General features: G+C 43.4%; 6 protein-coding genes, 3 long non-coding RNA genes and 3 pseudogenes across 35 annotated transcripts; 6 read left to right on the top strand and 6 right to left on the bottom strand.

Moving 5' to 3' along the window:
- Window positions 1-16,973: 16,973 nt before the first annotated feature.
- TXLNG (taxilin gamma) lies at window positions 16,974-69,368 on the top strand. 2 transcript variants are annotated; one of them, XM_045777983.2, is made up of 11 exons: window positions 17,004-17,119; window positions 35,443-35,509; window positions 43,387-43,690; window positions 46,896-46,987; window positions 52,359-52,529; window positions 53,816-54,010; window positions 56,627-56,746; window positions 58,282-58,356; window positions 63,007-63,099; window positions 65,326-65,421; window positions 66,391-69,368. In XM_045777983.2, the coding sequence occupies exons 3-11, from the start codon at window positions 43,402-43,404 to the stop codon at window positions 66,709-66,711; spliced, it is 1,452 nt and encodes a 483-aa protein (XP_045633939.2). In that variant the 5' UTR covers window positions 17,004-17,119; window positions 35,443-35,509; window positions 43,387-43,401; the 3' UTR covers window positions 66,712-69,368. The 2 variants fall into 2 exon arrangements, with proteins under 2 accessions (XP_045633938.2, XP_045633939.2); XM_045777982.2 differs by lacking the exon at window positions 35,443-35,509 and having other exon boundaries at window positions 16,974-17,119.
- A 780-nt stretch (window positions 69,369-70,148) lies between these two features.
- Window positions 70,149-92,224, bottom strand: RBBP7 (RB binding protein 7, chromatin remodeling factor). Of its 2 annotated transcripts, none has more exons than XM_045777985.2 (12): window positions 91,907-92,224; window positions 90,928-91,072; window positions 85,987-86,132; window positions 82,564-82,710; window positions 81,379-81,494; window positions 77,465-77,625; window positions 76,585-76,711; window positions 76,385-76,462; window positions 75,722-75,798; window positions 73,932-73,989; window positions 71,289-71,399; window positions 70,149-70,604 (listed from the first exon to the last, which is right to left on the bottom strand). In XM_045777985.2, exons 1-12 carry the CDS (start codon window positions 91,920-91,922, stop codon window positions 70,536-70,538), a joined length of 1,251 nt encoding a protein of 416 aa, XP_045633941.1. In that variant the 5' UTR covers window positions 91,923-92,224; the 3' UTR covers window positions 70,149-70,535. The 2 variants fall into 2 exon arrangements, with proteins under 2 accessions (XP_045633941.1, XP_045633940.1); XM_045777984.2 differs by having other exon boundaries at window positions 82,564-82,737; window positions 91,907-92,222.
- Window positions 92,225-126,074: 33,850 nt separating this feature from the next.
- Window positions 126,075-523,250, top strand: REPS2 (RALBP1 associated Eps domain containing 2). 16 transcript variants are annotated; one of them, XM_045777996.2, is made up of 23 exons: window positions 126,075-126,112; window positions 128,799-128,839; window positions 134,549-134,718; window positions 159,818-160,084; window positions 217,751-217,874; window positions 228,130-228,278; window positions 230,318-230,444; window positions 236,916-237,013; window positions 259,145-259,283; window positions 266,310-266,373; window positions 269,002-269,144; window positions 274,236-274,330; window positions 282,393-282,462; window positions 283,927-284,022; window positions 288,417-288,462; window positions 291,820-291,956; window positions 314,363-314,424; window positions 316,264-316,356; window positions 326,783-326,839; window positions 340,663-340,746; window positions 341,845-341,990; window positions 351,578-351,683; window positions 369,733-375,237. In XM_045777996.2, exons 6-23 carry the CDS (start codon window positions 228,150-228,152, stop codon window positions 369,799-369,801), a joined length of 1,761 nt encoding a protein of 586 aa, XP_045633952.2. In that variant the 5' UTR covers window positions 126,075-126,112; window positions 128,799-128,839; window positions 134,549-134,718; window positions 159,818-160,084; window positions 217,751-217,874; window positions 228,130-228,149; the 3' UTR covers window positions 369,802-375,237. The 16 variants fall into 16 exon arrangements, 13 of the variants coding, with proteins under 13 accessions (XP_045633952.2, XP_045633954.2, XP_045633953.2 ...); XM_045777998.2 differs by lacking the exons at window positions 126,075-126,112; window positions 128,799-128,839; window positions 134,549-134,718 and adding exons at window positions 141,686-141,840; window positions 143,013-143,160; XR_006776249.2 differs by lacking the exons at window positions 126,075-126,112; window positions 128,799-128,839; window positions 134,549-134,718; window positions 159,818-160,084; window positions 369,733-375,237 and adding exons at window positions 160,462-160,792; window positions 459,041-459,167; window positions 480,686-480,806; window positions 521,424-523,250.
- Window positions 516,904-520,479, bottom strand: LOC123779667 (poly(rC)-binding protein 2 pseudogene; annotated as a pseudogene).
- A 5,642-nt stretch (window positions 523,251-528,892) lies between the features above and the next one.
- LOC123779656 (uncharacterized) lies at window positions 528,893-551,848 on the top strand. Of its 5 annotated transcripts, none has more exons than XR_006776256.2 (6): window positions 528,893-531,550; window positions 533,576-533,678; window positions 535,089-535,554; window positions 543,890-547,711; window positions 548,161-548,237; window positions 549,253-551,848. It is a non-coding gene; the product is annotated as an uncharacterized LOC123779656 (long non-coding RNA). The 5 variants fall into 5 exon arrangements; XR_015723485.1 differs by having other exon boundaries at window positions 528,893-533,678; window positions 535,089-535,117; window positions 535,528-535,554; XR_015723484.1 differs by having other exon boundaries at window positions 528,893-533,678; window positions 543,890-544,086; window positions 546,835-547,711.
- Window positions 551,849-554,946: 3,098 nt separating this feature from the next.
- NHS (NHS actin remodeling regulator) lies at window positions 554,947-893,267 on the top strand. 2 transcript variants are annotated; one of them, XM_045778024.2, is made up of 9 exons: window positions 554,947-556,070; window positions 839,191-839,343; window positions 843,834-843,967; window positions 876,791-876,853; window positions 878,838-879,030; window positions 881,668-881,799; window positions 882,735-885,716; window positions 886,020-886,146; window positions 889,117-893,267. In XM_045778024.2, exons 1-9 carry the CDS (start codon window positions 555,524-555,526, stop codon window positions 889,730-889,732), a joined length of 4,947 nt encoding a protein of 1,648 aa, XP_045633980.2. In that variant the 5' UTR covers window positions 554,947-555,523; the 3' UTR covers window positions 889,733-893,267. The 2 variants fall into 2 exon arrangements, with proteins under 2 accessions (XP_045633980.2, XP_087715986.1); XM_087859860.1 differs by lacking the exon at window positions 554,947-556,070 and adding an exon at window positions 779,162-808,434.
- On the bottom strand, window positions 812,333-894,300 carry LOC123779664 (uncharacterized). The gene is made up of 4 exons (XR_006776258.2): window positions 894,129-894,300; window positions 890,842-890,895; window positions 813,932-814,007; window positions 812,333-813,477 (listed from the first exon to the last, which is right to left on the bottom strand). It is a non-coding gene; the product is annotated as an uncharacterized LOC123779664 (long non-coding RNA).
- LOC123779663 (calcineurin B homologous protein 1 pseudogene) lies at window positions 864,011-865,030 on the bottom strand (annotated as a pseudogene).
- Window positions 894,301-894,449: 149 nt separating the features above from the next.
- Window positions 894,450-908,322, top strand: SCML1 (Scm polycomb group protein like 1). 2 transcript variants are annotated; one of them, XM_045778012.2, is made up of 8 exons: window positions 894,450-894,706; window positions 898,532-898,680; window positions 899,866-899,946; window positions 900,435-900,512; window positions 903,908-904,012; window positions 904,409-904,949; window positions 905,127-905,278; window positions 906,680-908,322. In XM_045778012.2, exons 2-8 carry the CDS (start codon window positions 898,651-898,653, stop codon window positions 906,812-906,814), a joined length of 1,122 nt encoding a protein of 373 aa, XP_045633968.1. In that variant the 5' UTR covers window positions 894,450-894,706; window positions 898,532-898,650; the 3' UTR covers window positions 906,815-908,322. The 2 variants fall into 2 exon arrangements, with proteins under 2 accessions (XP_045633968.1, XP_045633969.1); XM_045778013.2 differs by lacking the exon at window positions 899,866-899,946 and having other exon boundaries at window positions 894,450-898,680.
- A 22,599-nt stretch (window positions 908,323-930,921) lies between these two features.
- RAI2 (retinoic acid induced 2) lies at window positions 930,922-991,920 on the bottom strand. 4 transcript variants are annotated; one of them, XM_045778021.2, is made up of 3 exons: window positions 991,121-991,481; window positions 932,745-932,903; window positions 930,922-932,528 (listed from the first exon to the last, which is right to left on the bottom strand). In XM_045778021.2, the coding sequence occupies exons 2-3, from the start codon at window positions 932,877-932,879 to the stop codon at window positions 931,290-931,292; spliced, it is 1,374 nt and encodes a 457-aa protein (XP_045633977.1). In that variant the 5' UTR covers window positions 932,880-932,903; window positions 991,121-991,481; the 3' UTR covers window positions 930,922-931,289. The 4 variants fall into 4 exon arrangements, with proteins under 4 accessions (XP_045633977.1, XP_045633979.1, XP_045633976.1 ...); XM_045778023.2 differs by having other exon boundaries at window positions 930,922-932,453; XM_045778020.2 differs by lacking the exon at window positions 991,121-991,481 and adding an exon at window positions 991,706-991,920 and having other exon boundaries at window positions 930,922-932,903.
- On the top strand, window positions 991,515-1,019,685 carry LOC123779661 (uncharacterized). Its single transcript, XR_006776257.2, has 3 exons — window positions 991,515-991,639; window positions 1,016,242-1,016,326; window positions 1,019,394-1,019,685. It is a non-coding gene; the product is annotated as an uncharacterized LOC123779661 (long non-coding RNA).
- A 13,594-nt stretch (window positions 1,019,686-1,033,279) lies between these two features.
- Window positions 1,033,280-1,049,053, bottom strand: LOC148107001 (zinc finger protein 831-like; annotated as a pseudogene).
- Between the last annotated feature and the right edge of the window lie 1,407 nt (window positions 1,049,054-1,050,460).

Raw genomic sequence — 1,050,460 nt, 5'->3', positions numbered from 1 at the left:
CCCACATGGGGCTCCCTGCTCAGCGAGGAGTCTGCTTCTCCCTCTGCCCCTCCCCCTGGCTTGTGCTCTCTCTCAAATAAATAAATAGAATCTTTAAAAAAAAAAAGTACATTTCTCAGTGTCCCTAGCCTGTGAGAATGGCCAATGAGGAGTAAGTAAAAGTCTTCGGGGGAACCCCCAGAAAAGCTGAGTCAACGTTGTTCTTTCCTCCTTCCTGCTCTCTGGAATATGGGTGTGATGGCTGGAGCTGCAGGTACCTCCTTCAGACCAAGAAAGAAAAGTCGAAGAATTACAGAGACCTTAACTTGGACAACTGAGTCTCTAAACCAGGGGTCAGTTAAGTATCCTTCTGAATTTAGTGGGTTTAAATACATTTGGTGTGTGTCTATCCATTGCAGTTTTTATCTTTACTGATTTTTAAATTGTCTCATCTCAGTCCAGTGGGAGCTTCTTCAAGGAAGCCCCTGAGATTTTCACTTAACTGGCTTCATTGCTTTGCTGCACACATGCACGTGCGTGCACACACACACACACACACACACACACACACCAAGACAAGGTGTTTCATACTCATCTTTTATTATTTTTAAAGATTTTATTTATTTATTTGACAGAGAGCACAGCAGGGAGAGGGGCACAGGGAGAGGGAGAAGCAGGCTCCCCGCTGAGCAGGGAGCCCGATGCGGGGCCTCCGTCCCAGCACCCTGGGATCATGACCTGAGCCGAAGGCAGACACTTAACCGACCGAGCCACCCAGGCGCCCTCATACTCATCTTTTATATTTCCCGACTCAGACCTAGAATCACACATTTCTCTTGATGAGAGAAAGTATTTATTCTATTGATGAGACAAAGTATTTATTCTTCAGGAATTGTCTTGGCTATTCTTTGCCTTTGCTTACTGTATTCAGGATATAGATGGAGTTTTGAAGAAGAGTCAATGACACAAAGAATTGATGAAGGAAAGTTCTCCTGTATAAAAGAACTCCAGCTAATAAGAGGTACAAAATGCACCAAATGAAGTAAGGATCTAGTTAATAATCACTAGTGATGCTAAAACCATCAGGAGAAAGGTTGATGGGAAACTTCATAATGAACTTAAAACAAACAAAAACTCTAATATCTTGAATGAGATATTAGAAAGCATTCCAGCCATGAAAAATTAACAGTACGCTATACAAAAAAGAACACTCAGAGAACAAGAAATAGATCTAGAGAATTAAAATATGATGGCATAGGTCAAAACTTCATTAAAATATTAGAAGACAAAGTTGAGACCATCTTCTAGGAAGTAGAGCAAAATAGGAGGTAGAAAGGAGAGAAAAGATAAAAATTAGAGGATCATTCCAGAATGTACAACCTCTAGCTAAAGGAAGTCCAGGAAGAGAAAACAAAATGCAAAGAAGAAAATTATGAAAGAATTAAAGAAACTTCCAGCACACCCACATGTACCCATGCACACACACAGCCACGCATACATACATGCTTAGGCATCATCATCCTCCCAATATAGTTATGTTTTAATTTTGTTAATCTGTTTTTTACATTATTTCCATGTGACTATTATTTACAACGTAGTCATATAGTGTCCTATGAATATAGTAGTAGTTTTCTTGTTCAACTCTTTTTGTCTGAGTTAACAATTGCCGTATGTTTTTATGTGTTTTTATACCTTCAATACAGTCTCCTTTCGATACATCAATACACTGTAACACCTCAGGTAGTTTAATCATTTTATCTACTTCCGGAGACATCCCTCCAGGAATCCTATGCCCTTCTGTTCCAATCTGGACTGTTTGCTCTCTTGAATCAGGGCTTTCTTTCTTTCTTTCTTTCTTTCTTTCTTTCTTTCTTTCTTTCTTTCTTTCTTTCTCAGGGCCTCCTTTCTCCTTTTTTCCTCTGTTGGGTCCCTTTTTCTGGATCTCATATTTTTCTTTTTCTCGGTTACCCCTTTGTATGTCACCCAAGGTTAAGTTATGCTTTGGTAACAAATGATCGTAACACCCCGCTGGGGGTGTTCAACAACAAACCTTTCCCAGGTGTGTTCTGCGTCCTTCATGGGTTGGCTGTAGCTCTATGCCTTTTTTCCCCAGGATGAAGGGGATGGAGCAGCCCCGGACTGGGACATCGGTCTCAAACCAGAGGGAAAGAGGGTGTAGCTAACGAGAGATGACCCTTTTAAGCCTCTACTCAGAAGTGATATGTGTCTATTCTGTCTACCTTCCAATAGCCAAAGCAGGTCACGTAGCCACTCTTGAGTTCATTCCGTATCTATACTTTGGCTGGGTATATGATTCTTGGTGGGAAAAAATTTTCTTTCAGGATTTTTTTTTTTCAGTAATCTCTACACCCAATGTGGGGCTTGAACTCACAACCCCAAATCAAGAATCAGATGCTCTTCTGGGAAGCCCGGGTGGCGCAGTTGTTAAGCCTCTGCCTTCGGCTCAGGGCGTGATCCCGGCGTTCTGGGATCGAGCCCCACATCAGGCTCTTCACTATGAGCCTGCTTCTTCCTCTCCCACTACCCCTGCTTGTGTTCCCTCTCTCGCTGGCTGTCTCTCTCTGTCAATTTAATAAATAAAATCTTTAAAAAAAAATAAAAAAGAATCAGATGCTCTTCTGACTGAGCCAGCCTAGTGGCCCATCTTTCAGGATTTTAAGGGTATTGCTATATTGCCTTCTAGTTGTTGGGAAACCAATGCAATTCTGATTCTTGAGTCTTGGTATGTGACCTGTCTTTTTACTCAGGAAGCTTTTAGGATTCTTTTTTTGTCCCCGTGGTGTGATGTAGGAGTGCAGGTGAAAAAGCATTGGATGCTCTTTTCCCCTAGAAGCAAATCTATATGTAATATCTTTCTATGATTCAGGAATAAAGTTGATGGCATGTGACAGAAAACTCAAAATTACAGTGGCCTAAACTGGATGCGTATTTCTATTTCACATCAGTGAAGTCTAGAGGAAAGCGAGTAAGGCTAAGTATGCTCCAAGAAACAGTAAGGGACTCTGGTCCTTCCAGTCCTTGGCTCCCTAAAGGGGTTATCTGGCTTCCCAGCAACTGGTTGGTGGAAAGGGACAACAGGCAATGGCGCCATCTTCAGCCCTGTAAGAAGAAACCAGCCACACATTTCCACTCCTACCCACCTGGCCAGGATTTTGTCACTTGGCCAGCCCAGCTCCAAGGGAGGCCAAGAAATATGGTCTTATTTTCCGTGCCCATGTTCCCAACTAATAATTTGGGTGTGTGTGTGGGGGGAGTTATTACTAAGGAAGAGGAAAGAACTGATCTCAGAGTGGGCAACAAGAAGTCTCTACCATGACCTAAAAGCGAAAATAACACACACACACACACACATACACACGTGTAAATCACGGAACAGCTTTAATCCCTAACAGCTCAGGGCAAGTAAAAGAGACTTTTTCTTTTTTATTTTTTTAAAGGTTTATTTATTTAAGTCAGCTCTGCACCCAATGTGGGGCTTGAACTCACAACCCTGTGATCAAGAGTCACATGCTCTACCAACTCAGCCAGCCAGGCACCCCAAAAGACTTTTTAACGAGGTGAAAATGGTGGCCTCTAGGTAGTGGGAGTTGAGGGATCGGGATGTGTAAAACTAGAAAGTGATATCTCTGTACCTGTTTTTGGAAAATAAAAGTAGAACTTACAAAGAGATGTGCAGCTTAATAAAGTATCTTCACGCAAACACCCTGGTGACCACAACACAGGTCAAGAAATAGAACTTTGCCAGCCGCCCCCGGCATCCCCTCTGAAGGCCTGCCCCCGTCACTGCTCCCTCTCTTGAAAGACCACCAACTCCTATAGTCCTCCTTTCTTTATGGTTCATCCAAACGTGCGTCCCCAGGTACCACAGTTTAATCCTGCCCATTTGTGTCAGTGTCTTTTAAACTGTTTTTATCTGCAGTTTCCCCTCCATCCCTTTTTTTTTTTTCCCTTACTATTTTTCTGTAGAAGAAACTAGGCCCCTGGATCCCAGCGGCTTGAATGTTGCTGATTACAAACTCCAGATGTAGTTTCAGGAGCAACTGTGCCCTGGAAATTTCCTGCAAGCTAGCAGTTGGATGCCCAGGCTTGAGTCCATTCTATTTTGATCACTTTGACATAAGCTTGGGAGACATAAAATGGTGCTGGCTTCTCTGGGTGGGAGCCACTGATATTCAGCGCCTGGTTCATTCATTCACTGGGGGTTGCAAAGTGGTGATATTCTATTTCCAAATGGTTAAAAAGCGAGTTTTATGTATATTTCACCACAATTTTTGAAAAGTTGAAAAAAGATGTGTGTTCATACATGTGTGCTGTCGAGTGAGTCCCGAGTAGTCAGGCTTCTTGCTCCGCGGGGGAGTCAGCTTCTCCTTCTCCCTCTCCCTCCGCCCCTCCCCCTGCTCAAGTTCTCTCTCTCTCTCTCAAATAAATAAAATCTTTAAAATAATAATAATATAAGTCAGGGGCGCCTGGGTGGCACAGCGGTTAAGCGTCTGCCTTCAGCTCAGGGCGTGATCCCGGCGTTATGGGATCGAGCCCCACATCAGGCTCCTCCGCTATGGGCCTGCTTCTTCCTCTCCCACTCCCCCTGCTTGTGTTCCCTCTCTCGCTGGCTGTCTCTATCTCTGTCGAATAAATAAATAAAATCTTTAAAAAAAATAAAAAATAAAATAATAATAATATAAATCATCAAAAAGGTAATTTTATTACAGACCAAAAAAGGAGAAAGAAAAAATAAAAACTTTAGCAGAAATGAATGCATGTAAACCAAGATTAGTCTTGATGAAGAAAAAATATTGATCAGGAAAGAAAAGAGAAAGTTTAGTAATATTAGGAATGATTAGGTGTTACAGTCACTGCTAGCCACCTTTCCAATGTGAATTATACTTTAAAAATGTATACATACATAAAATATTATACTAAGTGAAAGAAGTCAGACACAGAAGGTCACATACTGTATGACTGCATTTATATGAAATATTCAGGATAGGTAAATCCATAGAGACAGAACAAAGATTGGTAGTTGGGGGAGGGAATGGGGAGAAATTGCTTAATGAGTATAGGGTTTTATTTTGGAATTATGGAAATGTTCTGGAATTAGATGGAGATGGGGGTGGTACAACATTGCATATACCAAATGCCACCAAATTGTTCACTTTTTTTATTTTTTATTTTTTTAGAGGCAGGAAGGGACAGAGGGAAAGGGAGAGAGAAAATCTTAAGCAGACTCTACACTCAGCGCAGAGCCCAATGCAGGGCTGGATCTCATGACCCGAGCCGAAATCAAGAGTTGGCATTTAACTGACTGAGCCACCCAGGCGACCTTGAATTGTTCACTTTAAAATGGCTACTTTTGGGCGCCTGGGTGGCTCAGTCAGATAAGCGTCTGCCTTTGGCTCAGGTCATGATCCCAGAGTACTGGGATCGAACCCTGAGTTGGACTCCCTGCTCAGTGGGGAGACTGCTTCTCCCTCTCCCACTCTCCCTTCCCTGTGCTTGTGCTCTCTCTCTCTCTCTCTCTCAAATAAGTAAATAAAATCATAAATAAATAAATAAAATGGCTACTTTTATGTTATGTGAGTTTCACCTCGATAAATTTTAAAAATAGATATTATTAGATATGTATTTTATATCTAACACATGATTTACATATATGTATTATATATCTAAAAATATATTCTAGAGACAGTAGGGTAAATTTGAAAATGGACTGGATATTGGATGATATGAAAAAATTATTGTTAGAAATTAGCAGTGATAATGAGGCTGTGAATACAACCCTGGGCCATTTGGGCCACTCAGACCCCTGGGCCTCCCTCGCCCCCCAAGTCTTCCCCACGATCCAGCCACTGACACCACTGTGGCCCAGCTGAAGCTGAGGGCCTCCAGGACCCCAGTCAGCCAGAAGTTGACAACCTGTGCCAGTCATTAAACTTTCTTTCCTCTCCGAGCTGCACATCTTCCCTCCCAGGTACCCTGGTTCTCCTCGGCCAGCCGCTCCCCGTGAGGCCCTGCCATTGGGAGGCACTAGACTAGGGGAGAGAGCACTTGTTTCTGGGCTTTGCGTGCGTAAGCTTCACCTGGCTGTAGTTAGTTTCAGTGAGAGATGTTAATTCCCATTTGCAGCTTCCCCCAGAACCAACCTGATGGTGCCCTGAGAGACCCCGGCATCGATGCCCCCTCATCACGGCTCTGGACACCCCTCCTCCAAGCTGGTCAACCTCAATAGTTCCTCCAGTCCTAGGGCCGGTTGTTGGAAACAGTTACCTTAGTGGTTCCTTTTTGCCTTTTTGGCTCTTCAATATACGGGCTAATCATCCTCCCCCCACCCCAGTTAATCATCCCTTATATTGAATTTTATCTGTGAAGTAAATGTCTTGTTGAAATTGGGAACCAAATGTGGTGAATGGGTCTAATTGCAGCTGCAGACTAATAAAGCTCAGCTGCAGATTTTTACCCAGACCTTTTTCCATTGCCTTTAAATTTCCCTGACTTTCCTCCGTCAGAGGTGGGTTTGAGGCTTACTCTCCTGTCTCAGTCGTGTGGCTGCCTCTCGAAGAAGACCTTTCCTTGCTGCACGCTCCGTGTCTCAGTGATTGGCTTCGTTGTGCAAAAAGCAAGATGAGCTTAGGCTTGGTTACAAATCTGGCAAACCAGCCAGTTGCTCTTTGCCCGTGGTTCTTTGGGCCCCAGCCGGTAAGAGGAGTCTGGTGGAAGTCCAAGCAGCTGCCTACACGCTTCATCCTAGGCGCCTTCCCCAGGGCCCCACCCCGACTGGGCACTGCTGGCCTTCACCTAATTTAACTCTTGCAGCAAGGAAAGGGTTTGGGGGTTTGGTTTGGACAGACTTCTCTTGGTGAGTACTTCGTGCATGACAGCGCATGAGCTTATTTCTTCCTCCCGTTTGGCTTGGCTCTTAGATTTCTTCCTCTCGCTGGGTTGCCTTTCCCCGAGGTGTTTTGGTTCTCTTAGTCCCCTTTTCTTTTTTTTTTTTTAAGATTTTATTTATTTATTCGACAGAGAGAGACAGCCAGCGAGAGAGGGAACACAAGCAGGGGGAGTGGGAGAGGAAGAAGCAGGCTCACAGCGGAGGAGCCTGATGTGGGGCTCGATCCCATAACGCCGGGATCACGCCCTGAGCCGAAGGCAGACGATTAACCGCTGTGCCACCCAGGCGCCCCTCTTAGTCCCCTTTTCTTGCATGCTTCAAAAAAGGCTGGGGAGGAAGCCATTTGGTTCAGTCAGTGAAGCCCCAACTCCTGGGGAGGAACCAACACTTACAGAGCTACTCTGGGCTTTGTCTGGTTTGCTTGTTGCTATGTCTTTAGGTGTCTTTGAATAAAATCGGCCATGGTGTAATTGGAAAATGGGAAATGAGAATTTGATCCCCGCATGCAGCCCTTTGGGCTGTATTCTCCAAATTGGGCAATCTTTTTCTGCAACACTTCTTGGCTATGATATTTGTTAGACCCCGGAGAAAAATGACCAATTAACAGATCCATAAATTATAATATCATCTTGCAATTAGACTTGTGTAAAAAGGAGTTATTGAGAAATTGGCCCTTTAAAATTTTGCTTGCATCTTGTGTTTTTGTATGTGTGTCCATGTATGTTACAAAAGTGAGCTATCTTCTTTACCCTCTGATGGTATTGCTAAAATTAATTTGTAAGAGAGCTCTATTTAATTGGCTTAAAGTCAAGCACTTGTAAGAATTGGGCATTTTAAAACTCAGAAAGATGGAAACTAACCCAAATGTTCAAGTTCACACGATCTTGGAAAATATTTGGCATTAAAGAGCTAATTTAAGATTGTCAGTTTAATTACAATGGACATGTCTTTAGATTTATGACCATTAAATGTAAAAGTTCATGTATTTCCATTGCAGAATTTGTCAGAAAAGGGTGGTTAAAAACTTAGAACTTTGTCTAATGCTCTATGAAGTTTTATGGGTGATCTAGGGCTGGAAATAATAAGGGTAACAACTCTGTATGCAAGGAAAGTGAGACTGGTTATTTAAAGAGGGAAAAGTTAGAACAAAATCTGACTGTAAAAAAGGACAGTTGTAGAAGGCTTGTTAGAAGGAAAATCTTTGGTAAGGAATTTTGTACATGGTCAGGACTAAGATTATACAGAATGAACATGGAAAAAGCTTTATTAGGGAGTAATCAACACCTGCAGAAGAGAAGGGAGAGTAAAAGAGCAAAATGAGGCTGAAGTTGAACAGTGATAAAATATTAACAGAAGCCTTAGCTGATTCTGAGGAGTTCCGAAGATGGATTACCCTTCAGAACCATCCTAAATTGGGGCAGAAGGGTTGGACTTCCGTAACAGCCATTGGATGTGACCACCTGGGAAGGAGGCATGGCCTTCCCAAGGCAGCTGTCTTCGGTCAAGGCCATCCCTGATGGCCTCAGAGTTGGGAATGGTTGGCAGGCTCCCCGCAGCTGAGAGTCCTTCATTCCTGGTGGAGATTGTAGTTGGTATATCACAGCATCCACAGCAACTCTGATCCAAGCAGTGCCCTGGATGTTCTTGTCAAAATAAGTTTATATCAACATGGGAGATGACAGGAAAAAAGCGACTGCATAAAGTCTTTAAAAATTCTTCTTGTTGCAGGGCACCTGGGTGGCTCAGTTGGTTAAGCATCCAACTCTTGATTTCGGCTCAGGTCATGATCTTAGAGTCATGAGATGGAGTCCCACATCTTAAGATAGGCTCGCTCTTCCTCGCTCGCTCTTCCTCGCTCGCTCTTCCTCGCTCGCTCTTCCTCGCTCGCTCTTCCTCGCTCGCTCTTCCTCGCTCGCTCCCTTCCACTGACCCTCCTCCTTGCTCTTGCATGTGTTCTCTCTCTGTCTCTCTTAAAAATTAATAATAAAACAAAAATATATTCGTCTTGTTGGAGTAAGAGTTTTAATATCAAGTACATGGTATGAGCTTGGGATTTGGTTTTCCTCTGTTAAAATGACCATTCTTTGAGATGATGGGTCTAAATGGTAAGCGAAGGTTTTTATCTTTAATCTCTCTAGAACAACGAAGTTTGTATATTTTGTCTTTATAAGGTCTTTGATTAAGCTAAGGTTTCCAATTTTCTCCCATTTTCCTGACTTGAAACTATTGAGAAGTAAACCTGTCCTTTTTTCCAGAAGCCCTGCAAACTGAAGCTAGACAACTTGAAGGAAACTTAGAGAAAATTGCCACACTGGCCCATGTTTTTCTGTTGCTATATGGGTCAAAGATCACCAGGACAAGTTTATTCCAGCCATACTAATTTGTTGGATCTGCCATTGGAAATTGCAGACCTTGAGATAACCACGGATGGGAACAGTTTTATGGATTAAGGACAACAAAGAGCTAGAAGCAATGGTGACTCATCAGCTATTGTCCAATGCTGAGGACACCCCAAATTGTTTGATTGCTCACAGGAATAATCAGGCAGACCAAGCTGCTAAGCTGGCAACCCTTATGAAGACTGCAAAACTCTTTATAATGGCTTCGGTACTAGATGTAGACTTAAATACCAGCCCCAATATTCCTGGGAGAGCCTCAGAAGAACTAAAGAATGGGATTTGGATAACCTGCTGGCGCTGAAGCCAGCTGGAAATATAATGAATCTTTATCCTGGAACATCTTATGGAAGAAATTGTTGGTTAACTATATTCACCAAAGCACCCATCATGGGTGAGATACTATTCTTCAATGGATCCAGAAGTATTTGGTGGGGCCCAATCCTCAGATAACTATTCAAAAATAAGACGGTTGTAGTAGTAATAATAATACATTTGTGCTAAAAATAATCCTAAGACTGGGACCCTATCAGTTCTAAAAGGTCTGTAACTTAAAGGCACAAAACCTAAAGAAGACTGGCAGGTAGACTAGACCATGATGCCAAAACCAGGTTGGTTTTTCTTTGTTTCATTTTTTTTTATTAAACGGTTTTTTTTTTAAAGATTTTATTTATTTATTTATTTATTTGACAGAGACAGAGACAGCCAGCGAGAGAGGGAACATAAGCAGGGGGAGTGGGAGAGGAAGAAGCAGGCTCACAGCAGAGGAGCCTGATGTGGGGCCTGATCCCATAACGTCGGGACCATGCCCTGAGCCGAAGGCAGATGCTTAACGACAGAGACACCCAGGCGCCCCTTCTTTGTTTCATTTTTGTTCTTGTTTTTTTATTTGAGTAAGTTCTATGCCTGACATGGGATTCGAACTCATGACCCTGAGATCAAGACCTGAGCTAAGATCGAGTCAGCTGCTTAACCAGCTGAGCCACCCTGGTGCCTGTGTGTGTGTGTGTGTGTGTGTGTGTGTGTGTGTGTGTGTGAATAGATCCTAACCCATGACTATTTTGTGTTCTTTACCATTGTCTTTACATACATAGTTTCTATTACCTTGAAAGTATATAATTAAAGCTGAGACTTGGGGAAACAGAACAAAACTCATGAATGCCTATACTCAAATATACAATATATGTATTTGAGATTTGAGGTTTTTGAAATGCATGTACTTTCCCACTATTCCATACTTGACAAGAGCTTTGGATGTATCCCCTTCCTGCTGGAGCTGGCTCCCCAGTGTGCCAGTCTAACAGTACCCTCCATGGCCTGCCGTCAATATGCCTGAGCAATCTGGGTATGAAGTAAAATCGTTTTCTAAATCTTTAAGTGTCTGCCAGAAATGTGGAAGTGTATAGCAAATACTAGAATTGGCCACATTCCTATAAGGACTAAAATCAGGCTTAGCTCAGAAGGATGGTATTGGGTAATCAGATTGAACAATGAGCTCTCTGTTCTATGAAAAGGCAAATACTCCTTCCACTACCTACAACCACAGTAGTATCCAACAAACATGAAATTTAACTCTTGATGAAATAATACTCTTGGCTGCTTTAAAGGTTAGTAGGAGCTTTTCTTTCTTTGAAAATACTGCGGTGGGCTAGTCAAACTAGCATGGTTAACTTAACTCCCATTGCCCCTTCAAGACACAGCTCAGATGTTGCCTTAACCCTTCTTTAAATCTCTCTACTACCAGAAGAAACTAGCCCTCAAGAAGTTACTTTGCAATACCTATACTTACGAATTGTTTGTGCGTGTCACTGTGTCCATGACTGGCCTGGGAGCCCTTATTCTAAATCGTGGTCTGCCCCGTGTCTAAAAATGCTCAGAATATAGTAGGCGCTCAAATGTTTAACTGATGAGTGAAAACCTTCTATTGCCACCAAGTTTATCCTGGGGTGATCTTTGTCCTGTGGCTGGCTGAGGTCTTCTCAGTGTAGCTGGGGGCTGTTGCTACCAGGAAACGCTCCAAGAGGTTGCACAGAGAAATATCACCTTGGGGAATTCAAGGTTTGGCTTTTACCTGTACAGGTTCAGAAAAACGATGAGAACCTTTTATCTAATCAGAGGCTCTTAATAAGTATTGGAAGCTTTCTGAGTGTTACATTCTGCGGGGCAGTGGTAATACAGGAGTTCAGTGGGGACTGTTCTTGCCCTCGCTTCATTTACTACCTGGTTGGGCGAAAGAGTCAATTCAACAAGCCTTTACACTGAAGAGGGGGACTGGCTTGGGATGAGAAGTACAACATGCTACGGATGGATAACATGGTACACCTAAGACACTCTGGACATCAGAGGGACTTCCTGGCGGGACCACTCAGGATATGTGCTCTCCAGAACACAGCCCTCGGGCCTGATTTACAAAGTCAAAATGTCCTTTTATTAACAATAAGCAATGGAAGAGCTTCACTGGAGTGAAAGGTACACATATCTACATTCTCTCTCTCTCTCTCTCTAGTCAGATTCACATAGGGAGGCAGATTATAATGGCAATTTTGTTTGGTAAGAAATTAAAACAATTTTCCCTGCTCAAAGGCATTAGGATGATGGGGCCTCCACTGCCACACTAGGAATTAGGCTGGTGAATAGGGCCATTATTTTTGAAGTTTTCTTTTTCTGACTGAGAGTCTCTCTCCCCCAAACATTGCATGGATGGCTCTGTCAGCCAGGCTTCCCTGACTCTCCCTTTTCTAGGTTTCTAATCTTCTAACAGAAACACTGCTTCTTCATTTTTTAAAAAAGATTTTATTTGCTTATTTGACAGAGACAGCCAGTGAGAGAGGGATCACAAGCAGGGGGAGTGGGAGAGGAAGAAGCAGGCTCATAGCAGAGGAGCCTGATGTGGGGCTCGATCCCATAACGCCGGGATCACACCCTGAGCCGAAGGCAGACGCTTAACGACTGTGCCACCCAGGCGCCCCAGAAAGACTGCTTCTTTAGATTTGTCAATACCTTCGATCGTATTATAGGGTATTGTTGGGGAAGAAAAATTTCCCTCTATCCTTCATTCTTCTAGCTAGTCTGAGAATCAAATTGACAAAGGACAGATTAACGGGAGAAAATAAAATTTAATTACATACATATGACGAATCCACACAGACATGAGAGTCCAAAGACAGGCAAAATGAAGTATAAAGGACCTCCCGAACTAAGAAGAGGGTAGGGGTCTGGGACTTCAAAGGGAAGGAAAGCAACTTTCATGAAGATGAAAAAGTAAATGTTTGGTAAACAGATGTTTGCTGGGCCACTCAAACAATGGGACACAAAGAGGAATTTGATCAAATTGGCTTGCTGTGGTCATTCTTGTCCACCATACCTAGTTCATAGTCTAGTCTAGTTACTTACAGTGCTAGCTCTCTGGAGCAGGTCCTCCATATTCTTTTAGGCAGTTAGGGGGAAGTTCCAGGTTTCTTGCTGAGTGTTTTTGGGCATTGCGTATTTTCAGCTTGAAGTAATCTGCATACTAAAATGGCACATTTTGGAGGGGCCTGCCCTTGGCCCTTGCAGTTTGTTGAGGTCTGTAATTTACTGTCGGCGAAAAGTGTACTAGTAGTAGTAGTAGCCTCTGTGTGTGTTGCATTAAATTAAGGGTTGGCAATGACTCTCCTCAGGACTTTACACACCAGGGGTGGTCAGCTATATTAATCGGGGAGTCCATATTCCATATTACAGCTACAAATGCTTCTGTCAACCATAGCTCAATCAAACCAGCAGCTTTGCTAAGTAGCAAAAGGAAGGTTGGAAATTGGTTTTCGTTGGTGGAATTAGAAGTTTGTTAGCTAGTATAACAGGTGAGAGAAATAGGCTTGAATTGGTAAAATCAGTGATACTCAAGACATGCGTCGTTATAGAATATGTGAGATTCTTCTCACCATTGCATTGACAGGGCATAAGAACCTAGCAAGTTGGAAGCCTGTTCCCTTAGGGATAATGCCGTAGGCTAACCCTCCAAATGGCCCTGTGTCCAGGTATGAACTTTGACGGTTCCAGTTCCCTGATAATGGTTATGAGACCAACAAAATCCTCTCTCTGTAATCATGGTGAGTCTACTTTTTTTTTTTTTAAGATTTTATTTATTTATTTGAAAGAGAATGAGAGAGAGAGAGAGAGCACGAGCTGGGTGAGGGTCCGAGGGAGACGCAGACTCCCCACTGAGCGGGAAGCCCCATGTGGGGATCCTGGGACTCCAGGATCGTGACCTGAGCTGAAGGCAGTCACCTACCGAGCCACCCAGGCGCCCCTGTGGTGAGTCTACTTTGAGTGCCTTGCATTTCCTGCAAAATGATTGTCAGAACACGTGAAACAACAGAGAGCTGGGACATCACTTAACTTACTATTCATAAAAACTATTTTGTGCCTCAGATACACGGCTGCTTAATAAACATCTGAATAAACGGGCCTACATTCAGGTTATGTGCAGGGTACTTAGGGAGCCTGGAGAGAATACTCCCTACCCAATGAGGAGGAACTGTTTATCTCGGGACCTTCACCTTCCTGGCAGGCACAGTTCTTAACAAATGACAATTCCTTGAGCAAATGTGAGAATAATTAAGGAAGACAGAACATGGGGTGCCTTTTAAAGACTCAGAAATAAAAAAATGATAACCCTTGCAAACCTAAAATGCAACCCTAACAATGGATTCCAGCAGAGATAAGCAAAGTGCTTTATAGAGCTTTGGATTAAGTCTTGAGAGTGACCTCTTTGAAGACATTTACGATAAAAATCTAAACAAAGAATGGGTATATAAAAACATCAGGTTAGTCTCACCCAAGGAATAAGGGAATGATCCGAGACCTAAAGGACCAGGCAGAAGCTCTTCTTTCTCTGCCCAGTGTCGGAAGCGGTGCATCACTTCTGTTATGCTATATTCCTTAGAAGCAGACCACTAAGCCTGGCCCACACCCTAGACGAGGGGAATCAGACTCCACCTGGTGGAGGAAGGAGCATCAATGAACTTGTGGTCAGATTTTAAAATCACCAATTGCCTATGGTAAAGATGTTACGGGACCTCCAAAATTCATATTTCTCTCAGGATCAGTAATAGTTATACTTCTCTCGAGCAACCACTTTGGTTTTATTCTAGTGTTGTGAATCACTCTGTAAATTGTGTTTTCCTCTTTTCTCAGCTGTCAAGAAGCGCAAAATAAAAATTTGGCTCACCTCCAGCTTGTGTACAAGACCTCAAGTCATGTGTTTTATGGATTCAACTCACCCATGACTTCATCTTATTTTTCCCATCCTTCTTTCACATTCATTTTTTTTTAAAGATTTTATTTATTTATTCGACAGGATAGAGACAGCCAGCGAGAGGGGGAACACAAGCAGGGGGAGTGGGAGAGGAAGAAGCAGGCTCATAGCGGAGGAGCCTGATGTGGGGCTCGATCCCATAACGCCGGGATCACGCCCTGAGCTGAAGGCAGACGCTTAACCACTGTGCCACCCAGGCGCCCCTCACATTCACTTTCTACTCATTTCCCTCCCCCCATATACACACAGGAATGAATGAATAGCATGATATAGATCTTTATCTCTACATACACACATATACCCAAATCCCTTTTGAAATAAGACCATGTATAAAAATAAATACAATTAAATATTTTCATCTTTTAATACTTGATGTCACATAGTTCTTTTGTTTTCATAATAAAGATAACTACTGATTTTTTTCCATACATACTTAAATAATACAGAAAACCATGAAGTAAAAATACTCCCAAATCTCACTACCCAGGGAAACACATTATTAACATTTTATTAAAATTCTTCTAAATATCTCTTTACAAACATACAGGCAATTCTATATAAATGGATTTTTTATTGAAGTATCATTGACACACAATGTTACATTAGATTCGGGTGTACAACATAGTGGTTTGACAACAACACTATACATTATGCTATGCTCACCACAAATGTAGCTACCATCTGTCACCATACAGTGCTATTACAATACTATTGACTATATTCCCTATGCTGTACCTTTTATCCCTGTGACTTATTCATTCCATGACTGGAAGCCTTTATTTCCCATTCCCCTTCACCCTTTTTGTCCATTCCCTACCAACTTCCCAAATGGAATTTAAAAAAAAAATTTTTTTTAAAGTAAGCTCTACACCCAACATGGGGCTTGAACCCACAACCCAGAGACCAAGAGTCACATCCTCTACCCACTGAGCCAGCCAGGCGCCCCCGGAATTTTTTTCTTTTAAAGTTCACTATGCTGTATGTATGTTTTCTAGGTCAAATTAAAAAAATGTTTATCATTCTTAGTAGCTGCATGGGGTTGCATTGTGCCATTATTTAACTACTGTGTATTTTGACACTCAACTCTCTGAAGAGGATAGAAAAAGCATTACCCCTACATTTATTATGCATCTTGCTGGGAATTTTACCTTTAAGAAGGTGAGGCATGGTGGCTGAGAACATCAACTTTATATAGAATCTGGCTATGGGTTCATTATCTACTGCTCTAGTTTTGAAATCTCAAAGCTGGACTAAGGTGTTCTGCCCATGAGATAAAATACTGGTACTTTCCCCAAATTTACAGAAATAATTAAAATTGATAGATGGAATTTCCACAATCTTGAAATTTACTCTCATGTATATTACATTTTTAGCATCTGCTACCACTGTCTTGTATTTAACTTTAATAAAAAAAATGGTAAAGCATTTACGTAAAATTTCATAATGAGTTATTTAATATATCAGAATTTCATGAGGGTCCGTGACTTTCAGAGGCTCGGTCATTAGAGATCTGGTTCCATCAGATGGAAAGGGAATATTCCTGAGCAAAACTGCATCCCCCGCCCCAATCCTGTCAAGAAAAAAAAATCGATTCAGCAAACCTAATTTGTTTAAAAATTTCAGTAACGAAACAACTAGCGGAGAAAACAGGATAATTCGACATGTATTAAGCGCCGACTAAGTGTGGAGAGCTGTGGTAGAACACCGGGCAGTTCAGCCAAGGTGAATAGGACGCAGCCCCGACCCTGCAGGAGCTCAGGACAGGTAAACGGTGCTGAGAGCTCTGATGGATGGTTAGGACTCGGGGGACTCGGGGCAGGTGTCCCAGCCAGAAACCTCAAATTCTGAAAGCCATTACATCTCTCCCGCCTTGAAAGTCACGATTTCCCCTTATCCCTAATCATTTGGGCTCAGTTCCGAAGAGGAGCAACAGAAACAAAAACACAACAACACGTCCCCACTCCTGCTCCCTCCCAAACACTGGACTATTTCTAAACTTTTCCCTCAGGATAATCGAGAGTACCTTTCGGTACCGGTACATCGCTTACAGAAAACTACAAGTCCCCGTAGGCTGCACGGGCAACCCAGCGGACACTCTTCGCGTTTCAGAACGCCGCCATACGCTCCAATCCTGAGCTGGGCCTGTGAGCCGTGCCCGCGCAGCCTGCTGGGACTTGTAGTCCACCTCAGATTCTTTTTCCCTCTCTGCGCAGACTCGCGCGGCCTGTGTTCGCCCTTCGGCCCTGCAGAAGCCCAGCCCAGACTTCAATGCTCCCCACCCCCATCCCGCTCCATCCCGTTGCGGGCCAACCTCCTCCGGTCACGTGGGAAGCAGTTCATGCGGCGATTGGCCGTGGGGGTTCAGGGGCGGGGCGCGGGGGCCCTGAAAGGTTCCGTGCCCCCTTGTCGGGCCGCTTGTTTGGTTGCTGCCGTCACCTCATGGCGACGCGGGTAGAGGAGGCAGCGCGGGGAAGAGGCGGAGGCGCCGAAGAGGCTATTGAGGCCGGACGGGGCGGACGGCGACGCAGCCCGCGGCAGAAGGTCAGTCTGGGAGGCGTCCGCGTTGTTGCCCGGCCGGGGGAATGCCCGGGCTAGATTTTTCGGGGTCCACATCTTCACTCTCTCCGGTTACCTTTAGCCACGGGACGAACATCCGGCCTTTTTCCTTCCCGGGGGTGACGACAGTGGGAGCAGGTGGAGGAGGATTTGGGACTGGGATGGATGGGGTAGGAGGGAGCGAAGGTTGGGGTTTTGGGGCGCGCGGCAGAGGTGGGGAGAGGGCAGGGGGCGCAGCCCGGTGTGAGGGGGAAGGGGAGCGAGGCGGGGGCGCGCCAGGTGTGACAGCCACGTGTGGCCGGCGCCGGGGAACCCCGGGCGCAAGGTGTTCCTTCTCCCAGCCCCCGCCCTCGGCGTGCTCTTCGTGCTTCCAGCGCGGGGCGCCACGGTCGGAGGGCTGCCTGGGTCAGGGGCTGGCCCTGTTCTTGCAGGGCAGGTGCGCAGGGCGCGCTGCGGGTGAGCCCGGGCGGCGCGGGCGAGGCTGTTGCGCAGCAAGATAACCGCGCGGGAGCCGGGGTTGCACTGCGCCCCCCTTCCCCCGCCCCCCTGCGCTCCCCGCCACTGCGCGGGCGGGCGAGCGCCGCGGGGCTGGAGGGGCCACTTGGCTCCCGGGTCCCAGGGCTCGTCTCTGGGCACTACGGGCCTGGCTACACGTGGGGCCGGCGATGGGAAGATGATGCTGTTGGACCTGGGTCCCACAGAGTTGGGGGCAGCATCGCTTGATAGCCGGTCTTCCCATTTAGTCCTCCCTCCCCTTTCTTGCTCTTTCTTTATTTACCCTCCTTTCCTTTTTTTGGGGGGGCGGTGAGCGGAAACTTGAGCGCCTCCCCCACCATGGCCTTTGGTCTTTCTTAATCTGGGAGACAGGCTGGACCGTTCCCCTTGCCTTACTTGACTCACGTCAAGGAGTTTTCAATGTCTCCCTGGATACGGGAAAATCGAGACCTTCAGAATGGGAGAATTCCACTTGTTCTGGAGTCAGTGGGTGGAGTTCGAAAAAGATTGCACAACAAATGGGGTACAGGGCTTTCAGGGCCCAGGAATGGAAATCCGCAGGGAAAGGCGCTGGAAAGGTGGACACCCCGTCTCTTTTTCCTTACAGTGGAACATATTGAAACATTCAACTTGTTGGACGTCCTGCTTGATCACTCAGCTATTTAATATTACTTAATTATGCATTTGAATACTCTCAAAAATCACTCCTGTGTGAAATTACGAAATAATTTTCTTATGAGATTTATGAGCTTGAAAAAGGAGAACAAAGGTTTGGTTTACATCTGAGAAAAATGTCCAGAATTGGTTTTGGGGGCCTGTTTCTAAGGTCAGGTATTTTCATATCTCCTTGCATAAGGGTGTTAATACTTCTCAGTTACCTCTCTTTCTCTCTTTGTACTCTAAAATAAAGATCCAGTACTTGAAGGACTGAAAAAGAAGCTGTGGACCTAATGTACTCTAGGGTTTCAAAACTGTCACTTTGGACACTTCATTTATTCCCTGAGGGTGGGGAGCCAATCTCAGTGTTTGATTTCATAGATCCCCCAGGGGAGGACTCTGATAAAAAGTCGCTGCAATTGAGGACGTAAGTTCCTGTTTATGCCACTAGGATAAGGACCAAAAGTCTGAATTAGGAACTGAGGTTTAATCAACTAGCATTTTAAACGACTGAGATAAGAGGTAATGACCCTTTGAGGCAGCACTCTGGGTAACAGCTGGATATGAATAGCCATGTGTTTCTGTACTGTCTCATTTTTTTCTTATCTCATGTACCTTTTTTCTTTGCTCATGTTTTTCTGGGCATCTTTTTTCCTTTTGATTTCCAATTGACTATGATCTGGAATCGAAATACATGGTTAAATATTAGTTTTTGAAATTTTTTTTTTAAAGATTTTATTTATTTATTCGACAGAGATAGAGACAGCCAGCGACAGAGGGAACACAAGCAGGGGGAGTGGGAGAGGAAGAAGCAGGCCCATAGTGGAAGAGCCTGATGTGGGGCTCGATCCCACAACGCCAGGATCACGCCCTGAGCCGAAGGCAGGCGCTTAACCGCTGTGCCACCCAGGCGCCCCTAGTTTTTGAATTTTTGTTTAAAAAAAAATTGGGTGACTATCTTGTGTCTGCAAAATTCACTTATTTCTTTATGACCCCTAATTTTTTATTTCCTCTGGGTTACCAACTTGAAAGAATATTCCTAATTCTAACTTGACTTGTACTGTATTTTTTTCAGGAAGCAGAAATAATGTTTAGCTAATTGGAATGTTTTGAAAATACTGAGGGAATTAAAGTGACTGTTTAGTCACTGACTTAAAGTGAAAAGCAACTGGAGATGGGCTTTATTGGCTCCTAGTTGTTTGAACCATCTACTTAGTCATTCTTTGCCAGCTCAGTTAATTGTGGCATTGTTTCATAACTATATCCATTTGAATGGTCTCTTGAAGTAACTCTTTTCTTCTAAAGTTAATATTATAGTACATTTCTAAGGGTCTCTTGAATTGTCTAAAACTGTGCTATCTGATATGATAGCCACTAGCTGCATGTGGCTGTTTAAATGTTAATTGAAATTAAATAAGGGGCGCCTGAGTGGCTCAGTCGGTTAAGCAGTTAAGCGTCTGCCTTCGGCCCCTGTCGTGATCCCAGGATCCCAGAGTCCTGGGTTCGGGCCCCACATCAAGTTCCCTGCTCAGTGGGGATTCTCCTTCTCCCTCTCTCTCTCTCTCAAAATCTTAAAAAAAAGAAATTAAGTAAAATTAAACATTCCATTCTTCTCTCATACTAGCCGCATTTCACGTGTTCAGTAGCCAGTGTGACTAATGGCTACTGTGTTAGAGCAGATCCATATTGCATAAAATTCTGTTGGACAAGGAGTGCCTGGGTGGCTCAGTCGTTAAGCGTCTGCCTTTGGTTCAGGGTGTGATCCCGGCGTTCTGGGATCGAGCCCTGCATCAGGCTCCTCCGCTGGGAGCCTGCTTCTTCCTCTCCCACTCCCCCTGCTAGTGTACCCTCTTTTGCTGGCTGTCTCTCTCTCTGTCGAATAAATAAAAATCTTTAAAAAAAAAATTCTGTTGGACAACATTGGTCTAAAAAGATGGGATGTACACTGTCAGGTATTCGAGGCATTTTTTAGAATACCAAGGTCATTCATTACTCTGTAAATTTCTATGTAGAATTTGTTTCAGGATATTGAATTAAAAAATTAATAGGCACTGTTTTTTGAGCAGTTTTAGGTTACAGAAAAATTGAGTATCAATTACAGAGTTCCCATATATTCCCTCAGACACATCGTTTCCCCTATTATTTATATCTCGTATTAGTGTGTTGCATTTGTTAGAATTGATGAGCCAGTATTGATACATTGCCATTAACAAAAGTCGATAATTTGCATTGGGGTTCATTCTTGGTGTTGTACGTTTAAGAGTTTTGACAAATGTATAATGACCTGCATCCACCATTACAATATCCTATGGAATAGTTTTCACTGCTCTGAAAATCCCCTATTTATCCCTCCTTCTGTTCCCCCGAACCATTGGTAGCCACTGATCTTTTTACTATCTGTATAGTTTTGCCTTTTCCAGAATGTCTAAGGTAGGTTTGTTTTGGTTTTTTATACTAGATTTTTGATGGGGAATGTTAAAAATGATTGAACTACTGTTAAACTTATTTTTAGGGGCGCCTGGGTGGCTCAGTTGGTTGGGCGTCTGCCTTCGGCTCAGGTAATGATCCCAGGGTTCTGCGATCCCTCTCTCTCTCCTCCTCTCCCTGCTTGTGCTTTCTCTTGCTATCTTTCTCTCTCAAATAAAATCTTTAAAAAACAACAACAACAACAACTTATTTTTAGGTGAGTAAACCATTTGGAAGGATAAAGATATGTAACCAAGGCTCAAATTAACAAAATCTTGCATCTGCATAGTACGCCATAAGTTTTACAGCATATTTGCACTTTGTTAACTCTTTAAGAGCAGCATCACTGGATGCCATGGAGAAGGCTGGAGGAATTGTCATTGCCCTCATTTACAGATGACAAACTGCTCAGCAAGGTCAAGTGATTTGCCTAAGGGGTGAAGCCAAGTCTAGAAACCAATACCCTTTCATCTAGACTACAATAATAAGTAGTGTACCGGTGGGTGAATAGTATGGATTTTGGAGTCAAGACTCTTGGCTCTCTGCCACTTACTTTACTAGCTGTGCAACCTTGGATGAGTTTCTCAATCTTTCTGAGCCTCAGTTGCATCATCTGTAGAGTGGCAATGATGCTAACACCTACCACATAGGATTGTTGTGAAGAGTAAATGTTGATGAGAAGCGTTCAGCACAGTGCCAGGCATGTAGAATTTTACTTGATCTGGTAGGGAGAATATATGAAAGATCCATTTCTCTTGCTTTTAGGATGCTATTAATATTGTAAACCTATCTTTGTAGTTTTGTAGTTTTCTCTCTTCCCAGAATCTCTCTGTGATAGATAAAATGAGGAGAAGTCCAGTCAGGGTGTGGCAAGAGTATGGGGTAGGAAGAAACCGTTTCATTATCTTGTTTTTCTCCCCATTTGTGGATTTGAATTTCCACTCTTCTGACACAGAGATTAAATAATAAAGTGACCTTCTCTTTACAACATTGTTTTCTATTTTCAAACTTTGGTCAATTTCATTTTCAAGGGGAACCAAAGAGGCAAAGCAGTAATGAGAGTAGACCAGATATAGCACAGTCCTTTAGTAATTCCATGTTTTTAGATCATGATATGCCCCATTTATTTTTTTCTAATTTATTTTTTAATATGCCACATTTATATACTATGTTACTGGAAGGTGGTTTGTATGTTATGTGCGTCATTTATGTTGTTTTTGACTAGAGAAGTGTTGGGTTTTTTTTTTCTTTCATTTTTTGGTTTGTCTTTGTGTTGTGTTGTTTTTGTTTTGTTTTTAAGTAGGCTCCATGTCCAGCATGGAGCCCAATCCGGGACTTGAACTCATGACCCTGAGATTAAGACCTGACCTGATATCAAGAGTTGGACGCTTAACTGAGCCACCCAGGTGCCCCAAGAAGTTGTTGTTGTTGTTGTTTTTTAAATTGAAGTATAGTTGACACATAAGGTTACATTAGTTTCAGGTATACAGCATAGTGATTCAACAAGTCTATACATTACGGTGAATTATACATTTACTGCAAGTGTAGCTACCATCTGTCACCATATAGTGCTGTTACAATACCTTTGACTATATTCCCTGTGCTGTACCTTTTATTCCTGTGACTTATTCATTCTATAAGTGGAATCCTGTACCTTTCACTCCCCTTCACCCATTTTGCCCATCCTCCCACCACCTTCCCCTCTGACAACCATCAGTTCTCCGTATTTATGGGTCTGTTTGTTCTTTTTGTTTGTTCATTTGTTTCGGTTTTTTAAGATTCCACATACAAATGAAGTATCGTATTTGTCTTTCTCTGACTTCTCTTACCGTAATGCCCTCTAGGTCCATTCAATTGACTAGAGAAGTTTTATGTAGAAATGTATGTGTCAAATCTAGAGGCCATAAAGTAGGCTGTGTGTGATTTGCTTGTGTATGGGATTCTTTACAGAAGGATTCACTATAATAGATTTTTCCATAGATATGCTGTTCAGATTTTATACTTTACAGAGAGCTGTGTTTCAAAGGAAAGAAATTTGAGTCCTCACTGTCTCCTGCAATGTGCTAGGCACTTAAAATGTGCTTCCATTCTAATATCTGCTTACCTTCACAGAGTAGGTGATATCCCCAGGTGGATAGATACAACATCTGAGGCTCAGTCAAGTAACAGAAAACTTGCTTAAATAAGATAGCTCAGAGTTGATGAAGTTGGCCTAGAGTTGGTATATAATTGTGCAACCGATGTACCTACTGCATGGACCGTTTCTGCTTACCTAGCAGAATTTAATATCCCAAAGAAGTTCCTTGGCCTTTTCCTCCCCTACTCACCCCTTCCCCCTCCCTCAATTACTTTTTGTTTGGTTCTAGACTGATTATCAGTAACTTTTAGTTAATATAACAGATGTGACAGTATTTTATTTAATTTTTTATTTTTATTTTTTATTTTTTTTTAAACATTTTATTTATTTATTTGACAGCCAGCAAGAGAGGGAACACAATCAAGGGGAGTGGGAGAGGAAGAAGCAGGCTTCCCGCGGAGGAGCCCGATGTGGGGCTCGATCCCAGAATTCCGGGATCACGCCCTGAGCTGAAGGCAGACGCTTAACGACTGAGCCACCCAGACGCCCCTATTTTTTATTTTTTTTTTAGAAGATTTTATTTATTTATTTGACAGAGAGAGAGAGAGACCCGCGCAAGAGAGGGAACACAAGCAGGGGGAGTGGGAGAGGAGAAGCAGGCTTCCTGCTAAGCAGGAAGCCTGATGCGGGGCTCAATCCCAGGACCCTGGGATCATGACCTGAGCCGAAGGCAGACGTTTAACTGACTGAGCCACCCAGGCACCCCTAGTTAATGTAACAGATGTGACAGTATTTTAAATGTATAAAGTAATGTACAAATTTAATGTAGTATTTGTTAACACTGAGAATTAGCTGTGTTTAAATTTTTCCCAAGTGGAGCATTTCCAGAAGAAAATAAAAATAGTTCAGGTGACCCTTTAAGGATTTGAACCCTGAGAGTATATTTTTATGATTCAATTCATTTCTTAGTTGAAACTCTCTTGGTACTTATAACTACTTAAATTTTATTACTGGATGGAAAAGATATATAAAATAACCAGTGTTATCCTCCCGCGCTATCAAAATAATTTTCCTTAGCATTTATTGCTTAGGGTGTTGATTTGCATTCTGTGTTACATTTCGAAAATGTCCCCCAGAACGACCCCCCATTATCCCCAACTTCCCACTCTGTAGTTGCCGTAAGTAATGTTGCTAAACCAGCACTTCTCCACTCCCTACTTTCAGAAAGGTCAGTGTAGAATGGTTTGGCAAGGAAGATGTGCCAGTGGCTTAGAAGCACATTTTGCTAAGTATTTTATGAATTGGCATGTGGGCCATATTAAAAGTGAGAATGTAGGCATTTTGCATAATTTGCAAATGCATCCTAATTCAGGTATTATTATAACCGTTCTGCATGCTACAGTTGATATTGATCACATCTAATCTTACAACTCTAGAAGGTAGATAATGTACATCCCTGGTTTATAGATAGCAGGAAACTGAGAGGTTGATCTCCCTCCTGGCTGCATAGGAGGCAGTAAGTGGTATGCTTGAAGGTCAGACTTTTGGGGCTCCAAAGTTGTTACTTGTATGCCATGTGTCCTGTGCTCTCTTAACATTTTTCTTGAGAATAGTGAATAAAAACATGCTCCTTGTTGAATGTAAGCAAAACTCAGTGGTAGGTCAAAAGAGTAATCGTTTTTGTTAAATGAAAAGAAATTGTGAAGTGTGGGTTGGATCATTGGGGGTATAGAAAAACTATTATGATCTGGGAAGTTTTGAGGGGAATTTTGAGCCTTACAGGTTTCATACCTTTTGTTTCACTGAGGCCTTGGGTCAACCTTGAGATAAATGAGTTAGGAGGTGTGCTGTGCTTTAATTCTCTGCAAAAGCACTTCCAAGTATAATTTGGATAAATTGAAAGATTGAGGGTTTAGAGAGACCTTTTTGTAAAAACCTGTCTCAAAGTCCACACAACACAGTGTTAACAAAGAGCTAAAGTGGTCTGGGTAAGTAGGACAAGAGAAAAGAGAAAGCTTGATGTTCAGACGTACATCATGGTTGGTCCACGTGGAGCTGGCGAAGTGTGACTTCATAAAATTGGGACGGGGTGTTCCATTTAGGTAACCCATAAAAGTAGAAGACCATTTTACATCTTAGGAGTCTGTGGCTTGAAGATACTAATTGTGTGACCCAGCCCCTGCCCCTCTGCAAAATAGGTCAGGCCCAAGCATATTTTAGTAGCTTTGAGCATTAAAATTTTGGGGTTTCCTGATATTTTTGCTGCCTAGATGGGTGTTTAGGCTAATGCAGGTATCTTTCAGTTTGCAGATTATCATTGAATTACAGTTTTAGAGCTAGAAATGATTTTGCAAATCATGGAGTCCAGCACCCTTTATTTTTATAAAATAGTCATAGAAATTAAATGTGAAATCTAGTGCCATCATCCTTGTTTTAAAAGGCAAATGATGTGCATGGTCTAATGCAGATGTTAGCACCTACCACAGATATTAGTAGTAAGTGTAGTAATACTTAGTACTATAAGAGAAGTTATAAGGCTAAAGAAGCTGTGTCCCAACTAGACCTTTTCTGGACCTCTTTGCTCATTTCTTGGCTTCTTCACCCTCATCCTAACTTCAGCGCTGGTTTCTCTCTTTTTTCCTCATTTACCTATTAATGCCTCTGTGTGCTCCCCGTGCTCATAACATATTGCGACAGCTTATTGGCAGCCTTTTGCTGCCAAGAGTTAGGAGTTGGGACAGCTCCTAGAACTTATTGCTTCCAGTTTATATCCCTCCTCAGAACTCTGTCCCTGCTCTGGTTTTACTCAGGTATTAATTCATTTTTTTGGTTAACAGCTTTATTGAGGTATAATTCACATACCATACAATTCACCCACTTAAAGTGTACAGCTCAAGTGGTTCTCAGTGTATTCACAGAGTTTTGTGACCATCACCACATTTATTTATTTTTTAAAAAGATTTATTTATTTATTTGAGAGAGAAAGAGAGCACAAGAGCAGGGTGGGTCAGAGGGAGAGGCAGACTCCCTGCTGAGCAGGGAGCTGATGAGGGCCTTGATCCTGGACTCCAGGATCATGACCTGAGCTGAAGGCCACAGCTTAACCAACCAAGCCACCCAGGCACCCCACCACATTTATTTTTAACATAACCTTGGAAGAACGTATTCTCTGGAATGATACAGAGAAAGCTAAGAATTCAGTCTCTGCTTTCCAAGCCCTTAGGTTCATGACCGAGGACAAACTACTTTAAATGATATCAGTGAGCCTGTTTGTTCATCATACCTGCCTATAAGATAGTTCTGAGGATTAAATGAGGAAGTATATCAGCTACTGTTGGAGAGGCTTCTGAATGAACCACAGGAAATGGCACTCCTGGCTCGCTGTCTTTGAACTTGGTCCCAGGGCCATATTCCCTAGAGATGGATCTGCTTGGTTAAGGGTGCCGAGGTAAGGACCCCTCTCAGGCCATGGTTTGAGTGAGTTGGCCTTCTAGTCTCTCTATTCCTGTTCCATCACAACCAGGACAGCAGTTCTCAAACTTTTTGGTTTCAGGATCTTTTTGCATAATTTTTAAGTATGCTTTTGTTTTGTGGGTTATATCTAATATTTTATTAGAAATTAAAACATATAGTAAATTATTATTCATTTAAAATGAACTCATATTGTACTAATTATCTATTGCTGTGTAACAAATCACCCCAAAACTTAGTGCTTGAAACAACATTTATGATCTCTTTCTGTAGGTCAGGAATCTGGGTGTGGCTTAGTTGGGTCCTCTGCTTTTCAGGGTCTCATGGACTAGTCATCTGAAGGCTTGATGGGGATGGATCCACTTCCTAGCTCACTCATGTAGTTATTGGAAGGATTCAGTTCTTTATGAGCTGTTGGCTCCAGGGTTCCCTTGGTTCCTTGCCACATGGGCCTTTCCATAGGCATCTCACAACATGGCTGCTGGCTTCATCAGAATGAGCAAGACTGTCAGCAGAAGAGAGAAGGAAGTTGCAGTTTTTTTGTCACAACCATAGAGGTAACAGGCCCTCACTTTTGCCAGATTCTCTCTTCATTAGAAGTCAGTCACTAGGTCTAGCCTGCTTTCAAGGGGAGGGGATTATACAAGGTTGTGAATACCAGGAGGATCACTGGGATCATTGGGGACCATGTCAGAAGCCGTCTGCCACATATCAACATGATGGTTTTTGAAAATTAGATACTGATTTTCCAAAATAACAGACTCCTAAGTAACAGAGAACAAACTGGTGGTTGCCGGAGGGGAGGTGGGTGGGTGAATGGGTGAAATAGATGAAGGGAATTTAAACAAAAATCAAGATGTCTTTATTTATTTATATTTTAAGTGAGAAGAGTGGCATTGTTTTATGTTGTTGTAGATTTCTTTAATGAATGGCTTAATAGAGAGCTGAATTCTCGTATCTGCCTCTGGATTCAGTCGGTGGCAATATGCTGTTGTAGTTGAAGTGTAGGAAGACAGTCTGGCCTTACACATGTATGTAGTTGGAGCAGGGAAGAGTGTTTTAATAGCTTTTTTAGGCAGTTGTGGAAATTCTTTGATATTACACCAAAACTTGGCAAGTAGTAGTTCTTGAAGGTTAGTTGCCAATGTGGGATCTGAAACTCTACTGAACTTTTAGTACTGTTATATTAAAATATAATGCTTTGTTTTGCACTTTGAATGGATGTTTTTTCTCCCATGCATCATTTTGTAATATCATCTGTTAGTCATTTGAAAAGTATGGGTTTACCAAATTGTGTCAATCTTCCAAACGTTGACACATTTTGTTATATAATATCAAAATCATGTTAGTATCACCACTGATGTCATCAGGAGAGTTTTTTTTTTTTAAACAATGTTATTCAGGTGTATAGCATAGTGTTTTAACAATTCTCTTTACATTACTCAGTGCTCACTACCTTAAGTGTAGTCTCCATATGTCACCATACAGTGTTGTTATATTAGTATTGACTGTAGTCCCTGTATTGTACAGAAAAGTCTTAAGTATTGGGAAGCTGTCAAACTCATGGTAGTAGATAGTTTTTTTATTTTTTAAAGATTTTATTTATTTATTTGACAGACAGCCAGTGAGAGAGGGAACACAGGCAGGAGGAGTGGGAGAGGAAGAAGCAGGCTCCCAGCAGAGGAGCCTGATGTGGGGCTTGATCCCAGGACTCCGGGATCACGCCCTGAGCCGAAGGCGGACACTTAACGACTGAGCCACCCAGGTGCCCCAGGTAGCAGATAGTTTTAAAAAATTCTAAATTTTGCTTAAAAATTCGAATTTTGTCATTGGCAACAAATACTATCTGTCGTTTGCCTTGAAGTAACAGGCTCACTATATATATTTTGGAAAATACGTTTGTCAAATACCCAAGTCTGAATAACAAGCACAGTTTATCTTAAAAAAAAAAAAAAAAAAGAAGGTGATCCATGAGAAAAGCTGCTGGTTGGGCTTGTAGTTCAAACAGCTGCATTAGTGGTTTTCTTTAAGATGCCCATCACACTTTGGTGTGCAGTGGAAGTGCTTTATGTGTACTTTTCTATGTCTTCACACAGTTAAAAAGATGTGTACTCATTGGTTGAGATTTAATAATAATTCATAATTGTATTGCTTCCTCAAGGGCATTTGTAAGTAAAAATGCCGCCTCCCCCTCCATTAGAGTACATGGTGGTGAAGAAAACCATGACTTAGAGTTTGGTGCCCCTGCCTTAATTTTGTTCTAAGTAGTCAGCACTGTTACTCTTTACTACTTTTGTACCATTAGTGCAAACGTTAACACCAAAACACAAATAATATCTCTGTATTATTATGAAAATAATGTTTGAGCTTGCAGACTACCTGGAAATGTCCACAGGGACCATATTTTGAGAACCACTGCCCCTGAGTTTTCTCAGAAGTGGGCTCTGCTTTTCCTTGTTTCATGTTTCCCAAGACCATTCTGTCAGAAGAGAATAGGCTTATTTTTCCTGGCCCTATTCCTAAACCTTGTTCTAGGAATGTGGAATCCCAGTTATTACTGACTGAACTGCTTTCTCTTGCTAATGGAGCAATTCAGTAATCCTAGCAACCACAATATTTTTACATTTAATTTCTAATGGCCAGTATAAAGTTAGGTTTTATTTGCTAAAGGCTTGAAGAACATTCTAAACCAAAATACATTCATCATGATTCTTTCGTGTGTGTGTGTGTGTGGGGGGTAAGATATGCATAACATAAAATTTACCATTTTAACCCTTTTCAGGCATATGGTTTAGTGGTATTAATTACATCAATTACGTTAACAGTGTTGTGCAAACAACACAATCATCTGTTTCCAGAACTTTTTCATCTTCCCAAACTGAAACTCTGTACTCCATTCCCCCTTGCCCTGAGCCCCTCGCAACTATTATTCTATTTTCTTTGTCTGTGTATTTGACTGTTACTGGTATTTCCTATAAATGGAATCATACAGTGTTTGTTCTTTTGTGTCTGGCTTTTTTCATTTAACATGATATATATATTTTTTAGGTTTATTTTTTTAAAGACTTTTGAAGATTTTTATTTATTTTTTGAAGATTTATTTATTTTAGAGCATGAGCAGGGCTAGGGGCAGGGAGGAGCAGAGGGGGAGGGACAAGCAGACTTCCCACTGAGCAGATCCTTGTGGGGGGGCCGCCCCCCCCGCCCAGTGTAGGGCTCAAGCCCTGAAATCATGGCTTGAGCCAAAATCAAGAGCTGGGCATTCAACTGAGCCATTCAGACGTCCCTTTTTATTTATTTATTTATTTTTAAAGATTTTATTTATTTATTTGACAGAGAAAGAGGCAGCGAGAGAGGGAACACAAGCAGGGGGAGTGGGAGAGGGAGAAGCAGGCTTCCTGCAGAGCAGGGAGCCCGACATGGGGCTCGATCCCAGAATGCTGGGATGATGACCTGAGCCAAAGGCAGACGTCCAACTGACTGAGCCACCCAGGTGCCCCTTTTTAAAGTTTATTTAAGTAATCTCTATACCCAGTGTGGGGCTCGAACTCATGATCTGGAGATCAAGAGTCACATGCTGTTCTGACTGAGCTAGCCAGGAGCCCCCACTTAAACATGATATTTTCAGGGTTCCTCCATGTTTTAGCATGTGTCAAGATTTTCCTTTTTAAGGATGAATAAGTATTCTAATGTATGTATTATATACCACATTTTGTTTATCTGTCAGTGAACACTTGGGTATTCATCATAATTCTTAACTTCCAGTGCGATTCTTTAGTACATCCCCCATAAAAGCATTACCTCCATACCATGCTCAATAAATGTATGTCTCAAATAATGGACTTTTCCCCCTCTTACTTCCTACTTTGCTCCTTAGTTTATATGATGTAGTGACATTTTTACTATCTTAGAATTGTAAGGCTAAAGTAAGTAATGTATTTAAAATGTCTAGCACATAGCAATTAGTAGATGTTAGGTGTTTTCCTTCCTCCCTTTACTAAGGAGTTAGCCTTATGTATATTGTGTTAACCCTCTTTTGTAAATCCCATGTATCTCAAACAGTAGGCTTTTTTTTTTCAGTTTATTTTAATTGAGGTAAAATGGTAATATCACATTATATTAGTTTCTGATGTACAATATAAGAATTCAGTATTTGCATACACTACGAAGTGATCGCTACAGTAAGTCTATTTACCATCCATCACCTATATGATTGACCTCCTTTACCCTTTAGCCCACCTCCAATCCCCTTCCTCTCTAATAACCACCTATCTATTCCCTGTATCTGTGAGTTTTGTTTTTTAGATTCCACATACAATTGAAATCATACAATATTTGTCTTTCTCTGACTTATTTTGTTTAGCATGATACCCTCTAGGTCCATCCCTGTTGTTGGAAATGGCAAGATTGTGTTCTTTTTTATGGCTGAGTAATACTCCATTGTGTATGTATACCACATCTTCCTTATCCATGCATCCACTGATGATACTTAGATTGTTTCCATATCTTGGCTGTTGTAAATAATGCTGCAGTGAACATAGGGATGCAGATATCTTTTCAAATTTGTATTTTCATTTTCTTCAGATAAATACCCAGAAGTGAAATAGCTGGATCATGTGCTAGTTCTATTTTTAATTTTTTGAGGAACCTCCATACTATTTTTCATAGTAGCTGCACCGTTTTACATTCCCACTGTACACAAGGGTTCCCTTTTTTCTGTAACCTCTCCGACACTTGTTATTTCTTGTCTCTTTTTTTTAAAGATTTTATTTACTTGAGAGAGAGAGAGAGAGAGCAAGCACGAGCAGGGGGAGAGGGACAAGCAGATTCCCCATTGAGCGGGGAGCCCAATGCAGGGCTCAATCCCAGGACCCTGAGATCATGACCTGAGCCAAAGGCAGACGCTTATATGACTGAGCCTATATGAATACATTTTTTAAAAAGATTTTATTTATTTATTTATTTGTTAGAGAGCGTAAGTAGGGGGAGTGGAAGGGAGAGGGAAAAGCAGGCTCCCTGCTGAGCAAGGAGCCCTATCTGGGGCTCCATCCCAGGACCCTGGGATCATGACGCAAGCTGAAGGCAGACGCTTAACTGAGCCACCCAGGCGCCCCTATGAATACATTTTTAATTTATACTGAGACGTTCATCCTGCACCAGATGTTTGTATTTTTCCCTACTTAATTATACCTTGGAGATCTGTCCATATTGACGTGGATCTACATTATTCTTTTGAATAGCTGCAATTTTACCTTGTATGGATGAGCATTATTTATTTAAACAGTTCCTTATTCATAAATATTTAGGTGGTTTTAGGTTGTAACAATCAGTAGTTTGGTGAATAGCCTTTGCCCTTGAGTGAGAATATCTTCAGAATAAACTAGCAGTGGAATTGCTGGATGAAAGTGAATGTGTGTTCAGACATTGATAGATACTGCTAAATACCCCTACAAAACTAATACTCAGACTCCCCAGGACTGTACTGAGGGACCTGTTTACTCATAGTAAGGTTTGTTTTGTTCTTTTTAAATCAACCTTTTTACATCTGGTAGGTTAAAGATGATTTACATTTTTATTTGTATTTCTTTAATTGTGAATGAGGTTAAACATTCTCTATAACTGTGATCTGCTTGTTCACAAACCCTCGCAAATGGGTCTCTGACTCATTTGAAGCCCGTACAAATGTGGCCTTTTGAAGCTGGTCCAAATTGATCATCTTCTCCTTTAAAAAATAGCTTCTGTGCTTCTTGGTTTACTCAGATCTTTCCCATGCTAAGGTTATGAAGAAAATTTTACTTAGGACTTCTAGTTCTTTGTGGTTTTCATTTTCTGTTTTTCCGTCTCGGTACATCTGGAGGGATGCTACAGGGTTTCCCTCTTTTTCTCCCATATGGTTTGGGAGATACCTGAAATCACTTATTTCCTTTACCAATTTGAAATGACACCATTTTTAATATCGTGAATTCCCCTATATGGGTTTACATGGTCTGTTTTGGAAGACAGTGCTATATAATTAAGAAGTCTCTGACAAGTATTTCATGCTTGAAATAAAAATAAGGTTTCATCTGTGGGAGTTTATATTTTGTGATATTAAGAGTTTATTGTAGTAAAGAATATTGGGGGAGGTCACCTGGGTGGCGCAGTCGGTTAAGCATCGACTCTTGGTTTCAGCTCAGGTCGTGATCTCAGGGTCATGAGATAAGCACGGAGGCTGCTTAAGACTCTCTCTCCTTCTACCCCTCCCCAGCCCCCAGAAAAGAATATAGGCATATTGTAGAGATGTACTCCAGAATCTAATTATATTCTAGTGCTCAGTAATATTATCATTTTGTCTGTTAAAAATTAAAACCCTTTAATTTCATTTCATTCTTTTGTTCTAACACAGTGAAACAGACTACTATTTAAGGAGGCATCAAGTTATGTAATATATATTTTAAAGGCTTTGGTCCAGAATGGTTAAAACAGAATTTTGAGATGAATGATTGATGCAGTGTTAACTGTGTGGAAAAGTTTGCTATCCAGAATAATTATTTGAAAGACTAAAATAGCTTTAGTATATAAACTATTTTAAATGATTTATATAAAGCTAAAGTCACTTTTCTGATTTAAAAAGTACATAAAACCCCCACCAACTCCTATTTAAAAAAATTAAAAAGCATGTGAAAATGTAAATGTTATAATAAGTTTGTACAGTTCATATTTGGAAATGTAAAAGCTTCTCAAAATACTGGATACGTTTAGGAGGGAGGTTCATATTTTGAAAATCAACTAAGGCTGATAGCTGATGTCTTGAGAGATACAGAGTATTTTTGGTATCTTCAGTATTTCCTCAGGCGGTTCTTCCTTCACTGCCCCCCCCCCCCGGGCCTGGCCAGCATGCACGCTTGTCCTCATATTCCTGTTTAGTAGTTGACAACTCTTAGGGCAAGTTATTTAGAAACCTAGGATTGAAGGGATTTTTAGAGCTAATTCAGTTTATCCTAAGACACAAAAAAGTAGGGATGCCTGGGTGGCTCAGTCAGTTAAGCATCAGACTCTTGATCTCTGCTCAGGTCTTGATCTCAGGGTTGTGAGTTTAAGCCCCAAGTTGGGCCAAAAAAGTAAAACAACAACAACCTCAGTACCTTAAAAAAAAATCACTTAAATTATTTAAAGATATCCCTACCGCCAAATTTGTCCTTTCTCCCCTCCCTAAATTCCAGAGTTAATCACTGCTAAAAATTTAAAGCTCTTTCCTGATGTTTTCCTAATTTCATCCTTGTATATCTAGCATGCTATATATTTTCAGACATCATTTAATTTCTGAGGTTTATTTTGTAACTGCATGAGAGATCTGTTTGAACTTTTATTTTTCAAGGCTAATGTATGAAGTGTGAAGGGAGTTGTATAATGAAGAAAACCTAGACTCTGGAGTTTGACAGACCTGGTTTTGAATTTTGCAAGTTCCTTTTGTTGACTTTAATATGATCGTGGGCAAGTTACTTCAACTCACTAAGTTTCATTATCTTTAGCTGGGAACAGTAAGACCCACCTCGCAGAGGGGAAGGTTAAATGCGGTAATAAAGGGACCTGCAGGTTCTGAAGGTTTTCTCTACCTACTTGGTAAACTTTTCCAAGATATTTTGGGAACCCAAGGCAAGCTATGGCTCTCTCCTCAGGAAAATGCATAAATGTGCACAGTCTTACCTACCTGCTTCCTCTGAAGGGCTGCCCTAGCCTTCAGTGGCAAGGATTGAGTGACTTTTATTCTTAAGATTTTATTTATTTATTTAAGAGAAAGAGCACAAGCGAGAGAGCAGAAGCAGAAGGAGCAGCAGAAGGAGAGGGAGAAGCAGGCTCCTTGCTGAGCAGGGAGCCCCATGCGGGGCTTGATCCCAGGACGCTGGGATCATGACCTGAGCCAAAGGCAGCCACTTAACCGACTGAGCCACCATTGAGTGATTTCTGCTTTTAACACGTGCTTAGCACTGGTTGAAGACTTTCAATCTCATTTAAGCAGATGGTAGTTGAAATAATTAGGAAGTGAATGTGGTGTTGGCTTTTTTGTTTATTATTTAGAGTGTTAGTAAAAGAACAGTCATTACTAAAAACATTTAAGCCCTTTAAACAAAATAAGCCAAAGAGATATGGTTCTTTAGCTTCAATAATATTTGAAAGAGCATAACTGAAAGTTTTAACTTTAAAATTGTTCATCTTTCTCTTTATCTACAGAGTAGAAGGGAAAGAAACTTATTTAAATACTTTTTTCTTTAGGTTTTTAATTCCTGTGTGATCTCAGTTTCAAATGTATTGATGGAAAAGCTATTACAAGTAGTAGATGAATACAGTGTATTCATGTTTGCCAAAGTTTCTATAATAGTTATTTGCTCTTACAATTAATGGTTGGTGACCTGGTGGCTATCCATTTTGAAGGCCTCTCTCCTTCACTTAAGGAATCATCTTAGCTGCAAGTATTTAGACAATGGGAGTAAGGTTGAGAAATGCATCCTTTGACAGGAGGGGAATGGCTGGGGTGGAGGATTGTTGGGGTTTAGGGCTCTAGTAAACACTGCTGTGGCCTAATGACCTGCTCTCTCTAGTGTCTTTCAAGCTATAAGGGCTGTGTGTGCTGCTCATGACGATAGACTCATAAACAAAATGAAAATATGATAGTTTATTTTACGATTTTCAGGGAAAAGTTCGAATAGAAATTTATCTTGAAACCACTTATTGTTGGTTTCATTTTCATTTGAGATTGGAATTTCAGTAAACATTTCCTCCTCATTTTTCCTAATGATAAGTACTATATTACTCTATTCATCTTGGTATTTAAAAGAAAAAAACTGTTATGAAGGTAACTCATGGTCCATAACTTAAAAGATAAAAACAGGCATGCTGTTAAAGCGTGGTGTCCCCCACCTCCCCCGCCACCTCCAGTTTCTCTCCATTACTGTGTCTCTTTGTATCCTTCCAGAGATTGTATTATGATTCCCACTCATAAACTTATATAACCACCCTCCTCACACACACACACACACACACACACACACACACACCCAAATCATGGCATATAATACATACATAGTATTGGGCATTTTTCTTTATCCCCTTTCAACTTACCCTTACAGATCAGTAATTCTACAACTACCTTATTTTTTAATAGGTGCTATAGTACTCCATTGTATGGATGTACCACAATTGATCTATCCAGTCCATTATTTTCGTCGGGGGTATGTACTTTTTATTATTTATTTTAATTGAAGTATAGTTCATATACAATATTACATTAGTGTCAGCTGTACTACATAGTGATTCAACATTTATGTTCATTACAAAATGCTCACCACAGTTTGTCATCTCTCACCATACAAAGTTATTACCATCCAGTTCATTATTAATGGACATTTAGGGTATTTCTGATTTTTTTTGTTACTATATGTACTGATACATAAATGTCATTATGTGTATAATTTCATAGACATACTGGCTTGTCCATAGAAGAAATTGATAAGAAAGGAGTTTGGTCGGTTGAAGCTATGTGGCAGGACTTTTTTCCCCAACATTTTATTTTGGAAATTTTTAAACAAAGTAAAATTGAAAGAATTTATACTAACATCCATATTGCCACCACCTAGATTCTGCCATTGATAGTTTACTATACCTTTTCATTTATCTATCCATCTGTTGGTCCTTTCGCCCATGAAGCCATGTTAAGTATGTACGTGCTGAGTTTTAACAAATGGATGCAGCTCTGTAACCCAAACCCTAATCAAGTTATAGAGCACTCCCATCACCCTGGAAAGTTCCTTTGTGCCCCTTTCCACACAATCCCTGCCCTGAATTAGACTCCTTAGTGGTTAAAGCAATTTGTTCCTCAACCAGGAATGCTTGAGAGTACCTCACACCCTTTCCCACACTGTGTGGTCGAAGTTTTTGATGTGAACGATGGTATCTGATAGTTTTAAGTTGCACTTCTCTTATTGTGAGTAAAGTTAAGCATATGTTTACTAGCCACTTGTCTTTACTTTTCTGTGATTTCTTGCTTCCTATTTGCCAATTTTTGTTGCGTTGTGGGTCTTAACATTCTTTATTTCATTTGAGTATCCATTTGTGTTAAAATAAATTAATTTCGGGCCTTCTGAGTGGCTCAGTCGATTGAGCATCCTACTCTTGATTTCAGCTTGGATCGTGATCTTGGTGTTGTGGGATGGAGCGCCATGTCTGGCTCTGCTCGGGGCATGGAGCTTGCTTGGGATTCTCTCTCTTCCTCTCTGTCTGCCCACCCGCTGGGTGTTCACTCTCCCTCTCTAAAAAAAAAAATTAAAAATAAAATTAAAAAATTTTTTTATCTTAAATGACTGTGTGTAGAAATCTTAATAAAATTTACATATGTTATATGATGCTTCCATACAGATGTTCTATGATGTTCTGTTATTAGTATGAGTAGTTTTTGAATTTTTTTCAATTCCAAGAGTAATAAAAATTCACTGTAGTTAAACTAGAAGATACAGGGAAGGAAAAAGAAATACCACCCATAATTATACTATTTAAAAATAAACATTATTGGTGTGCTCAGTTGGTTAAGTGACTCTTGATTTCCGCTCCGGTTATGATCTCAGGGTTGTGAGATTGAGCCTTGCATTAGGTTCCATGCTGGGCATGAAGCCTACTTAAGATTCTCTCTCTCCCTCTTGCCCTCCCCACTTTGTGCTCTTTCTCACTCTCTCTCTCAAAAAAAAAAAAAAAAATTTCCCTCTATCCCTCCCCCCTCTAAAAAAATAGTAAAGTAAAAACCTTTGTTAATATGTAGATGTATTTGCTCTCAACTTTTTTTTTTTAAGATTTTTAAGTAATCTCTACACTCAACGGGGGGCTCACACACACAACCCTGAGATCAAGAGTCGCATGCTCTACCGACCGAGCCAGCCAGGTTCACCTTCTCCCAATGCTTTATATGTGTGTGTATATACATGCATAAATATACATGTGTGTATATAAAATACGTGGTGCATACTGTTTTGCAATTTGTTTTTATACATAATATATGGGGAGCATCTCTACCCATTATTAAATAGGTGTCTGTTAGGTGGCTGGGCCAGGACAAGGGTGTTTGTATAGTAGACAAAGGGTAGTCATGAAGTAGTATGTCATTGTGGTTAAAAGTGTGGACTCAGGGAGCGCCTGGGTGTCTCAGTCGTTAGGCGTCTGCCTTCGGCTCAGGGCGTGATCCCGGCGTTCCGGGATCGAGTCCCACATCGGGCTCCTCGGCTGGGAGCCTGCTTCTTCGTCTCCCACTCCCCCTGCTTGTGTTCCCTCTCTCGCTGGCTGTCTCTCTGTCACATAAATAAATAAAAAATCTAAAAAAAAAAAAAAAGTGTGGACCCAGAAACAGACTGCCAGGGTTCAAATCTTTGCTCTGCTATTTACTAATAGTGAGCTTTGGCACGATACTTGACTTTACCCTGTCAGTTTGCTCATCTGTAAAATGGAGATAATGAATAATACCTATCTTGTGACATTGTGAGGATTAAGTTAGTTAGTACAGGAAAGTGCTTACAGTTGTGCCAGGATGTAGTATTTGCTATATAAATACTGCTGCTGTTTATACAGGAGATTATAGCAAGAAAGGCATCCAGAATGGGTATCAGAGCAGAGTAGGAAGTTGTATTGGCCATGTGATGTAGAGGTCTCTGCTTAAGGAGATGAGGGCTGAGAAATAATTTACCATTTAAAGTTGTTGGCCTAAGAATTTGCTTCATATCATGGCCCAGTGCAGAGACTCAAGTAGGTTCTTGAACAGATAGTCCTTACAGTAGAAAAATTGGGGCCTGCTATTTCAAGAGTCCAGCTGGACCTGGGCTTATTCATAAACAAAGATTTTGTAGCGCCAAAGTTAGTCTGTCATTAGCAAGTGTGAAAAATACATAAAAATTAGTTGTACAGGAAAGAAAGGAAATGTAATACTGTATCGCTTCTAAAGATAAAGTAGTAGTAGTGGTATTTTCCTTGAACTTCTATAGTAATGTTTAGGTACTTTCCATGGCTTGTTTTCAGCAACCATTTTGGCCCCTTGTGTGCTCCATCAATTGGCAATTGAGTACCTTTTATGCATAAGCTTTTGCTGTCTAATAGGATACGCGTACCAAATAAGTGATAATGTAATGTGTGTGACAGGAGCTGAGAGGCAAAAGGGGTGTGTCTGGAAAGACAAAAAGTAGTATTAACTAAAAATAGAGAATGATGAAATAGAAGGACAGCATGAGATGTGATGGTTATTCACTCTACACATTAATTCAGTGTCCTTATTTATGCTCAGTGCCACCAGCTACTATTTTGAGTTAGGTAAACATTTTGACCTTTCTAGTCCTTCAACTTTTTCTGTCTATGATAGTTGAAATTGACCTATAGGCCTTTAATCTGAAAGGCAGAGTAACTTTTAATTAAATTTATGACATTTTGAAATAGGTGACCATATTGTGCGTTTTCTCCAAAATTGAGAGAACAGTAATAGAAGATACTCGGAAATCATACATCTGATAAGGGACTTGGATCTGGCATATATAAAGAACTTGTACAACTCAATAAGAAAATTTCAAATAACCCAGTTAAAAAAGGGGCAAAGGATCTGAATAAACTTTTCTCCAAAAGAGGTATACAAATGGCCAATAATAAGCACATGAAAAGATTCTCAACACTATTAGTTATTAGATGAGATCTCTTCACGGTGCAGTGGCTATTATCAAAGGGACAGACAATAACAGGTCTTGGTGAGAATGTATAAATAATGGAACCCTAACACACTGCTGGTGGGAATATAAAATGGTGCAGTTAGAAAAATAGTGTCACAGTTCCTCAAAAGGTTAAACAGTGACCATATGACCCAGCAGTTCCACTCCTAGGTATATACCTTGTAGCAATGTAAACATGAGTCTACATAAAGGCTTGTACATTAATGTTCATAACAGAATTATTCATAGTAGCCAATAGTTGGAAATAATCCAGATGTCCCAACTGATGAATGGATAAGTAAAATATGGTATATCCAAACCATGGAATATTATTTGGCAATAAAGAGAAATGAAGTAATGATACAACTACAACATGGATGAACCTTGAAATCATGCTGTGTGAAAGAAGCCAAACACAAAAGGTCACATATTATCTGATTCTACTTATGTGAACTGTTCAGAACAACCACATCTGTAGAGACATAATACATTAGTTGCCTAGGGCTGGGGGTAATGGAGGGTTTCTTTCTGGGGTGCCCCATAGTATTCTAAGATTGATTGTGGTGAAGGTTGCACAACTCTGGATGTACTAAAAACCAGTCTATTGTACACTTTAAATTGGTGAATTACATGTGAATTATATCTCAATAAAGGTTATGAAAAACACTAATAGAACTGAAAAATGAGAGATTAACAAATTCCATTCCTCAGGTGCCTTTCTTATTAAAATTGACCCTAGGAGAGGCCTCAGGTTTTCCTTGGTGAAAATTACTCATGAAGTAAATGAGGGCTCCCCCTTCTTCCAAAAAATTGCTTGTTCATTATATTTTTGGTGTGGCTTGGCAAAACATTTTCTGGTACGATGTGAATTTTATCATCATTACACTTCTGAGAAATTCTGTCATGTATTAGAGATAGCAATCTTCCATTTTAATTATCTTTTAACAGATTTTCATCAGTGTTTAAAACCAATGTTGTGGTTTTGTGAACCCATTCTTATACTAATGGTTTTCAGGGGATAGGTTTAAAAATTATTTTTTAAGAATTGGGGAAGGGGCACCTGGGTAGCTCAGTCGATTAAACCTCTGCCTTTGGCTGAGGTCAGGATCTTGGGGTCCTGGAATCGAGCCCCACATCAGGCTCCCTGCTCAGTGGGAGAGCCTGCTTCTCCCTCTCCCTCTGCTTCCCCCCTGCTCAACCCCCCCTCAAATAAATAAAAATAAAATCTTTAAAAAATAATAAATAAAAATTGGGAAAGATATTAATAGCACTTATTATTTTTCCTCTGTACAGCTTCTTTATAGAAGGTGTCTGTTAACATTATCCATGTGCCCAATAGTATATGGCAGCTCAGTATTTGATATAGAGTAGAGGTGGGACTAGTAGCTGTATATAAGTGTAGCGATAAATGATCACTTTGCATTTAGTTTGAGATTAATACTTACGTAGTATGTTATTTGGGCATATTCATGGCTTTAAGAAGTTTCTGCAGGAATGGAATTTAATGAAAGATGTTTGTTTTGAAGTTCTTGAAACTTCATCATGAATGTTTTATAAATTTAATACCTATGGATTACACTTGAGAAATCTCATTCCACAGAATGCATTACATGTGGAAGTGAGTTTTTAAAGTTTTTGAAAGAATTTAAGAGTCTTTTCAATATTTCTAATTTTTAGGCTTAGAGTATGGCATCAAACAACTCTGAAAATAGACAGCTGATTTCCCCTTAATGCGTTAATTTTTTTAAGAAACAAAAGTATTGCATGCACATTATTTTAAAAGTGTCATGAAAAGCAACACATTGCTAATCTTTCTGTCCAGAGGAAAATAATTCGTTTTGGTTCTTCATAACTCTTGAATAATGTATAAATTGCAAGTTTTAAAATAAACTTTTCTGAAATGCTTTTACTTCAGTAAAGTACATGAATCGTAAATGTTTAGGCTTAATGAATTTTCATAAAGTGAACATCTATGTTACCCCATCTGGATCAAGAAATAGAATATTACTTGGGGCGCCTGGGTGTCCCAGTCGTTAGGCGTCTGCCTTCAGCTCAGGGTGTGATCCCGGCGTTCTGGGATCGAGCCCCACGTCAGGCTCTTCCGCTGGGAGCCCGCTTCTTCCTCTCCCATTCCCCCTGCTTGTGTTCCCTCTCTCGCTGGCTGTCTCTCTCTGTCAAATAAATAAAAGAAATCTAAAAAAAAAAAAAAAAGAAAAGAAAAGAAATAGAATATTACCAAGCACTCCAGAAGACCCTACCCTAGAAGGTAACCACTTTGTTGCTTTCCAGTACAATTGATTAGCCTTGCCTGTTTTTGAACTTTATATATATATATGGTTTCCGACCGTATGGATTCTCTGGCACCTTCCTCTCAGTGTTTGGTCTATGAGACTCATCTGTGTCCCTGCATCTAGCAGTAGTTAGTTCTTGTTGCTGGGTGGTATGAGCATAGTACAATGTATCCCTTCTTCTATTGTTACAAATTTGGGTTGATTCCATTTTGGGGCAATTACAGATAGCCCTGCTTTAAACATTCTTGGCCTTTGGCTGCACATACGTACACACTTGGGTAAAATCCTAGGAGTAGAATTAACTGGGTTGAAATGTATCTGTATTGGCAAAGAGTTTTTCAAAGTGGCTATACCAATTTGTTCTTCCAGAAGCATAGTACCTGATTTATCAACATTAGACTATAAAAGATAAGGACTTACTTCCCATACTCTCCTTCTCTCCTGCTGCTTTGATACTTTAAATCAGTTTTAGTTCTTCAGTTGGAATTACTCTTGTAACTTGAAATAATGAATCTCTGCTCTCCTATTAACTTTGGACAGTAGCTTTTGTCCACTTGTGATAAGAGAAAGATACTAGACACCTTCCCCCCCAATTGTATTATTCAAAAAGGGATGAGGCCCTCTTTCATACAGAGAGGAAATGTATAGAATGTATAGAATTCAAATTTGTGCCACATCATATGTTAAGGGAGGGGAAAACCCATAAATAAATGGGGTTAACAATATGATAGAAGAAAGAGTAAGGGGTAAATTTTACTGATTTGAGAATAAAACATGAGAATAATGCCTACACTCCCATGGCTACTATCTACATTTGTTCGGGCAGGGATAGTTGCTTAAAACGTTATTCCCAAAGTCTCTGTGGCTTAATGTGAGAGAAATTTATTTTTGTGCTCATCTAATACTCCAGTATGGGTGTTCTTTGTAAGAAGGGCAGCTTTCCTTTGTATGTACATGGGATTTAGGGGCCTAGACTGTTACTTATTTCATCCTGTAGCTGTGCCGTCTCTCAGGGTCTAGGAGACCTCTGCATTCAGCCAGAGTGGGGAAGAGATGGTGGGGAAAGAATGTGTGCTTCTAAGAATGAAAGTCTTATTGAAGAAGGGACAGTCGTTATTTCATCTTATATTCCATTGGTGGGAACTTTACATGGGAGTTCCGCTTAGATACAGGGGGCTGAGAAATGGAGTCCTAGGCTGAGCATTTGTCCAGCAGTGCCCGCCCTAGAGAATATTGCAGGAGCAAGGGTTTTTGCTGGGTAGCTAGTGAGCCATCTCTGCTGTACCATCTCATCAAGGATAAGAACAGGATAATTAATGTTCACTAATTTGGGATAATTTCATTTCTAAGATGTTGATTATTTTAATGGTGAATTTTATAGGGAAAAAGTTTTATTTATTTTTTTTTAAAGGAAATTAGAGTACTTTTTAAAAAGATTTTATTTGAGAGAGAGAGAGAGAGAGAGAGTGAGCGAGAGAGCGAGAGAGAGAGCATAAGCTGGGGGAGAGGCAGAGAGAGAGAGAGAAGCAGACTCCCCGCTGAGCTGGGAGCCCGACGTGGGGATCATGACCTGAGCCAAAGGCAGATGCTTAACTGACCGAGCCACCCAGGTGCCCCTTTTTTAAAAATTTTTTTAAAGATTTTATTTATTTGAAACATGGAGAGAGCAGGAGTGGTAGGGAGTCGCAGAGGGAAGGGGAGAAGCAGACTGTCCGCTGAGCAAGGAGCAAGGAGCCAGACATGGAGCTCGATCCCAGAACCCCGAGATCACGACCCGAGCCAAAGGCAGACATTTAACTGACTCAGCCACCCAGGCACCACTAGGGAAATAAGTTTAGATTTACAGCTAAATGGCATTTCTCACTTCCTTTGGTACCACTTAGTTGTGTGATTTGTTTTAATTTTCTTATACTTTACATTTATGTCCCCCTCTCTGTGAAACTTAGAAATTACCATATTTACATCAATTTTACAAATCACTAAGAAAAAAAAAGCTGTCAGCCTATGGGTGTATCATTGGTTGTAAACGTTGATTACATTTGATATAACCCTTCTTTCCATATTTTTTCTTTTCCTGTTTCTCTCTAGCTTGTGATTGGCACAATGGAAGAAGCTGGAATGTGTGGCTTAGGGGTGAAGGCAGATATGTTGCGCAACTCTCAATCAAATGATATTCTTCAACATCAAGACTCAAATTGTGGTGGCACGAATAACAAGCATTCATTGGAAGAGGATGAAGGCAGTGATTTTATTACAAAGAGCAGGAGTTTGATGAGCCCAGCATACTGCGCCCAAGAGTCAAGAGAGGAGATTCCTAGGCGAGAAGCTCGAATAGATCCGCCTGACGGTCAGCAGGACTCAGAATGCAACAGGAGCAAAGAGAAAACGTTAGGTAATGATCTGTGCTCCGTGCTTGGACGTTTTCACGTGCTGCTCTTTTTACTTCTGTTTTCTGCAGCACAGGTGGTTATGAGCGTGGCCAGTGTGGAGGTGGATGCTGAGCTAATACTCTCTCGTCTTCAGTGGGGTCAGTGTGCGCATCTGCTGCACTTTGTGCAGGAGTCAGACATAGCAGAGGAGGACGTTCTCTGTAAGCAGGAATAGGCTTTCTTGACAAAATTCGGGGCCAGCTTGACAAAGTAGTATTTGACTTGCCTTGTTTGCATCTTTAATGTAGTCTGACTGAAATTTACTGTGAAAACCGTGTATTTATTTGCTTGTTTTATTTAAAATCTAGTCACAACACTATAGAGACAACATAATGTTACCTGTAGTTCATTCAGAAAGTGGGTTAAGACTGGCTTTCAAGGGTGTGTTTTCTTTCTCCTGCTGTGTTTGAGATTTAGAACTAAGAAAGTAATATGTTAAATCTTGTTATGAAATCTGAAATCCCCTTCTATTTTAGCCTTACTCATTGCCTCTAAATTTTTTTTTTTAATTTGTATTTAATTATTTGACAGAGCGAGCACAAGCACGGGGAAAGAGGGAGAGGGACAAGCAGGCTCCCTGCTGAGCAGGGAGCCCGATGCGGGACTCAGTCCCAGGACCCTGGGATCATGACCCAAGCCATGGGCACACGCTTAACTGACTGAGCCACCCAGACGCCCTGCCCCTAAGTTTGTTTGTGTGTGTGTGTGTGTGTGTGTGTGTGTGTGTGTGTGTGTGTTTAAAGATTTTATTTATTTGACAGAGACACAGCCAGCGAGAGAGGGAACACAAGCAGGGGGAGTGGGAGAGGAAGAAGCAGGCTCCCAGTGGAGCAGGGAGCCCGATGCGGGGCTCGATCCCAGGACTCTGGGATCACGCCCTGGGCCGAAAGCAGACGCTTAACGACTGAGCCACCCAGGCACCCCCCCAAGTTTTTTATACTTAGTATACCTAAGATTAATGGTGTTTGATTTGTATGGTTTTCTCTACACAATTATCCTTACTAAATATATTTTTCGCTAACTTGGAAAACCTGAAGATTCTTATAGAAATACAAGAAATAATTTCAATTTCTTACAGACAAATTTCTTCAAAATCAGCAGCACCTATTATATTTGTAAAAGCAGGTATGGAGCTTTAAGAAGTTACACAGAATGGGGCACCTGGCTGTCTCAGTTGGAGGAGCATGTGACTCTTGATCTCGGGGTTGTGTTTGAGCCCCACATTAGGCATAGAGATTACTTAATATTTAAAAAAAAGGTTGCCCATAATGATACCATGTGACCCAGCAACTCTACCTCTAGGTGTGTAATCAGGAGGGTTGAAAGCACATGTCTGTGCAAAAATGTGTACATGAGTATTCATGGCAGCCTCTTTCATAATAGCCAAAAAGTTGAAACAACACAGTTATCCATCAACTGATGAATGGATAAAAAAAGTGTGGTATTATATCTGTACAATGGAATATTATTCAGCTATAAAAAAGAATGAAGTAGTAATAACATCCTACATGGGTGAACCTTGAAAACATGCTAAATGAAAGGAACCAGACACACAAGGCCACATAATGGGAATATATTTTTTATGAAATGTTCAGAATTGGCAAGTCCATGGAGACAGCGGCATAGTGGTTGGCAGGGTCCCAGTGGGGGAGCAAGAGGGAGGGACTGCTAAAGGATATGGGGTTTCTTTTTGGGGTGATGAAAATGTTCTGGAATTAGGCAGTAGTGATTATTGCAAAACTTTGTGAATGTACTCAGTTGTACACTTCTAAATTAAAAGGGTAAATTTTGTGGTATGTGAATTGTGTCTCAAAAAAATCCAGATGGAGGGGCGCCTGGGTGGCGCAGTCATAAGCGTCTGCCTTCGGCTCAGGGCGTGATCCCAGCGTTCTGGGATTGAGCCCCACATCAGGCTCCTCCGCTGGGAGCCTGCTTCTTCCTCTCCCACTCTCCCTGCTTGTGTTCCCTCTCTCGCTGGCTGTCTCTCTCTGTCAAATAAATAAATAAAATATTTAAAAAAAAAACAGATGGAATGTAGGTTTTAAAATCTTGATTAAAAATTGCAGGTTACATAATGGTTACTTCTAATCATATTTAATAATCATGTTTAGTCATCTCTTTTAAAATTCTTACTGGCCTTGGGCTTTGAGAGGTTTTGTTTCTGAAATTTTGTATGGATAGGAAGGTGCTCTATTTTTAAGTCGGCCTGCATTTTTTCTTCATAGCAGTCTGTATACCATATACCAAAGTCCTTTTAATGTATATTTTTAAATGAAATGTCCTACATATAAGAGTAAACATTTTTAGGGGCGTCTGGGTGGCTCAGCCATTAAGTGTCTGCCTTTGGCTCAGGGCATGATCCCAGGGTCCTAGGATCAAGCCCCGCATCGGGCTCCCTGCTCGGCAGGAAGCCTGCTTCTCCCTCTCACACTCCCCTTGCTTGTGTTCCTTCTCTCACTGTCTCTCTCTGTCAAATAAATAAAATCTTTAACAACAACAACAAAGAGTAAACATTTTTAAAAATAAAAATTATTCCTTAAAAAGTAAAATATTATCACTTATTTTGAAAGACCATTTGTCCTCTATCTCAGCCACCTGCTTCTCCCTGCCAAAAAAATTTTTAAATACTGTTGCTAGCTCCTCCTGTGGCGAAAAGAACTTGGTTGACATCCTTTTATTTACACTAAACTTGGTTAACACACAGAATGTGCTTTCTAAATCATCAGAAGTTATTAAAATTGCTTATAGAAATGATAACATGTTATGAGTGATTATCTGCATCTTAGAGAGTACCAACTGAAATTCCCTTTGAACTTGTTTCTATATTTGTACTTGGGTAGGAAGCTTTTAAAAATATTCTGCCCTTTGTAACTTGCCCTTTGTCTTAACTTGGACATCAGTGGTTAAGCAAGGGAATTTTTAAGCCTTCAGCAAGAGTTCTTACAAATAGCTAGCAGTATTAGTGAGTGAAGAAATTTGGGGTGGGGATGGGAAGGGAAGGGTTCCTGCTAATCCAGAATTTAAAAATAACTTTCTTAATTTAGCTGGTAAATTTCTTATGTCTAGATACAGGCACACATTATTTTACTCTGGATGTCAGAACATAGGAAGTGTTATATAGAATTTACAGGTTAGACTTGATCTCATTCTTATCTTGTTAATCATCAGGAAAAGAAGTTTTATTACTGATGCAAGCCCTAAACACCCTTTCAACTCCAGAAGAGAAGCTGGCAGCTCTCTGTAAGAAATACGCTGATCTTGTGAGTATTAAATCAAGGGAGTTAAGGTTCATATGAAATACACACAATGTGTATGTACTTGATAAGCTTTTAAAAATATTTTGATATAGCTTTAGGTGTAAAATTATCTTGTATTCCAAAATTGAAGAGGAGAATGTCCTTTCTTGGGGCTTTTTGTTGCTTGTATGACTTCATTTTATAAGTGATACCTATAGGACATTATAAATGGTAAGATACAGCATAGATTTTCTAAAACTCGGTTTTAGAAATGAAAAGGGTGACTTAGAAATACTCTGTTGTGATGCTGTAGATGCTAGTCTGGGTGTAGTGGTTCCTGTATTGAACTTTTCCCAAGGGAATTCTAGAGATAAAGGTTCTACCCATTGTGATTGAAATTGTGAGTTTGATGAAATAGTTTACTAAAACAATACTGTGTCTCAGGAAGTATTTATTTCACATCTATGTGCCAGGCGTTTCTTTTTCCATCTTCTAAAGAAACTGACCTCATTTGTTCTGGGCCTATGTTATTTCAAGTAACATTAATTCTCTTTTTAAAATTATGAAAGAAGTCTCAACATGGAAACCTGCCATCCTGTTTAGGTTAAAGAATGGGGAAGTCCTAGAACCCTTTGAAGTGTAAGGGTTGTGGGAAACTTAGAATGAGTAAGTGTAATATAAATGCTAAAAGTAATGCCTTTTGTGAAAAGCTTATGTGAATTATTGACGATTTTAATGCATTTTCGTCTGTTGTTGAAGCGGTTATTCCATATCACAAATACTACTTTTTGTCATTGGCCAGCTCTAAAAATTAATTCTGTTTATTATTGAAAGAACTATTACTCTCCCTTGGTTTATAAAGAGATGTGTGCATATGCCCATATAGCTGGCATTCGGCAGCCTAGTACCTTCTATTCAGAGCAGCAGGAAGCCCTGTGCGTCAGTATAAATGGCCTAGAACAGTCACAGATACAAAGATGGAAGAAAACACTGTGGTCAGATTACTGGCTTCAGGAAAGGAACTCTTCCACTTACTGTGGAATACAGTCCCTATTGGTGCCATCCACATGAGTCCTGGGCAAGAAGTGGTAGAAGAAGACAAGAACAATAAAGGGAAAAGAAAAAAGAGAATGAAAGACTGAAAGCAGCGTAGAGGGTTAGCTAGCTACTTGACTCTGTTCTGTGGCGAGGCAGACAGCCATGAATAGATAAGAAGAAAGGGCAAATAGTTGCCTAGGGTAGTCCTGAGATTCGCCCATATCGTTGGGACTTCTGTTAAAAGGCACATTCTGATTAGCTGGGTCTAGGTTGGGGCCTGAGTGTCTGTTTTTTTTTTAACAAGCTCCCAGGTGATGATGTTGATGCTGTTAGCTCTTAGAGCACACTTTAAGTAGCAGGGGTCTAGGCTGTTTTTGTTTGTGGCTTTTATTGCATGTGTGAGTGTGTGTAGGTGGGTATGGTTATTTCTAAGTCCCAGTAATAATTGCTACATTCATTTTAGGGTGTGTGACACATTGAAGACTTCTCTAGTAGTAACCTCTCTTTTTGATTTAGATTTGTGCTGAATGTATGAAGGATGAAATGTGTACCATTTTCAGAAAATGTTCTAAAGCTTTATTTCTTGAAACAACACTCATTTCTTTTAAAAGGTAGAGTGTATAGGTTATGTAGCAGTGAGACCATCAGTGGAGTAGCCTCTTTCTAAGGGTTATTTAGAAAACTTGCCTTTAGCCATCACTGCCCTCCGCCTTTTTTGTGATAGCATCATCTGACATCATTGGTGCTTGTGGCATGGATAAGTAGAAAAGTCCTATAGAGCAGGTGGTACGGCGTGTTGCCCTGTAACTGGGATTGTCCACAGGGAGACCTTGTGGCCTCCATGTTTACCAGAACTCCTCACGTGTCACTTGCCAAGTGTGGATATCTTTAGGTTTATAACACGATTCTTAAGTACTTGTTATAGCGCATTCCTGACTGCATTTGTGTAGATTATTATTTTTATTATTATTTTTAAAGATTTTATTTATTTGTCAGAGAGAGAGAGCGAGCACAAGCAGGGAGAGTGGCAGGTAGAGGGAGAAGCAGGCTCCCTGCTGAGCAAGGATCCTGATGTGGTAATTGATCCCAGGGTCCTGGGATCATGACCTGAGCCAAAGGCAAACACTTAACTGACTGAGCCACCCAGGCATCCCATGTGTAGATTATTATAGTGTAATAATAAATCTTGATATCTGCTGGGGTAGGTGTATATATTCTTCTTATTACTCTTTGTTAGAAGTATGTCTTGGCTATTCTTGGCTCTTTATAAAATTTTAGATTCAACTTACTTGGAAAAATTGGGGGAAAGAAACACCAGTTGGGGATTTTTTAAAGATTTCATGGATTCTATTGGTGCATTTGAGGGAGACTTGCCATCCTCATGAAGTTAATGGAACTTAAAAAGTATATATCCTGGGGCACCTGGCTGTTTAAATTGGTGGAGCATGCAACTCTTGGTCTCGGGGTCGTGAGTTCAAGCCCCATGTTGGGTGTAGAGATTACTTAAATAAATAAATAAATCTTTTCAAAAAAGTATGTATCCTTATGGGAAAGAAATTAGAGTTTTATATACCATACACAATGATTAATTCCAAATGGATTAAGGATTTAAATGTCAAATATTAAGCTTTAAAAATTTCAGATATTTAAATTTATTTAGATATAAATGATATTTGTCTAAGCTTGGGTTAAGGAATTTTTAAAAAATATTTACTTTTTTAAGATTTTATTTATTTATTTATTTGTTTATTTATTAATTTATTTGACAGAGACACACAGCGAGAGAAGGGAACACAAGCAGAGGGGGAGTGGGAGAGGGAGAAGCAGGCTTCCCGCTGAGCAGGGAGCCCAGTACAGAGCTCGATCCCAGGCGCCTGGGATCATGACTTGAGTCGAAGGCAGACGCTTAACGACTGAGCCACCCAGGTGCTCCTATTTATTTTAGAGAGGGGGCGGGAAGGAAGAGGGAGAGAGAACCAGAAGCAGACTCCCCGCCAAGCGCAAAGCGTGATGGCAAAGCGTGATGCGGGGCTCCATATCATGAACCTGAGACTGTGACCTGAGCCGTTATCAAGAGTCAGACGCTTAACCGACTAAGCCACCCAGGTGCCCCAAGGGAACGATTTCTTACAACACAAAAAGCACTTATCAGAGAAAGGATTGCAAAAATTGGCTGTGTTGAAATTAAGTTTCTGTTCACCAAAAGACGCTTCAAAAGACAGTGAGAAGTCACATTAAAAACTGGGAAGAACATATTCCAACAAATACAACCAACAGAATATTTAGTTTCAAGAATATTTAAAGAACACCTACAAATACATACAAAAAGAACAAATAACTCAATGGAAAACTGGGCAAGAGACCTGTAAGAGGCATTTTATAGAAGTGGAAAAACATGAAGATACAAAGACACCTTAACATAAAGGTACATAAACATATCAAGAGATGTTCGACTTTATTAATGATCAGGGAAATGCAAATCTGGACCAGAAGGAGATGCGGTTTTATGTCCATTGTAGTGGCATAAATTAAGAATTCTGATTGTATGTAGTTTGGAGAGGATATACATCTATCTACATGATCTCTTTATAAGTCGCTGATGGAAGAATACATTTGCCAGCCACTCTGGAAAGCAATTTGGCATTGTCATGTGAAATAGACCATTAATCACTGCCTCGCAGTCCCACTCCTAGGTTTGCCCCCAGAGAAATTCTTGCATTGTGCGTACCAGGAAACACATAGGACAGTGTTCATATCGTTGTAAGTAATCAAATCCGGAAAACCCAAATGCCCATTGACTTGAGAATTGATCAGTAAAGTATGTTGTGTGTGGTCTTTTTTTTTTTAAGTGAGATATTATATAACCAGTGGGCCAAATCTGGCAAGGCCTGTTTTTGTGCTGCCCACAAGCTAAGAATGGTTTTACATTTTTAAAGTGTTTAAAAAAAAAAAAAAGAATACAGTGATGCAACAGACTGAGTATGTGGCCCACAAAGCCTGGAACACTTACTTTTTGGCCGTTTACAGAAAAGGTTTGCTGTTCCCTGATCTGTGCAATTTGGATGAGTTCTAGCAATATAATCTACAGCTGTGCTGTCCAAAGTGGTGGCCATTAGCTACATGCGGCTATTTAAGCTCAATTTAAATTGAAGAAAAGATCCAGTTCTTCAGTTGGACTAGCCACAACAAAGTCAAAATAACTGAAACCAAAATGATTCTTTTAGGACGACACACAAAATGAGATAGAAGAGCAAGGAATTGTGAGCCTGGGATTCAGGATTGTGAGGGCAGGGGGTTGCAGCTCTCATGGAGTTACAGATAGTGCGTACGGACTGGAAGCCTCTTGCAACTGTGCTACACCCACAGTCATCATAAGGCTATTTTGCAGAAGTATTATACAGAAACAAAATTATTTTTCCTGTAGGAATTTCTGTAAGGATGTTTTTAATAGCTGTAAGCATATGGCATGTAAGGGTGCTTGGTGTGTTTTGATAGGCCACAAGGTGTCACTCTTGCTCTTGAAATTGACTCTGCATTCTCTCTGTGTAACGTCCGTCCGTAAGGCTGCAGTCTTAATCTGTTAGTGTTGATTTAACCTTGAAATATACTTATTTGCTCCAAACCTAAAATTGCAGCAATTTTCCTCTTGCTCAAAAGAACACTGAGTGCTGCTTATTCTTTTTTTTTTTTTTTTTTTTAAGAGAGTGTGTGCACATGTGCCCGAGCTGAGGAGGGGAGTGTGGGCAGAGGGAGAGGGAGAGAATGTTAAGCAGGTGTTACACTCAGCGTGGAGCCCGTTGTGGGGCTCGATGTCATAGCCCAGAGATCATGACCTGAGCTGAAATCTGGAGTTGGACACTTAACTGACTAAGCCAGCCACGCACCCCAGTGCTGCTTATTCTAATTTAGAGGACCATTTCAGTAGAGTAGCCTGTGTGTGTTTTTCAGAAAAGTAAAACTCGATGGTGTTGATTTCTAAAGTTTTTCCAAAAACATCATTTCAAAATTTGTAATAAGAAAAGATTAAGGGGTACTTGGCTGGCTCAGTCGGTAGGGCATGTGACTCTTGATCTCAGGGCTATGAGTTTTGAGTCCCACTTTTGGGGTAGAGTTTACTTTAAAAAAAAATGGATTCAGATTGTTTTTTTCCCTACCCTAAATTATTTGCTTACTTTCCTGTCACAACTGGAAGAGAGAGAAGGTTAGCAGAGTAATATGGCACGAAATAATTAAAAATATATATAGTCTAATATTTGGTTTTTGAAAACATGTTCCATAGTTCTTAGTATAATTCCTCTAGCCATAACTCAAAGGTGTTCATTGTACTTCCTGATTGTAAAGTGCTTATTAATTTTAGCTGGAGGAAAGCAGGAATGTTCAGAAGCAAATGAAGATTCTGCAGAAGAAACAAGCCCAAATTGTGAAAGAGAAAGTTCACTTGCAGAGTGAACACAGCAAGGCTATCTTGGCAAGAAGCAAACTAGAGTCTCTTTGCAGGGAACTTCAGCGTCACAATAAGACGTTAAAGGTTAGTTGGTTCAGTTTTCTGTTTTTTAGGAGGGACTGACACTGCCTTAGCTTGTTTTATAATCACTGTGTACCTATTTGAAGTAAATCTTTGTCTCTACGTGGAGACAGATAGCAACCACTTTTCTACTATTTTGCTTGGCCTGATGCTTCATAATGAACCTCCTACCTGGTCATGGGGAATCTAATTGAGATTGATATTTAGACCACAGCTTACCTGCCTGGAGCCCTGGCTTAGGAAGCTCAGAGTTGCCAGTTTTCTGCTGAGCACTGAAGTGGTTAATTAGCATGTAGGAGAAGCTGACTTGATGAGAAGCCGAGTAGAAACAGACTTGAGGCAGAGACCGAGTCTGGGGAGGGAAGACCTCGGCTGAGCTCCTTAGGGACTGTTCATCAGCTGCATTGCCAGACCACCCTTGCCTACCCCCCAGTACCCAGTGGCTAAGTACTTTTAGAATAGCACTTAAACCATGGCTGAATGAAGGAAGAGGGAGCAGGTACCCAAAGATGATTGGTGCCAACCGGGGGAGAAGGAAAAAGAGCCGGAGACATGGAGGTGGGCCTGTCCTCATGTACAGGCTTGGTGTGAGTTTGAGCAGTAGCTCTCCTCAGAGTGCCCTAGCCCAGCAGATGCCCGAGGTGCTAGAGTACAGGGATGCTCAGGAAGTGGATCTTGGCCTACTCTGGGAGCTGTTAGTTTTTACTTTGCTTTTGAACGCTTGGGTTTAATTATTCACTAAAGTAGGTGGTATTTTTTTCCTCTAGAAATCAACATTTTGATTGATAGCCATTTAAACATGTAAAAATCTTTTAACACTTGTATCTTTGGCGAGTAATGGAAATAGTCCCTTGCCTTCTAGGTGGTTAGGTGTACCCAGAAAGTAAGCTGCGAGAAGGGTCTCTCTCGTCAGGCTGATTAAGATGCTGCTGTGTAGCTGGAGGGGAGAGTGGGAACATACAGTGGAGGGAGCTGGCCGGGTGGAGAAGCTCCTTACTTGTCTTTCAGTATAGTGAATTAAATTTATTTATTTTCAGTATGGTGAATTTTAGATCGGCACGTCGCACTGATTTTACAGCAGGGCAGTTTGTATCTCTGATTATTTACTCAGGAAAAGCTGCTTGCTTATTAAATGAGCACGTTCTGGTCACAAATAAAGGGAAGGGGAATCATAGTTGAGAAGCAACACTTCAGGGTCACAATACATAAACCCCCGGAGCAGCAGCAGCTTTTATGAGCATCTTCTGTATAGGTCTATACCATTAACAGAAATTATTTTGGATAATAAGGAAGAAAATATGCAGCAGGCACGAGAGGAGGAAGAAAGACGTAAAGAAGCCACTGCACACTTCCAAATCACTTTAAATGAAATCCAAGCACAGCTGGAACAACATGACATACACAACGCCAAACTCCGCCAGGAAAACATTGAACTGGGCGAGAAGCTGAAGAAGCTCATTGAACAGTATGCACTGAGAGAGGAGGTAAAGCCGTTTTATTGGTTTAGACAGCTGCTCATTATCAGCGACAGTTTTTCACCGTTCACTGCCAGAGTAAAAGTACCACCACAGCAGGTTGTGGAACTTTTCTATCTGCATAGTGGACGTTGGGCTTTTCTTAGGAAAACCTCAGCCCCCGTGGGAACAGGAGTCTTAGGGATCATCACTGAGATAGTTGAGGAGTCCATGGAGTTGGATAGGTGAGGCAGTTTCTTAGACACGTGTTAAGTACTACTTGCATTCCATGTGATACTACAAGATTGCGTTTTTAGCATACAAATTTTTCCTCTTATCTAGATTAATAATGAATAAATATTTGGCCTCCAAATATGCTGTAACTCAGACATCTGTGATAACCTGTACAGTCTACATTCCCATTGTATTATACCTGTGTTTTAGATTTTTTCTTTTAATGGGGGTTTTATACTATTCGAGAGGAAAAATAGAACCTATTTCTAAACTTTCATACCCATTGAAGTAAAAAGTTCATTGGAAGGATCCATGCCTGCTGATCTTGGTCATTGGCCTCCAGCTAAGACTTTTTCAGGCTAGTCAGGAAATCCATAGGTGTCAATTAAAACCAAATAGGTGATGGCCTGGTCGTGGTGGTGGTGGGTTTTTGTTTTTTTTTTTTAAGTTTCCTCATTTTTAGAGGCCAAATGGGCAGGATTAGAGGCATCAGGCTTTTTATTTTTTTATTTCAAAATGACATTAATTTGTATCTTTCAAATGTTTATATGCTAAAAAGTTTTTTAATTTTCCATTAGCCAAAGTCATTGATTTTTGATGTAGTGTTCAATGATTCATTAGTTGCGTATAACACCCAGTGCTCATCACAACATGTGCCCTCGTTAATACCTACCCATCACCCATTTACCCCATCCCCCTACCCCCTCTCCCTTCTGTAACCCTCAGTTTGATTCCCAGAGTCCAGGGTCTCTCATGGTTTGTCTCCCTCTCTGATTTCTTCCCAGTTTTCTCTCCCTTCCCCTATGGTCCTCTGTACTATTCCTTATATTCCACGTATGAGTGAGACCATATGATAAATGTCTTTCTCTGCTTGACTTATTTCACTTAGCATAATACCCTGAAGTTCCATCCATGTCGATGCAAATGGTAGGTAGTCATCCTTTCTGATGGCATCAGGCTTTTTATACAGTGCATCCCTGCCTTTGAAGTTAGGGAAATGTGCTTTGATGTGTGTTGTAACCCTACATAAGTAGATTAAAATAGCTGATTAAAGTGGCATCTCCGTGGGTTACTATATCCAGTTTTGAAGGCAAACTTTAGATCATACTAACTTAGAGTCTTACATTCAGCCCTTCAAAAACTGTTTTTGTTTTTGTTTTTTTTAAAGATTGTTTCTTTATTATTGGAGAGACGAGTGCGTGCGGGCGTGGGGGGAGGGGCAGAAGGAGAGGGAGAGAGAATCCCAAGCAGACTCACTGCTGAGCACGGCGCCCAACGTGGGGCTTGATCTCAGGACCCTGAGATCATGACCTGAGCCAAAAATCACAAGTCGAACGCTGAGCCACCCAGGCGCCCCTTAATCATTCTCTCTGCTCTCTGCCTTTTTTTTTTTTAAAGCTATTTGAATCAAGCTGTAAATAAAGTCCATCTGTTTCACTGGTTGATCGGTCTCAAGTCTGTAACATAAAGATCTTCTCTTTACATTTTTTTTTTCTTAGAGTGTTTATTGAAGGAACTTTTTTGTCCTAGAGAATAAATTTTGTATTAGATTACAAAGCCCTCGATTTTCTTAAAATTGTTCTTTAGTTTTAATATGACAGTCTGCCACATGATAGTTGGAGAAGACTTGAGAATTACATATGTTTAAATCACGTTACATGTTAGTCTTATTTTGAATGTTATCAGATGTTCTTTGGTCATGAAGAATTACTCTTTGTATTTCTGATGACTTGGTTGTACATAAATAACCACTTAACAATTTCGTTTGGAAATCGTAATGATGTTTTAGCAAAGGTCTGATATGTGCTGGGCACCAGGCACCTTACAGAGCAGAGCCACCACGTTGGCTTTTAGAGCTCTGCCGCGGTGTGGTTATCTCCGCTTGGAGGAGGGAAGTGAGTCAGCAAGGGGGAAGTCTGCCCCGGGCCACACACCAGCCAGGATTTGACCTGGGGCCACTCCAATTGTCACGGCATGCTGCCTCCAACTGAGAAATTTGGGGAAACTTAAAGGGTAGAAAAGTATCCAGGAGGAAATGTATCTGACGTATGGGTTTAACAGTTGATCTCCTTATCCATCTTTTTCTTGATACACTTTGAGTCTCCTTTTCGTCGTAGGGCAGAATAGGAAGTCTAAGTGTGTGGTTAATGAGCCTCCTTGACAGCCCACCTCCAAAAGGGAAGGGGGCACAGGGCAGTAGTGAGAAGGCTCCTTTCCCGCAAGTGCAGGAGGGCTTGCAGCGCGACGTAAAGCTCATGCTTCTACAAAGTCATGCACCCGATGTCCTCAGCTATGGTGGTATTAGGAGGAAAAGCAGGGAAAGAATAAGCAAGGTATTGTAACTTGTATTGTTTCCTCATCATTGTGTTCCTTTTTCATTAAGTGATGTAAGAAATTTTACTTCTCCCATAGCATATTGATAAAGTGTTCAAACATAAGGAATTACAACAACAGCTTGTGGATGCCAAGCTTCAGCAGACGACACAGCTAATAAAAGAAGCTGATGAAAAACATCAAAGAGAGAGAGAGTTTGTAAGTTTTTTCTTAAAAAAAGAAATTTATTGTCAAAATTGTAATCAAAGCCATTTAAAATATTTAAATTTACTCTTTGTTAGTAGAGCACCTGGGTCATGCTAATTGGTTTTTTTTTTCTAGATTGAGAAGGTCATGTGTGTGTTAGAAAGTATTTGGCTTTTCATTTCTGTTTAACTTTTTCTTATACAGAAGACACACTGGAGAGATTAGACCAAGTTAGTGGAAAGACCTGCACTCATTTGACTTTTTCATGCTTATAATTACTTCACTTCTTTGGTAATGGTCACCAAATTCAAGAATTATACCAGTATTTCGCACATTAAATGTGGCAGTTCAGTTTAATACCAAGCTTACCAAACACTGGTCTCCTATATACTGTGATATTTTGTTTTCAAACAAGTAACTTGAAACTAGGGAAACTATTTGTCTACTTACTCTGGTATAATTTTCTGATAAAATTTTAACAGAATTCTCTATACCTAATCACTCAGCATCGTTCCCAGAGTATATGTTCAGACTATATTGCCTGTCAGTAATTGTGAATACAGTGGAATCTCATTGGGTATGTATATTTAACATATGCATATTCAACTTTATGTGCTTAAACCCACCCCCCCAAATGTGAGAAATGATTATGGCAATGAGGACTGTTCATTCAGCTTTCACTCAAGTAGCACAGGCCTTGAGGCGAGCCTGGTATGAAGACTGTTTGTGAGTGCTCCTCATGATGTGAACTTACCATGTGAGTGTGAGTCTAGGCTTAAGAGAGACCTGTTTTTCATACAGCACCATCTTCTCTGTGAACTGATAATGCTATCCTGTGTGTAAGTGAAGAAACACTTGTTCTTTCCAAAGTTGGGGTATAAATTTCATACATTCACGCACACATACATACATTGCATGTATATACTTCGTAGTTGGTTTAATGACTTTTTAGGGCTTATTTGGACTACGTGTGACCTTTCACTTCAGGGGCTGAATTTCAACAGTTACTTACTATGCAACTTCACTATATAATTTTCTTGAAAATCCAAGTATATAAATTAAAGCTCTCATCCACTTCTCCCCTGCTTTTTAAGAAGTGATTGGAAACTGGTCTCTGATTTCATTGCTTTGCTCCATAGCCTTTCACTCTGCCTCATCTTGACTCTCAAGGAGTAAAGTGGCTTTCTAAGTCTCCTAGATAATGTCAAGATTCCTAGTCATGTTTTCTGCTAATACCAAACTTCTAATTATTTTCACCTGAAACATAATTTAACCCTGAGTTTTTAAAACCTGTTATTAGGCCTCCAGGGTACTCTTTCTGAGCAGTAGAAGATTGTTCCAACATTCCTGAGTGTGTTAACAAGTAGAACAGATTGAAGATAATAGGTAATGAGCAATTGATGTAACTGAAAATTTTATCTATAGACTTCTAGTTCTTGCTAAAATAATGAGTGGAAGGATTAAGCCTAATTCTCTCTGGTCATTTGACATTATAGTCATATTTGTAATTACTATTAGTATTTTGCCAGAATGTTTCTGTTTTCTAGTTATTAAAAGAAGCAACAGAATCGAGGCACAAATATGAACAAATGAAACAGCAAGAAGTACAACTAAAACAGCAGGTAACTCGACAGCAGGGGATAGTAGCATTTGTTTAAAAAAAAAAAAAATCTGTGGTTCATTTGATATATACCTTGAATGTTCTCTAAGATGCTTATGCTTGTTCCCAGCCAGAACTGAGAGTAGATCACGTGTCCCTCTTGGAGTTTTCCTCTTCATTTAGGGTGATCAGCTCATCCTGATTTGCCCAGGACTTTCCTGGTGTTAGTACTCAGAGTCACATGTCCCAGGAAACAGTTAGGTCTCAGGCAGACTGGGACGGTTGGTGATGCTGTCTGCAGTGTCCCCTTTCCAATATCCCAGGTATTTCCTCCCTTTCTCAGTCTGTTTCCACATGTGTCTGCTGATTTCCAACTAAAGAAAAACTGAGAAGCCTTCAGATTGGAGCTCTGTTGTATTAAGTTGAATTATATGAAATTGCTGATACTTCTTTGACCTACAAAAATGGCAGGTTCGTATAGTTGAACCTAAAATCTTCAGAATTTTGTGCTGTGAGCCCATAACCTATTTTAAAAATTGCCTATTAACCACTCCACTCCCAGAGCCATGGAGATGGTGATTTTAATGGGGGCCGCCCTTCCCTACTTTTTATTCTCTTTTTAAGTATATGATACATTATTGTTACGTGTAGTCACCATGCTGTACATTAGATCCTCCAAACGTATTCATCTTATAACTGAAAATTTGTACCCTTTGACCATCGTCTTTGGATTTCCCCCTCCCGTCTGCCCCTGACAACCACCATTCCACTTTCTATTTCTAGGAGTTTGGCTTTTTTAGATTCTGTATGTAAGTGAGATCATACAGTGTCTTTTCTCTGTCTGGCTTATTTCACTTAGCATAATGCCCTAAAGGTCCATCCATATTATCACAAATGGCAAGATTTTTTTTTAATGGCTGAATAATACTGCATTGTGTGTTTATACCACATTTGTTTTATCCATTTGTTTGTTAGTAGGCACTTAGGCTGTTTCCATATCTTGGCTATTTTGAATAATGCTGCAGTGAACACAGGAGTGCATATATATCTCTTTTAGATAGTGATTTCATCTTCTTCAGGTATATACCCAGAAGTAGGATTCCTAGATCATATGCTAGTTCTGTTATTAATTTTGAGAAACCTCCATATTGGTTTTCATAGTAACTGCCGGTTTACCTTCCCACCAACAGTGCACAAGAATTCCCTTTTCTCCACACCCTTGCCAACATTTGTCATCTCTTGTCTTTTATAACAGCCATCCTAACAGGTGTGAGATGACATCTCATTGTGGTTTTGATTTGCATTGTCCCTGAGGAGTAGTGGTGTCAAGCACCTTCTGTTGTTCCTATTGGCCATTTGTATGTCTTTGTTGGAAATCAAGTCTTCTGTCCATTTTTAAATTGGATTGTATTTGGTTTTTTGCTCTTGAATTTTATGAATTCCTTATATATGTTGTATATTAACTGCTTATCAGGTGTATGGTTTGCAGGTACTTTTACCCATTCCATAGTTGCCTTTTCATTTGGTTTCTTTTGCTGTGTAGAAGGTTTTTAGTTCAGTGTAGTCCCACTTGTTGATTTTTGCTTGTGTTGCTGGTGCTTTTGGTATCATAACCAAAATTCCCAAGACCTCTTTCAGGGAGTTTTTTTTATCTATGTTTTCTTTCAGGAGTTTTATGGTTTTAGGTCTTATGTCTAAGTCTTTAATTTTTGTGAATAGTGGTAAGAGAGGGGTCCAATTTTCCCAACACCATTTATTGAAGAGATTGTCCTTTCCCCATTGAGTATTCTTGACTCCCTTGTCAAATATTAGTTGATCGTATTGTACGGGTTTATTTCTGGGCTCTCAACTCTGTTTATGTCTCTGATTTTATGCCAGTAGCATACTGTTCTAATTGCTTTAGCTTTGTAGTATAGTTTGAAATCAGGGAGTATGGTGCCTCCATCCAGCTTTGTTCTTTCCCAAGATTGCTTTGGCTATTCCAGCTCTTTCGTGGTTCCATTCAAATTTTAGGATGTTTTTTCTATTTCTGTAAAAATACCATTGGGGTTTTGATAGGGATTAAATATAGATGGCTTTGGGTAGTATGGACGTTTTAATAATAGTAACTTCTGATCCTTGAACACAGGATATCTTTCCACTTTGTGTTCTTCAAGTTTTTTCATCAGTATCTTAGTTTTCAGTGAGTAGATTATTTATATCCTTGGTTAAATTTATTTCTAAGTATTTTATTGATTTTGATGCTATTATAAATAATAGGATTGGATTTTTAAAATTTCTTTTCCAGATATTTTATTGTTAGTATATAGAAATGCAACTGATTTCTGTAGGTTGGTTTCACATTCTGAAACTTTACTGAATTTGTTTTAACAGTTTTTTGGTGGAGTCTTCAGGATTTTCTATATATAAGATCATGTCATCAGCAAACAGATACAGTTTTACTTTTTCCTTTCTGATTTGGATGTCTTTTATTTTTCTTGCCTACTTGCTCTGGCTAGGAATTCTAGTACTGGGTTAAATAGAAGTGGTGAGGGCGGGCATCCTTGTCTGGTTCTGATCGTAGACGGAAAGCTTTAAACCTTTTACGGTTGAGTACGATGTTGGCTGTGGTTCTGTCATGTATGGTCTTTATTACATTGAAGTGTGTTGCTTCTATACTCAATTTGTTGAGTGTTTACATCATGAATGGATGTTGTATTTCATCAAATGCTTTTTCTGCACCTATTGAGATGATCATGATTTTTCTCTATTACCAATGTGGAATGACATTTATTGATTTGTGTATGTTGAACCATCCTTGCATCACAGGGATGAATCCCATTTGGTCATGGTCTGTGATCTTTTTAATGTGCTATTGAATTTGGTTTGCTAGTATTTAGTTGAGAATTTTTGCAGCTATATTCATCAGGGATGTTGGCCTGTAGTTTTCTAATAGTATCCTTATCTGGCTTTGATATCAGGGTAAAAGCTGACCGTATATAAAATGACTTGGAGAGTGTCCCTTCTCTTCAATTTTTTGGAAGAGTTTAAGAAGAATTGGCATTCATTCCTCTTTAGATGTTTGGTGGCATTCACCCAGGAGACCATCTGGGCTTAGGCTTTTCTTTGTTGCTTCCCTACTTTTCAACCCAAACCCCTTAAGTTTGTCCTAATGCAGTCTTTCTCTGTGTTTGTCTTAATGTGGAGTAAGGGTAGTAGATGGTGCCTCCCTGCTCAAAGAAAAGGCACAGAAAGGACTTCCCATGACTTTATGGACAGGTGAAATTAGGCATTTATCTATAGTCCGCCCTTTTCCAGGTAACTAGATTACATTCTGTTGAAAAAAGTATTATTCCTTTTAAAAGTTTATTATGTAATACATTTATATTTAATGTAAGGTCTTTAAATTAGTTCTGAAATGCACTGATACATTGAGACTGGTCTGAATCTTTATGAGCACCTCTTTTGAATGCTGTTTTGTCTTTGAGCGTGTTTTGTGATATGGTGATGTTCATGTCCTGTAAAGGTAGCCTAACTTTGAAAATTCAAGAAGTTTTTTCGAACTTTCTTAGGATTGTGCTAGATTGCTTTTAGGAAATTTGAACCCCTTATTAGCTCTGTAAACTCAGTTGTCCATACAAATGGAGAAGAGTATTGATATGGAAAAGGTATATAAAGTCCATTTATATATGGCTTTGGAAGATAGACTTCAGTGTGGTAGACATTGCTAAGTCTCCAGTGCAGAGCACCAGAGGACCCTTCTATGAAGCTCCCAGGCAGCTCTGATTCTGTTGGACTGTTACCGTTGAAACTTCTGTTAGTGATCTGTGTCACCCTGGGTCGTGTTATCTGATCATTAGTTTGTTTCCTTTGCTGTCACATCTTCCTTTTCCTAGTCCCTAAACGTGGCTGTCCTTGCCAAGAGTCAGTCTCATTCTATGCTCTTACCATGTTAGTTTCCAGCATTTGTTGAGGATAGAGTCAAATTGGTGTTTGTTGACCCGTTGTTCTGTAATGCAGGCTTATAAGTCCAGGTGTGATGGTAGTTGCCACTTACTAACTACCCAGTGTGGGCCAGCATTGAGCTCTCAGATGGGACAGTCTACCTGGATAGTCCACCTTCAAGAAAAACAGCTATGAACATGCATTTAAAACTTCTGATATTCTGTAACGCACCAGGGATATTATTATGGTTATTATAAGCAGGATCATTTCCAATGTTTGAAATGTACTTTAGAGCCATGGTCCCCAACACCCAAATCAATCAAAATCAAATAAGTCAAAAGACCCCATCCCATTGAATTCTTTCTCCCCACACCCAGCCAGTGCTTCGGCTTCGGTTTCGTTTTCCTGCATATGTTAAGGAGAGCACTGTCCTTGACACGCAGCTAAGAACTGTGCAGGTGGTGTTCCAAATATAAGGAGAGGTAATTGGTGGATTGGAGCTAGTAAATACTTGTACATTTTAAACATTTACGTCTAAAGATGTTTAAGTCAACATTTCCTAAATTTCAGTGGGTTATAGAATTTCAGCTGTCTCTCTGGTAACCAAGGGCTAGGTGTGCATTTGTTCTTATTTCTGTCACTTATAACAATTAATGTGTAACCATATTGTGTCCTTTTAGAAAGCCTTTTGGAATTGTTTTAAATGGTTTACTTGGAACTCAGGATATTGCATACTTTTTTCCTGTAGCTTTCTCTTTATATGGATAAGTTTGAAGAATTCCAGACAACCATGGCAAAAAGCAATGAACTGTTTACAACCTTCCGGCAGGAAATGGAAAAGGTATTTGCATATTTTTAGTAGAATATTACCTAAAAGGGAATTTATATAAGAAGCTGTTTTAAGCACGATCACTACTTGGATGAGTTGATGTTGTTACGGTACAGTCTTCATTTCCTCTTTTCTGATCCTCCAGTGGCATCCCATTTAGAGATTTTGCCCTTGGTGTGTCCCATGTAGCTAGTGATCTCTGCTTATTTTAAATACTAGCTTTATTAAAGTGAACTCCTCTATTAAATACAATTTGTTGTTACACATAAAGTGGTTTCTTTTTTGTTGTGTCTTTTCTTTTATTCACTCAGGTGACACCCCACCCCTCCTTCACAAAGCTCTGTGTTTTTGGAGATTATTTAAAGACGTCCAAGACCAGAACAGTAATTACACATTTTGGTTGGTTGATTTTATATATACATACAGACATGCACGCGTGTGCACGCACACACACACAATTTATGTATATTTATACTTATGTATTTTTATTTATATGTAATCAAAATCTGTCAGTGTTTCCACTTTTTTTTTTTTAAAGTAATCTCCATACCCAACATGGGGCTCGAACTCACAACCCTGAGATCAAGAGTCACGTGCTCCACTGACTGAGCCAGCCAGGCACCCCAGTGTTTCTGCCTTTTTAGCTTTTTTTTTTCTTTTAACTATGCTCCCACTGAATTCTTTCTCCTTCAACCAAACCCATTCTTTCTTTGGCTTCTTTTTAATTTTCCTGCCTATGTTAAGGAAAGCGATACCCTTGATACCAAGCTAAGAACCAGAATATATACATATATATTCATCTGTCTGTCCGTCCATCTGTCCTTATTTTATGAGGCATATTCCGGAACCCTTAAAATAGGGCTTTATAAAGTGGTGGTGGGTTGGGGAGAAGTACAGCAGTGCCTGGCACTTTTTAAGCATTCAGTAGATGTTAGTCACGACTATAACTAGATCTTATATAATGGCTGGGAGTTTGTGCTCTGGGTAATGTCCCAATTGCATCATATGTGTGACCGGGGACAAGTTGTTTAACCTTTCTGGGTCTTCCTCTTTAAAAATAACAAAAATACCTACCCTCCATAAAGTGGAGTATTTCAGACAGTGCTTGGCCATGTTAAGTGCTCAAATTACCACCTTCAGGTATTTTTAGACCCAGTAATCTGGAGAATTTGGTGAGTAGCGGATTAGTTCTGCCTGCCAGTCCTTTCAGCTGAGGCTTCTGTCGAGGGGCGCTCTTGTACAGTGAGCGCCTTAGCAGGGTTGCGGCACGCGTACACTATTGACATTGAACAGTGTTTAAGATGGACTCTCCAGTCGCTATCCTCGCTGCTGGTGGCTCAGAGATCACGGTCAGTCAGCACTCAACTCAGATCTTCCATGAGCTCTTCCCATGGCCTTTGTCCCACTCTGCCTTGTGTTAGTTTTGTGGGTGACTACCCACATCACAGGGCAGCGGCTCTGTCGTACCCTTGTTTCCCTTAACAGCACCTGGCTCAGTGCCCCACCTGGGATCAGAGTTGGGGCACAGTCAACAGTATATGAAGGAATCTTGAAAATGGGGCTCAATGACAGGCACAGATAAGTCTCATTGTGAATTTCTAAAAACTGGGTTCTTGTAGTACAGGTTTAAGACTGTTCCCCTTATTTGGGGGCACATTTTCTCCTGAAGTCAGTCTTGTGAGTTGTGAGGATGCCCAAAGCTAAGGATAAAACTACTTCTATCTTTTTCTTGGTCACTAGAATGTTCCCAAAGTGACACTGCCTATAGTTCTGAAACTGATGTGGTCTTGGAGGTTGTGGTAGATCACCAATTCTGAATCTTTGGGGGGAGCTGGAAACCCCTATCCTTCCAAGAACCAGACGAATTAGTTTAATGACTAGAAAACCCCTAACTTGGACATGTTTTTGTACAGCCCGGGGAAGAGGTGTCTTAACCCCATCTGGAATGAAAGACGCACTCCAGCCTAAGTTAGAGTTCACAGCGTGCTGCTGCCTCTGAAATTGAGGAGATGAGATTTGTTTTTCTCATAATTTGAAACCCCTACTTTGGTTCCGGCTGCTGCCACTGTAGGAGCCCCTGATATCAGCTCTGCGGCGGACAGACAGGCACAGCTGTCAGCTGGGCGAGGCAGGTGCAATGATGGGGGTGGGGTGGAACAAACTTTTTTGTGGTGGGACAGGGTGTAGAGATAAGAAATGGAACTTAGAATTTACATTTGCAACTGTGTTGATTGACAGATGACAAAGAAAATTAAAAAACTGGAAAAAGAAACAATAATATGGCGTACCAAGTGGGAAAACAATAACAAAGCACTTCTGCAAATGGCTGAAGAGGTGAGGTGGTTTCCCATGATTAAGGTGTGTTTGTCATCATGGGGACTCCTGAAGCTGTGCCTAACAGGGCAGGGGGCATGTGGTGACACCACTGGCGTAGCTGAGGGCTCTGGCCAGAGCCGGGGGTGGAGGGATGGCGGTGTAGAACCTGCAAATGTCTCTCGGGCCTGCAGGGGGGGCCCTGAGTGAGGTATCAGGTTTCCTACCGCGCGGCTGACTAGCCCAGGCTGTAGAAGAAAGCAAAATATTGATGCTTTACAGCTGATTTCTCAGACTGGAGCTTGCATTGAACTCCAGCTTGTTATGACCAAGATGGCTAGGTTCCACCCAAAGTTTGATTGGTTCTGGGGTGGGGTCACAGAATCTTTCTGCCAAGTATCCAGGTGGGGCTGATGTCACTGCCAAGGGGGCCACCTCCAGAAATGCTGAGATTGCCCAGGGCAGGAGTGCAGAGAACAACTCTGGTGCCTTTCTTTCTGCTTTGACTGAGTCTTCAAAAAAGGCAGCAAAAGGATTTTTTTTTTGCCAGCTGAAATGTATCGTCTGTAAACACTAAATTTCTCACCTTGAATCTTGTTCTCCCCTAAAAATTGGTAGAACAAGAGAAATTTATGTAGAAAAGAACCCTTTTCTGTTTAATCAGACCCTTAATTTTTTCATCTTTAGCTTTGTGATAAGTATCTTAAAATTTCCTTGAGTTAACCAATACAAAATGCTTTTAAAAGTGGATTTTGGTTATTTCTTTTGTCACCCCAGAACAGTATGGACTGTTAAGGATCATGTGGCACACGTAGATGGGTGTGCAGCGAAGCTAGCTACATGGTTAGGTGGTGTGTGGGGAAGCTGAACGTGTTCAAGAGGTGATTAAATGAATAGTTTCTAATATGGCTCAGGTTTGTTAATTTTTTTGTGTTCTGTAAACTTATTTGTATTCCGTGAGATGATATAAATCATCTTTTTTCCTTCCAGAAAACTGTCCGTGATAAAGAGTACAAGGCCTTTCAAATCAAACTGGACCGGTTAGAGAAGCTGTGCCGGGCTCTTCAAACAGAGAGGAATGAGCTCAACGAGAGGGTGGAAGTCTTGAAGGAGCAGGTCTCGGGGAGAGCTGCAGGCGAGGATCTAGCGCTGCCTGGGACACAGCCCTGCGCTGGCCTGGCGGCCCCCAAGGAGCTGAACACTGCTTCTAAAGGCGCCCTGGGAGGCCCCCTAGAGGCTGCTCCCAGGGCCACGAAGGAGAAACCAGCCGTGTCCACAGGCGCCGTGCCAGGTATCGAGTCCGTTGACTGAAAGGAAGCGTGATCACTGTATCGAGAGCTCTATTTTGTGTATAACTTTCTGTTAGTAGTAACTATTGGTTTTGTGGTGAAAATTTTCTTACTTTTTCTACCATATCTGTATTTTCTTAGAACTACTGGACTTATGTGGTACAGGAGGCTGCTTAGCAGTTTTGAATAGTTTTCCCTTATACATTTTCCTCAGCCGTGTTGCACATCTGCCTCATTTCCCTTCATTGGAATGCACGTGACCATCGCCTTGTCCTATCTTTCCCGTTCCTACACAGAATTACTCAGATTCCACTCAAGACCGGGCCGATCATCACAAGGGAACTGTGTTCTGATAATGGTTCCTTGATGTGAAAACAATATTGATTCAAACATCCTGCCCCCACCCCCATTAATATTTAAAAAAAAAAAAAAGATTAGTTATGTCTCATAGCCCACTTAAATGCCAAGTAAAAATCTAGGATTGGGTCAGAAATAAGCATAGCATCTTTGATTCAAATTAGCTTTTCGATAATATTTATATCACTTAACAAATTGACATGGCTGCAAGCCTCAAATACTCAAAGTTTTGGCAGATTATATACATAAATGTGTCACTTTTAAAGTAGTATATACAGGCAAATCATTGGACAAACAAAACAGGCTTAATGTTTGTGACTGAAAACAATCCTGCTTTGGTTGCAGATTAGAACTAGAACCCATGTTTGACCTTGGACCACCGAGATGTGCACTCTGGATTATGGTGGTTTGTTTGCTTTCAGTTTGGGATTTGGGTTCGCATCCTCCCCTTCCCACAGAAGGCAGCCATCGGTGGTTGTCATTTTAAGACAACGAGGGTTAATTGCACGTGTAGCCTACATTAAGCAGAAGTCCCTCCACTACCGCGCTGCCTTCTGGCTACTTGAAATTTGGTGTTCAACTGTTTCGCAAATCCCGCCAGCAAAGTTCTCCAGGTTTTTAAGAAGGGAATTTTAATTGTGGATCATGCTAACTGAAACGGGTTTTATTTCCAAAACAGAAAGACTGGAACCCACACTTTTAATTTAACTGTAGGGAGACTTGGCAGAGAGTTTTAAGTAGTCAGGATCTATGATGCTTTTGGTCTGGTTCTCACCTTTCCTTAGTGACTGTCTTAAGAAAAAAGCCAGTAGTATTATCAAGGTCTCTATACTTGGACTGGGGGAACTTTCCATATGAAGCACGTCACTTCTGATTTAGTTCTTTAATTTTCCTTTGTTCTTAACGATGTTGACTATGGCTGAGTTTTGCAAATAAGTCAGGTTGCACCATGCAAGTTTGGACTTTGTCCCTGATAAAATTTGCATTGAAATATTAGCACATTCCATGGAGCAAAACTATCAAACTGACACTGAAGTTGCTTACGGGACTGAATCAAGTCTGTTCTGTCCAGTTAAAAGGGTTTTCTCTTTAAAATTGTCTTTGTAAAGTCCTGTCCTATTCATAGTCTAAAGTGGGTTGAAAGAATTGAAAGTTGTCTCATAGAAGCTTCCGCCATTGGTCATAGGAATCAAGGGGCCAGACAGTGGAGGAAAAGACGACCACAGAGCAGGTTCTCTCATTACTCTGTCAAAAATGAGTCGGAAGCAAAAACAAATATCCCCTCCTCCAATGGCCTCGTATAAATACTCCTTTCTGCTACTAGATGAAATGTTGGACTCATTTCCCCTAGAGGAAATGAAGGTATATATCAGAAATATAATCTACTTTAAAATTAGTACTAATGATCATATTTCACAAGAATTTTGCTGGATGTACAGCTCTTACTGTTGAAGCCATTCGTGTAGCCCACCACGTTTCTTTGTGGTGCTTGTCCTGTGTGGAAGATGTAAATCTTGGACGCGTTGCATATTTTCAAGGGCTTTCTAAAGCAATGTGATTAACAGTCCTTGGCCTGCTGCTTTCGGCTTTTACTATGTATTTGTAGCTAGATGCGATCATGGTATTTAAAGGAGCTCGATTCTGTTTGGGATGCATGAGGGGTCCTTTCAGAATCTTTCCTCCCATTACCCTGTGAATAAAAAACAAACGGGCCCCTCTGCAGACACCCTCCTAAAGCAATCACCTCACCAGCCCAGTGTTGTGGCTTTGTAGCACGCCCTGTATCCACCGTATTCTAGAACACTGTAATGCTGTTAGGGGGTCCAGAAAAGGTTTAAATGTTGCATTCACTTCGATTGCATTTGTTGCACCACCATGGAATCTTGCTGTGTATTATTTATAGTGGCGGTAGACTCCGAGGAGTAGAGAATACTTGGGTCTTGGATCATGGACCATTTCATCCTCAGACTTGTTAGGAGTACATTTCTTGGTCTTGAGACCAGTGTTTTTTAGTTATGTATGCAACTGCCTTTATTACACCTGGTTATCACAATTCAATTCTCAGGTGTTGCAGAAAAATCTACCTCTTTCAGACTGTAGATGGAAATAACTGTGAAAAACAAATGATGCAGAGATCTTCTAGTTTGTGCTAAACACACGGCTTTATTTTTACAGCCCACGTCTTTCATGAGGATACGAATTGTTCAGAGGCAGTCTTGTTTTGCTTTTCAAAGACATTTTGTAGAGATTTTTCACTAATGTGAATCTGATTTTATCTACTCAATTCTGTATAGATTAAGTAAATATGTATGATAAATTTAACAGTTTCTGTGTATTTTGTTGCCCATGTGACCTTACCTGTATAATAACCGCAAGGACCGCTGTAGATGGTTGGTTTCTCAGGCCTTAGAAAGGATGGAGCACCAGCTCACCCCTGGGACTGGGTGGCAGAAGACTCATTTTATGTAGCCAGACCTCTGTGCGTACCTTTTTTTTCCTTTAGAAAAAAAGACTAAAAAAAAATCCTGTAGTTTATCTGTCAAACCTTTAAAAAAAAAAAAAAAAAAAACCATGCATTTCCACGAGTCGTACTGCTCCTAGCACATTCCAGGGTGTACCTATTTGAATAGCAAGAGAATTAGGTATATTGTAGAGGCATATAGGGAATGATCTAATTTGAAGTTGAGCAAAACGTATTTAAGTACATAACATCAAATATAAGTAAGAGGGGCCAGCCAACTTTATTTTATACTTAATGGGCTACACGGTCTTTGTTGTCAATTTTTGATCATCTAAAATGAAAAGGCATTCCTATCTGGCAGCTCCTACAAAATAAATAGGTTGAGGGGCCAACCTGGTTGATCCCTTTGGCTGACCCCTGCTGTATAAGCAAACAAGCCTTCAGTGTATATGGGGGTGGGGGGTGTGTAAGTTACGATAGTTCCAGGTTGACCTTCTCCCCATCTTTGGATTAGGACATGCTCATGTACCCTGGAAAGTCAGTTCCACATACACGTGTACCAGCTTTCTCACAAGAAGGGACGCACGTGGACAGCACACATTCATACTCTCCTACCCGGGTTCTAAAAGAATAAAACCGAATTTATTTTAAAACTTTATTTCTGCAAAGCCAATCAACAAGTGTTGGAGGGAAAAAGTGTAAAAGTTATTCTTGCATATTTGGGAACAGCAAGCACTTAGTTTGAGAAAACAAGGACTTAAAATAGTTGAATCAAAGGCAGTACCCTGCTACTTGTATTTTAAAACAACAGTGATGTTCTTTTCTTAAACAACATTCCTTTCTTCCCTAAAAGCTACAATATGATACAGTACGCAATAGCTCACTTGAAAGTGCTAGAATGAGAAGGTAAAGAACGCCATATGCCATCCCACTTACATTTCCTACTATACAGTGCCTTCTCGGCGCTTGATAAACCAAGCATTCGTGTAGCATTACATTCAATAGAAACATTTCTTGTACTTTGGGTTTTAAGATCCTTGCCCCTCCAGTTCCGATGTTGTGACATCTGACTCTTCATCATTGTAAATATTTTCAGCCTGGAGAGGACAACCAAATAAATGCATAGGTAAAACTCCCCAAGGTTTTTACAAAATTTCCTAAAAACCGCATTTAATTCCGTTCAGATTCTAGGATTCACTGGTCAGCATGTTTCTGTATTGGACATTTTTAGAGTAATTTGCTTAGTTTTCCCCCCAGACTTGAATGAGGAAAACCTAGGGCCAGTGTTCTCATTTGGCAGGGTAGCCCACCTGGATACTGAGCTGCCCAAGCTCTACTACTTTCTATTGTAAAAAGCGTTTCCCAAATGCGTTTCCAGCATCCCTGAGAGGAAGCATTGGCCCTCCAGTTAATGACAGGGTTAACACCACCTCAGAAACAAGGTACCTAGTATTCAGCATCTGAGAACTCATGGACACTTTGCTCCCATATAGCCTTCATGCCCATGACCTAGCAGATGCTGGACCTACAGCAGTGACGCCAAGAGCCCAGCTGATGAAGCGTACAACAGTCACGCAAAGCGGAACAGAGGCCGTGTCCCCATCTGTGTGTAGACACAGATTTCTCCTGACCTGACAGGTGCATACTGAACTAAAGACTTGTTAAAATGGAGAAAGGTCTTCAAGATATTACATCAAATTTAGAAAGGCAACAATCTATAACAAAAATTTCAAATGAAGAGTTCGTCCATTCATTTGGGAAAAATAAATACTTTAGCTCACCATTTGCCATATTTGCATGATGTTATCTTCAGACACCGAGCAGATGACCCAAGGCTCATTGGGGTTCCAACTAAAATCTGATATCTTGGCAGTGTGTCCTCCATGAATAAACTGTTAATAAGAATTTTAAAAAGCTTTTGTTTCATATCTTGTTAGAAGTTTTTAGGGCATCAGTCTTGCAACTGAGGTTTAAAGGGAGGGGGTTACAGGCTTAGTAATCTACCCCTTGCTTCTAATTTTGCACATTTCCAAACCCTCAAAAAAGGTGATAGAACAGTACAGTGAATGCCTGGATACCCTTGGCCTATATTCCCTAGATACAAGTATGTTCACAGGTGTGTTTTCTTACACAGACATACCTGCTAAACCACCCCTAAGTACTCCACCCCACATCACCCAAAAGTAACGACCTTTTCCTACACAACCACAATGCCATTTCCATACCTATTATATTTAACATTTGGCCTTATTATTAAATATATGTAGTTCGGTACAAATAGTTAAGGCAATAAATTTCCTTAAAGTTCTGTTACAGACTCTCAAAACCGGCTCACCTGAGGAGTCTCCTGGTTCTTCTGTAGCTTCCGCCTGTTCCCCCTTCTCCCTCTTGCTAAAAGGAAGGCACACCTCCCAGCCACCCTCCATTCTTCCAAGGAGCATCACTCAAGGTGTGGATTCAAAAAACCAAACCAACCCCGGGCTCCAAAAGCAAAAGCCCCACGAAGACCATGCAGAGGGTTTTGCTATGAAATGACGAAGGGGGCAGAGACTCCCTCCCTATAAGACACAGCCTCATGGGAAGGCACCTGACAACTTTCCTTACCTCAGAATTAAGAATCAGAAGAAACCGTTCTCACAGGGACAATATGAATACACGGTTTTGGACTGAGATGTCACACTTCCTGACAAAGTCTGATTTGACTCAGGTTGACAATTAGGTTACATACAAGGTAACTATTTTACCTAATAATTTTTTCAGTTTAAAAATGATAGGAGAAAAACAGCTTTTCAGAATCACGTTAAGGGGGACATAAGAAAAAATATGTTAAGACCACAGGCTTGGAATATATAAGGAGTCCTCATATCAAGACACTGTTATACTAAAATTACAGTTAGCATCCAGTTTACCACAAGTTAAGTGTCCCTTGATTTCAGACTCTCCTGTGAAAGGAGCAAAATCCTAGTGGATTTCCTCAAGGACCACAAAATTGTTAAAGAACCATAAAATACAGGGTACCCCAAAATAGCTGGAAACCTTGAAAACATGCCAAGTACAAGAATCAGTCACAAAAGACCACCTTATATTACATTTCTATGAACTATCTAGAATAGGCAAATCTAGAGATACAAAGTAGATCACTGGTTGCCAGGGGCTGTGGAAAGGAGCAGATTGGGAGGTGATAAAGAGTAGAGTTCCTTTTTGACGGGAACGAAATGTTCTAAAACCGACTTGTGGCGACAATTGTACATTTCTGTGAATAAACTAAAAACCATTGAATTATATCCTTTAAATAGGTATATGATATGTGAGTTATATCTCTAAGTTCTTACCAAAGTAAAATAAGTACAAATAGCTGGATGAAAACAGCTGATTGCAAAACTTCAACTTTAAAACTATGAAGCCATGCATCACAAAACAGACTTTTCAGATTAAGTCACTCAATAGAGAATAAACCATTTAGGTGCTGTCATCTGTCTAGGATAGTTTATTGAGAAATGCTCTTCTTTAATTAGCAGTGCACAGAACATGCTGGCACGTCTGCGTGTCATCACACCCGTGTCACTTTCTGGCCATTGCTGTTGGGCATGGTAACACACTGGACAAGGAGTAAGGGGATCTTGGATGTCTGTGCCACATGGGGTCTAGTGAGCATCTCCTGTATGTAGGGCTCTCCTTCAACGGCCGCCTTTACCTTTTTAAAAGTGGTGGGCAAAGCCCAAGTGTACCAAAAATTAGTACTGGCCTAAGAACCAAAAATATGTTACAGAGGAATGAATGACCATCTGCCAAATAATTGGTGGAGACGAATGTGGATTCTGAGCGAGGAAGAACCACTGCTAAGTCTGACCATGCTCAACAGGAAAGGGACCTGAGGAGTGTACTGAAGAGCTCAGACAGAAAGGATGAGGACTGACAGGACAGACACAGCACAAAAACCTTCAAAGGCCCGAGGAGATGCCGAGTGATTCAATTAGGAGCAGGAGGGAGATGGTAGACATTTGGCACCAACAAGATTGAGAATGCTTTCATTTTCTAGGCAGGGAACTTAAGAATCCGGTCACTAAAACATGTCTGTACTGTTAGATAATGTTAAGTATTGCTAACTGAATATCAATACCTAGCCTCCACCCCCCCCACACACAAAAACCCTCAGAAATATTACAAGTGGGAATCAGTAAGAAATTACACTATTTTCCAGGAGCCCAAATTCTTAGTGAAATATTCATAAAAACCTGTGCTCTATTTACTATTTTCAATAAATGTCAAAACCCAGTCAGAATAACCTTCAAGACCTCCAATTTGAAATCATCTCCAAGAGCTAGCATTTGAAGTTCTGACTCATTTTCCAGATTCATGGATCAATGACAAGTAGTCCAATCTGCATATGACATTTCATCTTGCATAAGAAAGCCAATATATACCAGGAGTTCTGGAGGCCCATCTTCTGCGTCTTCTGCTGATTGTTCTTCTCCAATTTTGCTATCAAGAAAGAACACAATGCTGTCATTACTGAAATTCTTGTAGATGGCATGAACATTCACAAAACCAGCATCAGCCGACAAAGGGCATCTGAAAACATACACACTCTAGCAACAACTTATTTCTATACTACTGTCAATGATAACTTCTATATTAATTACTGGTTGGAGGGTGGGATGTTCACTTTCTGGAAATGATAAGAGCTGTTCATAACTGAGGATGCAGCACAGAAATTGATAATAATAAATATTAAATTCATTATTTAAAAAAATAAAATACATTAGTTTTAACTGTGGCTGTTTACTGCACTGGATTTAAATGGTGAAACATAACATACAAGCCAAGGTTTGTAGAATCTGCCAACAGTCCCAACAGTGAAATCACTCTTAAGTTACACACCAAATATCAGCCTTGATAGCCCCAAGGTGGACTTTGCTAGTAATAACTGCTGAAAAGCAACCAAAACACAAAACCTTCCAAGTGATACTTTCTTTTTCTTCCCATTAAACTCAAACCAAACACATGGGACTGCTAGACAGTGATGTATACCCTCCTGTCAGGACCCTTTTAATCCGTGATTTTATCCAATGTAATGTAATTTTAATAGTACGCAGTCATAAAATAATTAAGAAACTTTACAATGCCTACAAATTTATTATTAGCACCATTAGGGACAATTCAGCTGCCAGGGCATCAGACTTTCAAAGCTTGCTGCTTCACTTCATAAACCACTATAGTTTTCAGTTTCTAATTTTACTACTAAAATTGTTTTCAAATAAAATAATGTACGCTCAAATATCCACTTTTAAAGATTGTCTGCATTTCTAAGATTCTATCATGGCCAGAGGAGTTCGTTCTATATGAACACGGAACATCAGATGTTCAGAAGTTTTACAATACAAGCATTTTATTCCAGTGTTTTATGTTCTATACACTGAAGGGCCGGCCTACGGTCTCTGTGATTAAGGTGGCCTTGGTTTTAATAAACTAAAAACTTAAGTCTACTTCAAAGCAATACATATAAGTATTTTAAATAAGTTATTTCTTGGTAATGATTTAAACTTAAGATAATGACATCTTCAAGGGAAGTATATATAACTGAACATCTTTATTAATGGCTCTAAAGGCTCAGACAAAAAAAAGTAAAGGAATCTGAAATTCTTAGAATGGTAACTCTGAAATCAAGGAAATTTTGCAAAATTGGAAGGAACTCTATATAATGAGCCCAAGAACGTGAGCTCTCTTACAGCATGGCCTGTGCTTATCCCATTCCCAGGTGTATCCCCGGCAGTTACATAGCCCACAGCAGCTCACCTCCTCAAAACAAACCAATGAAAGCACAGAAGAGCAAATGATAGAAACACTCTAAGAGTGCAGGTATCATGTGAGCTCCAATGAGACATGAACGGCTAACATCTATACCCCTTTCTATACCAAGTCTTTTCAATACAATCATTTGTATCGTTAAGACATACACACGCCCCCAACTTCATTCCTGAATATCAACAATAAAAACTCTCTTCCATATAAATTTACTTTGCACTCCATTTGCTGATTCACTTCTATTTTACAGAACAAAGACTCTTCAGGAAGGTACTTGAAAGTTGCTTTAACATTTGACCTATTAAACTGGGGTCACCAGTTTACAGCAGACTACTCTCTACTTTATGAACTACATCACCCGTCAGATTAGCATACTTAAGCAGTTTCTTGTCACCGGATTCGGAGTTACCTTAAATCCCACACATTCAGGCGGCGATCAGTACCACTTGAAGCCAGAATAGTTTCGTTATGTGGAGACCAGTGGACCTAGCAACACAGATTTTAAAGTGTGAAGTATCATCTGTTCCTAGGTTTGTGGGTATTATTCTAATCCTTGAGATTTTCCCATCTTCCGTTCTGTATCCTCTCTTTGTCCCATCCTTTCAAGTGCTCTTAAAGGGCCCATCTCCTCAGCCCGCTCTCCAGGAAGGTCACGCTCTAATACAGGGGAGCTCGGCTAGGAATCCCCATAAAGTTATTCAGCCCCATAACTATCCTAGAAGCTTTTCAACTTTTCAATGAAATGTATCTTAAACCTATGCAACTGAAACCATCTGAAACCACATACAAGGTATTTTTTTTCCCACTAGAAGGACCCACCACGCTGGATACCTTAACTAAAGAACCCTTGAATTTCACTTTTCATATCGATTCTGTTTTGCAAGACTTTTTCTACTTCTAAAGTCATAATCTCACAGAACTCCAAGTTACTTCCCACTAGTTAACTTATACAGAAGAGGAATTTAAAAAAAAAATACATAGCATGCCTGCTATAAAAGCAGAAAGATTTTAAATTTCCCCCATCAAAAAGTTACTAAAAACCTGACAGAGACACCAGAAAACTGCCACATACCTGGAAAATTTCATCTTTATGAGATTCAAAGGTATGGAGTTTTAACTTTAAATTACGCAGATCCCATAAAGCTACAGTCTGAAGAGAAACAACAAATGAAAAGGGTTCATTTCTGCGCTTTACATAAGAATTTTAGAATATCCAACTGTAGCACAAGACAACTGGATTCATAAACACCAAATACACAAAAACTTAGAAACCTTATCTGCAGAGCCAGTGGCGAGAATGAACTCGCTGTAGGGGTTGAACGACAGGCAGTTGACCTCGGCGGTGTGCGCATCCACCAGGTGGCTTGGCTTGGAAGTGGTATTGGACCTGGTGTCCCATCTAAAATACAAAGGCACAAGGCACACAGCACAAGACGAAGCCACCCAACCCTCCCCAGCTTCTCACACCTGTTTCCAGGTCCACACCACTCCATACCCCCCTTATCTCTGCCATGCTCGCTCCTTCATGAACACCCCAACCACATACAAAGCTGCCAATTCAGATTTCCAACCACTGAGTGACATATTCTAAACCTACAGAAAATAAATTAGAGCTATCATTTCCGGTTTCTTGTTTGTTAGATTCCTGTCTTACTACCACCTATTTCGAGCATACACCAACTACTACATAGAGAATAATGTAACAATTTGATACCTACAACCTAGCCTTGTCAAATTTTACTATTTGGCCACATTTGCCTCAGATAGTAGTTTCTTTATGAAATAAAACACACTATAGGTGGCTGAATGCAGCCCTGTGGCCATGACCTGATATAATCATTCTTAGCCCCCATCTTCAAAGTCACTGTGACCCCAATTTTGACATTTAATACTACCAAAAGCATGTTTCTTCATATTTACTTATCTGTTTTCTTTTTTCAAGTAAAAAATGGTGTTCATTCATACAGCATAGTAACTTTTATACAAAAAAACCATTACACATGTATGGTTTCTTGTATGTCAATTATATCTCACTAAAGTGTTTAAGGCCAGTATGTAACTTAAAAAAAATATCAAACCATAGGCCACCACAATCACTGATGGTCATTCAGGATACCCATATAGCCAGACCCCACTGAACCCTCCACCTTACATCATAAGTTTCTGATCATCAGCAACAGATCCAAATAAGGACTCATGTAGCAGATGCCAGGCCACATCCTCTACAACAGCTGAGTGGCCAGTGAAGATGGCTTTAGCATCCACAATCTTGCCTTCCTTTGGTCCTGCATTTATATCCCACAGACAGACAGTCTAAAGAAGGAAAAAAACAAACAACCTTCATTAAAAAATTACTTAACTAGGGGCTCCTGGCTGGCTCAGTCAGAAGAGTGTGTGACTCTTGATCCCAGGGTCATTGAGTTCGAGCCCTGTGCTGGGTGTAGATTACTTAAAATAAACAAACTTAAAAGATGATCTAACTATATAAAAGGTAGGAACAAACACAAGAGAGAAGACACATAAACAAAAGTGAAGCTTCTGAAACAGAAGAGTGTGTGCTTGTAGCGTTCATCATCTGAGATGCAGAGGGCAAGAAAACGATACGATAATGGGGACGGGGAAACCAAGCACGATAGCAGGCAAGAGACAATCAGGTTCGAGTTTCTACTGACATACCTTCAGTCAAATATCTACAATGCATCTAGATTACACAACGCAACACTGAGAGCCCAACATTCGATATCTACTGAACAGATATTTGTGTCCTAAAAATTCACACAGGGTTGGGAGACTGGAAATTAAAACTAAAACATGCTTCCTAAACAGCAAAAATCTTTGGATAAGTCTCTCACTTCATAGCAGAAACCACTACAAACATTAGGAAGTGGGATAACCCAGTGAATAACCCAGAAACCCCAACAAGGCTACTCTGAGAGGCCAAAGCTTAGGGCCTGCGGACAGATCCCCACAGCATGCTCCTCAAAACATCAGCAGAATCCAAGCAGAGGCCATGGGCCTTCCCCAGGCCTCAAAGATCACAGATTAGCAGGGTCTGGGACCGGAGTCTTCAAGTGACAACCATCACAAAGTTAAGAGGAAAGTTTTTATGAAAAAACATTGCAAGCTATAAGGCAATGATTGTCATCCAAATGGTTTAAAATAAAAGATAATTCCATTAAAGTATATTTGCTGCAATAATTCCACTGACACTGGTATGGGGTTCATCTCTTAGAAAATCACTTTCTTTCTTTCTTTTTTTTTTTAAAGATTTTATTTATTTATTTGACAGAGAGACAGCCAGCGAGAGAGGGAACACAAGCAGGGGGAGTGGGAGAGGGAGAAGCAGGCTCCTAGTGGAGGAGCCTGATGTGGGGCTCGATCCCAGAACGCCGGGATCACGCCCTGAGCCAAAGGCAGACGCTTAACGACTGCGCCACCCAGGTGCCCCAGAAAATCACTTTCTTATCTGAGTTTCTGTAACAAAGCTATTTCCCAGTAATAGCTATTTACCCAGTAACAAAAAAAATAGTTTTACATAATACACACACCCTTAGTCTTTGCTGATACACACTCAGACGCACAACTGACAAGCACTGAAGAGAAAGGAACATGTAGAGCTGACCTCCCCTGCTCACTTCAGAAGGATCCTGGGAAGATTAGCAAGATGCCTGGCACAGGCAGAGACCTTGAAAAACATCAGCTATTATTATAACTAGCAACTCCCAGCCTGGTGTCTTCAAAATGCACTAGTAATTAAGTTACTGAGCATAACCCATCCTCCCTGTTCCAGGGACTCAACCACACCACACCCACTATGAGGGAAGTGGAGGAAAGCCTCCTTTTGGAGAACTAAGGGATACCCTTGCTTCCCAGACTCTCTTGTGGTGGGGACACAATTTTGGCTCCATCAGTCTGACCACGATTCTGAATTGTGAACATCAATAGGGAAATCTGTTCTCATGACTGCAAATGTGGAGTGGGGGGGTGCACAGTGGACAGTAACAACCACTGGCCTCTCCTCTCTGTTCTAGGCCATTTTCTAGCCAGCACAGCAATTCTGTGAGCTACCCTGCCCAATGCCCTTCTGATAAATTCCTTTTCTGTTTGCATCAGCCAGAGCTGGTTTTGGTTGCTCGCAGCTAAAGATTCTAAACTGGGCCAATTATCTACTTTCAAAATTTTAAAAAAGCATAACAGAAATTGTGACCAGTAGAAATATAAAGGTCTGTGATGTGATGGGCCCTGTTCTAGGCAGGAGGATATACATACTAAGGAAGAAGGTAAAGAACCTGTGGCCAAGTTACAAGAGCTTTCAAAAGCTCCAGAAGTCTATTCTCAGCTCTGGGCTGGAATTACAGCAAACATGTTTTGCTTACAGTATGGAATCCATGAAGGAAGGTATGGAGCTGTAGGTGGCAAGAATGCCACAAACATTGATCTACAATAAATTAACAAGATCACTTTGCATTTGTGTGGTACTTTTGTTAAAATACTTGTATTAAGGATGCCAAGATAACTCAATAGGGAAAGGTTAGTCTTCTCAACAAATGCTGCTAGAAAAAACTAGATAACCACATGTGAAGAATGAACTTGAACCCCTACGTCACACCATATACAAAAATTAACTCAGAACGAATAATAAGAGCTAAAGGTATGCAATTCTTAGAAAAAAACATAGACGTAAAAATCTTTGTGATGTTGGATTATGTAATGGTTTCTTAGATATGATATCAAAAGCACAAGTGACAAAATAAAAAATACATAAACTGGACTCAAAATTCGACTTTTGTGCTTTGGAGGACATCACCAGAAGAGTGAAAAGACAACCCACAGAGTGGGAGAAAATCTTTTGAAATCCTATCTGATAAAGGACTTGTATCCAGAATATAAAAAAGACTCTTACAACTCAATAAAAAAAAAACCCCAAAATTTAAAAACGGAGAAGGGATTTGAATACATATTTTTCCAAAGAAGATCTATAAATAGCCAATAAGCACATAAAAAGATACTCAACATCATTAGTCAGCATCACCACAAGGAGATACCACTTCACCCCCACCAGGATGGCTATAATAAAAAAGACAGACAACAACAAGTGTTGACGAGGATGTGGAAAAACTGGAAGCCTGGGGTACACATTGCTGGTGGGAACGTGAAGTGGTGCAGCTGCCTTGGAAAAGCTTGGCAGTTTTTCAAAAAGTTAAACATAGAGTTACCATATGACCCAGTATTTCCATTCCTAGGTAATTACCCAAGAGAGATGAAAACCTACATCCACACAAAAACTTAGACAAAAATGTTCATATAGCAACATCATTCAAAATAGCCCCAAAGTGTTTAAAAAAAAAAAGGAAAAGCAAAAAGCCCCAAGTAGAAAGAACCCGAATGTCCATCAACTGACAAATGAATCAATCCTGGTATATCCATACAATAGATTATTCAGCCATAAAAAGGAGGGACATATTGACCTATGCTTCAACATGGATGAGCCTTGAAAAACTTATGCTAAATGAAAAGAAGTCAGACAGAAAAAAAGCACATATGATTCCATTTATATGAATTATCAAGAGCCAAATCTAGAGAGATCAAAAGTAAATTAGTGGTTCCCAGGAGCTGGGGGATGTGGGGAGTGACTGCTTGACGGGTATGGAGTTTCTTTTTGTGACATTTGATGAAAATGTTTCAGGATTCGATAGTAGTGATGATTGCACAGCTTTGTGAATACACTAAAACCCGATGAATTGTACACGTAAAAAATAAAATGTAATTTGTTTACCAGGTCTCACAAACACTTCATAGTTTCCATTACGGAGATACATTTGTAAATAATGGGACACCTTTTGCCCACCTTCCCTCCATTCTAAGACTACTTCAGAAGAGCTCTGTGGAATCCTAAGGCTCCAACAGGGCAGTATGATAACCATTGCTCTGAATCCTGTGAAAATGTTATCACAATAATCAGGAGTATTATCTTAGAAAACCTTTCAACTATACAGCCCTCCTTCAGTACACAGCTCTCCACGACAGTCTTTAAGTACATAAGATTAGAAAGAATAAGTCTCTCACATGATCGTCTGATGCACTTAGGAGATGTCCACTCAAATTCGAATTCCAGGAAAGACCATAGCCTTCCTTTTGGTGGCCTCTTAACCTAAGATCAGGATTACATTCTCCACTTGGGTCTAAAAAAGAAAAGAAATACATTAACTACTAAGTGATTTTCTCTTTATCAGAACTAGTAAAAGCAATCCTCAATCCTCACTCCTCACTCCTCACTGAATGGGCCATAACATTCATTATAATGTTTGAAGAACCATCAAACACCAGCAACGACTTAGGACTTGGTCTGACCCACAACCACCCTGAAAAGCTGTTCTCTGTGCTTCGTTTCAAACACTTAATGCAAACCAAGCCTCAAGACCATAAAGTGACTAGTTTCTTTGCAAAAACTAGTACTAACTCCAATACAGAATACTAAAAACTATAGGTATCCCCTCAAATTTGAGTAGTGGCAAACCACCCCACCCCTGAATCAATTTTTTTCAAACAGGTTTGTGAGGAAAGAGTTAACACAGGTCTGGTTGCTCAGCCCTTGCATGTCTCCAGGGTAGCTCGCAACCATGACTGACCCTTAGCCAACCCCTAGGAATGTGACCCTCACAAAATTCTTCATGTCACCGACTGATGAAGTAGTGTGTGCCCAGAGCAGTGAGGCATGCTGTAGAAAGCTCGTCAGGACTTGCAGGACTGTTTAGCAAGATTCACGATGTATCTGGCTTCACTGTTGGGGTCCTGAACTGCCTTTACCATGGCTGGTCATTGAACAGGATGTTCCTATGTGACCAGACCTCTATAAAAACACCAGATCCTGAGATTCAAACAGCTTCTCTAAGCAGAGACACTGATCACATGCCCCTTTGGTCTGCTGCTAGAGAAAAAGCATGTTCTACGTGGCCGTGGTGGGGAAGGACTCAGAAGCCTATGCCTGACCTCTCTGGACTCTGCCTGATATGTATCTTTTCCTCCTGCTTTTGCTCTGTATCCTCTGCTGTAACAAACCCTAGCCAACAGTATAACCTGCTGGGACGTCCTTCTGTGACATCAACTGAATTTTCAGGGTGGTGATGGGACCCCTGAAACAATTTTTAAACCTTTAAAAATCATAGATTATAGTAGTTTGAATTCCCTCAAAGTAATTATTTCAAATCAAGAAAAATGTTCAAGCAATGGCCTGATTTCATTACTACATACCTGGTTTAGCAGGGTGCTTTGTATAGTCAAAAACCAGCACATCAGAAGATGGTGTTTTCGTAGCAATGATGTGAGGATTCTGCGGCATGTAACGAGCACGGTTTACTTCTCCTTCATGGTTAATTTTAATTTCACATTCAATTTTTCCTGTTACAGAACCAAAGCCACCAAATTCTAATGTGAGAAGAAAGAAATAAACACATACACTTACGATTAAAATTCACAAGTCATTTAGTTTAATCCACCCAACAGATTTTAACCTGACATAGTACAACACAAATTAACTAAAGAACACAAAAATATGGGTTCACTTGCCACTTGAAATTAATTTATTCTCAAATCTCATTTGAATTGGAAAATGTTGATAGCTATTTTATGCGTTAATTGTTTCACCTTGGATTTAGAATAATTAAAAACTGGCCTCTTTCAGTTGTGAAGTGGATGTAATTATCCCCTAAAATCAGAAATCCATGCTAACTAACCCCCACCCAACCCTAAGACACAGACATATTGGCTCCGTCAGCATACCGGATTCAACTGCTAGTGGAGTGCCACAGCTAAAAGGAGGGGGCTCACGTCTCTATCTGCTGTGTGAATAAGACTACAGTGTTGAATAGTTATTAAAAAGGCCTTGGAAAAGTAACAAAGCCACATAAAAAGTATAAGGAACTTCTGAGAAGCAGAAAGATAATAGCAGAAAGAATACAAGTAGAGAACATCTAAGCAGATAACGCCAAAAAGAACATTTTCTTTTTTGTGTTTATAGATTAAGAACTCAAATAGTTGCTGCCGCTTAAAAAGTTCGGAGGTTTCACATTGTAACTGTGTTATTTCTTCCTGACCTATATTGCTGCTTCTCTGCACATTCCTTTTTTGTTCCCCCTGTGTCTCAGGTTAGGGAACACTAACTCAAATGCCTAACAGAGCCAGGCAGGTAACAAGTAAAACAGCCTGGCTGGGTCCTGGAGAAAACCAACTGAAAGCAGCAAACCATTTCTCAGTTTCAGCCAGCTCTTGCTATGTGGGAACGCTTAATGAACACTGGCTCCCATGGTTTAACATCGGCATTCAGCCATTCTTCTCTGTGGCAAACACAGCTTACTATTCTGTGTGGCTGAAAATCATAGACCATTCCATACAGCTACTCCCACACAACCATATACAATCACCTCTTTCCCTCTCAGCACGTTCCCTTTCCATCATGTCAATGGGAGAAATGTAGTCCAATCTTTCTGAGATTGCCACCCATCCTGAGACTCTGCTCCAAACCCGCCCTGACCTTGCTTTTCAACCCACCCCCCACCCCAAAGGGCTCTAACATTTCTAATATAAAGACACTCAAGTTCCCTAATTCCTTTACTTAAGACAAACTGAATAGCTCTCCTCTTAAAAAAAAAAAAAATGATTTCCAGGTAAGATTTACTTTCAACACAGGGCCTTGTTTTCTCAAATTCAAAAGTTTGAAAATAAAAACCACTATTTTAATGATAACAGTATCCATTAAAAAAATACCGTAACTGAAAATAAAAAAAAGGTGTTAACCATGAATTATTTCAGTCACTTATTGGAATGTAATACACTGAACAAGTGACTTCAGTAACTTAACACATCCATAAATTACACAGAGACTAATTCTTAAGCCAAAAGCCCAATAAATACATACTTTAGGATTAAAAGCCACTAAAAATTTCTGATTATAATATTTACAGAAATAATGCATAAAGTTGTAGGGAAAAGGACTGTGAATTGTGGCAGTGGCAAAAGGATTAAATCATTTTGGAAAATAGTTTTATACTATTTTAAGCTGACAATGAATACACCATACGACTCAGCAATTCCACTCCACTAGATAAATTTTCCCACATGTGTACAAGGAGACACGGCAAGGATGTTAACTGAAGCACTGTTTATAAGAGCAAAATACCAAATAGATGCAATCCAACCACGCCCTGGTAGACGAATGAATAAAGTAAGGTTTAATCACGATGGAACACTACACAGCAGTTAAAAGGAGACAGACATCTACATGGTACATGCACATACAAAAAACAGTACCCAAAGTAAAAAGCTGAAAAAAAAAAAACCCTCTCTATATATTTACTACTGTATGAGTAATAAAAATACAGTAAAAAATGGCACACTAATTTCAGGACAGTGAAATTTTCTTCAAAGGAAGGCAAGTTAGGAAAGGGGTATGGGGTGGCAGGACTTTAGCTATAAAGTAATGTTTTATTTTCAATTAGAAAAAAATTAAAAGCAAATTCCTTAAAATGTCAAGATTAAACGTTTTAGGGCTATGCAGACAGCATTAACCCAACAGGTCTGGCTGCTTAGCCCTCACAGCTCTGTGGGACACTGAGACCATGAATGACCCTTGGCCAAGTCCTGGGAACATGGACCTCAGAATGTTCTTAACGTCACTGATAGATTGATGATTTTGTGGTGTACACCTGGAGCAATGGACCATGCTGTACCAGTTTGTCAGGGCTGCTTTGCACAAATACCAAGATTGACGACATGCACCTGGTTTCATTACTGGGGTCCTGAGTTTCAGTTGTCTTAACTGGCTGCCAGCAGGATGTGCCTGTGAAAACCACCCCCCACAAAAACCTCAGATCCTGACACTCAAATGGGTTTCCCTGGGCAGAAGAGAGCCATTCGGCACATGTCCCTGTTGTTTGCTGCCAGAGAGAAAGCACATCGTGTGCGGCCCTGGAAGAGACTTACTTGTGCCAGACCTCCCTAGACTCCCTGATGTGTATCTTTTCCTTGCTGCTTTTGTTCTGTATTCTTTACTGTAACAAACTTCAGCCATGAGTATAATTTGCTATCGGGTCTTGTGAGTCCCTCTAGCACAATGACCAACCTTGGGTGATGGTGGAAAGACCACATCAGGGGAGTGTATGTTTGACAGGGGAAAAAAGGAAGTCAATAGCTTCCATTAAAAAGCCACTATTAACTGCTTGGTACATACGCCTCCTGACTTTTTCCTATGCACACCCCAGACATATTATTACTTTTTACCAAAATTATTACTTTTTACTATAATCACACAAAGGAGTTACTCAATTTATTTTGGACATCTTTCCATACTGGGGCATACAGATTTGCCTCATTGTGAGTCTGTAAAATTTCAGATTTATCACATTCTTTGGAATTGCTGCACAGTATTTCAAACATTCCATAATGTGTTCAACCAATTTCCTACGAACTAACATCTGGGCTGCGAGGCTGATCTTAATTTTTCAATCCTGCAAATAACGCTATTGTGAAATCCTTGTGCACATGTGAGCAAATAGTTCCATAAGATAAACTCCTAAAAGTTAAACTGCTGGGCCAAAGATAGTAATAGAAAACAGTAATAACATAGAAAAAAAGGCACACGCCCTTAAACACCAATACTGGAATATATGGTATACCTACCACCCTTCTCACTGTCACAGTGGGAAGCATCAAACTGTGCATCATCGTTCGGAATATGGACTCGAGCGACCACGAGATGATTCTGCTCATCAGATGTGTGAGTCCCCAGCACTAGCCAATGAAGGGCATAATCCTTTCCTTCCGGTCTGTTTAGGAAAGAAAATAAGTCACACTAACCCTACAACAAATCAGTTGCTAACAAATTCAGTCCATCACCAATCTCCATGCTCATAATCACTGATTTCTCATCTAAAAAATATCTTCCATTTTAATAAACTAGACATTTCTAATTTTCCAGTAACAGGCAACAAGATAGAATGGAAAGTTTAAGCATTGAGCCAGAAAAACTGGGTTCAAATCCTGGCTCAAACTAAAACTATATGCAATTCCTTAAATCACAACTTCCTGGGGTCCCAGTTTCTTCACCTGAAAAACAGGTTATGAATGAATGGCATGAAAACTCTTCATTAATGTTCATGGTGCTTAAAGTTTACGAAATGGGGAGTCTCAATTTTATGGGGGGAGCGGTGTCTTTCTTACCTTGTTCTATGGAACTCATTTTAAGGCTAAAGAACCTACTGATGCTTCTTGGCACCCTAGTCCAAACAGTGATTTTTACATCCGTATCTATTAACGATGTTTTCCCATTTATATTACCTAGAATAGCAATTTTCACCTGTGCTCCGTGGTCCCACCTCAGTGAGGAGGGCCAAGACATAAGGCTCTAGGCCCCAACACCAGACAAGTTAGGCTATTTATCTGTTTCTAAAGCTCAGTTATTTAAGCCTCTGCCTTTGGCTCAGGTCATGATCCCAGTGTCCTGGGATCAAGGCCCACATATGGCTCCTCGCTCAGTGGGAGCCTGCTTCTCCCTCTGCCTGCGCACACACTCACACTCTGTCAAATAAATAAATAAAATATTAAAAAAATAAAGTTCAGTTGTACAAAGGATTCACTGGATTTTTAAAAAGGCTTGAGGGTTGCTTCTACAAATGTAATTTTCTAATAACTTAAAAAAATAGGGGTGCCTGGGTGGCTCAATTAGTTAAGCGTCTGCCTTCGGTTCAGGTCATGATACCAGGGTCCTGGCATCAAGAGCCGCCTCAGGCTCCCTGTTCTGCAGGGAGTCTGCTTCTCCCTCTCCCCGCTGCTCCTTCTGCTTATGCTCTCTCTCTGCCAAATGAATAAATAAAAAATCTTTAAAAAAAAATAAAAGATGAAATTTTACCAAGATTTGGCTTAATGTAAAAAAGAACAATAAATACATATACAACTCCAAGAACAGAATAAGGCAGCCATGGCTAAGCAACGGCAGCTTGTTTGAAAAAAGACATGAGTCTTAGTCAATGTATGTCCAGTGGCCAAAAATAGGATATGGCTATCTAAACAGTTAATTCCATCTTAGATGAACTTATATGGGGAGGGAAGAGGCAATGCATGGGAGCACTCACCCACTTATTTTTTTTTCACCCACTTATTTTTAAATGAAAAAAAAACATACTTAGAAAATTAGGCTCTAAGCAATGTAGTTTAGGAGGATTAGGACAAAACGAAATCTTTGTAGCTCAAAATGAAAGGGAACTTAAACACATCTCATTAGAACCATTTGAAAAGAAATAGGAACGCTTGAGAGAAAAAAGGCACCACAGAGCAATATTAAGGCTAACATAAAAGGAAGGAAGTGACTAATTTTTAGGGAGTTAAACAGAAAAAACAGGACCTTTCTAAGGAGCACAGTCCCAACATGGACTGGTGGATCTGAAAACTTCGACTCTAAAATTAAATTCACGTATCCCCTGACACAATAATGATTTTTTTTTTTTACTGGAAATCCTTTCATCTCCATCATTAAAATACAAACCTATTTTCCTGAACCAATCAATATTACAATGTTTTCCTCCAATACTGAATGCACCTAAAGCTGCAGAAGCACTCATGTTAAAAGACCTTGTCCATTTTCAGTGCCAGCATTCTTTGACCACTTGGACTCCACTGCTAAGAAATTCACCTAACAATCAGATTATCACAAGGTTATTCTCAGTAGCACTGTCTTAGTGGCAAAAGACTGATAACAACCTAAATATCCATCAATAAAGAACTGGTAACATAAATTATATTCATAAATGGAATTCTATGGAGCCCTTAAAAAGAAAGAGCACATCTAAGCATGCTGACAGAAGTCTCCAATATAAACTACCAACTACAAAGTCAAGTGAATAGCTTGATAACATAAAAAAAGATGGAGGGGAGGGTGCCTGGGTGGCTCAGCTGGTTAAGCGACTCTTGGTTTTGACTAGGTCATGATCTCAATGGGTCCTGGGATGGAGCCCCATGTCAGGCCCCAGGGAGTCTGCTTAACTTTCTCTCTCCCCTTCTCCCTTTGCCCCTCCCCCTGCTCACGTGCACGTGTGCGCCCGTGCTCTCTCTCTCTCTTAAAAAAAAAAAGATGGAGGCTAGATATGTGTATGTACTTATTTCTGGAAGGATGGGTAAAAAAAAAAAATGCCAACAATGACTGTCTCTGCTCTGGGTAATAAAATCAGAAGAATAAGGGACATGGAAGGGGAACTTATATTTTACTCCATCCACTTTGTACCACTTGAATTTGAATGATTACAAACATTTTTTAGTAGAGAGTTAGTCTCAATATGTTAATAACAAATTATTTAATAAAAGATATGGAATAATGAAATTACTTCTTAGAAATACCTAAATAAAAATTTTTACAAGGCAAATCCACTATGTGGACAATTATCTAACTCAGTTTAAGGACAAGAGTTCAGAAAGTGCAAGTAATCATTAGGAAGTATGTTGTATGTAGTATGTAGGTAGAAGGCAGGCCTTATGAGGTTGACTAGGATCTAGTTCCTCAAAAACTCAGGGAATAAGAGTAGCCAACATTTCCAGTGTTCCATATAGCAACAAAACACAATCACAGTCCCTTCATACTCCAAACAGAATCCTGCAAAAGCACCACACAGCCATCCTCAACGTCCAAGAATGCAGGCTGGCTGGCATTTTCTTGCATTCCCAGAGCAACTGCACATCCCACAACCAGATCCCACTTCTTTGTATGCAAAGAACACCATGGATACATAATTTGAAGTATTTTCTGCTAAGTTCTTAAGTGTTAATATAAAAGCAGTATGTGGGGGGAGGCTGGCTGGCTCAGTAGGTGGAGCATGCAACTCTTGGATCTCAGGGTTAAGTTTGAGCCCCACGTTGGGTGTACAGATTATTTAAAAATAAAAATCTTTAAAAAAAAAAGCAGTATCTGGGCTAAGAAGATACAGATCTATCATCTTTAAAATTGTTACACAAAACATATTATAGGTAACATTTTCAAAAGACTTGAATAAGCAGTTTTCATTGGAATCCAAATGGAGAAAGTTATTACACTCTAATAAATTATTTCTGAATACAAAGGGGTAGGAAAATTACCATCAGTCACCACTTACTGCGTACTTACTCCATGCCAGCACTTTAACAGTGCATGATCTTATTTAATTCCCTCAAAAGTAGGCAGTCAGAACCGCAAGCACCTCGATTTACAGATCAGACAGCTTAGGGATAGAGACTGACCAATGTGCCCGAATTTAGCTATTAAGAAGCAGGGGGCAGGATTCAAACTCTGGTTTCTAACCTTAGAGTCCCACACAATCCCGCTGTTTTCTACTGTTAAGGTAGGTCAGAAAGATCCAAAAGAATGCAAATTAAGCTCTTAAAGCTTTTAATTTACTTAACAGGAATGGACAAAGAGTCAAAAGTACATGGTGCTCTACATGAGAACCTGAATACCCTTAAGTATTTGATGGTCAAAATTGTTACATCTGTGCTTAGAAGCCTCCATTATTCATTTCTTGAGTACTCTTTCCACATCCGTATATCTACACGGATTTTTGGGAACCCCAATGGAACCCTACCTGTATGGAAGACAATGTTTGCATATGGAGAATCTGGCCATTAAAGGAGTAACCCTATATAAAATTAACTATTTCTTATTGTCATAACTTGTCTCAAAATCCCCTTCCTAGATTAGTTTTGTTAATCTTCATTAAATTATATGCTCACAATACCTAAATTTAATAGTTTTAAACTACATGGCCAAGTTCCTACTAGAAAAAATGCCAGCGCAGGAGAAAGGTGGTCTAATACAGGGCTTGCCTCAACTCTGGGATACTCAGTTTGGGTTCAAAATCCCATTCTACCACTTACAGGCTGTGTGATCTTGGGAATTTTACTTAACATCTCCATTCCAGTTTCCACAACAGTAACATAAGGATAATAAAAAGTAATCACCGTACAGTTCTGAGTATTAAACAATGGGACACAAAACTGTTCAGATGTGCCAGGCCCTATTTTAAGTGTTCAATAACGCCAGCAATTATTACCAGGGAAATTTTAGAAATGGCTGAAAAGAACACTCTTATGAGGACCAACAACAACCTCAAAGTGTATTCCACAGTATTAGCTAATAACATCTTTTCTTTGGTGAACTGTTGCTAAATTCTTTTCCCCTTTGTCAATTAAAACCTACTCATATTGGGGTAGCTGAGTACATGGATGTGCTCACTTCTAAAACTCCATCAAAGCCATATGCTTATGATTTGTGCACTCTTCCATACATACCCTATTTTTCAATAAAGTTTTAAAGAAATCCATTAGTCTGCCCCCCCAAAATGGCGCTCTATATTTAAGCCCAGGAAATGTCGAATATGTTAGGTGCTTCCCACAAATATCATTAATCGCACTTTATCCCCACACTTACATATCAGAAACCATCCCATAAATCACTTGAGTTTTGAAAATATAAATCACCTGCCACCTCATCCAAGGGCTAAACTGATTACACGCTCATGTTCTATATGTGAAATGCCGAAACTAGGAAATTCAGGACAACAGTTAAATCTACGCAAAGTAAAAGTTGCCAGAAACCCTTACTTAGTCACTTCAGGAAGCCACTGAACGGTAAGACTCGGCCACTGAAGAGCATGGGTCATAACCAGGTCATATAGAAACGGTGTATTCTTCTTCCAGATTTTATATTCTTCATTGATGACACGCTCCTCCACAGTATCTTCAAACACTGAAATTTGGAGAAAGCCCATACAATTAAGTGGCTGAGAGAAATCGAAGACAGAATCTGTACACAGATACTGGAGGTCACCTCGAGATGGCCACACCTAATCCACTCAGCTTTACCTCTAATTTGGACATGAACTAACTGCTCTTCCAGAACGTGGAGAGAATATTAACACCAGGAAGCTTATTTTTTGCACTTAGAAATCAATACCGCTTGTGTATACAGAATTGGGTAATTACACAGACAACGATTTTGTTTCGCCAGTTACAGCTGTTCGCACCTGTTCTAAGATGACGACCCGTATGTACAGGGGCTCCACGACCCACCCGGGGAGACGAATCCACGTGTAACAGAAACCCCTCGGCCCGCTCCCTCCATCCCCCACCAGGAGAGGCCTCCGCTCCCACGAAGCCCGCGTCAGCAGCCATAGGCCAGCGTGTTGCGGAATCCCCCGGACAAGGGCCGCGACCCCGAAGAGGTCGACGCGCGCGCGTGGAAGAAACAGCCGTGTCCGCTTTCCGGTGGCGGAGGCCGCCTCCGCCCGAGAGCCAAGGGCGGCGAAGGGAGCGCCGCCGCCGGAGGGGGGGAGGGGGAGTGGGGGGGCGGGGGGGGAAGGGGGCCCAACCCGCGGCCCCGCGCCCGGCTCCGGAAGTGCTCGGAGCCCTCGGCGCCGCGGTCCGTCCCGCGTAGGCCCCTCGAGGCGCGCGCCTAGCCTCGCGCCCGGCCCCGCCCCCTGCTCCTCACGCCAATTCGCGCCTTTCGCCGGCGCGTGCCGCGGCCTCGCGCGCCCGCCGCCCCCCGCGGTCCCGGCGCGCGCCGCCCCGCAGGGCCTCTTACTCTCTTTACTCGCCATCTTGCGTCGGGTCGTTCGCCCCTCGCCGCCGCCTCGGACTCCCCTCGCTAGCCAACGGCAGCCCAACCGCAGGCGTTCCTGCCTCGCCCAGGCGCGTCACACTCTTCTAGCTCTCGAAGCGTGAGCTCCGTCTTACAGCCTGCGTGCTCCCCAAACGCTGCGTCCTTCTCTCCTGCCTCCTCCCCGCTCGCGGGTACCGAGGTCTGAGGCGCTCTTCTCTCTCTCTCCAAACTTGGAACGAGACTTTTCAACCCGCGCCTCCCAGCCCGCCCAGGCAGCTGAGCGCAGGCGCATCCGCCCTGGGAAAAGTGAGAGGCGGCGGAGAGGCGGGCCTGGGAGCCAACGGCTCGGTCGTTTCAACCAATGAGGTGCGGCAGGCAGTTTTCACGCGGCGTTTGGAGGCGGGCTTCTGGGGATGGGCGGGGCGTTCCGCGGCAGGAAGTTGGCGAGGCGCAGGCGCGAGGACTCGCCTAGCGCTCCCAGGGCCGAGCGCGGGGGCGGATGGGGGCGCGCGGGGGTGGGGCGGATGGGGGCGCGGCGTGCGGGCGGCGCGGGGGCCGCGAGCCCCGGGGCCGCGGGGCGTGGCTGCTTGCAGCGGCCCTAGCGGTGGGGTAGGAGGGGGGCAGGGAGACTGCAGCCGCTTAGCCAAGCAAAATCTCAGAGCGAGGGAGGAAAATGGTTTCTAGTCTCGAGAGATTACTGTGCCCTCAAAGTCTCCCCGATAATCCCAGGCATGCAATTCTGTGCACCCTGAAAGGTTTCTCTCCAGCCGACTGGCTTTTCCTGGGGCCCGGTGGAGCTGACGTGGGGTTCGTTGGAGGCGAAGGGAACCTTTTACAGAGGCCTCGGGCGTTTTTTGACCGCTGAAGCCGCCGGGCCTCCCTGTTAGGCTAAACCTGCGGCCTGTACAGGCACGGGCCGCCGCCGACTCAAAACTGACTTGAATTACATTTTCGTTTGTTCGCACATTTGGCTCCTTAAAATGATTTGCGGCCTCCCGAACTGCAGAGAATTTTGTCCCTACCCCAGCGTTCTTGTCTCCGTCCCAGCCCCGGACCCTGCTGAGTCATTCTTGTCACCTGCAGGGGTCCTAGGGCCACCCCACTGAACGATGGCGAAGCTGGGAAGAGCTGCCCTAAGCTGACCCGGGATGACTTGCTTGAGCCTACCTTGGAACTTGGTAGCCCCTTGAGGAGTGGGTGGGGGTGAGGAGAAAGTAGGCTGCTAGGCCAGGAGGACCAGAGGGTACAGGCTAGGGGGAGGTGGCCAAGATGCCTACGTGCAAAGAGAACCTCAGTGTACATCCAGACTCCGAGAGAGGCTCCCCCTGCGAAAGCACCCCAGACATTCGCTGCCAAGCTTGATATTTTCCAAGTGCTTTCACGAGAGTGACCATGGTGATCCTCAGACGAAATTGTTCAGTTGCCGCTGTGATGCCCACTTTTCTGATCAGGAAACAAATCCGGACGTTACTCTAGTCGGTGGAAGAACCAGTAATATTACCTTATATAGAAATTTACTGTCTGGTGTCTCTGCTTTCCAATTCATTATTATAGCACTCTGCCTTCTTGTCAGGCCCAGGAATCTTGTTAGGGACTAAAGCTGGGGCGGGGCAGGGCGGGGCAGAAGGGGGCCTCGGCTGGAGAGGGACGAGTTGGAAGGTGTTTAAATAGCACAGCTCTCATTTCTAGAACACTGGTTGGCAAACGTTTTTCTGAAAGGGGCCAGAGAGTAAATATTTTAGGCATTGGGAGCAACTACTCAGCTCTGCCACCTTACAGTGAGAAAGCAGCCCCAGACAATATGAATGAACCTGGCTGTATTCCAATGAAAGTTTATAGGCACTGAAATTTCATATAAATACTTTTCACTGAATTTTCATATAAATTTAACGTGCCACAAAATATTCTGATTTGTTTTTCAACTACCTTAAAATGGAAAAATCATTCTTAGCTCGTGGGTCATACAAAAACAGGTGGTGGATTATATTTAGCCGGAGGACTCTAGTTTGCCCACCTTGTTCTAGAATAATTGTCTTAATGGCTTTGCTTCAGTGGGAATGTCCTCAAGTGCACAGCAAGACAAGGCTTGGCAGACAATTTCCAGTCTCTCTTTAATCTATTTTACTTATATTTGGTGGGTAGGCATGATTTCCAAAACCTATTATAGGTGTAAAGGGTTGAAAGAAATCTTCCCAGACGTTGTAGCTTTAAAATCTTTATACTGTCCACCTCACTGAGGGTCAGAGACAGAAGTATGAAGCAGATACTTTGGGAGTTTCTGAAAATATTCAGGCACTATCATATACTTACTCCAAAAGTATCATGTACAACATATTTTATTAGCTTTGGATTTTTTTGGTAGAATTTTTGGTCTAATATTTTGGTCTTTTATTTTATTTTTTTTCCCCAGTCAGGTAATTTCATGTCTCAAAAAGGTAATACGTTTTCCTTCAAATTGCTAAACTGTTCGGTTTTGCTTTTGTTTTTCACCCCAACTTTCTAGCTCTGGCCCTAATCTTTTCTCCCACTTTCCCTGTGTTTTTGTTTCTGTTGCACTCAGCTAGGTCTGCTAAATAAGTAAGACACCAACAGGTGCATGCATAAAGTATGTGCTCTCTTACCCAAGGGAGGCCTTGTTTGGGTACTTTTCTCTAAGACTGCTTGCATCAAAGTTGCTATATTGTTAGCCACCACTTTCTCCATGCCTACTGTGTTTAACTTGTATAATAAACTGAAACAAGTTACACTGAACCATGCTGACCTTCAATATGTGTGACGCAATCTGGTATTTTATTTCATTTAAAAAATATGCAGATCACCCTGTACATTGCACTTTTGTGATCACACTTAGTCACAACTTGAAGTTTGAAAAACACAGACACTAGGATATTTTTGAAGCCTCTAGCCAGTCCCTGACCATCTTTTATAAAATAGCAACACACCAGGGCGCCTAGGTGGCTCAATCCGTTAAGTGTCTGACTTCAGCTTCAGTCATGATCTCTGGGTCCTGGGATCAAGGCCAGCGGGCACCGCACCCCGGGCTCCCTGCTCAGCGGGGAGTCGGCTTATCCCTCTGTCCTCCCCACCTCCTGCCTCTCATGCTCACTATTGCTATCTCTCTTTCTCTTTCTCTCTCTCTCTCAAATGAATAAGTAAAATCTTTTTAAAAAATAGCAACACATCCCCCTCCCCCCTCACACACAGGTAATCGCATTCTATTCCCTTTACTCTATTTTCTTTTTTCTTTTTTAAGATTTTATTTATTTATTTGACGGAGACAGACAGCCAGCGAGAGAGAGAACACAAGCAGGGGGAGTGGGAGAGGAAGAAGCAGGCTCCTAGTGGAGGAGCCTGATGTGGGGCTCGATCCCAGAATGCCGGGATGACGCCCTGAGCCAAAGGCAGACGCTTAACGACTGCGCCACCCAGGCACCCCTATTTTCTTTTTTCTCATAGTGCTTTTAGTTTCACCATCTGACAAATGTTTGTTCATAGGTTATTCTCCCTACACTAAAATGTAAATTGCAGGATCTTTGTTTTGTTATATCCCCAATCCCTGGACCAGTGCTTACCACATGAGGAAGCTCAGGCAGTGAATGGTGGTTGCTTGCCAAGGTCACATAGTGAATGTTGGACTTGGAATTTGAATTTGATCGGTCTTATATTAAGACAGCAAAAGTGATCCTATGTGATAGAATGAACTGTTTACCAAAAGAAATGAGAGAGGGAAATAATACCCAGACATTCTGTGTTCGTAAGCAACCCTCACCAGTTTTTGGTGAAAATATTAGCCAACCAAAAAAATTTTGGAGTACCTACTGTGTGCCATGCATTGTTCTGGGAACTGAAGATATCTGGAATGAACAAGACATATTATACATTCCTTTATTTGTACATATATTCCTTCTCTTTTATACATTCCTTTATTGTTTTTTTCTTATTACAAAAACAAAGCTCATTACAGAAAAATCTGAAAATTACACAAGCAAAAAGGAGCATAAAGAGTACTAATTTTGTTTCTGACCGAATTATTTTTGTCCATATTGTTAGGAGTGGAAGAAGGTACAGAAAACATTAATAACTATTGTCTCTTGGTTACTGGTATTATGAATGATGGTTATTTTATTATTCATACATTGCTCTATTTAAAAAAATTCTCCAATGGACAAACATTACTCTTATAAGAAGCAGGGGAAAAAACCCACACGTTTTTGAAAAAGATATAAAGAATGGTAGAAGAGTAGTGCACACAAATGAATTGTCTTGATGTGATAGAATTCCAAGTCATTTCTCTTAAAATATTGTTTAATGCACTTGTGTTAGAGGGAGTTGAAGGAAAATTATTGTAAAATAGAAAACACCGTATTCGTTTGAACTTATACTTTGTTTTCATTTACTATTGTGATATTTTATTAGGTAAAGTGAAGTCATTGTTTTATACTTATATATGTGTTAATATTTAACTTTTGTGTGTGTCCCTCTGGATTTCTGAAAGGCCAACTTTCCCCGTTGTGCTGGCTGTTAATGTTAAGCAACATGAGCTCTGCATTTGACAGTGAATAAAGGAAATGACCTAGACCAGAATCCCTGGGGCTTAGACTTAGAATCACTGGGGCGGAGTAAATAAATATTTGTCAAATGAAAAATATTGAATAGGAAACTCCTCCCGGTCTGTCCCAATCCATAAGTAGTGATAACAAGGCTTCACATGTAGAAACTTCTTTTAGAAAAATTCCTCTGAGCATTCTACTCCAAGATCATTGTTCTTTTATTCAAAGTTTTAGTATACAATGCACTGTAATTTACAAAGGAAGACTGCTTCTGAAGTTCAATATAGTGAAAATTTGTTGTAATTGCTGGCTATCATCCATTCTTCCTTCTCCAGGAAACAGCATGCTAAATTTCTTTTGGTTGAATTCCTCTTTGTTCTTCCAACTTCTTATAGATTGGTAGCATTGTCTATCAAGGTACCTCACCCTCGGGGTGCCTGGGCTGGTTCAGTCCGTGGAGTGTGCAACTCTTTATCTCTTCAGGGTTAGGTTTGAGCCCGACATTGGGTGTAGAGAGAACTTAAAAAAAAATCTTTAAACGAACAAACAAACAAAAGATACCCCACCTTCGACCAGCCAAAGGGTAGGCACTTAACCCCAGTGGGGCCAGTCAGCCACACCCTTCCTGGAATGTGGATTCTGTGGTTTCATGCTGCTAAAGTACCCCAAGGTGCCTTCCATTGGTTCCCACTTTCCTGATCTCTGGAATGGCTCTGGTTCCCACCCTTTAGAAATCGGTTCCTTTGATTTCGTGAGTTGCTCTTATCTTTCAATAGATTCCCTTCCTGAGTCCATTTGTTGCATACAACAGAATCTCTGATAGTACCTAACCCTGCCCCCTTCCAGCTCCAAGTCCTGAATTCAACCACTGATTCTCCTGAATAAGGAACATGACCCTTGTAGTTGGAAAGGAGATAGAAAAGATACCAAAATGTTGGGGGTGGGAAGTTGACAACATTTTGTTTGCAACTGTATAAAAGCTACAGGAAAACAAAGCCATGCTAAGTATCTCCAATAGAGCAGATTCAATACAGAGAATTGGGTACATGGATGTTAGATGAAAGAGGGGACAACAAGGTAACCCAGATATTTGTCATTGCTTCCTGTGCCCCTAGGGCTTGATATTGGTAACTGCAAGCAGTTGCTACAGCTGGGCTGGGAGAACAAAAAGAAAGAAGTGGGGTTACCAGAACCGGGAGTGTGAAGGAGAGTTCTCAAGCTGGCTGGCTCTTGGACCTCTTGGTGGAGGCACTTCACACAGCCCCTGCTCACGTAGCTGAGGGTGTACTACTCAGCCGGAGGTCAGACCACCAAGAAAGGTGTGACCAGTGAGTGTTGGTGCCTCTGGGGATCTGGTGGTGTGCTGGGAAGACTGAAAGAAGCTGGAGACTGGAACTAGGGGGGGAAGCTGTTGATAGAAGCTGGCAACCAGAGGTCCCTTCTTCCTTTCAATCTGCCATCAAAACACTCCACTGACAGAACCTAATAGGGAGGCAATGGGCATGGGAGTTTGGGAAAAGCAGTTTGCAGAATCTCAGCCCTGGCATCACAGAGCAGAGTAAAAAAAAGTGTTAGTTTAGAGCTAAGAGATGGTGGCAGGTAAATAACCATGACAAAAGCATGCTTTGCTTTTAAAAAGATCAGTGGTGGTTTTTGAAAATAGAATTCCCAAGCGAATTGGAAATTTTCAGTATATCTGTGGCTAAATGTCATTATTGTACTTTATGCCGAAAGACCTAAGGGCTCAAATTTCAAACCTGTAACATGTTCTCTGGACCTTAGTGATGGCATATGGATGTATCATTTGGAAAATTTGTCTCCTAATACATATTTATGAGGTGCAGGATGCACGGGAAGATTGTTCTCTTTGATTATTACGAAGAGGAAACCAGCTTTGATGTAGACCTATCTTAGTCATCAAAAGGTCTGTAATTGTAAGGTCATTTACAAATTCCTACTGAGAATTGCTTTTCAAAATATGCTAGGAGAAAAGCCAGTGAAATTCATTATATTATTGAGAAAATACTTTATAATCTCACTTAAGGGAAATTACATACACTTCAAAAGTATAGACTGATTAAGCCAACAGATTTTATTTTAAAAGTTTGCAAAAATTACTAGTCTTCTAAGATTAATGAATAGAAGGGGAAATTACTATAATAGCAGCAAAACAAAACGTTAGATGAAAAATGCATCTGTGAATGTTCATGGCAGCTTTATTTGTAATAGCCAAAAAGTGAAATCAGCCTAGATGTCCCTCAATGGGTGAATAGTTAAATTATGGTACATCCATACCATAGAATTCTACTCAGCAATGAAAGGAAAGAAACTATTGATATACAAAGATTGGATGAATTGCTAGGGAATTATTTTGCATGAAAAAAATCCCAAAAGATTACATACTTAATGATTCCATTCATACAGAATTTTTGAAGTGACAGAATTTTAGAAATTGAGGAGAGATTACTAGTTGCCAGGGTTTAGGGATTGGGGGTGGGGGTTCAAAAATGTGAGTATGGTTATAAAAGGACAAAGTGAGGAATCCTTATGCTTGTGGTATTGGAACTTTCTGGTATCTTGACAGTGGTGGTGGATATACAACCTACATAGGTCATAAAATTGCGTGGCACTTAATGCACAAACATACACAAATGAGTACGAGTAAAACTGGGGGAAATCTGAATAAGATGAGTGCATTATATCAATGCCAGTATCCTGGTTGTAATATTATACTTTAGTTTTGCAAGATGTTACCTTTGGGGGAAACTGGGCAAAGTGTATGCAGGATGAATCAACAATTATCTCAAAAACTATAATCAAAAATTAAACTTAAAAGTAGTGTGCAGGGACAATAAAAAAACCTTAATGCTTTCAGTCTTGGTCCATTTATTAACCGAAGTAAAGAGAGTAATTCCTACATGGGTGATTTTTTGAAAAGATTTTATTGTTAGAGAGAGAAAGCACGCGCATCTGTGGGGGGAGGGGCAGAGGGAGAGGAGGAAGCAGACTCCCTGCGGAGCAGGGAGCCCAACACAGGGCTCAAACTCAGGATGCTGAGATCATGACCTGAACCTAAGGCAGACGCTTAACCGACTGAGCCACCCAGGTGCCACCATGTGTGATTTTTTTAAAAAAGATTTCTTTCTTTATTTTATTTTTAAATATTTTTATTCATCTGAGAGAAAGACAGAGCGGGAGCAGCAGGCAGAGGGAGAAGCAGACTCCCCATTGAGCTGGGAGCCCGACTTGGGACTTGATCCCAGGACCTGGAGATCAAGGCAGAAGCTTAACCATCTGAGCCACCCAGGCTCCTCTTCTTAATTTATTTTAGAGAGAGAGTACCATGGGGAGGAACAAAGGGAAAGAAAGACTTAAGGGGACTCCTCTCTGAGCTTGGAGCCTGGTGTGGGGTTTGAGGCGGGGCTCGATCTCAGGACCCTGAGATTGTGACCTGAGCCGAAACCAAGAGTCGGATGCTTCATTGACGTGTCACCCAGGTGCCCCCTCAACATGTGTGGGTTTTTTTTTAACTTTTAAATTATGGACAATTTCAAACAAATACAAAAGAGAATAGTGAAATGAACCCCCATGTACACACCACCCAGCTTTGATAATTATCAGCTCATGGTCAAGTGTGTTTCTTTCTTTCTTTTTTTTTTTTTTTTACTTTTTTTTTTTTTTTTTTTGGTCAGAGAGAGAGAGCGAGCACAAGCAGGGGGTCAGCAGGCAGAGGGAGAAGCAGGCTTCCCACTGAGCAAGGAGCCCAATTCGGAACTCGATCCCAGGACCCTGGGATCATGACCTGAGCCGAAGGCAGACATGTAACCGACTGAGCCACCCAGGCTCCCAAGTGTGTTTCGTCTATGCCACCCCAAAACTATTAAAATTTTTAAAAAAAGATTTATTTATTTATGTATTTGACAGAGAGAGAGAGAGAGCACACGTGCACAAGCAGGGAGACCAGCAGGCCGAGGGAGAGGGAGAAGCAGAAGCAGGCTCCCTGCTGAGCAGAGAGCTGACGTGGACCTCAATGCCAGGACCCTGGGATCATGACCTGAGCTGAAGGCAGACGTTTAACTGACTGAGCCACCCAGGTGCCCCAAAACTAATTTTTTAAATTTAAATTCAAGTTAATTAACATACAATATATTATTAGTTTCAGGGGTGGAATTTAGTGATTCATCAGTTGCATATAACACCCAGTGTTCATTACATCAAGTGCCTTCCTTAATACCCATCCCCTAATTATCCCATCCACCTCCCCACCTCCCCTCCAGCAACCCTCAGTTTGTAAGAGTGTCATGGCTTGCCTCCCTCTTTGTTTTTATTTTATTTTTCCTTCCCTTCCTCTCTGTTCATCTGTTTTGTTTCTTAAATTCCACATGTGAGTAAAATCATATGGTATTTGTCCTTCTCTGACTGACTGATTTCACTTAGCATAATACCCTCTAGTTCCATCCACATCATTCCAAATATCAAGCTCTCGTTCTTTTTGATGTCTGAGTAATATTCCATTGTGTGTGTGTGTGTGTGTGTGTGTGTGTGTGTGTGTGTGTATATAATGTAACATTTTCTTTATCTGTTCATCTGTTGATGGACATCTGTGCTTTTTTCATATTTTGGCTACTGTGGATAATGCTGCTATAAACATTGGGGTGCATGAGGGCAGCAAAAGTATTTTGTATGATTCCATAATGGTAAATACATGTTGTCATGTGTTTGACAAAAGCCAAAGAATGTACAACCCAAAGAGTGAACCCTAACGTAAACTATGGATTCTAGTTAATGACAATAAGGTACCTATGTTGGCTCATCAATTATAACAAATGTACCGCACTAATTCAAGATTAATGTGTGAAATTGAATCAATAAAGATTAACATGTATGGATTAACAGGGGACACTGTGGATGGGTGGGAGTAGGAGCCACGTGGGAACTCTACTTTCCATTCAATTGTTCTGTAGGCCTAAAATGGCTCAAAAAAAATAACGTCTATTAATTGAAGTCTTATCCTCTGCAAGCCTCAATTTCCTCATCTCAGAAGTGAGGAATTGGACTAGATCACAGAATGAAATTTTGTCCTTAGAAGTAGAGATGAATTGGGGCGCCTGGGTGGCTCAGTCAGTGAAGCATCTGCGTTCAGCTCAGGTCGTGATCCCAGGGTTCTGGGATCGAGTCGCCCGTCGGGCTTCCTGCTCAGCGGGGAGTCGGCTTCTCCGTCTCCTGCTCCCCCTGCTTGTGCTCTCTCTCTCTGTCAGGAATAAATAAAATCTTTAAAAAAAGAAGTAGAGATGAATTATCCGCCCCCCCCCCGCATTTCCCGGAGGGTGTACTCTATGATTGTCATCTATCCCCACCATGTGGCTTTCAGTGAGTGCACCGATCGATCAGCAGAGCGGGCATTCACCTGCCTGTGTGTGTTCTGGCAACAAATAGACTCACACAGAAAAGTTTGCTTTGTCAAGTCTTTTTGGTGATATTTTAAACAGAACATCAGGGAAAATTTGTTTCTATGTCTACCAAATGTTTCTTGTCCGTGTTCGTTTGAAAGCCATTCTGTGTGTCAGCTACAATTTTGGCTTTAGCGACCTTGAAAATAGGATCATTTCAAGTTAGGTTAAATATTCTAACTTTTGGGAGAAATCTTAGTTCTATTAAAATTTCAGTGAAATCCTTTGTTAACCTTGCCTTGTAGCTAAATATCACAATAGTTCAGTCTTAAATGAACATAAAAATGTATATGATAATGTAAAATCGATTGGTGACATGGACCTGGTTGTGTTATCCTGGTATGAAATAAAGATATTCACGAGCATCCTGGTCATATAAACCACCACCCCAGCAGAAGGGAGTAACAGCATTTGTATAACCTACTGTGTCCCGTGTGCCGTACAGATGGTCATAAATGTTTGATAATGATGTCTAGTGATTCAACTGAATGAGGAGAGATGTACCAGAGAACTAGACTGAAAAACATCAGCAACCCTCTTTTTTTTTTTTAAGATTTAATTTATCCGAGAGAGAGAGCACAAGCAGGTGGAGTGGCAGAGGGTGTGGGAGAAGCAGGCTCCCTGCTGATCAGGGAGACAGACAACACGGGCTCTGATCCCAGGACCCAGGGATCATGACCTGAGCCCAAGGCAGACGCTTAACCGACTGAGCCACCCAAGGTCCCCCATCAGCAACCCTTTTCATGTATACGACAATGCTGTTTAAATTGCAAACATATAAAAGCATTATCGGGGCACCTGGCTGACTCAGTTGGTGGAATATGTGACTTTTGATCTCGCGGTTGTGAGTTTGAGCCCCATGTTGGATGCAGAGATTACTTAAAAATAAAATCTTAAAAAAAAAAAAGTAGAAGTGTTGTAGATGATTCTTATTGAATCATTTACTTCCTAAGGAAACTTGAGTTGGTGGAGCCCTAACTCTAAATTTACATTAAACCAGTATTTAGTATGGGAATTAGTGTTGTTACTTTTCTGGGAAGTAACTGTTAATACTAAGTATTTTTGCTTATGTTATATTAATTGTTCTCTTTTAGTCAAGAAAAAACAGGCTTGCCACATCCACCACTTCACTCCCATGTTAAAAAGGAATGTTGAATATATATTTAGATTGCTTAAAGCAGTGGCTTTAAATTTTTTCTTGGCTGCAACCCACAGTAACATGTACATTTTGCATTACCTATCATCTATCTATCTTTCTATGATACCGAAACAAATTTCTCACAAAGTAGTACCTATTCTTACTATGTGGTAATACTCTCTGATCTGATCTATTCTGTTCTGTTTCATTAAAAAAATTACAATCATGACTCTCTAATTTGATTTCACTAATGGTCCAAGACCCACAGTTTCAAAAACATAGCTTAGAAAGCTCCAGATGAAATGGGCAATGAATAGACCGAATCTCGTATGTAATGATTAAAATGCATAGAAAGAGGCTTTTACCACTTCACTTCTGAATAAATATAAAAATTTAAAATTGATTTGCCGTGGACTGTATTTCTGGGGAGTGGGACTGAGAGAAAGAGAGAGAGAGAGAGAGAGAGAGAGCGCCTTTTAATTTTATCTGCCTGTTGTTTGAAAAAATAATTTTAACATGTATAACTTTTATCGTAAAAAAATCTAGCATGATGTACCTGTTTATCTTAAGGAGCTGATTTAATAGATTCTAAAAGTTATGTTTTTTAAAAAGTAGTGGAAATTGAACACAAGAATGTACAATTATAGGGTATTAGTTGCATAAATTATAGATTGTCCATGGATATACTACACCACTATTGAAAATGATTATGTAAGTTCTAGCTCAGTGGTTCTCAACCAGGGGCGATTTTGCCTCCCAAGGGACATTTGCCAATGTCCAGAGACATTTTGGTTTGTCACAACTTGGGGAGAAGAGTGCTACTAACATCTAGTGGGTACAGGCCAGGGATGCTACTGAACATTCTACAATGCACAGGTCAGCCCCCCCCAACAAAGAGAAATCCCCAAATATCAATAGTGCTAAGGTTGAAAGAGCCTAGTCTAACCAAATGACTATATTTATGTGCAAGCTTTACCTCCTTCCTCATTTCTGTAAATAACTTTTTTTTGAAGCTTTTTATCTCTCACTCATACTTGGAATAGAGTTATTTATGTTCATGTCTTATTTTCCTTTCTAGGTAGAAAGCTCCTTTTCACAGATGGGATTCATCTTAGGATAAGCAGCAACCAGACCACTTTGTGTCTTGTAAGTGTTTAATAAATATCTGTTGAATTTATTACATAAGAAAAAATATGACATTCTGTAATTACTGAAATGGAAAGATGCTCTCAATATATTTAACTGGGAAAAAAAAGCAGGTTATGAAACAGTGTGAGTGATCTCCAGATTCAGTGCAAATCCTATCCCAATCTCAGCTAACTTCTTTGTAGAAATTGATAAGCTGACCCTCAAATTCAGATAGAAGGTCAAGGGACCTGCAAAAGCCAAAACAATCTTGAACAAAGTTGAAGGACTCACACTGCAGAACTCGCAGAATAAATTATAGGACTAAATCTTTGTGACCTTGAGCTAGGCAGTTTCTTAGATATGACACCAAATGTACAAACGACGAAAGATTAACTGGGCTTCATCAAAATCAAAACTTCTGTGCTGCTAATGATACCATAAAGACAGCCAAAAGACAACCCACAGAATGTGAAAAAATTGTTGGAAATCATGTATCTGATAAAGGAATGTATCCAGAATATATAAAGGACCCTTACAACTCAATAATAAAAGAAAACCCAATTTAAAAATGGGCAAAAGAGGGGCCCCTGGGTGGCTCAGTTGGTTAAGATTTGACTTCAGTTCAGGTCATGATTCTAGGGTCCTGGAATCAAGCCCTGCATCTGGCTTGGCTCTGGGTGTGGAGCCTGCTTGAGATTCTCTTTCTCCCTCCCCCTCTGCCCCTCCCCCCTCTATAAATAAATAAATAAATAAATAAATAAATAAATTTTTAAAAAGATGTACAAATAGCTGATGTAGGGGAAGAAAAAAAAATTTCCCTCTGCCCTTCCAGATTTTCTACTGGGACCCCTGTAACAAAGGACAGATTAACAAGAGAAAAGCATACAAATTTATTTAATATAGGTTTTACATCACACAAGTGCTTTCATAAAGAAATGAAGATCTGATGAAGCGGTTAAACTGAAGTGCTTTTATGCTAGGTTCAATGAAGAATGAACAGACAGGGGAAAATGTGATAAGACAAAAAGGGTATGAATAAATAAATGGAGGTAGCATGTTCTGAACCCCATCACCAACAAGTACATGAAGAGGAAAATGTAAATAAAACCACAATGAGATGTGACTCCACACCCACAAGAATGCCTGTAATAAAAGAGACAGGTAATAACAAGTATTGGTAAGAACATGGAGAAACTGGAACCCATAAACATTGCTGGTGGGAGTGTAAAATGGTGCAGCAGCTTTGGAAAACAGTTTGGCAGTTCCTCAAAAAGTTAAACATAGAGTTACTATATGACCCAGCAATTCCACTCCTCGATATGCCCCAAAGAGAAAGGAAAAGATATATTCACACAAAGAGTTGTACACAAATATTCATAGCAGCCTTGTTCATACTAGCCAAAAAGTGGAAACAACCCAAATGTCCATCAAATGATGAATGGATATATAAAATGTGGTATAGCCATGCAATAGAATATTATTTGGCAATAAAAACAAACGAAGTATCTCTTTATCTCACACCATGGATGAACCCCCAAAATATTATGCTAAGTGAAAGAAACTAAGCATAAAATCCACATATTATATGATTCTGTTTATGTGAAATGTCTAGATTAGGCAAATCCATTAGACACACAAAGTAGGTTATTGATTGCCTAAATTTGGAAGGTTTGGGGGGAAATGGGAGGATTTTATGAAGTATAAAAATGTTGTAAAATTAGATTGAAGAGGGCCCCTGGCTCTCTCAGTCAGTGGAGCATATACTCTTGATCTCGGGGTTGTAAGTTCAATTCCCATGTTGGGTGTAGAGATTACTTAAAAAATAAAGTCTTTAAAAGTAAGTAAATAAGTAAATATTAGATTGCAGCCAAAATTACACGAACCTGTAGAAATATTAAAAGCCAGTCAATTGTACATTTTAAATGAATCATATAGTATGTAAATTATACCTCAATAAAGCTATTTTAGAAAAAGAAAAACAAAAGCAACACAACGTGTGTTTGCTCCCTAGAATGCAGTGAGCTAAGATAAATGTGGAACATTAGCGGGTCAGCTTGTACCTGGTTTTCAAAAACATTGTTTGTGAAAACCCTGATTGATGAGTTGCAGCTGCAGTAGGAGGGATGTGACTTGGCACTTAGTCTCAGAGACAGTGCACCAAGCACAGTGTACACGTAGCTGCTGAATCGCAGGGGTGGCTGCTGAATCGCAGGGGTGGCTGCTGAATCGCAGGGGTGGCTGCTGAATCGCAGGGGTGGCTGCTGAATCGCAGGGGTGGCTGCTGAATCGCAGGGGTGGCTGCTGAATCGCAGGGGTGGCTGCCCTCAGTTGAAGTATCTGCGCTGGTTCACGCTCTCAGCTGAGCATGCTCAGTGTGGTGGAGCGACCCGGAAGCTGCGCCTAACTGCATGGCCCCACGCCAGGAGGCAGCTGCTTTTTGGCACGTGCATTGCTTGCTGCGTGTCTGTTAAAGCTCTGTAAGTTAGTGTGTGGGGAGAAAAACCACGATGTGTAGTACAATCTTCTATTTAGCTGTATTAGTAAATTATTCACTTCGGGTGTCAAAATTCCAGATGATCTTAATTTTCTTTACACTTCTCTGTATTTTTTTATTTTTTTTAAATCTGTAAGATTTTACTTATTTTTTAAGAAAATGATTTGAAAAACAAAAGTCTTTGCATTCCTTGGCTAAATCCTATGTAGTCGTGGTGAATGATTCTATTAATGTCTTACTGACTTCGATTTGCTATTATTTTATTTATAGTTTTTTCATTTAGCCCCTTCTGTTTTCTTTTTCCCCTACTATATTCTTCAAGATCGGATTTCAGGGTTGCAGTGTTCTCATACAATGAATTAGAGAGTTTGCCATGCTTTTCTATCACCTGGAACTGTTAGTTGAGTATAAAAAAGAATCTGTTATAGATTGCTGCTTTATTATAAAAGGAAACAACTGAGGAACAACCAGATGGAAGAGATGCATAGGGCAAGGTATGGGGGGAAAGGGACATGGGGTTTCCAGTGGATGACCATCACAGCACTTCCTCCCGTTCACCGACCCAGAAGCTCTCTGATTTTGTGTGTGTGTGTGTGTGGAAATTACATATTAATGTTGTCTGCGGAGAAAAACAAACCTTGGGGGTGCCTGGCTGGCTCAGTCATTAGAGCGTGCGACTCAATCTTGGGGTTGTGAGTTGGCGCCCCATATTGGGTCTAGAGATTACTTAAAAAAATCTTTAAAAAAAAAAGAAAAAAGAAATCTTTACAAAGAGTTTAGCTTTTTGTCATCAGGAAATTCACTAGTGAGGCTGGAACCCTGGGCAGAAGAGTCGGTGGCTGCTCAGGCTCTGCCCATTGTGTGTATCCTGTGGAGAGGGTGCTTGGGCGGGGCTGCTGAACTCTGGCATCTACTGCCCCAGGGGAGGCCCCACCCCGCTGCCACCGTTCTCCCTTTTCATGGCGCAAGCGTGAGGACAGTCTGGCATGGCAGATGTGGAGGTGAGGAATAAACTTTTGGGATCAGACACTAAGCAGGCTGAGCCTAGGTGCCAGCCCTGTAAGGGAGTGCGGGGAAGGACCACCTGCCCCACTCGGAGAAACAGGAGTCCCCTTCATCCAGCGGGAAGACAGTCTCAGTTTGGCACCCCCAGTCCCCCACGCACACAGGAGGAGCCTTAGGTTCCAGATTGTTGCCGGCTGCCTCATAGAGAGTTCTTGGGATCATTGATCCAGTAATCCTGCGTGTCATCTCCTCACTTTCAAACAGTTACAGAGCACTGTCCTTTGTTTAAACAGGGAGTGTCTCACAAGTATTCACAAAATACTGAGATTTAAGAATAATATCATTAGGCTATCAGACCTTCTCAAACAGATTTTCTTTCGTAGTCTCTAAAGATTTCAAAATGCATGTAACCGTTTTAAGGGACTTTTCTTTTTAGCGGTCAGATTACTAAAGCTTTCTCAACTATCCCTTTTACAGATGGGCTGCTCCACCTCAAACACAGCCTAGTTTTCATCTCTAGCCACAGGAGGGCGCACAAATACATTAATCAAGTGAAGTTGGGTATAAAAAATTTGGGACGATCGGACTTGGGTTGAGAAAAAAACCATGGGCAGCAATGTACACTTGTTAGTGTAGAGCAGCACAGTCTGCCAGAACTTTCTGTGGTGATGGAAATGTTCTGCATCGGTACTGTCCAGTCCATCAACCGCTAGCCACATGTGGACACTGAACCCTTGAAATGTGGCTGATGTGACTGAGGAAATGAATTTTTAATTTTAATTTAATTATAAATTTAAATAGCCACATGTGACTAGTGGCTACCATATTGGACCACGCAAGTCTAGAGCACTAGACTCCATAGGAATATTGGTTTTTCTGAATGGTTTTATGCGTTGACATTTAAATAATTTTGGATCTAACAACACTGGCTTAAGATGTAGAGGAACTAACATTGATGTTCTCACCATTGGTCAGCTACTGTCCCAGGCATACTTATACACCCACCTCACTTGACTGACTAGGCACCTAAGAGATGGATATTACTATGTCCATTTAATGAACGAAGAAATAGACTCCAGAGAGTTGAAGTAAATGGTCCAAAGTCAGAGATAGTTGTCGAGCCAGATATACCCGTCTAATATTTTTCAAGAGCCTACAATGTGTCAATAAATATATCAGCTAGGCACTATCATAGACAGTAGAAATCTGTAATAGGAACCAACGCTTGATATGGGGGCCTCTTTAGTAAATGCTCTCATTCTGTTCCATATAATATTTTCTGATTTATCTGAGGATGACTTGTATATTTTTACATATCATGTTCTCAGAGTTGGAAGAAACCTCCAGACTAACCTCTGTCTCTTGGTAAGCACTCTGTCTGGTGTATGACATTATCACTATGAGCTCTGAACTAGGCAAAGGGATAACTGGGTTTTCCATGTTCAGTTCTGTCACTAAGTAGGCCTATGACCTTAAGTAGGTAGTTTGCCCTTCCAGGGCTAGAATTTCCTCATTTCTCGAACAACGCTTTTAGCCTAGGAGATCTCCAAGGGCTATTTCGTATTTCACTGATTCAGAGACTCACATTTTTTCATCAGATTTTATCTAATGGTCATTGGAACTTCACAGTATAGTTGGCAGCAATTTTTCTTAGTTAGACCTAAAACAGTGGTGTATCTTATAATCATGACACATTAGACTAGATGAAATACGGTTTGTGTGATTTTAAAATATCGGTAAAAATATTTACCTTTGAATTTATTTTAATATACATTTTTTAAAAAGATTTTATTTATTTATTTGACAGAGAAAGAGGCAGCAAGAGAGGGAACACAAGCAGGGGGAGTGGGAGAGGGAGAAGCAGCCTTCCCACTGAGCAGGGAACCCCATGTGGGGCTCGATCCCAGAACGCTGGGATCATGACCTGAGCTGAAGGCAGACGCTTAACTACTGAGCCACCCAGGCGCCCCTATTTTAATATACATTTGAAATCCCCCCAGAGACAAAGACAATGACATTCTATAGTGATTCTAAGTACAGTTTAGAATATTCAATTGCATATGTCATCATCAGTGCTTCCCCAAGTGACTTAAGACATGGCATGCAACACACAGACTCAAACGTCTCCACTGCAGTGATGACCTGCACCCCATTGAACTGAAGGTCAGCAGGACTGATCCCAGGCAAAGTTGGGAGTCGGTGCCGTTGTGTTTGTCTTGAGGATTTCTAAGCCTTTTCCTTTCTTTTCTCTTCAGGTACTCAAAGCTCTTAAGTACTTCTCTGTGACTCGTTTCCTTTCTTCTGCTCCAACCCCCATCTCTATCAATTACACTTGATGGTAAATTAATTATAGGCCTGTTTTCTCATGAAGATATATGACCAAGGAAATCACTTGGTACCAGTGGTGTATTGGTGTGTGTTTAACAACCAGCTCTCTGGGGGTGGGGCTGGAGGAGAGCCTGATTTGTAGCATTTGCCGATTTCTGTGGATAAATACCCCCACGGTGGCTGCTGCTGATTTTAAGCTATTGAAATGACGTCAACCACTTTGTAAAAATTCTGAAAATCTAACAGCTCTCACGAGCCAATATGACCCTGCTCCAGCATACCACTGCTTGGTACAGATCTGATTATTCCGTTCTTCTGCCATGATCCCGTGATGGTTCCTGATCGCCTCCAGAATGAAAGCTAACTACTCCCGGTTGATATTTAAGAGCAGGGGACGATCCAACGCTCATGGGTCCTGAGGATTATGCAGTTTGGGGGCCCTCTTAAGGAACAATAGTACGAACTTAATAGTATAATATTAGGTACAAAAGTGAATAATTATTTGGAATGAGAAAAGAAATCATAGCAAATTACAGAGGTTAAAAAGCTGACAAATACCAGAAACACCACAAAATCTGAAAAAAGAATGACATGATATGATTGGAAGAACTTACCACAGACATGTTTCTGGCTCTGGATATTTTATCTTTTTTTTTCTTTTTTAAAGTAGTCTCCACACCCAGTATGGGGCTTAAACGCACCACCCTGAAATCAAGAGTCACATGCTCTATTGACTGAGCTAGCTGGAGGCCCTAGGCTCCGGACATTTTAATTAATTAATTTATTTATTTGTGTATTTTTAAAGATTTTATTTTTATTTATTTGACAGAGAGAGACAGCGTGAGAGGGAACACAAGCAGGGGGAGTGTGAGAGGGAGAAGCAGGCCTCCTGCTGAGCAGGGAGCCCGATGCGGGGCTCGATCCCAGGACCCTGGGATCATGACCTGAGCCGAAGGCAGACGCTTAAGGGCTGAGCCACCCAGGCGCCCCCTCCGGACATTTTAAATCTTGTTTCTTATCCACTACCGTGTACTTCTGGTGCCTGGTGCTGTAGCACATGATCATATTGCCGTGTGCCCGCTGGGCCCTCCACAGTAGGCCATGGGAATATTCCTGGGAGCCATTCCCTTGTGGGGTGGCTGTCAATGCCCTAACTATTCATGGAAGCAATTGTAAACCATGTAAGTACACGTCTCTGAATCCTAGCAAAATGTGTCTCCAACTCAACTTCCCCTTAGTTGGGCCCCCAAATGCCTGTGGCCACTCCAGTGCCATTGAGCATGATGGGAAGTGTATCAGTCAGGGTTCATGGAGGAAGCATAACTGCCATGGGTGATACATAGTTAGAGACTCATTACAGTGTCAGATCTTTGGCAGCTGTGCGAGCCAGGGGACAAGGCTGTGTGGGCTGCCGCCGCTGTGTGGTCCATCCCAAAGTCGCTGTAGGTCATAGGGACCAGTGGTTGGGAAGGAGAGCTGAAATGAGGAGGACATCTAGTAGCAGCTGAAGGGGCTGTGGGCCTGAGTGCTGCCCTGTCCCATGTAAGTGTGGGGGATGCCAGGTACCCTGGACTAACCTTCAGAGCTGCAAAAACGTGGCTGCTACTTCACACCTGCCTCCCACAAAATGGCTCTATTGGCTGGTGCTAACTTGGAACCACAGAGGGGAGAGAACATAGTTCCAGCTTAGCTAAGCTGATGCAGGACAAAGCCACCACAGGAAGTATGAGAGAGGGGACACTGGAACGGAAGGAGACAGTGTTTTAAATTGATCTCAGCTTACGCACTTTGGTTTTGCAAACGTAAGCATATGGCCATGGAAACACGTTGCTAGGACCTTAAGCTTCGTAAGCTTCCGGAGAGATCCATCCTGTTAGAGTAGCGCAGAGTTCCAACCTACCTGTCAACCTTATTGGATCTCTTTTCCTTTTCTCTCTCTGTCTCTCTGTCTCTCTGGCACGCACGCACTCACACATAGTCACTGAGTTCTTATGCTCTAGGCACTGTGGATCCAGAAGTGAGCAAAGCTGACAAAAATCTGTACCGTGGTGGAGTTCACATGCTAATGGGCTGAACGAGCTAAAACAAACGCGTTTGCACATCAGACGGTTCTAAATGCTTTGGAGAAAAGTAAAGCTAACCGGGGAGATAGGGAGTGGGAGTGAACAGGGAGGGGCTCTGGGGGTGGTCGGAGAAGGCCTCGCTGAGGAGGTCAAGCAGAAATCTGAATGAGGGGACAGCGGAGCCACATGGCTATCTGGGACACGATGTCCCTGGCCAGGAAACTAATGCAAAGTCCCTGAGGCCAAATGGAGTGAGCTTGCTTTGTTCTAGCAGAGCAGCTCCAGTGAGCTCTGGCAAAGGTGGGAGAAGAGGTCAGAAAGGTGGATGGGGTGTGGATGGAACTAGACGGCAATATTATGCTAAGCGAAATCAGTCAGTCAGAGAAAGACAAATACCATATGATCTCACTCATCTGTGGAATTTAAGAAACAAAACAGATGAACAGAGGGAAGGAAAAATAAAATGGGATAAAAACAGAGAGGGAGACAAACCATGAGAGGCTCTGAACTTGGGGAAACAAACTGAGGGTTGCTGGAGGGGAGGGGGTAACTGGGGGATGGGCGTTAAGGAGGGCACAGGATGGAATGAGCACTGGGTGTGATATGCAGCTGATGAATCACTGAATTCTACCCCTGAAACTAATAATACGCTATATGTTAACTAAATTGAATTTAAATAAAAAATTCAAGAAAAAAGAAAGGTGGATGGGGGCTGCCTGGTGAGCCATTAGGCCCTCAGTCTGAGAGCATGACGATTGACACAGCAGGTTTCTGCATTGAGACAGACTGAAGGGGAACAAGTTGGACTCAGGGAGTCCAGTTAGGAGGCCGGCACAGTAATCCTGAGCCACGCTCACTGCCCTGAGCGCCAGTGACCTTTTGCCCAGCATCGCCTTTCCCACCTGCTTTGCTTTTGTTGTTTTTATCCCCGCCCACCTGGATTGTGCTTCCTGCTTCCTCTTCTCAGGTAGACTAAATTCAATGGCAGAATTTGATCTCAATTTTATTTTTCAAATCTGATAACATGTTGAGTTTGCGAGATTTCCTTCTGAACCTGATAAGAAATGGCAGATGAGTTGCTAAAGTGAGAATACTATTTCTTCATGAAGGGCTGGGCTAGCGCTCACGTGCCCCTGAGAGTGGGTGTCCCCTTACATTTTATGCCCCAAATGCCTCACTCACCTCATCCTAGTCCTGGCCCCGTGAGTCACCCAAAATGACATTAGAAAGCGAAAATTAGTAACTTTACGGTAGAGAAACCTGGCAGACACCTCACCAGCAATGGGACAAGCTGACCTCATGTGGTACCCCAAGAAGGACCCAAGATCTTTTATGTGGCATCCCCATCCAAAAATGCATTAAGTCCATCTAATCATGAGAAAACATCAGACAAACCTAGATTGAGGGAACTTCCATGACATAACTGGCCTATCATCTTTATAAGTGCCAATGTCAAGAAAGGCAAAGAAGGCAGAGGAACTGACAGGAACTGACTGGAGAGAGATGCATAGTACTCCTGGGTTGGGTCCTGGACCGCAAAAGAGTGCTTCAAAGGACATTTTGGGACAGTGGGGAAAATCTGACTATGAACTGTAGTTTAGATAATGGTATATCAACATTTAATTTCCTGATTCTTGTGATTGAACTGTGGTTATATGAGAGAATGTTTTTATCACTGAGAAATAGACTATGAAGTATTTAGGGGGTAAAGGGGCATGATAAACTTATTCTACTAAGGATCAAAATGATCTATCTGTGTCTATATCAACCTACCATCTATCTAATACCATCTATCTATCTATCTATCTATCTATCATCTATCTATCCTTCTATTGATGAGAGAATGATAAAGGAAATGTGGTCAAATGTTAACAATTGGTGAATTTGGGTGAATATGGGATTTCTTTGTACTATTTTTACAACTTTTCTGTAAGTTTGAAATTATTTCACAATAAAACAATTTTTAAAAGGAGGCTCCAATTAATTAAGTTAAGTGTCTGCCTTCAGGAGAGGTCATAATCCCAGGGTCCTGGGATCAAGCCCCAAGCCCCACCCCCAATCGGGCTCCCTGCTCAGCGGGGAGTCTGCTTCTCCTCTCTGCTGTCCGCCCCCGCCTTGTGCTCTCTCTCTCTCTCTCCCTCTCTCAAATAAATAAATAAAATCTTTAAAAAAATAAAAGAAAAAAAAGAAACTTTTAGATGAAGGAAATGGAGATGGGAATCATTCTTTTTAGCAGGTATCAATCCTTTGCTTTTAAAATAAACACAAATGCTATCAAAGAGTCATCTTTCTGCAACAACATGGGGGAGGATAAATCATTAACTTTTTGATAGCTTTGAACTTGCAGTTCCCATTTGCATCTTAAGTCCACTAGTTCTGTTGGAGTGGGCAATTGATAACGTACAAATAGTTATGAGTTCAAATGACTGAAGTGTTTCTCTTTAATTGCTTGAATGGACAGAAATGCACAAGGAAAATTTACTTTATGTAACAATAGCCTGTTATTAAAAAGTGAAGTGCCTTCATATACAGGTATGTATTTTATATTTTTCTACAGCACTGCACAGAATTTGGCATAAGGCTTTGGATACTAGAATAGCCTGTCAGTTCTCAACCTTGGCTGCACATATCATCTGCAGAGATTTTTTAAAATGTTGATGCTTGGGTCTCTCCCTCCAGAATTTGACATGATTGGTTCTGTGGTACAGCTTAAGAGCTTTAGAAGTACCCCAGGTGATTCTAACGTATGGCTAAGGGGAAGAACTGACCTAGAGTCCTTCATTTAGTTTTTGAATAATCATAGTAAAATCTTTTTTTTTAAAGATTTTGTTTATTTAACAGAGAGAGAAATCACAAGCAGGGGGAGCGGCAGGCAGAGGGAGACGGAGAAGCAGGCTCTCCTGCAGAGCAGGGAGCCTGACCCAGGGTTTGATCCCAGGATCCCGGGATCATGACCTGAGCCAAAGGCAGTCACTTAACCAACTGAGCCACCCAGGAGCCCCTCATAGTAACATCTTAAGAGATGCCGGTCACCTCTGGGAAGGCAGCATCATGGGAAGGAGACTTGATCAGTTGAAGGCATCTCTCCTTCCTCTCAACTCCCATATAATTTTCATTCCATGCCACTTAATAATTTTTACATTGAATTATAGTTATTTGTATTTATATTCTCTTCCTTGCTACATTGCAGACTCCTGGATCACAGGGTTCATGGAGAAATGACTGTGTACTATTGTCAAGTTAAGACAAGTATCATTGGGGTACCTGGGTGGCTTGGTTGGTTAAGCGTCCCACTCTTGATTTTGGCTCAGTTCGTGATCTCGGGGTCCTGGGATCGAGCCCCACGTGGGGCTCTGCTCTCAGCAGGGAGTCTGCTTGAGATTCTGTCTCCCTCTGCCCCTCCCCCTGCCCACATGCTCTCTCTCTTTCTCAAATAAATTAATTAATTAAAAAAAAAGACAGCAAGACCACTGTGCTGAGCTCTTAGAGGGCCAGAAACCAGTCTTTAGCCCTTTTTTTTACTGCTACTGGCATGTGGCAGTGTTCATCTTTGTGTTGAAGAAATGCCAAAATATTTGGAATCTACTATGTTAACACCCAGTAAAATTACATGTATAGAAAAAAGACTGAAAGGAAACAAATCAAAATGTTCACAGGAGTTGCTTCTGGTGCATATGATCATGGATGGCTTTCTTCTTTTCTGTATTTTACATGAGTACATATCAACTTGAAAGCTATCAATAGAAACTTAACACATCAAATAGTCATCGATCAATAAATTCATCATAATTACTTGAAAAAATATAATGCCGAGAAGTTCACTGGTCATCTTTGGTGCATGTTAGAAAATCAAATGACTATTTTTAAAGCTGGTAAATAGGGGCTCCTGGCTGGCTCAGGGGGTGGAACATGCAACTCTTGGTCTCGGGGTTGTGAGTTTGAGTCCCCTCCCTTTGGGTGTAGAGATGACATAAAAATAAAATCTTAAATAAGTAAATAAATAAAGCTGGTAAATAAAGGGAAAGAACCATTTATTCAGGTTTCCTCAGTGAACTGTACCTCAGCATGAGCTGTACTGCATTTTGTCTATTTATTCACTGGTTGGTGGACATTTGGGTTATTTCCAGTTTGGGGCTATTATTATAATGCTGCTGTGTGGGTGCCTGGCTGACTCAGTCAGTGGAGCATGCAACTCGTGATCTTGGGGTTGTGAGCTCAAGCCCCATGTGGGGCGTAGAGATTACTTACAAATAAAATCTTTAAAAAATGCTCCTATGAGCAGTTGAATACAAGTCTTAGTATAGATACATTTTAGTTTCTCTTGGATACACACCTAGGAATGGAATTTCTGCTGGATCATATGGTAAATTTATGTTTAACTTTTTAATAAACTGCCAAATTCTTTTCCAAAGCAGCTGCACCATTTTACATTCCCACCAGAATTCTACGAGAGTTCCAATTTCTCCACAATCTCGCCAACACTTGTTATTGTCTGTCTTTTTGATTACAGTCATTCTTATGGGTGTGAAGTGGTATATCCCTGTGGTTTTAATTTCTGTTTCCCTAATGCTGTTAAGCATCTTTTCCTTTTGCTTATTGGTCATTCATTTATCTTCTTTGGTGAAATGTCTATTCAGACCCTCTGCCCATTTTTTATTATTTTTTTAAAGATTTATTTATTTGAGAGAGACAGACAGAGAGCACGAGTGGGAGGGGCAGAGGGAGAATCTCAAGCAGACTCCACCCTGAGTGCGGAGCCCATCATGGGGCTCAACCGCCTGAGATCACGACCGGAAAAGAAACTAAGTCGGACACTTAACCCACTGTGCTACCCAGGTGCCCCACTCATTTTAAAGATTAGATTATTAGGGTTATTACTGAATTACAAGATTTACTTATATATTCTAGATACACATTCTTCATCTGATATATGTTTTGCAAGCATTTTCTCGCAGACTCGTGGCCTGTTCCTGACTGCATCTTGCCTATGGCTGGTACTCCATAAGAGTATATGAAGTGAATGGTTTAGCTAATTAGGTCTGCTCCACCAGGATGATCCATTTCATGCCCACAGGCTGTCCTTCTAACCGTTTTGCTTCTGAGTTTACTAAAATTTTATTTAGGATTTAACATCTGTATTCATAAGGGACATTGGCTGGTAATTTTCATTTTCCAGGTCTGTTTCAACCAGGGTCAGTTAGAAGACAGAAACCACACCAGTTGTTTAAACAAAAGATGGCATGATCTCACTTATATATGCAATCTAAAATAGTCAAACATGTAGAAGTAGAGAGCAAAAGGGTGGTTGCCAGGGGCTAGGAGGAGGGGGAAATGGGGAGGTGTTGGTCAAAGGATACAGAGCCATGATGCAAAATAAGTAAGTTCTGGAGGAAAATAACCAGTCTCCTGGAAGAGGGCTCTCCTTATGTATGGAATCCAAATTGAGTTGTATTCTATCAGTTGGGCAAAAAAAAAGCTTTTATCCAGTACATTTTCTTGAAAACTTGTAATTATCTCTTTAGCTTTAAGGAGGGCACGGGATGTGATGAGCAGTGGGTGTTGTATGCAGCTGATGAATCATTGAAGACTACATCAAGAACTGGAGATGGACTACATGTTGGCTAATTGAATTTAAATTAAAAAGAGAGAGAATCCAGGAAAATCACTGTTAAAGGGACATCCTCTAATTGTGTATTCCATTCTAAAATAAATAATAGGTTATAATTTGAAAAGAGAATTTAACATAAACAAATGTTAACTATGAACGGATAAAGAGAGAACTCTAAGGCATCATGGATGAGTGAACAAAAGGAAGAAGTTGGAATTTTTAAAACTCAGAGGGGCGCCTGCCTGGCTCAGTCTGTGGAGCATGCAACTTTTGATCTCAGGGTCATGATTTCGGGCTCCACCTTGGGTGTAGAGTTTACTTAAAATAAATAAGTAAATAGGGGGCGCCTGGGTGGCTCAGTCGTTAAGCGTCTGCCTTCTGCTCAGGGCTTGATCGTGGATCCCTGGGATCGAGCCCCGCATCAGGCTCCTCCGCTGGGAGCCTGCTTCTTTCTCTCCCACTCCCCCTGCTTGTGTTCCCTCTCTGGCTGGCTGTCTCTCTCTCTCTGTCAAATAAATAAATTAAATATTTAGAAAAATAAATAAGTAAATAAAATTTTTAAAAAACTCAGAAAATTAGAGGAGGGGACTGGGACCCAGATTTCGGGGGAGGGGTGCTTGCCAACTGGGGCTGCTATCTCTGCGGCTGAGATGCAGCAACAATGGCACTAGCTCCGCAAACGTCGGGAGAGCTGCCTGCTGAATTCAGATGCTTCTGTGGGAAGGAACTGCGGCGGCCAAGGTGTAGGGAACAGGTAGGGAGGAGCAGGTCTCTTCCTCCTTTTTCAACTTTGTCTCTCTGTCTCTCTCACTCCCCCTGCTGGCAGACATGTGGGTTACAGAGTCGCAAGCCCAGGCATCGTGAGCCAGATAGGACTGGTTTGGACCTGGGTCCAATAACTTACTGTTTGATACAAGGTCATAGAAAAATAAGGTAATATTTTCCTACATTCACCATAAATTATTACAATTTACACAATCCTAACCCCTCCCCTTATTAGCTGTGTAGTTGGGATGAGTTTTCTTAAGCTTCCATTCCTTTTGTTTATTCATCTACAAGAGAGCAATAAATCTGTACCTGCCTTATAGTGTTATTACTTGAAAGTTTCAGATAAATTCTATAAGAAGCACAAGAGTTCTGCATGATTTTCTTTTCTGAAAATCTTTCACAAATTTCCCTCTTTTTTCCCCCTCTATTAGTTCCCAATTTGTTGTTGTGCCAATTTAAGTCACATATATTTTCACCAAGAACCATCTTGGGCTTACCCTGTCCAGAGTCAAGAAGACTAAGCCCATCTGAAACTTAATGTGTCCAGAACTGAACTTTCAATCCCTGTATACAACCTTTACCTCATGTCCTATTCAGTTGTCTTGATCTCATTAAAAATCGACACCAACCAATTTATTGTCCAACCAGAAACCTTAAAGTCATTCGTGATTGTACTTTCTACATCCATCAGCAATTTAAATGGGGGCACCTGGCTGGCTCAGTCAATAGAGCATGCAACTCTTGATCTCAGGGTTGTGAGTTTGAGTCCTGTGTTGGGGGGGTGGAGTTCACTAACAAACAAAATTTTTTTTTAAGATTATTTATTTATTTATTTGAGAGAGACAGAGAGAGAGAGAGACAGGGAGAGAACAAGCAGGAGGAGAAGCAGGGAGACAGAGACAGAGAAGCAGGCTCCCCACTGAGCAGGGAGCCTGATGTGGGGTTCCATCCCAGGACCCTGGGATCATGACCTGAACCGAAGGCAGAAACTTAACTGACTGAGCCACCCACAGCCCCCCCAAAATATTTTAAATGAAAAAAATGTTTTAAGTGACTAAACATTTAACTGATTTTCTGAGTTATCTGGTTCCTAATTGTAAGTGCCTCAATATAACTTTTTTTCTCATTTCAGATGAATTAGAATGGTATGTTTTTCCAAATCTGATGGCAATTATACAAGGGTTCATACAGATTTCTTTTTTTTTTAAGGGAGATTTCTTTTTTCTTTCTTTTTTTTTTTAAGATTTTATTTATTTGACAGAGAGAGAGACAGTGAGAGAGGAGAACACAAGCAGGAGGAGCGGGAGAGGGAGAAGCAGGCTCCCTGCTGAAAGCCTGATGTGGGGCTCGATCCCAGAACCCTGGGACCATGACCCAAGCTGAAGGCAGATGCTTAATGACTGAGCCACCCAGGCACCCCTTCATATAGATTTCTTTTTTTCTTTTTTTTTTTTTAAAGATTGTATTTATTTATTCGACAGAGATAGAAACAGCCAGCGAGAGAGGGAACACAAGCAGGGGGAGTGGGAGAGGAAGAAGCAGGCTCATAGCGGAAGAGCCTGATGTGGGGCTCGATCCCAGAACGCCGGGATCACACCCTGAGCTGAAGGCAGACGCTTAACCGCTGTGCCACCCAGGCGCCCCTTCATATAGATTTCTTATACCATATTTCATCTAAACCCTTTCATCTAAACCAAATCACAAATAGCAATATAATTTTTCTTTGTAGAAACTTTTTACTTATACTGTTTGCCATTTTTATCTAAGGATATTTCATGGTTTTTATTATTAATGAAACAAATGAAACTATTTGATAAAAGTGGACTTTTTTTGTCATTTTCATTTGATTTGGTTCTACCTCCAAAATATATCTTCAGATCCCTCCAGTTCTTTCCATCTTCATGGCCAGCAGCCTACTCCCAAGCACCATTATCCCTCACCTGACCAGAGTTCCTATCTGGTCTTCCCACTTTTATCCTTAACCATTCTAGTCCACTTCCCACAAACTATCAAGAGATATTTGATTATTTCTCTTTCCTACTTAACTCCTCAATACCTTCCCATCACACCTTGAATAAAATACAAATTTCTTACCATAGTCACTAAGGCCTTGCATAATTGGACTCCTGACTACCTCTCAGGCACATTTCACGCTCAATGTGTACCAAGAACATTCTGCTCTTCTTTCAGTTTACTGAACTTGCCAATTTTTGGTTCCACCTCAGGGGTTTTGAACTTACTGTTCTCTTTCTGCCTCTCCACACACCAACCGCACCCCTCCTTCTCTTCCTTTGAGTTGCAGCTTTTATGTCATGTGCCCAGGGAGACCTTTGCCAACCACTCAATCTAAGTTGGCCCCACCCTATTATTTTCTAATCTAAGATGACACTCTGCTTTCTTCTTAGTGCTTATTGTACTGTGTGAACTTTCTCTTTACTTGTTTATTTACTTGTTTCGTCAGTATCCCTCATTAGAATGTAAGCTCCAGAATACAAGGACCATTTGTGTCTTGTTCACCGTGCTGTCTCTAGTAAGTAGGATAGGACCTGTCTCAAAAAAGACACTCGTGATTTACGGAATAAAAATCAAAATGAAGCATTTCCCCCTCCATCTGGCAGGCTGGAAATCGAGCAAAGAAAGTGGGTGAGACTCCTTAAGGTGGCTGAGACAATGGTCAGGCTGACTTTCCCATCCAGGTATGGGCAAGGCCCAAGTCATACAGGTGGGGAATGGGTCAACTTGAGCTTACGCACTTTTAGGTTCTTTTTTCCCCTTGTTTGGGGCTTGGGAGGACCAAAGGTTGTAAGATGAGGTCAACTAGCATTATCTATGCAAGTTTCCTTGTCTGCCAAATGAATAAAAGGAGCATGAAGATGGTAGGAGACATGTGGAACATAGCCTGTGGAGGAGCATGGGTGGGATCAGGGGAACTAGTCAGCAGAACACTGTGGCAGTCCGGGTGAATGTAATTGTGGTTTGGACTGGGGTGGCAGCAGTAGACATGTGAGAAGTGGTGGCACTTGAAATATACAAGAAAGATTTTGTGATGAGGTATTCACTAGACTTCTCACTATTTCATTTCATTTTTGTTCTATGAACTGTTCTATGAACCCAATTCACCATGCCCTGATATTCTATTTACATTCTCTGATGTTTGTATATCCATGAAACTTTTTTAAAAAGTTTATTTATTTTTTTAATTTATTTAAGTAATCTCTATACCCAATGTGGGGCTTGAACTCACGACCCTGAGATCAAGAGTCACATGCTCTTCCAACTGAGCCAGCCAAGGGCCCCCAATATCCATGAAACTCTTGAGCAAGTTTCCTAAAATCTCCAAGACTTAGGGTACTCATCTGTAAATTGGAACAACGTTGTGGCATAAATTCCCTGGTGATGCTGACAAAGACTTTTCACTAGACCAAACTTTGGTCAGGCTCCTGAAACTTCTAGGCCCATCTGGGGACTTCCTTGTAAAATCCAGTTTTAGCAAGAATCGTAAGTCAGTTGAGCCAGACACTCCATCGTCCACATCTGAACCCCCTCAGCATCTTTTTTAAAAAATTTATTTAAATTCAATTAGTCAACATATAGTACATCATTAGTTTTTGATGAGTGTTCAATGATTCATTAGTTGCATATAACACCCAGTGCTCATCACATCACGTGCCCTCCTTAATGCCCATTACCCAGTTACCCCATCCCTCTACCCACTTCCCCTTCTGCAACCCTTAGTTTGTTTCCCAGAGTTCAGAGTCTCTCATCGTTTGTCTCCATCTCTGATTTCTTCCCATTCAGTTTTCCCTCCCTTCCCATATGGTCCTCCCGCTATTCCTTATATTCCACATATGAGTGAAACCATATGATAATTGTCTTTCTCTGCTTGACTTACTTCACTTAGCATAATACCCTCCTGTTCCATCCATGTCGATGCAAATGTTGGGTAATCATCCTTTCTGATGGCTGAGTAATATTCCATTGTATATATGGACCACATCTTCTTTATCCATTCGTCTTTTGAAGGGCATCTCAGGGGGCGCCTGGGTGGCACAGTCGTTACGCGTCTGCCTTCGACTCAGGGTGTGATCCCGGCGTTCTGGGATTGAGCCCCACGTCAGGCTCCTCCACTGGGAGCCTGCTTCTTCCTCTCCCACTCCCCCTGCTTGTGTTCCCTCTCTTGCTGGCTGTCTCTCTGTCAAATAAATAAATAAAATCTTAAAAAAAAAAATGAAGGGCATCTCAGCTCCTTCCACAGTTTGGCTATTGTGGACATTGCTATTATGAACCTTGGGGTGCAGGTGCCTCTGCTTTTCACTACCTCTGTATCTTTGGCGAACCCCCTCAATATCTAATCAGGTTCCTCATCTTCCACCATCTCCTCCACATGATGTCTGATCACCCTGGCCTGCCTTCAGTAAGAATCCTGTTAGGGTGGTTTAGCCAGAATTCCCCTTACCCCTCATGTTTCCTCTTTGTAATTTTCCATCCCCAGGCCCCCATCCTGACCCTTGGTTAGAAATTCTCACTAGTCCATTCTGTATTTGGAATTAAGCTTGGTTCCATACTTAGGTATCTTTTCCCTATTGCAATAGTCTTGAATAAAATCTATTTTTACCACTTTGCGTACTGCCCTGCTGTTTTTTTCTTTAACAATGCCCAAGGGTCAGGGAGTTTAGCCCTCCCACCGACAATCCCCATTCTTAGATATGGACAACTGGTATCTTCTCAGTATTTGTAAATTGCTGTGCAAACATATATTCACACAGATAGCTACTTCTGGACATTACCTATATAGAAATTTTGAAGCAGGAAAAAAAAAAGAAATTTTGAAGCAGCTGTTGTGTGGATTATTTGAAGAAATCATTTTGAGAAATCAACTATCCCGCTGTTCTGATAGGCACTGAGAAAATGAGACTTTCCAACTCTTCAACTTTATTCATTATTGAAGAAATAATTAAAACAGAAACCAGAATTCACTTCTCACCCAAATTAACAAAGAGAGAAAACGAACAATAACAAAAACCAATGGGCCTTTGAGGCTTTGGTGAAGTGGGTACTCAGTGTTGATGGGTGTGTAAATTGGTATGAAATCGTTTGTGAAAGTTTTCAGTATGTGTTGGTTCTAAAAGATTCATACCCTTCAATCCAATTGCTCTACTTGATGGGAATATTCTAAGGAAAGCGTCCTCAATTTTCAGAGAGCTTTATGCTTATGAAGGTTCATTGCAGCATCTACCTAATTGCCCCCAAGCAGCTAAGAAATTAGGGTTCATTCACTGGATGAAATATTATCTAGCCATTAAATATGGTATTTTTGAAGAGTAAAAAATTTACAAATATGCTTGTTTAATACAATTTAAAGAGCGGGATGCAAAATTGTCCATATATAATTATTATAACCACATAGAAAACAAACTTGTGTAGAGAAAAAGATTGGAAATAAAGATACTAAAAAAGCTTATAATGGTTATATTAGGTGGTACATCTATGGGAGACATGTTTCATTCTATCTTTCTGATTTTCTCTAATGAGCACATATTAATAGGAATTACTGGTCTAGTATGACATCACTCTCATATATGGACTGGGTGCTCATGTTGGCTGGGGTGATGAGGGTGACAGCTCACATATATCCAACAGGCTACCCTGAACTTATTCACCTGGTGATGGCTACATGGTTCCCAGGAATAGGACAAGCACAAACACTTTCCAAATCTTATGTTTATTGTTGTCCCATTGTCCAAAGCAAGTCACATGGCCAACCCCGGAGTCAGAGTGGAAGGGGACCACCAAAGGAATGGATAAAGAGAGGAGAATGATGGCAACCATTCTGCAAACAATCTGTCATAGTGTTTACTTTAAAAATAAAACTGTCAGTTACTTTCCCAGCAAAACTGGGTTTAGTCGGGGATAGCAGAGAATTGCAATTCAGGACAAGCAAGCTATGGCAAAACCATAGGCAAGTCCAAAGAACAAAAGAGAAGAATGTTCTATTATACAGGAAAGGAGGACGTTGGAAAGGCTGTTATAAACAAAAAGTCCATTGCAGTAAACTGGGAGCTGGAAGTATAGTGGCTTCTCATTGACTGAGCTGTGACTGTCTCTCATTGGGTTGGGCTGTTCCTGGGAAAGGAGAACCTTTCTTCCTCCTCCGGGGAGGAAGAAATAGTTAAAGAAATATTAACTTGCAATGTACATCTCTTCCTGTTGAAGTTTGCAATTGACAAGTGTGAGAACTCCTCCTCTGGCCTACTTAGTGAAGTTTTCCTTTATTAATTTTCACAACAGTAGGGGCACCTGGGTGGCTCAGTTGTTAAGTGTCTGCCTTTAGCTCAGGGCATGATCCCGGAGTCCTGGGATCGAGCCCCGCATCAGGCTCCTCCGCTGGGAGCCTGCTTCTTCCTCTCCCACTCCCCCTGCTTGTGTTCCCTCTCTTGCTGGCTGTCTCTCTCTCTCTGTAAAATAAATAAATAAAATCTTTTAAAAAAATTTTCACAACAGTAAACATTGATCATAATAGCCACCCTGAATCAGGATGATCTAAGCTAGGGACGCCTGGGTGACTCAGTTGGTTAAGTGACTACCTTTGGCTCAGGTCACGATCCCAGGGTCCTGGGATGGAGCCCCGCATCAGGGGCTCCCTTTCCCGCTCCCCCTGCTTGTGCTCTCTCTCTCTCTCTCCCTCTGCCATATAAATAAATAAAAATCTTTAAAAGAAAAGGATGATCTAAGCCAGGAAATACATATAAATGACCAGCCATGGTTTATGAGTCCTTGTGAGATAAAGTTCAAAGTCCTTACCTCTGTCGTATTACTGTCTGCCCCACATTATCTCACTCTACTCCTTTCCCCCAACTCACAACCATAGATACCAGGCAACTGAGATTTTTATATCTGAACATACCTTGCTATTCCTCACCCTACATCATGGCTCCCGCTGCTTCAACTGGAATACAGGCACCCACTCTGAGTCTCAGACACTAATCTACCACTGATTTTTGAACATCTTTCAATACAGAACACGGTGTACCACTTTAACAAAGCCCACCTTGCCCTTCAGATAGAACTGAATATTCCTTTCTTTGGAACCCTTAGAGCCACATAAAGATTTCTAATTTTGCACTTATGTAACTTTAGTGTTCATTTGTTAACATGCTTGTCTCCTTTTTTGTAGACTCTAAGATCCTCAAAGCTAGAGATGATACCTTTCTCGTATTTCTATCTCAAGAATCTCTTAACTGGCAATTATTGGATGATAAATGTTGAAAGAAGATTCAAAATGAAGTAAGCATTGCTAAGAGTCATTCAAAAAAGAGTCAAAAAGACATTGAGCAAGTAGGGCCTGTGCACCTCTCCTGTTTCAATTCTCAGAACACTATAAACTTTTGATTTTTAACAATTGCAACTCGACCATCTCCTGAAACACATCCTCCTACCTTGGACTGAAATAGAGATAATGTAACACCTGTTAGCTAAATAGCCAGTCATGTATTAGTTTAAACTCCAGCAGCACAGATCGTAATTCTTTCAAAACATGTTATGTAACCTTGTGACTTTTGCTTTGTGCACCTGCACTCTCTGCTCACAATTCAGAGCACGCTTTCAATGATTCGGGGCCACTCAGTGTCTTCTGGATTACAATCCCTGAGACCTCAAGTTAGTGGTTTGGTTGCTTTACAGCCTCTTCTTCTTGACTGACAAATGTTTGGATAAATTGGGTTTGTTTTGTTTTTAAATATTTTATTTATTTATTTGAGAGAGAGAGAGAGAGTGAGCAAGAATGAGAGAGAGAGCATGAGCAGGGAGGGGCAGAGGGAGAGGGAGAAGCAGACTCCTTGCTGAGCAGGGAGCCCGATGTGGGGTGGGATCCCAGGACCCTGGGATCACGGCCTGAGCTGAAGGCAGATCTTAACCTACTGAGCCACCCAGGCGCCCCAGATAAATTGTTTTAATGTACATTTTTAGGACACATACAAATGGCCAACAAATACATGAAAAGGTGCTCAACATCACTAATCTTCAGGAGAATGCAAACTAAAACCACAATGAGACATCACCTCACACCTCTTAGAATGATTATCACAAAAAGACAAGAGATTATTTATTTTAAAATATTTATTTAAAAGTGTTTATTTTGGGGGCGCCTGGGTGGCTCAGTCGTTGAGCGTCTGCCTTCAGCTCAGGGCGTGATCCCAGTGTTATGGGATCGAGCCCCACATCGGGCTCCTCCGCTAGGAGCCTGCTTCTTCCTCTCCCACTCCCCCTGCTTGTGTTCCCTCTCTTGCTGGCTGTCTCTCTCTCTGCCAAATAAATAAATAAAATCTTTAAAAAAAGTGTTTATTTTGGGGGGCACCTGGGTGGCTCAGTCGGTTAAGCGTCGGACTCTTGATTTCAGCCCAGGTCATGATCTCAAGGTTGTGAGATCAAGCCTCCCGCCCCGTGCATGAGGTTCCGCACTGGGTGTGAAGCCTACTTAAGATTCTCCCTCTCCCTCTGCCTCTGCCCCTCCCTCCCTCCCTCTCTCTCTCTTTCTCTCTAATTAAGAAAAATATATTTATTTTGGGCCACGCGGGTGGCTCAGTCAGTGGAGCGTGTGACTCTTTATCTCGGGGTCATGAGTTCAGGCCCACATTGGGCGTGGAGATTACTTAAAAAAAGAAAAGAAAAGAAAAAATAAAAGTATTTATTTAATATTTAAATATTAAAAATATTTATATTTTATATATAATATTTAAATGTATTATTTAAATATATAGATAGGGGGGCACCTGGCTGGCTCAGTTGGTACAGTGCATGCCTCTTGATCTCAGGGTCATGAGTTTAACCCCATGTTGGGCATAGAGATCACTTAAAAAAATGAAAAAGTACAGCTATAACACTTGGATATATAAGCATAATATTTAAATATAAAATATTTAAATGTTTAAAAGTATTTATTTAAAAATAAAATACAAGTGTTGAGGAGGGTGTGGAGAAAAGGGAACCCTTATGCACTGTTAGGGATGTAAATTGGTGCAGCCACAATGAAAAACAGAATGAAGGTTCCTCCTAAAATTAAAAATAGAACTACCATATGATCCAGCAATCCGACTTCTGGGTACATATCCAAAGGAAGTGAAAACAAGATATTGAGGCGGTATCAGCACTCCCATGTTCTTGCAGCATTATTCGCAATAGCCAAGATATGGAAACAACCTCAGTGTCCATCAATGGATGAATGGATAAAGAAGATGTGGTGTATATACATACAATGGCATATTATTCAGCCACTTGTGACAACATGATCCCCCTTGAGGACATTATGCTGAGTGATATAAGCCAGAGAAAGTGATATCACATGGTATCACTCATATGTGGAATCTTAAAACAAAATTCATACAAACAGAACGTAGAAAAGTGTTGCCAGGGTATATAGGGGAGAGGAAATAGGGAGAGGTTGGTAAATGGTATAAAAACAAAAAAAATGTACATTTTAGAATCATGAGTAAAATCAGGCCTTTTTCATATGTATATATTTATTTATTACCTACACATATTTCTCAAGTGATAATGTGTAATCACAAATAGAATTAACTATTTTTCATATAAATATTTATATTTGCATTTTTTCATGGGATAAAAGTTTACTTTTATTTTGCTGAATTATACACAATTTCAGGACTGTGCATATTAAGAGACTAATTCAAACATGTTTTCAAATTATATATGTTTTGTTTTATTTATTTTGTAAAACAGCAACCTTGAAATTCTAAAAACTTCATAGCAAACTATGTGGGGAAAACCTGCTATTATTCATTCTGAAAACAGAAATAGCTCGGCGGCCCTCACAGAAACAAAAGGCAGGTTGACATGACGTATTAAATGTAGCAATAATTACTTAGGTGAGAAAAAAGAAAACTTTGTCAATTTCCTTTGGCGTGGATACCCATTAAAAGTTATAACAACACTTAAATCCAGAAAATCAATCATCTTGAAAAATTTTAACAGCCTCAATATTTTTCATTCTTGTGTTTCTGAAAGAAATGAGAACGGAGAACCCAGGAAACAGGGTGACACTATTATACTCATTATGATTTCTGTTTTTAATACCCTAAATTGCTTAGCTGTCATTTCATTTTGCATTTCAGCTTGTGGTTGGCTTTGCAAGACTAACATTTTCTTTGGTGACAGTTTTTAAAACAAACCAGAAGAATTTGGCCAGTAACTTCCCTATTTCATAGAACATTTTGGAACTTTAAAAAAAAAGTCATGTGGTTGATCTAAGAAGGTAAAGTAATGTGGTATTTTGGTAGGTGGTTGCTTGTTGTTTTATTTTGTTATGTTCTTTGTTTTTCACTTCTAGACCCATGCTGATGTTTTCCAGGATCCTCAGAACATGTCAAGGTAGCTATTTTTAACCGTTCTTTTGTAACAGAGTGAGTTATTGACATATGAATGTGTGTCCTGATTTGTATCTTTTTTTTTTTTTAAAGATTTTATTTATTTACTCGACAGAGATAGAGACAGCCAGTGAGAGAGGGAACACAAGCAGGGGGAGTGGGAGAGGAAGAAGCAGGCTCATAGCAGAGGAGCCTGACGTGGGGCTCGATCCCATAACACCGGGATCACTCCCTGAGCCGAAGGCAGACGCTTAACCGCTGTGCCACCCAGGCGCCCCTCCTGATTTGTATCTTATCTGATTTTTACGCTGTGGACTCATCAGAAAGATGACTGCTAAGAAACCTTCTCCTTATGTCTATTGTATCGAGCCAGGACTTGCATCCTGAGCTCCAGTCTCTAGGCCTCAGAAAGGAGATGAGAGCTTCTAGATTTCATCCATCTGCCCAGAGGCACAGAGAATAGAAGGGAGAATTTTGATGAATTTGGCCAAACCCAGGGGTATAGTTGGCTTCTTGGAGACTGGGAAACAGGATTGGCTTCATGTGTGAGTGACCCATGTAGTCACACAGGGCCCTGTGCTTGGTTTAATGCCCTACTGTTGTTACTCTTTTGAAATTCTTCATCTTTTTTGAACAGGGGACCCTGTATTTTCATTTTGCACTGGGTTCCACAAATTACATGGCCAGGTCTACTGTGAAGACCAAGGAGTGAGAGTGGCAGTGAGGTGGGGGGGGGGGGGGAGATGTTCTTCCACTGAGAGGGAGACCACAGGGATATTTGAGGACAGGCCATGGTGTGCCTTAAGAGTCACTGTGAAGATCCCCAGAGCTGAGCTTGGCAAGGAATGAATGGATCCACTAGAGGAATCCCCTGCTTTGGTAGGGTCATGAAAACTCGGACAATGACTATGGATTTCCCAAGCCCCAGAGTTCACGTCTAAGCTAAATGAGGGTATCCCTCCAAAAGACAGATTAGGCCTGTGTAGTGAGTTGAATGAGGTCCCTCCAAAAGATATGTCTGCTTGGAGCTTCAGAATGTAACATTATCTGCAGTAAGGGTCTTTGCAGATATAATTAAGGTAATGATCTCAAGAGGATTGTGGATTAGGGTGGGATCTAAACCCAATGACAAGTATCCTTACAAAAGACAGAAAAGGAGAAGACCTAGAGAGAGCCATACAGAGCAGAGGGCCATATGAAGTTGGAGGCAGAGATTGCAGTGATGCATCTTTAAGCCAAGGAATGCCAAGGAATGCCTGCAGCCTCTAGAAGCTAGGAGAGAGAAACCAACCCTGGCAACACATTGATTTTGGACTTTTGGCCTCCAGGCTGTGAGGGAATAAATTCTATTGTTTGAAGCTATCGAGTTTGTGGTAATTTGTTATCTGCAGCCCTAGGAAACTAATACAGCCTGTGTCAGCAAAATGCTTGGTGGTTGAGATTTAATTTTAGAGGGGGAAAACGTTTTTCACTCCTTTCAAGGTCAGGAGATGTAGTGGATACAATCTTTCCCAGAAGCCTTCTAGAAGACTTTTCCCTTCCATCCCAGCAGCCAGTGTTGGGTCACATGGCCATCCTTAGATGCAAGGGACCCTGGGAAAGTGGATATTTAGCAAAGGGAGTAGAACAAGCAAGGTTGAATTACTGCCCCAAAGAAAATGGGAGTTTATTAACAAACAGAATGTGCATGGGGCTGGGGGACAAGAGATGATAGGCAAAGTACATCATCTGACGTAATATGGTATTTGAATAGCTTAACATTTGTAATGCTAAATTACATCTGAATGTGAGTCAGAACACTGACAAGGTGATGATTATTCTGTGGCCTCTTGTTCCTAAAGTGCGATTACTGGGCAAGTGGAAAGGGCATCCCCCGGGAGCTCGTTAGAAATGCAGAATTTTGGGCTCCACCCCAGACCTACTGAGTCAGAGTCTGCACTTTAACGAAATCACTGGGTTTGAGGAGTACTGGCCTAGATGACTCAATATACTTGACTAAACTACTCAAGATAAAGCAAACCGGGAACACATTGGCATCGCTACCCACAAGCACAGCAAATGCCAAGTCCAATAATAAGACTAGTAGACAAAACCCAAAAAACTTTGAAATGTAACGTAAGCATAATGCAATAGGTACACAGGAAAAAAAGAGATTTTGAGGAGCTCAACTTTAAGTGGAACGAGACATAACTGATGACTGTTGTATCATCGCATTTATGATTATACTCAGTAATATTAAGTTTCTTACAGCACATAAAAGTGCCAAATAATGTCTTCACCCACAAGGATGGACTATCAGGCATTCAGACTGATTAATCCTTAAGTAGAAAGATCTGGTGTCACTGGTGAGAGCCAACATTAAATTAAATGAGTGGGGGTAAACCTACCTCAGAAAACCAAGGCTTCCTTTCTGTAAGATTTTGATTCTTTATTGAAACACTTTGTTGTGCGTGAAAATGAAGTTTTCCTCTTCATCCTTTAATGAGACCCTACAGTTTATTTCATGCCAACCATTCCCAAACCTTTTAAGACCCATTGATTACATATATATCTGTGTGTGTGTGTGTGTGTGTGTGTGTGTGTGTATGCTTGTTGCCTCAGCCTCATTTTGTGGGAATAGAAATACTTAAGATTTGCAATGTTCCCCAAGGCCAGAGTTCATTTAAAGCAAATAGACTGGTTTTTTAAAACATAATTTATTTATAATAAACCATCGCTCCAGTTGTCCTGCTTGTGGTGAAGCTGTTTATTTAGAGTACACACATAAGCCCCAGAGTTGGAAATAAAATACTTAAGTCAGCATTTTGCTTTGGAGAGCTCACACCTATTTATTTGAGCAAGGGTATTTGCTTTGTAACAGCGAAACTGGACAGTATGAAAAGCTATAGCGGCTGAATGGACTGCTTGAATTGATCTGTTTCATCACAGAGCGCTCTCAGACGGCCAACTTGGATAACGGTTTCTTTAAAGGGGATGAAGCAGGCAGTAAAAAAAGGCCCACTGAAGGCGTTAAAAACAGACACTTCACCAAAGAAGATAAAAAAATGTCCAAAGAGCACACAAATGGTGCTCAAAATCAGTAGTCATTACAGAAATGGAATTAAAACCTCAGTGAGATATCACCACACTGAGTAAAATAAAAAAGACCAGTAACACCAACTATTGGCAAGGATGTGGACCAACTGAAATCTTCTCAAACTGCTGGTAGGAGTGTAAAATGGTACAACTTTGGAGAACTTTTTGTCAGTTTCTTATAAAGTTAAACATGCATCTACTCTAGGATTCAAGAGTCTCACTCGGTATTTTCTCATGAGTCACAAAAACATTTGTCCACACACACACACACACACACACACACACACACACACAATAACTCCCCAAAAAGCTGTACAAAACGGTGTTTGTAGCAACTTTATTCATAGGAGCTCCAAACTGGAAACAACTCAGATATCCAGCAGCAGGAAAATGGCATATCACGTAATGGTATTCTTGTACGATGGAATACTACTGAGTAATGAAAAGGAAATAAATAGGGCAACAGCAATAGAGATGAACCTCAGAAACATTATGCAGGATGAAAGAAGTCATTCTGTCAGATTCCATGTAAACCAATTCCAGAACCAGCGAAACTGATAGTGGTTAAAAACAGAAAGTGATTGCAGGGGTTTGGGGATTGGATGGGGATGGGCTGGGAAGAGGCACAAGAAAACGTTCCGGATGAGGGATGTATTAGGGTGGTGGTTACACGGGTATATAATTGTGAAAAGCCACTGGGCTGCATACTTAAGATCTATGCATTTTATTTTGTGTCAAGTGTATGTACTTCAGTTTAAAAAATAAAAGCTGGGTCACCTGGCTGGCTCCATTGGAGGAGCGTGTGGCTCTTGATTTTGGGGTTGTGAGTTCAAGCCCCACGTTGGGTGTAGTGATTACTTAAAAATAAAATCTTTAAGGGGCGCCTGGGTGGCTCAGTTGGTTAGGCATCTGCTTTCGGCTTGGCTCGTGGTCCTGGGGTCCTGGGGTCCTGGGACCGAGTCCCGCATCGGGAATCCCTGCTCAGCGGGGAGCCTGCTTCTCCCTCTCCCTCTGCCTGCCTCTCCCCCTGCTTGTACTCTCTTGTTCGCTCTCTCCTTCTCTCTTTGAAATAAATAAATAAATAAATAAATAAATAAATAAATAAATAAATAAATAAACAAATCTTTAAAAATGAAATCTTTAAAACAAACAAATAAATAAAATAAAATAAACAGTAAAAGCCCTTCCCACTTCCATACCATCCAAGAAAACGCCCAGACAACCTACAGAGTAGAAGTTTCTCTTTCAGGCTAGGATCCTCCTGGTAGTACTTTACCAACCCACACTGGAGCTCTAAACTGGTTCCTCTAAATGGAGTACTTATCTGAACGGGATGATCCTGGGGTTTAACTTCAATCTCACTTTGGTGTTTCAGTAAAAGCTACCTTTCTTGCCTCACTTTAATTTCCTTTCTTAGCTTTTCCTTGGTCCTTTGACTACAAGCATTTGTTGGTAAGGCACGATATATATGAATAAAAGAGAAAAAAATGTCTTCTCTTTTGAGTCTTATTCCTCTCTCTGTTTTTTTAAAGGAAGCACAATAGCGTGTTTTGCTTTTCTAACTGCCAGATCTGATGCAATGTAATTACTTCATTAGATCAGATTACTGTTTATATTAAACTCGAATAATGATTAAACTGAAAAATTTCATGACAAGAGCTCGTAGGTGAAGTCAGCCAAAATCAACCAGTGCTTGTCTTAACCTATCCTTTGTGTAGCCCGCCTCAGTCACCAGGAGGTACACGGGCCGAGCGGACAGATGAATGGCCCTTGTTAATGGAATACATCTAGGTCACGGTTAAGCCTACATCCGAAGCAAAACATGTGCAGCAGCACTTCCAGATCTCTCTTTCAACACTGCCATATGGCGGGAACACAGGTGGTGTCCTTGAGAGGTCTCTCTCCCTGATGCTCTATCTCCCTGCTGTACAATCCATCTCCAGCTCCAGAGTTCAAAGCCTCTCCAAATGATTTTTTTTAAAGTTTTTAAAATTGAAGTAGAACATATATACAGTTGTGGTAGCCAGTCCTCCTAAATGGTCCCAGTATTCAAGCCCTGGCTGGTCTTCCCCTCCCACAATGACTCTGGCTGGTCTGTGACTTCAGTCGAACAACAGACTGTAGCAGAAGTGAGTGGCCCTGGGCCACCTCTAGGCCTGGCTTTAGGAACACTGGTGGGTTCTACTTCTTTCCTCCTGGAGTATTTGTTTTTGGGAGCCCTCTCATTTCAGATCTTCTGAGAAGCAAACACCAAAACCAAATTAGAGATGCAAGAGACTGACTGGAGGAAATACTAGTGAAGGAGAAAAGGGGAGAGAGCAGAAGTTGGCTGGGAAAGCTTTCAGATTGTGCTGCAGGTCTGACACTTGTGGAACGAACCACGCAAACAGGAAGATGGGGCAGGAAGCAGTGCAGCTCTGGGAAATTCTTGCCCAAGCTGATGGGGAGCCCCAGAGAAAAGATCACCCGTTAGAGACATTCTGCGATGGGCAGGAAGAGCCCGGCTCCAGTACACTCGCTGCACCCAATCATTGGCTAGGAAAGGCCCAGGGAGCACGGGGCCTCTGTGTGAAGGTTGCGGTAGATCTTCAATGTATAACCCCTAGGGGCTGTTAGCTAACTTTTCTACTCCTCACAGCAGGTTCTCTCTTGAAGGGAGGTCTGAATGGCATGCTCCCATGGCTGCTGTATGTAGCTACCCTACTGGAGAGACCCTGTGGAGAGGCCATGTGAAGAGGAGAGATCCTGAAACCACATGGACAAGGAGCGAGGTCCAGTCACTTCAGTGACCAGATCACCAGATCACAGGTAAGCCTCCGCGTGACTCCAGCCTCAGCCACCGTCTGACTGAAACTCCCATAGGCGAAGCCTCCCAATCAATCCACGGCATTGTGAGTGGTAAGAGGTTGTCATTGTTTTAAGCCACTAAGCATTGGGGTGGTTTGTTATGCAGCAAGAGCTAACCAAAACAATAGTGAAGTGCATAAAATGCGCTAAGCTTATGTATAGAGATCCGTGAATTTTGGCATAAGTAAACCCATATGTAGAGCTCACTCGGATTAATATATAGAATATTTACAGCAACCCAGAAGGTTCCCTCGTGCCCTCTTCCCAGTCAATACCACTCCCCAAACCAGAGATACCACTGTACTGAGTTCTATCACTACCAATTAGTTTTGTATGTTCTTGGCTTTCATTTAGATGGAATTATGCAGCGTGTACTTTTTAGTGTCTGGCTTCTTTCACTTATGATTATGTTGGCAGGAGCCATCCATGTAGTTGGGTGTAACAGGAATCTGCCCTTTTTTATTGCTGTATGAACATACTATACTTCGTTCATCCACTCTCCTATTGCTGGACATTTGGGTTGTTTCCAGTTTTGGGCCATTCTGAGTAAAGCTGCTTTAAACATTCTCGTAGAAGTCTTTTTGGTAGACCTATGCGCCATTTTTCTTGGCTTTATCCAGCAGTGTGATTTTTGAGTCACAGGATGGTATATGCTTAGCTTTAGAGAACAATGCCAAACCAATTGAACATTTTGTAAATAAATTTCTTATTCAGTTTAATAAATAACAAATGGTAATCCGAGACATTTAAATAAGAGACCCTCCTACTTGCTTGTCTTTCTCCCCCACTTGACTTCCGGCTCCATGGGGGCCTGAATCATTTCTATCTTCTTCATATAGTGCAAGGCCCACTATAGAAGGGATGCAGGACCTATTGGTTGGAAAAAAAAACCCAACAATAAATAAGGTGTCATAGTTTAACAATGAGAAATAACATTTTTAAAAAAGATTTTATTTAATCATTTGACAGAGATAGAGACAGCCAGCGAGAGAGGGAACACAAGCAGGGGGAGTGGGAGAGGAAGAAGCAGGCTTCCAGCAGCCTGATGTGGGGCTCGATCCCAGGACTCCGGGATCACGCCCTGAGCCGAAGGCAGACGCCCAACGACCCAGGTGCCCCCGAGAAATAACATTTTTTAAGAGTGGATTTTAGGTACTATGGTAAATCAAGGGAGGAGAAAAAGACTTAATGCTTTTCCGAAACTTCCAAAGGTGTTATTTATAATCACTTGACTATAGGTGTATGGCTAGGGATTTCATAAGCTTTCTACTAGATTTTCAGTGTTGTGTGGACTTAGAATAAAATGGTAAGTTATGAGGTCTTTATAGTCGTGCTTTTTCATCTGGGATTTGTGGATAGATTTTGTGAGGGCCTGAAGTTGAATATAAAATTTTGTGTGCGAATAGGTATCTCACTGAGGGCTCATGGTTCCAAGTGGCAGAAGCTCAACTAAGATTCACTTAGGTAACGAAGGGGATTTGATGTCAGGGTCTTGTTTAACTCATGGAGTCCAAGGAAGACAAGCTCAACCATGGTCCAGAAGGGCACACCCCGGGAAGCTCAGGATCTGGGGCCATGATCCAGGCCTGTGCAGAGATGCCTCACGCCCTGCTGGCCTAAGGACATCTGATTGGCAGAACCCAAAGCACATCTGAAACTATAGTTTCAGGAGAATCTAGAAAATGCAGGATTTTTGTTTTTTGTTTTTGAAAATGTGGTTTTTAACTTAGCAATTTCCACAGAACAGGAAGCCCCCTAATATAATGTTGTAATAGATCACAGGATTCTATCCTTAAGACCCCAGACTCAGCTTGAAAATCCTTCTCCACTTAGCACTGTGCCACCAATGGCACGGAGTTGGACCTACATGTCGTCATCCCTGCACCTTATCACATTGCTCCCAGACTGATGATGCGTAACTCTCACTTTTGTCAAGAAAAACAATATGCAGAAGTTAGAAATAGACAAAATGATGGCTGCACGTCCTTTCAACGTCATTTTGGAACACTGGTTACAGCATCATGTCCTATAATGGATAACATAACTTTCTGTCCCAGAAAGGCAAACCACAAACTTGCAACAAAAACTACTTAAGCTCAAACTGTTTTAACATGAGCCCATTCAAACCCATGTGTTGCAAGGCACTGCAACTTGTGTAGTTTACAAATTTTGACACATGCACAGCTCATTCCTTGTCCAGACCAGCCTTAGAACCACCTGAGCCCAGCCCCCAAAGCCCAATATGTAAGTAGCTTCTCTAACTTCCTTCTTTTAAGTCACTACTGAAACTTTGTGAACTTGGGGCTCTCCCTTACTCAACAAGTTTAAAAAAACCCATTTTATGTGATCAAGGGATGGCTCTGGCAGTCTTGGTGGGAGCTTTGACAAAATCTATGCACTTTATATTGCTGTACAAAAAATGAGGAGTGGGAGAAAAGGACAAAACAAGAACGTCTCCAAATACAATTTGAAGCAGGGTTCTATTAGTACAGATTTCTTGGAATTAGGACTCAATCAACAGGAGTATCCTTCTTCCTTGATTTGAGGAGAATAGGCCGCTGCTCACCTTTGCAGACAAACCTCAGTGGACCCATGGAAACTGCTGGAGAAGGAGAACACCGGGGAAGTGTTAAATCCCAAGTGGCCACAGTCTCTCTCCCAACAGATCACTCCCTACCTGCCAAAAAACACAGGATGACGTTTTTGGTCCCATCTCTCTGCAGTATTTGACAATGTTGATCAATTCTTCCTTAAAATTCTTCTGTGGACTTCCACGATACTGTGCTTTCTGGGTCATCTTTCATCCTCTCTGATAACTTCTTCTCAATTCTTGACTGGGAGATCAAGCAAACAAGATAAGGAATAAGAAATGACCCTTGAGTTAGTAGTTATGACGTCATCCCTCATTTTAGCAGAAGCAGTGCAGGGGAGGAGGCAGAAAACAGATTGAAGGGACAGAGGAAGGCGAGTAGCAGCAGTGATTGTGGATCTCTATTTCAAACTTGGAGACTGTTACTGCTTTTGTTTGGGGGTTTTGTGGGTTTTTTTAAAAAAGATTTTATTTATTTATTTGAGAGAGAGAGAAAGAGCATGAGAGAATTATCTTACTATTATTTTTACTGTTGTAATATGGAGAATGCTTATAATTATTCAAATTGTGGCTTTTCAAAGAGATGTTTATTTCTCTTATCAAGAAGAATTATCCAAGGGACGCCTGGGCGACTCAGTCTGTTAAGCGCCTGCCTTCGGCTCAGGTCATGATCTCAGGGTCCTGGAATCGAACCCCGCCTCGGGCTCCCTGCTCAGTGGGGAGTCTGCTTCTCCCTCTCCCTCTGTCTGCTGCTTGTGCTCTTTCTCTCTCTCTGACAAATAAATAAATAAAATCTTTTAAAAAATGATGTTTAAGAAAAATTCTTCAAAACATATAAACAAGGCAAAAGGAAGACTGAATGTATTTTCTTTTTTCTTTTTTAACATCTCATTTATTTATTTGAGAGAGAGAAAGAGCAAGAGAGAGCGCCAGAGCAGGGGGAAGGGAAGAGAGATAGGAAGAGGGAGAAGCAGACTCCCTGCTGAGCTCAGACCCCAACCAGGGACCATCCCAGGACCCCGAGATCATGACCTGAGCTAAAATCAGACGCTTAACTGACTGAGCCACCCAGACGCCCTTGAATGTATTTTCAATGTCATATGGCAACACTGTCCAACCCATCTGCCCAAGGATAATTGTATTCTCCAGGAGTATGTACCTTTGTTTGCCATAGTAATTTCTATTAATTAGGGTTCATACTCTGTAAACTTACGTATAAGCTTGTAGATTTTTTGTTCAATAGAGATCCTAGCAGAAGTGACAACTCCAAACGTTATGATTTTAATGTCCTATAGGTAATAAGCAGTTTTGTTGCTAAATAAACTTATTTCAGCATGCTTTTCCTGCTTGAGTATATATATTCAATTTCTCAAATGATCTTTGAACCAACTTTGCTATGCCATAGGTTTCTTCATTATAAATTAAGTAAATTATTTACACACACTCATTCTTTCTTTTTCTAAGTTTTTATTTTAATTCCTGTTAGTTAACAGACAGTGTAATAGTTTCAGGTGTATAATACAGTGATTCCAAACTTCCATACATCACCCAGTGCCCATCACAACAGGTGCACTCCTATTTTTTTAATTATGCTGTTAGTCACCATACAGTACATCATTAGTTTTTGATGTAGTGTTCCATGATTCATTGTTTGCACATAACACCCAATGCTCCATGCAATGCGTGCCCTCCTTAATACCCATCACCAGGCTACCCCATCCCCTAACCCCCCTCCCCTCTGAAATCCTCATATTGTTTCCCAGAGTCCATAGTCTCTCATGGTTCATCTCCCCTCTGACATCCCTTCCTTCAGTTTTCCCTTCCTTCCCCTAACGTCCTCCGTGCTATTTCTTATGTTCCACATATGAGTGAAACCGTATGATAATTGTCTTTCTCTGCTTGACTTATTTCACTTAGCATAATACCCTCCGGTTCCATCCATGTCGATGCAAATGTTGGGTAATCATTCTTTCTGATGGCTGAGTAATACTGCGTTGTATATATGGACCACATCTTCTTTATCCATTCATCCGTTGAAGGGCATCTGGGCTCCTTCCACAGCTTGGCTATTGTGGACGTTGCTGCTATAAACATTGGGGTGCTGTGCCCCTTCTTTTCACTACATCTGTATCTTTGGGGTAAATACCCAGTAGTGCAATTGCTGGGTCATAAGGTAGCTGTATTTATAACTTTTTGAGGAACCTGCATCCTGTTTTCCAAAGTGGCTGCACCAACTTGCATTCCCACCAACAGTGTAGGAGGGGTCCCCTTTCTCCACATGCACTCCTTAATCCCCATCACCTATTTCACCCATCTGCCACCCACCTCCCCTCTGGTAACCAGCAGTTTGTTCTCAGTTTGTTCAGTAGTTAAGAGACTGTTTCTTGGTTTGTCTCTCTCTTTTTTTCCCTTTGCTCATTTGTTTTGTTTCTTAAATTCCACATATGCACACATTTATTCTATATTTGGGAATATGCAGGAGTAGAATGAAGATCTGGGATCTAGCTGTTCCTTTAAAACAATTTTCACTCACTCTGTTTTTGGCTTTACCCCACATCCCACCCTCCCAGGGCCTTCTTCTTCTTCTTCTTCTTTTTTAAATTTTATTTATTTATTCGACAGAGATAGAGACAGCCAGCGAGAGAGGGAACACAAGCAGGGGGAGTGGGAGAGGAAGAAGCAGGCTCCCAGCGGAGGAGCCTGATGTGGGGCTCGATCCCACAACGCCGGGATCACACCCTGAGCCGAAGGCAGACACTTAACTGCTGTGCCACCCAGGCGCCCCAGGGCCTTCTTCTTCTTCTAGTTCCTAAGCTTTTCTGTGGATTCTGTGACATGCATCAGCTTACTTGGTATTGGTTTCCCACTTTGTGGCACTTAGCCTTTTCTGCTTCATTATATCATGTGCCATTTGGCCATCCACCTTACAGCTTTCAAAATTTTGTTGTCATGTCAACTATACTTCAATAATAAAAATGTTTTTAAAAATCAGCTATACTTCAACAATAAATGTTCTAAAATTTTTGTCATATCTTTTCTGTTGTTATCGTCTCTATGGCTTTCTGTTTCCTTGTGAGTTTGTATCTTAAAAAATTTCCTTTCAGGGCACCTGGGTGGCTCAGTGGGTTAACCATCCGACTCTTCATCTCAGCTCAGGTCTTGATCTCAGGGTCACGAGTTCAAGCCCCATGTTTGGCTCCACCCTGGGTGTGGAGTCTACTTAAGAAAAAATTCCTTTCAGTCTTTCTAGTGGAGATTCAAGAGGGACCCAAGATATATGTATGAGGTCAATCTGCCTTATTTAACTAGAAATGCATATGATTCTAAAATGTACCCCCAAATACAGCAGTGATTTCTTTTTCCATCAAATGAAGAAACTCATGAAAGGTTGAGAGAGAGTGAAAGCCTTGGTGATTGAGGCTGATTTTTAAAAGTCCAATATTTTAGGGGCTCCTGAGTGGCTCAGTTGGCTGAGCCTCTGATCCTTGGTTGTGGCTCAGGTCGTGATCTCAGGGTCGTGGGATCAGGCCCCATGTTGGGCTCCTGGCTTGGCACGGAGTCTGCTTGGAATTCTCTCTCTCCCTCCCCCTGTATTCCTCCCCTCACGCATGCTCGCTTTATCTCTCAAATAAATAAATAAATAATAAAAAATTCCAATACTTTATGCTAAACCTTAGAAATCATAGTATTTTGGATCTTGAGGGTTAACTTCAGACTAAGGGTGTGAAATTCGTCACTGAATCGCACCTCAGAAAGCAGCAAGCACTGAATATGCAGAAATGGTCTTTAGTAGCTTTATGAGTGTCATGTTTATATGGACATCTTTTTCTTGAAATTTAACGCACTCCAGTATGGAAGAGCTATCTCATACACACTATCTATTATGTTTCCCAGCATACTGAAAACACATGTACTGGGGGTGACAGTTTAGTTAGATTAGTTCCACCCTAAATTAAGACACGTATTGCTGACATTCGGCTGTCCTGAATGAATAAGGAGCATAAGAAAACTGGCATGTTATTCACATACTATAGTTGGCATCTGTTATCACCCCCCATCCTCCATTCAACCTTTGCTTGGTATAATTCCCTGATTTTCTTTTGAAAGACCAGCCTTACTTGCATCTCAGGCCCTGTGCTTTGGTGACAGGAGGAGGAAGAGGAGGAGGGGAAGGAGGAGGAGGAGTTGTTGTTGTTTATCCCTAGTTCCAGGAATGGATGGTAACTCAAGTGTGGCCGGTCAAAGCATTTCACTCCCTTGGCCAAAGACAATGATTCATGAATGGGTGTGTGACCTGGTTAGACTTAGCCAATGAGATTCAAGCAGATGTTAGTTGGGGCTGTTGAAAGAGTGTCCAGCTGAACTTCAACCTGAGATCATGTGCAATGGGGGCAGCTGGGAGACACTGTGGACCCTGGAAATGAAGCTAACAGAGCAGAAGGCCGAAAGGAGGGAGGAGGCAAAACTGCTTGTGATGGATGATATTGCCTGAAGTAAGTGGTGTGAGCCAAATACATGCTCTATGTCTTGAGGCAATTTTGACTATTTTTCTGTCACTTACCACCAATCTGACTCAACCGAGCAAAGCCCCCATTGCTGCTTGGCTAGCTGGTGCTACCCCAGCTCTGGCTTCCACCATGTTTTTTACCTTAATGAAAAATCACTTTTGTAGCTTGGGTGTTCAGAGATAAACAACAACACAAAAAACACTGAGCACTTCTCACTCATGTATGCTCCTTACATATGCCAAGAGCAAATTTCCTGGAGCTGTAATGTGAAATGTCTGCTTGCATAAACACCATAGTAAGTGCTTGTTCGTACAGAATGCCATTGATATTAGGGCTTGTACAACAGCATCATTTGATCAGAGAATTTTGCCAACAGGCCGTTCCATTTTCCTTCCCAGCATAACATTTCCATTAACTTTGTGAGTCGTTTTACAAACTTCTTGGCAGTCGTACAACTTGAACCTTTAGCATCCTGGAAAGCACAATTTTTAGCTTATTCTGGAAAATCTCAGCTGGTTTACCAGAGAGGTCATTGTGCTTTGTTTATGAAAAGTATTCAAGGCTTTCGTGGCTTCCTGCCACTATTTGACAGTTTCATAACAGGCAAAAGCACAGGGATCTAGAGGCAAAATCTGATTTTCATATAATGATTGTATTTCTTTTTCCTATTCTTCTTTGTTTGCCCGTCACACTTACAAATTCTCTTGCCCCAGCAATGCAGTCAGCTCTATATTCATACTGACTTTCTAGGCACTGTTTGCATTTATGAAGTTATTCTGCACTGTGGCATTTCAATAACTTTTTCTTAACTGCTTTCACGCTTCAATGGATCGCTGATTCATTTTTACAAATTGGGAATATGATGAAGCACTGCGGTTACAGCAAAAAATGCAAATTGGACAAATGTGAGTAATGATATGCAAATGACATAAAAATACATTAGCTGAGATCAAGTGCAGCCTGGCAAATGAATGTTAGCTGGTTGATTCAGTGTTTATGGTGAAGGCACAAACTTTAAGATGCTAATGATAATGGAAGTTTCTGTGGATATCATAATTAATCTTAAATTCAAATTTATTAAATGTATGTGGATGCAATTGTTTTATTTTTTCCCTGAGACTCCTGAATTGTGTGTGAACCCCTTTTACGGATTCCAGGCATCACCAATGACCTGAGTACCACACTCAGCCAATACTTCTCAGAGAATATGGCCAAGGAGGTGGTTGGAACAGGAAAGCCTCGACAGTAGGAGGGAGAACCATTGGCATCAACAGCACCATTTACCAGAATATCAGCAGTGCACAGGTTGGAACTTTCAAGATCTACTCTCTTAGTCACTTCTAAGCATACAATATAGTATTATTAACAATAGTCACCATACTGTACATTAGATCCCTAGAACTTATTCATCTTATAACTGAAAGTTTGTATGCTTTGACCAGTATCTCCCCATGTCTCCCTCTCTTCAGCCCCTGGCAATCACCATTCTAATCTGTTTCTATGAGTTTTAATGTTTTTAGATCCCACATACAGGTGAGATCACACAGTATTTGTCTTTCTCTGTCTGACTTATTTTATGGATGACCTACCTATACTGTAGCATATGTCAGGATTTCTTTCCTTTTCATGGCTGAATAATATTCCATTGTATATATATATATTACATTTTGCTTACCCATTCTTCTGTTGATGAAAATTTGGGTAAGATATTAGTTTTAAAATTTTAGTTATCATTTTACGTATTTATACTCTGCCTCATTTTTATATAAATTAATTTGAGAGAGACTTTTCATTTAGTTAAAAAAAGAGAAAGAAATACTGTATGATCTCACTTACATGTGGGTAACATAAAAAAAAGGGGGGCACCTGGGTGGCTCAGTCGGTTAAGCAGCAGACTCTTGATTTTGGCTCAGATCATGATCTCAGGGTCCTGGGATCAAGCCCCACGTCAGGCTTTGCGCTCATTGGAGAGTCTGCTTGAGGATTCTTTCTCTCCCTCTCCCTCTGCCCTTCCCCCCTCTGTGCTCTCTCTCTCTTTCTCTCAAATAAATAAATAAATCTTTAAAAAATAAAGAAAGAAGAAAATAGATGCAGAGAACAGATCGGTGGTTGTTGCTGGAGGTGTGGGGTGGAGGGATAGGTGAAATGGGGGAAGGGGGGGCGCCTGGGTAGCGCAGTCGTTAAAAGCGTCTGCCTTCGGCTCAGGGGTGATCCCGGCGTTCCAGGATCGAGTCCCACATCGGGCTCCTCTGCTGGGAGCCTGCTTCTTCCTCTCTCACTCACCTGCTGTGCTCCCTCTCTCGCTGGCTGTCTCTCTGTCACATAAATAAATAAAATCTTAAAAAAAAAAAAAAAAGAAATGGGGGAAGGGGGTCAAAAGGTACAAATTTCCAGTTATAAAATAAATAAGTCATGGGGATATCATGTACAGCATGGTGACTATAGTTACTAATACTGTCGTGCATATTTGAAAGTTGCTAAGAGAATAGATGTTAGAAGTTCTCATCACAAGAAAAATTTTTTTGTAACTGTATGGTGAAGGATGTTAACTAGACTTATTGTGGTGATCATTTTGCAGTGTATACAAATACTGAGATATGTTGTATACCTGAAACGAATATATTATATGTCAATTATACCTCAATTTAAAAAAGAAATTGGAAAAAAAAAAAAGAAAAAAACCAAACAGCAAAATCCACTTAGAGTTAGCGTAGCTTACTACGTATGTTTTGGATGTGTAGTTTTGAAAGGTTAAAAAAAAGTTTTAAATTAACTTGACTACTTAAGATCTGAACCTAACCATTTTCTGGGTTCAGGAAGCTCTTCTCTGATGAATTATAGGTATAAATATTCAGATATGTGTATCTATAATACGGAATCTTTATATTATATGTCTCCTGTGCTTTAACTAAGCCAGACATATGAAATTCAAGGATGACACAACAAAGAAATGGAGACATTTAGTAAGATGATGCATAGATTTAAAAGAATTAATTAATTAATTAATTTTAGGAATCTCTACACCCGATGTGGGGCTTGAACTCACGACCCTGAGATCAAGAGTTGTGTGCTCCTCCCACTCAGCCAGCCAGGCACCTCATAAATATTTACTTTTTAAGCCTGTGCTGAATTTGTTTAAATTTCATTTATCCTTATGAAAATCTGGTTTTTACAGTTTCAGAAACACTCAAAACATACCCACTGTATCATGTGGGACATGCTTGAGTTATTAAACTGTTGGCCCCCCGCTCCAGGGTGGGAAAGAGAAACTCCTTTCCAGAAGCTTGGAAAAAGGCTGGAGAGCTGCCCCCTCTAACTGGACACCCAGATGGAGCTGCCTCGTGTGGTGCTATTCTCCAGAGCCACAGACTTCTGTTGGGGACTCGGATCTCCTTAAGAGAGAAGCAGTGAGAGGCAAGATTTGGAAAGGGCACCATTTGAGAAGGCTCAGCTCCGCCACTCTCTCTGCCAAGTCTTTCCATTTGCTTTTAACTGACAAGTCCAAGGTGATCATGGAATTTGCATGATGTAATTTAGTGCAAAAAAGCAGTAGCTCCCAGAGTGAAGTGTTGCCTGTTTGAGTCAGTGTGGATTGGTATGGGTGGGGGTTAAATTCCAAGCATGATTTAGGCAAAGGGGAGGAACGAGATTGTCACCTCAGCCACTACACATTGTTCTTCCTTTGCTCCTACAGTGTATGAGGAGCAAATAATCGGGAGGTGGTAGTGCCATGCTATTATTTATAAACAGTTTTTTATTGAGCCATATTTCACATACCGTAACATTCACCCTTTTAAAGTGTATAATTCAGCAGGTTTTAGCATATTCACAAGGTTGTGCAGACATCACTACTAATTCCAGAACATTTTCATCACCCCAAAAAGAAACCCATACCCGCTCACAGTCACTCCCTATTTCCCTGGAACTTGCCCCACCCAGCCCTAGGCAACCACTGTGTCTCTCTCTATTTGCCCATAATAGACATTTCATATAAATAGAATTATATAATACGTGGCCTTTGTGTCTGGCTTCTTTCACTTAGCATAATGTTTTCCAGGTTCATCCATGTTGTAGCATGTGTCAGTACTTCATTCTTTTTTATTATGGAAGAATATCTCATTATGTGCCTATACCACATTTTATTTATCTGTGCATCGGGGGGTTGTTTCCACTTTATGGATATTATGAATCATGCTGCTAGAAACCTTCATGTACAAGTGTTACGGGGACATATGTTTTCATTTCGCTTGGGTATATACCTAGGAGTGGGATTGCTAGGTCCTATGATAATTCTTTTTATTTTTTTAAAGATTTTATTTATTTATTAGAAAGAGAGAGAGACAGAGACAGCACACGAGTGGGGAAGGGGCAGAGGGAGAGGGAGAAGCAGACTCCCCGCTGAGCAGGGAGCCCAAGGACACAGGGCTTGATCCCAGGACCCTGAGATCATGACCTGAGTCAAAGTCAGACGCTTAACCAACTGAGCCACCCAGACGCCCCAGGCCCTATGATAATTCTGTGGTTAATTTTTTGAGGAGCTCAGACTTACTTCCAAAGTGGCTGCTCCATCGTACATTCTCATGAGCAGTGAGTATTCTAGGGTTCCGGTTACTGCATCGTCTCTAACACTTGTTACTGTCTGTCTTTTTGACGATAGCCATCCTAGTGGGTCATGCTATGTATTAGATGCCCTCTCATACGCTTGGCTCAACATATATTTTAAGCCAGTTGTTAAGAACCGTCCTTGAGGATGTAACAGGCTTGTGAAAGTTCTCTAATAGTGCTTTCCTAGAAGATCAGAAGTCTGTTGAGGCTTTGCTAGGTGGAATCTGGCTCCTGAAAGAACAGTTGTGTATTTTTTAAAAATACCCATTGGATTAAATGTAACAGCTGGGGGCGCCTGGGTGGCTCAATCGTTAAGCGTCTGCCTTCGGCTCAAGGCGTGGTCCTGGAGTTCTGGGATCCAGCCCCGCATCGGGCTCCTCTGCTTGGAGCCTGCTTCTTCCTCTCCCACTCCCCCTGTTTGTGTTCCCTCTCTCGCTGGCTGTCTCTCTGTCAAATAAATAAATAAAATCTTAAAAAAAAATAAAAAAATAGATGTAACAGCTGGCTTAGGTCAAAATTGAGAATAAATTTCATGAACTCAAAAATGTTTCCAATTTTTCTGTTGCACAAGGCCATGGATTAAAGCCTCGTTGTGCATTAAGGCCTTTTCCTATCAATTCAAGTACAGTACTCTGGTTCCAACATGGAAATAATTACAGAGGTGATAAGCTCTTTTTTTAAATCCACTGTTGTTGTTTTCATAGTTACTGAGTTGGCATGTGTAGTAATATGGAAACCCTTTGCAAATATGTATTGCCCCAAGAGGTTCCAAAGCTAAAAAAAAAAAAAAATCCAGCTTATTAGTGGGTGCTCCTGTTAATAGCTCCCACTTGAGTTAAGGGTGGGATCTTGTAGAGATAATATACCACATGTGAAATAAACATCCTCTTCAAAATGAACATATCCTTCTATGTTCCAGTGCAGAAGGAAGGCAGGCGCGGTGGGCCAGACATGTTGAACTTCCTCATGCAGTCACATTCTAAAACAACAAGAAAATCTGAGGAGTTGCCAGAAATTTCACTATTTTCAAAGAGAAAAGCATGACCTAATATTGTTATTTTGTTTAACATTTCTGTTTAATGTTAACATTCAAAACCACTTAGATACAAAAAACACACCAAATACTTAGATACAGGAGTCCAGGTGAGAGCTTACATAATGGGATGAAGGATGGGACTGCTGAAAGGTGCTAAAAGGGTTGACATACTTTTATTTTATTTTATTTTTTTGAATGTTTCATTTTTATATCTTTCAATTTTTTTATTTAAAATTTTTTTTAGTAATCTCTACACCCAACGTGGGGGCTCAAACTCATGACCCCGAGACCAACAGTCAGATGTTCTACTGACAGAACCAGCCAGGTGCCCCAGGTTGACATACTTTTAAAATATTTTATTTTGGAAAATTTCAAACATAAAATATTAGAGAGATTGATATCATCCCTCCTCCCCCCTACCCATGGCTCAGCTTAAACACCTGTCAACATATTCCAATTCTTGTTTTAAACTAACCCCTCCCTACTTTTTTCTTTTGTGCCTGAGGATTTTAGTGCAAATTCAAGATATTACGTCGTTTCACCAGAGATAATACAGAATGCATCCATAAATGATAGTGTTGTTTTTTTCCCTCATAACCACTATGCCATTATGTTATCACACTTACAAAATAAACAATATATTTTTTTAAAAAAGATTTTATTTATTTGACAGAGAGAGACACAGCAAGAGAGGGAACACAAGCTGGGGAGTGGGAGAGGGAGAAGCAGGCTTCCCGCGGGGCAGGGAGCCCAAGGCGGGGCTCGACCCCAGGACGCTGGGATCATGACCCAAGCCCAAGGCAGACCCTTAATGACTGAGCCATGCAGGCGTCCCAAACAATATCTTTTAACATCATCAAATACTCAGTTTATATTCAGATTTCCTTTATGGCTGAAAGACTTTGTTTTTAAATTTTTTATTATGGGAAATTTTAGACATAAAGAGGCATAAAGATAATAATAATATGACCCCCATGTACCTATCACCCACTTTCAACAATCACCAACTCTAAATCATTGTTTCTTCCATAATCCCACATACTTTACCCCCTCATAGTTTTATTTTTCATCCATAAATAGTTCAGTGTGTATCTTTAAAAGGTAAGGACTCTTTTTCTTTAAGCATAACACAAGACAATTACCACATCTGAAAATATTAAACAATAATTACTATCACAAAATATCCAGCCTATGGTCAAATTTCCATATGTGTCATAAGTGCTACACATTTGTTTTAGCTTGTTTGAATCAGGATCCATATATGTGTCTTAAATCTCTTTTCACGTAGAGATTCCTCCTCTATCTCCTCCCGACCCTTGCAATTTGTTTGCTGAAGACACTGAACTGCCTTGTAGAGAATCCCACTGTCTGGCTTTGGCAGCTTGCTTCTCGGTGGTGGTGTCTAACGTGTTCCTCTGTCTTCTGAGTTTCCTCCCCATTAGTAGCTCTGTCTAGAGCAGCACTGTCCAATATGGTAGCTACTGGCCATGTGCGGTTATCGAGCACTTGAGATGTGACTAGTGACAAGGACTTTCTGCTTCACCAAACTTGAGTCAGACTCCTCTGAGTCCTCTTTCTGACTGGGTTCCAGCTTTGGGCTTTGTCCTTGGCCTGCTTAGTCCTGTTTTAGCAAGAATCTTATTGGGTGAGTTTCATGAAAATCTCCCACTCTTGTTTTTTTTTTTTTTAAGGTTTTATTTATTTATTTGAGAGAGACAGCGAGAGAGAGCACGGGTAGGGGGAGGGGTAGAGGGAGGGGTAGAGGGGGAAGGAGAAGCAGACTCTCCGCTGAGCAGGAAGCCTGATGTGGGGCTCGATCCCAGGACCTGAGCCGAAGGCAGACGCTTAACCCACTGAGCCACCCAGGTGCTAAAATTTTATTATTTATTTATTAAAAAAAAAAACCTCCCGCTCTGATATCTGATCAAGTTCCTCATCCCCTACCCTCAAAATCTTATCACCATGGCCCACCTTCAACAAGAATCCTGTTGAGTCCATCTTACAAGAATCCCCCTAGCCTTAATATTTCCTCTTTGTAATTTTCCATCCACTGATCCCTGCTCTGCTCCTTGGCTGTAAATCTCTCTTTGTCTTTCTTGCATTTGGAGTTGAGCCCAATTTCTCCCTCTACTGCAAAACCCCATTATAGTAGCCCCTCTTGACGAAGATTTGCCTTACCATCTTTAACAAGTGTCTGAGTTAATATTTTCTTTAACACTAGTCCAAATGGGATGTGCAGTAAGTATAAATTATATACCAGATTTCAAAGATTTAGTGCAAAAAAGAAATGTGAACTATCTCTTTAATAATTTTTATATTGATTTCATGTTGACATAATATTTTGACCATATTGGGTTAAATAAATATGGTTAGCAAACTTAATTTCACTTATCCCTTTTTAGTTGCTTTTATTATTATTTTCCTAATATGGAAAAAGATGTTTAATGCACCATTATTTAAATCATAAACAATTTGGGGAGAAGACTTTTAAATTGAGTAATAATAGAAAATAATCAAATTTAATGATGTGTCTACATAATGGGTTTTTTTTAAATTCTTCATTCCTTTTACTCCCCAGGATTAATTGCTCGCCAGAGTTACTATTGACATACACAGAGTTTTCTTCTTTCAGAAATGGGAATCAAATAATATATATTGTTCTGCCGTCTGCCTCATTCACAGGACATATCTTGGACATATTTCCATTGCATGACTTATTTTGATTGTCAATGTTTACATTAAGCTGTATTTTTCTTTAACTATATTCTTTTCTTAAATTTAAAATCAGTTAGCCACTTTTTAGTTGCTTTTAATGTGGCAACTGGAAGATTTGAGATACATAGTGGCTTGCATTTTATTTCTATTGGAGGGTGCTGAATTAGAGAGACTTGATGAAATTCAGTTTTGCTTTTTTGGCAAGTTGTATGTCATAGGTTATGTTGCGTATGTCTGGCTAGAAGCACATAACATCACACTCTTCTTGTGATGTTAGCAGTTGATGATCAGTGTTTGAATTTAATAATTAGGGGTTGCAAAAAACTGATATTTTAATTTTGTCATTTCTTCTGTAATTCTACCTCATCCACTGGTTCCTAGTGGTACACTTGGTAGGGAAGGCAAGATCAATATTTGATTCTCTCCCTTTATGTATTAATTCTCAAAATTATCAGTTGGCTCACAAGCCATTGATAGACTAAAAATATTTAGCAGTGCTTATTTTAATTTCCTTCTTAGAGCGATTTACAAAGCTTACATAGGAATGAAGATGCAGGTCTGTAAGGAAATTGAATACTATCTGATCCCAAACTGAGATAATAAGTGGAAGTCTTCAAGAATGTCAAGGTCATGAAAGACAAAGACTGAGGAATTGTTCCAGAAGAAAGGAGACCAAAGAGACATGACAGTTAAATGCAACTTGTGATCCTGGACCGGATCCTGGATGAGAAAAAAAATTTTTTTCCCCTTTTATGCTAAAGGACATTAATGGGACACTTGGTGACAATTGAATAAAGTTTGTGGATTAGATGATAGCTACTTTTCTGATTTTGATAATTGTACAGTGGTTATAAAGAGAATATCCTTGTTTTTTAGGAAGTGTACACTGAATTATTCAAGGGTAAAGGGAAATTATATCTGCAAAGAATTCTCAAATTTTAAGAAAATATACATATGGAGAGAGAAATGATAAAGCAAATGTGGAAACATCTGGGGGATTTGAGTGAGATATATACAGGAATTCTTTTTACTATTTTTACAATTTTCTGTGAATCTGAAATTACTGCAAAAAAGTTAATAAACTAAAATAATGCCTATGAATTAAAAAAATTACTGTCTGTTCTCATTGTAAGATTATAAATAGGTTGGTATCAATTTGAACTTAAAACCATATTAAAACACACTTTGAAAATTTGAGAGGAAGTGTGTGAAGAACAAGAGAGTAGTTAAAAACCAGTTCTGAGAAGAGTTGTGTAGTGGTTTAAAATGTGTCCACAAGTTCTTTGACATTCCTTTCAAGAGCTGGAGGTCAATTTCCCTCTTTTTGAGTGAGTTGGATTTAGTGACTTGCTTCTAATAAATAGAACGGAAGAAGTGGTGCATCGCTTCTAAGATCAGGTCATAAAAGACACTGTGCTTGCAGAAATACTCTGTCTTAGATCCCTAGCTCTGGAAGAAGCCAGCCGCCATGTCCTGAACTACTCAGGCAGCCTTGTGGAGATGCCCACATACGTGGAACTGAGGCCTCCTGTCAACAAACGTGTGAACCTGCCATCTTGGAAATGCATCCTCCAGCTCCAGTTCAGCCTTCAGATAACTGCAGCCCTGGCCAACAGCTTGGCTGCAATGTCCTGAGAGACTGTGAGCCAGAACCACTCAGCTAGGTCACTCCTGCATTCCTGATTTGCAGAAACCGTGAGATAATAAATGCTGTTGGTCAAGCTACTGTTATGCAGCAATAGATGACTAATACAATTCCATATCTTTTTAAAAGAGATTTATTTATTTATTTGACAGAGAGAGGGCAGGGGAGGGGCAGAGGGAGAGAGAGAATCCCAAGCAGACTCCCCGATGAGCATGGAGTCGGACACGGGGCTTGATCTCATGACCCTGAGATCATGACCTGAGCTGAAATCGAGAGTCAGATGCTCAACCGACTGAGCCACCCAGGCGCCCTTACAATTCCATCTCTTAAGCACCTTGAAATCAGACTGCCCAGACAGCTGCTTACATATAAAACTGATCTTTTCCACCACAGTCTGATATAATCTGTAAATCAGAGTAGATGTAGAGAGGAACATTTCCAAGACATTACCAAATCTACATTGTTCTTTTGGAAACTATTACTGAGATTATGGTACTTACTCAGAAGTCATGAGGAAATAGCTAAACTAAAATGTAAGTTTTTAGTGACTGACTGAAACTCCTAGAGAAGAGAATTAAAGACATGAGTTAAAATGTAAATAAGACATGAAGTTGAAAATAAAATCATGTTATGAAAGTAGGTTTAAACTAGGAGGAGATTTGCCATTAGGAGTGGCAAAGGAAACATAAGCTTCTCACGAGAGGAAATCTTAGAAGGATACTTTTCCATTGTATTTCTAGTACTTTCTGGGTGGTTCTGATTTCTCCCTTGATTTAAATCAATTATTGGGGTGCCTAGGTGGTTCAGTCAGTTAAGCGTCCAACTCTTGGTTTTGGCTCAGGTCATGATCTCAGTGTCCAGGGATGGAGCTCAGCGCTCAGTGTGGAGTCTGCTTGAGATTCTCTCTGTTTCTCCCTCTTCCTCTGCCCCCTTCCACTCATGCTGTTTCTCCTCTAAAATAAATAAAAAATAAATCAATTATTTATTGAGCACCAGATGGTTAAGAAGTGCTCCTTGTCCTTGAAATGCTACTTGGAAACATCTTTGACAGTGAAAAAGGTTGTTTCAGGCTCATTGTCTTTATTTAGTTCCTTTGTTTGTTTCTATGGTTCTGTATTTGAGAAACAGTTTTCTTATTTAAAATTTATCTCCAGAGAGAAGGGAAGTTAATGTTTCACAGAACAGATATCGCTGTGGACCTAAATCAGTTAATGGGAATTGTGATTTATGTATCTGCTGTCTCCTACGGGTTGCAACACCTCCAACAAAACGTGATAAACACGTTTCTGGCCTTGCAAGGCCGAGACTCAGGTACTAGAAAATCCAGTAGTCACATCAGTTTAGTCAAAGTAGAAAGGGCAGGAAAGAAAAATGAAGAATGAGGCCATAATCCGTATTCACCATAAAAGGATTCTGTTTGCAGTGCAGGAAAAGTGGTCTTTGTTTATGGAGTATAAGACTATACATACTCTACTGAGAGCACTTAAATATTTACAGATTGACTTGTGCTGCTCATGCTTTTTCCATGAGATGTGAGTCATATCATTCTCTGATGTAAAATCCTGGCTCAGGTTGGAATCTCCGGGTGCAGAAACTGAGATTGGGATTCTTGTGTAAGTGCCTCGTTGAGGGAATGCTCTCAGGGAAAGGGGAATGAAGGAAGCAGGGTGGAACAGGAGAAGGAGGTAAGCAAGGAAGCAGTCTCAGCTGAGGACTTGCTTCAGTCTGATCCCACAGGCACTATGAAGCATGATTTGTACCACGGAGGTGGTCTCACCTTAAGGCGAAGGGCTGGCCTTTTATACTTTATTTCAGTCAGCCATTGGCTATGGGTTTGTCCGTGGGGGGTGGGGTGTAGAGGTGTAACCTCCCTGAGGCCGCTCCAGGTTGGTTGAGGGGAAGTCTCCAAAGAAGGGAGCAGCTGTGAACCATTAGCAGACAATACTTCCTGGTGGGTGCATTGCCCAGTGACAGGAATCTTGGCAGTGAACCAACAGTGTCTACAATAGGTTTGAAATTTTTATGTGGTAGTTATGTCAGAATTTGGGTAGATGTTCCCCAAACCCATTTCTTCTTCCTGGCTCTATATGTCGACTACATTTCCCAGACTCCCTTGCAGTTTGCTGCAGCCACATGACTCAGTTCTAACCAATGGAAAGCAGGGAGAAGTGATATATGCCCCCTCTGGCCCTGGGCCATAAAACCCCTGTGTAAGCAATCTTAAATGCTCTCTCTTTCCAGCTCTGTTGAGCTCTCTCTTTCTTTTTATAACTGCCAGATGCAGAGCATGTAGTGGAAGACTGTGAGGTCCCACGGGATGGAGGACCTACTAGCTAGTGTCCTTGAGTGAACACAAAGAGAACCACTCTTCTGCACAGACCCTTGTTGGACTGTGACCGGAGCAAGAAATAAATTGTTGTTATGTTAACCCGCTGAGATTTTTCAAGTTGTTTGTTTCAGTAGTTAGCCTACCATGATTCATTTAGTGAACCCTCTATCTTTCAGAAATCTGAACAGCTTCTGAAAATTTTATTTTCCGAATTCTATCCATCTCATCATTAATAATCCTTGCTCAAATCTGTGGTGACCAAAGGGCTGAAGAACTCAAGTAAGAATTTTTGCTTATTCCTTCAAAACATAGAAGAAAGCTCTGACAGTATGCTTGAGTATTATGGGTGAATTTTTAAAGCACCATGAAAATATATGGCTAGGATAATTATTATTCAAAATCCTGTTCAGGGAGACCAAGCAGGAAGCTGCTTTCTCAAGGTTAGACAGCTTGCTATTGTTAACAAGTGGTGACAGCTGTTGGCTACGGTTTGTCTGACATAACTATTGGGCTTGCCCAGTGCATAGAAAGCTTTTTAATGTTTCTGTTCAGCCATTCCCAGGGCTACCATGGATAGAGGCGAGCTATCTGATACCTTACTTAAGAGGCCAGCAGGGCTACTGAGAACAAACTCTCTGTTCCTTGGGAATAGCCACCTTCTCAATTTGTCAAGCTTTTGCTTCAGAGGATGGAGTTGCTACAGGAAGGAAGAGGGCACATTCTCCCTCTCTCTCTCTCTCTCTCTCACATGCACACACACACACCAGGGTGAATATAGTATATAATTTCATCGATGTTCAAAACTGGTTTATGGGAGACAATAACTTGTAAGATTTCATTGTGGTTAGTGGTTTGCAGAGCTTACAGGGGGCCAAGTACTCCAACTGCTCTCTCACTATGAGTGTAGAATGAATTGGGTGGGTCCATGTGGACCACATCAGCTTTCCTGTTGCTGGAATTGAATTGGAAATTCAGATTGGTTTGTGGCCACAATCAGGCTTTTTCTTACTTTCTCTACCTCTTTCCTTCTCCACCTCAGAGAAAGCCTACAAAGCAGACCTTTACCTGGCAAGCTGCAAGGACACTGCTGTCTTACGCCCATCAAATCCCACAAGTGGGTATGGAGAGTGACCTCAAACTCGGCATGCTTTCTATGTGAAATTGGGTAGAGTGGAGTCCTCTCTGAGGGCAACAGAATTCAAGGGTGTTGGTGGCGGGGAGAGAGGTTAAAAGAGAGAGAGGAGTCAAGAAAGAGAGAAAGAGAAACAGAGAGAGCGAGACAGAAAGAGACAGACATTGTTAAAAATCAGGAATGATCAGTTTCTTCTCCCTTCCATCACTTCTTCCATAGAGAAGAGAAAATGAGAGGAGCTGGGAGAAGTGCCAATGTTACTTCATCATACTCCCTCCTGGGGAGTAGAGAGGAAATTTCTCAAGAAAAAATGCGGCCAGGGGAATAGGATTCCCTCTCACACTGTCAAAGATCTTTCTTCACTTCCAGAAAAAAATCAGTCAAACAAGTGATTATTTAGTGTTTACATTGGTCAGTCCCTCATTAAGTAATTTTTAAAGTTCACAATCTTTGAAATACAATCTCGAGAATCTCAATATCACTCACGAAAATTCTGAAGCTCAGAGAAGCTGAATAGAATTCTGTGTACCTCCCCTGCCTAGGTAACCTATAAATTGGCTGTAGGTATAAGAAAATATTAGGTCTCAAAAAAGAAAAGAAAAGGAAAGAAAAGAAAAGATTAGGTTTCCATACTATAAAACAGGAATCAGTAAATTTTTCCTGTAAATGTCCAGAGACCTTAAACAATGACTCAACTTTGCCATTCTAACGTGAAAACCACCACAGACAACACATAAATGAAGGGGCCTGGCTGTGTTCCAGTAAAACTCTACTTATGAATACTGAAATGTGAACTTCATATAATTTTTACATGTCCTGAAATATTATTCAGTGTACAGAAAGCACTATTTTTCAACCATTAAAAAATGTACCACCGAGAGGGCGCTTGAGTGGCTCAGTCAATTAAGCCTCCGACTCTTTTTCTTTAAAGATTTGTTTATTTATTTTAGGGGAGGAGGGGCAGAGAGAATCTCAAGTAGACTCCCTGCCGAGTGCAGAGCCTGAGCTAGGGCTTGATCCCAGGACCCTGAGATCATGACCTGAGCTGAAATCAAGAGTGAGCCGCTGAACTGAATGAGCCACCCAGGCGCCCCAAGTGTCTGACTCTTGATCTCAGGTCAGGTCTTGATCTCAGGGTCAGTGAGTTCAAGCCCTGAGTTGGGCTCCACGCTCAGCGAGAAACCTACTTAAAAAAAAAAAAAGAAAAAAGTACAACCTGGGTCACCTGGCTGGTCCTATCAGTAGAACGCATGACTCTTAATCGTGGGGTCGTGAATTCAAGCCCCACGTGTGGTGTGGAGTTTACTTAAAAAAAAAGTACAACCCTTTCTTAGCTCATGAGTCATACAAAACCAGATGACTGAGGCGCCTGGGTGGCTCAGCTGGTTAAGCATCTTGATTTCAAGCTGACTCTTGATTTCAGCTCAGGGCTCAGGGCTGTGGGATCAAACCCCGCATCGGGTTCCATGCTGAGCATGGAGCCTGTTTGGGACTCTCTTTCTCTCTCCCCCTGCCCCTCTCCCCACTCTCTCTCTCTCTCCAAAAATAAGATTAAAAAAAAAAACCAGACAACTGGTCCTAGTTTTCCAACCCCTGCTTTAGGAAACTCTTCCCTACAGGTAAACAGGACCTTGTTCTGAGTTTGTTCAGTTGTCATCTTTATGCAGGGCACTGATGCTGGATTTAAAAGGAAGAAGCAGGGGCGCCTGGGTGGCTCAGTCGTTAAGAGTCTGCCTTTGGCTCAGGGCGTGATCCCAGAGTCCTGGGATCGAGCCCCACATCAGGCTCCCCCCCCACCCCCCTCTCGGAGCCTGCTTCTTCCTCTCCCACTTCTCCTGCTTGAGTTCCCTCTCTCGCTGGCTGTCTTTTTTTTTTTTTTTAAGATTTTATTTATTTATTCGACAGAGATAGAGACAGCCAGCGAGAGAGGGAACACAAGCAGGGGGAGTGGGAGAGGAAGAAGCAGGCTCATAGTGGAAGAGCCTGATGTGGGGCTCGATCCCAGAACACCAGGATCACGCCCTGAGCCGAAGGCAGACGCTTAACCGCTGTGCCACCCAGGCGCCCCAAGTCTTTCTCTCTGTCAAATAAATAAATAAAATCTTAAAAAAAAAATAAAAGGAAAAAGCAAAACTTAAAGACTCTGTCTTGGCTATTCCTGAATATACAATTGACCCTTGAACAACACAGGTTTGAACTATGCCGGTCCACTTTCATATGAATTCTTTTCCATAAATATAGTGCAGTATTGTAAATTGCATTTTCTCTTATGATTTTCTTAGTAACACTTTTTTCTATCTTAGTTTATTGTAAGAACATAGTATATAATACATATATAAAACATATGCTAATCAACTGTGTTTGCTATCGATAAGGCTTCTGGTCAACAGTAGGCTATTAGTTAAGTTTCTGGAGAGTCAAAAATTATACGTATATTTTCAAGTGCATGGGTGTCAGTGCCCCTAACCCCTGCCTTGTTTAAAGGTCAACTGTGTTATCATTCTGGCCTCTCTAGCCATGATGGAGCCCAAACGAGTGTGTAAGTTTAGAACTGCAAAAAGTAAAAAGAAATTCTCTTCTAAAACATTCTTGTTTACTGTCAGCCTTAAGGGATATGAGTGTTTCTAGTTATTATATTCTTATCTGTGTTTACTCTGAAGTTTGATAACTATTCTTTTATTCAAAAAACTGTTGTAGAAATAAAGAACAGTACTTGGCATTCCTTAGATATTAAAACATTTTAAAAATGCCATATTTTCCTGGGTGTCCTGGGTGTAATCGTTACTGTTGGTGGGTCCCTTCTGCTTCTTGTCCTCCATTGAGCAGCTTTCCTCTGGCATCCCAGAGCCCCAGAAAGGCTGACCCCTTCCCTCCCACTCCAGCCCGCTGTCCCACACTCACCACTTCCTTGGCACCAAGTCTCTGGGGGCTCCTCCTGTGAGCCCCCCTCTCTGTCCTGTCCTTTTTCCTCCCTCAGTCTCTCCCATTTGTAACATCCATCTGGGTACCTTCTTCATTAAACCTTCCTGGCTGGGCTCCGGCTTGTGGATTTTCTGTCTTCTCTAAACTCCTACAGCACTTAGCCCAGGGTATGCGATTTAGCACTTAATTATATATTGTCTTTTATTGTTTGTTTTTATTTGTTGTGTTAGTTTTGTCTTTTCCAGCGAAGCTGCAGATTCCTTGAAAAGAACACATCTTGTATCTGTTTTAATTCCTCACAGTACTCCAGTAGGGACACAGTTAATACTTCCTGTTCTACCAATAAGTGCTGCTTGATGGATAGGCACAGATGTTAGACTTTCTACGCCTTTCTGCAGTATCTGTGGTGCTGATGAATATCTGTCAAATTTATTAAACTGAGTTGAGTAATGAACAGCAGCTCCGAATCTAGTATTCAGTTGAGTAAGTCACACCATCTCTGTATCCATTTTCTCATCTGCAAAATGAAGATGAAAATGTTTTCCCAACCTACCTCAGAGAGTTGCTGTGAGACTTAAACGAGATAATGTAACTTTGAACTGTATGAATGTCAGGGATTATTACACCTCACATTTCTTTTCCCAGGTGTTACAGGGAAAAGTAGGGTTTGGCTTTTATCACAAAGGGTGGGTCCCTTTCTAACCTCCATTAGAATGGTGGGTCATTCTCAGGGAATCCCGAGTATGACTAAAAAGGTAGGAAGAGAGTAAACATGATATCTTGGCTTCCAGTTTTCCTGAGAAATTATTACGGTTGTGGAAAATACAGTGGGTGGTTAGATTTTGAAATGGAAATTCCCCAGCTAAGATAGTGTTTGCTGCTTCTTACTTCACTACCCTTTCTGTACTCTTGTCTGCAAGCTTATTGCTGTCTTAATTCTCTCCTGGCAGGTCTAAAGCAAAATGTGGAAAATCTTAGGAAATCTTAGTGAAGAGATGAGAACTGCCTGCTTTTGGAGTGGATCCTCTTCTCTATTTCATGTCCTTAGATTCCAAAAGGAAAATCTTACTCTGGCCATCAACTGACATAATTTTTCTTCTTCTTTCTTTTTAAAACCTTTTATTTATTTATTTTAAATAAACTCTATGCCCAACGTGGGGCTTGAACTCACGACCCCAAGATCAAGAGTCCTATGTTCTACCTACTCAACTAGCCGGGCGCCTTCATAATTTTTCTTCTTATGTATTCCTTCCCCCTCTATGGCCTGTTGATTTTTTCCCAGTCTTCCTGTCCTTCCTCCTTATTTTAGTTGACCAAAATACCAAAGTATATTTGTTATCATCAGTGCTATTTCTTGAGATAGTTTCTATTTTTAATTAAAATAAAATTATTTGGGGTGAAAGATTTATGTATCTCTTTAAAATAAAATGTATTTTTATTAGTGCTTGCTTAATCCTGGACTTATTTTTTCTTTGTTAGTGTTTCATATATATATATATTACATATTCTTCTTCCCAGGGCTCCTTTTACTCTTACTACTCTAGTATTTAACACTAACTGATGCTATTCCTTTTAAAGGTTCAACTGCAGGTTTGAGTCAGACCTGAGAAGGTGGCCTAACCTCATTACCCCTGTGAACGCTATGGGCAGTCACTGGGACCTAGTTCGTATGGAGATCACTGTCCTCCAGCTTTTTCAGGACAGAAGCGCTACTGCGACGAAAAAAACGGAAGCTTAATTTCTCGTGCCTCCTCCCTTTTCTGTGAAGGGCGCCGCACCTGCTCCAACGTTCTAGGGAGGAATCACCACAGCTTTCTCCGACCCCTGAAAAGCGCCATACTCCAGGTGGGTCTAGTTGTCTCCCTTCCCAACCAGGGAGGAGAGCCAAAGTCACTCTTCCCGGGCTGGGTGGGCGCGCCAACCGCAGGCCCCCGCCCTCGGGGTCTGGGGATTGAGGGCGGGGCAGGTGACCCGCCGCCGGGTGGGCGGCCCGCGGAGTTAGTTACCTGGCGAGGCGCGGGGCGGGGCGAGGTGGGGCGGGGTATATGGTGGGGGCGGGGCCGGGGTGCGATCCCAGGCTGCCATTGGTCCACTCCGCGCCTGTCTCCATGTGCCGCGCGGCGGAGGCACAACATTCAAGTCCGGGGGCGGGGCCGGCGCGCGCCTGGAGGAAGCGGCAGCGCGGCAGCTGCGGGGCGTGGGGGCGGTGGGGGCGGTGGCGGCGGCGGCCGAGGCCGAGACCGAGGCGGCGGAGGCTGAGGCGAAGGCGGTGGCTCCTCACCCGGTGACGGTGCTCCGCCGGACCCCCTTCTGGGCCCCATGGAGGCGGCGGCGGGCGGGGGCTGCGGCTCCGGGCAGCCGCTGCTGCTGAGCGAGGGCGAGCAGCAGTGCTACTCCGAGCTCTTCGCGCGTTGCGCCGGCGCCGCAGGCGGGGGCCCTGGGTCCGGGCCCCCTGAGGCCGCTAGGGCAGTCCCCGGCGCGGTCTCCGCAGCAGCGGGCCCCGTGGCCGACCTGTTCCGCGCGTCGCAGCTGCCCGCCGAGACGTTGCACCAGGTAGGTCTCCGCGCCCCCCTGCCACAGCAGGTCTCTGGGGACCATTTCTGTGGGGATAAGGGGGCGGGGTGGGGCGATAGGGCTGCCCAAGGACCTGGAGGCCTCGGCCAGGTCGAAGTCGGGGATGGCGGCGACGCCCTTGGCCCCCGGGGAACACCGGCCTCCTCAGCAGCTCAGGAGTGCTGGGTGCGCTCCGCGTCTTCCTCCCCTGAGACAGACTGATACTCGTTCCCCTCCCCCGGCCATTGCTGGGGCTCTGCAGTCGCCCAGACCCAAAGTTTGCCTTGTTCTGGAAGTGGTGTTTGTTTTGGCTGGTGTCTGGTTTAACCTCTGCTCGCCGCTCCTGCCTTTACCTCTCCTGGGTGGGTGGAAAGGGGTAGGCGCTCAGGGTGACTTTCTGGGATTCGAACTTGAAGTGTGCTTGTGTGTGTGTGTGTATATGTATGTATTTGAATGTATATAGAGCCAGGGGCCCAGAGCTGAACGTTGTCCGCCCTATATATATGTAATATATATCTATACTATATGTAATTGCTCTTTAACATATTTCTAGATATTGGTATTAAATTTGAAAGCCTTAATAAGTTGCAGAGCAGGGACAAAGGGCTGCAAGAGGATGTCTGTCAAGGCAAAGCCAAGCTTACTGTTTGGGGCTAGAGATAGACCCCAGACATCCACCATAGGAGACAGCTGTAGTTTCCCATCTTATTACTTGGACTTGAAATAGAACTGAAAAGTAATGTGTGTCATAGCTACCTCCTTTTAGCTGCTCCATACCTGGAAAAGGAGGAGGGAGTGATCCACAGCACATGCTGTTTTTGTTTTGTGCTTTCCTTGGAGCTTGGAGAAAGACTACTTGATAAGCATCGTCTTTTGATGTCACCAGGCTTTCATGTTGATAAGATTCTTAATATCAGGCCCAAAACATGAAGCTTTTTTAAATTAATTTTTTAAGTTTTAATTTTAATTCCAGTTAACATACAGTGTTATATTAGTTTCGGGTGTACAATATAGTAATTTAGTACTTCCATACATCATCCTGTGCTCATCAGGACAAGTGCACTCTTTAATCCCTGTCACCTATTTCCCCCATCCCCCCACCCCCTCCCCTCTGGTAACCGTCAGTTTGTTCTCTGTAATTAGGAGTCTGTTTCTTGATTTCTCTCTCTCTCTTTTCCCTTTGCTTGTTTTATTTCTTAAATTCCACATATGAGTGAAATCATATGGTACTTGTCTTTCTCTGACTGACTTATTTTGCTAAGCATTATACTCTAGCCCCATCCATATCATTGCAAATGGCAAGATTTCGTTCTTTTTGATGGTTGAGTAATATTTCTTTATATATATTATTTATAATAAATATATATATTACTTATAGTAAATATATATGCTATTTATGGTAAATATATATTTACTTGGGCTGCTTCCATATCTTGGCTGTTGTAAAGAATGCTGCTATAAACTATAAACATAGGGGTGCATGGAAATGAAGCTTTTCTTAAAAACAATAGTATGAAAGTTAACATCAATTGAATATTTAGAGTAGGAAGTGGTATTTTAAAATCTAGTTCTAGAGGATTAGTGAGGGTTTTGTGGCTCACTTGCAATGTCACTGTATCTGTAGGTTATTTTTTTTTCTTACCACTAAAGACTGCGCTTTATACTGCTGGAGCATGCATATGCCTATATGTTTGTGAGCATAACTTTAGCCACTCTGTAATCTTTCACCTTTTAAAGAGGATTTCTGAAAATGTAATTAATATTCATAGAACTTAGCATGGTTGTTTAGCCCTTAAGAAGTCCTTTGTATGTAGAAAGTTCTGCAATTGCTGTTCTGTGGTTGAGCTGAACTAGGTAGACAAAAAGTCCGTGTCTTATTTTTTTTTAAGATTTTATTTATTTATTTGACAGACAGCCAGCGAGAGAGGGAACACAAGCAGGGGGAGTGGGAGAGGAAGAAGCAGGCTCCTAGTGGAGAAGCCTGATGTGGGGCTCGATCCCATAACGCCGGGATCACGCCCTGAGCTCACGCCCTGAGCCGAAGGCAAACGCTTAACGACTGTGCCACCCAGGCGCCCTGAAAAAAGTTTTTTTTTTTTTTCGAATTGGGGAGGGGACTTTCCTGGTGTTAGAATCCATGCTCCCTTGAAGTATATATGATTTAGAAAGAACCCAAGGCACAGTGCATTTGCATGAGTGAGTGTATATTCTTGATGTCCAGTTGAAACCTGCTTGTAGAAGACTGCTTCAGATGTTGGCAAAGGGAGACATGCCTAGAAGATTGCTTGTAGTAAATCTCTCAGAGCTGTAAGTTTTCTTATTCAGCCCAGCAAAATAAAATACATCCTTCCCCATTCATCTAATATAATTGTAATAATCCAGTATTCTTCATACGGGTAAAAACATCAGAGGGGTGCCTGGGTGGCTCAGTCATTAAGCGTCTGCCTTCAGCTCAAGTTGTGGTCCCGGGGTCCTGGGATCGAGCCCTGTGTGGGGCTCCCTGCTCAGTGGGGATCCTGCTTCTCCCTCTCCCTCTGCCTGCTGCTCCCTCTGCTTGTGCTTATTCTCTGTCAAATAAATAAATGAAATCTTAAAAAAAAATGAACATCAGAGGCATCCTGGACAGGAAAGTGTAATCAGAAGAGATTCAAACAAAGCTAGCAGTCAGCAGCCACCTAATTTTACCAGCCATTTTAGTGGTGTGTGGTGTGGTGTGTCGTGTCGTATCTTGGTATGTGTGTGCATGCTCCATTTACCTCAATTTGCATTTCCCCATGAGTGTATTAGCCATTCTTTATTTTATTTTTTAAAAATTTTATTTATTTATTTGAGAGAGAGAGGGAAAGCATGAGCAGGGGGAGAGGCAGAGGGAGAAGCAGACTGCCCACTGAGCAGGGAGCCCGATGCGGGGCTAGATCCCAGGACTCTGGGATCATGACCTGATTTAAAGGCAGATGCTTAACTGACTGAGCCACCGAGGTGCCCCTAGCCATTCTTTAAAACAAATGTAGACATTTTTAGCCTTTCCCTGTTAAACAGGAACCTGTAAGTTCAGAATTAAGTGGCCCAACAGGTATAACTGCCCAAATCATGGAGTCACTAACCATCCCTGGTAATTTCTATGGTAACAGCCAGATTTTTTTTTTCGTAAGTATATAATTAAGATTACTATAACATTTCAGGCAAGGCGAAAATCTTACCTGGAGTAAATGTTTTACAAAAATACTTAATTGTGTCTCCTTCTTGCAGTAAAAAAAACCCACTACTATACCTGTTACTTTGTCATGAAAATGAGTTACATTAAGGATTTTTTCCATTGAAATGTATATATATATGTTTTAATAGATTTAATTTTTTCAGAGCAGTTTTATGTTCACAGCAAAATTATGGGGAAGGTGCAGAAAATTCCCATACATCCCCTACCAGTGCACATGCACAGCCTCCCCCATTATCAACATCCCTCACCAGACTGGTACATTTGTTATAGTCGACATTGACATTGACATATTATTATTGCCCAAAGTCCATAGGCTGCATTAGGGTTCACTCTTGGTGTTGTACATTCTACATTTAAAAAAAATATATTTATTAAGACTTAATTTTTTATTTATTTAATTTTATTTGAGAGAGAATGAGAGAGAGAAAGAGAGAGAGAGAGCATGGGGGGGGAGGGTCAGAGGGAGAAGCGGGACTCAGTCCTGGGACTCCAGGATCATGACCTGAGCTGAAGGCAGTTTCTTAACCAACTGAGCCACCCAGGTGCCTAAAACTTAATTTTTTTAGAGCAGTTTTAGGTTAATAGCAAAATTGAGGGAGAGGTGCATAGGGTTCCCATATACCCCCTCGTCACACACATACACAGCCCTCCCCATTAGGAATACTCCCTTCCAGAGTGGTACATTTGTTACAATTGGTGAACCTACATTGACATATCATAATTACCCTGAGCCCATAGTTTATATTATGGTTCACTCTTGGTGTTGAACATTGTATGGGTTTGGACAAATGTATAATGATATGTATTTATCATTAAAATGTCATACAGAATAGTTCCATTGACCTAAAAATCCTCTGTGCGCTGCATAGTCATCCCTTCCACGTAGCTCTAACCCCAGGCAACCACTGATCTTTTTACTGTCTCTATAGTTTTGCCTTTTTAAGAATGTCTTATAGTTAGAAGAACACAGTATGTAATCTTTTTAGATTGGCCTCTTTCATTAATAATATGCATTTAAGATTTCTCCATGTCTTTTCATAGCTTGATGGTTCATTTCTTTTTAGTGCTGAATAATACTTCATTGTCTGGATGTACCAGAGTTTATTTATCCATTCATGAACTGGAGGATATCTTGGTTGCTTTCAAGTGTTGGCAGTTATAGATCAAGTTGCTATAAACATCTGTGTGCAGATTTTTGTGTGGACTCAAGTTTTCAACTCCTTTGTGTAAATACCAGGGAGTGTGATTGCTGGATTTTATAGTAAGAGTGTCTTTAGTTTTCCAGGAAACTGCCAAACTGCCTTCCAGAATGGCTGTATCATTTTGCAGCCCCCTCAGCAATGCATGAGAGTTCATGTTTCTCCATATTCTCACCAGCATTTAATGATATCAGTGTTTTTGATTTTGACCATAGGAACATAGTGGTATCTCGTTGTTTTAATTTGCAGTTCCCTAATGACATGATGTTGAGCATCATGTCATAAGCTTATTTGCCATCTTGAATTATATTTTAATGCATCACAATAGCCTATTTTGAAAAGGTCTTTTGGTCCTATTTTTACAGTATTTATGTTCATTTGCTGATTTATTTTAAAAGCCAGACCAGTACTAGGTGACAATGGTAGAACACAACCCTTTAAAATAGAAAAAAGAAAATATGAATGTCTGAGAAACATAGTTTTTGTTTTAAGACAAAGAACTACAAATGTTAGAATGATTGGTTTCTCAGGTCGTCAAGTATTTTGTTGGTGTTCAAAGGCCAGCATTTTACTAGAAGGCATAGGGTGGTGTGGTGGGAATCAGGTTTGCGTTTGGCATGCATTTGAGTTCCTGTTGCTCAAAATGGACAGTTCTAGGTGCTGAGGTTACAACAATGAATCAAACACAAATCTCTGTCTTCATAGAGTTTACATTCCAATGCATATGTTTTTTATTCTTCAGTTTATTTAAGAAACAATTTGAAATACAACCTCCAGAGGGGCACCTGGCTGGCTCAGTTGGTAGAGCACATGACTCTCTTTTTTTTTTTTTTAAAGATTTTATTTATTTATTCGACAGAAATAGAGACAGCCAGCGAGAGAGGGAACACAAGCAGGGGGAGTGGGAGAGGAAGAAGCAGGCTCACAGCAGAGGAGCCTGATGTGGGGCTCGATCCCATAACGCCGGGATCACGCCCTGAGCCGAAGGCAGACGCTTAACCGCTGTGCCACCCAGGTGCCTGTCTCTCTCTTTTTTTTTATTATTTGACAGAGAGAGAGAGAGCCCAAGCAGGAGGAGGGACAGATGGAGAAGGGAAGCAGGCTCCCCCCCTGAGCAGGAAGCCCCATGGGGGTCTTGATCCCAGGACCCCAGGATCATGACCTGAGCCCAAGGCAGATGCTTAACCACCTGAGCCACCTAGGTGCCCCAGAGCACATGACTCTTGATAAAGGGGTTGTGAGTTCAAGCCCCATGATGGGTGTAGAGCTTACCTTAAAAAAAAAAAGAGGAATATAACCTCTAGAAATAAAATATCTACCTTAAACTAGCAAGTTTTGTATTCGATGTAATGAATTAAAGTATATAGACTGATTTATAATATTTATCTTTTAGGATGGTGTTTTAGTCTCTGGGAATGCTGTGCATATTTGAAGTAGTCATAATTTGTTTTAGTTTTTATGATAGTCAACTCTTTTTTATTTTTAAATAGTCTATTTTTTAATGTTTTTTTATTATATTATGTTAGTCACCATACAGTACATCCCCGATTCTGATGTAAAGTTCGATGATTCATTAGTTGCATATAACACGCAGTGCACCATGCAATACGTGCCCTCCTTACTACCCATCACCGGTCTATCCCATTCCCCCACCCCCCTCCCCTCTGAGGCCCTCAGTTTGTTTCTCATAGTCCATAGTCTCTCATGCTTCATTCCCCCTTCTGATTAGCCCTCTTTCTTTATCCCTTTCTTCCCCTACCGATCTTCCTAGTTCTTATGTTCCATAGATGAGAGAAATCATATGATAATTGTCTTTCTCTGCTTGACTTATTTCACTTAGCATTATCTCCTCCAGTGCCGTCCATGTTGCAGCAAATGTTGAGAACTCGTTCTTTCTGATAGCTGAGTAATATTCCATTGTATATATGGACCACAACTTCTTAATCCAGTCATCTGTTGAAGGGCATCTCGGTTCCTTCCACGATTTAGCTATTGTGGACAATGCTGCTATGAACATTGGGGTGCATAAGGCCCTTCTCTTCACTACGTCTGTATCTTTGGGGTAAATACCCAGTATTGCAACGGCTGGGTCATAGGGTAGCTCAATTTTTAACTTTTTAAGGGACCTCCACACTGTTTTCCAGAGTGGCTGTACCAACTTGCATTCCCACCAACAATGTAGGAGGGATCCCCTTTCTCCACATCCTCTCCAGCAATTGTTGTCTCTTGCCTTGTCAATTTTTGCCGTTCTAACTGGCGTAAGATGGTATCTTAGTGTGGTTTTGATTTGAATTTCCCTGATGGCTAATGATTTTGAACATTTTTTCATGTGTCTGTTAGCCATTTGTATGTCATCATTGGAAAAGTGTCTGTTCATATCTTCCGCCCATTTTTTGATTTGTTTGTTTCTCGTGTATTGAGTTTGAGAAGTTCTTTGTACATCTTGGATACCAGTCTTTTATCTGTAGTGTCATTTGCAAATATATTCTCCCATTCCATGGGCTGCCTCTTAGTTTTTTTGACTGTTTCCTTGGCTGTGCAGAAGCTTTTTATCTTGATGAAGTCCCACAAGTTCATTTTATCTTTTGTTTCTCTTGCCTTTGGAGATGTGTCATGAAAAAGGTTACTTTGGCCGATGTTGTAGAAGTTGCTGCCTATGTTCTCCTCTAGGATTTTGATGGATTCCTGTCTCACATCGAGGTCTTCCATCCGTTTGGAGTTTATCTTTGTGTATGGTGTGAGAGAATGGTCAAGTTTCATTCTTTTGCATGTAGCTGTCCAATTTTCCCAGCACCATTTATTGAAGAGACTGTCTTTTTTCCACTGGATGTTTTTTCCTGCTTTATCAAAGATTAGTTGCCCCAAGAGCCGAGGGTCCATTTCTGGGTTCTCCATTCTGTTCCATTGGTCTATGTGTCTGTTTTTGTGCCAGTACCATGCTGTCTTTGTGATCACAGCTTTGTAGTACAGCTCGAAATCCGGCATTGTGATGCCCCCAGCTTTGTTTGTCCTTTTCAACAGTTCCTTGGAGATTTGGGGCATTTTCTGGTTCCATACAAATTTAAGGACTATTTGTTCCTAAATAGTCTATTTTTTAATTGGGATATAATTAACATGTAACATTATATTAGTTTCAGGTATACAACATAATGATTTGGTATTTGTATATTTTGTGAAATGATCACCTCAGTAAGTCTACATCCGTCACCACAGATAGCTAAACATTTTTTTGTGTGATCAGAACTTTTATGATATACTCTCCTAGCAACTTTCAAATATATAATATAGTATTAACTATAGTCACCATGCCGTACATTAAATCCCCATGACTTTTTTATTTTACATCTGGAAGTTTGTAACTTTTGATCATTTTCACCCATCCTTCCCCCACATATCTGTCCTCTGTATTTATGAGTTCAAGTTTTTTGTTTTTAGATTCCACATGTAAATGAGATCATATGGTGTTTGTCTTTCTCTAACCTGATGGTTAACTCTTAGACATTAAAGGGAATAGCTATAAAACACTGCTGATTCTGTAATAGCAGGGAAAATCATTGAATTGGAAAAAAGCCAATAAATGTCTGATCGTTTAAGCGGCTTTGATTGAGGTAAAGAAGTAAATCAGAGCTGCTAGAAGCAGGGGATATTTTAAAAATTCCTGTGCGCTGAATCAGATTTTTGTTTTTTTAAAAGATTTATTTATTTTAGAGAGAGAGAGCATGCAGGGTGGAAGGAGGGCAGAGAGAATCTCAAGCAGACTCCCCGCTGAGTGCAGAGGGTGTGGGGGCTCCATCCCACGACCCTGAGATCACCACCATAGCCAAAATCAGGAGTCCGACGTGGGTGGCTGGGTGGTGCAGTTGGTTGGGTGTCCAACTCTTGGTTTTGACTCAGGGCATGATGTTGGGGGTCACAAGATCAGTGCCGAGTGGGGCTCTGAATTCAGCGAGGAGTCTGCTGAAGTTCTCTCTCCCTCTCTCTCCACCCCTCCCTGTGCTTGCTTTCTGTCTTTCTCTAAAGTAAATAAGTAAATCTCAAAAAATAAAAAAAGAGTCGGTTGCTCAGGGCGTCTGGGTGGTGCAGTTAAGTGTCCGACTCTTAGTTTTTGGCTCAGGTCCTGATCTCAGGGTTGTGAGATTGAGCCCTGTGTCGGGCTCCCAGCTCAGCATGGAATGTGTTTGAGATTCTCTCTCCCTCTCCTTCTGCCCTTCCTGCTTGTGTGCATGCTCTCTTTCTCTCAAATAAATAAAATCTTTATTTTTTAAAAAGATTTTATTTATTTCTTAGAAAGTGAGAGAGATCACAGAGGGAGAGGGAGAAGCAGACTCACTGCTGAATAAGAGGAGAGCCTAATGCCAGACTTGATCCCAGTTCCCTGAGATCATGACCGGAGCCAAAAGCAGCCGCTTAACTACTGAGCCACCCAGGCGCCCCAGTAAATAAATCTTAAAAAAAAAAAAGTCTGAAGCTCAACTGACTGAGCCACCCAGGTGCCCCATGCATGGACTCACCTTTGGGAAGAAGTCCTATTGAAAGGTTTTCTTGTAATTCATTGAAGCAACTGTTTAATCATTAAAGAAAACTATAGGTGAAAGACAAAATTTTGTGAACTTTATCCATTGTTAGATTATTAGCCAGAACTGTTTTTTAAAAAATGCAAATAAGGCAGTTTTCTGTTTTTACATCTTTATATCATATCCCTTTGTAACATAGACTTTAAGGACATAGAGGCCAGAATACTAAAACAGTAAGAATGTATGCTATTTGAGATAGTGTTCTATTTTTTGTAAAAAAGAAAGAATGCCAGGGGCACCTGGGTGGCTCAGTCGTTAAGTGTCTGCCTTCGGCCCAGGGCATGATCCCAGAGTTCTGGGATCGAGCCCCACATCCGGCTCCCTGCTCTACTGGGAGCCTGCTTCTTCCTGTCCCACTCCCCCTGCTTGTGTTCCCTCTCTCCCTGGCTATCTCTCTCTCTCTCTGTCAAATAAATAAAATCTTAAAAAAAAAAAAAGAAAAAAGAAAGAATGCCAGCAGATATAGGAAGTTCCAGAGCCAAACTATTGTGTGGTTAAAAGAGGGACATTTGTGTAATAGTTGCTTGTTGACTCTTATAAGAAAAATACTTCAGGTGTGCAAAACTTAGAGGACTACCCAACAAATAAGTAAAACAGTTCATTCAGTGTGAAAGTTTCCTGTGGCCTCCTTCTCCGGTCCCATTCTCTTCCCTTCCAACCCCAGAGGTTACTGCTGTCCTGAATTTGGTGTGCATGAATTGAAAAAATGGGACAACTGGGTGGCTCAGTCGGTTAAGCGTCTACCACGGGCTCCAGTCATGATCCAAGGTCCTGGGATCAAGCCCCACATCGGGCTCCTTGCTCAGCAGGGAGTCTGCTTTTCCTTCTGCCTGATGCTTCCCTGCTGTGCTCTCTCTCTCTCACTCTCTGACAAATAAATAACATCTTTACAAAATAAAACAAAAAAATGTTAATACTTTTATTATTCGTGTGGATATTGTGTGTGTATCTGTACAGTGTGTGTGTGTGTGTGTATAGGTCACTAAAACAATATATTGTTTTGTGTGGGTTTTCAACTTTTTTTTTGAAGATTTTATTTATTTAGTTGACACACAGAGAGAGAAAGAGAGAGAGTGTACAAGTAGGTGGAGTGGCAGAAGGAGAAATAGGCTCCCTGCTGAGCAGAGAGCCCAACAGGGGTCTCCATCCCAGGACCCCGGGATCATGACGCAAGCTGAAGGCAGACAGGCGCTTAACTGACTGAGCCACCCAGGCACCCCTGTATGACTTTTCAACTTAAAATTAGGAGTATTGTAGTCTGTAACCTGCGACTTGTTTTTCCTCTCATTATTATGTTTTTGAGATTTGTCTTTGTTGACACATGTAGCTCTAGTTCATTTATGTTTCATTTTTAAAAATCTTCATTACCTGGGGCGCCTGGGTGGCTCAGTCGTTAAGCATCTGCCTTTGGCTCAGGGCGTGATCCCGGGGTCCTGGGATCGAGCCCTATATCGGGCTCTTCTGCAGGGAGCCTGCTTCTTCCTCTCCCACTCCCCCTGCTTGTGTTCCCTCTCTCGCTGGCTGTCTCTCTCTCCGACAAATAAATAAATAAAATCTTTAAAAAAAAATCTTCATTACCTATTTTACAGTGACTCATCATTATGGTGTTGTAGAGGCCTTTATGCCTGAGGGAAGTAGGTGGCATTTTTATTTGTATAGAATGTCACATGACTGGGGGACTGTGCTAAATGTGTATATTAAAAGCTCCTTTATGGGTAGCAGAATGCACACTGATATTCTTCAAGTGTTAGAAGACCTTAGAGTTAATTGATTGGGCTTTCATAGGCTTGCTTTTTTTCTCATCTTTTTTTTTTTAATTTCTGGTGCATCCTGTGAATGAATGTCACCATCTTGACATTTATTTTTGTTACATTTTTTAAAATTTAAATTCAGTTAGCCAACACATAGTACATCATCAGTTTCAGATGTAGTGTTCAACAGTTCATCAGTTGCGCATAACACCCAGTGCTCATCACATCCTGTGCCCTCCTTAATGCCCATCACCCAGTTACCCCTTCCCCCAACCCTCTCATCTTTTTTTAAATGGAAAATCTCAAACAAGTAGATCGAATAATACATTAAACTCCTCTGTGCTTGCCATCCATGCTCAACAACCATCAGTGTACGTGTGGTCAGTTCTGTTCTATGTTCTCACTTTTCTACCCTACCCGCTCTGTTATCCTAAAGCAAGTCTCAGACATCACATGATTCATAGGGTTTATCTTTAAAGAAGGAACATGGGAATGGTCAGAGGAGATGGGAACATGGAAGGGTTTAATATAAGCAGAAAAGGTATCTGGCTTTTGGTCAAATGGCAAGACTGAACGATGGTTCCACATGATCCAGCTATTTGCAGTCTTTAAGATAACGGTATTTGAGACTGATTTAGAACGATTGGGTAAACCAATAGGGAGACTGAAAAGGTAACAAAAGTGAAGACTAGAAATTCAAAATGGGGGTGCATGGCTGGTTCAGTCGGTGGAGCGTCTGACTCTTGATCTTGAGGTCGTGAGTTCAAGCCCTGAGTTGGGTTAGAGATCACTTAAAAAAATGCAAGATGGATTTGAATATTGGCCTAGTTTCACATGCATAACTGGGAACTGTCCTACTTTAAGGCTATGGAAAATTGGTTGTGAGGAAATCTTGAGTTGTTTCACTAATTATCAGTAACTTTTTAAAGAGGGTTTGCTTCCTTTCCAGGTTTTTTTTTTCATATTTTCTCTTTGTTTCGTAAAGGCAAGTATCTAAGATTTTGTATTTGCATCATTCTCTTCTTTAGTACATGTCTTTTGGTGGGCAACTAAGTCCGTTTGGGCTGCTATAACAAATACCACAGACCGGGTGGCTTATAAACCATGGAAATTTACTGCCTGTAATTCTGGGGGTGGTAGTCCAAAATCATGGTACCAGCATGTTTGCCTTCTGGTGAAGGCCCCTTCTTGCTGTGTCCTTAAATGGTGGAAAAGGCTAGGGATCTCTCTGGAGCCTCTTTATAAGGCATTAAATCCCATTCATGAGGGCTCTACCCTCTTCCAAAGGCCCTGCCTCTTAATACCATCACATTGGGCATTAGAATTTCAACATACGTATTTTGTGGGGGACACACATTCAGATCATAGCAGTAACTAACCAGCCTGGGTTGCTCAGGCCTGTGGCGTTTCCTGGGGCATGAGACTCAGTTTTCAAAGCAGGACAGTTGCAGGCAAACTGGGATGGTTGGTCACCCCCCTCTTTGGTTACTACATTAATTATCTATTGCTCTATAATGACTTTGCATAAATTTAAATTGCAGCTTAAAACAACACATTTATTATCTTATTGTTTCTTTGGGTCAGGAGTCCTGACATGGCTTAGCTGGGTCCTCAGGTTGTGGTTTCACAAGGCTGAAATGCTGGGTGGCATTCCTTTGTGGAGCTTGGGGACCTCTTCCAAACTCATGTCATGGTTAGTAGAATTCAGTTGCTCATGAGTTTAGGACTGAAGCTCTCAGCTACTAGAGACCACCTGCAGTTCCCTGCCACATGGCTCTTTCCATAAGCAGTTCATAATATGGCTGTTGGCTGCTGCTTCTTTTTTTTAAGATTTTTTTTATTTGACAGCGAGAGAGAGAGAGAGAGAGAGAGAGAGAGAGAGAGAGAATACAGGTAGGCAGAGCAGCAGGCAGAGGGAAGAGGGGAAGCAGGCTCCCCATGGAGCAGGGAGCCCCATGCGGGGTTCGATCCCAGCACCCTGGGATCATGACCTGAGCCAAAGGCAGTTGCTTAACCAACTGAGCCACCCAGGTGCCCCTGGCTGTTGGCTTCTTTAAGGAGATTCTCTCTCTCCAGTTGGCTTAGAGGAGTGACACCCCATTGCCTTTGCCATATCCATAGAAGCAAGTCACAGGTTTTGTCTGCACTGAAGGGGAGAGGATTATTCAAAAGCAAAGACACCAGGAAGTGAGAATTATTCGTGGTATGTGTTACCTTAGGAACTTTGTACCACTCTTGCCTTCCAGAGTTTTCTGAAGCAGAAAATTACTCTGTTTAGCTTTTTTGGGCCAGATAATATAGATGTTTTTGCTCAACAACGCATTTAAAATTTCTTTATCTTTTTAAAATACATTTTCATGCATAATTCATTTTCTTATGCCAAGTAGAATTGGTAACTATATTATCTTCTTATGTATTATTTTCAATTTTAGTCTTTTGGCAGTTTGTTTTTCCCCTTAACTAGTAGGAGGCAGGAAAAGAAGTGGAAAAGCAGATATGAATGCCCTGCATGTCCCTGTCTGCCCGGAATACTCTAAAGCAGGCCTGGGTGCATTTCAGGGGTCTGTGAATTTAGATGTGGAGAAAGATACATTTTTATTTGCACAGCCACAAACTGAAATCAAACATTTCCTTCTATTGTGCATATAGGCAACAAACCACAGTAGTAGTAGTACCTGTGATTTCATCACCTATAGAAATAGGATTTTTTAAAATCGTATTATAATTATCGCAGGTAGTAATGCATATTCAAACACATGCATTACTACCACAAACTTGCTTTTTAATATTTTTATAGCTATATTTCAGTATGTTTCTTTTATAATCCTGTCTATTTTAAGTGTGTCATGTTATGCATTTAAAAACAGTATTCTGAGAAGAGGTCCATGCAGACTACCAAAGGGTGGGGGGCATAGCGCAAAAATGATTAAGAAGTCCTGCTCTGAAGAGTTGTGAGGTGTCTGGACTAAGAATTTCAGTTCTTCATAGTTGATTGTTTCCAAAGTCAGAATGGCAGCAGCACTGCTGGCAAGTCTGGGTCAGGAATGAGATTCCATAAGGCTGCGATGGTCCCTAACCCTCCTGTCAGCCCTGCGAGGGGGAAGGCAGGCCAGAGAGAATGAATGCTCAGCTGCTTCCACCAGGACTTCACCCTGCAGTCCCTCCAGTCCCTCCAGTCCCTGCTCAACACCTTTCTTTCTTTTTTTTAATTTTTAAATATTTTATTTATTTATTTGACAGAGAGAGACAGCCAGCGAGAGAGGGAACACAAGCAGGGGGAGTGGGAGAGGAAGAAGCAGGCTCATAGCGGAGGAGCCTGATGTGGGGCTTGATCCCAGAACGCCGGGATCACACCCTGAGCCGAAGGCAGACACTTAACCGCTGTGCCACCCAGGCGCCCCTGCTCCTGACCTTTCTATCTGTCCCTCTCTACTCTTCTTCATTCCAGAGAACCCCTGTGGAGCGCATGCCAGCTGGCTTTTGGGCCTGTTTTATTTACCACTATTCTCTCTACTTCAGAGACTGGCTAGACGATGAACCTGAAAGGAAAAGTGATTTTTAACAGACTGGAGAAACTCGGCTCTCCTCATAATTTAATTCAAGACCAGGAGAGGCTATTTAATATTAGGTTAGTAGTAAACGTTTGGTTTGTCTTAATTCATTTGTAACACTTTGCCATTGGTTTACAGAAAAATAGCTTTGTTCGGCCTCCTGGGGGTAATTAAATGTTTCACCTGTGTTAATTTCCTGACTAATTGATGTAAATCCCATAAATACCAGCAATTAAGAATTGTTTTTGCTTTTTTTTTAAAGCAGGCTTTCTTAAATGTGTAATGTTTGCCCTGATGCCGTCAAAAGAACATATTTAATGCAAATAATCTCTTTGTTTATCCCTTAGTTCAGGGTCAGTCTTGTGAAAAACAGATGATTTTACATGAACCAGGTTTTTGACCCTGGAGATGTTTGGTGTGCTTGCTTTTTGAGTTTTTTTTTTCTCCTTTAGGATTCCTTTAAAATTGTTTTAAAATGTTTTAATTTCTCTTCTTTGCATACACTCTGGTAACTTTGAATCATGTTATTGGGAGATGGCACTGGAAGCAAGTGCGTGAAATTTACCATGCGGATGTCTTAGATTCTTTTTTTCTTCCTTATTTTAGAGAGAGAGAGAGAGAGAGAGAGGGAGAGTACAAGCTGGAAGGAGGGGCAAAGGGAGAGTGAGAGAGAGAATCTTTTCTTTTAAAAATACATAGCCATTTTTGTTCTTTTTTAAGAAGATTTATTTGTTTGACAGAGAGAGCGCACGAGAGCACAAGCAGGAGAGGCAGAGGGAGAGGCAGACTCACCTGTTGAGCAGGGAGCCTGATGTGGGGCTTGACCCCAGGACCCTGGGATCGTGACCCAATCTGAAGGCAGATGCTTAACGACTGAGCCACCCAGGTGCCCTGGGAGAGAGAGAATCTTAAGCAGGCTCCAAACGCAGCTTGGAGCCTCACTCAAGGCTGGATCTCAGAGCCCTGAGAGCACAACCTGAGCCAAAATCAAGAGTCAGACACGCAACCAACTGAGCCCCACCCCCCGGGCACCCTTAGATTCTTTTAATTTATTCTTTGTTCTATATCAATTTTCTCTACCTCGGCACTATTAACACTTTGGGCCAGATCATTCTTTGCTGTGGGGGCTGTCCTATGCATTAGAAAATGTCTAGTAGCATCCCTGGTCTCTATCCAGTACATGCCAGTATCTGCCCTTCCCCTAGTTGTTATAACCAAAAATGTTTCCAGATAATTGTCTCTTGGGGAAAAATCTCAGGTTGTAGATATGTGATAACAATCATGCTAACTACTACCATTTATTTACTGATTACCATGTAATTGGCCTTGTCCTATAACTTGTAGAATGCTTATCTCATTTAATTTTCACAACTAACCACAAAGTAGGTATTATTGCCCCCAGTTTGAAGAAGACAAAATGGAGGTACAGAGATTTCACTAACTTGCCCACGGTCACATAGATAAGTGACTTCTGGTAATATTTTTCATAAATATTTGGGTTGAAATTCAGTCTTTGTTGAAGAGACAAACTAAAAAAGAAAGGGGGGGTTTCCTAATGATGTCTCAATGGTGAGGCTATGGCTTTCATAGCAATTCTGTGTAAATGTTGGAATTCTTGCTTTGAAGGGGTGAGTCTATCTATGGGTCTGAGTAAGAGATTTGAACCTACTTCTAAGGAGCTTCAGTGTGGTAAAGCAGAACATGAGACAGTCTAGGGTCAAGGCTGATTAAACTTCAAAGCCAAGGAAGCCATCAGAAATTGGGGTAAGGCTTAGGCACCCCTTCATAATTTATTTTATTCTACCTAATATATCTAAAATATTATTACTTCAGGGCCTCCTGGCTGGCTCTGTTGATGGAGCATGTGACTCTTGATCTAGGGGTTGTGAGTTAGAGCCCCATGTTCAGTGTAGCGATTACTTAAGAATAAAATGCTTAAAAAAATTTAAGCTGGGGATTGAAAAATGTCAAGAAGAGGTTTACATGATGAGAAGAAAAATTAATACATTGGCTTGGTGGGGAAATCAAGGTTTAGTAGAATTTTTGCTCAGTTTAAATTTTAGAAAGCATTTTCAAGATTTTATTTTGATACTAAATATTTATGTTAATGTGGGCTCAGTGGTTCTAGAAATAAACTTGTCTTTTTAAATATTTCTATGTCAATTCTCCCAAATATAATTTGATGATTCAAGTAGAAAAAAAGAAAGAAATGAATGAAATCTTGCCATTTTTAGCAATATGGGTGGATCTAAACGGTATAATGCTAAGTGAAATAAGTCAGTCAGAGAAAGACACGATATGATTTCACTCTTGTGGATTTTAAGAAACAAACAAAGGAAAAAAGATAAATAAAAAACCAGACTCTGGAGAACAAACTGATGGTTACCAGAGGGGGAATGGATGAAATAGGTGATGGGGATTAAGAGTACACTAACCATGATGAGCACTGGGTAACGTAGAGAATTGTCGGATCACTATATTGTACACCTGAGACTAATATACTCTATGTTAATTGTACTGGAATGTGAAGGCTGGTGCTTATGTGGTGGTTTAGAGGTAAAAGGTACATGTTGAGCATGGCAGAACAGCAGAATATGTATATACGGAGAGAGCCTGGGTCCCATACCTTTATAAAGCTGCCTTATTAGTCCAAGACAGTCCAGTTTTGTACTACTTTCACATGAAAGAGAAAATAAATTTCCATCTTATTTTTTATTTTTATTATCCTTTAAAAGATTTTATTTATTTACTTGAGAGAGAGAGAGCACAAGGGGGGGGAGAGGGACAGAGGGAGAAGCAGACTCCCCGCTGAGCGGGGAGCCTGACGTGGGGGTCGATCCCAGGACCCTGGGATCATGACTTGAGCCAAAGGCAGACACTTAACTGACAGAGCCACCCAGGCACCCTTCCATCTTATTTTTTTAAAAAATCAATATATATCAAATTTTTTCTTCCTTTTTTTTTTAAAGATTTTATTTATTTATTTGACAGAGACAGGGACAGCCAGCGAGAGAGGGAACACAAGCAGGGGGAGTGGAAGAGGAAGAAGCAGGCTCCCAGCGGAAGAGCCTGACGTGGGGCTCGATCCCAGAACTCCGGGATCACGCCCTGAGCCAAAGGCAGACGCTTAATGACTGAGCCACCCAGGCGCCCCCCAATTTTTTCTTTCATACAAAATTTACATAAGTATTTACACCTTTTTAGCTAACTTTAAAATGTTTGTTAATCTGTCATATCAGCTGATTTAAAATTCCACATTTGACACATTCTCTTACTGTTTGAAGTTTTAAGTATTTGTTTCATAGAATTTATTTTATTTTTTTATAAAGGGATAAGACTTTAGCTCAGGTGTGATTATGTTTAAAAATACATATTAAATTGATTGTAAACCATTAGAAAAAAGAAATTGGGGTAAGGCTATGTGTTGTTCGGGGCCCCGAAGGAAATGGCACACTCAGAGGGTTTTATTGAAAACAGCGTGGAGGCACGGAGAGATTAGCAGCAGCACGAAGCCATTGCTGCCCCTAGATCTGAAGGGGCCCAGGAAAGGAATGTTGTTGCTGGAGCTGTGAAAGGTGTGATTCCCCCAAAGGAACAGTGGTCTAGAAGAATGCAGTCATTGCCAAAACTGTGGCCAGGGAGGGGCTGGTGAGCTGAGGGACAAATAACCAACTCTGTCTCCTGCTGTCTGATGTGCTACAGTGCCCAACTGGAAGCCAGAGGCAGGAAAGCCTGGGTGTTGAAGCTTAGGGAGACCAGCTTCCTGGGCAGAGTAGATGAAGAAGGGTTGTGGTTCTGGGGGAACAAATGGAGGAAAAGCCAGCACAGGCTACAAGGTGAACTGGGAACCACTGCCCTGGATCCTAGGGAGAATGGGACATGCCTTGTGTAGGGGGCAAGGGAAGTCCATTTGTGCCAAGTTGGGCTTGGGTGGAAATGAGGGACAAGAGAGGGCTGGACTGAGCTGCTGCTTCCCATTTTAGGGAAGTTTTGAAGACTCTGGGGTTGTCTGTTTGCATTTAGATATGGGATGTCTGCATGTGTGTGCTTTTTGATCAGAATGGGACATTTCCATGGGTTGCTGGGTTTATTCTTATTTAGGGCACTGGGAAAAATACAGCAATAGGGTAGCCCTCTTGGAGATTCTGCCAAGAGTAGCTGCACATGGTGGGAAAGGTTGCCCTAGGGACCAGAGATGAACTGAGGGGAGTAGAAAGTATATTATAACATTTGAAGGTATGACCTAGCATTTGTTTGGCATTTTTCTTTCCTTGAAGGATAAGATTCCTGTAGGGATTCTTCCTTACCCCAAAATAGCTGTATATGTATATGCGTCCACTCAGAATTTCTTCGTACATTGCTTAGACTTACTAAGGCCCTATTGAGCAAACCGGGGACTTAAAAAAGAATCTTCCTCATATATTGCAAAGTAAAGGCAAGTGCAAAGAAAGAGCTTTGTTCTCTTTTGCATTCTTCATGGGCTAGCATATCTTCTGGAAAACTTGTTGCCATGGCAATGGGATATTATCTATCTCTGTAGTGTACTACATAACAATAGCCCTTTCTGTTTGAGGGTGATGTTGGTGACAGGTGGTTTGGGTGAATGTATAGCCGGGTGCCTTGTCAGCATTCCATTGTTCAAGGTTGTGAAATCAAAATGAGTATTGATTTGCTTTTTTCTCTCAAAATGCAGTTTTATCTGGAAAAGGCAGGTAGTGGTGCTCTGTTTAATTGTGAATTTTAAGCCTCCCTTTCTAGGTCAGGTGAATATGGTGATTGAAGGCACCTCTCATAGTGATAAGTAAGTGGCTTCTCTACTCTTTCTGTTGGTGCTACAGGGTGTGCAACACAAGATTGGGCTGAGACCAAGTAGTATAATTCTCCTGTTCTTGAACAAATAGTTCTGCTTAAGCGCCTTGTACTTATAAACTGAGAAGTAGCAGCAAGTGGTTAGGTATTGGAATAGGTGAGCTCTGAGCTGTTTATCAAATACTGACTTTTTGTAGGTTCTTTAGCATTGGCCTCACATGTGTAGCCAAGGTTGGAATCTTGACCCTAATCTTAATATTTTCCTTTGAGAAATCCTTTGGGTAATTTTTTAGAGCCATAAGTCTCAAATATTTTTGTCATTCGCTCACCTTTCTTCTAGAAACTTATATGTAAATAACAGCTTCCTGGTGCTGAAATAAAAGTTACTCTAGTCTTAAGAATTTTAGACTTTCTTGAGAAAATACTGTGGCAGGAAATTTTAGAGCTAAAAGTAATCACTCTTTTTTTTTTTAAAGACAGTGTGCAGGAAAGTGGGGGGAGGAGGAGAGGGAGAGAGAGAATCTCAAGCAGGCTCCATGCCACCCAGGCACCCCATAATTCTCATAAATATTCTTAATGGTTTTCGTCACTGTTTTTCAGATGAGGCATGCTTATTAGTATGCCTTTTCGTTTCTGGTAAGTATTGCTGTGCGGCGTAAGACTTGGTTGTTCCTTTTTGTTTATCAGGATGTTGTAGTGTTTCTTTTTTTTTTAAGATTTTATTTATTTATTTGACAGAGAGGCAGCGAGAGAGGGAACACAAGCAGGGGGAGTGGGAGAGGGAGAAGCAGGCTTCCCGTTGAGCAGGGAGCCTGATGCAGAGCTCGATCCCAGAACGCTGGGATCATGACCTGAGCTGAAGGTGGACGCTTAATGACTGAGCCACCTGGGCGCCTCTGTTGTAGTGTTTCTAATACCGAAAAGCATTCTTCTATCAGGGATGGCAAAATATAGTCCATGGCCAAATCTGTTCTGTCATCTTTTTTTTTTTTTTTTGGTATGGCCCGTGAATGGTTTTTACATTTTTTAAATGGTTGGGATGAAAATAAAAAGAATATTTCATGATATGTGAAAATTATATGCAACTCAGATTTCAGCTTCCATAAACAAAGTTTTATTGGCACATAGCCACACTTCTGTTTCTGTATAGTGTATGGCTGCTTTTGCCCTAGAGTGGCCGAGGTGAATAGCTGTAACAGAGACCTTTTATAGCCCACAGAACCTCAGAACCTAAAGTGTTTACAAAGTTTGCCAACCCCTACTTTATATTAGTCTACATCTAGACTTGGAGATTGTACTGAATAATAAAAGCAGGTTAGGTTTATGTACAGGTTCATATGTATTTGGATTCTCTTTGGGTATTATATTTTCCTCTCTTCCACTAAATGTTACTGCTTTCACAAGCCTAGTGTCACGTACTATGGCATATTTCAAATACACTTGATTTCAGCTCTTTCTATATCCATATTGGTTTTTTATCATAACAAATACTCCTAACCCTTCCTAAATTAGGGTAATGAATTTTATCACTTTATTAGTTAATGTGTTTTCTTTGCTAGATCAGTAATTATAATCCCCCCAGTTCTATTTATTTCCAACTATATTATTGCTTTCTGCTTTTGGGCTTTTCAGCCACTGTATAAACATTGATACTTTAATAATCCTAACTAAGCCACCTGAACTGATTGTGCTATTTTAATTTGATAAATCCTATATTAGATAAAGATTATATTTTCTACATTCATCCTGTTGGGTTTAATATACTTAAGATGATCAGCTTTGGAACATTCATGCAGTTATTTTTTTTTATTTGTTTTTTGTCTCTTATTTCCTCACTTTTTAAATTAGCGGCTTTGTTGAGATATAATTCACATACTATACAACTTGCCCATTTAAAGTATACAATTCAGTTTTTAGTATATTCACTATATATTTCCAGAATATTTTCATCACCACAAAAAGAAACCCTAGGCAGGATACCCAATAATAGTCATCCCCAGTCCTACAGTCCCTAGGCAACAACTCTGCTTTCTATCTGTATGGATTTGCCTATTCTGAGCATTTCTTATAGATGGAATTGTACGATATGTGGTCATTTGTGACTAGCTTTTTTTAACATAACGTTTTCAGTGTTCATCTGTGTCGTAACATGCATCAGTACTTTTTATGGCCCAATAATATTTGATTATATATATATACCATATTCTATTTATCCATTCATCAGTTGGTAGACATGGGTTGTTTCTACATTTTGGCTGTTATGAATAATGCTGTTATGAACGTTTGTTTATAAGTTTTTATGTGGACGTATATTTTCATTTCTCTTGGTTAATAACCTAGGAGTGGAATTGCTAGGTTACATATGGTAACTCTGTGTTCAATTTTTAAAAAAGATTTATTTTTGGTAGAGAGTGGGGGGCCCAATCCCAGGACCCCAAGATCATGCCCTGGGCCGAAATCAAGAGCTCCATCAACTGAGCCACCCAGGTGCCCCTCTATGTTCAATTTTTTGAGGAACTGCCAGACTCTTCGAAAGCTGCTGCATCATTTTACATTTCCCACCAGCAATATATAAGGATTCTAATTTCTCCACATCCTCACCAACATTGATTATTGTCCATCTTTTCTATTATAGCCATCCTAGCGGGTAAGAAATGGTATCTTTTGGTGGTTTCAGTTTGTATTCTCTTAGTGACTAATGATGTCGATGATATCATGTGCTTATTTGCCATTTATATGTCTTCTTAGGGAAATGTCTATTTAGATCCTTTGCCCATTTTTAAAAAAGGTTTTATTTATTTATTCGAAAGAGACAGAGATAGCGAGGAGAGAGGGCACGGGCGAGGAGGAGAGGGAGAAGCAGGCTCCCCCATGTGGGGCTTGATTCCAGGACCCTGGGATCATGATCTGAGCCGAAGGCAGACGCTTAACCGACTGAACCACCCTGGCGCCCCTCTTTTTGTCCATTTTTAAATTGGGTTGTTTGTCTTTATAAAGTCTTGAGTTGTAGAAGTTCTTTCTGTATTCTAAACATAAGTCCCCTATCAGATAAATGACTTACAAAATCTTTCTCATTCTGTATGTTGTCTTTTCACTTTCTTGATGGTGTCCTTTGAAGCATACAATATTTTTTCAAGATTTTATTTATTAGAGAGAGAGAGAGCGTGCGCGCACGCGCGTGCCTGAGTGTGGGGGAAGGGCAGAGGAAGAGGGGGAAGCTGACTCCGTGCTGAGCAGACAACCTGGGGCTTAATCCCAGGACTCTGGGATAGTGACTTGAGTCGGAGGCAGACACTTAACTGACTGAGCCACCCAGGCACCTCTGAAGCATACAATTTTTTTTATTTTGATGAGGTAATCTATTTACTCTTTGCTTTTGTCATTTGTGTTTTTGGTGTCATATTTAAGAAACCATTTCCTAATCCAAGATCATGAAGATCTACTCCTGTGTTTTCTTCTAAAAGTTATATAGTTTTAGCTCTTACATTTAGGTCTTTAATCTGTTTTGAGTTAATTTTTGTATGTGGTGTGAGGTAGGGGTTCAGCTCCATTCTTGTGTATATGGATATCCAGTTGTCTTCATATCATCTGTTGCAAAGTTGTCCTAGCATCATTTTTTCCCCATTGAATGGTTTTGGAACACTTGTCCCAAATCAGTTGACCATAAATATAAGGGTTTATGTTTGGACTATTCATTCTATTCCATTGCTCTGTATCTATCATTATGCCAGTACAACATTGTCTTGATTTGTTTTATTTATTTTTGAGGCACATATTCCCCCCTCCCTCACTTAAAATTAGGACATCTCACAATTAATGGTATCTTCCATTGCATCAAAACAGGCCTACTGGGTGTCAGTGGCTTGGAAAAGGATACTGAAATCTGGAGTGGAGCACTGTTAACTCTTAGGATCCAAATAAATAGGAGATGGGGGTAATGACCAAGGTGGTAAATTGGATGCTCCATCAGTGTTTAGCAGCAAACTCAAAGCACTAGTCAAAACTAGTCTAGCTAGGCCAGTGATGGTTATTAAGGAGGGCACATATTGCATGGTGCACTGGGTGTTATATGCAAATAATGAATCATGGAACATTACATCAAAAACTAAGGATGTACTGTATGGTGACTAACATAACATAATAAAAAATTATTATTAAAAAAAAAACAGAAACCCCCCCCCAAATAGTCTAGCTTTACAAAATTTCAAAGCTGAGTACTAGTAGTTCCAGTTTCTTTTTATGGATTTTTTAAAAGAAATGCTGCATCACCAAATGGTGTTGGTAGCACAGAGCACAGCACTATGGAAAAACATGGACATTGACCACTTTTAGTCAAAAAGATTGACAAAAGTTCAATTCTGAATGTGAAGTTTTAGGAAAACCTTTAACAACTAATTTTGCTTATTTTCCTTTCTATGTATATATGAGTGATAAATGAAAAATATAAGTATAAAAGAGCTCCTTTAATAAGTCTAAAATAAACATTAAGTGGTAATACTATTGTGTCATATATTTTTTGGCTGTGTTTTCTTAGTGCTACCTAAATGATGGTGTCTTAGGTTTGAAAAGCTGTTATCTTCCTGCCTCTAGCTCTGTTTACATCTCAGAGGGAGTTGGGTCCTTTCCCAGTCTGTTGTATGAATTGACCTCCTTGATTTCCACTTCCTGCCCTTCACTATATGTCCATCTGTTTTCTAGGCATCATAATTTTGTTTTTTTCCTTTCTCTTGTTCTTGTAGTTTTAAGACTTAAAAAAAACAACCCCGTGTTATCATTCTAGTGCAGTTTTGAATAGGAGTGGAGGTTAACATGTATGTTCAGTCCAGTAGAATATTCATTCATTCAATCACTCAGGAGATGAGCTTACAGAAAATGACTTTTAGAAAAGTTGCAAAAATAGTACAGAGTCCCCTTATATTCCTCACTTTGCTGCCTTAATGTTAACATCTTACATAATCAGTACAGTCATCAAGAACAGGAAATTAACATCGCTACAATATTATTAACTAAACTACAGACCTTATTCTCATTTCATCACTTTTCCACTGGTGGTCTGTTTCTGTTCTAGGATGCCATTCAGGATCCCATATTGCATTTAGTTATTTCTCCTTAGTCTTGTCTAGTCTGTAATAGTTTTTTAATCTTGTCTTTCATGATGCTTTTGAAGAATATTGTAGATCAGTTATTTTGTAGAATGGTCCTTAACTTGGGTTTGTTTCATGTTTTCTTATGATTTGAATAAAGTGGTGCATTTTTGAGCAACATTACTAGGAAAACAGTGATGTATCCTTTCCATTGCACACTATCATGGAGTTCATAATGTTGATAGTCTTATTACAGGTGTTATTTACCTTGATCCCTTAAGTTGGTAGCTGCAGGGGATCCCCCATAGTTAAAGTATCTTGGGGGGAGGTGGTTTGAGACTACGTGAATATCCTATTTCTCCTCAAACTTTTGCCTGTTAATTTTTAACATTCGTTGGTGGATCCATATCCATTTCATTTCATATCATTTCCTAGAGTATTTGTGAAAAATATTTGATTAAGTAAAATAGAGCTCTGTCCTCCAAGAAGCCAAGATCAATTACATTAAAGTCCTATAATAATGGTTAGTGTAACACTAGCAACTGTGTACCCCAACTTACAGAGGCTTAACACAACAGAAGCTTTCCTTCCCATCGTGGGTATTTTTGGTTGTGTAGGTTGTTTTCTGTCATATAATAATTCAAGGACCCAGGTTAAACTTTTTATTTCGAAGTAATTTCAAACTGACAGAAAAGTTGTGAGAATAGTACCGAGAAATCCTATGTACCTTTACCTAGATTTACTTGACATTTGCCACATTTTACCTTATTTTCTTTCTCTTTCTCCATGTATGTATTTTATATCTATTCATCCATCCATCCATTTATCATCTACCTGTACTAAACCATTTGGGATAAAGTTGCATACAGCATGCTCTTATATGGCTTAATAGTTTAAACTTAAATGTTTTCCCATTTGTTTAATTCTAGTATACATGTAAAGTAGTTGTAGAATTGCTACCTCATACCCCTGTGAAAAACACTTTCAGTAACTAGATTACAGCATTTATAAACAGTTCTCTTTTCTTTAGATTTACAGTATCTAGTCATGATACTGTTTTCAACTGAAGTATTAAATTAGAAAACTTTATACAAGCACAGAGTTATTCAAATTCAGGAAATTTTTAAGATTTTATTTATTCATTAGAGAGAAAGAAGGAGAGAGAGAGAACGCGCACACATGCAAGTGGAGGGAGGGGCAGAGGGACAGGGAGAAGCAGGTTCCCTGCTGAGCAAGGAGCCCAATGAGGGGCTCAGGACCCTGAGATCATGACCTGAGTTGAAGGCAGACGCTTAACTGACTGAGCCACAGAGGCGCCCCTCAAATTCAGGAAGTTTAATATCAGTACAGTACTTTAGTCTGCAGTCTATATTCCAATTTCCCCAGTTGTCCCCAAAAAATTCTTCATAGGAGTCTTTCTGTTTTTTTCCTGATGCAGGATCCCACCCAGGAACACATATTGAATTTATCTGTCATGGCTCTTTAGTCTCCTTTGATCTGGGATTGTTCCTGCAGGCCTTTGTCTTTTGTAATGTTGACATTTTGAACAATGACATTTCATGACATTATTTTGTAGAATGTACCAAATTTGGGTTTGGTTGGTAGCCACCAACCAACTCATGTTTATTTTAAGATTATGCATTTTTGTCTGGATACACCATAGGCAATGGGTCCTTCTCAGGTAATGAATGTATTAGGAGGCACATGGTGTCTCCTTGTCCCTCATTGGTGATTTAAATTTTTATCATTTGGTTAAAGTATTGCCTATGGCTGAAGTGTTTTTAGATATGAAATATTAGAGTGATCAATACCAGGAATCATCTTATAGCAGTGTTTAGGTTGAAAAATTATGATTGAAAAGACTTTCAAAAGCATTCAGCTTGACATAGATCTAACACGAAACCAACTTTTCAACTTTTTTTTTCTTGAGTCATCTTCTACCGTTGAAATGTTAATGCAGGATTTACCCATTCATGACTGTTTTTATTTCCTCATGCAGGCAATTTTTTCCTTAAAAATTTTTTTTTGTTGTAGTAAAATACATAAAATTTACTGTTGTAACCATTTTTAAGTGTACAATTCATTGGTATTAAGTACTTTTGCAGTGTTGTACAACCATCATTACTCTCCCTTTCCAGAACTTTTTCATCATCCCAAACAGAAACTCTGCACCTACTAAACAATAATTATCCATTTTCTCTCTCCCCTACCTCCTGGTAACCTTATTTTACATGTTATCACAATATTTTAGTATAAACAGCAGGTTTCTGTTGTATCTGGGATAAGGTCGCTCAACTTTTGCTCCCATATCAAGACTATGATAAAAATATTATTTGCTCTTTCTGCGTTTTGGCATGAATTAATATATAGTATAACTCCAAATTCTGGTAGGGGGAGCAGTTTTATTCTGAAAGTTGACAGAAACAATTATTGGTTTGTAATTTTTACCTCTGGGGTTGGGGTATTTTGGATGGGATAAGGGCAAGGAGAGGTGAAATTACTCCTGCAGGGAAGCTGACCAGAGTTTAAATTGCCTTCTATGTTTTCCATCTTGGCCATCTACTAGTTGGGCATAGGCATTCAGATCATCCATGCTTTTGTACATGGTTTGATAGGTATAAATACATAGAGATTGGGATAAATTCTAGCAGTGTTAGAGGCCCAGGGTTCATAAAGGCACTTTTTCTCACTGCAGTCTTTGTGTGTCCCTGTTCCCTGGTCTGTAAAGTGAACATAACAAAACCAACTTCTCTGCAAAGGCTGCTTTGGGACAGAACTATAAAACACTTTGCAGAGTAAAGGGGGCTCCTTATTCTTAGTAACATTCTTCAGTGTTCTTCAGGGCTTTACTCACAATCATTCTTCTGTGTTGGGAATATTTATTAGAACTAATTTTAATAGCACTGTAGAATATAGATTGCATGGCCACATGTCCTAGTTTGTTGGAACTGAAAAAAAGAGCTATAGATTTAAAAATTCTCATATAATATTGCTCAGATGACCCACCTACTCCTTTGCTGTATGGTGTTGGGTGTCTGTTTCATTTCCTTGACAAATTTGACAAGGCCTTGAGACTGTTGGCAGATTTCTTGGTTCATGTGGACTGTAGATGTAAGAGAGACTCCAGGACTAACCTGTGTCTTACTCTTGAGAGATTAGTGTATTGATAGATAGCATAACCCATTATTAGTTAGGTACCTGCAAACAGTTTAGAGGATTTCTCTGTCGTTCACACAGTTGGGGAGGATTCCTCAAGGCAAGAGGTCATTTTTCTGAAGACTTAGTAGTCTTTAGGGTCCTGCCTCAGCTTCTTACTCATGGGAGATCTTAAATTGAATGAGGTAGCCCCTCACCACTAGAGTCTCTATGGCCTTCATGATTCCTATTGGGATGAGTCAGGCAGAAGTCAGGCAGTCCCTTTCTTGCTGTAGATAACTTCTGCCTGAAGATTAAGGATGAGTGCCTTTGAGGTCTGAGCCAGCTGGAAGGACCCTTGTTCATTTTCTACTCCTGTCTGAAGAATGATCGGGTCACCTCATTGTTATTTCTCTGGTGGTATCAAAGCTCATTCCAAGAGGTGATGACTATCTATTTTGGTTCTATATTGTTGCCTGAAAACCCACTCCAGAACATGGTGGCTTACAGTAACCATTCTCACAGTTTTGTTGGTCAGGGATTTCAGAAGGTCTCATCTGGGCTCTAGATGGCATTGATTGGGTGGCTGGTAGGTTCCACTTCCAAGATTACCTCTTCACTCTTAGGAAAGTCTCCTCAGGAGCGCCTGGGTGGCTCAGTCGTTAAGTGTCTGCCTTCGGCTCAGGGCGTGATCCCAGAGTCCGTCCTGGGATCGAGCCCCACATCAGGCTCCTCCACTGGGAGCCTGCTTCTTCCTCTCCCACTCCCCCTGCCTGTGTTCCCTCTTTTGCTGGCTGTCTCTCTCTCTGTCAAATAAATAAATAAAATCTTTAAAAATAATAAAAAAAGGAAAGTCTCCTCAGTGTCTGTGGCCTGTCTCTCTCCATGTGGTATCTCATTCTCTAGGCACTCTCCACATGGCTCAGCCTTCTCACATCATGGTGGTCCTTGGGTAGTTGTACTTCTCACAGGGTGGTGATGGAATGAAAGGCTGTCTTTTAAATTCAGTTAGATATTGGCAAACATATTTGATATTGGGATTGTGATATTTATTTTGTCATATTTATAACCTAATCAAGGTAGAAACTTGAAGGAAAGAAGGAACATTTTATTTCCTCTGCTCTTTGTGTGGATGTTGGGTTGTCCAAATAGCAGGAGGTTCAACTTTTGGCTTGTTTTGGATTACTGAGCACATCCTTTAGAAGTGATTTCCTAATGCTCTCCTGGCCATCTGGTGTGAGCACAGAAGATCTTTTACGCCATAGAAGTAAGCTGATAATAATACCACGTTGAAACATCTTGATAATAAATATATTTGTACAGCTTTTCTAATCCCAGGTTATTGAAACTCTGTCAGCCTTGGCTGGTATCCATGCTCTCTCTGTGCCCTTGTGTTTTCTTTTTTTTCTTGGGCCACTCATGCTGAGTGAGCACTACGGCATTAGGAGGAGCAGCAGTGTCCCTGGGATGTAGAATTGGTGAAGGTAAGGCTTGGGTTCAATTGCAGTAATCCTAAGTTTTTGGCACAAGAGGGGCGTGACAACCTTACCTCTCTTTTACACATAAGGAAGAAGAGGTATAAAAAGGTAAAATAGCTTTTCTTAATGGCAGCATCTGATTCTCTATCCTCTTCACCCTAGTACTGATTGATAACACAAAACAGATGTGCCTTGGGCAAGAGAATAGTAGAGCTGGATCTTTTTATATCCTGTACTTATTATTTGTAGCACTGTATCTTTTTTTAAAAAAAAGATTTTATTTATTTATTTGACAGAAGAGAGAGAGAGAGTGCACGCATGCATACACAAGCAGGGGGAACAGCAGGCAGAGGGGGAAGCAGAAGCAGGGAGCCTGATGTGGGGCTTTATGCAGGACTCTGGGATCATGACCTGAGCTCAAGGTAGCCGCTTAACTGACTGAGCCACCCAGGTGCCCCTGTAGCCCTTGATCTTTAAAGTAGGAAAAGCGATGTTGATTCTAACTAGAAATTGTGGGCCATTTAATAACATGTGAGGCAGAATTATGAGGAAAGGTAAGAAACCAAGTGGCTCCTAGCTTCTACCACCTTCTCTTCTATTGCCTAAGTTAATAAAAGGTCAGTTTTTTAAAAAAGTAATCTACAACCAACGTGGGGCTTAAATTTACCACCCTGAGATCAAGCATTGGATGCTATACTGACTGTGCCAGCCTGGCGCCCCTAAATGGTCAATTTTTAATGCAGTAAAAAAGGAAATTTCATTCATTCATTCATTCATTTATTCATTTATTGTTGAGAGAGGGAGAGAGGGGGTGAGGGGCAAAGGTGAGGAGAATGTTAAGCAGGCTCCAATGCTTAGTGCAGAGCCCAATGCGGAGCTCTATCTCCCAACCCTGAGATCATGACATGAGCTGAAATCAAGAGTTGGATAATTAACCGACTGAGCCACACAGGCACCCCTAAAAAAGGAAATTTCTGATAAGTTTTGCCTAACTTGAGTGCTGTTTATATTACAGATAAAATGCTAAATTTACTAATACACATCCTACTCAGAGTTTTGAGTGCCCGTAAGCAAGTCCCTAGAATTATTTTGAATGCTCAGATTACAGGTTCCCCCCCATACCATACATGTATTACCTAGCACTGCAAGACTCTTTGTAGGGTGTCAAAATGTGGGAGGATTTAAACAAATTTTCTTAAATGCTTCATGGGATAAGATGATCCAATGGGAACTGAATGTTTTCAATTAGGACGTTTCCATGGATACCATTAAGAGTGCCAAAATTCATCGCCACAGGAGATTTTACTTGCTTCAATATTGATTAAGAAATCTGAGAACAATCTCAAGAAGTGTAGGAGGTAGGCGGAGGATAAATTCTGAGGGTAGTATAAAATTTGCTTTCTCTCCCATGGTGAAGGGCTAGTCCAAATAAAATTCTAGGCAGTCGGCCAAGTCTAACAACAGGATTTCTGTCAAGAGAATGTCCCGAATAAAAGTGAACACGGGTTACTTCTTTTATTCTAGGCTTAGATGTTATTTATTCACATTCACTTTTTTATGTGCTGGGTACAAGGCATTGGTAGTGTAAAACAATCACAAAAATCACAACCCTTTGTAGCTATGTTGTTTATAAAGAAACATTCTAAATGGTGTCTGCATGGATCTTAAAATTTGCATCCCTGTGGGAAGGAGTCACATATTAGGTTATTACTCATTTTTAAACACGGATTCTTTTCCTGGGTTTTTAGATCTCCAAGGGATTTGTGGATAGAATTCAAGGGGACCTTGACCTTGAATGGAGAAAAAAAGTATATCTTTATTTTGACTAATAATGGATATCTAGCATTTTCATCAATTAATGAATGTGGGCAACACATCACAGTGCTATTAGCCTCACCTGTGACTTGGGTCGTCCGTCAGCTTTGTGTAATGTATTACGGCTGTTGCAATTATCTTGCAATATCACTTATGATAATCACTACTTCAAAATTTTGGCAGTTATTAGAGTTTCCCCTTGTTCTTGATACTTAATACCGTAATAAAATAGCATATATATTGCTAAATTACAAATTAGTAGAATATTTTAATAACTCTTTCAATAACTGGCTTCCCTTATAGTCCTATGCTTATTTTTTGCATTTAAAAATATCATTCCTAAAAGGGATCCATAAGGCTTTACCAGACTGGCAGAGTCCGTGGCATAAAAAATGTAGAACCTTTTTCCTAATAGAGCGCGGAGTATGAGTTATCATATCTTAATATTCTGACCACAATTTAAGAAAGCAGTTTCCTAGTTAAGTGCCTTTCATCGAAAATCTTTAAAAAAAGTTAAAGGTCGAAAGGGAATTATTTTCTGTTGGCTCTTGTGTGGGCCCTGCAAAGTAGTTTGCAGGCAACTTCGACTTTCATTTGAGAATTTGCCTTCAGAGGGTAAGATATTACCATGACAAAAGTTTAAGAAGAAAAGGTTTTCTGGTCTATGGTGGGCTGCATTCAGTAGATCACTGTTAAGTCCCTGGGACTTGACCCAGATACATTTGCCTGCAGAGCCCTGTCCTTTACTCAATTCTATACTCTCTCTTTAGCATTGGTTTCAACCTAAAGAAGGGCGGGCAATGCCTGTGTGATAACAGTTTGTGTTGTATTAGCTTTCTATTTGCTGCATAACAAATTACCTAAAAATTTAGCACTTTAAAACAACAAACATTTATTATCTCATATAGTTTTTTTAAAAGATTTTATTTATTTGGCAGAGAGAGAGAGCACAAGCACGGGGAGAGGCAGGCAGAGGGAGAGGGAGAAGCAGGCTCCCCACCGAGCAGGGAGCCCGATGCGGCTCGATCCCAGGACGCTGGAACCATGACCTGAGCCGAAGGCAGTCGCTTAACCAACTGAGCCACCCAGGCACCCCTCTCATATAGTTCTGAGGCTCAGGAATCCAGAAGTTAAGCTGGTGGTTCTGGTTTATGGTCACTCCTGGGGTTGCAGTCAAGTTGTCATCCAGGCCTCAGCCATCCGAAGGCCCAATTGGAATATGGAGGATCTGCTTCTGTGATGGCTCACTTACATGGCTGTTAGCAGGAGGCCTCAGTTTCTCACCACATGTGCTTCTCCTTAGGGCTGCTCAAATGTCTTCATGACATAGCAGATGGCCTCCCCCAGAGTGAGGGATCTGAGAAGACAGCAAGATGGAAGTCACAGTATATGTATGTATCTATATCTATATCAATATTTTTTAAGGTAAGCTCTATGACCAACCTGGGGCTTGAACACACAACCCTGAGATCGGCAGTTGCATGCTCTGCTGACTGAGCCAGCCGAGCGTCCCCCCACTCCTTTTAAGAAGCCATAGTATCTTTTATGTCCTCACTTCAGAGGTAACATATTATCACTTCTGCCCAGTTAGTCACACAGACAGCCCTGAAACAATGTGGGAGAGGGCTATACAAGGGCATCATGAATCCTAGGACATGTACATCATTGGGGGGCCATCTGGGACACTGGATACTACATGTGTAGGATCCTTATTTCCCATAGTTGCAAAATTGTAAGTTGTATTTCCTTTTCATATTTTAAAATTCCAAATCAGAATTTCTAACTTTAAAATACCCAAATCATTCACAGCATAAATGGAAATATAAATTTACTTTTATAAATATTTAATGATTGGGCAAAATCAAATACTATAAAAACTGTGTTGCAAACACTTCATTTGGGGAATTTAAAAAAGTTTTTATTTAAATTCCAGTTACCATACAGTGTAATATTAGTTTCAGGTGTACAATATAGTGATTCAACAATTCCATACAACACCTGGTGCTCATCATGACAAGCACACTCCTTTGGGGGATTTGTTTTTTAATGGGCTGAACTAGCAGCGGCCTCTTGAGTCCTGAGAAGTTCAGATTGCTGGTGTTTTCTTTTTTTCCTGGAAAATCTCCGTGTACCAAACACTGAATTCTTCAATTCAAAGCCTTTCCAACTTCTTTATGTTTTTATTGCTGATTTGGTGTGCTTGAATGACAGCCAAAATAGAAGATAAATGGTAGATGGAAGGACTGGGTGGTTTCCATGGAGACTTCTTGCAGGAGCCTTTCCTTTCTTTATTCATCTATTTCTGGGAAGCACCCCTTCCCAGTTAATGTTTGGTGCCTATCAATCAAGTAGCTGTTGGAAAGGGGATTTGTTGAAACAAATTCAGAACTGAGTTTTTCTGTGCATCTCTGAGGATGAATTAAGTTTTCCTGAAACTTGAAGATGTTAATGGGTCCTCTTCCTGAAGCAGTTTAACTGTACTTTTGTTTATTTCAACTTGGTTTGAGCTTTGGGGAATAGAAGACAGGCCTTGACTGGAAACAGAGGTATATGGATTTACTGTGTCTAATCGTGCAACCATGAAATCAAAAACGTTTCCACCTCAGGAATCAGCCCATCACTTTTAACCACTGTTGATTGCATTGGCTTAGAGCTTTTTGCTTCCTCTAAGTATTTTCCTTTTCCCTTCAAAATTGTGTTCAGTTGGATGTGACCAGTTCTACATGGAGGCTGGCTCACTTTCTATCTTGACTCCTACTGTCCCAATGTCATGCTTCATTTACACAGTGATAGCTTTCCTTGACTTTATCTATTGACTTGACATCCTATGCATCATATTTTCTTTCTTAGACATAGGAAGATTGAAAAAAATTAAGGATTTGAAGAAAATTTGCAAAAGTGAAGAGCACTGTGAAAGGCAGCTTTAATTTTAATTTTCACTGTAGCCAGAATAGGTGGCCACCTGATGGGCAGAACTGCCTTCTCATTGCACACTGCCAGCATAGGTGCCCAGGTCAGTCAAGGTCACGCTGGTCACCAGTGCTACTTTTGGTTCTAAGCATAGCTCTGTACAGGGGATTTTACCGTTATTAACAGAGGTTATAATAAAAATGAGGAATAGTGTCAAATTGTCTGCATGTGTGTGGCATGTTGGTGGAGTAGTTAATATTTGTTTTTTTTTTTAAGAAAGATTTTGTTTATTAGAGATAGAGCGTGCAGTAGAGACAGCACAAGTGGGGTGGAGAGGCAGAGGGAGAGGGAGAAGCAGATTCTGTGCTGAGCAGGGAGCCCGCCACGGGGCTTAATCCCAGGATCGTGACCTGAGGTGAAGGCAAATGCCCAACCGACTGAGCCACCCAGGCAACCCAGTTGTCTAATATTTGAAAGGTGGGAAGCTGGAGGTTTTTTAAATTTTAAGATATCTATTATCAATTTTAAGAATTTTTTGATCATTATAAATGCAGGACTGATGTTATTTTCTGATCCTGAAGTTTTGTGGGCAGTCATTTTGAAAAGGGGCCAAGATGAGAATAAAAACTAATTACAAAAATACATTTGCAAGATTATGTTACGATTCAACAGAAGATTTTGTACAACTTATATATTGTGTATTTTTACTTTTGGGACACACGTTCTTAAGAGCTGACTTCTACTTTGGACTTTGTGATGGAATGTAAATCTTTTATTGGCCTAAATCTGAGTCTAATCCTCTGTATGGCTTTGGTAGAAAATCGATTTCCTTTGCTGTGTCAAGATTTTTCAGGTCAGTGCTCTTTGGAAGTTTCCCAATTCTCTTAGATTAAAATAGATTTTGTTTCTCTGCTGCATACTGGTGTTCTTTAGTAGGACACTGGGATCTAGAAAGTGAGAAAACAGAGCATGATAAAATATCCATGGGTTCTGTTTCCGCTAACTTGTTGACACACTGTACCTTTGAGGAGCCAAGGAGTTTGTGTGCTTTCAAAAACATCATTTGGGGAGCATCTAAAAGGTGGCATTTGTAGGTGAGCCTGTGTGCTTGACTTTAATGAGTTCCACTTGGTGACCTGCTCACTAGAAGTGAGTGGAAAAGAGAGGGGCTACTCATACCCCACTCAGTCCATTTCATGAATATGGGCTGTTGGAGCTGGAAGTAGGGTGACCAACTTGGACTTGCTCAGTTTTAGCACTGGAAGACCCACATCCTGGGATCCCCCTCAGCCCTAGGCAAACCAGGGTGGTTGGTCATCCTGGCAGTGAAAAGCATGGAGATGGATGGTTTGGCACTGGTGAGTACTCTTATAGATGTTTCAAGGAGGGATTTATTAGAGATCTGTAGTATCTTGCCACCCAGTGATGCTAGTGGGTGAATGATCTTACTTTGATTTGATTGAAAAGCAATGAAATGAGGGGAGATGTAGGTTTTTCCACTTTCTGAACCTAAGAGGAGGTGTTTAGGGAATGCTTTGGTAAAAAATTATTACCATTAAGTTTTATTTTCATCTTTCTCCTGGACAATGGAAGGACCTTTAACTCCACCTATCCTTTTTGTCAACTTATGTGTGTGTGTGTGTGTGTGTGTGTGTGTAGTGTGTGTACAACTTACGTTCTTTGTGTGTGTATGTATATATATATGTAGTGTGTGTATATACATATATATGTGTATTTTATACATGTGTATATATTTATATATTAAAAACACAAAGTAGATCACAAACTTAAATATAAAACATAAAACTATAAACTAAAACTATAAACTCTTTAGGACCTAGGGCTAGGCAAAGACTTTTTAGACTTGGCACCAAAGATATGATCCATAAAAGGAAAAAAATGATAAATTAGATTCCATCAAAATTAACAATTTTTACTCTGAGAAAGACTTTAAGAGACAAGCTACAGAGTGGAGAAAATATTTGCATAGCACATATCTGACAAAAGACTCTAATATATAAAGAAAACTCAACAGTAAGAAAACAAATAATCCAGTTAGAAAATGGGCAAAAGACATGAAGAGATATTTAAGTGTAAAGAATATATAGACAGATGACAAATAAGCACATGAAAAAATGTTCAGCATCATTAGCCATTAGGGAAATGTAAATTAGAGCCACAGTGAGAGATCACTACATACCTAGCAGAATGGCTAAAATAAAAAATAGTGGCGTCACCAAATGCTGATGAGGCTGCTGAGAAACGAGATCATTCATAGCTTGCTGATGAGAAGATACAGTGACGTAGCCCCTCTGGAAAATAGTAATATACCAAATGACCCAGCAATTGCATTCCTGGGCATTTATCCCAGAGAAGTGAAGATTTATGTTTATCCAAAAACCTGTGCACAAATATTTTAGCAGCTTGATTCTTAATAGCCCATAACTGGAAATGACACAGATGTCCTTCAGTGGGTAAATGGTTAAACATACTGGTACATCCGTACCATGAAATACTACTCAGCTATAAAAGAGAATGAACTATGCGTATAACAACCTGGATCTCTAGAGAATTCTACTGGGTGAAAAAAAGCCAATCCCAAATGGTCACATACTATGTAGTTCTATTTATATAATGTCTTTTAAAGGAGAAAGTTATAGAAATGGAGAACAGATTAGTGGTTCTTAGGGCCTGAGGGGCACAGGCAGGAGTAAAGTGATTGGCTATGAAAGGACAGCATGAGAGATCCTTGTGGTGAAGGAAATTTTCTGTTCTCTATCTTGACTGTATCAATGTCAGTATGCTGGTTGTGTTCTTATACTGTAGGTTTACAAGATGTTATTATTCAGGGGAAAAAGGATACACAGGATCTTTCCCCTGTCATTTCTTACAACTGCATGTGAATATACAATTATCTCAAAATAGTTTTAATTTTTAAAAAAGCATTTAAGAAAGGAAAAATACAACAGGATCTACAAAGATCAGAGAAGAATCAAAAATAATAAATAATGTAGCACTTTTGTATTTGGTGGTGTTCCAAGGTTCTGGCCCAGTTTTGTTCTGAAATGGATCCATGTGAGTGTCTGTATGTAGGTGTATGATTGACTTTTTTCCTCAAGTGCTTCCAATTTAGGAAGCTATTTTCTGTATGCCCTTTGTGTGCCTTTTGTCTCTGGTTTTCTGCTTAGACACATACTAGTTTCTTCCTTTCATTTTCAAGGTCATTTCCAAGCACCGTTAACTTTTATGATCTCATTTTTGCAGTGTTCTTACCTAAGGGCCAGAGTATCTGGACACTAGACTTGTTTTTCCTGAGTGATTTTTTTCTCTTTGCCTGTGTGATAGAGATTTCCATTTGCTCACTGATGTTCATTCCCTTCTCTTTTGCAGTAGAAACTCCAGTTTTGAGTTGGGCACATGACCGTTCAGAATAAAGGTTGCATTTGCTCAGATTTCAGTTGCTAAGTGCAGCAGTGTGAACAAGTATGAACCTTTTATTTTGATTAAGCCATAAATTAAATGGAGCTATCAATTTGCTTTAACAAACACTTAGTGAATAGGTAAAATCAAATACTTTATATAAAAGCTGTATGTTATGGGTTGAATTGTGTCCCTGCAAAAAGATATGTTGAGGTCCTAACCTTCAGTACCTTGAAATGTGGCCTTATTTGGAAATAGGTCTTTGTAGATATAATCAAGTTAAGATGAGGTCATACTGGAGTAGGGTGGGCTCCTAATCCACATAATGAGAATGCCATGTGATGAAGATTGTGATGTATTTACAAACCAAGGAACCTTTGGGGCTACCAGGTGTTAGAAGAGAGGCACGGAACAGATTTTCCCTGAGAGCTCTCAGAAGGAACCAACCCTGAGTGCCTGGGTGGCTTAGTCGGTTAAGCGTCTTCCTTTGGCTCTGGTCATGATCCCAGGGTGCTGGGATGGAGCCCTGTGTTGGACTCCCTGCTCAGCTGGGAGCCTGCTTTTCTCTCTGCACCCCCCATGCTTGTGCTCTCTCTCTTATGCGCACGCTCTCTGTCTGAGATAAATAAAATCTTTAAAAAAAAGGAACCAACCCTGTCGATACCTTGATTTTGGACTTCCAGCCTTCAAAAATGTGAAACAATGAATTTCTGTTGTTTTAAGCTGTCCTGCTTGCGGTACTTTGTCACAGCCGCCCTAGGGAGACCAGTACACTGTTTTTCAAAACTTCCTAGAGTATTTTTTAAAATGGGTTGGGCATGCAGAGGCTTCTTAATCTGAGTCCTGAGACATTTGGACTGAGTATGCTTTCTTTTTCCTGGAAAATCTCACTGTACCAAACATAGACAATCTTCTTTGCTCCAAAGCCCTTCCAACTTCCTTACATTTTTATTGCTAATTTGATGTGTTTGAATGCCAGCCAAAGAATAAGGTAAATGGTAGATGCAAGGACTGGGTGGTTTCCATGGAGACTTCTCACAGGAGGCTTTCCTGTCTCAGTTCAACAGTTGTCAGGGAAACATCGAGTTTCAATTTGTGAGGTCTGCCAATTTAAGTGGTTGTTGCCAACTTAAGAGGATATGGTTAAACCTCTTCAAGATCCTAATAAACAAATTCAGTGAAGAGGTTTTTTAGATTCTCTTGAAGATATAGTTAAGTTTTTCTGTAACTTAGGGTTATTAATTAGTCCTTTGCTTGAAGTGAGCAAACTACCCATTTGTTTGTATGCAGAAAATGCTGATTGTGAGCTGTGGGGGAAGAAAGCTGAGGTTCTAGAAAGAAAGCCCCATAGCCAGAGAGCTGGTGTCCAATGCCACATGACTTCAGTTCATGATCTTTAGCATGCCCTGCAGGGTGAGAGATCCAAGAGGCCTGCCCTGTATGTTAACTGTTTACAGGCTGTGGAGTTGGCAGTCTCAGTACTGTGTTTATTGCTTCTAGTTAGCTGTTGTTGGTTCAGTGGCTGACATTGGTGGTGGGTTAATGGAAATGGTGGTGAGAGCACAGATTCTGGATATAAGCAGTTGTACTAAATGGGAATCCCTAGGGTTATCGCTGTTGTGACAGCTTCCCCATTGTGCTGTTTATCAAACAGCTATGATAGATTGCAAAATTCCCACAATACTGTGCATCTTTTGTTTTTTTTTAAAGATTTTATTTATTTTAGAGGGGGGTTGTGAGCTGGGGAAGGAACAGGGGGGAGGGGAAAAGAGGGGGAAAGAATCTCAAGCAGACTCCATGCTGAGCATGGTGCCCAAAGTGGGGCTCAGTCTCACGACCCTGAGATCATGACTGAAGCCAAAATCAAGAGTCAGATGCCTAACCGACTGAGCCACCCAGGCACTCCAGCAACATCATCATCATCTTCTTCTTTCTTCTTCTTTTTTCTTTCTTCTTCTTTTAATCCAAGTCTGTGTCTTCATCCTTAGAGTGTTGTCTGGTCTTGTGACTTGCTTTAATCTAGAATATAGAAGTGACCTTGTGCAAGTTTTGAGCCTTGGTCTGAAGAAGCATTTCACCTTCAGTTCTTGCTGCTTTGGGAGCTCCGCCACCAAGTGGAAAAGCCCAGGCTCACCTGCTGGAGGATGAGAGGCTACGTGGAGGAGAATGGAGGCCCCCAGTCAAGCCCATAGTCGACTATGGAAGCATAAGTGAGCCCCACCTGACATCAGCAGAGTCTGGTCCACATCAATAAAATTGCCTAGCTGAGTTCAGCTGAAATTGCTGACCCCAAAATTATGCACTAAATAAATGTTTTAAGGACTAAAGTTTTGGGGTGGTTGGTTATGCAGCAATAGATAATTGATAGAGCTGAGTTTGGATCCTCTGGGCCAATTAAGGCTCACTTTTGACCTGTTCTCTATCAGACCCAGGAGTGGTAACATAATCATGTTAGTAAAAGAAATTACCTGTGGGTAATTTAAGCAGAGAAGGAGTTTATTGGGTAGTTCGGTCTTTTCCTAAGAAAGCTGGGAGAAGGCTTGAAAAGTGCACAAGGGACAGCATTGCTAGAACTACAGCCATATCATGCCATGGATTTGGTCTGGTGAAGATGCTAGAACTGTAGCTACTGAATATTGGATGCCTCCAGGTATACCTCTCTTTGCCTGCGCTGGACCTCAGGTGTGGGGCTTGGCCCCCGTTGCCCCTGGGAACTGACGTTGCTGCTGTTTTCAGAAAACAGTGATCTATTCCTGCTGTTTTGCATAGTTGTTACTGATTCAAGTGCCCTGTGGTGTGTCTGACCAAGCTGAGGGCCTATGCCCATACCCTGATTGAGCTGAAATCAGGAAACTGGGTATCTGACATTTTTAACTTACTTAGCTGAAGGCAGGTAGAAAATTTCATAACATTGGCAAGCAAGATGTTGTGATGCTGGGCAGCCAAAAGAAAAATCACAAAATGTTCATTAGTTTCTGTTGTGTACTCTGGTTAACTCAGTTTTAGCACAGTTATGATGAAACCGGCTTTGAGGCTCATTCCTTGGTTCTATGGAGAGAAAATTGTCTGAGCCTCTACCCTTTACACCTGCTCCCTTTATCACAGACGTGTGCCCAGGGCCATTTGGAAGGCCAAAAAATAAGTGGGCCCTAATTTGCATGTATCTGGTTGCCAAGGTACAAACAGTATATGTCTTTCAGTTGGTAGGCCCAAAGAAACTTCATTCATTGCCACAGTGCACCACCTAAGAGAATGAATGAGTGAATGAATGGTATCTTAGTGAACATAAGGGGTTGCCTATTTGTGCAGTGAATTTGGTTCACGTGACATTAAAATATGAATTACTGGGCAGCAAGATCTTTATATTCAGTTCATTTCTCATTTCCGGAATTTCTCTAATAACCATTCTGAATCCTGAAGTGCCTATCTGCAAAACCATTTATGTAGGATTTGTTTAAATAATAGAAATAATACATAGGAAAGCATAATGCTTGGAGAGTGTGTAGTAGGTGCTTGAGAAATGTTGATCCTTTTTCTCAAACTTCTTAGATACATATATCCCAATCAGATCATGTCTTAGCTCAGGCTGCTATAACAAAATACCATAAACCGAGTGGCTTATAAACAACTGAAATTTATTTCTGACAGTTCTAAAGGCTGGAAGTCCAAGGTCAGGGTTTCAGCATGGTCAGGTACTGGTGAGGGCCCTCTTCAGGGTTGCAGACAGCCAGCTTCTTGCTGTCCTGACATGGCAGAAAGAGTGAAGCACACTGTCTTGTGACTCTATAAGGGTACAAATCCCATTCATGGAGTCTCTACCCTCATGATGGCATCTGATCCTAATCTGCTCCTAAAGCCCCCATCTCTTAATACCATCACATTAAGGGGTAGGGTTTTAACATATGAATTTGGGGGGAGCACAAACATTTAGTCCATAACAGATTATAAACTTTTGGAGGGTATGGACTATTCTTCCTCTGTCAAATTTGTCTAAGTTGTCAAATCTCTAGGCATGGCTTGTGAGAGTGGATTGTACTTGGGGTAGATTGTCTTGGGAGAAATCAGGAGCTAGACCTCAGTTCATCCACTGTGGTGGGGTGCCAATTTAGGGGGGATGAGTGGATTGTCTCAGATCAGGCGATGCAAAGTCTATCACCGCTGATGGAATAATGTCTACAGGTGATTCAAGGTACAACATAGGAGATCCACCTGGATGCTAGGGATGTCCCTCCTGGCAAGCACAACTCAGTGACAGGAAACCCAAGAGCAGGGAAAGTTTGGGGGTTTGGGTATCAGGGAAGTGTCAGTGGGCACCTGGGGGTGAGGTGGGGACAAGGACGGACAGTTGAGAGCAAGGCCAGGCCTTTAAATGATGGGTGTCTGTTAAGCTAGAGTGGGGAAGAGGGTGGATGTTTATTGCTGGGGCAGAGAAAGGGGATTTGGTTCTGGAAAGAGGTTAGTCCCCTTAATATAATGTGGCCATCAGGTTACAATAGGACCAGTAGCAGAGTGGACTTGGAGCTGGGTTCTGGCTAGTTGGGCCGAAGAATCCATTTGCATTTGCTGTGATGACGCTGGGGAACTTAGTGTGCTGGTTGTCACGAGGCCCTGCTGTGGGGAGAACAGTCATGAACAGGGAGGGGGCCCCCTCTCCTCTTTCAGTGCCCTGCAGTGTAGCCTGCTTTGAGGGGGCCAGCTTTCTCACAAGGAGGCTGCCAGAACATCAGGGAGGGGAGAGGAGCGTTTGTTGTTTTAATGGTTGAAAGAATCTTCACTAGGAATTCGACAAACCCAATTAATGAAGTCAGATTACCTGCCCCATCAAAAAGTACTGTTTCTGGTATGAGTTTAACTCTGTGCTGGAGTGTTCTGATGTGTCTCGGTTTAAGTTGGAGAGTGAGAACTGTAATGTGATCTGAGACTTCCATTCTATCATCCCCTCCTAAAGCATTTCAAGGATTTGTATATAATACATGGGTGCTCCACTGACGTGAGGTGCCTCTATTTCCCTCACTAAGGCACTGGTTTGAAACGGGAATGTGTGTGTATGAGTGAGTGCATGTGTGCCTGTGCATGCATGACTGCGTATAAAATAAAAGATACAGGGGCGCCTGGGTGGCTCAGTCGTTAAGCGTCTGCCTCCGGCTCAGGGCGTGATCCCGGCGTTCTGGGATCGAGCCCCGCATCAGGCTCCTCCGCTGGGAGCCTGCTTCTTCCTCTCCTATTCCCTCTGCTTGTGTTCCCTCTCTCTCTGGCTGTCTCTCTGTGTCAAATAAATAAAATCTTAAAAAAAAAGATACATAGATGGGACTGAAATGAACAAACTTACAAAAATACCAAATAAACCCAACCTGTAATTTTATTTTTGAAAAGCACTAAAAATGTCAATAAACAAATTGTCTGAAAAGTGAATCCTTTGGCTGCTAAGTCTGAGTTGCCAGAACCAGTAAAAGCTTTGTATAATCTTGGCAGTGCATGTGTGTTCACCTGAGATTTTGCTGCCTCCAGCTGTACAAAATTCTGTGATGTGCAGAGCCTAGAAACCAGGGCCAGCATCCTAAAATGAATTTTCTTTTGTAATCTGAGCCACCGTTGCATTTTAATTCAGTTCTAGTGTCAAGACTCTGTGTGTGTGTCTGTGTGTGTGTGTTCCTTCATTTCATCGACTCCTGGCATTTAAATCAATGCATGGCACACGGTTAGCCCTCAGTAAATGTTCTTACTGTTGAGTCTATTGTTCTTTTCCCCTATACTGTTCCACATCCCAGTGACTCTCTTCGTGGGGTGCGCAGGATGCTTCCTTTGTACCTGGGTGGTTCACTCTCATTGCACTCTTCCCCTCAGCTCACTTCGAAGTATTAGATCCCAGTTTGTCCTCAGGCAGGTGACAACCCTGAGGAACTCCTGACCCTGAGATGTGTGCCTGCACGTGTGCAGCCAGTTGGACAGCTTGAAAAGCTGTGGCATTGGCTTTCCAAAGAAGGCCTAGTTTATATGAGTCATAATAAATCATTGCCATTAAATGTCATCACTACCTATAATCATTCCTCATTCCAAATGACAGTATAGGTGCATGATAAAATCTGTAGAATCACTCTGTCCAACTGATATATGCCAATCCATTGTACAAAAACCAAAGCAGCTAGCCTGAGTGTAGAATTTCTTTGAATTCTCGTCTCTAGGAACCATATTAGTTTCATGTTTGACCCCTTAACATATTTCTTCGTTTGAATTCACAAGTGGTCTCCTTCCTGCAAAAACAAACAAACAAAAAACCTGAGTAAATTCAAAGTTCTGGGGGGATATGTTGTATTTCTCTTTGGCTTTGTTTGCTTGGAATCAAGTGATTACAAAATGACTTACCTGAACTCACCTGAGGTGCTTGCTATCCTGGAATCAGGTGGTGTCTCTGATCCTTTAAATCCGAAAACATTTTTTTGAATAGGTTGATGTATTCACATAAGGCACAATTCAGTGGTACAAAGCAACATTCATAGGGGTTCTCTCAGTGCAGTGAAGAGTTAAAACTCATTAGGGCATATTTAAGGTATTCCATAAGCCTTAGTGGGAAATCAATGGGATGGGTGCTGTGGGGAATGCAAGGATGATTTTAAAAATTCTGGACTTGCCCTCAAGAGACTTGTGGCCTTGTAGGGGGATGTAGCAGGTATACTGAGAATCATAATACAAAGTAGAAGTGGTAAGTGCCAGAGGGAGAGGTTCAAACTATAGTTTTAGTTTTAACTCATAGAATTCGTTTTTATAGAATTTTTGAATCTAGAAAAAGCCTTGTGTCCAATCTAGTCAGAGTGCTTCATTCCATTACATGAGACTTGAGACCAAGGGAGGTCAGGTGCCTTTCCCTTGGTCACCCATTTAGACAGAGCTACCTTTTACACAGATAGCTCGTTTTTATAAAGCAAGCTGCCGCCTTGGTCTGTGTCAGCAACTTAGAGGAAAGAACACTGTGTTTTTGTGTTAGATCTGGGCTCGGTGAGTGAGGATCATTGCAGCTTTGTTCAGCTGGGCACTTTGTTTTGAAATTGTACTTAGAGCAAGTGGAAGGGGAATGGTTTTGGGGTGTGTCTAATATTTTCTGCTGACATGGGGTTAGGCTTTGTCTCTTCTCACAAATTTTTTTTGAATTCATTTTAAGTAGATAATACAGGTACAAGATTCAAAATTCAAAAGGTATAATATGAAATACAGCAAACTCTTCTCTACCCCTGTGCCTTGGCCAGCCCCTTCCCTTCCTTTCCCTTCCCTGCCCTGCAGCTGGCAGCCAAGTTTGTTAGCTTCAACTTCCAGGGATAGCGTATGAATATATAAGTAAATGTGTCTACAGTGCAACCCCCTTAAAAAAATAACCTCCTATACCCACTATTGTGCACCTTGCTTTTTCTGTTTCAACAGTTTAATCTGATGGTCTTTCCATGTCATTATACAAGGAGCTTCGTCATTCTTCTTTAGTTTGTGGTTTTTGTTTTTTGTGGCAGACAGCTGAATCCACTCTAGATAGTTAAGCCAAAGAGGAATTAGGACTTTAGGTAACTGGTAGAATTGTTTGGAGGCTGGAGGAACTGGCCAGCATCTAACTTTCCAAGCCCCACATAGCACTAGTATTGAGTGGAAGCCACCTGTGCTCCTGCCCCCTCCGAGCAGCAGAGAGCAGGGATTTGCCTTGACTGGAAGTGCTTCCATTGTCATCCTGAGTCAGGAAGGCAGCTTTGCAGCTACTGCAGCTTCCCACCTGCAAAAGTAGATGCTCTGAGCAGCTTCTCTTCCTGTATATTTCTCACTTCCAAAGCGAAGTCATGTGTGCATATGTCTGATCAGTGGAGCCGTGGTCACATGTTTGCAGTTTAGCTGCAAAGAAGCCTAGGAATTTGATTCTCAGCCTTCAAGTTGGGAGGCGAGACTTGTAAGATAAGAAATTTCTCCAAATAGACAAAAGGTTTCCAAAGACGATGGGTAATCACAGATATTACACGTCTACCAGAGCTGTCTAGAATTCTGTTGTGTGGATGAATCACAGTTGATTAAACTGATATTTTAGATGAGGACCTCTAGATGTTTTCCAATCTGTATCTTAGACAGTAAGTATTGAGTGACCTTGTAAATATGTCATTTTACTTGTGTGAAATGAAATATAAATTCATAGAGGTAGAATTCCTAGATCAAAAAGTTGATTATAATTCTAAGGGATATTGTCAAATGGTCTCTGGATGTTATACCAATCTGTTTCCACTAGCAGTGTACAAGTTCCTGATTTTTTGCCGAGAGTCTTCCCTGTTCAGATTTCATCTGAGCCAGAGTGGCGGACTAGGTCTTCCCCACTACTGGGGTGAATTTTGGGCCTTGGGCCAAGAATGCTGGCAAACCAGGTTTGGGCTGTAACCTCTGCCAGGACAGCCTGTTTTTAGCATCTGGGCTGGATTCGGCCTGTAATTTTATTATAGATTCTCTGGCCTTAAATTAAATGGCATCTTGGGGGATCTGAAAGATAATGTAGCTTCCAAAATTGATTTGCAACTTGGGAGGAGCCTACACGTTGAGAGGACTCGCATCATTATGTTTCACAAATGCGTAAGGACATTTTCAAAGAATGGTTATGAAGATTTATAATATCTTTTCCCCTTTAAAATAAAAAGCAAATAAGTGAAATAAGCCAGACAGAGAGAGATAAATACCACATGGTATCATTTCAATGTGGAATCTTGGGAGGAAAAAAAAAGTCAAACTCATAGAAACAATAGAATGGTGGTTGTCAGGGCTGGTGTGGTTAAGGGGTAGAGGAAAGGGGGAGAGGATGGTAAAAGGGTACAAATTTTAAGTTATAAGATGTATAAGGTCTGAGGATCTAATATTAAACATGGTGACTGTAGTTCATAACACTGTATGGTATAATTGAAATTAGCTAAGAGAGTAGAACTTAAGTGTTCTCTCTCACATACAAAAGTAAATAGATGAGGTGACAAATGTGTTAATTAGTTCTGGGGGAGGAATCCTTTCACAATGTGTATGTATATAGAATAATCACAATGTACACTTTGTATGACAAATTCATTTGTCAGTTACACCTCAAAGCTGGAAAAAAGGGCGGAATCTTATTTTTAGGGTGTTAATTATTACATAAATTTTGCTTCTAACTGAAATCTGGCATCTCGTTGCTCCAATTGGTTGCTGTGAAAATATGTAGGAAGCCCTTGTTCAAAAGCTTCTGAAAATTTTAAACAAATGTATATAAATGGGTAGAAAATGGGGGGTAAATACATGTGTGTTCTTTTTTTTTTTTAAAGATTTTATTTATTTGAGAGGGGTGAGAGAGAGAGAGTGTGCTTGAGCGAGCACATGAGCAGGGGGAAGAGCAGAGGGAGAAGCATGACCAGGGAGCCCAGCTATGCAGGGGCTCGATCCCAGGACCCAGAGATCATGACTTGAGCCGAAGACAGATGCTTAACTGACTGAGCCACCCAGGTCCTGTGTTCTTTTCTAATGGAAGTGTTCACTCTTTAAGCTGGCATTTACTTAGGATAGCTCATTATTTCAAGAAAATATCCTTTCTGCGTGAATGTTGAGGGTATCTGCAAGGATATAAAGTATAGCTCAGAGAGGTAGTGTGTTGTTGTGCAGGGGCTGGTAACCCTTTCTGTAAAGGGCCTGGCAGTAAATATTTTAGGCTTTGTAGGCCCGGAGGCAAAATTGAGGACATTATATAGGTACTTATATAACAAGAAACAAGACAAACTTCCACAAACTTTTTATTGACAAAATTCAAAATACAATAATCCAGTACTTTTTTTTGTTTGTTTGTTTTTGTTATACAGGTCTGCTAGTAAAAAACATGGGATTCTTGTTTTGGGATAATATTTTACCTAATAGGATTCAAAGTTAGCATTCCCCGATCATCAAATTGATTGCAAATGTTCATCTGTAAAAACCATTCTCAGCTCATGGGCCATACAAAACCAGGCAATGATCCAGATTTGGCCTGTGAACATTAGTTTTCCAACCCCTGTTGTAAAGGGAAGACCATGAGCTTTGGATGCTTGCATGTGTAGGTTTGAGTATTGGCTCTGACTTGTGACCTTGAACATCTCACTTCACTGAGTTGTGGTGCTTATTTGTACATAAACTGGAGGTGATGACACATACCACATGGAATAAATATCCTCCCCATCTTTGTTGTAATTTTGAGTTAGGATTCTATTTCTGTAGGTTTTGATGTAATTTTGCTAGACTTACTTAGAATGAGTATTTAACAGATCGAAAAGCCAGTTTGTCAGGGGATGGAATGGTCTCAAAGTACTATGTGAAAACATGTTTTTGCAGTGGAGAGATCTGGCTATCACCACCTTAACCAAATGGCCAAGCTTTGTAACCAATGGTGGTATGTTCTGACATTATATGCCCCTCACTGATATGTACCTCTTACTGTATCACAGTATCACCTATGTGGTGTTCCTGCTAGAAATGTTTGACGTGAATGTTATCATAAGGAAACAGACCAATCTAAAATGTGGAACATTATGCAGGAACATTGTGAACTCTTGAAAGGATTCAGTGTCATGAATAACCGAGGGAGATGGTGCTAGATTAGGGGAAGATTAAGGAGAGATAAGATAAAAATGTAATGCATAAACATTAATTAAATCTTAGATATGAAAGAGAGTTCTGTAGGCCATTTATAGGACAATTGAGGGAACGTGAGTATGGGCCATATGTTGTATGATATTGTTGATTTCTTGAGGTGTGGTGATGATGGTGGGATGGTGTGGGAGAATATCTCTGTTTTGGGGAGGTGAATAATAAATTATTTAGGGGCGAGGGAGGGAGGGAGTGAGAGAGTGAGAGAGAGAAAAAAGTTATTTTGTTCAGTGCTGCTCACTTCGTAGCATGGCCCGAACGCAAATGCTTTTAATGGGGAGGTGCCTAATACATTTTAAAGTGTTAAGTTCTTCCAGGTGTTAGTGGGCTTTTCTGTCTGAAGTTATGCCTAAGCACTGAACGTCTGTCTTCTCTTTAACAGTGTGCTAGTTTGGCTTAGGCATATACTGTGGTACTTGATGTTGAGTATTTGGATATGGGGGTTCATATTTTCTTGGGCAGCTCACCCAGGTCCCTCTGGACTGAAAATCCCTCTTGATTTTTAGAATGTGTGAATGAACAGGAAAGGAAAACTCAGGATAGTTGACCAGACTCTTTAGCTGGTACAACTTGTAAGCATGTCCTTCAAATATTCCTCTATATTTCTGTTGTTGAGGGTGCCTGCTTGGGGGCTGACGTCCCCTGGGGGTGTGCTGAGTAGAAGGAGGCTTGGAGGAGGAAGCCCGCAGTGTGCATCTCTGGAGCATCTAGCTGCTGGAGCATCACTGAGGTGTTGTAGGCTCTGAGGCAGAGGGCCAAAACAAAGCATGATGAGGCCTTTCCTCATGCTTTGATCGTAACCAGTCCTTCCTAGCTGAGCGGGGATGGAACAGACAAGTCAATATTCTCTTATATTCCTGCAGGAACTCTTATGGCTATATGGTGTGAGATGACTAAAGCCAATTTAGCAGCCAGTTGTAAAAGTAATTACAAGATGAGAGAAAGAAGAGCGATTCTGTTACTACAGGCTGTGAAAATGAATTAATTAAGCAAATATTAATTGAGCAACTGAAAAATAGCAAGCATTGTAAAGTATGAGTCTTGGGGTACACATGATAAAGATATACTCTTGCCTTGGGCTGGGCATTTGGGGGTAGGGGACTCCAGCTCCTTCCCCTGTGGAGACAGTGACCAAAATACAGACTTGGCTGTATTATAAGGCTAGTGATGTGATAGAAAGCTAGTGAGGAGGGTTATTGGAATGCAGAGAACATGCCATATGGAGTTAAGGTTGCAAACATAAGGTTGGTCTTGAGGTGATCTGGAGAATGAGTCTTGTGGGTAATGAAGTGGGGAGACCTGCAGCTTCCAGGCAGGGGACACACCTCGGTGCCCATAGGCTTGAATGGCTCTTATGTGTTGAGAGACTGGTTGGCATCTGGAGTGGCTGAAGCCTTAGATGCAGGGCAGGGAGGAGTCAGATGTAGGGTTGTTAGAAAGGTAGTTTAGGCCAGATGGGAGGGCCCCCAAAGCCATGCTCAGGAGTCTGGGTTTTACAGGAAAGGGAGCGAGGAGCCCTCTAAGTACCATTGAGTTGGGGGGTGATCTCGTTTCAATAAGGTCTCATGGAGGGAGTGTGGACGTTGGTGTGGTGAAATTGCATGAGTCTAGGGGCGGGACTTGAAGTAGTCAATGTGTGAGCAAAGAAACTGAACTTGGCAGCTGCCGCAGAGAAAGAATAGAAAATAAAGGTCCACTGGTGCTCTTGCAGAATTCTTTCAACCCCTCCCAACAAGACTTTTTTTTTTTTTTTTACAATTTTAAATCTTTCTAAGGAAGTCTTTTAAAAATACTTGAAAGAGAGAATCTTATTCCAACCTTTGAACGGTTCTGAAAATTTATTAAATTTCAGCTAGGAAAGAAAGTATTATTTCAGGCAAACTGGAACATGTGTGGACTGATTACTCAGCACAGTTACTTAATCTTTCAGAATTAGGTAGGAGGGAAGCTATTTTAGTGGCCTTCAATTTTCTTCCAGAACTTTGTCCAGGTTCCTCCCAAATGGTCGGTGAATTTTTCTGATTTGTATCCAGCACCCCCACAGTTTAGTGCACATCTGTAAGCTGTAAGGAAGTTGATTCCATCCATTCCTTTTTTTTTTTTTTCCCCGTTGCTGGCCTTACACCTGAGAAAACAAATACGAGTCCATAGGTTCTTGTTCTGTGTCAGAAATTTGCGCAACGTGTAATCTGAGATGGATCCAGCTGAGAGTGTTACAGGTTTGGAGTTTAGACAAAAAAAAAAAAAAAAAAGGAGTGGAATCTTTGTATTTTTTCTTTATTTCTAGCAATGCTTGGCAACTTGGACTGTTTGAAGTCGCGATTATATAAAATATCTCCTGCTAATTAAGTACCTGGGGATAAAGCACCACCTTATTTTCTTTAGTTTGTCTTAAAATATTTCTACCCACAATTTAGAGCTTTTCCATGGAGAATTTAATTTAGACTTAGAACATCCTGAACCTTGAGAAACAAAACTTAGAAAATTAACCTCTGGGACGCCTGGGTGGCTCAGTCAGTTAAGCGGCTGCCTTCAGCTCAGGTCATGATCAGGGTGAGACCCCTGCCGGGCTCCTTCCTCAGCGGGGAGCCAGCTTCTCCCTCTCCCTTTGCCTGCTGCTCCCTCTGCTTGTGCTCTTTCTCTCTCTGTCAAATAAATAAATAAAATCTTAAAAAAAGAAAAAGAAAATGAACCTCTTTTATGAATTAAGATATTTCAGGCTTACAAGGGTCCATATATAAGTTCCAAAGGCTTGTAATTACTTTGTCTTCCTTATGGCTTGAATATTTCAGGAAGTTCTTGGCATGTCTCTTGGAGGGTTAGTGTACAAAGAGCAAGAAAAGTGAGCTATGGGCTTACCTCACTTATGTGTGTATATTCCACGTTTGCTACAAAGCAGTGATCCTAGTGGTGTATAGGACCAAAGGACACTTTCCAAGGTAAATAAAGCAGTTTACTAATGCCAGATTTGAGTGTTGGTCTCAAAGTACCATATGGAGGTTTTAGCAGCAATTTCACTTACCTTTAGTTAAGAGCTTTTCAGTTCTATGTATTACTTACGGCAAAGGAATAACAGAAGGTCAACTTGATATTAAATTAACACTGAAATAGTAGTTAAATTGTTTGCATGTCAAGGATTATAATTTTTTAGGGATTATTCAGCAACAACTATATTGATGCTGGATCCACACTGATGATCTCAGTGTTTTTTCCCACGTATGGGCAAGCCTGTACTTGAAGATGTGTAACTTATATATTCACAGTAAGGGATGTATTATACAATTCAGTTACTTTTTATTTGTGAGGATTGGTTCATTTACTTGATCGAGGATTTTTTGACTGCAGCCTGGATATCCTTGTGTTGGTGGTGAATGGAAGTTACCCCTTGCATCTTAATAGGAGGCAGAGATAAACAGATAATTATAATATCTGATAAGTGAAGAAATAGACATTAAAAAGCTTAAATGTGGAGAATGTCAAACATACATGTAAGTACAGGCAGTAGGCGAATGAACGCCATCACCCAGCTTCAACAGTTCTCAACTAGGGGACATACTCTTTGCACCCATACACTCTGCTCTACTTACTCCCCTCCCCCCTTTTATTTGGAAGCAAATCCAAGACAGTATATCATCACGTGGTGGGTATTTATAGATATTTGAAGAGTCAGAGAATACACAGGGAAAATAAACTGTACCTGGGGACTTGGGAAGGAAGGAGGTACAGAGAAGTAGCTTTCAAGAACCGGAGGGAGTAAGTTTCAGATAAAAGGGATGGAACCCACCAATTATCGAATATCCCTAAGCATTGTATTACGTTCATTTAGTACACTAGTTTATTTTTTTCTTCACAATAGTCCTATGAGGGAGGCACTATCTCTATTTTACAAATGAGGAAATTAAGTTTCAGGCAGATTTAAATAAATTTGCCCAAAGTTATAAAACTAATTAGTTTTCCGTGTTGCAAACCATTCTTGACTTTAAGGGCTATTTAGTTCACCATCTTCTGCACCATGTGTGTAGATACAGAGAAGTGAAAGTACAAGATGTGTCTGTGAAAGTGGGAGAAGTGGAATGCAGCTACAGAATGTGTGTGTGTGTGTGTGTGTGTGTGTGTGTGTGTGTGTTCGTCTGTCCATCCGTGTGTCCTTGGGTTAGTCCGTGTTCGGAGATGAAAATAGAGAAGCTGCTCCAGGCCAGGTTGTGAAGGGACTTTAATGCCATACTAAGGACAGAGAATATTGTCCTGAGGATGGTGGAGTTCCAGGCTGAGATGTCTTAAAGCATGAGAACAGTATTGTCAGCTTTCAAAACGAAGAATATGCAGACACTGTGGAAGACGAACTGGAGTTGGAAGATGAGCTGAAGTGAGTATGGGTCAGAAAAATTATTTATTCAACCAGTATTTATTGAGGATAGACAATATGGCAGAGAGTGAACTGACGAACAGCAAACACATCTCCCTATTTCATGGAGATTAGTAGAGAATTAGTCACGTGCAAATGGCCTGTTGTAACTTGATTTATAATAGGAAATATATATTTGGTCTTCAACTCAGTTCCTAAAGCACAGAGCTCCTAAAACCGTTGGAATTTCCTGTGATCAGAGCAGTAAATGTGTCTTTTGTTATGTTAATAAGGTGATTTAGGGTAAGCCCTCAGGTAACCGGGTTGGGGGCTGGTTGCCAAGGGAACCAACCTTGTAATTTGAAGTTTTGGAACTTTGGATACCCACCTCCCGCACAAACCTCCAGGTGGGGAGGGGGCTGGAGGTTGAATCAGTCACCAATGATCAGGATTTAATCAATCATGCTTATGTAATAAAGCATCCATAGAAACCCAAAAAGGGTTCAGAGAGCTTCCGAGTTGGTGAGCACCAGCTATTTGGGGAGAGTGGAGTGGTGCTCCAAGAGGCTATAGAAACTGCACACTCCCGCATACCTTGCCCTATTCATTTCTTTCATTTGGCTGTTTCTGGGTTATATCCTTTTTATAATAAACTGTTAATCTACTGAGTAAAATGTTTCTTTGAGTTCTGTGAGCTGTTGTAGCAGATTAACCAAACCTGAGGAGGGAGTCATGGGAACATCTGATTTATAGCCGCTTGGTAACAACCTGGGCTTGTGACTAATGTCTGAAGTTGGGGGGAGGGGAGTAAGGGGGCAGTCTTGGAGGACTAAGCCCTTCCTTATTCTGTGGAATCTGATGCTGTCTCTAGGTAATCCTGTCAGAGTTGAGTTGAACTGTTGTACACCCAGGTGTTATCTGGACAGTTACTTGGTACTGTGTGGGATACCACCGCCTTCACATTTTGGAATTGGTCTCAGGACCATAATACCTATGATCCTATGAAAAGGTGATAAACTTCCTAGTTCTCAGAAAAATGCAAAGTAAAACTATAATGAGATACTACCACACTCCCATTAGAATGGTGAAAATGAAAAAGCCTAAAAATACCAAGTGTTGGCAAGGACATAGAGTAAACTGAATTCCCAAACACCATTGGTGGCAGCGTGGCCATATCTACTAACACTAAACATATACATATCTGGTAAGCCAGCAGTTAGCACTCTTAGATAGAAACCTAAAGAGAAATGTATTTCAGGCTAATGTATTCTACTCTACATGTCTTAACAAACATGAGCAAGAATATTAGAGCAGCACGATATAGAACAGACCCAAAGTGGAAACCATCCAAATGTCCAGTGTCAGAAGGATAGATAATTTGGGATATATCCATAGAAATATTTGAATAACAACTGAAATGACTGACCTGTAATTTCACTCCACAACTTGGAAGCATGTCACAAACAACATTGAACAAAGAAGGCAGACACGTGGGTACATACTCTTTGACTATTTATATAAAGTTCAGAAAAAGGCAAGACTAACCTGTGGTATTAGAAGTTAGGAAAATGGCATATGGGTAGCGATTGAAAGGAGCTGCACAGGGGGGCTTCTAGAAGGCTTATAATGTTTTGTTTCTTGATCCTGACTGCTTCTTATGTAGATGTGTTCCATTTATGAAAACTTATATCCCCATACACTAAGGATTTGTATGCTTTTCTGTATCTATATTATGCTTTTCCATATGAATATTGTATTTCTTCGAGAAACAAATTCTTTTTTTTTTTTTTTAAAGATTTTATTTATTTGACAGAGAGACAGCCAGCGAGAGAGGGAACACAAGCAGGGGGAGTGGGAGAGGAAGAAGCAGGCTCATAGCAGAAGAGCCTGATGTGGGGCTCGATCCCAGATCGCCGGGATCACGCCCTGAGCCGAAGGCAGACGCTTAACCGCTGTGCCACCCAGGCGCCCCTGAGAAACAAATTCTGATAATTAGTATTGATGTCTACTTGTTCACTTGAGGAAAACTCACTAGTATCTGAAAGTCACACTCAGGGGTTCTCATCTCTCTCGGTATTAGTGCCTGCTTGTTTTGTTGCGAGAACACCACCAACTAATGGAATAAAGTTAGAAAAAAGTTAAAAAAATCTGTCCCTGTATGGTTAAGTATGTGAATTCTGTTTAGAAAATCTGTCATGATAGCCAGATGAGATACTAGGAAGGGTTAAGGCCGTGACAGTGGAGAAGATAGCCTTGATTTGGGACGTGGGTTGGTGGCAAGATCAACTGGGTATGGTTACCATTGAAGATAAGTTTCTGATTTAGTATATGGAATAGTTGACACCAGTAAGATTAATTAGCCGGTACCAGGATATGTGGGGAGGGGCTTATTTGTGTTATGACTGAGATGGCATTGGGTGTCCACAGGAGGATTTTGGAAAAGTGCATGAAGTGTCTGAGATGTTACGTTTGGAGAGAGTGATTTGGTGGTCATTTGGATGGTAATTGAGGCCTGGAGAAAGAATGAGATCACTGAAAGAGCAGTGATTCTCAGCCTTTGCTGCATGTTAGAATTACCTTGAGAGCTTTGCAAAAATACCCATGCCTGGGCTGCACAATTTACCAGCTGAATCAGAATCTTTGGGGGGTAGGGCTTAGGTAGCTGTATTTTTCAGAAACTCCTCCGGTTATTCTAATATGCAGCTAGACTGGACCAAATAAGGCAAGTGGATCAGTAAATCAGACAGCAGTGCATTTATTGAATGGACACTATTGTCAGCACTGCTAATTAGCTCTCATGAGATAATTACCATCATCTCTCTTTACACTTATGGGGAGACTGAGGCACAAGAGTTAAGTAGTTTGCCTTAGGTTATGCAAATAGCTAATTAGTGCCCAGGCCAGGATTCACAACCAAGTCATTGACTCCAGGGGCTGTTCTCTTTACCATAACATCCTATTGCTTCTCCAGTCAAGAATGAATCTGGGGAGGATTGAGACTTTTGGAACAGCAGCCTGAGGAGCTCAGCAGACCCTCTCCAATGAAACAACCTTTTAAATGGTAACAAAAAAATATATAAAAAATAATTAAAGTCATTGGAAATTGACCTGAGGACATACAGCAAATGGAGAAACATTCAAGAAAATCTCCTAAATCTTGGTAAGAGCAGTGAATCTGCAGTATTTGAACCAGGACTGCTCCCCACCTGTCCTGCACCAGTTGCATTTGAGGAAAGCTCCATTCCTGGTGGATCCAGCCACGAAAACAGGACTTGCTCTCCCCCGACCCCAGCAACAAGTCGAGGGCTAGGAGAGTTAGACCACCTGCTATGAGAAATACTAGAAGTATCAGAAGGAAGGAAGGGAGGGAGGGGGAGAGAGAGGGAGGGAGAAAGACAAACACTAATCTATACATTCAAGAAGCCCAGCCCTGTTCTGCCCCCTCCTGTGGCAGCCAGGCTGTTTGTCTCACTGTGACTGCAGGCTACGGATGCCTGCAACCACAGTGATGCCTGCAGTTGGGGTGGGAGCTTGGGTGTAAGGCCAGTTAAATAGCACAAAGCTCAGTGTTCTTCCAGAGATCCAGCAGCTTTTCTTGAATAAACGCTCCCTGGATTGCTGCATGCCTTGGGTTAATTTCCAGAGTTCTGTCCATCTGCTTAGTTGGTTTTCTCACTGCTTTGATGGAGGAGAGAATTTTTGGAGGCCCTTATTCCCCCCATTTTTTGCTGACATCCTAGTTGAATTTTTATAGGAATTTTCTTAAGATTAATTAGTGACTGTTTATAGTTTGGAAATCTAAAAGCCCATCCATACGGACCAACTAAAAAAAGAAACCACGGTGTATCTTTATAGCAGAGTATTGTGTGGTTGTTAAAAGAAAGATGTAATTTTAACTGTGCTGATAGAGAAGATTTTTCTTCAAGGGATAATGCTAAATGAAAGTAAGTTGCAAAATAGTATGTAGTATTCTGTTTGTATAAAATATTGAATAAAGAGGAAAAACACAGGTGTGTGCTATATATATGCATAGAACATTTCTAAAAAAATATGTTTTCCTCTGGGCCATAGGAAGTGGAGGGTGCTTTTTAGATCTTCCCCCCACTTACTGTTATTTGAACTTTTGAGTATTACTTTGAAATAACTTTAAAAAGTCATTGAATATTTGTTAGTTTTAAACTACCGATTGGATATGTGTTAGTTTAAGGTCTGCAAATTAAAGATTGCAAGATCTTTTTTTTTTTTTTTAAAGATTTTATTTATTTATTTGACAGAGAGAGAGGCATCGAGAGAGGGAACACAAGCAGGGGGAGTGGGAGAGGGAGAAGCAGGCTTCCTGCTGAGCAGGGAGCCCGATGATGCGATGATGCCGGGGCTGGATGCGGGGCTGGATGCGGGGCTGGATCCCAGAACGCTGGGATCATGACCTGAGCGGAAGGCAGACGCTTAACGACTGAGCCACCCAGGCACCCCAAAGATTGCAAGATCTTAAAGACATTTGTGTTCATAGTCCCCCCACCCCTTTTGCTTCTCTGAAGTGAGCACTTGTCATGTAGTTTCAATGCTTAGGAAATCTGTTGCCTGAAAACCTTAAAAATAATGAATTCACTTTTAGTTTTGATCAGCTGGGATAATCCACAAGTAGTGGTAATGACTAACCTGTTCTGTTATCACCCCAGTGATCTTCTAGACTTTGTACATTAGTATCCACCCCCTGAACAAGTCACTGTCTTTCATAAGAACAGTAACAGCCATCCTTTGTCACCTTTATTTTTATCTTTGAAAGAGGAGGAATAATCACTCAGTCCTGAAACATCATGAGTAGGTAGAATTTAATTATCTGAATTGGAAATCTTCCTATAAACTGGAGGAAAAAACCCCCAACCAGTGTGTACACATAGGTTCTCCAGGGAGTTTTTGGTTAGCTACACTGTGAAATCCTTGATATTTCATAATATATCTTGTCTCATTTTCCTGTTATGAAATGGGGTTTTCAGCCTGGTTTTTTCTTGTCTGTTTTCAGATCACAGAACTGTGTGGTGCAAAGCGGGTTGGTTATTTTGGTCCAACACAGTTTTACATTGCCTTAAAACTGATTGCTGCAGCACAGTCTGGCCTCCCTGTACGGATAGAAAGTATTAAATGTGGTAAGTATCTCCCATTTGTACATTTGATTGTCCATGACGGGTGTCTCGTTTATGAGAACCATTTTTAGTGGGCTTAAGGCCTGTTCTATAAGCATCTGTGGAATTTCTCCTTGCTTCTTCCAGCTGTTGTAAAATAAAGTAAGAAAATTTAGCAGGTATCTTATTTTTCTTTTTGAAAGGGGAAAAAAATTGAGATTGTGACCTGAGATTCATGCCTTTTAATGGAGTTGAAGTTAAAATAGATTTTGTTCTTTAGCAGAAGGAGATCAGGACAGAAATTCTAGAGCCTGTGGCAAAATGATAGCATTTAGTTTTATTTTCCTTTTGAGGAATATTTAATGCCAATTGAAGTTCTGTTAGGGACAAGGGGACAAGTACGTGGGATAGTTTGAGTGGAACCGCCCCTATTTCCTCTCCTGTCCCTGCGAGTCATATCATATATGATCATCCTTTACTCCCCCAATTCCTGAAGCACTCTTATAATGATTAGTAAGTACTATGGAGCTGCCAAAATTTTGGCAGAATGAACTTAGCTTCTCAGAGTTTTGATTTAATGTTTTCTTATCTTTCCATCCTTGCTCCCAACCCAGTGAGTGTTTGAGCACTTCCCACAACTTAAACAAAAAGCAAAGCCCCAAACTCTTAGCATCATTTATACTGCCTCAGTATTGGGTGTACAAATCTCTATGAAGAAGGTGATTATTCCAGGGCTGTGCTGAGGTCCTCTGTTCATTTACTCTGATCTAAGTTACTTTCCTAAGTTCACACAGCCATGCAGGAACTTTTTCCTTTTCCTCATTTTGAGATAAAAACCACTCAACTGTCCACCACGCCTGTACTGTGAAGTCCTTGGTAAACCTCAGAGTGGGTTCAGGAACGTTGTAGGACAACTCTTAAATAGCTGAGAAGATTCTGATAGCTTGACTATGGGAAATGAAGTCCTTTTGCGCTAACCATCAGGGAGCCACAATCATTCTACTAATCTTTATTAAAAAGGCTTAGTGTCTGCCAGATACCATCTCATTTAGTCCTCCCAACATCCTACTAAATTAGGTGTTTGTGTTAGTTTGCATTGCTTATGATAAACCGTGAAAAAAATTCCACTGAAATCCCAGTGCCTTAACAAAATGCAGGTTCGCTTCCTGCTTTGCAGTAGGCCACGGTGACCCTCTAAGGGCAGCTGCCCTCCATGTGGTAGCTTCATGATCCTGGCTACTTTATCTTGTGGCACCCCCCCTCCTCCAGCAAGCACCTGTTCCTATAATTGCTGCAACAGAGAAATAGTTTCTCACCCTAGCCGTTAAATACTTGGTCCTGGGTATGACTCACATTACTGCTGCTCACAGTGCATTGGCCAGAACTTGTCACATGGATCCACTGAACTGCAGAGCAGACTGGGGGCTGTGTAATTCTCTCCTATGCCTGCAAGGAGAGAACTGGCTCTGGATAAACACTGGAAGTCTCTCCTGTGGTACTGTTGTTATTCTTATCTTACAGATGTGGAAATTGAAGTTTAGGGGGCGTTGAGTAATTTGCCCAAAGACATAAGGTTAGTAGAGTTTGGAGCCAGAAGCTTAGTCTTCGCTTCCCTCGCTCTTCATGCATAGTAGCCTCTTCTTGATTATTCTGTTTAGTAAGGTGCTTATTATAATCTGGAATCACGGAATATTTTCTGAATGGGAAAAAAATCTGACCCAGATCATCCTTTGATATTACATAACTTGGTTCCTTAAAATAGTTTTTTTGATAGAGCATTATTTCAGTGGCAAGTTTGGAGTTTATCACTGCAAGGCAGCGTGGTCACTGCTATAAATCATTTGCTGTGATTAGTTTAAAGTCACATCACATTGTATTTGGATTTGGGGTAGACACGGAAAGTTTCCAGTTTCCATTTCACTGTAAATGATCATTAAGCTTTATTGTTGTATCTTCCAGCTTTATCTTCTGGAAAAGTTAAAGCTGCTTTGTTGTATACAAGAATAAGTTTCTGACGCTTTTGTTGTTTATTTTAATTAGACTGGTCTTTTACCTGATTTGTGCCCATATCTGCAGCTTAATTTCCTGGGAATTGGGGGGTGAGAAGGGGGGCGGTTGTCTAAATTATCACATGTGTAAAGGATTAACATTTTTTCACAAGTGTAAGGCTTTCTCAGTTGTATTTTATAAATCCTGATGCTGCCTTTTACCTTTGACAGTTTAAGTATACTCACAGTTAATTTTGAGTTTTCTTCCTTCATTTAAAGAATTATTAAATAAAAATTATTTGTAGTCAGCATATGTTAAGTAAGAATGAGGGCAAGATTGGGCCAAACTTTGAGCTGCCACTTAGAATTTTCCAATTTATTGCTTGAAATCCATTAGTGTAATGTTTTGTGACACAAACCTTGAAGGCCAAAGAGAATGCTCTGTGAGAATTTAATATGGTTGTAGTAGCCTCATCACACTCATGGAGTTGTGAGTCCATTCTTAACTTCACGAGTTACATGCGTCTGCGTGTGTGTGTGTGTGTGTGTGTGTGTGTTAACCTCTAACCCCTAGCCTTGCCTATTTCAGCCAGTGCCACCACCAGCTATAGTTGCTCAATCCAGGAACCTAGAAGTCATCCTTTTTTTTTTTTTTTAAAGATTTTATTTATTTATTTGACAGAGAGAGAGAGACAGCCAGTGAGAGAGGGAACACAAGCAGGGGGAGTGGGAGAGGAAGAAGCAGGCTCCTAGTAGAGGAGCCTGATGTGGGGCTCGATCCCAGAACTCCGGGATCATGTCCTGAGCCGAAGGCTTAAGGACTGAGCCACCCAGGCGCCCCTAGAAGTCATCCTTGATTCCGCCCGTTTCCTCGCTCCACAGTGTAATCCATCAGCAGTCCTGGCAGTGCGGCTTCAGTCTCGTTGCCTGCTCCCTCCATCTCTCTATACCTACTAGACCCGGCCCACCTTCAGCCACTCACTCGGATATCACAGTGGTTTTGTCATTGATTTCTTGGCCTTCTCCCTTCTCTCTTCCAGTCTCTTTTCCCACATGGCAGTAGGAATGATCTTTTCATCCTCCTCCTTGATATCCTCCACTGGTTGGCTTGTTGTACATCAGACTAAAATCAAAGTCACTACACTGATCTGTAAGGCGCTAAGTAATCTAGGCTCTGCTGCTCCATCCTTATCTTAAACCTGCCCTCTGCTTGTGTTCGCAATCTGTAGCCCGGCCTCACTGGCCTAGCCATTTCTGGTGTGGGAAAGACCATGTTATCTCAAGGTCTTGAGTTCCCCGTGGTCTGTTTCCCCCCTTCTTTCCAATGGCTGGTTCTTCCTCCTTGTCCTTCAGGATTTGTGGACTGTCCCCACCATCCTGTCTAAAGTAGGTTCTGTCAAATTAATTCATTAACGAAGGAATCAGCATAGAGTAAAGCTGGTTCAAGAAAGTGTAGGAGAGTCAGAAGTATTTATAGTCATGGAAAGAAAGAATGCTGGAGTAAGATTGCTAAATTACATATAAAATTGATGAATGCCCTGTAGAGCAGTAAAACTGTAACTTGGTTATTATACTCTTTTCTAAGATGAAATTCACTTGCATTGCTATTAGACAAGATTAGTTAGCTAACAGTTTTCTCTCCATAAAGTTGTAAAATGGGTAATGAAGAGTGAATGGTAAGTCAAAACCAAAGTACATATCCCTAGGGAGTTACTTAATCCTTGGATGGGTTAATCCTGTTAGATAGTGCTTCTGTGTGACAGTCCCCTCCCTACTTTACTCTTAGCATCTGCTCCTTCATAGCACTTTTATCAGTTTGTAAATACTTCTTTATAGGTTGACTAATTTCTGTCTTCCTCACTAGTCTGCAAGCTTACCTGAAGGGAAGAGAGGAGGAGCTGTGCTGTGGACACTCAGGGCATGTTTGCTGAGTGAATGAAGAGATGAGTGCTTGTGTGTGGGGACTGAGTCTTAATCATCTGTCACTTTTTAAGCTCAAACAGTTGGATTTCAGATTCACCCCCAACTCCTAAGGGATTTCTAAAGAGGTCTTCTTTCTCAAGCCCTGGTTCCCAGCCTTGTTTGTACTTAAGAATCTGCTGGAGAGCTTTAATGCAAAATAAAAACTACAGGTGGCAGGGGTCACTTCCAGAAACTCTCATTTAATTAGCCTGGGGTGCAGCCTGAACATGGGGACTTTTAAGAGCTCCTCAGGTGATTCTTCTGTGGAGTCAGGGTTGAGGCTGAGTTCTAATGAAAGCTGAGTGGAGCATTTTCAAGAGCTTTGCTTAAAGTACGAGTACATATTTGGTTATAACAGGGCCTGAACTGGGGTGAGGCCCGAGGCACCCAGGTTATATAACTTTAAGGGGGAACTCATTCTCAGGGCTTTACAAGTGCCGATTCTCCATTTACAGAATCAGGACCCTGCCCTGAGAGTAACCACCTTCTTAAATGTTGACACTAGGTCTCTCCCTAGCCTCACCCTATTTGGCCGGTTATACAGATGGTGAAATGGTTATACTTATGATGATTTAGGAGGACAGAAGGAAGGGGTAAAATTGAGGACCCGTGGAGAATTCCTGATGAGGAAAGTGCATGGTGGACATTTGCCCTGGGAGCTGTTGTCCCTTCCTTTCTGAGGACTGGTCATAACAGGGTGTGAGGACTGAGGGAAGGGATAGGTAGGGGTTAGGGCAGGTTTTGTAACCTCTTGTGTCATGGGCTCCTTTGGCAGCATGATACTCCTTCCTGGAGTAATGTTTTAAATGTATACAAAGACATAGGAGTCTAAAGGAAACCAATTATATTGAAATTAAAACTAAGATATTTTTAAAAAGTGTTTTATGGCAATATACATACTTTTTCATTAACGCATGAAATAAGAGATCAAACAGTGACCTAAATAACTACCATACTTTCAAAGTAGTGATGAGCATAAACAATACTTCAAGATGTCTACAACAAGTGTAATATGATATATAAATGTCTGATTTTGCTGGGTGACAAAGCTACAGGTGCTGCTAATGATACTACAGCGCTTTGTTGCCTGTGTTCATAATTGAAGGAAATGCTCTTTCAGTTAGGGAGAATAAAGACGTAATTTTTTTCTTAACCAGGATGACTGACCCCATGATTTCTTTCCACAGCCCCTCTGGGAGTCTCTGAATGCTAATAGTGCAATAATGTGGTTCACATAGCCTCTAGGGCTGTGTTCCCCAAACTGGTTATTGATCTAGTGGCAGTCTGGCACAGTTTGTAGTGAAAGGAGAAAGAATTAGGACAAGAGTGAGTTATTTATAAAATGAAATACATTCAGTTCTAAGGTGTTTTTTTAATTAAATGCCCTTTTATGAAATTGATAAGTAAATGTAATTTATTTGCCTTTCCCCTCCAAAAAATTACAAGAGGGAGTCCCTGCAGGCAGGAGTGTTGTGGTCATGGTTCTGTCACCAAATTGCTGCATGACTAAGACAAGGCCCACCCTCCCCTTCCTGGGCTTAGTTCTTCACCTGTAAGATGTGGATATTCTAAGCAGGTTTTCTCTAGGCTGTTTTCTAGCTCTGAAATGCCACAGTCCCATGCTGAGTGTTCAAACCTGCAATAGAAAGAATATTTTAATTTTCAGGATGACAGTTTAGCTTAGTGACTATGTATGGGCCCCAGCAATAGGTTGCCTTTGTTATGTTATGTATATTTTATCATTTTGAATTGTTTTGCACCACAGCTTTTTATTTGTATGCCCTCAGACAAGTTGCCTAGCTTTTTTGAGCTTTAAATGGCTCACCTGGAGAGGGGGTATACCAGTAGTACCTGTCTTACGGGGTTGTTGTGAGCATAAAATCACGTGATGTTAAAAATTTGGAAAAGCATCTGAACTGTGCCATCCGATATAGTACTTACTAGTCACATATGGCTTGGTTGTTGAAGACTCGAAATCTGGTTAGTGTTGATTGAGGAATTGAATTTTTAATTTAATATAAATTATTTAAAACTTAATAAGCAGTGTAAAATATTTTTCCATTAAATGCTCCTTTATTGTTTTAGTAAGACTACATTTTACTTTAACCATTGCATTGTGTAAGACTGGGATCAGCAAACTTTTCCTGTAAAGGGCTAGGTGGTGGATATTTTAGGCTTTGTGAACCATATGGCCTTTGCTGCAACTACCTAACTCTGCCCTTGAACTACGAAAGCGGATATGGACGATATGTAAACCAAAGGAGAGTGGCTGTGTTCCAAAAAATCTTTATTTGTGGACCCTGAAATTTGAATTTCATACAATTTTCACATCACAACTATTTTTCTTTTGATGTTTTTCAGACATTCAAAAATGTAATACCCATTCTTAACTCACGGGCTATACAGAAATAGGCAGTGGGTTGGACTTAGTTCATAGGTTTATGCCCAAGATAAATTAATTCATGTCCATCAAAAACCATTTATAAGAATGTTTGTAACAGCTATATTCATAATGGCCCCAAACTGGAAACAGCCCAGATGTTTATCATAGGAGAATAGATTAAAAAAAATCTCAATATATTCATAAAAATGGATTATTCCATAGCCATGAAAAAGAATAAACTATGTCTACACATAGTAGGCTGGATGATTCTCACAGACAAAATGTTGTGAAGGAAGGTAGTTTCAAGGATAAATACTGAATGATTCCATTATGTGAAGTTCTGTAATGGCAAAGGTAGTCTGGATTTAGAGATTAGAACTGGGGTTGCCGGGTGGGACAAGGAGAGGGGATTAACTAGAAATGGATGTAAAGGAAAATTCTATAGGATAGAAATGTCTTATCTTAATTTGGGTGTATGTGCTTATATATACATTTGTCAAAATTCTTCAGATGGTACACTTAAGATTTATATAAATTATCCCTCCATACAAAATACTCTTAACATAATTTAAAAAGAATTCAATTAGTTGTTAACATTTAACATTATAATATCTCTTAGTAAAATACAGATTTCTGGCCACAGTGGTCCACATGCCCTCATATCAACCATCAACTGGAATTGTGCTGTTCTAGTGGGGTAGCCAGTAGCCATGCTAGTGTGGTTCCTTAGCACTTGAAATGTGGTACGTCTGAATCAAGGTGTGCAGGGCAGGTAAAATACACCTGGGAGTTTGAAAAAAAAGTCTGAATAAAAGAATGTAAATTCAATTTCATTAATAATTTTTATCTCGATTATATTGTATAATGATAATATTGGGTTGAAATAATTATTAAAATTAATTTCACCTGTTTCCTTTTTATTTGAAAAAGTTTTGAAAAATTGTGATGAAATATACATAACATAAAATTTATCTTAACTTTTTTTTTACGTAGTCTCCACACCCAGCGTGGGGCTCTAACTCATGACCTTGAGATCAAGAGTTGCGTGTTCTACCTACTGAGCCAGCCAGGTGCCCCACCTTAACCATTTTTTAATTGTACCATTCAGTACATTCATACTGTGCAACCATCTCCACCATCCATCACCAGAACTCTTTTCATCTGAGGTATATGAAACTCTATAGCCATTAAACAGCTCTGCATTTCCCCTGGCCCTAGTCACAGGCAACCACCATTCTACTTTCTGTCCCTATACATTTGGCTATTGATCCTTCATATAAGTGAAATCATACAGTGTTTGTCTTTTTGTGACTGGCTTCTTCACTTAAAAAATATTGTTGTTACTACACAATTTATAATTATGTATGCGGCTCGCCTTCTATTTCTAGTGGACAGTATTGAAGGACAGTGAACAGCAGCTGCCATTTTAGATGGAACATGACCTCTCTGCTCAGCCCCAGCTCTCCCCATTGTCATTTACCATTTGTTATTCCATTTCTGTTTTATGTTCACATTTTTTCTAATTGAGGAAATGGAAGTATTTCTTATATTCATGTCTCCATCAAACATGGAAAATGAAAGGATTTTTCCCTTAATTTTTAGAGGGTCAGATGTTTAGAGGCATAGTTTTCTTCATGGAAAGGAAAAATAGTCATTTACATTTAATATACAAAGCATTTCTATGTTCAAAGACTACAACCTAAGATATTATGAAACAAATTACTGCCTTGGATGGCTGTACTCATTGCCTCTGTGGCCCCCATAAAACTCTAGTTTGGACTCTATTTATTTCCTTGTGTTAATTCAGTTTGGGAGAAAAGATTCTAACCAACTACTACAAATGGCTCTTGTGATTACTTGACATACATCACTGGATAGCAGACCCTTGATTAATTTTTGAATAAAGTTTCACTATTAAATGTGATATCCATATGACTTCAAAAAACCATTTAGACTGAATATTTACAAACTAGAGTTTTACTTTTCACTTTTTGAAAGCTTGGAGCAGTTTAAGGGAGATAGCACCTTCATGAAAGTTTTCAGTGATAGGATTATTATTATGTATGGTTACAATTCTGTTAAGTGAGAGTTGTTTAAAACTACATAAGCAAAGAAAGTACAAGAGAAATTCAGCTATATTTTGTGTTTTGCTCTTTGGTGGCCATCTGGAGGAGAGAACTTCTTTGCCAGGTGAATAGTTCTGGAGAAATGCCATAGCCAGGGAAGGAGGAGACTGTGTGAAGTGACAGTGTCCTAAAGGATATCTGGGAGTCCTAGTATAATAGTAGTTGATACTCATCTTCCCGTGTTTGTATTCTTTTGTTCCCAGAATTATGTGTTGAACACCCAGTAAAACACTGGTCAGGGAGTTTACAAATGTCAACATTTACTTCTCTTCTCCCTCAAGCAGTGTTTGGAAGTATAGTCATCCTCTTATGGGCAGTCAGGGTGCAAATTATTTTATCTGATCTCCTTCCATCTTTTTAGATCCCTTTTGCAGACTGAATGAAACAAATACCTTTCTGAGAAGATAACCATAGGATTAGCTTATATTTGATTTACAAAGAATCTAGGTTTTCTTTTCTTCTACCTTTTTTCTTTTAAAGTCCATTCCTGCCTTGAGTACTGGAGCGCTGCCGAGGTTGGGAAAAGTTACAGTGTTCAAAATGGTGGCCATCCTCTCTTTAGAGGAGAGTCCTGGTTTAATTTTCCAGATTACTTATTCTATTTGTGTCTCTTGGGCCTTTGACTGATTGATCATGCAGGGAGTCATCATATTGCCTACTTCTTTGAATCAAATGTGGACATAGCAACTAAAAATAAACATGATGTGGATATTAGAGAACCAGGGGCCTTCTTTGCCTGGGGAACTGGGATACTTGGTTGTTATTGCTAAGATGTTTTCTGGCTTTAGCACGGCGTCAATCAGTGGAAGTGCAGCTGTGTTTGGAATAGAGCGCTGATGGAAGCGCAGAGGCACGGTGATGAGTATTACCCTGAACAATGGATACAGATGCAAATCATTATGCATAATTCATAATATTATCCCCATTTTTGGAGTTCTTTGTGTTGTATGATTTGCTGTGCTGAGAACTAGAAGTGTGCCAGAGCATCATTTCTTTTTCAGAATACTTTTATCAGATATTTGAAAGATAAGTAAATATTCCAGACTATTGCGTTTCAGCTCTTTGTAGCATTGTGAGTGTGGCTAATGGTTTTGACAGTAGAATCTGGCTGAACGTTGGACTGATTGCTCTAACTTGATACCATTTTCCTTATTCCATTATGAAAAGACAATTGGAGATCAAGTGTGAAAATTCCTTAAGGAATGACATAGGGTGAAAAACTGTTTTACCCAGTAAGTTGGCCCTAGAAATGAGGGGCCTTTCTGTAGGGCAGCAGCTCTCGGCTGTGACAGCTCTGCCACAGATGATGAGCTGTGTGATCTTGGGGGTGTTACTTAGCTCCTTTGTGTCTGTTTCCACATCTGTAAAAGAAGGCTGATGATAGTCTTACCTTATTGAGTTGTTCTGAGGATTAAATGACCTAACATTTGCAGATCTTAATATAGTGTCTGGCATATAATATGTGTTGTATAGGTTTTGCCTGCATCATTTGCCACTTACTGTGTTTATACAATATCACATCCTTCTTGCTGGTGCTGGACTAAAGCCTGAGGTGGGAGATCAGTCCAAAACCTGAATATTCTCTGCAGTGATTTGACAGCATTTAAAAATGTGAAGCAAGAATGCCTTGGTAAAACTGAAGCATTTTTCTCCCATGACATTATTATAGGAGTCTTCATTGTGTCAAAATAAAAATTTAATCTATATTTAGTGCTCTGGAATTTTCCCTCAAAAGTGATTCATCTTTTGGCCATTGAGTCCCGCTTTTCACAGTTTTAAAATAAAGTCTCACTTGAGCTTCTCTGATTCTGGTCTTAAAGAGCTGCCACTGCCTCGCTTTATGATGTCAAAGACTGATGCCGAGATACGATTTGGGAACCCGGCTGAACTGCACGGAACTAAGGTTCAGATTCCATATTTAATCACAGAAAAAAATACCTTCAAAAGAATGGACGATGAGGATAAACAGGTAAACAGTCTGATCAGGCATGTCCGTTTGATTCTGACCATGAGACTTCGAGTAGCAGTGCCTCATATCTGCTGTTAAGCTTCTAGCAAACCTCACCATCTGGGATACAATTATAGATTTGGAAGTGAGCCAGTAAAGTTTCCTTGTAGCAAGAAAAAGCAGCTGACATATAGCCACCCCTGGGTCCTTTAGAGCCTACTCTAATGTAGAACTGTGTCCAAAGTAAGGCTACTGATTTAACACACTTCCTTGATTTCTCTAATCAGCATTTCCGAATGGGTTCTTTGAAACGTAACTTACAGGAGTTTTTTTTGTTTTTTGTTTTTTGTTTTAAGTAAACTCCACACCCAGTGTGGGGCTTTAAGAGCCAGCCATGCATCCCTAGGAGTTTTTAATAGATCCTCTCCTCACACAAAGTTTGGAGAAAAGGTTTCTGTGGTTAAATATGTTTGGAGACTTCTGCTTCATATTCTTTTCTTGGGGGAAAGACTACATCTTCAGTCTGGGAGAGTTATAGTGCACATTAGCACATTCAAGGCCCTGAGAAGTCCTGCTGTAAAGAGACCTGGAGATTTGTATTTACTCAACTTCTTTCACCAGGGAATCTTTTCTTGCAGAGCATGTTTGGAATTCCATCTTGGGAAATACTGCCATTACACATTTAGCAGGTTAGGGACAAGAATAGGGAGGATGGGCTTTAAAATTAGAGCAGTAATTGCAATAGTCAGCTGGTGATTGATAGAGACAGAAGTATAAAATCTCAGAAGAGTGAGCCTATGAAAGAGGTAAATAGGGCATCAAGGTACAGCTCATGCTTCTAATAAAGGTACTGAATCATGCAGTAAAGTCAAATTATATTCAATATACTATCTTCTATAAGACAAAGAAATTTGTCATATTTTAGGAAGACAAATCAAAATGTTTTTTGAATGCAATGAATATTAAAGGATTAAGTTGTAAAACTAATTTACATGGCTCACCATGATAATGCTGTATATATGAGGTTGCTGCAGAATTTTTATATTTATAGTCAAGTGACATATAGCAAGTCCTGTTAACTCCATGTACTGTTGCTTTTGTAATTCTGATACATTTTAAACAGGTTCTTCAGGGATGGAGATATATATATATATATATATATATATATATATATATATATATATATATATTGGCCCACCCAATCTGTTGATGTGAACTCACACCTCAAAACAAATATTCTTTTCTTTTTCTTGAAGAAGAGTATTTGATCAGTATCTCAGATTGCATTTATTTTTTTAGACTAAGAGCACCTGTATAGTCTGCATGTTGATGAAAGGTACTGTTTCCTTGTTATTCGGATACTCCGAAATTAACAGTTTATTGGTAGCATTAAAAAAAGAGGGGGAAACCCCGTAGCAGAGGAAGGTGGTTTACCTTGCCAGAGTCCTACATAAAATTCACAGTTCGACTGAAATTTGAACTGTAGCTTGTTAAACCTCCATCCTAGTGTTTAGGAGTGGTTTACCCATAATGAATTGTTTTGTAATCCCCCAGTGTGAAAAAGAAAAAGCTGGTATTTTACTTTGGCATAGTAAGCTCCAGGAACATTTAGCATTAAGCATTCATTTTAAATGTGTATTTGTAATATCCACATTTGCTAGAAGACTTGATAAGTGTAAATCCAGGAAATAGGAGCCTTTATTAACGAATGAAAGTTGAATTTCTCCACAAAGAGATCAGATTTGGGGAGTACGAATGCTATTTCATGTGATCATTGTCTTCCGTTTTCCAAAGGAAAATTTTAGCGGAATAACTGAAAGCGTTTCAGGCTTGTTTTAGTAATTTAGGCAACTAAGCACTGACGAGACTTTGTTCTCTGGGAGATGTGAATCCTCAGACACTGCATTTTAACCCAACTGTGTTTTTGAGAAAACATTCTCTCCATTTGTTAAATCAGCCATTTCGCCAGCAATAGAGTTGCATTATACTTCATAACTGCAGCTCAGAGCACCGGGCTTCTCGAGTGATTGCCTCTGAACTCTGCTGTGGTTCTTTTGAAGCAGGAAACACAGTCTCCCACGATGTCACCCCTCGCCTCCCCTCCTTCTTCCCCGCCTCATTACCAGAGGGTGCCCTTGAGCCATGGCTACAGCAAACTGCGGAGCAGCACGGAGCAGATGCATCCAGGTAAGAGGCGATCTTGTCCAGCTGTCCCAGGCAGTGTCTTAGAGACTTCTTAATCTATCAGCCAGCAATGCCACCAGCTGCTGAATCTCCTGACTTAATTACCTCTGTCCTTGGAAACGTGGCTCAATTTAATTTTATACTCTCAAGCAAGGTTTTTTTAAAAAATAAAATGAAATATATCTTAGTAATGCCTTGTCTCTTATCCTACAAACTAGTTTATTTTTAGACTTGTAAATGGTTTAGATGATTTAATCCTTTGTATATAGATTTCATTATGCAGGAACATACCATGTGAAAGATGGGTATTGTTTTGGAATTGTTCCTTTCAGCAAACATTCCAAACATATTTATATAACAACTGCTTTTATGAAACTACTTAAAAATATAACTCTGCAAAAGCAAAAGAGTTGATTCAACCTTTAAAGACCAGTCATATAAATGAAAATATTTAGCTTTTGTGTTTGGGAATAAGGATAAGGGAAATAAATGGTAGGGGAAGCATTTTGCTGAGAAATGTGTAAAGTGCCTAGTTGTGGGGTTGCCTGCTTGCTCACATTTATGCTGTGCTGGCCATGTTCGTGGTAAAATACGTTAGTTGGTTCTGAGGATGACTTGCAGAGTTGGCCGCCTCGCCTGCAGTGCCTAAAGTTCCATAAATTCACCGCAGCATCTTGTCCTCCTGGGGGTTAGGCTTGTAGTTTAAGATAAGACCAATTAAAGGTATTCTAGAATTGGTTATCCATAACCCTCCTTTTGTATTTCGTGGGCTGTGTTTGAAAATGACCAACTTTCTGCAGGTTTTTGCTGCATTGAAAATAGTGGTGAGTTCTAGAGGGACACAGATAAAAATGTATGCTAGGCTAAAGAGAGGTTGTAATCTTGTAGAGAGGAGCAGGTGTGGCATAATGGAAAAATCTTTTGATTGGAATCAGAAGGTGTGGGTTTAATGTGACTAGCTATGTGATCTTGGGCAAGCCATCGAACTGCTCTGAACCATGATTTCCTCTCCTCTTTTAAAATGGGGTAACAGTATTCTATAGGGGTGTTGTGAGGATTAGTGAGAACACAAGTATAAAGTCTGATTGGAAATTCAGTCCTATGTAAATGCAAGATGATGTTATTAAGGGTTAGTAACAAAAAATGACTCTCCTGAAACTTGAATGTCCTGTTAGGGTCTGAAACAAAATGAGAATTGTTCATTTTCCTCTTATAGTCTCTCCTGCCTGACTTCCCTAGTTTTAGAAGTGGAGTTCTTTTTGATTCCTAATGTTATTTGGCCTTGGACATTGGAGTTTTGTGCCTAGCGTGGTGCCTGTTTTTTGGTTTTTAATTCACAGTGGAGTCATTTTTTGTTCTACTGAGTCAGCCTATGACCAAGTTCTACCTTATCGTTTTTTGTTATTCCTTTAACAACTTATCTGCATTCACTCTCTACTTCTTGCCCCATTCTTTCCTCATTCCATTCACATTGGGCTTCCATTCCGCCATTGGCAGAGAGACAACCCACTTTTCTCCATCTTTCTCGACTCTTAGAGGCCTATGTCATGGCTGTCTATGCCTTCATTCTGTTTTATTCTGTTTTCTAAATGATAAAATGCACACATTTAAAAATCTCCAGTTTGAGTTTTAACATCCATGTAGCTACCGCTTCAATCAAGAATAGAACATTTCTGTCACCCTTTCCAGTCACTCCCTGGCCCCCACTGTGAGAACTGTTCTGACTGGGTCTCTGTAGTTGTTGTTGTTTTTTTATCACTCAGTAGTGTTTCGTTGTGTGAATGTACCACAATTTGATGATCCATTCTGTTGATGGATATTTGGGTTGTTTCCAGTGTTTGGCTGTTATGAGTAAGGATACAATGAATGTTTGTTTGTGAGTCTTTTTGTGACATATATTGTCGTTTCCCTGGCACCTAGGAGTAGAATTGCTGTACCTTAGGGAAGGTGTAAAAGAAAGTGCCAAAGAGTTTTACCAAGTGGTTGTATACTCCCACTGGCGATGTATGAGAGTTCAGTGCTCCTTGCCAGAATTTGGTTCTCTCATTAGTTCCCTTTTCTTCAGTTCTTTTTTTTTTTAAAGATTTTATTTATTTATTTGACAGAGAGAGAGACAGCCAACGAGAGAGGGAACACAAGCAGGGGGAGTGGGAGAGGAAGAAGCAGGCTCCCAGGGAGCAGGGAGCCCGATGTGGGTCTTGATCCCAGGACCCTGGGATCATGCCCTGAGCCGAAGGCAGACGCTTAACGACTGAGCCACCCAGGCGCCCTTTCTTCAGTGCTTTTAATTGTAGTCAATCTATTAGATGTGAAGACATTTCCTTGTTGTCACTTTTTTATTCTTGGAATGTATTTTTCTAAATTACCCATTCCTGTTTTTTTTCCCGATATCATGAACCTTAAACTTGATGAGCTACTGTTCCAGAGGGGGGTTGTTTGCACAGCATACCCATAGAGAGGAGTCTGAGTGAACAGTCAGTTGCCTGTTTCTCAGAGTTTGAGTTTTTTGGGCCTAGCCATTTATTAGGAGTCCGTTGGGTCCCTTTAGCTGGAAACAGGGTCATTCAGAAATAAAATGTTTACAGGTACTGCTATTTAGACTTCTCTATCTAAGTCAAAAGAAGGGTGAGTTTTTCTAGCTGTGACTTGGTTCAATCTTGTGATTTTTGCTTCTAATTGATAATATTCACTGCAAAGCTTGTTCACTCATATTTTTATAATATCTGTAGATTCTCCCCCAGAGGATTTTCTTTGCCTGTTTTCTTCCTTTTCTTTCCTATATCGTTAGGTCAAGAAGTAAGAGAATCCCACGTCTTCATTCTCTCTCTCCCCGCATTTTCAGGACTCAGTTTTTCCTAAGGCTTCCATGCTCTTTTCCATCTGTTTCTTAATTCTCTGTTGCCTTCACCATGCCATCAACCCATCTGACAAACCCAGGATTCTCTTTCCTGGTTCTGTACTCCATTTTCCCTTTGATCTACACAGTAGCATATCTGAAACCTGTTAAATCTTAGTGACTCTGCTAGTAAGCATTGTAGAGTTATTCTTTTTTTAAAAAATTTGAGACAGAGAGAGTGCATGCCAGTGAGGGAGTGCATGAGCCTGGGGGAGGGGGAGACTCTCCACCGAGTGGGGAGCCTGAGGCAGGAATAGATCCCAGGACCCTGGGATTCTGACCTGAGCTGAAGGCAGTCGCTTCATCAACTGAGCCACCCAGGCGTCCCTAGAGTTATTCTTAATTTATGCCTTTCAGAAAGGAGTCTCACTGCTGGAATATTTTCCTAGGAATACTTTTTTCTGGGGTCATTTCCTTGTCCAAGATTCTGCCATGATTCCTGGCTAGTGGGGAATATATGTGAGTATGTTTTAAATCAGACTGAGTTTTCCAGATCAGTCTGATTCAGAGCCCCTCTTCAACTTCTCTCCTGGCTCCTGCTAGTCTAACCTGCTGGTTGTAGCTAGAGCTAATGTTCAGTGGCTAAGACTTGTGTGCCAGGCATTGTGCAGAGATCATCACTTCATGTGTATTATTTACTTCTTAGCACAACCCTCAGAGGCAGATACTGCTACCCATATTTAAAAAACATTTAAATCACAGTAATAAATCCCTATCGTTAAGTAATATTTAAATACCTATAGTGAAAACAACTGTTCTCCTTCCCACTCAACCTATTTTTGATCTCCAGAGGCAACTACTTTCAAATCTTATCTGTTTCTTCTGATATCTAAGGTCTTATCTCCGTATCAAGATACCTGTTCTGTTTTTTCTTACACAGCTTATTCTGATGTATCAATTCTAGGAATGTACTCTCTTTAGAGTATGGGCTGTGATGTCAGTCTCCTGGGCGTAAAGGTAGACTTGGTGAGCCTGCATTTCTGGTCTGTGTGACTATGGGTATGTCACTTTTCTGAGCTTCAGTTTCTCTTATCTGTGAAATGGAATAACATCTGCTTCAGAGGTTTGCTCTGTGGATCAAAGAACGAATGTTATATAAACCTCTGTGCCTAGCACAGTTCCTGGCATATTATAGGTGCTCCAACATTGCCTAGTATTTTCTTTCGTGTTTTTAGAATCTGGTACCTGTTTAATTTTTGAAGCTCTTAAGTATTCTTGAAAGTCACCTTCTGGATATCATTCATTAGGTTGACTGCAGACGTAGTCTTTATTGTGCAGTTACTAGTGGTCCCTGTTCTAGTTTGACGCTGCATCTCAGAGTGATGAAATCTTTAGGGTTCATTTTATACTCCTCTCTTTGGAGAAAGATGATACTTACAGTGCCTTATTAAGCCTCTCATAAGGGGATCTAAGAATTATTTCTTTTGCATTGAATTGAATGTTCCAGGTCTTATTTGGGAAGAAGGAGCATAGAGGCAGTACGTAACACCTTTTTACCTTCTGAGTTGAGATCTAGCTGAGGAATGAGACACGAGTCAGACTGATGATGGTCTGATTATCAGCTCTGGTACTGACAGAGCTGATCAGAGCACGTGTTTTAGATTTGTGACCAGATGGGTTTCATACACTTGCCTTTCTAGTCATAGGGAGGTGTGGCCAACCCAGGCTTCCCTCAGGAGTAGGGAGAGAAAATCTGCCATTGAGGCCAGGCCTTTCCAAAAATGATCCCTCATGCAGCTGAGTCTTTCTTCAAGCCTTACTGATGAGATATGTCTATTTCTTCCAAGGGAAGACCCTTGTAGGAAAGGGACTGGAGCCATGGGCCAGATGGTTTGCTTGCATATGTGTCCTCCTTTGCAGTAGAAGCTCCGTCCCTCTAAGGGGAGCCTGAAGCATGGGGGATCAGCTACCCAGGGAAAGCTTATGACCACTAGTATCCCAACCTTGATACAGTTTGCTATGTTCAAAACTTCTGGCATTGAGAGTTTAATTCTGGCATTGGGTATTCCATCAAAACAGAATGATCTTAAAAATCCTTCTTCAACTGAACTCTACCTCTGAAACTAATAATACACTAAATGTTAGTTAATTGAATTTAAATAAAAATAAATAATAAATTAATTGAAAAAATCCTAAAAAGAAAAAAATCCTTTTTTCGAAGGACAACACCTGCCTACCAGCTGAGACTTATCTTCTAAGATTTGGATTATGTATTCTTGGATTTGTGTCTTTTGCAGTTTATATATTTTTATTTATTCTTAGCAGGGTCTGAAAATCTACTTAATGCTTTGCCAGGTAATGATATTTGATGTTCTAATGTATTTTAATTGTGTTATAATGTTGTGTTCCAGTCCCTTGGAGGAAATAGAAAAAGCAGATGTGAGCCCAAGAGTGGTTTGCTGTTTTTTATGTGCTGTTCTTACACCTCCTTTATTTTCAAATGATCAAAGTATGCTAAGGGCGATGCTATAACAGGCTGCTCTGCTCTCTCTACCTAATTTTATTTATAAGGAAGCTATAGGAAGAAAGCATTTTACTTCTTTTAAAAAAGATTTTATTTAATTATTTGATAGAGCAAGAGCACGAGCGGGGCAGGGGGAGGGGTAGAGAGAGGGGAAGAGGGAGAAGCAGACTCCCTGATGAGTGGGGAGCCTGATGTTGAGCTCAATCCCAGGACCCTGAGATCATGACCTGAGCTGAAGTCAGGCGCTTAACTGACTGAGCCACCCAGGCGCCCCAGCATTTTACTTCTTCATATACTTCCAAAAACTTGAATTGTTAACCAGAAATGTTAATCAAAAATGGTTTCATCATGGGTGATAATTTCTCCTTTCTGTTAGAGCTGAATACTACCTGGTTATATTTAACTGTTTTCCTACCATATTATCAAGATCATTATGAAGTATTCTGGAAATAAAAGGAATTAAAAAATGCATTTGTTTTTGTAGCATAAGAACTTATCTCAAAGTCAGCAAAATTATTTTTCGTTTGGTTATTGAAAGATAAAATAATAAATATAGAATACATTTACTCCTTTTTGTATTTTTCTGTACTTGGTTTTACATTCTTTCCAATAAGGAAAAGAAGACTGTGCCATTTATTTTTGAAAGATGAACGGTAATGTTGATTCTTAGTGTTCAAAATGCATATTTATTTTCTTGCTGCTTTGGAAGGTGGATGATGAATGCAAGACTTTTAAACCAGCGGGTATATATAGAATTTACCTGATATTTAGAATTTGAGCATTTATAACATGGCACTTTTCTGACTGTTTGTTATTGCTTTCTTTTGCAGCTTAGGTTCTTAACCATTCCACCCTTCTAATTTATTCCTAATCTCAACTTGATGTAAATATTTTCCTGTCTTTTCATGAATCAGTTGAATGTCTTTAGATTGCCTCCCTAAATTGTACCCAGGGACACAAAGGTTGGTTTGTGCAAGGTGGCCCTATGTACATAAACTCTAATTCCTTTGCTAATTCTTCCCTGAAAAGCAGACTCTCTCAGTTTGAGTGTGAAGTCATAATTTTTGGGTGGAATCTTTTTGTACTGTGCTGACTTTTCCTCCTGCTTTTTCAGCTCCTTATGAAGCTAGACAGCCCCTTGTCCAGCCTGAAGGACCCTCCTCGGGGGCTCCAGGAGCCAAGCCCCCTCGGCATCAGGCTTCCCTTATTCGGGTAAGTGATGTGGGGTTATGCCAGTGGGATACTTTGGGGACGTGACTTTTTGATGGGCCCTCTTTTTTTTTTTTTTGCAAGGGAGATCTAAAACTGCCCCCTTATGGAAATATTGCACTTCTTGTTCTGTTGCTTATATATTTTCGTAAATCTTTTTTTTTTAACTTCCCTTATTTGGGTAAGTGATGTAGGGTTATGCCAGTGGGAGACTTTGGGGACATGACTTTTTGATGGGCCCTCTTTTTTTTTTTTTGCAAGGGAGATCTAAAACTGCCCCCTTATGGAAATATTGCACTTCTTGTTCTGTTGCTTATATATTTTCGTAAATCTTTTTTTTTTAAAGTTCTACCCCCAATATGGGACTTGAACTGATGACCCCAAGATCAAGAGTCTCATGACCTACTGACTGAGCCAGCCAGATGCTCCTGTTCTCCTACATCTTTTTTGTAATGTGTGTTTCTATTCTTTGTCAGTATCTCTAGACTAATCCAAGCTGATTCTTGGTCTTTTGTATGTCTAAAACTCCCTTCCACCTACATCATTAGGCACCTCTTTCAGGAGTGCTTTATTTTTTTTTCCAAAACAGCCTATCTTATTTCTGCCTTATTCTTTATTATTATTCATTCAGTGCATACTTAGCTGTTGCCCTTTGTTTTGTACCTCCAATTACATTGCAATCTTTTGGAAGGCAGAGGTAGTTCTTCCGCATTCTGTCTCAGTGCCTAGTCCATGCTGTTTGAGAACAGTTATTTTCATGTGGCAGTAACTGCTGTTTCTTATATGTAACAGATATGAAAGGAATATTATGACAGAAGAACAAGTGATGTCTCCATTTCTCCTGCTTAGAAAATTCCAGCTTCCCTTTCTCCAGTGTTTTCTTTTGGATAAAGAACTCTTACTATTTTCATGTCTGCAACTATTATCTTGTGTAGTATCTCTGAGTCCTGTGTGGGGGAAGTCATAGTCTCAAAAAAGGGCGTTTGCTTGCGTGTGTGTGTGTGTCTGCATGAGAGGAATTATGAAAAAACTGGGTGTACTGTTTGACACTAAAGACAAGAGGAAGTTGGGTGGTTTGTATGACATTTCTGTTATCCAGCTTAGGAAGAAGGATCACTTACTCACAGTTCTACTCAGAATACAAAGGTAGTGTCAGATATTCCCATAAAGAATTGGGCCGCTAGTGTCAAACAGAATAGACAAAGGCTAAGGACAATCATGGTGTTCACTGACTACCCTCTGGGAATGGGGCAGTCTTTTAGGCCCAGAACTGTGTTATGGACAGAACTTTTATCTTCTAAGGCAGTAGTCTGTGTACAAAAAACTTTCTTACGGATAATAATTTACCATATGCTGTGTATTTATATTAAATGCTTCCTACAACTGTAAGGTCTAGGTACTGTTTTATCTAGTAGTGTAGATGAGTTAACTGTGGCCAAGAGAGGTCAGGTAATGGGTCTAAAGTTTTATTCATAACTTGTAAGTGGCAGAACCAGAATTTGAAGCCAGGTCTGCCCAGTGTCAAAATCTGCACTTTAAAATATTTTACTGTACATTAGAGTTCCGTATTATAGGGAGGCTAGGTTCTGGAGTTGTTACATAAACAAACTTTGGGTATAGTAAAAAAATATTCCTGACGATCCCTTACTGGTGTCATATTGGAGAGCCAAGATGCCATTCCCTCCTCCATCCAGTAGAGCTCACTTTCAACCCCAAGTTGGAACAAAAAGCTGTTTCTTTAGCTGAGCCTGAGATGTAGTAGTTGGCTGTGTTTAGAGGGCCTGTGGTATAAAAATACGTGACTTTAAACACAAGAATCACACTCACTGTGGAATGATGGTTACATTAAGAAAGGTATAGGGGGGACTGGGATTCATCTTAAAAATTCTCCAGGATGTGGCTATGCATGTGGGTGCAGAGTGTATCTTACTGCTGTGGACGTCTAATTCTGAATTGTTAGAATGGTGGTCAAACAAGCAGTAAATCATGAACTTTGCAGTGGTCAGGTAGGGCTCACCAGACCCTTACTACCCAGTCCCCTGGATGGGATGCGTTGGGTTTTTACTTGGATTGATGTCTTATGACTTCTCTTCTAATCTCTGGGTCCATGTTACTTGGATTGATGTCTTATGACTTCTCTTCTAATCTCTGGGTCTTAGGCACTTCATTCAACTGATGTTTACTAAACACCTATTGAGTGCCAGGTACTGTGTTGAGGATACAAAACTGAGGTTTAACACTTCCAGTTCCTGCCCTCATAGAGCTTATAGGCAGTTGGAGGAGGTGGCCAATAATCAAACCATTGCAAAGTAAATATGTCATTATGTGTTGTGAATGGAAATTACACTGCTTTGAGGATGAAAAACAATGTGTGGGAGTGCAGTTATGACTTACTCTTAGCTGGTAGGGGACAATCAGGGAAGGCTTTTAGTGGGGAGTCACATTTGAGTTGAAATGAGAAGGATTCATAGGTGTTAACCAGGTCAAGGGATGAGAATGGGGGGGGAGTAGGCAAGAAGATAGAGGGAACTGCACGTACAGGACTAGATAAGTCTGTTTTCCAGTGCTTAGCATTTTATACACATGATCTTCTTTAGTGCTCACAGCTGTTTTATGAGGTCATTCCTGTTATCTCATTTTCTCATTTTTTTCATCTTTTATTGGATGTTAATTCTCAATTAGGATATGAAAGGATTCAAGGGTGCCAGGCAAAGGTCATGGTCAGGAATGCAGAATGTGCCTCCAAACTGGACCCTCTTCAGTGGTCCTTGTAACAGTGACAGTAGTTGAAAAGCACATAAGCTGCCAGAACCATAGACATCCCAGCAAAACCTCCCTTTCTTCGCATTGACATACTTGTTTATAATACTGGTTGGTAGTAACCTCTTTGAAATGCTCCAGCAGCGCCTTTAAGGGTGAAATCCCACATCAATATCCACCTTGGAAGCTCTTCTAGTTTGCCATGAGCTGCTTCTCCTTCTCTGGTACGGATGAAGCCATCTTGGAGTCCTGGGTGTCTGCTATGTTATCCCATTTATTAGATGACAAAACCTGAGGTTTTAAAGACCTTATTTAATCTGCCTGTAGTCACAGCTAGGAAGTGATAGGGCTGGAGTTCAAACACAGAATATGTTTTAGTCTGGCTCAGGAACCAGATAGATGGTGATATCATCTGGTAAGCTAAGAAGCCATGGATGAAAAACTGGCATTGAGAGCATTAGGGAAAGATCATGAGTTCGGTGTTGGATGTTGGGATTTGTGCTTTTGGGATAGCCAAGAGGAGGTATCAAAGAGATGGTAGGAAATATGGCTTTGGAGCTTTGGGGAGAGCCAGGGCTGGACTTCAGCATTTGGCAGTTGTTGGCCATTAGGAGGACTTACGGTATAGTGCAGAAAAAACCAGATGGGTTCTTGCCCAGGTCTGGCCAAATTGTGTGACCTTGGGCAAGTTTCTTCTCTTTTCTGTAACACGAATGACTTGGAATGGGTTTAACAGTCCATTGTAATAGTCTGCAATAGTCTGACTTCCTTAATGTGTGTTTGGTGTCAGTGGAAGCCCCGCCCTTGCCCCCTCCTGTTTGCAGTATTGCCTTCTGTTTAAGATGAGAACAAGGGGCCTTCCTTGGGACAGCAGTTTGTGGTTTTCATGGCTGATGTGTTTTTCTTGCTTTTGTTTCTAGGTTTCCTTCTTATGCCTATCAGCTTGGTTTGGCTAAACTCAAGTTCCCAGAAAGGAAAATGCAAACCTGAATTAGTCACGTAGATGAGGGGACCTAAAGAGAAAGTTTTTGGTGGTAGAGAATTAATATGGATTGGGCCTGGTGGTAGGCTAGGCTGGGGTAACTCATTCCCCTCACATTGCCACGTTAATGTGCTGTTGGCAACCTTGCTCTCTTCTAGTTTCCTCTGTGGACTTGTATTCAAGTTGTTCCTCATGATTGGAAGGGGGTGGCCTCTGGGTACTTGGGGAGGTTATTCGGGACCCTGGGCCAGTGCTGTTGCAGCTCATGAACTTGGCATTTTAGAGATGCTTATGCCAAATTTAGCACCCGGATATTGGCATGAATAATTTTTTTTGCCTAATATTTTAGGAATTTCAGGGTTTTTTTTTGTTCAGAGTTGGAAGATTTTTCCCTTGAAATTTCAGATACTGAGCATATCCTATATTGGTGGATGGTTGACAGAGATTTGTGAAGAAATACTAAAGCTTCAGGGCGCCTGGGTAGCTCAGTCGGTTAAGAATCTGCCTTCAACTCAGGTCATGATTTCAGGGTCTTGGGATGGAGCCCTGCATTGGGCTCCTTGCTCAGCAGGGAGTCTGCTTCTCCCTCTCCTTTTGCCCCTCCCCCTTCTCATGTTCTCTCTCTCTCAAATAAATAAAAGCTTTAAAAATATGTGTGTGTGTGTGTGTGTGTGTATCAAATACTAAGTCTTCTTTCCTGATTCGTCTGTTTATCATGTGTTTATAGGTCATTTTGTGGTTTACTTTTCACAAATTATCTTAACCATCTACATTTATAATTTACTGGTGTAGGATTTAGAATTGTCCCTTTTGCTCCCACTATACTCCACTGCCTCTGCTTTTGCCATGGTTTCCAGAAACTACCTTTGGTTAAGTCCTTGTTTCGTTGACCCCTTAGCAGCTTTTGACACTGACCACCTTCTTGACATGCTCTTATTGTTTGGTATCTGTGATGCCATCCTCTTCGGGTTTTCTTCCTGCTTCTGTGACTGGCTCTTCCTAATCTTCCTTTTTCCATTCTCCTTCTTCCACCAGCACTTCACATGTTGGTGATGCCTGGGTCTCCTCACTCTGTTCCTCTTTAGCTATACGGAAGCTTATGACCACATATCTCCATCTGCCAGACATCCTCACTCAGATGTCCCACTGTGAGTTTAAAGTAACATGTCTTTCCCACAAAGCCAGTGTTCACCCTTCCATTCCTGGCTCCGTCCATCTATCAGCATGGGCCAGAATGCTGGTCTCTATATTTGACTCCTTTCTTGGTTCTTCTGCCCACTTAGTTACCAGGTCCTGGCCATTTCACTTTCTAAATGCCTCTCTTACCTGTCTGTTATTCTGCATTTCTTTGGTTCAGACCATCCTCCTCTGTCACTGAATCTATTCTATCAGCCTCTAACTCTTTTTCCTTGCTTCCCCTCTTGCCCTCTTCAAATCTTAAAAATACATATCTAATCACTCTACTCCCTTGATTGAGACCTGTCACTCTCTGCCTGCTGCTCTCTTCATATCATCCACATTCCTGAACATGGCTCTCAGGGCCCTGGTGTTTGACCTGCTTACAGTAGCTCACTTCTCTCCCTCCATACTCTGGCCACACAGAGCTACTGTTGTTTCCCTGATCGTCAGTGTTCTCTGTGTGGGAACCTTATTCTCCATTCTGGCTTTTGCCTTCTTTGTTTTCTCCTTTATCTCAATTCATGTATGCTTTTTTTCCATTGGTAACATTAAGTTTGAGAATTTTCTAATATTTCTTGTATATGTGAGGTTTTGATTTTTTCATTCTTAAAAGAATGGTTCATTTCTTGTCTCACTTATCTGTAAGCTCAGCTAGAGGATGGGCATTCAGTCTTTATTGGTTTCACATTCCAGAAGCAACTGGTGTTGTCTGTTTCTTTTGTACCATTCCAGGAGTATAAATGCATATATAAAATAGGTATTAATATATGTACATTTGTGTATACATATACATATATATGTATATACACATACACACACATATATAAAATATATGCAATATATTTTTACCTGACTTTAGGGAGACAGGCTTGGCAAATGAAATATCCTTCCAGGCAGAGCTCAGTAGAAAAAAATTTATCTTTTATTTTAAATCAAAACATACTCACTTTTTGTACCCTAAATATACATGCTGTGATATTTTTTTCTCTTTCTGGAGTGGTAAACTTAACAGCCTTCTTGGGTAAATTCTCAATACTCACTCGTCTTTATTACTTCAAAGACAAAAAACTGATAAACGGAATTTAGAGAACTTCATCACTCGCCATTTTGCTTTGGGGTTTTGGCTATATTTGTGGTGGAAGTTTTCTACTGACTAGGAAGACATTGTTAGACATTGCTAGCCAGCCACCATATTAATCTAAAAGTCTGTGACATGAAAAACATTTATTTGAATTAGTTGTCTCCTTCCCCCCTGCCCCCCGCCCCAGTCATTCTTGCTTAATTTCAGTTTTTTACCATGCCCCTCATCCCACCCTGGACTTAATTGTAGGTACTTATGGCCGGAAGCAGATTCTCTCTGCTCCTTGCCTCCCTTTGGAATGGTTCTAAATAGAAAAGAAGTGTGTAAAGCATGGTAAAAGAAATGAATACCCCGAGGTTCTGTCAGAGTGCTGTTGGCATAAGTCAGAAGAGAATGGATAGTCACTGTAAGTTGTTCATTGTAGGCGTTTTGATGAGAACAAGAAGAACTAGACTTTCTGGGAGGCTGTTGCTGCGCTGGGAGGACTTTTTATGGTGTGAAAGGTATTTTATGGATGGATGAGACCAGAACGCTGTGGGGTAAGGAGAGCAGAGTAGAGGCTGTGGCTGGAAGACTGGGATGGGATTGAATGAGGTGGCTTAGAGGTGAGTAGTGAGCAAGTTGGTGCTCTGAGTGTGGAGGAGAAAGAAGCAGGTCAACAAGTGGGGCCTGCTCAGTACTATCTGAGCCACTCTGCTTCTCTTACCTGGTCCTCAACCTAGAGGAATGCCCTGTGCGGCATGTCGGGCCCATGGGAGGCTCTTTCATGGTCATTTGGCCTGGGTGGGTGTTGTTTTTGTGGTTGTTTTGTTTTCTTTGAGTGGAGCCTCAGACATTTTTTCCTTCCTTATTTTGGAATCTTTCCCCTCTCTCCTTATCTGAGAGATGTGACCTTGTCCCCTGAGAAGTGCTCCTGTGCGTACTTCAGCCTAATGCCACTCCACATTAGATCTTGTCTTTTTTTGTCCTCCATATCTTGCTGTCAAACCTGTAGGCTCATGAGCCACTGAAGAAACCCACGTGAATGTTCACCTGAGGGGCTGGAGCTATGCAACCACCTAACGATGCTCGCCCTCTTTCCTTGGTCGCAGCGAAAGCATGCTAAGGTGCTGCTGGCTTGTTTCGGATTATACATTAAACACCACACTGGTGTTTTTGTTTTTTGTTTTTTGTTTTTTTTTTGGATCGTGGGTTGTGAACTTTCAAATACCCTTGTTCTTTTTTTTTTTTTTTTAAAGATTTTATTTATTTATTTGACAGAGAGAGACAGCCAGCGAGAGAGGGAACACAGGCAGGGGGAGTGGGAGAGGGAGAAGCAGGCTCATAGAGGAAGAGCCTGATGTGGGGCTCGATCCCAGAACGCCGGGATCACGCCCTGAGCTGAAGGCAGATGCCTAACCGCTGTGCCACCCAGGCGCCCCTCAAATACCCTTGTTCTTAAGAGTGATTAAAAATTTTAAAAATATGTCAAAAATTAAAAAGATACAAAAGGGTACAGAATGAAAAGTGTCCCTCCTGTCCCCACCGCTGGCCATCCAGTTCTGTATCCTAGAGACAGCGAATATGACACATTTCTTCTGTATCGTTCTAGGACTATTTTATGCATATACAAGTGAATATAGGTATTCTTACATGTAATTATATATTATAGGTGCAAAACATATAGTTCCATCTTTTATATATATATATATATGGTAGAATACTATATACATCTGTTATGCACTTGCATATTTTACTTAACAATAAACTTTAACAACATTCTATAGCAGTCCTTATCTTTTGGTTTTTTCCAAATGCATGATATTTTATTGTGTGCATCTTCCATAAATCATTTATGGATCAGCTCCTTCTGATCAGCATCTGGAACTTGCAATCAGAGCATTGTTTGCATATATATATATATATATATATATATATATATATATATATATATATACACACACACACACACACAGAGAGCGCACGCCCGTTCTTAGAAATGGAATAATTGTATGAAATGTCTACACATTTTTATTTTATTTTTTTAAAAGATTTTATTTATTTGAGAGAGACAGAGATAGCAAGAGAGAGCTTGAGCAGGGAGGAGAGGGAGCAGCAGGCTCCCTGCCTGACATGGGGCTCGATCCCAGGATTCTGGGATCATGACCCAAGCCGAAGGCAGACGCTTAACTGACTGAGCCACCCAGGTGCCCCTACACATTTTTATTTTTGATAGAGATTTTCAAATTGGAGACTGTACCAATTCACACATTTACCAACAGTGTATGAAAGTGTTTATTTTCCCATACCCATGCTAATACAATGTCCTAAAAAACTTACACATCTTTGCCAATCCGATAGGTGAAAAATGGTATCTCAGTGTAGTTTTTTTTTTAAATCTAGGTGTAGTTTTTTTAAGATTATTTATTTATTTGTTTGACACAGAGAGAGAGGGCACAAGCAAGGGGAGTGGTGGGCAGAGGAAGTGGGAGAAGCAGGCTCCCCGCTGAGCAAGGAGCCTGATGCAGAGCTCAATCCCAGAACCCAGGGATCATGATCTGAGCTGAAGGTAGACGCTTAACTGACTGAGCCACCCAGGCGCCCCTATCTAGGTGTAGTTTTAATTAACATTTCTCTTTATTTTTAATTTTTCAATTTTTAAAAAAGATTTTATTTATTTATTAGAGTGAGAGCAGGAGCAGGGGCAGAGGGAGAGGGAGAAACAGCCTCCCCACTGAGCAGGGAGCCCAATGCGGAGCTCCATCCCAAGACCCTGCATGACCTGAGCTGAAGGCAGACGCCCAACTGACTGAGCCACCCAGGCGCCCCAACATTTCTCTTTAGTAGTGAAGTGGTGTATATTACATTTTTGAGACATTTGTGTTTTCTTTTCAATAAATCACTTCATATCCTGTGCCTTTTTTTTTGTTATTGGTGTTTTCTTACTGGTTTGTCATTCCTGCCAGTCTGAAACCAGAAGCTGGTGTCTCTTTTCCTTTGGACAAATGAGAGGTTGCAGTGTATATGGAAAATTGCGTCTTGTGTGGTTGAGAGGAGGTCTTGGGCACCCAAGGCCCTTGTAGGAGGTAAGGGACCCCAGGCTCTCTTGGTTCTGGAGCACCCTAGGCCCTCCGGCATCAGGAATTTCTTATTTATACCGTTAGGGCAGAAAGTTGAATTACTTAGTTTATGGGTAGAGATTAGGGTGAGGAAAATCTGTTAGGGATAGTGAATCGTGTGTGTGTGTGTGTGTGTGTGTGTGTGTGTGTGTGTGTGTGTGTGTTGACCTCTTGACATGGCTAAATTCTCTTCCTGTGACTGAACTAGAAGGGGATGAGGGAAGAGGGAAGAGGAGGAGAAGGAAGAGGGCGGGAAGGAGTATATGTGTGTGTCTTTGTGTGTAACCGGTAGAACTGGTTTGATAAATTTTATAGGCATGTATATGCCTTGTTCTTGATGTCTTGTTTTTACCAGATTAATTCCGCATTTGATTTCAAACCTTAGCTGGAGTTTTACCATCTCCTTAAGGGGTAAAAAAGGTTGATAGGTTCTACTTCACTGAGTCTACTAGCTAGGACTCACAGATACCCAATTAGTCACTATTACCACAAACAGGTCCTGTTTTTCATCGCGTCAAGCCTCCTTCCCACTTATTTCCTTTACCTACTTCTTTTTCCCTTATTTTGAAAGATTTTATTTCAATTGATACTGAAATTTACTTTTTTTAGCCCAATTTTTATCTGTCTCTTTATTATCTTCTTCAGGTACTTACCATTTACCTTTGTTTCTTAACAATTAAAGTGATGGTATAGTTGCTTGGTTTCTTTGTTGGGAGGCATTTCTACATGTAAAATGTTTTGTGTTACAGGATGAGAATACTAAAGAGATACTAGATCTTTGAAAGAGAGGTGATTCCAGGATATAAGAACAGGGTACCTGTCATTGAAACTGAAGGATTTTTATAGGAAAAAGAAATTTCAGTAAATACTAGAATTCAGTGGGGTGCTGCCTTAAGGCTTTACCGAATCTGTGCTTGGAAACAGTAGGGTGGAGGGTGGGTAAAAATGGTGGATCTGGAACACATGAGAATTCCAGCTTCCATATAGTGCTTAATAGGTCGGTTAGACTACGGATGACTGCAAATGAGCACGTTTTATTTGTGGGGTCAGTATTGCTTTTCCCCACAGTTGGAGGCATTATGGTGCCAGGGCTTTCTCGGTTGTAGCTAGGGCCCACATTGACATGGTAGATAGGAGCCCCTCTGATTTACTGTCTCAGATGTAAACACCCAGTTGAACTCCTGGTCCCAGATAGTACTATTTAAAGCTGGAAAAGAGAGTGTTTGTTTGTTTCTGGCATATTCCCCAGGACCCCTTGGTCTCAGTTAGTTGGTATATACTTGGGTGTAAATATGGAAGGTGCCTTTACAACAGCACCATTTCAGCTCCTGGACCCATTGGTATTACCCCTGATCTCAGGTGAGCAGTTAGTGTCATGCCCCTAGTTGCCTATCCCAGTGAGAGTCTCTACCAGCTGAGTGCTTATTTGGTCTTGATGCTGTGCTTGTCCCTTTACTTGTATGTGTCCTTTCATTTCTCCCATCAGTCTTGCAAGATAGACTCCTTGTAAGATTATGTCCTGAACTCATCCACTCAGGAATACTAAGTGGCTTATGTGGGTCCAGCACCTTGGCAGGGGTACCCTGAGGACTACAAGCATGGTCCCTGCTCTCAGGGAACTTGCAGTCAAGTGAGGCAGTTGATGTATAATGGAAAACTGACAGTTCCCCTAATGACAAGAGAAGATTTCCATGGCATGTGACAGAGAAATCCCACCTAGGGCTAGAAAGTGAGGGAAGGCTTCCCTGAGGAAGTGCTGCTTGAGCTGAGCTGGGAAGGATGACTAGGAGGTAACCAGGCAAAGGGGAGGTGAGAAGAGGGGTGTCTGGCTGAGTGGGAAGAGTCTAGACTAAGGGCATGCATTGGTCAGGGTTTCATTGTGGACGACAGAATCTACTCTGGCTAACTGAGGCAAATAGGGGTTTCTTAATAAGAGAGTGGAAGGTCTACCAGATCTTTGGAAGGGCTGAAGATTCTTACTCTCTTCTGAGCTTGCAGGAACAATTCCCCAAACCACACAGCAGGACTGGATGGCTAGACAGCTGAGGGAGCTTTTCCTTTGCCACAATCAGGAAGCTATAGAGCTGGGCAACTGTCACCATAGCTTTCAGCTGCAGCTCCACACTGTGTATGACCCAGGCTTGCCAAGTGAATGCTTTTTTCCCTGCCTCTTTTACCATGTGACTTGTTTTGAATCAGCCTTCCGTGGGCGTGTTTAGTGGAACTTAAGTCCCATCTGGAATTCTAGCAGCAGAGGTATTTGGATAATGTACTTTTACTTAGCCAATGTCTGCAGTGCAGAGTTATGCTAAGAGGGAATGGAGTGGGTATTGAGTGAGCCAGTACGCCATGTATACAGCACACAGAGGAGACACAGTCCAAGACCTGAAAGAAGGCCAGTGTGGCCAGAGCCTGGAGTGGGAGGGAGATGAAGCTGGAGAGGTAGGCAGAGCCCTGTGGGCCATGGCACTGCCTTTTAGGTGGGGGAACAGATGGTTCAGAAGTTAAGTGGCCCAAGTGACCATTCCAGATTTGAGCCCAGGTCTGTCTGCCTCCAGAATCTGCACTCTTTTTGCACCTCCAATCTGTAGCCTCATTGTCTAAAACATTCCTTGAATTCAGCCCCAGATCTTGGCACATCTGTTTCCCATCTGACCTCTGGCTGCCTTGAGTGTTAAGGGGAGGGCATAGTGAAGGAAACAGGTGCCTTTGACCTAATTGGCAAGGATTGGGGTGGGCATGTTAAGTGCAGTGGTACTGGAAGTCCGCAGCCTCATCAGAATCTCCTCTTACTCCACTTTCTCCTGGACTTCTCCAAGCAGAGAGCAAAATCCCAAAGAAAAATGCCCTTTGGAGAGGCAGATCTTAGCTCCTGATGGAAGAGTTGGAGATAGTGATTATTCATAAGCATTTTTGTTAATCAAAATAGTGTTAGTGCCACATACTAAAATAACAGTGAAATGATTGAATATCTGTATTATATGGCTGTCTATAGGATTCTTTCCTGATGCATTTATAGGTGTGTGAGAAATAAGATGGCGCTGTCTGTATAATTTAATAGTTTACTGGCCAAAATCTACAACTAAACTAGATAATGGGAGGAATGTGTAAGTATAGGATATTCATATCCCATATGAATATCTGAAGTCTGCAAAATTGCTGCATTGATTTTGGCATTGGAGTGAGGGTGTTCCTTTTTGATTCGATTTTATTTTTTTTCATCATGGTGAGTCTACTCTTTAATCCCCATCACCTTTTTCACCCATCCCCCACCTCCCCTCTGGTAACCATCAGTTTGTTCTCTATGGTTAAGACTCTGTTCCTTGGTTTGTCTCTCTTTTTGTTTTCCTCTGCTTGTTTGTTTTGTTTCTTAAATTCCACATGAGTGAGATCATATGGTGTTTGTCTTTCTCTGACTGACTTACTTCACTTAGCAGTATACTCTCTAGCTCCATCCATGTTGTTGCACAAGGCAAGATTTCATTCCTTTTTTGTGACTGAGTAATATTTCTCTGTGTGGGGTGTGTATACATACACACCCCACACACATGCTCGCACCCCACATCTTTATCCATTCATTTATCCATGGACACATGGGCTGCTTCCATCATTTGGCTATTGTAAATAATGCAATAAACACAGGGGTGCATGTATCCCTTTGAATTAGTGTTTTTATAGTTTTTTGAGTAAATTCAGTAGTACAGTTACGGGGTCCTAGGGTAGTTATATTTTTTGAGGAACCTCCGTACTGTTTTCCACAGTGGCTGCACCAGTTTGCATTCCCACCAACAGGGCAAGAGGGTTCCTTTTTCTCCACATCCTCGCCAGCACTTGTTTCTTGTCTTGATTTTAGCCATTCTGAGAGGTGTGAGGTGATATCTCATTGTGGCTTTGATTTACATTTCCCTGATGATGAGTGATGTTGAGCATCTTTTTATGTGTCTATTGGTCTTCTGCCCATTTTTTAATTGGGTTGTTTATTGGGTGTTGAGTTGTATAAGTTTTTTTTTTAAAAGATTTTATTTATTTATTTGACAGAGAGAGAGACAGCAAGAGAGGGAACACAAGCAAGGGGAGTGTGAGAGGGAGAAGCAGGCTTCCTGCTGAGCAGGGAGCTTGATGTGGGGCTCGATCCCAGGACCCTGGGATCATGACCTGAGCCGAAGGCAGACGCTTAATGGCTGAGCCACCCAGGCGCCCCTAAGTTTTTTTTTTAAATATATTTTGGATACTCTTTATTGAATATATCACTTGCAGATATATTCTCTCATTCCATAAGTTGCCTTTTAGTTTTATTGATTGTTTCCTTTGCTGTGCAGAAGCTTTTTTTTTTTTTTTTTGGATGTAGTCCCTATAGTTTATTTTTACTTTTGTTTCCCTTGCCTCAGGAGACATACCTAGAAAAATGTTGCAGGGCCAATGTCAGAGAAATTACTGCCTGTGCTCTCTTATAGGATTTTTGTGGTTTTTGGTCTCATTTAGGTCTTTAATCCATTTTGAGTCTATTTTTGTGTATGGTGAAAGAAAATGGTCAAGTTTCATTCTTTTGCATTTAGCTGTCCAGTTTTCCCAATGCCATTTGTTGAAGAGACTTTTTCCCATTGCATATTCATTCCTTCTTTGTCAAAGATTAATTGACCATCGAATTGTGGGTTTATTTCTGGATTTTCTATTCTGTTCCATTGTTCTGTGAATCTGTTTTTAGGCCAGTACCATACTGTTTTAATTACTACTGCTTTATAATATAGCTTGAAGTCTGGAATTGTGATGCCTGCAGTTTTGTTTTTCAAGATTGCTTTGGCTATTTGAGGTCTTTTGTGGTTTCATACTAATTTTAGGATTGTTTGTTCTAGCTCTGTGAAAAATGCTCTTGGTATCTTGATAGGGATTGCATTAAATGTGTAGATTGCTTTGGGTAGTATAGATATTTTAACAGTATTTTTCTTCCAGTCCATGAGCATGGAATGTTTTTCCATTTCTTTGTGTTGTCTTGAAATTTTTTCATCAGTGTTTTATGGTTTTCAGATTTGTGAGGATGTTGATTAAAAGGAAATGGTATATTGTTACAGGATGGATGGATAAGAGAGGGAGGGAGAGCCATAGGACTTGCTGATTAAAAAAGAGTAATACTCTGGACTCTAATCATGTTCTGACTCTACCATTTTAGTAGGTGTGTGATCTTGGTAAGTCACTTCCCTTCCTTAATCCTTAGTTTCCCTGTTCTGTATATTGGAAATAATGGGATCTACTTCGCAGGGTTTTTGTGAAGGTGAAAATAGGTCATGTATATTGGGTGCTTACAGTGCCTGGCACTTAGCAAAGTAATGAATACATGTTCTCTGACACTCTCCTATGTCTGTGGTGATTGCTTTTAAAATTTAGTTTATTTTAATAAGCAGCAACTCTGTGTTGCTCATTAGATTCAGATTCCTACACTTTGCAATCAACCTCCTAAGCTGTTGAAATTAGATCCCTGAGCAAGTTTGGCATCTTTATGGATATATTTCCATGAAGAAACCGATAAGGTTAAATTGCTCTGTTAGGATTTAATTTTAACTCACTTCTTTACGGGCAAAACCAGAAGTCATTTATTGCAACTTCCTGTGAATCTATAATTATTTCAAAATAAAAAGAAAAAAAAAGAATATTTTCCTTTAATTTCATTGGTAAGGGAGGGGGCCCAGCCTTTACAGTTAGGTGACATTATTTGAGAAATTCACATAAAATTCAGGTCTAGTCATCATAGGAGAGCTCAGGTTAACCTTTCTGTTTCTGGATTGGAATTGACCATATGTCCAATTATTTGTTCAGTCATTGAAAAAAACAACACCATGTATTGAGCATAGGGACTTGTCTAGGTGCTGGGGATACAGCAGTGATCAGACTAGACCAGTTTTCCTACCCTCATGGACCTTTTATTATAGTGAGAGCTGGGTGTGAGACAGAAGATAAATACACAGGATTGTAAAGTATCACACAGAATAACCAGTTAAAAGTTCAAAACAAAATTGTTGAGTTCCATCTTGTTTTCTTCATTCCTCATTTAATAGTTTTCCCAGTTTTACCCTGACCCTCTCCTCTTTTTACTTGATACATCTTCCCTGCAAGTCTTCAAACCCATGAAAGATAAACTCCTATTAACCAGACATAGAAAGATGGCTGTAAAGATGCGTCCACACGCTCGCTGTCCCTCTAGATTGTCTGCGCGGACAAATTATAAAATTGTGTGGGCTCAGAATTGCGTCATGTCATTAGTTGCTCAAATTACAAAACGAAGCCTCATGCTTCCATCTTTCGTGCAGGAATGGCTGTGCCGTTGGGACTGGACATGCCTGCTTTTCCTTTGGGCCTTGCCTAAAGGATGATTAGACTAATAGCTGCTATGACAAATACGCCCCACATTTTAATGACTTCATTGCATTTTTCTCACTCATCTAACAGGTTGGTAGGCAGCCTTCCTCCACATGGTGATTCAGGCACCAGTTCTCCTTTCGTCCTGTGGTTGTGCCATACCCCCTTCAGTGGCCCTTGGGGATGAGCATAGAGTGCCACAGGGTGCTAGCTCTACATGGAAGTGGTGCCGGTCACTTGTGCTCACATTGCATTGGGTAGAACTCAGTCACATGGCTGCAGCCAACTGCAGGGTGTGCAGTGGAACATGTCATTGTTGGGTGGGCAGCCACAGCCACTCAGTGATACTTCTGTACCAGGCCTCGTGCGGTGTAAATGATCAGAGGACAGCTGCCATAATCCCCATATATCAGCGCAGCTGTCATTTCCCTCAATGACTCTTCTTTCTCCTCAGCCCCATGGCTGATCAGTGACCATGATCTTTCCTTAGGCAGATTAATATTCACTTGGGCTCTAGTCTAGTCTCACCAGCCTGTTAGTCCTTCTTTCTCATTAGGGGTGATTGAGTCTTCTCACATCTTTGCTTATGAAATCATGTTTTGATCAGTGGTTGCACTGAAGCTGTCTTTTTTCCAAAATATTGTTGGCGGGTGAAGTGTTCTCACATACTCACTGTGGGTTTTGTATGAGCTTTTGCTACTCCAGATGGTTTGTTTACTAAGGCACCAGAAGAACACTGGTATGAGATCATTGCATCCTCAGGTGAAATGGCTGGACTGTTGGGCAGCATTTACAGGATGTCTCCAGGGTGGGATTATATTCTAAATAGAAATGTTCTGTGGGTGAAACAATATACACACCCTTTGTAAATTCTCCCTGATAATGCCTCCTTGCAATTCATATTATTCAGCTGTGCTTGATTTTTTAAAGATACTTCAGGGGTAAATGTCACCTTTTGGGATTTTATTAGTAGTATTACTTTTTAATGAGTCTTTTGAAGTCTCTTTCATTATAAACAGCCGGTTTCCCCTTGAGATAATAACTTGTAGTGCCAAATATTTGCATTTCACTTGAAATGAAACTAAGGGTTTGAATGTTTTAAATACAAGCAAATCTAATTCTCCTGTATCTAAAGAAACTGCATAATGAACCATATGTACGTGGCTTAAGCAGACAGATGTGGAAGGCTTCTCTCTCATTTTATTTTTTCTTAAAAACGCTGGCAGAACTTTAAATTGGCACCAATTAGCAAATAGCTCTAACCAGCTGATGAAACCACTGGAGCTGGAGTTGAAGTGGAAGAGTCCTCTTAGGGTGCGTGCACAAGTGGGGCTTTTCCTGGCTCTGGCTTCTCCTTGGAAACCCGAGGCTAAGGACAAAGAGGTCCTTAGCTGCCATCCCACTGCTGGAATGGGCCTTCCTCTGGTCCTGGCCATATGGCTTTTTTCTGTCTCCTCTCATCCCCTCCCTAACTCTGGGCCATCTTGACCTCTGGCCAGGGTTGCTCATATGGTCTTAACTTGTCCTCCTACTTTTAGTCTTTCCTCTTCCATTCTCATCACTGAAGTGATCTTTCTGTAACTGACATCTGATAATTTCATTGTTCTGTTTAATACTTATCTGTGGCTCCCTATTGTCTTCTAGATACAGTCTGTATCTCTCAGCCTGGTACACCTGGGCTGTCATGATCCGCTCCTTGCTTGCTGTCTGGACTATATTCAAGCAGGTCCACTAACATCCACATTGTACTAGCAGCCTGTTCTATCTACATGTAGTCCAACTGAGCTACTTTAAGAAGATGGCCCATTTTCTCTCATTTGTTGGAGTTTTTGTAAATGCTGTTCCTTTTGTTTGTCTTGCTCTCCATGTTCTATGGCATTGCTTCTCAAACTTGAGTGTGCTTCAAATCATCTAGAGGGCATGTTAAACCACAGATTCCTGGGTCCCACTCCCAGACTTTGATTCCCCAGATGTAGGGTAGAGCCTGAGGTTCTGTGTTTCTAGTGAGTCTCCAGGTGATGCTGATTTGGGTGGTCTGGGGACTGTGCTTTGAATAGCAAAACTCTAGAGTTCCCTGTCTTGTCATAGCACTTACTTCACTGTTTTGGGATTGCCTGTTTGTCTTTCTCTCTCATGAGACCCTAGGTTTACTGGGAGAAAGAATCTGTTTATCCATCAGTGTATCCTGAGTCATTAGAGTCTAGGATATTCTTGGTGTTCAGTAAGTGTCTGCTGAATGAATGAATGAGTGGATCACTGTTCATGCAGCAAAGTTCAAATCATTTTGCTTCGTGTAGATGAGCTTTCTTGTAGACTGTTTCAGCCTAAGGATATGTGGAACGTGATCTGCTCCTTCCGTATGCCCTCACCTGACACTGAAATACTCACTTAATGGATCTCCCCATAGAGATCAGAGACCGTGGATGAACTACAGGAAGATAGACACGGATTTCTTTTGATAGAGCTGAAACTTTAAATGTGAAATAGACTCATAGGTTTTCTTTCATTCAGCACAACACAGTAGTGTTTCTGCACCTCTTTTAATATAAGACGAACACCTGAACTTACTAGAGCCCATGAATAAGTGGATCTCACATTACTTTTTAGTATCTGTGATGTACCTGCTAGGGACTATATGTGGAATAAAGGAATACATGATATGGTTCTGGTCCCCCAGGTTGAAACCTGAGTGATGTTATTCAAGAGCACTCGAAATGTTCCAACTGTGTGATACTTATCATAAGAATTCATATTTTTTAAGATGCTTAATTGTTTAATAAATCAGTTAAAAGCATGCAGTGAGAAGTAAGGGGAAAGAGAATGGGGGTAGGTTAACACATTTAGTGCAAACCAGTAGAAGTGCCACACTATGTTATGTACAGGTTATATAATGTTCATATGCCTTCTCTCTCTTTGTTGCAAGGCCTTTTTGGTTTTAGGGAGCAGGGACTCTCCTTGCCAGCTTAAGTCTTCTTCAAAAGGAGGTGGGGTTGGAGTTCTCATGGGAATCCAAGAAATGAGAGACAAGGAGTGGCCCAGTGGTCCTGAGGAGTGGGAATTCTCGGTTATTCGTGCTTGCCCTAGTTGCCTTGAGTTTGCTTCACTATCTGCTTATCTTTTGGCTGCCAACAGCCATCTCACCCCCTATTCTTTTTAGTACTTCTCTACCTCACAGGTTCTGCTTATGCTGGTTCTGGCTTCTTCATGACTTCAAGTCCCACTGGGCCTTCACTCTATACCATGGCCTCACCGCATCTGTTCAGGGTCTGCTTTCTGTGCTTTTGATCTTCAGATTTCTCACCGACACCCCCAGTAATGAGCATCTGGCTGAAGTTTTTCTTGCTAGGGTAGAGCTTTCTATGCAAGAGGATCCCAGAGGCCAGAAACTGTGTGCCCTCCCTTCCTTACTTGGACTCAGTTGGGTGAGGCCAGGTGTGAGGTGGGTCTTGTGGTACACATGTGGCTGCCAAGCCCACCTTTGTATCAGAGTTGAGGGATGGGCATTGCCCTCTGCAGTGGCTGTGAGCCTGGCAGGTACACTGGAGAGCCTTTTGAGGCAGTGGAACTCAAGTAATAGGATTTGAGCAGGCTGGGATCAGAGGAGGGTTGGTCTGTGAAGAAGATACAGATCGGACGCATGAAGAGCCAGCATGTGGGCAATCAGAAGCCTGCTAAGAGTGAGCAGGAAGGAGGTTGGATTATAAGAGCCCTAAAGGTCATGTGGGGGAGGTAGATGTTTTTTATTAGGTGACAGGTCATCTCTGTAGGTTTTTAAGCCCTGCTGTCAGAATAGACTTGAGACCTGCTAAGAGGCCACTGACGCCAGTCAGGAGTGAGATAATGTGGGAGAGGAAATAGAGTGAGCAGGTGGTCATGGGATTGGAGAAAGAACAAACAGGGGCTGATGTAACAACAACTGGGTATGGCAGCTTCAGTTCCAGATGGAAAGGAGTGTATTCTAGGGAAATAGTAGCTGCTGTATCAGAACCAGGAATGCAGTGGCCAACATGCAGCACAGAGATTTTCATGCCTTCATTCACAGGGTGGTGGTGGGACAGAGCTTTTCACCAGTGTCCTGCCGGGTTTGTGAACCATCTCTTTCTGCTTGATCGTTCAGTCGTAAATATCCATTCTTGTGTCCTGCCCATGTCCAGCTTTTTAGATACCTTTACTCCAGCTGTTTCCGTCAGTGCCAACCAGAAGGACGGTGTTCCTGGGAGCTCTACATATTATAATTTGGCCAGGGACTCAATCCATTGCATACCGATGCCCTCTACCTTGGTGGGTTTTGCCCCTGCAACCTGGTCAGACATCTGGGCTTGTTCAGAAAGTGCTAGTGTGGAGCATTTGAATTTGGCTCTGGAATTTGGTGGGAGTGTTTTGGAAAGTTGTGTGGTCCATCGGGTGCTTAGACTGACTTGTGGCCTTTCTTGCTTTATTTATATTGTTTATTATCAGAATGATAGGAGTTTCTAAAAACAACTTGGATGCAACTCAATTTTTAAAAATAAGTTGATTTTTTAAAAATAATTTTTAAAAATTGAGATAAATTGATGTATAACATTGTATTAGTTTTAGGTGTGCAATATAATTATTTGATATATGTATATAATGCAAAATTATTACTACACTAAGTCTAGTTGACATCCATCATCATCATAGTTACAGATTTTTTTCTTGTGATGACAGGTTTTAAGATTTACTCTTTCAGCAACTTTTAAACACATATAACACAGTATTGTTAACTGTAGTCACCATGCTTTACATTACATCCCTAGGACTTACTTATCTTATAACCAGAAGTGGTACCTTTTGACCACTTTTACCCATTTTGCCCACCCCCCCATGTCTGACAGCCACCAATTTGTTCTCTGTATCTGTGAGTTTGATTTTTTTTTGGTTCCGCATATAAATGATATCATACAGTATTTGTCTTTCTCTGTCGGACTTATTTCACTTAGCATCATGTTCTCAAGGTCCTTGATGCAACTCAGTTTAAAAAAGGCCTGATATGGAGTAGACTGACTTTGAACAACAGATAAAACAGGAGGGGTAATTACTTGCTGACTGCAATAATGCTGATTGCAAATAATGAAGGTTATGGACTCATCTCTTAAGTAGTATGAGCCTTCATTTCCTCATCTGGGAAAAGGATAATAATACCTGCCATGTCTACCTTTCAAAGGTTTTGAGATGCTCAGATGAGAGAGGTGTGTGTAGTGCTTTGTAAATTTGAAAGCATTCTATGAATTTAAGATATTAAGTAATGATTAGTGGCTTCTGGGGCATTTAAAAATGGTTTGATCTACATTTAGTGGAAACTCACCTAGTATGAAAACTTCAAAGATGACATCTCAGTAGTCTTATTTCATCTCTGAAAGTTCACAGAGGAGAGAGCTGGGTGTTCCTGAGAAGAATTACTTGCTGGAGTGGGGTGTGTGTGTGTTGGGGTGGGAGGAAGGGTGCAGAGATGGTCGGCTGCCTTTTCTAGGGATAGTGAGTAGAATGCCCCCCTAATGATTAATTTCTTGATAGTGTGTGCAGAAACAAGCAACTTGATGGCTTATTAGCAGTAATATCTCTCCTTTTCTTTCCTAGTCTCCTTTTGTCCTAAAGGATCACGCTCCCTGTGTTTACCTCTTGGTTCCATGAAGGTGACCCTTGGCGAGTAGCACCTTAGCCTTAGGGTAGATGGGAGGGATAGAACAAAGCCCTGGGCTCCTCCTTCCAGAATCACCAGTTTTGCTTCTTTCCTCACTGCCTCATACAGTCTTTTCTCCTGAACTACTTTTCTGGTTCTCTGTATCCTTAAATCCTCACATTTGCCTTGCATGCCCCCTAGTGGCAGGTCTGATGCACCCCTTGTTACGATACCCTGTGTTGTGGTCCCGTGAACAGTTGTTCTTCTCACCCACTTCTATTATCAGGTATTATCCACAGTTCACAAATGTGGAACGAGATTCTGTGATCCTGACTTGGCACTCGAGCAGGACCTGGGGAGGTAGAATTGGAATTAGAACTTCGATTCCCAGATTTATACAACAGGAATGCCTCAGAAAAAAGATGACGTGGTTATAGCTTTTGTAGATTAAAAAAAATGGTTTAAAAGAAATCTAGATTATTTTGCTGCCTGCTTAGCTAATCTGAAAGGATAAAAATGTGGTGAATATTTGAAGATAAGAATGATTGTCCTTTTGGGGCACCTGGGTGGCTCAGTTGGTTAAGTGTCTGACTCTTGATTTCACTCAGGTCCTGATCTCAGGATTGTGAGATTGAGCCCCGAATCTGACTCCACACTGGGTGTGGAGCCTGCTTAAGATTCTCTTGCTCCTTTTCCCCCTGCCCGTCCCCCTCTTGCACTCGCTTTCTAAATAAATAAACAAATAAATAAAATGTTTAAAAACAATGATCGTCCTTTTTACTCTTTCTTCATTACATTGGAAAAACTTTCATCACTCACCAAGTGTTCAGTATTTCATGCTCAGTCCTGTTAACAACTTTGAGGTATACAAAAAAATTATAAAGCATGATGTCTGCCCTGTAGAAGTTTATGTTCTAATTACGTTCTAGTTACAAGGTGTTTAAATGTATTCTCTTGAGGAAAAAAATAAGTATAATGGGTGATAACTTTTACTGATGTTTTATATTTTTACCTATGAGCATTTGCTTATTTATTTTTAAAGTCCTTTTCCGTGGAGAGAGAACCACATGATAACAACAGTAATTACCCAGATGAACCCTGGAGGATAACAGAAGAACAGCGCGAGTACTATGTCAACCAGTTCCGATCCCTTCAGCCTGACCCGAGTTCCTTCATTTCAGGTAACTAAATCTGATGGGTGAAGACATGGGTCCCAGATCATTGTCTCACATAGATAACAGTACACATCTTGAGAAATAGTTCACACAAAATGACTGTGACAACCTTCTGTGATTTTTATTTGTTTTCCTCTAAGATTGAATTTCTTATCAACTATAAACCATGCAGAAAAATACTTGGCAATGACATTTGGAAAATTATGTTTCGGTTTCAAAAGGTTTAAATGGGAATTTGGGGGAACCTGGTCTAGACCTGTGCCTTATTATCTGGAGCGGTTCTTGAAATGGTAGACTGTGGCACCAAGATGACCTCTTTAATTGCTTATTCATATTAGAGCAAGATGTAGTGTAGCCTTCTAAAGATTTAGTGTCACAAGTTTCTTAATGTTATGTATGCTTTAGAAGTCCAGATTCATGCTCATTTTCTTTGGCTCAAGTCTTTCTCCTCTGGATTTTCTGAGAGAAATTAAAATATGGGAGGAAAATTGGCCAGGAGTTTTCTGTCCACATGTCTGTTCTTCTGGGTTGTCTTCTAAATATGTATTCTTGTTGAGTTCTCATGTAAAATTCAAACTGAGACAAATTGATTTAATTCCTGTGTGCCTACATTTTCCTGGGCTGAAGACTAAACAGTGAAATACTAGAGTCTGGAAGAAAAATTCGTAGAACTTTCTTTTTGTACTTCAATTTTGAAGAATAACAATATGCCGTCAGTAATTGTAACCTGACATATTGAATGTGGACTGAGTAATTTTCTCTTGAGAAATAAGGTGTGTAATTGAAATATATTTGTATATATTCAGACATCATTTTTCTGATTGGTGGTAATAGCTTTATTGAAAGGAGAATATTGTAGATATAACAAATTCATGTTGACAAAAGGACTTAAAATAAGCAGAAACCCAGATTGACTATTTGTGAACCTTACCCACTGCTTAAGAGAGTTTTTAAAGATTTTATTTATTTATTTGAGAGAGAGCACACAGAGAGAGAGAGAAAGAGAGCCAGCGAGCAGAGCCGGGGGCGGGGTGGGGTGTGGGGGTGGGGTGGGGCAGAGGGAGAGGGAGACACGGGGCTCCACGTGGGGCTCAATCCCAGGAACTTGGGATCACGACTTGAGTTGAAGGTAGACGCTTAACCGACTGAGCCACCCAGGCGCCCCTTAAGTGAGTTTCTTCATAACATATGTGTATAATTAGATAACAAATGGGTAGCTGTTAGGAGTGTTTTTATTTTAACTTTTTTATTTTGCAGAATTTCAAATACAGATACAACTAGAGTGGCTTGTATAACAAATCTCTGTGTACCTATTATACACCAGTGATTTTGTTCTGTCTGTATCCTCTCTCAGCCCAGATGATTTTGGAGCAGTTATCAGATCATTTCATTTGAAAATATTTTAGGTCGTATCTCAAATGATAAGAAAGACTTCTTTTAAAAACATAACCACAATTCGTTGGCACACATGAAAAAAAATACAAAACACATTTCCTTAATATCATCAAGTCTTTGTTGTTCAGATTTCCCTGATTATCTCACAAATGCCTTTTAAAAACGGTTTGTTTAAGGTCAAGAGGGGTTCATATATTGCAGTTAGGTGATGTCTTTTTTTAAAAAAAACATCTTTTTTGAGATATTAACGTACCATAAAATTCACCCCTGTAAAGTGTACAGTTCAGTGGTTTTCATGTATTTACAGAGTATATTCACAATCTGAATTTAGAACACTTTCATTACCCCCCTAACAAACCACCTACTTGTTAGCAATTATTCCCCATTCCTGCTCTCCCCACCTCCCAGCCCTACATAATGACTAAGCTACTTTTTTCTCTCTAAAGATTTCACCTATTTTGGGCTTTTCCTATAAATGAAATCATAATGTGTGGTCTTTTTTTGTGTCTGACTTCTTTCACTTAGCATAATATTTTTAAGGTTTATCCAGGTTGTACTATGTACTAGAACTTCATTGCTTTTTTATGGCTGAATAATTTCTGTTGTATAGATATACTACGCTTTATTTATTCATCAGTTGATGGGCACTTGATTTTTGTGTTGTTTCCACTTTTTGCCTCTTAATAATATTGCTCAGGGGCACCTGGGTGGTTCAGTCAGTTGAGTGGCTGCCTTTGGCTCAGGTCATAATCCTGGAGTCTCAGGATTAAGCCCTGCATCAGGCTCCCTGCTCAGAGGGGAGTCTGCTTCTCCCTCTACTCCTCACCCGGTTCTTGTCCTCTCTCACACACACTCTCTCTCTCAAATAAATAAAAAATCTTAAAAAAAAGAATAATGCTGCTCTGAACATTTGCGTACACGTTTTTGTATGGATGTATGTTTTTATTTCTCTTAAATGTAAACCTAGGAGTGGAATTGCTGGGTCATGTGATAATTCTGTGTTCAATCATTTGAGGACCAGACTATTTTGCACGGTGGCTGCATCATTTTACATTGCCACTAGCAGCATATGAAGGTTCTAGTTACTCCACATCCTCACCAACACTTAAGATCTGTATTGCTTATAGGCATCCTATAAGCCAGATGGGCCGAGGTCCTGAGAGGGAGGGCCTCAGGCCCCTTGCCTTGAGTGTTCTTGGCTTTGTATGAGAAAGAATTCAAGAGCAAGCTGTTTAGAAAAAGGGACAAAAATTTATTAAGTATAGAAGTGAGAAAGGAGCTACTTCACAGATAAAATAGTGGTCTCTTCTCCCAGGTGAGGAAGAGGACCCCTCTTTGCCTCTAAGAAAGGGTTTTATAAGTTTTAAAAATTAGGTAACTGTATAGGGAAGGACTTACTCCTTAACTTTGGCTTTATCATTTACATTGGGTGGTTAGTTTTTCCATTGGCTTAGGGTTGTGAAATTACCCACAGGGAGCAATTTTAAGAATGTCCGGCCTTTGTGGCTTTTACTGCCGGAGGGAGTGGGGTCTTGTGGTCTTCCATGAGTTGGATCTTGTGTCTCTGTCTGCTACCTGCTGACTTTTAGGTTAAGGGTCAGTCTAAAACCAGAATGGCTTTACTTTGGTCAACTTGTCTCCCGAGTCTCCCTTCCCTCCTGCCTCACTAGTGAGTGTGAAGTAGTATGTCTTTGTGGTTATGATTAGCATTTCTCAGGTGAAAAATGAAATTGAACATCCTTTCATGTTCTTATCGACCATTTGTATATCTTCTTTGGAGAAATGTCTATTCAAATCCTTTGCCATTTTAAATACTGAATGGTAAGAGTTTTTTATATACAGGCATAACTTGGAGATATTGAAGTTTTGGTTCCAGATGATGGCAATGAAGTAGATATTACAATAAAGAATTTCAAATAATTTTTTGATTTCCCAGTGCATGTAAAAATTATATTGAGACTATACTGTAGTCTATTAAGTGTGTGATAGCATTATATCTAAAAACACTGTATATGTTTTAATTAAAAAATAATTTGTGGCTAAAATATGCTAACCATCATGTGAGCTTTCAGTGAGTTGTAATCACTGATCACAGATCACCATAACAAATATAATAATAATGAAAAAGTTTGAAATATTGCAAGAATTACCAAAATGTGATGCAGAGACACAAAGTGAGCAAATGGTTTGGAAAAATGGTACCAATAGACTTGCTCAACACAGGGATGCTACAGATCTTCAGTTTGTACAAAAAATGCAATATTTGCCAAGTGCAGTAAAGTGAAGCATAATAAAACGAGGTATGCCTGTATTCTGGATACATGTTCCTTTGCCATTTTAATTTGGATTTGGAAATATTTTTTCCTAGTTGGTGGCTTGTTTTTTTTATTTCCTAACAGTATCTTTTAGAGCACATAAGTTTTTAGTTTTGATGGTGTCCAGTTTATCTGTTTTAGTTTTTGATTTTGCTTTTGATGCCATAACTAAGAGATCATTGCCTAATCCAAGGTCATGAAAATTTATGTCTGTATTTTCCTCTAAGAAGGTATACATATATATTACAGTTTTATCTCTTATATTTAGGTCTTTGATCCATTTTGAGTTAATTTTTGTGTATGATATCAGGTAGGTGTTCAGATTGCTTCTTTCACACGTGGATATCTAGTTGTCCCAGCACCATTTTTTGAAAAAATGATTCTTTCCACGATTTAATTGTTTTAGCATCCCTGTCAAAATTCAGTTTACTATGAATGTGAGGGTTTATTTCTGAATGTTAATTTTTTCCCACTGATTTCCACTGTCTAGTCTAATGCCAATACCACACTCTCTTGAGTATTGTAGTAGGTTTTGAAATTAGGAAGCGGGAGTTCTCCGGCTTTGTTCTTATCAGCTTTAATTGTTTTGATTTCAATTTTTAGGGATTGTGGGTTTTGAAATTTAGTTTTCTACATATATAAAATATTTTCGCAGTTCTGAATTTGAGTCTACAAAATAATTTGCAAAGAAGTCTAGCTTCTATTCCTGTCCCCTCTACCCTTTCCTTCCTTGCCCCCTTTTTTATGGTTTGTCTGTTTTTAAAAGTAAAAGCAAATTCATGCACGTGTGACTATATCCATGTGTGTGTATTCTTACCTCCCGTCTTTTGTGAGATAAATGGTAGCATACTATTTATACTTCTCCCCACCTTGCTTGTTCCACTTACCATTATGTACTGGCGATTACTCCATATTGCATGAAGAGATATTTCCCATTCGCTTTTATAGGTGTGTGCTACTAGGCTGTGTGATATGCAGTCATTTATTTAGCTAGTGCCCTTTTGGGATTATTTCTAGTCTTTTGCTCTTACACATATTTTTGTTGTGAATAGCCTTCTGCACATCTTTTTATATTTTTGTCAGTGTATCTTTGGATAATATGATTTTGCTAGACATTGCAAAACACTGCTTCAGTGAGGTTGTACCATGCTGTCATTTCACTAGCATTGTACAAGATACCTATTTTCCCACAGTCTTACTATCACTACTTGTTCACCGACTTTTGTTTTTTTCCCCTACTTGATAAGGCAAGAAATCATGTCTTTGTGTGGTTTTCATTTATGGATCTCTTATGAAGAAGGTTGAGGGTTTTTGTTTTGTTTTGTTTTTAAATATGATTAAGAGTCATTTGGGCACCTGGCTGGCTTAGTCGGTAAGAACATGCGACTCTTGGGGCGCCTGGGTGGCTCAGTCATTAAGCGTCGGCCTTCGGCTCAGGGCGTGATCCCAGAGTCCTGGGATTGAGCCCCACATCAGGCTCCCTGCTCTGCTGGGAGCCTGCTTCTTCCTCTCCCACTCCCCCTGCCTGTGTTCTCTCTCTCGCTGGCTGTCTCTCTCTCTGTCAAACAAATAAATAAAATCTTAAAAAAAAACAAAACAAAACTAAACATGCAGCTCTTGATCTTGGGGTTGTGAGTTCAAGCCCCATGTTGGGGGTAGAGTTTACTTTAATAAAAAAAAGGCCAGTTGAATCTATTTCTGTGAACTGGCATAGCTCTACCCATTTTTATATTGTGTTACTGGTCTTTATTTTTAAAAGATTTATACCTGTTCATTGTGTTAACATTTATCACTGGTATATCAATGCTATGTACAGCTATTTTTTACTGGGCTGAGAGACTCTTTGTAATAAAAAGTCTGAATCCACATTTTGATGTTTGATTGCTGACAACTTTTTAAAGCCTCACCTCTCCCTCTTTTGCCCCATATAAATCTTCCCAACAGGTCTGAAAATGGCTGGAGAAAGCAAGGAAAGGAAGCTGGCTTGGGGCTTCTAGGTTGGCTGGGATTAGGACTAGGGTGAGCGTTCCAGCTCACTGATTAAACATTTGTCAGCACCAAAGGAGGGAGCACTTGGGCTTTCTCATAAGCTTCCTTCTCGACAGCTAGGGCATGACTGAACTTGTTAGCTGTTGGCTTCTGGATGGGCCCTACCTAATCTCTTTGGGACACCATGGCAGAACAGTCTCTCTCTACTGTCTGAAGGCCAGGCTAGGTCTCTGGCTTGGGTTTGGGCCTAGCATGATTTGAAGAAAGGATATCAAGGGGGAAAAAGAAGAATGAGTTGAGGGGAGAATGGAGAATGTCTTTATATCTATAAAATCGCTGATAAATAGGCTCTTAAGACATTTCTGATAAATGTTTGACAAGGTGGCTGCACTGATGGCCAGCAGTCCTATGACAGCATTATTTCCCAGGATGCTTTTGGGAGAAAGCTCATTGGTTAATAGGGCACTTTGCCTTTGATCCTTAATAATCTGTCAAAGGAAAATACATCTGCGTTAGGGTCTGTTATAATCCCTTGTTTTAAGGCCCGTTAGAAGATTTGTGATTGCCAAGGAAAGGCTTTTGACTTTATCAGTTTAGAGCCTGAGGCTTTGATTTGACTGTTCTTTGTGTTAGAATTGAGGCTTTTGCATTTTGAAATTGGTCTTGGAGCTGAAAGCATAAGAATTTCAATCTCAATAAGGATCAGTCTAACATTTTAAGTGCAGTTGGGATTTGGAGCTATATAACATGTAAAATGGAATGATTACCTGATTTCAGTTGATACTGGTAAATTTGTGATGGATAATGTAGCAAGAGGTTCCTGGATAAGTTTCTCAAAGAGCCACCAAGAGATCTTAAATTTCACCAAACTCTTTACCAAGATGTCTGTTTTGTCTTTGTGTGGTAAGATTAATGGTGTTAATTTTCTTTTTGCTCTGTTTTCTACCATGATTGTATATTACTTTCTCACCCTTTCATTAAAAGGGCTTGTCAGATTTTTACTTTAATAATTTTGAAATTTGTCCTTTGAATTTTGAATAAACTTTTGCAGATTTTTGGAAAAATGAAGGAATTAATTTATATGATTCACATGTCATAATAAGTACTATGATATTACTCCTTTTGCCCTATTGTAATTTATATATTCTTTTCAAAGCTGTTCATGTGTTGTTTTTAGCCATATGATTTATAGTTGCTTTGATGAATAAATGTTACATTTGTTGTTATATGGTAGGGATTCTGAACAAAAAGTGGCGATTCATTTACATATAAATATAAAAGCTGCTTTAGATAAGTAATCAATGATTTATTTAAACAATGGCTCTCTTGGCAGGTTCTGTGGCCAAGAACTTCTTCACCAAATCAAAGCTTTCCATTCCAGAACTCTCCTACATATGGTAAGTATAATTAATGCCACATTAGTATCATTGTGTCATTACATACCCATCCCTTAGCTCCTACTTTTGCATTTTGAAAGTCTTATCTTTTGAATGTTTTTAAAAAAAGATTTATTTACTTATTTTAGAGAGCACAAACGGGGAGGGGCAGAGGAAGAGGGAAAGAATCTCAAGCAGACTCCCCGCTGAGTGTGGAGCCCGATATGGGGCTTGATCTCAAGACCCTGAGATCATGACCTGAGCTGAAATCAAGAGTCAGACACTTAACTGACTGTGCCACCTGGGGGCCCCTTGAGTGTTTTTTTTTTTTTTTTAACAGACTAAGAGAGTGAATTGAACTTAACGATTTTTGTTGCTGTGAAGATTAAATAAGTTACTATATGAAAAGCACAATGTTCAGTGCCTGGTGCTCTGTAACTGTTAGCTGTTATTTAAAAATCAATTTCCCAATTATTATCCTCCTCTAGATCCCTTTCCTGTCTAAACAGTTGCATGGGCATATGAGCATTCCCATCTCGTGAATTTTATTTTCAGATATTTCTACTCGATATGATGCAAGTAACCAGAGGATCTTGAAAAGCTCTTCTTTAAAATATTTTATGAGGCCAGGTGAACAGAAGGTCCACAAATGTTTTGGAATTAAGTCAAATTTGACTATTCTAGCTGCCTCTGAGCTTCATAAATTTGGCTGGTGTTTATCTGCTGGTTCAGACTTGCAGCTGTGGTGTGCACTGCACCTTGCCACTGCGCCGGCTGCAGCCCGGGCTCCAGAAGGGCTGTACCCCGACCGTCCAGATGGCTGATTTGCGTTTATGAGAATGCTCAGTGCCTCTGTAAACTCCTGGCTGTGTGTAGGCTCTTCTTCCTCAAGCCTGGGTGGGAGACCACGCTGCTATAAATATATAATTAAAACATTGGAATATTTATGTAGGACTTTTTTCACGAGGATTTACAAAAATTGTGGCAGGATTTAAAATTGCTTGTCATGTTTTGTGCATTTTATTGGAAAACTATTCCAGTAACATTTGTGCATACCAGTGTATCTGGGATTCTGAGCTGGATTTAGGTTCTTCAGCAATATATTCTAGCATAATTCTTTTTTTTTTTTTTTTTTTTTTTACAACAAGACTTATCTTAGATTTTAAAGCTAGGGGAAAAAATTATCATTTTGAAAAGAATACACTTTTTGGCAGAATTCCCAGTCTTAACATTATTTGCATGAGGCTTCCTATCTTTTTGTTGAAACATATCCATAAAAGCTGAATGGTATTCTCTCCACCCAGCGTTTGAAATAGTTCCCTGACTCTTCACCCTGGGGAGCTGCTCCTTCGGGGAGGAGAATGTGAATGGTCCAAAGGGAAGTTAAGGAGCTTACCTTCTATATTTTTTCTTTGAAGTAGTGATAGCTTTCCAGCATGGTTTTATGTCCTATCTCTTCACTTGTCCCAGCACAAGTATGTTGTCTCTATATACCTAAGAGGCTGGTTGAGCTTATGGTGTCTTAGTTACTTTGGCAAATAACTTTTGTTTTGTGCTAAGTAAATAGGTCTGTGCCTTTCACTGGGAAGCACTGAAGCAAAGATAAGCCTTTTCAAGATTCTTCCTTTCTTCCCAAGTTGCTGGTTTTATCTGAAAACATAATTCAACGAGTATTTATTGAACTTACTTGTATCTTCCCAGGAGGGAATTCTCAGGCAAATTTTGTTTTGTTTTGTTTTTGTTTTTTTTAGTAGAACTTTAATTTTTAGAGCAGTTTTAGGTTCACAGCCAAAGTGAGCAGAAGGTGGAGAGATTTCCCGTACATCCCCTGTCCCCACACAGGTGATCATCTCGTGATTAAAGAGTAGATACAGGTTAAATATAAATATGGTATTATCAAGCAAATTTTTGATACAATATTTATGCGACTTGAAAAGTTCAAGGTTCTTCCTTAAAGCTGAAAAATGAAGTGCTCATTTCTGAGCTCAGGTAACTATAATGGCTGGGACAACTGTAAAAAGGTTGAAGTCAGCCCTTCCTTTGACTATTGTGAGCGCCAGGTCTGGAGTTCTTCACACCACCCATTTACTGAATGACTGTCAACTAACAAATTCTGAGCCTTATTTTCCTTTTTGTGCTATAGTTTCTAGTCTTGTGTACTCAATGTTGTAAAACAGACCTGCCAGAGAACCAGAAGAGTGTAAAGTTTTGTTTATAAAGTGCTGCTGGTACCAGCGCTGTTGATCAGCATTTGTCCTTCAAGTGCCCCCTGAGATTTCCTAGGAGTTTGGAGACTTTGTAGGGCCACCACCAGAGAGCCTGGGAGTTGTGTTTGCATATTTTTGAAAAAATATTTATTTATTTGAGGTGGGAGGGAGAGAGAGAGGGATTGGGGAGGGGCAGAGACACAAGTGGGGTGAGGGAGGGGCAGAGGGAGAGGGAGAGAGAGAGTCTTAAGCAGACTCCGTGCTGAGCACAGAGCCCAACATGAGTCTCCGTCTCAGGACCCTGAGATCATGACCTGAGGTGAAACCAAGAGTCAGATGCTTAACAGACTGCGCCATCCAGGTGCCCCATGTTTGCATATTTGAGCCTGAGTAACTTTTCCTCTAAGCCCCATGTTAGGTGCTTGTGACATGTTATATTTAGGGAACTTAGTGATGCTGACTGTGATGGAGCCTTGACCCTGCCTGAGTTCTGTGCTGCATTTCATCTCATTGTGGCTCGGAAAAACGGCTACCCACTGCCTGAGGGCCTGCCTCCGACTCTGCAGCCAGAGTACCTGCAAGCAGGTAAGACTTCATAAAAGTCCTAAACCTTTGACATTTTCCATCCAGGCCTTATAAGAACTTTTTGTGCCTTAAGGTGGTATCCAGGCACTTTGCTGAGTCTTCTGTGTCTAAAGTCCTTTAACTGATATTAGACTCTCACATCTTATGATATAAGTAATAAGGATGATGTGGGTAACTGTGAGTCATCTGTTATTCCCATTCTATTGTTCTCTGGATAGATTTGAACCAGTCACTTACCCTTTCATGAAAATTGTGGAATAGGCAAGTACTGAACCTCCTAGCTGATAAAAAATGAAGAGAAAGATCTTCCTGTAGAGCCAAGTGCTGACTTGGCATCTTTAGGTACATTCTAGCGTCCCCAAGTGGCCAGAGGCAATGGAATGGAATGGAACTCTTATGCCTAATGAAGAAGTTAAAAAATTACATGCCAGGAAATGTGCAAAGTGCTGTGACCTTAATATACCCTTGATAAATTTTTACATCTGTATACATCTATGTAACTGCAGTCAGATAGAGATATAGAACATTCGGCACACCACAAGGTTGGACTAGAACTCTTTGTCTTTCTACTTAATAAAGCTATTACCCTCAAAGCCTTTCAATAAGAAAGAGTCATGGTGAGTCTAACATTTGTATCAGTTCTTTCGGAAGACAGGAAAATTAAATGTCTCTTGCCTTTTTCAAAGGCAGTGGGCACTGATAAGATTTCTGTTACTCAGAGAAGTATAGCTTCCATTAAAAGGGTCCAGAAACAGATGGTGCTGTCAATAAGATTTCTCACTTTTTACGGAAGGTCTTTTAAAAACATGAGAACTCAAGTCATGGATGATTACTGGCAAGAAGGAGCAATGTCTAAAGAAACCGTGAATAGTCTTTAACAGAGTACACATTTTGTGTTTAGATCTGAAAAAGGCTCTAGTTTATCATGTCTTGTCCCTCATAACAACACTAGATTCAAAGTGGCCAGTGATTTATCTAAGTCTGTCTTGGGGTCTCTGACTCTTAAACAAAAAATCTATCATTTTCTGTATTTGATAGTGAGTGGGCCAAAGCTCAACCAAGGGAAGAGACTAAGAGTGTGGCCAGTGCCAGTGGCAGGTAAACATGTTGGGGGAAGAGGGACCCGTTCTGGGATCTTCCCCAAATGCCTCCATAAAATGTGTGAAGGGGAGGGTTTAGGCAGTAGAGGCTACCACTCATTTCAGAGCTTAGACTTTGCAGCTGCTTTCTGACTGCAGCAGGATGTAGCTCCAGCCTGCTACTCTTCCTTCCAGGCTGGGGAAGACCCTCATGGGTCCCCAGGAACCAGTTTGCAATTGGGCAGCATGACAAACAGCTCTATCTCCACTTGGGTGTCTATCTCACCATCTTTTTTTCTCCTTTTTTTCTCTCTCTGTTCCTTCTGGATTGAGGCAAAGAAGAGCTAACGTTCTTGGGGCTATCTCGGCAAGGGCGTAACTTTTGTAACCAAGTCAGTATCAGGTCATCCAGGAGCCCCTTCTCCTGGGAGCAGGGCCACATGGGGCTTTGTCTTTCTCTAATGGGGATGAACAGCTGACCAGAGGGCCAAGGTCTGCTCCAGGGCTATTTAGTTATATTTAATACTGTCACTGTTTCCTATTGCAAGCCCTGGGCACAGTGCTGGGTAACCTTATTTCCCATACCCACACTTAGCTTTCTGTTTTTGGGTCTTGATTAATGCTTTTGTACTGTCATGAGTCCTTGTTTGAGAAGTCACTTTGTAGGTATCCAAGTATTTCATGGTTGTTTCAAAAGCCACTGATAAAATTTTTTAAAAATCTGAAAGCCCTGTGCAAAAAAGTGTGTTAACAGAAGACAAGTACCCTCTTTTGATTCCTTCAGTGCTGCAAATGGCTGCTTTTGCCTTGCTCATGCAGTTGGGGGGAGTCTGCAAAACAGATTGCCAGTCAAGAGGCATCTTCCTCTCATTTGGAATGAAGGCCCTTGTTTGTTCCTGATCTTTTGTGGAGGCTGTCAGCATGCATTTATACAGAAGCAACTGAAGAATCCATCACATACCCTTTAATTAAACAAAAACTGCACATCATTTCCAGAGCTTGTGGGATTAATCTTAAATAATAATTATACAGTTCTAACAAAAACCATGAGAGACCTCATAAAACCCCATCAAACTCAGTGATGGCATATTTTAGGCAAACCCTGAGGGTTTAACAGTTAACTTTTTAATGCTTTATCACTCATGTTTATTTTTGTATATAGCTCAAGAAAATGGCTAAAACTGTCTAGGTTTTCTCTGTGCTTTTAGACTTTGCATATATGAGTGATTCTGTTCATTTTGGGGGTTCATTTTTATGGTATCCCACTTGGCTTTATTAAAAGCTTCTTGTCGCAACTTTTTCTCTCATCTACATTCAGTCTTTTAAAAAAAATCTAATCCAGTTTTCAATAAGATTGGTGAAGAGTATAAATTCGGTTGATACCATCATGCATTTACAATTATACAAGCTTGTTTTCAATAAAATAATGAAACAAATTGTTGTATTTGATTTTTTCCCTAATAGTGGAAACTAAAGGACACAATTGGAAGGAAAAGTTGGATTATTTGGTAGCTTACCCATGGGCTTTTGATATTTTCCTGTTTAGGTGACTGAGTGGATTATGGTATAGATTTTTATTGTAGTTTTAAAAAATAATTGTGTGAGCACTGTGTTACTCTCACTGGTCAGAATGCTGTATAGAAGAGCATTCCTACCATCATGGAACTTGCAGTTAGAGGATCGATGTTCAATAAACTCGTGTATTCATAATTGGAGGCAGTGATAGGTGCTGTGAAGGAGAAGCACAGCTGCAGCAAGAGGGTGCATGACTTTGGGGAAGACTTCCTTAAGTACTTGAGCTGAGATGTGAACGATGAGCTAAGGGCTATGTAGGTGAAGAAGGGGAAAGAGTAGGCTCTGGGCAAAGGGGGCAGCAGTTATGCTGTAGAGGCCCTCAGAGGGGACTTGGAGCATGGGAGGCATGGAAAGTGCAGGCCACAGCAGCTGGAATGCTAGGAGCGAGAGCTGGAGGGGCAGGGGATGAGGCTGAAGAAGAAGGTACAGAAGAAATCATGGGCAATGATGTTGATGGGTTTTAAGCAAGGAAGTGCCACAATCAGAGTTGCTGCTGGAAAGGATTATGCTGGTTGCTGATTGGAGAGCAGATTTTGAGGAGCAGGGGTGCAAACTCAAAGACCAGGTTATGGCAGCAGTCCAGTTAGATCCACAGGGGGCTGGCACTAGGGAGGTGACAGTGGAGTTGGAGAGATGGAGACAGGCTAGAGACTAGATTTAGCAGTTAACGATGGCATTTGTAGGTTTGGAAAGTGTTAGCTTTATATGTAGCAAGACCCTAGCGTGATAAAGCTTAAGTCAGGTAATTCTAGTCCAATCACTGATTGGTCAACTAGAAGCAGAAATCTTATCTTGGTTAAACCTGCTCGTGTGGCTGGATTGTGGAATGGTACTTGGAAAGGTGTTTGGCTGAGTTTTTACCAAGGAAATGAGACTACGTGGTATAGTCAGAAAAATCGCCAGGGCCCGTGGTTTGCCCTACTTGATATTGTTGCAGGATCTCAAGGTTCTTGTCTCACAGAGTCAAAGACTGAATCTCTCAGACACAAAGGGGTGAAGTGAAAGTTTACTAAGTGAAGGTGAGAGCAGAAAGGAAAGAAAAAACTCTCTAGAGTGAGAGGGGTCCCAAATGGGTTGCCACTGAGGGGTTTTAGGCCGGTCTTTTATTGAAAACTTGACCAGGGAGGTTGTGGCCTTGAGATTCTTGGGCCGTCTTGGTCTGAGCAAGCACAACTGATAACACCCTTAATGACTGACTTCTTTGAGGTTTGGTCAGTTTCTGTAATTACACTGTAGCCACCAAAGAAAAAATACTCCCTCACATCTAGGGCCAGGTGGTCTAGTCTACTCCCTTATCTTTTGTTCCCTCTTTCAGAACCTGGTTAAGGGCCCCCCATCTCTCCCTGCCTACACATGAACCCTTTCCTTACCCAGTATCGGTGAAATTCAGACCTAAGTAAGCAAACGAACCATTTAAGGTGCCTGTACTCAGCTGCATGTGGTAGCTGTTAGTCAGTGGCCAGTACTTCACTGCAGAGGGAAGGTGGCATTTCAAACTCTGGTGGGGGCGGGAAGGTGAGAAAGGATTAAAAATAATGCTAATCCATTTTTAACATTTGCTTCAAAAAATTGTTTAAGCAGGGCATTAAAATTTTGATTTCTTAATAGCTGGTCTTGAGAAATTTGTAGCTTCTGGTTATTGTCTACCATGATCTACTTTTTCCTCCTTGGGATATTGACCAATTTCCTGGTTGATGAGATATTTCTTTCTTAATTACTTTGTGACAAAGTGGTGAAACAGAATCTGCTTCTCAGAAATGGTGTGTTGAGTATTAGTTTACCAAGTAGCATAATCCACTTGGCTACCCAGCTAACATAGCAGCTTCTGTCACTGTTTTATGTTAGGAGAAACCCAAAATGTGATTCTTCTTTCCTTGTTGTTAATCCGCAAGAGCTTGTGCTCTTATTTTTCTTATTTCTGCTAACCAAAAGAAAAGAGTATTTTATAAAGTTTTCTTGGGCACCTGTCATTGTAAGATCTTGTCTGTTTCCAACAACAATAGCTAAAATGTAAAGTATTTCCTTAGTTAATGTTCATAGCATTAAAACTATCACCAGTTACTGCCATTTAAAAATTATGCTAGTAGCATAGTTAAAACATAAAGTATTGTGATAGTGAAGGTTACTACTGTGTTACAACGTAAATGCAGACAGTTCAAGACCCTGGTCTTGCATTTACCAGCTATATGACCCTGAATAATTTGCTTAACTTCCCTGCTCCTCACTTTCATCACATGTAAAATGGGGGTGACAGAAATAGTAGGTTGTGTATGTGAAGAACTTAAAATACTCCCTCGGCTCGATTATAGCCATAAGTAGTCTATTGGGGCTAGCAGATTTTGTTGTTATATTTCCTAAGCACAGAAGAGCTGATAGGAAACAATGACTGCTGTGAATATAGTATATATTCTTATGTATTCTTTTTGTTTCTTCTTAGCCTTTCCTAAGCCCAAGCGGGAGTGCTCACTATTTGATTCTCATTCTGAGTCAATGCCTGCGAACCAACAACCCCGTGAGTTGAATCGGATGGAGGTAAAAGATCTTCATATGTTAATAAATAAGGATGTGTGTCAAATTAAAATCCATTAGCCTCCATTCTTTACAAACTCTAGAAAATTCACTTTTATAACATTTTCTCTTCAAGCCGAATACTTACGTTGAGGCTCAACCTTTCAAATCTAGACACCAGATATATCTATAATTACTTTTTTTCCTTTTCTTCCTAGAACTAGATTTAGTGAAATAAGCAAAGTAGTCTCTTGACCTTCTAGGGATGAAATGTAGGTGTAGACAAAATAAGCCAGAAAAATGCTAGGCGAGTTGTTTATTTCAACCACACTTTAATTTTGAAGTACATGTAGGAAAGTATTTTTAGTAACTGAGTATGAACAAGGTCTAATGGACCCAGGATAGTTTTAAGAGGAAGTTTGAGAACTATGTAAGTGGATCCCAAAAGACAATCAAAGCTGCCTTCTCCCTTGGGGTTTTTAGTGTTGGGACCAAATGAAGACTGATTTGGATTATCCCCAAGAGAAATTTGTGGAATTCCTACAGTGTTGGGCCACTGATGTAAGGGCCTAGCCACATGCTTAGTGGTCCTTAGGTATGCATCAATAAATAGGAGTCATTATGGTCATTGTTAATATCAGCACACTCTTCATCATCATCATCATCATCACTGTTACGATTGCTGTGATGACACCTTATGACATCTGCTGTTACAATCCTAAAAAAAAGTCTGGAAATTTGTAATAAATGGAGGTTTATTCATAGGCTGCTATTATAGTCCTCTGACCCTGGTTAAAACTTGCAAGATGATGGAAGTCAGACGCAGGATACAGGGACATTTCTTTCATTTTTGCAACTGTGTGTGATTATTTTTTTCTATAGGGCTCTCATGCATTTGGTCTGTGTTGCAATGATATCCTCTGTTCCTCTATAACAGAATCAGCCTGCTTCTGCAGTGTTCCTTCTGATAACACCTCTCTTGGCCTCTCCTCTTTCTTTGAGTCAGAGTCTCTGTTACTTTCTTTAACAGATTTCTGCTCACGGGAAATAGCTATAAAGTGACATCAGGAAGAGTGATAGATGTGCACTTGAGAGTTTTAAGTTTTTAAATTTCTTTTTTTTCTTTTGAAGAATGTATATGACGGAGAAGCAGATAACAATAATTAGCCACTTTTCCTGACCCTCTGTATACTCGGGTTCTGGCAGAGTCTGGAGACTTATGCAGTTGCCCTGTTTTTGTTTGTTTGCCTTGGGTCCCCTTGCTTGTGTAAAATTATGAGGTTGTTCGGTGATTTATTAAAAAATGTCATAAATTCTTATTCTTTCTCTATAAATGTTATGTTTCAACTTGCCACGGTATCAGGTGATCTTTGCCCTTCCAACAGAAACAAATAATGCTTTGTTTTAGAGAAATTAATTATTGGCTTGTGTTGCTTTCCCCCATGTAGTCATTTATCATCTGTCTAAAAGGAAAGGAGCAAATAATACAGTCAGCTGTGAAGTCTGTAAATGGAGATACTTTTAAACACGCACACACACACTCTGATGTCCTTGATGACATTATGGATATTCACCTTTATGGACGTGATGTGCAGCTCGTTTTATGTTAGATACTTTTGTATACTTTAAACTGGCTCTGTTGGTGGGGGTTGGTGGGGGTTAAAAGTCTTTGCTTTGTCCTGTCCAAAAAAAACCACAAAAAACAAACAAGCAAGAAAGCAAAACGACAATAACAGCAGCAGCAGCAACAACAGCAACAACCCTTTCCCCACACAATTGTTATATTCTAGGGTGAGGTGCTTTTAGATAATCATGTAATAATATATAGAATTCAAGGACAAAGTAATGAGGTTAATTGATGCTTTGGCCATTCAAGAAGTATAGGTCAAATTTTATTTATTTATTTATTTTTTAAAAAAATATTTTATTTATTTATTTGACAGAGATAGAGACAGCCAGCGAGAGAGGGAACACAAGTAGGGGGAGTGGGAGAGGAAGAAGCAGGCTCATAGCAGAAGAGCCTGATGTGGGGCTCGATCCCATAACGCCGGAATCACGCCCTGAGCTGAAGGCAGATGCTTAACGACTGAGCCACCCAGGTGCCCCTAGGTCAAATTTTAGTAACTAATGATTAAATATTTCATTTTCTTCTATTTTATTCATTGTTCTTTCTAGCAATCTTTTAATCTCTCTTGAATGCATGCATGGGATTTAAATAGATCTTGGTACTTGTCCTGTGAGGGATGACTCCATATAGGTGTTTGTGCTGTGAATGAAGCTGTAGCTGATTCAGGTCGTGAGAACTTTGCTCAGCAGCACAGATCAGATCTCTAGACAGCAGAGCTGTAACCATGTACTTGTTTCCTTCAAGAATTAAAGATTATAATTTCAGGTGAAGTCCCCTTTAGCAGTGCTTCTTAGATTACTGGATTTCTTTCTTTTGTAAACAACTTTACTAAACTATAATTCACATACTATACTCATCTAAAGTATACAATCCAGTGGTTTTTTTAGTGTATTAACAGAGTTGTGCAACCATCGGTATAGTCTTATTTTAGAATATTTTTCATCACTCCAGAAAAGAAAACCTGTACTCATTAGCAGTCATTGACTATACCCCCTTCCCCCCAGCCCCTGGTGATCAGTAATCTATTTTCTGTCTCCAAATTTGCCTATTGTGGACATTTCATGTAGAATCATACAATATATGCGTTTTTTTGGTGACTTCTTTCATTTAGTATAATGTTTCATTTTTTAAAAATTTATTTATTTGAGAGAGAGAGTGAGCACAAGTGGGGTGAGGGGCAGAGGGAGAAGCAGCCTCCCCGCTGAGCAGGGAGACTGATATGGGGCTCAGTCTTGGAACTCTGGGCTCATGACCTGAGCCGAAGGCAGATGCTTAACCTCCTGAGCCAGCCAGGCGCCCCTTGTATAATGTTTCAAAGTTCATTCATGTTCTAGCATGTATCGGTGCTTCATTCCTTTTTACTGCTGAGTAGTGTTCCATTGTGTGGATCTGCCACATTTTGTTTGTCCGTTCTTCAGTTGATGGACATTTGGCTTGTTCCCACTTTGGGGTTGTAAGGGAAAAAATGCTGCTATGAACATTCATGTAGCAATTTTTGTGTAAAATTACGTTTTCAATTCTCTTGGGTGTTTACCTAGGAGTGAAATTGTGTGTCATATTGTAGCTTGAGTTTAACTTTTTGAGGTCCTACCAAACAGTTTTCCTAAGCACCTGCAGCATTTTACATTCCTCTAGCAGTAATGTATGAGGAGTCCAGTTGTTCCACATCCTTGTTAAAACTTGTTGTTGGGGTGTCTGGGTGGCTCATTTGGTTAAGTGACCGACTCTTGGTTTTGGCTCAGGTCATGATCTCAGGGTCCCGGGATCGAGCTTCACATGGAGCTCCATGCTCAGTGCAAGTCTGCTTGTCCCTCTCCCTGCTCTCTCTCTCTCTCTTTCTTTCTAAAATAAATAAATAAAATCCTTTAAAAAAACACTTGTTATTGTCTGTGTTTTTTATATTAGCTATCCTAGTGGGAGTGAAGTTGTTGGTATCTCATTGTGGTTTTGATTTTAATTTCCTAATGACTACTGATGTTGAGCATCTTTTCTTGTTCTTTTTTGCTATTTGTATATCTTCTTTTGTGAGATGTCTATTCAAATTTTTTGTCCTTTTATAAATTGGGTTATTATTGAGCTGTAAATGTTCTTTATATATTCTGAACATAAGTCCCTTATTTGATATATAATTTACAAGTATTTTCTTTCTTTGGTTTTTCTTTTTCCTTTCTTTTTTTTTTAAAAGATTTTATTTATTTGACAGAGAGAGAGAGAGAGAGAGCGTGCGTGTGCACAAGCAGAGGGAGCAGCAGAGGCAGAGGGGGAAGCAGACTCCCCGCTGAGCAGGGAGCCCAATGCAGGGCTCGATCCCAGGACCCCGGGATCATGAACCTAGCCAAAGGCAGACACCTAACCAACTGAGCCACCCAGGTGCCCCTCTTTTTCCTTTCTTGATAGTGACCTCTGTAACACGAATGTCTTTTAGTTTAACGAGGTCCAGTTTGTCTTTTTTTCTTTTGTTGCTGGTGCTTTTGGTGTCATATCTAAGAAACTATTGCCTAACAGAAGATCATGAAGATTTACTCCCATGTGGTCTTCTAAGAGTTGTGTAGTTTTAGATCTTACATTTAGGTCTGTGATCCATTTTGAGTAAGGTACTGTATATGCCGTGAGGAAGAGGTCCACCTTCATTCTTTTTTTTTTTTAATGTCAAAGATTTATTTATTTATTTTAGAGAGAGAAAAAGAGTGAGGAGAAGGGGAGAGGGAGAGAGAGAGAGAGTGTCTGAAGCTGACTCCATGGTGAGCATGGAGCCTGTTGGAGGGTTCAATCTCAAAACCCTGAGATCATGACATGAGCCGAAACCAAGAGTTGGATACTTAACTGATTGTGCCACCCAGGCACCCCCACCTTCATTCTTTGTATATGGATATCCAGTTATTTCAGAATCATTTGTTGAAAAGATAATTTCCCCCTGTTGAATTGTCTTGCACCTTTGTTGAGAATCAGTTGACTATAAATTTAAGGGCTTATTTATGGATTCTCAATTCTATTCCATTGATCTGGATGTCTGTCATAATGCTAGGAGCACCCTGTCTTGATGACTATAACTTTGTGGTGAGTCTGGAAATTGAGAAGTTTGAGTCCTTCAACTCTGTTTTTTTTTTGTTTTTTTTTTAAAGAGAATATTTTCACTGTTCTGGGTCCCTTGCATTTCTTTATGAAATTTAGGACAAGCTGTTCAAATTCTGCAAAAAAGTGCAGAAGGATTACACTGAATCTGTAGATGAATTTGGGGAGTATTGCCATCTTAACAATATTGAGTCTTCTGACCCATGAGCATGGGATGCCCTTCCATTTATTTAGGTTTTAAAAATTTCTTTCAAAGATGGTTTTTTTATTATAATAATATTTTATTATTATATTATGTTAGTCAGCATACAGTACATCCCTGGTTTTTGATGTAAAGTTCGATGATTCATTAGTTGCGTATAACACCCAGTGCACCATGCAATACGTGCCCTCCTTACTACCCATCACCAGTCTATCCCATTCCCCCACCCCCTCCCCTCTGAAGCCCTCAGTCTGTTTCTCAGAGTCCATAGTCTCCCATGCTTGACTCCCCCTTCTGATTACCCCCCTTTCTTTATCCCTTTCTTCCCCTACCGATCTTCCTAGTTCTTATGTTCCATAGATGAGAGAAATCATATGATAATTGTCTTTCTCTGCTTGACTTATTTCACTTAGCATTATCTCCTCCAGTGCCGTCCATGTTGCAGCAAATGTTGAGAACTCGTTCTTTCTGATAGCTGAGTAATATTCCATTGTATATATGGACCACAGCTTCTTAATCCAGTCATCTGTTGAAGGGCATCTCGGCTCCTTCCACGATTTAGCTATTGTGGACATTGCTGCTATGAACATTGGGGTGCATATGGCCCTTCTCTTCACTACGTCTGTATCTTTGGGGTAAATATCCAGCAGTGCAATGGCTGGGTCATAGGGTAGCTCAATTTTTAACTTTTTGAGGGACCTCCACACTGTTTTCCAGAGTGGCTATACCAACTTGCTTTCCCACCAACAATGTAGGAGGGATCCCCTTTCTCCACATCCTCTCCAGCAATTGCTGTTTCCTGCCTTGTCAATTTTTGCCATTCTAACTGGCATAAGGTGGTATCTTAGTGTGGTTTTGATTTGAATTTCCCTGATGGCTAATGATTTTGAACATTTTTTTCATGTGTCTGTTAGCCATTTGTATGTCATCATTGGAAAAGTGTCTGTTCATATCTTCTGCCCATTTTATGATTTGTTTATTTGTTTCTCACGTATTGAGTTTGAGAAGTTCTTTGTAGATCTTGGTTACCAGTCTTTTATCTGTAGCATCATTTGCAAATATATTCTCCCATTCCGTGGGCTGCCTCTTAGTTTTTTTGACTGTTTCCTTGCTGTGCAGAAGCTTTTTATCTTGACGAAGTCCCACAAGTTCATTTTATCTTTTGTTTCTCTTGCCTTTGGAGATGTGTCATGAAAAAGGTTGCTGTGGCCGATGTCGTAGAGGTTGCTGCCTATGCTGTCCTCTAGAATTTTAATGGATTCCTGTCTCACATCGAGGTCTTTCATCCATTTGGAGTTTATCTTTGTGTATGGTGTGAGAGAGTGGTCAAGTTTCATTCTTTTGCATGTAGCTGTCCAATTTTCCCAGCACCATTTATTGAAGAGACTGTCTTTTTTCCACTGGATGTTTTTTCCTGCTTTATCAAAGATTAGTTGCCCCAAGAGCCGAGGGTCCATTTCTGGGTTCTCTATTCTGTTCCATTGGTCTATGTGTCTGTTTTTGTGTCAGTACCATGCTGTCTTTGTGATCACAGCTTTGTAGTACAACTTGAAATCTGGCATTGTGATGCCCCCATCTTTGTTTTTCCTTTTCAACACTTCCTTGGCGATTCGTGGCCTTTTCTGGTTCCACACAAATTTAAGGGCTGTTTGTTCCAGTTTTTTGAAAAATGTCATTGGTATTTTGATCGGGATAGCATTGAAAGTGTAGATTGCTCTGGGTAGCATGGACATTTTAACTATGTTAATTCTTCCAATCCATGAGCATGGAATATTTTTCCATCTTTTTGTGTCTTCTTCAGTATCTTTCAAGAGTGATTTGTAGTTTCTAGAATATAGATCCTTTACATCTTTGGTTAAGTTAATTCCAAGATAAAGTATGATTTTTGGTGCTATTGGTGTTTTTTTGAGGGTAACTTTTTATTTATATTTTCCACTCCTAAATCATTTTCTTCTACTAGGAATCTAGTTTATAGTCCAGGTGGGAGAAAATAAAAGAAAGCCACTGTTAAGATACATTCTCTGTTGTATTGGAGATAGTAGACTTTGAATAGAAAATTATATCTGGAGGCTTCATGGTAATGCCAAGAATGACCTAACTGAGGATTGTTACCACCAAGCAGTACTGAACTCCATTCTTTGAAACAGTTGAAAAACAGAAGTATTGCTTATCCCACTGGGGTTGTTCAGATTCTGAGAGGCAAAACAGTTAACCTTTTGGAGCACTGGATGACTCCAGGATTTACCCTACTTCCTTTAAGGTTTATGTGATTTTCTGAATATGTTTAAAATTAAAAGAATATCAGAAGACATATAGTGAGAAGTCCTCCTCCCATCCTTTCCCCCAATCTACCTAGTCACCCTTCAATTTTTATGTATCTTTCCAGAATTTGTTTATATATATATTATATGTAGTAAATATTAATATATATTATTCTTTTGTCAAAGGTCTTAGAATGCATATTAATTGAGACTTTATAAGAAATATATTTATAGTAAGTAGATTTTTAAATGGAATTTTAAACTGATCAATATGTGATCAATTTGGGTATTCTTTCTTATTAGTATTAGTGAAGACTTCCCCTAATTGAGTTAGGAGAAAATTTTGTTATGCTCATTTTTCTTATTCCTTGACAAGGAGGCTGTTTGAATCAGGGTTGAACACTCTCTGCATAACAGATTTTGGCAAATATCTGCATTATGGGGCCACTTGTCAGAACCTCTCTCTGCTTGTGGAAGAGTACATAAGGTACAGGTTTGTTTTTGACAGATTGGGCACATGTTACACAATTCTCTGGCTGAATCCCACAACAGATTCAGATTTAATGTGCAGTCTTATACGTATGCCTAAATCTGTATCATCATTTTTTTCTCTGCACATGTAAATTTTCTTTTTTTTTTTTTTTACATTTTAAAATTTTTATGTAATCTCTACACACAAGGTGGGACTCGAACTCAGGACCCTGAGATCAAGAGTCATGTACTCTACCAACTGAGCCAGCCAGGTGCCCCACATGTAAATTTTCAACACAAATTAACTTATACCTCACTAGGAATCTAATGTCACAGTTTACTGAAGACAGAAATATTGCCAAGCTATGTTGCTTTTAAAGCATTTTTATCATATATACATGTAACTTAATTTACACTTCAACCTGTATAATTTATTTACTTTTCTTTCCCAAGAAGCTATCTATTAAAGACATGGCTGACTTTCCTGTCCCAGCCCAAGATGTGACTAGTGATGACAAACAAGGTATGAAAAGAATGAGTTTTCTTCCTTTAGGGACATTCTACCTGTGTTTCTTCATCTACTTCTCTTGAAATGGCTGGCTTCTGGAGCATATGAGGACAGTGCTCAGTATATGAACACATTTGGATGGATTAAGTAGTTCAAATTGTTGTCAGAAAACTGTAGTTTCTAAAGTGATAACAGGAGCTTCCAGAGCCCCCTAACTCATTGGCCCCTTATCACTGCTGACCCTCAGACTACTCTTGACACTTTACATTGGGATTTGGTTGCACTAATTGGGAAATGACTGGAAGCTGGAAGAATTGAGAGCTTAACATCTTGGGTTGGCAGATGTGATCCCAGAACATCAGTATAAATGCATATTTGTGCAGAGGTCTAATCCTTGAGGAAGTCATCTTCTGGAGAGAGTTTCTGTCCCTGGGATTTATCTTGTGACTTTGTGGATGTGAGGCTGTGTTGTGGAGTCAGCAACCATTTGTCTGTCTTACTGGGCGAGTGAGAAGCAGTACAACACAGTTTTCCATGTTAGCGCTACCGTGAATCACAGAGATGAGTTGGCCTGGGAATAGTTAGAACAGTTGGGTGTCTACCCCCCCTGCCAACACCACTCCATGTAATTCTTTATAATCTACCAGGTCCTTCCTCATTCATTGTCTTATTCAATTCTCACAAAACTGAATGGAAGCTAGTATGTTTCATCACCTAAAACACAGAGATGAGTAAACCGAAGTGCAGGCAGTATGAATCATTTGCTTAATAATAAAAAGAATGGAGATAAGAACAAAGATTTTCTAAGTCTCAAGCCAATATTCTTTTTATTATTTGATACTGATTTACTACCCACGAATGAGAGGCTTATCCGAAGGGACTAAAAATCAGTGAAGCTATTTCAGGTTTTATTGTCGAGACCTGTCATCGTTGCTGCTTTGTACAGAAGTTAAACATGAAAAATAAGTGTTCCATTAGGAAATAATAATTGCTTGCTCTCTATTTAAATATTTGCTCAGGAGAGGCAGGCAGAACTAGACATTTTTTGCAGCAGTGTGTTCTCTGATCACTCTCTTTTCTAGTGGGTCTAAGCCTTGATTGCACATTGGAATAACCGGGTGAGGTCTAAAAATACTGAAGGCTGTATCTCACTCTCAGAGAGATTCTGATGTCATTGGTATGGGTGTCAGGAATGAAAGGGGGAAATTTCTCATACTTCCTGGTAATACTCCTCATAGCCACTAGAGGTGCTTTCTGTTGAAAGTTGGAAATAACTGCTTTGTTCCTTGTGGGCTGAGAACCTATTTCCATACTTTAGGGAATCTTTATTGTTTTACTAAGTGCTATAGCAGCGTATAGAGGTTTATAACACCATTGTCATAAGTGATGACTAGGGATTCTTTGTTTTAATGTAATGTGCCTCAGACATAAAATTTTACAGTTTTTTCTTTTTCTCCTTTCTTTCTCTTGTTGTTTAAGAGCAAAACAAAACACGTCTAGAACAAAACAAAACACGTCTAGCTTTGAAAAGTACTGCGGATGAAGCCTTACCAAAGGATATGTCTGAGGATCCAGGTAGGAGAAAACCATTTTAATATATTTTAATGTAATTATTTCTAATTTAAAAAACCCAGTAGTTTCAGTGAGTAGAAAATTGGTGGAAGTATAGGTTTCTCTGTAAATATTTGCCTTGTGTTTCATTCTAAGGAAACCTTTTGGTTGTTTTTTACCCCTTTCCTCTTTTCAGGTATGAGAAGAGGGTGGTTTTTTTTTTTTTTAAGTTCTGAATTTAGGTTTCACTAATAGGACCACGCAGTTTGAAGTTAGAGTCTCATTGTTACTTTTACTGTAAAATTGGGAAGGCTTGGAGTTGAGATTTCAGTAAACCATTGTGGTTTCTGTGTAGAGTAAGGAGCTAATGGGTAGATCAACTGGAGGCCCACAGTTGAAATTTTCCATTTCTAAAGCAAAAATCTCAAATGTTTTCATTAAACTTTACCACCAGGAAGGCAAGTAAATGTGCTTGTACATGAAGTAGATTCCAAGGAGAAAAAGAAAAGTTGTGTTTGCCCATGTTCTTGGAGAGTTGGAACTGTGTCTATGAATGTGGAGATGGCCAGGCCTATGTCCTCAGCTCTCTTGATGGGAGCCATCACTGAACGAAGCCAAACCTAGTTAAAAACAGACTGGCTAGGGAGGGTATTACTATTTGGAGCTCCATTTATAAGGATGTGAAAGAAGTTGTTGTATTCTCTCATTGTTATCTTTCATAATATTTAATAAGTAAATCATGTTTGTTTTGGTTAGCTAGCTATCATCCCAGGCTTATTTGTTTAAAGTTGGAACAAAGGAATCAGTATAACATTGAGGCTTATGCTATAGTACAGTATTTCCCAAACACTAAGTTCATTCAAGGTTTAAAAGAGAGAGAGGGGTGGGGGAAGATTGAAGGAGGAGGGGAGAGAGAGAGAGCATGAATAAGAATAAGAATATATGATTTATTTCAGTGATGAGGTTTAAGATTCTGTGTTTTTAGGCAGCCCCCCAGGTGATTCTGATGTGTAGCCTATTTTGGGAACCTCTGCTTGTAGGAGATGATGTTAAGAAATAGAAAATTGATATTGTAGATCAACCATGACTCCAAAAGTGGTAGGAATTCTCAAGCATAGTTTAGGTTTTTGAAACTGATTTGGGTTCCTTTATCATAGGAAGAAATGCTCAGTTTATGTAAAGACAAATGGATTGCTGGCCTGTTAGAGAATTAGACTTTAGGCTTGCCCTCTTCTCCCTTCTTAGGACAAATACCTGAGGTAGGTCCTTTCCACCTCTAATTTCTGGAGCTAAAGTGGATGTACCTCCATTTTTGTAAACTTCGTGTTAACAATATTAATAAAAGCTAGTTGAACTCGGAAAGTTAAATTGGTGCTTTTCCAGCAGCCTTCTAGGCTAAAAACTTCCTATTTTTTCCATGAGCATCACGTGTTCTCTGGAGTATGAGCTTCAGATGTCATTTTTAAGATTCCTTCATTGACTGGGGCATGGAGTCACCAGACAAATGCTATCAGGGTGTGCCACGGTGCGGGAAGTACATCTGAATTTGTTTCACATTCTGCCTGGGAACATGCTGTGTGGTTTCTGATTCATTTTTCCACTGCTTTCCCTTTCTGGAGTGGATATGAGGGAATCCCTCATCTGAAAACCTATTTAATACCCCCTTTCCTGGGGCATGTTTAGATTTCTAGTGCGAGACACTATAGAGTTTCAAGGTGGTGGTTTCTAATTCTGAATGTCTGTCCATGCCACACGGAATTTCACCTCAGTTGAGTTGCCGCCTCTTAGAGAATTAAACTTTAGGCTTGCCTTTTTATCCTTTCAGTTTGCTGCAGAGATGACATGCCCAGGGTGTTCTAGGAAGTTGTCATTCTTCTTCCCTCTTCCCAGCTAAATTAGAAGCTGTGATCTCCCCACTGGCTTCTGCCTGGATTCCAGTACAACAAGCCCTGGCCATTTCTGCAGATATTCACATGCCCCAAATGCTGAGTTTGACTTTCAGGGGCTTGGAGGCTGATGGAAGATTTAACTGGAATAGGGTTCTCTAGCTTTTTGTGATCCGAAACCTGTGGGGACTTACCAAGATCTTCCTGGGCTATATTTTTGCAGATGGCAAGCTAAGTATCTCCCTGCCCTGCTCTTCCACAGTGAGTGGTAATAATGATGATAATAATGATAATAGTAATGGTGATGAGGATGATGTTGTGGTGGGACCGTTATCAGGGAATGGGGGTAATTCCTGGTCACATATTTTTTAATATGCCTTTACCCTTTTAATTTCTGAAAGTGTATATATTAGTGGAGTCTAATAGATTCCTTAGCTAGCATCATATTCCAGCCTAATTCAACAGGAAACACTGCAGAATGGTGATCTTTTTCTTGATGTCTCTAGGTCATGCTGAGGGGATTAGGCCTCACACTGTAGTCTCCAGACACGGTTGGTGATTCCAGCAGCTGCCCCGTTGCCAACTATCACCCCATGGTCTTCCAGGGTAGAGCAGTTTTCTCTTTCCATCACCTGCTTCCACTTGTACCTCCTTTGCTGTCCTAATGGGAACTAAATTTAGAGGTTTCTAAGCTTGAAAAATTAGGAGCATTCTACAACAGTAATATTTTGCAATTCTAAAATACAGTTAGTTTTCAAAGTACCTTCACCTTCTCTCTCCCCATGAGAAAGGGGCCTCAGGACTCCTGTCTCGGTCTCTACTGCTTATCCATACCCCCCCACCCCATCTGTCTGTGTGTCTATCTCTCACTGGCAGGGTTTACCCCTCCTTCCACACCCATTCTCACCCCAGCAAAAAGAGATAATGGCAATTGACAAATGAATTAACGGTCACCCCCATGGTCTGGTTTGGGGAGTCAGACTTATATTAACGTGACTGAGACTTTCTTGACCCACATATTTCTGGAAAGCAGTGTGGCCTGAGGGAGAAGAGGTGTTCAGAGCCGGCTGTGGGCAGCCTGCCCAGAGGGTGGCCCCCAGCTTTGTGGTGAGTCTGGTCACACTGTTCACTCAGCCCCAAGGCAGCAGGCTTGACTGCAGGATGGGCTCCCCTTAGGCCCCTTTCCTTTGCTGCCTGGGGTTTGTGGGGTCATGGGTGGTGGGGGTAACTACATGTACCTGCAGGTGTGGATGCCTGGTAATGGGTAGGGCAGGACAAGGCTCAAACTCCCTAGGCCTCCCATACTTTTTAGGGCTCTGGCAGCATTTTGATGGATTGAAGTTGAAAGATGCCTGTGTTCTCACTACCAAGCCAAAATGTTTATTTTGGGAGAAATGCATCTTTTCTGCAGCTGACCATATCTAAGGGAATATATATTGCTAGCGTGCTTTGTGCCTTGTTAGCATTTTTAGCTCCCCTTTCTTTCCTGCTTATCTAACCCATGGATTTTAATGACCATCATCAGTCCAGGCTGCTTCATCCCAAGGTGGGTTTTTATCTTTAGAGCAATGTAAAAAAGGGTGGGATAATTGATTGAGACATAAGAAAATGTTTGGAAGAATCTGTGCAAACAATATACAAACTATATTCTCCTTGTTCCTAGTTAGTAGCACTTTTTCTTTGGATTTTTATGACATTTTATGATGAAAAATTTGCAGTGTTTGCAAAACCTTAGCATAACTAATGGTTTCTAAAGTTGTCTTCCGTAGGGTATTGAAAACATAAAAAAGGATTAATCTTTTTGTAAACGTTTCTAATTACTCTCAACATCTTGTGATGGGAAAGTAGGCTCCATGGGTGTCGATACTGAGCAAGTTAGTTCATGATTTAAATTTGATAAGGAAAAGTTGCATGGTTGATAAAATATTTTAATGATTTCACTCTGTAATATCCTCTGTATGATTTGGTGACAGAGACATAGGACACAGGAATATATTCTTATAGGAAAATCTGTGTAGCTCATTTCAATTTAACTTGTGGGAGCTTTGATTTCTTGTGGTCATGCTGCTCTGGTAGTGTATTTTAAGAAAATCTTGAAATATGTAACCTGATAGATTTCTTCTTAGCCTTCAGGGGAGGCTGGTTCAAAATCAGTTACCAGGCTATCACAGTAGACAAAGAAAACCACAGGTCTGAACCCACTATTATATAAGTAGATAACCCCTTGAGAGGGTTTTCTTTTTAGACTGGAATTTCTTTATTCATCAACGTAGATTTGAAAATAGCTTCTTAGTGCTCTAACAAAAGGAAAAAGAGTGTTGGTTTCTCCTTCCTTTGAATTGTGCCTTTAGCTGTAGAAGTAAAGTGACAAAATAATGAAAATGTGGAGGCGCTCAAGTTCTCCACAGGGACTCCTGTATCTCACATTTACCTGTTGATAATGTTTGTTCTGTACTAGCCTGGGTATTGCTTATAAACCTGTTCAACTGCAGAAATGAAATCCAAGTAAACAACAACTAATCTTTGTTTCAGCCACTTCTAAGGATTCCAACAGTCTCAAAGCAAGACCAAGATCCAGGTAGTGTTTGTTTAATTTCTGCTTTAATGTCCTTTCTATCCTGTCCCTGACTAGAAATAAAATTCCACAACCCAAAGCCCAACCCTTTTCCTTCAGATTTGAAGCTTAGAATAGGGGTGAATTCCCTTGTCATGAAGGGCCTGTTTGGAGCATGCAGTGCTGCTGGGAGACTCTCAGTTTCTGTGTTTATTAGTGCTGGAAGACGGTGGCTGCTGCTGGCTGGTTGCCTGATAAGAAGTGGTTTGTGTGGATATGGCCCAGTTGTTGCAGGATGATAAGGAATAGAGGGCAGTAGCTTTGGAGAGAAGGAAATGTGGTTCAAAGGTAACACTGAAATTTACTACCAGGACAAGGTGGACACCAAAAAGCAAGACGCCTGAGGGATGAAATCTAGAGTAGGAAATTAAAATGCTTATGGTGATTTTAATGAGGCTTGAGACTTTAGGTAAGCAGTGCATATGGTCTGTTTTATCCTGTCTTAGAGCTGCTTTTTGGCTTCACAGTTTTTAGATCAGTAGAAGCTAGTAGAAGAGGAAGAGCGAGTAAGGCAGAGCTGCGGTTGACATCAGACATCAGAGTGGAGGATCGAGGAGAAATACAGAAACATTAATAGAACATCAGAGAGGGGAATGGTATTGGGGCCACTCTTCAGTGGTTGACAGCAGTGTAAGACAGGACAGTACACATGTGTTTGCTTTGGTTCTTGGTGACTTTTTTCTTCCTTTGGCTACTGAGACACATTCCTGAAAAAGTGAATTTAAATCTGATCATATTTTATATGCTTGAAATATTGATAATTAAGGAAACCTCGTCTTTTTGTAAATCTGAGAGTTATCCCTTAGTTTATCTTTTATGTCTAGATTTTCTAAATTGGGGTTTTGTTTCCTTGTTTATAGAAGATACAGATATCTATATTCATATTTTTTGAAACAATAGATACAGTAATCTTTTTTGGCAGGAAAAAGAGGTATAGTCACTGTTTCTGTCTGTGGCTACCACATTTACTCATCTTTTTTTTTTTTTAAAGATGAATGGATCTTTTACTTCACTGGCTTAAAGTACTGGCTTTAGGATGTAGGAATAGTAACATTTATCTGCCCTCATAGTACGAAAAACCTTTGAATTACAGAAATCTGTTTATGTGTGCTGTGTTAACTGTAAATCTTTTCTTCTCTTGACTTCCCCTCTTTCTCAAAGTGAAAGAAAGTACAGAATTTCATGGTAACATGTTCTATTATTAATATCTCTGGCCAACTTTTATGTATTATTATTTTAAGGATTGGTCTCCTAGTCTAATTTGGATGTTTTTATTTTCACTGCTTCTTAACTGGGTCTTTACTGAGACCGAGAGAATCAAATTATTTTTATCTTCCTTTTTAGAATAATAAAACTTTGTAGAAATCTGAGGGAAAGAGGGAAAATCACTGTTCTAACACTACTTGTATTCATTATTTTGTTGATTCCCTGCACATTTATATTTAAATTGGTTGTAGTCATAGTTTTACAGTATCACTTGTTTAATATTCAGTTAGCTTTCCATATGAAAATACTGGTACACAGGTTATATATGAAAATAGAATGGAATGAGATATGTGGTGTGGGATGGTATGCCTAACTCTCTGTATGTGTGTTGATATACACACGCATACACACACACACACACACACACACCATATTTTCTTTCTTGACTGAAAAATGTCACTAAAACTCTGTCTGGCAAAAAAAAGTTCTTTTAATTTCTAGCTAGAGTCTCTGATATCCTTTTTAAATCAAGAGTTCTCATTTGAAAACTTTGTTGTCCTTTCCTATCGATTTCCTTTCACTCTGATTGAAATTATTAGACCATTCTTCCTGCCAGTTCCTGCATGCCTTTGCCTTGCCTATCTTGTCAGTTGTTTTATAGGGCCACCCCAGAGCAGTTCCATGCCATTATGGTGGCTTTATGAAAGATTGCAACCTTGCATGACAAACAAAACTCTTCAAGTACCACAAAGAAACTTTTTTTAAGGTTTTAATTTATTTGAGACAGAGAACACAAGCCGGGGGGTGTGGGCCATCAGAGGGAGAAGCAGGCTCCCCACTGAGCAAGGAGCCCGATGTGGGGCTCAATCCCAGGACCCTGGAACCGTGACCTGAGCCAAAGGCAGATGCTTTACCGACTGAGCCACCCAGGCGTCTACGACAAAGAAACCTTGAGGGAGTGATTCGGGAAAGTAAAAACTTGCTATGTCAAAATGAGTTTTACCAAGAACTGAGATTGCTTAATAGTAATCGATAGATTCTGATTTCATAAATGGCACTCTAATAGCTAAATACTAATAATGTTTTCTGAGGTTAATTTTTCTCTAGAACACATCTCTGACTCAAGGGTCATTTTATTCTTTGACATGAACTTAGCCGAGAGGCTGAATAGAACAGATATACACATCCACTTCTTAGAAATTCATATTGGGAACTCATCCACAAACCTGTTTCTAAGCAATAGACTAATGTACTGAGTTGAATTAATTTAGAAAATAATTAAGTCTCTCATAAGTAGTTTAACTGCTACTGCCAAAAAGATTTCTTTCTTGGCTCATAGGCAGTATCAGAATATTTTAAAAATGGAATTTAGAAACAGATTGGGGTTTGAATTGAGCCAGTGTAACTTTCTAGCTATGTGACCTTTGGCAGATAATTTATTTCCTGTTTCTTTAAATATAATTATTGGAGTTACAATCTCAGAAGTTGTCTAGTTAGCTGCTGCCTTGTTACAGATTGAGGGAGAAGGTTTAGAGGAGGCTTTTGCTTTGAAAATTTCCCCAAACTGGTATTTCTCATGGTAAGACAGTCTAGACCCCTCCATCTGATAGATGGGTGTTTCCCTTTCCTGAATTTTGTTTGTGGTGTATTCCCTTGAGCCTCTGATTCTTACTCTCAGGTTATCTGCCCCACTTCCATATGTGCCTGTCATCACCTTCTCATGTAAGCAGGAGAATAGTGCTCCAGTCCCTTAAGACTACGAAGTCCTTCTGTTACAATATGGAAGTGCCTAAGCAGAAGGCTTATGTGTTATTCTTATTAACAATACCCATAGAAACAGATTTGAATTTATGGAAAGCTTTTCCTTTGGGTAAATTTAGGTCTAAGATATATTATGAACAAAGAGGTTAAAAAAGTTTCTGATTCATGGTTTGGGTTTGGAAATTATTGCAGATAGTGGCACCCAAGGGACAGTTGAATTTGTGGTTGCTTTGAGATGGGCCCTGGTCAGTCCTTTGTAGTGCCTTTGACTTTTGTGGGTATTTCCATTTCAGCCCTACTTCAGAGACTAAAGCTTTGCTGTCTCCCTTCTGACCTTCCCTTATTTTGCTGCAGATCTTACTCTAGCACCTCCATAGAAGAGGCCATGAAAAGGGGTGAGGACCCTCCCACCCCGCCACCGCGGCCACAGAAAACCCATTCCAGAGCCTCCTCCTTGGATCTGAATAAAGTCTTCCAGCCCAGTGTGCCAGGTGAAGTGCCCCTCTGCACCCCAGTCTTTCCCTTTCCTGTTGAAGTGACTGGATGTATGTCTGCCACAGAGGCCTTTGTGAGTCCACAGAACGAGCAGATCTGGCCGTTTCCTGTCCCAGGAAGGTCTTCGAGTTACTATGGTATTCTCGGGAGGGAAAGGAGTTCTAGGCAGATAGATATCCCATGTGTCTGGAGCCTCGCCCACACTCGTATGGACCAAGAGTTATGAAATTCTGTACCAAGAGGATTAAAATACTTTAACCCCAGACAGCCCACTGAGTGCATGGCTGGGGTCTTATCCTCTGTATCGTGGTAACTTGTGTATAAGATTGCTGTCTGTCATTTCCTGAGACGCTTATGCAGTTCTTCTGTGAAAGATCTTGGTGATTGACACCTGGCCAGAATCTTCCCCTGCATCTTATCCTTGTGGTGAAGATCCTGTATCTTGGAGGGTTTAATGCTAAGGGGGCTCTCCTTTCTAAATCTGACTGATGATTAGGTGGTTGGTGGAGGGAACTAGGGCAAGGGCTCCTCCAGGTGGCCTGCTGAGGGTCTTCTGGGGGTAGGACTTCCTTGAGCCAGCTGCTTTACAGCTGGGCTGGAGGTGGGGGAGGTTGGAGGGTCCCATCTGCTTCCCTGCCTCCCTGTGAAGTGGGAGATGTCCTCCTAGGGAACCTACAGAACAGCAGATGAGAACCATGCATGCCTTTGCTTAGCAAAGGTGCTAGGATGCAGCGCCTTCCCAAGTGTTATTTTGGGAGCAGCAAGGGCCTTTCCACTGACTAATGTAGGCAAGCTATAAATACAGTGATTTCCTGGAACATTTTCTCTATCTGTGTGCATTTTAAATCAAGCCAGCCTCAGATGCTAGTGATTTGCAGATTATTATCTTTTCTACTAAAGCAAGAAAAGACTCTCCTTGGCTCACACATTAGCATGACCTCTGTGTCCCAGCAGAGCTCAGCATGTTTTAGTTGTTCTAATAAAGTAGTCTCCTCACAGTAAAGTTACAGATTGTTTTTTAATATAGTAGAGTCTGGAACTCTCTATGAAATTTGATTCTCTGCCATGAGTTCATCAGATAAAAATTTGCCTTGCATTTTCCCCCATACTTTGATCCAAATTCTGGCATAATTTCATAGTAACTGGTATTTGAGGTGGGAGTAGCCATGGATGATGATGCTATAAAAATTTCACATGGTTGGTAGATTATGACCCAGAAGATTTTTCTGTGCATGCAAGAAGATTAAAACAATCTGGGCAGCTATCTTAATACGTTTTCCTTGCAAGGGAGAGGCTGGAAATGTGCAAGCATGTCTGGCTGTGCAAGCCCGAGAGGAGTGCCCGCTGTGCTGGGGAATGGAGGTGCTGTGGCTTTATGACATTGCATCATATGGTGGAAGAGACAAGACTGGATTTGGAGTCCAGCTCTACTACTTATTAACTGTTTGATCTTCAGCAAGCCGCTTAATCTTTCTGCATTTCAGATTTTAATCTCTAAAATAGGGCCAACAGCTCACGAAGCTGTAGGGTTTTGGCGAGATAATAAACATAATCCCAATAGCAACATGTTTGGCCTATAGGCACTCATTTGCCCAGAAATCATTGAGGAAAGGGAGTCTGAGGATAAAGTCCCCTGACCATCTTGATCTCCAGTGGTTCAGGTCCGTGATCCGTTCCTTACAGTTCTTCGGTGGGCTCACAGAGGGACGGAGCCCCAGTTGCCTGCTGTATTACAAGCAAAGGACTGAAAAACAGAGTAAGTGAGGCTAGGTTGCTGAGTCAGAATGGCCTATGGTGGACTGATCATGTGGAGAAGAAATAAGATGGAGAGAAGATGCAAAGAAGCAAGAATGAAAGAGGGAAGTGAAGAAAATGATGAGATGGTTGTTACATAGGAGTGATGATGTTTATGAAAAGGGAGGAGAAGGAAATAGAAGACTGTAGTGACCAAGGGGAGGAGAGCCCACAGAGAGCGCTTCCCACAGACTCAGTGAAGGATTTGGGTGGGATTTAAGGGAAGAACTTAGAAGAGGGTGGCATTAATGCCTTCAAATTTAGGAAGATTGGTAACACGATATGGGGAAGAATAACAAAGGGCTGATTTCTAATACAAATATAAAAATGAACAAGCCACTTTGGCAGTATGGGACAATTGGCTTTACCTTTGATATCTGTAAAAACAGTATGAATTTAAATTTATGGGAGTGTAGATTATCCCAGGGCTCTAGATAGGTAGGTGCTGGTATTACACCCAAAGTGTACTTTTTTATAGGGAGAAGTTGGTATGACATGATTGCTGTGTGTAAAAGGGAGATCACCTTTGTTTTTTTTTTTTTAAGATTTTATTTATTTATTTGAGAGAGAGAGAGAGAGAGCACAAACAGGGGGATCAGGAGAGGGAGAAGCAGGCTTCCTGCCAAGCAGGGAGCCCGATGCGGGACTTGATACCAGGGTCCTGGGATCATGACCTGAGCTGAAGGCAGACGCTTCACTGACGGAGCCACCCAGGCGTCCCATGGGAGATCACATTTGTAATAGCTGATCCAGATCAGGGAGCCATCCTGTCAAGGCCCAAACAGCTGCTGCATTTGAGAGAAAACAAAAAATATACAAGAAAGTCTCAGTGAGAAGTGACAAAATCTAGACGTAGTCAGACCTGGGACTTGTTCGGAGATGTTCAGATTTTATAGCTCTATACTTATAGCCACAAAACATATTTTATTTTATTATTATTTTGTTTTATAAAACGTATTACTGAAATTCCTGTAAGAAAAATCACACTGTGAAGGTAGTACTTTTTAGATCCTAACTTCCTTTTCCTCATTGAAACAGTCGTTTTCATAAAGCAGATTTTTTCATAGCAGGGGTTTCTTTTGCTCCAGTGTGTGGCATGGGAACTCCCCTCCTTCTGCTCTCAACAGTGACCTTCCCCTTCCAGAGCCATGCCTAAAACTTGCAGCTGGAGGTTGCCATGGTGATGGTCAACCCCTTCAGTGCTGCCTCTGCCACAAATAGCCCTATGCCAGTCATTGAGCATCTACCTAGCAGAAGGGGCAGAGGTTGTGTGGAGGAAATGTAGCCATCTCTTTAAAGCTGCAGACCAGAAACCTTCATCACTTCCACTCAGCTCTAACTGGGGAGACCTAGTCCCATGGATATAGCTAGCTGCTGGGCAGCTGGGAAATGTAGTACCTGGCAGGATAGCCATTTCCCATTGACATCCCTCTTACTGTAAAAGAGGAGAGTGGATGTTGGTGGACCGCTCTTTCCACCACATCCCATGGGGCCAAATACATTCAGATGCACATGTTAAAACCATTGTGATGGCTGAACAAAACACATCCATGAGTAGCATCTACCCGTGGATAGCTAATGTTTTATTTCTGCTTTAGACATACTGATAATAATAATTCATTCCAGGGTTGAGAAATTACAGTACATCCATATTATAGAAAATTATGAAGCAGTTAAAAAGAATAAAGTATGTGTATTAAGTGAAGAGCTCTTAGACATAAATTCAGTGAAAGAGGCACGGTGCAGAATATGTATGTTCTTAAATGTATAGACAGTTTTTGGAAGGATACTTAGGAAAGTGGTAATAGTGGTTGCCCCTGGGGAAGAGAATAGGATGACTGGGGACAGGAGTGAGAGAGAAACTTCTCGTTGAATACCCACTTGTATCTTTTTAATTTTGCCTCGAGAACAGATATTATAAAATTTTTGCTTTTCACTCTTTAGCTGCAGTGACCAGATGTTAACTGAGATAACCAGAAATGTCCTTCCTGGCTGAGTTTACCTGTCTCAAACTTACCTACCATACTGTGTCCAGGGTATCTTTATGACCAGTCTGCTGCCACTTTGTAGAATGCAGCTAAAATGACAGAAGCATTCTAGAACATTCTTTAAGGCTCTGATATGTCTTTCAGATTCCTCTTCAGTGCCCTTCCAATATTGAGGAATAGTTTTGGAGGACTTCCCATAGCCTCCATTGTGAGATGTACAGATGGGCAAAGTGTGATAAGGGTGCTGTCTTAACTTGGAAGGGGGTTGTATTTTTTAGTTGGCCAGCTGAGAAGAGTCTGTCCAGTTTTTTTCTACAAATTGGTATTTCTTTCTGCAACTTGAGAAATATGTAAACGCTTTGGGAATAAGAGATACAACATATCTTACGAAATTTAACCTTTCAAGTTCTCTAAAGGATGAATTTGCTCACACAAATGGCTTCGACCTTACAGATTTCCTTATTGTATCATTCCTGTGAGTGCTACTTGTTCCCTTTTAAAATCTAGTAGGATTATGGGATTCCTGCTCCACCCCCAAACTTTTGGGTCCATAGTACACAGCCAACTAAGGGTTCAGTTTGGCAATCTGGACAGTTTTTTTTTTTAATGAAAGCTTTATTGAGGTAAAATCCACACACAATAAAATTCACCCTTTTGAAGTTTATAGTTCAGTGGCTTGTAGTATATTCATACTATTGTGCAACTGCTAGCATTATCCAATTTTAGAACATTTTCTTGGCCCCAAAAAGAAACCCCATACTCATTAGTAGTCCTTCTTCATTCCCCTATCCTTTCCCCCCAGCTGTTGGCAACCTCTAGCCTACTTTCTGTTTCTATGAATTTGCCTGTTCTGGACATTCCATATAAATGGCATCACATAATATACGGTGTTTTGTAACTGACTTGTTTCATTTAGTATAATGTTTGCAAGGTGTATCCATGTTGTAGCTTGTAGGAGTACTTCTCCTTTTATGGATGAATAATATTACATTGTAGGAATATGACACATTTTATTCATCCATTTATCAGTTCATGGATATACTTGGGAGTGGAATTTCTGGATTGTATGGTAAGTCTAAGTTGGACATCTTGAGGAACTACCAACGTGGCTGCACCAGTTTACCATCTCACTAGCATTGAGTGAGGACTGCAGTTTCTCACTCTTGAAGCACTTGTTATTGCCTGTCTTTTTATTTTAGTCATCCTAGTAGGTATGAAATGGTATCTTATCATGGTTTTGATTTGCATTTTCTTTCTAAAAATTATTATTTTAAAGTAATCTCTATACCCAATATGGGGCTCAAACCCACGACTTGGATGTTCTTCCAACTGAGCCAGCCAGGCGCCCCTTGCTTTGCATTTTTGAATGACTAATGATGTTGAACATCTTTTCATGTGCTTATTGGCCATATTTATGTCATTTTTGGAGAAATGTCTGTTCAAAATCTTTGCCCATTTTTAAATTTGTCTCTTGTTGAGTTGTAAGGGTTCTTTATGTATTCTGGATACAAGTCCCTTTTCACATACGTGATGTAAAAATATTTTCTCTCATTTTGTGGGTTGTCCTTTCAACATTTTGAATGGTATCCTTTGAAGTGCAGAAGCTTTTAATTTTGATGAAGTCCAGTTTATTTTTCTTTTATCATTTGAGCTTTTGGTGTCATATCTAAGAAATCATTGCCTAACTCAAGGCCACAAACACGTGCTCCTTTTTTCTTCTAAGATTTTTATATGTTTATCTCTTACATTTAGGTCTGTGATCCATTTTGAGTTAATTTTTTGTATGTGGTGTGAGGTAAGGGTTCAATTTTTTTTTTTTTTGCATGTGGCTATCCAGTTGTCCCAGTACCATTTGTTGAGAAAACTATCATTCCCTATTTAATTTTCCTTGCACCCTTGTTAAAAATCAACTGATCATAAACATAAAGGCTTATTTCTGGATTCTCAGTTTTATTACATGGATTAATATATCTGTGCTTGTGCTAGCACCATACTGTTGTGATTGTTGCAGAATTGTAATACATTTTGCAGTTGGGACATGTGAGTCTGCCCACTTTCTTCTTTTCTTTTCTTTTCTTTTTTTTAAGATTTATGTATTAAAGAGAGGGAGAACACGAGCAAGTGCATGGGGTGGGGAGGGGCAGAGGGAGAGAGACAGAGAATCTCAAGCAGACTCCCCAGTGAGCACAGAGCCCAGCATGGGGCTTGATCTCAAGACCCTGAGATCATGACCTGAGCTGAAATCAAGGGTCAGACGCTTAACCGACTGAGCCACACAGGTGCCTCTCTTCTTTTTCAAGATTGTTTTGGTTATTCTGGGTCCCTTACATTTCTATATGAAATTTAGGGTCAGGTTGTTGATTTTTGTTTTTTAAAAAAAGGCAACTGGGAGTTTGGTAGGGATTGCATTGACTCTGTAGATCAGTTGGTTAGTATTGCTATCTCAATAGTATTTTTCCCCAACTTTATAATGAGGCTAATGGACATATGAAAATTCTACATATTTATGATATACAATGTGATGTTTTCCATCTTAGCGATATTAAGTCTTCCAATCCATGAACACAGGATGTATTTCCATTTATTTAAGTCTTTAATTTCTTTCAACAATATTTTATAGTTTTCACATATAAGTTTTACATTTGTAAAAATTTATTCTTAAATGTTTTATTTTGATGTTAGTCTAAAGGGACTTATTTTCTTAATTTCATTTTTGCAGTCTTCATTCTGGTGTATAGAAATATAATTGGGGGCGCCTGGGTGGCACAGTGGTTGAGTGTCTGCCTTTGGCTCAGGGTGTGATCCCGGCGTTGTGGGATCGAGCCCCACATCAGGCTCCTCGGCTATGAGCCTGCTTCTTCCTCTCCCACTCCCCCTGCTTGTGTTCCCTCTCTCGCTGACTGTCTCTATTTCTGTCAAATAAATAAATAAAATCTTAAAAAAAAAGAAATATAATTGCTTTTTATATATTGATCTATCTTGTAATCTTGCATGTAGCTACCACAAATCATGGAGGGAATCCCTTTCAGTGTTTGGAAAACATTTAAAGAATCATTACTGACTGCTTGCATCCAGCTGTACTTTTTCTCTCATATATGAAACCAGTTGATCTAGTTCCTTTATTGAGTAGTATATTCCTTTTTTTTTAAATGATTTTATTTTTTTGAGAGAAAGAATGAGTGATGGGGAGGGGGGCAGAAAGAGAGTGAGAAACAGACTCCCTGCTGAGCAGGGAGCCCTATGCAGTGCTCGGATCCCAGGACCTGGAGTTCATGACTTGAGCCGAAGGCCGACGCGTAACCAACTGAGCCACCCAGGTCCCCCAAGTAGTATATTCTTTACCTGTCAGGAAGCAGTGTCCACTCTGTCCCAAGCCAAGTTTCCCTATTTGTTAGAGTTGTTTTTAGGTTCTTTATTAATACCTAGCACTAGATACAATAGTGATGATGGCCGATTTGAATTTGAGGTTTACTTCGTACAGAGGACACGTTTAAAGCACTTTCCATGCATTCTCTCTTATCCTTACAGTAACCCTAATGAGGTAGATGCTGTTGTATCCCCACTTTAGAGATACAGAAACTGAGGTGCAGAAGTTAATTTGGCTAAGGTTGTGGAGCTAGTAGATGGTGGTGCTGGGCTTTAAGCTCACATCACCCAGTGCTAGGGCCTATATTCCACTGCCGTAAGAACGGTCAAGTATTTCTCTTCTCTCTACCCCACTTGCGTCTCCCAACTTGTCCATTTGGCCAGATATTTGGTAGTCACGTCTCTGTTCAGCTGCCTATGCTGGACGTTGAATTCTTTTTTTTTTTCTTAATTAAGTAGGCTCCACACCCAGCATGGAGCCCAATGAGTGACTTGAACTCACAACCCTGAGATCAAGACTTGAGTTTGAGATAAAGAGTCAGGTGCTTAACCGACTGAGCCACCCACGTGCCCCTGGATGTTGAATTCTTAAGAAGGGGCAGAAGGCACAGTGCTGTTATTCCTGTTGGTTGCAGCCCTCATCCTCCTTCGCTAGCCAGCTGAGGACTGAGATTCATCTCCACACCTGGCAGTTGGCTACCATGGCAGTCATTTGTCTTTGAAGGGCCAAAGAATTCTTTCTAGCTTTCTACATCTGAATCCTTACTTTCAGGCCTGATCTTATTTGTGGTGGAGCTCTATAACTAGAAGTAACACATTCAGAATTTGTAGTGACAGAGCATTGAGGTTTCCTTCTGAGCTTCTCAGTAGTTGATGAATAAAGGGTGTTGCCTGCAGTATAGTGTCACTTGGTCATGAAATTTGAAATCTAGATGTTCATTTAAACCTGGAGAAGTATATTTGAGCTGTTGAGCTAGATGAACATTTTCAGAGGGAAAAATACAGTGCTGGTATTTCCAAGCTTGTCTCTGCCAGTACTCAGTGTGTTCATCCAGATATATGCCAGTCTTCATCTTTGGAAGGTGTGCTTACAGTGGCTGTGTGTCCTTGACTTCTTTTTGCCATTTCCTGTTTCTTTCTCTATTTATAGGTTTTTTTCTTTTCTAATAGTTATGTGAAAGTTTCTATACTAGCACAGTGCTGTGATTTGTGCCAGTAGAAGGTTTACAAAGGCTTGCCAAGGTGAGGGTACAGCTAGTCCTGCTGTTACGCAGGGTGTATTCTCTTTCCTATCCACTCTCTGGCTTTCTAGCTTTCCCTGGATGGCTGAGTGCTTGAACAAGGGACCGTGGGAAAGAATAGGACTAGAATCTCAGGAGGATGCAGTGGGAAATGTTGGTATAACCTTTATTTTTAAAATGCTTACAAAACTCACTATGATTTTTGGAGCCAAATTCTGTTGAATTTTTCTTTGATATCTGCCTTGGTTCACTTATTACCAGTTGCCTTGGAGACTATAGTAATCTTCGGTCTGGTTTGCTTGCTTCGTTCTTTCCTTCATAGAACAACAGGATTAATTTTCTTAAGCTCAGCTTTGATGTCACCTCCCTATTTAAAACTTTTCAGGACTTTCTATGTAAACACCAAATTCCTTTGTCTTAACAGCTAGACCTAAAGCCATGAGAGCACATGAATTCAGTAAGGGACAAACACCATGGTCTGGAATGCTCAGGGAGGAGTGTTATTTCAGGAATAAGTGGAGACCAGAAGTCTAAGGTTTGCTGACTGATAAAAAAGAATGGAGACTAGGGGAGAAGGAGTTCGCAAACTATGTTCCTAGGAAGCCTTAGAACAGTTCATTGGAGTGGTAGGGTTAATCCAGATTGCAAAAGGTGGAGTGACTGAGAAACTTTGGTGTGGAGTAGTTGTCATCACAAACTCATTGTGAAGTGTTTCAGACTTAGATGTTGGTTTGACTATATGTCATATTTTCAAAATTTGTGGTGGAAAAGAGACCATACCAAGATAATAGAATCTTTTTCCAAGTTGTCTGCCTGCCTCCTGTCCAAGAAACACACACATACACGTTTTTAACCAACCTAAGGAGTATCATAGTAAAATGATTAGGAGAAACACATTCATGTAAAAGTAATACGAGAAATGAAACTTGACCTTCACCAAGGTTAATTCTTGTGTGTTTTTGTTGCTTAACTCCGCCTATGTCTCTGTCTGGGACCTTGCTAACCTGTATCACATATCCTGTGGTGCAAGAAGAAGGAGTTACTTACATCGGAAACCGGGGATGTACTGTATGGTGACTAACATAATATAATAAAAAATCATTAAAAAAAAAAGAAGAAGAAGGAGTTACTGGAAAAAACTGGGAAATAAATTCTAGAATCATTGAGTGTCAGTGCTAAAAGATAACTTATATGTCATCTTGGCTGCCTCCCACATATTACAGGCGATGAGACTGAGATCCAGAAAATGTAATTGCTTTGTTCTCCTTCAGAATCCTCTTTGTTCAAGTTTTTGTTGCAACAGATTTGGTGTCAGAGAAAACAATCCATGTTAATTTAATTTGGGGGGTACACCTCACTATTTTTCTATAGATAATAATAGATCTAAAGTTAAAAGATATATTAAAGAATAGATATGGTGCCCAATATGCAAGAAACTAATATTGTTTTCCTCTTTTTTCTTTTATGTGATTTGCACTGTTGGGCCAATTTCCCCGAGGTTCTTTAGGAAGAAAGGAAAGTTTTGCCTTCATAAATACTTGAAGATCTTAGGAATTTATTTCTTTTTTTGATGATCAAATATTGTTATTATCGATATAAATTGTAATTATCAAATTGTTATGTTAAATATATATAAAAAAGGAAAGGAATAGTATACTGAATCCCTGGCCTCAACAATGATCAGCTATGGCCCATTTTGTTTCGTCTGTGTTCCCTCTCCCACATGATTAGTTATACTTTTTCCCCCACCTTTAGCTTGAAAAAAACTATTGAGGTATAATTTTCAGACCATAAGGTTCATCTATTGTAAGTATACAGCTCAGTGATTTCCAGTAAATTTATCAAATTGTGCTGTGACCATAATCCAGTTTCGGAACCTTTTCAGCACCTCACTAGTATGCTTCATGCCTGTTTACAGTCAATCCCCATGCCCAGCCCCAGACAACCAGTAATCTACCTCCTGTTTCTATAGATTTGCCTTTTCTGGACATTTCATAGAAATGGAATCATACAATATAGTGTCTTCTGTGTCTGGCTTTCTATACTTCGTGTGATGTTTTTGAGGTTCATCTAAGTTGTAGCATGTATCAGTATTTCATTTTTTTTTCAAAGTGCTGTTCTTTTTTTTATTATTATGTTCAGTTAGCCATTGTGTAGTACATCATTAGTTTTTGATGTAGTGTTCAGTGATTCATTAGCTGCGTATAACACCCAGTGCTCATCACAACACATGCAGTATTTCATTTTTTATTGTGGAATAGTGTTCCATTCTGTGGACATACCGCATTTTGTCTCTCCATTCTTCAGTTTGATGGACATCTGAATTTTTTATACTTTTTGCCTGTTTAGGAATAATGCTACCATGAACACTTGCATGCAAGTCTTTGTCGGACATATGTTTTTATTTATCTTGGCACAGGACCTAGGAGTGGAATTCCTGGGTGTATGGTAAGTTTAAGAAACTGCTGAACTGTTTTCTAAAATGTCCATACTATTTTACCTTTCCGCCAGCAATGTGCGAGGGTTACTGTTTCTTCCCATTTTTACTAATGCTTACTATTTTTTTTTAAATTATAGCTGTCCCACTGGGTGTGAAGTGGCATTTCGTTGTGGTTTTGATTTGTTTCCCTGATGACTAATGATGTTGAGCATCTTTTCTTGTGATTATTAATGATTCCTATGTCATCTTTGGTGAAATGTCTACTGAAATCATTTGCCCATTTTTAAATTGGGTGTTTGTCTTCTTTTTGGAGGGGTGGTGTTTGTCTTTTTATTGTTGAGTTATATATTCTGGAGTTCTTTGTATGTTCTGGATCTACAAGGCCTTTATCAGATATGTAATTTGCAAATATTTTCTTCCCATTCTGTGACTTGTCTTTCCGTTTTCTTTTTTTTTTTTTAAAGATTTTATTTATTTATTCAACAGAGATAGAGACAGCCAGCAAGAGAGGGAACACAAGCAAGGGGAGTGGGAGAGGAAGAAGCAGGCTCTTAGCAGAGAAGCCTGATGTGGGGCTCGATCCCATAACGCCGGGATCACGCCCTGAGCCGAAGGCAGCTGCTTAACCTCTGTGCCACCCAGGCGCCCCATGTCTTTCCGTTTTCTTAATGGTGTATTTTGAAGCAAGAAAATTTTGCATTTCGATGAAGTACAGTTTATCAATTCCTCCCTGTTTAGATGGGGCTTTTGGTGTCGTATTTAAGGAATCTGCCTAATCCAATGTCTTGAAGCTTTTCTATTATTTATTTCTAAAAATACTACAATGTTAGCTCTTATATCTCTAATCTGTTTTGATTTAATTTTTGTTTCTAGTGTGAGCTAAGGGTCTAAGTTCATTTCTTTGTATGTGGATATCTAGTTGTTTCAGCATTACGTGTTGAAAAATACTCTCTTTTCCCTGTTGAGTTGCCATGGCACCTTTGTTGAAAATCATTTGACTGTAAATATAAGGGTTTGTTTCTGGACTCTTTATTCTGTCTGTTAATCTATATGTCCTTATGGCAGTACTACACTGAGTATTTTTTAAAGCAAGGGATCGTATGTAGTCTTGTGAAGAGGTAATCACATGATTTAGAAGGCTAAATATTTGCTACAGTGGCACATTTTAAGATAGTGTCTAGCATCTTATTTATTTGATTATGTAGCATATTCAGAAGCATCATTTTAGTTCCTTGAAGTTGCAATACTTTTCTTACTTTCAGCTTTCTGACATGCTTATTCCCTGGACATACAATAACACCTGTCCAGCTGTTTATCCCCTATCTCGGTGCCCTTTTCTGCTCTTTACTGTAACCTGTCCTGTAGGTTCAAAATGTGATACTGATTGTTGCCCCATAGTAGCTTTGGTGATGTCATTTTACTTCTCCAGGCCTTAATTTTCTCATCCGCAAAGTGGAAGAATTGAATTTGATCTCATTACTTTTCCAAACTCAGTCATTAATATTTTCCCTGGTGAACAATTCCAAGTTATGTGTAAGTTCCTGTCCTTTAACTGGTGAAAAATAATTGTTGTGTTTAACAGAGAATTTAACGAGCTTGTGTGTTTGTGGGGAAGTGGGGCATTATCAGGGGATTGAAGCAGCTCTTGTTGGAAAAGTACTCCTGGCAAACATTTTATCATATTTGTGGTGTATATGACATATGAACCCATCACTCTGTGTAACTGGGTGATTAGGAGATAGGCATAGACTCACACATGCTTTTGTGATTATTAAGGAAAGAAAGTACATTTCTATTACAAAGAAACAACCATTTTAATGAACTTGCCAAGAAGAAGAATGGTCCTCACTGGTGAAATCCTTGAAGCTTTGCAAATGGCTAACTCTGTACTTGATTGATACTTAAAAGTACAGGTCCCATTGGCGGCTCCTTTCAACATTTTCCATCCTTTAAGTATTTTTTTTCCCTTTGGCATTTGAATGCTTTTATTTTCTTCATAAAATATTCCTGGTTTGGGGGGATGGGAGGCCTTTTCACAGCTGAAGTTATTCCAAGTTTCTCTCCCCTGAAGAATTGGATTTCTGTTCCTTGCAGCTTTCAGTTGCCACATTTGCTGCTTTATTTCCACTTAGTAATTTGGAACATGTTTTCATTAAATCATTGATTTGGGGCTTTGTAAAAATCTGAGGGAAATGAGTAAATAGACAGTAATATACATGGATAATATTTTGTCTGGAAATTTCTAAGCATAATAAAAGGATAAAAAATTTTAGAGATTAAAGTTTTGGATGAAGATACCAGGAACCTGAGATTCAACAGATCAGTGCTAGAAAATGCACATCTTTCAATAAATTTAATAAACACTAGTAATTGTTTCTGTGTTTTCTGGGTTTAGGATTAAATGGCAGTTTGTTTTATGAACTTTTAAATCTGCTTTTCAGGATTTGGGAATCTATTATTTTTTTCCCCTGATTACACTTACAAAATTTTTTGATTTGACAAAACCTTGCTGATATCTGGTATTCCACCTTATTAACTGTGAGACTTCAGGAATAAACCTGCAATTGCTTCACACGTATGGTAGTTTTCAATGTATGCATCAGAAGTGTTCTCCTCCCCTCTTCTTTCCTTCTCTTCCCTTCTGGGAAAGCAGGTGTTACTATTAACAGGTACGTTGTCATCTTTTGCATGTGTACGCTAGGTTACTCAGCCAGTGTTTTTTCAGTTTCACTTTGCATGAAGGTACTTTTTCTCTTTTTAATTTTTTTAATTTTTATTTTGTAAAGATTTTATTTATTTCTTTGACAGAGAGAGAGAGTAAGTACAAGCAGGGGGAGCAGCAGGAAGAGGAGGAGGAAGAAGCAGACTCCTCACTGAGCAGGGAGCCCGATGTGGGGCTCCATTCCAGGACCCTGGGATCATGACCCAAGCTGAACGCAGACGCTTAACTGACTGAACCACCCATGCGCCCCTTTCTCTTTTTTAAATTGATTGAAGCATGCCAGAAAAAATATTTGAATCCAATTTAAGATCATGAATGGACTGAAACTATTATAAGAGGAGATATTTTACTAAATTCAATTCCAGTTATTCACCCATCATGTGAATACTTAATACACGCAAGGCAGTATGTTTAGGTGCTCTGAGAGATAAAAAGATGAATCAGACATAAACTTGGTAGAATGAAGCTAGATTAATATCACCTACTGTTAAAGGAAATGAACATGGAGTCATAAACACGTAAAAGAGATTTTTCAGCAGGAACCAAATAAGGAAAGATGCATGAGCTAATGCCGTTTTTTTTTTTTTTTGAAAGAGTAGCAGCTAAGGGAAATCCTGAGGCTTGACTCTGCCTTCCCCCTTCTAGAAGCCGTATGTGTGAGTAGGCAAATATTGAGATTTCTTACTGAAACTCCAAATCTGGAGTGAAGTGAAGTGAGTGGGTACGCTTAGTTTTACCTTCTCTTGACTGAGGGTCAGTGGACATGACTTCTGGAAAGAGAGGGAAAAAGCTGGAAAAGTGAATAATCACAGCTGATGCCCTGATACGGTGGAGGGGAAGGCCCAGGGCTCCATGCTGAACTGAGGGAACAAACTGAAGTTTGGGAAGTGCCTCACTGATGTGCCTCAAGGCATGAGAGAGTACACTCTGCTACAGAGTTGTTGATATTCTTTTGGTATTCACATTTCAAAATAACACATTTGTATATAACCTCTTGTTGACTTTTCAGTGTAGTCATCATCTGCTGCCTTCCCCTTCTAGCACCTTTTTTCCTCTTTCACCCTCTCAGTACAGTTAGAGTAGATCAGTATTTAGTGTTCATATTATTCTTACGGCTATGTAAGCCATATAGTAAATTATTTATTTTTCTTGTGCAGGTTTTTGTTGGCCTTGGAGTGCATAATCAGCTTGTTTCTTTTCAGTGTACTTGCCCCTTGAAGGAACCGTAGACTCCCTCAATTTTCTAAAGTTCCTCTTATGAGATTCCGACACAGGTATTAGTTTCATCTGTTTGAAGAAATGTACAGTGATTGTCTTCTGTGCCTGGTATATAGTTTTCATCATGGCATCTCCCTTCTCTGTCATCAAAGGGTTCTCTTCTTCTTTCTCCCATGTTGGAGCTTCTTTATCCTGTGCCTTGCTCTTCCTTGGTTTACTCTCTTGCTTTGGTAGAACACATCCTTGAGTAGCTTTTTTGGAAAGGGTGCATAGAGCTCAATACGAGCCCTTGAATGTCTCAGAATACCTTCAATTGAACCGTCATGCAGGCTGCCTGTTTGGGTATTAAACCATCGGTTGGAAATCAGTTTTCTTCAGAATTTTTATGACATTGCATAATGAATTCTCGCTTTCAGTGGTATATTAAAAGTCTAAAACTGTTTAGACTCTTGATCCCTTTGGATGTGGCCTGCCTTCCTCTTCCACCCCCTGCTGGAAAGTTGTAGAATCTTCTAACTCTAATATTTTGAAACTTCATATATTTTTTTAAAGATTTTATTTATTTATTTGAGAGAGAGAGAGAGAGAGAGAGAGAGAGAGACAGCACAAGCAGAGGGAGCTGCAGGCAGAGGGAGAAGCAGGCTCCCCACCAAGCAAGGAGCCTGATGTGGGACTCGATCCCAGGGCTCTGCGATCATGACCTGAGCTGAAGGCAGACACTTAACCAACTGAGCCACCCAAGTGTCCCTGAAACTTTGTATTGATGTGCCTTGCCATGGGTCTGTTTTCTTCAATTGTCCTGGGTACTCAGTGGACTCTCTTAATTTAGAAAGTCTTATTTTTCATTTCTGGGTAGTTTTCTTGGACCATGTGACTTTTTTTTTCCTGCTATTTTCTCTCTTTTTGTGGAACTTTTATTTAGATATTATCCTGCTTTTTAAAAGGTCTCCTTAGATTGGGGTGCCTGGGTGGCACAGTCAGTTAAGTGTCCCACCTTGGTTTTGGCTCAGGTCGTGATCTCAGCGTTGTGGGATCGAGCCCCACATTGGGCTCTGTGCTCAGCGTGGCATCTGCTTGGAACTCTCTCCTCCCTCTGCCCCTTCCCTCTGCGCTCGTGTGTGCGTGCCCCCCACCCCGCTCTTTCTCAGATAAATAAATAAATCCTTTAAAAAAGATCTCCTTAGATTATCTTAGAATCTTACTATTAAGCTTTCCCTTTCTGCTATCATGTTTTTAATTTCCAGGTGCTCTTTTAAATTATTTGACTGTTCTTTTTTTCAGTAGCATCTGAGTACTTCGTCTTTGCAAATAACATCTCTTGTTTCTTACAGAGGATTTCCCTGATAACTTTGAGAAATTTCACTCCTTACTCCCACCCCGTTAGTTGTCTTCTCAGTAAAATAAAGCTTATGAAGGTAGAGCTTTTTTTCCTGTTTTTTTTTACTGATATTTTCACAGTACCTCAAACAATGCCTGATACACAGTGAATGCTTAAGTAATTCTGGAATAAACTGAATGATCATTACGATGATACTAATATACATTAAAATTTTTTCTCCTACTATAGATCTAATCTGTATCTTTGAAATTAACCTTTTTTCTATTTCTATTATTTCTATTACTCTATCTTAGAAATTTTTCTGCAGATATCTGATAATACTTCATTATCTGTGTCTATTTAAGAAAGGGGGTAAAAAGCTGATTAGAATATATGGATAAATGGATAAGACTCGCCATCTGTGGGTTTCATGGTAGAATGATCTGATTTGTCATCTTGTTAGAGATCTCTTGATGTCTGAATCTTCCTTCTTGGCTGGTCCAGTTCCCTGGAGCACTTCTTTGAATCTCTGGATACAAAAGTCTGAGAGCAGAGAGGAAGAGGGTTGACAGTTTCAGAATGTATACATTTACTAGATCCCCCTGTTTTCAATATGGCCCGATGCCTTCGTCTGGGCCTGGTGTCCTCCCTGGAGAGGAAGGATACCTCTAGCCTTTTGCTGGAGTGGGAAACATGATAAAAATATGCAGAATGTGGGAGAAAAATCTCAGGATCTAACTACTCCTAAACGGTTTCAATTCGTCTTTTTTTTTTTAATATGGGGATGGATCATGGTCCTGTAGTTCTTTCTTATGTTAGTTCAAACAGATATTTGTTGGACACTTACTATATTCTGAGTTATCCAGGTGGAGTAGGGGTAGGGCATGGACACTACAAGCGGAAGGGACTATAGGAACAGGGATCCTGAAGCCAAAACCTGCATGAGGTGTAGCTGGAACCTGATCTTCAAGGGTATTGTCGAGGCATGCCCTTCTAAAGGGTAGGAAATAGGATTCACTATTAGTTAATTTTCTTTACTTTTTATTGCTTTCTTCATTTCACCTCTACTTCCAGAGAAGTTTGATGTCATCAGTTCTTGAGAACTGGGGGGCTTCTGTGGTACACCTTGGTTACTGTCTGCTTTCTCTACTGCTTGTTTAGCTATCAGCCACTCATCCATTTTCCCAGTTCCAAATTTAAACAAGAAAATTTAAACAGTTCTTTTCACTATTGTGTTAACGAGGTGAGAGTGAGATTAGTTGAAAATATTCAAGCTACTATCTAGACTCAAAAGTCTTACTATAGGACACTTAATAAAATTCAGGACAGCAAAAACTAGGAATCCTATACAGTATCAAGCCAAGCTTTTAGTTTCAAGTGATCCCAGGTTGATAAGCACCTTCGGGTTTCTGGCAGACACAGAAGAGGAGGAACCCAGTTTCCACACAAGGCCCAATTCCTACAGGTAAAGTTCCAAGGGGTGTGCGTTCAGAGTCAAAGGTTGCCAAGCACTCAAGGAAATGGAACACAGTGGGAGAGAGCTAGCAGGAGCAGCAAAAGAGTAGTAAATACAAAGCCCTCAGATTGTGGGATTATCAAACACAGACTGTTACATAAATATGTTTAATAAATTGAAAGAAAAGGAGATGGAGAAAATGAGTACATAGCCAAGATATTATAAAAATGAAAAAAAATTTTTTGAAAACAGATCAGATAGAACTAGGAATGAAACACTTAGTCATTGAAGTAAACTTAAAGACTGGATTAACAGGACATTAAGCACAGTTGAAGAGGGAATTGGTTAATGGAACCGTGGATCTTAGAAAATTATCCAGAACACAGCGCAGTTGAGACAAAGAACTCCAGAAGGAAAGGTAAGAGAAAATGGCAGAAAGACTATTTGGAGAATCACTCAGAATTTCCCAGAGTGAATAGGATGCCACATGGTTCAGAAATTCTAGTGAAGGGGCGCCTGGGTAGCGCAGTCGTTAAAGCGTCTGCCTTCGGCTCAGGGCGTGATCCTGGCGTACCGGGATCGAGTCCCACATCAGGCTCCTCCGCTAGGAGCCTGCTTCTTCCTCTCCCACTCCCCCTGCTGTGTTCCCTCTCTCACTGGCTGTCTCTCTGTCACATAAATAAATAAAATCTTTAAAAAAAAAAAAAAGAAATTCTAGTGAAGCTCAGTAGGTTATGAAAGAAAAAGAGAATAGGGGCGCCTAGGTGGCTCAGTCGTTAAGCGTCTGCCTTCGGCTCAGGGCGTGATCCCAGGGTCCTGGGATTGAGCCCCGCATTGGGCTCCCTACTGGGAACCTGCTTCTTCCTCTCCCACTCCCCCTGCTTATGTTCCCCCTCTCGCTGGCTATCTCTCTCTCTGTCAAATAAATAAATAAAATCTTAAAAAAAAAAGAGGATGAAGAAATAAACAGGCAGACTCAGTGTCAAGTTAAGTACTACAGAGCACCACAAAGAGATTTAAAAAGCAACCAGAGAGAAGACAGACTACTTACCAAAAACAACGATTCTGTTGACACCTGACTTCTCCACAGCAATAATGGAAGCCAGAAGATAGTGAAATGTTATTTTTAATGTGCTGTGAGAAAATAACTGTCCATCTAGAATCTATGCCCAGTGAAATAATCTTTGGAGAATGAGGGTAAAATAAAGACTTTTCAGTCACACAAACTGATTAAGCTTGCTACTAACAGACTATCCATGAAGGAAATTTTAAAGGATGAACTTCAGACAGAAAGTAGTATCATAAAAGAGGCTGTAAGGGAAACTAGGAAAACTTTACAACTGAATGAGAACAGATCAAAACGTGTGACACTTGGAAGAACATTTGTAACACTAAACACGTTAGAAAAGAAGAAACGCTGGAAATTAATCAGTTAAACAAGTAATTTAAGCTAGAAAAAGAACAATAGGATAAGCCCAAAGAAAGAAAATTCAAGGAGATGAACAGACATTAATGACACAGAAAGTAAGCAGACACTACAGAGGCTCAGGAAAGTTGGTTTTTTGAAAAAAGTAATAAAATGGACAAATGCCAGGTGAGCTAAATCAAGGGAAGCTAGAGCGATGATACAAATAGTATTAGGAGTAGAAAACAAAAGTTATATGCATGGGAGATTAAGAGGAGTAGAGTAGAGGAGGGCATGGGAAGTGTCTTTATGGCAATAAATATGAACATTTAGACAATGTCTAGAAAAATATCATTTATCAAAACTGACTTAAAAATTAGAAAGTCTGAATAATCCTGTAACAGTTAAAGAAGTGAAGTCATTAAAAATCTTGTTCCAAACAAAACTCCAGGTCCAGATGCTTCTGCCGTCAAGTTTTACCTGACGTTCAACAACAGCAGCAGCCTATTCCAGAGTATAGATGGGTAACTCTCTCCAGCAGAATCAAGCCTAACAGATTACCATATGGGAAATGAAACTCACTTACCGGTCTCACTTATGAATATACTTGGCAAAAATCCTAAATAGGATATTAGCCAACTAAATCTAAGCAGATATAAAAACCTGACAAAGTTGGGATTATCCTAGGTTGGCAAGGGTGTTTTAATATTTAAAAATTTATAATGTAACTTGTCGTATTAACTAATTATAAGGGGAGAAGTCATACTATCATCTCATTGGGTGGACATGCAGTTTTGGTTAAAATGTATCAACAAATTATCAACAAATTTCAAAATAATAGTAGGTGGGAATTTTCATAATCTGTTAAAGGGTTTCTACACAAACCTACAGCAAATACCATACTTAATGTTGAAATAGTGAAAGCCTTCCATTTGAGATCAAGAGAAGATAAGAATACCCCTATGATTATTATAAGTCAACTTTACAGTAGATGTTCTAACCAAGTAAGTAAGATAGGAACAAAAAAATAGATAAATGTGGGGCGCCTGGGTGGCTCAGTCGTTAAGCGTCTGCCTTCAGCTCAGGGCGTGATCCCGGAGTCCTGGGATCGAGCCCCACATCAGGCTCCTCTGCTGGGAGCCTGCTTCTTCCTCTCCCACTCCGCCTGCTTGTGTTCCCTCTCTCGCTGGCTCTCTCTCTGTCAAATAAATAAATAAAATCTTTAAAAAAATAGATAAATGTACTGAAAAGAGGAAACCAAATTGCTGTGAATATTCATAGGTGATAGGGTTTTATCCAAAAGTATATTCAGAAACACCCTCATATCATCTTTTACAAAAATAAGGCATTTGTTTTTTATTTATTATTTTTTTATTATTTTTTAAGGATTTTATCTATTTATTTGACAGAGACAGAGAGAGAGGGAGCAGGAGAGCACAAGCAGTGGGAGCGACAGAGGGAGAGGAAGAGGGAGAAGCAGGCCCCCCGCTAAGCAGGGAGCCCGATGCAGGGCTCCATCCCAGGACCCTGGGATCTTGACCTATGCCGAAGGCTGACGCTTAACCAACTGAGCCACTCAGGAGCCCCGGCATTTTTTTTTTTTAATTAAAAAATAGTAAAAATGAAGTGAATCGGAAATGTATCTGGGTGTACGTCCTATATCTGAGTACACTAAGCAGAGACAGTGAGACATTGGACTCACTGGTTGGTTTCCTGTCTCTCAGGGATCACTGTATTTTGTTGCAGAATTTCCTAGTGTCTTAAAAACTGTTGTTTTATACATTTTGCTCTCATGTCTTAAAACTGTTGTTTCATATTAAAAAACGTGTTTGTTTTTGGCTGTTTCAAATGGGAGGGTAAATCTGGTCTTTGTTATTCCCTCTTGCTGGAAGCAGAAATTTGTTTATTTAATTGGCTTATCAATTCTTAGTCCTCTTGTTAATAAAGGGTTATTTTAACACACACTTTGTTCCGGTGAAAGGCCTTTCCTTTAAAAGCATGTGTAGATTTTAAAAGTTTTGTTTTTAGGGAAACTGGTAATTTAAAGGCCCAATCCTGAGGACATTTAGAGTTGGAAGGGGCCCTGAGATAGATAATCCCTGAGGCTTTAGTTTTTCTGCTGCTACATGCTTTGTCATCGAAGGCTGTTCAAGGTCTCACCACCTCTGGAGTTTTGACCCACTGATGTGTTTCATAAATTTTAATGAAAGACAGATTGAGGGAAATCCTTGATGGGCCCACATGGTTGTACCAGATCTGTGCACTGGCTCAGAATGCAAATCTCTATGAAATTACTCTTAAGTTATCTTTATGGAAAGCCCTAGACTCTATCTTCTGGCTCGTCTGATCTAGCTCGGTCAGATCAAAAGTGATTTGCAAAAACTTTCATGTTCTTGGCACATTGCTATGATTTATTTTTAAGTCACAGAAAATTGTCCAAATATTAGCACACATATTATAGAATTGCCAATAAACTAGGTATGGTTATTATAGAGCACAGTGTGCTTTTTAAGGGAGTTTGTAAAGAATATGGTTTAACTTGCCAGTGTGTGATAATAAACATTTCTTGTGCATGATTATGAGCTTTATTTATAATTCACTAGCAGATGTTTATTTTCATTTAGTTACAACTTGGACATTCTTGGCTTAACTCAAAATTTCTCTATATCTCACAAAATTAAAAAAAATTAGACTGAAACTTTTGTTTAAAACATCCTTTGAATGGGGCCAGATTATTATAGAAACATATTTTATTATTTCTGCTAATAAGGATCAGGGAGAGAAAAGGAAATCGAGATCTTTGAAGGGTCCCTCAACATCATTTAGTCCCAGCTCTTTCAGCCTCCCTGCTGCTGTCAGACCCACTAGCTTACATGGTAGCAGAGCTGCCCATGGGGACTCTGGCTTCCTTCATTTCTATAGCCCACTTGCTAAGCTAATGAGTAGTGTAATGGCCAAGAGATAGGGAGAAATATTAGAGAAACCGAAGGGCCTAGATTATTTGAAACTAAATAATTAACATCAGAATAATGAGGGATTGACTGCCTTTCCCATGCTGGGTTCCAGTCCTTTGATCAAAGGGTATCTTTTCCTTACTGTTCTATACTGTCTTAATCAAAACAGCCTATATAAATAATTGGATTTGGGGTAGGTAGGATGAAAATGAAAAAGGGATTAGAAATAGCATGTACTGCTTTTTTAAAAATTAAGCCTTCAGGTGGATTTTAATAACTTAAACATGTTAACTGCAATTGGTATTCCTAGTTAAAAAGTAGAAGGATATTTTGTTTTGTTTCTGGTAATTCTTTTTTTTAAAATATGTATTTATTCATTTTAGAGAGAAGGGGGAAGGGAAGAGGGAGAGGGGGAGAGACCATCTCAAGCAGACTCTACCCTGAGTGCAGCACCTGATGTGTTTTTGGTAATTCTTAACAGTATGTGTTTTTCTTTTCAGCTACTAAGTCAGGATTGTTACCTCCACCACCTGCGCTCCCTCCAAGACCTTGTCCATCCCAGGTAGGAAACAGAAGTTGATTTCTGTGAACTATTGGGTATAGGGAAGTTGTCCTACCACTGTGCTTCCTTTGCAAGGGTCGATAGCCACAGAATTGGCCGGTCACATTCCCAAGATGACATCTGGACAAAGAGAGCAGAGAGTGGTTGTATTTCTTCTTATCCAGCCAGTCCCCCAACCTCATGTGGAAAAGGGAAAGTTTCCTCAATAAGCAACCAAACAAATGCATACTGGTTCACCTTTGGCCGTACAGGGTTGCATGTCATTTTCAGAGAGAGAAAGATGTAGAAGAATGGGCCTCTTCAGTTGGGCTGTGGGGGGACATGGTTTTTCTGTATAATATGTGCATTTGGGGTGTGTATATTTTCATCAGTATTTTAGGAACTGTGTTAATTCTCCATAATTAATGGTCATCACCATGGTTTTAGCGCTATGGTTTGGGCCTACAGTGCTTTCTTTATCTTTAGGATGGTATTTTCCTTTGGAACAATAAGCTGAAACAGCAGGAGTTGGGAGAGTGTGTCAACCAAAATCTGTTTCACTTGTGAATTAATTCTGCCTTATTTATATGTGCTACTATGACCTTATTCATCAACACTCCTTGTAGAGTTGGAAATGAGAAGCAAGCAGCAAATCTGCAGAGCGTGGTAAAGGGCACTACAGATCTTTCCTTTCATTAATTGCTGCTGAAGAGACTTTCTGTCTTTAAAGGCCCTCTAACTTTCAGCAGAAAACGTTGGGAACTTTCTCTATAAACAGTCCCAGTTTCTACCTTATTGCTCTAGGTGCTTCAGAACATACCTTTCCATATGGCACATCTTAGGACTTGCTGAGTCACCGAAACCACTTTGAACATTTGCTTGTCCTTCTGTTAGAGAATTAGTTCATCTTTAGCATCCACTCAGCCTGAGGTGCAAATACAATGAGTACTGTTTTCCTTCCTCAGTTTGAAGGGTAATAAAAAGCCCTGTTCTTCCTGACTCACATATAAGCGAGTGAAAACCCCCTTTCTAATACTCCAGGATTGGCTTTAAAAGTTGTTGATTAATCAGCCAACAATTATTTATTGAGTCCCTGCTGTATATCTAATGGCAAACTTTAGTTCTGTCCTTAGCTTTTCCCTGGTTATAATATCTGCTCATTTAAATTGTTAGCTCTGTTTCTTGAGCATCTGCAGTAGACCAGGTATTGTGCTAAGTGTTTTCAATGCATTATTTAATCTTCACAAAAATCCTATGAAGTAGGTGTTAATATCCTTTATTTTTTTTACAGAGGAGCCAAAACAGGAGTTAAGCAAGTCAGCCAAGGTGACATAGCTAGTAAATAGGTAGAGCCAGTTCCCAAATTGAGGTCCATCTCCTAAAAGTCCCTGTACTCCCCATCATTGGAGCTGAAGTGTCTACGTATACAGTAAGACAGTGATCTGTTGCTCTGGCCGGTGAGGCTTTCACCATGTCCCCCCTCTGGAGGACCTAGATGGGACCAAACTCCTGACTGGCACCAACAGCAAACCTGGGCTTTGTCACAGCAAAATAGTGGGCATTCTGGAGGTAGTTATCTACCAGCTGCTGGTCTCATACTAGGGCTTGGGTACCACCTGGATGAATGCATGGCAGACGTGCCTGAAAGGGCTTTTGTGATCAACCTCCTTATCTTCTACTGTACAAGTAACAGGAGTGACTTCCTGGTTGTGAAATGTGTTGCTGCTATCAGCAGTCCTCATCTGACCTGCTTGAGGTGGGCTTCCTGCCTACTTGGGGTCTTAGTGACCAAGGATCTGATGGGGGGCTGGGAATTCTCAAGTCACTGTTAATGAATGAGACTGCTTCTTTGTCTACCAGATTTCCCATCACAATGTAAACAGTGAGCGCAGTGCTCAGCCCAAGCCTCCAACTCAGCTGCCTAACTATGGAGATTTCAGACTACAGAAACAGGTGTGTAAGAAATGCAGGCAGAAAATCCCTTCGCCACTTCCCTCCCCCTACTCTCCCCTTTTCCTCCACTGTGAGTGGGACACACACATTCACCAGAGGAAATCCTGGGTACTGAACATGTGACTGTATTTAGTCGTTGTGCAGTGTCAAATTGCTAATGGCCCTGGGAAAGGCTCACCTAACCACGTGGATGGGGCACCTGTGTATTCTAGTTTTTCCCAAACTGCTTGTGATAAAGCGGTCTTCGGGGAGATATTAACAGGGCTCTGTGGTAAGACAAATTTGCAGGCTGCTGCCTCAGTACCCACTTGTGGAGATTCACAGTGCGTATGGGCTCATTAAAGGGTTTGAAGTCCTATAGTAAGGAAACCTGGTCAATTTTGGTAAAGCGTGCAATTTCGTAGTGTGTGTGACCATTCACCTCTTTATTTATACAAGACTTAACAATCCCCTGAGGGCTTTGTTAGGGAACATTATTCTCCACCAGCTTTAAGATATTTGTAAGAATATTTCCAAACTGCTTTCATTTGTCACCTCTTCTCTATATTATGTGATTAAAGTTAAATTTTTGTATCTTAGGCCAGTAGTTTCCCCTAGAAGAGTTGAAACTGAAAAAGAAAGTTTACCACACGTTAGCTTCGGATTTTTAGTTGTCATGTTTTCAATTTGTTGTGTTTTCTTATTTGCTTTACTTTTCCTTCTGGCTTACTCTCTCATGAGGTCATTTTTACCACTTCACAACAAGCTTTATTACAGCAAACTTAAGCACTTTGAGCTCTTCTTTTGCTCTGTTAAACATTTTTTTGAGTGTTCCTTGTTATATGTGGACAATCAACCTGACTTTGGAAAAAAATATATACGCCTAACCTCAGAGAGTTTTTTATGAGGCTTAAACTTAGTGCCTGGGGAGAAACAAGGAAACTTGGTATAATTTAAATCTTAAATTTATCAGTAGCTCTGAGAAGAGATTAAGATAAAAAGGTTTTGGATTTAAAATTTTCTTTTTTTTTTAAAGACTTTATTTATTAGAGAGAGAGAGTGAGAGTGGGAGCACACAAGCAAGGAGAGAGGCAGAGGGAGAGGGAGAAGCAGACTCCCTGCCAAACAGGGAGCCCGATGTGGGGCTTGATCCCAGGACCCTGGGATCATGACCTGAGCTGAAGGCAGATGCTTCACCAACAGAGCCACCCAGGTGGCCCTGGATTTAAAATTTTCATATTATTTAACTTGATAAATGGTTAAGACTAGATTATAATAAACAAGAAAACATTCTGTTCCCTAAAAAGGAACAACTATTTTAAAAACTATGTGGCCAGTCAGTGATGTCTTTTGAGGTTTTAAGTATGTAAGAGAAAAGCATTTGTGCATTTGCAGATGTGTCCACAAAGGTATATAGAGATCATTTCTATATACGCTAGAAGTATATCTCTACTTTTATCAAGTGAGAGAGATGAGGTATATATTTTCAGCATAAAATGCAGTTTAGCTGGCCCTTACTTATACTAAGAACCAGTATGATATGGACATCTGGAGTAAATTATACAAATGGGGCCCTGGAGTTAGGAAAAGGAATAAATTCAAAGAAACAGATCTTTTTATTTTTCATGCTATAGGTAAGATCAAGAGGGACCAAGTGAATATATAAAGAATCAAATGGTTTGTGTTCCATGTTTTCTTGAGGACAGGCTAGAGACCAGGTCATGGTATTTTGGCTCAGCTCAGAAGAGGTGACACATTTATTTATTAATTTTTTAAAAAAGATTGACTCATAACATAAATGACTAAAGAGCAGTTAGAGTTAACTGTTTCATATGGAGCAGTGTTAACATGAGAGTTAAACTTAGTAGCTCACTGTTTGTATGCATATAAACTGAGTAAAATTCCATCCACAGAGTTGGTGCTTGTCCCATAGGTCAGTTCTCTCCTAAGGGCCTATTTCGTACTCCAATAATCAAATCTCTTTAATAGTATTGATCTCATGCCACATTTCTTATGGCAATAATCTTTATTTAAAAAAGAGGTTTTTTGGTATAAAGGATAACCTTTTCAGTTTTATATTAGCACCACATTTGATGAATTGGGGCTCCCCGTAGACTAATGTGCTCAGAATTTTCCTATTTATACCACTAATTTCTTACCTTATAACAGCAAGCGCTTCTCACTTGCAATGCAATGAGTACTAAAATAGAACTGTAGGGTGAAAGTACTGTGCAGGAAGCATTAGATCAATACTTTTAAGCTTAGACCAAGAGGGCTTCATGGAAGGGCTAAGGTGACCAGTGAAATGAGTTTTAAACAAGAGAACTTTTCTTTTCAGGTGGCTGAGGGGTTCAGAGCATTACTATAGAGAAAAAGCAAATGCAAGGAGGCAGGCATGCAAGAGATCCCCATGTGTTCAAGGAACTGTCTGAAATTTAGAAAGCTAGATTTCAGGGGAGAGAGATTTAGTGTTTGGATGTGGCAGGGAAGAGCCAGTGGCCTGCCCACTTGAGGCCAGTGGTGCCAAAGCTTAGGGAAAGGAGGTCCCCCTGACAAGAGAGTTCTGTTGGGGGAGCAGCCCCTGACGGGAGAGCACAGGGTGTAAGTTAGCCCAGTGGTACTCACATTGTACACACAGGAATTATCTGGGGGAGAGCTTTAAACCTGCTGAGGTTTGGGTCCCACCCCCAGAGATTTTGGTGTGGTGGGAGGCCCAGGCATTGGGAGTTTTACGAAGCTTCCCACATGATTCTGAAGTGTAGCTGGGATTGAGAAACACTGAATTAGGGCAAGAGGAGGAATGTTCAGAGATGAAGTTGAGAATCTACAGGATTTGTTAGTGGTATGCCCTAAGTTCTTTTTTTTTTTCTTTAAAGATTTTATTTATTTATTTGAGAGAGAGAGAGAGCACAAGTAGGGTGAGGGACAGAGGGAGAGGGGAAAAGGAGACTCCCCACTGAGCAGAGAGCCTGATGCGGGGCTTGATCCCAGAACCCTGTGATCATGACCTGAGCCAAAGGCAGGCACTTAATGACTGAGCCACCCAGGCCCCCCATGCCCTGAGTTCTTACAGCGCACAGTGGAAGTCTTTCTTGAGTTGGGGAGGGTGGGAGGCATGAAGTCAGGTTAGGAGATGTACCCATACCCTGTGGGGACAAGAACCCAGATCCTGATGGATGGCCTTGGGAGTCTCAGTTCTTGGGATGGCTGACTCCAGCAGGGTTAGAGGGCTTGATGGGATGGTTTTGCTGGAGGGACTAGCCACTGTGCACCTCAGGTCCTGTGTGTACTATTGTGAAGGACTAGCCATGAACCCAGATGGCCTTGAGGAAACCATAGTCCACACAGCAAATCTTTCATCTAACTTTGTCATCTGGCTAGAATGAGGTCCCTGAGGCACTGCTGAACCCAGTAGGAATATGCTGAGCTTGCTGTTCCATTTCAAAGCCAAATTTCTTAGACACAACTTTTTAAATATGATCCTACCCTCTTTTCATTCGGAAGGAAAGACGAGCTCACTTAAACTCAAATGGCAGTTTCTAGGCCCTGAACTATTTCCGAAATACTTGACACTATGCTATTCTAGAAAATGTCCTTATAGTATAATATCCTGTTATTTCAGGTATTCTTATTGTAAGTTAATGTATTAATTGGTGATACAAAATAGTAAATTCCCCTGGAAGAAATTAAGAGTTTTAGAGCTCACACACACTTACTCTTTTTCTCTTGGCCTTTTGGGGGGGCATTACTGGTGATTATGTAAGTTTCTCCCAGGATTATTTAATAGATTTTTAAAATGCAAATTTGATTAAAGTTTAACATGCATACTCAATCCATTTTAAACACATACTAAATCATTTTTAATAGAGTAAAATGAAGTACTATCTCATTGGCAACTTTAAATATCTGTAAGAAAACATTCTTTAAGTATAAACAGTATGGAAATGTCATCACTTCTAGCATTTCACGGCTTTTCTCTTGATCAAATTAACTCAGTGGGCATACATCAAATCTCATGTAATGCACATTACTCATCGAATCACCTTAATATATTGGCTATGTAGATAAAGCATATTTGTGAGCTTTCAAAGATATATACACCATCCTAATTTTCACTCATCGTATGTAAGTTTAGTATATGTATTTTTATAGAGGTATTTTTCTATGTATTCATGTATTAGAAACTTCGTAATTATTCTGAAGAGAATTTACAAACCTATCACCTAGGATGCCACCTTCACTTTTGTTCCAGAGTGTTACCCTGTTCTGTCTTACAGTGCACGCTATAGATTAGCTAAAAATCACAGTATGTTAATGAGTATTTCTGTAATTAAGGAAAGAAGGTCTAGGCCTAGGATCTACCTTCATTCGTGATGATGAAAGAACATACTGAAAGCTGTAGAGCACGATATGAATGTGTCTGTGCTCTGGTTCTTAGCTTCACTACTCTGTAAGCTTTGTGGGAAGTAAGCAGATTAGTCTCACAGACCTACTGCCTCTTCTATAAAATGTGAAGCTTAGAGTAGATAGATCCTTCTAGTGCTTAAGGTTTCTGATTCTGTGTTGTATTCCTCTATCCAAGAAAAAATTTGTTGCAAATATAGTTGAAACATCATAAAACACAATTGAGGACAAGATGATTTAAACTAATTTCTCCTTACTTCCCCCCACTGCTAAGTACAACTAAAAGTCCTGGACGTAATAAACAGAAAGAGGACTTTGAAAGATATAAACAGGAAAGTGGACTGGCTAGGGCCTTAGGACTTGAGTAATGGCATGGCAGTGAGTTCCCTGAGTTGTAAAAAAAAAAAAAAATCTCCCGTATATCCTGGACTGAGTACTGGAGAAGCCTGCAAACTGAAACTGCCAACAAATATAGACCAAAAAAAAAAAAAAAAAAAAGCCCTTGAGAAAAGTCTACTGTCTAGCCAAAGGTAGATAAGCTAGATGGAAACCTTTTGGCAACACCTGCTCTACCCCATTCAAACACCATGGATGTCCCTCCCTCTCGTGTCATCAGAGACCAATCTGGAAATTGGTCTCTTGTCCCTCACCTGGTGGCAGCAGACAACCTGGGATGGTACTTTCCTAGCTGGAAAACATGGTTTTAGCAGAGACCAAAGGGGTCTCCTAACCCTAATCTGATGGCAACAGGTGGCCTGGGGAGGCACTTCATACCCTGACAGACAGTGTCACTGGAGACAGACATTCCCCAATAAGCAAACACTCAAGGAGTTTGTCACTAGTAGACCTGCCCCATAACAAGTGCTAAAGGGAGTTCTCCAGACCGAAATGAAAGGGACACTTTATAGTAGCTCGAAGCCACAACAAGAAATGAAGAATGGTGAATCTCAAAGCCAGTAGTGTTGATTTGTAATTCTTCTGTTTTCTATATGATTTAAAAGAAAAATACTTAAAACAATAATTACAAATCTGTTAATGAGCACACATGTATAAGGATATAATTTGTGACAATAATAATATAAGGGGCAACAGGGCTATAAAGGAGTAGAGTTTTTGTATATTCTTGACACTAAGTTGGTATTAATTCAAATTTGAACTTTATAACAATCCTTAGGGTGACTACGAAGGAAAAAAACTAAAAAATATAAAAAATATGAAAATGAGAAGGTAACAAAAATAGTATACTAGAAAAAAAATCGGTTAATCATAAAAAGAGAAATGATGGAAGGACTGAGGAACCAAACAGGTATAAGACATAGAAAACAGACAACAAATGGCAGAAGTAAATCTTTCCTTATATGGAATTACTTTAAATGGATAAACACCTCCAATTAATTGGCAGAAACAGTTGGATTTAAAAAATAATCCAACTATATGCTGTCTGTAAGAGATTCACTTTTGATCCAGTGTTAAAAATAGGTTGAAAATGGAAGAATGGAAAAAGATATTTCATGCAAATAGTGACCAAAAGAGAGCCTGGTTGGCTTTAGTCACATCAGACTAAATAGACTTAAAGACAAAAATTGTTACAAGACATAGAAGGACATCATATATCGATTAAAGGGTCACTCCATTAAGATGGTAAAAAATTTATTAAAATATACACACCTAACAACAGAGCCCCAAAATGTATGAAGCAAAACCCAGTAGAATTGAAGGGAGTAGCAGACAGTTATACAAAATCTCACTTTTAGTAATGGATAGAACAACTGGACAGAAGACCAGTAAGGAAATAGAGGACGTGAACAGCACTCTAAATCCCCTAGACCTGAGCGACATCTGTAGAACACTCTACCCAACAACAGCACAAGGCACTTCTTCTCTTGTGCACACGGAACATTCCCCAGGATAGACCAGATGTTAGGCCACAAAACAAGTCTCGATAAATTTAAAAAGATTGAAATCATACAAAGTGACCACAGTGGAATGAAACTAGAAATCATTAATGGATATAACACAGGAAGATTCACTAACATGTGGAAATTAGGCAACATACTGTTAAAAAACTAGTAGGTCAAAGAAGAAATTACAAGTGCAATTAGAAAATACCTTGAGATGAATGAAAGGGAAAACATACCAAAACCTATGAGATGCAGGGATAACAGTACTAACAGTACCCTGGGGAAATTTATACCTATAAGCACTTATATGAAAAAAAAAAGGGGATCCAAAACCAATAAGCTAACTTTACACCATAAGAAATTAGAAAAATAAGAGCAAGCTAAACCCAGAGGTAGCAGAAGGAAGGAAATGATGTAGGGTTGAGATAAATGATATAGAGAGTAGGAAAACAATAGCAAAATCATTGAAACTAAAAATTGGTTTTTGTGTCCTCTGGTTAAATATAAAAGGCTTTGTTTTATTTCATTTTTAAAGATTTTATTTATTTGACAGAGAGCAGGAGAGCACAAGCAGGGGGAGCGGCAGAGGGAGAGGGAGAAGTAGGTCCCCTGATGAGCAGGGAGCCCGATGTGGGGCTCCATCCCAGGACCCTGGGATCTTGACCTGAGCCAAAGGCAGACACTTAACCATCTGAGCCACCCAGGCACCCCAAAAAGGCTTTATTTTAAATTAAAATCAGATTCTGATAAATTTATCTCTTGCTGTAGATAATGTTGTTTTGAATTTATCAAGGTCAAATATTCCAGTAAAACGTTTCTGTTTTGTGTAAGGTTGTTTCCCCCCCCCCCCCCCCGTATTAACTTTGGCAGTGCTTTTTACTGTATGTTCCCTAGTTGTAGGATTGGTTCGTAGATGACTCAAATTGCTCTTCAGAGCCCCAGGTTGGTGTAACATGAAGACAATTGTGGTTTAGACCAGCCTCTGTTGATTGAATCTTGAGAGTTCTACAAGTCCTCTCATAAGGATTTATTAAAGGAATTTGAAAGCTGTTCTCAAACAGTTGGCATTGAATGAGAAATTAAAAAGGCAGAGGAAACTGCCGTAGTGATAAGTCCAGGGAGAAGACAGAGATATAGTGAGGAAATACTGGCATTGTAATAGTGGAGGGAAGATTAAAGATAAATCCCACTGTTTGAAACAGCATGCATAGTTTTGCCTGCTATCAACAAATGCTATTAGAATGTATCCCAAGAACTGTTGAAAAGAAAGGAAAAGTTTTATGATTACATTTAGTTTAGTATTACTAATAAAAATAAAAAACAATACAGACAGATGTCCAAGATGCCTCTGGTCAAGGGTATTATCTATCTGCCTAATAGGGTATTAGACATCTATTAAAATGATTATATGGAAAATAGTGGAAAAGAGGGATAACAGCTGAATACAGAAAAGTTTCGTGATTGTACCACATAAAAGTAGTTGACTTTTGAAGTAAGGTGTTCTGCCTTCTCAGGGTGATCTGGAAAGTCTGTGGAACACAGTGATTGGCCCTTCTGCCGTGGTCGGATTTTGAATTCCTTTCTCAGTGTTACTGGACAGTGTTCCCTTCCCAGTGGGCTTTTGAGGTTTTTAACTTCTCAGTGAATTTCCACTAACTCTTTTTAGGGGCCTAAAGGGGTTACTTAAATCATTCATTTATAACTTACCTATTTCATCTTATAACTTGTTTATTATAAATACATTCTCTATTTTGGGGAGACTACATGAGTGGTATGTGTGTGAATTGGGGTGTCCATAAAGGTCTCCAGGTATTTCCATCCAAAATGTCAAGTGTCTGCTGTCAAGCATTTGGAGGTAAACTGCTAAGTAATTAGTAGTAGTTTAGATAGCTCTTTTTTGGTGGGAAAATTATGTACTCTTTAAGAGTTCCTCTTTCAATTAACATTTAGGAAAAAGGGAAAAAATGTTCTCTGATAGGACAATTAGAATTTTAAAAAGTCACTCAAAGCTTCATCAGAATAAACTGACTCTTAGGAAGCAACTTTTAGACACCATGCTCTCAGAACTTATAAGATATGTCATGTTGCATAATCATATAGTTAGGATAACTTCAGCAATTATGAGGTTCAAATACACTGTTTACTGAAATCTATCATGTAGTAGTTTTTCTCTTTTTCTTTTTTTCCCATCTACTAGTTTTTTTCATCCATGTTCTCTAGTTAATAAACTCTTACTGTCCTTTCTCTTAAAAGGTAATTTTGCATTGTGCAGAATTCCAGAATGAGGGTTATTTTCCTTCAGCATTGTGAATGTATTACCTTCTTCTCTTCTAGTGTTTATTGTTGTTGCTGAGAATTCTCTTTTTGGTTCCTTTGGATTGACTATTTTTCCTCTAGGGTGGCTTTTAAAACTTTATTTTCGATGTTCTATTTTCATTTCACTGTGATGTGTCTAAGCATAGACTTAAACTTATTTATTCCAGATGACGCTTGGTGTGCATTTTCCATCTGGAAAACCATGTCTTCTAATTTGGAACATTCTTAGTCATATCTCTGCAGGTTTTGATTCTCTACTTATTCTGTTTTCAAAGTCCAGTTAGCTATGTTTCTATGTCAATACACCTTTTATTTCTAGTGATGGCTCTTTTACCTTTTTATGTCATGATCTCTCCCGGCCCTGAATGAGACCTTCATCTTCCAAATTAATCATTCTTTTGTGTAACTGTGTGATTCTAGGTTTTATAGTCCATTCTTGTTTCTATCAATCTGTTCTTGTTTCACTTTTCCCAATTTCTGTTTCATACTTGTCTCTTTTTTTTAAGGATGCATTTTCTACTTTTAACTTGGAGAGGATTTAAACTTAATTATTTTGAAGTCAATTTCAACTTGTTCTATTTTCATTTTTGTCAGGAGTAAATTCATCTCCTCTCTCTCTCTCTTTTGGCTGTTCTTCTTAGTATTGGTTTTTTTCTTCATGCTTCTGGAAGTTTGTTTAGCAGTCTTATTTTGAATTGGAGTTGAAATTTCATTCTCAGTTCTTGGAGCTCCTCCCTGTCCAGCAGTTCATGGTGTATCTGCCAAGCACACCCCACAGCCCTGCACCCATGGGCCTCAAGTGTAGGGCTAGTTCTTATACTTGAGGTTCAGCCCTTCTGTCTGGTGTACCTGTCAGAGATGGTGCGGATGGCACCAGATGGTGGCTTAACCTGAGATTAGGCTGCAGTGCTGTATCTGCTTCTGTTTCCTTCCCTAAGTAGGCAGCCCCGAGCACCTTCCCAGGCTTCATCCTCGTTTTGCAGCTTTTTACATGGGGTGAATCAGCACCACCTTAGCCTCTGGCTTCAGGAAATAAGTGTGGAGGAGGCCCCCTGCCTCGTCGGGGGCATTTAAATACCTGTTGTTCTGCTGTGTATGAGCTCTCATCTGCCTCTGCCTGCTTCTGAACCCCCAGACTGGTCAACCATTTTGGGATTTGGCCCTACAGGAATGTTGAGCTTGCTTCTGAGTGTGTCTAAGTCTTTTTAAATTTTAATACTTTTTATGCTCGTGCTCTCACATCTGTCCTTGCGTTTTATTTTACAGCAGAGCAAGTTGAGGTTCAGAAAGTGAAAGTGAGTTCCTTGGAGCTTCTCAGCTAGTGAGTGACAGAGCTAGCTAGCTCTTGTAAAGAGGAGAGCTGGGAAAGGTTTCTGAGGAGGTGCTAGAAATTTAATGATAAACATTTAGAGAAAGAGAGGAATCATCCATTGCACAACACAAAAAGTAACTACAGATTTGCTAAGCAAAAGTTAGCAAGAATTTCCAGTCTCCGTGCCCACCAGTAATTTTCTAAATATGAAGTATTGCCATACACTAAGTGAAAATGCTAAAGTGCTTTTCTCAGTGCAGACTTACATTTATCTTGGCCAAAATAGCCTTCACAGTTTGGTCAGTGGACCATATTTGGTGTAGCAAAAGGCCAAGTGTTGTAGTCCTTATTCTGCTTTTTAAAAGGAAACAGAAAGGCAGAGAACTTTTGTATAATAAATAATTATATATAGTGCTTATATGCCAGATGCTCTTTTAAGTGCTTGACCAATACTTACTTAATCTTCATCACAGTCATAGGCTGGATAGGTTCTATTGTTATTCTTGTTTTGCAGATAAGTAAACCAAGGCACAGAGAACTTCAGGAATTTCCTCAAGGTCATCCACAGCAAGTAAGAATTAATGCTATGACTCTAATCCTAGCTATCTTTCCTCAGAGTGCCAGTTCCTCCAAAGATGCTATGCTATCCAACCATGACTCAGAATTAGTTTCTTTCGATAATTTCTATACCCAGCATGGAGCTCGAACTCTGAACCCTGAGATCACGAGTTGCATGCTCTTCTGACTGAGCCAGCCAGTCGCCCCTTAACCTATCTCAATTGAGTTGTCAACTCAGTTGTTGACAAGTATCTTTATCAGAGATACACTTCTTGTTATGAAACCTCTTAATGAATTAGCTTTACTCTATTACTAGTAACTTCTGTTCTTTCTTAGTTTACCCCCCTTACTGTATTGTGTTCATGGTATTGTTGTGTAAAGCTGACTTTGCTGGCATCATTCTTCTGGAAGGTGCCGTAAGTTCATCCCATTGATGGAATATGCTTACAACAGGTCCATACCTTGCCAAGAACTATCATGGCACAAAGGTTGCGATATGCTCCTGCCTAGCACCATCCATTTTATAGTGTCTCCTGGTATGTGTTATGTATTTAATTTAAATCCATTTTCTCATGCAGTATTGTCAAGGATTATAGGCAATAGCTGGATGCCATATTTCCTATAACTAACAAGCTACCCCAGTCTTTCCCCTGGGGGTCAGTTTGGTTGGTTTCTAGGTTCCTAAACAATGGAATCCTTATTTCTCTTCTCTGTCCCCCTCACCATACAGTGACAAAAACCAATTAGTACTCCTGTGTGTCAGGGAAGGAGAAAGTATGGAAGTGGGGCAGGATGGAAGGGTGTCCAAGTGTGCTGTGGTGTTCATGGGAAAGGACAATGGAGGACAGTTAGGAGTTGGACCCAGGGAGGCACCTTGACAGAATAGTTAAGAACATGAGCTCGGGGTTCACATTTTATCTCTTCCTCTTGCTGGCTCTGTATCTTTGGCCAAGTTATTTGTTCTCTCTGTGTCTCAGTTTCATCATGTATATAGTGGGGATAATGGTAGTGTCTACTTTCATAGGGTTGTTATAATGATTAAATGAGTATCCATAAAGCTCTTAGAATGGTGCCTGGCATATAGTCAGGCCTCAGTGCAAAGTAGCTGTTATAATTATCATCATTCCAGGCCCAGCAAAACAGAAGCAGGTTCTAGTTGGCAGACACGGAGGAGCAGACTCAGGATAACCAGAAATTAGTGGCCGGTCCTAAGCCCAGAATGAGTGCTGGACTGGCTTACTAAACCACTTATAGTAGAATGGTGTTCTTTCCTGCTCTTGTGACCTTTCACGGGCTGGCCCTCTGCCTCCGTCAGGGGTCAGCAAACTACAGCCTGCAGCTCCAAATCCAGATCATCACCTTTTCTTGTAAATAATGGAAACATGAAGGAGGAGAATCGATGGAAAGACAGGTAGGCCTCCTCATAAGCCTTTTAACCCACCATCTCCTAACTCAAGGATCGTGACACCTATATCTATAGTTTGCAGCTTTGCCTTGAGGGCCTTTATCTGACCAAGATGCTCTTTCACAGTTTACTGGCAAAACCTTGAGCAAATATTCTTTATTCATTTGGCAGCTTCGAAGGCTTGCTGTGGGCAGGCCTTCCTAACTTTGTGTTTCTCAGACATAATCAGAAGAAACTAGACTAAGGCCTTGCCTTTAAGGTGAGAAAGAGGGAAAGAAACCTGTCCAGGAAAAACAGGATAAAGTCTTTCTTTCTTTCCAACTCCTCTTGAATGCCGTGTTCTGTTCAGCAAATTATATACATATCACTTCATGGTGTGTTGGTAAATATTCCCTCTGGGAAAAGAAAAAGCCCCACTCTGTAGCCTTTCCTCATGTCTGTGTTGTAAATACCCCCACCGTTAGCTGATGGCAGGTGGGGTTGGGAGGTGATGTGTATCATCAGCTCGTTGGTACTAGTGTGCTCTGTAGTAGACAGCTTCACTTGCTGCTAAATCCTTCTGTCAGGGGTTCTGTATGTCACACAGGAACTGCTCGTTTGTTTGTTTTTAGTCTAGGGCACTGTTGCAGCCCAATCCCAGAATGTGCTGTTAGAAATGGGACCATATTTTTGAAGTCGCTAGAGGTGAAACTCCCCTCTTGTTTACATTTAACTTGTGCCACTAGGTGGCACTTTAAGAACATTACAGGAAATTAGCTACTGGATTTATTTTTTAACTTTTTATCGAAGTATAACATGCATATTGAAAATTGCACGTTGAGTGTGCAACTGAACGAATTTTCACAAGCTGAACACGTGTATAATCAGCACTCAAATTAAGAAACAAAATATTACTAGCACCCCAGAAAGTACATCTCATGCTGTTTTCCAGTTACTATCCCTTCTTAGGGTTACCACTATTCTGACTTCTAACAGCGTAGATCAGTTTTACCTGTTTGCTACTTTATGTAAGTGGAACCATGCAGTATATACTTTTGTGTCTGGCTTCTTTGGCTTACATATATGGTGTGATTCATCCATATTAGTGTGTATAATTATAGGTCATTGCTGTATAGTATTCCATTGTATATGCAAAGATATCACTGTTTTCCACTGTTGATGGACATATGGGTGGTTTTCAGATTTTGGCAATTATGAATCATGCCGCTATGCATGTTCATGTACAAGTTTTTGAGTGGATGGATGTTTTCATTTCTCTTGGGTATATGCCTACAGTAGAATTGCTGGGTCAGGGCGCCTGGGTAGCGCAGTCGTTAAGTGTCTGCCTTCGGCTCAGGGCGTGATCCCCGTGTTCCGGGATCGAGTCCCACATCGGGCTCCTCCGCTGGGAGCCTGCTTCTTCCTCTCCCACTCCCCCTTCTTGTGTTCCCTCTCTCGCTGGCTGGCTGTCACATAAATAAATAAAATCTTTAAAAAAAAAAAAAGAATTGCTGGGTCATAGGATAGGCCTTAGTAGATACTGCCAAACAGTTTTATAAAGTGTTTGTACTGCTTTATATTCCATCAACAGTGTTCCTATTCCAGTTCTTATATCCTCATCAATACTGGATTTATTTTGTGACTGGCTCCTAACTCTTAAATAATTTTTATAGTTCCCTCTCTAACCAGCTATTTCTAATTGAAATTTTTAGAAGCCACCTTCTTGTGATGGACATAGCTCATGCAGGAAGGGCTGTGTCAACCCAAAAGCGAACATTAATCACAGTCTAATTATCAGCTATCACTAGTTAGAAAAGATGTTCAAATATTTCCATCACTAATACAGAATAACAGAACTGGGAATGGAATTGAAGATTTTAAGTGTGGTAAAATATCGAGAAAGGCTAGGGCTAGGGCTTCAAGGCACTTTGAAATTTTTATATACTTTTGCTATTGTTGCCAGGCCTATATATGTCAGGGTTGGGGGACCAGCAAAAGAGATTTCTAAAGGCCTAATATCCAGATGTCTTTGAATTGTGTTGGTAGTGGCTGCCTGTTTAGTAAGTATGTGTTTGGTATGGCAAGAGGCATGCATATGGCACCTTTTTTTCAGCCTTATTCCGTGGGAAACATGAATCTCAAGAGAATCGTGTCATAGATCCCCTTAACTATGAAGTCTATGTTGACTCTGCAGAGAGCATTATCATATGGCTTTTAGGTATGTGATGAATAGAGGGTGGGGCTCAGACTTGACTCAGATTTCTGTTCTATTAGTAGAAATTGGAAATAGAAAAACAAAATCCCAGTCATAGTCAAAATATTTGTCTTTTAGACCAAAATAAAGCACCCATCCATGGTCCTTTAATTGTCACAGTAAGTCTGTTTCATGGATATTGTCCATAATCCTGTGCCTTCCAGAAATCCTGAAGGGATTATGCTATGTGACTGCTGTATCCAGGGGCTTGTTGCCCATTGTAGTTACTGATTATCCACTTCTATCGCAGTTGTCCCTGAGCTCCTCTGTCAGTGTTCCCCTGGGTGTCACCAATGTTGCATTGGCCAGCTGTAGGGGGCTACCAGAGATGTTCAGTGTAAGCTGCCTGAGATGTCTGTGATGAGGCAGCCATGAAATCTGAAAGGGCTTTTATTTTTAAAAGCTTCTTTCCTCCAATATTGATAGCAGCAACATTCAGTGGCACAAATTTGGATTGTGGATAGCCTGCTTTATGGGACCTGTGTATACTCTAAACTGCAGTTAGCATGTTCTCAGTCTAGGTTTTCATCTTTTGGCAAGAGAGGAAGAGTCCTTTATGTTGAATTAGCTGCTCTTTGCAGTTGCAGAATCTATGCCTGGGAAACCAATTTTATATTTACTCTTTTTTCTTTAAAGATTTATTTATTTTAGAGACAGAGCATGAGCAGGGGGAGGGGCTGAGGGGGAGAGAGAGAGAGAAAGAGAGAGAGAATTCTCAAGCCAACTCCCCACAGAACCTGGAGCCTGACGTGGGGCTCGATCTCACGACCCTGAGATCATGACCTGAGCCAAAACCAAGAGTTGGATGCTTAACGCCCTGCCCTACCTAGGCGCCCCTGTATATTTACTCTTAATTATGATAGTAGCTGCCATTATTGAGTGACTACTGTGTTACTGTGCTTAGCACTCTAGCCAGCTATTTTGCCTAATCTTTACAAATGCTAGGATTTAGGTGAATTATCACCTTGTGCAGATGAAGAAACTGTGTCTCAGAGATGTTAGTACATGCCCCGTTTGTATACCAAGAAAGTGCAAACCCTGGATAGATTCCAGAGCCTCTGCCCTGTAACTGATGTGCCCTGTGGCTCCAGTTACGGTAGGATGAATTCTTGACTTGTCCAGTGGAACATAAAACAGTGTTGAATTCATTACTAGCTCATTCCACACATTGATTCAAGTACTTGCTATGTGCTGCCGTTCAGGTTAGGCATCAGGGAAAGGACAGTGAAGCAAAACATAGATTGTGCCCTCCAAGTGCTTACACACCAGCTCCGTTTCTGTCTCTCATAGGTGACTTGGGTCATGGATTTTGGCAATCGTTCTTGCAGAGAAATTCAGTTTTTTGGACCCTGTCTCTGAAACTGATTGTGGCCTGATGGGCTTTGCTGTGGCCATTGTGCTGCGGGCCGTTGGTTCTGTATCTTCTATGCCTGGATATGACCACGTGCCTTTTTCTCATGTGCCCTTATCTAGCAGACACAGAGGTCAGGTGAAAAGTAGGCATCAAGTGACATTTAGAATACTAATAGGATGCTGGAGATTCCCTAGAGGCCATAGCACAATCATTTGCTCATCTGCCTAGAATTTAGCTGTTGCCTTTGTGATTCCCAGTCTTGGGATCTGCCTGATTCTTGGGTGATAGATGAAACTTGAGTTTCCTTTTCTAATCTCTCAGCGTGAGTATTACAAAGTTTATAAAATAAATTCACCAATTATGCACACCGTAGCAATTATTTCTGCAATAGACTACTTGCTTTTTTTTTTTTTTAAAAGGATTTATTTATTTATTAGAGAGAGAGGGAGCACACATGAGCAGGGTGAGGGGCAGAGGCAGAGGGAAAAGAAGAGGGAGAGAGAGAATGTTAAGTAGGCTCCCTGTCGAGATCGGAGCCTGACACGGGGCTCAACCCCACGACCCTGAGATCATGACCTGAGTGGAAATCAAGAGTTGGATGCTTAACTGACTGAGCCACCCAGGCGCCCCTAGGCTACTTAATTTTTAAAAAGAGATTTGGTCTCTTTTCTCAGTTTTATTGAGAAATAATGTACATTTCTATATAAGGTTAAGGTGTACAGCATGATGGTTTGATTTATATATATTGTGAAAGATTACCACAATATGTTCAGCTAACATCCATCTTCTCATATAGATAAAAGAAAGAAGGGGTGCCTGCATGGTTCCATCGGTTGAGCATCTGACTCTTGATTTTGGCTCAGGTCATGACCTCAGAGTCGTGAGATCAAGCCCTGTATTGGGCTCTGGGCTGGCTGTGGAACCTGCTTAAGATTCTCTCTCTCCCTCTCCTCTGGTCCTTCCCTTCCCTCCCCCAAAAAAAGAAAAGAAAGGGAAAAGTTTTCTCTTTGTCGTGAGAACTCTTAGGGTTTACTCTCTTAATAACTTTCCTATATATTGTGCAACAGTGTTACCTATGGTCACTATGCTGTGCATTATAACTCTACTAATTTATCTTATAACTGGAAGTTTGTACCTCTTGATCACCTTTCTGTAATTTCCCCTCCCCTCCCCACTGTTTCTTTTTTTGTTGCAAATTTGACATTTATTTACTTATTTACTTTTAAGACTTTATCTTTTTTAAAGATTTTATTTATTTGACAGAGGGAGTGAGAGAGCACAAGCAGGGGGAGCAGTAGAGGGAGGGGGAAAAACAGGCTCCCCACTGAGCAGGAAGCCCAATATGGGGCTCGATCCCAGGACCCTGGGATCATGACCTGAGCCAAAGGCAGCCGCTTAACCAACTGAGCCACCCAGGTGCCCCAAGATTTTATTTTTTAAAGTAATCTCTACACCCAACATGGGGTTCAGACTTACAACCCTGAGATCAAGAGTTGAATGCTCCACTTACTGTGCCAGCCAGGCACCCTGCAAATTTGACTTTTAAACAAAAGTCTTACTGCTGAAGATTTTGCCCAGCTTCAAATATTTATGTATTTTATGAAACCATATGGCAGACACCCCTATTCCCTCCACGGTAAATGGACAAGAAAACAATTAAGCCTAGTTAGTTTTTGGTGCAGCACCTGTGGCCCTTTTCAGAACAGGACCTTGGAGACTTGGTTTTCTCATTTTTTTCAATGAAGAGTTTGGGCCATCGATGGTCCCCAGTTGGTCTGGACTGGCTACATAAAAATTACCCAGGGAGCTTGTTAAAATAGAAGTTTCTAATGCTCCACCCCTAGGAGATTCTAATTAGGGAAGTCTGGGGTAGTATCTAAAAGTCTGTAATTTATAAAAATTCTCTGGATAATTCCGTGTAGCTATATTTGGGAACCACTGGCTTAGAAGGTCTAGAACAAACAGAATTGAATTGGGAAGGAATTTCTGGTCTGTTTGAAGATTCAGGTAATACTTAATGTGCCTGGAGTGGGATCTATATGGGCTAACTAATGTAGTTATGATGCAGAGGCAAATTGGAGACAGATGATAGCAGATCTTTAACTGGCTGAGTGTCCCTAAGGCCTGTGGTGCTATGCCATAGGCCTAGGGACCAATTGAAAAGATTTGAGGAAAAAGTGTTTTGATGAGGAAAGGTGCTTTACAAAATTATTTCCTCAGTGTGTGCAGGGTGGATTGGACTGGGAAAAAACCTGAAAGCTAGAGAAAGACCCACGGCAGTTTTTACAGTGGCCCAGGTAAGAGGTGTAATGAGCACATGGACTTAGATGGAAACTATGAAACCTTTGCAAAGCTAGCCTGCCTGGGTGGAACTGGAATCTGGGACATGTTGTTTTAAGCTACTTTTAAAAATCCATAATTTATCGGTGTTGTGTTCTTTTGCTTTAACTATTATAATGAATGATTTTATTGTGTTTGTGTCCAGGAGCTTTTAAAGGAAGCCCAGTAAATAAGTTCATGCAGAGATGTAGTTGGCAGCAGCAACAGCTGCTATTGCAATGAAGGAGGGAGGAAGGGAGAAACGAAGGGAGGCCTTTCTTGCCAGGCAGCAACCCCGTCCTTACACTGCCTCCATACTCTCGGGGAAGGGGGTCTAGCAGAGGCTCCCTGGAGCTGGATCTGCCAACCACTCTGCAGAGTGCTCCTCTGGAAGGATTAGGTGTGGAATGTGGCATTTGGCATTTGGGTCAAATGGAATATTTTTCCTTTGTTCCTTAAAATCCAGTTTGTAGGTCATTGTTTCCCAAAGCATGTTCCACAGAACATTAGTTTTGTTGGATGTTGATAGGAGTTACATGAGAATAAGAAGTTGGAGCCAAATCAGTTTGGAAACTGCTGGGTTAAGCAAAGGCAGTGGCTTCCTTTACCTCACAGGATTTCAGAGTTTGTGTGATGTGCTGTGTACTCTGTGAATTTCTAGGAGGGAGATAGACTATGCCATGTTCCCTAAGCTTATCTGGATACTCTGTTTCCTCTAGGCCAGGGGCTGACAAACTAAGGCCCACAAGACAAATCTGTCCCACCATCGTGTTTTTGTAGATAAAGTTTATTGGAACGCAGTCACACCCATTCATTATGTTGTCTTCTTTGGCTGCTTTAACACTCAGTAGCAGAGTTGCACATTTGCATTGAAGAGACAGAGACCAAATGGCCTGTACAACTAAAAATACTTACTATCTGGCTCTTTACAGAAAAAGTTTTCCTATCCCTGTCTTAGGCAATTCATAGAACTGGTGTTCCCTGGAACCCCTATTTGAGAGATACTGCTGTAAGAAGATAGAGGTGGGTTGTTCTAGCACTGCTTGTGATGAATCTGCTTAATTTTATTCAGCTTTTATGCTGCCCTATTGCTTTTTCTCTTGCTCTAAACTATTTCCTCCCAACCATTTATCCATTGTTGAAGATCAAAATTTGGCTCCCATGTGTCATTGTTCTTTCCTTTCACTTATCACATACCATCAATCACCAAGGATGTATCCAGTCTCCAGCCACATATCTCTCAAATCTGCCTATCCCCACTCCCACCAAACTGGTTTAAGTGACCATCACCTCTTGTCTTGTTTTCATTTTCAGTCTTTTTTAAGTGAATTGCCTTTGCCCACTAGGGGTTGCTTCTAATCCATTTTACTCATTGGATTCGGAATCATCTTTCTAAAATGCAAATCTAGTCCTATCACTTCCCTACTTAAAATCTTTCAGTGTCCCTCCCCCCCCACCACACTTTGTGGCCGTAAGACTAAGCTCCAAATCCTCAACATGGACGTATTAGCCAAGGTCTGATTGGGAAAACAGAAACCACTCTAGGTATTTCACACTGGAAGAGATTTCATTTAAGGGATCAGGTACTTAAAGAATTATCTGTGCTAGAGGAGGAAAGAAAAGGGAAGGCTACCAGTCAGGTTTGCCACAATTTTCTGAATGTTAAGACATTCCAAGAACTAAAGGAAACAGCTGGAGGACCTCAGGCTACCTGTAGCATCTAAGTAATGATTTGTGGGAAAATGCCTGAGGCCACTCTTAAGATCTTCTGACTGCTGAATCCCATGCTTTTCTTCCCACCTGTTTCTGAGGAACCGTAACATAGCTTGTTTCTTTCACCTTCTTGGTTTCATGTGAGTGACTCTCAGAGTCAACAAGGAACATTATTGAAAGGAGATTTTATAAATGTTCTTCCCAGGTTTTTACCCCCTGCAACATAGGGAAGAACCTGGAAGTGGGGAATGGTGCTGAGTGGTGAATAGACCATCTGGGACAGTGATCTCTAAGACCATGTGGGATCCACTCCACTGCCTTTCTCCAGCTTTGGCTTTCTTATTCTTCTCTACTGTTCACCTTTATTCCACCGAATTTCAGACCTACTAGAGTGGGTGTTTTTGGAGGCCTTAAACAACTAACATTTACTATCTCACAGTTTCTGTGGCTTAGAGATTTAGGAGAAACTAATCTGGTGGTTTCAGCTCAGGGTCTCATTAGGTTTCAGTCATCTGAAGGCTTGACTGGGGCTGGAGGATCCACCTCTAAGATGGCTCTCCCCCATGGCTGTTGGTGGGATGCCTTAATTCCTTGCTACGTAGGCCGCTTGTTAGGACTGATTGAGTGTCCTCACAAGATGGCAGCTGACTTTTTCCAGAGCAAGTAACCTAGAGGGAGACCAAGGAGGAGAATACTAGAGTGCTTTAACTCCCTTGTTCTGGGAGAAGTTTGCCTGGTGGCTCAGGTCTGGTTCCCCAGAAGCAGAACATGAGATGAGGATTTTTGGAAAGTGATACACGAGATATGCGAAATAAATATCTGTATAATTGAATAAATGAACAAACCCTTCTTCTGGTGGAGAATCAAGATGCTTAGCCTTCCTGGGCCTGTGTCCATTTCTGGGGAGCCAGCTGAGCAGGGACCATATTGTCCCATCAACCATGGGAATGGGCAAAATCCTAGAACAGATGTCTCCATTTGGAGTGGCAGCACCTTCTAAGTCCATGTGACTCATACAGGCTTTTCTTTGCAAAATTAGGATGAAACTGTATTTCTTATTTGTGGGTAGGGAAGTATTAATATTAAAATATGAGATATATATTTTTAAAAGGAACTTTAGCTGGAGTTTCAGTGAGCTCTTAGCTAAAAGTACATTTTCCTGCCTTGCCACATCCTGGTTGGGTACATGTTACATAGTGAGCCATGAGGGGAAGACTGCCATTTGTACTAGTAATTGTAATCCACAACCTTCAAGCATTGGCTTTTATTTCAGACAATCAGAACTTTCAGACAGGGGCGTATTGTCCATACTGAGTTTTTCCCTACTTTAATATATGGAGGAAAAGGGAGCTGCTGAGGCTCCCGTTTCATGGGTTATTGTCTCCAAGTTGTTACCTTAGAAAAGTCTGAAGAAATAGCAAAGGTTTGTTCTGCTTTCCAGCTGCTAAGCCTTACACTATTTTCCTGAGGGAAAGTGAAATAGTTTCTTGCAAAGAGGGGCTTTTGTATCTCTAAATCTCATCTTTAGTTGTTGGGTTTTTAAATTTTTTACCACAAAACATTTTTTAAATTTTTTTCCTCATCTCTTTTCCTGGGTTAATGCCTGGCTCTGGTGAAGCTCTGCCTTTCCAGGACCTTCGTGATTCCTGTGCTCCAGGCCCCTCACAAGATTTCACTCCTCTCAATGTTCAGTAGATGGACCCATTTAAAATCAGTCATGGAGTGGGGACGGAAGGTCTTGATGTTCCTCCCAAGGAGGTTGGTGGGTAGATTCCACCTGACATAGCGCCAAGGAGCTGTTTGTTCTCGGTTGTGGAGCTAGAAAACCTAGGCCTTTGGATACGATTTCAGGAAGGTAAACCATAAATGGAAAAAATTGTCAGACATTTTTCATCATCCTTCCCAACTCCCACTCCATTGTTTTTTGGGTTTTTATAGATGTTTAAGAGAAAGCAGAGGCAATGACAATGACCTTCTGCTACTTTTGCTGTGCTCAGAATCCTTATTTTTGTTGAAGAGGGTCTGATTTATCATTTCCCTCAGTATTTCCACAAGAGAGAGATTGTTTGTCTCCTCAGGAAAGGGAGCAGTAGGGCAAACACTTCTCTCTGCCTGTTGATGGAAGAGAGCTGAACAGGTGAAAGGCGGGGAGACTGGTCCACCACTCCTTTTCTCTCTGGCTGGCTGGCAGGATGTGTCACTGCATACCTGTGGTCCTGCAGAGGCCTGCATGCATAGACTTGAGGCCGGAACATTTGTGTTCCAAGCAATAGTTTTGTGGATGGAAGGCAAGAAGGGGCATCAGGTCCAAGTTGTGTTCTTCTGCACAGGTCAGGGGAAGCCCTGCATTTGGAAGGTTGTTGGGCCCTCATTCAGCCATTAATAAAGCTGACATTGGGCCCGCGGATCTTTTTTTCTTTTTTCCTTTCCTTTTCTTCTTTCTTTCTTTCTTTCTTTCTTTCTTTCTTTCTTTCTTTCTTTCTTTCTTTTTTGAGAGAGGGCACATGAGAGCTGGGGGGAGGGGCAGAGGGAGAGAGAGAGAGAATCCCAAGCAGGCCCCACACCCAGTGAGGAGCCAGTCGCAGCGCTTGATCTCAGGACCCTGAGATCTTGAGCTGAGCCGAAATCAAGAGTGGGGCACTTAACCAGCTGTGCCACCCAGGCACCCCTGGGCCCGCAGGTCTTGAAATGTGACACCATTTGTCAGAACCCCCAGGGGAGGTGGGTGAACTCTTAACATTCCTCATACTCTTGACAAGGAATGGCTCCCGGATAGCTTTGCATGGCTGTTGCCTGGGTGTTTCAAACTCTGTGTGCCTGAAAGTGAGCTCCCCTTACATCTGCTTCTCTCGTGGTGCCTGTCTTGGGGCTAGGCCTCTGTATTGTCGTGTTGTCCTAAGCTGGTTGGTATCGGAAGTTGGTATCGGAGCTTCCTTTCTCACCATCCCCATGCACTGCCCCTCCAGCTGGCTGTACCCTGCTTATCACTCAGGTCTTAGCTGTGATATCACCTTCACCCAAGTCTTTGCTGACCCACACAGCCTGGGTGTTCCTGGAGCCCCCATACTTCCTCACCAAAGTCTGAATTCCACCGAAGCATGTTTGCCCCGTCATTTCTCTGCCTTTTCCACTAGACTTCAAGCTTCTTGTAAGAAAGGTCTAAGTATTGTTTATCTTGAATACCAGCTCTAGCATGGGGCCTGCCTATAGTAGCTGATCAATAAATATTTCTTGAATGAGTACCACTTGGGCCCAAGAGTACCTGAGGCTGTATAGCATAGTGGTCACTAGCCCACCATTGGAACCTGAGGTCTGGGTTTGGACCCTGCTGTTTGTGTGATCTTGGGTGAGTTCCTCAACTTCTTGATTCTCAGTTTCTTCACCAATAAGACGGGGTAATAACTATTTCCTAGGGCTGTGATGATGATGAAATGCTTTCATTCATGCAGAACACCTGGAGATCTATATGACACGGTGTTTGGTGTTTCATATAACTGTCGACAACAGCAGCAATACAGTTATCCTTAATGGAAAGGAGAAGGCTATCAGCAAAACTTGGAATGAGAAATCAGGCATGTTGAGTGCCTGCATCATGGGTTTGAAGAGGTGGAGAGGTGGTTGGGAACTGAGGTTTCTAGCTAGGGCAGTGCAACTGTAAGACCAGATGGGATTGCTCTGGAAAACAATGAGTGGTGGTAGGAGAAATAGGGTGGGAGAACCAAAGACAGAACCTTGAGAAATCCTACATCTGAGGGATAAGACGAGTCGAAACAGGAAAGAGAGATCATGATTACCGGCAGGTGACTGCAGGTCATCAGATGCCAGGGACAGGAGTTTTAAAAAGATAGTCAGGGGTGCTGTGCTGGGCAGAAGGCTTGGGAGAAAACAAGAAGAGGCAGCAAGAATCCAATAAATGGGGGATTAGTGCCCTTGTCTATTTCAGTAGAGGCAGAGGAAGGAAGAAGCCAGGCTCTGCAAGGAGTTGGAGGAGGCCGGGTTAAGGACAGAATAGACATACTCGGGATGATTGTTGTGCTGCAGATGCATATTACTTTGCTGGCAGAGCACTGATGTCACTATAACGAAGAAGTCACATTAGTTCTTATGGAGGGTTTTTTCTTTGCATTTTAATACTTTGCATTGCTGGCTAATAGCAGCTGAGTGTTGCAGGCCTCCTGGAGACAGGGAGCAGCACATGGCACCTAATCTCCCTGTGCTCTCCTGCTTGGCTCTGTGGCATCTGCTCGGTCTTGAATGGCTTTGGGGGCAGTCCTTGCCAATCTTGGTACATTTGTCCACTGATTCCATTAACAAATGGTAGCCTCAACCCTTCTGTTTACTCCTTCCATCATGCTCTCCCACCCCTACATTTTTTAAGGTAAAGAGTCATAGCTCTTACAGTGTTTTTCTAAGGAATTTAATATTTTTTAAAGTTTCAGTGTTTTTTATTATTATGGTTACTGTTTTTGTTAGTGCTTGGGTTAAAATTTTAATTCATTTCTCAGCCCTCTTTTTCAGTAAGCCTAATTTTTTTTTAGCTTGAGCTTGTAAAACATTAGTTTTCAATAATACCTATGTCTAGTTATAGACAACATTACCATGACTCCTTTTCCTAAGATTGAACAATGCTGGAAGGAGACATGGGAGGGAATGGCACGGTCTAGGGAAGGTTTTCTTAAAGACCTGACCATGCTTGGCTGCAAGTTGGTCTAAATCAACTTCCACTTAGTGACATTTTCTAAGTGCTCTTCATTATATATTTAGGTACTTACGTTTTTCCATTTTTATCTTCTGTGTGATATTTCACTACAGTCTGAACAAGCGTCTGAGGCTGAAATACACCCCCAGCTGAACAGAGCCCCCTCTCAAGCTGCAGACAGTAGTCCAACAAAGAAGGTAAGGCCTGTAGGAAGGTGCCTCTGTGATGGCATTTTGAGCCCCTCCCCTGGGCTTGTCTCTATTTGCAAATCTGTTTTACTTTGGTTTTGGTGTCCTGACCTGAATGTTAATGATCCAGCTTTCCTAGAATTTGGGTTCTTTGTGAAGATTAGGTTGCTGATGATTCTTGGGCCTGACCTTGATGTCACTGACAGTTTGCACTTCCTCTTCAGCTTCCAGCTACACATGGTGGCCTTGCTTTTGGCAAGTTCAGGAGGTGTGGTGGGGAGGGCCAAGTGCCTTTAGCAGAACCCTGAGTGCTGCTGAGCTTCTAGGAGGGCCTCTGGTGGGGGGGGGTGTCTGCCCTTCATTGTCTATGTGCCATGGTCCTCTCTTGCATCCTGGCGTCTTCACCTTAGCCCACCTTTGTCACTGAGTCTCGGTCACTTGCTCAAGAGGCACCACTCACTTGTCATGCTATCTGTTCACCTTGTTACCCTTTCCTTGCTGCTCCCCATTTTTCTAAGGCCCTCCTCTGGTCAGAGCATGGGCCGTGGTCTTGGGAGCACGGGTGAGGAGGGGCCTCCCAGGAAGCAGGCTGGCTGTCTTCTTCCAGAAGACACTGTGGCCCTTGAGCTTAATTTCACATATGAATTGGAGTGCAAGAATGAGGAGCAGATGGCTGAGACCTTCACAAACTTAAAAACTTGCAACATATTCCCACAAGCCCCAAAGTGAGGCAAGAGTGAGCTTTGTCTTCAGTCAGAAAAGGCCTCATGGTGTGAGATGCACACAGCATTGAAAAAAGGGAGGGTGGGCAGGTGGGCCACTGGAATGATTTCTGTGTCCGTTTAGGTGCAAAAAGCGGTAGTAGACTGCAAGCATGGAAAGAAAACAAAGGAAAAAAGAAAGGCCCCTAGAATCTGATACCTGTGTCCTCCCCCCACCCTGTTTTTGGGAAGCCATGAATCAGCCTTATGTCCTCAGGTGTGGGGTTTGAGCAGAGTGTGCACCTGACCTGGGAATGGCCCTAGGAGGAACATGAGGACATTGGCATGATGGGGGAACATTTCAGTTTTTAACTTTTGGGTTTTATTTTTTGTATTTAATCCTTAGGACATACCATATTCTCAGCCTCCATCAAAGCCCATTCGAAGGAAATTCCGACCTGAAAACCCAGCTACAGAAAACCAAGAGCCTTCTAGCACTGTTGGCGGGCCAGCGTCAGCAGCGACCGGGAAACCCCATACAGCAGTCCAAAAGTAAGTACGTCAGATCAGGGAGGTCAGAAACTATCTTTTCAATCTTCGTATGTGTGTACATGTAAATCTGTTTACATTTATACTCATGGCCATAGAGGGGTGTGATTTTATGGTTGTAGTTTTGCCTTACTCCTCTTTGTGGTGGTACTACAGGCTCCCAGTCATCTAGAAAGAGACCTTCTAAGCTATAGAACTTAACCTGAGCCAAGGGGCAAGCGAGTTCAAAGCTGTGGTGTTTCGGTTTGGTTTGATTTCCTTCCCTTCCTTCATCCTCTTCCTCTCCTTCCCAGCCCTCTTCCTTGTGCTGGCCCACATTTTCCTAGGAAGAAGACAGTGATAAAAGTGGCAGTTTCCCCTCTTTACCTGTCTTATGCCCCCCCCCAGGACAAATGGCTAGCTTCCTGACTCTCAGACCCAACTTTGAGTAGACATGGCTTGTGGTTTCTTTTCATTCCCCATGAAAATTTTCTGTTATCATCTCAGCACAGAATGGTCACATGTGGAGCCTCCAGAATATCTGTCTGACTGGCTGTAACAGACATTGGAGGAGGTGGCAGGCCGGGGAGTGGGGGGCACCTGTGGACAAGGCCAGGAACCGAGAGAACAATGCTCTAGACAGACCATTTTTCTACAGGGGCTTTGGCTTTAAGAAAGGCTATCACTTGCCTCAGTTTCCCTGTAGTGAAATGGAGCGAGGTGTTGAGGGCAGAAACCTCCAGCTGTGCATGACTTCACAAGTGAACTCGACTGGTCATTAAAGTCAGTGCTCAAGAAAAGCTCTGACACTGCTCATGGGGCCTTGCAGATCCCAGGGGCTGCTGTGGGTTTCTCCTGCTTACGCTGTCGTAGAAAAAGAAGCAACAGATTCGGTGGGTACAACTTGCCTCTGAAGACAAAACCCCATTGTGACGCTTCAGCACTCTTCAGCACTCTTCAGATGATGGTTTTTGTGTCTGTTTTTCCAAATAGACAGTTCCCTGGTGGTATCAGTGCATAAAGGAAATCTATTTCGTTCTTAATGGCCCCTGAGAGCTTTGACCATCTTTCAGCCACTGTCAAGCCTCGCGGATGGATCCCTGTCAGGGACAAAGATGGCTAAACTTGCTTCCATGTGCCACCCTGGCTTTCCACTGTAGTCTCTGCTTCACATTACTGCTGGTCAGTCACTGCTGGCTATAGCACCCCCCACACTGGATGGAGGGCAGCTGGCGGAGCTCACGCAGAGGTCTTTTTCAGTTTCTTTCCTTTGTGTGTTTTTTTTAAAGTTTTATTGAGATATAATTCACACAGCGTATAATTCACCCTTTTGCATGTAAAGTTCAGTGGTTTTTAGTATATCCACGAAGCTGTGCAACTGTTGTCACAAACTAATTTTAGAACACTTTCATTGTCTCCAAAAGAAATTCTGTGCTGATTAGCAGTCACTTTCCATTCCCTGTCCTGTGTCCCAGGCAACCACTAATCTACTTTCTGTCTTTATAGGTTTGCCTGTTCTGGCCATTTCATGTAGATGGAATCATGCAACATGTGTTCTTCTGTGGCTGGTTTTTTTTCAGTTCACATAATGTGTTGAAGGTTTATTCATGTTGTAGCATGAATCAGTACTTGATTCTTTTTTATTGCTAAATGATGTCCCATTGTATGAATATATCACATTTTATTTATCTACTCATCGCTTGACGGATATTTGGGTTGTTTCCACTTTGAAGCTATAAAGAATAATGCTGGTATACTATGTATGTACAAGTTTTAGCATGGACTTATGTTTTCATTTGTCTTGAGTATGTACCTAGGAGTGGAATTACTAGGTCATACGGTCACTCTATATTTAATATTTTGAGGACTTGCCAAAGTGTTTTCCACAGTGGCTGCAACATTTTACAGTCCTGCCAGTAACATATGAGAGTTCCAATTTCTCCTGTTTTTTTTTTTTTTTTGCCAACACTTTTGTTATCTTTTTTTTTTTAAATTATGACAGCCATCCTAGTGGGTGTGAAGGGGTATCTCACTGTGTTTTTGATTTGCATTTCCCTAATGGCTAATGATGTTGAGCATCTTTTCATGTGCTTATTGGCCATTTATTTATCTTCTTTGGAGAAATGTTTGCTCAGATCCTTTGCCCTTTTCTGCTTGGATTATTTGTCTTTTTATTTTGAGTTATGAGTTCTTGACCTATTCTGGATACATGTCCCTTGCCAAATGTATGATTTGCAAGTATTTTCTCCCATTCTATAAGTTGTTGTTTCACTTTCTTGATGGTATGGTGTCATTTGCAGCACAAAAGGTTTTAATATTGATGGGGTCCAGTTAATTTTTTTTCTTTTGTTACTTGTGCTTTTGGTGTCAGAGCTTGAAAACCACTGCCTAACCCAAGTTCATAAAGATTTTTTCCTCTGTTCGCTTCTATAGGTTTTATAGTTTTAGCTCTTACATCAAAACCCATGGTTAATTTTGAGTTCATGTTTGTGTATAGTGTGAGGAAGGGACCCAACTTCATTCTTTTGCATATAGATATATAGTTGTCCCCGCATCGTTTGTTGAAAGGAGATACTTTCTTTTATTTGCCTGTTTAGTGACTGTCCCTCATTGTGGTACTCTCTCACTAGTTAGGTGACCACGTGGTGTCAGACTGAGCAAGGCTAGTGACCACAGCAGCACAAATAGTGCTGTAAATGTTAGGGATGTAAGCTTTGGGTCAGAGGATTTCATACAGCTTGTTTTAATTCCTAGACTAGTTTATTTTGGGGTGATAAGCAACTTAGCGTTCATCATTTTTTAACCCCTGGAGAGAGAAACAGCCAGACACATGATGGTTAGTCTGTATAGTTCTTTCTCAACCAGGTTCTGGGAAAGAATGAAACTCTAATGCCCTTAGACATCCATTGTCTGTGGGAACTTATCCTCTCTCCTATGCATGTAGAGTGATCTTTACTGTGTACTGTTTTAGGGAAAATTGAGAAAAGAGTCATAGATAATTTTCCTAATTGTCTAACAGAACACTGGTGAAGAAAGGCCAAAAAAATAAACTAGTTGAAAAATGGTCATCAGCTCTTTGGGAAATGAACATCAGAACTGACCTGTTGTAAGAAGCAAATTCTTCAGATATCATTGTTGTCTGTTTCATTTAAGGTGACGGAAAAATAAAATAGTCTCTCTAAGTGAGTGGCTGAGTCCAGATTATAACTGATAAACAACTCTTGAATTGTGTCAGAATTACTGAGCTGCTTGTAAGGACAAAAGTGGATTTTTTAAAGAAATAATTTAGCTTACTTGTTTTCCCTCACATCTTGTACATCTAGTAAAGGTGGACTTTGGGAAAATAGAATGGTTTGAACAGTTTGGAGAGAGAGGATGTTGTATAACAATACTGTGACTGAAACTGTGCCCACCTCCATGGCTTTTGCTCTTCTCTGTAACCCCGGGAAGTGTCCTGAGCCACACCAGGGCATTCCCAGCAGCCCATGTGGCAGTGTCTGTTTGCCTGCATGACATTCTCAGTGTGATGGGAATTCTGTTTTCCTTCCTGCTTCATGGTTGGCAGTCCTGGAATGTCTGTGGGGTTGATGAGTGGCATCCCTAATGAAAACCTGCCATTTCCAAGTAAAGAAAAGGAAATACAAGTTCAGTTCTTAGAAGCTGTGCTCATAATTCCTTGGGAGAAATCAGGACTCAGGTCGAAGGCTAAGAAGATTTTTCTCATCTAGAGACCCCAGTTTATATTCTTTCAAATATTGGTTCAGCTGCTTGAATGAAACCCAGGTAACAGATACTCAAATAATGTAGAAATTGACTTCTTTCTTGTATAAAAGTCGAGTTGGTAAGTGGTCCCGAAGCATAGAGTAGCTCTGTGCAGGAACCCAGGTGCCTTCCCATATTCTTATTCTAGGTCCCCATGGGGGTTGCCTTTATCCCTGTGGTTGAAGATGTCTTCCTAACATGTTCACATTCCAGGCTCCAGAGAGGGGGAAGGAACAAATGGAGAGAAAGCAGACTACTTTTAAGGGTATGACTCAGAAGTGGCATCTCTGATCACTTTGGCCCAAACTTAGTCGTAACGCCTTACCTAACTGCAAGAGAGACAGGGAAATGTAGTTTTTAGTTGGAGGGCCATGTACCTCACTCAAACTGAGAATGATAGGCTACTGCAAATAAGAAGGCACAAGAACAGGTTTTGGAGGATAGTCTGTCACAAAACTTTGAGTGGACAGTGCCTCACGGTGCTGCAGTTCTGAATTGATAGATAGCATGACACACAATAGAAACAGTCAAAATAAATGTCCACTTAAATATTACTCCTTCATTTTCCTCCCTGGAAACCAGGCCAGTTAGAGAGGAGCCTAGAACAGTGAGTAAAAATACTAGAAGAACCTGAAGAGACAATCTCTGGAAGCAACTCTGAAGAGGGTGAGGCAGATTAAATGCTTTGCTGACCCCTTCAGAGGTATTCTGGGCTTGATCCTATCTTTGTATTATTTAGGGCTCCTTTGGTAGCAAATAATAAAAGGCAACTTGAGGTAGCAAAATATACTCTTTATTTTAAGGATATAGGGGTGACTCAGGGAAGTCAGTGGCAGGAGTGGATCAGAAGAGAAGATTGCAAACCTTCTGGGGCTCATTCTGATGCCTCTCAGTTTTCTTAAGGTGTTTTTGACATTTTTATCTCTAAAGACTTCTCAAGCACCTTCTGCTCCAGAGATTACATTCTCACTGTGCCGGGCCCAGGCCGAACTGAACTATTTGCCATAACTCGAGTCCTTCGGAGGGAGAATCTGGTCAGCTCATCATGGGCCAGCATCCATTCAAGTGTCAAAATAGAGGTGAAGGTTTTCTTGAGACAAATGGAACTGCCTGTCAGGGGCCCATCCCTGTGGAGGAGGTGGAAGGAGATGGAGCCAGTTACCAAAGGAGGAGGAAACCGTTAAGAGCTGGGCACACATGCTGTGGTGGTAGTGTAAGGAGGGGCATCAAGTTCTGATCAACATTTTTTAAACTATTTTGGTATAAGTACAGACTGACAAGAAATTACAAAATAGTACAGAACAGTCCTGTGGATCTTTCACCTAGTTTCTCCTAATGATTACATTTTACCTAGCTATAGTACAATATCAAAACCAGGAAACTGACATTGGGACAGCATATCTATAGTTCCATGCCATTTAATCACATGTGTAGAGTCTTGTAACTGCCACCGTAATCGAGGTACAGAAATCAGAACTACCCTTTCCTCCTCACCATTCCTTACCCCTGGCAACCATTGATCTGTTTTCCATCTCTAGAATTTTTTCATTTTGAGAATGTTATATAAATAGAATCACACAGCACGTGACCTTTTGAGTTTGGGTTTTTTCACTTGGCACAGTCCCTTGACATCAAGTTATGTATCTCAATCAGCACTGCTAAGCAATATTCTGTGGTATGGATGTGCCATAGTCTCTCGAGCCATTTACTTGTTGAGAGACATTTTGGTTGGGTCTAGTTGTTGAGCATTGTAAATAAAGTTACTGTGAGCATCTTGTGTACAGGTTCTTGTGTGTGCATAAATTTTCATTTCCTTGGTGTAAATATCCAAGAGTATGATTGCTGGGTTGTGTGCTGAATGTATGTTTAGTTTTAAAAGAAACTGCCAAGTTGTTTTCCAAAAATGGCTGTACCATTTTACATTTTCACCAGCAATGGATGAGAGATGCAGTTTCTCCACATCCTCACTAGCCTTTGGTATTGTCACATTTTTTTTTTAATTTTAGCTGTTCAAATAGGTGGGTAGTTCTATCCTATCGTGGTCTTAATTTGCATTTCCCTAATGGCTAATGATGTCGAGTGTCTTTTCATGTGTGTATTTGCCATCATATATCCTCTTTGGTTACATGTCTCTTCATGTCCTTTGCCCATTTTCTAATTGAATTGTTTTTTTGCTGTTGAGATTTGAGAGTTCTTTTTTTATACTTTAAATATGTATCAATTGTCAGGAATGTGGTTTCTAAATATTTTCTCTCTGTAGCTTGTCATTTCATCCTCTTAACAGTCATTTGCAGTACAAAAGTTTTTAAAATTTTGAAGAAGTCCAACTTACTGATTTTTTTTCTTTTATGGATTGTGTTTTTGTTGTTATATCTAAAAACTCTTCACGAACAAGCCCTAGGTCCTGAAGATTTTTCTCTATGCTTTCTTCCAAGAGTTTTATAATTTTGCACTTTATATTTGAGTTGCTTGATCCATTTTGTGTTGTTTTATGTAAGATGAGAGATGTGGGTCAGGGTTCTTGGCCTGTGGATATTGAATTGCTTTGGTGCTGTTGGTTGAAAAGGTTATTCTTGGGGCGCCTGGGTGGCTCACTTGGTTGGGTGTCCAATTCTTGATTTCGGCTCAGGTCAGGATCTCATGGGCTGTGGGATTGAGCCCTGCGTCCAGCTCCCCACTCTGTGCTCAGTGGTTGAGGGGGGCTGCTTGAAAGATTCTCTCCCTCTGCCCTTCCCCGCAGTGAGGCACACTCTCTCCCTCTCTCTAAAAATAAATAAATAAATAAATAAATAAATAAATAAATAAATAAATAAATCTTAAAAAAAAATAAAAGAAAAAGCTATTCTTGCTCCATTGACTTGCTTTTGCACCTCTGTCAAAAGTAAGTTGTCTGTACTAGTGTGAGTGTGTTTCTGGATTCTCCATTCTGTTCCACTGATCAATGTGTGTTTCCCTCTGCCAATACCACACAGTCTTGATTACTGTCTTCATTACTTATTTACTTGATTACTATAGCTATATAATAAAATGTCTTCTATTTCTCCCACTTTTATTATGATTTTTCAAAATTGTTTTAGATATTCTAATTCCTCTGACTTTCCATATACATTTTAGAATAATTTTGTCTTGATCTACAAAAAGTCTTGCTGAGATTTCGATACAAATTGTGCTAAACATTTGGGGCGCCTCAGTGGCTCAGTTGGTTAAGCGTCTGCTTTCGGCTCAGGTCATGATCCTGGGGTCCTGCGATAGAGTGCCACATTGGGCTCCCTGCTCAGTGGGGAGCCTGCTTCTCCCTCTCCCCCTGCACCCCCCCCCAGCTTGTGCTCTCTTGCATGTCTCTTTTTCTCTCAAATAAATAAATAATCTAAAAAAGTTTAAAAAAGGAATTGTTGTGTTAAACCTTTATATCAATCTGAGGAGAGTTGACATCTTTACTATGTTGAGTCATTCAGTCCATGAACATGATAAATGTTTCTCTGTTTATTTTGATCCTGTTTTTTCATTGCTGTTGTATAGTTTTCAGTATGTAAATCTTGTGTATGTTTTCATATATCTGAAAACTTCACTTCGAAGCTTTGTAAATGATACTGTATTTTTGATTTTTTCCTCAAGTGTTCAATGTTAGTGTATCAAAATTCTTTTGATTTTTTAAAAAGATTATTTATTTGAGAGAGAAAGGGGGGAGGAGAGGGGGGAGAGGAGCAAAGGAAGAGGGACAAGCAGACTCCACGCTGAGCGCATAGCCCAATGCAGAGCTTGATCCCACAACCCAGAGATCATGACTTGAGCCAAAATCAAGAGTCAGATGCTTGACTGAGCCACCCAGGTGCCCCCATTTTTTGATTTTTGTACGTTAATATTCTCTCCTCCAAACTTATTTCTATTCTTGCTGAAATCATTTATTCAGAGAATTTTTTTATAGATTCCTTAGAATTTTCTATGTCGATCATCATGTCATCTGCAGATAGGGACAGTTTCGTTCTTTTCAATATGTATGCCTTTTATTTCCTTTTCTTGCATTACTATGTTGGCTAGGACTTCTAGCACTGTGTTGAAAATAGTAATGAAAGTAGAAATCCTTGCTTTGTTCCTCATCTCGGGGAAAGCATTCATTTTTTCATTATATATGATGTCAACTGTATTTTTTTTTGGTAAAAGTTCTTCATCAAGTTGAACAAGTTGGCCTCTATTCATAGTTTTCTGAGAGTTTTTATCATGAATGGGTATTGAGTTTTATCAGGTGATTTTTCTATATCAGTTGATACAGTTATGTGATTTTTTTCTTTCACCTGTCAGGATGGTGGATTACACTGATTGACTTTTGAATATTGAGTCAGCCTTGCTTCTCTGGAATAAAGCTCTCTTGGTCATGGTGTATAAGTTTTTAATACATTGCTAAATTCTATTTGCTAATATTTTGTTAAAGATTTTGCATCTATGTCTAGGAGAGATATTGTATCTAATTTATGTCTTGCTAGGCTGCCCCTTTCCAAGTCGTTTGGCTAGAGAAAGCAGGATTTGGGTGGGGGGAGGCTTTTTACTGTCTGCCCTTATTGGCATTTATGAATTGCTGACTTCTCCACCAACCAGTCTGGGGTATATGAAGCAAAAAAGAAAACTCAGAGAATTCACTGCTATGTGTTTCCCTGGGTACTGAGTTCACTCTACTTTTTGGAGTAATCTTATGTTTGTCTTATATATTATGTCCAGGATTTTAACTGTACTTGGTGGGGTAGAGAGAAGTATGTCTACTCCACATTGTCCTGAAATTGGAAATCCAATTCTTATCTTTTTAAAAGTAGATGTTAAAGCCTCTTCTCTGCCTATTTATGGATGGAAAAATTAATCTTTCTACTTCTTGGGGGAAGGGAGCATGCCTTCTGCAGATTAGCAGAGTGGGTAGCATAGTGTATATTCTCAGTGAATATTAATCAGATCTCCACAATGGTCACTGTACATTCCGGTTAAATGGCCCCGGCGTAGAACCTACCTCTCACTGATCGCACATATGTCTGTTTTCCTAGGGGAACTGAAATTGCCCTTTTGCTCTGAGAATTCAGTATTTTTTGCTGTGGGATAAAAGGCTGTAGGTTATACCGTCATGTTGATTTATCATCCCAACTGTAGACAGCTTTGAGGGAGAAAGAAGGTTCTAAGAATAATTAGGGCCATTCAGGCAGTGTAAGCAGAGACTGTAATGGGCAAAGTGGAACATATGGTCACCCTAGTTATACCTGTTCTGTGAATTTACTATTGACTTAATTTGGGAATAGTATTAAAACATTTTCTCAAGTCCCACAGATGTATGCTGGTGTGTGCACATGTGTGAGCATACTCACACACGTACACACACTCAAGCATTCATGCCTAATAATAAAGAAATGAAGGAGAGTTATATAGGCTGGCTAAGTTAATGTAGGATTTTTCCTAAAGAGAATGTTCTTCTATTCATTTCCTTCAGACTTGTCCACAGAGGCCACCTGCAGGTCTTTTAAATGCCATTAAGACTTACACAAAAAGGGCATTCTAGTTAATGTGGTTTGTCAGGAAGAAATACTTATTAAAATGTCTTGGAATAAATGGAATGCGAAGTTTGAAAAGGTCCAATTCACAGCTTTTCTTTCAAGTTAAAAATGGGAACTACTTCAGGTGTAAATAATTCATCCCGACAAATTTGTTTCGTTTGGTGTGTGCCTGCCTGCCTGTGAATATATGATTTTCTTTTTGGAGCCCTGTGACATTAGCCCCTTGTTAGCTGAGCACTTCTCATGAATCAGAGTGTTCTGACCAACAAGGGTCCGGACCTCTGAGTTCTATTTCACTGAACTATTTGTACTTTTTTATAGACAGTCTTCCAAACAGAAGAAGGCTATTCAGACTGCTATCCGCAAAAATAAAGAGGCAAATGCAGTGCTGGCCCGGCTGAACAGTGAACTCCAGCAGCAGCTCAAGGTAAGGAAATTCCCAAAATTGGATTACTAGGCTTTTCATCTGGTGGTTTTGTTTTGACCATTGGCCGAGCACCTGGTTCCATTCCTGTTGGTAAGACTTGGATCTTTGTCCTCAAACCTCTTTTGGAAGGCAGAGAATTGCTACACTTAGGTTTCGTGGGTTGGTTCTTGTGTGTTTAGAGGAAGAGTAGTAACTTGAATTTGTAGGCTGCATATTGTGTATTAGCGAACAGGACAGAGAATCCATTACAAAGGCTGTTGGAAGTATTCTTCATTGCCAAAAGCTTCTGGACAAGCCCTTGATTGTTTAGATCCTCCCTGAATAATGCTATACCTATTTAGGTGGTAGAGGGTAACCCTGATACTATCAAAGGCCCAAACCCTCCCTCGGGCAAATGGTTCCATATCACCTTCTCAAGAACATCACTCTTCTCCTTCCCACCTCTTTCTCTTCACCATTAATCTCCCCTGTATTAGTTTTCCAGGACTGCCATAACAAAGTACTACAGCCTTGGTGGCTGAAAGTACAGAAATCACTTCTCACAACTCTGGAGGCTAGAAGTCTGAAATCAAGGTGTAAGCAGAGCCGTGCTCCATTTCTGAAGGCTCTAGGGGAGAATCCTTCCTTCTTTCTTCCCAGCTTCTGGTAGTGGCTGGCAATCCTGGGCATTCCTTGGCTTCCAGATATGTCATTCCAATATCTGTATCCACTGTCACATGGTGTTCTCTCTGGGTCTCTCTGGGTCTGTGTCCAAATTCCTCCTCTTATTGTGTCCTCTTCTTATAGGGACACCAGTCATTGAATTAAGGCCTTTCCTAATTTAGCATAACCTCATTTTAATTAAATTACATCCACAAAGGTCCTATTTCTCTATGAGCTCACATTTACAAGTGCTAGGGGTTAGCACTTAAGCATATCATTCTGGGGACACAGTTCTGCCTACTGCATCCCTTGATTCTCTACTGCATCATTCCCACCCACATAAACATGCTCCAGTATTGTCCATTATCTTGACCTCACATCCTTCTTCAACTGCAGCTTTCCCAACTAGGTTTCTTAGGAGTTGTTTTCACTTACTCTCCTTCCTCACCAACAGCTTTCTCTCTCTTCACTTCAGCGTGGCTTCGCTCTCCTCCATTAACACCCCTCCCACGACCAAATCCAATGGCCCTATTTCAATGTTATTTGACTTTTCAGAAGAATTCTACACAATTGGCCATTTTCTCCTCTGAAATGGCTTTTCTCACTGGCTTTTGGGCTACTATACTTTTTTCATGTTCCTTCCACTACCTCCCTCTTCTCCCTGCTTCCCTCCCTTCCTGGTGCTTCTTCCTTAGCATTCTGTGCTATCTCTTCCTTCTTTGATTTCTCTTTTATTACTCCCCCTTTGCCCTGAAATTTTATTATGAACATTTTAAGCATACAAGAAAGGTTGAAAGAATCCTACAGTAAACACTTTTATAGCCACCTCTTTTAACATTTTACTATACTTGTTTTTATCACATATCTACCCCTCTGTTCATCAGTCTACCTTATTTTTAACATGTTTTTCAGTAAATTGTGGACATCTGTATGCATCCCCTAAATATTGCAACATGCAGATCATTAACTAGAGTTCAGTATTTTTATAGGTTTTTCTGATGTTGTAAGTTTACATACAATGAATGCACAGATCTTAAGTGTGCCATTTGCTGAGTTTTTACAAATACATATACTTATGGAACCCAAACCCCTATCAAGATATAGAGCGTTCCCATCACCCTACCTGGCTCCCTCATGGTCCTTCCCTATCAATTCCTGCCCCTCCCACACAGAGGCAACCACTGTTCTTACTTTGTTATGCCATAGTGTTGTTTATTCTGTAACTTTATATAAATGGTGTTCTTGAACAGATACTTTTATGTAAAGCTTATTTCACTTATTATTACATTTTTGAGATTCACTGATATTGCATGGGTCAGTAACCCATTCCTTTTTACCGCCAGATAGTATGTCATTGAGTGGTTATGCCGCAGTTTTGTTATCAGCTCTATTAATAGACACGTGAGCTGTTGCCGGTTTTTGGCTATTTTGAAGAAAACCACATTCTTGAATAAGTCTTTGTGTGGAAATATGTCCTCATTTCTCTTGGGAAAGTACCTGAGATTCGGGTACCTAAGTTTGCTTTTCCCTCTGCCTCTGCTGCTCCCCCGGCTTGTGTGCTCTTGCTCTCTCCATCAAATAAAATTTAAAAAAAAAAGAAAAGAAAGAAAAAAGAAACTGCTAGAGCTTTTCCCAAAGTGGTTGTAGCATTTTGTACTCCTCCCACTAGAGCGTGAGAGTTCCTGTTCTTCCACATCCTTGCCGACATTTGGTGATGGTCTTTAATTTTAGTTGATCCTGTGGTGATTTAGTTTTTATTTTGCAGCTCCTTGATGCTTAATTTTGCTGGGCATTTTTTATTACAATTATTTACCTTTCATGTATTTTATTTTATGAAGGTCTGTTCAAAATATCCGGCCATTTTAAAAATTATTTTTGGTCTTTTTTCGTGGCATTGTAAGTAGATGCTTTTTATAAATTATCTTGGTTATTAGTCCTTTGTCAGATACCTGTTTTATAAATGTTTTCGCTCAGTCTTTCATTTTCTTAACTATCTTTTCAAGAACAGACGTTTTTCATTTTTATAAAGTCTAGTTTATCATTTTTTTTCTCTTATAGTTCTTATTTTCTTCCTATTATATAAGGAAACTGCCTACATCTAAATTGTGAAGATAATCTCCTATGTTTTCTTTTAAAGGCATTATTGTTTTAGCTTTTGCATTTAGGTCTTAAGTTACTTTTTAAAACTACTTTATTGAGGTATGATTGACACAAAACAAAAGGATGTGTATTTAATGTATGCAATGTGATACATACAGTTGAAAGATAATTATATATCCATGGACCCATCATCAGAACTTATGCCATAAAACTATTCATCACATCTAAAAGTTTCCTTCCCCCTTTTATTATTATTATTATCGTTATTATTATTTTGTGTACGTGACAAGAACACTTAACATAAGATCTACCCTCTTGGCAAATTTTTAATTATACACTACACTATAATTAATTGTAGGCACTATGCTGTATAGTTGATCTCTAGGCCTTACTCATTCTGTATAACTGAAACTTTGTACCTTTTGAATAGTATTTCCCCATTTCCACCGGCCCCTGACAACCACCATTCTATACTCTCCTTCTGAGTTTGACTATTGAAGATTCCTCATATGAGTGGTGTCACTTAGCATTTGTCCTTCTGTGTCTGGCTTATTTCCCTTAGCATAATGTCCTCCAGGTTTTATCTATGTTGTTGCAAATGGCTGAATTTCTTTCTTTTTAAAGGCTGAATAATATTCCATTGTATGTATATATGTTTTCTTTATCCATTTGTCCATTGGTAGACATTTGGGTTCCTTCCATGTCTTGGCTATTGTAAATAATGCTACAGTGAACATGAGAGTACAGATATCTCTTCAAGATACTGATTTTAATTCCTTGGATATATACCCAGATGCTGGATCATATTTGGTAGTTCTATTTTTTCAGCTTTATTGAGATATAATTCACATATAACACTGTGTATAGGTATACAACATGTTGATTTGATATATTTACATATTGTAATATGATTATCATAGTATTGTTAATACCTTTGTCACCTCACATAATTACCAATTCTTTTACGCGGTGAGAACATTTAAGATTTACTCTCTTGGCAACTTTCAAGTATGTAATACAGTATTGCTAAGTATAGTCACCATGTTGTACATTAGATCCCTAGAACTTATTCATCTTATAACCAGAACTTTGCACCCTTGGTTAACATCTCTCCATTTCCCCTGCAGCTCCTGGCAACTTCCATTTTTCTTTCTGTTTCTATGAATTTGGCTTTTCTACATTCCACACACAGGTGATATCACAGTATTTGCCTTTCTCTGTCTGACTTATTTCCCTTGGCATAGTGCCCACAGGTCCATCCATGTCACAAATGACAGGATTTCCTTCTTTCTTATGGCTGAATAGTACTCCATTTTATGTATGTACTACATCTTTATCCATTCATCTGTAGACAGATACTAATGTTGTCATAGCTTGACTATTGTAAATAATGCTGCAGTGAACATGGGAGGGAAGATATCTCTTTGAGATCCTGATTTTTATTTCATTTGGGTATCTGGAAGTGGGATTGCTGCATCATATGGTAGTTTTTTTTTTTTAAATTGAGGAACCTCCATGCTGGTTTCCATGGTGGCTGCACCAATTTACGTTCCTACCAGCAGTGCACAAGGATTCCCTTTTCTCCACGTTTTTGGCAACACTTATCTCTTACCCTTTTGATAATAGCCAGGTGTGAGGTGGTATCTCATTGTAGTTTTTTTTTTTTTAAGTAGTCTCCACACCCAACGTGGGGCTTGAACTCACAGCCCTGAGATCAAGAGTTGCATGCTCCACCAACTGAGCCAGCCAGGTGCCTCTCATTGTGGTTTTGATTTACATTGGTGATTGCTGATGTTGGACATCTTTTTACATACCTGTTGGTCATTTGTTTTGGTATGTTGTGTTTCCATTTTCATTTGTTTCAAGATAGTTTTTGATTTCTTCTTTGACCTATTGGTTGTTCAGGAGTGTGTTAATTTTTACATATTTGTGAATTTTTCAGCTTTCTTCCTATTAGTTGATTTCTACTTTCATAACATTGTGGTCAGAAAAGATACTTGGTATGATTTCAATCTTCTTAAGTTTTTTAGGACTCGTTTTGTGACCTATTGTGATATATCCTGGAGAGTGTTCCTTGTGTACGTGACTATGTATTCTGCTGCTTTGGATGGAATGTTCTTTCTGTCTCTTAGGTCCATTTGGTCTAAAGTATAGCTCAAGTTCAACATTTCTTTATTGATTTTCTGTCTGGATGATATATGCATTGATTTCTCCCTTCAGATCTGTTATTTGCTTAATGTATTTAGGTGCTCTGATGTTGGGTACATATATATTTACAGCCATTATATTTTCTTGATGAATTAACCATTTTACCACTATATAATGACCTTCTTTGCCTCTTGTTACAGTTTTTGGCTGAAAGTCTTTTTTTTATGAGTTAAATATAGCTACGTTGCTCTCTTGGTTTTCATGTGCATGAATTACTCTTTTTCATCCCTTCACTTTGAGCCTTGTGTGTGACCCTAAAGCTGAAGTGAGCTTCTTGTAGATAACATATTGTTGGCTCTTGTTTTTAGCCACTTTATGCCTTTCGGTTGGAGAATTTAATTCATTTACATTTGAAGTAATTATTGATAGGTAAGGACTTACTAATGCCATCTTATTGTTTTCTGGCTGTTTTGTAGTTCCTTTGTTCCTTTCTTCCTCACTTATTGCCTTCTTTTGTGTATCGATGATTTTCTGTAGTGGTATGCTTTGATTGTCTTCTCTTTATCTTTTGTGAATTTACTGTAGGTTTTTGCTTTGTGGTTAACTGTGAGGCTTATATAAAACATAGCTATAACAGTCTATTTTATGCTGATAACTTTGATTGCATATAATAACTCTACCCTTTTACTCCCCCCATTTTTGTTTTTGATGTCACAGTTTACCTCTTTTTATATTGTGTATCCAGTAGCAAATTATTGTGGCTGTAGCTATATTTGTAATTTTTATTGCCTTAATTGTATTAATTCCTGTTAAAAGTTCTATCTCACTTTTTTTTCCTCAAGGTATTAACTGGATGCTAGTCGTTCTAGCATTGTGCCTATTAGTGTTTTATGTTCTTGATTTTTAGGATGTTAAATCATAGAGTTTTAAGGGAGCTTGGAAACCCTCCTTCAACAGATGGGCATAGCAAGGCCCTTGAAATCTGTGTGACTGGCCCATGGTCACTTAGCTACCATGTGACAGAGCAGAGGAGGAGTAATACCAAGTCTCCAACACCTTTGGCACTCTCCTTCCCCATATGCTACTGATTTGCTTTTTATTTATTTTTTATTATTGAAGTATAGTTGACATACAATGTTACATTAGTTTCAGGTGTATAACAGTGATTCTGTAATGCTGTATATTACTCAACACTCACTACCACAAATGTAGTCACCATCTGTCACTGCATAATGTTATTATAATATTATTGACTGTATTCCCTATGCGGTACTTTTCATCTCCATGACTTATTTATTTTATAACTGGAATTTTGTACCTCTTTTTTTTTAATGATTTTTTATTATATTATGTTAGTCACCATACAGTACATCCCCAGTTTCCGATGTAAGGCTCGATGATTCATTAGTTGTGTATAACACCCAGTGCACCATGCAATACGTGCCCTCCTTACTACCCATCACCAGTCTATCCCATTCCCCCACCCCCCTCCCCTCTGAGGCCCTCAGTTTGTTTCTCATAGTCCATAGTCTCTCATGCTTCATTCCCCCTTCTGATTACCCCCCCTTTCTTTATCCCTTTCTTCCCCTATCGATCATCCTAGTTCTTACGTTCCATAGATGATAGAAATCATATGATAGTTGTCTTTCTCTGCTTGACTTATTTCACTTAGCATTATCTCCTCCAGTGCCGTCCATGTTGTAGCAAATGTTGAAAACTCGTTCTTTCTGATAGCTGAGTAATATTCCATTGTATATATGGACCACAACTTCTTAATCCAGTCATCTGTTGAAGGGCATCTCGGCTCCTTCCACGATTTAGCTATTGTGGACATTGCTGCTATGAACATTGGGGTGCATATGGCCCTTCTCTTTATTACGTCTGTATCTTTGGGGGTAAACACCTAGTAGTGCAATGGCTGGATCATAGGGTAGCTCAATTTTTAACTTTTTAAGGGACCTCCACACTGTTTTCCAGAGTGGCTGTACCAACTTGCATTCCCACCAACAATGTAGGATGGATCCCCTTTCTCCACATCCTCTCCAACAATTGTTGTTTGGAATTTTGTACCTCTTAATCTACTTCACCTATTTTGCCCATCCTTCTACTCACCTCCTCTTTGGCATCCCTCAGTTCTATGTATTTAAAAGTCTGGTTTTTTTGTTTGTTCATTTGTTTTATTTTTCAGATTCCATGTATAAATGGAATCATATGGTATTTGTCATTCTCTGTCTGATGTATTTCACTTAGCATTGTACCTTCTAAGGCTATCCATGTTGTTGCAGATGGCAGGATTTCATTCTTTTTTATGACTGAGTAATATTCCAGTGTGTGTGTGTGTGAGTGTGTGTGTGTGTGTGTATCACTTTTTTTTAACCCATTCATCTGTTGATAGACACTTGGGTTGCTTTTGTATTTTGGCTATTTTAAATAATACTGCAGTAAACATAGGGGTGCCTATATCTTTTTGAATTAGTGTTTCTTATTTTCTTTGGATAAACACTGAATATTAGAATTACTGGATCATATGGTAGTTCTATTTTTTTCCTTTTGTTGAGGAACCTTCATACGGTTTTCCATAGTGGCTGCACCAATTTACATTCCCACAAACAGTTCATGAGGGTTCCTTTTTCTTCATATCCTCACCAACACTTGTTATTTCTTATCTTTTTGATAGTAGCCATTTTGACAGGTGTAAGGTGATATCTCATTGTGGTTTTGACTTGCCTTTCTCCAATAACTAGTGATGTTGAACATCTTTTCATGTGTCTGGTGGTCATTTGTATGTCTTCTTTGGAAAAATGTCTATTTAGGTCCTCTGCCCATTTTTTAATTGGATTGGGTTTTTTTTTTTTTTTTGGTGTTGAGTTGTATAAGTTCTTTATATATTTTGAATATTAATCCCTCATCAGATAAATCATTTGCAAATGTCTTCCCTTATTCAGTAGGTTGCCTTTTTTTGATGGTTCTCTTTGCTGTGCAAAAGCTTTTTATTTTGGTATAGTCCTATTAGTTTATTTTTGCTTTTGTTTCCCTTGCCTGAGGAGACCTATCCATTAATGTTGCTAAGGCTGATTACCAAGAGATTACTTCCTATGTTTTCTTTTAGGAGTTTTATAATTTCAGATTTCACATTTAATCTTAATCCACTTTGAATTTATTTTTGCATATAGTGTAAGAAAATGGTCCAATTTCATTCTTTTGCATGTAGCTGTCCAGTTTTCCCAGCACCATTTATTGAAGAGACTGTCTTTTTCCCATTGGATATTCTTGCCTCCTTTGTCATAGATTAATTGACCCTATAAGTGTGAGTTTATTTCTGGGCTCTCTGTTCTGTTCTGTTGATCCTATGTATCTGTTTTTGTGCCAGTACCATACGGTTTTGTTTACTACAGTTTTGTGTATTTTGAAATCTGGGCTTGTGCTACCTCCAGCTTTGTTCTTCTTTCTCAAATTGCTTTGGCTATTTGAGGTCTTTTGTGGTTCCATGCAAAATTTAGGATTATTTGTTGTAGTTCTGTGAAAAAATGCTGTTGGTATTTTGATAAGGATTGCATTGACTCTATAGATTGCTTTGGATAGTATGGACATTTTAACAATATTTGTTTCCCCAGTCCATGAGCATGGAATATCTTTCCATTTGTTTTTGTCATCTTCAATTTCTTTCATCAATGTCTTATAGTTTTCAGAGTATAGGTCTTTCACCTCCTTGGTTTATTTTATTCTTTTTGATGCAAATGTCAATGGGATTGTTTTCTTAATTTCTCTTTCTGCTACTTCATTATTAGTATTTAGAAATGCAAGAGGTTTCTGTATATTTTGTATTCTGCAACTAAACTGAATTCACTTATTCTGATATTTTTTTTGTGCCGTCTTTAGGGTCTTCTATGTCTAATATGCTCATCTGCAAACAGTGGCAGTTTTACTTTATTTTTACTGGTTTAGTTGCCTTTTATTTCTTTTTCTTGTCTGATTGCTACAGCTAAGATTTCCAGTACTGTGTTGAATAAAAGTGGTGAGAGTAGAGTAGACATCCTCATCTTCTTCCTTATCTTAGAGGTAATGCTTTCAGTTTTTCACCATTGAGCATGATGTTAGCTGTGGGTTTTTCATTAGATGGCCTTTATTATGTTGAGATATATCACCTCTAAACCCATTTTGTTGAGAGTCTTTATCATGAATGAATGTTGTACTTTGTCAGTTGTGTTTTTTGCATCCATTGAGATAGTCATAGGGTTTTTATCCTTCCTCTTGATAATGTGTGATGTATCACATTGGTCGATTTGTAAATAGCTATAGGTATTTTTAATTCTCTTGTCCTTTTACCTTGTAATAGAGTTAAGTGGTTAACACCCCATCATATTACAGTATTAGAGTATTCTGAATCTTACTGTATACTGACATTTACCAGTGTGTTGTATTTTTTTATGTTTCATATTGCTGATTAGCATCCTTTCATTTCAGCTTGAAGAACTCCTTTCTGCCTTTCCTGGCAAGGCTGGTCTAATGTTGATGAACCCACTAAGCTTTTGTTTTTCTGGGAAAGTGTTTAATCCTTCTTCATTTCTGAAGGATTACTTTGACAAATAGAGTGTTTTTTGTTGGCACTTTTTTATTCTTTTTGCACTTCGAATATATTATCCCACTGTATCCTGGCCTGTCTGTAAGGTGCTTGCTGTGAAATCAGCTGAAAGTCCTTTGGGGGTTCACTTGTAAGTTACAGACTTCTTTTCTCTTGCTGCTTCTAAGATGGTCTCTCTTTGATTTTTGACAATTTTATTATAATGAATCTTGAAGAGGAGCTCTTTAAGTTGAGTTTGGTAATCTATGAGCTTTATGAACTTGGATCCATATTTGTCTGTAGTTTTGGGAAGTTCTCAGCCATTGTTTATTTAAATAAGTTTTCTGCCCCTGTCTCTTTTCAACTTCTGGAAGTCCAGCAAATCACATATTATTTCTTTTGATGTTACCCTATAGATAATGTAGCCTTTCTTCACTCTTTTTGACTCTTCTTTTTTTTGTTCTCTTCTGACTGTATAATTTTAAAGTTCTGTCTTCTGTCTCATAGATTCTTTCTTCTGTTTGATCCATTTTGATGTTTTTGCTCTCGATTGTAATTTTCCTTTCATTCATTCTTCAGCTCCAGAATTTCTCTTTGGTTCTTTTTTATGACTTCTCTCTCTTTGTTAGACTTCTTATTTTGTTTGTGTAATGTGGTTTTCCTGATTTTGTTTTTCGTGTTCTCTTGTAGCTCAGTGAATTTTCTTAAAACAGCTATTTTCAGTTCTTTAGCAGGTAAATCACAGATCTCCATGTCTTTGGGATTGGTTACTGGACATTACTGCAACATTTTGTTGGTGTCATATTTCCTTAATTTTTCATGTTCCTTGAAATTTTGCATTGCTGTCTTCATATTTGAAGTAGCAGTCACTTCCTGCAGTCTTAATTAACTGCCTTCAGGAGACGAGTATGTTTCATCAGTCCTGCTAGGGATTCTGAGGTTTTCTCAGACCTTTTATGAATGTACCTGCTTGACATTTCTTGCTCCTTCCTGTGGCAGAATTATTAAGCTTATATGCCTTCTCCTGATCCTGCAAAACACCAGGCCAAGTGTTAGCAGCCTCTCTTTTGTTTTCCCAAAGGTGGCATTAAAGCCAATTTTGTGGTCTCTCCATGACCCACAGATTTGAGCCAGCACAGCCTTTCTGCATGTGCTTACCAGCCACCTGCCAAAGTTTGCTGCCAAGGGAGTGTGAACAGGTATCTGGTACAGGATAGGGGTGTGTGTATGCGCGTGTGTATGTGAGAGAGAGAGTAAGGTTAGAGGTGTGCTGGTAGGTACCCTGTGGGCAGTTGGGGGATTCCCAGAAGCTCATGAGTAGGCTTCTTATTGAGTCCTGCAACACATTTAGTAGGATCCATGTTTCCTTTAATACCTTTTGAGGGTCCTATCTGCCACTCTCCCAGCTACTTTTGTCTCTTGGTCATGCAGTTCATAATTTAGTACCCTGGACAGGGCAAGAGAGATGTGAGCCTCTTTGGCAGTGTCCCACACAGCTGGGGAAGCTGGGTGTGTACTCACACACTCCTGTTTCCCCCATGGGAGAAATCATGGGCTGAGAAGATTTCTCTTGGCCCTAAGCTGTACTACCTTGTGGAGGAGGGTGATGGGAGTAAAATTGTACAGTTCCTCTTATTCCCTCCAGTGCATCCAAACTATTTTTTTTTAATTTTAATTTTAATTTTTTTTTTTGGCTCTAGCATTGTGCTAGAACTTCTTTTTTTTTTTTTTTTAAAGATTTCTTTATTTATTTATTTGACAGAGATAGAGACAGCCAGTGAGAGAGGGAACACAAGCAGGGGGAGTGGGAGAGGAAGAAGCAGGCTCATAGAGGAGGAGCCTGACGTGGGGCTCGAACCCGGAACGCCGGGATCACGCCCTGAGCCGAAGGCAGACGCTTTAACCGCTGTGCCACCCAGGCGCCCCTGTGCTAGAACTTCTGTGCTGGAAATTTAAGACTTCCACCAAGTCTCTGTCATCCATGGGTGATTGTCTAAAACATGTTTTCCATAGACTCCCAAATGGTGGCTAAGGGGGTCTAGAGCTGGTTCAGAGGACAGTGCAGGGTTCCAAGCTGGGACTGAGGCCTGTGTGCCTATTACCCTAATACATGCTGGGTGAGACTCCTCCTGGATCTCTTAGTGTATGTATGGTGCTGGATCCCACAGCTCCCACAAAGGCACTTTGCCCAGGAATGAAAGCCAGATTTTTTTTTTTTTTTGGCATTGTTGTTGTTGGCAGGCAGACATGGACAAGGGATGTCTTACACAGCCATGATGCTGATGTCACTCCTGGTAATTTTTTCATTTTTTTGATGAACTTTCGTAGTGGTTTCCATAGTGGCTGCACCAATGTCTGTGATCCACCTTGAATTAAGTTTTGCATATGGTTTGAGATTAGGGTCAAGGTTTATTTTTTTCTCATATCAGTATCTAATCTAGCACCGTTTGTTGAAAAGAGTTTCTTTTCCTTCTTGGATTACTTTGGTCCCCTTGTCAAAAGTCTAGTGACCATATTAAGTATAGATTTATTTCTGGGTTCTTATTCTTTTTTTTTTTTTTTTTGAGAGAGAGAGAGAGAGAGCGTGCCAGTGAGGGAGGGGCAGAGGGAGAGAGAGAATCTCAAGCAGACTCCACAGAGAGCACAGGCCTGGACATGGGGCTCAATCTCACAACCCCAAAATCATGACCTGAGCCAAAATCAAGAGTCAGATGCTTAACCGACTAAGCCACCCAGGTGCTCCTGAGTTCTTACTCTGTTCCATTAATCTGTTTGTTGATTCTTACACCAGTACCACACAATCTTACTTTATAGTAAGAAAATCAGGTAGTATATATTGTTCAACGTGTTCTTCTTTTTCAAGATTCCTTTGGATATCCTGGGCCCTTTGTTTCATATAAATTTTGAATCAATGTGTCATTTGCTACAAAATAGCCTGCTAGGACTATGATTGGATTTGTTTGAATCTATAGATCAGTTTAAGGAGGATCAAAATCTAAACAGTGTTGAGTCTCCCAATCTGCTAGTAGAGTACATCTTTCTAATTATTTATATCTTGTGAAATTTCTATTAGCAGTTCAGAGTGTACACATATTCCATGTGTTTTGTTAAATTTATTCCTAATTTTTTGTGACACTATTGCAAATTGAATTGGTTTTTAAATTTTCATTGTCTAATTGAGTTTATGAAGGTTACAGAATACAAGATCAACACACAAAAACCAATCATATTCTTTTATGTAAACAGTGAACAATTCGCAACAGAAATATGAAAAACACTGCCATGCACAATATCTTGCCACCCTCCTCCAAATGAAAAACTTAGGTATAAATTCATCAAAACACATAGGCTGTGAATATTGAAAACTATGAAGTGCTACTAAAAGAAATCCAAGACCTAAATAAATGGAGAGACACATTCACTTTTTGTGGATTGGAAGATTTAACATAGTAGTTATGTTATTTTTCTCTAAAGTGATCTATAGATTAGCTACAATGCCAATCACAGTGCCAGCAGGACTTTTTATAGGTATAGATCAGCTACTCTGATAATTTTTATGTAAGGGCCAAGGAACTTGAGTAGCTAAAACAAATTTGGGAAAGAAGAACAAAGTTGGACGAATCACTCTAGTATCAGGCCTCAGTAATCAAGACAGTATGGATTTGGGGGAGGGATTGATGCATAGGTCAGTGGAGCAAGATAGAGGGTTGTGAAGTAGACTACATGAATATAACCATTCCATTTTTGATTTAGGTGCAACATCAATTCATTGAGAAAGGGGATAGTCTTTTCAGCAATTGTTTCCTAACAATGGGTCCTCCACATGTGGGGGAAAAAAAAAAAAAGAACCTCGATGGAAACCTCAGTCCTTATACAAAGATTAACTTGAAGTGGTTCATAGATGCAAACATAAAACATAAAGGTATAAAACTTACGGAAGAAAAGATAGGAAAAAAATCTGCATGTCCTAATGTTAGAAATGATGCCAAAAGCATAACCTAGAACAGAAAAATTAAATTGTACTTCATCAAAATTAAAAACTTTTGCTCTGCCTAAAATACTGTCAGGAGAATTAAGAGACAAGCTACAGACTGGGAGAAAATATTTGCAACCCACATATTTGACAAAGGACTTGTATCCAGATTATATAAAGAACTCCTCAAACTCAAGGACTCTCAAAACTCCAAAAACTCCGCTTAAAAATGGGCGAAAGACTTGAACAGACACTTCACCGAAGAGGATATAAGGATGGCAAATGAATACATGAGAAGATACTCAGCATCATTAGCCATAGGGAAATGCAAATTAAAACTATGATTGTGTGCCACTAAACACACATTAGAATTGCTAAGGCAGAAAATAATGACACCACCAAGTGCTGGCAACTGGGACTCTCATGCACTGATAGGAATGCAAAATGGTACCCCACTCTGAAAAATCATTTGGCAGTTTCTTAGGAAGTTGTATATACACTGACCATGTGACCCAGCAGTCCTACTCCTGGGTATCCACCAGTGAAGTGAAAACTTGTGTTCACTCAAAAATCTGTACATGAATGTTCATAACAGTTTTACGTGATGGCCCAAACCTGGAAACAGCCCAGGTGTACTTCAAAGGATGAATAGGTCAAGTGTGGTACATTCACACAATGAAATAGCACTCAGCAGTAAAAGTAGTGAACACACAACTTGGATGAAGCTCAAAGACGTTACGCTGAGTGAGGCAAGCCAGGGTCGAAAGGTTTTATACTATTTGATCCCTTTTATTTGACATTCTTGAAAAGACGAAACTATAGTGCTGGGAAACAGACCGGTAGTTGCCAGGGGTGGTGCATGAAGGTGAAGTTTTGTAGATCAGTGAGTTGTACCAGGGAGCTTTTTGGTTGTTGGAACTGTAATGTATCTTCTTTGTGGTGGCAGTTACACAAACATATACATGTATTGAAATTTGTAGAACTGTACACTAAAAAAAAGTCACTCTTACCATATAATAAAAAAGATTATTTTTTAAAATGTCAAACTTCATTCTGTTTTATGAATCTTTATATGTGAACTTGTTTTTGTTTTGTGTTTTATTTCTTGTTTTTCTCCCCTGTTTGCTTTGGTGTAGATCATTTTCATACACTGTTCTCTCTTCTTGGTAAGCCTTTTTAATTTGGAAACCCATATTCTTCAGTTCTGAGGATTTTCTTGGTTTTTGTTATAGTTGTATTTTCTCCATGTTTCTTCCCCCTCCCTCCCCTGCTCATTTTCTCTGTTCTTGCTTGCTAATACTTTTCAGACATTGGAACTCTTAGCTTGTTGGTTCTCTGATTCTTTAATATTTTCTCTTCTGTTTTCTGTCCTTTCTCTTCTTTACTTTTGTATTTTTGTCCATTTCTGGAGACTTTCTTAATTTTAAGTTTTCAAACTGTTGTTTAATAACCAAGAGTTCATTTTTTGTTCTCTGATTGTTTCTTTTTAAAGGTATCCTATTCTTATTTCATTGTTGTAATATCTTTTATTAATGGTAGTATTTTTCTTCTTCCTGAATACTTTTCTATTTTACTGTTATGTATTTCTTATTAGATGCTTTCCTTCAATATCTGATGGTCCTTTGCTTATATTTAGGAAGAGGATGCAAATGTTGACTAGAAGTGTATAGCATGTTGTGGGGCTTGTCGACTTTGAACTTCAGTCTTCAACAGTCTGGTTGGGCTGTATAGTTGGGGATCCTCCCAAGGCAGTATCTTGGTGCTTTCTTTTTAATCTGATAGAATTTCCAGAGAGATTTTTTTTGGTCTCCTACATGGAGGAAAGACCTGGTTCACTGGAGAAAGAGGGCTGTGGGTCTCAGTATCTAGGATATTCATTTGCTCTCCTTAGTTCCAGTCCAGTATCTTGTCCTCAACTGCATCTCTGTACTGCTAATCAAGAGGCCCTGTGTTTTACCTTTTCAAGGAATAAATCTTCAGTATTCTGCCCTGGTAGCAGGCAGAAGCTGGGGAGCTAATTGCTTCTGAAGCAGACTTTAAACCAACACTTACTGTAGCCGTCCTCCTCCCCTCTTCCACTTACGTGGGTATCTGGCGCTGCCAGCTTGAGTCTTTCAGGGACTCTTCTGTGTAAAATCAGGTTGTTTTGTCGCTATGCTTAGCTTAGGTTTAGTTTTCTATACTTGATCTGTATGAGTGAAAATGTTCTAGCTCGAGTGAAAAGAAGTCTGAAGAATCATGAAAACAGAGCTTCAAAAGTCACAGCCTCTCAATCAATGCCAAGACTAAGTCAGTTTACAGATGCAGGACCCTTGAATAAAGGGGTATTTGGGTCACTTCACGGACAGACCCCACCATGTAGCAATGGAGCAACTGGTAGAATGCCCACATTTATTTTGCTTGGATTTGCTGAGTCATTTACCATTCATCAGTTTGCTTTCCTGCTTGCAAATTGTATTGGTATTACTCCTTCCCTTTTGTTTTTCTTGTTCTTGTATGTTTGTGACTTAAAAAAACTTTTTTTTCATTGTTTTAGTGGCATTCTAGTAGGGAATGAGTATGCTGTGTTATGTTCGGTTCCATCTTTTACCTGCAACTTCTGTCTATATTCTTTTGCTAGATGATACACAGTCTCAGAGCTTTGAAGATCATCCATAGCCTGGTGATCCTAAATCTATGTCTCAACCCCACCCTACTTCTCTTACCTCTGATCTTTGGACATAAAATTACAACTGCTTACTCAGCATTTTCTCTTAATATATCTAATACACACCTCAGAGACTTCATTCCCAACCATCCCTTTGAAATGCCTATTTCTTATCTAATCTTGTTCTCAGTACCACTTACTAACCACCTACTTGCTTGATCCCAAATCTCCTTCCTTCTTTCCTACATGAACTTTATCAGCAAGTCCTATCAGTTCTAAATTCAAAATATATCCAGAATTCATCCAGTTCTCTCCATCGTTATGGCTGCTACCCTGATCAAAGCCATTTTCATTTCTCACCTGGGTCCATGCACTAACCTTGCAGTTCCTCCTTGCCTGCACTCTTGCTCTGCTCTACAGTCCACTCTCTTCATGGTAGCCAGAGTGAACATTTTGAATTCTAAATTAAGCCGCATCATTCCCTGATTCAGAACCCACAGTTCTGTTCCCCTGTACTGTGAATGGTGTCCACACTCCTGACTCTGTCCACAAGGTCCATGCCTAACTCTCAGACTTCAGCTCCTGCCAGTGTCTTCCTGGCTCCCTCTCCTCTCGTCACACAGGCCTTTCTGGTATCAAACACACCAAGCTTGTTCCTTCCCTTCGGGCCTTTGTAGTTGCCATTTTGTCTCCCTGAATATCCTTCCCCATGTCTTCATATGGGAACAAGGTTGTAATCAAGTCTCTGCTCAGATAGCATCACCTCTGAGAAGCCTTGCCTGACCAGGTGCTCCACCTGTCTTCCAGATTCCTATATTACCTCATCTTATTTATTTCCTTTTGAAAGTATCTTGTTCTTTATTGTCTTTGTCTAGCCATTTGAGTATAAAGCCTATGAGGGCATTGGTCTGATCCATCTTGTTCTTTGCAGATACCGTCACACTTAGGACAGAATCTGGCCGTAGTAGACAGTTAATCAAAGACTCTTGGAGGGGCGCCTGGGTGGCTCAGCCGTTAAGCATCTGCCTTCGGCTCAGATCATGATCCCAGGGCCCTGGGATCGAGCCCTGCATCAGGCTCCCTGCTTGGCGGGAAGCCTGCTTCTCCCTCTCATACTCCCCTTGCTTGTGTTCCCTCTCTCGCTGTCTCTCTCTGTCAAATAAATAAAATCTTTTTTTAAAAAAGACTCTTGGACGGCTGGATAGGAGGAGGGTAGTGAAAAAACGCTTGTTGAATTCTGTTTGTACTGTTAGCATGTTGATTCTTCCGGGGCATCTCAGAATTGAGCCTTTCTACAGACTTCTTTCCCATCTTAACTGATTCTACTTACAAATGTCTTTAAATGTCCCCCTCTCTTCCTGCCAATAAATCTGTTTTAGGGCCAAAAGTTTGAATTCCCAAATAGCAGACGGCTGGTCCTGTTTTTCTTTCTCCCTGTTTTTAGCCATGCAGTCACACCTTCAGTTGTATTTTGTGCAGGAGCCAAGATGAGATTTTGGCAGAGGGATGGCCAGTGCACTTGCTCATCCCTCAGACCCACCCAGGTGTGGTGCTGGACTAGAAATGAGAGATCGCAACTAGAAATTGAGTCCTGCTGGCTCACCTCTCAGTATTAGCATTCTGTTTTTGCTTTTGTGTTCTCTCCCAGTCTCTGTCTTTTGATTTTTAACATTGACTTCTGCCAACCACCGATCCTGTTAAAACTGCCAGTGAGATTGAAGCAGGGATGGCGTCAGTGAGTTTCATTTCCTCGTCTTCAGAGAGGAGCTGTGAGATGACAAATGGTGAAGCCGCCTCTGTCTAGTCACCAGTTGTAGAATATGATGCCTTCTACTCTGCCAGTCCTAGAGTCATGTGGTACTTCAGTGTTTGTGGGTCCGCTTACAAGTTTCTTTTTAATATCTGATGAAGTAGGGATGAACCCAGGAAATGACCCCTTTGCTTTTTTGTTTTCTTCTCTCTGTTTTGTACAAATCAGGAGGTTCATCAAGAACGGATTGCATTGGAAAACCAATTGGAACAACTTCGTCCAGTCACTGTATTGTAACCCCCAAGATTCAAGTAACAGTGGGTGACTTTTTCTGCCAAGATCTTTCCTTTGAATGTTTCAACCCAACTACTTGTCATAGATGTCCAAGACTGTGTGAAAAGCTGCAAGCAGCGGAATATAATCCATATTTCCTTCTCTCTTGTACTTCGCTTGTATGTTTTACTCTGGTGGGAAAAATACAACTGATTATCACACTTGAAATTGTAACTTCAATGGAATTTATCTCCCATTCTTAAGGACTTCCTCAAGTTGTTAGGTGTTTCTCCTTACCAAAAACCAATCTTCTAGCAATTAAAAACAAGTTAGAGCATTATTTATTTAAAGAATTTATGATTTGTATAAAACCTCATAACCTAGTACCTTCAGGATGCTTGTTTTATTTTTGTATGTATATCAAATACAGTAGGTTGGTTTCCTGAATAATTGGGATTCCAACTAGATAGTCTTTGGCATGATGATAATAAAAGAGAAAACTAAAACAAGAGCATCAGATTTAGACAGGCGCTGTGTCCTCCGCCACCATATGCCAAAAATTGCTTCTCTAGTGCCATTTTGACATTGTATCTAGCTATAAATAATACATAACTATTGTTTTCTGTTGAATGGCAGAGATTTATTGGGTCTTTGCTCCTCTGTAAAGTGGAAGTTTTGTCAGTGATCTATTTAACTTGGCCCAGCTAGGCCATCAACTCACAGAACTCAGTCCTTTCGTGTAAATTTTTGGGCAAGAGCAATCTGCTTTAACCGCCTCACCTGATCAAATTAAATAAATAGTTGCCAGATCTCTACTTTTATCCTGCATGGGATAACATGTCTGTAAGTGCATGAATTTGGAAAGCACACATCAGATGTGAAAGGCTGAAGAGACTGTTTGGACTGATAAATATTTGTTGCTTGAACCCAGGTATTCACCCTGGAGAAGAAGGGGAAATGGTTGTTACCAGAAATCCAACAACTCTGGTAGTTATTTTTGTCTTTGTTATTTTAACTTGGATTGTGGTTGTATTTTGAGGTGAAGGAGTGATGAAAGAAAACCAGTCTTCACTCTGGATATACAAGTGTTTGTTCTCTGTGAAGTGTACCCTTGGGAAGTGATTGGTTTATGTACCGTCCAGCAGAGCCCAACTGACTCCAGTGTATGTGATGTAAAACCATGAGCTCAAATTGCAGAAGCCAGTATCCTATGGAAATTTTGATCACCCGCTCCTCCTGAAAGCTCAAGTTGAAACTGGGACCTGACTGACCCCCACAGGGATCAGGGCACGCCCGCTTTCACATCACTTTGAGAGACTGATTACAAGGAATGCTCACTCTTACGCATTTTGCTAATTTACCCATTTTTAGAGTAGAGGTGTGTGGTATGCCTGGGGTCCTTTTTGAGGTGGTTTAGGGTAGGTTTGCAGTGTGGGATTAAGCCTTCTGTTTCAGTAGAGTTGACAGCTTTTAGAATAAGGAGGTATTTATTTAATGCTTCCGTATTTTATTTGCAAGCTTTATCAATAGCTTAATGGCAAAAGAGAAAGGCTCAAGCAGATGATGTTTTCCCAAAGAAAAACAAATTGTTGATTCGATTCTGTGCATATTAAAAGATTTTGAATTGATTTGATTTTGAAAATCCCAGAACTTAAACTATTTTTCTATTCCCCCTTTCCTTCCCTTTTGGTTGCCTTTTCTGTCCCTCTGGGAGGGGGTTGGAGTCATTTTAAACCCTTCCTAAGATTATGAATGGGCGATGCAGATTTTTGAGGTAACCTCTTTTCCTGTGTCCTGAGATCTAGGGACTAAAGTTATTTTTATCAACAGTGTCCTTGCTGTAGACATTCCACAGCATGCTTAGTTTTTGTTACATTCCGCCCGGGAAAGACCAGTGTGTGCACTCCATCTCCTCATCTTCCAGTACCCATGCGCTCCCTCGAGATAGCACTGCATGTCCAGTAAGGAGGCATACGAACTCAGGAATATTAGTCTTTAGTATACATTTAAAAAATATTGATATGTTTTTTCCCCCATCAAGTCAGTGCCAGAATGAGACAAATTAGGAGGTTGGGGTTTTGTTTAGTTGGCTTGGTTTTCACTAAAGGAAGAAACTCACATTGGACAATTAAGGTCCCATGAGTTGCATAGTCTCACTGATATTTTACGATGAGCATTGCATTAAAGCACACATCAATGTCTATACCCAGCTTTCTTGACTGCACTTAACAGTGACACAGTGTATTAGTTGCTTAGAAGTGGATTTAAAAAAAACACAAATACGCACTATTATTATTACCTGACTAGTGCTCTTCTTCCATGTCTCTGTTTTCTCAGAATGTGCACTTTTAATTTGGGATTATAACTCCTGTTAATGTTTCTGTGAGCCTTCAGTGTTATTTATAGGAAGGCTATTGAAATCACCATTATACCTCTTCTATAAAACGTCTCCAAAATTAGACCTGCTTTTTGGAATTCAATGGACAGAATGTGGATGTTGCCCCCATCCATGGGGGTTTAATAAGCTTGTTGTTAAGTGGTCTTCCTCCAGAGGGGTCCGATGTTCCCAAGGATGAAAGCAGAGTAGGAATTGATAGTGGGCTAATGGGGTACCTCGTTGTCTCCTGTAAGTGGTGTATTGCTTTTGCCACCTCCCTGTCCAGCAGACATGAAGTACAACCAAGAGGTAGATATCTGGACTGGAGGTGCGTGTTGTAATCAAGGCAGATACTTGCACTTGCTTTAGTTGGAAAGAGCTAACTGCTTTATAAATATTAGAGAAGTGTTTTGGGCCTGATTGGGAGGGGAGACTTAGTAGGAAGCTGTGCCCATTTTACTGTCCTTGGAGAATAGGATGTCAGAGCTGAGAGGACTTGTACCTGTCTCCTGCAGTTTGCTTGTGGGGAAACCAAGGCCATCAGAAACTACATTTTCTAGCCCAAGAATCTGTAGAAAGATAACTAGTGGCAGAGTTGGAATGCTAGCTGATCTTACAGATTCTAAGTCAAGTCCTCTAGCCTCTAGCAATACTAAAAATAGATTAGAAGGGTTTCTTCTATTTACCATGTTGAATTTTATTTACTTAGTAAGTCTTCAATTATGAAAACATGTTTCAGTGAGTTTTAGATCTAGATATTTTTCTTGGATTGAAGCAAAAAATAAAATCTGAAGGGAAGAATATGATTGAACTATTTGTTCTTCTGAACACCTCACCTTTCATGATGCAATAAATTACTCTGAGTTTCTTGGCAGAACTTTTGACAGCTGTTGCTTTGAATGGATTCCATTCCTGTATTCCTTATGGGAGTTTGTTTTTAAAATAGACTACTGCGATGGAAATGAACTCAATATGTAGTAAGTTATAGTTTTCTTCGATATATCTTTAGTTATGTGGGTTGCAAATGTTCGATTTCAGCATATTTTAGGGGGAGTAATCAAAAACACGCATTTTTCTTTGATTTCCTACCAGTGTCTGAACTATCATAAAGCATTCTTCTCTTCATATGTGACTTGATTCTATAGTCTCTTTATAAATGATAATTTGTCTATTTCTTAAATGATCTCTCAACCATGGTAATATTAGATGTGCACTCGGAAGATCAATAAGATAATCATCTGGAATGGATGTTTTTAATTGCAATTAAAGCAGGCATTTGCAGATGTCTTCTTCTAAGCAGTAGTTGGAACGATCTCACAGTATAACACCTTACAGCTAAAGACATTTGTTCAACACAAACTACAATCACACCTCCTGACTAGACATCACCAAAGGGATGTGATTTTGGAAGTATAAAAAAAAGAATTCCAAATATCATAGCAACCAGATCTTCCCATATTATTGACAAGTAAACCTTAGTAGGTTGTGGTTTAAACAGTATGAACAAAATGTAATATCAATTAGAAAAAGGAAGGTCTTTTTCTCCTCTAGTTATATAAATAGAAGAAAAGTGACGTTAGTTTCTCTTTCCAACTGGCTTATTCTGTCGCAAGTGTACTCTTTGAAAACTCTGATTTCAAAGGATCTCTTGAATTTACACATTAGTGATGGGTGTTTGTTATGTTCTTTTTTGCATCATGACTTAGTGTGGTTCAAGTTCCTATTAGAAGTGGGGATTTGGATTTTTGGAATTCTGAGGTGGCATCTCCTCTTTCGGCACAGGCTGAAGGCTACTGCTCACCAATGCCAGCAGCTTAGTCATTGATGGCTATTTGCATGTGAGTCTTACTCTGCGAGCCACCCCACTTGGCTTGTTTGAAATGAGAAATGCATCTAGTTTTGCGACCCTCCCAAGAGCAAATATAAGAACAGACATGGAGGACCAGACTTCAAAAGCAGCACAATCAGAGTCTAAGAGCCGCTGCCTTCCTCAAAAATAGGCATTCAGAGGTTGCCTTACAGGTGTTCCCTGAAACAGCCAGTCTGTTAATGTGAGCAAGAGATGCTGAGTACACAGTTGCTTTTAGGCTTAGATAGTTATTGTCTACATTTGCTAACCTACATGATGATAAAGGCAGGGTTTCAACTGAGAGGACTTGTTCTAGTTACAGGAGCCTTGCTCTGTTCTTAACAATTGGAAAATGTTGTGTGTGTGTGTGTGTGTTTTGTGAGTTCCTCTGTCTTGCTCTAAGCTAAGTTCATGGCTGTGGGAAGTTGCAGAAAACAGGCTTAAGACTCTGAAGACCAGAGGACAAGGGACTTTCAAGAGGGCTTGTATTGGAATTTGTGGGCTACACTAGGGAAATTCGGGGACCAGTTCCACCCTGCTTAAGTACTCTGTTGGACAACAGGACTGGATCCTAAAGGTCCTTCATGGAGCTCTGCCCTCAGAATGGTGCAGTTGATACAAGCACCCCATCCTATGGTGATTGGATCGGCTGAGTTTTGTTGTTTTTCTTTTGTCTTAAGGCAACTTGTATGAGGACTTCACCTGTACCTATCTAGGGAACGGGGTGTACCCTTTTCTTTCGCACTGCCATTCTTTTTGTCTTCCGCACAAATATGGTGTTCAAGAAAGCCAGAGTCAGGAAGAGCCATTTTAGTCTTCATTGCAGTGGGCCAGGAGAGAGAATGAGCTGATGGTCTATTTTAACCTTGAGAGTAAAAGTGTATATTTTTTCACTACAGGTACATTGAACAGTAAAATGAGTAACAGCAAAGTATATATTTGATGCCTTCTGTCTTTTCATGATAATGTGATAACAAGTTGTGTTAATATTTTACTTAGCCAGAGTTTTATTCATTTGTTAGACCTTGGGAACATTATGTATATTGATCTTAAACATAAATAAATATAGGGTAACCTATATTTGGATTGTGACTTGTAGACTCTAACCTTACTGCCTCTTTTTCACACTTGTTGGAAAGTCTGTTCAAGTAGTAGGTTAAAAATCTCCAACTTTGGAAAATGTACATGATGTGAAACTGGGGTGCTATGTTAAAAATAAATGTATGATAACTAAGTCTGGCTTTTATGGAGTCTTCGTGTTGATATGTTGTGGCCTGCATTTGGTCTTGTGCATTTCATGGAAGTGCTATGGAAAAGAGTTAGAGGTCTTCCCAATTAAATCAAAGTCTGAGATTTGATTATTTTTACCTCCTAGTGATCTGAGGTAGGCCCTTAAACATCTGTACATGGTAAACACTGGGCAGTCCTGGGAGATCATGCCTAACTCATAGTGCATTTTAAAGATCCACTGGATTGAAAACTTGACTTAATGTGGGGTCCAGGTAATTTGCTTCATCCTGTCAGTATTCTTTTTGTTCAAAAATGTTACCATCATCATATCCTTAGCTGGAGTAAGTATGAAGGGGGAGGGATCAGGAAGAGCGGGCTTGAGAGCCCAACCTAGTTACCTGGCATCCCAGTTGCAGTTTCTTACTTTTAAAATTTGAATAATTGTAGGAGTCTGCCAGTCTCCTATCATATGGGGGTTTTATTCTGTATGGTGGATGCATATGGATGCACATGAGATATTTCTAGTACCCTAGTTGAATACCAAATGAACTCTGGAAAAAATTATCTGTGATCTGGCTCATAAGCTTGGACACTGGAGATCACCTGGCCCTGACCTTTCCCAAGCACTGGTGAGGATCACTTTATCCCTCACTTTGGAGATAAAACAGATCTGAGATCTTCTAGACAAGCGGTTCCCAAAACACGATCCCCAGACCAGCAGTACCAGCATCATTGGGTAACTTATCATTGGAGAACAATTGAAACAGGGACTCTGGGAGTGGGCCTGGCAGTGTTCATGATGACAAGCCCTCCATGTGATACTGATGCCCACTAATACTGAACTACTGCTCTAGCTAGCTTCATTTTGCATCCAAAGAAACCACCCCTACACAGGAACTGCAGTGCATAAGATGTATGAGGGTAGGCTGACTGCTATAACAAAGAACCCCAAGAGTAGAGTGACTTGACCCAATGGACGTGTATTTCTCACCTTACAGTGCAGAGAGGATGTTCTTAGTTGCCCCATTTTCTTTGTGGTTATGTGGGGACCCAGACTCCTTTCATGTATGCTTTCATCTTACTCTAGGGCTAGAGAGTTTTCTCCTTTTAGCCAGTGTGTGGAGAAAAAGACATACTACAGGAAGAATACAATTTCTCTTCACAGAAGTGCTACACGTCACTCGTATGCATACTTCATTTCCCAGAACTCAGATGACAACAGTTAACTGCAATGGAGACTGGGAAGTGTGGTCTAGCTGTCAGCTCAGGAGGAAAAAGTTGTAGGGAGCACATTATTCACCAGGAGGCACAAGGCCAGTTTGCTGTGAGAACACATGGTGTGGGGGTGGGACATCTGATGCAGACTGGGGATCCAGGAGAGCTTCATGGAAGAGTCTAAAGAAAGGGATAGGTATTAACTAAGAAAAAGAGGGTGTTCCAGGCAGAGGGAGCTGCGTATGTGAAGGCAAGGCAGTAAAAGAACATGGTGTATTCTGGCAACTGCAAAAGATTCTTCCTGGAAGGAGGAGCCAGTGGAGCGTAGAGGGAAGGAAGTGGCAAGAGTCGGGCACGGGGGGCTGGATGGGAAGGCATGTCATGAAAAGTCATAAAGCATCCTGAAATTATAGCCTCTTTCAAGATTAAGCACAAATGCATGAAGTCACTTCACTAATATTCAAGGAGTGATTTGTGTTCTCTCAATTTTTTTCCTACCCCCTAGAAAGGAAATGCTTCACTAGAAGACTGTAAACTAGTGTTTCTGACATGAACCAAACCTGTTAGTTTGATTTGTTACACATCTTCTGGCATGTGTTTGGACAAAGGACCAAAGCCCAGAACGCAAGGGACTAAACCCTGCTAGGCAGGAGATCTATTGGATGACACAAGACGTTTTCCATCCTCAGTCCTTTCTTTTGGGGGGAGGTAATGGGTGCTGAGATGACCGAGAGGCGCAGGGCTCTTCTGTTCCTTTTTTCTTTCTTATCTATTTTTCTTTCTCTCTCTCTCTCTCTTTTTTTTTTTGGCAAGAAGGCTTTACAAAATGCAGAAACTAAGAGTTTGGAAATGAAGCTGAAATACCGATTTGTTTGGAACATGAGTTCTCGTTTGAATTTATTTAATAATTCTGAAAATCTGTCCGTCTGGGGGAGAAATGCTCCCAAGTATAGCATCTCTGCGGCAAACTGCAACTTCAAAGAGTACTGCCATATTGTTTTTCAAATAGGTGTTTTGGAAGTGCAGACATTGGTGTTGGCAGGTCTAAGTGATTTTCTCAGTGCATTTGTCTTTCAATCATAGAGTAAATATGTATATATAAGTATACATATTTAATAAGTAAATATATTTAAAACAACAGTAACCACAGTAATTGTTTTGAACATAGACCAACAGAATATTTGGGGGGGTGCGCATTTTAGCATTGGCCAGTGTTAAACAAGTTTAGAACCACTGGTACATGGTGAAAATAAAAGACTGACTTGTGGTCAGTTTTGTTACTGTTTTTTTTTTTAAACTTTTTACAGAGAATGCACCCCAGTTTCATGGACCTGGGGTGAACCACTCCTGCTCTAGGTACACCACTGTGGAACAGAGTGCATGCCTCCACCCCTGGATTAGACTTACACAAAGCAACAAGGCTGAAGGAAAGCCAAGGGGAAGAAAGATAATGCTTGGGGAATGAAATAAAGGAAAGCAAAGAAAATTAAATACAGATACAGGGAATTGTGATGTAGGGCCTTTGAAATGCAAATGAAATTGGCTTGAACCTCAACCCATGTGTGGTGAGAGCCTGCATCTCAGTCTTTCTGGAGATTGTGAGAGGCAGAGGTAATGGTAGAGGAACTGATGTTTTTATCCTTATCACTTCTGGCTCAGATACATTTCCTAGGAATTAGTTTGATAAATGGACCATCTATTTCCCTGCAGAACGTCATTTACATGAGGCATTTGTGTGTCTGTGTATGGAAGATGGGGTGGCGAGGGAAAGGGGCAGAATTTATGGAATATAGTTTATATCCAGGGGACGTTGTTCACATTGTGTTCTGTGTGAAAGATGCCCCTTGTGGGTTGTGCTGCAGCCGACCCGTTCACAGCTCCGAGCTGCACAGTGTGCTCTGAGTGTTCCTGTCCCTCTTCCTGGATGTGTCCTTCTGCTGGCAGAGGGAAGGTGGCAGGTGGGAACTGTGGAGGTCCTGCCAGTATTTCTGTTCTAACTCAGTGCCCAGACCCCCACTTCAGATCTCTTTTCTCCCCTTCCTGTTTCTACGCTAGGTCTGGGCCAGTAGGTCTCAACTGGGTGCACTTCTACCTCTGCGCCCCCAGGGAACCAATACCCAGAAACGTTTTTAGTTGTCACAACTTGGTAGGGCTTCTGGTAGGTAGAAGACAGGGTGCTGCTAAACATCCTACAGTGCGTCGCACAACCCCCACCACAGAGAGTGATCTGGCCGCACATGTTAATAGTGACCGTGTTGTGAAACCTGCTGTAGGGGAGCCCCTCAGGCTTCCTTCATTTCCCCTTAACTCTTCAGAGCAGTGTAGCCTTCTCCCTGGCACTGCCAGGGACACCCCTTCACATGGTCAGAGCTACATGAACAGATTCTGCTAAGTTAGTCCATTAATTTAAATACCTCCAGGGTCCGAGCAGCAGTGTAAATTAGTGAGTCAGAGTAAGATGAGAAGTGGCACTGGCCCATCTGTCACAGTGGTAGGGAGCGATAGGCGGGGACTGTGACGGATAGGACCTTGCAGACCTTGTCTTTGAGGGCAGGTCTAGATTAACGCCGTGTGGGCTCCTGTGTTGCTAGATTTCTGATTCCTTGAGAGAAGCTCAGTATCTCCTCTCCTTTACCCCTCAGAAGGTCTGTTTTGTGTTACCTACTTTTTTATTGAGTCATAACGTACATGTACCAATTTTAAGTGTTCATCCCAATGAATAGTCAAGATTATCTTAAAGAAGAACAGGGTTGGAGGACTTACATTACTAGATTTCAAGACTAGCTATAAAGCCGCAGTAATTAAGAGCATGGCGTTGTTGCAGATGTTAGACAAACAGATCAATAGTACAGAGTAGAGATCCCAGAAACACATTTACACATATATAATCCCTTGATTTACAATAAAGATGTTACCATAATTCAGTGGGCGAAAAAGACGGTCTTTTCAATAAATGGTGCTGGAACAATTAGATATCCATGCGGAAAAAAATGAACCTGGATCCCTACTGTGTACAAAAATTAATTCAATATGGGCCATATATCTAAATGTGAAAGGTATAACAATAAGGCTTCTAAAACAAAGCATAGGGTAATATCTTCATGAATTTCATGAAGAGTTTTTCTAAACAGGGCATACAAAGAACTAACCATAAAGGAAAAAATTGATAAATTGGATTTCATTAAGATTAGGAACTTCTGTTTGTCAGAATTCACGCCGAAGAGAGTTTTGGCAGGCTGTGGCACAGTAGAACTTATTTGCAATACATCTGTCAAAGGGTTCTTGCCTATTTTTTTTATATGTTGGCAACTATTTTCAATTTAAAACACTGAGTGGGGAAAACCCACTGTGCAGGCTAACATTAGGCAGGCCAAGCAAAACATGTCTGTGAGCCAGCTTGGGCCTACGCATTGCCAGTTTGCAACCTCACCTTTCACAGCATAGAAGAATGATAGAAGCTTGAACATTTCTGTATTTTCTCATTCTTTTCTTGCCAGCCTCTGTAAGGGGAAGAAACAATGTAGACATATATTTCTTAATAATAGGGATTTTTCTCTTAAATGGCAGTATAGCTGGTTATAGTGATTTTAGGTTTTAAATAGTACTTTCCTCCCTCTGATAGACACAATAATTAAAATAGTTTGAAATATAATTTAATCAGGTTTTTTTTTAATTGGCTCCCACTGTGTGTTCAACCTGCTCTCTGAGGACCATAGCTGATACTCTTTTCACTATGCTCTCTGGCTAGAATTTCTTAGCATTTCTGGAAGTCAGCTTTAAGCTGTCATGAGGCAAAAGACATGGAGACACAGACAGGCTTAAACTTTTAACATTTTGAGCCCATTAATGTCCAACTTCCTTACTTTCTACCTCCTTCCCTAATTCTGGTTTTGGTCACCTCATTTTCTTCTTCTCCCAAGTACCTCTCTTCCTTAATTCTCTGATGGCCCAGTGGAGGCAGTAGGGTGGGGGTAGGGCATAATTTCCCCTTGACACGTCTTCTAACCGCACTGTTGGGATGAGTAAGAAGGGGTGGCCAGGAGGATGGCACTCCAGCAGTATAGCATAGTGGTTAAAAGTATGAGATCTGGAGTTTGACTGCCGGTATTCAGATGCTGGCACCATCCCTTAATAGCTATGTGGTCTTCGGCAAGTTACTTGCTTCTCTATGCCTCACATCCTCATCAATAACTTACCAATAATAGTGCCTGTATGTTAACATAAAGAACTTAGAACAGTGCCTAGTAAGCAAAATGCTAGACATGTGTTTGTTAAATGAAAAATTCATGGTTCGTTGTTGTTAGGCCTTGGCATTGTGTCCACCACTGGGAAGTAGATACAGGTTCCCTTGTCTCAGGATCATCTCAGAGATCATCTCAGAGACCACCAGCCCACACCTGATCTCAAGATAAGCAAACAACTTGACCAGACCGTACCCCCTTATTTGAACTGTCCAAAAAAAGGACCACCAGATTGTTTGATGACATTCTTCTTTTTTTTTTAAGAGAGGGAGAGGAGGAGGGGTAAAGGGAGAGAGAGAGAATCTTAAGCAGGCTCCATGCCCATCATGGAGCCCGACATGGGGCTCAATCTCACGACCCTGAGATCATGACCTGAGCCGAAATCAAGAGTCAGACACTTAAGTGACTGAGCCACTCAGGCACCCCAGTTTTGATGACATTCTTCTTGTGGAGCCTGGTAATGGCTGAAATCCAAAGCCACTTGGGAGATGATTAAGATCATTCTGTGGAATATTCTTTAAAATTTAAAACTAGTATTATTCATGCAAATGAAGAAATTTTTACTCCTGAGAAGTGAAGTAACTTACCTAGGATGTGACAGCATGATAGAAAAAAGCCTAGATTGTCTTAAATAAACTGTTAGTAGAAATGTGGGTATTAAATACTGTTGGTCAGGGCTCAGAAATATTGACAATTCTAGAGAAATCCTAATCACCATAGAAAAAGCTTAAATACCATAGGAAGACTTAGTAGAAAACTGAACTTGGAGGCCATGTGCAATGGAGGTGGGGATCGTGGGGGCCATCAGAGGGTGGATTGTGCTAAGCAGAATTTGGTGACCTCCCATTTTTGCCCTCTGGTGTTCTGGTGTTATTCCTGTGGTCATGTTGTGTTACACAGCAAAGGGGATTTTGCAGATGTAATTATGGTTGCTAATCAGCTGACTTTGAAACAGGAAGATTTTTCTGGGTTATCTAACAGACCTCATGTGATCACATAAATCCTCTTAAAAGCAAACGAGGAAGGCAGAGATGTGAAGCATAGGAAGGACTTGCAGGGGGACAATGTGATGAGGAATGCAACTGGCCATAAAGAGCTGACAGAGGCTTCTAGATGACAACCAACAAGGAAACAAGGACCTCAGTGCTATCGTCCCAAAGAACTGAATTGTGCCAACAACTTGACTGTGCATGGAATCATATTTATCCCCAGAGCCTCCAGAAAGGAATACAACTCTGCCAATACCTTGATTTTATTTTAGAGAAACTAAGCAGAGGATTCAGTGGAGCCATTCTGTACCCAGACTTCTGAACTTCAGAAGTATAAGATAATAAACTTATGTTGCTTCAAACCACTAAATTTGCGGTTGGTATGGTAGCAATAGGAAACTAACACAGAATTATTGTTTAACTTCCAACATTATGGTGTCTACCAGGAATTTCCTGGGGATAGGGTAAGTAGGGATGGGGGAGAGACCAAAAGATATAAGGCTCTTTCTGACCTCTGTGAACATTCATGTTTTTTATGAAAAACTTTCTTTTGAAAAATGATAAAAGGGGGCACCTGAGTGGCTCAGTAAGTGAGGTGTCTGCCTGTGGCTCAGGTCATGATCCCAGGGCCCTGGGATTGAACCCCACATTGGGCTCCCTGCTCAGTGGGGAGACTGCTTCTCCCTCTCCTGCGTCCCCTGCTTGTGCACATGTGTGCTCTCTCTGTCAAATAAATAAATAAATAAATAAATAAATAAATAAATAAATAAATAAATAAAATCTTTTAAAAAAATGAAAAAAGGTCATAGAGGTATGGTGGGTGCTGCTAGTGGGTTTCTAAAGGAAATTCTATTCTTATCTCCATCAGTCCTGCAGGGTTATGATTTACTCCCCAGTTCATGAGTCTGGCCATGAAAGCAGCATTTCTTAGCTGAGTTACAGGTAGCTGCTGTAACAGTAAGGTTAGCAAAGGGAACATCAGACAGCCTGGGCTGTGAGGTGGGAGTTAGGAGTCCCTGGAGACTCCTAAGTCCTTCTAAGGAGGACCCTGAGCACCAAGTACTGACAGCTGGGCCCCAGAACACAGAGAACACAAAGAGCAGGAGACCTGGGCTCAGAAGGCCTGGGCTGGAGGCCAGGCTGCCATGTCCAGGCTGTGTCTGTGTGCAGTTCATGGCTCCTAACTTCTTGACTTCCTATCATAAAGTGGGGACAAGAAGATGACCTATTCTGAGGAACTGTAGCTCCAGTTAAATAGTGTGATGTGTGTGGAAATGTTCTGCAGCTATATAGCATCACATGAGTCGTAGTTGGGATAAGTTATACCTGACACAAAGCTTAAATCAACATTTGAGTTCTTTGTATGAAATATCTTAAATAATATGAAGGAAACCCTGCTTTGGCACCTGCCGAGTGATGTGGCTGGCAACATGGGACCCCCACAACCATAGCTCAAGTATCCCTGAAGATTTCCACCTCCTTCACAGCTCCAGTGCAGGAAAGGGCAGGAAGTGGCAAGCTGCCTTCGTACCTCCTCCTTTTGCTTCCACCCAAGGTGGTTTTCTTGGGATATAGGCTGGGGTAGGACGAGACAGAGCTACATTGAGGGATCTGTGGCATTGTGATTTCTGAGTAATTTTTTTAAGATTATATTTATTCACCTATTAGAGAAAGCGTGTGAGCAGGGGGAGGAGCAGAGAGAGGGGGACAAGCAGACTCCACACTGACCACAGAGTCCTCAGGGATGATGCGGGGCTCGATCCCGTGACCTCAAGATCATGACCAGAGCCAAAAATCAAGAGCTGGTTGCTCAACCGACTGCACCATCCAGGTGCCCTTATTTCTGACTAATTTTTAAAGTAAAAACATTTCTGCAGGAACATGCTGTGAAGTGTGTGCATGTGTGTGCACATCTAGCAGTGAAAATGAGAAGAGGCCCCATTAGCATATACAGAAACACTAAAATGAATTGAGGTGAGATTGAGACTAAAAAGAAATCCATTTTGTTGAAACTCAGGTTCCTTCTGACTATGGAATTTCAAGTGCCCATGAACTGCACATAAGATCTGGACAGAATATACCTGCGTTCTGTCCTGCTCCAGTCTCTGTTTCTGGGAGGTCTGGAATAGTTAGGTTCTGTAAGTGGTTAGGTTTACAGCACTTGGCTTTTATAACAACAGGAATGGTGCATGTCTGGTTTCTATAGGTAAGTAAAGAGTGTTTTCAAAAGCTGTGGTGTCTGAAAAGAATTATGGGAATATCTGGAAGCATTTAGGGAAATTTCCAGAAGCCTGCCAGCTTCCAGACAGCAAATATAAATAAAAGAGAGAAAATAAAAGCATTTGGCAAAACATTCCTAAGACTTCTTAATAGGTAATTAATTATCTTACAAAATAAAAAGTCTTAAGAAAGAGTGGTTTTGTGGCAGATCACTTAAACGGCTTGACAACCCATCCAAACCTGGGTTCCTTCCATCTTTTTGCTCTGCCATTTTTGGAAGATTTTTATTTCTCAGACTTGTCTCTTTTTGAACACAGGGTGCTTTGGCAGTTCTAACCACTTTATTCTTAATAAGGTAGAAAAAGCTATTTTCTCTCGTGTCTTTTTAAAAAGATTTTTAAAAAATGAAATAAAATTTACATTCATGAAATTAACCATTTTATTTATTTATTTCTTATAATAATATATTTTTATTATATTATGTTAATCACCATACAGTACATCCCTGGTTTTTGATGTAAAATTAACCATTTTAAAGTGAACAGTTCCATGGCAGTACATTCATAGTGTTGTACAATCACCACTTCTGTCTAGTTACAGAATATCTTTATCCCCCCAGAAGGAGACCCCATACCTTAAATGGGCTTTAATTGAGCAAGCATTGCCCATTCCCTCTCCCCCCATCCCAGGCAATCGGTAATCTGCCCTCTGGCTCTGTGAATTTGCCTATTCTGGACATTTCAGGTAATAGAATCATACATGTCAGGTTTCTCTCACTTAGCATAATGTTTTCAAGGTTCATCTACATGGTAGCACGTAGCAGTATTTCATTCCTTTTTATAGCTGAATGCTATTCCATTGTGTGGATAGATCATAATTTGTTTATCCATTTATTCATTCACAGACACTTGGGTTTCCAGTTTTGGGCTATTATGAATAATGCTGATATGAATATTCATGTACAAGTTTTTGTCTGGGCAAATGCTTATCTTTGGGAGGTAGGTACTAGAAGTAGAATTGCTGGGTCACAATAATTCTGTTTAACATTTTGAGGACCTGCCACACAGTTTTAGATTCCTTCCAGCAGTGTATGAGGGTTTCAGTTTCTCCACATCCTCACCAACACTTACTTTCCCAGTTTTTGGAAAATCCTAGTGGATGCGAAGTGGTATCTCATTGTGGTTTTGATTTGCATTTCCCTAATGACTAATTATGTAGAGCATCTTTTTATGTGCTTGTTGGCCATTTCATGTGTCTGTTTTCAAGTTTCCCTCTAGAACTCACAAGATGGTCATACTTTATTTCTCTGGGCCATGGAGAAATTCTCTTTTCCTACGTATTACTTGTGGAGCTTTCATATCTGATGCTCTTGATGTGGTTACAGGTATAAAATAAATGCTAAGTGAATGAATAGACACAAAGCCACTGCCCATCCATCTCTCCTGTTATTCTTTGCTAATAGAAACCCAGTTTGATTTAGGTAATGGGTAGTCATGTGATTCACAGGAGGCTAAACTATCCAGACACTGTCTGGCTCAGTATATACACTCCAATATGAACTCAGAGAGGAAAAAAGATGTCAATAACAGGGCTGCTTTAGCATTACATTAAAAAAAATAAAGTAGTATTATGCCTTTTGACTTCATAATTGTACTTTGGCGCTTATGTCATAAGCAGATAACTAAAATGAGAGAAAAAGTTGTGTGGACATAATCATAACCTAGGAAGATAAATTTTTGTAATCCTATTTCCTTTGCCATTGATTGGCTTAGGGTAGACATATGACTAGTTCTGGCCAGTGGGATGTCAAGAGAGTTCTGCTCAGGAGACTAATGGGAAAAGTTTCCTCACACATCAAAATAGACACTTTTGGATGTTAGCGTGTGGGGATGTGATGGTTGGAACTGCTTTAGCCACCTTGTGGCCAGGAAGAGATAAGCCTGACGACAAACTCAGCGTGCCTAAGGATGATAAGCAAAAAGATGGAAAGAATGCAGATCTTAGATGGAGTCATGGAACCATTTATTAGCCTGCTCTTAAACCACACTGCCTTTCAACTTATTATATGAGGCAAGAAGTCTCCTTACGTTTAAACCAGTCTGACTCACTTAGGGTCAGAAGCTTCCTGAGACACACAGCATGAACTGCATGGCTCTTCTCTCTCTAGTTTTCATCCAGAAATTTAAAACTTAGGATATAATAACTGGTTTTTTAATTTCCATTTAATTTTTCACCTGTTGAAATAAGTGCTGAGATGTTGTGGCTTTAGAATGTATCAACCTGGCTAAGCTGGTACTATGGTTCCTAGAGTTCCTCTCCTTGTATGTTTCTAGTTAGAGTTAGCCCAGGAGAAATCTGCAGGCTATTTAGAAGGTGGAAGTGAGGCAGTGCCCATGTTTACTCTCAGGAGATCAGTGTGGGTTAGGCCATGTTACAGCTTGAGCACATTTTCATGGATCTGCTCGTGCACCTTGTTTCTGTGGCAGCAGCCAGCCTTGCGGTTTTTGTTATTGTAGGCTCTTTTCCTTTTACTTCTCCAAATCCTGGGCCAGTTGTCAGGGTGGCTTCATGGCAAGAGCACCAACCTCTCCTACAAGTCACCTAAGGCAGCAGGGTTGGAGGCTTGGAGATGGGGAAAGGCCAAAGCAAGTTCCAGCTTGTTCCTCACAGGTTTCAGTTGTCCTGTTCTTGCCTACCTCATGCCTACTTGACTATAGGCTCCGCACCAGATGCAGAAGAAACAACCAAACTGAGACCATTTTACCAGTTTCCATAATTGCTCAAGGTCAAATCCCCATGACAAATTCTTATTCTATATCATTCCTCATGGTGCTGTTTCTCAGACTGAACCCTATCTGATGGAGAGTCAAGTTTTACTGACCCCAAGGTCTACCTTTAGATTCTATATCCAGTTGGTAGTAGAGAAAGAAGTTTAAGCCAGTAGAGGTGAGCTCTCTAATATATAGGATTCACTTATTTCTGACTGAAAAGAAGACAAGGAATCATGCTTTCACCATTCTGTAGGAACACATCTCCAGATATGGATGGTGGGCCACCAGTTTGCAATCTCTGATATGGGTGTTTCAGAACCCATCACTTACCTAGATATCTATGAGTATTCAGATGACTTGCTGAATGTATCCATTTTTATGTGAGTTTTGGGCCCCATTGCCCCAAGAAAGGTTATACTCCTCAATCCCCACCCTTATTGTATTATTTATCTCCATCAGAATGTTATGTAACAAGCCACTGCAAAATTCCGTGGCTCAAAATATTATGGACAAATTTAATGTGTCTCTGGTTTGGTGATGGCTCAACTGGGCAGTATATCTGGTCTTGCCCAGGTTCACTTACATTTCTGGCAATTAGCTGACTGTCAGCTGGTCCAAGATAGCTTTGGCTAAAATGAGTGAGGCGACTTGGCTCTGCTCCACATGTCTCTTATCCACCAGCAGGCCATCCTGAGCACGTTCTTATGGTGATGACAGAAGGCAAGAGCAAGCCAGTCCAATCATGGAGGCTCTTTGCAAACCTCTACTTGTGTCATATTCTCCTATATTTGTCCAAAAGGAAGCCACATAGCTGAACCTCCATGCACAGCAGAAGACACTGCAAAGTTACATGGCAAAGGGGCTGTAGAGACATGGAAAAGTAAAGAATTGGGGCAATTTTTGCAATCTCTCACTATTACCAACACTCCTCCGAAGTGATAAGTAACTATGTCAGCTGCCGCTATTTCCAGAACCATTTCATTTCCAATATCTAGGTTTCTCATGGTTTTTAACTGCCATGTTAATACATGATGCAAATTGTGCATTGTCAACCCATTGTATTCAAGCCTTGAGTTCAGCACCCCCTCTCATTAGGATAAGTAATTGCTTTATAAAGCTGGAGCTTCATGTAATGAGCTTGCCCTCCTCTTTTCTTCTCAGATATTTTATGAAAACAAACAACTAAGGGATAGCAAAAACAAAAACCCCAGTGGTGAAGAGTTGCTGAACATTTGACAAATAGACAAATATATACTGTTAGAATAAACTGGGTGATGGTCAAGATTGCCTGAGTTGGCCATCAGAAATGGTGAGAAGCAGATCAGCTCTAAGTTAGTTGCGCATATTATTGCTTATCTGTCTTGCTTCCTTTCTTCCTTCCTTTCTTTTTTTCTAGAGAGGGAGAGGTGGGGGGAGGGGCAGAGGCAGATGGAGAGAGAGAATCTTAAGCAGGCTCCATGCCCAGCCCAGAGCCCTGCACGGGGCTCGATGTCACAACCCTGAGATCATGACTTGAGCTGAAATCAAGAGTCAGATGCGTAGCCGACTGAGCCACTCAGACTGCCCACTTTTTAATTAATTAATTAATTAATTAGAGATGGAGGAGGGGCAGAGGGAGAGAGTATTGCTTGTTTTTAATTGCACTGGTTTTATAGACAATAATTCTAAAGTAGTCATAGGCTGAAAAAGAAAGTTTTAGGTTCCTAAAATTTTTGTAGTTTTTCTATTCAAGGAGAGTATGTTTCTTAGCCATTTTTCTTACAGATGCTCATGTATTCACTAAAGGTGCCCACTACATCTTTGTCTTAGTTTGGGTTCCCCCAGAAGCCAGCCCTGAGACAAGAATTCAAGAGCAAGTAGTTTATTTGGAAGTAAAGGTAGAGAAGTGGGGAAGTGAAACAAGCATGGGAAAACAGGGTACATTATCAAACCAGTTAGTTCTGTAGGCAATAGGAGAGCATAATCTTGTCCTGGACCTCTGGGGACCAGTGTAGAACCTGTGTTTCAGAGTTACTACCCCCAAGAGGTGAGAAAGCTGGGTTATTTATACACCAATCAATTCCCAGAATCACACGTTGAGAGCAGTTCCTCTGGAGGCATTAATTCCCTGGCACTTCTGGCCTGACCGGTGGGCAGGCAAAGTTGGCTTCAGCAGCTAGAGAAGTCCAGCAGGCAAATTTAGATGCTGGCTGTTGGATGTTGGGCCAGCACCTGACGTGGTAAGGGTGAGGGCATAAGGGCAGATTACCCATAGAGCCTGCCCTTATTTTTTTGGATATACTCTGATACCTGAACTGTAGGTATTAGAACAGTTCTGCCCACAGAAAGTCCACCTCCTGTACTTGAATGAAGCATCACATTGTTAACTTTTCATTGGAAAATAAAATACAGTGAGATTAATTTTCCAGTATTACTAAGGTAAAACTGACATAAAACAAACTGCACATACATAAAGTGTAAAGTTTAAAGAATTCAACATATGCATACACATCAATGACTCTTGCCTGCAAAGGTTATTGCTGTGGTGTTCTAAGGGTGATTTTTCTGTTTTTCTCATTCTTTCTATATATGTTAGTTGAAATTCTAATGTAAGGAATATTTGTTTCTTCTTCCCCATTTATTCAATGATGTATTTGTATCAGTATGAATTCATGGATATTTGTTTTCTTCTTTGGGTTATAATCCAGTACAATCAGTATTTATTTGGTTCAAATTGTTTCATTTTTGGCAATTTGAAGCTCTTTCAGGTTGACTCCAGTGTCCTTTTGCCATCTTTTTTTCTTTTTTTAGCACCTCTTGTTTCTTTGAATTGAGGTCTGATGCATTCATAACAAGTTGTGAATGCCTCTGTATTGATTAGCATTAAGCTTGGCTGAATGTAAAAACAAAATCTAAGCAACAGTGTCTTAAATGAGATCGACTTTTATTTTTCTCTTGGTATGCCATGTACATGGATCAGAGGCTCAAAATTGTTATGTTGTCAATGCTTCTCAAATTATCTATATATTCAAAGCAATCCCAGTCAAGATCTTACAGTTCTTATTTGTAGAAACTGACAGGCTAACTCTAAAATTTACATGGAAAATTAAGGAAATTAAAATAGCCAAGGCAGTTTTGAAAACAAAAAGGTCGAAGTTGAGGACTCTCACTATTGATTATAAGACTTACTATAAAGCTACAGTAATCATGACAGCATGGCATTGGCATAAAGATAGATACATAGATCAACAGAACAACATATAGAGTCCAGAAATAGTCCCCTGTATATGTGGTCAATTAATTTTTAACAATGGTGCCAAAGTAATTCAATGTGGAAGGAGGATAATCTTCCAATAAATGGTGCTGGCACAACTGGATAACCATATGTGAAAAAAGTGAACTTCAACCTTTTCCTTCCACCATATATAAAAATAAATTTGAAATATATCATAAATCCAAATGTAAGCATTAAAACTATAAAAATTCTAAAAGGAAACATAAGAGAAAATCTTTGGGGCAGGCAACATATTCTTAAATAGGACACAAAATGCACAAACCAAAAAAGAAAAATTTGTTAAATTGAACTTCATCAAAACTAAACAGTTCTGTTTTTTTAAAGACATTGTTGAGAAAATAACAAATTGCACTTTAGGAGAAAATATTTACAAAGCACATATCTCATAAAGGACTTATATCTTAAATACAACTCAATACTAAGAAGACAACCAAAAATATGGGCAAAAGACTTGAACATACACTTCACAAAAGAGATATAGATGACATAAACACAGGAAAAGATGCTCAACATTATTATTCATTAGAGAAATGCAAATTAAAACCACAATGATATACCACTGCACACCTATTAGAATGGGTAAAATGAAAATTTCTGACATTATCAAGTGCTGACAAGGATACGGAGCAATTGGAACTCTCTTATACATTGCTGTTGGGTAAAAATGGGCTCAGCAGATTCTTATACTATTAAATGTAAACTTATTATACCACCCATCAGTACCACTCAGGAGAAATGAACTATGTCCATATGAGGACTTGTGCACAAATAGTTATAGTAGCGATATTTATACTTAGCAATCCTGGAGACACTCCAAATACCCATCAGGTGGTGAATGAATAAATAAATTGTAGTACCTGAGCCACAAAGAGGGACAAACTACTGAGACATGCAGTGGTGTGGACGAATCTCAAAAGCATTATGCTAAGCGAAAAAAGCCAAATATAAGAGGCTACATACTGTATGGTTCCAATTATGTGACATTCTGGATAAGGTGAACTATTTGGACAGAAATCAAATCAGTCATCTCAAGTGCCTGGAGATGGGGAGGAGGGATTAAATGCAAAGGAAAATGAGGGAACTTTTTTGGGTGGGATGGAAATGGTCTACATCTTGAATGTGGTGGTGGTAACAGGACTGTATAAATTTGTTAAAACTCATTGAACTGTGCACCTAAAAAGAGTGAATTTTACTATATATTATACAATAAACCTGGCTTTAAGGAAATGAATTTTATTTTTCTCTCAGGTAAAAGAAGGTAATAGGCCAGGGCTAATATGGTGGTTTCATATTGTCACAGGAACACTGGTGAATATCATGCTGTTTTATAATTCTTAGCATGTGGCTTCCTTTCTTAAGGTCACTTTATGGTCCAATATGGATCTCTAGTCATTACTTCCATATTCAGGCAATAGGAACAAGAAAGAGGTAATTAAGGGAATTGTGGTTCTTATAAAGAGACTTCCTATAAGCCATACATATGTCCTGTTACATTTCATTGGCCAATACTTAGTCACTTGGCTATCTAATTGCAAGAGAGCCTGGGGAAATGTAATCTTTAGGCAAGACCATGGTTATATTAAATATAATTGGGGTTGTATTACTAAAAAGAAGATATGATGAGAGATGGGATAGGCAAACGACAGTGGCTGTCATAGGCTCATGACAATTGTAAATCTGGTACAGATTGCCAGTCTCCAAGCAAGCAGTTGTACTTGGTTCACTCTTTGGTTCCCTAGAAAATGTGTTTCTCTTTCATTAAAAAACCCCAACACCCCCTTGATGTACATAAGCCCCACTTGAAGGGGGTCACATAAATAAAACATGTCTTAAGATTGCGGGCGGAAGCATCAGTGAACTGCTAGGCTTAATTCATACATGTACATTCATTTACCAACTCAGAGAACACACTCTTTCCTATATCCAGAAAAGAATTGATCAATTCTTCTATACTTACTTCATTCATTAACATTATTCTAATGATTAAGAAATGATCATCATCCATGATTAACATTATCAGTAAGCTAGAGTTTACCTGTTAAAGACTAAAAATTTAACTGAGCAAGATATAGTAGCCAAAAGACAATTGCCAACAACTTTTTAAAAACACCTGTAAAGGTCACTAAGTACCTTTACACCCATCTCCCCACATATCTTCTTCACACTCTCCTTTTTCAGGACCAAGAGCCTATGGGCTCTTAAACAAATTTTCACCAGAAAGATACTGAGACAGAGACATTTCCCCCCGCAAATGATGTCATCTAGTCAGAGCATGTGATCACAAACTGCTCTGAAGAAAATAACCAGTTTTCTGGAAGATAATCCTTGGAATGAAAACTGGAGTTTCCATTACTGCTTTCCATACTGCAAACTGTTCCCCTTAGAGAGGGAAGAATTGATCATTTTTCTTTTGGAAAAAAGACCTGGTTTTTTGACCTTGTATTTCTGCTCTCTGAGGAGTGATTTGCTGGCTTGAGAGATAGAGGCTGTCTTGGGTGTGCTTGATCTAATGTAGTTGTTGCCTTTCATACCAGATATTCATTTCATAACTGACAAAAATCTAAAATGGCTCCTTAGCCCAGAGAAGATAGAGCAAACTCTTCCATTTGATTAGAGGGAGAGAAGGAGAGTGGTAGTGGCACAAATAAATGGTAGATATATTTGAGGTCCAGGTCTTACAGGGGTATGATCAAAACAACATGTATCAACCAACTGTTGCCACAACAGGGCTGTATAATAAACTAGCTCAAAACTCACTGGGTTAAATCATTTGTTCTTGTTCACACACCTGTGGGTTGGCTGACATTTCAAGATATAGACCAAGCTTGGCTGAACTTGGCTCCAAGCTCTAGGTTGAGTCCAAGTTGGCTTCCTGTATCTCTTTTCTTTCTTGGACCAGCAGACTAGCTGCACATGTTCTTCTCATGGTGATGGCAGCAGCACAAAAAGGATGAGTGGAAACATCAACTGCTTTATGATCTAAGCTCAGAACTGGTACCCTCACTTTTGTCCACATTCCACTTGGCCAAGGAAAGCTATATAGCTAAGCAACATCATCAGTGGATCAGAGAACTATATTCCACCTCTAGATGGAAGCACTGCAAAGTTACAGGGCAGACAGAGGGCATGGATAGAGAGAGGGGTAGATAGTTGAAAACAACACTGCAGTCCTCCACAGCTATATACCTACTGAGAAGCAACAACAGCCATCTTTATTTTTACACCTTTAGCTACTCCATTTCACTCCTTCCTAAGATTGTAGGCACCCTTTAAAAGTGAACTGCCTGGGAGTAATGTCACTGGGGATGTTAGAGCAAAGACCTCCAAAAATACTCTCCTCCAGAAAAGCTACAAGAATACTAGCAAAACTGGTCAGAATCAATTTTTTCAGAACTCCGGAAATTGGCCAAAAGCTTACAGCAATCCAGGGAGCTATATAGGAGCAAAGTTTTTATAGACTATTGAAGTTAAGTTGGTATTAATCCAAGCTAGATTGTTATAAGTTAACATTTTAATTATCATGCCCAGGGCAATCACTAAGAAAATAACTCAAAAATATAATAAAAGGAATAAAAAATTAAAATATCACACTAAATATATCTATTTAACACAAAAGAAGGCAGTAATGGAGGAATATAGGAATAAAAGAGACAATTCATATAGAAATCAAATAACAAAATGGTAAGTGTTGACCCTATATTATGAAATATAAATGGGTTAAATAGACAAAAGGCAGAGATTGGCATAATGGATACTTTAAAAATGATCCACAATGTGCTGTCTACAAGAGACATCTCAGATTCAAAGACACAAATGGCTTGAAAGTAAAAGGATAGAAAGAGATATCATGCAAATGTAAACAGAAGAATTAGAGTGGCTACGCTAATGTCAGATAAAATAGACTTTAAGAAAACAATTGTTACTAGAGACAAAGAAGGATGCTTTATAATGACAAAAGGGTCAATTAATTAGCAAGAGAGGACAATTATAAACATGTGTGCACCTAGCAACGCAGTCCCAAAATACATGAAGCAGAAGCTGACAGAATTGAAGGGAGAAATAGACAAAACTTAAGGAATGCAGCTCAAACAGTGCTTATAGAGAAATTTATAAGTGTAAATGCCTACATTAAAAAAAAGGAAAGATCTCAAACCAATAACTTTCTACCTTAAGAATCCAGAAAAAGAAGAGGGAACTAAACCCAAAGCAAGCAGAAGGAAGGAAATGACAAAGATTAGAGTGGAAATTAATGAAATATAAAATAGAAAAACAACCAAGAAGTATCAGTGAAACCAATAGCCGGGTCTCTGAAAGGAGCAACAAAATTGACCAACCTATAAGTAGACTGAGCGAGAAAAAGAAGATCATTTTAATAAAGTGAGTAATGAATGTGGGGACATTCCTAGCGACCTTATAGAAATGGCAGTGATTAAAAGGGGATAATATGAACAATTTTATGTCAACAAATTGGATAACCTAGATGATAAGGACAAATTCCCAGAAAGACACAAGTACTGAACTGACTCAAGCAGAAACAGAAAATCTGAATGTAAGTAAAGACATTGATTGAATCAGTAATCAAAAAACTTTTCACAGAGTAAATCCCCGGACCAGATGACTTCACTGGTGAGTTCTACCAAATGTTTAAGGAAGAATTAACACCAAGCCTTCAGAAACTCTTCCAAAAAATAGAGAGGAGGGAATACTTCTCAACTCATTCCATGTGGCCAGCATTACCCTGATACCAGAACCAGACAAAGATGTTACAGCAAAAGAAAACTATAGACCAATACCCATTATGATTATAGATGCATAAATCCTCACCAAAACACTGGCAAGCCAAATCCACATATAAACAAGATTATATACTATGACCAAGTGATGTTTGTTTAATGTATGCAGGATTGTTTCAATGTGTGAAAATCAATGTACTCCATCATATTAATAAAGGACAAAAACTCCATGATCACCTGAATAGACAAAGAAAAAACATTTGACAAAATCCAGCATCTTTTCATGATGAAAACACTCAACAAGCTAGGAATGGAAGGGAACTTCCTTAACTTTGTAAAGGACATCAATGAAAAACACACAGCTAACATCATACTTAGGACTGAAAGCTTTCTTCCCAAGAACAAGACAAGGATGTCCCCTTCTTGGTAATTCTATTAAACATTTAACTGGATGATCTAGCCAGGGCAGTTAGGCAAGTAAGTCAAATAAAATGTATCCAGATTAGAAAGGAAGAAGTAAAAACGATCTCTATTTGCAGATGGCATGATCTTGTATATAGAAAATTCTAAAGAACACACACACACACACAGAGAGAGAGAGAGAGAGAGAGAGGGGAGGGAGAGAGAGGAAATTAGAGTTAACCAACAAATTCAGCAAGGTAGCAGGACACAGGATCAATATTAAAAAATAAATTGTAAGGGGGTCTGGGTGGCTCAGTGGGTTAGGTGTCTGCCTTTGGCTTAGGTCGTGTCTTGGGGTCCTGGGATAGAGCCCCACGTCATCATGCTCCCTGCTCAGTGGGGAGTCTGCTTCTCCCTCTCCCTCTGCCCCTCCTCCCCCTGACTCATGTGTGCTCTCTGTCTCTCAAATAAAATATTTTTAAAAATCAGTTGTATTTCTAGGGACACCTGGGTGGCTCAGTTGGTTAAGTGGCTGCCTTAGGCTCAAGTCATGATCCCAACGTCCTGGGATAGAGTCCCGCGTCAGGCTCCTTGCTCAGTGGGGAGCCTGTTTCTCCCTCTGCCTCCCACCCTCCCCTGCTTGTGTTCTCTCTCTCTCTCTCTCTGACAAATAAATAAAATCTTAAAATATATCAGTTGTATTTCTATACACTAGCAATGAAAACTCTGAAAATGAAATTAAAGAACAATTCCATTTACAAAAGAAACATAAAGCATAAAATGCATAGGAATAACTTGAACAAAAGATGTGCAAGACTTATACCTTGAGAGTTATAAAACAACATTGAAAGAAATTAAAGAAGACCTAAATAAATGGAAAGGTACTCCTTGTTCATGGATTGAAAGACTTAATACTGTTATATTGACAATACTCCCCACATTGATCTACAGATTCACTGCAGTCCCTATCAAAATCATAACTGCCAAAAACCCAGAAGATAAAACAATGTTGAAAAAGAAAAACAAAGTTGGAAGACTTACACTTTCCAATTTCAAACTCACCACAAAGCAATAGTAATCAAGACAATGTGGTACAGGCATAAGACTAGACATATAGATCAATGGACTAGAGCTGAGACTCCAAATACAAAGCCTTACATTTATGGCCCATTGATTTTCTACAAGGATACCGAGACAATTCAATAAGGCATGAATATAGTCTTTCCAGTAAATGGTGCTGGAACAACTAGATATCCATATGCAAAAGAATGAAGTTGGACCACTACCTCACATCATATGCAAAATTTAACTTAAAAAATTGATCAAAGACCGGGGTGCTTGAGTGGTGCAGTCAGTTAAGTGCCTGACTCTTGGTGTCGGCTCAGGTCATGATCTCAGGGTCATGAGATGGAGGCCTGCATCAGGCTCTGTGCTCAGCGTGGAGTCTGCTTAAGACTCTCTTTCCTTCTCCTTCCCCCACCCCCTGCCCCCCAACATTCTCTCTCTCTCTCAAATAAATAAATGAATCTTAAAAAAAATGGACCAAAGATCTAAATGCAAAGCTAAAACTATAAAACTCTTAGAAGGAAGTATACACATAAATCTTTGTATCCTTGAATTAGGCAATAGTTAACATGGCAGCAAAAGCACAAATGATGAAAGAAAAAATTAGATAAATTGGATTTCATCAAACTAAAAATGTTGGTGCTTCAAAGGGTGCTATCAAAAGAATGAAAAGACAGGGCTGCCTGGGTGGCTCAGTGGGTTAAGCATCCACCTTCGGCTCAGGTCATGATCCCGAGGTCCTGGGATCAAGCCCTGCTTCTCCCTCTCCCTCTGCTGCTGCCCCTGCTTATGCTCTCTCTGTCTCTCAAATAAATAAATAAAATCATTATAAAAAAGAAAATGAAAAGAAACTCACAGAATCAGACAAAACATTTACAAATCAGATATCAGATACATATCTGATAATTGGTATCCAGAATATGCAAAGAGCTCTTACAACTCAATAATAAAAAATAACCCAATTTTTCAAATTGGTAAGGTCTTTGAATAGATTTTTCTCGAAGAAGAGATACAAATGGTCAACAAGCACATGTAAAAATTCCTGACACCATTAGTTATTAGGGAAATGCAAGTCAAAACCATAAGATACTGCTTCATTTACATTAGGATGATAATATTTAAAGAAACAAAAAATAACATGCAATGGCAATGATGTGGAAAAATTGGAAACCTTCTACAATGCTGTTGAGATTGTAAAATGGTGCAGCTGCTTTGGAAAACAATTTGGCAGTTCCTGAAAAAGTTAAACATTGAGTTACTATGCAACCTAGCGATTCCACTCCTGCCCCTTTACCCAAGAGAATTGAAAATATATGTCCACGCAAAAATTTGTACACAAATATTCATAGCAGCATGATTTATAATAGCCAAAAAGTGGAACCATCCCAAATATCCATCAGCCGATGAGTGGAGAAACAAAATATGGTGTATCCACACATATCCAAAAAAGGAATGAAGTATTGACACAAGCTACAACATGGATGAAACTTTCAACGTTGTGCTAAATAAAAAGAAGTCAAGCAAAAAATGCCACATGAGTCTATTTATATGAAAGGTACTCAACAGGCAAATCCATAGAGACAGAAAGCACATTAGCTGTTGCCATGGCTGGGAGGAGGGGTAAATAGGGAGTGACTGCTAATGGGTGTGGGCTCTCTTTGGGGTGGTGAATGTTCTGGAATTAGTAGTAGTGATGGTATTACAACTTTTTGAACATACTAAAAACCGCTAAATCATACACTTTAAAATGGTGAATTTATGGTATGTGAAATGTATCTCAAAAATTAAATAATAAAAGTAAAGTGCCTTCTATTCTCCTCCTTAAACCTTTTCCTGGTTTCCATCCTGTTGACTTGATCATGGATTTCTTATTTGGAATGACCGTTAAGGTGGATGGTTTGGCAGATAGTACAGATTGGCCCACTGAGTTCCATTCCAGCCCTCTGTAGCATGCTTTACTGCATGCTGGGGACTGGAAAGTTCAATTCATTTGCTGTTTTCTCTTACAGCTGGGATTCTACATGTGTCCCAGGTTTTGCCCTGAAGGTACCTTCCTGAGAGACTTGCAAAGTAGAAATGAGGTGGATGCCATGCTTCTCATAGCGCATGCAGTTAGAGTTTTGTTTCCCTAGCAGCAGTTACAGTGGTCCCTGTGTGAAGAAACTCTGACTTAATGCCTGCTGAGAGGCAGATCATAGGACTTTCATTTTTGTCAATATGGCCTGGGCTGAGGCTGTAAATTACTTGAGCAGGAGTCCACAAACTTTCTGTAAAAGGCCAGATAGTACATATTTTTGGCTTTGTGGGCCACGTAGTCTGTGTCGCAAGTACACAGCTCTGCCATTGTAGCATGAAAACAGGCATATAAAATGAACATGACTGTCTTCCAAGAAAACTTGATTTATAAAAATTTGACCCATGGGCCATAGTTTGTTGACCCCCTGTCCTAGAGCAGTAATTGTGGAGGTGATGGTTTTCTGATGGTTTATTAACTTTTTTATGGCAACAGAGGTAGGATTCCTGTTTGGGCCAGTTCTGTGGTGTGTTTTAACCAGCTGATTATCTTTTAGTAATTGCTTTAGGGATTACAAAATGCATGCTTATCTTTTCACAGTCTATTTAGAGTCAATATTTTCCTACTTTGATGAAAATGTAGAAATCTTACTGCCATATAGATCTCTTTACCCTCCCCTCTTCATGCTATAGTTGTCTTACATCAACATATATTGAGAACCCCATCACATGGTGTTCTGTATTTTGCTTTCAACCTTCACACATGCTTTCAAGAGCTATAACTTACCATATTTTTACCATTTCTGTCTCTAGTTAGCTTGTGCTCTTTCCTCTAGCTTCTAGAACATATGGAATAGTTATAATAACTGTCTTAATGACTTTGCTTACTAATTCAATCATTTCTGTCATTCTGTGTCTGTTTCAATTGATTGATTTTCCTGTTTCTTTGCTTTCTTGGTGTATTTTTTTATTAGATTCCAGACATTGTGAATTTTACCTTATTGGGTGTTGGGTATTTTTGTACTCCTCTAAATAGTTTTCCCTTTTCCTGGGATGTGGTTAAATTACTTAGAAGCAGTGTGATTCTTTTGAGTCTTGCTTCTGAGACTTACTAGGCAGGACCAGAGCAACGTTTAGTTTAGGGCTCATTATTTCCCGTGATTGAGGCGAAACGCGTCTGAGTACTCCACCTAATGCCCCATGACTTACAAGGCTTTCCATGCTGGTTGGTGGGAACAGGTACTATACCCTGACTTGTGTGAACTCTGGGTATTCTTCTCTCTCGTCTTCCCTCCAGGTACTCTTCACATTCTTGAAAATATCCTCAACTCCATGGCCTCCTTAGCCTTTATTTGCCCTCACCTGGCAAAAACCTACCTCTGGGTCAGTCTAGCTTTCAGACTCGGTCAATCTATACCCAGGCTCGTGGAAAGCAAACCAGACAATGGCACATACAGAGCTGGATTGTCCAAGTTAGCTGAGGCCTCAACACTGTTACATGATCATTCTCTATGCTCTTAGCTCTGTTTCTCCGATTTTCCTCCTCCTCCATTTTCTTCAGCACTGCCGTCTGCCAACACACACACACACACACACACACACACACACACACACACACACAAACACACACACACTGCCTGCATTGAATTTATAGGAAATAAACAGAGAGAAAATAGAAACTATCAGATGGGGACTTCTACAACTTCTGACCACCAAACTTACTAAACAGCCCTGGTTTACTCTACCAGATACAGATTTGGTGAGTCAGTCAGACTGTGAGAGAAGCTGTTGGCAATGACTTTAAAAAACAAATGCTGCACATTAAAGCAAGAAATGGACAAACCAGTTTGGATAAACTAAGGCACCCTGGCTGGACTTTTGCCCACTGCCACAACCTAACCAGATCGGACCCTTGGGGTATTGCTTGGGATAGGCTCAGTAATGAAGTGCCTATTTGTTTGCTGGTTACAAATTGTTCTCAGCACCTAGGAATCTTGTTCTCCCCTTGGGCATTTAAAGTAAGTGCAATATTTCCATGTGATCCCCCCCCCAATTCTCTCACTCTCTCCATACTCCCATCTGTGGGGAGTCCGGCTGTGGACCAGTTTGTACCCTGTTCAGTTGTCTGAGGGAGGAGCGCAGTGTGTTTTTTAACAGATTCAGCTTTTGAAAGTTGCTTGGAGTCTGCTTTTTGCACTGCTCTGGCCTAACGTTGGATCCTGCTTGGGAGATTGCTATTCATCACTCATTGACTTCCACGCTTGGGTGGAAGGGGTGGTAAGAAGGGAGGAGAGGTTGGTGGAGAGGAAGAAAGAGAACAGCCTGTGTGCTTGTTTGTTCACGGTGGTGAGAATGTTCTGCCCTGTCCTTATTCTTGAATAGAAATGATGCATAGCTTCACAGAAGGAACCTGATCCCTCCCCACAAAAGGGTGCTTAGATACTGAGGTGTATGTGAACAAAAGAGATGTTCTTGCATTTACTAAAAGAAAGACAGCAAGCAAGCAAGCTGTGACTTCTTCTAATGCTCTATTTATAAAAATTCCTTTAAGCCTTCCTGAATATTATGCATAATTTTTTGTAAGACTGCACTGGGTTCCAGAACAGGAGGAAGGGTAAATTATTCCAAAGCTCCCTTTTGACGCTCTGATTCTCTCACCCCTGGCATGGGTGACTGTAGCAGTGGAAGGGCTGGAAGTCGCTTCCAGAGGTGGGGGTGGTGGTGGTGGTGTGGGGGAGGTGTTGCCTTCTTTGCCACCCACTGAATCCCTGAATATATTTCTCCTGTGATACCAGAGGGTTTGTGTTGTCTGTTAAGCCCAGGAGAAAGATAATCATCGCGGCTAAGACACAGAGAGGTTTGGGCTTATCTGTGACTCCAGTGACCATGAGCTACTGCCCAGGAAATGTGTTTGTTTTGTTGCTACTAATCCACAGCCTGCTGTAAGGGGGAAAAATAATAAATGAGCCCAGAATGTTATGTTGGGTTTTAGCTCATTGACTTAAAAGGCTGAGGTATAATTTCCCTGAGATTTTATAGTTATGAACATCTGCTCACAGGAGCCTGCAACATCTGCAGCCCTTGTCATTCTTTGCAGAGGACCATAACATTTATAGAAAAACGAATCCACCCAGACACAGAGGAGACCTGGCAGAACCACCTTCCTGGCTGAGAAGTTTATTTTGTATTCCAGCATGGGCAACAGAACATGGTGATATTATACTTGAGGACATGTGGAAAAAACAGAGCTCAGAATTCTGCTGTGCCTCTCTCTGTACGCCCCAGCCACATGAACACCCCAGTCACACTTACGGAGTCCCTGCTGCATGCTCGGCTGCTTTCTCATGTGTGCTGTCTCCTTTAACTCTCAGAGTGGCTCTGTTGGTCACCATTACCTCTTTCCACAACAATGTGTGCATATGTAGGCAAACAATTTTAAATGTACATACTGACTTGGGAAATCTCCAGCCACAAATATACGTTTCTTCTCTGTATTCATAATTATGTGGGAAGGAAGAAGAGGTAAATAGAGGCAGCATCGTGTCATAGAAAGAGAACTGGATTGGGATTGGAAGACCTCTATTTTGGTCTCAGCTCTGGGAGCTTCATATATCCCTTGATTTCTTTGGGCTTTCCATTTCTCATTTATATAATGAGGAAGTTGGACTCAATTTTCCCTGTCTCTTCTAGCTCTCATGCTAAATAAGCTAGGAATCAATATCCAGTATGACTTCAACCATGTAACATAAATGCGTATGAAGAAGGAAAGAAGGAGCTATGCCAAAGTGTTTTTAGTGGTTACGTTTGGGTGGTAGGATTATGAACTCTATTCTTTGTTCTTTTTGGCATCCTCTAACTCTTCTATAATGCACATATATCATAACTATGATCAGAAAGACATTGTAAAAATATTAACCCATTTGGTGAAGAATGGCACTTCCTTCTTGTTGCATTATCTCCTTCTTCAGCTAGGTCTCCACTATGGCAGCCACACTAATCCAACATTTCCTTTGGTCTTCCTGGCATAACCATTGTCCCCTCAGATTACTCCATGGCATTGCCTTAGACATGTTTACTTTTTTTTTTTTAAAGATTTTATTTTTTTTGACAGAGAGAGACAGCCAGTGAGAGAGGGAACACAAGCAGGGGGAGTGGGAGAGGAAGAAGCAGGCTCCTAGCAGAGAAGCCTGATGTGGGGCTCGATCCCAGAACACCGGGATCATGCCCTGAGCCGAAGGCAGATGCTTAACGACTGTGCCACCCAGGCACCCCCAGACATGTTTACTTTTTAAAACAGTTTTTATTTAAGTCCCAGTTAGTTAACATACAGTGTACTATGAGTTTCCAGTGTTCACTAGAGTGATTCCACACTTCTGTACAACACCTGGTGCTCATCACAAGTGCCTTCCTTCATCCCCATCACCTATCTCACCCATCCCCCCCACCTCCCCTCTGCTAACCTTCAGTTCTCTATTAGACTTTATTGTGTGTATGTGTGGTTTATATACCCAAAAAGATTTTTAAATTCCTGAGATTGGGGAGTGTGAGTCTTCTGCTTGTTTCCATTTGTTTTTTACAACCCCTCTAGTGCTGCACATTATGGATACCTGCAGTTATTTGTTGGAGTGTTTGAGTGAAAATTACCATGTCGGTATGTGCACTGATGTCCTTACTCAGCCAACGAAACTGATAGGGCTTTGTGCTAGGGGCCAACTTAGGGGTCTAAAAAGTTCTATCTGATGTGGCCACTGTCCTCTAGTAGCTTGTAGTCCAGAAGGGAGATTATACACATATATGAATGTCTACAATTAAAAACAGTATGTAATAGGTGCCATAGGAATAATGGAAACTTCAGAGCACAGGATCCATGAGGAGAGAGAATTCTTCTCCAACAAGACATCAGGGAAATTATATCTAACATTTTTGGTACCTCAAAAAACATTCCCTGGTCTGATTTCAGGCACAGCTATAGAGGATAGTTCCAGGGGAGCTCAGGGTCATGCTGACAGCACCCCACTTCAAAACTGCACATGGATCTTTCTGCCTCAAGGCTGTTCTCTGATGCCGTGGGAGCTGGCTTGGTCCATATGCAAGAGAAGCCTGAAAGTGTGGGGAAGATACTGACCTTTGGGGTAACCCTCAACCAATAAAAAATGGGAGCTGGTGGAGAAAGGCTCTGGGCCCCACTTCTTTGAATAATGGACACTTCTGAAAGGTATCCCATAGCTTCTTAGGGATCCCTGTGGAATCCACCTCTCATTGCCCCCCAGCAGTGATCTCAGTAAAGCACCCCCATTTGGGCTTTCCTTCCATCTCTGTTTTACTCTTTTTACTTTTTCACTCAATATCTTCATATAAGTCCTTGTCTTAGGCTCTGTTTTTGGGAGAGTCTAAACTAAGGCAGAAGTCATTGTGGAATAGGAGGCATTTGAACTGGAGTTGTCCACAGACAAAGACAAGGAGGAGGGAGAGGTTTTGGGTAGATGATACACTGTGCGGAAGGCATGGAGAGCATAGTACAAACTGGTGTAGTAGTTTCAGGCCTCCTCCTATCAAGAGATGGATTCTATTCTCCACCCCTTGAATCTGAACTGGCCTTGTGATTGGCTTTGTTTGTTAAAGTGCTACAGAAGTGAGTGAGTTCTGAGCTTGGGCCTCAAGGGGCTCTGTACAATTCTGCTCTCATTCTCATAAGTGTACTGCTGCTAGGTTTACAAGCCAGGAGTAGCCTAGTGGAGGATGAGAGACTGCATGAAGCAAAGGCAAGCTGTCCCAGCTGAGGCACCCTCTAGTCCCAAAGCCCCTAGCCAGTATGGCAGCTGACCATGAGGGAGCAGAGCTGGACCAGAAGAATCTTTTAGTTGAGCTCAGCCCGAATTGTCAATCTGAAGAATTGTGATCTAAATAAACAGTTATTGTTTTAAGCTACTAAGTTTTAGAATGGTTTGCTATGCAGTCAAAGCTAACTGATAAGTCTGGGGGCAGGAGGGTGGGGGAACTGGGTCATCCTGGTTGGTTAGAAGATGGCCTTCATGACTGGAATTGGGGCTAAGTTGGGGTAGGTTTTGAATACCATCCTAAAAAGTTTGGAAGTAATTCAGTGGGTGAGGAGATTTTGGAATAGATGGTTGGAATAGATGGTTGGCTGACCACCAAATATTGGGTTTCCCATTCTGTAGTGTAGAGCTATTGCTGGGAGCTGGCTGCCCAGCCAGAGACTATGTTTTCCCAGTTCTCCTTGCACATGACTCGTTCTCTCCAATGGGATGTGAGTGGTAGGAGTGTGTGTAACCTCCAGGCTGAGTTGGGTAGGTAAGTATAGGATCCTCCATGCTCTCCCTCTGCCCCATGTGGTAGCTGGATGATACCAGCTCAGCCTTGAACATTCAGGATGATAGAACCTCAAGATTGATATAAGCTAGATTCCGGAGTCTCCCCTTACAGAAGAACCATTCAGCAGAGTGGACTTTGCATGAACAGGAAAGAAACATTTATCATGTTAAGTCACTGAGATTTTTAGGTTGTTTGTTACAGCATCTGACATTACTCACCCTGACTAAATGTAGGCACCATCATAGGCTTTTGAGTGGCGTATTGTACCCCTCAAAGCAGTGATTTGAGTATGCTGGCTTTAGCAGACAATTGCAGGGTAAAAAGGGTCCTGCAGTGTTCTGTGTCTAAGGAGACAATGACCTGGATATCATTTGGCCATGAGGGCAAAAAGGAAAGCACCAAAGTAGACAATTCTTTCAAGTTAGACATCTTTTCCTTCCAGGGGAGGAAACTAGTTAAATCGTGGAAAGTTCTGCATGTGCAGGAAAATATTTATGTCTAAATTGCTCTCCACCTTTTTAGTTGTGAATTAGGAAGCTGGTCTTGACATTTTAGGGTTGGAATCTTAAGAGGCCACTTCTTTAAAATTGGGGTGCCTGGGTGGCACAGTCATTGGGCATCTGCCTTCTGCTCAGGGCGTGGTCCCGGTGTTATGGGATCGAGCCCCACATCAGGCTCCTCTGCTGGGAGCCTGCTTCTTCCTCTCCCACTCCCCTGCTTGTGTTCCCTCTCTCGCTGGCTGTCTATCTCTGTCAAATAGACAAATAAAATCTTAAAAAAAAAAGAGGCCACTTATTTAAAATAAACACATCTGAAGGTTCTTTTAAAGGATCATAATCATAATTATAAATATAATCATAATCATGATCATAGTAAAGCCTGACCCACCAGAGAGGCACTGTCCCTTCTCTGAGTCTGGGAGTACATTGCTCCTTCCTCACCATGCACTGCTGAGTTCCTCATCTAAACAAATGGATACGATTATTTTGGTGTTTGGTCTTTGTGAATGTAGAGACAGGTTCTCCTGAGGAAACATGAGTTTCCTTTTGGAGTTTTCTTGGGAAAGATTTATATGGATTTCATTCTTTACCCTGTTCATCATGGGAGCAATTCCATGTCTGTCCCTGGAAGTGTTTGGAGCCACATGCTTCTAAGAGAGGCTCATCCCTTAGAATTGCTCCTTGGGACAATAAGCCATCCTTAGCATCTTATAGCTCTGGCACTGCTACCAGAAGCTTGGCTCACTTGTGCCATCAGTGGCTTGGCCTAGTCTCTGCCAACCACTCTCTGCCAGACACCCAAGGCCAGGTCTGCCCAGGCAATGAAAAGTTTGTAGAGCATCCCAGACTCCATCTGCCTGTCTGGCTGGCCATTTATTTGCCTATTGCCTGTGGCCACATCACCAGACACCCAGCCTACGGGTCCCCTGATGTTGGTCCCTCTCCTGCTCCAACCTGTTTGTCAAGTCTCCTTGGCCTGGCCTCCCCCAACCAAGCCCAGATTTTGACACTATCCCAAGGGTAGCTGTAACTCTTCAGCTGTGCTTCATGGTGGCCTTGGAGTGCTTCCACCTCCCACCTAGTGCCCAGAGGCCCCTGGAATGTTGAGAGAGTTTTGACCCAGACCTGGCTCACCTATAAACCTCAAACCAGCTTGACTCAAATTCTTTTTTTTTTTTTAAGATTTTTTTTTGTTTTGTTTTAATGTTTTTTTATTATATTATGTTAGTCACCATACAGTACATCCCTGGTTTTTTATGTAAAGTTCGATGATTCATTAGTTGCATATAACACCCAGTGCACCATGCAATACGTGCCCTCCTTACTACCCATCACCAGCCTATCCCAATCCCCCACCTCCCTCCCCTCTGAAGCCCTCAGTTTGTTTCTCAGAGTCCATAGTCTCTCATGTTTCATTCCCCCTTCTGATTACCCCCCCTTTCTTTATCCCTTTCTTTCCCTACTGATCTTCCTAGTTCTTATGTTCCGTAGATGAGAGAAACCATATGATAATTGTCTTTCTCTGCTTGACTTATTTCACTTAGCATTATCTCCTCCAGTGCCGTCCATGTTGCAGCAAATGTTGAGAAGTCGTTCTTTTTGATAGCTGAGTAATATTCCATTGTATATATGGACCACATCTTCTTAATCCAGTCATCTGTTGAAGGGCATCTCGGTTCCTTCCACGATTTAGCTATTGTGGACAATGCTGCTATGAACATTGGGGTGCATATGGCCCTTCTCTTCACTATGTCTGTATCGTTGGGGTAAATACCCAGTATTGCAATGGCTGGGTCATAGGGTAGCTCAATTTTTAACTTTTTAAGGGACCTCCACACTGTTTTCCAGAGTGGCTGTACCAACTTGCATTCCCACCAACAATGTAGGAGGGATCCCCTTTCTCCACATCCTCTCCAGCAATTGTTGTTTCTTGCCTTGTCATATTTGCCATTCTAACTGGCATAAGGTGGTATCTTAGTGTGGTTTTGATTTGAATTTCCCTGATGGCTAATGATTTTGAACATTTTTTCATGTGTCTGTTAGCCATTTGTATGTCGTCATTGGAAAAGTGTCTGTCCATATCTTCTGCCCATTTTATGATTTGTTTATTTGTTTCTCGCGTATTGAGTTTGAGAAGTTCTTTGTAGATCTTGGATACCAGTCTTTTATCTGTAGCATCATTTGCAAATATCTTCTCCCATTCCGTGGGCTGCCTCTTAGTTTTTTTGACTGTTTCCTTGGCTGTGCAGAAGCTTTTTATCTTGATGAAGTCCCGCAAGTTCATTTTATCTTTTGTTTCTCTTGCCTTTGGAGATGTGTCATGAAAAAGGTTGCTTTGGCCGATATTGTAGAAGTTGCTGCCTATGTTCTCCTCTAGGATTCTGATGGATTCCTGTCTCACATCGAGGTCTTTCATCCATTTGGAGTTTATCTTTGTATATGGTGTGAGAGAGTGGTCAAGTTTCATTCTTTTGCATGTAGCTGTCCAATTTTCCCAGCACCATTTATTGAAGAGACTGTCTTTTTTCCACTGGATGTTTTTTCCTGCTTTATCAAAGATTAGTTGCCCAAAGAGCCGAGGGTCCATTTCTGGGTTCTCCATTCTGTTCCATTGGTCTATGTGTCTGTTTTTGTGCCAGTACCATGCTGTCTTTGTGATCACAGCTTCGTAGTACAGCTCAAAATCCGGCATTGTGATGCCCCCAGCTTTGTTTTTCCTTTTCAACAGTCCCTTGGAGATTCAGGGTCTTTTCTGGTTCTATACAAATTTAAGGACTATTTGTTCCAGTTTCTTGAAAACTGTCATCGGTATTTTGATCGGGATAGCATTGAAAGTGTAGATTGCTCTGGGTAGCATGGGCATTTTAACGATGTTAATTCTTATGATCCATGAGCATGGAATATTTTTCCATCTTTTTGTGTCTTCTTCAATGTCTTTCAAGAGCGATTTATAGTTTCTAGAATATAGATCCTTTATGTCTCTGGTTAAGTTAATTCCAAGGTAACGTATGATTTTTGGTGCTATTGTCAATGGGATGGATTCCCTAATTTCTCTTTCTTCAGTCTCATTATTCGTGTATAGAAATGCAACTGATTTCTGAGCATTGATTTTGTATCCCGCCACATTACTGAATTGCTCTATAACTTCTAATAGTTTGGGCGTGGATTCTTTTGGGTTTTCCATATAGAGTATCATGTCATCTGCGAAGCGAGACAGTTTGACTTCTTTGCCGATTTGGATACCTTTTATCCCTTTTTGTTGTCTGATTGCTGTTGCAAGGACTTCTAGTACTATGTTGAATAATAATGGTGAGAGTGGGCATCCTTGTCGTGTTCCTGATCTTAAGGGAAAGGCTTCCAGCTTTCCCCCATTGAGAATGATATTTGCTGTAGGCTTTTCATAGATGGTTTTTATGAGATTGAGGCATGTACCCTCTATCCCTACACTCTGAAGGGTTTTAATCAGGAAAGGATGCTGTATTTTGTCAAATGCTTTTTCTGCATCTATTGAGAAAATTATATGATTTTTGACTTTTTCCTTCTGGATAAAATTTATGACACTAATAGTTTTGCGAATGTTGAACCACCCTTGCATCCCAGGGATGAATCCCACTTGGTCATGAAGGATAATCCTTTTAATGTACTGTTGGATTCTATTAGCCAGGATCTTGTTGAGAATTTTGGCGTCCATATTCATTAGGGAAATCAGTCTGTAATTCTCCTTTTTGATGTGGTCTTTGCCTGGTTTGGGGATCAAGGTAATATTGGCCTCATAGAATGAGTTTGGTAGCTTTCCTTCTGTTTCTATTTTTTGAAATAGCTTTAGGAGAATAGGTATTATTTCTTCTTTGAATGTTTGGTAGACTTCCCCAGGAAAACCATCCGGGCCTGGAGTTTTGTTTTTTGGAAGGTTGTTTATCACTGTTTCAATCTCTTCATAATTAATTGGCCTGTTAAAAAAATCAATTTCTTCCTGTTTCAGTCTTGGTAGTTTATAGGTTTCCAGGAAGTCCTCCATCTCTTCCAGATTGCTTAATTTATTGGCATAAATCTGTTGCTAAAAGTTTCTAATGATCCTTCCAATTTCATTGGTGTTGGTTGTGACCTCTCCTTTTTCATTCATAATTTTATTTATTTGGGTCCTTTCTCTATTCTTTTGGATAAGTCTTGCCAGTGGTCTGTCAATTTTATTGATTCTCTCAAAGAATCAGCTTCTAGTTCTGTTGATCTGCTCTACTGTACTTCTGGTTTCTAATTCATTAATTTTTGCTCTAATCTTGGTCAACTGCTTCCTTGTGCATGGATTAGGCCTGTCCTTCTGTTGCTGTTCCAGCTTCTTGAGGTGAGAATATAAAAACTGCATTTTAGATTTTTCTATTCTTTTGAGTGAGGCTTGGATGGCTATGTATTTCCCCCTTAGGACTGCCTTTGCAGTATCCCATAGGTTTTGGACCGTTGTGTTTTCATTCTCGTTGGTCTCCATAAATTGTTTAAATTGATTTTTGATATCCTAGTTTATTGAATCATTCCTGAGCAGGATAGTTCTTAGTCTCCAAGTGTTTGAGTTTCTTCCAAATTTTTCCTTGTGGTTGAGTTCCAATTTCAAAGCGTTGTGGTCTGAGAATATGCAGGGAATAATTTCAGTCTTTTGGTATCAGTTGAGACCTGTTTTGTGACCCAGAACATGGTCTATTCTTGAGAATGTTCCATGGGCATTAGAATAGAATGAGTATTCTTTGGTTCTGGGGTGTAGTGTTCTATATATATTTATGAGGTCCAACTCGTCGAGTACGGCATTCAAAGCCCTTGTTTCTTTGTCGATTTTCTGCATGGGTGCTCTGTCTATTTCTGATAGTGGAGTGTTGAGGTCCCCTACTATTAACGTATTTTTATCTATATGTCTCTTTATTCTGGTTAAGAGTTGGCTTGTGTATCTTGCTGTTCCCCTGCTGGGGGCATATATATTTATAATTGTCATATCCACTTGTTGGATACATCCTTTAAGAATAATATAGTGCCCTTCTGTGTCTCTAACTATAGTCTTTAGTTTAAAATCCAATCTGTCTGATATGAGAATTGCTACCCCAGCTTTCTTTTGAGGTCAATTGGTGTGAAAGATGGTATTCCATCCCTTTACTTTCAGTCTGGTTGTATCTTTAGGTTCAAAATGAGTCTCTTGTAGATAGCAAATGGATGGTTCATGTCTTTTTATCCAATCTGCAACCCTGTGGCGTTTATGGGAGCATTTAGACCATTACATTGAGACTGATTATTGAGAGATATGATTTTAATGATGCCATGTTGCCAGTAAAGTCTTTGTTTCTATAGATAGTGACTTTCTGATCTGTATCACTCTTGGGGCCTTTTTACTTTCATAGAACCCCCCTTAATATCTCCCGTAGGGCTGGTTTTGTGGTTATGAAATTGGTCAATGACTGGCGATTCTGGACGGTCTTTATTTCTCTATCCATTCTGAATGACAGCCTTGCTGGATAAAGGATCCTTGGCTGCATGTTTTTCTCTGAAAGAGCTTTAAAAATGCCCCCCCCAACCCTTTCTCTCATTCCAGGTCTGTGTAGACAGGTCTGACGTAATTCTGATACCTTTGCCTTGGTACGTGAGAAATTTCTTTGCCCTGGCCGCTTTCAATACTGTATCCTTGGATCTAATATTTGCGAATTACACTATGACATGTGGCATAGGTTTGTCGTGGTCGAGCTTGGGAGGGGTCCTCTCTGCCTCTTGGACACGAATGCTTGTTTCCTTTGCTAGATTAGGGAAGTTTTCAGCTACAATTTGTTCAAATATCTCTTCTAGACCTCTGTTTTTCTCCACCCCCTCAGGGATGCCGATGATTCTGACATTGGAACGTTTCATTGATTCAGTAATCTCCCGTAACCTACGTTCTTGAGAATGGATTTTTTGAGTCCAGATTCTATTTTAGCTTTCTCTTCTACTAACCCATCCTCCAATTCGCTGATACGTTCTTCTGCCTCATTCACCCTGGCCGTCAGAGCCTCTAGTTTTGACTGCATTTGGCTCATAGAATTTTTAATTTCTGCCAGATTCACTCTCATTTCCGCCCTTAGAGATTCTATATTCTCATTAACATTTTCATTAATACTTTTTTCAAGTCTACACATCATCTTGACCATTGTTACTCTGAATTCCATTTCTGATAATGTCTGTGGCAGAGGCCACAGATTCATTGTCTTTTCTTTGCTGGGGGGGATTTCTCCTTCTCGTCATTCTGATGAGGAGAGGTTGCGGGGTTGTCCAGAGCCCAAATTATTGACAGGGACCCAGGCAGTGCGCACTTGTTTTATAGGGATCTTAGGGATGTGGGCTTCTTGATTTTTCAGCCTGCCTTCTGGGGGAGGGGCCTGCCACACCGATACTCAGGCAATCCTGTTTGGGTAGAGTCTCCGTGTCCCCTGAGAGGGGGGATGGGGATGGGCACGCTGTGAGCTTGTATTTCCAGGCTTTTGTTCTCTGGCGGCTTTCCCTGCGGTTTGCTGTGCCTCTTCTGAGGGTCAGAGCAGCAGTGGCTGAATCTCAGCCTCTGTCTCAGAACAGAGGGATCGCAGACTGTTCTCCACTGATGTTCTGGCCATTTTAACTCTGTTACTGTTGGTGTTGCTCAACCCTGCAGCGTCCCGGGATGTGCGCCCCACACCCGGCGTCCCAGCCCTCACGTCCAGGGCCGGTGCGTCTCTGTCCTTTGTGTTTCTAACACCGCCAGCCGCCAGCCGCCCCGCGTGCGCTCCCGGAGCTCCCGGTCTCAGTCTGGATCCAGTGAGCGCACCGGGATTCCGGTGTTCCGCGAGATGCCTGGTGGCGCGCGCACCCGGCTCCCGGTCTCAGTCTGGATCCAGTGAGCACACCGGAGCTCCATTTCTGTCTGGTCGTGCATGTTCCCTGGCTCACGGTCTCAGTCTGCTCTCTCGCGGGTGCCAGTCCGCGAGTCCGCCCGCTCCCCTGTGCAGGTGGCTACTGCTTCCCGGCGCCCGAACGCGGCGGCTCCCTCCCCTTTCCGTTTATCTTCCAGTATCCGTGTGCGGTTTCACGGCTCCCCACTTCGTACCTCAATACTCAGCACTGGAGATGTTCATTTGTAGAGATCCAGATGCATCTTCCTGCGTCTCAGGCTGATTCCGTGGATGTTCAGGCTGGTCTGGTACCTATCCAACTTGACTCAGGGGACCGGCTGCAAAAGGGGTCCCCTACTCCTCTGCTATCTTAACTCCTCCTTTTTTTTTTCTTGACTCAAATTCTTAAAAGGCCAGTTCCAACCACCCCATGTCACCCCAGCAGAAGCATAGTGCTAATTATACTGAAGAACCTCTCTCTAGCATTAAGTTGGTAAAATGTGTCTTCAGCATCCCATAACATCCACTTTAGGTCTTTCAAGGTATGTGATATTCTTTTAAATATCTGAATTAATATGCCATAATTATAATTCTTATGTTTTTCTTTGTACTTGTTTTAATGAACCTAAGAATAACATCAGGACCGAAATATTGGCCACTCCTGCAACAGGAAGTTGGCTGATAATAACAGTAATGATGATGATGATGGTAACACTAACCAATATTTATTGAGCACCTATTATATACCAGGGTCATTTTAAAATAAATTATATACACTGTCTTATTGAATCCCCATGATATTCTTACCCTACAAGGTAGATATTATTATTCTCCCATTTTATAGATGAGGCTAAATAATTTGCCCATAAAATACCATTGGGTAACCAAACTTAGAATTCAGGTCATATGGCACTAGAGTTCGTGCTATTAATTCTGTGTTGTCCTATATCTCTATGTGTGGTAGACAGACCCCACATGGATGTTTTTTTCCCTCCTAATTACATCTGAGAGCAATGATGGTGTGATTTTTCTTCAGTAATTGAAAAAATAATTGGGAGTTATTTATTTATTGTTTAACTGTACCAGTCAGCATCAGCTCTTCAAAGTGGAAAAATTAAAATAAGTTTTTGAATTCTGAAATATAAAATTCAGTCATGATTTCACCACCCTGACAACCACTGTTAACACTCGAATATTTTATTCATTATTTTTATTTTCAATGTTTTCTAATATTATATTAAAAATGCAACTAATTTTAAAAGGTACAGAGAATCAAAAAGAAGAAATACAAAGCCATCCCAGGTTCTACTATATTATTAGCTTTCTAGGTTCTGTGTGTGTTGTGTGTGTGTGAGAGAGAGAGAGTTGGATCATACTGCTTTATACTCTAAGCTTGTAATTGAATAGTATTTTGTAGATATCTTTCATGTAAGAGAATATTCTTCCATGAAACCCCCATTAGTTTCTATTTCAGTATAACAAATTACCACATATCCAGTAGCTTAAAACAATACCATTTATTATCTTGCATTTTCCATCAGTCAAGAGTCCAGGCCTGGTTTAGCTTGAACCTCTGCTCAAGGTCATGAAGCTACAAACATGTTGTAGGCCAGGCTGGTTTCTCATCTGGAGGCTCAACTAGGAAAGAGCCCACATTTGAATTCATTGAGGTTGTTGGTAGAATTCATTCTTTTGAGGCTGCATGTCTGAGGGCTTTGCTTCTTCCTGGTTGTTGGCTAGAGGCTGCCCTTAGGTCCTAGAGGCCACCAGCAATCCCTGCCATGTGGCTCTCTCCATAGGCAGTTCACAGTATGGCAGTTGTTATTCAAAGTCAGCCAGAGAGTTTCTCTAGTGTGTGCTAGCAAGATAAGTATTGTATCTATGTCCGTATCTATTTGTCTATGTCTATTTATATCTACATTATAATGTAGGAATGGTTTGGAATGACATCTCATCTCATCACCTTTGCCATATTCTGTCCATTAGAAGCAAGTTGCAGGTCCCATCCACACTCAAGAGGAGGGTATTATACCCCGTGTGAACATAACCGCCCTGGGATCTGTTTGCCACATATCATTTATTTATTTCATTTCATTTTATACTTGTTAAAGGTTTTATTTAACTCATTAAAAATATGAGGGAACCAGGCAGATGGTTCGAAAGAAGATCCAAAGTGGCACCTGGGTGGCTCAGTTAGTTAAGTGTCCAACTTTTGATTTCAGCTCAGGTCATGATCTCAGGGTCTTGAGATCAGGCCCCATGTTGGGCTCGCACTGGGTGTGGAGCCTGCTTGGGATTCTCTTTCTCCCTCTCCTTCTGCCCCTCCCCCCTCTAAAATAAATAAATAAATCTTTAAAAGAAAGAAAATCCAAAGAATGGACACATTTATAGATAAAGAATATTGAAATAAAGGTGCAAAGGGAGGCAAAACTACTCTCCCACAGTGGGAGAGGGCAGTCCCTTGAACTTCTACAGTACAGGACAGGAGAGGATTTGCATGTCCGTAAGCAAAAGAAACTTTACACTGCTATCACTGATATAGCTTACAGAATTGTAAAATAGCTCCCCCAGAGTCAGAGTCGGATAACATGGAAGAGTGTGCCACATACCATTTAAAACTGAGCCATGCTAGTTCAGCTTTTTGCTGTGCTATAATTTGTTTAATGAATCCCTTATATTTGAAAATTAGCGTTTCCATTTTTTGTCATTATAAAAACTGTAGCGATCACCATTGTGGTTAAATTTTTTCATACACCCTTAATTATTTCCTTTCATGACTTTTAAGATTTTGCTGGGTCAAAAAGTTCACACATTTTAAAGGCAATTGCTCGTGTTGCTAGATCACTCCCCCGAGTAATTCCCCCCAGTGGCGTAGGAGGGTACAGGAGGCTATTTTAGTGAACTAAGCTGAGTTAATATTGGTAAAGCACTTGAAGAGTTCTGGGCAAACTGGAAGGCCATATGTAGATATTAAGCAAAATAAATTAAACAGTAAGATGGAGTTGTTTCATCCTTACAACAGCCCTGTGAGGTAAGTTAATGGGATACTCATTTTATAAAAGAGGAAGATGAGGCCAGAAGGGTTAAGGAGAAAGATTACTGAATTAAATACCAAAAGCCTGGGGCCACATCCTAGCTCCTTCAGTTATCAAGCATAGGACATTAAGCAAATTATTTTTCCTGTCTGAGTTTATTGTCTTCTCTGTCAAATGGGGCCAACAGTTGTACTTCAAGGGAGCTGAGGCCAGGGCACGTACTTGGAAGGGGTAGCCCAGGGATTCTCACCCTGAGCTGCATGGTGAAGTCACCTGAGGAACCTTGAAAACCTCCAGATGCCTGGGTCCTGGCCCGGGAAATTCTGACAGGATGGGTCTGGGGCATGGCCTGGGCATTGGGAGTCTTTCAGCTGCCAGCTCTGAGCCCCGTTGCTAGAGCTGCCCACACTTGCAAGGGATTATTTCTGTCTACAGCTGAGGAAGCAACATTCAGTTCTTGCTCTCTGCTCCAAGCTGTCAGGAAATGGCCCGCTAGGGTCCGGCTGGAATCAAACCCCTGTCTTTAGCTCTAGAGTCAACTCGGTCTGCTAAGTTAGTTTGGGAAGCCATCAATTACCTGCTGTTTTACCCTCCGGTGTGGGTCCCTGGGCGGTGGGGTGTCAGCATCAGCCATGCTGGCAGGGCTGCTTTCCAGTGGAGCCTGTTGCTGCTGTTGCTATTTTTCGAGGAGCCAACGCGGATCCTCATATCAGAACTTCAGCTCCCCGCTGCCTGTCAGTCACAGCTGCACGACTGAGGCCGGGGGACCAGACGCCTGGCTGCCCACCACTGGAGCTGGGTAGCAGATTTGCTGAGGTATCTTTGGGGCCAGGCCAGGCTTCCAGCTCCTCATGAGGGCTGGGGACACTATTTTCCGAGCCAAATGCAGCTCAGAATGAACAAGATCAATCAGGGGAATGAAAGCCTTGGTCAGGTTGCCCCAGCGTGACAGAGAAGGCCAGCACTGGCCCCTGTCTTTCTCCTGCACCTGATAAATTGTGAGACTGTAGGTGTCTGCCATTTCAGGGAGGACAGACACTACTCAGTGATGATGGGGGAAAAATGCAAGTGTGCAGAAGCTTCTGGAGAAAGACAAGGAAGACAATGGAAAGCTCATATTTAACGTGGGTCCACTCTGCATCAGGCATTGTGTGGACACTAGATACGTAATCTCACTGAACCTGAGCGTTATGACAACTCCAGGAATGAGACGTGCCTGTGTCCATTTTGAAGATGAGGCAATGGAGCCTTAGAGGAGAAGCATCGTTGTGAGGGCCCACAACCCACCAGGGAGAAGGCCAGAATCCACTTACAGGCCTGTGAGCCTGCACAGCACTTGCTCTTTGTACATCGCTTCTCAAACTGAGAAAGGAAACTTTTGACCCAAGTAACTTGTTTTTTGTTGGTTCGTTTCTCGTTAGGATTCTTTTTTTTTGTAATAATAATTTTTTATTATGTTAGGTTAGTCACCATACAGTACATCCTTAGTTTTTGATGTAATGTTCCTTGATTCATTGTTTGCGTATAACACCCAGTGCACCATGCAATACGTGCCCTCCTTACTACCCATCACCAGCCTAGGATTCTTGTCAGCAACACCCATTCTTGGCTCAGTTGTGAAATATTGAAGGTTGTTGTTGTCGTGGTTCTGCTTCCCTGCTGAATTAATTTAGGTAATATTAGCTGCTCTTCACAGGTAAACCCCTGAACCTTGGGGCTTAACAAAATACACACTTCTTGCCCACGCAAAGTCCGGCTGACCGTGTGGGGCTGCGGGTTTTGCTCCCTGCCGTCACACAGGGGCCTGGATTCCTTCCCCCTGCGTCTCTGCTCTCCTGTAGGGCTTCAGTGTCGCCCACTCCACCCTCTGCCCCTGGAAGGCAGGGGCAGGAAAGGACTGGGGGGGGTATCCTGTAGGAGGTTCTAAGGCCCAAAGTGAGGACAAGTACACCACAATTCTGTCCGCGTTGCATTACCTAGAACTCACTCACGTGTCAATGCCTAACGCAAGGAAGGCTGAGAAATGTATCTAGCTGTGTGCCAGAGAAGACAGGAAGTGGACTTTAGTGAATATATAGCAATCCTGGCCACAGCTAGAGATGCCCCCAAAGCCTCTTCATTCCTGAAGCCTCTCCCTCTTGATCCTACCCATGTCCTCTCCAGAACCTCCTCTTGTCCTTCATGTCAGCTGTCCTCTGAGTGACAAGTGCCTTCCACCAAATTTCCGCCCAGAGTACATAGACCAGGGCAGGAGCCCCAAGGGTATACTTGGCCATGCCTTTGCTGAAGGTCTTCACGAGGCCACCTCACACCCAAGTGACACCTGTGCCACAAACTGGGGGCCTCTCAGAAACTGTCTGGCCCGCCTTCTGCCAGCCCTTCAGAGGAGGGAGCCAGTAATGGAGAGGTTGCTGACCTTTGGCTTAACTCTTCATTTGGCTAATGATGATGAATGTCACTGTCTCTGAGTCTGAAAGCCCTGGCTGTTTTTCCTGCAGCGTCTCCTCCTCGATGTGTTTTCTTTTTCCTCAGCTCTGCTAGCTGCAGACCCTGGGGAGAAGATGAGTTTCACAGTGATGGACGGTAGGGATTTTTCACACCTGCCAATTCCGACATCCCGAGTCAGCAGGATCTGTGCTGCCAAGATACATGATTTAGAGGCGCTACATTAAGCCTAAAAATGTTCCCTTAGTATTTTCATGATCTTCTGTGGTCAAGGACGGTTGTAACAGAATTTCTTTCAGAACAAGCTGGCAAGGAAAAGCTCCGTCAGTGTCGAGTGAGAATTCTTTTGTTCTCTCCCCTCTCCAAGTGAAAGTGCTTCCACACCCTTCCCCACTGTAACCCCTGGATGAGTGGTCAGGACTCAAACGTATGTGCCTTGTTTCATGACACTTCGCGGAAGCACTAGGGCTAACCCAAGCAAAGTTTATGTAGGAAGCTACTTGCAGTGGCTTGTAGGAGACTTCTTAGCATTTTAGCGGAGAAGGCCTTGGTCCAGAAGGTTTGGTGAGCTCACAATGCCTCCCCCAGATTGCCGAGAAATGGGGCAGGTGCTGAGGTGAGTGAGACAGGCCCCGTCATACTGTGGCTTGTAGCTTGGAGAAGGAGTTGAGGTGGCCCAGGTGCCTGTCACCAAGATCCTGAGGCTCACCCCCGCCCTGCTCCTTACCTAAATCAAGCCAGTGGGGAGCACAGACTCCCCCAGTCCTGAGGCTTTGTTCCCTGGAAGCAAACTCTGGCCTGAGGCTTCTGGGGACGGCGCTGTATTAAAGACCAGGATGGGAGTGGGAGTGGGCTGGGGAGGGAAGGAGGTTAAAGCAAGGGTGAGGCAGGCAGCAAAGCTCACAGAGATGATCAGCTCCACTTCACAGGGGTGCTCTTCACCTGGCTTGTCTACACCCGTTACTTACCGGTATGTCCCTGAGGCGCTGTCCCTGCGCAGCTCATTGTCCCCACTCAACACAGCGGGTCCCAGCAGCCTTGGGCAGCCCACTGACCGAGCTGTGGGTGCTGGTGAGTGGGCAGGAAAGCCCACCTGTCACCACATGCCACCACGGGGAATGGCTCTGCTGGGGTCTGGGTGGATTATGGATGGCGCTGAGTTGGAGGCTTCTTTTCCCTTTTGGAACGGCCTTTAATATCAACTTTATCTCAAGAGCTCAAAGTGAGTTTGGGCTGGACTCTGCAACTCCCAGGAATGGGCTGGGTAGGGGAGACACTGTTGTAGGTGTGGGGCTTCCAAATCTCTCTCTCTAGGCCAGGGGTTGCCATACATAAACTGAATGCAGGGGAGAATGGTGGCTTGGCGTGTGGAGCCAGGCCGTTAGAAACTTAGAAGAAGTTTCAAAGGAAACTTAATGCCTGTTCTTGTCACTATGGGAAAAGGGCTGGGATTTGAGATCTGACATGTCATAGTCTGTGTTAAGCTTAGCTGGCACTCTGGGGATGGGAATCTGTGTGTGTGGGTGTCAGTCATCCACGTGGACAGTGTCTAGCCTGGCCCTCCTCTCCTCCCAACCCCATCTGCAGACCAATTGGCCTCTCAGACCCAAGCCCTGTAGTGCCTCTCCTCAGTACTCCTGTAATGTTTTGAGTGCACTTCTCTTGTTGCCAGAGCCGCATTATTTTACAATGGTTTGTTTCTATGTCTGTCTCGATCAGTAGGCCGAGCTCCTTGAGGGCAGAGCCCATGTCTTATATTTGTCCGACCTCTAGGGTTCAGCTCGATGTCGGGGCCTAGGGTAGGTGCTTAGTAAATATTTGCTGAATGAGTGAATCATGTGAGAGAAGTGGAGTTACCAGAGGAACAAATCGAGGGCAGGAAGCCAGAACCATGACTAAGAAGGAGACGAAAGGATTGCAGGAATGTTCAGTGTCTTCAGTGTGCCAGGCCCTGGGGACACAGGGTTAAGACTGAAGCAGCACCTGAGTTTGGGAAGTTTAGTTGAACAGGTGAGGTACCAGCGCTCCAGAGTTACCAGATTAATCCTGTATTGGCAGCAAGGACACAATGTAGCCCAGAGGAGGGAGCCATATCTTCCTGGGGTGGTCAGGAATTTCTTCCTTGAAGAGGTTCCATTCAAGTAGGGCTTGAGAGAGCAACTGTGCCCTTGAAGAAAAGCAGCTGAGGTGAAAGCAAAAGTAAATGAAGCCATGGTCATGTGGAAAGAGCTAGCATGTTCTGAGAATGTTGACTTCGGTATGGCTTTATGTGGGCCAGTAGAACTCACCAGGCATCTCCACACCTCATGGTGACCTAGCAGGACTCTTCCCCTTCTCTCCACCAAGCCTTTCCTGAGCACTGTCAGAAGAGGCCAGCGTCCTCTCCCGTGCCTTCTCTGGTGACAGAGGTACTAATGAGCCCTGAAAAGTCCAAAGCCCCTGATGCAAGGGTGGTGGTGGTGGTAGAGGAGTAGGGAGAGCTGGAGGACCCAGGCATGAAGTTGCAGCATGGAAGGGAGGCCCTTTGGCTCGGCACACCACGTCAGTCCCACAAGCTGGGGTGGAGACTGGGCCTGAGGGCTGTTTTACCTGGGGGCTGCCTCCCTGTTGTGGAGAAGCAGGGCAGTCCTCTTCTCCTCTGGGACTCTCTCAGATTGTTCTCAGCTGTGGTGGCCTCCTGCTGCATGAGGTCAAAAATCACAACATTCTAAAGTTAGAAAGCCCACGGAAGGTTATTTGGCTAAGCCCCTTCATTGTGCACATGGCAGAATTAAACTCACCAGCATGTGGGTGGGCCAACAAAATTATTTTATTTAATCTTTAATGAGCCTGCTGAGGCCTATCTGCTTGTTGGTGGGATAAAATTAAATGAAATGTCCCATCTGGTTTCAGCGTAGTCAGCTGTGATGATATAAATGGGCCTATCAGGAGATGTTCAGACACTCATTTAGTGAGAGAGCACATTCCCGGCTCCATGAGGAAAGAGATGTAGGCAGGTTCTTCTGGACGCTAGGCTGATGTCTTTTTTTGCTGGTGCAACTTGGGATCTGACCATTCTCTTGGTGTGGCCAAGGCCTATGGCCTCCCAGGATGACCAGGCCTCCCCTTGGCTCCTGCTGACTGCAGACCCCTGGGTATCTGTTGAGGCATCTGTGCAGCCCACTGCAGGGTGACATTGTCCTGCTAAAGTGGTCTCGTGGTGGGACTTCTGGCTCTTACCCTAGGTATTATACCCTATGGGGCCCAAAGGCAGCTTGGGCAGATCAGGGACTCCTGTGCCTGATCCCACCATGCCCTGCACTTGACTCTGCAGTGACTATTTCAGATTTGTTTGAGGCCCTCTAGTCTCTCAGTATGGCTGCTGCACATTCCAGAAAGGGGAGCTTGGGACACACCCCTGCAACTGCTTCCTCACCTCACACTCTCCTACTGCTCACAAGTTCTTAGGCCGGAAAAAGAGTGGGCTTCTTTTATTCCCCTTTGTCATATTTCCTTTTTCCCGACTCCAGCTATGCCTTCATGGTAGACAGAGATCTCCCTCTTTCACTACAGTTAAAACCTAAGAGTAGAGTCTTCCATTTACTGATTGGCTATAAGAAGAGACAAAAGATTCTGGAAAATCCTTCCTGAAGACAATCTCTTGGCTTGCAAGCCTCTTGCCTGTTGCATATTTCAGTTGTGAATATCAAAAGCCAAATATTACTTTGGTCTTTCTGTCTTCGTTCCCTCTGCAGCAAAATCTCAATCCTACCCGCCCCCCCCCCCCACCTCACGCCATGTCTCAGCAAATAGATGCCTTGGGCTGACCATGGCAAAGTCATGTCCTTGAGAAGGCACAGGGGAAATGCACCCTCAAATTGCAAACAAATATTGTCCTTGTGGAAAGTGCATGAGGCTGCTGAAGGCCATAAGATTCGATTTAGATGGCTCTGCCCTAGGTTATCTGTAGGATCCCCATTTCCCAGCTACTGTGAGTACTGGCTGACAACTCATAGCTGTTCTTATCCCTTCAAGCTGTGCTCCTCCCCTACTCACTTACACTTCCCTCTAACCCCCACAGTCCTTGATCAGTCACTGACTTGCGTGAGAATATAAAAGCCTTGCAGAAATTTAATGAATGTTGTTTTGCTATTTATGCTTCAGAGCCTCCATGGGATCAGGTGGAAGCTAGTCTCCAGTAAAGACCACATCCTTGCTTAGCTTTTCCCCCCTACCCCACCCCGCTCCCCCCAAGAAATCACTTGCACAAAATCCCTGTCTTAGGCTCTGCTTCTAGGGAACATGACCTAAGATCTGCTTAGGCCTAATCTCAGCTGTATTCATTTTCTATCGCTGCTTGAAAAATTACTACAAACTTGGTGGCTTAAACAGTACAATTTTAGTACCTTATAGTTTTGTAGGCCAGAAGTCTGACATGGGTCTCCCTGGACTAAAATCAAGGTGTTGGCAAGGCTGTATTCTTTTCTGAAAGCTCTAGGAAAGAATCCATTTCCTTGCCCTTTTCAGCTTCTAGAGGCCACCACATTCCTTGGCTTGTGGCCCCCTAACACCATCCCCGGTGTTGCATCTCTCTGTCTACTCTTTCATCCTCACATATCCCTCTCTTTATGGTGAGAGAAACTTTTCCACTTTTAAGGACTTGTGATTATGTTGGGCTTACTGGGATAATCCAAGATAATCTCTCCATCTCAGAGTCCTTTGAGTAACCTTAATCACATCTGCAAAGTCCCTTTTGCCATGTAAGGTAAGATATTCACAGGTTCCAGGGATGAGTGTGTAGACATATGTTATGGGTTGAATTGTGTCTCCCCAAAGGGTTTTGAAGTCTTAACTCCAGTGCCTGTGAATTCAACTTTATTTGGAAATAGGATCTCCACAGATGATCAAATTAAGGTGAGGTCATTAGGGTGGGCACTGATCCGATATGACTGTGTCCTTGCAAAAAGGGGACAGACGTTTGGGCACAGAGATGTGCACATACCCACGTACACACACACACACACAGAGTCCCATGCGAGCATGAAGGCAGAGATCAGGGTGATGCATCTACAAGACAAAGAACACTGAAGATTGCTGGCAAACCACAGGAAGCTAGAAGAGGCCTGGGACAGATTCTTCTTCATAGCCCTAGCAAAGTCATACAACATCTTTGGGCGGGGGGCATTATTCCTGTGCCATCAAGCCTATGAATTTAGGAAATGAGTAGAGAGCATCCTGGAATCAAGTAGTGTCCTACCTATAGCTCATATGACTCTGAAAGGATATCAGGAATGGGGGAGAAGTTGCCTGAGAACTTGGTCATGAATGTGTCTGCTGTCAGGGTCTGGTCTTAGTTCTACAGGCCTTGTCCTCCTGAATGAAGGAGGAGCAGATATTTTGGAACTCCATTAAGCAGTTAACTGCCAAGCTGTGGGGATAAGGTGGGGGTAGCGTAGGAGGATGGAAGGGAGGGATGGGGATTGTTCTTTGGAGACAAATTATTTATGGCTTAAATACTAACCCCCCTCCCCCAAATAGTTGTAGCCACAGAGGAAGGCCGTAGTTTATGTTCTGGGTAAATAAGTGAGGTATATAAGTGGAAGAAATAAAGAAGGCCAAAAGCCCAAGGACAATTTTAAAAAAATAATTTAATATTCTAAAATGCACTTATGGCCTCACTTGATACAAAAACACACTTACCTTGGGGGCTTTGTTGACCATGTAACCTTGTCCATTTATGTGGTAGGTTGCTTTCCTGCCCTGGCTGACCTTTTGTTCTTCCAGTCCTCTGCTCTAGTCTGTCAAAACAAAAATGTAAAAAGAAGAAAAACATAGAACAAAAAGCAGAACTGAGTTGCTTTTTACTTTTTTTGTTGATGATAATATGAATCTATTGAAGTTGAATGAAAGCTCCCTTCAGGGCTAGGTGGGCCATGATGAGTGGGTGCAGCAGTGTTACACTGACATCTTCTAGAAGGGGCTTTCCCCTGCCTCTTCTCCCATTCAATTCTTCCTTGTCTCCAAGTATGCTGCCCTCATTCCAGCCTGATGTGGTCCCTGCTCTTGGACCATATGAGGCTGCTCTCATGTGACTAGAAGTCCCGGAGACTCTTTGCTCCTGGTCTTCCCTTGCTCTCCTAGGGGAAAGCATAAGGAGTCTCCAGTAGGCTCCTTCTGTCACTATGACTCTTTTCTGTGAGAAATTGTTGTGGAGAAGTTGGTGTGCCAAATTTTACATCTCCTGCTGTGCAAAGATGGCCACACATTTTTCCCTTCCCTATGTCTACACTCTTGTAGTGGTTGTGGATCTTATCTGGCCATGTGACTTGATTTGGTCCATGGGACATTGTGACAGAGAAGAGATTTTAAAAGGGCCTATGTAAGGGGGTTTGCTGCTCTAGGACCTTTCCACTGGATGAACAAGCCTGGGCTAGCCTGCTGGAGGGTGAGGGACCACGTTGGGAAGAACCAAGGTGCCTCAGCTGACCTGGCAGTTGACTGATGATGCGTGAGCAAGTGCAGCAATCAGCCGAGGCTGGCGTAGAGCAAAAATAATCTGGTTAGCTGAATGCAATTCAAATTGCCATCCCACAGAATCATAAGCTGAATGGTCATTGATGGACAGTTGGCAATGTGTGAAACATTCAGGGTATAATTGGTGCTCAATAAACATGAGTTTCCTTCTTCCCCTTCCTCCTAGCCCCATAATTGCTCTCTCTCTTAACCTGATACAGGTAGGGCCATTCAGGTAAAGCTACAAATTTAGCCAGCTTAAGTGGACCTGCGGCTTTCTGTTCCTTGTGGATATCATCTCCTTGGCTAGCACAAGCCATGCTTTGACTGATGCTCTTTCCATCTGTGGCAGAGCATATTTCCAAAAATGGCCATAATATTTGCAGTCCCACATGCTCTTCCAGAACCTTGCCACCCCTCCCCCACCCCTCATCAAGAGATGAAGTCTATTTTGCTTTCCCTTTGAACATTGTGTGGGCTTTTTTGACAGCCTCAACTAATAGACTATAATATTAGCTGTGACTAATATGTGACTTCTAAGGTTAGGTCATAAGAGGTGATAGAGCCTCTGCCTGGCTCTTGCTTGCTCTCTCTCTCTTCCTCTCCCCTCCTCTCACAGGCACTGTTGGAATCCTGAACCACCATATAAGAAGTCTGGCTACCCTGTGGCTGCCATGTTGGAGAAACCACAGGGAGAGACCACACAGAGATAGAGATGTCCAAGGAGCCCCAGCTGTTCAACCCCTAGCTGTTTGAGCCTTCCCAGACCAGGTACTAGGCATTTGACTGAATTAGCTTGTAAGATGACCTCCGCCCCCACCACCCTCTAACTGCAAACTCAGGAATAACTCTACCATCACCTCTTTTGGAGCAGCAAAAGAGTATTTTTTGTTGTTGTTAATTTTGAAAGGAAATGATATTCTGCACCTTTCAAATAGTCACACTAACAAAGATGAGTAGTCTGGTGATTGACATCCTAAACACATTCAATGTTAAATATTAATAGCTAACGCTGAGCACCTACTATGTACCAGGGGCTGTTCTAAGTGCTTTCCATGTATTAAATAATTTAATCATCACAACACTACCATATGGAAAGTACTATTATCACCTCATTTAAAAAAAAACATGCCAAAGATCATGCAAGTAATAAATGGCAGAGTTGAAATTTGAACGTGACAGACTGGCTCCAGAGTCCATGATTTTAATCACCAAACTACACTGTTTCTCAATAATTGTTAAACAAACAAATGTTTCCAAATTAACTTCTAAGAAAAATACTCTAAGAAAAACACTTTCAGTAAATGGTTTATAAGCTAACATTGACATCTTAGGAAACTATAAATGGGGATTCTGATTACAAATGTTCAGGACATTTTCTGAATAGAAAAATTTTAATCTTATTCACAAAATTGGAAGTATTCAAATTATGAACCAAATATTCCATTCTGTGAACAACCAGATGTTGAATTTATGTTTTATCCACTTTTTTTAAGTATAAGGAAAACCTTATGCACCTATTAATAATTAACAATAAAAACTGGTATAAAATATGAGTAAATTATACACTTATTAAAAACTCCTCAATAAAATTTTTGGAATAAGCATATGAAAAGTAAAGCAATACCTATGACCTAAGCTTTATTAGACATATGGATCAAATAACAAACTTTGGTTTTAAGCCAGTTTATGTGCTGTGAGGAAGCTTTCCCTCCAAAACAGTTCCAGAATCTGACCCCTTGTCATGACCACTACTGATACCCCCTTAGTCTAAGCCAGCATCTTCTCTTGCCTGGATTTTGCAACCGCCTCCTGACCAGGCTTCCTGCTCCCAGTCTTGGCACCCTACAATCCGTCCTCCACAGTGCTGCCAGAGTGACCTTTAAAAGATGGAAATCAGATGTTGTCACTCTTCTTTTTAAAACCCTCCAGTGGTTTCTTGAGGCACCTTGCCCACCTCTCTCACTACCTCTGGCCACATTCTCCCTCTCTAATTGGGCTCCAGCCATGCTGGTCTTTGTTCTATTTCTTGGAAACACACCTTGGAGGCTTTGAATTGCAATTTCTTCTGCCCTCAGGTCTTCACCTAGCTGGTTCCTTCCCCTCATTTCAGTCTTAGCAAAAATGTCAACTCTTGAGAAAGGTCTTCCCTTGACTATCTTTCCCAAATTTGTCACCCAAAGTCCTCCATCACCTCACCCTGTTTGTTTCCTTTATTGTACATGTCGCCATTCGTATTATCTTGGTCTCGTATTTGTTTTCTTCTTTACTTTCTATCTCCCCCTGTATTCATTTCCCCCTTTATCTATTTTATTACAGAACAGACTACCCCAAAACTCAGTGATAGCAATCATCCCTTATTTAGTTACTCATGATTTTGTAGAATACCGATATGGTCTAAGCTCAGCTGGGTCATTCTTCTCCTTGGGCCAGGCTTGGCTGATTTTGGCTGGGCCTGCTCACACGTCTGCTGCCAGCTGATGGGTCAGCAGGACTGGCTGGTTTGTTATGGCTTTTCTTGGGAAGGCTGGGGCATTGGGGCCTCTCTCCTCATGTTCTCTTATCCCTCATCTTCTAGCAGCTTAGCCCAGGCTTGTTCACATGGCAGTTGTAGCATCCCAAGAGCTTAAGAGCAGAAGTTTCAAGGCTCCTTGCACTCTAAGCTAGGAATTGACACACTGTCACTTCTGTTGTGTTCCATTGGCCAAACAAGGAAGTCACAAGGCCAGCCCAGATTCAAGGGGTGTGGAAATAGATTCCACCTCTTGATGAGAGGAGCTGCAAAGTATGGTGGCCTTTACTGCATTTCAACACACGCCCATTGGATTGTAGCTCTGTGGGAGTGGGACCTTGGCCCTGCTCCATGGACTGGTGCTTGGAAACTACTGCTCAAAAGCCCAGGACTTGCTACATTCTGGTCAATCCCATATTCATTCGTCACTTTGGTTTAAGTTATTCAAGATGTGGCAATTCTGCCTTTCATATTAACCCACTGTGGAATGTAACCACCAACTGAGAAACTGTCGCTTTAGAGAAAAATTACCCAAGCTGGAACAACGGGAGGGGAGGGGGTAATATGAGAAACTTCAAATTAAAGAGTGAGGCTGAAAATCTGTCAAGTTCTGTAAGATAAAAATCTTCTCGAAAGGGCACATCTGCCAAGACTGCGTTTTCACAGGCAGTGCTGACTGGAAATGAGGTCAGCATGAAGCTAGTGTCCTCCCTCCCAGCCAGGCCTGGGGAGAGAGTGGAGGGGTTTTGACAAGAACTAAATTGGATCCCCAAAGCCAGGCTCTGTATCCCATCTTAAAGAAAAAGAAGCCTCATAAATTGGTGAGGGAGGCTGGCAAGGGCAACTTCATCTTTGCTGTGGACTTGGAATTAGGCTATGCGGACTTTCCCCGTTCTCGCCTGAGATGTTTCAAAGTGGACTCCATCGAAATATATTCTGTGTTTCTGAAGGAACTCATTAAATTAGTCTGCCCATCAATAAGTACTTAGAGCTGACCTACCATATTTGTAGTGCTGTGCTGAATATCCTGGGGACATCAAAGAAGTGGGGGTCCTGCCTTCAGAGAACTTACTAGGGACACACGGGCCCTGAAAGTGCTGACAGTGGGCCTGTCAGCTGCGGCACTCCCCACAGCTGGGGCCATGAGGCTTTCCTCAAGGGAGGATTGGTGAGGCGCACTTCCATGTCTACCATGACTATAATTTATGGAACAATGCAGATGTGCAGGCATTCTGCTAAGTGCTTTATGCTAACATGCAATCGAATCCTTACGATAACCCTCTCTTAGGGTGAGTACTATTAGTATCGCTATTTTATCAGGGAAAACTGAAGCCCAAAGTTACAGGACTAATTAGAAGCCAAGTCGGGATTTCAATGTATGTTTGTCTAATTCCAAGCTAGAACACTATCCTGGCTGCCCAGTGTAAGATTATCAATAGTAAACATGAATGGTAACATTTATTCTTACCTCATGTCGGGATTTTCATGTATTCTTTTATTTAATTCCCACCATAACCTTAGGAGATAATTACAGTTATTATATCCATTTCACAGATAGGGAAACTGGGGCTTGGGGAGACTTAAGTTCTTGCCCAAGGTCACAAAGCAGGTCAGGGTGGCCCTGGTTTTCCTCATAACTTCATGAGCTGATGGTGACCCTCCTATACTTTCTTGTTCTGGGTGCTGATCTGGGTCCGTGGGAGGAGAACTGCCATCCACCCACAAGTACCTTTGAGACACATTAGGTGGGAATCCTGGCTCTTTCCAATAAACCCTTTCCACTCACCCTGATGCCATTCAGGTCGGACCCGTCATAAATTCCATTCCTCTAGCTACCCTAGCCCCCCACCCTGCTGGAATTCTTACAAGTCTTCCCCTTCACTCCTTCATGGTTGGAGGGTGACTCTGTGGAAACCACCTCCTTCCTGCTTTGTCCATCATGGTCTCTCCTCATAAGCAGTATGCAGGGCCCAGGGCTCACAGTCAAGGAGAATCCAGGCTGCTGAAGGGGCCTTCCTTAGAAGCTCCTGAGAAAAGATCTTGAGCAGCTGACACAGAGAAATGTGCTCAGAATCCTGCAGCCTCCAGTCAGCTTTATTTTAGGCAAATGAAAGCTGACTGCAGAAGGGGGCCAAAGAAATCCAGCCCTACACACATCATGGACATAACACCAGCTTCTATCTTAGAGTATTGCCCCTGGAGAGGCTCCAGGAATGACTACAACTAACCCTTTCGTTCTGCTTAGGATAGGACTGAAGCTCAGGGAGGTCATGGCTAGTACAAGGTCACATAGCCCTTTAGTGACAGAGCCTGGCCTAGAGCACCCATGCCGAAGTCACTGTTCTCACAGCAGGGGTTCTAGGCTTCCGTCCTTTGCAGACCATCTTCACAATTTTTGCCATATCCACATGCCATCTATGGTGTTCATCACTTAAAGTTTTCTTTGAATAGACAAATGTTTAAAGCAAATAAAATTTATTGAAAAGGGAAGCTTTGAATTACTAGTTTGTTCTGGTTTTACATTTTGCTAATAAATCTATCACATGTAAAATTGAATCATTTGTACCCCACTGGCAGTATGCCTTCCACCTTTTTGTAAACAGGGACTTAGAGGTAACCGTGAGGAAGAGCTCTGAGTTCACGTTTCTTCTCTATTACTTACTAGCTACAATGTCACTGGCAAGTCACTTTACCTTTCTGAGTGTCCATTTTCTCATCTGTGGAGTGAGAGTGAACACTAAGTACCCCCTCTGCACTCCCTATAGAGTTGTTGTGAGACCCAAACATAGGAGTATAACTGAAAGAGCTTTATTCATTCAAATAAGCTAAACCAATAGAAGTTTTCATTCTTACTCTACTTATAAGATATACTATTTTCCCATTTATAGTAGAAATAGTTCTTTATTTGCTCATCTTCAAAGAGATGTGGAGGTCTCTTGGGTGCTGGTTCTATCCTTTTCCTGGAAGAGTGTCTCTGAGCAAATCCCCTTTTGTAACATGCCTGTCTGTCCTGTGGTGTGCCTATCACCAGGCAGGTGATGAGTGGAGGTTTAGTTTCACATAGCTTGGTGAAAAGACTTTCTTCAACAGAGTTTAAGTCTCCAAAGTTAGAGAGGAAAATCTCCTAGGAAAGGCTCAGCTGGTATAGCTTTGGACAGGGAAGGGTAAATGCTGACCTATAGCTAAGAAATGGGATCTGAGTTTCTGGTTGTGAAGTGAAAGGAGGAGTCCTGCTCAGTGCTTCAGGGCCACAGGGACAGTGAATGGATGGCTTTGTCAGTCGGCAGCCCTTGCTCGCTGGAATCAGGGTAAATGTCACCAGAGATAACTAATTTTCCAATTTCTTTTCTTATCTAGTCTCTGCATTTAAAAATATCAAGGATTTAAAGTTGGTTGAAGACAGGGATGTTTGGTGGCGGGGGTGGTGTGCACTTACCATTTATAGCACTTATGTGCCAGGTGTTATTCTAGAGCTTTACAAATATTAACTCATTTAATCCTCTCAACAACCTATGAAGCAGGTACTATTAGTAGCCTCACTTTATAGATGAGGAAACTTAGGCACAGAGAAGTTAAGTGGCTTGCCCTAGGTCACATAGCTAATATGGGCAGATCTGACTTGAACCCAGACAATCTGGCTTCCTAACCCCTGCTCTTAACTACTGCATTATGTTGTGAAATAGAAATGTATTAAACCTCCAATTTCTAACATCTTTCAAGGCCTAGTTTCAAAGGTTCCCGTTGCCAAGTGCCTCCCCTGAGCTCATACAAGAGAAACCTTCTGTTAACTCCAAATGCACTTCCTCTATATCTCTCTAAAGGTGTGTACCACTTTCTAGCTTGCATTTGAATGATTTTTATGTCTTATCTTCCTTTGTGTGTGTGTGTGCATGTGTGTGCGTGCATGTGCATGCCTTGACAGTCATCAGTGCTCTTCACCAAATATTCCTGGCTCTCCACTTCCAGGCATATGGTAGAATTGCATTTCCTAGCCCCCTTCTGGTAGAGCGGTGTCATGTGACTTGTTCTGGTCAATGATTGTGAGCAGAATGTATGTGAGTTACTGCTGGGCCGACCAATGAATCTTCTGTGAAAAATTCTCTGAAATTCTCCTTTGCTCTGGCACACTCACAGGGAACATTTAAGACAGTGCCTGGTCTATCTGCCTCGGTTTCTGGGAGGCCACAAAGGGCAGAGTCCTTCTGTCAACCAATAATGGGTATATACTATGAGCAAGATTTTATAACTTTGTTGAAAGTTATTTGTTGATGAGATACTAGGGTTATTTGTTACTACAGCAAAACCTAACCTATCCTGACTGATGTAGTCTAGTCGATGCCTAGTTTTAGTTACTAGTATGCAATATGAGAAATGGATAACATCTTAAGAACTTTGGGGTTTGAAAGATACAGACGTAGTGAAGAGAAGGGCCATATGCACCCCAATGTTCATAGCAGCATTGTCCACAATAGCTAAATCGTGGAAGGAGCCAAGATGCCCTTCAACAGATGACTGGATTAAGAAGATGTGATCCGTATATACAATGGAATATTACTCAGCCATCAGAAAGAATGATTACACAACATTTGCAGCAACATGGACGGGACTGGAGGAGATTATGCTAAGTGAAATAAGTCAAGCAGAGAAAGACAATTATCATATGGTTTCACTCATTTATGGAACATAAGAAATAGGAAGATCGGTAGGAGAAGGAAGGGAAGAATGAAGGGGGGTAAACAGAAGGGGGAATGAACCATGAGAGACTGTGGACTCTGGGAAACAAACTGAGGGCTTCGGAGGGGAGGGGGTGGGGGATTAGGATAGGCCAGTAATGGGTATTAAGGAGGGCACATATTGCATGGTGCACTGGGTGTTATACGCAAGTAATGAATCATAGAACATTACATCAAAAACTAAGGATATACTGTATGGTTACTAACATAACATAATAAAAAATTATTATAAAAAAATTACTTTGGGGTTTGGCTTTTTAAGGGAAAATTTTTAACCAGGGATGGGATTGACCTCAAAATGCACAGGTAAAAGGCTTCCAGATTGTAAACTTGTTTCTGTTTACAGAAGACATCATTGTCTATATAGAAAATCATGAAGCATCTACAAAAAAGGTTCTAGAACTAATAAGAGAGTTTAGCAAGGTCACAGGATACCAGGCAAATATACAATAATTCATTGTATTTCTACATATTAATAATAAACAATTGGAATTCAACATTTACAAACAGTATTATTTACATCAGCACCCCCCCCCAAAAGGAAAGAAACATTTACATGTAGGCCTAACAAAGTAGGTGCAGGATCTGTATGCTGAAAACTATAACACACTGAAAAAATAAAGAAGATCTAATAAATGGGAAGGTATATCATGTTCATGGATTGGAAAACTCAACATTGTTTAATGTCAATTCTCAAGAAATTGATCTATAGAGTCAATGCAATCCTAATAAAAATCCCAGCATGATTTTTGGGGGTAGATATTGATAAGCTGATTCTAAAATTTGCATAGAAAAGCAAATGGACTGAAATAGCCAAAATAATTCTTAAAAGAACCAAATTCAGTGGACTCACACTGTGATTTCAAGATTTACTCTAAAGACACATTAATCAAGACAGTGTGGTTTGGTAAAAGGACAGAAATATAGACAAATAGGGGGGAGGGAGTTAAGATGGCGGAGGAGTAGGGGACCCCTTTTTCAGCCGGTCCCCTGAGTCGAGCTGGATAGGTACCAGACCAGCCTAAATAACCACGGAATCAGCCTGAGACGCAGGATGATGCATCTGGATCTCTACAAATGAACATCTCCAGCGCTGAGTATTGAGGTACGAAGAGGGGAGCTGTAAACCGTGCACGGATATCGGAAGATAAACGGAAGGGGGAGGGAGCCGCCGCGTTTGGGCGCCGGGAAGCGGCAGCCACCTGCACGGGGGAGCGGGGGACACACAGAGGGCACCCGCGAGAGAGCGGACTGAGACCGGTGAGCCGTGAACGCGCGCGCGCCACCAGGCATCTCCCGGAACACCGGAATCCCGGTGTGCTCACGGGATCCAGACTGAGACCGGGAACTCCCGGAGCGCGCGCGGGGCGGCTGGCGGCTGGCGGGCCACCTGCACGGGGGAGCGGGCGGACTCGCGGTCGGCACCCGCGAAACAGCAGACTGAGACCCTGAACCGGGTGCGCGCGCCACCAGGCTTCTCACGAAACTCCGGAATCGAGGTGTGCTCACCGGGCATAGACTGAGACCGGGAGACCCGGGAGCGCGCTGGGCGGCCGGTGGCTAGCGGCATTAGAAACACAAAGGACAGAGACGCGCGGGCCGGTGGCTGGCGGCATTAGAAACACAAAGGACAGAGACTGGGCGGCCGGTGGCTGGCGGCATTAGAAACACAAAGGACAGAGACGCACCGGCCCTGGAAGTGAGGGCAGGGTCGCCGAGTTGGTGCGCACATCCCGGGACGCCGCAGGGTTGAGCAGCACCAACAGTAACAGAGTTAAAGTGGCCGGAACATCAGTGGAGAACGGGCCGCAATCCCTCTGTTCTGCGACAATGCAGCCTCTGCTGCTCTGACCCTCAGAAGAGGCATAGCCGGCCGCCAGGGAAAGCCGCCAGAGAACAAAAGCCTGGAAATATCGGCTCAGAGAGTGCCCATCCCCATCCTCCCTCGCAGGGGACACGGAGACTCTAACCAAACAGGGTTGCCTGAGTATCGGCGCGGCAGGCCCCTCCCCCAGAACACAGAAGGCAGGCTGAAAAATCAAGAAGCCCACAACCGGAGGCGCCTGGGTGGCGCCGTCATTGAGCGCCTGTCTTCGGCTTAGGGCGTGATCCCAGCGTTCCGGAAAGGAGTCCCTCATCGGGCTCCTCCGCTGGGAGCCTGCTTCTTCCTCTCTCACTCCCCTGCTTCTGTTTCGTTCTTGCTGACTGTCTGTCTCCCTCTCTCAGATAAGTAAATAAATAAAATCTTTAAAGAAGAAGCCCACATCTCTAAGATCCCTATAAAACAAGAGGCACGGCCTGGGACCCAGTCAATAATTTTGGGCTCTGGAAACCCCGCAACCTCTCTTCATCAGAATGACAAGAAGGAGAAGCCCCCCCCAGCAAAGAAAAGACAGTGAGTCAGGGGCCTCTGCCACAGAAGTAACGGATATGGATGTAACCAAATTATCAGAAATGGAATTCAGAGTAACAATGGTCAAGATAATGAGTAGACTTGAAAAAAGTATTCAGGAAAATATTACTGAGAATATACAATCCCTAAGGGCGGAAATGAGAGCGAATTTGACAGAAATTAAAAATTCTATGAGCCAAATGCAGGCAAAACTAGAGGCTCTGACGGCCAGGGTCACGGAAGCGGAGGAAAGGGTTAGTGAATTGGAGGATGGGTTAATAGAGGAAAAAATAAAATTAGAAGATGGTCTTAAAAAAATCCACGCCCACGAATGTTGGCTACGGGAGATTACTGACTCAACGAAACGATCCAATGTTAGAATCATCGGCATCCCCGAGGGGGTGGAGAAAAACAGAGGTCTAGAAGAGATATTTGAACAAATTGTAGCTGAAAACTTCCCTAATCTAGCAAGGGAAACAAAAATTCGTGTCCAAGAGGCAGAGAGGACCCCTCCCAAGCTCAACCATGACAGACCTACACCACGTCACGTCATAGTGCAATTCGCAAATATGAGATCCAAAGAAACAGTATTGAAAGCGGCCAGGGCAAAGAAATTTCTCACGTACCAAGGCAAAGGCATCAGAATTACATCAGACCTGTCTACACAGACCTGGAATGAGAGAAAGGGTTGGGGGAGCATTTTTAAAGCTCTTTCAGAGAAAAACATGCAGCCAAGGATCCTTTATCCAGCAAGGCTGTCATTCAGAATTGATGGAGAAATAAAGACATTTCAGAATCGACAGTCACTAGCCAATTTCGTAACCACGAAACCAGCCCTACAGGAGGTATTACGGGGGGTTCTATAAAAGTAAAAAGGCCCCAAGAGTGATACAAAACAGAAAGTCACAGCCAATACAAACAAAGACTTTACTGACAACATGGCAGAATTAAAAGCATATCTCTCAGTACTCAGCCTGAACATTAATGGTTTGAATTCTGGTTTCAAACGCCACAGGGTTGCAGATTGGATAAAAAGAAATGACCCATCCATTTGCTGTCTTCAAGAGACTCATTTCGAACCCAAAGATGCATTCAGACTGAGAGTAAGGGGATGGAGTACCATCTTTCACGCAAATGGACCTCAAAAGAAAGCTGGGGTAGCAATTCTCATATCAGATAAATTGGATTTTAAACTACAGACTATAGTTAGAGATGCAGAAGGGCACTATATTATTCTTAAAGGAAGTATTCAACAAGTGGATATGACAATTATAAATATATATGCCCCCAACAGGGGAGCAGCAAGATACACAAGCCAACTCTTAACCAGAATAAAGAGACATATAGATAAAAATACATTAATAGTAGGGGACCTCAACACTCCACTCTCAGAAATAGACAGAACACCCTGGCAAAAACTAAGCAAAGAATCAAAGGCTTTGAATGCCACACTCGACGAGTTGGACCTCTTAGATATATATAGAACACTACACCCCAGAACCAAAGAATACTCATTCTATTCTAATGCCCATGGAACATTTTCAAGAATAGACCATGTTCTGGGACACAAAACAGGTCTCAGCCGATACCAAAAGATTGAAATTATCCCCTGCATATTCTCAGACCACAACGCTCTGAAATTGGAACTCAACCACAAGGAAAAATTTGGAAGAAACTCAAACACTTGGAGACTAAGAACCATCCTGCTCAGGAATGACTCGATAAACCAGGAAATCAAAAATCAAATTAAACAATTTATGGAGACCAATGAGAATGAAAATACAACAGTCCAAAACCTATGGGATACTGCAAAGGCAGTCCTAAGGGGGAAATACATAGCCATCCAAGCCTCACTCAAAAGAATAGAAAAATCTAAAATGCAGTTTTTATATTCTCACCTCAAGAAGCTGGAACAGCAACAGAGGGACAGGCCTAATCCACGCACGAGGAAGCAGTTGACCAAAATTAGAGCTGAAATCAATCAAGCAGAAACCAGAAGTACAGTAGAGCAGATCAACAGGACTAGAAGCTGGTTCTTGGAGAGAATCAATAAAATTGACAGACCACTGGCAAGACTTATCCAAAAGAAAAGAGAAAGGACCCAGATTATTAAAATTATGAATGAAAAAGGAGAGGTCACGACGAACACCACTGAAATTGGAAGGATTATTAGAAATTTTTATCAACAGCTATATGCCAATAAACTAAGCAATCTGGAAGAGATGGAATCCTTCCTGGAAACCTATAAACTACCAAGATTGAAAAAGGAAGAAATTGATTTCTTAAACAGGCCAATTAATTATGAAGAAATTGAGTCAGTGATAAACAACCTTCCAAATAACAAAACTCCAGGCCCGGATGGTTTTCCTGGGGAATTCTACCAAACATTCAAAGAGGAAATAATACCTATTCTCCTAAAGCTATTTCAAAAAATAGAAACAGAAGGAAAGCTACCAAACTCATTCTATGAGGCCAATATTACCTTGATCCCCAAACCAGGCAAAGACCCCCTCAAAAAGGAGAATTACAGACCGATTTCCCTAATGAATATGGACGCCAAAATCCTCAACAAGATACTTGCTAATAGAATCCAACAGTTCATTAAAAGGATTATCCACCACGATCAAGTGGGATTCATACCTGGGATGCAAGCGTGGTTCAATATTCGCAAATCAATCAGCGTGATACATCATATCAACAAGAAAAGACTCAAGAACCATATGATCCTCTCAATTGATGCCGAAAAAGCATTTGACAAAATACAGCATCCTTTCCTGATTAAAACCCTTCAGAGTGTAGGAATAGAAGGTACATTTCTCAATCTCATAAAAGCCATCTATGAAAAGCCTACTGCAAATATTATTCTCAATGGGGAAAAGCTGGAAGCCTTTCCCTTAAGATCAGGAACACGACAAGGATGCCCACTCTCGCCACTATTATTCAACATAGTACTAGAAGTCCTTGCAACAGCAATCAGACAACAAAAAGGGATCAAAGGTATTCAAATCGGCAAAGAAGAAGTCAAAATGTCTCTCTTCGCAGACGACATGATACTCTATATGGAAAACCCAAAAGAAGCCACTCCCAAACTATTAGAAGTTATAGAGCAATTCAGTAACGTGGCGGGATACAAAATCAATGCTCAGAAATCAGTTGCATTTCTGTACACGAATAACGAGAACGAAGAAAGAGAAATCAGGGAATCCATCCCATTTACAATAGCACCAAAAACCATACGTTACCTTGGAATTAACTTAACCAGAGACGTAAAGGACCTTTATTCTAGAAACTATAAATCACTCTTAAAAGACATTGAGGAAGACATAAAAAGATGGAAAGATATTCCATGCTCATGGATCGGAAGAATTAACATAGTTAAAATGTCCATGCTACCCAGAGCAATCTACACTTTCAATGCTATCCCGATCAAAATACCGAGAACGTTTTTCAAAGAACTGGAACAAATAGTCCTTAAATTTGTATGGAACCAGAAAAGACCCCGAATCTCCAAGGAACTGTTGAAAAGGAAAAACAAAGCTGGGGGTATCACAATGCCGGACTTCGAGCTGTACTACAAAGCTGTGATCACAAAGACAGCATGGTACTGGCACAAAAACAGACACATAGACCAATGGAACAGAATAGAGAGCCCAGAAATGGACCCTCAGCTCTTTGGGCAACTAATATTTGATAAAGCAGGAAAAAACATCTGGTGGGGAAAAGACAGTCTCTTCAATAAATGGTGCTGGGAAAATTGGACAGCTACATGCAAAAGAATGAAACTTGACCACTATCTCACACCATACACAAAAATAAACTCCAAATGGATGAAAGACCTCGATGTGAGACAGGAATCCATCAAAATTCTAGAGGAGAACATAGGCAGCAACCTCTACGACATCAGCCAAAGCAACCTTTTTCATGACACATCCCCAAAGGCAAGAGAAACAAAAGATAAAATGAATTTATGGGACTTCATCAAGATTAAAAGTTTCTGCACATCCAAGGAAACAGTCAGAAAAACTAAGAGGCAGCCCACGGAATGGGAGAATATATTTGCAAATGACACTACAGATAAAGGACTGGTATCCAAGATCTACAAAGAACTTCTCAAACTCAATACACGAGAAACAAATAAACAAATCAAAAAATGGGCAGAAGATATGAACAGACACTTTTCCAATGAAGACATACAAATGGCTAACAGACACATGAAAAAATGTTCAAAATCATTAGCCATCAAGGAAATTCAAATCAAAACCACACTGAGATACCACCTTACGCCAGTTAGAATGGCAAAAATAGACAAGGCAAGAAACAACAATTGTTGGAGAGGATGTGGAGAAAGGGGATCCCTCCTACATTGTTGGTGGGAATGCAAGTTGGTACAGCCACTCTGGAAAACCGTGTGGAGGTCCCTTAAAAAGTTAAAAATTGAGCTACCCTATGATCCAGCCATTGCGCTACTGGGTGTTTACCCCAAAGATACAGACGTAGTGAAGAGAAGGGCCATATGCACCCCAATGTTCATAGCAGCAATGTCCACAATAGCTAAATCGTGGAAGGAGCCGAGATGCCCTGCAACAGATGACTGGATTAAGAAGTTGTGGTCCATATATACAATGGAATATTACTCAGCAATCAGAAAGAATGAGTTCTCAACATTTGCTACAACATGGACGGCACTGGAGGAGATAATGCTTAGTGAAATAAGTCAAGCAGAGAAAGACAACTATCATATGATTTCTCTCATCTATGGAACATAAGAACTAGAATGATCAGTAGGGGAAGAAAGGGATAAAGGAAGGGGGGGTAATCAGAAGGGGGAATGAAACATGAAAGACTATGGACTATGAGAAACAAACTGAGGGCTACAGAGGGGAGGGGGGTGGGGGAATGGGATAGACCGGTGATGGGTAGTAAGGAGGGCACATATTGCATGGTGCACTGGGTGTTATACACAACTAATGAATCATCGAGCCTTACATCGAAAACCGGGGATGTACTGTATGGTGACTAACATAATATAATAAAAAATCATTATTAATTAAAAAAAAAAAAAAAAAAAAAAAAAAAAAAAAAAAAAAAAGAAATATAGACAAATAGAACAAAATAGAGTCCAGAAATTAATCCACTCAAATATTGATTTTTCATCAAAGCTGCAAAGGCAATTCAATGGAGAAAGGATAGTCTTTTCAATAAATGGTACTGGAACAATTGGACATTCGTATGCAATAAGATGAACTTCCACTCAACTTTGCAACTTATACAAAAATTAACTCTCTCTCTCTCTCTCTCTCTCTCTCTCTCTCTCTCTATATATATATATATATATATATATATATATATATATATATATATATATATAAAGCTATAAAGCTTCTAGGAAAGTATAGGAGGAAATATTTGCAACCCAAAGAGTTCTTAGATATGACATGAAAAGTATGATCCATAAGAGAAAGAAATCAATAAATTAGACTTTATCACAATTAAAAACATCTGTTCTTTGAAAGACACTATTAAGAGAATGAAAAGACAAGCCAGAGACTGCGAGAAAATATTTGCAAATCCCACTTCTGACAAAGTACTGGTATCCAGAATATATAAAGAACCCTCTAAATTCAGCAATGAGAAAACAAATATCTCATTTTAAAAATGGGGAAAAGACTTGAACAGACACATCACCAAAGAAGATATGTGGATGGCTAATAAGCACATACAAAAACGTTCACCTTTATTAATCATCAGGGAAATGCAAGTTAAAACTATGTGATACTACTTCACACTTATTACAAGAGCTAAAACTTTTTAAAAGTGAAAATACCAAATGTTGGCAAGGATGTGGAACAATTGGAACTCTTATACATTGCTAGTGGGAAAGCAAAATCGTACAAGAACTTTGGAAAACCATTTGTTGGTGTCTTATAATGTTAACCCTACAATTAACAGCAATTCTACTTATAGGTATTTGCCCAAGAAATGAACACATATGTTTATGCAGAAACCTATACATGAATGTTTGTATCAGCTTTACTCATAATTGCCAGAAACTAGGAATAACCCAAATGCCCCTCAACTGGTGAATGGTTTAAACAAACTGTGCTACATCCATCCTGTGGAATTCTATTCAGCAAGAAAATGGAATGAACTATTGATATATGCAACAAGGATGATTCTCAAAGACCTTCTGTTAAGTGAAAGAAGTTAGACCCAAAGAGCTACATATTGTGTGATTCCGTTTATGTGACATTGTGGGAAGGGTAAAACTATCAGGACTATAAGGATGGAGAACACATCCAGTTACCAGGGTTGGGTGGGACAACAGGGGTAGATTACAAAGAAGCACCTCAAAGGAAAGTTTTGGTGTGATAGAACTGTTCTGCATATTAATAGTAGTGGTGGTTACAGAACCATATGCATTTGTTTAAAGTTATACAACTGTATACTACAAAGACTGAATTTTACTATGTACAAATCAGAAATAGAGTTTGGCATACCCTGCTATTTTTTCTTAAATCTCTTCTCATTTTGAGTATTTAAATCCCTCTGGGATCACTGCCTGTTGGAAGTAGGTGTGTGTGTGTGTGTGTGTGTGTGTGTGTGTGTGTGTGTGTATGCTTCTGTCTCCTGAACTCAAGTTTCCAAGAGAGCGGAAATTATCCGTGCTCATATAATTTCTCCATCTCCGCCTCAGCGTGAGTCACCCTTTTGTTAACAGGAGACAGTAAAAGTCTCTGGAGGCATTTTAGCATGAAGTGCTTATCCTGCCTCAGGCTGCAGTGCCAATCTCTCATCTGGTTTTCCACTAATTATGCCTACTATTGTGTCAGTTTGGGTCCCCAAATAATCTATTGGGGTGGAGCAGCCAACTGGTTCTGTCATATGTTCTGGTGTCCACAGATCCATAAATGAGGGGGAGGAGGACAGGAAAGAAGAGTGGCCTGGTGCAGTGTTCCCTGAGGTCAATGGGGGAGCAACTCTCCCTTGCATTTGTTTTGAACTTTTAAAATTTTGGTATGACATTTATATAGTAAAGGGTATAAAGTGTACAAATCTTTAAGTGTTTTGCTTGATGAATGATTAACTATATATGTACTCAAGTCACCACAAGCCAGATCAAGACATAGAACCATTTACAGCACCCTGGATGGCTCCTCATGTCCCTTTTCAGTCAGTAACCATCTCCCACTCCCTCCAGAGGTAACTTTCTGACTGCTATCACCATGGCTTAATTTCGCCAATTCTTGAACTTGATATAAATAGAATCACTCAGTCTGTACTTTTGAGTTCAGCTTCTATAAGGTTCATCCATGCATATATATCAGTAATTTTTTTTGCTGGCTAGCTTTCTATTGCATGAATATTTAACATGTTACTTATCCATGGTCCCATTGATGAACATTGGGTTTTTACAGTTTGGTGCTACTCTGAATAAATCTGCTATGAATATGTTTGTACATGTCTTTTGGTGGACACAATCATTCATTTTCTTGAGTTTATGCCTGGGAGTAGATAGCTGAGTGATAGGAGCTGCATATGTTTGGTTTTAGTAGACACTGCCAAACAGTTTTCCAAAGCAGTTATACCATTTTGTCTTTCTCTCAGCAATGTATGAGAGCCCCTGTTGCTCAGCACCTCGTCAGCACTTGTTATTGTCAATGTTTTTAGTGTTAGCCATTGTGGAGGGTGTGTGGTGGTATCTCACTGTGGTTTTAATTTCCCCTTTGGAATGTACATGTGTTCCCTTACTGTTGCCATAATTTCTGATTGAAACTGTTCTTGCTGCAGTTTCCAAATTTTTGATTGGTTCAGGGGTGTGGAGAGAGTGGCACTTGTAGGTGATGGGCTGGTAGGAGAAGCACTTTTATTAGGAGAGGGGGCTTAGGAATTGTCCTAGCATTGAAGTCCAAAAGGGGATAGCATCTATGTGTCTGTTTTCTTGAAGGTTGTCCCCTCAGAGAGCTGGCTTTTTGTTGACAGGCATACTCATTCCTCCAAGAGATTGTGCTTGAGTTATGACAGGCAGAATGTGTCCCTCCCCTGGGCAGATGGGCTGCTCTGAACCTTTTTCTGGAACTGTATGAGTTGACATGCATTTCCAGTCATTTGTTTTCAGAATGACATGTGTCAGTTTAACTACCACTCCCTTGATACGTTTGTCAATTGGAGGAGAAAGTCGGAAAAGAGCCCAAGAAACAAGTGAATGTTTATCAAGATGCGGGAAACCAAATCTCACCTTCACCTTCTCATTTGGTTTGGTGATGACCCTCTCTAAGAACAGGCACCTCTAAAAGAGAAATCTATCAAGCAGGTGAGCTACCAGGCATCTTACTGCCCAGTTCCTCAAGCCAGTCCTGATTTATGTTGGGAAAATAATGGAGAAACCTGGGGAAGTGTAAACAGCCCAAAGTACTCTCTGGGCTCATTTTGGCCAGGCTGGCCCCATACCTGTGCCAGTCCAAGGGAAAACCCATCAAATTAGCTAGCAAATGGCACTTATGGGCTTGGGAATTGAGGATCTGGGCATGAATGCAGACTGTGCCACTTACCAATTTTGTGACATTGGCACGTTAACTGGCATCACAGAACCTCAATTAAAGCACAAATACTAATATTTGTCTCACAGGACTTTTTGGATAAAGATTAGTTGGGACAATAGATACAAAAATGCCTAATATATACCGTAGGTGCGCAATAAATATTACTGATCTAATAGCCAAAAACTGGAAACAGTTCAGATGTCCTTGAACAGGTGAATGGTGAAACCATGGTGCATACAGCCCATGAAAAACTCGTTGGCATCCGGAAAGAAGGAACTACTGATACACATAGATGAATCAGCAGAGTACTATGCCGAGAGAAAAAATATTCTAAAAGATTAGTGTTAGTCATTACATCATGTATGATTCCATTTATGTAACATTTTTGAAATGATAAAATTTTAGAAATGGAGAACAGATTAGTGGTTGTCAGGGCTAGGGATGGTATGGAGGGGTGAGAGAGGTTTGTGTGGTAATAAAAGGGCACCATAGGGACACCTGGGTGGCTCAGTCAGGTAAGTGTCTGACTCTTGATTTCATCTCAGGTCTCAATCTCAGGGTTGTGGGTTTGAGCCCCACACTGGGCTCCACGCTGGGCGTGGAGTCTACTTAAAAAAATTAAAAGGACACCCTGAAGGAATTTTGTGGTAATGAAACTGTTCAGTATCTTGACTATGTTGGTGGATACACAGACCTACACATGCAATAACATTGCTTAGAACTACACACACACACACACGTACTGGTAAAACTGGAGAAATCCAATTAAGATCTGTGGATTGTATCAATATTAATGTCCTGGTTATGATACAGTATTATAGTTTTGTAAAATGTTACCATTGGGGGAAACTGGATTAGGAGTTGACAGGATACCTCTGTTATATCTTACAACATCATGTAAATCTATGATGATCTCAGTAAAAATTTCAACTAAAAATACTACCAATCTGTAAGTATTACATTGGATTTCAAGAAGCACTGTTTAATACTAAGCTCGATTTAATAACTTAGGAAAAAAGAAGAAATACACAGTCTCATTAAATCTATTTATAGATTGCAGGATAAATCCTGACTTGAGAAGTACTCCAGTGTGTGTGTGTGTGTGTGTGTGTGTGTGTGTGTGTGTGTGTGTGTAGGGGGAGAAATTACAACTGAAATCAAGGAAATATGATAGTTTCTAGCAGCTTCTCCACCCTCCCTCCAGCTTCCATCTTTTACTTCTCTTCCTTCTTCCTGCTCTCTCTTCAGGTATCCAAGGCTCTGTTTGAGCCTAACTCCCAAAAGAAAAGAAAAACCGAGTCACGCTAAGGTGTTGCTGACTTGATTGGTTAATTAATTAATTTGCTTCTTCTCCCTCATTCTGCCCACCCCCCCACTTATCTTTGAGCCCTAGTATAGTGACTTGTATATAGTTCTCATTAAATATTTGCGGAAGCTAATGACAATACTTTAAAAGAGGATTACTGTTTAGGGTAATTCCTAAGTTGGACAAATAACTCCGTAATGGTGAAAAGTTCGGCACCTTAGCACCTGGTTGAGGAAGGGAGTTTGGGATGGAACTTTCCTGGCTCTGTTCAAATAGAGCATCAGAACTTCCTGCCCGGTCTAGTCACATCTACACAAAAAGCTCATCTTTTCCCAAATATGTGTTCCGAGTTTTTTAAAAATTAGCCTAAAATTGTTAAAGGCATGTACATGTTAGGAAATCAAATTATCATTAACACAAATGTGACTTTTGGTGGGTGTTCTAGATCCATGAGATGATGATTGATGATGAAAATTTTGTCTTCTAATTCTAAATTTATGATCTTGCTTATTCTATCCCGGGAAAACACTTTAAAAATGTTGTATATGGTGTATTTGAGGGTAATATTTAAAGATTTCTTCCCCTAGCTTCAAAATTCCCCTCTGGATAATGGTAATTAGCTTGAATTCAGTTTTATGCAAAATGAAATAAAAATAACTCAATATTTTAATTATTGGCAAACTGATTTTTTATTTTCTTAGAGTGGAAATAATTAAAAATAGAAGCCACAACTTCTCATGACTTCATTTTTCAACTTAGCTTAGATATTAGGATAATGTTTTAAAAAATTATCCAAATGTGTTTTCCCTTTTTTGTAGGTAGTTTTTATTTAAAAAAGAAAGAAAGAAAAAGAATTACTTGCTGTTCTTTTTTCATTAAGATTATGCCATAAGATGTAGGCTTGCTGTCCTGGGAGGAGGTAGATACAGCATAGGACAAATTAATCATTGCTTAGCTTTAAATTGCAACTGGGTTTTTAAAAGCCCTTACTGGGACAATCGTCTTCAAAGCCAGACTAACAAGAGAAAGAAAAAGGTTTTCTTAGGATTCCCAAAATTGGGCTTTTATAAGACAAAAACCAAAGCTTAGAAGGCTGACCACAGAAAAGCCATAGAATAGGAAGGATGAGGACACAGTGCAGGTAAGGGAAGCTCCCACACAGGAGAGAAAATGCCCTTCCAGTTCTAAGAGGGGGAGCTGGCCACAGAAAGGAAGAATAAAATGTCCCCCTATCTCCCCACCCTTTCCATTCTCCAAATAAGGCATGGGAGCAGGAGTAGGGGCTGGTAGAAACACCCACATAGGCTTGGAAGGATCTGAAAGCATCAGGGTAAGGGGCCACCTCATCGGGCACATCCTGAATTAATATGAACATCTCAGGGAAGCCTGTGATAGCATTGTGTTTCATCCTCCTTGATAAGGGAGAAATGAAGGAACAGCTGCTTCATAGTTTTGTGTACTCTAGAAGGCAGGAGAGAGTTCCTGGGGGTCCAACTTGGGCATGGAAGACTTGATAGGGCAAATGTACTTGAGAAAGCCAGAGGGAACCTTGCAGAATCTGGGGACCTTGAAATGGGGACAATGGCAAGGGCCTCGATCAACAGCACAATGACCAAAAGATCAGCTGCCCCTCAGTGGAGACCAGGGCAGGATACCAAGTGGCTGGGTGGGCCAAGCCACCCCCAGAGAACAGCAGGAGGACCAGGCCATCTTCCCCCAACTATAAAAATGCACCTACTCACCAAATTGGGGGAAAAAGAGGAGGAATAATCCTTCACAGGGCGGCAGAACTCTGAAAAACTACATAACTATCTGAAAGAAGCAATTAAAGCAAGAAGAATGTGATGTCTATAAATAGCATCATCAATGAAGATAGGAGCTCAAGAGCAAGAAACAAAGAAAGTTGTATTTCTGGACACCCCAGTTTGCAAGCTGTAAATGTTGGCACTGGCACACTTTTTAAAAAGTATAATTTATTCAAAGAATAATAGGCAAAGGAGCTGTGGCAAAAGTATGGGAGTGAAGGAGAGGGGTTCCATTTCAGAGGGTCACTCCTCAGTTTCCTGCTTGGGTAGCTGGGCAGTGCTGCTGACCTTCCTAAGTCAGAAAATTAGGAGGAAGGATGCAGATTGTCAGGAGAAGAGGGTGTGGCAGTTAGTCTGGGGTTATGCTTGGAGATGCTGCTGGGATAATGAGTTGGAGATGCTGAGGAGGTAGGGGACTTCTTTTGCTTTGCTTGCTTCACACAGCCATCCACTGTTTCTGGGGTGTGCACTTGGCTCAAGGTTGTTGACACACTGAGCCTATTGCCCCCACAAAGCTGTACTTCACATTCCTCAGGTAGGCTCCTCTCCACTGAAAGCTTTTCATTTCTCTCTAGAAGATGTCATCTTTAGAGAGTATCTTTTTAGAATGTGTATGTAAGAAGGCTTTCCCATTCCCCAACCTGGTTTTTGTGGTCATCTTTGATGCATAACAAGTTACCCCAAAACTCAGTGACATAAAACAACCACTTATTATGCTCATAAGCTCTGTGGGTCAGGAATTTGGACAGGGCACAGCAGAGATGGTTTATTTATCTCTGTTACACAGTGGGGCCACAGAGGCTGATGGTGGCTTGACAGCTGGGGGCTAGAATCATCTTCAGGCTTGTCCACTAAACATATCTGGGACCATAGCTGGGTTTATTGGCTGAAACTCCAATATGTGACCTCTCTGTGTAATCTGGGCTTCCTCACAATATGGTGGCTCAGTTTCAAAAATGAGCATCCCAAGAAAGAGCCAGGTGGAAGATACATTGCCTTTTCTAATCTGGTCTTAGAAGTCACACATCACTTCTGCTGCATCCTGTTTATCGAGGAAGTTACAAAGGCCCACCCATCTTCAAGGGGAGGGAAAATAGACTCCACCTCTTGATGGGAGACCAGGAGGGTTCTAGACAAGCATGTGGAACTGGGAATATTGTGAAGGCCATTTTTGGAAAATATCATCTGCTTCACAAGTCTATTCCCTTTCTCAGTAGAAAATTAGAAGCCATTGGACACCCTTCAACCTATTTCTTCTTCACCCCCTCATTTTACCAGGATCTTTTTCCACATTCTTCCCCTTTCCATCCTCTTCCAAAAAGAGTGTTCTTTTGTGTCTCTCAGGTCCCACTTCCCTATACATTCCCTTGATCCACCACACCCCATCCAACCTGCCCCAGTTCCTCTCCTATAATAAAACCCACTTGCATATGCAGGTGTCCCATGACCTTCTTCACATCCCCCTGTGGGAATTGGGGCTTGGGAAACTGATGCAAAAAATGCTGGTAATCTGGCTACTATTATTGCTGTAAGAAACTGCCCTTCATCTCTGACGCAGGAGTTTTGTGTCTTCTGCAGCATCCATAAAACTGTGGCAGGCTACCTTGTTGGTTTGCAAGGAGGGTAAAATCTTAGACCTTTTGCAGTTCTTGGCACCTACTTTGTGCCAGTTGCTTTCACATGTAATATAGCTAGTCTTCACTATAACCCTGGCATGGAGGTGTGAATAGCCCCATTTTCTAGGTGAGGAAATGGATTCCTAGAGGGTTAGAAACTTGCCCAAGTAAGTAGGAAGGTTTGGATTTGAACTCAGGACAGTCTGTTTTCAAAGCTGTGTTTTTCCACAGTCGCACAGCAATCCTATGGCTACAGCCACTCTGTTTCAGGGAAAGGAAAGAATGAGCCTTGGTTACTTAGTCACTGTACCTATCATTGTTACCAGTTGTGTCCCAATCATTGTTCACCTACTGTAGAGGACAAAGTCATTCCAAAAATAGCCTTGTACTTGACTTGTGAAGTCTTTGGAGATTTAGGGCTATTTGAAACAAAAATCTGTCTCCTCACTATATCATATTTCTTTATGGCTTTTTACATATATTTTCTCCATTATTGCAAAGTTCCACATGGAATTTGAGAATCTGGCAGTTGGTAATTTTTCTCAAGGAAAAGAAACATTAAGACATTTGTTCTTGGGAAAATAAATCCGTGTATGTGACATGTATACCAACACATATATACAACGGAGCAATCTATTCAGGATTTATTTTTATATAGAGGACTGCTGTTATGCAAATATACACAGACACATTCTATGCTTTAAAGACATTTTCTATATGGAGAACCAGGGATGGCAGGAAGGAGAGGGGACAGAAAGAAAGACAGGATTTCTCAGACGCACAGAACAAATCTACCTTCCCTCAGCTCTTTTAAATGTCTTTGGAATAGATGTTGTGTGATGATTTGAAAGCATATTCGATATTTTAACTCCATCTTTAGAAATAGAGCTCCAAATGCTAGCAAATGTCTGTTATGGCTTCTTGATGTCCACATTACTGGACTTCCACAGTAGCATAAGAGCCCCTTTGTTGAAGAAACTGAGTAAAATAGCAACAACATCTGAAGTCCCCTAGACCCCAAATCCACTTTTAAAACCATCCTAGAGTGATTTTCCTCCTGTCACTGGTGATGGCAGATCAGATTAACAGCGCTGGTATTTCTTGCAGTCTGCCACTCCATGCTCTGGAGTATGGGCGGCTTCCAAGGCCCAGGTATCAGGACAAAAAAGGAAGATCAGGAGTCAATTGGCCTCATACCTAAGCCTTGAACACAGAAGCAACTGCTGAAGCCTCCACATGCTTTCCCATCCCCCTCCAGTCCATAGACTCAAGTCTGATTTCACCATGTTCACCAGAGCCCCCTGGTTTAATTAGCATAATTGTGGCTGTGAGAGCACATGGCAAAGATTATGGTTTCCATGACCTCACTGATTCTGGAAAACACTGATATTTCAGAAAATATATGTATTCTTTCCTTCTGGGATTAAGAACAAATCTAATAACATATACAGGACACCTCCTCTGAGCCTTCTCTTACCACCCCCAACCCCCAAGTACTGATCTTTTTCCCATTACCACAACCAAATTCATGAATCCATTTGAATGAATTCAGGGTTTAAGAGGACAGACATGGGCTGCTTATCACCACTCGACCCAATAGATGTGATCCATTTCCCCTGCACCCCCCTTTTTGGAAATGACTGTGCAATGCCTAGCCTGTGAAGTATAGGACCTACCTTTCCCAACAACCCCAGTTGGACAAGTAGGTAACTTTTTTTCCCCATGTAATTCCCCTCTTGGTGAGCTGCTATAGTGGGAAGCAGCAAAAGGAGCTCCTTTTTACCAGACTCTGTTGGTTCCCTGTCCATATCTCTTGAACTCTGCCATTTCAGAGTGATCTCACTGACTTCCAAATGGAAGCATCTACATCTCTGTGCCTGATGGCCTTTTCTGGGACAGTGGGGCCAGTAAACTCCTATATGTGGCAGATTTATAGTGCCACAGAATTAACGCCCCTGAGAACAGCCTTCAACTAATGTCTCTTGGTTGTAGGGGTGTGAGTACCTCAGCTCCCTTTCCCCTCATATGGAATAAATCTTGAGACCTGTATTTTATACCATTCACCAGAGCTGCCTTATGGGATTAATTTCCAATTATCTATTGTGGGTAGATGGCTTGATAATGTACTCCTTACTGGATGCCTTCCCTTCTCTGAATCACTTTTCCACTCTCCTGTTCATGTTCCCAAAACCTCCCAAGTAAACTACTTGCACTGAACTTTTGGGGGAACCCATATTAAGATACCCTCTAAAAGTTATAGAATACCATTAAGGAAGCTTCCCTTAACCCATTCCCTGGAAGTGCAAGGAAGGTTAATGATTCTGATACCCTTTACGGGCTCCAACAGAGAAGGGGAAACTCTGACAAAGTTTCATATGAGGAAATGCATTAATTTTAGCTTTCTGTTGATCACTTATCCTTAAAACAAGTCAAGCAGTCCGTGTTAATTTTGGTAGTTTTTGAGTGCTTGCTCACCAGTTGGCCTTTTTTTTTTCTTTTAGAGAGAGAGAGCGCGAGCGGAGGTGGGGGTAGAGGGAGAGGAAGAGAGAGAGCCCCAAGCCAGCTCCGTGCTGGGCGGATGCAGGGCTCAGTCTCACATCACTGAGATCATGACCTGAGCTGAAATCAAGAGTTAGACACTTAACTGACTGAGCCACCCAGGCGCCCTAGTTGGCCTGTCTTCTTTACCCACTTTCATCTCTCCCAGTAGATAAAGTCAAAATTATTTCTGTGATGAAAATAGTCCATTGCCTTTATATATAAGAGGTCTGAGTTTCAAACCCAATTCTCCCATTTGTGGTATAACTGGACATGTTTTAAAATTCTTTAGTTCACTTCTCTCTAAATTCAGGGCAAAATGTCAGTTAGGTACTTCATTCAACAAATATTTTTGAGCACCTAGTACATACTGGTTTTGTATGAGCTCCCTTAGGTACAGTCATGAATAGTTAGAATTTCTTCCTTCATGATACTCACAGCATAGATGTTGTGGGTTCTGAAGTCAGAGAGCCGGGCATTGAATTCTACTTCCACTAGCTTCTGTGACGTCACGAAACTTCTGTTTTTCTTTGTCGAGTGGGACCAATTTCCTCACAGGGTTGGAGAATTAATATCTATGGTCGAGGTAAAGCATAAGGTACATTGTTGCCAGTATATAGAAAATGTTCAACTGGTAAGTAAGACATAAGAGGATTAAAATAGTTAATATGTACTGAGTGTTTACTGCATGCCAGTCACTGCTTAAACATTTTATTTTATTTATTTAAATATTTATTTGTTTTAGAGAGAGAGTGAGCAGGGGGTGGGAGGGGCCGAGGGAGAGAATCTCAAGCAGACTCCCCGCTGAGCATGGAGCCCCATGTTGGGGCTCATTGTGGAACTCATTGCAGGGCTAGACATGGGGCTTGGCAGGAGGCTCTATCCTACGACCCTGACCCTGAGATCATGACTGAAGCCCAAATCAAGAGTTGGTTGCTCAACTAACTGCGCCATCGAGGTGCCCCTGCTTAAACATTTTAAATGCATAAACTTATTTAGGTCACCCCAGAGCCCTTAATGATAGACACTATTCTTTGCTATTTTTATCATCCCCATTTTACAAATAGAGAAGTACAGAAAGACCAGGTAGCTTGTCTAGGGTTGCATAGCTAATATACAGCGCCAGGATTTGAACCTAGTTGGTCTGGATGCAGAACCCCACTTTTAACCTTCCACCATCACTTCTCAAGGTGTGGTTCTTGGAGTAGCTTGTTGGAGGTGCAGAACTCTGGGCACCTGGGTGGTTTGGCTTTGGTCATAATGTCGGTGTTTTGGGGTTGAGCCCCACATCGGCTCCCTGGTCATCAGGGAGTCTGCTTCTCCCTCTCCCTCGGCCCCTCCCCACCCTCCTGCTCACGCGCTCTCTCTCTCTCTCTCTTAAATAAATAAATAAATAATAAATAATCTTAAAAAAAAAGAAGTGCAGAATCCTGGTCCCCCCCCAGACCTACTGAATCACAATCTGCATTTTAACACAATGTCCAGGTGATTTATATGAATATTACAGTTGGAGAAAGACTGCTCTACCCTATGCCAATTGGACTTTGATGAGTTAAGGGCTTTAGTGGAGCTATGTCTAAGATGCTTTTAGAGCAAAAGTCCAGGAAGACCTGAACTGAGGATAATTAAGTAAAATATAATGTACCTTATGGCAAGTCATTGATATATAGGTGCTCAGTAAACACTAAAGCGCGCACACACACACACACACACACACACACACACACACACACACACTACCCACAAACATATCATTATGGTAACATGAGCATGTAGCAGTGACTTCTGAAGGCCTAGCTTTCTCCCCTACCACAACTGCCCCCACAGGTGCCACTAGCCCTCATTCTACATTGGTCATTGGCCATTAGGCATTATTGCTGACAGCCATGTTCTCTCTCACCTTGATGGTTCAGGAAGGAATTTGCAGAGGCATAATTGGCTTGTTTTGTTTTCTTCCCTTCTTTGTTGTCATGGTTACTCAGTTCATTTGCATCTTCAAGCTTCTTTCATATTAACCTGAAAACCACTCAGAGGGTCTCCCTCAAGGGGAGGGAAATTCTACTTGAAGGGTGAGGCAGAGTCCTAATTCCCAGGGATCAGGGTGATGGTATTAGATGAAGGCGCCTCCAAAGCAGAAACAAATTTTAAGATTCAGCCTGAAATCACAATTCATCTGGAGACTTCCTCTTCAGTTCTGCAGTTGGAGTTCTGTGTCTTGCATATGTGCATGTCTCAGTGGCAGACATTGTGTCCGAAAGCAGGAAAGAAGTCATTATCGCAATGACTCAGTGCAGAGACTATAGGGAGAAGGCACACTTCCCAAGGCAATCCTATTCTTCCAATGGAGAAAAAAGAAGTTTAATTCATTAAGCTTTTATCCCTGATGATGTCAGTCACAAAAGAAACTCAGGGTTCCTTGGCCATCCCTCACTTACTTACCCTAGTCCCTAGATGACTTTGCATTCCTATTTCAGTAATCTGCTATAACCAAACTACTCAAAAACTTAATGGCTTAAAACACCAACCATTTATTATTTCACATGATTCAGTGGGTTGAATGGGCTAAGCTGGATAGTTCTTCTGCTCATGATGTCAGCTGAGGAAGCAGTCATCTGGGGGCTTGGTTACACTAGAATATCCAACTTGGCTTGCTGATATGGCTGGCAGTTAATGCAGGCTTTTGGCAGACAACTCCAGGGGACAGTTGACCAGAGTTCCTTGGTTGCCTTCCATGTAGCCTGTCCGTATGGCTTGGACTTCTCACAGAATGGTAGCTGAGTCCCAGAAGGGAGTAAGTAGTCCAAGGGTCAAGGGACAGCACTGATATTCAGGGGGAGGAGAAATAGGCTCTCTACCTCTTGATGAGCATACAGGGAAGACAGGATTTGGGGGAATCCTTGGAGACAAGCTTACAGAACCCTCTTCCTGACCTTTTTGTCCACCTTTCCCCAACTCCTTAAACTTTTCTACTGCACCCTCTGGAATTCTTGTTTAGTCATCAACAAAATTCCTTCTATTATAAATCTCTTCTCTGAATGTTTCTTTTACCTTCTTGCTCTACACGAAACCTGACTTCCCTTGAGGACATAGCTTTTCCTGCCACCCTCTCAGATGGTGGCTCTGTTCTCTCCTGTGTTCTTCATATCCCAAACTGGAGGGTGGGATAGGTACCTTTCCTTGCTATTTATTTCTAGTTTCCCAAATCATGTTGTCTTGTTCCTCACTAATACCACCCCGTCCCCATCTTTGAATGTCAAGTCATCAGACTATACCACCCACCACTCTTCCTAGTTACAGTCATCTGCCATCCCTATGTCATTCTCTCTCTTCCCTCTAAAATTGTACTGTTGCTCTAATACTGCTCCTGTCCTGATTCTTGGGGATTTCCATATCATGTCAATAACCTTTCCAGTATTCTGCCTTTATGTACTTTGACTTTCCTTCTTCCAGTGGTTTTGTCTCTCCCCTCCTCAGCCACAAATTCTCATAGCCATATCCTGGAATTTTTTCAACTCCTTCATCTCCTTTATAATCTCTGTTCTCCCAAGGCACCAAGTCCAAGCAGGTGTTTTGATTCTATGAAAAGTAGAGCTGGGGCATTAAAAAATTACCCACAATATCCTTAATGCAGAATGGCTTTGGCCAGTTTATTTAAGAGTTGCTTAACAGAGATGAACAACACCCACAAATAGCATGCTCAACACTGGAATGAAGAAACCTCTAAATTCACTGGGACATAGTGTAGGGTACAATGTAATGGGACTCATGCTGCGTTTAGAAGCAAAAAGGCTGGCTTTGAGATCTAGCTTTTTTTCTTGGGTGTTGTGGTTCATTGGGCAATTCACTTAATTCCTGTAAGCATCAGTTTTCTTGTGTAAAACTACTATAAGACATTCAGTTGAGTCTACCTCACAGGATTGTTTTGAAGATTAAATAAAATATATATGTGATACTCATTTATAAATTGTAAAGGACCTTACAGTGATTTATTTATGTAAACTTGTGCCAGAATTTGGTCTGAAGGATGGTGTGATAACCAAAGTTTCAACAATACCCCCATTTTCAGAAGAAATAAAGGTATATTTGAAAGCTTTCTGAGGGAGAGTTTGTTGTTGTAAACTGGTTCTGAGAGATTTTGATACTTGTTCCTAATGTCCAGTACTGCCACTTCTGTTCATTTTGGGGAAGCTCATTTTATGACAACTACTCTTAGAGCTCTATTATATTTCTTTCAACAAACATTTATTAGGGGTTATTGTATGCCAGGCACTGTGCTAGGTTCTGGGGATAAACTAGATGGGCAAAATTTGACATGGTGCCTACCCTCCTGGAGCTTTTAGCTGGGGTAATCAACAATCTCACAACTGTGACAAAAGCTGAAAAGAAGGGCCTACATTAGGTAGATCTGTTCTAGTCAGAATGTTGAGAAGCTTTCTCTGAGGGGCTCAGATCTGATGGAAAGTAGGAATCAATTAGATGAAGAGGAGAGGAATATCAATTTCCTATGGTTGCTAAAACAAATCACCACAAACTTAATAGCTTAAAACAACACAAATCTATTATCTATGGTTTGGAGGTCAGAAGTTCTAAAATCAAACTTTTCAGCTAGACTGAATTCCTTCTGGAGGCTCTAGGGGAGAATCCATTTCCTTGCCTTTTCAGCTTCTAGAGGCTACCTCCATTACATTCGTTGGCCCTTGTTCCCTTCCTTCATCTTCAAAGCCAGCCAACATAGCATCTTCCAGTCTCTCTCCTCTGTGACCTCTACTGTCATCATCACATCTCCTTCTCTGGCTCTTCCACCTGCCTCTTTCCCTTATAAGGACACTTGTGATTACATTGAACTCACCCAGATAATCCAGGATGTTCTCCTTGTCTGAAGATATTTAGCTTAATCACACCTAAAAGTCCCTTTTGCCATGTAAGTAACATATTCATAGATTCTGGGGATATGACATGAACATATTTGGGGGGCTGATACGCTGTCTACCATAGGAGCATTCTAGGTGGGAGGAACAACATGTACAAAAGCCCTGGGATTGGACAGAGCATCTCAAATAGAAGGGACAGAAATCAAGTCAGTGTGGCTGGAGCCTAAAAGCTATAGAGAGGGTGTGATGTGAAGAGACTGGAGAGATAAGGACTAGACTATATACAACCTTTTAGGCCATGTCAAATAATTTTGCCTTAAGCCCTGAAGCCATGGGAAAACATTGATAGGCTTTAAGCAGGGAAGTTGCCATGCTCATATTTACACTGAAAAGATAATTCTGCTAGAGAGTATGGAGAATGGACTGGAAGGGCTAGTAATTGAGGTGAAAAATGATAATGGTTTGTACTAGACACAAATGGAGAGAAGTGGAAGGATGGGAGACATATACAGGAGGAAACTCAACAAGACTTGGTAATGCTTGGTCACAAGGCTTCAGTGAGAGGGAGGAGTGAAGGATGCTAAGAATAGCTAACTGATTTCAACTCTGCATCCTCTGGATGATGGTGGAGTAACTCGGCAAGATAGGGAATAGATCATGAACAAGAATTAGGTTTTTTGGGGACACTTATGAGTTTGGTTTGAAATTGCTTGGTTTGGGGTACCCTTGAGCCATCCACAAGCAGGTGTCATTGGTAGAGGTCTAGAGCTCAGAGGAAAGGTCTAGGCTGGAGAAGAAGTTTGTGGACCATCATCTTATAAATGTCTAAGGTATAGGTATGATGAGATTTTTTTAGGGAGAGTGGGAAGGGAAGATGTTCAAGGGCAAAATATTGAAGATCTCCAAAATCTAATAGCTTGGTAGAAGAAGACAAACCTACCCTAGAGATAGAGAGCCCATAAAAGTAGGAAAGTAGGAAGAAAAACAGCAGTGTTTTGGTTCATGAAGCCAAGAGAAGTGAAGATTTTAAGTAGGATCCACACCCAGCATGGAGCCCAATGTGGGGCTTGAACCCACGACCCTGAGATCAAGACCTGAGCTGAGATCAAGAGTTGGACACTTGACTGAGCTGCCCAGGTGCCCCCAAAAGTGAAGATTTTAAAAAGTAGTGAGTGGCCTACAGTGATTAAATCTTTTATGAAGTCAAGTTAGAGGAGAATGGAAAAATGTCAATTGGATTTAATATTATCTAGTAAATTCCTCAAAAGTGTAGGACTGCCTAAGCCTATATATATAGATATATTCAGTTCTTGAGATGAAGAAACTGAGTTACACTAGAAGAAAATAACTTAACCAAGGTGAAATCACAGAAACCTGAACTGGATGGGACCAGTTTCTGAAGTTGGAGTATTTGTAACACCAGGCTGAGCTCATGGCCCTTCTCTTTTCTTCCTCAAGGTCCAAAGGAGTTACAAGAAGTGCAGCACTCCATACACAGTTGCGCTAATAAATATTTGTTGATTGGTTACATGAGCAACCAGTACATTTCTTCCTGACATATATTCATCTTGTCTACAGGAATTAGCACTTCTTACCCATATATAGCCTCAAGGTCCTGATTCATAAGCAAACAAAACTGCTGTCCTATTCATTGAAGTGTGCTTTTTCTAAACTGCAGTCACTCTTATGTTCTCATATGCCTGAGAGATTATTTTCCTATTGTGTGCCCTTGGTCATTTCCTTCTTATTTGCAAAAATGTTTGGGAATAGTTCTTTGTGTAGATAAAAAGAAAAGTATTTTTTTAATGAAAGAAGGTTTTTTCACTTTGGGAAAGATGGCAGATAGAGCACCAGGAGTTTGAGCTCCCAGCCTGGCTTGGAAAATCATCATGAACTAGCTTCCTGCCAGTTGCCTTTTCTTTTTGAAAAATGGGCTCATGGCAAGAAACAACAATTGTTGGAGAGGATGTGGAGAAAGGGGATCCCTCCTACATTGTTGGTGGGAATGCAAGTTGGTACAGCCACTCTGGAAAACAGTGTGGAGGTCCCTTAAAAAGTTAAAAATTGAGCTACCCTATGATCCAGCCATTGCACTACTGGGTATTTACCCCAAAGATACAGACATAATGAAGAGAAGGGCCACATGCACCCCAATGTTCATAGCAGCATTGTCCACAATAGCTAAATCATGGAAGGAGCTGAGATGCCCTTCAACAGATGACTGGATTAAGAAGATGTGGTCCATATATACAATGGAATATTACTCAGTTATCAAAAAGAACGATTTCTCAACATTTGCTGCAACATGGACGGCACTGGAGGAGATAATGCTCAGTGAAATAAGTCAAGCAGAGAAAGACAATTAGTATATGATTGCTCTCATCTATGGAACATAAGAACTAGGGAGATCGGTAGGGGAAGAAAGGGATGAAGAAGGGGGGTAATCAGAAGGGGGAATGGAGCACGAGAGACTATGGACTCTGAGAAACAAACTGAGGGCTTCAGAGGGGAGGGGGGTGGGGGAATGGGATAGGCTGGTGATGGGTAGTAAGGAGGGCACATATTGCATGGTGCACTGGGTGTTATACGCAACTAATGAATCATCGAACTTTACATCAGAAACCAGGGATGTACTGTATGGTGACTAACATAATAAAAAAACATTAAAAAAAATGGGCTCATGGCAGTTGCTGCAACTGAATGCAACAAAGAGAAGTTATGAAAAGAAAATGAAGCTTTTTCTGTGTGTGTGTGTGTGTGTGTGTGTGTGTGTGTGAATAATTTGCTACTTTAAGAGTATAGCTGATCTACCAGCATTTTCACTCCTATGCTCCACAGAGCTGCATGAACATATGGACAAGTTGTGTACAAGAATGTTCATAGCAGCACTATTGCCAAGAGCCCCAAACTGACTTAAAAGCTCCCAATGCTCATTGTAGCAGTTAGCTTCTGCTGCATAACAAACAAATCCAAAACTTAGCAGTTAAAACAGGAACCTGCAGGACCTGATTCTGCAGGTCAGCAATTTGGACTGGGCCCATATATGACTGGTTTTTCTGATCTGAGTTAAGCAAAATTAGCAGAGTCTGGCACAAATCAGAGAACTGTCCAGCAGAATGTAAACTCTATACTGGTTGTTGTCACTACATTTTGGGTGGTATGCTATATAGCAATAGATAAGTGATACCCCAGCTACCCCAGTTCATTGTCTTAGAGGACATAGGCAAGTTTCTCAAGTTGCTGGAATAAAAGATGTAGCAATTATTTACCTCCAATTTTCCATTCTCCTTTGCTTAAAGGTAGACTCAGGTTCTTGAACGCAGAACAATGGTAGAAACTGCTGAAAATTTCCTTATCAAACTTATATATAGGCTACTCTAAAATCAAATTATTTTTTAGATGCAGTATCCTGCCAATTTATACAAACATGCTGCCATTGAGCTTTATAAAAACCTTTAAAACAGGATTTCTCCACCTCAGTACTATTGGCATTTTGGACTGTGCATTGAAGGATGTTGAACAGCATTTCTGGTCTCAGCTCACAGATGCCAGTGGCAACCATCCTCCCATTGTGACAACAGAATGTCTCCAGACACTGTCAAATGTCCCCTAGAGGCACAATTGCTTCTGAATGAAAACCACCATTTTATAAAAACTGTTCAGGAAACACCAGCTGGGATGCCACTATGAAAACAGAGGAGGGTGATGATGAATGGGTGACAGTGAAGCAAGTGAAAAGGTAGGGAGAAGAAGGATGGATGTTTATTTGGCCCCAACCGTACATGTTGCTAATGTCATTAAAGTGTCACAGCAACCTTGTGAAGAGGTAACCATCACCCTGTTGTGTAGACGAGGAGCGAGAGGCTTGGGAACATAAGTTAACATTGACTATTACGAGGTGGATCTAGTGATCCAGCCCAGGTCTGTCTGACTCCAATACCCATGCCCTTGCTGCCATGAATCCAGGGCTGCTTCTCACTTAGGCCAGAAAAAGTCAGAGATGTCCAGGAGCAATTGCCCAATGATGGCTGCTGGTCCCAAGGAGGGAATACAGGCTCTTCTCTAATGAGCTCAAAAGTCAGTACCCAAGGTCTGATGAGTGCCTGTGGGAAAGGTGAGACTCAAGCAGGGTTCCAAAGCAGGATTCCACTCATCATCACAGCTTCAGGTCACAGAATCTAATTGAGGCCCAGGTAGACATAGAGGACTGTTAGCAGTTTAGAATAGGAAAAGTGTGAACAATTGAAACCCACCAATAATGCCCATACCCCATTTAACTCTTCAGTTCTCTTTAGAAGATTGTTTGATCTTTTAAAAAAATGATTTAACTTATATTTTAACAGACAATGCATGCACATAGTACAAAGTTTAAAAGATGCAAAAAATAAACAATAAAGTTTCCTTCCTATCTTTATCCCCCAGATTCTTATTTCCCATCCCAGAAGGCAACCACTCTTATCATTTGTTTTGTATATACTTCCAGAAATACTCGATATATAGTCAAGCAAATATATTTATTTTTTCATAAATGACAGCATAATATACATGTTATTGAGCACCATAACACACACCCCTCTCTCTACAAATATATACGCAATATGCATAGACAAAGACATAGATGTCTGTATGTCTATCTCTCCATCTTGGAGAACCTTTCATATCGGTACATGAAGATCTGTCTCGTTCTTTTTAATGGTTGCCTAATATTCTACCTTAGGAAAATGGCATAATTTTGTAAACCGGTCTTCTAGTGATGGACATTTACATTGTTTCCACTCTCTTGCTATTACAAATAAAGCTACAATGAACAGCTCTATACATACTTTCCCTTCATGTGTAAGTATATCTGTTCACTGAGTTTAATTCATAACCTGTCATTTCCTCCTTTTGCCTGCAGTTTCGGTACTAAGATCAATATAACTTTGGAAACAAGAGAAGGAAATAGAGCATCTGAATAAATATCGAGTAAAAATTGATAATTCAAGCGTCAGAAGTAAAAACTGAAAGGCTCCTGATCACACATGGTAAGTTGAATATGATGTCACCTGGTTTCTAAGGCCCCAGATTCCTCATGTAGACACTGCTAAAGCAGGGTGGGACCTCAGATATTCTTTAGTGTGTCCCTTTCTCATGTTTTCACATTAAGGCCATTGGGACCCCGAGATGCTTATAAATAGCTCAGTTAGATTGAAATGTCGGTCTTCCAAGTTCCAGTCCTATGCTCTTTCAAATACACAAGCACAATGTCCTTTCCAACCCTAACATTTTGAAACGGAAAAAAATTACTATTTAAAACCCAAATTGATTGTCTCCACCTCTGCCTTCTAAAGTAGTGCCATAATTCACCACAGTGAACTAAATCTCTGCTTCCTTCATCAGAGGGACTGTGGAGTGAGAGAGGAGGCAGGGATGGATAGTTCAAAACCTCTGCCCATGGAGTGTTTGGCCCATTTTGTAACAAAATCTGGAATAACAATGTGCAGAAGTGGCTGCCTACCTGGGTAGAGGTGTAGAGCACTATAAAACCTTGCATCACATGGTGAGGGAGTGGGAGTGGTAAGCAAGGAGTTTTAGAAGACAAGTGGCATGGCTAAGGAACATGGAGGGGTAGCCTAAATATTTTATAAAGATAAAAATGTCTGATAGTCAATTTTGAGTTGTTTGGCTTTGTTGTGATATATACTCAATCCTTAAGTAAAGTCCGCTTTATACACAAATGTCTTCGGTGAATGGTTCTAGGTTTGTTTCTTTAACTCTACCAGGTCAGGGTACTGGGTTGACATGATTCTCTGGTGTGATTCTCTGGTCGTTTTCTCCCTCAAGTTCACATGAAGGCTGCCATAGCCCTATGCAAACTACTCCATAAAATACTGCAAAATTCAGGGTAGCAAGATGAGGAATGGAGAAAACCGATCTCCTTATAATGGGGAGAAGAATCTTTCCCAGGAGACTTGACCTCTCTTTGGCTGGAAGTGACTCTCATTTCTATCCTTAGCCACAAAGTGCATTGAGAAGTGAGTCCCCCATTCCCGCACTGAATGGCTTTAATTCGTTCTTGAAAGCCCTGCCACTAAAGTGGAACACTGTTAATTTTTTAAAATTCCATTAATTTTAGTGGGAAAATTTATAATATGTTCTGTGCCAATCCCAGATACCCAAATAATTTTCACAGACAAGAAAATATATCAAGTAAAGAATGAAAACAAGTTTGTATAGGAAATGAAGCACAATTTGAAAGTACATAAATACAATGTGTACACAAAATGTAATGTGGGAAGAATAGACTCAATAGGAACTGTGGCCGAGAGGGTGAGAGAGTCATGCTTTGAAAGGTGAATTTTTTTTGTCTACACCCCTTGTTCCACCAGCTTTCCAACTTTGGAAAGAGGGTTCATGGTTATTTTGTACTCTAACTGCATTTAAATATAAAGCTATAGCCTAGTTATTCCCTCTAGGACAAAATAAAAGATAAACAGGAGAATGTTTTGTAATGTGTAAAATTGCACATGCACAAAGACTACAGAGACGTAGATGATAGCTCCTCATCACTCTCACTTGGTGTCCATATGCAAAGCAGAACATTTGGGGCTCATTCAAGCATGATGCTCAATTCAAATTTGTTCCATATGATCTGCTCCAATGAGTAAATGTGTGTTGAGTAAAATTGGTGAGTGTGACTTAGCCTGAAACTGAAATGATGTCATATCGCTTCTCATAGCATATTTGTTTAGTATGTTTTGGGGGTGAAAAAGTCAATATATTGGGGGGAAAGGGAGTCATTGTTCAAAAAGTGCTATAACTTTTCAAGAGCCATTATGACAAAAAGTCATCAACTGTACAATTGTTATGTGAGTAAATTCTGTACCTGGAAAGGGGGAATGGAATTGTCTCAGTTGGTTTCTCATTTATCATAGTCACCCTTTAAGCCTGGGCACATTGCCAACCCAAACCAAATTAGAGTGAGTATCTTCTCACAGAAAAGGGGGGTGGTTATTGGACGGGCCACTAAGCGTGTCTGCCACAAGGTATCTGTTCCCTTCCATGTTGTTTGGAAAGTGTGTGTTATGCAAAGAGGTAACTGAGGTTGGTATGACTGATATATAATTTTAATTATAGAGTTAATATGTCATTGGTTCTTGAAAATACTTCACTGACAAAAAAAAATTACTTCACTGGCAAGTGACTGGTGTCCGGTTGCTGGTGCTGAGTCCTCAGTATCTCAGAGACAGGCAGTAACAGACACCCTCCACACTGCAGAGAATGGAGCATTTGGCACTTGCTTTGAAATATGAAGATCTGTCTGCAGCATTGTCCCTTTAGCTATCCAAAGTGGCATGCCCATTGTGCTTACCAGGTTTAGTAAAAGCTCCAGTGACCATCTCCTAATGGCATTCATCATGAGTATGAAGCATACTCCAAATCACTTTCCAGATGATCATATTTGGAACTTTCTTTTCCTTGGACTCGTTCACTTTGAAATTGAGTTGTTGACTCAGTGACCCTTTACTGAGCATCTATTGTGGGTTTCGTACTTTTCTTGGTCCTGTGGAAAATTCATAGACAAATCAGACATGACCCTTTCCTCTAAGAGCTTATAGTCTAGTAGAGGTGATAAGACATAAATAATAATGGTAAAAGGTATAAAGTAGTATCTATACCATAAAGTGGGACAGAAGATGTTTCTGTAGAAAAATTAGGAATATTTATCAGTATCCTTAATTTTTTTCATATCTGTGAACTAGTAATTCAAATATATTCAACCTAGGGATCCTTGGCCTCCTAGGAAATCCACACGTGAGCTTCAGGTAAATTTCCTAAAAGTGTATGCAAAAGTGTGGTTATATGTTTGCTTACATTATTCTCAGGAGAGGATCGTTAATTTTTTCTAATTCTGAAATAAAAGCATTGATGAATTCACTACAGTACTCCCACTTCTAGAAACCTATCTTAAGGAAATAGACATGTAGACAAAGATTTATTATTAAGGGTGTTTATTGTAGCATTATGTATTATAGTATAAAATTGGAAACAACCCAGATATTGAACAACTGAGAATTGTTAATTATAGTACATCTGCACAATGAAATTTATGTTCATGTTGAAATAAGACATCAAAAAATTAACAACATGAAAATATGCTCATGATAAAATGTTAAGTAAAAAAATAACTGTATCCATGGTATGCTCTCAATTATGTTTTTTTTTTAATCATCAGAAAGGCTAAGGGGATAACATGGGAAAATGTTAACAATGATTATCTCTCTGTGTTGTGGGAATGAGTGATGTTTTTCTTTAATCTTTTCCATATTTCTCAACTTTTCTACAACGAGCACAGATCACTTCACAAATGAGAAAAGAATTAAAGTTATATAAAAACTAGTACAGATGAAGTGTCATGGCAGTTCTGCAATGAGATCTCTTTTATTGGGGAAATCAGGGAGGTCTCTTAGAGGAGGTGGACTTCAAGTATAGCTTTGAATCATGACCACAGTCTTGACCTTCTGAAGAGCTAGGAGAGAGAGTTGAAGAATGTCAAGAGTTGAAGGAAGAGAGCTCCATGGAGAAGTTGAGACGTAGTGGTGACCTAATCACTCCCCTGAGAGGTGCTGGAGTAGGGAGGGCTGGCCCACATTCAGGCAGAAGGCCATTTTGGAGTGTGGGCTGACTCCCAGGGCCTCTCAGGGACCCCTGAGATGTGGCCTATACTGTCCAGAGAACCTTCCCATTCTGTGATAGAAAGTTCAATGTGGGGTTACACTGGATAAATTATGGAAGGCAAGGAGTAATCAAAAGTTTGGCAGGTGGACTTTTGGGGAGGGATTAGCCAGAAATTCCAAGAGCGGGATTGTAAGAGTCAGGGGAAAATGGCGAGAAAGCAAAAAATATATATTTCTTTGTGACTTAAATTGTTTTGAAGCCAGATGTCTTAGTGTGAAGCTGTACTGTTTAATCCCTTATATACCCGGAAGAAAACAAAAGCTAGTAACAGATTGATTAATGCCATATGGTGTAAAATTACACTGTATAATGTTTGTTAGTACAATTTACTATTCTACATTAGTTTAACAAGACAATAATTTTTAAGGAACTGCTTATGCATTTTGACTCATTAATTCATTTGGGGAGTAACACTTAAGAAATTAACTCAAAAAGGGAAACAATAGCTATTTGTATAAAGTAGCCACTTTTTATAACAGAGGAAAAATATTAGAAATTTACTTGCATAGGAGCTCAAGGGTGCTTAAATATATTAAAGAAATGTATCATTGCCACAAAAATCATCAGTTTATGGGTTTGATAGTTATATGGATACATCAATAAATTCAGGTTAGGAAAAAAGATCACAAAACTAGTATGTATAGATGGGTGACATTTTGTTAAAACATATTTGTACAATGTGGGGCCACAGTCTCAGAACCCTAGATACTATAAGGTTAAAAGGAGTTGGGGGTCTGTGCTGGATGGTTTAATTTTGACAAGATTCATCCCCATTTCTTTTTATGATCTCCCTTTTACTGAGGGGTTAGAAGCCTAGAAGCTACATCTCCTAGAAACTCTTGTCAGCCAGCTTCCAGGATAGAGTCCTCTGATGAGAGGCACCTTTGCAAGATTTGAAAAGCAGAAGAGAAGCTGAGGCCATTAAGACAGCAGCAGGAAGGTGTGTGGGCTTCCCAGACAGTAGGTGTGAGGTTTTTCAGCAGCTTGCAGGCATTCTCTTGTAAATTACCCAGTTCAGGGAGGCAGGCAGCTGAGACTATTAATGGCAGCTTTCTATAATTCCTGAAAGTTCCTCATTTCTTAAAAGCTAGGGGCAGCTTTTCCTGACCTTCATTCCCGAGCCCCTCCAATGGTTTTGTAAGCATCTAATTTTCTGAACTAAATCTTTTTGTTCTTGGAACACCTAGTTTCTGATTTTCAGACAAAACCCTGACTGCTACAGGGGCTATATAATTCCTTTGTTTGCTTTCCATGGTAAAGTTGATTCAACAGTTGAAATACATGTTCAACCATTAATTTATGTCCCTGTAGGTTAAACATAGTTTACATATATATACTATGTATAGTATTCCTACCTGGATGAATTATACAGTACCTCTCACACCCACATTACTATCATTTTTGTAATCTCCAGCATATGCTCCTTACACAAAATGACAGGAGTGGATCAATAGATGTCATGAAAGTAAGTAAGTAAAAAGAAAATCTTACCACTTGTAAATATTTATTGTTTAGCTTGAAATTATAATGATTGTGTGTGTATTTTATAGATTATATGGATCAGTTTACAAACTGATGTGAAAACTTTCTATTTCTATCAAATGAGTAAATCAAGATTGGGATTATTTATTTATTTGACTAGACATGATCAACAATGCTTTGACAAAAAAAAAAAGATGCCCAGACTCTGTACTAGCATGCATAGTTACCCAAAGAACATAGTTTGTATGTGCATATACATAATTTGTGTGTATATACACATATATCAAATATACATATGTGTGTGATTTTGTTCTTGTAGAGATATGGAAATGTAATTGAAACAATACCCTCTGGCAACTTTAAACACTTCACATCTTTTCCTTTGTTTCCTCAAAACCATTTCATTTTACCACAGGAAAAACATGAAACATGGAGTTCAACCAAACCTGTAACACTGCCCGCCAGATGCAAGAGAGTCCTTGCATGGGTTGCTATCTCAAATGGCAACAAGGGTATGGTAGATCATTTGCAAAAGTGGCCACAATAACTCCTGTCCTTTCTGCATGCACCCCCCCCCCCTTTATAATGTGACTGCAAAAATTCCCATCATGATATGGAACCTATTTCTCCATCCCTTGAATCTGGTTTCGGCCATGTGACTTGTTTTAACCAGTGGGCATGATGGAAACAGAGACTTAAGACAAGCTTCTGCACTGGGCTTGTCCTCTTTTGCTGCTCCTGGGAAACCTGAGAACCCTATTATGTGAATAAACTTCAGCTGGCCTGCTGAAGATGTGTAGCCCAATTATCCACATTGTCCCAACCAATAGCCAGCACTGACCATCAGACGTGTGAGTGAGGCCACCCTAGACTGACCAGACTCTAGTGAATCTTCCAGCTAACTGCAGTTGTATGCATAAGTCAGGTGAGACCACTGGAAGAACTGTCCAGCTGATCCCGGGCCAGATTGCTGACCCATGGAATCATAAGCTAACAAGTGATTATTGTTTTAAACTGTTAAATTTTGGAATGGTAAGAATTAGGCAGGTATAAAGTTGTGAGCCTGGGTTAGAACTGGAGCCCTCATTCCCTGCCTTCGCTCTACCAAGTAAAATAAAAACAAAAACAAAAAACCATGATGAAGGGGCGCCTGGGTGGCACAGCGGTTAAGCGTCTGCCTTCAGCTCAGGGCGTGATCCCGGCGTTATGGGATCGAGCCCCACATCAGGCTCCTCCGCTATGAGCCTGCTTCTTCCTCTCCCACTCCCCCTGCTTGTGTTCCCTCTCTCGCTGACTGTCTCTGTCTCTGTCAAATAAATAAATAAAATCTTAAAAAAAAAAAACCATAATGAAGGTAGCCACCTACATAAATTTATGACCTCTGCCTTAGAGGAAGGCAAACAAGACAAGCAATGTTGAAGATTCTTTTACTTTCCATTCTAATTAGAAAATTGTGACAAATGAGTAGCTCATCACCCAATTACTATCAAAACTCAATGAAGTGAAAATGATTTTGATTAAGAAATTTAAGGAAATTGAAATGAACCGGAGTCTGCATGCTTTCTTCATCAAGACCACCACAGTTTTGCCTGAGAACAGTCCATCAATCTGCCTTGCCATAGACTTTTGGAACTCACCCCCTATTTTCTTCAAGTTTAGCCATCCTTGGATCCATGATAGGCCAGGAACATCATTTTGTTTTGTTCACTAAGTTCTGTTTCTCTGCCAGTGATAAATAAACTAGAGACAGAAGAGAAGCACACCCCATGGGAATATTCTCTCCCCACATAATCTCTCTCACCTATCACATAGTTTTCCCCACTGGCTCATCTTGATAATTATATGGCCAAAGATTCAAAAAAGTCTCTTCTACAACCCAGTGGTCACTTTCTTGGAGTAAGCACAGTGGTCTTCCTAAGTGGAATGAGTCATCTTGTGTCATTCAAAAAGGGGAGGGGACCATGCCAGGTGCCAGGTGAGAGGAAGGAGGGTAGGGCTAACTTCCACGTGCACTGACTTTGCCCCATTCTCACATCTCACCAGTGTGAGATCCATGGTCAAGGTTGATACTCATATTCCATTTTTTCTCTTCTCATAAGACTCACACATTTTCCTGGTCTTCTAGAAAGCAGGAACCTAAGGTTTTGTTCTGAATACTGCTGAGTTGTCTAGTACTGGCCCAACCCCAAAGGTGAGAGTGAAGACTCCTTTGGTAGTCTCTAAAGGCTGAGAGCTGGCTCGGGGTCATGTTTCAAAGCAGACGAGCCACTTAACGGTGCCCTCAAAGTAGCTATACTCAAAATCTGTTTCTTCTCACCCTACCGCTCCATCAGGTACATTGATAAGGTCACCTACATACCAAATTGTCTTTGGAGATATAGATTAAGGAATGAATGAAATGTAAACAGGCATTGGGTGGATTTACTTCAAGATATTCGTCTCTTTGGAAGTATATAGCAATACAGGCCTACCTCAAGAAGGAAGAAAAATCTCAAGTACACAACCTAACCTTACAGGAGCTAGAAAAGGAATAGCAGATGAAGCCTAAAGGCAGCAAAAGGGATATAATAAAAAGATTAGAGCAGAAATAAATGATATAGAAACAAACAAGCAAAAAACCCCAGCAAAACAGATCAATGAAAGTAGGAGCTGGTTCTTCAAAAAAATTAATAAAATTGACAAACCCCTAGCCAGACTTATCAAAAAGAGAAAGGAACCAAATAAGTAAAATCACGAATGAGAAAGGAGAGATCACAACCAACACCACACAAATACAAACAATTATAAGAGAATATTATGAAAAATTATATGCCAACAAATTGGGCAATCTGGAAGAAATGGATAAATTCCTAGAAACAACAAAAGTAAAACAGGAAGAAATAGAAAATTTGAACAGACCAACAACCAGCAAAGAAATTGAAGCAGTAATCAAAAATCTCCCAATGAACAAAAATCCAGGGCCAGATGGCTTCCTAGGGGAATTCTACCAAACATTTAAAGAAGAGTTAATACCTATTCTTCTCAAACTGTTCCAAAAAATAGAGATGGAAGGAAAACTTCCAAACTCATTCTACAAGGTCAGCATTACCTTGATCCCAAAACCAAAGACCCCACTAAAAAGGATTACAGGCCACTATCCCTGATGAACATGGGTGCAGGAATTCTCAACAAGATACTAGCATATCGAATGCAACACTACATTAAAAGAATTATTCACCACAATCAAGTGGGATTTATTCCTGGGCTGCAAGGGTGATTCAATATTCACAAATCAATCAATGTGATATACCACATTAATAAAAGAAAGGATAAGAACCATATGATCCTCTCAATAGATGCGGAAAAAGCATTTGACAAAGTACAGCATCGATTCTTGATAAAAACCCTCAACAAAGTAGGGATAGAAAGAACATAACTTAACATCATAAAGGCCATATATGAAAGACCCACAGCTAATATTCTCAGTGGGGAAAAACTGAGAGCTTTTCCTCTACCGTCAGGAACAAGACAGAGATGTCCACTCTCACCATTGTTATTTAACATAGTACTAGAAGTCCTAGCCTCAGCAATCAGACAACAAAAAGAAATACAACACATCCAAATCTTCAAAGGAGAAGTCAAACTTTCATGATTCACACATGACATTATGTAGAAAACCCGAAAGACTCCACAAAAGAATTGCTACAACTGATACACAAATTCAGTAAAATTGCAGGATACAAAATCAACATACAGAAATCTGTTGCATTTCTGCACACCAATAACGAGGCAGCAGAAAGAGAAATCAAGGAACTGAGTCCATTTACATTTCTACCAAAAACCATAAGATACCTAGGAATAAATCTAACCAAAGAAGTAAAAGATCTGTACTCTGAAAACTATAGAACACATATGAAAGAAATTGAACATGACACAATGAAATGGAAAAACATTTCATGCTCATGGATTGAAGAACAAATATTGTTAAAATGTCTGTACTACTCAAGGCAATCTACACATTTAATGTGGTCTCTATCAAAATACCACCAGAATTTTTTACAGAGCTAGAACAAATAATCCTAAAATTTGTGTGGAACTACAAAAGACCCCAAATAGCCAAAGCAATCTCGAAAAAGACAGAAAAGCTGGAAGCATCACAATTCTGGACTTCAAGCTATATTACAAAGCTATAGTCATCAAGACAGTATGGTACTGGCACAAAAACAGACACACAGATCAATGGAACAGAATAGAGAATCCAGAAATGGACCCACAACTATGTGGTCAACTAATCTTCAAAAAAGCAAGAAAGACTATCCAATGGAAAAAAGGCAGTCCCTCCAGCAAATGGTGTTGGGAAAACTGGAGAGCAATGTGCTGAAGAATGAACCTGGACCACTTTCTTATACCATACACAAAAATAAATTCAAAATGGATGAAAGACCTAAATGTGAGACAGGAGTCCATCAAAATCCTAGAGGAGGACACAGGCAGCAACCTCTTTGACATCAGTCTTAGCAACTTCTTAGTAGACATGTTTCCGGAGGTAAGGGAAACAAAAGCAAAAATGAGCTATTGGGACTTCATCAAGATATAAAGTTTCTATCCAGCAAAGGAAACAATCAACAAAACTAAAAGGCAACCTATGGAATGGAAGAAGATATTTGCAAATGACATATCTGATAAAGGGTTAATATCCAAAATCTATAAAGAATTTATTAAACTCAACACCCCCCCCAATAATCCAATTAAGAAATGTGCAGAAGACATGAATAGACATTTTTCCAAAGAAGACATCAAGATGGCCAACAGACACATGAGAAGATGCTCAACATGACTCATCATCAGGGAAATGCAAATCAAAACTACAATGAGATACAACCTCACAACTGTCAGAATGACTAAAATTAACAACACGGGAAACAACAGATGTTGGCGAGGATGCGGAGAAAGAGGAAACCTCTTACACTAGTCGTGGGAATGCAAACTGGTGCAGCCACTCTGGAAAACACTATGAAGGTTCCTCAAAAAGTTGAAAACAGAGCTATCCTATGACCGAGCAATTGCACCACTAGGTATTTACCCAAAGGATACAAAAACAGTGATTCGAAGGGGCACATGCATCCCATTGTTTATTGCAGCATTATCAACAGTACCCAAACTACGGAGAGAGCCCACATGTCCTTCAACTGATGAATGGATAAAGAAGAGGTGGTATATCTCTACAATGGAATAGTACTCAGCCATCAAAAAGAATGAAATCTTGTCATTTTCAATGACATGGATGGAGCTAGAGTATACTATGCTAAACAAAATAAGTCAGTGAGAGAAAGACAAATACCATATGACTTCACCCGTATGTGGAATTTGAGAAACAAAACAGCCGAACATAGAGGAAGGGAAAAAAAGAGAGAGGGAGGCAAACCATAAGAGACTCTTAACAATAGAGAACAAACTGAGGATTGCTGGAGGGGAGGTGGGCAGGGGATGGGCTGAATGGGTGGTGGGGATTAAGGAGGGCACTTGCTGTAATGAGCTCTGGGTGTTACATGCAAGTAATGAATCACTAAATTCTACTCCTGAAACCAGTATTACACTATATGTTAACTAACTAGAACTTAAATAAAAACTTGAAACATCGAAAAAAAGACATTCACCTTTTTAAGGATTCGCCTCACAAAGGAACTTCACAATGTATTAAGTAGCTGGAGACAAAGTTGGGAATGAGCTTGGGCAGTGATGAAATGGAAAATGGAAATATATTGCCTGTGACATTGCTTGTATTCTTGCCTGGAATTCTGATCTAGCTCTTGTATAAATATTTAATTCTTACTACGCTTATATTTTTTTCTCCTAAGGAAACTGTGGGTTCCTTGAGGTTAGCGAACTCAGTTTTTTGCTTCTCTGAATCCTTCATATTGCTGAGCACAGTGTAAGCTAGATGGTAAGCTCTGTAAAGACAGGTCATATGGCTGTCTTGTTTACAGTAGTATCTTTAGTACCTAGTAGAGTGTCTGGCACATAGTAGGTACTCAATAAATATTGAATGAATGGGTGAATAAATGTGGCATCAAATACATTATAACAGCTGTTGAATGAAAGAGTGAGCTGATGAATAAATGTATGAGAATGTATAAAGTCTTGAAATCTGGCCCTGGTACGTTTGTAAAAGCCCAGGGTTATGAATACGATTGGAATATAGCCCACAGGAAGAAGGCTCCTAATATCATACCTCTGTTTTCATCTCTCATTTACAGAGGCAGATGATTTCTGCTACCTTGATTTTCACTGCTTACTGAGTCTGATTTACTTGGTTATTAAAAATGGCTTCATTCATTTTCAATTCATTTCACTCCTTTGCTCAGCTCTGCTTTAGGGTTTCGTTTCCCACTAATAGGGCTTGCTGTCTCTCGGCTCAATGTGACACTACTCTGAAGACCTTGGAACGGTTTCCATGGTTACTTCTTCTGGAATTCTCCCTTTGGAAACCTTGTGTTCTTTCCTTACCTTTAACTTCCATCTCAGAAATTTAAATACACACCTTAGGGTTCTCGAGAGTGTTAACACTCTCCCTAGAAACACTTCAAACCACGGAGGGAAAAAAAAATCAAGGACTTCACATTCCTTTTCTTCTGTTATATGTGGAATGGGGCTGTATGATTTGATGCCGAAACCCCTGAAGCCCAGAGATCCAGAGATTTAAAAAAAAAAAAAGACAAAATGATTTCCCAGGTTGCCGAAGCCGTGGTCTCCTTATTCCAATTGGATTCATACCAGAAAAATGAGCATTGCCACCATCACCAAATCCTTTTCTTGCCTCTTTTCTTTTTCTTCTTTTTAGAAATGAGTCTCCATGCTGAACTTACTGCTGATGTGTTTGTCCTTGCAGTTCCTTAAATGTGTTAGTGAAGAAAAGAGGAAGGCTAGTGGAGACTGGGAGGAACTTCAAAAACGAAAGATTGCTAAATGAAATTTTACTTTCTAAAACCTTCCACCCTTTCTTCTTTGGGCATTATTGGCTAAGATCTAAATCACAAGAGACTTCTAGGGAATCAAGTTCTGAAACAGACTCATGTTGGGTACACCTGGGGTACACCTGTGGATCCCAAGGGACTTAAAATAAATTTACAAGCTATGCAGGCAGTAATACAGAAACCACCTCCCCCCTGCCCCCGGCGAGCACCTCCTCTTTTACGGCTCCCTTCCCCTCTGCCTGTCTTTCCAGTATTGTCTCTCTGCCTTCACTTCTGCCTTGCAAGCCCTTATTCTTCAAAGAGTTTCCAGCAAAGTCTCTTTCCAGCTTCCAAAGGCCCGGACATCAAAACGAGAAGAAGCCTTTCCTGGCTCTTTCCCATGCAGTTCGGTGTGCTTCAGATCGCGTGCTCCTTGTGTTTGTACCCCAGAGGTGTGCTTGGCTCTGGGAAGAGCAGAAGGCAGCCAGGCCTTGTCCCCAGATTTCTTGCTTCTATTTAAAATGTGGGAGGTTTCTCTTGAACCCCTTGTGAAGTTTTCTGCCTTCACAGATCTCCACATTGTGATCGGTCCTCATCTGGGGCCTGTCTGGGACCACGAGCCCCTCCCTGGGCCACGTGGGAGCCCCAAGAGTGGCAGCGACAGCAATGGATTTGGAATCTGGTAGCGTTCTGATAGGCATTACATAAGTGTAGTTGCTAAAAGTGCCAATTCCGGAGCCAGACAATGTGGGTTCCCGTCCGTGCGTCACCACTTACTAGCTAGGTCATCTTGGGCATGTTACTCAGCCTCTTTGTGTCTTTGTTTCCTCCTCTGTGAAATGGGGATGATGAGCATCATGCTGCCTAGCCGTCCTGAGTGTCAAACTCGTTAACCAGGTAAAATACTTAGAATAACGTGTAGCACACAGTAAGCACCGCAAAAGTGTTGTCTGTTATCGTTTTCCACATCAAGCCTTCTTTTCTTAGTGGGGCAAGTGCTGGCTCAAGTCCTGGTTCTGTCACTTTGGGTCAGCGTAATCTTAGAGTGCCTCACATAACCTGTATGAGCCTCAGTTTGCCAGGATAGTTAGGAAGGCTAAACAGCTTATTGGACATGCAAGCCCCTGAAAATAATAATGATTTGTTTGCCTTCTTGCTCTTTATGATCAGGCCTGGGGGATAGTTGACATCTCTTCTTTCTCTTTGGTATTTTCTCTCATATTTTTCTCTTTCCTTCATTCTTTGATTCCCATTCCCTTTTTCTGACACTCAGTTCCTGATGTTCCTATTTCCTGCTTAATCTCCTATATCTCTCATTTTGCCAGATCACTTTGCCGTCTCATTTCACCAAGCATGGGAAAAAACAAGGGCCTGAGTAACCCTTAAAAACCTTTTTCTAACTTCCACCTTTCAGGCCCTCCTTTGGTGGGAGATAGAGTGGCTGAAGGAAGGAACCCAGTAGGTCTCTTCTTTCTGGGGCCCAGATAACTCCAGCTAGGCCATGGTCAGTGAAGACCCAGTCTAAGGATCCTCTCTCCTCTCTGCTCACTGGCCCCCATCGTGCTCAGACTGGCCCACTAACTGCCACCTTAGGGGCTGCCACTGAGCCTGCCTATGGTTTGGGGCTATCACAGCAGCTCTGGTCCCCTTCCCTTCTATTTCCACCATGCACACCCACACCTGATGCTGCTGCCTGGGAAGAACAGCTATTCTCTTCCCTCCTGTATCAGTTAGCTTTTGCTTCCTAACAAACCACCCCCAAATGTTGTGACTTAAAACAACAAACTATTTACTTAGCTTACAAGGTTGGTAGTTTGGGCTGGGCTCAGCTGGGTGGTTCTACTGCTCTCTCAATAGGATTCACTTATGGGCCTGCATCCGCTGTCACCCACATACGTGGTTCTGCTTCTGAGGATTAACCAGCTGTAGGCTGGGATGAGGTGGGAAACTGGATCATATGTCCCTGATCATTCATCAGGCTAGCCCAGGCTTCTTCATATGGAGAAGGTGGCAGGGACTCGAGTAAGTGTGAAAGAAAGAAATCCCCAATATTTGAATATTTTACAAGTCTCTGCTTCTGTCACAATCACATTATTCCTTTGGCCAAAGCAAGTCACATGGCCAACCTCAAAGTCAGGATGGGAGGTGACTGTCCAAGGGCTGGATTCAGAGGCATAAGAAAAAAAATTGGGGGCCATTACTCTAGCAATCACTGCATCTCCTGAGAATGTAGTGCATGGCAACTAGATCCAAAGTCCCCTTCACACATTTTTCCCATAGGGCCTGAGAGCCCTCATGAAAATAATAACAAACCCTTTATTGGATTGCCTTCAAATATAAGCATATGCTTCTTTAAGATAATCCAGGCTTTGAAAACACCTACATTAGCAGGGGCTCTTAACTCCTTTTTTTGGAGTTAGGAGGGTAGTTAACAAACTCCTTTCAGAAGCCAATGAAAGCTTTAAACCTTCTCCCCAGAGAAATTCACATTTACACATAGACATAGAACGTTGCTTATAATTTCATGGGATTCACAAATTCCCCGAAGGCAAACCCCAAGTTGAGGAACCTTTCATCACAGGGAGAATATATACTTTTGTAAAAGAATTCCTCCGAACCCAAAAGGATTCGCCACGGACTTGCTTATTTAAAGGAAATCTTATTGTTTAAAGTGATTTATAAGCTACCACTACCTCAGGTTTATCCAGAACGCTTCCCGAAACATTACTCAATTTAGTTAGCTTGCTCTTCAATGCAGGAAAAATTCAAGTTCCACCCGACTTTTCAAGAGTGGCATTAATTAAAGGCCAGATGGGTTCATTTAGATGTGCTCCTCTGTCTGTTCAGGTTGATTCTTATAGACCTTACATACATAATGGCACTATGTTGGAGAACGTGGCAAGCCCAGTGAAAATTTATTGGCCATTATGAACATTTGTGAACAGATCATCTGTGTATTAAAAATCATTCTCTTGTAATTATTTTCTAAAATCCAAGTTCTAAAGTCTAAAGATTTTGTCATATCATTTCAGGATGCTTTTGGTTGTGACTGACCTATGACTCAGCTAAAATGGGCTTAAACAATCAGATAGGTTTGCTGTAGGGTTGATGGAGTCAGTGACCAATGACATGGTGCCTCTAGTTTCACTTCTATAATATTCTCTCGTATTTCCCTCATGGTTCCAAGAGGACTGTGGCAATTCTGGGTGTCACACACGGGTGACAATGATCTGATGCAGAAGCAAGAAAGACCCCTTTGTATAAGTAAGGCAAACCTTGCCAGAGACCTGCATTGGGCATTCGCTAGATCTCATCGGCCAGCACCTAACCTGACAATGTCTGAACTGGTCACTTGCAAGGGAAATGCTAGTGCCCTGATTGACTTAGACCAAAAAATATTTCTCCTTTGGTCTTGGCCTCCTCTGAAAGACATGGCTTCTTCTCGAATGATAAAAAGAAAAAAGAAAAGAAAAAAATGTGTTCTTGGTAAGAAGAAGAAGAAGAGGATCAAACGGCCATTGGCTTGGCAGTCAACAGTGCCAGCTGCACTGCTCTTTTCCATAATACTCATTTTGAAAGGGTAACCTTACTCCTTTTATGGAGCAGGAGAGAAGGAAATGCTTTTGCTAACGTAAGTCATGGGAGAAGGGACTTCTGAGATACCACAAAGGCTGCCTACGGAACAGTTGGCATAGAAGGTGATGGTGGCCAGAGAGGGGGAAACAAAGAATAATGGCTCAAACGAGGGACTTGAGCAAAAGACAGTCTGTAGAAGAGGGTAGTAATATAGGCTGGGAGGAAGGGTGAATGTACTGCAGAAAAGAGCCTTAGCATGAAGCATAAGGATTAAATAAGAACATGATTATAGAGGAAGAGAATGGCAAGTGTCTCACATGTTGTATTCAGCAAAATGGCAGAAGAAGGCTTGGAAGGGGAGAGGGGATAGTGAAGGGGCAAGAGAGCAGGGCCCACATATGGAGCAGCAACTCTGTGCCTGGCATGGGCTGCCTGCTTAGAGCAGATGCTGTGATGCTCTGCTTATGGTCCACGGTCCTTTCAGGATGCTCTGGCCTACTTCTAACTGCCAGTGTCTGCGTGTACATGCCCGAGGGCTCATTCCTGCCCCCTCCTGTCCCCATGACTGTGGAAAGATGGGGGAATTGACACCCTCCTGGAGTAGCCCTCAACTAATGACTCTCAAGAATTGCTATGTAAATACCATAGTTCTGGGGCGCCTGCCTTCAGCTCAGGTCATGATCCCAGGGTCCTGGGATCGAGCCCTGCATGGGGCTCCCTGCTCAGTGGGGAGTCTGCTTCTCCCTCTGCCTCTGCCTACTCCCCCTCCCCCTACTCAGCTCACACATGGTGTGCTCTCTCTCTCTCTAAAATAAATAACTAAAATCTTTAAACAAATAAAATAAATTAAAATTAAAAAAAAAATAAATACCCAGTCCCCTCAACCTTTGTTTGGAATAATTCTGAGCTGAGGACTTTACACTGTTTCGCAGAGTTTTCCTGCAGGATGAGGTTCCAGTTGCCCACCATGGCAGCCAGGTTAACAATGCTCCCTTTATTGGCGGCCCCTCTCTCTGCTTCACTTCTCCTACCTCCCTACCAGTCTTGTCTGCACTTCCCAAATAAACTAGTTGCGCTCGAAGCCTGGTATCACGGTCTGCTCTATACACATTGTCTTGTCCAATCACTACAACACCCCCCAGGGTGGTTGGTATTATGAGCCCCCCGGTGATAGATGAGGTAACAGACTCAGGCAGGTTGAGTGATCTTCCCAAGTTTGTTCAGCTGGTAAATGGCACAGCCCAGATTGAAATCTGGGTCTGTCTGGTGCAAGCCCATGCTCTTTCCCTAGTAACAATTGGTATCTTAGTAATTTTGAACATGACACAAATGCAAAGACTGGAGGGCCCGGGTAAAGCCAAGGATTATGGGGCTGCTGCACCACACGTCCACAACCTGCCCTAGGTGGCAGCTGGTCACTTTCAGATTTCCAATGATCAGCCCTTTCCAGGCTAAAACTCGAAAAGCTGATGCAACATACCTACTCGTGAGCATGGTGAAATGAAGTGGATCAAAGATCATAATCATCCACGGTGAATCAGGAATCCATAGAAAACATGGACACTGGCTTCATAGTACAGCCCAAACCAGAACTGATATGAGAACTCAAGGTCTGGCTGACCATTGCCTCGAGCTCTGACTATGTGGAAGAATTTTACAGGCAAGAACTTGACAAGTGATAGAATTCATACGCAGCTGAGCTATTGAGACTAATGATGGACAGGTTAGGAGATGGATTTTAGAGCCAGACATGCCTGGACTAGAATCTTATTCTACCAATTTCTCAGTTTCCAGCACGCTAGCAGCTTCCCACCTCAAGAGCCTGCGTCTCCATTTATTTCCTGTGAGCATTCTCTGCCACGAGAAGGTGCAACCCAGAGTTGTGGGTGAGTTGCCATCCATGGGGGAAGCCGCAACGAATGAGGAATAGGAATCAGTACAAATGCTGCAACCTCTCCGTCTCCTAAGGGGATGATTCTGAGGCATGTTCCACATAGTTTATCAGAGGATCCCCAGCAGAGTTGAGCCTCAGTTGCCCAGAGCTGTAACCCATTCATTAACGAGCTCATTTCTTGAGTTTATCCTTTCCCCATGTCACTATTGCGAAGTTGCTTAATTTTCTTAAGGCTGTGAAATCAGGATCACATCTTCATCATTGGGTTGTTATGAAGATTAAATGAGCTCCTGTGGCACTGGGTGTTATACGTAACTGATGAATCACTAAATTCTACCCCTGAAACCAATATTACACTATATGTTAACTAACTGGGGTTTAAATAAAAACTTGAGGCTACAAAAAAATAGAGTCGTAAATATAAAAACAAATGAATGTGGGACATCTGGCTGACTCAGTTGGTGAAGCATGCGACTCTAGATCTCAGGGTTGTGAGTTCAAGCCCCACCCTCGGCATGGAGCCTACTTAATTAAAAACATTAAAAAAATAAAGGAGCTCCTATGTATAGAGTGGTCCCTACATAATAAATTTCGATAAGAACATGGTGGGTGTTAAATTATGAATCCCTTCTTTTCAGCCTTTAGGCTCCATCCCTGCAGATCCAGTTCCTCCACTAGGTGGCAGAATATCAACATTCATCATCCACGGAAGGCGTGCCTCATAGTTAGTAAAAGAAGTAAGCTAGAGACCCCGAGGGACTACGGTCAGTGTGACATGAGAAGGCAAACCTATGATTAAAACCCAGTCCAAATAAAGAAATCAGTGCCCTGAAATTCCAGCCTCAGTCAGATTGGTGTCTGATTCAAGGCTTTGAAAAGCAGAGGCTGTTGAATGAATTCCCAAAGCAACGCGGGGAACCTGTATGAGAGAAGAAGGTGGAGTCTGTTTGCAAGAAATTACTGGGTGCTATTTTCCCATGCCTGGGGTAATCCTAAGTCATGGGAGATGACTAGGAGGTGGAGGAATGGCAAGGAGCCAGGGAAAACCAAACAATCACCTGAACAAAGTAGATCTTGATAAGAGTCAGTGTGATCCTCTACTCAGTTTTGGGACAACATCTTTCAGGATTATTTTGTGTTCTTTTTGATGAGATGTTTGCATCACTGGACAAATCATACCAGCTAAGGATGAGTCAACCCCCTGGTGGGAAGATGGGGAGAATAGGGCATTTATCCAGTGGCTTCAGTCCCTCACGGGTCGAGGGTTTACCCTGGGGCATTAACTCCACCATACTTAATAAGGAGTCAGAATGCAGGCATGTGAAGTAAGAAGCTATTGGCATGTTGGAAACTACCATATCTGCTGATGAACTCAGGTGGGTGGGCGAGATACGGCGTGGGGGCCCCAACAGTGACTGCTACAGCACTGCTTCTCGGGTGCCAGGGTACACACACATCACCTGGGGGGCTTGCTAAAAGGCAGATTCTGATCCTGTAGGTCTTGGGTGGCATCTGAGATTCTGCATTTTTAACAAGCTCCTGGGTGATGCTGATGCTGCTGGTCTGCAAATCACATTTCGAGAAGCAAAGACTACACTGTTCTTTATTTTTTTTAATAATTTTTTATTATGTTATGTTAGTCACCATACAGTACATCCCAAGTTTTTGATGTAAAGTTCCATGATTCATTAGTTGCGTATAACACCCAGTGCACCATGCAATACGTGCCCTCCTTAATACCCATCACCGGCCTATCCCATTCCCCCACCCTCCTCCCCTCTGAAGCCCTCAGTTTGTTTCCCAGAGTCCACAGTCTCTCGTGGTTCATTCCCCCTCTGTTTACCCCCCCTTCCTTCTTCCCTTTCTTCTCCTACCAATCTTCCTACTTCTTATGTTCCATAAATGAGTGAAACCATGTGATAATTGTCTTTCTCTGCTTGACTTATTTCGCTTAACATTATCTCCTCCAGTCTCGTCCATGTTGCTGCAGATGTTGTGTAATCGTTGTTTTTGATGGCTGAGTAATATTACACTGTTCTTTAAACCAGTCCTGCTCTTTCTTTCATCATCCCACATCATCATTAACCCCAAACAACATTGGAAGTCCTGGGGTCCCTGAGCTTTTGTCTTCGGCTCTCTGGACCTCAATGTCTTCATCTTCAAAAAGAGGGGTGGGGCCTGGATTAGATGAGCTAACTGGAGTGGTGGATGAGGGGAGGAAAGGATGGAAGAGTTTTTAAATAGCATTTTAATATTTAGAAAACATTGTGATTTTTAAAAATAGTACTACAGAAAAGCAAAGTAGGAAGAAATCTTCTGAGCTGGCCAACATCCACAGAAGACAACTCCATGTTCCTAAAAGATTCCCTTCTCCTGAGAGCGAGGGATGATATTGTAGTTTCCTGAGAGGTGGCCTAGAGATTTTTGGTTTTATATAAAGGGAGATAGATATTGGGGGGTATTGATTCTAAAAGGTTAAGAAAGACTGCATTGGATGATCTGTGTGACCTCATCCACGTCTAATACCTTTCCACTGAATTTTCTATAAATTTATTGTATTATCATATCATATTGCTGGTTTGTCTGTCTTTCCTACTGTCCCGGAAGCTTCTCTAGCCAAAGATTCATCTCTATCCCTATCACCTACTCTAGTGCCTGGCACACAGTAGATGCTTAGTAAATCCTTGAATGAATGAATGAATGAATGTCTTTCTTCCAGGTCAAAACAAAAAACAAAAAACAAAAACAACTGTGTCACCATGAAGATGAACCACATACTGGCTTTTTGGAAAGGGTATTTTAAGATATTTTTTGGCCTATGTGGTACTAACTCCTTTGAAGTTTTATTGTGACAGAATTCTAGCCACATACAACCCCATGTCCAATATTTAATAACCCTGTGGATTAATGTGAGCTGCTCCAGAGCAAATACCATTTAGTGACATCCCAATGATGATTTTTTGGCTGGAGAATTGTTTGAAAGTGGTGTTTTGGAGTAAGAAACATCTGCCTTGGTTTGCTGTGGAAGGGGAGTCTATGGAGGACATGTGGACAGGCTCTGCCTGATTGAGCTTGCAGGGAGAGGCGGAGGCACCACTAATTACATGTCTTGCATTACGGGTTGGAAATAGATACACAGCAAATGCTCTGGCCCCACAAAGCCTCAAAAAGCAATGAAAGCAACAGACTTCAAGGTCATTTTCAAAATTCCCAGCATGGCAGAGCAGAGCCAGCCATACATTTTTTCTTCTTTTTCACGTGGCACTGAAGACACAGAAGAATGAACCAACAGAGGATCTGGAAATCTACTTGCCAATCCAGAAAAAACAATAACAACCCCACAGTGGCAAAAAGGATGTAGGAAGGGACAGTGTTAACCTGTGATGTTCACTGGAGGTATTAATCAGTAACTCCCCAGGGGCCCTTGATATCCTTGAAACAAGTCAGCACCATTGCCTGACTTATACAAAATTGATTGATTGCACTTAGTGAAGAATTGCTTGTCTCCAGGTAGGTTTTAGTCGTATTGTGCCCAAAGATACATTCCTAAAGGGTAGGAAAGTAGTAGAGGCAGCGAACAGAATGAGAGGCCTCAATGGGTTGTGAGTGGGAGCATTGAGGAGCCCTACCCATAGGTTCAAAAGATGAATTCTATGACTGTAGGACGACAGTGAGGCTATCCTAGCAGTAACTCGTTAAGATAAAATCTGGTGGAGTTTGGGCACCAGCAGGCTCAACAAGAACCATCCATGTGATGCAGGCTCTCAATGGCTAAATATCTGTGGCAGAAATAGTTGGACTACACTTTCTAGCTTCCCTTGCACTTAGGTGTGGCCATGTGACCGAGTCCTGACCAACAGAATGCAAGGTGCTCTGTTTCCAGCTTTGGCCTATAAATACTGCCCCCACATGATCTTTCATGTTTTTTTTCCCCTTCTAGCTTGACACAGGCAAAAACGGTGACTTTGGAAGCTGTGTGTTGAATACAGCAGAATCACAAGATGGAAGAGGCATGGCTCACCACTGCCTGGAAGAGAGCCACCGGTTAATCAGGACTATGCGTGAGTGAGAAATAAACCTTTATTATGAAAAGGCAATATGATATTTGGGTTTCCCTGGTAGCATAGCTTTTGTTACCTTAATTAAATATATAGTTATTGGCTGCATTAATAGAGGGATGGTAGGAAGAACAAAGAAGGGTGTAGTTTTGCTGTTCTTTCCCGGACGTTACCCTGTAAGAGAGACTTTGTCAAACTGGAACATGTATATAAATGAAATACAAGAGTCATGAGGAGGTGGGAAATGGTATATTGAGAAGGATAAAAGCAAGGGGGTTCAGCCTAAAGAAAACTTTGGTATAGAGTAAGAATATACAATATCTCTCTTTAAAGTTTTGAAAGTATGTCATGGGAAATGTTTAGACTTCTGCTGTGAAGTTTCAGAGAGCAAAGCTAGGAGCAAGTTTTGGGCTCAATATAGAGAGCTTTCTAATAAGTAGCACTGCCCCAAAGTGCAGTGACCTTTCTTACCAGGTAAAGCCTTTTCTCCATCTTCAGTGGATGCTGTTGATGGACCACTCATATTCATTCTCCTTCCTCCCATCCCCTGCTTTTGACTACAGAACCCCAATTTTGTTGAAGTATGACCTTCATGTGATTATGGGAGAGGGATCGCATCCCCAGCTCCAGGGATGGCTCTTGATTAGTCCAAGCCATTTAGCACATGGTATTCTCTTAGTAGTTCTTTGTGGTCCAGACGTTGGTATTTACCCTGAGCTGGCCCAGTCAGACTTGAAGGAAGCTCTCGTGTTCCATGGTGGGGGAAGATATTTTTCCCTTTCTCCTGCTCGACCTGCATCAGGACTCATTAGTCTCGACACTCACTGGCAATCATCTTGTGGCCATGAGGGGAACCAGCCTTAAGATGAAATCATCACTGAGGTTTGCAGAGCAAAGAGATAGAAGGAAGCTGTCCATTAAGCTGCTGATCATCCTATGCCTGATGACGCCTGTACGTCTGGATTCCACCTCGAGGTAGGGTTTCTATTACATCCAGCTTAAAACCTCCTGGTTAATACTCCACTCCTGAGGAGGTTTGGGAATACAGGTTGAATGCTGCCTTGTCATCAGGGATGCCAGAGGGAAACTCTAGCCTGGGTAGCAGGTGGACCTCTCAGGGCAATATCTGACCTTGAGAGTTATAAACTCTGGTGAAGGAGGTACAGCAGCTTCATGAAAATTTAACTGTAGGCTTCCTTGCAAGTGTCTGGAAATACATTTTGTAACAGACTTATGCTGGCTTTTGGCCATCATACATCTTACCCACTCCCTCCCCGTTGGCCCCCATCTCTATGTAGGAAGTTTCCCATACCAAAAACAACTTTTTGTCCATAGAAAATGTGGACTCTCTCTTGCAGAGTGTAGAATCATTGATTGAAAGCATCTGCCTGCCAAGAGCTCCATTTCCCCTGCCTCCTTACATGTAGGTGAGGCCACAGGACTGGTTTTCGCCAATGGAACAGGAGGGGTTGTGATGTATGTCATGCTGGGTCAGAAAGCTTTAGCAGTGGGTGTACCTTTACCTTCTTTATCCATCCTCCAGTTGAATGGAGAGGACTCCAAGGCCCAAGAGGAGGGTGGAGCGACAATATGGAAAGAGGCTGAGTTGTGAATAATCCTGTGGAAGGTTGACTGCCAACTGGGAATATCTGTATCAGACAGTTACATGCCTAGGAATACACTTCTATTGCGTTAGGTCATTAAACCTTGGGGTTGTTACCACAATTAACATTGCCTTAATTCATACATCCCCATCATGCCTGCTGTTAGTAGGAGGGCCATAGCCATGTCAGCCTCCTGCTGATGTTCCCATTATGGAAGGCAAAGGGGTCCAGTTCCCCCTTCTTTCTACCCCTGGAATAGCCAAGGTTTAGATAGCCAAGTAGACTCTTGCTGCTAGGATACTAAATCTTAAACAAGGGGCACAAAGACAAAGGGCAAGTTCAGAATCTGGTATATAGCAGTGGTAGCAGAAACTTGAGGAAAATGTTGTCCCTGGCAATTGGGCTGTTGTTTCTGCTACTTCAGTGGCACCCTTGGGTCCTGCTGGTTGTCCCAAGCCTTCACCTCCAGCTTCTCACTGACTGTGTTAGCCCTTGATAGCCCACTAATGAATTCCCCCATTTGTGTAAGATAATCAGAGTTTTTTCTCTTGCTCAGATTCATATATATATAATTTTTTTTCATAGAAGAGGCCCATTTCAAATTCATGCATTTTATTTCGTCTTTTGTAGGTCAAGTCATTCCCTTACAAAATTCTCTACTTATTTCAGCATTTGACTCTGCTTTACCACCGTAGATTTGTAATCTAACAGCAGTTGAGGTTGGCCCCACTCAGTGTTCTCCTTTTGTTGCCTGCCTTTCCAGAAAATCAAGTCGCTTTTAATTTTTTCCTTTTGTTGATAGTTTGGTCTCTCTCCTAGCTTCTGCCAATTATTTTCCTCACTTGTCTTACAGATTGCCCTCACCTATGCATTTTTGTGGCATATCTACTTGTTAACCAATTTCTAGCATTGAGTGGTGCCATCCAATTAGCAATGTGTTACATTTTGCTGATGGGGGAAGGGCCTGGTTGGTGGAGAAAGCAGTGGACTCGTCGTCCCAGACACCTGATTCTGTTACTTACAAGATATGTGACCTTGGGCAAATCACTGAACTTGTCTCTCCCTGAAACTCATTTTGTGAAGTGATTAGAATGAGAGAATACGTGAAAATCGCAGGGTCAGTCACAATGACAGCAGTTAATTGAAGGCCACCTAGCTGGACAAATATGGCTGGAGGGGAGGTAAGAAACCATGAAGGTAGGAAGTCCACAGCCTCGCCTGGGAAGTCAGGCTGGGAGAGCTGAGTCAGGGAAGGACTGTGCGTGCACGCAGACCGCCATCAGCTGGTAGGCACCACTCGATTACTGTTTCCTTTTCAGCCAGCTTTCTGCTTTTGGTGCCTCCTCAAATACAGTCCTTGAAGGGCATCCGAATAGAGCAGTGGCCCTGCTTCAACACTGAATCCAGTCCTCACGCTCTGTGAATAGAAGACCAGGCTGATACTCCACAGCAGGCTTTTACAGTAATTTAATTTCCTCAGTGAGCAGTTTTTCTACACTTCTGATCAGCCATTTATGTTTGCGACTGAACTGCATTAGAAAGCACCTTCCAAGGACAGTACCGTGGATCAGATCTGGCAACCAACACTGAGCCTCGGTTTCCGCATCTGTAAAATGGGGTGACTAACGGATGCTCCCAGAGTCCTCTCTGCAGGCCTCTCCCAGCTGTGACGCCTGGCGTTGTTCTCTTCTTGAAAACCTCCTCCCTCTTCCTTCGCTGGGGTGGAGTTTGTTGTTGTGGGAACCTGCAGCCACAGGTTCCGAGGGCAACACCAGGTCCAGCCAAATGGACTCACACACATGGCCACAGAAGGTCGGGACAGAGTATTTCTCTGAACCTGATGATTTGCTACAAGGAAACAAAGTATTTTAGCAACTCTGATAACTTTTCACAAGTTTTCCCCTTTTTTCTTAGAGGTAACTTGACTAAGTAAGAGCGGACTGGGGCCAATTTGGTTCAATTTGCTAACATTTTTTGTTATTCTTACAGATAGATGCATTTATCTTAGGCTATCTTTTGATTTGGAAAAAAGTGATCTTTTCTTCTAAAACACACTCTGTGCCTGTTTGAACTTGAGCCAGGAAAAAAAAAAAGGCAGGGGACACAAGCTTAAATAACTAATAATATTTAGACAAAAATAATCAAATGAAACACTCAAATAAATATTCTGAGTGGTATCTCATCCTAGCACACTTATGTACACACAACCGCACACACACAGCCTTAGCTACCTTCCCACACAATCAAATGAACTTGAAGAAAAGAGTGTTGTCCCCTCCAGAGTTTGGAAAATGCCCGACTAAGTCTGCCTTTTTGATTACTCCACAGAGGTCCAGGCCAAGGAGAGAAGCAGTTGGTTAAGGACAATGTGGTCCCATGGGGGAGGTGGCAAGTTATTGGAGTCCCTGAGCCAGGCAAACTCATTTGCAGTGGAGCCGATGAGAATAAGGAGGTTTGGGATGCAGGCACCCCAGCCTGTTAGGTCACCACCGTGAAACAGTAAGAGCAGCCAGGGCCCCCAGAACGCAGGCGAGCTCTTCATCTGAGGCTGGAATCAAAGGTGTGTTGCCAACTGAGACAAAGTGGAGGATGCACGCATACAAGAGCCTGTGGCTGGACTGTCAGGCTGCATCTGTGTCCGCCTGAGCTGTTCTGAAAAGATCCTCCCTTCCTGAGTCACTGAGGACCCCCAGCCCAGACAATAGCGGGATGGAGTGGCGACGCTCCCTGTGCTGAGCGACAGATTGGAGACATGGGAGTGGGAGCTTTCATCCGGGCTCCTTTACTGGTAACTACCACTGAGGCCAACCCCAACGGCCTCAGTTTCCTTAGCTGCTGGGCTGGGATGATGAAGAGTCTGGGCCATCCCATGGAGATGGTCCGAGACAGTAAGTCACACCCCTTCCCCCATCCAAGCCACCATCATCTTTCACTGGAGCTTTAGCAGTTGCCTTCCTTGCTTTCACTCTTACCTCCCTAGAGCTCACTGTTCACCCACACTGAAACCAGAGTGATCTTCTCAAAACACAAGTTAAATTGTGTCACTCTTCTGCTCAAAACACTCTGATGGCTTCCTAATGTTCTTACTATGGCTCACAGGGCCCTACACAATCTGCCCCACACTTGGGTTACTTCAGTAACCTCACCTCCTATTAGTCTTCTCCTCTCTTACTCTGTTCCAGACATACTGGTCTCCTTGCTCAAACATGTCACTGCTGTTCTGCCTTAGAGCTTTTGAGCTTGTTCTTCCCTCTGCCTGGAATGATTTGTCACGAGTTACCTGCATTATGCCCTGTTGTTTCACCTCTTCTGGCTGTTTTCTCAGACGCCATCTTCCCAATGAGGCCTTCCTTGCTCACCTTATTTAAAATTGTGCCTACTCTGTGTTAGTCAGCTATTGCCATAATTAGGCTACATAATAAACCACCCCCAATTCAGTGGCTTACAACAAGCATTTGTCTCCAGTGATGGGTTTGGCTGCAGCTGAACTGCTCTAGGATGGTCTTGACTTGTCAACTCTGCTTTAGGCTGCAGGCTGGGTTCAGATCTGGTCCATGTGTACTTATGTTGAGGCCAGAACTGGCTACCCAGGGCATGCTTTTGTCATGGTATATCATCAGAGCACAAGAGCCAAGCCAAACAACATAAGCAATTTCAGATCTCTCTTTGCATCACACTCCACAAACATTCTATTGGTCAAAGGAAATCATGTGACCAAACTCAACATTAAAGAGTTAGGGAAGTATACTCTGCCCACACTGGGGGAGGGGAAGGAGAAGAGAGAGAATATTTGCTGAACAGTCATCTAAATGATCACACACACACACACACACCACCCCTGCTAGCACTCCCTATTTCATCTCCTGTGCCTTTTCTCTTTAGGGCTTATCATCACCCTACATAATGACATGTTTTACTTATCTACTTTGTCTCATTGGCTACAGTGGCGGCTCTTTGAGAGCACAGAGTTCTGTTTGCTTTGTTTACTGCTGTATCATCACTACCTTGAACAGTGCCCGGAACAGAGTGGATGCTGAGTAAATACTTTTTGAAAGAATGAGTAAGTCCCCCTATTGTTGTAGAGACTCAATTCAAGGAAGTTCAGAAATGAATTTTAGTAGAATCTTGCCCCCTCCTCAATAGGGACATAATCCCTGCAACAGACTGGTTTTATCGCTATATCTACCATATCACCATGACGACTATGATCATCAGCACTATTACCATCACTACCATGGTCATCACCATCATACTCATGTTACCAGTACCACCAACACCACCAGGACCTTTATAATCTGTCACCACTATCACCACCATCAGTGTCACCACTACCATCACCATTACCATCATTATCACTACCATTCCTATCACCCCCTCTACCACGTCAGCATCAGCATCACCACCATCTCTACCACACCATCACTGCCGCCATCACTCTTATGCCATCATCACCTCTATCCCACCACCATTATCACTACCGGCACCATCACTTCCTCTACCGCATACCACATGGCACCTCCAACACCATGACCACCATAACCACCGCCATGATCATGCCATGTCTACTACTGGTCCCCTCATCCTTCTCCTTCCTGCCATCACCATCACTGTCACCCTTATCTCTACTCGATGATGCTGGACAGAAATACTGATCGCACACAACTCTCAATAAACTCATTGTGGTACAGGAAGCAGAAGAAATGATCATTTTCTCCTAGTGGGCTAGCTGCAAGGGAAAAGCCTCAATCTGAGAAAATTATTTCTCTTAAGAGCCCCAGAGAAAATCTATAGCAATTATACAATCAATATTTGCTACAGCTTTAGAAATGCTACCCCGTCTTTTGGAGGTCTGCAGAAATGATCAGACCTTGAATTTCACCTCCTGAGTCGGCTGAAATTGTCTCTAGCTCTTCTTCCTCTTATCCTCTTGCAGGGAAAAGAGGTTGTTTACTAAGTCATTTCTTTCACCACTTACTTACAAGTCCATTACTCCTTGTTGCATAATAATAGACCACGTGACTTCATGATTAATCTTTTCCATCCTGAAACAAAATCTTTTTCTGAATTGCTCCTGCTTCTCTTGTTCTTTGTAAACACTGCCTGACAAAAATGTGTGGGTGCTGGAAGGCCCCCAAATACCAGGGTAAGATTAAAGTCCATCAAACCTCCACTTCAGATCAATTCTGCTTACAGAGCAAGGCAGTGTAGTTTTTCTTCTACCTCTGGTTGTTGTCGTTGTTTTTTAAACCTTCCTTTTTAAGACCAGATTTCACCTTCATTTTATCTGGCCTGTGACTCTGAAATGTTTTGCTAAAGCCTCAACTTTATTTATTTTTGTCCGAGGCATCGAATGTATTGATTTGAAATATGGAAATATTCTAGATACTCTATAAACAAAGTCTTCCTCATCAGATATTGTACCATGGGTTGGGGAAGGGTCTGTTGAGGATGGTGTGAAGAAGAAGGATTTTATTTAATTCTTAAAAGCAATTTTTCTTTGAAGGGAAGAAATTGCCACTGTTTGGCTTTAGTCCTAACCCTACTATTATGATGAAACACCAAGAGTACAGTTTATCATATCCTGATGGCAACGCATCTGATTTTGATTCTATCAAATACAAAGAAAAAACTGTACTGCTGGGGAGGGGGATGGTTGACAGAGGAATGTTAGAGCCTGCTGAGGTGCCTTCCTTTTTTGTGGACATGAGAGAATGTTTCCCAGGCGGAGGGGAAAATAGATGAAAAGGTCTATATTGCCAGTAAAGAGACATTTGCAATGCAATGTCCAGCTAATTGTGTGACCGAGGTCCAGCATCTGCTGTGGGCATCTGATGCCAACAAGATAGCAGGTAGCTCCAGGGCAGAAATGAACGGACTTACTTGATTAGCTGTCAGCTCAAGACCAGTCAGGTCAAATCTGTGTTTGATTGTTCCCATAATTTTCTTACTCCTCTAAATGATTCTCATCGCTGGTTGGCTTGGGACTCGTGGAGCCTGGGAAAGCTCCAGGCTGAGATCCACTAAGGGGCAGTGGGAACCATCTCCTTCATAGGAATCCAAAAGCCATCCACAGCGGCAAGGACTTCCAGGTGGGGAAGAGCTGAGCGGCAGCAGCTCCACAGCTGCTCTGTGCCAGGGGTGCCTCTGCTGAGCTGAGGGTTTTGCTGCGGGAGGCAGGACAGCCTCTCGGCAGGGAGGCTGGGATTTGAACTTGGGATGTGCTCAGTTGTTAAAAGATATTGGAAGCAGACACTTCCTGTAAAGGGATTGAGTTTCAACTAAACGGTGTTCAGTTTACAGTTACTTCGGACCCAAAGAGAGAATTTTTGTCTGTGTGGATCGTATCAGGATCTCTGAGAAGGGATGCAGAAGCATTTGTAGAGTGGTGGGAAGGGGGGGCAGGGGAACAGAGTAGTGTCTTGTGAGTGAGACCGTGGTCCTGTCTCCTTACCTTCCAGGCATCTTTTAGTGAAAATTTAGCCCACGAGTGGATCTGGGCTGTAACGGGCGTTCAGCATATTCCAGATCAGGCCCGAGAAGGGCACACCTAAGACAGAGGTTACAGAGTGTTGCCTGCTGTGCTCCCTGGGAAGCAGACTGCAGAAAGATTCATTCGCTGGGTTTATTAGGGGTGCTTGTAGGCTCAACACCTGTGAAAGAAGAGGAAGTAGCAGGATTGGACAAGGCATCATTTGAGCTACAGTGTGGTACCAACAAAGGCCTCCGTTGATCCTGTGGGGAGGTCTGGAGCTGGGATAACCTTGCAGAGTTGTCTGGGGTGAGGATGAGGGCCCAGGTCTTCATAGCTCTGCATCGATCAGTCATCAGATGTGGGTGCCCCCACTAAAGGGGCACACCCTTGCTGAGGCAGCTCTCTCTCATCAAGCGGAGAGCACTTGGCTGCCAACACTCCAGTCAGCTGGGGGAATGACTACTTCATTCTGAAGGGAGGACTGAGGAGGCACAACGTGGCATCCACTAACTGGAAACAAAGCCAAAGAATTTTCTCTAGAAGGGAGCCAGCAACAGATGATGTGCTAATTTACTCCTTTTCAGTGTCAATTCTAGCCAATTCAAAAAAGAACTTGAGTGCTTGCTGTGGTCCTGGCACTGGGGGTACACAGATGAACAAGACATTCCTGCCTTGGAGGGGCCCATGGTCTGGTGGAAAGACAGGTATCAGAAATTAATCAGCACTCAACATGATTACAGAAGCACTGAACAGGTAGAATGGGGTACAGAGGAGGCTGTCAGCTTCACAAATGTGTACCGTTCCAAGTTTTGTGCAGTGTTACCTCCTTAAAGGCCTCATCTACAAATAAAGTCATGTTGGGGGTAGGGCTTCAACATATGAATTTGGGGGTACATAATTCAGTCCATAACAGCATCCATCAATAATTCTTTCTTCCAACAACTGTTACCATGGTTTTGCCAAATGTGTTTTTTAATTTCCATCATTTCTTCTACCTTTATTAGTTAGAATCTCTTGGAAAGGAGAGCTGCTGTTTAACTTATTTACTTATCTGCATGCTTATTTATTTACTTACTTACTTATTTATTTATTATCAGTACAAGCATACCTCAGAGATATTGTGGGTTTGGTTGTAGAGCACTGCAATAAAGCAAATATCACAACAAAACAAATCAAATGAATTTTTTGGTTTCCCAGTGCATAAAAAAGTTATGTTTATACTATACTTAGTCTATTAAGTGTGCAATAGCATTATGTCTAAAAAAACAATGTGCATACCTTAATTAAAAAATACTTTATTGCTTAGAAATACTAACCATCACACCTTATTAAAAAATAATTTATTGCTAACAAATACTAACCATCATCTAAGCTTTCAGTGAGTTATAATCACTGATTGCAGAGCACCATAACCAATATAATAATAATAAAGCTTTGAAATATTGTGCGAATTACAAAAATGTGACACAGATATGAGGTGAGCAATGCTATTGGAAAAATGGTGCCGATAGACTTGCTTGACACAGGGTTGCTACAAACCTTCAATTTGTAAAAAATGCTATCTGTGAAGCACAATAAAAGGAGGTATGCCTGTATAGACATTTTCCCCTATGGGTTATAATCCATTACTATCATTATTTTATTGTTAAAATTGCTCCAGATTTGACCACTGGGAGCTGCTTTGTGTTCGTTCTGTGTCCTTTCAACATGAGCCATCATTTTTCGAACACTTCCTTGCTTTCTGTCTCCACAAGATGTGCCAGGCTTATCTTACATTTTCCTTTCCCAGTCCTGAACATGAAGTGACCATTTCTCTGAGGAGCCCTGGTTCCTTTCAATGGAGAATGGTATTTAGAAACCAAGATATGGGGGCTAGGTGTGCTCATTGCTGCTGGAGTGTCATTACTTTCTGGTGCTCTCAGTAAACAGAGCTAGGGAATATATGCATGGACACTCACACATGGATAACACACACTTGTATTTATTTCTCTGCCTCTCCCTATGTACATATGTTTTAAAAACCATGAATGCATTTTGATACTTCCTGCAGTCCTACACTACGGAGTTCATTCTTAGCCTTCCTCTTTTCCTTATTTTCAATTTCTTTCCCCAACACTGAAAAACCTGGTTCTCATTATCCATGGTAAATAATGTATTTGCTCCATCCTAGTACACACATAAAGTGGTTTCAGGATTGCTAAACTAAACCCCTGTGAAAAACAGTTTACTAACTAGAGAACAGTATACAGTTCTTTATGTCTTTAACCTTATGGTGTACAGACTATTGTTCAACAAATTTACTTAGGTTAGTTATTTTCCTTTCAGTGTGGTTATATTGTTCACTTGTAATACAGTTAGACTCATTTGTTACTGATTATATATCATCCTGAGCACTCTTCATATCCTGGGTTTAATCATTGTTATTTTTTTAGGGTAATAGAAGCATTCACACAGTTCTAAAAGCCAGAACTAAACAAAAATGTATACTCATAAAAATGTTACTTGCTGCTCATCTCTACTACCCCGTTCCCTTTCCCCATTTTTTCCACTCCATTCCCATTCGTCCCCTATAGTTACCTATTCTTCTCAATTTCTAGTTTATCCTTTTTAGATTTCTTTTGTATGACTGAACAGACACATATGTGTTTTCTCATATCCCCTTGTTTCTCACATGAAGGGGAGCATACTATGGGTAATCTTTTGCACTTTTTTTTTTCACTTGGCATCATGTCTTAGAATTCACTCCCTATCAGTTCATAGATATCTTCCTTGTTGTTTCTTTACACCTGCATGTCATACTCCATTGTGTAGATGCTCCATTTATTTATTCAGCCACTCTCCCATTATCAACATTAGGTTGTTTCCAACATTTTACAATTATAAATGATGCCACAATAAATAATCTTGTGCACATGTATAATTGTATTGTTAGATGTATTTCCTAAAAGAGGTATCGCTGGGTCAAAGGATACCTTGCATATGTAATTCTGTACATATTGTTAAACTTCCCTCCAGAAGGGTTGTACCAGTTTGCATTCCCACCAATAATGTATGAGAGTGCCTGTTTCCTCACAACCTTGCCGGCACATTTTGTTGTCATACTTCTAAAGTTTTACCAATCTGGTAGGTGAGAGATGGTATTGTAGTGTTCCTTTATTTTGTATTTGTCTAATGATGAATGATATTTCTTATGTTTAAGGGCCATTTTTATAACTTCTTTGTGAATTGTTTGTTCATGTCTTTTTCAGATTTTTTTCTTCAGGTTTTTTGATCCTTTGTCCTTTACGTTTTTTTTCAAAGATTTAAAAAAAGTTCATGATGGTAAAAAAAAGTATATATATAACATAACACTTGCCATTTTATCCATTTTTAAGTGTACAATTCACTGGTATTAAGTACATCCACAACGTTGTACAACCATCATCACTATTTCCAGAACACTTCCATCACCCCAAACAGAAAGTCTATAACCATAAAGCAATAACTCTTCATTCTGCCCTTCCCCCAGCCCCTTGTCCTTCCATTTTAAATAGTTTTTTGTATATTAAGAATATTAATGCCTTTTCTTTGGCATATTTCAGAATTTTTCTCTCCATTTGTCAATTGTCTTTTGACTTTGTTTATAGTGTTTCTGGACATGCAAAGTTTATTTTATATTTTAAAAGATTTTATTTTTGGGGGGTTTTTGTTTGTTTGTTTGTTTTAAATATTTTTTTATTGTGTTATGTTAGTCACCATACAGTATATCCTTAGTTTTTGATGTAGTGTTCCATGATTCATTATTTGCGTATAACACCCAGTGCACCATGCAATATGTGCCCTCCTTACTACCCATCACCGGTCTATCCCAATCCCCCACCCCCCTCCCCTCTGAAGCCCTCAGTTTGTTTCCCAGAGTCCATAGTCTCTCATGGATTTTATTTTTAAGTAATCTCTACACTCAACATGGGGCTCAAACTTAGAACCCTCAAGATCAAGTCGCATATTCTACCAACTGAACTGCCCAGGCACCCCAAAGCTTATTTTTAAGTATCAAGTTTGTCAACCTTTTCTTTTATTGCGTCTGGATTTTAAGGGATAGTTAAAAAGCCTTTTCCACACCCACATTGTGGAGGAATTTGCTTGTGTTTTCTCCTAGCACTTCTATGGTTTCATCTTTTTTTCATTTACATTTAGATCCTGGTCTATTTGGAGTTTTATGCTTGTGGATGATGTATGGATGGATGGATCTAAATCGATCTTTTGCCTTATGGCTAGCCAGTTGTTCCAACACTGTTTATTAATAGTGTCTTCTTTCTCTACTGATTTAAAATACCACATCATTCACATACCAAGACCCTATAAATGTTTGATTGTGACTAAAATGGCATTGATTTTATATATATATATGTTACCAGTTTATAAAGTAATTTTAGAAGAAGTGAATTGTTGTCTAGACTCAAAGAATTATTTATTGAAAAGGGCTTCAGAAGTCATGTAGGTCAACCTCCAATGGCTCTTCACCATTTTCAAGATAACCTCTCATCTTAACCTAAGAATTCCTCATGATCTTATCTGTCTGTGCCTGCCTCTCCAGCTTTTTGTCCTACCTCCTTCTTCCGGTGCCCTACACTGGATCCTGATGAACTTGTGTCTTTTCTCCTTCCTATAATGCTATTTCTTGCCTCCATGCCCTCACATATGCCATTCCATCTGCCCAGAATGCCATTCTTTCTCCTTCTCTGAGAGGCTTAGCATGCAAATCCCATGTCACTTCCTCTAGGAGGCCTTCCCCAACCTTTCCATCTGAGCCAGAACCTCCTCTCTTAGGCTTTTGCGGTACCCAGGTATACTATAGTCATGGTGTCATTGTACATATTACAATTGGGGGCTTATTTGTCTGCCTCCCCCACTGAAGCATGAGTTCATTGAGGCCAAGGACTGTGTCTTAATCTTGTTCTTTGTATCACTAGATACAAAGACAGCTTGGTAAATACAGAGCAGTACATCTGGGCTTGGCTTGAATTCTTCAGACAGACAGTTTGCTGCTTCAAAAGGCAGCCTATTCCATTTTTAAGTTATTCAGAAGTTCTTCCTCACAGCAGGCTGAACTCTGCCTTCCTGTAATTTCTACCCACTTGTCCTTGTTGTGTCCTTATAAACCGAATCTCTTATTAGAGGGCAGTGATCTGTTTCCCTAGCTGGGCCTTGGCCAGGGGCACAGCTATAACTGGCACCTCTTCTTGAAACAATTCAGTGCTGCTTGTTTTGGGTAGGAATTCTTTGTTTCAATGAATATTTGATTTAAGGTAAGAAAAATCTGAGTTTCCCATAAAGTGCTTCGGTCTCTTGTGCTATTTTAATGTGTTCCCACAAGCTGCTTCCCTGAAAGCCTTCTGCTAACTTAATTCAGGCAAAGTACTCACATTCAGCATGTTATTTGTCACTTTAGTGATGACAGTTGCCCTTTCTCTCTGTCTTTTCATGGGGACTCAATGGATTTAATTGGATCCTTTGTTCTCTGTTCTTCTGGGCATTCTGTGGTGCTGACATGCTAGCAGTTTTATGCCCCATCATGTTGCTCCCCAGTGCCCCAGCTTTTGGCTTCAGAGACCTTGCCTAGATCTGCCCGTGAGTTCTGGTACAACATCTGTGAAGTTCTGTGGAAATGCCATACCCTGCCATAGACTAGGGTTTCTCAAAGGACCATCTGACTTAAAATTTCCCAGTGGGTTTGTTAAAAATGTGGATTCCTGAATCCATACTTCTGATCTTCCAAATCAAAATCCCTGAGGACAAGGCCCTATAGTGTGCTTTTTAAACTAAAGCCTCTTTGGATGATTCTCATACAAGCTAAATTGAAGAACTGCCGCCCTAGATGTTGGCAAAATAATCACCATATATACCATCGCCCATCTGTTCTGGATATTCTTTTACATCTAAGCAGATTCATGCCTCTATCAGCATCCTAACTACTCCTTTTCCTTTTAACCCTCAGATAGAAGCTGGGTGAAGGCAGGAATTCTCTCAGTTTTATTTGTCGTTGTACTCCCATTACCCAGCACAGCACATGACCCATAGAAGGTGCTCACTAGCTGTTGAATGAAAGCACAAGGAACAAACATTTCTTTGTCCCTCCCGCTGCACTGATCCTTGTAATACTGAAGAGAGGCTATGGCATAGAGTGAGAAGCGTGGGGAACCAAGGGAGAATGCTGAAATGCATAGGAACATGCAGCTTGTTGGGGACCCAGTCTCTGCAGAAAGCTGTGGATAAAGGGAGCTCCTTCATTAGTGAGAATTCACATAGGTGTAAGCACTTCAGGCCATTCTCTTTGTGACAGACAGACTGGGCAGCTGGAGTCAGAAGAGACGGGGACACCAATATGAATTCGTCCCTCCACAACAACCTCAAAGCCTAAACAGTTTGGGGAATGAGGGAAGGGGAAGAAATGGCAAAGGCATGCATTGTTGTGTCTCTACATAGTAACTCATCATTCAAGTAAATTAAAACCTCAAGGAATATTAATAATAATGACTATTACAACTGCCTTGGGAAGATAAGATGTGGAGTTGCTATGAATCAGGCAGTCTGGGTTCATATTCCAACTCTTATTGGTTTGATTTCTTTTTATACCTCAGTTTCTTCATCAGTAAATGGGGATAATTTAATTATATAATTTCTGTGTACTAATTAAGATAATGCTAATTAGTATAGCAGAGACATGTTCATATTTCAATGGCTTAACACAATTGAAGTTTATTACTTGATCATGTAAAGTCCAAGTGGATGTTCTCCTTTGGTGGATGGCTCTCCTCCGTGTGGTGGTGACTCGGGGACCCAAGTTCTTTCTGGCTTATATTCTGGCTTGACATCCCCTAAGGCCTTGAAGCCCTCCGCTGGAACCTCTGCATCCAGTTGACAGACACAGGGAGAAAAAGTAAGAAGACACACTAGCTTCTGAACCACTTTGACATGAAAGTGACACAGGCCACTTTTCACTCACATTTAATTGGGAAGAATTAGTCACATGGCCAATCTAGGAGCAAGGGGGTATGGGAAATACAGTCTAGGTGTATACTCAAGAAGAAAAGTGTATCACCTATTGCTGCATTACAAGCCATCACAAAACTTAGTGGTTTAAAACAACAATCCTTTATTTAGTTCACCATTCTGTGGGACAGCAATTTGGGATGGGATCTGCTGGGCAGTTGTGCTGATCTAAGTCAAGCTTACCTGATCAGCTGACTGGGCTCACTCATGCAAATAAGGCCAGCTGCTGTGTGGGCTGGGGACTGGTTGGTCTAGGATGGCTTTAGCTGGGAAATCATGTCTTTGCTCCATTTGTCTTTCACCCTCCAGTGGGGCAAGAGCAGAGGTCTGCAGAGTCTGGTGAGGCCCAGGCTCAGAACTCACACAGCATAGTTTCTGTTACATTATATTGGCCTGTACCCAGAATCAAAGAGTGGAGATATAGAAGCTGCGAAAAACTGTGGCCTTTTTTACTACCCATCACAAAAAAGAAATGTATTTGGTTAAACGGGTTGTCTGTAACATGCTCAACAGAGTACCTGACATTATACTAAGTGTCCAATAAACTTATCTGTCATCATCATCATTATCATTTATTGAACGCCTACATGGCAGGCTCTTTACTAGACAATTTACATACATTGTCTTATTTAATCACCACAACTATCCCACTTTACAGATGAGGGAACTGAGACTCAAAGACATGAAGAAAACTACTGAAGGTTGTTTAACTAGTAACGGATGGTACCCAAGCTGGTACTCCATATCACCCTGGGTCTTAGCTTTTTACCCTAAAATGCTGAAGGAGAAGCTAAACTCGAATCTGAGATGGTATTAAATGTTCAGAAAAGTCTTGGAAATGATAGGAAAAGAAAGACCCTGGCCTTATGACCTGAAATAAAAGGGTGAAGTCCAGAGCCAGTTTGGGCAGATGACCCTCAAGTTGGTCACAGCTCGTGTCAAGGACAAAGCAATGATGATTGTTGTGACTCATCTGCTGACCTATGCTGCCTGGTTCTTTCCCTTATCAGAGAGCATTGGGAAATTCCATCCTGACCAGAGTCCATGTTAGTGTTAGAAGATCTTGGGTAAGGGGAAGGAAGTAGAAGAGAAGTGGGTTTAAGATAGAAATAAAATCGGCCTTGGAATAGAAATGCCAGGGCAGAAAAAGAGTTTGAAATGCCCTTGGCCAGATATTCCCAATTTCTTTTTGGAATGAAGATACTGATAAGGTAGCGCTTTATTGAAACTACACATGAGGCTTGGTGAGCATATGACTTAACAGACATTTTTCAGTAACCTCATAGCATCCCAGAAGTCTGCAGCCCACAGGTTGGGAACCAGTGGGCTAGTTCAGAAAAGTAGATAAGTTTAACTTTGAGAGCCAGTGCTGTTAATTTGTCAGTGGTTCCTGGAAGCACTGTGTTGAGTGGATTCTGAGGGCATCTCTAGATATTCCTGGAAAGATTGCTATGACTGATTATTGATATCTGTCACTGGCCTGGACAGAGATGGTGGTATCATGCATGCTAGGTTTTTGCCATCTGTGATCCAGTCATGTCTTCATAAGAGGAAACTGTAGCACAGAAGGATGATGTGATTTTCTCCATGTTACACAGTTGATAGCAGAATCAGGTCTATGTCCTTGGTCTCCTGATTAGTATGTCAAGCACGATGTATTTTTTAATTTTCTTTCCACATTTGCCCCCCTTTTTGTTTGAAAGTCTGCTTCTATGCCAGATACAGTATAGTTTCCTTCCTTCACTGAAGAAAACAAAACTAAAGAAGGCTTATTTGGGGATTTGCCTGAATTTAATTGATTGTTGAGACAAGGCTGGTCTATTTCCACATCCATTCCCCTGTTATAACACATTCGTGCCCAAGCATTAGACTTTGAAATTAGGGGACTAGTTTATTGTTGAACTAAAATCTGGTGCAATTCAAGACGACCAAGTGAACGCCTCCCCCCCCTCTCCTTCTTCAACCTCCAAGGTCCCTCACTCCCTTTCTATTTTAATACTTTTCAGGCATCTGAGATTAATTAATTTCTACTTACTCATATGCACACCCACACACAACCCCATGGGACTCATGGGTCCCATAAAACCTCATCACACTAGAGCTGGAAGGGACTTCGGCTTCATCCAGTCTATTTTCTGAGAAGACTAAAGCACAAAGAAGGAAGGACTGGAAGTTTTCAGGGTTGCAAAGCTGGGAGCCAATTTTCCAGAATCCAGTTTGCCAAATGGCCAATTTGCTGAATGGCCAACTCACACCACTGTCTTGCTTTTGTGAATTCCTTGTTTAGACAATGGGTTGTCGTTTTGTCTTCATGTTAGGCCTATCCCATTTGCCTCTGCCACAGCTCCCTCCTCCTGTAGCTGAGCCTAGGGAGAAGAGAAAGGGGAGAGTGAAGAGCATGAGAAGACTGTATAAAGAATATGAATAATTTTTATTAGCATATTCTGTATGAATAATATATATAATAAAAATGCTGCATATTCAGAATGTATTTTTGACTAAGATTCTATTAATGAAGGGTACTAATAAAGAACATCTTCTTATGACTCCTTTCCTCTTATGAGTCAGAGGATTTTCCCTGTGCCCTTCAGTCTTCTTACGTCTCTCCCCACCATTCCCCTCCCCTCCCCCTCCTTCTCTCTCTCTCTCTCTCACTCTTGTCTTCAGTCCTACCAGCATTTCTTCATCTTCTTTCAGTTCCCTCAATGCACCAAGCCCTTTCCTGTCATGACCTTTGCATTTGCTGTTCTCTGTACCTTGAATGCCTTACCCCCCTCTTAGCATCACCATCTCCCTGACATCTTTTAAGTCTCAGATTAAATGTCCCCTTCACTTTACCTGATCACCCAATATTTAACTTCACTCCTTTACCCCACATATCAATTAGCTTTTGCCATGTAACCATCCTAAAATTTAGTGGCTTACAACAACCATTCATTTAACTCACGTCTACGGACATGTAAGAGAGCTGAGCAGAGATGAGCTGATCTGAGCTGGCCCAAATCAGAAGAATTACCTGGTCAACCCACAGAGTTATGGGCTAAATAAAATATTTATTGTTTTAAGTCACTATGGTTTGGGGTAGTTCGTTACACAGCAAAAGCTAACCCAATCAGGGAACAAACCTCGGTCCTCTGTGTTTAGGCCTTGTAGCAGACAGTTGTAATGCCCCACCCTTAGCCTTTCAGGACTTACCATTTCCATACAAATCTGTCTGACTTCCATCGGCCAACTTACACATTCCTTTGCCTGAGGGCTTTCCCTAGCTGCCAGATCACACCCTGCCTGTATACACAGTAGACTACAAGTTCTGGCGAATTAACATCTAACATCTTCAAACAGGGACTGATGGGAGTTGGTGTGTAAATTCCCCAGCTTCCTCATCACTTGGGTGGGATCATTCCATACTGTTTCCCAGAGTTACCAAGCAGGATTGAGCTCTAAGATGTGGTAAAGAGCTTCCATTACCTCCCTGCCCTTGCGTTTTTCATTCGTGACTGACCTGAAAGCAGAGAACCCAAGGATGAGCTTAGGGTGCTAATATAGGCTTGGTCCCAGGCCGAAGCTGTATGTTTGCATCCCATACATTTGGCATGATGGTTTTGATGGATATGGGGAGACCTTTTGATATGATTATCAGGGATGGATTGAAGATGAAGAATAGATGAAGCCAAGAGATAAGAGTGAGCAATGGCACTGGGGAGAGATCTGCTTTGTAACATTATATGGCAAGAAACAAAAGCTACAAGTTGAATGTATCCATTTTTCTTATAATAGTCTTTTTTTTCCCCAATACTATTTGTGTGCATATGTGTGTGTCTGTGTTATAATTTATATATAGTTAAATGCACATTTCTTCAATGTACTATTCAGTGAGCTTGACAAATGTATACACCCAACCCTAACCTTACAAATTGAGATATAGAGCATTTCAGTCACCCCAGATTGTTCCCTTGTGCCCCTTTGCAGCCAATCCCCTGCCCCCGCCAGAGGCAATCACTGCTATGATTTCTATCATTGTCTATTAGTCTAATGTTCTAGAACTACACAAAAATGAAGTCATTCAGTATGTACTCTTTTATGTCTTACTTCTTTCACTCAATATAATGCTTTTCAGATTATCCATGTTGTTGTATATATCAGCATTTCATTCCTTTTTTTTAAAAGATTTTATTTATTTACTTGACAGAGCTAGACAGCCAGCGAGAGAGGGAACACAAGCAGGGGAGTGGGAGAGGAAGAAGCAGGCTCATAGCAGAGGAGCCTGATGTGGGGCTCGATCCCAGAACGCAGGGATCACGCCCTGAGCTGAAGGCAGACGCTTAACGACTGAGCCACCCAGGCGCCCCTCATTCCTTTTTTATTGCTGGATCCCATTTCATTGTATGACTACAGCATAATTTATTCATCAGTCCTCATCATGTTGGATATTTGCATTATTTCCTCTTTTATATATTATGAACAAAGCTTCCATGAGCATTTATGCACAAGTATTCTTACATACATGTATTTTCATTTCTCTTGAGTAAATATGTAGGAGTGAAATTGGTAGATCACAGGATAGGTGTGAAGTCTTTGGTCTGGTTGCCTCTGTGACTGGCTCAGTTTCCCCAGCCCTCTGACTGACCTGCCTTCCTACCCCTCTGGTGGGTCTAGTGTATGCAAGTTCCATCAAGCATTATGTGGAGAGGCCTCAGTTACTTTCCTCTAAGTTTCCAAGTAAGGAGTGAGGATAATGTCAGGAAAGAGCTTGGGACTAGAAGTTGAGCATGAGTGGTTAAGAGACCAGGGTCTAGTCTTAGTTCTTCCACTAATAATATCCAGGCAAGTAATTTTCTGAACTTTGGTTTTTCTCTTTGGTTACTCTTCAAGATTCCTTCCAGATGGTTCTATGTCTGTCTTGTGAGTTCGTAGTAGATGCTCAATTAGAATTTGTTTTCCTATGCAGGACAGAGAAAAATATTAAATGATTTATATTCCTCCTGACTTCAAAAACATGAAAATAGTTACTATTTCACTGATTTTCCTGCCTTCTAATAAGAGTAGATGCTAAGGATGATATATATTTTTTATGACCTGGATGGTCATTAGGGCTACAAAGGGGGGAGCCAAGAGAGACAAGACTAGAAGGAGGAGGCTGCAGAAGTAGCGCAAAGAGCAGAAGGTAGAAAGAGGCTCAAGAGGAGGAGGAGTGTGTGTGTGCATGCATGTGCGTGCGCGCGCGCGCGTGTGTGTGTATAGCATAAGAGCAAGAGAAAGAACAAGAAACATGCACACAAAAGATGTTAATTGCCATAGGGAATTAACTTTGGGGAGAAAAAAAAGGTGTTCTGAAGCGGTTTTACTGAGTCGTGTGCGACGTCAACACATCTTCCACATCCTCTCCCCAAGAAACTTTCAGGGAATGCATCCATTATTCTACAGTCTTTTTAGAGTTGGATATATATTTTGATTTTGTTTATTTATTGGTGTTTAAGACTGGCTTCGTGGTAACCTAAAGATACAGGAGAATCTCCCCAAGGGGACCTACAACTTTTAGGTTGAATGAATGAAAGTATTAGGGTAAAAGGCTAAGTTGCTGTAACAAAGAGACCTAACAACTCAGTATAGCCTACAGAACCAAGAGGCTTATTTGTCTTTCAGATAATAATTCAGAGTACATGGTTCAGATTGGCGAAACAGCTCTGCTCCACAGTTAGTCAGAAACCCAAGTTCATTTTATTGTGTGTCTCTGCCATCCTCTAGGTATTGTTGTTATCTGTATGGTTGAAACTAGATTGTGATGGGTTCCAGGTAGTGGGAAGGAGAAAGATAACTTGGAGGAGACATGTCTACTATCTTACATCCTCGTTCTGGAAGTGGCTTAAGTTGCTTTCTCTCACATCCTACTGGCCAGAATTCAATCACACGATCAAACCTCATTACAAGGGAGTCTGGGAAAGGCAGTCAAGCTATGTGCCCAATAAGAAGGGAAAAGTGGATTCTAATGGACAGCTGGCAGGCTTCATCCTGAAGAGCAAGCCCTCAGACCCCCCAAGGGGCTGCTTAGGGAACTGTTCTTCCATGCTTTGGGGGAAGAACAATATTTTCCAGGTCGCACTGAGAGTTTTTCCTGCTCTGGCCTATCCTGCATCTGCCGTGTGTGTGTGTGTGTGTGTGTGTGTGTGTGTGTGTGTGTGTGTGTTTGTGAGTGTACTTATACCATGGCCTGATGAGCTTTGGGTGGAACTGTTATTTACTAGTTGTTGAACCCTTGCCTGACACCAAGTTAAGCCAGAGCTGATTGTGTTTCAGGAGCTGAGTAAAGCAGGAGGGAAGTGACTTGAAGGGCCCTGTTCCTTCCCCTGCATGTGTGTCTCACAGTGGGAAGCTGAAACTGAAGTCTCAAATCTCTCTCTTTTCCTGGAAAATCCTCCCAATCCAGATGTACCCTTCCCCACCTATCTCCATTACCCAACAATCTTTTTCTCTCCCCTTGTCCTTCACAGATTCCAACAGTGTTGACTGGCTATGACAGTATGTAATTGAACACAGCATTTCCCCTCCACTGTGATTAGCCAAACTTTACCCCAGATGCACTTGAATCACCCTTAAAAAGATGCGGCTAGTCTGCAGACTACAAATTCCTCCTGAGGTACTGAGTGGTATATGCTTGGGTGTTCCTTCATGGTGACACCAGGGCCAGTTCTATTAATTGAGCATTTTCTCTCCTCTCACTTTCTTACCCCCTCTCCCCGTCTCCTCCTTCATGACTTTGACACTGCCATTTTTCTTTACTCAGGCCCACCATGACCTGTGAACCAAATCCACACTGTCAGTAGGTTCCCTGGAATGGCATCCTGTATTTGGCTTGTCACCAGACTCTGGGGGCATCTACATGGTAGTCAATAGCTGATTAGGGCAACAGGGAATTTTCTCTTCAAGAGAAAGAGCTAGAGGTTAATTAATCTCAGAGCAAAATGGTTCATCTCAAAATAAATTATATTTTCTAGCTGCTAGAATAGCTGTTGAACAAAGCACATTCTCCAGCAAGTGAGAAGAATGACAACCTGCAGATCTCAAACGAGAAGAGAATTTTTAAAAAAAAACAAAACAAACAGGTGTGGTAGGTTATAGGAATGATGGTCCCAAATACTTCACCTGCCTGTGGCATCACAGATCTTCCCATCAAGAGGTGGAATTTGTTTAAAAAAAAAAAGAGCTGAAATCTGTTTCTTCAGCCCTTGAGTCTAGTCGGGCTCTGTGACCTGCTTTGTCCAATGGGACATTAGCAAACATGGAGTGAGCAGAGACTTGAAACGTGCTTGTGTACTTGGGCTTGTTCTTTTGTGGGTCCTGGGACCCTGAGACCCAGGACTGCCCGCTGGATGATGAGAGACATGTAGTTGTCCCCATTGCCCCAGCCAATGTCTTGCCAATAAGGCACTTGAGTGTGACCATCCTAGCACCCAGCCTCTAGATAGCTCACTAGCTGACTGCAGGCAAATGAGAAGTCTGAGCTTAGACCAAAAGAACTACCTGGACAAACCTCAGAATCATGATCTAAATAAATGGTGGCTGTTTTGAGGCACTAAGTTTTAGGGTGGTTTGTTATATAGCAAAACCTGACTGACACAACCAAGTAGCTGGTACACATATGTGTGTGTGTGCACGCACGTGCGTGTTTCTGTCCATGTGTGTCTGTATGTGTGTCCCCCATATCAATTACAGATGTTCCCAACATACTCTGAAATCAGTACAGTCCAGGTAAGGCCTTTTCTTGGATGCTCTTTAGAAACTCTAAGCTCCATAAATGAACACATAGAAGAATAAGTGATCCTTCTTCTTTTCCCTCTCATCCCTTTCCTGTGCCAGACTCCTGAACTTGAACCTTGGCCAGGCAGAAACCTGGCCAAACTGAAGGAAGGAGGTACCTAGAATGGGCCACATCGCTCATTTTCCTGGGAATGTTGCTTCTCCCTGGCAGCCCCAGCAAGAAGGATTCAGGAAGACATGTATGCACCTACGTTCTTCTCATTGTAAGGAAATGGAAAACCATTGGCGCTTTCCTCCTTCTTGTCATGGGGTTGAGATTCCAGAATCTCACAGACTCCCCCACCATAGCTCACATTCCCCAAGGATTGGTTGTTGCTGATGGCTTTCCCAAGACAAGTTTTCTAGGGGTGTCCTTCTAAATCAGACATGGGTATTGGTTCCTAAAACCACAGATGTGGCATTTCTGGGGGGAATCTTCTTTGGTTAGACAAAGCCCACAGGAGATTCTGTCTTTAATATTAGTTTTCCATATTTGAGTGGAATAGTTGGCCTAATTATTACTCGTCCTGTATCAAATATGTTGGTCTTATTTTGGAAGAGAACATAGCAATAGTTCTTGGGGGTCTAATGTGACTGCCAGTAGGGATCCTTTCCTTCACATTTTCCTCTGTCCTACTTCTTTCTTCTTTTCTCATTTCTATACATGTTTCAGCTATGAAAATCAGTTTTTTTAAAAAATAGCTTTATTGGGGCATAATTTATATACTATAAAATTTACCTGCTTAAAATGAATAATTCAGTGATGTTCAGTAAGTATATAGAGTTATGCAGCTATCATTACAATCCAGTTTCAGGACATTTCCATCACCTCCAAAAGGTCCCTCATGTCCATTTGTGGTCAGTACCCACCCCGACCCTCAGTCCAAGGCAACCACTAATCCACTTTCTGTCTCTGTAGATTTTCCTGTCCTGGACATTTTGTATCAATGGAATCATACAATATATGGTAGAGGGTTTTTTTTGAGAGAGAGAGCACAGTGGATAGGGATGAGAGAGCAGAGGGAGAGGGAGGGAGAATCTTAAGCAGGCTACACACCCAGTGCAGAGCCCAACATGGGGCTCGATCTCATGACCCAGAGATCATGACCTGAGCCAAAATCAAGAGTCAGACGCTTAACTGACTGAGCCACCCAGGCGCCCCTAAAAGCTAGTCTTTCTTTGAAAAGTTGATCTATGAATATGAACAAGATGCCCTATCTTGGTTTGTGTCCCCTCAAAGCAGATGCCAAGGCAAGGACTTGGGGGCAGATAGTTTATTTGGGACATGACCACAGGAAGCAGAGGTGAGGGAGTGGGGGAGATTGAAACACTGAGAGAAAAAATACAAGAAAAAATACTAAAGAAAAGAAAAGGGAAAGCACACAGTGAGAATTGTGGGGATTGCCTGAGGAACCATGTGGAATGTGCTTCTGGGGGAACTGGAGCATTTATCCTCCATATTAGTTATCTAATACTGTGTAACAAGTTACCCTAAACTCAGCAGTTTAAAGCAGTGATTAACATTTATTATCTCTCATAGTTCTAAGGATTAGGAATTTGAGGTTGATTTAGCTGAGCGGTCAGCTTGGGGTCTCTCGTAAGGCTGCAGTAGAGATGTTGGCCGGGTTGTGGTCATCCGAGTACTTAACTGGGGCTGGAGGATCCACTTCTAAGACAGCTCCCTCACCTGGCTGACAGCTCAGTGCTGGCTGTTGGCAAGAGGCCTCAGTTCCTCCCCAAATGTCCCTTTCCATAAGGCTACTTGAGTGTCCTCATAACATGGCAGCTGGCTTCCCCTAGAGCAAGTGATCCAAAAGAGAACAAGATAGAGGCAGCAATGCCCTTTACGATCTAGCCTGAGAAGTCATGCCCCATCATTTCCACTCTACTATATTAGTTACAAATGTCAGCAGTATCCACTGTGGGAGAAGACTATACAAAGGCATGCATACCAGGAGTCAAGGACCATTGGGGTCATCTTGGAGCTTGAGCACCCACCCATTGTCTCCTTGTCCCTCTTTGGTTGAGGGTTGCCTTGTGTGGGTTGAGTAAGCTCGAGGAGGGGCTGGTAAAGCTTTAGGCAGAGGGTTTGTATTTGTGGTGAGAAGCTACCAGCCTGCTGGGAAGTATCCAATGTGGCTGTAGGTGAACTCAGAGGTGGTCCTAGGGGTAGGGTACAGAGCATCTGCCACGTGCCCCAAGGCTGGCATTAGATACAGTTTTGCTGGTCCATCCTTGATAATGAAAAGAGAACTCTTTGTTAGCTCAGATTTATGGGAGGAGCAAAATGGTAGGTTGTTGGTGAGATGCCCTCTAGGTGACGGCTATACCACTGAGCTTTGGGCTTTGGGAATCTCCTCATCTCTGTAGAAGGGGCTTCCAAAAGACAAAGACAGCCTATTCCTAATACTGCTTAAAGAATATGCCATCACAGGTCAGCCCTGTGATTTTGCTAAATAATAGTCAGAGGCCCAGCTGCATTCTTGACCTATGGGAAGGGGGCTGGAATCAAAGGCAGGAGTCAGGATTTAGAGCCTCTGTTTGGTGAAGGCTCTTACCGAGTGACCCGGAGTAGGAGGAAGCGACGACAGACCCATACCCTGCAACACTGCCAAGCGCTAGATTGAAAGCACTGCCATGGAGGGGCTCTGACACTCGTGCCCCCCGCTTCTGCTACTATAAAGGAGCCGCAGCAGGAGGAGAGCAGGGGAAGATAGGAGCAGAGCAACAAAGGGAGAGGGGGAAGTGAGCCTATGATCTGAGGTCCCCTGCTGCATGGCCAAAGCTAGAGGAACCCTAGGACTCGGCTGGCTCAGGACAATACTAGCTCAACCTGCTGTTTTGGAATAGTTGTTAATAGCACCTCCTTTTACTCTCGAAAGCACCCAGATTGGATGGCCGATGACGTGCTCATCTTACCCATAGCACCGTAGCGTCCCACACGTAACCTTCCCCACCATTAACTGAAAATGGTTAATGTCTGTGTTGTGTACTCAACTATAATTTCCGGGAGGGTGGGGACCGTGTCTGACTCTCAGAGTGCCGTGTCTGAAGTGCTGCCGTCTGCACGGTGCTCATAGGTGCTGACTTCCTGAATGAATGAGCGAGGAGATGGGTGACCGTCCTCGGCTGACTACACCAGCTTTGTGTAGAAAGATGTGGTATGGTTGGCATGGCTTGAGGGGAAGGAAAGGAGAAGTCATTAAGTCTAGAATTCCAAAGGAAGCCATAGGAGGCGTGTCTTAAAGCCCCAGGTCAAAGCTCTATTCCATGGCGTTCCCTTCATTTAGTCGCAGGGCCTCGGGGGCCAGGTGGTGGGCGCTCGCAAAAAGCGCTGCGGCGGCTGCGAGGACCAGGTCGTCCAGTGTCAGAAAAGCCCCAAGGTGTGAAGCAGCAGGCTTTGCATCTCTGCTCTCCAAGGGTCTGCTCTGTCAGCAAGTGGTCTGAAAGCCAGGAAATTGTGTTATTGGCGGCATGGCAACCGTACTGTACATTTTCTTTATAATTTCCTTTTTAGGGAGAGGGCGCCAAGCATTTTGCCACCAAACAAGGACCATTTATGGACTACTCAGTCGCATTTGCGGAGAGCTGCTGGGGCTGCCACGTGATCCTAAGCGTAAACCTTAGCCCATCTCAGCTGAGAGCACAGGCTCAGCATTCAGGAGAGCAGAAAAAAAAAAGGAAAGCCAAAAGCTGCAGCCAGAGTTCTGCACAGACGGCTGTGTGGTGGCTAATTTAGAAGGGAAATTGCAACATCTCTAGTGGTGGCACTAGATTCATCATCCCCAGCTTGTCCAAAGACACTAAAAGCTCCTTTGTACGAATCTTAAATTCCCCAACAGAAATTTCTATTATTTTAGTTGTAGATTTTAGAAATAAAGACAATTCTTAAGGAATGAGACATTGAGTCATAGGACCTGGCTCGCCTGTCGCTTGCCATTAGGTCATTGTAGAGCTGCCTTCCTTTTTTTTTTTTTTTTGGTATGTCTTTTTCTTCCAAGGTGGGAATCACTAGGCTGACCACATCATTATAAGGTTAATGCCCTGTATACTATTATTATGAATATTTATTATTTGCATCCTCCCATTCCAGTTCTTCTCAAGCATAATTCCGACACATAACCCTTTAAAAAATCTCCCCCAAAGTAGAAAGCTTCTCAGCAAATGGTTCTAGCATCTACTACTATACATGTAATTACAGTGTAATAACAGCAGGCTAACACCACAGATGATAAGTAGTAATGCTCTGGTTGGAAGACAGAGGATGAACAGAATCTAAGTAGGCAGGCAGGGGCCTTCAGGGCCATCGGGGAAGGGGAACAACATTGGCAAAGTAATAGGCCAGGGATTGCAAACTATATGGCCCTTGGGCTGAATCTGGCCTGCCGCGTTTTTGTAAATAAGGTTTGATTAGAACACAGCCATGTTCTTCATTTATGTGTTATCGATGGCTGCTTTCATGCTACAAGGGTAGAACTGAGAAATTGTGACCTGAAACTATATGGTCCCTGAAGACTAAAATATTTACTATTTGGATCTTTATATACAGAGTTTGCTGAGTCCTGGCATAGACCAAGGTGGAAGTGGGGGGTGATTTTTCCTTCCTGGTTTGGGTATTCAGAAAACGTGTGTTTGGACAGGAGTAGAGCTTCAAAGTAGACAGGAGTAGAGCTTCAAGTTCTTTGGCAGGATATAGGCAGCAGGCTCATGGGGAGTGGAAATACCTTTTCTCACCCTGCAGCAAACTCAACCTTAGACCCAGATACTGAGAACCTAGAGGAATGGAAACTATTTACATTTATTGAATACACCTATCCTTCCATCTGTCCATCCATCCATCCATCTACTTATCCATCTTCTCGTTGGGTATACATGTATTTTTACAGAATCATTTTGTAATTCAAATAAAACATGACCCTTGTAGGGAAAAACATTTTAAAAATATAGATGAGCCCCGCCCCAAAAGAGGAAAACTGCCCGTAATTTCACCAACCGGCGATAACTACAGTTACATTTTGGTATGTGTCCTTCTTAATCTCTTTTCCTACATGGAAAAGAAAGTTTTTATTGAGTGCCTGCTACATTCCAGGCAGTATGCTAAGCAATGAGGATATAAGATGGTGGAAGGTTGGTCTTGACCTCCAGGATAGAGAGCAATGTCCCAAATTATTGCAGTCTGGGCTGAGAAGTGCAATAGTAGTTGCCTCTTCCAGACAGAGGGGAAAGTAACCGATGTTTCCCATGTATTTAGGAGGTACCTAGAAGTTTGATTGAGAACATCTCATCTAATCATCAAAACAACTCTAGGTATTATTATTTCCACTTTACAGATGAGGAAATTCAGACTCTGCGAGGTTAAGGCATTTGATCAAGGCCATTCAGATATCTTGGAGCAGGGGCAGGATTTAAACTCTGGTCTGTTGCTCATGCTTCTCTCACTTGATCATGCAGCCTCTCCAAGATAAGCAAAGTCATGGTGGTCACCTTCACTGATTTTATTTAACAAGTATTTATTGAGCATCCACTGTGTACCAGATAAAGAATATATTGACTGTATCCTCAAGAAGTCCTAAAGGATCTCTCATCGTGTGTGGTTGTGTGTGTGTGTGTGTGTGTGTGTGTGTGTGTGTGTGTGTGATGTGAGGCTATGCTTTGGCTTTAGACAGAACTGGAAACTGATCTAGACCCCAACCATATATATTGAGTTTCTCCCCTCCTTTCAGGGCTCTTGGCCTCTTCTTGGAAGATGTGGAGCAGTCATGTTGCGTTGTTTGCCCCCTAAAAAGGCCATACTAATTGAATGGTTTTTGTACACTAAAGAGAGAGGTTGCCAATCATTCATTAGTCAGTTAACCAATTCCCAGTGCTCCAGTGGGTTTGGGATGTGTGTATGGAGCAGGGAAGGGGGCAGAAAGGTAACATCTCTTCTGTGGTTGTCACTCTCAAGAGAAATGTCTGTCTAATTGTGGATGGAAGACAGAGGTCTGGCTTGACAATTAGTGCTGTAGGATTTCATGGTGGACCAAAGGGATGAGAAGAAGCTTCCTGGAGCAGCCACATTTCCAACACTTCTTGTCATGGCTGGCTGGATAGCAAGCATCTCAGCAAGAACACCAGGAGAGGTTAAAATCTCCCCCTTAAAAACCTGGGAGGTGCTTTAACTTCCAAATTCCACTGGGAGGGGTATGTGAGGATTGGAGGGTGGGGATGCTTCTCACTCTCGCTTTCTCTGGAACACACACAAAGCCACCCACAGAGTTAGTGAGTTGCGCCATAAAATATGGCATGGCCATAAATGAAATTACAAAGGAATCGCTTCCAAAGGCTTCACCTTGAAACCTTAACTTCTACATTGTGAGCACACCATTTATTACCACTGCTGCTGGGAGAGGGGCCTGGTAGTGTAATGCAGAGCAGAGAAGACAGGCAGTGTAAGGAGCAGAAAATGATAAGATTTATTGTGGGAATAAAACCCTGGGCAGATAGCCTCTTGTTAAATGTGTGTGTTGGCCCCAAGGTCAAAGCAGTTCACTCCAGGCAAACACAGTGGTCTTGCTGGAAAATTTTCTCAACTACTCTGTGTCTCTGTTGCTCGCTGTAGAATGGCATGTTGAGTAAGGATTGGTGAGTGGGAACATACTTGATTCTCTTTTAGAGATTCTCTTGGCCCATCTTCCCCTTTACTTGTTTGCTTGTGACTTCTTCACCCAGGTAACCTCCAAAATGGTAACCGTGCTCATGACTACCTCACAGCTGTTCCACAGCCCTCACCTGCTGATGACTCTATGACAGCCACCCAAAGCATGCTTCTAATCGATATTGAACAGAGCTCTCTTGAGGGCCTCCTATGGGCCAGGTCCTGGGCTGGGGATGCAGTAATGAACAAGAGAGACCTGGTGCTTTCCCTCAGAAGGGCTGCCTGAGCTTGACCTCAGGTCTTCTTACATCTGGGATGTTGAGCAACCAGTCAAGTTGCTCTTGGAACTCCACAGCTTGAGACCCCATAAGAACTCCTCCCCTCCTCCTGTTTTTTGGAAGATTTAAGGCTCAGAGTTCCAGCCTACCCAGGGATCCTAGCCTTCTCTTCTGGCTTCCCATCAACCACCTCTACTACCCACAACTGTCTACCATGGGACAAATGACACAAACTAACTAGACTAGCACTGTGCATTAGAATTTTCTGCAATGATAGAAATGCTCTGAATTTGTGCTGTCCGATATGGTAGGCACTAGCCACAAGTGGCTACTGAGCACTTAAAATGTGGCCAGTCAGAATGGGATATGCTGTAAGTGGAAAATTTCAAAGCCATAGTACAAAAAAAAATGCAGAGTATCGCAGTGATAATTTTTATGTTGATTCTATGTTAAAAATACAACAGTTGGAACAAAGAGTAAAAAAATATAATAGTTTGAACATATGCTATTAAAATCAATTCACCTGTTTCATTTTATTTTTCTATTGTGCTAAAAAATTTTTAAATTGCATATGTAGTTTGCATTATATATTTTTTGGACAGTGCTATTCTAAACCTTTAGAATAACCTTTCTTATCTGGAAAATGAAGGGGATAGGCCAAAGATTGTTAAGGTGCATTCATCTCAAAGACACTGTGATTCCCCCTGACACCTGATGTACTGTGAATTGACTACCGAGCAATGTGAACCATGGTCAAGGTTAATGTAGCAAGCACAGTCAGCGCTGCACTCACATCCCCTCAGCACTTATTATTCTAGTACACCTGAAGGCATGCCAGCTCTTCTCCTTAGGGTTCTCTGTCAACCTGCAGGAGGGGAGGCCAGCAATGCCTGTAGGAGAAGCCTGCACTGAGTTGGAGGGTAAACCCCTCAGTTTCCATGCCACCCGGGCGGCACACTTTAGGCCAAGTTCTACACAGTTTCCGAGAGGTCCCCATCAGGATTGAGCCTCAGCACCCACAATGGTACCCTGCTCACTAATACTCCATTTATTGGCTTCCTTCCCTTCCCTGTCTCATTTCCCCATTCCCCTACATTGCTTGCTGGAATCACTTCCTAAGTAAACTACTATAGTTCTATCCTTTTCTTAGAGTCCGCATCTGGGTAGATGCAACCTAAAATAGTGAGCCCCTAGCCCAATAAGGTAATGATGTTTAAGGGCACCATCCCAGGAGCCTTTCAGTGGCTTTTCCTGTTTTATCAGCCCATCAGAATCTCTGGCACATTAACCAACTAGTAGATGCTTAATGTTGTTCTTGAGTCTCTCCCATTCCACAGGACTGTAGACATGACTACTGGCAATCTCTCCTTGCCCTCCCAAACACGCTCCCTCACATGAATTGGCACTTTGAGCTACGTTTCACTTGCATTAATGACTTCTATTTTAATGCTAGTTTCCAACCTCAGTTTTCATCAGACTGAGCTCCTGGTTTCATTTTCTCCTAATTGCAATAAGATGCCCTGAGACATCTTAGGCATGATGGGTCCTGGGTGGGTGTAAATTGTTTGCTGCTGTTGAAGACACTCTGGGAGGGAACCTTCTGGGATCTGACAGGAAGTTGTTCCAGATGTCAGAAATCCAAGGCCAAAAAATAAAAATAAACTCCAGTTACTAAACTGATCAGGGTCTGGCATTTCGGAAATAAGAGAGCCTCTAGGATGAGCAGAATTTGAGCTCTTTGGAAATGGTCCAGAGATACAGCAAATATATGGCTTAGGAATGTTCTGGAAGTTAGAAGATGGATTGTGGACATTTAAGGAATCATTTTCTCATGTCACATCAGGAATTAGAGTCCTAGAAGAACAGGAAAGGATCTTAGGAATTCTCTTATCCACCCTACACCCTCTAATTGTATGAGTGAGGAGCACTGAGGCACAGAGAGATGAAATGATGGATCTATAGACACATCGATAGTGAGCTGAATCTAGAAACAAGTTCATTGCTTTTCCAACAACCCCGGAGCACCACCCCTGGTCTTTGTACAGAAGAACCAGTGATTCCAGACCAACAACCATTGTTCCCACCCTCATCACCAGGGAGTCCTGGAGAGTCAGGACAACCAAGGGAAAGACTAGAATCTTCAGAGCTGTCTCCTGGCTGCACAAGACGATGAGAACCACAGTTGATAGCCACCCAAGAGGGATTACCCAGGGTCTAGCCAGAGGGCTGGTGTGTGAAATGCACTGCATTACAAATTAATCCAACCTGCTGAAGCGTCATGTGAACTGGAAGACTATTTTTGGCAAACCTCATGCCCTTGGGCTCTGTGCTAGGCCCCCAGGGATGTGAATCACTTGGGCACTGCTCTGAAGCTGTTTATAATTGAAATAGTGAAGACTAGGCAGACAGTGAACCAATTTGAAATATAGAAACATGATTACCAACTTTCTTTCACCAGATACTTGGTTGAAGCCTGGCATGTGATTTTCACCCCTTCCCATTCCTGGAATTCTCCAATAATTCCATGAATATGCGTTGTATCCTATCACAATGCTCATTAAGTTCTTTAGGGATAGAGATGATATTTTTATTCATTCATTCATGCATGCATGCACTCAGGCATTTATTCAACAAATTTATTGAGTGCCTTCTAGAAGTCACTAGGGATGGGAGGGAGTGCTGGGTGAAGTAGAGGGCAGAATAAAAGATGTCTCAAACCCTTCAGTGCCTTCCCCTATTAATCAGAATATAAGCTCAAGTCCTTAGAACCATCTGGAAAATCTGTCCTGATGCCCCAGTCCTTTACTGTCTCTCTGGTATCTTGATATTCATAGTCTGGTTGGAGGTAGAGAAGGCTGTTAGGTGAGGTTAGAAGGGATGACTAGTTTCATTCATTTAATTTATTTAATTCATTTATTCATGCATTCACTTATCCGACACACATTTAGTATGACCTCCATGTCAGGGCCTGTGCTGAATACTGGGTTAGTGATGGTAAATGATGTTTCAGTTCTCATGAACCTTATAGTCTATAGAGAAGCGCTCTAGTGAGAAAACAGATTGGCAAATGTCTAAACAGTCCTACATTTTGATAAGCTCTCTGAAGAAAAAACAAGACACAGGGGAAAGAATAATGGGAGAAACCTAATTTATATTGAGGGCCAGAGAAGGCATCTCTGGCGGAAATAATCTTTAGATTGAGGCCCTAAAGAGGAAGATTAGTCAGGGAGGGGTAGAGGCGAGAAAGGAGATTTTTCAGGCAGAGGGAAAGGATTGCCGGAGAGGTTCTGAAGTTGGCACGCTGAGAGTGCTCCAGGCCACCGTTGAGCTTTGGCCGCCGCGGTCCGCAGTTCTGCATGGGGCATGCTGGTAAACCGCTGTGCCCTTGGGCAACCAGCGAAGGCAGGTCTGTGGAAGGGGGTGGGGGTAGAATATAACGAGGGTCTCTCAAGGTACAGCCACCTTAACACGTAAGAGTTCTGGGAGGAGAGTTATAGAGAGTGATCACGTGAAGCTGACTCCCCTACACACACCCCCTCACCCTCCTACTGGGACGCACTTTGTTGGCCAGAATTAAGTAGGGTCCACTCCTGTTTGTATCAGGGACAAAACATGCAAAACAGGAAAAGTTCTCTTTGCCTTCTTCCTCAGCTTCCCCAGGACTTCATGCCACAGAAGACATACTGAACTTAAAATCAGAAGGGTCTTGCATTTGTTAGTTGAACTTGAACTACTCGAAGCTTTTCTAGTCTGTAATATGAAGATACTATATCTGTCCTATTTCCTCACAACTTTTATGCAAAGGTTTAAAAAATTGGAAAGCATTAGAAAATGTATCTGTTTTTAAATTTGAGACTTTATTTTTAGAGCACTTTGAGGTTCACAGCAAAAGTGAATATAAAGGTACAGAGATTTCCCATACAGCCCCTGGCCGCCACCTGCCCCCCGCCCCCCCACACACAGCCACAGTCTCCCCAACTAGCAACGTCCTCCACCGGAGCGACTGTTTCTGATAACCACTTAGCCTATTATTACTTTTCTTCCTGAGTGTAAAACTACTTGTGCCAGAGTAGATGAATTAAATTGCAGCACCTTTGTACAAGGCGGAACACTAGATGTACATGGAACGAGGACCTGAAACTGAAAATTATTTCCATTTCGCAGTTTTCCTTTTGAACGCTTGCTCTCCGAATCTGGCCAGCATCACAGCCTTCTATACCAGGAGTTAACTTCAGTTGTTGCTTCCTTCAGTAGTCAACTCTCCTCCGCATTATAACATTTTTCTTCTATTTTAAAAGCTGTGGTGAAAGTGCTAGCCTCTGAAAGGGATTAAGTGGGTTAATTTGCATTAAAAAGACCCTTTATTTAGAGGGTATTTAAAATCTCTAAATACCACCACCACTCTCCACCCCTCCCCCCAGACGGTGACTGGGGAGGGGGGCACGGACTCCAACTATAACAGGTCTGAGACTAAACCCAGCCCAGCCCATTCCCCCACCCCCCGCTCCCCTGGGCACATTTGGAAATCTTGTCTTTCGTATCAGGTTGCACGTGAAATCTTTGTCAAATCTTTTTTTGTACACACTCATAAATAATACTACCCAGAGTATCACTAATAGTCACAAGACATAGTGGGTGAATTTCAATGACTGAACTGCCCTGGAGAAAACGAATGGACTGTTAATGGGATCGCTCTCAAATAATAGCTAAATTATTAAACCGTAGTGTGGGGCTGTCATTTCCTTAGTGTGGCAAATTAGATTTGGAGGTGCCAGGGCGCACGTCTCAGGAATATTACATTGCATAGCCCTTTGGAGGGATTTTAAGCTCTTCTATAGCCTTCTCGCTTTTACCAGAGCTCATGTTGATTTCTATTTTTTGTTGGCTTTTATTAGTAGAGGGTGTAGCAGACAGTATTGGTTTTCTGCCACGTCCCCTTGGTATGCACCTCTGTGCCAAAGGCTCTTTACTGCAAACACCTGCAAAGCTCCACCAGCGCCAGCGGGGAATTTTTCTAGCCCTAGGAGCATCTGGGCCCGCCCTCAGGGCAAGCCCGAAGTACTGGAGGCCTAATCCCTCCACAGCTGTCCTCATCTAATGATGGATGCGAGTAGTGGATAAATACCCAGCTGCCTCTCCCCTCCATTGGAGCAGCTCTGGGGTGGAGTAGCTCTGGGGTCTGCGGCAACAATGGGCTCTGGGAGTTCCCCAGCAGAACTGAGCTCCGGTGACCCCTAGGGTTCCATAACGTCCCCTTTACTGGAGGCCTTCCCTTCCTGTCCCACTCCCCTCCGCTGCTGTTTCCTCCAATTGCCACCCAAAGAAATGAAGAGTTCTCAAAAATCCTTCTCTTAGGTTCTGCTTCTAGGGTAACCCACAGCAAGACAAAAGTGAATGTAAAGATTTTTTCCCCTACCAATTACCATGAAGCAGAGGCAACACTTTATAATTCCCTTTCACAGAGCAACTTTGCCAAGTCTGGATGGCAGCATTTTACAGTGGGAAAGCCATGAACCCTGAGTTCAGATCCTGCCTTTGCCATTGACTGGCTGACTGACTTCTGTGACCTTGCTCAAGTTATTTTGCCTCAGTGAACCTCAGTTTCCCCACTTTTAAAGAGGGATAATGATATTGCCCTCCAGAACGGTTAAGAGGATTAACTATGTAACGTAGGTCAACAGCACGGCACAGCGCCCGGTGTACAGTAGCAGACCAGGAAATAGTTCTTTGACCTCCAGTAGGCCATTCCCAGCCTCTACCAGTGCAACGTAATGTTCCTGTCCTTGTAGCTTTTGTCGCGGGAGAATAAAACGAACAGATACCCAGAGCAAGAATGTATCAAGATCCGAGAGCTTTCTGTAATTACAAAACAATGGTAAAGATAACTATGAGAAAGGTTTTCCTTACCTGGTTAAAATTTTTTTTCCAGTCCACTTTTTCACTATTTATTTTAAAAATTCTGACGTTACAGATTAAACTGAATTGTATTAACATTCTACTCTTGTATTCTACTATGGCAAACAAAAAAAAATTCATGAGCAAAAAAACCCCAAAATAAAGCAAAACACAGAGAAGCGTATAAAACTAAATATGGAACTGAGCTCTAACAGCTGAATGGAGAAAGGAATTAAAATAATTTAAAAATCCCACGTTTATGGTAAAGTGTAAAGAAACAAAATTTACAGACTATTTAAAAACTGAAATTGCTGACTGTTCAGAAACTACCCAGATGGATCAAGAGGGGTGAACAGCCAAAAAGGCTTCTAGATGAATCTGCATTGTTTTAGCCACTTCCCATGCTACCCACCTCTGAGGGGAGACTGGCGCTTAGGTACTGAACCAGGCTAGTGCTGGCAGCAGGCCCAGTGGTGGTAGCTTGCCCGTTGGTAGATCCTTTCACTGGGCTTGCAATTTTGATCTATACCCAAGACATCTGGTGTATCTTAGTGATTCTGGCATCCTGACACCCCATCCTGCAGCCAACTAAAACGCTTGGAATGGGAAGTTCGTGAGCCATCTCGGTAGATGCATCCAAACCTGTTCAATAGCCTTTCACCTCTGGCGAGTGGATTCAGTGTCACTGAACCCAGGGTGGCCACGCATCAGAGGAAAACGAGACTGTTGCTTTGCCAGCAGGGGCAGCTTGGTCCATGTGGCCTCGGAATGGCACGCTGTCCTTGAATGGTATGGGGCTCTGGAGGGAGTGCCTCCAGCTCAGGGTCGAGGCACAGGGATGGGCGCATGTGAGCAAAGCTCCCACGATTGCTGCCTGTGTTTTGCCTCTCCTGACCGCCTGCAAGGATGACCAGAGAGGTGGATGACCTTCGGGGTTGGGGTGACTCCACCATGACCAGATAGGTCTGTCTGACACACTCAGTGATGGTTGCCAAATGCCAGCAGTTGTCACGGCCTGCTCAGTTGAATTGGGAAGCATACTGCCAGCCACTCGGACCTGGGCCCCTGCACTCTCTGTAGAATTTCCTTGATCTTGAAGCTACCTTTCCCAGTGAGAGAGCCACCCTGAGAGCAGGAACCATCAGGCTCAGGGCGACCAGCGTCTACTGCCAGCTGTGCTATTGTGCTGATGTCCTCTTCCAGTCTGTCAAAATCATCATGGCTAAGGACTTAAAGGTAGGATTGGTGGGCCCAGCCGAAGTGGTAATTCTCAGCACAATTCCTTTCTCAGATGTTGATATGTGCACCACTCTCCCCACAAATCTTGATTGAGTCTCCTTGCTTTCTGATGATACTGCCAGCTTCCTTTACATGTGTGAGGAGCTGGATGGTGAATGTGACCTTTAATTTGTTTTCAGTTCTAGCCTCTTGCTACCTGCAGGGCCCCTGTCACCTTCCTGCCAATCCCTAGTGTTCCTCCCCTGGCCTTCTGCCCTTCCCCTTCCCACCCACTCCCCTTTTCTCTTTGGGCCTGCATTTTAGGGCTTTCAGCAGTACCAATGACTAAAGAAAAGACTTTACCATTCAAAGTCCAGCTCCCCAGAACTCTGCTGGACAGGGAGATAGGTGTGATTAAAGGAGACACACCACGCACTGAGCATGAAAGTAAAACAATTGATAGATTTGATGACATTTACATGAAGAAATTTTGTTCAACAAAAGACCGTGTTAAGAAGGAGAAAAAGCAAGCCATAGAGCAAGAGAAGATACTAGCAACTCACTCCTATACCCAACAACGAACTTTCATCCAGAATAGACTAAAAAACTCCCACAAATTGAGAAAGAAATAGGAACTCAGTAGAGAAAGGAGCAAAAGGCTTGAACATGAGCTGCACAAAAGAGGATATCCAAATGATCAATAAACATAATAAAATGTGCTCAACCTCATTACTAATCAGAGCAATGCAAATTAAAATCGCCACTATACATCGAATAGATTGGCAAAAATTAAAACATCTGACTTTACCAAGTATGACCTAGAATGTAGAGTAACCGGAGCTCTCACACACTGTTGGGAGGAGTGTCCATTAGTGTCCTCAATTTGAGAAAGAGTTTGTCGTTACCTGTTGAAGTTGAAGATAGCTCTACCCTATGTCCCTCCAATACATACTGTATAATTCCATTTATGTAGCTTTCAAAAACAGACAAAACAAGCGTATAATTTAGGTATGCATACGTAGGTGGCAAAGCAATAAAACTCTGCAAGGAAGTCGTTCCCGTAAAGTCAGGGAAATGAAGGGAGAAATTTGTAATGGGCCAGGAGGACACAGGAGTCTAGTGGAGAGGTTGGTAGGGTTCTATTTCTTGACTTGGGTGGTAGTTACAGGAGTGTTTGGTCTATAATAATTCGTTATGCTACATGTTTGTACTTCTCGTACCTTTCCATTTGTGTGTTGTATTTCATTTTAAGAAAGTTTAGGAAAAAGTTTTCTCCAAGTATGCTCTGAGAAACATTGGTTAATGAGGTTTTACTATGTTACTCACAGAAAGGATTCCATGGTCGAATACATTGCAGCCCCGGAATAAATAAGGGTATGTTGTGACATTCCGAGAGGAATCAAGAGTATGCACTGAGTTGTGTGACCACAGAGCCCTTTTCCTGAGGGACATTTTAAAGGGTATATACTTAAGAAAAGTGATGGGAAAAAACACACAGCAAGTCCCATTTTTACGAGCCTGTTGATCTGGTGCTACCAAGGGCTTCAAGACCTTTATGCAAAGCATAAAACGCAAAGTAGCAAGCAAATTAAGTTTTAAGTTGTGCTGAACTGGAGGCCCTCACTATTCTTAAAATTTTCATAATTTCAGGTGATTATTCAATTGATCCCAAATAATGAGTAGTGAGGGGTCAGCCCCCACGCATACCCATACTTTCTGCCATGTTTGTTCCAGTTTTCTTAGTCGTTACATTGATAATTGTTTGTGGATGGATGGAGCAACCCATATTTGCTTACTTCTTGTTTTATGCTTCTCCCAAGTTATGAGCAAATCATTCTGATGGGATCCCACATCTGCCCTAATGCCAGTGCTGTAACTCTGCTCTCACTGGGACACTAGGTCAGTTCGCTTTCATTGTATAACCACCCCCAAAAGTGGCTTAAGATGACAACCACAATTCTGTGCTCTGGAAATTTGGGCTAGGGTCAGATGGAGTCTTCTGCTGGTCTTAACTGGGTGTCACTCGTGTCCACAAGCCACTGCTGGGCTAGCTAGGACACTGGCCGGCAGTTAGCTAGGATATTGGAAGCAGCCATTTTAGTTCCAGACATGGATTTCTCTCATCATCTGTCACGTAGCCCTGGATGGGCTTGTTCACATGGCAGCTCTAATAAGAGTCCTAAGAATAGCAAGAGGGGCGCCTGGGTGGCTCAGTGGCTTAAGTGTTGAACTCTTGATTTCAACTCAGGTCGTGATCTCAGGTCATGATCTCAGGGTCCTGGGATTGAGCCCTGCATCTGGCTCCCCGCTCAGCCAGGAGTCTGCTTGAGATTCTCCCTCTCCCTCTGCCCCTTACCCCCGTGCACAGACGCACACACACACACACACACACACACACACACACACTCTCTCTCTCTCTCTCTTTCTCTCTAATAAATAAATAAATCTTTAAAAAACAAAAGCCAGAATAGCAAGAGAGGGCTAGCCCCAACGTGCAAGTGCTTTTCAGATCTTTGCTTGTATCACATTTGTTATTATCCTATTGGTCAAATAGATCACATGGCCAAATCTGGAGTCAGTGTAGAAGGAGACTACACAAGGGTATGGCTATAGGGAGATTGAACAAATCAGGAGCCATTACTGAATCAATCTGCCAAAGGTATTTCTGGAGTCATAACCATTCATTATCAAAACTATCTCTAAAACTTCTCTGACTTACGGCACCTCTGGTACCAGTCAAATTCATTGCTGAATTGTATTTTTAAAAAAACCTGTTCATCAGTCTTTTCAAGGAATGATCCAAATACGAAAGGCTGATTAAAATAGAGATCTATTACATTTTCAAAGATATGATGAAATGTAAATAGTTTCCCCTAGGGAAAGTGTGCAAGATGATTATTCAAGGAGAAATTTAATTATAACCTTAAAAAAACCCAGGAATTCTAGCAGATATGGATTATCATTAGATTGCATTTGTTACAGAAATACAAAAACTATGACCTTTCCTTCAATTCCATTTGTTTTTATTTAACAAAATCTGTTTCTTGGTTTTTCTCAACTTGACTCTGTCATGTTTACAATTTAACTGTTGCAGACTTCGAATTATTATCTAAGACTGGACATATTAACTCTGTCTGTTGGAAGAGCAAAAGCCCGTCATGTTGGGTAATAATGGCCGTAGGAGGCAGTCAGGAAAGGCAGACAGTCCCAGGCGTGCTTTCTGTCGTTTTTAGACATTGACAGTCTATGGCTATGGCCATGGTGAGTTGTAAAGGGTCTCACATCTTCAAGTCCTAACAGTATTTGGGGGCAATTTCTCTCAGCAAATGGCAAGGATCATCAAGTGACTCCAGATGGGAATACCAATCTTGATTCCGTTTGACCACTTAAGGCCACCATCTTGTGCTGACTTTATACTATCAACACCACAAGAAGGATTTTCACTAAGAATTTTAGGCTTTCAGTTTTGTCACCCGTAGTTAAGATGTGCTACTTTTGCTTTGGATGGCACTGAAGTCTACAGACTATATAGAATTTGATCAAGTCATAGTTTTTTCTAAACTTTTTATTTTTAAGGTGAGATGATGCTGATGCTGATGCTGATGATAGAGTAGGAGCTCTTGCCAAGTTCTTGACAGGAAGCATATCATTTAATCCTTACAGCCACCCTCTTATCTCTCTTTGACACAGGAAAAACCAGAGGCATCAAGAAATTAACTAACTTGCTCAAGGACCAATGACTTATAAATGATGGCATCAGGATTTGAACCCAGGTCTGATTCTGAAGTTCTGCTCTTAAGTACTCCGCCACCCCACCCCCTGCTGGGAACTTGCTGGGTATGTCTGAGCATCGTCATCATCATCTACACTTTTGTTGAGCACTCACCGTAGTGTGGGCAGAACTGTGCTGGAAGTGTGGCATAAAAATGCCGCTTGCACAATAGAAAGTGGGATAAACAACCTTATAAATAGCTCTCTCTAGTTGGCAGCCTTGGTGGAGAGGGAAAGCATAAATTAGAAGAACTTTGTCAATGGACAAACCTGCTTTTAGTTAGAAGTTTAACACCCTCCACCTCCCTCAACAGATCTCTGTAAGAGTTGATAACAAGCAACAAAATGGAACATTTGGAGTCCTAGCACATCTCCACCATAACCACCCCTGAAATTGATTTACTTGATGAAGTCATATGAAGTTAGGGAGCCCAAGAGAGAGCATCCTTCATATCTCACAGCTATGACTTTCAGATACCAAATCCTTGAGAAATTACCTTTTACATTTCCGTATAGTTTTGCGTCCGTCTTAGGTCAGTTAAAGGCACAGACTCGGGAAACACACTGCTTGGGATCAACCCCAGAGCTGCCATTTTACTAGCTGTGTGACCTTGGACAAGTCATTAAACCTTTCTTGGCCTTCATTTCCTCAACTGGAAAAAGGGAATGATGATAGTATTCTTTGCAATTTAATTATTGTGGAGATTAAGATAATATATGTAAAAACACAGTGTCTGGGACATAGTAAGTGGTATTTAGTTGTTAGTTATTAATATTATTATTCTGCCAAACAGCTTAAATCTGGTAGGGGTTTTCAGGTTTTTTTTTAATTAAGAATTTTTTAGGTAATTAAAAAAATTTTTAATAGAAAAAGCAATTTTTTTCTGATTTAAAAAGTAATGCGTGTTCATCTGAAACTAATGATGTACTATATGTTGGCTAATTGAAATTAAAAAAAAGTAATGCACATTCTTTGTGAATGTTTAGAAACTGCAGAGTTATACAAAATTGCTTTTGAACTTTTAAGTATCCAGATTTTACTGGCCTGAGATAATATATGGAACAATCCAGAAGTTAGTGGCTGGAAGCAATGATCATTACTTCATCATTCTGTGGTTGGCAGGTTGGGTTCAGTGTATCTCTGCAGTCTTCTGGATGGTTGGCTGGGGCTGGGTGCTTGAGCATGACCTTATTCATAGCTGGCAGTTGGCAGAATGTTGACCAGAACACCTCAGTTTTCCTCCACATGACCTTTCCAGCAGGCTCTTCACTTGCTGGAGAACAGGCTCTTCACCTCTTCACATGGTGGCCTCAGGGTTCCAAGGGCAGCAACAAGAGGCAAAGCAGCAAAGCCCAAGCATTTTTTGCCCCTCTGCTAGTACCACATCTGCGAATGTCTCATTGGCCAAACCAGTTACATGGCTAAGCATAGATTTAAGTGGTCAAGAGACAGACTTCACCTTTTGATCTGAGGAGACCCAAAGTCACAATGCAAAAGGGCAGAGATAGAGATAGGAGTAATTTGTGCTGATTTTTTGCAATTCAGCACAGGTAAATACTGTTAAAAATGATGTATCTATAGGGGCGCCTGGGTGGCTCAGTTGGTTGAGCGTCCGACTCTTGATTTCGGCTCAGGTCATGATTTCAGAGTTGTGGGACCTAGCTCTGCATGGGCTCCACGCTCAGCGGGGAGTCTGCTCGGGATTCTCTCCCTCTCCCTCAGCCCCTCCCCCACCCCCAACTCTCTCTCTCAAATAAATAATCTTTTAAAAAATAACATATATATAAATACATATGTGTGTGTATATGTGTGTATATATGTATACATATACATATATATTTTTTACATGAAAAAACATACACCCAAACAAAAGTGATTGTTTTTTTATTATTTCTAGATATTTTTTTAAGTGATGCTATTAAACATGGTATTTTGTACCTTGTGTTTTTTTCCCATTAATTACATCCTGGGGCATTTTAATGTCCTCATTTTAAGATGTGCATAATATTACATTGTATGGATTTACCATGACAAATTTAAACAAAGTGTCTTGTAGGCCTTATAGGGTGTTTCCAATTTTGCAGTAAACTTCTGAATATGTAGACTTTTATGCATTTTTCTAATTAGTTCCTTGGTGTTCATGTTTCAACCCCTGACATATAGCAAGAATACTCTACAGAAAGAGTCTATCCAGAGAGGATATTCAAAATATTCAGCAACAGAATGGATACTGACCTCAGCATAGAGCAGAGTCCCCAAGGTAACCCTTTCATTGCTGGATTCAGATGTCCAGGAGACAGGAGAGAGGGCCAGCAGCCGGGGCAGTGAGTGGTTCTCAAAAGTGGTGGTGGGGGGCTATCTTATTTCCCTGTACAAGGGTACTAAATCTCAGCCATGGAGAAATGTGCGCAATCTGTTTTCCATCACCCTCCCCAACCGGAGGTGGTGTCTTTTTTTTTTTTTTTAATCTTTGCCAATCTGATCCATGGTAACAACAAAAATAATACCATCTTTTATTTTGTATTTTTCTAACCATAAGCAAGGGCACTTTTTTATGTTTCATCACTCCTGGTTTTGGGTTGTTATTGTTGCTTTTGATGAATTGCCCGTTTATGTCCTCTGCCCATTTGGGGGGGGTGTTATTCTTTTCATTAAAAAGCTAATATTTATTGATGCCTTACATTGTGTCACTACGCTAAGCCCTTAATAGGCATTACCTATTTCAACATTCACTGTGACCATGTAGAGTTATGATTCCCATTTTAGAAATGTGAAAATAGAGGCAGATTCAGTAATGTGCCCACCAGGATCTTGTATGTAAGTGCTGGGGCCAACACTCGAATCCAGACAGCAGATCCTGTGACTGACGTTCTTAATCATTCTGACCTATTCTCTTGCTACTGCAGTGTTTACTTATAAGAGCTTTTTACATATGGATATTCATTGTTTTAATACATCTTGTACGTTTTTCCTACTTTGTCCTACTTTTAACTTTCCTTATGGCATTGCTTGCTGTATAGGAGTTTAAAAATCCTACAGATGCACGTTTCTGTATGAATTTTTTTCAGTTTGAGGTTTAATTGACAAATAAAATTGTCACGTATCTAAAGTGCACACCATGATGATTTGATACCCATGTGCATCGTGGAAAAATTCTCATCACCCCACATATTTCCTTTTTTTTTTTTTTTTGGTGAGAACACTTAAGTTCTACTTTCAGCAAATTTTAATTATATAATGCAGTATTATAAACTATAGTCACCATGTTATACGTTAGAGACTTAGAACTTATTTGTCTTAGGACTGATAATTTTATACAGTTTAAAAATATTTGAAATGGTCAAATATCTCAAGCTGTTTTCTTAATGGTTTTGTCTCTAATAGCATTCTCAGATGTTCCCTATCAGAAAGATATAAAAATATTCATCTTTATTTTCTTCTATATAGAACTTCAGAATTGCTGTGTAGGAAAGGATTTTTAAACCACACACACAAAGAGAGAAAGAGAGAGAGAAAAAGAGAGAGAGAGAGATTTGGTAAATGGTTTGAACCAGGGGAAAATGTGCAGTTCTTGGTCCTCATTTGAGATGCCCCAAATAGACCAGAACCCGTATTAGAGAATATGCTTCAAGGGATCATTGGAACTTGCGTCCTTGCCAGAGAGCTATTTTCTTACACTTCTGTGATTCCTGATAAACACCAAGAAACACAGTACAAGAACATAAAAGAGACAAGTGTGTTTTAATTTAGGCTCCACAAACCTAGATATTAGCCATGGTACCACAATATCCCAAGCCAAAATACCAAACAATGATGGATTTATTGTTTCCCTAATTTAAAACAAGCCTGATTTATTTTTAAAAATGCAACCTCAAAACACAACTCACCAGACGTGATATGGAATGTATTATATGCCTAACCAAAAAACAAAACGCTACTCGGTACAGTGGATTTGAAAATTATCTTGCTATTAATAGAACTCCCGGATGGCCGTGATCTGTTGGGTTTGATACATTCAGGTTCTGGCAGCTGCCAGGCACTGAAGACAAGACGTTCCATACGTTATTACTTAATAAAGAAACTACGTCATAAAATAGCCCTTTCATGAATTTTTTAAAAAAAGATTTTGAAGAGCCCAATTTCATCTTTAAGAAGTCTGTGTTGCTGAGTATGTTTGGCAAAGTAGCAGTGTGATTAACAGAGTCCTCTGGAATTGTGTAAAATCGAGAGCAGCTCGGGTACCCTGTTCCTTCCATGTCTTCAGCTGGCCGTATACACCCGCAACAAAGATTTGTTGAATCTAAAAGCGTCCCTCTCTTTCCTTTTATATTTTGAGGGTCTGAGCTACTGATTGAAATGTTTCTATTGAGGACCTTTACAAACCTATCGTTGGACAGATAACTTTATCAAGAGTTTAAGGTAACACTGATCTATTCTGCTAGGCTCAAAATACTTTTTATTTTTTTTAGTATTTTTTATTATATTATGTTAGTCACCATACGGTACATCCCTGGTTTTTGATGTAAACGTCGATGATTCATCAGTTGCGTGTAACACCCAGTGCACCATGCAATACGTGCCCTCCTTACTACCCATCACCGGTCTATCCCATTCCCCCACCCCCCTCCCGTCTGAAGCCCTCAGTTTGTTTCTCAGAGTCCATAGTCTCTCATGCTTCATTCCCCCTTCTGATTACCCCCCCTTTCTTTATCCCTTTCTTCTCCTACCCATCTTCCTGGTTCTTATGTTCCACAGATGAGAGAAACCATATGATAATTGTCTTTCTCTGCTTGACTTATTTCACTTAGCGTTATCTCCTCCAGTGCCGTCCATGCTGCAGCAAATGTTGCGAAATCGTTCTTTCTGATAGCTGAATAATATTCCATTGTACATATGGACCACAACTTCTTTTTTTTTTTTTAATGATTTTTTATTATATTATGTTAGTCACCATACAGTACATCCCCGGTTTCCGATGTAAGGCTCGATGATTCATTAGTTGTGTATAACACCCAGTGCACCATGCAATACGTGCCCTCCTTACTACCCATCACCGGTCTATCCCATTCCCCCACCCCCCTCCCCTCTGAAGTCCTCAGTTTGTTTCTCATATGGACCACAACTTCTTAATCCAGTCATCTGTTGAAGGGCATCTCGGTTCCTTCCACGGTTTGGCTATTATGGACAATGCTGCTATGAACGTTGGGGTGCATATGGCCCTTCTCTTCACTACGTCTGTATCTTTGGGGTAAATACCCAGTAGTGCAATGGCTGGATCATAGGGTAGCTCAATTTTTAACTTTTTTTTAACAGATTTTATTTATTTATTTGACAGAGATAGAGACAGCCAGCGATAGAGGGAACACAAGCAGGGGGAGTGGGAGAGGAAGAAGCAGGCTCATAGCGGAGGAGCCTGATGTGGGGCTCGATCCCATAACGCTGGGATCACGCCCTGAGCCGAAGGCAGACACTTAACTGCTGTGCCACCCAGGCGCCCCTCAATTTTTAACTTTTTAAGGGATCTCCACACTGTTTTCCAGAGTGGCTGTACCAACTTGCATTCCCACCAACAATGTAGGAGGGATCCCCTTTCTCCACATCCTCTCCAGCAATTGTTGTTTCTTGCGTTGTCAAGTTTTGCCATTCTAACTGGCGTAAGGTGGTATCTTAGTGTGGTTTTGATTTGAATTTCCCTGATGGCTAATGATTTTGAACATTTTTTTCATGTGTCTGTTAGCCATTTGTATGTCTTCATTGGAAAAGTGTCTGTTCATATCTTCTGCCCATTTTATGATTTGTTTATTTGTTTCTCCTGTATTGAGTTTGAGAAGTTCTTTGTAGATCTTGGATACCAGTCTTTTATCTGTAGTATCATTTGCAAATATCTCCTCCCATTCCGTGGGCTGCCTCTTAGTTTTTTTGACTGTTTCCTTGGCTGTGCAGAAGCTTTTTATCTTGATGAAGTCCCACAAGTTCATTTTTCTTTTGTTTCTCTTGTCTTTGGAAATGTGTCATGAAAAAGATTGCTGTGGCTGATGTCGTAGAGGTTGCTGCCTATGGTCTCCTCTAGGATTTTGATGGATTCCTGTCTCACATCGAGGTCTTTCATCCATTTAGAGTTTATCTTTGTGTATGGTGTGAGAGAGTGGTCAAGTTTCATTCTTTTGCATGTAGCTGTCCAATTTTCCCAGCACCATTTATTGAAGAGACTGTCTTTTTTTCACCGGATGTTTTTGCCTGCTTTATCAAAGATTAGTTGCCCAAAGAGCCGAGGGTCCATTTCTGGGTTCTCTATTCTGTTCCATTGGTCAATGTGTCTGTTTTTGTGCCAGTACCATGCTGTCTTTGTGATCACAGCTTTGTAGTACAGCTCGAAATCCGGCATTGTGATGCCCCCAGCTTTGTTTTTCCTTTTCAACAGTCCCTTGGCGATTCGGGGCCTTTTCTGGTTCCATATAAATTTAAGGGCTATTTGTTCCAGTTCTTTGAAAACTGTCATCAATATTTTGATCGGGATAGCATTGAAAGTGTAGATTGCTCTGGGTAGCATGGGCATTTTAATTATGTTAATTCTTCCGATCCGTGAGCATGGAATATTTTTCCATCTTTTTGTGTCTTCCTCAATGTCTTTCAAGAGTGATTTGTAGTTTCTAGAACATAGATCCTTTACGTCTCTGGTTAAGTTAATTCCAAGGTAACGTATGATTTTTGGTGCTATTGTCAATGGGATGGATTCCCTAATTTCTCTTTCTTCAGTCTCATTATTCGTGTATAGAAATGCAACTGATTTCTGAGCATTGATTTTGTATCCCGCCACATTACTGAATTGCTCTATAACTTCTAATAGTTTGGGTGTGGATTCTTTTGGGTTTTCCATGTAGAGTATCATGTCATCTGCGAAGCGAGACAGTTTGACTTCTTTGCCGATTTGGATACCTTTTATCCCTTTTTGTTGTCTGATAGCTGTTGCAAGGACTTCTAGTACTATGTTGAATAATAATGGCGAGAGTGGGCATCCTTGTCGTGTTCCTGATCTTAAGGGAAAGGCTTCCAGCTTTCGCCCATTGAGAATGATATTTGCTGTAGGCTTTTCATAGATGGTTTTTATGAGATTGAGGCATGTACCCTCTATCCCTACACTCTGAAGGGTTTTAATCAGGAAAGGATGCTGTATTTTGTCAAATGCTTTTTCTACATCTATTGAGAGAATCACATGATTTTTGGCTTTTTCCTTCTGGATAAAATTTATGCCACTGATAGTTTTGCAAATGTTGAACCACCCTTGCATCCCAGGGATGAATCCCACTTGGTCATGATGGATAATCCTTTTAATGTACTGTTGGATTCTATTAGCCAGGATCTTGTTGAGAATTTTGGCGTCCATAGTCATTAGGGAAATCAGTCTGTAATTCTCCTTTTTGATGTGGTCTTTGCCTGGTTTGGGGATCAAGGTAATATTGGCCTCATAGAATGAGTTTGGTAGCTTTCCTTCTGTTTCTATTTTTTGAAATAGCTTTAGGAGAATAGGTATTATTTCTTCTTTGAATGTTTGGTAGAATTCCCCAGGAAAACCGTCCGGGCCTGGAGTTTTGTTTTTTGGAAGGTTCTTTTTATCACTGTTTCAATCTCTTCATAATTAATTGGCCTGTTTAAAAAATCAATTTCTTCCTGTTTCAGTCTTGGTAGTTTATAGGTTTCCAGGAAGGCCTCCATCTCTTCCAGATTGCTTAATTTATTGGCATAAATCTGTTGCTAAAAGTTTCTAATGATCCTTCCAATTTCATTGGTGTTGGTTGTGACCATGAAAAGGGATAGGTCAAAATACTTTTTAAACATTCAATTGGAAAACATTTCTACCTACTCACCCCACTAAAAACAAGCTTTTTTTTTTTTAGTTTTTATTTTAATTGCAGTGAGTTAACATACAGTGTAATACTAGTTTCAGGCGTACAATGTAGTGATTCATGACTGACCTACATTACCCAGTGCCCATCACAAGTGCCCTCCTTCATCCCCGTCACCTGTCTCACCCAGCCCCCAAACAAGCTTTTTTTTTAAAAATGAGACTACAAAAACAAAAATAAAAATAAAAATGAAACAAAACAAAACAAAACAAAACCCCAAACAAACAAAAAACAAAAAACTTCACTGAATTTTAGGGTTTGGTTTTTTCATTTAAAGCAGTACTTGTTTTAGGTTGGATTCCTGGTAGTAGACTCTGAGATGAGGGTTCATAAAAACCAGGAAGGAAATGCGACTGCAAAGGGAAGAGCCAAGGAGGGCAACGTATCAAGCCACGTCCCCAAGTCCTGCTCTGGGCGTAGTGTGAGTCTTCACCAGGGGAAAAGGGAGCTGGAGTATTTCCAGACATCACCCCCCATGACGATCAATGGATCGAGACCCACTGTGGCATAGATCCTAGGCACTTTGGGCTGTCCTTGCATGGACAAAGTGGGTTCTAGCAGCCTGCGGATTGTCCTACAACAAAGAGATAGAGGTGCCAGCTGGGTGTGGTGAGGGTGCTGACCGGTATTTGTGAAGGTGGTGAAGGGCTCTAAGGGGGTACATGCGGACCTATGCCAGCATCTGCCTCACTGTGCCACAAGGTACAGTTTGTCAGGGTCTCACCACAAATTCAGAGCAAGCCTACGTATGAAGGGAAGGACATACTATGTAGGCGATATAAGGTTTGAGGCAAGTCACCATATTTTCCTTGGTGTCTCTGCCCCCCAGATTGAGTCAGTAGAAAGAGTTCAAAGAGGAGCTTACATTGGAGATGGACAACTCTGTTATACCTCCCTCATGATGGCAAGCCCACTGAGAGTCCCCAAAGTCTGGGAGGTGGTAGACAATGAGCAGGTCTGGAGGGCAAGAACAGAAAACCAATCCTGAAGAAAGCACTTGGGTCAAAGGCAGAAAAATGAGCTCAAGCCAGGGCTTCACTGAGGAGAGGAAAGAGAAGGGGATGGGGGGGGAAACAGCTGGGACTGGAATAGCCATTATTACAATCATAATACAAGATAAAACTCTATTGTACAACCCATATAATAATGCAATAAATGAATTATTTCAATAACCATAATACAAATTGAATGCAATACCCACATTTCGAGTACTTAATAGCCATATGTGGCTAGTGGCTACTGTATCGGACGGTGTAGTTCTAGAACATTCCATCATCACAGGAAGTTCTGTTGGACAGCACTGGCCTAGAGCTTACTGATTGGATTAAGGGCTGAGATGTAATGGGCCTCACTCGCATCTCAAACTCTTGATTTCTTCCTCCCCACATTCAGCTCATAACAAATCAAATTTTGCCTGGGATTTCCCTGAAAGCTTTTGCTGTAGCTTGTTAAAAGGCAATAGCATAGAGATACTTTTTAAACTTTCTGTCTGGAGTTACCTTCGTTGAATGACCTTTGACTCCTGAAGTTTTAGCGGTTAAATGTTAACTCAGATTTAGTACACATCGAACTTCCAGTGAGTATTAGAACAGCCGACCCGTCATGTCCACTTTCTTTCTTGATTGCTATTTTCCTTCACCTTATTGTTTGGGTACATTTTAATCGCTACAAGGAAAAGGAACAAAATTTGATCTCAAGGGGGAGGAGGCAGGAAGCCACACAGGAGTAGAAAACGTGGCAGAATCTAACTCTCTCACTTGCTCTGCCAATGCTTGTTTTCACGTGGGCCAGAGCAGGACAAGGCCACTCAGCTGCCGGGACAGCTTCTGACCAGACCAAGTAACAAGGTAGAATTTGGGCAGAGTATTTCCAAAAGCCTGGTACCTGCTGCAGCTTTTTTCAACCGCAGGTTGCCTCCCGGGCCCCAGTCAAAAGTCCGAGGTTGAGGAGATCCTGTGTTATCCTTGATCACCTTTTTCCCGAGCTGGAATTACAGATTGTCTTAATTTGGATCCCCTCGGAAGAAGACGCCGACCCAAGGGTGGCCACTGGTGGTGGGCGCGAGACAGGAAAAGCCAGGAAGCCGAGGAGGATACACCATCGTGCCCGTTTCTCAGAGGCAACTCTGGGATCCACGGAGGGTGAGAGTGCTGGGGCATTTACCCACCCTTTCCCATCAGTCCTTGGCTGAGGGATGTTGGGGACAGCAAGTACAGGAGCGCCTTGGCCTACTGTGTGCATGAGCAGAGAAGGCTCACAGACAGAGAGCTGCGGGTTTCAGGCGCTGAGGCAGGCATGCAGGGACAGATGGCGAGTGTTGAAGGACAGGGGTGGACATTTACAGAGCCAGCTACACGAAGTTATTTTTACTTGTAAGTGGACAAAACAGACCCAAGAGTCTCAGAGTGCAGCCTTCCCAGGTCCTAGTAGGGCTGCTCCTCTGGTACAGAGGCCGTAATGAATCACCGCCAAATGGAAACACAAAAGAACCTTTCATGGGCAGTTTGACCCCTGGTCAGAACATCCCAAAGAGTGGAGAGAGAGGACCGAGCCGTTGGTATTAAATGCTTTTGAAATGAAAGGGCGGGGAGGCAGTGTTCTGGCTTTTGCACCAGAGAAGACATGGAACAACTTATTTTAACCACTTGTCAGAGGCTACACGGGTGGCTCGTGCGTTCTGAAATTTCTGAGAGAGACTTACCAAATGCTTTCTGCTGAGGCTGACAAAGCCAAGCTGGGGCATCCGCATGCCAGGAATATATGGATGCATATGTGCCACTGTTTATCTGTTTGCAAAATACGCCGTATGTTGACAGCCTGACATATGTCGAGCTATATGGAAGATCAGTCAGAGAGAAAGAAGAGCCAGAGTCGGAGAAAGAGAGAAGGGAAAATATGAAAGTGAGAACAAACCCTTGTGAGTTTGCCTAGAGGGTGAATTCCTTGATCATCAGGCATGTATCTCACAGTGCTATATACGGAACGGATCTCGGCGATGGTCTGGTCCGGTGCCCCCCATTCCAAAACGAAGAAACTGAAGCCAGAGTTCTCATGGCCCAATGAATAGAAAGTCAGGGTAGGACACCCGGGGTTCAGACTCCGCTCCAGTTCTCCTTGTGTTCTGGGCTTCGGTTTCTTTCATTGCCTACATGCTCACCCACCTGCCTCCTGTCTTCTGCCCTGTCTCCTCCTGTCCGTCCCGTCCCTGTCCTCTCCGCCAGGGCCTTGGTCTCCCCTCGTCCCTAAGGCATGTTGTGCTCCAGCTGAGCGTCAACGTTCACTGTCCCCCGAGCATAACATCGGTCCCCTCTCCGTGGGCCTTTGTCCCCAGTGTTTGCTCTGCCTGGCAGGCCCTTCCTTTTTAGTCTAGCCATCACAGTCCCCACCATCTGCAGGGTCAGTCCGAATGGCACTAGTTTCTCCACCCTCCGTACTGCGGTCACACTCTGCGCTTCTATGACCCCATCCGCTAGTTCCGCCGTGTATTATAGTTGTGGGTGCTCATTTTTCTCTATAAAATTATAATACATTCGCGTGCAGAGATTCTTTCCTCTTTGACCCTCCTCAGTGCCTGTCATAGAAGCTTCAACAGAGTAATAATAGTAATTGGCAATTAGTGAGTGTTTACTCTGTGTTCAGCACCATGTTTAAAGTTTTACATGAATCAGCTCATTTACTTCTCCCATGAACCCTGCGAAGTGAGCACCCATCATTCATCTCATTTTATACTCAAGGAACCTGTGACACAGAGAGGTTAGGAAACTTGCCTAAGATAACACAGCTGGGAAGTGAGTCTCAGGGTTGCCAATGCCACCGTTCAAGCTCTTACTCACAAGGCTAGACTTCCTTCCAAGGACCACCCGAGGGTTTGAATTTATGTCACTGTTATTAAATACTGAAAAGATAATTTTTATTTAAAAAACAATTAAATATTGGAGTGTATAAGAATAGTTGTCCTCTCAGAAAGAAAGCAAAAAGGAAACATTAAATAAATCATTACGATCACTCAGATTTTCCTCAGTAAAAAGTTAAATGAGCTTCATCAAATTATTTAAAATTTTTTATCTCCTCCATCAACCTAAAGAGTAAAATGTAGTCCTTGTCCTCCCCCAGAAAAACAATTTTATAAAGTATTGTGTCATTTATGAAACCTTTAAAATCCACAGAAGGCCAGAGAACAACATGAGTCATCATTAGTTGGCTAAGATCTTACGAGGCCTCCTGTGGTTCGGAAGCGCTGAAATCACCTCAGGACTCTGCCGATCTTCGGTGGGTGTGGGCTTATTATGCTTTATTTTAATCACCTCAACTGGGACACAGCAGGGCCGATTCTGTGGCAGCCTAAAGATTAATAGAGGGCTCCGTTTCTTCCCTGAGTCCCCAAACCACTACGTAGCCGTAGCCGTAGGTGGGTGAAGAGATTTGACATGCAAGGATGCCTAAGCAAGCACTCCCTCAGAGCAGGGCCTTCTGGAGCATTTGGCCTGAAGAAAAGAAACCTGAGGGGTTAGATCACAGGGGGCCAGAGTTATGATTGTATTTTACTTGAGGGAACTACACGGAGGTGGTGGGTCAGCAGCAAGGGGGACGCAGCTTCGGGTTTACGGGAGAGGCTGCCTGGCCAAGTGTTCGAGCAGCGGGCCGCCCACGGGTCCACCCCGCTGTTGGACAGTGGGTGACACTGGCTGAGGTATGTGCACCCCTCAGCTGCACTTTTCTCCCGTGTCAAGTGGGGCTACTGATACTCATTTGAAAAGGTTGTCCCGAAGACCTAATAGCAAAGGCCGGCTTTCCGAACTTGAGCCATTCCCCTATCAACTCAGCAGTCAGGGTCACTGCGAGGAAAGTTCAGTAAAGGGTCTGTTACAAAAGTGTGAGGAAGGCTCAAGGAAACCAGCTGAGGGGTGGTGCAGGACCCAAGGCCAGCGATCTCGTGGGGAGCTGTTATCATGCCAGGCCGGAAGGGGGCAAGAGAAGAGAGTGTGGGCCCAAGTGGGGAGCTGTTTAGAGAAGGCAGCAACACCTTGGCCCAGCAACTGTGCAGAAAGCTGAGCAAGCACCCCTGCCTCACTCTCCTCCCGCCCCCCATCTTCTGCTGGGGCTCCCCATTGGCTGTGCTCAGCCAGAAGCAAGGGAGCCCACCCTGTGACCCCTGAAGACCAGCCTCCCTGGGGAGGGGGAGCAGAGAGTGGCTGGGTGGGGATGGGCAAAGGGAACCAGCCCAGCGCACAGCCTCCCGTAGCCTATGTCTATCCCCCCCACATTAACTACCCCCTGCCCCCACATTCAGGAGCTGAAACACATTTACTTTAAGGTCTCCTCCTAAGCGGGGATATCGTGAAATCATGAGTTGGAAGGGCTGATTTTTTTTCCTTTAGAATATACACTTGGGGAAGTTGGGTCTCAGCATAGCGCTTGGAACATAGTGATTGTCACTGTTGCTGGGAGTCACGGATGAACATGCAGCGGAGTGCTTCGTCCATATTGCAGCTAACTTTTAAAAAACATACTACTATTAAAAAATACGATCTTTCCCCACTGTATTTTCTAACTGGATTGCTAATTTCTAGAAAAGATGATATAAGTGAGTTTTGTGTGTTTGTTTTCTAACTGGCCCACCTTAATGAATTGGATTATTTGGCCCATTGGTTTTTCATTAGATTCTTTTGGTTCCTCCAGGCAAACAAGTAAATCATCTGGGAGCACTGGTAAGTTTTTCTGCTTATTGCTATTTAACATCTCATCATACTGACTAGAACCTACAGGGCAGTGTTGAACAAGAGTGGGACGACAACAACAGCAACGAAGAATGGAACCACAGTGGTGAGATCAGGAATTCTCTGTTTCTTTTTTACTTTAATGGAAATGCTACAAGCTCTTTTGTGGTTTGGTAACATGAAACCTGAAGTTGACTGTTGGCTAATGGGAGATACTCTTTGTCTTGTTAAGGAAGTGTCCTTATATTCTTAGTTAACCAAGAATTCTTATCAGGAATGGGCCTTATGCCTTATCAAATGCCTCTGAGACATCTGTTGAGATTTTACAATCCCAGAATAAAACCTGCCGGATTACGATGCATAAGTCTTTAAGTATATTGCTTTACTTTTTTTTTTCCTAGAGGACTTGCATCTTGGTTGGACTAAAGGTGAGTATGTGCCTAAAAATCATTTTCAGGATGTTGGGGGACCAAAACAAAACTGAAAATGCAAATTATTAATGCTGATAAAGAATAAATGTGTAAGAGTGAAAGTGTACATTGTGCATACAGTGATGTTTAAAACAGCGTTGTATGAGAAATAACTATAGTTGCAGGCTCTCAGAAAAATGGGAACATTCCTCAACAGTCCACAGGCCACTGAGTCTCTCTTTTACCTCTAGCACCTTAACATTTTCTTGAAGAAGCTAGAGACCGAAAGTGGGAAGTTTCCGGATATCCCAAATTGCATGTTCAGGATAGAATTCCTAGCTGAGATACATCTGGGTCTTGCAGATCTGCCTACTTTTCTGAACGTAGACCCAGCATCAGACTTCTCTCTTTTGTCTCTACGTAGGGTGGGTAAATTGATCCCAGCATGGGCAAGGACAACTCACTAAGCAAGTGACAAGGCAAAATGTAATGTAAGAAAGTTGTGGGTTTGTTGTAAAAGTTGTATGTGAGGGGTGCGCACACGCACACATACGGGTGGGATGTACTTCACGTTCGTAACCTGCATAAATCCAGGCCACCCTGTGGTCGCCTCAGCTCAGTGCTGCATTCAGAAGAAACACCACTCCAACAATTCAAAATAATTGAAAAACTGTTCAGATTTTTCCTGTGGAATTGACAACATATAAAGAAGCCATCCCATTCATAACACACAACCGAGTTCCTCTCCCACACATCCTTTCCCCCAAACCCCAATTCATCACAAACCAGCAGTTGCCCCTCTTCTTCCTGCTGGCTCTTGAAAAGTCCCCAGGCTTTTTCTCCAACTCAGCCTGACCTGGCCTTTGCCATCCTTTACCTCCCAGATCTATCCTTTTCTCTGCCCTCCTCTCTCTAAAGCAATCAAGTTCTTTTTGGCTCAGTGCCTCACCCGTGGCCCAGATCTGCACGTCAAGGCCCAAGAACTATCCGGCAAAGGTAAAGCCCTTAGCGGGCGGCATTTCTATTTTGTTTTCTTTTGTTTTTCTATAACACGGGCAGCAAGAAAATTCCCAGGCAATCTCCAAACCTCTGCTTACCGGAGACTTTAATTTCCCTCCTCCAGCAAACATTACACCATGTTCTAATCTGACAGATTCTAATCCCTCCACTCCCACCAACTAAAATGTAGAACAACGAATAAACAACAAGGAGGTCAAAAGCAGGGAGACCAAGAGAGAGCTCGGTCGTCCCGGGCCTGGAAAGGGAGCTCTGCGGGTGACGGCAGAATTATGGTCGCACAAAGTGCTGTCTCTTCTACTTGGCCTGCTTCCCCTGAAGCTGAAGTTTCCCCAAAAGTATTATTAAGGCCTCAAGAAAGAGGTAGAGGAGGAACAAGGAGGCGTGACGCTGTCTTTCTGCGTCTGGAAGCTGGAGGCTTTTCAAGGGCTGAGGGGCATCTGGTGAAGGAGGAGCGCCCTGCCTGCCAGGGCAGTTTCTGTCCCAGCCCTTGCCCTCGGCCACCCTCTCTGGCTCTAAACCGCGATGCCCCCTCCAGCAGAGTGAGGAGCCTATTTTTAAAGACCAGGCATACTCTGAATGTGTAATGACTTCTCCTTTTCTCCACCCGATGCCAATCAGTGACTCATCAACCATTTTCTAAATGACTATGTTTTCATTCCCCAGTTTCCTTCCCACTGCGATATTAGAGAAGATTAAATGCAGCCCCTAACTGCCTCTCTCTGCTTTTCTGCGTCTTGTTTTAGAGATGGTAATGCCCCCAAAATAGAAGCATTTCATTGAATGCTCATCATTTCGTGACAAGCGAAAACACACGCGCGCATGGTCATAGGGGAAGATCTGTAGGACTTCCAGGAGGACGTTGGGTGAAATGAGAAGGAAATAGAATGTAGGTCTATGAGAAATGGGATGTCTCACCTGCGCGCCATGACCCGCGCTCAACCTTGCTCCAGCTTTCTGGGCCAGAGCTTTTTATTAAGGACCCTGACTATACTTCGGATAGTCACTTGCTACTGCGTGCTATTCTCTGCCAAATGTTTGGTTTCCTTTCTGAGCCCTTCTCCTCTCCTCCACTCCTACCTCTGGCACCTATTCCTGTCCCCTCACGATGCCTTCTGTAGTGCCCTGTGGTCCCGTCAGTAGCCGCAGGGAAAGCAATCCCTTTGCTGGGATTTTCTCTTTCTACTCCTACTCCTGGGCACGACTGTTTCCAAACAGAGCCTTGTCTTTCGCTCCAAGAGCAAAGAGAAAGTTTGGTTGGTAAATATAAACCCATCCATTATTTCTGAGATAATGATGCTCAGCCTATCCCGCTGCGGATGGGCCTGTGGTCTTGTATTCTGGAAAAGAAACAAACACGCAAATGCAAAAACACCAATACCGATCTGTAGATGTCCTCCTCTACTGTTCCAGGTATCTTCTATTTGCCCTTCTGCCCTGTCCTGCAGCCTGCTCTGTGGCCTGGGTGCTTGATCTATGTGGATTATGTCAACAAGGTTCCCTTATCGACGGGTTTCCAGTTGGGTCCAAACTGTGCAGAGTTCTGGAAGTAGGTCAGAGGATTGGAGGACGTGAGTTCCAGGTGTTTACTCTGCTCAGTTCCCTCTTTGGGATGACTCCGTCCCTTGACCTAAGGTCATCGCTTCTTTCAAGGAAGCCTATATGGCTCTCTTTTTCTGATAACCTCTCTCTCCCCTCATCCCCGAAGGCAGGCCTGGGGGTGGTAGCAGCTCTACCTCTCCTGGCCCCGAGTTCCTGCATGTCCCCGCACGCTGCCATTGTGTAACGGGTCCCTTTGTAAAAGAGCCCTCTTGAAGTCATCCTCATTTGAATGTGCCATCTGTTTCCTGTTGGGGCCCTGACTGGCCCTATCTTTCTCTCTTCTCAGCTCTGATTTTTCTCTCTCCTCCTGCAGTGTCTTTTGGCCTCCTCAGGTCTCCAGCATGACTCATCATGGACCTTTCAAGCAACTGGTGACCCTTTGGGAAACAGCAGCAAAGGGGTTACGGTGAAAGGGATGAACCTTTTTGAAGCAAGAAACACAGCCCTGAGAAATCCTCAGTCTCCTGGGCTAAGTGTGACGCACACGAGCGGCAGTTGGCCAACACATACTTGCTAGGAATAAGGCTAAGGATTGATTTGGAGCTGGATTAGCGACTATGCCCTCAAACCCCTCCACATTACAGTCGACTTGCTCTGAGCCTACGGGGCTTCTTACTCTGTGAACCATTCTCAGATCGTTTGAGGCCACAGGATATCTATAGCAACTGAATCTCAATAATCATAATCATCATAATCATGGTAATGGCTGCCAATTACTGAGTGCCAACTCTGAACCAGGCACTGCGCCTGGTGTTTTGCTTCTGTAAATCAAATGGAAGTTTCCATCTCACTCTTAAGGGTTGCTTCCCCACGGTATTTGGGAAAGGGACAGATCAGGCCCCCAGTCCAGTCGCAACTTGTCCACCTGCGTCACTCTGCTTCTCCGAGTCATGTGTTACTCCCGACTCCACCAGGGGGCGCTACAAACTTCCACGTGGGTGGAGGTCGGGAACTCCGTGGGGGGGACCTTCCCTTCTGTAAGTTGCTGTTCCCTCTGGAAAGCTCTCAGAGAGCTTTCCAGGGTAATTGGGAGTCCCCTCTCTCACTTTCCTCCCTAACACAACCAGACAGTTATGTGCTGAAGTTTGAGGAGCATCAAAGGGAGAAAAACCACATGTGAAGAAAAGGCTGTGAAACCTCAGGACCCTGAGGAGTTTAGGTGTTCACAGGGGGCTCTTAGAGGCACACTCCAGTTCCTGTCCTTGTCCCCTGCCCTCAAGTCTTCTCCTCTCCTGGAATCTCCTCCTTCTTCCACCTCTGCATCTCCCTTTTGAAATGTTCACCCACTAGAGCTGTTCTCACCCCAGGATACACCCTTTCCTTCAGCAGGACCTTTCCCCCAGTGTGCATTAGTCAACACGTACCTCTGCAGCCTCCCAGGGGTGCTGGTCTGCCCACTGTCTCTCCAGACCTGCCTGCTGACGTCAGATTGTCCAAAGGTAGCTGCGGATCTCTCAGTCTCTCAGTCTCTCTCTTTCTCTCCTGCACACACGTGTGCCCCCCTACACACACACACACACACACTTACAGGGATCTCCCAAGGACAGATATGAATTCTCAGAGCCAACACAGTCTACATCCAGAAGGGGGAAGAGAACTGTTTCCCTAAGTGCCTCCATGGTGTGTAAGACCCCTCTTTCACAGGGCATGTGGTACTTCACATTGTTTACAATCTCAATTGGTTCTTCCATCCATTTTTCCCTTTTAAGTCGTTCAGCTTTGGGCCTCTGGAAACAGACTCTTTAGCAGCTTCGCCTTTAGCTAGACAAAGACCCAGTTCAGGCATTGAAGTAACCACCTGTGAGAGCCATTGCATTTCTTCGCTAAGGTTCCTCCTGTGCCTTGGTCTCTATCTGGGGAGGGGCTTGGTTCCATTGCCCCAGGTTCCTGTACCTTCTCTCTAGACCCACACAACCCTCTGGGGGGGGTGGTGCTGAGGTTCTTTTCACACATCTTTTGCCCCAATGAATGACTCATCAATCCTGCGAGCTAGGAATTGGCCTTCATCCTTCTCTCTCTCTCTCTCTCTCTCTCTCTCTCTCTCTCTTTCTCTCCCTATATCACATCCACAACCAAGTCTTTGAGATGTGATCACCTTGACTTTTTTCTGGAATCCATGGACCTCTCTCCATCCCCTCTTCTCCTCCATGCCCACTGCTTCCTCCACATTGGCTGCCAGTCCCCTCATCATCCCGTCCCATCCTTTATGTGACATTGCTCTTCACTTTTTTAAAAAATATTTTAATTTTGTTCTTTAAGTAGGCTCTACACCCAACATGGGGCTCGAACTCATGACCTCAAGATCAAGAGTCATTAGCTTTACCCACTGAGCCAGCCAGGCACCCCTGCTCTTCTTTTCACTACTTGTATGTGGTTGTGCCTCCTGCATCTGAATTGTCAGCTCCATGAGGGCAGGGGTTTCTCCATCTGATTTACTGCTGCACATCTTGTGCCTAGCACAGGGCCTGGCAGGTCGCAGGAACTCAATACTGATTTGCTGAATGAATGAGCAAATTGTTGAGTCCAATTTACTTATTTTAGAGGCTAGAGAGATTAGGCTCCTAGTGCAGTCTTGCATACAGCAAGCTGTCAGGGAATACCTGGTGGATAAATGAATATTTCTTTTGCTCAAGGCCGCATAGCTAATTAGTGGCTGCATTTAAATCAAGTCTTCTAATTCCAGTTGATTCTTAAACTTCGCTGTGTGTTAGAAACCCCAGAGAAGTTTAAAAAATCCTGATGCCCAGGCTGCACCCTAAACCAATTAAACCAGAAATTTTTGCCGGGGTTGCTGGTGGGGACCAGAGTATCAATATTTTTGAGTGGGGGGGTAGAGAGAAAGAGAGAGAGAGAAGTGGGGGAGCAGCAGAGGGAGAGGGAGAGAGAGAATCCCAAGCAGACTCAACACCCCAGCATGGAGCCCTACATAGGGCTGGAACCCACAACCCTGAGATCATGCCTGGAGCAAAAATCAAGAGTCGGAGGCTTAACCAACTGAGCCACCCAGTAGCCCCCAGAGTATCGATATTTTAAAAAACTTTCCAGATGATTCCAGCGTGCAGCCAAGGTTGAGAACCATATTAAATCATGAGGTAGGACCCAGATAATCTCATACTTCTCATACTGCATCTAATAGAAAAGCTTTGAGAAAAATCAGAAGCTTTACTGAGTGAATTGAACGTTCCATTCACATATGCAGAAACAGTGGCAGCTTGTGGGGGAGGGGGCACATCATTGTGTTGGGTTGAGACTGTCCTGTGGGGAGAACCGGCATGTGTTCATCTCCAGAAGTGAACCCTGAAGGCAGAGAAATGGTTTTGTGAGGTGGCCGGAGGCACTGGAAGAAAGTAAGTAATGCCAATGTATGTGAGACTGGTTACCGGGAAGCTGTTCCCTAAGAATCCTCTTAGACCACAGAAGAGTCACTCCAGGGACTTGGGGAGGATTCTTTGTTGGTGCCATTTAAAACGGACCAACCTCCAGCTGTGTTTGCCAGGAAACCATTTTAGACAGTGATGGAGAAAAGGCCGTAGGAGTCATTCCCCCCCCCCCAGAAAAACATCGTGCTAGCTATAGCAGTGCTCGGTGGCCTATTTCAGCCCAGAATTGCTAAGCCCTTTCGTGGAGGCTTGTTTTCAGAACTGCCACATGCGAAGCTGGGAATTACGACTTAAAAGAGAAGTGAGAAAATGCCTAGGGAATGCTGGAAGTCATGGAGATCCCTGGGAGAGAGCGCCATGCTCAGGGATCTCAACTCTGGGCCCCAGGCTCTCCACTTTGGGGCTACCCTAACCACAGAGGGCCAACTTCATCCAAGTCAAACTCCTTACAGTGACAACTTCTTAAATTCATGACAGGAGTTCTTACAACATGAGGAAACAGCAAAGCAGACCACAATTCAGTAGCACAGAACAGGATTTGCTTTTCTCTATTTGTAATATACATAATAAATAGATGCCGACATTGATATATAAAGAGCTCTTATAAAGTAGTTAGGTATTATAACTCAATATAATGTTTAATTAAAATATTATCTTTACATGGTCTATACTTCTATTTACAATGAATTGCTCTAGGGGGTTTTGCAGAGCCATGAAGGTGCATGCATGGGCAGACCTGTCAATTAGTTCTAGGTTTTAGCCACTCCATTTGGCATATATGGGAGAACAAGACTAAGGAGGAAGAAAGGTCATACAGATTTCAGGGATTTAATGAGATGGGGGTCCTCTGTTTCTGGTGGGGAAAAAAAACAGTCGTTGTAAAGCTGTTTTAAATTTGTTGGTCCAAACGGAAACTCCATTTGGGTATCTTCTCTTACCTTCCAGATCACACAGTTCTCTTTGGTTATTTCTGTTGTACACACTGCTTTGTACTTGTAGTGTAGACAGAGTCTATGATGGGTATTTCATGTGTTTTAAAATTGAAAACAATAAAGCAGCATGCACGAGCTCAGCTTGGATGAATATTGAACACCACTGTTTGGAAACATGGAGGCTTGGAATTGAAAGGGTCATTTAGTTCAGTCCCTTCCTTCTAGGTATTCGAATATTTCACACCAAGATGTTGAGTTTGGAAACATTCTAAAAGATCTCTAGGACTGGAGGATCTATCAACTCAGTTCAGGGTTTCTATAGTCCAGAGGCTTATATTATCTGGTTCATTTCACATCCTAGCATACTTTCTTCCTTGGTTGAGCCCAATACTTCTTGTTTAGACACACTAAAGTACCACAAGACAGGTTCTAGGGCCCAGGAGGGCTCCGTGGACTGTGGGATACCAGTGAGGGGGTCACCCTGGAGCTGGACAATGAAGGAGTGAAGCAGAGGCGGACAGTGTCTTGTTTTTAAATAGGTAAGGACTATTACACAACTACCTACCAATATAGCGCAAGATAGGTGAAGTTCCCTGGGATGCTAGAGTTCCCAGTCCAGCCAGTGACATGAGAAGCATAGTCATTCACATCATATGTGACCCCAGAGATCAACTATCTCAACATTTCTATTTTATGGACACTATCAACCCATTTGAAAGTGACATGCCATCTTTTCAATCCCTTAACATATTAAAAAATCATTTGATCATTTTTGTATTTAGAATGATAAAAAAAGAACCCACTTTTAAGCAAATACTATTTAATTTTGGACTAACAAGTAATTAAAGTTATACAAAGAAATTAATTTTCTTAGTAGACTACATATATAGTATAGTATATATGTATAGTATATATATAGTATATATAGCATATATATACATATATAGTATATATACATATATAGTATATATACACATATAGTATATATATTGTATATAGTATATATAGCATATATATACATATAGTATAGTATATATATAGTATATATATAGCATATATATATCCATTTTAAATTTATATATATGGTATATATATATACTATAATAGTATACTACTATTCACAATCTGTAAAGACAAATTTTGGTATTTGTCTATTTAACAAGGGATGCATTTTATTGGCCTTAAATTGCTTATGTAAGAAACATTAGAATATGTCAACAGATTGATTTTAAATTCACATATTGTATGTGGTCACAGACTGAACGTATATTCAAGTTCAGTGGTCATTTAAATTTATGTTCAGGGATCAAAAGAGACAAAAGCTATTTTCATGAGATGATGTTAACAATTCTTTCATTTTGTGCTTTTTTATATGTGACCCATCTTGGGGTTTTAAAAAATAACGTGTGGTGGTATTTGCAGGTGGGGCCTTCGGGAGGTGATCAGGACTAGGTGACGCCATGAGGGTGGGGCCCCATGATGGGACTGGTGCCTTTCCAAGCAGAGGAAGAGCCCTTCCTCTCTCCACACCATGCAGAAGGCAGCCTACAAGCCAGAGGGCCCTCACCAGAGCCAAACTCTGCTGGTGCCCTGAACTCAGGCTTCCCGCCTCCAGAACGGTGAGAGATCAGTGTCTGTTGTTTAAGTCGCCCTGTCTATGGTATGTTGTTATGGCAACCCGAGTGGACTAAGGCACAGTATGACAGGAAAGTTCTGGTGCTGTTATTTGTGAGCATAACAATTCACAGTGTGGATAGTCTATATTAACCCAAAATGCAAATGCAAAATGTATATAATCATCATAATACTTTCACTTTTGCATTAGTTTTTCAGGTACCACTAATATCCTGATGTGTGTGTAAGATCTGGATCAGTTGAATACTGATCTAAAGGAAATGATCATTTTATTTTCCTTTTATGTGTCTCATGAACTTCTATTTCAATATTAAGAATTCTTATGCATCTTTTTTTATCCGATGGTCGATTGAGGTTGCAAGAGAAATGCTTTACTATTATTGGTTAACACAATTAGGACATTAGAGCAGTGAGTACTAATGTGCTGGCTAGCTGTACTGAGTGGAATGATGATCAACTCTGTGAGTTATGAGCAAGCCCCTCTATTTCTATGAGCTTTAATTCAAACAAGGAAGTTTTTAGATGGTTAGTTCAAAAGGGGGAAATGAAAAATTTATATTCTTTATTAATTAAAAAAATGGAGGCAGACAGGTCAGGTTCCCGTTAGCAGAAGCTGCAGTGAGGCATGTTTGCTGCAGTGCCTTAGTGAGGGAGAGCTCTCAGGAGGGACCTGTGAAGTGTGGGGGAAGCAGGGTGGGCAGGGGAAGGAGCTAAGCAAACATGTGGATTCAGGAGAAGGCGGCCTCAGCCTGATCCCATGGAGAGTTCTAGAGTGTGAATATCAGCACAGAGTGCATTCTGCACTGTTCCACTGAGTCACTGACCATGGGCTGCCCTTCTGGGGGGACTTGAGCTCTTGGGGGGCTCCACTGAAATCTGGGAAAGCCTGCAGAGCAGTCTGTAGCTATGAGCAGTGAGCATCTGCAGCGAGCGTTCGCAGAAGTGCGGGGCTGAGTGAGCCAGCCAAGGGAAGGAAGCTAGAAGGGAATCACCATCATCTACTACAGATATCATTTCTTTGTATTATTTTAAGTATATAGACCCACTAGAGCCATCTTTTTTAAATTTACATTTTATTTAGTGAACATACAGCACAGTTTCTGGGGTAGAATTCAAGGATTCATCACTTACACACAACACCCAGTGCTCATCACAAAAATGCCCTCCTTAATGCCCTTCACCCATCTATCCCATCCCCCCATCCTCCTCCCTCCATCAAGCCTCAGTTTGTTCTCTATCGTTAAGAGTCTCTTATGGTTTATATCCCTCTCTCCCTTCCCCCCACCCTTGCCATATGTTCACCTGTTTTCTTTCTTAAATTCCACATATGAGTGAGATCATATGGTATTTGTCTTTCTCTGACTGACTTATTTCACTTAGCATAATACACTCTAGCTGCATCCACATCCTTGCAAATGGCGGGATTTCATTCTTTTTGATGGCTGAGTAATATTCCACTGTATAGATGTACCACCTCTTCTTTATCCATTCATCAGTTGAGGGATATGTGGGCTCTCTCCATAGTTTGGCTATTGTTGATAATGCTGCAATAAACACTGGGGTGCATGTGCCCTTTTGCACCTGTATTTTTATATCTTTTGGGTAAATACCTAGTAGTGCAATTGCTCGGTCATAGGGTAGTTCTGTTTTCAACTTTCTGAGGAACCCCCATGCTATTCTCCAGAGTGACCGCACCAGTTTGCATTCCCACCACCAATGTAACAGGGTCCCCCTTTCTCCACATCCTCACCAACACCTGTTGTTTCTTTTGTTGTTAATTTTCGCCATCCTGACAGGTATGAGGTGGTATTTCATTGTAGTCTTGATTTGTATTTCCCTGATGATCAGTGATGTTGAGCATTTTTTCATGTGTCTGTTAGCCATCTGGACATCTTTGGAAAAGTGTCTATTCATGTCTTCTGCCCCTTTCTTAAATGGGTTATTTGTTTCTTGGGTGGTGAATTTGAAAAGTTCTTTATAGATTCTGGATACTAACCTTTTATCTGATATGTCATTTGCAAATATCTTCTCCCATTCCGTAAGTTGCCTTTCAGTTTTGTTGATTGTTTCCTTCACTGTGCAGAAACTTTTTATCTTGATGAAGTCCCAATAGTTAATTTTTGCCTTAGTTTCCCTTGCCTCCGGAGGCACGTCTAATAAGACCTTGCTAGGGCCGAGGCCAAAGAAGTTGCTGCCTGTGCTCTCCTCTAGGATTTTGATGGACTCCTGTCTCACATTTAGGTCTTTCATCCATTTTGAATTTATTTTTGTATATGGTGTAAGTGGTCTAGTTTCATTCTGCATATTGCTGTCCAGTTTTCACACCATTTGTTGAAGAGACTTTTTCCATCAGATAGTCTTTCCTGCTTTGTTGAAGATTAGTTGACCCCATAGTTGTGGTCCATTTCTGGGTTCTTTATTCTGTTCCATTGATCTATGTGTCTGTTTTTGTGCCAGTACCATACTGTCTTGATGACTACAGCTTTGTAATAGAGCTTGAAATCCAGAATCATGATGCCTCCAGTTTTGTATTTATTTTTCGGGATTGCTTTAGCTATTCAGGATCTTTTGTGGTTCCATACAAAGTTTAGGATTGTTTGTTCTAGCTCTGGGAAGAATGTTGGTGTTATTTTGATAGGGGTTGCATTAAATGTGTGGATTACTTTGGGTAGTATAGACATCTTAAATTTAAAAAATGTTTTAAAGATTTTATTTGTTTGAAATGAGGGCAGGAGCAGAGAGAGAGGGACAAGCAGACTGCACACTGAGCATGGAGCCTGACATGGGGCTTGACCCCACGACCCTAAGATCATGACCTGAGCTGAAATCAAGAGTTGGATGCTCAACCGACTGAGCCAGCCAGGACACCCGGGTAGTATATGTATTTTAATGATGTTTCTTCTTCCAATCCATGAGCATGGAATGCTTTTCCATTTCTTTGTGTCCTCTTCAATTTCTTTCATCAGTATTCTATAGTTTTCAAAGTATAGAACCATCTTTTGAATACACAAACTGTTTGTTATGGAACAATGATTATTTAATATTGTTTAACTGGAAAGTAAGCACCACGAGGGCAAGTCTTTTCTTTTTTCTGTTTAATTCACCGGTGGCTCCTTGGTTCCTAGAATAGTTGCAGACAGTTGTAGGTTTTCTGTTGAATAACATCTATGGAATGCATGAACGAGGAAGATCTAGAACCCTGGTAGTGTGAATTTTGGAGCCCTGCTTTGTAAGGAATTGGCACTCCTGTTAGTCAGAAGCGCATTTGAGTGCATGTATAGACTAGCTGACCCAAATAGGGGGTTATTTTTCTCACATACAAGAAATTTGGAAGGGGTGGGAGTCTAGGTCTAGTGAGCACTCTGTTCTATCTTTTATTCCCCAGGAGCCTTACCTCTATGCATGAGGCTTTCATCCTCACGTATGTGACAGTCACAGGACAGCCCTTCCATCTCAGCCCCAAGTCCTTTCACCAGGGCCAAGGAGAGAGAGAGGAAGAATCAAGAAGGGCAGCACCTTGGGGGGAGAAAACGTTCCTAGAAATCTCTAGCAGCTGTCCGCATAGGTGTTTTTATCCAGAACTGCATCATCATCTGGCCAACCCTAAAGGTGAGGGAACCTAGGATGGTGAGCAGATTGGCTGGTGTCAGTGCCACCGGGAACGAAATTGAAATTCTGTTAGAAAAGAAAAAAAATGGATAGTGGGTAAGCAAAGGACGGTTTCTGCCACTGTAGCAGAACTACATAAGTCCTACGGGTGGTTCAAAACAAATACCCTTTCCCAAGGGCAAATAAAGGCAACGTAAAATAAAAATGGAAAATAATTTTTAAAACTCAAACCCTTTTCTTTTTTCCTCTCTTTTTCACTTTCCCCAGCCTTTTATTATGACTTTCCTAGCAACCAGGGGTGAAGTTCTCCCCAGAGTCAGTAGGAAATACTTTAAACATGTTTCAAAATAAATCCAACTGTTTATTTTCGTCTTAGTGACCTGATATTCCATCTGTATGCTAGTAAGCGTATAGGATGGTCACGTTTTAACTTCTTTTCTCTTCAATAGGAAACTCGGACTCCTGGAATGTTTCGGCTAGTGTTGCTCTTACTACAGGAGACTCCTAGGTGCTATCGTTCCTTATGGTGAGTCTTGTGTTTCTCCATGGAGAAGCTTTCATTATTTCCAGACTCTTATTGAACCATTATGAGACCGTTGAGACAGGATGAGAAATAAAAATGTCTACTTTGTGCACTGGGCTGTTATTCCTGGATCTTTACAATTGAGGTGGAGAAAGAAAACACCTCCGGAAAAATAATTTAAGAGGCATGGCTGGTCGGTTGTCTCACGTTTGGTCCCAGGAGCCCTGTAGTTCATGTGCAAATATGAAAAGGGCCACGTAAGTAAATTTTGGTGACATTTTTTATTTAAAAACCTCCCGCTGACAAAATCACCTTTTCCACCAAACATCATCTCGGCACACAATTTAAAGGCTGGCCCGTCCAGTGAAGTGTCTTTGTGCCATGAGTTCTAGAGTTTCTTTTATAGAGTTCTTTCTCTGAATGGTCATATTGTGTTGGAATTAGTGTGTTGACCTCTTTGTGCCTTTGTGTTCCCCATTCATAAAAAAAAAAAAATTGGCTGTAGTTTCTGATTGTATTGACGTGGAGGCACGGAGTCAAGTATCCTGACCCCAAAATACTTACCTCACACTAGCAGCATCATTTTCCAGGGCAAGACACCGTTTCTGCAAGTAGATTTGTTAGGTTGATCAGAAGGGTTGAACCGTTCCTTCCAAAGAAGCAGACTTTTGCCCACTGTTGCTAATTGGCTAGATACTGGGTTTTTTGTTTGTTTGTTTGTTTGTTTGTCTGTCTGTTTCTTCTAGCGTGTCTTATGGAATATCATATATTATTATCTCAGTGAGTTTCCTGTGGGGATGTTAACTTGTTCTACACCCACATAAAATACTTTATTCTCTGGTTTTCTTATTAGATTTACTAACATGTCATTGTTGTACGATTACCGTTTAACTGCCCAGGAAGAAGAAAGAACATGCTATTATACAACTCTTGGCAAAGCCAACACCAACGTAGGGAAATCATTAAGCTTCAGAAAGTTTTAACTTTCTTGTGCCCAATTTCTTATCATTACTCCAAGGCTGGTGTTCTTCCCCGACCCCGTCATCTTGTAAAGGAACTCAAGGGAGAACAGCGGACCGGGAACTGGAGAAGGGACAGAAATCAGGCTGAGCCCCAGCCACTTCCGGTGCCGGCACTTACATCAGTGATTCATCAAACTAATGGGGAGTTCTAATTCGGTGCTTTGCTCCCCTTAAGCCCTGTAATTGCGGTGTCTCTGAACCCAAAGGAAACACGTTGCGCTCTGCGTGCCCAGGCGCATAGCTTTTAAATCTTCATAACTCTGTAATTACTACAGCGCTTTCCTTCAAATCTGGCTCAATTTCACTTCCTTAATGAGCACTACAATCTTGATAAAGTTTGCAGTTTGCTGCCTCTGCTGTTCACAAGGACTCCGTCCCAGACTGATAATGCGAGTTGTAGATTGCACTCGCTCAAGTTCCTCTCAAAAAAGAGCTGATTTATTTCAGGACCACCGCAGTCGAAAGCACTTCCTCTGGGTCAAGGCCAGCGCCGGGTGTTTTCGTCACAGAAGGGTGCTTGGAAAGCAAATTCTACACAGTTCAAGAAAAGGGGAGGTGTGGGGGGAGCCTATGAACCCTTGGGGGACGGCCGTTCAGCTTTATTAGCGCCCTGCGCTCTAGAGACGGTGCTTCATTTTACCCAACTGAAGACTTCCCTTATAGCAAATATATGAAAAATCGACTTCCTCCTTATAAACAGAGCCCTGCCAAAGAGTGAAAATTACAAATCGGCTTTAAAAAGTCAACAATATAATTTCCACATTCTTTCTCCTACCAACTGGTTTCCAGGATTTTTTAAAAGACTCGTTGGAAGTGCCATTTCATGATTCTAGTCAACAGCACGTCTTCTCTTGCAGCTGGCTGGAGGGTCTCTTAATTTTCGCCACTGTTTTGCTTTCAACCACGTGCTGATGCTTGGGCCCAGCTTTAGTTTTCCTGTTTCTAAGCTGGAAGAACCAGCACGGAACCCCGCGTTGCATTCAGAATCCCTGTATTCCCCGCAGACGCAGACGGTGTTAATGGCTCTGGGACTCTGAGTTGCGCTTAATTCTGGTGATGTTCTACCTTGATCTGTTTACATGTCTATTTACCGTACTAGACTCCACCCTTTGAGAGCGGTGTTTACGTCTTCTTTCGTTTTCTATCCCTGGCAGCCAACAGAGGCCTGAGCACCCAATAGATGTCTGCACTCAGTAAATAAAGCTTCCAGTAAATGTTTGTTGCATAACCAGAAGAACGAATCAGTGAATGAACCTTTCCTGTTTGCTGTCACCATCTGCTTTAACTCTGTCCGTTATTTTGATGTATTTGCAGTTCTGACTAGATGCAGATTTGGCATGTTTAAAATTATATTCAGTTGTAAAATGTGAGGCTAGGAGTTCTGAAGATAAGGAAGAAGTCAAAATCTCTGCCATTGGAAACAATGTGAGCAATCAACAGTTCTTTGCAGGGAAGATAAAGAAGCTGGCTAGAACAGTCTTTGGATTCACCGTCTTTGGCCTTTTGGAAAAACCACTTAATAGCATTATTTTTTTTTCTGCCCATGTTTCCCTGCATTCCCATGTTTTACTGCAGTCCCCAGTAAATGCAGAGAGAAACCCTTGTCCTTCATACTTGATAGGCTACATGAGGATTTTTGAGGAAGAAAAGCGCAAACTGAAACAAAGGAGAACCTTCGGGAGTGGTATATAGTCTTTCCCCCCCTGGAAAACTGTACACATTATAGTTGTCAATATGTATGCACCTGTGCTTGTGTGTATGGTGGCTTCATATTTTGATGTAGTAATGAATTCTTCCCCCTGTTCTTTCCTGAGAACATAGCTATACAAAGCTGAACTTAAGGTTCTTGAACCAGAAGAGCTTGGACTTTTGAGTTTCAAAAACGAAGCAGTGGACGCTTTGGACACAATGTTTATGCTGTGAACTTTAGCTCTGGGAGAATGCAAGCTTCCTGCAACAAGATGGCGCACGCCGAGGGTCTGCTGGCTTCCTCCCGCGAAGCAGCAAAGCTGAAGGAGAGAGGGAGTTGGTGAATGTCAGAGCTCAGCTGCTAACATCAAACTTGGGAGAACCTCCTGGGGAGCACGAAGTGTGGCCTTCTGGCGTGGGAGAGAGAGGGGCCAGTAACATCTCCCGCAGTCCTTCTGTTGACTGTGCACATGCCTTCTTCTCCTATGTTCCATGGCTCTCTCATCTTTAGCTTTTATCTTGCCCTAAAGTTGTTTCTCTATGCTGTAACTTTATTCGTGGGTACAGTTCAAGTATAGGATAACCATGAGCTCCAGAAAGTTTTCTGCTTGAATGTGAACCATATGACTCTCCAAGAGTTTCCCAAGAATGGCAACCTCTCCCTCCTCCTCCAGCCATCACTAAGCACCGTCGAATCTGCTCTTCCTCCTTTGGCAAAGACAATGTACCTCCATTACAAGATATCTTCACATTACATTTTATGGACATACCATATTCATTTATTCCCAAGTTGTTCCTTTTTACTTATGTAAACTTGATATATTTTTCTATCTGTAAAGTGGTTTGGGTAACTTGGGTTGGGACAGAATGCTCATAATTTTCCCCAATAAAATTAATGAAAATGCTCTTTATTTAACAGCTTTTTACTTAGTGACAGGGCTTTTAGGAGTGAATTAGAGTGATTAGGTGAGGAATAGGTACAACTGGGTGGAGGAAGGGAGACTCCAGTCACTATAATTACATGATTACGCTAACAAGCCCATATATCTCCTGGAATTTCTTAGACAAAAGAAATATTTTTCAAGTATAAATTATGATGGTGCAGCATCAATTCTGGGATATGTGAAACAGAGCAGACATTTTTGGTGAAGAATCTTTCAGGAATCTGTTTTGTTGCTTGGGAGGCTCTAGAGGAACTTGAGTGTTTGCACTGGTTCCCACTGGGCTGCAGCTGGCAGGAGCGTGACCGTGGGGCGTGGTGACATAGATGGGGTATTTCATTCATTTTACAATGGCATTAGGTTTATACTGACCGAACATTAGCGTCTATGGGGAAATTGTGCTGGCCTTTGAGCTGCATGAGTTTGACTGCTGGGGATTAGCCTATGGGGTTATTTTTAAATGCTGCCTTTCCTTTCCATTTTGGCTACAAGCTCATGGTAGTAAAGGCGCCCATGGGGTGGGGGGGGGGTATGTGACCAGGAGAGATGAATACACACATAAGTAGTTAGAGCATCTGGCTTCAGACACCCACCTTGATTTCATCGGGTTTTTGTGGGAAAAGCCAGAGTAAAATGGTGTGATTGGGGATTTGAGTAAGGAAGGCACAGCTCCTGGATGTGTGGAAAACTCATCAGCATTAAGAATATTCATATATCTCATCATGATTACATGTGGTTGCTACACTTTTATTGATTTCAGTATTTCGGTTCTAACATTTGGAGCCAAGCTGAAGAATGTGTGTGTGTGTGTGGAGGGTAGGCCACATAGGAGGGGCTTAAAATGTGAAGAGGCACAGTGAGGCCAGGAGGCCGTCTTAAAGCTGTCCTTGCGCAGCTAACACACGGTTTTTATTTAGGTGGTGTCCCGGATGTAGAACAATCGCCTTTCTAAAGGTGCCTTTATTCATACTTCACAGTGGACTGAGAACGAGGGGGATCAAAAGCCAAAATCAAAGCTTTTAATTTTGAACCAAATGGCTTTATTAGCACATGACCAGGAGTCCAGGAGATTCCAAAGAGAGTTTTCCTTTTTGCATAGTTGAAGTGTGCTTTGAATCATTTTGAAATCTTGACTTCAGTGTATGCTGACCACGTCGGGGCAGACACCAAGGTCCCTAGCCTGTTCTTGAACTTAATTACCCCCTGGAGGAATCCTCCCCCTCCTGGAGGGGGACTCTCCCTGTCCTGGGAGACTCTTTTGCCCTCTCCTTCAATCAAGCCTGGAGGTGCCGCAGGGGCTCTGGGGCCCAGGAAGGAACTCACCAATGATCCCAAGCTCCCCTTAGGAGTGACAGCCCAAGCCAGCTCAGTGCCCCTGTGAATGCTCAGCTGGGCCCACTCCACTGGCCCCCTGAGTGCTATTAATAGGACAGTGCTGGGTGAGGGGGAGTGAGAGGCAGGGCAGACTCGCCACAAGGCTTGCTAACTGGCTGCCTTTAAAACCCCTCATTGTTCTTCATGCCTCAATATGTTTAGGGAGGAGTGTGTGGCTTGGCCACCTAGCAGAACTCATGTTCAGAATTTTGAACATATTAAAAAGTCAAGCTGAATTTGAAAACAACCAGCTCTAAGCTTTTTAGATTTGTGAGATAAAAAACAACTCCTAAAAGACCCTTTTCCAAAATATTTTTTAAATCATTTTTTGTTTGGAAACAAAACCAAATTTAAAGTTGTAAGAAATGTACGATGACTCCCAATATGCCCTTTACCCAGACTCATTATTTTGCCCGTTTTTCCTCTTTGTACATAGACATCACTATTATCATCATTATTCTTGTTGTTATTACTGAACCGTTTATGTGTACCTTGCAGACATCATGACCCTTTACCCTCAAATTCCCAGCCTGGATCTTTTATGAACAAGGACATTCCCTTGCCAAAATGTTATTATTATTTTTTTTTTTTTGGTAGAATAAGAGAAGGAAGGGTAGGATAAGAGAAGTGTGGGCCAGTCCAAAGTGCTGACTTTGGGGGCCCTGTGCAGGCTCCCACTAAAGGCTGGGAGAGAGGAGAGGAGGCACCACCACAGGGCTGGAGGACTTTATTGTTGCCATAAAACATATTTTTTCCATGTTCTCTTTAGACACACGAAATGAAGGCTGCATTCCCAAGATCTGGCTTGTGGCTTTAAAATAAAAAAATATTTTTACAGTATTCTTTTTGGAGGGATGAAAGCATGTGTTTTATTAACATTTCCCAAACTCTTTTTTTAGGTTTTAGGCTGACAGCATCCAGCCTGCAGACTGTGGCAATCGAAATACATGCATTTTTAGAAATTATACCTTTCAGTTAACTGAAGGGGAAAACTTTCTTCTGTGAATCATCTCTCTGATAGAGAACTTGAAAATCCCTGTGTAGAATCAGCCCAGTAGGGTAACACACAGGTGATCCAGCTTATCTCACCTAACGTGCCCATGAGTTTTGCAAGCAGTTTTCTGGGGCTTTCGCTCATTGGTGATTTGGGCCTCATTCATCATGCTCTTTAGACCTGGCCCAACGCAGGCTGCGGAGAGTTACCTGGGGAGAGGTATCAGCAGCGGCCCGGTCACTCTGGGACGCGCCCAAGCCTCATCACCTCCCACCCCAGCTGTCTCACTACGCTTACAGACCCCGGGGCTTCCTGAGGGGCAGCCCAGTTTTTCTTGCTAAGAACCCAAAGGACTTGCTCAGAGCTGGAATTCGGCGAAGCAACTTGCTCCAACACGCCAAATCTGCCGCACCCCCAATACCCCACCCTCCTGCCTCTGCGCTTGCTACCCACAACCCCAACCCCAATTTGAGGACTCCCCGCCCCCACCGCGCTGAGCGTCTGAATCCTAACCCCTTGGATGCGAGTAAGTGTCTCTGCGTTGGAGTGCGCTGGGCGCGGCGAGGCCACCAGTGACTCCCAGCGGCCGCACAGGGCGGTGCGCCCCCCTCGCCCCGGCCTCCCTCCGCCCTGCGTCCGCCCCGCCGCCCCCGCGCCGCCTCCTGCGCTCGGGCTGGAGGCGGATTCCTCTCTCCGGGTTTTCAAAGCGCCTTTCCGAAACCTCCTCCCCGCCCAGAGAGGGAGTGAGATCCCGGGCGCAGTCGCTCCCCGGAGCGGCCGAGGGGCGCGCGGGGAGAGGCCTGCGCCGGGGTACTTTCAAACTGAGGCGCGCGCACACACTCACACCGAGACACACACACACATACACACACACACACACACACATATACACGCCCATTTATATAGGCGGTGGCGGCGGCAGCGGCCGGGGCGGCGGCGGCGAGGCAGGAATGATGGAGCTGAGCCAGCCGACCCGGGTTGGAAGCAAGTGAGGAGAGCCCAGGCGCACCCCGGGATTTCTGTGCCCCGTTTTTGTCATCCGACCCAGGGAACGGTGCGCCCGGAGGAGGACCAGGTGGACTGATTTGCTAGAGGGGCGGGGAAGAGGAGGAGACCAGGTGAGCGGAGGAGCCCCCCGCGTATCCAGACCGCCCGGTCGCGCCTTTGCCCGACTCCTGCTCCCTCTCCGCCCAGGTGGGCGCGCCCGGTTACCCGCTCGCAAGGGGCGCTTTGAGGAGACCAGAAAGTCGCGCGGCCCGGCTTCGCGGGATGCCTTTCGCCAAGAGAATCGTGGAGCCGCAGTGGCTGTGCCGGCAGCGGCGCCCGGCGCCCGGCCCGGCGGAGGACGCTAACGGAGGCAGCGCTGAGCCGCCGCCGCCCCTGCAGCCGCCCGGCCGACGGGACGAGGCCGTGGCGTTGGGGCCGGAGGATCCTACCCGCGCGGCCCCCGCGCCTCCCGGGCCGCCGCTGCCGCTGCCCGCGCCGACCGACCAGGAGCAGCCGCCACACGGAGAGGCGCCAGCAGCCGGCGAGGAGAGCGTGGCGGGGGTCGCGGAGGTGGCGTCCCCGGCTGGCGAGGCGTCCTCGGCGGCGGCCGCCGCCGTGCTGCTCATGCTGGACCTGTGCGCGGTGAGCAACGCCGCGCTGGCCCGCGTCCTCCGGCAGCTCTCGGACGTGGCCCGGCACGCGTGCAGCCTCTTCCAGGAGCTCGAGAGCGACATCCAGCTGACCCACCGCCGCGTCTGGGCGCTGCAGGGCAAGCTCGGCGGCATGCAGCGCGTCCTCGGCACGCTGGACCCCAAGCAGGAGGCAGTGCGTGAGTACCCGCGCCGTCCGCCCGCCCGCCGGGCGCTGCGCTCCGGCGCCGCACCCTCGCGCCCTCCCCGGTCGCCGCAATCCCAGCCCCGCGGCGCCGCGCCCGCTGCAGCTTGCACCTTACTCTCGCCTCCGCACCCTCCCCTCCTCTAGGACCCACCCCAGTCCTTCCCGTGCTGGGAGTTCCCGCTGGGCCGGAGGCAGGGATGCAGTGGCGGGGGGGGGGGCGGGTAGAAAGTTAAAGGGGCGGCCTGGGAACTCGTAGGCAGCCGCGGGCTGAGAGGGAGTGTTGGGGACACAGGAGGCAGAGGGGTCTGTCATTCATTCCCGGGACTCGCCTTCCCCGGGGGTGGGGGTGGGGGATTGGTGCAACTTCTGTGGTTTCCAGCAGCCCAACCTCGAGCCCTGTAGTACCGTCCACGCGTGCTTGGGGGGCTTGAGGAGTAGTGAGCGTCCTTTTAGGGCTTTTGTAACGCCTTAGCGGTTTTGTCACTCTTACTGTTACCTCAGGGTCTGCGCCGAGCCCCGAACTTGTGCCTTGCGCTTGCGTGCGACGTAGCGCGGCGCCGCTCGTCGCGCAAGTGAACTCCGGAGCCTCTGCTCTAACCTTGTGGCCCAGAGGGGCCGCGGGGATGAGCGTGGAGGCAGGAGCGTCCCAGTCCCTGGGCATCTTTCCTGTGCCCACCAGCACAGGATTGCTACTAAATGGCTCTCTGTGTTGTCTGCCTTCTGAGAATCCGGGAGGCGTGTCCCCGTGCCCCCTCCCCCACCGTGCACTGTCGCCCAAATCTACCCGCGTGTGCAAGACCCTTGGGCATCTTTGCTCCCCTTTAACTTCACTCTTGCGACACCCTAGGGCTCCCAGTAAATGTCATTCTGTGTCATCTGCCCTCCCAAGGGCGCTCAGGAGGGTCCTTTGGCGCACAGTCGGTCAAATCAGGCGGCGGCCGAATCCTTTAGGAACGAACCGACGGTGGGCGGGGGCGCTAGGCCCGCGCGCCGGTCCTTTGGCGCCTAGTCCGGCTGCGACGCTCGCGGCGAAGGTGATGTCAGCGGCTCTGACTTACATAAGAAGCTTCCTCCGTTGCTGCAGCAGCTGCGCCCAAGAGCGGTGGCCGCGGAGCGCGCGAGGCGAGGGCGCTGTCGCGGCACCCTTCCTCGGGGATTTCCGGGCACCCCTGCCCTGCAGCCCAGCCCCGGCCTCCTCGCCGACGCTCCCCGCTCGCGCACCCCCCCCAACAAAAACCCCTTTGCACCGCGCCCCGGGAATTCGCTGCTTTTCTGCAATAACAATAATAATAAGCGTAATGAATAAATGATGTGCGCGATCGGTTTTCGCAGCTGTAAAAGACCCAGAGTTGGGTTAATGACTGGTTGTTTAAAAGGGCAATTCCGGGATGAGTTCTGGAAAGAATTAGGACTGCCCTAGGCCAAGTCGTATTTTACTTTTGGGACTTGAAATGAGCGCTTTAATCCTGCCTCCCTTTTTTTTTTTTTTTTAAACCCCAAACCACACAGCAGGGACAAGCCCTTCACTTTCTACAGCGCTGATATCTGGGGAGTGCGGTTGGCGTGAGTGGTGATTTCACTTCAAAAGAACTGGAGGGAAGTTTTGAAGACTGTTGAGTGGTGCATACATTTCTGTGTGTGCGTGTGGGGGGGGGCACATCGCTCCTTAAATTAGATCTCACACAAGTGAAACTCAGTGCTGGAGCAGAATTGGCCCCCTTCTCCCCTCTTTTCTTAGAGACAGCAGTGGGCAGTTAGGTATCTGGCATTTAACACAGCCCTTTCAGGCCATTTTACAGGAGTGCAAACTAATGGTTGATGGAGAAAGGATTTTTGATGATTATGTATCCTTTATACGTATTTATACATGAATAGATAAATAAAGATGGGGCTAATTAATACCCAGGAATGAACTTAAAATCTCCTATTTTTAAATTTTTCTAAAACATTATCTCCACACTTTGTGTCCAGACTTTTCTCTTCTTTTGTCCATATAAATTTAGGATGGCATTGTTGTTGTTTGATGTCATAGAAAACATTACCTTTGGATGGAAAAGCCCAATATTTATTATGTGTTTTCATTTGGGTTTCCTAGCATGCAGACAGAGACACGGATTTCTGTGAGAGTAGTTTATTTGAGAGGGATTCCAGGAAGCACAAGGAGGTGGGGGTAGGGAAGTGGATCAGGGAGGGGAGGAAAACTCATGCAAATGGTGAGCAGCTGACCACTGTGGGCAACTGGGGTTCAATCCAACACACACCTCAGAAGTGTTCCACTGAGGAGTGAGGAAGCTGGAGTATTTACCCACCAACTTCCACCCTCGCTGATGGAAAGTAGCTCTTGGAGCGTGAACTCTCTGGCTCCCGCGCCTGCGCCATGTGTGGGCTCAGCATGCTCCTGGGCCAGGTAGAGAGTTCCAAAAGGCCAGTGTTGTGTACAGGAATGTCTGCAGGGGTCCTCTGGGGAGGGCACAGGGGCTATGGGTGGGCTGTCCGTGGCATCTACTACATTATGCATCTCCCTTCAGCACTGCTCAAGGCTTAGGGGACTTTCAAAGGGAGAGGAAGCCAAAAAGTGACTCACGCTCCCTTTTCTCCTCATTTCAAGGTGTCTGGGTACCTTCATACCCCCTGGCGAGCCTTCCCACCCTGATCATTGTCCCTGTGTAGTCTGCATGCTGCTTCGTCCATGCGCACGCAGCTGCTTCCTCTTTTGCCTTGAGCCAGGCTGGGGTGGCTTTTGCAGGGGTGACATGATCTGACATACACTTCAGTGAAGTCACTCAGGAGGCAAGTCTGGAGGCTGGTAGACCAGTTAGTGTGACTGGTGACAGGTGGTCAGGACTAGGGAGGTGTCTATAGAGACAGTGAAAAGTGATAGGATTCTGAATTGACAGGATTTATTTATTATTTTTTTTAAAGATTTTTTTTAAATTTTTATTTTTTATAATTTTTTATTATGTTATGTTAGTCAGCATACAGTACATCCCTGGTTTTTGATGTAATGTTCCATGGTTCATTAGTTGTGTATAACACCCAGTGCACCATGCAGTACGTGCCCTCCTTACTACCCATCACCAGCCTATCCCAATCCCCCACCCCCTCCCCTCTGAAGCCCTCAGTTTGTTTCCCAGAGTCCGTAGTCTCTCATGGTTCATTCCCCCTTCTGATTACCCCCCCTTTCTTTATCCCTTCCTTCCCCTACCGATCTTCCTAGTTCTTATGTTCCATAGATGAGAGAAATCATATGATAATTGTCTTTCTCTGCTTGACTTATTTCACTTAGCATTATCTCCTCCAGTGCCGTCCATGTTGCAGCAAATGTTGTGAAATCGTTCTTTTTGATGGCTGAGTAATATTCCATTGTATATATGGACCACAACTTCTTTATCCAGTCATCTGTTGAAGGGCATCTCGGCTCCTTCCACGATTTAGCTATTGTGGACAATGCTGCTACGAACATTGGGGTGCATATGGCCCTTCTCTTCACTACATCTGTATCTTTGGGGTAAATACCCAGTAGTGCAATGGCTGGGTCATAGGGTAGCTCAATTTTTAACTTTTTAAGGGACCTCCACACTGTTTTCCAGAGTGGCTGTACCAACTTGCATTCCCGCCAACAGTGTAAGAGGGGTCCCCTTTCTCCACATCCTCTCCAACATTTGTTGTTTCCTGCCTTGTCAATTTTTGCCATTCTAACTGGCATAAGGTGGTATCTCAATGTGGTTTTAATTTGAATTTCCCTGATGGCTAATGATTTTGAACATTTTTTCATGTGTCTGTTAGCCATTTGTATGTCTTCATTGGAAAAGTGTCTGTTCGTATCTTCTGCACATTTTTTTATTTATTTCCCATGTATTGAGATTGAGAAGTTCTTTGTAGATCTTGGATGCTAATCTTTTATCTGTAGTTGAATTGACAGGATTTGTTAATTGGATTGGGTATAAGGTATGAGTGGAAAAAAATAATTATGGATGACTTCTAGTTGGTTTTTTTTTTTAAACAACTTGTGGAAGATGGTACTATTTCCAGAAATGGGTAAGTCTAGTGGAAGAGTGAATATTTGTGTGTGTGTGTGTGTGTGTGTGTGTGACATCAGCAGTTTAGTATTTTGCCATATTAACTTGAGATGCCTTACGTGTCTTAGACAATTAGATGTGTAAGTTCTGAGCTCAAGAGAGAGGCCCAGACTGGAGATGTGAGCGTGAGACATACAGGTTGAGATGGCTGGTGGGATGCTGAGCTGGTGGGGGGGATGGGGTGCTCTTACACGATTACACTCATTTTCTCCGTGCGGTGCGTAGTGAGGTCCTCAGCTGAGATGGTGCTGGTAACGTGAGGAGAGAAGGCCGGTGTTGATGCTGTCTCAGGGAGGGAGCATGGAAGCGGTAAGGAAGTATAGCAGGATTACCTGGCTGTGTTGAGAGCCTTCTGAGATTTCTGGTCATAAACTTGAAGTAAGTCCAGCTTTCAGTCTGTAAAACCTGAGACTTTGGAGTCACTTCATGAGCCTCAACTCCAAACCATTCATCCTCAGACATTTTAATGTCGTTGGCTTTTTGGTTGTTGTTGATTGCATTTGTTACTGAGTTTTAAAGTAAGTTTTGTAATGAACTTTAACATTCCTACAGAAAAGTGCAGAGACCATAAATGTACAGTTTGGTTAATTTTCACAAAGTGAACAAATCTTGTAACCATCACCCAGATTGAGAAATAAAGCATTACTGTATCCGGAAACATCCTCCCAGGCCCTTTACCAGTCACTGTCCCCCTCCCCAAAAGCAACCACTCTTCTGACTCCTACCCTCTCAATTAGATTGTCTTGGTTTTGAACCTTATGTAAGTGGAGTCACACATGATATACTTGTTGGGTGAACAGTGCTAGACACAAATTTACGTTTGTAAGATTCTTCCGCGTTGTTGCATAGACAGTGGGTTGCTCATTCTCATTGCTGAATGAAATTATGCGTTGTGTTGCATACTCCACAATTCCTTGATCCATTCTCCTGATCATGGACATTTGGGTTTCCAGTTTAGGGCTATTGCCACAAATATTTTTTTCACATGTGTTTTGATGAGCGACTGTATCCACAGCTGTTTGGTATGTATTTGAGAGTGGAATTGCTGGAGCACAGGGGATGGATATGTTTGGCTTTTGTAGCTCCTGCCTACAGTTTTCTAAACTGGTGGTACCAGTTTACACTCCCAGAAGTGTATGGAAGTTCCAGTTGCTCCACATCCTCGCCGACACTGGTACTGCATTTTTAACTCCAGCTATGCCGTGGGCAGGAGTACAGTGCTCACTGCGGTTTTAATTTACATTTCTCTGACAGCTTGTGAGATTGCACACTTTTTCATATATATTTTTGGCTCTTTGGATATGCTGTTTTGTTAACTGCCTGTTAATGGCCTTTGCTCAGTTTTCAGTAAAATTTTTTGTACCTTTTAAAATTGAAGGTGTTCTTTATACATTGTGGATACGCATCATGGGTGAGCTCTAGATAATGCAAATACCTTCTCTAACTCTGTAGCTTGTCTTTTTACTCTCTTAGCGTTATCTTTTGGTGAGCAAATGTTCTTATTTTTATGTAGTTTGGTTTAGCAATCTTTTTCTTCATGGTTAGCGTTTTTGTGTTCTATTCGGTTTGCTCTTAAACGAATTCCTCACCGACCCCAAGTTCGTAGAGATATTCTTCTATGTTCTAGACATTTTTTTTGTTTTGCCTTTGTCATTTCCATCCATGAGTCCTATGACATTGATATTTGTAAGTGATGTGAGGTAGGGGGTCAAGATTAATTTTTTCTTTATCAATGCTCAGTTAATCCATTACCACTTACTGAAAAGACCATCATTTCTCCATTGCACTGCAGTGATACCTTTGTCCTCTATTGAGTGGATTTTTATTTTTTATTATTTATTTTTAAAAGATTTTATTTATTTATTTGACAGAGAGAGAGAGACAGCCAGCGAGAGAGGGAACACAGGCAGGGGGAGTGGGAGAGGAAGAAGCAGGCTCCCAGCGGAGGAGCCTGATGTGGGGCTCGATCCAAGGACCCCAGGATCACGCCCTGAGCTGAAGGCAGGCGCTTAATGACTGAGCCACCCAGGCGCCCCTGGATTTTTATTTTTTAGCTGATATTTATTGAGCTCTGCTACACGTCAGGCCTTGTGCTAAGATATTTATATGAATCACCTTATTTAATCTTCACAATAACTCTGTGAGAGACGTACTATTATTTTCCCACCGTACTGAGGGTTCGCAACTTGCTCTAGGTAGCAACAGCTAGAAAGTGCTGGAGTCTAGAATTAGGATCCAGGTCTGAGCCCACAAACTATGTTCCAAGCACCAGACTTTTCTCCCATGCACTGCTACACAAATCCGGGGGAATTACTATATTAAAATCAAGGCCCTTCTCAATATGCTTCTGTCGCTGTGACAGCCTCCATCTCTCGTTCTTCTACCCATTGTCCCTCTCTGCCTTCTCCATCTATTACCCTAACCCAGTCGTACTGAACTACTGGGTGTTCCCCAACTTGCCGGGCTTTCTCATTCTTCGTGCCTATGTGTATACTACTCTTTCCTTCCGGAACATTTCACTGGTTAATTCCTACTCAATCTTTGGTACCCACCAAGCACATCATCTTCTCTATGAAGCAGAACCTGATTCCTTGCCTACCATCTCCCCACCTACAAGTTTTCTAGAACTGTGTGCTAACTTTTATCATAGCTTTTCTCATACCGAACAGCAGACAGTGTTGGTGCTCTGTCTGTATTCCTTCAGCCCTCCCCTCTCATGCTGAAGGCTGCTGACTGTAAACTCCTGACTGTGTCTATGGCTTTTTTCCCTTGGCCAGTGGACCATGGTTGGTCTTGAACAGAGGGAAAGCCAGAAGTGCCAGGGAGTTAAATGCCCCTGAAGCAGTAGTCAACCAATGATGGCTGGGGCACTGATGCGTGAATGCCCCAGTTTCCTTGCATGTTGCACAGCATCTCTCAGGGATCCCCAGTAAGACTGAACTCTAGTTGCCCACAGTGCTGACTTATTTGACAATGTACTGTGTATTCTCCATCTCACTTTCTCCTATACCTATGGGTGGTTCTTGGGGTCCCCTTCCACAGAAACTACTTGAACTTGTACTTGCACTCATAGGATCTGGGGGAACTCAGACCAAAACAATCTGTTTAATTTTTGAACTATGAAGGTAAAGACCTAGGGCCAGGAGTATAGTAGAGGTGATGTTTCTCACTCTTTTTCCTTGAACTATATACCCCGGATTATTACATTAGCCAGATGCTCTCCAGTGGGTCTGGAAATAACTTCTTACCCTTTGGAGGATAGCTTCAGTCCCTCAGGGATGAGAAAGGACATGGAAGGAACTCAAGTCTGCTATGATGAAGACACATCCACTCAGTTCTTCAGTGTTCCATTGGGCAGCCTTTGAGAGTACCATTTACGCTCCTGTGGAATGGGGTCAGTGATGGCCCCGGGAGATCCAAACTCCCTGTTCGAGAAGCATAATTTCAGCCAGAGCAGACACAGAAACTGCTAAACCCAGAAAGATATTAGGAAGTAACACATTGGACGAATATATCATTTTGGGCTCATATGGTAACACTAATCACGGGTTCATTTTGTTCTTGAAGGGATGATCCTTTCCCTCCCCCATTCTGTTCATTCTACCACTTGCAAAACCCCCTTGTAGTCTGGTTAATGTGGTTTTTTTGGGATGTTTGAGTAACTGTGGTTAGATTTCTTTTCCTCCTGTCTCTGCTCAGTGAGCTTCTGTGATGCGTTAGGAGATCCTAACAGCTCCATTGAAAGCTGCTTTTAAATCCATCACGGAACAACTGAGAAGAAAGCAATCTTTTAAAGGTTAATAATTCATGGTTGTAATTTCCTCATAACTAGTAACAGCAACACATTTCCTTCTAGACTTTTCTTGTTGTACTGGATTGGGCTTTTAAATCAAAACTACTGAACTACTTTACCTAGGAAATCCTTGAGATTCTTTGGGGCTGATAATGCTAAGACGGTAACAAAAAAGATTTCTTTCTTCCTGTTTGTGGAGGCCTTTCCCACATAATGCCATCAGGAAAGTGTAAATTCCACATAAGCTCTCAGAAACGACTCGAGTCTCAGAGCTTCTGGCCTACCTTTAATGGGCATTACCTTTAAATTGCGATGACATATGAAATCTCTCCTATTGTCCAGGAGTCTTAAGGAGTCATTGACTTCACATAACACTTTGAAATTGTAGGGACAAAGACAATTTTCGACGTAGTTGGAATTTTATTTTGACAGCTCAGTTTTTTTTTCTTTTCTTACTTTTTACTACTAAAACTCGTGGAACATGAGATTTTATAGGACACTCTATTAAAAAATCATGGGAAGAGTATGCCTGGAACAAACCATCAATCACAAAGATTCCTGAAAGTTCTTTTTTTATCAAGAATTCCTCATAAATAATTTCCTGATAATAAGTGAAATAAAAAATAATGAGGTAGGAGTGGTTTCTCAATGTAAGGCTCTCATTCTAAGGTCTAAATCTGTGGAAACAAGGTTTTGGAGACCACTTCTTCCAGACTGCAAGGCCACAAAGGGCAGAGAGCCCGTCTGGCTCATCTTTGTTGAATGAGACAGGCATGGTCAATTTTTGTTTCTGACAGTAATGTCCACTGCTCTCAATTCGCTAATGAACATGAGAAGGTTTGCGTGTCCAGAAACAGGAATCTGAGGACCTGGGCATCCATATGCTGAAAGATTACTTACCTATGAAGTACCTAGTCCTCGAATGTGAAACTAACCAAGAGTAAAATGAATTTCACTGGAGTCGGAGAATCTTAGATCCCAGACTTGGGAAAGACCTAAGCATCTATCAAATCCAACCTCCCGCCCAGGGTTGCAGAGCGCAAATGGACCCATTCCTGTCTTTGTATGGATGCCCTGCTAGGACTAAGTGGCCCAGTGGCCCTTGCTGTTTTAACCATTGCACGACATTATCGCTGCATTGTTGCTTTTATGGCTGGCGACTTTGCTCTACAGCAGCCGTTCTTTCACACGAGGTTTCCTCTATTCCATTGTGCACTTGGTATTTTGAACTTAAATTTCACAAGACTCGCCCATTGTCTCTGTTAAATTGAATCTTGCTTGCTTTGCTCTTTCATTTCCAATCAGTGGTGATGGTTTAAAGTCTTGATTCACTGTGTCAGCTGTTGCCCACAGCATTTTGCTCTCTGCAGACATCATAAACATGATTCTAGCCCATCATCCACATCTTTGATAAAATGATTGTCAGACGGACTCGAGGCCAGAGTCCATTGGCAGGCAGTACTAGCAGTGTCCCTCCAAGCTGACGTCTGTTCATCAACATTCCTTGGGTACCATTGTTGCAGCAGCCACAAATGTACCCCCCACCTTCCCACTGAAACCACATTTCTCCACCTTGCCCACAAGATCTATCATCATGAGCAATTGTCAAATGGTTCGCTGAAATCAAGATACCAGATGTCTGTAGCATCCCTTTGATCTCCCAGTGTAATAGCGCTACTCAAAAGGGAAATGAGGTTAGTCTGGCTCAAACTGGACTTGCTTGCAGCCATCAGAGGGGCCATTTAAATTTTCTTGTATAGAATGGATAAAGAGATTATTTTGTGGAATCTGCTTTGGTGTTTTGGCCAGAGAGTGACTGCAGCATCGGACTCTCTGGGTCCTAGGGTCCATTTCTCTGACTCCAAAGTGCCTGGTTTGTAAAAGGCAGAGAGAATCAGAGTGCTTATCTCTTTCTTTTAGGATGGCTGGTGAGAACCTTATGTCCTTGTCATCTGTTCCTTAAGGAAAGGTTTGGGATTCATGACCTTTGGCGTTTTTTCAGCTCAGTTTGAGTAAGGTTGGCGAGTGTCCGGTTTGTCTAATTGTTGAGAAGCAAGCAAGAATGTGGCTAAGAGCGTGGGCTCTCAAGTCAGACCACAAGGGTTCAAATCCCAGCTCCACCCCTTCGTGGCTGTATGACTTTGGACAATTTTCTGAATATTTCTTTTTTTTTTGTCTGTTATGGGATGGAGATAAAAGCAGTACCTCCCACATCCCGTTGTCAACCAGATGGAAGGTGTCGGGGTGTAGGGGCGCTGGAGTCGGTACCTGGCACGTGGTGAACCCCTGCTAATTATTGGTTCGTGTTTTATTGCCGCTATCATTGGATCACGTGGAGTGGGAGGCATGTGTTAATTTTTCCCAAGTAGATGAGACCTGTGCCTAAATCTGCGCCATGCGGGTCGGGGGGCAGGAGACCACTGAGCTGAGCGCTGTGTCCCTCTGCATGGTGAACTGCTAAGATTTTGGTGCTCTTTGTGTGCTCTTTTTATTATGCAGAGAACTATCAAAATAAAAAACTTTTGACCAGTAATCTTATCATTTAGATTCGTGCATTTCTTCCCTGCCAGGCACCTGCCGTAGGCACTTGAGTTTCATTAGTGAGCACAAAGTTACCAAGAGCTTTCAGTGGAGGGAGACAAACCATAAAGAACAAATGTAATACCTTTCAGGAGATCCGAGAGCATCTAAGGAGGTGTGTTCTGGGCAAAAAGAACCTGGGGCAGGGTGAGGGCCAGCCAGGGGATTGGCGCGGGGCTGCGGTGTCCAGGGGGGTGGTCAGGTGGGCCTCATTAAGGAAGCAGTGTTGGAGCGCAGATTGGAAAGAGGTGCTGGAGGTAATGACGCCGGCAGCTGGAGGAAGGGGGCTCTCGCGGGGCGAACCTCTGAGCGGCAGCGCGCTTGGCTTGGTGGAGGGATGGCAAGGGGGCCAGCGTGGTGGATGTAGAGTAAGGAGAGGGGTGGGAGGAGAGGAGGCTAGGGAGGTGGGGCAGAGGGTGGCTCAGTGAGAGTCTAGTAGGCCATGGGGAGGATTTTGCTTTTCACTCTGAGTGAAATGGGGACTCACTGGAGAGTTTTAAGCCTAGGGGTAATAGGATTGACTTCGGGTTGAAAAAAAAGATCACGTTTGCTATTGTGATAGGAGGAGGCTGTGTGGGGGGGGGAGGGGGAGGCCGCGGTAGAAGCAGGGAGAGAGCAATGGGAGGCCGTTGCAGTTTTCCCCCCCGATGAGAGATGGTGGTGGTTTGGCAGAAGGAATGAGAAGTGGCTGGATCCAGTTTGGAGCTGTCGATATTTTTTGTTTCATGGTTTAGGGCCAGGCGATACAACCCGTACAGAAAGGCATACAATTGAAAAGGAATGGAAAGCTCTCCTCCCCTCTTACCCTGCCAGACTTGCTTCAAAGGAAACCATGTTAGAACGTGTTGTACTCCTTCTAGGAGGAGCACAAGCAAATTCTGACCTACATCTGATGCCTTTTGTAAAGCCGCTTCTGAAAGTCCAGGAGGTCGGCCCTTCTAGAGTCTTGCTGATTAACCTCATTTTGCTATCTTGGAAAAATTTAAAAGGTATTCTAATACTCTTTTTAAAAAAATCAAGGTCTAATTTCCATATGTTGAAATGTACAGCTCTCAAGTGTGTAGTTCGATGCGTGTTCACAACCGTATTCACCTGTGTAACCCACACCCCTATTAAGATAGGGACTGTTCCCTCGCCCCAGACAGATAATACTTATTGGAGTTAGGAGAGTGCTGTTTGAGCTCTGCTGCCCTCACATTAGCCCCTACCAGGCCTGTTGGATGACTGTGGGCGCAGAAGAAAATCTTTCCACAGGGGCTTCGGGGTTCCCCAGTAGGATCAGACTGAGAACTCGTGACTCCGTGTATAAGATTTTCTTTCTTTTAAGATGTATTTATTTATTTGAGAGACAGAGCGTGTAAGCACATGAGAGAGCATGAGCCGGGGGAGAGGGGAAGGCAGAGGGAGAGAGAATCTCCAGCAGACTCCCTGCTGAGCTTGGAGCCCAATGTGGGGTTCGATCCCATGACCCCAAGATCATGACCTGAGCCAAAACCAAGAGTCAGATGCTTAACTGACTGAGCCACCCAGGCGCCCCAAGATTTCCAAGACAAATTGCAATGGTTCCCTCACTTTGGTCTGATGACACTGGCTGTTTATGACATCGTGATGCTGAGCTTTAGGGAAGATCTGCGACAGGGATAAGAATCTGGTCTCAGAGGCCCCAGGATTAACTTAGAAGGAGTTTTTCTAGGATAAAGCTAAAATAACATTTTAAAGGACATGAACAACAACAACAAAAGGAATGTGTTCATCTCAGGCAAATTTCGAAGTGGCAGGGAATACTGATTTGTACGTGTGTTTTCCGCTGATGCTGATGCTTGAAGCCTAGTTGGAGGATGAAGAAAGTTTTTTAAAATCTGATTTCTGATTATTCCAAGTGCGTTTAGGTTTGCGGAATAAGAAGCCCTATTCTGGAATTCAGCTCCTCTTGATTTTTGATGCTAGACATCTGAGGGACGGAAGAGCTAGTAGCTATGAGGAGGGATGACAGCCAGTGAGACATAACGTTCATTAGAATTTAATATCAATATTTATGTTTCTCTCCAGTGTGCATCTGGACTCTGTTCCTCGAGCCTGTATTTATATTTTAATAATGCAAGTAAAGCTGTATTTTCCTTTATAATTTCACATCAGAGTCAGCCAGCCCCCTCTTCACCCCTGCAGCGCTTCAACTGCAAGATGGCGCATGTTTACTGCGAGTTCACTTCTAAAGATGAACTTTGAGGGGGGAAAGTGCGGCATGAATAAATACCACAGAAATCCTTTTCCATGAGAAGTCATAGGGCTTTCTGCTTCGCAAACAGGAGCGATGGATGGATGCTTCAAAGTTTGGGGCGATGTGGGGCAAAGTGGGCAAACCAAGAAGAGACCCTGAAGGGTTTTGAAGAGTTTCACTTGCGTTAAAGCCTTCTGTGTGAGACAAGAGAGGTTGGAACTCTGCTCAGGTATCAGATGTCACCAGCGCTCATCTGGCAAAGTTTTAGCCTTTGCTAATTAAAACTGATCCAATTGCATGAAGAAAAATACGTTGCATAAAGTTGCCGCCTGTGTGGCTTTATTTGAACTCTTTGCCCAATACCCTGAGACCAGCAAAGCTCAGGCTGGCGATAGGGTGGGACAAGATGGTGAGAAATGGGATTCACTTATAAATTCACTTGAGTAAAGACAGTGAGCAGGCAGGCTATTAAGAGTATTGGCTTGTCAGCGTAAATTTGAAGCCCTTTCATGTTTTCTTGATTTGTCAACTCAGATGTTTTAATGGCTGTTGAGTGAGAAGGAAAGTTAAAAAAACAAAACATAAAAAAAACCCCAAAAACCCAGAGAGTCTTTCCTCTCCTTCTTACCTTGTACTTTGTTTTCTTTCCAAGTTGCTCTGTATGTTTTTCTGTGGCCTTCAGCTTGGTTGGATCAAGCCCTGCACTTAGGAAGCTTAGGTTCAAGGTTTGCTCCCGGAGGGACTGGAATTTTGTCACGATCACTGGCTGTGTTCCTAATCGTGGTCACTTTTCTAGTAGAAGTACACGTTGGCCTTTGATTCTCTCGGTTCCACTGCTTGCCAGCTGTGCTGTGCAATCTTAGACAAGTTCTTCGTTTCCATGCCTTAGTTTCCTTATCTGCGAAATGGGGACACTATGAGTACTCACCACGTCGAATCATTGTGAAGATGAAGTGAGTCCATCCATGGAGAGCAGCAGCAATGTGTGGCGCATACGCAGAATACAATACGTGTGTGCTGTGGGTGCTATTATTTTTCTTACTTGTATCATGATTATTATCAGGAGCTTGGGAAAAGGAAATAGGTATAAAAATGGATAAAACCCAGTCCCCCTGGTTCCTCAACCAGTGTAAATATTCTGGTCAGCTGGTTGTGTGGTAAAAATGAGGACAAAAGAATGCCACCCTGTTTTCTGGCTTGGCTGGCCTAACTCATGTTGCGGAGCACTGCAAGAACAATTTAGCATCTGGCAGCCATTAGGCCCTCATTCTTGCGGGGTGTGGACTTCTGACGGCGGGGAAAGGCCTGGCTTAGGATGTGTGCCATTGTGGAAGTGGTGCTGAGTGTAGACACCCATGCCCTTACTTTCTGGGACTGTCTGTATTGTCTCCAATAATGACATGTCCAGGGCTTTGTCCTCTGCTCATTGTAGTCAGACAATGGAACAGCTAGCAGAAGAGAGGAGATGATAGATCTGCGCAGACCGCGACGGAGAACGCCTAAGGTGTTCACCAACTCTTCCCTTTTCTTCCCGGGCACATGGCCAGACTACATTTCCCAGCCTTCCTTGCAGTTAGGTTGAACCATGTGACTGAGTTCTGCCCAATGGCTGTGGGAGGGATAATTGCCTCGCGCTAGGATGGATGTATAAACGCTCCTACCTAATCCCCTGCAGTTTCTTTCTTCTTGACTCTGCTGGCTTCATGGAGAGGGTTCAGCAGAGGACTCCGAGGCCCTTCGGGGTGGTAGGGCCACCAGAGGGGAGAAGCCCAGGTCCCTGAATCACCACATGAAAGGCTGCCTGCCAACACCCGACTGGACTGCACATGAGGGAGAAGTGAACTTTCCTCGTTACGTTTAGGAGCTGTTTGGGGCAGTTAGCGCTGGCGGACCGCAACGCAGAAGTACAGCGCAGGCAGGAGAGAGGACTGCTTTTCCCGAAAATGCACAGATGATGAAAGCACTGCCAAGTGTTTGGTGTTCTTTAACTGAATAAAAGAGGCACTAAACTGTAGGATCTTTTTCTGAGAGACATAAAGAGTTTCTCTGGGTGACCAGAGCAGTGTGGCAGCTTTCTTCAAGTAAGGAAATGGCAATAAAAACTTTCTGACAGACTTCCAGCTTCTGGAGAAATGATGCTACCTGGAACCGAAAGAATTCTCTCTCTCTCTCTCTACCCCCCACCCATGTATAAGTGGTATACATACATTTGTAAAATTTGAAAGATCTCATCATACCACAACTACAGAAATGCACACAAATCGTAAGTGTACAGCTCAGTGAATTCTCACAAATTGAGCACAACTCTGTAGCCAGCACCTGGAACAAGAAACAACATTTGCAAACTTCTAGCAATGTTCCTGTCCAGTCATACCTTCCCAAGGGTAGCCAGTATGCTAACTTCTTACAGTGTAGATCATTTTGGCTTATTTTGGAATCATACACCATGTGCTTTTTTTATATCTGGATTTTTTTTTTGTTCAAAATTATATTTGTGACCCATTCAGGTTGTTGCATGTAGCTGTAGTTTATTTTCATTGCCGTATAGTATTCCTTTCTATAAATGTACCATGTTTTGTCTATTCTACTTATCAATGGGCATTTGAGTAATTTTCAGTTTTAGCTCTTTTGAATAATGTTGCTATGGACATCCTGGTTCCTGTCTTTTGATGAACATACTTACACATTTCTGTTTGGTAAAAACTCCCCGCCTTGTAATTTTACAAAATTTTCTCCCTCAATAAGATACTTCGAGGCTATGACAGTGACTGCTCTTTATTGCTTGTCCTTTGACCTCTAGACTAAGCAAAAGTTTTGCTCTGTTTTTCTCTAAAGAGTATCACTGATCCTCAGTGGCAAAGTTGTGATGCCTAAAATGGAGGAAATGTGGTCTACTTAAAAGGACCTTTCTTCACCCTCTTTTTAAATTAAAGCGTAGTTATGGGGACTTTTGATTCTCAAACAAGGACTCTTAACAAAGCCATGTTTCACATCACTTGCAAAGTCCATGTAATCGGAGTTTGACATTGGAATCCCGATTGGCACTGCTTCAGCTCTTCCTCTGTGGGAAGGAGAATCCTGTCAGATGTTCAAATTGCTTCCTTTCCTTGGGTTGGGAATGGAGGAGGAAGGCCGGTGAGTTTTCTAATCACTTGGCTGGATTAGCCGTAGAGCTGTGGAGAGTTGCCTTCTCTGATTGCCCCACCATCAAGGTTTATGCAAAATCAAGGCAAAAACAGAACATTTCCTCAGAAGGGCAAGAGACAACGAAGAGGGGAGGCTTTTCTGTCCCCCTCAGGGGGTTTCTTCTAGGTCTCTGCTTTCACGGCCATGGATATCTGATCCACAAAGTAGCAACCCTGGCTAGATGGGGCTTTTGTGGATTTTGGGGGTTGAAAAGGCCTCATGCAAATTCTAAAACTGCCCACAGAACTTTCTTTCAAACCCCTGACCTAGGCTCCGCTTCCCAGACTCCTTTGCAGAGGTTTGAGATCCTGGACTCAGTGAGTGGTGCGCCCTCCTGTGCCCCAGCCCCAGAGGCTTCCTCCCTGTTTGGTCTGAAATGACCGTGACTGGAGAATTGAGGGGTGAATGTCTCAGTCCAGGCCCTCCCCTCCAAGCATCCCGGGAATAACTGAGACCTCTTTGAGGGTCAGGCAGCCCCACGGCTGCCTTGTGTTTTGACGGAATGTTGGGTTCCCTTTGGGTGTGAAGGGGTTGTGAAGCCTTTATGGTGAAGTCTGAGAAATGGCTGGGAGAAGCCCCCGGGGACCCCTGCTGCACAGTGACACGCAGCCGGGCCTTTAGAGTGGGGTTTTCTGATAAATTTGAACATGGCTTTAAACTTCACTATACTTTGCTTCATTCCTTTTCCTAACTAGTGGATAGGTGAGCTGATTTTTCCATGAGGAAACTGCTTTGCACCATTAACCAGATTTTCTTCAAACATAGAGGTGACTTGACTTTTGGCTTTTAAAAACCAGAGGCCTAGGGAGACAGCTCTGTGAAGGCAGGGGTTACAGGTGGAGAGGGGGGGCAGACAATATGCTTTTCTTGACCCACCAGGTGTGAAATGCAAAAGAGCTTTACGCAGAACAAGAGGCTTTTAAGAATCCAGACTTACTCTGAGGACCAGGGTATCTCTTGCTTGTCGCAAGCGGCTTTTCTCTTCTGTGGGGCGCAGCTGAGACCGCGGCCTACAGTGTTTTCTTCTTCACTCCTTTGAGTTTTTGCTGTAGCCAGCCCTGCCCCCAGTTTTTGGAAGGGGGCTGAGTTTTTGTCTTAGATGACTATTATCAGGGGTTTTCTTTTGAACAGGTTCAGGTGAACATCAAGCAAATTCAAGCGTGCATGCGCGTGCGTGCACAAACACACACACACACCCACCCCCTAACATCACCTAACGTTTATTGTGTGACTGCTTTCTGCTAGCCCTGTCTCATGTTATTCCACGAGCCCCTCAAAAGTCTGTGCTGGAACTATAGTCTTTTGGTAGCTGAGGAAATGGAGGCTGGGCTCCGTGGCTTCGAGACCACACTATTGAAAATGTGAACCCGGGATTCAGCGTGGCTCTTGTCTGCAGTTTGAGGCTCCATCTACTTTACTCAGGTGCTCTTGGCACACACTCCCCCTCCTACCACCTTAGCACCGCGGGCTAGCCTTCTGCCTCCCAGTTTATGATGGGGAAACGGAGGTAGAAAAAACAGACCCACAGACAGTGTCCAGATGGGTCCTTGGATGCTCAGAAGGACTGGGGTTGGGACCTCTGGACGAGAAAGCCCACAGATCAAGAAGAAGCCGGTGCGTGTGTTAGATGGTCGCACGTGTAATTGGGCAAGGCAGGGGCTGCCTGTCTGGCTGTCACTAATGAGTTGTTCAGTTGTAACCCAGTAGTTCGGGGGAATGCACTGATTGTAGAAATAAGTTGTTTGCTATAGCAGGAGTCATTTTACACATCAAGGCCTTTACTGTCTAAACCCAAAAGGTTCAGCTCACGGATACAGAGGCTTCTTTTCTAGCTCAGGGGTCGTCCTTCTCTCTTCTGTAATGCTGCTTGAAGGCTGATGTAAATTAACTGTGGGTGACCTCAATTCAGATAACTAATCACCCCAAATTAAAATAAATTGCCTCCCCCCCACTTATTCAAATAGGCCAAAATGAAAACGTGATAATGATCAGGCTTGGGGAGGCAGTGAGGATGGGGCGAGCACAAGGGGGCTGTCAGACGCTGCTGCTGGAAGTGTGAATAGCTGTACATTTTTGGGGAGGCAGTTGGCCTTTATGAAATTAATACACACAAAAAAATTGTGCAGCAGAGATTTCACTTCAGAATCGAACCCAAGAAAAATCACTTGAAAAATAAAAACATGAATAGATGCTTTATCATTGCTTATGATGAAGAAATATTAGGAATATCCTAAATGATTAATAATAGATAATTGGTTGACAAGCAACATTACTACACAATGGTACACTGAAATACTCTGCCATTAAAATGATACACATTGGTATTTATTGACTCCAAAATATGATTGTGATACTTTCCAAAGTCTAATAGACTTGCTACCAGTCTGCAGATTATTGCATGTTTATTAAGATATAGGAATACAGGGGAAAATGTCTGGAAGGATCTATACGAAATCAGTATTTTTTTTTAAGGGGGAGAGAGAGAGCAAGAGAGCACATGTGCACATGCAGCCAAGGGGAGAGACAGAGGAAGAGAGAATCTCAAGCAGGCTCCACGCCCAGTGTGGAGCCAGCGTGGCTCCATCCCATGACCTTGAGATCGTGACCTGAGCCGAAATCAAGGGCGGGATGCTTAACTGACTGAGCCGCCCAGGCGCCCCACCAGATCAGTATTTTTCAAAGGTGTTTTTGATCATGATCCACAGTGAGAAATACATTTTACATTTGTGACCCCAGTAGATGCGTGTAGCAGGAACATTAGTTTTATTGACAATACTTGATTTTCTCTGTGTGATGCATTCTGATACATTTATTTTTCTTTTCTTTACCATACAATCTTGTCCTTCCCTACAGTAGTCTGCTTCATTCCAATTCTCCTCCTCTTCTTTGTTTCCTTTCTTCTGTTTCATTTTTTTAAGATGCTGGTCATGATCCACTAAGTTGATTTCATGATCTCCTGATGGGCCTCAAGCCACAGTTTGAAAAACCCTGCTCTAGAATGTTAACAGTGGTTATCTCTGGAAGGCGGGATTATAGATAACTTTCTTTTTGAGAAGTGGGGGGTCTTTTTTGCTTCTCTGTGTTACTTATGTAATACAAAGACTAATGAACATTTTAAAATGATATAATGATTCTATTTAAAAACAAGTTGATACCCAGCAACTTTTTGGGAATGTATCGATTGTATAAAATAATAATTATTGGGCATTCGGAGGGTTCTGAGAACCTTAAAGAACATTATGGCAGGAAAAATATATCCATTGAGACACATCACTTAAATAATAGAATAACAAGAAAATGAAACCTGACCTTACCTTTTTAAGCTCAAAAGCTCAACAAGCATCCCTGCTTATTGCTTTACTGCAGTGATGTTGCATCAATTCTCTGGAATTTATTTATATTTCTGTTCCAGATTGCATTTTTTCATGCTCATTCCCCACCTTAAAAAAAAGGATATTAAATTCATCAGAGTACTTTCTGGCCAGATTATCTTGGCTTACAGTACTGTCAAAGTTAGCCTCCTTTAAAGCTAAAGATGATTTTAAATGGAAGGTAGTCATTAAGAACTTAGAGCAGGAAGCAGAAGCTTTATGGGAGGACAGGAAGAATCCCTGGCTTGAGCCAGAGCACTTCTCCTTGGGCTTCCTGCTCTCAGCACACAGCTGGAGATCTGCAGAACAGCCCCGGGAGCCCCACCCCCATCAGGGCCACACAAGCAAAGGGGGGTGGCACATGAAGTGAGCTTTCCCCATCTCTTCTCTGGGAAAACCATTGATGGATAAATGGGGCGGAGGTTTCTGCAGAAAATTCTGTTTGGGTAGAGTCCAAGTAAATCTGGGCACACGTGCCAACTGCAGAGAGTGGGGAGGGTGATACATTGGGTTGGGCCTGGGTAGAGGCTGGCTGGCATTTTCAGGGTAGGGGCATGGAGAGAGATGCTTCCTGTCCTTGAAAGGAATTAATGATAGGAAGTCTCAGAAAATAACGGGGGTTGCTTTCCAAGAGGTACTAATTTAGTTACTGTTGTTTCAGACTTTTTGCTGAGAGTCATCTGACCATGTTGAGCATGTTAGGTGGAGCCTGGACCTTCTGCTCAGGGAAAAGGCTAAATTCGTTCTGTCTTTGAAACATTGTGAATTACATGTTAAAGTTATTCACGTGCCCATTTATTTATTCATTTCTTTTCCAACAATAATCCATTCATGTGGTTATTGGTTCATTCAGTCATTCTTTCATCCAGCCATTCATCCAGGCATCCACTTACACGGCATTTCTTGACTTGGTGCATTGTGTCGAGGGGTACGTGGCAATCACTGGGGTGGGGAAGGAGCTCCAAAAGGAGGAGGAGGAGTTGTAGTTGAGTTGTAGTTGAATTGTAGTTGAGTTGCTCACAGTCGGCTGGAGAGGACAGACGAGAAGACAACTAATTGCCACATCGTGTGGGCAGTGCTACCAGAGCGGCCAGCCTGGCTTGATTCAGGCCAAAGTCAGTGTCCCCTTCAGCCCTAGCATCATGGAATGTTAATCTGAAAGAAAGCCTAAAAAACCTGAATGGCACAGTGCTTTCCAGACTTGATCCACAGGTTGCTGGGGTGCCATTCCAGGGAGTGGAGGTGGGAGTAGGAGGAGTGAGAGGAAAGCTGAACAGATGGGGTTTAGCTTCCTCGAGAACCAGAGTAGGTGCCTTGTCATCTGTTTCATATACTGAGGTGCCCTGTGGAGTATCATTTGAGGAAAGGCATTGTCCGTTTATGGACATTTACAAAGCACTGGGCCAGTCCACCATCTTTCCTTGTTTCTCTGGTTTAAAAAGGTGAAGTGATTTGCCCCAGGTTATAAAATTGATTAGTTAAAATCCCAGGAATAAGAGCTGGTCTTCCAATTTATGTGGATATTACTTCTGTATCAATCACCTTTGGCTGTGTAACAGATGACCGCAAAGCTAAGTGGCTTAAAGCAAGCACTGTTTAGCCCACACTTCTGTGAGATGGCAATTTGGGCTAGACCCAGGTGGGTGGTTCTTCTGGTTTCAGCCCGGCTCCCTCATGTTGGTGAGGAGTTGCTGGTCAGCTGGAAAGTCACCTGAGAACTAGCTGGGCTAAGGTGGCCTTACGTCGGAGTGTTGGCTGGGGTAATCATGTAACTGAGTCCGGCATCTCTCGTCACCTGCAGGACTCCAACGTGGCAGGGAAGTGTGCATACACGCTTGGAGCTGGTTAAAGCATATCATAAGACCAAGTCAGATTCAGGAGGTGGAAAAAAAGACTCTACTTGATTAGAGAATTGCAAGGGGTATGGATCCAGGAAGGGAAGAATTGTTGCCCTTTTTGCTGTCTACCCCAAGAATACCGAGTTATTACCGTGTCTCCCCTTCTTAATTTGGGCATTGGAAAAATAGATGTTTGAAACTGCTGTCTCATTCCAGAGCCATCTTTGTCAGAAGACCACAGCCATGACTTTCTTTAAACCATGAGGTCTCTCACCACTTGAGTTTTCAAATTCTTTGTGTTTCAGACAGATGGTCTGTACCACTCGTGGTCAGGGACACTGTACCTTGAGAACATCCCTACTTTACTCCCAGTCACAGTCTTTCCATTAGTAGCCCTTTCCATGGAAAGGCCCCTTCAGCTCTTTGTCATCATAATTTTCTTAGATGCCTCTGAAGGATGAATTCATCCTCATCATTTCTACAAACATTTATGGAGTGACTTCTGTGAATCAGACACTTAACTAGATATTGAGGATACAAATGTGTCAAATGTGAGCCCCTACCTTAGGTAACTCACAGTCTGGAAGGGAAGGAAGAAACGTAAACAGATTAATACAGTGAAATATGATGGAGAAGGGGGCTGGAAATCGATTTCTTTTCAGTGGTCGTTATTACCTTTGTAATAGAGGGAGCAGTCACGTGATCATCTATTATCTAAATGCAGAGAAACATCAAAAACCAGGGAAGTACTGTATGCTGACTAACATAATAAAAAAATAGTATTAAAAAAGAAAGAAAAAGCGTTCAACAAAATTCACCTTTTCATGCAAAAGCACTTAACTAGGAATAGAAGGGAAACTTCCTCAACCTGATAAAGGACATCTATGAAAAACTCACAGCTGACCTCATACTTCGGGGGAAAGCATTCAATGTTTCACTACTAGGATGAAGTACAAGACAAAGCTGTCCATTCCTGCCATTTCTATTTAACATCATACGGGACATTCTAGCAGAGCAATTAAAGAAAAAAAAAATGGCATTCAGACTGGAAAGGGAGAAGTGAAAGTATCTCTATTCACAGATGACATGATCTTGCATATAGAAATTCCTAGGGAATCCTCCCATACATAAAAACTGTTAGGACTAACAAATGAGTTTAGCAAGCTTTGAGGATACAAGATCAATATACAAAAATCAGTAGTATTCTATACATTAGGAAGAAACAATAAAGAAATTAAGAGAACAATTCCTTTCACAGTAGCATCAAATAGAATAAGATACTTGGGAATACATTTTACAAAAGTACAACATTTGTATACTAAAAAGTATGAAACCTCATTGAAAGAAAATGAAGAACACCTAAATAAATGGAAAGACGTTGCATGTACATAGGTCGGAAGACTTACTATGTTACGATGGCAATATTCCCCAAACTGATATGCAGTTTCAGTTCAATCTGTATCTTCCAGCTAACATTTTTGCAGAAATTGACAAACTGATTCTAAAATTCATATGGGAATGCAAAGGACCTCAAAGAGCCAAAACGATCTTGAAAAAGAACAACAAAATTGGAGGACTCAACACCTCCTAGTTTCAAAACTTATTACAAAACTACTGTAATCAAGACAGCGTGGTAGTGGCATAAGGATAGACAAATAGATCAGTGGAAGAGAATTGAGAGTCCCGAAACAAATCCTTACATTTATGGTCAATTGGTTTTATTAAGATTTTATTTTTAATGAATGTCTACACCCAATGTAGGGCTCAAACCTACAACCCCAAGATCAAGAGTTGCACAGTTTACCGACTGAGGCAGCCAGGTGCCCCTGGTCAATTGATTTTTGACAAGGGTTCTAAGGCAGTTCAATGAGGAGAAAGCTGTTATCTTTTCAACAAAATGGTTCCGGGATAACTGAATATCCACATGCAGAAGAATGAAGTTGAAGTTAAAACTATGAAACTCTTAGAAGAAAACTTGGAAGTAAATCTTCATGACCTTGAATTAGGCAGTGATTTCTTAGATAAGACACTAAAAGCACGAGTGACAAAAGAAAAAAAAATAGAGGCCCTCATGAAATGAAAAACTTCTGTTCCTTTAAAGGACACCATCAGAAAGTGAAGTCAGTCCACAAAATGGAAGAAAATATTTACAAGTCCTATATCTGAGAAAGGGCTTTGTATTTCTTTCCTAGGGGTGCTGTAACTTCCACAAACTGGTGGCTTAAGACAAAGACATTTATTCTTTCACAGTTTGGGAGGCTGCAAGTCCCCAGTCATGGTTCTGGTAGAGCTCTACCCACCCTGAAGACTCTAAGGAAGAATCCTCCCTTGCCTCTCTGCCACCTTCTGGTGGTTGCCAGCTATACTTGGTGTTCCTGGGCTTGTAAATGTGTGATTCCACTCTGTCCCCATCTTCACATGCTCCTCTCCTCTCTGTGTGTCTCAGTGTCCCTGTATCTTCACGTGGTCTTCTTGTAAGGATGCCAGTCATTGAAGTCAGGGCTCACCCTAACCTGATAGGACCTCATCTTCGCTTGATTCCATCCGCAAGGAACCTATTTCCAAATAAGGTCACCTTCGTAGGTACTGGGGGTTGTTAGGACTTCACCATATTTTGGGGGGGGAAGCACAATTCAACCCACAACAGACTTATATCTAGAATTATAAAAAACAGACCTCAACAGTAAAAAGACAACCTAATTTTTTGAATAGGCAAAGGATTGAAATACACATTTCTCCAAAGAAGACATAAAAGTGAGCATACACACACACAAAGATGCTCGATCATTAGTTGTCAGGAAAACGTAAATCAGCGCCACAGTGAGCTATCCCTTCATACGCATTACGACGGCTACCATAAAAAAGGCAAACCATGACAAGTGTTGGTGAGGATGTGGAAAAATTGGGAACCTTACATAGTGCTGGCAGGAGAGTAAAGTGGTGCAGCAGTTTTGGAGAACAATTTGACAGTTGCTCAACGTGTGAAGCATAGAGTTACCATACGAGCCAGGAATTCACCTCCTAAGTGTATACCCACGAGGATCTAAAACTTATATTCCAACAAAACGTGTACATGAATGATCACTGCAGCATTACACAAAATAGCCGAAAGATGAAAATAGCACAGATGTCCATCAGCTGCTAAATGGGTAAAGAAAATGTGGCCTATCCATGCAATGGAATATTGCTTGGCAATAAAAAGTGATAAAAGGCCATGCAAATTATTGATACATGCTGGAGCATGGGTACACCTTGAAAACTTGCTAAGTGAGAGAAGCCAACCCTACAGGAACACACATTGCATGATCCTAGTGATCTGAAATGTCCAGAACAGGCGAATTTACTGAGACTTGAAGTAGGTTAGAGGTTACCTAGTGCTTGGGTGGGGGATGGGGGTGGGAATGGGAAGTGAAAGCTATTGAGTAAGGGGTTTCTTTTAGAAGGGATGAAAATGTCCTAAAATTGGATGATGATGATTACATAACTCTGTGAAATGCTTTAAAAAAAAACCACTGTGTGTTTTAAAGGGTGAATTTTGTTGTGTGTGAATCACATCTCAAGCTGTTAAAAAGTAAGGTGAGGTCTTCTGCCAGGAGTAGGGGATGTTAGTGGACTGGAGAACAATGTTAATGGTTCTGACCCTTAGCTCTAAAGAATGGGGGAGAGAGCTGTATTCATTAGGCTAGCTTCCATCACAAACAGCCCCTGACTTTCAGTGGCCGATCACAATAAAAATGTTTTTCTTTTGTACAGTTGTCTGATTCTGGTCAGGTGACTATCCTCAGGGCTCTCCTCCAGGTGGTGACTCAGGGACCCAGGTTCTTTTACGTCTTTCGCACTCTCCATTCAGCCCCTGGATAGGTAAACAGATGGGCAAACAGGAAGATGGAGCGTGGGATGATTTCATGGTATAGCCCTGGAAGTGACTTGCTTTACTGCCACTCACGTGGTCTGGGCCAGAACTCGGTCACGTGAGCACGACTACTGCAGGGGAGATTGGTGCATACAGTCTCCTCCTGTATCCCAAGAAGAGAAGGGGAACAGGATTGCTGAACAGCTCGCCAGCCTCTGCTACAAGGGCTGCCCAAGGACAAGGAGAAGGATTGCGGGCTCTGAGCACACTTAGAGGGGGCACGTGTTTGTGGTCACTGCTGAGAGCAGGGATGGGGCGTTTCCTCCCACCGTTGGTGGTGGAATAGTCCCAGATCGAAAGTACTGCTATGGGGCACATTGCTGCTGGTGAACGTGGCACTCTCTCCATCAGTGATGGCTGGGGAGGGAAACACAGACCAGGGCAACCTTGACCACTTCAGCATCTCACCTCTGGCGTGACAAGTGTAGCCTTGCTGTCTGTGTTGTCATTAAAAGGGGGAGCAAGAGACAGATGTGGGAAATAAGCTGCTGTTTCTTTGCCACGGGGACATGGGATGGATACAAATAAGCATCTGTCCCTCTTTAAAGTTGTGCTTTAAATAGAAATCTGCCCCAGGCCCTTCTTGATCTTTTCTTCTTGGCTCCCTCTCTCCAAGTGTCCTTCACTCCCAGGCCACATCTATTCCCTTTGTGGCCCAGGGGCCCGAGTTCTCCTTGGGATCTGCTCACTCGAGTGGATCCCTCAGACTGAAGCTCCCTCCCCCGAGTGCCTTGTTCATAAGTCTTCAGGGCCATCTTGACAGGTGCAGCTCTTTGGGTGACATTTCTGTAGCGATGGTACCTGCCCTTCTCGTCGGCCGCTGCCTGTCTTTCTGAGGGACCGTGCCCAGCTGCTAATGCTGTACTGACTTATTGCCGCACTGGCCTGTCCTTGTTTGCAGAGGCACGTGTCTCTTGGTAGAATGCTAGACGTTTAATGAACATTGTTTATGGAGAGTGTGAGATGGAATAGAGTGAAGTTTTGTCCTTCTGGCATAACCCCCATGGGCTTTGCTGACAGGCATGCTGGGACCCTGAGGACAGGTTTGGCATGAAGAGGGAAGGGGGAGCAGCAGGACCAGGAAGCAATGATTCTATTGAGGGTGGGCCCTCAGAGAAGATGGCCAATGGTCCAAATGACAGTGACCATGGTGTGGGATCTGGGCTGGTGTCCATGCCCAAGGGTCTGATGCACTATGTTGGTGTGTGGAAGAGGCTTCCAATCAGTCATTGTGTCTGCCTGTCTTGTTCTCCCCCAATCCACTCTGCACGCTCCTGCAGAGTGAACCTTGCCAGAGAGAAGTCTCATCGCATCATTCCCTAGTTCACATTCTTCTGCGGCTTCTTACTGCTCTTCTGATAACATTGAGATGAACCAGTTTTCAAGACATCCACGGCTGGGCCCACCCTCTCTCCTGCCTGGTCTCTCTGTCTGCCTCCCTAAGCCCATTGCTGCGGCCCTTGTTCTAAGAGTCTTCCAGTTCTTTGTGCCACGCTCTCTAGCTCCTGCAGCTTCCCCTGGCCCTGCCCTTGATGGCCCTCTCTCCTGGCTGCCTTCCCGACTCACCCCATTAGCCTCCCTGGGCAAGTCGTCACAGCACTCTGTCTTCCTCTTCGCAGCAGTGATCTCGCTCTGTTTTAATTACTTGTTTGTTTTTGTGCTCCTGCACTAAACTGAGAACTTCATAGGATCAGGGACCATGTCTTGTTCCCTGTTTTACTCTCAATAGCATTAGTCAGGGTAGGCTAATTTCTGTAACAAAGAGCCCCAAACATCTAAGTGACTAAATACAACCCAGGTTTTATTTCTTGTCCCCATGGCGATTTGATGCGGTTGTTCGATTGATGGCCTCCTACGCAGTTCATCAGAGATCTAGGCCTCTTACGTTTTGGAGCTTTCTCACCACCTGGGACCGTTGTCTCTTTCCAGGTCTCGCAAGTGGGAGACTCGAGGATGGGGATCATATAGGAGGGTTTCTACGGGCTGTGACTGAAGTCGTGGACTTAACTTCTACGCATATTCCATCGGCCAGAACTCATTCGTATGAGCTCAGAGAATTGCAGGGGATGCCGGGAAATGTTACGCAGTTGTGAGCGGGCTTGGTGAGCATGTAGCTGGTCTCTGCCACACCAGCGCTTGCCTGGCACACGGTAGGAAGCGAGTAAATGTTTGTTGAATTCGTTGAATGAACATTGTATTCTAGGCTCCATCTCGATTCGTATTGAGTCAATTTAATCAGGAGGGACGTGTGAAGACGGATCACAGAGAAAAAGCCCAGTGGATTCCAGGGTCCTGGGTACCTCGCAAGTGTTACAGAGAGTGGCAGAGGGAAGAGCAGTGTAATCTGAGAGTGGGGCACCTGGACAGCCAGGTGTTACCCTTCAAGTCCTCTGGGGGAGGAGATTTTTATTAATCCTAAAATTTCTTTTTTCAGAGGGCACAAGGGAGGAGATAGAAGAGGAGGAGTGAGGACGGCTGCTTTTATTTTGTAGACTGTAGGGGTGTCAGTCTTTTTTCACGCATCGCTCCCGGGTCCATGGAAGAAGCATGGGGCGTGCCCGCACGTGCGCCCGGCGGCCGGTGTGTCTCCCGCCCGGGAGGGAGCAGCTGTGTGCAGTGCGCGTGACATGTCCGTTCTCCGCTCTGGGCTCAGCGCATGCCCGAGGCCCTCTGACTGAAGGGTCCACCCGGGCCTGTGCCACAATCCAGCCCCGTATGGGTGGCAAAAACCTCCTTCCTCACATGGGTACGAAGAAGCAAGTGAAGCCATATGGTGATAACTACTGGTGACCAACAATTTAGTTTGAAAATTAGCCTCCAAAGACTCAACTTCTGGATGGGCTGGAATATAATAACTCCTTGCCTGTGGGTGGCTGTAGAATTTTCCAAAGCACTTTCCCACACCTTATCTCATTTCATCCTCATAACAACATGGTGAGGTAAGAAAGCCAAGGGTTATTATGTCTGCTTTACAGATGAGCAAACCAAGGCTCGAAGTGATTCACATGACTTTCCCAAGACCACGTGGCTGCTCTTCCACTCTTGCTGTTTCTACCCCGAGCCCCTTTGCTTGAATCTGCAAACTGTTTTCCAGAAGATTCCCCCTTAGCTTTCAATTAGTGAGACTGGAAAATATGTCTGATGACTGACCTTACCTCTCAACGCTGGCCATTTATTTTCCTGTCTAAACAAGCGGGTCTGCAAGAAGCTACCACAAAATCCTCCCCTGTGTTTATATCTGTGTGTGCCACGGATCTGTGTCCTCCCTGCGAGTGTTGGCGGGGAAAACCAAAGACAGCTAAAATGTTTTCCAAGTTGCAGTGCCCCACATTCCAGTTAATTACAACAGGGTCTAGGTGGGGTTGGGTCATGGGACTCGTTTTTATTAAAACAAAACAAAACAAACCAAGCCCAGGGCTAGGATGTTTCAATAAATGTTTATGTGCACGCTTGCTGCCCAGCACCCGTGTGGCATTGCCAAGAACCCTTAAGGCTCGCTCCCAACCCCACTCAGACAGAGAGCCGACATTACCTCGCCATCCTACCTAATTAAAGAAGGCTATAGTTTCCCTAGTCTCTCATAGTCTGGTTTATGGGTTTTGCCAGCACAGAGGAGGAGGAAAAAGCTAAAGGTTGGCTGTGGTGTGGGAGGATGCCGAAGCAGCAGCAGGGGTCACGATGAGTTCCTTACCCCACAGAACCTGAGAGAGAATTTCTAGCACCAGAATCCTAACAGCACAAAGAAAGTATCCCTGTGGAGGAAAGACCGGGGAATGTCAGTTCCTAAACCTACCAGCCTCCCTCCCTCCCTCCCACTGGCTCAGGTATTCCTGGAAAACCCACGTCTTCTGGCAGCATCTCCCATGCATTGCTTGTTTGTTTGTGTTTCAGAAGCAGAGCATGACCGACATCTAATAGTATCTGTATTGGTATCCGTCTTGGCAAATCCCTTTCTGTGGTAAAAGATGAATGGAGCGAATCCACGGTTGGGGGAGATGGTGGTGTTTCCTCTTCTGCCCTCAGTGTTGCTTATTAACACTATTTTCTGTTTTCCTGTTCTGCTTTCCCCTCACATCCCTATAAACCACATTTTGAAGCCCTTCTCCCATTTCTTGCTTTTCCGACTAGTAATAAAAAGCCCAAACAGCTTCGATGGCATCAGTGCCTCGTCTCTTACGGAAGATAACCCAGTTTCACTGCAGCTGAGAAGTCGTGGGTCTTTTATGATCTGGCCTAAGGTCCCTTGAGTAAGGTCGATATGAAGAGATGATGCTTGGTCCCTAAGATTTCAGGGAAGGCTCGGAAAAGCATGCTCTCCCTGAGGAGGACTGCTCCTGGTTTTGCGGGGGGGATTATTTTTCCAGTGGTCAGGTCAGCATTCAAACTTGCTTCCATTTCCACTCATGACCCCTGAATGGTGGGCTTCGTTCCGATACGGTGCTACGCCATGGCTGCTTGCTTTGGATTCTGTATTAAGGCACGCCATCGTATACGCTTTTCTGCGAGCCAGGTGTTTGTCTGGGGAGCTGAGGGTACGGCTGACACTGGGTCATCTCTCGCAAGTGCCTGCTCCTTATGAGACACCCTTCTGTCAGACTCCTCTCGAGATCTTCCATGGTCAGTAAGCCAGACCAGGACTGGTTCAGGGACAAGATGGCAACATTTTGAAGACAGTAGTGCTGTCGTGTGGTGAGGAGGCCACAGAGCATTCATCGGCCCCAACCCACCACCCTGGTTATTGATGCTGCTCATAATTGAGCAGTATGTGTGCTTCCGTGAAGAGTGATCGGATGATCAATAACGAGGGGTTGCCTGGTTCATCTCCCAGCGTGGGGTTACACAGCACACGGTAGGTACTCAGCAAATGTTTGTGGTATTGAAATCATGTGTTTGCTCAGTGTGTTTCCCATTAGATTGTGAGTTCTTTGGAGTCAGGGCCCATGTGTCGTTTGCCTTTATGTCCTCAGCTCTACGCCCAGTGTCTGGCACGTAATGCATATTTATTGTGCTTCCACAGAACACCTATCCATCTGTCAAGGATTTTTCAGATTCCTTCTTTCAGAGCGTGAGCTTTTTATCCTAATGTCTTAGTCCTGAGAGAAACTTAGTGACCCACTTACCTCACTGTATACCCACCTGAGTAGTTAGAACGTGTATTTGTCAGCTCAGGCTGCCGTGACAAAATACCACCGGCTGGGTGGCTTAGCCAACAGAACTTTTATTTCTCATAGCTCTCAAGGCTGAAAGTCCAAGATCAAGGTCCTGACCAATTGAGTTTCTGGTGAGAATTCTCTTTCTGGCTCACAGGTGGCCTCCTCCTTGCTGTGTCCTCACATCGTGAGGGAATGAGAGAGAGAGAGAGAGAGAAAGAGAGAGAAATTGAGCAAGTTCTGGGCTTATATGAAGACTAATTTGTCAGATCGGGGCCCCATCCTTTTGACTTTATTTAACTTGAATTACTTCCTTAGAGGCCCCATCTCTGAATACAGCCACACTGCAGGTTAGGGCTTTGCTTTAGAAATTTGGGGGGCATGTCAACATTCAGTCTGTAACATCATGTACTTGTTACCCACTGTAATATCCAGACTTGCCTGATCAGGAAAAAAAGTGATGAAAAATCAACGTGATACTAGACTCTACATGTAAATAAGCACAGTACTGTGTGTGAAGAGTCCAACAGGCATCAGGTCACAGCACTTAATGAAAATCTGCGGTCAGTTGAACATATTTTTACCATGCTCTTGTCTTTTCCTTCCATTATGATTTTTTTCCCCCATGGGAATATTCCTGAGCATTGTCTGTTACAGAAAGGTATTCATGTTTTGGAGACAGGGCAGCAATAGGAAAGGAGGTAGAATACGAAAGTCAGGAAGCTGGGTTACGCTGTGATGTTAAACATCCCCCACATCCCAGCAGCTCAGTCGAACAGATATTTTTCCAATATTACTACACGTCGGTGGAGATGGTCTGCTGGTTATAATTAAGCTGATGGAGGCTGTATTTTGACACACGTGCTACAAAGGAGAATGTAGTACATTGCTCGTCAAGTTTTCCCCTAGAAGTACCAGGTGTCGCTTTCTGCTCATCCTTCATTAGCTAAAGGAAGTCACATGGCCACACCCAACCTCAAATCAGTTGATAAATCGATCTCACTAAGGAGGAAAGCTACAGTATTTGGCAAAGAGCACCGATTTAATTTACTATAATGGGATAACACTGAGGCTTAGGCAAATGTGTATGGAACTTGAGCAAAATTTGTGGCACACATGAGAAGTTTTATTTACTCAGCGCTTTTCTTAAAAGAATTCTGTTTGCAAAAAAAAAATTCTATTTGCAAAATAGCTTTAACAGCCAAGATATCTTGCCTGGCTGAGTATTTCTGTGCCTAGAATGAGATTCAGAGAATGAAACCACTTTCCACTGAGACCATGAGAGCTGCCCTTGAAGTGTCCATACAGTATAAATAACAATAGCCTCAAAGAAACAATAAAAAATTCCCCAGGTGGCTTATCTCAGATCCACTGGGAAATGAAAACCCCCAAACATGCAAAAACATTATAAAAAATGGCTGTGTCTGAGGGTGGTCCCCTTGTCATGATAAGGCTTTCTCCCCATCCTGCCTGAAAGTGATACCAGCTTGATCGTAGCAACAGTATCACTGTCTGGAAAGGGGACGACGGAATCTGATGGGATTATGTTTGAGCTGCATAAACACAGATTGAATTAAGCATGGCGAGTTGATGATGGGGAGCGTAGAAAGAGTCAGGACCTTCCGTTGAGATAATAACTAGTTCATTATCTGCCCAGATAAAGGTCGTACAGGCTTTCAGCAACAGCATGGAAAGGAGACCAGACTGACCTTTCTGACAGCAAATCTCTGCTCTTTTTTTTTTTTTTAAAACCTTAGAATGCCAGTGAGTAAGGAAATCCATGTTCTTCCTGACACCCTTCCTTCCCCTTCCCAAGGCTTTCTCGTACACAGGCCTTCACTTCCATTAGGTTGGGAGTTGTTGCCTTTGCTTAAATGACTTATAATGGACCTCACCTGGAAAAATCTGCAATGAGCCCGTGAGCCGATGTCATTAGCTTGCATCTCCCCCATCTTACACACTATCTCATGCCTCTTCCTTGCTCCTAAATTTTGCCTTTTACCTCAAAAGGCAAAAACACCATCACTTAGCCAAAGGAAACTCCTGCCTCTTGGGCTATACCTTACAATTTTCCTTAAAAGAGCCCCTTATGAATCCTTTGGAAGGTGTCAGCATGCCCTATTGTCTTTGTGTGAGACTGAGAAGGGAGTGTGGGTGCAGGTGCGGGTGCTTCCACCTATAAAGACAAATGGTAGTTACAAGTGGCTTTCAAGACATTAGGGATATTTTGGAATCCTAAGTGAAGCAATGGCAGGTTAAACTTTTCCCGGGAGGTGGTGATTGCGGCTATGTGTCATAAAAGTGCTACCCCAAAAGCCAGAGTTTTCCAGTGAGATTTCAAGTGAATGATTTTCCTTTATTCATTTTGTACAATCATTTTTAACGTGGCATGTATGTTCTGTAATGGGTTGGCAAGCCCTGGGCAATATATTTTCTTCCTGCTATCTTGGAAATCTTGTCAATAAAATGAAGACCACTAATATGGATTTCTTACATGGCTATCATTTTTCTTTGTGAGTTACTTTGGTAAGAGGAATGGGCCGTGTTGAATGCCAGATCATAATGAGGCCTCCTGGCTCCAATAAATTACATTTGCTCTAGGTTGACTAGCTATGGAATGAGGTCATGAATCCTTGATCCAAATCATGAATGTGACAGTCTGCATCTATGTACAGAATAACCCAATCGTTGCTGCCCTACTCTACTTCGTCACCGTGCCTGTCGTCTTCAGGGTGTGGGTTTGACAAGAGGATGACAGTAAAGATGTGTATTGTGCTCAGTCCTTCTCCTCAAACAGTAAAAGCTTTACATTTAGATTTTTTTGAAGAAGAGAATTTCATATCACGTAGGAATAATGAATAGGTTCCATGTGAGAAATGAAATCAGAATTATTGAACTTAGAAATAGAGACAAAAATAGAATACTCATTGAAGTCTACTCAGATAGTATAGAATAACCTGTGACCTGGCTGCCTGCCCCATGTTTATATTCACCCCAAATTCACTTTTAAACACAGTGCATGAGAAACAAGAACAAGTAATTTTTTTTTTAATCGGATAATCTGATCTTGTGAGGAGTGAGTGATTACTATATCCAGGAGAGATGTATGTGGAAAATGTATTTCACAACGGGATTAGAATTACACATAGCTTCATACTTTTGGTAACGGGGGATTTCAGATGGCTGTCCACCTGCCCCTTATGGTTACATATCTTGGTGAATTTTGTGATGAAATGATCATAACTGGTAGTAAATGTAGTCGTGGAGTTATGTGTGTCTGTTCCTATGAAACAGCGAGAAAAATCCTATGCGTGTAGGAAGCTCTCGAAGCGTGAATGAGTACCATTTGTGTAGCTTCGTTTCAGTGATATTGTATACTTAAATGTATTTATAATAGTATATATCAAAATAATATATATGTATTATATATCATATTAAGAGCATAGCTCAGAAATGTTTCCAAAGGAATTAAGGTTCAAAATGGAGTAATTATACTAAAGCCCCCAAAGTTCCTTTGACCTGAGTTCTTAGTGGGTCATGATATTTAATAACACTTCCCAATAATTAAAAAAAGTCCAGCGCTTGTTCAGTCAAACCTGAACTGCGTGTGCAGGCTGACTTACGTGTGAGTTAGAAGGTATTCATTGTCTTAATCAGGCGTTGGCAAACCTTTTCTGTGAAGATTCAAATAGTAAATATTTTAAGCCTCCAGGCTATACAGTCTCTGTTGCAACTTTCCAACTTTGTCACTATAATGGGAAAGCAGCCATAGACAATATGGAAATAAGAGAGCGTGGCTATATTCCAATAAAACTTTATTTATAAAAACAGAATATGGGCCAGTTTGGCTCGCGGGCTGGTTTGTCAAATCCTGATCTTAACTATGAAGCTTTTTAACTATAGCCTAATTGAAAAGCAATTTTTATATATGGCACCTAGTTGAATATGTAAATACATGTGTATTTAGCACATGCGTGTCCGCACAAATGTGTGTGTGTACACGCAAGAATGAGATGGAGCGTTGATGTGCCGTTTTCAGATCGGTCTGAAATTGCCGTGTGTGTAATTTTGTCTTACGGTAAATGAATGTGCTCCACTCTGCGCATAAGCGTTCTGACCCCCCTGGATGGCGGCTGCCTAATCCAGCTGAAGGTTTTCAGTGTTGGCATTGTTGTCTTTTCTCCTCTCAAGTTCATTGCATCATGATCATATGGGCTGCTTAATTAATACTCTGCAGCGGTGATGATGCTATTCACATGGACTTTTTTTTTTAATATGGGTTCTGCAAGTCACATTCGTTATGAGTCATTCTCTATTGGTGTCATTATACAGTTTTAAACTAGGCATTAATTGAAATGAAACCACAGGTTTGGTCAGATTGATCAATCTTTTCAGACTCTATTCAAAATACTTTTCTTTCTTCCCAGAAAAAAAAAGTGTAGTCATTTGCCCAGAAATGGGAGAGAACAAGGCTTTTCCAAATGGTAAGGCTGTTTGTTTGGAGAAGTGGATTTATTGGGATGATAAATCTGGCTTGTACTATCTGCTCACCTGTTTGTCCTCAGGGGAACTATCACTCTTTATAAATCCTTTTGCACTGGAAAGGTTGAAATGAGAGACAGTTTCAAAAGTTGGACCAGAGAAAGCTGATAAGCGTAGGAAAAAAAAGCCTCTTGTACTTGGGGTGCATGCTGGGTCAGCGTCTCGGAGCCCCTCCCCCTGCGAGGCAGGCGGTCAGCAAGAGCTGCGGCCTTGCGTAACTGGGTCCTGCCTTGTATTTTATAAGCTCTGTGTTCTTGAGATTCAGGCTCCAGGTCCTAACTTTCTAACTCTTGGGCTAGACACATCTTTCCTTTCTATGTATTTATTTTTTCCCCAAAGACCTAACTGATCTTTCCTAAACAGAAAGAATTTAAGTTAAAACGATTTTCACTTAGACAAATGACACTAGGGCATATAAGTTTAGAGATTCAAATAAAAAATGCACATATCATTTACCTTTTATGTGCAGGAAATGAGATTTTATTTTGTCAAAGACTTTTCTTGAGCTCATCTGGGTATTCTGCCCCCTCCCCACCCTCAACCGTAATGGAAACCGTCTTAGCTTTCTAAGACAGCACAAAGCACACCCCACTTGTCAAAAAAAATGCAAGAAGAAGAATCAATATAGACTCTTTAGAGCACCCCCCCAAACCTCAAAAGTCAAATAGAAAGAAACAGAAAAACACAGTGATGGCTTCGTAATGCGAGAGAGCTCATCGCAGCAAACTCCAAACGAGTAAATACAATCAGACGCTTCTTAACCTGGGAACTCCTGGGGAAACATTCTCTTAATTTTTTATCAGTCTTCTCATTTCCTTTTGGAGAGGCACACCAAAACACACTGTGCAACCTTTTAAAATAATAGCACCATTTGGGGCCCAGCGACTTCCTCTGGGCGTTTCGTCCACCAGGGTTTATTGGGGGAGAGCGGCCCAGTGTCCAGATGAGAATTTTTTCCCTCCTTGCCTTCGGTGCGGTCGGTCGCAGCATCTCGCCAAACCACCCACACTCTCTTACCCTTAGACTCCTTCTTTGTAAAATGAGCGAATGCTTAGTACGAGATAGCAGCAAGCAAAGATGTAAAAACCACCTGAGGGGAGAAGAATGGAAACGGATCCGTGTGGCTCGAGGTGCAGTGGTGCGTTCATAAATGCCACGAGCACGTGCATTCATAAATGCTAGGGTGATCTTTCAGTCATTTTAATCTTTGATGGTGGTGTCATTTCACGTGCAATTTGCTCTTAAAAATATGTGGGCTTTCAAGGCTTTTATTTTATAATGTTTTCCCCCTTGGTGAAATAATTGGGTAATACATTTAAAAGAACACCTGCTCTTAGCTGGGTGTGTTTTCTCTAGGAGGTTACTCGCAGCGTGCTGCTTAGCAGTGGCAAGGACCCGGCACCCTAGCGGCTTTCCTGAAAGGCTCCCCTGGGACCAGGGAGATGGGCGACTGAGAGGCCGGGGCCCCCACAGGTTAGCAGAAGGGGAAGAGAGAAATAAGGACTTTTCTAGCCTCTGATGTTTTCGTGCATCCGCTCTGTGAAAAACGTGAGGCTAATGAATTGCACTTCGAGATGGGTGACACAGACAGACACACGCACACACGCACACTGCCGAGGTAGAGGAAAGAGAAGAGTGATTTGGGGTGGGGCAGCAAGTGTCTTACCCATGGGTCTTCAGAGTCACCTTCGCTCATGGGCCTTCCAGGATGGGGGACAGAGAGGCAGAAGAGAAAATGGTGACGGAGTGGTTCTCTGTTGCCTTAGGCAACGCTACATGGGGGGCGGGGAGACCGGCATCTTCGGAGTGGCCCTGCTCTGCCCTGGAGAGGTCATGGGATGTCACACAGAGGTGGAGACCTCGTCGGGGTGGGCTGAGCAGTGTGGTGACCCCAAGACTGCACCATGAACAAACAGATGTTCCCTGCTGGACGCTGCAGCTCCACCTGATTCCTTCTAGCACCTTCTGAACGTGTTCCCGGGGGCATGCTATGGTCCTTATATGGCCCCTGTATGTCTTTTTTTTTTCTCCCTAAGTGTATCTATTCATCAAAGCAGAAATTTGCCAAGAATAAGAGTGGGGAATGAACCAATCCCCCAGACTCGTCTCTCCTCCCCCTTCCCGAGTCTCCATGGTATCGGATGGCTGGTTGCAACAATTTACTTCTGATTGAGTGCTCTGATTTCTTTAGTTGCTTCTCTCCTCTTCCCTCCCCCACTCCGTACCCCCTTCCCCTCGGCCCTCCTCTCCCCACAGCTTTGGTAAGAAAGAGCCAGCCTTGAATTCAAGCATAATTGCTCGGTAGGGGGGACTTCCTTGAAAAAACCTCAAATTTTTGGGCTGTAACAGTGGAAATCTGTTTGAACCCTTGAACTTCCTTTATTGTTGAAATGACCACCTACAGAAACATGCTGGGGGAAAGTAGCAGAGGCACAGTGGTCCCTTTTATGGGAAAAACAGTAGCTGGAATTATTTCACTTTTGCAAGAATTCTATAATGAGGAGGCATTTCTGAAGGGAGCGTATGGAGCAAACATTCCACAAGTTGGAGATGTCTGGGCTGTGATCAGAATATTGTAATAATCGATGTTTCTGGGCTTGGAAACAGAGTCTTCATTCTTTTTTGACCACGAGTACAAAAGCTCGTAACTGTAGCATTTCTGTTGCCATTTGCAGGACGCTGCTCGGATACTGGGGATTTTTAGACACACAAGCAACAATAGAGAGGGGAAGGGTTTTTGCCTCTTGTGAAGTAAAATTGGCATGCTCTGCCTGTTCTGTGTTTTCCAGCGAACAGATCGCGTGAACTCTTTCTTCGGCTCATTCAAGCACTAGGCTGTCTTGCATTTATGGACGGAACAGAAATCCGAGCACGTTCTTGCTCTGCTTAAGGAATGTCGATAACCCCCACCTTTACAGAAAAAGCTGAGACTCCTTAGCAAGGCATAGGTCTGAGCCCAGTCCACTTTCTGGCTTCTGCTTTCACACTCTCCCACTTCTCCTGGACTCCATGCAGCACAGGCAGCGTGCAGGTCCCTGGACCTGCCATGTTCGTTTCTCTTCGCTGCATATGCTGTTCCTGCTGCTTAGCCTAGCCTGTCTTCTCTTCTTCACTGGCAGCAACTCCTACTCAGGCTTCAGACCCCAAGCCAAGCATCACTTCCTCCGTGAAGTCTTCCCTAACTACATCATCTGCTCGCTCCAAGATTTCGCTGCCAAGATATGTTCCTATTTTACAGATATTCCTCTGCGCAGTGCTTACCACGTGGGCCCATTATTAATTGTTCTATGCCTGTTGCATTCCACTGCCAGCCAAGTGAGGATGGAGGCCATGTCTTCTGCTTTGGGGTCTTGGGTCCCAGCACAGTGCCTGGCATCCACTGGGAACCTGAATGAATGGATGGGGCCCATGACGAAAATGTGAAACTGTGTGTGTGTGTGTGTGTGTGTGTATGAGAGGGATGGGGGGACAGTTTTTGCAATTGGTGTTACTTAATTATAAAAGTCATAGTTTTCTTGAAATGAGTGTTGAAAGAGAGGATATTTCCTTCAAGAAATAGCAAGATAATTACATCTACCCTCTTTATCAGCCTTCTGGACAAACACCCACTATTGCTATGAGATGACACAATTCTTCTGTATTTTACTGAGAATTGTGGGTCTTTGTGAATTTCAGAAGACACACACACAAGTTCTCAGTTTTAAAGATGCACAAATTAAGATTTTTTTTTCACTGAGTTATTACATTCTGGGGTCAGCGAACTTTCTATAAAGGGCCAGATAGTAAATATTTTAGGCTTTGCAAGACATTGAATCTTTGTTACAATCACTCAGGTCTGCCTTGTAGCAAGAGGGCAGCCAGAGACAATACGTAATTTACACAATTTTTAAAAGTAAAATATTTAAAAATAGGCATGAAAATTCTCTACTTTCGAATAGTAAATATTCACCGATGATTTTTTATCTTAAAACCTTTTTTTCCTGCAACTTTTTGAAATTATGTAAACCACATAAAGGGAGTTAGAGCAGGAGGAAATGCGCAAGAATGGGCAATTGTATTGGAATCAGTTTCGTTTTCATGTCAACCACAAATATTTATGATGCAACGCTTCAAGCTGCCACAAGCAAAATCACATGCAATATAAAATCCAAGTTTTTAGCAAGAATTTTACTTACTGATGGCCTCCGTTGGTCGTTTTCTCATTCACAATGATTAAACACTGGCTAATCTGAGAAAGGGGAGTTTTTCCGGAGAGGATTGCTGTTCTATTTTGGCACTGTGTTGATCAGACCAGTCATAATTGGGTTTTAAAAATACGTTTGGAGAAGTTACAGTGTGGTCAAGGCATTTACGTAGATTGCAGTAGGGTTGCAGACGATTCTGCATTTGGATGACGAAGGAGAGACCATGGAGCTTGTGCGTCACTGTTGTGCCTTTGCTGAATTTTGAAATTTTTTGTTTCGTCAGTGATGGCCTCTCTTTACAGCCACACTCACAAATGCCTCATTTTAAACAACTCAAGTCTTGAGCATGCCTGCCACCCAAGAGCATGGGCACAAAAGAACTTCTAAAATTGCCCAGTTCGACTAAAGCGTGAGCTTTGCTGTTGTTTATCGCGGTGCTGCTCAGATCTCCCCTTAATCATGGTGCCTGTTGGTTTCACTGCATGATATTCGCAAGGTTGTATACTGCTCTTGCACATCAAGGACTCTTTCCGACAAAACCAAGGAGCAAGAAATCAGCGCAAAAAGAAAAGACGAACAACCATGAGCTGAATTGCAAATATACCTGTTCAGGCCTTAGTATTACGAGAAAGCAAGATGATGCATTAAGAGAACTCATGCATTATCTGAACGCTGGCGTCTTTTCATTATTGCTCGTTAAAAAGAAAAAAAAAAGGAGGTTGGGAGTGTAGAGATGCGTCTTCATCATCCTGGCAGGGGCTGACCCCTCCTGCCCTTCGTGTCCCTCCCTTCCAGAGTGCTCTGGCTGCCTCTGCCCAGGGCCCTCATCCCGCATGGCCCAGGCCCCTTTGGGCAGTTTCCACCATCACTCCTGGAAGCGCTATGTTTCTTCAGCTCGGCCTGCCTGGAGTCTGTCCCCAGACAGGACAGGAGTTTCTTTCTCCTCACACTTGGCTGCTGTCAATCCAGTGCTGAGGTGGCTTAGAAATTCCCTCAACTTCTTCCATGTTTAGGTTGACTTTGTAGAAAAGAAAAATCTCTCCTCTCTGAGGATGTCAGTCCTCAAATCTTTGTGTGGCGTTGGAGCCTGTGATAAAATGTTTCCAAGGCCTGGGCCACGGGTCCTTCCCAGTGCGTTTTCCCCAGGCTTACCACATCCAGCCCATCTGATACTGAAATGATGGAAAGAGGTTGAGAGAGGGTCAGAGAATGAATAAGGAAAACTAGCAGGAGGTGGGGAGGGGGAGGGGGAAGAAAGAGCAGCTCTAAGGTCAAAGAGCCAAGTAAGGAGGATGCTGATGTTCTGGCTGGTGACTGATAAGCACAAGTATCACAGTAAAAGCTTTCGGAGCAGAGACCCCTCCTTCTGATTTGTGTATATGTCTTTGTGAAGAGGACCACAAATGGATTGTTCCACCGTAAATATTTTTGTTGCAGTTTTATCTTCGGGTCTTTATGGTTCGGCACAGATCAGTTTCTTTGATCAATGAATCTTAAAAGCAGCAAGTTTTACTGTAGACTTTTCTAAACTTCTAGACTTTTCCCCTTTTTAGTGTGAAGCCTGGAAATCCAAAGGACATGATCCTTCTTCTGCGCAGATTTTTTGTTGAGACTCTCCAGTGGTTTGCCATCAGCACCAGGAACCTTTTAAAATTGGATTCTGAGCTATTATGTTTGGTTTGCATTAAAATTCTCTGTTGATACTTTTCCCTTTTTCAAGTGCACTTTCTGAATTCGGACATAAGCTTCCACAGTCTAGTGTGTGTCTCAGAAGTGATAACACTTAAAAAAAGCTTTGAGATGACATTTCTGGCTTGGAGTGGGAGCAAAAATGTAGACAAAAATGTGCAGGTAGAAAACACGAAAAGAAAATAACTGTTGTCTTCACTGTCTCTGCGGAACCTGGGTGGTGTTGCTCTGGGCTGCTCACGCTTAGAGAATGTTGCTCGAACGTGCTTGGTTGCTTTCAGAACCATGTATGTCCATTTGTGCACATATGTCAGAGAAAGAATATCCCTACATTTAGTGTATGAAGAATGATGGGTTAGAAAGTACAGAAGGTGAGAAACCGTTAGTCACGATCATGACCCACCTGGCCTGGGGTTCTGCCATCAGCCAGCTGTCGGGTCTGTGCCACGAAAAGCTAAAATTGTCCCTGATGTCACTTTTAAAGGTGAGGTCTACAATACCTTCTTTCCTAGACATTCATAGTTTTTGATGATTAAAGTATCCTGCTTATACATACTTTGGGAATAGGTAATTCTGTAAATCTTTCCTAGTATTTCTAGATGTTGGGAGCAAATCCATGTTCACCTTACTTGCGTCCTTCACAGCTTTATAGATTCTCGTTGTATTAACTTTGGCTTTCTTCAGCAGATCTGGTAGCTGAATGGTGGCTGTAGGCTCCTACTTTAACCTGTCTGTGCTGTAGCATTCAGATAGAATGCTATCCATATGCAGTCTGCTCATTCTTTCCCCTTTCTAAGATGCGGTTATATTTTAAATTTTAAAATTGGTAAGTATTAACTGAGAACCTAGTATGAACCTGACTCTGAGAGAGGTTATAAGTAGATGTCTAATGAAAACAATTTTAGGAGCTGAAAATAATTTGCCAAAGCATGTAATCCATTTGCTACTACTTTGTTCCTTCATCCGTTCACCCATTAACCTTTCATCTTCTCACCTGCCTACCTGCTCTTTCATCCACTCAGGCATCCACCTGCCCGTTCATCCATCCATCCATGCCTTCATCTCTTCATCCTCTCGGCCCTCCCTCCCCCCATCTAACCCTCCCCCCATCCATCCATCATTTACCAGACAGACACCGAAGGTCTATGATGCTTTTGCACACGTCTTGGTATTTTAAATTATAAAGGTGACAAAATAGCCCCTGTCCTCTAGAAGCTCAAAATCTGAGTGGGCAGACAGGGTAACTAAAAATTCTTTATAAAGATTTTGATCTTCCTGGTAGAAGAGCGTTCTTCAACTGCACGGTGGCCTAATCACAGTAAATGTGTATTGGGCATTCTTAGCTATTTTGAAAGACAGTTCTAAGGTATACTTTGGCAACTTACAATTTTCTTCCTGTACTTTCTGACCTCTTATTTATAGGTATAGCATTTTTATAATGGCATAGAGTGCTATACTTTAAGAATGGAAATAAGAAATATCAAGGCAGGTGCTACATGGACTTGAGGAGCTAGGGAGTGTGGGAACTCAGTTGGGGACATAGCTGAGAACTTGTGTCTTTTTTTGCAGGAGCAGGAAACTAATGATTTTTTGTTTTTTTGGGAGGGAGAGGGCAGGGGTGGTTTCTTAATTGTGAAGTGCAATTGTTTAGATTTTTAAGTAGTCTTATTCCTGTTATGAGCTGCCCCAGGCAGCCAGATCAAAGGCACCTCTGTGTGTGTGGGGGGTACTGGGGGGATGTGTGCTGTACTGTGCTGGCCTGGATCGTGGAGGCAGACCTGGCCTGTCAGACTTGCATTTAATTTCTTTGTTTGAATAGGAAATAAGTTAGTGTTTTCTTTCTGACTCAAGTCTGTATTTGCATTTTAATTAAGAAAGAAGACAACTCTTGCAGCTGAAATTTGGATGAAAGCTGTGAATACTTACCAGTGGAAGGAGGCCTTGTTAACAGAAGTCTACCTGTTTAGAACCATAGTTTTAAACTTTCGTACCGTGGCTGTTTTTTCTTTTTTGCACTTTGTATTTTTAATTAATGCTTATTATCTTTTTAAAAATAAGAAATAACTGACATACAGTAATGTGAACAAATCTTAAGTGTATGGTTTGATAAATTTTTTATGTGTGTACACAGTTACATCTGGCCACTAACCAGATCCAGATCCAGAACATTTCCAGTGTTCCAGAAAGTTCCCTCGTGCCCCTTTCCAGTCAGTAGTCATACTGCATATCCTGCAATAGTAACTACTATTTTGCTTATTTTTGACCTTCATACAAATGAAATCAGACAGTATGTATCTTTTGTGGGGTTTCTTTTGGTCAGTATTATGCTTATGATAGCCACCTATGTTGTATATCAAAGAGCTGTTCTTTTGCTTTTTTTATTGCTGTGTTATATTTTTTATATAATGACTGATTTTTGACTGCTTCTCTAGGTGTGTTATCTATCTATCTATCTATCTATCTATAAATATTTAAAGATTTTATTTATATATTAGAGTGCGCGTGTGTTTGCGCACAAGCAGGGGGAGCAGCAGGCAGAGGGAGAAACAGACTCCCTGCTGAGCAAGGAGCTGATGTGGAACTCAATCCCAGGACCCTGGGATCATGACCTGAGTCGAAGGCAGATGCTTAATGGACTAAACCACCCAGGCATCCCCCGGTGTGTTATCTTAAAACCGTAATGGGACTGATTGAGCTAAAATATTCTATTTTCTACTTATACTTAGTGGTTTGCCCCCTCCCCTGTGATATAATTGAGGTCCGTGATCATCAATCAGTTAACAGTTTTTTGTTTTACACCTACTAGGTAGATAGCATCACTGGGGATAAAAGAAGTACGAGACACAATCCCTGCCAACGAATATTTCACAACTCATTTCAAGTCAGTAAACTTTACACTTTTATTCACAGATGAAATGATCGAGGTTTTGCCTAGCTTCTGCGAAAGCGGAATTGCTATCGGACTTGTTCTTGGGTTTGTCTGACTTCTTTGTTTTGGCAACAGGGGTTGTTCCCAGTGATAGAAGCAGCTAACGATTCAGTCCCTCAATCTGTCAGTTTTTTATTGAAAACCCACTTACTATGTGCTCAGCATGTGCTTGATCTAGATGGTTCTCGTCTAATCCCGTTTCTCATCCTCTGTGCTGTTGACATTTGGAGCCAGGTAATTCTTTGTGGTGGGGGCTGTCCTGTGTAGCTCTGGCCTCTCCCCACTAGGTGCCAATAGCTTCTTCTCCCTCCCCACCGCCCCCTGCCAGCTATGACAACCAAAAGTGTCTCCAGACATTGCCAGGTGGCCCTTGGGGTGGGGGGAAGAACCCCCCCCCCGAATACCTTTTTGGATACTTACTGTGACCTTCTGTTACGTAGAACCTGGGGACGCTTTGGCGGGATGGAGAAGGTGGTCTCCAAGTTCTCTATTTGTTATGTACCTGGATGCGTGAAGCACACACGTGACTTCCGGGGTGGAGCAGAGTATGAAAGGCATGAAGGTAGAAATTGGTAAGCTTTGATGGTAGCTATTGATAGGGCAATGGTCAAACTCAAAAGTGGCGATTCTGAAGAATGTGCTGGCAGTCTGAATCTCCAAGTGGTTTTTATAGCTTTTGAAAAATTCAAGAACTTCTGAGACCACCACAGTTTGGAATTACGCCTTTAGTTGTAGGCCTGGGGTAGACATAAAGTTCCTATACTGCTTTTCATTATGAGGTTTTGACCAGGGTTCCAACTGGCATTTGCAGTTGGGGTTTGATCAGAGAAAGTCTTGTCCTAAAATACGAGAAAAATTGAATAATGAAAGCACCATGCTGATGGCTTTTCATTTATTTGTGTAGAACCTGCCTCGGTTCCAGGAAGGATTTAAAGTGGTTGCCCATCGTTGTATGTGGTTTCTGCGGCCTTGGTTTAAAATATCAACCAAGTGGAGGTGTGGGGGGGGGGAACATCAGAATCATGGCTCAGAAGATGACTTGAGAAGGCGTCTCCTCCTCCATCTAACCTTCAAAAGGAACCTCCCCTAACCAGACCATCAGGTGAAATCATGCATTAATTGTAGACTTGGAAGGGTTAGCAGGGGAGCCTTGGCTGTCTCGCCTCTGGCCCTCCGTCTGCTTGGCCACCTGCTGGTTAGGAGCCTTTGGCAGTGCTCAGGTTGGGGATGAGATACCTTGGCAGGCTTTGGTGGGCATCAAAGACACCGGGAAGGAGCCCAACCCAGTTTCTGGCAATTCTGTCTGTCACTGGATTTTATGCCTGTGTTCAAAATATTTCATTTCTCCATCTGTGAAATGGAGATAATCCTTCCTCACCTTGCAGGGCTGTTGGGAGGATTAATTAGCTAATGTTCCTCAAGTGCTTTGAAGATGAAAAGGCTTGTGGAAGTGCTAAGTAGTATTAGGAAAGACAGCGAGTGCCTGCTGGACGTGCCCTGATTTTCCTCATTCGCTTTCAGCAGTTGTGTTCCTCTTGACTTTTAAGTGTGTCTCATGGAGCAACGTGGTGGCACGGTGGGCAGGACGATGCGCCGATCGGTGGAGAACAAAGACAATGCCGCTTTCCTTTATGCGCCGGTACTAATTTGGCTTATCAATTGGCAGGACTTCTGAAGATCCTTAGCTCAGAATGTTTTAATCATCAAGTTCTGGTGATTGTCCAAGGTGAGCTCAATGTACTTGGAGGCGGAGGGAGGAAGTGGGGTCAGAAGAGGTCAAGCCAGATGGCCTTCAGTGGGAAGGATTGCTCAAAATGGAGGTCACTTGCGAAGTTGTGTAAGGAGAAAAGACTGCAGGCCAGCGAGGAGCTGAGAGGAAAATGCTGGGTTCTCTTCGCTTTTACAAACAGGGATAGGACTTCCACCATCTTAGAGGTAGCTCGTGGCTCCAGGCTGTCATGCCTTCTGATGACGTCTTTCATGAGATGAATTTCTCCTTCCCAGCCCAGACTTGGAAGGGGGAGTCCATGTGGGTCCCCATACCACGAGGATGGATTGATTGGGCATGTCGACTGCAGCTAATCAATTCATCCTTTGCTGCCCTAAGGTTTGTGTATTAGGGTGGAGCTTGCAGTGAGGGGGCTGGTGCCGAGCCGTGTTGGGAAGTGTCTAGTGCTCTCCGACTGGTGGCTTCTTCAGATCTTACAACCTTCTCAGGATCTTCTCGAGGCATGTTATTATTTGTAATAACTCCTTTGAGTCTGAAAGAAGAAAAAGAATAGTACCAGGAATATTCAATCTTTTGTTGATTTGAATCTCGTAATCTTTTTTAACTCCAGTATAATTAACTACTGTGTTAGTTTCAGGTGTATAATCTAGTGATTCAACAATTCTGTACATTACTCAGTGCTCATCATAAGTGTGCTCTTAATCCCTTTCTCCTACTTCACCATTACCCCATCCACCTCCCCTCTGACAACAACCAGTTCTCTGTATTTAAGAGTCTGTCTTTTTGTCTCTTTTTTCTTTCTTTTGTCTTTTAGATTCCACATGGGTGAAATCATATGGTATTTGTCTTTCTCTAACTTATTTCACTTAGCATTGTACTCTCCAGCTCCATCCATGTCACTGCAAATGGCAAGATTTCATTCTTTTTCATGGCTGAGTAATAGTCCTGTGAGTGTATGTGTGTGCGTGCATGTGTGTATGTGTACACATCTTCTTTATCCATTTATCTGTCCATGGATACTTGGGCTGCTTCCATAATTTGGCTACTGTCAATAATGCTGCAGTAAACACAGGAGTGCATCTATCTTTTTGAATTAATGTTCTTGTAGTCTTTGGGTAAATACCCTGTAGTGGAATTGCTGGATCATATGGCAGTTCTATTTTTAATTTTGGGGGGAATTTCCATACTGTTTTCCACTGTGGCCAAACCAGTTTGCATCCCCATGAACAGTGCATGACAATTTCTGTTTCTCCACATCTTCACTTGTTGCCAACACTTGTTGTTTCTCGTGCTCTGATTTTGGCCATTCTGACAGGTGTGAGGCGATATTGTGGTTTTGATTTGCATTTCCCTGGTGATGAGTGATGTTGAGCATCTTTTCATGTGTCTGTTGGACATCTGGATGTCTTTGGAGAAATGTCTGTTCATGTCTTCTGCCTGTTTTTAAATTGGATTATTTGGGGGGGTTTTGGTGTTGAGTTGTATAAGTTCTTTATATATTTTGGATACTAACCCCTTATCAGAGAGATCATTTGAAACTATCTTCTCCCATTCAGTAGGTTGTCTTTTTGTTTTGTTGATAGTGTCCTTTGCTGTGCAGAAGTGAATCTTGTAATCTTAAAAATTCTTTCTTCTGAAAAGTTTCTTTGGTCATCGATTTTGAAAACCAACTTGCTTTATTGTTTTTTTTAAAAAGATTTTATTTATTTGAGAGACAGAGCACATGCATTTGTGCACAGACGGAGAGTGAGAGGGAGAAGCAGGATCCCCGCTGAATAGGGAGCCCGATGCAGGGCTTGATCTCAGGACCCTGAGATCATGACCTGAGCTGAAGGCAGATGCTTAACTGACTGAGGCACCCAGGCGCCCCGAAAACCACCTTGCTTTAGACTATGGATGTGCTCCTGAAATGTTGAGGGCAAACCAGATTTTGATAAATCAGGTTATCTTAGGGGCCCCATGGGAGTTTGTCATTTAAATGATGCTTAGAGTGAATCCTTGTGTAAGGCAAAGTATCTGGAATATTCTGTATCTTTCAAGAATTTATGTCTGTTGACTTTATCAAGTGTGTGTGTATGTGGTGGGAGGAGGGGAGGGAATGAATCTAAAGACCAAGAAGCAACATGTGATAAATTCTTCCCCAAAGTGACCCTCTGGAAAGGATTGTATTTATGTCATTTTGGTGGGATGTATCAAAATGACATAATGATGGTCAAGAAGCCAGGGAGAAAGTGGAGAGAGTGCCATCCGGGGGTCTTTCTCTTTAAATCAGGTCTGCTTATGATCTGGTATTTATTCTCCTTCATTTCTGAAACCGAGGCCCTGGATTCCCTTCTATTGCAAGGCTTCTTGGCAACCTTCCGAGGAATGGCAGAGTTCATTCTGATCAGTGTCCGGTGAGTGTAGCTCAACTGTGATGGAGCTCAGCCTGTCAAACTCACAGAAAAATGTCCATTACATATTCCAGCTGTTCCTGAAACATGCTCCCTAAGAGCTCTTTCCATTTGTTAGCTGTCAGAACAATGCAGCGCAATTGCTCCAGACCCACGGATGTCATCAGCCACCTTTGTTTATACAACAGTTTTCCCTCCATCAGCCAATCAGTGTTTGGCAAAGAGAAAGCACAGGCTCAGAACTTGCCCTGTTGAGTTGCCTCCCCAGCCTTGGCGATCTCAGCAAATGGAAATTGAGGAGGAATTTGGTGGTTCATGTTTCCCATCCTGTTTATGAGACCTGCAGAGGGCTGCCTGGAGGTGAATTTAGGCACCTCCACTGACATTGGCAGAGATGGAGGTCTGAGCTCACGCATCACCTTGGAAACTGGCTCCCATTGCTGCTGGGAAAGGAACGCTTGGTTGCCCAGAGCATTAAGATAGGGGATGTTGATTCCACCTCTCATGGCTCCTGCCTGGAATTGTCAGAGATGCAGGCAGGCTGAACCAAGTGACTTCTCAAGACTTTGATTCTCTCTGGGTCCCATGGACATTGAAACTGGAGACTTCAGGGTTCAGGGATTGGTGGGATGTTTGGCTAAACTTTTTCTCACAAACCTGGATGTTTTTTCCTTATCAGGCAAAAGGTCATTTCATCCTCCAACCCAAGTGATTGGACTTCTCAGAAATCCCAGTGGTGTGCTGGAGTCAGCTTGCACCAGCCTTCGAGAGCTGATTGCAGACATCTCTCCCCAACTTGGGTTCAGTGACATCATGTTAGTAGCTTGAAATCTGGCACGGTGGGAGCATTTACACCGTGGAAATGGTCAAATGCTTCAGATCAAGGCTCCCCCACCACCCAAGCTGGTTGTTCAATACCAGCACACACAGGAAGTTATCCTCACCCTTCACATGCTCTCAGCCTCATTTATGGAGCTGTTTAGCTTAAAGGGAAGCCTCACTTTGCCGTGGTTTCATTGTGCGTTCCTACTGGGTAGAGGCAGCCTGAGCCTTGCTCTCTCATCTGTTATAGTCAGCCTGAGAGCGAGCATTGTGGGGCTGCGCGGCAGAAGACCACCGGGGTGATGATTCTGTTCTTTTCGCTAACAAGCTCTATGACAGGTCATTTTACCTCTCCAGATTTCAGCTTCCTCCTCAGTACAGTAAAAATCATTTGGATCATTAGAGGATCGCTACTTTTCCTTTTGGCTTTAATATTCTGTGATTCAGTGAGTGCTTAGCTGCTGGGAAATGTCATGTCCTTTAAAGGATTGGGACCCTTCAGAGCTCTCTCATTTTCCTCTCTGGATCTTGGGCTCCCAATAATTTCACTCCTATCTAGACCTCTACCTCCAGCATGAATGAATGAATGGGCCCCCCTGCCCTGGGTGAGAATCAACATTAATTAGTTCCTTCTCTCTGGAGGTGTCAAAGCACTTTCAAGGCAGCAGTCAGTACCCTTCATGGTCATGCCGCAAAGAAGGCTGCTTGAGTGTGCCTACTTTGTCATGGTGGAGAACGGAGGCTCTGGAATTACTGACTTATCCTCTCTTGAGCACAAAAGTGGCTACTTCCTGGTCTTAAAGAAGTGCCAGTTTTGAGATTCATCCGCTGTATGTAACCCCAGTTTACTTGGCGTGCTCAGCCTGGCTAACCTGTTGTTGGGGCTCTCTATATTTTCCATTTCTGTGAAGTGGAAATCCACCTGATTAGGTTGTTGCCAGGCCAGAAGATTTTGGAATACATGTTGAAATAAAGCGTTCTCTTCAAAATAAAAAAGCGAGTGGTATGGGTTTGTATTGGGGAATGAAGGTGGACTTAATGGAACGTGAAGGAGATCAAACCCACCTTTATGGGATGCCTGGAAGGAGAAGGGGGGTACTGATAGGGACTTGGGACTGACCGGAGTTGGGCAGTTTTGTGGCTTCGCTTAGAATCTGGTCAGGACATGCAGGCCCCTATTTCCGCCCCTGCAGAAATAGGTGTCCCTGGGGTGAGCCCTCTGCGCAACAGTGCACACCGACCTGTGCCAACTCATGTCAGCTGTCGCTGTGGTTGTGTCGATGAGGCCATTTCCCCTTGAATCAGGAATCCCGAGGGCTTTGCTGACTGTGCAGGGTTGGTTACCTCCCACCTCCCCCACCCCCCGCCACCTCCCCCCTTACCCGCCATCCAAACTGGGCTGTTTGCGTTCAGTGGCTGCAGTTGCGATTCTCGCACCTGAGGGTTTGGGCCCCTGAGTGCTCCGCCAGAAGCTGAAGCTACGTGAGGGGCTGGCAAGGAAGTCAGTTCCTCTGGAATTCCACTTCAGAGGGAAAGGAGAGCTCTATCCTGTACAGACACCGGAGGCTGGATGCGAACCTCAGCTTCACGCTGCCCACAGTGGCTCCAGTCGGAGGTCTTCAAACTTTTCTTGTGGAAATACTTCCTAACTGTATTGAAAAAAATTAAGCATCCTCTTGTACATTTCATATTTGATATCTGAATTTTTTATAAGTTTAATTTGCTACAAAAACTGTATTTTCCAGCACATTGGGTATTCTCACGATTCAAAGTGTGATTCATGGACAAATAACATCAGCATCCTCGGCAAGTGTGTTAGAAATGCGGATCTCGAGTCCTTCCCTAGCCCTGCTAAATCCAAATCAGCATTTTAATAAGCTTCCCGGGTGATTTATGTACACATTAAAGTCTGAGAAGCCCTGGTGTATATCATATACAAACTTTAAGCGTATCTTCATCAAAACCTTTCTGTTTATGAAAAAAGGTCTGTTATGTGCCCTAATTGGAGAAACCATTTCTTACTGTCAAACCATCAGCCAAACCAGACTTGCTTTCAGTAAAAAGAATTGACTTTCTTCATTGATTCAAGTGAATGCGTTAAGACGTGTGCTTGGCCAGTCTCGTTTCTGAGTTCTAGCCTAGGATGGCTGGGGAGCTGCGTGGCTAGATAAATATAGAAAGCACAGTGCTGTGCTGTGAAGTTCCCACCTGAAGATTGCTTTATTTCACTCTTGGGATTCTCCCTCTGAGGTGACTCTGTCTGTAATTATCCCTTTGTTTGGGTGCCAGGAGATTTTTTACTCTTTGGGATAATGCACCCTGGGAAGATTGAGGGTACGTGGCCAACATCCTTTTCCTCCATAAAGCGGAGGAAGGAGAAGCAGGCGAGCAAGGATCTGGCAGGTGAGCTTTAGGGAGGCAAACATTTGGAAGACGAAGATCTGGAAGCGGGATCTCTTAAAACTGTATCCATATGCCACTCACGGCCAGAAAGTTTTCAGGGACCCTAGTGGTGGGTGAAGCCCAGTTTCAGAGCACTGAGTTGGAGAATGATTTAATACCCTTTTGGAACTTCCCGGATTCGAGCCTTTTCAATTCCTTTCTGCCCTCAAGTTCACATGCATGTGCACGCACACCCAAGTATGTTAACAAAAGAAATTTAGCACCAGATCACCACAACCAAACTTGCGCCTGTGCCCTCACCTACTCTTGAATTCTAACTTCAGTTGAACCTGTCAAATATTTATTTAACACCTACAGTGCATTGGGCACCGTATCATGCATCGGGGGTAAACAGGTGACTCATGTAGGTACAGGAAATCAGTCACCATTAGTAACCAATATGCAGACACTTGTGGGAATCGTATAGCGATTGTCATGAGATTCGGAAAGAGGGGATGACAAGAAACTCCCAGTGTTAACCTAGCAGCTCAACCTCCTTATTAGAGGGGAAGTTCCTCAAGAAGGACTAACGAAGCCCGTTAGAGGAAAGATGCATCAGCTCGTGTGTGTGAGCACGCGCCTTACAGCTCAAACCATCACAGACCCGCGCTGCTATCCAAGCACTTTAATGTTTAATTCCCTTTGATTTGGTCCACAGTAACATCAAGTGTTTCTCCAGGCAATTCCAAGGCATCTGAGGAGACTTGCTGGGAATTAAAATCTAGTAAGACCTTCAGAGAAATTGGAGAAGGGGAACTTTATTGGTTTTTAGGCCGGTCTTATAATTTCATTCTGTTTTCTGTCTGAGACACACACACACACAGGGTCTATTTATCACCCATTACGCATGGGTCCTGCCAACCACAAACTTGACGATGAGAAAAATAAGCAAATGCCTGACTAGGGAGAAAGCAGAGCCATTACGCGCCCGTGGCTGGAGCAGTCACACCAACCCAGGGTCCGTGCATCTGGAAGGAAACGGTGTGCTTCCTTGAGCTGTGGCCCATGGTAACTTGTTGACTCTGGTCCCGGGGTCAGGTTATTGCTGAGTTGTCGTCAGCATTACTAGTTGTAAAATGGCCTTCTCCTTTTCCTACCCGAAGTGAGGTCGTTCTGGGTGTTTGTAGTGAGAATGTTCTCTGGTGTGGGATCCCAGAACTTCTCATCAAGACTGTTTGGGGCTCCTTGGCCACCGTCCCCTGCCCTTCATGCCTGTCACCGCGGCACTTGCTGTCCCTCACGCCCCTGCCTCGGGTAGCTGTGTCAAAGGCTGGGGCATTCACAGATGAGGCTCAAGGCTCTAAGGGTAGAGGTGGGGACATCGTTGAATACCCAGTGATCAGGTCTCTCCCTGTCTCTTTGTCTTTGTCTTTCATTTGGTCATTTTTAATTTTTGTATCATTTCAAACTTACAGAAAAGTTGCAAGAATAACACAGAGAGCCCTTTTGTGACACTGACATTGCCTTTTATCATACTGACACTTTTGAAGAGTTCACGCCAGTTACTTTGTAGAATTTTCCTTATGTTGAGTTCACCTGATGTTTTTGCCTGGTTCCATTCTGATTATACGCCTTTTCTTTTCTTCCTTCCTTTCTACCTTCCATCTGTCCGTCCGTCCATTTATCAAGTGCTGAACGTTTATTAAGAGCTTGCTTCTTAAAACATTAAAAAATAGCACCTTCACTGAAATGCAGTTCAGTCATTTGAAGCATACAGTTCAGTGGGTTTTAGTATCCTCACGGCCATGAGCAGCCATACCACAGTCGGTGTTAGAAGAGTCTTATCACCCCCAAAAGAAGCCCTGCACCCATTACAGCTGCTCCCCATTTCACCCTCCCCCCAGCCCCTGGTGACCACTAATCGATTTTTTGTCTCTGTGGAGTTGCCTACTCTAGACATTTCACAGGAATGGAATCATACATCATGTGACCCTTCACGTCTGGCTGCTTCTGCTTAATGTGGTGGTTTCTGGGTTCATCCATGTTGTAGCAGGTGTCACTACCTCATTCCTTGTATAGCTGAATCCTCTTCCGTTGGACGGTGCTGCCATGTTTTGTTGATTCATTCATCAGTTGTGTTGTTCCCACCCTTCGGCCGTCATGAATAACGCTGATAGAAGCATTTGTGTACCAGCTTCTGTGCGAACGTAGATTTTTCTTTCTTGCGGGGAAACGCCTGTGAATGGTACTGTGGGGTCGTATGGGAACTCTGTATGGCCTTTGTGGCAATAGGTTATGCATTTTTTACCTGTTATTGTACTGTGAGGCCTAACGGTAGGAAAGGGGTTAAGTTGTTGGGTGGTAGACATGGGTGGATCTCAGCGGGGCCCAGCCAGGCAGTGCCATCCTTACGGGCACAATGAGCTCCTCTTCTTCAGCAACTCCTGGCCTAGTTTTCCAGAGACTAAGAACCCCCCCCCCCCCGGCTCTGTGACCCTGCCCAGAACGAGGGACTTTTGATTTTCAACCCCTCTTGAGGGACGCCTATGAAACATGAGCCCCTAGAGTGCACGACGTCCTGTCAGCCCCATATCTGCATAAACCAGCCCCGTCGGCCTGGTCTCATCTGAAGCCACCTCTCGTAGGTTTTCTCCCAAACAGTGGCCCAAGTTAGAGCCTTGCAGTCGCCAACCTCCTTTAATTGGGCCCTTCATTTTGCAGTCTGTTATTTGTGTGGTGGTGTCTGGACCCTGACTGGAGGGCCATGCTTTTTTTTTTTTTTTTAAACTCAACAGTTTAGTAAGATGTTTGATGGAACCTAGTGATTTCATCTATTCCATGAAGAAGGGGAGGAAGGGGTGTGTGTGTGTGTGTGTGTGTGTGTGTGTGTGTGTGTGTGTGTGTAGTGAGAGGGAGTATGGCACACTGAGGAGAAGTTACCCTTAGAATCACATCAGGCTGGAAAACTGGCTACTTTCCATACAGGACCCCACCCCCAAGGGGCTTTAATTACTAGAATGACAAAAGGGTCTTGTTGTGCAATGTCACTGATAAAAGGCCCCCTGGTGTGGATTTCCAGGACACTGGCAGTGCCAAGGGTGACCTTCGTCACTTATGTTCTGGGGCGCTCAGAACAATTTTCTTCTGCTTCTTTGAATGGACCTGAATCTGGGGTGGAACTCCTTCCGTGACTTCCACAGGCAGCTTTGGGCTGTGTCTTCATCCTGTGTGTGGCAGTGGCTCTGAATGACCCTGGACAAGTAACTTCACCTCTTGGAGACCAGTTTCTCATCTGTAAAATGGGAATAAGAGTACCTACCTCATACAGTTGGTGGGCAGATTAAGTAGGTTGACGGATGTCATACACTCTAATTAGAAGTTTCTTACTAAGTGTTTAACTCCAGTTATTATTGTTGTTATTATGCTGTGTTCCATCCATTATGGCTGTTGGCTCAGCTCCGATACCACTTGCTCTATGAAGCTGGTCCTGAGTGAACGTCTGTCTTGCTAGTACTGTGCGCTCAGTACCACGCCTGGCGCCTGACATAGAAGAGCCGCTCGATAAATATTTGTTGAACGAATGAATGAATGAATGAATGAATGAATGCATTTTCCCTTCTGGGAGCAATCTACTTCTCCTCCAGGCTTTGAGAGCACTTTGTCTCTACCTTCTTTTACGGAGTTTTCCCCATTTAACCTTTATTGGAGTTAACTGTGCTTTAAATGTAACTCCCTTATCCAGATGGTCAGCCCTTGGAGAGTAGAACCTGGGTCAATCGTTCTGGTATTTCCTGTGGGGCGTTGCATGGAGGGCGATAAATATTTGGTAAATAATTAATCCCTTTTAGAAACGATGGTCTTAAAAATTGCCGCGTGTTTTTTACTGGATCCAAACACAGAGACATATGCATACAGAGAGAGTATCCCTCCGACAATTTCATGGCATGTGGCTTTCTTTTTCCCTAAAGGAAGTGATAAAGGTAAAAGTTGAGGTAGGTGACAGTGGGAGCCAGAGACTCGTAATAAATAAAAATGTGAGTTCAGTTCAAAGAACAGATTGATGATAAAGTTTTATTGGAGTTTAACAATTTTAGAAAATATATAGGTTTCACTCTGCTTTGAACTCCTTCAAATGTTGTGTGTGTGTTTGTGTGTGTTTTAAATAAAAGTGGACAAAAACCCTTTGGTTCTGTCTGAAACGTGGTGGATTGTTAGCAGTGGGTTCTGGATTTCAAAGTTAGTCACCGTTACAGTGCTACTTGGGTTTATGGTTGGGAATGTTCTCGTTGTCTAGTGGGGAGCCGAGGCTTGAGGCTTGAGGCCCGTTTCTTCTTGTGCATGGCTGGTTAGAAAGAACAAGAGGTCAGTTGGCCAGTGGTCCAGAATAGAGCAGGGTTGGTCCACATGCCGACCAGGCTTTTTTCTGGATGCCCAAAGGACAGGTGACAGGTCAAATGGAGGTGGATCCTAAAGAGATCTCACCATGTTGTTTAGGATCAGGTAACACGTGCCAAGCTGGGAAGTACAGAGGTGAGTTGTGTTCTGTGAAAAGAAGCCATGTGCTTCAAAACAGAGGTATGGAGTTGGTCAAGGCAGTTTTTCTTCACTTTGACCTTTGAATTTATGGATTATATGTCCCCTGAAGTGTTGATAAACCAGTGAAAAAATTTTTGAGAGTGGCGGGGGGAGGTGGAGAGAGAGAGAATCTTAAGCAGGCTGCATGCCCAGCATGGAGGCTGACACAGGGCTCGATGTCACAACCCTGAGATCATGACCTGAGCTGACATCAAGAGTCAGATCCTCCATGGACTAAGCCACCCAGGCGCCCCCTGGTGAAAAAAATTTAAAAGTATATTATCTATGGTAAGCTAACTGTTGTAACACCCTCAAACCTCAGTGGTTTATCCCAGGAAATGTTTATTTCTCACTCACGCTCCGGTGCAGTGCGGGTTGGCAGGGGCTGGAGGAGGGTGCTGTATGTACACGTAGTCATTCAAGAACCCAGGTTCTTTCTGTCTTGTGGCTCTACCCTCCCTTAGGACCTCGGAGTCTTCCCCCGTATTCCCTGATCCAGCCAACAGCAAGGGCGGGAGGCTGTGAGGGCAGTCTTCCTGGACTAGGCCCAGAAATGGTATTTACCACTTCCAGCCACATTCCATTGCCCAGCCTCCGCGCGTGGCCACACCTAGGCTCAGGGAGACTGGGAAATGTGGTCTAGCAGTGTGCCCAGAGGAAAGGCAAATGGTTTGGTGAAAAAGTAGTTAGTCTCTGCGACAGAAACCAAACTGGAAACTTCCCTTCTCCATTGCCATAAGGAGGGAGAAGGTATTTTACTGTGGTTTGGAAAGTGCTTGATTTAAAAATTGCTACCAGGGTGTTCTAGAGAAGGGGCCAGCAGTGAATAAGCCAGGGGCAGTCGTTTGTTCAAACGGTTTTCTGTGAAGCACCTACCCTGGGTCGGGGAGGCATGGGGATCTGGCTGGCAAACAATACCAGAAGCACTCCCTGTCCTATTGGAGTGGGCGTTTGTCAGAGGATGGGCAATGGCATGTGCAAATGTCCTATAATATGAGGGTGGTGTGAGGGAAAGTAGGGGTGCTGTGGGAGCACATAGCCAAAGACCTAGGCCAGTCTGGGAGAGCCAGAGAAGTTTCTAGAAAAAAATGACATTTACACTGAGACCTGAAGGGGAGGGATACCCAGACTTAGCCAGCTGAAGGAAGGCAGGGAAGTGGTCTGGGGATGTGTGTATGAGGCAGAGGGACTAGCTCAGTTGCTCTCAGCATTGGCTGTACTTTGGAAGCACTTGGGGTAGACTTGCCAATTAATTAAGAATCCTGGGGTGGTGGGGGAGGTCTAGGCATTGCTCTTTTATCCTGGAGTTGGGGGGGGTAGGTCTAGGCATTGCTCCTCTTTCTCCTCCTCCTCCTCCTCTTCTTCTTCTTCTTTTTTTTAAAGATTTCATTTATTTATTTAGAGAGAGCGAGCGTGCAAGTGGGGGAGGGGCAGACAGGGAGGGAGAGAATCTCAAGCCGACTCCATGCTGAGCATGGAGCCAGACATAGGGCTTGATCCCATGACCCTGAGACCATGACCTGACCCGAAATCAAGAGTTGGACACTTAACTGAGTGTGCCACCCAGGTGCTCCACTCTTCTTTTTAAAAAAGAAGCTTCGCAGGTGATTCTGATGCACAGCCAAGGTCAAGAATCACTAGAATAGCAGCTTCAAAGAGAGGCCAGGAGGAGGAGAGCACCTGCCCTGTGTGTGTGAGGCACTGAAAGCTTTTCAGAATGAAGTCGCTTCCACGTGGAAGCTTGGGGTTGCTGCGGAGCACGGCGGAGTTGAGGAGGAGCCACTTCCCAGGAGCTGTTTCTTCTGGGTGTAGGGTGGGATCGCTTCTCCCCGGCGCTCTCAGCCTGGCAGGGCTTCACCAGCACTGAACTCCTCTCTCAGGGTCTAATTATCTCATTGCCCGCCTTTGGCGGTTTGGAGAAGGTAGGCTGAGAACAAGGAGGGAGTATATGAAAACCTGCCTCTCTCTGATTTCTTAAGCAGAGAAGAGCGAGAGTGCAGGCCCTGCTTGCGGCTGGCTGGAGTCTGCGTTTCCCCGGGGCCAGCAGGGTGGAGAGGTCAGCCTCACAATTGTCAGTGGGCCATTCAGCAAGCCGGAGAGCAGGCACGCATGGCTCCTTTAGAGAGACACCATTGAGATTTATCTGGTCAGCATAGGGTCCTACACATAATGGAAGGATCTACAGGCTGTTGTTTCTGGACCCATCCTGGGCCTGTCAGTCTGTTCCCTGATAAGGAGAGCACAGAGACTCCCAGGCTCTAGGCCTGCGTGCTAAACAGACTTGGTTTTTGTAGGCCTTGTGCCTTCCCCAGGCCACACCATTTTGCTTATATGTGGGGAAGGCCCTGGAATATTCTTGGTAGCAAATACGTACCTGCTTACCCATGAGGAGTTATACCTGATGTGAAAAGCAAACACGTTGGTTCTGTTTTGAAAGCTTAAAGCCCCAAACTTAGGATTCTAGCATTCAAACTACCAAATTGGAGGCATACAAATATTAGAGCCGAGTATCAGATCCAAGTCAGGGCTGTGTCTCTCAGAAGGCTGTGAAGTTTGGGGGCAGTTGTTCCAAACAGGATAGCTTAAGAATAAAACTAAAGGAAAAGTTTATTTTTTTAATTTTTTTTTAAGATTTTATTAATTTATTTGACAGACAGCCAGTGAGAGAGGGAACACAAGCAGGGGGAGTGGGAGAGGAAGAAGCAGGCTCCCAGCGGAGGAGCCTGATGTGGGGCTCGATCCCATAACGCCGGGATCACGCCCTGAGCCGAAGGAAGACGCTTAGCCGCTGTGCCACCCAGGCGCCCCTAAAGGAAAAGTTTAAATCCATTTTTTCTATTTTCCTCACAGAGAAACTATGGTCGTTGGATTTTCCTCAGAGATAAAGGGAAAAAAAATAGACCTCTCCTCTGTATGAGAGCTCTGTCCTCTCATGATACTCTCTTGGGCATGCATTTTTGTAGGCATCCTGGCCGCTGGGTGTGGGAGCAAAAGTTTGGAAATGGTTTATATCTGGGTACTTACCTCATGTATATATGAATATCTAGAAACTGCCTTAAAAGTGAAATTGTAGTGATTACCTCAATGATTATATACTGTAGCCACATTACCAGAAGATTCCAGGTAAACATTTAGAAAAAAAAAATCAAGCCACTACCCACCCCACCCCCCAATCATTTTCCAGTGTGGGTGGTCAGCCACCATGGCTGTATGTGGCCTGATTTGTAGTTTCTCAGCTATTTGTAATGCCCATTGCCACATAGGAAAAATGAGCTGTGAGGACAGGAAAACCTGCTGAAATCCAAGATGTCTGGGAGAGTCACCTTGGGTTCTCTGCCAGAAACAACCCCGTTCTCCAACTCAAGGCCTCTTGCCTCTCAGTTCTTCCATTTGACAGCTGAGAAAGCAGAAGGCCTGAAAGGTCAAGTGCCTGGTGCATGGTCATACAACTGTTTAGTGGCAGGGCCAGGGCTAGAGATCGGGTGTCCTGAAACTTAGAGAAGGCCCGTTACCTTCACAGAGATGGCAGGCAGGTTTTTGATTGCCTGCTGGTCTTCATCATTTGATAGTGGCTGTGGAATCACTGTGTTGAGAAGGACTCTGAGGCCTGATAACTTACTCAGAAGTGCTGGAAGTTATTAGCTTGGTCTGCCTGGGGTACAGGTGGGAAGATTTGCCACACTTCTTGTGTCTCCGGCTGTTAGACCGCGCTAGGTAGGTTCTAAAGTAGGTTCTAGAGCTCCTGCTGCCCCCACTCGTTTGCTAGTGTAAGCCCTAGCTCTTCAGACGCCTGACAACTGTTTGCCACTCCTACAGGGAAGCCCTGGGCACTTCCTCTTCTGAAGGGCATTCCCTTCTGAATGAGGCCCGTCAGAACTCCTGACGCTAGAAACAATGCTTTCAAAGCAGGCGATGGTTTTGGGAGCTTACTTGAGCGGCAGACACACACGCACACGCACATTATGGTCCAAGAGCACCAGGAAAACCTCTCCTCGAATAGAAGAATTAAGGGCCTCATACTCGGAGGCTTTGATGCACTTTGCACTTTGATGATTTGAGCTTAGTACTTCCCTCTCCTCTACCCCTTTGCCCTCCCCTCCCACAGCCCATTTCCCTGGGAGGCAGACTCTTTGGCTAAGGGTCAGAAGTCTTGTCCTTCCCTCCCCGGGAAATAGGCCCCACCTCAGGGCAAGAGGGAGAGCCCCGGGGCCTCTCCCGGGGACGGGCCAGTTCTCTGTGTCAGAGCCATTAGCTCCCCGGCTTCATTTTGGATCACCTTTTGGGGGGCGACTGACATTCGCTCTTTCCTCGTCTACCACTTATGCTTCCTGGAAGGCTTGGGCAAATCGCCTAAGTGTACCAAGTCTCCATTCCCCCATCTGTAAAATAGAGTGGTCGTTGCCACATCATGGAACATCATGGGGCTCACATAAGGCCTAGAGTGTGCGGGGCAAGTGACCAGTAACGCTTCGCTGTTATTTTTAAGTCACAAACACAGAGCCCTTGAAGGAGCATCAGCTGTGTGTACTCATTTTGTGTGTGGCTGTGTGTGTGAGCATTTCAAAGAGAGGGAGAGAGGTGAGGAAGGAGAGGGAAACCAAGTGAGCAAGTTGGCATTGTGTGCCTATGATAAAAGCAGTGAGGGGCGCCTGGGTGGCTCAGTCGGTCAAGCGTCCAGCTCTTGGTTTTGGCTCAGGTCATGATCTCAGGGGCGTGAGATGAAGCCCCAGGTTGGGCTCTGCGCTCAGCGCGGAGTCTGCTGGGGTTTCTCTCTTTCCTTCGGCCCCTTCTGCTCATGTGCGTGCACATGCTCCCTCTCAATAAACAAATATTAAAAAAAAAAACATTGACACTGGAGAATTGTCGTCTAGTACATAAGATTGTGTAGTGTTCCAGCTGACGCATCTGAAACAGTGTACGGACACATCATCTGGGGAGCTGCTTTAAAACGCGGATTCTGATTCCGTAGCTCTGGGCCGATTTCTAACAAGCATTTTGAACAAGCTCCCAGGTGATGGTGACGCCGGTGGTCTGTGGACCCCACTTTGACCACAAGCGAGAGTTTACGTGACAGTGGGCCAGTGCTGCCGTGTAAATTTGGAACGACCGGAAACTTGACAGCCCCATGGCCAGTTCACTGGATTGGTGTATCCAGCAGCTGAGACCTACAGGAGATGAACAGAGAAATACTGAAGCCTAACTCTGAAGAGCCAGGTTCTAGTCCCAGCGAAGTACCAAGAGACAGTGAGCAAGTCACTTCCTCCCTCAGCCTTGGCAGCTTTTTCATCTTTGGAGCAGAGGGCAGCTTAGAATACTCTAAAGGCTTGCTGTTCCCAGAGTGTCCTCAGCCCCACGTCCTGGGCTGCCTCAGGCTTCCTGTGCCCAAAGCCACATTTTAACAAGTTCCCCAGGGGATTCACTTGCATGTTAACATTTGAGAAGTGCTGGGTTAAGACGCCCTCCTGCTAGAAGATTCTGTTGATCTGGTACATTCTAACTCTAGCTCTGGTGACGGAAATCTCAGAAACAAATCACTCCATTTATACAATGGGGATGTCTTCATCAAGAAATCACCTTTTTTTTAGTTTTCCAACATTCATTTTGGTGATTTACAGAGAAGGTCAAACCAGTAAAATTGATTCCAAGCCAGCATTCCCTGCATTTGGGGGATGGGGGGCCGGGGTGTCAGAATCCCCACAGAGTGGTGAACCATATGCATCACTAGATACTGGGGCTCCTCTCCGCTGCGGTCCCTGGAGTGATGACTGCCGCCACCAGCAGCACCTTTCTCGGGCCCTCAGCGAACGGCAGCACGGTGTCCTCAACTTCCCCACACCTGGCAGCACCTCCTCCATCTTTCTTCTGTGTTGGTGCACGCTGGCTGGTTTGGGAGATGGGGTGCGGGCACTTTCCTATGCATCTGCATTCTGGGCTCACCTGCTCTCGGGTGGGAACTGGAGCTAAAAGTGGAGAACTTTTATTCCGTTGACTCCAAAAGGAAGAAGCAAAATTGTCCCAAGGTTGTAGTTCCATGGAGGATTTTTCTTTTAATTATAAAAATTTCAGAGGGGCGCCTGGATGGCTCAGTCAGTTAAGCATCTGACTCTTAATTTCAACTCAGGTCACGATCTCTGGGTCGTGGGATCGAGCCCCACATTAGGCTCCGCACTCAACAGGGAGTCAGGTTGTCCCTCTCTCTCTGATCCCCACACCCCCACCCCGCGCGCATGCGCTCTGTCTCTTCCTCTCTCTCATAAATAAATAAATAAATAAATAAGTAAACTCTTCAAAAAATTCAGATACACAAGAAAGATAGAGAATGATAAACAGCATTTATATTAAGAAATACACAATTACAACTAAGACTAATGTAGACTTCTTCTCAATAGCATCACCTTTTACAACCATACCCTGCAATTTCCTCTTAATAACTCTCAGGCATGTCTTTATATTATAATATTTATGTGTGTATTCCTAAGCAGCGTTTAGTATTGTTTTTGCTTGGTTTAAAATCTGTATACATTGTTTTGTGCTCTGTGTATCTTTCTGCAACTTGCCTTTTTCTGCTCAACATTATACATGAAGATTTATTCATACTGTTACTTGGAGATCTCCTTGATTCATTTTCCTTGCTGTGTATAGTTTATTATATGAAAGTACTTCCATTTATTGATTCTCCTGTTGATAGACGTAGCAGTTGTTTCTGGTTTCCCCCCTCCCAAGCAATGCTACAATGAACGTGTCACTTTTGTGCATACATGTGCGAGTTTTTCAGGGCAGTGTTTTTCACAGAGAGTGTTGTGACCCATTCGTGGGTCATGAACTCAAACCAATGGGTTGCAACTACACTGAAAAAAAATGAATAGAATAGAATACATTGGAAAACCCCAGAATATGCTGCCTGCGGTAAGAGGAGTTACTGTTTCATTGAACTTATTTCAGTTACAAGGTGACAGAGTTTACTTTGACCACCCTGTTACTTTATAATTGAAACAAGTTTAAGGAAATTGAACTTACTGTGTGGGTCATGGTTGACCTAGGGACGGGCTTGCTGAGTTGAAGACTGGGGTATCTTTGGCTTTTCTAGAGCTTGCCAGATTCCTCTCCCAAGTGTACTAGTTCACACGTATATGAGTTTTTAGGTTGAAAAGCTCAAGAAGAAATAGACCCCAAGGACAGATGGAAGCCAGGGAATAAAAAAAGAGTAAAGCTTAAAGTTTCCACCTTCTTTGCTCCTCTTAACCCTGCGTAAACATTGTGGGTTTTCTTGACCTTGTAAATTTGCTTTTAATCTTAAAACAGAAAAAAGCTTAGAAGGAAATTCCTCATCTTCCTGTCTCTCTCGCCTCAGTTCAGGAAGGGGTGAGCTGGAAGGAGGTATCCATTAATAACAAGTCTGAGGAGAGCTGTGGCTAACCTTTGCTCTCTAGCTGCTGTGGGCAGTTTTTCAAAGTTGGACAAAGATGTCTCTGGATCAGCGGTGCCATTGTTTCTTATTTAGAAATGAAGCAGGGAATTGGAGAGCCCAAGGAGCCATGCTCCCATAGTGCATCTCTCTGGGGAGGGGGGCTGGTCAGTTCCTGCTCCAGTCCTGAACCCCCTGGAAAGCCACACCCTGTGTGAGCTGATTGTTGTCTGACTTGCGCCCTTTTATCCTGGAGATGTGTATCTGTGTGTTCCCTCGCTCTATGCACTGCATAAGCAAGACCAAGAGATGGGAAGAAGGCAGGCTTGGGGGCCCCCCTCCATGCCCGTGCCCAGCACCTACCATTCCTCATCTCAAGTCATCCTGGCAACCCCTTTCTGCAGATGATGAAACTGAGGCTCGGAGTTTAGTTGACTTTCCCAGGTCACTCATCCAATAGGATAGAACTCCTAACCTTACGGAGACCTTTCTGTACGCCAGGCATTATTCTAAGCACCTTATACAATTTTCTCTTTAAATCTTTATCACATCCCAATAAGGGTAGGTACCATTATTATCCCACCTTTACAGATGAGGAAACAGACACACCAAAAGGTTAATTGGCCTAAAATTGCATAACCACTGAGTGCAAAAGCCCAAATTTGAACCCAGAAACTTTAGTTCTGACTTAAGTATTCAAATTCTTAACTCCTTGTGATCCTCTCTCTGTGAGAGTCAGACCTGTGGGTGATGACATCAAGTGAGCATGTTTACTGAGTTATTGCCTGACAAGTCACCCAGTGTTCCGGCACTTGACATTTTCCATCTGTTGAATGGGGATCCTGCTCTGTTATGTATTTTAGGTATGCCCACCCGCCCTCCCTCCCTCCCTCCCTTCCAACATTTACCAATAGGTAAGGGGGATGAGCTCTGCCCACAGGAATTTGGGACAAGCATGTACCATAGAGGAGAAACAATGTGGTCACAATGACAGTGGCCATGTGTACTTAAGGGCTGAGATGAGTGGATGGCACAGAGATCAGAGGAGGAAGAGCTGGGTGAGGCTGGGGGATAGCCTTGCAGACTTCATTGTCAGATCTCAGTTCACTTAAAACAGTAGACATCAAACTTGAACGTGCATCAGAATCATCTGGAAGACTTTTTAAAATACGGATGGCTGGACTCTAGCTCCCTCCCCCCACCAACACCTCCTCCCTAAGTTTCTGATTCAGTAGGACAGGAGTTAAGGCCTGAGGATTTGCATTACTAACAGGCTCCTGCTGCTGGTACCACGCTTGGGAAATCACTGACTTAAACAGTAGGTAAGATTTACGAAAGTGCAAGAAAAAGGAAATGAGTGGGATCTGTGTGTTAGTGAGAGTAGGTTAGCTGTGACGACAAACAAGCCCTAAAGTCTTTGTGGCATAACGCAGTAAAGTTTTCCTATTTGTGTTACAGTCTAGTGTGGGTTGAGAGGGGAGCACTGTGCTCCGCTCAGGCATTCAGGGGGCCCAGGTTCCTTCTGTCTGCGGCTCTACCACTCCCTGGGGACCTCGAGTCCTCCATTAGAGCATCTGAATCTAGCAGCAGTTGAGGGAAGAGAGACTGGAGGATTATGCAGATGGCTTTTATGTGCCAGGCTTAAAGGAGAAATAGGCCACTTCTACCCACGTGCCATTGGCCAGAACTCAGTTATACAGTTTCACGTGACTGCAAGGGAGTCTGGGAAATGTATCCCAGCCATGTGCGTGGGTAGAAAAGAGAACAGAGAATGAGTAGGTAGCAGTCTCGGCCACAGCCTGTTTCAGGGTCCACAAGGAGTTTGGTTTGACTGGAAAACAACATTCGTGTTGATAGAATAAATGCAAGTTTCATGCTTTTTTCTGGGAAATTTACTGTGGACAGTTCAGGTCATTATTTAGCATCATTGGAGTGGAGATGTAGAGTGCGCAAAAACAGTCCCCACATTTTTGCCCAGATGCTCTTCACTGAAAACTCAAACAGGTGATTTTATAAAATTACGTACCTTCTCAGTACGTGATGTTTTTTTCCCCTCTATAAAAATCAGAATAAGATACATGAAAATTGTTGGCCCAGCACCAAGTACATAACAACAGAGTAGTTATTTTGGTGTTTTCTGCACTTTGATGGACAGACATAGCCAAGCTGTTGTGGCATTGGGAGCCTCTTCATGTGAACAGCTGTTGGAATCGGCTCCAGCACACAGGCGCAAGGCCCCTCTCGGCAGTTGGGTGGCTGTTCCGAAGGCTGCAGCATTCTGCCTCAGACATACCACAGGGAATCAGGCTGGCCCAGCAGGGCCCAAGGAAGCAGCCTAGGCCTGAGACCACGATTCATTAAATACTTCGTTTCTGGAAGCAACACCAGTACCCAGTTGGGTGACTTTGGTCTTTGTGCCTCAGTTTTCCTCATGTGTGAAAAGGGGGCAAGTCATATTAACTACCTCATGCGGTTGGTGTGACAGTGGGACTGAGAAAAAGCTAAGTACTGGGAAGTGTTGGATGAACACTCGAGAATTTCTTAGCCCCTTGTGGTACTTGCCCTTTCTCCCTCTTGGCGTCATTAGCTGAGGCCAATATGGAGGTTCTTGGAGTGTATAATCCCCTTAGCCTCTGTTTGGTCTTAGGATGGCCATGCCGGGCCTGACAGAGCCCCGCCCTCTCCCCATAGCTCGAGGCTCAGGGATTCTGGGGCCCCTGAACTATTGAAGGGCACGAATGCAGTCTGAGGGGGGAGGTGGTGAGGAATTGTCTGAGTTTTCTCCAGGCTGCGCCTACATGTTGGCTGAGTGGACTCAGCAACAGAGATGAAAGTCTCCTGGGCTCCTTGACAGCAGCACTAAGGCCCTGAAGGGCCCCCCACCAATGCCCCCGCTGTCCCAACACCAGTGCAAATCTCCTTCATTTCACCTTGTTCTTTGCTCCCCTCAGGTCTGGGTCCTTTAAAAGCCTTTCTCTCCCCCTGTTCAAACGGTGTAATTGCGGGTGATTGAAACCACATTTTTAGATGTGTCAAAATCAGTTCAGCCTTTAGAAAGAAATCATAATATAAATTGGATCATATATCCTAAGTGAATGCCACCAGCTAATTCGTTTGTTAGGCCGTTCAGCTACATGGGATTAAGTGAGTGTTTACTCTCAGCAGCTGCATGTGGGTCTCATTAATGCACACTCTGGTATGGCTTGTGCCTAATATCTTGTCAAGTAGGGGAGCTTCTAGAAGGCCCTCGCAAACCACCGAACTGCAGGGAGCCGTTACTTCTCCAGCAGCCTCTAGTGATTAATGGGGTGGGGCTGGGGGAGCTGGCTGCTTTTCTTTGACTTGATGTTCCAGAAACTTGGTGTCTTGCACTTCCATTGGCCTCTCTCTAAAGCAGAGGAGGGCAAAAGGAGGGCCTGCACATCTGCTTTAGTACAAAGGGACACATATTTGGAATCCGGTTGTGTCTAAGTGGGCATGAGGGGCTAGAAGAAAATCTATTTTAGGACATCCCTGCCCCTTTCTGAAATGCATGCTCATTAAGCTCTGCACGGCCTCAGAAAGGCTGTGGTCTGTACCCTCATTAGTCCAAGCGGGGATCAGGGTGCCAAGAGCGCCCATGTCACATTCTCAGGCCCCACCCCAGATCTACTGAACAGAACCCGACTTCTTGTGCGCAGTGCGTGTGCATGAAAACGTAACACATGCGGCTCGAAACCATTGTTCTCAGCCTTAGCTGCACGTTGGGTTCATCGGGAGGGGTTTGCTTTGTTTTGGTTTGTTTTAGTGCTGGTGTGTGCATCTCGCCCCCCCTCCCCCCAGAGATTCAAAAGCAGTTGGTTTAGAATGTGGCTGGTTACCGGGGTTTTTCAAAGCTCCCCAGGCGATTCTCACGTGTAACCAAGGTGAGGAAGCACTACTCTTAACGGGCGTGCCTCGGTCTCCCCTTCCCATTTTTTAGGGGAGGTTACAGGGCCTGGTTAACAGGTGGCTGGGAGGCCTTGAGAGGTAACACTGGACCAGCCAGCGCCCTGTGGGCCCCAGAGGCCCCTCTTCCTTCCTGCCTTCGCCACATTTCCCTCTGCCCTTCCCGGCTTCCCGAAAAGAGCAGTTTCTCTTGGTCCCAAGTAAGAGAATGTTGGGAATGGATGGTAAGGAGGTTTGGGAAATCCATACGCACTATTTTCATCCAGAACTCTCTGGTTGACTGTCTTTGTGCTTTTGCAACAATACAGAGAGCTTCATGGGTTCCCGTTGTTTTGTTTTCTTTTGATCCTAGTTCATTTGTTCATTTGTTTGGAACTGCGGCCAATGGGAGCCCAAGTGTGGGGAAGAATGAGTTTGGAAACGTTTCCTTCCTGGTACTTGTGCTGGAATCCAGACTCGTGTTGTGTCTCTGGACTTTCGGATGTGTGTGTGGACACGAGACTTGTCTTTTCTAAGGGGTCGGTGAGGTGTTTTTAAATAGGTCTCCTAGTTTGCGCAGCGCACACAAAGTTGGCCGTTGGCTGAGACTCATTTCTTCCAGCTTCTCCCCACTGAGCACAGCTAGAAACCCGGGAAGTAATGCAGGAGACTCAGTAATGCTAAGTCCTCCGCCCAAGGCTAACTACCACCCTCGCTTCTGACATCCTACTGTTCTTTGGTCGCTTTTGCAAGTTTTGGGGAAATGAATGGCTCAGTTTGTACTCATTTGTGTCTGGCTTCTTCTGCTGGGTATTGTGTTTGTGTCGTTGTAGATTATTGTAAGAAAGGATTTTGACCGAATAGTGATCTTGGACTCTGGGAGGAGTTAGGACTTGAGTAAAACTAAGTTTTGCAGCAGTTTACATTTTTTTTTCTTACTTTAGAAGCATAAGACCTGTTCAGTGAATGAGATTTGAAAAATAAAGATCAACAAAATAATAAAATAATAAAAATAATCTCTAAATCTGTCACCCAAAGAGAATCTCTCGGTATTTTTGTGTATATCCTCCAGGTTTCCCCCGTACACATTTGAGTAAAATGGGCTTACGGTCTACATACTGCTTTTTAAACAGCCTTTTTTCACTTATTAGAACAAGAATAGCTTACTCTGTCACCAAATATTCTTCTGCAGTGTCTCCTTTAGTGGTTACATGGTTGGTCTTTGCATAGCAAAATCAGGCTTAATGTGTTTTAAACTTTTTTTAACATGAGATTTATGAGCTGCCTTTAACAGCTTTTTATTGTCATAAAAATTCAATCAGTCAGTAACATTGCCAACTCTTTTGAAGGAAAACAGGCTTTAATTTTTGTCCTGATGGTGTATTTGACTGCCCCCAGCTTGCGGGTGCCAGTTGGTATCTGCCGGGTGGTAAGAAGCTGGGTGGGCGTGGTTGTCAAATGGGAATATCTGCACGTGCTTCTGAAATGAAGGCCGGTAGTAGGGGCCTAATGTCCTACTCTCTGGTTATTTTCAGCAAATCAGGAGCTAAGGGGTGATTTTTCACTAACTCCCCTTCAGGTCAGAATTATGCATTTTCTCTTTCCTGCCTGCCAAAAAGTCAAACTGTGCCTGTTAGGCATTACGGACACAAGATTCTAATTTTGAAGGCACACCTTTTAAATTTTGTGAAATAATCTGTTAACTAGCACCTGTGGGCATTGCTTGACTGTTTCCCTTGTTACGGAGAGGGATTAAACGGTAGTCAGATCCCTAATTCTTATGCAGTCTTTTAACTGAGGGCCAAAGAGACAGGTGGACATTGTAGTTTTTATAGGGATGCTATTGGAATGTTTATAAACCACAGAACTACTTTGGAGAACTTTAAAGCACTTTAGCCAATAAGCTCATTAATGATGAGGAGAAGGAAATAAAATTTCATTGTCTTCATACGCATGCTATGGCTGAAGTCCAAGTAATTTTGGCTCATATCAACATTTGCTGGCTAGCAGTTTGAGAACAAATAGACACAGTATTAGCAAGATTTTGAGTCAACAGTAAAATTTGGACTTTGGCCACAGACACACACAGACATACACACACACCACGCAGGGTGGGGAGGGAGAATTTTCTAGTCCTCTTTTCTTTAATCATAAAACAACATGTGCCCTAAAGAGGTATAACTATTTCTGCTTAGAAAGGTCTTTATTGATTTCGTACGGTAAGTTATTGGCCTTCCTAGGAGTGCAGAGGTGTTTAAACTTCATTGCTGGTCCAGCCTCTCGTCCCCAGCCTTTTTGAGGTGATGTTTAAAATCAGGTTTTGAATTGCTTCTTTCTGACCCTCTTTTGAAGTGAAATAGAGCAGTATATTTTCATTCATGGCAACCCGCGGGTAAGATGCCAGAGAGAAACAGGTTCCAGGATGTTTGTAATTACACTAGAAAACGTTTTAGGAGGAACTTTTCGTAGTGATCGCAGTGTCTCCAAAAGTTTTCATTGCCCTCTAGGAAAAAAAAAAAAATCTTTCGAGTTGTTAGATATTCGTTTTAGAGGCAAGGGCACCGCGGTACTGCCTAATGCCACGTAACTGTCTCTCTCCAGCTCTGGGGCTTTGGAGCATTTCATGGGTGTTATGTAATTCTAGAGGTGGATGGAATTTCTGAGATGATATTCTGGGAGGACGTGATTTTAGATCTCCGTGTTTGCTCTTCTGAGAACGAGAATTATCCAGCTCCCTTTCTCCTCCCGTGAATACCCGCCATGGTTGGGGACCATTTTGTGAATTCCAGCTCGTGCAATGTCATTTCGGGATGTGTGAACCCAGCGTGCACTCAGAGGGTGAGATGTCTGTGTTCCCCAGACCTGCTTATGGCAACTACGTTCCTCATGAATGAGGTTCCTCTCTCTGTTTCACACTTTCTTTACTTTGATCTCTTACCTCTGGGTTTTAAGGAGCAGGAGCTTTCTAGGAAGGTGAGAATTTCTGTCATCTGTGTCCTGAGGAGAGGGGAGTCGAAGGTGCATATGTGTGCGTGTGCACATGCCTTCACGTGTGCAAATATGTGTGCACATGTGTATTCGTTTGGCGCACATGCACGTACCCATGTGTACGTGTGTGTGCGCACCTGCGAACCTGTGTTTATATGTGCATGTTGTACATTCTTAGGTCTATCTTGTGCCCTCCAGATGTGTCTGAAGGCATTAAGGCTATTGTCTAGGTATAATAGTAACAAGAATAGCTGATCTTTATGAAGTACCGTGTTTCACGCACTGTTCTTGTAAAATTTAGTCCTTATAGTGCACCTAATGAAGTAGACACTGTTGCTATCCCCATTTTTCAGATGATGAAACTCAGGCACAGAGAGGTGAAGAAACCTGCATGAGGTCACACAGCTTGGAAGTGGCAAAGCTGGGCTTCAAACCCAGGCTGGCCTTCCCCAGCTCTTACTTGGCGTGTGAAACTGAAAAGGATGTTCCTGGGGGGAGCGAGACCTCCTTGCCTTCTTCCAGTTAAAGCTGAGTCTTGTTATGATGCAGCGCAGTGACCGATGGCTGCGGGCCTGATGTTTTACCCAGCTGTGCCAGAGGCGGACTTGGGTACCTGGGAACCTAGGGCAGTAGCATTCGGGCGTTAGCATCAGAGGCCCCCGGCGTAGCATGTCGGTGTGCTCGGGGGCCTGTCGTCCTCTCGAGGGCTGCTTTTCTGGTGCCTGTTTTCAGTATTAGATTGTATAAATGAGACATCTCCTGTCCTTGATCACTTCCTATTGCTCCCTTCCCTTCCCTTTATTTCCTTTGCTATAGTATGCTTAAGTATGTGCTTGAGGAACCAGGAGAGAAAAGGGAGGCATATCATTTATATGAAGTTCAAACCCAGGGAAAGCTAATCCACAGAGTTAGAGGTTAGAAGAGTGGTTATCCTGGGAGGGGAGTATTCTTGGAAGGGGCCCGAAGCGGTCTGCTGGAGCACTGGAAATAGTCCGTATTTTCACCCAAACACTGCTAACGTGGCTGTGGATGTATGTAACGGTTGTTGGAGCTGTACACTTCAGATCGATGCGTTTTACTGTATGTCTGCAAAACCTCCACAACAGAGGCATCTCCATTTCCATTTACTCTGTTTACGTGCTGTAGAAGCTGGGCGAGGAGTGCCAGGAAAGAGAAGAAGGCCGATCTGGGTGAGTTTAAAAGAAAAATCGGTTGTAGGTTGAGAGACGTAGACAGCGCTTAATCTGTAAGAATCAGAAGTTATTTCCAGGAAGACATAATTGCCTGTATTCAGCAGATGTGAGTTTTATTGCTCTTAATTTCTTCTTTATTTTCATGATTTGTATTCTGGCTTCCAATACCCCTGGCCACTTGTGTGTTTGGCCTGCTTTCATTTGATCCTGGCTCTGTCTTTTAAAACAGTTGCTGCCGCCGCCTCTCCCAAATTCGGAACGACTTACAAATGTTTGAACAGAGAAACAAAGACAGAAAATGGGAGACATGGTCTGGTTTGTTGCAAATGGCTTTTCCTGCCAAGCTGTGGGGAACGGTATTTGGGCCAGCTCTGCCTTCCTAATTGGAACCATAGCTGCGCAGATTGCCTTTAGATTGCAAACTCGAGGGCCTGCCACCCTCCAGGACCGTTTCACGCGGGGCTGCTGTGTGCCAGGGTTCTCAGTCTGCAGAGTGGCCTAATCAGCGGGGATGACTCCGACCAGGAAGTAGCAGAACCCTGATCCTTTCGTAGGTTCTCTGCTTCTCTCCTACTCTCTTCCTGCCCCCCTCTGGAGCTGTCTTAATCGCGCTTGTTACCATTTACTGACAGCTCACTCTGCGCCTGATGCGGTTCCCAGTATTTGGCAAGCGTGCATTCATCTCATCCTCCCCAGCTCCAGAAGCTGGTGTACTCTTCCCCTGGTGGAGATGAGGAGGTTCGGTACGGGGAGATGAAGTCACTTGCCCAACGTCACACAGCTGGTGACTCACGAGGCAGCATCCGAGCCCACTCTGATTCCAGAGTCTGAGCTCTCATCCACTGTCTAAATAGAATCAATTCCAGGGGCGCCTGGGTGGCTCAGTCGGTAAAGTGTCTGCCTTCGGCTCAGGTCATGATCCCAGAGTCCTGGGATGGAGCCCCGCCTCCGGCTCCCTGCTCCACGGGGAGCCTGCTTCTCCCTCTCCCTCTGTGCATGCGCGCGCGCTCTCTCTCTCCCTCCCCCCACTCTCAAATAAGTAAATAAATCTGTCTTTTAAAAAATGGAATCAGTTTCCACTGTGGTGACCCCCACAGCTGTCGCCACACGAGCTGGACCTGGGCTGCACCGCACGGCAGCCGCTCGCCGCGTGAGGCACTCTGAGTGTAAAGTGCATGCTGGCTTTCTAAGACCTAGTACAGGCAAAAGACTGTAAAATATACTGTTATTGCATTTTTATACTGATTACATATTGAAATAATATTTTAGGTATATTGAGTTAAATGAAATATTATTAATTTCACCTGTTTCTTTTTACTTTTTTGTTTAATGTGGCTACTAGAGAAGTTAACATTTTACATGTGGCTCACATTGCAGTTCCGTTTTGGTTTCTAGCACTGAGCTGAAACTGCCTTCCAGCCTGCTCCAAATACAGTAAAATTTTCTTCGAGCACAGTGACTGGTAAAATGGATTTAGGAGTGACATGCCACGGATCAAATTTCTATCTTTTACTGCCACCACCTTGCTGACAATGTACAATTAAATCTTTTTTTTTTTTAATTACCTGAGGGAAAGATCGAGACCTTTAATGAACATCTGTTATGTACCAGTCGTGGTACCAGAGCCTTTTGTGTAATGGTGATGTTTAATCTTCATAACTCTTCTGTGAGATAAATATCACCAGCCCCATCTTACAGACACCAAAATTTAGGCTTAGTCTAGTAATTTGTCAAAGTTTCTATTGCTAAGTGGTGGGCCGGGATTTAGATATGGGTCATCTGATCCCAGCTCTAGTGACAGTTTTCCTCCAATGACCTGTCTTGTACGTGTCTCATTCTGCATTACATTCGAGGTATTTCTGCATGCCTTACTCACGTTTGTAAAATCCTTATGCGAAGTGGGTATGACCCATAGTAGGTCACAGTAAATGTTCAATGGACTGAATTGCCTTAATCCCGTTGTATGACAGGCCTCGATTCTAAAATTTTCCTCCAGGGTTGGTATCTGCTCCATTATTTCCCTTTTGAGAACTATGACCATGTCACTAAGCTTGCATCATTAAATTATTATTTATAATGGCCCCATGACTTTCTGTAGAAGCTTCATTCCTTATTCGATTCAGTAAAATTTATGAAGTATAGTACCTTTGCTGTGCCAAGCCATGTAAAATCCACAAGAGGCCAGCAGGGTTCCTGCCCTCAAGGAACTTACGGTCTAAAGTGAGGTAGAGAGATGTAAGTAGGCATTACAACGCGCATTGTTCCTACTCTGATAAGAGTGGGTGAAAGGGGCTTGGGAGCATATTGTTGGAGTATCTCATCCAATCTTAGAGGTTACAGAAGGGTTCTCAGAAGGAGGAGAAGGAAATGCTAAGTTTTAGTTCCAGGTTAGTGAAAATTAAAATATGACTCTTTCACAGACCCTCTGAATCCCATTCATGAGATTTTACTGTGGAAACAGAAAGTGGAGGCTTTTCCGAGACAGGATGTGGAAGACAATATGAATCTGAAGCCATCCTAGGGACCCATCATCAGGGCTCCTGGTCTCCAGTGCAGCGAGTGCCATACCATTAGCTGGACTTGGCCTCTCTCTGGATTCTTCCCTCTTAGGGCCCTGAATCCAAGTCTGGCTTTCTTCTGTATTTTCTTTCAGCTTTGACTTCCACCAGTAATTGCCTCCTCCTTGCAATGTCTCCTTTCACTTTCTGGAAGAGAAGGTGAGAGAGAGAGAGGGAGCCTGCTTGACCCAGATCATTTAAAAAAAAAAAAATCAAGCCGTACCCTTCGCTGCTGACCAGCCAATAGTTAGGCTAGTCTTGAATCTGGTGCTCACCCTTGGTCCAGTCAACTATGGCATGAGGAGGGGCAGGACTGATTTAGGAAGTTCTTTTAATACCTAGAGAAATAATACAATGGATAACAAGTGAGCAGGTTAGAAAAATCCAGGACCCTGTCATTTTCATTGTTCCATGGTGGGTCTGTGGATCCGTTGCACTGGGATCATTTTAGCTGTGATTTCACTGTGCTTGTTAATGCCATGCCCTAGAACACCATCATTTCTTTGTCGTTAGGGGCTCAGAGTATTATTTCAGTATTTAGGAATTGTCCCTCTCCCCTCCCAGCAACAACTAGTTGTTGACATAGGCCCTCTTTGATAGAGATGGCTCATTCATTTCTTCTTCGGCAATCCATCCAGGTAGCCTTGCTCTGGGACAAGGATTGATCCTAACCTGGAAACGTCCCTTCCACCAAGATGGTCAGCGAGTAGAATTCATTAAGTCCAGGAAAAAAAATGACATCTTTAGTTTCACTAACCTTAAACTAAACTTTGATATTTCCTTCAATTTCAAAAAGACACAAACCGTAGTTGTGTTACCTGTAGCTGTGCCTTGGTCACTAATAGAAGTCACAGGCATTTCTGCATCATGTTACGGTTCCTAGAGAGATCTCAAAATGTGCTCACTACTTCAAAATCCATGGTTGTATTAGGTTCGCCACTAGATCTTGTTATTTCATGTATCGATGAGCACACGCAATATTCTGTGACTAATTATCTGTTTAGTGTTTGGATAACTGCATTCTGACACAATTTATTTGCTTGACAATTCTGTATGTTGTATTTCGTGCATTATGAGTTCTGAGAAGGGGTGCACAGGCTTCACCAGCCTGCCAAAGGGGCCATGGCACAGCCAAGGTTAGGAAGCCCTGCTCACGGCAGTACTCCTCTGATGCACGTACTCACTGTGGAGGCCCTTGCTCCCCCCGGGCTCTCTAACTCACTGGGGTGCTACTGGTGTGTATTCGTCTGAAGGACGGAAAGCCCAAAGCTGACATCCTACAGTGGTCCTGGGGAGAGCCATTCAGGTGGTTTGTAGTCAAGGGACAAGGCTATACAAGGAGTGGAACAATAACTGAAAGAGGATGGTGGCAGGAGGCTTTTACTGAAAGCCATCCTGATTCACCCACCCCATGGTATGTGTATGAACTTGCTCCGTGGAGCGCATGTCTTCTGCTATGGCGTTGATCTGGCCCCACGTGTTTTGTACCATGGACTGTATGAGACCGACAGGCTTAAGTCGTTGCCTCCCTTCCCTAGTTTACGAGGAAGTAGAGTGGGCATATTTTCTGTAGGAGCCCAAGTCTGAGTCTGTGGGGCCCTGTTGATTGATAGGCCATTTGATGTCCTTGGAGCTCATTTGGGCTGGGTCGTCTATGCCTTCCCCATTGGAGAGCCAAGTAAGAGAAGCTGCTGGGTGGCTGGGATGAAGGCATAAACTCAGGCCAGAAGGAATCCCAGAAGACATGGATGGGAGGCAAGTGGAGAACTCTTCCTGGGCACCAGCTTTTCAGTGTCCTGAGCTACTGCCAGTCCCATTCCAGGTGGACATTAATGTAGGTTAGCTCTGAGGCTCCCTCAATACCTAGACTCAGGACTACTGACTCCTCCCCTATTCGAGTAACAAGCAGTCCATCCCCTCACTCTGCTGGCAAGGAGTTTATAAGCTCAGTTCAGCAGCTGAATGTTGGCTTAAAGGCTGTGTGTGTGGGGGAAGAGCACAAGGTTGTTGTCAGGAGACTGAGGTGCTAACTTGTACTGTTCCAGTGACAGCTGTGTGATCTTGGGAGTGCCGTATTGCCTCTGTCCACTTCGGTTTCCTTATCTGTTAAGTGAGTTCAGTAGGTGCCCTCCTTAGAATTCTTAAGAGTGTCAAAGGGTATGAAAACACGTGGAGAAGAAAAAACTTTGTGAGAGCTCAAGGGAATGGCATAGGACACCTGTGGACTCCATCACAAGGGCCTCGTGGTGATTTCATCTTGTCTTTCTACTGACTGTTCATCGAAGAGAAGAATCTGAAGGGTTGAGGTTTGTTTTATGCCTGGCATACCTGACATACTTGGACCAATACTTGGTCACCCACCAAGTTGCAGTGAAAGGGCTTAATTTTATGCTCAATTAGAACAGAGTCCTTATTGGTTTCCAATACTTACTAGGGTTGAACTCTGAGCTTGAGGATGAGGGACTGGAGAATAGGTGGATTTCCTACCTCCTGGGTCCAATTTGGCCATCCCAGATGGTCCCAGAAGAGAGGGGATCACCGGTAAGAGGGAAAAGCAAAATGGAATCCCCTCTTTGATTTCCCCACCTACTACCCTTGTCAGGGGCTGGCATCCCCACAAACTAGGAGCTGGAATCCCAAGGGTTTGGAGGGATCAAACGGAGGTTTTCATCCAAAAACAAAAAAAAAACCAAAAAAAAAAAAAAAACAAACAAAAAACAGCTGGGAATTGTGGAGTTGGAAAAGAAATTTAGCTATTGATCTGGACTAACAGCCAGCTCAGCAGCTACCACTGGCTGCCTCCCAAGACCCAAGAGCGGCCCTCCTCCTTGTCCTAATCCTCCCCTGTCTCCTCCCCCTCATCACATCACCATCACAGTCATCACGTAGTGCATAGCTCATCCCTGTGTGGGGCACCGTGCCAAGTGCTTTACGTACACAGTCTCACTTAGCTCCCATAACCAGGCCCAGCCGCACTAGGCATCTGAGGTTTAGAGAAGCCCAATGACTTGCCCACCCTCAGAGCTGGTGGAATGCTAGAACTGCAGATCGAGCAGGTCTGCTTGAACCCAAAGCCCACGCCCCTAACCAGCATGCCATGTCCAGTTGCTTTGGCCCTCGATAAGGGTGTGATGAACACATGAGCAAATGGATAAAAGAATAAAGACCACAGGGTGAGAAAAGGACTGGGGGGGGGATGGTGATGGTAGTGGATTTACTGGGGTATCATTTAATCTTTTACTGTCTCTCTGCTTCCCAAATAGTATAAACCCTGTTGCTCTGTCCCTGTAAATCTCAGCTTGGAGTTGAACTGTATTTGCTCGATGTGGCGGTTGAACCCCTCCCTAAATGCAATCGTATCACTTCTAAGGAGTGATGTGCCATGAACTGAAAGGTGGCACTTGGTTTGTAAGCAAGGCAAGAAAAACTGAGTTGTTCACAGAATTTCCTGGAGACTTTTGCAGAGAAGTAGCCCCCTCATGAGAGGAAGAAATTAAGAATTTGCAGAGGGGATGTGGGATCCGTTTTGATACCTGTCACCTCAGCCCGCCAGATCCCAGAGTGGACACTGTGTCTTTTTAAGGATGCGCAGGCCAAGGGGGTCTGGGTTTTAGAAAATGTGGGTTCCTGGCCCTTGGGAAGACTTAGGCTAAATTATAGAATGATGTCCATTTGTTAACCCAGAAGGGTTTGCGCTATTGGTTTACAAAGATGTGCCCAATGTGAAGCCTCTGAGCCAATCTAGATAAACGGAGACCACCAATAATTGTCACAGACCTGGGGTCTCAGACAGGGTAGGGGAGAGAGGAAAGAGAGCGGAGCTGCTTTTGCCCAATCCAAGCATCCTCAAATCCATGTTGGGATCAATAAACTATGAAAACAAGAAGAAAAAGCTCCAGAGAAGAGAACCAGTTGCAGCTGGCAGAAGAAACCTGCCATTGAAACTGGTAATGCCATTTTAATTAGGCTAAAGCATGAATGAGAACTGTGTTAAGACCTTCTCCTTGGTGCCCTGGGTCGCTGGGAGAGAGAATGCACTTCCTTTGTGTGCTTTGCCAAAGCCCACCAGCTGCCACCTTGCAGGAGAGTTACCTCTGAGTCACTGGTTTCCAAAAGGGTGACAAGCAGACTGTGTGTGGCTGAATGAGAGGGGCCTGTCTTTCCTTGATCCTGCCAGCTTGGTCCTGGACTCGAGCCATTACAGTGATGGCCCTGATGTGTAAAGAGGTTGGATGTTTCAAGAAGCTGTTGTGAAAGCGGATTGGAGGGGAGCAGAAAAATAGGGATGGAGCGAGTAGCTGTAAGACCAGGCTGGGCTTTTTGAGGCTCAGATGCCCAGTTTTCTTCCTCTCCTCGCTTCTCAGGTTAACATTCTTATAAGCTGATAGCATCTTGTGGTCCTGGCAGGTGGGGGGGGGGCGAGCTTTCGATGGTGGTGGAGGCAGTAATGATGATGATGGTAATAAAAATGAGTGTGCATTTAACAGCCACTTTCTGCGTGCCAGGCACTGTTGTAAGTGCGTGACATCAGTGAACTTGATCCTCATTCTAGTCCTTTGATGGGGGTTCCACTATTATCCATGTTTCAGGGACGAGGAAGAAGCCAAGAGAAGTTAAGTAATAACGCCAAGACCCTTAGCCAGCAAATGAGGATTCAGAGCCAGAGACTTTGGCATTTTGACTAGAGTTAGATCTCCAGTGGGTTTTAAACTCAAGTGTGGAGAATATCATCTGCAGAAGAAACTCAGACGTTCAGTTCTCGGAGGTCAGGAACCACATATGTCATGCTCACTGTGGAATGCAGCACAGAACATTCTAGGCACAGTCCTTGTGTTCTTTCAGTGCTTGCTGACTCACTGATTTTTAAAAACCAAGTTTTAGTACATTTTTTGCAAGTTAGATATTTTAGGCAAAATCAAATTAATAGCTTGACATCAAAATCTTAAGTACTACAATGATTATTTCCTAGGATCACTGGTTTTTGATAAGGCAGAGAAATGTACTACGAGACGTGGAACTTTGTTACACACAGTTTAACGGGCGAGGGCTTACATTTGTGGTTCTTCCTTCATTCACTCATTCCATAAACATTCCATTGAGCATTTACTGTGTACTAGGCCTTGTATTAGGTGGTAAATGCAGAAAAACGAGTGAGGTGAGGTCTTTGCCCACAAAGAAGTCCTGTATGGAGATACATGCATTCGGATGTAAATATGTATACACGTGGGTATAGGCAGATGCCGCCTCAGTGCAGCCCGTCCCTCAGTTTCCCTTACGTGCTGTCTGGGTCTCTCCTAAGGCTAAGACTTACGTTGTTTGGCACGGTGTTACAGTTTGGCTTGGTGCGTGTTCATGTGCTCACGTGTGTCTTCTGTCCAGTAAGGGATTATCAGCTGCCTGAGACAAGTTCCTGTTACTCACCTTTGTAACCTCTAGAACAGTGCCACTCCCGGGGTGGTCCGTGAACTGGCAGCATTCACATTGCCTGGGAGCTTATTAGGAATGCTGAATCCCGGCCTCATCCTCAGACTTACTGAATCGGTAGCTCTGGCAGTAGGGCCCAGGAATTTGTGTTAACGTTTCTCCAGGTGTTGCCAATGCAGGCTCAAGTTTGAGAACCACTGCTAGGGTTGGAACCCAGGTCCTGTCATGTGTGGGTGCTCAGTAAATAATCTTTGAGTCATTGCATGCTCACTGACATCGTGTGGGGGAAGTGGGTTGGTCTTATTAGGTCTGGGCATGACTCCAGGTATCCATTTTGCCAAGTCTGAGGAGACTGTGGGGAGAGGGAGTCATATTTCTTTCCCTCTCAAAAAATTTGGATGGATGCATGTCAGTGGCTGGGAAGATAGACTCCAACAGCATTGATATGGGAAATGGTGAGCAGCAGAGCATGTGACCAGATGGGACCAGAGTGAATGGGCCAGCTCCTAATGAAGGGTTGGAGATAAAACAGGGTGAAGTGTGAACTCCATGCGGGTGATTTGGGGCAAGATGGTAAAGCCACACGTTGGCAGGAATTGTATGCTTGCGACTCTTGTCTGTTTCAGGGGCGTATTACAAATTAAAGCCTCCCTGTTCCTGCGTATGTGGCAGAGCCTGTTTGCACAACCATTTCCCTTTTCACTTTCTCAAACTCTCTCCTCTCTCCCAAGCTCCTTCCTTCTTTCTACCTAAGGGGGTATTGTCCAGATTTTGAGCAGGGTTAAAGATAACCCACGGCATGACATTTGTCGAGGGCAGGGATGTGTGGGCTTCTGTGAGTAATCAGCAGCTGTTTCTGGAGTCACAGTTTTAAGGAATCTCCCTCCCTCAATAGTGTGATCATCCCCTCCTCCCAACACCTCTCCTCACCACCCCCCCACAAAACCTTGCATAAGAGCAGTTGGCTTAATATAATAAAATAGCTTGGCATCGTGAGCTACATAAACAAGAGGCATTTAATAAACTGCGTAGCGTTTTGGCAGTCGGAGGGACGGTAGCAGCCGAAGGAGTCACATATGGCTGGCTTAGTAGCATCCTGGACTCATGGGAAGAGGATGCCGGCTTTAGATCCCTGTGATGAGGAGGTGGGGTGAACAAGGGGTCAGATAGACTAGGGTGGCTCAACATCCTTGGGGACTGGGCTGTGCCCAGGTTTTCCCAAGAACAATGCTTATTGATTCGATCTGAGAAACACTTATATAGTGCTCGTTCTGGGCCAGACACTCTTCTCTAAGCCCTCTCTCTATACTTTACCTTAAAGTAGTCTCTATGCTCAACGTGGGGCTTAAACTCACGACCTGGAGATCAAGAGTCACATGCTGTACCAACTGAGTCAGCCAGGCACCCCAACACTTTACGCGGTTTTAAAGTATGGCAATGAGCATTGGGTGTTATACGCAAACAATGAATCATGGAACACTACATCAAAAACTAGTGATGTACTGTATGGGGACTAACACAGCATAATAAAAAAAAATAAAGCAGCTTTATTGAGGTATAATTTACGTACCATAAAATTCACCTGTTTTGAGTCTACCATTCAGTGATTTGGGGTAAGTTTACCGAATAGTGCTACCATCACCTCAATCCGATTTGTAGAACATGTCTCTCATCCCTTTTTTAAAACAAAGGTTTATTTACTCATTTGTGAGAGAGCATGTGCGAGCAGGCGGAGGGGCAGAGGGTGAGGGAGAGAATCTCAAGCAGACTCCCCACTGAGCGTGGAGCCTGGCGCAAGGCTCAATCTCATGACCCCGAGGTCACGACATGAGCCGCAATCAAGAGTCGGACGCTTAACCGACGGCACCAGCCAGGCGCCCCTCTCTCGCCTCTTGTGCCCATATACAGTCAGTCCCCAGTTCCAGCCCAGCACAGGCAGCCACTAACCTCCGTTCTGTGCCTCTGTGAATGTGCCTTTTCTGGGAAGTCCACGGAGAGGATATCGTACGCTATGTGATCTTTTGTGACTGGCGCCTTTCACTGAGGTAACGTTTCTAAAGTTTGTTCGTTTTTGTTGCCAGATAGTATTCCATGCTATGGATACAGTGCTTGACATTCATTACCTCAGCTCGTCGTCATAACGGCCCCATGGGATAGCTGCTTTTATTATCACCATTTCCAGATGAGGAAACTGAGGTGCAGTTAGTAATTGGAAGGGTACCGGTTCCCACGCAGCCAGTGTGGTGTTAGAGGCCGTGTTCTTGAGCTCTCAGATTGCTCGTGCTGCCTCTCCGCGGGTACAAAATACGTATTCATTTCTAATTTGGCATGTTTGCTTTATATAATGACCACTGATGTTCTAAAAACGCACAGCTTAGTTTTATGCAATCTGCTAAGATTTTCTCGAGTGCCTAATTTGTGCCTGGAACTTTGCTAGGTGTTGTGAGGGATTGAGACAGGTTTCTCCTGTCACAGAATTTAACCTTTTGTTCAGTTGATGATACGCAGATGCACACGAGGTAGACCCTCTAGGGCCATATGGGGTCATATATGCTCTCGAGCCTAAATGCATACTCCAGGTATAGGAAGTCAGCCAGAAGAGGCTGATGTCAGTGAGAAGAGCAGAGGAAAAGTTTTCAGAGGAGTTGGCCTTGAGCCTGTTCTAGCCCCTTGGCCTAATCAGTCCCAAGTTACATGAGTAGAAGCTTGTAATTGTTGAGAGCCTGCCCTATGTCTTAATGTCCCTTCCACCCACAAAGTTTTTTGCTTGTTATATTCCAGCTTCTAGATCCCATCTGTGTGTCTATAATTATACCAAGAAGCTTTTCCTCTTACGCTGTTTTTAATAGAAATGTCTTGAGGGGGTTTTGCTCTCTTTAGAAAAACTGGTTAGCCAAGGCACAGGGCTTGGGGGTGTATGTGTGTGTATGTTTTAAAATGCCTTTACGACATACGTTTCTTGGGCCGGCTGCAGAAACCTGGCAGACAAGGATGCAGGAGTTAGAATAGTACACAGAACTGGATTTTAGGCTCCAGAAGGCGTGTTGTAGGTAGCTTGTGCTGTGTAACAAACCGCCCCAGAACTTAATGGCTTAAAACAACAGCCATTTATTTGGCTCACATTTCTGTTGGTTGTCGGCATAGTTCTTTGGCTCTGGACTGGTTCAGCTAACGTCCGTTGGGCTCATGTATGTCCCTGTGGCCAGCAGGCAGGTTAGCTGGTGGCTGGGCCGTGAGTCTGGCTCTCAGCAGGCTGTCAGTCAGGGCAAGGCTCTTGGCTGGAATGCCTTAGTGTTCTTCATGTGACCTCTTACCCTTCAGTGGGCTGGCCTGGGCTCGTTCACAAGACAGAGGGCTCCCCAGAGCAGCAACAGAGGACAAGCCCCTGCTCCCGAGCACTTTCCCAAGCCTCTGCTGTATCACACTTGCTAATGGTCCATTGGCCAAAGCAAGTGACAGGGCCAGCTCCAATTCAAGGGATGGGGCATCAACTCTATCACTTGACAGGAAATCTGCTGTGTCCTATGGCAAGGTGTGAATGCTGGGAGAGGACAACTGTGCGGCCATTTTAATAAGCATCCACAAAGTCAGAGCATATAATAGCAATAAGGGCAGCCAACGTCTGTTAAATGCTTACCAGCTGCAGGTACTGTTAGAAGTAATTTATAAATGTATCTTAAGTGACTGAAATGACAACAGCCCTGAGTGCGAGGAGTTACTGCCCCCTCGTCTTTCAGAGGACTAGCTTGAGTCCCTGAGAGCTTAAGCTCTTTGCCCAGCGGGGTCACACAACCTGTGAGAAGGAGCCCCAGGAGTCTCATCCAGGCAGGCTGGGCCTAGAGCTTGTGGGCTTTTAACCCCTGTGCCCTCTCGCCCATTACAGACCGACTGTGGGGTTTAGGTGATGTGCCACTTAACTCTAGGAAGAGGACTGCCATATACTAGCACGTATTGAAGGGTTAGCATGTGCCTGGCTCGTTCCAAGCACTTGACCTCCATTGCGGCGTTCCATTCCCACAGCAGTCTGAGCCACGGAGGACTGCTTGTATCCCCATTCTGCAGGTGAGGAAACTGAAGCTCCGAGAAGAAAGCGAGGCGTCCAAGGTTGCGCAGCTTGTACGCACACCAGCGAAGGTTCGAGTCCAGGTCTGGTGATCTGGGGCCGCTGCCTGGGTCGCAGCATCATTTCACTTACCCAGACTTTATTTTTGCAGTCTCCATTCATGGTGGTGGGGGAGGGGGATCTGGGAACTCTCCAGAACGTAGCTGATAATGAAAGAAAAAGGGAAAACGGACATCTAGAGACACAGCTAGAGGTGTCGTCATGGAGTGCGTGCCTTTGCCAGGGGAGTTGATTGGTTTGTTGCCCACTGGATCTGGCCGAGCCAGCTGGGCACGGTCCCCACTCCTGGCAGCGCCATCCACATGGGCACATGAGTGTGCACCATGGTGCCCCTGCAGTGCTCTCAGGCTCACTCGTGTGGTTTTCCACATCGGAGAGATTCGTGAAGTGAATAAGACAGTGAAGCAAATAAAAAGCCTGACGACAGCTCATACGGTCACTACCATTGGACAATGAAGGAAGACTCCGAAGAACTCGTTAACCCGAAAGCACGAGCACTCGAAGTACAAGGGTTGGAGGGTGTTGGTGTAGGGACAGATAGCCCAGAAAAACCTCCATAGAGCCTGAGGGGGTCACTGTCCTCCTAGTTGGTACAGTAGTTGGTTCTTAGGAAAACAGGTTAGATTATGTTCATATGCTCTGTTGGTCAGGGGAGGGAATTAAATCACTTGGGAACACTGCCATAGATGATGATGGTGCTATTGATCTTTCTCAAGTGTAGCACCTCATAGCCTCAGACGCCACATAAACGACATTATTAAAACAGATATTCTAGGGTCACAGTGGCCTCTTGGGGTCCCCGACTTTTCATAGTTTTGCCTCTTGGTTTCTGCAGGGTTGGTGTGATTCCAAGTGAAGAAGAGCCAGGAGGCCCCCCAGTGACCGTTTAATCTTGTGAAAGAGCAGCTTTCTGACTCGAGAGGTGGCTGGTTCCCCACTGGGAGGGTTTGCTCCTGGTCTTCAGGAGGGTTTGGGAGAAGAGTCAGTGTATCACAGTAAGAAGCCATAACTACCAAATCCGTCCAGGATTGACCAGTACCCTGGAAGGAGTCCCCACCTGCACACCCCTCCCTTCATAGTTCACTGATGGAGAATGGCTCCCGTTTCTGAAGCATTCTTGAGTTCAGGCGATAGAAGGAAAATGAAGATGATGGGAGAGGTGTTTGCTCTGAGTTTCTAGGCTTGCTCCAGCAGCCAGGTCCCAGGAACAACTTGGAAGACCCCAGTTCCGTGGTCTACTGGAAAATGTCTCAGCACTGTGCTCAGCTAAAAGCTTCATCCTCCCCTTTATCCCACCATGGCCCTCCCTGACTTTGAGAGAAATTTCAGGAAAATAGCAGAGCAAATGTCTCCAGTTCTCGTGTATAGCAGGGTCTGTTTTTAGGCCAGAGGGAGCCGTGTCACAGCGGCAGTGAATCTGTGGAGACAGGAGAGCAGGAGGACGCGGATAGTGGGGAGAGCCAGCCACATGGAACCGCCAGCCTGCCAAACCAAGGCAGCTGTAGTGTCTGACGCTCTGGTTAGCAATACTCGGACACTAGCGTTATGTTTGCAAGATGCCTTCGATTCCCGGGAAGACAGATGTAGAACAGAAGATGGGCAGTTGCTACCTGATTGCACGCTTTCTGTGGCTGGAGCATGATGACACGCAAATGCCTTCTCGCCAGGGTGCTGGGAGAGCTGTGGAGGGGGTCAGAGAGGGGACCCATGTTGCAGGATAAGGTGGTTTGAGTGGTCACAAATGTGGATGATAGGTGTTTGGGGTGCAGAGGTTGACCTGGGCTCGGGCTCGGGAGCTTTGAGATGGATTTGGCAAGGAGTGCGGGGATACTGCAGGGCGAGTCAGTGATGCAGTTGACTGCTCCACTCGTAAAAGTCTTCGGAAATGCCCCACAGCAAAAAATATGGAAGGAATTAAAGTAGCACTTCGGAGGCCTCCATTGAAATTTCTTTTCTGTGTGTCATATGTGGTCAAGACAGCGTCAGACGACATAAAAGGAAAGGGCTCTCTGTGCCCTTGTCAGCGTGGGGCTCAGATGGGGGTGAGGTTGTTCGTTGTTAATACTTGTAATGGTATTTGTGGAGGGGAAGAAAAAAAATGAGATTCCCTTTGGGTAATTTCTCAGATCGCTGGAGTCGTAGATGAAGGGGCAAGAATAGGGCTGTGTGTGTCTCAGAAGCATCTGCTCTTCTAGGGAAAAAAAAAAGTACTACACAGTGGAAGCTAGGATATAGGAGAGCCTTCTCTTTTTCTGAGAACACACCATTTTGGGATGTGTTTTTGTTTTTCATCTTTTCATACTCGTATGTGCAGCAATTTTCATTTGTCTGTTCACCTCATCTATTGGTTGATGGAGTGGCTGGTTGACTGATGCATGCCTCATCTATTTTTAAAGCATCAAGTTCTTCAGAGTGTGGTGCTGGTTTATCATGTCTAATACCCCACATGCCAAAGCCGTTTCATACACGTTTCCTGGTGGAGTTCCAGTGTGGCTGGGTGCTTAGCCAGTGGCACCTTCCCGGCCCCAGGGGAAGCCGCTTCCCCAAGGGAAGCTTGTCCTCAGCATATAACAGAATTTGCATGCATCGCGTGTGGCGATTAGTCATGACCTTGAGTGCGTAGCACGTGCCGCACAATGGCGTGCATGTGTACGCATGTGCCTTCCTGCAAATGCAAACAGCACAGACGTGCTCATGGTGGGGGCAGTCAAATAAAGTTTGCCCTCCTGTCCTGGCGGGCATCATCTTTACTTTATTGACCACGAGTGAGCTGCAGTGGGGTAGGCGGGCAGGCAGGCAAGGCTGGGGAGGAGGAGACAGAGATAGCATATGGAAGCGGTTGGAAAACAGATGGGGGAAGTCTGGAAAAACCCGATTTATTGTCCTCAGGTATGTTAAGGAATGTCTCGATATTAGGGCGTTAGGATTTCAGTGCTTAAGATAGGTTAGAATTAGATGATTCAAAGCAACTTCCCAGGTAGGGTTGGCATCTAACTAAACAGTGAATAATGATGTTTACTCCGGGGCCCATCAGTCATTGGAAGGCAAGGTATTCAGCAGGGTTTGAGGAGCAGGAGTTGGCCGGCGCTGGTAGCCAAGCACCTCTTAGTGGAAAGAAAAGAGTCTGAAAATAATCTTATTGTAATCTCGTCAACAATAAAATGGAAAGGAGGAACAGAAAGTTTCTTTGCATCTCTGGTCTGGCGAAGAATCCCTTGCCAGGAAATCTGTCATCCAGTGTCAGACCTCTAATATCTCATTTTTTATGATCACCTCTGAGGGGCTTTTTTGATGCAGTCCGAAAACGTAGACCTTTCTGCCCAGGCGATGCCCCCATCCAACTTTGATGCCATTGGCTGTACCTTTAGAGGTGACGGAAGCTCACGTGATGTGCTTGATGCCACGATGGGAGAAACCGGGCACTATCTTTGTAGGTTCCTCTCATGGGCATCCATTGAAGTCGGATTTGCAGTCACATGTAAGCCCTGGGTGTGCCCGCAGTCCAGCTGTTAATGTTCAGGGGCCAGTGCCCCTGTAATCAGCGTCTGGCCCCGGGGTGAGAGCTGAGAAGGCTAGGCGGCTTCAGAGCTCTGGTTCTCAGACGTGGTGCCGTCAAAGGACAGCCCTGGGGCTCCAGCCACACTCCTAAGCCAGTGTTCTCCTCCCCATCGTTTGATCCGTAGCTCCTCTCGTCCCCTACTTTCCCTTGATGCTCCTAATGAACCAACATGGTCCTGTTGAAGATGCCTTTTCTTTCTTTTAAATTGCAAAAAGACACAGAAATGTACTTTTACTTAGAACGGGGGGAGGCATCTAGTTTCCCCCAAACTCTTGCTCTTTCCTTTCAGTGTCAAACACAGCATTTCATCTCTTGGTTTCATTTCAAACTCAGTGAATGAACTTAACAAGGTTGCCCTGTCACAAGAATTCGGCGTATTGGGCTTCTACTACTTGAGGACATTTTCTTCAGGGTGTGGCTCATAGAGGGGTGGTATCAGCTTTCCCAGGGATTAGAATTGGATTTTAGGTTACCATTCCTCCTAATGATCATATTGCCAATTCTAATTGATCCTATTTCTAGAACCTGAATTTTCTTAAAGTTGCTCCCCTAGATACTGTTTTTTTAATTTAAATTAATAACTATCTAATTAATTATTTACTTAATTGGTTCTTAATCCAATAATTGGGCAGCCTGGATTTTAACAGAAAAAGCAAAAAAGAAAAACCAACCAAGCGAAAAAGCACACAAGGATTTTTTTTCTTAACCAGAAGTATTTCTGAAAGATCAGATGATCAGCCCTGTGGTATGTGGGCAAAACTAGGATACCACATTGAAAGAAGGAAACATCATGTCATTGATAAGAGCTAAGGTTCCAGGTTAATTGGATTTTTTGTCTAATTTGGACAATTAAAAGCATGTGAAATACACTTACGGACTCTTGATGGGAAAGGACAAATTTGTGGATCTGAACACATTAATGTAAATCATCATAGTGATTTTTTATCTCTTACCACACCACACGCCCACGTTGGGCATTTGGGAGCAGACTGTTTCTGCTTATATTATCAGCATATAAAAGTGGACTCGCTAATCTGCTGTAATAGACAAAGGAAACAGAGCCATGCAATTTCTGGGCACAGCATGAAACTCTTACACTCTTCTCACCTGCATCATGCACTGCTGGTTTTTGCGTAGTGCTATTTGCCAGAGTTAAAAAAAAAAAAAAAAAGACAAGGAATAAGCTCCCCATGACATCCAAAATAATAAGGCTCTTCACCATCCATCCTAGTTTGTAAAATACTTTAAAAACCGTTCTGTTGCAGCTTGAGGTGTGAGCCTTCGGCAGGGTCAGCCTTATACCAGGTGGCCCGAGAGAAGGGAGCGAGTCTCATACCGGGTGGCCCGAGAAGGGAGCGAGTCTCAGCGTGGGGCTCGCTGCTTCAGTGTGCCATTTGAAGGGATTTCCAGAGAGTAACGTCCTGCCTATGGGACCAAAACCAGGGATCACACAGAGGTCTCGTTACCATCAGAGTTTGGCCTCACCAGGAATTCTTTTACGGTACATTTTGAATTGAAGCATAACATACATGCGAAGAGGTATACCACCGTGAACCGTCCAGCTTGACGAAGCGTTAGAAGCTCAAGACAGAGCAAGAAACAGAATATGACCAACGCCGCAGAGGCCCTTCTTGTCTCTCTGTACTCCACCCCCAGGATAACCACTATTCTGACTTCTAACACCATAGACGCGTTTTGCTTGTTTTCACACTTGATACAAATGGAATCTTACAGTACATGCCTTTTCGTATCTGGCCTCGTTTGCTCGACATACGCTTGTGAGATTCAACCCTGTCATCGGGTCTGGCAGTGGTTCATTAACTCGCGTGGCTATATTGCGTTCTGTCGTGTAGATAGGCCACAATACATTTATTTATCTCGTTTGTTGTACATAGGCATTTGGGTATTTCCCGGTTTAGGGCTATTACTAATAGTGCTTCTGTGAACATTCTTGTACGTGACTTTTGGAGAACCGGTGTTTGTATTTCTATTGGATATATATCCAAGAGAGGAAATTCTGGATTATTCAAGAGAGACTATTTAGCCAGAAATTTTGTTTTGTTTCTGCCCCTCACTGTCTACACATGAAGGTAGTTATGGGATTTTAGGACTGGAGGGGGCCTCACAGACTATATACCTAGCCAGTGTTTTTCTGATTCACTCTAGGAGCTCAGGAGTCTTCACTGACGGGAGAGAGAAGCTTGGTGGGGCTTTGGGGCGCTCTGCCTTCAACCAGAACAACCCCCCTTTTATCTGACTCATAGACAGTGTTGGAATTCCACACAATATTTTAAGAATGAGTTCTGTGGTTAAAAAAAATTGAAAACAGGTGATTTGGGTTCATTATCTTCACTTGAGAGAGGAGAAAACAGGCCTACGTGACAGACGCCAGGAGGACCCATGGACCTGGACGATACTGGCACTTTATGGGTGTTACTGTGCTCCGTCCTCGCATCGACCCTACAAGGCGGCCATGTCCTTATTCCTATTTTACAACTGGGGAAGCTGAGGTGTAAAGCGGTGAGGTGACATTCCAAAGGACACACGTCTAAAACAGAGCTGAACTCAGGCCGTCTTCTGACTCCAGGGCTCTGCTCTTTCATGATTCAAACTGGAATATTCTGCCCCCACGCACTGTCCATTTCACAATCTCTCACTGTCAAGGGCCCGCATGATGCGTTGTGGTGACAGTGGTTGACCCTTCTGGTCCAAGTTTTTGTTTCTCTGGCAAAGCTATTGCCCAAGAAGCCACTGTGTAATAGGCCCAAATTAAAACGATCTCCTCTTCTCTCTCTTCTGCTAAGCCCATTTCAGAGCAGAATTTAACCCTTTGTATTTGCCCTTCCACATGATGGAATCTTCTGTGATTGTTGTTGGAAACATGTGGGATGAGCACCATAACTATTACCAGCCATTATCTTGCCATTCTTCCTGCTCAGATTGCCCCAACCTACTCACTGTGCTCTGGCCACAATGGCCTTCTTAATGTGCCCCAGGACCTTTGCATTTGCCGTGCCCACTAGCTAGAATTTTCTTTCCTAAAAATTCTCATGGCTGGCTTTCTTATTTCCTTCGGGGCTGTGCTCAAAGTTGTCTGATTAAAAGAAGCCTTTTCTGACCTCCACATATAAAATTACCTATCACTTTCTACTTCCCAGCTTGCTTTGCTTTTCTTTAAGGTACCTCTGCTACCTGGCATGTGGTATTTTGAGTTGCTTTGTTTGTGTTATACCCGTTGACAGGAAAAGTAAGCTTCAGATGGGCTGGTGGGTTTTGTTCTTTGTGTATTCCTGGCACATGAATAAATATTGAATGAAGTGAACGGGTACATGAATGAATGAATGAAACCAGCTTTAAAATTCAGAAAACTGATACCCAAGTTGGGTAGCTGGAGCCAGTATTTAATGGGGGAAACTTTGAGGTGCTGTATCCTCTAACATTTCCAATATTATTTATTTTTACATTCTCTTTTTTTCTTGATTATTCTGCCAGATGGTTTATCTTTTCATTACCCTTTTCAAAGAACCAGCTTTTGGTTTGGTTGAGCCTTTTATTTTATGCCTTTCTTCTTGTTTGGCTCTATATTTATTTATTTCAGTTTGTATATGTCTGTTTTATCTCTGCACATTAAAGATGGTTTGAGAGCTGAGACCATATCCAACCACAGCTATGATGAGGCCTGCTGGCGAGGTTAGACCTTCGAAGCTCCATGGCTGGGAGTGCGCAGGTTAGACCGCTCCTTCTGCTGCCCTCCCAGTTTTGCATAGGCCACTAGGGTAGAAAAGAGCACCACTTACATTTTTTAAAAATAATAGATTATCCAGGGGCGCCTGGGTGGCTCAGTCGTTAAGCGTCTGCCTTCAGCTCAGGGCGTGATCCCGGCATTATGGGATCGAGCCCCACGTCAGGCTCTTCCGCTGAGAGCCGCTTCTTCCTCTCCCACTCCCCTTGCTTGTGTTCCCTCTCTCACTGGCTGTGTCTCTCTCTGTCAAATAAATAAATAAAATCTTAAAAAAAATAGATTATCCAGTTATCATTTAAACAAAGCTTTTTTAAAAAAACGTTTTATTTATTTATTTTAGAGATAAAGTGAGAGAGTGTGAGTGGGAGGAGGGGCAGAGGGAGAGGGAGAGAGAGAATCTGAAGCAGACTCCTTGCTGAGCGCAGAGCCCAATGTGGGGCTCGATCCCACAACCGTGAGATCATGACCTGAGTGGAAACCAAGAGCTGGACCCTCAACTGACTGAGCCACCCAGGTGCGCCTAAACCAAGCTTTTTTAAAACAACATTTCAATTGATTTGGATTGGTTTCTAACCTGTGAATATGACTGCTGTTACACCATCATTTATTAATTCCCATGTAACAAATGTCTTCCATTGTTTCCAGTGTTACTTGTATTATTTTACTGCTGTAATTAAAACCACGGGGAGATGAAGGTTACGCTAGAATGAAAAAGTTCAAACCACATTTGGGGGCTTTTTTTTCTCCTGGTCTAAGTGAAATCTAACTATGTTAGAAAAACAAGACAGAAAATCTATCTCTATAATTAGGAAATTAGCAGAGCCGGAATCAGACTGTAAGAAGGAGCATCACTGAGGGATTCTTCTCCCAGGGCAAATATAATCCAGTAGGAAATAAAGCCTTTGTGAACCAGGAGAGTCCAAGTGGTGGACCTTCAGGGATGGGAATGTGTGCTTGGGGGGCAGGGAAGGGATTGATGGCGGCTAAATATCTAGTTAAAGCACTTAACTTCTGGGGTGAAATCTCACTCCAGAGAACACTGAATGGTTTCACAGCAAGATGTCATCTGACGAACCCTGCCTTATAAAGTGGTAGAGGAGTGATCGTAAATTTGTTCAGAGATTCTTGTGTCTCATTTTGGCTTTGGTTTGCAATCCGATAGGCTCGCTTTTCCCACGGAGTCTCCTGATGCCATGCCCACTTGTATTAAGATCAAGGCATTTAGTTGGTATGTGAAATGTGATGGAGGAAAGCACCAAGGATTCTGCATGTTTGGGGGATTGTCTCGGACTTGAAGGGAGACCAGGGGCAAGAAGTAAAGAGAAAGTGAAAGAGGGAGACAGAGTGGAAGGAGAGCAACAGACATGTTTGGGCCATTAAGGGTAATGAAAACGCAGATCTGTGCTGCCCTCTTGAAGGTGAAAATTTCGCCCAGTCCAATTTTTCAGTCTCCCACCACTGAGGTCCGCAGTGAGGAATGAACTAATTCCTAATGTTCCTTCCAGCTGGAACCCCCTTTGATTCAAAATACGTGAAAGACATTTTCTGCAAAGCAGGACAGCTTTCACCATCCCTTAGAGGTCAGTGATTATCTCTAAGTGCTGTTCACCTGTGAGCACAGGAATCGTTCCCTGCAAATCCTGTGTCCGGAGGCATGGGGTTCAGTGTGTGCACTCATACACCCAGGATAAGGCACTTTGTAGAGTCCAGTGGGAGTCAGTCCTGGATTCTTTGGTCCCCAAGGACACTGATCCAGTGGAATGGTGTAGCCACTACATGCAGAACAACTGTCACTGCTGAGTCCCTCAGGGTGTGAGACCGAAGGCATGTTTTCTTTTAGCAAATGGAATTCAAGTTCCAGACAGCAGCTGTAGCAGGAGGAAAGGTTTATATTCTATTTTTTTTTTAAACGTGTCAAAGTAATGGAGACCATGTATTAGGTACAAGTTTGAGTAAGGGAGATTCAAATTTTCCAATGATCTGCAAAGAGTGCAAAGTTTGAATGTAAACACACATGATTTATTTACCACAGAATATCAAGAATATCAAGCCAAGCCAGGAAACATGAGTGTGCCAGTAAAATCTTGATAGATACCAGAAGAAAAATGAGAACCCAACTTCCTAAGTGGTGGGAAAGAATAAGTAGTGGTAGATGGAATTTCTTTTAAAGAGACCGCATAGAAATAAGTGTAGTGTTCTTGAAGAGTGGCCCGTTTGTACCGGAAGCTCTCTTTTGACGTCTATGAACAAGAGAGATCACTGAGAGGGAGGTCACGTCTTCCCGTTGGAAGAGTAGGCTGATTGTTTTTTTCCTCAACTCAATAACCAGTTTATTGTCAACCCGGAATATTCAGTTGTCAAGAAAGAACTCTTAAGGCTGTGCTGTTCGATATGGCAGCCACTAGCCGCTGGTGGCTACGGAATACTTGAAACGTGGCTGGTGTGATTGACGAGCAGATTTTTAAATGTAATTTAATTAATTTAAGTTTAAAAACTGGTATTTGGCTTTGTTGTTGGACAAGTGTTACTATCTGTGGAACAATTTTGGCATTCTGAGTGTACTCTCCAACCTTCTATTTCGTGAAATCTAAATACAGATCAAGCATTGCTGGTAAAACTTTACCACCCAAAGTGAGATGCCTTTTAGGTGTAAAAAGCACATGGGATTTCAAAGACTTCATATGAAAAAGAGAATGTAAACTATCTCATTAGTGATTGTTCACGTTGATCACATGATAAAATCGTATTTTAGACCCAAGTTAAATGAAATACACGATTAAATTTAATTGCACCTGATTCTTTTACTGTTTTGTCTGTTTACTCTTTAGACTATGCCTCTGTGGAACCTCAAGTTACCCCTGCTCCTTCCTTCTGCTCCCTGAATCCACTGACTAGGTGATTTATCTGTCTCATGTCCATCATGTGTGCTGAGAAAGCTAGGTTGTACTGAACTCTGACATGTTCTGTTTAAGCCTTAAGCTCAGTGAAGAATCTAGTTTGTAAATGGTTTCAGGACAGCGTGTTTCCTCCTCACCGCTGTCTCAGGCTGGACAGACTCTCGCACCGAGACTTGTGTACGTGAAGCGAACCGTACTGGGGGTGCCTGCAGGATCAACGCAGGTGCCGGGGAAGTGGCTCTGGGCAGGGGGGCATTGAACAGCCATACAACACAACAGATACCTCAGCTCGGACCGTGAGCTGGCCCTTTAGAGTGGTCCCAAACTGAGGTGAGGAGGTTGGGCCATTGCGTCCTCCAAACGACTAGTCTTTGGATGCAGGTTGCCCCAAGGCGGGGGACTGACCCTGGAGGGAAACAGCTCCCCTCCACAGAACGCAGTTTCCAGAGCGCTCAGCAGCCAGGGCTCCTGGGGAGACGAGTAGTACTTCAATCTGGAATAGGGTGTCTGCGTAGCACATGACAGCATCTATCTACTATGACATGTCAATCTTGCTCTAACCATCAGCCCCCAGCAAGACCCAGACCAGGGGAACTCGAACCGTCCCTGTGAGTGAGAACAAAGAGTAGGCCACGCACCTTCTTGCATCCCTCTCCGTCCTGCCCTGGAATGAGCCGTAATTTCTGGAACACGGATAGATGAACAGATTGAGAGAAGAGGAGAGAAGAATGGAGAGGGAGAATAGAAGGCTGGATCGATATGACACAACCGCTCACAAATCCCCTGATGTCACACATATGCGGGGAGCCATTTCATGTTCCTCTAACTTCTGAATTGGGCTGGAGCCACAGCCCAGTAGCCGCTGAGGAATGTGGGGCAGGAGGGGTGAGAAGGGAGCTGGTTTCCGAACGGAGACCCTGCCTAGTATTCCGCTGGCGAATGAATGCCGCTCAGATGGAGAATGAATGTCGCTCAGATAACACGCCAAGAAAGAGAGCAGGCCCCAGGCCCCAGCTCCTCCAGAAAGTGACCTGCAGTTGCTACACAGGAAGTAAGAGCTTTGTAGCCACTTGATCCCTGAAAGCTTGACTCTCATTTTTCTCTGTGTGTCTGTCCGTCCGTCCGTTTGGTGGTTCTATTTTCTGTTTGCCCTTTTGTCCTTGGGGCCAAGTCTACATCTTGGGACTACTTCCCAAGAATCTGCCCCTGCCTGTTTGAAAGCTCTGATTAATCAGAGATGCCCAACAGCCTGTGCTCATTGGACAGGAGCATTCTCCCATAACCCTCTTCTTCTGCCAGTTATCTGTAATTTAACAGCTGTGTGTGTCACACGTGCCTGTGCTCACACAGGAATGCACATTCTCCTTAACTTACATATACCTCTAAAAGCACGTTAGTGCACGCTGGGTTAACACTGCCCCTGGCTACCTCATTTCCCTTCCTGCCCCACTTTGTCCCTTCCTATCTCCAGCCACCTTGCTCTTTGCCTCTCATTTCACGCTGCTTCTGAGAGAGAAATCTCATTATTTCTGATTTAGGGGCTCCTGTGCCCTCCCCTGCTACATGTCATGCCCGTTGCCAGCTTGTTACAACATCACAAGAGAATTCAGAGCTCCGATTTATCTGCCAGAGGGAATGACTCTGGGGGGGGTGGGAGTGGGACCGAGAAAGGGAGTGAAGGGCGGGCTGGGGGAGAGGATTGGCAGGGAAGGGCCGCAGGTTTTAGACCTGCAATAGCTTCGGGATGCTTGTAGGAGTTGGGTTGGGCCACGTGACAGAGAGCATGCATTTTCTCAGAAGCCTACAGTAGAAGCAGGTCGGCATTTGTGTATTTTAGAGATGGGCCGGAGACGTGTCCCTGGGGCTCGGCCAGCTGTTGAGGAAAGCAGTAATGGGCTTTTTAATCCTCTCTCTTCTCCTCCTGGGGTGTGGTACATGGTGACAATGGTCATATAGTTGATAATTTAGCAGCCCTCATAAGTCTCTCTCTGCCCCATTCATGAGGCTGGGGGCAGGAGTTAGACACCTTGTGGTGGGTGCAACATATGGGCTTGGCACATAGTGGGGGCTCAGGGAATGTTCCCTCCACGTGTAATCAGCCACGTCTCTCAGCTGCCTTTGCTTTGGTTCCCCGAGAAGCAGAGCCTGAGACAATGAGCCAAGTGTGGGTAGTTTCTTTGGGGGATTCAGGAACACGAGCACGTCATGAGGGTATGATACAGGAGAGGAGAAAGCCAGTAAAGGAGCATTAGTAAGCTTAATCCTCCAGGAGAATTAGGCCACCCAAGAGGCAAGGGAGCTGGAGTATTTATACTCCAAGTCATTGGTTGGGTGCTGCATCTGGGGACATTAGTTCCCGAGCATTTCTAGTCCAGCTTATGCACGGGCAGAGTGGCCTTCCACAGCACTGGTGTGGGAAGACTGGCCCCCCCGCTCAGAGATGCCGGCACTGGCAGTTGGAAATCTGGAGCTTACCCAAAAGGCCTGAGGGATATGCATGAGGCACTGACAGTATCTGCTGTAGTAGCTAAGATTCATTCATTCACTCAACAAATGTTTATTGAGCTTCTCCTGCATTCCTGGCACTGTCCAAAGTGTTGAGGGTACAGCAATAAACAAAACACAGATCTCTTCCCTCAGACAACTTGCTGTCTAAGAAGGACACTTGACCACGAGGTGACCAACAGAAACAAAGTACACCAACTCTATAGCCTGTTAAGTGGTGATAATGCCGTGAAACAAAGATGGAGGCTCAGGGTTGCTGAGGGTGCCATAGCAAATCAGGCAGTCAGGGAAGGCCTCGGTGAGAAGTTGATATGAGAGTAAAACCTGGCAGGGATGAAACATGTGGCTCTCCGGGAGAAAAACATTGCAACCAGAGGAAATAGTAAGTGCAAAGGTCCTGAGGCAGGAGTGTGTGCCTGATGTGCTTAGTAGCAGAGTGGGCGAGGCATGAGGTGGTGGAAAGCAAACTCAGGCCATAAGGTGGAGTGACACTGCAGACCGTTCAGGGCCTTGACAGTGATTGTAGGTCCTTTGTCTTTTACTCTGAATGAGATGGGGAGTCCCTGGAGGGCTTCTAACAAGTAAGGGACCTGTTGTAGCTTACGTTGCTGTGTTGTGGACATGATGAGGCAGGGCTGGGGTAAATGGAAGCAGGGAGACCTATTAGGAAGCACATCTTCTAAGACCTTCCACTTCACTTCATAATGAAGGAATAAAACAAGAGAGTGGGAGCAGGCCTCTGGAGGGGCCTACAGGTGGGAACAGGCACGATGCAGTCTCTGCTGCATTCTGATGGCTAAAACCGGTCCTAAAACAAGCCTAGCTTTAAAGGAAGGAGAAGTAGACTCCCCTCTTGATGGGAAGAGCTGCCAAGTCACTTGGCATAGGGGTGTGGATACAGGAAGGTAAATTATTGTTGCCATTTTTGCAAGTAGTCTATCATGGCAAACAATGTCAGATTGAACTTCCAATATCCCTGTTCTTAAAATATCCTTGGGCCACTGCACCTCATATGATGGAGTAAACTTGAAGGTTCACGAAGATGTGCCATGTCCATCTTAGACCCCAGTGACCACTGATGCCAGAGGGTATGTATCTGCCAACTAGAGATGGGGGAACCCATTGGGAAAGCACTCCCACTTGCCCGCTCTGCTCCTTTCGTCAGATTTCTTTCTCCCTTCTCATCACCGCCTCTCCAGCCCTCCACATACGTCTTTCTCGAGAGCAAACACTCACATCCTGTATCATGAAGAACGCTTTGCCAAATCTTCAGTAACCTTGCTCTTGACCACTAGCGCTGAATCTCGCAGTTGACTTCCGAAAGCTTCCAAGGGATCTTCCCAGTCAAAATCAGGATCCCCCAACCCTAATCCCCAAAATGAGTTCTGTGCTGGTTATTAATACTCATTTTCCACCTGCTTTGCCAATGGATGGGCTTGATTTGGGGACTGCAGCTATTTTAGGTTCTGTGGCTTGTGTGGAGATTGGTAGTACGGATGTGGTGTTGACAAAGGTCTGATAGTGTGTTCTTGTGGTAGAGGAATTGATGGGCATATTTCTTGGAGCCAGGGTCTGTGCCTGTTTCTTTGGTTCTCCTCCCAATACCTCGCACCTGGTAGACTCTCAGTTAACATGACCATGGACTTAAGGTCAGTCTACAATAGTCTATTTGATACCTCAGACCTTTCCCTCTTCTGCTCAAGCTAGCAGGGAAGGATCTTGAAGCATCTCTATAGATAAAACAGATTTTTGTATTCTAGACCAGCACTGTGCAGTAGAGGTTTAGGCAGTGGTGGAAATGTTCCATATCTGTTCCATATCTGTGCTGTCCAACATGCTAGCCAGTAGCCGCTTATGGCTATTGAGCACCTAACGTGTGGTTAGCACAAGTGAGGAACTGGATTTTTTTTAAGATTTTATTTATTTATTTGACAGAGATAGAGACAGTCAGCGAGAGAGGGATCACAAGCAGGGGAAGTGGGAGAGGAAGAAGCAGGCTCACAGCGGAGGAGCCTGATGTGGGGCTCGATCCCAGAACGCCGGGATCACGCCCTGAGCCGAAGGCAGACGCTTAACCGCTGTGCCACCCAGGCGCCCCAGGAACTGGATTTTTAATTTGCCTTAATTTTATCTAAAATTTTAATGAAAAGAGAACTAATACCTTGATGGTTTAGGGTACAAGTTTAAAGTACAGAATTACTTCGAAGCTTTAGCTGAAAAATACATGATGACTTGGCGTTTATTATATATGAGAGTTTGCTCTTTATAATATATATGCTCTACCATGGAATAAAATGGAAGGTCTAGGAAAATGTACCCCAGACTCCCTTAGCACATGCTGCTGTGTATTCGTGTGGATTCAAATGCCAGTTGAGATAGATAACTGCATTGCTATTAAATTGGCTTTAAGTTTAAACTTCACTTTCTTCCTATTATTAGTGTAGTCGGAGAATGAAAATATCTCATCCAGCACCCATTTGGTGTTAAGAATGACCTCCCAGCTGGTGTGGGCTATAACCCTTTCCCTGCAATGCAAACCTCCTATGAGATTTAAAAGAAAATTCTCCCCCAGAAAGCTCTTCAAGTGCATTTAATGAATAAGGTGCTACCCTTATCTTTCTGTGACATTTACTTTAATAAGCCGTGGGAGTGATTTAGTGATCGGTGGGCACTGACATTTGAAGAGGGAAAGACAAACTTTGCTGCTTCTAACAGTGGCTTTTTTTCTCCTCTTGATTCTGGCCCTGCATCCATGGAAACTTTGTTTCCAGAGAGATTGTGTTTGTCGGGTTTTGGAAGTCATTTATTTTTTTTTTTCTTTCAACATGTAGCTACAAATTAATTTCTTCTTTGTGTGTCTGATGTTGAAATTATTCATAGCAAATAAAGTATGTCTTGCACACTGAACTAAGGAGTGTGCATGTGTGTGCGTGTGTGTGCCTGTGCATTTGGCCTTTTCCTCAACATGGAATTTGTTACACTTTGTTTAGAAGAAAAAACACATGGAAGGAATTTTTTAAAGGCAGATTTAAAAATATACATATGTAACTACAACTGTGACCATGGATATATATCTGTACCTACCGCCCTGAAGAAGATACAGAGCACTGTGGGCATCCCCAGCCTCCTGTCCTGTCCCCTGTCATGACCCCTGCCAGTCCGTATATCCCACCCAGAGGTCACTCTTCTGACTCCTGTCACCACAGATTAGTTTTGCCTATTGTTGAACTTCATATAAGTGGAATCAAGCACGGCGTATTTTTCGGCGTCTTGTCCATCACATTCATCCACGTTGTTGTGTGGCTCACTGCTTTGTTTTTAATTAGTGTATAATTCTCCGTTCTATGAATATACCACAGTCGATTTTTTCCACTGGTGGATGTTTGGGTTGGTTCTAGCCTTTGTTGTGAACAAAGCTGCTGTGAATACTCTTGTACTTGTCCTCTGATAGGCTTTTGTTTTTTAAAGATTTTATTTATTTATTTAACAGAGAGACAGCCAGCGAGAGAGGGAACACAAGCAGGGGGAGTGGGAGAGGAAGAAGCAGGCTCATAGCAGAGGAGCCTGATGTGGGGCTCGAACCCAGAACGCTGGGATCACGCCCTGAGCCGAAGGCAGACGCTTAACCGCTGTGCCACCCAGGCGCCCCTGATAGGCTTTTTCACTCCCTTCGTTTAGTATATGCCTAGGAGTGAAGTTACTGGGTTATCAGATTAAAAGGAAGGTTCTGTTGTGTTGACAAAGACCCAATCTAAGGAAGTTTAGAGATTGGGAATACCAGTCAGAGACCCAGGGTCTGTCTATCTTGCCGCTGTCTCATTCCCAGGATGATGCCCTTATTCTGGTGGTCCGAGAGGCTTGATCACGACGTCCACCTTCCAGATAAGAAAATAGGAGATTGTACAGCATGCCCTTTCCCTGCAAAGACAGACCTCCAGAGATTGGGATCCTCGCTTCTGCTGAGACTGCATGTACAAGAACATGTTTCACAGCCACCCTGCCCCAAAGTACAAGGGGTCATCTTTATTTTGAGAAGGCTTGTACCCCCCCAAAAATGTGGAAGAAAAGAGGGGTAGATACTGGGGTATTATGAAAAGTCTCTGCCACAGCTTACTTCTTGGGGTTGGCACGTTCCCCATTTGGGGGAGTGAGCATGCAGGCATTAGCATTTGAGCTCTTTTGCTCCCTAGCTCAGGAGAACCTCTGAGAACTTTCTGGACTCCTTGGAGCAGTTACGCCCGCTATCCCCCCCTAAACTCTTGTACTAAGCATGGACGTTGTTCACTTATCACTTCTACACAGATGTCTCCCTGATAACTGATTTGTTTTTGTTTGTTTTTAATATTCTGAAACGATATTACTACTCTTATTATTTTCAACACAATTATTATTTCCCTAGAAGGAGACTGCTTCTTGGCTCTGTCGCTTATCAGTTTGCGTGGTCTTGGAATCTTTGCTTATTTTCTCTGAGCTTCTGTTTCATCATCCATAAAATGGGAATAAAAATGCCTACCTTGAAGAACTATTTTAAGTAACAGAGATAGTATGTTTTACACCCAGCATAGCTGGAGGTCCGTATGGTCCTGTCGTGATATACTTTCACAATAAAAACTATCTAGCAACCAGAAGTGACTAAATCTATTTCCTGTTTCTCAAAAGGCTAAAGGGAATGCAATCTATAACTTACGGTGGTAGTTCTCAAGACACACACATACACACACAAACACAAACCTGCCTCACTTCATCTCTCAAACACACTTGAGCACATTGGACGGTTTTTGCTCTCCTTGCCCTCGCTTCTTCTCAGCCCTCCCACACTCTCCCAGCCTGTCTCACCACGCCGCCTCTGTGGGGGCTTCTCTGCCATTCCTCTTCCCATTTCTTTCCATCTTCACTCTTTTCCTCTCACTCAAGTAAATCTCAGGGAAAGAGGCCGTGATTTTTTTTTAGCAGTCCTTAGTGTTTTCCCTAGTGTTCCCTGTAACATGTGACAGTCATCTGTCACATGGGAGACCATCAGTGGCTGCTGTTCCCATTACCATCAAGATGACGAGGACCCTTAGCTCTCTTGGCTTATCTAGGACCCCGTAAGAGCTCCGGCGGAGGTGAGCGCTGTGAAGGTTGACTCCAAGAGCAGGGGTATATGGTGGGCCGGCTCTTGTTCGTCCTGACAACTCCATGCAATTAGCAGAGTATGTGAGTCAGCCATTCACTTACTTAATTTGTATACATTTATTTATTGATGTAGTTGGGCAGTTTTGAAGCAATTGACAGAAAAACATATAACATAGGGTGACGTCAATAAATAATAAATATGGTCGAAGGGAAAACAAAGCCGAGGCCCAGAAACGTATACCCCAAGCGAATGCGTATCCCAACCTGAGGTTCATGTCAGAGGCACTGGGAAAGCTAGAGGCGCGTGACTGAGCAGCCTCACGGTTATTTTGAGGAGTTAAACCATGGGATAATGCTCGTCCAGGTAGAGAGCGCTTGAGAGTTACGTAGTAGGATGAGCTTTCTCTCCCCTGTGTACAACTGTCATGACCGGTGGATGCCCAGTCTTGTTTGCCTGATCTCTGCATTTGCTGCCCTAGCAGTTGGCTTTGAACAGAAGAGGCACAGTGCTATCAGCTTCCAAGATCTTGCTGCTCAGCTGGGTCTCAAATACCCTTAATCATTTGTTATTCATCATGGACTCCTAGTGAGTTTTGGGTATTCCGAGAACTATTAAAAGATGAGCTTTTTCATAACGTGTTTGGGTGCTGGCTTCTGGGCTGCGCTGGGCTGGAGCCAGCTTGTACCCATTCACAAGAGCCAACTGGACACGTCTTACTCTGCGTTCAGTGACATCAAGTCGGTAGCTTGAAATCAGCCAAGGTGTGAGTATTTATACCACAGAAACTAGCAAATGCTACAAATCAGGGCTTTTTTTTTTCTCCGTATGGAAAGTCAGTTGTTAAACGTTTACTATCATACCACAGAGTGCATGAGGTACTGAGTGCATGATTATGTCAAAATAGATGCCACTGTTCAGAGAGACTTACGGAAATAATTATAAGATATTCTGTGGACTCAAAGGTGCTGTGTGAAATGGCAGAATTTCAGCTAATGCTTATGTCTGATCTGGGAACATCAGCGAATCTATTAGAATTTTAGACTGCAAAATTCAAAGGTTGAACATTGTGATGAATGTCCCTGGTTTGTTTGAAAATCGTGTGGGAGAAAGGAGGTTGGAGTTTTCTGCTGAAACTAGAAGCAAAAGCCTGATATTACCCAAGACTCGGAAGCATTCACCATGGGGCAGCATAGAGTTCAGCTGAAATGATCCTTCCTGACACATCCCTCTATGAGAAAGACAGGGTGACAAGGGACCAGGAAGGGTTGTCTCCATGCAGCTGATGCCCTTGCCATAGTAACTCCGCTGACAAAGCATCCTTTGGCTCCCAGTTGTCAAATCAAGCAGAGCTTTCATCTCTTCGAGTTCAATGCCCAAGGCTGACGTGTTGACGACAGCCAGGGCATTATCCAGGATCAAAAGTCACCACTACCCCAAATGTGCTTTAAATGTGCCTAATCATCCAGTGAGCTCTTCAGACTTTGTGGTTCATCCAGGATCCATGTATTTAGAATAGTGACTAATAATCTAAGCTTTGGACCTACACGGAACTGGGTTCATATCCTACCACCTACACCCTGGATGACCTCAGGCACATAGCTTTACTTTCATTTTCTCATCTCTAAAATGGGTATAATAATACTATTTAACTCAAAGCTTTGCGGAAAGGAATGAGAGAGCTGCTTCATTCAACAACTACAGTTTTGAGTGCCTAGAGTAGGCCAGGGGAGCTCTTGTAGTAGAATTTCCAGCTGCCACATCCGGTGCCCACTTGTTCCCAGTTGGAAGGACGAGAGACAAGTCTGTGATTTTGTAGGGAGCTCCTAAAATGCCTTAGCTAGATGATGCGGTGCTGCTGCCCAGGTGGCAGCTTATCTCCAGTCCTTCTCTGCCAAGTAAGCTTCGTGTCCTCTACGGGGCTGAACCTAATCGGTAAACTTATTTCCGGACATTTTCCCAAGCTCCAAAAAAGCTCACAGGTGCAGACAATCTGGCCACAGGTGCAGACAATCTGGCCTCAGGGCCTTTTGTTCTGCCCCCTCCCCCACCACCACCGCCCCCGACGTCTTGCGGGGCTGAGTATGCTGTGTCTAGGTTTTCTGAACCACAGATCATGGCAGGGTATTACCAACTGGTACTTGTCAAGGCCATCCAGGAGCCATGTTTCCCAAGCTCAGGGAGTAGCCGTGGCAGCCTCTTGCAGGAGTCAGAGCACACACGTAACTTAGGACACACCCATGTTGGTGGGCATGGAGCTGGGATTTGCGCCCAGTGCCATTGTGGACTAGAGAGCCTTCTCCAGGACCAGGTGCACGGTGGCTGGGATTTTCAGCGGACAAGAGGGAACACCAGGGAGCAAGCATAGCCCTTTTAGTCAATGGCTTTCTTGGTGCTCCCACAGCTCACGGGCACGTGGAGCCAGGAAGTTCTGCTAGCCCTCATCTAAGCAAGGCTATTACTGTCCCAGCAACTGTGAGAATCACCATCACCATCCTCCTCATTATCTTGCTGCCATTGATAGTATCAGTCCGGGAATTCTTCACTTTTATTTGGACCCCTTTGGTAATCTGGTACAATCTGTGGATCCCTTTTCAGAATAATGTTTCTCAGTGCACAAAATACAATACATAGGATTACAGCAGAAGCAAAGTGTATTGAAATACAATTATCAAAATATTTTTAAAATTGTGATATTGTGATAGATATAGGCTTCTTTATTAATACATTAAATAAGAATTAATGATGAATCCAACAACCATCATACCTTGAAGTAGTGGTGTGCTGTGAATAGCATTTCAGGCATTAACTATAATGCGGTATGAAAATATCTAATTTCTGTTGGCAACAAACACAACTGCTGCTAATATCTCTGTGGTCTGTTGCCTTCATTCATAATTGAAGGAAATATTAAATTCCAGTTACAAATTGATGGAAGAAAGCTACATGTGCTTCCTTCCCCCAGCTAAGAGCTCTGTCTGTGTTGGACATTGTGCTAAACCCTGAATAAACGTTATTCCTAGCCTTTACTCTGTTATTCCCATTTTGCAGGTGAGGAAACCAAGGCTCGGGGTCTGACTCACCCAAGGTCACACAACAGGTCTTTGTGACACTGGAGCTTAGGTTCTCTGTTCCACACCCCGCGTGCCCTGAGCCGTACTTTCCCCTGAGGGCTGCTGGCGGGAGGGATGCCCAAAGGCTTCTAGAAGACCTTGCCTGGGCATTCTTTCCTGGATTTCCCGTGTTTCTCAGAGGAGAGGCTCCTATCTCTTCTCAAAGCCTGTTCTGTGGGAGTACCAAGGAGCCTTTATAACTCTTGGGTCTCCAAGGCCACATTTTGGGAATCGCCCAGAGCCCTCAGCAAATAGTAGGGGCTCCTGCAAAAGCCGATTGTGGGCACCTCTTATTGTGGTAGCTTGGAATCAGCCATGGTAGGAATACTTACGTGATGGAATCCCTACACACTACCGATCCGGGCATTTTTATTTTAAAAACTAGTCGTTAAGCCTTTGCCTTGAACAGGCTCCTTTGTTCCTCGTGTGCTCCCAGTCCTCATCCCTTCAAAAGAAGGGATTTGACCAACCCGTTTGCAATTGGAGGAACCCGTTTGCCTTGGTGACACGAGGTCTTGGTTTTACTTGTTGTCGCCACACCCCACCCCTTCCTGGGCACTGAAGCTATTGTTCAATGTACGTTTTGTTATTATTCAGATATGATGAGGCCAACAAATCAGGAGATGATTGCCGCTGTAAAGATAGTTTGTCACCAATGCCAAGAGGACCAAGCCATGCCGTGGGGCAGGGTGGCAGGGTGAGTGGAGGAGCCCTGGGGTGGGTCAGGAGGCAGCGGGAGCAGGGGAAACTGTAGCAAGAGCTTTTTTGGGGGGGGGGAATTTCAAGGGAGGGAACAGGTGAGACACAGTAAGCAGATTTGGATTGGCTAGTTTGAATAATTTTAGTGGGCTCTGTCTGGAGTAGAGGAGCCGTCCCTAGTTGTCTGGTACCTGAGCTGGGGTGATTAGGGCAGGTGGCTAGTGGCCTGGAGTTCTGAGAGCTTCAGAAAGGAGGTGATTGGGAGTCTGGGCCGTGGATTGGCTAGCCTGCATGGGAGAGAGACGGTCCCAGGTGGGTTGTTGGCTGTCTCTAGGAATTAGCTAGCCCTGGGTGAGGCCGTCCCTACAGGGTCATCACTGCCCCCAATGTGAAAGCATCAAAAATACAGAGTAAAAGGACCGGATTACTACAGAAGCTAACACTGTTCTAAGGGGAACGTAGCATCATTAGATTGGAGTGGTTTCCAAATTGGTCATGTGAGATGCCCCCCTGCCATCATTAGCTCCGATGATGAGAATGTCTCACATGGCACGTAGTGGCAGCTGCAGCTGTCCTCAGAAGAGGCACGATGGGAAGTCAAAGCTGAGGTTTATGGTCAATTTAAAGCTTGAGGGGATGATGCTGTGACAGGTTGACAGAGGCCCCCAGGTTACCTGCGTAGCACCAGTCTCCAGCCCTCTTTGCATGAATTCAAACTTCAGGGGACACACATTTTAAATTTCTGGAAACCAAGTGAGCATTTAGCAAAAATAAACACTCGCCAGTTATTTTTATGCTACCACATTCTGTGTTGCACTTAAGAGAAATAGGCCTTCTAGAGCGTTGTAAACATTCTACACACGAGGTTCATTATTTCATGGCTTGTAGTGAAGGCCAAATAGAATAATCTGCAGACTAAACCCTTTCTTTATCCCCAGGGCCAAGGCAGAGAGCCGCGAGGGTGAAATGGCTTCCGAGGTGCCCTCTGCCTCTGAAATGTGTTGCTCTGGAGTTTTGCCAGGTAGCCCGGGTTGGATAATAGACTCTTAGGTGGCCTACATCGAAGGGATGATAGGAGAGCGACCCTGCCCTTGATCCCTACTCCTGCCAGGTTCTAAAGAGCATCAGCTATCGGACAAGTTTCCAGATGGACTGATTTTCAATTCCCCTGAGCCTCAGAAAAACAGTTGGCTGTTAAAGACCAGGACTGCTTTAGCCCAAGGGAGAGCGAGATACGACTCACCGCCTTTCCGATCCTAGGTGTGAGCTGGGGTTTATCCAGGAAAAAGATGACAGTGCTTTGGATTCTGAACATCAGTGACAATTTGGAGGCTGTAGAACTTTCTACAGGCCTGAGAGGATCCTGGACAGTGACAGCCTTCCTGCTGAGCAGACACATGGCTGGTTAAAGACTTCGGAGGATGCCAGTGGTGATCACAGCATGCAAGGCATCCTCCCTTGGCCAGGACGAATGCATCGCAGGGCATGACTCGGCTTTCTAAGAATCAGCATATTAGGCAGTGGAAGATGATTTCGCTGCAGGAATTCAATGCAGATCGCGCTGAAGCATATGCTTCCCAAGCATCTAGTGTGGTGTCTGCATGTAGTAGGTGCTCAGTAAAGGGTAGTTGAGTGAGTAAACAAGTGCTTGTTTTATATATCCTACAGTGGAAAGACAACCAGCCTTCCTGTTGTTTCTTTTTTATGAGAGTTGTCCAAAAATGGAAAAGAGTGTGTGTTCAGATTTAGTATTAAAACCCCCAAAGTGGGGCACCTGGGTGGCTCAGTTGTTAGTGTCTGCCTTCGGCTCAGGGCGTGATCCCGACGTTATGGGATCGAGCCCCACATCAGGCTCCTCTGCTATGAGCCTGCTTCCTCCTCTCCCACCCCACCCCCTGGCTTGTGTTCCCTCTCTCGCTGGCTGTCTCTCTCTCTGTCAAATAAATAAATAAAATCTTTAAAAAAAATAAAACCCCCAAAGTGTCCATGCTGTATAACTGTATAATAATAATCATATAATAATGATAATAGCAACTATCAGTCAGCTATGGGTGTGTAACAAATAACCCCCAAATTCAATAGCATATGACAAGAAGTATCTCTTCTCAGGCTTTTAGTTTTGTGTGTCACCTGTGGTGACTGTACTTTGAGCTGTAGGTCTACAAATTGACTAATCTAGTCTGGGTTTGGCTCTAGTCTTGGGATTTGGTTCCAGTCTGCTCCATGTGGCTTTTGTCCTTCTGGGACTAGCGGGCTAACCGGGGCATATTCTTTTCATGCCAGTGGCAGAAGCACAAGAGGCTAAGCCCCACAGTGCAAGGACATCTTAAGCTTCAGCTCACATCAGATTTTCCAACTTCTCCTTGGCCACACAAGTGATATAACCAAGCCCAAAAGCCATGGGCAGTGAAGTATACTCTGCTTTAAATGGGACCATGAGGGAAATGAATAATCACTGAACAATAATCCAGACTCTCATAATAACCACCATTTATTGGATGTTACTCTGTGCCGGGTACTGCTCTAAGCATTTTACGTGAATAAGCTCATTTTATTATCCTGACAGCCCTAGGGTGTAGGTGCTCTTATGTTGAAGGTCCATTTTACAGATAAGAAAGTCGAGGCACAGAATTGCTGATGAACTCGCCAGAGGACGCACATCTAGGAGGCAGCCGAACCAGGATTCACACCCAGCAGTGCGATCCCAGCACCTCCTCTCTTAACCACGCTGACCTCCCACTCCAGATACCAAGCGTGCTTAATGCCTTGGGAGCCCCTTAACGTCTGCAACAGGCCAGCACAGATATTGGCTTGTTTAACTTTTGTGGGAGCCCAGGTAGGGTAAGCCTTGCTCTCTCCATTTACTATGGAGAGGGACACTGAGGCCCAACCAAGTTAAGGGATTTGCAGACAGCCAGGGGCGGGTGCCTGAGCCAGCATGGAGTCCCCGCCCTGCTCCTGGCAAGAGTTCCTCCTGTGTGAACGAGGAGCCACTCAGCACTTACCAAGCTGTTTTTTTCTTTATAATTCTGCTTTCAGTCCTTGGGAGGCTTCTAATTTAGGGCTCCCACCCCACAGGGCATCCTTTTACTTTCCTGACTTCTCTTCCTTACTTATTTTCTGGCCAGGGGATTTGCGCCCTGGTTCCTGGGCATGGGATCGATGCCATGGTGAGGTAGCTGCGCCTTAGTTCTCACGGTCTCTGAGTCCTTAGTTTCTCATGACATGGCATGTCCCCGAGTGTCCCCTTCCCTCCCCCGTGCACCCCGCCCTGGCTTTCTTCCTCCCCCTGAGTGCTGTGGCTGTCCCATGGTGTCCGGTTACAGGCTCAGAAGGGCGAGGCCGGCTCCGTGGCTGTAATTTTAGCCCTCGATGAAAGACCAGGGGAAGTGAAGGGGGCTCTTTTGGCCCTGTTAACAGGTGTACCCAAGCCACGAGTCTCCATGTCCTGCAGCCGGGGAGAACGCACACCCCCGAGAACGCTGGCTGCGTGGAGACACTAGAGCCTCAGCTGGAAGTCAGAACTTGAACAAAGTGTCTGGGTGGGAGCCACTTTTTCGCCCCCAAAGCTACCGGCTTGGGGGAGCCCGGGGAGTTGGAAGTTCCCAACCCCCAGACAACTTGCAAACCAGCAGCTCTGAACGTAGCCCCGGGCTTGCTGCTCATCAGCTGGGGGAGTTGTGCGGATAGACACTCCCATCCATGCGACTGGTCTCCAAGCCAACAGAAATGCGGTTCATGTATTTCTCTTCACCTGAATTCTGCTTGCATGTTACCTGCCCCTTTCCTCCCACCTCTCAGCTTCTCGCCTTTCAGAATCTGACCACTACCCTTCCTGTCATTCAGTAGCACCCTCTTCAGGCAGATTCCCATAGAGAGGCACCAATGATGGAGAAAGGACAAGCGGAGAAGAATGTTACTCTTACTTGGCCCATTGCCCAGCATTTCTTAACCCCTTGCCTGAATTCTCTTTCATACTGAAGTCAGGGCTTGTTTCTGAGACACTGGATATTTCCAAATGCTTCCAGGCCCTTTTCCCCCAATCTGAGTACTTCAGCCAGGATGACATGGGCTTGAGAGCTACCTATTTTTTTTTTTTTTTGAGGAAGGAATGAGAGACTTATTGCCTCTCTGGGCAGGCAAGGCCTCCTGCGGGAGTGCAGGAGGCGGGGCAGCGCTGCGTGGCAGGTGGGGGAGGTAGGTAGACGCTCTGTGTCCAGCAAGCCTGACCTAGAGCGAGGATTCCTCACTCTCCTATGCCATGGACCCCTGTGGTAGACTGGAGACACCTGGACCCTTCTCAGACTAGGATTTGAAAATGTGAAAATACCTAGAATTACAAAGTACCAGCGGTTATTAAATATGAGTAGTGAAGAAATAGTTATTAAAATACTAAGTTGTGAATCTGTGACATAGCAAAACGTGAGCTTCTGATTAACCCACTGATTATCAAGCCCTAGTTGAAGGGTTAAAGGAGTGACCTTTTGTGATACCCGTAACACCAGCTACTGTGATATGAAAATGCCTGTGGTTTCTACTGGTGACAGAGGCGCAGGTCCCGCTAATACTGCTATGGTTTGTCGCCTGCACGCGTGACAGAAAGAAATGCTGTGTTTCAGTTATAGACAAGTGCAATACATTTAAAATTCCCCTCTGAGTTCTTGGACCCCCTGGATGCTGGGTTAAGGACCCCTGATGGAGAATCAGCCTGCGTGATCGTTTGTAAGTTCTTTGAGGGAAGGTATTATGTTTATACCACTTACATACTTTAATTCTGTTTTTTTCTCTTTTTATTTTAAAAAAATTTTATTATGATATGTTAGTCACCATATGGTACATCATTAGCTTTTGATGAAGTGTTCCATGATTCATTGTTTGCGTATAGCACCCAGTGTTGTTTTTGTTGTGGTTTTGTTTTGTTTTTTTACTTTGGGCAAATGTCAAGCTTATAATAAAGTAACCAGAACAATATGATGATTCTCCCCCAAGTATCCATTTCCCTGCTTTACCTGCTATCAACTCACAGCTAATTTTTTTTCACCTACTTCCCCTTCCCAAAGTATTTTGAAGCAAATCCCAGACTTTATGTAATTTTATCCCATATTTTGATTTATAAATAGCAGACAGGCCACTAAATCTTTATGGGTTATGGGAGAGTTGATTGAGAAGTGCCATCGGATTGATTCAGAAGTGCTGTTCTAGTTCCCTTCGGGGATCAGGGCCCCAGGGCTCCTGCTTCAGAGAATGCCATTCCCAGTCACTGCCCTGTGCTTCCCGGCATGGACCTCATGATGTCACACCTAATTGTTCCCTTCCACATACATTGTCTGTCTCAGTCCCAGGAGAGAAATGCTCCACCTCCCTGACCGCGGCTGCACCCCCAGCTGCCAGCACAGTGTGTGGCATACTGCGCGTGCCCCGCTAACAAGGCTTTTTGAATGGGTGCCTGACTGAAGGAGAGAGGTAGGCTATGGGGGTGTGTCATGTTGCTACTCTGAGCGGGGTGTCCGGACTGCAGGGTGATGTCTTCTGGAAGCCTGCCGGAAGTCTGGAATCTCAGGCCCCACCCATCAGAATCTGCATTTTAGCCTGGTGCCCAGGTGACTGTAGGCCCATCACAGTTTAAGGAGCACTGATTTGCCCACCTCCCCACCTCCTTAGCCTGGAAGAGTGAGAATGCCAGCCAGGAAGAGCTTCCCACTGTGATTTCAGGGGCCTCACTGACCAGGAGGGCAGGGCAGGGCTGGAAGTTCACTCACTGTGAGTCAGCCTTCCTGCGAGTGAACTCTGGTATGCCCACGTACTGGTGCTGTAGGCCTCTGTTTTCTCACCTGAAAAGTGGAGTGGATGAGCCATATCTCCTAGCATCAGAGAAGGATTAAACGAGGTAATGACCGCAGTATGGAGTATAGCATGTGTCTCGGATAACTCCTGGGCTAATTCCTCACGGTTGCCTTTCCAAACTATGAGGGAATGACACTTGTCCGTCTTTCAAAAGCTCTGATAATTTGGACTTGTTTTGGAAATCTTTTCCCTCATCTTTGATCATCATCATGGAGAGGGCTTGGGAAACTTGTGAAGTGGGAGGCGTGGTTTTGGGGCCCCCAGTCCTTCACTTTTGCATCTCCCCCCCCCTCTTTCCTATGGCGTCTTTCTCCTTCCAGGGTGTCACACACCCTGTCTCCTAAGATCCTGCTCGGAGGCAGAACATCCGATATGATCACAAAGCATTCCATTCCCTAAGAATTTGGGGCCCTTGATTATGGAATAGAAATTTTTCTCCCTTTAATGTAGGTATTAGGGGACTGGTGGAGGAAATCTTTTTAAAAAATTTTGTATATGCGTGTGTTTCTAGAATCACGTCACATGGACAAGTGCCTGCTTTGGCCCTGGGTGTGGTCATGACCACTTCTTTTAGTGGTAACCTTGACCAACACACTCAAGTCAGTTCAGCTCAAGGGTAGTGGCACAGTTTGGGGCAGTCTTCACTTTTAAACTCACTTTTCCCTGTTCTAATCTGGAGGGATTCTAAACAAATGGACCATGCAGGGAGGCAGAACTCAAGCTTTTAATAACTACAGACAGGGAGTAGTGATGGCCAAGGTGAATGTTCCTCACCACCTCCCTCCCTACCAACATTCCCCAGTCTGTCTCACACACCCATTACATGGAGCACTGTGTTTACCTGGGGCTTGTTCCAACAGAGATCAGCAATCCTACTTCTATCTTGGCCTGGCTGTGTATTTACATGGTAAACATTTCTATAAAAGAAAGGGAAATATTCTCTTTAAAATATCTTATAAAAATTGCCCTTTGGAGATGAGTGGATAGGAAAGAGCAAACATTCCATATTTATGAAATGAATCATTTTATAAAAATGTTACCTGTAGACCAAAAACTTAATAACAATAATATTGCTGATAGTGCAGTCATACTTGATTACGTTGGTTTAGCATTTTATATATATATACACACACACACACACACACACAAACACACACACACACACGTATATACATACATACAGGCCCTTTCCTATACATCACTTCATCTAAGCTTCCCAGCAATCCAATAAAATGGACACTGTTAGCTCCATTTTAAAAATGAGAAAATCGAGGCTTAGAAAGGTGGGGTAAATGCCCACTGTTATACCCCTAGGCAGTGTTAGAGCAGGAATATGAGTGTAGGTCTTCTGACTCAAAACAAAATTACCGCCTATTTGCATCTATCAGCCAAGAGTAATATGTAAGCTGGGTATAAACCCATTGGCACACAGCTGCCTCAAAGTGTCTGTACCATTCAGCATTTAACCAGGAAAGTGGAACCACTCTAGGAATTTCACACAGGGAGAATTTAATACAGGGAATTGGTTACACTGCCCACGGATAAGCTGAGAAGCCAAACAGAGAATGGCAAGGTAAACCAGAGCTCAGCAATGGCAGGAAGCTGCTACCATGCTTAAGCTGGAGGGAGAGGAGGAAGGAACAATGCTACCAGACCCCAGGGGCTAGAGGCCCCTTAAGGAAACTGGGACAGCAGTGAGCCAGACTGGTGGAAGTTGGGATCCCCAAGGAGACATTGCTGTGGACTAAGAGTGAAGGGAGGAAATACCCTGACTTCTCTCTTCCTTCTACCCTTCCACGTCCTCTCGGTGCCTCTCACTGGCTGAGCCTAGCTGGAAGCCAGTGGACCTGGAAGTTATAGCCCAGGGGAGTGAGCCCTGCTTGTGATGCCCAGCAGAGCTGGGGAGGGTGATGAGTGGATCTGGGGGTTACAAGCCCAGGGCCAGCATGGCATCTCCTACTCCTAGGTGTGGGTACACTCCCAGAACTAGCTTCATGCCTTCAGGTTTTCCTCCTCCAAGGACCCCCGTTTCCCTCCTGGTTCCTTGATGGTACCCTGCCCCCCCACATTGCCTCCCCGCCTCTCCAACAAGTCTGGCTGTAATTCATTTTTGACCACTTTTCAGAACCCCCCCCCCCAAAAAGGAGTTGCTCAGGAGTTTGCAAAGGTGAGAGAAAGTGGTTTAAACTGGTCCAGTTACACATTTGAGGCCCAGATAGCAACTTGTGTTGCTTTTGGGACACAGAGACCAAAGCTCCAGTGACCCAACAAAAGACTGCGTCAGTGAGTATCTTGGCAAGCAGATGTCAAAAAGAACGCTGCCACTGGCCCGCCAGGAGAACTGGTTTAGCAGCAAGCTGATAGACCCAAAGGACTGGCATACATCACTCATTCTTCTGCATACTACTTAATTAGCCTGATAAAAATAGGCATTGCAGCCTTGGTATTGTCTCCCTTTGTTCACTGCCCGCCCTCCACCCCCAGGGTTCTGTTTTCCGTCTGTAGTTCTCTCTTACAGGTGAATGTGTTTGCAGGATTCTTTTTTCTTTCATTCTGCAACCTTCTGTGTAGATAATTGGAGACATCTGATGCCCTTAAACCAGAAATGGGAAAACCCTGGCATAAATAAGAAAATCATTTCTGTGGTTCGTGGCACAGTTTTGTGAACTCTTACCAATGAAAAGGGAAACTCATGGTCATTTGGGTTCATGATTGGGAAGAGAGAAAAGGGAAACCCTACACCTCATTCAGGGCCGAGCACACAAAAGCTTCTCAAAAAAGAAATGCTCGCTGAATGGATGGGAACATGCAACATGTACAGTACCCCGTTCATTTCCTTTGACAGGTGCCTTTTTGTTTTTAATACACACGGCAGCATTCAATAGCAGGCAACTAACGTCTTGGAGTTCTTCTGGGGGCTTAATAAAGGCTAAATAATAAACTGTCTTCAAGCTTTTGTTTTGTTTCAGGAGAATTACTACCTCCGCTCTCTGTACTACTGAGTTTATGATGAATTTGAGGCTCATACATATGTCGAGTCATTTTATCAGCTTGATCACTTTTATGTTCTATAGCTTTAAATATTTATTATGCAAGCTTTCGAACACAGAGTAACATAACAGCCATGTACCGACCGTCCAATTCTATCAAAGCTAACACTTCTTCCATGCTTGCTTCATATTCGTTTCAAGAAAGCAAATGTTACTGTTGGAATTGAAAGCCCCTGTGTTCCCTGTCTAATCTGATGACCCCCTAGCTCCCCAGTGGTAACTATTACCCTCATTCTTGTGCTTATCAGCCCTCACCTCGATATGTATTAGTAGTTTTACCACGTATGTATAGATTCACAACTGGAATTGACATGTTTTAAAATTTGCATAAATCATAGAATATTGTATGTGTCATTTTGTAACTTGCTTTTATGACTTAAACATATTGGTCTGCACAGCTCTGCCGTATTCATCTTTCACCACCCCGAGGAATGCTCTTAAAGGAATACTGTGCAATTTCTTTTTGCACTCTCCCATCAGTGGGTATTTGGGTTATTTCCAATTTCTTGCTCCTGCAAACAGTGCTGCCACAAACAATTACATCAAACGTCCTTATGGCACATGGGGGGAAAGGTCTCTAGGCAGTGGATCGCAACCTTTTCTACACATCGGAAATGCCTAGGGAGCCTTTAAAAGTCCCAGCACCAGGCTTCACCCAGCCCAGTGAAATCCTGTATTTCTTTAAAGCTCCCCCCGATCATTCGTCGTGCAGCCAGCATTGGCAACCATTACTTTAGAGTATACAGCCTGAAATTAAACTTCTGGGTCCAAGGGTTTCTTCCTCTTCAGCTTTTTAGATATTGCCAAATTATTCTCCACGGCGGTTGTGCCAGTGGAAACACCATCAGCAGAGTCTGAGAGCCCATGTGACATCATCTCCTCCCCTAAACTTTATTGATCTTGTCCCCGCAGGGATCTCAAAGGAGGTGGCGAGCTCTCCCTTTGATGGCCTCCCACACTTGCCTCCACCTGATTCATCCCCTGATAAAATCTTGCCTCGCCCCAAGGTTGCAGAGTAGGAACTGTTCTCACAAAGCCGAACTCAAAGCTTGGGGCACCTAATACCGCATCATTTTGCAATTGAAGGCGTGGCAGTCAAGAGGTTCCTGCCATCCATTCTGCTTGGGATAGTCGAACTGTCTTTTCATGGCATGGTTTGGCGCTCCTCCGTGATGTGTAGTTTTGGGGCGTACCGGATGACATGGGCCATATTGTGCTGGTGTTGCTTAGCCCCACGTCCGCTGTGCTAGTCCTGAGCAGCTGGAGAAACAAGATGTTCAGCCAAGGCCAGACTTCCCTGGTGGTTAGATCAGAGTGATTGTGCAGCAACATCAAAGAGACCCTAGCCTTGACCTTACTCAAACCATAGCCGTGTAGAAATATCTTTTAGCCTGGTGTTCTTTCTCTCTCAACCTTCTGGGCAGCTAAGTGAGGCTTTCTCACCTCACACTGAAAGCTCATGTTCTACTTCCTCTCCCTGTGTTTGTGCAGATACAGAAAATGGAGCGGGTGGAAATTGGTGAGACCATAATCGCTTTACACTTTGAACCAGCAGCCTTCACCCTATTGTAGTGAACGTCCCTCCTAGTATGCAAGCGAGGACCAAACAGTGGTGCAAACGTGGGAAATGCCAGGCCAGTGCGGTTAATGAAAAATTGGGCAAGTCTGCATAGCTCCCAGGAGTGCCAGGAGTCTGACGGTGGGATCGAGATCTGTCCCAGCGCAAGTTCTGGTGGCAGTTGCTGGTGGTGGTGGCTCTCTTAGGCTTTAATGTCCAGAGGCACAATTCTGGGTCCCCTGGCTGGCGGGGCTATTCCAGGAATCTCCTGGTGAGTCGGCACTTCTCACTGGCCTGTCTGGGAGACTGGGCCACGAGAACGCGCAGGACTCTGGAGGTTAACTTTCCTTTCTCTGTACACTTGTTGCGACACGGTTGCCTGCCATTTCCTAGTCCAGCCTCACCTTCTCCAACACACTCCCTCCATCCCTTCCCTCCCCCCAAATAAGAACTTTACCTTGGACCTGTTTGAAAGCACAACCTGTCAGCAGTTGCATGGCATCCAGAATCTTCTTATTGTGGGGTGCCTCACTGCACTGTTTTACTCTCCAGTTTATCTTTGTGTCTTGGGTCGGGATCCCTAGAGGCAGAGTGTGAGATAGGGTTTCTGGTGCATGGGGTTTATTGGGAGAACGCTCAGGAGGAACTTGTAGGGGTGTGAAGGGAGCAGAACTGGGAGGGGGGCCTTGCTGAGCTACAGTGTGGTCTCAGAGCCTCGCTTTGCTCGGATCTGCAGGGAGAGGGCTTTTGGACCGTGTCAGTCCATCAGTGGCTGGGCCTCACCTTCCAGGCAAGGTGCCTCTCGTCAACCAAGGGCAGCTCTCCTAAGGAGGGGGTGCTGCGAACCCCTAGCAGCCAGTGCTCACAGCAGCTGGAGGATGGGTCCACAGGCCTGGTAAAGGGGGATCTGGGTGGGGCACCACTGTCCCTCCTCCCCTCTGGGACACCCAGTGGGCTGGCAACAGGTCATAACACTCCCAAGCTCTCACGTGCTGCTATGCGAGGCTCTGAAAGGAGCAGAAGGGCTTCATGCAGGTGGGTAAAGAATCAGCATGATTCCCACAGATGCGGAGAGCCACGAAAGGGCTGTGTTTCGCAAGGCATCATTCTCTTGGCTGTGGGTCTGAGGCTGTCTTTGCTGCTGGTTTAATCTCAGTCCCGGAACTGAGCTTGGGACTTGCAGAGTGCCTGGCAGTCACTTGGGCTCTGTGTTGGGAAGCGTTGTACGGCCCCTATGTGAACTGGTGGCCGGGATAAGTGGCATGAGGAACTGGATCCTCTAGTCGATGGGAAAGGAAGGCCCGTGCCTTTCCCGGTCTGGCCCCCAGGGGTGATTCCCAAGGTGGGGTTTTGATGCATAGAAAGCTAACAGCAGACCCAGGAGCCTTGGCTGCAATTGATTCTTGAACCCATAAACCTGGGGAACCCGGGTGACTAAAGTAAGTGAATGTTTGCTCTGCGGGGGTTGGGCTTTATTTTGCTGGGAGCCTTCCTTGATTCTGATGTGTCTTATCATTTGTCATCTGGAGGTTGTGGAGGAGGAGGAAAGGATGGGTAGAAATGTCCCGGCTGTGACCCCCTTGTTCCCCCTTGTCATGTCTGCCACGTTTCCTCCTGGGGTGTCTGTTGAGAACTTCTACTCTGAAGAAGCAGCACTAGAAACAAAAAGCTAAGGCCACCGCTCCTTTTCTCTGGGAAGCCAGGGACAGGAATCTGTGAGCTTGACATGGTGACCCCACGGGGCCTTTAGATGTCTGCAGATATCCCCACCCCCTCCTCCGGGGGACGATGACAAGGGTTTGAAGCAGCGTGGAAAAGGGACAAGTGTGTGGGGCCCAGGGTTGAGTCTTGGTTCCTCTACTTCTCAGCTGTGGGAGCTTCCTTAGCCGAAGCCCCGAACAGTTTCCAGACTCTCTTGTTCCACCTGAGAGGGGGGAAAATAATACCCGTCTTGAGGGCGGATTGAAGGATTAAATGAGTTACTGTGGTATAAACTGCCTGTTGCACTGTAAATACTCAATAAGTGGCAGCTAATATGGCTTCCTGGGAAAGTTCTGTTGCATTCCTGGTTTATGGGACTGTAGACATAGACCAGAGCTGATAGCCCTTCTTGGGGAGACTGAGAAAGGCATTATGGTGTTTTGAGGGACTTACTTCCCTGAGACCCCAGCCAAAAAAAGCCGGGAAAAGGAAGGTCATGGGCATCCTGTCAAGATGTGTGGGCAGGGTGACCATATGTCTCAAATATTCCAGAACAGTTACAATTTCAGATATTCCATCTCAGTGGGCTACCAAGTGTACAGATTTGGGGTTCCTAAAACAGGGTCACCCTTTTAAACACCACTCTAAATTAATGCTTATGTCAGTGTAGGGGAAAAAAATTGTCTCCTTGGATTCTTCCCGTCTCTTTCTATCTGCATTGGTGACGCTCACATTCTCTGCGCCTGATATTTGGAAATGTCCTTCCACAGCTCAGGAGGGGCCCGTTTCCCAAGGAGGGGCAGGTGAACGAGGTCTCCCTGGCGGTTGGTCATCCACGGCCAGCATCACCCTCTGTGACTGGCGAGGGAGAGCAGAGGGCAGTGAACGGGCAGCCCGTCTCCTTCCCTTCCCTCCTTTCTGCCCCTTCTCTGTTGAGAGCCTTCTCCATGCCCCAGTTAGCAAATCCGCATTTCGGCGCTCAGGCTGAAACTCACGTGCCAGCACAAGGGAGCTCATGCCGGCTGACTTGAGAACAGCCTGTGTCTAAGGAGTCGGAGCTTTCTCCTCTGCCCAGCACACCTGCTTGAGAACAAATTAAAGGGGACAGAGAGGAACCTCAGCCCACCCTCACATCCCGACTTTATCCACTTTGCTGCCAGAAACACCCCCATTTGCCTTTGATCTCCAGTACATCCCACTTTTGTGCCCCTCCTGCATTCTGAATCTGCTGTCTCCACCCGCCCTCCCACCTCAGAGCTGCTGTGAACATCCTCTTAAAAAATGACCTAATCTTTTTAGAACCTTAAGGCTGGCAAGAAAAACAACAACGACGACGACAACAAAAAAACCAGTGTATCCCTTGCCTTCCTGGCCCATATATTTTTTTAATTACACAGTATGTGTTTCTGGAGGGAGAAGTGTTATTTGAATTCTTGAGATTTGCTCTGGCAATGCTGGGCCTATTAACTTCCCATTAACATCGACTTTTGGATGGTGGTCGAACCATTATCCCTTTGGATTTCCCTTTTTCAATTACTGTTTTATTAGAGTGGAAGTGTTGTGTAAGAACAGGAATGTGGGAGTAAGGATGCCTCAGTGTAGGGACTCCGAGGCCCCAGGAACTCTATTTTACTTCAAGAGACACTTACCTAGTGCTCACTGTGTGCCAGCTACTGGCCTGCATGCTTTCTAGATTCCAGTCCGCTTACTCCTCTCACAGTTCTATGGGGTTGAGACTGCTGTCTTCATTTTCCAGATGAGGGAGTGGAGGCCCAGAGAGGTCAAGAAACTTGCCCAAGGGGCGCCTGGGTGGCACAGCGGTTAAGCGTCTGCCTTCGGCTCAGGGCGTGATCCCGGCGTTCTGGGATCGAGCCCCACATCAGGCTCCTCTGCTGGGAGCCTGCTTCTTCCTCTCCCACTCTCCCTGCTTGTGTTCCCTCTCTCACTGGCTGTCTTTCTCTGTCAAATAAATAAATAAAATCTTTAAAAAAAAAAAAGAAAAAAAAAAAGAAACTTGCCCAGGGTCCCGCAGAAAGCTGGGGTTTGAACCCAGGCATTCCAGCTCCAGAGTCCCGGCTCTGAAGGGCTAGCTAGCTCTCATCTCTCTCTGTTTAGAATTATCTGGCTCTTTTTTCTTATTTGGACAGTGAAGAGCATGAACCATATTATTTCTGGATTCTACATCAGAGGACAGTGACAGCTTCGGGGGGTTTCTTCGGCCACAACCCCTGAGTATTATGATTTCCACCCTAATCCATACGCTGAAATAGTTCTCTTGGGGACAGTCTTCTGCAGTGTAGTTTCTCCTTCCTGCATCCATTCTCTCATCTCAACATGGAGGGGGAGAAACAACCCTTGAATGAACTGACTTCCCAAGGCGCATGCTCAGGCAAGATTCTGGGGGGAGTGCTGCAAACCATGCCCCACCCTCTCAGAATTCACGGTGCGCATGAACTTGCTAAAGGGTTCTAGATGGTCCACAGTTGAGAAACCTATTTAACTTTGATGATTCAAGTGTTGAGCTCCTTGGTTTACCATGGAATCCATTCTTGGGGGTAGCGTTTTATTAATGGCCCCTAGAGCTGGGGTGCCAGCAGACACCAGGGACACACTGGCTCATGTGTTCTTTGTAACTAGTGTTTACAGCTTTGAATCTGCAGTGATTTGGAAGTTTAGCTCTTTTGTGCTGGTACCCATCTGTGTATATATAGCTGGATAAATATTAAGAACAACAGGAGTCTTTTGTAAAAAGATTACATATCTCCTACCTCTTGGGAGTCTCAGCTAACAAGACGTGTATGCTTCACCGACAGCCATCCCGACGGTGAAAATGTGCACTTAAATGCCAGTTGTGTGAGCAGAAGGTGAGAGTGACCCTCGAGGCGTCTCTTCCTTCGCCGCTCCATGTCAGCTTGGGGACGTGGGTCTGTGTTGATGTCCCCTCACCCTCCTCTTATATTGTATTTTCTCTGCATTTATTTTTGGGCTCTCTCCACCTTTCACGATCCCCGAAGACAAGGTTGATCAGGCAGTGAGGGGACTGGCAGCCGGCACAGCAGTATTTCCTAAACACAGCCTGGGCCACCTCATGAGGCATCCTGGTGTTTCCATTTGCTGCTTCCTTTATTATTTTAACAACGCCCACTCATGAAAAGGGCGTCTTTACTCCATTTTCTAGCTTTCTTTTATAGTGTGTAATTTTAAATTTAAAAAAAAGAAATGCAGAGGATTAAAAATAAAACTTCCAACTGTAAAGAAAGGAATCAGATACAATGAAACGTAAAAGCCTTCCTCTCCCCTGCGTTCCAGGTCTTCTCTCCAGAGAGAAACACCGATAGGTTCATGGGTATCATCCCGGAAAGGTTTTATTCAATTACCTCTGTGTGTGTTTGCATGAATCTCTGTCAGTCTGTTTCCTACTATCCGCAGTATTCGTTATCTTCCTTTTTAGTTAACCTAATAACAAACCTTAGAAATCTTTCCAGTTCCAAATGAGCTACTCGTTCTTTCCATCAGATGCATAGTATTTAAAACTATAATTTATTGAACCGGTCCCCACTGACAGACCTAGGATTTTCCAGTTTTTGCGATCACCATTGCTGTAATGTATGTTCCTTTCCGAATAACTTGGTGTACTTTTGCAAGTATATCTGGGAATTCAGTTCAAACAGTGGCACATTTTGCAGCTGGAGAGCTACTGTCCAGTCACCCTTCAGTTTAGGTTGGACTATTTTGTGCTTCTACCCTCTGTGCAAGAACCTTTTTTCCAACCTGCAACCACTCAGGGCATTGCCAAGCTTTTAACCTTTGCTCATCTGAAATGGGCAATACAAGGTGTATTTAACTGATTTAAAAGGACAACTATCATTTTCTTTGTGATTTCCTTTATAGAACACCTTAGATTATATTTTCTCATCTAACGTGCGTCATGAGCAGTGACGTTGGGGCTGGGGTTATTTTCCATGTGAGGAAGCTGAGGCTCAGAGAGGGAAAGTGACTTAACCAGAGCCAAGCAGCGAGGGACCAGAGAATCAAAACCAGGTTTCCTGACTTGAGATTTAATTTGTTTACCCTCAATTGCAATGTCTCTCCAGCAAGGATGAGGGTGGAAACATTGTGGGGATGTGTGTGCGTAATGAGGTGCTGGGACCTGAGAAGGGAGGGTCGCTGCGTGTAGGAGCTCTCTCTTCTCCCAACCATCTCCCCTCAGTACTCTGCACAATTCACATGGGAGCCCCAGGTGCTTCTGTGGGCATCATCTGACTTAATCCTCACACCCAGCATTATGCCTTCTCATCTGATTCTTGGCCGAATCATCACTCTGTGGATCCCACTGAAGTGGAAACAGGGAATATGGCCTGAAATGCCACATATGAAATTTAGGTTAGAACCAGGTAGGAACTTTGTCATTGTGCATGGCCAAAGCCCTTGGTCCTTGAAACAGCATAACCAGGCTGCCTCTCCCTCTCTTATTCCCCCAGACGTATTCACCAGGAAGATGGGACTATTACACATGGCGCTTATTAAAGTTGGGTTGTTCTTGGGCTGATAGCACTAGAGAACCTTTAGGGATTTTTAAAAAAATCTCTATGGTTCTCTCTCTGTGACTGATGGTAATTCCTTGAAAATAAGTGGAACTACAAGAATTTCTGTCTTGCTAATGCTTGACAAGATGGCGGATTGGCACCTGGCATCCAGTCTCACCTCTTTCTAGCATGTACTGGACTGGAGAAAGCTAGAGACTACATTTCCCAAATTCCCTTGCAGCTAGGTCCTACTTGGAAATTAGATTTTGTCAAGTAGTTGTAGCTGTGCCTTTTTGAATTGGCTAGAGGTTTTTCAGGTTCACTGGTTTGTAGAGAATAAATCGGTGATGTATTTTCTTCTGCCCACCCTGAAGGCTGGGAATAAACACCAGTCATCTTAGATGACCAATCTGATGGGATGGAGTGTATTTCGAAGTGTCTACTTTTAAAATTCCCTACTGTCCTTTATAGTTGGGTCTTTTTCAGCCTGTATCTGGCTATTTGCGATTGCATTGACCAGTCTTGTCAGACTTCTTTGCTAAAACAATCCCCCAGTAGCCAACAACAAAACCGGGACAAAAACTCTACCTTTTCATTTGTACAAGGTGACATCTTCAGATGCCATATTTTATGGGCTTCATAAATGGATACTTAGCTCATGGGTCATTAACAATCATGAAATGAGCGAAGAGATGGTTTTATTGCTGTTTTGACATCTGGGGTATTTATGTGATGACATCTTTTCTATTGTGACTTGTACGCTCCTGTGAACTTGTCAGTCACACCTTTCCCGCCCTTCACTGGTGCTGGATTTTTGCTTTGAGCTGGAAAAACACAAATACCTAAAACCACACCTCACCACTCTGTAATGAAGATCAAAGTGAAAAAATGAAGAATGGCAAGACGTCCCAGGTGTGTCTTCAAATCTCCGGAAAATTTCGCCCCTGGGGATTCTCCAAGCTTCTTGCCAGAAAGGGCTTTCCCCTTTAGAATATAAAACACAATTGCTTCTTTTTTCCCCTCTGTGGATGGGGCGTTTTAGTAAAGGCCGGGCCTGCTCTCCCTGTGGGTTACCTGGGGTGCCTGCTCACTAGTCCAAGGGACAGACAAAACTGCCGCCGAGCTTCGGGGTGTATTCGATTAGGTGAAGGGGTGCGTTCGTCTGTTTTTATTTTTTATTTTTATTTTTAAAGATTTTATTTATTTATGTGACAGCCAGCGAGAGAGGGAACACAAGCAGAGGGAGTGGGAGAGGAAGAAGCAGGCTCCCAGCGGAGGAGCCTGATGTGGGGCTCGATCCCAGGACTCTGGGATCACACCCTGAGCCGAAGGCAGACACTTAACGACTGCACTACCGAGGTGCCCCACGTTCGTCTGTTTTTAGAGCACAAGTTAGATTAGGCTTTTTTCTTAGGAGCCAAGAACAGCCTTCAGTCTTAGTTCACTTCTCACAGCGTGGCTTTACTCAAGCCCCTCACCCTCTTTCTCTGAGAGATGGGCGCAGGGGGTGCTCGAGGTCAACATTTATTGTTTACTCTGCCGGGCAGAGTGCTGGGTGTTTGACACATACTGGTTCGTTTAATCCTCACAGTGAGCCTGAGGTTGGTGGTAGTATTATCGTTGTTGTTATTATTATTCTTACTGTGTTTTTTCATCAAGGCGAATTTTCTATGGCACAAAAGTAACCATTTTCAAGTGAAAAATTCAGCGGCATTTAGTACATTCACCATGTTCTGCCATCACCACCTCTGTCTAGTTCCAGAATATTTTCATCACCTCCGAAAGGAAACCCCATACCCGTTAAGCACTTGCTCCCCGTTCTCCCCTCCCCCAGCCCTGGCAACCCCAGTCTGCTGTCTCTATGGAGTTGCGTGTTGTGGACATTTCATAGAATTGGATGGATAGACCGCATTTGGTTTATCTGTTCGTCCGTTGATGTGCCTCTGAGCTCTTCCCCCCCTTGGCTACCGCGGATAGTACTGTATGAACGTGCGTGCACATGTGTTTGCTTGATTACCAGTTTTCATGTCTTTTGGTTATATATGAGGTCGGTATGGTTTTTATCCGTATTTTATGTGGCTAGTTGGGTGCAGAGAAGTACGCAAATAAGGATTGGAGACAGGGTTCAAACCCAGAGCTCTGCGTTAGGCTGCTTCCTGTGTGTGCACTACAGTCCTTCCTGGGGAGCTAACGTAACAATGTCTCTTTAGCACTGACATTGAAAGGCCGGCAGCCATGGATGGAGTTCAGGAAGAATTCCTTTAAAGCATTCAGTGTGCTCCAACAAATAGCGTTGCTAGGAGGCATCCTTCTTTATTCCTGACCTGCAGGTCATAGTTATAACTAATTTGACTCTTGATGGCATGTTATTTTTAGAAAAGATTTTTACATAGAGTTTTCATTGGGCCCTTAAAACATCTGTCTGAAGCTGGAAGGGCAAGCTTTATACCTCACATCTCCATTTTACAAATGAAGAAACTGGGTTCGGAGAGGTTAAGGAACTTGCTCAGGGTCACACAGCTTAATGGTAGGTGATCCAGGGTTTATGCTGGGTCTTTGTGGTCTTTCCACTGCGCCGTGCTCCCTCTCCCAGCAGCAGTTAGAAGTGGTTAGAAAGGTTATACAGACAAAAGTTATACAAAAGGCAGGTATACGAACTGCCTTCCTTAAATCAAAAGCCAGTCGTAATAGAAGAGTGTTAGTTTAAAGCAACCGTGCCATGATCGTGATAACAGCAACAGTAGCGGCAGCCATCTTTCCGCCATCTGTGCGTGTGTTCATGCAGCAAGTAGAATCCAGCGCACCGTAACTTTCTACTGCCTTTCGTTAATTAGCACCTTTGTATCTGGAAAAGGCATCATAAAAATTCTCAAGCCCAAAAGGTCCACCCCCAGACCCCAGAGTCTGTCTCAAAGTCTATTTCTGGCAGCTGTTCCCCTCAGTGACAGGACTCTTGACTACAAGTAGGAACTGTTATTTCTTTCCCCTCTTTTTAAATACCTCCCCCTAGCTTCCTATTTTCTCGGGCCATAGGAACCATCTCCCCTTTTTAGAAGAGGACCTTGGTAACGAAAGACGAGACATCAGGTGGGCAGTAAGAGCTGAGCTCAGAACTCTGGTGCCTTTCTAGAACTTTCCAAATGGCTTTGCCTTCCTTTGGAGGGCCAGTCCCAGCACACTTGGCCCTGAGTACAGGACATGGGCTTTCACACAGCCTCCCACTCTGTCTCATTCTCATCGTGGGTTTACTGCTCTGCAGATAACCACCTCTTTTCCTGGTGGCACATTTGTCCAGAAGATGACACATGGAGATGGGTGCCCTGTGATGGACGGCCATCAATGAGCAGTGGGGGTAGCATTGCTTTCTACGACGCCAAATACAAACACGCGTCCCAGGTTAGCACTGTTTCTGTAGCAGCAGCCGAGGTGGTACATAAATAGTGATATTATAAATCGAGTGGTGAAGCTGTTTAGATTTCCCCAAAGGAGCCTGAGTGGCTGGTCTCTCCATCTCCCCTTCGCCATGAGGGACGATTCCGTCCCTCTGATTCATGCATCGTTGCATGTAAAAATAAACCGTAGCCTCATTACCCTGACATTTTATTTGTGGACTTTTTTTTGATGCAGCCACAGGACTTCAATGGCCAGTGTAACTGACGACATAGGTTTATGTACTTACCGACCTTAGAGCGACATTCCCCACCACGTTATTTCGTTTTGTTTCATAGCTGAGCACTTGGTCCCCTGGAGTAGGCTCAGAAATGAGTTCTGTTCTGGGTGAAGGAGAAATAAGGATGTGACGCTGGCACACAAGAGCTGGAGCCTGCTTGTGGACGGGCCGGCTGTGTGCAGAACTGTATTTGGGGCTCCATTGCGGGCAGTGAGGCCTGATTGCCTCGGCCTTAAGCTCTCGGAGATTAAATGTACAGCAATTTCCTGAAGCAGAGTTATCTCTGGGATGAGAGAAGCTATTCTGGGGCCCGAAGAGACCTTGCTTGTGGGTGGGCAGGATGTGACCTCGGTTGGGAGGCCTGCCTGCCTGGTCCCTTGTTCTCTATAAGCCACTTAACTGCCCTTGAAGATTAAAGGAAGAGACAAACGACCACAGCTGGCCTGCCCTCTGTCTTCTGCGACTGGGTGTGACTTGGGGGGGGGGGAGGCTGAGCACCACCTTAGGCCTCTGTCGCACTGATTTCTGGTCGCTCTTCTGCCCCTGGGGCTCAGTGTGGGAACTTCTCTTGTGGCCAGTCAGAATCTGGCGGTGTTTTCTGGGCTTGCTGGATGAGACATTTACCTTTGGAGGGTGGCACTGGAGTGGGGGAGGGGGTGTTGTTCCTCTAGAGAATTTGATTCAGCAGATGTGGGCTGGGTCCCAGGAATCAGTATTTTACTTTGGTGTGCTTCAGGGAGGGGGGTTCCATCTGTCGATAATTGCATCTTCTTGCCTCCCTGAGGGCTCAGCAGGCTGGAATTAACACCCCCAGGAGCAGCCCTTAACCAGGACAGAGAGGAGTTGGTGTGAATACCCCAGCTCCCTCCCTTCTCAGGTGGGACAAATTTGAGCCATGTCTTGCACCATTTCCCAGAATTTCCTGGTGGGATTGAACTCTGCTTCCTCGTTTCCTTGCCTGTGTTCCCTTGCCTCTCAAATAAACTACAGTCAGTTCTACTCTAATTTGACATGACTTCCTAGAAAATAACCGTGCTATGCAAAATTATGCAATAAAAACCACAGGGCTTGTGGAATACATGAGATTAGAGGCACAACACTTAAAAACTTAGGAGCGCATAAGAAAAATAAGATGGAAACCTAATAAAAAATGGTAGCAGAGTTTTACACGTTATGTGGTTAAGAAATGCATAAATACAATAACAGCTGTGGAGCTCTGCCGAGGGAAAGCCCTGGAAGTGGCCTGCAGAAGTGGGCATCAGAAGGGTGGCGATTTGTGAAGGGGTGCTGGGAGCGCCACTAGAAACCAAATGGACAGCTGTAACACTGGGTGTGGGTGGTTGAGGCTCATAAGGTGAACTGAGGTGGCTGGGAGATGTCTGAGACGCGCACGCTTTGTCTAGGCAGCTCCATTCAGCTGGGTGTGCTTTGCTGCGATCGCCTACTGTTGCTTGCAGACAGAATTGCACATAAGCAAACGCGAAATTCTTGTGATGCTCACATTCTTCTCTAATCTATCAATCACATTGGAACAAATTTGCGTTTCCAAGGCGAGCATTAGAGCAGAACTGACTGTACTTGTATAGGCTTCCTTGTGGCAGGGCTTGTTTCTAAACCTGGAGTAAGATACCTAATAATGGCAGCTTTATGGTGGTTTTGTTCTTTAATTGGACCTTTCTCGTGTTGAACAAAGCTAATAAGCAAACCAGAAGCCCCTTCATACCCAAACGAGTTCAACAGCTACTGGCTGGGTGTTAGAATTGGTGTCTCCTGCTGAAATGTCCTCCCACAGGAGGCTCTGCACCCCAGGCCACATGGTCTCACCCACTCATTATCTTGTAACTCACTCGGGGACTGTGACCCTGTTTTACAAGTCCTGAAAATCTTGCTTGCCTATTTGCAGTTTGGAACTGCTGCAAACCTAAAATCAAATGTCAGATTATGAGCTGGAGCAGAATTCTGTAAATGCTCAGTTCTGTCTTTTGTAAGGGAAAAAAAGAGATTAACAGAGAACCTTGGTAGATATATTATTCACCTGCATTCACTGCTTCCCAGGAGGTAAAATTACAGCCTGAGCGCCGCTCATTCTTAATTTCCCATGGTAGATTACAAATGGGTTCTTTTCTATTCTACAACTTCTTTAATCTCAATACCTGATTTCTCCCACGCGTAGCGCTACACAATCAAGCAACTTATATACCGCATGGCTCATTTGTTTAACCGGGTCTGCTTCGGTTTCAAGTTCAGACTTTGCGTAGCCTTGATTTTTGACCGGGGCATGCACCCAGGCTCGAGAGCAGTGTTTTTCAGAGTGTGGACTTCAGACCACCCACATCAGAATCCCCAGGGAGCTTATTACAAGCGCAGCTTCTTGGGTTCCACCCCAGACTCCTGGATCAAAGTATCTTGGGAGCGGGGTCAGCGGTCTACCTTTCTACAAGCTACTGGATGATGCTTCTGTGTACTCAGTGTTGAGACTCAAAGGCTTAGACCAGTGGGTCTCAACCGGGCCCATTGTGCCCTCCATCCCCCACCCCCAGAGACATGTAGCAGTGTCTGGAGACATTCTTGGTTGCCACAACTCAGAGGGGATGTTACTGGCATCCAGTAGGTAGAGGCCAGGGTCGCTGCTGAGCATCCTGTAAGGCCCCACAGAACAGCCCCACAACAGAGAGTGATCTGGCTCCAAGCGTCAATAGTGCTGAGATTGAGAAACCCTGATTTGGACACTTCGGGATTTCTCAGATTCTGCTGCACGCTTATAGGGCTGTTTCCTTTGTCATTATTTTCCTTGGTTTCTTCACACCCAGCTGGTTCAGAAATGGCAAAGTTCTCTGGAGAAGCAGAAATGTGCATGGTGGACAGACGGGCAGCTTCACCGGTGGGATCAGGGCGGTGAGGGTGACAGCTGGCTCTCTTAAAGATGCCTCCTCTGGCGTCCGTGCGTTGAACTGTAAATCAGGTCCACTCAAGTCATCCTAGAGATTAAGGGCCTTGCAGAGTTAGAGCAAATAACACAAATTTGGAGATGCAGAAATGGGCTTTTCTGCCAGTGTGTGTAGATTTTTTGTCAAGCATACTCAATTTTTATTACCTAACTGATAGGTACATGATACAGTGAAAGCTAGCCCTATTCATCACCTAGGACAGTGCCTGGACCCATACTTCTGTGCTTCATTCGTTATTGACCCTTGCTTACTGAGAGATCTGGAAGTACCTTCTAAATCATCGAAGAGGGCTTGGAGTGTTTGGTATCGCTTCAACATGGGGAGTATTCCATTGTGCCGTGAAATATTGAAAACTGGCAATTCACGTATAGCGTGAGTGGTAATTCAACTTCCAGGTCTGAAATTCCAAGAGTCTGTATTATATCCCAAGGAATATGTATCTACATTGTAAGCCTATTATTCAATGATAAGGTTTGTCAGATCATGTACAAAGAAGGACGTTTTAAGTGCTAATTAGTGATCTTTTACCAGTTCATGTATATTATTAAAATGCTTTATGGGTTCTCTAGCTTAAATGTGGGACCTTTTTTCATCCGTAGGCTGTCGAAGTCTGGAAAATCCTTTGGGATCTGTTAAAAAGTATTGAAATGCCAACATATAATGGGAAGAATTCTAATACTTAACAGCTATTGAGCGCCCACACCTCCCAAGTGCTGTTCCAAGCATTGTATGTTTATTTTGCTCATCGAATCCTCACACCAGCTCTCTGGGGTAGAAGTATGATCATTATCATTTTACAGATGAGGTTAAATGCCAGAGACACACAGATGTCCAGGTGGGAAACTGCACTGGGAGCCCAGGCAGTCTGGGTTGTTAACAAGAGCATGACTCTGCCTCCGATTCCTCAAGTGTAGTCAACAGTTTGTCACTTCTGATTCAAACCAAGTGGAATAATCCTTAAAATCATTAAAAATGATTTCCTTAGTCCAGCACTGTCCAGTAGACGTAGAACACGAGCCACATGTGTCATTTTAAATGTTCTCAGAACCAAGTTTTTTAAAGATGTAAAAAGAAACAGGTGAAAAGTAGTTTGATATATTTGACTAACCCAACATGTCCAAAATATTCTAGTTTCAACAGGCGATCGCTATAAAATAGTACTTGAGATATTTTACCTTTTTCTCTTGTATTAGCCTTTGAAATCGGGTGCATGTTTTTCACCTGAACGAACCATGTTTCAAGTGTTCAAAAGCCACATGTGGCTAGTGGCCACCGTATGGGACAGTGCAGTCTTGACTGATACTTGGTGAGAAACTTGAGGCTTTGAGAACTGAGTTCGGATGATTTTTGAGAGGCAGGAAGTTGGTTTTCCAATCCTGCTTAGCTCAGGTCAGAGAGAGACCTTGAATGTTTCTCCATATAGTGACCGAGTTCTGTGACTGCTTCTGTCCAGGGAGGGCTTTTACAAATGGGCCCAAGCATTTATACCCTTCTTTGCACACCCAACAATATTTAACAAATGTTCTTGAAAGTGGATTTAATTTAAACACACACACACACACACACACACACACACGCAATCTTTGTTGTCAGTGTACCTATTTCATTGGATTGAGGATCCAATACGAGTGTACAGGAAGGAAGACATGTTTTATTTGTGCCTGCGTGGTACCTTCCTTTGTCTAGCTGACCTTTCTTCATTTACATAACTGCCATCTTGGCCCCAGTGTAATGTAAATGGAATGTGTGTGTGTGTGTGTGTGTCAAACAAACAGCATTTGAATATAGGATATATTGTTTCTAACCCAGTAGTGGCAGTGCATGGATCTCCAGCCTTAAGAGCAAACAAGCCTGTTGTGTGGCTACCTCAGAACTCCAGCAGAGCTCCCACACCTGTCTGATCATGGCACTCACCTTCATAAAAGAAGCAACTGGACCAGAAGAATACAGGTTTGTTTTAAAGTCTCAAAGAGCAAGCGTGCTTTGTGTATCTTTCTAGTAGAAAACAGCAATATCTGATTGCTGAGCAAAATGCACAGAGGTGCCCTTGAACACCCAGAGAGGCCAACGAGAACTCTAGCCATTGGTGTTGTCATCTTTCAGTTAATTAAATTCATGGGGACAAGTGGCTCTTCTGGAAAAGCATGCATAATCAGAGAAACAACAGTATAGTGAGAAGATCACGGATGAAAGGTTTTAGTCTTGACCTCTGCCGTTAACTAGCTCTATGACCTCCGTTCCTCTGGGCTTTTGCAGTAAGAAGGGGAAGTAGGATTTGATTTTAATCCAGGATGCACAGTAGAATCACTGGGGAGTGTTTTCGAAAATGCCGACACCCAGGCCCAGTTTTAGACTAAATAAATCAGAATCTCTGGGATTGGGGCTGTGTGTGTTGTAAATGACCTCTCCCCCCACTTTTTTTTTTTTTTTTGGTGGAAAATTAGAAGACCCAGAGAGAGAGAAGTGGACATGTAAGTGTCTAATTTCAAATGCTGTTTGTTTGTAATATACTGGAGAGAGAGAGAGAAAATCATTTATCTTATTTTAATTTTACTTAAGCCCTTTCTAGCCTCAGAAGAGATTTATGGTATCAAGGGAGGGGAACTGATATTGGATGTCTCCATCCCTCCCTCTTGAGAAGAGTTTCATAGAGAAGGGAATGCTCTGGTGTGGTTCATCCACTCTAGGGCATAGATGAAATCAGAGAATCTGAGAATGTTTGATTGTATCGGTCAGAATAGGCCTGGTAACAAATGACCCCCCAAATCTCAGTGGCCTATAACAGCCGAAGTTTATTTCCTGCTCATGAAAAATGTCTGTCGTGAGTCATCTGCAGCTCTTTACTACATCGCCTTCACCCCGGGGCTGAGGCTGATGGGGTGAGTCTCTGTCTGGAACACTGCTGGTCCAAACGGTAGATGAGGGAAGAGAAAATGGTGAATCACACACTTGCTTTTAATGCTTATGCTCAGAAGTGACACAACATTTCTGCCTACACTTACTTAATTGGCAAAGCAAGTCATGTGGCCAAGCCAACTCTGAGTTCAACAGAGCAGAGATGGGGATGTGTCAACCATCTGTGAGGATAAAGGTAAGAACAATAATACGAGCCACCACAGCAGCGAAAGATGCCGTATTATATAGTGTCAAAGACCCCCATCTACCCAAGGAGTACCCAAGAGACATAATCCCAGGTTAACTACGGTACGGCCCACCTCTCTTTTCCCCTTGGGGGTCTCCTGGAGTTTACTTTCACTCCGAACACACCAAACGAGCCCTTGAGGCGTATTGTAGCAGTAACTCCTGTCAGCGTGGCCTCTGCTGACCTTGGGCCTTTCTAGAGTCCTTCCGTCTTCTGAAAGGTGTGTGTGTTCCCCTTGTGGATTGATTGTCTGGTGACTTGAGCAAAGACCTGGGTTGAGCCCAGCCTATCCAGCTGTTCTTTATTTTCTGAAGAGGCAGTGAAGAATGGTGGTGGCGACATTGATTCTCAAATTTGGCTGCACCCAAAAGTTACCCAGGGAGCTTTAAGAAATACTGATGTCTAGTTTCTCCCCCCGGGGAGTCTGATTGAGTTGGTCTTGGGAGCAGCCTGGGCCTCGATGATTCTGACGCAGATTCTGTGGACCTCTGGCTCAAAGCACCCACTTCCGAGCCAGCTGGGACCTGGGTTCAGAACTTGACTTCTGCCTTTCTCAGCTGTTTTGCTTGTGCCCGAATTCCTTTATTTCTCTGTGGCTTGGCTGTGGTAGACATTTGTTGTGATGGTTCTATCAGAGGCAGATAAAGCAGTAAGCGCGGCACCTAGGTCGGCTCAGTGCTCGGGAAGTGTGATGAGTCTTATGACTGTTGTGATGATTGTTACCATGCTGCAGCGTGCTTCCTGCATTGCCCCAGTGTCTCCTGGAAAAATCAGCCATTCTAAGAGGCTGGCCGGGAAAGAAATGGTGTGTTGTAAAAGCCACACAGTGCGATTAAACGCGATCGCATTTCTCCGTGGTCTAGGATATAGGAATGAAGGAGCTCTTGGCTTTCCCTGACTTCCTGGGGCCCCAGAAAAGGAGAACAGCTCAGGACCTCCTTGGGCCCTCCCCACTGCTTCTTCCATGTGCAGCAGGGAGGGCTTACTTGGGGGAAGCTTTTATGGCAAAACAGAAAAAGAATGAAAAGCAACAATTTCGAAATTGTCTTTCCAGCGCCTGGCTGCTTGTTTGACTTGCCCACACGAAGGAGCAGGCTGTTTAGATCCCTCCCCGGGCCTCTCACTGCTAGAAGCCCCAGTGGGGCTGAGACCAGAGGGGGAGGGGCGCTTGAACTGGCACACCCTCCCGGACGTCCCAGCCCTGAGCGTGTTTGCCTTTCACTTAAGCACAACGCATGGGAAATGTCGGGAAGGGGCTGGGAGGCGACCAGCTCGAAAGAGCTCTAACCACTGGCTTCTGATATTAGCCATGTTTCTCTGTGGTTAAAGATAACCCACTGGGACCACCTCCTGGGGGGGGGGGTTGTCACCAGGATACCTGCCATTGTCCCTTGTTATCTTGAAACAAGCATGCAGAGCCAGTCAGCCTTTTAATGCTTATTTGGCAAGTTCCTTGCCTCTTAGTCTCTCAATTCCTGAGATAAGACTCCCCCTGTCCCAGGTTTTGGTTATGGAGTTTTTTAATAATTTAATGAGCAAATGTCAGGACTTACATTTCTGTTTCCAGGAACCTTTTCCCTAATTCTTTGCATATGACACACACATCAGAGAGTTCGTTCCATTTGACATTTGTGAATTATGGGAAATCTCATCTTTGTAGACATTTAAAACTTGGCTGTACCCATTGAATCCACCCTAGGGAACAATTTTGCAAGGGTCCCCAAAGATCAGGCCAGATGACCAATAAAATGCCATTTCTGTACATTCTGCTTTCTGTGGGGTTTTAATGAGAAAGGTATTTTTTCATTTTTGTTTTTTTCTTCCCCCGCAAACATGGAAAATAGGAATGTCTCCGAATGATTAAGATCTGAGAGTGGATAATGAAAGCACAGACAGTGACCGTCTTGCTGACTGCCAAGAAAGCCAGCTCTGTAGGGATTTGGGGCTGGCTCGGAGGATAGCCCGGATTGCTCGCATTCTCTTTAGACAGAAAGCAGAGTTGCTGCACCCGAAGCATTTTACCCCTTTTAGGAATTGCTTCTAGAGTTTTGGCCGCGCAGCTGGGCTGGCTGCAAGGCGTCATGTCTATGGTTGCTGTTGAGAGGAGCGCAGGGGAAGAGAGCGAGAGGGTGGATGGAAGGGAATTAGTAATTTGCAAATGGAATTTTCCTAAGAACAACTGGAAAACAGAAATGCGTTTCCCTGCATCCTGAGTCACAGCCTCACTAATGGGATGAGATTTTGCTGGGATGACCCCTCTTTTGTTACTGAAAGTTTGATTTCAAGAGGGGAAAGAGACCGGAAGGAGAGAGTGCTTTAGTTCGCTTGAACCGGGACCTACCCCCCAGCCCTCACCCGCTTCATGTGCGGGTGTATTTTAGAGCTTCCTTTCTCAAAGTGGGGCCCGTGGAGCCAGCACCGTCAGCATCCCCTGGGAGGCCCTCAGCACCACCCAGAACCGTAGAATCACAATCTGTATTTCAGGCAGAGGGCGGGTGGTCTCTGTGCACCATACAGTCTAGGACACATTATTCTCAGGATTTTTAAAGAGCTGCAGACAGTTCTCTCTAACCCAGTCACCACACATGCAGAGGCCCAATTTGGCTCTGCCCAAGGAGTGCAAAGCGAGGGCCTGGCTGGAAATAGGAATGCCCTGCTCCAGAAAGTCTGGCTGGAGGGATGGCAGGGTGGCAGGGGACCTGTTTGAGACTCCTGTCTTTGTCACCTATGACCCGTGAGACCTTGCAGCATTCAGCTGGCTTCTCCCACTTCTCTATGTTTTTGCCACTGAGAGACTCTCCAGTACATTCTACCTCAGCCCCCTGCTCACTATCCCCTTGCCTGGCAAATATGTATTCTGTCTGATGCATTCTATATTTCCAAAAGTGCTTCTTTGGAAGAGAGGGTGCTTTTGCTGGCTTCATTTCTTTATTCATTCCTTCGTTCATTCATGCCTTTGTAAAACCAAATGTATTTGGATTTGCTAGTACTTCATTTTGAAGTTCCAGCTGGCTGAGGCCAGGTCACCATAGCTGAAGCTAAGTGGAAAATTAAGAAATGGCCTCCATTTTGCCAAATGACCTTGACAAATCAGGGTGTAGCTCCAGTCCTCTGGATAATTGCTTCGCTGCTGCGTTTTGGTTTGGCAGAAGCAGCAGCCTGCATGCTCAGCCCGTAACCCGGTTTCATCAAAGCCAGGACACCTCCGCCTCTGCTCCCTGGGGGTCGTGGAGTGAGGCCTCAGCTTGGAAGAGGGAGACAGATGGGCCCCTGGGCCGCTCGGAAGGTGAACTCCACTATTCTCTATGGCATTTTAAGGTCATTCTTCCAGATACTTCACTTCGTCTGGAGAAAGCCCTCATGCTAGGCCTCATGAGTGGCCTCAGAGAAACGCAGCGGCTCATCCGGGCACCAGACTGTCCTGTTGGGTGTGTGGGCTGTAGGGGGAGCTGCCTGGGGAGTGTTCTGGCCTGGGCTGTTTCAGGGCGGTGTGGGGTGTGGCCTAGTGGGTGCCATAACCTCTGCAAGGAACCTATTTGGGCGCTGGGCGTGAAGCTCCGTGCCAGGCCCACCGTTCCCCCTGTGGCGGCTCCCACGCATTCGCTGCAATAGTAGCTGGAAAGCTCTGGGAAGAAGCCCCGACCCCGCCCCTCCGTGGTCCAGCTTTCAGGGCTGCATCCCAGGGTGTGGCAGCACTTCTAAAGCTCCCGGTGCTGCCATCTGGAAAACCTGGCCTGCATTTCTGATCAGGCCGGACTCCCAGCAGATGGGGGTTGGCCGGTAGCAGGGAGCCTTTCCCCGTGAAGTGTTTGTTGGCTCAGGGGCCCAGATGTTAACTTCTGGCTTTGGCTACTGGCCATTGTGTGACACTGTCCCCACATCTTTCTTTCCTTTTCTTAAAATAATTGCTCTCAAAGTGACAGGAGAACCCGGCAGCTCTCTCCCTGGTAGCTGCGGTTGGGAAAGTGAGGTGCTCCCTCCTGCAAGTTAGCATGGATCTTTCCCCTGTGCCTGCCTGCTCACATCTGGAGGTCAGGTTTGCGCTGAGAATGGCTCTCAATGGCAGAGCCCATCTCTGGGGTTACTTTAGCCAAGGCTTGTTGGGAAAAAAACTGACCAGGGAGACTCTAGCTGGGAGAACACCTTGGTGACTGCCATTTGAGGAGTTGTCCCTTGCCGGCGGCAGGATGGTTCTGTCACTGTGTGAGCGTCAGGAGTGTGGTGAGCGTACCCACAGAGGTGGGATCTGGGAGTAGGGGGAACAGCCGGCAGCGGGCAGCTCGATGGGCCTGGTGGCTTTGCTGGGAGCCAGACAAGAGCTGGAGCACCGTCAGGCCGAGTCTTAGGCCCAGCGGGACTCTAGAATACAGGAGTGCCGGAAAGGAAACTGAGGTAGCAACTCAGTCACGTGGCTGGGTAGGTACAACAGCAAGTAGGAGACTTGGCAGCGGGTGGCACTTGAGAGGCAGAGACCTGGTTCTCCTGCCAGGAACGGCCTTCCAGAATCCACCCCACCCAGAGATGGCAGGGCCCCCACAGCAGGATTGCTTATCGCCACTGAGCAGAGCAGAGGGCTCAGGGGCTCAGCGCGGCGCTGAGACACACCCTAAGTCCCTGACAGTCCAGATGCAGAGCCAGCAATGTGGACACTTAAGCCAGATGCTCTGAGCTCAGCGGCTCTCTCCACAAGAGGTAGAAGACTGTCAAGACAGGGTAGCATCCCCCAGCCCGGGGGATCATCTTGGAACCCGTGACTTCCCGCCTGTGCCTCTGTTGGCTCCCCAGGCCCCCTGGTGCCTCAGCAGAAGCACAGTCCTGTCTCCCACAAGGCAGCCAGCAAAGGAACTATATACCCTCTAGCCACCACAGTGGAAAAGCCACAGGAAGAAAATGTTCAAATAGAATTGAACTGTGGCCTGGAGTGGTTTCAGTTTCCTGATTTGCAAGACGCACACTGTCCCAGAGTGCCAGGGGCCTGTGGTCACAAAAGCTCCATCTCAGAAGAAGCTGAGAGGGGGTCCTTTCTGGGGGAAGGCTGAGGACAGTGCTGCAGAAGGTAGCTGGGAAGGGAGCCTGCTCCCCGAGGAACCTCTCTATGGGTCTGGCCTTGCCAGGCTCCCCCCCGACTGCTGAACCCCTGCATCGCTGAGGTTGTTTGTCTGTTTTCCTTTTTATTTTGAAATAATCCAAACTTCCAGGAAAGTGGCAGAAATGATACAAAGAAGTCCTGCACACAGTTGTTTTATGTCTTTTGTCTTTCTCCACATGCATGTGCAGGTGCACAGTGTGTACGCACACCCACACTCATATCTATAAAATTTTTTTCCTGAACAATTTGCAAGTAAGCCATTGGCACCAAACTCCCTCTACCCCTTGTATTTCCTAAGAACAAGAATATTCCCTTACATGGCTACAAACAGCTATCAAATCAGGAAGTGTAATATTGATTTAATACTTTTCTCTAAGCCATCGTCCATATTCCGATTTTGTTTCAATAATGCCCTTTGTGACGATTTTCTTATGATTCACAAGCTAGCCCTGAGTCCCACACTGCTTTTAAGTGTCTTGTTTCTGTAGTGTCTTTTAATTCAGAACAGTTCCTATGTCTTCCTTTGTCTTTTATGACCTTGGCGTTTTTGAAGAACGCTGGCCAGTTACAGAATGTCCCTTAATTTTGGTTTCTCTGATGGTTCCCCATGTTTTGATTCAGATAAATGTTTCCTTGGTGGGAATACTATTATAGTATAGTATAAGGATTTGTCCTTCTCTGGGGGCCTTATCAGGAGGCGTGGATGGCCATTAGCCCTCTATGGGTGATGTCAGCTTTGATCCCTTGCTTAAGGTGGTCTCTGTGTTGTCACCCCTTTTCCTTTTGTAATGAACAAGTGAACTTTGACATTATGTAAGTATCTTCTTCCTTAGCAGACTCTCCCCACCTAGTTTTAGCACTCACTGAAGATTCTTGCTTGAATACTGTTTACTCTGATGGTTGTGTCCATCATCCCTTCTATATTTGGGAGTCCAGAATAGCGTGTGATTGGGTGGGAAGGCATATCTACTCTGCTGAGGTTGGTGGGTGAGCTCACAGGGAGGAAGGATCTCGATATGCTCCTTGGACCCTTACTGACAGCTCTTGCAAAGCTGTACTGGGCTGTTGGGCGTGTGCTTTGACGTGCATCGTAACTCATTTTGGAAATACGTATTGCACACTGACTGGATGACTTTTGAGTAAACTTTTTTCCCCCAGGTTTACTGAGAAAGAATTGACATATGTCACTGTATAAGTTGGAATAACCTTTTATATGCTTTACAAAAAAAAGATAGGATTTTGATCACATAGGTTGTAATTTGTTTTGTGGCGTCTGCTGGAAAAATTGCACCTGGGTCTTTTACACAATGTCGATCAACAGAAAGCTGATCATGCTGAGAGTACTAACAATGTCTTCTCTCCATCTGACCCCTGCTCCGGAGGAAGGGGGGAAATTAGAGACACTGTCTGAGCCCTGAGGAGGGTGGTTGGACGGAAAAGGAAAATGAGCTATTGAAAGCAGATGAATTAAGTAAAACATGAATTTCCAGAAATGTTTCAAAATGCTTATGTGGGAGCTTTTTGCCCGGGGCGGGGTGGTGGTGATGCAGCAAATGGCGTTGCTTGAAATCTCGGTTTTCTATTGATTTGGTTCAGAATGAATCCTTAGCTAGTTTCTAGCCAGTTGGTTTTGGTCTAGTTCTTGCAGCCCTTGACTGCTATTTGTGGAAGGGTTTCTTTGGGGGAGCCTCTGATTGCTGTTTTATTGGGCCTGGAATATTAAGTTCCTGGTCTTGATTTGAGTCTTTTCAAGTATGCTCTCAATAGCCCATAGTAGGACCAAAGGAACCGTGGGGACCATTGGAGAGGATTCGCAGCTCTTATATGTTATAACACTGGTTGTTACAGGTTCCATTAAGGTAACTATTTTCAGAACAGCAGTGAAAACTGTAAGTGGACATGAAGGAAAAGCAGCTGTTTTCCATAAAACCTACAAATGAACAAATGCTAGTTACTTCTGTGATGTGTGATCTGGAATCGTCTTTCCCTAAGTGCATGTGCTTCTTGGAATGTGCCTGGGTGCACACCCGGAGAGGAGAGAAAAGGGAAAGAGAGAGCAGGTTTGCGGTTGAATAAGTTTAAAAAAACACTGGAAATGCTAACTCCCTCTTGGAGAACCCCAAGGTGAAAGGGAACAGCCGATGCTCTGAATGGTACACCTTTGCTGGGGAACAAACCAGCCCAGAACTTAGTGGCTGACGCCGACACACATGTGTCTAGTCTCTGGTTGAGCTGATTCTGCTCCCATCTCGCCTGGGCTCTGGCATGTGTCCACAGTGAGCTGGCAGGTCAGCTGGGGACTGGCTGATCTGAGTTGGCCTCTTCCGGGGGATTTCTTCTAGAGGAGCCCTCTCCCCCTGCAGCACACTAGCCTGACCTGGTCACGTGGTGGTCACAGAATGCCGAGCCGGTGTGTAAAAGCATGAGACCCAGGTGTAGAACTCATATGATGCCACTTCTGCTGCAGCGTGTCGGCCAAAGCAAGTCACATAACCAAGCCTAGATCCCGGGCTGTGGAAGTAACTAGACTGTCTCTTGGGGGGAGGGCAAGGTCTCATTGCAAAAGGGGTGGATACCAGGAGGGGAATGATGGGGGCCATTTTCATAATCTAGCACAGAGATCACCTAAATATGTGACTGGCTATTATTTGTATCCACGTTTCTGGGTTTGGGAGAATTTATAGAGGAGGAGGAAAATTTGATACAGATAATTTATAATTGCAGAAGTTATAAAAAAAAAACCACCTTCAGCTTTGGATTTATCGAGTTAATTTACGTAAAGCAGAGTGAACTCGCAGCAGTAAGGGCTCTTTGCGCCATGCTGTTGTTAGCTTGTCATGAACGGATATGTCACCTAAAGTCCCCTGCCTGACTTAGAAACAAAGTGAGGATCAACTCGACAGTCAAGTGAACCAAGCTTCAGAGACCTTCACAACATGGATCATAGAATATGTTGCAAAGACAGTCTAAGTGCCGACCACACGTTTCTGCCATTTTCCCCTCAGGGGCTGGAGGCTAGAGGATAGGTCCAGTTTGGCCTTCTCTGACCAGTTCACTGGATTTGGCTTGTTTCTGACGTCAGGTCAGAGCTTGGTGGATTATTGCTAAAGTGGAGTCTGTAATAAAGAGGGTACCCAGGTGTGAAGACTTTTATTTTCTCAAGACTTTTTCTTTGTTTATTTAGTTAGCCATTATTAAGTGCACTGGAGCCTTGGAGGCACTCTCTGGTGCCCTTTGTTACATGATAAAGGCGGCACTTAACTTTCCAGTGACTGATCTGGCCCCTGAATGTGGAAGGGAGGGAAGGCTCTGCCTGTTTCCCTGGGTCTGCCCCTGGGCGAGCAGTCCACTGCCCGCTGCCAAATACCCTTGAATTCTGCCAGCTTGACTCCAGTGGTGGTGGGGGGATGGGAAGGTTTCCCTTGCCTTTCGCTCTTTGCCTCTGTTTCCCCATTCTCTTGCCTTCTCTCGGCAGCTCCTGCTCCCTTCCCTGCCCACACCCCTTTGCAGTTAGCATAAACAACTCCCAAACTGTTTGTATGTGTGTCTAGGAGAAAAATTCTCTGCGGATTAAAAGCAGACACAATAGAGGGAGCGCTCCGTTATGCTTTAATCACTTCAGGCTCCTATGTGTTGACACAAAGTTTTGTTAGTCTTTAAGTTGAAAGAAAGGGACGTTCAGGGGTGGCATGTGGAGTTTTTACTGCTTTGAATCTGTAAAGTAAGGGTGATAAGATATCTGCTGAGCCACGGCACACTCCCATTTTACGAGGCTTCACGGCCCCTTTGGCTGGCTTATAAACTCACTGCTACCTTCAAAGGGACTCACAAGCTTGGTGAGTTCTTGGGTGGGAAGACTCAACCCACTGGTCTTATCTGCCAGTGGAACTCGCCTTTGAATTCTTGGCTGAAACCTCTGCTCTTATGTCGCCATATTCCTCCCTTTCTTCTCTTTCCTTTCCCACCCCACCCCAAATTAATCGGTGCCTGGTGACTTGTTTTGCTCTTTCCCCTTGTTTTCTGTGGTTTTTGTCTAGGGCCATGGTTCTCACCTGGGGGTGATTCTGCCTTCACTTCAGCACGTGTCCTCCCGCCCTCCTTCCTGGGGAGGACTGTTCTCCCGTCTGGTCCAGTATTGGTTGCATCATCCCTGCCTTTCAATAACTAAGACCCACAGCAAGAGAGACTTTGTCCTTAAGAGCGCTACTGACCACCGAATCTTTGAGTACCTGTGAGTAGTGGGGCCGTATACGGAACTCCCGGCTGTAGGTTGCTTTGCTAGCATCTGTGCTGGGTTTGCCCACGGGGAGCTTCATGGCAGCTAATCTCTGATTCTTCTCAGGGAGCCGGTTCTCTCTGAGGGTGCTGACTAACTCACCCTTCTTCAAGCACTCTGCTTGCGTGGCTTTAGGGTACGATCTCTGGCTTAAAAAAAGGGGGTAGGAATAAATGAAAACACCCACACTTGAAGGCAACCCCTATGAATATATATTACACTGGAAATGCCCCATTTCTCAAATATTTATAAATACGTGGTCTCCTCAGAGTGTTCCAGATCTGTCATTTGGGCAAGTTAGACAGCCCTGGGCCACCATCCTTTTTCATAAGCACAGTATACTGTAACCAACACCAGATGGACAGCTGAATGATGCCCGGGGAGTGGTGGCAGGTTGGCCCATGTATATCTAGGAGGCATCAGAACTGAGACCTCGAGCTGGCCACACCTCCTTCAAGAGTCACCCCTTTCCCGACGCCAGCCCTGCAGGAATATTTTCTGTAAGATGGCCATTCTCAAGGTACCTCATTCTGGCCCTTTCTTCTTCTTCCTCTCTCCTAGGATCATTTCATTAAACATGGAGCAACATCTGTTGAGTGTGTGCTGTATGCAAGGCGTGGTTGTGGGCATTGGAGGTGGTGGTGACCACAGCCACTGGTCCCTCTGCCCCGCTGTAATTGACATTCTAGTGGGAGAGACACACAGTACAGAACGGACAATGATGGGTGCTGGGATGCCGGGCAGAGACAAATGAAGCTGAGTAAGGGGATAGAATGTGGTGGGGAGGGGTAGAGGAGGCCTTTCAGAGGAGGTGACATTTGAGCAGAGACCTCATGAGGTAGAGGAGCCAGTCCCATGTGACTCTCTGGGGAAGAGCATGCTAGCAGCCACAACACTTGGGGCAAAGGCCTTGAGGTGGAAACATGCTTGGCAGTTCCAGGAGCAATGAGGAGGCTGGTGGGGCTGCAGAGGAGCGAATAAGGGACCAACTGCAGCAGACGGAGGAGAGGTGAGGGGCTGTGGAGACAAAGCACATCACAGGCCCTCGGAGGCCTGTCAGGGACTTGGCTGTTGCCTGTGAGCGTGAGGGGCCAGTGGTGGCTCTGGCGTGGGGACTGCCATGCCTGCCATACACCCTAACAGGGTGCTGTGGCACCATGTGGAGACTAGACATTGGGGGACCAGGACCCAGGCAGGGAGCCAGTTGCAGGGAGGGCATTGCAACAATCCAAGAGAGAGATGCTGGCGACTTGGGCTTGCCCACCCTCTCAAGGTTCCAGGCTCTCTCCATGCCCAGTGTGGTTCTTTCTTGTCCGATCCCTCCAGGTAAGGGAATTACAGGAGAGAGAGTCCCGCTTTACAGTCTGAGCGGTGGTCTTCAGCTCCGCCCATTTTCACCACGTCTTCCAGCAGTAGACTGAGAAATCTTGAGAGCCACCCCAAGGTGCTGAGGAGAACCTGTATTCTAGAACTGGGAGAACAAGGACCTTAGCTTTTATCTGCATCTTCCTAGGGAAGGGCCTGGGCTGAATGAGGTCTCCCAAAGGCCTCTTCTTTCTCCCTCCAGAGTCTCTTCTCCCTCTGCCCCTTTCCCTGTCCCTGTGTCTCTCCCTTGCCTTGCCATGAGCCTCTCCCACTGGCCCATCACCTCCGCTGCCATAATGACGATGTTGCTGCCCACCACATCGCCTCACCCGCCCTGACCAGACGTTCTTTCTCAACCCACACTCGGACTAGAAGGGTTTTCTTTCCGTCCTTTCTTCCTCCCGCTCTCCCTCCATCTCTCCATCCTCCCCTTCTTTCTTCAGGAAGGTAAGACAGCTTGTCAACTGCTGTGGGCCGCTTGTCAGGAAGGGTGCAGCGTAAGCCGAAATGCTGCTCTAATTTCCACATCATCCCTTCCTGCTGCTCGGTGAGTTATTTAATTAGAAGATGCCGTATTTTCTAGGGAAAACACTTGGAATAGAAGGCCTGATTTAGCTGAAAACGGATGCTTTTATTATGTGTCAGAGAGCTAAAAATCGCTAGTGAGAAGTCAATGTGTTGCACGTCTCTGAAACACAGGAAAACACAGGCACACATTGCAAGAGCGATCAAAAGAGAAATGCCGAGCCGCTGGGGGACAAGGAAGTGTCACATGCGGTGCATGACTTGATTCAGCCTAGGAGTGTGTGAGCTTCATTTGGCTCTGGTTTGGCTAACACTGCAATGCCTTTAGTGTCGCTGAGCCGGCAAAGAGAGCTGACGCGCTGTTTTTCTAGGGGAAAAAAATTTGCTCCCTCCACATTCCCAGCGCAGACAAGCAGCATAAAACAGAAATGAGCCCAAGCTGCTCGGAGTCCACACACACTCCAACTCAAAGTCTTTGAATTATTTATTCAATTCTTGCCACTTTGCACATTTTCCTTTAGAAAAAAAAATCAGCTCACAGGAGCTCTTAGAAAGCATGAGGAGGGCATTCGCATCAGGATTTGATTCATCCCAAGAGAGACCTTCGAAGTTTTGTTCTCCTGAGATTTCGTGTTTGGGAGGTGCCGGTCTGGAGTCCAGAGGACAGGAAGTCGGCTCAAACCCGACTGCAGCCTGTTTGCTTTTGGTGCTTGTTTGTTTCCGTCTTCGGGATCCCCTGTTGACCTGTGCCTTTCGTTGTGCTCGAGACTGCCCAGACTTGAATGCTGCTTGGCTCTTCGGTGGCAGCTGAGGGAGCTTCATCCCCTCTATTTCTGGGCCACAGAGAGGCAAGAGCAAAGACACTTTCCGTGCAGTGACTCCCAGCTTGGGGTAATAAAGCTCCCCTCTTAAAGGAGCTAATAATTTAAAAACTTTTAAAAAGATATTTGTTTGTTTGTTTGTTTGTTTAGAGCAGGAGCAGGGAGAGGGGCAGAGGAAGAGGGAGACAGAGAGAATCCCAAGCAGACTCCGCACTGAGCGTGGAGCCCGATGCGGGCTTGATCCCATGGCTGTGAGATCACAACCTGAGCCAAAATCAAGAATCAGTTGCTCAGTCAGCTGAGCCACCCACGTGCCCCAAAGGAGCTAAGATTTAAAAACAGCTCGAGGAGAACTTGAAAGTGAGTTTCACCAAACAGGCTCAGTGGTCTCTGGATTCAGATCTCCCCTCTCCTCTCCAGCCAGGCTGTTGGATGGGGTGGTTGATTGTTATCTGCTTACTAGGTTTCCAGCCCTGCCGGAAGAAAGTTGGTTAAGGAGCATGACATTTTTCAGGTTTCTAGAGAGGTCACTCCTCTGTTGCCAGGGAGATGGACAGTCCCTTAACCTCTTGGACTCTTGCTCCTCAAAGTGTGGTCCTGGTAGTAATAGTATCATCTTCCTGGGAACTGGTTAGAAAGGTGGAATCTTGGGCTCCGCTTCTGACTGAGGGAGTCAGAATTTGCTGTAGAACGTGATCCCCTGGGGATTCATATACACATTGTTTGAGAAGCCCTGATCCAATCAAACTTGATTGTCCGTCAGAGTCCCTTGCTTCAGCAATCATGCTAAAACACAGACTGCTGGGCCCAACCCTCAGATCCATCAGGTCTAAGCGAGGCCAGAGAAGTTGCATTCATTCATTCTTTCTTTTTTTTTTTTCAGCTTTACTGAGGTATAATTGACAAAATTGTCATGTATTTAAAGTGCACACCGTGATGACTTGATACCCATATGCATTGTGAAAATATTTCCGCCACTGAGTAAATTAACATGTCCATCATCACAGATATTAACTTTTTTTTCTTTTGTGAGAACATTTACGTTCTACTCTGAGCCATTTCACCTATATTATACAGCATTTGAGAACCTGCAGTTCTAATGAGTTCCATGGTGATGGTGGGGGGCTAGGACCACACTTTGAGATCCCCAGTCCCTCCAACAGCTCTGACTTCTTGTCTCCTGCCTTGTGAATCCTCCACACCAGCCTAGCTCCCCTTCCCTGTCCCCTTGATGGCTGCCACCTACCCCACCCCCCAGGCCAGTTTCTCCTCCTTAAGAAACTCCACAATTCCTGCCAGTGAGGCCAGGCCCATACCTGAGGCCCAGGCCCCTCTGAGCTCCCCTCCTGTCCAGCAGCTCCTAGTGAGATCAGGCGCTCCCTGCAGGCCTCCCTCTTTCTCACCCCACCCACTCTGTCACTGGGATCACTCATTTCATCTCCTTGGCCCTGACCTCTGCTACTGGGGTCCCACCCTGTGTTCTCTGGCAGGTGTCCTCCCAGTGCTCTTCCTGTAGCCCCATTGCCTTCCTCTTCTCTTCTCTGCCCTCCAGTCCCAGTCTCCCCACCATCATGCCCTCCCCTTCCCCACCACAACTTCAGCCCTTTCCATGGCTAATAATTGGCTTAGACCAATTAAGCCCTCCTCCAGAGCTTTGCCCACGAAAGCATGCTACACATCTCGTAGCAAAGCCTTGTGCGGTCACCCGATGTGTTACACAGCACCCTCCCCTTCACACCTCACTCTGAAGCCAGACTGTCTGTGTTTGAATCCCAGTCCCGCCGCTTAACTTCAGGCAGGTCACTTGACCTCTCTGTGCCTCTCTTTCCTCATCTGCGAAATCGGGATGTTAGCCACACATAGCCTACAGTCCTGAGCTTGGCCCTGGAGGCACTGTGCGTAGGCCCACCCCATCGTCCTCCCTGCTGCCCTCACCTGCTCTGTGCTCTGCTCTGACCACATGGCCTACAGTCACCTCCCCACAGGGCTTCTGCACTGGCTGAATGCCCTCCCCAGTCCCACCAGACCCGATTAGTGCCCTCAGATGACTCCTCAAGCTTCCCAGGGACGGCTGTTCTGCCCCCTCCCTAACTGGTGCGATTCCTGTGTTAGAGATCCGCTTTTTCCTCCTCACAGTGCTTTTTGCCCTTCTCGCTTCTACGTTCAGAACATGGTGGGTGCATGGATATGTGTCTCTCCTCCTGGACTGGAGGGTCCACGGAGCGGGGACCTGATTCATTTGTGTTGATCCCTGTGTCATCAGGACCTGGCAACTAGAGTGCACCCCATAACTTTGCTGGTGAGCCCACTGGCGTCCTGGGCATCCCCTGCAACGGCACACACACCGCGCACTCCTTGCGCCGGCTGTCCGCCTCCGTGACGGAGTGTGGGGACCTGGGGCTCTCCGAAAAGAAAAGACGAACAGGGAAACAAAAACCAGACTCCCCTCAAACCTTTAACAATTGCCTTTTCAAAATTGTCGTAAATATGTAAGAATTCAGCTCTGAATGTCTCCATAATTGGTAGCATGAATCAGCCCTCGAGGTCAGGAAGGCTTCTTTGCTCTGGCTTTAATTAGGACAGAGCGGAAGCCATTTCTATGTAAATGAATCAGTCCGTCCAGGCACACTTGTTCAGCCCTGACGCCCAGGCCGGCGCTGGAGCCCCAGGAAGCAGAGATGAATGATGCGGTTCCTGCCCTCAAGGGGCCAGGCGGCACACAGCGGGTCCCTGCAGAGTTGCCTAGCAGGAGGGAGGGTGCAGTAACTGTCCGGCGCGCAGGCAGGCAGGCGGCCCTGGGCACAGCAGTGTGCTTTCAGCTGCTCTCCCTCACCTTGCGTTTCAAAGAGCTTGGGACCTCACCACGAGGCAACTCCTGTGGGATGTCTCCAGGGACAGGGTGAGATTTGGGTACATCAGTGAAAATGTCAGCATTGCTGGAAGGAGCCCAGCCCAAGCAAGGGGCTGGGGTAAGCAAACTGCTCACCGAGGATCAAATCCTGTCCCTGCCACTCACTGCTGGGCAACTTCGGCACTCGTGTGAACCGCTCCGAGACTCAGTTTCCCTAGCTGTGAAGTGGGAATAATAATATCTACCCACGGAGCAGCACTTAGCACGTTGCCTGTAATGGAGAGATGCTGAATCTATTGTTATCACGAGTATCAGGCCGGCAGAGCTGTGCCTGCCAGAGACCTCTGTGGAATTTTCTGTAATGAACAACAACCATCACCAAAACAGCCTATGAAGTTGCTGGCAGGTGTCTGCCCTACCCACCACATGGGAGTGCTGGGGCATCAAAGAAATGTGGGCGGGTCAAAGCGCTTGCAAAACCGAAGGGCACTGACAGTGGCTTTATATGGGATCTTCTCAAGTGCGTGAGGCCATGTGGTTAGACAGTTTATTACTCTCAGTCCTTTACATATTTTTCAACAACCTTTTTTTATGAGGCTGCTGTTTTTTAAAATTATGGGCTTTAAAAAATATGTTTAAAGCAATCTGGGAGTCATTACTTCCGAGTACTGAGCACAAAGTGCTGACTCCCCGTAGGAAGGTGGGCAGGCCTGAGGGTCACTGACAGCCCCTTGGCTTCTGTGACCTCGAGCAGGCCCCATGGCCTCTCTAAGTCTTGTTTTGTGGTCCATACAGTGGGGCTAAAAGTAATGCCTATTCCGAGGGCTGTTTTGAAGATTAAATGCCATAGATACAGAAGTGTCTAATAGTGGTCCAATAAATTGATGCTTCCCCTTCTCTTCCCATTAATATGCATTTTCTCTGAGCAAAAGTCTTGTCAGCACTTAACAGAATGAATTCCAAAGCCACATTAAGACAGTCTGGGAGTGTGCTATGTCACCATTTTCCTCTTTTGATGACGATTTCTCTCACCTACTCAGAGAAAGAAAGGCTTCCTCGGAGTCTGGAGTCTGAAAGGTCATTCTCCGTGTGTGCATCTGCCCGTGTTAACACACTTTTCCCAGGTCACACTCACGATGTCTTGGCAGCTGGTTGGTGTTTGGAAGGAATTCATCAGGTGCGGAACACAACTTGATTTCAGGAGTAGAAAATTGTATATTTCAACGGCAGAACATTAGAGAATGCCGCCTGGAGAAGAAGGTCACAAGGAGGCCAATGTGGCTGGTGGTGCCTGGCACGCTGCCTTCTGGGAAGTGACGCCATGCTTTTCTTCCCCCGGGCCCGTGGCTACCTTTGCTCACCCTGCATACACCCTCAGAAATCAGAGTGGTTAGAGACCTTGGTGGCCTTTGGTGGATTTTGTGTTGCTTTAGCTCTCCTGTTTTGAAGGTTAGGGACTGGGACTGGGAAAGCAGCAACCACTTCAAAGAGAGAAAGAAAAAGTGCAGTTATGACTCTGGCGGCCCCATGAATGGCAGCTCCCCAGGGCCTGTGGCTTCACAAGGGACCCTTGGCCAAATCTGCTTTGGGGGTCCAAAATTTAATGGTATAAACTGTTCCAAACATAAAGGCAAGTATTTAAAAATAATTCCCAGCAGTTTCTACAAGCCTAGGTTGTTTGATTCAGGAACCAAATAAGTGACTGGATTCACTGTTCCATGTAGGTCTTTGTATCTCTAACAGATGCCACTGAAGCCCACCTGGATGCTCTTGACATTCACTGTTCGTGTGCATACCTGGACAGTGTCCTGGTCCAAGTAGCTACAGATCTTGGCCTGAGAGCTTTTTCTCGGCCTGTGAGCCGGGCAGGCCAAAAGAGCTTGGGAACGAATGCTCCTGGTAGAGTCTTCAGTCAGTGAAGAATGAAATTGGAGGATCAGTACCCCGGCTTCCTCACCCCTCAGGTGAGACAACTCTGAGCTGTGTTCCAAAGTATCCCCCAGAGTCTCCCAACAAAATCAAACCCCTGTTACCAATAGTGGGAAGCTATCTGATAACCTTCCCTTTCGGACTGCCTTCCCTTCCCTGTCTCAGCCACTCTGCTCCCATGCTTCCCAAATGCACTACTTACACTCGAATCTTTGTCTCAGGGTCAGCTTTGGGAGGAATCCATCCTAAGGCAACATTTCAGAGTATCCCTAAAAAAAAAAGTAATGATCTCATTTACTGAAGTACAATATAAAACCTGGGTTACCAACCCCGCACCATCCTTGCCTCTGGCCTTGGGCGCTTAACTTCATTTCTTGAGATGGCGCCTCTTCTATACAATGAGGGTCATGGGCTACTTCAGCTGGCGTGGGAAAGGCAGTGTGTGGGGGGCAGTCTCACTTTTGTGAGACGAACTGGGAATTCCAACTCATCTAGCATCTCTGGTCATGCAGGAGTCAGCGCCATCCCTGGTCAGGAACTGCTGCCAGATCATTTCTGAAGTCCTTTGTGGCTTTGATGTTCTGCGATTACTTTCTCGTCAAGAACCTTAGACGTGGAGTGACAGCCGCAGTGGTATATTTCAGTCTGGGGAGACTGTTCAGTGATGACTCTTGAGTAGATGCTGTGATGTCAGAAATAACCACAGACTTGCCTCCTTCTGCAGTTAAAGAAGGGACCATGTAATTTCGTCCCTCTGCTCTCTTAAGCTCCTTGACCTATTTCCCCCTTCATTCATTCGCCTTTGTCATCAGTGAGGAACTTTAAACTTTTGCCTGCAGACATACACGTGCTCTGAAAGTATTGGCTCTTTCTTAGAGCAGGCTCATCCCTGCGTAACGGTGTCTCTGGTTATCTTTACCTTGTCAGAGACCCACACGTACGGTGTAGAACAAGAGAGAAGGAGAAAAGTTCTGGGAAGTTGGTTCTATCTTAGGTAGAGTCAGATTTGTGATTTCTTCCTGAACCATTTATTGTTCTACCACCCGAGTGATTTGGGGCCACCACCGGTTTCCTTTCTGTGTCTTCTAGAAGGGTTCAAAGAGCCCACTAAATTGCTTTTTCTTAAAGAAAATCTAACAATATGTTCCTGTGAGGCAAAGATTGGTCTCATTATGCTACACACCTAGCCACTGTCTGACATGTTGGAAACAAATCAACAATTTGTTCTTGTTCACTGCATGAAACCTTTGAGAACTTTTCTTTGCAAAATTTTTTTTCAATTCTAAGAACTAATTGGAAGACCATACTACCATGCTTCTTTGGTGGGTAGTGAGCTTAATTTTTCCAGAAATGAAAGTTTAGAGGAATTCTTATCTTGATTTTCCATGAAGTGATAGAATTATGGAGATAAATTGAAATATGAGTCATAAAATTTATTGAGAAAGCGGCAAAGACTTGCCAGATGGGAAGCAAAGCAAAGACTCTTATCATGTCCAAGCATGACCAGGATCCATCCAAAAGGAGGGAGAGAAAATGGGGCCTTTGGCTTCCATCTGCCAGGCAGGCACATGGCGTCAACCTTGAAGTGAAGTTTCTTGCAGACATTATGCCTGTTCTGTTAGGCTTTGGCATCAGCAAAACTCCCTTGTGGAGCTCTGTCAGGTACCACCAGGGGATGGGAGCTTGATCTTTCAGTTAGATTCCAAGCGTAATGAATGATGAGGTATTTGTGATTACAGGCTTAAACTGGGGCAAATCTACCTCTAGAAGAAGACAGACTCTCTTTGCATAAGGAGGAGAAGGTAAAGGGAGTTAGAAGTACATGGCGTAGCTGAAGAATTTGTAGATAATAGGCTTCCTAGATCGTCCCAGGCAGAAGCCACCACAGGGTTCCATCTGGTGCTATCTTGACGAAGTCAACTTCACAAACAGGAACCTACTGAAGTTAATTTCTGTGAAAGGACAAAGTTGAACTTCAAAAAAAAAAAAAAAAGAACAGATTCAGGTCACCAAAAAATGGAGGTGTCCTGTTGGCTCAGCACAGTGGCTAAGTCTACCAGGAAATGTAGCGTCCCGCCTGGTGGGGACAGAGGACAGCATTGCGATGGGGGTGAGACAAAGGTCAGCAGAGCCAAAGGGTTTCAAAGAGGCAGGCATGGGGACTGTCCTGTTCAGCGTCCTGACCCGCCAGGCTGATGTCAGAGGGTTTATTCAGATTTGAGGGCCTTTGTTTGGGGGGATTGAAGTGATGGCTGAGAGACAATGCGCGACGCGACGGGAGGCTGGAGGCACGCGACGCCTGCACTGAATTTGGGCAGTTGCTGAGCAGATGGGGATCAGAGGGCCAAACAAAGGGGAAGCTGTTCCCAGCACATCCACAGGAAGGGGGACTGCAGAGCCCGCCACCAGCAGGAGGGGAGGCCCCGGTGGCCCCAGCTTGTGTAGGACAAAGCATGCCCAGGGCTTGTGGGCCTTTGCCATTTCACTGAGAGGAGAGCAAGGTGGGGTGTGGAGGGTCAGGTCCAGCAGCTTCCCCGGCAGCTCACATTTTAGGAGATTTCTGCTGTGTCCTCATACGCAGGCTGGTGAGGTTCCGGGACTCCTCAGAGGGTAGAGCAGAAAGCGGCTTCCCGGTTAATCCAGGTGGACGCCCTCCTTCTCATGTGGAGGAAATGAGACCCGTAAAAGTGAAGCGCCTGTCCTGGACTCTACCAGTGTCTCCAGTTTGCTTCTTCTAAGAGCACACATGAGACGAGGAATGGGGTGCAAGCCCTGCGTTTAGGAGGTGATGCCAGGACTCCATGGTCAAGGCCCGGAGAGGTGAGGCAGGGCAGGACAGTGCAGGCGTGGGAATGAGCAGACTGCCGGCGGGCCCCGGGGAGACAGAGTGCAGCTTCCCAGCCAGGGGCTGAGGAAGCAGGGGAGAGTTCCTGCCCCCTCTGTGGGTGAGGGCTGCTCCCAGAGGCACTGAGTCCCTGGCACTTCTGAGCTCCCAAGGCCAGAGAAAGCCCTCGGGCAGAATGTCAGAGGTGCAGGGAGCGGGAAGCCACAGGGCGTGCACAGAAAGGGGAGGGACTCCAACCCGAGGTATTTCTGGCCAAGCTCTTGCCAACCCCTTGCCAACCCCCTTAGCTAGTGGGAAGGCCAGCCTTTCTGTGCCCAGGCATGCATTTCTGTGGGTGCCCAGCGTCACACAGACCTAATGCTTTCCTTTGCTCTTAAGCTTACACGCTTCTGTTTTTTTCCTGGGAGTACATTAGCTCTTCGGGTCGTACTACGGTGACTCCCGCTCCAGCCACTGCTCTGTCTCCCTGCCTCCTGTTCAGCCAGACTTTACTGACGCCTCTGTGGTCGGCACCTGCCCTCTACTTGCACCCCTCCCGGGTTATGCTGCTACACTTCCTGTCTCGGCACATCCCAGCTGCTCTGCCTCTTTTTATTCCTCAAACACACACCGTACACAAGGTCCCGCCTCAAGGCCGTTGCCCTTGCAGTCCCCTCTGCCTGGAGCACCGTGCCCCTTCTTTTCACTTGGCGCTGATGCCTCGGTAGGTCTCCTCACGTCTTGCCTTATCAGTGAGGCCCTTCCCAATGACTTCCTTCAAAATATGACACAACCACTCACCTGCTCTGTCCTTCTTCCCTGCTTTATTGTTCTCCGTGGTCCCTACTGCTCTGTGGCACACCGTATAGTTGGTTTGTTTAATTTCATGTCGCATGGCTGCTTGTCTGCTCGGCCCCTCTAGAATGTCAGCCTCGTGAGGGAGGCGTTGCCAAGGACCCCGTCTCCCGCACAGATGCGGTATCTCAGCCAGGGAGACGCAGCATGCTGCCTTTGGAGTCAGAAGAGGATGGGGCGCCTGGGTGGCGCAGTCGTTAAGCGTCTGCCTTCGGCTCAGGGCGTGATCCCGGCGTTCTGGGATCGAGCCTCACGTCAGGCTCCTCCACTATGAGCCTGCTTCTTCCTCTCCCACTCCCCCTGCTTGTGTTCCTTCTCTCGCTGGCTGTCTCTGTCGAATAAATAAATAAAATCTTAAAAAAAAAAAAAGAAAAAAGAAGAGGAAACAAATTCTGTGACCTGGGGCTATCAGGGAGTTTCTTGGTGAATTTGGGCCTTGGCCTGGGTTTTCTAGAATGAAGAGATGTGTCACCAGGAGAAGGCCGGACCGATTGCGCATGAGAGACACTAGTGCAGTTAGCTGTGAGCTCGGGGGCTACACGGCAGGTGACTTTGGTCGGGCTGAGGGAGAGAGAAACTGACCAGGCCAAGAGTTGCAAGCATCCGATCTGGGTTCTGGAAGGAGGGTGGGTCAAAGGGAACGGAAATGAGGAAATCCACAACCTAGCTCTTTGTGAACAGTCAACCCTCTGAAGAGCTTTGGAAAATTAATTTCACTTCTGACCCTGGTTAAGGGCAAAACCCCACGCATTTCCCAAGAGGCTCTACCACGGCCCCCACCTCTACCGAGTTGCTAAGCTATCTGTCTTCCCTTGACCCTCTGAGGAAATAGAAGACAGATACCGATGAACCTGTCTTCCAGGGGGAAAGGTGGAGAGCTTTGTCCATGAAAACCTGTTACACATCTCGTAGCAAAGCCTTGTGCGGTCACCCGATGTGTTACAGAGCATCGTCCCCTTCACACCTCACTCTGAAGCCAGACTGTCTGCTTTCAGTCCCAACCCCGCCACTTAATTCCAGGCGGGTCACTTGTCTTCTCTGTGCCTCGATTCTCCATCTGTGAAATGGGCATGGTGGCAGTGTCCACCTCTTAGCAGTGTGGAGAGGGTGACGCGAGTTGACTCAAGTGACCTACTGAAGCCAAGGAGCTGGCACATGATAACCATTCACCTCGTGGGAGCTCTGCTAGTTGTCATGGTGTGCTTAGTCCCGCCTCGCATGCACACGAATCCTGTCGGGATCCTTTGAGGGTCTGCTTTCCAAAGAACACGTCTTAAAGAGCGAAATACCGGGGGTGGAAAAGAACTCTGCCCAGTCATTTATAATCCCACCTTCACTGGGAAAGGGCGAGAAGAGGAAACACTGAAAAACAACCCCGTAGGGGCATCTCAGCCTTTGAAAGAGGTGTGGCGGGGAGGGCTTCCTCCTTTTGGCTCGGTCGGTCATCGCCCACTAGTTGCCTGACGTCTGTTGCGGAGCTGGGCCTGCCGCGAATTGATCTGCGCCCCGGCTCCCTGCCAGCGTCATCGTGTAGGGCGGCCAGAGCCTTTGGAAGCAGCCTGCGGAGAGTCTGCCAGGGTTCAGTGTACTTGCACGCTCGCTCCCCAGTTGCGAGAAGCAGTTTTTACATTTCTGCCACTTGCCTGACCTGCTGCGGCAAAGCAGCCCGCCAGGGAGGCTTGGCATCACTGCCTGGCACTGCTGCCCGTTCCTTCCTGGCATTGGCCTGTGCCAGCAGGAACAGGGACGGTGCCAAGCATGCCACCATGGCTGTGCCAAGTGGCTCCACTGCAGTGGTGGCCTGAGGATGCTTGAATCTGCCCAGTTGTCATTAAAACAAATGCTGAAGACCCTGGATGGGTCTGGCCATTTCCTTACAGCTTCTTGTCTCCAAGCAGTAGTGACTTCGTGGGTCAGCGTCCCAGGCAGCTATCATTCAGCTGCCTGAATCCAGAGAAAGCAGAGTGGCTACAACACAGTGCTACCTGAAGAACTTCTCCTTGAGGAAGTTCTGAATCCAGAGAGAGAGAGAGAGAGACATAGAGGGAGAGGTGGGAGAGGCGGGAGAGGCAGGAGAGGTCGAGGTTGAGACATAGAGTGCTTTGGCATCAGTCAGGATCCCTCACTTCCGGGCTGGATGACCTTGGGCAAGTTACGTGATCGTTCTAATTCTCAGTTTTCTTATCTGTGAAATGGGTATAGTTGTGTCTAGCTTGTGGGATTGTTATGAGGAGTAAAGGAGATAATGAGTAATACTGAACAGTTTTGAGCACATTGTAACTATTTGACTCATGCTAGGTGTTGTTACTACTTACATATTATTATTAATAATAATCTCATGAGTGCTTGGCCTTCTAGGAAAGGCAGTATAAACCAGTGCTTCTCAAACATTAGTGTACCTGAGAATCGTCAGGAGAGTTGGTAAAAATGCAGATTTCTGAGCCCCACCCTCCGAGATTCGGATTCCATGGGTCTGTTTCTAACAAGGTCCCCAGGGCTGCTGGTCCACGGACCACACTTTGAGTAGCATTGGTATAAACCCCAGAACAGCGTTATCCTTCCTGTAACAGGTATTCGGAAATGTTGGAGGGATGGATGCAATGTGTTTCATCTTAGCTCCTGCCGTAAACTCCACATAGAATCATGTGACTTTTACCTGACTGCACTTCCCATTCCAGTAGGCCACAGAATTAATGTTTCACATTGTCCTAAGTGTTGCTAAGACAAGAAGGCAGAAGCTAATGCCTAGAAAAATTGACATCACCAAGAACTGCTTTGAGCCTGAAGGCTGATATCACTGCCGAATCTGAACACTACTTAGAAGTCAGCGTGTGTTCCCATCACAGAGAAGTGTGGTTCCCCTTCCCTGGCGAGGCAGACGGAGCTGGTGATGGAGGGACATGGGTTCACTGTCTGCTTCTCTTGCACAGCGCTTGTACACAGGGGAACATAAGGGTGTTTCAGAAATACTCTCTAAGCGGTTCTTGATTTTTTTTTTCTTTTGTAGTTATGAGACATGAAAATCAAATACCGTTGCTATCAAGATAAGGGCTACCCTGCCCCCGGTGTCCTGTCAGTTTTCCCTGACATCTTCGTATGTTGGTGCCTTCACTCAGAGATCAGGATTTTGCTCCCTTCTACATGCCCCCCCCCCCCCGTTTTCTTTGCACACCAGAGGCTCCTTTACTCAAAAGTGCCTGGATTCTGGGAGTCCCAGAATTTGGGTCTCCCTGAGGATGAAATGCAAGAGACAAGAGCTGTAGGACATCCAGAAATCATGGTTTCCCTTTTATGATTTCTTTCCACATTTTCCTAATTGCCTACAATGAGGAAGTACCACTTTTATAATCAGAGAACCTAGCTACTGTTTCCTTTCAATCAAGAGTGATAATTCTGTACATAGCCTACAATAGCTAGCACTTCCCAAGTGCTTTGCTCAGCCAGGCAAACACTGCTATGTGCTTTCATGTGTAATATCATTTAATTCTTGCCACAGGTTGAATGAGATTTGAATCATTGTCCCTGTTTTACAGGTGAACTGGAGATACAAAGAGGCCAAGTACCTTGTTCAAGGTTGCAGGGCGAGGCAGTGGCAGAGATAGGATTCAAATCTGACATTTTTAATTCAGTTTTTAACCATGATGCTTTGTGTAGAATCACAACCATGTAAAATACATAAGCCAGGCAAAAATTCTGGAAGGGACTATATCAACATTTGACAATGATTTGTCTGGATAGTGCAGTGGTACAATGGTGTGCTTTTTCTTCTGTTCTGATTTTCTAATGATTTTCCCAGTGGCCGTATGTTATTGTTTTTACAATAAAATACACTTTACTTATTATTAATTGAAAGAAAAATCACTTAGCCCCGTCTTTTTCTTCCTAGTTCAAGGTCTAAAGTCATTCCAGGCAGATGATCTTCTGTTGTTCTGTGAAGAGTCCCAGGGACACAGACTCTGCAGGGGCTAGTCAATTTGGTTAATCATTTTGTAGATTTACCTACATGAGGCCCCCAAAAGTGGCTGACTCCATTATCTGGATGGAAGGACTCCTTGTAATCATGTGCTCTCCTGCTGGGCAGGGACCTGCTGTCAGGGGCCTCTGCCCTTTGAGCTGTTCCTCCAGTTGCTGAAACGAGCTGCTGATCATCCAAATTCCTGTTTAGCCATATTCATGACCCAGCGCCTGCCGCAGAGAGTTGAATGGCCGGGGCTAGTGATCAAGCTCATGCCCTTGGCCTCAAATCTCAGCAGCTTTGATACAATAAGCATTTATTGTGTGCTCAGCTAACAGTTTCATTTCATCGGTTCCTATTTCCCAATTTGGCAGGAGATGACCAGGCCTCTCCACCTTGGGGTTGTGCCTCGCAGTCTTCCATTGGATCCTCTAAATCTGGTCGACAGGGGAGTTTCACCCATGGGAGAAGTCTGTGGGTCAAATCTGGAAGTGGTGCCGATCACATCTGCACATCGGTGCCATTGGCCAGCTCTCAATCACATGGCCACCCTAACTGCGAGGAAGGCTGGGAAATGTAGTCCACCTGTGTTTTGAGAAGGAAGAGGCAACGGGTCCTGGGGAGCACATAGCAGCCTTGGCCGCAGGCACATCCATTTGTTGAATGGATATTTTTGGAGAGTCGGGCCCAAAGATGCTATTTGCATCCTGCTTGCTGTAGGCCGGAGGCAGGGTTGTCTTTTGTCTTTTCAGTCAGAGCCCAATTTGGAGGGTCTTCCTCTAGACTAAGTGGAGGTCACTGTGCCTGACTTAGATCTTTTGGGGGAGTGCGAAAGGTGCTGTTGCTCCTCGAGACACCTGATTCCCATATCAATCAGGATTCCGCAGGGAGAAGAGCAGCCGAGTTGGCTGTTTTCACAGAGGCTGTTGGTTAAACAGGCAGTAGGAGACTGAACAGACAAGTGAAGCAGGATGGGGGGAGCAGGGGAAGAGGGCGAGGTTATCAAAACTTAGGGGTTTGGAGGTGATATCCTGCAGGGCTGAGACTCTGGCAGAGCCGGGGAGTGGGGGAGGGGGAGGAAATGCTGCCTGGCTAGTGCTGGTGTCGCAGAGGGGGCACAGTGAGGCGGGTTCTGGGACTGCAAAACACGAAACCAAAACAAAACACCAAAAACAAAACAGCTGGTTTCTGGAACCAGTGGCCGCTCCCTAACGAAGGGCTGTTTCTGAGGGGATGCTCAAGGGCACAGGAAGTAGAGGGGGGCTCGCCTCCCCTCCGCCTCCGTCCCACCGGTCTCCCTCCAGCTCCCCCTACTGGCAGAGTCCGACAGGGCGTCTCAGGCAAGGCAGGACGGCGGTGTGCGGAGCCCCGACGGGGCATCACAGAGCAGTACATAGAAACGGTGGCTTCGGGACTGAGAGACAATAACTTCATAACTGGTGAGGGGGCTTTTGTTTCAAGCTCACACCATTTATGTTTTAGTTATGTGGTCCAACCACAGTGGAATTTTGACGGGTCCCTCAGAGAGACCTCTGAGTACAATCTATTCGTTCCTTCACTGCTTCGCTAAACACATATTATTGGATGCCAGGCACGTGCTCGGTCCTGGGGGACGAGTCTTGAATGAAGCAGTTCTTGCCTACGAGGAGCTCCTACCACACACACACGTGTGCGCTGCACACACGCACGTGCAGACACGCAGGTGTGCACACAGGGTGAACGAGAGGACTAGGGAAGCACTGAAAGCCATCTGGGCTTGAGAGCAGAGAGCTTTGTTCTTCTTGGCTGCCTCTGCTGAAGGATGGTGTGGGAACGACTGTAGCTTTTCTTGCTGGAGAAGAAAGTGGCATTTACTGCGTCCTTGGTCTGGCATGGAGATCATCGATTGTTCTGCTGCCTGGATTTGCTCGCCCAGCAAGCAGTCCTCCTGATCAGGGGGCAAATCAAGTGGAGGTTGACCTTGACTGAATGGAATGAGAAAAGTATAAAAGAAATGAGGGCAGTCAGTGCATGTCAGCCCCTCAGAGACCTCTGCTTTCCTCCCTGGGCACGTGGGGGAGGGCCGCTTCTTTTATTTGAGTCCTTTAGGCATTTGCCAGAAAGCATTCGAGGCTAAACTTTTTCCTAACACATTGGGAAGGCACTCCATGTGAGGGGAGAGAGAGGGCCCTGCAGGTATGAGCTGCAGAGATCTCCTTTTTTGTGGCAAGTTTTTCACACTCACGTCCTCATTCGACATGAATTGAGCACCTATCGTGTGCCAATGACAAAGGACAAGCCAGACCCCACAGCTTTGAGTCAGTGGATGGTGTATGCAGCTGAGGCTCACCCCCCCTTCTGATCCAGGAAAGTCAGACGTCATCCAGACACCCCCTTTTTCATGTAACAGGTGTCATGTTGCCGAGAAGACCTGCCAGTAGTTATAGGACTGAGGGAAGCCTCTTCGGGCCTTTGTCTTCTCATCTTTAAAATGGGGAGTCATATTAGGTTAGCTCAGTCCAACCAATGTTGATTGAGGGCTCACTCTGTGCCAAGCACTGCATTATTTCTAGGCTGTACTGGTGACCCACTTAATTTAGCATTTCTGAGATAGCCCTGAGTTCATATAATCTGATTTATCTCAATAAAGACGACTTCTAAATATATCAGCAAATGTGATTTAAGGTTTTCTGTTTTCTGTAGATTTCTTATTTGAGTCGGAAAACAGTAGGGTCAGGTGTTAAAGAGGCAGTGGCCATGGGGCTGGGACGCAGGTGTATCTGTTCGCTTCACTTAGTGTAACTGTAACTTCGTGACTTATAGCTTAATCTTGCCGATAAACTGGACCGGCGTGGCCCGGGGCTGGAGGTTCTAGGATGGCCTCACTCTCAGGGCTGGGGTCTCAGCCTGGACAGCGTGTTGGCTGGGTTCCCTCTCCGCCCGGTCTCCTGGCCTTGTTCACACTGCAGTGGAAGGGCCCCCGGCAGCAGGAGAGGGCAAGCCTGGCAGCCCGCTGTGTGTCCGCATCTCTGCTCGAGTCTGGTTTGCTCTTGGCTCTTGGACCAAAGCAAGTGGCAAGGCCCAGCCAGAGTCAGCATGGGTGGGGACGACCCAGGGGCCATTTTGCACAGTTTCCACAGGAGGTAAGAGATGCCAGGACATTCGGGCAGTTTGTTTACATGCGGGAAGCAGCGAGAGGCAGGCCAGCTGTGATGGTGTCCAGGGCAGGGAGCTGGGTGAAAGGAATGGTGGGACCGTTGAGAACCAGGAAATCTGAGGCAGGACCAGGTTTGACAAGTGAGATTTTGTTTCCGTGCAGGTTGAGGTGCTGATGGTTCCACCCCACTACCATCTAACAGACTACTCGAAGTCATTCTGCACATATTCGTGAGCTCCATTTATTTGCCAGATCTGCAGATCCCCTAGGGCAGAGGCTGGGGGGGGGGGCAGTAACCCGGAGATGATGGGAGAAGAGATGAAGGAGAGGCTTGAGACTCTGCTAAGAGCTAGAGATGCACGTATGCACACACAAACAGGTGTCACATGCACACGCACCCATGCACATACACAAGCATGCCTGGGCCCACACACACACCGCACATGCGCGGTCTTCCAGACAACCTTGGAGGATTTCCAGAAGCCCAGCCTATGGGATCTGTGAGTTGCCAGATAGAAAGCAGGCCAAGGGGAGGAGAGGGAAGAGGCCAGCAATGGCCCCAGGGGAAACGTTCCCTCCCACCTTGGAGGTGAAGGTCGGATCAAGATACCACCATGCCCACTCTGTGTAATGATTCCTGAAGTATGTTTTTGTACATCATTACTTGTCCCATTTAAAAAAAAACACAAGGTTGACACATGTCTGTTTAAATTAATTTTCCCATCTCTATGGACTTATTTGGGGGAAACAAGTCTTCAGGCTATTAATAGAGAAGCGGGTGGTGTGGGGGAAGAAAAAGGGGCAGAAGACCTATTTAAAAAGGTTGCAAGATGAATAGGCCCCTCATTAACAAACAAACAACAAAAGCCAGGCTGTACATTTGCATCAGAAAAGCAACCCGCTTCAGAGCCCGCTTTCCATCAAGGCCCATGGTGGTGGTGGGTGGTGGTGGCGGCTGGGGCCAGTTACTTGGGTGGCTGTGATGCGAGGCCCTGGAGCTGTCCCTGCTGCCTGCCCGAGGGGCTGAGTCTCTCTGAGTCCCACCCTGGGCCCCAGCGCCCATTGTTCCCAGGCACGCAGCCTCAGCAAGAATGTGGACCTCATCCTACTGGATGATCAAGAAAGACAAGCAGTCGGTCGTCCCCCCTGACCAGCTCAGGGCTTTCCTCTTGTTTATGTTTAGAGGTTTTCAGCTGACAGGAGTGTCAGTTTTATCCCAGCACTCAGAGGCTTTGCAGCGGGCTCTGCGCCGCAGTGAGTGTGCGAACACGTGTAGCTGAGCAGCTCGGTCCTCTGTGGCAGAAGCGAGAGGGGGCTGGGTGGCAGCGGCTGCCAGAGGCCCTCACAGAAATGGCCACTGCTGATTCTCCCAGGGGAAGCCCGCGAGCTGATGCACAGCTGATGTCGGCACCAGGGGGAAACAGTTGGGGGATTGCTGGGGTGGGCGGGGTGGGGAGAGAAAGAATCTGCAAAATCCTTAAACCCCTAAAAGGAGCAAGTGTGTTTGAATCTGCCTTCAGTCTGGAGGAGGGGCCTTGAACAAGGCCCCTTGAGCCCGGAAGGTGTGTCTGAGAGAGACCGCGGAGGATTTGGAAGAGACTGAATTCATTTATTGCTACTGGGGAACTGAAGTTTTGGTGCCAGGCATTTGAGCTGCTAACCACAGAGCTATGATTTTTCTTAAGAGGATAAAAATGAATATAAAGAAGAAGGTATGGAGGTGTTTTCTCGATACCCCAAGCACCCGAAGACAACGAACGATTTCCCCTAGTTCTCTCGCCCTCTCCCACATGCGTTTGTGCTCACATATGCACCCGCACACACAGCCCAGCCAGAAAGGCAGAAAGGATTTCCCCTGAGCACACACTTAACTCTTCCTTTTTAAGCATTATAAACCTTCCTCGGACTTGCATCACCTCTCAGGGTCCCAGGGAGACAGGAGTTTTATTGTTTAGCTGCTTGTCAAGGTTCTGGTTAAAGATCAGGCTGCTAGACACTTGGGTTGGCTTCTGGTGGCTCCTTGGTGTGGCGGCAGTGAGCAGTCAAAGGCAGGATGTGGCCCAGGGCACCTGGCTTTTGCTGTTACTTAGCCGTTAGACATCTCCGCATGGAGCCAGCTGGGTGCAGCCTGGAGGGGCAGGGGTGGTCTGGTTGGATGCCCATGGGGCTCCCCTCTGCCCCAGCTCCACCCTGACACCCCGAAGATCTAGAGCTTAGCAAGGAGAGGTCACACGAACCGCCACCATCTGGTCCCATGCATTACTGCAAGAGCCTCCTAACGGTCTTCCACCTTCAGTCTTTGCCCGCCTCTAGTGCATTCCACACCCAGATGCTAGAAGAGTCCCTTGCAAAGAGGTCAAATCATGGTCCTCCTCTGCTCAAAGCTGTCCAAATGTCACCTGTCTCACCTGGGGCAAAAGCCAAGGCCTTCACTTTGGGGTGACCCACAAAGTCTGGGATCTGGCCCCCGCATGCCCTCCCCACTTCCCCCGCCCCCCAACTCCCTCCTGCTCCAGCTGCGGGGCTCCAGCTGCTCCCAGAACACACCAAGCATGTGCTCGTCTGGCCTTCCACCAGTGCCACTCCTCTGCTGGGGGCGCTCTGTTACTAGACAGCTGAGTGGCTCCGCCCTCATCTCCTTCACCACTCACCTTCCTTGTGAGGCCTTCCTTTCCTGGGCACCCTCTAGGTTCTCCGAATCCCCTTCCTCACTTCCTTTTTTCCTGTAGCGTTTATCACCAGCTAACAAATGCTGTATCGTGTGTGTGTGTGTGTGTGTGTGTGTGTGTGTGTGTGTGTGTGTGTATGCATGCCTCCTGGACTAGAAGGTAACCCTGTGAGGACAGAGATTTCTGGTTCTCTTCTTCAGTACCGTGCTAGCAAGGCCTGATCTGCCCGTGCTCGGCACGCAGGAGGAGCTCAGTAAACAGTCATAGGAAGAAGGAACCCACAGCAGAGAACGCCTTCCGGGGTGGCGCTCAGGTCCTCCCTCCGAGCCCGGTGCTCCCACTGCGCCGCTGAAGCCAGACTCCTCCCCGGCCTGACACTGGCGCAGGCTGCAGGCGGGTGTCTGGGAGGTGGCCTCCTTCCCCAGTGCTCTTGGCTTCGACTGTTCCTCCCAGGGATGGCCAGAGCTGTCTGGTCTGCTCTCCTTCCCGTGAACACACCTCCTGGAACAAGGAGGACGGCCTGTTCCCATGGCATCTATTAGAACACCTTGGTCTGGTGATGAGGCGCTTTCCCCAGGATGTTGCCTCAATTCCCAGCTTCGCCGTGGTGGGCAGGTGCTCCACGGAGGAAGCTGTTTGTTCCATCAGGGCAGACACACACACACACACACACACACACACACACACACACACACACACACGGCTGGTCCCGTGGAGCCTGGTGGCCTCTCAGCGTGCCTCCCTGACATCCGGACATCCCTCCCTGCACCCCTCCACAGATGTCCCTGGCAGTCGCCTGGGCCTGACGCATGGCAGCTGTGGGAGGAGGAGAGCCTCCGAAGCACTGTGGTCCTTCAACACAGGGCGCTCCCAGCAGACGCCGGCACACATCATATGACATTTTCTGTAATAATATCTGCTATTTATAGAGTATCTGCTACATGCCAGGTGTTTCATACATATCTTTAATCTTTACAAGAATCCCCCCGAGGAGGTGTAATTATTCCTCTTTAAAGAGGAAACTGAGGCTCAGAGAGTTTCCATGACTAGTCCAAGGCTGATTAGGTAAGTAAGCGGTAGAAGTGGGTTTCTGTCAAGGTCTGGCTCCGAACACCATGAGCCACACTACCTCCACAGCTACCATGTATGGTGATGCAGGATGTGCACTGCACAACTCTAAAGGCATCGTGCACGGTCTGCACAGTTGTACACAGCCAGCTTATCTGCTAGGAATAGTATTTGGCTTGGGAGACCAGTTACATCAGTTAGGATGCCTCGCACCTCAAGGAATAGAAAAGCTGAGCTCTCAGGGGGATTGAACGAAATGGAGTTTTCGTTTTCTCACATAGCCAAATGTCATCTGGAGGTAGGTGGCTGCAGAGATAGGTTTTGTGGCTCAACGACAGGGTTTAGTGTCTCAGAAATTCTCTTGGCCTTTTCCTCATGGCTTCAGGGTGGCTGCTGTCGCTCAAAGCATCACATCTGTGTTCTAGGGAGAAAGAAATTGGGGAGGGGGGCCTCAGTCACATCTCTTCCCTTTTCATCATGAAAGCTAAACTTTCCCAGACCTCCATCTCCACCTCCCAGAAGATCTCTGCTCTTGATTCATCAGCCAGAGCTGTGTCACAGGACTGCCCCTAGCTGTAGACTGCGAAAGACACTATTTTAAATTTCAAGGCTTTGAAATGGAAGGCTGCAAAGGAGAGGGTTGGGGGGGGGGAATCTCTGGGACAACTGTGCTGGCCACACTGGTGGTTTTGATTTCCTGGCATTTCTAGAAGCATTTCTAGTGGACTCTGTGGCCAGCGGTGACCTGTTCTTTATTGGCCATGCCAAGCCAATAGGACTTACTTGTCCTCCTGGGCTGAAGCTCATAGGAGGAATCAGAAGGCAGGAGGATGTTCTTATATGGTTTGTGACTCCCTGAAATAGGGAAGGATTCTAGATCCTTTGTACTCAAGCGTCATTACCATCCGGGAGCTGGTTAGAAATGCAGGCTCTCAGGGCCCACCCAGACCTGCTGGATTGGGATCTGCACTTCAGCACAATCCCCAGGTGATCTGTGTGCACATTACTGTTTGAGAAGCACCGTTTCTAGAATGTAGACTGAGAATAACACTTCCTTCCTAACTTCCACCAAAGTTCTCACAGCCGTCAGCTCTAGGACGACCACCTCAGGTTTGCCCAGGACTGTCCTGGGAACCTCCCCAGGCTCCAGTCCTGGGCAAACCCCCCTGTCAATTCTTTTCTGTGGCTCCACTCTCCCTCTGCCTCTACTACGGCCCAGCGTATAACTAAAAGGTGGGAAGCCTAGAAAGCTTCCTTGGAGAAGTCAGGAAAGATAGATAGAGGGCCTCTGCCTTTAGCATATGGGGCCGAGCAAGGCCTGAGACAGGACTCGTGAGCGTAGGAATATGGCAGGGCCCTGCCCTCCTGGCAAAGAGATGGTTAAGAGCCCTGTGGGCTTTTTATCCTGGTGGTTCGGAGGTATCATTACTGGACTTAATAGTATATCAACAGCCAGCATGAAGGGGCTTGGGATTAAGAACCTGGTAACACAGCAGATTAACTCTTTCCTCACTTCTTTCTTCTACCCCTTCATGTTTCTTTCTTGCTTCTGCCAAGAAAACAAAAGAGAAATGCCCAAATCCCACACAGGAAGCACTTGTCATGAGTAGCATTGGTGACTCAGAGTTCTTTTTTAGTCCTGCCAGCCAAGAGCAACAGGAATGAGCCGGAGTGATCTGATTTATTAGTGGAAAAAAAACAACTTTTCCTGACCTTGAACCTCCTCTGAGTCCTCCCCTTTCTGCCTCCTAGCCTCTTTTTTCGTGCCCTGGGCAGCCCACGTGGCTGCCTGAAAGGCCCTGTCTGGGGGGCCCGAGGGATGACTGATGTCTCAAGCCTCATGCTCCTTTAACAAGTATGTGCCCTGGGCCTCCTGGAGGAGGAAAGAGAAGACTGGGCTTGGCTCCCGAAGCAAGTAACACAGTGTAAGGCGCTAGAACTTCCGTATGCTCCCTCTAGGAGGGGCCGAGAAACCCACGAGCGGCTGGGGCGGCTTGAGAACTTGGATTTGGTCCTTTAGTTTGGCCACTCTGATTGTGAGCCTGGTGGCTCATGGGAGCTTTGTGGACCTCTCCCACACTGCTGAGGAAAGAGAGTACTTTTCCCAGGGCGTTAAGCCAGCTTGCCGCGGCCCAGTGTGTCCATATTTGTCTCCTTCACCACTTTGCTATTGTATGAGAGATGTTTTGGATTCAGGGAAATGATAGACCCAGAAGCCTCCCTGTAGAATTTGCTGGGCTGCTTTGGCCCTTCTGCCATCTAGAAGGACAGCTGTGGAGTATCGGTGTTGTTCCTTAGCCCACGCTTTTGTTCCTGAGTTTCTCCGATGCCTTTTCTCAGAACACTATATTAAGCTCTTGTAGATGTTCCATATTCCCAGACATGGGCCAGGGCTCTGGAGAGACTCAAGTCATGACAGTGGGCACAGATGACAAGGCCAATGGAACATAACATGTTCGGCCCCATTTGCCAACAACAGACAAACAAGGGCAGCACCCACCCAGTCTGAGCCCTGGACTATGGAAGCTCTCTGTTGTGGAGAACTAGGATCTGTAGCACGGTCAGCCCAACAGGACCCTTCTGGTAGGAGTTATTGCCCGCTGACTGGGATAAGCTGAGATGTGGGGCTGTCTATTGTCTGGACCAAATGACTCTTCGTTGTATTTGTCTCTAGGAATTTGCAGCCCAATTGGAAGACCCGTTTCCATTGGCAGTACTGTAAGGAGCAGCTCTTTTTAAAGGGTCAATGGCCATGTTTACTACTGTGGTGACTGTCAAACCTCTTCCGGTCAGAAGACCCATAGTCTCAGGACATTCACTGTGTTGATGCTGCGTGAGGGCAGTGCACGAAGTGGGAGGGGCTGGCAGTGTACTGTTCTCTTTCAAACCTTGGTTTGGGTTTGTTCCATACTCAGTAGTTCATCCATCCTCTCCCTAGACAGCAGCGACCGACCAGAGCTCGAAGGCAATGGGTCTCCATTGTGTGTTCCTGACTACCTAAGGCAGGGCTTCTCACATTGGCGCATGCATAGAATCACCTGGAAACCTTGGCAGTGCCCGGATGGCTGGGCCCCATCCTCAGAGATTTAGAGTCGGTGGGCGTGGAATGGGGCCTGAGAATTGACATTTCTTTTTTTTTTTCCAGAGAGAGAGAGTGGGGGAGGGGCAGAGGTACAGTGAGAATCCTAAGCAGGCTCTAGCCCCAGCATGGAGCCCAAAGCGGGGCTTGATCTCATGACCTCGAGATCATGACCTGAGCTGAAAGCAAGAGCCGGATGCTTAACTGACCGAGCCATCCAGGCGCCCCTGAGAACGGACATTTCTGACAAGCTCCCAGGTGATGTCAGTCTGCTGCTCCAGGGGCCACACTTTGAGGGGCAATGGCCCAAAAGAGGTGCCAAAGACTAGGACCCTCAGTAGCTCCCCCTGAGCACAGATGGAATATGTCAGGATAAGAACTTGGCGTGCTGTCCCCCTCCCCCCTTGAGCCTAGCTCTTACGTCCCCCCCCCCCCCGACTCCTCATTTACAGGGGGAGTTCAGACACCATCTTGGAGCCTAAAGCAGGAATCCTGTGTGCTGGGGGATTAGCAGGGCTGCCCCCCATACCCCCTCTTCCATCCACCCCCCAGGGGACCCTGGGGGCCTGGGAGTCCGTGCTGGCGCTGCAGTAGCAGGCGGCTTACATCTGGAGTTGCACCCTTCAGGGGTCTCTGGAGGAGCAGGAACAAACCAGAGGAGAAAATTACATTTGAAATAATTGATTTTCACATGCAGGGCAGAAATCACATTTGGTCTAGATTCATGTAAAGAAAACAGAGATTAGATTTTTTAAAATGTGTTGCTGGCAAGAGAGAAGAGCAGACGGGTTTGGATAAAATACACATTCTGTTGAACCTGGCCTTCAGTCCCAGACTGCGTTTTAAGGGGTTTTGAGGTAGGCTATGAAGGAGAATCAAGCCTGGATTTTATTTTCATTTTTTCTTCTTTTGAAATACCTCCTACGTTGGGGCTAGGAGTAACAGAAACATCTGGACTGCAGGAGAGGTGGTTCCTAGGATTTCGAGCTTTTTGAGTCTGCTCTGTAGGAGGCTGATTTAGAAGTCTCATTTGAGGAGAGAGAGGGTGTTCTTTGGGGATTTCTGGCCAAACTATAGATCAGGGTGGGGAAGGCAGTGAGGGGAGGCTGGAATCAGAGGTCCCCGTGCAGAGTGAAGGTCACACAGGCCCTGCAAATGGCCACACGTCAAAGGCTTCCTCTGTAGACCCTCCGTGTGGTTGAGGGCCAATGTCAGGTTTAAACACAAAGATGACTAGAGGAATGACAGCAACAGCTCATGTTTATTAGGTCCTCACCATGTGCCTGGCTGTGTGCACATCATCATATTAAATCTTCTCTTAGCTGTGCAACGCAGGTATTCTCAATTGTCTCCGGTTTACAGATGAAGAAACGAGAGAGAAGTGAAGGAGTGTTCCCGAAGCCCCACTGCTGTGTGCCTCACACAGCCAGGCCAGGCCTAAGTGTAGACAGTGATTCCCATCAGTAGCATTATCATTATAAATAAAGAGCTGTAGCTGTGTGTGTGAAGACTTACTAGGTTGAATCACATAAAAGAGCTATTTTTTGGGTAAAAAAACCCAAATATGTATACGCATATGAATGTATTGGTATGTTAAAGACTTGCATTCCAGAGTCTGGTTTGAGAGACTGGTTACATCGGAGGAACAAGGGGAGGCCTGTGATCCGGTGGAATACAAGAAGGGCTTTGAGTGTGTTTGTAATTTTTTTCTTAAGTTGCATGGTCAATACATAAGTATCTGTCGTATTATGCTTTGTGCCTTTTTGTTTTAGTTATCTGTTGCTGCGTAACAAATCACCCCAGAATTTAGTGGCTGAAAACAGTAACCATTGATGATCTCCCGGTGCCCGCGACTCAGGAATCTGGGCACAGCTTAGCTGGGCTCCCTCTTCAGGAACTCTCACAGCTGCATCAAACTGTTTGGCTGAGGATGCTGTCATCTCAAGGCTCAACTGGGCATGGGTTTTCTTCCAAGCTCACTCGTGGTTATTGGCAGGATCTGGATTCTCATGGGCTGTTGGACCAAGGGCCTTGATTCCTCACTGGCTGTTGCCCAAAGGCCAGCCTCAGTTCCTTGCTCTATGGCCCACCCCATAGGGCAGCTGACAACATGGCAGCCAGATTTATCAGAGTGAAGACTGAGAGACAAAGAGGGGGATAGGATCACAGTCACAATCTTTTATAGCCTACTTATGAAAATGATATCCCATCATTAGTGCTGTATTCTATTCATTAGAAGCCAGTCACTAGGTCCGGCCCACACTCAGGGAGAGGATTACACAAAGACATGAGTACTGGGAGGTGAGGAGCAATGGGGACATCTTACAGGTCCACCTAGCACAGCATGTCTGAAATATTTTATAGTAAGTCTTAAAAAGAAAAAATATATATTTACAGGTAAAATATAACTGATTGCTGGCGTTATTAACTCTCTGATCCTCAGTGGTAGCCATATATTTGCTCCTAAATCTTGGCTTATGCTTCCCACCCCCACCTAATTCCCTCCAAAGCCCATCATAATCAACAACAAAATCAATTAAGGATGTTTTTCTTATTACTGGGTTTAGAGAGAGGTCCGTGTCCTACCGAAGTGTTTTTCGTTTCTTCATCTATATCTTTGCTAAGTTGGTGATAACAGTACATTTTAAAGTCTGTTCTCCAAGGTTCCCCATTGGCCAGAACACTGGGATGTGTATGAGCTTTGCAGCCAGAGAGTTGAATCTTGACCCCCGCTCTACCCCGACCAACTAGGTGACTTTGCGAAAGTTACTTATACTCTTTGAACGTTGGTCTTCTCATCTGATGAATGAGAGGAACGACACCCATCCCAAAGATTCCTGGAGGATTAAATCCATGAAAAAACACATGTAAATTGAAGGGCACTGCCCAGCACATGGTAGGGACTGGACAAGGTGAGGAAAGGTTCTTCCAGATCTCTTACCCACCTCAGATGCTATTTCTTACTTCATGAGTGGGCTGGGCAAACTGTGTTTTGGAAGGTGACAAGTTTGGGATGTCCCGAAAAGAGAGTTTTCCTCATAGTTTCTCGTTTGATCCCAAGATTATTTTCTCTGGGGTTTGTTTCATTCATTCTCTGATTGATTTGTTTGTTCGCATACTCATTCATTCAACAAACAGTGTATCTTAAAGAAAATGAAGACCAATCTTCTTCAAAACCTAATGCCTTTTGATTTCCCAGGGGTGGGAAAGGGAATCTAAGTTACTTGTGAGTTGTTACTCATGTCCAGTTTAGCAAAAGCATCAGATGTGGCTCAAATCTCCCTTTTCTCCGCGTGGCTGCCTGGAAGGGCTGGTCCATCAAGTGGAGATGCTCCAATGAATGCCGGCCTTTGGCAGTTTTGCTCAGCCCAGGAGAGGAGCTAACGGCCTAAAGGAAATGCAGCACCGTGGGATGGAAATCCACGTAGACCTGTCTTTGTGGTCTTACTCTGTGGCTTGGCAGACTTTCATGTTGATTTGTAGTGGTGACTTGTGGATCACAGGCTAGCCACCTAGAAGGGAGCTTCAGGATTGGGTGTGCTAGATTCTCCTTTAATTGAAAGAGTCATTTCCCTTCTTTGGACTTCCAGTGAGGTTAAAAGAACCTCCAAGTTCAGAATCAGGCAAAAGCTCCCCACACCTTGCTGTCCTTGGGAAACCCATGGGGTTCTCTCAGTTCAGCTGTCCACGAAAGGAAGACTGTGCAATGTATATATCTTGAATCATCCCGCTGTTACATGATGGACAGCCTCATGATATCAGGGTGACGTAAATATTCTCACTTGGCAGCTTTAACTCCAACACACAGTTCAGCACTGTGTAGGCATATAAACACACTTCAAACAGCCTTCGGCTTGAACACAGACTCCACTGGCCTCAGCATAAAGATTTGGGAGGGCTGAATGCTCCCTTATTTTCTCTCTGCCTGGAACAAAGCCTCCTATTGTCTTTCAGGTGATCACATATTTTCGCCATTCAAATATAAGTTTGTTCTTAACCACTGAATTCAACCGTAGAGGCCCACTGTGCTGCCTTAGCCTGGCTGAAGGAGACTTGGTAACAGTCCCACCCAAAGACCTTTTTCCGCTTGGCCTCCCAGTGGCCTTGAAACGATGGTGGCCTTCAGTGTCCTGAGAACAGTCTCTCAGAGTACTCATCCGAGGAGAATGTCACCCACCCCCATGCCTGCCCACCGGTCCTGCTCAAGAGCAACTCCCATGTCTTTACAAGTAGCTCATTTTCTGAGTAATGAACCTGAAGCAAAGGGATGTCCAATGAGGCCTGGTTTATAGAGAAAGCCTTGGGCATCCCTCTGCCCTGCTGAGTTGGCCATCCAAGGCATAAGGTCAGTGAGCCTTGTCTTGCTCTGAATTCCCTCGAATTTCCCATTGACACCATATTCCTTGGCTGAATAGATGTCTTTGCTGTGTAGTAGCGAGTAACAGTATCTGTGGTGATAGAACAGGCAGAAAGGTAAACAGTATCTCAATCCCAACCCCCATGGGCCTCTCCTCTTTTACCAGATCACCCACTGGGGAGGGGTAGAGAGGTGCTGTGTCTACTCCATAACTCAGGAAGTTATGGGGGATCGAAATGTATATCTTGGTCAAAAATAGAATCCTAGTCCGGATGAACCAGAGTCTGAAATTTCTGGCTTTTATCTTTCCTGATATTTGTTCTCAGCCTTTTCCTTATGTGTGTGTGTATGTGTGCATAATATAGAAAACCCTACACTATTGCCCCAAATGGTAGATTCTGTAAAGGGATCTTCATGTGGGTTCCCCAAAAGGAAACCCTGAGACGAGGGATGAAGTGCAGGTAGTTTATATGAGAGGTGAAGGAAACTCTGGCAGCAGAGTGGGTAAGGGTGTCGGGGAAGGGAATAAAACCATGAAAAGGTTATTGAGCGAATTACTACTGGGAGCAACTGGAGCTGATTCCCAAGGGAGATGCTGGGATTTAGTGTAGAACATTCAGAGTGCTCCCATCTGAGGGGTGAGGGAGCTGGGGTATTAATACTCCAACTCCCAGGAGTCATTTGTTAAGACATGCTCCTGGGGATTGCTAACTCCCCAGCATTTCTGGCCAGGCCTGTGGATAGTGTGGCCTTTCTCACTTATGGGAAGGAAAAAGCCAGACACAGCAACGCAGAGGGGTGGCCTTTGGGAGTCAGCTGCAGTGCACCCAGGTGTGAGGTGCAAGAGCTCTCCAGAGGGCACTGATGGGGCCTCCTGCGGTCCCATAGGGGTGTGCACATGTGTTGCTGGGGAGGGGCATTTCTCCCAGTTATGGTCTCTATAAATATTTCTACCCTTTAATAAAATATAATTGAAGATGTGGAATAATAAACAAAAAATGTTTTAAAGAAGGAGAGCTTAAAAAAAACAGAATAGTGGTGTGGTATATATGACACATGGTATATACATGTGTCAAAATTAATCATACTGCATGTTTAAAATCTGTGCATTTCACTGTATGTAAATTATACCTACGTTTAAAAAGAAGCAGGTATAAAATTCCAGATCTTAATACCTTTCAGTAGACTCCTCAGTTCCTGCCTATTTGGGGTACCCTTGCCCGAACCCCTACAATTCTTTCTGGGCTCTGGACCGACAGTGGAAGCCTTTTCTCTAGAATTTCAGTCAGGAAATGCTGAAATGGCATGCTGACGGATCAGTGTCTTCAACTCTGGGTAGTGACTCCCCAGTAACAAAGCGGCTCCTTCAGCTGCTTCTGTGCCGTGGTTTAGTCCATGCCACCCTCGCTTGGGTTCTCCTTGTGACTGTGGCGTGAATTTTGCAAGGGAAATGGCTAGGAATTCCGTACGTGAAGCCACAGGTTGAACATCTGCGGTGCAGAAGAAATCGACAGAGAAAGGGTCTGATCTTACGAATGGACCTCTCCGGTCAAGCTAGCTGAGGATAGGGTAGGTAGGGTAGGGAAATGAGAATGAGGTGATGTTTCAGGATGGGCACCAGGCCAGGTTCGATTTCAATGCTGGCTGTATAGTGGGCACTCAATAAATGTTTGATGGGCGAAACAGATTCCCTCCAGCTCACTGGTATCGCCTGGGACCAGCCTCAGCTGCACAGAGACAGGGGTGGAGGTGAGAAAGGCACCAATAATATGGAAGCCGTAATATGGAAGCCGTCGGGCCATTCTGTTCTTTCTCAAAGGACCCAGATCTGAGGAGGTGGGCCTTCACAGTGGTGGGCCTTTCTAATGACTTTTCAATTAATTGCTTTGACGCTGGTGGGTAGAGCGCCAGAGGCTGAAAAAGATGAAAGGCATTGAAGAGGAAAAGCTTTGATGTCACTGCAATCCTGTTCAGATTCAGAGAGGTTTTGGGGGGAACTTTATATCTTAACCACAAAAACCTCACAGGGTTGATCAGTCACGCAAGAAAATTTTTGTCATTCTCTGGGATTGGTGGGTAATGAGAGGTTGGATGGAAAGCCAAGAAGGAAGGGCGGCGTGTGGTTTCTGGGGGTGGCAAGTGTCTGTGATGGCGGCGGGGAGGGGGGGGAGGGCAGAAGAGGAAAGGCACGCGCGGAGAGGCAGAGGCTGACGGTGGTGTGTAGGCGTGAGTCACATTTTCAGGGCAGTGGTGTGCTTATTCTACAATGTTCGGGGTCGATGTGTAATTTTCAACATGTTGCGTTCTTCTAGACTCGTTGTCTAAGTCTTGCTGTGTTTGTTCCTAAAGCTGATACCACCAGGGCACTTAGATACACACACACACACACACACACACACACACACACACACACACGTGCGTGCGTGCACCTTGGCACCTTATTCACACAAAATTTAATCAGAAAATTAGAAGAAGTACAATAACATTGCAGGAGTGTAATGAGTAGAATTTCAGAAGTAGACAGAAGCCTAGAAAGCAACTATATTATTTTCTGATGAAGTTGAGAAAATGGAGCCTCATACTGGAAACTGACCTCTCATCCACCTAGACTAGGGTTTTTAACTTGGGTACGGGTGACATTTGAGGCCCACTGAGTCTTGGCTATGGTGGACTGTCTTGGGATGTTTGGCAGCATCCCTGGCCTCTAACCACTATATGCCAGTATCACCTCCCCCTAGTTGTGACAATCAGAAATATCTCCAGACATTGCTAATGTCCCCTGAGGGGCAGTCAGCCCGGTTGAGAACCACTGGCCTAGATAGAAGCTTAGTGGGTCCTAGACTCCAACAGTCACTGTAGTGCTCTGTGTGACTTGGAGGTTTCACGTGACGACTCTTGCGTGCGCAGCGTGCATGACAGAATTGGCAGCGTCCAGACGCCCGGCCGGGATATTTGTCTTCCCAGGGCGCGCGTTCCCTCACAGCTCTAAATCACATGGGCTTTTTCAGCATGTGTTGCTGGGGTTTTTTGTTTTCTTTGTGGCCTAAGTGGTCGAATGTCAGCAGTTTTTATATGGTCCCCCTGTACACACAGACTTGAAGAGCTATGCCCTGAACACCTTTTGAAACTCCCTAGTTCTGGAATGTGAAAATGTTTGTTCAGGCTCATGACTTTTTTCAGTCGCATTTCTAAGGCGAGTCCAGTGTTTTCCATGTAGAGCCTCATACCACAGGCTAACCACATTGCAAAATTCCCCTCAAGATTTGTCTCTCACCCTGCGGTAAATTAAATATGGCCAGATTCTTTGCAGTGACTCCCATGAAGAGGTGGAGTGTGCTCTCCACCCTGTTGAATCTGGGCTGACCCTGTGACTGGCTTTGAGCAGTTCAGCATGTGGAAGTGGTGGTGGTCAAGTTCCAGCGCCTAGACCTTTAACAGGCCTGGCAGCTTCCGCCTTGGCCTTCTTGACCACTACCTGAGACTGCCCTATAAGGAAGCTGGTGTAGCTTCCTGGAAGCTGAGTGGCCATGTGGAAGACAGCCAAGGCACCCTGCTCTCTAGACGTCCTCTTGGACCTTCTAGTCTGCTGATCCTCCAGCTAAATCCAGGCAAATGGGTGAGGCCAGGCGAAAGCCACGGAAGAACCACCGAGCGGTTCCACCTGACCATGAGAAAGAATAAATCATCGTTTGAAGCCAATAAGATTGCGGATGGTTTGTTGTAGAGCAGTAGATAACTGAGACATTCCTCTTGGCAATTTAATGGCTTGTAACAACCCATTAGAGCATAACTTCAAAGAGTGAGCAGCAAAGCCATGCTCCCCTGAACTGCTAGCTGGTTGGCTGGCATCCCTCACAAGCCAAGTGTCCCAGGCCCTCACACCAGCCTCACAGGGGGCACTGTTCAGTCCCATTCTTCAAGAATCCTTCTGACTTCTGTATTTGGAAGCCATGAAAAAGGGTCAAGAATGCCTGAGTAAAGCTATCGAGGTCAAGTGCCTGCCCTACAGAATGATGTCCTGCACGGCAGCTGTATGTGGTGGTTGCCTCCTATGTCCCGCTCCTGTGTATACCCCACGTACGAGGTCACCCCTAGACAGCCAGTGTAACCGTGCTCGGGTCAGCCGTGGCCCATCTCCTGGGCATGGTTGTATAATCGAAAATATCTTAAGCCTCCATTTCCGACTGTTAGAGTTTAGAAGTGGGTATTTCAAACTGAGGATTTCCTCACAAATGGTGGGCAATAATTGACTTTCTACCTTAATGGTTTCATTAACTATCTCTTTTGATCTATAGCAGATGCCTTAGGAAGTCCTTTATTAGCTAAGAAAAACTGTAGTTAATACTCATTACAATAATTCTTTATGAGTTATTTCTTTAATGCTGTGCACGCCAGCCCTCACTGGACTCTACCTACACGAGAAGAGAAGTTCTGTCTTTCTCTTTGCTCATGGCGTCCCCAGCACACAGCACAGGGTTTGGTTCCTGGTTGCTCCTCAATACATTTGATGGGTGAATGAATGAATGAGTAAATGAATGAGTTCTAGGAGCTGAGAGCTGGAGGGGAGCTTGGGATCGTGACCTTCCATCCCCTGCTCTGCTTGATGAGTGAGGACACTGAGGTTCGGAGATAATTAGCATTTGTTTTTTTTACTCCGGGACTTTATTCCTTTAGAACGCCACTTGACACAACTGATTATCTGATCTGTCACAGCCTGTGATTACAGGAGAGGAAAAACCGAGGATTCCTTCTTGGGCTCAATGGGATGCACTAGGAGTATCCCTGACTTTGGGCTGGCCTCATGCCATGGAGAGCTTGCTTCTGCCCCCCCTCGCTAGGCCCCGTGACTCCCTGAAGGGCTGCCAGGCCCACCGGGGCACTGAGCGGGCACGAGTTGTACCTCTCAGAGTTACATTATTATTACTGTTCATCTGTCTGTCAAGCCAGGCCCTTTTCTGTGCTCTCGAATGTGAAAGCAAAATGGCCTTTTCTGATATGAAGCTAATAATAGGTCTCATCTTGATTCTACTTAACACTGAACTGAAGATTTGGCCTCTAGGGTGAGGCTTATAGTTAATTCATTTACTTTAAAAATAATTACAGAAGCCATAAAAGAAATGTCCCAATGCGGGCCAAGAGTGGTCTGATTCTTGGTGTTTCTCAGTAACCCGCTGTGTGCCGGGTGCTTGAGAGAGCGAGAGCATGGCACCTCTGTGTGAAGGTCTGGGCGGAAGGTGATGCTAGAATGGAATTTCTGTGCCGTCCTGCCGGACAGGAGCAGCCCTGCCCAACCCTCCACGGCCGCTTACTTCATTTTCTGTGATGACCTAAATGAGAAAGACAGTTGCCTGCCTTCCCCCCTCGGCTCGGTCCCCCACGCGGACACACAGTCTGTGTCCCTGGCAGACTGCACTGGGGTCATGCGCTGTCTCATCTACTCAGGAATGATCTATAGCTTCGAAGGGAAAAAGAAATAAACAAGCAAAGCCCACCCCTGCCCTTTGTCCAGGAGGAAATGGATGGGTTCCCCGGCTTCCACGTCCCCACTGTGCCTCCATGCCTCCGAGCCTGGGGAGAGGCCAGCCAGTGAGGAGAAGAATGTTCACAGCTGTGTGTGTGCACGTGCACGCGCGTGGTCGTGTTTGTGTGAGGGAGATAGAGGCAGGCTGGGAGGAGAGAGCGAGGAGAAAGAGAGAGAGGGAGAGGAAGGAAGAGGGAGGGAAGTGGAGGGAGAAGGTGAAAGGAGCTCGCTGAAAAGAAGACAGAGGAGGCGTTCAAATAGTTAGTTCCAGGTGTGAATGGAGCTGTTAAAAGATTCTTTTCCCTTCCTAATTTCCCCTCCTCTTCCTTCCAGAAATAGTTGTAAGCACCCCCCCCCCCCCCCAGTCCTCCTGCCTGACTATAAAATACACTGAGGAAGCACCGGCACGAGTGGCAGTCGTGTCTCCTGAGAGGCCGCAGAGCAGCCCAGCAGCTCCCTGGCTGCCACCCCCGCCCTGCCTGTGGCTCCCCAGGCCAGGGAGGCTGGGGAGGCCGTCCGCCTTCCTAGCAACCCAGTAAGCTCACGCGCAGAATGCCGACTTGTAACTGGGCACACCAGCCAGAGCTGTCCCAGTCTCCACTCTCGAAGTCCCAGAGAGGCATCTCGGGGAGCTGCCCCATTTACAAAGCGGTCCCAGGAGGCCTTTCCCCTGCAGGCAGGCTGCACAAATGTTGGTACTAGTGTGATGGAGGACCCACGTGGTTTGCCATGTGTATTATCACTATTTAGGGTAAAAATTAAGTGAGATCATCTATATCAAGCATATGGCACATAGTAAGTGATCAGGAAATATTAGTTACGATGACCTGATGTCACAGTAATAGCTGATAGATGTTTTTTAAGCACTGTGTCCGAAGCACTATTCTAAGGAAATCTTAAAGCACTCTTGTGCCATTTCATCCCCTTGTGACAGATGGGAAACTGAGGCCTGGAATAGTCCCAGTTCCCAGGACCGAGACACGAGGATCTCCTTAACTATGGCTTCCATCCGTCACAAAAACAGGCAGTGACAACACGGGTGGAGGAGAATTCACTCACATCCGCCTCCTCTTCTCCATCTCTCCCACCACCATCCAAGCCCAGGCCACCACCTCCTCTTGCCTGGACCACAGGAGCTGCCTCCTGTCTGGCTCCTGTGTCCACTGTTGCTCGCTGCAGGCTGATCTGCACGCAGCCGTCACAGGACCACACCATGGCCTGCCCCTCTGCCAACGCTTCATTCCCTTTCCATTGCGCTTAGAGTGAAATCCACGCTGGCCTGTCACCAGATTTAGGTACACACAAGCTCTTTCTTACGTCAGAGCATTTGTATGCGCACGGTGTCCTCCTCACTCTTGTCCCCCTCACTTCATCCTTCAGAACCCTGCTCTGACTTCAGGGCCCCTCCTTCCCGTTTTTCTGTCTTTCAACACCCTCTTTTTCTCCGCCGCTCTTCTCACAATAGAGAAGTATTTTCATTTGTTTGAGGAGTTCCTTGCTTTCTCTCTGCTTCCCCCACTGAACCAAGAGGACTGAAGAGCAGTGACCACGGCTGTGTTGTTTGCCGTTGTATTGTCAGCATTCAGCAGGGCCTGCCTGGCTCAGGGTAGGTGTGCACAAAATACTTGTTGATTCACAGATGGCTGCCATATCTGGAATACCTGATTTGTGTATTTGGGGACATGATAGGTTCCGGCTAGGGATCACCTTGCTTCACTTTCCTGGCTGCCAAGTCATATTCGTGCACTGTCACCTGCCATCTTGCGCTCCAGACCTGAGTGTAGGCCTTTCTCATTCCAGACAGTTGTGCCCTCGTGGGGCGCTCAGAGCGAAGAGGCACAGATCCACTGCACAGCAAGGAAAGATGGCGTCTGTTGCAACTGCTTCTTTGGCCTCGTGGCACGGTGCTGAAGGAGAGGTAGAAGGATACTGGATGTTCAGTAGTTCTCTTACTGTTCAGAGTATCCAGCAAATGCTATTCCTTCGATGGCATTTACGGAATACCTAGGCTGCTGCTCCCTCACTGTCCTCAGCCACCTGAAATGGTTGGATCTAAGACCCACAGCGGACTTAGTCACGGAGATATTCACCCTCAAGTAATTTAATATTACAGAATGCGAACCAATAAACTAAGTGTGCATTCAAGAACTTAGTTTTGCATCTTCGAAGGTTAATATCTCTCTTATGCTACTAAAGGCATTCTCTGATGAAGGTGAAGAGGTGGAGAGATTTTGGTCTCTTTTCACCTTCCAGACATTCCTTGAATTCTTCTCCAAAAGATCGGAAAGGCAAATCTCATTTTCCCCCCCTATTCCTCTACCTTTGTCCCGGCCAAAAGATGAACTATGGGAAGATCTCATGGGTGGTGTTCTAAACAACTTTCTCTTGATTAAATAACCCTTCTCCCAAGGGCTACTTGTGTGGTTTAAATTACTTAAAAAACAAAACAAACAATCAGAGGCAAGAGAAGCAGTTTGAAAAAATTGGAGGTTACCAACAGACTTGCCCTGTGCAGCTGGGAGAGATGTGAAAAGCACAGGCTCCAAGCACCAAGGAGGATAAATAAGCGTGTCGCAAGTGCCATTAAGAAAACACATCTGCACACTGTCAGCGGTGAGGATAAACACATGATTGTTTTCCCTTTCACGAGGAGCAGTGATGAGGAGAGGCGACTTGATGGACCCCATCCAGGTCTGTTCAATTTACATCAGCTTAAGGTTGAGGGATGGGCACTTATCCAGCCTTGAAGCATTCCCAGAATCTCTCATCAGAAGGAAATCTTCAAAGAAAACAAATAGTATATTCATTCTCCTCCCAGCGCAGACAGGCGAGCAAACAAGGAAAGAAAGAAAAGGTTATCTGGTGGACCTCAGTTGCTCAAGATCGGGGTTTTAGACCCAACAATCTTCTCTGGGCTTCCTCTTTGTCCTGATGGCCCTGCCAGTGGGAAGAGCCAAGGGAACAGACCTGGATATCCCCGATAGCTGCTGAGCGGAGCCAGTGTTTCTTACCTTGGCCCTAACCCCCAAACTTCCAGGCTCTAGCAACTTCCCCAGTGTCTCGAGAAGCAGCTTTCTGTTTTGATAAGCCATAATGAGAATCCATGAAGGATAACCACGAGCCTAGGCAACTGTGATGGCTCCACCGAAATCTTCATGGACCTAATTTGAGAAAAGGTTCAGCTACACCAGGAGATGAAGACGAGCCTAGGAGATGACAACAATGGGAAACAGCTCCTTATTCCTAGGGTTTACTGGTAGTTCGCTGTTGCAATTTTAGGTGCCATCTTCTTCATTTTGATGAGGGTCAAGGGCTTCTTACACTGTGTGCCTAAATTAGAGAATATGCTGTATATCTTAAAGCAGCTTGGACTCAAGCATCTCTACATCCATAGCCACCTAAATTTCAAAATTTGGTCGGAAGTGAATTATGTATCATTCCAACCTCAGCTTTTCACACTACTAGAAAGTGGCCCCACAAATACCAACATCTCAGAAATCATTCGCATTTGATTTTGGAAGGTGTTCTTGGTTTAGTCACTGGTGTGCTGACAGTTGGCTTCAAATACCACCACGGGGGAGACGCAGCCATGGACTCTGGGGGAGCTGGAAGCCTGTCTACGTTGTCTTCATTCTGTCTTCTTTCTTCTCCTCCACCTTCTCTCCATCATGAAACTCTTTCCATTTCCTCATCTCTGGAAAGGGGTGGGAGTAGAGGGTGATGTCAGAGTGTTCCTAAGGCTCCTCAAGAGAAGAATGTACAGTCGAAGTTGTAACAGCTGTACTGAATGAGGCTGTGATTAATGAGGCTCTTTGATTTTGCCAATATTCGATATCTCATATTAAAGATCAGGGAAGTGTACCCACCCGCTAACTATGAAGAATGCTCTCAGACACAGAGGCCCAGAGAGGTTACACACCTCTTCAAGGTTACACGTGGGTAAAGGTAGAACCTGGATTGGATCCAGCCCTCCCGCTTCCCAGCATTGGGGTAGTCACTAGTTACGAAAGTAGGCTTGGATCCCACCTCCCCGGGGTTCAAATTCTGGCTCTGCCACTTATAGACTGAGTGATCTTGGCAACTTCTCTGTGTCTTCGTTTCCTCCTCTGTAGAATGGGGCCGGAAGAGTAACTGGTTTCACGGGGTATGTGGATTAAGTGAGTTCCTAATGTCAAAATGCTCAGAGCATAAACAGCATGGTTTCATATGTAATGCCAGCCATTAGCAACTAGAAATGCGGCTGGGAGGCTTTCTGACATACAGCACAAAATCAGTTGACATTATGAAATCATCAAAACTGGTATTATAGCCAGTTCTTAGATCTGTCTGTCCAAGGCATTTCATGAGTACGTTGTATTTCTGCCCAAACCAGAAAAACCTGCTTACAACTGTGCGTGGCACACAGGAAGCGTTCAGTAGGTGTTAGCCGCGCTCTCGCTGTACTGCTTGCATTTCCTGCAGTGCCCGAGAGGTGGTTTTCAAGAGCTTCACTGCAGCCCAGACATAATGCTCCCACCCATGCCCCGTGTGTGTGTGTGTGTGTGTGTGTGTGTGTGTGTGTCTGTGTGTGTGTGTGTGTGTGTGTGTGTACACGTGCGTGCCGGTGGGCAGGAAGGTGTGTGCTAGTGGCAAATCCAGTAACTCACTCAGTAAATGATCTCAGCCGAAAGTTCTCTTGCAGGCAATCAAATTCAGATCTGTAAACCTGGGGAAATTCAAATTCCTTTTAAACATTTATTGCCATTTCCAGGCAAGAAACGTTTCCCCTGATCAGATTGTTTGGGCCGGGAAATCTTGCATTTGAAAAGCAAGTAAAAAGTGAAAAAATAATTTCCGGTACATGATACAATTTACAGTTTGCTTCTCGGGGATGTGTGTCATGTTTTAAACTTGAGTAGGCTGATATCCTCCAAACATGCTAGTGCTTCATATTTATAGAGTGCTTTATTTTCGGGTGTTAACAATGAATGAGAAAAAGTGGAACTTTCTGCAGGCATTTTTCCCCCCTCTTTTCTGTCTTGATGCTATTTTGATTCGGAAGCAGCCTCATTTCTTTTCTTCCTCAAACACCACAGGATTCCATTCTCTTGCTCTTTTTCCCCAAAGGAAACATTTCAATTGCTTTTATTGATGAGAGGAAAAATCTAAACATCAGGCAACCGGGCTAATGAGAGACAGGCCGACGTGACATCTAACAAAGAACAAAACCAATTACCCCTCTCCACATAGGTATACTGGCTTCAGAAGGAAACAGAGTGGAGAATTGTCGCACATGCTGTCTGTGCCCAAGCCCTATTCCCCAGTCCACCGAGAGACCACCTGTGGCTCAGGAGACAATCTGTTGCACGGGGACAGCTCCCACTGGGGCACAGCCTGTCCCTCTGAGCACTTTCTCTGGGCTGCAGGGGTGTGTTCGACATCCCCCCCCCCCCGCCCCCGACACCACAGTAACCCTCAACAAAGGAGTGGGGAGATTTGGTGAAGAATAGCCTAGGCTCCCCCTCCCCCTTAGTGGGACAGTCGTGAAATGTGTCCACAGGTTCCCAGTGGGTCTCCAGCAGGACCAACCCCCATCACCGACAGTAACTTGCATCGGCTTTCTTCCCTTCCCTGTCTCAGCATCCCTGCTCCACTCTGCTCAGCTTTCTAGAATCACCTCTTGCACCCAAATCGTCCCTTCAGGGGCTGCTTTTGGGGGGAATCCAAAACAGGACAAGAACCTAAAAACATTTACCCAGTTATATTTCTTAGGCTGCCCCTTCTTCACTCTCTGAGTGCCAGAATTAAAGATGGGACTTTTGGGGCGCCTGGGTGGCTCAGTCGTTAAGTGTCTGCCTTTGGCTCAGGGCGTGATCCTGGAGTTCTGGGATCGAGCCCCGCGTCAGGCTCTTCCGCTGGGAGCCGGCTTCTTCCTCTCCCACCCCCCTGCTTGTGTTCCCTCTCTCGCTGGCTGTCTCTCTCTCTCTGTCAAATGAATAAATAAAATCTTAAAAAAAAAATAAAGATGGGACTTGTGTTCAAAGATAGGCTAAATAATAGGCTCCCTTTTCTTGGACCGTATTTTATGCCATGTTCGAATTTGCGATGTGTGATTCTTTCTAGTTTCTTGAAGTTAAGATTTTCTTGGGCTACTGATTTTCATTAATTCATTCAACAAATATCTCTTGAGCACCTACTACGTGCCGTATACTCTGCTGGGTGCTGTCATTAGATCAGTGAGCGAAGCAGACAGAATCCCTCCACTCCTGGCCACAGCGATCCAGTGGACCACACGCAAACAACGTAATGAATATACAGAATATACTGAGTGCTAGGAGGTGGTAACTGCTCTGGACTAAAGAAAGTCAGCTAAGCAAGGGACATGGGCGACAGGTGGTGTGGGGGGCTGGTGCAATTTTAACTCGGGTTGTCCATCGCTTTTCTGTCTCCTGCAGAGGGAAGGCTGTGTTGCTTGATTCTGTGATGGGCTGCCCCCACAGTTAGCCCCCCTTCTCCTTCTCATTTTCCAAATCAGTCTCCAAGCAGAAGCTAATGCTGTTAATAGTCATTAAGGACAGGAAACAAATGTCTGTCTTCTCTCCAGATGAAGTTCGTTGCTCACATTGGCTGTTTCGCTTCTATCGGGAGCTTGGCTAACAGTGGACGCCAAGAAGTAAATGTTCAGTGAATGGTGCATGCATGTCAGGAACTACCTCTCTGTTTGAAATCCAGTTGAACTTTAATGGCCAACCTTGCCACAACCAAGACCACTGGAGCAGGAAAGGCAGGGAGGAAATTGGAGAGCGTACCTAGTTTGAATTCCCCTGTAATTAAAAATGAAGCTTAATCATTAGTTTTAAGGGCCCGGAGTGGCTCTCACGCACAGTGGAGAAATTTGAGTCTCACCTTCTCTTGCCTCCTGGGATCATGTCACCATAATACTAGAGGTGGGGTGGTCTCAAAGGCACGGCTTTAGAGGAGAGGATTACCAGGGAGATGAGGGGCAACTTTGATAACCCCACCCCGCATAGGGCATGAGTGGCAAAGGACAAAGCTCAGGTTACTTAGGACAGTGCCTCTTCCTGCTATTTTTTTTTCCTGAAAGGAGTAAAAGTGTGGACAGAGGACTGGTCCAACTCAGCAGTTGGAAGGAAGGTAGAGAGCTGGTGTTGGGGCAGGACTGGGCATTTGCACCAGAGGGTTCACAGTAGAGAGCCCCCTTCCCTCCACTCAGAGATGGGAGGAGAGACTGGGGGCCAGAGGGAGAGGAGCCAAAGAAGCTACCTCAGGGTATGTTCTGGACATTGGTACTGCCAGCCGTGAAGTGAAATGAAGGAAGGGAGAACAGTCAAAGGCCTCCATTAGAATGTGTTGGCATCAGCTCATAATTCCAACTGAGGACAAGGAGATTGTGGCTGCTTTGTCCTCTGCTCCGTGAGCTCTGTGGAGTCACGTAGGGGAAAGGCAGGCTGATCTGGTCTTTGGAATTAATGGGTTAATGAGGAATTTGGGAAATCCCGCTTTCTCGGGTTGCCTCTCACCCCCCTCTTAGTGACTTGAGACTGATGAAGGCAAGGTCCCCTGTGAACATTTGGGATGAAACACTTTGTCAGGAAAACAAGCAAATAAATTTGACAGCTGCTTGATATAGGACAGTCATTAAATTTTCAAGAATGTAGGTCTTCTATTATTTAGTGATGTTAATCTCTCTTCCAAAAAGAAAAAAAAAGGGGTTCCAGAATTGCAGAGTGAGGAAGTTGTGTTGTTTGCTCTGCTGAGAGTTGCCGGGGCCCCACCTCCCACTCCCTTTCTTCATGGGGGGCCTCCTGGGCCAGCCCTGTCAGGCAGGCACAGCTCAGTTACTCGGTTGGGTTTTTAGGGGCTGGTTTTCAGGCCTTGCTTTCATTCCATTCCCTCACTCGCCCTCTCTTTTCTCTTTCATTACCTGCTTTTGGGGCTATTTCCCCACTTTTCAGACCCATCATGGGGGAAACGGGGTGAAGAAAGAAAACTCAAATCAACCATCTCTTTTGCCATTTGGCTGTTTCTGGGGAGAAGATTTGGTATGAAGTGAAGTTGAAATGTTGGCCAGAAGGAGAGTTTAGAAAATTCTGTGGCTTTCTTTATACTCTTTTACTTAGAAGGGATGACTGAGAATTGATGTATTTCTTTTCCAAGAAAGGCTGAAATACCATAAGGGATTTTTAGAAACAGTTTGGGTAGCCATGTTCCCTCTTGACTCCATGGAAGCCTAGAAGTAAGGCTAGGTGGGGCTGTCCCTGTGAGTCTGAGCTAACGTGGTCAGGATCCTGTGCACGCGAGACCATGCCTTGACTCCCATGGGAGCCGTGTGCCAACCTACTGGTTGAGTCACTGGTCTTCCTACGATGGATTGGGGTTTAATTGCTCTGAGAAGCATCTGAACATTTGTTTTATAGCCTCTGGAGTAGAACATTCCATGAGGCTCTTTCTTCATGCCATTCAGAGTGCTACTTTCCAATGAGAGCCCACGGCTAATTTCATCATGAGTAATACTGAACAGATATTTATTGGGTACTTACTACATAACTCTAGGTGCTGGAGGTACAGTAGATTACAACTCCGATAAGGTCCTTGACCTCATAGAGCTTATATCCTAGAGAAGAGAGTCAGACAGTAAACCGTCAGGTGGTGGAGAGTACTGTGGACAAGATGCCACAGATCTGTCTCTCAACAAGGAGTGCTTCCGGATCCATTCATTCATTTTTTTCCCCAGCACGTATTGATGGAACAGTTGAGGGTGTAAAGAGCTGCCCGAGCCCCAGGTGTTGACACAAATCATTCCTCTCCCCTTCCTCCCTAAATGAGTCATCTTGTATTCAACAGAATGATCTGGAGCAGTTAATTTTGAGCCAAACTCATTTAGCATGGCAATGTCCACCAGGCATGGCCACTCAGACAAACGATTTCCGGCAAAGGTATTACACAAGTGCATTCCTTGGGCCTACAGCTAAACTGGCGGTTGGGGAGGGGGGGCGGGGAATTTCCAGCACATACGGGACTCTAGAACGAAATAAGGGAAAGTCACTCTTCACACTGCCCTGGCCTGCCATTCTTCGTGTCCACAAATTCTTGTCTGATTTCCCTGTAGAGTTGCCTTTGTTGGTTTTGATGAGGGATAATACATCTCTAGTGAAAATCCTGTGCTATCATGTATGAGCTGTAAGTTGACTTTTACTGAGTTGTTTAGAACAATATTCATATAAAAATATATTTAGGCCACTTCCAAAATGGAGATGATCGATCCAATTGCGCAGATGGATGTAGCAACCAGCAGATGTCCCTGATTCTTCTTCCTCTCTCTCTGTTTTCTGAGAGAGTTGGAAGTTGGCGCAGAAGAGGCCCTGATCGGAGTGGATAAGTCCGTCGCTGAGACAGGCTAGTCTGTGTCTGTGTAAGACGACAAGAAGCTTTCCTTTTGAGGGGATGATGGGCAGTGAGGAGAGGTGAGGTGGCCGAGTTTTCTAGATTCTCTGATTTGAAGATCAGGGACTCAAAGGAAGTCTGTCCTTCCTGAGTAATTGTATCGGATGCTGCTGAACTTCCTCTGGGTTTCAACTTTCACCCCAGCCGAGCTCTGAGGAGGGAGGACAAAGGGGAGTCGGCCCCTCCTCTGGGGAGGGAGGAAGTAGGTGTGCGGTGTGGGGCACCCAGCTCACAGACTGCTCCGGGGGGCCACTTCTCTGCTTCCTGGCCGGAGGAGCTGGGTGTTTGGTTTCTCCTTTTCCTCTTGCCCGAAGCCTTTGTGGACCTCTCCTGGGTCTTTGTGCACATTGGTGTCTATGAGGCGGCTGCCACACAGAGTTCTGGTTTGCAGAAAGAGGGGGCACCAAAGGCAAACGTTGGGTTTGGCAGTAATCCGTGAATTTTATTCAGCTGCTCTGTCCTTGTCATATGAAGAAATCTGATTAGATGGAAGGCCACCAGGATGGAATTTGGAATATCGATTCACCCAGAACCAGGAAAAGAGCGCTGGGAGGGCCGAGAGAATGCTCCAAACGTTTCCTGAGATGAAGCTTTTAGGCCTCCCCAGTCACGTAGGGGTCCCCACTTTCAAGTACCTCTTCACAAACAAATAGTTGCCCTAGGAAACCATCCTGCGTGGCCCCTTGGTTGACCCGGCTTCAACACTCGAAGATGAAAAACTGTCCTTTTTTTTATAATATTTTGGATTTGTTTTCACTTGTCACTATATAAGAGCTTACCATTTTTTCACTTAGTCTGAATTAGGCTCACTTTACAGTTTGGCCACATCTTTTTAATTTAAAAAGCAATATAGTTATTCGCTGGTGGCAAAAAAAGTAATAAAGATAAAATAGTAATATATACAATTTTTAAAAGTGGAAAGTAGCCCCTCTCCAAATCATTGCCCAGGGTTAACCATGGTTCATTGCTCTAGCTGTGTGGCCTGGGGCAGACTTCTGGACTCCTGTGCCTCAGTTTCGTCATCTGTAAAAGGGGGATGATAGCAGTACTTATCTCATAGAGTTCTTGTGAGGATTGAGTACAACATCTGTCATCTATTCTGGCTAAACCAATATTAGCTACCGTTGTCAGTAGTATGTACTTTCTGTATACACCAGTGCTGACTCTGCCTCTTCCCTGGGTTCAAACCTTTAATGGTCTGGCCAGGCCTCAGTGAGCAGTGTTTTGCCAACAGCATTTTCACTTGGGATAGGGCCCATGTGAGTGAACAGCCCTGGCCTTTGATTTGGTTTGCTTTAGTGGGATTCAGTGTGGTTCAATTTTCTTCATGGCTTCTAAGAAATGCTAAGCTCTCTTGAGTAGGAGAGGGAAAGAATTGGAATAGGCCTTTTGCTCTCATAGGGGACCTGACAGATAAGGTCATTACTTCTCTTGCAAGCCCCTGGGCCCTTAATATGCGTGCCATCACCAGGAGGAGGCTGAACTACCTGGGAATGTGACAGTGTGATTTATGGCCAAAAGAACAGCTCAGACTGACTTAGCTAGAAGAGGGAACCAAAATCTCCCACTAGATGAGCTGATGGAAGATTAATTGGGTTTTTGGTTTTATTTATTTTTTTTAATGAAGTGGGAAAAAGAACTAATTTGTTAATTTTGCCAATTTCGCTATGAAAACCATAATAAGAGTATATCTGGGGGGGGGGCGCCTGTGTGGCACAGGCAGTTAAGCATCTGACTCTTGGTTTTGGCTCAGGTTGGGATCTCAGGGTCATGAGATCGAGCCCCCCGTCAGGCTCAGTGCTCAGGAAGGAATCTGCTTCAGATTCTTTCTCCCTCTCCCTCTGCCCTTCCTGCTCGTTCTCTCTCTCTCTCTCTCTCTCTCTTAAATAAATAGATCTTTAAAAAAGAAGGCATATATCTTTGTGGTTGGTTGTACACAGAGAGCAGAAGAAATAAGAACCTCCAGGCCATCTGACAAAAGGCAAGGCCAGACTGCAGAAGCTTTTTTTGTCTGCCTTCAAAACCAAGGGTATTTGTTATCAGATAACTTAATTTTAAAAGTCCAGTGAAGGAGTCAGAGAACCCGTCTCCTTGTCCTGGTTCTGCCACGTGTGGCCTGGAACAAGTTACTTCACCTCTCTGTGGCCCAGGTGTCTCACTATTTAAGAAAATGGGGCTAGAAGTCCCTGCCTTTCAGAGCTATTCTGGGGGAATGAGAGATGTGATAATGGGTCACGTTGTCGCATCGTTGGGTGAGTGTAGGCATATCTGTCCATGCTGTACTGTAGGCTTTCTTCTCGGTGCACAGAGCTCTGCGTGCCTGGACTGAGAACAGCTACAAGAGAATCAGAAGACAGGCCACTGCCCTCAAGGGACTTGGAGCCAACGAGAACTCAAAGCACACATGTAAAAGCTGCCTGAACAGTTATGAAGGAAAAGGATAAAATTAGAGTCACCACAAGAGCATTGATAATAATAAGATAGATGCCTGAGAGAAAATGTAGCTGGAAACCCACAGGGAGTCGACAGAGTGACAGCATACCTTGTCAGTTGCTTTCTTAGTAAAGAGATCAGGTTCCCCAATTTAGCAACACCCCCCCCCGGCCCCCTTCTGTGAGCAAACACAGCCATTTACTTGAGGCCTGCGAGGGCCCCTAAAGTCGTTTGAGCCCTGATAGGAGTAGAAGCCATGACCTCCTTAGCCCAGGCCTCTTGTCAACCCCTCCTGTCCTCCAGGACTTGGGAAGCTGGGCTGACACGCCATGAACCAAGGACTGTGACACCAGGGAGAAGCAGCCCGCCACTGTCCTGCCGCCGAGATGGGAGGGCGGCCCTGAAATCTCTTCACTCTGCTGTAGGCTTTATGTGGCCTTCTCAGGTCTCTTTTCTGAACTCTCAGGGGTTCACAGGACAGGGAATGGTAACAAGATTTTTCTCTTAATTTCTTAAGCGACTTGCCTAGAGTCACCTTGTGTATTCGTGAATTGCGGGGGGAGGGGAGGGAGCTTCGGAAGCGGATTTCCTAATACCCAAGCCAGTGTTGATTAAGTTGTTGGAGTTTCTAGGGGAACATACTCATACAGTGACATATATTAACTTATTGATTAATTAATTTATGCAGCAACTGCCAATCTCCATTAAGGAATGCACTTTGTTTTTCACTTAATAACAAAGATGAGATGCCTCTCACATGCTTCTTTAGCTTCTTCCAAAAACAAACAACCAAACTGGTCACTGTCCAGTTAGTTGGAATTGGAGTCAATTGAACAGGTGCCTGAGTTCATCGTTGAGCCGAGCAGTAGAGAAAGCACGTTCCCCCACCGAGGGCGAGACCTTCCTTCCCTTTGCCGCCAGGTCCGCTGCTCTGCAGCTAAGGGCTAGGACCCTCGAGGCTGAAGTCCAGCAAAACTCCCTTCCTTGGCCCTGTACTAAAAGCAAGTCTTCCGTGCAGTGCCTTTCAGGCTGAAGCCAACGGTCCACTAAATCTGCTTGGGAACTGGTTTGTTAATTATTCTTTTCCTTTTGTGACATTTTTCAAGATAAACTTACTTGGGCCAGCCTCCTAGAAAACCTTTTAAAATGCTAATTGCGCAATTGTGCGAATAATGTAAAAATGAGTCATGTGGTCCGCTCCACACTTGACTAATTAACAAGCCATAAATGAACCCTTGCCTCACAAATTCTGTCCCGGGCTGTGTGAATGGCGGGGAGCTTCGTGGAGCCTCAGTTGGAAGAGTTTGGTTTAACTAAATAGGTTCCTTTTTTTTTTTTTTAAAGATTTTATTTATTTATTTAACAGAGGTGGAGACAGCCAGCGAGAGAGGGAACACAAGCAGGGGGAGTAGGAGAGGAAGAAGCAGGCTCATAGCGGAGGAGCCTGATGTGGGGCTCGATCCCATAACTCCGGGATCACGCCCTGAGCCAAAGGCAGATGCTCAACGACTGCGCCACCCAGGCGCCCCTAACTAAATAGGTTCTTATAGGAACGGGCCAGTAGAAAACAAGAATCATTAGGCGTAGCAGCATCTTTTACCAAAACTGAACACCCCTGGTGGATTCGATTCAGGGGATGTGTGTTGAGCCCTGCAGGGCTTTGTGAGAGGCCTGAGGAACAGGATACAAAGAGGAATGAAATGCAAAAGATGCTCTTGAAAGTTAACTATCTGATGAAAGAGGTGAATAATCAAACACAGGAGTAGGATGCTTTTGACTACAGGACAGAATATCCAGCTTAAATGATAAAGATATTTAATTATCGGGGAGCCTGGGTAGCTCAGTCAGATAAGTGGCTGACTCTGGATTTCAGCTCAGATCATGATCTTAGGGTCTTGGGATGGAGCCCTGCATCCAGCTCTGCGCTCAGTGGGGAGTCGCTTGAGGATTCTCTTCCTCTCCCTCTGCCCCTTCCCCCCATTCATGTTCTCTCTCTCTCTCTAAAATAAAGAAATCTTTTTAAAAAGATATATCATTCTTTTACAAAATATAATGTGTGAAGGTAGATGGTTCTAGGGTTGGTTCAGTAGCTGGACGATATCGTTCACGCTACGTTCCTCCTACACTTTTTCTCTTCCATCCTTATCACGTTGGGTTTTTGTCCCTCAGGCTCGTGGTGTCCTGGTTGCGATGTAATTGTCTTGCTCCACGTATCATATTCACAAATGATAAGCTCACAAGCAGGAAGCAAGGCAGGGACAGCAGAAGGTTGTGGCCGCTCACGCGCCAGTCACCAGAGCAAGTCACGTGGCCACACGTGGGTGGGGTGCCGGCAATCCCCGCCGCCTGGGCAGCCACTTTCCACCATCAACCCCATGCCTATGATCCCTAGGGAAGGGAAGGGCTTAAAACATTTGTGGGGCAATTCGACATCTCTGCCACATAATACAGTGAGTGTTCGTAATACGGTAAGTACAGAGGCGCACAGAGCACAGAAACAGTGAATGCTGCCTTGAAAAATGATGGGAAGCTTTGTAGACGACCTGGCGTTTTCGCTGAGTCACCAGGTGGAGGAGAGAGAGAAATCCAAACAGGAAACCCCGCGCAAAGAGCGGCGTGAAAGAGCTTCTCAGAGTATTGTGCTCTCGGTATTTTGTTGCCCTCTTTCCCCCATCTTTCGGTCAAACTCAGATCTAGCAAGTCATGTAGCTCCTCCGGGTCCTAGAGTCATTATCTGTGAACAAGCGGTCCCTGGATTCTGCAGCTAGAAAAAGGTCTCCAAGCTTTTCTGACTCATACCTTCTTGCCCTTCAGAGGTTCGAGGAGACACAGTGGCAGGCAGTCTTGGGATGTTTCTTACACAGATAGCAGAGGGGCTCTTGAATCTTCTGTCCTCTAGAAAAATACGCAGAAATTTCTCAGGAAGGCAATGTGGCATCGTAAGCAGAGCATGAGATTGGGAATCATGGATCTGAATTTGAAGCCAAACTTTGTTATTTACTTGCTGCGTGACCTCGAGGAGACACGTAAGATCTCTGTTGCTCAGTTTCCTTATCTGAAAAATGGAGAGCGTGGTATTTATCTGCATGGCTCTTTGGAAGACTGTGATAATTGTTATTAAACGTGCGGCACAGTGCAACGTACTTATTAGGTTCTCAGTGTCTCGCTGAAGACATAAAAATGGCCAAGACGCAAGGTTTTAAATGTTTAATGAGTAACGGTGTGTGTCTGTGTGTCCGTGTGTCTGTGTATTAAATGGGCGAACACTTTTAAAATCAGTAATCCCCAGTGTGGGCAAGGGTGGATGGGACAGGGATCTTCAGGCAGCCTTGATGGGACTATGAACTGATAATGACATTTCTGGGGGACAGTGTTGCCATTGGAATGTGTCTTTTAGAAATGTTCACACCCTTCAAGCCAGCAATTCAAAGTCTAAGAATTTATGCTGGGTGCATAATTAGCGATGTGAACATAGGGGTATAACTGGTATAAAGTTGTTCATCCTGGTGGTATTGGGAGTGAAAAATATTGGAATTAGCACAAATAGCCAACAGCAGGCAATCATTAAATGAATTAAGCTCGACTCATAGGTTTCAATATTTCCCAGATATTAACAACCATGTTTTGGGAAGATACTTGATGATGTGGGGGAAAAGGTCATGATACAATATTTATGTGAAAAAAAGCAGTCTACAAAACCGTATAGTTTTGTAAAAGTAACTAACTGTCATGCTTAGAAAAGTCACTGGAAGGTAAAACACCAAAATGTGAAAATGATTATCTCTGGGTACTGGAAACACAAGGGGTTTTTATTTTCTTCGGTGCTGCTCTGAATTTTCCACATTGTCTTGCATTGCACATGTAATGACATGGAAAAACACTTACAAAATTAAGGGAAAATATCAGGCTAGAAAAATCACCCAAACGATCAGAATACATTGACTCCAATCAAGTGTGTAAGAATACTCACACATCCCAAAAGAAAAAAAAGAAGAAGATTGGAAGGAAATGTGTCCAGACCTAGTCTAGATTTTCTCTGGATGGTGGAGTGACGGATGATTGTCATTTTCTTCTTATGCTAGTTTGTATCTCCCAACTTTTCCATGGCTGGCACATGTTATCTTTATGAGCAGAAAAAGGAAATTACCACCAAATAAAACCCATAACCAGAAGTTTTCCTGAGTACTGTTGTTACCCATAGCCATCAGTGCTGGCAGCCACCAGTAAAACCAGTAAGTCTGAGAGCCCAGGCTTCTCCTGCCCCCAGCTAGGAATTTATTCCACCAGTGTGGGGACTGGGTACCCATGATGACCCTCTGCCTCTCGATGACACCAACTACGATGTTCCAAAAGGCAGAGGGACATGCCCAGAGCTACTGTTGGTGGGGCAGATGAGCGAATTTTGCTGGTGTAAGAAATGAAGGCAGGATCTGCGCTGCATGCCGCAGGGGCCAAAGGGCAGCCTGCCTTTTAAAACCTTGTTTGCTGAGCCAATAGGTGCCTCTGGCTGGATGCATGGAGCTCTCTGGTGGCCAAGAGGTGTCAATGCAGCAATGTTTATACTTGCAGAACCAAACCCAAGTTCTACTAGCCAAACCAGAATGTTCAGAAAGTGCTGCATACTTGCAGATTAAATTCCAAGACCTCCGAATGCGTAGGAAAACCTCTGTCACCACTAATTCCCACAGCCTCCCTAACGAAGAAGGAATCCTCCGTAGCCGCCAGATAGAGTGGTACCCCCTCCGCCTTCATGGCCACGTCCAAGGCCCTCGACCCTGCTTGGTTTTGTACTAACTGTTTATTATGTAATTGCAAGCCAGAGCAGCCAACATGTGAGCCTTGGTCATATTGCTTGTCTCACAAGTCCGTGCTGAGTGAAATTGTCCTTGTGGGTTGTTTTCCAAGTGGACCTGGTCTTCGCAGCATCATAGAATGTTAGAGCTGGAAGGAGCCTCCAAGATAAAGGCTGAACTCCAGTAAAGCCAAGTGGTTTAAAGAAATGATTCATTACTGGCTGAGGCAGGAATGGAACGTCTTCCAATCTTGAGAATTTCGTCCAGTAGCCCCCCCCCCATTTCCATCAGGCTGCCTTTATGCGGGGTGGCTGACCTCAAACCAAAGCTAGGGCTTCAGACTCTCGTTGTTCCTGGGTAGTCTTGTGTTTGTGTCTGCATCACGCTGTGACTCTGTGCATCCGAGATGGGGTGGTCAGCCAGTGTGTGCGTGTGTGTGTGTGTGTGTGTGTGTGTGTGTTTGGAAAAATGCGTGGTCCTGAGTCACTGTATTTCTGTGTATCTCTATCATTTGATTTGGGCATATTCTATACCCTCAGCTGTATTATAAATTCCTTGAAGATGATCTTCTATATCTTTGGTATTCCAATATAATACTCTCTAGAGGTGTTGGGGCCATTGACACAATTCATGTTACTTTCTTTGTAAGCCATGAATGAAAATAATGTCTGAATCATTTGGGTCCTTAGGCCCAGGACTTTGTTTATAGGATATTGTTCTATATTTAACTTCTGCATTGGCACTGGCTTTTAGAGAGGCCTGAAGATTAGTGAAAATTTACCCCCTGGGTATTCTAGAATGTTCCGTTGAGAGGTAATTAAGGGGAAGAAAAGGAACAACTTGTACTCCCCAGTTGGCCAGCCGTTTATTTGGTTATATATTAATTTTTGCTGGAGCAAAAATGCTTTCAATTTTATTGCACTCTAACATCGGCTCAGCAATCACCAAGGTAGCAGCGTAGTGATGGCACCTTAGAACTTTGCTGCACGTTTGGAAATCTAAGGATAAGCTCTGAAATGCTCTGCAGTCAATTTGAATATTCTGTCATTTTATTCATTTTGACAATGAATTTTTAAGAAAAGAGAAATATACACAAGAAATGATCATTTAAAGGGGGCCTTGGGAAGTGCTGTAATGGTACCTAGTGCAAGGGAAAAAAAAAAAAAAGACCAGTGTGGTAAGGGGTTTTGGAGCCAGAGCTACAGGGTTTGATACTTGGGATTGCCAAGCTAGGAGGAAGAAAATAGATGGGGGCATAAATGGGGCAGATGGGCCTTAGGTGGTTGTTGAGTATGTGTGATAAGTGTTTGGAGTTTTCCTGTAAAGTTCTATCTACTTTGGGGGTAATCTAGAAATTCTCCATTAGAACCTTAACTCCTTCCTCCAAAAAAAAAATAGTAAGGAAACTCTTAAACTTGGTCAAGGTCATTCAACAAATAAATGGAAAAGAAAAACATACTTAAACAAGACTATACTTATGAAAACACAAAGGTTATAATGACTAGAGACTTTGAAGTAGCACGTGCGTTTAAATTACATCTCTTACTCCATTTGTAACCCTGGGCAAGTCATTGCCCTTCTGTTTCTTCAGCTATAAAATGAGGATACAACACCCACCTTCCAGAGTTGTTGGGACCATGAGAAATTAATAAATGTCTAAACTCTACCTGGCCTCAGTAGGCATTTCTTCAAAGTGATTCCTGTTTTCACTGTTAATATTCTAAGCGGATCCAAGATCCCAGTGAATCCCAGTAGGCTCACCGGGAGGGAGCATGTTTGGGAGCAGGCATTCCTTTGGTCTTTAGGCAAACAGGAGCCCTCAAGTCACATAGGGATGACCAGCCCAGAAGTCCCAATTTCTTGCAACTTGATTTGGGAGCCTCTTCCAGGTGGCAGCAATAATTTAATGGGGAGAATTTCCCATCAAATCCTAAAGGATACCTCATTTTATTGATTATGGGAGTGCAAGGATCCTTCATACAGGAAGGACCTTTAAAATAAATGACTTCTCAGTGTAGAACTCAGCCCCAAGTCTCCTGCTTCCTCCTCTATTCAAAAGTCCCTGGATTCCCAGGGAAAGTGGTATGCAGCTTTCATCAGCATTGCATGGTGGGCTTCTCCCATGAAGTCTGTTTCTAATTTACTTCTGTATCCCCAGTACATGGCTTACAAGGAGGACTGAGGGTTTTTTTGGATGGATGGATGGATGGATGGATGGATGGATGGATGGATGGAAGGAAGGGAGGGAGGGAGGAAGGAAGGGAGGGAGGGAGGGAGGGAGGGGTAGATAAATAGATGGTTGTGTGGGTGGGTGGATGGATGGGTGGGTGGATGGAAGGGTGGGTGGAGGGGTACATAAGTGGATGGGTAAACGGATGAGTGGTGGATGGATGGAAGGGTGCAAAAGTGGATGGGTGGATAGATGGATGGATGGGTGGATGGTAGAAACTGACCTGAGGTAGGATGCCTGTGTGTCTCTGTGTTCCAAGAGTAGAGTTTTATTTCTTAAAATATTTATCTTTAAATTTTTTCTACTAATAACCTGTATACTAGATAGTCTATCACTGAGCACTTGGTATATACCAGTGAACATCTAGTTTTTATATCATTTAATCCTCACAACACTCTGTGAAGTAGGCTTTATTAATATCATTTTACAGATGGAGAAATCTACGCTCAGAAAGGTTGAAGAACTTACCCAAGTTCATGCGCCATTGACATCCAAGTTCTTTCCTGTACACCATGCAGTGCAGGCATACCTATAGCAAAACCCATCCATACCAGTATAGAAGTGAGGAGGAGAGTCACTAACCCAATACATTTCTGAGACGCAGGGGGTCACTATTCAGAAGAAAATCCAATGACGAAAAGGAGTCTTCACTTGGTTATACATTGGAGGGTGGGTAGCGATGAGGTGAGGGCATGGGTCAATGGAGGGAGGAAAGAAGTAGCAGACTGTCTTACACTCCCGGGCTTCTTCTTCAAGTGGGACTCAGTCACAGGTCGGAAGGAGTGAGGTAGTTTATTCTATCTCCAGTCTGCTTGGGGTACCCCTGGAATCAAACTGCCTCACCTGTCCATAGGGCAACCTCTTCTAAAAAAACAATTCTCAGGCAACCCAGAGACAGTGAAGGGAGACCAAATGTTTTGCCTGTCCTCTGGTCTTTGTTCAGGTTCGGAAAAAGAGCGGGAGCAGAAACAGACACCGACTCCCATGCACATGCCTCACTGACGGCGTGCTCTCAGGAGAAGTCAGGGGAGCAGGATAGGGCAAGGGAAAAAGATCTAAGCATGTTTGTGGTCTTAGCTAGACCCTAGTTTCAGCCTCATCTCAAGCAGGAGCAGGCATTGCACCCGAGTGGAAGCAAGGGCACTGGCCTTTTGAATCACTGAATTAGCTCAGGGCTGCCCTTGGGGAGGGGAGCATAACCTTCTGGGCTAGGTAACTCCCGCTGACCAAGGGCCATTCCCCAGAGAAGGGATCAACTGTTGGGCGCTGTTAACAACCAATACTCATCGCATCTGGGGGATGGGATCCCAGCCCAGATAAGAGGATCTGGGTAGGGCAGCAACGGCATCCACTGTGCCCACCACGCTCCTGATATGCTCCTGTGGGCACGCAGCGTATACAAGATTTCTGCAGGCACTTTGGCCACTGCCCTTCCCATCCAGATGCACACTGACTTGGTGGGTGGAGAGAATCCAACCGAAAGGTCATTCTTTGATTCGGAAGGAGAGGGGGTACCAAGCAGGCATCCTTCCCATGAGCTTGCCAGAGTCTAGAGACTTTCCCCACTCATCCTTTGTTGGCCATCTACTGTTGGATTCCCCCTCTGGCTCAGTCAAAACTTAATGTTCTTGTTGAAATGTAGCCTAAGATTTTTACTTTAATGGCATTTATCATGCACAGTTCCCTTTGATGTAGGACAGCCAAAATCATGATATCTAGATTATATCTTCTGTCCTCTCTCCCCAAGTTTTATTTCTCCTCTTAGTTCAGATGTCCCCCATTCTCGCTAGACTAAAACACTTCCTTCTCCAGTCCTCTTACTACTTAACCTGAGGTCGTGGTTTCTTTGGGTGAAGAATAATGAAAAAGCAATCAGGCTGGCTTTGAGTGCTAAGGGAGTGAAAACTGGTTATGTGTCTAATTTGAGACATTCCTAAGAGTGTGCCTTTCTTTATGGTCAAGATCGAAAGAAACTAACGGATACGGGCTTTTTTTTTTTCTTTTCTTGCCTTAGACATTAAGGATTAGTCATAGGATCATGTTGAAATTATTCAATCCAGAATAAGTGATTAACATTTAACTTTCTTAATGGGCAATTACTCAGCAGCTATGCCAGTGGGTAAATATTTACTCATCATCCATTCCAAGGAGTGAATGTTAACTTGAGTCAAACAGTTACTTGTGTTGGTTCTTTAATAATGGAAAAGTGAATTTTATGTAGTTTTAAGAGCTCCAATTTCCTGCCAAGTAAGAACTGGCTGAAGGATGTTCAGAGCTCTGGGCTGGGCTTACATTACAGATCATTTACGCACCTACTCACCCGCTCTGAAACAACAACAACAACAAACACTGACGATTTGTTACACTCACCACTATTCACTGAAATCTGGCAGCTCCAAATCTCAGAAAGTCAAATATAATAAATCAACTCAGTGTCTCAGTCTGTAGGTCTGTCAGCCTCTGTTTACCACAAAGCGACCTGTTTCTTGTCATTATGGATGCAAGTCAGGGCACCAGCAAAGCCAAGATGCCGAACGCCTTGTTCTTTGTAATGTGCTTATAATTTTTCTGCCTTCCAATGGGAAGGATGGCTTGGGAGAATTTGTCCAGCATGGAGGGAGTTGGCAGCTCCCAAACTCTTTGCTTATTTGTCTCCACTGTAGCCAATGGGACCAGTTCAGAGATTCTGAACAGGCTCATGTGGACACACAGAGCATATGGCCTGAAGACTCCATTTAGAGAATGATGGGCACCATCTCTGAGTTTCAGTTCAGTTCCAGCAAGTACATTTTAATCAACAGGCAGGAAACCAATTTAAAAGTTGAAACATGAGCCAAGGGTAGAGGCTGAGGGTCAGAATATGGGACTTTGATGCTAATACTTCAGGTGTGGCCCACCATGCAGACAGGTCAAAGATGCCTCCACTGGGAACCACTGAGAGAGAGGGCTGGCATGTCCAGGCTTGTCGAAAGCAGTTCGGGAGTCTGGAACTTGGTGTATAAGTCCGGGCAGGCAAACTGCCGTAGCAACCACCCCAAGTCTCAGGCCTGCGCACAAATGAAATTTATTTCTTGCTCATGTCACACTCCAAGAGGAGGGGGCCCACGTTCATGTAGACATTCAGAAACCCAAATTATGGCTTCACTGTCCCCTGGGACCTTTGAGTTCTCTGCCTCCTGAGCTACTGCACCTGTCCGGCAGATGAGGCAAAAAGAAAAAAAAAAAGGCAAAGAGCATGGGCAGTTTTATGGGCACATCCGTATTCCGGCCCGAGCTGCCACGTGACCCCAGAAGCATGCAAAGGAGGCTGGGAAATCTGCGGGCCCCAGACGTGAAAGGAGATGGCTTTGTGTCAGACTGGCCAGTGCGCCCCGCATGGCTTCAGGATCACGGGCCGTTCATCCACTCTTCTCGTGCGAGCATGTGGAGAAGAGCTGGGGAAAGAGCAAAAAAGAAGACAGGCAAGAAACGAGTTAAAAGTTAGCGGGGTCCTCCAGGGGGTTGCCAAGTCAGAGTCGATTCCCTTCTAACGGGAGATAAAAATGGCTCTCGTTTGGGTTTGTTTTGTTCAGGCACAGGCTTTAGAGGGTGAGTTCAACTTCCTAGAGCAAAGGACTAGATGAGAGCGGAGAGGGCTTTGATCGAGGACCCCGCTGCTCAGACAGGAGCGGGTCGAGCCCCGCCGCGGGCACCTCATAGTGGCCACTCGGGAGGTGGCCTGTGAAGGGAGGCTGCTCCGCTCCTCGTTCACTCGGGACGTGCCGGGAAGAGCAGCCTCGACTGAGAGAGGGTGCCGGCACGGGCACCGGCGCATTTCTGGAAGGGCAGGACGCTCTCGGTGCTGTTGCTTTTCTCTTCCTGCCTGTGAAGGCAGCCGCGGCCCCGTCGGCTGTGTTCGGAGGAGAGGCGTGATGGAAGGGAAGGTTCTGGCAGGGAGCTGGAGGAGAGGCAAGGGCCCGGGGCCTGCCCTAGCCAGCAGGTAGCGTCGGGGCCTCGAGCCTGGCGCGGCGCCTGCTGCGGCTCCTGACTGAATGGCGCTCTCCTCCCCAGCAATTCCCACAGGCCCTCTGGGCGGACTCTTTTGTGGCAGTTTCTGGCAGTCCCAAATGTGGCTCGTTGTCAAGCCTCTGGACCGGTGCCCAGGAGCCTGCTGGAAGTCCAGACTCCCAGTCAAGAATTAATTGGCCAAGCGCCAAGATAATATTTTCCCTCATAATCAAGAACTCTGCCTAGGAAATAAGTTCACCCCTTTCTTACTTTCTCAAGTCTTCTCCAGTCTCCTTGTGAGTAGCCATTATGAAAAGACTTTTTTTTAAGTGCACCCCCACAAAAAATGGTTTTATTTAATTAGCAAACATGTCTAGGGTACTTACCCTGAGCCTTATGCTGTCCTGAGAGGTGTACAGATATTAACTATTTGATCTTCACAACAACCCCCTGACATAGGTACCATTATTATCCCCACTTTACAGATGAGGACGTAGGTGTAAAAAAGGTTTAATGACTTCCCCGGGTCAGGCGGTTTATAGGTGGTAACCCTGGCATTTAAAGCAAGGCCGTCCAGTTCCAAAGTCTGTGTTGTAACTCCAGGAGGCTGACTCGTTTTACATTCTTTTCCGAGTTAAATCATGGGTTGCTTTTGTAAAATGGCATAAGATACATCCATACAGAAAAACGCACAGATCTTAGGTATACAGCTCGATGAATTTTCACAAACCGAACACACCCAAGTACTCAGAACCCTGCCCCAAACAGCACATCACCGGTCCCAGAAAAGTCCTTCCACCTCTGCCCCCAACTTTTACCCTTCTCCAGACTTTGCTTGTCATGGATTAGTTTGAACTGTTTACAGATAGAATCACACAGTATACTATCTTTTCTGTTTCCTTTCTTTCCCTCTGCATTACCTTTGTGGTTGGGTATAGTTCAAATGCATTTCTTTTCACTGCTGTATAATATTTCAGTATGGGAACATATCACAATTGATTTATGCATTTTTTATCGATGGACATTTTGCTAATATCCCGTTTGAGATGATATAACTAGTGCTGCTATGTACGCATCTTCCGGTGAATTCAGGGACGTATTTCTGTTGGGCATATACCCAGAGGTGCAAAATCATAGCGAATACAAGTGGGCGTACCAATTTACAATCTCATCAGCAGTGTGGGAGAGTTCCTGTCGCACCTCACTCTTGCTACCACTTGGAATTTTCTGTCTTCATTTTAAGCCATTCTGGTGGGCAGAATGTATCACACTTAAAATAGACTATTTATAAAAGAGTTTTAGACTTACAGAAAAATGGAGACGATAGTACAGTGAGCCCCCATACACCCCGCACCCAGTTTTCCCTGGTATTAATACTTTACGTTAGTATGGTACCTTGTTATAATTAGTGACCCAATATTGACATGTTTTCATTTGTGTAATGTTTGTTAATTAGCAAACACACAGGAGAAATGAGTGAGTGTTGGCATCTTCTCCCCTTGTCACATTGAGGGCTGTCAAGTAACAGTTTCACAGTTAGATGATTCACATGGACCAGGGGTGGGTGAGTGACTCCAGTGTGGTCTTTGCTTAATAAAGTCAAACCCACCAGTTGATGCGGGGAAGTCGTGACGGTGTAAACCTTTGTGATCGTCATTGTCGATCAGGGATTCTCCAGACATGGCCCCAAGCAGGACACGAGGCTCCTGTTAAAATGTCAGTTCTTGGGCCCCATCTCACACGAAGAATCAAAACCTCTGGGGATGGAGGCCGAGAATGCGCCTTTTGAGGAAGGAACTTTAGGTGGTTCTGATGCACCTGATAACCTGTGTTCTAGACACTGAAAAACATCCCAGTAAATAGTGCCTGGGATATTTCAAATCCAGGAGGCATTACATTTTCTGGGCTGGGCATCTAGTGCTGACATTCACTGAGTTCACGTTGTACTTCTTTTAATACAATAAAAGCTCACGGGCAAAAAAGCGGCCCATTAATACCAGAACCCAAAGAAGGATGACTCTCGAGTTAGGTTTCCCAAGACCTTGACTAAAAAAGATTACACTGGAAAACATAAATGATGTGGCTGGTCCCCAGTGGGTAAGGAAGCTGAGACAGAGAGAGAGTTAGGGCTGTTGGTCCCCTTGGAATCTCAAGAGGAACTTTAATGTCAAAGAGGGTGTGGAGGACAGCAGGAAGAGATCAGTGTGTAAAATGTTCCAATGGCGAATTCCAGAAAAGCAGCAGTCGGAGCTAAATGGGACAAAAGACAATACACATTAATTTAAGACGACGTCGTCAATTTAGTGGCATGTTTATTGAAATAGCCCTTCATGTTCTAAAAAAAGCACTGGGGTACAGACCTCTGAATCCCTGCAGGAAACTACAAATTCCTGGGAGGGAACAGCAGGGCTAGTCCTGACTTTAATAACAAAAGGCAATTATTTTTAGTATTTTCCAGTAATCTCAGCTGTCTGGTATTGTCAGACTCTATTCATGGACAGCTGGAATTCAGAGAGTGAATCGAATGAATGAGGAGGGGAGGAGGGAGGAAGAGAAGGAGGCAGGCATAAAAGAGGGAAAGAGACAGAAGAGAGAAAGAATGAGAACATGAGTGGGAGCTTACAAGCTTTTTCACTCTGGTATATTATCTGGCATGATGGGCCCCCAGGCAAAAGTGCCAGTCATGTAATAGTAAATGCCAAGATCAAGCCTCCAGGAACAAATATAAAGGGACTCTAAAACAAGCAATTTGTCAGGCCGGTTTTGGGGTACAGGGAAGTGCACAGAAACTAGAGAGAAAGTAGGTCATGGGTGGATTCTGGTGGAGACACCTGGGAAGCCACCGTGGGCGCTAGTGTTGTAACTAATTAAGAGGCGGTGACACCGTGGCAGCTGGTGGTGTTGGACGGGATGGCAGTGGCAGGTCATGGAGGAGCCGAATTGATTTTTTAATTTCTTTAATTTTAATTAATGGAATTAATTTTTGAAAGCCGCTCGGAAAACCCAAACTCGTAGACTCAGCGGATCTGCTGGCTGAATCACGTGGGGAGGCAGAGAAATGGGCTCCCTGTCTCTTGCCAGTTCTGTTGGGAAAATCATAGAGCAGCAGGAGGGTTGTCAAATGGGAGGCTGGCTCTGCGGAGCGCGTGTCGGTCATGGCCGGCCGGGGGGGGGGCCCGGCGGGGTACAGCGCAATCTTCCAGGTACAGGCAAGAAAAGCAACATCCGTCCCGTCTCAAAGGAGAGAGTAAACACAGAACAGAAGCGCCGAAAGGCCCCGGGCACGGCAGGATTGTTCACAACGGGCAGCTTACACATCTTGAATCGAGATAAATGGGTTTGATGATGGAAAAGAGCACTTGTCCTAAACATTACATAATTACTGGATGCGGAAGGAGAACGTGGTCTAGAGCTTCAAAAGATGTTTCTGCACTCAGAAAATCTTGCTGCTCGAAAAGCTCATTCACGTTGGCCTGGACAGCAGCAGCCTCCCTTGGATTTTTAAGTGGCCTAAGGAGCATTGTCCCCAAATGATAACTTCAGAAACACTTCAGCCTGCGAGGAACACAACTACTTGGTTGTTAAGGGTTTGCTAAGGGTTTGCTCTTAACTGGTACTTCAGCTGACCTCACCCTCATATTCTGGGAAACGACGACAAGCTGCAAGCTCCTTTTCGCACCGTGAGAGAGATTGGCCTCCTTTACATAAGAGGAGATTTAAACTCAGAGGCGTTAAGTCACTGTCTAAAGTCACAAAGCTTATTAAAGAACCCAAATCGAGTTTCCAACTGCTGTTACTTAACCTTGAGTGTTCCTTTCCATCGGTCCTCTTATAAAGTGGACTCTAACCTGCAAATGTGAGGCGTCCCTAAGGGCCAGCGCGAACACGGGCCAGAAGCCCAGGTCCTCCTGGGCAGCTTCGAGCTGTTGGCTAAGACAGCAAGCACAATTCCTTTCTCTAAACAATGCAAGCTGGGATATATTCTCTCTCTCTCTCTCTCTCTCTCTCTCTCTCTCTCCCTCTCCCCCCACACACGACATATACACACACATACACACAACCAGGGAATCTGACCTATGTGATTCTCAAGGGGTTCCTTGGCGCACTGAGAGATAAGATGAGAAATCATTTGAAAGTCTTCCCAAGGAAAGCATTCCGAATACCTGGCATCGGTAACACAGGGAAGGGATGAAGAGTCAACGGCTTCCTTCCACACAGGCCCCTGGTGTTCAGTAGCAACTACAGATGCCTGCTGGCACTCATCAGAAAGGGCGTTAAGTAGGCTTCTGAGGAAGGTGCCCTCAGATGCTCACCGGGACGTGGCCCGATGCAACTCTAAGAAAGTAGGCTCTGGAAGGTGCCCGTGAGAGGCCCCTAGAGCAAGGCAGTGTGTTGGCTGCAGACGGAAGAGATCTCCCGGTGAGGTGGCTGTGGCCTTCTGTGGGAAGCATCCAGAGTGGCCCAGCGTGGCTGCTGCAAGTTCCTTGCCGCTTGCCTGAGCAAGTCAACTTTTCCTTCTCTCTCTGAGCACAGTGTTCAAGGAAAGTTCTAAGGCAGAGGAAAATCCCTTACACTTCTTTAAGTGGGGTTTCTTCTGTGTGGGGGGTCCCTTAGAACATAAGGCTACTTGGCGACAGTCCAGTGAGCATTAGCATGATAAACTGACGACACTTCCCATTTTCAGTCTCCTCTTCGTTTGTGCACACACACTCACACCTCTTTCCAAGGAATTTCAGCAGCCACGCTTTCAGGCTTGGGGGTTTAAGTCAAGATAAACTACTTGCCTTCTTTCTGAAGAGCAGGATTCAGGAACTATGTCGGCCCCACACCAGAACTGTCTCAGACATAACATGCTGGCTTCATTCGGGGACACTGAATTGATACTTGTAACCATTTCAAACTTCTCTCGAAGATATTTTGGAGCTTGGAAAATAGAACAAAAGGAATTTGAATTCTTTTTTTCTCTTTCCAGCTTCTCACGAATGCCTGCCAAACCTAGTATATGGTTAGACATGTATTCAGTCATCCACATTGCCATTATTCATGGTTCAAGCAAAGAACATAATAAAATATAGTTATAAGTGCTAAAAGATGTTTCTGTGACCACACTGTGGCTCAATACCATCCTAATGGTACTGCTCCAGTGGCCGAGTCACGAAGCCTCTTTAGTCTTCACTCTGATGGACACCCAAGGCTAGAGTGGTGGTAACAGAGGGGCACCTAGTGAATGAGTTACTAGAACTTTCTTTGCCCAAGTACCTGGGTGGGACTCATGGCCCAAGAGGAAAAGAAATTGGCTTGGTTTCAATGACCTTTCACTGAAGACTAGACTCCTTGAGGGCCACGAATTTGCCTCTTCAAGGACCTTTTATCACCACCCCACAACATCATACTCTGGGGCCTTAAGAACATCACTTAGGCAATATTTGTGAACTGATAATGAGGTATTGTTAATATTATTTTTAATAATAGAGTTAAAAGCTATTGATCGACTTAATAGTAGTGTACAAATGAAAGGTAAGATTTTATGTGCGTACAAATACATGTTAATAAAGACATCTCCAGATATGAGATATTTCTATCAAATGGGAGACAAGTTAAGGGTGCATTGCTTTAGTAAAACGTTTCCCAAACTGTGTGGGCTCCTCGGGATATGGTAGGTCACACATATACGTTTCTGTGGTCAAAAAGGTTTGAGAAAACTGCATGAGGGTTTTTTATATGCAAATAGATTTTTTGGTTTTTTTGTTTTTGTTTTTGTTTCTTTTTACTACAGAACCTATCAGAGCCTTTGATATCCTAAAGGATGTTGTGATTCTCTAAAAGAGGATTAAGCATGAAGTATTTCTCAAATTCATTTGACCATAGAGCTCTCTTAACACATTTGGGTGTTGGATTCCATGAGACATATTTCAGGAGATGCTGTTTTAGAAAGCAATTTTCTGTAAGACTGATCCTTTATAGTTCAGGCAGGCCATGCCTCTAGCAATAAAGAATTTCTGGGGCTTCTTAGTGGGATGAAGAGGGGAAGGAGTTGGGGAGAGAGGATGATCAGATATCTGAATAAGCAAGCAAGGTCTTGAACTCCTCGAGGCCAGAAACTCCATGAAGACCCCTTGAGGTCGCTCTCACCAGCACGCAGCACACGTGTTTGACACCTGATTATTAAGGTGAACGGATGAATGAACGCTTTCTCCGAGCTTGGGTTAAGCCAAGCCCCAGCTGTTCCTGATTATCCTTTGACTCAGGGTCAGAGAAGAATTTAAAATTCGTGTGGAAGATTTGGGATCCCTTATACTAGGTAGATGATGAAATCAGGTGAAGAAATATGGAAACTGGCTCACCTTGGGTGTCCCAGAACTGTTAGGCCCACCCCAGTAAAATCCTCGAGAGCAGTGTTGGTCAGGGTGGGAGGTGCCTGGTGCCTCCCCACTTTGACTTGATGAAAGCGTGTCTGGTTACATTTTGAGGCGGGCTCTGAGGGCAGCACAGGGGTATTCTCTCCACAACTACGTGGGTATGTCCAGGCACTGGTTCTTAGATGCAGACCCCGACATGGCAGTATGTCAGTTGTAAGCTCAAGTTGTAAGCCTTGAGTACTTTGTTATTAATGACAGGCATTTGGGAACGATTTACTTTTAAATATAAATTAGGGTGGATTTCGGGCTGCAGCTAACCTCCCATTTCCATATGCTTTCTTGACTGAGAAAGAAAACAGCTTGCTTACTGGGAACTGTGTGTGCAGGCACAATCGGTTCTGTGTATCTTATTGGAACACAAACAATGAGGATGCTGTGCCAGAAGTTATCTTCCAAGCAGATGCCTAACTAGCAAACTGGGTAAAAAGCCTGTCCAAGAACCCCTAAGTGCAGGTCAATGAGTAGCTTGGTTAACTTAGATTTCCTTTCTTTTTTTGGGGTTCCTAATGTTTTCTCAGGAGTATGGATCATGATGCTTTCTCACCATCGGTCAGCCATCATGACCTCTACAGTCTGGAAGTCCTAAAGACCTCTTGGCCTTTCCCTCACACAATTAGCCCTAACCCCACTCCTAGTCATTCATTGCCAAGAAAGCCCTATTCCCCTTAGGGTTTGCAATGGCCACCTTTGCCTTCAGGCCTGGGTTGGCACCTAGCTTCTCTGCATTCCATCCTGTCCCTGTGTCTAATCAGCAGGGACTGGCAGGCCTCCTTCCGTGGAAGAGTTTGTCACTGTGGGTATGTGGGTAAAGGGTTAACATAACCCCTTCCCCTTCTCTGTGGAAATCTGTCCTTGTGTTCATTTTCAGCTCTGTTGCCCTGGAAACCTGGTGGAGGTGGAATGTCAGCTGTGTTACCAGGCGATATTGCTTATAGTAAAAATGACCCAATTGTTAAATTGCTTCTGGTGCAGCAGGATCGTAAATGAGTCTAAATACCTGGCAGGAAGCCACAGCTTTGGGCTTCCCTGAGTGCGGGGCTCTTGGTTCTGGCATGTCCCTTATGGGGCGCCTGGAAACTCTAGTTGCTTACAAGAAATATTAGCTCCTATGGGGCCGGGGACTTCCAAGCCAAGATGGGCCCTGTACTCTCCGATGTGTGTCGGTTTGCACCTGAGCTGCCACTTAGGGGGTCCCTGGACAGCATGGGGGCTCTTATAAGGACCCCCACAGGGGCGGGATGCTTGAAGCTGCCCTGCTGGCCCGGGGTGGTTCCGAGCTAGTTTCCTTCTGAGTAGACTGACATCAGTGGCGGCCGGCGGTAGCGTTGGGAGTCAAAATGTTTTGTTGAACCGATCGCGCCCCGGAGAGACATGAGAGTCACGATGGCGTGGGCATGTTCTCCAGACTTCGCGGAGCTGCCATGACATGCTGTCTTACCGGCCGACTTTGGCACGCGTGCTGGTCTGGCTTTTCAAAGCTCGGTTCCCAGAGAGCCATTTCTGTCATTGGAAGATAGGCAAAGCCCACTTTCATTAAAAACAATCCTGTTGGTTTATCTTCCATGAACAAAAGCGACCAGTTGGAGGGGCCAAAAAGGATTTCCACTCTCAGTTTTTCTAAAAGTTTTATGTCTCCTGTTTATGGGGTTGTTCCTTCTGCTTCTAAATCTCTCACATTCCTCGCACTCCCAGAAGCCTCCTGACCTACGTGTTTCAGGTGGCTGGAGCACATTGTCAGCATTGCATTTTATTCAGCGTGACCAGCTCTGCTGCTACCTGTGGGGTCGCTGGGAGCAGTTCATACCGAGGCTCCTCCTCCAGCAGGATGGGCTTGGCAGGACGAGTTCAGTGGCTATTTATTGAGTGCTTGTTATGAGCCCACAGCAGCTCCAAGTGCTTATTTATTATCTTCATTTTACAGAGGAGAAACTGAGGCACAGAGCAGAGTAGATGATTTCCCTGGGGCCACAGAGCTCGCAAGTGACAGAGCCAGTGTTCAGACCCCGAGAGTTGAGTTTTCTACCTGTAGGGTAAGCTGCCCCTCTGAGTCTCATAACGGAGACAGAATTTTGCCCAGCCTCAGGGAGCTGAGGGCTGCGGCTGTTGGAGAGTGTCCCTGATGGGCTTGGTGGGTCCAGAGAACAGCTACCTACCAACCGACCAACAAGGGGAGGGCGTTGTAGTTCTCTAGAAGCCTTGTAGAAGAAAATGGAGACACTGCACCCCATTGGGATCACTCATCCACCAAGCACTTGCTAAGCACCAGCTCGTAAGCAATGAGGTGGCTGTGAAGGATACAGCAGTGAACCAAAGGGCCCCAGCTCCCTGCCTGTGAGGAGTTTCCATCATGGTGTACATCCTGATCAGATTCTCCTGTCCACAAATACGAGGAAGAGCAGAATCGAGGATAGGAAAATAAATAGAAAAGCAAGGAAAGAGGTGGAAGAAGAAATGTTCCAGTACTTTGTTAGTCCCCTGATAAGGAATTTTCTGTTTCCCAGCATGACTCTGCCCCACCCCCACCCCCTGGGCCAAAGTCACACCACTGATAATACTGCCCCATAGAACTTTCTGTGATGATGGAAATGTTCTATGTCTGTGCTGTTCAATAGGGTAGCCCCTAGCTGTATGTGGCTATTGAGCACTTGAAATGTTGCTAGTGTGACTAAGGAACTGAATTTAAGTTGTATTTAATTTTAATTAAAATTTAATTAGAAGTGGCCACATGTGACGAATGGCTCCTGAAGTGGACTACACAGCCCTAGAACCTTCCTACCGTAAACATGACATCAAGCACCCTCTTCCCCAGCCCTGTCTAGGTTATTCTAAGTTCCTAAATTTCGCCAGGAAAAGTTTGAATAGGTGGCCAGAGCTACAGCTTTCAAATGTGCCCTGTTGGATTAAAACTTAAATCCATGAACATGGGCCACAAAATCCCAAATTTAGTCTCTCTCTTCAGAGTTGAATTTCTTCCCACTGCTACTTACTTTGAACACATTTCCAGGTAGCTGAGTAAAACAGGAGCTGCTTAAATATCATTTTTTAAAACAAGGCAAGCAGAAGGTAAGAGAAAGGGCAGGAGGGGAGTAAAAGAAAGAGAACAGTAAGATATCTTTTACTCTCTGGCCTGGCTTCGCAGAGAGAGGGAAACATAAATGAAAGCCCTCTTTGTATGACTGTACTGTGACTGCAGAGACAATGAAAAGATATATATATATATATATATATATATATGTTTGTGTGTGTGTTGAATCCCTTGTCACTACAAAGCAATCTCACAATTAGCTACTGTTCACCTTCTTGGCTCCAGTCTTTATAAAAATAATAATGATAGTAATTTTTTTAAACCTGCTGTCCAAACTCAGGGCAATTTCTTGGATCCTGAAGGATTCAACAAAGAGTACCCAGAGCCTCGGGCCCTAGCTGACCTAATAGGCTTGAAACTTGAGCAGTTTTTACTGGATCAGATATGGAGCACCCTTGACTGCAATCCTGCCTGCTGGGCTGTGGGCAAGGTTGATGGGTTGGGACATACTGGCCCAGCCGTGGATCCATTTGACTGGTCAGTGTCCATGCTGTACAGTTGTTAAATATTTTGAATATCACCCCTGAATATTGTGGCTGTGACAAGCCTGCGGGAAATGAAATTATTTCAGTGAGAAAGCACTTAGCCATCCCTGTATTGATTTATTTATCACCAAATTGAGTCAGACAGTGAGGGAGACAGATACACAAACAAATACCTTATGGCAAAAGCTGAGCCAATGCTAAGATGGGAGTGTTTTTTAAAAAGCTGGGGGAGACCCGAGGAGGAAGTCATTCTTTGACATGGGGGGTATCAGGGACATTGGAAGAAGAAAATGATATTTGATCTGGGTCTTGAAAGATGAGTAGAAATTCATCAAGGCACAGGGCATTCTAGGCAGAGGGTACAGTAAGGCCACAAGGTGTGACACGCCACCGAGAGGAATGACAAGTGCCACGTGTTTGGAGCATGGCGTTTGGGTGGTGGTGGTCGAAATGAGTCCGAGAGGAGATGAAGTGGGGGATCTCTGTTAGTGTCACATTCCCCAGTGCTTTGAATGCCGTGCGAGCAGTAGACTTAGTTCTGTAAGCACCAAGGAGCCGATAAAGTTTATTTTAGCATGTAACTGATACTGTTCAATTTGGAGGAAGACGACATCGATAGCCACGTGACAGAGTGAGCAGAGGGGAGAAATGGACCAGTGTCAGGGAGAGCAGTGTAGAGGCAGGAGTTAACATGAGACCTAGGGGGACTATTGGCCTGTGGCGGTAGCTGGGGCCCTGGGAAGAGAGGAGTGGATGGAGGTGAGAGCCCTTATGAAGTAGGTCCACAGTAGTTAGTGACCAGAGGTGGAAGACAGGGAGGAGATGAGAGTGGTTCTGAGGATTCTAGCTCAGCGGACCTTCTTAACGAAGAGGCAGTCCTTGGGTGGAAATGGGATGTTCCACTCTGGACAGGAGACTTCTGCTCGTCCCAGAAGTTAGTTGGAAATCAATCAGCATATTATGCCAGCCCTACAGTCGGGCATATGAAGGCTTCTGTCTTTCAGTTCTTTCTGAGTTGTTAACGATCTGTTACATTCCGTTGACTTGCCATATTTCTTATACAATCAGATAATCCAGGGCCCATGGCGGTGACTACAGAATTTCTACCTAAGAAACTGCCTGGCTGTGTTGCCTAGGAAGCACATTGCTTTTCAATGAATTGCACAAGCCAGGTCTATAAAAGTGGGGCAAGGAGAAAGAACAAACATAAAATAAAACAAATTGTTACGGGAATATCACTAAAGCACAGTTCTTTACTTGCAACACGAGTGATGTCATCGGCTGCCCAGGACTCATCAGCACAAAATGGAACAAAACGAGCATGATTAATGAAAATGTATAGCTAGACACTTTGTTCTCTTTTAAAAGGATACTTAAATGAGCAGATAGAGGCAGCATTCTTGTTTGTTCATTTCAGGTGGGTTTTGGTGGGAGTCCGATGGACATCTTGGAGGGGTAAACAGCCCTCCAAGCCGTCCTTTGGTGCCACCATGACAGTGATAAAGGCTTCATTCCAATATCAGGCTGAATGATTTCTCCTCTAATGTCCAGATTTACCATTTTGTGGCTGGACTACTTCTTGAAGATTCTGTTTCAGCGACAGGGATTTAGCTACAGTAGCTCTGCTTGTTTCTACTGGGTTGGATTTTACATCTTTTGAACTCTTCCTTTCATGAATCATTCACAGGATATAGCCAAAGTAATGTAACTTTGTCCCCCTTTATTAAGGCTTTTATTCTCCCTTGCCTGGGCAGAGATAACGCTCGCCTCTGGAAAGGCTGTGAGAAGTCATTGTATGCAGTGAATTTAGATACCTTTGTGGGTCTGTGATCTGCAAACTCCACTCCGTGTAATCACATAGATCTGTAACCACTACTCATGTATGAACTCCGGTGAAGTCTGCTAAAGATTACAGCAGATATGCCCGTTTAGAAACTTTTACTGGCTACTGTTTTGTTTCAGGATGGCTGGCGGAACCACAAATTGAGCTTAAGATGTATCTTGAAACCCTTTAGCCGTGCCCCACATTTGATCAGAATCAGTCAACTCCTTTGAAAGTTATCGTGAAACAAATAGGAGAGATAAAAGCAAAACGCTGAGTGGCTGAGGTGAAACAGACCCCTTGTTTTGGTTGGTTATTTGATCTCAAACCATATCCTGTCATTAGGCACATTGTCAGATTTAAGAACTAATTCCAGACTTCCATTTATATGGGGGAAGCCAGTGAACACAATAGAGGGGAGAGGGGAATCCGCAGAATTCGCTGCATTCCTCCCCCTCCCCCCCATTTCCCTTTTCCTTCTTCTAGAGGCACCTCTCCCGCACTTAAGGCCCAAGGCCGTGCCTGCAGCGAGGCACCAGGAACCTTGCTCAGTGGGCAGACTGGGTTCCCTCAGAGCCCTTGGCTTTTGGTCCTTCCATTGCTAAAACCTAACATTTGATTCCCCGGTTAAAAAAAAAACAAAAAACGTTGAGGGGAAGAACTATCAAAGAGAAAGAAAACAGGGCGCCTGGCTGGCTCAGTTGGTAGAGTTGTGCAACTCTTGATCTCGGGGTCGTGAGTTCAAGGCTCGCGTTGGGTGTAGAGATTACTTTAAAAAAGAAAAAAAGAAAATCTTAAACATTTTTAAACGTTTCTTTTTTCGCGTACTAGAAGCCTGACTGTCTTTTTCATAATAAGGTTGGCTAGCAATGTTAGTTCCACTTATATTCCCATTCATGGGGCTTTTAGGGAAGACTGTGAGGCAAAATTCTCAAACTTCCAGTATTTTCAGCAAACAAACAAGAGCCAAATTATCCGCACCCAGACAGGAGGTGAGTCTCTATCAGGTGGTTAAGTTCAAACCTATTGTTTTACCAGCAGAGAGTGCTTCTCTTTGTTTCTATCTGAATGTGTCAAGAGTGTGTCTCCTTGGACATGAAATCCAGACTGTACAGCCATCCAGCCAGGCCCTTGACGGATTTGTGTGTTCTCAAGGAGCACAGACACAGCCCAGTTAACCATCAGGGAAACAAATGATGTAAATCTCGGTTGCTTTTTGGATCCTCTGCATTTGACATAAACTAGAATTTAACTTTCAAGAAAGCATAAATGCATGTTTGGTCAAGGAGATTCAACAACCGTTTCTTCTAGGATTGCCCCCCTCACCCCACCACCAGCATTTTATTAGGAAAAGTTCCAAATAGACAACACAGTTTTTCCAAAGTACCCAGCATCACGTAAGTGGAACAAATACCAGGCATTCGAATCAGATGGATTCAGACACCACATTTAGTTTGTGTATTTCCCCCATGAACTTACAAGTGCTTTTTAGTGAAAATGTGGTTGTTCATGTTGTTGAAGCAGACATCACTTCCTGGCACTTTGAGCACCACATGCTTGAGACATGTCCTCTCCGGCCCCCTCCCCCAGTTTTTTCCAATCATCCTTCCATGCTCCCACTTTCCAGACCCCGAATTTCAGAGCCACCTTTGGTGCTCCTGTCCTTCTCTTTCCCATCCAGCAGAGTCCTGACGGGGGTTCCTTGGAGACAGCTCTCCCAGCCTTCTCTGCTCCTTCTGGTGCCACTGTCCTAGTGACCCCAAGTGTGTTTTTGGTTTTTTTTTTTCCTGTGCCAGACCCCATGTAAAGCACTTTCTGCACATTATCACAGTTAATCCTCACAGCAATCCAACGAGGAAGGTCATTCCTATCCCCGTTTTGCAGGTGGGAAAATACATCTATAGTACTTTATGTCCAGATTGCTGTGCTGTTCCCCACTGCACCCTGCAAATGCCTTGGATCTTACCCAATTCTGGGCCATTGTTTCCCATGCTTTATGGGTCTTCCTCTTCTCTCTGCCCATCCAAATTCTGCTCATTTCTCCAGGCCAGCCCTGGTGTCCACAGCTGGAAGTGATCTCTCCTTAAATTATAGCTCTGACCGCCTCTGCCGCTCCCTCGGTTAGCCTCAAGCCAGCCTTGCAAGTCATTTTCTTCCCCACGTGTCTGTCTGATCTGGCAAACGGGAGAGCATCCCCCCGGCTGCCCGTGCATGACAGCTCTGCCGTGTAGATGGGTCCACGGGTTCTGGTTCAGAAGTAACCGCCGTGGGCATCACGCTTCAGCGCATCCCGTGGTCAGGACACTGTGATGTCACTGAAGAAACAGTACCGGCGCTAGGGGGGAGGTGAGGGCGGCCTTTCCCCGTCTGCCTGTCCTGCAGCGTGCCAGTGCTCCCAAGTTCCAGGTTCAAGATCTGAAGGACCACTGTTACCAACCCCCTGCCCCCAGCTTCCGTTTATTTGGGGGCCTGGCTTCATTGCCTCTAGACCTTCTACTTGTTCTGATTGTCACGGTCTTTTGACCAAGAGGTCTCTCCTTCTGATTTGGCCTGTGATGAGAGCAGCATTTTCAGCCCTCTTCTCAAGCCCGAGAAGCTGAGTGTGTGCAGGCCCGTCTAACGGCGGCGATGGGGTGGGAGCCCGGCTTGGTGTCGGACTTCAGCCTGCTTCCACGTTTCGAGCACACTTCCGCTTCTGTTTTCATAATTTCCCATGAGAGAACGACCCTTCCCCTCCACAGTACATTCGCTTCGTTTGGTTCCTCTCAAGACGGACTTTCAAAGACATATTTTAAATTGACTGTGGCAGCGGGATAAATAGTAAAGAGCACACACAGCGAAACCCTAGGGATTTGCACTTTGGCTAACGGTCAACTAGATCATTCTGACCAATGGGTCCATTGAAGACAACTGAAAATAAGAAAACCTAAGGAAGTGTCAGATCCAGCAGCTCCTATGAAATGGAATTAATTAGCAGGCTTGTGGTTAATCTGCTGGTAAACCTATTTCATTCAATAATCACTTTCTTCTAGGGGTGGGAACAGGAACATAGTGTTCGGTTTGTTCTTGCGAGATTCAGAGACGCCTGGTATCACTTAGTATCGATTAGGGTGAGGGGGTGGTATGAAAATGCTGAGCGTTCTCCAGAAGAAGGTCTGCATTGTTGAGAAGTGATACGGGGAGAGAGAGAGGATGAGTGATAGCTAGAAGCAGTGGCCCTCGCTTCTCAGAGGCTCGGAGCTGTTGACAGAACAAATAATCACATCGCAGAGACTTTGAAGCTACCCACATGGTCAGCAGAAAAGGGGCCACAAGGCTCAGCCATACATGCTGGAATTAGTTCAGAGAGCAAAAGCAAGGACTTGCCTTTGCTTGAAGCCAAAACCAATCTGAAACCACAGAACCTCGGCCGGAGGGCGAGGCAAAAAGCTTGCTTTTGAAACCTGAGCTCCTGTCGCTGTGGGGGTGGGCGGTTGGGGGGATCGGTGTCTGTTCCACTTGTACAAGCAAACCCTCTGATAATTTTGACCCTGCAAAAATTACATAATCCTTTCATCACAGCGGGTTACATTTTCCAAGGGTACAGCTCCAACTTTCAGCCAATTATAGGTGTATTGGTAGGACTCTAGTACCCATGCTTAGTATGTGTTTGTTTCATTTCCGAAGTTTCATGTATTAAGTGTCAGCAATCTGCGCTCATGCTACCTCATGTTGGGAAATTAACTCAGGAAATCCCAAAATGAAAAATTTCCCCCCTTGGCAATTTCCCATCTCCATCGTGTGATAACGGTTTTTTTGTGACAGCCAAGTACAGCACTAGGCACAGAGCCGGTCTGGGGGTCTGGAGCTGTGTAATCAGTGTCTTGTGTTAATCCAGGCTTGCCTCCAAAGAGTTGCAGTGCTGGTTTTTACACACCACCACGTGTCCGAGCTGTTCTCCCTCCCGTGTTCCCTAATCTTGCCTGATGACAACACCATTGGCTCCATGTTCTCTTCCCTTACTGCTCTGACAGCCTAATATTCCTCCTCTGGGCCTGATGCACATGCCCCCTCTTTGCCATTTCCCCACCCCCAGGGCAGGCTCTTGCCGTTTCTTGCCTGGAATATTGCCATAGTCTCCATTAGCTTGTCACACCTGTCTTCTAAAACTACGCTGGATTCAGTGGATTCATTTGGCATTCCCAGTTCTTCATCATCTGGTCTGTTTGGAGAGGACCAGCCTCATCTTTCCAGCCTCATCTGTCCAGACTTCTCCCCTTTTACCGCCTCTCCATTCCCAGAGCACACCACACACCCTTACCCACATCCTTCCCTTGGCCCAGGCTGCTTCCACCATCTATAGCCCCTCCTTCCAGTTTCCCACTGGTAAATCTTCCTCGTCTGTCCTGTTCATCTTGCACGCTTACCGCAGGGAAAGCCCACTCTGATCTCTGGACATAGATAGAACTCATCAGTCTGCACCCTGTGCTTCTGGAGCCCTTGGTTGGGAGCTCAATTTCAGTGTGTATTTCAGCCTGAAACAATTAACCAACTAGAAAACAATCTAGTTAGTTAATTACATGCTTGGCAACAACTAGAGGACAAGGCCCTTGAGCCCAGGAATGGTCTCCGGGCCCTGCTATAGTGCCTAGCAAGTGGCCTGGCCCTAAGACAGCTCAAGAAATGAACTGAGTGAGTAAAGAACACCCCTGTGTTGGAGGAAGGGGAAGTCAGCATCCACTGCCGTAAGGACAGTTGGCGGATTCATTTGCCCAAAGTCCTTCAAGGACAAGTCGAGTCAGAGATACTGTGGCTTCTGTCACAGCCCTCAGTGTCTGGGTGAGGCCACCTCTTCAGAGATCTTGGTACTAGATATTGAGTTGTCGTTTGTTATTTTCTACGTGGGGGTCTGTATGTATGTGCATCTGCGGCAGGAACGTGGGGGGCAGGTAGATGATACCTGTGTGCGTGAGACTTTTCACTCTGGAGTAGCTCTATCCCCATAGAAAAACAATTTGAGCCACATGTATATGTTAAATTTTCTAGTACTCATATTTAAAAAGCAACAAGAAGCGATATTAATTTTAAGAATATATTTTAGTTAGCCCACTAGATCTGAGCTATTACTGTGTCAGAATGCAACCAATAAAAAATTATTAATCATTTTCATATTCCTGTTTTTGGTGCTAAGCCTTCAAAATGTGGTGTTTATTATATATTTACAGCACATCTTAATTCAAATGCTAAATTTTCATCAGAAATACTTGATCTATTTAGATTTTATATAATTTGTAGTTGAAAAAGTAGATTCACATATCTACGTTCTCCCAAAAGTGTTTAAAATTTTTCTGATAACTGAATTTAACAACAGTTTTTCAAATTAAATTCAAACGAATTAAAATTAGGTAAAATTTTAAAGTTCTGTTCCTCGCTCACACTAGTCTCTCTTCAAATGCTCAGTAGCCGCGTGCGGCTAGAGGCTACCGTTTCAGAATTCATAGCCCAAGGAAAACAAAGATTTTTCAATATCATGTAGTTCATTCCTCTGCTCCTACTTAATTTTTAAAAAGGAGAAAAGTGTGATTGGGACAGTTGTTAGACAAGTCCAGTTAGCCAGCCTTGCTAGCAAGTTCTTTGTGACATTGGGGCCTCCCTCCTGGACTTCTGGGGCTGCCACGAAAGGTAATAGGCTTCTGTTGCGGAAGCATGTGAAAATCCAGGGATGAAATGGCCCATGTAATTGCCAGGCTTTTTGGGTTGTAGACTGGGGTCCGTCTACACAGCAGCTGTCCCCCACACAGCCACACTGATCTGTGTTTTTTTCTGTAGTCGAGGTCTACACTGGCATCCAACGGCACCTGTATGAATCACATGTTTTGTTGTCTGCAGCACTGGGGTGACATGCTTTTAGATGCTCACGGCTTTTATCAGATTCGAACATATTTGAAGTTTCAGTGCTTAACAGCTTTTGAGTGATCAAATATGTGGAAAACGTCTTTCTCAGCCAAAGAGCATATTTTCCAAATCCAAAATAGTTGAATATATTTTTCCCCTTCCTGCAAGTTTCCCATTGGATGGCACCCCAGAGACCAATTTAGAGCTTGAGAAGTTTAGAGCAAAAATGTTCTGGAACAAATGAAAATGAGGTGTGTCACTTAACCTAGTGTCTAGCCACCCGTGTCTCCTGCAAAGCCGTGGAAGTGTTCAGCGTTACTTGGTTCTAATAGGAAGCTGAGCTTAGGGATTGATGGGCCCAGCATTCTGTGAGGGCGAGGCAGAGCCTGGCCCTGACGTGAGGCCGGCTGGCTCTGACATGATATTTGAGGCCGAAGGGGAAACCGAAATGACTCTAGACCCCAAGGTTTTGAAACAGGTGCAGCCCCCCTCCGCTCCCCCGGAGAAGCATGCTGTCCGAGGTTGGATGCGTGGTTCCGCGGCAGCTCACAGAGCTCTGGGATGGAAACGGCACATTTCTCCCCAAATGAGCTTATTCTCTGCGGCTGTTGGGTGCGAGGCGTCCTTCAGCTATGGCGGGAATTACGGCTTCCATCTGTTCGCTAATGTGAAAAATGTGTGCCGACCTCTGTGCTACCAAGCCGCGTGAACCATAGACGTCGGGATCCGCTGACACATTTGAGTCATGGCCCTCCGAATGGCTTTTGTCAATTATTTCATTACATATCCAAATAAGCGTCCTGAGGGTGGTCTGCATTTGTGATCTGGGACAGTGTGGTGCTGACACATTTCTTGCCCTTGGAACTCTCTGTGTTTTCGGCTTTGTTTAGGAGTCGATGATATATAAGTACTCAGTATATTTAATCATTATTACTTTTGAAGTTAGCACAGCACTGCCAAATCCACATCATTAATTCTTGGCTTCTTCCCAACGTGTCCAGTCTTTCACCTTGCTCCTTGATTTTGTTCTGACAAATCAAATAATGCTTTGTGCTTAAGAGAGCAACTTTTATCAGAAAATTGCAAGGCGCTCTGCAAACTTTTATTTCTCTAAGCACAAATAAATATCTTCAGAGACCCATACATATTTAAGCGTGTTTATTCATGTTGGGTTCCCCCCACCCCCGCAATGGGCAAGGAAAAGTATGGCTTTTTGTGTTCGCTTTGGAATATAGACATGTGATGTGCAGACTTAAATTTGGCTTGACATATTTAATAAATATCCCTAGAGTAAGTGATTAGACAGAGAATCAGGTATGCTCTTGAGAATATGGCTGAGTATTAGTTCCTTCTACTAATTTTACATACTTGAGCCCTTGCAGAGCTACATCCTGTGCATTAGATGGAGAAATTAGTTTCATTAATTAATAACTGTTTCCTATCGTCCCTGGAAAAGAGAGTGCTTTGACTAGATTTTAAGCAGGATTAACTCACCAACTGAGAAATAGAGTCAGTTACTTAAGACTTAGCTCACAGTTTGTTTGTGGTTGGCTGGCTGGTTGTTTGGTTTACACAATACCACCAATCCGTTTCCACTGCCTTGACCACATACATTCTGTACTTTAGCTCACTGTTAAGTGTGCTCGTGGCAGAGACAGTGCTAGGTGTTTGCCCAACCTCACTTTCTTTTCTTCCCATACACACAGATAGACTACATTTCCCAGCATTCCTTGTAGTTAGATGGAACCCTATGACTGAATTACCACCAGTAGTATGTGAGCAGAAGTAATGGAATGCTCTTTCAGCCCTGGCCTTAAAATCTTCCCTTCTAGTCCTCCGCACTCTTTCTCTTCCTTTGCCTGTTCGGTCGGTACAGACTGTCCGGTGGAGGACCCTAGACTCCCGGGCGATGGCGAGAGCACGAGACAGAAGGAGTCTGGTTCCCTGAACGACTGCATGGAGCAGAGCATTTCAGCTGAACCGTCTTGGGTGTGACATAAGCGAGAAATTGAACTTGGTGGTACAAAGCCAGTGAGATCTGGGGGTTGTTTGTTACATGAGTTAGCCTACCCTAACTAATATTCTTATAGATGTAGTGGAGAATCAATCTTCTCCTTATACACATTTTACAAATCTCAAGGAGGAATGGAACGTGCAGAGCACATTGCTGGTGTTGAATAGTAGGTTGTGAAAAAGCATAACCAATGAGCCATGTGGCTCTTTGATCACCGTGTCTAATTAAGCCACATGGTTACTATGATTTTCTGGTTCGAGTCAGTCTTTTATCTGGGGCCCATGCAACTCTGGACAGTTTCATGTAGTAAAAAGTGATCATTTCAAGTAAGCAGCTTCTCCAGGGGACCGAGGGGAGGGTGCAGAAATCCTTATGAATTACCAAGGGCTTCAGGCTTTAGTTTTATGATTTTTTTTCTGTGAAGACTTTCCTAACCCCCAGCCATGTCTGGGTTACTCACCTCTCCTGCCTCCTACTCTGTAGTCTTGTCACCACCCAGGCGCCTTCATCATTTACTGGCTGGTAACATCTAGCTCTTGATCTTGACTCTCTTCCCCTCTGGACCACACGTCTTAGAAGGCAGAAGCCATTTTAACTTGGCTCCCTGTCGCATCCACCCGGTGCCTGGCCTACAAGGATCACTGACCGAGTGAGAAAGGGAATGAATGACAGGGTGATTTTGGTCATCAGGCACGAGCCATAGCCTTAGGGTCTTTCATGAGCTGGTCCTCAGGCCACTTAAGGCCACTCTTCCACTGGGAAACTTAAGGAGGTAAACTGACTTTAGCTCTGTTAACTGTCAAAGCATAAATCAGTATTAGAAGCAAGAGCAGGATCCATTTCCAGGTTTCATTTTATTAGTTGCTGTGAGTTTTTAAGAGCTGCAACTTAATTGACGGCCCAAGCCCCTTAGTGAAAACAGTTGAAAACAAAAATACAAGGAGCAGTTAGAGCCAAATCACCTTGTTTATGGCCCAGGACAGATCTCGATGGTTTACTCTTTCCTGCATTCCTTTGCCGAACATTTATCGAGCTTCTTCTAGGGAGGAGCCTGGTTCTAGGTGCTGGGACACAATGGTGCACAAAATAGGAAATGGCCCAGCTCCCAAGGAGGTCCCAGTCAAGTGGGGGACAGACAACGATAAACAAGGAAGTGTCAGATGGAGATAACATTCTGTGAAAAAAATTCAAATAGCTCAATGTGATAAAAAATGCCCAGGCCGAAAAGATTTTGTCAGTGGTCATGAAGGCCTCTGGGGAAGGTTTTCCCATAATGTGTGAGCTGAAGCCTGAATAACAAAGAATGAGCTAGCCATACAGGAATCTGGAAAGAGAATATACCGGGCAGAGGGACCTATTTTATCAGGCCCCGAAGTGAGAGAGTAACCTGTCAAGGAAGCAGAGAATGTCTGGAGGAGTGGGAGCATAGAGTGGGTTGGGTTGGAGGGCGGGGAGTAGTGCCAAGTGCACAAGGCTGAGGGTCCTTTATGGAAAGCCTTGTTTGCTCTCTTTCCAGAGTCTGGATTTTAGCCTGCCAGCAGTGGGGAGCCATGAAACAGGTTGAAAGCACAGGAGAGAAATGTGTTTTAGGAAGAAGCTTGGCTGCTCTGTGGAGAAATCACCCCAACCCAAGCCCCTAAACGAAGCCTGTGGTGGGGGAGGGCAGGTGTCCCAGGAAGCCGTGGGGTTTGGAGGTCCTCGGGAGCTAGAACTTCTGGCACTTGGAATCAGACTGGGCGTGGGGACTGAGGCAGAGGGTTGTAATCCAGGGTCTTCCCGAGTGTTTGGCTTGGGCGTGGGCCGTAGAGGTGGGGGTGCCCTCCTCTGAGACAGGAAACCCTGGGAAGGAGGGGGTGTGCACTGGGGGCCGGGGAGTTCTGGACACGGTGACTCCGAGGTACCCATGGCGTTGCCAACAGGGAATGTGCAGGAGGCAGGTGAAAAGAGGAGGGCATTCTGAGTAAGGAGTCAGGCCCGACACGGGGGAAGGACACAAGGGCAGGCAGGTGGAGGTCAGACTCTGAAGCCTTGGCCCTTGATTTTATTTGACCTCTTTCTTGGCTTCCTTGCCCATCTTCTTTTCAAGATGCTGAAGGATCGGGGCGCCTGGGTGGCTCAGTCGTTAAGCGTCTGCCTTCGGCTCAGGGCGTGATCCCAGCGTTCTGGGATTGAGCCCCACATCAGGCTCCTCCACTGGGAGCCTGCTTCTTCCTCTCCCACTGCCCCTGCTTGTGTCCCCTCTCTCGCTGGCTGTCTCTATCTCTGTCAAGCGGATAAATAAAATCTTTAAAAAAAAAAAAAAAAAGATGCTGAAGGATCATTTCTGCCCCTCCAAGCTGGTCTGCCCCAATCATGGCTTCTCCTGGTCTCCATTTTGCTTCTGCCCATTGGCTTTTATCCTCAGAGATCTTCCCCTTCCTGCCACTCGGTCTTGCGCCTTCCTTCCTTCTCCGCAGCTCTAAGGAGCCAGGACTGCCGAGAGGGTGCTGCTGGCGGCTGATCGCAGGCCTGGGCTTCTGGCCGAGTGCCGCCGTCCTCAGCCCCTCAGCCATGTGGCCCGGGCCTCCTGTCCCTCGGGCGTAGAACCGGGGCGTTGGGCTGAGGAGTGCTTCGAGCTGTCGCGTTCTCTAAGTTGTCTGGGCCTCAGGGTGAGGTGAGCGGCCCCTTCCGGAAGGAGCAGTGGGAGCCAGTCTAATGCTCTCAGTGCCAGGAGAGAGCAGCTTTTGTTCTTCGGTGCGGCCCCTGTGGAGGCTGGGTGGGCGGCCTTTTCGCTTCCGTGAAACATGCACGCAAAGCTCCCTCTTTGTTTCCACTTCAAACCTTTTCTTTTTCTAAATAATAATATTTTTTTATTATATTGTTAGTCACCATACAGTACATCCCTGGTTTTTGATGTAAAGTTCCATGATTCATTAGTTGTGTATAACACCCAGTGCACCATGCAATATGTGCCCTCCTTACTACCCATCACCGGTCTATCCCATTCCCCCACCCCCCTCCCCTCTGAAGCCCTCAGTTTGTTTCTCAGAGTCCATAGTCTCTCATGTTTCATTCCCCCTTCTGATTACCCCCCCTTTCTTTATCCCTTCCTTCCCCTACTGATCATCCTAGTTCTTATGTTCCATAGATGAGAGAAACCATATGATAATTGTCTTTCTCTGCTTGACTTATTTCACTTAGCATTATCTCCTCCAGTGCCGTCCATGTTGCAGCAAATGTTGAGAACTCGTTCTTTCTGATAGCTGAGTAATATTCCATTGTATATAGGGACCACCACTTCTTAATCCAGTCATCTGTTGAAGGGCATCTTGGCTCCTTCCACGATTTAGCTATTGTGGACAATGCTGCTACGAACATTGGGGTGCATATGGCCCTTCTCTTCACTACGTCTGTATCTTTGGGGTAAATACCCAGTAGTGCAATGGCTGGGTCATAGGGTAGCTCAATTTTTAACTTTTTAAGGGACCTCCACACTGTTTTCCAGAGTGGCTGTACCAACTTGCATTCCCACCAACAATGTAGGAGGGGTCCCCTTTCTCCACATCCTCTCCAGCAATTGTTGTTTCTTGCCTTGTCTATTTTTGCCATTCTAACTGGCGTAAGGTGGTATCTTAGTGTGGTTTTGATTTGAATTTCCCTGATGGCGAATGATTTTGAACATTTTTTCATGTGTCTGTTAGCCATTTGTATGTCTTCATTGGAAAAGTGTCTGTTCATATCTTCTGCCCATTTTATGATTTATTTGTTTCTTGTGTATTGAGTTTGAGAAGTTCTTTGTAGATCTTGGATAGCAGTCTTTTATCTGTAGTGTCATTTGCAAATATATCCTCCCATTGCGTGGGCTGCCTCTTAGTTTTTCTGACTGTTTCCTTGGCTGTGCAGAAGCTTTTTATCTTGATGAAGTCCCACAAGTTCATTTTATCTCTTGTTTCTCTTGACCGTCTGACGGAGCACTCCGAATTGCTAGGACCGCAGTGTAGATGCGAGGAGGGACTCCTCCACCGGCCTTCCCTCAGCCCTCCTCTCGTTGCCCGGGTTTCCGTAGGGAGGGCAGGGCGGGTGGCAGGGCCGGGGAGACGTGGGCAGAGGGCCTGCCCTGGCCTGGGGGCCGCGGGCCGGCGGCTCTGGAGCGCAGTTACCCGTCCCCCGCCGCGGGCTCCCGAGCACCAGCATGTGGCCTGAGCCGTGCTAGTTGAGCAGGCGTCTGGGAGCGCCTCCCAGAGCACATCTGTCAGGAAGACAGCCTGCCCGCGGCTGTGGTGGCCCCGACGCAGCGTTTCCTCCTCCGGCGAAGCCAGGAGTCGGACCGGCCTGTCCTCTCACGTGAGGGTGGGACAGGCCGGGGCGACACGGGCCGAGGTGGTCCGGCCCGGCTGTCGGGGTCCAGCGGGTGGCCGGGTGAGCTGGCATGGGTTGTGACTCCGCTCAGCCGCTGGGATGGGTTGGTGGGGACTGGAGTGCCGCGGGCCATGCATTTCGGGCTCTGGGCCCAGGCGGGGTCTGCGGGCTCCGGAGGCTGGAACCCTGGGGCTAGAGGCAAGGTGCGGGGAGAGCTGCTCGTGAGCTCCGAGGCCAGCGCAGGGAAAGCCTTCCCAGGGGGCCTCTTTCATGGCCCCCGCCAAGTGTTGTGGGCTCTCCGGGCAGCAAGACGGGGTGGCCGCTGCTCACCGGTGTCCCCTTTTCCTCTTCTTCCTGGGCACCGACCAGACTACATTTCCTACCGTTCCTTGTGGTTCGCAGAGCCAGGCCTGACGATGAAGCCAGGCTCTCTGCCTACCTTTCATGTGTCTGTGTCTGGGCAGGGGGGAGATAGCATGAAATAAAATATTTTGAGCAAAAATAACTCTATTTCCTGAGACAAAAATGTTGGAAGAGTGACTTAATAGGAGGCTGCGGGGTTCTCCTGTCTTCTTCTGCCTTCTAGATGGTATGGTGTCACGTGTCACCCAGGAGAGAGGAAAAGTCAAAAGGGCAAGTATCATTGTGATGGTACTTTTGATGTTGCAGATTCCCTGAAAGGATCTTAGGGACCCCCTGACCAAAAATTAGAGAACCACTGTTCTAGAACACCCCAATCAGCTTTACCATGGAAGCCTCCAATGAACAGGCAAGCCCAAATTGGCCCACTCAGGGGCGGGGAGGGGGTGGTGGGGAGGGTTGCTAACTTACTCCAAATCACTGTGACTTAGTTCAGTTCTCAGCTGATTAAAAACCCATATTTTCTTCTCAATACTTTATAATCCTTACTTGTAAAAACATCAGTTTGAAATGTTTTGATTTTGTTCTTTTGAAACCAGCGATGTCCATTAGAAATATAATGCGTGCCATTTATGTAATTTGAAATATTTAGTAGCTATATTTAGATTTCACAAAATTCCACAAAATTTGAAAAAGTAGATTCGCATATTCAGGTTCTTCCAATAACTGAAAGAAGTATCAGCATTCAAATGAATTAAAACTAAAATCCTTATTCACATTAGCCACATTTCAAGGGCTCAGTAGCCTCGTACAGCTAGTGGCTGCCACATTAGAGCAGATCTAAACTCTATCCTCTGCTTTCCTTATCCATCCCTTCCCTTAGTTCTTCAGTGCTTAGAAGCCCGATGAGGACAAGGTCATCATTCTCCTGAGTCGTCTAGAAAACTGGCACCACAGTGGGTTTCTTCTTCTTTTTTGTTTTGTTTTCTTTTTCTTTGTTATGATATGTTAGTCACCATGCAGTACATCGTTAGTTTTTGATGTAGTGCTCCATGATTCATCGTTTGCACATAACACAGTGGGTTTCTTCTTAGGCTTGTTAGGATGTTTGACAGAAGACTGGGAATGGGGGAATCACTGTGTAGCCACAGTTAGCAATGGCAGGTTCCCTTTCAGCTTGCCCTCTGGGACTTTCTCATTTGCTGTTTTCATGTACACAGAATAATCTCACATTGTCACTGATACGGCTGTGAAATATACTGCTGTCCCAGCCATCTCTGGAACGAACTGCTCTCTGATTGGATATGGCAGGATGTTAAACGGGGTGACACCAGGAAAGACCAGAGCAGGCTGTTGTGCTTCCTGGGACCGAGGCCTGGGAAGTTGGCTAAGTTCATAAGTGATGAACTCCACATCAGTGTCTGAAAGATAAAGCAGGTCTTCTTGCCTTTTGTCTTCCTGACTTGAATCATTGGAATGCTTTCCAAAAGGTAAAGGACGCACTGGAATGAAACTCCGGGCCCCAAACACTCAGGGTAAAGACACAGCACTGAGGTTAGCATCTTATAACTCAGAGGCCGCAGAAGTGATTTGACAGGCTTCAAAGGTCAGAGCCAAAGCAAGCCTGTCCGGCATTAAAGACTTTGCTCTGTTTGTGAATTGCATCATCTCCAAACCATTTCAAGTTCAGGAGAATGAATAGCTACCCCGTTTTATACATTGGGGGATCTCTTACTTGGACTCCCAAAACGAAAGACTAGAATTCCAGGTCTAACCATTTGGTCCCGTTACTGCAAGTTTTGTGGCTGGTCAAGTGTCTGATTCTTGTCACTGAGTGGACAAATGAGACATGACTTTTATCTCCTTCCTGTGTTCTCCTGTACCCTAGTTGACTGCTTAAGCTTTTAGCCAGGCTTATCATTCTAGCATATCCATTCTCCTCGTGTTGGACTCATTCAAGAATCCTGCATCTGAGTGCATGATGTCATTTCAAATAAATCTAAAAGGAACTGGGAAGCTGCTGGAATTTCCTTATCTGAGGTAGCCAAGCTAAATAAACGTAATTCACATCCATCAGGAGCTCAGCGAGGGCTAGCACCATTCTGGTGGAAATGATTTCATGCTTGATGACATGTGAAGACTGAGGTTTTCCTGGGCTCCTTATTGAGCTGGATCCCCTCATTTTTCCGTCTCTGGGTCCCCCCGCGCAGAGTGTCTGAGGAGCCAGGACCACAGAATACCGGCTAGGCACAAAATGCCTTTCATTAGTCCACTTAGAAACCTAAGACAGCAATTGTGCCACCCTCTTGAATACATTCAGATTGGGGGGCCCAGCCTTTTCTTTAGCACTCACACTAAAGGAGTCTGTCATCAAAAGATTGGGGAGCTGTTGAACCAGAGTATTGCAACTCTTAGGACCTTGGAGATCAGCTTATGCTCTCTCTGTCCCCGAATGGTCCTGCTCTTAAGACCATTTTCATGTTCTTTCCCCTCTCTGGGTAAAATGCACTTTTGCTTTCACTAGGATCCTCAAGAAATCATAAGTGGAGTGTTAGCTCTTTCTAGAACTATAGAAAAACTGATGGTTCCGCCTCCCTTTCCTTGCCCAGATAATCGTCCACCTGCTGACCGACGCTGGGGGTTCCACCAGTCTGGGTTTATCCGTCCACCTTAGGCCTGATTTGCCGTGAGAATGCAAGCACCCCAGGCAAGGCTGATGCTTAAGCCGGTGTCCGGTGTGTTCACTTTGGTAGGAGGACGTGTCAGATTCAGGCGTGGAGAGTTTTATATCCTTTTTGGACACAAATGGGAACTTCGGGGCCTTACTTATAATGCAACACACTCTGGCCCCTTCTCCTAAAACAGCTGCATTTGAATGAATTTATCTTTGGACTCTCTGTGGTGATCCTCGTACTTGGTAATTTATTTTTTTTTAAATTTTTTATGTGAGTATAGTTGACACACAGCATTCCATTAGTGTGAGGTGTGCGGCACAGTAATTTGACAACTCTGTACGTGATGCTGTGCTCACCACAAGTGCAGCTCACGTCTGGCACCACGAGACGTGATGGCAATACCACTCACTATAGTCCCTGTGCTGTGCCGTTTATTCCTGTGCCTTATTCGTTCCGTGACTGGAAGCCTGGGTCTCGCACTCCCCTTCACCCTCTCCCCTCTGGCAGCCCTCCGTTCTCTGTATTTATAGGCCTGATTCTTTTTTTTTGTTTATTCATTTGTTTTTAGATGAGTGAAATCATATGGTATCTGTCTTTCTCAGTCAGACTTGGTTCACTTAGCAGAATACCCTTCCATGTAGTTGCAAATGACAAGATCTCATCGTTTTTATGGTTGTGTAATAGTCCAGTGCGTGCGCGTGCACGTGTGTGTGTGTGTGAGAGAGAGCGTACACTGAATCTTCTTTATCCATTCATCTGTCAATGGACACTAAAGTTGATTCCGCGTCATGATTATTGTAAATAATGCTGCCATGAACATAGGAGTGCACACAATCTTTTTGAATTAGTGTTTTCGTTTTCTTTGGGTAAACACCCAGTAGTGGAATGACTGGATCGTATGGTAGTTCTGTTTTTAACTTTTTGTGGAAACTTGGTGGTCGTTCATGCCCAAACTGGAGCCCCTGCCAAGCAGAAGGTTCTGGAGCTGAGGGGCAGCTCAGGCCCAGGGCGAGGGTTCCTAGCCTCACCAGAAGGGTATGTTAATACCTTTCCCATCCCAGTTTGTGGAAATAGCTGTAGGGAGCCATGCAAGGTGGAGAGGTTAGAATCTTGTTTTCAGTTTTATTATGAATGGGAACCCCTTTTCCAGGCTTTCGGGAGAGCATTATGTAAGGATATATGTATGTAGCCACCCATGGACTTACACACACACACACACACAGCTGCATCTGCACGTGGATGTTCCCCCTGAAACACTCGGCAAAGCAAATGACAGGTATTTCCTGTGGGTAGCTGGGATTTCGATTCTGGTCTTTACTGTTGGCGTGGGGCTAGAACTCGGGTAACAGGAGATGGTGAGACTGTGCCTTCTGAGGCAGGATAATGTGTTCCCGAACCTCTATCGTTGGGGTAACCCAGCCTAGTGGTGAGGAGCCCAGACTGTACCATTTACCATTTCCAATGCCTTGGGCAAGTTGCGTAACCTCTCTGCACTCAGTTTCCTTATCTATAAAATGGAGGTAATACTAGTATCTACCTCGTAGGATAGTTGTGAGAATGAACTGAAATTGTACACATGACACATTTAAAACAATGCCTGACACAAAGTAGGTACTTAGTAAATATCTGTTGAATGAACAGAATATTAATTTTATCATTATTGTATCATTACCGTGAGGAAGCTCTCATCACTGGTGGCTTCAGATGTAGTGGGAAGAGTGAGGAGAACCCTATTAAGAATCACAACTTCTGTTCTTCTGGGAGGGCCAGATTGCCGTGCAGACTGAGCTGCAGAGATTTCTCAGTGTGTGATGAAAAAGGGAAAACAACAACTAAGTGTCTCAAAACAAAACAAATGCTGAAATCTGGGGTGAGACAGAGAGGGGGACTGACATCTTACAGTTCAGTAAAAGCGCTGCTCAGAGCAGTTTCTGAGGAGACGGTTGAGACAGGCCTGGGTTTTTTCTTTTTCTAGCTCCAGACTTTGGTTGGAAATGTCGAGCTGCTTCTTGATTTGAGTGAACCACAAAAGGAAAGCATATTGTTCTCTTTTTTCAGCACCCTTCACTCCTTACTCCCTTCTATGCTTCCTTTCCTGGGTCTCTCTCTGCTGTCACCTAAAAAAATCAAAATGGTGGCACTTCCTTGATGAGAGCAGAGACTGAGTAGCAGTGGGGCCCTACAGGGGGAGAGAGTGCTACATGCGCTCTACCTGGCTGATCTGATGAAAAGCAACTGAGAGATGGGGAACTGGGGTGTGCTTTATCATCAATGCTCCCCATTTCTTGGCCATGTGGTGAGAACTGCTTCAACAGACACTGGCGTTAAGCCTGGTGGGGGCTGGACCAGCTGTGGGCCAAGGCTGCTCCAGCGAGTGCCCGCTGGGCCTTTACTGTCCCGCACATGTGCTCTTACGTCCAGGAACCCAGCAGATGGGCAGCAAGCAAGGTCAGGTAGCAGGCCACTGACGGGCAGTGGTGGCTCGGAACAAACCACAGTGGCATAGGCTACAAATTTTGCTCTGGGGACGGGGACTCAGACAAACAAGGAGAAAAGGCATTCACCCCTCTTTTTCCTGAAATACCAGAGGAATAAAACAGGTCAGTGGTGAATATGAAATTAGCTGTTGGCCAGCCTCCAAAGCGGTCTGACCTACTTAGGAGCCATTGAGAAGAAGCCAAAGGAAGCTCAGTGGCCTGCATCTCGATTTGTCGAGCAAGCAGGGAGAGGATCCAGATCCTTGAGTCGCTTGTTACGGAGTCTTTGAGCGAGTGTGGCTGGAACTCCCGAGAATGGTTCTGGAACACTGATGCGGGCCAGCTCCTGGCGCAGTTGAGCCTGCCAGTGAGAGCTCGGGCTGATGTGCTGGTGATCTGGCGTGTCCGCTCGGCGGCCCTGGTCACCGAAAGGACCCGATCCAATTCCGAAAACCTTCCTACACAGTTGAACTCTTCTGAGACCTCTCCTGTGAAAGGGAAACTGTGGCTGAGTCAGCAGAGGCCTTGTAGACATGAGGGCTTCGGCAGAGAGCGAAGCCACGGCGACTCTGGGGCCGAGGCCACCGCAGCCTGGCGGGCCAGGTTGGTGGCCGCCGCTCTTGCCGCCTCGCCTGGCTCTCGTCCAGCCGCCGGGAGGGCCACGGTTGCACCTTCCTCCAGGAATTGCTGTCTGCCGCATGTGAGCCCTGCCAACCTTCTTGTCTCAAGGTGAGACCAGCTCTGGGGTGTGGTTGGCGCCCCCAGACTTCCCTGCAGGATCAGGCTGAACTCAGGGTCCAGCTGAGGCTGTGTCTGGGCTGAGTCCGTCCCCAGCCATGTTCCGCTGCCCTCATGCCCCTTCTAACAGGAGCACCCCCTCTACTCACCGCTTGACCAAGAATCCCCATCGTAGACTTTGCTTCTCAGTAACCCAGCCTGAGAGAGGGGCGGGGGAGGAGAGCTTTTGCAAGCAGTCCCAAACCTGACAGCAGGGCACCTTGCGAATCGAGATTTCCAGGCCCCTACATTCAAAGATTCTGAAGCAGCAGGTCTAGGGTGGGACCCGAGATGCTGTAGTTTTCCTAAGTGGATCCTTGGTGCCAGTCCTTTGGCCAAGGGGACCCACTCATTCTAGCTCATGAGTATTTTCTTCCCTTGATCTTCTAAGAAACAGTTATTGACCAGGAATAAACCACACACTCTGTCAAAAACACTAAGAAGCAGAGATTTAAGTAAAAGAATCCACAGTTCTTGGCAAATCTCGAAGTCCAGCATACCATGCTGACTCTCAGAACTTTTTAAGCAAATTGTATCTTTACATTTTTTTCCGATGTGTCCTGAAATGCAAGAGTCGGTCTGGTTGGGAAAGAGGAGACTTTTCGAGGCACCAATTGCCATGGAGCTTTTAAAGAAGGGATATTTGACCAAACTTAGAATTTAACTAATGCTTCCCAGTCTCCATGCTCAGAAGTGTTAACCTACTAACAACCCCCCCCCTTCACTAACTCGCCCGGATTTTCAATATTGTCGGTTGTCTGGATGATTTGGTGATGAACTTCAAAGAGAAATATTTTGTTCTATTATCAGGGACCCTGCCATAGGAAGACTCGTAATTACGTTCTCATGAAAGGCAAAATTTTGAGGAATTTCAAGCAAATTGACTAAATAACTGAATGGAGATGGTTTGGCCTAATGCAGAATAAGGGAGTATTCCAGATTCTGTAATGATAAGGATGATAATAGTGATAAGAACAGCAACAGAATACGATGGCTCAGATTTGCGTGCATACTGTGTCTAACACCCAGCACTAATTACTTGGTCTGCGTTACTTAATCCTCCTAGCACCTCTTTGAGGTAAATGTATCCATTGGGGATTAACAGAGGCTTCAAAAAGACAGAACTTTATTTCTCTCTTACGTAAAAGAAGTCCCGAGTGGGTATGGAGACTCAGCAGTAGTGAGGACCAAGGCTCCTTCCAGCTCCTGGTTCCACCATTAGATTGTGGCCCTCATCTTGGTGGTCCAAGATGGCTACCAGAGCTCCAGTCATCACATCATTGGCCCAAGGAGGAGGATGAAAGAAGGAGCATGACTTTTGTATTCTGAAGAGACTTTCCAGAAGTCCCATGCTGCAGGTGCTTTTATCTTATTGGTCAGATAGCAGCCCCTAGCTACAAGGGAGGCCTGGACACGTAGCCTTTTCGTTGTATGGCAGTGGACCCAGTTTAAAAAATTGAGGTGTTATCAATATGAAAGAGAAGGTGAACATGGAAGATTCGGTAGGAAATCAGCAGTTCCTGCCACAGTAGGTAATATTCTCATCACCACGTTGCAGATAAGGAAAATGAGGCGCTGAGAGACCAACTGACTTGGCCATGTTCACACAACCCTAGGCGGCAGAGCCATGGTAGGACCCGGGTCTCTGACTTGAGTGTCCTCAACTGCTCTTCCCTCCTGCCCATTTTGCAATCTTGTAAAACAGTTATGTTTCCTTAGAGGTACATTTGTCCATTTCCTATTTTCTTCCTGGTGTGCCTTTACCGTTGTCTTTGCATAAATCCTAACCATGCTTCAGAGCTCAGCATCAGTGCCCCAGAAAGCCCTTCCCTGCACCCCCAGCTGCTTTCATCATTCAGTAAATATTGACTGAGCAGCTGCTATGTGCCAGGCACTGATCTGGGCCCCTGGGCTTCATCAGTAATAAAAACAAAGACTCTTGCTAGCTTAATAGCTTTGTGATCTTGGTCAAGTTCCATCAGTTTTCTGAGCCTTGGTTTCCTCATCTGCAAAATGGGAATAATAAAACTGAATGCACAGCAGGGTTATGGTAAGGATTAAATAAGATGTTACATAGAGACAACGCAGTCACTGGCACACGATCACATCTGGGTAAACGGTATCCGTTGTGGTCGTTGTTAGGAACATGTCCACCTTCCCCAGTAGCCTGTAAAGTTCTCGTGGATGGGAAGCGCCCCCAAGCCTTTCTGGTATCACCTGAATATCGTACCAAAATGGGGGCTTAGTAGATGTTGAGTGGACAGAAAGGGTCTCAGTGTAGAGAGGACTTCCTGCTTTCTTACGCTGCTAGATTTAGCAGACGGTGAGAAATAGACTAAGCCCTGTAGGGACTTTTTTTCTCTTTGCCTAATTTAAGCTGTGAGTTGTGGTGGGTGATGTGCTAAAGAAAAACAAGACTAATAATCTACTCCGCGTACTCCCCCAGAAGGCCACAGAAAGAAAACCTGTTCTTTTTCTTTTAGAGTTTCTTTATTTTTTTTCTTAAATACCTTCCCTGATAGATTTAGTGTTCCAGCAAGTCCTGCTGATCTCCTTTGCATTTTTTCTTGCTCCCGATGCTCCCCTCCATACTTCTCTACTGCTCACCTTGGTCTAGCGGGAATAGTGGGAGTAGTGCTGCTGGCCTTGCGTCCATGGAAGAAACTTCCGGAAGCCGAGAGGCATCAGGCATCCAGGGTCCCAGGGCTGTGGCATGCTCCTCCCACACATGGCGTCCCACGAACAGCTACCAGCACTTCCGTCAGAACCGCCTCTCAGGTTCACTGACCAGCGAGCTCCCTCCATTTGGTCTTCTCAGCCCAGCCTTCCCGTCGGCCTTTCTGCAAAGGTGAAAGGCAAGTTCCCAGGATGCAGGGCCTTCTTTCTTCCTTGACATCTGGTTTGATTCTGGGCAGCTAAATAGTGGCTTTGCCATGAACAACAAAAGCTAATTCACTGCGGTTTTTAAACACCAAGTGCAAATATTTTTCCTTTTCAGCTTGGGGTCACTGGAAGGAAAGAAACAGGGCTGAGAAGGAGATTAACCTTTTAAAAACTATTATGACTTCCCCTAGAAAATAAAACAATGGCATCATTTCCTTCCATTCGTGAGAGTCTTTTTATGAGTGATTGTTGTTTGAGGCAAGACTGGGGATCTGAAGAAGACTTTAAAATACTGTTTTAGCTTGGTTTTCTACTCAGAAGCCCACCATGGTTGCTTTGGAGAGCGCATGCCAATCCCAGCGGAGCCCAGGGCCACCCTGTTTGCTTTCTGTCTGCCGGGTCTTCATCCCTGGCTGGCCGGCCCCCCACCTTCTTGCCGGCTTGCGTTCCTGCCTCAAGCAGGGCCCTGCCTCTCCGTGAAGGGGAGGCAGCTGCGGGCAGGAGTGCCGCAGTGAGCTGGGTTGGAGGCGCTGGCCACGCCGGCCACGGATGCCACTGACAGACGCTTGGAAGGCTGAAAGCGCTGTCTGGGTCCCTTCTCCAAGGTTCCAGCCAGACTTCGTGTTGATTTGGGCTGTCTTACTGCATCCCAGAACCCCAGAGCTGCTCAGTTGCTCTCCGGAAATGAAGTCACCCGTCCTGGCTCTTGCTGTCCACATGGCTATGGAGCAGCAGGGTCCAAGGCAGGGAGCCGACGCCGGCAGCAGAGACCTTGCGACGCTCGGAGAAGAAAGCGAGTCCACCCACCCCACTGTTGCTTATGTCACGTGTTCTCTCTGGACTGGAAAACAAAGCTCTTCTCTGACCTTCCATGGGTTGGTCTTCTTTCCTTCTCTCGGCCCTTCCAGCTCTGGCACATCAATTCGGTCGCCGGGTTCAGGTGGGAGGTGAAGCATGTGCCATGAGACTCGAAGGCTCTTGGAGCAGAGCTGTGGACATCCCTCAATTCTGCCCTTCCTGCCAAGACGACGATCTGAACAAGCTCCAGAATGGCTGCTGTCCGTGGAGGCGCTCACGTATTCCTGCCATGTACTTGACTGTTGTTACTGGCATCGCCGGAGCCTAACATGTTGATACAGGTGGTGTGTGCGTGGGGGTGGGAGGGGACCAGAAATTGATTTGCAACCTGAAAAGAGCAAACTCCAATTGTATCCTGCCCCCCGCCCCCCCTACAGTGCGTGTGCAAATATTTGCAGGCCGCCTCCCTCACACCGACCTAGAATTTCACGGCCAAGTGAAGCAGCCCCAGCCTGGCGAGAGGAACGGGCGGGCAGGCGGGGTGGCCGGCGGTGGCGGAATGGGATGTGTGTATTCCTCCTCGCGCCGGATGCTTGGCATGGGGGCTGGGCGGCTGTGTAGTATCCGTCTGTACCGGATTGTAGTATCCGTCCGCCCTCCTGTCTCTGGCAGCGTGCTCACGGTTTCCATAGCCACGTGGCACTTGGCAGAGCTTCTCGAGCCGACGGGCCCTGAGATTCTGCATTTCCAACAAGCTCCCAGGTGATAGGGATGCTACCGACCCCCTGGCCTATTGCACTTGGAGCGGAGAGGCCCGAGAAAAGTACCAGGGCATTCTGAACTCCTCCGGGCCGGGAAGGAAAGTGCTCTAAGCCCCTCCTCTGGAGACAGGGTGGGTCTGAGGCTACCCTGGAGTCCTGATTTGCCATTCAAGTGAACCCAGAGGGATTAGCAGCTGGCCCGGCACTTGGGTGAGACCATCTCCCCCTCCAGGGGGGAGTCCCTGAGGCAGCACGGATGTTGTGCGAATATCGGCCACCCTCCTTGCCGAAGGTCGCCCTCTCTCGCCCTCCCGCCCCCCTGCCCTGCCTGCCTACTAGGGCAGATCAGCTTTCAGCTATCTGCCACTCCGGGAGGCCTTTGGATAAAAGAAAAGGCCCGTCCTTAAGAAGCAGAGCGGGAATCCAAGCATGCCTCTCACCTGCTGCCTGCCCAAGAATGCAGGTATTTGGGGTTTGCAGCATTTCCTGGCAAGACAAAGGGGGAGGGAGCTGGGAGAAGCCAGGCCCAGTGGAGAGGGGCTCTGCGCTGCAGCCGCTTCCTGTTCTGGGGGAATGAGGAGTATGCTTTCTGAAGAAAGGGAACCCTTGCACAGGAACCGAGGTGAGGAAGCGAGGCCGGGCCTGACCCTCAGGGCTGACCTTGACATTTGGGGGTCAGCGACTTCTGAGCCTGGGGACTTCGGGTTGCTCATCCTGGCCGGCCACGGTTGCAACTTGGTGCTCCTTCTGAGGTGCTGGATCGCTTGAGACCGAGGCCAGCCTCTCTCTCTCTCCTCTTCCTGCACTCTGACACTTGCTTGTCTTCCAGGAGGGCGCAGAGGGGAGCCCGGGTGGGGGTCCAGGGCAGGGCTCTCGGGCTCTGGCCTGGGGTGGCTGGGAAGAGGCCTGCTTGTGCCTTTCTTCGCCGCCGCCACCCACCCCCTTCCGTCTGCTGGGAATTCCACGGTGTCCTGCCCTCATCCCGAGTCCGCAGGGAGATTTATGTATGTCCCTCTGGCCCCCAACAGCCCTGAACTGGGAGTTCAGACCCAGGTTCTTCCGATTTCTGGCTTCCTTGCCATCTGAAGTGGCCTCAAAGCGCCTGAGAGCCTGTCTGCCCAGCTTGCAGACAGCCTGCTTTCGAGGGGGCGTCCCCTAAAGCCTCCTTCACGATGTACCTTGACCGCATAAGGTCAGCCACACAACTGAACCCTGTTGGAAAAGTATGGAACTCTTTGCAGTCTCCGTTCTGCACTGGGCGTAGCCCTCCCCTATTACCTCGGGCTCCTGGACGCAGGGCCAGTGCCTTCCTCACAGTTCCCGTGTGGGCGCCACTCCACTGCCCAGTCACGCGGAGCGCAGGGGCCGGGGGCGCGGGGTGAGTGGCGGAGCCTGCCGCTGCCGCCGCCCCGGCCTGGCCCCAGCTGAAGCGGCTTCTCGCACACTTGCCTCCCGTGTCTCTGTGCGGACGGCCGCACCCGGTGGGCGCGCTCCAGGGGCCGAGCCCTGGCCTAAGCCTGGTGGCAGCCCTGCTGGGGGAAAGCGTCGTCCGGCCCTGCCGGCTGATGAGGCCTCCTCTGAGTTGCTTCGCCAGGGGTGGTGATGGGGAGGCCCTGGTTTGTGGCTCCCTTGTTACCTCAGATCCCTTTGGAGAGGAAGGACTCACGCCCGCGGACCGGGCACGTGCCGATGGCTGTCCCCGAGCGGCTGTGGGTTTCTTCAGGGCATGTGGTCCCCGGACGTGGGGGTGGGGAAGGGGCTCGCCTCCAGATCCCCGACGGTGCGCGTGCTAATGAGGGTTACCGTTATTGCTCGGCAGGCTCTGCCTCCCGCCAAATCAGGCAGAGTCTCTGAGGACAGAGTCGGGCAGCAGTGCGGTTTTTGAAGAGCACCTCCGGTAGACTCCAGGGAGCAGCCAGGGTTGAGAAGCCCTGCCTTGGGCAAGAAGTAAGACCGCCACTCCCACTCTAACCCCCACCTGCCCTCAGGAGCCCGAATGAGACAGCGAAGGACCTAAGTTCACACATTTGCAGAAGGATCGCTGGATTGAGGGGAGAGTGTCCAACAGCCAGGTAGTAGTCATCGGGCCTAAAGGGCTAACTAACGGGAGGGAATCCCAAATAAAGCCCCTCCAGGTGCCAGCGGGAAGTTTCCAGTCGAAGCTTAAGGAGGAAGATGGGGAGAAGGCCTTTGGAAAAGCTTGACCAAGTTTACCTTAGAGAGTTGGCGATCCGAGGCCAGAGGGTGGCTGGCAGGCCAGGGAGGGGTAAGGATGGTTACAGGGGCTCCGGGGGCTTGACCTTCTCGGAGCTGCTGGCACCAAATGAGGTTGGCTGTCTTCTGGCGTTAGTGTCAGCAAGGTCATGGTCCCCTTGCTGACTCCGCATAGCTCAGAAGGACGGAGACCAGGCCCTTCATCAAAGATGCCTCCAAGTAGCGCTTGGCACATACTGCATTCAGCACAATAAAAGCAGAGGGGAAAATGACTGCTTTTTGCCTCAACACAAATTTTATTACACCAGGTTTCATTATAAAAATGTTACAGTTTGGGGTGTGTGTTTATTACATAAACAAAGTAGTTACTCTGATCCTCACCATCTTTCAAACCAGAGTCTCAAAGGGAATTTTATTTACTAGATTTAAAGCCATGGAACAATCGTTTCATACGATTGCCTTATAAGCATAGGAATAATTCAGGGAAGCATAAAACTCTCTGCTTTCTTTCCTCCTCAGCCCCTGCTGAATCTTCCCAACTTGGAGACAGGCACAAAAATGTGAGATCTTATAGCTGATAGATAGACCAGATCTGGGTACACTTATAAAAGGGGTAGTGCGGTGGTCGTCGGGAAAAATGCAGCATGGGACTCGAGCTTCAGGCTCCTGTCGCAGTCTGCCTGCAGTGTCCTGGGGACTTGGGCAGGTTTGAGAGCCATGTACGCTGATCCGTCAAGCTCCCAGGGCCCAGACCCTTATGCCAGTCCATAGTCGGAGGCCAGGGACCCAGCAGCTATGCCACTGTGTATGCCCAGCCCTCTGGGCATTCATATTTCCCAGAGGCAAAATCTTCTTCTTCTTCTTCTTCTTTTTTTTTTTTTTAAGTAGGCTTCATGCCCAACATGGGGCTTGAACTCACAACCCTGAGATTAAGAGTCGTGTGCTCTACAGACTGAGCTGGCTGGGCACCCCCAGAAGCAAAACTTTCACATCAGTATGAATATCAGCTCAGGCCCCTTCGTTCGTTCCTGGGAACTCCGCGTTCAGAGGAAACAAGGAGTAGGCTGCCATCATCTTATGGCAGAATCGGTTTTGTCCACTTTTTGTGTGTGTTTGTTATTTTTAATTAATTCATCAGATTTTGTGTTCATTTACTTGAGATTTTAAACTTGTTTTCTATTTCTTAAGTTGAATGCTTAGTTTCAAAGATAGATCTGAAAACCAAGAGCTATAACTTTACCTCAAGAATACAGCTTTGGTAATTTCTATTGGTTTTCCTATGTGGGCTTATTGTTATGAGTTTCATCCTCTGGATAGTTAGGTTTTGGAGAGGCAGTGTGGTGTGGGGAAAATGGGCTTTGGTGTCTGCCAGATCTGGGTTTGAATCCTTACTCTGCCATTTATCCGTCGTGTAATTGCAACTTGCTTATTTCTCAAACGGAGATGGTAATAACTGCCTTTCGTCTTCCCTAAATGAGGATGAAATGAAAGAATGCAGGCAGAGGACTTAGCACAGTACACTTAGTACTGCTCAATCCATAGTAGCTACGAATAAGCATCATATTTAAAATAAAATGCCTTTGGCACAGGCAAAGCTTTGTGGCTGGGAAGCTGTTCTCCATTTGCATGTCTTAGGCAGAAGGCCAGGACAGTGGGTGTCCTTTCTGGATCAACCCACTTATCCTGATGTCCTCCAGAGGCGCTAGCAGATGGGACAGGAAAATACCAACAGTGTACCTAGGGGAGGGCACGCAGCCAAGTGTTACACTGGATTGAGCAGGCTGAGACGAGCCAGGAGAAAAGTCGGCACGACACAAAAATTCAGCACTGAAAAATTCCTCCGAAGTTTCTTAGTCCCTGTCTCTTGTGGAGGATTCCTCAGTAGAATATTTGAACTCTTCTGTCCCAGACCTGGCCTCTTTCCCAGCTACCCAACTGGGTTACTTCCCACTCCGCGGGGCCTTGACTACTGGTCTTGTCCTTGAAGGAGGCAGCATTTGGGGAGCTAAACTTGATGAAGCAGCATCTCTGCTGGGTCCTGGGCTAGTTGCAGGCATCAGCCATGACTGAGACACAGTTCTGCCCCTGGGGACTTGCAAGCCAGGAGGATACTGATCTGTGCGCCCCGGAACGGCTGGACACAGTACCTCGGGACCCATCCGCAGGAAGGAGGGACCAGCTCTCCCTCCTGGGGTGGTGTGGCAAGCCAAGTGGGGTTGATGGAGGGGACTTTGGAGTGACTCTGTTGGGGTAAACAAGTTAAGGTGTATCAAGTTTGGGATGGATTTTTGTTTGTGGGTTTTTTTTTGTTTGGTCTTATTTTGTTCTATTTTTTAGAATATGATAGAATGAGCTCACTCTGCTGCTCTTTAAAACGAAAAAAAAAAAAAAAGAAGTATCTGGTCTCTAAAACCAAGAGAAACATCTTTGATAGAGCCACAATCTTGCATAAAAATAAAGACGATTTGCTTTGGATTGATTCTTACCTTCTCTATGTCTAGGGGTGGGGAGGCGGAGAAGAGAGTAAGATCAGGAAGGGATAAGGCTGCACGAAGCTATAAACGACTGTAGTCTGCTGCGCACACTCTGTCTATTCGACACAGCCCCTCTGTGCGTAAACTTGGGCGGAAAGTACTTGTCTGTGTTCGAGGCAGAGTTTTCCAGTCTTCTCTAAAGTCCATCTGTTCTTCTGAATATTCTGTGGGGTAGCACGGCTCCCTTCTCCTGGGGTAACTCTTTTTGGGTCAGCAGGAGTCTTGAGAAGCTCTCCCGAGGGATGCTCGTCTTGTGTGTGGCTGTAACTCCTTGACCTTGAGCGTGGCGACAACCACTGGTTCCCAAAATGGCAGAAAGGAGATGCAGAAGGGAATTCATCTCGGCTGTATCCTCTCACAACTGAAACACAGAACTGGTTCTTCAGCATCCAGAGGCCAAATGTCAATAAGGGGAAGGATGCAAGTGTTTCCTCAGCTTTGAAGAACGGAGGCCTCTCAGGAATGTTATCTTTGCCCCTTTCTTGCCCCCACCTTACAATGGAGCAAAGAGGAAGTTTTGATTTATTCTTCAAGATAGAATAGTAAATCACTCTTCTCTCACTGCCTTGTCTTTGTGATATGCTTGCCACGGATGGCATTTGGCCATTAACAGCTAGGTTCCCTCTTTCACCTAAGTTTTTATCCCCGGAAACCTTCACCATCGAGTTAGAGCTGGATGATTAATTTTGAAATAAGGATGTGCTTGAGGACAGGCCAGGGGCACACATCAACAGCCACAGAGCCCCTGGCTTAAATGGACGATAAATTACTCATCCCAACTGATGCAGCCCTGTAGCTCCTGCTCTGAAAGCCAGGGGTAATGAAGGGAGCCACAGGTTTCTAGTACTTTCCACACCTACCTTGGAAAGTGAGTGAAACGGCCACCTGGGAGAATTAAGATAATTGTATTTGAGTGCTTTTCCTTGCAAAGAAGTTGATTTGTAGCTTCTCTTGATTAGCCTTTCAGTTTCCCCCCTCTGCTCTTTTCTTGGCATTTAGTTGCTGCTTTTTAAAAATTTTTTCACACGAAAGACATCATGGGTAAGAAGAGATTTTATTTTGAAGAACAATGATCACATTAACAAGGTGACAGCAGATAAGCTAAAAGTCACTCCATTTTCTGCCGGGGAAAAATGTTCTTTGCCGCCAAATCGCATTCTGCCTCTCTTTGTCTACTCTCCTTTTACAGGAGGGAGGCAGGCCCAGCCACTGATGGCCTCAGAAGGAATAGCTGGGAGATAAGATACACCCTTGATTCCCATAAGAAGGGAAGCTTTTGAGTTCAGTGACAAAAAAATGACTTCCTGTTCCCCAACATTCTTGTGCGTGGAGCTCTCTGTAGGACAGTGACATTTCTCCGCCCTTGGTCCAGAGTCTCAAGTAGAAAATAACTATGAAATCTGAAACTTGGGAGAGCCCCAAAATCCAATTCATTGCAATTTAACAGATGTCTAGGCCTGAATCAGATTCTAGAGGTACGGAATCTCCCTACATCCTGCTGTGTATTTGGGTCAAACTGAGGACTTTCCCTACCTTTAAGGTATTAGAGCTACATCCAGAGACCCAACCTCATGTGTGTGGCTACGTCTCCAGGCATCTAGAAGAAAAGGGAGGGAGGGAGGGAGGGCGGAAGGAAGGAAGGAAACAAAACAGACTTCAAAACAGTCAAAGAAAAACTGGGGGATGGAAGAGGTGAAGAGGGAAAGGAAGGAAGCTTCCCGAAGGAGGTGAGATTTGTGCCAGGCTTTGACGGATGGGGAGGAATTTGTTAGCCAGAAGCATTCTGGGGTTTCACCTCTCTAAGCTGCACTTTGCGCTGCAAAATCTCCTAGGCCTGTTGTGAAGACTGAATGGCCTAATGAAATGAAAGCACAGAGCGCAGTGCTTGACAAGTGTTAGGGGCTGAGTGGGCGTGCGTCGCCGCCGCCGCTGCCGCCATCATCCTCATCACCGTCGTCCTCATTAGGAGATGGTGTCGCAGGTGTGCGAGCAAAGCCTCAGGGTCCTTCAGAGGCAGAAGATGCCCTCAGCGGCATCTGTGCCCTCTGCTCTTAAGCCCCGTTTTTCTGAGGCTGATTCTCATCTTTCATATGTTGGCATGCTTTGGTTAATACCAGTTCACCTCCAGCAAAATGAAAGCAGCCTCAACCCAGTATCAAAAGATGTTTTTAACCCTCCTCCATTTCTCAGTATAACGTCTTACACACTGGCTGATAATTTCAGTAGTGGGTGGGTGTTTGAGTGGAGGTGTAAATATAAAACCAATAGCTTATGCTACCATTTCTCTTGGGTCTCTGTTTCCAACAACTTATTTTAGCAACTTCAAAAAATATTCACTCAGGGTATTTTTTTCTTCAAATCTGTTTATCCTCCAGTGGTTTCATGCAGGTCACAAAGGAAAGGTGTTTCCAGAAAGAAGCAATGAAACTTATTTCTTCTAAAGTGTGGCAGTTGACGTATAAGGCTAAGTACTTTTGTACCATAAATGATCGGTGTCATGTGCTTGAGAGGAGCTTGTCCGTGGACAGCTGGGGCTGAGGAGACTGTAGGCCCAGCGGTTGGGGAAGACCAGGATGCTAATATTAAAAGTCACTTAATGACCCCTTATTATGTGCTCAGCAGGACTATGCTAGGGACTCTGTCACAGTTGATCCCCAGGGCAACCCTCTGAGGAGGCATAGTGACATGCTTGTATCATGGATGAGGAAAACAAGGCTTAGAGTAGTAACATAACTGGCCCAAGATTATAGCTCAGATGTCGCAGAGGCCGGACAGGGACCCAGGTCTGCCTGATTCCAAATCCCAGGCTGTTGACCACCAGGTGGTTTGAAAATGATGAGCCCAAACTCGATGCAGGGTGGTGTTCTAAGGCTGTCATACAGGTTAAATGTTAGAAGACGTGCTATGGCATCTGCTCCAGTCTCTGCTTAGATCCGCCAAAGTAGGAGGGAACTTGGTTTTGATTTGAGGGAGCAAAAACCGATCGGCGGAAATGGCCCCCACCAAAATATGCAACTGTGAGCTCAGAAGAGGTGTCAGACAAGGGATAGAACCAATGGTGTCCTGTGTCTTGAGAAAATGGAGTGGGGGAAGGTAAGGCCTTTTACTTTCTCTTTCAATTCCCAGTAATGACTCTAGAACTTTCTGCTAATTAACTTGACAGCCTGCCACCGATATATTTATTACTCAGCATTGTTTATCAATGATATGTTGTTCAAATATTCATTTCCTAGGAGAGGGCCGTAAATGTCTTCTGGGATCATAAAAGGTGATGGATTAACCAGTGCTAGAGGTCGTGGCAGGTCATGAAGTGACAATGCAGACTTGCCCACATCGTCGCTTGGCTGTGCGGGCAGTCCAGCGTGAAGAGATGATGTTTTCCAGTGGGGGGGAAGGATAGTTTGTCCTCTCATTTCTTGATTTCAACATCCTGCTGAAGGTGCTTGCAGGGATTGTACTTGATATGATTCAGAGTCTCTGAGCAAAGTAACAAGTAGCAGACATGATTACAGCTCTTCCTGGAGTTACAAAACCCTATTTCTAAGTGTTTCCCTTCTACATTTGGCCAAACGTCACATCACCTTCTGCTTTCCCCAGTTTCCCGAGGCCTCTTGGTCTGAATAGCCACCAGGCTGCACTGGGCCAACAGTACCAGCCGTCGGCTAGAACCGAGAAGTCTCGGACTCATCATCCTTTCTTGTGCTTTGAAATGATAACACGTGTATCTCTGAAATCCCCCACGCCAGCCCCGGGTTCCCGTCTCACCAGATTGCTTGCATTTTCTCATCACGCCGTGCCCTCTTACACACTTCCAGGCCAGTGCACCCTGTCCCCTCTCTGGCGCGCGTTCATGACCTGGTTCACCTGGCCAACACCTGGTTGGTTTGGAAGGCTTGACTTAAGCATCACCTTCCTTGGGAAGCCTTTCCTGAAATCACCCAGAGTGATTCGGACTTCTCCCTTTCATAGCCCAAATGCTGTGCATGCCTGTATATTAGTGGTCCTTCCAAGGGCAGAGGCTGAGCTAGTACCCCTGAGGGGATCTGAGCCAAAGGGTGGAGAAGGAAGACATGGGTACAGTTGGTTATGGCCCAAAACAGCCTTCTGTAGACCCAAAGATTTCTTTACGATCATGGGCATCATCCTAAACATCCCTATAAAATTAGCACAATTCTCTACATTATTTAATATAAAATAATCTCCCCCCAATTATTGAGTAAAACCAGTGGTCCAGGAAGCTCCCCCAGCGTGTATCCTGTGGCTCCCTGAATCCCCAAGCACAACACAGTGCGCCTCGGGAGGATGCGTGAGCCCCTCTGAAAACCATGTATGTAGAGTAGTATCTTTTTAGTCAGCCATTCCATGGGCTCTTTCAAAGTAGGGACTAGGCCTTTCATCTCTGCTTTCATATTGCCTAGAGGATTTTAGGTACTCAAAAAATATGATTTTTTTGGAATGAGTGACTTTCTAGTGATATAGGGCATAATGAACCAGTGTCGTCAATCCTCAGAGACGATACTCCAGTTGTAGACCCCAGGGTCTCTATCAGCTGACTACTCTTTCTCTAGTTAGTCTTACATTTCATCGGGCGCTGGCATTTAAGATTAATTTTTAAAACCATCTTCTTATGTTAACATTTATTCACTGTCATGATACCAGTATTTTTTTCCACTCTCATTCACTGCAAATGCATATCTCCCCAGCAATATTATGGAGGAAATAAGTCTTAATGGGCAAAGCTGGAACTCTAAACACCATTTGTAATTTCTTTTCCATGGGAAAATGTGTCCCGAATTAAAAAGAAAAACTTACAAATGAATTCTAGGACAGTCCAAGGCTGGAGATGGACCGTATTCACGCATCAGATCCCCACTTCCTGCAGCTTCAGTATTATGGCTTAGTGCCCCCAGTCAGAGGGAGGAGGAGGGAAGTCTAAAGCCAGAGACACAAAGTGACATCCCAGAATCACTGGAGGGGGTTGGGATGACCTCGGAGTGGTCTTTCCCTGAGATCTCCCAGGGTTCTTCCAGAAGCAGCAGCAGCAACAGGCCACCTTGGATGTGTCAAAACCTTCCCAGGAAGCCGGAAAAAAATCATTCTTACAGATCCTACTGACATTTGCATCTCTATGATCCTAAAACTGTCCCCTCTCTGAGACAAATACCTGAACCATCTGTTGTCTCTCCTTTTAAAAAATCAACTTAAAAAATCTTAAATATTTATGAGGGGAAATATTTGTTGGTGGGAATGCAAACTGGTGCAGCCACCCTGGAAAACAGTATGGAGGGTCCTCAAAAAGTTAAAAATGGAACTGCCCTATGACCCAGTAATCGCACTACTAGGTATTTACCCAAAGGATAAAAAAATACAGATCCGAAGGGGTACATGCACCCCAATGTTTATAGCAGCATTATCCACAAGAGCCAAGCTATGGAGGGAGCCCAATGCCCATTGATTGATGAATGGATAAAGATGTGTATATATATATGTGTGTGTGTGGAATACTACTCAGCCATAAAAAAGAATGAAATCTTGCCATTTGCAGTGACATGGATGGAGCTAGAGAGTATTATGCTAAGCGAAATAAGTCAGTCAGAGAAAGACAAATACCATATGATTTCACTCATATGTGGAATTTAAGAAACAAAACAAACGAACATGGCAGGAGAAAGAGAGAAAAACCAAGAAACAGTCTCTTAACTCTAGAGAACAAGCTGCTGCTCACCCAGGGGGAGCTGGGTGGGGGATGGGTGAGACAGGCGATGGGAATGAAGGAGGGCACTTGCTGGGATGAGCACCGGGTGATGTATGGAAGTGTGGAATTACTATATTATACACCTGAAGCTAATATTGCCCTGTATATTAACTAGGTGGAACTTAAAACTTGGGGGACCAAAAGAAATATTAGGAAAGGAGCTCCTATGTGCAAAGCAACTTATTCTTTGGAAAACTCCCACTGCTTCCCTTTCCTTCTTTTAGAAATTACTCTAAACCCAGGGGCGCCTGGGTGGCACAGCGGTTAAGCGTCTGCCTTCGGCTCAGGGCGTGATCCTGGCGTTCTGGGATCGAGCCCCACATCAGGCTCCTCCACTATGAGCCTGCTTCTTCCTCTCCCACTCCCCCTGCTTGTGTTCCCTCTCTCGCTGACTGTCTCTATCTCTGTCTAATAAATAAATAAAATCTTTAAAAAAAAATAATTGGCCTTTAAAAAAAAAAAAGAAATTACTCTAAACCCAAACCCTCCAAGAATGGGCTAAACCATGCCTCAGTTCTCCTCCGCATCACACTTCAGGTGGTAAAACATGGTTAGAGGGCTTCTGCCAAGAAGGGCAGACGTCTCTACGTGGCTTCTGCAGTGGCGCTCCCGCTGCACCATAGGGACCACTGCTTATCCCCACCTGGTCACTTGTCTTTCTGTTCCCTTTGACCCCATCCTTAAATGAAGAAATCTTCCCTTCCGACTGGGCATGTGATACTATTTTTATGTCTGCTCTGATCTGGAAGTTTCAGTTCTGATTCCAGCTGGAAGGCAACTCATGGAGGTCCCAGCCTAGAGCCTGAATCCAATGTCCTGGCCACATCTTAGACTGGGAAAGGCTGTTGGAAAGCAAGTTCGGAGCCTGAACTGGGAGACACTACAAACACTGGTGTAGAGAGGGGTTTTTAAACTCATAAAGTGTTTCAGTAAAACATCCCCCTTTCTGGAACATAATGAGTACATGTTTAACCACAAATGTAGAAAAACTGTTTAGGGTACAGACCAACATATTTTCTCAGGACTACAAAGAAGGTTTCTTTCTCTCTCCTTCTCCTTTATATGCTCCTTATAAAACCTTGCCAGAGTCAACTAAAATGGACCCCCTTTCATTACATACATTTTTTTCCCAAGAAGTAAAATGAACCCAATTCATTCATTCACTCAGCAGTGTAAATACCAAATGAGAAAAACCCATAGACGTATAGACGTAAATACTGCCCCTGTAATTATTTTTTGTGTTTGTATAACTAGAGGGCACTGAGAGAAGAAAGAAATTATTCAAAGTTCAAAGGTTCCCAGATTTACTAAGACACTAAGGAAAAACAAGCCCAAGCATCCACATGTGAAAAGAGCCGAACAATGAACTAATCGTTACTTACCAGCATTTTCTTCAAAAGAAACAGCTTTTGTTGAAACTGGTGAGAATTCCAAATGCTGAACCTTTTTTTCCTATTAAATAAAGTTAGTAATTAATGTGGTGATTAAGAAGAGTGCAGGGGTTGATTTCGTTCTGTTGAAACTGCAACGTACAGCCGAGGTTGAGAACCATTATTTCTTCCTTTCTCAGATAGTTCAATTTGGCCCTAATTTAGTTTGTAATTATTCCTTTCTTCCTTTTGAAGGTATCAATCCATCTCCAAGTTTCCCCAAGTGTGTGGGAAGAGAAGGGCAGACATCTCTTTCCCCCTCCCAGGTGTAGCTGTGGATACCCTATCTTCTTCGGACGGCATGGCCGCCATTGTTGACTATTACGTAACTGACGTCACATGCTAACATCCTGGTAGTTCTTCTTGCTCCGAGACATTGCTCTCCTACCTCCTGGAGGGGTTATGGGGTTATGTGTTGGCATTTATAGTCTTTAAGCACATCATCTCTCCTCCTCTTCCTTCCATCCACTGATTGTCTCTTGAGGGTGTCTCTGGGCCACCCACCTTGGTGATTCTTTTCCCAAAACCATGTGACTCCCCATCAGCCTGACAAGTCCGGCATTGGAGGAGGAAAGGTGTCCTTCTGGGACTGAAGGCTGTCTGTAGGAAGCCTCCCTGAACTGGCACTTCCGTGGGACGTGATTGAGATGATGTGAAGACTTTGAGCTGACAGTATTTGGAGCCATCAAAAAGGACTTATTTTGTTTTTGTTTTATTTCACTTCAGTTAATGGAATTTGTGTTCAAACCAGCAATTCTCAACCAGTAGTATTTGTTTTCACATGTGGCTAGAAATTTATTTTAAATAACTTCCTTAGTTAACCCTTTCTGTGTAACAAATCACCCCAATATTTAGTGGCTTAAAAATTAATGGGAGAGTCTGTTGCTCTGGGCTGGCTCAGTTGAACTCTGCAGGGCTTGCTTTTCGTCTGCTGTCATTCATCTGGGGCTGGATGACCTAGGGTGGCCTCACTCACATGTCAGGTAGTTAGCACGCTGTGGGCCAGAATAAGGGGAGCAGTTGGGCCACGTGTGCCTCATCATCTTAGTTTTGGGGCTACAAATTATTTCACATTTTTGAGTTGCGCATAGCTTGTTTTTTCTTTATAGTCTAGATATATTGTGGAATTTTGGAAACCCACCATCGGGAAAGAAAGCTTTGAAATAATACAAGTTGGGCAGCAATGGATGGGAATGATATTCTCTCAGAAAGGATGCATTTACAATGGATAGGGTTTTCAAACATACCTCAGAGCTCTAAGTAGTGAAGTTGGTCTTTGAGGGCTAGAGGGGGCCAGATTGGGCAAAACTTCTGCTTCTCTTCCGATGCATTCCATCGGGCTCCATTTTGGCTAAATCATCATAATTCCCACCAAGACAGCACAGAATGATAATGGTTTTATTTATTATTTTATATGCATTGCCAGTATATGCAAAGCTTTATAGCTTGCCATAAATCGAGAGGGATTATCACAGCTGTTACTTATTTTAACAGGTCACAATACAGTAGTTTATGCCAGATGGTTTGGAGAATTTTGAGAGAGAAATTTTATACAGGCAGCCATATAGATACTAGCGTGGGTGGTTGCACCCTGAAATTAATTTGCATTTGTTATGATATAAAATATATATGAATAAACACATAGCTCCTTATGAACGAGTGAGCCATTTTATAGCCCTGATTTCTTCTGGAAGTCATGGGGTCTCTTGTGAGCAGTGGCGGGGCAACAGCAGGAGTAGTGTGCTGCTAAGGAGGGATGGGCGATGCGGCTCCACCACACCCACTGCCATGAAGGGGATCTCCAGCCTGCTTCGGGGACGTGAACTCTGGAGGCAAACCTGGGTTTCCAGCATTGGAGCCAAAAAGACTAAGGCAGGGAAGCCGCCCCCCCCCATAAACATAAGGAGAGGGTGTGTATGGTGGAGCATAGAGCTGAAATTGGGATCCCCAAGGTCACAAACAAGGTCATTCTGGGGCAAAAAGTTTACCCAGCCTGCACAGAAGGCAGAACATATTATCGCCCTTGCAGATGCTATAGTTTATGTGTAGAGTGGTCAGTCCTGGGTGATCAGCAGAAATGGGAAGAAAAACTAAGCATGGATGATCAGCAATCATCTCGGAAGGTATTTTTGGTTCCCGGTGTCACAGAATGATAGACTTCCAGAATGACAGACCTAGAGAAAACCTGATAGATCATCTCTACCCTCCTTGTTTCATAGATGAAGAAACAGACCAAGAGGATCATTTAAATATGGTCGTCTTGGTTCTTTGATTAAAAAAAAGTAAAATCAGACTATCAAGGTGTTTGGACTCTGTCAGCTTCCTCCAATCTCTGTCTCATTGATCTGCCCCACCAGCTCCTCTCCTGGGTCTTGCTTCGTGCTGGGAGAGGACCACATCCCCACCTATCAGAATAATCCAGAGACCAGGTCCAAAGCACAGCTCGATTTTCTTGGTAAATCGCCCCAAGACATAAAGGTAATACCACCTCTGGAACAGGAATAAAATTATTTAGCCTTTTCAAGTCAATTCTTCTAGCTCCTATAAGTTAGGAGCCAACTAATATCTGTTGGTGTCCACAGAATAATTAGGCAGAAAAGGTGAGTTTAAAACAGATTTGGAGCATATACTGGGCTTAATCTATGTGCAGAAAAATCAGAAAGTGACAGTATTTCGAAAGCTGAATAGCCCATGAATGTCAAGAGACAGAACTAGAACCTTTATTATGGATTCCCTCAAGATGACTAGTAGAAAAATGGAAAGTTTGTAGGCTACATAATGCTGAAATGCCCCACTGATTCCAGAGATGCTGAGCTTCCGATAACTTCAGCTCTTTGGAACACAGCACTAAGCCTGAAAGCAAGTGAAGGGAGCTTCCCAAGGCTGCAAATAGTTGTCAGCAAGCCTGTGCACTTTATTAAGAACCTTGCTTAGAATTTTGCTTAGACCATGAGTGACTCTTATTTAATGAACATATGATACCCAGCCATGGTGTCTTCTTTCTTCAGCTCACTGTGGATTCAAACCATGGGGAAGGAGCTAGAAGAAGGGTGAAAGAGGAATGACAGTGGAGAGTGAAATATCAAGGAAAGAGCTTGGAAATCCAAAAAGGAGTCTTTGAAATGTGTTACCATAGAGACCAATAATAAGCCTTCCTAATAAAGACCCTAAGTAATCACCAAAGCATAAAATTGTGTTTCGTATCATCTGATTAAAAAGATAGGAAAGTGAATTTTTCAAGGTAGGCTAAATTCTGGTAATAAAATCCCCAACATTCAGAGACTTATTTCTCACTTACACTGTAGGCTAATGCAGGTCAGCATACAGTCATGTGGGTACCAAGACTCCTTCCATCTTGGGGCTCCAGCACCCCACAGAGCATCTGTGTCTAGTCAGCAGGGGAGAGAAGGGAGTGTGTGTAGGAACGGGTAGGAGTTTTTGTGGGCCAGGCCTGGAGGCACACGTTCCTTTCCCCCCATTCTCCTGGCTAGCATTCGGTTACATGGCCGCACCTGACTGCAAGGGAGGCCGGCTGTAGGGGAAGGACAGAGACAGCCTGGTGAACAGCTAAGTCGTCAATTTCTTCCGGGGCAAGTGTAAAATATGCTTTAAGATAACGAGGGGCTTCAGGAAACTGCTCGTGGTTGGATAAACTTTAGTTCCGTGCAAAATCACCTATGGAGACTTCTGTATTTCCTGGCAGTGCCAGGTAAGGGAGGTATTTATGCCTTGAGCCACAGTATAGATCATAGGCTGACAAACTACAGCCCACGGGCCAAATCTCACCTGCCGCCTGTTGTTGTGGATAAAGTTTTATTGGAACACAGCCACATCCATTCGTTTATGCCTTGCCTGTGGCTGCTTTTGAGCTACACACAACAGCAGCGTGAACTAGTTTCAACACAGATCGCGTGGCCCACAAAGCCTACATTCTTTACTGTCTGGCCCTTTACCGAACAAGTTTGCTGATCCCTGCTCTAGGTCATCACTGTCCTAAGGAGGACACATTTGCAATTGTTTCTTCTTGAGACCGGGTATCCTTGGCTTCCAATAAAAACAAGTAGGATACCCACTTGGACTGGGATGTAGACTCTGCCCTTAGACTGCCAGCTCCAACAGGGCCCAAACTCTGCTCTCTCCCGCCAGCACCGAGCACAGTACCTGGCATCTAAGGGAGGTTCAGTAAGTGCTTCTGTTTGAACCCTCAGCCATGGGAAGCATCGGGTACCCTAATTACCATACAGGGGACAGGGAGCCCGGCAAAACTACAATAGGAGCATGCCCTTGAAGACCTCCAACAGTTAGGAAGGAACTGCCTTTGTTGGGCTTTTCTTATGCACCAGGGACTGTCATGGTGCTTTATATCTATTCTTTTATTTACTCTTCCTAATAAGCCAGTAAATTGGGTGTTCCTGTTTACATTTTATAAATGAGGCAACCAAGGTTCAGAGAAGTCAAATTATTTTCCCAAGGCCACACTGCTAAGAGGTGGAGGAGCTAGGATTCAAGCACAGGTCTTCCTGGGACAAAAGCCCAGGTTTCTTTCCTCTACACCATGGGAACTGCTAAAACTTTATTCAAATGCAAAGCAGTCTAGTTCTATCATTTATTTTCATCATCACTCTTAACAACCACCTCAGTATAGTAAACATCAGTGTGAAGGGGAAGACATGGCCATTTCCACTGCTTTACGGAGTGCTGCCGGGGCTCTCCCTTGACGGAGGAACCTGGAGCAACGCAGTTCAACTCTTGAGATCCAGGGTCAGGGACTTGGCCACCAGCTTCCTGTGATCTTGCGAAGGGCGATTGTGGAAGGTGGCCATGTTGCTCACCTAAACAATTCTCGTTTCCAGGCCTGAGTAGTTTGAGTCACATGCTGGGGCTGCCAGTGTCCCCAGTGGAGTGGGTCTGGGAGCTTGTCCAGACGTCACCGCGCGCCGCTCCCAGGTGCTGCTGCTGCCACCGAGCCTTTGATGAGCAAGTCTAAGGGAAGGCTTCCCTTTTCTCTTCAGAAGCTCCGACTGGCCTTCCCATCCACCCCACACTTCCCATCAGTGTCCAATCCATCAGGCCTTCCTGACGTCTAAAGGGCCCAGGTCGGCCCTTGGCCGACAAAACCGTTCCCATGGACCTCTCAGTGACATTTGGCATTCTCAATCATGCCGCCTTCTTGAAACCTTTTTGTCCCTTGGTTCCTCAGACAGGGCTTTCCCTCCCTCCCTCCTGGTTTCCTGCTTCTCTGACTCACCTTGTTGTTTCTCTCTGGTGGCCTCTTCTCCTTTGCCTACCCGGCCCTTAAACTTTGGGGGGTTCACGGCTCGCTTCTCACCCTCTCTGGGGGAGTGGTCACAGCACTTCTTCTCCCCTCATCCCTCCTGCGCTAGCCACACTCTCTCCTTCAGGGGGGACTCCAGCCAGATTTTCTATCCTTCCCGGTGGCTGGCAACCCTCCGAGGAGGTTAGTGCGAGTGGGGTGGGAGGAGAGCAGCCAACCCAGACTAACTTGGGTTCGATGTAATATTTCATGTGACCACAATCATAATTCATAGTAATGCCAATTAGGGAATGCTCTACCAGTGCACATGCAAACCCTGTGATTTCTTATGACCTTGGCAAGTTAGTGTTTCACCACAATTTGTGAATTATGGAGGAGTCGCGGGCCTCATGGACACAGTACTGCCCACGCATGTAAATCTGCCCAGGGAATAAACCTCCTTATTTGAAAAAGAGATGACCTGGTCAGAAAACAGTCCAGTTTTCCTGAGATGGGTTTCCAAGGCATCAAGACAGATTACCCAAACCTGTGTCCCACAAGGCATCTTTGGATAATTTCATGCACTGGTTTTTCCTTGTTATATACTAGGGTATATCCCATGAGTGTTGCAGTGGCCCTAAATGGCTTTTTGTCTTCTGCATGCCGTTGTTATATATACAACGTACCAGCCGAAGGCACAGGCACGCACTGCCATGGTTTTTAACCCTGGTTCAACCCCACAGCTGGCTTAGTAAATCACCCTTCCCTGGAGATGAGTTCATCACTGCGAAGGCATTGTCTTTGCAGTGTTTTTAAGCCTGGGCAGAGTGAGTTGTATCTAGGATGCAAGGTTTCAGCGAGCAGAGATGAATTAGGGGGAAGGGACGCAATGTGACAATTTGGGAGCTGCTCTAGTCCTGTTACACACGGGCACCTGCTCCACGCCAGTCTCTGTCTTCCCTCTTGCCGGGGCTGGAGGAGTTGGCACCGCCAGCGTCTCTGATTCTTCTGCTGTTGGTCAGAGACTGGGGACAAGGGAGGTGAGAAGGGAGCCACGGGGGTGCGGTGCTGAGCAGCCGCGGTCGGTCCAGCCTGTTGGTGATGTGCCGAGCCCACTGCCACTCCGGGCATGGGTAATAGCAGCACCAGCAGTCGCGCTACGGGAGAAGCAAACGCACAGGTAGCAGAAATCCGGATCCAGGATCCTCCGCAACCCGCGGCTCGTCTAAGCGCACAGGGCCCGCTTTGTGGCCGGCTTCCGCGCACCGCCGAGTTTGGGGCTGGGGGCTGAGTCCTGCAGCTCACTGCGGCTGGCGGCAGGGGACGGATTATTTTTAGCAGGTTCCCTTTAGCCCAGCGGAGCCGGAGATGTTCAAGGAGCCGGGCGGTTGTCTGCAGAGCGTTGGTGCAGCCGTTCCTGCTGCCCGGGAGGTTTGGCTGCCGCAGTCCCCTCCATTCACTGGGCTGTAAATCGAAGCTGTCTACACGGGCAAGGCGCTCGATCTCAGCGTGGCCCTGGGGCTACGTCCCGCCCAGGTCTCCCGGCACCTGATTTCCCAGTGGTCAATTAGGTGTCTCAGCCTGCAGCATTGAAGCAGTGGAGGGGCCAATGCCCCGGCTTTGATGGAGCGCGCCGTGCGCAGAGACCTCCCCAGTCGACTTCCTCATCAGAAGGCAGCATCCATTCATAATTCTCTCTCTGCCTGTGGACCGAGTTAGGCTGGAGCTGGGCATGGACTCCTGCGATCTCCCTTTTTGCATCTGAAGGAGAAACTAAGATAAAAAGCAAAAGGAAGAGAGAATGCGGTCCTAACGCAACTAGGCGCTGGAAAGCCCCCCCAGAGGCTTCTCCTTTGCGGGGAGAGGGAGAAGAGGCATATCCTGAGCCCAGCGCCCCAGCCAGCTGCTGCTTCGCTGCGGAGCCGGCACGCATGCCTACCTCACCTGACGGCCGCATTCCTGGGGAGCCGGCGCGGGGCCCGGCGGCGCGCCCAGGGCGCACGGGCGGTAGGATCTCTGCACCAGGGGAACGATGCGCGGGCGGGCTTCCCAGGGCCGAGCCCGAGCCGGAACGGGCGCCCGGGGAAGCTAGCCTTGGCGCGGCGCCCCACCGCAACCCCCCGGGATGCTCCGCGACTCGCAGCCCAGGCCACTCGGGTGTGTGTGAGATGGGACCAGCCTGGGGGGAAGGGGTTTGGGCAGGTGACATCATTTTAAGCTAATTTTTCACACCTCTGGGTGGTGGGTGAACTTGGGGGACGGAGGAAGCAAGAGCCGCAGCCCTGCCGCGCGCCAGCCTAAGAAGAACCCCCACCCCGCCGCCCCCAGGTCTGAGAGTCAGGTCCCCTTGGCAGAGCAGAGTGAGGGTGAGCAGGTGCTCAAGGTGGACCGCGCGTAGCTCTGAGGGGCGAGGGGAACAGCTCCGTCTTTCAGGGGTCTTTTATTTTAAGCATATTGCAGCTGCAGCTTTGAAGTTTGCCGCCTCCACCTCACCCCTCATCCCAGGTTCTGGGGCGGGGCGGCAGTTTTCCACGCGGCTACCCGGGCCCTTACCAGCTGAGCGGAGGGGGCTACAGGGGCTGCAAGGGCTGGTAGTGGGTTTCCTGCAGGGGACATGGGGACTCCAGGGCTCTATGAGAGGGAGCGCACCCTGAAGCTCAGCCTTTCGGGAGCTCCGAGGGCTGGGGGAGAAGTCCGCGATCCAGCTTGGTGCTCCATCCTGTTTTCCTACCCTGCCACTTGGTGTTGGGTGACATTTTGCCTGTGCAGGGGTTTCACTGTCATGGAGCTAGCTGTGATGCTGTGAGGCAAATGGACTGTTAGGATGAGCTGGAAGAGAGAGGCGAGAGAGCTGGAGCTCTTCCTTTTGTGGCAGTGTTAACCCTATGGAGCCTGCTCCTTTGACACACCTGTCCACCTGGGTCACCATCTGTGGGCGCGAGTGGGGCTGCCTGGCCGAATAGCCCTGCCGGGTCTGGTGGTCCAAAGCCATACTTGCCCAGGGCATGCCAGGCCAGGAATGTGTGGACAGTAAAAGAGCAAAGCCCCAACTGGTGCCCCCTTAAGAGAAGGTTAAGCAGGCCCGGCCATGATGGTGCACAGTGTTGTAGCCAGAGTGTGATCTGCTCTTGAGTTTGGGAGCTCTTGTTTTATGAGGTTTTTATTTTGCAGTTTTGTGTCTCCTGGTCACCAGTTTGTTTTTTTCACAGCTGCTTGTGAGCAAGGCAAAGATAACAGCATCTAAAAATAGCCCTGCGGCTGGAGATGCAGCTTAGCTTGACCCCACTATTACAAGAATGGGGTCTCCCTTCCCGGTTGTGTTAGGGTGAGCCGAACTTGGGCCCCCAGACAGCGTGAGACCAGGTCCACACATCCTTAAGAGCAGTTCAGCATCTATTCGCAGGGCAGGGATGCTGTGGTGCTGGTCTGTGTGAGAAGGGCAGTAGCTCATCCATTCCTATGTGAGACCCAAAGCAACTGGGCTGCAAGATTGGGGGATGGGAGCCCAGACAGGGACCCCTCCCCACCCCCAGCCATTGGCATCTGCAGCTTTACATTCCCTAAGAGTTCCACCTAGCTATGTATACGGGGCTTCCTCATCTGTGCTTCAGGGGCTAGGAGGCCACTCCCCCGCCCCCCAAGGGAGTCTGGCCCAGAATACAGAGGGACCAGAAGGTCCAGGGTGGCACTTAAATCATATACCAGCTTCCTCAACAGTAGCTGGGATGCCATTCTTTCCAGATGGAAACCCCTGGACAGTTGAGTGATGAACCTCTTCCTGGTAATTGGGAGGTGCCCATTCTGTCTCAAGGGGGCTGTCCCCAGCTCATGGAGGTGCCACATGGAATGGAGCCAGGAACGGACTGAGGACTTTCCAGTGGTTGTAGTGGATGGTGGGAGCCCTGGTCTTCTCCTGTGGGTTGTGGATCTTGAGAGCCTGCTCGGCCTCTCCCATTATTTATTTTCAAAAGCCTTCATTTCCCCCATGTTCACCTTTTCTTTGGAAACAAAGGCGGCAAAGTCCAGCTTGAAGAAAAAATGCCCCCCTCTGTTCTTGATGGATTGAACTATGGTATTTTTTTGTTTTTGAAAAATGCACTGGTAATTGCTGAAAGAATGTAAATGCCTAATTATCTACAGTGAAAGAAACAAACTAAAGAGCGTGGGAATCTAGGAGGGAAGGTATGAATCCCCATCACCAGTTCTCTATTCAAGATAGAACCTATCAAGTAATTCTCTCCTCCCTTCCAAAGTGAATTTTGATTTTTAAAAGTTTACCTTTATTTTCTGTAGATCATAAATATGATCCCTGGGCAAATATTAAGATAGCTCGATTTGGGGGAGGGAAGAGACCAGGAAACTGAAAGCACCTCTGAGAAATCCCTCATTCCTCTAGTCATCTAGTAGGGACTTGAAAACAGTTGCTAGTTTATTTTTAAAATGTTCCCACCATCTTTGTGTTCCCTACAGAAGATGCGAAAGTACCGCTGATTCGAAGTAGCCAAAAGGCCTAATGCAACAGGAGCTAACTCTTTGGCCCACATAGAAGAGTAGATGGGAAGGCCAAGAGTTGGGATTCAGATTTTACAAAAATGTCATCGGCTTTGCTCTGCCTGTAGCAAATAAGAGGTCAGCAGTCCCTTGCTCTTACACAAAAAGGGGCTGCTTTCTCTTGAAATTCACAACCTGAACCAGCAGTCAGCTAAAGACCTGAGCATATTGGTCAGTGAAGGCCAAATACTGTAGCAAGCCCCAAATCTCAGGAGTTTAATGCAATGCAGTTCATTTCTTACCACATAACGTCTAATCAACTTTTGGCTTGTAATGATAAGGAACCTAGTCTTCTGCCTTCTTGTGGCTCTACTATCCCATAGAGCCTCGGAGTCCTTCCTGGGTTCCTCTGCATCTAGCCAACAGAAGGGGATAGAGAGAGCATGGAGGATTGTCCTGGAAGTAGCACACCTCCTCTCCACCCACATTCCGCTGGCCAGAACTCGATCACATGGCCATGTCTACCTGCAAGGGAGATTGGGAAATGTCTATGCCATGGCAAGAAGCCCTCCAGTGTGAAAGACACCCTTTTTTGGCTCTACTCTGGGATTTGGGTTTGGCTCTGGACAAGTCATGTAGCTAAATACAGAGCTCCATCTTAAAAACGGTGGTAATTCGTCCTGCCCTTTCCTGTCTCACAGGGATTTAGAAAGGTATAGAGATATAAAAGGCTCCTAGAGAGACCATCTGGCTTAGCCTCTTTAGGCAAGGTCATTGTCATTATCCTCATGTTACAAATCACTTGCCCAGTGTGACACAGCTAGTTTATGGCAGGGCTAGAATCCGAACCAGTTATATAGGATATAGTTTCAGAAGGCTGATATATAGTCTCTGGATATCCTTTCATTGTGTGTAATCACTAGAAACAGCTATTCATATTATTTAAAATCCCTGTGAGATTTTTTTCCAATTCTTACTACAGAACCACTTATTGCCAGGCTTAGAATAGCCAGGTTACTGGTCTATGTCCTGTACATACATTAGCTCATTTAATCTTCACAATAACCCTGGGAGGTAGGGACTATTATTATCCGCACTTTAGAGATGAGGGTGCTCAGGCCCAGAGATGAAGTCACTTGCCCAAGGTTTTATGGATAATAAGTGCCAGATCTGGGGTTTGATCCCAGGCAATTTGGCTCCAGAATCTAGCCCTGGATATTTTACGACACTACATCTCTAATCTGGTGGACTCCACGTCTAGCCCTCTCTGGTGTGTCCAATCAGTGCCGAGCCTGATACTCAGGCTTTAAAATTCTGAGTTTCCTTTCTCAGTGACCTTGAAGGTCCACGACAAGGAGTCATTTGTAAATTTGCTGAGGCATGAATCTGAGCCCCAAGCATATGAAATTGATACACAGGATTGCACTACTTTGAGGGAGCCCCATCCCCAACCCTCCAGCTCTGACAGGCCAGGGAGGCTTTTTTTTTCCTTTTAAAATTTTTGGTCTACTCATCACTGGGTATGCAGTAACTACTACGAAGTAATAAAAATATTTATTTCCTTGTGAAAAGCAGCCATGGAATGAGAGAAGGACTCTCCAGTGTAAGGTTAAAAGGCACCTTGGTGATTTGGTGGGGGTTGGGCAAGGTGAGCATAGTCACTTGACTCAAGGTAATTGCTCATTGCAGTTGTTTTGTTTATTGTTGCATAAGAAACTACCCCCACACATACTGGCTTAAGAAACAACAGCCCATCTATTGGTTCAAGATGCTGGAGTCAGTCTGGGATGAGCTCGCTGGGCAGTTCTTCTGCTAGTCTTGCTGGTAGTCAGTCAGCTGGTATGTCACCTGGGGGCTAGGTTCAGCTGGGCTGCTGGGCCGGCTGCATTCCTCTTTCTGTGTTGTCTCGGGACTTCTCCCTCTGCAAGCAGCCTCTCCGCAGTCTCTCCAACAAGGTAACTGGACTTCTTACCTAGCGGTTTAGGGTCCCTAAGAGTGTAAAGGCAGAAGCTTCCGGGCCTTCTCAAGGCTGGGCCTGTGACATGTATTACCGACAGGATGAGCCAAGTCACAGGCCCAGCCCAGACTCCAGGACAGAGAAATTCACCAAAAGCATGTATACCAGGTGGTGTGCAAACAGGCTATCCAGTGGTGAAGTCTGAAGCTTCTGTATTTACAAATTTGAGGATTCCCGAAGGTCTCAGGAGAAGGTGACTGTACAATAAAATGTAGGTTAAATAAAATCCATTCCTTTCACTCCAGTGGAAAAAGACTGTTAAATATGCTTGGTTCTTTCTCCATTTCCAACCTAACAAATCATCTATGTCCGTGAAAGCACTGAGGCTGTAGATGTCACTGCCCAAAAGGAAAGGGAGCTGAAGTGTGCGACTTCCCTTGCGTCTCCCATACTTTGTCTCAAAGGTATCAATTTTTTTAACAAAGGTATCAGTACCCGCCCTCAGACATAAACGAAGAATAATTTCTGAAAAGTCAGTAGCATGCCAATCGGATCAGGAGACAAGACTATTTCTGATCTCCATCTACTCTTGCCTGGCAAGTCCCCCTTCCCCAGGTGACTTAGCAGGCACAGCGGGCGCCCCCGGCTGCCTCAGGAGGTGGAGCTGCCTTCCTGCAGAAATGGGCTAGTGGGTTCAGGCGTTCAGGCTTCCACTTCAGATCATCTTCCCCAGGCCGTTCAGTCACTAGAGCCTGCAGGGTACAGGGCTACTCTCATGCACCGCCCGCATCGCCCTTCCTCCTCAGCACTCAAGCACTCACCAGTCAGAACTGGGCACTAGTGGCTGACAGCCCACAGCCAAGTCCCTCTCTGGGAGCTGTCCTTGGCTTGAGAGAGCCACCTTGCCCAAGGTCACACCCCTTCCCAGGTCAGCACTGCTCCAATGACTGGTCACCTTGCCTCAATTCAGGACAATTCTGCAGGGCCAAGGCAGCTCCAGAGCTCCTCCTTGGGACCGGCCGATGAGCCTTTGTTGTAACTGTGTCACTGCCGCCTCCTCTCTGCACAATCCTGCTTCACTCCTCCGTAGGTGTTGATGCCAAAAGCATTTGTACTATGCTTCTCACACACCAATGTCTACGTCAAAGTCTACTTCCAGGGAACCTGACTCGAGATAGAGGGCACATTGTAGACTGGGTTACTTACCACTACAGGTTGGGCCACTGTGGAAACACACAGAGAGAAGCAGGACATAGAACAGGTCTTCCCCAAATTCTTCCAGCTGGGAAGAGAGGACAAGTACTTAAGCAACAATATGAGAAAATGAGCAAGTGTAACAGTCATAAGTAAGTCGGATGCCTCAATGATTTTTTCCCTTCCTCACTCTACCCCTCACAAAGTTTTTCCCCCCAAAGTTTCTCTCTCTCTCTTTTTTTTAGGGGATGGGTGATTCATGACATTGATTATATGGTTAACAATTGCGCCTAAGTGTTCTCCCACCTGATTATTTCTTCCTTTGGGCATGGTACTGGCAATCAAAATTTATCTTTCAAATTAAGGCTATAATTATATTTTGATAAAGATCTAGCAATTCAATGAGAATGAAATTTTGAGGGTTGCCAGGAAACGGATGACTCTGGGTTATAGAGAAGGGTTTGCATGCAGAATACTAATAGGTGGTTCAGCACTCTTATCTAGACCTTTCCAATAGCGTCTGATAATGCAGGCCCATCAAGTACTGTTTCTCTGCTATTATTCTAGGAGGATAAAAGCGATGAAAGATATAAGCAGGGTTTTATGAATGAAAAGGTGATTCATCAGATGTCTTTTGGTCTATCTCACTAGAGTTAAGAAATAGAGTAATAATTATGTGGTGTTACCACAAAATACAGGAGACAAAAGCTTTCTCTTATTTCCTTGCCTCCTCTTTTATTATAAATAAAAGCAAGATGTCTTAGATATTGGGTTATTGTTTCGTGTTGGGAGACAGGGACCTGCATTTGAAATGGTGTTGACTCCCAGGAAAATAGAAATAGTGGAAATGTATATCATGTCATATTCTAATTTTTCTTTTCCTTTCCCTTTTATACTGTCCGATTATTACTGATTCATTCATTCAACAAATATGGAGTCCCAAGTATTATGTGGGTCCTGCTGAGGGATCTAAGAAAGTTTAAAATGGATAACCACGTATGGAAATAAAAAAATAACAATACAATACAGTAGCACCCACCATAGTGTTTTGGGGAAGGGTTGGGGGTAATTTTTTTTATTGAAAAAACTGAATTGCATTTATATATTGAATATAACTTAAATACAATTAAGCTATATACAGGTCTTAAGGGTTGAGTTCCATGAGCTCTGACGTATACATGTCTGTAACTGCCTCCTGAAATAATATATAGTACCTTTACATCACCCCCAAAATTGTTAGTACCCCTTTCTAATCTTCCACCCGCTTTGGCAACTATTATGCTGATTTCACAGAGGTTAGATTTGCCTGTTCAAGAGCTTCATATAAATTGAATCATACAGTATGATTTTTTTAAAGATTATTTATTTGAGAAAGAGCGAGCGAGTGCTGGCAGAGGGGCTGAAGAAGAGGAAGAGAATCCTCAAGCAGCCTCCCCAGTGAGCACAGAGCCTGATGAGGGGCTCAATCCCAGGACCCTGAGATCATGACCTCAGCCAAAATCAAGAGTGGGCTGCTCAACCAACTGAGCCACCCAGGTCCCTCTACAATATAATTTTTTAAAAATGTCTGGCCTCAGGGCACCTGGGTGGCTCAGCTGGTTGAGCACCCCACTCTTGGTTTCAGCTCAGGTCATGATTTCACAGTCGTGAGATGGAGCCCAGCATCAGGCTCTATGCTCAGCATCAGTCTGCTTGAGATTCTCTCTCTCTCCCCTTCCTCCTCTCCCCCTACCCTCAAATAAATGAATAAATATTGAAAAAAACAATCTGGCCTCTTTCGGCAAAATATTTTTTAAATTTACCCATGTTGTTGTACGTATCAGTAGTTGGTTCCTTTTTTTTTATTGCTGAGCAGTAATCCATTGTAGAAATATACCACAGTTTATCCATTTTGCTGGGCTGTTCCCAGTTTGGGGCTATTATGAATAAAGCTGCTGAGAATATTTTTGTACGCATCTTTTTGTGGATTTATGTTTTCATTTCTCCTGGGTAAATAGGAATGAAATTGCTTAGTCAGAGGGTACATGTATGTTTAGTTTTGTAAGAAACTGGCAGAGATTACGACAAAATGATTGTACCATTTTACACTCCCACCAGCAATTTATCAGAGTTCTAGTTGCTCTGTACCCTCGCCAGCACTTGGTATATTAGCAGTAATTCCAGTGGATATGAAATGGTATCTCGCTGTGATTTTAATCTGAACCTCTCCGATGGCAAATAATGTTGAATACCTTTTTATGTGCTTACTAGACATTCATATCTCTCTTCTGAAATGTCTAGTTAATGCCTTTTCTTATTTTTAATTGGGTTTTTTGTCTTTTTATTATTGATTTGTAGTAGCTCTTTATATATTCTGATTGAAAGTTCTTTGTTAGGTACATGGATTACAAATATTTATTCCCAGTCTGCCCTGCCAATTTATTTTCCAATAGTGTTCTTTTGGTGAGAAGAATTTTTAAAATTTTGACAGAGTCCAGTTCATCAGTATTTTCTTTTATGGCTAGTCCCTTTTGAGCCCTGTCAGAGAAATCTGCTTCCCTCAAGATTTTTCTCATGCATTTGCTTCCAGAGATTTTATAGCTCTAGCTTTTATGTTTAGGTCTATGATCCTTCTATAATTACTTATTGTGTATGGAGTAAGGTAGGGTCAAAATTCAGTTTTTTCCCATATGTATATTCAGTTGTTCCAGAACCATGTGTAAAATTTTTTTCTTTTCCCCCATTGAATTAACACCTTTTTCAAAAAAAAATCACTCAACTGTATGTTTGTGGGTCAATTTCTGGACTCTCTGTTCTGTTCCAGTGATCTATATGTCTACTCTCTTCCCAAAAACCACACTGTCTTATCTCTGTAGATTTATAGTAAGTCTTAAAATCAAGTAGTATAAATCCTCCAGATTTGTTCTTCTCTTTCAAGATTATTTTAGCTATCCTAGAACCTATGCATTTCCTTTTTAAATTTTATTTAAATTCAATTAGCCAACCTATGCATTTCCATATGCATTTTAGAATCAGCTCATGAATTTCTTTAGAAAAAATGCTGCGGTTCTGTTTGGCCATTGATTTAAATCTGTTAATGCATTTGGGGAGAATGGACATCTTTAACAATGTCCTCTGATCCCTGAATGTAGTATAGCTTTTGATCTTATAGTTCTTTAATTTCTCTTAGTGATGCTTTACAGTTCTTAGTGTAGAGGACTTGCACATCTTTTGTTAGACTTATCCCTATGGATTTGATATTTTTGGTGCTATTATAAATAGTATTCCTTTTTATTCTCCCAATTTTTCATTACTAGTATACATAAATACAATTGATTTTATATTGACCTTATATCCAGTGGCTTTTCTAACTTCCTTCTTTAATGCTACCAGTTTTTATAGATTCCATGGGTTTTTTAACCTACATAATTATGTTCGATAATGACAATACTTACTACTTTCTTTCTTATGTTTTATTACACTAGTGAGAGTAGATGTTTATTTTCTTCCAAGTCTTAGGGGAATACAGTGTTTCACCATTAAATATGGTGGTAGCTATAGATTTTTCAGAGATGACCTTCGTCAGGTTTTGGTATCAAGACTTTATAGAATGAGTTGGGAAGTGCTCCCTCCTTCTCTGTTTTCTGAAATAATTTATGTAAATTGGTATTATTTCTTCCTAAAAAATGTGTTATGGAATGCACTGGTAAAGCCATCTGGGCCTGGAATTTTCTTTGTGGGAAGGGTTTTGATTAAGAATTCAAGTTCTTTAGGAGATATAGGACTATTTATATTTTCTATTTCTCCTGCTAGTTTTTTAAAGGAATTACCCATTTCATCTAAGTTGTTGAATATATTAATACTGTAGTTTGGAGTAGGCAGAAAGACCAAAGATATCACTCAAGGTGATACTTGAAGAGAAGGGACTTAGGCAGACAGGGAGGGGAATCATGACTAAAGAATAGTGTGAGAAAAGACATGGAGTGCGATCTGCAATGGTGTGGGTTGTTGGACATGGATTGTAACAATCTGGTTCAAAGAGAATTGGGTAAAAGAGAAAGGGAAAATGTTAGATAGCTCGGACGTGGAGCAATACCATATTGAGGAGTTTGGACTTTATGTAGGCAATGAAAAAGCCTGGATGATTTCCAGGAAATGGTACTTCGGGTAGATGGATTTGGAATAATGGACTGGTAGAAAGCAGAGAGTGGCAGTAAATGCAGATCTTTTAGAAAAATACAGTGTGCAGGGGTGGGCACTGCCTCAGTGAAAGGAGTCTGATCAAGCATAAAGCTGGGAAGAATAAAGTGCTTAAAGTTTTCTCAAGATAAAGGCCTCTGAATATTTATTTCTCTTCACACAACACAGTGTTATGCACCTAATACATACTTATCTCACTCTGCTATTGCTTCTGTTCCCATATCCACCTCTTTACCTAGACATCCAGCACCTTCAGGAGAAGAAACTAAGGTTTATTCATGCTGAAGTACTAGCGCCTAGCATGGAGTAGATGCTTAATTAATACCAAGTGAATGAAGGACATCTGAAAGCAACTGTGAATGAATGAACGAACGAATGAACGAATGAATGAATGAATGGCAGAATAAAGAAAAACTGTATTAGTTAGGCTACATTAGGCTCAGTTAACACATAAACAAAGCTCAGCACTTTAACACAATAAAAGTCCTGTTTCCTCACCACACAAAGTCTGATGTAAGCCTAGAACGTGTAGCCCCCAGAGAGCAGAGGAAAAGAGAGCAGTAAACTCTTGGGGCGGTCTTGTAAGGACCAAGCCTACAAATGGTACACATTGCTTCTGCCCACATCCCACTGGCCAGTAGCTGACATTCTGTCATTTGGCCCCAATCCAACTGCATAGGAAGCTGCAGAATACAGATGCACACGTAGATATTTGGTAAGCACTAAGGACAATTAGGATGGAGTAAAAGGGAGCACTAGAAACTATTATTACTTCCAGCCTGGGAGAAACCTAATCCCTAGAGACAATAAGACACTAACAGGGGATGGCCCACACAGACCAGAGACCAGTTCTGCCAATAGAGCTTAGTCTCCCTGGCCTGCCGTTTAGGCCTCAACAGTTACCACCGCAGGGCTTGCATACTGCTACCTAATTTTTAGATGCCAACTCCTCCAGAAGGAACTGTGAGCAGAATGAAGCACTAATAGACTCTGCTGTCGGTTACCTGGTAGCTCCAGCCAGAAGCACAAATGGAGAGAGGCACAATGTGGGTCAGGGCAGGAGTTTTGATGATGAACCTCCTGGGAGGCAGCAAAGCAGTCCTGCTCTGGGAGGCATCTGTGCTAAGCTCATGCCAGCTGCCTAAAGAGAACTCCATATCCTCTGTGATCTGGAGTCTCCTGTTTCAGGATCAAAGTAGCCACCTTGACAGAGCCTGGAAAGCATGGCGAGGCACGGCAGCCACGGGATTTGCTGCTGGGGTGTGTCATGTGTAGCCAGAGGTGTGAGGGGAGCACCTTGTCTGCTGCAGGATGGTGAAACGGGAGGAGGAAGGTTGCCTCCCTGGGTTGGGCTGTAGTTCCTGTCTGGTTTTCAGAGTTGGTATGAGGGTCAGAGATGATGAAGGCCAAGCAAATGAATCAAAGTTTGACACATAGTGGGTTCTCAGGAAATGGTGCTGTTGCTGATTGTGATGATGAAGGAACAGGAGAAACTAAGTCTCCACCTTAAAAAAAATTGGGGGAGGCACTGCAGAGAGCCTGTTGCTTTCCCCCTGGAAACAGCCTCCCTAAGTAGGGCTGTGGACTGTCTCCCCACTCCCAGGCACCAATCAGTGGTAGATGCATTTAAATAGAGTGAAATAACAAATGCAAATAAAATGGCAGAACTCTCAGAAAATGAGCCATCAGAGAAATTAGAAGTGAACCAACTGGCAGAAATCGTGAAAGAAAGGACTAAAAGAGATTATTGTAACTATAAATGAAGAAAGTAAGAAAGCCATTTTCTACTGCCCTTTCCCTCACTCATTCTGTTCCTGCACTCTGGCCTTGCTGTTACTCACACACTCAAACGTGATCCCACCCAGGAGCCTTTGCTTTTGCTGCTCTCTCTGCTTGCGGTTCTCTTACTGTGCCTTTTCACTTAGCTCCCTGCTTCACCGGATTAGGTATCTGCTCAGATGTCCTTTGAGAGAAGCCTTCCCTAACCACTAATCTCAGTTTGGGTTCCCCCAGAAGCAGACCCTGAGACAAGGATTGGAGTACAAGTGGTTTACTTGAGCAGGCAAGGAACACCTGTTGGGGAGTGGGGACAAGAGAGAGGAGGGAACAAATCTAATTAAGATGTGCTATCAAGCAAGCACCATGTGGCAGCTGGAGGAAATCCGGGAGAGGTGGAGACCACACATGAGTCTGCTTAACCTCGGAGGAGGGTATCTGAAATTGTGGAAGGCTACTCCCAGGGGCGTGAATTCTCTAATACTTCTTGCCCTGCTTGTGACTGAGCATTCTCTGATCACCAGAAGAAAAATCACCCCCCAGACAGAAGGTCTCAGAAGGTCATGGGAAGCAGCCTTTGGAGTGAACGCCAAGGGGATGCTGGCAAGGCACTGAGCTTATCTGCTATACCACCCACTGCAAAGCAGCAGCCCCATCACGCTTTATCCCTTACCCCACTTTCTGACTTCCTCGCAGAACTTATGCCACCTGATAGTCATCTGTATGTTTGTTATCTGTCTCTCCTCCTCGACAGCAAGCTCCAGGAGGACAGAGACCTCATATGTCTCTCATTGCCTCAGGGAGGAATAGCAGTCAGTGGATGCTCAGTAATTATTTCTTGAATGAATAAATATTCAGAGAAAGATGGAAACTTGTTGTTGACATCATTATCATCCTCAGCACATGAAAGTGTTCAGGGCAGAAGTTGCAGGAACGAAGGTGATCATTACACAGGGGAGGGCCATGGCAGGTGCCTGATTAATATTTGTTGTTTTTGCTTTTTTTTTTCATTTTCATTCCAGTTAACATACAGTGTTGTATTAGTTTCAGATATACAACATAGTGATTCCACACTTCCATACATCACCGGATGCTCATCATGACAAGTGCATTCCTTAATCCCCATCACCAGTTTCACCCATCCCCCCACTCCCCTCCCCTCTGGTAACCAGCAGTTTGTTCTCTAGAGTTCAGAGTCTGTTTCTTGGTTTGTGTCCTTTCCCCCCTTTGCTCACTTGTTTCTTAAATTCCACATGAATGAAATCATATGATATTTGTCTTTCTCTGACATATTCTGCTTAGCATTATACTCTCTAGCTCCATCCATGTCATTGCAAATGGCAAGATTTCATTCTTTTTGATGGCTGTATAGTATTCCTGTGTGTGTGTGTGTACACACACCACCTCTTCCTCATCCATTCACCAATTGATGGACACTTGGGTTGCTTCCATATCTTGGCTATTGTAAATAATGATACTATAAACATAAGGGTGCATGTATCCCTTTGAATTAGTGTTCCTTATATTCTTTGGGTAAATTCCCCAGTAGTACAATTGCTGGATCATAGGGTAGTTCTTTTTTTTAACTTTTTGAGGAAACTCCACACTGTTTTCCACAGTGACTGGACCCGTTTGCATTCCCACCAACAGTGAAAGAGCGTTCCTTTTTCCACACATCCTCACCGACACCTGTTGTTTCTTACATTGTTGGTTTTAGACATTCTTACACATGTGATGTGATATCTCATTGTAGTTTTGATTTGCATTTCCCTGATGAGTGATGTTGAGCATCTTTTCATGAGTCTGTTGGCCATCTGGATGTCTTCTTTGGAGAAATGTCTGTTCATGTCTTCTACCCATTTTTTCACTGGATTGTTTTTTGGGTGTTGATAAATTCTTTATATATTTTGGATACTAACCTTTTATCAGATATGTCATTTGCAAGTATCTTCTCCCATTCCACAGGTTGCCTTTTAGTTTTGTTGTTTCTTTCACTGTGCAGAAGCTTTTTATTTTGTTGTAGTACCAATAATATATTTTTGCTTTTGTGCCTCTCTTGTTTTTGCTTTTTAATGCATGACCAGTGAAGACCAGAGAATGATTCCAGTTTCTTGGTCTGATTTTCCTGGGTACTCAAGGATTTCATTCTTGTCATGGCCATGATAGCTATAACTTTTACCCCATATACCAAAAGGAAGAAAACCACAACCAAGAGTTTCTTTACAGGATGGAAAATGTAATATACCCATAAAGGTCAGGCTAGTCTTGGTCTGTTAGAGGGCCCAGGCCCTCACCCAAGATAATAGTGAAAGGAGTGCAAAGAGGACTGAGAAAGGGAGTGGGGTAAGACTGATGAAGTGCAGTCCAGGGAAGAAGGAGGCAAAGGAAGGGCCTGACAATCTTTTGAGTCCTCACTAACAACTGAATATTCAACTGGAATTTTCTCAATTTTTGACACAAGTCTTTTGAGGTGTATCCAAATAAACGCAACCCACTCTAAAGCCCCAAATCCATCCTTGTTGCTACAAAGGCCCTGAACAATCTGCTCTAAGCCACTGGCTTAAATTCACCCCAGGAGGACGGAACTTCTGGATTTTGTTACCCCTGTAATGGGCGTCTGCTTGGTCTCTGTGGGTTTGCAGAACACCCTACCACAGGGGACACTGGTATTTCTGGAATGGGCTTCAGCCAGTAACCAATATCTCAAAAACACCTGGGAGGGCACAGTGGTAAGCCGACACATTGGTGAGAGTGGTGGGAATCTGGCACCTCTGCATGTCACTTGTCCCAGGTGGCTTTTGTTCAGGAAAGAACAAATTTTTACCTGGGTGGATAATAAAGGTAAATAAATGTTGTGCTTACCAAAGCTATTGGTTTGACAGTCTGTGAAGGAAAGTTTTTAAAAAGTCAGAACACTGACTGAAACTCATTCTTAAATAAAATGAGATTCCCCAGTTGTGTTTAGGTACTAGCTGCTTTCTCTCCAGTATCTTCACATCTTCATGTAAACATTCCTGTCCTAATATTTAACTCCCTGGAGAAATGAGTGCCCATTAAAGGAGGTCTGTCCCATATCTACACAGGACTGAATCTATACCTTTGATTGAATTCACTGTCAACTTTTGGGAAACAGTCAGTTTAGAAGGTGTTTTATAGGTTGTGTGAGTGTAATGAAATAATAAATTGTTCTCATTTATTACTGGGATGATCAGATTAGCCAGCTGTTTCTGCAGTGGGTGAAATTCTGTCACAAATGCCTCTTCCTGACGTTGATCTTTTGGTAGAACAAGCAAGCTGACCCTCCATGTGATGTGGACCATTGCTTGGGCTCAAAACAGGTCTTGGGGCTGATGTCATTGACTCATGCCATTTGGTTTGCAGGTTGGTGGCATTTGTGTTTTAATCTCAGTTTCTATTGCTGCATGGATCTGAGGCTATAAAAGAAAAACAATAAAAGCATTTCCTTACTCTTCAAAGGAATGATACAGCCCATTCCTTTCTTGATCATGCTCTTTTGCCAAATTGATCTGGCCTTGGTGTCTCTGACCAGTGAAGCTCTGCATTGTGACTCTCAAAGTTGCTATCCAGAGCTAAAGGGCATGTTGAAGGCACAAGGCCACGTGGGGTTGGGCGACTTGCTCTGGGGGCCCTGAGAAGGCATCCCTGCAATGGGCTAGCCGTAGGCACTCCTGGGCACTCATCTATGGCCTGGGAATTGGCACTGAAGCACAGTGGAACAGAGCACAGTGTTTTGGGTGACAGGGCACCTGTGGTTTTCACTGGGTAGGTGACTTAGGGAGGTGTGTGTGAGGACAAAGAGTGACTGCTTGTAGACTCCTAGAGATAATATGGAGGTAGAGTTTGGGAAGAAAGAGGAAAGGTGGAAAAAAACCCAGCACTTAGAGCAGCAGTAAAGTTGAGTCCTATTTAGTGTGCCCTTCCACACAATCCTCATTTTTGTGGATGCCCCAAAGCAGCTCATAATTCAGCCTGATGTCTGTGCATCTGGTTTTCAAGAAAAAGCTTTTGCTAATGCTTACTGTAAATTGAGGGTGTGGCTTCACAGATGTTTTCTGAAGAACAAAAACTTTTGCAGATTATTTCCATAGCATACCAGTGTAGTTAACACTTTAAATAACCTCACTGATTCAGCAGGCATTTATTGAGCACCTACTATATGCCTAATATTGTACTTGGTGCTGAGATATAGAGAAGAAATATTCTTTGTCCTAAAAAATCATACAGTCTGACAGGGAAGTAAGTAACTACAGCTGTGTATGGATAGGATTGTCACATTGACTCAGGCCCCACCAATTCAGAAGTTATCATAATTTGGGAAAGGACTGTATTTTGTGGCAGTCTAGAAAACAGGTCTTCTAAGCAAACGAAAAGAGAAAAGATGAAAAGCATTGATGATCATTTCCCTACCTAAAAGTACAAATGACTTAAAGAGCCATGAAAGCATCCACTAACATGATATAGCAATGAAAACAGAATCCTACTTTAATGAGCAGACAAGGTATCAAAACATTCACCTAAGAAGGGCAAGCCTCTGAGTGCACTGTTGCCATATGAGTTGAGGGGAATGCGACTAACAGGAAGGAAAAGTGAACAAAAAGTACAAAGGTAAATGGTAATACAATAGGGACCATGTCCTAAGCCAAGAAAGGGCTAAATGAGTAGCCATGGTGATGAGACAGTGACTTCAGTGAACCAGTGTAGTGCAAACTGCTATAACAAATAACCCTCAGTACCTCAGTGGCTTCATAAAATTCAGCCTTATTCATAACTTGCATAATGTATCCAAAGTTGGTTTGTCTTCATTGGTGGGTATCTCCTCTCCTTGCTAGAGTTCAAGGACCCAGGCTCCTTCTGTCTTATGAATCTACCTAATCTTCAGTGTGTGACTTCTAAGGTCTCAAGAACATGAAGGATAATGTGTGGGGGGGGGGTTTTATGGGTTGTCCTGGAAGTGGTGCAAAACACTTCTGCCCATATTCTATTGCTAGACCTCAACTCATGGCCACAGCCCACAGCAAGGGAGGCTAGGAAATGAGGTCTAGCTGTGTGCCCAGGAAGAAGAGGAAATGACTTTGATAATCAGCTAGGCCAGATTCCCATGCTGAGCTAGAGGAAGAGGTCATTCCACTAAAGGTCAGTTCCATATGGACAGTTACCCTCTGGCTCCCTTACCTTGATGTTTCTGATGCCTGGTTGAGAACCTCAGGCCTTCTGGGTCATTAGTATCCACTGTCATTTCCTCCATGCCACGCGTCCACTAGCCTTGCTTTCTCCCACATCCCCATTTTATCTTATCAAAGTGCTTATTACTATCTGATTACATCCTTCCTTATTAATTTACTTCCTGGCATTCTTCCTACCTGGATATAAGTGCCACAAGGACAAGGATTGTGTCTCTAATGTCCACCCCTGTATCCCAGTGCCTAGCACAGTGCCTGGCACACGGGAGGTCCTTAATCACTCATTGCCCTATGAATGAATGAACCAACTGGGCCATGGGGGTCTTGAATAGCTTCATGGAGGAGATGCGACTTGGGCTGGGTATTGAATAGAATTTATCTGGGAAGACAGAGATCAGGGAAAGGAAGGAGATAGATTAAAAGGAGACAGAACAGCTCCCAAGATGTATAGATCGAACCATTTATACAGTTGAGCCATATCCATTCAACCCACATAGTTGAGCTCCTATAAAACATAGGTCAGTGTTCTAGACTGTTGCTTAGCTAGAGGATACAAAAAATACACAATAAAGCCCATCTCTATCCTCAAACAGGTTGTGCTGAGCTCTGCTTTGGGGACAACTGAGATACTTCTGGTTATATAGCAGGTCCCTCATCCTGGCCCCCAGGGCTTTCCACTGAACAACTTCAGTCTCCTTTTCCAGGATGACCATAGTCTTCCCACAGACATCTGCTCCCGTGCAGAGCAGCAGTGTGAGTTAGAAAGTAGGATAGCAAGTCCTGTTCATGTTGCTGCAAATGTGAAATCGTTCTTTTTGATGGCTGAGTAATATTCCATTGTACATATGGACCACATCATCTTAATCCAGTCATCTGTTGAAGGGCATCTCAGCTACTTTCACAACATTTGCAGCAACATGGACGGGACTGGAGGAGATTATGCTAAGTAAAATAAGTCAAGCAGAGAAAGACAATTATCATGTGGTTTCACTCATTTATGGAACATAAGAAATAGGAAGATCAGTAGGAGAAGGAAGGGAAGAATGAAGGGGGGTAAACAGAAGGGAGAATGAACCATGAGAGACTGTGGACTCTGGGAAACAAACTGAGGGCTTTAGAGGGGAGGGGGGTGGGGTAATGGGACAGGCCGGTGATGGGTATTAAGGAGGGCAGTATTGCATGGTGTACTGGGTGTTATACGCAACTAATGAATCATGGAACATTACATCAAAAACTAGGGATGTACTGTATGGTGACTAACATAATAAAAAATTATTATTTAAAAAAAAGGATAGCGAGGCAGAAAGTAGTGTGGGGCTGTGGAATCAGATGTACTCACTTCAAGTCCTAGGTCTAGCATTTATAAATTTTGGGCCCTTGGGCAAGTTTCCTAACCTCTCTGCACCTATTCAGTAAATTGCAGATAATCAAATGTGCTTCCTGGGTTTATTGGGGGCAACCAAATGAGATTACCTCTATCAAGAGCTTAACCAAGTGCCCAGTTCACACACATGCTCACCAAGTGGTGGCATCTCCCTCCTTGATGGACCCTAACATGCCCCCCTCTGCTTCACACAGCTTCTGGTCCAGCCACAGAGAGCTTCTCCTGGGACTCACACTAACTCTTTCCAACCCTCATATTGGGTTGCCTCATAGGAATTACCAATATTCAAATCCTTTTTACCTCTAAATGTAAATTGTATGTGGTTCTCTTCCAGCGTTTTCCAACTGTGCTGCTAATCCTATCCATCAGCCCTCCTCCCACTTCATACCTCTTCCCTATACCCCTTCTTGTGCCATAGAGCATTTCTGTTGAACCTGTATGGCACTCTGTGTCTCTCTCGGGGTACACACTTGATCCCACATGGGATTATCATCTAATCTGTTTAATGTGGCTACGAGGTTATAAATTCCCAAGGGCACCAGTGGTTTCTCTTTCTCCTTAAAGTACGTCTGTAAAATACCTTGAACTTAATAAGAGGCGACACATTATATTTCCCAGACCCAAGTGTGATTAGACAGGGACTCCAGTACACTTGGAGGGACTAGGGTTGAAATCTGTTGGTCAGCCTCTGAACCATGCCAGCCAGCACTGGGGCCCGAGGCTCTTGTCCTCTAATGTGACCCTCTAGAATCAGTTGCCTACTTTAACTTTTTTCTATCTTCTCCTCTCACTTCTGACTGCCTTCTTAGCAAATCAACTTTAGAAGAGAAACAAGACAAATTCCTTGAACCTGAGAGGGAGAAATAAGGCGTCATTTATCTATTTTGAAAGATTATGGAAGTTTCTGGATCCTCATTTGCTTATTTTAGAGCTATAAAGTTGAACCATATGAAATTGATAATATCTAACTATTTTATCAGTTTCATATGGTTTAGCCTAGTCTTGGTATTTGGGTTTATTCACAGTTGTTCATAGGTGAGGTGGTCTGATCCCTGTGTGTGGTCCACTCACCCAAATGCTTGGTAGAGACATCCCCAGAGTGGCTATGCATTGCTTCTGATGGGCCTGTGGCCTTCAGTAGGTTCTGTCATTGCCTATGGAGTTTCTATCATAGGCTCTGGATTCAAAAATGGCTAGTTCATTTCCCTTTTCCCTGCAGGTGCCAACATATGTGTTTGATCTCTGGGATAGACGCCAAGACCTCCAGGCTTGAGTTTTCAAGTCTTCTGGAGATCAAAGGCTCTCCTCATCACCACATGGGTTTCTCTGTGCTGTTATTCAACAAAGCCAATCCAGCTCCTCCAAGGGCCAACGGCAAAGTTCCCAAGAGAGAAGGGAGGAAGAGAAGGAACTCCCAGATTTCTAAATATTGCAACCCATGGGGCAGATGAGTATAAGGGCAAGAAGGCATGTATGTTTTTCTCAAGCTACAAATTAAAAATACAGAAACTTTAGATAGATGCACTTATTTATGAACTAGATCCACCTGAATGGGCTGGCCAGGAGTCCCTCAGTTTTCTTTTTATGTACCCAAAAGAATATACAGGACCTTAACAGTCATTGTATTCAACACGTTCAATCATTTCATGTGACTTTTAAACAAAGTACTCCATTTCCAGTAGAAAATACACTAAAGATAAAAGAAAAACAGAAAGAAATCTAAAACTGAATTGAGTTGTCTTATTGTAGTCATTTTGAGACTTTTCAAATAAGATATTTTGCCACTGTCATTAAGAATCAAGATTTTCAACATAAAAGAGATCAATTATAAAATCAAGACACTTAAATTAAAACCTGTAATCTTCGATTTGAATTGGAAATAGCAGTTTGAACTCATGATGTAGCTTCACCTTCTGAAACTTACATATTCTCTAGCTCTATTGAAGAATTCTAGAGTCAGTGACAACCCAGCGGCAGACAGTGGATACCCCTGGCATCCAGAATATGGTTCCTTAAAGCTGTTCCCTTTGAGGGGAGCCAGGGTTTCTTGGAGAAAGGGCTGATTCCACGTCCAGAGCAGCAAACATGCAAGATGAACCTGAGATACCTTATCATACCTGAAACTCTGATAGAGGAGGAAATAGACCTTTTGAGAGGTCCAACTCAATGCCACATAGTAGGTAGGATCCTAGGAATAGCCAGGGTGCCTGATCCATGCCCCTGCAGAAGGCAGCCTCCTCCAGACAGGCCTCCAAGCCATAGCCCTCTCAGCTAACATTCCTACCAGAATCCAGAGCTGTCTGACCAGGATTCCTCACTGTCACACTTGAGGGATTTTGATAACAAATCCATTTTGAGCTACTTTGGCATTGCGGAACTTTTAAAATTGGCCAGCAGCACAATCAAGACATCCCACATTTGAAATGCACATGTTTGTGTGCTGTGAGGATTACATTCCTGAATCCCCCAAGACTATTGGTACCCTGACCATATTCCCTCACCCTTATCACTTCAGTGCACAGAAGCCTGATTTATAGCTCCTAGGGACTGCATTTGTTGTTTGAAGGCTTTCTCTGGCTTTCTCTGGAGCCTGCTTTTCTAGAAGTACCAGGGAAATAGTGCTCTGGTGCCTAGACAACCCTCAACCAATGACTGACAGGAAGTGGTAGGTAAATACCCCAACTCCCTCACCTCTAAAGTGTGTGTTCTGCACTGACTCCCAAAGGATCCCGCCCCAGTTACCCATGGTGCTCAAAAGTGCACCCTTTATTGGCTTTCTTCTCTTCCTTTTCTCACTTCCCCAATACCTCCTATTGGCAGCTTCCTGGAATTACCTCCTAAATAAACACGGACCTGAACTTTTGTCTCAGTGCCTGTCCTGGGGAGACCCAAACTCTTCATTCTCTGAGTCTGTCTTCCATGGGCAAATAGAGAGGGAAAAAGCCACTATCCATGGAGAGTGGGCCTCTCTTGGTATCGCTGCAGACTCAGCTAGACTAAGCCTAACGGAGTCACAAGAGAACACATCTTTTCTGACCAGACTGAACATATCATGCATTAAGTGTTCCGCACTCATACAACTCATGCCTTGTCTTTTATAGAGAGCACAGAACTCATTGTTAATGTCTAGGCTTTTGGAGTGGAAAGGTCCTTGGAAAATAATTCCTTTTGGCTTGCAGGCTCATGTAGTTATAGCTTCTTTGTTGGCCCAATAAAGGGCATTACTTCTCCTCTACCTACAAAGATCCTAATTAGCAAATAATAATTCTAAGTAAGTGCAGTGGAGATGGTATGTGGGGGCTTTTGCAAGTATTTTTAAATTTTCCACTGTCACTGATGATCTCTAAATTTTAAGAGCTTAATCTCTACCTAGGAGAAGAGATTTATTAGCATATATAACTGGGTATCATGTGCTAAATACCTTATTGCTTCACAATTTAAACAAGCCAAGGGCATCTGTCCAAGAAGACAAGGGGCTCCATGCATGTACCATATTGGAAACAGAACCCTTTCCTCTTACATCCGGTGGCTGTGTGCAATGTCTCCTGAAACAGAAAGGGGACTTTCACATGCTTTTTCTGACCTGCCTCTCCCATTCCAACTCCACTTTCTTCCCTGGAATGTCAAACGTGCCCATGTTCATGATATCACATCTGTAGTTTGAGCAAAAATGAAGGGACTTTAAAACCCCATATTCATCTTTGTGGGCAGAGTGCCTTCTTTCCATTTTCCTGCTTGAATTTCAAAGAAAGCAGAGCACCTACCAAAGGATGATACTCATGGTCTTCCCTGCAGCTAACCTCACCTGGTTCTTCGCAAATAGTGAAAACAGATTTGTGACATTCACCCTTTTCTAAATCTTGGAAGTATTTCTTAACTCTCCATTTGGTTCTCCTGATAGATCAAATTCCTTATTTCTGATCAGTGTTATCTTTTCTCCACTAAAACCTGTTTGCAAACTTGCAAAACTGCCCTTGTTTCTTCAAGGGGTTTGAGGCTGGTGAAGCAAGTGTTGAGTCAAGCTCCCATCCCCGGCCCCTCTGATTTAATAAGCTCAGGTACCCATGCCTTGAAAATTGGAACAAATGTGTCTTGATAACGGGCTGGTCATTTTCAGTCCAGGTTGCTGGAAAGGAAGCACTTTACCACTAGGAACATGATGTCATTTCTGGCAAAGCTAACCTTGGGGTTGACCTAATTATTAAATCGAGCAATTCAGATAGTTTTTGTAGAGCGAAACAGTTGAGTATCACTAATTTAATATTGTTCACCTGAATACCTACCTTGTTGCCTTGGTCTCTCATTCCTTAAACTAGTGTTTCTCGATATGTGGTCTGCTGACTGGCAGTGTCAGCCTCCCAGGGGGGACTTGTTCTTTGCTCACTTGGCTTAAGTGCTTCTGGAATCCTAAAATAAAAATGGCTGATTTCTTGGAGAGCAGATGAGAAGTGTTTTGGGGTTTTGTTTTGGAAGTACAACCTGATAGGTAGCAAATAACAACTAAGAGAGATGGAAGGTGAAGCAGCCAGGCTGAACATCTGCATGGGAGGAAGAGTTGCTAAGGGAAGTGTGTGGGTCAGGAGACTTGAGCTTTGGTTTTGCCTCTGCCAAAAATCAGCTCTGTGATCTTGGGTCAAATCTTCAAATCTTGATTTCCTCATCAGTACATGAGAGGAGTGGCCTAAACAGTAGCTTTCAGTGTGTTGACTGCTACCAGAGCCAGAAACACATTTTTACCAGCATGCACACACGTGACAGAAACAACAGCTTCACAAAACAGTACTTACTACATGCAGTGCATTTGGTATTTTCTATTCTACTCTGTTTCATTGTCTTAAAAATGCTAGTCTTGACCTGCTGAATGGATTTCACAGTCCACTAATGGGTCATGCCCTATGGTCTGAAAAAACACAGAACTCCATAATTCCCGAGGTCCCTCCCAGCAGAATTCAGTGAATCTGTTAGATGCCTAAAGGAATTTTCTTAAAACAATAGCTGAGCTGCGACAGGTGGCTATGTGCTTACATTCTGGAGGAAGTGCATGGTGTAGAACATGGCAGCAGAGTGACCTAAAGATAAACACATAAATTATAAACCACTTCCGAGAATGTATAGTGCTGCAGCTCTGACAGCGACTTGGACGATTAGCATCTCCAGATCATTACACTGAATGTTGCACCAGTAAACCAGTATCAGACACTGGAGACACGTCAGAGAGACCACAGGCTCCCTGATGGGGGCAGCCTTCTTTCTAGTTTCCAGATTGTAAGGTCCCCCAAAGAGTGATCTCCAGTGGCCTTATCTTTGGTTACACTTCACTGACAAGAAGACAGGCAAATAAAGAAACAAGAAACTTCGAGAGCTCCAGGCTTTCCTCTTTTGAACTGTGACCCCAATCATGGCTTCTTGGTCTTCTTTTGTTCCCAGTCCAGGAAAGGGAATGATATGTAGTGAGCAGGGACCTGGCAAGGATGTTATCTGAAATTTCACTGGACTCTCAGAGCCACTCCAGGAAGCTCTAAGACTCCCACTTCACAGAAGAGAGAGAGCACAGAGGCCCAAAGAGTTCAGTCGCTTGTTCTGCTTCCATCACTACTGTGATGAACCCCCATCTTTCTAGAGCTCAGGGTCTTTCCCTCCAGTGCATCCTGCCATCGCTTGAATGCAGAGTCCGTCTCGGTGGATGATGCAACCTTGCTCATTCTGATGACTGGTAGAAAATAGAGGCATAAATGGCACAGAACAGGACTCAGAGAGTAGAAAGTCTAAACCCTCATTTGTAAAGATGGGGAACTGGATCCTGGGAAGGTTCCATGACTTGCACAAGGACGCAGAACTGCGAGTAGAACCCATGCGTCTAGTGGTCTTTCCGTGGGATGGCAGACACGAAGACAGCAACAACAGTAACAGCAATAATTAAACAGCACTCTTAGTATGAAGCATCATTTTGTTTTAGAAGTTGGGGAAATATTTCTAGAGGAAAAATCATTCTAGATCCTTTTAGCATATAAATAAATACACAGACGTGTTCTGTTCTCTGAGTGGTGGAATGTTTCAGGACACTGGAACTTGTCAGAAAGCCTAGATTTTTCTGATGTTGAGGGGGTCCGCGTTGGATGCTTTGTCCACAGTGGTGAACAAGTCTGAATTATTGTGGTTCTACAGAAAAGGCAGTCCAGCAGGGACAAAATGGAAACCTGGCTCTGGTGTCAGGCTGCTCCACAAGTGGCAGGAGCCTCAGTGCTCCCTAACCTGCTCCCTCCTCTACACTGCCAAACAGAGTGGGCAAAGGGCTAGTTATCAAGGAGGGAAGGACAGGCGGGAATGAATGGTGGCACTTGGTGAAATCCCATCCCTCCCTACCTCCCTAACAGATCTGAGAGCTCAGGAAGCAGCAAGAGAGACCCTGAGTAGATTTCTGTTTTGCTTACCAAGCTGATGATGGCTGAGGATTGGCTTCAGCATAGCAGGGACCTGAGGAGCAAACTGGCGATACATCTATGACACTGACTCTTTCAGATGCTCATTAATATATTAATGTGCTAACACATTCCCTGCTGATTTCTGTCACACAGCATCAGAATGGATGGTTTGTGGAGAGATATATTCCTGGCAAGGAATCCTTGCAATGGTTAGTTAGGCTGGATGTGGGTAGTCTGACCTGCAGGCACTCTAAGAACATTTAAAAATCCAAAAGGCAATTCCATTTCTGAATCACTTTGCACATCTTTCTGAAATTTTCACCACACATAGCATTCAGACTTTGATTTCAGCTGCCACCTAACCCCTTTTAAATTCTGGGAAGTCTGAGAGAAGGAAGAAGGAATAGCACGCAGAGAGAGGCAGTGGCAGGGGTGGAGACTTGTGGTACAGAGGCTTTGAAGCCAGGCCAAGAATAAGCATTTTGCACTCCTCCTAGGGCTAGTCAAGCTTTAAGGGAGTTTCGAGAAGTTCGTGAGGCCAGGCCAGAGAAGGCAGTACTAAATAAGTACCCACCCTAGCGGGACAGGAGAGGCTTAGGGCAAGATTATTCTTCCCCCTGATTTGCACCCCTTTGCAACAGTTCCTAAACATGAGCCTCCTCCTGTCCTTAGAAATGGGCCTGGCCTTTCCAAGAGAGTGGCAGCCACTAGTTTTCCTCAACTTTCAAGTCAGTTCATTTCAGATGAACCCAGTGACCAGATCTGTGCTTTCAATACATCACTATGAATCAAGGTCTAGACAATTCCATTATATCCAGAGTTTGACAGGGGAATGAACTAAGTTCAGTCTATAAAGACTTTTCACTGCCCTGTGGACATTTCCTACAATGATATTCTCTTTCAGCAGTTTGGTTTTATGGTGTCTGTTTGTATTTCTGGAATATGACAAATCTCCTGGGCACTTTCTGAAAGATTCACTCAGTTCTTGGTTACATCTAGTTCTGTGGATGATGCAGACAGTAGCAGTTCTGAATCTTTTATTTTGATTTTGAGAAGCACTAGATACTTTTTATGTGGCAGACAGCCTACTCTACATCCGCCCCCAATCAGCCTTAGTTTAGGCAAACATTTCAGTATTGGTTTGGGAAAGAGCAGTAGCTTGGAAGCCAAACAGAGATGGTTTCTAGTCCCAGATCATCCACGGGCCAGATGTATGAGACTTTGGAAATTTATGTACTTTCTCTGATGTCTGTTTCCTTAGCTGTAAAATGGGAGCAATACTTTAATCTTTGGGTGTGTTAAGATACCATAAATGTAATATACCCAATGTACAGCTTGGCATGTAGCCAGAGCTCTCTGTGAGGGCCTATAGTTGAACAGGAGAAATGATACATCTACATAACCTTTTTTTCTGCTGTAGGGAATAAATATGAGACATATAGCCCTATTTCCCATTGTAATCCATACCATTATCTACCCCTTTTTTGAAGAGCAATAACAAAGGGAGGAGAGGACAAGCACCAGGCAAGGCAAGCAACTGGCTCTAGGGAAGTAGATAAAATAGTGGGAGGGTGTATTAGTTTTTTATTATTGCATAACAACATATAGTAAATTTAGCAGCTTAAAATACCACCCATTTACCATCTTGCGGGTCTGGGGTCTGGACACAAGTTCACTGGGTCCTCTGCTCAGGGTCCCACTGGGCTGCAGTCAAGGTTTTGGTTGGGACTGAGTTCTCATCTGAGCCCTGGGGGCTCCTCGCAAACTAAGTGGTTGTTGGCAAAATGCATTTCCTTTAAGTTGTAGAACTGAGGCGCTCAGCTCATAGAGGCTGTCCGCCATTACTTGCTACGCAGCCTGCTCTCCATTGTGGCAGTTTGTTTCTTCAAGGCCAAAAAGAGAATGTTTCTGTTGCTGCTTGTCTTCTTTTAAAGGGCTCAGCTGATTAGGCCAGATACACTCAGGAAAATTATCTCCCTTTTGATGAACTCAAAGTCAACTAAGTAGGGATCTTAGACTCCCCATTGCCATATAATGTAACATAATTCACAGGTTTCACCTACACTCAAGGTGGTGGGGGACTACACAGGGTACATACAGGAAAGGACAAGAATCTTGGGGGCTATCCTAGAATTCTGCCTACCACAGGGGGGGCCCTGGATGTATCCAAATAAGCAGAGGAGAAACCTTCTTGCTGTTCTTTGTATCATTTTTATGAGAACAGACATTACTGGGAGTACTAAGACCACTAGCTTTCAAGGCTGAGCCATGGTGTAACTGTTAAACAGGGAAGAAAAGGGGGCAGGGTGAACCTGAAGATGTGAGACAGCTTTGCAATAAATGGCAGTGGTGCAATGAGCTTAGGAATGAGTGTATTCAACTTTCGTTGAACTGTTACTTAGAGAAAGGAATACATTTTTTTTAAGAAGGAAAATGGGAGTTTTCCCTGGAAGAGTTCCATTAGTGCCTGTACGTCTGCCTCCAGTGGACACATAATACTAGTTAATGCTCTGTAACCAAAGGACAAAACCGAAAGCAAAGGGATTAAAGAGTTTTCCTTCCTTTCCTCGTCTAAGAGATAAACACAATTGTGGCAACTGATGAGTGAAATGTTCACCTGCTAATGCATGGCAGAAATCCATTATAGCTTCTCAGCAGATAAAGAAAAAGACTAGATGGGGAGAGGTGAGGTTTCCTAGCCCTGAAGGCTGCCACCGAGAGAGCTGGTTCTTCCCAGGAACCATGACTTGGCTGCCTGTGCTGGAACTCCTGTGTTAGTCTTTGCATCTGCAAATCCACAGTCCTGAGCAGCAGGCAGAGTTTGCAGCCCAGAAACTCAGCGCTGGCTTGCCCAGTAGGAACAGTAAGAATGTTTAGGGCATCGGCAAAGCAGTAGTACCAAAAAATGCTTTTTTCAAATAACTTTATATTTAATGTTGAATAATGAGGAAAGAGAATTTTACAGAACTTCTTTACAGAACTTTATGATTGCTAATTTATGCTTTAATTTGGGATTACCCACTGCAGAAGGGTGGGGATGGAGGAGTGGGGACTATGATCTTTTTGGTGTTAGGGACTTTAGAAGTCTAGAGGTCTTGGATTACCCCTAGGGAACGGTATAATAGTAGAACACAGGAGTCAGCCAGAGGGCTCTTCTCCCAACCTACTGCTTCCAGGCACAATCACATCTAAACCATTTTCGCACAAACCAGAGAACACATACTCGAGGAGGGCAAGGATTCTTGAGTGTTTGGTTCTGTGCTATATCCCAGCACCCAGCACTGTGCCTAGGACATAAGAGCTATTTGGAAAATATACCAGGTGTGGATAGATGTTTCCATTTTCAGCAGTCTCTTCCCACCCACCACGTTGCCCATCTCCCTTCATTCACATAAGATTCCAAGGAATCATCCGATAACACTTTGTGTTTCTCACATATACCTCATGATAAAAAATAATCTGAGGGTATTTTCAAATATACAGATTACTAGGCCTCTGTAGGAAATTCTGGTTCAGGAAGTCTAGGCTGGAGCCCAGTAATCTGTTTTTGACAAGCACTTCTGATGAGTCTTTTCTTCAGAAAATAAATAGCAGGAGCTCAGCAGTTCCCCTTACTAAGATTAAGGAGCCATGGCCACTTGACCTGGTTTCTGAGGGGCTATGAAAGTCTTCTGCTCTATCCCCAAGTCACCTGGGCTCAGCCCTGAATCCTGGTTCCTACTTTCCTAAAGGGATGGGCCTGGGAGAGGAGGTGCTCAGGAGCTTCTCTACTCCTGGAACCACGCTCTGAACTTCTTGGCCTCTTCTTTTCCCCAGGCAAGCTCTCTGTTCAGTACCTTCTCCTAGCTGTCACTAGCACATGAATTCCCACCCACCTCTGCTAAGTTGTTAATGACCTTTGCCCTGTTAGATGGCAGTTGACCTCTGCAACCAGACAGCGGCTGACTTTTTAGTCAGTCTTGGTCACTGAACCAGAGCATTCCTCTGAGGGTGGCTACATAAAGCCTCTGCCTTCACATTCCCCACTACTTGACACAGGAGAGAAGGGAGGCTCTGGTCTAGATATGGCCTGCCCTTTCTACCTCAAGGCCTCCCACGTCTCATATGAGGCCTGAAGAGGCGGGTTTCTCCATTAGTGATTCCTCCTAGGTTTTCTTGTCCCCAGAACTCAGTGACCCCTGACTGGTTCACCAAGTACTTAAGGTTTCTAAGGAAAGGGTTGATGTTATAGAGTAACTCAGTAAAGAAAAGTTGCTGTCTTTATGCTTGGCCCCGTAGAACTCTGCCCTAAAAGTACTCTCCCATACCCAGGAAGTTAATTCTGGGATCTCTAACCCTTGGGCCTGAATTCTTCTTAAACAGGAAGAAAAAATCTAGGTCAAAGGGAGTGATCTGCTCTGTAGCTGAAGGTGAGAGAATATAGTACAGTATTCATGGATATGGTTGTCCAATAGAATAACTACCGATAGCTATTTAAACTTAATTTAAATTTTAAAAAATTAAAAATTAAAAAGTGTTTAATAGCTAACGTGGCCAGTGGCTACCACATTGGATGGCATAGCTAATAGAGCATTTCATCATCACAGAAATTTCTGTTGCAGGGCACTGTTTTGCAGGTATGGCATTGTCCCTTTGACCCTGTCCATGTGATGTTTCTTTAGCATCTTCAGAAATATGTCTGTTTCTATTGGTGGTCCTTGTGATTATGATGCATTATTCTAGAAAAAAAAGACTATTGAAGACTGCATTAGAACACAAAACCAAGGGGCACCCGGGTGGCTCAGTCAGTTAAGTGTCCGACTCTTGATTTTGGCTCAGGTCATGATCTCAGGGTTGTGAGTCGAGCCCTATGTTGGGCTCCGCACTGAGAGTGGAGCTTGCTTGAGGTTCTCTCTCACTCTGCCCCTCCCCCCACTAGTGTGCACACACTCTCTCAAAAAATAAAACTAAAATTAAAAAAAAAGAAAAAGAAAACCAAAACTAATTGCCATAAATGCAGTACCGGGTGGGAGGAGGGGGTTTAATTATCAAAAGGCTGCATTTTCCCCAGTTTTCTTCTATTTCCTTTCTACAAAAGTATCCTACCTCCTTTTCCATTTGTCTTTCTGCTTTATCTGTAGGGTATCTTGTTCCACATAAGGCTTCCCAAAGTGAAATGGTAAACCAGACTTCAAAAAGAAAAGGATCGGAGAAGAACGAAAAGTCTGTTTGGGGCACAGGAATAAACGGCTGGGAAGATCACACCCAAATCATACACTGGGGAAAAGAGGGAAAGAAGCAGAGGGAGACAATGAGACTGGGAGGAACAGGGGTGTGGTCAGGATAGCAGGTCTGGCAGGTGAAGCCCTCTGGGCCAGTTCTCACTATTCCTGAGGTTGGCAAGATGCCCAGGTGCTCAGTAGTTCCTCTGTGCAGTAATTTCTTAACCAGAATCCTCCTGGTTAGGACCAGCTCCTCCCATGAGAATTTATCTGAAGATAAATTTATCTGAGGATCACTCATAGGTGATCTCCATCCTGGGCTCAGTATGTATATGAAGACCTGGGGGGGAAGAGGCCTCTTTCCCTGATCTCTTGGATGAGTTGCAAGGACAGTATCCGTCTCCTCACCTGTACTGTCTGTGGTTTCCTCACTTAACCACCAGTACCCCTGTAATGGGTTCTTCAGTGCTTGTCCTCTCCCCTAGATGAAACTAAGGAAGCTGAGCAATGCTTCGAAAGATGGCAGGCAATGGAGTTGGCAGGTGGAGAGCAAGGTAAGGTGAAACAGTAAGGGTTGGGGGCAGGGGTCATAGGAGACAGAAAGCAGAGCAAGGGAAAAGCAAAGTTCAGGTGGGCATCAGGAGCGGGTATGCAGAACTTTAATTCTGAGGCCCTGTGGCCAAGAAGACTGGAGCTAGGGTGACCTTTTTGACTCATTAGGCTTTTCTCTGCATTCTTGGAAGGTGGGGACGCCCCCCGACCCACATCCCACTCCCAAGTATGGATGGCCGAGAGTCTGTCCAGGTTGATGAGCGACTGTGTCAGAGAGTACAAGGAGGTGTGGAGAGAAAGTCAGCTGGTCACAGGCAGATGGTTGGTGTCCCGGGGTCTCCATCCCATACCTTGGAGGCAAAGGTGGTCTCTTTCCACACTGTAAGTGACAAACCTTTCTCCTTTCTCCAGCCTTGAGTGCATTCCTAATGTGAACGCAGTGCTCTGGACTTCCACTCCACCCAGACTCCCCCCCCGGCCCCCACTCCAGCCTCTGCCAGATGCATAATTTAAAGCCTGTGATGTCTAACGCCCCACTTTTGTATTTGTCTTGCAGCCGTCTCCAACCTGGACGTTGAGAGTAAACTGAGCGTGTACTACCGCGCACCATGGCACCAGCAGAGGAACATCTTCCTTCCGGCCACAAGGCCACCCTGCGTGGAGGAGCTGCACCGCCATGCCCGGCAGAGCCTGCAAGCCCTGCGCAGAGGTAACTGATCCCGGGCTCAGGGGGCTTTTTGGGGAGAGAACTCAGAGCTTGTCCCATCCAGGGGCTGTTCTTTGTCCCATCAGTTCCAACACCCCACCTTGTTATAGCAACTACTTTGAAATGCTCCCTTTTCTACACTGAAATGAAATTCATGGGTAATATAACCTACTTATACACATAATTAGAAATAGCACCATGGTCTAAATGTGATAATAAAGAGAATTTAAAAGGAAAATTATATTTGCAATATACAAATGCCTGGGCACAACTACATTAAAGGACATCATAAAGCAATCAGGTGTTTGTGCCTATCTAAAGTAGGTTTGGATTAAATAAAGATAATCAGAAGCCATTTTGAACAAAAAGTAGAGGGAAATGAAGGAGTTGAGGGCCAGGAAGACACAACCATAAAAACTGGTGCATTCTGCATACATTAAACATGAGCAAAAAACCACAAAAAGCAAAAACAAAACAAAAAAACAAAAACAAAAAACAAAAAAACCTTTGGGTTATAATTAAAAGAGAATTAGGTTTGACTCAGAAATAGGTTCTAGGCTTTTCCCTTACAAGAAATGCTGGTAGGACACAGGTGGGACCTAGGGCACTATTTGTTCAGGACCCTCCTGTGCATTGTAGGACAGCTGTCATCCTTGGCTCCCACCTAGTCATCTAACAACCAGAACCTCCCTCAGGGGATGTGCTCCTGTCAAGAACCAGGGATCTGGTCCATTCTACAGCGGGGCACGTGGAGGCCTAGAGAGATTAGAAAACTTGCTCAGGGTCACATACAGCCCATTAGGTAGAGTGCCAAGACCCCAATCCAGGCCTCCAGACCCCCAGCCAGAGCTCTGTTCCTCCTCACCATAAACCGTGTCCCAGGAAAATAAATATTTCTATTTCTCTTTTTCTCACAGTTCTGAAAAAGCCAGAGATAGGCACATAGCAGGTGAGGTAGAAGGTAACAGACTTCTCTTACTTTCCAGTGGCTTAAACCCATTGTAGTGAGGACAAGGAGATTAAACACTGGCATGACCCTTTTAGAGCCCGCTAAGTTGGGTATCAGAAGTTGGCACGCCAGCTTTTTTGGCCTTTAGATTTTCTGCTGTGGAAACAGATGATATCTGTACATTCAGTGCCTTTGTTCCAAATTCCCTATGCTCCTTTAAGGAATGGTATTTTCCAAAAGTATTACAATTCAAATAGAACATTTTAATGTCACTGCGAGGATGGAGAAATGACACATTTGTTTTCAGCTTATTTTCTTCCACATGTTTATGACTTCTCCCTTTCCCCATATCCCTAGTCTTGTACCCCTTTAATGAAAGAATTAACCTACTAATATCCCTAACACAACTGTTTCTAAAAACTCCCCTTGGTTATTGGTGGTAGATACTGTGACACTCATAATAAAGAGTAATGACCAGTATCCTCTAGAAGTATCTCTGGCATTCTTACAATTCACTTCAGTTTTTTAAATTGAGTCACTTCGATTTTGTAGTTGGCTAAAAAGTCCTTCTTTACCAAATCTTTAGTGCAAGCCACCTTCTGGAAATCTTCCTTAACATACTCACCATTCCTTTGCAGCCTCGATTAGGCACCCTTCCCATAATAATATCTTTTGCATCCTCCCAGTCGTGCCACTTACAAGCTTATATCATCACTAACCTCTTATAGGCCTGTCTTCCACCATTAATCCATGAGCAACTCAAGAACTCGGATGGTGTCTTAATTTTTTTATTCAAATCACTTAGCATGAACCTGAGAGTAGGTCCTCAATGCATGTGTGTGTAAGTAAATCAAATTCTGTAGAAAACTGGTTGAGCATTGAGGGCATAGAATGATGACAGAGGAATCTGATCATTCTCACTAAATACTTTCTCTGATCCCATCATCAGAGAGCTTGAGTTACGTTAGCCCTTTAGACATAATTATTTTTATCCCTTTATTATTATTCATAAGTCATCCCTGATTAGATTTTTCCAGATTCAACCAGATAACATTAAGCTGCTTGTAAGCTATCACATTTCACTGTGTTGTCGGGTTTGGACTTAATGACAGAACTGAGGAACAGCAAGTGCCAATATCAATTTTCTCAGAACTTCCTCCTGGGGGCTGAGAGAGGGATATAAGGCCTCCTGGGGTTTTGGAAGGAAGACTGTGGAGCTGCATCTTGTCCTACACAGACTGGCTTTCTTTGAGGCTGTCTCAACAGCAAATCTTGGGTGTAGTAGTTTTAATAGCACCGCAGAGAGCCATAAACAGGAATTATAGGCATCATAGAATTAAAAACATGCAGTGTGGAATTAAAATTAGAAAGTGACTTTTTTTTTTAACCTTGTCCAAGAAACAGTAGCTTAGCAGTGCATTCATCAGAATACCACTTCTGCCATCTGGTGGCCATGACTAACACCTACCAAAGAACGGCCTTGCTCGGCAAATGCCGCAGTGAGCTTCCCTGGAGGTTCTCTATTTGGACAGCTGGAAGATCCTGGCTTCCACCAGAAGTGAGTGGATAATGAATCACAGATGAGTAAAGCTGTGGTGGCAGCAGCACTGTGCTCCTTTGGGAGATGAGGCTGTAAGGAGAGAGCTGGGGGGACTGAGATCAGAACCTAGAAATTGGCTGCTTTCAAGATCTGCTCAATAGCAAACCCCTCCACAAAGCCTACTGAGGCCCAAGCATTGTGCTAAACCTAGGATTCAGAGAGCAGTACCTAACATTTGGTCCCTGTCCACAAGGAATGCCTGTCTAGTGAAGGAGACAGACAAGTAGCCAGGTAATCTCAACACAGTGATATGGGTGCTCAGAGGAAAGGCACTAATCATGTCATGGAGCTTCAGAGAAGGCGTCCCAGAGCAAGTTACACCTCACGGGATTTCATCTGATTCCTCTTTTCCCCCTTTTTTCTTAGCAATTCTTTGTACTCAGAGCCAATAATGGCTTTAAGTGATACCATCATTTATGTTTATAAGATAGGAAGAGAGATTACTAAGCGGCTATAAAGAGATATTTATATTTTAGATTTTCTTTCAAGTTTCAGGGCTGAGGTCTGAGTTCCACTGGTCTAAAGGAATAAGGACCAAGAGTCTACTGCAGTTTCAGACTCTAGCAGATGAATGTTCTCCCCACCACACTGCCAGAAAAGAAGTGTTATTAGGGAGCCATTAATCTAGCCTGCCTCCTCCCAGCCTAGGGCAAATAAAAGAGAGAGATTTAAGAAAGTGTAGGAAGGGAGCAACTAAATGGGAAATTGAGTTGATGTCTGCCTCCTGACTCCCTTCCTCCAGCCTCTTCCTAACCAGTGACACCTGCATTCTACTCCTCATTATGAATTTTAAAATGTAATTTTTTCCTTGTGCTGCCCATTTAGAAAAGCCCACTGTTTGCTTGCAGAGAAAAAAGAGGGTGGCACTGGAGGTAGACACTTTAACAAGGAAGACGTTTATCTCAAAAGGGCTTTCTGATAAACACTGGCTGTGGTGGCAGTTTAGCACAGACTACCTCTATGGTGACTTCGTATCTTGGTTAGATGAGGAGGCCCCGGGCATGAGCGTGGGCTGGATTTGCAGGCAGGGGGGCCTTTAGTGTGGCCAGTGTGTTGGGCAGGGTGTGTTCTGTAGCTCACTGAGACACCCAGAAAGCTAAACTGTGCCCTTGGTGGCTCAGTGATTCTTGTTATGAAGTCAGGACCACTTCATCCCACAAAGAGAAATTTCTTGGCTTTCTCAGAGGTAGCTTTATTCCTAAATCAGACAACTGTCATCATTGGGATTCCTTTACTTTCTCTAGGAGCCTAGAATTTCAAAGCCCTCTGAGTATTAGGCATGACAGAGCTTAGATGGTTGCAATGGTGTGCTGGTCACAGGCTGTCTAGAAAAGAAAATGTATATAAATAAACAGATGGTAGAAAGATAAATAAAAGCCCTGATGTGTAACACCAATTTCTGCGATGTAAATACCTCTACTGTGCCCTATTTCAAGCTACTAATAGTTTAAAAACTGGCCTGCAAAATTCCTGACCATGTAGCAGTCCACATTGCTGAGCCAGTGTGAGCTGACCCCATCACCCACTGGGTGGCTGTGAGCATTTGTTCCTGCTGCCCCCAGGGGGCTCTGGCCTGTCTCTGCCTCCAACCCACTCCAGCATCAGTGTCAGCAAATCTCCCACCATTGGTCTAGACTTTTTTTGTTGTTGTTGTTCATGTTGTTTTGAAATAAAGCATGTTGAAAATATACTGCTTTTTCCAAACTCAGAGCCATCTCGTACAAAGATTATGAGATGGACCCACTAAAATGTAAGTGCCCATTTTCATATTAATGTGAAGTGAAAGTTTAGTTTGAAACAATTCTGAAAATCTTATTTGGTATACAGATGTGCTAGATTAGGAAAAACTTGCTTTTTTCTAGCTGTTTGCTCACCCTCCCAAGGGGGAAAGAGAAATGGAAAATGCCAAGGATGTTTCTGTATTATTGCTTTTTCTGTCCCCAGAACACCGGAGCCGGAGTGATCGCCGGGAGCAGAGAGCCGCTGTCCCCCTTTCTGTAGCAGCTCCTCCACTGCCAGCCTATCCCCCAGCTCACAGCCAGAGGAGGCGCGAAGTTAAGGACCGGCACTTCTTAACGGTGAGCTTGGTGGCCAGCCAGCAGCCCCCGGCCTTGCTCATCAGCAAGCATGAGTGGGTCTCGGGAGTCCATTTCCTTCCTCCTAGTGGAGGAGGCTGGGCCACCTAAGAGAGCAAGTCATGGGCATTTGACAGCAACTGGATTTTTTTTCCCCTTTCATTCATGCCTCTTTTGGGGAACAGAGTGGGAATACAGAAGTATCTTTTTTTAGTTAACTGGTTGCACAATGCAGCAAAGCAATAATAATTAAGGACTCTAAAATCAGGGGGAAATTTTTGCTTCAAATACTAGTTTTTCTGTATACAAGCTGAAAGAGGGCAGGTTACTTCTTTGGCCTCAGTTCCCTCATCTGTAATATGGGGATATCAATAGCACCTCGTTCATAAAGTTTGAGGGACAAATGAGATAAGGCATGGAAAGAATGTAGCACGGTGCCTGGCACAGAGTAAGACCTCAATAAATGTTCACTGTTACTGGCCGGGTGATAGTGTAGATGACTCGGTAGGGTGGGTTGGGAAAAAAACTTAAATAATGTGAAAAATCATCACTTGAAGATGAGCCATGTCATCATTTTATGCTTTCCCATTCTATAAGGGAGGCTATTACTGCAGGGTGACCAGTTACCCGAGTGTCCTCATCACTGCTGGTGATTTCCGCTTTGCCTGGGTGGGTGTGGCTGTAGCTCAGCCCAAGCCCCCAAGTATGAATCACAGTTGAAGCTGAGCCCAGCTTGGAACACCTACAAACATCATCATAAGTGTGCTTTCTAAAGCCTCGGTGTGGATAGGTGAACACTTTGTGGCTCTGAGGAGGGTATCGTTGAAGTGAGGAGCTATGATTTCTGTGACCAAATCAGCCCATGTGGCCGCTGGAATGGCTGGATCCCTGTCATTACAGTTTGAGGCCCAAAGTCTAAAGAAGTTATGAGTGTGGGTCCAAGTTGAGGTTTTTACTTGGAATTAAGTTTCCATGGTAATAAACCCTGCGCCCTTCCGGCTTTTACAATACGCAAAACAGATGCAAAATATTTGGACTGCAGGATGCCAAACATCCAGCTGAAACAGACTTCATCTAAATGAATCTGCATGTTATAACATGTCCAGATAAAACAGTGAGTGATATTGACCAATACATAGATATTTTTTCCTACTTGTGGCTGTACCGTGGGCTCCATGTCCTTCAGGCTCATCAAGTCCACGCAGTGCCGTGTCACACTCACCTGCGTTGCTGCAGTGCAGCCCAGGGATAAGAAAGGAAGGTGAGAGGCTCTTAGGGCTTTCTAGGTCTTTATATAGAGCAGTTACACATGCTAGTGATTTGTCATAAAAGCCCCTGCTCGACAAAAGTTTTATTAAGCTCAAATCTGCTTGCTAAAGCATTTGCTTTTAATGAGGCATTTTCTGCATAAAAATGCTAAAAATATTTTTCCATTCATTATAATGTGTTTTGTGGCTCATTAAGTTGTTTTTTTCAGGGGGGCGGGTGGGAGAGAATAATGTTGAGCATTTACAGAAATGACATAAAAAGATCACCATTTGTCATAGTCCACATAATTTTTAATAATGTCTAAATACCAAAGTAAGGCTATAGGAAAAAGCCTAAAATAATGAATAACAATGGGGTGCTTCATTTACCCAACAAACATCAAAAAGAGGAGGAGTCTAGAGCATACTTCTGTAAACCAGAAAATGTACCCATCTCAAATGACAATACTTAAAATCTCCCCACTTACTTAGAAATACTGTTTCATTTCTTTGAGTTTGGGTCACCAAGTTCACTGGAAGATTTTCCATTCAAGTTATATCCCTCAGACATGGGTGACTCAGAACATAGTTCTATGCATTAAGCTTACAAGGGCCATATATTGCTGCCAGAAAAAAGGCTGCAGGTATAGCGACAGGAAATTTGCAGCCACATTGCTGGACATTTTCTTAGCATTCATAAGGAGACTAATACACAATCTTCCACAACTCTGCAAACTATCATACTGTGGTTTGGTCATTAAGGGTACAGACTATGAAGTCAAACTGCCTGGATTTAAATACCAGCTCTACCATTTATTAGGCTGTGTGACCCTGAACAAGTTAATCATTTCAGTGTCTCAGGGATAATAGTAGATAGTACCTCATAAGTTTGAGACAAAGACTGAATGTGTTAATACATGTAAATAGTACCTAATGCATAATAAGCACTCAATATGTATTAGACATCATCATCAACAGCCAATCAAGTTCATGAAGTATCAGTGATATAGAATAAGATTATGGGTCTAACTAGGTTTAAATCCCAGCTCTACAATTTCTTCGGTTGTGTGATTTTTGAAAAAGTTTTATCTTTGAGTGAGTCCCAGTTTCTTTATCTGTGAAATGGGGATGATAACTTCAATTTTACAAGGTTAAGATTTAAAAGCGTTATGTAAATACAATTAAATCGTATGTGTGTGAAAAAGTGCCTAAAACACAAATATCTGAATCTATATTCATAATCAAACTCTTACCCTCAAATGAAAAGTCTGTAACATATACTCACATATAAGACTAGAGGAAGTATAAGTTGTTATACTCTTTCTAGAGGGCAATTTCCCAATATTTATCAAACTATAAGATTAAATTATGCTAAGTGAAATAAGACAAATGCCATATGATTTCACTTGTATGTGGAATCTAAAAACCAAAACAAAAGCAGAAACAGACCCATAAATACAGAAAACAAACTGATGGTTGCCGGAGGGAAGGGGAAGAGGAGAGGGGCCGAATGGGTGAAGGGCAGTGGGAGGTACAGGCTTCCGGTCATGGAATGAATAAGTCATGGGGATAAAAGGTACAGCATAGGGACTATAGTCAGCGGTATTGTAATAGCACTGTATGGTGACAGACGGTAGCTACACTTGTGGTGAGCACAGCATAATGCAGCATAGATTTGTCACATCACTGTTGTACACCTGAAACTAATGTTAACACTGTGTCTCAATTATACTTCAATAAAAAAATGTGGCCAAAAAAAAACCTTATAAGATGGGGCACCTGGCTGGCTCAGTCGGTAGAGTGTGTGTCTCTCAATCTCGGGGTTGTGGGCTCGAGCCTCACACTGGGTGTAGAGAATATTTAAAAAAATAAAAACCTTACCAAAAAAGAAAAACCCTATAAGAAGATATTCATACCCTTTGATCCAGCAATTCTATGTAGGAATTTATCCCAAGGCAATGCAAAGATTATTCACTAGGATGTTCATCAAAGCACTGTTTGGAATAGGAAAAATAGTTACAAATATCTTAAATATCCAACAGTAAGTACTTGATGAATTCTGATATATTCATAGGATAGACTACAGTATCAAAAATAGTGTTAAAGAATATTCAATGACATGGAAAATGTATATCACCAGGGATTTTTAAGTAGTATATAAAATTGTGTATGGTATGAGCTCAAAAATATCTATGAGTGTATATGTGAGTATATATACATGCATGCATAGGAAAAAAGGCTGGAAGGCTATTTACCTGTGGTTCTCAAACTGTGTGATGAGGTCCTCCAGGGCACTGTAGTGAAATCCTAAGGGTGCATTGGGATATTTAAAATTTTCAGTGTCCTCTGTTTATATCTGGTGATGGCTCCAAAGTAGCCTCATAGCTCTTGCAAGTGGAAAGAGGGGATGCTTGGTTTGTTTCTTGACATGTAATTTAAATCAGAAGTTCTCCAAGAGGAACAAACTGACCAGCCAATTTAGCTTAAAACGTGCTGTCAGCTGAAAATTCAAGGTCTCTCACAATTTGAAAGCCCATCTGGGAATCCTCCTCCTTCAAGGGTGGCAAAGGAGATGATCTCAGGCACAAATGGTTTTCCAGAAGAATTCTAAACCTTCCAAGCCCAGATAATCCCAATGCTCTATAAATTGTTTCAGAGCACTGAAAATAAAATAGAACTTCCCCATTTCTTTTATGAATATTTTATGAAGGTTTGACACCTAAACCTGATAAAGAATGGAAGGAAGGGAGGGGGAGGGAACTATAGACCAATATCACTCAGATTATTTATGTGGAAATAATAAATGTTAGCAAACAAAATACATTAATACACCATGACTAAATGGCATTTATTCTAGGAATAGAAGGTTGGTTCAATATTAAGAAATCTATTAGTGTAACGCAACTAATGAAGCATCGAACTTTACATCGGAATCCGGGGATGTACTGTATGGTGACTAACACAATATAATAAAAAATCATTAAAAAAAGGGGAAAATAAAAGACATTATTCTCTCAAAAAAAAATCTATTAGTGTAGTATACCATATCTAAAGGAAAAAAACCCATTTGATTATCTCTATAGATGCCAGAGAGGCCCTAAAATTCAACACCTATTCTTTATAAAAAGACTTGAGAAAATAGAATTGAGTGGTACTTCATTAACATGATAAAATGTACATACTTTAGTCCTAAAGCCAGTCTCTTAATGGGGAAACACTAGAGGCATTTCCACTAAAATCAGGAACAAGGCAAAGATGCTCACGATCTCTGCTACTAATTAATATTATACTAGAGAGATTAATCAATGCAATTGGACAAAATCAATTACAGGCATAAGATTTGACAAGGAAGAAGTAAAGCTATATCTAGTTGCAGATGATATGATACTATAGGAGTTTCCTGGTAGAGAATCAATGATAAAACTAGAACACTTAAAGAATTCAGTAAGGTAGCAGGATACAAACACACAAAAATCAATAGCCTTCATTTACACAAATGATAGCCAATTAAAAGACCTAGTAGTAGAGAAAACTCCATTTACAGCAGTAACGAGATTAAATAGGAATTAATTTACTAGAATTTGCAAAACCTGTATGAGAAAAACTATAAAGCATTCCTAAACACAAAATTATATTTTCTCAAATGGAAGGGTGTCCCCTATGCTTGGAAAGAATAATTCAACATTATAAGTAGGTCAGTTCTAAGTTGATTTATAAATTTAACACAATCTCAATAAAAATACCAATAAGCTTTCTTTTAAATGGAGTTAGACCCATTGATGCTAAAGTTCTTAGGGAAAAACAAACATACAAGAATAGCCAGGAAAACATTGATAAAGGAAACCAATAAGGGGTAAGTAGCTCTACCAGGCATTAAAATACCTTTAAAGCCTTTATAATTACAATAGTGTGGTACTAATATATGAATAGAAATATATACCAGTAGAAAAAAAGAAAAAGAAAAATACACCACTAGAAAAGAATACAAAGTCCAGAAATCAACCTGAATATATACGAAAACATAATCTATGATAAAGACAGTATCCCAAAACACTAAGGCAAAAGATGGGAGTTTTTTAATGATGCTGGAACAACTGGGTAGCCACTTGGTAAGAGAAAAAATTTCATCAGAGTTTCTCAACCTCAGCATTATTGCTATTTTGAGTCTGATAATTCTTTGCTATGGGGGCTGTCCTGTGCACTGTGCTATGTTTAGCAGCATGCTTGGCCCCTACCCAAGAGATGCCAGGAGCATTCTTCCCCCTAGTTTTGACAACCCAAAATGTCTCCAGACACTGCCAAATGTCCCCTGGGGAGACATAAATTGCCCCTGGTTGAGAACCATGTAATTAGATCCATACCTCACACCAAACACAAGATTAAGCTCCTAATGGATCAGAGGCCTAAACATAAAAAATCAAACCATACAAGTACTAGAGGAAAATAGGGGTGAACTATTCTTTAACCTCAGTCTATAAAAAGGCTTTCTAACTCTGACTCAAAATACAGAGGCAGTAAAAGATTGATAAATCTGAACAGTAAATATTTTTGTATGCTCAAACACCATAAAGTCAAAAGATAAGCAAAAATTGGGAGAAAATATGTGCAATATATATCACAAAGGACTAATATCACTAATAGATAAATACCTCTTCAAAACTGAGGGACAAAGAAAGGAACAAAAACCTGGTAGAAAAATGGGGGGAAAGCCTTGAACAGACAATCCAGAAAACACATAAAAATGTTGCTTAAACTTGAAAACTGTTCAACTCACTCATAATTAGAGAAATGCAAACAACATTTATGTTGAGAAATCATTTATCACCTAATTAGATTGGCAAAAATTAAACAATGTGACAACATAATCTGGTGAAACTGGGGGGAAACAGGCACCCACAAACATTGCTGGTGAGAATGCAAACTTGGTACAACCTATCTGGAGGGGAATTTGGCAATATCTAACAAAACTATGTATACACTTACTTTTCGCCCTAGCAATCCCACCAAAGATACACCTCCAATAATACAAAAAGATTAATCATTGCGGTGTTGCTTAAAATTACAAGATATTGTAAACAACCAAAAGCCTATATGTAGATGGATATATTTAAGAGATATTTATCTATGAGTGATCTTAGTCCTTTTTCTGTGGCACAAGGACCAGTACTGATGGAATAAACTACAGGACATCCACGCGATGGAGTACTATGCAGCTGTAAAAAATGAGGATGATCTTTAAGGAGTGATTTCCAGGACATATTCTTTTTTTTTTTTTAAGATTTTATTTATTTATTTGACAGAGATAGAGACACCCAGCAAGAGAGGGAACACAAGCAGAGGGAGTGGGAGAAGAAGAAGCAGGCTCATAGCGGAAGAGCCTGATGTGGGGCTCGATCCCATAATGCCGGGATCATGCCCTGAGCCGAAGGCAGACGCTTAACCGCTGTGCCACCCAGGCGCCCCTCCAGGACATATTCTTAAGTGAAAAAGGCAAAGCCCAAGGTTCCAGCACAAGATGGCAGTGTAGGAAGGCCCTAAACTGACCTCCTCCATGGAACACACCGAATTGCACCTATTAGAACAATTCCACCTGAAGAAGAACTGAGAACTAACTGAACAGTTTCTGAACAACGAAAGATGGAGAGAAGAGCAAGACAGAGTAACAAAGGGAACCCCTACACTCACACTGTGAACAGCCGTGGGGAGGGATAGTACTGAGGAACTGGGAATAGATCCCTCTGTCCTTGGGCACAGAAAAAAAAAAAGCCACAGTTTTAAGGAGCAAGTAGCATATAAAAGACACAACACTAGAACTCTGCCAAGCAGTGCAGGAGCTGTGGGAATGTTCTCCAGGTCAGAGCAACTGGAGAACAACACAGTTTATGTTCTCGTGTCACCTTAAAAGCCTGGAATGGAGCAGGGTCCAGACTCTGTAACAGGTGGGTCTGGTCCTCACAGGGAGCTTGCAACTTCAGCAAGCCAAGGGTCCAAAGCCCACACCAGCTTCAGTTGCACTGAAGTACAGAAAAAAAAAAAAAAGCCAAGTTTACAAGGGCCAAATACCTTTGGGAACACTCTCTTCCCCTCCACCTTAAAAGCCCAGACAGGAACTGGATCCAGGTACCCTAAGTGGTGAGTCTGGATGCCATAACTGGCAGGTCTGGTCATCACAAGGAGCTTCTGACCTCAGCAAAGCCCAGGGTCTGCGAGAGCGCACCAACCCTGGTCACAGTGGGACACAGAAAGAAAAAAAAAAAAGCCATATTTTAAAAGGGCAAAGGAATAGCTGGGATGTTCTTTTCCCCTCCACCCTAAAATCCCAGACGAGAACAGGGTTTGGCTCACAGTGAGCTTGCCACCTCTGCTAGCCTAGGATCCACAAGCCCACAACAGCCCACAACTACCCTGTGGTGCTGGGGCACAGAAAATAAGCCACGTTTTTGTTTTTAATTGAAAAAATTATTTTTATTTTATTTTTTAAATTTGTATTGTTTGGCTTTTATTTTTGTTTCTTTTTTCTTTTCCTCTTCTTTTAAAAATTAAAAAAATTTTTTTTTCTTTCTGTAAAAAGCCACAGTTTAAAAGAACAACTAACATATACAGCTATAGCTACAGCCAGCCAGCAAAAGTCACCAAACACACACAGTCTACAGAGGGGACAACATATACAAGGCCACTCCAACTTTAGGAGAAGTAGCCTTTCTGCCTAATCCATAGAAACACTAAAAGTTGAGCAAAATGGGGATATAGAGGAATATGCTCCAAAAGAGAGAAAAAGATAAAAACCTCAGAAAAAGAACTAAATGAAACAGAGATAAGCTATATGCCTAATAAAGAATTTAAAATAATGATCGTGAAGATAATCAGTGGGCTGGAGAAAAAAGTGGAAGAATTCAGTAAGCCCTTCAAGAAAGAGAAAATACTAAAAAGAACCAATCAGAGTTGAAGAATACAATTGAAATAAAAAACACTAGAGTCAACAGATTAGAGGATGCAGAAGAATATATCAGCAATCTGGAAGACAGCATAATGGAAAGCACACAAATGGAAGAGCAAAAAGGATTTTTTTTAAAGATTTTATTTTCTTGAGAAAGAGATGGAGAGAGCACACGCTGGGGGAGGAGAAGAGGGAGAGGGAGAAGCAGACTCCCCACTGAGCAGGGAGCCTGACACGGTGATCCCAGGACCCCAGGATCATGACCTGAGCCATAGACACTTAACTAACTGAGCCACGCATGCGTCCCAAGAGAATAATTTTTTTCAAATGAGGCTAGATTAAGAGATCTCTTAGACAATATAAAGTGAACAAACATTCACAATATAGGGGTCCCAAAAGAAGAGAGAGAGAAAAAAAGGTGTAGAAAACTTATTTGAAGAAATAATAACTGAAAACTTCCCTAACCTAGGGAACGAAACAGATATCCATGCCCAAGAAGCACAGAATTCCAAACACACCATGGCACACAATAATTAAAATGTCAAAGTTAGAGAATTTTAAAAGCAGAAAGAGAGAAACAAAAAGTTACCTGCAAGGGAAAACCTATAAGGCTATCAGCTGATTTCTCAGCAGATACTTTGCAGGCCAAAAGGGAGTGCATGATATATTTACAGTTCTTGAAAGGAAAAAACCTGCAACCAAGAATACTTTACTGGCAAGGTTATCATTCAGATTTGAAGGAGAGTTAGAGTTTCCCAGACAAATGAAAGATAAAATGAGTTTATCATCACTAACCAGTCTCACAAGAAATGTTAAAGGGACTTCTTTAAAGTGGGAAAGAAACAGCTATAATTAGACATGAAAACTTATGAAGAGAAAGATGTAAAATACGACAACATATACATTAAGTGTGGAGAAGGGAGTAAAAAAGGAAGAGAAAGGTAAAAGAAAATTAAATTTTTTCTTTTCCTATTTTTTTAGACTGTATTTGAACTTAAATGACCAAACCTCATAACCACAAACCCAAAACCTATGATAGATATACAAAAAATAAAAAGAAAGCCAAACATAACACTATAGAAACTCATCAAACAAAGAAAGACAGCAAGAGAAGAAGGAGCCACAAAGGACTACAAAAACAACCAGAAAACAGATTTTAAAATGGCAATAAGTACATACCTATCAATAATTACTTTAAATGTAAATGGCCTAAATGCTGCAATCAAAAGATGTAAGGTGGCAGAATAGATTAAAAAAGACCCACGTAGACTTCTGGGAAAGATGGTGGAACAGGAGGATCCTGGGCTCATCTATCCCACAGACACAACTAGAAAACACCCACATCAGTGTAAATAAACCAGAAAACAACTAGAAGACTGACAGAACATTCTCTAACAGCTAAATGTAGAGAAGAGGCCACATCAAAGAGAATAGGAAGGGCTGAGATGCAGTGGGGAGCCAAATTGGCAGGACTGTCCACAGGAGGGAGGGATGCTGCAGGCACAAAGAAGGGAGAGGAAAGGACCCTGCACCAGGCACCCCAGGCATGGGGCCTGCACTGCAAAAATGAATCTCCATAACATTTGGCTTTGAAGGCCAGAGGGGCCTGACTTTGCAAGTTTTTACAATAAGTAGGGCTTAACACCTGGAACTTTAAAAATCAGCAGGCTCAGCTCTGCAGGAGCTGGGAAGGCCACAGGGAACTGAGTCCCCACCCTTAAAGAGACAGCATAACAAACAGCCCCACTGAGATACAGCATAGAAGCAATAGTTTAAAAACTGCCTGAGATATACTGTAAGGAAATTTATTTACTAATTTCAAACCTTGTGCTGGAGGGGCAGGGAACTTTGGGAGACTTCTCCAAGAACAAAAGAGCTGGTGGGTGCCCTTTCCCTCCCCTGCCCCCCAGCCTAGTTACATGGACACCTGCAGGAACCACCAAAGCGCAATACTCTCCACCTAGCTTGCTGACAGCTTGTGTCCAGACCCCATGCTCTTCTGCAGATCTGTCCCCTCCAATCCAGCAGGATTCCACAGGAATTTTTCTGGGCACCTGCAGCTCCCCACCCACAGCAGACTGGCTCAAACCTTGCTGGCACCACATGCCTGGCCCCTGTATTCTCCCTACAAACATGTCCCTTCCAATATGCCCTTGGCCAGAGCCCATCCAAAGCAGTGCCAAAGCCTGACTGTGTGCAAGCAGCCCTGACAGGAGCCAGCACCACTCTAAAGTGACTCCTGGGGAAAATAACCACACACACTAGTAGGACTGCAGCCCCAGCAGTGTGCCAGGGGCAGACATCAGGTCTGACTGCAGGCCCCACCCACCTATGAAAGCTTCTCAGGGCACAACACAGGGAAAGTGCCCTGCAGTTTGATGCTACCACAGCTCTGGCAAAAGCCTGATCTAACTCAACTTAAGCCCAAGGTGGCCCCAGACTGGCCCACTAACAACATGGCAACCAAATCCTGTCTACAACAGGCAAAGAGAGCCACTAGAGACAAATGGACTGAAGGCCAATACAGCACAGCCACAACAGTAGGGCACATGCAACACGTATAGGAGACCACCCCTGAAGTGCCAGGTTCTGGTGAACAGGGAATGTTGCACTGCAGGGCACTACAGGACTTCCTCTCCATAAGGCCACTACTTTCAAGAGCAGGATACATGGCTGACTTTCCTAACATGTAGAAACACAGAGAGTTAGGAAAAATGAGAAGACCCAGGAATATGTCCTGAATGAAGGAAAAGGATGAAACTGAAGCAAGACAGCTAAGTGAAACAGAGATAAGTAATATACCTGATAGAGAATTTAAAGTAACTGTCATAAAAATTCTCACTGGACTTGAGAAAAGAGTGCAGGACCTCAGTGAGACCCTCAACAAAGAGAAAGGAAACATAAAAAAGAACCAATCATAGATGAAGAACTCAATAACTGAAATTAAAAATACACTAGACAGAATAAATGGTAGACTAGAGAAAGCAGAAGAACGGGTCAGTGATGTGGAGGATAGGGTAAGGGAAAGCAATCAAGTAGAATGGTAGAGAGAAAAAAGAATAAAAAATGAAAATAGATTAAGGGAACTCAGTGACACCATCAAGCCTAATAATATTAACATTAGAGGGGTCCCAGAAGGAGAAGAGAGAAAAGGGGGCAGAAAATTTATTTGAAGAAATAATAGCTGAAAAATTCCCAAGCCTAGGGAAGAAAGCAGAAATCCAGATCCAAGAGGCACAGAGAGCCCCCAACAAAATCAACCCAAGGAGGTCCACACCAAGACACGTAGTAATTAAAATGGTAAAAAGTAGTGATAAAAAGAGAATTTTAAAAACAGCAAGAGAAAAGAAAACAGTTACATACAAGGGAAATCCCAAAAAGTTATCAGCTGATTTTTCAGCAGGAACTTTGTAGGTCAGAAGAGAGTGGCATGGTATATTCAAAGTGCTGAAAGAAAAAAACCTGCAGCCAAAAATACTCTGTCCAGCAAGGCTATCATTCAGACTAAAAGGAGAGACAGAGTTTCCCAGACAAACGAAAGTTAAAGGAAACCATGACCACTAAACCAGCCCTATAAGAAATGTCAAAGGGAACTCTAGAGTGAAAACAAAAGACCATAAGAGTAAGAAAAGTAGGAAGCACAAAAGTAGTAAAAATAAGTATATCTATAAAAATCAGTCAAGGGATTCACAAAATAAAAAGACATGAAGTATGATACCATATACCCAAAATGTGGGGGGGAGGAGAGTAAAGAATGGGTTCAAACTTAGGTGACTATCAATTCAATACAGAGTGCTATATGCAGAAGATGTATGCAAACCTAATGGTAACCACAAATGAAAAACCAGTAAGAGATATGTAAAAAATAAAGACAAAAGAATCTAAGAATATTACTAAAGAAAGCCAACAAACCATGCATGAAGACAGCATGAAAGGAGAGGAGAAGAACTACAAAAATGTAAAACAAAGTAACAAAATTACAATAAGCACACACCTGTCAATAATTACTTTGAATGTGAATGGACTAAATGCTCCAATCAAAAGACATAGGGTGATGGAATGGATAAAAAAGCAAGACCATCTATACACTGCCTACAAGAGACTCATTTCAGACCTAAACCCATATGTAGATTGAAAGTGAAGGGATGGAAAAGAATTTATCATACAAGTGGAAGTGAAAAGAAAGCCAGGGTAGCAATACTAGTATTGGACAAAATAGACTTTAAAACAAAGACCATAACAAGAGGCAAAGAAGGACACTATAAATCATAAAGGGAACCATCCAACAAGAAATAATAATTGTAACTATTTATGCACCCAACATGGGAGCACCCAAATACATAAAGCAGCTAATAACAAACATAAAGCAAGTAATTGATAGTAATACAATAATAGTAAGGGACTTTAACACCGCACTTACATAAATGGAATATCATCCAAACAGAAAACGAACAAGGAAACAGTGGCTTTGAATGACGCATTGGACCAAATGGATCTAACAGATATATTCAGAACATTCCATCCTAAAACAGCAGAATACACATTCTTTTAACTGTACATGGAACATCCTCCAGAATAGATAACATGTTAGGCCACATAACAAGTGTCAACAAATTCAGAGACTGAAGTCATACCATGCATTTTTTTTGACCACAATGCTATGAAACTAGAAATCAACTACAAGAAAATCTGGAAAGAATGCAAATATATGAAGGTTAAATAACATGGTACTAACCAATGACTGGGTCAACCAAGAAGTCAAAGAGGAAATAAAAAAATACATGGAGACAAATGAAAATGAAAATACAACAGTACAAAATCTTTGGGATGCAGAAAAAGCTATTCTAAGAAGAAAGTGTTTAGCAATACAGTCCTACATAAAGAAGCAAGAAAAATCTCAAATCAACAACCTAACCTTACACCTAAAAGACTTAGAAAAAGAACAAACAAAACTCAAAACCAGTAGAAGGAAGGAAATAATAAATATTAGAGTGGAAATAAACAAAATAGAAACTAAAAAAAAACAAACAAAAAAACAAAACAAAACAGAACATTGTAACCAGGAGCTGGTTCTTTGAAAAGATGAACAAAATTGATAAACCTTTAGCCAGACTCATGAAAAAAAAAGCGGGGGGGGGGGGGGAGACTCGAACAAAATCAGAAATAAAGAAGGAGAAATAACAACCAACATCATGGAAATACAAAGGACTAAAAGAGAGTATTATGAAAAAGTATACACCAACAAATTGGACAACCTAAAATAAATAGAAACATATAACCTCCCAAAACGGAATCGGGAAGAAATAGAAAATTGAACGATTGATTACCAGCAATGAAATTGAGTGTGTAATCAAAAAACTCCTAACAGGGGCGCCTGGGTGGCACAGCGGTTAAGCGTCTGCCTTCGGCTCAGGGCGTGATCCCGGCGTTATGGGATCGAGCCCCACATCGGGCTCCTCCGCTGTGAGCCTGCTTCTTCCTCTCCCACTCCCCCTGCTTGTGTTCCCTCTCTCGCTGGCTGTCTCTATCTCTGTCAAATAAATAAATAAAATCTTTAAAAAAAAAAAAAACTCCTAACAAATCAAAGTCCAGCATCAGCTGGCTTCACAGGTGAATTCTACCAAACATTTAAAGAAGTTAATACCTATTCTTCTCAAACTATTCCAAAAAATAGAAAGGAAGGAAAGCCTCCAAATTTATTCTACAAGTTCAGCATTACCCTGATACCAAAACCAGATAAAGACACTACAAAAAAAGAGAACTACAGGCCAATATCTCTGATTAACATAGATGCAAAAATACTTAACAAAATATTAGGAAACTAAAACAAACAAAAATATTAGGAAACTGAATCCAACATTACATTAAAAAAAAAAAAAACCATTCACCATGATCAAGTGGGATTTATTCTAGGGATACATGGAGGGCTCACTATTTACAAATCAATCAATATGATCATCTCATTAACAAGAGAAAGGGAAAAAAACCTTACGATCATTTCAATAGATGCAGAAAATGCATTTGACAAACTACAATATCCATTCATGATAAAAACCTTAACAAAGTAGGTTTAGAGGAAACATACCTCAACATAATAAAGGCCATATACGAAAAACCCACAGTTAGCATCATACGCAATGGGAAAAACTGAAAGCTATTCCCCCAAGGTCAGGAACAAGACAAGAATGTCCACTCTCACCACTGTTATTCAATATAGTACTGGAAGTCCTAGCCACAGCAATCGAACAAAAAGAAAGAAAAGGTATCCAAACTGGTAAGGAAGAAGTAAAACTTGCACTATTTATAGATGACATGATACTCTACAGAAAACCTGAAAGACTCCACCAAAAAAATTCTAGAACTGATAAGTTAATTCAGTTAGGTTTCAGGATACAAAATCAATATACAGAAATCCACTGCATTTCTATACACTGATAATGAAGTAGCAGAAGGAGAAATTAAGAAAACAGTCCCATTTACAATTGCACCAAAAATAATAAAATCCCTAGGAATAAACTCAACTAAGGAGGTAAAAGAGCTGTACTCTGAAAACTATAAAGCATTAATGAAAGAAATTGAAGATGACACAAAGAAATGGAAAGATATTCTATTCCCGTGGACTGGAAGAACAAACATTGTTAATGTCTATACTACCTAAAGCAATCTACGGATTTAATGAAAATCCCTATCAAACCACCAAAAGCATTTTTTCACAAAACTAGAACAAATAATCCTAAAATTTGTTTAGAATCACAAAAGACCCCAAACAGTCAAAAGCAATCCTGAAAAAGAACAGAACTGGAGGTATCACAATCCCAGATTTCAAGATATGTTACAAAGCTATAATAATCAAAACAGTATGATACTGCCACAAAAGCAGACATAGATCAACAGAACAGAACAGAGAGCCCAGAAATAAACCCACAATTATATGGCCAATTAATCTTCAACAAAAGAAGCAAGAATATGCAATGGGAAAAAGTCTCTTCAACAAATAGTACTGGGAAACTGGGCAGCTACATGTAAAAGAATGAAACTGGACCATTTTCTTAAAGCATATGCAAAAATAAACTCAAAGGGATTATGGACCTAACTATGACCCTGAAGCCATAAATACTGTAGAAGAGAGGACAGGCAATAATTTCTCTGATACCAGCTACAGGAACATTTTTCTAGATTTTGTCTCCTGAGGCAAGGGAAACAAAGGAAAAATAAACTATTGGGCTACATAAAAATAAAAAGCTTCTGCACAGCAAAGGAAACAATCAATGAAACTAAAAGACAAGCTACTGAAGATATTTGTAAATGGCATATCCAATGAAGGGCTTGTATCCAAAATATATAAAGAACTTATATAACTCAATACCAAAAAATAAACAATCCAATTAAAAATGAGCAGAAGACATAAACAGACATTTCTCCAAAGCAGACTTACTGATGGCCAACACAGGAAAAGATGTGCAACATCACTAATTATCAGGGAAATACAAATCAAAACCATAATCACCTTATACTGGTCAGAAGGGCTTAAAATAAACGATAAGAAATAACAAGTGTTGGCAAAGATGTGGAGAAAAAGAACCCTCGTGCACTTTTGGGAATGCAAACTGGTTCAGTCACTGTGAAAAACAGTATGGAAGTTCCTTTAAAAATTAAAGGGGATCCCTCCTACATTGTTGGTGGGAATGCAAGTTGGTACAGCCACTCTGGAAAACAGTGTGGAGGTCCCTTAAAAAGTTAAAAATTGAGCTACCCTATGATCCAGCCATTGCACTACCGCGTATTTACCCCAAAGATACAGACGTAGTGAAGAGAAGGGCCATATGCACCCCAATGTTCATAGCAGCATTGTCCACAATAGCTAAATCGTGGAAGGAGCTGAGATGCCCTTCAACAGATGACTGGATTAAGAAGTTGTGGTCCATATATACAATGGACTATTACTCAGCTATCAGAAAGAACGAGTTCTCAACATTTGCTACAACATGGACGGCACTGGAGGAGATAATGCTAAGTGAAATAAGTCAAGCAGAGAAAGACAGTTATCATATGGTTTCTCTCATCTATGGAACATAAGAACTAGGAAGATCAGTAGGAGAAGAAAGGGATAAAGAAAGGGGGGGTAATCAGAAGGCAGAATGAGGCATGAGAGGCTATGGACTCTGAGAAACAAACTGAGGGCTTCAGAGGGGAGGGGGGTGGGGGAATGGGATAGGCTGGTGATGGATAGTAAGGAGGGCAAGTATTGCATGGTGCACTGGGTGTTATACACAACTAATGAATCATCGAACTTTGCATCAAAAAAAAAATTAATAAAAAAAGAATAAAAAAATTAAATTAGAATTACCACATAATCCAGTAATTCCACTACTGGGTATTTACCCAAAGAATCCAAAAACACTAGTTCGAAAAAATATATGCACCCCTATGTTTACTGCAACATTATGTACAATAGCCAAATTATGGAAGCAAGCAATTGTCCATCGATAGACAAGTGGATAAAAAAGAGGTGGTACATCTACATTACTCAGCCATAAAAAAGAATGAAATCTTGCTGTTTGCAACAGTATGGATAGATCTAGAGGGTATAATGTCAAGTAAAATAAATCAGTCAGAGAAAGACAAATATCATATTTCATTCATATGCAGAATTTAAGAAACAAAACAAACGAACAAAGAAAAAAAGAGACAAACCAAAAAACAGACTCTTAACTATAGAGAACAAGCTGATGGTTACCAGAAGGGAGGTGGAGGGGGGTGAAATAGGTGATTAAAGAGTGCACTTGTCATGAAGAGCAGCACTGAGTAGTGTATGGAATTGTTGAATCACTATATTGTACACCTGAAACTAATATAACATTGTATGTTAACTATACTGGAACTAAAATAAATTTAAATTTAAAAAAATAATAAATAAAAACAGCATGCATAGTAAAAAAACAAAACAAGATCCATCTATATGGAATATTACACAGCCACAAAAAAGGATGGCATCATGCCACTTGAGACAATATGGATAGGCCCACAGGATATTATGCTAAGTGAAATAAGACTAAGAAAGACAAATATATGATTCCACTCATAAGTGGAATCTAAAAAAAAAAAACCAATAAATGAATTAACAAAAAGCAGAATTAGACCTACAAACACAGAGAACAAACTGATGGTTGCCAGAGGGGAGGGCTGTGAGGGGTTGGGCAAAATGGGTGAAGGGGAGAGGAAGATCCAGGCTTCAGTTATGGAATGAGTAAGTCATAGGAAAAAGGCAAAGCCCAAATGAGTGTCTATTGTATGCTACCCTTCATGTTTGAGAAAAGGATATAGAAGAGAATATACAGGTATTCACTTATTTGTATAAAAGAAATAGTCTTTTTAAAAAAAGTCAATTCTGCTATAACACAATATAGTCATCCCTAAATATCTCCACACTATGCAAAATTCCACAATAAAAACCAGAAGGTTTAAGGGGAACACAGAGTACAACACTCAGTAAACTTCTTCTGTCACACACACACACACACACACACACACACACACACACAGATAGGAACCTAATAAAAAAAGCAGTAACGCAATTTTACACATTAAATAGTTAAGAAATATAATGCAATAAACATGTCACTTTACCTAGAAAAAGCCCTGAAGTTTGCTGGTAGAATGGGGATCAGAACGGCTGTAGCTTGTGAATTGGTGCAAAGCGGTGGAAGGTTGTAGCCCCAGGTGTGGATGGGTGTGGCTTCTAAGACACGGGTAAACCAGGGGAACTCAGAGATGTCTGAAGTATGTGCATTTTACGTATTCTTACCCAGCTCAGGTCAGCTGGGTGTACACTCTGGGTTCACCTAGAATTTCTCATGCATGAAACTGTCCATAAGCAAACACGAAATTCACATGAAGCTCAAACTGTTCTCTAAGATATATCAATCATGTTGGCACAAACCTGTTTTTTCAAAACAAGCATGACTGCAAAACTGTACAGGAAGGACAAACCTGAAACTAAAGAGATTGGTTTACCAACAGGGAGTAAGTGGGAACAGGCTAGAAAGAATGGGGGATGGGAAGGAGGTAGTAGAATCGAGGGAGTGACACTTCTATTTTTGGGGTAGGTCTAACTCTTAGAAGCCAGGTAATGTTTTACATACCAGCCCCCCCAATAAATAAATAATATGAACCAGAATGTGAGGAGAACCCAAAATGGAAAGCAAACAGTAACAAATAAACCTAACTATATTTCAAATGAATATCATAATCACACTAAAGGAGGTGGGAAAGAAAATAGCTAAACCTAAGTAACTTTGGAAAGAAGTGTTTTTGTTTTGTTTCATTTTAACCAAGAATATTTACTGATGGATTGATGAATATAATTTTAAATAGAACAATAAGGCACAACCATGGATTCAAACAGTTTTAAAACACCAAAAGAGGGAAAAGCCGTAAACTTAGGAACTTTAAAGATTCAAGTCAAAGAGCCTCTGAGGTACTGAATAGATAAGTATCAGACAATTCTTCCCTTTTGTACGATTCCTATATTACATCACTTGATCACAAAGCCAGAATGATACTTCTACAGAATTCCTCATTCATTTATACTCCAACCATCCCATCTGGCTGCTCCTCTGTTCCCCATTCTTTTCCCTTTCCTTTGCAGTGATATTCTTTAGCCATTCCCTTCCTAAGGAATTGTGTGCACATCCTCCTTCCAAAGCAAGGAAGCAAACAAGCAAGTGATGAGTCAGGGGAAGTTAGCCTTGGGCAGATATATAAATGAACAGATTTGGACATTAGGATGGCAACTGCCTGATTCAATGAGGTTTTCAAGCTGACTTGGGCAAATAAGCTGCTCTGGATTGCTGAAAGGTCTATAATGCCACATCGTATTGTGCCACCAATGCCAGATCCCATGTTTCTAAGAGATTAACAGTAATCTACACATGGAGGTAGGTAGTCAATGTAACGAGGCAGCTAATGTGACAATACAGTCAATGCTTTGGACTTCCACTGGGAGTGGACTATAGCTTTACCATAATCATTTGCCAAGTGCAAAAACCTTCAGGATCCTAAGGACGATCTTTAAATCTCTTGGACAGATAAATTAGGCATCTCTGTAACTCTAACCTTTCTACTTGGAAATGTGATGTGAAAAACATCCCAGGGCATGCAACACTGAGGCATAAACCATGCAGCAGAGATGGGAATACAGGAGGCTTTTAGGGTGCCCTTGTTCAAAAACCCATGAGAAGGTCCCCAAGCATACTGTCAGAGCAGCCACTCTGGTGGTGACAGTGCCCCCAAGCTGAGCAAACCTGCAAGCATATGGCTATTTTCTGAAGAACAAGAGTAGCCCTATAGGTACTCTATGCATGGAGTATCAGAGGCCAGACATTGAGGGACTGGGCAAGCCCCCTAGAAGTTTGGCTTGACACCTTTCACCTTTTAAGATAAACATCTCCATCCAGCAGCCCTTTGATAACAGAGTGCAGGGGACCAAGAGATGGTCATATTCTCTGAGAGAAATGATGATTCCCAAAAAGCTCCTGGGGATAGAACATCCCAGAGGCTTATTTATGAGCAAAGGTAGATAAAAACTTCCAGACCATAGAACCATCTTGTTAAGTTAACTATGTATTTAACAGGCACAGCTTGAGGTGCCAGGTAAAACAGAGAGAACTCAGGCATAATAAAAAGCAGGAAGACTGAAAGATCGACTGAATGGTATGCTGGGCGACAGAGCAATGGACATATGGAAAAGTTTGTAGGAGCATGCTGAAACGTAGCTGAAGGGAAGGCAGCATGGCTATAGTCTATACGCAGGGAAAGTGTGCTTGGCCGGTTCTTGGCAAGAGTCCTTCCCCCTCCCTCCCTTTCTCAGACAGGATGGACATTCAGCATTCAGCAGCATGACTGGGGGAGATATTTGTAAATGGAGAACAGGTGAATGGATACTGAAGAGAAACAGGCTGGGTGTGCCATTCTGGAATGTCCTCTTTACGTCAATGGCAGGTTTTTGTTAACAGAGCACATGTGGGGTTGTCCTGCAAGAGCAGTGGTATCTTGGCAGAAAGGGGATGATAGGATGGAGGTGGGGCTGGCAGATAGGAAGACTCTCAAGTTCCAGTTTTTAAATACTAGAGAGCAAGGAATAGTCTGGTCTCAGCTTTTTAGTCAAGAAATTGGATGCTGACTTCCTGTTCTATGCCCACTTTCTCCAAAACCCAACAAATTTTGCAAAAGATATGGTACCATCCCCATCCTGATCAGCCTCCTGGATGGTCCTGTGATGCTACCCAGTTGTTCATCTGGCATATTCACACCATCCATCATGCATAGCACCTGGACAGCTCATTGCGGGAGATCCTGTCATCTTTATCCAAATCATATAGCCAAAAAGCAAAGTATAGTTCGTTGCTTCACCTGTTGAATGGTTCTGGTCCATTCTCATCTTGCTCTTTGCACTCTATTCAGTGGGTTGGAAATGAGCCAGTTTTTGTGAATCAATGGAAGTTTACCTGGTCTTCTCTCTCTGGAAAGAAGGCACTAATGAGCCGGCCCCCAGTAGGTTGATGACAAGTTCTAGAATCAGCTGGAAATCTTCCCAGCTGAGGGCCCCATTCTCACCTTTGTCCAGGCTGGTGAACTGGCTGTACAGGTCAGTGATCTGACTGTGGGAAAAGCTGGTCTCCTTGATCTCCTCCAGTTCTTCACTCCACAGTAATGTGGAGGCCTGAGGCCCCATCCCCAAGTGGGAGCTCCTGTAGGAGGAGCCATGTCTGAAGCAACGGTGGAAAGCTAAAGACAAAAGGAACTGTACACAAATATCATACTCTAGTTGGTAAATTTGTTCTTCACAAGAGAATGAGCTAGAAATTCTGAAACTACTTTATGTGCATGATAGGACTGAGCAAATATGTTGTGGATAATGATAATGAGTTGGTCATTGCTAGAGAAAGGAGTTACAAATAAGGAAAGGGGAAAGTCTAGAATGAATCCTTTGGTGTTGGATTACATCTAAAATATCAGTATAAATTCATATGTATATTCTCAAACACAGAGATATATACATGTATATGCAGACAGAAAGGCATAAAATAAATGTGTATACGTGCATGTACAAGTATACAAACATATTTCTTAGCTCTGTCATCTGACAGGGCCTTAGAAGCAATGATACTCTGGTAACATTGAGCACGTCTACTGCCCACATCTTCTTTCTTTTTAAAAAAAAAAAAGATTTTATTTATTTATTTGACAGAGAGAGAGAGAACACAAGCAGGGGAAGCGGCAGGAAGAGGGTGAAAGAGAAGCAGGCTCCCCACTGAGCAGGGAGCCTGATGCAGGGCTCAATCCCAGGACTCTGGGATCGCGACCTGAGCTGAAGGCAGACACTTAACCAACTGAGCCACCCAGGCGCCCCACTTACATCTTCTTTCTAAATACCATTCTCTAAAAATATAAACCAGGGATCTTGGAGAAATTTATTCGAGGGCTGGGCCAGGGAAAATGTAAGATAAGTCTAGAATATCTTAAGATGCTGAAAAGCAAGAAAGTGCTCAAAAAAATAATAGGAGGCATGTCAAAAGGGTACAGAAGCCAACTTGAAGGAGCTCCCAATAGCTAAATCTGGGACACTTAGAGCAATAAAATAGTGATAGTAATGGATTATAACTCAGAGAATAAATATCCCTGAGTCTATACTGATATAAGTAAATTGAGATAAATAAATACATGCATGGGGGTAGGGTAGCTCTTCCTTACAGAAGAGTTCTAATTAATAAATGTGGAAGTATCAACATAAATTTTAAAAATCACCATTAGCCAAATATGACAGTAATAAGTTTTATGGGCAATAATCATCGATGAATGCTAAAATTAGCTGGGTGAAACTGTGTTGAGAAATAGGATGTGTGCAGCTTCTCAAACTTTCTCCCACAAGACACTTGTTGATTACAAACAGAAAATAGTAATTTTAGCTGCAGAAAGCTGACAGCCACCATCCTAGCCAAGTGATCAAAATTAACATCAGCAGCATTAGGGCACAGCTGTATATGAAACTCCCGATATAATGCAATGAGATGACATTTCCGTGGGATTTTTGACAAAAATGTGTAACCTCAATCTAATCATAAGAAAATGTCAGACAACCCAAAATTAAGGAATATTCTAGAAAATAATTGGACAGTACTCTCCAAAAGTGTCATGGTCATTAAAGCAATGATTGAGGGATTACCACAAACTGAAGGACACTAAGGAGATTTGACAACTAAATGCAATGTGGGATCCTGGATTGGATTCTGGACCAGAAAAGGGACATTAGTGGGAAAACTGGTAAAAGCCAAATAAGGTTAATAAATTGGTAAATAGTATTTATCAATGTTAATTTTCTGCTTTCAATAAATGTACTATGGTTATGTACGATGTTAACATTAGGAAATGCTGGATAAAGAGTATATGGGAATCTTCTCTACTATTCTTGCAACTTCTGTGTAAATATTCAATTATTTCAAAATAGAAAGTTAACACACACACACACACACACACACAGCCATAAATATTCCACAGTTCCTGGGTTGGGACTTGTACCCCAGTGCCTATGATAGATATATGGCTTCTGGAAAAAGTAAGTGCAACCAGGACATACTTAGTTTGTAATTTCTTTTCTTTAAAAGAAAAATTAAAAAATTCTTTAAAAGCAAAATTCAGCAAAATTAATTTAAAAAAATTCTTTAAAAGCAAAATTCAGAAGACCACAGAGAATCTAATCTAAGATAATTAGAAGTTGCTATGGTAAATGACACTTTGGCTCCCAGGGCACCCTCATGGCACAGAGTCCCATTTCAGAGTGTGGAGACAATGTGTCATAGCAGCTCACCCTCATCCTCTGCTGAATGGGATGTCCAGCTCATCTGTTCTCATCAGTAAGGTCCCTTGGTCCAGGCCTAGATGTGGGCCTCGAACACTTGAGACATTTACCTGTTCTTTCCCTGTGCAAGGCTAAGGCAGGCATTCCCAACAGATTGTAGCAATCTTTCCCAAACAGCCCAGATAGCCACTACTGATTGGAGTCGGCACTTGAGCTGAAACATCTCCTGTCGCTGCATTCAGCTTGCAGTCAGGTCCATGGGGACCCTTGGAGTCTAAGTCCCTACTTAGATTCTGAGGTCTGGACAGAAAGGCACAGAAATCATCCTTCCTCAAATGTGGTGAGATGCTCCAGCAATTTCACCAAGCGTCCCTCTCCAACCTTCATCAGTGATCCAGGGCTAGAATATCTAATGGTCTCTGTGGTAGTGGATGACGAAGCTTGACAAGAGATGGAGCCCTGTGGCAAAGTCTGATCAGGTTCCCAAAGAACACCGAGGCCTAAATCCTTATCATCGGGATTGACAGTTAACTCATTCCACCATATTGTGTTCACACAGTTACTCTCTTTGTCAGACTTCATAAAATTAGCCTGGAAAGAATATCAGGGATTCTTTGTCATTTCATAGCCTGATAGTAATTTTCTAACTTATCACACGGTACATCCAGGGATTTTAAAATAAGTCTGTCAAATCATACTTTTCTTCTTACCAAGGAGGTACATCTGAAGGACAGGGGACATTCCAACAGCCTTATTGGGAAGTAAATGAAGGCAATCACTCAAACTAGGACCCAGGCCCCCTTGGTCATAGTCCAGAACTATAAACAATGACCATGTTCACTCTTCCATTTTCTATCAAGAAGAAGAAAATAGGTCTTATGAGAAAGTAGCTTCTGAGGAAAACTAAACTGGCTTACAGAAGAATGACAAGACGGAGTGGAGTTCTGAGCCAAAAGAGGGCTCAAAGACTAGAGCTGGCAGGAGGGGCATTTCAACAGTATTTGACCTGCCCTGGGATACAGACCTTCTCACTGCGCCTCTCTCTCTCCCCTCCCCAGCTGTGTCTCCTCTCATCCAGCTTCTTCCTTTCTTCTCTTTCTCCATGAGTCCTCCCTAGAGAGTCCTGATATTCTATTGGTTTACAAGACTGAGACTGAGAAATGCTGACCAAGCCTTTCCTTTGCTGTAAAAAGAATTACACATACCATAGTGTCCTAGACAGGTCGTGTTTTGCTTTTATAAAATATCTTCATAGTTTTGCAAGCTCTCTAGAAATATTCTGCTGTCTTGTGGCCTGTCTCAAAATGGTTCTGTTGATCTAAATTAAGTTTCTCTTGCTTCAGTCTAAGTGATTTCCTTTATCTCATCCAGTTTGCTCCTTTAAATCAATTAAGAATAATTCTAACGGTATAAGAATCTTTGACATAAAAATTCTTCCCTAATCCTAAACCTTCAATTCCTTCCTTCTGCCTAAAGAAATAAGTTCAAATCCTTAGCCCAACTCTTCAGCCTCTGTACGATCTGGTCCTAACTTACCTTCCCAGAAGGATTTCCCACAAATTCTTTGCACAGACCCTAGACCGCAGCCAAACCAAGCTACATGTGCTTCTCGAGAAAATATCCTGCATTCTCAAAACTATCTCCACTTGAAATGCCCGCTCTCCCACTGTGGCCTCTTATTTATTCCTTCATTTAGAAAAAAAATTAACTGACACAAAAATGAGAGACATAATTTCTGCCATCCAGAGTACATGGGATACTAGAGAAAATCATATGTTACTAAGCATAAGGTATTAACACCTAACTGGTACGTGGTGTTAGAATGGAGTTGGATGTTAGGATTAAACTTCATGGTAAAGGGAGCATCTGAAAAGGCGTTGAAGGACGGGGTAGAATTTCAATATGTACGCTGGGAGGAAAAGGATTATAGGCTGAGGAAACCATGAGAGCAAGCTCACACAGGCAGGAGAAAATGAAGTGCATATACATAAATTCAAATTCTTTGGTTTGGCTGCAGTGCTTCAATAGGCCAGATCTTGAAGGATCTTGAATGTCAGACTAAAACGTATGAATCTATTCCACAGACAAAGGAAATTATTGAAGAATTCTGAGCACAGAAATAACATGATCAGAAAGAGCAGTGCTTTATGAAGATACCAGACCGTGTGTGTACAGGATGAACTTCCTCAATTTCTAGAGGTTTCTTCTTGGTATAGTAGGGAGAGAAAAGCCTGACATTAGTTTCAAATGTAAGACTGCAGGAGTGGTGATGCCTGTCACATGCTCCATTTAGCTCAGCTGTCTGGTCTTGCAAAAGGTAGACAGATCTTAGAGACTGCCTATAAGTAACTTGTGACTTTACTCATAGCTGCTGTTCTGATACACTATTCTCCCTGGGGCAAGTCAGCACAGCACCTAGGACATGGAACTATACAGCTACTGACCCTGGCAAATACTTTTTCCCTCTATACCCATTTCGAGAATCACCAGAAGCAGTCTGCTTTTGAGATGACATCAGTTCTCCTGTTCTCTGCCACAAGCTGCAGAGATCATTATCATCTCGACACCCCATGGAACATCACACTGGTTCCTGTTTTCCTCATGGGCTAAGGAACCAGAGGTAACAAGTAATTTAGATGTCTTAGACACGAGCAAGCCAGGGGTGAAAGCCTGGTACCATGTACTTCACCGGTCAGGGTCCAGCCAGAAACACAGAATCCACACCAGTTATTTTAACAGAGAGAACTCAATATAGGGAAGGTAATGTAAAACAGACACAGCAAATGGGAAATGGAGGTGACACAGAGATAGTAACTGCCGAAAGGAGCTGACACGCCTAGGACAGAACCTAACAGCGAGCAGCTGGTGAGAAAGAAATGTTATTTTCAGAGTCCCGGCAGAGCAGAGTATGGAAGAATAGATGTGCAGCTGACAGCCAACAGCTGAACAGGCAGCACAATAGCTAATGAAAGCATTAGCCAATGAGTCTGGTTAATATCAAATATTGTGAGAAATAGAGAAAATTCCTTATTGCAGATTCTAGTTTTGGAATTCTTTCTTTTTAAAACACGAGCCTGGCTGTGGAGCAGCGAATAAAATTACTTGTTTGTACACATTGTTACAGAATATGCTCAGGTTCACGTTTTCTTGCACGCCTGAGACATTTCACTGTTCTGAGTGTAAGCGGACAGTGGACTAGTACTCACAATAAAATGGAATGAATTACTGATACACCCAACAACTTGGATGAATCTCAAAGGCGTTATGCTGGGTGAAGGGAGTCAGTCTCAAAAGGTATGATTCCATTTATATGACACTTGCAAAAAGACAAAACCATGGTGATGGAGAAGAGATTCTTGGTTGCCAGGGGCTAAGAGTGGGGGGGAGACTATGACTCTAAAGGGATAGCACAAGGGACATTTCTGAGGTAATGAAAATGTTCTGAATCCTGATACTGGGAGGGTCATATGAGTCTATGCATGTGGTAACTCTCATAGAGCTATACTAAAAGAAGAGTCAGTTAAAAAGAACGGGGGAAAAGGTAAAAAATAAAGGTGGAACATGCATGGCTTGTGCATGAGAAGGTTTTATCTTTTGTTATTTTTTTAAAAAAATTTGCTGTGGTAAGGTTAAGTGTGACCCTGCTGAGCTCTTGCCACAACTGGCATGAATCACAAGGGAAAGGTGTCACTTGGAGTGAGACCAAATCTACAACTTCTCTTCAGTTACTGCACACCTCGGAGCTCCAGCGGAGGGCAAGGCAGGAGGGTGAGGGAGGAATTCTCCCTGCACCGCTGGGCCACTGTGGGACTCACACTGCCTGCTCCTGTGATTTGGGTGAGGGTATTTGTGCTGACTGCAGCAGTTCAAAGCCTCCTTCTTCTCTCCACTTCAAAGCCTGGCCTGTCTTTCCCCACTCATGTCTTTTATTTGGTGCTAGCAACCTTTGAGGACTGATACTGAATGGCCCTTGGCAGTGACCCCACTAATTGGCAAAGCTGGCCACAGGGGATGAATAAGACACTCGCTGGCATCAACATCACACTGATCATGGTCCAGTGGGCCTTGTTTTGTGCTCTCCTTGACAATCCAGAGCAATTCCTGTGAATAAATGACTGAGCAGCAGCAGGAAGGGGTCTCCCTCCTGGCTTCCCTGGAGCCCTCTTTTCCATTCACATGGGGACTACCTTCCACACATGCTTCAAAGTAGAATTTTGTTATGCTCAGCACATTTAAATCACTTCATTAATAGAACACCATTAAACAAAGTGTTCCTGAACTTTAATATACATAAAATCATTTTGCATTCCATCACCCAAAGAATTTTCCTTCAGTTCCAGCTGAGATGAAAAGGAGAGAGAGATTCTTGGCGGTTACATGCTGTCTTTCACAAAGCCTCTCTTGAGGTGGAAACGGCACCACTGCCACTGCATTCAAGTTCTGCTCACTAGGGGCTGATCTCATACCCAAGATGTCTATCAGACTATCAACAGGATGGGATTCAAAGTGAATGAGCACATACTCTTTTGTGTTTGGCTTCTTTCACGCCACATACTTTTTTGAGGTCAATGCTGCATGTATCAATACCATGTTCTTTTTTATTACTAGTACTGCAACATATGAATATGGTAGTCCCCGATTTGTTTATCCATTCTATTGCTGGTAGATATTTGAGATGTTTCTAGCTGTGAGGACTTTGGAGGGGGGACTTTTACAAATAAAGTTGCTATAAATATTTTTGTGCAAGGCTTTTTGTGAACATACTCATTCTTCTTACCTCCATATACCTAAGAGGGAATTACAGGGGAGACATATGTTTTGGTTTGTTAGATACTAACAGTCTCTGAAGTAGCTATACCATTTTATACTCACCCAATCAATTTATGAGAGTTCTAGCTGCTCTTCATCTTTGCCAACACTTGTTATTATTGATCTTTTTAATTTTAGTCCCTCTAGTATATAGCAGTATGTGACTATGGTTTTCATTTGAATTTTCCTGATGAGAAATGATGTTGAGGGCCTTTGCATATGCTTATTGGCCTTTTGTATATTTCCTTTCACCAAGTGCTTCTCAGAACTGAGGAAGTGGTGGTGGCAATATCTGTCTGGGAAGAGAAATAAAGGTATGATTTGGAAAAGCAGACTTATCAATGATAAGGCCGTTTTTCCCAGTCCTGAATATTTATGCATTTTGGTGTTTTAAATGGATAGTAATGTATAAAGTGGTTAAAAGAAGAACTTAGTAGGCACTTGTTCCCAAATATCTCCCTCCTGGCCTATAACCACTCTCCACAATTCTGCCTCAGAGATGTGTTCCTTTGAGCTTCTCACTAGGAGTTCTCAGCGCATTAATGTTAATGCATCTGTGGGCTTCTGTCAAGTCTCACAGCCGGTTGGGAATGCAGCGTGAAGGGTTTGGGCACTTGGGGGTGCTGCGTCCAGGCCCTCTGGTGAAGCATGCAGGCCCTGGCTGCCTGGGAGCGAGTGGTGAAAAAGGAAACACCAGGAAAGGGAAGACAGGCTTAGGAGAGAGAAACACAGGATGCACCCTAAACTTTTACTTACTTCATTCTGTTTGCCCAGTTATTCACTTTGGTAAATGTTGGAGTTGAGGAGAGAGGAAAGGGAGAAGCACAGTATGAGTCAGAAATGATGTTATTAAACATGTTTGGAAGAGCACAATGCCAGCCAATAGGAGACTCTGGGACAGTGTCATGGAATGAAAGTGCTATGTAATTGCAGCAGGAAAAGTGCTACGTGAAGAAGGTATTGCCAGATTCCTTTAAGCCTTCCGGAAAGATCAAGGCACTTCATGTCTATGTGCAACACATTCACACACTCCAGTAAAGAAAAATCTGAGGCAGACAAGGTCCCCTCCATCTCCCAGATAGGCCATAACCTGTGCAGAAAAGCAGGGACCTGGTCTAAGGACAAATAAGCCCCAGGGTAGAATGAAAATAAGGTCCCAGATCACCTGACTAGGAACCCACGTGGCTTGCAGTGGACAGCTTCACTCTAAGGTTTTATTCCTATATTCAAGCGTACCACAGCATCCACCCTCTAGTGAATATTTCTCATGTTTAAGATAGCATGATAGTAATGAATCAGCTCTGAAAGTCAGCTGCTATAAATGCCATGTGTTATCAGTTAGATCACACACTAAAGCCAAATTTTCAAAACATTTCCTGCTGAAATACCCACAACATTTTAACAGATGTCTTTTGGAGAGTCTAAAAGCAAAATAAGCTCCCATCAGCATATAAAATAAAACCCAAAAGAAAGTAAAATGTGGAGGGATTATATTTTTCTTTTGGCAATAAGAGAAAGGTTGGGGAAAATCTTGAGATGTTTGGAGAAATGCTTTTTCATAGCCACAAAAGTGAAGAAATTAATGTCTGTTATTTCTTGTTCTGAACACTGACCGTTAAGTATGTAACTCTAACTTTCATTGAAGCAGTTTCATGGGAAGGTAGGGAAAGGAACTGAGAGTGTAAATTATGGGCCAGGAGGGACAGAAATGGGGTGAAAGCATCAAAGAAGCATCTTTTGTCAGGGACAGGATGGGCAAGACCAGTGATGGCTGACTCTAAAATGGTGCATCTTGGAGTCTAAGGCCTCTCAAAATCAGTGGTAGGAGGGCCAGAATGGGAACCTGGAAAAGGAAAGAGAAATTCCTACGTGTGTGTTTTTCTCCAACATTTTATTATGAAAAAATCTGAAAGTACAGAAAAGTCAAAAGAACCATAGTGATGAGAGAGAGATCATTTTTCATTTGACAGTTTGTTTCCATGGGGGCTGATTTTGACCTTCAAAGAAATACTCTTGAATGAATTAATGAGTGGTCTAAGAGGCTTCCTACACACTTATTCTGGGGAAGCCAAGACCATTCACTGCCACCCCTGCATGGAGTGGTAATTCCAAAAGCAGGACGGCCTACGGGTCTGCCCCTGTTTTACCTATTGTTTTGGACACTCCTTGCTCATGCTGTCTTGTCTCCTCCTTGCCTTGTTATCTTTGACTTTGTGCTGGCTGTTGTACTGAAAAATTATATGTGGAGATAATCTGATATTGTTTTTTGGAGAGGATTTTTGTTTGCTTATGCCAGGCACATGGGGGTGCTAGCTAGCAGTACAACACATTTTACTTAAGCATTACCAAGGCAGTATGAATAACTTACGAACAAAAAATGGTTTCTGCCCTTACAAGTCTTACTAAGAATTAACAAAAGGATTCATTTAGATAGAGTCCTTAAAGGATAATTTAATTCGTACAAGTCTGATCAGCATGCAGCTTTTCCTCACCTTATCCATGTGCACTGGTTAAGGAGTCGCATGCTGGGCCACGCAGAGATGCCCTGAGGTAGCAGTTCTCTTTCAGTTTTATTTCTTAGGTAAGTTTAGAAAAAAATTCTATGAACTGATTATTGCATTCAACACATAAAAGTCTAATCAGAAATAATCAGAACTATTTTACTTCCTTTGACCAAACACCCAGGAAAGAAAATGTTTTAAAACACTACACTTAAGCAGTTACTAATTCCATGGCAGAAATAAAACCAAAGTCCATTTCAATATTATAAGCTTAACTACTCTAAATCAACAGATCATCTATAGGAGCTCGGGTGCTTTTATCATGGTGGTAGAACCAAAGAACAAAGTCCTTCCACACACAAGCTCCAGAGTACCTAGTTTCAGCCCTCACAAGCTGGAGGTTGGGGCTCCTATCAAAATAGTGGAGAGGAGGATTAGCTGAGAAGGAATCTTCAGTGGAGTGTAATCTACAGAGACCTTGACTTAATGATGGTGACCAAAACAGAACAGTCTGAGCTCTCTCTGGACCTACCGTCCTTGGTCATTTCCAAATGTTACCTCGTGCGTATTTAATGGTATTGGGGGGGGGGTTCTCAAACTGATGAAAACTAAAAACCACTCCTCATCCCTCACTTGTGGAAAAAATACTCAATAGGGAGCTGACTTAGAAGATTAAAGACAAACTACCAAAATTAATATATTAATATCATTAATATGTTTTATGCCCTGTAGTTTTCTACTGTGTAATTTTTTAAATCCTTCATGAGACACCAGAGCCTTCGGTTTCTTGGAAACAGGTTCCTTTACCATACAGGCTTTGCTTTCAGGCTCCCCTTCTCCTACTTCATGAGTTTGCTCTCTACTTTGCATACCCTGGGGTCTTACTTGAGACCTGCACATCACCATCTGTGACTGATTCTTAGGAGAGAGCCAGGTTAATGTCTGAACTCAGGGCACATACAGCCCATCTGTCAAAAATGATCATTTTCAGTGAGGGAGACACAGACCCTACAAAATCATTTGTCTTAAATAACATCTAAATCAAAGTTAACTGGGCCTGAGGAGATGGCATTTGCTTTGCTTAAAAATTAATGAGCAACACTGTCACTTAAACTTTAGAAACTTATAATAGAATTAGACCTTAGTGTTCCACCTCCAAAACAGATGTCTGCCATAGGCTTACGAATAATTAGAACTGGAATACATTAACACTGAGCCTCTGATGGAACCAAACATTGCTTGTGGTTTCCTCTATTCGTTTTCACCTACTTGCACCAAGATGATCAGTACCCTTGGATTCTGTGGTGTCTGTTTCCTCTTGATATCTGGAGCACAAACCTTACTTTTTTGGGGTTTCCCATCACTGTTAAAACACACAGGGCTTATATCATTCAAGTGTACCAATAATTTGTTGAGCTCCTACAATGAGGAGGCATTTTGCCGCATCATGGAAGACTGAAAAGAAAATCAAATATGGCTCCTGACCCCTAAGAACTCATAATCTAATAGAAGAAAGACACATCCAAGAAGAATTCAGGTTACGTTAAAGCAATGCTAAATGGAAAGTGCTATACAGGCCTAACTGAATCCAAAGCTGACATGGTTTAGAGTTTAAGACAGTTTCAATGTCCTTCTCAGTAGATCTTGAAAAGGGGATTCTAGTTACCTGATTATTCTCCAAACAGGACCGGCTACATCATTTGTGGGGCCCGGTACAAAATGAAGATGCAGGGCCCCTTACTCAAAACTTAAGCATGGTGTCCTTCTGGGGGAAGGGCCTTGTCACATGCCCTTGAACCCAGCCCTGTCTTCAAATACAGTCTATGAATATGAGGTAGAGGCAAATTTTAAGTAGCCTGGATGAAGAAAGTACACACAGGAAATTTTCTTCCAAGTAGTTCACAGGAAAATAAACTCACTCTAAGGAAAGAAAAGAATTCAGTCTTGCCCAAATTAACAAAAGGGACTGGGATCTAAAGGAAAGTTACCATTTGCAAAGTCAATGTCACAGATATGGCACAGCTACAAGGAAAGGGTAATAATAATAGCAGTAGCAGGGGTAGTAGCTGACAAACGTACAGAGCTTATTAAGTGCCACCATTCTTCAGTCTATTCTGTCGACTTACTCATTTAATCCTCAAAACAGCCCTGGAGGGTAGATAGATGCTATTATTTCCCTATCTTACAGATGAGGAAACTGACCTTAGAAAGGTTGAGTAATTGTCCCAGGTCACACAGCAAATAAATGGTAGTAGCACCAGGATTTGATCTCAGACAGTCTAGCTCCAAAGTCTGTGCTCTCAGCCACTATTTATGCTGTTTCTCATAAAATAAGGACATATACGGAGGGAAGGAAGGGAGGGAGTCATCCCAGTATATTCATTCATTAATATTTTAGATTTGGCTTAACCAGGGTGTACTGTGTGTTGTGTGCATGTTTTTAATTTTTCCTTTTTTTGCATTTCATGTCCATAGTTTAACAGCACCCGTTCGCCCTCCCCCACTGAGTGTTGCCACATGACCCCATGGAGTAGAAAGGTACTGGTTCTGAGAACATTCCATCACAGCCCTATCCTATTCTCTCCAGACACTTCCTTCTCTCTTTTAACTATGGCAAACTCTGTTGTTTCTAACTAACAGGTATTCTTTTAAATCCACTTCAAGAGTAATATTTTCCTAACCTGAATTAAATAAAATTTAGACAGCCATGTCATTGGCTTTCTTTCCCACTTACTTTCCCCCCCTCAATTGCAATTAAGGCTCTGTTCAAGATGGGCATCACCTAATGTCACTCCTGGACCTTATAGTTCAAAGGAAAGAAATTTCAACTTGCCCTGTATTTATCAGAACTGTGAAGGTTCAGCTTCTCAAATCAAAAAAGAGAACAGGACAAAAAGATTCTCTGCCAGCCAGTTGTCCCTGTCGCCATTAAATAAAACATGCTTTTGGCTGCTGGTCAGAGCCTGTAGTCAGGTCACTATTCTTTCTTTGTTTCCCAGTCCATTGTTATTCAAGGAAGGAATCGCCTACTAAAATGTGGCCTCTGGTGGTGGGGGTTTCTCTCCAGCTCTTGCTCTTTCTCCCTCTTTTTCTGTCTCTCTTTTTGCATGCACCAAACTTTTTTTTTCTTTTTGGAAGTTACCTAGGAAACAAAGTCTTTTGTGCTCCAACTTTATTTGAGCTATTCGCTTCGCTGGGAATCTGCACAAAAGCTGAAGAGAGAAAGAAGTTTGCAATGTTTTACTAAAATGTTCACGGCGAACACATTTTTCTGAAGGGGGGTAATCATATCCTGTTGGGTGTGTTGGGGGGCTTTGCAGATACCTCTGAAAAGGTAAGCAAATGCTGGGGGGTTAACTTAAACAAGTGGCTCTGGAATCTTCTCTTTAAGAGGACCTGAGAACAGTTTGACAGTATGTAAAATCCTGAGTCAGCAGGACATGATGCTTCCAAATGTGAGGATGAGAATTTTTTTTCATGACTTTTAGACAGAATATTATTAAAATTTAGCTGGAATAAGAGGGAAAAATATTAACTTCATACAAACACTCACCCTCCTCCAAATTATGGAAAGAAAGAAAACTAGGGTCAGTGATGAAGACTGGGTCTTTTAATAATCTGGTTCAGAAGCCCAACCCCTAAATCAAAATTGGAATGGAGCCTTTTTAATAATCTGAGTTAGGAACCCAGCCCTGAAATAAAAGGTAGATAATATTAATATCTATCAAGGGCTTGGATGGAGAATTTTCAAATGTCATGCAGAAGTCAAGGCCTCTAACTCCACAGCCAGAAGAAAAGCTTCCCACTTGCAACAGCTGAAAGAAACTAAGACCCTTTACTCTTCCAAATTTGAAAAAGAAATCCGCTTGAATCTTTCTCCCCATTAACTGCTTTGGTATTTTCCACTATAATAAGTGGGGGAGGGGGGCTGCTTTTCCATGTACACACAGTATTGATGAAACTGCATTTTTGAAATGTTATTCACAAATGCCATAGTCCTGCAGTAAAATTAACTCCTTGGCATTTAATCCTGTCTCTCAGATTAGATAGGCTTGTCCTTCAGGTGATGTGTTCTGGAATATCTCCTGACTCCAGGTTTTCTGGCACATTTTCTGAACCTTTCATAGGCATCTAAATCATCTTCTCCCTTTGATCCCAGTCATCCAGAGCTCTCACGACTTTCATTAGGAATATATAGGGAGATAGATATCCAGAATCTACCTGTCACTGGATTAGAGACTAAGATTTTTCTTCAGTTTGAAGTTGGGGGATTTATGGCCACCTTGTCTCTCCTCTTTAATTCCATTTGACCTGAAAAGCATGTTTATTAGTCCATTTTTTTCTTTTGTGTCGCTGGACTCTTGAAATTATAACTTTCAATTAGTCGTGCTTACTAACTATTTCTCCTAGACCTAAAAGCTTATTTCTGACCTCACTGTTCTTAACTAAACTGTGAAATTCCTTGGTATGTGTGCTTACATATAAACCATTCTGGCTAAGTCTGAATGTACTTCATTTGCAGTCCCATCCCCCGGAGGATGAAGATACAGATGTCATGTTAGGGCAGAGACCGAAAAACCCAGTACATAATATCCCCTCGACACTGGACAAGCAGACCAACTGGAGCAAAGCACTGCCTCTCCCAACACCAGAGGAGAAGATGAAACAAGATGCCCAAGTGATTTCTTCTTGCATTATTCCCATCAATGTCACTGGTACCGTTCTGTTCTTTTCTTAGGGACAGTCGGGTCACAATATTCTGTGTTTTAAATATGTTCAAAACCTGTGCTGCTGGGCGGACCAGTTAAGAATACCGCTTTGTAAACAAGCAATACCTTTTTTATCAGAATACAACCCAGAAGATGTTCAATATGCTTTTGTCAGGTTTTGAACATCCATTTGCATATGCTGTGCTGGGCCGCTTGTTATGTAAATGATGGACAGTTTCTTTTTGAAAAAAGTCACCAAATAGCTCTTTGGTCATAGCTGACTGAAATAATGGAGAAAGCGGCAGTGATTAGTCATATGATAATGATGCATGGCACAGCAAGAAAGAAAACAGCAAACCCCAGGTCTCTCAAACTGCAAGTAATGATCCTGTAGACCAACTATAAAATCTGTTTTCAGGCTTCCTTGGATGAAGGTAGGCTTGTTTAAAAGATCGGTTAGACTTCTGCATTGATTTTGGTGATTTCTGACCTAAAAATACGTGGATTCAAAGATGAAGGCTGAATTATATTCTAATCCAGCCAGCCTGGCTTACATTCCTCTCTGCTTTCCTCTTCTTGTGTACTGAGAGTTTAAATGTTAGTCTAGGTCGAAGGCAAACCTGTCCAGGCTTTTCTTGAAAAGTTTATCCATAGCGACTATAGATTCCAGGACAGGATCTGGTGGTAATCTTAGCTATAACTGAAATAATGTTATAAAATGTTCTCACTTTCAAAAGACAGAAAATGATCTATCCACTGGGCTTTCTTTAAACCTAATAGTTATATTTTAATTTATTTGTATATTGAAAATCTCACAATGGCCAGGTTATTACTTTTATCCTGGTACCATGTGACTAAAGATTGCATGTCGCTTGAGATGCATTTTGGACATGGCTATTACTAATCCCACTCCGATTTCTCTCACATAAAGTGGGGAGCAAATGATAACCAGAAATCCGGGATAGATATTATGTCCTTCCTGAAAAACAGAAATTCTGGTTGATCAGCTGGTTATGAGCTAAGAGTAATTTTCCTGATGAGTTTCTCAACTTGCAGGATAAATTATTCTAAGGATGCATACTTTATCTGATCTCCATAATCTAAATGGGCTGGGTTAGGTAGATGTCAAATGTATCATTTTGGCATCCTTTTAAAGTAACTTTCCCTTCTGGGAACATTTGATTATATGCAGCACCTGCTTTCTTCATAGCACTGTAAGTAAATCTTGTTTTCAAATTTAGTTCTTTGATTATGGGTCTTGTGATTCAGGAAAAGTGAAGATCTTTCCTTCTGCTTTATTTCAGGAACTCTCAGGCTAAAGCCCAGATTATATGTTGATTTCAAGAGCTTTAATGAGAAAGCTGCTAATTATGTCCATGTAACATAAAGTGTGTCTGTGTGCCATGTGTTCTGTAATTATTATGAGTAGAATGAAAGATCTTAATTTTTGGTTGGAGCTAAGAAAGGAAAATTCTGTTAGTATGAATTCTCCAATAATATTATAATTATTCATCATGTGATATCTCACAGATTTTTTCAAAGTGAGTTCTAGAAACTGTTGTCACCATGATGCTAAGCAGAACTCAAATTGCTTCATTTTATAGCTAAGCCGAGGTTTAACACGCCATCCCGCTCTATGCGTAACGATCAGGATAAATGATGAAGCAACCAGATTCCAACGCACTTTTGGCATCCTGACTTTCTAAGGCAAAGCTCACGCTGAAAAATCCATGGCACATGCCTGTGCCAGACAGGAGTGTGAGTTCCTCACCTCCTTCCTCACCATTCTAGTTTTGATTAGACTGCAAGTAGTGTATCAATAATGTGATTATGGAGAGAGAAACAAACAAGCATCAAGGTTTGGCCCCTGTATTTATAAAAGCAAACAGACACTCATTGTAAAGACTGGGAATTCCAGCTTCATTTACAGCTGATAGAGAAGGCAGATCCACTTAAGCACAGAACTGAGGACTCCCTTGTATTCCTATTTTATATTGATAAGACACTGGTGTCATACCAGAAAGTGTACAACTGAGTCAGTAGAAGAAAGTAGAAAGAGTTACATGATGATTTAAAAACAAATCTCTAGGCTACTTTCTCCTCACAGAAGAAGTGTGTGTGTGTGTGTGTGTGTTGTGTTGTGTGTAGGGTTGGGGTGTAATGGGAAGAGAGAGAAAAAAAACCTCACAAAGATGCTTTAAGGAAGAAATGGGTCACGATGTGTTAGCTGAACTAATCCAGGTTAACATCTTGGCTCTGGATCTACTATGCAAAGACAGCTTCAGAGAGCCCAGAAATAGACCAGTAAATAGTAGTAACTAAAGGTTGTAAGTCCTTCAGGAGATGTTTCTGTGTGAGAGTGATTCTTTGATGTTATTTTTCTCTCCTCTTTCTTTTGATTTTCCTTCTTTGCTTGTTACTCTTGGCAGTGCAAGCTGTTGTGCAGAGCTGCATTTAGAAGTAAAGCTTAATGTACTGCAGAGTAATTTAAATAAGAGCTGAATAAGGGCTCCCTTATATTTATTCACAGGCTTAATCCAAACTCTTCCTTTACTTCCAATCAATAAATATCACTGTGTTCCAAGCAAATGAAAATTTGTTTGCCATTTCTAAAGGCTAATGAGACCTATTTGTGGGTTGCAGGAGTTGGTTTTGACAGAGAGGCTAGTATACGCTGCTCTCTTGTTCATTCACAATCCGTACTACAGCGGAGACGAAAACTGAGGAGGAGGAAAACCATCTCGGGTATCCCCAGAAGAGTCCAACAAGAAATAGGTGTAGTATAAAACTGTTAATGGTTAACATTCTGTCGGGTGTCGATTAGAAGGAGATGAAATGGAAGCTGGCCTTTTAATCGGCCTCCTTAAAAATGCTCAGTGTTGTGACTTGTAGGGGTTTTGAAATGGCATGTACTTGTTCTATGTTCAGCAAGCCGGGTGGTATTACTTTTTTAATCTCTGTTTTTGACTGAAGATTTAACCTTAGGGATTTAGGTATACATGTTCAGGTCTTATGGCTGAAATGTAATACTTTGGTAATTTTTAAGTTTTATTAAGATGGAATAAAAAGTAACAAGATTCAATGAAAGGTTATTTTTAGAAAATTATACCTTATTTGAAGAGAGATATACTTTTATGGCATTAATTATTTTAAACAGGTAAATTTTAAGCATACTCAATTAAATATTGAATATTGATAACATGTTACTTTTTATTACTCTTCTATTTTTTTCTGTTCCACGTGTTTAGGAATCTCTTCCTATGTTTTATTACTATTATTATTATTATCATTACTATAACATCTCTTTCATTACTTAAAATGAATTGTTAAGAGTTTTATTTTGCTGGGCATATATTACAAAATAAAAAAGAATAGTGGCCAAGAAGACAAAATGCACTTTAATTTTAAAAAAATAGTAGTCACTTATTGGGGCAAAGTAATTTGATAGTGAAGAGAGAGAATTCACAAAAAGATCTAAAGACATTTTCTCTTAGTATACACACACGCATGCATGTGTGTATGTAGAGACAGAGAGGCAAAGGGACAGATTCCCCAAAGCATTTTAACTTTCTCCTAATTTTATATGCTGATTTTTTTTCCTCAAAGAGAATGACCCAACATGCCACCACCCAGATTTGTGGACATCTCTCAGAATGTCTGTTAGTCTGCTGATATATGAAATATCTCACTATGCTTTCCATGTGCCCTAGATTCTGACGAATCCCCTGTGGCCAGGGAAAGGAATGTGATTGTGCACACAAATCCAGACCCTTCCAACACTGTCAACAGGAGGTCTGGAACCAGAGACTCAGAGTGCCAAACTGAAGATATTCTGATTGCTGCTCCATCCAGAAGGAGAATCAGAGCTCAAAGGGGTCAAAGCATTGCAGCTTCCCTTTCTCATTCTGCTGGCAACATCTCTGCGTTGGCAGACAAAGGCGATACCATGTTTACTACTGCAGTGAGCAGCCGTACAAGATCTCGGAGCCTTCCCCGGGAGGGCAACAGAGGTGGGGATGCTGAGCCCAAAGTTGGTGCTAAACCCTCAGCATATGAAGAGGGCGAGCCTTTCATGGGCGACCAAGAAAGAACCCCAAATGATTGCAGTGAGGCTCCCAGCAGCCCAAGTGCACAGGAACACCAGCCTGCTTTGGGCCTGGCTTGTTCTCAACATCTTCACAGCCCTCAGCACAAGTTAAACGAGAGAGGGAGGTCACGTCTGTCCCGAATGGCTGCCGACTCTGGCAGCTGTGACATCTCCTCCAACTCAGACACCTTCGGGAGCCCCATCCACTGCATCTCCACGGCTGGTGTCCTCCTCAGCAGCCACATGGACCAGAAAGATGACCACCAGTCATCCAGTGGCAACTGGAGTGGGAGCAGCTCCACATGCCCCTCACAGACCTCAGAGACAATCCCTCCTGCAGCTTCTCCTCCTCTCACTGGCTCTTCACACTGTGACTCGGAGTTGTCACTCAACACAGCCCCTCATGCTAATGAGGACGCCAATGTCTTCGTGACAGAGCAGTACAATGACCACCTGGATAAAGTGAGAGGCCACCGGGCAAACTCCTTTACCTCCACTGTGGCAGATCTGCTGGACGACCCGAACAACAGCAACACCAGTGACAGTGAGTGGAATTATCTACACCACCATCACGATGCCTCCTGCCGCCAGGATTTTAGTCCTGAGCGCCCCAAGGCAGACAGTCTGGGCTGCCCGAGCTTCACAAGCATGGCCACTTATGACAGCTTTCTGGAAAAGTCTCCATCAGACAAAGCAGACACTAGTTCTCACTTTTCGGTGGACACAGAAGGATACTATACTTCCATGCACTTTGACTGCGGTCTCAAAGGTAGTAAGAGTTATGTCTGTCACTATGCAGCCCTGGGCCCAGAGAATGGCCAGGGCATTGCGGTTCCTCCTACTCTTCCGGACTGTGCCTGGCAGGACTACTTAGACCACAGGAGGCAGGGGAGACCAAGCATCTCTTTCAGGAAACCAAAGGCAAAGCCGACCCCACCGAAACGTAGTTCATCATTGAGGAAGTCCGATGGAAATGCAGACACTTCTGAGAAGAAAGAACCAAAGATAAGCAGTGGCCAGCTCCTGCCTCACAGTTCCAGGGAAATGAAGCTGCCTCTTGATTTCTCCAACACGCCTTCTCGAATGGAAAATGCCAACCTTCCCACCAAGCAAGAATCTTCTTGGATGAACCAGAGTGAACATGGTATTAAGGAACCTCAGTTAGACACTTCAGATATTCCAGCATTCAAAGATGAAGGTGCTGAATCAACTCACTATGCAGATCTCTGGCTTCTAAATGACTTGAAAACAAATGATCCTTACAGATCTTTATCTAATTCAAGCACTGCTACGGGTACCACAGTTATTGAATGCATCAAATCTCCAGAGAGCTCTGAATCCCAAACATCCCAGTCAGAATCAAGAGCCACCACCCCATCCCTTCCTTCTGTTGACAATGAGTTTAAACTGGCCTCACCAGAAAAGCTGGCTGGCTTGGCATCTCCATCAAGTGGCTACTCGAGCCAGTCTGAAACACCAACCTCCTCTTTCCCGACAGCTTTCTTTTCTGGTCCACTGTCTCCTGGAGGTAGCAAAAGAAAACCTAAAGTCCCAGAAAGGAAATCTTCACTACAGCAACCCTCTTTAAAAGATGGAGCTCTGTCACTGAGTAAAGACCTTGAACTTCCAATTATACCCCCTACCCATCTTGACCTAAGTGCTCTTCATAGTGTCTTGAACAAACCATTCCACCACCGTCACCCACTGCACGTTTTTACTCATAGTAAGCAGAACCCAGTAGGAGAAACACTGCGGTCAAATCCTCCACCGTCCCTTGCAATTACACCAACAGTCCTGAAATCTGTTAACCTTAGGTCCATCAGCAAGTCTGAAGAAGTGAAGCAAAAAGAGGGCAACAATACAGATCTCCCCTACTTAGAGGACAGCACTCTTACAATGGCTGCCCTGTCTCCAGGTAAGATTAAGCCACATGTGGCTAAGAAGTCAGTATCACGTCAGTACTCCACTGAAGACACCATAATGACCTTTTTAGACTCCTCTGCAGTTGAGATGGGACCAGATAAACTACAGTTAGAGAAAAAACGTACTTTTGATGTAAAGAATCATTGTGACCCAGAAACAACAACCTCAGCTGGTAGCAATCTTCTAGATTCAAGTGTCACAAAAGACCAGAAACATATAGAGAGTGAGCCTATTCCGGAAAACACACCAAGTAAAAATTGTGACTTTCCCACAGAAGGATTTCAGAGGGTCTCTGTTGCCCGCCCAAATGATTTGGATGGTAAAGTACTACAATATGGAGCTGGTCCAGATGGAGCCCTAGCACAGGTGCAGAAGCCATCCTCTGCAGATTGGGAGGAAGCTGCGTACCCTGAGTCTGTGGATGTGCTCACAGCTCAGTCAAACTCACCAACCAGACCCACGGACATAAGCTATCAACGTAAGCATCAACTTGGGATGAGCCGCCACCATGACAAAGTGCCTGGGAATATCAGCTGCGAAGCAGAGCTATCGACTGCAAATTCATGCCCTGAAAAATGTTTCGAGCAGGAAAATATTGCTTCAGGTATTTCAGCCAAAAGTGCCTCTGATAACAGCGGAGCAGAGGAGACCCAAGGAAGTGTGGATGAGGTTTCACTGAAAGGTCAGTTGTTGATGCCTTTGTCACAGTGGAAAGGTGTCTCGCGGCACTTCATTATGTCTTTTTCTTTCTTATGTTCCCTCTAGCACAGTGCAGCTCCCAGTGTTGGTTTCCCTCCACCTTTTTTTCACTTATTAAAACAACTGAGATAAAAGTTTTTGTTATTGAGGGACTGAGCTGCGACAGATAATCTCTTTTTTAAAAACAGCAGTAAGGTAACTGTTGTTTGTTGATGCCGCAAGCCAGTGAAACACAGCAGCATGCTTGGTAACTTCTTCCTAAAGATGCTTTTGTTCTTCATTTAAGAATCGTCACCGAGTGATGACTCCATGATTTCGCCACTTAGCGAAGACTCTCAGGCTGAAGCGGAAGGTGTGTTCGTGTCTCCAAACAAACCTCGTACAACTGAGGATTTGTTTGCAGTCATTCACAGGTGAGGCAATTAATACCAAAAGTTTTGCTTCTTTCAGTGCGTCTCATCAAATGCAAATATGGGAAAGCCTTGTGTACTTGTGATACATTCAGCAAAAAAGACAAGACAATTTTCCACATCAAACTGATAGACCTGTATTTCTGTTGGGGAATGTGAGCCTTTATATCTAGCTCGACCTCACTTGAGAGACTTCCATAAGAACTGCTAAAGCGAGAGGTATTTTCCATAGGAAAGACATCCTGGAACAAGTTTTCATTTGAAAACAATTTGTGATTAAGTAACTTAGAGTGAAAGCTCAAACTCTGCTGTAATCTCTGACTGTAATAATTTCTTGAACAACAACAACAAAATAAAGCTCACAGCTGTAATCCTCCACTAGCGGAGATGCAAGTTGATTCACTGAACAGTCAGAGCCCAAGTTTGAGACAAGACAGTGTATAAACCCACCCATTTCATAGCTCAGAACTAATCACTGCTCCTTTTTTCCCCTCTTCCTAAAATTTAAACTTCTTTAATAACATTGGCCTTCTCTAAAATTAATACTCCAAATCCCATGAACAGAGGATGTCCTCTGTGCTGTTTTTCTAGGACACTGTTGTGTCCAGGCTGCCCATTCACGTTCTCTCACCTGCCCCCCCCCACCCCCCAATCAAGGGTCATGTTTGCCAAAATATATACTCCTTACAACTTGTGACTGACGAAAAGAGCAGGAACTCGCACTCGGCAGCCAAACCCATATTAGACTGAGCTATCCAGTCCTGCTGTGCCTGCTCCTTTCACAAGCATGACTACCTTCTTCCACTAGGCCTTGGACCTACATGGGACTCCCAAGGGACACAACTTGGAAACTGCCTTTTCTACCTTATGAAGTTATACTTTTTTTAAAGATTTTATTTATTTGAGAGAGAGTGAGAACATGCGCGCACATATGAGCAGAGGCAGGGGCAAAGGGAGAGGGAGAAGCAAGCTCCCCACTGAGCAGAGAGCCCAACTCGGGGCTTGATCCGATCCTGGGATCATGACCTGAGTTGGAGGCAGATGGTTAACCAACTGAGCCACCCAGGCGTGCCTGAAGTTATACTTTTTGAAGCAAGTTTTTTGGCAAGAAGCCTGCCATTTTTCCTGGAATTCTATTTTTATTTTTTTAGATTTATTCATTTATCTGAGAGGGAGAGCAAGGGAGAGAGCACGAGCGGAGGAAGGGGCAGAGGGAGAGGGAGAAGCAGACTCCCCGCTAAGCAGGGAACCTGACACAGGGCTCAATCCCAGGACCCTGAGATCATCCCCTGAGCCAAAGGCAGACACTTAAATGACTGAGCCACCCAGGCACCCCTGGAATTCTGCTTTTAAAAGGAACCTGCATTTTCTGTTGATGTGGTTTTCTCATAAAGAAAGAGCACAGCTCTTCAACAGCCTTTTTTTTAAAGGAGTCAATGAGAAACACCTTCTGTGTGTATATACCTTAGCAGGCACACCTCACCACTCAGTGAAGAATCGGCTTAGTTTTTCTTTGCTCTGTGTGTAGTCTAAGATCCGATTATATTTCCCCACCCCACTTTATCTTAGGACAAGTTACTAAAATGCTATAGAAGTTAAAGAGCCAAGTTCTTACCCCAAAGGACCAAATGTTAGTATCTGGAATAGTGGACAGAACGTAGTAGTTGGAGTCAGAAACATCTGGAATTGAATCTCAGTGCTGCCACTTCTTATTCGGTCTTGTCAGTTAAAACCTCTCTACCTGTTCCTTGTTAGTGGAGATACCTGTAGCTCACATACTCAATTTTGATGCTAAAATAACATTTTAGTGTCTAGAATATGGTAATGCTAAAAGCAAATGTCAGTTTGAAATTCCTACTGTACTGGAGTGCCAGATACTGCATATGCGAGATAATAACCACAAAGGTTTCAGTGAACCCAAATGAGGCTGGTCTCCAACTGCAAAGCTGACATTTTCTCTACCCTATAGATTTTTAGGTTGGTGAAAGAGCATGTTGCCAATATTTATCAACATACTGAATCATGCTGAAGATTCACTAAGTTTACATCTATTCACTTTTCAAAAGAAATAACATGATGATGGATGCCTATGTTACTTGGTAGACTTACAGAGCTTGCTAATTTTAGATTTGCATTTGTGTAGGATTTATTTATGTGCAGCACAGTGACAAGAATGACCTCTTTTTTTTGTGGATAACACTTGATTTTTTTTTTACCTTGTTTTCTTGAGAGTTTACAGTATATAGAGATTTAAGAGTTCTAGAGGTAGTCTATGTTTTTAGCTTCTCACAGAAAGTTGGCTTACTGACTGATACAATGATGTTACCAAGCAGCTATAGCAAATTGTCTTTATAGCCAAAAATGGATTGATTTACTTAAAAAGCCACATAAGAAATTTTTTTATATGGAGAAATTTAAAAAGTTGACAGAATAGTATAATGTACCTCCCCCGACAGACATATTCATCACCCGAGCCTTTCCACCATCAACCTACGGCTAATCCATCCCATCCACACCTCTATCCACTTTGCTCTTCTGATATTCACTGGAAGCCACCCCCACACATTAGAGCATTTTATCTGTAATGCCGAGACAGATTTAATAAAAGAAAGCTACAGTCCTTCACTGCCTACACTCTAACCGGAAGTCAGACAGCAATATTTTCTCATACTCTTGTAAAACATCCTAATAAGTCCTCCTCTAGAAGCTCTAGCTAACACATTAGTCATTATGTGAGATGGTCATTTACAGAACCTAATTTACATCCACTGGTTATTGGAGAATTTCCCTCAGGCTGTGAGTGCTATAAGGGCGAGGAATGTATCTCACTCCTTACCTCTAATGTTGTAATGTTTCCTATCTGATCAGGTAGGGTACACCAAAGTGCTCCTTAAGGACAATGCATGAATGTGACTTAACCCTTTTAGTTTCATAAAAATGTATATAGACTGAGACTTTTCCTTTTCTTGAAAGGTCCAAGAGGAAAGTACTTGGAAGAAAAGACTCTGGGGATATGTCTACTCGAAGCAAATCGAGGGCTTCTCTTGGCAGCAGCAGCAGCAGCAGCAGCAGCGCTGGTTCTGTCACTCTGCCCAACAGCAACGTGACCACCCCAAACAGCCAGAGGTCTCCTGGCCTCATCTACCGAAACGCCAAAAAGTCCAACACATCGAATGAAGAGTTTAAGCTGTTACTCCTCAAGAAAGGAAGTCGCTCGGATTCTAGTTACCGCATGTCTGCTACTGAGATCCTGAAGAGTCCCATCCTGCCCAAACCTCCTGGAGAGCTCACATCTGAGTCCCCACAAAGCACCCATGAGGCCCACCAGGGGGCATCTGGGGCCGAGGCATTGTCCCCACTCTCTCCATGCTCCCCAAGAGTTAATGCAGAAGGGTTTTCCTCAAAGAACTTTGCCACCTCAGCATCGGCAAGGGTTGGACGTTCCCGAGCTCCCCCTGCGGCCAGCAGCAGTCGCTACAGCGTCCGCTGCAGGCTGTACAATGCGCCCATGCAGGCCATCTCTGAGGGTGAGACAGAAAATTCTGACGGGAGCCCACATGACGACCGATCCTCCCAGAGCTCAACATAGGTGGCCCGGGTCAGGCTGGCTGTCAAAGGTCAAAACCCTTAGTCATATGAGGATGTAGGAACAGAACAGAGGACTGGGGAGAAGTCAGCACACCATGGGCATGGGGTAACACTGCTCACCAATGAATTCCTAAATATTTGCTGGGGAAATGGAAGATGGTATTTCTTGGTTATTTTCCACATTTTTAAGTAGCTGCACTGTCTTTCATATTTTTCTTTAGCTTAGTTTGATTTACCCAATCTCATTCCTTTTGATAATATAGAATTTGAAAACGTCTGCTTTTCATGAAACCTAGAAAAAGTTTTCCCAGAGCTGCCTATTCAGAAAACAAAGCCCTCACTGTCATAATTCTTAAGAAGATGAAATTACTCTGGAGGTTTGGTATTTTTTTACATTAAAATGAGCTAAAGAAAAATTCAGAAGAAAGAACTACACACATGTAAATACCATATTTTTGATAAAAATGTGTAAATAGATTTATCAGTGACGAGTGGACATGTGGCCGATTATCTACCACACACCAACTGTTTATAGAACACAACAAATAAAGTGTAATAATTGTATTCTGTGAATACCATTTTCATATAAATACCATATTTAAATGTCCACCAATATGATTTTCTGAGTGATAAACTTCAATTATGAATCTTAAACTGGTGAAATAAAGAAAATCTTGAGGTCATATACTGAAATGTGATTAATTTAAAATAATGAATTCAGACCTAACCAATTTTGTGACAAATTCAGCACCAAACAAGTGAATAGTAACACATGGCTATGATTTGCCATGTGGTAATTTGGACAGAATGAAAAGCATGCTTTTGATTTTTTTTAATCAATGAGAAAAATCATCATTCTCAACACAAAGCCCTGAAGAACAACATTTGACAGTGTCTTTTAATTTTTCAGTGGATTGCTTTAAAGAGAATGAATAGGGAAAACAATAGTTAATTTTAGGTTATGTTTTATATTAGGCTACTGGGGACATAAACAGTCATAATCTAATGACTATAAACTCCTTAAACAGTTTAGCAATTAGCTCCAGTTTCTTTAACTAACAAAAATAAAACATAAGCATGCCACAGAGCTATTGATTTATCAGTAAGTACCTGTAATGAGTTTTCAGTGAAGCTTTCTCTCTGTGCTGATGAGATTCGTGCTACCTAAAAAGTAACAGAAATGACACTGTGAACAGTATAGTTGGGAAATAGGTATGTGTATATGCATTATTTATATTCACTGTTAAACTGGGAATGGGGAACAGCTCTGGTTCACAATGCTACATACAAATGAGTTTTTGTCTGATTTTACTATATCTGCTTGGTGGCAAAAGGGGAGGGTGGTGGGTGGGAAAGGAAATGTCAGGGCAAGTGCTCTGATAAAATGAAGGCAGGGAAACAAGCTGAATTACTTGAAATTACTTGAATTTTCTTGTCTTAAAACTGAAAAAAAAAGTAGTTACAAGTTGAAATCTGTAAATGGTTCTTACACCTCTGATTTTAACGTGAACTGATACTAATGTTTGAAATATGTCAGAAATATAAGCAGCTATGTACTTAGAATATGTTTTGAATGGGACAAGGTAAAAGTAGAGAGAACTAAGAAGGGATATGGCCTATAAAAGAATAGAATGTGATTAGAATGATAGAACAGACCAGAGTTAACAAGAAATTGATAAGCAGCTGGCTTCAAGTTTATGCAAGTGGTATTTGGGAAAGTAGGATGTGTGAAAGGGGGTTTGTGGCTTTTGTTTAATTCATACAATATGAAGGAGAAAGCCTGGTCTAGGAGGATGCTGTCTTTCAATAGAAACACTTTCTAAGATGTTATAATTGAGAATTAGAGAATCTGATTGCTGTTGGTTTTTTGTTTGTTTGTAAAGAAAAAAAAATGTCTGTCTTCTCCTACTATTTGTTTTCACTGTCAAATTGTATTTCTTAATTTCTTGTCATCCTTGTACGTAAAGTGGGTGCTGGGGGTGGCGGGGTAGAGGAGGGAGAATGTGTGTGTGTGTGGATGTGGGTGTGTGTGGATGGGTGCTTGCGCTGGGATAGATAAGCTACCTGGTAAAGGGTACATTTGAACATTTACAAAGTGTTATACTTTTTATTAAAAGAAAAATGTCTGGGGGTTTGAAAAAAATGGACCATCATTTCTCATTGGAACCCATTAGTCAAGAAAACCAGCATGGTTTGACACAAACATGGGAACATGAATAACTTTTTCTCATGCTTTGAAAAGTACACTTGGCAAAATTTTAAAAAGAAAGTTTTTAGACAAATGCGATAAGAAACCATCATTTCCAGTCACAATAGGTGATCTTTTATAATTTTCATAAAAGCAGTTCGTTTGCAGTATGGCTTTTGTGTAGTTAGGGGTTTTTTAAGCGTAAAGAAAGGTATGTGGGCTTTAAATGTGATTCTAAATCTTAAATAGGAAACACATGAATTGGCTTTAATAAATATGTCACCTTTTTATTATTGACATCAATTTAAGTAATGGTACCATATATTTTTTAAAATACATACTGACTTGAATTGTGAGGCAATAAGATTACTTCTATATGTAATGATCACAGAACTAACCCTTATAATATAGTTTTACTTATTTTGTTTACTCTAAAAATCTATAGCAGAGTCTCTCTATTTTATATTTCATAGATTTAAAAAAAACCCAAATAATGATGGATTTTAAATTCACTGTGTTAAGAGTATTGAGCAACAAACTGAGTAAAAAAAAAAAAGTAAGGAATTCCTTAGTAATCTGGAATATTCTACATGGCTTTATTACATAGCATATAAAACCAAGAATTAGAGGGCTGTCTTCAACATCACTGCCGTTTTGAAGCAGGGTACACACATTAGGTATCGTGAAAAACATCAATCCAAACTTTTCTTCTGTTGTTTGCACTGATGCTAATTTTTTGTTCTTTTATGTTTATACAACATGTCTATGTTGTGTGGGGGGAAATTTTTTTCCTTACTTTTTTGTTTTTTCGTGTTTTGGGGGGTTTTTGTTTTGTTTTTGGTTTTGTTGTTTTTTTCATTTTTTGGCTAAGTAGAGGACGTGGACTAGTTGTAGCAAACGAAACACACTGTTTGCTCTTGCCAAAGGTCAGTGATTGAGTACATTTGCTGCAGTGATGGCAGACTTAGAGAACTAGATCATAACAAAGATTTAAAACTATAAAGAAGGTTACAGTGTAACTATTTTGGTACTAGAACCAGTTCATGCTGGCCAAAAAGACAATGGTTTATGGACTTGCATCCATTTTGTATTTTTGTAATATTTGTAAATATGAACTTTTTAAATTGTTGCAGAAATGGTTTCTTTTGTAAGATGTTTTCAACGTTTACATTCAATTCAAGCCTTTGTATATTTTAGAGCTGTGCAACACTTTGAGTCTTGTATTTATTTTTAGTAAAAATGGTGACAGTTTCATTGTGAACCCCTCTCAAAAAAATGTACCAGAAAAGTTTGATTACCTAGAAAGTGTGTATAGAAGCTGCAAATAAACGTGACTGCAATTAAACAACCAGTTTCTCTTGGATTATGTAATTGCATTCTTGGGGTTTCACAAAGGGCAAGTGTTTTATAGGTAAGTGGACACAAAGGAAGGGAACTGCTATAGCAAAAGTATGAGGAAAAAAGTACTGTATAATGAGCTCTAATCTCACTTTGGGCTTTTTTAAAAAGTAATCTCAACACCCAACGTGGGGTACCAACTCACAACCCCGAGATCACACATGCTCTACTGACTGAGCCAGCCAGGCGCCTCTCTAATCTCGTTTTGTATTTGAGAAGAGAAGGAATAAATTTCCAATACCTACTATACTTTCCTTGTAGCTCCTCTGTGAGCCAGGAAAAAATTTATGGCTTTACTTTAAAATACTCACCTGCTTTGCTTCTGATAATTACTCAGGCTGTGCCTCCTTCTGAAGATGGGCAGCCTCGATATACATATGACAATATGCCACCACATAATGTCACGTACCCTTTATTACACAGCAAATGTGTGTGCCAGATAGTGTTCTAAGTGCTTTGCTTACTCAAACTCAAGTACTCCCAACATTGTGCCCATTTTACAGATGGGGAAACGCAAGCATAAAGCCGTTACCTGACTTGCCCAAAGCTATGGAGGGACTATATGTTGAGGCTGGGGTTAACCCCAGTAAATCTGGCTCCAGGGTCTGTGCTACCTCTCCATGAGGTAAAAACTTTTTAAAAATAACTTTCCCCGTTTGTACCAAACCTCCATAACTAAGGCCCCATCCCCTCTCCTTCGAATATTCCAGCAACGACGCGCACACCTAGGATAGAGCCAAAGCCGACATCTGTGACGGGAGGGCGAGAGACAGAATCACATTTAAAAAAACAAAATTTTCAAAAAACCAACCAATGACAGTGGGGAGGCCACGCGCCCAGCTGCCTCACCCCGCCGAGCCCTCTCCACGAAGCATCTCCGGCGCTGGAAGTATCGCGTGCGCGTGCGCTGGCGCCCCTGCGCAGCCGCAGAAACACCTCTCAGCTTCGGAGGCTCGCTCCTACGGTCTAGTGCCGGCTCCCAATCCCACCAGCTTTTGCGAGCGGAAATCTGAACTCGAACGCCCAGCTACAGACGCTCGGAGGCGGGCACTGCCGGCTGCGCAATGGGAAGCAAAGCCCCTCCCCTCAACTGTCTCCCTAGCAACGTTCCTTTCCCCAACCATTGCGCAGGCGCCTGCCGGATTGGTTAACAACCGCGTGTACGGGAAGAAGAGTGCCGCGTGCTCTCTGGTGCGCGCGTAGTTCCGGAGCTTCCGGGGTCCTCGAGGTGGGCGTGTCACGTGGTCGGACCCGACTTCCGATGGGAGGACCGTTTGAGAGGCTATAGAGTTAACGGTTTTGGCCGTTGACGCTCCGGAAGGCTGGCTGCTACTAATGGGGTACCGTGCCCTCCGGAGGCCGGTGTGGCAGGTCCTGATGCCAGAACAGGTCTGTTTAGCGGCACTTTTTCCTCCCCTTGAACTTTCTTGCCTCTCGGGTGGGCGCGAGAAACCTTTGAGATACGGTTTGGCTTAACGGTTGGGGAGCTCCGGGGCGGAGCGGGGGGCGGGGCGGGCAGGATTTGCAGTGAGGGAAGAAAATGGACTTGGTTTTCGGGATCGCGCAGAGGGGTGGTTCAGGGTGGTTCTCGCCGCATGTCCCGGGATACCAGCAGCTATGAGCTTTTGAGATTTGGCCGCTTTTTGGGTATTTTGTGCTGACTTTGGGACAAGTAAATCCTCTCACATCCTTTCTCTTCCTTAGCGAAGGCGGGTGGGGGCGAGGAACTACCAAGACTCTGAGACTTTCTATAGAATTTTGAGTTTAAAGAATTGATGAACTAGCGAGTTGATTCGTTAAAACATTTTTTTGAGATTAAAACGTTGAGTTAGAGCCTTTGTTGGTAACCTCGTTTGATCAGTGACAGTGCAGTCTTCTGGTTTATTGTAAATACATAGACGCGAGGCGAAAGAAAATAAAGGCACGATTGTTTGATAACTTGGTTAGAGATCGCTTCCTTCCTTCTTTCCTCTATCTGGCTCTCCCCAAATTAGGACTGCTCTAGGGTTTTAAACTACTTTAATATTTACAAATAGTGATTTTTACAAGCGGTTTTTCTTCACGGTGTTTTATAGAAACCGGGCATGGGCTCGATTCAGTGCTGGACGATGGGATAGGTTTGGGCGGCATTATCTTCCATCGGGCAACTTTGTGGTCGCTTAAGTTTGATACGGACAGAAGTGTCTGACAGGATTTTTAGAAAACAATTGTTACAGTGTCTTGACCCAATTTTGTTTAAAAAAAATTGTATGTTGTAATCTGCCTTGTTTTTGCTATGTATTTTTGGCAGTGGTTTTCGGGTGAAACGCTGTTTTCATCCTTCACATTTTCGATTAATTGATGAGATAAGTGAATGCTTTGCAACCTTGGAAACTGAATCTTCAAATGACTTTTGAAAAATGCCTTTGAAATGCCTTTAAAGTCTAAAAAAAAAGTCTTTTAAAAAACCAGATGGCTTCTTGTTCTTACGTTATCAAGAGTTTAGCTTTTCTATCGTAAAGTACAAATGAGCTTCATTTTAAAAACTCATTTTGCAGGATTTTGAGTTTAATGAATTATATTAATAATTCTGCATAATCCAGTCATGGTTGGGCTCTAAGAAATTGTTGCAGAAACTTTATCTTACACGAAGAAGGGAAAGGAACTAAAATTGATGCTGTGCCTGCTGTGAACCAGACATGATGATACTCAGTGCTTAACTGTGTCATTTGGTCTTACACAGCCCTGTGAAGTAGATATTATTCCAACTTCACAAGTTAAGAAATTGAGGCACAGAGAGATTAAATACCTGCTTGAAGCAAAAGAGCAAATTTTGCAATTTGGATTTGGATTCGAGTATTTTTTAAAGCCCAGCTCTTTGCATTATGTCCTTATTTAAAATTTGTTTACAAGAAATAGTTACTATAACTGCAGTATACAGGTGCAATGTGAACGAAAATTACATGTTTTGACCCTGAGTATTTATTGTCTGTGTGCTCCATGACAAATAGTTCTGATGTTATGAATACCCAAATAACGAAATAACAGTTTCGAACAGTGGGTGCCTTTGCTATGCCAGCCATAATTTTAAGCACTTGACGTGTATTAATTCATTTAATCCTCATAACTCCGTGTGAGGTCTGTACTGTTATCGCCATATTACGGATTAAAAAAAAAAAAGCACGGAGAAGTCACACAATTAGTAAGCAGAGGAGCTGGGACCTAAAACCGAGGTATTCTGGCACCAAGCTTAAGGTCTATATGTTGTTTGATATTTCCCTTTGTGTAACGATTACCTTAAAAGCATTACTGTGTGAGTGTTCTGGTACTTTGGGGAAAGAAGTGTCACTTTCAGATGGGATGACTTAGCACCTTTGCTTTGTGGAGATGGAACTTGAGTTGAGTTTTGAAGTTGAATAGGTTCTCCTAGGTGGAGCACCAGCAGGGTATTGTGGGTAGAGGTCATGACAGGAGTGAGAGGTTCAAAGAGTGCAAGATTGGTGACTTGTAAATTTGCCACAGAGGTAGAAATGTCTGGAGTCTAGTGGTGGACTCAATGAATGCTGCATCTGTGTCTAACTACAGCCAAGTTTTGGCTGCAGTGTAATTAATCCAGTAGAGAATTGTCTGATTTTAAGAGTCTATAACGGTGGTGGCAAACTTTGTCTATAAAAGGCCAGAGAATAAATATTTTAGGCTTAGAGCAAGGGGACACGTGGTAAGAGGTGATCTCCTTGAGGGGTGTAGAGGCTCCTGACTGTGTAAGGACCTTGTAGGCCATTGTGGGAGTTTGGGTTTTATTTTGTTATTGTTAGAGAAGGGATTCCAGGTGATTTTAATAATGAATAAGTAAAGCCCATAGACTCTGGAGCCAGACTACACCACTTACTAGCTATGATACCTGGATAAATCATTTAAACTCGCTTAGCCTCAATTTTCTCTTAAGAAAAATGGGGATAATAACAGAGCCTGCCCCATAGGGTTGTCAGGAATACGAAATGAGTTAACACATCAAGTGCTTAGAACATTGCCTGGCACAGAGTCGGCTGTAAAATCTGTTAGGTATTATTATCTGTACCTTGTGGTATATTCCAAATTTTCTATAGTGAAACATACATAATGAAAAATTACACATATAAAATATAAAACAAAATTGTTAGAAGTACAATGAGATTATAGGAAATCCTCTTAGAGTTGGGAAATTTGAATTCAACATTTTCATTCCTTGAGAGTTCAAGTAGAGGTGCAAGACTGCTCCGCAGTGTGCTTTGTCAGATACCTGTGAAATGAGGACTGCTTCCATAAATCATGGCCTGTCTGCAAGGTAGAAAATGAGGAAGTTGTGAGAGTGACTACAGTATATCTAAAGGTATTGGTTTGGAAAGACTTATTCCACTATTGATTATTTTTGCCTGTTTTTGAGCTTTAAATCAAGTTTATCATACAGTATGTTCTCTTTTGTGTCTGACTTCTACTCACCTTTATGGTTGTGAGATTCATCCTCATATGTAGCAATAGTTGGTTCATTCTCGTTGCTGTGTAGGCTTTCTTTGTATGAAAACACAACAGTTTAATTATTCATTATTAGTCTTATAATCAGAATTAAACAATCAGTTTAAAAAATAAAAATTGAAGTTACACCTCAAACTGGAGGGTTTTTTTTTTTTTAGAGAGAGAGAGCATAAGTGGGGAGGGGTAGAGGGAAAAGAGAGGAAGATAATCTTTTTTTTTTAATTTGAAGATTTATTTATCTGAGGGAAAGAAAAAGAGAGAGTCAGCACGAGCAGGAGGAGAGGCGAAGGGTGAGAAACCCAAGTTGACACAGGGCTCCACCCCACAACCCTAAGATCATGACCTGAGCTTGAAACCAAGAGTCCGATGCTCAACTGACTGAGCCACCCAGGTGCCCCTGGGCTCCTTTCAAAAAGCAGTTAGGAATTGTGTTCTCTTGTTCATTCGTTTCCAGCATTTACTCTGTAGCCTTTCAGTTGTGAAGCATTCACTTCACGATTTGGAATTTGTGCGTGATCTTGATTCTTATTCCTAGGTGTGGCAACAGAGCTTTTCAATTTTCAAAGGTTTATTCTAAATCACTAATGGAAGAGTTACTGTTTTGTCACTCTCTAAAATTCAGCCAGGACTCCAATTGAGTTTGAGTTGGCGTTCTGAGAACATATCCCTATTAAGTTGATTATGGTAATGTGTGAAGTAACTTTTTTGTGTGTTGCTTTTCAGGAGTAGGTGGTTTACCAGCCCTAGGTGACCAAGCAGTTTCACAAATAAACCCTCCAGCAAGTTTAAATATAATTAGGCCCAACTGCGAGGAAGTGGAGTGCTGCTGTTGCACAAAAAAGATGTCTAGCGGCTCCAGTGAAGTTGATGTGGTTTGTATTTCAAATTGAAAATCTGTCTTTGTTCTTTTCATTGTGCTCTGTTTCTTTTCTAAATCGAATTTAATTTCATTCAGTGAAATGCAGAAATAACAACTTCATGAGTTTTGACAGTGATCTATAAAGCTGCGACAAACATTCATGTGCAAGTTTTTTGTGAACAGATACTAGCATTTCTTTTGGGTTAATACTCAGGAGCTGAATTGCTAGCTCACAGGGTTAATGTAACTTCATGAAAATCTCACCAAACAGTCTTTCAAAATGGTTGTGCTGTTATACAATTCTGTCACATTCTGCCATGTTTCTTGATTCCTGAAGGTGAGTAAAAATATAGTTATTAAACTATATATAATTTGGCTTAACAGAAAAAGCATTTCTTTACTTAAGTAAGGATGTGGGTATTAGTGCCACCTAAGTGCTATGGGCAATTATCTTAACTTCTGTCAGCCCCAGTATCTTTTCATCTTTGGACATAATGTTAACTGCCTACTGAGAATTGCTTTCTGACATAAATATGTGAAAGCATTTTGAAAAGCATAAGGCACTATACACGGTATATTTTTATAAGAACTAATCTATAGCCCATCCCATATTTTGGTTATGCGTTTTGAAACAAAGACTTCATAGCTTCTATCTGTCTTTATTTTAACATTATTCCTATAGTTTATAATTCATTCTTAGAATACTGTTATTAAATGAAATTTAATGGTTATTTATTGTATATTTGTTTATACCCTGTCCTATTCCAAACAAATGTTTTAAGGTGATTAATTTATCAAGAGAAATAGGTGCTTAAATGTTTCCTATTTTGTCCACAGAGTGGCACTGTTGGATTATTTAAAAATCAAAAGCCATGTAACCTGGTTCTTTTCTCCTGGTTAGAAATACTTGCTTTTACAGCAGTTCTGGTGCCAGGTTACTAGACTAGTCTTTCTACCCTGAGTTACACAAGAGGTTAAGCTCAATAGAAAATGATATCTTAAGTGTAGTTGGGATAATGAGAAAACAGTTTTGCAAGTACATCTTTTCATGTAGTCATAGTATTTACAGTGGACAAAGGTCCTTTGATAACCACCAATAGGCTTTTGGAGCTTCTTAAAAGTGAAATTGAAGTCCTCAATTTTTCTTTCAGTTCTATCTTTCATCTTTCCTTTTAATTTGTTAATACATCTTCCTTAGATAAGAACACGAATACCTGCTTATGATGATGATAACACTGTTCTTTATGCATATGAACCAAACACTGCATATGTCAATAATGTAAGTAATATTAATTGCCATTTGCCAAATATATTAACACTTAACCATTTTAAAGAAAAAGGTTTAAATTCTTCATATACTGTAGTTTCTCTAAACTCAAACTCAAAAAATATTGGCCTCTCCTGAATTTGTTTGCTTCCTTTCAGTAGACAGTGAGCACTTAACCATTTTACTTCCCTTTGCCTTAGCTAGTAGGAAGTTCAGAGCAGTTTATACTCATTTTCAGTACAAAACTCGAAACCCAGGTCCCTCTGATACAATAAATTCTTATTTCCTCTCTTAATTAGCAGTTGTCATTTGCATTCTCGTATTAATGTGAGTTTTTATTTTATTTTGTCTCTGCTTTAGATTAAGACTTCTGAATCCTTTTGAAAAGTTGGTGACAAATAAAAACAATTTAAATAAATGTAAAGTGTTTTTTTCCTCCTAGTGTTCAATTTGGCTCTTATAAAAGTAAAGCATTAACTACTTAACTTTTAAAATATTAGCAGGAAAGCGTGATGTCTGACACATCCTATAACGAAGAACAACAAAAAACAGTTACGGACATCCTCACTCATTGTCAGGTACAAAAGTTGGGTCTCTCAAAGGTAGTTTTCTTTTCTTTTTTTTTTTTTTTTTAAGATTGTATTTACTTGTCAGACAGAGAGAGAGCACAAGCAGGGGGAGCAACAGAGGGAGAAGCAGGCTCCCCGCTGAGCAGGGAACCCGATGCCGATGCCGGGCTCAATCCTAGGACCCTGGGATCATGACCTGAGCCAAAGGCAGATGCTTACCTGACAGGCTCCCTCAAGTGTAGTTTTCTGAAATACTAAGTTAAAATTCTTCATCTCGTGTAAAGTATACAATTAATTGAAATTTTGCTGTATCAAATTTTACTTAGGATTATCCCCTCATTGTGGTGACTGTTAACAATTTCTAGTTAGAATAGCCTCTCCAGGTGAAAATTTTAAAACACCAATATGTACAGGGGCGCCTGGGTGGCACAGCAGTTAAGCGTCTGCCTTCGGCTCGGGGCGTGATCCCGGCGTTCTGGGATCGAGCCCCACATCAGGCTCCTCCGCTATGAGCCTGCTTCTTCCTCTCTCACTCCCCCTGCTTGTGTTCCCTCTCTCGCTGGCTGTCTCTATCTCTGTCAAATAAATAAATAAAATCTTTTAAAAAAAAACACCAATATGTACATTTTATAGCTTTGTTTTAAAAGCCATTAACTGAAGAAGTGTATGTTATGTTGCTCAATATTGAATTAATTTCCCCTTCAAAATCTTTAAAGGAAATTGTCTGATACAGAAAAAAAATTAGTATGTGCCTAAATGCATTGTTGAGATATCTCAATTGAAAAAATGGCAGCATGCCATTGTTTTTTAAAGAGTATATCTTATGTAGTTTTGAGGGGATTTTGTAAAAGTTAGCATGTTGGTAGAGATTGATGGGTATAATTATCAAGGATTTTGTGAGCTGTATCCTCTAGAGGTAATGAGAGCTCATTTTTTAAAAAGTAGCTGTTAACATACAAAGTTTGTTGGATTAAAATGAGCTACCGTGCCTAAGTAAAGAGCGTTTCGGTGAGTCTTTATCACTCTTATTGAGAACAGAAGTGGACTGCTTCAAGGGAACATATCAGATCTTTGGGGAAGGATGTACGGGGGGGGGTAGGAGGGGGGGTTCTGATTTCCAGCAGGGCCGTTCCCAGCCCGCCTCACGTAAGCACCCATGACGCCCCAGGCTGCCACTGCTCTGCCAGGGCCTTCTTTCTGAGCGATGGTGCAAGATGTGGTGGGCTGGAACGGGGAGGAGGAGAAATGCCCAGGGTCCCAAGTCACAGCCCTGAAACGGACCATCGGGGATCCTCCCCGTTTCTCCCAGTGTGCTAGCTCTCTCCTTTCTTCAACCCCTTCCCTTACCAGTCTAGCCCAGTTGCTGCACACTTCCATCTTTTCTTTTTCTGTCCCTGCCCAGCATCCTCTTTAGGAAGACCCCAGCCCTACGCAGGCTGGGAAGCAGAGGGGGCACCTGCTGGGACCCATCCACTGTTCCATGGCCCTTCGACAGCGCTCTGGTTGACTCCCTCTCCGTCCCCCACAAGCTCTGGACAGCCGGCCTTCACTTCTTACTTCAGGGAGGCCAGAGAGGGGGGTGGGCCCGGGCCCCTGAGGCCAAAATCCCTCCAAGTCCCAATTCCTCTTCCCACAGCCAGCCACTACCCTGGGATCTGTCCTTCAGGCGGCTCCCTCTATAAGGCTAAGGCCAGCACTGCTTTCGGCCTCTGAGCCTCTTCCCCTGTGCCAGGACACCTCCATTCGTCAGTGGCCACCTCCTGCACCTTCCGCTCTGCTTCCGTGTCCATCACTCTCCGCATCCCCTCCCACAGCTTAACCACACCTCTGCTTTGGGCCTCCCACCCTCTTTCTGTCATGCCTTCTCTCTCCTTCCCTTAAAAACCCAGCTCTTTGAACATCATTTATGTTCACTGTCTAAGCATCTGACTTCCTGTGTTCTATTTGGGTGTTTTTGAATCTACTGTTCCTTCTGCCCTCTCTGCCCTTCCATGCATCTTACCTAGTGAACACCATCTCGTCTTTTAATCCTCAACGTAGACCTCTCCTCTGAAAAGCCTGCCACGACTGCCAGCCGGGGTTAGGTCTTGCTCTTCTGTGCGCACTTAGCCTCCCATTCTTGCCTGTGTCGTAGCCATCAGAGTCATAACAGTGATATGAATATTAGTGGATGATTGAGCGCGACTGGACCAGTCGTCTTGCAGTGTTGTTGTTAGGATGGTAGTAGTAACATCATACCACAGCGCCTCACTTTGTCCTCAAGAGAACTCTGAGAGGACTTCTCATCTCGATTCTATACATGAGGAAATTGAGGCACAGAGAAGTTAAGTGACTCGCCCAAGGTCACACAGCTGGTAAGCAGCAGAACGCTAGTCTTTGCACCCAAGCGTGTTCCCCTAGAGCCTGCACTATTTACCTCAGTGCTGTGGGCCAGTGGGTCTCACTTGATCATGCACCAGAACCACCTGGAGGGCTCGTGAAAGCAGATGGCTGCCCCCACTGTCAGAGTTCCCAATTCAGCAAGTGTGGGGTGGGAGACGGTGCAATTCCGACAAGCCAGTGGGAGAGGAGACGTTGATGCTACTGGTCTGAGACCGTGCTTTGAAAACCGCTGCTCCGGGCTGCTCCTCACCCTCCTGAAATCCTCTCTCTCCGGCTAACATGGCGGTTCCTTAGGGCAGGATCTGGTGGTTTTCTTGTTTTCTTGTTTTTTCTTTCTGTCCATATTCCCAGCACCTAGCAAAGCAGTTCTGAGAGGTAGTAAGTAGGCCCTCAATAATGTTTGTTTGAATGAATGAATAAGGAAGTGGTTCTGGCCTCCTGTTGAAGTGTATTTTCGACCTGAATGAAATTTCTGTGTGTTTGAAGAATTCTCAGGTTTTTTTAGTCACATACCTGGTTGGCCGATAGGGGACATGTACTCGAAGGTTTTGTAAGGTTAATTGTTGATTGCCTGATTTTGAAACACTTTGAAGCCAAAAGTCACACCTGTTGTATTTGGCTCACTATTCTTTCCAGCGTAGCATGCTCGCTGCCTGTGAATTCACACCATGGTTATATGGAAAGAGGCTCTTTGGCCTTTTAGCAGATTTGAAGGTTTCTTTCCTAAAATAGCACCTTCCTTGATATAAAATGACTCCATCATAAATGTGGTGGCTTATGAGAATGGTGATACATTTACTTTCCGGTATTAAAGCTTCTTAAAATGCCTGTATGGCCTGGAGTAGTTGGGTAGGAGGTTGGGGCTCCTTGTCTCAGCCAGCTCGGCTCTCTGTCACCAAAACCAGACCTCTGGTTCTGATACCTTGAGAACTTTTCTTTGTTTCTAGCAGTCAAAAATTGGCTCATTGGTATTTTTATGTTACTTTTGAAATAGAAACTATTAATAGCTCGTATTATAATAGGTGATCTATGATGCTATTCAAAACCTGGATAAGAAATTTGATGTCATTCATGGAAAAGTTTCAAAAATCCACCGTTTTCGTGCGAAATCACTGTGGCAGAATCGCGTGAGTGTTAACAAAAATATTTTCACAACTGTAATAGATCTCTCATTTCTAAAGATGCCAATGAGTTAGAAATGAGAAAGAACTATTAACTATGAGATTAGCAAGGCCAAATTGATTCTTGGTGTAGCAGCAGATGGGAGACTAAAACTTGTTGGGGAAATGCTTAAGTTTAGGTTTGAAAATGTATGATAATGAATATTTTTATGCTTAAAACCACAATGTATAAAATTCAGTTAAAATGTAGGGTTGAAGAAGAACAAAAATCATATAATCGAAATAGAGCATTAATCTTTAGTAATATAAAGCAGTGTTACCTGAAAAATAAATTTATATTTACTACTTTTTCCTTTTTTTACTCACTGACAGTTGGTTTATGCTGGATTTGTGTCATTTCAGAAGCCACTTGGATATGCCTACAAAAATTATAATTATCTGCTTTCCAGAAAGTTAAGATTCCAGAAAATGAGGAAAAAGGAGCCTCCTTCTTCATTCTCTTACCCTGAAAGTTATAGCCCAACTATGCCAGTGGAAAGGCCAACAAATGATTCCCCGAGCTACCCTGTAGGAACACCCTACCATTCAGAGGAGGGGTCCCCAGAACGGGATCCAGAGTCACCCCTCCAGGAGCAGGAGCCAAATCTGAGCCAGAGTCCGACACTTCCCTCCATGTATTCTTCACATTCATATCAGCCATATTTCACACCTGATGATCCAGTGCAGGGCTCCTCTTCCATGCCCTGCTATTCCAGCCCAGGGGCCCACAGCACCCACAATATCTTCTCACCTACTCGAGCTTCTACAGCAGGCCCTGGATCCATGCTGGGTCAAGGTGAACCCAGTCCGGCACGTAACCCTGAGATGATGACTTATCCAACTCTAATGGAAAATAAAAGCCTCGGTCATACTGGCTCATCGCTTTGTATCCCGCCCAACTTTGGTGAGTATGAAATGACGCATATTACAAATAGCACTATTTAACCTATAATCACAAGTAGCACTATTTGACCTATAATCCTCAACATCCTTGATGCAAGACAATTTCTCCCTACCTAACATCTCTTCTTTCAGGATAATGATCAGGTCAAGTTTCATTTGTCTTTTTCTCCCATTGAAGCTACAAGTTCACCAATTGGAACTGACCCAGGTATCCTAAAACAAAGCTTCTCTGATGACCCTTCAACCTGGTCCGTGGATGAAGTGATCCAGTTTCTGAAACATACAGATCCTCAGACACTCACCCCCATCGCTGACCTTTTCAGGCAACATGTAATGTATATTTTGATCTGATTTTCCTGCCATAATGCTTTTTTCTTTCTTTTTTTTAAAAAGTAAGCTCTATACCCAGTGCAGGGCTTGAACTCACAACCCCAGGATCAAGAGTTGCATGCTATAGGACTGAGCCAGCCAGGTGCCCTTGCCATAATGCTGTTGAATGACCTCTGTGCAGGCCCTTCAGTTGGGTACTGATTAGTCTGGATGGTGGGGGAACCCTAGCAACTGATTTTCCATATGTGAGAAAGGTTACTTTGCCCAAAGTTAGATCCTTAAATGGTAGAGACTGGATTTAAATAGGAACAATGTGACAGGGCGTCCTCCTTGTTATGATGCCCAGTGAATCCAGCAGCTGATTCCATTTGGCTCAGTTCTGTTAACCTTATATGGTTATTTAAGATTTGGGATGCTGATATCCTCATGCCATTTACAAAGTAACATCATGGGTTAAATTTTTGTAAGTTCTAATTTTTATTGTACTTAGTAGAAAAAGTATAGAAGGTGCCTGACAAAGGCAGTACTATAAGGGGTTTCAGGTCTTTTCAGACAGTACAGTTTTATTTTTTAAACCAGAACTTGTAAAAACCAAGTAATATGTTTCAGCAACATCAGTCTGTTAGTAAAGAACTTGAGGAGGATGCCTTGTGACTATCGAGTCATGTTTTTATAGTGTTTCCTAATGAATAAAGTTAGTGGCCACATATTTGATGTACCCTTTTCGATATGGCAAGAAAGTAGTTTTTAGCATCTAATTAACTTCAAACAACTGATTAGCTTGCAACAGCCAGACAACACTGGATAGCACATGTACATTTCACATGGATGCTAACATCCTTATGTTCCAAGCTGTTCTAAGAAAATTAATGGCTATCTGAAATTCATGTCTACCATTCATAGTTTTTACTCTTTGTCATAGATAGGCAGTATTTTATTCAATACAATATTTATAGGTAGGTAGTTTGCTGCTTAGGACATTTTTAAGATTTTAGGTTGGGGTACCTCGGTGGCTCCATCAGTTAAGTGTCTGCTTTTGGCTCAGGTCATTATCCTCGGGTCCTGGGATCAAGCCCCACGTCGGGCTCTCCTTCTCGCGCTCCCTCCGCCCCTCCCCCACTTCATGTGCACCCTCTCTCTTTCTCAAATATAAAATATTTTTTAAAAAGATATTCGGTTAAATTTTCTTCTTAAAATTCAAAGTAAATTTACAAATGATCAAACCATGCTTCACTGTACAAATTATACTTTTAGTAGTTTTCATCCAGCAGGTGTATACTCAGAATATACATCTGTAATGAGCTGCTCTCTTATTGGTATTACGTGTTCTTATATATGAAGACATGACCGTTCCGATAGAATACGAACACAGTAACTACTGTCACATCCTTCTCTCTGTAGGACATTGACGGGAAGGCTCTGCTGCTACTCAAGAGTGACATGATGATGAAGTACATGGGGCTGAAGCTGGGGACAGCCGTGAAGTTGTGCCACTACATTGACAGGCTTAAAGAAGAAAAATTCTTTAACAATTGAAAACACGTTGGTGTAGATTTAGCTTGGAATTCATTCAGGGGAGACCAGTGCCATTTTGGTGTAAAATCATTTTTCTGCCCTTAAAAGTTTTTGTTGTGTAGAAGGTTCTTCTAAAACTATGTTCTATCCAGAATTGCAGAACTACGTTACAGTCAGGTTTACTATTTTAGAAGCCATTTAACATCTTATTACTGGCATATTCAGATTGGGGGTTTGTTCTTTGTATCTTTTAATTATTTTCATTGTATAGTTTACAAATGTACTTCATACAGGAAACAGAAACACCTCTAATTTCTGTTCCTCTTTATCTGTAGAACCAAAACAGCTGAATCCCAAAGAGAAAATATCAGGGACTGACAAGTTCTCTATAAATCCATGGGTTTTCCTCAAGAAACCTTAAAGATGCAACTATAGATAGCATCTTTCTAAAATATTTTATGTTTGTTACTGCAAGGTTCTGTTCATGTTCTACCAGCTTCCCAAAAGGGAAAGCCATATAAATTATTTTCCTTTCTATTGTTATTTCTATATATGTTGTATTTGTTCTATTTAAAGAAAAAAAAGGCAACCTATAAGCTTCCGTAAAGTATTCTTACCAGTTTTTAGATAAATTCTTAGATAGAATGGTCATTTTATGGAAGAAATACTTAGTTTAAAACATACATGTTTTGCTTAAGCTTGGACATTTCGCTAGGCATTCACTGCTCACATCTCTATAAAGATGCCTATGTCCAAATTTTTGAAAGATATAGATTTTATCTGTGTTCATAACAATACTGTTTCATATTTATATTTTATTCTGTATCTGAAGTATACACACAAGTAAATCTTTTCTTTTTGAATTTAAGAATAGCACTTTGCACTTCACAGAGGAAAGATGAACTATAGTGACATGTTTTTATTCTGTTAAAAATACATCATTTGCGTCACTAGTACCTCTCAGCCGACTCTAGGTCTTCAATACGGGGAAGCTCTCTGTCGGGTGCGGTGTTTCTAGTTCATTTGCTTTCTGAGCCATTTAGCCTACTAAACTTTGGAAGATACGTTAGTTCTGATTTGTCATTTTGGACTTTATTTTAAAAATTAGAACTTTCCAGTGAAACCTGTTCATTTTTTTGTTATTTATTACCTTGTTTTATTGTATAACATTTGATGTAGTATTTATAAACTGTGAGAATTGGTGCTAAGTGTATTAGCCATTTGTTATAAATGCCAATAAAATGTTCACCAGGGGCAAAAACGTGCATTTTCCTTTTCAAAAACCAAGTGTACTTTATAAACAAATGCAATTCTTTACTGGGCATATGTGATTTAAAAGGTGCTTTTATTTATGTTATTCATTTATGTTATTTCTTGTAAGACAAGATTCTAATTTAAACCTGGTCTTTTATCAAATTGTTTGTGTGAAGATGCTGTGCCCAGTTGAACAGTCCTCAGGTGTTTGTATGAATACTATGTTTTACAGTTTTCAGATTTTAAAATATAATAAAGTTTTAAAACCACAATAATGTCAAAGCCTCAGATTTGATTTTATTTGCTTTCACTGCATGACATTAATGTACGAATTTATTAGAGTTGATAAAGAAGCGCTCTACTAAGTTTGTGGTTTTCTACATCCAGATAGTTGAGTATTAACACTTGCCCTCGTTCTGCAGATAAGCAGATCACTAGCAGCAAAGGGCTGATCTCTTGTAGGGCCTTAAACGAGACCCAGGGGAGCAGTCCGAAGTTCCATCAGTGAGCTTTGTGCTCAAAACTTGTTGCTCGCAATCGTACTGATGACGCGAGCGCGCTAGGAAAGGCCAGTGCCCCCACGTATCTCGTGCCCCCCCCCCGAGTTCCCACGTCTGGCTGGCAGTTCTGGCTGCTCTTTTACCACTGGGGGCCAGGAGTCCTACTGCCTTTCTGCTTTCAGCTCTCCCAGCTTACAGGGTGGAAAAGCCTTAGAGGCTCAGGATTGGGGTTGCATCGCCTCCAGTATCTGACCCCTTGCCCCTCTCCCCTACGCCAGGAGCTTCTGCTCCATGCCTCTGAACCCACAAACTCCTCCCGCTGCAACAGCGTGTCTGGTACTTCATTCAGAGACGACAGGGGCCTCACTAGGCTCCAGGGCTGATGCTCTAGTGGCTGGAACAGGGCTGTCGCTTTGCTTGTCTGGGACTTGGATGATTCAGAAGCACTTGTTCTTTACTGTCTGGTTTGTCAACTTTTAGTCCAGACATAGCATTCCATGTTAGGCTCTTGTGAACCATCCAGGCCTTTAAAATGATCTTTCCTCTGGTTTTGCCTCTTAGTCGATCCTTCCAACAGCAGCTGGTGGAATTCTGCAAGCTGACCTCGACAGCCCTCTGGGCACATCGAGCATTTGCTTTTGTCTCTGCATGATTTCTGATCGTTGCAACGTCTTAAGAGTGTGCGTTCCAGAGTAGGACTTCCTAAGGCCCTCTGTAAGCACGAAAAAGCCAAGCCCTTCTGTAATATGATTAGAAATTAAAAACTAAACCTCATGCCTAGGAGCAATGTAGCTGGGAGGAAAAGCACTGCTTTTCAAGCTACGTAAGGGATTGCATTCACAGCTGGCTGAGTAAATGAAGTACGTTTGAAATTCCGGGGCTGTTTGTACAGTGAGATGTTGGGACTCGCTTGTATTTCTCCGTCCTCTGAGGCTGATTCAGGGAACGAGGGAGGGCTCTCGGGCATGGAGGATGTGCCGCCCAGGGCCCACGTTCAGAATGCACGGCAGACATTCTTTCCTTTCTCTCCCGTTTCCCCGATTTTGTCCTGAAGGTTGGTGAAACTGAACAAGGCAACTCTCCACGGTGAGCACGTACTCAGATCGAGCTTTCCCGTGCTCCTTGCTGTACTAGAGGCAACTCTGGACACGTGGGACCACCTCCTCTGGCTCCAGGGGCGCTCACAACCCAGGGGGTAAGCCTTAAGGAAGAAGCGATCTCCCTCCTCCCCGTAAGCTGCCTAGAACATGATTGAGGTGAGCCAACATTCATGGAAAGAAGAGCCTCGGGAAGTTCATGATAGAGCATGTGAGCCAGTTCCTAGCGACTGTGAGTGATACGTGTCCTAACACTCCAGTAATTCTGTGTCCTGCTGTTCAGCTGAAGAACCAAAGCACTTAACTAAGCTCATTCGTTTGGGGAACTAATCCCTCGGGGCAAGGGGGCAGGCAGGGCAGGCTATGGCTTCAGGAAGCCCCACTCCACCTTTGGCCTCACCGTTGCACCTGCCTTTGGCTGGCCTGCACTGCTCAAGTTCATTGATGTCAGGGCGTGGGGTACATATACTCCACGAGGCACAGAAGTCCCTCCAGTGTTCGTGGGAAGAATATATTACATGTTCTTTTTATATTTCGAGAAGATGAGAGAAGCAAAGCTCCTTTATGTTGAATGCATGGACTGACAAACATGACGTGCTCCGAAGCGCTGCATGGTGTGGACACGCACTGCCTCCCCCACCCCGCCCCCGCCCCACTGGCCTTTCTAAGTTCTCCCCTGTGCAGCCTGGAAGCGGCATTTCCCAGGCCCCCTTGCCAGTAGTGGGGGTTCCTACTTGCCAGTAGTGGGGATTCCCCCGCGAGTGAGAAGGTAGAAGGGAAGCAGAAGCAGTTCTCCTCTGGTGGCTGCTCAGGACAGGCCTTTGACATAGCAGAAGGCAGACGTGCACTTGGCCAGCAGCCACTGGATGTCGTCTTGAGATTTCCCCACTTCAGGCACATGGGAGGCTGAAACCATGGGGGGAGCTTCCCTGCAACCCTCGTGCTCCTGCATCTCTGGAAACTGCCTCCCTTGCCTTGGCCCCCTACCCTCCAGCAGCTGCAGAAGCTTCTAGTTCTGTATCCAACCACTTCCAGTCTGAAGACTTAGAGTGTTGTGTGTGCCCTCTCAAACCCTGACTGGTCTACCTCCCGGAGAATCTTGCCCTAGAGAAGCTGCCCACTGTTGGGAGGGAGGAGTAGAAGTTCCACAGCGAGGGGCCTTTACGTAATCAAAGCTGAGATGCCTTTGGCTGTAAGATGCGCCGTTTAATGGACCAAATAGGAAAGAAGAATGTCGCCTATTAAATCACACGCCATGGTCATCTATGCAGCCAATTTCATAGATGTTAGGATGTGGGAGAAAGTGGGTGGACTAAGACATAAAATGTTAACTCTCAAAAGCTGAACAGATAGTTTTAAAAGGATAAAGCAAAGAAACGGAGAACTAAAGACTGATCATGTGAGCCCAGTGGACAGCAAGAAAAGGGCAGCGCTAGTCTGAGCTTAGTAACAACCACAGCACAAATTAAAACAGAGCAATCTAATCAGATCTGCTGGAAATTCGCCATTATCGAGACTTTGAAATGTGAAAGCGTAGCCAATAACATAAGTAAAAGGTCTTGTCATGAGCCTATATTTTGTCTTTAGGCATCAGCTGATGCTAGCCAGAAGCCATCACATTTAGCAGGTCATTTAACAATTTCCTTGCGTCCACCAAAGAAAAGAAAGAGGAAGTTGCCATGATCGTAGATTAACACAGTCTTAAAGACATGAAATCCAGATGCCACGCGTAGACCTTGTTTAGATCCAGCCTAAGAGAAGCCAACAGTAAAATGGAGCCTATGAGACAGTCCAGGAAAGGCGGGCACCCAGTGGATATTAGATGACAGTAAAGCGTTATTCATTTAGGACAACGTGGCCACACCAGACTGTAATGGTGACCAGAAACGTCTGTGCCCAAGAAGACCAAAAATTGGATCTTTGGTAAATAGCCAGCAGTCTCAACCATACATCGTGATCCCATAGCAAAACATAACATATTCATACCTCCTTGAAATTTGCCAATTTCCCAGATACTCCCCTCCGCCCATTCCACTCACACACCTGGCTCCTCTGACCCCCCCCCACCGCTTTATCTTCTGTGTAGCACTTACACTTGGTTATATTATTGTTCCTAGTCCTTGCCTCCTCCTTTCCCTGTAAGAGGACCTTGCATCCCATCCATTGGCACGGGCTTGCGGTCCCTTCTTACAGGCAAAATCTATTGCCCATGCCGCTGTTGCCCCTGAACCCTGCTTTGGCCGAGATGTAAGCGGCCCTAAGGCAAATCAAGCCCCAGCAGAAGCGTTCCGGTGGCTTCTTGGTCATCTCTCTCTCATTCCCCTCTGCTACGAGCACAGCGCATGCCACCCAGGAGTGGCTCCTTCAGACTGGCGTCTGGAGCAAAAAGGCATGTGGGGCTGGGCCAGGCCATCCCGTCGCCTCCTATGGAGAATGTCCCTAAGAAGTCAATGTGTGCAACTTCCTGGGTTTGGGGGACTTGATACCACAGCTCAAAAATAGGGTGAAAGGTAGCTGAGGCCCTTGCTGACATCATGTTTATTTGTACACTGGATGTCTTCCCCACTAGAGCAAACTCTGCGTAAGGACAGCGAGTCTCACTAGCTTGTTTCTTGCGCCAGCGGTGTCCAGAGGGGCACCTGACCCGAAGTAGGGCCCAACTATTTGTGGACTGGCTCTTCCTCCAGGGAATCAAATTTAGCTTGAGTTTTTCTTGGTACCAAATTCATCCTGAGCCTTTCCACAAGTATGAGAGGTAGTGCCGCAAACCGCCATTTGGCTTTTAGGTCATTTTCCGGTTGGTTTTACATACATAGTGCCAAGCGCTGGAACCATAGGGAGAAAGAGTGAGTTACTGGAGAACAGTGTGGCTCCGAAGAGAGTGAAACCCTGAAATTCCTAAACAGTCATCTAGTTTAACATGACATTGCACTAGCAGCCCGAGTCCCTCGTTCTTGCCTTCCCACTAAATATCTGTAAGGAAATGAAAATGAGGGAGACGCACACTGCCCCTGAAAACAAAGATGGGCAGGCTGGCGTTTGCTAGAGTTTGGGAAGTATTTCTACTCACCTAAGGTCCGTGAGAAAATTCCTATGACTTCCATTTTCACGGGTACTTTCTCCCCCGCCCCCGACGCGTACAGGTGTCTGACTTCTGGGTGTGTATTACCACCCAGGCGGCTCGGATTTTACCGAGTACGAGCCTTCGCGGCTCGGCCGTGCTCTACCCCTTGCTTTTTCATGCACTTGCATCACTTCCCAAACAGCCAGCACACCGTCGGCGGGAAGGAGGCAGAGGGGAGTAAGGACACCTCCCTTTTGGGAGGTGGGCAAAAGACCCCACAGGCAGAGCGTTGCAGGTGGAAGCCGAAACAGGACAAGCCCTGATGGGAGCATGCACTGGCAATGGTGTTTCTAACGTGTATTTTAAAAAGTGGAGGTGGGAGGAAGCACCCCCGGAAAGGGGCTAACTGACTGGCAGTCTCCTGGGCAGGGCAGAGTGAATGAAAGAGGTGAGACCTGAGGCGCCTTACTGCCTATGTGGGAAGAGAGCATGAGAAAGTTCCGAAGACTTGGGTCACTTACAAATGGACAACGTGTGGCAAAGCTCGAGTAGGCAGGAGATACACCAAATGAGCCACCGCCCGAGGAAGTGTCGCTGTAGCCCAGACCAGAAGGATGGCGGAGGGGTGCAGGGCGTCAGGCTTTCAAGGCCAGGGACACCGAGCAGGGGTGAGCTTCTGGAAGCACACCCATGTCTCTTCTAGGAGATTTGTGGTTCTTTTGAAGACATCATAGATACATCTGGGGAGCATTTTCTCAAAAACCTTTACCTTTCGTCCTCATGGTAAACCAGTGGTTCCCACATCATTTGCTGAACACTGCTTCCTTTCCCAACTAGTTCCCAAAGTTACCTTTCTCGTATATTAAATCCTTAAGGAAAAATGCCAAGAAAACACAGAAACGTGCAGCTTGCCTAGGGATGAAACTAGCATGAATGAAAACAGGATGCATGTTATTCCTTCCCTTTGATCAAATCAGCAAAGATGAAAAACAATATTAATTATTCATGCTGATGAGAAGTACATTTGGTACGAACATATCCAAAGGGCAGTTTGAAAATATCTGTAAGAAGCCTGACTGGGTCCACAGCAAGGGGATTTTCAAAAGTAAGTAGAGGAGATTTATTCACATGGGGAGGCATGCATTGTATGTTGACGCAAGTAGGTCACAGAAGCGGATGTGTAGCATGACTTCCCTGGCGGATTCTAGTGTGTGTTTCTATACAGATGTGTTTACATATCTAGAAGACATTTTGGAAGATAGATACAAACATGTTTACAGTGGGCGTCTCTGGGTAGGTAGGATTCTGGGTCTGTTTCATTTCATTTTGCTTATCTTTACTTTCTGATCTGGCTGCAGTGTATTGCTTTTATAATGATTGCTTAATTACAAAAACACAGGCCATAGCATGTTCAAATCACTGTGAAAGATCAAAGGAAATAACACATTGCCATGTAGGGGAGGCAGAAACAGCAAAACCATAAGAAAAAAGCATAACCTATGTCAGAAGCCCACCTTAATTCAATGATATGTATAAACAGATTAGACACCCATATTAAAAAAATTCAAGGATGGATTCTAAAAGCAATGATATGCTTTTACCCACCTTGTCTTTTGCTTTCAACATTAAAAATAAAGGGATAGAGAGAAAGGGATCTGCAGATGAACCAAAACTAGGGCATGGCGATAATATCGACCCCTGCACCATAGAATTACAGACAGAAAGCAGTCAATGCATCAGGAGTCCTTACATGGTGAGAGGTTTGAGTACAGGGAAGACAGATCATGGACTGGCATATATGGCCAATGACACAAAATCAAAAAGTAGAAGGCAACGTCCAATAGACCGTACAGATAATTTCCTAGAAATGCAATAGAAAAAAATGACTTCACTATATCTTTCAGCCTTTGACATAAGTAAGCAAAATTAAAGGGCACTGAACACATTATATCAATATAATGAAAAAGGTGTTAGTGATAGACATCAGATCGGAAAAGAGAATTCAGTGTTTTCAGGAATCTATGGAGCTTGCACAAAATCGAGTCCACACTAAGGCACAAAGTACCCTCTGAATTACAGAAGAAAAGTTAGTCAAGGCTACAGGCTGGGACACAAAATTAGAGGTTAAGGGGATGGTTCTGAGACACTAACAATGAAAACAATAATCGTCCCTACCTTTCTAGCTACAGCTTCTTTCCTGAACATTCTCCTTGAGTACTAGACCTATCTAGTCGTCTCCTCTCACCCACGGACTTTGGTTCCCCGAGGTCAGCCAGGCTCTGGAAGCAGATGATTCTCCTCCTGACACATCATCAGGACCAGAGCAGCCTGACGCTACATCACAACGCCTACGTCCCTCCCCTCACTTCATCCCATCGCGCAGGCATGTCATCAGCTCACATCATCACAGGAAGGACAAGGGTGAGTACGGTACAATAAGACATTCTGAGCGACAGAGAGAGACCACATTCACAGAATTGTCATTACAGTACATTGTTGTCATTGTTCTCTTTTATTATTAGTTATTGTTCATCTCTTACTGTGCCTCATTTATAAATTAAACTATCAGAGGCATGTATGTGTAGGAAAATCATAGTGTATATAGTGTTGGGTCTTCTCTGCAGTTTCAGGTGCCCGTTGGGTGTCTCAGAACGTATCCGCCGCGGATAAGGGGGACCGCTGTGTGTCCAGTTGTCTCATGGTGCCTCCACCTGCTAGCCCCCAGGCACATCTCCTACGCATCACACCTAAATCTGTTCCCGTCTTCTCTTTGCCAACCTAGCCCACTCCAGTCCCACGCTGCTGACAGCGCATCACCTGCCCTCGCAGCCAGGCCCCTGACAGGGTGGCCGCCACTGTCCCCCTCCTGGCCCACAGCCCCCACAGCCCTGAGGTCACCAGCACCCGCACATCCTACCTCCCATGACTGTCCGGTCCTCTGGATCCCCTGATCTGTTGCTTCCTGAGCTGGCTGCCACAGGCCATGTTGGCTAAATTTCTTCCCTGGGAGCACTTTCAGGGCTGACACTTATTTATTTTGCGTCCCCAGGGTTTAGCACAGTATCACCTACACAAGAGATATGTAAATGTCGGTTCAATAAACAAAAGAACACAAAACCAAACTTTCTTCTGAAAAACATGCGCACTTCCAGTACATCTCCCAGTTTAAAATAAACTCGTTTTTACTGGTGGTTGTACTCCACTAATCCACGCCCCCCCCCATCATAACACATCTCACAGATGTTTCAATAGAAATGAAAGATGAGATCCTGGAGATTCTCGTGGCAAAGGCAGACAGGGCTTGTAGGAGAACTGAAGAAGTCCTGACCTTGTATGAATGCACTGAACGATTTATCTATGACACAAACCAAGTGCTTTAAAGAAATGGCTTGCTGTTTTGGGTGCACGCACGAGAGCATGAGTGTGTGTGTGTGTGTGTGTGTGTGTGTGTGTGTGTGTGTGTGTTTAACTAGGATTTGAATATCTATGACCTGTAAACACTTAAGTTTCATCCTATGTCCTACAGCCAATTTATATCTTTTCTCTCCAAACCAATTGCTGGTTGATGCCTTTTTTTTTTTTTTTTTGAGCCAGGCTTATTTTTCTCTACAATTTAGAGGCCACTTTTTTATGCTTTGGAATTGGAATTTAAAAATAAAAATATAGGGGCACCCGGGTGGCTCATTCTGTTAAGCATCCACCTTTGGCTCAGGTCATGATCTGAGGGTCCTTGGATCGAGCCCCACATGGGGCTCCCTGCTCACTAGGGAGTCTGCTTCTCCCTCTCCCTCTGCCTGCTGCTCCCCCTGCTTCTGCTCTGTCAAATAAACAGAATTGTAAAAGGAACCCCAGACCCATCACCCAGCTTCAATACTTATGAACTCACGGCCAATCTTGTCGCATCCATGCACCCACCACACCCCCCATTTCCACGTTGTTTAAAGCAAATATAACTTATCATTTAATCTAAGTAGGTCAGTATGTATATCAAAAAGATAAACTTTTTAAAAAGGAACCATACTGCTGTCACACTCGAATAATTCATTTCTGACACTGTTCTCTAATGACAGGAACCAGGGCTCCTTAGATAAATGTCTCATTCTAGGACCGGGGCAGGGGATATTCCTGATGGATCTGCAGCATCTTGTCGTGTCAGATGGATGTGCTCCAAAAAGCACAAGGATGGGGCATTTCACAGGGACACGGGGGCCAACTGGAAGAGCTCCCAGTGCCTCAGTCTGGAACAATTTGAGCAACAAGTGAAGTAGTATTGGGTCAGAACCCAAAGCATGAAACGAATACCCACGACGGCATCCTGCTGTGACCAAGTGATGGGGGAGAATAGACACGTCTGTGCAGAAGAACCCCAGGTAATGTAGATTCTCCCTCATGGGGTGGGGCACCGCTGCCCACGCCCTAAGTGTGGGCCGTGCAGAGACTTCCTTCCAACGAGGACAGTGTGCAAGGTCATCACAAACAAGGAGTGTACATCTCATTTCTATATAGGAAATTTATAACGTATAAGCAGCATACGAGTGTCACCATTTGGAAACAGTCACTGAGGGAGAAGCCCAGGTTCCTAATTTGCAGCTTCTTTTCAAAAGATTTTATTTATTTTAGAGAAAGAGACAGAGCACACGAGCGGGGGTCAGGGAAGAGGCAGACGGAGAAGCAGACTCCCTGCTGGGCAGGCAGCCTCATGCGGGGCTCCATCCCAAGGTCCTGGGCTCCTGACCTGAGCACAAGACAGACTCTTAGTCGACTGAGCCACCCAGGCACTCCTGTACCTTTCTTTATTAATTTATGTACTACTATATTTCAGAAGTTAGCATGGATGCTGGCGATATCAACAGTTACTTCTGTTAGAAACAGTGCAGGTACACAAGAACGGACTCTGGTGGGGGAAAGAGTGCTCGATGCCATCCCTTGCTCAAAGTCGTTAAGAGCCTCCCTCCATCAGCTGGCTGTGGACAGGCCCTGGTCAGAGCGGGGAGCGCCGGCCATCAGCACTGAGTTCCGTTCCGGAGATTGCCAAATGTTTGAGTTGCCTGCTAAGTGGAAATACTTACGCCAAGAGTCCAGAAGATTTTAAGCTTCGGTATTATGTAATAATAAACTGCCTGATGAAGATGTGGTTTGGGTCACTCTGCTGAGATTGGTCAGGATCCACCAGGCTCTGCTGCAGCGATGAAGAGACCCTGACAGCTCCGTGCCTTTGCGTGTTCTCCCAGGCCAAGTCCAACACTCCAGAGGTGTCGCGTCTTTCCTGTGGCGCTGCTCATGGCACACGTGGCCCCCGAGGATCTTCTCAGTGCCTCAGCCCGGGGGTGACCCATGGTACTTCTCCTCAGGGCCCACTGGTAGAACGAGCGCATGGCCCTGCTTCAGGGCAAGAGAGCTGGGTACAGTGGTTTTCCCAAGAAGAGGAAAACGGAAGACTTGGACAACACGCGGCATCGTTTCTACCACGAGGCTGCACACCCTTTTTTCCGGGCTAAGGTGATGGCAGACACGCTTTGGGGCCGGGCCAGGTTGGCGGCCTCACTGAGAAGCTGGCTGGGTGTCGTGCCTATATGTGCACAGGTGACTGGAGGGGGCTGTGTCTGGCTGGAGTCCGCCTGTTGCTCCCAAGGAGAGTGGTCATCCTTGCAGGTGTGCATATGCAAAATTTTGAGTCTTATGCTACAGATCTTCCAGTTTTTCCAAAGCAAGTAGAAATGCAGATTTTCATGTGAAATCTCCCAACTGTAAGATGTAAGCATAACTACATGAAAACCCAGGCCAAACAAAACGTGCATGCAGGCCTGATGTGAGCTCAGTGTCGTCGGTGTAAGGCCTTAGCCTTCTGGCCTCGGAACTTGGGATCTTGAGTGGCCAGCTCTTTATTTATCTGTGAGGTAAAGCTAACCCCACATTTCTAAGAAGAATCTTGGCTCTGCCTGTGAGCATCCATTCCCTCCGTCCACCTTGGTTCCCGTTCAAATCCTTCATCCTCACAATAACCCCTGCTCAGCCGACCGCTGGTGCACCTGGGGCCACACTTAAAAAGGAGGACAGAGTCCCTGTATTCCATGCAGCTCATTGCCAGGCTGTGTAATCTTGAGGCACCTGGTAAACCATAAAGTGCAGAGAGAGACTGAAACACGGGCTGGACATTGGGGAGTCATTATGAGCTTGGAGAGCTGAACAAGGCCTGGAACAGGAAGGCCCTTGGGTCACCTATGGATGGCATCTTAAGGCCCGAGGGAAGCAATTAAGGAATTATACACGGGGTGGGTGTCACACAGCTGGACCAGCATTCTGGGCATTCTGGACAGATCATTCTGGCAGCTATTGGGGGTAGGGGGTGAGCTGTCAGTGCGCAGAACCCATCATCCAGTATGCACGGTTCCCTTGATGGAATCCCATCCAGGTAGTCTTTTGGGAGGTGACTCCAGCAATTTCATTTTACCTTTTTCTGGGCTGTTCTCAGAGGAGGAGGTGTCCATCCAAGGGTGGCCCGAGTTGTTGGGTTCATGATAGCCAGCAAACCGTCAAGCCCAACCACCTTTGTCTTTAAAATGGGAGAAGGAATCATGTTCAAGGATGCCCGAGTTCTGGGACCACAGCCAGGAAACGTGGGACTGGCGTCACCACCGGGAAAAAGGCAAGGGAGGAGAGGTTCTGACTTCTGAAGCTGGTGGCCTATGGGCAGGACAAGGTGTCAGCCTGGAGCGGAGTGGGGGTTTGTGGCCACGGTGCTCCCCAGCGTTGGGCCCCCCTGCTGTCCCCAGTGCTCCCTGGTGGGAGCCTCCCAGGGGTCTGAGGCCCAGACTCAGCCCGGATGGCAGACGGGCTGTGGTCACACTCACACAGCGATGGGGAGGTGTCAGCTTTTAGTTACGGACTCCTTGTGAGTCTCTTTCCTATTCTCTGCCCCCATGAAGCCCCACTTCCCCTCCATCTCTGTGTCTCTCCCTCTCTCTCCCCGTCACTCTCTCACACACACACACACAGACACACACACTCTTTCTCTCACTCTCACACACACACACACACGCACCCATCTTGGAGTGGCGACCAGTCATTCGTCGTGCCTCGGGAGTCCATCCCCCACGTTGCAGTAGTGTTAACGGAGCTGAATAAAACCAGGGGAGCGTCCTGCACACCGACAGGGCAGTGCTGCTCTGCGTGTCGTACCCCTTCTGTCTCGTGGGCAGAGTGGGTCATGGTCCCGTAGGTCGCATTTGTGGTCACTTCACCCCCTCTTCTTGCTGCGCCGTGGACGGGGCCTGCCCTCTCTTGCTGCCCAGAAACCAGGTTGGTCACGTGAACCTGCTCGGGTGACGTGAGAGTTAAATGCAATGGTCCTGTGACCGGCTCCACACAGCGTACAGAGCAGTGCCCCTCAGCCTGATGCCTGGGACAATGCCTCGGACCCTGTGAAGCTCAGCACCCTGCCTCCCCTGACCAGTGCCGTGGGAACGTCTGGGGCCCAGGCCCGGGCACCAGCAGTTTTTACAGCTCCCCTGGCGGACCCACGTGCGGCCACGGTGAAGAACGGCATTTAGAAGAGTGACCCTGGCAGCTGCCACATGGGTGGGCCCCTTGCCCACCCTCCCTCGAGTGCAGTGGCTGCAGTCTGGGCCCCGCGCTCTCTTGGAGACCTCACCTTCTGTCCTTCCCCGTTGCCTTCCAAGGGCCCCACCGCCCTGCACCTGCTGTATTTCTCTCGTCCACAAAGGCAGGGGGGTTGTCGATTGGGCTCCGTGCGCTCTGGGCCCGTGGAGTCCATCCAGCTTGTAGTTCAGCCTCTCCCCCCGGCTCTACTGAAACGACGTTTTCCATCATCAAAGGGTGAGGAGGTGCCTTCCTGAAAACTTGGGCTCCTGGGGATTTTCAATCTGGATCCCTCCCCGGGATGTCCTAAGATGCTCACAGACTAGCTGCTTCCAGAGGATCAAGTCATTAGCAAGTGCCTGTGTCGGGACCACGGTGTGTGCGAGCGCCGTGTGGTTGCCGCGGTGGCTGCCAGCAGGAGGCGCTGTCCTCCCAGTGCAGACAGGGTGGGTACCTGGCGCTTTCTCCCCAGCAGGCCCGGGAGAAGCAGTGGCTGTGCTGACTTTTTGAAAATCCGTTAATTGCAGACTATTTCCGTGGCGGAGAGGTCAGCAGTTCTTACACAGGATGAGTAAGGGATTCCTTTTCTGCACTAACCTCACAAATGCTTTTCTGTAGTTATTTCAAATACAATTGCCCTCAATTTGTCTGGTAGCTGTGTTCCTGAGAGGCTGCCCACGTGCTAGATCTGGTTAAAGGGCACCCAAGAAAGCTCGCTCACTGAAAAAAGAAACTGCTGTTATCTCTTGCAAAGCGAATTTATATCTTTTTAAAAAAGATTTTATTTATATATTTGACAGAGACAGGAGGCACAAGCAGGAGGAGTCACAGGCAGAGGGAGACGGAGAATCAGACTCCCCGCTCAGTGGAGAACCCGAGGCCGGGAGCGATCCCAGGACCCTGGGATCATGACCTGAGCCGAAGGCAGACGCTTAACTGAGCCACCGAGGCACCCCTTGAATTTATATTTGTAATTCAAATAAAGGTTTATCTGCTCTAAGACATGAGATATTTATTAAGAAGGGTTTGATAAATGGGAGAACAGCTCTATATGTTTACCTCACAGGAAGGCCCCATGGTCCTGCCCACCAGATTGCAGGCTTCTGCGGCTGCACAGCCCTACAAGGGCCCCTACAGAGCTGCCCCTGGGGCATGGCCTTCAATGGGCCTGGGGGGCTGAGTGGTGGCCTCTGGACGGCGGTGGGGGGGGGCGGCTATCTGCCACAGGAGAGGAAGGGAACGGAGGCGTGTGTGTGCCTCGCACTGGCAGGCCCTGGGCATATGCCTTATGCCATCGATCCCCATGACAAGGCAGCTGAATCATGGTTCCACAGTTGAGGAAACCCAAAGGAGAGTGAAGTTAAAGAATAGACATCGCTCTGATTCCATGGCCAGTCATGCCTTTGAGGGTTTTCTTTTCTCCCCACCCAGGTCTTTTTATCTCCTTTTCTAACTAGTCCCTTTTCCTGTTGATGGCCAAGTGATCAACCCTCCCTCAGGCCAGGATGGAAAATGAAGTGACATGTAAGCTGCTTCGACTATTAGTCAGTAGTCTGGAGGAGGGCAGGAAAGTGCTTGGCTAGAAATCTACCTTTGTGGAACAAAGTGGAACCCTGAAATATGCCAGCTACAATGAAAAGCTTTATAAAATCAGGAATTTCTGTGACCTTTGTTGGCCTTGGTCTCTCTCACTACCCCGAAACACAGTATAATACAAACTAATCTATTGAGCACTCTGTCCTTGGTGCCTCAGATTCACTACCTCGTGTACTTGCAGATAGTTTATTACACTCCCATTTTACAGATGAGGAAATGGGAGCAGAGAGATGAAGTGACTTGCCTGAAGTCACACAGCTAGAAAGGAGAAGTGGCGACGGAATCCAGACTCTGTAGCTCTGAAGTCAGCACTCCTAACTTCTACCCAGAGTCCCTAGCCACCCCATAGCTTAACTTAGATTGAGGGCTCCCTAAATGCCATGTAGTGTGCTAGATGTGAGAGCTACGATGACCTTGACCTTGGCCCTAGAGCAATTTATGGTGTAGTGGGATGGACAGAGACATACTTTCAAATGAATCAGGTAGACAAAATGATAGAGGTAAGCACGTTGCCATGGGAGGGCCCGAGGCAGTTCTCAGCTTATGCTGGAGTAGTCACAGAAACCCTTCTGGAGGAGATGTTATTTTGAGCTAAATCTTGAAGCAATAGCCAGAGTAAGAAGGTGGGGAGGGGGTATAAGGGCACTGAAGGGTGGACCCACAGAAGCTCATGCTGGGAACTGCTAAGCTTCTGTATTCCTGGAGCTTATACGCAGGGGTGAAGCGGGCAGCTCCAGTCACAGAGGTGGTCCGGAGTCTGATCTCAGAAGAGCCAGAGACAGGACGCCTCTTCAGGGTGTAAGGATAGATCCAACACCAGAAGCTTTTGTGCAGCAGCAGAACATGGTAAGACTTGACTTTTACCCAAACTGTTCTGGTGGAGGAATAGAAAGAGGTTGGAGGGGGTGGCTACAAATGGAGGCATGGTCCCCCCCCCCAGTTCTGAGCCCATTCTAAACATCTAGGCAAAGGATGATGTGGACTGGGTCAAGAAGAGTAAGCGTGGAGGAAAGGAATGGTGCATTTGGGGAGCGTCAGGAGGCAAAGTAAGCAAGACGGGATGCGGGAGGTGAAGGAGAGGGCAGAGTCACGGGAACAGCCTCACACTGCCCGCTTGGCACTGGGGGAGGGGCCGCAGGAGAGTGTGCAGCGCAGCTGGATCTGGGGCAGGGGTGAGGAAGGAGCACGCTGCCTGAAGTTGTAGGGATGATGAGTCTGAAGTACCTATAGGACCACCCTGTGAGGACGGCAGGGAGGACGTCGGGGGTTTGAGTGCGAAGGGCTGGAGACTGAGAAGAATCAACACAATGAAGATGTTGGCAACAGCGAGGACAGCGGATGAGGTCACCGTGCGAGGGCACATGGGTAAGAACCGTGGACATGGGCAGAAGGCGGGGGAGAGAAAGGTAAAGTGGTGGGACATCAGCATCGTTGTCCAGGGAGGGCAAAGGATGACACCGTCAGGAGACGGAAGAACGCGACGAGAGGCGTGCCGGGAAAGCTAAGAAGGGAGAGGGGTAAAAGCACCCCGAGAGGTCAGCAATGCGGGGCCTGAGAGGGGCCATGGCTCCCTAGTAATTATTGTCACTCGTAACATGAAACAGAAGCAGCACTTCTAGATGCTACAAAAAAGAAAAAAGAAAGGGAGGGAGGGAGGGAGGGGCAGGCTTCAGTAAAACATTGATTAGAATTTCATTAATTTCGAAATTTGTAATGGCTCAAATGGATTCTGCTGGATTTTAAACTTCACAGTGGCAACAAGGGGTCTGAAGAGTAAATAAACAGGACAGGCAGGCCCCAAGTGAAGTGTCTAACAGACACAAATCACTTGTGACCCAGATCCAGAACAGGCCCAAAGCAGAAGGGCCTGACAGTGGCTGAGTCCAGGGCAGGGCCCAGTACAGCCAAGAGGTGATAAATAAGAAAGTAAAGAAGGCACTCTGTATTTTACTTCAATAAGCAGCTGTTGAAGCTTGCCCAGCTACTCTGCGCTGTGGGCCACAGACCGAGCACTGTGGACCTCTCGCAGGGAACCTCCAACCTAAGAGCCAGAACCTCGCTCGCTCAATCAAATGGGAGGGAGAGGCCTGCCCTAGAGTCTCACTCCCCTGCAGTGGGTCTCCGGCAAGCGTGCGGAGGAAAGGAGCTGCAGAAGATCTTCCCAGACAGGGCGCTGGGGCTGTGCCTCACTGGGCAGTGCGTAGGCCCTTGCCAGGGGAGTGGGGACCACTTACTTCATGCTGTGGGCCAGGTTATGGGTGAGAGCCAGGTGGCCAGTGATGGCCGTCCAGGCATGCCCTGCTGTCATGGAAGAAAAGAAGGGACATGATTGGAAGAGATTTTTAAAAAAATGAAAAAGAAGAGAGTCACCAGTATGGAGTGGGTACTGGGGACAGGAGAGCCAACACCGGCCTTCAACCCTGGATGCCCTGCAAGGCATCACTCATTCCAGCTCAGGCCAGTCACCCATAGCCAGAACAGTGACAGAGTCAAGGAGCGGTTTCCCCTGCCAGGTGTTTGATGCATTTTGAAAAGATTCCCATTGAAAACAGTTGCAGTAAAAAGGTCTCAGAGCTTAAAGAATGAGCCCTCCATTCCAGTGGCTCTCCCGCTGCCTGCCTAGTCTCATTTCCCAGCCACACAAAGAAAGCACACTGCTCTCATCCACCCTCAAGGACCTTAGGAGCACCCATTCACTTACAGATAGTTGATAAGCTCTTTACCGATAATGTTATCCTTGTATTAACAAGATTCCGTCAAGGACTTCTGCCAGTTAAGACCCTGTTAGCTGGTTTCCATTAGTCTGGTACTTGAAATCATAAAGCCGCATTCAAAAAAACATCACTTGTTAACAACAAACTTTTCACTCTGTATGCTGGCCTTGCCTCAAAAAGACTGAATTCCTAAAGGCATTTGCATCGTCTCCATTGCCATTGTGGCCACCTCAGAGACTGATACCTGCTGACAGCCTGTGATCAGGGGATGAGTCTTTGCTTTGTGAGGACAATGCTTGGGTCCTTGACTGTTTCTCTGGCGCTGGCACTCAGACCAACACCTGGAGGAGGGAACGATTGTCAGGAACCTGGTCTCCTAATTCTGAGCTCACGGGTCATTGGACCACATGTGCCCTGAATGTCCCCTCTACTCATGGAGAAGATGTAAGATGAGATAGTAGAAGGCACTGTCACTCAGAGTCCTGGTGGAGAAGGTTCTGTAGTGGGGGGGGGGGGCAACAGCTGCAGTGGTAGGGCCCGTACAGTGCCACCACCACGGAGCAGCTTTCCCTCAACCGTGCATGCAGGCCTTGCAGGGCCAGGGGGAAGGCAGGTGGGAGTCCAGACCACAGCGGCTTCTGTTGTGTGATTTTTTTTTTATACACTGGTCTTCTTTGTGTGATTTTGTTTGGATTAAGAGGCTGTGGCCAAATATAGTTTGGAAAAGAGAGGACCAAGCCAAAGTCCTTGGAAGGCCTATTCAGGGCAAACCACTCGGAAGAAGGGATCCCAGATTCAAAGAAATGAGACATGGGTTGATGAGGCTCCAAGGAAAGTTCTGACTGTAAAGAGAAACCTGGGAGAGTCAGATAGGTCGGGTCCAAAGGGAAGTGAGGATGTATAAACAGGAAATAATGAATCAAAGATGTCAGGGCCCAGTGGGAAGTGGAGATACGTTACCAGAGATATATAACTGACCAAAGATGGGAAGGAACTATTGAGTTCTAGGAGGCTTTGCTGGAACCCCCAGTTGGTTCCCAATTTTTTTCTGGGGTTCTTTTGTTATTTAAAAAAAGATAACAGCATAAAGCTCAATAAATGAGATGTAATTCATATACCATACAATTCACCCATTTAAAGTATACAGTTCCATTTTTTTTAGGATAGTCACAGGGTTGGACAATCATCACCACAGTCGATTTGAGAACATTTCCATCACCTACCCGGAGTTCCTGGCTTTACAAAGCGGATGGAGAAACTGGGAGAAGAGCAACCAAGATGATAAAAGGACTACAAAGTAGGAGCTCAGAGAGTGCAAGAGAAGATGGGACTCTTGAGTCCAAGGGAAAGAGGTTGTGGAAAGATCTGGTGTTTAAATAGGGAACTGTTAGGAGGAGGAGGAGGTTCAGCCTTTGTTTCCATTAAGGACAAACAAAAAACTCGGCTCAAGAGCATCAAGAAGGACTGAGGTAAAACACAAGGAAGAAAAACCACACCCAACTTCCTGGCAATGTTTGTAAACCCCTGCGTTATGCTGCCTTTGCAAATAAGACTGACGAACGCCATGGGGAGGGGGAGGTTTGAGCAACGGGTCCTTCCGGCTTCACGGTATTGGTAAAATGTGAGGCACCCCTTCAGAACTGGCTGAGTGCCTGCCCTTTCTGTGAGGTGGAGTTTTGCCGAACCCTGTTTTCCAGGGAGAAGTTTCTAGAGGGCCCTGTTACATGCTGGATGAGTGATGGGCCTTTGGATGGATGAATGGAGTTTCCAAATGATAGTTTCCTGGTCAGATCAGGCATGTGGTGGTAAGGCAGAAAGTATGAGCAGGGCACCAGGGACCACAGCTGCAGATGTCTCTTCCTGTCTCTTGATTAAATTCAGTCTTCAAAGAGTTTTGGAGCTCCCACTGGGGACCAGGTAGAGTAAGACAAGCCCTGGGATAAAGCAGTGGTTCTCATCCAGGGGTGACCGTGGTCCCCAGGGAACTCTTGGCAATGCCCACAGACATTTTTGTTGTCCCAGCTGGGGTGGTGGAGGGCAGGCGGGAGGGGGGCTACTGGCATCTCATGGAAGAGACCAGAGATGCTGCTAAACATCCTACAAGGCCCAGGACAGTGCCCTACAACAGAGAATCTTCCAGTCCGAAATGTCGACAGTGCCGAAGTGGAGAAACCTCGAGGTAAAGAAATAATATTCAGTCCCTGCTTTCAAAGAATTTAGTCTGTTCATTGTGGTATTTCTTAATATGGCTTGAAATGTGACCTAGTGAAAATTTCTGCATTGAAAAAAACTCTTCAAGTTCCTTATTTGAAGTGATTATAAATAAAACCAAATTCTCATTACCATTCAGGACTGAGAGCATGGGGCTACTGATGTAAAGGGGTTCGTTACATTCTTACTAATTCACTGGGTTACCAAACTTTAGACTTAAACAATGATTTAAGGCAGAGGGGAGACAGTTTCCAGGTGACTTGCCATCTTTATCAGCAGAGTGAGCCTATGCTTTTGAGTGTCTATCTAGAACATAGTTGGATGGAAGATAACCTACAAGTTGGGTTAATACAGTAAACCTCAACAGTTCATCTCCTTTAACCTGAACTCATTCGTAATTTCGGCAGGGCATAGCTACAATCTCACTTTGCTTAGAAATCCCCTGGTCTAATAACAGTTGCAGATGGATTATTTGCAACATTTTGGAACTAGTTCTTTCCAGCGCTCATATATGCTACTTACTATAAAATCAACCAATATGTTAATTAAAATAAATACCAATTTATTAAAATGGCACCCTAAGGACCTCAAATACACCCTATTTTGTTTCGCTGATGTGGGAGGTCAGTTATTTGACCTGGTGGTAGTGAGCTGTTCTGGAAAATTGCCTTTCTTATTTAATGAGGAGTAAAGTCGGCCAGAATGACCTCTAACGCTTTTTTCCCTGCTGTTAAAGTTTTCAGCTTAGCAGCTTTTGAGTGTGGGTTTTAGAAGCTTGGCATCGCCACCCTCCAGCTTGAAAATCTCCCCTTTACAATTGTACCAAGTGCTCTGGGCATTCCAGTTAATTGGAATGGTTTCGAAAATAATTGAAAAAAAATCTGTAATTCAGACTCTTCACTAATTCATACTGGGTTTTGCCCCCAGAGGATCCAAATTCCTGTGGTTTCATTGGGCTTCAAACCCAATATTTAAGAATCATTGCAAATTACATATTTTTAAGTTGTTGATACTTAACAACTGAAAGCAGAAAACTCTTCCGAGCCTCAATTCCCTCTCTTATAAAATGGAATCTAAATCCTTTCCTGCTCTATTAATTATGGTATTTATGAAGATAATCACTGTATTGACATACTCTCTAATTGGCTACCTTTCTCTCCCTCCATTCCTCCCTTCCTCCCTCCCTTCCTTCCTTCCTTCCTTCCTTCCTTCCTTCCTTCCTTCCTCCCTCCCTCCCTCCCTCCTTCCTCCCTCCCTCCTTCCTTCTTTCCTTCCTTCCTCCCTCCTTCCCTCCCTCCCTCCTCCCTCCTCCCTCCTTTTGTTTGGAGTTTTCACCCTTGCAGACAAAAGTTTTCATGCTTAAAGTATGAGAGTTTTGCATTTGAATCTAAACAAATCTTTGACCTCACTTTAGAATTTTCTACTCACTGTCAAAGACTTCCTTGGTTAGGATAGTGACTGTATCGTCTTTAAGTCTTTCATTTTCCATCTAGTTTTTATTTTGCCGGGAGGATAATTACCCCCAAATATGGATCTTTGTGACTCATTCCAATTTTTTTTATCATTTCTGAACTGAAGCCAGCTGAAGCCATCTTGACAAGTCTGAGCAAATAACATTCCTGGGGACTAATCCTATTTCCTAAAAGACTCTGAAAAGCTATTCTTTCGGCTAGTTGGCCCAAACAATTTTTTTTTAGAAGAAATGGGAAATTAAGTCACAAGATAGTCTGATACAAATCCTGCTGAAACCGGAAAGCAGGTTAGCTGGAGACAGTTGTGAGGGGTGGGAGAATAAGTGACCACAGCTCTCTGAATCAAGCAGTAAAATGATGGGGCCTGAGTTTGCCAGTGGCCCCCTCTGTGACCCTTGTGGGGGTGACATGCCTCAGGCCAGGAACAGTGGTTTCAGGCTGATAATTCTTACATCAGGTTTGTGTGAAAGGCTGTAAACTTCTGAGTAGGGAGGGAGCATGGAACTGAACCACCAGGGAACCCCAGGCTCACCCAGGCCACAGCAACAAGCCCTTTGTTCTCCTCATTCCCTGGCCTGAGGGCAGCCAAGCAGATTCCAGTTTCCAGCAAAGGCTGGGAAGGGGGGCAGGCGGAGGGTGTCCCTGCCCCAATAGCACGAGCCTGAGCCTGGTCACTAGACAACACTCTGTGTAGACCTCACAGACCTCAGGGGGCAAGCTTCCCCACGCCACAGCGGCCTCTCCCCAAAGGCCCCCAGCCAGGCACACACGAATGACAGGCCCTGGGGCTGGGCGCGGCAAGGGCGGGTGGGAGGACTGTTGCAAGGATCTGTCCCAGGGCAAGGGGATAGCCCATGCTAACTCCACACCCTGGTGGGCTGTGGAGCCAACAATTCTCACCCAACCAGCACCGACAGCTGAAGAGAAAGGGGGCACTTCCAGACACATCAAAGAGAAATTTGTGGCTTGAGGTTTATAAAGTAATTACAGGCTGCAAATGCCTCCCTTTCCACGTACGTGTCTGTCACTCAGCTTCAAGCACCTACTTCTTCTATAGGCCAGACTGAGAATTCTGTTCCCTCGAAGCCGGGTAGCAGGAGCTCTTGCCAGTATGCTGTGAAGACAGGGGCAGCACAAGCGACTGCGAACATGGGGAGAAGAGACATCAGCAAGTCCCTGGGCCCTTTGGGTCGTCGTCTCTGGGACCAGAACACACATGCCATGCTCAGGAAACCCAGCATGGGAATAAAAGTGGAAAAAAGAGCGCACTGTGTGGAGGCTGAAGGGACGGGGTACAGCCAGTGCTGTGAACAGGACTAGTCAGCCTGGCGAACAACAGCTATTTGCCTCTTACCACCACCATGCACTTGGAGAAATAAAGTTTAACAGCACAGGAAAAGAGCAGGAAAAAGAAAATCCATTCTGAGTGTAGAGTCCAGGACCGGCTGAAACAGTAACCCTATCCACGGAGAGCCTGGTAATAAAAGAACAGTCTCGAAACTGCTTTTCCTCCTGTTCATGTTCGCAGTAACAGCTGGATACATGCTAATTGCAAGACGTGCAAGAAAGAGCTCTAAGTCTAAAAGCAGGCACGCCGTAATCAGTCTCTCGCCAGCACGGTTTCAGACCCAAGTGTGATGTGCCACCGAGCAGGTCTATTTCCAACGTGCACTCACGGTTCCGCTTTGAGTGGGAGGCTCTGTGCTGTCACAGAAGAGCAGCACGCCGTTCCCTTCTTCCAGGTGCCTCGCCCAACGAGCAACGGCTCAGCCAGGGGTGTTCAGCCTCGGCACCACTGACACTTGGGCTGGATCACCCGCTCTGGTGGGGGGTCCCATGCCTGTGGGATGTTTAGCAGCGTCCCGGGTCTCTACCCACCAGATGCCCGTAGGTAGCATCCCACCCCCGCTGGCTGTGACAACCAAAAGTGTCTCCAGGCATTGCTGGATGTTCCCGGGGGAGGCACCATCACCCCCAGTTGAGAACCACTGGGCTAACTAAAGAGGGGCGACTCTCTCTTCCCCTCCCGACCCCACTCCCGAGAATCTCTACCCCTGGCCAGGAACATTTCTGAGCCATCTCCTCATCCACCAGCAAAAGACTTACCTCTTGTTCTGAGTGGTCTTCAGTAATACTTTTGACTTGCAAGACTTTCAGTCATTCAGAACAATGCTCTTACTGCCTTTGAAAAGAAGATCCTTTCCAGCTAAATTCTGGGAGGGGGTGGGGAGGAAGCAGGCAAATTTTCCTTTTAGACACATTTGTCTGTTTTAGTCCACAGAAGGCTCAGACACAGAATTCTCCACACCCAGGGTCAATGTGAACGGGAAGGGGCCTTGGGTACTTGCAAACTCACCTCCCCGACCCTTCTCTGTGCCACATTTTTACAAATGAAGAAACCAAGGTTTCGATGGGGGAAGTGACTTGCTCCAGGTCATACATATTTCCTAGTCTTCCTTTTATGGGGGCATAGGCCAAAATAATTCTTCTCTGCCCGATATGCCCAAAGAGCTTAGATCTCAAAGCACAGAGAACTTGTCGTGCTTTACAAGCAACGGTTTTGGCCAAACCCCACCAGTTAAGGAATGCAAATTTAAAAAATGATAGAATGCTGCAACCAATTAGTGCAAACAAACATTTATTGTGAAATATTCATCCTACCCTTTATTAGGTATTACATCATCAAAGCACTTTGTGGCAATGAAAATAGCTTTTTTACCCCTCTGATTCACCCAATATTCCATTAAAGCTGCAAAAAATGTGCAATCTGCTTGAAAAATAGGTTGCTCTTATTTACTCATTTGTGAAAAGTCAAAAATTAAAAAAGAAAACGATACTAGCTTACAGGGCCTCTAGAGCCAATTCGCCTTCCCGCTTCCCAACTACTCCCCCAAATAATTAACAAAGATAATTTGTTTTAAACGCCTTTTTATAAAACCAATGTACCTTTCCCCATATTATAATCATAAAAATTTTAAAAAGCCATTATTTACTTTCTTGGAAAAAAGGTGGCCAGCCGTTGTTTTTTGATCGGGAGCATGTGTATTTCCTGGGAGTTCACTTTCTTTAACTTTATGCTCCGGTTTTTGACGGGTTTCCTAAGGGGCTCCGTGCTTCCCATGGGCTCTTCCCCTTGGCTGTTGATGTCGTAGCCCTGAAGCACGGAGTCTTCTCTTTTGAAGGAGAAGTTTTTGGTGGACACGCCTGAGAGGCCTTTGACCTTGCCGCAGAAGATGGCAGGCATGGCGTCTTCCACCGAGACGATCACCTTGGCCGCCTGGGACTCGCTCACGATCTCAATGTGATTTTCGGCCTTGACCTCGCCGCTGGGTTGGTTGGGCTGGCTGGGCAGCTGGGTGGGGTTGCTGCCGCCCACGTGGCTATCCAGCAGAGCCGAGGCCCCGTGGACCGTGGCAGGGGCAAAGGGCACTTCCATGCCACCGGGAAGTTTCTCCATCGCGGCGTGACCTGGGCTGTCCACGGACCCGCTGCTGTCGTACAGTGTCTCAAGGCGAGGCTCAGATTTTCGGTGGGCTGCCAGCGACAGGTCTAAGGCCGCATCTTCCTGGCAGATAGGGGGACTGACTTCGCCAGTCTTAAGCCAGGGCACGGACTTCATGGAGAGATCCAGGGCCTCGTTCTCACTCCCCATCTTGATGACCGTGTGGCGGCTAAGCTGGAAGTACTCCCTCGGCTGCAGGATATCGAAGGGCTTCAGTTCCTCCTTCTCCAGAGGGGTCTGGGTGCCTTTAAAGGGGTGCAGGCCGAAGGAAGATGGTGGCTTGGGGAAACTGGAGCTGAGCTTTGATTCAGGACTCTGAGGCACTGGGATGGGGATGGGGATGGGGACCGGCACGGGCAAGGGGACGATCACGGGGTAGGGCACCAAGAGGGTGGCTGGAGGGACCAGGGGGGACAGGGGGGAGTTAAAGGGCTGGGGGGGCACAGGGGCATATCCGGGAGGAGGCTGGCAGGGTGGGGGGCCGAGAGCACCCTGTGAGGGGAACAGATTCTGGAGCACGGCTTCGAACGGCAACGTGGGCTCCTGCGGCTGGCTGGGGATCCGTAGGTCCAGGAGCTGGGGTTGGGCCTCAGGGTCCTCGGCTCCCTGGAACAGGTTGTTGTGGATGGCACTGGAGGAGCACGGGGCCTCCTGCGGCAGGACCAGAGGGGAGTTGAGGTGCTGGAAGACGTGCTGCTCCAGCACCACGGGCAGCTGCACAGGGCCCTGTGTGGTCATGACATACGTGGCATTGCCATTAGGGTTGAGCTCGGGCGCAGAGCTTCCCTCCACCTGCATGTGAATGGGCATCACCACCGGGCTCTCCCCGAGGCACAGGGGCTGCAGCACGGTGGCCGCCACCTTCAGGGCCATACCGCTCTGAGACTCGGCAGGGGGGTTCAGGATGGATGGGGCCGGCACGGTCACCAGGGCCTTCTTTACCAGGTCAGTGGAGTTGATGTTCCAGGCCTCGGTGGTGATGAGCTGGGCCATGCCATTCTCCAGTCTGTTATTGGCCAAGGCAGGAGAGGAGTCGGTCATGTCCATGGAGAGGTTCTGGGACCGCAGATCGTCCATCACTCGGCTCTGATGCCACTGGGCCTGCAACACAGAACGTGCGACGTGAACCTTCCGTCGGAGACTATTTGTAATTGCCTTAAGTGGTCTCTCCACATCTTTTAAAAGTCTCCGTATCTCGGTGAACCAGGGAGCACACCCATCTCTCTATGCATACATACATGTTATAGATATCTCCTAATATATACAAACACACCCAAATGATCAGCTGTGCACAGAGAGGCCCAATTTAACAGACGATGAAGCTATAAACACAGATGATGTAATGACTAAACAGCCAAGAGAGGTTAAACAGAGTATTTTTAAGCCTAATACTCAGCTTATATGTTTAGCTTTCACCAAACACAAAGTTCCATTCCACATTGCCGGACTGGACGGTTAGGATATGTGGAGATTTGACTCGTTCAAATTCAAATGGGCAGCAAAGACTTACTTTACTTGGAGAACAAAATAAAATCCCGTCCAATTAGAACATTCTTTTTTTTTTAAATTAACATATAATGTACTATTGGTTTCAAAGGTAAAGGTCTGTGATTCATCAGTCCTCCTTACATCACAAGCCCTCCTTAATGTAGAACGTTCTAAGAAAATGGAAGAGGGTCATTCCAATTATGGAAAAGCATTTTAAAAACTCTTTGTAGCAATAATTCTTCCCAAATTGGCTTGATGAAAAGAGCAGCGGTGCAATTTCCACAAGCATCATCACAGTTGTCTCACGGACTCCCTCTGACAAATGCCACCCCTTTTCCTCCCCATCACAGGAAAATCCACTCCACAGAGTTGGGCAGACATGGCATAATTGCATGAACGCTCACTGGGCCCAGGGTGGCTTTCCCTAATCAGCTCCTCTGTGTGACCCGTGACCTCTCCTAACTTCTAGCTGTCAAGAAGGGATGTTGCTGATTCTAGGGCTGGGGAAATGGAAGACCTGTTGGAAACAAACATCCTCCAAGGTGAGGTACTCTTTTCTGATATCCTCGGGACCTCTAGCCGCCTCCTGAGAGGCCAAAGGAACCCAGTGCGGGTGCTTCCTGGAGGAAGCAGGGCTGCCACTGCGAGATAGCTCTCCATGGAAACGCGTCCATATTTAGCCTCGTTGCCATGGAGAAGGCAGGCACCATGTCTAACTCAGGGATCTGTGCAGCCCTGGAGTCTGGTTGGGCTCAATAATAATTCAATAATCCTCAGGCTCACCAGGCAGGCGTTGGGCAACTCAGATTCTTGACCTCACCTGTTGGAGCTGTCTAGACTTTAGTCCCGGGGTCACCTCACGTCCTCCTTTCCTCACCCCCAAATTACCAGCACATCCTCCACAACAAGGAGGAGAGGCAGCCCAGCAGGCCATGGGAGTGGAAACAAACACACAAGGCCTCACTACGGGAAGGCAGCTTTAACAAATGAACAAAGGTGTGATATTTCCAGACAATCAAAATGTGTCAAATGCATAGAACACGGAGTTTCTCTGAAGCAGGAAGGGGGGGGGGCAAGGGGAAGGATGCTATGCAAACAACTCCGTAGGCGATGCCCTTGGCAGGGTCGCACTGTGGTGCCTCTGAGGGAGGGCTCCAGAGCCTGACTCTCTAGAGCCAGGGTGTCCTCCGGAAACCAGGAGGTGACCCAGCGTGTTGGCCAATAATTCCTTTAGGGCAGAGTAGGGAGGCAGCCCACCCCAGGGAAGCTGAGAGGGCTTACCCCAACTGAAGGGCCTGGTTTTTCCTGAGAGGAATGCTCCCTGATTTAGCCCCAAAAATATCATACCTCCAACACAGCATTAGTTCTCTCATTCCAGAATGCACACATGCATGCCTTCATTCACTCATTCAATTAATCGATCTGCTGAATGCCTGCTGCACACCAGCACTTCACTGGGGGGTTGGAGCGGCTGTCATGAGCCAGTCAGACAAGGTTCTTGCTTTAGTGGAGATTACAGGCCAGTGGGGCACATGTCTTTGAGTGGAGGAGAGATTTGCTAGCATGAGAAGGCATCAAAGTTATGCCAGGGGAGGCAACAACATCAGAAGGATGAAGCTTTGTTGGCCACTCAACTCACAGTCCTGTAAAGGCCCCGAGAACCTGAGGTGTCCTCCAGAAGGGTCTGCCCTGTCCCTCACAGGAACCAGAACTCCCAGGGAGAGGTGAGAAAGGGCTACAGGGAAGCTGGGATGGGACTGATGAGGACACAGACAGCAATGGTAAGAGAAGACACCCATGGCCACCCATCTGAGGTGGCTTCTGATGGCCTTCGAGGAAACTCACCAGGAGAAGTCAAGATATGTTCTGTGCCATATTTGGGCTTCCTGTGAGTTTAGGATTACCCAGCAGTAAGACTGCTTTCTTGTAATGGGCTGCACCTATCTGCCCTTGCCAACGAGACAGCCTCCCTCCATCTCTGCCCTTCACGCACCCCTGTCCCCTCTCAGACAGAGAAGGCTGATTTCTCAATGCTTCTTCCCCCAGCTCCTGGCACACACCTTCAGCTCAGCTGCCAGCTCTCACCTCTTCCTGTGAAAGCTCACTCTTCCCCCTGGCTGGCCCTGGTTCTAGGCCTTCTACTTCCCCAGAACTTCGTTATTCAGAGTGTGAGGAGGGGACCTTGCCAGGACAGAGGGCCACTGCTCCTTCCACAGATGGCCAGAGCCAATACTCACTGGGCATTTGCTATGTGCCAGGCCTCTGCCAAGAATGCTGAGAACTTTCCATGCATTACTTCACTTAATCCTCGGAACAACCCTATGAGAAGGGTACTATGATTATGCCCATTTTACTGATGAGAAAACTGATTTCCTAGGAATGTTAGATGACTAGGATAAGGGACACTGACGAGTTCAGGGTTAATCCCAGGCTTCTCCTCCAAGTGGGAGCTGTGAGGGCCACACTCTTTCATGTGTTTGGTTTCCTGGCAAGAACAGTCCTCTTCAACCTTTGCTTTAACACTGAGTGCACGCACCCGCAGAGCTGTATAACAGAGAGCACACGAATATAAGATTTCCTCATAGTGGTGGCCAGGTCCTTTCCAGAAAGTCATTGAACTACTTGTTTATTCTCTTTTGTCCACCAGGGCCCTCCTCTGTCCCTCTCACCAGGGAAGGAGCTGAAGGGTCACCGGAGTTTCTATCTGTGGGGAATACAGCCCAAAGCCCTGTTACTGGAGGGCAAGAAGGTCAGCATCCTCTACGCCTCGGCCTTCCCCAGACAGATGTCATGTGGGCGGGAGGGCATCTCAGCCCCTATGAGTTACAGGGAGGCCCTTAGATCTCCTTCTGCGGACTCAAGTCTCTGGGAGCAGGGCCGGGACAAAGGGGAAAGGAAGCACGGGCCCAATCTCACTTCCACGTCCTCCCACAAGACAGCTTTGGTCCCGCCTGACTACTCAGCCAAAGTAGCCCCCGTGAGCAGCCCCAGTCCCTTCCCTCAAGCACCGCTGGCCCGCTGAGAGGAGGCTTGTATTGGGCTACACCGGCAAGGGAGCCGGTAGCCCTGCCTCTATCATGCACCCTCCTGCCTCCCAGGAAGTTTCTTCTCTTTCTCTCTGTCTCCTTCCCCTATTGTTCATCCCACCACTGGGTGTCCGACTCTGAGTCAGCTGCTGGGAGCCCCGGGTACCCCCAGTGCGGGCACAGAGGGTGGCACTGCTGCATGAGCCAGTGCGGGAGGCCCTAGAGATACTCTGCAAAGAACAGCCAGCTCATGAGATGAGGGGTCAGAGGGCAAGCTGACAGGAGAGAAGGCGTCCTCACTGCTGAAGAGCATGGGGAGGCAGGCGTGCTAGGGACCATTTCAAATCAAGAGGAATCACGGGAGTCACCAACTAATGCTCAGGTGGAGGGGCACGACTTCCTCAGAGATGACAGGGAACATTTAGTTAAGGTTTTTCAAAACATCTTTTGCAAATGGGTTTAAATGAAGTCTCTGTCTTGCCTATGCCCATCACGATCGGGGATGGGGGGGGGTCCGTCAATGCAGTGTGGCCAGATGGGAAATGGGTAGTTTGGATCTGTGGGTCACTCTCAATCTCTTGGCCCTTGATCAGCTGCTGAGGCTGGAGGGCTGAGGTCCACCCGAGTACAGGCCACATGCCCCCCAGATGGAGACACTGGGGAAAAGTCTCAGGGCCCAGGGCAAACGAGGACGTGAGGAGAGGCTATCTGGGGCAGTAGTTAGGCTCAGAGAGACCTGTGGGGTCACAAAATTGTTATCTGAACCCCTTATCTAGTTATCACCAAGATCTAAGGGTACCAGAGAGGCAAGTTCTCCCTAGGATCTGTGTCTCAGCCTGGAACCCTCTTGGCCTCTACTCTCACCCAGCCAACTCTGACGCATCCATCAGATTTTGGGGTCTTATCCTCTGAGATCTCACCCCCACCTCACTGAGGTCCTACAGCACCCCAACTTGCCCTTGCCTGGTCCTGAGCCCCCCTCATACTGGGAATACCTAGTCATTCATTTCTTCAGGAGCAAGGGACTGCCTCAACTTTCTCTCTATCTGGTGAATAGTAGGTGCTCAGGAAACACTTTCTGAGTGAAGGGGCACATGAATGAGCATTTAGGCCTTTCTGAATCTGGTTTTTCCCGCCCGGCCTCTAGTTGCAGGCTCACCATTTATCCAATCATGGCATGTCAAGGCTAGCGGGGGCGCTCGAGCTCACATCTCCATCCTCTTCCTGACTCTCTTCACAGATGAGGAAACTGTGACTCAGAAAGTCTGACCAAAACTTGCCCAAGACCAGTTATTACAAAAGTCAGCATGCTCTCACTGTGATAAAAGCAGAGGGTCAGGCCCAGCGGCACCATGGAGGGTAACGCGACAGCCAGCCAGCCGCCTTCACCAGCCAGCGGCATGAGAATGAGTCCACCCTGGGTTCCCGTGTTTCTCCGGCACACCCAGGAAAAGAAAAGTGAAGTGAAGCCGTCTGTGTGCTGTTTTCCTTCTAAGGAGCTACATTCAGGAGGAAGCTGACCAGGGGCCTAACTCCGGGGCAGTCGGTTAGGGTCCCGCTCCACATCTGCGCCCCACCAGGTGCGGCCGCAAGCCATGCCTGCCTCTCAAGCCTCCTGCTTCCAGACTGTTGCACAAAGCACTCGTGGCACCCTACAGGCTTCCTCACGGATTGACATTTATATAATGAGGATTTGTTTATGGCTTAATTTAAAAAGAAAAAACACTTGAACACTCGGATAATTTAGACTAGTCTCCAAGTCCTAGAGTCCATCTAATTTCCTCATTATGGGCACTTATCACTAAGTCAGTCTCTCTTTCTCCCTCTCTCTCTCTCTCTCTCTCTCTCTCTCTCTCTCTCCCACACACACACACACAAACACACACACACACACACACACACACACACACACACACACACACTCCCACTCCCAGACAGCCCAATCCCCTCACCCTTAATGCCCTCTGCCATGTCCCAAATGATGCCGTGGGGCCCCCTGAAGAGCCCGCACCAACTCAAACTGAAGGAACTTCAAAACATGACTGTGAACTCCACGTTGACCCAAGACAGAGTCCTCAAGACCAATTCGGGTACAGTCTGGTTTCTGAGCAGGGAATTTGGATCTCAGTGGTCCAGATAATCTTCTAGAGAGGGGCTGAATTTTATTTTGTGAATTTACAACATTTTCGCCACAGACAACTACCAAGGTGATCACCAGGCTCTGGTCTGCAGAGCCCAGTGCCCCTGAGCAAACTCTTCATAGCTGGGAACCTGGGTGTGAGGAGCAGAGGTTATTCAACATAGTGAAGCAACTCAAGCCAGGGAGTACTGTCTGTCTGAGGTCACCGGAAGGCAAGCCCAACCTCAGGGGAAGTGATGATCTTAGTGACCTGGGCTGGCTGGGCAGCCTTCACCCCCAGGCCCTGGCCCTGCTCCTGAGTATGCCCTCTGTAGTCCCAACAGCAGGCAGATGGGACCTGTTCTCCTCTTCCACTGAAATTAGCCTCATCTAGATTTTTCTATCAAGATAAATTTCTTCCTCTAAAACATTCATTTAAATAGTACATCTTGATAATTCTCTTAAGATATGTATTTTCCAACTGTAAAATATTGACAGCTTTGATTTTTATGGAGCCTGTAGGCAGCTATCAATAATTTCAGGTCAAACTTGGACCGTCTATGCACTCGTTGCTCAAAGTGGGGTCCCTGAAGCAGCTGCAGCAGCATCTCCTGGGAGCCTGCTGAGAAATGCAGGCTCTTAGGCCTCACCTCAGACCTCCTGAATCAGAATCTGCACCTTGACAGGCTCCTCCCAGGAGGTTTGAGGGCACGCATGTTAAAGTCTGGCAAGTTCTCGCTTAGCGCTGGTTCTCAAATATGGCTGCACGTTAGAATCGCTTGGGAGCTTTTAAAAACTACTGATGTCTGCCCCCCCTCCCAAGACTCTGATTTAATTAGTCTGGGGCACAACTGGGACATTGGGGTTTTAAAAAATTCCCTAGGTGATTCTAACATACAGTCAGGTTGGGAACTCTTAATCCAGAGGCCAGAACACGAGGCAGCTGTCGACCAACCTTCCTAGTGACGGATCTGGCTTCGTGCTTCACAGAAAAAACTAAAGCCATCAACCCAAACTCCCTCAACTTCTCCCCAGCTCTCACAGTGTCTCCCCAAGTTCCCCTGCCCCTGGGAAAAGGTGATATGTCTCTCCCTCTTGCAAGGCTGACTTGGCAGAGACCTCTGCTAAGAATCCTGCCCCGCCAAGCGCTCTCTCTTCTGAGTCTATTTTCTGCTTTCAATCCAGTACTTCAAGTACACCCTCAGTGACTGACTTAATTCTGTAGAAAAATCACTCACCACTTACTAGGAATTACATGAGAAATGCATAATTTTCACCCTTTAATACAACATGGATATGGTTTCACCATTCAGGATCTGATATGCACTAAATATCTAAGAAGTAATTCCAGCTGGGTAAAAAATGGTTTTGCTCTCCCCATAGGGTGTAATAATTGTTACTTGCCCCAGTGATTCGATTTTTTGAGCTTTAAACACCAGCACAGAGCCGATCTACTGGTGCTGTGAACATAATTACCACGTGAACGTGTTCCCAAATTAGTGAAAATACAGAGAATACACAAAATAGTTGCCCGCCTCAGAGCTGACTGCCTTTTATATCCAGAGACCCACACAGCCCTCCAAAAGAAATATGACCACCCAGGTGAGCTTTGGAAATGAATTCCCCGACAGGTCACTTCATTTATGAAAACTGGTGGCCTTATGGTTTCGGACTGAGTCTCCCCTTCCGTTAGGTGGGCAGTGGCTGTGGGCAGTTCTGCAGAGCACAGACTGCCAATCTCAGCTCTGATGTGATGCTGGTGAAACATGGCGGAGGTGGGTGAGTCAGGAGGAGCAAGCGGGGCCCTGAGCATCATCGACACCAGGGCCTTCCAAGGTCTTCCTGGGAGCAAGGTAAGGTCCCCATAAAACTCATTTATGTTCAGTTTGCCATCTCAGCCTTCTTATCCCCATTCTTCTATTTTATAGCACATGCGCAATAGATCAGTACAGGAAGACATATCATCCTGTGTGTGTGTGTGTGTGTGCTGGGGAAGTGTGCCATTTTCTTCTGATAGGAGTGCAAGAATGAAAATGCTGCAACTCAGTAGGAGAGATGATGACGTTCTCAAGGCCCAGCAAAACTTCCAGGTCCCCCTTGCCTGAACAAGGCTCGGGGTCACTGGCCCAGTTCACCTCTCCATTTTGCCGAGCAGGAAGCTGTGGCTCAGAGGTTGTAGAGTGCACCTCCTCCCAAATCCGTGCTCCTCCAGAAGCACAGCCCTTCACCCACGGCTTTGGTTGCAAAGGCCATTTGAGTCGAAGGGGTCCCTTGCTACCTCTCTGACGTAACCAGCATTGAACCCAAGTCCGTGGGATAGTCTGATTCAACCATCAAAATATCTATATATAGTCTGATATAGTTTGATGGGTAAGGAGCTAGATTAAAAAAGATGAAATAAACTCTTGACTCCATGATACCTAATAGACAAGTGATTGAAACAGAAGAGATGAGTTCAAGACATAGACACACAGGGGTGCCTGGGTGGCTCAGTCAGTTAAGTGTCTGCCTTTGGCTCAGGTCATAATCGTGGGGTCCTGGGATCGAGCCCTGCATCGGGATCCCTACTCAGTGGGGAGTCTGCTTCTCCCTCTCCCTCTGCAGCTCCCCCTGCTTGTGCTTTCTCTCTCTCTGTCAAATAAATAAATAAAATCTTTAAAAAAAGACACACACACACACACACACACACACACACACGAGGTTTTCATGACTGTGGGAAAGTCACTTTATGTCCCTGGAACTCAGTTTCCTCTTTTATGATATGGAGTACTGCCCTGCTCTCATAATGGGAAGGAAGTTAACTCAGGCCTCCCTCGAGTGAGTGGTGCCTGATGGGAAGGAGTCAAACTTGGCCTTCTAGGAACTGCTGCAGGGCCATGAAAGATGGGGAAGTGTGAAGGAGAATTGGGAAGAAGGGAAGTGCACAAAGTGGTGGGGGTAGGTCTTTCTGGGGCCACTCCCAGGACCACTGAGAAGACTCACTCCCATCCTCCCAAGTGCAAAGGCCCCAGGGGGGATGAGGGGCACAGCCTGGGGGAGGGACCATGAATGGTGAAGAGAGAAGTTCTAGTTCATCTTTTTTTTTTTTTTAAGATTTACGTATTTGAGAGAGAGAGAGAGTGCACATGCGAGCACGGGGAGGGGCAGAGGGAGAAGGAGAGAAGCAGTCTCGCTGTTGAGGGGCTTGATCTCACGACTCCAAGACCATGACCTGAGCCAAAATCAAGAATCAGGCGCTTAATTGACTGAGGCATCCAGGCACCCCTCCAGTTCGTCTTTAAACCAGGCCAGGCAAGAAGCGAAGGCTAAAAGGAAGGGAGAAGGTACGAAGCTTTTTTCAGCTTCAGTCAGAGTATGCTTTGTTTCTCTGGGGATTCAACTGCCCAGAGTCAGGCAGTGTCTGTGGGTTGAAGACATCACAGCACTGGCAAAGAACCTACCCCATGCCAAACATGCCTACTCTGTGGTCTCTGCAGGGTCTCAGGTTATGGCTGGGCCTCGCCAGGTAAACAGTCAGTTGAAATGCAAAATATTAAAGCTAGACAAATCTGAAGATTATAGGGAAAACTTCGCAACTAGAGCCAAGAGCACACAGGCCTGGTTTTCTGTCAATGACTTTTGCTGGGTCCCACTAGAGCACAGGAGGGATCTGGGAGACTGGCTGGGGGCGGGCACCATGGGGTTGCCCGGCCTCCTTTCTTGCCCAGGTGCAATGTCAGATGTCTTTGCATTTACGATCTCATTTCATACTCTCCATTACCTCTGGCCTGCCCACAAGGGCCGACGGCGGCCCTCGGGCCACGCAGGACTGGGTGAGGGGTAGAATAGGCACGAGGTGCTCCTCCATTCATGTATTTATTCTTTCAAGAACTATCTGAACACCTCCTGTGTGCCAGGTATGTGTTTCCTATCCCTCTACCCTGGTACTGTTTTCCCCACAGGCCTGTTGCCTTCTGCTGTGGCTCAGTTCCCAGAGGATTAACCACTTGGTGTTCTCGCAGGGTTAACTGCTTCTACTGGGGCTCCTTCAAGGCCCTCGTTTCCTGCAGAGGTAAAGCAGTAGGTCCCTATGGGAAGAACACCAGTCCCGAGACAGCGGTGGGAAGAGACGTTAGCGCAAGGACCTCTCTAAAGTAGAGAAGAAATGCTTATTTTCCAGAAACTACAAGGCAGGAAGCACTCTCCTCAAGTCTTGGTGAACCTCGGAATCATGGGGAGAAAAATCCGGAAGAACTGCTGTTGGGGGCAGGTGACGCTCACCTGGACAGTGGGCTGGGAGAGTCAGTAAGTGTGTGCCCCTGCATTTGGTCAAGGTTACCCAGCCTTTGGCTGGACACAGAGAACCCCAAACACCCTCAGGCGCTGGTGCCCGAGTGGCCACCTTGTGCAGGAGCGCAGGTCTCATTTAAGGTCTCGGGCCAGTGTCTGTCATCTTAAAAAGCTATGGTGTTTGGAGATTTTTTATTTTATTTTATTTTTTTGCAATAAAGAAACCTCTTCACTACAGAACAAAGAGGGGGAAAAACCTGCCTCTGGAAGAGAAAATACTTCTAATTAGATTGAGATACAAAGGTTAAATTTTTGTTCTGGGAAAAGGACTGTTTATAATCCCGTGTCATTAGCAGGACATTTTCCAGAGACTAGAGTGCCAGAAATAGACCCTTTGAGGGGTCACTGGAAAGAAGGGGTGTAGATTTGTGAAGTCAAAGGACTGGAGTTCAGATTTTCCCTTTTCCTAAAGCATGTGAGCCCCTCACCAACTACCAGCATAGAAACAGTACCAGCCTCACCCTGGGCACTGGGCCCCGCATGAGAGTGGTCGGAAGGACAAGCTTTGAACTCAGACAGGCCTAGGTTCAAATTTTAGCTCTGTGTAGCTTTGCTAGCTGTGTGGCCTTGGGCAAGTGAGTTCGAAGCCTCGATCTCCCTCTCTGCAAAATGGCGATTACAGACCTGCGGTGGTCGTAACAACAGAAGGAAACAGCCCATGTAAAGTACTTGGCACCATGCTGGGCACATGGAAAATCCTCCACAAAACATGGCTATCGTCACCGCCACCACCATCATCATCGTCAGGACCACTGTCCCCGTTGTCATCATCATTCTCATAGTCAAAGCTGTCATCATCACCATCATCATCGTCATCTTGCCACCGGTGTCACTGTCATCATCTTCAGATCCACTGCTCGTATTTCTTCTGAGCGTCTTAGATAGCATTACAAATGCTCCTGGTGGGTTTGCACATTAAGCTCCCAAGTTAGAACCTTGTTTGTTTGAAGATTTATTTTTAAATCAGCTGCAAGGGACTGGGAAGGCATTTGACATAGATAATGTTACACCTGACAGTGAGGTCTCCACAAAAATTCACTTAGCCCCCACCATAGCTAAAGTACCGAACAGGTGCAGCGAAAAGAGGAAGCAACGCTATGGCGCAACTGGAAGTGAAAGACAATGGAAAAACAACGAAATAGAAAAATCTAGTTCTCATTCAGGCTGATAGGCTGGGGGAGGAAGAGGCGGTGGCCAGAGCCTTCTGTATCTTGAATATGGACTCAGGAGAGTTTACTGCTGATTGGCTACAAGGCATAGTTTCACTTTAGGCCCTACAGGCTCCATCCTCCTTGGCACAAGGGCCCAAGCGGCTCTCCTCTCTAGCTTATCAACTGCATTGGGGTCATTTCCTCACTCGCCAGAGGAACAAAAACAAAGTAGGGATGGAACGGCAGAGGAAGAGGGTAAGGACAAGAGGGAGAGAGAAAGTAAAGGGGTTTTCTGAGATACTCGGGCAAGAGTTAAAGGAAAGAAGGGGGGAGACTATTTAAAAGTAGGTGTAAGTCCAAATGAGAGAACAGTTGCTCAGTTGGAGGAGAGAAGACCCTGAGAGACTGGGTAAAGCTGGGAGAAAAGCACCCATCTGGTCACCAAGGGACGCTGCGAGCCACAACAGCTCGATCACTGTGCAGCATGGTGGAGGGAGAGGTGGGACTGGAGCTTCTCAGTAGAATGAGGACTTGGAGAAGGTAAGAAATTGTTCACTGGCACTAAAGGTACAGAAGAAAGGTGATCCCAATTTGGGGAACTCTTCTCCCATGCTTTTAAAACTACCAAGCACATTCACCTGTGACTTGGCTGGGCTGTCAGTTCTAGAAAAAAACGAACATTTATCTTCTTTTGATGCCTGATCTCCATTCTTGCCTACCCTCTCACCCCTCCTTGCTTGGTCAGAATAGGGTTTCCTCCATGAAAATTGGATTTTCCAGAAAGAAGCTGATAAAGTCATTTTCACTGAGGTCCAGGACTGCTAGGTTCAAGGATTATGTTTCCTTTATTGGTATAATAAATACAATTCAATCAGTGGACAAAGTTATGGACAAAGAAAACTCTAATCTAGGGGTTTCAGATACCAGTCATGGGGAAGGATCTTCCCATCTTGAGATCTCTCCATGGAGGCAAGAACCGACAACTACGACCAAGGTTGCTGGCTCCAGTAGAAGGCATCTGAGGTTCAGAAAAGGGGGTGGGATGTGCCCTCAACCTCTAAGCACTCAAGACTAAGAAAGGAAGTGAATGGGAGTCAAGTATTCATTCCTTTATAGACTCAACCAGCAAACACTTACCGCTCCCTCGCAGAACCTCCTGAGTACATGCCTGCCGGACACAAAGACTTGAGCAGCGTCCGAAGTTGTCCTCACTTCATGGCACAGGGCCCTGCGGCTGAATGTCCTACCTCTTCAAAGTCTGCTTTCTGTCTTCCTAGGTTTCCACGCAGAAGTCAGGGGCTCTCAAAGGGCCCCGTCCCTACGTATAGCATGTTACCGCAGTGCTGCAGCCACGGTGGAAACTTCCTAACTGCCACCAGTGCTGATGGATACGGTGGGCAGAGAGCTGCTGCCTTTTGATGGACCCAACTGGCTAGTTGTCTGAGTTTGCGTTGCTCCATGAACAGACTGTTTTGCCTGGAAGTAGTTTATTTGGGAAAAGATCCCAGAAAATACCAGTAGAGGAACGAAGTAGTGAGGCATAGAAGAGAAGGAAGCCAATTTATCAGCTAAGTTACCACTGTGGGCAACTAGGACTCAATTCCACTGGGGGATGCTGGGAGGCAGTGGAAACCACAGGCCTCAGAGTCGGGGTGTTTATTCACCAACCCCCATCCGTAACAGGTCAAGGGCTGCTCCCTTGATGATGTGTTAATTCCCTGGCCTTTCGAACTAGCCCGGCAGGTGGCCTAGTGTGCTCCTGGGCTGGGGGGGGGGGGTGTCCTTAAGAAAGTCACAGCTATTTGCAGTAAGCAGCCTTCAGGGTACAGAGGCCAATCTGAGGGGACAGGGGGTGGGGGACAAACCATGCCTGCTACACCAGCCATGCCCCGGAAAGTGCTTATGTGAAGACCCAAATGTCACCAATTCAGGCCACCATGGCCAGGTGTTTTCCCAATGGGTGACACTCTCTATGACCCTGTGAAAAAGACCCTGTGTTATGTGACAATCTCCAAGCCACAGAAGAACCAGCTCCCGAGAAGTGCGCTTCGAGGTCTCATAAAGAGCCTAGCACAAGAGAAGGCCACAGACAGCTCTCGTTCCAGAAGCAAAATGGTCCAGAGATAGTCAGCTTGGTTAATGTGTTCCTTTGCTAGAATATAACTGGGGCCCTCGGGAAAGTTGGTTTAATCATATTTGTGCTGGCTGGAACGCTAGATGTTCCTGCAATGAGTCATAGAGGGAGTTTCTCTTCTGGTGATCTTATGTTCCAACTCAGGGACCAAAAAACAATAAATAAACAAACGCCACTTCACTTCATCAGCTGCATCCCGCCTAAAAATAAAAATAATAGCAGCCTTGACCTGAGAAGTGCACAGACAATGCAGGAAGAAGAGGGTGGGGAATGCTCATCTTTTAAACAGGGAGCCTTCCTTCGGGAATTCTGTTTGATCAGAAGCATCCCTCTGCCTGGAGGTGAGCTCTTTCAAGAGCAGAATAACCCACTGCAGAATCTTAGGGTTGGTGAGCCTCTTGAAGTCCTAGAAATTTACTCTATTTCTCTGAAAGCAAGTCTTGTCATTGCAGCTAATAGAGCATAAACAAAGCGAGGCTGGGATGGGGGGAGGCCAAAGCTGCTGTATAACATCTGTCTGGTTGACGACGAAGATTATAGGTGTTATTTCCTATTTTCTTTCAGGGAAGAGTTCTTTTGGAATTCATGTGTTTACACACACACACACACACACACACACACACACACCCCGCACAGCAGGTGAGCAGGAATGAGGCCACCTGTTGTCCCTGTAACTCTCCAACCAGAATTCACGTGCAGTCTACTTTGTCCTCACCTATTGCACCTCCGAGTTCCAGTCATCAAACCTTAATCGCTGGAGGTGCCACACGGGTCAGAGCTCAACACAGGAGACAGTGGAATGGAGTGGGGAGTTCCAGAAGTGGGGGAGGAAAGGTGCAGGAGGAAATGGGTGTGTGGCCTGGCCAGGGCTGAGCCCAGGGCTGGTGAGGGCTTCAGGGAGAGACAGGGTGCTATGAACTAGAGAGGGTGTCTGGCTCTTCCACAGGGGGTGAAAAGCTGCCTTATGCCCCAAAGGACTGCCAACTGAACCCACACAGTTTTGATGTCCTCACAGATTCTGACCAACAAAATGCCATGATTCAGTAGAGAGACCATTGCGTTGGGAGGAAAAGAGAAGTAGATTAGTTTGCAGGGCTTTGCTAGTTCCTTCTCTTCTCTGCCTCTGTCTGCCTCTCTGACTCTCTCTCCCTCTCCCAGTACGCGCAGGCTCACAACATGATACTAATAAACTATTCACTAAGCATTTACTTATGTGCCAGGCACCCTGCTAGGTATTTTACACTCACTTTCGCATCTCAGTGTCTCAGAAACCCCAGCAGATCAGTACCACCCTGGTGTGAATTGGTTTGTTGATTTTTTTTTTCCTTCAGGAACTGAGCCGTGAATCCCCAGGGAATGACTATTTTGATGGGAAGGAGGGCCAGAGCTTTGCACAACGTGAACAACATTTAGTACAGAGAAGACAGGTCTGGGGGAGGTCGGGAAAACAGAGGGTGAAGGTTCCTGGCATCATGTGTAGGGGTAGATGGGGCTGGGGAAGGGCAGGAAGGGAGAGAGAAGGGGAAAGTGTCTTCTCGTCCCTGGCCAGAGCCTAGAATTCCTTGGTCTGCTCCTGCACCTGGGACAGGCCCAGCCCTGAGCTCCTCCCTCCACCAACACTGCTGCAGCCAGCCACTGCTGGCCCCCGAAGAACACAGGAGCTCCCATTTCTTTCCCATTTCTCTTCCTTCCTACACCTCTGGACAAGCATGCATCCCAGGCAGGGATTCATTCCCATCCTTCCCAGGAGTATACTTCATCCCTGGCTGACTGGCCAGCTGTTCACCATACCTATTTCCTGTTCTGCCTAGACTACATTTCCCAGCCTCCCTTGCAGTTAGGGGGGCCATGTGCCTGAGTTCTACCCGACAGAATGTGGGTGGAGGTGATGCGCGCCACTTCCAGGGCTGGCTCCTACAAACCTTCCATACATGATGCTCCAGTCCCTTCCTTCTTACCTGAGCTTGATGCACAGGGGCCTCTTGCAAGCTACTTGTTGGAGATAGCGGAGCCACAAGATAGAAGTGCCTGCACGCCTAAATCACAGTTTGGAGGAGGGCCACCTGCCATCAGGAACATGCGTTTTGGGATTTTTGTAAGTGAGACATGAACTTATATTGTGTTTGAGCCATGACACACTTCCAACTTATTTGAAACAGCAGCTAGCATTACTTTAATTGACACCATCAATGCTTCCTGGGACCCACTCTGCACGGTGACTACTAAGGACAGACTGACTTGCAGCCTTAGAATACCTTGAACCCTACTAGCTGAGAACCAGAGCTGCAGAAGCAGCCCAAGTGCTCAGAGCCCAATTCTGAGCTGCTCTGTGCTAACTTTTCTGCACTAAAAGCACGGACACCTTTGGCTGTTCTTTCTGACTTGAATTAATTTATTAACATGGACAATTTTTTGCTTGGGTCCTGCATAAATATCCATGGAAAGAGTCCATTTCACAGGCACTCACAGAGCTGGCAGGGTTGAGAGAGAGCAGGAGGGGGAAGCTAGCTTCACAGAGCAAGAGGAGCAGGACTTTCAGTGGCCTTCGTCCCTGGAGCCCCACAGGCGGCCCTCGTCCGTGTGAGTGGGTGTGGGCGTGGGAGGGAGATGAAGTGGGGACCTGGCACGACACAGGCCGAGAGACCTGGGAAGCTGGGGTACTTGGCACCTGGCCAGAGGAAACCGCCAGCACCACAGCACCCCTTCTCTCTTTGTACCCTTGGATGTTTTGTTGGTTTGCGGAGGAGGAAGGCCTGGGATTTCTGCCATTTCCCCAGTCACACCAGATTCTTTATTGGACAGGTTCCTGTGGATTTGCCTTTAGGGGAGCTCATCATCTATGGCTCGAGGGTCTGGGCCAGCTTTCCCTTCGTGCCCTCCATAACTGATTTTCGAGGCAAAGACTGCCCATTCAATAGTATCCTCCCCTCTACCAACCACTGAAGTTTCACTGCTAGCAAGCTTTTGCTTTGTGTTCAACATTACTGATCTCTTTCTGGGTTCCTCTCCAAAATACTGATCTGTCTAAAGACTTTGGGACACTGCCACTTTGGAGTGGACTGATCACAACACTTTCTACACAGAAGAGGCACCAGCACCTACAGTGGGACATTTCCTGTCCATGATTCAGGTGGAAACCCTAACCCTGTCAACCAGCGTTGTCATCAAGCCCACACACCTGGGGGGAGGGGTGGCTGCAGTGGGGAGGATGTTTGTCAACTCGAGTTCTAATCAGCAAGACGGTTCCCAGAGTGCTACCGGAGTTCCAGTTATCTCTTCATTTCCATCAGTACTTGAGGCTTGACTACACAGCACAGGGAATATTAGAACTCACAGGTGGTAAAATGGGTAGCTTGCTAATTAGCATGAGGACCGTAAGAAATGGGTAAAATAGTGGCATTTGAGATATACGGATTAGCGAAAACATTTTAGAGGTGCTCCCTGCCTTGTGTACGTAGGGCTGAAGAAGTCAGGAAAGCGCATAGCCAGCACCCCCAGGATGGTTCTGATGCTTCCCACCAAGCTGGCCCCATGCCTGCCAATTGGTTTTGGAGGATTTCCAGTTGCCTTGCCAAAATTCTGCCTTGGAAATACTGTTTTATCTGCATCGAGTGGAGCTTTCATACCATGTGTGGTCACAGCAGCAGAAAAGACAAGCAGCTGGGACTTCCTAGAACAGGCTTATGAACTGGTCTGTGCCTGCTGGCTACTTACATGTTAGTTTCTCACTGGCTGTGTGTGCCCACGCAGGCGCAGAGCACAATTTGCCCGGAGGCTGGTCCTAGGGCTGTCACAATGTGGTTCTGAGCTCTCTGTGTAGGAGCCCCTCCCTTCTCCACTCTGGCTCTCTTGCCTGCCTCCTTCTCTTGCCCTGCCTTGCCTCTCTGGGGGCTCTGGCCTTCAGCTTGCCCTGTGACAGCCTGTAGACAATGCCCTCAGGGTTCGAGGCAGTGCTTCAGGGACAGGGATGATGAGCAGAAACCTTCCGTCCATAAAAATGTAACACTTGGCTTCCCCTCTCACAGGACCTTTTCAGTGTCTGAGCTGGCATTGACTGACATGCTTGAAAATTCTTAAAATTGTCCTTTAAAATAAAAAACTAAGGGATCCTATCACATCCATTAGAACAACTAAAATAAAAAAGACCAACACCAAAAGTTGGAGCAACTGGAGTGCTCATACACTGCTGGCTGAATGGTATAGTCACTTTGGAGAACCGTCTGGGAGTCTCCAATGAAGTTAAACAACTGTCCACCCTCTGGCTCATCAATTCCACTCTTAGGTATCTTCCCCAAAGAAATGAAAACATAGGGGCACCTGGGTGGCTCAGTCAGTTAAGGGTCTGCTTTCGGCTCGGGTCATGATCTCTGGGTCCTGGGATCAAGCCCCACATCAGGCTCCCTGCTCAGCGGGGAGTCTGCTTCTCCCTCTGCCTGTCCCTCCCCCCGCTCATGCACGCTCTCTCTCTCTCTCTGTATCAAATAAATAAATAAATAAAACCTTTAAATAAAAAAAAAAGAAATGACAACATATAGTCACAAGAAGAGTTGTACACAGATGTCTGGCCATAAAAGGCATGAAGTGGAAACCCAAATGTCTGTCAACAGATGAACAGATAAACACAGTGTGCAACACCCACACAGTGGACTTCTACTCAGCAATGAAAAGCAGTGAACTCCTGCCACATACAACAACATCCCTGAGTCTCAGAAACAGTGTGTCTAGTGAAAGAAGCCACACACAAAAGTGTACATGCTATAAGATTTCATTGACACAATATCCAAAAACAGGCCCAAAAAATGTATGATACAAATCAGACAGTGGTTGCTATAGGGGAGGGGGAGGGAAAAGGACTTTTCTGGGGTGACAGGTATGTTTTATAGCCTCTTCGAGACAGCGATTACACGGGTACACCAAATTCTCAAACCTGATTCATTTGACCACTTAAGAATCATTTGATTTTAATTACCCTTGATTTAAGGAGAAAAAGACTGAAAGTACTATCAAACTACAAAAAGGAAAAAACACCACCCAAAGTGGTACTGTGTGTGAGCACTGTGACTTCGACCAATTCTGAGCGTAGTCGAGGGAGCGGAGACGGAGCAGAGGCTGGCTGATGGGGGCGGGCACTCCCCAGGACACCTGCCAAGGCCCTTTACCTCAGGTATAAACAAAGGAGGCAGCAACCGTCAGCTCCCAAATAAATGCTCAATGAAATAAAAGAACAGAGGCCCCAAGGAAAACTGGCCCAAGAGTGTGGGATAGCTATCAGGCTTTGGGCCAAAACCACTTTTCAGGAAATGCCAATATTTTTGTGTTTGGGAAAGGGGAGAGGGAGTTTAAGGCGAGCAAAAGCCAAAACGTGTTGGTCTTTGGATAACAACTGCTGCCCAACTGAGGGGCCCTGTGGGAGAGGCTTCAAAATGCTGCTACTGAGACTTCCTCTGCGGCTCTCTGGGGTGGGGCACCCAAAAAAATCCCTGTTGGAGCAGAAATTGGAAGTTCCTTAAGGGCAAAGATCTCCTGTTTGGCACAGTGGAGAGGAATCTCCTATTTCCCTAGTAAGAGGCTGCGGCAACACTCCCATTTGCTGTGTTCAGCCCTCAAACAGCCCAGGGAGGCTTTATGGTGTTCTGACAGAGGCACAGGCTCATGAATCAGGGCTGCCCCAGATCCTTGCTCTGCCCCTTCAGAACTGTGTGGCCTTGGAAAAGGGACTCAGCCTCTCTGAGCTGCAGTTTCCTTGCCTGTGAAATGGGGTGGGGCGCCCACTGCTGGTGAAATGCACACTGCCTGATAACCCAGTAAACGTTCAACCTAGAATCTCATCTGGGCTGCAGAGGTCTTTCTGGTCATCTCCGCCCATCTCTCAGCTGGAGGAGGAGTCCCCTCGCGCTGAGCTAGCGTTCACTGTAAAATTTCTGGATCTCAGGCGCACAGAGTCTGTATAATCATAATCTTCAGTTCATGACACTATTCCATGCATGGCTCGCTTGTCTTTAAAACTTTATTTTGAAAACGGTTTAAGATTATACAATTTAAAACAACAAAATAAATACCCATGAAGACATCACCCAACTCAACATGTAGGTCTGTTGGACTTTCTATTGTATTCCATTAGTTCCTTCATCTACCGACCCGTGCACCAGCATCCTAGTGTCTTATACCTTCTGGCGCTGCTAAGCACTACGAAGGAAGTAAATGAGGGGAAACGAGGTGGGGAAGACACTACTTCAGGGAGGGCAATCGGGGAAAACCTGTCTGAGGTGGAGTCGCTTGAGCAAAAGCCCTGAAAGACAGGAGGCACCACGGTAGAGCGCATTCCAGCGTTCCAGGACCCGTGCGCGTGTGCGCGAGTGTGCGTGCCCGTGCTTGCGTGAAGAGGGAGGGAGAGAGTTTGAGTGTAGGAAAGAAAAGCAAGGAACTAGATCGCACACAGCCTTCTCATTTTCATTTTACTAGTGCAACACATTTTACAGATGAGGAAACAGAGGTTCACAAAAGGTGTCTTGCCTCAGGCCGCACGTCTAGTCGGGGGCAAGACTACAGTTAGAATTCTGTCTTCTCTGTTCAAGGCTGTGTGCGTCTTCCGTAATGATGTGTTGGCCCTCTGGGCCTTCAAATGGTTTGAATTCCACAAAATGCCTCTGAGTGGCTTTCAGGTAATGAGGTGACAAATAGTATATTGAAATGGTGTTCTTCCAAGCAGAAGTTCTTTGCCACAAAAAAGATTATTTGAAGACTAATAAGGATTCTGACATTCTTTTATGGCCTGGGACCATGTCGAAATCCATGTGAATATTTCCAAGTTCTTTTCTTATCATAGGTGATATTTTACTCTCAAGAGAAAAATCAAGGATATGCTAGTGGTGTTCTTTGAAATTTAAGCTGGGTGCTATGATTATATAAGCAGAAAAAAGAATTTTTCTTAATAGCCTAAAAATAACTGAGAAATATACAAGTAGTTAATTAATAATTTTACACATATTTTAATGCCATTCCTTTGGTTTGGTAAATGACAAGAATTTTTATTCCTAATAATGTAGATGGAAATATTAAGGCCAGGGTTTAAAGGCTCACATACCCCCTTTCTTTTGAAACTCTGAGCCCGGTCCAAGATAAAACCAGGAGACAGAGCCGTGACTAAAGACATTACAGTAAGTCTGACCTGCATTCCCTACTAAACCTTCAGGGTAAATGGATTTCTCAAATCTGTTTTCCACTTTGACCGGCTAATCCCTTCCTTCCAGGAGGAGATTTCAGCCGCTCCACTCTGCGCCTCGTCTATGGCAACAGACCCACGTGCTGTTTCCATCCCGCACCCCCACACCGGGCTCTGCTACAACTGCAGAAATGATGACTCAAGAGCTCACAATTACCAACTTCCGAGAGCCTCTGACTTCCCCCAGGAGAATAAGCAGATGAGAAGTTCTATGTATTTTCAAAGAGATGAATTCAGGCTGTTTCTCTGCCCAGGCTTCTCTCGGTCTGGAGGACAATTCCAAAAGCATGCAGACGGGAGAGTGCTAATGGCAGGGCTCGGCGCAGGTAAGAACCATCTGCTTTCAGTTACTCCAGCTGTGTCTCACCAGACCCACACAGCTCTGTCCGGTGGATGCAACCAAAGTGACTCAAACTGTTGGCTGAGAAGCCAGGGGATGACTCCTCGCTAAGCCCTCTGTCCCAAGCTGCTCCTCGCCACTGGGTAAGCGTCGGGACGCCAGGAGACCTCACAGGTGTACCCTCACTCATCCGCCCTACTTCTCATATGAGAAAGAAAATACAGCGCAGAGGCACAGCAAATCCAAACCCTTCTGACTTGTAGAGAGGAGCCCTACTTGATGAAATAGAGGGGAGATGCCCCACGGACCGGCTGTGGGGCAGGAGCAAGTTTCTTAACCTCTCTATGCCTCAGTGTCCTCATCTGGGCAATGCGGATGCTCACAGTACTTATGCCGCAGGGTTGTTTGTCAAAGGGAGGAAGAGCTACCACGCAAGACATTTAGAATAGCTCCTGACACACAGTAAGCACTCCATAGGGGTTGGCAATTATTACTGAAAAGACAGGGAGGGGCGCCTGGATGGCTCAGTCGGTTAAGCAGCTGCCTTAGGCTCAGGTCATGATCTCAGGGTCCTGAGATTGAGCCCCATGTCTGGTTCCCTGCTCAGTAGGGAAATCTGCTTCTCCCTCTCCCTCTGCCCCTCCTCCTGCTCCTCCTCTCTGTCTCACTCAAAAAAAAATTAATCTTAAAAAAAAAAAAAGATAGGGGGCCAAAGGACCCTCACTATGGAAGGCTAAATAAGGTGAGAATTTCGTTTTAAACTATAAATAATAAATAAAATGAAAAAGAGGTGGCTTTTCTTCTCAGCATTTTTAAGCTTGGTAGGGTACTGGCCTTCCATGGCCCACAGTGGCCAAAATGTACAGGGGGACCATAACTGCCATCAAATCTGAAGTGACAAGTATAAGGTCAAGAGCAGAGGCAGTGGGGACCCAATGGAGGGTTTTTGTTAGGACAGAACTCCCCAGGATAAAGGGTTGTGGAGGGACAATCAACTCAGGCTGCACAGCTTTGAAGGATCTCGATACCTAGGCCACACGTAGAGCAATAAAATTACAATCTTCCACAGCTGGCTTGGGCATTAAGCATTTGCTAGAGCTCCTTAGGTGATTCCAATGTGCACCCAGGGCTGAGAACCCCACCTCCAGGTCTGGATCCCCTTCCTCCCAACATGAATGAGGGCTTATCCTGGTCAGTCCTCAAGAGGCCCAAACACACAGCCTCAATTCTCTTCCCAGAGACAGAGAAAACCCACCGAGCCCCATCCAGGGCAGGAATTGGTTATTATTTGTGTAGGAGTCCACAGTGCCTGGGCTACAGTCTTGGCGCTGAATCAGTAAGGGAATGAATAGATAAATGGATGGATGGACGGGTGGATGAGTACAAACAGCACCATAGCAAATGTCTGCTGAAACGGAAGTAAAATTAGTTTAAAAAAACTTTCTGAAGGGCAACTTAAAAGCATTCATACCCACTGACCCAGAAAATCTACTGCTTGGAATCACCCCAAGACAATGCAGGCCCTGGCTGGATTTTCTCCCAAGTGCCTGCAGTTCTGATTGAAGAGAGATCCATGGGCGAAGCAAGTGAAAGGGCGGACTCCACTGCCATGGGGGAGGGTACCCCCGGACAAGGCCGCTATTTTTTTTTTCTTTCATTAAGGTTCAGGATTTGCACAGACTTTCAGATAAGAACTCATCTTAGACCTCAGAGTTCAGGGGCAGAGACACCACGGACACTCTTCTAGATAGGAGCAAGATTACAGGAAGGTCCTGACAGCCAACGCCTGAGCTATTAAAAAGCCACAGTAAGGCAGTGCCCACTGCCTGATGTCAGATTTTGAGCAGAGCAGCCCTCTTTTGGCCCCCACCTCCCCAGAATGAGTTAACTGCAAAATGTGCCCCCAAGTGGTTAGTGACCAGACCCAATCCTGCCAGCTGGTTAGAACAAAGGTGCTAGCATTCTGGAGCCTTGTCCAATACACCGAACATGGGTATTTAACATGGGGGACTTAAAACCTTCCCTTTCTGAAAATGGGATGGATTCGCCTTTGAGTCCATCTTGAAGCCACAATACATTAGGGTAAATCCATTTGTCAAGAACCCAGGCCTGCCTCTCAGGACAGGGTCTCTGCCATGCAGGTGATGGGGGACCTTCTTCACTGCACACGTAACAGCATAAAAATGAAGGGACTCCGAGCTAGAGGCTGGAATTAAGAGAAACGAATTTTGTCAATATGCCTTTAAAAATTAGTCAAACTACCTCATCTGAAATTATTAAATGTGTTTGTATGTGTGTGGACTTCTTGGTACTTAAGAGAAAATAGAATCATCTTTACATTTTAAAACATTCCCTGGGTAAGACCACTTATAAGAAGCTTAGTCCAGAAAAAATATTATTCTTGTGTTACAAAATCAAAGCAGCATAGGAAAAAAAAATCAAAGGGAATGATCAGTCAGAAAAAATGTCAGGGTTCCAAAATGCCGCGGGAGACCGCATAAAAAGCACGGTAATATTTAAGCTTGTGCTAAACATACTTTTTTCTACAGTCACTTTTCACCAAGTGTAAGTTTATATATGCTTTGTCCAATGCCTCTTTAAGGATTTATTCTGAGTGATCTGCCATTCTGGGGCTTAAAAGTGCAGGCAAGGTTACGGAGACACGTGGACTTTGGAAGTGCAAGGCCACACAGAGGACAGCCATCAGAACAGGGCACAGAGGAGGCGGAGGTCATCCCCTCTGAGCCCTGCATGGCTCACAGGCTGTGTGTGGCGGGGCTGGCACCATCCCCCAACTGGAAAATCACCAAAGTGATTGATGGTGGGCACACAGGGGTGGAAGACATTACCACCACCACTAGCTTCATGACCACTGCAGTGAGCCTTTTACGGAAGACAGAATAAAACCAAGAAACTCCCTGAAGACTGACAAAGCAGTGATAAGAAATATGATCAGATTATTGATCCCTTCAAATGAAAATGCCTATTCCTTGGGAAGATTGTATGTTCTAAAATCAAAAGACGGAGCACAGCTGCTGCCCACTCCTCCACCGCCGCTGCTCTCGCGGGGGTCACACCGACCCCCACGCGGCCAGATCCACCCAGACAGTCTCTCAGCCCTCATCTTACTCATCCCAGCAGCATTCCACACAGCTGACCGCTTCTTCCTTCTTTTCAAACATAACGTATATTGCTTTACTCAGCTGCATAAAACTCGCCAATGGCTTCTCATCATACTAGAGTAAAAGCCAAGCCCTACAAAGCCCCATCCGACCTGGCCCCACTTTAATCCTTTCCAATCCTGTTCCTACTACCACTTTCTTCCTTCAACAGAATACTTCTTTTCCCAGAAGCTACTAAGCTCTTTCCTGCCTCAGGGCCTTTGCACTGGCTGTTTCCTCAGCTTGGAATGACCTTCCCACAGCTGGTTCCTTCTCAGCCTTTGAGTCTCAAATCAAAATAGCCTCCTTAGAGAAGATTCCATGACCATCCGTAAACCCCCACCTCCATCCAGTGATTCTCCCTCACATCAATCTGTGTGTCTTTCCTTCAGCAACTATCCCATTTGCAAATTATCTTTTTTCCCTCTGTTTACTGTTTACAGTCTGTCTTCCTCCATCCTGTCTGGAATGTAAGCTCCTCCTCTGCCATGTTCATTGCCGTATCCCCAACAACTGGACTAATGCTCAGTCCACAGACAGTGCTCAACGAATATTCATTTGTAAGAAGGTAGGGAGAACAGAAGGGAGGGAAGAAGGAAAAGGAAGAAAGAGGGAAGGAGGGAGGGGGGAGTAAAAAGAGAAGGAGGGAGGGAAGAAGAAAAGGAAGCAAGGGAAGGAAGGAAGGAAAAGAACGAGGGAGGAAGGAAGGGAGGGAGGACAGTGTTCCTGACTAGGGTACTCAAAGAACGGTATACCTCAAATTCCTCACAGAGGTGCCTCCAAATTTTGGATGATGGTTCCATTGATTTTGGCCATAGCTGAGGCTATACAGAGTTGAGTCACTGTCAAACAGAATGTTGAGTTGATGGCAAGGTGAAGTTGCCTTCAACTGATGACAAGTAAGAAAGCACTGCACAGGGTGCTAAGGCTGGATGGTGTGTCTGATGGGGTGTTGAGAGCTTTCCTCTGGGACTATGTACGACAGCCTGGCCGGGGCACTGCTCCTTACTAACTTCCCCACTAACTTACACAGCTAAGTTACTGTTGGCTCATGGCCAAACTCTGAGCACCTGGGAGGTAAGAATGGGGCTTTGGTCAGCACCCAATAACATTTGGTGAATGGCTCTATTTAACAGAGGTTCTTCAACCAGATTATTTATGTTTTATTTACAAAACACTTCTACGAAGTACTTATGTGCTGGTAAGCTTTCAAATATTTATAAATATTCAATCCTCACAAACCCTGTGAGGGAGATGCTACTATCACTACTTTACAGATAAGAAAACCAAGGCATGAAAAGAATGGGCCACTTGCTACTCCGTGGCAGAGCTGGGGTCCAAACGAGGCCACGGCACTGCACACTGAGGACAGGCGGAGGGAGGCGTCATGAAAACGGTAAATGGGAACGTTGGAGACTTACTCCTTAAAGGAACCCTGAGTGGCGAAAACTCACACTCCACTGGCCTGAGGGAGGGTGGCGGGAGTGGGGACTACCGGGGTCCTGCCAGCATTTCCAGCCCAGGGTTCCTCCCCCAGCCACAGATCTCTCCTTCCCTTCCTGTTGCTACTATAGCTCTCAACTGGTGCAATTCTGTCCCTGCTGTGAAGGGGACATCTGGCAATGGCTGGTGGACATTTTCTGTTGTCACAACTCGGGGAAGGGGGTTTCTATTGGCAGCCAGTGGGTGGAGGTCATGGATGCTGTTAAACATCCCGTGACGCACAGGACAGTCCCAATGACCAAGAATGATCTCCTCCCAAATGCCGGAAGTGCTAAGGGTGAGTAACCGTGGTGGTCCAGAGATCAACTTTCCTAAAGTTAATGAAAATGGTGGTGAGGCCAGCAAGGAGGGTCCGTCTGGGAATCCCTGAGAAATGTCAGCCTGGATCCTGCTTCACCTCTCCAAGATCTCAAGGGCAGAAGGCAAGAGCCTTCCCTCACACTGCTTTTTGCTCCTGGCACCACGGCGACTCCCTCCTGCCCCGACACACGTGGGCACATGGCGCACAGAAGAGGCTGCTAATACGCAATTCCTGTGGCAGCTTCCTGAGATGCTCGGCTCAGAAGTTCATATTCCTCGAGCCCTTTTTCTTAATCACATTCTACAGATGAAGGGAAACCCGTGTATAATTCAGAAATGAGTGGTCCTACCTTTGATTGCTTTCAAGCACGCCAAATCAGAATAGAACTGTGCTATTCCTCCAAGAAGATGATGGAGGTCTCTGGAGCAGTGAGTGGGCCTTGTGAGCCCAGCTGCTGCTGTACTCCAACCTGGACCCCATGGCAGCACCAAGAAAAATTTAAAATGCTCTTGATAGATGATAAAAAGAAGACAACTCAGGATCAGATTTGGGGTGGAAGAGAGTGGGGCAACTGGGTGATGTAGAAAATTCCGAAGGCCCCATTGAATGCTGGCTCTGCGACCTGGGACGATCACCCCACCTCTCCCTCTTGTGATACGGGGTTTGCGACATCCCCGCAAAGACGCCGTGAGGGTCAGCAGGGGATGCTGTAAAAGGGCCTCTCACAGTGTGTAGGGGAGAGTAGAGCCTTGTCCAATTTCTACTTGCTCACTCAGCGACCTTCATCCTTTTATTCTATTTTCACCATTTATCCTTTTACCCATCCTGACACCCGAGGGATCCAAAAGCTATTTATGGCCCCAGCCCACCGACCCAGCAGCAGTCAGCTGTCCTGAACACTCCACAGAATAATAAGAAGCAAGATCAACCTTAAGAAGCACTGTATGTGAGTTGATTTGAAGTCATCTGAAGGAACCATAGTTGACTGGACTTTAAAATTGGGCTTCAGCTAATGAATAAACCTACAGTCCAGAGTAAACGGCACTTGCCAAGATGCTGTTTCACGGCCGTCTGTGTGGCAGAAAATTGTCTGGGATGGTATGGAGAAATGGACCCAGCCAGTAGTTCTCAAACTGGGCTAATCATCAAAATCCCCAGAAGGAAGGTCACTCTCTTAGAGTTAAACTATGAAATGAGCTCAGAGAAAAACAGAACCAGGCATTGTCACCCTAGAGAGACAGATGGACCCTCAGTCAAAAAGACCAGCCATAACCTGATTACAAGTACTAATAACGTGCCTGAAGACAGAGTGACTCTGTCACAGGGGGTCGTCGGCTCTGGAAGCACAGGAAAGGGGGAATCAGCAACAGAGACAGACCGCGCACTCCTGAGCAGTGTCCTCCGTGTGTTCTCTGAGCACCCGGACTCTCTGCCCGGCACCCAACAGCCTGACCCAGCACATCTGACAGCGCCCAAGGCTGCAAAGGTCCCAAACTCCCCCCAGGTGATTCTGAGGTCAGTGGAACTGGATTTAGGAACCTCTTGGCAAGACTTCTAAATTGTGTGGAGCAATTTACCAAGTGCCAGGCACTAACCCGTGATCCTTAAATTGTCTCCAAAATCCTTTTTTTTAAATGTTTTTTTATTATATTATGTTAGTCGCCATACAGTACATCCCTGGTTTCTGATGTAAAGTTCGATGATTCATTAGTTGCGTATAACACACAGTGCGTCTCCAAAATCCTTAACCAAGATATTTCCCCGAGCATCGTTTGAAGCTGCATTTGCTTTTAGATGAAGAGAACATTTTTAGATGCGAGATTTGTTTTCCTTCCAGCAAGACGGTCTACATCACTACTACCAATTAGGCAAGTTCATCTAAAAGCTTTGAATCCGCACTTGTTAAACTCCCCCTTTGCCCAATTTTATGTCTACACAGTGCAGCGGATGGCCGTACCATTCCTTTTATGAATTCCACTCTTGTGAATGTATTTCCAAAATTGTTTCAGAATCTCTTTGTCTGGGAAAGCCAGGACTGCTGGTTTTAATAAGAGCGTGGTTTAAACAGAGTTATCCAGGTCACTGGGATTTCATGGCTTCCCAGAACACAGCACCCAGAGTACCTTTTCTTTTTAAAACAAAGGCTGCCCCACCCAACTCCACCCTTTCCTCTTACAAAAAGACTCCCTCCCTGCTGCTTTCTGAACAAACATTCCTTTAGAAAGAGAAACCTGGCTTAAGAGAAGGAACATGAAGTTAGACCAAATGAAAAGCAAGTCCTGCCTCTGGTTAAAACTCATCGGCATCACAAAGCGACCCACCGAGCAGCTGGCAAAGTGGCACCAAGTAGGTGCTCAGTCACCAACCAAATCCATTCCATTATTTCCCAGAACGCCTGCACCACCATTTAAAACCCAAACAAGAATTCCCCAAACAACTGAGACATTCCATAGAGTTCACATCTGAGAACCGTGTTCTATTACGTAATCAACAAAGTAAAAAGAAATTTATTTTTAGCTACTGAACTTCACAGGGAAGATCCGAGTCGTATTTAAACTTCTCTTTCATCCCTAACCTTCAAATGACACTCATATGATTTGCTTTTTTAATTTGTTTTTTTTAAAGAAAAGACTCAAAGATGGCCTCGAGCATATTTAAAACAATACAAAACAACAAGAGAAATAAACCAGATGGCAAAAAATCATAAATCTGGACAAGCGTGTTGAACGAGCTACAAAGGAAGGCATTGTCAAACTGTAAAGGGAAGAGGCACTTCTTTCCTCGTGGCTACGTCTCCATTATTGCTTCCTTGCTTGCGAAAGAAAGCTCGGAGGTCATCTAGGGGAGGGTGTCATTGTCCCACCTTAACCTGTCACGAGCAAGACCAGAAAGAGCTGCGTGGTAATTGGGAACACCCAAAGAGTCAGTACTTGGAGTAGGTGGGCAGTGCATTGCTTCCCAAGCAATAGAAAAAGAAAGCTTTGGAGGGATGTCTGTTATAATTGCATAATGACAACGGTAGGGAAAGAAGAAAAACCTGACCCAATGTAGCCGCGCTGTTTCTAACACATAATGAAAACCTTCCTCTAGAAAAATCCTCTACCCTTATCTTTTCTACAGACATCAGTGAAAGGTTACACCTTATAGAAAGGCCATTGGCACCCTCTAGGCTGAAGAATACAAGAAAAAGACTCGAAAATTCAAGACTCGTCCTGCTTGGCTGTATTTGACACTGCACTAAATTTTGGACCTTCCCCTGGAGAGAAGGGCTTTAGTTTCGGGGGATTTGTTTTGTTTTGTTGGCTCTATGTGATGGCTAGGTGGAAAGTAAAATATTTAGGGGCATTAATGTCAACAGATATCTGTGGAATGAGTGAAAGAATGAACCTGCTTTGGGCTAGCCTTTCAAATCTTACAACAGCTGCCATATACTTCTAAGGCATTAAAAAGGTGGGGTTTTTTTTTTAAAAGATTTTATTTATTTATTTGACAGAGAGAGAGGCAGTGAGAGAGGGAACACAAGCAGGGCGAGTGGGAGAGGGAGAAGCAGTCTTCCCGATGAGCAGGGAGCCTGATGCGGGGCTCGATCCCAGAATGCTGGGATCATGACCGGAGCCGAAGGCAGATGCTTAATGACTGAGCCACCCAGGCGCCCTGGGTTTTTTGTTTTTGTTTTTTTTTTAACCAGCAATACCTGGGTCTCTTAGGCAAGAACACATGTTCATTAGTTTTAGATACTTAGAGGAGTACATGCTGTTCTGTTGTAACATAACACACAGAGAATCTGGTGCTAACTTTTTGCTCCTACAGCCCTGTTTGCAAACATACTGCATGATCAACCCCGGCTCATCATCCCTACCCACCCCCGCCCATTTTACCTACATGACCTGAAAAGATGCAGAAGGTTTGCCAGGGCGTGCTTGTCAATGCGAATTCATCGAGATGGTCAACTCCAAGATCTCCTGCTCACCACACAACTGGCTTCTTTGCATCACCCAAGAGGTGCCCTGTTTGTCGGAGAGGATATACCACTGGGAAGTGCGCCCGAGGTCTAAGCAGCACAAAGAATTACAACAGTGGACTTAAATCTGGCTACTTTCTTGTCACCCTCATCCCTACCCTCTTTGTTCCACAGCCATTTTGAATGCAGCAGAGTTTGCTGTAAATTGCTTTTCTGAGCAGGTCTAGAACTTTGTGGATACGCTAAGGAGATAAAGAACCGGTAGCGGATTGTCTTCCCCACCTGCTTCCACAGCCTCCGGTATTTCCCCAATTAAGCGCTCGTCGCCTTATTATCTCTATCGAAGCCAGCACTGCACTGGCTTGTAATCACTTCCTTAAATCCCACCTTTCTCTCTAGAGGAAGTACTCTGGAAGTGGGGCAGGGATTGCTGCTGCCATGTCGATTACCGTTCTAACCCCGCAACCTTGCAGGGTGCCTGCTGTGTGATAGAAGTTCATTAATATTTGTTACAGGAATGCACAGACAAGTGAGTGTGAAAAGCTGACCAGCCATCCTGGACTGAGGGGCTTTCCAGGCCCAAGACTTTCAGTGCTCAACCAGCAACGCCCCAGGCTGACCACTGGCAGGTTAAACAGCTTCCTCTCCCTTCATTTCCACACCACCAAACGTGGCTTGCAGACCTGCCCTGCCCAGAAGTTCCCAGCCCTGCCACTCCTGTATATACAGCTGCTCGCCTTACCCATCAGCTGGAGGGACGGGGTGGCCTTCTAAGATGACAACCCTTCGAGCCCCGTTCCTGCCCAGTGACAAATGCCTCCCCAAGCCACACTGCCTGGTCAGCTTCTTTGTGAGAGATAATAATGGTTGCTTTATTTCCCAGACTCAGAAAATGGGAAGGTGTCAGAATGATCAGGAAGGACGCCCAAATTTAAGCTGTGTCCCTAAGTCTGCCCAAAGGTGGGCTTGGTGCCAGAGACACAGGCACTCCCGAGAGAAACTGCTCCTCTCCCTTCCTAGCTGCCTTCAAACCCAGTCCAGGCCCACCTTCCCATCTGTTTGCTAAGCTAACTCGACATGACTGGCTGCCGGCCCTGCTCACATCTCTCGCCTCCATCTCAGGGTTAAAGGAGGCAAGATGATGAAGCAGTCTCCCTGCCCCACAATTCTGTGGTGAATGGGATGAGGAAACATGGGGCTGGCTTCACTGTCAGTGGAAGAAGACCCAAGACAGTCCCCTCATTCAGGATATAGAACACTCGCTTATACAATAGCGAGTGCATTTTGCTGCCAGTTTGGAACAAGTTCACCTGGCGGTGAGTATCATTCTTGCTTATTTCTAGGATGCCCTTCCAAAGACTTCTAGAAATAGAAGTTAAAACTGAAGGCAATGGGGAAACTAGAAACAACCCAACATCCATCAATAACACATAGGCTGCGCTATCCTCGTGTAATGGAATATTACAGAGCAATAACGGAATGAAACTGGTATGTGCAACAACATGGACGAATTTCCCATTAAGTGAAGGAAAACAGACACAAAAGGACATACTGCATGATACACTTTATATGAAGGCAACAAAAACTGTTAGCAGTCATGGCAGTGGTTACCTTGAGAGCAGGACAGGGGCGTTATATTCATTGGGAAGTGAACTTTTCTCAGGATGGAAATGTGCTATACCTTGATTTAGATGGTGGCTATACAAATGTACATACTGGCAAAAATTGATTAAATGGCACATTTAAGATTAGCTTTTAATTGACATAATCAAGTATGTCAAGTGAGCAGACATACTTTACATGTCAATTAGAAAGTAAAACAATATTGTATGACAACTCTACTTCAATTAAAAATTAAAAATTAAAAAAAATAAACTTTCACGTGTGGATGGCAAAACAAAAAAACCCAAAAATACAAAAGCAACAGAGGAGATAACTCGCTTAGCCTGATCAGGCAAGCCCCATCATTTCACCCCGGGAACATGCTCCTACCTCCTCTGTAAGTACATTACTCTACCTACCTGCTTTGGCTGTCAAATTAAATTAGATGAAACTGAGTGGGGTAGTTGTTCAATCTCATTTGTTAAATGTATGCTTGACAAAGGCAATGCTGTCAATCTCAATGAAATTAGGGTCTGTCAAACGAAGGATCTGATTTTTTTCTTTTTTTTATAAAAGACAGCTTTCTGCATTTAGGACCCACTCTCAAATATCTTTCTGGCAGCTGTATCTCTCAGCCGACGAGACAAGGGCAGGCACCTAGCCAGCTGTTTGCTGGATTCAACTTCCCTGTACATGATCATTTCAAAGGTCGTGTATATGTTAATTTACTACCTGGTTGTTATTTAAGAGGATTTTATGACATCATTTTATGTTGATTTATTCTTTCTCCTCCTCTAGGATATTCCAATAGTGGGGTAGCTCTGGATGAGTAGGAGACTTCAAAGAAATCACTGTTGTCATTTTTCAAATTAAACATGAACACACACAAGCAATATGTTTTGGTCAGACATGATTATGATTGCCATTGTCTGCAGCTAGAAGAAAAAGAGGTCTAAAGAGAAACTGTTCATGTTAAAAATTGAAAAAAAAAAAAAAGAGAGAGAGACAGGAAGCAAGACAGATACCCACAGCATGCCCTATCTAAATAATTACTTGACAGTAGCAATGCCATTTGGCGAATTTGACAATGTCTAGGTCTTAATAATTTGATTTCATTTGCTTTTTCCTGGGGGCAGCCTAAAGGCTTAACTGTTTTATTGTAAGGCTATGCAGTTTCATTTTGTACGGGTTCTGCATGGCCAACAGTACCCTAAAGCTGAAATAACAGGGAAGGGGTACAACAGCAAGAGGAGGAAGAAGGAAGTTTGGGAACAGGCGCACAGGCCGAGCCGGGGCGCTTCTGGGAGGGGAGGCTGCATGTGCGGCTACTCCACGGGAGGAGCTACGAAGAGGTTTCCGTGGCAGCGGCTCAGGGAGGGAGAGGTGACGGGAAAGGGCAATGGCAGAGGGCCACGGGGAGAGGACACCTGGAGGGGTGAGGCCCTGATAAATGCGCTCCCCGTCCCCGCGCACGGGTCAGCGGCCGGCTTGCCGTGCAGCAGCACCTGTAGTGTGTGACACCTCGGCCACATGTGCTCTCGCTCCTGCCGCGGAAGAGAATGACTCAGGCTGGAGAGCAGCAGTGAGTGATCACCATTGTTCTTCTGCTCAAATGTCACATGCAGACACCCTGCATGCTGCCATTCAGAAATCTATTAGCCGCCTAGTGAAGTCAGGAACTTCCCTGACCTACTTTTACCAGACAGGGGAGGCTTCTAATTCTGCAATCAGTGAAACAGCAAAAACGATTAGAAAATGCGTGTGCTGTTGTGCTGATCAACCCAGGCAAATACAGCCCTGGGGAAAGATGAATAGAATGTAACTTCAACAGCTTGTGTGCTTCTAAATATGCAGGGTGGTGAGGAGAACCAGACAAAAGACAGTCAGTCCTCAGAACCCCAAACACCCGGCTCCGCCATCCCGACACACCCTGGCGGGTCTGTCGAAGCGAGTTCATCTGTGCCCTCAAATCCCCCCCGCAACATACCCATGCTGCCTCAGCTGCACCCTCCCCACACATGGACCACCGCCTGCATCTGCAGGCTGACAACCTGCCCCCCACATGCTGGAGGCGCGTGGATACCCCAGCCCCACGGAGATGGGTCCATGTGTTTACCCTTCCAGAACTGCAAATTCAAGCTCAAATCATCAAATGCTAAATCTAATGATCGCCCTCTGTCCCAAGCCCCACCTTCCCTATGTTCCTTTGCTTAACATCTATGGAAAAACACCCCTCCGAGCAAAGATTAGAAAGACACTGGACAAAGTGCTCTGTGCATTGATTTTTCTCCCCAAAATGATTCATTTTTGAATTCTTTTAAAAATGTTCACACCTACATCACAACCACATTTTAGAAAATCAAAAACAGAAGGAAAAATTCATTCAAGAATCACATGCCCCCAACAAATCAAAACTACTTATTTGGCTTTATTTTATTTTTTCAGGAAACAACTATCATGGCAGAGATATAATTTTTGTCTTTTCTTTTTCACTTTCTATTTTATGATAAGCCATTTTCCTCAGGGCTACAGAATAGCCTGCCATCTCCTTAAAGAACAATGTCCACCCCATCCCACTCCACCACCTGTCTACTCCCCCACCCCCGGCGGGTGTCTTAAATGATTTCGTTAAGCCACACCTTCCTGCAGTGTCACATCCATTGTAGGCAATACTGGGAGCGACACTGACAGGGAGCAACGGGACGAAGGCTGTCTGTCCTCACTGCGGTTGATAATTAAATACTATCCGTCATGCTCCTCCCTTGGGTCAGCCACCGATCTCAAACTTCTCCACAGCAAATATAGCTGGCAGTGGCCTGGTGAACCCCCAAGTGGATGATGCAAAAGGTGCCATGGAATTTGCAAAAGTTCCAGACAAAATCCACATATGGGGAGAAGCATGGCTTCATTTGGGACACCCACAAAAGCAGACCCTGAAACAAAGACTCAAGTGCAGGCAGTTTGTGTAGGAGAAGGTCCCAGGTAGCTCCAGTGTGGGGGTGGGGAAGTGAGCCCTGAAGGGCAGGTAGCCATTCAAAGATGCTTTAACAAGCAGGTGCCTGCTGTGGGCAGCCAGGGCTCAGTTCTTCTGGGAGTTAACCTCAGAGCTACCCCTGCCGGGGGGGTGTTAATTGGGGTGCCCATCTCCCAACTTCACTGTGGCACTGGTTAGGGGCTGTCCGTGGGAGCAGAAACACTAGCACCTCTTGCCTGCCCAAGGTCTGGGCCAAGCATGCTCCGAGGGCCAGCATGAAAGTCTTGTGGCCAAGAACCAGAGAGGGTAGCAGTGAGTGCACAGGCGGGTGGAATGAGTGCCAAGGACACAGGAGTCAGTCCCCAGAGCTTCCTTAGAGAGAAGGTCAAGGGTTTAGGTGCTACAGACACCAAAGAGTCTGAAAATGACCACCATGCGGGTGCAAGCCTGTTTGTTCCTTTCTTCACTCCCTGAAATCTGTCCTGGTGTCCCAGGGTCAGGCAACAGGCTGGAGTTTCCCAAAGTCTGAGCTCCCTCAAAGTAAATTGGGCATCTTTCCAAGTTGTGTGCACCCAGCCTTACTGGGACTCCCAATGGGAAAATCTTGGCGTTGGAGCCCAAATCACAAGCCATATAGTGCAGTAGCCACTGGCCCTCCCAGTGGCCCCAGTTTATCCCCAAGGAGTCATTTTTACACTGGGAAAACTGGTTCGTAAATGCTGCAATTCTCAGAGATGATGTCTGTTTTGCAGGAGGGCTCCAAGTCCCAGAGAGCCTGCCACTCTCCCCCAGTGATGCCCTTTTCTCCCAAAGGAAGGGAAGTAATCAGATTCAAGACAAGCCACTTGAAGTCAGTTGCTTCATTCCTCTGGAAAACTTGCTGGAGTAAGTTGGGGGTTTTGTTGTTGTATGATTTTTGCAAGCTCTATCTTTGTCAAATGCTATCATAGGCAACATTAAGACTGCTCTACATATGGCCACCAAAAGACATGTTCAAGAATGTTCGTAGCAGCTTTATTTGCAATAGCCCCAAACTGGAAACCACCCAGATGTCCGTCAGCAGGAGAATGGATAAACAAACTGTGATTCATCCATACAATAAGATACTACACGGGATGGGGTGCCTGGGTGGCTCAGTCGTTAAGCGTCTGCCCTCGGCTCAGGGAGTGATTCCAGGGTCCTGGGATCAAGACCCGCATCGGGCTCCCTGCTCCACTGGGAGCCTGCTTCTTCCTCTCCCACTCCCCCTGCTTGTGTTCCCTCTCTCTCTGGCTGTCTCTCTCTCTGTCAAATAAATAAATAAAATCTTAAAAAAAAAAAGATACTACACAGGAGTAGGAAGACACGAACTGCTGATACGCACAGCAACATGGATGGATCTCAGAAGCACTGTGCTAAGTGAAAGCAGCCAGGCACAAAAGACCATAGACTGCACGGTTCCGTTTATATGAAATTCTAGAAGAGACAAAATTAATCTATGGAGACAGGAGTCAGAGTTGTGGTTCTCTTTGGGGGATATCTACTGGAAAAGGGCTCAAGGGAGCTTTATGGGATGCAGGAAATGGATTCTATTTTGAACTGAGAGGTAGTTACATGGGTGTATCAGCACTTAAGATGTGTAAGCTCCATGCACCTTTACTGTACATGTTGTATATACCTCAATAAAAAGTAAAATAGAACAATAAGTAGAAAGAATAATAAGCTAAAATAAGATAGCTCTAGAGAACACTGGTGCCCTCTCTGTAAGTCTACCAGGTAATGAGATGATCGGTGGAAACTTAAGAGTTTCCCTAGAGCTTGGCCCCCTAAGGAAGAAAACGGTCAAGAGGGTTCTCCTGGGTGAAGCTGGCATTTTTGCCACAGGAAACAGGGACTACAGGAGGAAAAACTCAAAGTGAGCAGCGTAAAGCCTCTGGCAGGCCACATGAAGGCCTCAGGGAATTTAACCAGCGCCCCTTCACCCCTTCAAACATATCCACACACAGTGCACACACACACATCCATGGCGACACAGCATATACCCACACACATGCACAGAGCCCTGCACACGTCACACATTCACTACACACCACATATATACAACACACTCGCATACACGGCCACATCTCAATGAGTGTGCGTACACACACACACACACACACGCACACACACACACACCCAGAAGGCAGCTCTTCTCGCAGGTTCAGCTCTTAGCGTTCCAGCACTATCTGGGTAGGTAATCATCTCCCTCTTCCTGCTGCCAACCACGGCCACTGTCGTCATCATCATCATCATCACCATCATCCCACAAACATCCCTCATGGACAGGGACATCTCAGAGCTCACAGAGCTGTGCCCATGGACAGAGACATCTGCCTGGAATCGCCTGCTTGCCCTGAAAGCTGTCCAGGCACATCAGGTTTATGCCTGGTTCCGAGGAGTGAGTGTCCCGCAACCTTCAGCTTCAGCCCCAGCAAGAACCTTGAGTGACATCCATACACCCTCCTCCTCTTTCTCTCTGGCCTACTGGCCACTGCCCCCTCCTCTGAAAGGAAGCCTCACTTTGCTTCTTAGTGGGGGACAGTGTCTTCCCTGGGGCCCAGATCAGTTGCCTTCCAGACAACACTGCCCTTACTGCCAGGGCACTGCAGAGAGATCAGCCAAGAATGTGAAGGAACTACCTCTTCCAGGTGGGATGCCAGTGCCTCCTTACTGTTAATCTTTGCCATGGCATGGAGAGCCTATCTGCAACACTCTGAGATTCGAGAAATTCTTTCTTTCACTGTTGTCACCTTAACTTGAAGAACTAAACCCATCGAGTCCATTTCAGTAACTGTTGACCATCTGGCATTTCTGCAGCAATAAGTGTCCACATGTGGAGGACAGTGACACATTGGCATATCTGCGATTGGCCTCTGAGGATTCTACCCTAGAGATACACGCAAGCGTGCTGATCACAGCTCTTTTGTGTTATAAAGACTGGAAACAACCTGAATGACCACCGAGAGGAAACTGGTTAATTACTGCAGACTGTTACACGAATAGTACTAGTTGTTCCAAAGGATGACACAGAATGGTATGTCCTGACATGGAAATTATTTTAGGGGAAAATAGATAACAAAATCATGTGGCAGGAGAGAATAGGGATTTTCTATACACAAAGTGAACTAATTTTTGTTGAATGTGTGTATATGTTAAGAGCTTACAGAATAAAACCAAGCTTGTACCAGTTTTCTCCGATAAGCTTACAGAGAGTTGTTCCTTTGTTTTGGAAATGTCGATGTTTTCATTTTTAGTATGTTACTTTTTCCATTCAGAAATACAAGACAAGAGACTAGAATGTTTTTTTCTAAGGGCCCATCACTGGCTCCTCACCCATTCTTTTTAAAATCTTGGGTTACAGATACTCAGAGGCAGCTGGACCTTGAAGCCAGGTGGACTTGGATGAAATTGTGGTTCCAGCATTTTCCAGCTGTGGGAACCTCGGTATGTGACCACTTCTTGGGCCTTCTTTTCCTCCATCATCAACATGCTTCATCAAGGGTCAACTCAATTCCAACCTCTGTGCCAACCCTGGAGCCACCATGATGGACAAAATACTCACCCCCATCCCACTTGGAGTTGTATCTATAGCTGTGAAATGAGGGCAACTTTGTAGGTCTACTGAGGGGATTATTATTAACATAATTCCTGGCACATAAAAGGCCTTTGAAAACTGTCCAGTTACTTTAAAAAAAAAACATCCAAGAAGTATGACTTTGTTATGGTAGGATAGGCTGCCTAACAAATTGCTTCACACTTGTAATAGCTCACTAATGGAAGCTTATTTCTTCTTTCTGTCTAACAGTCTAAGGTGGGGGCTCCAGATGAGGCACTTCCATTTCATACAATGATCCTCCCCAGGCAGAAGAGGTTCTGCCACCTTCCAAAGTTACCCTGGGACTTTGCTCCATCGCAGACAGCCAGTGGACGAGGAAAGAGCATGGATGGAGGAAAACCTGGAAAGCCTTTATGATCGGACCAGAGGTAGGCACATCGTTTCCACTCACATCCTATCAGGCGGAACCCAGTCACACAGCCACAAGTAAAACCGCAAGGGAGGCTGGGAAATGCAGTGGGGGGGGGAGTCTAGGAAGATGAACAAAACAGGTGCTGCCATGGTGAATGAGAGGAGGAACCACCTCAGCGACTATGTGTTTGTGTCTTTATTTGCTTGCAGCCTACAAAAAGCCAATGTTCAAGGAAGCCTTTGCTCTGAGAAGTTCTGAGGCTCTTCTTTGCTGAGCTTTTAGTTTTCTGGAAGAACTCTAAGAAGACATCTTTTTAAACCTTTCTTTTTTACTATCAAGGTTATCCTGCCACCATCTGAGATATTACTAAAAAAACAGCACCAGCCCCCAGCTCTGACTTTCACAAGATTTGAGATGCTGTCAAAAATAAATGCCAACTCATCAGATTCTGTGTGAAAGAGATGCCAACACACATAGAACTCAAGCTAGAAGCTGCGGACAGGAGCTTTGCTGCGCACACGCTGTCACTCCTCTTCTCCCAAGGAACCTATGGACTTAGTGGTAGGAATTACGAGGGAATATTTTTCCCCCTTAAGCTGGTACTTTTCAGAACCAAGACTTATGTGTCTGTGTATCAGAAGCTTACATTTTAATGTAGACATTCAGAAGGCTAGAGATTGAATTCTATGGTTTGATTTGCTTTTGTCATCTAGGAGATGGCAGAAAGCCCACAGATAACGGGTGAGATAAGGCAAGATGTGTACAAAATGAAACTACTCATTCATTCATTCATTCATTCATTCATTCATTCAACAAATACATATTGAGTGGCTCCTCAGTTACAGCGCTGGGGGTCTCCGGTTGAGGATACCAAGATGGAATGCACATTCACCGTGTAGTCAGAGTCAGCTCTGCGGATACACAATTACAAAGCAACGAGCCCTGCGTGGCAGGGGAAGCAGACGTGACGGCAGGGGAAGCGCAGATTACTAGAAAGGCCACCTGATTCTTTGCCATTCCTGATTTACTTGGCACAGAAGCGTAAAGTAACCCATTAGAAATCCTCCTGTACTCATTAGATGACAAGACTGGAAACGTGAAAGAAAATGTCCAGGACCCCCAAGGGCTCTTTATTTACCCTGTCACTGGAGAGAGAAGCAGGAACAATACTACCAGCTACAGATCCTGGATCCCTCCTGTGTACCAGGCACCGTGCATACTTGACATTCTCCTTGCCAGGCAAGTCTCACCACTGCCCATTTTTTCTGGTGGCATCTCTGCCGCCCAGAGAGATGAAGACCTCCCCACATGGAAATTCAGGGAAAGCAGACCCAGCAGACAGCAGTGGGAACTATGGCTTCATCGGACTTCTCAGGAAAGGCAGCAAAGGAAGGAGGAAAGAGGCTGGCCTCTGGAGTCAGTGCTCACGTCCTGGATGTCACATGAGGATAAAGTCTCACCATTCAGTCATTCCTTCAACGGTATCTCCTAAGCAATGGCTCGGTGCCAGGTGCTGTTCTAGGTGCTGGGGATATGGCAGTAAATGAGACTTGGGGGTGGGGAGTGTGGGGGGACAGTGAGAGAGGGAGGAGTAAATATCCCAAAAATTTGTGTCCCACGAGAGGTAATAAAATAGATACCTTTTCATTCTTGATGTTGATAATTACAGAAATGTACGTTAACAGAAGTCTGACCGGGGCGGGGGGAATTGGTGGAATATACCTTCCAAACTCCTGGAGAAGAGAAAGGATATATGTATAGGCAAAAAAGACTCTTAAGGATAGGAACCAAAGTCACTGATAGTGGTGGTCTTCGGGTGGTAGTATTACAAATGGTATTTATTCGCTTCTTATTGCCTTTCTAAATTTATAAATTTCCTCAAACAAGTATGTACTACTTTTATTATAATAGAGAAACAAAATTTACTAAAACGTCAAAGAAAATAAAACTCCAGAGAACCAGAACCTTCCTCTCCTGGCATTTAGGCAGCAACTGACAAGTCAGCCAGACAGGGCGATGCCTCACTCCAACAGTCACAGCAAATGATATCTTATTTCAACACACTGCCTGATTCTTTCAGAATTCACTCATGGGGTAGCCACAGGAGGAAATACACACTCATCACTGAGATATTAAGGACTGAATCCTGAAGCTTAATTTTTCATTAGGGCATTGTGCCATTTTTCAATTAAGATAGGTTTTTTGTTTTGTTTTTCTGAAAAGTGCTGATGTGTAAAACCTCATTTCCTTCCTTAGCACAACTGGCCTATGGATTTTATTTTTAATTGATTTCTATGTGCACCTAAGAGTGGCAGAGAAACTGGGCTGGTGAGCTGTGTTTGCCATAGAGCTCCTGGTGCTGTAAAGGAAACTGCAGCTCTGTGAGAACAATGCTTTGGAAAATCTGTAAAACCTAGTCGAACACACCTAAGGTTTGTATGAAAGGGCAGGCATTACTCACGGCGGCTTTGACAGTGAGAACGGAGACTAAAAAGCCGGCCAGCCCTTCAGTAATGAATGTGCCTGGATGAATTGGCCAGGTCTAATTTAGAAGGAAAGGAAGAATTGTCTAATAATGTCTCCATACAGTGGATTCATTGCACTATCTTCTTATTCAAAGCTTTTTCTGTGTTTTTGAATAAAAGAAGATTCGCACCACCCCCTCCCCCAAATCTAGCAATAAAAATACCCTCACTCAAACCAACAGAGTCTGTGAGGGGCTTAGGTTCTTAACATAAGATTCTGTTTCCGGCTAGAAATATTGTTTCAGAAAAAGCAGAAGCAATGATAGAAGGACCACAGGAAACATCTGTGTATACAAACAGGCTAGCTCACTAGGAATAAAAATGCATTATGCATCACGAAGGTCTAAATATTTTTATTAACATAGTTTGTTAAGCAAGAACTGAGAAATAAGGTTCCCTAAGAGTCCCCCATCAAATGCTTTCTTCAATATTTCATTTTATTCTTAGGAGAGAAGTAACTCTGAAATCTTATCTTAGATTTTAGCAATGAGTTTTCTATTAAAAGTTATTTCTTTTCCATCTCAGGCTGAGCAAAGCTCTGGGCCAAGGGGGTTAGGGAATTTGTTTCATAAAACTGACAGCTTGGCGAGCATTCAATCACTCGGCACTACACAGCCCAGGAGAACAAATAAGTCCTTTTCTGATGCTGCTCCAGACACATGACGATGTATGTTCCATAGCTTTATTCCTGCATTCATACTGCTTGCTTCCTGCAGCAAGAAAAGGGGGCAGAAAGCACGTCGAAAGCTTCGACGAAGCCTGCGAGGAAGCGAAATTAATCAATCGCACTCTCATTTGCAAGGTGGAAAAAAATGAGCTCGTTGGCTATGCTGTTTTAATGCTTATGACCGACCTTCTTTTCCAAAAGGCCAGTATATTCAGGAAACTCTCAGCCATTTTGTTGTCCTGTCGTCAATGCTTCTAGACACGTGTCTTTGCAAGATCTGACAGAGGCTTTAACGGGCCAGATAAGGCAAGTGTGGCGGCCGCCTTTGGCAGAGGTGACACCAAGGGCAGGCTACTGGCTCACAGCCTGGGCATCGTCCTGGGCAGCAGAGACCAGCCTGCCCCAAGCCCTGCACCAGCAGGGACCCAGCTCGGGAACTTCCTGTTTAACAGGCCTAATTAGGAGCAGCCAGAGAAAGGAAACCATTACAAAATTTCTGCCCTTCTCCCTAAAAAAATTACAAGGACTTTTTTTTTGGGGGGGGGATACTCACAGATAAGGCTATGACTGAAAAATTCTGTATGAGACACAACTAATCTACGCTGTGGAAAGACAGTGGTTACTGCTGGTGAGAAGTAATGGAGAGGATGTGGGGCGGGGCCTTCTGGGGGGCTGGTGTGGCCCCTGTCTCCGTTGGGGTGCTGGTGACTTGGGTGTGCTATTTGTGAAAATTCTTCAAGCTGTACGCATCATAGCATGCACAGTTTTCTGTATGTATGTTAGGATTTTAGACCAAAACCTGAAAATAAAAAACTGTGATGGATAATTTTAGGACTTCCATCCATATAGCTGGTACAGCTGCCATTAAAAATCAAACATTACCAAGAAAAGAATAAACCCTCTCTCCCCGCTGCTTAAAAATTCTGACCTATTTAAAATGTATGTGAAATAAAAAACCTTTTTAAAATGCTGATACTATTATTTAAGCTTTTACCCACTATGTCCTCTATGCTTAGGTAAGAATATACTGCAGGCGATTTTGCTATAACTAATATCCACTCCTCATAAAGTGATACAGAAGGGCACAGAGAAATGACAAAGCTCGTTTTCACTTGCAGACTCATTAGAGGACAGGGTACTGTTGGAGGCTCTTTCCAAAGACCCACGTCCCATTTGGGGCCTTTCTATCTCCCTCACTACCTGAGCCACGTGGTCAGAAGAATCCGAACCGGACTTTTTTCACATCTCCCTCTGTTTTTCCCTTTCTCTTTTATTTCCCTGCACTGAACTCCTCCTTATTCCTGCTGCTGCGGCCCACCACGAGAATGAACTCTGATGCTTTTCCCTGTCACTGGTGTCAGGTGAGTGCTGTCACCTCACCCTCTGTTTCTCTCTGCATTTCTGGATGGAGCTGGAGGCTTGCACCAGGCCAGGACTTTCTATTCCAAGTGCTCCTCTGTCCTACCATTTACAACATGCTGTCTGCTTATTTACTGAGGTTTATTTTGCAAGAGAAATACTTGTGGTGGGGGTGGGGAAGGGAAGCTTTTGAAGACAAAAAATTTGTCATTTGGTTTCAAAAGACTTATGAATAATGGAGGGCTATGGTTCCTTTGCAAATGAAGATCCAAATGGTCTACCGCTACGAATGATTTTGCATTTTGCTGCTGTTAAAAAAAAAGTCTTTTCTAACCACGATTTCAAGGATGTAGGAACCTATTAAGAAACTGTTCTCCCCACCTAGGACCCAGTTTAAAATATTCCCACGTCTGATTAAGGACCTGCAAGTCCCAAATGCTGACAGAACCAAAGAATTTGTTCATTCACCTGAAATTCACCCTAAATATCCCAATGAATCCCTAGGGCTGGAAGGGTGGGGGGCGCTACAAGGAGGATGTGGCACAAGGTAGTTTCCAGAAAAGCAGAATGGAGTTCCCAGGCTCTTACTTTAAGAAAAGACTTTCCTTTGGACCCGGAGAAGCTATCTGAAAGGGCTTGGGATACATTCTTGCCTTTTCCATTCCCAAGCTCCCTTTCTGCTCTGTGGTGGCATCATCATACTGAGTCCCCAGGAAGAACTGAATCTTCACTGCTTTGGCCCCAAGCAGCCCAGCTGCCCAACTTGTCCGCCCTGGCAAGTGGCATGACCAACTCATCCATGTTTGCCCAGCACTGCCCAGGTTTTAAAGCTGTAAGTCTCATGTGTCAGGAACCCTCTCAATCCTGCGCAAATGAAGACAGTTGGTCACACTAGTGGCAGGCCACCAGCCAAACCCCTCTCCTCCAGCTGGGCCCAGTCAAGACCTAAACTGGCAGAATTACTCTGTGCCCCCCACTGCTTACAAATTCTGGCCTATTTAAAGTACATGAATTTGGAAAGTGTATTTAAAGCTGCTGACTGAAGGTGCTCTGGCTGTTGACTATGTCTGTCAGGTTTTCCTTTTCTCCCCCCATTTTTTGGCCCATTCACTGTTTTCAACACACTCCCTTCAGGATTGGGGGCTCAAGATGATTACATGAGCCAATGCCAACATTGTCTGCCCACTCGCCTGACTGCAAAGGGAGGGAGGGCCCAGACACTCAATCTCTCCCCTCTCCTGAGCTCCCTGACCCATCATGGCGCCTAAACTACAGAAACCAGGGTGTCATCATCATTTACTCTACCTACCAGCCATTACCGAATCCCACAGTTGGCCTCCTAAACACTTCTACAATCCAAGCACTCGCCTCTGCCACTATGCTGCTTCAGCGCAAGGTCACTGCTCTCTGGGATTTCTGCAACAGCACCCTTTTTTTGGTCTTCTTTCCCTCCTGCCCCAGTTCATTCTCCACTAGGACAAAAAAACCAAACACAGAGAGTAGATAATGTCACTGGCCTCTAAGAAACTGCTCAGGATAAAGTCCAAGTTCTTTTTCAAGGCTAACAAGACTCATTATGATCTGGGCCCCGCCCACCTTTTCTGCTCAGCATCATAAGCTCACTTTCCTCATCTGTAAATGATAGTAGCTATTTCTAAACATCGCTGTGTGGTTGAAGTGAGAGCACCTATATGAAATTCTTGGCCAGGTGCTTGAGCTCCATCGTGGATTTGGAGAAGTTGAAGTTCTTCACACCATCCATGGAAGTGGTAAAAAGGAATAGGGCAGGGGCGCCTGGATGGCGCGGTCAGTTAAACTTCAGACTCTTGGTTTCGGCTCAGGTCGTGATCTCAGGGTCATGGGATCGAATCCCACGTCAGGCTCTGCACTCAGCAGAGTCTGCTGGAGATTCTCTCTCTCCCTCTCCCTCGGCCCTGCCCCCTGGCTCGCACGCTCCCTCTCTAAAATAAATGAATCTTTTAAGAGAAGGAATAGGGCATTTGGCACTGGTCACTACAGAGATGGGGGCAAGCAACAGATTTCAAGGGAGAAAAGAAACATCCCATACAAATGGGGGGAGAAGAGCTTCCTGTTCTAAGTGTCCAAAATGGAGTTGAGGCTAGGTCCAGTTGACTGGAGGAAGGTGGGTCTTACCCCTGCTGAGTGGTGGTGACAGAGACGAGAGGGACGACGGGGATGGGGCCCACTGCTGTGCTCCAACTTGCTGAGCTCGCTCTTGGGGAGACAGCCCAGAGCTAAGTGAGACGATGGAAGTACTCAAAGCACAGGAAGTTGACATTTCCCCACCGATCAACAGGGACAGAACCCCTGTAATAGCAGAAATGGGCCTTGAGTTCATGCCTTTGAAGACTTGCTTTTGGAAACAGATAAACTGGGAGAAATGTGTGTTTGTACTTTTTTGTATGAAGCATATTACCAGCATCTAAGCGCTACAGAGCACACTGCCAGGAGCCAAGGAGGGCTGGGCTGTTAAACGTGGTGATTAAAATGAACTTTAGGAAGTGCTGCCTGGCTCAAGATACTGAAAGGCTGGTTTGAGACCAAGCCACAAAAAAAGACACATGATTCCTGCTCTCCAAAAACGAAATAACTACAACAACAAAACAAAGAGGGAAAACGGCGAGAGAAAAGAACAGGCTCCATGGGAGAAAACACAGATCTGTGCACACTCAGACAAAAAGTGATTCCACATTGCTCTTTTATTTTATAAATATTCATAAGAAAAACAGCCTAGCAGCTACTTTCGTGAGTAACCTCAGCTACTTTCCACCTGTCTTTTTCTTTTTTCTTTTTTTAAACAAGAACAACATTCTCAGCACTGCTGAAAGCTAGAACAAGAGTCAAGGTGGCCAACATGACAGTCCCCTTTCCAGGGACCTCCCCAGGCACCCTGGCCACTCATACCCCCTCTCTTCCAATCCTGCCCCAGGGCAAATGGCCTATGCCCTCCAAAAGGGACAAAGACTAAATTAGGATGAAGATACGAGGGTGGGGGGACCTGGCTCCGTTACCTGTCTGCTTCACCTGCCTCATTTGTTTTTCTTTCCTAGTTAACTTCTTTGCCGACCTTTAAATTGCAGAGAACAGCAGACTGGACAACAAATGGGCTTATCTGTCCAGACTTGCCTTCCATCACCAGGGCGGTCAGACAATTCCTAAAGATCGTGCCTCTTCCTTCACCCCGCCTGGCTCTTCATCCCTTCTCCCAAGGAGCCCCAAATTAAAATGAATGCATTCCAGAACAATTGCCAAGGGAGTGACCAAAGCTAACTGTGGCCCAAATAAAGCTGGGACTGGTAGAGGACCGGGTCTCCAGGACAGCAGCGAGAAGAAAGCTTCTCCCAGCGGACCTGAGCCAGCGACCACTGCTGCTCCCCGCGTACCAGAAGCTAACAGCTGAACCCCAGGCCACACCACTTCAGGATGCAGGAATTAGTCCTTAAGTCCAGGTAGATAACGTTCAACCAAAGGCCCGGGCACCAGCAGCACCAGGGAAATTGTTAGAAATGGAAATTCTTGGGCCCCACTCCCGACCTGCTCCCGGGGTCAGTCCCAGGAATCTGTATTTTAACAAGCCCTCCAGCTGATCTGAATGCACACTAAAGGTTGAGAACCACAGTCCACAAGCCTCTGAGAAAGGGAGGAGCTATGTTCAACTGGGAGGACATTATAGGAAAGCTGGGGGCAGAAGGGCACAGTGAAACGAGCATGCTCCACAGCTGTGCTGTCCAATACAGTGGCCACGAGTCCCATGTGGCAATTTACATTTAGAATTTTAAAAAGAAAGATAAATATTCATAACTCGCGTAAATGTGGAATTAAAAAAAAAAAAGCCAAACTCATAGTAACAGAGTAGAATGGTGGTTACCAGAAGCTCAGATGTGGGGGGGAAAGGGGCTATTTTTTAAAAAGAAAGAAAAAAGAATGTAGATGTGGCTGCCAGGGACTGGGGGGAGGGGTCCTGGGGAGTTAGTGTTTAATGGGTACAGAGATTCAGTTTGCAAGATGAAAAGAGTTCTCGTAATAGATGGTGGTGACAGTTATGCAACAATGTGAATGTACTTAATACCACTGAACTGTACACTTGAAATGCTTAAGAAAAAAATTAAAAAGAAACTTAATTAAAAAGAAAATTTAAAAGTCAAGTCTCAGCCACACTAGTCACATTTCTAGTGCTCAACAGCAATATCTAGCTAGTGGCTAGATCCTGCCATATAGTGCATTTCTAGTGTAGAACGGAAGTTCTATTGAGCTGGGTTGTATAGAATCCCAGTCCCACCTCCTATGAGCTGTGTGACCTTGTGTAAGTTACTAACCCTCTTGGAGCCCTGATTCCTCCTTTATGAATTGAAACTCATAGTACCCACCTATCTCATTAAGGCTGTTACAAAGCTAGAAATAAAATAATAAATGTAAATCACCTGGGACAACTCTCCAGCTTATAGCAGAAGCTTCATAAATGACAGGTAATATTGTTGCTATTAGGATTTTATAAGCAATCATTGGAGATATTTGCTAATGGAACGGGCAGTCTGCATTGGCTAGGACAGACTCTTCCTGCTATGTTTCAACTGCAAGTTTCAGAGCCTGAGGAAGTGGCTCTATTTTCAGCAGTACAAGTCAGCAGTACCATCCTGAAGCAATACCCATTTGTCGGCAGGCTAGAAAGGTGGTCTCCCCATCCAGAAGCAGTATGTAGGAGACTTGAAGTAAGGCTATAATTCTTGAAGCCAGAGAGCCTCATTTTGTGTGAGGCTTGCTTGCTTTTTTTTTTTTTTTTTTTAAGATGTTCTTTATTTATTTGACAGAGAGAGAGAGACAGCCAGCGAGAGAGGGAACACAAGCAGGGGGAGTGGGAGAGGAAGAAGCAGGCTCATAGCGGAGGAGCCTGATGTGGGGCTCGATCCCAGAACGCCGGGATCACGCCCTGATCACGCCCTGAGCCGAAGGCAGACACTAAACAACTGCGCCACCCAGGCGCCCCCTTTCTTTTTTTTTCTAAACATAAATGTCATTATCCCTGGGATGGTCCATTACATTAGACTCAGGGCTTCAGTGTTCTTCATCGAGAAAGATGCCCAAGAGATCTTGTAACCTTCTTGCAAATCTCCCCCCATATAAGAAAACAAACAAAACCCCAGATAATTGTACAACCCAGAGGCATTATCCCTACCGAAGGCCAGTCATGAGGGGAAGAATGGACTGGGAAAATGGAAAGAGGAGTTTTATTTTAACTAATTAGGAAATAGGGAGTCACTGAATGTTCTTGAGGTGGGGTGAGAAGGCTAGAGAGATGCTTTATTGAGAGGAACAGCAGCTGGGGGGGCCAAGGACAGGAGTAGAGCAGACCAGTAAGGACCCCAGGGCCACACCTGGGTGAACCCTGCTGAGGCCGGCTGGCTCATGCAGCAGTGGGCAGGGCTGAGGAGAGGAGGAAGGTGGGTGGAACCTGTGTGAGCTGGCAAGAGAGTTGAAAACAGAATCAGGGATAAAAGGTCCAGGCTCCCAGAGTTCAAGCTGCATGCTCAGACGATATGTCCAAGAAGCCAGTTTTCCCTTTCAAACTCCTCTGGGGACACGACTCCGTGCTTCACGTGGGCTCTGGACAAAGCCAGCTCCCTGTGGCTGATGGGTCAGAAGAGTCGAGTAAGGGAACTCAGAGCAGCACTCTTGCTCAGGTTGGTTTTTCTGGCTCAGGAATCATAACAAAGGCTCCCCTTCATAATCTAGTTAGGCCTCCTGGGTGAATCCCAGACATTCTAATGTTCTGGATGAGTAACGTTTGAAAAAATGGAGGATCCAACATGAGTTGGACAACTTCTGACTTTGTCAAAAAAGATGTTAAACTGCAAATGCCAGGTACTATCTTGATCATTCATAAAAGAGCCGTTAACACCAAGACAAATAGGAAAGGCCATTTTAGAATAAAGGGCAGTTTTGTGAAATGGATAAGGTTTAGCTTTAAAAAAGAAACTCACTACATTTACACTTTTCTTTCATTTCACTGTGAATGGGCAGAAATTTGGTCCCATGCCTGGTCTGTGGGGACCAATGGTTTATGTGACATTCCAAGATGGCTCTCTGTGTGGTTTGGGCTGTAATAATCATCCTCGATGACCCCAAATCCAGCTGCCCAGCTCCTAAGAGCAAAAACAAAGCCTGAGGTTTCTTGGTGTGGGTGTGTCTAGCACGGAAAGGCAGGGCAGAATCAGCCTTTTCTTGCCTTCTTAAAATGCAAGTGATAAGCCACAAAGGCTCCTAGAACGAATGGTCTCAGATTGATATTTTCGCATTCAATAATTTCACATTTAGTCTAGTGGGTTAGTGATTTTTTTTTTCCAAAGAGGAAATTGCAGCCAGAGCTAATTGCTCAATCTGAAATATATCTGGACATTGTTTAGATGTTGGAAAGGAAACAGTGATGTTGGAGAGGTTTAGGAAAAAGAAGGGCATTAATTTAGGAAAAAAAGCAAATGTAAATTAATAGAAAATGTAGCCCCGGATGATTTCCGAAGCTCTGATATATACAGCCAAAGAAAGAGCACCCCTATTTTGAGCTTTTCTTGATATTTTTCTTATTTCTAAAATGCAAAAGGAAATTCATGAGCACAGGCTCAATCCATTCCCATCCATTGATTTGTTGGCCAATCAATGGCCATTGTAATCTGAAAAAAATAACACCAGTTTCTATGAACCTTTCCAAGTGAGGCCGTGTTCGGGTAAGCTTAATAAAGAGAAAAACAGCAAGGACCATCTGGAAAACACTCTTCCGGAGTCGCGAAAGATAGTGGCAGCCTTTGCCCAACCTGCTATAAATAAGTGTCTCAGGAAAAAAAACACCCGATTTTCAAATCTGTTTCTACTTAATACAGCTGCAATGGAGTTTATTTAGCTTTTCCCTATAGCAGGAGGACTGTTTGCATTTTTATGACAAGGGTCTAAATGTGTTTCACAGCCACTGCCACTGCCATTATTTTGAGGAACAACATACCACTTGGACCTGTCTGTCTGCTTCTGCGGCACACGGCGGTGGCCCCAGTGGCCTCTGCGCCACGAAACTGGCCTCCAAAGCCCAGATTTATGATCCTGTTTCCTCTTGCAGTGTTGCAACCATCACCCAAATCCTAGCTGGCTACTTAGAATGACCAAGTGTCACGTGCTGCCAGTCATTTATCTGCCTGGACCTGGCACGCTGTGCATGTCTGCCAAGCTCACTGCCTCTTCCTTCGTGATGACGAGGAAGACTCAAAGTGCTCCTCGGGGGAGGCTAGAACTCACCGATGAAGGTGTATTGGTGGTTTGGCCAACCCCTACGTGCTCAAGCTTTTCCATCTTTCCTCACTGGCTAAGCCTGACACTCTGAATTCCTTCAGACACTCTTTGGGAAAGGTCAGCCTCCCTTGATGGCCGCAAAATGAAGTGGCGCCCCTGATGTCTGCACCGAGCACCACCAAACGCCCATCGCACTCCAAAGACTGGCAGGCATGTTGACCTCGGGGCACTCGCCTGTGTAATGAGTGACCCGCCTCTCTGTTCCCCCTCTGTCCCCCCAGCGCTCATCCCATTTCCATGTTTTAGCCCCACAACACCTTCCCTGAGAATGCATAACCCTTCTTTCTAGACTTTCAAGGGAGCCTCAGAAAGAGGATGGCTAAGGGCTTGTCCCAGTGGCAGCCTTTCATTTGCTGCCGCTGACTGCAGGCATTACCAGCTTCAAGCTACCCAAAGGAGCCCTGCTGACACCCTCTTTCCCCAGTGAAACTGCTGCGAGGAAGCAAATGTGTGAGAGAGGGAGAGAACTGGGAGGGATGGGGAGGACCACCTAAATTTGAATGTCCCATCGTTTTGAGAAATGCCCCATCTGCCCACCATTGACATTCTCTCTCAACGGTCCTAGAAAACATAGAAATTAGTGGTGGGTAAAGGACTGCCACAATCTGAAATGAGTCTATTACAGTGTTATGCGCAGAGCTCTCCCAAGTACACTAAAGGGCTAAATTAATTGGCTCAGGCTTAAGATGCTACAGGAGAAATGACAGTGGAGAGGGGGCGGGGTAGATGAAGATGCCTGGTAGCTTTGAAAGCATGCCTCGAATCAGGTGCACATGAGAAAGAAATTAGGGAGGAAAAAACCTGCTCTCTTCATGAAAAACCAGAAAAGCCCTTAGTTATTACAGTGTGCCCCCCAATTACCTACACCTTATTCAGTTGCCTGCCTTAAAAAAAAAATCTCTGTGCTTATCCAATCTTATAAACTCATCCACCAACTTTAGAATGAAATCAGGCACATGACCCACTTCCAACTGTTAATTAATCCCCCCCATGAACAGTATATATAAAAGTCAGGGGGATAAATTGTGTCGTTTACTATTTCAAAATGAATTTGCCAAAACCCACAAATTACTTATTAACCTTTGTCTAGACCAGTGTTTCTCAACCAGAGGCGATTTTGTCCCAGAGAGGACATCTGATGAGGTCTGGAGACATTTTTGGTTGTCACTATTGTGGTGGCAGGGAGCGATGCTACTGGCATCTAGTGGGTAGAGGCCGGAGAGGCTGCTAACATCCTCAGTGTACAGGCCCCCTGACCCCAACAAAGAAAAATCTGCTCTAAAATGTCAACAGTGTCAAGGTGGAGAAACTGTGCTTTGGATAAAGCCAAACATGTTCAGCCTTTAATATTCATATCTTTGGCAGTCATCAAAGAGAGAAGACATCATTTTCTTTGAAATCTAAGGATGGTTTACATATATGTTAGCTAAGGACATGTTTATTCCTTTCCAAATAAATGCCATAGGTTCTCAGTCTGAACCTAGAAACATTAAAAAAAATACTGTGAAGGGGCGCCTCCTGGGTGGCTCAATCGGTTAAGCATCTGACTCAGTTTTTTTAATTTTTTTTTTTTTTGAGAGAGACAGAGAGGGGAGGGGCAGAGGGAGAGAATCTTCAATCAGACTCCCCTCCACCACGTTGAGCATGGAAACTGAAACAGCACTCGAGCCCACAAACCACGGGATCATGACCTGAGCCTAAACCAAGAAGTTAGATGGTCAACCTACTGAGCTATCCAGGCACCCCCATGCACCCAACTCTTGATTTTGACTCAGGTCATGATCTCAGGGTGGTGAGATAAAGCCCTGTGCTAGGCTCCGTGCTGGGCATGCAGCCTGCTTAAGATTCTCTCCCTTGCCCTCTGTCCCTCCTTGCCCCCACCCCCCAATCATGCACTCGCTCGCGTTTTTTCTCTCTCTTTCTCTCTGTCCCTAAAAAAAGAAAGAAATACCGCAATGATGGCAGGGGTAGATAAGGTGCATTTTAAATGCATATTTCATCAGTCTAAATGGATGGAAATTAATATCCCATAAAATAAAATGATTATCTAGTTATGTTCCATACAAAACCAGAATCAATACATTGTATCTTACTTAACCTGCAATTAGAGTTTTTTAAAAAACGAAAACAAGGAAATGCCATTCTTTTCCATTTCTTGCTTCTTGGGTACACATTTCTAAACATGAGGCATAAAAAACAAACAAGCAGACAAAAACCTTTTTTTAAAGCAGATTTCTCCAGAGCATAAAAAGCTTCCTGAATCATTCCATTTTATTTACTGTAGATTCAATCATTCTTAGTGAGCAAAACATGCAGCCCATTCTCTTGGTTATGCCTGCCTGGCTTTCCAAATGCCCTCAAAACTGGAATGATGAATCATATACTTTGGCCCCGCTGTGTCAATTAATAGTAAGCAAAGAATCCCACACAGCCAAGACAGAACTTTCTGCCTGATGTTTGTGTGTATGTGGGAGGGTGGGGTTGGGGGTGGGAGTCCTTCAGCCAATTGTTTCCAGAGGGTCTTAAGAGCAGGTGTTGAGATTCTCTAAAATTCCTTCAGTTCTAGAATATTCTGTGTTGCTCTATAGTGACCCTAGCATGGGGGCGGGCTATGGTCAGGAGAAATGCAGGTTCCTAGAGTTGGCCTAGAGCTTCCAGGCTTAAACCACAAAGGAAATAATGGCTGACAGCTATACCATCACGACCCTTCCAGGACACCATTCTTTCCTCTGAATTATAAGGCAAAAGCGGTCATACGCACAAAAGCAAAAATAACAACAACGACAAAAACGCTCAAACACACCCAGTCCTGGCTGCCAGCGAGGCCCAAATCTGCTGGTGAAAAAGAACAGTTGCTACAGTGCAGCTGGAGGAGCTTTTCCAGGGAACTGGTAATACCCTGGCTGTTAATGAATTATTTTTCGCCAGAACGTCGGATTCTTCCTGTGCTCCAGTAAACAGTCTGCTTCTGCCATGGGAAACAAAACCAGCTCCTTCCGAGGAGCTCAAAGAGGTCAGCCAAGGGTCCCCTGTGGGGGCAGCCCCCTCAGGGGCCAGAGCCATGGGGCCTGACCTATAAATCACCGCAGCCCCAAGTTCATTATTCCAGCCCTTTCCATCTACTTAAGCCATGCCCAGCTCCCAAGGAAGGGACCAGGAAGACCAGAGTGCCAGCTGTGAGCCTTCCCCCATCCCCAGGAACTATCCCTTCATCGGGTTTCCTCATCTGCAGCATCACGATGTGTGAAATTGGGCTTCCTTGCATTTATTCTGTCTCTTTCGCAGAAACTGTATGTATCTCCTTGTTCTTGTTTTCATCAAGCTGTCAGGAAATAACTATGTGCACCCTCTTTTTCCCTTTCCTTTCTATAAGATTGGCTCCAGCCCCAAATAACCCACTCTCACCATTAGGGTGTCTACTTGGGACACTATTCTTTAAGCACGAACCTCAGGAAGGATATTCTTAGACAAGGTGTCAAGGAAATCAGTTGCTCAGGCAAGAGACAGCTGTCCACTAGACGAGGACACCAGCCCGGGGTGGGGTGAGGTGGCGGAGAGGACAGGAAGGGGGCCATTTTGGTCAAGCCAGCCCTGCCCATTCCCAGCCCTGCCTTGCTCTCTCAAATCCACAGAGTTTCAGGAGCCCACATTCCTCAGGGGAACTTGACTGAGCAAACATGCTCATGGATAGGCTGGATTAGCACCCCCCCCCAATGACACCTTAGCTACTGAAAATCAAAGTTGCCTGAGGCCAGGCTGTCGGCGCATGCCTCCCATCTGCCATGGAGACAGAGGGTGTTTGTGCCCCCTAAACTATCTGGAGGTACTATGAGGCTGAAGGCACAGGTTGGTGGTTAGTTTGCTCTAGAGAAGCACTGCCTAGTAGAAATATATGTGTCACTTAAAAGTTTCTGGTAGGCACATAAAAAAGATTAAAAGAAACAGGTAACATTCATTTTAATACTGTAGCTTATTTGACCAGTATATTCAAAATATGATCATTGTACCATGTAATTGATATAAAAATTATTAATAAGCTATTGTGCATTCTTTTCTTTTTGTACTAAGTCTTAGAAATCACGTGCACATGTTATCCTTATAGCACATCCTACTCTGGACTGGCCACCTTCTGACTACTAATAGCCACGTGTGACTTGTGGCTACTGTATGAGATGGTGCAGATAACAGAACATTTCCATCATCATAAAAGGTTCTATTAGACAATGCAGTGCAAGACCAAAAAACTGTGGGAAGAAAGAGTGACAGGTGAGAGCAGGGTGAGCCATCAAGATACTGGAGCTAAGAATTAAAGCAGAAATGGGAATCACAAGGATTGGGATATTCTAGAAGCCCAGCCCTACCGCTAACGGGAGATTAAAATGGGTTTTTATGAGAGGCCCAGGGCCCATGCCTACATTGTGGGGGGCTGCCCCACAGCAGTGGGAAAGTCAGCAAGTATAATTATTACTCAAGGCATCTGCTGGGTGAACCACCTCCATCTTATCTCTTCTGATCTGTTAAGGCAGGGGCTGGAACAGAAGATCACCAAAGTCACGTACGTTCTTTCAATAACAATTCTGGGTTTGCAATCTAATTTGGTGAAGCAGATAAAGAAACATGATCAAATTACGTGCGCCTGTGTTTGCGCATGTATGTGTTTGTGTGTGTGTTCTTGGCTGGAGAGGGAAGGGGGGTCATGTGCAAAATCCAGAAGTACAAATGCGACCACTAAAATCACCTCCTCACCAGTTGCCATCAGAACACAGAGAGACTCAAGAGGCTCATGAAGAAATTTGGAGCCACAAAGGAGATGCCTCGAGTCTAGAAAGAATGAGATGACGGGCATCCGGGAAGATGAACAGGCCAGAGGGAGAAGTGGTAATCAGAGGCATTCTCCAAAGGCAAGAGCTGCCAACTCTATTGTAAGGATGGCACCCTGATCCCCAAATCAAGCTTAATTCAGAATCCCACACAGGCTTTTGTATAGGGGAGAGTACAATTAGCTATCTTCCCCCCTCCTCGAGAGCCCCGAGAGCCTCATTCTCTGAGGTCCCCTCATATTCTGATCAGGGAGGCAGCAGAACCATATACGGATTCAAATCCTGGTTCTCCCAGTGGCTCCAGAGTTTCTAGCAGGTTAAAGGCTACCATCTGGTTGGAAAGGGGCTAAGGGACTTGCTTAACATGATGCATTTGGGGAGCAAGACCTCATCCCATTTTTATTGAGAATTTATTTATTCGAGACAGTTAAGAGTCAGAAATACTTTACCTATCCCTTGGTCCTACCATGGACTTTGGGCTAATTATTTAACCTGCCTTAGCTTAGTTTCCTCATCTATAAAAACGGGAATGCTCTTGTCCATACCACATAAACTTGTTGACTTGGACATACCCCAGGCTAGAAATGGAGCGTGACACCAACAACTCCAAATCCCCAAACAAACATAAAAATCTCTGGATTAAAAAAAAAAAATCTCTGGCTTTCTCCCTGCTGAGTCTCCCTTGACGATGACTTACAGCTGCCTCCCTACCACCATTCACTCCATCAGCTCCATCACTTAATCACTCAACTCATTTATTAAGCAACAGTTGGGCGCTGGAAATTCCAAGATGACAAGGCATAGTTTTTCCATCTGAAATAGTCTGGGACTATCTGTGGTCTATCTACTTGATACATAGGCACGTATCTTGCCTCACTGGGCTGCCTCACTGGTAGGCTCCCCACCCCCAAGTTAGGTACCACAGTTTGTGAATGAGTAGGGGCTGAGGACTCCAGCCGTTGGGAGAAATAAATAAGACTTGAAAGAGGGTTAGAGAGACATGTTGCTTCTTTAATTCATAAACACCGAAGTCTGGACTCTGACACACGACTGGAAATTTCTCTGAGCCTCAGATTCTTTATCTGTAAAATAATGCCTCCATCACATCATGGTTTCCCACATGTGAAGTGCTTGGCAGACGGAGGGCAATGACAAATGTTAATTCCTTTCCCAATTTATTTCCCTCCACTACCCTCCCCCCGCCCAGATCTAAGGTTAGGGAAGGAACCAGAGAACAGACACTTGCTATTTTCTTATTGCACATTCAGAGCACACTGTGTGTGGAGATTGCCACATACAGAATACCTCCATTCAGGATCGGATGGAGTTGGGGAGGCCAGTCCCATCTAGCTTTTGCATTTTCTTCTTCTTTCTTGCTTTCCAGAGGCCCTGTCTCAGAGGCTGTTTTTTGGCTACAAGACTTTATTTATTTTACAGTTCTTACCCGACTGCCCACTGACCAAGTTCTTACACTGGCAACTGGCATCACCTGGAAAGCTGTTTTCTCATTTTTTTCCTGAGATGGGCAGGTTTTCCGGGGCCAAACCTCAACAGCTGGAAGTCTGGTGCTTCTCTGCATGATAAAGGACTACCTCCTTGGTTCCATGGGCTTTGCCAAAGCGGCCAATACCCCAAGTTCCAGTCTAATTTGGCTCACTGTGCCTGGGCCACTTTGGAATGCTTCTAGTGGGCATTAGTCAGGATGAGACACAAGTGACCATTTGTAGGATATTTACTGGGGGGTGTGGATTCGGGAGTGGGTAGGTGGCCTCTCAGAGCTTCTAAGGGGCACAGAAATTGGGGTGCCACCCAGTTTTTGATTCTGTGCCTCCCAGCCCACCCCCGACTTCTGAAAGTGGCACAGCTCCCCACGTTCCTCTTTGAGAAGAAAACGATGTGACAAAACAGTGGGTGGGGGCATAATGCTGCCCTGGTGAGTGGCTCCCACCCACTGGCCTCCCCACTAGTCTCCTCCCACACTGCCACCCCCGCAATGTAACAAAAGCACATCAAAACACATTTGCAAACTTAATCCTAAGTCTCTTGGTCAATCAACACACGATTCTGAAGACTCAAAAGGAGGAAGAGAGTCATCTAGACAACGCTGGGAACGATTCCCTCGGAAAAGCACAGAAAACCTTGCTTGATGCATGCAAGGCTAAGAATTGTTTTCTCCCTGCTGGCTGCTTTTCTCTGTTCTAAAGAGAAGCTTCCAAAATCAGCTAAATGAAGGGATCACACCAGAGGATGAGAGATAATGCTAAACCAACAAAAACAAAGACCCAAATGAAACAGAGCGAGCCATGAGAATCCGCGGTCATCAAAACTTTGTTTGGCCGTATCTATTTATCATCGCTGCACACCCGGGCTCTGCGGAATATCATTCTGTTGATGTCACTTATCCTCAGCAAAATATTTACACATCCTTAAAAATGCCAGATGAGGGGGGCTGGCCGCAAGGCGCCCCTCAAGCCCCACCGCCAATTCTGGGCAGACCGTGAGATGGGGGCACGACGGGGGGGGGGGTGGCTCCGGCAGGCACAGGTAAGAGCTACCGAGGGTTCGGGAACTCGGCCACCCAGGAGCTGCGCTCTGCCCTGCCCACCTCTTCCCTACCTGACTCTGCAAGAAGCAGCCTCATCCCCCCCCCCCATATGGTGTCAGTGCCTCCTCCTCCTCCTCCTCCTCCTCCCCCTGCCTTTCTCATTGATTAAGTTCTCAAACCATTGTTAAAGCTGGGTTGCTTTCCCCTGGAAAACTAGGCTGAATTCATTAAGCTTTCCCCTGCCACAAAAGGAATATTCATAAAAGTTTGGCAGGCAGAAAGGGAGGCTGACTGCATGCCATGGGGTGGGTGACAATTCGCTCCTCCAAAGCCACCTTCTTCTTGCGTGCCCCATCCCTCTCTCCATCCATCCGTCGTGCCCCAAACCTACTCCAGGGACTTCTGATAGGGAAACACAAAGCAGCAGCTGTTTGGCAACATTTCTACCCCTCGCCGGCAACTGTGGTGGGATGCCATTTCCCCACCCAGGCGGAGCTTATCCTGAACAATAGTCGGGCTTTAAACGGCAAACAAGCAAACACATAGAGCACAACCCCAACCCCGAAAAAGCCAACGCGGGGAGAAGCGATAACTCCCTCCGTAGCAAAAGGCACCGCTGAAACGCACGCAAAAATGCTGCGAGGACGCTGTTCGGTGCCTAACATGGCAGAAAGCCCGAGCTGGTGCGGCCACCCCGGGTCTGGGCATTGGGGGGCACGAAGGCTCCCGGGACGCCGACGCACACTCACCCGGCTTCGGGGGGATGCGGGGCTGGCCGAGCGTCACAAAGACAAGCCCAGCGCGATCTGGCAAAACCCAACTTTCCACCCGGCTCGCCAGGGCCGCCAGATACGTCAACAGAATCCATCTTTCGAAGGGCCTGGAAGGCGCCGGGTTTTCCGGGCCGGGGCAGAGCGGCAAAGCCGGAGGCGGCCCGGTGCGGTGCCCGGGCACGGAGTCCGCCGCGCGCCGCCCTCTGTGCCGGGTGCCAGCGCTGGTGGCGGCCCGAAACCCACTTCGGGGCCCCCGCCCCGCCGGCCGGCGCCGCCTCTCCGGCCCCGCCAGCCAGTGCGCGGCGCCGGGAGCAGGAGCGGGGCCCGGGGACGCCGCACGGGTGGCGGCCTCAGCCCGCGTCCCCGCCCCCGCCCGGCCCTCCCAGCTGGCCCCGGCCTCCTCCGGGCGCCGTCCTGCCCACGGGAGCAGGCCCCTCCCCGGGCGCCGGGCCCCGCCAGGCGCGCCCAGCCCGGCGCGCCCCCTGTGTCCCGGTGGTAGGTCCGCACGGGGAGGGCGGGGGAGGGGGACCCCGGCCCGCACTGGGGCACCGCGGTGGCTACCTCGCAATCGCGGCCGCCGCCTCCAGGAAGCCACGGGGTGATCGCGGGTGCGGGAACTCTCCGGTCTCGCCTCGCCGCCCGCCGCCTGAAGGGGGTGCGCAGCGGTGGGAGCCGCCGTCGCCGCTGTCACCGAGCCGCTGTCGCCGCCGCCGCCGCCGGTTGTGCGTGAGTGTGTGTGCGCCTGTGTCCGGACGAGTGTGTGTCTGCGTGCGGCGCCCGGCCTTTACTATATACACCAAGGGGTGGGAGGAGGCGGGGAAGGGGAGGGCTTGGGGGAGGTGGCGGAGGAGGGGGAGCAGGAGGGGGGCGAGAGGGTACCCGAGGAGGCGGCGGCGGAGGAGGGACAGGTGATCTCGCCCACGGGGAGGGCGTGGCTGTGGGCGGCGCAGGGTGGCAGGAGGAAGGGGCGCCCAAGGCGCGGGCCAGGGGAGGAGGAGATGGACATCGGGGAGGGCCGACGGAGCGGGGATCTTGCTGCCAAGTGGAGGGCTGGGGACCATTCCAGACCCCAGGATGAAGAAGAGCGAGAACAGAGCTCAGGAGAGAGGAAGTGGCTGGCTGATGGGGGCAGGAGAGGTGGGAAGGGCCCAGCGATCACCTCCTAAAATGCCAGTGTGATACAGGTATAACATCCTTCTCATAAGGTGTGAGATTATTAAAGACAAAATTAGCCCACGGACATAATCTAATTTCCACAAACTTGCATGAGAGGTGATTTGTTTATTAATCTAACATTTCTTAAGCACTTGGTGTTTACTGGACACTGGGGCTAAGACCTGGAGTTACAGAGGTGATTGAATATATGGTTGCTAACGAGTAAATAAGTAATAGGTATTAGTAGTACTACTGATCATTTAAAAATAAAATAAAAAACGTAAATCCTATAAATGTTTTAAGAGAGCAAAGGAAGCAACTGCACTGGTTTAATTAATCCCTACAGATGTAAAGATTTTTTTTCTGGAAATCAAACCAGGATGAAGATACTTGAGAGAGAATGGCAGAGCTGGTTACTTTAATCAGAGCAGAGAGCAGTCTGAATCTAGCCGTCCTTTGCATGTTCAATCCTCCATCTCAACACGGGGATTAGGAACCATGACTTCCCTCTTGTAGAATTTGGGGTGGCCACACAGAGTGTGAAAGACATAGAGAGCAGCCTGGCAAGTTTATGGGAACCTGAACTCGTGTTTGAGAGGTTCTATTCTAACCTTGTTGTGTTGCGAGCATAATGTGGTAGAAATCAGGGCCACATGATGACTTTTGTGGATATTTTTGCCTTTGTGAATTCCGCCTCCATTAAACAAAATACCTAAAAGTGATATTTTATAATTGCATTGGTGTAAAGATAAATGTATTATTATATGTTAATACATTTTCTTCAGTCTAGAAAATCAATTTTTCTTTTGATTTTAAATGAAATGAAAATATTTCTGTGGGCTCCTGAAAGTATTGCAGGCTCCAGGCACTGTGCCTATTGCTCCTAAGAAAGAAGTTAAGCCCTGGTGGTACCATTCCTTGATACTGAATCTCCTCTTTTGAAAAAAAAAGTTAAATTAAGAAGTACTCAGTCAACATAGAGGCAGAAAGGCACACAATATAAGTTTAAGAATTGATAATAATGAATATCAACAGAAAATGCCAGTTCCTACTTGTTTTGGTCAGGCTCTCGGGGTCTCAAATGAGCTTCGAGTCATTAATGATACCTGTGGAAATATTTGCCTGTGAATGTGTCTTCAACCATTTCAGTAGCCAACCATTTCCTCTAGAGATCTCATAAATGTTCTGAATCCTTGAATCAGGTATGTGAGGTCTCTGTTGCCAGGACCTAGCCTGAATGCAACTAAAGACACAGCTGGGCAATTATAATTGGGCAAGTTCATGGATGAAAGATCCATAAAGGTTTTGTGTGTGCTGAGGGGGTATGTGTGTATAAGGTAGGGATTGATATCCTGGAAGGCAATTACTAGCCTATTTCTTTTGTTGGCCTCATCACAACCCTGGGTTAATGTTTGATCCTCGCTGGCAGTTGTGATTCATATTTGCTGCCCTTTGAGGTGCTTATGTTTTCAGGAAAGACTATATTGATTCAGATTCATGCATAATAAACAGGCATTATGGTCCCACAGAAGTGTACAGTGGCACCCTTCTGAATTTTCATCGTGACTGCCCTTGCAGAGAGAAGGAAAAAAGAGAAGTCCATAATTATAGAGCTGGTCTGGATAGGGGAGGAGATGTCTGGGGACAGAAATAAGACATTAATATGGAAGAATTGTATTCATACAGTTAAAGGGATGCCCAAGAAAATGGAGGGAAGAAAGGATATGCCCAAATAGCAGGAAAGAACCCAAAGAATCTTCCAGGGCGGCTCAGGGTGATTTTCGAGATCTCTGATTTTAATATTTGGTGATTTTAAGTAAGGACTCAAGAAATTTCCCATCTCCCATCTGATTCTTTGATCTATACCTTGCTTTTCCAATATAGCATCTCCTCATAATCTAGTTTTCACATACTTGCCAGATGGATGATTCATTTATTTATCCAAATAGACATCCATTAAGCACCTGCTGTATGCCAGTCACTGAGCTAAGGACTATAGTTAGAGAGACGGTTAACATGTGGTTGCTGACCCCAAAGAGCTCAGAGGCCAGTGATAGGATGTGACACTATATAGTGCATGAGGTGTTACCACATGGACTAGGTGAACTCCAAAGGAGTGGGGCTAGCCCTGTGCTGGGAGAGGGTAGAGAATGGCATGGGGCAGAGCAGTGAGAAAAGTCTGCACAGAGATGGTGACAAGAGCTGAGCATTGAGAAATAAGTAGAAGTTTTTCGAAGTACTGGAAAGACATTACAAATGAAAGGAACAGCAGGCACTGAAGCTCAGATGCAAAGCACATTCTGGAGGTTGCAAATATTCTGTGAGACCGGAGTAGAGGCTGTGAAGAATAGCAGGGGTGGGGGTGGAGGAGGCTAGGGAGCAGCTGAGGTCCCTGGTCTGTGTGTAAGGAGCTTTTCCTTGTAGTCAATGGGGAGCCAATGAAGACTTAAAGCAAGGAGGTAACCAAGAAAGATCTGGGTTGAGGAATGCTCACTCTATTCATGGGTGTAAAGGGCCAATTGGAGGGAGTGAGGTTGGCAGCAGAGAGACCAGGTGAGAGAGGCTGTGGCAATGATCACGGTTTAAATCAAGGTAGCACCAGCAGAGAAGAAGAGTAGGAACTTTGAGTCAAGTTCTACTCAAGATGCAGAATTGACAGGACTCAATGATGCAGGAAACAGAAGGAGCAAGGGTAACTGGTACCTGGCTTTCTGAATTGGGTGACAGGGTAGGTTGAGGGGTGTAGTCAGTGAGACAGACATCCTAGGAAGAGAAGCAGATTTGGGACTGGAGATGATGAATGTTATACGTTCCCCCAGAAGCAGATCCCGAAACAAGGATTCAAGAGCAGAAAGTTGATTTGGAAGGTGAAGGTAGGAGGCCTTCAATAAGTGATGGCTAGTCATGATTCTCTCCCCTCACGTTTGTGCTTTGGGCTCTTATTCCCAAGAAGCTTCAATACCCCTTACCTAGTACAAGTCTTACAACCTTCCTTTTCCATGCGGAGGGAGCAGGTGGACAGACTGGGTTTGGAGCCATGTGTCACCTGAGGCTACCAGGATTTGTCCAAATTAGGAGAGAGCCCTGTACAAGCTAAGTGAGAAGCCAGGTTGCATGAGACAAAGCAGAGTGCGTGTTTATCAGCACAAAAGGGACCAGAAACAAAAATTAAAGCCAGGAGAGAGATTTAGAGTCACGGGGCGTGAATAATAGGCAGTGGATTTTGATTAAGTGGAAAATAGCCTCTGATTTGGTTTTGTGTAGCTAAATTATTTTGCTGGATGGGAAAACAGTGCCAACTATACCACGAGTGTGTTCGAAATACTGGCACATAAAGGACCAAGAACAGGCTGGCTCAGAGATGACACCACACAGCCTAGCCTTCTGATGGAAAATGACGTTCAGTGGAGAAACACACCCACACCTTTACATACGCCAAGTCCTCTTCTCTTTCCAGGTGTCAGACTCGCCTGTGCTTTCTTAAAACTTAATTCACAAATGAACCAGACCGATCTCTCGGTAAGAAAGAGAAACCCATCAAAGTTGCCCTGGGGCGATAAGCATTGACAATTGGACTATTATCCAAAGCAATCATGACAAATAACTGCTGAGACACTCCACGGGAGGAGTGTTAACGTGAAAGGAGACAAAAGCAGTGGCTCCTAAATATCCCTGATGGCTGGAAACCACCGTCCCCTGCACCTGGCGCTGTGATGACAGCAAGGGGCTCTCTCTGCCATTGTCTCTTGGAAGAAGAGCTATGGGGGCTTTCTCACCCAGCAAACCCATGGGCTGTTGGGAGTCATTACCTCCCTCATAGATAAAACCCATCCAGCCTAGCTAGCACGCCATTTATAAAAAGACGAGCATGTGGCCGTCAATTTCACAAATGGTCCACGCCCCCAAATGATTGCATGCTCCTGCCACCTTCCCTGCAGGGACAGCCCCTCGCGTTTGTCCCGATTCACTCATGGGAAGTCTCTCCAACATAACTGACAAGGTTTCTGTTGCTATAATAAGTTCAAGAGGTGAAAGGACTCGACAAGGTCATTCATTTTGAAACAGGGCATCAGTGTGTAATACAGAATGGACTTTAACCACACTGTCTGTCTTCAGCTGAGAGAATTTCTCATATTATTAAATTGTATGAACAATTCCATAGAAGGAGGAAAAGAGAACAAGAGTAAAGTCTCTCTGGCTAGGATGGCTAGCAGTTTTCATTGCTGTCCTTTGCCTTTGTGGCCTCTCTGTGCCAGGTCAACACGCGAGCTCTCACGAGATTGCTCGACATCAGCCCCTGCCTACCTCAGCCCCTCGCAGGTGAATTCTCTGATGCTCTTCATCCCTACGAGTATGCCTGCCCAATTTCTGAACCAGACCAGCAGTGTGTTGGGTCTGACACGAAGCTGGCTTCTCCCATCTGAGCCCCTTGTGTTCCTGAGGCATCGCCCAGCCTCCGAGTCACAGCATTCTCCAGTCATCCTCTCCATGACCCCCTGCCACACTGGCCTCAGACCTCGGATTAGGCTTCTGGGTCTGCTTCTCTGCATGGCTCTCATGCCTTCCACTGAACGTAGAGCTCCACCACCTAATCCCACTCACTAAAGTATCTCCCATCAATCTGTGGTGGCCAGATTGCTGTCTGCACGGGATAGAGTTGGTTTCTCAGTCACTGACACCCTGCCTTACAGGGAATGCCCCCAAACCTGACAAGAGTATTTGCATAAATTGTAGACTACCACCATCCTGGATTATCTCCTTCACTCCTTCTATTAGATGGGTCTTCATTAGAGATTTATAGTGATTGTTTTTGTCTTTTTGAAGAACAAACATTTCACTCACAAATAAGGTGACCTTTTGAAAACTACACTATTGCTTTAGAAAAAAATTCATAGTTAATATAAAAATGCTTTAGAATACATGTAATTTATTCTTTTAAGATGATTTTTCATTGTTTCATTAAAAATTATATAAGTGTAACAGGCTATTCTATCTTCAGTATAAACATTGAATCATAACCCCTCTCAATGATCTATATATTCTCTTTTCTTTCTATAGCATTTACCCACCTGAAATAATATTACATGTGATTTTACTCTTGCTTTTGCCTCTTAATAACTTCAACTAATAAGCATTTCCCATAGCATTCTGATATTACATAATCAAAATAGACATTTTCGATGGTTCAGTGAACAGTTTTATCAAGTGCATTCAACACCATATACTTAGCTTTTCCCCTACTGTTGGAAGTGTAGGCTATTTCCAAATTCTGCTATTGTAACGAACACTACAATTAGTTTCTTTGTGTATATCAATGTTCCCATTAATAATTATTTCTCAGAATAAATACACAGCTGTAATATTTCTGGGGCAGACACAGAAACATTTATATGTTGCCAAACTTATTTTAAAAAGGATATTCCACTAACTCCAAGTATGAGCTCTGAGAGGACTTGCCTTATGTGTACTCATCAGCCTAGGCCAAAATATTTGTCTTATTTTGTTTTAAACTATATTTCATTGATTACTAGGGAGGTGGGCCATTTTTGTGCTTTCTACTTGTATACCTAAAGTATACTTGTATACCTTAAGTATACTTGTATACCTTGTCAGTTTATTGCTTTCACACACTTATTAAATAAATAATAGTATTTGCATCTTATTTGTGTATATGTGTCCTTTATTTAATACAATGTAAATATAAGTCACAATAGCAACAAACAAATCCCCAAAGTGAGATTGCTGGATCATACGGGAGTTCTATTTTTAATTTTTTTTTAAAGTAGACTCCACACCCAGAGTGGATCCCAATGAGGGGCCTAAACTCATGACCCTGAGATCAAGATCTGAGCTAAGATCAAGAGTCACATGCTTAACTGACTGAGCCACACAGGTGTCCCTCTACTTCTATTCGTTTGGAGGAGCCTCCATACTGTTTTCCATGAGGGCTGTACCAATTTACGTTCCCATCAACAGTACACAAGGGGTCTCTCTTCACAGTCTCGACAACATTTGTTATCTCTTGTCTTTTTCATAATAGCTGTCTTAATAGGTGAAATGATATCTCATTGTGGTTTTGATTTGCATTTCCCTGATGATTTGTTACATGGACCACTTTTTCATGTATCTGTTGACTACTTGCATGTTTTCTTTGGAAAAATTGGACCCGAATTGGATTATTTTTGGTTTTTGCTATTGAGTTGTATGAGTTCCTTATATATTTTGGATATTAACCTTTTTTATACCTCAGATACATGGTTTGCAAATATTTTCTCTCATTCCATATGTTGCCTTTTCATTTTGTTGATTGTTTCCTTTGCTTCCTAAACGCTTTTTAGTTTGATGTAATCCCAAGTCCCACTTGTTTATTTTTGCCTTTGTTGCTTGTGCTTTTGATGTTATATTTAAAAAAATCATGGCCAGACCAATGTCAAGGAGCTTTTTCTGTGTTTTCTTCTAAGGAGTTTTAGTTTCAAGTTTTGCATGTAAATCTTTAATCTATTTTGAGTTAATTTTTGTGTATGGCATAAGATAAGGGTCCAGTTTCATTCTTTTATGTGTGTACATCCAGTTTTCCCAACACCATTTATTGAAGAGACTATTCTTTCCCCATTGTGTATTCTTAGAGCCCTTTTCAAAGATAAGTTGACCATATATGTGTGAGTTTATTTCTGGGTTCTCTATTATGTTCCACTGATCTATATGTCTGTTTTTATGCCAGTACCATATTGTTTTGATTACTATAGCTTTGAAATATAATTTGAAGCCAGGGAGTGTGATGCCTCCAGCTTTGTTCTTCTTGCTCGGGATTGTTTTGGCTATTTGGGTTCTCTTGTGGTTTCACTTATCCCTTGGATGCAAAGATGGTTCAACACGCACAAATCAATAAACGTGATGCACCACCTTAACAGAATGGAGCATAAAAGCCATATGATCATCTCAGTAGATATAGAAAAAAGCATTTGAAAAAAATTCAACATCCTTTCATGATAAAATCTCTCAATAAATTAGGTATAGAAAGAATATACCTCGACATAATAATGACCATATATGACAATTCCACAGCTAATATCAAATACAACAGTGAAAAGCTAAAAGTTTTTCCTCTAAGATTAGAAATAACACAAGGGTGCTCATTCTTTTCACTTCTAATCAACATAGTACTGGAAGTCCTAACTAGAGCAATTAGGCAAGAAAAAGAAATAAAAGGCATCCAAACTCAAAAAGAAGAAATTAAATTGTCTCTTTGCAGATTACAAGATCTTATATAGAAAAAACTCTCCGGGTGCTTGGGTGGCACTGTCGGTTAAGTATCCGCATCTACCTCTCGATTTCAGCTCAGGTCGTGATCTCAGGGTCATGGGGTTGGGCCCCGTGTCAGGCCCCAAGCTCAGCATGGAGTCTGATTTAGATTCTCTCACTCCCTCTCTGCCACTCCCCCCACTCACATTCTCTCTAAAATAAGTCTTTTTTAAAAAATACTTTAAAAAAGAAAAAACTCTAAAGACTCCACCAAAAAATTGTTAGAACTAATACACAAATTCAGTAAAGTTGCAAGGTACAAAATCAATATACAAAAATGAGCTGTGTTTCTGTACACTAAAAACACAGCATCTGAAAAAGAAGTTTGGGGAAAAAACCCAGTTCCAATAGCATCAAAAAGAATAAAATACTTTGGAGTAAATTCCACCAATGAGGTGAAAGTTCTGTACATTGAAAACTATAATACAATGATGAAAAGAAATCAATGAAGACACAAATAAATGGGGAGATATCTTATGTTGTTGGATTGGAAGAGTTAATATTATTAAAATGTCCATACTATCTAAAGTAATCTAAAAACTCAATGCAATCCCTATCAAAATTCCAATGGCATTTCTCATAGAAATAGAAGAAACAATCCTCATATTTGTATACAACCACAGAAGACCCTGAATAACCAAAGCAATCTGGGGAAAGAAGAAAATGCTGAGAGTTTTTTTTTGATCATGAATGAGTGTTGAATCTCGTTAAATGTGTTTTCTGCATCAATTGCTAGTGATTAACTGATTTTTCTTCTTTATTGATATGATAACACTGATTTATTTTTTAAAAGACTTTATTTTTTTACAGCAGTTTTAGGTTCACAGAAAAACTGAGAGGAAGGTATGGATTCCCCATATAGCCCCAACCTCTCCACATGCATAGCTCCCCCTCCCATTATCAGTATCATTCAAAAGACTAGTACATTTGTTACAATTGAAGAACCTACATTGATACATCATAATCCCCCAAAGCCTTTGGTTTCATTCTTAGTGTTGTACATTCTATAGATTTTGATAAATGTGTAACATCATCTCTTCATTATTATAATATCATACAGAGTACTCTCAGTGCCCTAAAAATCCTCTGTGCTTCAGCTATTCATTCCTCCTTTCTCCTCCAACCCCTGGCAACCACTGATCTTTTTACTGTCTCCATAGTTTTGTTTTTCCCAGAATGTCATATATTGGAATCATAAGTATGTAGATTTTTCAGATTGGCTTCTTTCACTTAGTAATACGCATTTAAAGTTCTTCCATGTTTTTGCATGGCCCAATAGGTCACTTCTTTTTAGTGCTGATTAATATTCCATTGTCTACACATGCCATGGTTTATTTATCCATTCGCCTACTGAAGGGCATCTTGGTTGCTTTGAAGTTTTGGCAATTATGAATAAAGCTGCTATAACTCCATGTGCAGGGTTTCGTGTGGACATAAGTTTTCAGCTCCTTTGGGTAAATACCAAGGAGCGTGATTGCTGAGTCCTAAGGTAAGAGCACTTCAGTTTTAGAAGAAACTACCAAACTGTCTTCCAAAGTAGCTGTAACATTCATTTTGAATTCCCACCAGCAATGTATGAGAGTTCCTGTTGCTCCACATCCTCACTAGCATTTGTTGTTACCAGTGTTCCAGATTTTGGCATTCTAATATGTGTGGAGTAGTATCTCACTGTTGTTTTAACTTCTATTTCCCTTATAATATGAAACAAATTTTATATATTTGTCATCTGTACATCTACTTTGGCGAGGTGTTTGTTAAGGTCTTTGGCCATTTTTTAATTGGGTTGTTTTTTTATGGTTGAATTTTAAGACTTGTTTGTATTTTTGGATAACAGTCCTTTATCAGACGTGTCTTCTGAAAACCTTTTCTCCGAGCCTTGTCTTCTAATTCTCTTGACATTGCCTTTTGCAGAGCAGATCTTTTTAATTCTAATGAAGTCCAGCTTACCAACTATTTCTTTCACTGATCGTGCCTTTGCTGTTGATCTAAAAGGTCATTGCCATTACCAAGTCCATCTAGGTTTTCTCCTATGTTACTTCTGGACATTTTATAGTTGCATTTTACGTTTAGGTCTATGATCTACTTTGAGTTAATTTCTGTGAAAGGTATGAGGTCTGTGCCTAAGTTCATTATTTTTTTGTATGTGAATGTCCAGTTGTTCCAGCATCATGTGTTGAAGAGACTATCTTTACTCTGTTGTATTGCCTTTGCTCCTTTGTCAAAGATCAGCATTAGTATGTTTTTGAATGTTGAACGAGACTTGCATATCTGGGATAAATTCCACTTGGTCATGGTGTGTTCTTTTTATACACTGTTGAATTTGATCTACTAATATTTTGTTGAGGACTTTTGTGTCTAAGTTCATGAGCAATATTGGTGTGTAGTTTGTGGGGTTTTTTTAAATCTGTTTTTGGGTTTTTTGGGGTACCAGTTCTTCTAGTTTTGGTGTCAGGGTAACATTTGCCTCATAAATTGGAAAATTTCCCTCCTCTTCTATTGTCTGGAAAAGATTTTGTATAATTGGTGTTAACTCTTCTTTAAATGTTTGGTAGAATTCTCTTATGAAACTGGACCTGAAGAATTCTATTTGGGGGAGTTTTAAAATTACAATTTCAGTTTCTTTAGTGGTCATAGGACTATTCAGATTATCTATTTCATTTTGGTTGAGTTTTGGTAGTTTGTGGTTTTAGAAGAATTGGTCCATGTCTTCTAAGTCGTTAAATTTATTGGTGTAAATTGTTTGTAGTAGTCCTTCATTAACTTCTTAATGATTAATAAGATCTGTAGTGATATCCCTGGTTTAATTACTGATATTGGTGACTAATTTCTTTTCTATTTTCATTTTTATCAGCTGTCTTAGAACCTTATCAATATTATTTTATTTTTTATGAACCAAAATTTTATTTCATTTTTACTATTATTTTCCTATTTTTCAATTTCATTTATTTCTGCTTTTTTTTCTTGCTATGGTTTATTTATTCTTCCTTTCCTAGTTTCTTGAGATAGAAACTTTGGTTATTGATTTTTGATCTTACCTTTTTTCAGCTACAAATTTCCCTCTCAGCACTGCTTTAGTTGCATCCCATATATTTTCTTCTTGTGTTTTTATTTTCATTTTTTTGTGTAATTTTTATTTCCTTGGAGACATCCTCTTCAACACTTGAATTATTTAGGAGTGCCTAATTTTCAGGTGTTTAGAGATTTTCTTGTTCTTTTTTTTCTGTTATTGATTACTAGTTTGATTCTATATGATCAAAACATGCTAAGAATGATCACAATCCTTTCAAATTTGTTGTATTTTTGTTTTATATCTCTAAATATTGTCTATTTTGGTAACTGTTACATGGATGCTATTGTTGGGTAGAGTGTTTTTTATATGCCAATTAGATACTGTTGGTTGATTATGTTGTTCAGATTTTCTATATCTTCTTTAATGTTTTGCCTAATAATTAATTCTCCAATTGCTGAGAGGCAAATGTTGAAGTCCCTAACTATAATTGTGAACTGGTCTATTTCAACTTTCAGCTCTATTAGTTTTTGCTCCATTCATTTTAAGACTCTGCTGTTTGGTGCATACACAGTTCGAATCATTAGAGCTAATAAATGCTTTGACCCTTTCCTTATTATGTAATGTTCCTCTCTGTCCCTGCTAATTTTCTTTCATCTGTAGTCTATTTTATCTGATATTAATATAGCCTCTCTTATTAATGCTTGTATAGTAGAACTGTTTCCATTCTTTTACTTTCAACCTACCTATAACAAAATTTGAAGTGAATTTTTTGATAAACTGCATATATTTGGCCCTACTTTTTAATTCATTCAATGAGTCTGCCTTTTTATTGGTGTATTCAGACCATTTACATTTAAGATAATTACTGATATGTTAGAGCTTAAGTCTGCCATTTTATTATTTTTTTAATTTGTTTCTTCTTTCACTTTTTGTGTTCCTGACATGAACTTTTTTAGGAATCCATCTCGCATTATTCACAGTGTTTTTGAATGTCTCTTTGTATAGCTTTCTTAGTGGTTGCTCTGGATATTACAACATAACTATGTGATGTAGCACAGTGTACCATATCAACACTTTGCCACTTCAGGTGAAGTGTGGAAATCTTACTTCCACTTAGGTCCCTTCACTCTCATTGCTTTCAGCCATTATTGTCTTGAGTATCAGATGGTGTCATAACTTTCATTTCAATCATAAAACACAATTTGTAAAATTTGGGAGAAGAAGGATAGTCTACTGTATTCACCCACATGACCGCCCTTCCTACTGTTCAAGGAAGTAAATAATAAAGATCAGGACAAAAATAAACGAATAAACAAAAAAGACTAGATAAACAATAAAAAAGATCAATGAAATTGAGGGTTTTTTTTAAAAGGTAAAATTGATAAAACTTTAGCAAGACTAAGAAAAGATTCAAATAAATAAATTATAAATGAAGGAGGAGACATCACAACTGATACCACAAAAATAAAAAGAATCACAAGAGACTACAATGAAAAATTATGCACCAACAAATTGGATATCCTAGAAGAAACAGATATATTTTTAGAAAGGTACAACCTACCAAGACTGAATCATGAAGAAACAGAAAATCTGAACAGACTAATAATGAGTAAGGAGATAGAATCAGTAATAAGAAACCTCCCAACAAAGAAAAGCCTAGGACCAGATGGCTTCACTGGTGAATTCTACCAAACACTTAAAGAAGAACTAATGCCAATCCTTCTCAAACTCTTCCAAAAAATCGAAGAGGAGGGAACATTTCCAAACTCATTATGCCAGCATTACCCTGACACCAAAGCCAGACAAGCTACACTACAAGAAAATAACAGGCCTATATCTTTGATGAACAAGATGCAAGAATCCTCAACAAAAAATTAGCAGCTGAACTCAACAGCACATTAAAAGCATCATACACCATGATCAAGTGGAATTTAACACTGGGATGCAAGGTGGTTGAACATACACAAATCGATAAGCATGGTACATCACATTAACAGAATGAAGGATAAAAGCCATGTCATCTCAATAAATGTAGAACAATTCAACATCCTTTCATGATAAAAACTCTTAACAAATTAGGTATAGAAAGAATGTATCTCAACATGACAAAGGCCATAAATGACAAACTCATAGTTAACATCATACTCAAGGGTGAGAAGTTCAAAGCTTTTCCTGTAATATTGGGAACAAGACAAGGATGCTCACCTTCACCACTTCTAGCCACCATAATACTGGAAGTTCTAGCAAGAGCAATTAGGCAAGAAGAAAAAATAAAAGGCACCTAAATTGGGAAAGAAGAAATATAACTGTCTCTGTAGATGACATGATCTTATACATAGAAAATCCTAAAGACTCCACCAAAAAAAAAACCTCTAGAACTAATAAACAAATTCAGCTAAGTTGCAGGATACAAAATTAACTTTCTTCCTTCTTCATGCTTCAAGATTCCTTATTTTATAACTTCCTTTCTGCCTGAAGAACTTCCTGTAGCCATTATTTAAGAGTAGTTCTGGTAGCAACAAATTCTTTTAATTTTTCTTTATCTGCAAATGTCTTGATTCCCCTTCACACCTAAAGGATATTCTTTCCTTTAAGAACTTGAAAAATTCTATACCACTTCCTTCTGCTTTCCATGGGTTCAGATGAGAAACCCCCTGCTATTCAAATTGGTGTTCCCTCATAGGTAATGTATCATTTCTGCTGCTTTCAAGGTTTTATCTTTGCCTTTAGTTTTCAGAGGATATACCTATGATGTTTTTACATGATTAAAAAAAATTCAGCCTGTTGGGGCTTGCTCAGATTCTTGTATCTGTGTGTTTTCTATTGTTAAATTTGGAGCGTTTAAAGTCCTTATTTTTTTTCTTTTTTAAAAGATATTTATTTGAGAGAGAGAGAGAGAGAGCACGCACAAGCAAGGGAGAGGGAGAAGCAGGCTCTTCGCCAAGCAGGGAGCCCAACATGGGGCTTGATCCCAGGACCGAGCTGAAGGAGATGTTTAACCGACTGAGCCACCCAGGCGTCCCAGTCATTATTTTTTCTAATACTCTTTCAGTCCCCTCTCTCTTTCTCCTCTTCTCCTGGGACTCCAATGCTATGTATGTTTCCTTGTTGTTCCACAGGTTCCTGAGAGTCTATTATTTTTTTCCAATCTATTTTCTTTTTTTTTTCTATTTTAATGTTTTTTTATTATATTATGTTAGTCACCATACAGTACATCCCTGGTTTCTGATGTAAAGTTCGATGATTCATTAGTTGCGTATAACACCCAGTGCACCATGCAATACGTGCCCTCCTTACTACCCATCATCAGTCTATCCCATTCCCCCACCCCCTCCCCTCTGAAGCCCTCAGTTTGTTTCTCAGAGTCCATAGTCTCTCATGCTTCATTCCCCCTTCTGATTACCACCCTTTCTTTATCCCTTTCTTCCCCTACCTATCTTCCTAGTTTTTATGTTCCATAGGTGAGAGAAATCATATGATAATTGTCTTTCTCTGCTTGACTTATTTCACTTAGCATTATCTCCTCCAGTGCCGTCCATGTTGTAGCAAATGTTGAGAACTCGTTCTTTCTGATAGCTGAGTAATATTCCATTGTATATATGGACCACAGCTTCTTAATCCAGTCATCTGTTGAAGGGCATCTCAGTTCCTTCCATGATTTAGCTATTGTGCACAATGCTGCCATGAACACTGGGGTGCATATGGCCCTTCTCTTCACTATGTCTGTATCTTTGGGGTAAACACCCAGTAGTGCAATGGCTGGGTCATGGGGTAGCTCAATTTTTAACTTTTTAAAGGACCTCCACACAGTTTTCCAGAGTGCCTATACGAACTTGCATTCCCACCAACAATGTAGGAGGGGTCCCCTTTCTCCACATCCTCTCCAGCAATTGTTGTTTCTTGCCTTGTCAATTTTTGCCATTCTAACTGGCGTAAGGTGGTATCTCAGTGTGGTTTTGATTTGAATTTCCCTGATGGCGAATGATTTTGAACATTTTTTTCATGTATCTGTTAGCTATTTGTATGTCATCATTGGAAAAGTGTCTGTTCATATCTTCTGCCTACTTTATGATTTATTTGTTTCTCGCGTATTTAGTTTGAGAAGTTCTTTGTAGATCTTGGATACCAGTCTTTTATCTGTAGTGTCATTTGCAAATATATTCTCCCATTCCATGGGCTGCCTCTTAGTTTTTCTGACTGTTTCCTTGGCTGTGCAGAAGCTTTTTATCTTGATGAAGTCCACAAGTTCATTTTATCTTTTGTTTCTCTTGCCTTTGGAGATGTGTCATGAAAAATGTTGCTTTGACTGATGTCGTAGAGGTTGCTGCCTATGTTCTCCTCTAGGATTTTGATGGATTCCTGTCTCACATCGAGGTCTTTCATCCATTTGGAGATTATCTTTGTGTATGGTGTGAGAGAGTGGTCAAGTTTCATTCTTTTGCATGTAGCTGTCCAATTTTCCCAGCACTGTATATTGAAGAGACTGTCTTTATTCCACCAGATGTTGTTTCCTGCTTTATCAAAGATTAGGTGCCCAAAGATCTGAGGGTCCATTTCTGGGTTCTCTATTCTGTTCCATTGGTCTATGTGTCTGTTTTTGTGCCAGTACCATGCTGTCATTGTGATCACAGGTTTGTAGTACAGCTCGAAATCCGGCATTGTGATGCCCCCAGCTTTGTTTTTCCTTTTCAACAGTTCCTTGGCAATTTGGGGCCTTTTCTGGTTTCATACAAATTTAAGGACTATTTGTTCCAGTTCTTTGAAAAATGTCATCGGTATTTTGATCAGGATAGCACTGAAAGTGTAGACTGCTCCAGGTAGCATGGACATTTTAACTATGTTAATTCTTCCGATCCATGAGCATGGAATATTTTTCCATCTTTTTGTGTCTTCCTCAATGTCTTTCAAGAGTGATTTATAGTTTCCAGAATATAGCTCCTTTACGTCTCTGGTTAAGTTAATTCCAAGGTAGCGTATGGTTTTTGGTGCTATTGTAAATGGGAGGGATTCCCTAATTTCTCTTTCTTCAGTCTCGTTTTCGTGTATAGAAATGCAACTGATTTCTGAGCATTGATTTTGTATCCCGCCACATTACTGATTTGCTCTATAAGTTCTAATGGTTTGGGCGTGAATTCTTTTGGGTTTTCCATATAGAGTATCATGTCATCTGCGAAGAGAGACATTTTGACTTCTTCTCTGCCGATGTGGATACCTTTTATTCCTTTTTGTTTTCTGATTGCTGTTGCAAGGACTTCTAGTACTATATTGAATAATAGTCGCGAGAGTGGGCATCCTTGTCATGTTCCTGATCTTAAGGGAAAGGCTTCCAGCTATTCCCCATTGAGAATGATATTTGCTGTAGGCTTTTCATAGATGGTTTTTATGAGATTGAGGAATGTACCCTCTATCCCTACACTCGGAAGGGTTTTAATCAGGAAAGGATGCTGTACTTTGTCAAATGCTTCTCCTGCATCAATTGAGAGGATCATATGGTTCCTGAGTATTTTCTTATTGATATGATGTATCACGCTGATCGATTTGCGAATGTTGAACCATGCTTGCATCCCAGGGATGAATCCCACTTGGTCATCATGGATAATCCTTTCAATGTACTGTTGGATTCTATTAGCCAGGATCTTGTTGAGAATTTTGGCGTCCATATTCATTACGGAAATTGGTCTGTAATTCTTTTTGATGGGGTCTTTGCCTGGTTTGGGGATCAAGGTAATATTGGCCTCATAGAATGAGTTTGGTAGATTTGCTTCTGTTTCTATTTTTTGAAATAGCTTTAGGAGAATAGGTATTATTTCTTCTTTGAATGTTTGGTAGAATTCCCCAGGAAAACCGTCCGGGCCTGGAGTTTTGTTATTTGGAAGGTTGTTTATCACTGACTCAATCTCTTCATAATTAATTGGCCTGTTTAAAAAATCAATTTCTTCCTGTTTCAGTCTTGGTAGTTTATAGGTTTCCAGGAAGGCCTCCATCTCTTCCACATTGCTTAATTTATTGGCATATAGCTGTTGATAATAGTTTCTAATAATCCTACCAATTTCATTGGTGTTGGTTGTGACCTCTCCTTTTTCATTCATAATTTTGTTAATTTGGGTCCATTCTCTATTCTTTTGGATAAGTCTTGCCAGTGGTCTGTCAATTTTATTGATTCTCTCAAAGAACCAGCTTCTAGTTCTGTTGATCTGCTCTACTGTACTCCTGGTTTCTAATTCATTGATTTCTGCTCTAATCTTGGTCAACTGCTTCCTCGTGCGTGGATTAGGTCTGTCCCTCTGTTGCTGTTCCAGCTTCTTGAGGTGAGAATATAAAAACTGCATTTTAGGTTTTTCTATTCTTTTGAGTGAGGCTTGGATGGCTATGTATTTCCCCTTAGGACTGCCTTTGCAGTATCTCATAGGTTTTGGACCGTTGTGTTTTCATTCTCGTTAGTCTCCATAAATTGTTTAAATTGATTTTTGATTTCGTGGTTTATCGAGTCATTCCTGAGCAGGATGGTTCTTAGTCTCCAAGTGTTTGAGTTTCTTCCAAATTCTTCCTTGTGGTTGAGTTCCAATTTCAAAGCGTTGTGGTCTGAGAATATGCAGGGAATAATTTCATTCTTTTGGTATCAGTTGAGACCTGTTTTGTGACCCAGAACATGGTCTATTCTTGAGAATGTTCCATGGGCATTAGAATAGAATGAGTATTCTTTGGTTCTGGGGTGTAGTGTTCTATATATATCTATGAGGTCCAACTCGTCAAGTATGGCATTCAAAGCTCTTGTTTCTTTCCTGATTTCTTGCTTAGGTGATCTGTCTATTGCTGATAGTGGAGTGTTGAGGCCTTCTACTATTAATGTATTTTTATCTATATGTCTCTTTATTGTGGTTAAGAGTTGGTTTGTGTATCTTGCTGCTCCCCTGTTGGGGGCATATATATTTATAATTGTCATATCCACTTGTTGGATACATCCTTTAAGAATAATATAGTGCCCTTCTGTGTCTCTAACTATAGTCTTTAGTTTAAAATCCAATCTGTCTGATATGAGAATTGCTACCCCAGCTTTCTTTTGAGGTCCATTGGCGTGAAAGATGGTATTCCATCCCTTTACTTTCATTCTGGATGTATCTTTAGGTTCAAAATGAGTCTCTTGTAGAGAGCAAATGGATGGGTCATGTCTTTTTATCCCATCTGCAACCCTGTGGCCTTTTATGGGAGCATTTAGGCCATTTACATTGAGACTGATTATTGAGAGATATGATTTTAATGATGCCATGTTGCCAGTAAAGTCTTTGTTTCTATCTATTATGACTTTCTGGTCTGTATCACTCTTGGGGCCTTTTTACTTTTATAGAACCCCCCTTAATATCTCCCGTAGGGCTGGTTTTGTGGTTACGAAATTGGTCAATGACTGGCAATTCTGGAAGGTCTTCATTTCTCCATCAATTCTGAATGACAGCCTTGCTGGATAAAGGATCCTTGGCTGCATGTTTTTCTCTGAAAGAGCTTTAAAAATGCCCCCCCCAACCCTTTCTCTCATTCCAGGTCTGTGTAGACAGGTCTGACGTAATTCTGATACCTTTGCCGTGGTACGTGAGAAATTTCTTTGCCCTGGCTGCTTTCGATACTGTATCCTTGGATCTAATATTTGCGAATTGCACTATGACGTGACGTGGTGTAGGTTTGTTGTGGTTGAGCTTGGGAGGGGTCCTCTCTGCCTCTTGGACACTAATGTTTGTTTCCCTTGCTAAATTAGGGAAGTTTTCAGCTACAATTTGTTCAAATATCTCTTCTAGACCTCTGTTTTACCCCACCCCCTCAGGGATGCCGATGATTCTGACATTGGAACGTTTCATTGAGTCAGTAATCTCCCGTAACCTACATTCCTGAGTGTGGATTTTTTTGAGTCCAGATTCTATTTTAGCTCTTTCTTCTACTAACCCATCTTCCAATTCGCTGATACGTTCTTCTGCCTCATTCACCCTGGCCGTCAGAGCCTCTAGTTTTGACTGCATTTGGCTCATAGAATTTTTAATTTCTGCCAGGTTTGCTCTCATTTCTGCCCTTAGAGATTCTATATTCTGATTAACATTTTCGTTAATACTTTTTTCAAGTCTACACATCATCTTGACCATTGTTACTCTCAATTCCATTTCTGATAATTTGGTTATATCCATATCCATTAGTTCTGTGGCAGAGGCCACAGACTCATTGTCTTTTCTTTGCTGGGGGGGACTTCTCCCTCTTGTCATTCTGATGAGGAGAGGTTGCGGGGTTGTCCAGAGCCCAAATTATTGACCGGGACCCAGGCCGTGCACCCTTGTTTTATAGGGATCTTAGGGATGTGGGCTTCTTGATTTTTCAGTCTGCCTTCTGGGGGAGGGGCCTGCCACACTGATACTCAGGCAACCCTGTTTGGGTAGAGTCTCCGCGTCCCCTGCGAGGGGGGGATGGGGGTGGGCAGGCTGTGAGCCGGTATTTCCAGGCTTTTGTTCTCTCCAGCTTTCCCTGGCGGTTTGCTGTGCCTCTTCTGAGAGTCAGAGCAGCAGTGGCCGAATCCCAGCCTCTGTCTCAGAACAGAGGGATCGCCGACCGTTCTCCACTGATGTTCTGGCCACTTTAACTGTTACTGTTGGTGCCGCTCAACCCCGCAGCGTCCCGGGATGTGCGCCCCACACTCGGCATCCCAGCCCTCACTTCCAGGGCAGGCGTGTCTCTGTCCTTTGTGTTTCTAATACCTCCAGCCGCCAGCTGCCCCTGCGCGCTCTGAAGCTCCGGCCCTCAGTCTGGTCGCGGGCGTTCCCTGGTCACGGTCTCAGTCTGCTCTCTCGCAGGTGCCGGTCCACGAGTCCGCCCGCTCCCCCGTGCAGGTGGCTACCGCTTCCCGGCGCCCGAACGCGGCGGCTCCCTCCCCCTTCCGTTTATCTTCCGGTATCTGTGCATGGTTTCACGGCTCCCCGCTTCGTCCCTCAATACTCAGCGCTGGAGATGTTCATTTGTAGAGATCCAGATGTATCTTCCTGCGTCTCAGGCTGATTCCGTGGGTGTTCAGGATGGTCTGGTATCTATCCAGCTTGACTCAGGGGACCGGCTGAAAAAGGGGTCCCCTACTCCTCCGTCATCTTAACTCCCCCCTCCAATCTTTTTTCTGTCTTTTTCAGATTGGGTAAATTTTATTAATTTGTCCTCAAATTCACTGATTCTATCTGCTGACATATTTACTCTAGTATTGAATTCATTTAGCAAGTTTTAAAATTTGGGGTATTGTATTTTTCAGTTAGAAGATTTCCATTTCAATCTTTTTCATAACATATTTCTTTTCTGAGATTTTCTATTTTTTCACTTATCTCACAAGAATTTGTTATTGCTTGTTGATGCTTTTTATGATGGCTACTTTAAACTCCTTGTCAGATCATTCCAACATCTGAGTCATCTCTGTGTTGGCATCAGTTGATTGTCTTTTTTCATTCAAGTTGTGATTTTCCTGGCTCTTAATACGATGGATGGTTTTCTTCTTTTCCTTTTTTTTTTTTCTTTCTTTCTTTCTTTCTTTCTTTCTTTCTTTCTTTCTTTCTTTTTTTTTCTTTTTTTTTTTTTTTTATGATGGGTGATTTTCGATTGTGTCCTGGACAGTTTTACTATTATGTTGTGAGACTCTAGGTCCTACTTAAACCTTTTATTTCAGCAAGTAGTTATCTGTTTAGGGTTAGCATGCAGGTCCTGACCTGTTTTTTTTGTGGTGTGGCTTGATTGACAGCTTAATTTTCAGAGCATTTGCAGTATTTTTGGTTTATCTGGTGTGGCAGGAACTCCCACTGGTCCCTTGTGGTGCTGCATGAGGGGACCAAAGGGGTTGCCCCAGTCAAGGACACCTGATGTCTGTAGGTGGAAGAAGGGAATCTCTGGCCCATAGGAATGAAGAATGTTTCCTGAGCCAGGCAGCTTGTTGTGCACAGCAGAGTCTCTCTTGCCAGTGCAACCTAGCACTTGGTGTCTCCTGGCAAGGGAGGAGGCTCAGGTCTGGCAAAGGAGGAGAGCATTTCCTTTAGCTGCTTGCTTTTAGCGGGGCTCCTAATCAGTCCCCCTTGCCAGCACTATCAAGATCACCTGGTGTTGTTAGAAGGCCTACTGTTTGATCTGGTGAAGAAACGAGCCCACCTGGGCTACCCTGTGTTGCGAGGTTGAACGTCTGAAAATGCCAGGCGTGGGTTGCCTTCTTCTGTTGGGCGGGGAGGGGAGAGGGAGATGTAAGGCATCCTGCTGCTGTGTTGTTCCTATAGTCCTAGGATCCCAAACCAGCTTGCCTTTCTCTTCCCACCTTCCAGAGTGTCCTTTGGTTGCCCCTTGAGTTTTTTCCAGGGTTTATAGTTGTACTTGGCAGGGGGAAGCAGGGAGAAATGGGTCTAAGCCATCTTGTCCAAAACAAAATTTCTTTCTAATTTTTATTTATTTTAAAACTAAAGAACAATTGAAGAAAGTATCATTCTGATTATTATATGATTGTTACTAGAAATAATTTTGGCATAAAAATAAAGGGTATTTAAAAAAATGATCTGCTCCAGGTGTCTAATATACTAGCTATGCCACTGAGAATGAGCAAAGTAAAAAGAGAGATCAGAAAGATTGTGGAGAACAGCCTGGAAGCCAAGGGTGGAAAGAGTGTTAAGAAGCTGAGAGAGGTTATTATTATATTTGCTTTATGATGGGATTAGAAACCAGAGGATCTGAAGCATTAGGTTGCTTGCCCAAAATTGCTTTGGCATTTGGCTGCAGGATAGTTGCAGAATTCAGGATTATGACATTCCAAGACCATGGTAACAGCACACTGTTTCCCAGGGTGCTGCTTTTAAACTCCAAACACAACATTTTCTAGAAGATATACTACAATAGCCAAGTACCTTTTGCCTATCTGGCAAATGAACAGAAAGTCTCAAAAGAAACAAATGTTTACTAAATTTGACTAGTATTAAATGTCTGTTATTAATTGTCTCTTTAGCATCCTGCATGGAGGGGGTTTAATGTTCATGAATTCATTTCAAGATAATAATTATCAATGGAGTGCTTACTCTTAGAAGGAGACTATTAAATTATAACTGGCATTTAGATAAGTCTGTAAAACCGATTCTTATGTCTTTCTTTAAGTGTCTGATTTCTCAAATTTATCTGTGACAATTTCTAATATTTCACATTTCTCCAAGTTTCTTTTGCTCATGATCACTTTCATATAAGCTAAACCTTTGTTCCCAATAGTACATGCAGGATTCCAGATAAAGGCTGACAACTTCCCGATTAAATGTGTTTCAGTCTTTCATTAGATCCCTTTATATAATGATATCTACATCTCTGCCTTTTTCAGGTTCAATTTTTAGAAATCTAATGAAAGACTCAAATATGTGTGTGTGTGTGTGTGTGTGTGTATATAAATTTATAATATTTAGGAGTCTTTTTCCAGAGAGAAATTTGTTTTTAAAGAAACTGAAGACAAGAGACTTCCTTCCCCCAAAGATCCTCCAGGAAAACTATCTCCAAATGAAACCAAACTGCAGATAGCATTCTGGATGAAATTCACTACCCAATACAGAGAGTTTATGTATTTTGGCAAGTGCAATTGGGCCGTGATTATTTGTTATATTGAGCCATGGGAAACTACTCACTGGAAATAGATTAAGGTATCTTTGGAAAAATCTCTTAACACTTTCAAGATGTTGGGATGCCATCTCACCTATCCCAAATTTCCTCCAGCACATGAAATGGCCTCCCAGCATCCGGAAAAAGTGAACCAAGCTTCCAAAAGTGTCTGTCTTGCAGTTAGCTGACACTCCTGCCTGAGGTGCAACTGGTTTCAAGGGTCTTAGCTTCCTCCTGCACGTCTTATAGTATTTGTGGTAAAAGTTATGATGCTTTGGTAATTTGAGACCTCAAGTCACAGCTGAGCTATTAAACCATGACTCTATGAGCAGGTGAGATGGCAAGGATTTGAGTACGAATGATCAGGTTTATAAATTACAGGTGCATGAATTCATCCAATAGTATAAGTATTACTCAAAAGAATCTAAGGGTCAGAGCCACAAAATATGATGTACAAATGATTTCACCAAGAGAAGCGATGCACTCATTAATAGGACAGGTTCTAACATCTATAATCCTGCAACTTGGGGCAACAGGAAGCAAATCTGCCCTTGCAAACCTGCCTAGAAGCACTAATATTATTAGTTCTCCTCATTTGTTTCTCAGTATAAGATCATCAGCAAATGCTTCAGAATATTCCCCTGCACCAAAAACTGCCCTCATGTGAAGTGAACAGGGAAAAAGCCATTGATGTTTTATCTGCAATATGGCTGGCTCTGCGGTGCCAAGGCAAACTGGAGAAATAATTATTTGATGTTAAATAATCATTTGCTTATTTGATAATTTAAAAATCCCAAATTATTATTGCAACCCAAATGTCTCCTGGGGGATATGCATGAGTCAAATTAATCCAAACTTCCTGGATCTTAACTCCACCTGCTTATCCAGAGTCACCAGTGCTACGGTCTGAAATTTGTGCCCCTTCTCCCCCAAATTCATATATTGAAATCCTACCCCCCAAGATGATGGTATTAGGAAGTGGTGGCCTATGGGAGGTGATTAGGTCATAAGGGTAGAGCCCTCATGACTAGGATTAGTGCCCTTATAAAAGAGACCTCACAGAGTTCCTTACCCCTTCTAGCATGTGAGGGTACAACAAGAAATCAGCAGTCTGCAACTTGGAAGTGGACCTTCAGAACCCAATCATGTTGCCATTCTGATCTTGGACTTCCAGCCTCCAGAATTGTGAGAAATAAATGTTTGTTTATAAGCCACCCAGTTTACGGTATTTTTGTTATAGCAACCCGAACAGACAGCTTTCTGGAAAAGCCCCCTCCCAACCAAGTATAGCTCATGAACCAGTATGGCAGCTGCAGCCTCCACACATCCACTGTGATCAAATTTTTCTCCTCTCCTGTAATGGCTTCCCCTTGCAGTGTCACCTACTCAAAAGTGGAGTGAGGGTCTCTTCCCAGTGTTGCTGCTGAGGGTAAGAACTTCAATTTCCCCACTGAGTATACTCTCTTGCCATGCTCTCTAAATGGTCCATGATGCGGTAGCACAGAGATATTCACTGGGGGGCAGCAGTCTAGAGAATGTCTCTCTTCTCCGCTTTGTGGTATTTGTCACCCGAGCCCAAAGCAAAAATATGGGCGTTCAGTCTCATCAGAATGCCTCATAAAATAGTTTCTTCCATGTTAGATCTCAATAATACCTTTCTCCATCGATGCTCAAAACCATTGTATCGAACCAGGCAAGAACAACAATCTTGCCTTCTACTCTCTTGTCCTCATTTCCAATTCTCCACCCTTCTCTACCTGTGCATCAAACATGCATCAAACTTCTCTTTTGGGACACCTGGGTGGCTCCGTCAGTTAAGCACCTGCCTTTGGCTCAGGTCATGATCTCAGGGTCGTGGGACTGAGTCCGGCATTGGGCTCCTTGCTCAGCAGGGAGCCTGCTTCTCCCTCTGCCTGCCCCTCCCCCTGCTTGTGTTTTCTCTCTCTCTGACAAAAAATAAATAAATAAAATCTTAAAAAAAACCCCAACAACCTCCTCTTTCTTCCTTCAGATGCAAAAGTCAAGAACCTAGGGGCTCATGGACATCAATTCAGAGAACTGTTGCCCACCCTTACCAAACCTCTCTGCTGCCAGTGGTAAGTGATTCTCTGTGAGATAGTACATTTTTCATTGCCTTCAATCCTCCACTTGGCTTTGGCTGTTTCAACAAGGCTTTGGATTCTCTGGAGCAGTGGTCACACCCCAGGGGTGAGTGAGATAATACTCTGAGGTGTAGGGAGCAAATGTCAGAATCAGTAGATAGACAGATTTGGTTTTACTCTTATTTGAAGATCACCACCAGTCCCTCTGTCAGTCTGTATGAGAGGGCCCTGTTTTTCAAAGTATCCTGGAGGAAGGAATGAATGTTCCACGCTTGGAATAGCTGACAATGGAGCCTTCACGTGATCATTTCTTTCAGCATACTGCAAAGTATTACCATTGATATGTTCCTGATTAGGTGGCATGGCAAATTATGTTACCCAGTTTGAACTAATAACTCTCTCAGATTTGGCAAGTAGCTTAAAGAATCCCTGCAAAGAAATCCCAGATCAAGATATGACCATTAACGCAAGCTCACAAAAGTCTAAGAGAAATGGCAGCAGTAACAATTCTGCCGCCCTAGTAGTAGCTCAGCATCAGCCATGTTATGTAAAATAATGAATTCAAATCAGATTACTTAAAAATAGAAGTTATCAAGAAATATGTTATTAATAATTATTTTAGTTTGGAGTTCCCCCCAAACAGACCCCAAGACAAGGATTTAGATGCAAGTATCTTATTTGGGAGGTGATTCCAGGAAACACAGTGGGAGTAGGGAAGTGACGTACAAAGTCAGGAAAGCTGTGGGCACCCAGGACCCTCTGAGGGGCTGTGTGGAACAACACTGTCCCTCTGAGGTGCAAGGAAGTTGGAGTGTTTATCCACTGACTCTTGTCCCTCATTGGTTAAGAGTCATTTCTGGGGTATGTTAGGTCCCTTGTACTCTGGTCTCTCTCATACATACTGACTACACTTTAATAGTCCAAGAATGCTTTCATGAGGACATAGGAAGCTGTTACTTGTACAGGAACCTTCTGCAGATGACTGCTAGGATGGGCCAAGGGGTTCTGGGCTGGGCACTAACAGTGTCTGCCACCACGATTAACCTTTTTGTGACTGCTTATGGTCTCTTGAGCTGTTAGATAATTATAGTAGGAAGCCATCACGGTTGGAAAAACTTTAAAACATATTATTCATTTTATCTTTTTCCCACCCTTTCAAAATGTATTTTTTGTATGTGATTTATTATGTACACAATACATTAGAGCAGTAGCATACAAATATAATTTAGAAACAAATATATCTATTTTGGTGATTCATGCCCCAAATATTTTTACTGATACAGGTGTCTGGATCAATAAAGCTTTGGATCTCACTTCTCGAAGGGGAGTTGGAATCTCAGAATGGTTTATGAGCACTAACTACAAATCCTGTTGAAATACCCCAGGCCAGCGTAGAGTCACAGAATAAAAATCATTAAACCCCTTTTTTGCCCAGAAGTATCTTATAAAGAAGTGTCTCCCTCTGTTCTCGCAAGGCTCCTAGCAACTTGGTTGCTTAACTTCTCTTTCAGCAACATGACATTTAAGAGCAGTTTGTTTTGTAGATGAAAATGTCAAAATGTGGTGTTCATGGTGGGCAGGAAAGGGAGAAAATTATAAAGGAAGACGGTATTGAAAGGATGGGGTTCTCACTTTACCAGTGGACCCTAAGAGAGGATGAGCTAACTCTCATGACATTTGACCATGCTGCCCTCCATGATGAGAAGGGTCACTTTCCCTGGGGAGTAGGGTGGGGGTGGGTGGAGAGCCACAGGGTCCTACTGGTTGATCAGATTGATCTTTCTGACTTACCATTAAGGGCCTCTTTGTCTTAAATAGCCTGAACTGGACCAAGAAAGTTTACACAATCAAGGTTTTTCTGGGACCTGCTTTAGTCATTGGTACTTGACACATCAATGGTCTATATCACTGATTTTTAGTGTCTCCAATTATTAAGCTTCAAGAAGTACTAAAAGAGTTAAGGCCATGAGCTATCTGTCCTAGTATTCTGTTTATGTCAGGGGAACCAAAGGGTAAGTTGTGGAAGGATACGTCTTTCTTGCAGACTCAGCTAGAAAGATACCACCAAAACATATGAACTCTGCTTAGCCATCTAACCTCAGCCAATCAACAACTGCTGACTTGATGTTTGTGCCAGGGCCTGTGGTAGATTAGAAAGGAAGGAAGGGAGAGAAGGAGAAAGAAGGAATGGGAATCATCCTAGGCCTCCTTAAACAGTAGCTTACCTTGGGGAAGGCTGTACATGGTGATTACCAAATGAAATGGACAAATATGGAAACATCTCAATAGCTTCAATCAAAGCTATGATGATCAGGGAAGCATCCAGAAAGAGGTGCAATCTGAGCTAAAAAGTATTCTCAAACTTGAATATACACCAGAACCACATGGACTGTTAAATCAGATTGTTAAATCACTCCCCAGAAATTCCGATTCCCAAGGTCTGTGGTGAGAACTAAGCATCTGCATTTATGACAAGTTACCAGGTGATGTGGACGGTGCTGGTCTAGAGACCGCATTTGAGAACCATTTCTCTGAAGGATTTTAGATACGTAGAAGAGAAGGGAGTTGATATGAGGAAGGTGGTACCTTATTCTGCAGGGAAAAGTGGAAAACATATTTAGAAGGATTCTAAGGCCTGTCTGAAGATTTTGAAATTTATCCTGTAGGGAACTGGAAGTCATTGAATGTATTTGGGTAGTGATATGACATGATGGAAACTATTTTAGAACTGTTTATTTACAGTATATTCCATTGTGTGAGTAGGGGAAGGGAAGAGATGGACAGAAAAACATAAAAGCTTGTGAATTTAAGTTGCTTAAAAGTCTATTTTGTGGGGGCGCCTGGGTGGCACAGTCAGTTGAGTGTCCAACTCTTGGTTTTGGCTCAGGTCATGATCTTGGGATCATGTAATCAAGCCCTGTGTGAGGCTCTGCTCAGCAGGGAGTCTGCTTGAGTTTCTCTCTCCCTCTCCCTATGCCCCTCCCACTCGTGCTCACTCTCTCTCTAAAATAAATAGATAAATCTTGAAATTTCTATTTTGTATACCATTCTTTCCAAACAGAGGTGAGAAAAGAAGTACTTCTTGGGGGATTACATTTTGATGAGAAGCCTGGGCCAGCATTCCTCTCAGAAAAGAAGACGGGAGGCGCCTGGGTGGCACAGCGGTTAAGCGTCTGCCTTTGGCTCAGGCGTGATCCCGGTGTTATGGGATCGAGCCCCACATCAGGCTCCTCCGCTACGAGCCTGCTTCTTCCTCTCCCACTCCCCCTGCTTGTGTTCCCTCTCTCGCTGGCTGTCTCTATCTGTGTTAAATAAATAAATAAAATCTTTAAAAAAAAAAAAAAGAAAAGAAGACGGACGCAAGCAAATCATTTGAGTTTTGGTCTTCCATTATTTGAACTTTCCTTAAAAATGACAGCATGGAAATCTTCAAGTCTGCTCAGAATCTGAGCCAATTTGATGGGAGAATCTGCAGATTTTCAAACAGTAAGTTGATCTGCGGTGGCCTTCAACCCAGGAGTGAGGAATTTTCTGTTTATAGTCTTGACTCAAAAGAAATCCAAATTTGCCCCACCCTGGAAGTGTATCACTAAGGGGGAATTTTCAATGTTTAAAATGGCTGATAATAAGACCACGTTGAAATTTTCTCCTTATTTCCTTCCTCTGTGAAGATCAATGCAATGTGTGTGACACCGATTCTACATTAGGCAAGAGAATTGTGCTCCGAGGGCATATGCGCAAATACACCGACCCCCACGTTGTATTAGCCGAGAGGTCTGCACTGAGGGAGATGCTCGGGCACATTTCTGCATGAAGCAAAATCAATATGGGCGAACCTGAAAACCATCTGTTGGGAACTTTTGGAAAGGTAGATGAAAGAAGAGGTGAGAGACAAGGGTGAAGACTTGGGAAACAGTCCAAGGAAGCTCTTTAGACAACTCAAATCATTACTTAACATTGATGTAGACATCTGGGAGGCCCCTAGGTAAGGCCAAAGGCTCTGCTTAAAGGGGCCTAGAGCCAACAGTTCAAAACAAACCTCTGGCATCTCAAAATGTTCCTACACCTTTGTTCTCTTGGGTTCCACCTTTCTAGGTAACCCTCTTCTCCTCTGCGGGTTTTCTCCCATTTCCTGCTTTTCTCATTCTTTAGCCACCACCCAGCTCCCTATGGGTGGAATAATAATTTAGTACAATTCAACTTTTTTGAAAATGTTTTGCAATAAAATCTTACTGCTTTTGTTCTCTGTGGCTAGAGGGATGGTGGCCTGGCATGACTGCCCCAATTTTGAAGGCAGGGAAAATAAGGATAATGGATCAAGTGATTTGCCGGAGATGAAATGAATGAGATTAGCACTCGTTACATTTTATCCCAGCAACTGAAATATATACAGGAACTAGAGTGTAGCAATTATTTAGGAAAGCACTGGAAAACATCATTCTTTGTGATTCTTGTGAAATGAATGTGGTAACAGAGAAGATGGCTCTGCCAGTTTTTAATTCAGTGAAGGTTTTGAACATATTTCTAATTCCTTTGACACAGCCCCAGTTTTCTCATGCATAAAATGGAGCTAATATAATAATTAGTATCTACCTTATAGGGTGGTTGTAAGGATTAAATGACTTAAAACATGTCGAGCACTTAGAACAGTACATGGCATCTAATCAGTGCTCAATAAATTTATTAGTATTATGGTTGTTGCCATAGCAACAACAGTTCATTTTTAAAGTGACAACCTTAATATTCAAATCTTCCAAAAATGTATACCAGACAATGCCTAGCTGCAAAGGAATCATACTGGTTTGCCTGAGAACCTTATTAGAATGAGAAAACAAGGGGTGGAGATTGAGTTGACGAGTGGTCCATCACTCTTCCAGAACATTTTGGAAATTAAACTCTTCATTTTAGGGTTTATTTGTATCAGCCCTGGCTGTACCTTTGGGAAAATGGAACCCAAGTGTTGCAGGTGCCATTCCTTCTCCTACCTACCTGCTCCCCATTGTAGCACCCCATTTCCCAGCCACTAAGAGTGTACTGTGATCAGGTTCTGATGTGACACCAAATTTACCTTTGACTGCTAAAGCAGTCAATCCTGATTGTCACACCTGTGTCACCTCTCAAATATAAACCCCACAGGTCATCTCTCCCCTCCCATACCCTCAGCCAAGGGTTTCTTTGTGCTTTTCACCTCTCTTGCTCTTCCTGTCCCTCCCAATCCTTTACACAGTGTCCACTGGAATTCTGAGGCCCCCTTCCATAGCAAGCAACCCTGTGGATGCCCGTTCCTTCACCATCTAGTAGTAACTGAAGCCTGGCTCTCCCAGGAAGCTCTCTACTTCCTAAAGCTCTTTTAGACAGACGTTTATTCTACTGCATTTCATGAAGATGCTGACCATCATTCACTTATCCTCCCCCATCTTTATATGAAAACCTTTATATAAAAAACTTCTGGGGAACTTCCACTCTCAGGAAGATGGAGTGGATATACTTTTCCTTATTCCTCCCACTAAGTACAACTAACAACCCTAGACATTATATGTAAAACAAACAGAAAAAGACTCTGAAAGGTGGAGAAAGGAAGGCAGACTGGCTAGGGGCCTCAGGACCTGAAGAACAACAAGGTCGTGAATTCCATGGATTTTCTTTTTGCCTCATATATCACAGAGCTGAAGAAGCTGACAATCTGGAACACAAACAGGTGCAGACAAAAAAAAAAAAAGCCCAAACAAAAGCCTGCTATCTCCAGCCACAGTACCAGGAAAGGGACAACCTCACAAGATGGAACCTTAAGAAAATAACTACTTTACTCCGGCCAAACACCACAGAAAGAACTGTAGTCTAGACTTCCACCACCGCATGGCTGTAACTAGGCCCCCCCTCTCACCAGAGTGGTCAGAGGAAGGTGAGTAGAGAGCCATGTCTTTCATCCCTGCTCTGCAGTAACAAACACATATCCCTTGCAGTGTTGGTGGAGACCACGTGGGAAGCCTGGATCCCCATCTCCACCTAGCCGGAATGAGGCACCTCTCTCTCCTCCCTGCTAGGAGTCCTAGTGGAGAGTCAGGACTCTACCCACCATCCAGTGGTAATGAGACAACTACCCTAAGTCAGGGAAAGCTTTGTGGGGAATTGGAACTCCCCTAGGATGACAACAGAAGCTGAGTGGGGAATCTAGGTTTCTACACTCACCGAGCAGGAGTAAAGTGGTACTCCTACTTCTCCTGCCTGAGCAGTGTCAGGAAGCCAGCCAAAACAGAAGGTTGCAATAAGAGCCAGAGTATCACAGCATAAGTGTCCAGGTCTCAATTAAAAAAATCATTCATCATACAAAGAACCAGGAAAATCTCAATTTGAACGAAAAAGACAATCAAAAGATGCCAATGCTGAGATGGAAGAGCTGTTAGAATTATATGACAAAGACAAAAGCAGCCATCATAAAAATGCTTCAATGAGCAATTACAAGCAAGACTGAAACAATGAAAACCTAAACAGTATCAGCAAGGAAATAGGAAGTCTCAGCAAAGAAAGGGAAGATATAAAGAAGAACCAAATGGAAATTGTAGAACTGAAAATATAGTAACCAAAATTAAAAACTCAATATATGGGCTCAACAGTAGGATGGAAAGGAGGATAGAGGACAGAACTGGTGAACCTGAAGAAAGAACAATAAAAATTACCAAATTTGAATAACAGAGAAAAAGTAGACTGAGATATATGAACAGAGTCTCAAGGAACTGTGGGAGTATAACAAAAGATCTAACACCTGGGTCCCTGGAGTCCCAGATGGAGAGGAGAAAGAGGATGGGGCCGGAAAAGTGCTTAAAGAAATAATAGCTGAAAACTCTCCAAATATGGTGAAATAGATAAATCTATAAATTCCTGAAACTGAGCAAGCCTCAAACAGGATAAAAGCAAAGAAATCCCCACCAAGTCATATCATAATCAAACTTCTGAAAGCTAAAGCTGAAGATAAATCTTGAAAGCAGTGAGAGAGAAACAACACACTACCTACAGGGGGAAAATAATTCAAATAACAGCAGGTTTCTCATCAGAAACCATGGAGACCAAAATAAAGCAGTACAGCACTTTTCATGAACTGAAGGAAGAAAGAGCTGTCAATCCAGAATTCTATATCCAGTGAAAATATCCATCAGGAATGAAGAGGAAAGAGGAAATCAAGACATTCTCAGATGAAGAAAAACTAAGAGAAATTGTCACCAGACACAGAGGGGGGATATTACAGAACAATAAAAGAGTCAACGCACCAGGCACACATAGCAATCTTAAAGGTGTATGCATCAAATGACAGAGCTGACAAATCTGTGAAGCAATAAAATGATATAACTGAAAGAAACAAACAAATCTACCATCATATTTAGAAGCCACAGTACCCCAATCTCAGCAATTGATAGAACATCTAAACGGGAAATCAGGAAGGATGTCAAAGAACCCAACACCACTACCAACCAACAGGATCTAATAGATACTTATACAATACTCTGCCAAACAATGGAAAAATACATATTATTTTCAAGTGTCCATGGATAATATACAAAGATAGACCGTATCCTCACCATGAAAAACAGCACACTTATTTAAAAGAATTGAAATAACACAAAGTATATTTTCCAATCAAAATGGATTCAAACTAGAAATCAATAACTATAAGATACAGGAAAATCTCCAAACAGTTAGAAATTAAGCACACATCTAAATAATCCATGTGTTAAAGAGGAAGTCTCAAGGGAAATTTTTAAAATATAATAAACTGAATAAAAATGAAAATATACATATCAAAATATATGAGACCCAGCTAAAGCTGAGAGGGAAATTTATAGCATAAAATGTTTATATTAGAAAAAAGGAACAGTCTCAAATCAGTAGTGTCAGTGCCCACCTCAATAAAGAGCAAAATAGAAAAAGAGCAAAATAAACCCAGACCAAGCAGAAGGAAGGTAATAATATGAACAACAACAACAAAAATCAATGAAATTGATAACATAAAAACAATAGAGAAAATCAATGAAACAAAAAGCTGGTCTTTTGAAAAAATCAGTAAAACTGACAAGCCTTTGGCAAGACAAAAAAGAGTGAAGACACAAATTACCACTATCAGCAATTAAACAGGGATTATCACAACAGACTCTGCAGACATCAACAGTAGAATAAGGAAATACTACGAAAACTCTACTTACTTAAATTTGACAACTCAGATGAAAATGATCAAGTCTTCAAAAAGTACAAAGTAGTACAACTCACCCAATACGAAACAAATCATTTGAATAGTCCTAAAACCATTAAAGAAGTTGCATTTACAATTTTAAAACTTCCCAGAAAGAAATCTCCAGGCCCAAATGGTTTCATTGGAGAATACTACCAAATGTTTAAAGAATTAATACCAATTCTATACAATCTCTTCCAGAAAATGGAAGAGGAAGAAACACTTCTCAGTTCATTTTATTAAACTAGTATTAGCCGGATACTAAACCAAACAAAAACAGTACCAAAACAAAACAAAACCCCTCTCTTTCATAAATATAGAAACAAAAATCTTTAACAATATTTTAGCAAATAAATTTACCAAGATACAAAAAGAACTGTACACCATGACCAGGTGGGGCTTATTCTAAGGATGGGAGGCTGGTTCAAATTCAAAAATCGATCACTGTAATCTATCACAACAGTCTAAACAATAAAAATCACATTATCATGTCAAATAATGCAGGGAAAACATCTGACAAAATTCAACATCCATTCATAATAAAAGAATAATCTCAGAACTAGGAATAGAGGGGAACTTCCTCAACTTGATAAAGAACATCTACCAAAAAACTACAGCTAATATTATATTAATGATGAAAGACTGACTGCTTTCCCCCTAAGATCAGGAAGAAAGTAAGAATACTTGTTCTTACCATTCTTATTCAACATAGTGCTGGAGGTTCTAGCCAGTGTAATAAGAAAAGAAAAAGAAAGAAAAGGCATAGAGTTTGGGAAGAAAAAAATGACACCCTCCCTATTTGCAGATGACACGATTGTCTAGGTAGAAAATTCCAGGAAATCTACAAAATACTCCTAGAACAAATAAGTGAGTTTGATAAAGTGGCATGGTAAAAGAGGAACATACAAAAGTCGATCACATTTTTGTATATTAGCAATGAGCATATAAACACTGAAATTAAAAATACAATACCATTTACAATCCCCAAAATAAATATTTATGTGTAAACCTAACAAAATGTGTGTGGGACTTGTATACTGAAAACTACAAAACATTGACGAAAAAAATCAAACAAGATACACATAGAGAGACATACCATGCCCACGATCAAAAGATTCAACACTGAAAAAATGTCAGTGCTCACCAACTTGATAAATAGGTTTAATAAAATTCCTATCAAATTCCTAGCAAAACCTTTTATAGATATAGACAAAATTATTCTACAATACATATGAAAAGGTAAAGGACCTAGGTACAAAAACAGTTCAAAAGAAGGATAGGGGCACCTGGGTGGCTCTTTCGGTTAAGCGTCCAACTCTTGACTTCAGCTCAGGTCATGATCTTGGGGTCATGGGATTGAGCCCCTAGTTGGGTTCTGCACTAGGCATGGAGCCTGCTTGGGATTCTCTCTTTCCCTCCCCCCCAACCTCTCTCTCTCTCAAAAAAAACCCCCAATAAATGGAACTTTATAAAAATTACAAACTTTTGCTCTGTGAAAGGATGCAGAGGCAAGCTACAGACTGGGAGAAAATATTTGTAGAGCACATATTCAACAAAGGACAGAATCTAGAATATATGAAGAACTCTCAAAACCAACAGTAAAATACAAACAATCCAATTAAAAAATGAGCAAAAGACATGAACAGACATTTTACAGAAGAGGATATACAGATGATAAGTAAGCACAAGAAAAGGTGTTCAAGATCATGAACCATTAGGAAAATGCAAATTAAAACCACAATGAGGGGCGCCTGGGTGGCTCAGTTGGCTAAGCGTCTGCCTTGGGCTCAGATCATGATCCCAGGGTCTTGGGATCGAGCCCCACATGAGCAGGGAGCCTCCTCCCTCTCCCTCTGCCCCCCACTTGTGCTTGCTCTCTCTCTCTAGTGCTCTCTCGCTCTCAATAAATAAAATCTTTAAAAACAAACAAATGAGATATTAAATAAATTAGATATTAAATAAATTAGATAAAAACCACAATGAGATATTACTGCCTCCATCAGAATGGCTAAAATTAAAAACAGTGATAGCACCAAATGCTGGCAAGGATGCAGAGAAACTGGTTGACTCAAACTGTTGCTGGGAATGTAAATAGCATAGCTACTCTGGAAAATAGTTTGGCAATTACTTGAAAAAATGAAACATGCGAGTATCATATGATTCAACAATTGCACTGCTGGGCATTTATCCCAGAAAAATGAAAACTTATGTTCATGCAAAAACCTGTACCTGAATGTCCATAGCTGCTTTATTCATAATAGCTCCAAACTGGAAACAACCCAGATGTCCTACCACAGGTGAGTGGTTACACAAGCTATGGTACTACTCAGCAAAAAAAAAAAAGGAATAAACTATTGAGACACAAAAACACCTTGGATGAATCTACAGGGAATTATTCTGAGTGGGGAAAAAAGCCAATCCCAAAAGATTATAAGCTGTATAACATTTATATAACATTTTTGAAACGACCAAAATTCTAGAAATGAACAGAGGAATGGTTGCCAGTGGTTAGGGAAGTGGGTGTGGTTCCGAAAGGGCAACAGAGAGATCCCTGTGGTGATGGGAACGTTCTGTATCTCTACCGTATCAATGTCAATATCTTTGTTGTGATTTTGTACTATAGTTTTACAAGATGTTACCACTGGGAGAAACCCCAAACCTCTCTATATTATTTCTTAACTGTGCGAGAATCTACAATTATCTTAAACAAAAAGTTTAATAAAAAATATTTTAACTCTCCTGTTTTGAATCATTCTCTTCTGGCTGTACCACTATCTCTCTCCATCACCTTCATGTACCAGATGGGAGTTGATGTGACCTGGAGTACAGAGGAAGTGGTAAAAATGATGAGAAGTGGGCTGTTTTGGGGTATATTTTGCAGGTAGAACCAGAAGGATTTGTTGATGGATCAAACATGTGAAATAAGTGGAGGGATCCAAACATGACTCCAAATTTTTCCTGGGCCATTTGAATGATGGATTCATTATTTACTGAAACGGGAAAGACTGAAAGAGGAGCATGTTTGGGGGGAAATTGGGAGTTTGGCTTTAGATATGTGGAGTCTGAGATTTCCAGCAGATCTCCAAGTGGAGATGTACGGCGTGCAGCTAGATACATATATGTCTGGAGTTAAGAAGAGAGGTTAGCTCTGGAGAATCAAAGGGAGGAGCCATCAGCACATGGATAGTATTTAGTCATGAGTTTAGATAAGACTGCCCGGGTAAAATGCTTAAGAGAGAAGCAGTCTGGTCTGAGCCCTGGAACTCCAAAGTTTAGAGGCCAGACACCTGAGGAGAAAGCAGCAAAGACACTGAGAAGCAATGGCCGTGAGATAGAGGAGAGCCATGAGAAAGCGGGGTTTGGGAAACCAAGGCTTAACTCTCTGACTGTCCGTCCTTGATCTTTTTCATGGACGCACTAGCCTCCGGCTTCATATTCAGCCCTTTTAACCACTATATATATTCAGGTTCTCCCCTAAATTGTTGTCTTCAGCATTGAGGCCTCCCTTGAAGCCCCAACTCATAAAATCCATTGATTGTTGGATACTATGTTGAGAGAACACATAAGTACCTGTCTAGTTATTTATTAATGCCTACCAAATCACCCATAAACTTAGTAGCTTCAGAAAGTAACAATAATTTATTATCTCTCACAGCTTCTATGGGTCAGGAACTTGAGAATGGCTTGGTTGGGCAGGTTTTGGCCCAGGATCTCTCAGATGAATGCAGATGGCTAGGGCTGAAATCATTTGAAAGCTCACTCATTCACAGAGTCTGGCACCTGGGCTGAGAAGACTCAAAGCCTTATTGGTCCAGGTACACCTCATCAATCTTGGAGTTATACAATACACAATGCACTTGCAGGGTATGGCATTTTAAAGCATAAATAAAGTGGTCTCCATCACCATCCAACTCTCCAAGCTGGCACGGTCTAAGTACATACCAGAGTTCAGTGGTTTGGAACCAGAACCAGATGTTGGTTTTCCAGATATGGGACAGGATCTTACCAGATAGGATCATATTATCCCTGTGTGTCTATCCTAGGCAGTCTATCCTTCTGGAATGCTACTGTACCACAGCAAAAATGGTTTATCTCAATCCCTAAAATCACTGCATCACCCATATGACATATAATAAGCAAAATTCACCATGTTGACAATCCCTACAAGCCTCTCTGTGAACTTTGGAGATTACCATTGCATGAGCATCTATATACCAGGGTTATCGGATGTTTCACTTTACCAAGACAAAACGTCTCAGTTTTTACACTTGTTGTCTCATCCTAGTTTTTATAGTGCCCCCCCTTTACTTACTCTCAAAAGTGTCCGAATAGTTGATGTGTATACACACACACACACACTACTTAATAATTTATAATATTTGATTCTAGCTATCTATCGGTCTATCTATAAAATTAATTCCTCCCTGCAGATTGTTTCAGAATTAGGCTAAAGGTGCACATTATTTCTCCAGAAGGCAATAGACAATGTGTCAACAAAGGGTTCTGGAAGAGAAAAGAACCAGCCTTTCCCTGAGTGTGGGGGCAGGAGACACATAAGAGCCCAATGTGTTCAATGTCAAAAGGGAATCCAGGTAGACGCTAAATGGGAAGTCATCACTTTCATAAGAGTAGTAAGGAAGCCACAGTTCTCTTAACCCATCTCTGCTTACTTGACTCAACTTAGTAACTAATACTCGCCACCAGAAGCAATACTGATGCCCAGGGCCTGAAACTGCTCAGGGCTAGAAGGCTACTCTGTAAAATGACAGGACGCTTCTGTTGCCACTGGTTGAGTTGTATATTTAGCCAAGAGTGAGGTAAATTTGTTCTCAAACCTGTTTATGCTTAGAGTTGTTATTAGAACTCTGTAACCTAATTAGATGTGACCTAAATTGATATAAAAAAGACTATAAAAAGCTTGAGAGTTATTGGATAGACTTGACTAAGGCAAACTGCTGGAGGTAAAAAAAAAAAAGCTAGTGGTCTGGATGTGGTAGATTCAGGTATACAGTATTAGGTGAACATCAGAAAACTCTAGGAAGAGTTAGTACTCAGATTTCCTCACAAAATATGAGGAAATTTTAAGTTGTGGCTACTCAGCATCTTTTTTTAAAAAATATTTATTTATTTATCTTGTTGGGGGAGGGACAGAGGGAGAGAGAGAATCTCCAGGAGACTCCCCACTGAGTGGGGAGCCCGACACAGGGCTCGATCTCATGACCCTGAGGTCAGGACCTGAGTTGAAAAAAATCAAGAGTCAGACACTTAACCAACTAAGCCACCCAGGTGCCCCGCTATTCAGCATCTTTGAAAACTCTCCCTATGTTTGGAGAATTTCCCTTCTCAAGGTCAAAGTCAGAATTCACTCTTCCAGCCTCCCTTGTGGCTGGGGAGCAGGCACACGACCTAGGCTCTACCAATCAGAATTTAAAGTGGGAGTGAGTAAGCTCCATGGGGAGTTGGTTGAGGGGTGGGTGGGGGTAGAAGGATCCATCTTTCTGGGAGGAAGCGGTAGCAGAGCTTTTGGTTTCACTGAGAAGAAGTCTGCAGGGCAGGTTTGTGAGAAATATCAGTAGCTCTGTTTTAGATACGCTGAGGTATGTATTAGACCCCTAATCAAGACGTCTGGCAGCCAGGCAGGTGGGTAGAGAAGTATGGAGTTGAGAAGAGACGCCTGAGCTAGAGATATAAACTTGGGAAGCATGAGTACACAGGTAGTGTTTTACGCCATGGGCTTTGAGAAGAAACACGAAGACCAAGTCTGGGGGTACTCCGAAGCTTAGAGGTTGCGAACATAAGGAAGTACAGGACAGGCGGGTGGGAAGGAGAAGCCAGTAAGAAAAAGGTAAACCAAGACAGGATGGTGTCTCGGAGACCAAACAGAGTTTAAGGAAGAGATGGTGATTACCACTGTCACTACTGCTGAGGCCTAAGAACTGACCATGGGATGTGGCAACACAGGGGCCAGTAACATCCTTCCTAAGAGCAGTTTCAGTGATTTATCTTTGGCCACCTGCAGTTCAGAGCATCGTTGTCCCATTCAGGGACTGGTGGGGGCTGTTGGGACAGCTCTATCAGCTCCCACCTCAGTTGGATGGGCCTGTTTTTGAAGCTCTTCACCCAAACTGGACAACTGTTGTCAAGGCTGGCTCCAGCAGCCTGTCTGTTGGGTAGCATGGAACTCCTTTTAGCCAGCTGACCCTCTCAGACCCTCTAAACACAGTGCCCCCTGAGGGGCCCCGTGAATCATCCCAGATGTTGGGAAGGACCCAGTCAGTCCACCCTCATAGACTACTATTCCGCACCTTATCTAGTTTCTTCAAACCACAAACACTTCTCCTTGTTCCTCACTCTCACCTGATGACCTTGTTTCTTATTCCACTGGAAATGTATTAGCAGCCAGAGAACAGTCCCTTAGGTCCCCACCACCACAGCCACCAACCTACCTGTGACAGTGCGTTCCCCTCCTTTACTACAAATGAACTGTCTGTTCTTAACTGAGGCTGACCTCTTACTTGTGCACTGGTTCCCATGCCCACTTGTAGGACCAGCTACATAATTTGGGGAGCCCAGTACAGAATGAAGATGTAGAGTCCCTTATTCAAAAATTATTAAGACTCCCAAGACACCAACAGCAGAGCATTAAACCAAGTTAAGGTGCCCTTCTGGCGCCATGGCCCTGAGTGACTGCACAGGTCACACGTCCATGAAACTGGCCCCCAGCACCATCCAAGAAAGGATGCCTTATTCCTTGAGCTACCTTCTCCCACAGAGAGAATCCTGGCAGTGGTGAGTGGGTCTCTCGCTGAGGTAATCTGAGGAAGTACTTTGGGGAAGAGGCATTGTCTTCCAGAGAAGCGAGCAACCCAGGAAACCAAGGCTAGGCAGCCAGCAGGGAGCCACTTCCATCTAGGGTCTTGAGACACTGCCTGGTGACCACAGCCACACACTGAAATGGGAGTTCCTTTGCCTTCAGCCCTACATGCCTCAGGACAATCCACGAAGAAGCTAAGTGGCCACCAAAGGACTCCCAAGAGCACATCTGCTGGCCCACCTTACTCCATACGGTCTGCACACCAGTACGGCTCCCAGGCTTCTCCCCAGGATCACTGTCTGGTTCCGGGACACCTAATTTCTCCTGGCTGCTTAGCAACTCCACTTCAGCTTCTTTCTCTCTGAGGGGAGCTAATCCTCCAGGGTATAGACTTTCCTGGAACTACAGCTGAACAGTGTTGGGGATGTCTCAGACCCACTGATCGATCTCCTTCCCTCCCATCACGGTGGAGGCCTCTTTCCTGCTTGGGGTTGGGCAAAACCAGCCTCAGCGCTTCTGGGTCACCTTTTTTAAAGACCAGGTGCTGATGGCAGCTGACATTCTGGCTCCCGCCTACCATTTGGAGGAATCAGAGGACTCTTACTGTCCAGACTGGCAGTGCTGTCTCTGCAGTTTAGGGTGGGGGAAATGACCTGGCTCTGTCCCCTGCTGGACTGGCCACTACTTCCTGTTCTGGCTACTTTCTCCTTCTACTTGGAAGACTCAGCCACCAAGGAGACTTCTTGGGCTGGCTGACTTTCCTGAAGCCCCATCTTCCCCAACAGAAATGGTCTCAGGAGGGAAAACTCCATCACACAAACAGGGGTCCTCTGGTCCCCGGGCTGGGCTGCACTCACTTCCCCTCCCCTCCTTGCCCCACTGCCTTTTCCTGTATCCCACTGCCCATTCTCACCTCCCTCCTCTTCTTGCCTCCATGGTGGCAGCTTTTCATTTCCTAGTGGATGCTCTTGAACACCTTATGCCCATACACTTGCCACTTCTCCTGGGAACATACCCTCAGCTCCTCCTGGCTGCACTTTTTTACGGATGATACACATTGGCCAGCAGCCTCCTCCCCATGGCATTTCTCTTTCCATCTGGGCCCTCCATGGTGGTTAGGATATCTCCATCAGGGTAAAAGGCAGGCCCTCGTGGCAGCATGGGCTCAAGGGTGACTGTTGGGGACACCTACTAAGGTCAGCTCCAAGCTGTAGCCCCATTGGGCCAGGTCGGGTCTGGGGCTCAGAAGCTTCTGCTTCCTGGGGCAGGCTTCCACGGGGTCTGGCCTTCTTCTCACTGTGCTGTGACACTGGATAAAAAGCAGCAAGTTGCTCCTGATGACCAGCATACACTTTGAGGTGGCAGAGAACTGAGTGGAAACAGTGAAAGAAGAGGGGCCTAGATTTGTCAGGAGGAGTGAAGGTGGAAGGGGCTGAGGAGAGGGTGGTGTGATTCCTCCACTGCGCTCAGTACTCGGATGTCAAAATGGAAGGAGTCCTTGTAGGCACAGGGTCCTGGGCAGGGGCGGGGGGGGGGGACTAACAGCAACTTCGAGCTGTTGGAGAGGGACAGGTAGCCTGAGTCTGTGCTCTCACACTTTTGCAGCCTGCCCTGAGGGCCTTAGTGTCCCGGGGCCTCTCCAAGGAGGGTGCCTGCTGTCACTGCAGCAGACCAGCTTGTGGGCAGTCGGAGACTTGTACTCTGGCATCTGATGCCAGCAGGAACCCAGGGAAAGCCATGTTTTGGAGTCCAAAGGGGCTTCCCTGTTGGCAGTCCCTAAATGTGGAGCCGGACAGGAAACAGCTCCGGATTCATGTCTAGGCTCTTGGCAGCAAGGGACAGAGGCATGGTGGACTTTGGGTACCGCCCAGTGCCCTGGGCGTCTAGAGAAGGAAAACCCTTTGATGCTCTATCACCTTCCCTCTGTTCTGAGGGTCGCCCCAGGCTCACTTCCCTCCTCCAGGAGGCTGCCCCACCCCATCAGCCTCAGAGGACAGTGGGGGAGTTGCGGAGACATGGCTGGATATGCCTGTGCTTATCTGGTTGCTCTGGGTCATAAAGGCAACACCGAAGTCACACGGGAAGGGTCTTCTGTGTGTGTAGAACTGGATGTGCTTTTCCAAAAAGCTGGGCTTCAGGCAGTCCTGAGCACGGGGCAGGCATAGTCCATGGTGGCTTGTTCACCTTCCCTGGGTTTCCCAGGCCTGGCAACAGAACAGGCAGAGTACCCATGGTGTTTACGCTCGGCACTGGGGCCACTGGCTTCCCATTTGGACAGGGCTGGGCCTCTCGGGCCATAGCAGGGGGCTCAGGACGAAGGGCATGCCGCCCCCATCCAGGCTGCCTCTCTTTAGGCTGAACACTCCCGGCAAGCACTGTGCGGTCGAAGAGAATGCGCGGGGCCTTCAGGAACATGGCTGGTGCCAGGCCCTGCTCCAGTATAAGATGATGGGGCCCAGGGTTAGGCAGGAGGATGGACCACCTTAGGCCTCAGGGGAGCTGGGAGGAGGAGCTGTCGTCCCTGGCAGGCATAGAGGTGAGCGGGTTCCAGCACCTCCACCCCACACAGTTCAGGGTGGCCCAGGGTGCCGGGCAAACTGTAGCAACAACCGAATGTTCCCGTGGGTGCCTCTCTTCTCTCAACATTCTTGCCTCGAGCCAGGCACGTACATCACCACGTCAGAGTCTCACAACAATCCCCCAAGAAAAGCACGATTTTCTCCATGTAAGAAAGGCTCCAAGGACTGAAGTGACCAGTCCTGCAGCTAGTAAACGGCAGAGCCAAGATCCAGACCCAAGTCTGCTTGGATCCAGCCTCTTATTAACACGCCCCGAAGTGGACCCCTGACCCTTGCCCCCTACACAGGCTCCATGGCAAGCTTGTCGCTGGCAAGTCTCCAGCACCTGGCGTGCTGCCTGCTATAGAATCGACTCTCAAAAACTGTCTGGACTCTGTGGGGGGAAACACATGCAGCATGTCCAAGACCCTGGAGGTCCATAGGCATCCAGGATACTGAGCGTAAGCCCCTTGCATTCTCTGGGACTCCATTTACAGATCTGTAAAATGGGCAGGAGCCCAGCAGCTTCCTAGAGCCTTTCCTACTCTGGGGTTCTGTCTCTGCCCTGAGATGTGCATAACAAGAAAGAATATTGGCTCAAGAGACAAGACGCCTCTCTCAGCCCTGGGATCAGGCTCAGGGCTCTTCTGAAGCCACTTCAGGCACAGGCAGGGCAGAACTGGTTCCCTCGGACCTGGGGCAGGGCAGCTGGGCAAAAGCTGAGCAAGAAAGATCCAGCAAGCTCTTCAGACCAACTGGAAAGGAAAATGGGTGCAATGGGTGTACATGAGACAGGCCCATGGCTAAAGCTCTGAAACAGGGATCCCCACATCCTACCTCCTTGGGTACCCATATCCCAGAAACTCACATAAACACCCTTCACCCCACTCTGCGGCTCAGCTTCTCAGAAGCAATGGTGTGCTAGCGTTGGCTTGTAGCGTTTCATACCACCTCATATCAGCCCACACTGCTTATACCAGCTCACACTGGCCCACGAAAGCTGACTTCCAATTTTCAGGGGTTGTGTGAACTGGATGATTTAAATATAGCCATTATTAACAATTAATTAAATATATTAAGGAGGGTTCTTGTGATGAGCGCTGGGTATTATATATAAGTGATGAATCACTGAATTCTACTCCAGAAACCGGTATTATATCATATGTTAACTAACTGGAATTTATTTGTATTATCTTTTTTTAGAGGGGGGAGAGAGGGCAGGGGAGGGCAGAGGGAGCGGGAGAGAGAGAATCTTAAACAGGCTCCACACGCAGCATGGAGCCTGACTCGGGGCTCCATCTCACAACCCTGAGATCATGACCTGAGCCAAAATCAAGAGGCATACATTTAACTGACTGAGCCACCCAGGTGCCTTGACTAGAATTTAAATAACAACGTGAAACGTGAAAATAAAGAATTAAATTGAATAAACATACGATTACACAAATTATATTAAAAACAAAATAATGTATTAATTATTGCACTGTATTTTATATTATCTATGATCTTGAGGGGTTTTTATGTCTTACATCTACCCAATGGAAATGCATACAATGCTGTGCTGCTGTGTGCCTCTTCCCAAATCCTCCTCACAGATCAGCCCTGGTGAGAGGATTTACACCATAAAGACTGGCATATGCTACAAATGAGGCTTTTAATTTTGAGTAAGAACTGATGTTTACCATTTGCTAGCAGCCCACTGGAGAGAAGGGAGGGCAGGTAAGGCCATCTTGCCCATCCTCTCACTAACCAGAAACACCCACCGTTCTGGATCTTGCAGCTGCAAAGCCCCCTCATTTCTCAAAAAAATCTGAGCCCTTATATGTTTTTTAAGGAAAAGAATTAAAAATCGAACTATTTAGAGATTAGTAGCTACTAAAGATGATAAGCACTGATATTAAGATAAAGTCTTAAAAAAAAGAGATAAAGGCTTATCTCAAGATACTGCATCATTTCTGCTGGCTGGAGAATTTCAGAGTGCTTCCCAGGAAAGGAACAGACTGGAGTTCCTATCCCTCCTTAACCATTGTGCTTGCTCGAGGATGCCCTTCCTCTGTTTTAAGAACAGTGTCATTAGGGCAGAATTACCCAGAAAGTCAGATGAGATCATTTATGTAAAGACATCTAGCACGGTGCCTGGCCTAGAGTAGGGATTCGATCCATAACTTGTGGGGCCTGGTGTAAACTAAAAATGTGGGGCACCTTGCTTAAAAAGCAGGGGAAACAGTATTCAAACATAATACTTTTTCCTTTCTTTCTCAATCTGTCTTTTGACTTGTCATAGCGCTTTTATTTGCTATTTAATGTCAGACTAGATAGGAGAAAAATGAAAGGTTTAAACTATTAGCATAAATTTTACTGCACACACTTGGGCCTGATGGCTGCTGAGTTTCCCCTCCCACCAGCCACCTTGCCTAGCCGCTGCCCTGAGACTGGGGGTGAGCACTGAGCAAGTCAAGTCCCACTTCCCACAGATGTGTCTCCCCAGTCCACGGCAGATGGATGACCCTCAGGGATCTTTAAACCTGTGTACCAGGGTACCCTAGGTACCTGATTCAGGGTGAAGGAGAGGCTTGTCTCCACCAGGATGCAGCCTCTGTTAAGTTGCCTGGACATGCCATGGCAAAGGCAACCCCGGGGCAAGACGGCTACCACCACAGCCTGCCCCGAAACTCCCCAGGGTTGTGCACCTGAGCTCAACCAGCCCGCACCCAGGCCCCCCTGGGAGTGGACGTTGACAGCACAAATCAGGCCTCTCTTCCTCCTCCCACCCTACCTGCCACCCAGCTGCTATCCTGGGCATGGGGCAGAGATGGAGTAAGGGCGAGGCCAGGTTCGTCCTGGGGCACCAGACGGCTGGGGAGCAGGTGTCTAAGAACTTGGCCCAGGGAGGTGAAGAAGGCAGGACCGTGTGTGAGCCAAGGCTCCAAGCCCCTGGCACTGGCTCCTAAGTTCCACCGGACTTTATTTACAAAGGTAAAATTATCAACAATCTCCAGACAGCAACAACAGAACATTAAACAGAGCACAGGGCCCTTCAGAACACGGGGCCCTGGGTGCCTCCACAGGTCACAGGCCTGTGACACCAATCCCACTCACGTGCCTCCTCAAGGAGTGAGCCCAGCAACTGTCTCCTCAGTTTCCGCACGTGTACTGGAGAAAGCGGCACCAGCTTACAAACATGCGGTAAATAAAAGCTCCGAAACTTCAAAGCGCACTCACAACCCCCAGTTCCGCATCCAATGCCACAGACTGCCCTAAAGTACGTACTCCCTTCTGCACACAAATTTCTAGAATGAGCTATGTTGGCCGTCTTCACTTGCTCGCCTCTTTTTCAACCCCACTCCAATCAGGTTTTATCTATCACTCCACTGAAACCTCCGCTGTCACTCCTCCGGATTCTCCGCTTACCTTTTCTTCTTACAGACAGTCGCTGGGGTGGCCCGCGCAGTCTCCCGCAAGCGCTCGCGCCCTGCGCCTCCGCATGGGCACCCGTGGCCGGGGCTGTGGCCGTCTCTCTCTCTAGGGCTGAGAATGGGACTGAAAACAATCTCTCCAGGACCTGTCCGGCCCAAGGCCTCTCTTCTCGGAGAAGAGCTCAGCCACAGCAAAGATCCAAGGGAAGAATTAAAACGCGTTCCTTCAGGGCGCTTGGTTGCTTTTCCTCTCCTCTTCATTTCTCATCAAAGAGAACGCCGTGCAGACGCTGCATGACCACGTTCAAACTCTCCGCACTCAGAACATTCTGAAGTTATCGTTATTACAAGATGTTTATCTGGAGACAATAGTTTGAGTTCCACATTTTTCTATTGCTATTTTCTACTTTAAACATACGCCCCGAATTCAAATTAGGGCCAAGAGTGTGTTACTGTTAGTTATGAAACACCTGGCTTTGTGGATACTAAAATAGCTATCCTCTAATCATGCCACCCCTTACAGTATTTAAAAACCAGAACTATTTCCTCTTCTTTAAGAGTTTTCTTTTTGAGATCACATCGTCATCTTGTTCTTTAAAAAGGAGCTGGTTGGCAAATTGGCTCCATGTACCGGCAGCTGGTCTCACTTTTAGGAAGTCCAGGGGGAAAGCCCATTCGATTTGAAATTCTTCTGGCGTGTTAGCCATATGTAGTGCATCACAGCTCTGTTCACACTAGACTTCTATGTGAAAAAAAAAAAAGAAAAGAGAAAACTATCTTACTTATTTTTCTGTGTATGACCTAATCATCTTTGTGTTTCCTCCGGCTTACTAGCAAAGCAAATTCAACTTTTCAATCAATCATGTCTTCATGTCTCCCAGTTTTAAAACTTCTCTTTCAGTTTAAAAAGGCCCCTTTCTGGGCTAATCTCCCTCACACATATAAAGACCTCTTAAAGATCAAGAAGAAAAAAACCAAAAGCAAAATTTAAAAATGGACAAATATAAATAGTCTGGAGAAAAAGATGAACAAATGGTTCTTTTTTAAGGGGGGAGTGGCAGAGAGAGAGAGAATCTTAAGCAGGCTCCACTCCTGGTTCAGAGCCTGATGTGGGGCTCAATCTCATTACCCTGAGATCATAACCTGATCCAAAATCAAGAATCAGACCTTAATAGACTGAGCCACCCAGGCAACCCCAAATGATTCTTAAATATAAGAAAATATGCTCAACTTCACTCATACTAAGTTAGAACTACAGTGAGACTACATTTCTCATCCATCCATTGGGCAAAAATCCACAGACTTGACAAAACCCTTTGCTGGGAAGGCTGTGGGAAAACAGGCGCTCTCTCACGTTGCTGGTAGAAGCGAAAACTGCCATAGTCACTATGGAGGGGGGTTGGCACTATGTAACAAAATTATACCCTCTCTGTTTACTGCTGGAAATAAGAGTCATTACCATCTTGAAATCTAATCAGGTTAAAGAGCTAATTCCAGAAATGCAGAACCAATTCAGAAAATTCACCCTTAAAATTCTGTTCCTCTAGAACCACTCTTGGTACCAAAATGCATATTAGGGTTCTCCAGAGAAACAGAACTGATAGGGTAGATAGACAGATGAGACAGACAGACAGAGGAAATTTATTATAGGAATTGGCTCACACAGTTTTGGACACTGAGAAGCCCCATGACCTACTGTCTACAAGCTGGAGACCCAGGAAAGCCGGTGTAATTCAGTTCTAGTCTGAAGGCCTGAGAACCAGGGAGGCCCAATGGAGTAAGTACTGGTCTGAGCCTAAAAGGCCAGAACCAGGAGCACTAATGGCTGAGGGCAGAAGAATATAGATGTCTCACCTCAAACAGAGAGAGCAAACACCCTTCTTCAGCCAGGCCCTCAAGGGACTGGATGATCCCCAGCCACATTAGTGAAGACAGCTCTTCTTCACTTGGTCTACTGATTCAAATGCTAATCCCTTCCAGAAACACCTTCACAAACACACCCAGAAATAATGTTTTACCATTATTTTACCAGCTGTCTGGACATCCCTTAGCCCAGTCAAGTTGACACATAAAATTAACCATCACAAAGAGGAATGGATTATAACACACATTATGATACTTACTTGCAAAGGTTTCAGTAAAAGGAGGGAGGGAGAAGAGAAATGGGGGATGGAGGGGGGAGGAAGGAAGAGACGGGGGCAGGGAGGAGAAGGAGAGAAAAGAGGGGAGAACAGAATAGAAAGGGAGAGAGAGAGAATAATGGAATAATGTCAAGAGAAATGTTAGGTGACTCTTGGTAAAGAGGTTTCAGGTGATGACTGTATTACTCTTTCAACTTGTTTCAATGTTTATTTATTTTTTATTTTTTTTATTTTTTTAAAGATTTTATTTATTTATTTGACAGAGAGACAGCCAGCGAGAGAGGGAACACAAGCAGGGGGAGTGGGAGAGGAAGCAGCAGGCTCCCAGTGGAGGAGCCTGATGTGGGGCTCGATCCCACAACGCCAGGATCACGCCCTGAGCCGAAGGCAGACGCTTAACGACTGAGCCACCCAGGCGCCCCTGTTTCAATGTTTAACAAGTTTAAAAATAAAAATCTAGGGGAATATCTCAGAAAAGTCCCTTTCTGAGTTCCACCCAGCATCCTCAAGGGACAGGGGCGTGGGCAGAAAGTCGGAGACCTGCCACGTCCTCAGGACATTCTTTGGGTCCTTGCAGGCCTCCGCAGCAACGGTGTCCCTGTCCCTTTGTCCCCGTTCACCCTGCTGTCTTGCTGCTAGAGTATACAGCTGGCATTCCCAGAACTGTGGCACTCAGAACCCCACTCTCTCTCTCCTGGCTCTTACACATGCTGTGTATCCTCCTGAAGTTCAGCTGGGACTCCCTATTACACCCCTCAGCCTTGGGGTCACCCTGCCCCCCACCCCCGGAGCACCTCCTCTGGTGGGCTCACTAGCCAGCATTATGGTTACGGTTGGCTTCCCTCAATGGGGCCCTTCTGGATGCCCTCCCTGCTAGCCCAGCGTGAAGCCAGCCAGGAAAAGGGCATGCATCACTTCTGCCAGCATTTCATGGGCCAGCACCTTGTCATATGCCCCTCAAGCTAACTGCAGGAGAGGCTGGGAAATGTGATTCCTGTGTACCTAAGAAGAAAAGGTCTGATTGGTATTTATAGTCTGGCTGTGTCGTAATTGCCTAGAGAGGCCAGGTGAGACCAGGACTCCCTGGGGGCTCAGGCAAACCCTGTCGGATCTGAGAAGGGCTGGGGGCAGCCTGACAGATGTGGGAAAGGGATGGGGAGTAAAGCCAGAGGGTTCCAAACAATTCAGGGGATGACTGGACCTTCCAGGCACACTGCTTATGGTTCCCAGGCAAGTCAGCCTGGTTGAAAATCTTAGGACTTGGTGGACACAATGTCTCAACTATGTTAAAAGAGAATTTGATTTTTTATAATGGGTCTCACATAGACTATTTCAGGGATCCATCTAATGTCCAGATCAGGGCTTCCTTTTTTTTTTTTTTTTAAAGATTTTATTTATTTATTTGACAGAGAGAGAGACAGCCAGCGAGAGAGGGAACACAAGCAGGGGGAGTGGGAGAAGAAGAAGCAGGCTCCCAGCGGAGGAGCCTGATGTGGGGCTCGATCCCAGAACGCCGGGATCACACCCTGAACCGAAGGCAGAAACTTAACGACTGAGCCACCCAGGCACCCCCAGATCAGGGCTTCTCAACCTTGGTACTTGTGACACTTGGGCTGGATCCTTCTTTGTCATGGGGGCTGTCCTGCACACTGTGGGATGCTCAGCAGCAGCCCGGGCTCCACCAGACTAGATGCCGGTAGTATGCCCTTGCTAGTTATCACAACCAAAATGTCCCCAGGCATTGCCAAATGTCCCCTGGGGGGCAAAATCACTCTCATCAGAGAACCAGTGTTTCCGTGGATGTCAGAATCTCATGGGGAGCTTTTCCAAGATAGATTTCCCAGGCTCCCCTGTAGGGGAAAGGGGCTGATTTGGAAGAGCTGAGGAGGGTCTGCCCTGTAAGTGAGGCACAAAGCAAGGGGCCTGGCCCATGAAGTTCTAATTTAATTTTAAGCTGGTAAAATGGGATTTGCAGAGAGTACCTCAGGGCCATCTGCTGCAGCGATGGTTCTCAGGGGGAGTGGTACTCTTTCCCCGATGACAAGCCTAGGGGAAATGTGGAGATGCTCGATGATGATTCTAACGCCAAAGCCTGGAGCCTGCTGCTGGCATCTCGTGGGCAGGAGCAGGGATGCCAAATGGTCTGTAGTGCACAGGACAGTCTGCAACAACAGACTTTTGTTCCACTCAAGCTGCCATTCGAACTGCTGTGTCGAAACCATGAGAAGCACAAGCAATTTAGAGCTGTTTTCACTACCTCATGAAAATCTGGTGTGTGCAGGATAGCTGTAAATCTAGAGATTACTGGGTTCACTTATAGTACAAGCTTCCAGAGGCCTTAACTTGCCCATAGATTTCTGAAAATCATGCACTGAACAGATGCTGATGCAAAATTCCCTTGGAGTCAGTTTTTCATGCCCAAGGACAGACCAGGCTTTGTGGGGCCTGAAGCTTTGTAGAGTTTGGTGGGAGGGAGCTCTTTGAAAAATCATACAAAATAGGGGCTCCTGGCTGGCTCAGTCGGTTAAGCATCAGACTCTTGGTCTTGGCTCAGGTCATGATCTCAGGGTCATGAGTTCGAGCCCTACATTGGGTTCCACAGTGGGCGTGGAGCATACTTAAAAAAAAAATCATACAGGGGCACCTGGGAGGCTCAGTCAGTGAAGCCTCTGCCTTCACTCAGGTCATGATCCCAGGGTCCTGGGATCGAGCCCCACATCGGGTTCCCTGCTCGGCTGGGAGTCTGCCCCTCCCCCTGCTCATGCTCTCTCTCTCAAATAAATAAAAAAAATCTTTAAGAAAAAACAGACAAAATAACAAAATTAGGTACAAATGTGAATATTTACTTAGAATAGGAACAAAACTTGCAACAAATTATAATTTCAAAAAAAATAAAGACAAAGCTCCCAAACAAAAATCATAAAGTGACATTATTTTGTATGAATTAGCTTCCTGAAATATATTTATAATACTTTTTCCTTTTTTCTAGCTAGATACTCTGATAACAACTTCATGTGACAATAATTTTGCAATATCATTCTCTACAGAAACAATAGAAATAATTCAGCCTTACCTCCACTGTGGCTGATTGAAATTTGTCTTTTTATTATTGCTAGTTGGGATGCCTATAACTTCACACACATGTTCTTACTGCTTAGAGTATTGCTCTAAGTCTGTGCATACAAGCATGGGAATTCTATTTCTATTTGTTCTAATTAATCAAGGAAAAACATATCATGTGCTTATAATTATAAATGCTGCATTTATGAAGTGTATTAGTTTGCCAAAGCAAATGACCACAAACTGGGTGGCTTGACACAACAGAAGAGTATTCTCTCACCGTTCCGGAGGCCAGAAGTCCCCAAGTGAGGTGTCAGCAGGGCTGTGCTCCCTCCGACGGCTGGAAGGGAGAATCCTTCCTTGCCTCTTCCAGCTCTTCATGGCTCCTAGCATTTCTTGGCCTGTGGCAGCATCACCCCAGCCTCTGCCTTGATCTTCACCAGTCTTCTCTGTGTCTCCGTGGGTCCTCTCCTCTGAGAGGACGCCAGCCCTTGGATTAAGGTCCACTTGAATCCATATGACTTCATCTTAATTATATCTTTGAGGACCTATTTCCAAGTAAGGTCAGCGTTATGAGGTTCTGGGTGGACGTGAGTTTTGGGGGACACTATTCAACCCAGTACACCAAGTATCTCGTTGCCAGGAGAACATCCGTTTTGATTAGGTATCAGTGAGAACTGAATCCTCCACTTGTGTGTGTTGATGGAAGAATGTTCCACAACATCAAGCTGTGTGCTTTCCAAACCTTCTTCCTCCTTCACTCTGCACACATCTTTGGTACTTGGTGCTGTAGGTCCAGTTGGTTTCTCAATATGGCTAGGAGAGTCTCTGTCACAACGCCACATGTGTTGGCACAGAAAATAAGCAGAAGGATTCCAGAGCCACTTTTGTATTGGGACGGCTAACAATACATTAACTATACACACAAGTCACTGTGAACCACATAAATATTTCCCACTAAGTGTAAATTAAGTGCACCCCGAACTCAAATTCCCCTCAGCCTCATCTCAAAAACGTCTGTGGCCATTTCAGTGCCGCCAGATTTGAAGGAGGCTCTGTCGTCCACAACACAGAGCTTCCCGAGTTGCCCCGGGTGTTAACATCAAGTCAGCAGATGGGAGAAATGAGAAAATGGAGTATCGTTTAAGAGGTTTCTCTGGTCTGTGGGGCAGGCCTGGAAATGGCGTAATCATTTTCACCACATTCACCTGGCCCAAACTCAGCCAGGTGTAGGGTAATGTATGACGGAGGGGGAAAAACAACTTGGGACAGAGGACTTAACCAAATGTGGTTAGAATGCCTTATTTTGCAAATTTTGCAAAAACACATGAAACGCGAACATGTTGCCAGGGCCCCTTCCAGGGGCTTGTTAGGGGTCTGTGCAGGCGAGGGGCCTCGAAGCTCAAGCTTCGTTAGCTCGTGCCAGTTAACTTTTTTTTTTTTTAAGATTTTATTTATTTGTTTGACAGAGAGAGAGACAGCCAGAGAGAGAGGGAACACAAGCAGGGGGAGTGAGAGAGGAAGAAGCAGGCTCCCAGCAGAGCAGAGAGCCCGATGTGGGGCTCGATCCCAGGACTCCAGGATCATGCCCTGAGCCGAAGGCAGACGCTTAAAGACTGAGCCACCCAGGCACCCCGCCACTTCACTTTTTTGATAGCGGTATCAAACTATTAAACCAGGGAAAGGCCATACACTGTATAACAGGGTTTTAGCAAAGGAGTTAGCCAAGATCTGCATCATTATTTTTAATAAACAAATTACGGCCAGTTGGATGGAAGTGAACAACCACACTTGGAGAGAGAACCTGAAAAGAAACCTCCGGGATATCCTACCTCACCTACCTCTTCCAGCCACACTGGCCCCCTTGCTTTTCTTCCTCTATACCAGATACACTCCTGCCTCAGGGCCTTTGTATTTGCTAAACTCTTCTCCCCTCTCCCCATATTACATGCTGGCTCCCTCAGTTCTTTGAGGGAACTGTTACTATGGCAGACAGCTGCCCACCAGAATTTATGCCCCCAACCACAGGGGAGAATTATTAGCAGTGCAATAGGTGCATATAGGTAAGGATATGTGCTAAGGTGACCAAGTCATCCTGGTATGCCTGGAACTTTCCTGGTTTGGGCACTGAAAGCCTTTCATTTCAGGAAATCCCTCAGTACCAGCAAACTAGCTCAGTTAGTCACCCTACACCTGGCTGACTTTGGGCCAGGTGAATGCGGTGAAAATAATTACACCATTTCCAGGCCTATCCCACAGACCAGAGAAACCTCTTAAACAATACTCCATTTTCTCATTTCTCCCATCTGCTGACCTGATGTTAACACTCAGGGCAACTTGGGAAGCTCCGTGCTGGGGATGGCAGAGCCTCTGTTAGCTTGTGGCCCTGAATGACCACAAAGAACAGATTCCACCTAGTGATTCTATAGTCCCTCCCCACAACCCAGTGATTAGAGCTAGGAATAAACTCTTGTTTAGTCACTGAGACTTGAGGATTAACAGTTAGCATAATGTTAACTAATACAGTCATCTTTTCAGGGAGACCTACCTAGACTACCGTATTTAAAATCACAACTACTTCCCCTCCACTCCTCCACTCCCATTCCCTATTTTGCACTCTTGCCTAATTTTTCTCCATAGGCTTATCACCATCTGACATAGCGTCTAGGCTTCATGAAGACGGGAAATGTGTCTATTGTGTTCACTACTGTACATCCAGCATCTATCCAATAGAACTTTCTATGAGAATGGAAATATTCTATACCTGTGCTGTCCAACGTGGCAGCCACTAACCACATGTATCTACTGAGCACGTGAAATGTGGCTAGTGTGACTGAGAAACTGAATTTCTAATTTTAGTTAATTTAAATTTAAATAGCCACATGTGACTAATGGCTATCCTATTGGACAGTACAGATCTAGAATAATGGTTCAGTGTAGCCATCCAGTAAGTGTTTGTTGAATGCAAGAATCAATGAATAGATTCAACAGGCTTCTCCTGAGTCTGCTTTGTGCCACACGCAAATGAGACCCTCGTGACTCAGTGCACTGGTCAGGGGCTAACCCGAGTGATTCACTGAGATCTTCTTAAGTTTACTAGTCTATAAGTGGCTAGCTCAGTGTTTGAGAAACAAACCCAAATGATCACCCTTCTCTGTGAGCTTAAGTTGGACAAGATTCATTTCTAGAATATGTTACATTCGATCTGGGTGGGCGAACTCTTTCCTTGCCATTTACAACAGTAAAGCCAAGATAATATCACAGAAGAAAGTTCCAGTGCTTTGTGTACTGTGATTGGAGGATAGTTAGAAAGGCTTCATCTCCCAAGAGCATCCTTCTTCTTCCACAGGTCTGAGATCACCACTCAGAAGGTGATAATTACACCGTGGCAGAAATGGCATGTGGTCTCTGAAAGCCATGTTGCCATCTTCTTGGACACATGGCCTGACTACATTTCCCAACTCCGTTTGCAGTTAGGTTTGGTCGTGTGACTGAATTATAATCTGTATGGTTCCTTTGCAGGCTTTTTTTTTCTTTTCCCCTCTGGTTTTGAGATTTTCTCCTTTACTGGAGTCCTCTGTATTTATACCACATTTTTCTAGGTGTGGATTTATTTTGATTGATCTTTCTTGGGACAAGACATGCTTCAGTCTAAAAACTCACGTCTTTTCTCAGCCCCAAAAAATGTTCTACCACTATCTCTTGGAATATTGCTTCTCCCCCATTTCCCTTTGATTTTTCATTCTGCAACTTTGATTAGACCTATGTTGGAATTTGCTCCGAATTACTTTCATAGTTCATTTCTCTTTACTTCTCTCTCCCTCCTCCCCCACTCCACCACCTGTGGGGTAATTTCCTCACATGTACCATTTAACTCACTAAGTTTCTTTTTGCTGTTGTCTACACTACTGTTCAACCTGTCCACTAATTTCTATGACTCTATTTTTCATCAGTAGAAACCCTATCTGGTTCTCAGTCAAATCCCTCTGGTCTTTTTTCGTATTATTTTGGGTTTTCATTTTGGTTCTCTCTTTTTATATCTTCGACTACTTAGAATACACTTACAGTGTCTTTAAGATTATTCTATAATATCCAACTTGGGGTGCTTATTCTCCGTCTGCTGAACTTTCTAACTGTCCCTCACAATGGGTGCGTTATTCCATACAATCATAAACTTTTACTGTGACTTCTTTGGCGGGTTGTTTTTTTCCCTGGAGTTCTTTGAGTCACTAGCTGTGAAAATGGACCTGCAAAGTGGTTCTGCATTTGTTTCAGTTGGGAAGTCTGGAGTTTTTGAAGGTTCTAGATCCATTTTTATGTTAGTTGTTTGGCTTGGGTTTCCGGTGCCATACAGAAAATGTGAATTCAAATTATACACTGAGTAGGATACAGTCCTGGGCTTTTCATCTCCTGCAGAGGACTTCTCTTGGCCCAGAGGCCCAGCCACCAGCCTCCTAATAACTTCCCTGGGCCAGGCTTGCTTCCCTAGCAAGCTTGCCATGCCCCTTTTCAGAGCCTGTCTGAGATGAGATCCTTATGGTCCTGGAGTACCTATTTGGCCTTAGTGCTCTGACTTTGATTCCTTTCTTTCTGTCTGGCACTGAGGGATTTCCTTATCCTTTTTTGAGCCCATGTATGTATTTAAATTCTGGAGATATGTTTTTTCAGCATTTCTACATATTAGTAATAGAAGAGAGGTCTTATCATGAGCTCAGTCTGTTTTATTGCTGGAAGAAGTCTCCTGTTGATTCTTCTCAGAATGTCTCAGAAGAACTCTCCAACTTCTCTTTCCTCTGATTTACTTCCAGCATTCTTGTGATGGCAGGGGGCTGGTCTACGTGACATTCCTAATATAGACTGAAGACCCCATTATGCAAACAAATCATAGAGACACATAATTTATGTAAAATTAGTCTCAAAAAGACATGATATACTTGTGTATGCTCTTAATGATATACAATGTAAATGTCAGACAGAAGCTTGAAAATTAGGGTCAGAAAACAGTGACCTTTGCATTCTGCCAAACATGTCCTTGGGATAAATTGCATTCTTATCGCAGTATATTCTATTACACCACTGCAATTATATGAGATTCTTGTTGGAATTTTGGATGCTTCTATCTTTTTAAATATGTGTGCATATTATATAGGGCAATTTGAATGTTCTATAAACAAAGCTCATCGTATAAAAATGAAATTGAAAAATGTGATAATTCAATAACGCATAGAAATACGTTGCAAAATAATAGGATATAAAAGAAATTGTATGGCTTTTAAAAATAAATATCTGCAGCAAATAACACCATAATATTGGGCCTTGGACAAAGGATCACTTTTGTTAATATATCAATATTCCAAGAGAAAAATAAAAAGAAGAAATTCTCAAAATGATTTTTGAAACCTTTCAAGTTTCTACCAAGCCATCTCAGTAATATACAGAAATCATGGCATGAAAACACTCAGAGTTTTTGCAAACAATAATTAAGGCATAACAGAAGGTTATATTTTTCATGTTGGATGGTTCTGAAAAAAATGGTAAAAAGCATCCTTTTGGCTTTTGTGAGCTCTCTAGAGAAAAATGTTGATAAGAAAGAAAGATGGAGGGAAAATGCTGGAATTTTATAACACAAACAAGACACACAAGCCATTTTCCTAACTTCACACTGTTCGGGAGAGTGACAAAACACCAATTTCCACAAGATGGTCTGTCTTACAAATATGGAACACTTCCCATTCAAATAGGTATCTGGGGCATTCTGGGTAAGCCAGCCAAAACGGGTAGCAATAGCATGTAAATTAAAATAGCAACCTTCCCCATCCTGAGTATTCACCCGTGCCACGGACGCGCTGCAGAAAGGCTGCCAGACCTTCCAATGACATAAATCTCACGTCTGCAGCCTGCTGCGAGAGCTCTGAAAAGCACCGATTCCAGCATGTAGGGTTCCTTTGTTGGTGACACGCAGTCAAGAGGAGGAAATAACATAGCATTTGGTGTCCTCTGGGCAGGTCTGTGAACAGACTTGTGCTGGGTCTCTGTGCGGTTTTTTCAACATGTTCAAGATCTGCACGTGCTATGTGCTGCAACATGCAAGCGGCAGATAAACAAAGCTGTGCTGATTTCCAGGAAAACGCAATTACCATGTTAGGAGCACCATTCCATTCGCCGCGATCCAAATGATTTACTAAATGACGAAGTGCAGGTTGTCAGGACGGCTTGGAAGATAAGCACCTGATCCCCAGAAGTGCAGATGCAGCCACATCTTCAGGGGGGCCTGGGCTCCTGTAGCAGGCGCTGCCAGGCACTTTGCCCGTCCTCCCTTGTCCTTAGCACTTTGGGGTACTCCAGCCTGACTTCCGCTTGCCAGAACCTGCATTTCTTGACCTTTTCTGGCCCCTGAAGTCTGCACGGCCCTCCTCTGTGGCAGGCCGGACGTACCGGGGAACCGACGCCACTTGCCTGCAGTGAGCATGGGCTTGATACCACACTCCTTCCCGGCTGCCCTCCCTTCCATGTTTCACTTGCCTGCTCCCCTCCGGTGTTTCCTCAGACAGATTCCCAGATCAGTTCTACATACGGGAGACCTTGTTTCTGAGTCGGCCTCTGGAAGGACGCAAGCTAAGACAATTATCTTCTCCCAGAGGTCCTTGCAACTGAACGCTTTGGCAGGCTTCAAGATGTTAAGAGGAGGATGTCCATTAGAATACTGTGCCAGTGGAGCACACATCTTCCGGTTTACCGTTCATCTTAACAGTTAGTTTTGCATTCCAAGTTCACATCGGCATACTCGGCATGTCTTCCTTCCTTACTGCTCGGGTCAGACTTGCTGCAAGGTTCCTAATGCTTCTAGATTACCACAGTTTCTCTAGTGTCTAAAACATGCACAGGCTCCCTTCACATGATGGTGATGCCACTAATAGCTATGACAGGAAACAACTTTAAGGAGACAGACCCAAGAGAGGAAACCGGACTGTGTTTGGAAGCAAAGTTATGAGTAGAGGTGAGGCCAGAATTGAATTAATATTAAGCCACATAATTTGGAATTAAAAATACCAGTTAAAATAATTAGGGCCTTTTGTATGAACGTAACAGAGTCACTCTGATCACTTTGGGTCTTGTGGGGTTAAGAACGCATGTGAAAATAATCATCATCGTCACCATCAATATGACTAATGCTTCCTGAGCACCTAGTATGTGGGAAGCACTATTCTAAGTGTTTTACATGTATCAACTGATTTAAACTCCATAAAATGCTGAGAAGTAGGCATTATTATCCCCATTTTATGGATGTGGGAACTGAGAGATTAAATAAAGGTGACAATAATCTTGCTCTTGTGTTTACACCAAGAAGGAAAAGCAAGAACAGTAGTACAGGGGCCCCCAAGCAAGCCTGAGTGGAGATGTGGGGCCTCCTCATGGGCCGCTCACGCTTCATGGCCGCCTTGTCTGGGCTCTGCCATTTCTCTGACTCAGTGTCCTCCTCCTTGGGATTTCTGTGTCTGCTCCTGCCAATCAAGAGCCTCATGTCTTAGCCTGCTAATCTCTTGGCTTCTGCCTAGAGACGAACAGCAAAGCTTGTTCATGGTCATGGCCACTCATGACCCTTCCTCCTCAAGGCCTTTCTGCCCACCTTGTCTTAGGCACCTTTCCTCTGGGACTCTCACCCACCTGCCCAACTCTGTATCTGTAACACATCCAAGCTCCCAGGAGGATAGGGCTGTACCAGTTAATCTGCCATCTCTATTTATGTGGAACTTTTACTCCAGGCTATCTCTTGGCTTCTGATCACCTATAGATGTGCTGCTGTTTGGACATGTGTCCATCTCTGCCCAATCTGCTGTGGTCTGAAGATGAGGTCACATGGTGGCAGAAGGATGACCTCTGACTAAGGAACTGCCTGAAGACAGGGACCATTCAGAGG

The sequence above is a fragment of the Ursus americanus genome, chromosome X, assembly GCF_024610735.1.
Source record: "Ursus americanus isolate L20-20 chromosome X, mUrsAme1.1.p, whole genome shotgun sequence".
In the NCBI taxonomy this organism is placed as follows: Eukaryota; Metazoa; Chordata; class Mammalia; order Carnivora; family Ursidae; genus Ursus; species Ursus americanus.
This window is presented reverse-complemented; position numbering and strand designations above follow the sequence as displayed.

What these genes read in the sequence shown, in the direction of transcription:
- RBBP7 (XM_045777984.2), bottom strand. An exon ending in CTGTGACAGTGAGAAGGGTG is followed by an intron (nt 82,738 to 85,986) that starts GTAGGTATACCA and finishes TTCTCACATTAG; the next exon opens with AATTTGGTGGCTTTGGTTCT. An exon ending in TAAGTGCATCAGACGATCAT is followed by an intron (nt 77,626 to 81,378) that starts GTGAGAGACTTA and finishes TTCCTTCTTTAG; the next exon opens with ACTGTCTGTCTGTGGGATAT.
- RAI2 (XM_045778020.2), bottom strand. Translation starts at nt 932,879, where the DNA reads ATGGACGATCTGCGGTCCCAGAACCTCTCCATGGACATGACCGACTCC.
- NHS (XM_045778024.2), top strand. Translation starts at nt 555,524, where the DNA reads ATGCCTTTCGCCAAGAGAATCGTGGAGCCGCAGTGGCTGTGCCGGCAG. An exon ending in TGACCCCATGGAGTAGAAAG is followed by an intron (nt 876,854 to 878,837) that starts GTACTGGTTCTG and finishes CTTCATTTGCAG; the next exon opens with TCCCATCCCCCGGAGGATGA. An exon ending in AAGAGTCCAACAAGAAATAG is followed by an intron (nt 881,800 to 882,734) that starts GTGTAGTATAAA and finishes CATGTGCCCTAG; the next exon opens with ATTCTGACGAATCCCCTGTG.
- REPS2 (XM_045777986.2), top strand. Translation starts at nt 160,559, where the DNA reads ATGGAGGCGGCGGCGGGCGGGGGCTGCGGCTCCGGGCAGCCGCTGCTG. An exon ending in TGGACGATGAGGATAAACAG is followed by an intron (nt 228,279 to 230,317) that starts GTAAACAGTCTG and finishes GTTCTTTTGAAG; the next exon opens with CAGGAAACACAGTCTCCCAC. An exon ending in GCCAGAGTACCTGCAAGCAG is followed by an intron (nt 269,145 to 274,235) that starts GTAAGACTTCAT and finishes GTTTCTTCTTAG; the next exon opens with CCTTTCCTAAGCCCAAGCGG.
- TXLNG (XM_045777982.2), top strand. Translation starts at nt 17,018, where the DNA reads ATGGCGACGCGGGTAGAGGAGGCAGCGCGGGGAAGAGGCGGAGGCGCC. An exon ending in GTAAGAAATACGCTGATCTT is followed by an intron (nt 46,988 to 52,358) that starts GTGAGTATTAAA and finishes TATTAATTTTAG; the next exon opens with CTGGAGGAAAGCAGGAATGT. An exon ending in TTCTGCAAATGGCTGAAGAG is followed by an intron (nt 65,422 to 66,390) that starts GTGAGGTGGTTT and finishes TTTTCCTTCCAG; the next exon opens with AAAACTGTCCGTGATAAAGA.
- SCML1 (XM_045778012.2), top strand. Translation starts at nt 898,651, where the DNA reads ATGTCTAGCGGCTCCAGTGAAGTTGATGTG. An exon ending in ACACTGCATATGTCAATAAT is followed by an intron (nt 899,947 to 900,434) that starts GTAAGTAATATT and finishes TTAAAATATTAG; the next exon opens with CAGGAAAGCGTGATGTCTGA. An exon ending in ACATCCTCACTCATTGTCAG is followed by an intron (nt 900,513 to 903,907) that starts GTACAAAAGTTG and finishes GTATTATAATAG; the next exon opens with GTGATCTATGATGCTATTCA.